Source organism: Nomascus leucogenys, chromosome 2, assembly GCF_006542625.1.
Source record: "Nomascus leucogenys isolate Asia chromosome 2, Asia_NLE_v1, whole genome shotgun sequence".
Taxonomy (NCBI): Eukaryota; Metazoa; Chordata; class Mammalia; order Primates; family Hylobatidae; genus Nomascus; species Nomascus leucogenys.
In genome coordinates, this window is record NC_044382.1 from 97,260,842 (window position 1) to 98,414,274 (window position 1,153,433).

Consider the following 1,153,433-nt stretch of genomic DNA (forward strand, 5'->3'; position numbering starts at 1 on the left):
AATAAAAAGAAGTACAAACTTGATGCTTCACAATCTCCATATTCTGCCACCAACCAGTAACTAAAACAAAATCTGGTTTAAAGGTCATGACTCTAATGACAAGAAACTTCAAATAATCAAGAGATTCTAAATTGTTTATGCTTTACATTTATCATTTTTTTCTATCTGTATTATGGTCTAAAAGTAGTTGAAAAGAAAAACAATAAAATGAATAAGTTGCCATGAAGTTACAAAACTCTCTTATACCTTCATTTTAGATGTGCCCTTTTTCACTTATTCTATTGTTTTGATTTTGGGTTCGGGCATCAGTTTGTTTGTTGGTTGGTTGTTTAGTTGGTTGGATAGTTTCCTCCAGCTCAAACTACTTGACTCAGCCCAAATACTCAGAGCTGTTTGTTGGAAAAACAAATTTATAGCCATTTATTTTCAATACTTAAGTATTATATTAACGTTTAATACAATATTCACTCAAATTCAAACCCCTGGGTGTATTTGAGTCCAATGTTTAATACATAGGAGCACTAAGAAAACCACTCATTTTCCCCTAAAATATTTTATCATGAGGTACTGGGTAAGCAGGTCTTTTAAATATTTTTACGACAAAATAAATATTATTGCCAACAAGTCTGTCTTGAGGATCCCATTTGAACACTATTTATACATTAGGCTGTGAATATCTGGGTAAAAATTTTACTTAAAATACTTTAGAAATCCAGATCACAATTCAAGAGACAGGTTGCATCAGTCAGCATCCAGTCATGAAACAGAATCTACGTGGGTTACTTGAAAAGAGAAAATTTAATATGAAGAACTGCTAACCATCAACAGATGGTGTGGAACTATTGGCTATCTATGTACAAAAGATAAACTGATTCATACCTAATGCCACAAACAAATACAAAAACAAAATGCAGGATAGACCAAAAAGGAAAACCTAAAACTATAAAAATTCTCAGTAAACTATCGCAAGGACAGAAAACCAAACACCGCATGTTCTCACTCATAGGTGGGAATTGAACAATGAGAACACATGGACACAGGAAGGGGAACAACACACTCCGGGGACTGTTGTGGGGTGGGGGGAGGGGGGAGGGACAGCATTAGGAGATATACCTAAGGCTGAATGACGAGTTAATGGGTGCAGCGCACCAACATGGCACATGGATACATATGTAACAAACCTGCACATTGCGCACATGTACCCTAAAACTTAAAGTATAATAATAATAATAATAATAAACTAAAACTAAAAAAAAAATTCTAGAAGAAAAAATAGAAGAAAATATTTGTAAAATTAAGTTAAGCAAAGATCTCTTAGATACAAAAGCCTGATGTATTAAAGGAAAAATTGGTACTTCATCAAAGTTAAAGACTTGCTCTTCAAAAGATATGGTCAAGAGAATGCAAAAAAAGCTACAGAGTAGGAGATAATATTGGCAAATAACATGTATTTGATAAAGAACTTGTACCCAGAATACATAAGTCAAAAACTAAAACTCCTTAGCAATAAAACCAACAATCTACTATTTTAAATGGGCAAAAGATTTGAACAATCACTTTACCAAAGAAGATATATGTCACTAAAGCATATACAAAGGAAATTTTCTAAAGTGATGGATATATTAACGATCTTGATTGTGATGATGGCTTCATCAATTATCAGGAAAATGCAAATGAAAACCACGACAAGATACCATTACATACCTATTAGAATGTCTAAACTTAAAAAGGGCCAGACCCAGTGGCTTACACCTATAATCCCAGCACTTTGAGAGGCTGAGGCGGGCAGATTATTTGAGGCCAGGAGTTCAAGACCAGCCTGGCCAACATCGCGAAGCCCCCGTCTCTACTAAAAACACAAAAATCAGCTGGGTGTTGTGGCGCACGCCTGTAATCCCAGCTACTCTGGTGGCTGAAGCAGGAGAATCACTTGAACCTGGAAGGCAGTGGTTACAGTGAGCCAAGATTGCACCACTGCACTCCAAGCTGGGCAACAGAGTGAGACCCTGTCTCACAAAAACAAAACAACATTAAATTAAATTAAAAGACTGGACACACTGTGTTGCTGAGGATGTGAACCTAGAGGTCTCATATACTGATGGAGGAAATAAATACTAGTAAAGTACAACTTTAAAAAATATTTGGTGGTTTCTTAAAAAGTTAAACATACAACTACCATATAATCCAGCCGTTCCACTCCTAGGTATTTACCCAGGAGAAATGAAAGCCTATGTTCATACAATGAGTTAAACACAAATGTTCATAAAGACTTTCATTGTCAAAAACTGGAAATAATCCAAATCTCCATCAGTAAGTGAATGGATGAACAAATTATGGTATATCTATCCACTGTAATGCTACTCAGAAATAAAAAGGACTGAACTACAGATGCACTCAACAATATGGATGAATTATAAAATGATTATTCTGAGTGAAAGAAGCTAGGCCAAATACAAACAAAGAGTACATACTGTGTGATCAAATTTATATAGAATTCTAGAAAACACAAACTAACCTATATTTAGGAAGATTAGAAGTTACTTGAGTAACTTGGGGAAGGCAGGGAGGGGCAGGAGGGCTGAATTATAAAGGGGCAAAAGGAAATTCTTCGGGGTTACAAATATGTTCATTATCTTAATTGTGATTGTGTTGAAACTATCCAACAGGGTAAGGAGCCCTTGTCTGGAACTCAGGGGATTCTTTGGGCACTTCTTAGGGTTAGCATGTCCAATAGTAAAAGTTAATAAAAAGCTACAATTGAAAAAAGGGCAGAATTCAGACACATCACAAATGAAAATTTGGGTAACTCTGTCATGTAAAGGACTTTGACCAGCTGAGGTCCTGGCTGAGAGAGGGCAAAGGAAACACGGAATAAGTAATGAGAGAAGGAAGTTATAAACATCAGCTACTGTCTCTGACCAGTTACAAAAATTAAAACAAATTGGCTCTGCACATTTTCTTCCTTCCTTTGATAATTTGGGAATTATAACTCTAGGCCATTGGTTCAGTGAATTGAGAAACACAAAACAGCCAGGTGAAATTCACATCTTTAATTCAATGAAACCATATGGATCCTGTGATGAAGACCTTCCTTCCTTAGGAAGCATGAACTCCAAACCCAAGGCTGTGGAAACAGAAAGCAAAAATTCTGGAAGTGGGTTTTAACTGTAATGGTAAGAGGGGCCACTCCTACTTCCAACCCTGAATTCCAAGACCCATATATTCTGGCTATGGATGCAAAGCATCATATTTTGATCTTTGATTCAAAGCACATACTGCATTCCCTAAGGTAAAGCCCCATCCTTCAGGGTGTTGTCTCTCATCTGAAGTATAATTTAGCCTTTAGGAGGCCATTCCACTTCTATTGGGCCAACTGTTTCTAGATGATGGGATATATGGTAAGATCAGTGAGTCTTTGGACATGAGACTATTGCTGCAATTATTTTGCTATGAGATGAATTCCTTTTGATAGGAAGAATGTTATACAGAATACCATGGCCATGAATACCATCAAGGCATTCTCTAAGACCAGGTTTGGTGGTGCTGGCAGGGAAACTAAATCTATACCCAGAATGCGTTTCTTATTCCAGTGAGGACAAAATCAGAAACAACACTGAGTCTTTGGGGAGAACCAGCCACCTTGATTCTGACTGGTGACTGTTGCTTCCATCTGATGTTAGCATATTAAACAATCGGCAGTAATGGTAACCAGATCAGCCTTAGAGAGGGAAAGATGTTGAGTCCATGCTGAGCTTCCATTCCTACCACCATGGCCACCTTGTATATCGACTGATTGAGCAAGAACCAGGACGGCTAGGAAAAGAGGCTGTCTGACATCCAGACAATAAATGAGTAAATCTATCCACGTGATTACTGAGTGTTCTCTGCAGTGGATAATTTTTTATGATCATTCATGTGGGACATAAATATCTTCATACCCTATAACTGTTTGAAACGTACCTCTTCCCCAGACTTCCTTGTCCTGTTCTTTCTGAGTCTCTGATCATCTGATCAAACCATTAGCAACTGCTCATAAATTCGTGTAGATATGTATCTTATGGGTGTAATTGTGTCTCCTCAAAATTCATATGTTGAAGTCCTAAGCCCTAGTACCTCAGAATGTAACTGCATTTGGAGATAGGGCCCTTAAAGAGATAATTAGGGTAAACTGAGGTCATATGGGTGGGCCCTAACCCAATATGACTGGTGTTGTTCTAAGAAGAGGATATTAGGAAAAAGACAAACAAAAAGGAAAGACCATATAAATGTACAAGGAGAAGATAGCCATCTATCAGTCATGGAGGGAGACTTTGGAAGAAACCAGTGCTGTTGACACCTCCATCCTGGACTTCTAGTCTCTAGAACTGTGAGGAAATAAATTTCTGTTGTTTAAGCCACCCGGTCTGTAGTACTTCAATATGACAGCCTTAATAAACTACACCAGTGTGGTTCTACTCATCTCTCAAGTCAGACAAAATGGGCAGCCTAATGGACAGCTTGAAATTCTGCCTACTAGAAAGATTGCCTTTCGTCAAATATTCCTGTAGATCAAAACATTCTAATTACCACTATGTCACTGCAGCCCTTAGCAACAAATGTGCCCAACCTGGTTTTGGAAATTAAGTGCCGCCATTTGACCGAAAGAAGACAATCACCAGAAAGCTGTTCAAGGATGCAGGTGCTCCTTTCACTAATGCACTTCTCTAAGCCTTTGTAAAGTGAGTGTCCTCTGGGCTGTCTGAGGTGATATAGTTAGGTAATAGCTATGCACAACATGCGTAAGTCCACTCCAATATTCCTGTCATCATAAACCTTTGGCTTCTACTATTCCAAAGAAATTCTGGCGTATTTTCCTCATTATATATAGGCCACCATTGAGTGTAACTTTTAGTCAACTGAACAAATAAATTGTTAGAGTCACTTCCAGCTGCACAAGCTAATGCATTAAATTCAGAATCTCTAGTAAGAGTATCCATATCAATAAATGTGGCCCAATCCAATGTTATAGTACTTCTTCCTTGGTCCAATACCCTTAAGAATTCATTCCTGGCTGTATTTCCCAGATTTCATCCAACACATATCAGCAAAATTTTGCAGTTCTCTTAGCACATAAGCTATTTCCTCCTTGCTGAAACTTCAGACTTGTATTCCTGGAGCGTACAGAGATATGACCCTAGTAATGACTCTAGTGGCAACAAAGAATGGTTGGGGTGGGTCTTGAGAAGAATGGCATTCCCTTGCAAAGCAACTGCCCTGGGTAGGATTATCAGAGGATTTTCAATAGGAAATGGTTAGTCTTAGACATGAAAAGGCAAGTTCCTTCCATTAACAATGCCTTCACCCCCCCATTTCAGAATCCCACATCTTCCAGTTGATGCCCTTACTTTCATGGGATAGACTTGGCAAAACCATGAATTCAACTGTGTTATAATTGTGTAATCTGCATAATTAAATTTGGTGTTAAATTTTCAGCAGTATAGGTGTGGTTGCTACAAGAAATAAGGTTATTTTAAGGCTAACAAAAAGCTCTCAGGTTCTCTCACCATGTTTTAAACCAAGAGTCAGAAACCTGTGCTTAATTTTCAGCAATATAGGTGTGGTTGCTACAATAATAAGGTTATTTTAAGGCCAACATAGAAGCTCTCAGGTTCTCTCACCATGTTTTAAACCAAAAGTTAGAAACCTGTGCTTCTCATTTGCTTTCGGGAAATTTCCAGGTCATTCAAAAGAATCCATCCCATACCAAGGTCCTTTTAGTCATTAACATAGCCATAGTGGCCAAGAGTGGCACCTGCTTAGTCTCCCAAAATGCTTGTCTCAGAAGGTACTTAATTACAGTCAACTATAGGTGATAATTTGATTAATTTTGATGTTACTACATGCTATGATTTACTAGCATCTCATATCCTATTGGTACAAATTTCAGCATTTTATTCAAGCCTAAGGACATTTCCAAATCAACCCCAAATCCCATTTTTATAAAATACCCTCAAAATAATTCTACTTTATTTAGACTTCTTTAGTATATATCCAACTCATTTCCCAGCCTGTAAAATACGATTGGTACCAGTAATTGTATAAGAAAGGATGACCAGTAATAAATTGCAAAAATGTTTTGAGATGTGATAAACTCTCGTGTGAATCACTGAAAAAGCATCTTTCTTACATTGTAGTAAGTCTGGTATAGTGATTGGGAACTAATATTTAAATGATAAATCCAATGCTTATTTCAAACCAACAATTGTACACTGCCTGTCAAGGAATTTGTATGTAGCTAAGCCACAGATTGACTCTGTTCTGATTTTAGATGTATTAAGGGCACTGTACAGATACTGAAACCAAATTCCTTAGGAAAAAGAGAACATTTTAATTTCCACTTTGATTTTGTATAAATTCTTTTTGACTGTCCTCAATGTATAGCTATTTGGGAGAAAATAACAAGGCCTGTAATCTTTTTCCTAGCTATGACATTACAGTAAACTGATTTTTTTTTAAATTTCCCTTCTCTCTAATTCCTCCTGGTAGGTAGGAAAAAGAAAGATAATTATCTAGAATTCAACTTTTACTAAATAGTAAGTTGGCAAGCATCAATACTACTTCTAGAACTAAAACAAAATACAAATTACAGAAACTAGTTCTAAAACTGTATCTCTTAAGCACAAAGTGAGGTTGCAAGACAGATCATGCTTTTCTAAATTTAAACAATGTTCATAAAAGGAAGCTTAACTCTTACAAATCTGTAGATTTTGTTCTGGAACTTAGATATTGAGTAGACCCAGTTCCCTAAGAGTCATGAATGTCACAGTGTCAACAAAATGTTTCATAGAATATGACTCAGCCATTTAAATGAGTAACGATAAATCAAGTTACACAAATTTTTTTGTTCTACTTACTTCAGCCATCACAATAGTAGAAAACAATGGATAATCCCTAATTTGTAAATTGACTCTTTATTATAACAAGTTATGTTGTAACAGATTTAGTATAATACATTTGATTAAACATTTCAAGAATGTTGAATCAAACTGATACTGACTACAGTAGCATAATTGAAGCATTGTGAAATATTAAAATTTTTACATTTAAGGGCAAATGATCCATTCAGAAAGCAGAATTATGTGATAGAAATAATTGTACAAAAATTGTGTAGTCCAGTGGTTAATTCCATAGCTACATATTAAATTCATGTTGGGAATTATTTTTTGTTTTTTATTTTTAAATGACGAGGCCCCATCTAAATGAGAAACTTTAAGAGTTGAGCTCCGATATTCGTAGTTTCTAAAAGTTTCTCAACTGGGTATGAGAATTACTGTCACAGGCATCTGTATTGACCTTAATCAAAAAATTATACTATTTTCTCAAAGACTTCTTTAAGAAATGACTAGTTGAGAAATGAAATGATAATTTGAATTACTATGTAACAATCAGCTTCAGAGTGGGCATATTTCCTATCAATTTATCATGTAAGATTTGAAAAATATTAAACAATTTTTGCTGCTAAAGTTAAAATTTTATACTTAATTAAAATAAATCTACTCGTTGTTACTTTTTTCTTTGTTGTTTTTACTGTTTACATATTTTTCTTAGTGATTCTTCCACGTATTCTAAAAACTCGGATAAAAATTTAACTAAATTAGACAATCCTTTGGTTCATTTATGTATTTATAGGAGGCTTTTAGAGAATCCTGATAGAGTATTACTCAGTAGTTTAAAAGACTATGTATTTCACATTTAAACATTGTCACACATTAAACAGAGTTAAATAAAATAAAAACAATGTATGATATCCTGAAAAAATAATCATAGCACTGCATAGCACTGTAACAAAGAATGAATGGAACTGAATCTTATTTTATGAAGAAAGGCTTCTCTCAGAAGTGTGTTTTTAAAAACTGAAAGCAACTATTATTTACGGATAACTCATTTTAAAGTTAAAATCACTGTGATATTCCAAAAGTTAAAAAATTAAATTTTAAAAGTAACATATTAAAACATTAGATATAAAATGTTTACGACATTACTTAAAACAGTACATTTCAACTATAATTACAGTAAAAATTCAAGAATTAGCATATCTCCATAAAACTTTTTTAAACTTAGATGTGAACCTTTCTACTTGTAGTATGAGTCAATAAAATCCCTGTCCTGAGGTTCTAATGGAATCTTACCATAAGTCCTATCATCATTGCCCCACATCACACTGACCACAAGATTATTTTATGCTTGATTGGCCTTGGCTCAGGATTCCTATCATGGGAGTAACAAATGGCCTGGCCATACAGATAGAATTTTGTTTTATTATAATTTCAAAGATAAAAGGATCAATTGCTTCCCAAGCTTTCCCCTACTTGATTACCTGAACTTCCACAATTAAAAACCTACCTCATAGGTTATCATGAGCGGTTAAATGAGTTAATGTTTATAAAACATACAGAACAGTGAGTGAATGTTAACATAATTTTCATTCCTTCAACCTACAATATATTTAAAAAAATAAGACATAGCTATGGTTTGAATGCATACGTCCCTGCAAAATTCGTATGCTGGAACTTAGACCCCCATGCAATAGTATTAAAAGCTGGAGCCTTTTGGGAAGAGATTAAATTATGAGGGCTCCTCCCTCATGAGTAGAATTAATGTGCTTATAAAAGAGGCTTCAGAGAGGTGCCTGCCTTTCCATCCCTTTTCCTCTTCTGCCTTTTCTGCTATGTGAGGACTCCCTCAAGAAGAGGCTATAGATAGGACAAGCCCTCACCAGGAACCAAATCAACTGGCACTGTGATCTTGAACTTCCCAGCCTCCAGAACTGTAAGAAACAAATTTCTATTGTTTATAAATTACTCAGACTAAAGGATTTTATTATAGCAGCAGGAATGGACTAAGACAGACATTAAACCATAATAGGAATTTTCACTTGAGGGATTAGTATATTTCAATCCTGTCCCTAGAGCAAGGATAAATAGGGCCAAATCAGAGAGGACAAGAAAAAATTGGATATCTTCTAAAAGGAAAAAGGATGTAAAAAGAGAAAAACAACTGTGAAGGTAAAAGGCTCAGAACAAAAATGTCTATTACTAAAATACAAGACACAAATGTCCCTCCCTTTACAACTTTGCCCAGTATCAATTTGCCATCCGTGTCATTAGGCAATGTGAAATGGCAGCAACACAGTCTGCTCAATTCTTCTGCAGAGCACGCAGAACCATTAATTCATTTTTGTTATCAAATTCAGAGGCTTAAAAAAGAGCATATATTTGATTCAAACAATGCTTCAGTGCTAAATGTGAGTTATGTTATTTTAATTTTCTTTTCATCAAAGACACCTCTTCTCATACATTTAGACTTAAGGTAAAGCAAAATTGTCACATATATAACATTAGGGTTAACATGTTTAGATAGTTACCAATATCACATATAGTGAACATAATTTCAATGCAAATTTTCTTTCTATAAAATTAAAGGTAAAATTTCACACATAAAACTTGGTATTTTTCTTAAGAAATTCAAATATTGAAAACATCATAAATGTAGATTCAATTTTTAAATATGTAAAATTTGAAGCGGCAAGTGTGCGTATTTATAAATTGTGCCTACATATACCATAGCAACTGAATGCAAAATGAAATATTCAATTTGTTTTCGATACAAACACACGAAAGTGTGCTTTTTTCCCCATTCAAATGTCTTCTATTTTTTCCCTTAAATGATCTGCTACTTTGATAATTTATGAATTCAAAGTGCTGGAGTTTTATTGGCTTGCTGCTTTTCTTAATTATTGAGATAGATAAATAAATCATAATGTTCTTTAACTGGAGCTTTTTGTTTGTTTAAATATAAGCTTATCCTGACCCTGATTCTGTGATATCTAAGCATTTCTCCTTTTTTCACTTATTTTCTTTACTTGTTTTAAGTAATTTCTCCAAGCCTAGCTTCTGCCTCTGAAAAACGAGGCCAAACAACAGAGTTTTCATGAGGATTAAAGAAGATAATGTCTGCAAAGCTTCCAGTACAGTGGTTTTATTTAGTTTCAATCATTAATTTATTTTCTTCTTACTTCTTGTTTTCTTGTCAGTTCTAGAACAGTCAGAGAAATTTTAATGGATGAAAAAAATATTTGCTCCATCACGCCACTGGTTCATTTCCCAGTTTGGGTACTGGTTAACAAAATATTTGATGTTAAGAGTTTTCTTCATTATAGGATATGGAGAAAACCTAAGACTTTTACCCACTTACCTAACTGCATAATGTTCCATCTCCACGTTACCAGGAGATACTTCATGGTTGAGCTGCTGTAAGATTTCCCTTTAGCAGCCACAGTTGCTCCAAGATGGATGATTAAACTGAAGGGATAGCTTTGGAACTAGGGAGAACTTGACAGCTTCACAGAATGTGTGATTTAACACAAATTCTGATGGAGGAGACAGCAAGAATGACAGGGATTTCAGCAGAATAGGCAGCAACTACTAATCTTTCTGTTAACAGAATAACTGACTGATCATTAGGCTACCGTTGCTGTTCTTGTTGTAGTCTTAGGAGTTCACTGGACAGTGGGTAGGGATTAGGCAGCATCTTCTAATTCCATGAGAACATTCTGGCCTGAAGTTTTTAACTGATTCACAAGTGTTTGGAAATTGATAAGAAGGTTATTGATGATGGTTCAAGCTACAGTTTAGAGACTGGCTAATTTATTGAGTGGGGAACCACATACTTGAAAGTTGGTCAAGTACATGAGGTTGTGAGAGAGTTTGTAAACTAAACCATAATTGTGGATTCTTTGTGTTCACAACAAAGTTCATTAAATCCTTTGAGGCAAAAATAAATACCTTTTGGAAGAAAATTGTCCATTACTTTCCTTTAAGTCTCCCAAGTACAAATTTCACAAAGAACAAACAATATTAATTTACTGAGCTTAGTTTTCACCAAAGATAACCTCAAAGATTTTAAAATATTTAATGATTTATGTTTAATCCAATCCTTGCATACGTTTGACATTGTCTTTTCAGAATGTTGTAAAACAGTAGAAAATGTTCCCAAGTCCAATATAACTATAATTTGGAAAACTTTCACAAAAGCAAAATAATTTCAATTTTAATTTGAAAGCAGTTTCCAAACCTCAAGAAACTGCTGGTTATCTCTAGAGAGAGTGACCGGGAAAGCAACAGTTTTACTTTTTATCATTCTGTCTCTGTGAAACTTTGTTGTTGTTTTTTGGTTTTTTTTGCTTTCTTTGAGACAGCCTCTCATTGTGTCAACCAGATTGGAGTGCTAATGGTGACTACAGCTCACTGTGGCCTGGAACTCCAGGCTCAAGCAATCCTCCCAGCTCAGTCTTCCAAGTAACAGACTACCGGTGCTTGCCAAATCGTCCAGGTAATGTTTCTGTGGTGTTTGTAGAGACGGGGTCTGGCTTTGTTGTCCAAGCTGACCTCTCAAAGTGCTGGGATTACAGGTGCAAGCTTTTAAAAAAACATGTCCTAAACAGGCACTGACTGTCACGAGCCTTTAATTCCATCTACATGGGAGGCTGAGGTGGGAAGATCATTTGAGCCCAGGAGTTACAGTCCAGTCTGGGCAACATAGTGAGACCCTGTCTCTAAAATACAAAATTTCAAAAAAACAAATGGCATACACCTTAATCCCAGCTACTCCCAGCAACTGAGGAGGATTCCTTGAGCCCAGGAGTTGGAGACCAACCTGGGCAACACAGTGAGACTCTATTTGAAAAAAACTTTTGTTGTTGTTGTTGTTGTTGTTAATAATTTCAAGACTTAATGTGAATTCCCAAAACTACGTTAAGGATATGTGACTTTCAAATACCAATATTTCTCAAAACCATATGATATAGGCAATTAAGAAAAAGAAAATTTTACTTGATAAGTTAAAAATTTGATAACACAATGAAATTAAAACATCATAATATGTGAAAAGGAACTATCCTGTCAATCTCTGTGAAGTTATAGTTAGTACATAATAAGAAATTAGTACAATTAATTGATATCTCAAGCACTCCCTTTCTTGTTTATTACCTTCTTAACAGTAAACCTAAAATTTCGTAGCCCCGGTTCCAATCACTACTGTTGAATAACTCTATTCATCAATCAATACTTTCGATAGCAATTCAAAAATATAAATTTCTACATACATGCCTAATGTTATTGGTAGTAAAATTGACATTTTTAAGGGGCTTTCAAAAATCAATATATTTTGGTGAGTATAAAATTTCCTTTGAAGTTTTATATTTTAGAGAGAGGGTCTCACTATATTACCCAGACTGGACTCTAGCTCCTGGGCTCAAGTGATCCTCCCATCTCAGCCTCCCATGTAGGTGGGATTACAGGCACGTGACAGTCAGTGCTTATTCAGGAAATGTTTTTTTAAAACTTTGCTCCTGTAATCCCAGCACTATTGGAGGCCAGCCTGGACAACAGAACCAGATCCCCATCTCTACAAAAACTAATAAAACATAGGCCAAATAAGCAAGTAAGAAATTATTTCCTGTATAATGGCATTTGCAGCAACCTGAATGGAATTGGAGACCATTATTCTAAGTGAAGTAATTCAGGAGTGGAAAACTAAACATTTTATGTTCTCACTCATAAGTGGGAGCTAAGTTATGAGAATGCAGAGGCATAAGAATGATACAATAGACTTGGGGGACTTGGGGAAAGGGTGGGGGGGGCGAGGGATAAAAAAAACTACACGGAGGGTACAGTGTATACTGTTCGGGTGATGGGCGCACCAAAATCTCAGAAATCATGACTAAAGAACTTACTCATGTAACCAAACACCATCGGTTCCCCAAAAACCTATTGTTTTTTTTTTTTTTTTTTTTTTGAGATGGAGTCTCGCTCTGTTGCCCACGTTAGGGTGCAGTGGTGCCATCTCGGCTTACTGCCATCTCTCCCTCCCGGATCCAACAGATTCTCATGCCTCAGCCTCCTGAGTAGCTGGGATTACAGGCACCTGCCACCACGCACGGCTATTTTTTTTTTTTTTTTTTTGAAACGGAGTCTTGCCCTGCCCAGGCTGGAGCGCATTTTTATGGTTTTAGTAGAGATGGGGTTTCACCATGTTGTCCCGGCTGGTCTCAAACTCCTGACCTCAAATGATCTGCCCGCCTCAGCCTCCCAAAGTGCTGAGATTACAGGCTTGAGCCACTGCACCTGACCAAAACCTATCGAAATTTTTTTAAAAAAGAAAAGAAATTATTTCCTGTAGCTTTTTCTTTGAACTTGGATGCATAATTATGGAAGCGAAGCATGCAAAGAATCACATTCATATCACAGTGTTTTGCTCTCTACCCTTTTGTCTTTTATAGTCTTGAATAGGGAACCAAGAGAAATCAAGTCAAGATTTTTTGCTTCTATTAAACCAAAATAGGTTCATTAATCTCATGTAAATTGATGGACAAGTATATGTATCTCTTTATAGGTTTTTTAAATGTAATCATTATGCTTTCATGTATTAAGGTGTCACTTTAAACATTACTTCCTCAAGTAAGTCTTGCCTGGCCACCCATTCTAAAGTAAGTCTCCTTTTATGTTTTATTTATCATAACACTGATAACTATCTGATATTTTCTTTTATTTACTTGTTTACTATCTTTCCTCTTTAAAATATAGATTCCACAATCAGAAATCAGTAGGACCAAAAGTAGTACCATGTTCTCAATAAATACTTACTAAATGAAATAAGCTTATATTTTTTAAAAGGAATTCCTATGAACTTGAGCATATAATGGATAACTTGATAATCATTTTTAATTTACGTGTTTATGAAGCATTACATTCCAATTATTTCTAGAATTATATGAACAGTCTTCAACTAGTCTCTCCTCCCTTTCTTTTGACATAACATATTCTTAAATGTGGCAAACTGCAGACATTTTGGGAGGACTTGTTTCAATAATTGAACACACACTAAATAGCTAAAATAAGTTGTCTTCAAAAGGAAATTGCAAACAGCTAAAATAAGTAGTCTTCAAAAGGAAATTGCAAAGAGTGACTGTTTCCAGATGTAAACTACTCCATGAGTGACATCTGCTTATTCCTTCCCCCAGTGTCAGTGTCCATACTTGGGCTTGCTATTCTCTGCTCTCTATACTTTCCTTGGCAAACTTCACATATTTTATCATTTTAACCTAATCACAAATGTCTATTGGTGCCTTCCAAATAGAATCATACTCCTATATCTGGACTTTCTGATTAACTGGATGATTCTGCAAACTCCCCACTTCTGAAAGGAGTTGATTGTTTTTCCTCCCACCCTCGTTCTTCTAGCCACCAAAGCCACTACAGTACTAAGACAAAACATTAGGTCAAAAAATCTACATGTTGTTCTTTTTAAAATGTCTCTATCACATGTCTTCTCTTCTTTGTTCCCAACTTCAGGTTCCGTCACCTTCTCAGATTATTTCAACAGTCTCCAACTATTTCCCTAATTCCCTACTAGGCCCACTGTGGCTCATCTGAATACTGATTATGGTGAACCTTCTTTAAATGCTACTTACCTCATTTTGTTTATGTGGTCATATTTTGCATCATAACACCTTTAAGATTCACTACAACCACACTAGTCCAATCCACAATCATCTTTTAACAATTACCTCTGCTATGTAACTACTTTTCCCTCAACCACACTTTTCTTACTCTACATCAGGGGTGTCCAATCTTTTGGCTTCCCTGGACCACATTGGAAGAAGAATCGTCTTGGGCCACACATAAAATACACTAACCCTAATACTAATACTAATGATAGCTGATGAGCTTTTAAAAAATCACCAAAAGAATCTCATGTGTTGAGTTGCATTCAAAGCCATCCTGGGCCACATGCAGCCCATGGGCCATGGGTTGGACTAGCTTGCTCTTCATACTTCAGACAGAATGCTCTGTTTAAAGTGTAAATAAATCCAAACATGCCACTCCCTTGTTTATAATCATTCAGTGGCTTTCCACCACACTAAGGTCAAAGATCAAAACCCCACAAAATCTGTCTCCCTCTCTAACCTCATTTTAGTACATCCTACCTTGATTTCCATACATTTCTGTACTCTAATCACACTGAGCTTAAAGTTCCTCAAAATGAAAGCCTTCTTCCTACCTGGGGGCCTTGACATGTGTTGTCTCCTTATCTATAAAGGTCTGCCTGACCCCTTCCCTTTGCTCAGTCATCTACTCCTCCTCTAGTTAACCCTGTCAAACGTTACATCCTAAGGGAAAATTTCCTAACTCCAGTCCCTGTCTCAGACTAGTTACACATTCTCATAATTTTCTGTACTTCTCCATTAGAGAATGCATCATGCCATAATTAATTAGCTAATTGTGTAACTGTTGTTTAAAGTCTGGCTTCCCGATTAGAATATTTCATGAGATAGGGCGTGAATTGGATTTGGTTTACCACTGTTCTCCCATGCTTGGTGCAGCACTTTGTACACAGTAGCTGTTCAATAAATATTTGTTGAATATATCAAAGAAGAAATCTGAAGTAACTATCCATAATTTCTATCATCAAGTCTCCCTGCTGGACAAGTTTCAAGAATATAAATAATTTGGCCTTATTCCACCTATCCACAAATATTAATCATCATTACTGAATATAAAACTCTTCTGTCTTCTCATTCTCAAAAACGTGCTGTGCTCCTTCATGCATTCAGGTCATCAGTGATCATTTTGTTTTTCTGACCCATAATGCTCTTTCTTCTATCTATCTTAATTCTACAAGTCTTTCAAAGCCCCGATTCGAAAATGCAAATATTACTTTCTCCAAATAATCCTTCATTGGTTATTCATACTAGTTTATCTTTACTGTGGATTTCTATTAATATACTCATTAATAGGTATCCCACAATTTGTTAATTTAGTCAGTTGAACTTGATCTTAGGTTTCTTAGAGTGAGCTGTTGTTGTTGTTGTTGTTTGTTTGTTTGTTTGTTTGAGACAGGGTCTCACTCTGTCACCCAGGCTGGAGTGCAGTGGTGCGATCTCAGCTCACTGCAACCTCTGCCTTCCGGGTTCAGGCGATTCTCCTGCCTCAGCCTCCCGAGTAGCTGGGACAACAGGCGCCTGCCACCATGCCCTGCTAATTTTTATATTTTTAGTAGAGATGGGATTTCACCATGTTGGCCAGGCTGGTCTCGAACTCCTGGGCTCAACTGATCCGCCTGCCTCGGCCTCCCAAACTGCTGGGATTACAGGCGTGAGCTGCCTCACTGGGTGTGAGCATCATTTCTTATACTTTCTCTAAGTCTTCTTCCAAGGCATTCTGTCTCTGAAGCCTACATTCTCAAACATGTAAATAGCCCCTAGCACAGTATATTAGTAGAAGGTAATCAATAAAAACTTGCTGGTTAGTAGGTTTAATATTGGTTCAGAAATTTGTAATTGATTTCCTTATATTTATCTTTACCTTTAATGTAGTAAAAAGCAGTATGGCCACTTGTACATTAGAGGTTTCTTTTGTAATTAAAAGACAAAAGCCTAAAAGTGACCCAGATATTTAATCCGAATTTTCTGCTTTACTTTATAATAAAGTCTGTTGACAATAGCAGTGTGGATCCAAATTTTACGAGAGTCCAGGGTCAGTTACAATGTTCATGACAGGTGACTTGCAAAGCCCATTATATCTCCCAGGGTATCATTTAGTACCTTTTTGCATCAAAAGAGAATTCACTGTAGCTTCAAAAAATGCATTCATAGACTAAAATAGTACCTTAATAATCTTGAAAAAGTTAATGAGGTCAATCAAATGCTTAGCCCAACTTCCAACTTCCAAATCAAGAACATTCTCTCTCAATGGTACAGAAATAGAAAAGATCTGCATGTTTTGATGACTCACTTTTCTACCACCTGGTCTTATGAATATATTTGTTTGTTGTTTATTAACTCAAAACTTCACTGTTTGGTTATCTTTAAGGACCTTAGGATCTCTTTGGTGGGAACATAATAAAATAACCCAAAAAAAATTTCATTGGTTTGAGTTGCCCTTCTTACATTTGTTATTTTGAACCCATGTTGTGTGAAAATGAGAAAAAGACAAATTTTCACTGTTTATACCATACCATGTTTCTAATTTCTGCTCGAAAATGCAACAAATGATATAAATTCTCCATGTAACTCTTAGATTTCAGGTTAGATATTTAGAGAGATTAACTTTTAAGTCACAGGAATACCCTTTAGTAACATGAGCCATATCTTTATTCATAATTCCCAAGGGATTTATGAACTAAGGAGCTTTAAAAATTGGAACTAATAGAGCTTTCAGAAATGGTCCTAACTTCAAGGAGAAGGTTAAGCCAGAAAGACTCTTATTTCTTGTATCATTAGTTAAAATTATAAGTATTTTAGGCCATTTATAAGCAGCATGCTTCTATGAGTTAGATATTTTAATCAAGGTGAAATAAAAATATTAAAATTACTTACAAAATATTTTTGTTTGGAATACATTAATAATTCCGTGGTCTAGCACTTAGTTCCCATGTGTCCAGTTAACTTGGCCCTATTTCATAACTATTGACTATTCCCCACATCCAGAACAGGATCTCAAATAAATATCCTACACATGGCCTTGAAAGCTAGCTTAGAGGTTGCTTGCAGTTACATACTCACTCGCAAATAAATCTATGATCTTAGTCTACCTAGGAAGGGTAATCTCTTCAACAAAGCAGGGCAGCATCAAAAGGCCTCCCATATTGAGAGAATCAGTTTATCTAACAAAATCAAGCCCTTAGATCCAGAGGGCAACGGCTGTCTCAGAAAGATAAATCTCTTATTTAAATGTATTCATTCTTTCATCCACAAAAACTTATTGAGCATCTACTATGAGTCTGACACTGTTCTAAGTATAGGATATTCAGCAGTGAACAAGACAGGTAAGTCCCCTACTCTACAAACCTTATGAGTGTCTAAGAATCAGGAAGGGGTGCTGGGGAAAATGATAAGCAAATGAAGAATCATACTCGTTGCAAGGTGGATAGAATAAGAAATTGATGTCAAAATAATTTCAAATTAAAGAACATGCTATACAAAAAGCCCACCAGGTGCACACTTTTCTTAGACGGTGAACTATATATATAAAATACATTATTTAGCTAGCTAACTGGATAAACTAGATAGATACACATTTGTATTCAAATATTTAATCCAAGAAATCTTTCCAAGATCACACATCCCATGGCATTCCCTGTCCCACAGTGAACAAAGGAATTAGTGTCACATTTTCAAAATGACAGATTACTCACCAAGATAAAATTGTATATGCTTAATAAGTAGGTAGCTTTTTTATTATAGATGTGTACATAAGCCAATTAATAAAGATAATTAAGAAACAGAATTAGTAATATGTTCTAAATGAATTTTTAAAGTATTTGTTCATCAATTTCACTTGAGAATGTATATATACACCAATCATTCACCTGCCCTGAATTTTAACTATGGAAATTCCAAACAAATTCCTTGTATAAATAAATGTAGATAAAGCAAAATAGTCCAATAAATACTTATAACAGAAGAGCAAATTTTACATAAATACTCTGTTCCTATTTTATAGATGGTTTATACACCTTCCAAAATTTATTTAGAATCACCTGGGGCTTTTGGCCAATTGTCTACGCACACAAATGTGCTAAATAATAGAAACTTCTAAAAAAAACTATTACTGTTATATTACATATCAATTCACATTCCAAAAAATGTTATATTTCAAAATGCACAAGTAAACCCCCATTTTATTGTTAATGCATCCATATACATTGTATACATGCCTTCATAAACATTCCACGGTATTAGAAAAATATACCCTCTTAAAGGTATTTAAATAGGCAGAAACACTTTTTACAAAGCAAACAATTAATTTATGATCATGACAGGTGTGTGTAGACTAGAGAATGAAAAGCAAAACATCTTAAACAGTTTTTTAATGTTATGAATTTGATTTTTCAAGAAATACATGTCATTTATTTTCAAAACGAAATGATAGCAATACTTTCTAGAGTCTGTCAATGGTATTTAAAATAAGATACTCATAACTTTCAAATACTGCTTTTACTAGTCATCACTCGTCATTAAATGTAACTGTGTATTCAAGAGCTTTCTAATAATAGCCTTTAATTAAACGAAGGACTGTTAGAGGGTTTCTGTTGCCCTTTGAAGTTCTTAATTATTACTTGTATCCAGCGTTTTATGGTACACTTAAGGTTAAATTAAATCATTTAAATATACCTTGAAGAGAAATATGAAGACTTATGCCCATTTTAATTAAATCTCTGAATTTCAGTATTTGAAAATAATAACATATGTTTTGATTTTTTTTCATGGCCGAATGGTAAAACGCTCACTATATTAAACAACAAAAAAAGAAATGGTAGCTTTTTGTGGGACTAATCGCTAAGCAGATGCATGTAAATGAGCTATTTTCTATGCATGGCTTCCAAAAGTGCTAATTAAATAGTTGGTATTCAAGGCTATGCTCGCTCATTGTTTAGTGACACACAAATCCAGCGATGTGTGCCAGCAGACATTTTAAGTTGAATGTTTTCTCCTCTACGGTCTTTGTCATGAAATGGTGGCACCATGATGAGAACACTAGTGTAAGCAAAACATTGAAATATGCTTTAATAATGTTTTAACCATGTAGTGACACTAGTCTAGTTTTCTAATGAATTTTTAATTTCTGTTTTCTTATAAGGGTGATATGAGTTATCGCTGATGCATATTAAATCATATACATGAGTCATTTTCTCTAAATTTGCATAAAATGGCTAAATGCTAATGCACCAAATGGAGCTTACTATATGTGGTACAGCAAATATTCCCTTGAAGATTTTCTGCAATCAATCTCCTGTATTTCATTAGCAACCAGATAAGGTGTGGTCTGCAGAATAAAAAAAAAAAAGTGTGTAGCTCATAAACTTATGAGGCTTCAGATGATTTCTACGTGGTGATTAGAGTGGATTCTGCAATTAGAATTTATGTAGGTAAAACACACATGTGCTTCCTTTAAAGGCACAGTGCAACAAAAGTTCTGAATACAGCCTTGCAATTGTTAAACAATGAAAAGGCACCATTCAATTATTGTGATTTTTTTACATCTATAATTAAATGAAGGAAAGCCATACTTTAAATTTAGTATTATTTGATAGGCATAACCCTTACTGAAATTTTACAATTTCCCTACTATGTTTATAAAAGAACTTTAAAAAATAACCATGTGTGAAATGTTTTGTTTACTAACTGTTCCCATTTTCCTTGTCAAATAATGGTGAAGCATTTTCTGGACTAATGTTTAACATTTAAAAATGATTTTTTCTATCATCAAATACTCTTACTGAACTGACATTAGGATCATATTCTTTAAAAAAAATGCATTAGTGTAACAGTATTATTGGGCAAAACAGAGATGTTTACTTGAAGGATAAACTTGCTGCTTACTCACTCCACTCATCAACCTTTTTCTCATCCCCTATAGTTCCACCATCTGGAATATTTTTTAACCCAGTAAAGAGAAAATTGGGGAAGGGGATGGCTATTTAAAAATAAGTGCTTTGCCCTACAGTTATTTTGAATTAGTCCTGATAAATAATTAAGGAATGCATAATATATTATTTAGATGCCATGGTCTTAAGAATTTGAGTGGTATTTCAAGTACAATTATAGTCATTTATTTATCAGTAGAAAATTTACATAATCACACTTCAAAATCCAGTGGACTGGAGAGATATCAGAAAGACACCCATGAATGTGGTAATGACTCCGAGCATTAGATTAAGCTAATAATGTAGTGATGCACATGATATTCTAGTATCTAGCACTACAGTATTTGATCACTTAAAATGATAAAGGCATAAATATTTTTCTCTTTTCAAACTATTTTATGCAGAAGGGCTCTTTATAGTATAAAATGCAATATGAAAAATCAAAATTGAATTAGACAATCTCTAATGAAATAAAGCTAGTTAACTTTTAATAAATAAAGCCAAAAAATTTTCAATGACCATGAAAATAATTTTATCATAATAATAACTATTGGCTAACACAAAATAGTGTTCACTTCATATATTTTGAACTGATAATATAGACCTTTAAGCTGAAGTCCAGAAAAATGACAGAAATTCAAGACCTCTCTCCTGTCATTGAGCACAGCATGCAAATGGAGGGATTACCTATTGGAAAGGTAACACACTCTCTGTTAGCTCAGTCATGCTACGGATTCTTCCTTAGCAGCTAGTCCATCTGAGACAAATTTGGCAGAAGTATATGCAGTATTTGTACTGTGCTGTTTGAATCACTGGAATCCCATGTCATATCTGCAAACTGAGATTTTAGACTATAATTGAGCATGAGTCTTCAGTGTGGAAATCTAAGCTACTCAGCAATTTTTAACTTTATTTGGGGAGAGCTAAACTTTTTATTTTTATATTAATCTACGTACCTAGAAATTGTCATAAGAGTTACTTTATGAAACAATTGCAAATGCAAATTTATCAATTAATTACTATATCCTTGCTGTCTAGGTATTTTCACTACTGGAACCACTCAAGAGGTATGTATTACAGACCCCAGAGATGAATTCCTATCAGATTATTTTTCTGCCATCCATTTCAAACCCCACTTGCCATGAATTTGTTATACATTCATTGCCATGAATTTGTCTAAACAGTTTTCAGGCTATTCCACAAACCACTCAATACCCTCAACTTCAGCTTCCCAATATCAGCCAATGCTAATTTAACTTTGTATGTACATCATATATTTCAAGGGTAACTCAATCCATTAAAGTAACATATATTGGGTAGTAACTGTGTACAAACTATGTACTTGCTAATAATAAGGCCTAAAATCTATTATTTGAGCTCCTCCCAAAGACTGTTATATTTATGCAAGTTTCAAGAATTTATAATTCTCATTGAATTAAAAATAAGGACTAAGTACACTTTTATTATTACTATACAAGAGATTTAACCCTGACAGGAAGTAAGTCCATAGATTCCGAATTTCAATGATATTACCTCTATTATTGTCTTCATGAAGGTATTATCTCCAAATATATTATATGAAGTATTTTTAATTAGGCCAGTGTTGATAAATACATTAATTATATTTGAGATACTTATTCGGTGAAAATATTTCTAAATCATACTTGTTAGAAATTTTTCCATCCCAGTAAATTTCATTCATATGTATATATTTGTGTGTGTAGGAAGATATTTTTCCCTAAAAGACAAAGATTTAAGAGACATTCTGGGTAATATTCTGTAGATCATTATTTGTGGCCTGATTCAGAGAAAGTATTTATTGTCTATCTTTTTTTTTTTTTTTAAGCACATCTCTTTTCTCAAGTGGTTCCTTTTACAGGTTTTCACCAATTATTAAAGTGATTAGCATCTGTAGTTTTTTCCAATCTCCCACTAGCTATTACTGATATAAAAAAAAATAAACATCTTAACCTTGTCAAGTTTAAATTTAAAACTTAAAAAAGCCAAGAGCCAGGTTGCAGTTAAAATTCTCCTGATAGCTTGTTTTCCGAGGGCCAGTGACTATTAAAAGAAACTTAGAGAAAACACGAAATCTGTCAGACAGCTACTTAGTGACAGAATTAAATGAATATTGTTAGGTAAGTGTTTTAATAACGCAGCATTTTCGAAGCATTTTCTGAAGATTATTTCTAATTGGCCGTGTCATAAAGTGGTAGCAAACTGCTTTAAAACAGTAATCAGACCGAAAGTAGTTGAGGAAGCCTATGATAGGAAGTTGTTAATAATATCCTTCGAAATTTACCTGTGAAATACAGAGCTTGACTACTTTTGTAAAAGTGGAATTGAAAGTAAACGGCCTCTGTAATGCAAATCGACCAGTAGCAAGAAAGCCACTACCTTTGGAGTCCCACGACTTCACCTGAGCTTGCAATAGACCTTGTGAGCCCTTTGGTTCATGGAATCAAAACTGTTTTGACATGTTGGCCGGTGCCCTTCGGTGTCACTGAAGCTCAGCCCGCGGACGGCGGTGCGTCAGTGTGCACCGGGAGCCCTGGGCCCCAGTCCCTGGGCTCGTGCCTACGCAACAGCAGGACCGCCCGCGGCCTCCCAGTAGCGGTGACCTGGTCCGCCAGTTTCGGCCCTCTTTCCAAGACCTCTTTCCAAGGCCCTCTTTCCTAGCCTCACCCGAGGGCCGGAGAGCCGGACCTGCGCCGGGCGAGTTGGATTTAGCCCAGTTAGAGTTAAGATGGTATCATTAGCTGCGCACAGCGTGACTTCGCGCTAATCCTCTCTGCAACTTACAACAAGTTTAAATGTCCATGCATGATGTTATTAACTGGCTTTAGTAAGTGCTTAAGACCCAGATCTCTTTTTAAAGTAATCTCTGAACAAGTTCTACTGTATCCACCCAACAAGGAGATTAATATTTCCAGCAAATCTGATGATGGGGTAAGATGCGCCCTGAGCTCCTATGGGCAATGGGGGTAGAAGTGGGAGTTGCCCCAGGGAAGGGCCCAGAGCGGCAAGCGCTCACCAACGCCGGCCACCGAGCAAAACTTCCCCGCCCCCGCCCCACCCCCAGAGCTTCCTCGCAGGGAGACCCTTTCCGTTAGCAGCTTTTCACTAAGTTAATAACGGTGTGTGTGTGGTGGTGGCGGGGAGGGGGGATTTGGGGGTTACACAATATCTATATCAATGATATTGATCAAGTCCAGGGAAGAAGCCTGGGCAAAACTAGAGATACCGAGTGTCAGCAAAAGAAAGCCTCTTAACCACAAGTTGCGCGCCGCCTGAGGAAGGTGCCCTGTGGCAGGGGGTGGCCGCTGGGAGATGCCTGCCTTTAACCGACGTCCAGGCGTGACTAAACCTCGACGCCACCCCCATTCACAAGCTCAACTCAGGGATTCCCAAGCAACCGCAGACCGGAGGTGGCGCAGAGGCAGCGACCAAGGTCGCTGATTAGGGGCCGAGAGGCAGGCAAATAATAATTAAAAAAAAAAAAAAAAAAAAAACCGGAATAGCCTTCGCGGACGCAGCTCAGCGTGCCAGGCAAAGGACAGTCTGACGACCCGCCCCTGCCGAGTCCCGCAGCGCGGCGCGGGTGTCCAGCAGCCTCCAAGGCGCCGAGCGCGGGCACGGGAACTTGAGCTAGCGCAAACTTGGGCGGCCTCCCAGCCTGCTACCCGGGCCGCAGCGCGCCCCCGGCCTCCCAGTCGCGCGCCAACACGGGAGCGCGCGCGCCGGCGCACTAGCTCCGTCGGCTAGAGCAGCCAGTCTCCCGGGAAACACCAATCAGACGCCCGCTTTCAGGCGAGGGCCGCGAGCCGCAGCAGCTGCAGGAGGACTCGGGCAGTTGGCGGTCACCGGGAGGCGTCGTCCTGCCCCGCGGCGGGCCAGCCGCCTTCGCTGCTGCCACTGCCTAGCCTAACCGCTTCTGCAGCCAGTCAGAGTCGGCTGTCTCCTCTGTGCACCGCCCACGCCAAGTACCTTGCAAGGCGGCTGCTAAGCCTGGCTATTTTTAGATCTCCAGAATGCGCTGTGCCCGCGCTCAGCTAAAACCGAGTCAAACCATCAAGCACAGTGATGTGCTGCTTTTTGAACAAATGTGGCTCAAAACTCCGTATTTCCCTGAATAAAGTCGATTATCTGCACTTTTTAAAAGCCCTACCCCCTGTGGTCTGGCAGTTGGCTGAAAAGCGGAAAGCCACACGCTCCCACCTCAAACATGGTCATCACCTTTCTAAGGAAGTGCACTAACTCTCGCAGCCCTGATTGAGGGCAGATAAATATTCCTTAATATCAATCACAACTATGTACTTTCCATTTCCATTCACCATCTTAGAATTAATTCCACAAATAAGTCGAACAAGTTCCTAGAAGGGGTGAAATGGGTTCTTTGAGCAAATAGGAATAGAGGGTTCTGCTGATTTCTGTACCAGGTTGTTTAAGTTGTGTTAAGAACCCGATGAGCAGAGAAACAGGGTTAACAAAGCCATCCATTAAAATCCAGAGACACTGAAGAACTGCCTTACATGCCCCAATTGCTGTAGGACCTGTTTAACTATCTCGAAGTAGTCATGTTAAAACAATCGACCCAGCATTATAGATATCTTTTTACTCAATAACTGATTCTAATTAGTTCTTAGTCTTAAAGAACACCTTGTCCTGTGTCGCCCATCTCACCACTGCCACCCCCAGCTCCCACTAAATGCAACATATTATGGTGTGTTTTACTTAACTGTAGCACATTAGGGAGGAAAGGATATCAATTTTCTTAAACCACAGTGACATTTCCAAATGTATAGATTCATAGGAAAAAAAATAGATACATAGACAGTTACATACTGTCATTCATTTTCTAGCCACATTGGAAAATAAAGCCTTTGGCTTCATCTCTCCATTTTTAAAAAGTCAAAATTCCTAAAATGCTAAAGTATCTTAAAATATTTATATGTACTCATCTATATGGCTTACTTATAATTTAAATGGTTTCTTTTCATTAGGCTACACAAAATCAAATTAGAATTTTATATTTTTCCAAATAAGAAAATTATTTTAATTTTAAAAATAAACACAAAGAACTCTCGTGGTGGAATATTTACTGTTCAAGGTGACCTAAAGAAAAGTCACTTTGGAAAATATTCCATTTTGAATGTAATATAATGCATTTGTCTCATTATTATGCATAATGGCAACTTCATTAAGGGATTGACACTAGTAAATATACCCATTCACATTCAGCAAGGACACTGAAGAAGTCTTCCTGAATCTTTTTTTTAACCTTTATCCAATTTTCATTTTTGTTGTTGTTTTGTATTTTTTTGTATGACTGTGTTTATCTTATATCCTTTATTATTTGATTAGTGAGTGACTTTTCAATGTCAATTTTCTGGTATAACAAAGTAGGGTAAAGAAAATAAATGGGTTCTATCTTTATATTTACTTTTACAGGTATCATTTTATCGCCCTATTTCTAAGTATTTCATGAAAAGATTCTAGATGTCAAAACCTGCAGTTAACGTTCCTGTTTAGAAATACGCAAAATAATACCTTTGACGTTGGCAACTCAGATGTATTATTCAGCAAAACAGCAATTACTCATTGTTTTGCACTTACATGTTAAGAACTATGAGACACTTGGTGACACAATAACAAAATTGCAAAGTCAATTACATTTAAAATAGACATCCTAGTAAAACATACACAACCAACTCCATTTACTTTTTTTGAACTGTTTTGTTTCCTTTTTCTGACTGTTTACAGTCAAATAGATTTCATGAATGTTAAACCGAAGGATAACTGATATTTACACACATCATGAGGGGGAAAAAAGTTAGAAAGTAGGGGGAGGGGCATAACATAAAAAGGAAGTGTATTCCTGGGAACACCAGAATCCACCTAGGGAGGTGTCAGAATATTCTTAAATATTTTTGGAAATGATGTTCTTTTGCAATGTCAATCACAGTGGCAAACTTTGAAAGAGCAGTGTGCCATAATTTAAAGCAAAATTTAAGCTAGATTCACACCAACAATTCTATGCAGGACTAAAGTAATAAAGCCCATGTAGAGTCCATTTATATTTAAGAATAGAGAACTTCAGGTGGGACTAGGTGTTTGTTTTATGGTATTTTAATTGCACAAGCAGAATTTTTGTAATTTCAACTTGCCAGTACTGAATTCCACCTCTCATACCAGCCTGAAGCCTGAATTGAAGTTCCCATCAGAAAATTAAAATATTTGTCTGGATAAAATAACTTCTAAATGAACTCTATTTCTTTTCGTTTCTTTTTGTATTTTCTGCAATGTAGCCCCTCGCAATGATATTAGTTCTAGTGTGGGAAAATATTATAATTGAGATTTGGTAAGTTATTTGCAGACTTTTCTTTACAGTTTTTCTTTACACTGTGCTGACATTTAGTACAGCCCTGGTGAGGAAAACAATACTACCATTCATAGCTCTAGACGTAGATTTCAATCGACTTAAGCGGGCACAATGAAACTTGGTCATTCACTGGTTACCCATATTGTGTTCTCAAATTTTCTCTCAGCAAAAGTATAATGACTCAGTATTGTATGGTTGCATAGACAAGGGCTCGGAACAAGAGACACTAGTTTTGTCTGACGGTGTGAGAAAGTCGTGAAGGGATCTTTTCTTCCAGATGGTGTTAAATTCAGCTGCCTTTTTAACATTGGCCTTGCACAGCAATCTGCTGCTCCCCTTTCACAAAGACTGCGCTTGGTTCCCACTAGTTAACATGCATACTCACGCAACCTGCAACTTCACTCCAACTGTTTTACAATGCAGTGGTATGCTAAATAAACTTGATCCGGTTTCTGCCAATGTTAAAACTAGGTTTCAAAGAACTACTTAACTGATATTTACACTTCTTTTGACTTAAATGTACATGCCTTTGGAATATTATGGGTTTCAAAGAAATATCACCTTATTATAAGGTCAATGTAGAGATTATTTCCAACACCCTTCAAACCCATGCTCAGATACAGTACCTCTCTTCAACACACACAAATAAAACAAAATGTCAGAAGTTTGATGTGTAATAGAAAAAAGAAAAATTGGGACATGTTGCACCAAGAGCAGTGGAACAGCAAAAAATAAAATGAAAATAATAACATTGAAATGTATTTTTATTGATCGATAAGTTATGTAACATTAGTATGATACAAAGCAAGTTTGATATGACAATGGCAAACACATAATTATAATATTGTTTATTTTCCTTAGATGTTATATTTAACATATTTACATAAAAGACCAAGATGTAGGCAAAAGCTTCAGTAATTTGACTCCATTGAGTGCTTTCAGTAAACAATAGGTTTCTCCAGCAAACATCTTATTGCCTTAATTGAACCTCCTTGAAAAAGAAAACCACACACTTTGTAATGTAAATGTTAATTGTAGTAGACAATGGTTCTAGGTAAATAGCACCCCTGGACATGAAGTAAATGAAAGGAATACAGGCACTTAACAATGAAAGGTTGTTTGCACAAACAGTGCTTCAAATGTAAATAAACAAGGGTCTTCTTAATGGTCACTACAGTAGTAAAACTCTGGCACGTGTACAGCAGCCAAATTGAGAATTTATGTATATAAAGTCTCTCAGACTTTCTAACTGAAAGTAACAGTGGTTTAACAGGCTTCTCCAGTCTGAAGTCATATAAGGAATTGAAGCTACAAAGGAAATTGTACTACTTTTAAAGAAAAATTGTATATTTCGGATTGTCAATAATCTAGGCCACATGGAAGATAACAGGCTATTTTGGATATTTTCTAATTGCAATGGTTATATTTCTGTGTAAATGCCTATACAAATGTTTGCTTGGTGACATATGGAAAACATAAGGACTTTTATGAAAAGGCGACAATGACCTCCAAAGCACCAAAGTTTCTGCTAGGAATAGTGTTATTTTTAGATTACATTAAAATGGCCATTTAGACCCATCTAGCTGAGACTATTCCAAAACAAGCTTTTTATCATATTGTTATCATAATCAACTTTCTACAGGTAAATGACTTTATAGTTTTACTTCTAGTGTATATCTACTAGCACAATTAGACCCAGTTCCTAGAGGTATCATGTTAAGAGGTAAAAAGCCTCATGAAATTATAATAATGACTGTTATATAGAGATATGTATTTTAAAATACAGTCCACCCAAAACAAAAGCAAAAATGTGGTCACAAGGCCATAATCTCATGGACTGAGATTTTGACATTAGGGGCAGGCAGTCATGGGACTTCCTTGGAATTGCTTTCTACTAGCTTGCCTTGAGTTCTGAAAATCTGAAACAACGAAAAAAGCCAAACTTAATTATGGCCAGATTAAATAGTGGTTTAAAAAATTAACAGAAGCAGACAGTATGTAGCAGCTACAGACCAGTTGGTGCTGCCATTTGGGAGGCTGCAGATGGCTGTGGGTGGGAAATGCCTTTACTTTCTTAAGCGATGGAGATGAGTATGGTGTGTGCACTTGATGTTTTTTTCATACCCCCACCCCCCAACAGGGCTGTCTGTCATAGGCTGCCCGGCCCCGCTTTATCACTTGCCCCCGAGCGTGGGAATCGGAGCGTCCTGCCGTTCACATCTCCTGCATTCCGTTTAGCGGAATCAATTAGGCAAGACAGACCCTCAGATTCCCCACCCCCTTTCCATTTTTGTCAGGTCTATATACGTCCTAATTATTTCAGTTTGGGATGCCAGAGCTGTTTCCTGGATAGACCTGATCATCCTTAAACAAAAAGAGAGGAGGCGCACACGTGGGTTGTGGCGTAAATGTCACTTTCATTTCCAATGCTAGGCGCAGAGTAAGACAGAACATTTTTTTTAACACTTTGACAAGAGGGGAGGCGATCTCGTCTCCATCATGTCTTTCTGCTTCAGTAGCTTCCTCAAGGAAACCCTCTTGGAACAGAGAAGCATCTGTCCTTGTATTTTGAATAGAAGAATAAAAATCAGCCCTTGCTTTTTTTTTTTTCATTTTGCCTGCTAGCTCTAAGTCCTCAGTAGATATAAATTATTAACCTTCCAGTATAAACTTTTCTGAAAGTCTAATTTCATACAAATTGACATACAGCCCAAATACATGTAAAGTAATTTCCAAGCACAATCTTCAAATTTTGAGAGGGAGGGGCCTCACAAAGGAACTGCCAAAGTCTACATATTATGGAATCATTTTTAAACTAGGTACCAGACATCTCTGCAACACCTTTCTAAGAAAAAAATCCCTGATATATAAACTTTTGCCTTAAAATAGAACAAACTGCACATGCATCTTTACTCATTATCACTATACACTTCTCCTTTGCAGCTGCAACAACCCCTCTCAAGATATATCTGGCACCTTGATATTTTAGCATATGTGTGTCATTTAATTTCCTCTCATCCCACCTTTAATCATAACGAAAAAAAACAAAACAAAAACAAAGTTAGATTCAATAAGTATTCCTGACCTTTCTGGTTTTTACTGTCTCTCGGTTGTAGTCTTTCATTCTCACACGCTCCCCGGCGATCTTGAAGGAGTTTTTACTTTCGGTTATCTAGCTTTATGAAGACCAATACACTCATACAGCTAGATAACCAAAGATAACAACTCGCTTCCCACACAGGCCTCTGTCTTCCTCTTGCCAGACTCCAGGTCCGGATCCTTTCTGGCAGTACTGAAGAGTGGTCGTCCAGGATACTTGCCGCGCTTAAGATTCCTCCTTTTATGTAAATATGACCTGGTTTCTGTTTGTGTGTGTGCGCGGCTAAAACATCCAAACGAGATCTGTTGCCTTCAGAGTTTATTCCGAACTTTTTTTTTTCCTTTCAGCAAGTAATCTCCGGCAGCGTTAGCCAACAATTCATCTATTAATATCAGAAAATAAAACCAGCTATTAAGGTGCAGCAAGCTGTTACGAGTGAGCAGCAGCATCCGTCCCTTCACAGGCCTCTATTTGCATTGTAAATTGCTTCTTTCTCACGCAAGACTCTTTAGCCTCTCTCTATAGAGATGTATAAAGCCAACGGCAATTTCCAGCGCAGGTTAAGGAGGAAGGAAAAAAAAAACATCCCATTCTATAGAAGTGACAGCTGATTCAAGGATCTGCTCCTGATCCTTTTTGGTTAGGCACCATGAGCTTTTTACCAAGCGGTGGCAGCTTGATTGCACATATCTTGTGTGTATGTGTTTTAGGGGGAAGATCCTCGATTTCACAGGGCTTCTAGGCTGGGAAGGAGAAGATGCCGTCTTGCTGGCCTGCTGCTGCCCCCGGTCTGAAAGAAGGAGAAAAGGGCCATCATTGGAGGGACTTTCACTGCCAAATTGTGGACCAGCCCGGCAAGGTCAAAGGTTCGAGACCGCGGGAGACCAAGGTAATGATGATGTCATGAGAAATCTCAAGTGCATGGTTATTGATATGCATCAGTGATCAGCCAACTGCCCCACGCCTGCTGCCCGAGCAGCGGCAGCAACAGCAGCAGTAGCGGCAGCATTGCGACAATCCTATTTTCTCAATCAACATCTCTTCCGCTAGCACTACCGACTGCTCCTGGGAAAGCAACCCGCGGCCTTTTACCTCCTCCATGCTAGTGTAGATCGTTCTAATATCCAAAGACTGGAAGAAATCTCTCTCTAAGGACAGATAAAAGCATTTCGGATCTGGGGAACGTCTTTGCCTGCATTTTTCTTCTGGCAGATTGCATAGGCAGACAGATGGAAGGCACTTTGCTATTGCTTAAAGCAGGGCCTCGTTTTCTGGGGCTGGGAATCAGATCTGTATTACGCAGTGAGTCGATGTGTGATTACATTGACAATTTGCTCTGGTGGCGTGTTTTTAATGGCTTCACAGCTCAGTCATGTTTTGTATCTATGTACCATGGCGATAGGGCAGCGTATTTTGTTCTGTAAGTTCAAACTGAATGCTCTAAGCAAGCGGACTTCATTGTGGTTTTTAAAAAATGACTGCATATGTAGGGTGTGTGCGTTAGAATGCAGCACAGGTAAACCTTGCAGCAATAGTTTCTAATGCTGTACACAACTCTGCTGTAATGAAAATCCTGAGCCTTTGTCTATTGTTTTAAACAGCAATTTTCATACAAAAGGATAATGTAATAGTCTTGCTTCTGAAACTACGAAAAAAGCGTTGTTACCTCGTGAAGAATACATATAAAACACCTGGATGTTAAGAGCATAACTCTGCCCTACCTTCCCCTTCTCCACCCCCACCTTTCTTCTATCTAGAGGGGAATGTTGTTTTATTTATTAATTAGCCTCATTCCTTTTCTTAGAACTTTTCAAAGTGTGAATATGATCACTTCAAAGAGTTCTTTTCTTCTTTTCTCTCGTTAGTAATGAGTAATCTATGTCCAACACATCTATAATACGTGTAGTTGTAATATTCAAATGTCCCTCAACAGAACATCTAAGATAGTCTACATTAAATTCATATTTACCAAGGGTGAACCTTATGAACTGCTTTTCAAAATTTCAAGTTATGTTTGGTCATATTGCTATTCTTTACAATATATGCTATTAGAGTAATCTTAATATTCATTGCACACATGACTAGTTTATCACGATACTCTCATTTCTATAGATTATTTTCCCCAACAACTAAAACACTTTTGGAATTAACATACACTCTTTCATTAATTCAGTGACTTATTCATTTAAGACATGAATGTGAACATGCTTACTGAATTATATACAGAGCACATACATGTAAACCCTATAAAAAAGACTAGCAAGAAAATCAGAATAGTTAGGAAAAGCTTATAATCAAGAGTTTAAACTACAATATTACACCAATTAAAGACATGATTTAGTAACATAGATGCCTACTTTTCCCTAGATTTTTTACTTATTTACTTTTTTGGTGAACATTCCAGTACTGATTATTTAGAAAAGACTAAGCTGTTGAAATTGTTCATCTATTTTTCTTATCAAATTATGGTACAAGAGGTACAATCAGAAATGGCTGCATTGGGTTATACATAAAATGCACAAGTAAACCAAAAACTAATTCAGAGAAACACACCTCCATGAAGTTACTATTCCTTCTTGAACTATCTGGTCACAACATAAACCACTAAATAAAAATGTAACATATCACTGAGGCACATTCCACCTTAGACATTATGTAAAACACTAATGAGCTTTGCCACCTTGGAAGAGTGAGAGTATTGTGGCCTTGCTTTCCAAGACACAGATGCAGAATCATTAGTGATTTGGCATGTATTACATAAAGCAAGCATGTGGTCAGATGACAGATATTTTTAGAATATCTTTTTGCTTTATATATACCTGGGTGGGGGCTGGTGGAAGCAGAGAGATGTCATGCATTTGTCTGTGTATGTTTATCACCCCCATATCTGTGTGAATTTGCAAAGTAACATTGCTATATTACCACACTTAGCAACTAAATGCATTTTTAGGACCAAAGTGTCCATCATGAAAGCCAAGACACTGAACATTTGAGATGCTTTTACAGTTAAAAGCTATAGAAGATACTGTCTTAAAATACCATCTTTTAGGGCAATGCCACATAGTCATATCAACTGGACTCCAGGCCTGGTCCCCATGTCTGGCACATATAACACAGACTCATCATGGGAGCCCCAATAAGTGAAATGAACCAACATTAGGATTATGAGCAGTCTGTTCATTAGCTAGATAGCCAATTAAATATTTTACTCTCCACCATCTCTCAGGATATGCAGAAATAAAAACTACACAGTAAGGCTTAACACAGAGCATCTGATTATTTTGAATATTGCCAAGGTTTATATGATGGTTTATACATATTTCAAAGACTGTATCATTATATAGGATGTGACACAAGTTGAAACAATTGTGTAGCCCTAAAGATTCCTAGCAATGTCTGTCACATAGTAAGAGAAACTATTAACACCTACATGTTATATCAGATATTTTTGCTTTCAAATAGCTACTAAGCTGAGCAGAATACCAGTTTTGAAATCTGCATACTAAAGGATATACTGAATTTAAATGGTTTGCCTGCTCATTCACTAATAAATTCCCATTAATGGCCAGTAGATTAGGACGTGATTTTCATGCTTGTTTTCTAATCTTTTTATAGATCTCCAGATGGCTGAAACATGAATTGAAACATTCTGGTTTACTTGAGAGTAAACAATCTCTGTTTAAGTTAAAAGTGAAAAGTTAGGTTTTCCACATTATTTGGATCAGAATTATGCTATTTCATAAATTCAAATACATTAGATTTGTCACCAATATTTAGAACACCTCTGAATCCTATTCAGATTACTGCAAAGCACATGAAAAATTGGCCTATCACTGAAATCCCCTTTTAATATTTGGTTTGTATGATTCAAATGCATGTAAACCACAGTGCACTAGTACAGTCAAGACTACCATTTTCTACATAAAAGCCATTTAATTTACAGTGATTTGTATAGTTCAGGCAAGGTACCTGACTGGCTTACTTTCTAACAAAAGTATTCTATTATTTACTCTGTATCTTGAATTTCTTTTTTATAGGCAGTTACAGGTTATATTTGTATTATGCTTTGTATATAATATACAAAGGCTCCCTGTAGAGGAGAAGGCTGCACATATGGAAACTTAGAGCATGAATTAGGAGATATGCAACCCTCTGCAGGCCTACTGCCCAGTAAATAATACTCTATTTTGTACATCACTTGGACTTTATCAAATGTAAATTTTAAAATTACCTTTGGTTGGTTGGATTGTCTATTCATTTTATGCTTCTTTGCAGTCTCATCTGAAAAACAGTCAAGAAAACAAATGATCACAGTCTATATATATGTATACACATAAAGTCATATAGCTATTGCTTCATTTAAAATATTCCTATTACCATGATTCCTTAAAATGCCAGAGATTCCATAAAACCCCAGTACAATGTATCCTAGGTCTCAGCACCCACAGGGTTAAATATGCTAATTTGCATTTAAATGGAGACATGCATGATAATGTGAATGCAAAATATGCAGAATCTGGAGGGGTTTGAGAAATTAATTTTTCTTTCTTCTTTTCTTTTATTTTTAGTTTGGAAGGAAGAGGGACTCTTAAAAAAACATTAGGGACTTGAACCTTGTAACCTGCCATACAAAAGAGGAGAGTCTTTCCATGTAAGGATTTTAAGTCTGGAACAAAGTCTTATTTTCTAAATGTTTAAGGAACTGAATTTCCAGGCCTTTCGAACAATGGGAATCCCTGGATAAATATCTACTCCATTAGAAAGATGCAAATAGTTTACTGTAAGGCCACAGCACGGTGAGATGTGCATTCATATCTATGGCTCCTGATTGGCTCTTTCCTCCAGTAAATCAATGAATAATGTAAAACCTGATTGCTGTAAAGTGGTGGATTTTTGAAAAATTCCCTTCCCCCATTCCCTCTCGATCCAAGATTCAAGAATTCAATACTCCTCAAAATAGGTTGTTTTTCTTTTATGATTTTTTTATGCTTATTGTTATTTTGGACTGGAGGGGTGAGGCTATTGGTTTTGCAAAATGAAAGTATTGCCCTGGTTTAATTATGCTGACTGTGGGAGCTCGCTTCCTGAGACAGCGCCCTAATTACCGGTGCCAAGGTGGGGAAAGGAGGGTGGTGGGCAGAGGTGGACACCAAGAAAGGGAGGAAACGGAATCCGACTCTGCGGTGCTGGGCCCAAGGCAGCCACAGCTCCAAAGGGGCCCCCGGCCGTGGCCGTGACTTGACAGAGCCTCCGGTCTAACTTCTGATCAATTCCACTGCTCTCCTGACCCCTCAAGACAGTCCCCCATTCAAGCACCGCGGGTACATTTGCAAGATAAAACGCCGCAGACACTAATGCAAATACATTGCCCGAGCTGCCATCACCCTGGGTTCCTGCAGATAATTCCAGGCCACAGAAAGGAGTTCTTGCCTTCCTCAGCCGGGTCTAGACTCTAAGCAAACCGCAAAGACCCAGCTCCCTTTGGATACCAGAAGCGTCTTAAGCTGAACCGCTCGAAGTACCAATAACTAACCACGATGGTTGCATCTTGATGAATCTGCACTTGGGATAACCCTGTAAAGCGGCTTCTCACCTCCCAAAATTCAAAAGGCAAAGAGAAAAGGGAAGTGGAAAGCCACCAGATCTACTTAGCTACTGTACTAAGTTTTCCACCAAAATCTAATCAGACCCTCCCTTCCTTGCCAGGTAATTGCAACTTTGGGGCGGCTAAAGGGAGGCGAATTATTCAAAATGTGAATTCGAATACAGAAGTGCAAAATACAAGTGCATTTTGCTCTAGGTTTAAAAGGGAAAAGCCCTCACCCCCCGACCACCACCATCACAAAATTACATACAAAAATTCCCTTTTCCAACACGAAGATTTCCTGGCATCTCTCTGCGATTGGGGGTCAAGCCGCTGGATAATTAACAGTACTGGCTAAGAAAACTCACGAGATCAACAGGTTTAACATCCGAGGCACACAATCAATTAGCTGAAGCAAAGCCCCGGACTGGCCCTCGGAGCGGCCCGCAGCGGGACTCTGCGGGCACCGGCTAGCGGGCGAGGTGAGGAGTGCGGGCGCGGGGCCGCGGCGGGCACTGCTGGCCTTGCGCCGCCGGCGAGCTGCAGCCTGAGGGCCGCCACGATACTCACTTGATCTCCCTGCGCCAGGCAATACTGCCCCCCAAATCCAGCTGGGCAGGAACCGAGGCGCCGGCTGAAAGACAAGATCCAGAGTCACAGCACGGCCGCAGCACACAAACAGGCTCCTTTCGGCGTCTCCAAAAAAAAAAAAAAAAAAAATGTTTTTCTCATCATTCCTCTCCTCTGCTCAACACATTTAAAACTGCCGCTCAATTCCACATGGTGATTCTTGGTTGATTGCGTCTAAAATAGTTTAAATGGGTCTTCCCTTCTGGGGAGAGGGAGAAAGGCGCAAAAGACCAAGGAGGAAAAAAAAAAGCCAACTTTTACCCCCCAAGCCAGGCACTTGCTCCCTGAGCCTCGGAGTGGAGAGTGAAGTGGTGTGTGCGAGGCTTGGCAAGTTTTTGGGGGGGCTGTCCAAGGTCTAGTCCAGCCCCCTCTGCCGAGGAGGACGTGCTCTGAAACTCAACCAATTTCCCCACTGCTTTTGTTACTGATGAACTGAAGCCCTATTGTTCATCCATTGCCACGGTCTTTTTCAGTCCCCACACTACGTTCTGCGTTGCCAGAGATAATGAATTTGCACCCAAACCTCTCATAGTCCCCTCCTGACAGACGGAACAAATTAGAAATGTCTCGTCTGAAGGAAGGCAATGGCTACATTTTCCTATTGTAGGATGCAAAGCACACATTTCTTTGGAAACTTCTTTTGCTTTTTGCTTTTTTAAAAAATCCTTTTCTTCTCTTTTTCTTTTTTCCTCCAGTTTTTTTTTCCTCTCTTGGTTTAAGATTTTTTTTTTATTATTATTATTACAGAATCGCCCTGTGGTTTTTCCAATGCACCGTTTTGTGTAACTTGTGAGTCTTCCTAACCTTCTTCCCCTTCTTTCCTCTCCTTTCTTAAGGACTCCCGTTGCAATTTTATTTACAAACTTGGAGAATGACCTTTTGACTCGCAGACTTTTTTTTTTTAAGGTCGTGTGGTTCAAGTCCCCCTTCTTCACTCCTCCCCGTTTGTGTCGTGATTGTTAAATGTGTTTGGCTAAAGACAAGCAATGCATTCTAAAGAATTTTATTCTCTAAACTCTAGAGCTATTCTAAAGGTACCAGGGACGCGCCATAGGGGTTATCTGAGGAGGAAGAAAAAGCTGGTGTGTGTGTGTGCGTGTGTGTGTGTGTGTGTGTGTGCGCGCGCGCGCGCGCGCGCGCGCGTCTGTCTTCCAGGGAAAGAGAGACGGAGAGATGTGGGAGGGTGGGGGTGGAAGTATGCAGACAGAGAAGGGTGGGGGCCTCGAGGGGAAGGTGGGCTTCCTGCAACACAAGTGGAGAGGCTGTCAGGGGTGTGGGCGCGGGGGTGCTGGGAGGCGGTGCAGGAATCCGTCCCGCCGAGTGCCGTCGGCCCCTGTGGGCCTGTTTGCGCGCCTGGGGCTGGCCGCATCCTAGGCGCGGGTGTCTGCGTGCCGGGGTGGTAGTTCCGAGCCTGCGCGCGTGCGACCGGGTACGGGAGGGGGAAGAGTGCCGTAAAAATTCAGACGAGTGGCCCGTATGTAAATGCGGCCCGGGGGGAGCAGGGAGGCGGTAATGAGAGCCGCTGGCGCTCAGCCCCGCCGGCGGCCCCTAGCTTTCCCGCCAAGTGCAGCCGGAGGACAGACAGCCATGCGTGTCCTTGGCGGGAGAGTCCCCACCCGCCGCGCGCGCCCGCCCCCCGCGCACACGCACACACTCCCCTCGCAGGCGTGGGGCCCAATGGCCACGAGCATGTCAGGAAAACAAAGCTGGGGCTGAGAGGTGGAACGATGAAACGGCAGACTTGGCGGCCGAGGGCAGAGCGGAGAAGTCGCCACCGCAGCCACCGGCGCCCCTTTCTTGCCTGCTCGTAGCTCTGCCCTCCAGCCCAGAAGAGGCCGAGGACCATTTCTTAGCTGCCTGAGAGAAGGTGGAGGAGCAGAGGAGGGGGCGGATGTGCACAGGGAGGTGCCAGCGGTCCGGTGCGCGGGCACGCACACGCCGGCGCGCAGGGCTGCCGCGGGCGGAAGGAGGGGAATGAGAAGGCCTCGGCCGCGTCTCGGAGAGGCACTACCTCCGCGCTGAGGCTGCTGAGTTTCAAGTGCAAAACACCAGGCCACATCCGGCAAGGCGGCGGCTACAGAATCGCTCACACTTCAAGCCTCCTTCCTCAAACAATCCGATGGGAAGGACCTGGCTGTTCAAGGGAAGCCTTTGCTGGCCTCTCTTTTTACAGGGGGTGAACTCGAACCCCAATCTAGGAGCTCTGGCCTAGATGGCTCCACAGATAAGTGCCAGACGTGGCCATGGAAAGACTGATCTCTCTCTGCTCAGAGCGCCTGCCTCGGTGCTCGCTAGCGCAAGCACTTCCCAACACACACACATACACACACACACACACACATACACAAAACGCGGCACTCCCATCACATTAAAACGCGCGTTCATGACCCTGCTGTTAATGAAGCCCACGCGCATAATGAGTGCACAGGTAAATAGGTACCGAAACCAGAAGACTTCACCAGTCGGCTGGGCGATTTACCACTCCCTACAGGGAGCACTTGTAGTTATCGTGTTTTAGGAGTGATTTGCTGTTGTCTGTGGTCTCCCGCTCCTCTTCTTGTGGAGAGAAGCCAAAAAATATATATGTTCCGTGGTCAGAGTCTTCTTTCTGATAAGCTACCCGAGCATTGGTCTAAAACATCTGTTTTATCTGTTGGTTTTGGTTTGTTGTTTTGGGGAGTTTTGCTTTTCTGAGGGAAGCAAAAGAACGTGTGTGTAGTGGGGCTGGAAACACAGGGCAAGAGTCTGCCTGTGCGGCCGGAAGGCTGGCAAGTCTGAGAGCCGCGCGGTGCAGAAAGAAGGCGGCGGCTTGTCCTCCCCCGGGGCCGGCACTGGCCCCTTGGCACCTCCGGCCTGGGCTCGGCTACTGCCGCCGCCGCCCGCGCTCTCGGGCTCCGCCGGCTGCCGCTCCGTGTTTTCCCCCATCCCGGCTTCACGTTCAAGGTTTAGCTGCGAGGTCACGTCCATTGACGTCAGCTCCCTGTCTCCCTCTACGTCCGGCTACATTTACATACATCAAGGAAATTAGGGCATTAAAAAAAATATGCAAATCCTGCGCGAAGAGGAGCGGGTGAATTCCTGGCGCGATCGCCTTTTATTGAAGCTTTTAATTAAAGGGGCCAGTTGGCGAGCCCCTGAAACAACCGCCAAAACCCCCCAAAAGAGAAAAATAAACGCTGTAGCCTTCGAGAACGGTTGTTTCGGCTCCTGTTCTGTGGGCGGCTGAGGACCGCCGGCTGCCAGGCTCGGAGAAGAACAGGTTAGAGGAGGCAGCTCCAGCCCATGCATAATCAGGGCTCCGCGGCGCCTCCATTCTTTCCTCCTCCTCCTCCTCCTCCTCCTCCTCCTCCTCCTCCTCCTCCTCCTCCTCCTCCTCGTCCTCCTCCTCCACCTCTCCTCCTCCTTCTCCTCCTTCTCCTCCACCTCCTCCTCCTCTTCTTGCTCTCGCTCCTGTTGGTTCCAGCGTGTATTATTTTTAATACTGATGCATATGTAAAGTATATTTGCATTTTTTAATTCGCGAAAATTTCAGGTTTTGTCGTTTTATTGGTTCCCTTTCTCTCTTTTTTTTTTTGGAGGTTTTTTTTATTGTTGTTATTTTATTATGTCTATCTGTCTCTCTTGTCCCTTTCTGTCTTTTTTGGCGAGTGTCTGCTGCTATCTCTTGCTAGATAATATACACAGTTACCTGCTTCTGTTTATTTAAGGTTACAAATATGCACATCTGTCATGTATGCAATGCCAGCTGTATAACCTCCTGGTTTGGTCATAAAGGAAAAGACACATTTTTTTTCTTTCTTGACATACCTTGATGGGCTGTAGTGCCCATCGCTCAAGGCTCAAAGTTTGATTGTCTGATTAACTTCATATTAGCAGAAACACAGTTCGGGGCCAGTGCTTTCGAGATAATGTATGTATAAGTGAAGTGATTCCAAAGATTTCTGAAGAATTTTTGTGCTGATTGCCTGAGAGGTGCGGCATTCCCCGCCCTATTGCTTTCTAGCATTTCTTATTGAAAAAAAAATATATTTTAAAATGGGTAGACACAGCAATGGACAGCCTTCTGCAAGGAAGACATTTTCAACCATGTTGTATGTTGTACCTTATTAGCTGCATTCGAAATTTACTGAGTTTCATTTTTATCTTAATATGGCTGGAAACAAGACACATTATCTTAACTGAAAAGCATCCTTGATTCCTGACTTTGAAATGAAAGCAAATACACAAATAAAACAATTGGCTATATTAAACCAGCGGATGTGCCTTAAAATATATAGGCCTTGAGTTAGATTTCAAGCAATGGTAATCTTGTTAATAGGATCGGATTCTCTTTCTTGGCAATATAGCTATGCAGCACGATGGCTTTTTTACACCTTTTATTTCCCCCAAGCTATCATTTAAAAGAGACTCAATCTATAATTGCAAACCCTCAAAGAACAGCAAGTATGCACACATGCAGCTTATTCAATTAAACAAGTCCAAGTACATGCACAGGTAATTAGTTTTCTTATGAATGACTTACCTGCACAGATACTCAGGCCAAGACTCAGCCCTCCCCAATGGCTTTCATGTATATTCACATGTATTTCCCCCTATTTCAAACCTAAAGCGGTATGCCATCTTTCATGCTGGACTATCCAGCATCCATTTTCAGCACCCTTAACTCTTATGGAATTTCCAGCCTTACTTCTGGCTGTAGTTTTTCCAAGCCTACACCAAAGTGCTCATATGATATGTCACCCAATAAAAAGTGGTCAGATGGCTACACGTATGACATTAAAAAGCAGAAACACACTCATCCTTCAGGTTCGCCTTTACCTTGCCATATATAGCAATATTACGTTTCCTAAAATACATTTTCAGCACATTTTATGCAGGATTCCACAACTGATTGCAGAATAGCCGGTTTCTGGGGGGCACCTGACTGAGTGAAACAATTCGGCAGGCTCAAGGTCTCTTTGAGTTTGGCTGCAGTTAAACTGCGCGTGGCTGTTTGTTCCTGCCGGGACTCTCGCACATACCTGCCTGCCTTTATGTAGGATCAGGACAAACACACCAGCCACGTTGCAGGGCATAGAGTGTCGGTGCATATATTTAGATGGCAGTAGCAAGGAACGCGTGCGTGTACGGCTGTCTGAGCATGCATGTGTGTACAGATGCGTGTGTATGTGCGCGCGCGCGCTGTGTGACAAGGAACACAGAGAGGTACACCTCTTATCTCTGATCTCGCTGTAATCTCCTTTTCTGTTTCTAATCTCCCTTATTGGCGCATGGTAGTAACCCAAAGCGTGTGAACCGTCACCGTCGCTGCCGTGTGCGCGCTGTGGCTTACCCCGAGGGCCCGTGGCTCGGTGACTCGCTGGCTAGGTGGGTGTTGGGGAAGAGGGTGGGTAGCGTCGCTGCCGCTGCCGCCGCGGGTCCGGGTGCTCTGTCCCAGCCCGGCAGCCGAGCGCGCAGTGCCGGAGCCCCCTCCCACCCCGCCCTCACCCCCATCCTCCCCTCCCCTCCCTTCTGCGCCTCCCCCAACCCCCCGCCCCGTATTACCATATGGAGGCCGAGTCCCTGCGAATCACAGCAGCAGCGGGAGGTATTTGAATAAGCCCCGCAACCCCGCGCAGACCCCAACTCCTCCGAGAGCGGCATGCCCTGCACCGAGAGCCACCACTCTGGCCGGTAACCTGGCAGCGACAGACAACTCCCCAAAGTGCCCTGCGCGCGGTGGAGAGAGGGTCTGCTGAGGGTACTGGGCCTCCCACTTGCTACTTTTATATTAACTTGACATAGAATCAGACAACACATGAGAGGAGAGAGAAGAAAAGAGGTAAAGAAGAGAGAGAAAAAGGGAGAGGCGCTATAAAGGGGAGAGAGAAGACAGAAGCGAGAAAGGGAGAGAAAAAGGAGAAAGGGAACCCAAAGGGTTGAGTTAAAGAGAGAGTAAAATGGGGACGGGGTGGGGAATCGGTGGGAGGGGGAGAAATACCCAAATATCTGAATTTGGACGTTTCAAGCTAAAAATACCACCTCACTGAACTTCACAACCTCCAATGAGACACGTGTTTCTCCCCTCACCACCACGTCACCGAATGATTAATTTGCCGTCTCAATCAGAAATAATTATTTAGAATTGTATAACAGATATAGGACTTAGCAGAGTCTTAGCAGGACTTAGCAGAAAGAAGCTCATTATGAAACATAGCGAAAAGTATATGACATTTAAAGATGATGCTGGCTACCTCAAGGTAAAAATTAAGGCTTGCCTTAACGACTCGGCAGTTGTCCAACCATGTCCTCTGAAATGGTGAGACGGTGGCCCAGGGCCAGGAACAAGAGGTGTTCCAAAATATTTTGGACTTTAAGTGAAAAATTTTTTTCTTCCTGTTCCAAATTTTATGTTACGCTTTTATTCTTCACAAGTTTATTTCTTTTACCTAAATTTTACAGATAATATGTGAATCTTTTTAAAAATTTTACTGCAAAATGTCACATTTTGACTGAAGATATGATTTTAGACGTTAATTTAAACACATAGCCAGTTCCATTTTGCAAACTAACTCTGAATAACACCTGATTCTGAATTTAGCCTATTCAACGCACTCTCCCTCTCCCTATCCTCAAATCAGAGCAGTGATTTCCCTGTACAAAACAATCAGAATCATACTAAAATCTCCAGTCACCTATAGGATGTACCCATTGTAAATGTTCCTTTAGGTATTCATAAGCCAAACGCCCTTCTTTTGAAACACATACAAAAAGAACGCCTCTGATTAATAATCTCTTTCGCGGCACACTGAGGCCGAAGGCAGGGAGCCGCAGGACGCCAGAGAAGGGCGCAGAATTCTCAATACCTAGCATTTCAATGCAGATTCCAAAGATTCGCTAACTGCTAGGTTTTCCAAGAGGAAATAATATTTGGCAAGCAACGCTTTTGGGGAAGACAACCACATTCCAAATACTGGGCTCCTTCCTGGGCCTGGGGAGGGGACGGCGATCGCGGTTACCGGGCACTTCTGCGTTCATATGTGTGTACAAGGTGGTATGTAGCCCGTGCGTGTAGCCAGGCCTAGGTTTCTTTCTCTTCTTCTTCTTCTTCTTCTTCTTCTTCTTCTTGTGCTTCTGCTTCTGTTTCTGCTTCTTCTCCTTCTCCTTCTTCTTCCTTTTTTTTTTTTTTTTTTGAGGCAAGAATATTGAAACCATTCCACTCTTTCTGTAGCTAGCTCCCACGAAGCTAGGATTTTCAACCCCTTGTTTATTCGTAAAGCCCATATGGAACCCAGTTTAATCTCCCCTCTTCAGATTTTACCAGGAGGCCCTTAGCGCCCCACCGCCGCCCATGGCACGTGAAGAGAAAGGAGGGAGTGTTGGGAGCCACGAGAGAAGCCGGCTTGGAGCCGCTTCCGTCGGGGCCCATGTTTCGCCCCAAGAGACCCGTCTCTCCTTTCTCTCCCCGAAGGTACTTCCTTAGGCCGGCAGTGTCGCTACGGTGGTGGCCAGGTGAGCACGGGCACGGTCCCGGGGCGGGGGCGGGTAGAGCAGCCCTCTCTCTGGAGCTCCGGTGGGTCTGCGAACCTGCCGGGAGCCGATGGCTGAGTGGCGCTGGGGGCCCTCGCGGGGCTCCTGGCTCCCGCCGGCAGGGGAACAGCGACACCTACTGGCCGCATGGGTACCGCGCCTGGGCCGTCAGGGCTGCCCTGGGACGGGGTGCCCGGCTCCGTGGACTTGGGAGGCAGCGGGAAACTTCACCGAAGGCTCTGCGGACTGCTCTAGGACTCGTCCGCCCTGGAGAAGACAAAGCCACGCTTTCTGGAGACCCCTGGGAGGACTGTAGGATGGAACTGAACACACAGGCACACACGCATGCCCATTTTTTCTGGGGAACCGGAGAAACCCGCAGACGGAGTTGCCCACCGTCCCTTGGTTTTATGAGAGAGACCCAAGAAGAGGTCGGAGCCTTGACCTCCTCAGGTTCATGACCCAGGCCTCTTCACCGCCTTCCCCAGTTCAGCACTGACTAAAGAAGATATCTTTACAAATTAGGAAAAGAAAAGAGTTCATTATCCTCCCTGAAGCGGGGAAAAGAGTGAGTCAAGGACACAGACTCACAGGCAGCGGTTGGCGCCGGGCACGCGAACCGGCCGAGCCCTCCTGCTAGCCAGCTTCGGGCACCTTTAGTGCGCCCTGAGACTGCCTCCAGGGCGTGAAATTTGGTAGGTCTTCTTTAAGAATTACAATCTTCTTAATTACTTCTGAAATAAAGGCAAATTTGGGCTACTGGTAATATTTTTGAGAAGTACAGGTATATATATATATATAATACATATATTTAAAGCATATATACCAAAGCAAATATATACATAAGGTATATGCATATGTGTGTGTACATATATACACACACACATACACATGTGTGCATACATTTACATATATATCTTCCGCGACATGGCTTCGGTTGTTGGCTTATGTTGGGGAAGGTAAGAGAGGTTGTGAAGGCATGGCAGGTCTGATGAAAGCTCAGCAAGGTTGGGGATGGCAAAAAAGCAATTCACATATTCCAGATTCACTTTCTCTTATCTAGTCTTTTCTGTAATAGCATATAGCCATTTCATATGGGAAGGAGATGTGATGTTGGTCCCAGCAGCGGGTAGAGGAGCAGGGAACCTCATCATCCATTACTCCCCAAGATGCCTTCTTTTTCCCCTTTTCAGGTTCTGAGGCTCATTTGGGCCTAAGAAACCTGGCTGAGTGTGATTCTGATACTAACCTGCTCAAAAGTAAAACATATTCACTTTCCTTGAAACACTGGGGTATCTGAGCTAATTTCATTCCTTAAGATTTCTATGTAAAATATTGCTTATTAACAAACCTCAGAATTAAAAACAGTTTTTTTCCATTCAAATTTCAAGAGTTCATTTTGGAAATTATTTTTCTTAGCTTTATATACTGGTTAGAACTAGGGTCTAAAAGATTTTGCCTGGAAGGTGGGAGACCTTATTAGGACTAAATTTTTGTCTTCGTTCTCCACAGTCACAAAAGTTTGCTAATTCTGTTTTATTTAAATACAATTGGAAGCTTTTAGTGTCTCTAAAGCCAACAGTTTTAGGTCAGGTTCCCCTCTCTCTCCCTCTTAAAAAGAAATCACTAAAAGGCCCAGGAAACCTGTACTTCAACTCTGTTCTGCAAGTATTTTTTTTCTTTTTAAATTTTCATACAAGTGGATTTGACTGTGTCCTGATAATACAGGAATTCACATTGAAGAAGGGACTCTTAGCAGTTTGTATGATATATGAATAAACCTATATTATTAATAATAAAATTGGGCTATATCCTACTGGCATTTTTTCTTGACAAATCCTGTTTCCCACTGCATTTCAAAGTCAGCTTTCTCCTTATGAAAATGGAAACATTCATAGAACAGGAAAATATTTATTAAAAAATTAACACTGGGCACACAACAAGTACCCATCAACAAAACCCAGTTCAGAGGTGTCTTTGGGTATTGAAAGCATCCTGATAAATGCAGGGGTTGATTTTTTTTTCCTTCCCTTTGGCTTTTCAGGATGTAGTTTATTTGTGACTCCAAAATCTTAGCTAGAAAGGACTCTTATTGTTTGATATTCTTTGGTTGATTTGACATTAAAGAAGATAGAAAAATAGAATTTATGTTTCAAAAATTGTGGAATTTCTCTGCATACTAGTAACCCCCAAAGCATTAGTGTATTAAACTCTAGTAGAAGGAATGTTTACTGTTTAGTACAGAAAATTAGGCCAGCAAAATAATTTTTTATTTCACATAAAATGTGAATAAGCATATTCATAAATGTAATTTGTGTATGGGTGTTATCGTGATGACTGTATGAAGTAAGGGAGGAGACAAGGCTTACAAGGCTTTCTGTTTAGGTCTCCCTCAATATATTTTTCTTTTCATTCCTCTTATTTAACAAGAAAATTAAGGAATAGAAGACAGGCTAAATTGTCATTAGACTGTGTCTGTGTTCTTTGTCACGCCTGCCTTTCCTCTGGACTGCCTGGGAGGATGTGTGTGCTCCTTTCTTGCTTCTTGAGTAGCAGTGAGGAAGGAATGGATGCACGGATGTGAAGATTGATCAGAAGGGCACATTATTGCATGTGAAAATGAGATGGATACATTTGACACCTGGCTAAATTCCAGCCAGGTTGTTGTCTTGCGAGAGGGGATTTATGTGTGGAAGCTAGCAGGCCGACTGAATAAAGTGGGGGGAGAGAAGAGGCTTCCTTCATCTGGAAATCCGCAGGATTTTACTGACGTTTCGCTTCAGGGAGTAGAGCTCCAAGGACACCTGTGTGCATCTGCCTAGAGATAGGTGTGTGTGTGTGTGTTGTGTGTGTGTGTGTGTGTGTGTGTGTAGGGAGGAGTAGGCATTTCATCAAAAATACATTTGAAAAATGTTGGTTCTAAAATGCAGTCGTTATCAATTCGGGCCAGGTGCCAAAGTCACTAACGTGTCCAGGTTCACTCCTGGAAGGCAGCAACATTCTTGCTTTTGATGGTACGAATATGGCTTCTTTCATTTCTTTAGCTCTTTATGGTACTTCTTTTGAGTGAGGCGAGGCTCTAGGTTTCCCCTCCTCCTTTCTTGATCTCGGCAAACAAAACCATTCTACCACTTGAGCCATCTGCCGCAGGTGTAATGGATGGCAGGGGGCCGACCTAACCACACTCCAGTCTCTTCTAGGTCGTCACCGCTCTGCACCAAACAAATGAGTCCTGTTTCACCACTAGGGTGCCGAGGTAGATGGTGGATGCTGGCCCCCGCCCCTGGCAGCGCTCAGCGCTTAGAAACCAGAGCCAGCTGACAACACGCGAAACACACAGGCACAGCGAAAACGCCGAGCCGACGCGCACTCCCTCTGCCCCCTCCCTCTGCTCTCTGTAACAAGGAGGACACGTACACAGCCTTCACACACTTAAAAGCCCTTGCGACTCCCTCTGAATTCTTAGTTACTTATAACGGCCTTCCTCACTGCACATAGCCCCTGGTGTGTGTGTGTGTGTGTGTGTGTGTGTGTGTGTACGCGCGCGCGCGCGCACGCGTGAATGTGCATGTGTGTTTAAAACGCTTATTGGTAGGTCATCAGCAGCTGATCAGACATGGTAATCCAATAATTTTTTTGAATACACACAATTTTTCGTTGAAGGTAATTTTTTTTAAGAAAAATGGAAAACTATTAATTTTCTGCGCAAGTCTAGGGTTCCCAGTTTAGGTTCCAGAGAACAGCAGATCTGCGCAGCCCCAGCCTTACCAAACTTTCCTTTTCTAGGGTTTGAAAGAGGCTCTCATTCTCACTTCATGACAGAGCAGCGGCTCATTTGCACTCGGGTGTGTAAAGGATGGAGCTGTCGAACGCGCCGCTTAGGAAGGGAAATCGGATAGCTGGAGCCCCCCGCAGTCGCTCGGAACCTTGGCTGGAGGCACAAGGTGCCCAGGGGTCCAAGCTTCCAGGCGCACATCATCCTCTGGGCCCCGGGCCCTCCGGCTGGAGCACTCCCTCACCCGCATCCCATCCCCGTTCCATTTTGATCATTATTTGAATAGCCCAGGTAAGGGTGCCCGTCTCTCGGCTATGGGCGGGGGCTGGACCCTGACAGGTACGGACTCCGCGGGCCCCCAGTGTACTTACCTCGAGCGAGGCCCTGGCAAATGGTGGCCCAGAAGCATCAAGTTTCCTCTCCCAGCCGTTGTGCCAGATTTCCCCTCCTGCCTTCTGCTCGTCTCCGCCAGCTCGTCTCTCTCTCTCTCTCTCTCTCTCTCCCTCTCTCTCTGTCACACACGAGGATTACTTGTGACTTTTAGAGGCAAAAGCTTGCTTATTCAGAGGAGAGAGGGAGGGGGAGAGGGAGAAAGGAGGCGGGAGGGAGGAGAGAGAGGGGGAGAGAGAAGTAAAAGGGGGATGGAGGATGAAGAGGAGGTGGAGAATCAGAAGGTAGTGCGGGCGTTGTTAGAGAAGGAGGAGGAAGAGGAGGAGGAGGAGGAGGGATGGGAGGGGTAGGGTGGAGTAACCAAAGATGGGCTGGGATGGGACGGCGAGGAATAAATTGCTCCCCACCCAGCTGCGGTGCGACGCCCCCAGCGTCCCGGGGGAGCCGGTGCGTCAGCTCACGGCTGGCCAAGGCGGGGCCGTACAAAAGCTAGCGCCGCGGGACCCCCTTCATGGGCTTCTACCCGAGCAGACCGAGCGCTGGAGGCCGCTCCACGCGCGAGCTCGAACCACGGAGGGCTCTTAGCTCGGACAAGCGTGGCTGTCTAAGAGCTCCAAGCTCCACGGAACTTTGATTTTATTCCCAGGAGCCCGGTCATCCACTTCTGCATCTCAGACAAGCCCCGGAGGCTCGTGCAGCTTCCGTGCGTCCTCGCCCTGGACGCGGGGCGCCCACCTTAGTAGTAGCCCCTGGTCCCGGCGCTGCTCACGCCGTCGGTTTCCTCACTGCCCAGGCTCCCTCTGGAACACCACCTCACCGCATCTCAGCTTGCTTTTACCGAGGGGTGTGTGTGTGTGTGTGTGTGTGTATGTGTACATAGCGCGCGCGCTCCAGGCTAGAAAGAAGGTAACGAAAAAGTAGCTTCGGTCTCCTGCCGCTTGGATCCCACGACCAAGTCCGACCATATTCAGTATTTGAGATTACAGTTTGCAGCAAGGACCAGGGCAGGGGTTCACCGGATCATTTCAACTGAGTTTCAATGCAGCAAGGATTGTTTATCATTATTGCTAAGACTGACGAAAATAGGCCAAAAATAAAGAATAGTTGCATAGACAGAAGTGAAAGCATTTTAGCAATGATCAGGAACTAAAAGTGCTTGGAATTGATTTCTCGAACAAGAGCATCCACGATGGATAAAGGTGAAAGCCGCAGACTCTCACAAAACCGCTTCAATACGTGATGGGATTAAAAAATAGGACGATGCTTTTCAACATAGACTAGCCATTAGTTCTCTGTTAAATGCACTAAACCAGCCCCATGGAATGATTACATGGCAGCCTTTTAACGTACAAACATGAGGATTCTAAAACGGATGCACACAACCCGTTTATAAAACTCCCTCTGTACACACACACATACACACACACACATTCATAAAGAGACAAAGTTTTAATACCGATACCCCACACTTATAAATATATATTTTCTCAAACAACTACCCCTAAATACAGTAATTTTCTTCTGCATTTCCTTGCTGACCTGTGCGACATTATATTTAGAGAGTAGGCTCCCAGGATCGACATAATTCTACTTACATTCATTGTGGATGGCACGTCATAAAATGCCAGGGGGGAGGGAACCTTGAGGGGCGTGGAGAAGAAGGCTTTTATTAACAATTATATTCTCCCCTAGCAGTTTAAATAATAACAATGATGTCACAGTAACCATCTCCCTTCTCCCACTCCAGTGAAACCACTAGATGGGTTGGTGAACTGTACATTTGTATACTTAATTAAGGGATTACTGTTGCTACACAGTTACAAAGGTGGCATAAGGAATCTCTGAACGAACGGTAGATTGCTGGACATTTGGCATGTTTTAGGACTCACTTACCTGCCAAATCTTATTTCAGAATAAGAATGATAAAATGTTGTTAGTTTGTGCCCAGCATAGATTTGAAGGAAAATGGAACGAAAAGAAGTTGCTCCTTGAAAATTATGTTAGTTGTAGGAAAAAAAAAAAATCCTCTCAGCGAAACGAGCCGGTTACGCACTATATTAAATGAGGATCATATTTTACCAACCCAGGTGGTGTTTTAAAAATCTTTCAGACAACAGTGATAAGAGAGGAAGTAAAGAGCACGCAGACCCCCGCCTAGCCCGCACCGGTGTTCGCAGTGTCTGGAGCACACACTCCAAACACATCGGGACCCCCACCCCCATGAATTCGCTCTGTTTGAGACTCAGTTTCTGAGGCCAAGCGTTCGTTCTCGGTGGATCGCCACACGTTGAAAAATGGGCATTTGTGTAAGGTCAACATTCAGGCTATAGTACAATGGCATGGTGGAGAGAAAACACTTTTCATTGTTTAACAGTTACTGATTAAACTGCCCTGCATATTGAATAACATTTTTGAGAATTTGCCTTTTTTTCTTTAAAATTATTAGCCAGTGTTTTAATGAGGCCTCAGGATTGGGTTGCATGGAGGAAAGTGAGGGGTTCAATAAGGTACAGCTTTGATATACAGAACAATTACATAAAAGAAGTAATTTATTTTTGAAAAGGACAAAAGAAATTTGGGGTCATGTTTAAGTACAACTTAGCAGTTGCAAAACTATGTTTTAAACAGACAATTTGATAATTTGCATTTCTTTTTTCCCCTCTTAAACCATTTACAACCTGGGAAATTTATTCTTGTTAACTAGTAAAACACCTGAAGGCTTGAATTAGACACCAAGTAGCCGCTGATGTCCCAACAACCGCCAAGCTGCCCCTCTGGAAGGTGTGGAATCTTTTATAAGTACTCAAGAAAAGCTCCCAAAGCTCAACTAGGTTCTATGGTGCCCTCACTGAGGAGTGTGCTTTAAGGTTATCAGTCTTTTAAGCACCACGTGATTAGACAGGAAAGGTAACTTGAAAACACAACCTGATTCTGAGCAAAACCATTTTGTCCTGTTGGCATGAAAATGTAGTTACACCTCCAAGTTCTGCTCAGGAACAGACGGCTGCGTGTGGGGGCTGGTCCCTACCCAGATCAGTACAGGATCTTCAGCTGGCAGAGGAGATCCAGCAAATGGAATTCACGAAGAAACTCATGTGCGTTTGGAAAACAAGGTGGGGGAGAGTGCTGCTTCCTGATTGCTTTCGCTGAGGTCTCCTATGATCATCAATGGCTTTGGCAACAGCAGGGAAGGCAAAAATAATTCACCACCAAACAGTTTTGACCACGACATATTTAATGGGGCTAGTTTGAACTTTGTTTTAAAAAATTTCCTGGCAGATATTAGTCTTCTCCCTGCTTATCTCTTACAATATTTTTTAAAAATGTCATTTATAGGTAGCCATTGCATGGGGTTGTGCTACAATTAACACACAGGTACTGGGGCACTTCAGGCCCATGTAAATATCCAGTGTAAAGGATTCACCAGATTTCCTGGCAGCAGCCTCTGCAAATGGAAGCTGCTCCAGAAAGAGACATTTTTATTTGTGTAGCTGTTACTCAAGTCTTTATAGGTGTGAGTTTTGGGCTGAATTCACCAGTCCAAATTAAGGAGTCTGGATACATGACACATCACCTGTAAATAACCATGTAGACACCAGCCTCTTTTGCCACAACTCTCCAAATGTTTGTTTTAAATCTTCTTATCACCTTTAATGAGTGCTCCTTTTAGAACTCAACTCAGAGACTCAAATTTAGTCTTTGAATTGGTACTTAAAAAACTATTCTCTTTTATCATTTAAAAGTAAGCCTACTCCCAAAATTGAGCGTTTCACTTTTAAGGCTCAAACACTTCCTTAGGTCTCTACAAAAGTCTCTTAGGTCTCTTCAAACCAGCCCTTAGCATCAAATTCCTTCATGGCAGTAATTTGGTACCCACAAGTAAACTGACGGTTTGGAGAGGGAGATGTTATCATTTCTGTTTTCTTTTGTATCTAATAAAATGGAGACTGACTATATGAAATCCCCTTCTCGAGCTTACCAAAATTGTTTTTTAAAATTCTCCTGGACGAGAGCCCCGTGGTCTTGCAGCTTAGAAGGGGTTCGGGGGGCTCCGTTTGGCTAATTTTTAGAGACCTGCTTGGCGGAGGCTGCTCGCAGGTAACGCTTCTGAGATGAAGGCGGGGCTCTCTGTCGCCTGCAAGGGTATTTTACCTAGAATGTCCTGATTTTGGGTCCAAACTCACACTCTCCCTCACTCGTGGGGTGATAGGTAGGCTAATAAAAGGCAAATAGTAATCAGAAGGGAGCCCCACAGTTTCTACCAGAGGGGTTTTGGCCAGAAAACAAAGGGAGCAGGGGCTGCTCCCTCCTCGTCCCCTGCGCCTGAAATTCAGGTCGCCTGCAGCTACGGCCTCAGGTGAGTGGCTCAGGGAAGGGTCTCTGAGGCTCTTCCCTGGGCCCCCAGGCCTGTTTTGGGCCGCTCCCTGGGAGTGCTTTGACTTCTGCCGCCATTCCGCTTCGTCTTTTCCTGCAATAACACCTGCTGCCACGGATCGAGTACACCTGACCAGATGTAGTCAAAAGAAAAGGTCAAGAAAAGAAAAGGAAAGCCCCACCTTTCTTAATTCCGTTTGGTAAGAGCCAGGGCTGCCAAATCCATTACATAATGCCAGTTCATGCTGACACCTGTGCCCGCCCTGGAGCTAGATCAGGTTCTGGCTACTGCTCCAACCTGGAACACCGGCTCAGTAGCGCCCAAGTCGAAGGCAAAGGGGAAGAGGAACGAAGTGTGGGATGGGGGGCGGCCCCTCGTTGGGGTTCAGGTAGGGATTGGATTCTGCAGGGAATGCTCCAAGGGTGGCTCCGTAATAATTTGGGACCGCTATAAAAAAAAAAATAGCCGCAGTTTCGAAGTCCCAGAGCTTTATCAGGAAGCACTGGACGCCCCTTGCTGCTCCAGACTGGGGCAGGCTTCCAGGGGTGTCCCCTCCGACCCCGTCACGAGCGGAGGACTCACCTGCCGCGGGGCTGCCGGAAACTCTCACTCCCGCCCGCCCCCTGGGTGCTATTGATGCGGACCTTGGAGGTGCCTGCGGCGTTGCCTGACACGTGGACGCGGCCCATAACCCGCCCCGGCTGCTGCTTTCCCCTGAAGGCGGACAATGGCTTCATTAATCGGCCATCATTAAACCAACCCAGGAGAAGCCCCATCCCGCAATGAGGGCGCGGCAGGCTAATTTTGCCTACGGCTGAACAGTTGGGGCAAACGGTGGTTAACACGCTGGATCCCTCTCTAGTAAAGGCCCGACCGTCCCGATCTTTGGGGTCCGCACCAATGATCCCATGGAAAAAAAGGTCAGCCCCCAAAGTCCTAGGAATCCACACTGTTCCTCCCCAAACTTCCTGCTCCCCGCTAAGGCAAAAGACCCCGAGCCTTGCAAACCCTTTTGTTAGAACGCGAATTAATGTTTCCAAGATTTTTTCTCAAAAGAATTAGGAGCTCTAGAGGCGACCCTTCCACTCACTAGGGCTCCAAGTCAAAGGGACTCGTCATGGCGATTTACAAATATCACTAACGTGGACAGCGCTATTGGAATGTAACTCGGGCTTGGTTTCATGCAGTCCTTAAGGATTTCGTTGAGGCCCTGGAGACGTGACTAATTCCTCCCAGTCCATAGTGGGAAATGCTTATTGGGCTTTTGTTGAGATAAAATAAAATAAAATAAAAGCTAGACCCAAAGCTTCGTGTGGACCTTACACACACACACACACACACACACACACACGCGCGCGCGCGCGCGCGCGCACAATGAGCAAGAGGCAGTGACCTTCTCTGGACATCGCAGGCGCCCCCCCTCGCTCCCGCGTTAAAATCACCAGAGTCAATTCCGGGCGTCCGTCTCCACCATCAACCCCCGCCCCTTCCCCATTTCTCATCAAAAGTCAGGAGAAACGTCATATTTTATATTTCTTTTCTCCACATCTGGGCATTTTCTTGTGCATCATATCCTAAACAAATATTCTCCTTCTACATTCTTGTGCGCCTAGGACGGTGTGGACCTGCGCCCCTCTTCCCCGTAGCGACTGTGTTGGAGAAACTCGCTCGGAGGACCAGTGTGCTGCGGGGGCCAAAACTCACGCTGCCCAGCCTTGGAGAGCTGGAGAACGGGGTCGGGCCCCGCCGAACCTGCGCTCGCAGAGAATGTTATCTTCACAGCGACTTAGCAAGCCCCACAGAACAAAAGTTAAAGCATGATGGCACTATACCTTGCCCCGGGTTACTCAGGCGCCTGTCTCCCATTTTGGACATGCAGGAAATGTTGGATTTGGGGAGGTTTGCTTTGGCTGGGTTTGGGTTGTCTATATAAGCCCTGCTAGAGTACTGTACTGAGAAACGCGCCTTGATGGACTCGGGTGTTAATTAACGCGCGGCTAATTTGAGCTTCAGGAGCGGGAGGCGGCCGGTAGCGCCGCGAGCCGCGAGGGGCCAGTGACCTCTAGTGGACATGAGGGGATATGCAGCGCGAGTGAGCGTGTAGCGGAGAAAACTCTTTCCTGAGCAGCTGCTCGCGTGTCTCCTCTGAATCCAATGCAAGGGAGGGACACGAGTCCCCAATTTAAGGGAGAAAGATAAGTCAGCAAGTGGTGTCGAGCAAAGACCTTAGCTCTTCTGATGTATCTGAAATCTAAATGCAATTTAAGCGCGCGTGCACACACACATTGTTACTTATCAATTTTTCCAGCGAGAGAAGGAGAACATACGGAAAGGGTTTGAGAAGTGGGCATAAATAACTTTGGTTTCTGAACCTAGAGAAAAGCAGGGCTTTCAAAGCTCCGGGGGCACCAGCCATTCAGGGGAAGGAGTCGGAATGTTATTCTGTAAACAAAGTTCATCGGTACTCCCAAGATTTTTTTTTTCCTGTAAAGAATTGAAAAAAAAAAAGTAAAAAGCTTAGTTGGGTCAACAACAAGAAAGTAATGGAACAAATGATGTGTGGAAAGGTCCAGATGCTCTTGAGTTCACACCCCTCAGGCAAATAAGAAGACAAAAATAAGAACAAAAGAATCCCTTCGCTTAACAAAAATAAAATAAAAGGCCAGGAGGAGAAAACGATCTGTTTTGGTTTTTTAACCTTCATTTATTTCATTAGTTAGATAAACTGGTGCAGAAATTTTTGGAAAGATCTTCCTGGTTCTTCTGCAAGGGCCAAAAGCAAACCACGGACCTGGTAGTTCACGCAGAATACCATTTTTTAAAATAAACCAAAGACTGTATTTTATCCTTCCCCATTCCGCAGACCGCAGCAGACTGTGGAAGCTGGCGAGGCCCAGTAAAATGCCGCGACCCCACAGCCTCAGCGCTCAGGGTTCCACGGTCCAGTAGAGGCTAAGCTGACCTCGCCGACGGCCGCGCTCACTTGGGCCCTTCCTCCCGGGTCTTGTTCTACGGGCGATTGAGGATTTCTTAGTCTCTTTCTTCCCTGGTACTCCTCCTTCGAGGGCAGAAGTCGGAATTACTAGCAGCTACCAGCCGCTTGGAGCGGGAACTTGGAGGTGATCCGCTCCCCGGGAGTAGCCTGTCCGTCCCAGCTCTCCTCCCTTCTGTGCCTGGCGGTTTTGCGGTACCCGAATCTGTCCTCAAGGGCTAGGGGAGGGGTGGATATGGGGGATCAGAGACATTGCCTCTTCCCAAACTGTGAGCACAGCCCGCTTGGGGTTGGTTTCACATCGCTCAGGACTGGGGTTCCACGCCTGGAGCGCAGTTACCCTGTTGCGCCCGCACGTGCCTCGGGAAGTGCATCTGGGACCCCAGGTCGGGGACCACCGCGTTAGTGAGGGACAGCCGAGTCGGGGGGCAGTCTCCCCTGGTGGACAGTATAAAGTTTGGACAGCAGGGGAAGGAAGAGCGGAACTGGAGGTTGGGGGAGGCTGGAGAGCAATGTTTGCTCTCTGAACTTTTCCTTCTCCCTTTTGCGCCTTCGGAAATGGCCTGGGAGTTAGCAGAGGTAGGGAAGCTGCTGTAAGAGCGAAACGTCGCCCCACTTGGCGGTGTCCGGGTCTCACAGTAGGCTCGGGTCACAGGATGGAGGGGATAGGGGTTCAGCTCCCCCGAGAGAGGGAGCTACCGTCCCCTCCTTTCTCGGCCGGAGACGTTAAGGGTCCCCGGTGAATGACACCGTCCAGGATCAGAAGTCAGTGGTGGCTATACTCGGAATAAGGCTGACAGTTCGCAGTGAGGGAAAACGTGTAACCTGGCAGGATGAGGAACACGCGATGAAAATGAACCCAGGGAAACCGAAGATTTCTAAGAGCTGTATTTTATTGTGGTCCAAAGAAAGGACTGAGAGCTGCTTAAGGGAAATAGCATTTATAAAGCCAAACATTAAATATATGTTACAACAGAAATACAATCTTAATGGATATAACTGAATTGCAATAGTTTAAGAAATGGTCTTTTCAGAAAACTAAACAGCGAGCAAAACAACGTTCAATTTTAAAAAGCCCAGACGTGACTCACACAGCAACCGCCTATGGGAAAGCAGTAGTTTTCCTTGACCTTCCCTATACTGCGCCCCGGGAGCTCCCTGTAACCCCAGAGCAGAAAAATCCACCAACTTTGGAATCGAGTCAGAAAAACAAAACAACCAAACCGTGTGGACCCCCAAGCAAGAATTCACTAACATTCCTGCCGGCCTTGCTTAACCTCCATGCCCCCGGAAAGTGGCGCGAATCACTCTTGGCACCATTTGGGGCTCACAAAAAGGACCCACCTCCTGTTGGCCAGGCAACCGCACACCTGAGGCAAGAGGACCAGAAGTGGAGAACAAACTGCTCAAGTTCCAGCGGTCTCCAAATCAGAGCCCATATTAGCTTGGGCCCTTGCAAACTTGGGCACTCGCCTTTGGCCACGTAGCTGCCCTTTTCACCCTGCCACCAGAAACGAAGTGAACGCTCTTCTTTTCTCTGTAAACTGGAACTTACCAAGGGCATACTTGAGCCTACCAGGCCCCGAGGACCCCATTTCAGGCCCAAATGTGCCAGTTTTACCCTTGCTGGGGGTGCGCACTGCAGTCTTCATCAACCAACTTCTAAGTGGGTGCCAATGAGGAGCAGCCTCACGCTTTTTCTGCAGAGAGAAGGTAGAGAGAGATGAGGGCTTTCGGTGTGGCCCTGTGACCCCAGGCTACTATCCCAGGCTATGGCACGTCTTCGCCAGAAAAGCAGCGACCGAGTTATTTCCCGGTTGACAATGCCCAGCAGCCGGGTCCTGTTATTATAGGGGTTATTAGAGGGGTCGCCTTCTTCTCTAATGGTTCCTGTTCAGAGTTTTCCCCCAGTAAGATTTAGAAAAGACTGGACTTGAACACTTTACCTCCCAGAGTCTCTTAGAACCTGGCCCCGGAGTCGTCTCCCCTACACTCCCCCTCCCACCCCCACCCTGTTGTCCCTCAGCTGCTGGTGCGGATGGAAAGACTCAAAGACAGACAAGAACCCCCCACCAGCCCCCACACGCTGGGAACAGGATCGACAATCTTTCCCAGTTTCTTGCGGAAAATTTTCACATGTACACACAAAATCTGCAGTCCGAGATAATAGGTGATGAGCCGTCCTGGGAACGGTGTCGCAGGCTGAGGACGTCCAAGACCTGGCGAGTCTCGGGTCAGAGGAGCGGGAGGGGGCGACCCGAGGCTCCGCGCCCCGGCTCTGTGCTGGCGGGTGGTGCTGGCTATTTCTCTCTGCTCCCAACTATTACATTTCTTTTTTCCTTCGTCTTGGCTAGAGTTATACATTTTATGTGTGGGGCGATTTAGAAAACAAAATTGGACTATATAAGCTATTCCATATATAAAAAAGAACCCAAAAAACCTCGCGGTTTTTTTCTCTTGTGTTTTCCTCACTTTTCTTTTTCTCAAACTGCAAAATTTTAGTGCTTGAATGGCGAATGGGGAAAAGGACCGGCCGGAGACTGAGGCACGGAACGGAGGTCTGAAAGTGAATTTTTCAATGCCTAGTTTACCCTTGATGTCGCATTCCATCTTAAATGGCCACGATGATGATAATCTGAGCAGTAATATTAGTCGATTTTCCTGCTGTACAGTGCAGCTTGGAGAAGTCTTGGGAATCAAACGGCATGAACTTAGATTCCTGTTACACAACTTTTCAATGAGAGAGTGAGGAATACCTCACTCAGTCTTCGGGAACGGAGCCTTCAAAAACCCTTGTAAGGCCGGGCGCGGTGGCTCACGCATGTAATCCCAGCACTTTGGAAGGCCGAGACGGGCGGATCACGAGGTCAGGAGTTCAAGCCTTGCCAACATGGTGAAATCCCGTTCCTACTAAAAATACAAAAATTAGTTGGGCATGGTGGCGCGCGCCTGTAATCTCAGCTACTCGGGAGGCTGAGGCTGGAGAATCGCTTGAACCGGGACCCGGGAAGCAGAGGTTGCAGTGAGCCGAGATCGCGCCACTGCACTCCAGCCTGGGCTACAGAGCGAGACTCCGTCTCAAAAAAAAAAAAAAAAAAAAAAAAAGAAAGATAGAAAGAAAGAAAAGAAAAGAAAAAAAGAAAAGAAAAGGAAAAACCCTTGTGAGCGGCCCAAAAACCGTCCTGTGAGCATCTCATCCCCATACTGGCGCTGCCACCCGCACGGACCGTCCAACTTCGCACTGTTCCATTTTCTCTATGTGCTTTTCAGCCCATCCTTGGAGTTGCTCTTTAAGGAGGACTTTCGGAATGAAACTCCACAGTGCGGTTCAAAGACGCGCTTAGGACGCCCCGGGATGGAGAGAGGACTGAGCTTTGACTGGAATTCCTGGAACAGACGAGGGCTTGTGAGCTTGGCCCAGGCACTGAGGACTGCATACTCTTCCCGACAAGGGCACTTGGGTCGAAAGAAGGTGGAGCGGGTCTTCCGCAAGGGCGAAACCCTGGAGAACGCTGCCCCGCCCCACCCCACCATGTGAGCGCGGACGAGTAATAATCTCCTGGCCTCAGTTTCCCTCCTGTGCTTTAGATCAATTTTAAGAAGCTCTATTTTTTCTAAGATGATTTTCCCTACATATTTCTTGTCTCCCTCACTGCCATTCCCGCCCCTCCCCCCAAAAAATACATTGTAAATCTTTTTCCTCCTACGGTTAATTTTAAAGAACCACAAAAGTTTGCATAAGACAGAATTTACCTGCCCATATATTTCTGTTGAAGGTGGAAAATTGTTTTTACGTGACAAGTTTTATTTCCATTGATTTTAAAAAATTTTATCTGGAAAGAATTTGGCTCATGAGCTAAATAATATAGTTACCATTTGCTTAACAATTTTTAAGCTCTAGGCATTGAAGTAAATGCTTTATATATTTTTTCTTACTCAGTCTGAGAACAACCATGTAAAATAGGGTTTTTCCTTCTGTTTTTCTTCCTCCTCTTCTTTCCAATTTGAAAACTGAGGCAGAGACATTATATGGCTTTCACAAAGGAATAGAGCTAGTAAGTGGCAAAGGCAGAGTCTGAACACAACTACCAACCACTAAGTGGAAGCTCTTAGCAGAGGTCAGCTGGGTTTTCAAGTAAGGCTATAACTGCTGAAGAGTAGCCCTTCAACCTATGGTACTTGGTTGCCCATTATAAAGGAAAGCTGTGTAGTAATTTGACTTTATATACCTTAAGAAATAATCACAGCAAAAAAAACCCCTAAAAATAATCTTTAGCTGTTAAGCAATCATCATATTGCTAGTTGCAGTAATTCATATTTTGCAACTGTTTATATATTATGAGATAAAGCAAGTAAGTCATTATATTGGTGTCTTACAGAACTGAAATTTTTCATTATAAGAAAAAAGGAAATACAGGTGGATGATTATGGAAATCAAATAAAAATCTTATAGCCCCGGAAAGAAAAAAAAAAAAAAAAGGAAAGCTATGGTTAAGAAGCAAGAGTAGAAGCTGTGAGTAGTTACTACCAGTACAGAAAGCTTGAAACAGACTTGTATTCCCACCCCAATCAATGCTTCTCACAGAAGCACATTGAATCCTCTGTTATGTTAATTCTGGCAATCTCTATCTCTTCTGGGTCATACCATCAAAACTCTGAAAGCAATTCAAACATTTTGCCACTCCCTTTGACCGTTTATTTTTTAAATCTGAGATTAGAATTGTGAAACACATAGTGGATTGATATAAAGAAGAAATCAAGCACCAGGAATAAAGATTACAAAAGAGTGAGCTCTTTGAAGGTTGTTGGTAATAGACCAATCATGCCAACACAAAAAAAATTAAATAATACTTTAATGAAATTTCATACTTTTAATAAGTTACTTTCATCTTGTTAGTTCTGATCTAGAATATTTTTGTATTTAACATAAATGAGATAAAATTATAAAAAGAGATTCATCCTCTATTTTACATTATAACATGCATAAAGTAAAATTTCAAAAATTTAAATAAATGTGTCAGAATATTCATGGAAAGTATTCATCTGTGAGATTATGTACTTATTTGAATAAAGTGTCTTTTTACAATATATTTTGATTCTTCTATTTCTCTGCTTCCTCCTTTTTTCCTCCTCTATCTCTCATCCTCATTTTTCTCCTCCTCATCCTTTTTCCCTTTCTCTTCCTCCCATTCATTTTGTCATTGGAATCTATTTCTGAGGCACATGAGAAAATGAACCTCATTAGTTTATTTTTTCCTTAAAATGGTATTTTTGGGAAAAAAAAAGCAGAAGATGTCACCTTCAACTGAGGATGATATGCCAATTTGAATATCATATCCTCTGACTGTTGCAGACATTCAGAACTACGTGTGACATCCCAAAGAAGGTCTTCAATGGCAGCTATTTTTTAAAATGTTGTTTTACAGTCACATTCGATTTACTATTAGGTTATCCTTGAATTAAAATAGCTGATACCATAATACTAAATACAAACATTTTAAAGCTATTGTTATGATGTGTTTACCATTGCCATTACTTTTAAAACCAAGGAAAGCACAAAGTCTGGTAAGACACAATCAGCAGTGAGATACAATCACAGCACCACATAAGAGAAATGTAATGTATCATAGCCCTAGAAAAATAACATTCATCTGCTTTGTAATCTCTCAGATTCGATTGCAGCAAGGAAATATTTATACTTTCATACAAAAACACATGAGAACCATGGTTTAGGATGGCTAAAATTTTGAGCAAAAAATAGTTTTGTCTTCATCACGTATTGTGTATTGAGCTTTATTTGTTTTTCTCCATCATTAACAAACTTAGCTTACCTTTCATCTAATCTTTTAGGGTCCTGCTCTTTGCTTCCCAAGGTAATGACTAGATCATTTGATAAAATGAGCCCAGGCTAATGTATTGATGGTTATAAATGTGTTAATGTCCAAATCTTTAGCCACAATTCCTTCAAGCTTTTCAGATCAGATACGAATCTTAATGAACACGTTTGGAGGGAATACTCTTTGTTGTCTAACTTCAGTAAGGGGAACATAATGGTACTACATAAACTCACTATTTAAGGCTGGCCTGTCATAAATGCTTAAATACTCATCAGTGCAATTATGAAGAAAGCCCATTAGGGAAAGAATTGAAACCTAGCATATCTGGAACATAAGATAGCTGAATTTAAAAAAAATAGCTAAGATAGATTTAAAATTTAGACAGTAGAAGACCCATTTATAATTCTTAGACATTAATTTTAAAAGATCATTCAATGACAATTTAAATTATTGGGCTTGTGCTAGAAAGAAGACTACTCTTCTCCTATGTTAAAGCCACATTCACCTTTCTGTCCCCAGAACACTTGCTTCTTCCCTTTATAATTGGTGTTCTCTATGCCTGGAACACTTCCCACAGAAATTAACATGATTGCATGCTCATTGCATTCTCAGGAAGCATTCCTAGGCCAAACTAGCTCAACCCATTACCCCATCACTCTCTACCACATTTGTATTTTAAAAATCGAATCTGTAATAATCTGAAAGAGCTTTGTTTCTATATTTGTTTACACTTTTTAATATACTTCTCTTTATTACAAGAAACACCAAGAGGTCAGGGACTTTGCCTGCCTTACTCATTACACAGCAGATACTTAGTAATTATTGAATAAATGATTAAATATGTCTATTTGTGATATAGGTCATCTTTTGGATATCTCGATCATTAGCCATTCTTCATTTGTATGTATTATGCATACAAAAAAACACCAGTTCCGTTTTGTTTTCTAGTGACAATACCTTTCTTAACCAGAAGCTAAAGTGGGTTGGGAGAAGGCAGAACCTGATTTAGAAATTAATGCAAAGAAATAGCTAGTTGGAAAGAATACTTGCTATGTACACAATTTCTTTTAGAAGACAACTTGCTAGTAGCAAGGGATTGTGTTATGTATAAATTTTATAAAATATCAAGAGTATAGTAATCACTGAATACTTGCGTTCATTTATTCATTAATTCAGCAAACATCCATAGTATGGCACTCTATGGTTGGTGGTGTACACACAAAAATAATTAACATGATTCTCTCACAAGTTAGAGGTACAGTTATAGTCACCATCCTTTTAGGTAAAACTGCAAGCGTGAAAAATAAACTGCAGTGCATCTAGTCATTTTTCCACTTGCTTTCATTTCCTTCCTTCTTTAGGCACCCTTTGTATCTGGCTCTCCTTGCTTCTTCAATCAACTGTAGAAAAGTATCTGATAAAATTTCATACTAAAGTGTAAGAGATTTATATTGGCTATGTCCTAGAGATATTTACCTTATATCAAATTAGAAAGCAAATGAGAAACTCTCTAATTATGGACTTTCCAAACCAGACAGGAGAAGGTAGGATTATTTTTAAGGCCGCTGTTCCTGAAATCACATCGCCTAGGAAACTGATTAATTTGCTTATTCATTAACTTTGAGAACTTTACATTGAGCAACAAAAGGAGTCTTCTGTAAGATATAATAGGTGAGACTCCATGGACACTTCTAAAACTAAGTAAGTTTCTTCAATGCATTTAACATTTGGAGGGAGGACACTTTTGGTGTGCTCCTTTCTCTTTTTTTTCCCCTTTCCTTCTTTTCTTCCTCCCTTCTTTTTCTTTCCTCCTTCTCCTTTCTCCTCATCCTCTTCCTGATCCTTCTCCCCCTCTTGCTCTTCCTCCTGTTTCTCTTCCTTCTGCTTCATTTTTGCTCTTACTTTCCCTCCTGGAAATCCTGAAGATATGAGGAAATGTTGTAAGGAAAAAAAAAAGAAGAAAGGGATTTTCAGGACTCAGCCAGCATGACCAGGCAGTCAGAGGCAATGAAGAAATTGCTTGGAAGGAATAGGTTGGTGTTGGGGTCTATTCAGTTGTTGTCCTCTCCTTTTGGCCTGACTAGGGAAATAGTTAGTGATAGAAGTGGGGTATTTCCTAAGCTTAGATGCTTGAATTATTCATTAGTCAAAAGTAAATTACCATTTAGAGGCAGGTGACACACATTTTCTCGAACAATTATTATCACTAATCATCATTTTCCACAGTAATTTGTATGCTCTCATTATTAGCCCTTGATTTCTATGTAAATCCTTTCCATAAAACTGCCACAAGATGGAAGTTTTTTTATTGGCTTTCTTTACCTCTTGATATATTTCTTGGCATTTTGGCATTCTTCATCTGGCACTTGATGGCTGGGTTTTCAGATTAGGCTGACTGTTGACATGCCCATGTAAAACATTCTTTCATTGAGCATATTGCATTTGTACAGGAGGCCACCTTCTCCCACCTTCTGCCATATTGTGCCCATATTTTTTTATGTCGATTGTCCAAACATTGACTCTCACATTTTCCCCCTTTTGATTTTTCATTGTGCACCACATTTGACACTTTAACTACTTTTACTAGTTGTCCATGCCTTGTCACCAAGACTGAAACTGACACAGGCTTTGCCTAAACAGTTGCCTTGAATAAGTACATTTGTCATATGGATATCCCCTTCAAATCCTTTAGAACACCTTGGATACTTTTCTGCTAATCTTTTCTTACAGTTATTTGGGCTCCAGGACTCAGCTAAGTGAAGGGAACCATCATTCTTTGTAACAGTTATTTCATACCAACAGTAAATTTTTAAATAAACCCCAGAAAGTGTTCTTGAGATTAGCTAGTTCATGGCAGCTTGTGGCTTGTGTCCCTGTCTGGCTCTTGAGGGAATGATCCAGTTTGATTGAAGAATTGCTGATAATTCTATTAAATTGAAAGAGCTCCACTTTGATCTAATATAATATCTAAAATTTTTACCTTTAGAATAAACCTCATTGTACTGGTGAGGAGAGGGATGGACACCCTAGAAAGAGTCAATGCATTAACTTCCAGCATTTACAGGTTAATTCATCCTCTGCCTCAATTTTTCTCACCTGTAAAAAAGCTTTACTGATTGTGCCTATCTCACAATGTTGTTATGTGGATTCAATGAGTTAATACCTGAAAACCTGAAATTAGTGCCTGGCATCTAGTGTCAGCAAAGACTGTGATGATGATGGTGAGGATGGTGGTACATGAATAGTTTTCCTGCAACAAAAAAGGATGAAGCCTTAGCAAAATGGACACAAATGTATAATTTTTTTAATCTCCAAAATGGGGTAAGAATGGTCTGAAGGACAGGTGATATTGTTTGGATATTTGTCCCCACCCAAATTTCATGCTGAAGTGTAATCCCCAAAGCTGGAGGTGGGGCCTGGTAGAAGGTGTTTGGATTGTGGGAGTGGATCCCTCATGGCTTAGTGCTGTCTTCATGACAGGGAGTTCTAGCAAGATACGGTCATTTGAAAGTGTAACACCCCCACTCCTGCACCAGCCCCACTCTCTCTCGCTTGCTCCTGCTGTTGCCATGTGACTTGATTGCTCCTCCTTTGGCTTCTCCCATGATTGTAAGTTTCCCAAGGCTTTTCTAGAAGCTAAGCAGATGCCAGCACCATGCTTCCTGTACAGCCTGCAGAACCTTGAGCCAATTAAACCTCTTTTCTTTATAAATTACCAGTCTCGGTTATTTCTTTTTTTAGACAGAGTCTCGTTCTGTCGCCCAGGCTGGGGTCTCCTGCCTCAGCCTCCCAAGTAGCTGGGACTACAGGTGCCCGCCACCACGCCCGGCTAAGTTTTTGTATTTTTAGTAGAGACGGGGTTTCACCGTGTTAGCCAGGATGGTCTTGATCTTCTGACCTCGTGATCTGCCCACCTCGGCCTCCCAAAGTGCTGGGATTACAGGCGTGAGCCACTGCGCCCAGCATTCAGTTATTTCTTTATAGCAATGCAAGAACAGCCTAACACAAGAGATATTTCCTGTGGAGAGCAGGCCTAGGTAAGTATCTCTAAGAGAAAGTCCTAGGTAGCCCCAACCTCCTGACATTGAAGAGGAATGTATTATGCCTGATCCTTCACAAGTGTTCAGGGCCAGCGTTGTGACTAAGCACTCCTGCAACAAGCATTCCTCGTTAAAGACTGAAGAGAAGGTGGTTTAGTGAAGGGATTGAGTGACTTTTCCCTAAAGAAGCTTTGTAGCCTTAGCAGAGCTATGCTTTTCATGACCCCTTTCTGGAACCAAATTCATGGTTACAAATTATGCACGAACATCTCTAGTTGGTTTCCTACATTAAAAATACTGCCTCAGTTTTAAATTTTATCTGAAGGCTGGTTACACCAAGCTCTTACTTGTCATATTTTTAATGCATTAAGTCTGTATTCTGGCTCATTGTTGAGTCTTGTCATTTTGGCCAGAAAATGTAACTGCAGTGCTACTGACATTGTCCTAATGGTGTCTTTACATAAAGTACAATTTTCTTAAACAAGGAAGAAAGGCAGCTTCAAGATCAGTGACACCAACACTGTAAAGTGAGGGTTTTAACTTCAAGACCTATTCAAACAGTTATCTGTGTCAGCATACGTGTGTGTGTACACACACACACAGACTTCAGAGACACAGGCAGAGAAAAACACAGGATAACATTCCACATCATTGTGAAGCTTCCAGAAGTATGAAGCTCAGGATTCTGTCAACACAGAGTACTGTTACAATATCCAACCTGCTCCTCCTGCTTTTGACATTTCTAAAGAAGCAAAGGAGCTCCTGCTGTTCAGGCACTGCAGGAGAGGAACGTACACTAGCTGTGCCCAAAGGGGGTTGCATTGTAAGCTGGATGAAAATAACTTCTCTATCTTTACTCGGAAAATTATTTTTTTCCCACATAAAATAAACACAACAGAAAAACATGTCATTTCAGGAACATAGTGTTTCACAGACCCCTAAGTCATTGCCATCACAATTTAAAAATCAATTCTGGCATGCTGAATTGAAAAAACTGGGAAGAACCAGTTAGAAGAGGTATATAAATATAAAATCTAAATGTAAGAAACAACAACACAGGAGGCTGAGGCAGGAAGATTGCTTGAACCAGGAGTTTGAGATTACAGTGAGCTATGACTGCACCACTGCACTTCAGCCTGGGTGACAGAGTGACACTCTGTCTCTAAAATAAATAAATAAAAAGGAAAGGAAAGAAACAACAAGAACGCAGTCATTAATACACAATAGGTAAGTTTTCCTTGATTCGATGTCTTTGTTTTTAGAAAAATGTTACACATTTAATTGAAGTAAATAAAGAAAATAACCCATAGTATTTTGCACACTAAAAGCCTTGATTTTTGAGTAACTTTTAAGTATATGTTTTATTTTAACCTAGAGTTCCACTTTGATATTACTTATGACAATTCATGTGTTACTGCTATTGCTATCATATAAGCTACTTGGTTCAGTTGGCAGAAGACGGAAAGTAAATTAGCCAAAGTGTATGGTTGGACTCCTGTCCAGTAACGACTAGTTGGCTTGGCTCTCTGCCAGAGCAACAGATTATATTTCGAACTCTTCTCAACAATAGAGACTATTCCTTTTTTTGTTTGTTTGTTTGAGATGGAGTCTCGCTGTCCTCCACGCTTGAGTCCAGTGGCGCGATCTTGGCTCACTGCAAGCTCTGCCTCCCGGGTTCAAGCGATTCTCCTGCCTCAGCCTCCTGAATAGCTGGGACTACAGGCGCCCGCCACCTTGCCCAGCTAATTTTCGTATTTTTAGAGAGATAGGGTTTTCCATGTTGGCCAGGCTGGTCTCTAACTCCTGACCTCAAGTGATCCGCCCGCCTCGGCTTCCCAAAGTGCTGGGATTACAAGTGTGAGCCACAGCGCCCAGCCAACAGGGTCTATACTTTAAAAAATTATTTTATTTTCCAAAGTACCAAAATTCATGCTGTTCTGCACCTAGGATTTAACAACTATTTGCTTAGGGAAGAAAAAAAGCAAAGAGAACATCACGATCATCTCTGGGTCATCTCTCGGTCGTGTCCTTTGGTTACAAATGGCTGACAAGATCATCTTCTGCTTCTCAGCCATTATCTTCTTTTCATGGTCAAAGTCTAACAGAATTTACACACTCAGTTACCTGAGAACTTAGTAAAAGTTACTTCAGACTTTTTTTGCTATGTTGTTCCTATTTCCCAGATACATGTATTTTATAATAGAAGAATAAGAAACTCATCAGTCAACTATTTCAAAATCCTTAATATTCAGCATTAGAGGACACTGATTTGTAGGGGAAAATGCAAATGAACTCATGAGAACATGTAACTCCTTCTTCCCCCATTCTTATTTAACCTCACATTTATGTGTAGTAATGGTGTACAAAATTACAAGTTATCTAGTTAGTACCTGATTCATTAACTTGAGATAGTTGAAGATTCTAACTTGCTTTAACATTTTGTTTTTTTAAAGCCAACTTGAAGCACTCTGGCTTCTTTCAGCTTATAGAGAGATGTTCTTGCTGGTATAACGAACTTATATATTAAATTAGCTGAAACGCTCTCAAACTAGTCCCCAAAGGGGCTGGGTAAAACAACAGGAAACATACAGGAGACTGGATTTGTAAGTAGAATACGACATCCGATAGCAAATAATTTGGGTATGTGTAAAGTGTGAAGTGAGGAGCATGTTTCTGCAGAATTACTCACTTACTATGGGTGGAGGGAACCTCTCTTACAAAACAATGTAACCTTTAAGTACGTATGTATAAGTTTATGTGGAAATACTGCATAGATTATCTAGGAATGGGACATTATTAGCTGCTCATAGAATTGATATGAGAAATAATATTAACCTATCCATATGCTTACAAGACTACAAATAAAATAGTAAAATGCTATTGTATTTCTTCTTTCAAAATTCAACTTTGGATGGAATTGGAGACCATTATTCTAAGTGAAGTAACTCAGGAAAGAAAACCAAACATCATGTGTTCTCACTCATAAATGGGAGCTAAGCTATGAGGACACAAAGGCATAAGAATGACACAATGGACTTTGGGGACTCAGGGGAAAGGGTGGGAGAGGGGCAAGGGATAAGGCTACTATAAAAAATTAATTAAAACTGAAAATAAATAAATACAATTCAGCTTAATTTTATTTTTATGCATATAAAAATAAAAATTATAGGCTGGCATGGTGGCTTACGGCTGTAATCCCAGCACTTTGCGAGGTTGAGGTGGAAGGATTGCTTGAGCCCAGGAGTTTGAGACCAGTCTGGGCAACATGAGGAGACCCCAGTCTCTACCAAAAACAAACAACAAAAAATTGACCAGGTATGGTGGCACATGTCTGTAGTCCCAGCTACTCGGGGGCTGAAGTGGGAAGATCACCTGACCCCAGGAGTTCGGAGTTATAGTGAGCTATGATCATGCCACTGCACTCCAGCCTGGGCAACAGACTGAGACCCCGTCTCAAAATAAAATATAAAATAAAATAAAATATAAAATGAAATAAAATACAAATTATGATAGAAATTATTGGCTTTGAGAATTAATGAAAATATTATGTTAGTTGCTAATCTTAGATTGAACTTAAGTCCTTATGTTTTCCATAGTAATCAAGGAGTTTATTTAAAACCAGAAAATATTATTGTAGTTTAAAAATTACTTTTTGGCCAGGTGCAGAGGCTCACACCCGTAATCCCAGCACTTTGGGAGGCCGAAGCAGGTGGCTCGCTTGAGGTCAGGAGTCCAAGACCAGCCTGGGCAACATGGCGAAACCCTGTTTCTGCTAAAACTACAAAAATTAGCCGGGTATGATGGCATGAGTGCCTATAATCTCAGCTACTCGAGAGACTAAGGTAAGAGAATCGCTTGAGCTTGGGAGGTAGAAGTTGTAGTGAGTAGAGATTGCACCACTGCACTCCAGTCTGGGTGGTAGAGCGAGATACCATCTCAAAAAAAAAAAATTATTTTTGAGTGTAAAATAATTCAAATGTGCAGAAAAATGCTAACAAAATAACAGAATATCAAAAATTTATTAACCACCATTCACATTTGAAAGATCTTAATTTTCATGTAGCCTTTTTAAAGAAAATAAATAAGTAAAAATTATCCTTCCACCTTCTAATTCTGTCTACTCTCCTTTTCTTTCTTTCCAGAGGTAGCCACTCTCTAAAAGTTAATATAAATTTCTCCTGTGCATTTTGGAAATCTTTTACTACATATTTACGTATCTAGACATTTGCTTTTTCTCCAAAACTTATGTTTTTAAGATTTTTCCATGTTGATGCATGCAAAATAACTGTCCATCAGTAGAGGAAATGAAAAATGATGGTTCATTCTTATATTAAATGTTATTAGGAATTACCGTAGATAAAATAGATCTAAATGTATTAACATGTTAAGCTATTTTTAAAATCAATTTAAAGGTCCCAACAGTCATGGAATACTTTATTCATATAATTCATTCACTAATTCATGAAATATTGTTGGGAGTTGCTTCTGTGCCAGGTACCATTCTAGCAGCTTAGGGTGCCACAGTGAACGAAAGAGATGAAGCCCCATTTTGGCTAGTTTGCCACCTGGAGCATGTACCAGTTATGCCAGCCTCTGGTTTGCCGCTAAAGGAAAGAAATAAGTATCATGCCCAGAAATGGTCAGGGTGGCATCCTAAAGTTTCCAAATCGGTATTGATAACCTCCCATCCTTTTCTGACCATTACCCAAGAGTCAAGCAAAGGAGATGAAACCTTTCTGTGGATGGCTACATTCAAGAACTAGACTGCCTTACTTAGGTGTGTGGCCCAGGAGAATGTGAAGGAGAAGGAGTCAGAAATCCTTTTGTGTTAATTTTGAAAATGCTGTTCCAAGGCTCTACAATATCAAATGTCTGTAAATGGCTAGGTGCATGGAATACCCATCAAATACCTTGACCTTTGGCTCGTTATTGGGTGGCCTTTGAGACAGCAGGCATACATTCTGGCTATAAATTATCTAGAAAGCTGAAAACATGAAAGGGTTTAATTCAAAGACCATAAAGGTATGACTAAAGTCAGATGATTAGTCTAGAACTGCAACACTATAACCTGAAAAAGTGTCAACAGTGGTGAGGCATCAGTGGTAGTCCAAGGGTGAATCAAAGGTCCAATATAATCAATTTTTCAGGTAAAGGCAGGGACAATGTCTATTGAAGTATAGTGAGTTCTTCATCGAAAGACCAATTTTTGGCAAAAGTCATAAGTCTGGCATGCAGTGGTGGCATCTGCACCAGAAACATTGTTTTTTAATATGTGCCCATTCCATGATGATGGTTGTGTTGCTATGTGTGACGCTATAATAGATCCAGGTGACAATGGTGGCTGTCTGGAAAGTTCAGGCTTAGCAGCTTGATTCCAGTCATTCTCATTCAAAAATGAATCTTTACAAAGGTATGTACTGAGTGACCCAGATTATTCGATCGGCAACCACAATTTGTTTTTGCAACCACAGTTTGTTGCCCTTAAACAGGGCTGTCTTTATTCTGCCAGATCAGATGTCTAAGCCATTGACTACAGACAAAGAATCAGTAAAAATACAACATGTGTGGCCCTCAGAAGTATTGTGTAAGGCAAGGATAATGGCTTTCAATTCAACTCATTGTGGTGACAAGTCCTTACCACAGTCTTCCAGTCTGCCATTGAAGTTTGATGATTAGTGCCTCCTAGCAGATACTATCAGCTTTTAATTTAGTTAAATCATCAGTGAGCTAGGCCCAAATATTTAGGAAAACCTCCGTGAATAGAATTCCATTGAACTATTGGTTTTGCTACACGTGGTGGAGTCAGGGATAAGGAGGTCCCCACAGGGGTAGCTGTCACTTTTTCATGTAAATCCAAAATGCTGCCAGGCCCAGGCTGCCTGTACTCTTGATATACCATTTCCATTTGACTCATAATGCCTGTTGGGCATTCCTAGCTTGTTAATCATCAAGCTGGAGTTGACCTGAACTAAAATGGGAATGGCAGGGCAGAGAGTCACAATGCTTGCACGGCTTTCAACAAGACCTTAGTAGCAGCTTAATAGCTTCCTTTTTCACCTATGTTAGGCAGTGATGGCGTCTTGTGAGGTCCTGAAAATGACCTCTCTGAGAATCTGGCAGCTTTTAAGTCTTTAACTGAAGCTGTGATTTCTTTTCTCCCTCTGGGTTTTTAATTGTTCTTGATGACTCTAAAGGGAGGGTGCATGTAGTGATTCCTGTATGGGCCCTGTCTATCACTGATGGAACAGGGAAGTATAGGCACATACCACCTTAATTTCATTACACGTTCAAATGTGGAAGTCACAGTAGTACATTGTGGTAGCATAAATGCCCCACCCATAAGGTCACTTTAGTTTATTTGTCTACTGTGAACTTTACCTAGATTCCATCAGTTGAATTCAGGTGCATTTTTCCCTACAGGGATACAGGTCAAGGAGTCTTAACACATGCTCATCAAGGGGTACAGTAGCAGTACCCAGATCATGCTATTCCCCAGCTGTGAGTTTGGGAGGTGCAGGGGTGCTGGTGAGGCTAGTCCATTGGTGGAGATAGTAGGAAGAAACATAATTTTTAGCCTTTTCATTTCCCTTGACCCTTGACTCTAAGATGGATATCTTAGCCCCGGTGCTGTTTCCTCCTCTGTGCACCTTTGGCATCTGGAGACTGCCTAGGTCCAGGGGTCCCTTTCTTTTTGTCCTTGTCTATGTCATTACATTTTGTCTTGTGAGCTTTCAGCCACTCAACATCCAGTGCCTCTTTCTTGTTGCTAGGCAAGTTTGACTATAGCAGAGACCAGGTAGACAGGCGTGGCTAGCCCTGTGCAATTTGGCAAAGCTTTGCATTCACTTTTGCTTTTGAGAGGCTGCCTGCTTATGGTGCAACCAAACTTCTAATGTTTGCAGTTTATCCGAAGGTCTATATTGATGAGCAAAACCCCTATTTCTGACATCACTTATTTCAGCTTTAGAAATTGCTTGACTCCGTAGCCACAGCCACACTATCTTTTAGCTGGAGTTTTCTGTTCCTTCGTAATGTTAATATCCCTTCCTCTGCCCATTTGTAGGAGAGTGAGCAACAGCTAAGACACCATTTCTGTAGCTTGCTTCAATTTTAGCTCTCATTGTTTATTCTTCATTAACACGTAAAACAGTGGGGAACTCTTACCCACTGCCACCCATACTCCATCTACCACTTGGGCAAGAACATTAGCTACTGGATTCCAGGGGGTCTTTTCATATCTTCGAATGAAAACTGTGGGAACCTTGTCCTTCCTTTTTTAAAAAGAAACATGTTTCTGCCACCAACCCATCCCCCTGCCAAAAGTTAGAAACTATTGAGTAAGCCTGTTACTGTTTGATAGAGGCTGGCAGAAGACATGAGACTCCTGAGTCAGGCAAAAGTATGTATTTCTCATGGCACAGCAAACAGCATGAGCATCAACATATTTGCACTGATTCCCTCTGTCCACAGTTCTGTGTGATACGGTGGTGTGATATAGCTCGGATGGTTGCTATGCGCACAGTGGGTTTGTATAGCTGAGGAGCACTAAGTTTGGGGAATTCACGACTTTTATAACAAGCAGTAAAAAAGCCCACTCTTTGTCTCAGAGGAAGATTTTACCTTATCTTTCAAGGCTGCTCACTGCAAATACAACCTTGAGAAATGACCTGGTTAAAGAGTAGTCCAGTCTTGAGGCTGGGCGCAGTGGCTCACGCCTGTAATCCCAGCACTTTTGGAGGCTAAGGTAGCAGATCACTTAGGGTCAGGAGTTCCAGACCAGCCTGGCCAACACGGTGGAAACCTGTCTTATGCCTGTAGTCCTAGCTACTCAGGAGGCTGATGCAGGATAATTGTTTGAACCCCAAAGGCGGAGGTTGCAGTGAGGCAAAATCGCACCACTGCACTCCAGCCTGGGCGACAAAACGAGAAGACTAGGCTGGTCCTGCATTTGCATTCCTGGCAAACCCAACAAGATGTGTATCAATGGGAGAGACCCATAGAGGACTGTCTCCCAACAATAATACTTCTTCATAATAGTTTCATTTTCTAATCTTTTTGAACATATTTTAAATTATTTTTAAAAATTGCATTTAGAAATTTTTTAATATTTAGTTCATTACTCCTAGTGGTTGGTTCCAGGTAAGGAGAGTAATCATTTACTATCCCCAGTTACTCCCTAGAACCTTTCAGCTCCGTTGGAGGTATATTTATTTTTCACTAAGATGCTGTGAATGTGTAGTGCTATATAGTGTGCTAAAATAGGTAAATACTGAGTGATACACACGTGTGTGTGTATGTATATGTATATGCACATACACATAACTATATAAAAATCTATGTATAATGTGTATAACAGTTATATATATATGTGTGTGCATACATAGTTTTAAAAACCTTTATAACATCCCTAAATATAGATATTATTTCCATTTACAGATGAAGAAACTGACCAAGGGTGGTTAAAATTTTTTTTTTCATAACTTGTAGCTGGCCAAGGGGGCATTAAACACAGGTATCAAAGTTTATAATCTTTTGACCATACCATGACATGATAAAGATTAAAATATTTCTTAATATATAATAAGTTATATATTACTAAGGACTTAGGACATTGCTTATTACAGAATTAAAATAGCACAAGACCACAATTGAAGATCATTTTAATCTATATGATGGTTTATAATAAAACAAATGCTGGTGTTTGGGTATCTCTATAGGACACTTGCTTGCTCACCTTTTCTACATAAGTGCACCTTTACGTCCTCCTCTTCAGCATGAAGAAATATTGGGAGTAATACAATGGTCGCTCTTTGATGTTATCCAGGAGAAACAGAGCAGTCATCCTTATAATGTGACCTTATAAATTTGACCCAAATATGTACTTTCTAATATTCTTTCTGCTGGTCCTCAAACACTGATGTTTGCTTGTGTTGGGTGTGCACAGCCTTGTGGTGGTGACAGACAAAGGAGAGCAAAAGCCAACATGGGTAATCTTTTGCTATGATAGGTTCATTTTCCGAGACAAATATCCATGTAGATAAAATCAAGGCTTCTTTTCTTCTGTTGATTGTATCAATCTAATTCATGTTCATGAAGTATATATACATTATGTGTGTGTGTTATATATATATTATGCGTGTGTGCATATAAATGCTGAATGTCAATTAGAATTATATACACATATTTGATCAAATGCATTAACAACAAAGAGTTTCTAATCCTTTATGAAGAATCTTTTGTTTTAATGTTTGACATCTTTTTCTTAATAATTAAGAGAATATTGCAATGTCTACTGCCCTCCTCCCATTTAAGCATTTTTTTCTATTGATCATATGTACTTTTCTCTGAAATTCATACACTCATGAAATTCCACTGCTAGCTTCAGAGGACTTAAGCAGATAGGCCTTGCACTTAATTTCACTAAGTGCACCTCAAAATGCACCCAGGCCTTTTATTTTTCTTTGTGTTGTCCTTTATCTAACCCTCAAAGATGAATGGCTGAATGATCAATTTTATAGGAAGGTGCTTTAATATTACCAGTTGCATTGACTGTCACTCTTGGTGCTATATATATTGAAGCTTCAAATAGTTTCCCTGGGGTGAAAATTAATGAAGCCTCATTTTGGACAGTCTAGAGACAAAATACTAGAATTTTAGCTTTCTTATTCTTTTTTATCTTCTGAGGTTTAACATTATGTTGAGCAAGAGTTAGTACAAATATGGTATAAGACGCCGGATTGCAAAATAATCAAGCCATTTAGTATTCTGCAATAAATGATATCTTCATCCTTGAGGTAATCAATTTATGTGATGTGTATTGTTACATTACATGATCGGTCTTGATGTAATTATATTAGATTACTGCTACTACTTTAGCATTTGTGTGAACTTGATCAGGATTGAACTGAAATTTACCTCCCTTTATCTATGGTAATATAACAGTACAACAAATATAGTGGAGTATGTTCAAAGTATTTAAGAGAACTAATATTCTTTGAGTAGTTTATCTTGATTTGAATCAGGGCTCAGTGGAAGCATAATGATTATCTGTATTGAAGTAGGCCCTCATATACTTCAACAGGAGATACCTTAGAGTGGTAGCCCCTACTACTATTTCTTTTCCTTTTTCTTTCTTTCTTTCTTTTCTTTTTTTTTTTTTTTTTTTTGAGACAGAGTCTTGCTCTATTGGCAGGCTGGAGTACAGTGGCATGATCTCGGCTCACTGCAACCTCCGCCTCCCGGATTCAAGCAATTCTCCTGCCTCAGGCTCCCAAGTAGCTGGGACTACAGGTGCACGTCACCATGCCCGGCTAATTTTTGTATTTTTAGTAGAGATAGGGTTTCACCATGTTGGCCAGGATGGTCTTGATCTCTTGACCTCATGATCTGCCCACCTCGGCCTCCGAAAGTGCTGGGATTACAGGCGTGAGCCACCGTGCTTGGTCTCCCTACTACTATTTCTTACATAATATTCTGAATTTGAGATTTGTCTTCATATAAGCATTTTAAAATTCAGGTGAAATTCACACAGAGTGAAATACACAGATCTTAAATGTACACTAAGTGAATTTTAACAAATGATCCCAGTCAAGGTATATAACTTTTCTGTCACTGAAGTAAGTCCCTTGGTGCCCCCTTCTAGTCAGTTCCCACCGCCACCAACAGGCAACTACTGTTCTCATTTCTATCAGCATAGATTAGTTTAGTCTGTTCTTGAACTGTATATAAATGCAATTATACAGTTTGTTCTCTTTTGTGTCCAGATTCTCTCATGCAGCATAATCTTCACATAAATTTTAATGAGTGATTTTTAATAATTGTTATCACAATTAGCACCGAAATTAGTTACATTCTGGTTTATCTAATAACTAGTCATACATAATTTTTTAAATACAGAAGTTTAATGTATCATGTCTCCTATTTCTTGATTTTATATTTCGTAGGAACTTTCTCTTCTATTCTCAGAGTCTACAGAATGCATTATTAAAAAGGCAGGAAGAAAACTGGGCTTTATCAAGGTAGGTGAGGAAGGGCTGTTGTGTATGTCTTTATATTGTCAGTACCTTTAAAGTGGACTCTGGAGAGGACACATTGGTTAGAAGCCAAAAATCACCCTAAAACTTAAAGTATAATAATAATAAAATAAAAAAAGTCATTTTTCTGAGTTCTTTTGTAGTCATTAAACTCAAAGGACAAATATCATTACTGGTTGGGGGATTCAGGAGAGAGATGGAAGAAACTATTATTCTCTCTCTCTCTCTCTTATAGATACAGGGTCTTGCTGTGTCCCCCAGGCTGGAGTGCAATAGTGCAATCATAGCTCACTATAACATTTAACTCCTAGGCTCCAGTGACCCTTTTGCCTCAGCCTCCAGAATAGCTATGACTATAGGTGTGCACCACCATGACAGGCTAATTTTTAATTTTTTTTTGTAGAGACAGGGGTCTCACTATGTTGTTCAGGCTGGTTTTAAACTCCTGGGCTCAAGTGATCTGCTCACCTCAGCCTCCCAAACCATTGGGATTACAGGGTGTAAGCTATCGCTCCTGGCCAGAAAGTATTATTCTTTATTTTTGAAAAAAAAATTTACTTCACTTGACAAATAACAATTGTACATATTCATGAGGGAAAGCATTATTCTTTTATTGCCAGTAGAACTCTGAAGTAAGGAAAATGTTTTTTGATTTGCTCAAATAATTTTTTTCACATGCAAAGCACATAAACCAGGATAGTAAATGGGAAGAATGAAAAGATGGAAACAGTGAAAAATATTATTTTCAGCCTCCCAAATCTTACTTGGAAATTTAGCTGATGAATTTGAAAGTACCAAAAAGTAACATAGTCTCCATGCAATTTCAGCTGATTGTTACGGACACAGGAGTTGGTAAGGATGACATGCTTTCTGTGTTCTAATACTATAGCTGGGTTGGTCATAGGGGAGCAGGTTACAATGGCAATGAGCAAGGAAGCAACAGACATTCAGCCAAGATCTCTAGATTTATAGTCTTAATATTAGATGGCTGATAGGATAAACTGCTTATTAACCAGGCAGAGTAAATTAAACCTTATAGGATGAATTCTAAATTCATATTTGTGATTTAATTATAGAAAACTGCTTGCTTGAGGAAGGCTCTTTGGCCAGTTAGTGTAGTCAATAGAGAAGCAAACTGCTAACCTTAAGGTTGTGGTCGTATCATCCACAACTGACAGCTGAGGCCGTCTGTGCCTGGAGAATCCTAGAGGCGAGCCTATCAGTCCTGAGGTTTGCTCTACACACTGGCGTTTTCTTTCCAAAGGCTGCTTCATTAGAGGAGAGTTCCCTGCAAATCTATTCAGTGTGTGGCATTTGCTTTTTTGGGGAAGGCTTTTTTTCAAACTAAAATCTTAAAAAAATAAGTAGCATATCATATAGTTCAAAAATAAAAAGAGTATTTAAAAGTATGTGCTAAATCTTTCCTTTCATTCACCTCTTTCCCCAACCCCTTGCCATGTTGGTAACTACTTTCTTCATTTCTGTTTTTTTTTTTAAGTTTTTTTTTTTGAATTTTTTTAGATGGAGTCTTGCTCTGTCACCCAGGCTGGAGTGCAGTGGCACAATCTTGGCTCACTGCAACCTCTGCCTCCTGGGTTCAAGCAATTCTCCTGCCTCAGCCTCCCGAGTAGCTCAGATTATAGGCGTGCCAGCACACCAGCTAATTTTTTTTTATTTTTTTATTTTTAGCAGAGACGGGGTTTCACCATGTTGGCCAGGCTGGTCTCAAACTCCCGACCTCAGGTGATCCACTTGCCTTGGCCTCCCAAAGTGCTGGGATTACAGGCGTGAGCCACAGAGCTCGGCTGTATTTTCGTTTCTTTGTGTGTTCTTCTAGGGTTTCTTTACGCAAATTTAAGAAAACTTATTGTTTTGGTCTCCTCCTTTTCTTACCTGAAAGGTAGCTTACTCTATACACTGCTCTATTATTGTTTTTTACCTAATGATACGTTCTGGAGTTTTCCATATCAGTACATAGAGGCTTTAGTTTGTTTTGTGTTTTTCAAAAAATGGTTAGATAGGATTCAATTGGGAGGATGTACCACAATTTACTTAAGCACTCCTGTAGGGCTAGGTACCTTCCCTATACTTTAAACATGAATATTACACATATAAGCTTTTGCATACACATAGGTTTGCATTTCCAAACAGGGCTCTCTCATTTGTAAAAATAAACGAGTATATCGTATAGAATATTTCTGGAATAAATGTTTGAAGAAAGTAATTGTTTCTGTAACTATCACTTCTAGAAAAGCCTGTGTTTTGATATATTTAGCACTAGTAGTGTGAAGCTTTGGGATGAATACCTGCACAGCTCGGCTTTCTCTGTAAGTGGAGTATGTGCTTTGAGCATTAGCAAAGTAGGATCCTACCAAATTATCTTTTGGGAACGTGATATTCCTGAAGAAATAAAACAGCATACTGTGGTCATCATAGGAAAAATCAGAACTTTGTTGACTTCTTTTACCATCATTTTACACAGTAGCATTGTGTTTACTTGGAGTAACTTGTGGGAGAGTAGGGCTCCCAATCTTTTTAGTGATTAGCACCTATCAAGTCTTAATGGAGCCTCAGCAACCCTCTGAGTTAGTGATAAACTCTGTGACTTGGAGAAAATCAGTGCTTAGAGGGAATAAGTAAGTTGACAAATGTTACTTAGCTTGTAAGGGGCATAGTTGGTTTAATTATTAACCAAGACCTCTCAAAAAAACTGCACCCTTGTCACAGTGTAATCAGGTAGGTTGAATATCAGGTAGGTCAAGTTCATTGTAGTGAAGGAACTGTTAGTGTCTTGCCCCCACTCACACGCCAACTTCAATGTCTGTTTCCTCAGGTTACCCCTACCATTGCAACCTCCCAGGCATTGGCTCTCCCTTGGTGGAGCATGTCAAGGAAACTAACAAGGCCCCTACATTTCTGGCCCTGGAGTGTTTGAGCAAAGTCCTCTCCTAACTACTTTCTATTCCATGCAGAATTGTCCCACTAGTAGTTCATGTTTCCTCCCATTTCAGTCTGGCCCTTGTACTGAGTTGCCAGATTCAAAGGGTGAGCATCCTTTCTAGAAGGTGGCTACTAAAAATGGGTATATGAGGGCTGGAAGTTCTTCCTCCAGTCTGAAGCGATCCAGACTGGGTAAGAGATGGAGCTGATGATTTGGCAGCCAAGGTTATCGGTAATATCAGAAACTACTTTAAGGCCAGAAACAATGACCGTTTTCCCATGTTTTCCTAATTCTAACTCTTAACAAAAGTTCCCAGGAAGGAGGTCGTGCTTGGGACAGGAGAGGTTAAAGGGCAGCCTCATTTTTGGTGATGGAGATATTCGCACTCAGGCAATTCGGACAGTTGGAATCCAAGGGATATGCACAGTAGGGAAGTGAACTTGGCTTTACTCCTTCATCACTGGATCTTGTTTAGAAGTCAGTCTGCAAGGATAACACATAGGAAAGATGCCATAGAAATATGCAAACAAAATGGAAAAAGGGTTTTCTCAAATCACAAGATGAAAATTCAGATGCTCTGTTCTGAATAGGGTTCCCTTGCCAAATTCAGTATCTCTATTTAATCCAGACTTTCAAACATAATTGAAAGAAAAAAAAAAAAAAACACCCACACATCCAAATCAGGCCAGCATTAACTGATATCCTGAGTTTAAGTCCTTATTTACAACATTCTCATATTCTAACTCAACATACTGAAAACTGAAGTGACTACCTTCTTCACAAAGCAGTGACCTCTCAATTTCCAATTTGGACGTTACTAGGATCCTAATCATTTAAGCCTAAAACTGTAAACTTTAACAATTCCTTATCTATCACCACTCCTACTATTAATCTAACCATTTACTGAATTCTGACAATTTTCTCTCTCCTAAATATTTCAATTACTTGCTTAAACCTAATTCTTTTAAATTTGCGATTATATAATCAGAGGCAAACTAACTCTTCCAGTCTTGTCTCTCACTGCTCCCCTACACATGGCTACACTTTACGTAAACAGAAAGGCCCACAATTCCTGCCAGTTTGTCTCTTGCTTTCCCATCTCTGTACCTTTGTATCTATTATTTCTTCCTTGTGAAATGCCCACATCCAGGGATGGTGTCATAATTCCAGGGCCCAGTGCAGAATGAAAATGTGGAAGTCCTTGTTGAAAAAGTGAAATAAAAGGTTCTCTCTGTGTTCACTTTTTCCTGTGTATCTCCTCTGTTCAGGCACATGCTCTATTGTCCTATAGGACTTTACGCACAACATTCAAACTCAAACATTGTGTTTCGTTTAGTGTTCTGCTATCATTATCCTGATAATAAAATTATCCTTAATAATTTTTATTTAATTTAATTTAATAAAATTTTATTTAATAAAAATTATTAAGGATAATTTTATTATCAGGATATTATCAGGATAATGATAGCAGAACACTAAATGAAACACAAGGTAGGGCCATGTGTGACTGCAGGGGTCACAGGCCCACAAACAGCCTTGAACTCATCCCCTTCTGGGCCCTTCCCAATCCTGCCCACCTTTAAAATCAAGTGAAAGGCTTCTGCTGGGTGGATGAAGAAGTGTCCATGCTCTGAGCCTCTGGTGTGCTCTGTCCCAGGATGGCCAAAGTGGCTCCCTCGTAGTACTTTGTAGACTTCCCTGAGAATGCCTTTTATCTCCTATTAGTTTGTAAGTTTCCTAAGAGAAAGGGCTACATCTTCATTCATCCTGGAATCACCACATGAGTTACATATAATAATTGCTTAATACATGTTTGCTGAAAATGAATACAAGAGAACAAAGCAGAAAGCACTGCTATTTTGAAGCCATATGCAACATTTCCTCGAACTGCATTCTTTTCAGAGCAGATATCACTACTAACGCAAAAGTTCAGGTTCTCCAGCTGGCTAACTGGTGGTGTCTTGTTTTCCTTTTCAGTTTTTAAATTAATCTTTGTATAGACCTTTTTAAGGACATTCCCCTTTGGACATTATTATTGAATGTTAATAATGGATATATTTGATAGTCTCTAAAATGTATGAATTCACTAATTTATTCAGATTTATAAGCCTATGTTTTCAACCTTTAGAAATTATTTTGATGAAGAAAAAAGGAACTGCTTTTAGAAACACTTTCTACAGATTTTAGTTAAAAAATAACTTATTTTATGGTACTGCTTTTCACAGTGACTTTTGAAAAGTTCTGTACATTTAAACAGGTTATCAAAGATCTTCATGGAACTTCTTTGATAAAGAAGTTGAACCATTCAATAAGAACCTTAAACTTCCAACACTGGCTGAATTCTGTAATACCCTAAGAACTGTTATCCAATTTTCACCCCTCCCACACAAACACACTTATCCATCTTTTCATATAATATTTTGAGTTGAAAACTGAGATAGCTCATTTGTGCTTGTGGCATAAGCTGCTTTTTAAAAAACACAATAAAATTGAATAAATTTAAACAGCAAAACATTAATTTAAAAAAATGCACCACGGACACTGCATCACTAAGAAAGCCAGTAACTTTACTGAATTGTCTGCAAAATACAAATTATACCTTATTTCCAGCAGGAGAAACTTTTGAAAATTTCCCACTTTTATTCACTACAGACAGCTGAATTAAGTCCCTTGAGATACACAGATGTGGTTTAACTTAGTTATAACATCTTGTCATCTAGTGGCGACAAAGTCCAGCTTATGCCGCTGTGAGCCTCTATTTGAATATTTGTTGCAAATGCTTGTATGCCCTCATTTACAAGCGATTTTAATTACTCTCATTTAATGGAAACAAGTCCCCAGGAAAAGAAAAAGAAGAAAAATGATACAGCAAACCATCTGAAGCAATCCAAGTCCTATGCCTACAGTGACCCAGGTCTACTTTGCTCGAAGAGAACACTGGTACTGCATTCAAACCACAACAGAATCCGTCACTTAACTGACCTCTCTGAATTAAACTGAGGTATGAATCAATTTGAGGTATGAACAGGGAAGGCAAAATGCAATACCAGATTATGAAAATAACCAAAATGGAAAAATTTGATGTAGAAGATATGTGGCTTGGATTGCTCCACATCTTTGGTTAAAACATATTAAGAAAAGCCTTTAATTACATCTGTAGTCTGAAGCATTCTAACAGACACCAGTATTCCAGCAATCTTCAAAAGATCTGTAGTGGCAGGAAATTAACGCCATAAAAGTGACGACATCACGGCAGATGGCACAAACGAGAACAGATGAAGTATGCCATGCTTAGGCAACAGCCTTTATTGAGGGTTCAAGTGGCTTCTTCTTTAAAAAAAATGTTTTTTAAAGAAAGAACTACAAAGCATTTACTCTCTGGAGAAACAAACAACAAAATAAAGAGGGCAAAAAATGCTATCTCTAAGTTAAAAGATGGGTATGTAAGAAAAACAAATACATAAAAGTGTGTGAGGGCAGGCATTCTTTTAAAAAGTGTCTTGGAATTTTGTTTTTTCATTCTCACTTTAGTTAACTTTTAAATGATCTGGGGATGACAGGTATTTTTATATTCATCATTACAAAATGCTAAATTCCACCTTTGGGAAAAAAAAAGCCATTTTACTAAAAAACACAATTTTTAAAAAGGTTGAAATAAACAGCCTCCACGCAGCAATGCATACAATATACAGGTTGTGCAGCTTGCGTATATTGCATCACTGTTACCAGTATTCAAGCTTCATATTACCCAAAATCTTTTAAAATAGGATTAGATATAACAATACTCGCAGTTGTGTAAAATGCCACTTATGGTTCTTTTACTTGCAATGAAGAATGTTGCCTAAAATGTTACTCTAGGACGGGTTATGTAAAATAATACTCCCTCAGGGCTCTGCCCTAAAGTCTGGAATACAAAGGATTTACTGTGATTAAAAACCATACTAGCTTTGCAAATACAATAAATGGTAAATTACAGATAAGGTATAAGGGTAAAGATAGACCAAGATTGTTTACAGAAAGTGACTCATCACAATCAAAATTGTGCTTCTTCTCATTAAATCATCTTTAAAAAATTCTCAGATTATCCCTTCGCTATCTTGCCACCACTTTATAAGAATTCAGTAGTGGGAACAAGAGATGACTGGCATCCATTTTCGAATGATTTTGTTCTCTTCGTGTTCTTATAAAACTATTGTCAGAACTGCTATAAATAGCCAAGGCTTCTGCTGGTACTTTAGCTTACTTTATCTTCAGCATTAAAAATTCACTTTTTCTTTGTTGCTGAGGCAAATTGCAGGTTAAAAAACTAATATGGCTATTTCTTCATATTTTTATATAATGACCCTTTCCCACCCACTGGTATCTACTGATATTGATATACTATAAAGTATTTTGAAATGACGAAGAACATTTGTGACATGTTTGCATATTTTATACACATCAAGTTAGAAGGATGGGTTGTAAGGATGGGATCAAGTCTATGGTGAGGAGAATGATTTTCTTATTTTTTTTCCCCTGTGCGTGTGTGTGTATGAGTGTGTATATTTTCAGGGATGTTTTTGTTTTTCCTCTGCATAAATGTTATTCTTTCATGTTCCATGGATACCTTGAGTAGTGGGATATATATGAAATGGTTGATAGATTTTTTTTTTTTTAGTATATAAAACATTAGTACAAGGCAGGCTAGCATCCTTTATGGATACAACCAAAGGTGCATTGTGGTCTAATTGTGGATTTCAGATCAAGTTAAGAAAAATATAGCCTAGTTAATAAGGTCTCTTGGCTTCTGCCACCCAGCGGCAGCCTTTTACAATGAGAAACACATAGCAACTATGCAAGTAAAAGAGAAAAAATGGATAAGAAATGTCCTACACATGATATAGCAGTGTTGATATTACTGCCTATATCTTCTTTGCTGTGTATGTCAATGCATATGATTGGAGATGAATCGACAGATCTTCACATTCCAAGAGAAGGAAAATCTTTCCTAGACTGAAATATCTTTTAAACAATATATATTGACTTTCTTATGGCACTCACTTATTAAAGGGTCTGAAAATTAATCCCTTATAGACGAATATTAGACAAGAGTCATTTTTTTTAATTAAAAAAAGGGACATAGAGAGGTTCTTTATGGGATTTCTTGAAATGGCTATTAAATCTCTTTATTGAAGAAAAAATAGATGACATACATGCTTTATGCAGAAGTGACATTTGGGGGTCCTGACACACCGGGATTGTTCAACAGTCCTATATTGCTGACAAGATTGTCAAGGGTCAGTTAAAATAATTAAAAACGGATGACAAAGCAACTATCCCTTTACCTGCTTCCTTCTTGTCTAGCACCCTGTCTTTCACATTTTTCTTCTGTGGGAATTTATAACTTATTCACCAAGTAAATTCCATATCACTTGTTTCTAGGGCCGTATTTGCAGGACATGTGCCCCAACATAGCTTCTCTATTCTGGGCATATTTCTAAAAAGCGTATCAAATTCTAGGCTGAAAACCAACCAGATGATTTAGAATATGGGCAAGTTAGGATATGCACTTACTGAATTCCAAGATGCATGGTGAAATGGTGAGATCAGAAAGGGGCCCTGCATTTGATAAAAATGCAAAAAAACAAAATAAAAACAGCATGAAAGAAACTAGTATATACAATGGATGTCAGTTGACCCAATAGATTGCTAATATATTAAAAACAATTTAGGGTGTTGCAATGTGATATGTTCTAACCCCACAGGTTATCCTTTTGACAGCTGACCTTAAACTTATAAAATGTATGCAGAGTAAAAGAAAACAGAAAGAAAATAGTTACTCAAATGTGCAACTGCACAAATATACCCCCCTCCCGCTATTAAGATAACAAAACTTCTGCTATTACCATAATATTATATATATTAGAAAGCTATACACAAGCATGTTAATTTCACAGATTTTTTTAAAAGATTCTTAATATTTTATATAATTAGAAATACACATTTCAAAAACAAAACTTCTACAAAGAGAAAACAGTTATCTTGGTTAGCAAAGCATGGAGTTCTTCATGGCTTAGGGTAGTGCTTTCTATACAAAAAGTCCTTTTTGGTTTTTTACAGGACTGTTTAAAATATTAGCGAAGCTATCAAGGGGAAAAAAACACATTTTGGCTTAAGTAAACTACAAAAAGCCACAAATGCTTTGCAAACTCTGTCTTACCTTTTATATGAAAATAAGCAAAATGTAATGTACATATTTTTATATTTTTATTTAATAAGAGATGCAGACCCAGATTTATTTATTTATTTAATTAAATACGTTAGCCCTCCAACTCCACATTTTTTTTTAATAGGTATGGTCCTCTTTTAATGGTCTTTGATCCTTTTTAATGAGTGCCATACGCCAATGATATGCCTGCAGGTTTGTGAGCATTCTTGGGATGTCAGGTGACCTGGTGTGTTCCTAACATTTACCAGTGGCCACCCATTACCGGGTCTGTCCAAGCATCTATACATTTTTCTATATGTTGCATAACTGCTGCTCTCTCTTTCAGTAAAGATCTGCCGCTTTTGGCAAATGTTTCCTTTTGTCTATTTACATGTAAATAACGTTGAACCTGCAACATGACACTATCTATTGTAACATACATTTTGCAAAGGAGCACAACAGTGAAAAGAAGTTAGCCTTAAAATCTATTTTGTACAAGTGTTCTGTTGTACAACTCAAGTGCTAAGCTTATCTCAGCATTTCTGTTTATCTTTATACTGTATCACTGAGGCAATTTAAAAGTACTTTTACAAAACAGAGTACCTGACTTTTTTTTTTCCACACACGGCACATATAATGCATATCGACCCCCCTTCCCCATTAAGGTATAGCACACACACACACTGCAAGAAAAAAAAAAAAAACTAGTAAGTAATAATCTGATCATGTTGCCCATCCTTCAGAAAGTCGCATGCGCTTGACTGAGGGACTTTCCCTTTCGTCCGGCGAAGGTCTGGTGAGTCCAATGGGGGAGTGGAATTCGTTCCGGTGATCCTCTCGGTCGCTCCCATCGTACGAACTGCTACAGCTGCTCAAGCTGTCAACAGGAGATCTCCCCGCCTCGTGGCGCGTGTGTTGTGGGTATCTCGAAGGGGTGGTGGTACGGTCTCTAGGAGGAGAAACAGGTTCTGACTTGATGTTGAGGCTTTGAGTAGAAGGCAGGGAGAGATTTGAACTCTGAGATAAATGAGTGCTAGTGCAAGCTCTGTAGGAGGAAAGGAAACCCAGTTACAGATGAAGGAGGCCTGGAGGCCCCAGGAACTCACAATTACATCAAACATCAGCTTAAAGACTCGCATAGACACCAGAGCATGCCCAGAGTGAAGAGAACGTGCTTGGAAGCACATAAGGGCATCGCCTTCTTAGGGCGATTTAGGATGCCTCTGTTGATTTGCCCGGTAGTAATTACAGTATTTAACTGGTCCAGGCCTCATGAATTATATCTCTAGTCTCTGACAGGCTCCCTAAACATATAGGTTACCATTTCAGAAAGGTTTAAGACACAATGGAAAAAGCATTTTCTGTGTTCATGGACTCTATCCCTAGACTAGTTCTAAAAATTAAATTTCTAAGCATTTAGATACAGTGTTTAGCTCTGGAATTAGACTTCCTTGACTTACTAATGCTTATGTTTGAATATTATTTTTAAAAGCTTATTATCAATATAAATATTTGCCTCCAATTAATAAGCACATACAGATGGAGTTACATAGTCTTCAGAGAAAGTGAAGGGAGTTAAATTTTAAATGACTAGAACTCAAATGCTGCACAATAACTATATCTGGCAAAAAGCTTGGGAGGTGGAAAAAAGGGAAAGGGGGAGGGAAATTGAAAATTAACTGCAGAAAGTTTAAATGTTGGTTTTCAAACACTTAAGACTTTCTACTCCATTAAAACTGACCATTTGACTTTCTTCATCCTTCTGCAGTTACATGAGATGCAAATACTCTGTGTTCCACAATGACCTCAATTTTATTAATGTTAGTCACTCCCTGATGCGGTTCTTAGGCTACCACTCCTCTTATGTATCATTGGCATTAGTTGATGAATCTGGTGTTGCCTAGGGAAAACTTGTTGCCAAGAAGGATGTAGTGTGATTTTACTGTGTTTATAATCCTTAATCCTCATATATTCCCAGAGAGAGTAATTTTTCCTTCTTCCAAAATATGGGAAAATTTAGAAACGTGGAATTCTAGAGGAAAAAAGCATTAAGCCCTTAAGTGTAGATTAGCAATTACAATGGCTTTGATCAGGATAAACCATAGTGGCATTGCTGGCATCAATTTTAAGATGTTTTTACTCTTCTCAGACTAATTACACTGACTTCCACAGCTAGAGTCAGGATTACCTGACTATATTGTCAAAAGAGCATGGTACTCTCTTTTATTGAGGAAGAATCCAAGTGAAGAATTATCCATACAGACACACCCATTTTAAACAAAGGAAAGCAAGCCTACTTACTAATGTATGTAATTACGCTGCTTTCCAGTGGAGAGAATTAGTTGGCACTAACAATGTCATTATGAGCACTGAGAGAAAAAGTATATATTTCAGAAAAAAAGTGAAGTAACTTGGGGCTGGCTTTTTGGGAGATGCAATACAAACTCAAGATGTATAGTGATAATAAAATTAGTCAGAAACGAGTTTATCTTTGAGTGATGTTTTGTACAAAAGCACCACCTACTGGCAAAGAATTACTTTCCTTCTATTAATAAATAGATGAGCTAATGTAGAGAATAATATAAAGGAGAATTATTTGTTTCCTTAATAAGCGTTTCTTTCTCTAGCTTTTATGATCTTATATAATCAAAGAAGTGTTAGCATTTATATCAAGAAACCACACTGACTGTATATAATTTTCAAACACCTGTTTATATGTGGAGATATTTATTTGTAGCTTATTATTTTATAGTCTTTATCAGTTTACTAACTTTCCAAAATAGTTAATTTTAATTAAATAAGCCTTGTTAAAATGGGGAGAGGGAACACCTGTATTTCAAAAGGATTCATAATGGTAGACTATTTTATCTTGGTTCAAAGTTACTTAGTGATTCATTTTGATGTTAGAGGAAATCATCTTTTGATTTCTGGAATGAAGAATTTTCCTGGCTCTAAGAAAGACCATTTCACTAAAATTTAATTAAATGCTTCTGCTATGAATCACACAACTATTTAATAATGAATATGAATTAGGAGCCTGAAAATAAAAAGTGATAAATCAATAAATACTTTTGCTTGCCCTTTGACATATAGATTATGTCTTCATAGGGAGGGTGACATAGAAAATTAGAAAAAAAATTGGTGAGTTGGACAGTCTAAGCAGTTAATCTAGACAAGGTAAGGGAAAAATAATATAACCAAAATTCTGTTTCTTTAATACAGTTTTTGGAAGCTGCATTATTCACCTCTTTGCGTCATCTCCCTATGTTAACTGGCCTGTATAGGTTTAGCTGCGTATCTTCCCCATGAAAGATGTAACAATTATTGGTTATCCCTTTCTACAAACAGACTAGCTTAAATTTATCTTTTGGTGGAATTTCATTTGACACTGAAAACATACATGAAGCATTTTGAGTAGTTGTGAGGACTAAATCCACAGTAATAAAATGCAAGTGATATCTTAGATTCAGCTTCATTATACTGTGACATAGGATACAAAATAGAATGGCTCGTCTCTGTTAACAAAGAAGTATTTTCTTGAAAAGAAAAAAGTAGCATTAAAATAACTTAACTGCATATATGCTAGGTTCAGATATAAGCATGTTGGTCTACTTGAGAACAAAATATAGACACGAATAATTATAGACCTGGATAATTGTGAAATACTGCATATGTGTGGGTGAGTGATAAAGTGGTGGGTGGGGAGATAGAAGCCAGATATGCAAGTTACCCATATCAAGTCCTCTATGCGAATTTTCATCTATTACAGATGCTTTTGAATTGGGAAAACTCCTACCCTTTCCCATAATTGTTCAGAAATCAAACATGACTGGATAGTTTTATTCAAAATTTTTACTGCCTCCACCTGGAAATTAGACTATCAAACTATATTTAACCTAACCTTTTATAAGTCATCTCTACTCAGAGTTATCTCTCTCAGTATGTACCGAACACCCACATCAACAAAGATGACGTATGGAAATTCTTCCAGAAAACAGGTTGCCCTTTTCACAGGTGGTGGTTTAGAAAAACACCAAAACTTAGTGTTACACTAAATCAAATATTAGTATTCAAAGGACTTTCATTAACTCTTGATGGCAAGTTCCTCTGTTAGCCATCTCTCTCCCTACAGCAAATCAATTTGTGTTGCTTACTTAGCTTGGTTAGATAAAATCAGATACTAGGTTTTAAAAGTATAGCTTTGAAGACTTAAAGCTCCAAAGGACAAAATGAACTTCTTTCCACGGACAAAATATGAAGAACTCTATTTATGGTTTTGCAATTTTGAGAAAGAATTGTGGTAACCATCTTGGGCTGCTGGGAATATCTACTTTGGTGGAGCTGAAATATATTCCACTCTGCTATGAACATTGTCTCCAGCCAAAAGAATGTGAGCCCGCAACACAAATCTCTGCGACAACTTTGGCCTGGAAAATGTATCAATTCTTTTTAAATTGATTTACACTGTAAAGAATTAAGGATGCTCACGTAAATCACATAAGTATTGCAGCTTGGGATTTTTTTAAAAAAACAGTTTAACATTTAATCGTGTGAATATGAGGTAGTCCCTGTGAAGGAACCTCCTTTCAAAAAGCTACTCTGTGTGTGATTGTGAGAGGGAGAGAAAGAGTGTGTGTGAAGCAGAGAGAGAGGAGGGCCAACAGTGGAAGGACTGGAAGGGTCATTCCATTGATTTGAGGGTTAAGGGAAGTGATTAAGTACAATTAAAACTCACAGAGAAAACTAAGAGTCAAATTAAGCACAACGAAATTAAGTGTTGAAAGGAACCGGGAGCTGAACAAAATGCTTCATCTTTGGCTGTTGTAATTCAGTTCCTTTCTGCCTAGGGCTGTCCCGCCTTTCTCATTTACTGAAACCTCTATTACAGGCAGCAGAGAATTAGATTCTTCCTTTGTAATAGAAAAGAGTTTTAAAATTGTAGTACAGTTAAAATATGTAAATAAACATGTGTTTATATGTAAAAATGTAAATTATCAGGTACTATTGTAAACAAAAAAAGTCACATTCAGAGAAAATAATATGGCTTTTGATGTTGATAACTTTTAGGGAAATCTAGCCCTATAATGGATGAATTTTGTAAAAAAAATGGGAAATAAGCAGTTATGTTTATTTCTGACAAGAATCATGTTCAGTGGATTCCCTGCTAAGCCATAGCAGTAGATATTTTGTACAAAATATGTATATATGTACATATTTTTTAGTTGCCTGGATGGTATTATGTGCTTGGTGGTAATTACCTGAAGAAGTTCCCACAGTTAATGTCTACTTGAATAGTTAACATTCCAGAGAAAATTTAAGTGTCTTAAAAAGATAAAACTCTGCGCTGATCAATACGTAATGTATCTTCAAAGTTAACTATCTTTCAAGAAAGCTGAGTGACAGTATCACGTGAATTTATCTTACTATTTAAATGAAAGGTTAGATTTTCAATGACAGTGATTAGTGGGTAGGATGAACATAAGCAAACAGTGTATGGGTGAGTATTTCATAATCAGATCACTAATATATGCTAAATCAGTATCATGTGAAAGCTAGTGGGTGGGGGGAGAGAGGGCACCAGCAGACATAAGAGACACAAAGTTGTGGTATAAATTAGTGACTTTTATACTAATCAATGTTTTATTCTATCTCCTTAGACATATGGATATATAACTGGTTAACTAATACAGCTAAGTGATTAACAATAACAAATGGCTAAGCAGAAAAGTAAAAGTGGGCTAGGCATACAGAATATTTTTAAAATATAAAAGCTTGTTTTCTTTAAATATTTTATATCCTCCTGGTATTTTCTTTTGAAGATTAATTGCAATTTTGGACTTATTAAATTTACAGTCAGGCTTTCAGTTTATGTTTTAAGCTTTTTTTAAAAATGATTTGTTTTATATGAAATAGTGTGAATTGTGAATTCAGAGCTTTTTAAAGGTTTGAACGTTTCCATAGATAAATGACAGGAGTCATTTCTATGATAAAGACATATCTGAAAACTACCACAAGGGGGCAGAAAGATACATCCTCTGACTACATAAAACAAAAATTATTTTTATATCCAAATTTAAGTAATTAGTATTATATGTACTAATTAATATTATATACATATATTTCATAAAATATCTATAAGTATACAACTATACTATGAGTACATTATAAATACATGAAGCCTGTGTATCAATTGACTAGTTGTTCCTATGTGTATTAGGTTAACATTAGCATCAACTATATGGTTTATGTGAAAAAAGAAAAATTCTCAAATATCTAAGCTTATACTATAAATTCCTTCTTATGTCCCAAATGAACTGTGTGAAAACTAAATAAAAATTATATCACTGATAGAAGTGGAAACAAATGTAGCCTAAAACAATAAGGAAAGAATTTACCTCATTATTACAGAGCTCGCTGTCCTCTTAAAAAACAGGTATATAAGATTTAAGCTACTTGAAAAGTATTGATCTGAAAATTACACTTGGATTTCAATAAAGTAGAATTTTATACCCGTTAATAGGTATTAAAGCACATATTTAGAGATTGTCATTTGTTTTTCAAAATGCATTCTAAAATTATATTATAAAAAATAATATTGCTTACCCCAATTGACTGAGGGCAGATGGTGGCATGTTATGTAGGTGTTGCTGTTGCCAGCCAGTTACTGAACCAAGGTGAAGAGCGCTGGCGGTGTTAAACCCAGACAGAGATGACAGGTCTGCACTACTCAGAGAGTACTCTAGATTAAAGAATACAACGACAAGGAAAAATATTAAATTTAGAAATTATCGAATGGTAAACAGAATAAACATTTTCAATTTCCAAAATATTCTATTAGGATTATTGTTATTATATATATTTTTAATTTTGAGGGGAGGGGAGATAAAGCATCAGCGATAATTCTAATTTAAAAGGAATATACTATAAACCAAAAATAAGTATTCCACGAATGCTTTGAAGTAGCATAGTCCGCAATTCTAGTTTATTAGAACTACAATCTAGTATAAAGGTATATACATACTTGATGATGTAGAAATGTTAAACAACCCTGAGAAAGTGAGCTTTTTATTACATCAAAGAAACAGCTCAATTTTCTTGAAAGTGTGTTTCTGTTTTGAACTCAGGTTGCATAAATAAAACTTTCAGTCAGTTAAGAAAGAAAAATGTGGATATTCACTTTGTCTTAGTAAAGAATGGGTAATGTTGCAGTGCTGTGGACAGTGCAGACCCTAAATAAAGCTTCCTAATAGAGTAAAAGATAACTTTTTCATCTTGCTTTTCAATAAAAAGTATGTAGTGTACTAATCGCACACGACAAAGCTACTCACCGGTACCATATGTTGTTGAAATGGCTGATGGATATCCTCCCATTCCTTGTCCTGGTAAAGTAGGAGTTGCTACGGAAACCACTGGGGTAGCCAATGACTGAGCCGACTGGGAGTTATTTATCCTTTGATTCTTTTAAAGTAAATAAAAAGACATTACTGATGGATTTTTTTAAAAGTTAAAAATATTAGATTTCAGTATTAGTTTTGCACATAAAGAGATAACTTGGTACAAATCTCATGAAATTAATCATTTAACATGTGTCTCTATGAACTCTGCCAACCCTATCATTTACAATCCTTCAAGAGACCAGCTGTTGCCATAGTAACCCATTACATCAGTATCTCCTAGGCAACTGAACTAGTAACAAGTACCATAGCTTTATTATGGGTAAAAACAGACTATGTTGAAAACTGATGAAATATGTATACTGTACTTCCATTGTTTCAGTTTTTATTCAAATGCAAATTAAAAAAAATTAAAATCAACCATGGTAGTTTTTATGTTCAGTTCTACATACAGCAGAGAGCAAATGAGTAGGGGCTCATGTTATATTTTGACCAGCAGGTGGTGCTGTGACCACTTTGTTCAGATTCTTCTAAACTTCCCTCGAACTAGATGGCAAAGCAGCTAATGCGAATATTTAACTCATTACAGTAAAGAGATAAAAGATCCACCACATAAACTTAAAATCATGAGACTTTAATTCCCAGAAGAAGAAATATTTTAGTTTTATGTAACGAAAGAATATTTTTGTTTGAATTTTACTATAAATTGTCCTAAAATATTGAAAACAGAAAAAATATTGAAACAAAAAAAAAAAGCTGACATTCTTTTCACCTGTGAGTGATGCCAGAAATTAATGGTATTTAAACATAATCAATGTTGACATACTGTGGTAACTTCCAATATCTTCCAATCTTGTCAAAGCTACCACCTCTACCTAAAAGTAGCTTTGCACATGCCATTTGAGGGAAGTGCTCTCACCACTTACCAAAAGCAGGTCGACATCCTCAGACTGAGAGCATGTGGAAGGAGTTTTATTAATTAGTGTCCGTAAATATTTATAATTGGGCAAAATCTTTTCAACAATAGGAAAAGCATCTTCCGATAGACACAACAGTTTAAACAGTTTTAAAACCCAGACTCCAAAGATAACTCCTTACAAAGACATTCTTTGTTTCCCTTAATGAGCTGTTTGTCTCACATGTGAAGACAATCTACCCGGTTTTCAGCCCAGGTCAGTGTCTCAATGTTCATTATTTCATCACTTCATTTTGAAGGCAAAAAAAAAAAAAAAAAAAGACTGTGCTTTGCAACCTCACTTGCTGGAGGAAGGGGAGCTACACACCTGGCTGCCAGAGAGGGACCTAACTGGCCCATCACAGATTCCCTGGGACAGCATCAGTTTTAAGGGACCTGGAATAAATCTGTTGATAGAGATGGCCTGCCATGCACGGCCCACACTGCTTGGCTGTAGCCCTGTAGGAGGTTATATTTATTAGACCCAGTTTTTTTCTGAAGGGAATGTTGCATATTATGTGATTTTTTTGGTTGATATTCAAAATTAATCTGCACTGTGCCATAATAAACTAATCAGTTCGCAGGACTGTTTTACCCTGAAGCTTGCCACAGAGCAGAGAAAGAAAAAAAATAAATAAATGTGTTTGCAGAATGATCTAAATTTGTCTACTGAATCTTGGTTTTAAACGTTCTTGCTCAAGCAAAGCTAATTTGTAGAACACTGATGTAAGTCTCTTTGTTGTTGAATTTGGTCCCATAACATTATCTTCATCTTAGGCATGCAGACCCAGAAGTACGAAAAATGACAGGGTCTGGGGATATAATCTCTGTTTAAAATTTCTTATTTATTTATCTTTCTTAGAGGTGCTACAATTCTTTTTTGATGTAAAATATAACCTTTGTTCTTAAAATGCCTAGGATTTTAATTTGCTTTTGAGAGATAGCTATTTTCATGAAGTACATATATGGAAAGATGAATTGAGGCAGTGTGCAGGCATGTGATGTATTAGATATAATCATTGCAATACATCTAAGAAAGGATTTGCTAATTAACAGGAGAAAGTTCATTTAGAAAGTATGGAAAGTATTTTCTCATTGTCAGCATGTTGAGGACATAAATATTGTAAAAATACTATGTTATGAAGTACTTCATTACCTATTATTACTCTGCTTATGGGACGTAGAGATTGACCGATGGTAGTGTCTGATTTTTTTCCAACTATAAATTGAAAGCCTTAAAAGAAAATGTTTTTCTTATCCTAGAACATCAGCCTAGTGAAGTTCACTAGACGTTTTTTTTTTCTTTTTTAACACGGAAAAGGGAAATGCAAACCAGTTACCAGAAATAATAGCTAAATACAAGCAAGGCTCTGTCAATGGCACTGATGTGTTAATTTTCTGGGAGAATGTAAGTAATTCATCAAGTTACACAAATATAAAAACAGCAAAACATATACAAAACATTATCAATATTTATTTAAAATGTAGTTTTGTATTACCACTGATGGCATCGTATTCTTGCTGCCTGGTGGAATAAGAACTCGGAGATCTGGTTTACGGTTATTCATTCCTAAATTCATTGGGGGAGGAGATTTTGCTTGCATATTCTTGTTCAAGTTACCAGGTGAGACCAGCAGACCTGGTGAGTTTCGGGGATTGCCATACCCGTTCCCTGTTAACAAAAAACAATAAAGCATTTAGGAAGAAATCTAGGTCAAATATGTTTCCGAAGAATACACAACATGAGAATAAAAACAAAAGCTTAATGGTAAGACATACATTGCAAAACCATAGGCTGACTGATTTGACCTCCATGGGACAAGTAACCCAATTAATTATTCAATAGTCCTCTGAAGGAAGATTAAAAACTTTTTATGAGAAGAGAGCCAATATACATCAACTTGCTCAGAAGTCAGCATATACTTTTTTCCTATCAAAAATATTCAGGAAGAAAGTCAGACAGTAGTTCAGGGTCTAAGAAAAGCACAGAACTGGTCTTGCACTTTAATTGACTAGCTTGGCGGAGGCCTGGCTGGCGTGACTCACTCTTTCAGTTCACTGGTTTGGGTTTTATTTTGTGTGTCTGTGTGTCCTTAAATGAAGAAAGGGCATACCAGCAAGACTGTAATTTCTAGGACATGCAGGAGGAGGGGAAGCTGCTTACACATTTTGCTGTTCAGTTCCGCTTTTCTCTGAGTGAATTCTCTCTATGGTTTTTCTTCCATCTGCTTTGCCCTCCTCACTAAGTTCAGTGTATAACCCTTGCTTTCCTCCTCACACAGAACTTCAGAAAGCAAGACTCCTTCCCTGGAGCTGAAATGAAGCGATGATGCCTCCGCGAAAGTGCTGATTCACCAAGGCACAGGAATAGCCATTGAACTGGAAGACTGAAAGAGTTTTCTTAGGTCTCTGATGTTCAGTATCCTACTAACAGAAAAGTGGATATCCCAAGGTCTCCGTTTTTCGTATTTCAAAATACGACCAAGAGAGCTAGGGAGGAGTTGATTACAAATGCCAGCAGAGCTGGCATGACAGCGGACTCAGAAAGACATCTGCTGATTTCCTTCACTGCCTCTGAAGGGAGAATAAGAGAATTCAGCTACCTGATTCGACAATCCTTGCTAGAAACTAGACAGTTGTTTTCTGAAGCGTTCTAAAGGAGACAGTTACACCTCATTGTTATTGTCATCATTACAAAACTTAAGTATCTATTACCCCTGCATGAGTGAGATTGTGTGCTACCCAGTGAGGATGCAAAGACAAGGCCCCAGGCTTGAAAAGCTCTGAAATCTCTTTGTGGTAATCCAGTACATACTCATGGAAAACATAAAGACCAATACAAGGCAGCGTAGGGTGAGGTGCCTGCAGAGTAATCCAGATTAAGTGTTACTGAGTTCCTGGGAGAGAAGAGGTGATCCAATAAAAGATTCACGGAAGAGGCAGGAATTGGTGAGGGCCTTGAAGAAAGAAAGGCCATAGGAAGATACTCTAGGCTTGTGATTGGGCAGCAGGAAAGGGCTGAGGTAGGAGTTTATAGAGCATGGTAAGGGGCACTGAGAGGAACCTGTTCAGAAGGGGATCCGTGAAAAGAGAGGGGTGTCAGAGGCTCTGGAGGGATGCAGGGGTTGGGCTGTGGAGATCTCAAATTCCAGGCTAAAAGGCCTTGGGTTTATATGGTGGAAATGAAAGTTTCAGAGTAGAGGTATGACACAGACCTCTAAGTGGTCAGAAAGATCTACTGACATTGGTATACTCAGGAATTAGTAAGACCTGCTAGTGTGGACCAGTCTGGAAACTACTTTGATGGCCTGAGATAGAGGCCATGAGGAACTGGGAAGGCAGAGCAAAGGTATATTTCAGGAGATATTTATGGGAACACCTTTAGAAGCAAAATATATTTGAGGCGCACTGCATAAAGCAGATTTGTTCTTCATATCCCATTCATTTACCTGTCTCATTTTATGCATGAATAAACAGGCTGAATATATAACAAATAACTACAAGATTAAGTCTGTCAATTGGATTATGAATAAAATTATCCCAGTTCCTGGGGTAAAAAAACAAAAATAAAACAAACTGGACATCCCCAAAATGTGTGTTGAGCACACAGGAGTCACTTAAGAAATGTTGGCTGAATCTGAATATAAATTCCCTTCTATAAGAAAACTTCTGGAAAATTAGCCAAGTTCTCTAAAGCTAGATAAATATGACAAACCCCAAAATTTTCTTTACATTAAATTCGAACAGTATTCCATGGCAAAAGCTGTTACATAAAACAATGCATTTACTTTCTCTCACTAGAAGAAAAAAACAAACAAAAGAGTGTATGTTCACTTAAAAAAAATGCTTGACAAAATGGAGTGCTTAGAGGAGTTTTATATTTAATATGTCATCCTGAATCGTTATTGTGAATATGTTATGAGCTTAGTTTGAATTAATAGATTCTATGGGATAAAAAGAGAATGAGAACATCAAGGTCAATTCTGCTCTATACTTTGCTGTCTGCTGAAGGTCAGATGGACACACTGAAGACATATGTCACTTATCTATTAAGCCTGTGTGAGATCTGGTTTATATAAACAATCAAATGGAAAATTAGCTGGGTAATTTCAAAAGAAGGGGGAGAAAAAGGTCAGTTAAGCAGTGCAATGAAGCTTGAATAGATCAGAAGAAACTAAAACCCCAGCTCGGTAGATGCCGATACTGGTTTGCATGGAGGAGTTATTTTGCTAAAAGGAAGTAAAACCACTTTGTGAAATGTGTTGTCCTGTGATATGACAAGTACTGGGCCAGTGTGCGAAAATGGAAATGCTTCACGGAGGCCTTGAGAAAATTTTTTTTTTTTTTTTTTTTTTTTTTTTTAGCATTTTCTGCAGTAAACTCTCTGAGAAATTCCAACAAAGCCTATGTCTTTTTGCCCACATTTTAAATGGTGATTCAGGGCAGCAGTAGGGAAAAAAAAGTAAACATACATTATAGTTTTTCATTCAATAAATACCTCAAAACTAAAAAAATTGATTTAAAAAGCCTTCTATTTTTCTCTTGGAATATTTCCTGTTATTTGGAAATTACGCCATTTTAGAAGATTAGTCACATATTTTAAGGTGTTTACATATTGAAATGTAAAATATTTTGAACCATGATGACACTTCTTAAATTCATATTTTTAGAGCATCGAGTTATTTTTAAGAACAAATAAATTCTGCTTTTTGCTAGTGAATTTCTGCTGTTTTTAGCATATTGTGCCAGCTAGCATTTTGGAGCCGTATAATAACCATTTCTGTTTCCAGCCACCAAATTGTTATTCTTTGGGCATAATATAGATTCAGGAATGCAAGACTGTGGATCCTAAACCAGTGATATAGAAACCTATGATTTGAAAATCAATGATGAATACATGCGTGTGGTTTACTGCTAAGAAGAGCCTGCATTTAAACCGGCTGGGAAACCGCAGCCTCCTCCTCACTCAGAACGCTGCGGCCTGTGTTGAGCCTGTTGTCCCACCTTAAGATAAATTCACCAAAGAGAATGGTCGCATTTAAATTCAGGGGTCCGGGAGGTGGGAAACACCACCTCTCAACAACCTTCTAATATACAGATTCAACATTTTCATGCTATGTTTTAAAATTACCCTCTGCCTGGACAATTATCAATTTAGACGTGACTCTATGCAGATGTCACATTCCTCTGACCACTTAAAGGCACAAAAATTATAAAGCAGGAGTGAATGGATTTCCTGATTATAGATTATAAGAAAATGAAGTACAGACCAACTTTAGAGTCAGCTTGTTTTATAGTTTCATTTGATTAAAAATATTGTTTTACATAAAAATTACAAATTTAAGCATATTTGAGTTAACTTACATACAGGATTACAGAATCTACCTCTTCTGGTTACAAGTTTGTATATACTCATATTAAAGTTAGTGTCAATACATAGAACTTGAATGTGGTGTTAGCAGAAAAAACATTTTTCTCCCCAGTTAACTTGCAAACACTTGCTGCATTTTTTTTTATTGACTCCTATTTTAAGAAGTTGTAAATTCAAAGAACATATTCCTGGCTTAAGATATGAGGAAGGCATTTTGCCTTGTCTCACAGAGCTCACTTGAACATGCAGCTCTCTTTGAGCCCAAAGTTCTGAAACTTTCTTTTATTTGGATGTTTAGGCAGTTTGAGTTTTCTTCACTTGTTCCTTTTTCTTTTCTAGGACTTTTAATTATGAATACAAGCATATAAGACTAATAAGCACAAACCGAACTAGTCACTATGGACCATGGCTAATTCTGTCATTGGCATAACCATTTTTTAATCTACCAAACTGTCATCTTCCATCATCCCCCCTCCTTCTTCCATCTCCATATCCAATGAGATACCAAATCTTGTTCATTTTTCTTCAGAAATGCCTGTCTCTACTTCCACTGCCACCATCTTAGCTTTGGCTTTCATCACCATTTGAATAAATATTTCAGCATCTCTCCATCTGGGCCTCTGGTCTCTAGTTGAGGGGTTCTTCACCAGGCCTTAAGAGGAGTTTCAGGCCTTCAGAGGAATTCCTTAAAGCTGTATGCAAACTTTTGTGCATTTGTGTGATGCTAACCAACCCACTCAAGGAAGTCTTTCTGAACTGCTACTTCCATCATGTTCCTTTTTCATACATGAATGCTTAACACAGTTGAGTCAGTGCCCTGCCTGGCTCTCAGAACTGTCTACAGTTGACACACTCTATCTATGAAACCTAATTTCCAATGGCCACAGCCTGCCTTATGGTCCTCGGAATATATGCAAATCTTTGCTCTAGCAGTTCAATAACTGGCAGTATTGGCTCTCCTGTTTAATTCAAATTTATCTTTTAAGGATCAACTAAAGTTCCAACTCTTTCATGATGCCTTTCAGACAACTTCAGCCCACACTGAATTCACTCCCCTCTGCTGCAATTAGAGGCAGTGATAATACACAGAGTACTAGTTCTTTATATGTTTCAGTGCTTCACAAATAGATACATAGAATATGCTAGAAAAATTAAGAATTATTCAGGAAAGGCACTAAAAGGTAAGTTATTGAGGGACAATGAGGTGAGAACTGAAAATGTAATGAGTAACTTGTTAAACTGAAATATCAAGGGTCTTTTTATGCTACTTGAGAAAATTTTGTATTTTAGATAGTGATTGCAAATTGATGACCAAGTACACTATTGAGACAAACTGCTTATCAACCATATAATATGAAAGCCAGGAAATCGTGTAAGTGCCCACCTACTAAATTTGTTTATAGTTAATTAAAGCTTCTTTTCTACCTGTTGCACCTGTTAATCATTTCACAGCGCATTACCTTAGCTAACTGCAAGTGGTAGAATTAAACAAGTCAGACATTTTCCCTAATGAAAATGAAAAGTTGAAGTCTCTGATATTTTCTTCCACACTGACGAGTATTTGTTGCCACAGGTTGTCGTTATATCAAGATAAATCTCAACACTAATTTACTCATATAGAACTTTTCACCAAAAGATAAGCTGCATGATATCCTAGGAAAAAGAATGGTGGCAGGGTGGCTATTAAGAGTGAATAGGAATTTATCAGATGGTTCAGAGAGAGGCTTTGCGGAGAGAAGGAATGCAGGATACAGTTTTCCGAAGTTGAAAAAGAAGGCGTGGCTAACATGAACCTCTAAGATTATGTTAACTTTACACTGTAGGCTTTATACTAAACTTTTACCAAACCGTATACTCTAGAAAATGAGTGCCTAAGATAGTTTCTTAGTTGTTAGCTTTATTAAATTTGTGTTAGGAAAGGAACAATGATGGCAGTGGAAAGGAGAGACAAAAGGGGGTTGGACTGCTGTTAGAGAAGCTAGTTAGAATGCCTTGCTCTAGAATACATGAGAAATGATGTCTGAATGAGGCAGCACAGAAAGAAAGATTTACAGGCAGCCAAGAGTTGGGGACAAGAAAAGATAAGGCAGAGGAATCTAGGTTCTACTCAAAATGTTTCTGTTAAGAGTTCTCTCAGCCCTACTGAGCCTTAGTTTTCTCAATAGAAGTATTCCCCTAGTGTGAGAGAAGCATAAAAGTAATCTGAATGAGAGGCTCTCAGGTACTTATCTGAGGTAGTCATTGACAATCTTACCATCCAACAATATTAGCAATTGCTAACACAGTGTATAGTATTATTTACCAACAACACAACATTAAGCATACACATTAACTGCTCAGAAGAGTACCAGGCACTTGTAACTGCTATATAAGTGCTAAATATTGTACATGGATGTAAAGCACTTTTAACCCTCACAAGAACAACCCTGTGGGATACTAATAGTATCCCTATGAAAAATGAGAAATGAGAAAACCGAAGAAAAGAGAGGTCCAGGAATTTGCTCAATGTCAAACAGCTATCAACTGGTGGAGCTATGATTTGAACCCAAGCAGTGTGTCCAGAGTCCACGCCCTGAAGTGCAACACTACACTGCTCCTTCAGAACCGGTCATGCTCTGAGATAGTAAAAGCCTTTCTATGTCGAGTCTCATTTTCAAATTATATACAAATGAGGAGAGGACACAAGTAGGGACAGGCCAGTCAATGTTGTCCTAAGCCAGAGGTGATGTGCAAGTTTGAGGGACATGTTGTAAGGTCAACTTGGGCATAATAAATAGTAGTTCTGGTTCAGAAGACACTGAATTCGCATAAAGAGACGCTGAATTTGCATAAAGAGGCACAGAATGGTGATGTTTCAAACCATATTTCTGGTCTCTTTCTGGATAAATAAATATTTACAAGTAGGAAATACTGGGTTTAGCTACACTGAACACCAGAGTAGCTGCTTTAACTTTCAGTGTGCTATTTTGAGTGGATGATTAAATATGCTTTTAAAAGTAGATTTTGTAATATTTTAGTCAATAATCTTCTCCCCTGTAATATACTCAAATGGTAACGAGCTTACTTACTGTCAATTTAAGAGACCAGCTTCTATCAGAGACACCCAATGTTAAAGTGAAATGTCTAGTAGTTTTTAGTATCCGCGATTAGTTGTTACCCGGGAAATAACTTCTAATATATAAATGTATAAGAATAATTTCGTTTAGTAATTTGTTAATAGTATCTGATTTTGAGGGATTTGAAGCAAATTGCCACAGGAAAACATTAAGCTGAACATATAGCTGGACCTCTGAAGTATCGATTTGCTGCTTTTACTTCAACAAAATGTTTTACTCACTTTAAAAAAAAAAAGCAATTTTGAAAACAGTTACAGCATACTGGGTTGTTAGACAGAAAATGTCACATACATAATAATGCTCACTATCATAAATTAATTTTATATTTTAGTTTTTAAAGTTCTAAGATTAAAAGTTAGTTTCCAATATCAGGATATTGTTTTGTGCCTCAAATGAACATACATCTTTTTATAGAAAATTACTTTAAATTGTGTATCATAAACTTGCTTATACAATCCCTTACTCTAATGGAAGTGACAGTTGAAAAAAAATTAGTGGAAAAATATGATCTTCTAGATTGCAGTCCTAGACTGAATGCCTGAAACCTTGTTACATATGCTAGGAACTGTAAGTTATTCAGCTGTTGTGTATCAAAATTGGTTTTTTTTGTTGTTGTTGAGAAAAAAAGATCTTTCACATTGAATAGCTCTAAGAGAAAAGGCAACCACAAAACATTCAGGGGTCAGAAATCTGGGAATGATGAAAATTTCAATATGCTTAATGTAGAATGGGGGCAAATCAGATTTCTGATTCTTATCTTGCTAAAGACACCTAATTAGGGATTCTTACACACAAAATAAAGGCTCCACTTTTTCTGGGGGTTTCTTAGGGAAATTATATAATAATGCATAATGTTAAACTATGAAGAAACTTCTGTGAAACCTCAGTGCATTCTGTGGTATATTCTTAGAGAAATACCCCAAGACTACACCAAAGCCAAGAACTATTCTTGGCCATACCAGTTCGGGGGCATCAGACGTTCTAAAAAGAGAGCTGTCTCTTCTCTTTGACCATGTCACCTGATGCTGGACCACAGCTTCAGGAATTTCATATCTAGCCTATTTGTCCTTGATGTTTCTTGGGTTGTCTTTTGTTCAGCGATTTGTGTGTGTGTGTGTGTGTGTGTGTGTGTGTGTGAAATTAACAGATTGTCAATGAGACAATGAGCTTTTAACATACAGCACATACTGTGTAAGCTCTGGATTGTGAGGGAGAGGTAAAGAATTTTTACTTATTACTAAGTTGTTTTTCCAAAGATTGAGAGTCCATAAAGCAGGTTTGTGTTAGCAAACGATTTTCTCATTTGTCCTAACTGTAATGCGGATTTAGGCATCACCATCCCAGCTTTTGACAGATGAGGAAACTGAGGCTTAAGAAGCTTCCGTTACTTGACTGAGATCACCCTGTCAGCAAGGAAGAGAGCTTTGATTTGAATCCAAAATGCAGGTTGCTACCACTACATTACAAAAGCCAGATGTCTGAGATTTAGCATGCATCCTTGTATTTGCAAATAAGGAAGAAATTGACAATCTGATGTTTCCAGTACAAAAAAAACCCCCAAAATCAGTCTCCTTTGGGTACCGATTTACTGAAGGGATAGTTTTTAATTGCACCATAAAAATGCTATTGAACCACACTATCTTTAAAAAATTCCATTTAACTATGAATGATAGATTTATGACTCATTTAATTGTTCACTTCTTGAGATTTTGGGGCTGTCTCTTTGCTAAAAATGAGGGGGTGTCTTCATTATTGACACAATCGCTCATTCTTTCAGTCATTTTTATAAACAAAAATATTGAGACAGTATAAATTAGAGAGAGCATGACAGAAGAGAAAGAATAATTACTTGTGGTTTTAACATTTACACAACTGCTGCGAACACATCAGAAGTTCATAACGTTCAAAGTGAAATGTGTTGCACTGTACTGTACTGCTCTCACATTCTGCTTCAGATTTATTAATACATCTGCTTTACTTCCACCCTTGAGGATAGGAGCCCCGTGCTGGACATCTCTGTGAAGCCTACTGGTGTGCTCCCTTCACCACACATTTCATAAATACTACTGGAACTGCATTAAGCTAAACATTATAACCAGAAAGGCTAGAAAATCAAGAATGTAGATGATTATAACCATAGCTCACATTTATTAACAAGCACTTACTCTGGGGCAGAAACTGTGCTAGACCCCTTGCATCAATTATCTCATTTAATTTTTACAACAATCCTGAAAAAGAGGAGTTTAACAGACTTTTCAAGGGCAATAGTGCCATCCCTAAAATAATTTGTATATCACATATTTTCCTTGCTTGTTTTATTATTTTGAATATCTGCCTCTGGAATCTTTTCCCAAACTACTCCTTGGGCAAAAATTTTGCTCCGTGGTTTTACGGTTTTCACTGGGTTGCTTAATATTAGAGCCAACTAAAGATTCAGTTTTCTTGATTGTTATGTAAATTAATGTTATAATGTTTGAATATGTAAACTGGCCATAGATTTAGTTTTCTCTTACTACTATATTATAATGTTCTATATTAGTATAGCAGGGCCTTTCCCTCCTTATACTTTAAATACAACATAATCGGTTCTTTATCATAACTGGAGGTGGTGGGTGGACTCTAAGGTCAAGAAATTGTAAAAAGAAGGCATAATGTCTAGTAAAATAGATAAACTTAAATATTGAGTTCAGTTAAAACAATTGAAATGGAGCAATAATAAATAAACACAGTGAATACTTAGCACCTTTTGGACGTATCAGTTGGTTATAAATTTAAACTGTCATCCAAGGTTCTTGGTACAATACTTAAGTTTAACATAGCTAATGATCTTTCAAATATGATACTGTATCATAACTAAATACTCTTTGGATTGAAATTCAACTGAAACGTACTATGTAAGTGTAACTGCAAAATTTAAGTGATTGGCAAAGGTTTGTCTAAAAACAGCAGATTATACTCTTGGCCGACAGCCTTGAAGCACCGAGTGAGAAAGTCCCTGGTAAGTAAAAAACTGATTTCCAAAAGAGGGGGTTTTTAACCAAATCCCCCCTTCAGCATCTGCTGTCTACTGATGCACAATGTCACATCACTGATGATTATGAAAAAAGCTTTCCTTTCTGTGTTATCTCCAAATAAAATCTTATCGTGATGCCAAAGATAGGGAAAAAGAACCTAATGGGTGTATAAAGAAAAAAGACTGCTTTGAGAAAAAAAGACAAATTCTGAATAAAACCCGTATTTCAGGGGGAAATATTAACTGCTTGAATTTAATATTAAAAACAACCAAGGTTTTATTATCCTTCACACTATTAGGTTAAATCAATGGGATATGAGTGAAGAAACCAATCTTCACAGTACTTTACTGTATATATAGAAGGATAGAGGATAAAAAGGATACGATTTGTGAAGTCAGAAATCAGGATAAACAAAGGGCTCTAAAATCTGCTAAAACACTCTCTAGTAAGTTGTAACCTAAAATTTTCTTTTTTTCCTCTGGAAATCAAACTCCTTAAGAATGAAGTCAAACCAAAGGGGTCAAAGGCATATTTTACAACATCCTGACTTAACCTGTAACATTTTTCATTTGTCTTGTCTTTGACCTGCCTTTCTCACTTCAACAGGAGCCCCTAGAGAATGGTATCAAGGTACTGGTTTATCTATAATTTGCCAGGTTTTGTATATGGAAAGTGAACACTGATTTTCTTGGCAGTAGCTGCATACCACATGCTGTAGCTATCTAATTTGAGGACTAGGTTCTTTTTCCCTTTCATCTTGATAAACTTGGTTTGGGTTAAAAATATCATTGTTACTTAATTTCATAGATAGTAATAATAAAGCAATGCTGTTAGTTATTTACTTATGTTTTGGGTGAACTCCCAAGGTAAAACTGCAGATGAATTCAGAATTTTTAATTCAGAACAATTCAAACTAATGGAACAATACTTTCAAAACAGAACCCAACTATTAACCTAGATTTTTTCATTTGCTGCTTAATAATATTTTAAAAATAATGTAAAAATTGCATCTTTATACTAACAATTAGTTTTCCTATTTGAGGGTAATTAAGTATCTTTCTCCCTTTCTTGAATATTGCAATCTTAAGTTATGTTTTCCTGGGCAAAAAAAAATGCAAACTTGTTAAAGCCAATCTTTTAAACTAAATTTTTAACCACTTCACGGATATTTTAAGTCACTAAGTAAGAATTGCAGAGGTGTCTTTTTGGCCAATAAGAAAGTCAGCCAATAAATTTTTGATAAGTATTCTTGAAAACAAATACTTGCAAAACAATGGTACTGGTACAGAAAAATTAAGCATTGTCTGACCTTTCCTCTTTCCACTTAGTTCTATTTTGTAATATGCTAAGTTTTTTTCTTTTTCAATGCTAGATGAATTACAAAAATATAAGCAAAATTTTATGATTATATTATCATAAAACATTGCGTGTAAACGGATTGTAAAAATATTTGTTTCTTATCTCCAATCTGAGTAAGTACTAAGTTCAAAGGTGCTAAGTCATGACCTAAGGTCTTGCTAAATGGAGTCTTTCCAGAGTCTGGAAACCAGATCTCCTATTCACTGCTCAATATTTATCCACGGCAGTACATTGCCACCATCAACTCTCCACGTATTTAGCTGATATAAATTAAGCATTCCAGAAGTGACAATGCTTGATAACCAAATGCATAAAATAGTAAACAGTTAACAATCAAAATAAGAAAACGGCTGTTGGTTTCTTTTTATATAAAATTATATCTAATTTACAATAAATGCCAATTGAAATTATTAACCAATATACATAAATCTCCTTTGCCTTATTGTCAAATAGCTATGTAGATTGTAAAATTATCTTAAATGTTCAAAGGAATTCCTAAAGGTTTTTCGTTTCTTTTTTCTCTTTCTTTTTTTGATCTCAACTATGAATCAATAACTCCTTGAGCATACTGGTCCTTTCTACTCAATAAAAGGCAATCATATTATCAAAGTGAAAACAAAGGATACTAACAGGATAGTGAATAATCCAACACAAGGCATTTCTGTGCTAATGGTTATTTCCATTAAATCTAATGACTACAAAACAACTTGATCTTACCATCATCAATAACCACTCAGATTAGCATGTTAAAAGCTTTAATGTGGTCGGGCATGGTGGCTCATGCCTGTAATCCCAGCACTTTGGGAGGCCGAGGTGGGCGGATTGCCTGAGCTCAGGAGTTTGTGACCTGCCTGGACAACGGGTGAAACCCCATCTCTACTAAAATACAAAATATTCGCTGGGCATGGCAGCGTGCGCCTGTAGTCCCAGCTACTCGGGAGGCTGAGGCAGGAGAATTGCTTGAACCTGGGAGGCGGAGGTTGCAGTGAGCTGAGATCACGCCACTGCACTCCAGCCTGGGTGACAGAACAAGACTCCGTCTCAAAAAAAAAAAAAAGTTTTAATGTACAGAGTTATGACAAAATGTTATTTTAAAAGCAGTGACTTTTCATTTAGGTTGTTGAGAGGAAAGAATTAAGTAGTGGATGAATAACCATCAACTGAAACCTTAGAAAAGTCACTGTTACTAACTAATGTATTATAATGACTTGCTGTATATTTCTCTTATACCAAGAGTACAACTCCATCCTGCTACTTCTTTATTACCTTTTGCCTCATCTTTGAAAGTATTTCAAGTTAAGTGATGATAAGAAGTTGTATTAAGAGGTGATTTGTGATGATCTTAGATACCAACCTACATTTCATTTACTACTATATGTCAGCTCTTTAGGTTTTCCATTAAGAATATTAGAGGAGTTAATGAAACTTTGCTTTATTGGCCCAGGGTACTCAGCCATTTAATCAAATAGTTAATTAAACATTCATTGTATACTGTTTCAGAAGAATACATTATTTTTGTGAGTTATAGATCAAGGGTATATCTTTTTTATTGAAAATTACATAATTTCTTTGAAATGTTCCTTCTGGTTTACATCAACACTATTAAAACTTCATGGCTAGAAGATCCATTTTTCCCTTACTCAGCTAACAAACATTTACCGAGTATCTGCTGTGTGCTAACGCTTATGTGTTAAACTGGGAATACAAACTGAATAAGAAACAGTTTGCCTCCACAGAGCTGAGCGTCCTAGAGAGATGTGCCCAGATATTGCAATCATAATGCAATGAGAAATGTAATGTTGGTACAGGCTACTATGTAAGCACGGGAAAGAGGTGCATAACTTCTCTGTTAGAGTCAGGAAAGGCTTTTCTCAAATGGCTGAACTGAATTCTCTGGGATGACAAAGAGTGCTCAGTAGCACGAAGCAGAAGAAGGAAAGTCGTGCTAGGATTGCATAGGTAAGAGCAAGCAGCCCTGACATTGCCAAGTAGCGGCACAGTGTAGCAATTAAGAGCACACACTCTGAGGCTGGGTGCAGAGGCTCATGCCTGTAATCTTAGCACTTTGGGAAGCCAAGGAGAGAGGATTGCTTGAATCCAGGAGTTCAAGACCAGCCTGAAAAACATGGCAAGACCCCATCTCTGTAAGGAAAAGAAATTAAAAAATTAGCCAGGCATGGTGGTGCACGCCTGTGGTCCCAGCTACTCAGTAGGCTGAGGGAGGTGGACTGCTTGAGACCAGGAGGTTGAGGCTGCAGTGAGCCTAGATCGTGCCACTGCACTCCAACCTGGGTGACAGAGCAAGACACTGTCTCAAAACACACACATATAAACACACAGTATGGAACCTGACTGCCTGGGCTCCTCCTTGGGCAATTACTTAATTTCCGTGTGCCTCAGTTTCCCAATCTATAGAAAGGGCATAATGTGAACACTTACTTTAAACGACTATTATGAGAATGATACTTTTGGTAGAGTACACAGTAAGAGCAGTTTAAATGTCTACTGTTAGTAGAGTTGGAGGGCCAGGTTCTTGACGGCAGTGGCAGAAGGGAAGAAGGTTAAGGCTGGGGAGTAGGAATGGGCCCAGGGATAAGATGTTCATGGTTAATTTTGAAAGAGAAGCCATGGCTGGATTTTTGGCATGTGGATGATGACCTACAGTTAGCCTAAGGTTTTAAGAAAGAACAAGCAGTCCTGGGGAGACTGGAGCAGGATGCAATATAAAGCAGGGAGATGAATTAGGATGTTCTAGAAACTTACTGGATGATGGTATGATGAGAAAAGGATGGCTCAGGCACTGGATGGGAAAGATGCTACACTTTATGATAAAACTGAGCTGAAAAAAAGCATGCTTACCTTTTTGGTCTTTTAGTATTTACGGGCACATAATAAATGTTCAATTTACTTCCTTGCCTCATGAGACTCTCCCTCCCCCTCACTTTTTTTTTTTTTTTTTTTTTTTTTTTTTACAAAGTGAGATGACTTGATTTTGAAAAAAACTGCAGCTGCTAAAAAGTAATGTAATTGCAGTCTCGCCACTTGGCCTCAAGAGTTTCAAACTTTATCTGAAACCTTGAATTTCAATGACAATATGCAAAATTTGGAAGTTATATTTTGGCCTTTTTGCTTTGGTTTTCTTCTCTGAAAATGTAGCAACATTCTGGCTGGCCTTGTCCTCTGGTGTTATGTGATTCTCTGACATCAGCACAGATATATTCAGCCTGACATATGATACTGGTTGGCATGAGAAGGAAGGGGAAGATGGCTGAGTTTATGAGCAGGACATGACAGCTAAGCTTGAGACTAAGTGTCTTCTGCAACAGGTGTTCCTTGGGACCAGAGTTAGAAAGGGCCTCTTCCTCTATTTTTAAAATATGGGTAACACTTTCATAGCTATTTAGAAACTGTGAAAACTACATGCTCATAGCTATAAGATGCAATCAAGATATAATATTTATTATCACCAGGGTGGAGTAATTCAGTGTCTTTCTTTTTGTTTTCTTCTATTTCTGAATTAGAAGATTCTCATGCCTATGGTAGAGGTCCTGAGGTAAGAGGATGAATTTGCTAAGTGCATAAGATTTTGTTAGTTCGATGATACTATATCCCATATGTGTCAAACTTTTATGCCTACAGGATTGAGAGTCTTCTCTATCCCTAGATGATCATTAAACTTAGCCAACTGTCTGGGAATTGACAATGACAGAATAATTGAACAACCAAACACTTTTTATTTTCAATATAGGATTCCAAAGCATTCTAGCTATTAAGCAGTAACAAGCCACTTCCATCAAAGCTGAGTAGGCCATGTTTTCCTCCACATATTTTTTTACTACTTTTAATGACTTTCAGAACCACTACTAGCTGTTTCCATAATAGCAAGCAAACCGGTGCAGTGAGATATTGGGTAAAATATCATAACATCTAAACCATTTTTCTTATATTATATCTTGGTCTTTGTGACCACCCAATTCTCAGTCCTCGCCATTCTTTCTAATCATAGTGTTTGGCAGAGACTTGGATCCAAGAAACATTGGTCTGGATTTGATCTGGTTCTCTCATTTTGAGGCTACAAACCACAAAGTATTTTTTGAGGGAAAAAATTTCATTTCCATGTCCAGCAAAATACTACGTGAGTTTACGCACTAATTTGACTCGACCTAATTTTCAAAAGATACATAAAATAGGAAGCTAATGTTATTCATCTGGTTTGCTAATCACTGTGTAGGTCTAATACTTTTTCTTCATTATTCAGTGAATTGGTGAAGAGCCAGCATCAGAACAGAGAAACTCTACCCTCAAATAGATATATTTATAAAAATGTATTTGTAAACCAATTTTCTTTATCTTCTTTCTTATAATTAGCAGGCTATTCTACTTGACCCTGGCAAAATATTTTAATTAGGCTATCCACGGCTATTTCAATAAACTTGATTTTTTTGACATTTCAAACATAACCTTGTGTCATTCATGCCTGTCTCCTACTATTTTAAATGTATAGCATGTTCCAGCTGCAGAAATTACCATGGTTACTTGTTATGCCAATAGTGAACTGCAGTTGGCATTTGAAAGTATTGTGCTATCTTGCCTCTGCATTGAAAATGACATCGATATCTCAATAATCTCAATATTATGAATTAACACGGAAACCTGGAGAAATGTGACTGAGACAATTATTGGTCACAGTATAAGAAGTTCTTAGCTGAAATATATTTTAGGGTCTTTTTGGGACGCATTATATTCATATTCTCTAAGAGCTCATTTTAATGCCAATGTGATTTTATTTTATTAACAGTATTGTTGAATGATTAAAATCTTAAGCCCTCCTTTTCTTTATGTACTCTCCTTTAGAAATGCACAGAAGTTCAATATTTCTTTGGGTGGAAAATGATTCACATTTAATGTGAAATGATTAACAGAGAACACAAAAAGTATGGTTTGCTAAAGGTACTCTTGTGTCCAAGGATGGTATCCAGGATTAAATTGATTGGATCAGAGCCCTTAATTCTCTGCTGACCAGTTGAAGTTTTATTAAGGAAGGTTCTAGTTAATAAATAGTTTTCTTCTAAGTTACTATTTAACCACTCCTGCTTCAGAAAAGTGCTTTAAAAATTCTTGGTGTCATTTTTCCATGCCTCTCACAGATCTCCTAACTTTATTTGTTCAAAAGACTTTGTCCTGCAAATCACCTAGTAGAAGAACTCAGAACAATGATACATACTGCAGTACGGAGTCTGTGCTTACCTGCACTGGTGCCTGCACCAGATGTGAGGTCTCCACCCATCAGACCACCTATGGATTAAAGAGGAAGATCAAAACGAGAAAGGCTAAAGGCCCACAGAACAAAACACTTTACCTTCAGCAACCTCAGTATTTTGTCCTCTTGCAATAGTCATAAACTTGTAAAGTACAACCCAAGTCAGATGGCTGACATTTGTTTTATTGTGCCATGCTGTGCTCAAACGTTAAAAATACATTCAATCACTGACATTTTGCAGAATCTTTTTTCTAAGAAAGTTACATTTAAAAAAATCCAGTCTTTGGTCTCTGCATTTTTATTATTTCTAAGTCTAGGTTTTCCCTAAGCAGATGTTTTATAGAAAGTGAAAGGAAGAGTAAGGTCTACTATATGCTCAGATGACCTCACATTTGATGTTTAGTTCTTTGTAAATATGCTTTATGCCATTAATTTTGTGCAATGTTAATTGTCCAGAAATTTGATCGTGTCATGAATCTACCCACATTTACTACTCAAATCTTATTGACAGACACAATAAAACAAATTTTTCACTGCCCACAAATTAAGAAACATATGCTTATTCACTGCTAACTTTAGAAAGTATGTTAAAATTTGGCAATGTTTATTTATGAGAGTCAAGATGTTTCAGTAAGATATTGAACATAAAAATTACTTTTAGTTTTGGGCCTGGCACGGTGGCTCATGCCTGTAATCCCAGCACTTTGGGAGGCCGAGGCGGGTGGATCACGAGGTCAGGAGATAGAGACCATCCTGGCTAACACAGTGAAACCCTGTCTCTACTAAAAATACAAAAAATTTGCCGGGCGTGGTGGCGGGTGCCTGTGGTCCCAGCTACTCGGGAGGCTGAGGCAGGAGAATGGCCTGAACCTGGGAGGTAGAGCTTGCAGTGAGCCGAGATGGTGCCACTGCACTCCAGCCTGGGCGACACAGAGAGACTCCGTCTCAAAAAAAAAAAAAAAAAAAAAAAAAATTACTTTTAGTTTGGAAAAAAACAAGATTCAGCCAAAAGAATAACAGTGAGAATATCATCTAGATTTTCTAATTGCCTCTAAGTGATACTCTATAATTATTAGTTGGTTCAGGTTTTGGAATTGAAAGAAAATGTTTGTCTGTATATATACATATATATATACACATTTTGTTTTTTTGAGACAGAGCTTGCTCTGTTGCCCAGGCTGGAGTATAGTGGCAGGAATATGGCTCACTGCAGCCTCAATCTCCCAGGCTCAAGTGGTCCTCCCACCCCAGCCTCTCGAGTAGCTGGGACCACATACACAAGCCACTGGACCTAGTTAATTTAAAAAAAAAATTGTATGTAGAGATGAGGTCTCTCTATGTTGCCCAGGCTGGTCTTGAATTCCTGGGCTCAAGCAATCCTCCCACCTCAGCATACTAAAGTGTTGAGATTACAGGCGTGACCCACCGCATCTGGCCTTCATTACAGTTTAAGCAAATGTTTATTATTTCCAATCAGATAATATTTTGGAAATACAGTATCAAATTCAAAAAAATGAGCATGAGTTTATCAAATAGGAAAGTGAACTGCATTCGACTATGATCTGAAAGGAATACATGTGGTTACTGAAAATTCATACGAAAATTTTCAAATATATTCAAAAGTCAAGAGAATGGCTCAATGAAGTCCTTTGTATACATTTCCCAGACTCAAGATTTATTAAAATTTTTTATTTGGATGAATTTAATTGTATTTTCTATATAAAGCTTCTGTAACAAAAATAGTAATACATGTTTGGTTCTAATTGTAAGGCAGATATATAAGCATTCTACAGGAAAATTCTTCCATGAATAAACTACTTTCATACAGCCATGTGTATGTGAGATATATTAAAAATTTCCTATGGAGTACTTTTAAAAATATGAAATGCAAATATATAATGGTTTGCTGTATGTGACTTAGAAATACAATTATTTTTGATGCTGCTTCTGGAAATATAAAGGAATAATTTTGTTATATTCAATACTCATTGACTTGGTTCCTACTGTTAGTTTAGCAAATCAAGAGAACATTCTTCCCTTAAATGTTCTCTAAATCCAGTATCAAAATAGACATATATTAAATACAATTCATCATAATGTATTTTGATTGTTCTAAGTACTAAGAATGGATGAACTTTTTCTGAGCAATAATTTATTTTTCTATTGGACACTGTGAATTGAACAACACCAAGTAAAAGTGCAGAGACAAATTCGTGGCAGGTGTACATGTGTTTAATTAACTTCATTTCTGACTCAGCTTTGTTTTTATTTCACATGTCTTACAAATGATGCTATCTTATCATATTTCCTTTCTGCCTAAGTCCTTTGTGGGATAAGTTACTGTATAAATAAACAAAAATTGACCCAAATAATAAATAACTAAATGGGATAAATACTATCACAGAACACAGGGGAAGGTTTCACAGAAGTGGTAGCTTGGCCAGGAGGAAGAGGGAAAATGGCATTTTAGGCAGGGAGGACGAGCAGAAGTACAAGTGTGGAGAAAGGATATCTGACATCCTGTTTGAGAGTATGTGGTTAAAATATAGCCACAGGAGGAGATAAGTGACAGAATGAAAAAGATAAATGGCAGATTATGAAAGATTTCGAAAAACATACTAAAGAGTTTAGGCTCTATCATGCAGGAGACCTAGCTCCGGGGTGGATGCTAAGCCATGAAGGGGAGTAAGTGGAAAACCAGAAAACATCTCGTAGATTAAGCAGTGTTGGCTTTGCCGAAAATGGTTCCTTCCAACTATTTGTTAGCATTACATCCTTATGAGGACATACCTGTGTTACCTGCACTTGGAGGTCGATGTGTTACACCAGGAGACATACTATTCCTCTGCAGAGAAGGGTGAGCCAGTGGCAAAAGGTTGGGGTTTCCCAGTGAGCTGACAGGGTTGCTGTACACCAAACTGTTGTGGCTGGACACTGGGATGGAGACTGGCATCTCGAAGTTGGGAGGTGGAACAGCCTGCAGGAACAGAAAACAAAACATAGGTAAAAGAAAAGAATTAATAACAGAAGCTCTTCAAGACAGACAGCCCTTATTTTTCCAAGAAAAATTCTACACTCCAAACTACTTTGTGTCTAGAAGACCATTAAGAAGAGCTCTCAAGACATTCAGATCATAAATCGATTTCTTAAATGTGCTTAGAACTCCTTCTTTCCAACCATTAAAAAACGTTTCACTTTTGTTTAAAACAAAGCCCCGTTTCATTAGACTCCATTGTCTTTGGATTCCATTCTATTAAGTAGTAATTGTTCATTTGTGATATCTGAATCTGGTGCCAGAAATGACTGCAGGATCAAAGGTGCCTGATTGTGATGACTTCACAGAGAAAAAGGATTAAAATGCAAACCGAAGCTTTTGATTTAATTGCTTATTGAAGCATATTTATGTAGAAGTTTAATGATAGAAAATCATCTCCAAGCATGTGCATAGCACATATACCTTAATTATCATTTTTTAAAGTCTGTGTTTTAAAAGTAACTCTAAAGATAATAGGCGTTTTAACATATAGGATTCAACAGAGCATGTATCATTCAATAATTCACATTTTAAAGTGATAATTCAGAAAACACTACGCTTCATATTTTGGTATGTACCGCCACTGACAAATGGCAAGACCTGTATCTCAATTGTGAAAGTTGGCAAATATTTAGTGGACTGAAGCTGTGTGGATGTCTAATTAGATTAATCCAGGTTTCAATGATTGATTTTTGAGAAATTATTTTGTCAATTTAAGCAAAATCATGTTTATGTTTCTGCTGTACTAACTAGATGAACATAGGAACATAATTGTAGCTACTTTTTGTAAGCATTACAAGTAAAAATACTCTTTGAATATAATGCCAGAGAACTCATATGGTATCAAAGTCTATGGCATTCTTAATATAAAATGGACATATATATGGAATAGGATTTATAGAAGGCATTAAGGCATTCCCTTGGGGGTTCTCAATAAGTTATTGTGCAAATTTAAATGCATATGTGCATGAGGCTCAGTTGGTTGGTTTTTTTGGTCCCATTTTGTTTTTACTATTGTTTTCCCTTAGTGCTAACATCCACTTTCTGTTACTGTTTGGTTGGCTGGCCTGCATCATACATCTTGCTGTGTAATATTTCTCTGTTTATCTTGGTGATGATCACAATACTTTTCTTAGTTTATGTTTATGCTCCCTTATTATTTATTTCCCATTTTTCTTTTCTTCCATGTTCTGGACATGTCAATCTTGACAACAGCAAATGCTTTACATTCAAAACTCTTTTCTTTCACACATCTTTGATTTTTCATTTGTATTTTATTTTATATTTACTTTTATTATTATTATTATTATTATTATTTTTAGACAGTCTCACTCTGTTGCTTAGGCTGGAGTGCAGTGGTGCCATCTCTGCCCACTGCAACCTCTGTCTATCTGGTTCAAGTGATTCTCCTGCCTCTGCCTCCACTCCCAAGTAGTGGTTGGCACGTGCCACCATGCCCAGCTATTTTTTTGCATGTTTAGTAGAGATGGGGTTTTGCCATGTTGCCCAGGCTGGTCTTGAACTCCTGAGCTCAGGTGATCCGCCCACCTCGGCCTCCCAAAGTACTGGGATTACAGGCGTGAGCTACCGCATCTGGCCCAATCTGTCATTGTTTTAGAGGGAAATAAAAATGTTCAAGTGATATAAGTAATATGGTCAGTCTTTATTAGGCTTTATCTACAGTAAACAGGGGAAATAATTTTTGGATAAACATCATGACATAATGGAATATAAATGTTTGATAAGACATCAAATAATGAATTTAGCCTTACATGTCCAGCCCCTTTTAACAACAAAAAATTAGCATATGCTGTAAAGTCAAAGTCTATAGCATGAATAAAATATTGTATTCCTTCATTAAAAGGCCAAATTAGGATTGCTCTAGCATACCCAAGAAAACAAAGTAAAGTGATTCTACTGGGTATATACTCCACTTGCTCCATCCAGACCCACTCTCTAGCCCCTTCACTCTGCTGTGTGCCCAGGAGCTGACCCTCCAGACTGCATCAACCGGGCTCTCCTGCCCTCTGGCTTCCCACTGGTCAGTGGAGGAGGCACCAGCAATAGCACAGAGAGCAGGAGGGGAGCGAAGTCAGCGTATTTTTTTATAGTGGCATCATCCTTGCTGGGCCACAGGCTGGCTGAGACTGCGTTTCTCTAGTGAATACCACGGTCTCTTTTTGAGTTGCTCTCTCCTATACACATAGATCTTGCTGTGATCTGGTACTTTTCCCCTCCACTTACTCTTTCAGGCCTAGAGATAGGAACAGCTTCTAGGTTGCAAGCCCTAATGTACTTCATTATTCTCTCAGGTTTCCCTTAACTCTACCCATCTGTAAACAGTCCTTTTAACAAACTCTCTTCAATTACCCTTTAGAGTTTGCCATCTGTTTCCTGCTGCAACCTTGGGCCATAATAGTAACTCTCTAGATCTAGAACACTGGTACTCTACAGGGGTGGGACTGTCTCCTTAGGGAGCATTTTGGAAATCTGTTGGACTATCTTTGGGTATCAAAATGACTGGAGGGTGTGACTATTATGCTGGCTCATGTAGTGCCATCTCTTGCCTAGATAACTGCAGTCACGTCCTAACAGATTTACCTGCTCTGGTCCTTGCCATCCTTTGTATTTTCAAATCAGAAATTAGATTGACCCTTTAAGAGCTTAAGTCATGCCAACACTGCTCTGCTCAAAACCCTGTGAGGGCTCTCATCTTAGAATAAAAACTCAAGATGAGAGTTTTTTTCTTCCAAGGGTCCACAGGCCCTATTAAGTTCTAGCTTTTGCCAACCTCCATTATCTCATCTCCTAACACCTTCTGCCTCCCTGCCTCATTTCCATGACAAACTGCATCACCTCCTTCAAGTCTCTGCTCAAAATCTGGCCTTCTCTTGGAGGCCCAGCCTGACCACCCTATTTAATCCTGCAATTTGTCCTGCCCCTTGCCCATATCCTGATCTCTTTCTCCTGCTCTTCTTTTCCCTTGGTTATAAAATCATTTATGATGTTGGTTGGTTAAATAGTGCCCTTTTGCTGTGAGGCAATGCAGAGCCTACTCTACTTCTTATTATAGGAACTTAAGATTTTTCTTCAAAGGAGAATTTTTAGGAAGACACTCTACTAACACAAAAGTAAAGCTTCTATTTACTGCATATTATTTATTGAGCAGGCACTGTGCTGTATAGTTGACATACATGATATGATTTAACCCTTTAAACATCCCTTGACCATAGGTATAATTCTTTCCTTTTCAAATTGGTAAGATTAAGTAAGTAACCCAAGGACATCTAACTAGTGACTGAGTCTGTTGCTTTTGCCACCAAAACACTAAGCAACACAGTATAAGTTTTTGGATAGAAATAAAATGCTGTAGTCAGAAATCGTTCTGTTAAGTGAATAAGGGCTAGATATTAGAAGCTTATTATCTTTGGACCACGTAAATAATAAGCTAAATGGGTTCTCATGAAATGTGGGTGAGTATCTACACTGGAGTGTCTGAGGTTTTAGGAAAAAATAAATCTTAAAGACTCCCCTTTTCCATATTTGCTTAGAGTTGGTATTTAAAGCCATCTCTGGGCTACAAATGTTTTAATTTGAATTCACTGTTACCACTTATAAATGTTTAACTGTTACTAGGTATCTAAGGATCTGCTCTAAAACTATATCTTCCCCGAATATGCTATAGAATGTTGGTTGTGTCTCATTAGATAGCAAAGCCCATATCCCCTCACCCTTGGGTGATTATATGCACATCCAAAATAAAGAGAATTATTAATAATTATGTAATGAGTTCAGGACCATCCAAACAACCAGGTCAGTGAAAGTCATTCTATTCCTTCCTTTCTCTATTACCCCCAAGAATTAATTCTTCAGTTTCTAGAATTCTGGATCGGAAACAATTGGATGATAATGATTATTATAAAAGTACTTTGTGATTGGATAAGCAGTCAAATATAATTATGGTATCAGAGTATAGTTGAAAATTTCAAAATTCATAGAATATACCAAGATAATTTGTATTATATTAATCTTTTGCTTTGTTTCCTTATCTGTATCAAGAACTACCTATAATAATTTTTTAAAATTTAATTTTATTTTAGATACATGTGCATGTTTGTTACATGGATATATTGCATACTGGTGGGGACTGGATTTCTAGTGTACCCATTACCCAAATAGTGAACATTGTACCTAAGAGCTAATTTTTCAAACTTCACCCCACCCTGCTACCTTCCCCTCTTTTGGAGTCCCCAGTGTCTATTATTTCCATCTTTATGTCCATGTGTACCCATCGGTTAGCTCCCACTTCTAAGTGAGAACATACAGTATTAGATTTTCTGTTTCTGAGTTAAAGGAACTATCTATAATAATTTTGAAAGCAAATTAGAAATGAGCACACTGAGAAGATATTTCAGAGAATCAGAATAAACACTAGCCTTTCTATCAGAAATCTCAGTTACAGTCCATGTTATGTAATAAATTGCCATTTAACCAGGCAGGTCATTTAATCTCCCTTGACCTTGATTTCCTTATCTAAGGCATGAAATAGTTGTATCCATGAAGAGACAAAGCTGCTCTAAACGTTTTAGGGAATGCAAATGCTATAATCACATATAAATATTTCCAAGAAATTGGCATTATTCCTTTTCTCCTTGACTTTTCAAAATTAGGAAACTTGAAAGCATTTACATTTAAACAATTTTTTTTTGTCTAAAAAATGAAAGCCAAAAAGTAGTTAAAAACACCAAACTTGCAAAGACTTCAGGGCCAGGCTCCAACTTTTACAAACACTCAAGATAGGAAGAAAGAGAGAATTTGGGGTGATTAAATAAAATGCTGTCAGCAGAACTGGCTATGTAATTTTCAGGGCCCAGTGCAAAATGAAAATGTGGGGGCCCTTTTTAAAAAAGTATTAAGAACTTTAAGACAATGACAGCAGAGTATTTAACCAAGTGCAGCCCTATGAGAACAGGGCCAAGTCGAGGGCCCATGAAGCCGGTCCCAGCTTTGAAGGACACAGACATGACAGCTAAAAATCTTTTAGTTTCTATCCCTGAGCAAAGTGATCATGGTTACTGTAGTGAGTCATAATCGGAAAAGTATCTGAATTCTTATCCAAAGCCCACTATTTTCCCAAACTTACCACAAGGAAAAGTCCAATAAAAAAATCAAATAAAATAGTTAAAGTAAAATATTTTTAGTTAATGGGCCCTTTTTCATTTAATGTGAATGATTGAGCTGAATCTCCCCCCCACCCTTTTTTTGCCACTAATGACACCTTTAAATTTTGATTAACCATTACCAGCTGCTGGGCCCTAGTAGAGGAAAAAAAAAAATCATACAACTCTGATGACTTGTGAGTACCAATGCTGGTTATCTAAATTCCCTCAAGGCTGCCTGACAAGTCTATCATGGACTTGTTCATTCCCTCTCCATCTCCTATTCCTCATGATGTCTAACTTCTCGGTTCTTTTTCAAGCATCTGCTTCCCCCTTCCCTAATTAACTACAGAAGCTAAACTAAATATATTAAAAAACAAAATAGCCAGGCATGGAGGCTCACACCTGTAATCTCAGCACTTTGGGAGGCCGAGGCGGGCAGATCACTTGAGGTCAGGAGTTCCAGAACAGCTTGGCCAACATGGTGAAACCCCATCTCTACTAAAAATAAAAAAACTAGCCAGACCTGGTGGCAGGCACCTGTAGCCCCAGCTACTTGGGAGGCTAAGGCAGGAGAATCACTTGAACCTGGGAGGCGGAAGATGAGAGGAGCCAGGATCAGGCCACTGCACTCCATCCTGAGGCACGGGGTGAGACCCCATCTCAAAAAATAAAAAAAAATAAATAAAAATAAAATGGAGGTCATTATATGGTCACCTACTCAGCGTAATTCCACCCAGCTATCACCTTAGCTACACTTGGCTCCATCTGTAACGCCATCTGGCTTAGGTCCCATCCTCCTTCCCTTCCTTGAGAAGCTTTGCCATTTTATCTCCATTGTACCTGTATGTTCAATCTTTTCCTTCCTCTAAGCACTTCTCCTCTGCATGTAAATGATCTCAAGGGCTTTCATTTTAACTCCTCCCTTGATGCTACATACAGCATTATTTCTCTCTCTTCACAGCCCATTATTTTGAAGAAAATATATACTGTTTCTTTCTACTTCCTCCCTTCCCTTTTACTGTCAACCAACTTGCACCCGCCTCTCATTCATTCAGCCCCTTTCCTAACTTACGCTGGTTCCTCAGACGGAGGTGTTTTCTCTTGCTGTGAAGCCCAGCATGAACAATGGCAAACCCAACATGAGGAAATGCTGGTCGACACAGTTCCAAATCACCCATGAATTATTTCATGTAATTGAGGAATATGGGCATAAATTATAGTATACCAACAGGTGACTGCAATATTAAATTTTCTGTTTTAAAAGGGAAACTCTTCAAACTGGGTCTTCGAAATAGAAAAACAGTCTTGTAATGTTTTTAAAGAGGTGGAGACACTCTCTACATACAAAGGGCAGAGTGTCCTTGCCCTGCTGTAAATGTTTTAGCAGCTGTGGAAACTTTCAACAAAATTGACTTCCAGTAACTCAGAGCGATGTGCAAAAACTGGGCTTTTCATCGTGAAGACTGAAGCACTTACTAAAGAGATGGAGACTCTGTGGCATAGCTCGGAGCTGGGTGGCTCCTACTCACAGCTCTGCCCGTAAACTCTAATGTGGTTTTTCAGCCCCTACTACACACCACTGCACCCCTTAAGAAATCACGTTTCTTGATTTTGAACTCTTTACATGACAGGCTGAAATCCTGTGAGGGAATCCAGGTGTGTATTGCATGTCTCTCTCCCTAAAGTATGAGAAAAATGATCCAATGTGCATTCCCCCAGAACTTTAGGGGTTAAAACTCCACCTATATGATCGCCTCCATTGAGTGATCAGCAGTACTGCATATATCCGTCTTTATTCCAACTGTGCAGGGGATTCTTACTATCTGACACACCTAAGGTACTCTGCCTTAACATCCTACACCCAAGAAACCTTAGTGCACAGCTGCTCCACACCAGCGTATTATATAGCAAGAGAAACTCAGACCATAAGAACTAAAAATTAGCACAAATGGCATGGCGCAGTGGCTCATGCCTGTAATCCCAGCACTTTGGGAGGCCCAGGCAGGTGGATCACCTAAGGTCAGGAGTTTGAGACCAGCCTGACCAACATGGAGAAATCCCATCTCTACTAAAAACACAAAATTAGCCAGGCGTGGTGGCGCATGCTTGTAATCCTAGCTACTCGGGAGGCTGAGGCAGGAGAATTGCTTGAACCCAGGAGGCAGAGGTTGTGGTGAGCAGAGATCGCGCCATTGCACTCCAGCCTGGGCAACACAAGTGAAACTCCGTCTCAAAATAAATAAATAAATAAATAAATAAATAAATAAATAAATATTGGCACAAATGAGCCGCTTCTTTTTTTCTTCTGGGCAAAATAAAACACCAATGGATATTTTATCATTTAATAATTCTGGACATAACAAGTATGCATGGCTGCATGTAATACTAAATACTCCATTTCATAAAGTGCCCACTATGAATGCGTGCATATAATACTCAGTTTTATGAAACCTTTAAGAATTTATAGCACTTAGCTTTCTTTCATGATACAGTGTATTAATAATTCTGACTCAGCAAAAGTTCTACTGGGGACATTTCATTCAACAAAAGAAGCAGATAGGCATTTATGAGGATAGAAATTTTAATAGGCACACATTTTGTAAATAAGTTTTAAAGTGTTCAATTTAATTCAATTCAGGTTTGAGTGTGCAGCTACTATGGTAAAGTATTAATTTATCTTGTGAGTGCAGTTGTGAATTTGGCTTCGAGTTTTGTCCCCATATATCTGCATTTGTAATCACCAAAACATATTTTCACTTCAGTCTCTCTCAATTCTCAGGTTTAGGCTGTTACGCTAACTTACAAAAAATGAACTTTTTTCAAAAGGAACTGATTGCCTACTGAGGACCTTGTATACAATTAAGGTTCAGACACTAACATTAGTTATTCAGAAGGCATGTGAGCCTTGGGTTTCACCCCTTTAAGCCACAAAATTAACATTATTTGATTGATGACAGAATCTAATAAAAAGTATGTACTTTCCTCCTATATATGTGGACAACAAAATAATACATGCAGTTATTTCTCTTAAATATCTGGCAAGGCATATGATTGACTGTTAGAATTTTTTTCATTTGGTTAAAACAAAAATTAGCCAAATGTTAAAGCATGGAAAATGTTGGTGGCAAAGCGGATAATATTCTGATAAAGCTTTAAAATCACCCCAGCACACAAACATATTGAAATCTTACCATTAGGTTTCATGCAGTCTGTTCCCTGCAGCGAGCATTAGCTTTAACCCTTCAGTGCTGTTGTTAAATTTCATGTATAGGGAGAGGGGCTGAAGTTTTATTCAGAAATCAGCTTTTATTTAGGTGATGATTGTCAGTTTACATGAAAGAATTGCTGACCCACTTGTGTATCTGCTCTCAGCAAACAATGCATAATCTATGTATTTTATAGCAATTCTCAAACTTGCTTGGAAGGAGGTTCCAGTGTTTTACTCGTGTATTGTGATTTGCACGGACTGTGTGTTTAAAAGATTGTGTAAATTCAGGGTGTGTCTCATAAATCTTTCTCTTCTGCTGTGAACTGTTCTACCTCAGAATGAACTTTTCGATGGCAACTCTGTTAGACTACATAATCTCAGCATCCTTTAGGGTTTGCTTTCTAAATGAGCTGCCTGTGGGATGAGATGGCTATTTATCTGTTTGACTTTCCGAAGAGTCTTAGAGAAAGCCATCACTGAGAGGGTTAAGGTATGTTACTGCAGCAGTTATCAGCAGACCAGCCATCTACCTTCGGTACTTACAGGAATTTTATGACTCTTGATCATATTATCAAATTCTTCATTAATTTTTTTGTATTTTTCTTCAGTGCGTGGGGTGAGTGCATAAGAGGAGTCGGGATCGGGGCTTTCACAGCCTTTGTTTTCTTTCTTGTTCAATGCCTGCCAGGTTCAGAGAAATATCAAGAGTAAAAAAAATGAAGGGTGTTCTGAGTACTTACACACAATCTTTGCCTGCTGATCATTAGATCAATATCTTCGTTAATTTTCCTGTACTTGTCCTCAGACTCAGGGCTGTGACCTACGGAATCGTCCGCATCGGGGTCTGGGCTGTCACAGCCATTAAGGCCCTTCTTTCTCAACGTCTGAAATACATAATTTGGAAAGTTCAAACCTAGACAAAGGCTGTAAGAGACATTCAGGGGCATTAAAGAAGTTCAAGCTGTCCAGTATTTCAGGTTATTACATATGCTTTATTCTATTAGGGAAAAGAAACCACAGATGAAAACTGAGTCATTTCAATCGAGTGCTCATCAGCAGTTTAAAAAAATAAAAGTGAAAGATTCCTCTTGCAACTAAATTCAGTCAATGAACAGAGGGTATAAGGACTCAGGTTTCATGATACAGAATTCATACGTGCTTCAAATATCTAGTGAGAGACAATTACAGCAGAATACAATTAAGGTGGCAAATTGCAACACTCTCTTCCCACAGAAAAATTAGAAATCAGGACGTTACACAATGATTTCCGAACCTGTGATGATAACAAAAGCAGAAATGTTGGAAACAGATCCAAGTGTGAATTTAAACTAATGGTTGGCATTAGTGGTGTCCTGTCCCCATAGCCTCCACTTCTGATGTACTTGACAGCTAAAGGGTGTAAGAGAACACAGCTAATATCCCCACCAAGCATCAGTGAAGAATGCTCAGACGCTGTGCTTACATGGAGAACTACTTTTGTTTGTTAGGGTTCTATATATGTGAAAATCTTATCAAAATTTATAATACTGAGAAGGTCCCTTCCTAAACACAGGTGGAAAGAAAAGTGAAAACAGATGAGCTGAGTAAGGACGACGAAGAACACTGAAAACAGGTAACCAAGTCAATAACTACCAAACTAGCAAGGGTTCCTCCTAGTTTTTCAGCTGAGTAGGAATCACCCTGAGACTGACACATGAAAGCAAAAAGTCAGTGCCTCATCTTGAACTCCTGTCTCCTGGATGTGGGTCTGGTCTAGTCTCAGCTGTCACAGAAGAATAAATACTAATGTAACATTGTAACACAAAAAGTATAAGTTAGGAGTCCTGAGTTTTACTTGGATTTTTAAATTTGAGACAGGATCTTGCTCTGTCCCCCAGGCTGGAGTGCAGTGGAGCGATCTCAGCTCACTATAACCTCTGCCTTCTGGGTTCAAGTGATTCTCCTGCCTCAGCCTCCTGAGTGGCTGGGTACATCACCATGGCTAGCTAATTTCTGTATATTTAGTAGGGAACGGGTTTCTCCATGTTGGCCAGGTTGGTCTCAAATTCCTTGCCTCATGTGATCTGCCTGCCTCAGCCTCCCAAAGTGCTGGGATTACAGGCTGAGCCACCACACCCTGGCCTGCTTTTTTTTTTTAACTAATGGTTGTCAACTTAATTGTATGCAATTCGATTTACAGAGATAATGTTATGTTTTTAGAGATCATAAAACTTCTGATTAATCATACAGTTTGTCATGTTAATTATTAATAGACTAGCAACATTTCTGAATTTTCCTGGTACCACCAAGATCCGTTATAAACAGATGCATACCTAAGTGTCTCTCATTAATGGAAAGTTCAGCAGAGCTCATCTTTATTAAAGACAGAATTCACATACAAATAAAGCAAAAGCTGCGACATCAAGCTAAGGAATTCAAAGCTGAGATAACACCCCATCTTTAATTCATGCAATTGGGGAAAATAAATAAAACAACATGAGTTAAAAAGGGGAGTGTCGGTCTTAAAAATCTGAACTCCTTGGCTCTTATCAATGTGCAACAAATGTAACATTATTTAAAATTAGTTTCTGAGGCACTGAATATTTTCACTTAAAATCAAAAATCAAGAAAGCTATCATTTCTAATATATCTGGGATACACAGTGGCTCTGTAAATATTTATTAATGTTATAGTGGTATAATATAACAAATAAACATATGGTTACAGTTTATTATGTGGTAAAATGTTTGAATATTAAAATGAATATTTTGACACAGTATGATAAAATATACATTTACAATCCTGGGGAATTTATAATTGGTGGGGCCACCTGTCCCCTTATCGTGGATCTACAGGCATCATTTTTCACTCATAACAAGTACTTTTAGAGACTTTCTACAATAATACTATAAAGCACATCACAATACATTAGAATAATAATTTTATTTACTAACTTAACTTCCTGTGCTTCATACTCTTTTCTTATTATCTCAACCACAAAAACATTCTTCTGGCTGATAACTGTTATATTATGATGTGTTTCTGCTTTGATCTCTGCATATCTTTGAGCTTTTAAGAATACTTTGAGTGTTTTGCATTATATTCCACATATTTTTCATTAGAATTCATTTGTGTAGAGAAAAATAGGTAAGATCAAGAAAATATTATTTGATATTTTTCAAAAGTTATCTATAAGACATGTTAAAAATATTCTTTCTTTCTTTTTTTTTTTTTTTTTTGAGTCTGAGTCTCGCTCTGTTGCCTGGAATGCAGTGTGGCGTGGTCATAGCTTACTGCAGCCTCCACGTTGTAGGCCCAGGCAACCCTTCCATCTCAGCCTCCTGGGCAGTTGGTACTACAGGTGTGCACCACCACACCTGGTTAAAAATTATTTTTGTAGAATCAGGGTCTCATTATGTTGTCCAGGCTGCTCTTGAACTCCTAGACTCAAGTGATGCTCCTGCCTCAGCTTCCCAAAATGCTGGGATTACAGGCATGAGCCATGGCACCCTGCCAATAATTTTCTTATATAAACCTTTAATTTAAAGCCTTCCATAATGTTAATTTATAGTCTTATCCAGGCAGTAGATTTTTCAGTGTGCACCCAAATCTTTTAACCAATAAATCTTATTGTAAAAATTATAGTTGTTTTGATATGCAGATTTCTGACAACAGAACGCAAGGGTGAGGAGAGGCCTATCAACTGTCATTACAATCCATCTGGCACATACATGTGTGCTAAATATTCTCACAAAGCTTTCAGGGGGTAGATATTGTGTTTGGTTTATAAAAATTCAAACATCAATTACACTTTGTTGAAAGATCTCCACAACTATTAACCCATTATCTCTCACAACTCTTCCATGAAGAGATTAGGTAAACCTATGCCAGGTCTCAAACCCATATGGCCAAGCATGATGGCCCAAGGTCAGTCAACCAGTATTTGCCTCCTGCCTGGAGACAGTGTGGGGCCTGCCTTTCCCCCCCGTTTTCCCACCCATGTGAAGTGATGAGTGCAGACTAGATCTCTCTCACTCATATGTAACTATAGTAGTACACTGGACACTGAAATAAATGAAGTAGAAATTGTCCAGGTGTGGTGGCTCTTGCCTGTAATCCCAGCACTTTGGGAGGCCGAGGCAGGCAGATCTCGAAGTCAGGAGTTCGAGTGAAGCCTGGCCAGCATGGTGAAACCTGTCTCTACCAAAAATACAAAAAATTAGCCGGGCATGGTGGCGCGTGCCTGTAATCGCAGCTACTTGGGAGGCTGACACAGGAAAATCACTTGAACCCAGGAGCCAGAGGTTGCACTGAGCTGAGATCACACCACTGCACTTCAGCCTGGGCAACAGAGTGAGACTCCATCTCAAAAAAAAAAAAAAAAAAGAAAAAGTAGAAATTAAAAAAAATTAGGCTGAGGGAAAATTTCAAGTATGAAAATATAGCTAAAATATTGATTTTCTTAGATGTCCAATTTTAGTCAAGAGTTGGAATGCACATTGGTCAATAAAACACATCAGTTTATGAATGAAAAAAACCAATTAGGTCAGTGGCTCACTTTGTACCTGAAGAATTATATAAACTATTAAACAAACAAGGCAGGTGGCATGGAGTCACAAAGGAAATGGCAGTGATGAGGAGAAGGAAAAACGTGGCCCATTTTCTCCCAATACACTCTTCTTGTATCTGACTGCATTATCTTGCTATGAATATCACCCGAATCTAAGTAATGATTCAAGTTAAATTGTGTTATTTAAAAAAGAGCATTTTGAGATATACAAACACAAAGCTGAAGAGCAAATTAATATTGAGTTCCAAATTCCCATAATCACATAACCAGAAAGAACATTGAAAAAAATGTTCAAAAATATTATCCTCAGCTGAGTGCTTGTATAACACATTTCTGCCAAGAACAAATGATTATGGTGGAATTATAAAGCTCTGAAAATGGAAGTGATGGCACAAACTTGAATATCATAGTGTGAATGTGGAACTATAAGAGCAGTTTTATCTTTATTATATTAAAAATCTACAGCTGTTTAATGATAACAAAAGAATTTCTGTTAGATTCAGCCAAGTCTGTCTTTATCACAGTAATGAATAGTCGATATGAACGAAAGGGCTGACTAAATGGATAAATAAGCATTATTCCTTCGGGCTCTTTTCTAGCAAAATCAAAATCTCCGCTGTTGGCCTTTGAAAGCTTCTCTGATCTTTTACAAGTGTCACTGGTCAGGTAATGTAGGTACTTCAATTGTTATTCTTTTACAGGGGCTGGGAGTCCTAGATGTATATACTGTCTCTCAGCTGACTGACTAGGTTTTGAAAAGATTTATTCATGTATGTCAAGATAAGGCAAGATCTCCTAAAACCACCAGCTTCTCTCCTTACGTATCTGAAGAAACTCTTTCCTCAGAGAACTCAAGTAAATCTTGAGCAAGCCTGTATACTGAAGTCAGCTTTCCACAACAGAGTGACACTGTTGAGGTAGATCCATCAACTACAGAGGCTTCTGGGATATTTTCACAAGACAGCGATTGTCATACTGTGAGCTGAGAACAGCCATTTCCTAGAGGAGTAATTAGATTGACAGAAGGTGACATATTCCAAGCAATAAATGGGATAAAGAGTCCAGACAGGTAATCCAAAAACCACGTGGAATCTTTCCTCCCAGACATGTGGACATATGGACCCTGCATTATTCCATTTGCTCATCGGAAAAACTTGAAATACGTACAAACTGATGATTATAGGTGACAGGTGCTTCAAAAATTCTAATGAAATAGAATTTCATTAGGGGAACAGATTCTATTTCGTTACTGAAAGGAATATAAAAAAAAAGAATGCTACATGGAGCTCTCATTTCTTGTTTTAGGCATTATGTTATCAACTAGAAAATCCTTTTCCTATGCAGTAATTAAAACTGATTTTTCCCTTCTTAAATACTATTTCGTTATTTAAAAAAGCTTTTTCCTTTAATTCTTTCAAAAATTATCTCTTGTTAGTAAAAAGAAATAAGTAAATTATTGATCTTTTTCAATTATATGAAGCTGTATTTTTATATTAATGCTATTTAAGTAAAATTCAGCTTTTTTTCAGAGAACCACCATCACAGACTAAAAGCTTTCAACCACTCAATTTCTTTACATGTCTGCAATCTCAGTCCTCAAGAATGTATATTTTCATCATCATCCTTTTCCTGTGCCTGTCCATTCTACAGGCAGAGAAACCTGGAGAAACCCCCAAATTACTCCTATTAACCTTTGTTAAAAATCCGAGTAATCACACTTTGTTGCATAGGTAGTGTGATCTTTACTTCAGAGGGTTGATGTGTCAAGAACACATGCAGGAATTATTACTATTAGTTGCATCAATGTCATGTTCACACAAAAAACAAGAAAAAAAGCATCAACTTAGAAAAGGTAGTTTCCTTTCCTCTGATCCTAAATCATTTTTGCTTGTCGTTCACAGCTTTATGAAGATAAGTATCTACTCTTAACAAGCTGAATAATCTTTAGAAAGTGGTAAATTCATGTAGGAATAGGAAGTGCAGTTGAAATGAATACTGCCTATAAATGGAGTTTCTAAGAATATTTCCTAAAAGTGTTTCCATATTGGTGTGCTGGTACTCATGCTGCTGCTGTTTCCTGACCCTTTAGTATCTACAGAGAGGTGCTTTGAGGATTGTGCCCAGTGCCTTACTTCATTTAAAATTTATTCGGCAAACGATTATTGAAAACCTACTATGTGCCAGATACTGTTTTGTGCGCTTATGTGTTAGGAAAGCAGCCAATACAAATTTAAAACTAAAAAGCTCTGACCTGACTTATAATATTGTATGGTTTTTGCCTTAGGCTGAGGGAAGATTAGATGCCAAGAAATTTCTCCACAGGTTTTAATAAGATTGTAAGCATTGTCTATACTATCTCTCCCTGTAGTACCATAGTCCCTTTTCTTTGTTCTTATTCTAGAAATGAAAAGACACATTAATATATTAAATTTAGTATAATCAGCAGGTAGACTTTAATTAGGCAAGCAAATCATATCCAATACAGAGTACAAAAAAATTAAATTTTACCAAAAATTATTCACTTGTGGTAAAAATTTTAATAAAAAGTTGAAAACATAAAACCGTACAATACTGTATTCCTCTAGGTTATTTATTAATGCTCATTCTAGCCAGATATCAACTTCTACTGGGGAAGGGGTGGATAGAGTTGGATATCGTCATTGTTTTTATTTTTATATGCTTCCTCAAAAGATAATCTTAATATTGGAGCTGAAATTTTTTTGACTGAATCATTTTCATCTTCAAATAATGGAAATAAAAGACACACTAATTAAAGATTTGAAAGTCTTTTCATGTATTGAACACAAGGAAACATCCACCAACTCTGTCTTAAGGGCCACAAATTATTTGACATAAACATTCAAATGGTGCTAATTACTGATACTCTAGTCTGGATGAGACCGCCAAGCATCATCTGGCCCTTCCTCATGCCCACAGCAGATGAGGAATAATGGTGCAAACACTGCATGCCTTCCCTTCTGCATCCCTTCTCAAGCTAGGCTGTCCTTCAGGAATGAGCCCACCAGTATCTGTTCCTCCTTCAAAGAGCAGCTGACACATTGCCTCCTCTCTTTAGACTTTCTGATCACTCAGGCTGAATCGGTTTCTCCTTCATTCACGCACTCATTTTATTCTACACATTTTCCCATTATAGTCTTAATCACACATTATTGATCCTTTATGTGCTTTTTTCCCTCTGCTAGATTGAGAGGTCCTTAACAAAGCACTTTGCTTTATTCACTTTGGAGTTTCACCAGTGAGCAGTCTGACCTACTGTAGGTGCTCAATAAATGCTAGCTGAATGAATGGAACACACATTTCCACTTCAATGTTAATGTATGTGGAGGTTTCTTGACTTGACCAAGGCTGTCTGCCTGGCTGGAGACAAAGGCCGTAGTAGGGTCCAGACCCCTTGATACATATTTACTAACTGCTACTATGTGTCAGGTGCTGCCTGTGGTCCTCTGGATGCTAAGATGATTTTTCTGGACATTTGATAAAGATGATTTGTTTATGTATGTGTTTTTCTTCCTGCTACTATGAGCTACTAGAGGTTAGGAATAGTTTATTTGTCATCTCGTATCACCAGAACTTAGCACAAGGCCTGGCAAGTGGTCGGAACTTACTAGATATTCGCAGCATTCATGACAAACTGAAATGAATAGATGAACAGAACAGAAAAGAATGTTCAAATGTTAGAGGGAGGAAGATTAGTCTCAGTGCAGTATTTTGCAACTGCAATTTCTTTTTTTTCCATTTATTACTACCATTTCACACTATGTAAAACTCGATGTTTTTATTCCCTCTTAATAACTCACAAATTTACTACTTTTTGAAATGTAGTTTTTAAGTTAGAAAGCAGTGCAATGTAGGTGTAATTTGTACTATGTACAAAACATTATAACTCACAAATTTTATATTATTGAACTCTTAAAATTTCGGGGTACTAGTCTAAATAGACACCTTCAGAAAAACTGAGCAGTCAATGAAATCTTTAATGCTGGAAAGTCATAAGCATATAATCTCAGTGATCAAAAGTGTAGCTGAAAGAGGGCACAGAATTTTCAGCATGGAAAGAGAAAAAAGGGAGTGATATTTTAGGCAGAAGGTAAAGGTTAGAAAAGGAAAAACAAAACCTTTGTAGGAAAGAGCACAGGGAAATTTGTGAATGTGAGTCAGATACTATAAATCTGAATTAAGCATGCTTTCAAATTCCTGGGCAAAGTTCACCATTTTCCCCCATTCTTGGATGCTAGTCTACTGCTCCACTATTCTCCTGGGCTTTTACATTGGTCTTATTCTGGGCCAACCTTTGCCTGAGGGAATTCATGGAAAATCAGGGTGATTCTGGGGCCAATCAGATGATTCAGGCTTCCTCAGGACAGATCAAGGATTTGGTGTTTGTAAGGATTCTTCCGCCAAACCTCTCTTGGAACCCGGACAGGGCATGCATCATGAGTTGGCCTAGAATGGGACTGAGATGGGGAAGTCTGGCACACGTTAGCTGTAAAACACTCCCTGAGATCCTCAATCCAGCAGAGATGTGAAGTGAAATACTAAAGAGAGAACATTTAATATATAATGATTGAAATGCATGATAGTATATGCAATTAATCCTATATATCTGTATCTATAGATATAGTTGTTGTTGTTAGACAGAGTCTTGCTCTGTCACCCAGGCTGGAGTGCAGTGGCATGATCTCAGCTCACTGCAACCTCTGCCTCTTGGGTTCAAGTGATCTTCCCACTTCAGTCTCCCAAGTAGCTGGAATTACAGGTGTGCGCCATCAAACCTGGCTAATTTTTGCATTTTTTGGTAGAGATGGGGGTCTCACAATGTTGTTCAGGCTGGTCTTGAACTCTTGACCTCATGTAATCCACCCACCTAAGCCTCCTAAAGTACTAGGATTACGGGCATGGGCCACTGTGTCCAGCCTATTCTAATAATCTTTATAACGCAAGTTAAGAAAAGAAAGGCTGGAATGCAAGGAATCAAGTTGTAGGTTGTTTTGAAGAATGGGTAATGTCAGTGATTTCTTAAATGAGGAAGGAAAAGACAAACAGAACTATAAATTAAACAAAGGTTGAGAGAGGAAAGGAGTAAATTAATAAAGATCAGAGAGCAGGTTTTTTGAAAGTATAAAATGTATAATAATTGTAACTTCACATACTAAACATTTTAGACTATGGCATTTTACTTGCAAATGGGTTACAGGGACAAAAAGGCTGTATCTTGAGGCACTGATGCTTTGCAAATAACATGTTGGAGTATCTTTCATAAACCATTAATGACTTATTTTAACAAAAGATGTAGATGTTATCCTGGGTCATCAAAATAAGTCAAATCATTATTTTTATTTCCTAATTGTAAATGCCTTTTTATTCAATTTGAGTCTATGTGTGATTAGTCATTTGAAATGAGAGTAGCTTATACCCTACATCTTTGAATTCACCAGTCACTTCTGAGCTATCTTTTGAATCACCACATTTCCTCATTTCTACAGGATTTCCCATGATCTCTTCTACTGTATCATTTCTTTTCCCATTTATTTTCTGGATTCCAGCCTACCCCTTCATCCATTTCTCTCCCATCTTTCCCTTCCTAGCAAATGTCACAACGTACTTGTTCAAGCTGAAAACCCAGAAATCACCCTTGATTCCATAATTTCTTGACTCACCTATCATTATTCTTTCTATTTGGTCTCCTGTGCTTTGTCTGTTTGTTTTTGGACTCCCACCTTCCAGTCAATCTTCCTTCATACTTCTGGCAGGGTCTAATTAAAATGCACATCTAATTGGATGGCTGTTCTCCTTACAAACCCTCCACCTGCCTCTAGGCTCATTTCCTCTTTTCTCCAGCATACTGTGTGTATTAGCTTGTTCTCACGTTGCTAATAAAGACATACCAAGACTGAGTAATTTATAAAGAAAAATCGGTTTAAAGGCCTCACAGTTTCACATGGCTGGGGAGGCCTCAGAATCATGGCAGAAGGCATAGGAGAAGCAAAGGCATGTCCTACGTGGCGGCAGTCAAGAGAGCTTGTGCAGGGGAACCCACATTTATAAAACCATCACATCTCATAAGACTTACTCACTGTCATGAGACCAGCATGGGAACGATCCATCCCCAAGATTTAATTACTTCCCACTGGGTCCCTCCCATGACACGTGGGGACTGTAACAATTCAAGGTGAGATTTGGATCAGGATACAGCCAAACTATATTGCTGGGTTTTGACTAAGGGGGAAATTTCATGTCATTTGGCAAGTCAGCTCAATCTTTTAGAAACACTCCTTTGATATACGCCATTCAATCCTTGCTAGAATATCCTTATTTACTCCTCCTCTCAGTTACACAAACCTTAATTGTCCTAGGACACCCTATTACCTAATGCCCTCACTTACTTGGTGAAGCTTTTTCCTAATGCTTGTAGAAGGCACTGAGGAACTCCCTTTTCTGTACCTGTACAGTCCTTGACCTCTTTTTTTTTTATATGTGGTATGCTATATTGTAATTTATTTTTTAACATGTCTGCTTCACCACCAGGTAGTGAGTTCTGTGAAAAATGGGCATCTCTGGTCCCTAATACAGGGCTTGGGTAATATTTGTGGGCTCAACCAAGATTCTCAGTTATGGTTCACTGGAGAAATGAATAAGCAAACAAACTTGACGGCCATACTTTCTAACAGTGACAGACACTAATTGAAATGAGTTGGGTGGTCTTGTAGAGTGACAGTACTACTTATTTGTTTTAATAAGATTATTACCTCAAAATGTAAGGAGTACAAGTTCTGGTAGGTTAAAGCAATATCTGGAATGACTTCAAGATTGCTGCACAGGACATCCTTGTGGGAGCTGAGGGAATGGAGGAGGTGACACAGACTATTGTAACTGGGTCACAAATGGTGGGATTTCTCTGTGTTTAGACCTGCTCAGAGTCTGGGGCATGATGGGCTTCCAAGCCATCTGTGGCTGCTGCTGCTCTGTTACTGCCAGGAAGACACAAACATGTTGAGAACAAAACTTACTGCAATAGCCACCTTTGTGCATTCTCCTCTCTATTTCTACGTCTCCCCTCTGAAACAAAGACATTACCCTTGATGTACTTTAAAGAATATCTGTCAGTTGGGATCTCCAGTTTATTACCAGCTTATCAGAAAAGCAGAGTATACACAGAACTTTCCATAAGGCATTGCAAAATAAAGTCTTGAGGTTGGCAACTGATTGACTTTTGTCATGACTATTTTGATCATACCTGAGAACTTAAGATATCAAAATCCTCATTTCTGAGACAGTCAGGAACTCCCAAGATAAAGATTGAACTGTTTCCTTTAATTCCTGTCTCCCAACCTGCACCTCTGCCAGGCTGAAGAGAGGTAAAGACATCTAACGGGCTTGACCCTGGCCCTTGTCCTGATGGGGAACATTCTCTGTGTTGTGGTTTTCATGTCTTAAGTCACAGGACCAACATCACCAATAACAGTTTTCAGTTTGGGACAGCACCAAAAATACTGCAAGTTATTTCTATTCTTCAATTTCTTAAATAACAGACAGAGAGATTTTTCAAGGACCAATTCTGGATTGTGAACACAGATTTCATTTATGGTATCCTCAACTTCTTCCCACATAATACCTGACATCCAAATCTTTTTAAAATTGATTTCTCCCTCTTCCTAACAAACCAGGCTGCTCTTCAAGGAGTGGCTATAAGCCATTCACTCTTGAAAATTTTCACTTTGGTTTTGGTTATTCTACAGTGATCTGACAGCAATGAGCAGGGAGGGTCTCTTATAGTCTATCTCCCCAGTTAATATGCCCTGTGAAGACACACTTAGATGCTAATTGAGGGTTTTGCCTGAGCTTGTGATATGCCATCCCAGAGACTGCCATTGACAACTGTTAACACATACTGCTCAATACCCATATTGTTCTGATATGTTAGAGAAAAATGAAGTATCAGGAGTGCACAGCATCACTGGGATTGTGGGAACACAATACGTAAGTCGCAGCCGCCTGTGGCTGCCTGGGGAGAGAAGAGTTTCAGTTTATTAGAACAAAGTTCTATGAGAGCAGAATCTTTGTCTTTTTCACCTCTGTATCCACAGCATTTTGAATGTTCCCAGCACACAGATGACACTCAATAAATATTGTTATTGTCGATAAAAGAATAATGGAATTTAAGGCTGTAGCAACAGAGGTTCTTATTTAAAATGGAATTACAATGAAATCTGAAAACACATAGAGGGCACTTATTAGGTTTGTATACATGCTGTACATACACGCTGATTCTACCCCTAGGAACACCTACCCCTTAATACCATCCCCCATCCTCGTACATAAACTGAAATTATAAAAGGAAAAAATCACGTGGAAGAGAGAGTTAATAGAATCAATGTCTCTTTTATTCTTCCTTAGAACTATGTAATTAACAGTTATTTCATATTGTTGCTATCTGTTTTCTTGCTTTTATATCATTTTCTAGATTATAAGATTCTTGCAGACAGGAAGTCTCCTGATGACTTTCCATCCTTGGCAACTAGTAGGATATCTGACTGTAGAATGTTGCTACAAATTGGTTAACTTTTCCGGATAGGTGTCCTACAGGGGAATAATGGTAAGAACAGCCTGATGATATATAGTGGAGACGCTCAGGCAGACCAAGTAAAAGCTAGTGGCTAGGAATCCAAACGTTCCCCCTTGTAAACCAAACCTCTCTCACCTTTTAGTCAGGTTTGCCAGGTCTGTAAAAGGTGAATAGTCTTGGCCGGGCGTGGTGGCTCACGCTTGTAATCCCAGCACTTTGGGAGGCCGAGGCGGGCAGATCACGAGGTCAGGAGATCGAGACCACGGTGAAACCCCGTCTCTACTAAAACTACAAAAAAATTAGCTGGGCGTGGTGGCGGGCGCCTGTAGTCCCAGCTACTCGGAGAGGCTGAGGCGGGAGAATGGAGTGAACCCAGGAGGCGGAGCTTGCAGTGAGCCGAGACTGCGCCACTGCACTCCAGCCTGGGCGACAGAGCGAGACTCCGTCTCAAAAAAAAAAAAAAAAAAAAAAAAAAAGGTGAGTAGTCTTGGTCTCTAGTCTTACTTGTATATTACTTGTCCCTTTCCATATAAAATCTCTCCTGGGACTTGGTTAACCCAATATTAGTGTTTTCATTGTATTGGTTCATATACTGGCAAACCTTCTGCTTAACAGAGGCGGTGAAAGGTATAATGGGTAGATGGTTGCTGGTCAGGGGACAGTTGCTGATCCAGGGCCAGTTAAGCCAGCAGACAGACATCCTGGGGTTTCGTCAGACTTGGCATAAGGACAGGAAACCAGGATGTACTCCCTAGTGAACAAGAGGCAGAAAGGCCGACTGGAAGTCAGAGATCTGGGGAAAAGGCTCCTTGCAGGTTCAACAGTTGACCTGGAGGTAGAAGTTGTTAGATTTATAGGATGTTGTCAATTGGTCAGAGAACAAACCTCTATCTACCCACAACTATGTCATGCATTAAGAAAGTCTCAAGACTAAATCTCCAAAACTCACAGCAGTAAACTTAAAATGCAAATAATTGTTTCTTTTCTGCAAATAAGTTTCTACCTCTTTTTTATTTTTTTTTTTCTTGCTCTGTCGCCCAGGCTGGAGGGCAGTGGGGCGATCTCGGCTCACTGCAAGCTCCGCCTCCCAGGTTCAGGCCATTCTCCTGCCTCAGCTTCCTGAGTAGCTGGGACTACAGGCGCCCACCACCACGCCCGGCTAATTTTTTGTGTTTTTAGTAGAGACGGGGTTTCACCGTGTTAGCCAGCATGGTCTCGATCTCCTGACCTCATGATCCGCCCACCTTGGCCTCCCAAAGTAAGTTTCTACCTCATATCTCTCCTGTCACATTATAGATTACTTGTAGAGATGGAGAGAATTGAATCCATTTATCCTCTGTAGCTGTTATCTCATTACTACTCACCTAATACGTGAATTTGTAATTAGTGGTGGATTTTATGTTCAGTTGACTTGGGTAGGTGTCTGATGAAAGAAAGTTTGATAGGACTGTTTGATAAGAGCTTCAGGTGCTTAAAAATAAATGTGCTTCAAAATTCTGAGGCAGTTTCTCAAGGCTTCTGCTGCATTTACCAAACACACTGACATCATTCCAGTGGCTTTCTTTATTTAAACTCGTCTTTCCTGCAGTCCTGCCGTAGTTCTGCATGCTGCAATGCCACTGTGTGCCTGCCTCTGTTCCACACAAGGCTGCGCTCCTTGAAGGCAGGTCTGTGCCTTGTATCGGGGTATCCTTAGTACCTGGTAGAGTACTGGGCCCTGGGAGTTTCATAATTTAATATAAATTTCAAGTTTGCTAATTAGAGGGCCTTTATTTGCTTAACTAACAATATAATTATTTCCAGCTAGTACCAGAAAAATAATCAGAGTATTTCTAGGACCGACATCAAAAGTGCCAGTAGCATTTCAAAGTTAGGGTCCTCTGCTCAACTTTCCACTGGGACTTGCCTGCTAGTTTCCTGGCTCATTTGTTATTGGGGGTTGCTGTGCCTGGACTCACATTGTAGTTCCTGCTGTTTTATGGTATTAATGTGAAGGATCCTTTTTCACTAGTGTAGGCGATTATGAATTGAGTGTAATTGCTCGAAGAGGACACAAGTCATGAATAAATACAATCTGAAAATTCCTAACATACATTGCATTATGGCAAACATCCTTCTTTCTAGATTAAATACTTACAAATAAAATATAATTCATAAGAAATATTTTGCAAAGTGTGCTATTATTGATACTGCATGCTAATCAAGGCCTATATAGACTAAGTTACTTTATTATTTTATCAGGTTAATTTTTTTTGAAATTTATGTTTCCAAATTAAATTAACTAATAATTAAAATCAAACTCATCTCAATTTATTTTCCTTATTCTCTGAATGCTATCCATATATGAATCCACAGTCCAGAATCATGGACCAATTATTAGATCACAAAATCTCATTTCCCGTGATTGTATATATTATGCAGATGATAATATTCTTAGGTGTGCCTTGTCACCTTGGATTTCACGTGATTCTATAAAAGCTAGAGTGACATTGAGAACTGAAAAATGGAAGGGTATAGAGAGAATTTTTGTGTGTGTGATTTACATACATTTTATTTTTTTATCTCATTTTGTTCCATTGACTAGGCCCTCAGTATGACTTAAAGCAGAGATGGGGGCATATTTATCTCATTTATAACTTTAAAAGGAATGAGCCAAATGTTTCACCATTATACACTTACTATGAACCGTTTTTGTTGATATATTTCATAAACTTAACGAAATTTCTTTCTATTCCTAGTCCATTAAGAATTTTTATTAATAGAAACTGAATTTCATCAAATGCCTCTTCTACTTTTATTTTGATGATCATTTGGTGTTCATAAAGATAAATTTCATTAATCAATTTGTTAACTGTTATGATGAACTTTTCCCCATAATTAAAAAAATTATTAGTAATATTATTTTAAATTGACAAACAATACTTGTATACATTTATATGGTATAATGTGCCATTTTGTTATGTGTATACAATGTGGCATGATTAAATCTAACTAATTAACATATCTATCACCTCTCTTATTTTTTATGGTGAGACATTTGAAATTTATTCTCTTAGTTATTTTGAAATATAAATACATTATTATTGACCATAGCCACCCTGCTGTGCAGTAGCTCTCAAAACCTATTCCCCCTGTCTATCTGAAACTTTGTACCCTTTGATCAACAACTCCTCTTTCCTGCCCTCATCAACCTCTTCCAGCCTCTGGTAACCTCAACCCCTTCTAGCCTCCAGTAACTGTCATTCTACTTAGAAAATGTTTAAAAATAAGAATACCAAGAATGAGAGACAGAGGTTATAAATAGAAAAATACTGGAAGTGGGAGAGGAAAGAAAGGGAGGGAGGGAGAGAGGGAAGGAACGAAAATGAGTGAAAAAGAGAGAATTTGAAGATTGTGTGAAAGAGAGGGAGGGGAAAATAATCAAGTGAACACTTCAAGTGATCCCTTGCTATGTGAACTCGTCTCTCATCATCTGAGCTCAGCACTTTATGATCTAACATAAAGCTTTATCACAGGCCATCAGCAATTTTGTTCATCCTGATATCCACACCTGGCAGTGGCTCGGCACCTGTTGTCTAACTCAACACGGCTAAGTGGAGGCTGCCAGCCCCACGGTGCACTCTGCCCTGTGGCCCCAGACAGCCTTCTCTGAACAGACTCTGTAGACCTGGCCTCCTGGCTGCCTGTTTTTGTAGTCATGATGGCTTCAATAACTTCAGGCATTATCCGTGGAAATGTACTGCAAACCTGACTTTTTAAATTAGGTATTTCAATTTCCATAACTTATGAAATCTCAGTGATTTTGTTAGTTCAGTGGTGAGCTTAAGGGTATCATTTGCAAAATCATTTCTTCCAGATTCTTCATTAGGTAATTATAAAAACAACATTTCCTCTTCTATGGCATGAAGAGGAAATTAAACTAGTCTTCCATCACTATCAAAATATTAATTTTCTTAATATTTTAATTGAATCCATTCCTCAGCAATAACACCTACCATTTACCGAGCATGTACATGGGCCAGGGACTGAGCCCGTGGCTTTGCATGGGTCTTTTTTTAATCTTCACAAGCTACTCTTCCACAATGACTGCCAATCTACAGATGAAAAAAAAGAGGCACACAGTGGTTCAAGAACTTGCTGAAGTTTACAAAGTTAGGGAGTGGTGGAACCAAGTCTATGAACCCATGAATGAGCTCCAGAATTTTCTCTCTTAGCTATCGAATTATTCTGCCTCTGCAAGGTTGTTTAACAATAAGGACTGCCTAAACCATGTCTGTGTATCTGTGTATCCTTTGAACACCTACTCTCAGCTGAAATTGGTGAAATGACTGAGAAATCTTATTTTTTCATAAAAGGATGTGTTTGTAACGGAATTCATTTTCTGATAAAAAATATTATCTAAAATGTTTTTCCTATTATTTTGCTATAATATCAACTGAATAGATGGGAAGGCCCTTCACCAATATGTAGGTACTATTTATCTAGTTAAAATAAAGTGTAGGTTGTTGAAGCCCCAAGGAAAAGAAAGGGTGTTAAATTTTTCTTTTCTTTTCTTTTCTTTTTTTTTAAATTTTTTTTTGAGATGGAGTCTCCCTCTGTCACCCAGGCTGGAGTGTTGTGGCACAATCTCAGCTCACTGCAAGCTCCGCCTCCCGGGTTCACGCCATTCTCCCGCCTCAGCCTCCTGAGTAGCTGGGACTACAGATGCCTGCCACAACGCCCGGCTAATTTTGTTTTTGTATTTTTAGTAGAGACGGGGTTTCACCGTGTTAGCCAGGATGGTCTTGATCTCCTGACCTTGTGATCCGCCCGCCTCAGCCTCTCAAAGTGCCGGGATTACAAGCGTGAGCCACCACGCCCGGCCACTAAATTTTTCAACTCCTAACATTCCTAAGCCTAGGAAGGAAGTCCTTGCCAATAATATACAGACTGTACCTATCTGCATAAAATGAAGCACAGGTTTATTACAATGATTAGAGTAATACTAGCAAGAACCTCAAGTCTCTGTGACTAACAAAAAGGTCCACTTTATTATTTTGGCACCTATATTCTTCAGATGCAGAAGCCAACCACTTGCCTCTTCTCTTCAATTTGCTTGAGCAGATGGGGGATGCAAAGGCTGGTAACTACAAGACTACATTTTCTCTTGGGTTGAGGGAATAGACTGGGGAAAAGAGAAAAATGTATGCTTTTATGGAGAAAGAATTATTTCTCCCTGGGCAAACCGAGGGATCATGGAGAAATCTTGCATGCTGTATAAAAATTATTTTCAAAATCATGGGTATATAATCTCTTCCCTTTCCTGTTTGTTGAAAAACACGCACATAACACCAAGTTACTTTATAGGCCAGATGAGAGGAAAAATAAAATAAATGACTTCAACTTCCCAATGTTTTCAGCAGTTACGAGGAAGACACAACAAGATGTGATCTTCTAAAGTGAAAATTTCCCAAAGTACCAAGGAAAAGGAGAAACTGCAAAAGAGCTTCAAGAACCACAAAGACTTGGGTTTTGCATCTTGCCAGAAAATCTGCACTGTTGGTAGAAGCCTGGGGTAGGGCTGGCAGGACCTGACTCAGCGGAGAAAATGCCACCCACAGTCACTGACTCTGCTTCCGCAATAGCGGAGCTTCCCTGTTTTCTCTGGAGGTTTCCCACAGCCGGGCCAATACCCATGTCTCTCAGATGGGAAACTGGAGTTTTGGAAAATTGAAACTAAATAAAGTTGTATAACTTTTAAAAGAAGTTTACAATTATGATGCTTGGCTTTTTACATGGGCTTAAAGTCCATTTTCTGTTCAATAAATAATATTAACCACATATCAACCACCTAATAGTTTTAAAATGTCTCAAACAGCCATCACCATCATTCTGAACAGAATCGCACTTCTTTTTAAAAGATCACTGTTAAAAGATGAGGGGAAACAGTACCATTAAAAGGAAGCAAAACATAGTCCAAAGTCTGCTTCCACGAGGTAATGTACACTATCGACTAATTGTCAAAGGAATCCAGTCTATACCGAGATGAATGAAGCATGAGGTTAATGCAGGTGGCTGGGAGAAGTTAGAAACTCTCCCTCCCCGATTGCATTACATTATTGTGGAAGCCAAGCAGATAGATAGAAATCAATGAAAGTTTTGTTGATCTGACACAGGAACTTGTGAAAAGTGAAATGGGAGCTATGTATTTTGTGCTGGAAACTGCCAGTCTCATATTAACTGCATGTATATGTGAATATATGTAGGTGAGTGTGTGTGTGTGTGTGTGTGCTGTGTGTGTGTGTGTATACAGCATGAAGCAGAACATTTGAAAGAATCTTCAGAATTATTTCTGGTTAGATGTACTTTTGGGTAGATTTTATCTTTTTCCCCCAGAAAGTAATATTTCAATATAGTAATTTAGGCCTCAGCAAAGTGAGGTTTTTTTTTTATGTTACAATGCTTGCAAACTTAGTGGTGGTTTCTAATGGAAAACAAATTTCTTCCCCTAATCATAATATAAGAATTTGCAGGCCAGGCACAGTGTCTCATGTCTCACGCCTATAATCCCAGCACTTTGGGAGGCCAAGGCGGGCGGGTCACTTAAGTTCAGGAGTTTGAGACCAGCCTGGACAAGATGGTGGAACCCCATCTCTAATAAAAATACAAAAAAATTAGCTGGGCATGGTGGCAGGAGCCTGTAATCCCAGTTACTTGGAAGGTTGAGGCGGGAGAATCATTTGAACTTAAGAGGCGGAGGTTGCAGTGAGCCGAGTCGCGTCATTCACTCTAGCCTGGGTGATAGAGTGAGAATCCATCTCGAAAAAAAAAAAAAGAAAGAAAAAACAAACGAAAAACTACAGTTTTCTTTAATGTAAATAAAATCTCTTGTATTTATACAAACGCAAATGTGGAAAACACTGAAATATTTTCCTATTTATTTTTATGCTGGTCAGCAAGTGGTTTGATTTCAGTAGCCAGACTCCAGGTGCAGAGTTCAGAACTATAAATTTGTTGTACCTTCTATCAGTTAAAGTTGGCTCAGATGGCCATCCCTCCCCAAATCACAGTTCGTCTTGAAAATCTTCACGTGTTAAAAAGGTATGGCTCAGAACAAACACCAGTGGTTAAAAATGGTATCCTTTCCCCAGTAGCGATATACATTGTGGGTATGTGATTAGAATATTTAAAATACCTGTTCACCTGGTATTAAGCCACATGTGTAATACATTAGAGTGTTCCTGGCTCATTTCCAAGAGTATGTATCCTCATTGCCATGAAAATACTGTGGGAGCCAGGGCAAAGATACTTAAAGTTTCACCCTAGAAGCAATGCACGACATATATATTTCACTGTTAACAATATCATCACACTAAGCATTGTTGACTGACTAATACTTGAATGAAATCAATTATTTGTTTTTGTGTCAGAAGAGAAACTGGCAGCATAGGGACACTTGGGTTACCCTTGCTAATTACTTCCATTGTCTTGAAATCTCAATCAACCTACCCCCTTCTCTTTCTCCCTACATCTCTCTCACTCTCTCACTTTCTCTCTCATTGTCTAACTCCTCTTCCTTGGATACAAAGTAGTTCAAAGGGGACACCAGGAAATAAATTATATCCTAATGCTATCTACCAGAGTTCACTAAGAGAACTTGGGCAAGCCCCTCTATTTGGCAGAGTTCCACTTATTATTTTTTTTTTCAACTCTGTTTTGACTGGACTTAATAGAATTACTTTTGACTCCTAGTTTTTTTCCTTTTTCTACCCTTTCCCTAGTTTGAAAATCTGTGTAGTGAGGACCTTATTTCTGAAGAATTTCATAACATTATTACACAAGAAATATACATACATTATATGATAATTTATAAAATGTGACATTTTATTTAAATGTAAGCACCAAATACACTGAAGATTTCGGTGTCCAAAGTATGTGTGTGTATATAGAAGTGAAAGTTTAAAATTTTTGCCTAAATTTACATATGCAAAAAGGAACAGCAGGAAAATAAATACCAGTTGTATGAGCATCATGTGCTAATGACTATATATGTACATAAGTTAATTCTTACAGGAAGACCAAAAGTGAGTTTTATTATCCCTATTTTACTGCTTCAGAAGCTGAAGCTTGGTGGAAATTCAGAATGTTGCCCAAGATCACAGAGTTGCAGAAGCCAGGTTTGTCTGACGCTAAAATGTGTGTCTGTCCCTCCTCCAGCACCACACTGTCTTTTTTATGAAAGGGCAGGGCTTTTATTATATGGATGTGAAAGTGTAAGGGTAGAGTTTTCATATTTGACGGTATTGTATTCAGAATCCTGACCTGTTTAGGTGGTCATTAAAAGTGCACATGTCCTGGCTGGGTATGGTGGCTCACACCTGTAATCTCAGCACTTTGGGAAGCCGACGCAGGCGGACCACTTGAGGTCAGGAGTTCAAGACCATCCTGGCCAACATGGTGAAACCCCATCTCTACTAAAAATACAAAAATTAGCCAGGTGTGGTGGCACACGCCTGTAGTCCCAGCTACTCGGGAGACTGAGGCAGGAGAATTGCTTGAGTCCAGGAGGTGGAGGTTGCAGTGAGCCAAGATCGTGCCACTGTACTCCAGCCTGGGCAACAGAGTGAGACTCTGTCTAAAAAAAAAAAAAAAAAAGGTGCACATGTCCTGAAGAAGGAGGATCTCTTGATCCCAGGAGTTTGAGAAGAGCCCGGGCAACCTAGCCAGACTCTGTCTAAAAATTAAAAAGTGCACTACTTCACTAGGAACTTCTAAATTTATAGATTTTTATTTATGTTTCAATTTACTGTAAAGAAGCTTATATAGTTTAAAATAAACCTCCTGGGCCAGGCACAGTGGCTCACTCCTATAATCCAAGCACTTGAGAGGCTGAGGCAGGAGGATCACTTGAGCCCAGGAATTCGGGACCAGCCTGGGCAACATGGCAAAATCCTGTCTCTACAAAAAACACAAAAATTCGCTGGGTGTGGTGATATATGCCTGTGGTCCCAGCCACTTGGGAGGCTGAGGCAGGAGAATCACTTGAGCCCAGGAGTTGGAGGTTGCAGTAAGCCAAGGCTGTGCCATTGCATTGAAGCCTGGGCGATGGGCATGAAATCATCTCAAAAAAAATAAAAATAAAAAAAGGAAAATAAAAACAACAACAAACACAACAAAAAACCTCCTGAGGCCTCTATAATTTGCTTTTTTAACACACTGTATGTGATAGTCCTCAGTCAGAGAAATGCACGTGCACCTTATTAGTGCAAACTAAAATTATATGCATATTTCTGAAGCAACTTGTCCTATGAAATAAAAATATAACTATGGTGAAAGCTTTCAGGCTTTTTAGCACACACACATATACATACTTACAAAAAGTAAAATATTTTGGCACTTCCACTTTTCACAACTGTTTCTGTCTTTTCCAGTGGAACCTCTCTCAAGAATTGGTTGTCATTGTGCTAATTTACTGCTCAAGACCATAGAGTGTCTTTCTGATGCCAATTGTATCACATCTAATTCCACATCAAATATTTACAGTGCTTGATTTCCCTGTCTCTTCTTCCCATTTTCATTGCCATCTTTCTTATATCTTTTTCTTTGAGTATTCTCTTCATATCAAGCTAATATTTGTCATGCCCTTGTTTCTTTTTTCTTGTGATTCTTTGCACAGTTGGTCTTTTGAAAGGTTTGCCCACATCTTTTTCATCAGTTGATATCCATCTTTCTGAATTTGACTTGTTTTGAGCCTAAAAAGGACTACCAATCATGGCTGCCTGTCCTGACCTTTTAAACTTCTTTCTACCACTTATTGCTTGATGACATGGTATCAGGAGCAGCACTGCCATCATTGTCGTCATTATCATTATCGTAAACCTTACCAAGTGTCAGACCCTGTTCTAAGCATTTTATAAATGTTCACTCATTCAATTCTCATAACAGCTAAGCAGAAGGTAGTATTATTAACCTCTATTTACAAATGATGGGATTAAGAAACAGACAGTTGGCCAGGTGCGGTGGTTCACACCTGTAATCCCAGCACTTTGGGAGGCCGAGGATGGCAGATCACCTGAAGTCGAGAGTTCAAGACCAGCCTGACCAACACGGAGAAACCCTGTCTCTACTAAAAATACAAAAAAAAAATTAGCTGGGCATGCTGGCACATGCCTGTAATCCTAGCTACTCGGGAGGCTGAGGAAGAATTGCTTGAACCCGGAAGGTGGAGATCGCGATGAGCCGAGATCCCGCCATTGCACTCCAGCCTGGGCAACAAGAGTGAAACTCCATCTCAAATAAAATATAATAAAATAAAAAATAAAACAGACAGTCTAAGTAATTTGCCCAAGGACATATAGAACTCAGGCAGTCTATCTCCAGAACTGATGCTCCTCAACACTGTGCTATGTTGCCTCCCCCTAAATACCCCATAGTTCTCATTATGTTGTTTTATCCAGTTGATTCCCACGTGTATTTCCTACCTTAATTGGACTGTAAGTTTTGTGAGGTCACAGACAATGTCTTCCAAACTTGTATTTCTCCTGGCATCAATATAAAGTTCTGTATATCCTAAGAATTTAATAATTATTGATTGAATAAAAAAACTACATATAAAAGTAGAAGCAAAGTTTTAAGATATACATACTGGAAGGCCACTTTCAGAAATGAAGGTAAAAATATAACGAAAATCTTGAATGCTTTAATGAATAATTTGCAATATAAGTCTAACTGCATTAAAAATCGATAATGACATTACTGCATTAATTTCTTTGCACTTCTATTTAATATTTCTTAACTGTCATTATAAGCATTTGATGCATAGAATAAGCATACTTTCTTTTGTTTAAGCCAAGCTGCTTGCATTATTTTGGCTTCTATTATAGATAATACTGTAGACATTTCAAATCCACAATGATTTGGAGGTAGTCAAATCAATATGAGCTACATAATACATAAAGGATGGATGCAAATTTTATAGCAAAGAAATTAATAATTAATTTATATCTGTTTACTGTAACAAAATTTTTTGTCAGCTTTTTCTGAAGTTTAACAGTGCTTGAGCCAATATTGATAAATTATGTATAAAATACAACTGTTTAAGGTAAAATGCTACTAAAATAACTGTACTATTTCATGTTTATAAATGTTACAGAATCTATTATATGTAGTAATTCATGAAGTACTCTTTCTGTATGATAGCCTAGCATAGTTACCATAGCTCATATCACTATTACATCTAACAATTTTTTTTATTTCAGCAGTTAAAAAGAGCCAATGTTTTCCATATTATAAAGACTTTGCTGAAGAGTCAGAAATGAATAATATAATATCAAAGGTAATAATTTCCCAAACTGAATTTATCCTGCATGATACAAATGACTCAACAATGAAAATTTTGTTTAAAACGTATTCATGTAAAAGGCTTTGTCCCTGGAATACAGCTCTAAGTGGCTCACTATCTAGGTTGAAAATGGTTTTGCAGGGTTGTATGTCCTATTTTTCCATGCCTGCAGTAAAGATACAATATGGGAATTCAGCTTGGTAATTACTAATACACCACACAGACACAATTACACCCTGTATGCTGCATAAAGGAATCACTTGTGGTCTGCATCCATTACAAAGAGCAGTAGGGGGCCAACATGCAAGACGACAAAATGCTTTACAAGACGGAAGGAGACCAGAAGAGTCGATGTACACAGATACAAGGACCTTGATTCTTCTAGCAATGATTTAAGCCTCTTTCCATCAATTATCGTCTTTTGTCTCAAGAGTCTTATCACCAGCAGCATTACAGGAACTGAACATAACAATGCTCAGACTCGTATAACCCTATGAACTGTGCTGACATTTCCACACCCTGTTGCTATGTTTGACCTGGTTTACAGATTACTTAAGAAAAAAAAATAGAAAAAAAAAAGCATTCCCATTGCAAAACTGGCATACACACACACACACATTTTTTTATGACTTACTCAGAATTCCATTTGTTGAAACAAAAAGCCATCCTACTCTAGAAATGCTATTTTTCAAAGTAGTTTCTACATCATTTTAAAGATTAAAAGTAAAAATCTGCTTGACTGAAAATAATAATTGTAAGAAAGAGACTAAATATTGGCATGTTAAGGGGATACAGACTGAACAAGAGAATTTCATGTCTCAGGTTGCTAAACTAAAATGAGTCAGCTGCTCTCTTAAGCTACAATGAGTCACAGGAATAATTTTCTTGCTGTGAAACTCCTTAAAGTTTTGAGTTTAATTGCAAGCAGTAAGTGGTTTTTATTATAACAGAGTTTCCTCTGTTAATTATTACACGACGTACATTATTTTACAATACTTTCATTTAAGATTCTCTTTTAAAATACATCTTACAAATATGAATTTTTAAGACCTTAGGAAAGTTAGTTATTTATGGCAGTTTGTCAGGTTCCCTGAAACAAAGCCTTGTCTTTCAGAAAATGTTTACAACCTCTGAGGAAAAAAAAAAAAAGTATCCTGGGGCTAAAATGTTTATTGGCACCTAGAAGTCTGAAGAGAGAGTCGGGCCTGTGGTTTTTTGAGGGCACTTTATCATCGCCCGCATTCTCAAAGGTTTCTCTGAATGAATAGAACTGGATTACTCAGCCTTCTATTCCACGCCTATTCCTCTCCATTTTCCTTGGCACGACTGAGAGCCAGGCTATTTTTAGTTAAGCAGTTTTCTATTTTTAGACAACTACCAGTTAGAAGACATTTGTTAGGGAAAAATTAAAACACACACACACACACACACACACACACAAAGGGAGGAGGGAAAGAAGCTTCCTCCACATATTGAGAAGCAGCCTTCAACCTGTAACTCCAGGCATTTCAGCTGCTTTCAATCTTGGAAAAATAAAGAAAAATTCAGAGTTCAGGGTTTTAAAAATAAACCTACCCTCTGGCAAACAGACCAAAATACAACAAGCTGTTACTATGTGAAACAGTGACTACAAAAACAAAGAACATTCTCCAATGATTAAACTGCGAGAAAAGTTGAAGAACTGATTAGGTTGTAAGAATGTTGCACAGGCATGTAACAATTTTCCAGCCTCTCAGCCAGATGTATCATGTTTTAGAATTTAGAGAGGGGAAAAAAAATCTCATCTATAAAGTTAAACTAAGGATGTGGGATGCAACTTTAAGGTTGAACCTTTTATTAAGCTTAAAGGCAATGAAATTCACTGCATTTTTCTAACATTTGTACTCTATGGAATTTCTCTAGAAATTATAACCATCTGTTTATAGAAAAACCATACATTAAAAAATCCAGTGCCAACAGAAAACAAAAAATAAAGGCTGCTACATATACATACTACATATCTGTGTGTATATATATACATATGTGCATTTAATGTCCATATATCATTACATTTATTAGTCTCACTTTTAGTTTAAATGGGAAAAATGGTTCTCAGATTGGCTTACCATATCAAATTATTCTACTTATTCAAGGCCATGCCTTCATCTGAAATCTACAGTAAGATTTTTCAGGTGCTCACAGTTATAACTGCTTTCCTTCTCCTCTGTTAGCCCAGTGTACTTTGTCTATCTCTTATTATGGTTCAGATAATTGGGTATCATAATCACAGATGCACCACCAGTAACTGGCAGAATGCGTAGCAAATGATCTTCATGTCCATCAATATCTACTGAATGAGAGAACAAATACTGTGTATATTCTGGATATTTTTTTTTTTTTTTTTTTTTTTTTTTTTTTTTTTTTTTTTTTTTTTTTTTTTTTTTTTTTTTTTTTTTTTTTTTTTTTTTTTTTTTTTTTTTTTTTTTTTTTTTTTTTTTTTTTTTTTTTTCTGAACCTAAAGCCCAGCAAGGTTACATAACTCACCCTCCGTTAGAGAATGAGAGTGTGTGATGTTGCTATAACTGGAACTGAATTTTTAATCTCCATCTTTCCTTCAAATTTGTGGAGCTTTTAAAGTCCTATATCCTAGAAGTAAAATTTAAAAGATGAACTCTCATAACAATGCTTCAACAATATTCTTTAGAAAAATCACTATGTAGCTTTCTTTTTCCCCCACATGAAATTAATTCGGAACAACTACAGTTAAGGAAAACCAATCATGAAGCCTGGATGAAGATAAAATTCCGCACATACTAATTAAGAAAAATCAGAAGAAACCGTGTGCATGCATGATCTTTTCTTTCCTGTTGGAAAAGTTCACAAGGGACCTAGCTTATTTCTACATCCTTACTACTCATTTTTCCTGTCTCTTTTCCATTTTCTCTTTTTCCTCAGGGCAATTCCAGCTTCGGTGATCCCTCCATTTTCTCGTCTTTCTCCACAAAATCACATAGACTTTAACAAATATTCTGTTCCTTGGAGTAAATGCTGACTGAGTGATTCAACTTTCCCGGTTGGATTTCGCTGCCCTGGCTCAGGTCCTGACTGACGCACAGTGGGCATGTCATAAATGCCTGCTGCAGGAATGGAAGGTGAAGTAGCCAGATGCAATCTCTCCAGTTTACGTATCCTTTATTGGGCTGTATCTATTAACCATCATGCCATTTATTTATTTATTTATTTATTTATTTATTTATTTAGAGACAGTGTCTCGCTCTGTCACCCAGGCTGGAGTGCTGGAGTGCAGTGGCACAATCTCAGCTTACTGCAACCTCCACCTCCTGGGCTCAAGCAATTCTCCTGCTTCATCCTCCTGAGTAGCTGGGATTACAAGCGTGTGCCATCACGCCTGGCTAATTTTTTTTTTGTATTTTTAGTAGAGATGAGGTTTCACCATGTAGGCCAGGCTGGTCTTGAACTCCTGACTTCAAATGATCTGCCTGCCTCGGCCTCCCAAAGTGCTGGGATTACAGGCATGAGCCACCTTGCCCAGCCCATGCCAGTTATTTGAATGAAAGAGAGCACTAGATTCACCAGTTTCTTCATTTGCTGTCCAACAGAGGGTTTCTTTCATAATGGACAATTGTATTTGGGAGCCACTAGTCACATCTTGCTTGAAATGTGGATAGTGAGACTGAAAAACGGAACTTTTAATTTTATGTAATTTAAATTATATTTATATTTCTATAGCCACATGTGCCTAGGCTACTTTACAGATTAGTGCAGATCTATGTCTTTTGATCTGAAGTCTGGTTATATTATCCAAAGAAAATTTACATGACAGAAATGAGTTTATAATTGTCATAGTATAGATGCTAAATATACCATTTATTTACAAATGTATACAGTAACTTTGAAAGGGGTTGGGTTTCTGGAGCTAACCACATAGTCAATCAATAAACTTATGTCCTATTGAAATAACTGAGAGTGAAGCTGGCTTTAGATTAGTAGTAGCTCATTCATAGGGTAACTTTGGTCTATTTTTCTATGAAATGGTTTCCTCCTTGACATCATAGTGATGGAACTTGTTTATGATTAAATAGTAATATGCACACTTTTATTACTGAAAAATAAAGTATCTAATTCATAAATTATAAAATAAGTTACCATTATTAAAATAAGTTACTATTATTAATTCATATATCTACTTTTTTGTAATACTTTTTTTTTGAGATAGAGTCTTGCTTTGTCACTCAGGCTGGGGTACAGTGGCATGATCACAGCTCACTGGAGCCTCAACCTCTCATGCTGAGGTGATTCTCCGACCTCAGTCTCCTGCGTAGCTGGGAGTACAGGTATGTACCACCACACCCAGCTAATTTATTTTTATTTTTGTAGAGTTGGAGTCTCTGTATGTTGCCCAGGCTGGTCTTGAACTCCTAGGCTCAAGTAATCCTCCTGTCTCAGCCTCCCAAAGTGGTGGGATTACAGGTGTGAGCCACCATGACTGCTATAATTTTTTTTTTTTAATATGAGGAAAAAACCCAAACACCCATTGTGTAGTTTTACTGTTTACAACGTTTCTTACCCTAGAACAGTAGCTCTAAATAGTTACTGAGTTTATTTACTAAAACATAAAGATAAGAGATTTAATTGATATGAAGAGGTTTTCAGAATCTAATTAACCTCCCAGCTAGTCATTAACTCTATGACCTTTAGAAATAATTGACAGAGAATTTTTTTTCTTATTCATAACTTCTTCCAGGTGGTTAAATTTCAGAGTAGTGCAGAATACACTAAATACCATTGAGACATGACTGGATAGTATGCCAAATAGCTATAAAATGGGATATATTTCCAATAATATAATTTATTTACTTAATCTGTTGTACACATATGCAGCATTTACCTAATTACAGTCCTTTTAATGACTGAGTTTGATTAAGTCTTTTCCCAGAATGTTCTATTGATTATTTTGACCAAGAGAATAATGAAAAAGTTATGGCTACTACTATCTCTCTGCACCCAAGGCACATGCCCCTAACCAATTGCATCACACTTCCTGAATGTCTGGACTTGGACTCAGCATCTTCCTTAACTGTGTGCTCCAGGCAGCCAGTACAAAGTGATGGGCACCCACTAAGGAGTGAAATGTGCCAGAGTCCCACCTCACTGGGTAGTGATGGGCCTTTTATGAATATATTACACTTCCAGAAAAACCTAAGACACTTCCTTTCAAGAATTAGTTTCACTGAATTTCAGTTGTAAGAACCTGTTTTATAGCATGATTCTAACCCTCCATAAAATTACAAAGAGGAAATAGTCTACAGACACACTTTCAAATTCCATGCGGAAGGAAATACATTTTTGGAAAAGGAAGCCTAGATCCTTTCTACTCCAGCAGCATCAGCATCACCTGGTCAGAAATACAGGTATCCTGGGCCCTGCCCCATACCCACTGAGTTAGAATTAGCATTTTAGCAAGATACTCTGGTGATTCAGACAGGGCCACAGGCATTTCATTTGGCCCAATACTGGCCAAGGCACTAACAGGTTTCTTCTCTCTTCTCCAGTAATCAAAATACTGTACCTTGGTCTGGAAGTCCTTTACTTTCCACCAGCACCACAAGCAATATTTCTTGGTTTCCTGTGCCTTGTAATTTAATTATTTATTTATTTTTGATGCAAAACAACATTTATTCACTCTAGCTGACTTGAAAGATTCCCACTTTTATTATTAGAACACATTGGATCTCACCAAAAGAAAAAATCGTATATTTAAAAATTTTATTTATGCTAATGATCATCAGTAAGTTGATATATATTGAATGTCCACAATATGCTAGGCATTGAGCTGGCAGCTGGAGGTACAGAGATGAACAAAGCTTCGTCATGCCCTTCAGGGAAAGGAGGCGGATTTGTAATTAGACAAAACAAAAACAAAACCCCCAAAACCAACAGTGGAGTGAAGAAATTAAAATAATAAACACTCCTTAATGAAAAGAGCCATCATCTTAGAATTCTGCTTCTAGGCAAGGCTCAGAATCATTCTTAAAACTTTACTTTTGAATATTTCATGACTATATATTCAGTAACTTTTCCTGAGGAAGTAAGAATATTCTACCCTTTGATTCTTATCTGGCACCTTTTAAAGCCAATGTTACTTTTACTTAGATGATATCCATGGCTAGAATGTAACATTTGGTTCAAATATGCTGCTTACCACCAAGTTCCACATGCCATGAAATTTGTAAGTATCATTAAAAATTGACAATTATCATGCAGGCTATATATTTTTCTCTTTTCATTTCCAGGTATGGTGGGAGTCAGGGGAAGAGAGATCACATGAGATGTTTGGTTTGCTCTAGTTCAGGAAGGTTCATGTAAAATAATAATGATGATCAAATGGTAATGATTAACATTGATAAAGAAATTATATTACTGATAGAAGTCTATATTTTGAACCCTGTCTTTTCTGCTTCTACTATTATTAAGTAATTATCTGCTCACTGTGTTCATACTAATGCCTGCAAACTATTAGAGCTGTGTAATAACAGAGACTAGAGGAAGTTCAGTTTTATTGCCTCACATTATTATTTGTTCAACAATGATTATTTTCTTAATAAATGAGATGTGAAGCAGCTCTTCATGTTTACAAAACATGTACATTAAGCAAAAGGATTATTTTTTAAAAAGAAATGGCTTTTCAAATTTGATCTATACAAACCATTGTGGTATAGTTATGAGAAATATGAATACATTAAAAAAATTTTAGACTCATTTCTTCTTTAAGACTTTAGGGAAACAAATAAAAATATTATTTACAGGTACTAATAAAAGTCTTTTAAAGATATATAAACAAAATTACATTAAAATTCAGGAAAATAAAGATCTTTTTTAATGACAAAATCTTTTTCCCCTTTTCCCTCAGAAGCCACAACATGGAAGGTTTAAATCTTTATGGAAAATACTAATACTTAGTTAATTTTTCAATACCATGTATTGAAAAGCAATTATATGCTTGGCTTAACAGAGGGCAGGGTAGGTTTACTTAGTCACTAGCAATAAGATCTATATCAATTATGTTTTATAGTAAATCTAAGAAGGATTTATAATGTATCTCAAGAATACTATTTCTCTAAATTTTTTCATAATGAAAAATACTTTTCTGGAAAAATTAATTTACTAATTATATAGGTAAATACTGGTCCAATGTTGCTTCAAGTAAATTAAAAATAGTAATAAGACAGAACTATCATCTTTCCATTCACAAGCTTCAAGTTAAAAAAAAAATACAGTATACATCACCCAGCTCACACAGTTAATGCTCCCTATCAGCCTGGACAACTTGCAAGGGCTTTCTGACCAGATCATAAGTTTACTGATTGACTCTGTGGTTATAGGTTAGGGGTAAAGTGTGCTTTTAGTTTTATGGTGTGTTTAGTTGCAGATCAGAGTCTCTTGAAGTGAACATTATGCTCTCAATTCCAAAATCACAAGGTACACAGTTATTCACTTCCGAAGTGACTTCTCAAATTTTATATTGAAGAATTAATTTTGGTATTAATTTGAAAACACAATTTGTTTAAATATCTCCCTCTTCATATTTCAGTCTAGATCAGTGCTGTCTCATAGAACTTTCTGTGATGATCAATGCATTCTGTTCTATATCTTCCCTGTTTAATTCAGTAGCCACTAGCCAGGCATGACTATTGAATGCTTGAAATGTCGCTAATGCAACTGAGGAACTGAATTGGACATTTTATTTAATTTTAATTCATTTAAATGTAAATAGTCACATGAGCCTATTAGCTACTATATTGGAGAGTATGGACCTAGATTACTTGAGTGTTTTTAAATCGTGCTTTGATAAACTATCAAAATTTAATGAATTGTTTCATTGGAACTGTAAAAACATTTTTTCATACTTTAAATGTGCAACGTTATGCCACATGTTAATCACTTGATTATATGTCTGTCTTTCCTGTTTGTTTATTCTATGACTATATTCTAAGGAGGTAACATTCTCTAGACCTCATGTTAAGCACTGGGAATATGATGGTGAGCAAAACATGTACAGTCCCTTGCCCTTTGGGAGTTTAGAATCTAGTGTGGGACAGGCAATTGGATAACAACTTCAACAGTGCTCTGATGGGAAAGATAGAACACATGATGACTGTAATATAGGGGAAGCACCTAACACAAGTTACGGGGGCTTCAAGGATGACTTTCCAAAGTATAATTGGGACCTGACTTGAGTGAAGCATAAGTAACAGCCAAACAGAGATCCAGTAAGGAATTTTAAGACAAAACAGAGCTTGGAGAGATTGAAGAATGTACGTATGTACGATGTGGCTTGAGTATAGGATGGGGGTTGGAAGGGCAGGTTGATGGCAGGGAAATTGCAAAAAGTGAGGCTGAAGAGTAAGAGAAATATACGGATCAGATCATGCATGGCCTTGTGAGCCAACTTAAGGACTGAGAGTCCTTGAGGGACCTTGGTTATATCTGTATCTCCAGGCATTTCATAGCATATAACACAGAGCAGGAATTCAACAAATTTTTGTTCAATCAATGACTGAAAGAAGGAAAATCTGCAAATGATTAGGTAAGTGAATCTGTTTTTTTCTCTTAAGTATCCTTGTATAATATGTATCTATACAGCACATAAAAATAATTTTGTACATATATATTTATTTACTTTAAGTTCTGGGATGCGTGTGCAGAACATGCAGATTTGTTACATAGGTATACACGTGCCATGGTGGTTTGCTGCACCCATAAAACTGTCATCTACATTAGGTATTTCTCCTAATGCTATCCCTCCCCTAGCCCCCCACCCCATGATAGGCCCTGCTGTGTGATGTTCCCCTCCCTGAGCCCATGTGTTCTCATTGTTCAACTCCCACTTATGAGTGAGCACATGTGGTGTTTGGTTTTCTGTTCCTGTGTTAGTTTGCTGAGAATGATGGTTTTCAACTTCACCCATGTCCCTGTAAAGGACATGAACTCATCCTTTTTTATGGCTGCATAGTATTCCATGGTGTATATATGCCACATTTTCTTTATCCAGTCTATCATTGATGGACATTTGGGTTGGTTCCAAGTCTTTGCTATTGTGAAAAGTGCTGCAATAAATATATGTGTGCATGTGTCTTTATAGTAGAATGATTTATAATCCTTTGGTTATATGCCCAGTAATGAGACTGCTGGTGTCAAATGGTATTTCTGGTTCTAGATCCTTGAGGAATCACCACACCATCTTCCACAATGGTTGAACTAATTTACACTCCTAGCAACAGTGTAAAAGCATTCCTATTTTTCCATACTCTCTCCAGCATCTGTTGTTTCCTGACTTTTTAATGATCACCATTCTAACTGGTGTGAGATGTTATCTCATTGTGGTTTTGATTTGCATTTCTCTAATGACCAGTGATGATTAGCTTTTTTCATATGCTTGTTGGCCCCATGAATGTCTTCTTTTGAGAGGTGTCTGTTCATATCCTTTGCCCACTTTTTGATGGGTTTGTTTTTTTCTTGTAAATCTGTTTAAGCTCCTTAGAGATTCTGGATATTAGCCCTTTGTCAGATGGATAGATTGCACAAATTTTCTTCCATTCTTTAGGTTGCCTATTCACTCTGATGATTGTTTCTTTTGCTGTGCAGAAGGTCTTTAGTTTAATTAGGTCCCATTTGTCAATTCTGGCTTTTGTTGCCATTGCTTTTGGTGTTTTAGTCATGAAGTCTTTGCCCGTGCCTATGTCCTGAATGGTATTACCCAGGTTTTCTTCTAGGGTTTTTATGGTTTTAGGCCTTATGTTTAAGTCTTTAATCCATCTACAGTTATTTTTTTGTATAAGGTGTAAGGAAGGGGTCCAGTTTCAGCTTTTTACATATGGCTAGCCAGTTTTCCCAACACCATTTATTAAATAGGGAATCCTTTCCCATTTTTTGTTTTTGTCAGGTTTGTCAAAGATAAGATAGTTGCAGATGTGTGGCGTTATTTCTGAGGCCTCTGTTCTGTTCCATTGGTCTGTATAACTGTTTTGGTACCAGTATCACGCTGTTTTGGTTGCTGCAGCTTTGTAGTATAGTTTGAAGTCAGGTAGTGTGATGCCTCCAGCTTTGGTCTTTTTGCTTAGGATTGTCTTGGCTATACGGGCTCTTTTTAGGTTCCATATGAAATTTAAAGTAGTTTTTTCTAATTCTATGAAGAAAGTCAATGGTAGCTTGATGGGGATAGCACTGAATCTATAAATTACTTTGGGCAGTATGGCCATTTTCATGATATAGATTCTTCCTATCCATGAGCATGGGATGTTTTTCCATTTGTTTGTGTCCTCTCTTATTTCTTTGGGCAGTGGTGTGCAGTTCTCCTTGAAGAGGTCCTTCACATCCCTTATAAGTTGTAATCCTAGCTATTTTATTATCTTTGTTGCAATTATGAATGGAAGTTCACTCATGATTTCTCTGTTTGTCTGTTATTGGTGTATAGGAATGCTTGTGATTTTTGCCCATTGATTTTGTATCCTGAGACTTTGCTGAAGTTGCTTATCAGTTTAAGGAGATTTTGGGCTGAGACAATGGGGTTTTCTAAATATACAATCATGTCACCTGCAAACAGAGACAAGTTGATTTCTTCTTTTCCTAATTGAATGCCCTTTATTTCTTTCTCTTGCCTGATTGCCCTGGCCAGAACTTCCAATACTATGTTGAACAGGAGTGGTGAGAGATGGCCTCCCTGTCTTGTGCTGGTTTTCAAAGGGAATGCTTCCAGCTTTTGCCCACTCAGTATGATATTGGCTGTGGGTTTGTCATAAATAGCTCTTATTATTTTGAGATACCTTCCATCAATATCTAGTTTATTAAGAGTTTTTAGCATGAAGGAGTGTTGAATTTTATCGAAGCCCTTTTCTGCATCGAGATAATCATGTGGTTTTTGTCATTGTTTCAGTTTATGTGATGGATTACGTTTTTTGATTTGTGTATGTTGATCCAGCCTTGCATCCTAGGGATGAAGCTGACTTGATCATGGTGGATAAGCTTTTGATGTGCTGCTGGATTTGGTTTGCCAGTATTTTATTGAGGATTTTTGCATTGATGTTCATCAGGGATATTGGTCTGAAATTTTCTTTTTTTGTTGTGTCTCTGCTTGGTTTTGGCATCAGGATGATGCTGGCCTCATAAAGTGAGTTAGGGTGGAGTCCCTCTTTTTTTATTATTTGGAATAGTTTCAGAAGGAATGGTACCAGCTCCTCTGTGTACCTCTGGTAGATTTCAGCTGTGAATCCATCTAGTCCTGGACTTCTTTTGGTTGGTAGCCTATTAATTACTGCCTCAATTTCAGCACTTGTTATTGGTCTATTCAGTATTTGACTTCTTCCTGGTTTTGTCTTGGGAGGGTGTATGTGTCCAGGAATTTATTCATTTCTTTTAGATTTTCTAGTTTATTTGCATAGAGGTGTTTATAGTATTCTCTAATGGTAGTTTGTATTTCTGTGTGATCAGTGGTAATATGTTATCATTTTTTACTGCATCTGATTCTTCTCTCTTTTCTTTTTTATTAGTCTGGCTAGCAGTCTATTTTGCTAATCTTTTAAAAAAATCAGCTCCTGAATTCATTGATTTTTTGAAGGGTTTTTCGTGTCTCTATCTCCTTCAGTTCGGCTCTTATCTTAGTTATTTCTTGTCTTCTGCTAGCTTTTGAATTTGTTTGTTCTTGCTTCTCTAGTTCTTTTCATTGTGATGTTAGGGTGTCAATTTTAGATCTTTCTCACTTTGTCCTGTAGGCATTTAGTGCTATAAATTCACCTCTAAACACTGCTTTAGTTGTGTCTCTGAGATTCTGGTACACTCTGTCTTTGTTCTCATTGGTTTCAAAGAACTTATTTATTTCTGCCTTAATTTCATTATTTACCCAGTAGTCATTCAGGAGCAGGTTGTTCAGGTTCCCTGTAGTTGTGTGGTTTTGAGTGAGATTTTTAATTCTGAGTTCTAATTTGATTGCATTGTGGTCTGAGAGACTGTTATGATTTCTGTTCTTTTGCATTTGCTGAAGAGTGTTTTACTTCCAATTATGCCAATTTTAGAATAAGTGTTATATGGTTCTGAGAAGAATGCTGAAGTCTGTTGATTTGGGGTAGAGAGTTCTGTAGGTGTCTATTAAGTCAGCTTGGTCCAGAGCTGAGTTCAAGTCCTGAATAGCCTTGTTAATTTTCTGTCTCATTGTTCTGTCTAATATTGACAGTGGGGTGTTAAAGTCTCTATTATTGTGTGGGAATCTAAGTCTCTTTGTAGGTCTTCAAGGACTTGCTTTATGAATCTGGGTGCTCCTATATTGGGTGCATATATATTTAGGATAGTTAGCTCTTCTTGTTGCATTGATCCCTTTACCATTATGTAGTGCCCTTCTTAAGTCTTTTTTGATCTTTGTTGGTTTAAAGTCTGTTTTATCACACACTAGGATTGCAACCCTTGCTTTTTTTTTTTTTGGCTTTCCATTTGCTTGGTAAATATTCCTCCATCTCTTTATTTTGAGCCTATGTGTGTCTTTGTACATTTCACGGGTCTCCTGAATACAGCACACAGATGGGTCTTGACTCTTTATCCAATTTGCCAGTCTGTGTCTTTTAATTGGGACATTTAGCCCATTTACATTTAAGGTTAATATTGTTATGTGTGAATTTGATCCTGTCATTATCATGCCAGCTGGTTATTTTGCCCATTAGTTGATGCAGTTTCTTCATAGTGTCAAATGTCTTTACAATTTGATATGTTTTTGCAGTGGCTGGTACCAGTTTTTCCTTTCCATATATAGTGCTTCCTTCAGGAGCCCTTGTAAAGCAGGCCTAGTGGTGACAAAATCTCTCAGTATTTGCTTGTCTGTAAAGGATTTTATTTCTCCTTCACTTGTGAAGCTTAATTTGGCTGGATATGAAATTCTGGGTTGAAAATTCTTTTCTTTAAGAATGTTGAATACTGGCCCCCATTCTCTTCTGGCTTGTAGGGTTTCTGTTGAGATATCTGCCGTTAGTCTGATGGGCTTCCCTTTGTGGTAGCTCGACCTTTCTCTCTGGCTGCCCTTAATATTTTTTCCTTCATTCCAACCTTGGTGAATCTGATTGTGTCTTGGGGTTGCTCTTTTCGAGGAGTATCTTGTGGTGTTCTCTGTATTTACTGAATTTGAATGTTGGCCTGTCTTGCTAGGTTGGGGAAGTTCTCCTGGATAATATCCTGAAGTGTTTTCCAACTTGGTTCCATTCTCTCCGTCACTTTTAAGTACACCAATCAAACGTAGGTTTGGTCTTTCCACATAGCCCCATATTTCTTGGAGGCTTTCTTCATTCCTTTTCATTCTTTTTTCTCTAATCTTGTCTTCATGTTTTATTTCATTAATTTGATTTTCAATCTCTTATATCCTTTCTTCCGCTTGATCAATCTGGGTATTGATACTTGTGTATGCTTAACAAAGTTCTTGTGCTGTGTTTTTCAGTTCTATCAGGTCATTTATGTTCTTCTTTAAACTGGTTATTCTAGTTAGCAATTCCCTTAACCTTTTTTCAAGTTTCTTAGCTTCCTTGCACTGAGTTAGAACATGCTCCTTTAGCTCAGAGGAGTTTGTTATTACCCACCTTCTGAAGTCTATTTCTGTCAGTTTGTCAAACTCATTCTCCATCCAGTTATGTTCCCTTGCTGGAGAGGAGTTGCGATCCTTTGGAGGAGAAGAGACATTCTGGTTTTTTGGAATTTTCAGCCTTTTTGTACTGGTTTTTCCTCATCTTCATGGATGTATCTACCTTTGGTCTTTGATGCTGGTGACCTTTGGATAGAGTTTTGGTGTGGACATCCTTTTTGTTGATGTTGATGCTATTCCTTTCTGTTTGTTAGTTTTCCTTTTAACAGTCAGGCACCTCTGCTGCAGGTCTGCTTGAGTTTGCTGGAGGTCCACTTCAGACCCTGTTTGCCTGGCTATCACCAGCAGAGGCTGCAGAACAGCAAAGATTGCTGCCTGTTCCTTCCTCTGGAAGCTTTGTCCCAGAGTGGCAGCCACCAGTTGCCAGCCGGAGCTCTCTTGTATGCGGTGTGTGTCGACCCCTGCTGGGAGGTGTCTCCTAGTCAGGAGGCACAGGGGTCAGGGACCCACTTGAGGAAGCAGTCTGTCCCTTAGCAGCGCTCGAGTACTGTGCTGGGAGATCCCCTGCTTTCTCTAGAGCCAGCAAGCCGGAACATTTAAGTCTGCTGAAGCTGCGCCCACAGCTGCCCCTTCCCCTAGGTGCTCTGTCCCAGGGAGATGGAAGTTTTATCTATAAGCCCCTGACTGGGGCTGCTTCCTTTCTTTCAGAGATGCTCTGCCCAGAGAGGAGGAATCTAGAGAGGCAGTCTGGCTACAATGGCTTTACATCTATATTTTTATAAGTATAAAATTAGAAGCTAATTAGATATAATGAATGCTCAAGTAAAGTAGACATATTTTCACATTTACATCCATTTCCAAATTTTGTGATACTGAGTTTGTAAAGAAGTCCAATTCCGCTATTTGCTGCATTTGCTTTTCAACAAAAATTGTACTCAGTATTTTCACTAAACTACGTAAGAGCACTTAGCTCGTTGATAACTTTCATCAGCATTGTGAAGCTATACAAGTTATAAACTATTTTAAGGCTTTTCCCATCCCAATTTAGGCCTTAATTATTACTGTGCAGAAAACATTTTGCTGCAGCAACTGTTCTTACATGTCTCTAAATCAAAACAGAAGTCAGGATTCAGGTGACAGCAAATAAAATTTCCAAAATAATAAAATACCAGGTAAATATAATCTCTCATCTCTCATCTTCTCTCTCTCCATCTCCCTATGTCCCTTTCCTTCACACACACACACACACACACACACACACACACACACACACACAGACACATCGAGTCTTCCTCTAAAAAGAAAAACCAATAATCCTCTATTGAGACAGGTGTGAATCAAAGGTTTCTTCTGCAGGAGTTACATCCATCTCTGAATTTCCTAGAGAGCAGCAAAGGGCCTTGTGTTTTATTCCCGTTCCACACTTCATTACTGGACTGCGGGCCCAGACTGAAGGAGTAACTCATTAGAATCACTGAGTTCACTGAGGGGATGAGAGATTCCTTCCTGGCTGGGTGCTAAGTGATACTCCCATAAGGATTTTGTGGTTACAAAACATGTGCTGGATATGGAGGTAACCTGTCTGGGAGTCCTGTCACTCCAAGGATCACCTGGAATGCTCTGGAAAAATCACATGACCTGGCTGAATGAGTTCTGTTGAATTGTTTAGCCTACGCCTTCATTTCAGCAGTTTATACTGCATTAATGAGGTTATTGTTCCTTTGCCGTCCAGTTGTTCCCAAGCGGACTTTTTGCATATATGTTTTACATCCTTAACAAGAATGCCTGTCTCCTGCTGTTTCAGAGTCTCTTGCACAGTGCTGAGCATGAGTGGAGCTTGCTAAATCATTGCTAAATGAAGCAATGGGCTGTAAGCATGTCCTGTGGGATCTGCATCTTCAGATCATCCTGAAGTACTCAACAACCACATCTTCTTCCAGGAACAGAGCCCAACATAAACTGGTAGGGTTTGCTGTCTTAGACAGCTAAGAGAACGAGGAGTGGAGCTAGTGAACAAGCAGTGAAGGGGGCAGTACCTTAATGCCATCCCAACTGAATTTCAACAGTCTGACAAGCTAGCATTTTGGGTAAATATCCCAGTATACTTGTCACAGAGTTAAATAAAATGGACTTTCTTCAAAGGAAGTGCTTTTAATACAATAACTGTTTTTGTTTTTTTAACCAATGGATTAAACATTTAACACATTTACTAAATCTGGCATATTTATATATTGTATCTGAACAGATATTCAAGCTGCATTATAATATAATAATAAAAAAACAGATCTCAGTCTGTCTGTTAAGGCTTTGTGAGTCTTTGTGCCATTGTTGGAGTAGTGCTAATTATCAAGCAAAGACATGATAATTACGCAGAGCTTTTTCCTAAAAGAAGGAATCTTTTTCAACACCCACACACTGCACAATTTCCTATGACCGTGTAGCACTACTCTGGTATGGCCCAGAAATTTGTATTTCTGTCTAAAGGCTGGAAATTATATTATTTCTATCTCTCCCTATACCTTTTCTTCTTGTGAGTAAACTGTTTTTAGAGGGTTAAGGAAGAGGGGTAATGGTCCAAATGGGAAATATAAAACTAATGACCCTTCATGAAACATATTATGCTCCTCATTAAACTTATTCAGTTAAACGTATTCCATTAAATTAAAATAAATAGGATTTAAAATTTTACCCAGGAGTAGTAAACAATCTTAACTTTCGACTTTATGGTAGATCCACTCTAAGAATGAATTCAAATCCCTGATGTATCATAGGTCTTTGCCTCCAACACAATTTATGTACTAGTGCTGCAGAGGTTTTCAAATTTAGTGTGTCTAAGAATTACTTGGGAACTTTTTTTTTTTTTTTTTTTGAGACGGAGTCTCGCTCTGTCGCCCGGGCCGGAGTGCAGTGGCATGGTCTCGGCTTGCTGCAAGCTCTGCCTCCTGGGTTCAGGCCATTCTCCTGCCTCAGCCTCTTGAGTAACTGGGACTACAGGGACCCGCCACCACGCTCGGCAAATTTTTTGGATTTTTAGTAGAGACGGGGTTTCACCATGTTAGCCCTGATGATTTCGATCTCCTGACCTCATGATGCACCCGCCTCGGCCTCCCAAAGTACTGGGATTACAGGTGTGAGCTACCGTGCCCGGCCTACTTGGGGAACTTTTTATAAATGCAACTTCCAATCCAGATCCCCTCTTCTCCACCACGTGTCTCAAGTATCCTAATTTCAGTGATCAGCACTTTGAAAAATACTCCACATGAAGATGATGTAAATTTTATCAAGCCTAGTGGTCCCATCTTACTTCTTTTTCCATGATCTCTGTTATTACTAAAATGTGGAAAAGCCAAATATGTGAAGAATGCATAATTCGGGGAGTTGAACAGGACGGACCCACAATGTATTAGACTTACATGTTATGTTCATCCAAATAATTGAGCCATCGCATCTCTAGATTTGGCCCAGGAGCCTCGAGGTGTCTTTTTGAGAGATTCAGAGATTTAATCTACTGATGTTAACAAGAAAATGGAGCCGGTTCTTTACTCGTGTTTTACAAGTATTGCTTTTTAAAAAATTATAATCTTGCAAAAGCACTTTCAAATCCAATGCCTTCATTTTTGAGATGAGAAAACTTCAGCCCAGAGAGGTACCCAACTCACAAAACTGCACAAAAGTGCAAGACAAAGATTCAAATGAAAAACAGTGACTCTTAACCCAGTGCTGTTTTTGTGGCATTTAAAGAAGTCTGACTTTCAAATATCCACCTATCAAAAAATATGAAGATTTCATACAATATATGAAGTGGGTTTTTTTGTTATTGTTGTTAAACAGACAGGGTCTTGCTCTGTCATTCAGGCTGGAGTGCAGAGGCACAGTCTAGGCTGACTGAAGCCTTGACCTCTCAGGCTCAAGCCATCTTCCCCCTTCAGCCCCCCAGGTAGCTGGGACCACACATGCGTGCCACCATGCCTGGCTAATTTTTGTATTTTTTTTGCAGAGACGGAGTTTTGCCATGTTACCCAGGCTGCTCTCAAACTCCTGAGCTCAGGCAATCCGCCCACCTAGGCCTCCCAAAGTGTTGGCATTATAGGCGTGAGCCACTGCACCTGGCCAATATATGAAGTTTTAAGTTGCCTTCAAGTCATATAATATATTCCTAAGAAAAACCCTCAGAAGATGAATGTTCTAGGTTTTAAACTCCTTTAAGAAAGCAAATTTTAGAAGTCAACATATTTTCCAATTGGCTCATTATGGTTCTACAGCATTTCACATGACATTAAGGACTAGCAGTTCCAGTGTAATGATAAATTCCAACTCAAATTCTTTTGTAACCCTGACTTTTGTTATAATGGTTTTAGTAATGAGATGGAGTTTTGAGTAAATAGTTGTTTTGTTTTTTGAATTTATTTTACATATGTATTAGTGCACACACACAAGCAGTGTTCACCTTCATATTTTTGTACTTTCATATTTATATGCAAATAAAAAACTATCTGAAATGCATAGATAAATTTCATCAGTGATCCTAAATTTCAAGATCAAGGCAAGCACACAATTCAAATTATCAATAAAAAACTAAAATAATGCATAGTATTTTAAGCACATATCACCCTAGGTCTATTTATCATTCACTTTTATTTCTCTGAAATTATTTCCTTGGCCTCGTTAGGCAAAAATAAAGTATAATAATCAGCTCAATACTTTTGAAAAACTTTCAAATAAAAACAAAGAAATGAGAATTAGTCTTAGACGATTGTAACAGGTAAAAGGGAGATGGATGTGGGAGGCATATTCATTTGATCAGGATTAGCACTACACTTTTTTACAATATGGAACCAGTCTAAGCAATGGCAAGAATGACGTGTACTCTGGCAAACTGACTCTTGAGTACATACTTTTGAAACACTTATTAATTTTCTTTTCATTCTGAGAAAGCAGGCACAACCTAGGGAAGCCAGAGTAGACAAATAGATGAAGAAAACAGGCAGATGGGAACCATCCTTATTATACCTCTTCCTTCTTTGTTTCGTAGTCTTAGTCATTGCTCATGAAGTGTACTACAAAGTATTTAAATAGGATCGATGCTGAAAACGTTTAAAAAGTTCCAGCCAAAACTGTATGGTATGTGACTTATGCTAACACATCTAAAACATTTTTGACTTTCAGCATCATGCTCATTTATTTTTGGCACAATAAAGCAATTTTTTTAATCTGACATTGATTAAACACTGAGCTAACATTTAGAAATTCATTTTCATCTGATTTCTGATCCCATGTATATTAACAGTTTTCATTGATATATATAATGATATAATTTTTAGGAAAAAACATTTCTAGGAAAATAATTGCCTTTACTCTTCCAGCAAGAAAGCATTCAGAATAATGAATTACAAAGAAGAGACATAAATCGAAAAACGGAAAGTGTAAGGGTGGGGTGAGTTCATTTTTAAATACGTTTTTTCTTTGATGATGCCGGGAAACTATTATATACCTAAAAAAAATGATCAGAAGTGTCTAAAATATGGATGAGCTATTCCCTGGCAAGAGTTCCCAATCATGGTGTCCTGATACACAGCTGTGGACAATGACCACTTGCAAAAGATGAAGCAAATAGTTTGACACTGGTACTTGATTTCTAGCAAAGACCAGATCTTACATGGTCTCTATCATCACATCACTCTAACTTTTGAGGGGGAGAGAAAAGGTGGAGTAAGAGTTGCGATAGATAATAATCCTGGGTCTATCTATGGTACTATGAACATCTTAGGAAAAAGAACATGATGTGTGTATATGTGTGTGGCAGGGAGAGGTCCAAACACCCCGGCTTGCGGAGGCTTAGGGCTCACCACGCATGCTCACTCACCTCCACGATGTCTGAGTTTGTCCGGCTCTCATGCGGCTCATTGTACTCCGTGTACTTGAGAAGCACTTTGTCCATGTCGGTGCTGGCATACTGGAACAGCTTGTTGGTGCTGTTGAAGATGATCAGCGCAATCTCACAGTCACACAGCACGCTCAGCTCGTAGGCCTTCTTCATCAACCCAAATTTCCTCTTTGTAAATGTCACCTAGAAAAAAGAAAGCAGCCAAAAGTTTTTTAAAAATATTCATGCATGTGTGGTTTTTTTCTTTTCTTTTTTCTTTTCCTTCACAAAACAAGGGTGTGCAGTTGTCAGAGCCCTTGGGCACTAACACATTTAGAAAGAAAGCAAATAAATCTAATATTAATTTCTGCTTATCATTTGAAAATGTGTGATTTCTAGCTTGCTGCTGAATGTGAGACTCTAAATGCAAGATTTAATGTAGGGTATTTTAACAAAGGTGACCAGGGAACTGGTCATGTTTCTTTGAGCAAGTTAAGATTTAAAAAAAAATTAATTTCAGCATGGTTAACATATTTCCCAATTAATAATTAGTTTGGAGCTTGTTTTTGATTATTTGAAGAGTGGACATGACATTATGAACTTAGCATTTTAGATCTGTGTTCAAACAAGTCTTAAAATTGTCTAGTCTCATGTCATTTAATTGAAAACACTTGAAGGGATATGACTGTGATCTCAGACGATGTTGTTTTCTGTTTTCTAGAAACCCAGCAGGGCACTGGGAAGTCCGTTAGCCATCATATGCTTAGGGTTTTGGTTTCATTCTTCTGTGTATCTTTCTTCTTCTCTCAGGCCAGAAACTGTATTGTTAATGCCACCATTTTCTTCTTTTAATCTAATCCATTACCAAGACCCATAATTCCTTTCCTCAAAATATTTCTCAGGTTCACACTATTTCCCAGGCAACTCTATCACTCATGTCCTTATCACTTCAATTTTGGACAGCCTAGAAGCTTCCTGTCCTAGATGATCTCCCTGCCTGGAATCATTCCTTCCTCAATTCAACTCAAACTGCAAAGCCTCACTCTTCCTACTGTCTTTTTCCTGATGAGCTGTCTACAACAGCTCCCTCTCCCTGGCTTTGAAAACTTCCTACCTGCCAATCCTACCAAATGCAAAAATATATTTCACTCTTCCCAATTTCAACTCTCTTTTAATTGAACTTCAGCATGTTGCTCTAGTCTGGCTACTGAAAAGGCATGAACATTCTTATTTTTTTTTTTTTTTGAGACGGAGTCTCTTATAAACCTTTATATGGTCCAGTGTTTCCCAGCAGGTATTCATTCTGCAGAGTACTGTTCCTATAAAATACTCCTTAAGAAAAAAGTTCCATGGCCTAATATGTTTGGAAAAAGAGGCACATTGGTATATTAAAGGCTATGAAACCTTTTAAACTTTGTTTAACTTGCTTTTTGAACCTATTGCTGACATATCGTTTGTTTCTTTGCATATTTATTTATTTTGAGGAGCACTTACTATCACTCTTCAGAACTGGGTTTTTGAGGCACATATTCTGGGAAAAGCTCATTTACTTAATTAAGCTATTGTTTTCAGAACGAACCATTTAAACTTTTTTCATACCTTCAAATCCAGCCCACCTTGCAGAGGCCAGCTCATTTTATCACAGATTTGTGTGTAATTCCTAATTGCATATTCCTACCCTTCATCTTTCTCCTTGTCTCCAGACACCCAATGCGTGTCCTCCAGTTCCACACCTGTCTAAACATCCTGGATTCTCAAACCCTCCAAAGTTCAACCTCATTATATTCAGTCTAGAATCTGCTGCCGCTTTTGGAATCCCCATCTCACCATAAACTCAGTCATCCAAACCAGAAACCTCAGAGAAAACTCTGAATCCCGGCCTGCCACCTTCTCCCACTCCCCACCCTCCCCCACAACTAAATAGATTTATGTTGACAAGGGCTGTGGGCTAGCAGACAGAAAGCCTGACCTCCCAGTCTCCTCATTTCTCCACATTTGTTAATTATTGTTTTACTTATCACCTTTTATTTTTCCTTCATATTACAATCACATTTTATATTTTCAAATATACAAAATATACACAAAAATATACAAAATATATACAAAAATATGCAAAATCTATTTTGTATACAAAATATACAAAATAAAAAAATACACAAAACTGTGTATATTTTGCTGTGTGATCTGTTTAACCTCTCTTCCACTACAGCGCATGCTCCACAAGGGCATATGCCGTATTTATTTTGCTCACTACTTTATCCCCAGTGCTTAGATCAGTAGACAAGTGTGGGCACATGGTAAAAATCCATGGCACAAAAATTGATAGGGGAAACTACTATGTGAAATCTTTAGAAAGATACAATTGATTTATGTTGTATATGTGATAAATTTTCCCACGAAATTTTTTTAACAACTCATATGCAAGATTTTTTAACAATAAATATATTCCTTACTTAATAATAATTATATTATTTTATCATATTGACATTGAAGGTAGTACGGTAGAAAGCAAATAACATAGGGTTTGTATTCAGAGAACTCTGAAGCTGCATGCCGAATTTGCTAGTCATGTGAAATTCACTTAACAACTTCTTTTTTGTTCGTTTGTTTTTTGAGACAGGGTTTCCCCTGTCACCCAGGCTGGAGTGTAGTGGTACTAGTATAGCTTACTGCAGCCTCCACTTCCTAGGGTCAAACGATCCTCCCGCCTCAACCTCCTGAGGAGCTGGGACTACAGGCGTGCACCAACATGTTCTGGCTTTATCTTCATTTTTATTTATTTTTAGTAGAAACGAGGTTTCCCTATGTTACCCAGGCTGGTCTCAAACTTCTGAGCTCAAGCGATCCTCCCGCTTAAGCCTTTCAAAGTGCTAGGATTACAGGCATAAGCCACCATGCCTCGCCTCACTTTAAATAAAGTTCTTTGAGTTTGATTTTTCACATTTGTAAAACAGAGATTTATACCTACTCTTAGGGCTGTTGTGAGGATTGTATCCAATAATGTGTGTATAGTATTGAGTATAATGCTTAGAGTAGGTGCTCAATAAATACTAGTTCCCACAAATTTTTTAGTTGACTTAACCAAAAAAGAAGAACCAGCAAAATATACTTGTCTTGGTGACTTGAAGAGTCTACCATTTATGGTTATTTGAGGATGCTATTATGACTGATAGAAAGATAAAGCTGTAGTGACCATCGTTTGCAAAATAAGGCATTTAGGTATTTACTAGCCCATATCAACTAGTCAATATTTACTCAGTTACGTTATTTACATTTCAACTTGGATAATTCTTCTTTCTTGTAATTGTCAGTGTTTCACCTTCTATTTCATCTTTATTGATTGTCTTTCTAAAGTACTTCTGATAAAATATATCTAGTGTTTTATTTTCATATCTGATTATCATACTACTTTAGAAACTTTTATTCTGTTTTATTCAGATGAGTCATAATTGATATTAAGGATGGGCTGAAAACCATCTTTTTGGAATGAATAAAGAAACATAATCATTAATTACACAGAGCTGCACTAAATGTCTTTTAATATTTCTTTTAGATCCAATTTTGATATGAAAATGTACCTGCATATTGACATTTTATTTAGTGAAATAGGCTACAGAATACGTTCAATACAGAAGGCACTGACCTAGACTACTTTCATATATCTAAAACCACTTTTAATCAGACTTCATGACCACAAGCTATATGTGGAATGTCTCAATACAGTATGGTTTCTGTTGTACTCAGACCTCAGAATTTTGCACGTTACAACGCTCATAATCAAAGTACATTTCAGTACAGAAACATCATTAATGCCACTATTTGTGTTTACTTTTAGTGCTCCTCAATTTTTGTGTAACCAAATAGGCTGCTGGATAATGCATACTTATTTAATAATAGCCGTCAAAGAAGTCAGTGCATATAGCTTCTTCTGCAATTTAAAACTGCAAACTGAAATAATGACTGTATTAAAGCATGTAAGAAAATATCTTCAGAATCTACTCTTAATTGCTCTAAATTTAATTCTGCATTATGTTCATATTCTTCATAGCATACTCAAAATGTATTTTATAATGCTTTTTCTCATTGTTCATAGTTAGATAAAATTATTTTTAAGCATTAGGCTTTCTAAAGAGATCTGGAATATTACTCTTCATTTAAAATATGCCACTCAATGACAAAGATTTCAATTCTCTGCTTTTATACTTAAATAATGCATTGTGATGATTACATTTTTCTTAACTTGATAATAGTTTGTAATGGGGACAAGTCCATATTTCTTTTTAAATAACATGTTTGGAACCTTAGGTGAGGCAGAAAGAGGTTTTTACAGTAGTTAGGCAGAGTCACTCTTTTCCAGTATTTACATAAGTCAACATGTTACTAAATTAAAGAGACTTAATGTGTGATATAGCATAGAAAGCAGAACTACTATGTAAGTTTTTTATTTTATGTTTTTTCTTTGTATTTTTGAATCTTTAAATAGCCCCAAATGTGATGATGGTATGTTAAGTTTTACAGTGGCCCTGACTTTTAAATCCTAGAATAAGGACAGATATCATACATCTTATGTTGATAATGGCTCTAGAACCTATTAGGTATGAAGGAAAAACAGAAATTAGAATTTGAAATTGAGAAAAGAAACATTCATCAAATACAACACCATACAAATCAGTTACTAAAAATTTAAGAAAGTCTATTCACAAAAAATATAAAAATTATTTGGCCAAGTTTTATGGAGCATTTTCTGCGTGTCAAACATTATGCTAAGCAATATTTATTGAATATTCTCTATGTCAGACATTTGTGCTAGGTACCGTGGCTTCCATTATATAAAATAATATCTCCCTTGTTCATATCAGTTCCTTGTGGCTGGAGAAAAAAAAAGTCATTTAATTCCATAACGTTTAAAAGGAATTTTCTTTATTTGGAACAAAATGCATGACTTGGCCAACAGAGTTATATTTTCAGTCATGTCTAATAATCTGAATTTGTATTTTTATCTAGAGTTGGGTGAATTCAGTTTTTGTTTTCAGTCTAAGCTTTTCTCTAGACTGAGCTAGAAAAATAATAGTAGATGTAAATTCAGTCAAGATGAGTATGAAATGAAATCCACCTTACTGGTTATTTCTAATCTTGACTTGGTGAAAGCTGATTGTGGTATTACTCCCATCTCTCCTTTTCCACCTGGCCACTGGATGCGCCCATCATGCTGTAAGGGTTAGTTTAAACGCCAACTTCTTTCTTTGATGTTTCCCTTGTCACATTCAGATAAAACTCATTCCTTTCTCATTGTAGTCCTCCAGCACTTTTTACAAATCTTTATTATCAGACTTACTCCAGTATTACAAAGTTGGTTGTATATGAGTTTTCCCTTCTGCCAGATTTTAATTCCCCAAAGACCCTCCCTCAGGCCTCTCACAGACTCTGACCAGTGGCCACTCAATGAACCTTTGCTGAATGAGTGGATTATGGAATGGAAATACTCCATTTTGAAGTCTGAATGTTTCGGTATAATTTTATGTTAGAGAAGATACTGTTTTACTTGCCTTTTAAATAATTTGATCTCTCAAAAATAAGAGATTTTGGACACATATACCTTTATTTTACTATAATGTTTAGCTTATTAGTGACACAAATCTTAAGATAAAGTAATTACACTATCTTGGAATTTATAATAAAGAAGATAAATGATATCTGGAGAAAACTATATATGTAAATATGCTGCAGACTTCAAGAAAAATATACTTCAAAAAGTTCAGAGAAAAGTTTTTTTCTTTTTTATCCCTTGCCTGGATGACTCATCATGAAAGATGAAAAAGTCTGAAGATAAAAATTTAATTTTACAATCACAGGATACAGAAAGAATGGGGAGGATCCATGGGTTCAGGATGACTGAGTTTGTTCAGCACAAACATACTGAACTTTCTGATGAGTTCAGATTTTCAAAGAATAAGCATTTGGAAAAGTGATGAAATCCTCATGCACAATTTGAGACTGCATGGTAGTAATTTAGCTGATTTAAATATGGCTGATGAACTATAATTAATGAGGCCAACTTAATTGATCAATGTTAAGTTTATCAAAAAGTCTCTAGTAAAGTGCCATGGAGTTCAGTACTTTTCCCATCCTAGGAGATGTTTTTGTCATTGGTTTAGATGGGTATATAGATAGGCAGGCTTATCAGATCTGCATGCAACATATATCTGGGTGCTTGAGCAAACCCAGTAGGTGATGGAGTCTATATCCATAGCACCTTCTACAGCCTTTAGAAAGCCGGTCACAAACAAGATGAATCAAATGAAGGTAATTTTAAAGTCCACATTCATATTTTTAAAAAACAATTATAAAAGCTCAGGTTGGAGAAAATTATGGAATTTTGGGAAAGGATCTAAAGTTTTAGTGTTCTATAGTGGTAATTAATTATCCTACTGATCTTTTTGTTTGTCAGAACCATCTTTGGTAGTGTATTCAGTTCTGAGGGTGACATTTTAAGAAAGCACTGACAAAATTAGAGCATCTACAGGATGGTAAACAGACTGAAGTAGGGTCTGAGAACAATTTTGCATGAGGAACCGTTGAAAGAATCTGGAATGTATAACTCAGAAAAAATAGAATTAAAAATGAAATGCTAAACATTTTCTAAGGTCTGAAGCATATGCCCATGCCAAGAGGCAAGATTAGTAAGCATTGTTGAAAATCACAAAGAGGTTCAAAACAAGGGAAAATCTAGTGATGAGAACTGCCTAAGAGTGGACCTAGTCTCACCAAGCAGGAAGCAGCTCATTTCTGAATATGTTCACATAGAGCTGGATATCAACGAAGATGTAGAAGGGGTTCCTGAATTAAGCAGGAAGTTAGACTAGAGACCTTTAAAATATTTATTATAATTTTTAGATGTTCTTAATCTATGCCTAAGTATCATAGAGCTTTGAGTTAAGAGTGAATGGCACTATGGTTCACCAAGCATGCACCCTACAGAATCTCCGATGTTTCAGTTACTCAATCCCACCCATACATTATCGCCTCTAATTTCCATATTTCAAGAAATAAAATAAATTTTTTTGTGGCTAGAAGAGACATAAAAGACTAAAGAATTTGAGTAGACAACATTAAATGATGTACTGAAAATGCACAGAAAAATAATTGTCCAGATTGATAAAATAGAAAATCACATTATTAAAGAAATTTTAAAGAAGCAGGATATATGCATCATGACTAGGGCAGTGCAATGTAGAAAGAAAAACATAAAAATTGAAAATCAAGTCCCAGCTCTGCCTTTTATGAGCTGTGTGCCCTTGCGTAAAATTGCTTAACTTACCGGAACCCCAGTTTCCTCACCTGGAAAGTGGATATAATAATAGGCATCATACAGAGTTTTATGAGAGGTTGAGTAACGGATATAATACAAGTGTAAGTAACTTGTTAACTGTGAAACACTTTACAAGGCAAGTAGTATCTTCTCTGATGCACCAGGCTTAGTTGCTCCTTGAAACTTACTGTAAAAGACTGGTCTCCTAGGACCTGTCAGCTTGTGTTACCATTATTTACTTAGGTCTAGATTACAGTGTCTCTTTCAGCTATATCCTAGCTTTTCTTGAGTACCTGGGCCATCTTTTGTTCATTCTTGTAACCTGACATCCAATAATAATACTTGGCTAAATAAATATATGTTGATAGAATGAATAGATACATGGACAGAGGAATTATAGTGTTTTTCGTAATCCAAAATGAATAGCTGAAAATAAATTTCTATGGATGCTCAGACTATGTTAACAAGAAGTTTGCTACTGAGAGAGGGCAATTTCATATACTTGTTTTATTTTTTTTGTCATTTTAACTTACAGTAAAAACTTACATCTGGTAAAATTAATCAGGAGAAAAATTGGACTGGGTCAAATTTTGTGTGTGGGTTTGTTGGTGCAAGTGAAGCATATCAGATTTCTTATATTATTTTTTAGATAACAGTGTTGCTTATTTTATAATTTTTTCTAAGAAGTTCAACGATTTTATAATAAATTATCTCCCTACATTCGACAGTATCTCTTTGAACTTATTCTTTAGCACAGTTTATCATCCCGATTTTTCAGATGGATACTGTAAACAAAGACATGAATTGCCTTATCCAAGGCCCCCAAACTTGTTCCTGGATGGACTAGAAAACCAACCCTCTTCACACAAAATGCATCTTTGTTTCTGTTAGTCAGTGTTCCTTCCCTCTTTTAGATAACTATGGATTTTAGGGGCTGAAGTTCAGCTCGATAAGGACCCAGTCAACTGTTTATTGAGCAGTGTGCAGGCACTGTCATTTGTAGTGTTACATTAAGAACCATCAGAAATTCTGGTAACTGCAAGCACAGTAATGCATAACATATTAATTAATGTAAGGACTGCTTTCTAGGTTAAAGTCAAAAAATAATACTAAGAACACTAAATTGAGAGCAAGTTGGTTTCTAGGTTCTGACAGTAAATCAAAGCTATTTTTGTATAGACTCTGCAGCCAACTCTGCCCTCAGACGCTCCGGCCATTCCCACTACAGCCACTGAGAACCACATGCATGCACTAGTGGGCACAAACTAGTTCTATATTTATGGAGGTTTATTTTAATTTCAGAAAATGGGAAGAATTTTCGTTGGTAGTAAATACAGGTCTGCTTACAGCTAGAATAAAAAAAGGTGGGCCTCTGATTTACACAGGCAATGTAAATAACAAGTTCTAAAAACGGAGAAGGAGTCCTGTATCATTTCCTACAGGGTAGGGAAATTAGTTTGACTACTGTGCAATGGAAAGGACGTTTCATAATCTTTCTGCACTCCACACGCCTGCCCCCTCCTTCACCCTCCCAGGCCCGGTCCCATTCATAAAGTCACCTCAAAGAACTTTCCTGCCATGTTAACTGTGGTAGTTCTTGCACCTTACAGGAAAGAGTTCTGAAAGAAAAGGACCGTTAGAAACAGCAGCTACTCACATCTATAATAATAATTGAGGCCCAACTCCAAATTGCCTCAGACATATCACTAAGGGAAGCAACAAAAATCTCATCTATGGGTCCCAAATACTTCTTTCCACCAAACACAATATTTTTAGCCTAATCTTAATTGAACCTTACGGTGCTCAATGAATGGATAATTTTTTGTTTTTTTTTTATTTTCACCATTCTTTAACTCATAAATAGTAGTTTTTTTGTTTTAGGATGTGTTTGGGATTCGTATACCCAGCTAATTCTATTTTCAAAGGTTTGAGGTTTTATCATTTTTTTTTCCCTCCAAATAAGAGTCATGATAAATATAACCCTCATTCTGTGAAAATATTTCAGGTCGGCTCCTCTGCCTCATCCCCCCACCTAGATAATCTCTCAGTTTCCTCCCAGTTGAGGAAACAGAATGACTAATGAGTGACAGATGGACAGTTCACAGATACAATACACTCTGTAATCCAGGAGCCACAGGTCTTCCTATGTGTTTAAAGGGTTAGGGCTGGAGTCAAGAGTCTGCAACGACAATCTTTAATTGGGAAAAAGGGAAATGCCCTCCTAAATGCTCTTTCTCCACCTCCCTTGTTCCTGACAGTAAGTAATGGCACAAGTGTTCTAAAGTATTCCTCTTCGGTTTTATTTTGTTTAATTCAGTCTGTCATTAGAAAGGCTTGTGAGCTTTAGGCCCGATGATTACTCTCGGTGGGAGGAAGCAGTGCCTCTGCAGACTTGTGTTCTAGACAAGCGTTCCTTTATACAATTGACGGGGCCTGCCATCGTAAATGAAAGGCTCTTTAAAGAGCAGCGAGGGACTCTTTTAAGCAGACTGCTACCACGTGCTTGTAACCCTCCAGCATAACTTGCGAGGATGAGACAGCAGTGTGTTCTGCTGCAAAGGGGACTATTGTCCTCGTTAGCCTCAAGCAAATTGAGCCTCGTTTCGCTGAAATACAGTAGCATTTCCAAAGGATTTTCAATTAGTAGTTCCTAAAATTCTGAACACGATAAAAGGATTAAAATAAGGGGTTTAGAGTGTGGAATTTAGAACTCTACCAACCCCTCACCCTAAATCAACATCCCAAATCCCAAAATAAAACTCTAAATCTTATGCATTGGAGGGAAAATAATAAATCACAATTAGATCTAAATTAAATAATCAAATGCACTTTAATGAAATGAGTGTTTATTAACAAACTCGTAAGAGTTTGAGTTTTAAAATGCATCAGCTGAATTCTGATGCATTTGTCTACATGAGGAAAAGGAACAAAGATGGCCGAAAATTATTAACTTGATCAGGATTTAAGAGATTTTACTGTGGCCCATTTTAAGGCCTAGGAATGTTTTGCCTTTTGAAAAGAGAAGACTAACACAGCAGGCTTCACATTTTTTATATGTGCTGCTCAGGTCCGCCTGGTTTGTTAAAGGGCTAATTTTCATTCTAAATCCAATCTGTAGATGCAGTCATAAAATAAATACCTTTGTTTCTCTGTGTCTCATCTACATAAGAGATATAATTTGAATCTGAGAAGAATCAAATAAACCAGATTAATATTTTGGGGGCAAAAACATGTTTACTAGTTCAACAAAGCCAAATGTACCTAAGGGAAAGGTCAAAGGATACTTCATTCCCTGCTGAGCAAATGCTCAGGAAGCACATTTGTCTACATTTTCCTGTCATAACAGGAAGAGTGTAACTTCTTCCTTTCCACAATAGCTTAGGTTTTACCTCATAACTCCAATATTTTCTCCCCCAGGGCCTTCCAAATCAATCCTTGCAAGACAGAAGGCTGTCTCCGTTATAGTTTCCAAACAGTTACATTTGTTGAAATGTTATTTAAATGTTAGTGATTTCTTTAGTTAAACTGTTCCAATTTAAAATTAAAAGTCAAATTTCCAAACATTTAGATTGGTTCTCTAATTCTTATTAATGGTCCAACATATTTCAAAAGAAACACAAATACACACTACATATTATGAATTTTTAATTTATTTCCTTAATGATGTCATTTACTTTATTTTTAAATTTTTTGCCAAAGCCATTATCCTCAGAAAAAATAAAAGTTTCCAAACTACCTTCAACAAGAATACATTGGGATGTAAACTTTAAAAATACCCTAATAATTTTTGAAGTACTTTCATTTTGAACTAAATGTTAAAGAAGTGCAGACTGCAGAGGACATGGCTTTTGAAACAATTAGCATCATGTCTTTTAATCTACAGTTTGGAAGAAACTTCTCGGTTTATGTGGTCTATTTATAATGTTAATATTTTTAGTGTTGGTTTCTCAGTAATACAATGTCATACAGTTTGTGCATTTGCAAAGCTAAAGGTGACTTGTAGGAGACAGAGTGGTGTGTGCATGCATTCCCAGAGGTGAAAGGGGCCATTCAGTGTCAACTTTCTACACAAAATGAGATACAATAAATAAAAGCATTAGATTCTTTTTAAATTACAGTTTTAAGTAGAAATTATATGAGATACACAAATTAGAACTGGAAACAATAAAAACCCCTGAGGCCCTCAAGTTCAAAGAAGAGTGGACAGAATTCTAGATTTTGGCCTCTCTCAGATTTCCTACCAAAGGAAAGTGAATGAATGAGATTGACGGGAGTTGGAGCAATATCTTTGTGGCAGTAAAGAAGTAGACCTAGCTGACATAAATATAAAATATCATGCACCGAACGGGATAAATAGTAAATGTGTGGCACACTATTGCTGTGATCCTACTACATGGTGGGGAGACTATTTGTGAATTGTTTTCAAATTGCTAAGGGATAAAATGGAAAGGAATGGCCTGAGGTCACAGCTGTTAAACATACATCTGAGCATCCTGCCTACTGCTTTTTTTTTTTTTTTTTAAATTTGGAAACTCTTGGAAGTATTATTTAGGTCATTTTCCCTTCTGGTTTTCTTTTTCAACTCAATCACCAGCAATTCCAAATCTTTGAATAAAAACTTTTCCCTTGGTAATTTTAAGATTAATAAAAGAATGATTTAACTTATATGCATGAGGAGCTTCTAAGAAGGCATCCCCAATATGCAGCAATAGACCCTATAATTCAATTCTGATGGGTATGATGTCCTAAAATATTACTATGACACACCCTAATTTTATTTATATGAAATAAGTTTGGTATAATTTTTAATACAAGTGTCGGGTAGACAGGCAGCTGTTAAGAAATGATACTAAGAAAAAACAATCATCATCATCATTATTATGAGGTATTCGCAGGCTTATTTTGGATTAAAAGATAGGAAAATCAATAATTTTTCACTGATTGAGCTCTTTTTCACTAGGTCTGAAAAGAGATTCTAGATACTTCTTGATTAACAAATGTAATTTTTCTATAGTATTTAAAGAAAAACTCACAAGTCTGGAAATGCTGTTTGTGGAGGTGGCCAAAAAAAGTGCATTTAGCAGTGGTGACTGCATCTTCCATCTATTCTCCAACTTATGGTTTGGAATTCACCAAAAAATTATTTTTTTGAAGCAATTAATTTGTATTTCTCAATTATCCAGTTACTCACATTTAAAGAGTGAATGTATCTCTCTTTCAACAAATTTTCTATTAGGTTATTAAGATGTAACTCCCAAATTTAGAACTGTAATTAACTTGGTGAAAACCAGGAAAAAGTAAGGAGTAAAATTTTTCCTTTTGAAAGAGTCACTTGAGGGAATCTATACATCTCTTTTTATTTTTCAGTTTAGTGTCGAATAGACCAGATTTAGTTCGAAAACACATCAGTATGTAGAAACTGTCAGAAGCTGCATCTACACTGAACACATTTTTTCCAGCTTTTTTCCTAGTTCATCTTATATAATTTATAATTCATATGAAGAGACTGAGATGGCGACATAAGAAGAGGGAAAGTTAGAAAATGTAACAGCTATGAACTCTGAATTCTTTTAGTCATAAGGGGATTCTCCTGTTCTATTAACAGGAGAATGTTGCTAATTGTCTTTAATTTGTGCTCCAGTTATTGCACTGATAATTACATGAAGTTTTGTTTGCTGGCAAAAACTATTAGTGTGCCAGATCTGATGAAAGAAAAGAAAACTTAAGGCATTTAAATATATTTCTTCCTTAACTTACTATTTTAAGCCCTAACTGTGTTATCTGACAAATATTTAAATGTCTTTTTATAACAAGTTGCACAAATAAATTTGGGCTTACCTCTCCTATCCTTTCAAAGTAGGAAAGCTGAAATTTTCAAATACAAACATACAAGTAAATAGGTTTATGCTAAGCATGCCTAATTTTTATATATCTTTCTTCCTAATATAACAGGATTTCTAAATATATTGTTTGTAGAAAGAGTCATATAAGGACAATATTCATTTAAAAACCATTAAAGGACCCAAAATTACAGCTAAATAAGACAAATGCATTCAAGTGTTCTATACCACCAAAGGATGACTACAGTTAATATATCTTACAGTTTGAAATAGCTAGAAGGAGGATATTGGATGTTTCCAAGACAAAGAAATGATAAATGTTTGAGATGATGGATATGCTAACTACCTGATTTGATCACTGTACATTATACATATTAAAACATCACTGTGCACCCTATGAATATGTACAATTATTTGTTAATTTAAAAAATTTTAAAGACAGAAGAAATGAAACAAGCCCCCACAAAACCATCTGTGCATAAAAACCAGTTTGTTGTTGAATTTTTTAAACCTTTGCATATATATGTTATTGTAAAATACAATAAAAGTGTCACAGAAAAAAAATCTGTTTCAGGAGCATGATTAAAAATTGGTAGCATGTGAAAGAGGGTAAGATTGCCTAACTGATGGAGGTATTTCAAGGGTAAAAAAAAATGCCGATGGAGAGACTGAAACTGTAGTGTTAGCATAAGCTGGAAGCTGGTAGTGATAAAAATGGTGAGGAGTAGTTAAAAATAATTTGGTCAGTAACATATATTTGAAAACAGGTCCCACAAGCATAAAATTTAGGAAACGACTTCTCCCCATCCTTGTCATAAATCCTCTGCAAACGTCCTGTGTGATCTTTCCTTCCTGTCCACAAACTATCCTCTCTGCATCAGCTCACTCCTGCTCTGGTATCATTCTCTAGCCCCTTGTTGGCTTCTGAAGGTTCCTTTGTGCTCCTGCTCTACCTGTTCCACTTTTCCATCCATCTTCTCAATACCCTTTTAAGATAAAACCCTCATGAAATGAAGGTTTAGGTAACATTCTTTATTGTGCTACACAGTACAAGAGTTGTTTTGATAGAAATCACATTAACTATAATAGCTAATGGTTCAAAGAGCCTGAGTCTTAATAGGAATAGCTAATAGGTAAATTTATTGAGCACTTATTATGTGGTGGGTGCTTTTATTGCTCCATTTAATTATCTTAAAGACCTAATGAGAAAGGTACTAACTTTTTTTCATCCTCACTCTAGTGATGAGGGTACTGCTGAAGCTCAGAGGGGCTAAGTAACTTGCTAGAGGGTCATATAGCTAGTAAGTGGCAGAACTAGGACAAGAACCAAGTTTGTGTGTCTCTAAAAACTATGCCTCTTAGCCACCATTTGATTATACTGGATGCAGTATAATGTAATTGGGAAAAGCAATGACACGAAACCATGCTCTTCGTTATTATATTACACTAGATGCATCATGACATAATTTTAAAGAGCATAATTTGTTTCCTGTTGAATATGAGAGACCTGGGCTCAGATCTTGGTCACTTCCCAGTGTACGACCTTGAGCCAGTTATTTAGAACTTATTAGGACCTTCAAAGCTTTGCAATATCTGGGTCCTGTCTAACATCCAATCTTTTCTCTCACTTCTCTACAGTCATACACCAGGCTTAAGTCCCACTGGTCTTCCTTCAGCTCCTCAGTCAAGCTTTTTCCTCTCTTAAGGAACTTTGCAAATACTGCTTCTGGAATGCTGTCACCTGCCTAACTCTGAATCATCTTTTAGCTCATCTTTTAGCACTTCCTCAGGCCTTTCTCCAACTCTGATGTAAATAAAGTACCTCCTATTATTCTTTCATAGCACATATAAGTGAAATTTTTGTTATATATTTTTTATATATTTCATGTCTGTTTAATTCAATCAGGGGTCCATAAACTGTAGCCTACAAGTGAAATCCAAACGCCCTGTTTTTGTCAGTAAAGCTTTATTGGAGCACAGCCACACAGGTTCATTTACATATTGCAAACGGCTTTCAGACTAGGTAGGGCAGAGCTGAGTAGTTGAGACAAAAACTATATGGCTCACAAGGCTAAAAATATTTGCTATGTGGTCCTTTACAGGAAAGCTCGCTGACCCCCTAAAGCAGAGGATAAGCTGGATGAGATTCTTGTTCACCACTGAATACTTAGTGTTAGGTACACTACAGTCTAGTAATATTTGTTGATTTCACAAATAAATGAATTACTCAGCCATAAAATGGGACCTATTAATAAAAATTAATTGGAATTAAATATATATATATATAGTTCTTGGCACATAATTGGTAACTACTTTTATTAGGTTGTCTGAAAATTTCTGTAAGATAAATTAACAATTCATAATGTTATTTTTACATACTTGCTTAAGAAATCCATGTTGTCTAAGCTTGAAACTAAGAAAGAAATAGTTTTTGTAAACTTGGAAATGCCAAAAAATTCTTTTAAATAAAAAAGGCTGTCAATTTTTATTCTCACCTAAACTATTTTATGTATTGATGTTTCTGAATTTGAGCTGTTCCCTACCTCCATTATGAAAGACAGCTAAAGTAAAGGTAAAATTCAATTTAAACAGCCATTCTATTTCACAACAGTTTTATTTCCTAATGATATATACAACTTATCACATCAGTGCTGTAATATTTCATTTCACACTTGAAGTCAGTATTTCTTTTTCTGGAAAAAACATATCTTGTTCTGTGTATAGCTAAATAAACAAGTGCAATGGCAGAGCAGTCTTTGACAACTTTTAAGAAAAGATGACAGTGAGCCATTGCGTGAGGTTCTACTGGACAGTCTACAGTGGGGCAGCTTCAAAGAGGGCAAAGCAGCTAACATTTTTCTTTGCAACACGTGAATACACAGTTGAAAGAAAGCCCAGGTTACGGGTGCCTCTACACAGTATGATATGCTGTTTCGGATTTGCTGGTTTTGTTTATTAGAAGTGACTTACATAATTTAGGCTCTTTCCCAAATGACTCTTACAACTGCTCTCATAGTAGGTGAGAGGTGCACAAGACAAGCATTTATGTGTAAGATGTTTGAAATTGTCAATAGCCTCTAAAATAATCACTGAAATATATATTAAAAAATGGTGGATTTCAATTTTATTAATTCTGTTTAAAAGTATTGAACTTACAGGCCTACTGTATCTAAAGACTGGAGAAAAGAGTAAATATACCCTAAATTCTAAAGAATAAAAACAAGAAATCTGTCTTCAGAATTTAAAAAAAATGATAAGTCAAACTAAGCTGAATTTAAATAAGTTTTCCTCTTTTAAAGTTATTATGACTTCTAACCTGGATGAGGGTAACAGCCACTGTAGCTGCAACTATATATAAATAAAGAAAAGATATTCAATTATTAGCTCAAAAGTACGATATTAAAATTCTTTTTTTTTTGTTTGTTTTTGTTTTTTTGAGACAGGGTCTCACTCTTTTGCCCAGGTTGAAGTGTAGTAACATGACCACGGCTCACTGCAGTTTTGACATCTCAGGTCTTAGTGATCCCCAAGTGGTTGGGTACACAGGTGCATGCCACTACCACACCCAGTTAATTTTTTTTAAACTTTTTAAAATAAGAGATTGCATCTCCCTATGTTTCCCAGGCTGGACTTGAACTCCTGGGCTCCAGTGATCTGCCTCTCAAAGTGTTGGGATTACAGGCATGAACTACCATTTCCGGCTTTAAAATTTTTGTATCCCTAGAAATCCTGTCATTTGTTACAACATGAGTGAAACTAACTGGAGGACATTATGTTAAGTGAAATAAGCCAGGCACAGAAGGACACATTTTGCATGTTCTCACTCGTGTGGGAGCTAAACTTTTTTTTTTTTAAATTGAACTCACTGTGACAGAGAGTAGACTGATGGTTACTATAGGCTGGGAGGGGTAGCTGGGCATGGAGTGGGGAGGGGATAAAGTGGGGATGTTTAATGGGTACAAAAATAGGTAAAATGAATAAGATCTAAAATTTGTAGTACATAGGGTGACTACAGTTAACAAGAATTTATCATATATTTGAAAGTAATTAAAAGAGTAGAATTGGAATGTTCCTAATACAAACAAATGATAAATGCTTGAGGTAGGTATACCTCAATTACCCTGATTTTGATCACTACACATTGTATACCTGCATCAAAACATCACATGTATCCCATATTATATACAACTATTATGTACCCATAATAATTAAAAATAGAAATTAAAAAATCTTGTATCCCTAATTTTTCTAATAAAGCATAATAAAAGCTCATGAATACAACCTGCAAAAATTTTCTTCTAACTTTGCGAGCAAAAGAAGATATAATGAATATCATAAGCCTAAAAATTATCTGTTATTGGTAATAAAGTGTAAATGCTAATTCATATGTTTTTGACTATACTCAAAATAGGTTCTGGTCCAAATAACAAGGTTCAAACAGTGTTACATGACACTCAATATTTCAGTCTTAATTTCAATTTCAAGCTATAGGCCAATTAAAAAATAATGGTTTTCTATTGACACAATTATTGCTTTTTGGCTTGATCCACAGCAAGAAACGATGTGCATGAAAACACTAAAGGAATCCACCATAAATCTTAGTATTATTCACCCTCTAGCTAAACATGCAGCCAAAAATAGTTCAAGTTATGTGTACCTGAAAATATATAATAATTTAGAGGAGTATAAACTTGAAAACCTAAAAGTTTCTCTACTTTTTAATGGCATACTGACTTTGATGCAAGAAATAATTAATTCCTATTCATTATAATTTACACAGGAAACAACATTACATTTAAAAAAATGAATCAATCAGTTCTAGTCCTATTTGTATGTCCAAGAAGACAAAACAGGACAATAGAGGACATGAGAGTCTACATTTGTGGGGAAATTAGAGTCTGGTGGTTGTCCCCAGGGCTACTGTGTAGCCTTCTTCAGTGTAACTGAAAAATAGGCAAAACACTCTTCTCTTCCACAGTCCGGAAACGTCTTCTCTGCAGGTTCCATGATCCATATGAGAAGGTTGGGACCCAGCAGTACTACAATTTCTCCCAGGACCATTATTTGATATTTAACAAATTACCCAGTATACTGATATTATACAAACTACCCAGCTGTCCTTACATAGCCTAACTAAATCCACTCTCCCCAAGTGTGAAGAAAAATAAGAGTCAAATTGCAGGCATTCATGATATACAAGTCTTTAATGCTGAATTGAGCATTTGAATGTGTAAAGTCTTCACAACAGATTAATTGTATCACACAGACATTATCATTGGCATTCTAGAAAAAAATTATAACACCATCTGCCTCTATGTTTATCAAATTCAGATTTAAAATGGTATGAATTAACCGATAGTTCTTGCCTATATGTTTTAAGTTATTAATATCTTGTGTGGGTGTTTTCTTTGTTGTTGTTGTCAGCACAATGTTAAAATGTTTGGATGTGGTTCAAAATCTCATTTACTATGAATAAAATGAAAGCCATTTTTATACAGGATATTTATCCTATATTGTAAACCTTTAAGTGAATGACCACAAAAGGTCTAGTTCCCATGAATGTAAGAATCTTTGTTTGATGATGTGCAATGTAGCAATGTTATGCTGATTAACTCTTAATTATCAAGCTATTCATGTCACACAACTACACTTCCCATTTCAAATTCACGTTGAAGTAAAAAGTGAATAATCACAAATGTGTAAACTATGTTTCTGACAGATAAAGTGATTTTTTTCTCCTTTATATATGAGACTATCAGCACTTTAACTGGCCACATTTAATTAACCCAAACTTCTCTTAATAGATGTTTACAGATTCAAGATATTTTCTGTACCCTTAACATATGTGGAGAAAATATAATTAATAAATAATGATACAAAAAACGTTTACTCCACTCACCTGTCTGTTACGTTCATCCATAATCCTCGTAATCTGAATCTTTTTTCTCCCCATAGTCCCCGTTTTTCTTCTCTCTCTCGTCCCTGAAATTATGTATTTTTTCCTTCCTTTTCTTTCTCTTTCCTGTTTCCTCCAAACAAATCTCCTTCTTCAGCACTTGCACAGCTCAGTTCCCAAATTCCTGCATTCGTTCCTGCTGAACAAAAAAGAAAAATTAAATACCACTCTAACAGCAAGTCAGTTTCATAAGAACTGTCATATTCTAATTTTACCAAGGAAATAAACTATATGAAGCTAAAGCAATAAAATGAATAAAAATAACTTTTGTTAAAAGTATATGGTATATCACAGACAGGAGCAGATCAAGTAGGATGTTTTATTTTTTAACAATTAAAATGATCTCATAAGTAATTTAACAAGTCATTTAAATGATGCAAACTATACTTTTTTAAAGACTAACACTTGAAATGTATTTTTTTTGTAAAAAGTTTCCTAATCTTTTTAATGAAATTAAGTGACAATTTCACCCTTCTGTTATGAAAAATTACCTAAATCAGAGAGTTAATGAACCTTTATGTACCTGTGTATGCTAAGTAGGGCAGCTAATTCATTTCTGAAGGGAAAACAATCTCCTGTTTTGACAGCAGAGGTGATAACGTCCCTCATTATGCAAATAGGATGGACGATTATGAAAGTGCTATTTGATATATGTAAATGTCAACTAATTTAAATCTAAATCTTTTAATCTTACTTTAAAAAAATTATTGCTGTGAGAACACCGTAAAAATAATACGGAATATTTAATCTTAGATTACAAGCATCTATCAGCAGTGAGATTTTTTCTTTTTGAAAGCCCTTAAACTACATCTTAGATAACAAGAATCAAAAAAGATAAGCACTGATGGAAAATAAGTGGTGCAAAATTAAGATTATTCTTCAATTTATAGCCATATTTTTTTATAACAAGCCATCCTTCCTTTAAATTTAAATATTTAGAAACAGACATGTCTTTGTGGAGTAAGATAAAAAATTGCAGAAGCTCCATATTACATACTGGAGATCTCTGGGTCATGAATTAAAATCAGAGAAATGATCATCAATAACATGAGACAAGCCCAAGAAACCCAGAATATTAAAAGTATATACTTTACTTGGTTTTAAATTACATCCGAAAATATTTGAACACAACGGACGTTAATTGCTCTGAAATGTGAAAGTTAACAAGAAAGCATTCCACAATGGTTTCTTCAAGCAACAGCTCCAATTATTCTACTTCGTTTTAGGTCAATGAATGCAACAACTTTACACACTGCTCAGAATTTCCCTGTTTATTTTAGCTGGTGTCTGACAACGGACCTGATAAATTCCCACATGTATTATGTAATGCTAAGCCAATGTCCTGGCTATTTAATAGATTGTTTGGCTCCAATTCAAAGTTCTTGGAACAGGAAGGCCGTTACACATTCGGTCTGACCACTAGCTGTCTTCTGATTTCTTTAATTTAACTTCTAAATTATTTATCACCTTGGGTATTTTTTTTTAGTTTTTGGTGATTATTTAATTGCAGAAGCTATTATGATATAATTAGTTCTGGTGGATTAAGTGCTGCTTAAATACTAAGACTATCCATTCTCTTTTGCCCCACACCTCTCTACTAAACTGCAGCTCAGTTCTGCCTCTCACAATATGTATGTTGAGTAACATTATGACCACGCAGTGCTCATCAAAAACTATTGCTCCAGCTGTAATTTTAAATGTTGGAGGTGGTTCAAAATTTTAAAGAGTTATAGAAGTAACACACATTTGAAAAATACACATAAAAATAGTTATAACATACTGAAATCACATTAAAATATGAAAAACCCACAAAGCATAATTGCATCATAAATTTGATGTTGCTAGACACTGTCCGACTATTTTTAGAAAAAGTCTTAAATGTCACTCAATGGGGCAACTTTCCTGTGTTTCCTATAGTCTTACCTTAGAAGCAAGCAGCATGTTAGAATGGTGTTTCCCATGCATGTTTAAGACCCCAAAGATATAAACAAGCTTTCTCTACCACAGAAAGCCAATCCATGAATCCACAGCAATGCATAAGGACAATTTCCTTTCCTTTCATTTAGCTGAGGCCGGTGGTACTATCGGCTTACAGGACTATGCCTGCCTAAGCGCTTATTCACTTCAAGGTGGAAGGTCAGGGTGAGCAGATTAGAGTGTGGTGATAAGGCAGAAGAGACAGGAACATCTACAGATCCTGATTTCAAAATACAAATAACCAAACAAGCAGCAAAACATCCTTGGAGAAAAGTCTCAGAAAGACAGAGAGAGTTCCTGACGAACCAAACTTAGGAGAGTTTCTCCATATCATCACCCCATATTTCACAACTTTGAATGAGACCATTTTTAAAAAGAGCAGAGCAAGGACTTTAAAAAAAATTTCTTAAAACATGCTGGAAAAAAATTTTGCCAAAGAGAATGTGTGTATGTATCTATGTATATATAAGTGGTCGATAAAAATGCCATTGAATATATTTTTTTTGAAATATGCAAAGCAATGTAGAGAGAAGCAAGTTTAAATTTCAATAGAACTAAACTTTTGTTTTCTGTATAAATAAATATTTCTTGAGGTATTGCCTTCAGAACATTTCTAAAATGCAAAATTTAGTATGAAGTACACGTGCAGAGTAATATGTGGTGATGATGACACTAAGTAACTGGTCATGAAGTAAAGTCTATCATGAAACGTGGTTTAGAACATTTGATTATGGGTCACCACATTTCAAGGCTGTCACTAAAAATTTAAAGAATTAGGAAGGTCAACAATAGCTCACGCATTGTTTTCTTAGCACAACATTTTCTCTAACCTAATTTTTATGCAAAAACTATATTATAAGGTCAGCTTCAAGTATCAATTTGTAGGAGGCGTAGAGAGGCAAAGAAAGAGATTATTTAACTTTAGTAATATGTAAAACTGTTTTGTGTGTATATGAAAAAGGAATATAATAGCTAGCCTACATGTAGTAAAATTTCAAGTTATGCTGAGAACTTTCATTATGTACAATGAACCATAAGCTTAAAATAATTCCAACAGCCTTGCCGCTACTTTTTTCCACAGGAAAGAAGCATTCTTTGAAAATGACAGAGCTACATAAAAATAATCACTAATTTAAAAAAAAGAAAAAGAAATGCTCTACTATAGTTACACTCTATAGAGTTACAGTCTTCTGCATTTTTTTTTTCTAAAGAAAAAATGCCAACCCAGATAAAAGAAAACTAAAACGAGGCTGCTTACTAAAAAGGGGAACTTCATTATGGCAGGCTTCTGTTCATTTTGAGTTTGGCATAAGCAGGCAGATGAAGGCAAAGTGGTTTGAGACCCAAGTCGAGAAGAATTTCTTCTGGACAGATGCGAAAGATCATTCTCCCACTGGGCTATCTCATTTACAAACAAGTTCCCTTGAGTGACACATACCTCCCCCCTCCATTTCCCTCCTCCCTCCCTCACTCTTTCTTGCCCTCTTCCTCCCTTCTTCCCTCCTACAAATCTCTCCCAGTAGCACAGAAGAATTTTGACAGAATGGCAGGAAACACGCACACAGACTGGTCAGGGAAGGATATGATGTCAGCAACCACGAACAATAAAAGGTGTAAAGGTGCTTCCTTCCCTAAACTGTTCCAGAAGTGTAAAATGGGAACCAAAACTCTCCACTTCCTTCTCTGAGCAGAACCGTCTGAGTGTGCTGTGCTGCACACCCCACACACAGAGGCCTTGGAGAGGTTCAGATAAGGGACAATGAGGACAATTCAGACCTGGGGCGTGATTTTTAATTTCCATCTTTAAAACACCTGAGAAAAATTCATGTCAGCTCTAGGTTAGTGTTTTATTATGATTGCTTTAAGAAATGAAAATAAGAAAACAAACACATTGACTTCATTGAAATAGCAGATATATCTCAATTATTGTTTACCAGGCTTTACAAAAGTCATCTTACACAGTTAATGCAGTCATATAATTGGAATTTACCCTTTGAGGCAAATGAAAAATTATATGCAAGCAAAGAACCAAAATAGATACATTAAAACTTTTGGTTAAAAAAAAAGAATTATGAAAACCCGCAAAAAAAAAAATTAATGCATGCTGGTAAAATATGCTAATCATTTGTTTGCTCCCACATTAAAAAAAAAAGATATACTGAGGGGGAAAAGATTCTTATGGTTATTGAGGCTCTCGAGGTTCTTTAAAAAAATTCAAACTAGGAACCAAAGTAAATAACACAAACTTTGCATCTATAGTGAAACTATTTAATCTCCTCACTATTAGGTTCTTTCTAACATGGAAATGGCATTCTACATAAGGTTTCTGTAGGAAGAAAACCACATATCAAGTATATCTGAGTCATCATCAGATTTCAATCATCTTCCCACAACACTTTGATTTAGAAGTTAAACATAACCTTCAGTTATGTGTTTTGATCTTAGAGTGAAACTGCCATGCCACATTAAAAGATGTGGGAAGAAATTAATTCTCTTCTGCTAAACTTATCTTTGCAAAGCATGTATTTTGCTGCAATAAGTACAATGCAGTCACTTAAATAAAAACAGCCTATGAATAATGGTAAAACATTGAAATATGTGATGTCAATTTTCAAAAAAAATTCTGATTTTCTTTGATTCATATTAGCAGATCTTTTTGATTGACTTACATTTTCACTAACACTAGCATCCTCAAATAATGTTTTGTAAAAACTCAAAGCTGAAAACTGAGCACACTCTATCACACAACACTAAATAATACTGTTAAATTAATACAAGCTGGATACATCGTAAGGGGCAAAAATGATCATAAGCACAGTTGCTGCAAGCCTGGTATTGCTAAATCAAATAATTAAATGATTCATTATCTTTTTAAGTGGAAAACTTTGCTCAATATGTTACATCTAGTTACATTTAGGTTTCTATTTTGTGATTTGTTTGAAAAAATATATGAAGTATGCAATTATATTTTGGTTAAAAGGAACAGGCAGAACTTTTACTTTTTTTCCATTAAGAGCTATTCTGAACTTCAAAAGGTATAACCAAATTACTACTCCTATTGATGCTTGACCGCATGATGTCTTGAGTTGGGGAGTATTTCTTTGGCCTTGAAAGTTGCTCCATTTCACTCTAAGCTTACCATGTATTTTATAAATGTACCATTACCTTAGCTATGAGTGCAATCTGAGTTTGTTTCCAAATCACATATCCAAGACTCATTCTTCTAAGGGTAATAAAAGAACAGCTATTCTTTTCCACTAGATAAATACCATCATGGCATAAGCCAATTTATTTTCCTAATTTATTCCAATTTAATATCAATATGATGAATTTCAAATCATCTTCAAGTCTCAGTAACATAGTACCACATATACAAATAATGTTGACCATCTTTTCCAGTTCCTCATGTCTGCCATGCTCCTTCCTGCCACTAGGCCTTTGTGTACTATGCAATTCTTTCTGCCTGGATGTTCCTCCTTTCCTTTTGTACCTCCTTAACTTCTCCTCCCTTCTGTCTCAGCTTCAGTTTCACCTCCTCAGGAAGTACTCCACGCCCTCCTAATGACATCGAATTTCCCTCTCATAAGATCTAAGCACTGAGTCCTTCTCCTTTGTAGCACTTGCAACAATTGAAACTGTATGTTTGCTTGTCTTCCTCAACATGTTATATTTGTTTGTTTCACCTTTTTATCCACAATATATACCCTAGTGTCGAACATATAGAAAGAGCTAATGACTATTAGTTGATTGACAATTGGTTAAGACGTGTATCTCTCAACTGATGTATTTTCTTTTCTTCAGCTTCTACTTTTAATGACTACTACTAAAAATATTATACTATTTTTGCTTATATAGAAGCAGGTTGATAACCTCACTTAATATTTCATCACATTTATATAGCATCTCCTATGTGGAATTAGAATAATTTATACTGAGAATTGGAAGTTAAATCGATTTTGGGGTCAGAAAGAACCCAAATCAATGGGTTGGAATTCTAGCTTGATACTTGGACACTGTGTGACTCCTGACTGATTATTTAATCCCTCGGAACTGTTGTTTCCTTGCCCTACCCATAACTGGGAAAAAAAAAATTTCATTTGTAGGATGGTTATGATCATAAGATGTGGTACTATATGTGAATCCTGGGTACACAGTAGTACTGGGAACACGGCCTACTGCTCGTATGATTGCTTCTGTTTGAAGGCATAAAGTGAAAGTCCTGTCATATAGTAATGCTATCAAGTGAATAGGGTAGTCCTTACATTTACCATGAAGATCTCACTTTCCAAAGCCAATGATTAGCAATTCTAACAGATAATGCCTCATTTATCCTGTAACAATAATCACCAAATGAAGAATAAATTTACAGTGTTAAAAAAATTAAGAAGTTTCTCTTATGTATCAGCTACGGAAGAGCTTCGGGCTGCAAAAGTGGAAATAACTAGGGAAATATATCAATTTTCCCAATGACCACGGCTGCTGAAAACTCTACATTAATGCTTCTAGTCCTACTTTAATATCTTTCCCCAAGGACAAAAAGAGATGAAATGTATGTCAGAAATATAATAAGGCTAAAAAGGAACTCGTTTTCAAAACCCCTGCAATTAATTTAATAAGTGGGCCTAACCTGCCATTATCCCTGACATAAATCATTTTATTTACACAGTTCCAGAATTTAGGAGACACATACCTTTATACAATTGTATTGCATTATAAACAATTTAATAACTGTGAGGGAAGCACAGTCTCCCTGTCATAGTTATCCATGGTCTATTTTGCCTTGGACACTTTTTTCACACTGCAGCTAAAACAGCGTTCTCTATTCCCATGCCAAAATAAACTCCAAATGGTCTAAATATGTGAAGAACCTTGTGCTATCCAACCCTACCACAGCTTTTAGTCTTTCCACATCATATTAGGTAATTAATTCAGGGTTCTATCATGTCTTTGTTTTTCTAATTTTTCACAACAGTGCAGCCACCATGTTTTCTTTCAAAGGCCTCTGAGTGATGTGGTAGGGCTCACCACAAAGGTAAAGCCTGCACTGTCTTATCACAAAGCAAGAGCTACAATTTAGCATCACAGATTGTGTTCTGTTCCCCAGCCATAACCTCTCAGTAAGCACATGCAGCTGGATTTTTGTTGCTGTTATTGAACAAAGCAAGTTAAGCACTGTACAACATCAACATCAGTGAAACAAAATAGTCTGTAAAGCAAGCTAGGCTAGAAGTGGGAGATGTTGCTATTATACATTTTCATGTTATTATGATAAAAACATCTAAATTCCCAGGCATCTCATGATCCTGTTAGAAAAAAAACTATGTTCGTTATATTCTTCACCTTTAATATATCATATTTCATGATTAAAATGGAAATACTCTAAAAATATTTCTCTCATATGCCTATAAGTGTTGAACACATTTTTCAGTCTTACTGATACATTTGTGCATGTGTGCACATGTGTGCACAGCACATGGAAAAACACATTTTAGTCTGTCGAAATGTGTAAATAAAACAGTTAAGAGTACATTTTAAGACACCTGAGTTGTCTTGAGTATTATCACCAGTAAATAATCACAATATTATTAAGATTGTGCTGTGAATGCCTAAAAGGACGTTCTCAGTAAAAGCTTTATTTTACTCTGCATTCAAATATTATGTTAAATGATTGAAAATTATGTCCTTGAAAATAATTTGCTTCTTTCATTATTTATTTTCCAATTTACTTAACATTTGAAGATGACCTTGAAATGGGAAGAAATACCATTGTCCCTCTGCCAATGTTTTTGTTGTGCATTAAAGAGAAAATGCTAGATAAATCATCTGTTATTTAAGTGGAATGTCATTTATTTTTATCTCTAAACCTTACACATTTAGAAAGTTTACATAGAAACTTTACATGCTAAAATATGTGATGTTCAAAATGCTATAATACTATCTCTCAAAATATATATGATATTGCTATTATATGTGGCTCAACATGGAACTCAGTGATTCATCAATTTTTCTATTTCTCTTCATCTCTTTTACAGCATCCTAATCAACCTAATTAAGGCTTTGTTCATCTGAAACCTCTGATGACAATTTGTTTAACTCTATCCCACTGTGGTCTTCTTATAAGGAGAATTAAATCTGATCTTCTGACAGCAATCATTAAATGATCCCAACTGGCCCCAATTAAACCACATGGCTCATGGGCTTCCATACAATCAAGTGCCAAGTTCTCTGTTTCATTCACACATTGTTCTTTACCTTGGTTTATTTTCTTAAAGCCAGTTAAGCATGTGTCTTATCAAGTGGAAATAAGTTTCCTTATGTACATTATTAGCTCAAGACAGTGTGTCAATTGACTGCACACCGAAATATCACATAGGACTTCTGCAGCCATTCTATATAGCTGCAGAGGTACTAGCGAAAAAGAATCTTTACATTTATTTACTCATCCTGAAATTGACCCACATGTACATTCTCGAAATAATACACGTGTTTAAATAGTTCTAGCTAACATAAATCAATAATAACTTTTATTTGGCTTGCTTATAATGATCTTTTAATAGAAATTCTCTGCATTCAGAAGTTGGGCTTAATATTCTATTTTTTTTTAACATTTGAAATTATCTCTTTACCTCCCTCTAAAAAAGCAGTACCAAAGTAAGACTTCTGAAGTTAACCTTTCTTACCCTTAATTTCTGCTCTAATTTTTTCACATGTGCTCAATTGTAAGTTCTGTAATGATGTTCCCAGGCCTTCCTACAAGCGCAGGTAGCCTCAGGATTTAGAGCTCATTGATTGTGTGCTACTCCAGGGAAATGACTGATTAAAAACAGCCTCATGAGGAGGAGTAGCTCCTATTCACATCTGGCTCATCTGATTCTAAAGTCTAATACCTGTATGAAAATTTGATCCATAGATTTAGATTTTGAACAACTGCAGCAGTTTACCTAGCATACTTTAGATGTCAAAGCGGAAACAGTTAAATTAATCCCACTATGGTTGGTGTCTGACACAGGTTCTGAAGGCTTTAATCAATTACCCTACTTTCTTGTGAATATAAACAAATACACTGTATTTTTATATCTATGCTAATTATGGCTATCACTGATCATCTGCTGGTATTTGATGCAGGCTATCTGTCACAGTTCTCAGAGCAGATGGATTAGAACATATCTGTTCATCCTAATCATACATTAAAAACTGTTAGAGAATTGAAATGCATGCTATGCATCTTATAGGACATTAGCCTTGATGGAACATGTAATTGTTCTTATGACTCGACCAACAGATGTAACTGCAAGGAAAAACGAAAATACAATGGAATTTTTAACACAGTGATATATTTGGTAATGCCAGGAAAAACATTATGTGCATTTTCTTTATGATAATTAAATATATACCTGATCATCTATTCACTTAATAACTGTATCCCTCTCAAAAGAGGAAAATTCAAAATATTTGTTACAAAATGCTGATGATCTAGAAAATACTTACCAGCCTTACAACTGACTGACTTTTAAAAATGTGTAATAAATGTACTAAAATTTTAGCAAAGCAGAACAGACACTGGATGTTGAATTATGAAATATTTCTCATGTATTATAGTAATCTCCAATAAGATTTGATGTTAATTTTAGAGCATGCTTCTGCTAAAAAGGGCAAACCCTGCAACAGATTTAGTACAAAGAAGCTGAAAATATCCTGTGGAAAAAAAAATCTGTAGAGAAATCAGCCAGCCCAAATCCTGCCATTACTCAGCACTGTAGTGACGTGCGGATGTTTGTAGTGGTTTGAGGAGCCAGCAGGGGTGGAAACTCTACGTACTCGACTCCAACATGATTGCAATTGAACCTCATCAAAGTAAGAGCTCATAATTTGTCACAGAAAACAGCCAATTAACATATGTTAGAAAAAGGCTTCATAAAGATAATATATGATTAAAGACCCAGTGCAGCTGCTGAAAATCAAAACTATGCATTTAAAAAAGAAATCTCAGCCTGAGCTTCCGTATGGTTAAACTGATAATGGCTACTATGATTTTTTTTAAGTAGAAAAATATAATTATAGTGCTTCTTATAAGTTTGGGGTTATGGCAAGGGAGAACTGGGTACTGTGGCACTATTTACTATGTCTTACTTAGTTCTATAAATAGTTGAAGCCCTTGCCAAAACTCTGTAGTTACTTTGTTATAGTACTATTTTAAAACACAGACCTTCATTGTGAGCTAAATGGCCTTCAGGATGCACTTTGTAGTTATAGCATTCCTCTCAAAACTATATCCTCCCTTTATCTGTGCAAAACTCCAGAACAAGAGGCCTCTCCATGACTGCCCTGGCTCACTGTAAAACATGCTGGGCCTGTGTAACACACTGTTCGAATACTTCAGAACTTTTCTCAGGGTGGTGGGCAGGAAGGGTGACAGTTAAATGTCAGAAATGAGATTAAGGCACACACATGGAGTTCAGGTCCTCTAACAGGATGCAGTCCATGCTACCTGCCACAGCTTTGGAGCAGACCAATTACATGTAACATACTTGGTGTATTCTGATTGTATATTTCAGGTTGGACTACATGGGAATCGAACCCTGCTAAATCACTGTAATGGGGTATACCATGAGCCAAAATCATGATGCTTAATATCACAGATATCAGTGACAAAATTCAATCATTAGTCACAGAGACATGAAGTTGTCAAGCATGATGCTACGTGTGAGGGACACCACTGAAAACAAAACAGAAGGTCTCGGTCTTCATGAAGCTTACGTTCTAAGGGGAAAAAGGGCAATGCACAAGTGCACCAGTATGATGATTTTAGATAAAGAAGTGCTATAGAGAAAGTATCTCAGTGGAATGGACCAAGGAGTGATGAAGTGGAGAAGGGCAGAGGTGGGTATCTATTGGGCTGATTTATAGGGAGGTGTTATTTGAGGAGATGACGTTCGAGGAAAGCCCTAATCCACGATGGAGTCAGACATTATTTGGAGGATGAATACTCCGTCACTGTGCCTGTCACTGGTGGTACAAGCCTGGCCAAGTCATAGTTTTCTAAACCCCAGACTTCCTCTATAGAGTGGGAATAGTAACAACATACACATTCTATTATGAGGTTGTGAGGCTCAAATAAAAGAAAAAAACACACTCATTTGTAAAAATTCAGATGGATACAACTCAATTTCATACACTAATTGTGTAAACTTGCTTCCTTCACTTTGATATTATATAATTTATAAAAATTATAAATACTTTGAAGCTCTAAAAATATAGCATAATGCAAAATGTTTCTAAATTGACATCAATTGAGTCCAAAAGCATCCCTCTTCCCTTGAAATGTGAGTATTTCATGATGGCAATCGCCACTGGTTGAAACAGCTCTTTTCATTTCACAATGCTAACTATGGATAACACCATGAAGAATCTGATAAATACAATGCAAAATTTCTGCAAGTGTAAAATATAGAATTATATAAAAATCACACTTTTTAAAATTTGAGAAATATACAATCTTACAACCTTACTAATGTAACTTGTCAGTGGGCTAGGTTGATTTATTTCATCTCTCAAAGGACCCAATTCCCAAGTAATCAGCAGAGCTTTGATTAAGATGTCAGCAATATTTGAAAATCCCAGTGTCTCACGGTATTGGAAATATTCATGTATCTTTGGACATCCCCACCTATAGAGTAAGCTGTGTAGCCTCAAGCCAAACAGATTAATTTCCAACTTGGAATGAATAGACAAATTGAATTATCTAGTATTTTAAATGAAAGCGTTTTTAAGAAAAAAATACAGGCCTGGCGCAGTGGCTCACGCCTGTAATCCCAGCACTTTGGGAGGCCGAGGCGTGTGGATCACCTGAGCTCAGGAGTTCGAGACCAGCCTAGCCTACATGGTGAAACCCCGTCTCTACTAAAAATACAAAAAGTTAGCCAGGTGTGGTGGTGGGTGCCTGTAATCCCAGCTGCTCGGGAGGCTGAGAGAGGAGAATCGCTTTAACCCGGGAAGCAGAGGTTGCAATGAGCTGAGGTTGCGCCATTGCACTCCAGCCTGGGCAACAAGAGAGAAACTCTCTCTTAAAAAAAAAAAAAAAAAAAAAAAAAAGGAAGGACTATAAATTCTAATGAATAGAAAATTAAAGGACAACAGGCTCCCACTTTAATTTTTAAGGTTGTGAAACACAAATGTCTAATGACAAATGATAGTATTTTAAGGAAAGAGGTCAAAATTTCCTAGGCCTTAAGGAATTAGGGGTATATATTTTCAATTCTCCCTCCTCTTTTTTGGAGGAAGTTGTAAATAAATTTGATTCTCTATTCCAAACCACTTCTTCTAATTTCCTGTTTGGTGAACATAATTTATCAGTTTTAAAATAGGGTAAGTTACATAATTTACCATGAAGCCTAAATGAACACTTATCGATTTTCATTTACAATCAATCGAATGCCCTACAAAAGAAACATAAATTTGAAAGTTTTTTAAAAATAAAAACTATATTTTTCTTTTCTAAATGTATCATGGTATAGATATTATAACAAAAAATTGCATTTGATTTTCTTCTCAGTGCTAACCAATATTTCACATTGCATTCTCACCTCCCTCTCTGTCTATCTAGTAGGATGACCTCTGGGGTACATTTGCTTCACCCTCCAAAACCCAGTCATGACTGCATACAAACCAGACATGGAAATATGAGTTTCTCCTCTCTACTTGTAGCATTCCTCACTCCATTTTTTCATTTCATCACCTTTCTTTATCTCTTTTTCCACATGTTTGGAACTGAGGGGATATGGAAAGTGAAACTGTCAAAGAGCTAGGAATAGAGGTGTTCTCAGACAAGCAAAATGTTTCCTCCATACAATCTACGCAGGGCAAGGACAGGCACACTGCAGAGGGATGTTGCCCTGGCCCAGAGTGAGCTGAGACAGTTTCTAGGCCGAAGGCCTAGCAGGAGGCTCCTTATCTCAGCATGTCTACACATTCTGTCCCAGGCTGTTTTCAAGGATAGCCCAAGTCATCCTCAGCAGATAACACTAAACGGAAAGTATTACAGTGCTTCCCCTGTAAAAAAGATCATGTACTATAGATCAGAAGTCACTGAAATGGATCCTATTTTAGCCTGATTCTCTCAAACCTAGACTCTAAAAGAAAGCACTCTTGGGTGGAGGCAAGCTCACGACTTTCCTTTCCTTAGAGATCCCAAAGTGCCTAAATTAGCATTCCCCAAAGTGGATTCCAGAGATTACTGGTTCCTAATATGTTAACAAGCTGTTTCTCAAAAAAAAAAAAAAAAAAAAAAAGTCAGGAAATCAAATCAAATATATTTGGAAAACTGATTTATTTGTTATAGGACTTTTCATATTCTTCTACAGGCTAAATGCCAGAATCTGGACTATTTCCCAATATATTTCAGTATCCCTTGGAAATGCTAGCTTTAAAGAAAATAACAAGCTTCTTCCCTCTGACCACTGAATACACTGCAGTGCTGAAATACTTGAGACCAATACTTGGCTCAGTGCTTGGCACAAGGAAAATACAACAGTATTGCTGAAGACATGATAAAACAATGGAAAACTTTTTTTTTTTTCAGTTTTACAAAAAAAGTGCAAACACAAGATCAGGTGCAGAAAACTGCTGTTCACTTGAAGTAAAAGTATTAATAAATTATTTTGCCATTAAAGAGTGCAATTTGTTTCCAAACCCCAAAGCACTAAGCGCAAAGCAATACTGCACAGTGGAAAGAATGCTCCATTTGGAGTCAGACTCTCAGTTGGGTTCACTAGCTGCATATCTTTGGGCCAGTCAACTTCTTTAAGTCTCATTATCCTCAGACATAAAAAGGGAGCCGGGTTCAGTTTCTAAGCCCCCTTTCAAGTTCCTAAATGGTATGCATTCAATAAAGGAGGAAAACAAAACAAAACAAAACAAAAATGAGGGTTGGAATTATTCTTACAAAAGTATCATCCTAGAGAAGCAATAAATTGAGAAGTTATTGTTTGGATAAATAGAATTGCTTTCTTCTACATTTTAAAATATTGAAAGATATGTTCACCTCAGCCTCAAGCAATATAAACAGTTAAGACCAAGGTTACATTATGCACTTTGGACCACTAATCACATTTAGAAGTTTAATAAATACATAATAGCTAGGAAAATACTAAAGTATTAAAAGCTTTACATATATTAACTCTAATCCTCAAAACAGCCTATGAGGAAGGCACTATTACAATTTCCATTTTACAGAAAAGAAGGCTGGAGGACAGAGTGGTTAAGTAACTTACCCAAGGTCACACAGCTACTGTTAGAGCTATAATCAATATCAATATATCAATATTGGATCAATATATCAATCCAGTCTCACACTCAGAGAGTCGAATCACATTCTCTGTTACTTCTCTATGCTGCTAAGTAATATTCAAGGGAGTACTTAAAACTTAAAATTCTTGGCCAGGCGCGGTGGCTCACGCTTGTAATCCCAGCACTTTGGGAGGCTGAGGCGGGCGGATCACGAGGTTAGGAGATAGAGACCATCCTGGCTAACACGGTGAAACCCCGCCTCTACTAAAAACACAAAAAATTAGCCGGGCATGTTGGCGGGCGCCTGTAGTCCCAGCTACTTGGAGAGGCTGAGGCAGGAGAATGGCGTGAACCCGGGAGGCGGAGCTTGCAGTGAGCCGAGATCGCGCCACTGCACTCCAGCCTGGGTGAGAGCGCGAGACTACGTCTCCAAAAAACAAAAAAAAACACTTAAAATTCTTTGTAGAAAATGTGATGTTCAGGAGTTGGTGGAATCTACAAATTATTTTTAAAACGAGTGTTCTGCAACTCATCTCACATTTTCTTATTCTTTTTTTTTTGAGACGGAGTCTCGCTCTGTCACCCAGGCTGGAGTGCAGTGGCGTGGTCTCGGCTCACTGCAAGCTCCGCTTCCCGGGTTCACGCCATTCTCCTGCCTCAGCCTCCCGAGTAGCTGGGACTACAGGCGCCCGCCAACATGCCCGGCTAATTTTTTGTATTTTTAGTAGAGATGGGGTTTCACCGTGTTAGCCAGGATGGTCTCTATCTCCTAACCTCGTGATCTGCCCGTCTCGGCCTCCCAAAGTGCTGGGATTACAGGCTTGAGCCACCGCGCCCGGCCACATTTTCTTATTCTTGATGGCAAAAATAAGTTTACTTTCCTGTGCCAGCAGGGGAATAGAATGTAAGTCAGATATTTGTCTTTACTATTATAATTTACTGGATGATCATCAGTAGCTGTTTTTGGTTTGTTTTTTTTTTTCTACTTTCTACAAATGAATGTGGTTGTTCACAAGGAAAACCAGGTAAATGTATACTGTATAAATCAGTATATATTCTTCACAATTCCTGGAAAGAGAAACCAAAAGAGTTGTCTTCCTGATAATGGGTCAGGAGAGTCAATTTCAGTTATGATGAAGATAAGAATTACACAGAATTCTCATCTGAGAGTTATAGATGAGAATTACACAGATATCTCATCCCCAAAGCTTGAAGCAGTCATTTTGCTTTCCTTCAAAGTACCTTGAGTAGGTTTCTAAAACACAGCTAACCAGCTCTGGTAGGACCCTGGCCATTATCCTCACCCTCCTCCCATTGCCACTCCTCTTCTTCCTTCTCGTTATGCTCTTTTTCTTCTTATCTCCTCAAATTATGGTCTACTACAAATCCTTCTATTTACAGGGAGGTTTCCACTTCAAAATTTTATACAGTTACCTACTTCTTCAGAATACTTTGTGTTTTAGAGCTCTGAGTTTAATTGTGCAATTCAAGCTCTTTAGGTACATTATTTTAGAAGGAATTTTATGGCTATCAACTTTATAAGACACACACCTAATAAAATATACTAATTGTATAAAAACAGCTGACATAATTGGCAATATATTTATAATTGTTGGAAAATACTGCACATTTTGGTGCATTATAGAAGTTAACATGACAATTTTTTCACAATGTAGTGTGTAGCCTTGCTCTATCAGAGCCTACAGAATGAGGAAGTAATCGTGTGTGTATATATATATTCAGCATTTGTCAGACTTTTTTCCTACTTTCATAGGCAGAACACCATGTACCTATATTTGTACATATATGGTACATCTATATTCACTTACATAATTATATATGTTATTGTAGTAGTTGATGAGAACAGGTCAGAACCATTCAAAAACTCCATAAAGCAACAATGCCACATTGTATCTCTATCTATGTATCTATCTATGTATCTATCTATGTATCTATCTATGTATCTATCTATCATCTATCTATCTATCTATCTATCTATCTATCATCTATCTATCTATCTCTACCTACCTACCTATGTAAGACTGAGTTCAGTTTCAGATGCTAGGCAGTTGATGGTGCAAAGTGAATGCTCAAAATGGCTGCTTCTATATCCCATGCACTCCAAGAGGACTTCTGGTAAACAGGAAATCTCTGAGATTCGTAATTCAGTAAGAAAGAATCTGTTGGCAAATACTGCCTTTCAAAGTGAAAGGACACCTAGAGGTGTCCTCTAGGATAATTTTTATGTCCGTGTCCCTCACGCCTGTTTGTGGGTCCGGTAATAAGTGTTCTGAAAAGGAAAGAGTGTGCATATTACTCTTATATGCTAAAAAAGCGGACATTTCCATCAAGTAACTAGTTCACATACCAAATTATTATTTGGTCACAATCCTGAGGATTCTAAATTTCAAAATTATATAACAGTATTTGTCTTTTATATCTTATGAAATAGAAAAACAATAAGCATAACAAAACCTCTACCAAGTCCCTTTGAAAAAAATTAGCTAATATGAATATTTAGTGTTTCACTAAATTTACTATGGAGAATTCCAGAATGGACTTGGAAATTTCAACTGCCTTAAAATGGATCTTTATGAGAATGATAAATTTTGCCGTGTCAAAAAAGAGAAAAAAAATCCTTTCTTTTGGTTAGAAGTACATATTTGTATTTTCCATTCATCTAAGGTAAGAGTAGAAACACCGGATATTAATATTGGCAAGAGTTATGCAAGGTCATATCATTTTTCCCTCCTTCAGATAATACCATACCCAAATTGTTTCACAAAGATTCCACCTCTCCTATTTTTAAGGCCTTCCGGAAAAGGAGCAACATAACCTTCCTCAGTATCCTATTTTGATGTTTCACAACTCTCACTCTCAGGAAATTCTTACTTATAGCTAATCCCTCATGGAATACTTTATGTCCACTCCTCTTGTTCTGTGCTTTGTACAGAGAACAACATTTGGTGATCACGTCCTCATGTCATACACTTCAAGATTGTCTATTGCTTTATGTCTATTCTTTTAATCTTTTCTTACGTTGGTTTTTATTTTTTCGCCATCTTTGCAGCTCATCATTTCACATCAGATTTGCCTAGATCTCTGGAGTCCAAAAATATACATAGTCCTTGAAAAGTGCTTTTGTTGTATATTCTTATCAAATAAATATTTTTATTCATCCACACTCTGCATGAATTTTAAAGTAAATGTTTACCTTTTCACTTATTTCAATTTTGTAATTTTTCCCTTGCCAGATTTGTTTCTAGCCAACTCTTCCACATTTTGTATTTAGAGAGTTTATTTTTTTTTCTCCTTGGCTTCAAGATTTCTGACCACTTCTGTAGTTTACCAAGGTTATGCTGAATTCCTATCTTTCAAGGGCCAGACCTCAAGCACGCTTTATACAGGATTTGTTGGCATTTAAAATGTAATGACTAAATTATTTAATTCACTATTCCTTTAGCTACCATTAAAATCTGTGTGTGGTTTAGATGATATTTTCCCAATTTATGGATGAGGATGTCATATGGAAGAAAATCAAAAGCCTTAGAAAGTTGAAATTATAACTGTCCTTTTTCCTTCACACTTTATTAACAAAGATGAAAATATTCTCATAGGACCAGTTCTTGTATGATGCTATGTTGCTTAATACTCACGCCCTGAACTTTTAAAGATAAATAACACATGGATTTCATGGCAATACTTCCTTGTACATTTTTAAGTCTGCAAAAAAGAGAGTTACTAATTGTGGTTCCCAGCGTCATCCTTCATTTAAGAAAGTTATCAGTGTGATAGTTAACTCCTAGTCTTTACTCAAAAATTCTTAAGACTAACAGCCTGTGGCCCCGTAATGCCATTATGTTAAAATAGTTCCTGCTATTGAAATGATCTTAGGGCCGGGCACTGTGGCTCACAACTGCACTCCCTGCACTTTGGGAAGCTGAGGCAGGTGGATCACTTGAGCCCAGTTCGAGACCAGCCTGGGCAACATGGTGAGATCCTGCCTCTACAAAAAATTTAAAAATTAAGTGGGTGTGGTGGCGCATGCCTGGAGTACCAGCTACTCAGGAAGCTGAGATCAGAGGTTCGTTTGAGCCCAGGAGTTTCAGGCTGCAGTGAGATGTGGTTGCACCACTGCACCTCAGCCTGGGTGATGGAATAAAACATTGTCTCAAAAAAAAAAAAAAAAAGAAAAAAAGAAAAAAAAATTGATCTTAGGCTTTAGTCAAACCTTTCCAGGAGGAGTTCCATGAAATTTGTTTTGTTTCTTAGTATCAATGGATTCCATAAGTCACACATACTTGTATTACGTTTCATTTATGTGGCTACAAGCATGTGTTCATTTCGCTGCTTAATAAAGGTGAAAAATAAAGCAAAGAAGTATTTCATTTATTCCTTCACTCAACAATTTTTTTCTGAATCACTACTATGTTCAAGGCACTATTCTATGTAATATGTCAGGGAATAAAACAGACAAAAATTCATGCACTGGTGGAACGTACACACTCCTGGTAGCACATTAAAAATGGGCTACATTTTATTTTATCTTTTGTTGTCGCTTTTGGTTAAACAAATTCATAAAAATTGCCTTTTAATTTTGATTCTCCTTATCCAACTTTAAGCCCTATTTCTTAGAACTTTTATTTTTATACTATTTTAAATTTCTCCTATTCTCATAATACATTCAAATTTCCATTCCTCATACAGATCTTTCTTTGGTCAACCAGATACTCATTTTTAAGGCTTATGATTTCTGATGAAGTGTTCTTTGACCATTTGTGCAATCCTCTATGCTACATAGTACATTTTATAAGAAATATTTTGTAATATTTACAAGTTCTTTGAAATCTGCTCCATTAAAATTCATCTTTCCTATTGTTGACTTCTTCGGATTTTTAATTCCTACCTGTGTTTGGGTGCTAAAATATTCAGAATCTGGCCAATCACCAGGTATGATGAAAATTAAACTCATTAATTAGTAATATTTTCCTAGCTTTACTGAAAGAAAAAAAATCTAGTAAAACAAGAAAGTAACTCACTTTCATGTTTTCTGATATTACATATGTGTGGAATCTGTGACTGTAATATTTAGATATTTCTATTATATGAGGATGAAAGCAAGTAATCAATGACTCTCTAACATATAATAAAAGATAGTGGATTAGAAACAGTGCCATTACAGACGTCAACAATATGGAAAAAAATAAAAGAGAAACTACACAGTGAAAAAAAATTTCCTGAGAATTCATTCATTTAACAGCCACAAAGTTACAGTAAATAAAGAAATGGGAAATACTGTGATAGTTTCTTTGTCATAATTTTAACATTCATTAAGTATGATGAAAAAATTCGCAAGAGGAAAAAGGTGAGATAAAGGAGAAAACACCTCTTATGTGTAGCTAGATGTCTGCCAGTATGTCAACTTCCTAGATACATTTTTCACGTGCTTATGAGAATCTAAATAATAATAATCTTCTTTAAAATATGATATCCTAGGTTAGGATCTCAATAATTTGTGAAGAAAAGCAACTTTTTCTTTTCCAGAATCCTTGAAATTAAGCGTGGGTTCCATTCTGGAACAGTGAAATGTCTGGACTGGAGAGGGCACGTGATGATGCTGACCACAATCACCTCCCCAGAGAAACATACTGCCCCTCCTTCAGTCCTGCTCTAGAAGGAGAAGGAGGGTGTGATTGACAGAGATCATCAGTGGCTACGGACTGGGAACTACAAAAGACGGAGTTATTTTAGAACATCCTGATATATAGGGGGTGATATCTTGTCAACCCTAATGTTTTTCCTATCTCATTTTTGGGAGGGATGAAGGGCTTTATAAAAATCTCTCTAGTTATCTGTGTATTTTGCTTGCTTTTTTTAATTTTTAAATCCTATGGTAAAAAAAGCATTTCTATTTGGGTATCTTATTCCATTATCCATGTGGGATGGATAGACATGTTACATCATGTAAAATATTGTTTGTGTGTTATTTAAATTCAGTTCCCCCCCCAAAAAAAACCCTCAAAGGTGAATCAACAAATTGTTGAAATTAAGCTAAAAAAATCAATCCATCTTTGGAATTCTATTGAGACACTGCAAAAATGAGGCAGACCAATTATTAGGCAGGCAATTTATGTTCCACAATTACATTTAAACTGCATTTTTCATGTGTCTGAAATTCAAGTTTTATACGTCATTCATTTTTTCTAAGACTCAATTTCTCCACAACAAAGTGAGAGGTGTTAACTATGTAATATATGTTTCTTCTATTTCTAATTAAAATTTTTATTAGTTATGATCTATTGAAACAAATATCTATGATTTTCTCTAATCCAGAAAATTATGTTAACAGATTCTATTTCAACTTGGAAACACAGAAGAAAAAAATCTGAAGAAATAAATTTGAAAATTGGCAACAAAGTCTTAATTTGTGTTTGATTGTTTGTTCCTGTGAAACTTTTTTTTCTTTTTTTTTTTGAGACGGAGTCTTGCTGCTCTGTCACCCTGGCTGGAGTGCAGTGGTGCAATCTCGGCTCACTGCAACCTCTGCCTCCTGGGTTCAAGCAATTCTCCTGACTCAGCCTCCTGAGTAGCTGGGACTACAGGCGCGCACCACCACGCCTGGATAATTTTTTTGTATTTTTAGTAGAGACGGGGTTTCACCATGTTGGCCATGATGGTCTTGATCTCTTGACCTTGTGATCCACCCGCCTCGGCCTCCCAAAGTGCTGGGATTACAGGCATGAGCCATCGCACCCCTGTGAAAAAATTTTAAATCATCCTAGTAAAAGTGGTAACATTTAATGAGCATGTCCCAGGCATGTTATTTCTATATTTCAATTGGACCTCAATCTCAGGTAAGTTCGTAATCTCATGATTATACTTCATATTATATTTCTGTTGAGAAAATCAAGGCTTTGAAAAAATGCACAACTTGTCCAACTTTATACTGCAAGTAAGCAACAAAACTGGGTTTTGAGATAAGGGAGGCTGACTCCAGAGTCCAAGTTCTTGAAAAGTCCTAAGGAAATATTTTTATCATGTTGTTTTTAAATTTTATATGTCAAAGTCCGAAATCAGTTGACAGGGACATACATATATCAAATTCAAGTACAACCAAGATCAGAGCTTTTATCTAAAAATACACCTCGAAGTTTATTTCTTATTAGATTAGAGAAGGGTGTTTTGTTTTGTTTCTGCTTGGTTTTTTGTTACCATTCTTTGAAAACTGGGAAAATGTACTGCTATTTGTAGTTTTAATACAGTACACCAAAAATACTAAGTAAATCTAACTTTTTTCTCTGATTCAAATTATATTTCTTAATGCACTTCTATTTAAAGTCATTCCAAAAACAACTCTTTTCCTCATGGTTAAGATTTTAAATAGTGTTACAGTATACCAGCAAGTATTTACTTACAACTTATAACTAGGGATACGATATCTCTAATTTTCCATTTGGTGTATGTCAGTAATGTAAACATAATTAGGAACTCTGACTATATAGATTAACTTGACAATGAATTGGAAAAAGGTGCTGCTAAAGGTTAAATTTATAGAGGAATTGGTGAGAAATGCCATACTCTGCAATTTATTGAACAGGCCTTATCTAATAAATTTCTATGCCCTTCTTATCAAATGATTCTTAAAAGTTCTGTGTATGAAAATAGTTCACCTTGTGCATTTAAAATTACCCATTGATTGTAAGCAACTTTTTAATACTTTACAATAGTTAGGATACTAAAAAACGTCAATGACCAATGAACCTGTTTTAATTCCATAAGTTAATTAATTTGAACTGCGTGTAAAAGTTGAAGCCAGAATGAACATTACAAATAACAAACGCTGAACTGCAACTGTCATATCCTCCCGTGTCAATGGTGCCTATAATTGCTGTTGTCAACAGCTGCTTCAAATTGCCAAAAGACCCCAGAAACAATTCAGGAAGGAAAGGTTTTTAAATGGATCCACATTATGGAAAAAACTCTTCCTTTATAGTCACTGTTCATTTCCTGCATTGAAATATGACGTAGAAGCAACTGTAAGTAAGAAATTATGCCCTACTTAAGGGCTTTTTAATAAGTCAAACTTTCATTATGTGAAACTTCATTTTTGTAGTCATTTCAGTACCGACATACCACTAAATCTGAGATTACAACAGCAGTAGAAGTTTTGAGGAAGAGTACTTTTACTATTTGTCATGATCTTTTCCATTCATTTACCTGAATCTTATGCCTCACAGTTCCCTTCCTGTGTGATAAGCTTATCCAAAGTAGGAAACAAGCAATAATGCATATGAGTCTTCTATGGTGAACATCTCAGAAGTTGGTGATAAAAATACACATTTTTATCTTACATAATCTAAATAAATTTTAAATGGTAATAACACTAACTTATGGTGCAGAAAACTTTTTTTTTTTTTTGAGATGGAGTCTTGCTCTGTCACCAGGCTGAAGTACAGTGGCGTAATCTCAGCTCACTGTAACTTCTGCCTCATGGGTTCAAGTGATTCTCCTGCCTCAGCCTCCCGAGTAGCTGGGACTACAGGTGCATGCCACCACGCCCAGCTAATTTTGGTGCTGATAATTTTTATAAAATAATAATAAAATAATTTTCTTAACATTGAATTTTCAGCCTATATCTTCTTGATATGTGCTTTCAGCTTATTAGAACTTTGTTAAAAGTGGTATAACATTCAACTACATATTTACTCCCATAATAAAAATAAAATATACTTCAAGTCTTTTTTTTTTTGGGGGATGCATTCTAGCTCTGTTGCCCAGGCTGGAGTGCGGTGGCGCAATCTCAGCTCACTGCAACCTCCACCTCCCGGGTTCATGTGATTCTCCTTGCCTCAGCCTCCTGCGTAGCTGGGACTATGGGCGCCTGCCACCATGCCAGGCTAATTTTTGTATTTTTAGTAGAGACAGGGTTTCACCATGTTGATCAGGCTGGTCTTGAACTCCTGATCTCAGATGATCCACCCACCTCTGCCTCCCAAAGTTATGGGATTACAGGCGTGAGCCACCATGCCTGGCCTACTTCAATCCTTTACGAAAGTGCTACAAATATATGGCATTTCCCCCATAATGACAGAAAAATGACAGCAGCAATACCATGGAGTAAACTGTCATTTCAGAGAGCAAAAGGAAAAAGAAAATCATTACAAAAATCACTTTGTAATATTTTTGTTAGGATAAAAGAAAATTAAGCAGTAAAGTTCCAAGGAGAAATCTCTTTGTGCTCAACATGGTAGAAATATCATTCAAACACAGTTTATCCCTGCAGGGAGATTACCTGTAATGCCGCCAAGGTCACTGCCAAGTTGTATTAATGGCCATATTCAGTATGTCAGTCACATGAGTTAGAGCTGCCTTCTTCTTTTTTCTACTGCATAATGACCAGCCTCTAAATGCACACTGACAAACTGAGGTGAGTGAGTATGTTTTTCCAAAATATAGATGGAAGAGTTTCATTCCACCAACTCATCTATTTTAATTGTACCAAACACGTGGAATGGATATAGTCTGGCAGGAAAGAGGTTTTAAATATTCTACTTTGAAAATTGAACCATTTTTGAAATGGCACTTTGAATCTTAAAGGGAATTATTTGTGGCTGCATTGTGAATTTTCTTTCAAATGCACATTTGCTTATATTGCTGCAAAAGCACAAAATATTTTTTAAATGCAGGAATGACGTCTTTTTATATCAAAAATGTCACTGGAACATGGAGTTAGCAACAGAATGATTTAGTATTCAATAGTTGAGCTCTATTGCGGATTTGTAATTTTCATTTATCAATAGTATTCATCATTTACAGAAGAAATATGAGAGTGTAGACATATTGGCTTTTGAATACATCTACTGACTAGAGAGTAGCAGTCATATTTATGTACTTAGAGTAAAAATAGATTAACACATCTTCTTTATAGGACTTATATTTAAATAGAATAAATCACACCCTGAAAGAATAAATGATATTCTAGTATGTTATAATAAGCCTTGCTCGTAGGAGACATCTCTATTAAAATTTTATCACTTTAGCCCTAGAATACCAATGTAGTCCTAGTTTTGAGATTTGCAATCTATTATAATATCTGGAAATTTAGCAATTTCAATTTTCAATTTGCTGTCAGAACTCAGCACTGATTTCTTTGTTTCACTTACATACTTTAATTCACCAAAACATTATTGAAATGACTGGGAAAGAAAGAAGACATGAAGAAGCACTTCCCTGCTTACATCAGCTGACCTGGACAATATTTTAAGACTATATTTAGAAAAAGATCAAAAGAGCTGAGTACAGCGACAATTCTGTGTGCCAACTTCCTCTATTACCACTTTTCTTTTCTTTTTTCACTTAGTAACTTGACTATAAAACATATGTTAAAAAAAAGGGAGAGAGAATAATCCCAGGACCTCTAGATAGAATTTTAACATGTGAATCTGGTACATAAAATTAGGATACAACATCAGACACCAATCTTTACCTTTCATATGAGACCACCATTTCTATTTTGTTTATCTCATTTATATTTACACAATTTTTGGTAATGATTTGGATCACAAATGCATTACAAAGGAGTTGAATTCGAACACAAACAATGATTATCTAAATTACAAAAGTTAGAGTCAAATAAATTCCACTTATAAAGTACATAACTAAAAAGTGGCAATACACAGAGTGCAAATAAACTTCATTCAGCACACTTACAACTATGCTTACAACTTGCAATTGGGCATAAAATCTAACTAAAAATCCATATATAATATTTTAGCTGAGATTTTAAATCTTTAATTGTTATAACTTTTAAAAAGATGATATAGAATAATTTGCCATTTAAAAAATTCCTCAAAGGTAAAGAGCAGAAAGACGTTGTGGAGAGAATCTGCTGGATTTAAAAACTTAATAATGATCTGTATTTGAAAGACCAAAGTTATAGTGGCCAAAACCATTTTAGTAGAGTATAATAAAGCTAGTTCCAGAAAATTGGTTGAATGGCTACAACTTTCTAGTTATGTAACATCTCTTATTTTGTAGAATATTGGGTAATCTTACACGGATGAAAAATTACGTCCTTAAGGTAAAAACTCCCATTTTCACACATTTCTATCTCTCTACATAGTAATGATAATAGGCAATATGCTAAGTGCTTTATGCATATTATTTAATTCTTATAATTATTCTAGTCATAATAAGGTAGATAAGCTGAGGCACATTTTGAAATCTTCAGTAGTATAACTTCTCACTCCACACTGTTAACTAGAGATTTGCAACTGGGGTAAGCACATTATAAAAATGGGCACGCTGATGAAAATTTAGTTTGGATTTTGGTAAAAAAATTGACACTCTTGGGGATACAAATTCCGTTTACCTATGTCATTCTTCTCTGTGAAACAGTTAGTTAAAAGATTTTCTATACTAATGAATAAGGTATTTAGAGTTCTTAATGGGCGATGTAGAAGTAGTATTTGTTCTTGTATGACACAAAAATTCCTCAATATTGGAAAATACTTCTTAAAATAATATTATTGTGAGCCAGGCGTGGTGGCTAACACATGTAAACCCAGCACTTTCGGATGCGGAGGCAGGTGGGTCACAAGGTCAGGAGTTCGAGACCAGCTTGACCAACATGATGAAACCCCGTCTCTACTAAAAATACAAAAATTAGCTGGGCATGGTGGCACCTGCCTGTAATCCCAGCTACTCAGGAGGCTGAGGCAGGAGAATCGCTTGAACCCGGGAGACACAGGTTGCAGTGAGCCGAGATCGCGCCCCTGCACTCCAGACTGGGCGACAGAGTGAGACTTTATCTCAAAAAAAAAAAAAAAATTATTGTGTCAAATACTTTAAAATACTTTATTTTCAATTTACTTGTTACTAAATAATTTAATTTGAAAATAAAAAGCATTCATAAATCCACATGCTCCAACTGCTTAACCCTTAAAATTCACATATGTAAGAGCCAGCACACATGATTTTGGCTAATCTGTTGAATTCTATGGGAAATATCTCTTCGTTGTCCTGCAAAGATTGCAAAACTTATTTGTTAAAAATAATAAGGTCATATGCACATAATATATATACAGAGAATGGGTGTGATATTTGACTAACACACAATGTTATCTAAGACTCAATTTAAAAATCTACAGTAAAAGTTTGAACATATTTATTCTATTTAATCTGTGTCTTAAGTGTTTAACTTTATATCAATCACATTCATGATTGGCCATTATTAAAGTTTTGTTTTCTCTGTTTCAGGCAAATGAATCTGCAAGTTGCCTTAAGAAATGATCTATCATTAATCAATATTTCAAAATGCAGAAACTTCCAGAAATTAGCAAATCCAGTATACTCTAGATCCATTTTTAATTCAATAATTTGAATTGAAACCATTAACATTTCACTCCAATAATTTTTTAAAAAAACACTGAAGAGATAAATGACAAAATTAAAGTCATATTTAATGACTTTAGGGTAGCTTGTAGGATAACGTAGGAATATGTGGTAATTATAAAATCTATTTCCTAGACCTTCCTCTCAAAAGGCAAAAACCAAAAATACTTCAAAGCAAAATTTCTTTTTTTGTTTATCATACTTTAAGTTTTAGGGTACATGTGCACAACGTGCAGGTGTTACATATGTATACATGTGCCATGTTGGTGTGCTGCACCCATTAACTCGTCACTTAACATTAGGTATATCTCCTAATGCTGTCCCTCCCCCCTCCCCCCACCCCACAACAGGCCCCGGTGTGTGATGATCCCCTTCCTGTGTCCATGTGTTCTCATTGTTCAATTCCCACCTATGAGTGAGAACATTCGGTGTTTGGTTTTTTGTCCTCAAAGCAAAATTTCTTGACTGTAAAAGTTTAAAAAGGATAATGATTGTTAATCCTTGTTTTGTGTCATGCACTATTTTATTCATTTTACATATATTAGTTCATCTAATCTCCAGAAATATGCTTTGTAGTATCATGCCCATTTTACAGATGAAATGGAGGCAAAGAGGACTTCTTTTGCCCATGGTAAGAGGTGGATCTAGGGTTTGAAGTCACACGATCTGACTCCAGCATCTGCTTTTTAACTATTACACTAAAAAGAGTCCAACATTTTAATGAAAAGTAATGGCTATTTTGATTGCCTTAAGAATGCAGCATCTGAGTGGGAACTGCCAAAGTAGATGAGGGTATGGAGCATTCAGAGTTGAAGAGGACCTTCAGGGCCACTATGATGCCCAGAATGCCCTTCACTTCAACATGGAGCAGTAATTGTAACCTCCAGGTCTGTGTACACACTCCGATTTTGGTGATCTCTATGACACACACACACACACACGCACACACATATACACATACATACACACACATATATATACACACACACATATGATTAAGAAAGAATATATATGTACAGTTGACCCTTGAACAACACCCACAGTTTAGAACTGAGAGTCCACTTATACATGAATTTTCTTCCATCTCTACCACCCGAGACAACAAGACCAACCCCTCTCTTTGTCTTCCTCATCAGCCTACTCAACGTAAAGATGAGGAGGAACACCTTAATGATGATCCACTTTAACTTAATATTTTCTCTTTTCTATGATTTTCTTAAGAACATTTATAACATTTTCTTTTCCCTAGCCTACTTTCTTGTAAGAATGCAGTATGTTCCTGTCCAACATGGTGAAACTGCATCTCTACTAAAAATTAAAAAATTAGCTGGGTGTGGTGGCGTGCACCTGTGGTCCCAGCTACTCAGGAGGCTGAGGCAGGAGAATCACTTGAACCCGGGAGGCAGAGGTTGCAGTGAGCCGAGATCGCGTGACTGCACTCCAGCAACTGCACTCCAGCCTGGCGACAGAGCGAGACTCCATCTCACAAAAAAAAAAAAAAAAGAATGCAGTATATAATACATATAACACACAAACTATGTGTTAATTGACTGTTTGTGTTATTGGTAGGGCTTCCAGTCAACAGTAGGCTACTAGCAGTTAAGCTTTTGGAGAGCCAAAAGTTATATACAAATCTTCAACTGCATGGGGGTTCGGCAACCCTAACCTCCACACTGTTCAAGGGTCAATTGTATTTTAGTAGAAAACTTGGCTACTTTGCTTCATTTTTGAATAATGCCATGACTTCACTTTGTCTTCCATTTTGATGTCAATCAACCTGTACAAGTATTGGATGCAGACTTACTAAACTCACTCAATATAAACAGCCTATCTGCTAGGATCTGGCTAATTCTTCTAGTAGCTTTTAGCTTCTGCTTGCTAACGTTCTCGATGATAAGTCGTTAACTTAATTAAGGTTTAAAAATTCAGTATTTGGTCATGTGCAACTCTTTATATTTTAAAATTAAAATAATTTCATGCATTTATATTTGTGTGAATAGGTTGTAATATTTATTGCAAGTACTGGAAATTATAAAATGTATTTTCAGCGTCTCAAACAGATTAAAGTATTCTAATTGTACTAAAATGTACCAAGATGAGTATTACTTAAAGCTTTATAATGCAATCAATACAATCAGACTCAATCAATAAGTACTTTATATATCTAGAATATAAGCAATTTATCAAACTATATTTGTATTTTTGTTTGCAACATTTCCATAATGACGGCCGGGCGCAGTGGCTCACGCCTGTAATCCCAGCTCTCAGGGAGGCAAGAGGTGGGAGGATAGCTTGAGCCCAGGAGTTCGAGACCTGCCTGGGCAATATAGCGAGACCCCGTTCTCCCGAAAAAGAAAAAAAAAAAAAAAAAAAACATTTCCTTAATGACAAGTGAAAATTCAAATGACCAAAAATAATTGTATTTGGCAGTCATATACATTCCTTAGCACTATAGTGACAAAAAATAACTCACTGCTATCATTATAGATATCATAACACGATTAAAATAATTTTAGAACTGTATGTTGAACTGTATGTTCAACATTGGTTAGTAACAGAAAATATTTATAATATTAAAAAGCACATCCTTTAACTAAATACTTTAAATCTTTTCTATATAATTAAAAAGTTAATTTTAAAGCTATTTCTTCTAAAAAATGTCAGAAAAGCACACACTTAAAAGTACCAGTGGTGGGGTGAAAGTTGAGATGAAAAAAATTCATAAAACATGATGAGAAAAGGTAGTCAGAATCGCACTCTAAACTTAGTGCTCATAAAAGACCATTCAGAGTAGTGGTCTCTATTTATTTGAACACTGGATTCTGATTGTATTAACCATCACTTGAAATAAGTATACTGTACAACAATAAAAGTTTCCTTAACAAAGATTTTTATTATAATTATTTTATTTTTCCAAGTGATAATTAAAGTGGTGCATGTGCTGCTCTTAAGAATGTAGTTCTAGCTGGACGTGGTGGCTCATGCCTGTAATCCCAACACTTTGGCAGGCCAAGGTGGGCGGATCACCTGAGGTCAGGAGTTTTGAGACCAGCCTGGCCAACATGGTGAAACCCCGTTTCACCGTTTTTGTATTTTTAGTAGAAACTAAAAATACAAATACTAAAATGCAAAATACAAAAATGAGCTGGGCATGATGGTGCACGCTTGTAATCCCAGCTACTTGGGGGGCTGAGGCAGGAGAATCACTGGAACCTGAGAGGTGGAGGTTGCAGTGAGCTGAAATAGCACCACTGCACTCCAGCCTGGGCGACAGGGCAAGACTCCGTCTCAAGAAAAAAAAAAAAAAAAAAAAAAGAATGTAGTTCTAGCCAGACACAGAGGCTCATGTTGGTAATCCCAGCTCTTTGGGAGACCAAGGTTAGAGGATTGCTTGAATCCACAAGTTCAAGACAAACCTGGGCAACATAGCAAGACACTGTCTCTGTAAAACTAAAAAAAAATTAATTGGGCATGGTGGCCTGTGCCTGTAGTCCCAGCTACTCAGGATGCTGAGGTGTGAGGATCACTTGAGCCTAGAAGTTCAAGGCTGCAGTGAGCTAAGATAGCACCATTGTGCTCCTGCCTGAGCAATGGTGAGACTCCATCTGTTTTGGTTTTGTTTGTTCGTTTGTTTTTAAAAAAAAAGTAAGGAAAAAGAATGTAGTTCTAGCTGAGTGTGCAATGAGTAGTGAGGTCTTCTAGGCTGGACTTGCATACGTTTAAACAAGAGTTGATTACCAAACAGCTGTGTACACAGGGTAGCCAGGTAGCTTCCATTAGGACAATTAAGAAGAAACATTCTGTTAGCTCCATAATGCCTAGACATTTAATAAGGTGAAACAGTATTAAGTCACTAAAATTAAATGGATACAGATAATTGAAAACTGCCTGCAAAAATGAAATCTATGCAAAATAAAAATGACGATCATTTTAGGCAACAATATGATTAAAACAAATATAAAGACTGCTCGTGAAAAGTAAAACTTAGTGATTTGAATATCATTTTGATTTTCTTATTCCCATCATCACCTGATGTTAAACAGCAATGGAAAAGATAAAGGCATGATTTAGCTTTTATTAGATGTCCATGTAATGAATTTATAAAAGATATAAACCCTTTCCAATGTACTTGAATCTTCAGATATTTACAGGAATAAGTGATCCACATGGTCAGATGCTCATCACAAATAAAACAATTTACATGAATGCTTTGGATAAAGCTTAAACTTCAAACAAGGATAATAAGATGCACTCTGTCTCCTAATAAATCATAAATGTTTCTTTCAACATTGTTTTATCAGTGACAACATTATTGTTACTTCATGACCTCACTGGTGACACAAACAAGAACCACAATCATTCCTAATTTTTATATAGGGGCAAAATATGAGGAAGAATTGTAAAATTGTAATTTAGGAAAGAGGTGGAAGCATTCGTTATCTATTACCTGCATGTAAAATGAATTAAAGATCACTGAGAGCAGCTTTTTGTAGCTATATAAGAACCATATTTTCAGTGAGACCAAAGCTTTAATCTATGAGACTTCTAAACCTCAGTTTTCTTCTCTGCGAAATATGTATTAGGATACAATAAACAGATACTATTGCCATGGGTTTATAGAGTAGTTATGATCAACATCCTTCAGCCAGTCAGGTAGTATAGCAGATGTGGTGCAAAAAATAATTTGTTAGTTGAGAGATTAGAAATCAATCAGGAAGTATATCCTGAATAGAAAGGTGAATAAAACTTAATCTCTGCACACCAAAAAGCCTACATTTTATCAAATTTGGAAAGATACTTTAAAAATTAACTTTAGTACAATGTAGAAATTAGTAAACACCATAAAAGAGACACTCAAAAAGTTCTCTGAAAGTCAGATGTGGGAAAGATAACACCATTGGGAAAAGCCTCACGGTGGAAATACTTCATCAACTACTTTTCCTAGGTCTCTCTCACCTGAATTAGGATAATTATTATCCTTCATTCACTTGCTTCAAATTAATTCAACAAAGATGGAACATCTATTATGTGTAACAGACTCATACAGACCATAGAGAAAACAAAGATGAGTAAGGTGCAGTCTCCAAGCTCAAGGAGTTTACAATCTAACTTGGATTGAGAATAATTTACATTTGTATATTATTTCCATTTTACAGTGCTATTGTGCATATATCATTTCATGCAGACCTTGAGAATCATGTTTACAAAAGTCACAGAAGTTGATATTTTTCTACTGTGATATGAAAAAAGGACTGCAATGAATCACAACTGCCTCAGTAGAGTCTTTAGGGTCTTGTTTTCCAAGAACTGAGATTCATTCTAATTTTAGTATTTATGTGAATGGCTTGACCCATTCTAGAATAGCTTATGTGTGGTTTACTACCCAAAGTGGTTCTATGCACAATAAGGGAGACACGCATGGCAGGAGGTACACAGAAAGGGTGCTGGACCCCGTGCTGTCATTGCTGAAGAATCCTGAAGAGACACAAATTTAAAAGAAGCTTTGGAACTTTTCCTCAGCTTTATAGTTCATTTTTAAACAGCTATTATTAAATGTTGGGATTTGAAAGAGTCTTGCTAAGTGCTATACAGAATATGTAGGAAGCATTTAAAAATATATCCATATTCAAGTTTATTTTCTTAAATAATTTGAAAATATTTTTATCTATAAAACAAATTACTTCCATTTTTAGAAAAGCATCAGTACATTTTTTTGAATAGCACAATATATAGTAATAAGATGATATACTTCTTTTAACGATTTTGGATATTTTTTCCTTAACTGTTCACAGATTTTTTTCTGATACAAAAGAATAAACTAGCTGGTTGGATAACTTAAAAGCCAGTGAATAAAATAATGCTCTTCATGTTGCATGATTTTTATTCCCTTCCTGATACAGTTTGGCTGTGTCCCCACCCAAATCTCATCTTGAATTGTTCCCATAATCTCCACGTGTCATGGGAGGGACCAGGTGGAGATAACTGAATCATGGGGGAGGTTTCTCCCATACTGTTCTCCTGATAGTAAGTGAGTTCTCATGAGATCTGATGGTTTTACAAGTGGCTTCCCCATTCACTTGGCACTCATTCCCTTTCCTGCTGCCCTATGAAGAGATGCCTTCTGCCATGATTGTAAGTTTCCTGAGACTTCTACAGCCTTGTGGAACTGTGAGTCAATTAAACTTCTTTTCTTTATAAATTACCCAGTCTCAGGTATTTCTTCATAGCAGTGTGAGAACAGACTAAGACAGTAAATTGGTACTGCAGAGAGTGGGGCACTGCTGTAAAGATGCATGAAAATGTGAAAGCAACTTTGGAACTGGGTAACAGGCAGAGGTTGCAACAGTTTGGAGGGCTCTGAAGAAGACAGTTACAGGAAAATTTGAAACTTCATAGAGACTTGTTGAATGGCTTTGACCAAAATACTGATAGTGATACGGACAATGAAGTCCAGGCTGAGGTGGTCTCGGATGGAGATGAGAAACTTGTTGGGAACTGGTGTAAAGGTTAACTCCTGCCATGTTTTAGCAAAGAGACTGGAGGCATTTTCCCCCGACCTAGAGATCTGTGGAACTTTGAACTTGAGAGAGATGATTTAGGTTATTTAGTGGAATAAGTTTCTAAGCAGCAAAGTGTTCAAGAGGTGACTTGGGTGCTCTTAAAATCATTGAGTTTTATACATTCACGAAGATGTGGTTTGAAATTGGAACTTATGTTTAAAAGGGAAACACAGCAAAAAAGTTCAGAAAATTTGCAGCCTGACAATGAGATGGAAAAGAAAACCCATTTTCTGAGGAGAAATTCAAGCAAGCTGCAGAAATTTGCATCAGTAACAAGAAGCCAAATGTTAATCACCAAGACAATGGGAAAAATGTCTCCAGGGCATGTCAGAGACCTTCACGGCAGCCCTTCCTATCACAGGCCCAGAGGCCTAGGAGGAAAAAAAATGTTTTGTGGGCCAGGCCCAAGACCTTGCTGCTTTTTGCAGTCTTGGGACTTGGTGCCCTGTGTCCCAGCTGTGGCTAAAACAGCCTGAGGGTACAGCTCAGGCTGTTGCTTCAGAGGGTTCAAGCTCCAAGCCTGGTGGCTTACACGTGGTGTTGGGCCTATGGGTACACAGAAGTCAGAAAGTGAGGTTTGGGAATCTCTACCCAGATTTCAGAGGATGTATAGAAATGCCTGGATGTCTAGGCAGAAGTTTGTTTCAGGGGTGGAACCCTCATGGAGCTGCTAGGGCAATGCAGAAGGGAAATATGTGGTTGGAGCCCTGACACAGAGTTTCCACTGGAGCACTGCCTAGTGGAGCTGTGAGAAGAGGGCCATCATCCTCCAGATCCCAGAATGGTAGATCCACTGACAGCTTGCACCATGTGCCTGGAAAAGCCACAGACACTCAATGCCAGCCTGAGAAAGCAGCCAGGATTGGGGGGCTGGGGGGGATATACCCTGCAAAGCCACAGGGGCAGAGCTGTCCAAGACCATGGGAGCCCACCTTTTGCATCAGCATGACCTTGATATGAGACATAGAGTCAAAGGTGATCATTTTGGAACTTTAAGGCTTAATGACTGTCCTACTGGATTTTGGACTTGCTTGGGGCCTGTAGCCCCTTTGTTTTGACCAATTTCTCCCAGTTTGAATGGGTGTGTTTTCCCAATGCCTATACTCTCATTGTATCTAGGAAGTAACTAACAAGCTTTTGATTTTGATATGTGGAACTAACTAACATGCTTTTGATAGGTGGAGGGGACTTGCCTTGTCTCAGATGAGACTTTGGACTTTGACTTTTGGGTTAATATTAGAATGAGCTAAGACTTTGGGGGAACTGTTGGAAAGGCATAATTGCATTTTGAAATGTGAGAATATGAGATTTGGGAGGGGCCAGGGGAGAAATGACATGGTTTGGCTGTGTCCCCACCCAAGTCTTATCTCGAATTACAGGTCCCATAATCCCCACATGTAACAGGAGAGACCAAGTGGAGATAATTAAATCATGGGACTAGTTCCCCCATACTGTTCTCCTGATAGTGAGTTCTTATGAGATCTGATGTTTTTATAAGGGGCTTACTCCTTCACTCAAAACTTATTCTCTCTCCTGCCACCCCGTGAAGGGTTGCCTTCTGCCACAACTGTAAGTTTCCTGAGGCCTCCCCAGCCATGTGAAACTGTGAGTTAATTAAATCTCTTTTCTTTATAAATTATCCAGTCTTGGGTATTTCTTCATAGCAGCATGAGAACAAACTAATACACTTCCTTTCTTCAGATTTCCTGTAAAGTAGCTGAATGTGTGCTTAAATTATGGTCCAAGTCTAGAGGATGCAGAGAAAAATCTCAAAGCATGATTTTAAAAACAATAAAATTAATAAAACAGCAACAACAAAAACTCTGTGAATTAAATACATGCAGTATTGTTTTTAGACTCATAAGAATATTCAGCAAAGTATTTTCTTCCTATTAATTTAATTTTGACAAATTGAGGCATTTCTTGATAATGAAATCCAACTTGTGAATATGTACTTCAAATCAACTCAGTGCACACATCTTTATTCCTTGCAAAAACAGGATCTTCCTCAATCTTCCCTCCACGCTCCTACATATGCCTATCACCTCAAGACCAACCTCTACATTCAAGCCTCACCAATCTTTTTTCCTGTCCCTCATATAGGAATTCATGTATATTCACCTACAATATATTCAAGGTACTTTTCCAGTCATTTCAGGGGACCCTTAAAGAAGCAAGACTCCATAGAGATTGGAGTAAAGGGAGCGACAGAATTCATTTGCTCATTAATTTAGCAAGTTAATCATGGGCCTTGGCTGCATTTATAGTTGGGGACCATAGGCAACAAAACTTAAAGCCCACCTTGGATGTCAGGAGGAGGCAGCCCAGTAAGAGTTAACTAGAAGACAAAGAAGGGAGCAAATTGCATTTGATAAGGGTATGGATTCTGGGACCCACCCACCTGTGTCCTTATCCTCGTTGGGTGCAGTCCTTCTCTGGCCCTCACTTACATGCACACATCCTTGTCAGTTTCCTAATCCTGGATCAGTTAGTTACTCCTTGGAGAAATCTCTTTCTCATGTGTTCCGCATGTCAGCTAAAGACAACTAATAAACATTTAGAGTGATGCTTATTACACATCTGCATTAAGGAATAAAAAAAGCTATTTTTTAAAAAAATATAAACTAAGAATACTTGAATCTTTAAGCAGTGATCCTCAAACTTCACATTCTAATTATTTAATTATCATGTTCAAAGTTCTCCCCAGGAAGGTAGTAGTGACACATGTACTTTGAAGGAGCACTGCAAACCATTCTGAGGCCTATGTATGGTGGATTACATTTTGCACATCTCGAAATTGTTTTCATTATTTCCACAAAAATTCTGCCTGTCTTGTCAGAGTGCTTTGATTAAGCATTACTGGTTATGGCAAACTTGAACTATATAATTGTTATTTGTATTACAACATCCATATGGCTTCTTACTATTTTTAAAATTTTTATTAAAAGTGTACACTAGGTATTTGTGGGTTCATGTGAGAAACTAACAACCATTTAAAAAACTCTTTCCATGAAAAAATAAAATCTGGATTTTCCAACATTAACTTTAAAACAGAATTTTGGGATGCAAATTATTCATAAGCTGCAGTGTGACGGTATTCCTGGGAACATAATGGTATGTTAGAGTCTGTACTCAAAAGCAAGACACGCAGTGACAAGGCACATTCAAGCTCTTCTGTTAAGATCCCGCTCAAGTGTTTTCTCCTCTGTGAAGTATTTCCAGAATCCTCATGTAGCACAGATTGGGCTTTTTATTTCCTGTGTTATCAAAAATGTAGAACCAGCACGCAAGGAAAATCAAGGAGAATGCCGTTTCACATATGAAAGTTCCTGTATTAATTAACTGAAGATGACAGTGTTCTATAATAAGAGGAAAGCATTAATGTTTTCAGTATCCTAGTTTAGTTCATACCTGACAGAATGTTATATAACTGCTACAACCTCATCCTAAAAGAAGCCAATAATTTGAAAATTAGATTGATCTAATTAATTGTACACACTGGGAAGTTGCGCTCAACGAGCAAAAACTCTTCGCAGACATGACAGACGTAAAGCTAATGGCTACAAGGCTGCAAAAATACTTGCTCGTTTATGAACAAGTCAACAAATTTGAGGTTTTATTTTCTTGTGAGAGTGAATTCAGAAGTGTTCAACAAAAATATATTTTAGTTTATTTTCTTTTTAAACAGAACAAACACATTGGATACTGTAGCAGATACTAATATTTTCTTTAAACAGCTTCATAAAGTTCTGTAGGGCAATTCATGATAAAGTTTCTTAAACCATACAGGTCTAATAATTTTATTAAATACTTTCTCTAAGTAGGAAAGAGTATAAATTTCCTTTAGGTAATGGAAATGTGTTACATTTTTATGGCCAATTCAGCATTCTAATAATGACTGGAAATACCTATGAAACCCTATGTTTCATAGGTAGGAAAGGACAACAGTTTCTTTTACATAATGGCAATATGTTCCATTTTTACAGTAGGTTCCACATTCTAATAATTATGGAAAGTGCCAAATAAATGAATGAAGTACCTTCTAACTTTCTTCCACTTCTCTAAGGCTGGTAAGGGGGCAATCCTGCTACTTCTAATGTGGACAGGTGAATAAATGAATGAAATTATTTGCATTTTTTTTTATGGTAAGGTAGGTTTTTGGCAACCTTGTCTCAATTGCCAGGAAGCTGTGCCTGCTGGTCATAATGGTGGATTTGTCCATTCTCTATTTCCCTTAACATTCCCCCCTCTAAAATCAAAAAACAAAATGAAATGTTTTGTTTTTAGAAATTGTAATTTTTTTCACTTTAAAAAATGCCATATTCCAGGGCTTACCTTTCAGACAGTCTTAGGTTATGTCTGTGTGCCAACTGCAGCCCAGTGGGGTGGTCAGACTCACTCAGCAGAGCTGCCCCGCTCAGCAGAGCCTAGCAGCTATGATCTGGACGTGTTGGCCCCACCACATGCATGACATTAAGATGATCCACAGCAATCCTGCAAGACTACAGTTTAAGTAGAGCTTCCAATTTGCTGTGGTTGGCATGACCTAATTTTGGCTCGAAAGGTACATTTTTCCCCCTCTGGGTTTCACTGACTACACATTGGAGAGAAAAAAAAAACGTTCTTCAAGGGATTCTTACTCTTTCCTTTCTTAAGGAAATTTAGAGAATTTAACAACTGTTGGCCTTTGGCTAATACCCAAACTAAAGTCTTTTTCCAGCTTCGCCTACATCTTGACCTCTCATGCCAAATATTTTAGGGAGTCTATTTATAAAGTTCATCACTTCCCCTGTTACTTCATCTTTAGAAATGCCGACAATTTAGAAACTGGAATGATGCAACTGGTTTCATAGATGAAAAAAACAGGATTCTATAGAAAATTTTCCTGTCATAACTTAAGAAATTAATTTATTTTCTTCTCAATTCTACAGCTAGAATGGAAGTAATACCAATGTTCTGTATTTGCTTCACCCTAGTGTTCAAAGATGTTTCAAAGTTGTAGAGATTTTGAATGTTCCACTAACAGTAGTTCTTAACGCTGACTATACATTTCAGTCACTTCAAACACTTTTTAAAAACACTGATACCCAGACCCATCCCAGACCAATGAAATCAGGATTGTTGGACCAGGTTCCCTTGCATTGTTGCTTGTTAAAAACTCTCCAGGAGATTCCAATGTGAAGCCAGATCTGAAATGAATCATATTAAAACTCTTAGAAACATAACCACTGCAACACAGGTATGTTGTTGCATTATCTCCCTTGGATGTGGTATGTTCTTGAAATTTACCAGTCTATCCAGTTATGAGCTAATTCACCTGAGAGAGTTTCTCAGCTACTGCACGAAGTGAGAGAAAAAAAAATTCATCTGGACAACTTGACTCTTAATAGATTTATAAGTTAAAATCATAGAAAGCTTTGCCTTTCTGAGACAACAGTCCTGATAAATATGCCCCTTTTCTGCAGAACCAGTATTAGGAACTTTCAAGGGCTTGAAAAGTAATCATTTTTATCTGGATCATATTGACTCTTTGGAGGGTTTCCAGTTGTCTTTAAAAATATAAATTTCACCTTGTGATATTTACTGACTTGCAAATCTCTAATATTATGCTAATTAAATTCAATGCTGTATACTTAATTTACTCAAGGTGATAATTTTCTAATTGCATGTATGATGTTAATGTATTATCTATCTGAGATCAAATTCACTACATTTTGTGACTTCCAAAAAAGTCAACCCATTAGACCAAAGTTCTCAGTCTTTTGTAACTAATTTATTTCTCTACTACAGTCACTGGGAAATGGTATTAGTAAGCAGTGCAACCCAGTTCTTCCACCTCCCTCCACATGAAACAGGGCTTTTTTCATTAAGTACCTGGTTTGTGAAGGTAACGTTATCTAGCAGCTGCTACCAAAAGGTTTACAGACTTGGAATTTTGTTCCATTATGTAACTGAGATCATTATCTAATCCCTGCTCTTTACATAAAACTTTATGTGGTTCATTTTATGGTAAGGCTTCCTATGAAATAATAAAACAATCTTTTTCTACAGAATTTGTGGAACTAGTATTTTTATTTTCCTGTCATGTCTTGCCTTTTCTGACTTCTGTCATACACACAAACACACATACACAAACACACACACACAAACACACACACACAGATACGTGTGTATGTTTGTTTGGCAACATAGGAGGGACAAGCTCAGTTTCTCGGATTCTACGTGTCTTATAAGATCATGGTTTGCTATGTTTACAGATTTATCCCCTTCTATTAGAGTACCCGAAGTTCTTTTAAAATATACAAGATGTTTTCCTAATGGTATGACATCCCTCAAGTACTTGTCTTTCTTTAGTTTTACTCTTTTAGAACACGAAGGAAAAAAAAAACCAAGAAATACCCTTTAAAGTTTTTTAAAAATTACTTTGTAAGAGATACAAGTTGAATCTCCACTATATAAAGTATTCTTGGGTAGCTCCCTGTTTGGTGCTTTTCTCTTATTCATAACTTGTCCCATATCCCTTGTCAAAACAGTGGGTTGCAGGGGAGGACCTGGATCAGGCCATCCTTCCTTTCAGCTGTGTCTAGGAAATAGGGCAGGAGTGGGCGCTGAGGAGGAGTATGTCCTCCCAGTTACCTTGAGATCTGCAACAGTGAGGTTTCTATGGCATACCAGATTAGGCTGGCACTTCCTACTTCTGGTACCATCTTCACGGCTTCATTAGGTGCCCCCAACTTCCACAGAATCTAAAGTTCTGTGCAAGGCCTGCACAGCTTTTCTAAATGGGAAAGCAAAGTTGAGAATATGGCAGGCCATATGAAAAACATATGAAAGTCTGCTATGCTTTCAGAGGGAAGACTAGCCCCCAAAACTTCTTTTTCTGGAGTCCTGCCAGGATTTGACTCATCACGTAAGACTCACCTTAGGCATCCTCGACTGAAGACTGACCTAACAAGTCATCTCCCAAAAGAGCTGAACATTCTATCAATTAAACATTTACCTCACTTTCAACATACCTGCAGTATAGTGTTTATCACATTACATTTATAATTGCACTTTGCATATTCATCTCCCTCATCAGACTGAATTCCTCAACAACAGAGTTTCCATCTCTCACTTTTGTATCCCTAATAAAATACTCCCATGAAACACTTAGTGATAAGTTGACTGATTAGTTAATAAATTTATACAGTTGATGTCCAAGGAGAAGCGTTGGGCAATAGCAGTAGACATTTTATTGGCAGAGCCAAAGGTAGTTTTCAATTTATAGGTTTATTTGTTTCTCAAACTGTAAGAATGCATGGATTTGTATGCCCAAATTCAAGATTCACTATTTTGAAATATACAATACATTATTATTAACTATAGTCAACACACTGTGCAACAGAATACCAGAACTTATCCCTCCTCCTGTCTCACGGAAACTTTGTACCTGTTGACTCATGTGTCGTCTCCCCTTTCCCCATCCACTCCCGCCTCCATTTCTGGAAACTGCCTTTCTACTCTCTACTTCTGTAAATTCAGCTTTTAACACTACACATACAAATGAGATCACACAGTATTTGTCTCTCTGTGCCTGGCTTATTTCACTTAACGTAATGTCTTCTAGGTTCATTCATGTTGCAAATGACAGAATTTCTTTTTTCTTTTTTTTTTTTTTTTTTGAGAGAGAGTCTCGCTCTGTCTCTCAAGTTGGAGTGCAACAGCACCATCTCGGCTCACTGCAACCTCTGCCTCCCGGATTCAAGCGATTCTCCTGCCTCAGCCTCCCGAGTAGCAGGGATTACAGAGATGCGCCACCACGCCTGGCTTTATTTTGTATTTTTAGTAGAGATGGGGGTTTCACCATGTTGGCCAGGCTGGTCTCAAACTCCTGACCTCAGGTGATCCACCTGCCTCCCAAACTGCTGGGGTTACAGGCGTGAGCCACCATGCCTGGCCATTTTTTAAAAATTTGGAGACTGGATCTCACTATGTTGCCCAGGCTGGTCTCAAACTCCTGATCTCAAGTGATTGGGTAGCCTCAGTGTCCCGAGTAGTTAGGATTACAGGCAAGAGCCACTGTACCCGCCTAACATCAGTATTTTAAAATAATTCTCCTTACAGCCAAGGATTCAGAACTACTTATCTAAGCTAACTGTTCAAAGGAAATGTTTTATACCTATGACCTTGTCACTTGGCATATACCAAAGATCGGTTATAGCCCATAGTTTTCTAACGAATTCTGCTTGTGAGAAACTTAGTTGATTTTAGTCTTTGGATGATTAAATTTTTTAAAAAGGCTTTTGAAGTGCAATATTAGCTACATCACAATCTTCTTCAAGGAATATTACTAATAAGTTTATGCAATTATCTTTTATAGAATTAGCCAACAGCTATAACTTCCTCCTCAGTCTTAGGGTAATCCAGGCCTTTACAGTGAATAATTATTTCCTGCATATTTACAACTCAAATGGATATTAATATAAATACGGTATTTTATGGAATCTTAGAGCATGCTTTACAGTTAGAAGATTCCAAAGAGACAGAATTCAAACAACTTTAGTCAAAATCACATTAGGAAGTAGATATAACTGGCCTCAGTGGTTTTGCTGGAAAGAGAAGAACGAACACTGGGTGTTACCAATGGGACTTAACATTGCATAAAGCACACAAAACTTCCCTGCCAATGGGCATCATAAGTGACAGGAAGGCTGTGTATCACTGTAATCAATTAATTCCAAATAACACACTGAATCCCCAAATCTTCAAGTCATATTTTTTTTTTCTTTTCCTTTTTTCTTTTGAGATGGAGTCTTGCTCTGTCGCCCAGGCTGGAGTGCAGTGGCTTTATCTCGGCTCACTGCAAGCTCCACCTCCTGGGTTCACACCATTCTCCTGCCTCAGCCTCCTGAGTAGCTGGGGCTACAGGCTCCCACCATCATGTGCGGCTAATTTTTTGTATTTTTTAGTAGAGACGGTTTCACCGTGTTAGCCAGGATGGTCTCAATCTCCTAACCTCGTGATCCGCCGGCCTCGGCCTCCCAAAGTGCTGGGATTACAGGAGTGAGCCACCGCACCAGGCCCAAGTCACATTTCTAATAAACGAATTTTTAAATACAGAGAGCATAGATTATTTGCATGCTTGCATGGTAATCCAAACAAGCATTTCATTCTTTTCAACAGTGAAACAAAGCGGAAGCAAATGTAGTTACTAATATGAACTGTGGAAATTTGGCAAGGAATCCATGACATTAAAGATATGGTAGCTATTAATTTTGAAGTCCAAAGCTTGTATATTTGGTAATTCAGAAATATCTGAGTCCCATTTGACCTCTGGTCAGCCTCTCTGTCCTCACTTCTAGTCAACAGTACGGCAATACTTTTATGAAAAAACAAGGAAACTGTTTATTAGAAAAAAGAAAGTTCATATTGTTTCTCATGGTAAAAATTCTAAAAATGATCCTTTTCCTTTTTCAAAAAGTCTTTTACTGAACCCAGAAAAATTCAGTTAAAAGCTAAAAGCTATGCACTTGATGAATAAACTTGATATAATATTTCTTAGTTTTCAAATATAACATGACCTTGTTCTAACTCGTCAGTAGTTATTTCACATCTAACTCTGGTTTTAAGGTCTTGTTGTTTTCCTTTTTTAACTACAAAGAAAAAGTTTAAAGGTGTTCTTGAAGTTGAATTCTCTAGAATATCCATCTGCACTAATTAAATTTACTGAATAACTCCTGAAATCCATTTAACATTCATTTATAGGCTCTGTTATACATCTCACATTTTTAAATTAAAACCATATAAATTACTATGATTCTTGCAAATGAAGGTTAAAAATTAAAACAGCTCAAGAAATGAATAGCGAAGTGGTCACTAGACAGTGATGACATAAAACGAGATTTTCCCATTTCAATTAAAGCTAATATTGTAGCTGGAAAAATATATTTTCGCAAATAGCAGTAAGACATTGCTTGTGAAAAGATGATTTATCAAGTAGTTGATAATGTATGTTTTTCTCACTTCACATTAACAATGTGGAAGTATGTATCACAGGCTAAGAATTAATTCACTTCTCTTTAAAAACAATACAAACATGTTTACACAAACTTAGTTATATTGTCATTCCAAGGTTACTAAATATTTTTCCCCAAGATGCCAGGCAAAATTAAGACTCAATAATTGACTCTTTCCTTCTTCTTATCTAACAGATAAGATCATGTATGTGAGATTTTGGCTTAACAGGAAAAGAGTGGACTTGAGACTGACTATCTGGGTTGAGATTCTAGGTCTGCCATTAAGTGGGTAACTTTGGACAAGTTACTTTGTAAATTTTTACCTCAGTTTCTTCATCTATATAATTGGGATAGTAACTGCACCTACCTCATTAAGTTTTGAGGAATAAATGAATTAATGCATATAAAACTTCAGGCCTATAGAATAGTGTTCAAGTATACGGTATGCTCTCAAAGAAATGTTAGCTGTAGTTTTTATTGTCTTATTATAATTAGTAATTCTTTCAAATTAATAATATAAGCTTTTAAACACATATCATAAAAGTTATTAAAATTATTAGAGATATTTTGAGTAGTGACGCTAGAGAAAGTAAAAGTGGAATTCCTAAGTCATAGTTGAAAGTATCAATTATATTTATAGAAGATCAGTCCTACTTTCAACCACCAAGCCAGCAAGAATTGAAAACCAACTGGTCAACATATGTCGATGCAGATGGAAAAAGGATACAACTGTCTTTAAATTCCCCAAAGCAAGCTGAGTGGAGAGCCTTCTGGTCACTGCAGTCCAACCTATCATTACGCGTGCAGCGAGACTCTTTGATGGGTTTCTTAGTCTATGAATAATATATATTTTGGGGACAGTGTCACAAAAATAATCTGTCTTTGCTCCAAAAAGACCTATGACTAAGCAAACGCAAAGAAAGAATTACCTCCCAACCACAAAGGAGGGTGGTACCCCCTGTGTTGGAAATCAAGACAACTGGCAAAACTTTAAAAAGTATTTTTGAGATAAAAATGGCCCCACGGTTCATATCCTGGAGAACCAGGAACATTTCACGTTTCAGAACTACTCTTCCTTTAACTTTAAGAAATAAAGCTGGGGGGAAATATCTGATTACTTCTTTATGAAGCATTACTAAATAAAAAAGCCTACCTTTTTAGAAGATCTGGTATTTACAAGCATTTCACAAGGCAAAACACAATTGCAAATATTCAGTTTCGGTGAATACTGCTAAGAGGCGTAAGCTTTTCCCCCAGTAAAATTTGGGATGATATTTACACTTTGAGTGATAGAAGATTTTAAGGATTAGTAATTCAGGATAAGTATAACTAAGTTTGCCTCTGGAGTTTTGTCTTGAAAGGATGTCATGTATATTCAAATTGCCGCAAAATAAATGATTCTGGTTGTTCTCCAAGTCCGTGTGACACCCCCCACCCAATACTGGCATAGTTAGTTAGTGAGGCTGTCTACTTTCTTGTAACACGCTACAATTCTCCCCCAACTCTACTGCTGGTACTTTAAGGAGAAGAAAGAGAGGCTATGACAACCCACATGATTTAACTAGAACATTCTTATCAGTTCACCACCTATGATTCTTGGCCTTTTATGCCAAGAGCAAATATTCCGAATTACACAAAACAAAGCAATGAAATTACTTACAGGTTAGATAAAAAGTCGAGTTATCTGATGTGTAAGATTACAGATAAATTAAAATGTTGGCAGAAAAAAGTGAACTCCAGAATTGTTCTTTATGATTCATCTTAAATCTATGTGCTATGTTCACATCGTCAAAAAAGATTATAAAATCAACTTACAATAGCCATGTATACATTACAATATTTGACATAAAACAAACAAGGATTCCTTTTTCTTTACAAATTAAGAAAACTTACTACAACAAGCACATGATAGAACTCCAGAAAGATAATTTAGCAATTAATCTATATGATGTGACAACAGTGCCAATGAGTTCCAACTGTAATTATCTTGCTATAATGGCAAAGTTGTTTCACAAAGGTTTTAATTTATATTGCTGGATTTGTCTATGTGACAATGTATCAGTTTCATAATCATGTTATGCCTTAAATGTATTTTGTAATTTTTCCCTAGGCAGAAATCTAAAACTAGTTTTCATACATATGTGTGTGTGTGTGTGTATATATATATATATGGCTTCATTTGTACAAATTGTCATTCCTTAATATATTTTCTTAATATGCATTTTAAGTGCATGTGAATTATAACCGATTAAAAAATGTTTAATTTTCCTGAACTTTGAGTTGTTCTCCAAGTCAAAAATTATTTTAAAATGCTAAAACTAGCACTTAAGTACCTTTTTAAAGCCTTCAATTCTGGGAGATATTTAAATACCATGAACTGTACACAACATGTAAATATGTCCATTATCTATCTGCATATGTAGTCCATACTTACTACACATACTTGAAGTTTCAAATTCTGTTAACTTACTACACTTATTAATTCAGAAACAAATGCAACTTCCATTGCTCAAATTTTTTTAATTCACATAGTATCAGAAAAATTATTTTTTATGAAAACAAAAACTGATTTTTTATTAAGAACAGCCAATAGAAAGAGAAATCTTAACGAACAAAAATTAATTTCATAACTAATTATCTAGTATGCTTTTAAAACATGCACGCTTACAAAAATAAAATGTCACATTATTTTGTGAAAGGATAGTGTATCACGGGTCTCTATACGGGCTAAGAATGTTTTGGTAGTTTAACTACTTTGGGTTTAACTTAATGGTGTCAAACACTTAGGGAAATCAGTACTATGTATCAGATCAAATAACTGGTACTTATGGCCATATCCTAAGTATTCTATTACAATACATTTTTTAAACAATGCTTTGACTTGAGTAGGAAGGTAGGTTTGCTTTTAGTATGATGGAAGATATGTATTGAAGGCTTATGCAGTAAATTTCATAATTGGAAATTTAATAATTTTATCTAAAAATCTTTGGTTTATTCTAAACAATCCTATAAAAATTTACTCAAATTTAAATATAATACATTTCATAAAGATGTTTGTGAACTTTTAAAATTTTATTTTTAATGGAAAGTAAATATTTGGTCAAAAATATGTTTGGAAGAAAGCTTTTGGTCTATGAATATTGTAAAAGTTTCTTAGAAATCTCTTAAGGGCTGAGCACAATAAAACTAGGGCAATGCATATATTCTCAGTTACTCTTTAAAAAAACCTGTAAAAGTGACTATAGTGGCATGTTCTGACACATTCTTTTCATAAACCGAACCCTGTTAGTGACAGCAGAACAGATTGTGTGCATCTGCTGGGAATGAGCCAGATGACAGTGGAAAAACGCACATGGATACCTTGGCACAGCAAATAAAAAATGGAGAAAAAAAGACCTGGAAGAGAAAGTGTTCAACTTTAATTGAAACATTCTTTCCAACATGATGAACATCATCCAACCACCTCTTTTAGCCTGTCAATTTTACATATAAAAATGTGTTTTAAAGGAGTTCTTTGTAAATTAGAGCTGTTTTGTCCTCTCTCAGCACTAAATATTGACTCAGGTTTTGGGTTATTTCTTCAAATTATGGCAATGTAATAAGCATTAGGGTAGAAAAAGAGGCCAAACCACTCTACCACAGCCTGGTACAAAAACACTAAACTTATAAAAACCCTTTCAGGTTCAAGTCAAATTTTAAATATCTGGGGTAAGTTTTTGAATTATGTGGGTATTGTATTGACAAGTGCCAAAGATGCCACAATTCAAATATTCTGCAAATGTGACTATTGTAAATGTTGCTTGCGCTCAAGAGTGCTACAATATTTTATTTTATGCTGATCAACCACAGTATTGTTTAAACAGTTGCCTCAATAGCGGTAGAGAGGTCCATACATAAAAACAAATGTGCTTCTATAAATCATATCAAGAAGTTTTCTCGCATGCTCTGATTACAATGAAAATTTATTCTATACAGTATACAATGCAAATTTTAAACTGAAGATGAAGTTGTTTAATAGATTAGTAGTCTGACTGAAGCAGCTGCAGTCAAAAAAAATTCTGGTGATTAACAGCCATTTTCCAGTAATCATAACCCTGGAAAGGGCTACTAAGTAGGGGGAGGGGGTTGCAGATGGGAATAATTCTCTAAGCCCATGTGCCTTAGAGGGCTCCATCATCTTCATGCAGACTTATTATTATTATTATTATTTTTAAATTAAAGCTTTTAGAGGCGTCCTTGATTGCAGTGTTGGGAGCTGTCCATGCTGTTTTACCATAGGGAAGTCCACTCTGCAAGTATTCCTTGTGCTGAGCACTCTTTATCCAGGCATTAAAACAGAGTTAGAAAAGAAAGCTGAAATGCAAGGTGCACACTAAAGGGGCATTATTCAAAAGCATGATAACAATTTCAAGTGGTTGCAACTAGCCAGGTTGTATAAACTGGGCATGTCTCATCGATATTACCTGACATCCAAAATATGAATTTTTTTGAGAAACCATGTGAACAGAAAAGCTGAACAAAAGGGGTTCCCTGACACCAGTAATACTCACATTTTTTAATCTACATTTTACCTAAATTTGTTTGCGTTATCAGAAGGTATAATCCTCAGGTACAATTCTGCATTTTCTATACTTTATGTTTTTTTCTCACATAAATAAAAATACCCAAATTAAGACAAGTTCACTTATTCGTCATCTCAAAGTTGATAAACTGTGGTCATAATGAATAAGCCCTCAAATCTAGAGAAAAATAGGATAATAAGGGTACCATTTGCTGGTTATATTTTCTTTTCAGATAAAAAATGCATTTCATCTTTATGGGAAAATACAATTCATTCATTTATTCAACAAACATCTATGGAGTACCTATTATATGCAAGAGTTCTTGCGAAGGAATATAAAGATGAAAAGAACACACATTCATCATAAATTAATTCCATCTCTACATATAATCAAAGTTGTCTAATAAGAAAAATAAACAAAGATTATTAATGTATACAAAAGTGGATAATACTAAGAAAAAAACCTAGAACTCCTGGCGATGCTGGTTTCACCATTAAAATCATCTAATTACTGTACATGAAACACTTCCTCCAAACTGAACTTTCATTAAGACTAAGGAATAATCTACCTGCAATTCAGAACTTTGAGTAAATGACTTTTAAAATTCATGGGTGGTATTATTTTGTTTCTTTGGTTCCATTTCTGGTTCTAAAAATAATATGATACTTATTTAATAACATCTAATCTGTGAAAGGTTTTGATTTTCTTGGAGAAAGAAGTATATTGAACTTAGCAATCATTAGAATTGACCCACGACTGTGTAAGAATTAGAGACTTGCTCTGAATGTGACCCAAATTTAATGGACTGAAAGTATTATTGAAAAATAATTTTTAATAACCATCCCACCAAAAATTTCTAAATGATCATCAGCAGAAACTTAAAATGACTAAAATATAGTACAATGCTATGATAATAATTTAATAATTACTGATCATTTACTATGTATCTGCATTATGGTTTTATATCCTAGTAAATCCTTTAAAAACTTTAAGAGGTGGATGATTTTATAACTCCCATTTTACAGATCCTGGAACTGGGGCTTTCTGGGCATTAAAACACCTGCCTAAAACCACTAACCAGTAAATGGGAGGCTGGCTTTTGAACCCAGTTTTGGTCGTTGTTCTTAATCATTATTCTTTATTGTTTATGGACATGTTTGTCTAATAGCATAACATGTAGAATCAAAGAAATGATATTAAGTGTGGAAATGGGGTCTCCAAACTCTTTATGCTTGTTTAAACGATCTTCTCTCGAGAGTGTATCTACATCTTTTCATGCTTTGTATCTCTCTCTCTCTGCCGTCCCACACCGATGCTTCCCACACCGTACACACACACACACATACACACACACATACACACACACTCACATCGTTGGAGTTCTGGTCTAACACTTACTTCATAGAGCAACCTAAAAGGCATAATGTGGTTGAAGTTGTCCAATAACTGTACCACTTCCTGGGAGTTCATGAAGCTGTTCATGTTTGCCACGAATATACCATCCAGTGACTCTAAAGCTGCTGTTGTTCTTTACAAAGACATGATCCTATAGCCCTGACTGTTTCAAGATCAGTGTCTGCAGTTCTTTCAAGACATGGCATTGGGCTGTGATGAACCACATCAGTTTCTCAAGTGTAAGGAGGTAAGTTAGCATCTAAAACAATTCTGTCGCCCATGTGTAGTCAAAACAAGTTAAAAGTGCACTTGCTTTCACAATACCAAATACTTTGAAGCAAGAAGGAAGCTCAGACAGGAGAGAATCCAAAACAATGAAAACGGAAGGAAAAAACACTGAAGTCAAGAATTCTCTGATTTTTTTGAAGCTATAAAATGAGAGAAGCACGGGGAAAAATCACATAGCGCTCACTCTAAATCAAGCAAGATCAGTCTTGGAAGGGATATTGCCGATTCATTTCAACCCAAGAGTCAACGGGAAACAAATAATGGGTATTGAGTATCTTACTCAGCCTTCTGCAAATCTATCAATGTCATCACGGATTTTTTTTTTTTTTTTTTGGTTTATGTAAGGGGGGAAATATTCAAACATGAAATGAAAGAAAAAAATAGTCAAAATTATTTACTTTAACTTCTAACCTATATAGAGTCTAAGTGGACTTCCAATAAATACTAGAAATAAAAAAATAGATTCACTTAAAAATAGACAAATTTGTTAGACTTCATTTAGTTAAGAAAAATCATCCAGAATAAATTAGGTCCGGATTTATATACTACCTTTTAAAGATATTAATGTTAACTGTAATAGAAGGGTGAAAAGATCTACTTTTTAAACCACATAAACCTTTACTAAAAGGCCACCCAACAACTTAAGAAGACTCCTCAAATATGGATAAAAATCCGGTACCTTAAAGCAGTAATTGTTTTAATGGTTAACAGAGTTTAAAATTTCCCAAATTCTTGACCAGAGAATTACCTACTAGGCGAACCTCTAATAGAGTCAATGTTTTAATCGGGTATAGTTTTATCATATTTAAATAGCAAGATAGCTTATTTTCTATTTTAAAATTTCCATTCCATACACGTGTTCAACAGTTGAAACTTTACAATGTATCTGACAATATTTACCAACGGGTATGATTCAAATGATCCTACTGTTCCAGAGAATTTCCAAGAAAATAAAGAAATCTCTTACAATAGCCTAAATAGAAACATAGTTTTAATCTGAATTTTTAAATATGTGTAATTTTCTAACAAATAAATGTCAAAAAGTATTGACTCATATATATATTAGCATTTACAAAACAAAGTTTAACACTTTTTTCCTTCCTTGCTAATGGGCCTTGAAAAAGTGCCAGGTGTAGGAATATGCCATTGTTATCATATTCTTATAAGCTGCCTAATACATTTTTTAAGATCTATGTTGTATTAATTTCTTAACAATTTGTCGGGAACATTTGCATTCACAGAAAAATAGATGCTTGATATTTAAACATAATTAAAATTATCATTCTTATCTATTTAAGTTTCAAGAGAAATAAAATTAAATTACACTTAACTGTTGGTGTAATTTGGTAAATTTCATATAGGCAATTAATAATTAGTGTAGTGGGTTAACGACTAAACTAACATTTATACACTATTCATATACTGTTAAATCAATAATTTAGTTTAAAAATAAAATTAGAACAAATATTTATTAAGTGGTAACACTTTCTCCTGAAGGCTCCCATTTAATACATTTCTAAAGAAGAAGGCTAGTTTTAGAAAGGTGTGCTGGCAATAATCTGATTGCACCTCATACAAATGAGAATTCTACTGATTGAAAGGAGCCATGGCAGCTAGAAATTATTTTTTAATAGGATTTTTAAAAAATCACATGGGTAACAGTTGAAAATGTAACTGGTAATTAAAGCCTGCTTCTTAACAAATTTTTACTTTATTTTTTAAGGAGAAGTACAAGCTTTTAGACTATAGTTTCAGATACAAGGAATATTAATGCAGATATTTAGAAGTCAATTTATTTTGCATGGTATTATACACATTACTTACACTGTACCTTTCAAATGAAGAGCATAAAACACGTCTGAAAACTAAAAGCTCACATTTTCTCCCTCTGTACTCTGTATTTTGACCTAATAATCATTTAAAGTGTGGCTGTTTATCAATAAAAATTTTTGCAGCACCACACATTGTGGTGGAACGTTGCTATTTCCCGAGATAAGTACAAAAAACCTCAATGCTAATTTGCATCACAAAATGATCTAACATATCTGGAATATAATGCACAAGCTTCATTGAAAAGAAACCATTATATTTTTCTTTGCGAAACAAAAAGTACAGATATCTGAATGGGTCTGGGTGTGCTGGAGGTAGGGGGTGGGGAAGAGGTCTCATTTTCTATCTCACACCTATTGTTTTATGTATTCTAAACTGCTATATGGGAATAAAAAGGAAACATACTGAATCCACTTTGCAGTTAATGTCTTAGTAATTTAAGAGGCAGAATTTTCAAGTTAAAGAAGGGAAACATTATGCTTTTCCTTTCCCAAAGCTATTTCCCCTATTTCCCAGGAAGAAGGCCCTCTGTTCCTCACCCTATGTAGGGGGAAATAAAGGACATTACTTAGGGCTGAAATCACTCCGAGACAGAAGAGGGGAAGTTTATGATGTGGCACTGTGCACAGTATCTGGTCTGCAGCCAGGAAGTTTTCATTTTATAGCTCTGCTGCCAGTACCTGCCCTGCATATTCAGGAATAAAAATATACCAGAGCTCTACCTGAAAAACTGTGGATGTTACAAAGAATTAAAAGAGTTTATTTTTCTTTCTTTATCCTGAGTGTAATTACTGTTTTTAAAAAAGAAAGAGCTGAAACTATAGTAACTGGAGTTTTTGTTTTTTTTTTTTCTTTTTAAACTCCTCAAACTACCTTCCCACAAAGCCATTTAAGTTAAATGGTACATTTACAGACTCACCTACATGAAGGACATAACTTAAAACATCTGCTTAGACACATACGTTCTGTTCAGATATAAAAAATGTGGCAAAAATTTTTAAAAATATAGGACCACTATATTCTTAAAATGTGTGTTCTTCTCCGTGTGTGTGTTCATTCATTCAAGAGATCTTTGACTGCAATTAGGTAGTCGGTCCTATAAAGGCTTCCTTGTGTGACCGTAATTTCTAAAAGTAAAATGCTCCAGTGAATATTTCTGCTAAATAATCACATCTTAAAATTACTTTAAAGAAATTCCAATCCCTCATGTTACATTAAGCAATAATGCCAGTTTTCCATAATATGCCTTGGTTGTACCACCTTATTCAGGGTCAACAATTAATTAGAAGACAAAAAGTATAAATCGCGTGTTTATTAAGTAGCAGACAAATTTCTTTGTCTGTCTCAACGTATTTACATTAATGAATTTATTTTCTAATTTTGAAAATAAATAAGCATATTTAAGCCAAAGCTGCCTGTCTTCGGGGTTTGGGGAAGGATGCACGTTCTCTTGCTATCCTTCTAACTTGCTGAAAGAATCACAGGTGTGAAAAAAAGACGGGGATAGTTCTTGGCTGTTTTTTAAAAAAACACTTCACATTCTATCAAAATACCATATCCACCTCTTTTTTAATCCAATATGCTAAGAATACACAGTATCTGAGAGCAATTTATATGAATTCTTCATGTGCATCTTATCTATGACAACAAGATAGAAGAGGAAAACCAGACCACCACGCTCATGATGCTATTTGGAAAAAGCAGGTTCTCAAAAGGGACTGATTCAAAGATCAGTTAGTTCCTCCAGCGTCTAAAAACAAGTTTTGGGTACTTAATTTAAATCACTGCTTGAGGACTTGCACTGTCATTCTACATGAATCCCAACCACTTGCAGGAGGAACAACATTGCTCCATTCATTTCAAATTTACAGCATTAAGAATTAATAAAGTCTTTATAATGTCTGCATTATTTAAGAGTAATGATTCCTGAAGAAATCTGCCTGTAACAGGTTTACTGTTTTTATTGCTTGCAATGTCATCAATTTCCTATTCAATGCCCTCAAAAGATTCTCTTCATGTACTTTGAACTTTGTTTACATTGGCTATATTTTAAAAATATATACCAAGATTTAACTTGTACAATAAAATGACAACGTACAGCAAATGAATTATGGTGATGACAAATAAATGTTACTCATATCACCTAAAACTAAACCATGAATTTATATAACATGTATCACATAATTTCCATATTTAATAGGAATATGATTTTTTGCAGTAAACATTAATATAGTATCAAAGAGATGTGAGATAATAGTATATTAAATAGCCTTTTCTATAATCTTATTTTTACAATGGTATTCTTTGTCATAGAACATTCTTTAATTATTTTTCTTACACAGACAAAAATAACAAAAGAACATCAATGCCATCTTCATATTCTTAAAAGAGAGGGGTAAGGAATGAATGCTTCCAGCACCCTTTATTTTGTTATGCCTCAATATTGTCTGTAAAGTAACATGGTTACTAAAAAATTCTTGATTTGAGCAAGACCAAAATTATTACAGTGTACTTTACAGTTATTTCACGCATGAATGTTAAAACATACTGAAATTATAAAACTTTCATAGACTTTTTTTCAGTATTCAGTGTAAGATAGGTTGTCAATAAGAGCTACTTTAAAAAAAACTGACAATTTTCTCTGCTCACTAACTATAGGAGATCATTGCAAATTATTTTCTTTCTCATGCTGCTATTCACTTACATACTGCATATTTGCTTCAATTCTCCAAGGGAAGAAATGTGGCTCTTGTGGGAAAGGTCCACCCCTTTCTACATGTTTGCTTCCTTGAACGAAAGGAACACACCCCCTTACATTCTTTGAAATGTGTCCAACAATTGTAATAGCACTGTATTATTGACTAAATTAGAAAATCTTAAGTGATAGTCAAATATTGTTAATACACTGTGTATTTTGAGTTAGGAGAACTAATGACACATACACAGATAACAGAAATGAAGTTCAATCTAGTGTCTACACTTGGATGCTTTAGAATGTTTGTGTTAGTAGAAGAAACTCATGAATGTTTTTGTGTACATGTATGTTGTATGACACCTCAGGAAGAGGCCCATGAATGTTACAAGTTTTTGACTGCCTCCTTTCAATTTAAGACCCATTAGAGGAATGACCCCTTTCTTTCATAAGTGTATTAGAGAAAAAATATTTAGAAATTTAGGAAGTAGAATCAGAGAGCTGTTTGAAATCACAAACGTGCAAAAATATCACAGGTCTACGATTATCATCCTAATGGCACAAAACTCACACCAAAGTTGATACCCACTAACTTCTACCTCATTAAGGCAAGCTGCTGGTCATTGGATTTTATGTTCTAACAAGACTTCCCTTTATGTAGAATAATATATTTCCTTCCAAGGCAAGTTTTTCTTTTGTTGTTATTTTCTAATAAAGTAATATACTCCATATTTATAGAAAATTTTGCATTTATCTTTGATTTTATCTTTCTAAATATTCTTTTTCTTTATTCCACTTTTACAAAGAAATTTTCAAGTGTAAAGACACAGCAGGCAAAAAAATTATATCTCTTTTAAGATATTTTAGTGTTTAAATGAAATGGATAGTCCTTGTGCAATTTATCAGGCATTTCAGAATGAACCCAACTATATAATTCCCAGGCCTACAAAATGGAAGCTTTGCTATTTGCCTGTTTCTCACTTGAAATAAGAGTGAATATAAAGAGTGAATATATAACTGGAACTGAAGGTAATAAACTTGTTAAAACTTAGTAAGATATTGTGATGGTCAAAGAAAACCTGCAAGTGCGTGCCACAAATCCACTCAGATGAAACATCTCATTCACTAAAATTTTCTATCTTATTATAATAGTGCGCAGAAAATTAAACACATAAATATTAATTTTATGTATCACAGATGATGTAGGCAATGAAAATGCAATGTTTACATTTATGGGTGACTCATTAGTGTTTTATTGTGTGAAACACTAGGAGGCATCAGTTGGGTAAAAAAGGACTTCAATTTTAGAAGAAGCAAGAAATTACTGTAAAGTTGGGTGTGTAAGAAGTTAAGATTTTCAAAATGTTATTATGTAAACCAAAACTTTATTCTCTGAAATAAACTCTCAAAACATCATATTCTATTGTAAAGAATGATCTTTCTATAACATTCATGAAATATATATATTTTATATATCTATATAAAATTTGACCAATGAACTTTTATGAAGATATGTTTCAGATATATGGATTCATAACTATATAATTACACATTTTTACATTTTTATGTAGAATATATTTGGTAACAGAATAACATAATGGATATTGACTATTATGCATTTTCTGCTGAATTACTCAATAACATGAGTGTATGTTTTATTTCTGGCAAATTCTGTTTTGTGCTCTTTATAACGCCTCTGAAAATGTCTAATGAATTTAAGCCTTACAATACCTGCTTCATGTAAGGAGACAATTTAATGTTTGTTCATAAAGAAATGATGGAACTTAAAATTTACACAATGAAGACATACATAAAAAAGGACATGTTTTCTCTTACTTCAATACTGAAAGCCTGTCATTTGAAAACTGAATTTTCCATTGTTTGAAGGGTTCATAATGATGAAGCAACAGGGTCAAAGTATACTTATCTAAGCAATCATTTGAAATTGAGTGTCTTGCCATTCCTCAACAATCAGCTTTTATCTTTGACCTATCAAAATAACATGTGAACTATGTAATCTGCCTTTTGTAAGGTGCATAGACTCTGTTGTTCCTGGTTTTGTGAATCACCTCTGTAATCTGGTTTGATTTCCTAAAGGTGACAGATCTCGGTGAACAGTCAAGCTTTACTGAGTGCAAGACAGTCCACGCGCCTATGAGATTAAGGTACAGTGCTAAGGACGGGGATCTTAATTACCTATCTTTCCACATGCAGCATACTGATGGAACAACAGTGATTAAATCATTTCATCATGTCTAGGCAATCACCACATTAGTATAGAATGAATACGTGTATTTTGATAAGTTTTAGATATTAATTTGTGTGGTATTTTCTCAGAGGATGTGCTTTTGAAAAAGAAGTGTAACTTTATTAATAATCTCTTAACAGTTCATCTTGTGACCATTAATTGCATATTAAATTCTTCTATGTTGCTTCGAATCATGTCCCCAAAGCCAGAATTCTCTGTTTAATAACTATGTCTTTGTTGTTACGTAGCACAAGTATTGCTGCACAGCTATTTCCCCATTTTTGTCACTTTCTGAGATTTCAGACTCAAATTATACCACACTTTAGAGTTGAGAAATAAAACCACAAAATATACTACAATAAACAGAAGAAAGTTTTAAAAGATAATGTTAAGATATGCTAAGGAGTTATTCAGTGCTGTTCTTTATAAAAGAAGTTTAAATACAATAAAGTATTTATTAGAAAGATACGTTTGCAGTGTTATGCAATTTATTGATTCCGTTAAGTTAGGGCCAAGGAAAAAATTTCAGGTATCATTTCCCCCAAATTTTTCAAAATGAACATGTTTACAAAGAAGAAAAGAGGCAAGGTGCCTCTTGTTATCTAAGTTTCATGGAGTTATCTAGTATTAATGTGCTTCTATCTTGAAAAGTTAATATCTGTGATTGCACACTTTTAAAATATGAATAGCTCAGAAAAGGTGGGAAACTGTTTTTATAATAAATTGCTCATTTGTTATTGAAATAAAAAAATTAACATTTAATAAAACTTACACTTTAATATTTTCTTTCAATATATTCCACATGCACAGCAATCAGGATGTAAATGGTGTAATTAATGAATGAAGTAAAATGCTGCCTTTCCTAAGAAGTCTGAAAAAAAGCCAAACATTCCAATGCTGTGTGAATTATATTAATAAAAATAGTAGGTTTTTATAAAATTTAGTAAAATTTGAAGTAAAGATAACAGCCACCTACCGTCTCCTTGACGGGAGAACCAAATTTTAAGCAAATATTATGTTTAAAGACTGTTTTGATGAAAACTTTTAGAATTGAGTTAGTAGCCGAATACATAGCTAAGTGTACTTTTCTACAAATAGAATGAGATATTTGATTTAAACTATTTCTTTCCTCTTGAAATAGGATGTTAGATAGGGGTATACCATTTTACCTATCAAGTTCTGAGTCTTGCTTTAGAACTACTTCTTTTAACTTAAATAATTTCATGCATACACTGGAAGACAATAATATGGCTTTTTAACTGCATTATCTTTAATTGAAACTGATGGAGAAACAAAAATACTGCTTATACCATATTGGTACATACTGAATGTTTTTAAAGACTAGCCAAAACTGACATTATTTTTTAAAATTAAATAAGATGTTTTAGTTTCAAATTAGAGATTGTTGATCTATTTAAAGCTAAAATTGGTATGCAATACGAGGTTAAACGGGGTTCACAGGTGGTCACATTTCCATGTCCTACCAAGTCTCTAGGGATTGGAGTTATTATACTCCACATAAACATCTTTACTCTGCAACCACAATTCCATTGCAAGGTGCCAGTGAAAGTAGGCTGGTCACTTTTTTTTTTTTTGGACTGGTATAATGAGGTGGCTGGAGTTTCCTTTATAGCACTTAGAAATTATATGCAGTCCCCAAGCATTTCATAAGACAGTTACTATTAGAGTTAGTTTCAGATTCACAATAGTAAAACGCACTTTGTGTCAAAGCAATTCTCCACTGAGGACCGGTTAAGGAACTGGCAGAGAGCCCAATTGTACTTATTATACTGTCAGCATTTGCATATAAAGTATTTTGTACAAAAGACACGCATTCCTAAAATGTGACAAAAAAAAAGGCTTTCCCCAACGAATGAGAACTACTGGACTTAGAATAGTCAGAATTGATTCAGATATAAAATTTCCTTTAAAAATCAATAGCCATGTTCAGGGAAGGAAGGTAATATTAGCATTAAATTTAAATACTTCCATAATATTTAATAATAAAATAAACAATGTGCCACATCTATATATACTTCCTTTGTGACAAACTTTATCATCGAGTTTGGTAACTTTCATTCCAAGTCCAAAGAGAAGGCAATTTAAGTGACTTAACCTTGCTTGCTTTTAAACAGCTATATATTTGACTTGACCTGAACAGCAATCCATATGCTGAAATCGAACGTGAATTGTGAAATGTGTAGACTACCATGGCAGGGATATTACTTTTTGTCCACACCAATTAAGAAGCCCTCTGTCAAGCCAGCACTTTGGTGAGGGAAGGAAATGCACAAAGGTATACTCTGACAGACAGCCATGCTTTAGCTCAAACTAATCCCAAGAATTAGTGGCTCAGAAGCATAACCCAGGGCAAATCAGTGTCTCTGGGGGGACTCATGGGAGCATCTTTCCACAGTGAACTAACTGCTAAATCTTAAGGCATCTACTTCAAGGTCACAGAACATGCTGTGAAATATTAAAATCCACCAGGCTCCACATGCTCCACCATATCAAACATGCTAATGACGTGAACTAACTTCATGAAACTTTAAATACACTGGTGTGACAGGAACGAGTCAGGAGTGATTTCAATAGCTGATGGCAAACGGATACGACTATCTGAAAAGTTACTTTTAGCAACAAACAAGGAAATCATGGAATCTAACGAAAAGAATGCACAACGAGCCTCAACTTCAGCCTTCAAAAAAGGCACAGGGATAGATAGACACAGTGCCGTGGAATATACTGATGCAGATTTTAGAGACAATACCCGGGTTTTCTATTTCCTCGAGAAATATCAGGGGTACTTACATGAAGGAAGACCCGATCAGATTAGTCCTTGGGATATTTTCCTTTCTTAAGAGAGAGAGAGAGAGAGAGAAAAAAATAACAACAATAATCTTTACTTCGTCCAGCGTTGAAGTGCTTCTCCACCTGATTCAAACATGCAGCCACGGCGACCCACACAGAACCTTCAAAGTCAATCCAATAGCAGCCCGAAGATGTCTGGGTGTACGCGTGTGCTCAAGTGTCTGTGACTGCGAGCAGAGCGAGCAGAGAGCTGGAGACGATGTGTGCGTGTGTGCGCGCGCGAGGGGAGCGCGCGCGGGGGGGGGGCGCGGGGCCGCGCATTCGCGCGCGCCGAGGCCGCTCCGAAGAGGAGGAGGAGGAGGAAGAAGGAGGAGGAAGAGAAGGAGGAGGAAGAGGAGGAGGAGGAGGTGAAAGTGGCTCTCAGCGGCCGGTCGGATTAAAAGTAACCAGACTCGTCCAGAAAACTGCGTCCAGGAAGGAAGTGACAGAAGACGAATGGGAAAAGGAGAACAGCTCACAGCGTTTGAAACATCGCGTAAAAAAACTGGGGGTGGTGGGGGCGGGGGGATGGAAGGATACTGGGAGGGGAGGCGGGGGTGGCAGGGAAGACGGAGCACGAAGGGTTGGGGTTCTAAGCAGCACGTCCGATGAAGTGTCTTTTGCCTCCTTTTTTTCCCCCTTTATTTAATTTTGTCCTTGCCTTTGCTTCGCGCTGCCTTTTTCTCTCCGTCTCTCTCTCCCCCACAATCCCAAACCGTTGACTTTCTCCTCGCGAGCTGAAGAAATCATCAGTTTCACTCTTGCAAAAGGGGGGCGGGACTAGACCTCGGAGCATTTTAATAAAACAAACATACAGCAGCTCCCTCCTCACCCCTCCAGTCTCAACTAGATTGATAAATTACTCCACTACACTACTTTAATTATGTATATGGTATGCAGAATAAATCACTGAACATCAGTACCTCAATCAAGCACTTTTAAATGATAATTGCATCTTGGTGAATCAATCTTTCCATTCCTGACATTTTGCTAATTTTAGTTTTACGGTGGGGTAATAGCACATGCCATACGCAAACCTAATGACAATTCTTTATTGCACGAAAAGAAGACAACACGGCGAGCTGCGGCTCCCTGCTCCTCTCCCGGCGCCTCTGCGGAGGACGCTCGGAGAGAACCTAGTCTCCCGCTGCGGCGCGCTCGCTTGCTCTCCGGGGACGCTGCGAGCCAGCCAGCAGGAAAGTCCTTCTAAAGTCGGGATCTTTCCTCTGACCAATAGGAGCGCGACCCTAATAGTTGCTCTTGTGACTTTTCCCCCTTTTGGACACGCGTTAGCCACTTCTCTCTTCCACCGGTCGGTGCGCTCCTCCGTTACTCACGCGTAAAAACCACGGTCCAGGATGTCTGCAGCACTCGATTCCAGCGTGCTTTTCCTGCACGCCCAGAAGTCGCGGTTTTCACCCTGAGAGGTTGGAGCGCTAGAAAGCGAGCCGAAAGGTTTCTCTAATGTTAGTAATGTACGAAATAATAAAATAATTACCAGTATTTGAGATCTCGACTTCATCGCGGGGCCATGAACTTTCTAATCAGTTTGGAAATATTTACCGAGGCAGCAGCTTCCTCGGAGTTCCCCCCTCCCCCCACTCTATCTTTTCCACACCTTACTGGACTTCATCCAGGTCATTAACATGTAAACCAAACCAACTTCCCAAATGCATTAGGCTACCCTAGCCGATAGCTGATGACTTCACTTATCCTGAAGAGTTTCAGCTGCACAGGAAGCAGAAATAGAGACTGATAAGGGAGGATACTTATGTTAAGGTTAAAGCATGATAAACACTTTTCCTTACAAAATAAAAAAAAAAAAGCTTTAATATTTAGGAAAGGCTACTAGAGATTGGGCACCTCCCGCCCTAACCAACCATTAATATATACCGTGCCCAGTAAAGTCAAAGATAAAATACATCAACTAGTATAGAATAATGAAAAGACAAGATTGCATGCCAGTAGAATTATAGATTACATAATAAACCAAATTATTTTTAAAAAAATATTGTGAAAGCAAGAAGGGAAAATTCATAGAACATGGAATGTATGAGAGTAGACAATAGGAGTATATTGAAATATCTAGCTAACTAAAGATATTTCCTCACTTTAGAAAATTCCTTTTAGCACTACGTTTAACCCAATGACTAGTTGTATTTCCTGTTAAGTTCAGCAATATGCCTCCAGACGACTATTTTAATATATGAGGACAGTATGGTTCAAAAAGCCTCCTGCTTCAATGTAGGAGGTATTTGATGTGAGTAGCTTCTCTCAGAAGAGTGGGCTCAACATTTAGGCAACGGTCCCAAGGCTTCACTTGAAAGGGGAAGGTTTATTTTATAGGCAAGTACAACTAGATCTGAACAATCTTCAAGTTCCAGCTCATCATTGTGACTATCAGCACAACTAAGACCATTCCCTCCCTTTTATTATAGGAATGCATCGCAAACTGTCACAAAGCAAAAACCATCTGAAATAGTAGTATTTCTTGCAGATTAGTATTTACAATGTATTTTGTTTGCCGGTTTTTCAAATGTTGAGTTTGCCATTACCATGAATTCATTTTAATAATATGGCAGAGAGCATCTGTATCAGGTTTCCATTCAAAGTACAACTTCTCTGAAAATCCAAAAATTTAAAGGGCAAAGATATTTCGAATACTAAGATATGTCTATATATGGTGGTAAAAATAAAATTAATTTTCTTCAAGATCCACAAAGGTCCTGAAAAAGCAAAGCATTTGAAGGACCATCTAAGTTTATTGCCATAATGCCTAAAATTAATGCAGCGAATTACAACAGTCTATTTGACATGAGCAAACACATAGCCAATACATGAATTTCAGCCCTGCTGTTTTTGATGAATTATAGAGGGTATTTCTGTTTACCACAGTACACTTCAGTTTTAGATTTTCTTTCAAAAGGAAATTATTTTATTTTACCTTTTCATATTTTAAATAATTATTTAATAATACCCATTATAACAAACCCCTAATTATCAATGATATTGCAAACATTCAAAAGTAAGTATAACCCCACACTAGATAATTTGAAAATAATTTGGATCTGGAATGTATCACAGTTGGCCTTTTAAAATATAGGATTTTCCCCTCAGCAGATTTAGCTTCTTAATTATGTGTGACCTAAGTTAATATTACCATTAGTTTTCTTCCCATGAGCCTTTATAGTTGAAGCAGAAGAGAAGAGATATGAAGAAATATACAACAGAAAATCACCTGAGATTTAAAACTATTCATGAGTAATCCACAAAGTAGTTAATCCAGAGTGTGCTTTTTATTCTTTAAATACTTTTGGACTTTTGGTTTCTGTTTTTGTTTTTGTTTTTTCTTTAAAATCATCCTGATCCTTGCCATCTAATGATACTTGGTTAGGATCAGACTATTTTCTCATATAGGGAGGAGCTTGTACTAGGTGTCAGGAGACCTAGATTCTCTATCTAGTTCAAAATTTGTGCCTTTCTAAGGGATTTGTCCTTTCTAGGCTTCAGTTTGCTTATGTGTTAAATGAGTTCTGTAACCTATTCCAGTTCTATCACTGGAAAACAGAAAATGTTTCTACCCTTTAAACCAATTGGAAGGTAGGGGTCTATCCAGTTAAATAATAGGTGACAATTCCTTTAAAAGAAAATTATGTCTGGGATTGATGTACTACTGTACCAGCTTTTTTTTTTTTTTCTAATCACCAAATATTTCCTACATTAAGTAGTACATGCTTTATTGTTAATGTAAATATAGAGTCACTTGTTTTTCCCTCAAAAGAATTATGTTTAGCAATATATTTAATTAAAGTGTCATAGAAGTTACAGAGATCATACTCCTCAGGATTTTAACTCCAGGGAAATCTAATGTTGCAATTTCTGTTTATGCATACCATCTTACTCCAACCTCCTCTCTTCACTACTTCCCTACATTAAAGCAGCGGTCCACTAAAGCCCTGTGCACTGGGTCTGCCTGCTTTTAAGCCTGGCCCACGCTGGGTGTAGCTCTTGAAGTGAGCTTTAAAAATTATTTTAAAGTGAACTGGGGCGGTTGCCACAGCAACCCACCCTGAGATGAAGAAAGGCTATAGATTAATGTACCCCTTAAGATTATTCAACTGTATAGTATTTGTTCCTCAGCCAGAATACTTTTAACACAAACATGATAAGTGAACATGGTAGTTTAGAAAAATCTAAAAAGCAGTGAAACACAAATTCCAATAGCATTACATATTTTAATCTTTGTCTAATTATAGTATTGATGATACACAGGACTTCCCATGAAATAGATTAATTGTATAAGATACAGTACTTGCAAAAGTAGGCCCTGAAAGATGACATGATCTTTAAGCAAAATGATATGTCATTGCTTATAATATAAAGTGTATGGTGGTCATTTAACTCTTTATTATTGTTATACACGTCTATTCTGTAAATACCTAAGGCCAAGGAGTTTGGCAGTTTTACCTTTATGGTAACTCTGTGGTAAATGATAAAAACAAATGTGAGCACTCACCACATACACTTCTTTACTGCCACAGTCATTTGCCTTCCGTTCTTTACTTCATCTCTTCATAGAAGTTACTTCACAGTTTGCAACTCTTCTTTGGCACCTTCAAATGTGGAAGTGCAAAACAGTATATAGTATTTTGTTAATGCTGATATGAAAATACTTTCAAATAGATTTATTTCTAAAACTTCTAATCTGAAGTAACAATATTCTGATTTTAAACCAAAGTGTTTTGAATACAAGACAACTGAAATTGTCATGTATTGTGATAATAATCTTTAATATAAATAGTGCCAAATATCTAAATTTCAAAAATTCACTACGTGCAGCATTAACCCAAGAAGAATATACAGGCTGTGGAATGTCTATGATTGAGAATTCGCAATATACAAAGGATTTGTTATTTTAAGACAAGGTTTACACATATCTAAGGATTCTATATTTATCTGTATTTCTGTACCTTCAGTTTTATATCTGATAGAGAATTATAGAAGAATGTTAAACCCATTATATCCGAAGCTAACACAATTTGTCAAATTGGGAAATGTTTGCAATGCAGTTGAGGTTACTGAAAGGGCTTATTTTATGCATTGCCTACAGGCCAATTTAAAATACTTTGGGATTAGTGATGTGTATTCAGTACGGTTTATAAATTCTATTACCAATAATACCTTATTCTTCCAAGCAGTGTTTAACTGTACTGAGCACAGACAAATGCTCCTGTGTTCTGATTTCTGTTTTAGCCTAGCTTTCCATGACTTTGTGCACACAAATGAACCTTTCCTTGGCTTCAGACTGAGGCTAGTCCCAGAAAGAGAACCAGCCTTGAGACACATCAGACCAGGATGGTCAATATCTCTTTTCCCATTTGTAATAGCAGGAGGACTTTGCATAGTGAAGGATCATTTATAAAGCCTCTATATTTGGGTTGACATCTCTGAGGTTTATTTTTAAGTTGCTTCAGAGTCAAAGAGAAATGAAAAATTTTGGCCAGTTTTACTTTATGGGTGTTAGTTGAGTTTAGGTTTTTAGGCTCAGGCCCACAGTGAGTGAGTCCAAACTTGGTCTTGTAGTCACTACCAAGTGATTTGGTGAGTTCTCTTTCTTCCAGTTGTGCTTCATTTTACAGTCTATTAAGTGAGAATCATAATACACATCTCCCAGGGCCTATTCACCTTATAGAAATGCAATCTTCATGAAATAACATCTGAAAGGTATGGTAAGGTTTTTTTTTAAAACGACACTACAAATTATGATACATTTCTCCCTTTTCCTGTAATCAATATGTCCAAATAAGGCTTGATCAGTAATTTGCTTGCAAGTGTGTGGCTGATTCAAAAATATCCACATGCATGACTAAATGTAATGCGACTTTACCTTTACTTACAAAATTGTTAAATGTTGTTCATCAGAACATTGATTCTATCTCATTTCTTGAAATATCACAGAAACCTTCAATTCAAGGAATGGATTTTCACACTTCCCCTTTTAACTGTTTCTTCTAGATACCTTACTATGTGTGTGCTTTTTCATTTTAAAAAATCTTTACCCGGGGTCGTGGTGGAAGTGGGGATTAAAAATCTCGTCCTGCGTTTTGGTGCTCGCTTCTTTGTTTGGAAAGCAGAGCGCTGGGACTCAATCCGGACGGCCCTCAAAGACCCAGACGAGGGACGCCTCTAGTTTGAGCAACTCACTCCGCTGAGTTATTGATTGCAGGCAGCAACAATCCCTCCGGTTGATTTGTGTGAAAAGTGAATCCGCGCTGGCTGGGCGTTCAGCAAAGGCGCAACAGCTGCAGCGGCATCCAATTATTGCCGATCCTCCCCTCCAACACTGCTCTCATCACCTATATACTCTTTTCTCTGCCCGTCTCTGCTTCCCCCCCCACCCACCCACTTTTCTCCAGGGCCGACGGAGCTGAAGGGGCGGGGGTTCCTTCCTTGGAGTGTTTCTAGAGCTCGGAGGCTGCTAGTAGGGGGTGAGTGCGCCACGTGCGTGCGCCACGGGCGAGCAGGAGGCAGGCTCTAGGCCCTCCTGGGGACCTGCTGGGCCTGGGTGCGACGAGTGGGCGGCCACGCTGGTTTGGCGCGGGGAAGAAAGGGGATGTGCCGACTTGTATTTAGTTGGGGGTTGTGGAAGTCACGGCTGGGGGAAAAGCGTCCGGTGGTTTGTTGGTAAAGAGGGTGCGTGATGGGCTCTGGGGAATGGAGGAGGGCGCAACGGCTGTGGGTGGACTGTGGAAACGGGCGGTGGCAGTGCCGGGGGTAGTTGTCCTGCTGGTCTGGTTTTGGGATCCTGGGCTGGAGAAATGCGATCCAAAAGAGCTCGGGACGGGCTCAGAGCGACCCACGAAAATGCCAGGGGCCAAGTAAATGAACCCACCCTTTAACAGTGCACAAAGCGCTGGCACACGGTCCACGTCTGGTGACGCAGGCTGCCCGAAGCGCTCCAACCATTTTGCAAACCTGGGAGAGCAAGAGGGGCTCTGCAGGTTTAGCCGCCGCCCCAGTCCCACTCTGGCCAGCCGGAGTTTTTCACCTGACAGACCAATAGGAAAGAACACGGGCCCCAAACTGGATTTTATAGTCTGAGCTCTCAGCATCTAAGGAATTATTTTTCAAAAAACAAAAGCCAACTCATAGCTCTATTAAGCTAACGCGTGTGCGAGTTTTGGCTAGGAAAAAGCCACAAAGTAAAGCAAGAAGTAAGGTATTCAGGATAAAACACACACTTTAAAGACAAAACAGAAAGCTTCCTTTCTCCTTGTACCCCCTTTATTTGTTAACACAGGTGAACGGTTCTGGGATGTCTTACAAAAATGCTGTCACTAAATGCAGATATCTGTGCTGTTCTTTGATCTGTCTGGCATTGTGGAATACTCAATTACATCAAAGGTGTAAAAACGTTTATGTTATCATGTTCTTGAAACATTTAGTGGCTACCAAGATGGTAGCTATTTAAATTAATTAAAATAAGATAAAATAAAAATAAATTCTGTCCCTCAGTTCCACTAGCCCTATTTCAAGTGCTCAATAGCCACATGTGGCTAGTGGCTCCCTTATTGGACAGCGACATGTCAAACATTTACATCACTGCATAAAGTTCTACTGGAGAATACTGCTATAGAGTTCAAAATGAATGCTGGTTAAAAAAAGAAAGAAAGAGAGAGAGAAAGAAAAGAAAGAAAGAAATTACATTATGACTGATACCAGCCACATTTTAGGACACTCTTGGAGTTTCTGTTACTTGGCACTAATGTGAGAAGCTTTAAAGTCAGACTTTCAGTATCTTCCTGCTGAAAGAGACCTTGGGGAACACTTCACCCAGACATCTGATTTTTTTATAGGCAAGAGAAATCAGGCCCAGAGAAGTTAAGTGATGCCCCCAAAGTTATGTCATAAATTTGGAAAGAAGATAAGGGGTCCCCTAACAGGGTCCAGTATACTTTGTGCCAGACAAGGACATCTCTCTAGGCAAATTCATCTTACAGAAAGTCAGCTTGACTGAAAACTTTAGGCAAGAGTACCCTTTTACAAGAAAAAATACTGCTAAGTATTCCTGCAGGAAGAAATTCCATTTAACAAAGAATGAGGAGAATGGGGAATAATACTATCTCCCAAACTAAAAGTGTATTATTGATAGTGTCATAGATTCATATAATGCCTTTTCTAAGAGGCTAATTGGGATAACACTGTGCTTAATTCTACTTTAAAAATTCTGAGGAAATGGGATTATCCTCTTAAAGAGCTAAAAAGCATTCTTAAGGTCAGGGAGGAAAGGTGTTACCTAAGGTGAAAATTGTTAGCAAAGCATAATCTTTCTCAAATTTGATAAAGATATCAGATACATTCATTATGATATAACTAGGATGGAATTGGCTCAGAAATGTTAATAACAAACAAACCTTTTTTTTTTTTTTTTTTTTTTGAGACGCAGTCTTGCTCTGTTGCCCAGGCTTGAGTGCAGTGGTGCGATCTCAGCTCGGCGGCTCGCTTAAAGCTCCACCTGGTGAGTTCACGCCATTCTCCTGCCTCAGCCTCCCGAGTAGCTGGAACTACAGGCATCCACCACCACACCCAGCTAATTTTTTCTTTTTTTGTATTTTTAGTAGAGACGGGGTTTCACTGTGTTAGCCAGGAGGGTCTCAATCTCCTGACCTTGTGATCTGCCTGTCTCGGCCACCCAAAGTACTGGGATTACAGACGTGAGCCACCACACCCGGCCCTAACAAAACATTATTACAAATTACACTATCTGAAACATATAAGGCAACAGAATACATCATAAAGATTTAGCCAAAGAATAAGCTTTCTTATTAGTTTTATTGTTTTGTTTTGTTCTGTCTTTTGGGTTTGTTTTGTTTTTAATGCCATGTTTGTATTCTATATATCTTACTGTTAATTAGGAGTGAACTGTTGGTATTAATTCTGCTCTTTTGCAGTAGTTGCCTTTTAACTTAACCCTTAGTGAAGGATCCCTGAAGTGTCCAAATAAGAGTACTTATGCATATTAAATAATTTTAAATTAATAATAACAATAAATTCTTTTAAAAGTGTAGATTTACATTTATATTTGAATTATTGTCTTTCTCTTCTTAATTTACCATTTGCATGTGGTTCAGCATTCTTCCCATTCTCCCTAAAATCCAGTATCCTTAGAGAAAATGTTTCACTTCTTCAAGTGCTTGTAGACATGGAAGAAGGCCTCACCTTCTCCATGGCTGACGACTGAGAAGGCTGGTCTGACTTGGAAGAGGCTGTGTGGCCAACAGCCAATTGGCTGTATCACATGATAACTGTTTGATTATGCATATGGTTTAAATCTCCCTTTGCCTCAGTTTCCTCATTTGTAAAATGTGGAACAAAATGTGCTACCCTCAAAATTTTGTTATAAGGATTAAATGAGCTATTCAGCATAAAGCACAGGGCTGGAAAAGTGATAAACTGCAGTAAAAATTAGCCATTCTTAATCTAATGCAAAGAATTTCCACTTCTATACCATTAAGTTCTTTATTCACCCATACTGGGGTTATCACAGCAGAAAGAAGTAGGTCATCCGAGAGGTGGGAATTGGTTCAGGATGAGATTTACCTTTGAAGAGGTAAAATGTTTTAAAATACCATGACTTAACCATACAGGTTGCCTTATTTCCCTTTCACTGACATCATGCCTCTAGGATTTTTTTTCTTTTTTGGGGGGATGCTTTATTATACTTGTTAGCCACTTGGCTGCTGAAAAGGCACTGAAAACTCAGAGTCTATCCTCTTTTCACCCTGGTTGACCTTTGGAATGCTGTTGTCAGCCAAGATGACATTGATATCTTCAGTCTCCCGCTAGCTTGAATTCTTTAGGGAAGAGTCTGCTCAGATTGTCTCCTGATGTCATTCCAAATGTCTGATGGCCATCTATGGCAACTGGGTTGGGCAAAAGCCTGCTGGGAAGGGGTAGCCCACAGAATGCCTAATGGAGAGTTCTGTTCAAGAGGATCTAGAAGTAGTTCTGTTAGACATATGATCAACACTACAGCTATGTTAGGGGACTGTACCATTTCTTGAAAAACAGAAGCATAGACATTTTGCATTTTTGGTTCTAATAAAGTCCCACCTGAGATGTTTATGATTTATACTGATTTTATGATTAAGTATGTATTACAGAAAAAAAGAGACTTAGAGAATGTCAATAAAAATTTTATATCTGATATTCATGCTAACACTAGTTATTAAGCGAAGACCCCAAGTTAAGAAAGAAGAGTTTAGAAAAGAAGGAAAAAAGCTACCACATGGCAAAATGTACATTATTCTATCTTTCTAGGTATTTTTTCTTTTTCTTTCTTTCTTTCTTTTTTTTTTTTTTTTTTTTTGATGGAGTCTTGCTCTGTTGCCCAAGCTGGAGTGCAGTGGTGTGATCTTGGCTTACTGCAACCTCTGCCTCCCATAGAGATGGGGTTTCAACATGTTGGCCAGGTTGGTCTTGAACTCCTGACCTGAGGTAATCCGCCCGCTTCTGCCTCCCAAAGTGCTGGGATTACAGGCTTGAGCTACTGTACCAGCCATTTCCAGGTAATTTTTTAAATGACTATGTTCTACTTATCTGGAGCTTACAAAATTATTTATAAAATATTTTATTTATAATCCTATATTTTAAACCAAGCAATATAATAGAAAATGTTACGTTTTCAAGAAGGTAAGATCATGCATAGATCTATATGCTTTCAATACGTAATTTTATAGAAATTCTGGAACAAGGAGGCACATAATTATATCAATATTCTAATTTCTTAGGAAGAAACAGAATTAATTTTCACTGGGAGGAAGTTTCTAAATTATTTTGTAATATGGTGAGAATTAAAAGTAAAACTCAATAAAACTTTTAAATTTAAGTCAGTGATTAAAACCAGTTTGTTTCACCAAAGTACTGATTGAGTCAAAGACTCAAACCAAAAGCCAGATTTCCTATGGACTATTACTTATTTATTTATTTATACTAAATGTGTAGTTAAATCTTGTAAATCAGTAATGTTCTTAGTCATAATACAATGATATCTGGAGTATATATGCAAAAATAATACTCTTATTAGAATATGGGTTGAAATGAATGTTTGAAGTACCTAACATTTAATGGCCACATACTATTTGTCAGGCTCTGTATTAATTGCTTTATAAGCTTTATTTCCTTTTATTCAAAGAACAACCTTTTAGACATGTACTATTATTGTCCCCATTTTACAGATTTTACACACTAAAGCTATGAATGCTGACATGACCTGCCCAGGGCCATATAGTTCCTAAGTGCCAAAAGACATAAAACTAATGTGTTTGTTTCCAATACTCTACCCTTAGCTATGATGCTATACTGCTTCCTTGTATTCGTAACATTTGTTCACTTATAGGGATAATATAATAGATATTTTTGTCCCACCAGAAAATATTTCAGAAATACATATCTAAATGCATGACATCATCTTTAAGGTAGACACTTTAGAAGACCATTTATTTCAATAATGTTGTCTTTGCTCAAGTCTATTTAGAAATCTCCTCAGGGATTTGCTACACAGTCTTAAAACTGGCCTGATTGTTGGCAAATCTTTATCATTAAGGATGAATTTTTTTCCAAAAGTAAATCCAAGCCAAATGTAGTAAACAGGATGAAAACTAAGATTTGAGTATGAAGCATTAGAGTATTTGATATTTGTCTCATAAATCGACACTAATTGAAGATATAAAAGAGGAATTTCAAAGGTATTTTTGATATGATTGTATAGCCTTTAAGGAGACAGTTTTGACAAGTAACACTTGTAAAAGGTCTGGTAATTTTAAAAAAAAGTCATTTTCATTAAATTAGTAGTTATAGATCATCTGTAAACAGCATGGGAAATGTTCTTTTCAAAGAGTATAAAATGGGCAGTGGAGAGTAACTAGGAAACTCTGGACCAGAATCCACATTTAGACACTAAATAACTGTTTTGACCTTAATTTTCTAAATGCCCTTTTTGTAAAATGGGGAAGGTGGCAGGAACTACCCATGATAATGATTTTGCTGAGAGAAGCACATGAAATTGTACTTCTGTGGCCGCTTAGTGCCTCGCATATAGAAAATTCTCAATAAATGTTAGCTATTATATACCATTTCACTTTCAAGAACTACCCCACATTCCTGGAAAACATCTCAACGTTGTAGTTATGTAATGATATTTTAAAAGATGTTTTCTTTTCTGTCAGTTTCATGCTTCCAAACAGTTATTTTATGTAAAGTATTTGATATATAAAGTAAATATAAACATATTTATGGTCATATGTTTATTCAATTAATATGTATTATACCAAGAAGTCTTACATGTTGGACTGCTAACTATATTATCCTTGTCAGTGTTCTATATAATATTGTCTTTAGATAAACTTTTTTGGGGGTATTCTTATTGGATTTCATCAGACTTATGAAAGTAATGACATACCCATTTGCCCAGAATAATGCTACAAGATTTTATTTTTTAGTTACCTCAGACATCTTCTAAATTGTTTATTCATTATATAATCTTAAATTTAAGGGAACTGAGCATAAATATGTTGACTTAGTGGCTTCCTATTAGATCCCAGCGAACTCCTCTTAAATCAGGGCTCTTATCTGTGTAGCATATGTGCGCAGTTGTGATGTTGTGAAAGTTTGTCTTTACATCACTCTCTTCCCTAAACTCACCTTCAGCAGGCCCTGCATTCACTTTGGCATGCTCCACTCACCCAGCAGCAATTTTTACAATCAGTAATAGCTCTTTCACGAGCGCTTCTTTCTCCTCTGGGCCTTCCACTGATGCGACCTACAAAGTCCTTTCATCCCTCAGCCGCCCCTTTATGTCCCCGGAATTCTTTCCAACTATGTTCTATCAGAGGAGCCGGCCACTTCAGCCGCCTAATCCATGACACGGTATCATTGTGCAACCACTTTAAATGAACCTCTCTTCAAAAGTTTTCTGAAAAGAATTCATAATCCAAAGGAGTATCCATGCTTCCACAGATACCCTGCTGTGTTGGTCAGGAGGTGTTTTAGGGAGCACTTTCAGTATGTCTCAGGTCCCTCCCGCCAGCAGCGACTTCATTTGTCCACACAGATCTAAGCCTTGGATGCAAGTAAATGGGAAACCTGGCTCTTACTTGAGGAAGCAATTTTGTTTTTGAAAATGTTGGGATTGGAAGATGAACTCTCTATCAGCAAAATATTAAGATACTCCTTGAAAATTTATATACTTAAAAAATTGTACATTGTATTACCTGTTCCTCTGGTCTCCTTTTCTATTCCCTCTTTGCAATATGAGGCATGCAGCCACTGCTTGTCCCTTGTACCATAGAGACTATGTTGTCATTCAGACTTACCCTGTGTGCTCTCTCTTCTGCCCCACCAAAGCCACCAGAGGTGTAATTAGTGATTATTTATCCAGAAATGTCTTGAACAGGGTTTAAGAACTCTTTGAAGAGAGTGTGTACCACTTGTTGGATAAAAGAGAGAATTTGAAAGGGTTGGGGAGAGGTTTAGGGTCAGAGGGCAAATTTCATTCTGGCTTCTATCTCCTCTATTAAATCACAGATAAAGCATCTTCCTATGTGCAAAGACAGGGTACATAAACAAAAATTTCCCAACTTAGTGTAGTCTTAAATCTGTAAATAAAGAGTATCCATATCAAATGGAATGCATTTTATATTAAAAATCATCACTCAAGATTCAGAAGGAAGAAATAAGATTCTAAGTTAAAGATTTTGAACACTACTAAAGTAAGAAACATTCTACAACTTTCTTATTCCTTTTGACCCCTTTAGCAAAGGCTAAATAGCTAGCCAACAGATTTCCTCCCAACTATTCCATTTAACTTCCTTTCTTCCTTCCATCTGTCATTCATTCATTTATTCTTTCCTTCCTTCCTTCCTTTGTCTTTTCTGCTTCCTCTCTTCATTTTCAGTTGTAAATTCTTTATTATCAGTTGTGAACTCAGTAAAGCTATGCGTGCGCACACACACACAACTGGTTATTAACAGGATTTTTCCTTTGCGTTGGAAAATTACGTTTTCTGTTTCAGAACCATAGGGTATTATTCTTTTTTGATTTATCAGAATCACTTCAAAATAAAATATCTTCACCAAAGGAGCTTATTTCTAAACAATTGATGATGCATGCTGTAGATAATATGGTCATAGAATAACTTCTATGATTATTTTTTGTTATTAATCACTGCAATTACTCTTTGATTGCAATGATGATTAACTTACAATGAATAAGGTCTGTGCTTGTGTTGGTTATATAGTATTTGTGAAGGATTTATGTTCATGCATCCACACAGTCTCATCTCATCCTTACGTAGCCGTGAGATTCTAGTTTGTGTAGCCTATGGCCACAAAATAAACTCACCCACAGGAGAATAAAGCCTATGGTTTCTCTCACATTATCAGTGGGCTATAACCTCTTAAACTCCGCAGGTCAGTGATGATTAATGGAGCATTCTAAAACTTGGTGAATGTGTATGCTCTACGCTCTCATACTTCCCATAATAAGCACTGTCTGTATTGTTTTAATGACTATCCTGAAGAGTTTGCTCAAGCCGTTTTATCACATTTCAGGCCGTATTATTTAGCATCTTAAACTTAAGAAAAACTTGAGAATGATTTTTTTTCTGGCTTTTCACTAGTATTTGATGACACTTATTTTCCAGTCTACATAAGATAATTAAAATAAATGAACTACTCAACACAGTAGTGTTTAATTATAGCAGACAATACATTTTAAAAGGTAAAGTCTATAGTTGTGTGCATATGCTGCCTTTCATCTTTTGGGACTTGGGATCACTAAATGTTAGTTTTCTTGTTACTGTAGAGCAGGAGAACTATTCTCCTCACAAAAGAGGGCTCCTTGTGAGGATGTTAACAGTCTAGCGCAAAGAACCAAAGTGCCTCAGAATCACCCAGGTGCATGTGAAAATGCAGATTCATGGGCCCCACCTCAGGCCCACTTAGCTGCAATCTCAGGAATCTGCATTATAACAGGCTCCTCAGTTGGTTCTTGCATAGCACTTATTTGCATGCCACTCTCTTAAGGTGAGGGGAAGCATAAGATCCACAGGTCCCTCTAATGCCATAACTTTTTTTTCTCTCCATTTGTTATTCACTCCTGTTCTCTCCACTAATGTTAACAAATTTTGTGGAACTTTTAAAGTCATGAGAACCTTTCAAGATAGTAAGATGAATCTTGATTCAAAATTGTAAGCAACAAAAAAAGACATGCCACAAATATTCTGCCTGTTGAAATTAGAAAACCAGTTAAGCAATATGGAAACCTAATTATCTCAAATTTCTGTACAATTCTTCGTCTGTACTTAATTGAGGGATAGCCATTATCTTTTCTTGGATGGAATCTGTTCATTGGGTCCTGATACCTCTGCAAAACCTGTAAAATGGGCTTCAGATCCAGGGACCTCTACCATTGGTGATAAGTGACTCCCAAACATTTTCATCCTTCAGTGACTGCCAGCTGCTGTGAGCTTAGACTCCATGAAAATAGGACTGGCACTGGTCATAGTCACCTGAGGAATGTGGCTTCTCTGTAAAGAGATTTTCAATCAATGCGGATGTTCCTTGTGACCTCAGTAATCACCTCCATCTGCCAAGCAGTCATAAAGGGCCTGCACAACTTTGCCATCCTTGTCAACAGAGTGATCCATATCTTAGGTCTTTAACCTCTTTTGTATTAAGATTTTTAAAAAAAATACATTAATCATGTTTTAATTCTGTCCTCATGAGCATAAAAATAGCAATAATAAATGATTATTACTATTGCAAAAGTATTGCTTTAGTTTACAAGTTTTCCTTAAAAATATTGAACTCCCCAGCTGTATTTATCCATTCTTTCAATCTATTTATTCATCATACATAACCTAAGTACCTATATGCAGCAGACATATTGTACTAGGATTCAGATATTTTTAACACTGTTTCTTGTTCCAACATTTTCCTGACATAAACAAATATATTATCATGCTGGCTTACAGCAGTGTGTGTGGATAATATCTTTCTAAGTTTAAAAATTGTCCTGTCATTTTATAAAATTAAAAATATTAAATGACCATTCAGTACTTTTTTGTCAATTTAGCCTTATAGTGCATACTGAAAGTTCAAAGCTTTGTGTCATAATACAATTTTGAGAATGAGACTTTTTGTATTATGTTACTAGGGTCCCCAAGTGGAAAAAATATGGCCTGATGCTCTGGAACATATTGCAAAGTGATTTTGTTTTCCCCACTGGCTTCGCAGGCTAGATACTGTGTCAGTTTTAATTACTTGGAATGCCTACATGGTGGGCTACTTATAGCAATAGGGACAGGGTGGGGCCCAGTCATTTCATACAGGAACCCACCAATAATGGTCCAGATTCCTTTTGAGACTTCCTCACACGAAAACAGAGGAAATATCTTTCATTGGATAACTAGAACTTCCTTTCCTATGATTTGTATAAAATGGCCAAAAAGGCCCATCCATTCATTAGCCTCACAGAGGTTAAGTGACTTGTTTCCAGTCACAAAATGACTTTGCAGTGAAACAGAAAGTCCAGCTCAAATCTTCCTACTTCTGCTCTGGTGCTCTTTGAAGAACACTCTTTAACTCTAATGAGGAAGCCTTTATGATCCTTCAAAAGCAGATAAGGGACAAGTCACTTATTTTCACTAAAACCCCTTTAGGATGTAGGGCAATGATTAAACTTACTTGAAAGTCTTGTGATTTTGCACATTTTGCTTTGACACTCCTATCTTTCAAATTGCTAGAAATGGATGCTATTTACTATTTTGCTTGCAATTGATTTGCATACTGTTATTACATATTGTTAAATGGTTTGTTGATTAATGACTAATGTTTATTTGGACTAAATGTAATGGAATAAGCAAGTATATTTTCAAATTTAGATAAACAATTTAGTTGCTAAATGGTGTTGTTAGTCATAAAATTGTTGATTATTTTAGATCAATCCCTTGCAGGGGAACCCTAGCCACAATTTCCTTCCATATTTTTTCTCAATATTTTAAGCTTTACCCCTTCTCTTTTTCTTAGTAATTTACATGTCTGGGTTTTAAAGCTAACACTTCCTATAAGCAAGTACTGCTCCAAAGGCCAGGACTAAGATAAATTCTTATAAATTCAGAATGTGGTAGATTTCAACTAAACAGTTTCTTTTCTGGAGATCAAGAAGACAAATATTTGGCTTGAATATTAATATTTTCATGACCTTGACCGGGTCAATATATTGCAAAAATATTATCAACAAATTATATAAATATACCATATTTACTAATATAATTAATAATTTTGGAATTAATAGAAGATAGTTATATATATACACACACAAGCTAGTAAGTTGTTAAGGCAGTTATATGAACTATATAATGTATTATGCACTTGAATATATACATATGCTTATGTGTTAGTATATTTTGTATTTTTAATTACTCCCAATCTTAAAAAAACCCTATATTCCAACCTATATTTTTGATTTCTACATTTATCTTCTAAATATATGTATTACCTTTGATTATTTTTTTATTTCTGCTATTTCATATACATTCATAAATATTTCCAGTTTGGAAATCCATGTAAATGGTAAAACAAATAATAAACTTTTGTACCATAGATGTTTTAGTACATTTATAGTCTTTGTATTTTTTAGAACCACATTTTAATATGCTGTGATAAAAATGTGTATTTCTCTAACAAGGTATTAAGTTTGGTGACTGAAAAGGGTTCTTCAAAGGAATATAATTCACATTAATTTTCCATGTGATCATTGTTACTTATAGTTTAATAGTCAACATGTTTAAAGTCTAATTAGAAAAAAAATCACTGGATATTAAGTAGGGAAACAGACCCAAGTCTGTACTACATAAAGGTCAACACCTTGGTGACCTTTGGTAAATTTCATTTTTTTCTTTGATTTCATTTTCTTTGAAAATTAGAAGCTGAAAGCTTTAAAGCTTTCTTTCCATAACTCCGAAATAGTTTATGAGCTCAAAAGAAAATATGACTAAAAGAAATGTGTGGGCATCATTACCTGGCTGCCCAGTATTTTCATGGACACAGACTTGTAACATACTCTGAAAGTTCCTTTAAGGAAGATAACTCTGTGTATATGGACAGCAAGGGAAAAGGGATCAATAGGAAAAAGAAGGGGAAATGAATTAATGACAAAGGAGGAATGGTAGGCAGTAGAAATGACTCCCCACTTACTTGTTTTTTATCTATAGTCTAGTTATTCCTATTTGAAAACCTACTGGCACCAGGTATTATCAACAGGGATGAGTAATATGTAATTTTTATCTTTACTGGGTTACATTTGGCACACGGACAGTTGACAGCTGTCAGTCAGGTGGCTGGTCAATGAGGAGATACATATAAAGCTGCCAAAATATTTTTGTTGCTTTAAATACTTACAAGTAAACCATTTTAGCTGGAAATTTTGTTGCACTGAAATTAAATAGGCTGATATTTAAAATATAATTAATTGAAGTTAACTACTGGGAGAATCAAGATTTTCCCTATTAATATATAAGGTTAAATAACATGTTTTTCCAAGTGTCTTTCTGAAACAGGAAAACAATTTTTCTCCACTGTAAATAAGCTATCTGTAAGATAGGAAGATGTCTTGCAAATAATGTTTAAAATGCATATGTTTTAATGTTAAATATTTAGAGCAGGTGTAAATCAATGCTACTTTAAACTCCAATATTTTATTAAAATAAACCATTCCCATACATTGAGGGAGTTGGCATAAGTTTTTTTGTGACACAATGTTGAAGATTTATTAGAAAGGACAAACATAGCTGCATGGTGGACAAGAATTTACAGCTTCTCATAATGAAAATTTTAAAAAATGGGATTTTAGATTAAGTCTACAATTCAGGCATAGCTAAAATGATAAATTTTAGTTATTTTGAAATATTTGAGCTATATCTAACATTATTTCCAATAGGTTCATTTATACTTCAATAATTGACAGAGTCATAAACAATAGTTTGGCAGAAGCTTTTGGTTTGCTTATACTTAATGACAATGTAATAATTATAGCCAATGGTAATGCATGTGAAAACTTAACAAATATAATTCTGAAGTTGACATAAGAACACATGTTGTTCAGTTTTGCAGTAACTATCATCTTTAAAAGTAAATATTGTGATTGTTTAGGAATACAGTATTTAACAGACTAGAAAAATAAAAGTAAAATTTTCAAGTGCATGAAATACATACTAATTCTTTAAGAGACTAATGAAGTTATTCTAAAAATTTAGCGACTACAGTTTCTCAGGTGTCTGAATCAATATAATGAAACATAATGAAGCATGACAAAATATATATGAAAGTAGCAGCTTCAAATCGCAATAAATACATATATATTTTTAAATGTTTTAATCATTTGAAATATATTATGTATGTAACGATTTATAATAAAAAGTATATTTGGGTTTTAATGTTTTAAAATATGGGTTCATTAAAATGTTTATGGGTAACATTATGTTTTTAAAATATTAGAATATTAAATATTTTGTTTGGGTGGAGTATTTCTGATAATTTTTTAAACCACAAATATTTCATAATTTTCAACACTAATTACGACAGTTTAAAAGAGTATGTTAGTTATACATTTGTGGCATATCCATGTCGTCACTGATTTAAAAATTATTTCAGGTACAGTGGTCATTAAAAAAGTCAGACCTTATTTTTTTTCCACTATACAATCATGTATTAAGGATGTAGATTGAAAGTTATTTATGGGATCATCAGAATAAAACAATTGCCTCATAGTATTAGTAATTTATATTGATAGGAGTCTTTTCTTTCTTAAGCACTAATTCTACCCCCCACAGCCCAGAAAATTGATTTTATGCATAATAATTTATATCATTCTTCATCAATGTATACTGTTGTTTCTTTTAAATTCATTAGCCCATGTTGCTTGTGAATATGGAATTTGGTTATTAAAATGGTTTCATATGTTTACTATGTATAGGCTCTAGCTTTGAGCTGCTTACTTGCTTAAATAAATGTTTTCAATTTACTATAATACAACAATTTGTAGAGAAATGCTGTGAAGCATAGTTAAAAGAATGAATCCCTGAAATAGAATCACTTTTTAAAAATATGTCCTAACATGTGGTCTCATTTTTTCATGTTTTGCATTAATTAAAATCCTATTCTGAAAAAATATTTTTGCCTAAACTTTTGAATTCACAAAATAAAAAGAAAAAATACATAAATATACTAATTTTGGAAATCAGTGATGTAAAAACATGCCTTAATACTGTCTTGGTTGTTAATTTCAAAGATTTTTCTCAAAAGACACTCTTTGTAAAGTAATGAGAAAATGTTGCCACTTTTAATTATTAAATAATATTTACTATAATACAATATACTTTTATTTAATTATTAAACGTGCAATATATTTTAAATTATTTAATCATACATGCAATATATGTTTTAAAAATGTATTAAAATAAAGTTAATTGCATGTTCTCTCTAATCATGCTAGAGAGATTGTTAGCATGTTAGCATGTACACATTTTAAAAAACCCAGTACATGTAATTTTCGAAAACAGTGTGTACCATTACACCTTTTTATTTGGGAGATTTATTAGAAAATAATTTTTATTCAGAAAAGATTATGACAGAATTAGATAAAAAGGAGACTAAAATGTGTGTGAAATCATGTAATATTATAAATGTAATTAACTCTTCATCTTCCAAATATTGAAAACAGTAATGAAAGAGACGAATTTTAAAAATAGAATCTTTTTTTAAACCTAAAAAAAAAAAACTAAAAAATTGTTATATGCTAACAGCTTTACTTTCACACCAGGCAAACCCACTGTTGAGTGAGTTGGCTCTGATTCCAATGGTCTCATCAACTTTGTGAACACAGGTACCTCAGTGGTGCCTCTTTCAAGACAATAAAATTAACTTTTAGAGATTAAAAAATATATTTTGGCAATTGAAACTCACCAGTGCCTTTCTGCTTCTCCAGGAAGTTGTACCCGTCAGCACCTGCTGAGGGCTTTGTTGTCCAAACCCTGACAGGTAAAAAAATTCCTGTAGAATAAAGCCAGACCAGCTGGCTTTGAAGAGAAACCCCCCAGTTTGGGCTGCGTTTGCCTCCTCTCCTTTTCTATGAAGACCGAGGCTTTGCCCCCTTGATCGTCAAGCCGTGAGATGCGTGATCTCTCTGCACAAGTGTCTGGCAGGCCGAGGTGCACCTGTTTCTGTCACTCTGGAATAAATTTAGCTGTAAAGGTATCACTGACAACCAGACCTTTGTCAGTGCTGGCAAAAGAACACAGAATTGCTTCCCTCCCCTCCCCCGTCCCGACCCCCTATGCTGCTAGTTCCAATGGAAAATATCCAATCGGAAGTCTATCCAAAAATCATTCCTAAAAAATGAAATTGCTTTCATATGGTATAAAAAAGTAAGTTTCCTCATTTCAAGCAGATTTTAAAATTACATTTCCAAGAATAATCTTGGAACAAGACAAGTTTTCGTTCAATTAATTGTGGCTGGAAACTTTTTAATGGAAACATAGCACATACTTACTTCATTTCAGGTTATTAAATTGTGTTAAGCATAAAAGTTATTTGCCATTCTTTGCTGCAGCTCATTTGTTCTTTTCGATTCTAAGAAATATTAGAAGGTTAAATAACTTATCACATAGGAGGGATTATTCATACTACCAAAATTAGAATGTGTGTAGTTCTGAGGGACTGAATGTCAAAATTGTATGCTCATAGCACTAAAACTATTGGGAATCTAGGATGCCACTGGAACGTGTAAAATGGCAGCTAAGGTCTATGGAAACCCTTCGTGTTTAGAAACTGGCTAAAGCTTGAGTTCTCTTATCTTTTGGTTAAGGTAAGGACATTTATCATTTATGTGAATGTTTTAGACTAATTATTAGTGGTTTGAGAAATATTCCTTTGGAGGAAAATAGAGAGGCAGGCAATATTCATTAATATGTCTGACATAAATAAAATAGTCAAGATATATAAAGCAGCCCAAGGAGTAACATCCTTAGCCAAAGCATTCTGAGCTTCTGCCTTAATAATTGTGATTTCTTAAGTGGAGTTAAAAAGAGTTGTACAGAGTACCTGTTCTACCATATTATTGCTGTTTACAGGAGTTGGGTGTGATGAGAAAAGGAAAGCTGGGTCAAAATAAAAAAATGCTTTGTAAAATAAACAAAGTTCCTATTTACTTACTATGTATAAACAGCCACTCACCAAGCCTCGTTTCTCCACAGGGCACCACTTTCAGATAAAAACATAGACCTGAATGGCATCATCCAGTATCCAAGGAAACCATGTAAGTACCTCTCTCACTGTGTACTTCTGTTATTCAGATCTTAAAAGCTAGCTGAGTACTGAATAAGTGAGTGTTTTTATTTAATAATTATAAGGGAGGTACTTTTTAGGAGCCTGCTAAAAAGAAACAGGTTCTTGATTGTTATGTGTGTCATAACAAAACTCTCATGTTTTCATCATATTTCATAAAATTATGTGCTTAGTCCCACTGTCTCCATCAATTCTCGTTCTTAGGTACAAAATAGCTACTCAAAGTCCTAATGAATTGGAAGTTTCAAACTTTTCCAAGACCCAAACAATGTTTCAGAGTCCTTGTGCTGGGAGTACTTTCTTAATTGTAGTTAAACTTGTTAAATTTTAAAAATTAAGAAAAAACTCCTTGGAAAATAATGGTTTATTGGTAAACATGCATGGTAATTTATTCAGCTGTAGCCTTTCTTGAAGAGTGAGCAAGTGGGCAAAGAGACAAGATTACATGTTTAAACCAAGAAAAGAATCTTGAAAGTAAGTGTAATGACCAAGATGCAAAAATCTGTCTGGGGAAATTGTTGGGAGGTTGGCACATTATTTTCTTTCTCCCCTCCCCACAAACTAATGTACATTTCTGCAGCTAATATCAAGGTTTTAATTCATGTTCAGGAGCTATGAAATCTACTGTGGAAATTTAGTTTCTAAACAACATGCTACTCTGGAGAAAGACATTCCTAAAATATTTGAAATTTCTACTATTTCCTTACTTGAACTTTTTTTTTTTGTATTTGTACTATATCCTTTTAAAATTGAATTATTTTCAATATGAAATGATTATTCATTATTGTTTATATACCTTTTCACAAAAATACTTAACATTTTCTATATACTCATGTAATTATAGACCTCTTTCTTTACCTTCTAAATTCACTATATGATTTACGTACTCTTTAAATACAGACGTATTACTTTTCATCGAGGGTGGTTTCAGAGTTTTTCATATACATATTTTTTTGCTTTTGTCACTCGTGTGTATTTCTGCTTTTCCTCTGCAGCGTGGCTCCTTGCTAAGCATAAATGGTAGAGATTATCTCACAGTTTCTCTGAAGAATTAGAGAGGTCCTTCATGTTCAATAACTAACTGCAGGAGCATTTCACTTTATCACATAATTATGTCAAATTCTATTGTTTATGCATTTGCATATTTCTGCCTTTTAATATATGTTACCAAACTCATCTTTTTGAATTGAGAAAAGTTGTGTCAGACTAAGGAATTCGCTGGAACTTTGGAAGGGCCTCCTCACCCAATAGGAAGACCTGGCTAGGATTTTAATTTTTTATGTAACTCATAAACTTCACAACTGTGGAGTTTGAGGCCAGAAGTGCTACCTTCTAAAGTGGGATTTCCTTGCTGCATAATAAAGGTGGGCTTTTGCTGAGTAAAGTTGGAAGAAGAGAGGGCTTAGAATAGATGTTTATAAAGAAAGAAAATGCTAATTGAAGGGTAAGACCAGGTAATGATATAATTCACTATCTTGAGAAAATGGAATCTTTTGAAATTCATTCCCCCTGTAATACAAGGGAAATGAAAATCTATAGTACAATGCTCATGGCACAATTTTAACTGTTTACATTAAAATATAAATTTTTCCAGAAAAAAATTTAAATTTGACATATTTAATGAAACCTCCTATAACCAAAGGAAAATTGCTATAGAAATAAATGTATATATATATATATATATATACACACACACATTTATGTATATGGTTGAGATTTTCCATTCATCAGTAGTAGACTCTCTAATGTAGACCAACTTTGTTTAGTAGAACTTTCTGTGATAATGGACATGTTCCATAGCTGCACCGTCCAATATGGTACTCACTAGCCATATGTGGCTACTGAGTACTTGAAACATGGCTAGTGCAACACAGAAACTTAATTTTGAATTTTATTTACATTTAATTAATTTAAATATAAATAGCCCACTTGTAACTAGTGGCTACCATATAAACAACCTAGTTCTGGTCTAGATCACTTAGAAATGTGGGGAGAGTCAAATATGTATAGATTTGATATCACTATCAGTTATTTCTTATCTGTATATCAACTACCATTGACCATAACTGAAATCATTAATGCCTGAAGAAGTGTGCTCCAACATCAATTTAGCAGGATTTTGAGAAATACTGCCATGTGATAGGCCAAATTGTAAAGAGTACTATTTTGTTTTCATCAGAAATTAAATACTCTCTTGCAGAGATTTTCTATTTCTTTTGGTATTCTGTCATACAATATAATTTTTTATGTTTAATATTTGAATTATTACAGTAGAATTTCTTTATGATACTTTCTCAGAGATGAATGCTTTTCATATGGTCGATAGGAAGACATTATAAAATTACTTTATAAGCCTGGGGCAGCAACTTTTAAAATGGCCTTTGTGAACAAGACTACATGAAAAAGATAAATACACTAATGAAAATTCTAACTATAGGGACAAATATTTTTAAAAGTTTAGTTATAATTGGCTGGGTGTAGTGGCTCATGACTGTAATCCCAGAACTTTGGGAGGCCGAGGTGAGTGGATCATCTGAGGTCAGGAGTTCAAGACCAGCCTGACCAACATGGTGAAACACCATCTCTACTAAAAATACAAAATTAGCCGGGCATGGTGGCAGGCGCCTGTAATCCTAGCTACTTGGGAGGCTGAGGCAAGAGAATCACTCGAACCCAGGAGGTGGAGGTTCCAGTGAGCTGAGACCACACCATTGCACTCCAGCCTGGGCAACAAGAGTGAAACTCCATCTCAAAAAATAAATAAATAAATAAATAAATAAAATAAAAATAAAAAAAGAAAAAGTTTTCTTACAAGTTCTGCAATGCAACTTGGCAATACAACTTGGCAACTAATTCCAAAAATGTGATCGGCCTCAAAAAGTGCTTCCTAGCCTTGTTTCTCCAAAAGCTGATTCTGCTTCCAAAGCACACATCAGAGTTTAAATCTCCCATGACCTTTCAGGCATTTAGTGGAAATTATCATTAGAATTTGTGATGATACTTTTATAATAATGCTAGACAGTAATATTATAGATAGGATAATTGCCTATAAAATAATATTGAAAATTTTAAATTTGTATAGATTTTAAAAGTTAGTAAATTCATATCTTGAATGCTGATTATTTGTAGGACATTGAACCTAGGGACTCTGGGAAATATTTTTTTAAATGGGAAACATCCATCCTTTTAGGAACTCCATTTATTGGACCTGGGCATGTTCTTTTGGAATGATAGGATTCAGATAAGCCAGAGAGAGGAGACTTCCTTTGGCAGAACCTTGGACAAGCTACTGAGTGTTCCTTCTGCAGCAAAACAATAGGATTCTGGATAAAACATACTTTCTAATGAATTATTTGACTTTAGAAAATTTTTTTGACATCTCTAAAGATCCCTCTTCCTTGCCTCAGAATGAAAAAATTAAAAAGCATGAGGTGAAACTGCTGTTGAAGAGCAATAAACAAACAGGAAAAGTGGGATGGACAATTGAATTGTATGGGTTGTATTTATTTGCAAAGATACTGTTGGAAGTATAGCAGTCACATGCTCTATTAGACTGCTCCTAAACCGAGCCTTATTTGAAAAAAAAACAAGGAGAACCAACAATCAATTTGTAGACCCAGTTTTTTGGTGTCCTTTTTTTTTTTCCTTTTGGTATCTTCAGTTAAGTAGCCAACCACTTTCATATTGTCAGATCTGTTTTCAGAAAGAGGGCCTACTCTTGCTCAGAAACCAGTGTTCTGTGTGGCAAAAACATGGTTCTCCATTGAAGGAATCCTACAAATCTCTGGTATCTGCATGTTTGAGAAACTACTTTCATTCAGACACACAGACTGTAACTTCTGAGTCCTTAACCACCACCTCAAATTAGTATGTATTTGTCTACTTTTAAGTGTATTTAACTTTTTGTTATGAAAATTCAGAATATATTAGAAAAGTAGAGGGAAAAGTGTAATGAAATTTTGTATAACCATGCCTACCTTCAACAGCTATCATCTCATGGGCCAGGTTGTTTCATAACTGTTGTTTCCACTTTCCACTTCCACCTCCAATTATTTTGAAGCGAATCCCAGACATGACATCATTTTATCTGGTAACATTTCAGTCTGTATCTTTAAAAGATTAAGATTTTTTTAACTTAAAAATGAACCACATCTAGAAAATTAACCACACTTAAAAAGTCAACATTTTCTTACTATTCTCAAATATACAAAATGAATATTCAAATTTTCTGGTTGTTTACTAAAGTTTTGTATTCTTTACTGTTTGAAGCAGGAAACAAATAAGGTCCATACATTGTAATTGGTTAATATGTCTCCTCTTTTAATCTGTAGGTTTATGTTTATTTTTCCTTGCTTCTTAAGAAACTGGATTGTTTGTGCTGTAGAACTTTCCACAGTCTGCATTTGCTGATGCATTCCTGCAGAGTCATTTAATGAGCTCCTCAGCCCTGTTTCTTACCTGTTAACGGGTAGTGAAGACTCTAGAAACTTGATCAAATTCATTTAGGGGATGGGGGCAAGACTACTGGCTCTTTCTCTTTTTGTGACGTTAGCAGGTGTTGTTGATCATTGCCTACATCTATTTATTCCTTAGAGCTTGAAAAATGGCAATATAACTGTCATTTCTGGTTTATGTATTGGGTGCAATGCTTCTATAAAGATAAACTACTTTGTTAGAGTTTCAATTTATATAAGAAAATCAGGATGGATGCTTGATTCTCTCCCTTTATCAGTTCTTTTTTTTTTTTTTTTATACTTTAGGTTTTAGGGTACATGTGCATAATGTGCAGGTTTGTTACATATGTATCCATGTGCCATGTTGGTTTGCTGCACCCATTAACTCGTCATTTAGCATTAGGTGTATCTCCTAATGCTGACCCTCCCCCCTCCCCCCACCCCACAACAGTCCCCGGAGTGTGATGTTCCCCTTCCTGTGTCCATGAGTTCTCATTGTTCAATTCCCACCTATGAGTGAGAACATCGGTGTTCGGTTTTTGTCCTTGCAATAGTTTACTAGAATGATGTTTTCCAGTTCATCCATGTCCTACAAAGGACACGAACTCATCATTTTTATGGCTGCATAGTATTCCATGTGTATATGTCCATTTTCTTAATCAGTCTATCATTGTTGACTTTGGTTGGTTCAACTCTTTGCTATTGTGATAGTGCCGCAATAACATACGTGTGCATGTGTCTTTATAGCAGCATGATTTATAGTCCTTTGAGTATATACCAAATCAGTTCTTAATATAATGTGTGGTTCCTTAACATCTTCTAAAGTTTACCAATGGTTTTAAAAATTTCATTATGAACATTAATGTGCTTCAAGCTATTGCAGTTATCATAATTATGAATGCCCAGTTTGCCACATCTCTGATTACTCAAAGTTTATCTCAGTTGGTTCCTCTGTGTTTTTGAAAGAACCTCAAGTTTTTGAGAGCTTCCAGGATAATTGGTGTGACAAAATATAACAGGCTCATCTTTAATGTTTCCTTTCCAAACCTGGAATCAGGCAATTATCCAAGAAATTCCAGTTATATATTTTTTTTGTCTTAGAACTAGTACTTGAAAACCATAATCTTGAAATTAATGAGCTCATTGCTACTGACAAATTTGTCCTTAATCTAGGCCCTTTTAAAGGAAAGAGCTAGAAAAAGTGTGTGTGTGTGTGCGTGAGTGTGCATGTGTGTGTTTAATTTTAAGATTAAATACATCCGGAGCTCACACTAATACTTCCTATTAATATACAGGCCAACAGGATTTTAATTTAGTCACATAAATCTTGTATCATATCAATGTCCTTTCTCCCCAACTGACCATCCTACAATCTTAATTCTTAATGATAGTAGCGTACTTATTTGCTTATGCTACAAATACACTTACAACAGGCTCAGAATAATAATACCAAGACTACCACCATCAGCAGTGATGTACACATCCTGTGTACCCCCTGTGTACAGTCCCCTTCTTCTCTTTAAAGATGTATGTATTACTGAGGTTTTAAGTCATGTAGAATTGTTTCTTTTGGTGTGATTATGCCACCAGCTAGATATAGATAGCTTCACTTGGCTCTTTTTGCTTTCAATTTTTCGGGATTAAAATGTTAGCTAGGAGAGACCAGAGCAGTGCATAGTCTACTTCATTTCTCACTACTGAGGTTCTACCTAATTGCATATGAATTAAGAGATTTTCCATTCTGACTGGTGAGAAAAGGCCTATTTCCAGCCCTAGGAAGGTGCCAGGTACTCTTTCCCGTACAATTATTTCAGATGCTTCTTTCCTCAGCCTTGGGTAGCTTCCTCACGCACATATCTAGATCTCCGTGACTCTCTGCAGATTTCAAGAGATTGTTGTCTGTGCATCTGCTCTCTCCTGAACTCTGTCCTGTAAGCTCTAGCTACTTTATTATCTCATACTTTTAGCTCTGTTTCCTCAATTCATGGAGTTTGCCTCCCTTGAGTTAGTTGCCCTTCCTGTGCCACTGCTAAGAAACCTTCACAGCCTTAAGCCAGAGCCATCATAGGATTCACCTCCCTCAGGGATCAACGTCCTTTGTGGTCTGATAGCTCATGTCTTGACAACCATTGTTTCATATATTTGGTCGGGGTTGATTTTTGGTTGTTTTAGGAAGCAGGGCACATCCAGTCCCTTTCAGTCCATCTTGGCTAGAAATAGACGTCTCCCCAGTTGTTTCTTAAAAAGGTCAGCTATAACTTGTTAATCCAAACAGCTTCTTAATATGAAGCTCAATATTTAAATAAATTTAAAAATATTCTGATTGATGTGTGTTTGTTTGTGTGTCAGAAATGTTTCTGAAACATTGCTGTAGTCTTAAAACTACCAGTGCCACTTCAGGACCTCTTCTTGGCCTATTTCCTCCCAACTAGGTTTCCCCCAACAGATGAGTCCTTTTTTATTTTCTGCCACTTAGAGGCAATTTTTGGTTCACTCATTCATTTCTTTAACAGACATTTTTGATTACCTATTGTGTGTCATATGAAGTGTTGTAAATACAGTGGTGAATAAAACACCACTCATTCCCTTAAAAATGTTGCAATTTAATTTTCACACAGAAACTTGAACATGAATGTTCACAGCAACTTTATTTGTAATAGCCCCAAACTGGAAATGCCCATATGCCCATCAATGGGTGAATGGTTGGACAGACTGTGATATAAGCATACTATAGACTACAGCAATAAAGACTAACAAACTGTTATTATGGGCAACAACCTGGATGAACCTCAAGGAAATTGTGCTGAGTGAAAAAAAAAAACCTGTCTTAAAAAGATACATTACTGAATGATTTCATTTATACAACCTTCATGAAATAAGATCATTATGGAGAAAGATTAGTGGTAGCCAGGGGTTAGGGAGGGGAAGGGGAGAGGGTGAGGTGTGCATAAAGTGGTAGCACTAGGGAGTCTTATGGTGATGGTATAGTTAAGTGTCTTGATTGTGCTAGTGGTTACTCGAAGATACACGTGATACAATGACATAGAGCTATACACACATACACAAACAAAAATAACTGTATGTATAACTGGTGACATATCTATGGATTCTATGAAAAGCTCCATGGATTGTACTATTGTCAGTTTCCTCGTTTTAATATTGTAGTTTTGCAAGATGTTAACATTGAGAATGAGGACTGGATGAAGGGTGCACATGACCTTCCCGTCCATTTCTTTGTATGTTTTTTGTGAATTTTTAATTACTTTAAAATAAAAAGTTAAAAAATATCTTGCAATTTTGTGGAGGGTACAAAGAACTAAACAGCCAATTATAATAGCCAATTGTATACTACCTTTCACTGAAAATTTTTATTAATTTTTATTTTCTGAAATAAGAACTGGCTGTTCACTAAATCCTTTAAAATTTCTTCTAAGAAGACATTCCAGTGTATGTCAGTAGTATAGTTGACAGAGTATTTCTCTCTCATCTTCCGGTAATTGGTGGTGACCGTGTAGTCCTGATTTTTATTATGGCCGTGGTCTTTTTTGTATCCTTTCCTATCTCTGTCTCTATAGCGGAGAAAACCATTAGTTATTTCTTGTGCTTATTTCAGCAAAGGGGAAGTAACACATACATATGGAGGAATACCTTGTTCCCACTCCCAAGTCATAAGACAATGTCTCTACTACTCTTGTCTCTTAAAGCTTCCCCATCAGGTCATGCTTCTATTTACAGGACATGTATTAGCAGTAATGCACTAGCAAAATAGTTGTGTTGATTCTCCTCTATCCCCACCAAAGTAATGTACCCTCCTTTTATAGCCTCAGTAAAATACCTTAACCATACAAGGCAAACATTTTATAAGAATGAGCGTGTATTACTACAAAGCAACAGGAGGCTCATGTTCTCACAACATGTTCAAATGTAAGCACAAAGACCCACTCCAGATTTAAATATCAATGAGTTTTGGAATACACACAGCTTTGGCTCATTTCTGGCCCTATTCTGCCATCAGCATGTATCAGCCAAAGCTTTACTCTGACCCATTTAGAAATAGCCTTTGTATGTGAAGATGAACGCATAGTTGTAGTGGGTTTTTTACATAGTCACTTATTACTACAGCTTATTTTAATTTAGTGACAGATTGTCATATATTTTGAGTTTTCTCAAGTTATAAAAGTTTTTTTTTTCTTTCTTGGAACTAAATAGAATATATATTATTTCTGATATGTTGGGGGAAATTTATATTGGTTTTGTTCATATTACTAGAAAAGTGACTCAATATGAATTTGTGCTCTTGTGACATTGTGACAACTCAGTTGTCCTAGAATTTTTATTAGGCTGTTTCTAAATTTCACAAATCCATGAATAGGTGAGTTTACAATATATAGGCTGGAAGTGCTTTATTTTTAAATTTTTTTCCCCCAAAACTCACCCCCTCTTCTCAGTGTCAGGAAAACCTCTTTGGAGTTCTATTGGACTAAGTGTCTGAGTCTGTGCCTATGTGGGTTGCTGGAATATTTACCAGGCAGAAAACATTCTTGAAGTTTTTAATTTGATCTGTCTCCTTGAAATAAATATCACAAAAGGTGTTTATAGGTACCTTTGGTTTGTGTCCTTTACTTTGAAGAGTATAGCAGCCAATTTGAAATTGCCTAGGTCTACTTTGTGAAATTCACCACTTAGTTCTACCTTTGGCCTCATGCTTCTTTTTAAAAAGTTGATGAATTCATTGGGTCTTGGGCCTTTTTTTTTTTTTTTTGGATTTTGCTTATATAGTCATAATGTACTTTACATTTAACAGGTTATTCATGGTTGGTTCAATCCCAAGACTTTTTGTAATTTTTTGTTGTAGTCAGTTGTGTACTACTTTTCATTTAAAATGTTTATTGATTTTGATTCTCTGAAATGAAACCCATTTTTGTGCTAAATCTTTTAAAATCATTCTAAGAAAATAGTCAAGTTTACGTATACTTGACTTAGAATATTTCTGATAATTTGTGGTGACTCTGTGGTCCTGATTTTTATATGGCCGTGAACTTTCCTGTGTCCTCGTCTTCTCATCTCTCTCTCTATAGCTGAAAAAATTATTAGTTATTCCTTGTTGGTAATTATTTCTTTAAAATGCAGTTATAAGGATTCTCAAAGTTACACAACGTTCCACAAATTCTATACTTTTTCTACAACCTTAATTAAGATTGCACCAGTGCTAAAATGGATATATACAACCATACTATTCAAAATATTACAAGCATTTTTGGAGAGGAGTAGGAATTAACAGGAAGCAGTACAGTTTCCATAGATTTGGTAAGCCACCGAAGAGGAATTTTTTTTTTTTTGGACAGAGTCTTGCACTGTTGCCCGGGCTGGACTGCAATGGTGTCATCTCGGCTCACTGCAACCTCCACCTGCCAGGTTCAAGCAATTGTCCTTGCCTCAGCCTCCCTAGTAGCTGGTATTACAGGTGCCCGCTACCATGCCCGGCTAAATTATTTTTGTATTTTTAGCAGAAATGGGGTTTCACTATGTTGGCCAGGCTGTGAAGAAGTATTTATTTTAAAGTTGCCTAAATATTCTTGAAGCATTGATTTTGGAACAGGAGTTGCATAGGCACCACTATAATCCCTCCAGTTTATAAAGAGAAGGCATTTGCCACATCTTCCTTGCCTCCTCTGCTTCTGCCTGAACAAAAGTGTGGTGAATCTACTCCCACCTGCAGCAAACCTATCAGTCCCTGGACCAAACTCAACAACAATAGGAAGCATATTTGGAGCCTTTGACTCTCTTTTCCTCATTGGGTGCATATAGTGGCCCTGCTACTACTGCTGGGCTTCCGTGTTATTGCTCATTCTGAGCTGGAATCTGTGCAGTTCACTAGATCTGGGAGGCCATGACTCCGAATTATATCCTAGGGGCCAGTGTGGCTCTATAGATGTGGAAATTGTCGCCTTCTGTCTACACGGGACTAGGCCTCTGCTAAGTTTCCTTGGATCTTTGGATGCTGTCACTATGCCCTAATTCCACTCTGTGGTGTTTCATGAAATAGGATCAGATCTGATGATGGCCACCATCTGCCTGATTTCTACGTATTTCTGATAGTCACTGCTACTTCTGCCTGATATGATACTCTATTACTTACAGCTGCTTGCATGACTTCAGCGCTCTTTCTGCCCTTTGAATATGGTGCCTTTCTGTCTTATGGATCTGTGGTTGTCAGTTGTGAATAGTTTCTGCTGTATATTTGTGATCCCAAATGTGTGTCCTGGCTGGTATTGCTAAACATCCCTTGTGCTTCACACCTGTATCAGAGAGAAGAGCCTCAGACATAATGAGTCTTTCCAAGCTCTGAAATGTGGCATCTCACTGATTGCACCATAGTATGAGTCTCATTCACTCTCTTGTTTCTCCATAGCTCTTCTTGGTTCCAAAATGCTATCTTGGTAACTTACGATAATAAAACCATTAAAATAAGGATTAAAACAAAGGCACGTAATAAAAAGGGGGTAGGATAAAACTAAACTGGAAAACCAGGACGTCCCTCAAAGATCCTGCTGTTGAATAACTTGAATTTTAGGCTTACCTTTCTGCCAGTTGGAGAAAAAGAGAGGCATAGAAATGATGCCACCTACTATCAGATCAGAGTGAGGCAGGAGACTCCAGTTTGTCAGGAGAAATGTTTATGTTTTTCCTAGCTTTGGGGAAGCATGTGTTGAGTAGCTCATTATTTTTATATCAAATAATCATATTAAAATGCCAGTGCATCCTTCCTTTCTAGCATGATATACTTCAAAAAATTCTTCTTCTTCACAATGCCTTTAGACATGCACTAATCCAAGAGAAATATGATGTGAGCCACATATATAATTTTAAATTTGCTAGTATCCACAGTAAAAAGTAAAAAGATATATGTGAAAATAATTTAATAATATATGCATTCTAGTCAATATATCCCCAAATCTTATTATATCAACAGGTGATCGATATAAAACTATTGACGTATTTTACATTATTTAAAAAATAAGTCTTTGAGCTGGGCACAGTGGCTCACGCCTGTAATCCCAGCACTTTGGGAGGCCAAGGCGGGAGGATCACGAGGTCAGGAGATCAAGACCATCCTGGCTAACACAGTGAAACCCCATCTCTACTAAAAATACAAAAAAACAAAAAATTAGCCAGGCATGGTGGCACGTGCCTGTAGTCCCAACTAGTCAGGAGCTGAGGCAGGGGAATCGCCTGAACCTGGGAGGCGGAGGTTGCAGTGAGCCGAGATTGTGCCACTGGACTCCAGCCTGGGCAACAGAGTGAGACTCTGTCTCAATAAAAATAAAAATAAAAATAAAATAAATCTTTGAAGTGCAATGTGTGTTTTACACCAATGGCACAACTCAGTTTGAGAAAGTTACATTTCAAGGACTCAATAGCCACATGTGGTCAGGGGCTACTGTATTGCACAGTGTGGCCTTCCACAGTGGGGCAAGTGGTGCAACGGTAGGAGGGCACCTCCTGATTGTTAAAATATTCTTGTGATACTTTCAGTCTTGAGATTCCTCAGCTACAATTACCATCAGGAACCTTGAAAGGAAGTTTCTTCAGTGTTCTTCATACTGAATGGCCATTAATTCAGAAGTTATAATTATTTTATGTCACCAAACTAACTTGATGAGATGAACAAACAGATTGCTGTTTTTAAGAAAGTGAGTAACTTACTCTGAAAACCTCTGGACCTTTACTTTCAATGCCTTCATCACTAGTGAATTCACTAATTTATGTAATCAGGGAAATTCTCTTGAACTATTTTTAATGGCACCTACTTCCTTAAGACTTCCATGATTTCACCTGCTTTCTTTCCCGAGGCTTCAAAGGGAATCAGTTTGTAATTTTTCGGTGATATTCATGACTTTGTGCTTGGCATGCAGTTACTTGTTAATTTCTTTTTTAGCTTCTTGTTGAGAACTGAGACTTGTTGGCTGTCCTTCTCCCTTTTAGTGCCTTGCATGGTGTAAAGTGTAGTCAGTAACGTTTGTTCAATGCACATGTATGTACCTTCTCTGATTTAAGGTCTGGAAGGCAGGACGTGGTTTTCTTTTTTAATATATCCTTTCATATATTTTTAGCTGCTAGCATAGTTTGGTTTATTCAGTTGGTGCTTAATAAATTCTTGCCAGCTGGACTCATAACTTATAATTAGCCTCCCAAGTCTTAGTCCGCAACTATATTCATCAAGTTGTTAAATTACATATTTGAAAAAAAATCACCATTTTCATTTAGAGGAACAAATACAAACAAATATATCTACCAACCTACCTTGCTGGTTCTAAGAAACCTAACTGACTCTATGAAAAAAATGAAAAAGTTAACTAAGTGTACTACTACTTTTAGTTAAATGCCAATGAAGTATAATATATAGTTGTCAGAAGAAAAAATATAAGTATTGTTGTAGTTCATAAACATTATGATAAAATAATCCAGGTCATGGATATTTGAATCATTCAATTCTTTCATTCAACAAACTGAACACCTATTATGATTAACACATTGTGTTGGGCACAGGGGATTAAAAAAAGATAAGTTTGACCCTCAAGTTGCTCACATTTTAGTTGGAAAGTCAGATCATGCCAAAGAATTCTCTAAAACATTTGTAAGTTTAGAGCAAGCTACTAGTGGGAGAAAGGCTCAGTGAAGTCTATTTTCTATTATGTTTTCCTTATATGGTGTTGGCTAATAAGTATTTGGGGAATAAATGTGTAGATAGTGGTCTGTTTAAAAGAAGTTATATTATTTGGCATTTATTACATTTTATTTATTTTCTTAATTGATTAATTGCAGTTAAATTACCTTAGCATGCAAGAACAGATTTTACAGATTTTGACATATGATTAAGCAGCATAAAGCATAACTAATGTGGTTTTAGTGGCATGCTATGTATTAAGGCATGAAATTTAAATACACACTTCATCAAGATTTTTTTGCAGTTACAGTGAATTAGAAAGATTCAGATATTGGAACTCCCTCCAACGCCTGTGTTAGGAAGGGGAAAGAATTTTATAATTGAGATTATTATAGAAGAGTGTCCTGACATAACTGATTGACTTTAGTGATGTGCCTTGAAAGTTCAAATTCAAGGTGTGCACTTATTTCAGTCAGCTTATCCTGAATGTTTAAATAAGAAATACTATTTCTGGGTATTCTGAATAACTCGTTGTACATTTATTCCTAATAGTGAGCATTTGGACTAATGATGGATTACTAATGAGCATGTAAATGTACCACCTGATTACATTAATATATGATCTTCCATGACGAGGTCTGAAATGAACATTTCTAATATGTATTTATTTTCCCCAAATGGCACTGTGGTGTATACTGAGCAGGACTGAGACAAGGGTGTTTTTCTTAAGAGCCACTGATTTAGCCAATTATCAAAAATCACATTATAATAAATGCTGTTCTAAGAATTTTGATTAACCTTTAAATAAATGTTACTTTGGAGAAAAAAAATCTGCCAAATGTGTTAATGATAAATTGTGAAGTGGTAGTAATTGCAAGTATGGCTTTATAGATAATATAGTTAATTGATACCACCCTCTCAAGCATATACAGCACATCAGCTGCTATGAGCGTGGGTGATAGTAATGGTGTCTATGGCATTTATGATGCATTGAGGATGACAGGAGTAAAATGAAAACTTAGAGCACTCACCGGGGTCATTCCTTCATGGACATCTGATGCCTATGGTCAAGTAAATTTTTAATGACACATAGTCACTACACACCTTTCAGCCTTCTGGAGAGGTAAGTGTACATTGATCTGTCCTAATCAGCCTTGCAGAGTACTTCAGACATCCCTGCAGGAACACTATTATTTAATAAAATAGGAGCTGTTTTTCCACAAGCTCAGCACTTGCTCCTTGGATAGCTGTATTGTTTTTTTGCTCTTCTCTCTTTTTTTTAAACTCATATCTCATGTCTCATGTTCGTCTTTGTCTTTGACAATGTAGTATTAATACAGCTGCATGAAAAAGTAAGCAAAATTAAGGAATGAGTCTGATTATGAAGGTTCATTGCTATTATAAGAACCCATAGAGCACACATCCATTCCTTCCCTAATGTATAGGGTGCTGACTGCATAAAATTGCTTGGAAAGACATTAAAGATATGCAGGCAATTCTGTTGAGGTATGCAGTGGGATGCTTTTATGTTTGGTGATAAAGGTGGCTCTGGAATATCTGATTTCATAAAAAAAAATGTTAGCCAGACAGTTTGTACTGGTTGTATACTGGAACATTTATCTAGGGACATCTGTTTTTTTTTCTTTTTTTTTTGAGATTTTAATTTTTATCTGGGTTTAGGGTCTATGACAAAGAATCCTGAGTTGCTCATCTTTGGAGCAAATCAAATCTTATTTATAATTTGCTCATAGCGCTTGGTGGTAGAGGAATTTCTAATGTAGATGTTTATTATAATTATGAAGTTAGTTCCAAATGTTATACAGAACAGATGGTGTTAAATCCTATCCTAGGGTTGAAGTCTACAGCCAGAACTTCTTATCACTTGGTGGACATGGTTCACTGATTACTGGATGTATAATATTTGCTCTTAATAGAATGCAACAAGAATGAATCTTTGTCAAATTCTTGGTCTGGCCATTAATGAGACTATCTGGATTTGCCCTTCTGTACGGGGAAACCAGCCATCTCTTTCTGCTGTTTCACGGCCACAGTTGGCTATCAGCTCCACAAATGTCCTTGTTACCTGCTTACTGATACCTATAGTTGCATAATTAGAGATTACAATGCTTGGATTTTTCAAACATCCCTAGAAATGACGATACTTTGATTAAGTCAGGTCATTAGAACTCAGTGTGAATAGGCGGACTAGCTCTTTCTGGAGAACAGATTTTGAGAGTGAAGGGGCAGAGAAATGTGAGGACACTGAGTCACTAGAGAGTGAGAGAGACTTCCTTGTTGGCATGAGGGAGGTAGTGGGGACATGATGAAAGACAGTGAATGAGGAGGTTTAGAACAGCACAGGACAAGTTTTACTTTCTTTTTTTAGTTTTATTTTTTAATGTACTTTAAGTTCTGGGATACATGTGCAGAGCGTGCAGGTTTGTTACATAGGTATATGTGTGCCATGGTGGTTTGCTTCACCCATCAACCCATCATCTAGGTTTTAAGCCCTGAATGCATTAGGTATTTATCCTAATGCTCTCCCTTCCCTTACCCCTCACCCCTTGACAAGCCTTGGTGTGTGATGTTTCCCTCCCTGTGTCCATGTGTTCTCATTGTTCAACTCCCACTTATGAGTGAGAACATGCAGTGTTTGGTTTTCTGTTCCTGTGTTAGTTTGCTGAGAATGATGGCTTCCAGGTTCATCCATGTCCCTGCAAGGGACATGAACTCATTCTTTTTTATGACTGCATAGTATTCCATGGTGTATATGTGCCACATTTTCTTTATCCAGTCTATCATTAATGGGCATTTGGGTTAGTTTCAAGTTTTGCTGCTGTAAATAGTCAAGCTTTATTTTCTTTACAACATGCAAAACCCTCTAAAAATGACAGGTTTTCTGAGTAGAGTTTTAATCCACCTTTAAAAATTGTGGTAGAAAACAATTTGGTTTCAATTATATTTGGAAATAAAATTTACAGTTTCATTGTTATCTGATATCTTAATTAAATTCCCTAGTTCATTTATTCGTGAAACATTTATTGAGTCATTATATGTGGTAAATAGTGTGTTAGATGCTGAGGAAAAAGGAGTGCTTCCCATCCATACTGTTTTATCAGTCACTATGCCATTGCCTGCAGGTAACAGAAAACACAAATCCAAATGGCCTCAATAATAAAGATATATGTTGGCTCACTTCACTGAAAGTTCAGAGATGTGGTGGAATCCAGGGTCATTTGAATCCAGTAGTTTGGGCTTATTCCATCTCACCAACTCCATTGTTATTCATTCAACTCTCTGTTCTCTACTAGACCCTGAAAGGGGTCATGTCTGTGTAATTGTCCTCTATACCTGGTGCCTGGCCCAGTGCCTGGAACATAGTAGATAGTAGTAAGTGTTCATGAAATGTATAAGTGAGTGAGTGGTTTATTATTATTTTAATAATTGATGGCATTTGGATCTGCTCATTCCTACACTGGTAAGAATAATAGCTTTCATGGCCCTGATTAGACGTCTCATAAAATAGTCATAAAGTGTGGGCATTAAAACTGAGTCTTGTGGATTCTGGATTCTGAGAAGTTTTTGACTCTGATATGACCAAATGTTTTGAATAGGATTTTCTTGAACATAATTATGCGTTTTCATATAATCTGCAATCCCAGAGCTGGAAGAGACCTTAACAGTCATCAAAACTCTTATTTGTTGGATGAATCTTTGTGTCTTAGAGGACTGAGTGTTTGCTCACCACATCCTCTGAAAGATTAAGCTCATATGCATAAAGTCCCAGGTTAGGTGACTTTCTGATGTTTCTCCTAGTTTTATGATTTTTGTAAATTTAAATTAAATGATTAATGGATTATTTTATTGACATTAGTCAGAAATTAACTTTATGTCTATCTTGTTATATGTGATGCACCAATCACAGACCCTGGGAGTTGGGACAAGATTTTGCTAGGTTCCACTACCATACGTTTTCCACTTGAAATTTTAAATTAAGCATCATATATTGAAATGAATTACTGAAAATATATTTTTGGATAGAGTTGTGTAATAGTACCTGCTGCTCATTATCATCAGTATTATAATTTGCAAATATAAAACATAACAAATATTGAAAGTCTAAAGTGTTTAACTTGAAGAAAAAGAATATAATAGTGAAAGAAAGTATAATGATGTCACATGATGAAATTCAGTCAGAATTCTATTTGTGATTTTAAGTACAGAATTCTATTTGTGATTTTAAGTACCCTTTGTACCTTTTGTGATTTTAAGTAAGTTTTGTCATTTTAAGTACCTTTTTTGATTTTAAGTACCGATTTTTGTTTAAGTACAGCATGGTTGCCTATTGGGCCTTTAAAAATCTCTAAGGCATATCTAAATATTTCCCCATAGTATATCACAAACCCATGTTACGCAGTCTTTCTAATCTTTTAAAATTGTTTTACCCTTACAAGTTTGAAGCCTCTTAATTGAATGTATTTCTTACAATGTTATCTAGACAGAAGAGTTATATTGATCAATACTTTATTTTTAGCTCACTTAACTTTCCTCAAGTTAAAAATTATTTTTAAAAATGGAAATCACTCTTTCATTTATTATAAATATATTATTTTCCATTTTTTACCTTACCAGTAATATACACCAGATACTTCCCATTGGAAAACATTTTTTGAGCAATTCATGGGGATTACACAGATTATAACCTAAGATTTCTGCTTTGTGGAAGAAATTATGGAGCAATAGAGTCATGATAGCTGTAATAAGAATTGCAAAAATACTCCCACTTCATTTTTTAATGTAGTATAATCATCAGGGATAACATTTTCCTTTATATAAAGAAATGTCATATTCCTATACTAAGTTCTTTATTGTCATTAAGAATTAAATGTTTAAAGATAAGTTGTGATTATTCATTATATGTTAGAAATGGGAAGATCTTTATAATTAACTGGCATCTCAAAGAATTTTATGTTTTCCATGCAATCATCTTACATGATAGGTAGGAGGTATATTTCTTTAATTTAAGGGGACAAAGTAGATGAGTGACCTCAGTCATTACAAAGTATGCGTGGTTGGGACATCCCTGGGAAGGAAGTGGAAATAATATTTATGGAGAAGGTTTTTTTGAGTGTCTGCTGTTTGAAATAGAATTACGGACTGGAAAAGATCTTTAGAAAATATCTGGTCCATGTTTCTCCTTATACAGAGAAGGGGACTTGAGCTTCATGAGGTTTAGGGACTTGCCCAGAGCTGTACCTGATTAATGAGCCTGCATAAGAGGTGGGGATACCGCTTGTGTCTTCTGCTTCTCAGAGTTATGAAAGTGCTTTACACAATGTCATACTGATCTCTCGGACTCTTCAATCCTGAAGAAACTTAACCGGATGTGAAAAGCAAATTCCTTTTGTGTGAATCCATTTAAAAAGATATTCCATTTGTTTTGCAGTTTTATAATGTGCAGATTTATTGACTTCAGAAAATGAAGGAATTAGTTAAGCTCCCAAAATATTTTTAATAAATTAAATATATTTATAATTTAAGCAAACGAATTAGTTTAGGAAACTTATATATCTAAGTTCACCAGAAACCCATGCTCCTCTCATTAAGAAAGCAGGTTGAGACTGTTCCGTCAGGCTGTGCATTGTATTTTTCTTCTCTGAGCGCTCGGGAGATTGGCATTACTCTGCAGTAGTGTCACAGCCCGCAGTCATTTAATGCCTCTTCTTGTGAGGCCAGGATTCCACGCCCAAGTGCATTTAGTAGGTCAGTACAGTAATTTTAAATGTCTTTCTTTCAATCTTTTGCCATCTTCAATTATACCTTTCCACCCTACTATTTGTGTAATTTTCTTCTGTCTGAAGTCTCTTTACTGTTGTTCTCTATTGCACAGCATGACAAATTACCCATCAAGCCATATCTTTTCAGCCCAGAAATGCGCAATAACACGGAGTCATGGCATTATCGCATGTTGTGCACTTTATTTCCTCATAGTTCATTCAAGTGTGTCACTTTATTTTCCTGGCTTCCTTTTGTCATCATGGAGATTAACCATTTTATCCTTCCTAAACTTTAGAAACAATTAGAATTTCATTACAGTGGAAGCTGAGAGTGAATGCTTGCTCAGTACTATATGGAGTACACTTTTCATATTATCGGTGGCAAAATTAAAGTCATGAATCCTGAGTCTTTTTCAAAGGAGAGACTTTAGAGGTTATTATACAGCTGAGTAACCCTGGCTCTGGGCAAGAGAATTATTTGAGGCTGTGGTCACCAAACACATTAACCATAAGAAACCATTTAGTCTGTCATTGAGTACCTGATTCTTATATTCTCCTGGGAATTATGAAACTCTCTGGGACCCATGTGTTCTGTACACAAAATCTTTTTTTTCCCTCTTAGCTTCAGCTAAATACCAATAGTATTCAATGAGATACAATAGACATTGCAAGTATGTGCTAGAAAATCAATTGGTATTGATGCTCTAATCAGCAGGGCTGCAGCTGGTATGTAGACACACCACTGGAAATGGTGATTAAGATCGTATTCAAAAGCATTAAAAAAAACTCACAACGTTTAGATCACTGTTCAGATAGATTGCTGTTTTGCTGGGATAGTAGATGATTTGGGAAGCCAGTGATACTACTAGATGCTGCTAGATTAATTTATAAGATTTTTAAATAACAATCTATTTTATGTGTTAAATGTATATTTTTAATTATATACTTATAGTTTATAGGACAGTTATTGTTAGTAAACAAACAAGCAAAAAGTTCAAAGCTCCTTTGATGCAGCCAATTTACCAGCCTGCCAGATACTGAATATAAGCAAATACACAAGAAAAGGTCAAAAAAGAAAAACAGTGTGATGACTGTTGAGAACCCAGTTGGTGAAGAGATTGAGAAGGCAGAGAGAAGAGAGAGAGAGTGACAGAGAGACTGTCGGAGGAGGGAAGAGAAAAGGAGGAAAGGAATGGCAGTGAGTTTAAAATGATCAGGAGGAGAAAAGCCTGTAAGAATTATTATATGTCAAGGATGTTTTCAGAATTTAAAGAAATAGTACAGTGAGTGTATAAGGCAGGGTTTCCTACTCATGAGCAAGTGATTAACTAAAAATACTAGCTAAAAAGTTCTTTCAGAAAAAACTAAGAATGAAAAGAGGCTTGAACAAGAAAAGGTAGTTGCGTTCATAAAACTATTTTCTAATCCAGATCCATTTTCCTGTCAATACCTTTAAGTTGTACTGAAAATATATTGATTGAAAGTTCAACCATTATATAGTCATTTGTCACTTAACAACAGGGTTACATTCTGAGAAATGCAGTATTGGGTATTTTGATGCTGTGCAAACATCATAAAGTGGACTTACACACACCTTGATGGTACAGCCTACTACACACCTAGGCTGTATGGTACAGCCTGTTGCTGCTAGGCTATAAGCCTGTACAGCAAGTGACTGTACTGAGTACTGTAGGTAATTGTAACATAATGGTAAATATTTGTGTATCTAAACATATCTAAACAAAGAAAAGACACAGTAAAAATACAGTATAAAAGATTAAAAAAAGGTACTTTATTTCCTTACAGTTCATACAAGTGTGCACTTTATTTTCCTGGCTTCCTTTTGTCACCATGGAGATTAACCATTTTATCTTTCCTAAACTTTAGAAACAATGAGAATTTAATTATAGTAGAAGCTGTGCTTCCACTATAATGTGCAGGGCACTTAACCATAAACAGAGCTTGCAGGACTGGAAGTTGCTCTGGGTGAGTCAGTGAGTGAGTGGTGAGTGAATGTGAAGATCTAGGTCATTACTATATGCTACTGTAGACTTTAGAAACACTGTAAACTTAGGCTACTCTACATTTATAAAAAATACTTTTCTTTTCTTATAAGTTAACCTTAGCTTACAATAATTTTTTTACTTTATAAACTTTTTATTTTTTAATTTTTGACTCTTGTGATAGACTTAGCTGAAAACAAGCTCTTTATATCCTTATTCTCTACTTTTTGCCTATTAAAATTTTTATTTTTACTTTTAAAATTCTTGTGTTAAAAACTAAGACACAAACACATTAGCCTAGGCTTACACAGGGTCAGGATCATCAATATCACTGTCTTTCACCTCCACATCTGTCCCACTGGAAGGTCTTCAGGGGCAGTGACACATACAGAGCTGTCATCTCCTACGATAACAGTGCCTTCTTTTGGAATACCTCCTGATGAACCTGTCAGAGGCTGTTTTATAGTTAACTTCTTTTTTATATATAAATAGAAAGGGTACACTCTAAAATAGCAATAAAAGTATAGTATAGTAAATATATAAACCAGTAACATATTCATTATCGTTATCAAGTATTATGTACTGCACATAATTGCATGTGCTAGACTTTTATGTGACTGGCAGCCCAGTAGGTGTATTTACACCAACATCACCACAAACATGTGAGTGATGTGTTGTGCTAACATTACGATGGCTATGATATCACTAGGTGATAAGAATTTTCAGCTCCATTATAATCTTACGAGGCCACTGTTATTATGTGACTCATGACTGTACATAGTTTTCCACTCTTAGTATTTTTATAAGTAGGAAATACGCTGGATGTTTAAAATAAATATAGGTACAGAGAGGTCATCATATCTTTGACACACAGCTAAGCTCTAGTCTAGAATTATCAAAACACAACTGGAAGATGAGAGAAGAACAAAACTATAGAATGTGAGTGTCTTTTAGAAATAGTGACCATCACAGAAAAGGCAGGCTATTGATATTATCCTAAGCTTAGGATTTTATGAAGGCAAGTTGCTATTGAGAGGAGCAAAAATTTGGCACTGGAAGCATTTGACAGTAGATTTTTAAACCATAAAACACAGCACACCTTACCATGTATGATTTTAAATAGCAGTCAGAGGTTTTTTTGTTTTTTTTTTTTTAAGGGAAAGTGAGGAAATTCTGGGAAAGAGGAATTAGCAACAAAAATTTAAAACTGCAGAAAACTCACTAATTTTTAAACTACTTTTAAATGTAGTTTTCTATGTGCTCTTCACAAATTACTCAAAGATAAACCAGGACAGGAATTATTAAAGTCTTTTTAATAGATGGGGAAAATAAGACTCAGTAAAAAAGAGACTTAGCTAAAGTCACATAATCTAGTGGACCAAGTAGTATTAGAACTGAGGTCTCTAGAACTCTGCTGTCCAATATGGTAGTCACTAGCCCCATTGTGCTATTGAGCGCTTGAAATGTGCCTAGTTCTGAGATGTGCTGTAAGTGTAATATATGCACTAGATTTCAAATATTTAGTACAAAGATAAAGGAATGTAAAATATCTAATAAATAGTTTTTATATTGATTACATTATATTATGGATATATTGGGTTAAGTATTACTGACATTAGTTTCTTCCTTTTATATTTAATTTCTTTTTTGAGATGGAGTTTCACTCTTGTTACTCAAGCTGGAGTACAATGGCGTGCTCTCGGCTCACTGCAACCTCTGCCTCCCGGGTTCAAGTGATTCTCCTGCCTCAGCCTCCCAAGTAGCCGGGATTACAGGCGCGGGCCACCATTCCCAGCTAATTTTTTGTATTTTTAGTAGAAACGGAGTTTCATCATGTTAGCCAGGCTGGTCTCAAACTCTTGACCTCAGCAGATCTGCCCACCTTGGCCTCCCAAAGTGCTGGGATTACAGGTGTGAGCCACCGTGCCCAGCCTCTGTTTACGTTTTAATATGGCTACTAGAAAAATTGAAATTACTTATGTAGCTTGCATCATACTTCTATTGCTACTATAGGCACCTCATTCAGTATTTTTCCAGAAAAATAAAGGGAAGAAAGAAAGGAGGGAGAACTGGTTATAGAGTTTGAAACAAAATATTAATCCTTCAATTAGAGTGTGTCTCAGTTTTATCTATCATTTTAAAAATTCCATTCCATAAAAAAATCTTTCAGTACCTAATATTTATAAGGGGGGGGTCCTAAACATTATGTTGAGCACAGCTTTGATGAGACGGGAAAAGGATCCTAACAGAAGGAGAGAATATCGTTTCTGGGGTTCTTGAATCATATTTACTTGGAAGGAAGCATAAAAAAGAAAGATTCTCTCATTAGACTTTGAAGGATCTCTTTTAAAGGAACCATAATTAGGCTAATCCCACCCACATGAAGGAGGACCTTGGCTGAGGACAGATGAATGAAACACATTAAGGAGTAGCTATGTGAAAAACACAGCGCGAAGTAAGGATAAGTAGGAATAATGTTGAAAAAGTAATGAACCATGAGATCTCTATAATGGTCTTTTAATAGATACATTGTTCAATAACACTGATGTGCACTAGGTTAGTTATAACTGACTACAACTGATTTCATGAGCTTTATGGCCATTGAGCATCTAGTTGTTAAAGAAAGGAATGAACCTACTGTTGTCACTTAGAACACCCTCTACTAATTACTGCTACAGATTCGAGTCTCTGAAAATATTAATATTTTTACAACAGTTTGCTAAACTTAGAGATCAACAAAGGAAAATTGAACGACTCTAGCAATTCTTCAAGGTTTGAGCCCAAGGAGTAAAACACATTTATGTGATATCTGAAATGAAATTCCACTTTGAAAATTCTAGATCTATTTGAAATCTGTCATTTTAAAATTAATCACTGTTTTCCTTTAATACAGTCTGTGTAAAGAATCCCAGTTCACTTCTGAACAGTTCTCCTGCCTTCCCAGATACATGGAAATTCACTACTGTTGCTGACAAACAAAATGCCACAAGATTTGTCATACAAATCACATTATAAGAGGTTCCAAAAACTTGACAACGTTGACAGTTGTTTTCAGCAAATGGCTGCTTTACTCTGTACTGTCAATGTTGATGTCCTTGTGCACATGTAAAAGAGCAATGTGATTAAGGCAAGCTTGTCCACGCTATATCTGAGCCAAGTTTTCCGTCTCCGCGTGGCACTGAAAGATTGCTCAGCTGTTGCAGATAAGGCAGGAATAGCTAGCAGATTTCTGCCATTTAAAAAAAAAAAAAACATTCTCTGGGCATGCATTTCTGTAGGAATTTACCAACATCTGCTGCTGACCTAAAGTTTTCTATAGAAGTGGCGTATTTAATTTATAGAAGTAATTCACAATGGTATTGGTCAAGACTTATTTCCTTAGGAAATAATGAATTGAATTCACCAAGAAAAGATGGGTTGAAATTTAATATCATTTATAGTCTCTAAATTGTTATTGGAGCTTCAGGCATCATACTTGTTTGGACTATCCTAAATTTATTTTCTGCATGTTCTCTAAATTATATTTCAGCAGAGAAACTTTTTAGAAAAAAGAATAAAGAGCTAAGAGATTTTGATGATTCCACAGAAGGCCTACACTTCACACTTATCTTTTTTTTTATAGGCTCTTTGAAAAATGTTTGATTTTTGGAAGCTAATTTATTCTGGAAGAATTTTGTAGTTAAATTTCAGTGTGATTTAAAATTGTCATATGTGCTATCCTCAAAAGAACATACAGGATTTAGGTATTTCCTATAGTCAAGGTAACTTTTGATAACCTCAGATTACTTTTTTTTTTTTTTGGACGTCAGTATATTTACCATCTTAATGACCATTTTTCATTTCAGAAATTTGTCCTCTGTCTATATCAGTTTTTAATTGTTTCTTTTGAAATATGATGCTCTTCAGGTAAAAATACAAAACTTAAGCTAGTTCTGGCAATTCAAACCAGCCTCGTGGTAATGCATTTGTTATTTGATTCATCTATTCTTATTCTTGGTCACCTTCTAGTACAGCTGCATGCATTAAGTGTCTGACTTGTCTTTGAAAATCTTAAGCCACATTCTTTGGAACAGTTGCTTCAAGTTGGTTGAAATTCTCTGTGGCACTTTTTTCCATTCACAGGAGCCAACAGCCACCATAGCAGACACATAGTTTCCAAGAACTTAGGCATGGTTCATGATTCCTGAATCTCAACAATTTCTTGTAGGAATTGGAATGCCACGTAAGGTGTCAGAAACCTTTGTGCTTTAAATTATAATTTTAAAAGTATACGTTTATACTGTAAAGTTAATTTGGCATATGTAATTTTAAAATATTTTCATTTTTGTAACTAGCAGAAGAACACAATTTGAAAACCTACTAATAAAAAAATTAATCCAATGGCCATGAGCGTGTAATTATCTTAAAATATTAGATAAAAAATTCTCTTAGGAAAAGTTCAGGACGAAAAGAGAGTTGAACTAGAAAAGGTGGTTGCTTTTATAAAACAACTCTTTATTGTCTAATCTAGATTCACATTTTCCTGTGAACACCTTTAGGTTGTACTAAAAATACTGCAATTGAAAGTTCAAATTTTAAGTCTCAAATTACTGCCTTTCAGATCCATTGAGGCATCTAAAAAATGGGTCAAGGTAACAATGCATAATTTGAAAAGTTAGCAAAAAGTTGCTAGTATAAAAAATGAAAATCTATATAATTGTGATAACCTTAAACTCCTGTCTTATTAACATTGCTCCATTTAACATTTTAGGAAACAAAAATTCTTGTGAAACATTTGCCACAGCTAGCTTCTTTATTTTTACAGAGCCAGGGGAGAAGAAAGGAGAATTTCCCATAGAGTGTTTAGACCCTCTGATTAAGCAACTGATTAAAAAAAAGAGTGGTTTATAAAAAAAGAGTCAGAGTAAATACAGAAAATCAAAATGTATATCAATAGATAAGAGCATGCAGACAGGAAAAACATGGATATGCTTTGTTTTTTAGCTACTAGTTTTCATTTTCACAAATTTTTATTTTGTAAACTTTCGTTAGAGTTATATTGATAATGACATTTTGCTCTTGATAACAGCTTATAGACTGGAAATAAGATAATAATATACCACTTAGGACATTTGTGAAGTTCTGGTCTTCGCCCTATTTTTAATTTTAATTTTGTTTTTAATTCCAAAAGTTTGTAATCTGTCTAGAGCTCAGATCTTCTCACTACCAATATCTTCCCAAGGTTTTGGTTTAATCAGTTGATAGACAAAGGCAAAGAGTGTGGGGGAAATAAAACCACTATTTGGGTATACAGTTTAAAAAGAAATTCCTTTTCTTGAGTATACCCAATAATCATGTTTTTTTAATAAACATTTTGAATTTACCTCCTGACACAGTATTTTCAAGAAGTGAGGATAAGTTGTTCTTCATGAACTCAGGAAATATCAGAAATATATTATGTAACTATTAGTTTGGTACAAACCTACTTGCTGTTTTTGCCATTACTTTCCATGGTAAAAACTGCAATTACGTCTGCACCAACCTAATAGCTCAAATAAATGTACTTCTCTTTATCCTATTATTCTGCAAAATCATAAAACTCCAGTTGGCAAGGTGACTGGATTTACTGGAGAGTGTGAAGCCTTCTCATTTGCTTTTGAACTTTCTCATGATACTGAGAATTTCCTGAGACAAAAGTGATGTTATCAATCATACAAAAAATACTTACATGAAAGTTTTATTGTATATTCCTGGGATGTGCAAGATGAAATCTCTTTTACTGAATATTTCTAGAGTTGGGAAATATTTTACTGGTTGATTGGTTTCTATATGATTTAGCTATGCTGCAAAGTACTAGTTGGGGTATGGCAATGAAATCAGGTTTAAAATAAATAATCTGTGGACAGGAGAGTCTTTCTCTCCAGTGACCGAATCTCCTAGAATAAGTTCAGGGCCATCTGCTCTGACTGCATTTCTGGGAAATGGTAATGTGTAAGGACTTGTACAAGAAGTGCAGGTAGAAAGTAACTAAGTACAACAGAAGATTAAAAAATTGAATATTTTACTCTTTTGACAAGGTTATCAGTTATGATTAAGAAGCTACAATGGCCTGGTGTCACCTACAGGATAAAGTCTAGATTTCTCAATGTGGCGCGTAAAGACTTCTTGCACTGCCTACTTTTCAGACTTTTCCACACTACTTCTTCATAGCTGTGCCAAGTTATGAATTACCACCTACTAATCGTGTTATGACCATAGCTGGAATGTCTTCTGTCAGAAAATCGTCTCAGTTTTATCTGCCTTAGAAACATGTATTAAATCTTTCAAGATAGGGTTCAAATGACATATCTTTGATGAAATACTCCCTGAGCATCCAAGGACATTAGTAGGTCTTTCACTTTATCCCTGTTTTTGGCATTTATGCATACTGTGTTACACTGTATAGTACTTAAAGATATGCTTATCTTCCAAGCTAGGCTGTGAGCCTTTTGAGTATAGAGATTATATCGAATCCATTTGTGTATTCCTTGGACTTTGCATAGTGCCTGGTTTATGATAGGGTGCTATGTAAATGTTTGTTAAAGGAGATGTAACTTTGTAGAATATCTGCGCCCCAGCTTCGATCATTATGGAGAGTCCACCTGTCATCAGAGTCTCTCATATCAGGCATGTTGAGAAATCTATTTACAAATGAAATGCTCTTCATGCATATCATTGACATTCAAGAGCCCTTACAAGGTTCATTTACCTTAAATGATGTATTTATCCTCTTGTGCAGTTTAGTTTGTGGGGCTAGAATCATTGCTTTTAGCATCACACTTCATATAGAAAAGCTAATTTGGGTACATTGCAACTTATAAAGAAGTAGCAGAACCATATGCCCACCATTTTTATTTAAAAGTATTCCGTGCCATTCAGAACTAAAGTTTGTAGAGAAAATTATCAACAAAGCCTAAAATACTAATACCTCATATAACAAGTGGTCAATTTCAAACCTGACACTATATCTAGGAATCCAGAAATAATGAGAAAAGCCTAAAAATGCAAAGGAAAAATAGTTCACAATACTGATAATGGTAAAACAGCCCTTTATTCTTCTACCCAGACAGAGCCTATTCTTATTCTACATGTAGTTCTAACAGGCTTTTGTTTGTTTGTTTCTATGTTTTTAGAAGATTAAAGGGGCAAATTACTCAAATTTGCAAACACAGATTACAGATTCAGGCAAATGAAAGAAACAAGACATGATAGCTGATAATATAATTTCAGAAAGTCCAAGAAAATACTATTAAAAAATAGATCAAAAGGCTTAGACTCTGGGATTATTTCAGTATAGTTCTACCTAGTCTGGCCTTACCTCCAAATTCTTTCAGACATTTCTTCCCTCTTTCTCTACCCCATCAGACCATTTGTCTGAAGAGAGACCCTTTTGTCTCTCTTCTCTCAAGATTCTTTTCCTGGAATCTGTTCTGTTAAATACATACCATCCTATTTCTCGAACTCTTAGTGTGACCTTTAGAGGTGAGCATACATGAAGATCCAAGCACAGGGTAAAAATATGAATTTAGCATTTGGGGACATCACTAATATCTCCCTGCACACATACACACACATACATTATACATATATATAAAAACTCCTGCTTCTGAATTCCTGGAGCTCTCACTAGTTCCCCGTGGAGTTCCCAGACAAGCCCAGTCTTCACCTGCAATGTGGGCACCTCCAATACTTGCCCTGCCAGGCCACTGGGTGTGCCAGGTCTCAGGGCATAGTCATTCCTATCTGGCATCTTCCACTGCTGACAAATTCTGACAACCTGACTATGGAAATTTGAGGTGATGACTTTTAGAAATTCTGGATTTTGTAGCTGGATTATTGGAAATCTTCAAAGAAATTCCCAGACTGACAATGGCTTTGGAAGCTCGAGGAACAGGAAAGATTACCACAAAAACTGTAGAATTTTCACAGAAGCATTGTCCTTTAGGCTATGAACTGCAATGGAGACAATTTCCCTTACCCAATGAATGATTCTCCCCTAAAATGCCATATAGTGACTTTCTCTACTTGTGTCACTGGTTGTCATTACCTTCCACAGACAAAATTCTTCAGGGTTGAGCGTGTGTCTCTGTACTGCTCTGCTATCCAAGATAAGAGTATGTCTGGGGCTCCTGGGGCTTTACTGTGTATAGCATTGCTTTCCTGACTATGCATTTTGAACTACTAGTGTTACCGCTTTCCACTTTGTGATAATTTATTACTCTATTCCATGCTTGTGTTTTAGATCAAGCTCTTATGGTACAATTCAGGCACTTTTATGTGCATTCCTACTTGCTTAGATAAAATTACAACACATGGCTTCATAAGTAAGATGTGTAGGTTCACGAGGGAAGGCCTGCTTCCCACCATCTCTCTCTTCCGTCTCAGTGAATTGGGTAACTAACAAAACTCTGCCATTCATCTTGGTGGCAAACATCATCTCCAAGATCCAGTAATTTCCACTGCCAGGGCTGTCGCAACTATGCTGACTATATGGCCATCATTGAGGACCAATTTAAGGCCCTTGGAGAATTAAACATTATTTTCATTATTTGTCAACTGTTTGAAATTATTCTATTTGCTCTTTGGAGTCTTCAGAGCTTGTAGTCTTCAATGAAAATACCTAAATAATACCTAAATGTTATGATTTCTCCAGCTCTTATTTTATTCCATGAAAATAGGTGATTTTATCACCAATGAGCTCTAAAGTTTCTTTCAGTTCCTCTGATTCTTTATTTTATATTGTTTTTTGTTTAAAACAAGTCTCAGGATGTTTGGTTCTGCTTCTCATTTGAGCAGTGGTGCCAAAGGGATGGCTTATCTCTCTGAGGTCATCAGTTTGGTTCCAATCTTTATGGGGGGAGCTGATCCCACCAAGATAACCATTTGGTAATTTTTTTTTGGCATGAGTCTAAGATTTAATTATTTTAGGCTGAGCATATGGCATTGTACATAGATTTTCTTGGCTTTCTTTTTATTGTATTTCTAGATTTTTACAGACAATGGGAAGCACTGACACCTTTAAGAGGGATGTGTAATACACTCGCTAATGTTTCCTATTGTGTTTCTGAAAACCTGTGTCAGAAAATATACTGTCTCGAACTGGGAAGATGTGAGATTTTTAATTTTAAAGAACTCCATTAATATTGGTAGGTATTTTTTTCATGTTAGAGTAACTCAGAATTTCTCTAATGCATGTGACATCTAATATACATTCAGAAAAATGAAAAATCAGTATTTAAGATGATTTTTTGGAAAAAAATTTTTGAAAATAATTCAGCAAAAATGGATTAACTTTATAAAAAATCATTCATTTCATTGGCATGAAGTAAAATGTGTCATAAATAATAGGTACTCTGTTATACCTTTTTATTGATTTAAATAAAAAGGATATAGTTTAAGGAATCAATCCACCAAATAGGTACCTCATACATAGAAATTATGGAACTTGCATCTCTTAAAAATGTAATAGAGTAGAATGGAAAAGAAAAAGAAACTGTTAAGAAATGAATATATTGTGTAAAATTACTGGTAAGACTGGTAAATTCTAATTAATAAAATCTTCACAATGATGTTTCAACAAATGAACATTTACTAAATACCTGTAAAATTGGGGTAGTCAGTATGACTTCTTAAATATTAAAGATCAACTATCAAAGATATGAGAAAATGTGGATGCTTTATTTTTTTATAATATATATGCTTTGAATAAGTGCACAGAATCAGGCTTGCTATTTTGCAGTTAATAGTTTTGTAGGAAAAAACAGTCACAAGAAATGCCCATTGAGGCAAATATTAAAACTCTTAACTGAAATTAAAAATGTTTTTAAGACAAACTCCTTTCCTTGCATCTGACACTTTAACTCTATGGTGAAAGTCAATTATGTGCAAGCATTAACTTTAAACAAAACTTCTTAAGAGCATCTGGTGCATAAAGTGAAGTAAAGCTGCATGTTTTCCAGTCCGATGGCAGTAATGCATGTTCCCTAGAAAGAAGACAAGGAACAAGTTTTCAAAGAAGTGAGCTTTTGCCTGCAGTGGCTGAGATGACTCACTAATGTCACAGGGGATAATTTCATTGCAACCATTGAGAATTTTGTTATTTTCTTTCTGGGAGAAGGAATAGATGGGTTTATTTTAAGTATGGGGCAAAGGGATTGTTAGTGGCAATTCTACACAAAACTACACAAGATGTGAGCTGGACAAGAATCATTCATATTCTTAAGATAAGTTACTTCAAAATATGAGTATAATTACTCCTAAAATGTCACTTTGAGTTGCTTTATTTGTTATTTTATTTTTTTTTTTTTTGCGTTGCTTTTTTTTTTTTCTTTGAAGGTAAAGGAAACACTTAAAATAATGACTGGGGTTACTGGTATTTATAGGCCAGAGTTGTCCAGCAATGCCTCTTTTCATCTTCAAATAAACAGAAAACCGTATGTGAAATAACCATTATACAGTCTGAGTACTTTAAATCTGGCTTTTATGTTTAGAATGCACCTAATATCACCTACAAAGATCAGCGCTGCTATCCTCAAGCTCCTGCTTTGCTTGAGAGTCCACAGAAGACACAGAAAACTAGGCTGCATCCTGTGCACCTAGTTCTATGCCTTTCTGTCAAGAAACTTACCTCAGGCTAATGCATGCAGAGAGACAGGTCAGATTGTGTCAAGGTTCTATGCAAACTGCCCAAGATCACTTGCGGCCCCACTGGCAGCACTGAAAGGCATTGCTGGGTTTACGGTCTCCTGAATAGCTCCAACCTGTTGTTGAGAGTCAAGCCACGATGTAGAAAGAATCGCTGCACTTTCCCAGGGCTGCTCCGCAGAGTGAGTGGCCACTAGCTCTCTTTTCCTATGACCCCAGTGCTGTTTGGGTTTGCTCTCCAGAAGAACACGTAGATGCATTTGCAGCTGGCAGAGGCACTGCTTTATTGCCTATTGTGGAATGCATGCCAAATAAAAACCATCGTGATTTGAAATCGGCAATCTTATATGCTTTTCAGGTTACTCGGATGTTCAAACACACGTAACCAACCATCAATATGAGAAATTCTCCTTTAAGCTGTTAGTGTATTACAGCCTGTGACTTTTCAACTCACAGAATGATACTCATTTCTCTATCTGTTCCATACAGAACAACTCCTTCTTTATTGCATTTAGAATGGTGTAACTGAAAGGCAATAAGGAAAGGCAATATCATCGCGTGGTTCACATTATGCTGAATTTTATTGTAGTCTGGCATTGTGAGTGAACCTTTGGAATCCTTGAAAGCAGCATAAAGGCAGAGCCTGCTTCTAATGGACTGAAGAAAAATATTCTGACATAGTGATAAGTGGGGTGACTTCTAGAAATCATGACTTGAAACGTTTTCTAGACAAGTGCTATTTCAGTTGTCCCAATGCACAGAATGATATTAAAACAGCCTGCTATAGGCCAGAAGCACTATTTTTTTTTCCCTAAGGGCAGAACTTCATTTTTAAAGATATAGAATGATCCACAACTCCAAATTCCAGGTAAATTTCTTTTCTTCTGTTCTCCTCCAATTATTCTCCCAAGCTATTACATCAAAGGTATTAGAATTTAGGTGCTATGATCATATTTACTTTAATATGTTTATTTTCCAATTGTAAAATGGACACTTAAGAGGTTTTTATAACTATCAAATGGCTAATTTTTAAACAATAAGTCATTTTATTGTCTTCATTCTTCTCTGCTTTTGAAATATATGCAGTTGCATATTCTTTTTTTTTTTTTTTTTTTTTTTTTTTTTTGAGATGTAGTCTTGCTCTGTTGCCCAGGCTGCAGTGGAGTGGCACGATCTCGGCTCACTGCAAGCTCCGCCTCCCAGGTTCACACCATTCTCCTGCCTCAGCCTCCCAAGTAGCTGGGACTACAGGCTCCCGCCACCACACCCGGCTATTTTTTTTTGTATTTTTAGTAGAGACTGGGTTTCACTGTGTTAGCCAGGAGGGTCTCAATCTCCTGACCTCGTGATCCACCTGCCTCGGCCTCCCAAAGTGCTGGGATTACAGGCGTGAGCCACTGCACCCGGCTGGGGTTGCATATTCTTAAGGTTAGAATTGTTTTAGAGAACCAGTATAGATGTATTTTTCACCTCCTATGAGAATTTCAGGAGCAGTAATAAAGGGCGAACCAACACAGGGACATCTCCCTGCATATTATGGTTCAAATCAGAAATGAACACTTTTTAAATATGACTGAGAGTCACAGATTTTTACAGGGTGTCAGGAAAACAATCTCCCCCTTTATTAATACAAACAGAAACTATTTTTTCCTCTTTCCTCTCCTCTCTACCACTGCCATGTTCCTGTTCTACACTTTTCCCCAACTAACCTCTTCTGTTGTTGTGCCTGGCACATAGTAGGTGCAGAGTAAATATTTGTGTGTGTGAATGAATGAAGGAAGGACGTTCAGGATACAAGAACTTCTTGGTTCACTTGAGTCAGCTGGCTGTTAGTAGTGTGTTCAGTGTATGAACTGGATACGTTGTTGACAACTTTTTTTGCTCTTTGTGTGCATAAGCTAAGAATAAACAGCAGTGAAGGGAAGGCAGTGCTTCATTCATCGGGGGATTACACCATCATAAACTTACCAAAGTGTACCACACAGAGCCAGTGATCACAGAAGACAGGCAACCCAGGCCCTGTCATTAAATATAGAAGCCTGTCTTCACTGTTTTTATCCAGACAGACTCTCTGTGTTTTGGAAATTTCCACCACACTTCCTTTTGAGTTGCTCCTTTTCTCAAGATCCCAAGACTATTGCTTTACAAAAGTAGACTTCGTCTGGGAATCTGGTAAAACGAAGGCTATACGTTTCCTCGTCCCCCGAAGAATGTTCAATGTTTCTTGCTGACTTTTATGTCCCTGTCTTTCATTTTGTTTTTGTTTTTTGGTTGAGATTTTTTGAGTCTTTCTTCTATGAAAAGTGGTTTCTTCTAAGTGAAAGTACTTAATAATAAGAGAGTGCTCAGTTTGCAGTCAAGAGTGCAAGGTGACTAGACACTGACATTCTGTTTTAAGAGTTGAGCTCCATGACTAAACAGCTCCTCTTTCTCTAGACCAAATAAAAGTCTTATCATCTCATGTATGTATCTTTAATCGGACACCAATCATACATGGAACATTAGGGAGAATAGGTAAAGTTATCTGTGGTTTGCCAGAAGTGTTTCACACTCAAAGGCTCAATGCTTTCACCTGTGAATCATTTTGTGTGTGTATGTGAGAGGTAGGAATAGTCAGGTAACATCTTTGTTTTGGGTTATTTAAAGGATACACCATTTAATCTTTCATACAGTACTGAAAATATTCGTAACAGTTTTCTAGTTTAAAGATACTTTAATATTTAATGCAGTATTTTAATTACATTTTAAAAAATATGTTTTAAAAACAAAATGTTTAAAAAATTTTTTAAAAATTTCATTCGATAGCTTTTAATATTACTAAGAATGTACTAAAATAAGAAAATGGGTGAGAATAATGGTGAAGCCATAGCAAAGGCAGAGACATGTCCTTTCTGCAGAAGTGACAACAGGGTAAGCAGGCTATGAGGACTCAGCCCTCTGAACAATCTTTGCATCCTTGAATGATCTCTAATGTTCATTAGGCTTGTGTTACAGATGCTTGTTTTCCTTACTTTCCTGTAAGGCCTTACTGTAATTTAAAGTAACCAGAATATGTTTCTATTCCTTGTTACCTGAAAAAGTCAAACATACTCATGTTATACAGGTAAAATGGAATAGTACATTATGTGAAAGTTATTGAAAGTTATTTGTAAACTGTCAAATTGTGTTCAAATATGAGGTAAGATCTGAGAAGCTTAGGATATAAGTTAGTCTCAAAACTTAAATGCTTTTCAAGGGAAAATTTATTTGGTGATTAACTAGAATTTTAGTTGCAATATGTATTCCTTGGCTTTTTGAAGTAGCCTAGAGGTGGTCAGGTCTTGTAGATTACAATAGTCCTTTACTTACTTGAATATTGATCTGGGGTAGTGCTGAATACTGAATACTGACAGTTAAAACTCTGGCAGAAAGTGCTCTTATAAAACTTCTAGAAAATTTATTATTTTTAAAATTTTTATTATGTATTTATCCTGCACAATATTATGGGTGTGTTTGTTTGTTTGTTTTGAGATGGAGTCTTGCTCTGTCGCCCAGGCTGAAGTGCAGTGGCGCGATCTCAGCTCACTGCAACCTCCACCTCCTGGGTTCAAGCAATTCTCTGCCTCAGCCTCCTGAGTAGCTGGGATTACAGGTGCCTGCCACCACGTCAGGCTAATTTTTGTATTTTTAGTAGAGACGGGGTTTCACGATCTTGCCCAGGCTGGTCTTGAACTCTTTACCTTGTCACCCACCCGCCTCAGCCTCCCAAAGTGCTGGAATTACAGGCACGAGCCACCGTGCCCGGCCCACAACATGATGTTTTGAAGTATACATACACTGTGGGATAGTTAAGTCTAGCTAGTTAACAAATGTGTTACCTCACGTAGTCATCATTTTTGTACTGAGAACACTTAACATTCACCATCTTTTCATTTTTAAATAATGTAATCTGTTGTCATTAACTATAGTCACCATGCTGTACAATAGATCTCTTGAACTTTTTTCTCCTATCTAATTGTAATTATATATCCTTTCATCCACAGGCATATTGATTATTATTTAGCATAAATTGTTAACAAAGGTCTTTTTCTATTTTAGAACAGATTGGAAGAACACGAAATGTTATTAGACACAGGCACAGTATAGCAGTAGAAACATCTTAACTGAGAACCTGGAACTGAAAGAGAAAGCAACCAACTTAAAGGGCAGACAAGACACATGGTTATATAACACAGCAGTGGGTATTCACAGTGATGACACAAGACAAAATAATTACATTTTCATTCTAAAAGCAATTTTTAAGGAGGCAAGGGCATTTATAAAACATTTTAGAAAGTATTTAATAAAAATGGTAAAATTAAAGTGTTTGTTTATGTACCCAACAAATATTTATTTGGCAAATGCATGTCTGGGGGCACATCTCGTTAATGAGGTGGCCCTGCGTTTAGACCTGAAGGCAGTCCTCATCCATTCTCTCAAAAGATGACCTTCTTTGTTCTTCTTATAGCCTCACCACATTTAATTTTCAGAGGTTTTGATATAAATTAAAAACATTCTTTGGTAGATTGTATTGTATGAAAACACTCTTCAAAAGCATAAGCATCGATATCTGGAATATCTGGGAAAATGTACAATAAAGACATTTCTTCTGGTCTTCCTCTGATGGTAATGTGTTCACTATTATACTGATGATGTAAGCTATGTACGTAAACCTACCCAGGCAAAATTCTGCTAAAGCCAATCCCACTACAAAACAACAACAACAACAACAACAAACCCCAAATGGCATTTGAAGAGCTTGAGAATTCCAGGAATGTGATAAAAATGTTTTTAATAATATATTGAAAAATAATTTAGTGTGTAAATAATATTTTATAGTAAATGCTTCATTTTATTCCTTCCGTATAACAACTGTCTTCTGTAATGAAAATACTTACTTGTTTGTTTAGTGTCTAAAGGTTGAGAAGGGAACTAGAATTGGCCTAAGGAGGCCCTCAGCCACCCATCACGTGACAGTATGGCCAGGAGGACTTACTGTCTGCTCTCCTCCTCTTGACATGCCTCAAACACACCAATCATTTGCACTTGGGAAATCAACCCTCAATACCAAATTGCTCCTGCCAACAAAATAACCCAATCAGCATGCAAAACTGGTAGCAAGCTGGGAGAGGGCGATGAGAGTGGTGTTCACATGGCTCCCTCTGTTTCCCTTTCCCCAGGTCTGGGCACACACTGTCAGTCAGTGGCCCCTGACTTAGAAAGAGGTTTGATTTAAACCATTTCATTTTCTGCTCTCAGACTGGGAATTTATTTAATATGAATGTCATTATACTATCATTATAACAAAACTCAACTGTATTCTAGCAAAAATTTGGCTGATCTGTGAAGAATATTGGAAGGAGAATCTACCTGTGAACCCAAAAATACTAGACCACTGCATATTCAGTTGTGCAATTTTGTCATTTTAATGGACTCTTCAGAGTGCCAAATCACTAGTCCTACTGACTATACAAAAATTGGCCATCAACATGTCTGCCTCCAACGAATTGATGCTGTTACTTCATGTTGTCCACTTTGGGCTTAGAGACTGAAGGCCAAAAAGCATGCAATTTTTATGGTAAAAAAGTGCATCAGGAGGGCAACTACATACAAAGTTACCCTCCCAGCTTGACCCTGTCCTTAAGTTTTTATTGCCTGAACTGGCACCAAAGAAACTCCTTGAAAATAACACATTCCTTGTCCATTCAGTGGTTAATGATGCTTAAAAAAATCACAGTTTGTGACTGTGACCTAAATTATGCCAGAAGCTGTAAAACCATGGTTTCTTTAAATTCAAATATGACCCACATGCTTTAAAACCACTACACTGACCCTATAGTACTGTTGCTGAGTGTGCATGTCCTCACATAAACACACACACACACACACACACACACACACACACACACACACTCCCCACTTGGCATTAAATGACTCGATAAAAGAAATGGTATTTTTCAGACTTCCATGTTAAAAAAAAAGGCTCATGAAAGAGATGTAAGTGAGCTTTAAGCCAAACATTTGTTTGGCTTTGCTGCAGCAGGCTGCAGGAATGTAAACTTTTTTTTTTTTTTCAATGACTTCAGCTCCTAATTTGAAAGCTAGGATTTTTAGGAGTGAGCAAGAGACTATATTTGGCCAAAAAATTCTGCTGGCTTTACTTAGCCAATCTGCACATTCAAAACAATACTTCTTTATCAAAAAAACAATAGTCTGTTTTATTCACAGCACATGTAGAAGTTGGAACATCGACTAAATTCCACTTTCTTCTCTTGCAGTGTGTCTGTAACCAGCTAATGAGCTGCAACAGAGCCTGGCCTTCATTTTCAGCAAATTAAGTTCATCCCTCATAGGAATTGTGGTCTGGCTGTGGCACGGCTCCTAGGTATGGGTGGGATTTGTTTCTTCTACCAGTTGTAGGTTAGCCACATGGGTACGTGCTGTCGCACCACGCAACAAAATTTTCTCTATAATAACCAGTCTAAGTAGCCTTTTACCCCACAAAAGTAGATCCCATTTAATTTACTTTGTGTTTATAGCACTCCCTCTCAAACCGCACCATTGGCACAGACTAATATTTATACAACTTTTTATTTTAAACTATTTATTTGGAGTTGAGACTTCAGTAGCACTCCCTGTCAGATTCATTGAGCATGCTTAAATTCAGGATACTGAAAATGTAATTTGGGAAGAGGGATGTATGTTTTTGGGATTCTTTTCTCCCGTGCATGGACACCCACACAACTCTCACCGTAGTAAAGGGAGGTTACACGTGTGTTGATAACATTTGTATTACTGCTGGTAGGAAATTGAACATTGATGGGTGATTTTAAAAGACTGCTTTTGCCTATTGTGTTTCCACATTTCTTTGCCAATATAGTTGGTCAAATTAGTTATGCAACATGCATCTAAAAACTTCTAATCCAAAAGTGTCAATGTTGTTAAAGATTTCTTTTCATACACAAAGAAATAATACATTACTCCATTATTTTAATGGAAGTCATTAGTCAAATACGCTTTTGCCACAGAAAGAAAGGGAAAAAAATTCTTAATTTTGTATCTGACCTCTGCTTTGGGGCCTTACTTTAGGTTACATTTTTCTTAAATAAAGCTTTTCTGTTTTTTAAAGTGGAAGACGGGATGTTAACTTTAAATGGACATTTAATCACATTAAATATAGTGGCAGATTGTTCATTTTTCTACTCAGGGTAGACACTTGATTCGGTTAATGATATTTAAACCTCATTTTCTATGAGATCTGCATGTTGTTCTTAAATCTGATACTATTTTGTGACTTAAAATGAGTGTTGGGTTAACTTTATTTACAAGTAAAGTATTTATCAGACCTTTGATTCTCTTTTACTTTCTTCTTTTGGTAAACACCTATCCGTTTCTAAGACCCACTTATATGTTATCTCATCAAAGAGAATTTTCCCATCTTCCCAAAGGAGAACAGAACTCCATTGTAGTGGAATAAGTTTTTTGAGATATGAACCAATGCTGCTGTCCTCCTAATATTCTTACAACCTCTACCCTGCGTCTGCATTCAGGAAACCAGAATACCTTAGGGAGGGGACAGGAAAGGAAAACAAAAGACAATAAAGGAATCGATGTCTTTGTTTTGTAACTCAGAGTTAAAGTCCAAATTTAGAAAATAGATTTGAAAGCATAACGGGTCAATTTCTGTTGTGCCTCTGAAGAAGAGAGTTGAGAAAGAAAGAAGAGGGCTTAGATGCTGGTGGGTGTCTGCAAAAAGGCCCAGACAATGCCTGGAATAGTAAAGAAGCAGAGAACGTTCAGGGAGGAAGGGAACAGTCTCTAAGATGGAGCAGGACCTGGGGAAGTCTTGCTTCTCCACTGAGGAAGATGGACCAAGACCAGTGCAGAAGGGGTGGCAGCTTCCCTGTAGAGCAGTGAGGACGGATGATGACATGAAGACTGGACTGCTCATTCTCACCTTCCCTTCACAATCCCTGGCACTTTTTAAGCTCCTTGAGAGGCAATCTAGGAGAAAGGGGGATAGAAGGAGACCTTATTTCTGTTACAATGTGAATGGGAGCTTCAAATTGAAGATAAAATGTTATGGAAAAACTGAAATTATATATGTATTTTGCACATTGTAGCTTGGTGGCTTCAGGTTTCTGTGCGTCAAAGGAAGGAATTGTGCCTTCCTCACTGTCATACTCTGGTATTGGAGACTGTGCAACATATATAGTAGGTATGCAATAAACAGCTGTTAACAGAATGAATCAATACTTTGTAGAGTATTGCCAGCTACTCCAGAGCTTTGATCTAGCTTCTCTGTTGTGTCAGGAAAAAAAAGAAAAAAGGAGTCCTGCTTTACTTGTGCCTGTTGCATGCCAGCTTGGCCTGTTTACTCCTGTGGTTTCCCGCATTCCAAAACAACGCAACGTTGCGTTGTATTACACTTGAGCATTTTCTAGAGCGTATCTTCTGTCCATCCTATTGCAGTGACTCCACTTCAGTTCCTTGTATGCCAGCTGCTGTGATAGCTTGCTGTCACTAAACATCTACATGTGTCCACCCCAGAGGAATTAAGTGGGACCACATCAATGCTAGGGAACTGGCTGTCTTCCAAAACTGCACTCTGGGTCGTTCTGTCTTGTGCTTTGGTAAAGTCTTTTCCCCCATCGCCTTCCAGTGGGGAGAGGGATAGGGTACAGCCTACAAAACAGAAACAGAATGCCCAGTGTGTGGGTGGAATACTTCCTCTTTCCTTCGTGAGTAGAGGGGACCGATTCAGAGGATGTTCCACTTATTCATTCCCTTCTAGTGTAATTTTTGCTCAATATTTTCTCTTTCTGTCACCTATAAACCAGAGGGGATATCCACTGGCATACTGCGTTGTGTGGAACGAGGCGGACTGTTCTGTTTCCTCCTTCAGCTCTTGTAAAGGCACTTGCTGTTTCCCTGATGCACCATTTAGACTTCAGTGTCCACATCTTGTAAGTCAAACTTATGTCATCCAAAAGGTTCCCATACACATTCAAATGTTAATAAATGCCAGTATCTTGTTCATGACCTTACACATAAATCTGAAATATGTAAGAAAGTGTAAACTACCCTCCTTTTTACCTCCACTCTTCTCTCATATATCAGTTCATATACTTCTTGTTGCAAGTAGCAGAAAACCCAATTCAAACTGACTTAACGGGCATGTAGGGGCCTCGTAACTGGAAGGTGGTGTTGTGTAGGTGGCTCTGTTGTGTCAAGAAAACATGGTTGTTTTCTGTCTCTCCACTCTGACTTCCAGAGCCTCCTTCACAGCTGCAAGATGACTTCCAGCAGCTGACACAAGGATTACCTGTTTCTTTTTGTTCGTATCCTATAGACACATGGTAACTACTAAGGGACCTTGTTTCTCAGAGCCCTCTGGAAATATATATATATAATATAAAATATAAATATATTATATATAATATAAAATATAAATATATTATATATAATATAAAATAATAATATATATAATATAAAATATAAATATATTATAAATAAATATTATCTATAATATATAATATATTATATTATCTACAATATAATATATAATATATTATATTATCTACAATATAATATATAATATATATTATATATAATAAAATAGATATAATATATATTTTAATATATTTTAATATATATTATATATATTTTAATATATTATATATAATATTTGTGTGTGTGTGTTTGTGTGTGTGTGTGTGTGTATATATATATATATATCTACACATATATATGTTTTTTTGAGACAAAGTCTTGCTGTGTTGCCCAGGCTGGACTGCAGTGGCACCATCTCTGCTCACTGCAACCTGCGTCTCCTGAGTTCAAAGGATTCTTTTGCCTCTGCCTCCCTAGTGGCTGTGACTACAGGCATGTGCCACCACACCTGGCATATTTTTGTATTTTTATTACAGACTCGTTTTCATCATGTTCCTCAGGATGGTCTCGAAGTCCTAGCCTCAAGCAATCCACCTGCCTCGGCCCCCCAGAAGTGCTAGGATTACAGGTGTGAGCCACCATGCCTTGCCTGGAAATATATGCTTAAATCTTACCTGCCCAATTTTGAAACACATGTTATACACATGCAATGAGTCACTCTTCTCCTTCTTTATCATTTATCACTTCTACTATCTCTTTAGGTAGTAGATAAAAGGGAATGAGGACACTATAACATATCGAAATGGGCCTGAATGAGACTGCAATGAAGAATATACCTCCAGTTTGCACTCCAGCCCAGGTGACAGCATGAGACTCCATCTCAAAAAAAAAAATATATATATATATATATATACTTCCGGTGACACAGACTTCAGCTGCTTGCAATTAATCACTCTCAATTAATCAATCGATTGATGCCGATTGGGCAGTGAAAATAGTTGAGTAAAGCTGTGTTCAAGCTCCGACCTTACTGTTTACCAGATGTGTAATCCTGGTCAATTCATCTACCCTTTCAGAAACCTAGTTTTCTTATTAAGATCAAATGAGATATTTGCAAAACCACACCTGTAACTTCTGCATTCTCCAAAAGCCAGGCATTATTATTATTGCTTTTTCAAATGAAATCAGGAGATTGATCTTCATTAGGAGTTACTTTCAGATCTGCATTTATAGATTTTACAGTGTATCAGAGTCATTAATTTTCTTAAATATCATGCTAAGAAAATTATTTGTGAAGTATTTTTTATAGATGTTATAGTATTACTAATACGTGAACTTTAAAAAAATAATTAGAATTCTCAGCACATCCTAAGAAAAACTTTGTATTCCATAATTAATTTCAAATTTTTGAAACACAGATGTTAAGCGTAAAGTTAATCGTTTTATAGTTTTGAGTTAATGACCATGAAAAACAATACCTCCCTTTCCATTTGAACTGCCTTAAAACTCAGAGTTGACTTCAGACCTTAGCTGGGGAAAGTTCTATTTTAGATTCTTCTAATAGCTATCTCTTTGCTTTGTTTTATTCATCTTTATTCTCATTTACTTTCAACTGATTCATGCTATCTATGTATTTCAACATTCTGAGTAGCTTCATATTCTTTATGGAAATTACAAAAATGAAAAAGAAAGATATGAAAGGAGGGAAAAAAGACAGGAGAAAGGAAAGAGTAGAGAGGGTGTTGGAGAAGGAATGACAAACTCTGAGCCGAGCAGTGGCTTGCAAACAAGAAGGAATCGATTGAAGACAGATGGTTGGTGAGAAGGCACTTACAGGTGCCAAAGAGAGAAGAAATAAGATCTGGACTGAAGGTCATGACAGTGAGAAAGGAGATCAGGGGATGAGCTTAAGAACTTTTTCAGGTGAACAACAAAGAAGACTTGGAAACTCAGTGATCAGGGATTGGAAATGATGGTGATGGAAAGTGGAATATCAGTGATGCTGAACATTCAAACCTCACTGATCTCAGAAAAGGTATGAAGATGGGGTGCAGGAGGGGACAGAGATAAAAGTGCCAGATATAGTGCTAGCCAATTTACAGAAAGCCCTTAACTTTACATGAATAGTCTTATTTAATTCCCCAAATAACCATTTGAGATATTGGTATTCCTCTTTGCAGATGAGTAAATTTTAAAAGAGCAGGGTTTTTGTTGTTGTTGTTTTTTGAACTGGTAACTCTGACTTATACAGACATGACAAACTCCAAAAGGAAACCCAAGCAGCTATTTGGCTCCCTTAATTAATGAAGTCACCCAGTATGGATAATTCAGGTAAAAAACAATTACTCCTCTTTCCTCATCAGATATCATGTTGTGATCTTGCATGTGTATAAGATTATGTGTTTGGAGAAGGAATTATTTTTACTGCAGAAAGTTTTTTCTTTGTGTTGGTTATGTAACATTAACTTCACTCATATAGCAACTTGGATGTGCCTGGAAAATAGCTCCATTATTTTGTCTATAACTATTCTGGTTCTCTTATAAATATAGAGTCCTATGCATTTTAAAATTCAGTCCAATCCAATAATTAAAACCATCCCTTTAGGTAATGCTGTCTCTTTTGGAAAACGTGCCTAGTCTCCCAGATTTCTCAGCCTTCTGTCCACTTTCAGGCACCCCTTCAAGTTGGTGTCTGGGTGCTTTCACAGTCTGGGAGTGATAGGGAAGAGCTGGTATTCTTCGGTGCAGAGACCTGTTGATCCTCTGGTTTTCGGGGTGCTGTCCTTGTCTATTGTCTTGCTGGCACTCATAGCTGATCTAGGCACCTTTTATGTTAAGTTGATCCACTCTCCCTCCCCTTGGCTTTGGTTGGTGCTACAGAACGTCTGTCTCTGCTTTATTCTCAAGTGGCTCCCTGGTGGAAAGCCCAAACTGAGCCTCTGCCATGGAAGCACCTTGCCTGCCAGTTCTCACCTCAGCTGCATCGTCAGTTCCCCTGGGGCTTAGATGTGGGGTTTTGTAGAAATTCCTAGTTTCTATCCAGGCCACACTGAAACTCAGAGGAGTCTAGAAAGCCATTCCTCAAGGTTGAGAGATGAGCTCTCAGCAGGGCAGCTCCAGAAGGTTGCATTCTAGAGTCAGGTATGGAATTTGGGATTGCTTTTCCCTTGAGCTTCCCAGCACACAACTACTAAGAAAAGAGAAAGCCAGAAAGGGAAATTGAAATGCAGTCTCAGATTGCTTTCCATCCTCTACCATTCTCAGCCCCCAGAAACAGAAGGGATGGGCTTAGCTCTCCTTTAAGTTTATACTAAGCCCTTGTATATACAGCAGCAAGCCTCATGACCTAGAGAGTTCATAAGTGGATGACATCCTCTCTTTATAATGAGAATTCTGATTGAATCCTCTAGGCTTAGTTTTGAAATGTTAAGTAGGTACTAAAAGAATTTAGCAAATCCATTTACTCTCCCCAAAGCCTTGCTTTCAAGCTAAATTCTTATTCTTTCCTGACCTAAAGGAGTAAGTTTTCTGGCTTGGCCTTGAAGATGAGACCAAAAAGAAACGTGATTTAGGGAATGTCATGAAATACACTGGTTATTATTTGTAAAATACTGTTCCTGGTACAGTTACATAAACACGGTTAAAAGTCCAGAAATCTATGTAGCTGAATGTGCAGTTTGCACTTTCTAGCTTCTGGTAAAATTAACATGACAATCACTTTCTAATCAATTTTGTCTAGCAAGTAGAAAAGGTGGAGAGCTAGTTTTATTGTAAGCAAAAGGTTGATAAGAACTTAGTAGATTGTATTTAGTATACAGCCTATAAAAAAGAGAAATAATTACAGCCATAGTGACAAAAACAGGCAAACACTTCTTTTATCAACAAATAACGAATTAACAAAAAAGGTGACTTTTACAGTGTAATGTTCCTGAGGAGTTTTTAAACTGCCAGTTTTAGAGATTGTTTTCTAAGTGTTTTTTCAGAAGAAAAAGCTTTAATAATTTTTATTTTTTGAATGCTACAGTGTAGAGTTTTGTTTTATGTGATAGCAAATTAAATTAATTTCTGTTTTACTTTATTTTTTCTCATTCTATTTCACCATCTGTAGTGGGCCTGGTCAGATAGAGGTGAAAATTAAGTTACAGTAACATGAAAAGTATACCTAGAAAATCATGTGAATTCTTTAACGAACATTCTGCATTTACTTTACTTGAAGAAATATTTCCTTCGTGGTGCAGACTGAAAATCAGAAGTATTGAATTAAATATTTGTAAAAGAATAGTGAATTATCCACTGTTGCATTGCATTATATATCTTAGTCTTGGTATTCTATTCTAATTACAAGGTAAAATTTCTCCCAAATTCCAAGTTTACATTACAAATAAAACACATATAATGGCCACAACTCCTAAAATATTCTCCGAAATTATGGGCACATTTATTCATGTTAACATGAGGTTTGCATTTTAATGTAGAGGATGGCGCTGTGGATTGCTTTTGCGAATAATTTCATCTAAGGACAGTTTGACTTTGTAAGAACAGATAAAACCAAAGCCAATTATAACATGAACTCTTCTCTCCTGCATGCATGGAACAGCATAAATAGAGAAGCTTGTTCTTTACTGCACTTGTCAAATATTAATGTTTAAAAGTCTTAAAATTCAAACATATATTTATATCAATAAAAATTATACGTAATGGATGGAATGCTTATAGCTGTACTCTTTATTGCCCCCCTTCAATCATTATATGAGTATTTATCACTCATACAAAAGTATATATCTGTAACTTCTTTAGTTTCGTTTCTTGAGAGATACCAGTTCCTCTCTTCTTTCTTATGAACCTAGAAGTGCAGATGTAATATAATATTCTCATCCATGTAACATTATTACAGGGTTTTTCTTTTCTGTGGTTTCTGGTGGCTTAATGGCAAAAGTGAAATTTTTAAGATGATTTAAAAATTTCTTCTTCAAGTAGTAATTTAGGCAACACTTCTGAAGTGCAATTTGACTTGAGGAATTTGGTACATATTTGAATAGTGGGCAGAGGCTTATTAAAATTATATTTACATATGATATGAAATGATATGATACTTACAAATATTTTAATTTCAGGACTATACTTTGTCATGATTTCTGGAAATTTTCATTTTTGGAAAAGGGAATTTTGCTGACTTATGCACACCATAATAATTATTGCTTTTAATGTAAAATATGGCTTAAACCTGATCTTTCTAGTAACTATACCAGGACACCAATGATGTTCTTTAACTCTCCTTTGCCCTCTGGAGATAATATACAATTTAGTATCTAAAACTGTAATGTATCGTTGTCAAAATTTTTTTCTTAAATATATGAAAAAGAATACATTTTTCAGATAGTTGTGCCTTCACTTTGTAAAGTTTCTTCTTAAAAGCAACACAAAAATGAAAATGTGAAAATGGAAAAGAACTCCTTTTTTAAAACTATTATTCTTTGGTGGGATGGGGGGCTAAGAGGGAATTAGTTAACATGATTTTTAATTTGTCTCAAGGCTTGTGGAAAGAAACTGGCTTTCTAGAATGTACATGGTTGAGTATCATACAGAAATAAATATCTCCCCTTTGGAATTTAAATTGTATCTAGTAGTACTATTTTTATACCTCTTACTAGGAAACGAAATACCTCTAAATTTAGTGCTTTGGAATTTTATTTCCACTAAAAATTTCTTCAGATATGTGAGCACCATAGTAACAGCTTTGCGAGCTGATTCTTCATTACAGTTCCCCGATAAGAGCTTCACTCAAGACAGTTCCTTTGGGATGACTGAGACTAAAAATCAATTCTGATAACATTAGAACAAATTTAAAGACCGAAAAAAAAGAGAAAAAAAAAAAAGAAAATCAGAGAAAGCATGCATGCTGTGGATAAATAGAGCTTCCCTTAAAAATTCTTTTTTCAGTCAAAAATCTAAAATGCATTTTCTCAAAACTTTTTTATTTCTTGTATTATTTTTATACCTAGGTAGGATTTTTCTCACCTTTGGAAAAAATAAATCTCTTACCAGGTCTATGAAAAATTCAGCTGAATTTATTTATGGTCCCAGTAAAGGTCTTTCCATGCTCTACAATGACAATATTTTTACAAAACCTACAGGTAAGTAATATGGGTGTGGAAAGATGAATGCAATGAATCTATTTTAATAAAAAGTTAATAATTCTTTATTTTCAAGAAAATAATTGCCTTTAAAAAAACTATGTAGTACACTAGACTGAGCTCTGATCATCTTAAAAAGAAGTCTGTCAAAATAAATCAGGTTGATAACTGATTAGCAGAACGTGTAGTCTGTCATTTTTAAATATGTGCCCAATTTCTTCACATAAATCTTACCTTTAAAATCTTCAAGGGGAAAATTTATTTTGGGCACATTGGCCATGAATATCAGTTGATATTTATACAGTGCACAGAATTTATACTGTGGGTTAGGATGTTGGCCATAATTCTAGGCTGATAGTTTGTAAAGGGAAGATTCCATTTTGTACTGTTTATAAAATGTTACTCTGCAGTTCCGTGCTCCAAGACTAACAAAGTCTATCCAAGTATAGTCAAGCATTGCAGTTTAACTTATTGCATTCATTAAACTAGGCTTAGATTGTCCTAATTATATGTTATCAACAATTAAGAAATGGATCACATGCCATAGACTGGCTAAAACATTCTGTATTCTTGGCTGGATGCCAGTGGAGGTGTCAAGTTCCATTCTACCTTGTCATCAGCTGCATCTCTGCTTTTGCAGTACAAGCAGCAGCTGTGCTAGACAAAATAATCTAAATTCTCACATATACTTTTCCTTTAGGAAACAGCTCACACTGAATTGCATTTCTAGTGTGAATGGTACTACACCTGAGTGAGTTTGTGCTGAAACGTATTTTATGCAAATAATTTTTAACTGATATACTCTTTCATGACTTTTAAATGTGTTTGTTCTATCAAAATAATGGTCTTACTCTTCATGCTGAAATTATTACCAAATGGATTCTGTGGGCAGCAAAGTACTCTGCTCATTCGGCAGTGATTTTCCTATACCTCAAATTACATAATTTTATAGGTGCTCTGTTTCAAAGGCAAACAATCTTTATTGATCCAAGTAGTCAAAATTAATCATGGATCTCTGATCTCAAAACTCCTGGCAAAATCCTTTTATTCAGAACACCCATATGCTAGACGCTCAACACTTCACAAATCCTTGTGGGACGATGGGTTTTTCAGTCTGACTGTTCAATCGAGTGCAGCTTCTGAAAGTGGAGATTCAGCAAGGCTTTCCCCTGAGCAGAGGCAGGCTCAACCAATTTTATGAGTAGCTAAATTTGACCTGGCTTTTGCTTTACATGTCATGTTTGTTCTTGGTAATGTAAAAATTGGTTTTAGAAGTTGTTCTCCTTTCCATGTGTCTGACAGAGGGAAGATCCTCCCGCAGCAGCAGGTGTGTGTTGCAGCAGGATCTGAGAGTCATGGTGCCAGAGCACCACGCTAAGTAAATGGATCCCAACAGCTGGGTGTCCTTTGCTCCTGGAATAGATCCTGTTCTACACGATCATGGAAAGCTAGTCCGCATGAGAGGCAGTGACTTTAAAGTTCACCTCAGAGCTTACATATGTGTTGACATGCATTTTCAGGTCACCAATTTACTTGGTTATTAAAAGCTTTACTGCATCATACATGAATCAAAGTGGAGGGGTCATGCCAAGTCCTTACTCAGAAGGAGAAGATAATAGAAGAGATGCAGAACACCCAGGCAAGGTCTCTACTTTATATACAGCTTGTCCTAGGCCATTTTGCAATGGCATCTGCTGAGACCACATCTTACTGGATCATTTAACTTTTCAAATTTTGCTTCACATTCAGAAATCCTTGTGGTCCTGTGCAACTCACAGAAATATGACAATAAATTCCTTCACCAAAACTAACTTCCTGGAAATAATAATTTTCTTTGATTTCACAAAATATATTTTTTTCTTTGTCCTTCAGTAGATGATCTATCTAGGGATGCCGGCAAGTGTTCTCAAGAGAAAATGTATTCTGTTTCATCCAGGTAATATATCAACCCCTCTGCTCACAAGCCAGCCAATCAAATACTATAGTCCCATCATTTATATACATCCTCTCTCTCTCTCTCTCTCTCTCTGTCTGTCTCTCCCTCCCTCCCTCCTTTGTGCTGTCTGCTGTCATCTGTCTGCACTTGGGTTAATACTGCGCACTGGGCTGTAAGAAATGCAATTCTAAATAATCAGTTCTTCTGGTCTTTGGACTACACAATCTTGGTCCAATAATACATTAGTAGTGGGTTTGCCCATTTGGGTAATCATTTATCTTGGCATACGGGCAGTATCTGTCCCTAGTAATTGTTTAGTGACTATTTGCTGGCTGAGGACTCTAATTTGACTTGCTTTCTTTTTACATAACCTATTTATCTAGGTACATCTTTCACTCTACTTGCGATTTTTGACTTTTGGGGGAGTTTCCCAAGAGATGTTCAGCATTTGGTTGGGGGGAGGTGATTAAAATTCCCTTTTTTCTTCAGATTATTTTTCTTCTTTTTTTGTTGTTGTTAGAAATAACTTTTTTCACCGTGTAGTTTTTAATTATCTATTGCCTATCTTCTTATGTCTTTTTTTACTCTTTTGAAACAGACTGTTTTGCTCTCTTTGGTCAGCTTTTTCTCTCCTCTTACTCTCCTTTGTGCTACCATTTAGGTTCATGCTAAATTGCTGGGACAGCTGCTTTCTTTGACCTCCTCTCGACTTTGCTGACCACATCACCAACTGGCAGGGTGTGGTGCCTTAAGAGCTTCCAAGAGACTTGCTTCCAAATGGAAATAATGGAGTAACATTTTGTATGATAAAACATGAGAGAATTCGAGTCATTTTAAGCATTTTAAGGTACAGCATATTGCTCAAATGATTATTAAAATTCTGAATCTGAAAAGCAGTTGATCCCACATTGAAACTGCTTGTAGAATACATGATTCAGATAGTGGCCATTGGTTAATAACAGCAACAGAAGGAAGCCCTGGGAGCCATCTAGTAGGGAACCCCTCTTCTTCCAGAAAGTAATACACCAAAGCTATTCTCTGTAGAAGACTGTTTTGTCTTTTCTTAAGAAATGGAAAGGACAGAATTTTTATTATATTCCTGTCTATTGTCTTACGACTTTTATAGCTATTGAATTATTTGAACTAAATCCTCTTCTTTTTATTAGCCTCTTCTTTCTCAAACACATATACTTACAACTAGACACACATGCTCACAATATAGTGGGCAAAACAGGCTTTTTTGTTGCTCTGTATCATTAGGAGGAAAATTATTTTTTCTGATCATAGGAGTAGAGGTTTGTTTTATTTCAAAATACTTAGAACTAGAACCAAAGTTGAGTTTGTTAGTGCTGAGAAACATTTCTCTTGCTTGAATCAAGAGTCCAGTGCAACATTTTTGTCACTTTCATTCTTATTTATATCATCAACAACCTTCTCTTCAGCTACCATGCGGTAAAAAATATTTGCAAGTAGTGTCTGGTGCTTCCATGAGGTATGCCTGGCTGCTCAGGGGGAATGCATGGGAGAGGGGGAGGCCCTTTTATACTCTGTAGCCGGCAGGACAAATCACTGAAATCCTCTTAGATATTAGAGGGGAATATCCTGAGCTATTCTGAAATCTCAAAAGGACTAACAAAGTTCATTCCATTTGTCATTGAAATATGACAGTGATGTAGAACAAAACCTTTCCGCAGTGGGGGCTGGCTGCACCGAATTCCTTTTGCAACAAGGAAATTAGGTCAGAAGAAATTTAGGTCAACACCTTACAGAGATGTCCCCATGCCTGAAAGGAGCCAGGAGAACTTGAAACATTCCACACAGAAAGGTTATTGTTTTTATATTTAATTTGAAAAATGGTACCTTCCAAGCTTAGTGTCATATAAATTCAGCTATGATTCAGCAAAGAAAATTACCTTTTGCATCACTAGCACTGCTTCTGATAAATCCAAGCACGATCCTGAGGTGCTTCTAACCAAGCCCAGCCGACCGACCCAGTTTAATCATGCAATTCAAGACATATTTGTCAAGTCTTGATTATGTACAATTAAACTATTAGATAATGTAAAGGTTGTAAATATTAATAAGTACCTCCTCCCACTAACCCCATCTTTACCATTAGGAAGTTATAAGCTAAGGAGGAGGAGAAGATTATGGGGTAAATTAAAATGCAATGTAGCCTATAAGTCATTGATTCACTTATCATAGAGCAAATGAATTCCTACTGTATGCCAAAGACTATGAAAGTGATATACAAGAGTTAAAGTTAGTGATTCTGGATGGAGAAGAGAAAGAGATCAGGTTAGTTTGGGGTGGACAAAAAGGAATACTTTCTTGAAAAAAGGGCAGTTTAACTGAACTTTAAATGGATATAATTTCAAAAGATGGAGGTAGGTAAGAGGTCCCTGAGTGGAAGTGTTGGGAAGAGGGACACAGTGGGTGGGGATGCCTGGACGAGGGGAGGCAAAGAGACCCCATGGCTGAGAATGTTAGGAGGAGAGAAAAGCATGTGCAATGGCAAAGGGGTAGAAAAGAATGTGCTGTATTTGGGGAACAAATGATGACCCATGTTGATTATATTGACCACAAAAGGCAGAAATTGAAGTACTTAGAAAGGGTAAGTCAGAATCCTATTTAGACATGCCTTGAATACCAGGCTGGGGAGTGGCATGAGTAGGGTGAGCCATCCTGTGGCTCCGTGGAAAGGATTCTGGTGACTTGGATGGCTCTTCTGACCAGTCACGATGGCTGAATACAGGTTAGCAAAGTTATTCCGTAAATCCTAAACCATTGTTCTGGAATGTCTTTAGATATAAAGTTACTTGATCAACATCTCTACTGTCAATATTGAATGTATATTTCTTAAGCGAAACAAGTGGAATTTTACTAAATCCACTTTTTAAAGTATCCCAACTGAAGTCTAATTTGGGGTTTGGCCAGTTTAAACAAAAAAAAGAATGAGAAATATAAAAAATGAGCACGGTTTTTATTTTTATTGGTTATGTGACCACCTTCTCACTACATACATCAGTTAGCAAAGTCTGCTTTCAACTGTGGAAATTTCATTATCACATCTAATTCTGGTTTGGTAGCATATTAAACTTTCAAACAGTTAATGACTCTGGTTTTCTTTCTGTTCAGCTTTACCTTTCATAAAGCACCGGCAAGAGGAAAGAAATGACAGTAAGACTGAATTATGAACTTTAAAAAGTTGAGAACAAGTAACTACTTGTACTGTGAAAGCTACTCTCTCTGCTGTTGATTAACTGTCTGCAATAGGTCAGTGGTGAGCACTGTGTACTGTGGCGATGATTGTTGCAGCAGACAGGCAGAGTAAATCACAGAGATGGGTGGGGGACCCAAAGGGAGGAATTTCTTTTAGCCTCCTATTTAACACATAGAGATTACTGAAACTCTGCTTTCATAAAATGGCTCATTTCACAGACTTATTTCCAATATCTTCCATAGATCACAATTTTAACAAAAAAACAAAGCAGCATTTGTAGTGAAGAATAGATTAGTTTTTGCTTGCTTTGAAGTTCTTTGGAAATTGGTGAGTGAGGACTTTTTGAATAAGATTTTGATCCCAGAACTTTGTGGGTGGAGAGCAGGGAGAGGTTGTGTGTATGTATGTATGTATGTACATAAAATCTATATATAATATATGTATATATATATGTGCACAGTTTCATATATAACACACATATTTACACACACATGCACATTCACAATTTATATATTGATGGGAATATCAGGAAGGAAGAAAGATTAGCTGATCTCTTACCATATTTTCTCCATTGAGATTGGTTCTAATATCCCTCCATTTTAGATGAATTTGAGGCTCAGAGGAGTTAAATAAATTAAATAAATAATTTAATTGCATAAATTAAATAAATGCATGCCCAAAGTAAAAAAGCCAGAAGATGGTGGGATCCTAATCTAGGCCTAACTGGTCTCCAAAGCTCAGAATATAGGCTCACACTCTTTTCCACCTCATCCCCTGCTTTCCTTTATTCTCCTGCTAGTGTTATATCAAAATGTGTCAAAATGGTTCTCAAAAGAAATACAATAAAGTAAGTAAAAATTACTTAAATTTGTTAAAAAGATGTTACTTAGCCAAAATGAAGACCAGAGAAGAAAGAACACACCATGAGGCTGGATGTGAATTTAATGACAAAGATGACTCTCAGTTTCTTAGCAGCCAAGCCAAAGAAACAAAAGTGAACAATATACAAACGAGTTACTCAGAATTACCCCCAAACAACAACATTACAGTTTTATATGGCTTGTTTCTTGTGATGCCCTTTGTCTGTGATGTTTGGTATAGCTCTCTGATGGTCTAGCTCAATTTCTCATTTCATCATTATAATCTCATACATTTTTATGCATGGTGCACACATGGACTCTTTGGCACAAAGAAACAAAATGTTGAGGAACGAGTCCACACCTCAGGCTATATTAATCCTCACTGGAGAGATAAGCTGTCATCATTAAGAAGTAACTGTCGAGTCGGGGCTGATCTAGCGGACTATAGAGAATCCTTACACCATAGTCATGCCATGGTCACGTATGTGCATCTTAGTGTGCCTACGCATGTGTCTTACAACACCCTGTCATATGTCTTTGTCTTACTTTGCCGTCTATTTATTATTCTCAGTGTTACTCATGAAAAAGCCTTTCTACGTACCTTCAAATGACAATTATTTCACAACCCTATACCGTTTTCATCTAGACCTTTACATGTTCTGAGAATGGAGTCTATGCCATCGAGAACATTTGTAATCGTGAATGAATGCCTTTTTTTGCATTGGTTAGGTGGGATGACTCGTAAAGATGAGGGTTGTAAAGAAGAGTTTGAAGACTGACGATCTGCTACACAAAGTAGAAAACTAAGAAACCTGATGCTGGCTCCACAAGTTCTCACACTTGCTTTTAGTTTGTTAAAAAAAAAAGAGTAGGCTTCAAGTTCATTTTATTTGATTGAGTGCAATAGTGTTCCAAGAAAATATAAGATTACTTTCTCTCTTGTTTGCCTTGATATATATACTCTGTAGGGAATCATAATTATAGAAAAAACTTCTTCTTCTTTATTAAATCTAATTTAATATAAACTTGCTGTTTAGAAAAATACTAAAAATGAGTTTTACTAGCTTGATTTGTTTTTACAGAAATACTATCAACCGAATAGAACTGAAAGAGAAATCAAAATATTCTTACATCCATTCTGAATCTAACATTCTCCAGTATATCAGAGAATCAGGCTCCATAAAAACTGCTAAGCAAACTAGGTCACAGATAACAAGGTAGCAATTAAAATGACTGTATCAATTATTTGGTTATTTCCTAATATTTCACTCTGTAGGATCTTTTATATAGGACCCTCATTTAGTGCTCTACTATGAAGAGAAAACTGTTTTTTAACATCACATTATTTATAGAATCATTTAAAATATGATGAATGGGAAAAGAGCATTCATTAAAAAGGCTGGGGGGGATTACCAGAGAGCTCTCATTTAGAAATATCTTCAACTAAAATGACTGAATTATAGTTGATGTGGTAAAGAAGAAATTTAATATGTTACCTAAAGAATATCATTTGGAATGTTTTAGTTTGTCTCCTCTCTGCTCTAGGAAATATGCTTCCTCCAATAGTGGATTTCCTACTGCACTTTACATCAGTGATTTTTCCACTGCTATTCCTTTCTTAAACCTAGATTAACCTATTAATTTAAAAACCTGGACCTTTCACAATATTCTAGGAAACCAAGCCTGAGTGACCAGAGACTTGCACAAATGATTTTATTGAGCCTGTTCTGTTTATTTAACTGCTCTTATTTGATCCTTATAATGGAATTCTTACACCCTCCCAAAAGACAAAACCTTGTACTTTGAATTGTACCATACATTAAAATGGGTTGTTTACAGCTTTCTAGTATTACTAAACCTCTTTATGGCTTTTTGGAGCCAGTTCTCCTGCGATTATGTTTGGCTGTCGGAGGGAAGTCAATAGGAGCAGGGGTTTCAAACTACACCAAAGAGCTGAGTAAGATTCCACTGATTCAGCATCTGTCCTCACTGCCCTAGGGTTCACTAGCATATATTTTCCAAAAAAATAAATATTAGGGAAAGTATATGTGGTCAGATCCCATGCTGCATTCTGGGGGATACAGGGTTGGTCCTTGCCCTTGGAGCGTTCACTTTTCTTTTGGGAAAGAGAACATATACCCAGATCACTAGGATCTGAAGGGAGTGTGAGATGGTGTACGCACAGTGTGCAGACAATGAAGAGGGAAAGCTCCTCACCTGGCTGGGGGATGGGTGTGTTGTGGGGTGGGCAGTCAGGGACAGCTTACAGTTTTCTGGTTGAGATCATGCCTGGGTCTTCTGTTTGTTTGTTTGTTTGTTTGTTTAGAGACAGCATCTCACTCTGCTGTCCAGCTTGGAGTGCAGTGGTGAGATCATAATTCACTGTAACCTCAAACCCCTGGGCTCATATGATCCTGTCTCCTTAGCCTCTTGGGTAGCTAGGACAGACACAAGTATGCCTGAATCTTAAAGGCTGAGTTGCCAGGTTAGGGAAAGGAGGAGTTAAAAGTAAGGGGAGGAAGGGCATGCTAGTTGATGGGGATGTCAAGATAAAAAGTCAATCAGGGAGAACTCTTAAATAAGTACAAGAAATACTTTCTTCTTCCACTACTAAGTTCCTTCATTTAAGAAAGAACTCAGTGAATAGTGAAACATTAAGAAATATAGCCCTAGTCTCTTTTAATTTTTTTTTTCTTTTTTTTGAGACGGAGTCTAGCTGTCACCCAGGCTGGAGTGCAGTGGCGCCATCTCGGCTCACTGCAGGCTCCGCCCCCGGGGTTCACGCCATTCTCCTGCCTCAGCCTCCTGAGTAGCTGGGACTCCAGGCGCCTGCCACCTCGCCCGGCTAATTTTTTTTTTGTATTTTCAGTAGAGACGGGGTTAGCCAGGATGGTCTCGATCTCCTGACCTCGTGATCCACCCGCCTCGGCCTTCCAAAGTGCTGGGATTACAGGCGTGAGCCACCGCGCCCGGCCTTTTTTTTTTTTTTTGGTCTTTTCCATAGAAAAATGAGAGGATGAGCTACATCATCATCAAGGTTTCTTCAGAGCTCTGATATTATGTGATTTATATTTGTACAAATTTATAAGGCATATGTGAAATTTTGTTACATGTATGTAATGCATAGTGATCAAGTTAAGGAATTTAGGGTGTCTGTCTCCTGAGTACAAGACATTTTTGTTTAACTATAATCACTCTACTATCAAACACTGAGTTTGTTTCTTCTATCTAATTGTATATTTTTACTCTTTAACCCATTTCTCTTTGTCTTCCCCACTATGTATTTAATTAATCTGAGATAACAGACCCTTACACTGTTTGTATTAATCTATGGATATTATCTTCAGGAAAACAATAACACTGTTTATTTCTAGACATAATTTGTGAATCAAAACATGAGAATAGTACAGTTCTATTCCCTTTATGTACTCTGATTAAAATCAGTTTTACTGCACAAAGATTTGTTTTCAGAGGAATTTCCCAGGAAAGCCTTTTTTCTACACATCAAACTATGATCCTACTGTCACATTCAGAATTTGAGATCCTTTTAAAAAGAGGAATAGAAGATTCAAACTTATGTTACTACTAGTGAATGATAAATTTCCTTTGAAATGACTTTACACATTTAGGCTATCGTTCCTATGCTGCTTTTAAACTATGGTAGTAATTGAAGAATTTTCACGATATGGCTTTGCCCCAAAGTGTACCAAGCAGGAATTTGATTAACAGCAACCAACCAAGGAAAGCCTAAAGTTCCAGCCCTGGTGTGTTATTCCTTGTCTTCAATGTGCCTTAGGATCCTTCGACATTTCTGCTCCACAGTTGTGACAAAGGAAGTTCTGTACAAAATGTGACCATTTTAGGCAGAAAGAAAAGGGAGGGAGAAAGGGCACATATATGTGCCAGCTGAATGAGTCTCACTCAACAGCTTCTGCTTACATTTATTGGTAGAACTTAGTCATAGGCTCTCTACCTTTAAGGGAGGCTGGGAAATACAGTCTTTAGCTAATTATACTGCAACCCTTAGCTACATCGGGTTCTGTTCATAAAGAAGAAAGAGTAAATGAATATCATGTTGGCAACTAATCATCTCTGTTTTAAGTCTCAAAGTAAAAAATAGCAATCTGGGTCAGACATGGTGGCTCACACCTGTAATCCCAATATTTAGAGAGTCCAGGTTGGAAGGATCACTCAAGCACAGGAGTTTGAGACCAGCCTGGGCAACACAGTGAGTGAGACCCTGTCTTTACAAAAAATTAAAAATTAGCTGGATACTGTGGTGTGCACCTGTAGTCCCAGGTACCTGGGGGGTTGAGGCAAGAGGTTACTTTGAGCTCCGGTGTTTGAGGCTATGATAAACTATGATTGTATTGCTGCACTCCAGCCTGTGCAAAAGAGTAAAACCTTGTCTCAAAAAAAAGAAAAAAAAAAAAAAAGAGAAAAAGTAAAAAACAAGCAAAGCAAACAAACAAAAAAACAGACAAAAAATAGAAATGTGGCTCAGAGTTTAAAATAAAAACAATTAAAAGTCTAAGTGGACAAAAGAATGTAGTGTCTAAGAGAAAAGTTAGGCTTATTTCCTAACTGTGCTAGATTGTGACAGTTTCTTCCATATTTGTTGGTTGAATTCATTTGAGCTACCATGAGGTAGAGAAATAAAACCTGGACCAGTAGTCAGGAGAAGGAGGTTCCACTCTCAAATCTGCTGCATTGTTACTTGCAGTGAATTTATCTTTCTGAATTCCAGACTGAATTAATGATTTTCAAATTTTTCTTAAAGCTATGAAACACTTTGTTCAAACAGAGGCCACCTGTAAAATACCCAGCACTACTTGGGTTGAAGTTGGATGTGGTGATAGTAGATCAGAAATCCTACTTGGTTGGCTGGGCGCAGTGGCTCATGCCTGTAATCCTAGCACTTTGGGAGGCCGAGGTGGGTAGATCACTTGAGGTCAGGAGTTCGAGACCAGCCTGGCCAACAGGTGAAACCCCCCTCTCTACAAAAATAGAAAAATTAGCCAGGTGTGGTGGCTCACACCGGTAATCCCAGCTACTCAGGAGGCTGAGGCAAGAGAATCACTTGAACCCGGGAGGCAGAGGTTATAGTGAGCCAAGATCACACCACTTCACTCCAGCCTGGATGACAGAGTGAGACTGTCTCAAACAACAACAACAGTAACAACAAAGAATTCCTACATGGTTTCTGAGCCTTTTCCTGACTTTAATATTCCACATGTCACCATTAAGGTGACACCAAACCCTAGTTGCCCTAAGAAGCCATGTGGTACCACTTGGAGTACATCTAGGCATTATTAAATGTACTTTTCAAAACACTGTCTTTTATTTTGTTCAACAAATGAATTACATTTCCCTTTTCTTTTCGTTACTTATTTTCAATAGTCTCCGTTTTGTAAAACTTCTTACTACATTCTTTTCAAACTGTGGAAATAGTGTGTGTCTCCTGGGAAATTCTCAGAGGTTTAAATTTTTGCATTTTCCCCAAAATTTGTTTGGCTTCCTACATGGATTTTTTTTTTTTAAACCCTCTGCCCAATACTTAAATCACATTTACAACATCACACATAGCTCATGGGGGGAATAGTAATGTTTTTGCTTCAAAGGTCATCATAACAGGAGGTCAGTGAAAAATCAAACATGACTTTAAAAACATAAGAGCAGAAAGACACCCACAAAACTGGGCATGTGGATTGAGCGCTAGATGGGTGGTCAACCCAACCCAGACACTCCAGCAGTAGTCAAACCACATAACAGACCGGAAAACTCCAAAGTTGCTAACTAAGAAGCTAGTTTTATTTATTTTTTTTCAAGAATTCTATTTCTAGTCACTGGTATCAAGAGGTAGAAAATGTGCTGATTTCTTGTGTTACTTCATATTGGTCTTTTATATAAGGTGTTTTTATGAAGATATAAAATGTATTTACACTTTGGGGTTTTATGAACATAGAATAATACTCAACTCAGCATTTTCTTAGTGTACCAATTGAAATCATCAAAAATAACCCTTAATTTTTGCATACTACATGTTTATAAGTTAAAATAAAAATTTTAATGAGCTAGTAGTTCACATAGTTTCATTAGTTTATTTTTTACTATTCTGAATAAAATCTTAGACTTATAAAATCTTATCACTTTAACGTTGCCTGTTAATTCAGGATTCCGTGAAGTATTTTCTTTTTGTTGGAAATCAAAGTTTTGGAGTTAATCATATTTTAAACATAATGAAATTTATAAAGTGTATGAATTGCTGAACAGTTTATATCTGTGCACATCAGAAAATGTGGCAGAGTGACAGTCTGGCTTTTGATCATTAAATTAAAAAAAAAATATTTGTTTAGTTATTAAAGCATATTATTTGGAATATTTGATACTCACATCCATATATTTATTTTGGTCGTTCACCTTTAAGATAGAGTTAGAGACAATTCTTCTTTCACATGCCAAAAGAGTATGGGATAAAAAATGTCCTTTACTGTATGAGTTCATGTCCTTTGTAGGGACATGGATGAAGCTGGAAACCATCATTCTCAGCAAACTATCTCAAGGACAGAAAACCAAACACCGCATGTTCTCACTCATAGGTGGGAATTGAACCATGAGAAAACTTGGACACAGGGTGGGGAACATCACACACCACACACCGGGGCCTGTCTTGGGGTGGGGGGAGGGAGGAGGGATAGCATTAGGAGAAATAACTATTGTAAATGACGAGTTAACGGGTGCAGCAAACCAACATGGCACATGTATACATATGTAACAAACCTGCACGTTGTGCACATGTACCCTAGAACTTAAAGTAAAAAATAAAATAAAATAAAATAAGAAAAAAATGTCCATTACTTTGTTGATTTTTTTAAATTGAGTTATAATTGAATATCTCTAGCTTAGATCTTTTCTCTTATTTCCAGACACACACATATATAGTAACTCCTTGACATATGAAATGGAATTATTATTAGAGAAACATGAATAATCCCAAAATTCACCTATCAAAATAATTTTCCTATAAGAAATTATGGCAAAGGACTTTGTAACATAGTTTTCAAAGCTGTGTGGCTTCCTGTTAATTTGCTATATGTTAACAGACTGAACCAAAACACCAAGGACCACAGTCCTCCACTCTTGGGCACCCCTAGAAGGGAAGATTGACACCCACTCCTCCTGTTCTTACCTTCTTGGTATGCCCTGTGGAGTGCTGGCCAATAAACATAGTCAAGGGGAAGGATTTCTCTGGCTTTTTTTCTTTCTCCCACCAGATTTCCCAGTAAGCAAGACAACTAGAACACAGTTGGTTTTTTGTTTGTTTGTTTGTTTGTTTTTGTTTTGTTTTGCTGTGATTCAAGGCTAAATCAAAGTGATTAAAATTCAAAAAGCAAATTTTGCAATGTGGAAAATTCAAGTATAGCCAACTATTTCAAAACTACAAAACTACAAGTCTAGAGTTAGCAGCAGCTTACAGTGCTGTTGGCTAGTTTACTACGTCTGCAGACCGTGCAGTGAGAGTGTGCGGCCCAGACAGAAATGCATGCTGTTTTGGGGGCTGCAAGGGTAAACCGTATACCATATAAACCAAGAAGTGTGCTCTAGTCAATTTTCTAGCAGCTATCCCAGGTTACCCCAAAATGACCTCATCATATTCTCTCCTCAACAGATTCACTTTTTAGTATTCCCTGTCTCACCTGAATTACTGTAGTAACCCTCTGGCTCCCCTGAATCGTTTACACTTACACTTTGGCCAGAATGATTTTTCTGAAACACCAATCTGATGAAGACACTCGCTAAAATGTCTAAAGTGGCTCTCGATCAATTTTAGGGTAAAAATCTAGACATGGCATAAGAGGCTGTTGACCATCAGGGCCTGTCTTTTAGTCCAACTTCATTTCTCTCTTTACCCCTGTGTACACGCAGGCTCCAACTGCATCTAAAGCATGGAGTTTTCTAAAAGCACCTTCAGGCCCATGCTTTCATGCTGTAGCATCTGTGGTTCCTGCTGCTTGGAATTCCCTTCTCCATTATTTGGCCTGTTACTCATCTTTGAAAACTTATTTAAGCATGACCTTTCCTGGGAAGTTTCCTTGGGAATCTTCCCTGGAGCCCTCTCATCCTCCAGCATCTTTTAACATAGCATTTACCTTGGGGATTTGCAATTGTGGATTCACCAGGGACATCTCTGAACGCAATGGGTGCTCTTTGTTCTTAAGTGTTTACAATGTGTAGTTCAGTGCTTGACCCTCAGTAGAAGCTCACTAAATAAATATTTGCTGAATGAGTGAATGGATGGTCAGAAACCATACGACTTGGCTTGGAATGGGCTGTTCAGTAGTTTGTCTCTTGGGGCATGTAGAATCAAGATCACAGAGTATATCCAGATGGACTAGATTTCTTGTTGTGTATGTAAGCCTTAAAAACTGAGGATTCTAGTGTACATAAACCAACTAAAATTGATCTCTGGGATAGATAAGCAGATACTAAGAGTGTCCAACTACTAGTGGTGGTAACAGTGGTGGAGGTGAAGAACCATTAATTACCAGGATGTAAGAATCAAGATGTGATTGTGGTGATGAGGAGAAATTAATTTAAATATTTTCCATTCAATTGTATTTAGGAATAATAAAAATTCTGAAAATAGTCTAAGTTTTTGCTTTTAAAAAAATGATAAAGTTTGAGGCTGGGTGCGGTGGCTCAGGCCTGTTATCCCAGCACTTTGGGAGGCCGAGGCAGATGGATTGCTTGAACTCGGGAGTTCGAGACCAGCCTGGGCAACAGATTGAAACCTCATCTCTACTAAAAATACAAAAATTAGCTGGGTGTGCTGGCATGTGCCTGTAGTCCCAGCTACTGTGGAAGCTGAGGCAGGAGGATCACTTGAGCCTGGGAGGCGAAGGTTGCAATGAGCAGAGATCGTGCCACTGCTCTCCAGCCTGGGTGATAAAGCAAGACCCTGTCTCAGGAAAAAAAAAAAAAAAATCAAGTAAGAAAGTAATTTCATTTCTGTGGGGAAAGTATTTGGTTAATATTCTTCCTGAGTGTTTATATATTTATATAAATTGTGTGAATTTTCAGTAAGTGAAAAGCAGTTCTTGTTATTGCTTATCTAATATTTTTATTACAGTTTCTGTAAACATGAGTATGCCTTTGGGGGAAGACAGAGGAGCATGGAAGCCATAAGAAAAAACAAACAGATTCTAAGGTATAAACAAAGCGCAGATGGTTGTTGGCCTTGCTGCAGGGATTTCTTATTTGTCTTCTCAGTAGTGTTAGCTAATTTTGTCTTCCAATCCCCAATTCCTTATAGGACCTGGACACTTTGAACTTCCCAGGACCCCTCAGATTCTAGCACATAAACTCAGAGCCAAATTCACAGCCAGCTCTCCTTCAAACTGCCTTATCTGTTTTTGACTTAATTAGAAGGGCCTTTTAACAACTTTCCATTTGAGTCCTAAGAAAAGCCTAGTTCATTAGGCAATAAAGCCACCGTGCTGGCCCCTAATCAAGGTCAGTACATATCATTATACGACTGATCCAAATCTGAGTTGGTTCAGTTATTTCATTTGTTCATTGTCCACAATGTTCCAGTCACAGTTCCAGGTGTTCAGAGTGTGGTGTTAGAGACAAGATTCAAAGTGAGTAATTTTAGACCAATGTCATATGTGCCATTATAGAAGTATTGCTGAAAATGGAATTTATATAAATAAGCATGTGAGTTGTTCACTAAACAGGGATGGGCAAGAAAGACCTTACAGAAGAGATGAATATCTTAGTGAGTATCTTAGCAGGATTTCAAAGAATGAACTAGAGTTTTGCAGGCAGATGAGACAGGAAGGGTGCCAGGGAGAAAGGAAAGCATGGGCAAGGGCTCAGAAGGTGGAGAACAATGTGATATAGTTTGAGGTACTGGACTATAAAGTTAACAAGAGGTGAATATTTAGAAGGGAGGATGGGGAAGTGGGCAGAGAGCAGATTATCAGGTTAAAGTATTAGAAATTAGTATTGAAGTTTACTAGAAGCCAGCAGCACATTCAATGCAAGCAGGTGCCATGGTCATATTAGTTTTAGTTTAGTAATCAGTGTAGAAGATGGATGAGAGGGGGTGAGTCTGGAGGCAGTAAGCATAGTTGGTAGTAGCAGTCTACATGTGACCTGACAGGGGCCTTTACTAGCCCAGTGGTGGGCATTTTTTATGCATTCGTCTTTCTTCTAGGCTGTGAATTTCTTATAACGAGGGTATGGTCTTCCTCACACTTGTTTCTTCACACTGTTGCCTACTATCATACCTGACATGCAGTAAATTATCATAGCAAGACAAAAAATCCTTTAAACGTGTACTCTTTATTACTCTGTTGGACTATGATGAGAGCATCTTATTGTATGGCTATTTAAAATTATTTATGAAGATAATATTTTTTGTGTTGGAAATGCTACAATAATTTAGTTGTGAGATTTATAAATAAGATTTATTGTTCACATTTGTTTTATGTTTTCATATATATATGATGAAATAGACAATTTACTCTGTAAGTCTTAAATATAAAAATGATTCATTATTTCTTTCTGAGCCAGGGATGTGCTTGAATTTTTTTTCTCCAGTAGTAGCAATAGATGTATACAAATTAACATATATTTCTCATTCCATTGTTATATAAAATAGCATACACAACTAGTTTGAACAGCTAGAGCATAATAAAATCAAACTCTTTATGGATTCACTCTTTCCCTACCACAGTTGAAATATTAGGTAAGTTCTATGTCTTTTTCATCCCCTTTTGGATAATAAAAGAAGTACTCTAGTCACTTACAGTCAGAAACCCATTTCAGTAATTAAAATGACTAGTCCATGCAATAATCAGTAATCTCAGTTTCCTGCAAATTTAAAAGCTCTCATTTCCCATGTTGGTTCCACTGCCATTCCCTTAACCACTGGCTCTGTGTTTTTCACTATTCCTTGGTGGAGAAAGAGGGAGGAGAGGCAAGGGCAGGGATGCTAGTGGTCTGCACTGGCTTGTTACATTAGGCTAGTGCAAAAGGAATTGCAGTTTTTGTCATTACTTTAAAGTCAAAAATCGCAATTACTTTTGCACCAACCTAATATGCTCTCAGCTGATGTGGGGCACTCTTGTGGGTTCTGCAGAAATTCCCTCACTAGAACCAGCTTGTCTCTTTCTCTCTGCTTGTTTGCTTCAATAGCTCCTCAGCTTCTACATCAGTTAGTACCCCGTAGCTTCTTTATGCCCAGGTTGCCTCATCCTCAGAAAAAAAATCCTTTTAAAAGAAACTCTTACCCAGATGTCATCTAAAGAGCCCACACTGGGTCATGGAAACACCAACCTCTGCTTTATTGTCCGTGGAAGTGCAGCTGGCTCCAAGGACAGCTGTGTCACTTTGCATTGCCTCTCAGTAGGCAACTCCAACTATAGAGTCTTTTGCCTGAAATTTCTCAAAGGTGGACTAAACACATGTCTCCTCTGTCCTCCAAGATTTAGGGAATCGACATTAAGCTCTCTGTGAGGTGTTCTTGATGCCTGTCTTACAGATGAGGGAGATGAAAAGTAGCAACAGCCTCCAACAACATTCTACAGAGAAATTCTTATGTCTCTCAGTTTCCCCAATATCAACTGTTTCAGACCCTTAAGTAGATGTTGAGTCACTAAGCAGTTTCAGTCCACTTCCTTTCAGGTCTTGTTTAGGAGGTCCATTACCTTATTTTAGAATGTGGGAGAACTTGCTACCTATTGTTCCTGTTTTGATTTTGGGGGCCTCCCCCAAAGCTTAGACAGAAAGAATCTTTCCTTAATACCTTGTTACAGAGACAAGTGTAAGATATCTGTAAATCATGGCCATAAACTGGAATACAATGAGTTGGTTTATTGGAGATGTAAATGCTTAACTTTGGCATACAATAAGCACAATATTGACGTACAACAATACTGAGCATCATTTTAAAATGTAAAATCAAACAGAAATCAGTAAAATCAACAAAAATTGCTTACCATCTCCTAAATGCCAGTTTATTCCAGGTGCTTGATGTGCAAAGATTAAGCATATGATTCCTTTCCTCATGGAGCTAGCTATCTAGCAAGAGAATAAAATGCTGAAATGTGTTCAAACGTAATCACAATACAACTTAACATCATGATGGAAAGTTCTACAAACACTTCAGGGCACATGGAAGATGGAGTATCTGAGTTTAAGAAAGTCTTTGCAAAGGATGTTTGAACAGGCTCTTGAATGAAGATAGGACTTCTCTAAGAAGAAAGGAGGAAAGAGCATCTCAGATGGCACAATGGGATGTGTAAAGGCTGGTTAGGGAAGGTTAGGATGGTGTGGTGTGGGAACTGTGAAGAAAGTGTAGCTGGTACATAAGGCTGGAGCAGTTACAAGATAATTGGGAGATTGCAATGACTGTTTTAAGCCAAAAACTTTAAACTTCCTACAGACAATAGGAAATTATAATTATTACTATTTTTTACTTTTCAAGTGTTTACATAAAAATATCACACACATTTTACATCAATGTATAAAGATGATCATACATACTGTTTTTCCTCTTCATTTTTTAATTGGCTCCTGCCTCCCACTTTTCTCTTTCCTTCCTGTCTTATCCCCCTTCTCTACCCACATCTTTCCTTCCCCAACTCATGTTCACAGTTATTTCGTATCCTTTCTTTGTTTTCTCCTTGGTTATATAATTATATTCAAGCATACAGTATATGTATATATTCAATATCCATATACATAGGGTTTTTTTGGCCATTGTTCGCTTTACAAAAGAATACTTTGCATATTTTTCTGCATCTTGCTTTTTTTACTTGACTATTCTTGGAGGAAATGTCTCCAAGTCAACAGGACTAGCTCATTGCAGGCTTTTAAATGACATAATCAGAATTTTATATCTGAGATATGATGTTACAGTGGACAATGAGTTTAAAAGGGGATAGAAACTAGAGGAAGGAGATAAACTGAGACATTAATCAAGTGAAAAATGATGGGGGCTTTAGCCAATGCAGTCACAGTTTTGGCAAGGACATGTCCTTAGCACATACAAGTCTCAAATAAAAAACGATTTACTATATAATGCATCTCAGTAAAATGCCAATGCCCACCATCATCTGTGTCTAAAAATTTATATTAGATGCTCTAAATGTGCTGCTTCAGAAGCATAGGTTCAAAATATTTACCATTAGATTAGCTGGAGTTTTGAAAAAAGGTGCTTTCTTCTCCCATATACATCCATATTTATTTCTCTACTTCCTCCTTTATTCTGCATATTTTCCTGCAAAATATCCCTAATCTCAAACTAGTTTTGAAACTCAATAACTAAATCCACTGATGGTTTAGTTTAGAATTCGTATCTACATTGTCTTTGAATAACAGCAACATTTTCCATCTTCCAGTAATACTATAATCCTTCTTTAGGTTGCTCAGTATTGGATGTGATTATACTACTTTTTATCCAGATTGCAGTTAATGCAATCATGTAACACATTACTAATGCCAACTAGTGGTCTTAGCATATTATAGTATAAATTTTCACAAGTTTTCTATATTTATAAATGCCTTTTCAACATCCAAACTGGGTAAATATTTCACTGGAACACCCAGTATATCATTATCAGTCCTGTTAAACAAGTCTGGTTATTCTGCAAATAAAACCCCACTTGTCATAATCACGACAAAGATAACATGACCTTCCCAACCTTCTGCCCCCAGATACCATTTTCAACCTCAGTCTAGCCAGTAATTTTGTTTTGTTTTGTTTTGTCTTTGAGTTGGAGTCTCTCTCTGTCACCCAGGCTGGAGTGCAGTGGCATCATCATAGCTCACTACAGCCTTGAACTCCTGGGCTCAAGCGATCCTCCTGCCTTCGCCTCCCAAGGAGCTAAAACCACAGGTGAGTGTCACCATGCCTGGCTTGTTTTTTAAAAGATTTTTGCAGAGACAAGGTCTTACTTTATTGCCCAGTCTGGTTTCCAACTCCTGGGCTCAGCTCGCTTTGATCTCCCAAAATGCTGGGATTACAGATGTGAGCTGTTGTGCCCAGCCCGGTAATTTGTTACTAATCATAAAGCACCTAGCATTTTAAGAATTTAATTGTTTTAAAAGTTAATTTTAAAAATGTAAATATTTCAGAAAAATACATAGAATAATAGAACATCTATGGCCAGAACTAATAATTGTTAACATTTTATCTTACTTATTTCCCATTAACCACCAATGTTAATCCTAATCTACTCTTCCTTACCTATATAATCTTTATGATGAATTTGGTGTGCATCTTTCTTGTTCATGTTTATTTTTTATACACATAAGTATCATAAATATTTTATAACTTTTGGTTTTAAAATGTTTATAGTAGTTACATTACTACATTTATCATTTTCACCTTCCTTTCCCCTCAATATCATTTTCTGAGAACTAAAACATATATAACTAAACCTATTTTAGTAGGACCAACAGTATTTCGAGGATTATGCATATTTGTATATTTGTGTTTCTATGGGCACACACTCAAAAGTTGTCCACCATCAATGTTAGGGGCTGAATGAATTTGTCCTCTTAAAATTCACATGTTGAGGCTGGGCATGGTGGCTCATGCCTGTAATCCCAGCACTTTGGGAGGCCGAGGCAGGCAGATCACCTGAGGTCGGGAGTTTGAGACCAGCCTGACCAACATGGAGAAACCCGTCTCTACTAAAAATACAAAATTAGCTGGGCGTGGTGATGCATACCTGTAATCCCAGCTACTTGGGAGGCTGAGGCAGGAGAATTACTTGAACCTGGGAGGTGGAGGTTGCAGTGAGCCGAGAGTGCGCCATTGCACTCCAGCCTGGGCAACAAGCAACAAGAGCAAAACTCCGCCTCAAAAAAAAAAAAAATTAACATGTTGAAGTCCTCACCCCCAACATGATGGTATTAGGAGGTAGGGTCTTTGGGAAGCAATCAGGTTTGGATGAGGTCATGAGAGTGGGCCCTCCATGATATTACTAGTGCCTTTATAAGAAGAGGAGACATGAAAAAGTTTTCTGCCTCTTTTTTTCTCTCTCTGCACAAAGAGGTTATATGAATAGACAGTGAGATGGCAGCTATCTCCAAACCAGGAAGAAGGCTTTCACTAAGAACCAAATCCATCAGCACCTTCATCTTGGACTTCCTAGCCTCCAGATCTATTAGAAATAAATGTCTATTGTTTAACCCATCCAGTCTATGGTGTTTTGTTACAGAAACCCAAGTCAAGACAGCCAGGAAGTGGAATCACCAGGTCATAGCATATGCCCATTTCCCATTTGAAATTTAACTATATATTGCCAAGTTACTCTTCAAAGTGGCTGTGCCAACTTACACTCTTTTTTTAGGATACCTATTATTTGACATTGTTATTCAATAATGAGATGGATAAGAAGGCTGTCTCATTATTGTTTAAATTGTGTTTAAAAATTACTTGCCAGATTGAGGTTGAAAATGTTACCTGGGGGCAGAAGGCTGGAAGAAGTCATGTTATCTTTATCATGATTGTGACAAACAGGGTTTTAAATTGTGTTTTTCTGATTGCAAATGAATATATATGTGGATTTATATATGCATATTTTTTCTATGTGTAAAATCCCAGTAGAAACTTTGATCTGAATTAATGCTATATGATAAAGTGAGAATTGGAATTTATCAGAGAATGAATCCACAAAATTGGTATTCCACCATTTATCTCCAAAACATTTAAGTTTCCCAGTTTGCTAGACAGTGTAAGTATTAGGAAGTCAAACTCTTACAGTTATAATTTATTATAACAGTGGTACTTCAGAGCTCAACTTGAGTGAGAAAAAATTATATTTAAGGCAGAAGACTATTTGACTATGAAATAACAAAATCATAATCAGTTTGAATGTCAATTGAGAGAAGGTAAAGACAAAAAACGAGATTAATTGCTTTTTTTCTTTTGAATGATTTGTTTGAATTTGTATATTAAGTTCTTTGATACCACCCAAATTTGAATAACTATATGGTTATAAAGGAGAAACAAGAATGCAAAACACTGGTCTCAAGTGATAACTGGGCACATCTACACAAAATCTTTGCTTTTTTTCTTACCACACAACTAACTGACACATAGACTGCAAAAAAATTGACCATTGTAAAAATAGTAAGTCTCCCATTGAATCAGTTCAAATTCATACGGAGTGCTGTGGACGAAAGGAAATAGGGTATGATTTGAAATGGCATTTGAACTGCCCTTTAAATAATAATTAATTATTCTCTTAAATGAAACTTTTGTTCTAAGAGAACAATTTTTTTTTTCTCCCAAGAATTAAAAAGAGCCTGGGGAGAATATAGGAAGTGCAGGGTGGTCCATATAAAATAATGGATCACTATAATTCTAAATGGAACCCATTTTTCATGAGCCCCACAAAATTGTTGCTGATTTCCAAATTCGAGTATTTCTTTCATAACGGAAAACTAAACCTTGGTGGGAGAATGCTGATTTTTGATTGATTTTGGCTCTTAGGGAAGCAACATGAAAAAGAAAGAAAGAATCGAGAATGAAAGAAAGAAAGGAGAGGGGAAAGGAAGGGGAGCGGAGGGGAGGGGAGTGGAAGGTAGGGGAGGGGAGGGGAGGGAAGGGAAGGGAAGGGAAGGGAAGGGAAGGGAAGGGAAGGGAAGGGAAGGGAAGGGAAGGGAAGGGAAGGGAGCGGTGACTCAAGCCTGTAATCCCAGAACTTTGGGAGGCCAAGGCGGGTGGATCATAAGGTCAGGAGATCGAGGCCATCCTGGCCAACATGGACATGGCAAAAACCCGTCTCTACTAACAACAACAACAAATTAGCTGGATGTGATGGTGCGTGCCTGTAATCCCAGCTACTCAGGAGGCTGAGGCAGGAGAATCGCTTGAACCCGGGAGGCAGAGGTTGCAGTGAGCCAAGATCGCACCGTTGTGCTCCAGCCTGGCAACAGAGCGAGACTCTGTCTCAGAAAAAGAAAAAAAAAAGAATTAATGAATGGAAGGAAGGAAAGAAGGAAGGAAGGAAGGAAGGAAGGGAGGAAGAAAGGAAGGAAAGAGAGAAAAGGAAGGATGGAGGGACAGAGGGAGGGAAGGAAAAAGAGAGACAGGAGGTGGGATGGGAGGGAGGGAGGGAGGGAGAAAGGAAGAAAGGGAGGAAGGAAGAAAGGAAGAAAGGATGGGTCCCTGTGATTTTGGCACTGGAATGGCTTGGGTTCAAACTCTGGCCCTACCATTAGTTTTTTTTACATTTGATCTTAGCCAAAAGTCTGAGAGGAAGAAGAAGTTCTACCTTAGTTTTTTGGGTAAGTCACTTAAATAGCTAGAGTGTTTGTTTCCTTCATATGAAAAGTAGAGAGAACAATACATATCTTATAGAGTTCTTGTGAAAATGAAATGAGGGACTCTATAAATTGAATAACTTATGGCTGCCACATGTAGTAGCTCATTCCTGTCCAAATTTCCCATCTTTAGGAGTTTAAAAATATTTTTTTCAAAAGTGTAGAATTAAAATGAAATATTTTTCATTGAATAAATTATTTTGCCTGAATTCTGGTACCATATCTCACTGGCCCCAAACATTAGTATTCAATCAAGTCATTAATCAAACTTCTTGCAAAATACCTTTATTCCATATAGTTTAGACTTAACAGCATTTCTCAAGTGTGCTTCCCAGAATGTTACTCTCATGAAATTCCCTTGTAAAGAAGGTTTTCCTAATCTCATAAATTTGGAAAATGCTGTACTTTTCTTCATTACCTCTCTGAAAAGTCTCCCAGTCAATATAGCTGTTTAAATTTGTTTAAGCATATGTTTTTCTATTTCATTTGGCCATGGAAATTTTTTTAGGTAATTTCTATTTATAGTGCATGGAATACGTTTTGTGAAATGTTCATATAAGTGATCTGATTGGTTCCAGCAATGCAGCATGCAAATATAGTCATACTTCTTTTGATGAAAAAAAATGTGAAGACTTGATTTGCCATTATTAGCAGGACCTTATTGTGTTTGGCCACCATGTTCATCATTTTCTACCCTATGCCATTCTCTTGAGTTGTCTAAGAATTCTGATATTTGTTACTCAATCCAAAATGTTTTTTTCTGCTTTCAAACACAAATCAGAGAATAAACTGAAAGCCTAATTTCCTTCTGCCAGAGGCTAGTGTTGCATAGTTCAACAGAAGCTGGTCCAGATGCCTCTTTGCTAGCCTTGACATTGAACATGGTGCCTCATACTGGGGCAGTGATGTTAGAGTGTCATCGTGTAGTCATTGTGCATTCACTGCTCCCAAAGAACAACACAGTCTGGAGGGACTGGCTTCAGACTCAGCCTTGCTTCCTAACCACATAGACTCTCATGTTGAGTCTGGGCTGACAGCTCAGACTCCCTTTGCCCTCCTGGTGAGTTCCCTCTTGCAGCCTTGCTGTTCTTTTGGACCAGGAGATGATGTACAGAGTCATCCTAGTCTATTTAATCAGTTTCTGTAACCTGAAATCTTGGGGAATAGGGTGGAGTCTTTGTAGCTTTCCTCACTGAAGGCCCCTCATCTCCTGATTCAAATTGGTTGAACCACTCCCTAGAACCCTGAATGCTACAGGAATTCAGTGAGAATCAGACTCATTAAGTCAGACCTATTAACAGAACCTAGTATAACATTTCCTGGGACCATCGTTTATTCCTACACTTAATTTTCATAATTAAGAGGGGTCAATTCACTGACTTACTAGATATTTACTGTGTCAACCATGTACCAGAAACTGTCTTAGGACTGGGATATAGCAATTAACACAACAAATAATGTTTCTGCTCTGTTGGAACTTATGTTGTAAGGTAGGGAAAAAGACAATGAACAAATCATATACATCAATTAGTGATGAATGTTCTGAAGGAAGAATAAGGGTATATAAAGTGATGGAGGTAGTGCCTTATTTCATATAGAATGATTATAGAAATATTATATATCATTCTATATAATATAAGACACTACCCCCATCACTCTGTATACCTATATACCTTCATCTTCAGTGAAGACTTCTCACCTGGAGTCTCATTTGAGAACAAAAGTGACAGAGCAAGCCATGTGGACATTTTGAGGGACTCCCTTCTAGGCAGAGGAAAATGTGATTGCCAAGAGGTAGGAGGGTACTTGGAATACTTGAGGAATATCCAGGAATCCATTGTTATTGCATCAGCATTTGTAGGAGAATAATAGGAGATGAAATCAGAGAATATGTGGGGTGGATCACAAGGAGGTAATTTAGGGTCCTGCATGCTGTGGTTAGGCTTTGGATTTCATTATGAGTGATGGGAAGCCAAGGAATATCTGTCAACAAAATTTTGACATGATTTTATTTCTGTTTTATAAGAATTACCAGATACTGTGTAAATACAGTTACCTGTAAAAGGGGCATGGTTAGAAACAGGGAGACTAGTTTAGCAGCCCATTGCAGTAGTATAGTGACAGATGATCAAGCTTTCAATTAGGGTGTTAGAAGTGTGAAGAAGTAGTTGGTTAGGAATATATGTTGAAGATAGAGCTTTATGGGATTTATCAATGAATTAAGTTGGAGGTATGAGAGTCTCTTAGACCATTTGTTGTGCTATGACAAAATACATGAGACTGAGTAATTTACAAATAACAGAAATTTATTTCTTACAATTCTGGAGGCTGGGAAGTATAAGATTAAGGTGCTGACATTCATGTCTGGTGAGGGTCTACTTGCTACATTCTCACATGGTAGAAGGGGTGAATGCTGTGTCTTCACAAGTGGAAGATAGAAGGGCAAAAGAGGGCCTAGCTAGTTCTCTCCAGCCCTTTTATAAGGTTGCTAATTCCATTCATGAGGGCAGAGCTCTAGTTGTCTAATTATCTCCTAAAGACCTTACCTCCTAATACTTTTGCACTGGGGATTAAGTTTCAACATGAACACAAACATTTAAACCACAGCAGAAAGAAAGAGAGAGCCTATGAAGATACTGAGTTTTCCAGCATAAACAACTGAAATTGTGGAGATACCATTTATTCAAACAAAGTAGATTGAAGGAAGTGTTGGTTTTGGGTGGTGAAGGAGTAATCATAAGTTTGGATTTGGGCATGTTAAGTTTGAAATGCCTTTCAGATATCCAAGTAAACATGTTAAGTATGCAACTGGATATATTAGCCTGGAGTAGAAGGGAGACATTAGTGATAATGATTAAATTTGAATCCTTAGCATTTAAATGGTATGTAAAGCCATAGCATTGGATGAAATTACCTAGATGGTGTCAGTAGAGAATGGAAGCAAAGAGCATTGACATCTGAGGAGTGGGACATTCCAGTGATTCAAGTTTACAAGATGAGTAGGTGACAGTTGAAAGGAGGAGAATGAGAGTAAATGATATTTCAAGAGTCAAGTAAAGAATGTATCTCAAAATCACATTGACTACTGGCTTTGACAACATGGACACTGATTACATTAACAAGAGCAATTATAGTTTTAGACATGTACATAAGGCAGGGAGTGCATTCAGGAAGTAGAGACAACTCTTTCAGAAGAGACTTATGTCAAGAAAGCAGACAAATCATGATATGTTTGGTGGGAGCTATGAGGTCAAAGTACTTTTTTTTTCAAGTTGATAGATACTAATGCATTATCATAGGGGAATGGGAAGGATTTAGTTGTTAGTGTAATAAGTTGATGATACAGAAAACACAAGGGAAAATTGTACTTTACATAGGTGAGAATCTCACTTAAATAGGTGAGAAAGGAACAGCCTGGGCAACACAGTGAGATCCGGTCTCTACAAAAAATTTTAAAATTAGCCAGGCATGGTGGTGCCTGCCCATGGTCCCAGCTATATGGAAGCCTGAGGCAGGAGGATCACATGAGCCTGGGAGGTAGAGGCTTCAGTAAGCTGTGTTCATTACACTGCACTCCAGCCTGGGTGACAGAGAGAGACCCTATCTCACTTAAAAAAAAAAGATATGATGCAAACTTGTTAGGCTGGTATTAGATGGGAGTTTATACTTCTGTCTGGGGTATGGACGGAAATCAGGGTACAAGAGTACCAGAAGGTAGAGGGATATATTTAGTTGAAGGAATTATTCATTCATTCATTTATCTAACTAGTACTTATTAAGCGTTAATATACTAGGCACTTTTTCTAGGTATTGAGGACACAGTAGGGATCACAACAGTTACAAATTCCTGTAGTTTATTTCTAATGAGGAGTGACCAAGAATACAGAAAATAAATGCATAATTTAAATAATATGGCATATTGTGCTAGGTAACATGGATAAATTCTAACTTAAAGTGAATAAATTAATTTGTAGACATTTTGCTATCACTATTATTGTAATATATTTTTTGAGATAATTATGTTAATTAAATAGAAGAAAAGTTTATGATAAGCATATGGTGACTAAACCAATGCCCAATCAACATTCAATCCATGAATGACTTAAATTTACAAATGGCCTCCCTCATTATTTATTTACTAACATCATAGAACACTGCTGGAATCCCAAAGAGAAGCAGAAGCCTGATCATTTGTTTTGAGTTCAGAAATAAGACAGAGGAAGAATCTGTGGAAAGTGGAAACACTTTAGGAGCACCAGGGACAGACTTTCAAAATAACAGATGTGAGGCGTGGTTGACCTAACTAGCTGTTTGACTTTTTTTTTTTTCTCTTTACTTTTTAACATACCTGGACCAAATAAAAATTTGTTTGAGTTAAAAATGAAAATAACTCATATGTACAATACTGAGGTCAGAACACACAGCAAAAACTAGGCAAATTGAGAATCCTGCATTTTGGAATAAAAATAGCTTTAAGCCAGGAGCCAGAAATCTTGGAATCCGTACTCAAGGCTGCTATTGTCTACATATGTAACTTGTATAAATCTCTTAAATTCATTGAACCTTAATTTCCCTATGTTCAGAATGTGGGTAAAAATAACTGTATTGTCTAGCTCAAAAGGCTGCTAACTTCTTTTAACTAGAAAGATCAGTATGTTATGCACATCTGAAGATATATGAGGAATACAGTTAGATAGAATGAATAAGAGCTAGCATTTGGTAGCGCAATAGGGTGACTACAGATAAGAATCATTGTTTGTATACTTTAAAATAACTAAAAGAGTAGGATTAGAATGTTCCTAACACAAGGAAATGATAAATGCTTAAGGTGATGGATACCCCAGTTACCCTGTTTGATCATTACACATTGTATGCCTGTATCAAAACATTATATGTACCCCATAAATAGATAACTATTGTATACCTACGATAATTAAAAATAAGTAATTTACAAAATTAAAATATGAGGAAATTGAGTCTTAGGTCAAACAACTTGTCTAAGATGACATAGTACATAATGTTAAGACCAACGTTGAATCCAGGCTTCTCTGATACTAAAACCTAAGCTATTAACATGTTTTGCAGCATCCAGCAAGCAAGGACAATCAACTGAGATGAAGAAGATATGAAAATACTTGGTAAATAGCTTTCATTCTCCTGTCAGCTTTAGTGTTCACCGTCATGTTCACTGTTGGTTGGTTTCAGAGGAAGGGTACAAAATAATCCCTTCAAACATTCTTCCCATGCAGCCAATGCTTCATTCTCCTCTGGATGCTGTCTTGCTTTGAATTGCTTCATTCACCCGCTTTGCAGGCCACATATAGCAGGGGATGAACATTTAGTGGTTGATTACCAATTTCCTGTGAGCTAAATGGAAACGCTGAGTAATAAGGGTTTTTTTTTTTTTTTTGTCTTTTTCTATTATGCCAAAATGTATGAGTTATGTAGGGTATAAGTCAGGACATAGCAGTGCACTTAAAGTTTGCAAATATGCATTTACAAATTAGCTTACTGCTAAAGTCACTTGTATTTGTACACATCTAATGTTTTTTTCTACTCAGCAGCAATGTTACAGATGAAATTGAAAGACAGAAGTAGTATTTTCATGCTAATGTGCCATAAAATATCTTTGCTAAATAAGCAATCCTTCCATAGCAAGGTTTATTTGCAGTGATATAATTTAGAGGTGTCCCTAATGACAACCTTTTGAGCCATATTAGTTAAATGATAGAACATCTCCAGTGTCAAATCTATAGCAATATATTATAATGGGGAAAAATGCCTGAGCAGCAGGGAGCCTTTAATACAGAACTCCATAGGCCACTTAAATAGTGTAATCTGGCTTTCAAGTAGAGCATTCTAAAGAACCTCTATGAACCTTGCTTTGGGGTTTCAGAGAATCGGAATGATATTGAGGACAAAGCTCTGTTCTGGATCTACCTGTCACTGAAATGCTCATGCTGCTCTTCCACAAAGCCAGGTTGGATCATTTTTCTAGGAAACATCAATTACTTCTGCTTTTGCTCAGAAATGGCACAGTTATTTTTAGATATATTTTCCACTGGTCTACAAAGTATTACAATTGCCATAACATACTGGGTAGTGTCATAATGGTGTAAGGATTCCTGAGCAAAATATGCCGCCCCACGATACTGCCATACGCATCTTTGAAAAACAGCAGGATTATATATCCTATAACTTCCTGTACCACTAGCAATGTGTCAATGTGAATGGCGAATGAATGAATTAGAATTCTATAGATTTCCAACATAATTAAATTCATGGATACTTTTTTTCTCTGAGAGTCAGCTGTGAAGTTTTGGGTTTGAAATAGCCTTATCTGAATAAAATGAACCTGGTTCTTCTAGTGGCTCATCAAATCCCAGGTAGTAAGTCAGCCACCTTTGGAAGTTGCATTAACACAGCAGTAGCTTAATAAATTATACTCTGCTGATTTGACTTCCACTGGTACTTAATTTACAACAGGAAATGATCCCAGTGTATGGAGAATCAAGCTTATCATGATCTAGTTACTTGTTCTTATGCAATGCATATATGCAGCCAAGGAGTTTAAAATAACAGTTTTGTAAAAACATATATATGTATATATATGTGGAGTCTTGTGAGGGTAAACTTCTTGACTAAAGAATTAATACCTAGAATCATGACAACTTTTTCTTTCTTGGAATCTCTTCAGTTTGTCTTCCATAGTAATAGCTATGATATGCAGAAAATGAATCGTTGTGTCATTATAGCCTCTTAAGGAAAAATTTTCCCAATTGCTCCCTCAGCTGTCTTCAACCTACTGGTACATTTTCAAACCAGCTATGATAAAGAAGAAAGTCAAACACTTTGATCTTTTGTTCAAAAACTATTTTGTAAATTGCAGTCTTGGAAAGATTCCTCTATCCATCCATCTATACATTCAGTTATCCATCTGTTTATTCATCAATTTGTTGTTTTATTCATTTAATAAATAGAGAACTCTCACTTTAATAGTTTTTTTGTAGTTTCCTGGACTTTACAAAATTTAAACCAAAAGTGGCCTACACCATAAAAATTACTAAATTTCAGCTTCAGCAGAAATATTTGCTAATAATAACTTGCTTCAAATAGCTCGACTGGGTCAGCCATCTCTGTTACTTGGTATCTAGCTAAGGTGGACATTGAATTATTGTTCTATAATAAATAATGTCATTGGCAAGCTCATTTAGGTACTCTACATTTGTACCATGACTGAATGCACTGTACCTAACCTTTGGATAAACAGAAGATTTTGGTTTTCAATCCTGTTGGTGTTTCAGCTGTAAAATACATACATATTATCTCTTTCATAAAACTGTAGAATTCATGTTCAGAATTAAACACCAACAAACAAGGATGGAGTTCTCAAGTCAACCTGAAAATAGCACACAATTTGTCAGGGAGATGGTGACATTTAAATTACTTATTAATCTTTTTGGTAGATTTTCTAACCTCAATCCCTAGCTCACTCTGTCCCTCTTGGTGTTTTCATTTTTAATAAGAAAAGCCATTGTAATAAATGCAAAACTAATTCAAATTCTTTAAATTAAATTGTGAAAGGTGTTTAATTAAATGTGTGGATTGCAATTTACTCAATCGATACACTTATTTATTTCAATTCACTGAGTGGGGGATTTTAAAATCAGTTTTATTGAAGTGCATCAGGATGTACGAGTCCAAGATTCCAAGATACTAAAGATTGTGCCAGGAGGAAGCAAATGTTGATATCAATTGCTCTTTAATTTCAGGAGACAGTTTTCCCTTCAGCTGATGTGAGGCAACTCATGTTCACCAATGAGTCTGGCTTAAACCCTTCCAGAGATGTTTATTATCATTGTCTGGACTTAGGAAACGATTTGAGATATTTGATTTCAGAACTCCATCAAGTTCTCATGGTACAGAGTAACATCTGATCATTTGATGTGGTTATCTCAGGCAAAGGACAATTAAGTGGAAAAGAAGATTCTATCCCATACACGCACATGATGTATTATCTTCAACTTGTAAAATATTTTATTCCTCATGATATCGTACTGAATTGTGTTCTTTAGAGAGTCTTGTATCTTTTACAATAGCTTTTTAATTTCAGTGACCTAGGGGGGACAATTTTCTTTATTTGCATATTGGTTGAACAGATACTGAATGAGAATCATGAAAGTGTTTTGGACATTCTATATGTTTTTAATTAAGGACAATTACACAGAGATGTAGACATTGTTATAAGGAAGCTGGTGTATTGTGGAATGGTGGCATTCTGTGTTCAGTGTGGAACTTTATGTGTCAGTTTGTGGTAAAACCCCAAGGCATCCATCAAAAAATGTTTAACAATCCACTGCTTCTGGAGACCAGATAGTTTTCCAGATGATTAATAACTCAAACATCTTAAACTGGTGACTTCCATTATTTAGAGATGCAGATCTTATTTTTTTAGTTGTTGACTTTCAAAGGCATATTCTTTCTCTCTTTGGATAAATTCTTCAATAACAAAAAAGATTTACATGTATGGAAGGCTTATGGAAGGCTTACACATAATCTTTAAAGAGTTGGGCATTTAGAGACATGATCATTTGCATTTTCCTTCTTTGAAAGCTTAACCCCTAAACTATTGCCCTTTAGAGAGAAAAACTTTGGGATTTATCACTTTTTTCTCTTTTCCTTGAAAACTGGAACACTCTTCTTTTTAGCATGTAGCATCTAAGGTAATGAGGAACACACCAGTACATTAAAGCAAATGTGTGTCAAATCCCCAGGGAAAACAGATGTCATGCATGCAATATTTCCTGCAGACATCTGAAATCCAGCATCATTGTTCCTTCAATCTGTTTTCTAAGCAAATGAAACAATGGGGAGTATACGTAAATCTTTCTATATTAGAATTTAAGAAATATTTCAACTGGAGAAGTTCAAAGCTTACCTTTGGTAAGTCAAGATATAAAGAGCTTAGAATTAGGAAAACTGGATTAGGAAATGTGCATATTCCCACTGATTATTCCACAACTCTACTGTTTTCCCATTTGTTTTCACAATCTGTGAAGTAGAAGCCTGAAACGCTCTAAATAAGAACATCATTTTCTGGACATTTTAAACAACATGTTGAATATGAAAGATCATAAACTTAATGTAGTTTTCCTAATTTTAACTATGATTTATGAGTTTTCCTATTGTGAGAAGACTTCGTGGTCAGCAGTAACTTTGGACTATTGAAAAGTCCAGACTTAAGATAAACATTCATATTTTATTTACAAAAAAGTGTTAGTGTGTGCTACTATGTATGTATGAAAGTGTGTGTTTATATGTTGAGAAGAACTTAGCATTTGTTGAATAGAAAAAAATGTAACTAACACAGAAAGGTACAGTTACATTTTGTCTAGCCTCATCTAATTTTAGATTGTGAAAGGCTTTGACTTGCAGGATCATTTCTGTCCAGTTTGATCCAAGAGAACTAAGACTGAAAGAGATATGTGAGTTTCACCTCCACCAGTGCAGGACGTTGGCACTAGTCTTATTGTCCTGAGCCTGTCCCATGCTTGGACTGTCGTGGGTCTGAGCAATCCAAGCTGCAGCCCCATCTCTTGATCTGGTTGTACCTTTCCTTGACTGTGCTTGCTTTACTGAGTGTCATCCAATTCGATTTGCTGGAACTAGGATCCTGCCACAAAATCCCAGGCCATAGGCTGTATGACTTCTTGAATAGCTCTTGCCATCCCTCAGCCAATCTTTCCTGCTAAGCATAAGCTATCTCACGCTTCCAAGATGCCTATTTCCCGTATACGAACATCAGTTGGGATTGCATCTGAGATTGTGATGCTCTCTCAGACAAAACATGTTGGTTCCTTGAGGGCTGAATCTACAGCTAGTTTAATTTTCTTAGCCTCAGCTTAACATCATTTCAGTTAACTTCACATTCCATGTCAGCCCAACCAAGGAGATCCTAGCATGCCTGTGACAAAGCTACACAGGTGTAACAAAAACCACGCTAAATAAGAAAGCTTACAAACATTTTGACTTCCAACGAAAAATTATTACTAGGGTAATTTGGATTATTATTCCTCTGTGAAACCATCATTCTGTGTGTAAAGTTTAGTTGAGATGTACCACTCAGAAGCCATTTGTTGTTGAACGTTTGCTGTTCCCTATTTGGGCACTGACAAGATGAGATAATGGGCGAGGAGCAGGTGTTTTTCCACCAGGAGGAAAAAAGCAGATAATAAGTATTTCATGATACTACATCCCTAATTAAAACAGCAGAGATTTTAACAAGTTTTTGCCATTTTATTTTCCCTGTCAAATAAGTCAGGTGTTACCTAATCTGAAATGCCTAAACCTGCATGTCTTCAACATGTCTCTTCTCTGACCAAAGACCAATTAAATAACTAATTATTTTTCATGATTAACCTGCTTACACTGTAGCAGAATCACTTATAATTTAAGGTGCTATATAATATTTAGTACTTACAAGTGGTCCATTTTAGTTTTGGATATATATGAAAGAATGAATGATCTCAATGCCATTAAATTATTTCTTCTTAAGTTGCTAGTAATCAGCACATTTATTTTAATACAGACACATCATTTTCGCTGTAAGTATTTATGATGTTTTATGTCACATGTAAAAGTAAAAACCCAGCAAAAAGTGAAAAAATATATCTTATAATGTTTTAAGTGAAAGATATTCTGTGACACCTGTTTATGTGGGACTTTTACAAAAAATAAACATGGCGAATATTAGTTTGAAGAATAAAACTTTTATTTCAATAAAAATTTGATCACTTTTTAATGAAAACAAATCTACAAGATAATCCTTCTAATTTAAGTCATGTATTTGAAGTCTCTGATGAAGTGTATTCAACAATGCTTGATTAGCTTGAGCTTGCAAATATACTACCCAGTAAGCATTGAAAATAAATAGTTTTGGGTGCAGTGGCTGATGCCTGTAATCCTAGCATTTTGAAACACTCAGGTGGGAGGATTGCTTGAACCCAGGAGTTCGAGACCAGCCTGGGCAACATGGTGAAACACTGTCTCCACAAAAAATATAAAAAAATTAACTGGGCACGGTGGCAGGTGCCTGTAGCCTCAGCTACTTGGGAGGATGAGGCAAGAGAATCGCTTGAACCCAGGAGGTGGAGGTTGCAGTGAGCTGAGATCATGCCACTGCACTCCAGCCTGGGCAACAGGAACAGGAGTGAAACCCCATCTCAAAAAAACAAAACAAAACAAATAAACAAAAAAACAGTCTTGTAATTTTTTTTTCTTCAGGGATTTTAGAAATGTATCATTAATCTTGGAGAGTAGTAGTGTACACTCTTTTAAAGCAATGTGCTCTTTTTAAGTGGACAAATTGGCTCAGGCAAAATAAGAGCCCGAAGAGCAATCCCCTGTAATTCAAATGTTGACCTTCACTTAAAAAGTCCCAGGACATTTACATTTCCTGCTCCTTCTTACAAGAGTTTAATGTTGAAATTTTGTCATAACTTTGTGTATGTTCTCCCTGTGACAGATCCTGATGTTAGAGATTTAACTTCTTGTGGAGATATGCAATTTATGGATTCTCCTGGTATTCTGATGGTTTCCAATAGTTACCAATAATTTTTGAGTTTCATCTTTCTTTGACTTATCTTTAAACTCTCTTATTTGGCTGTGCCTATGGATATGTTGCTAATGTAGGGTAGAAAATATAATGTGTGAGTTGGCATTATGCTTCTCTATACTGATGGTGTGAGTGTTCTTCATATCTTATGAAATAGGGATCAGAGAAGGTAAATTTATTTGATTAAAACAGTAAACTTCTTCCATTCTCTCAAGTGTCTACTCCCTCCCTACTTCCCATCCCCAGGCACCAAAAGTTGAATGGGTGTAAGCAAAGGGGAAAGGAGGGTAGCAAGAGTGCCCTCCCATTATCAAGTTATTTTTCTCCATTGTGTGAACTCTAGTTCTACTCAGATTTCCACAGTTCTTTATACAGAAATAATATTGTTTTGTTTTATTTGTTTTTATGGTCAACATTGCTTGTCTTAACTCTTCCCCAAAAAAACACCCTGGATACACAGGACAGTGGAACCTCCCTTAATTTTCTCTGAGGTTGCTGTGTTTGCACACCATGACCTTGGAGTATGGCCTAGTTTGACTGAGGAGAGCTTTTTAAGAGGCTTTCGTGTAGAGAGGGAACTGGCATAAAGAGTGCCAGTTTTGTGTTTATGTTTGGAATTGGGTGTAGGGAAGGATGAGAGCATATACAATGAGAGGAAGTGAGTACAAAGAAGGTTTTTTTTAAATATGTAAGTGATTAGAATGCTATCATGCTAGCCTTCTTTACTTGGCTTTGCTGAATTGTCCAATCAGTAAGTATATCCAGGAAAACCTTAACAATGTAATCTAGAAAAGTTTTTTTGTTTGTTTTTGTTTTTGTTTTCGTTTTTGACATTGCCTTTAGATTGAATAAACCACACTGTAGCCCAGAAGCAAGAACATACAGATATTTCTCCTGAGGACTGGAGATACCCTAATGATATCCTAGCTCAGGATGTGTCCACATGAAGCTAATGAATTAGCTATATTATATGGTTACCTTTCTTCACTATTTGTTATTTAAACATCCTGGAAAAGCAACCTGGGCAATTGTGTCTTAGCCATATACCTTTTTAGTATATATAAAGAGCATGTAGATATTTCAATCCATGTTCCAAACAGAATCATCCTCAAATGTAATGTTGTCCTTTAAAATGAGGCAAAAGGGTAGCCCAATATCAAACTGAAGTGCTGATACGGTTTGCCCATGTGTTCCCACCCAAATCTTACCTTGAATTGTAATAATCCCCACGTGTCATGGGAGGGTCTTGTGGGAAGTAATTGAATCATAAGGGCGGTTTTTCCCATGCTGTTCCAGTGATAATGAATAAGTCTCATGAGAGGTGATGATTTAATAAAGAGAAGTTCCCCTGTGCATGCCCTCTTGCCTTCTGCCATGTAAGACGTGCCTTTGCTTCCCTTCTCCTTTGCCTTCCACCATGAGTGTGAGGCCTCCCAGCCACGTGGAACTGTGAATACATTAAACTTCTTTCCTTTATAAATTACTCAGTCTCAAATATGTCTTTATTAGCAGCATGAGAACAGACTAATACCAGTTCATATATTCCTCTCACACTTTTTCAATTTGACTGTAGTTGGGAAACATTTAGGGCAACAGCAAAATTAAGCAAATGACAAAGAATTGCAGATATAACAAGTTTTTTGGAATTTTGTGGTGACTCCAAAAGCCAAATCTTGGAAATTTGATTCTTGATTTGTTGAACATATCATCACTTTGATATAATGTGCTAAAGCTTTATATTATTTTCATGGAGTATTTAGGATAATTTTGTGGTATAATTTAATAACTATATCTATTGCAAATACTCATTCCCAATACAGAATTCAGTCTTTTCATTAGCGTGGTTGTACACTTGTAGAAGGGTCTTGTGATTCATCCATTATTAGGAAAGGTTTTGTTTTCAGACTATTGGCTGCTTACCTAAGAACTATCCAGTCTTGTTGACATGCTAACAAAACACACTCTGTTGGGTCTTATTGCTTAAATATTCCCACTTCTAAAATTACCACTACACCATTGGGGGTGAATGAATACACGATTACAATTTCAATTTGACAGTTTTAAAGGAAATGGCATAGGGATTTAATTAGACCCTCTCCATGTGCTTCATTGGTTCTCAGATGGGTTTTCATTCTAGCATAAGCAGATGTGGATTCTAACGTAGAAGTTAGAACTTCTTGTACCTGACTGGGTTATTCAAATCAGTGGACTGAGAGTTGGAACATTGGTGTTCCAGTCTTGACCTTGCACTGACCAGCATGTGATATGCCATTTTACTTTCTTAGACATCATCTCTCCCACCACTAAACTTAGAGAATGAAATAAAATTAATGCATAGGACTCTTACAGTTCTTAAAATGATATATGATTCTAAGTTATTAAAACATCCTTGACTAGTTAAAGTATAATATTTTAATGTCAGTATTTCCAGATCTGTTACAAAGACCATATAGACATTTTATCTATGTATAGTGGTCAGAGGAGTTCAGAGAACAATTTGAAATATTGTGGTAGAATGAGCTCTCCTTTCTTAAAACTCCTCTGAGACCTTGGCTCGATTTGTAGGTTCTGGCAAAGTCAAGAACCACAGTATTCCATCATGTTTTGGGAGGGAGGTAGTCTTTTCTGCTATGGACCCGTTAGAAAGCCACAACTGATCTTTTATAACTAATCTGATATAATGATGACTTTATGTATTACCCCTGCCTGATAACTTCTGCCTTTAAATGATGGTTGTCAAGGCCTTTAAACTAAAGTCTTGAAGTCTTAGTTAGCAGGAAACAAGGCAAGGTCAGTTGAAGGTGCTCAGTGCTTCTCAAATTACACCATGAAGAACTGTTTTCGTCCAACAGGAGCAAAAGTGATAGATCAGGAGCTAAAGTTAACTTCACTTTAATTTAAAAAAATATAAAACAAAACAAGCAAGAGCATTTAAATATTAACTTTCTTTTCTATTACTAATTCTACCTTCTTTCTAGTTTTCTGAAATTATTATTTTTATCAAATGACCAGAATAAACTTATTACATGTTTTTTAGAAATCACCCTTGGAACAATGAAAAAGTGTCTAGAAATGATTGCTTAGCACATTAAACTTCCAAGTTAGGATTACATTTTTATACCTTTAATCAATCAACCTTTATCAATCCGCAAATGTTATCTACAGGGGCATTTTTCTGTAAGTATTTATCAAATGCTGTGTTGAAAATCAGATGGAATGAAATATTGGCATTTGGTTGAATTGATCCAGTAAATCCATGTACTATAATAAGTCAATCCATTTATAGACATTTAGTTGACACAAGAAATTTTTAAATTGTGAATGAGAGACTCATCAGTAAGAACTGGGGAAGTATGAAATACTTCTCTTTAAACAAACGTCATTTATCTGCTGATTGAAGATTTGTTTAAGGAGAATAGATTGGAGAATTTTCTTCCATGCATGAAGTGAGTTGATTGTTCGTTTCAACTGCTACTCTTTAAAGAAAATAGCTACATAGCTCTATAGTTCTTTTCTAAACCGTAAATTATTGTACTATGATTTATAAAATCTAAAATAATACAACTTCTCTTTAAAATCGCAATGCACTGTGCTTCAGTGTTCAAGCAACAGATGAGAAAATCAGAACTGATTTGTTTTCATTTTCAAAAAGTACCTTGAGAAATCATTGATTTTGTTTATAGGATAGTTTACCTGATTTTAAAATTAAATTCGAATTCTACAGATGAATTTCTTCTCTAAACATAAATATTTCTTATAGTTTGCCCTTTAAAGTGGCATAAAGTATTTGTATAGGCAAAGAAGCAAACAAATTGAAAGAAACCCCAGAAAACTCCTCGAAGCATTTTCCTTTCATTATGGAAACTGAATTTACCTTAAAATTGCTGGAGTAAATGCTCAAAGATTTTCCTAAATCAACATGCTTATGAGTTGTCTTACTGAGAATAATAGCACTTTTTACCTTTTTTTTTTGTCACTTTACATTTTGTGGGAAATTTTAACTTCTTGGTAAAAAGTATTTTCATTGGAATAAAAATGGGACTTTCAGATGCCTGTCATTTTCTAAAATGCTTTGAAGTTTAAATTTTCTATGTATATCAAGAGAGTTAAGTCCCTCTGAATAGAGTGCACTAATGATAAATTTAAGATTTCAGGAATAAACCTACAATACTGTTACAAAAACCATACCTGTTATTGACATCACACAGTCAGCTTTTGTGCAAATTTCATTTGTGACAACTATTTATTATATTTAAGTGGCAGGAAAAAGGCTCCAACACTGAAGTTTTAAAAATAGTGACAGGCACTGAATGTAGATGGCACTGGACCAATCAGGTAATGTGATAAGACAGTGCTAAGAGGTCAAAGCAGTTGTGGCAAATGAAAGGAGTTAAGAAAGTACTCACGGCTATTCAGCAACTCACTTTTTTTTTTTTTTTTTACAAGAGTGCAACACTTCTGTGGGAAGCCTGAGAAAAGATGATCTGGCAGACAGAATTCTAAGGTGGCCCCTAAGATTCCCTCCTACCAGTGCATAACCCCTTCTTGAGTATGAGCAGGACTAGTGAATATGACGAAATATCACTCTGGTGATTTTGTTATATTATATGGCAGAAGGGATTTTGCAGATGTAGTTAAGTTCCCTAAACATTTCACTTTGACTTAATCAGAGAGAGATAAATCTGGGTGAAACTGACTAGTCAGGTGAGCCCTTAATAGAGATCAGAAAGATTTGAGGCACTAGAGAAATTCTCCTGCTGTCCTGGAAGAAGTAAGTTTCTGTGTGGTGAGAGGGTCTATGCAAGAGGTTGCAGGACAAAGACCTGAAGGCGGGTTCTAGCAGCTGAGTGTAGTCCCTAGCGAACAGCTAGCAAGAGAATAGGGTTATTGATCATTTAACTGCAAGCAACTAGTGAGCTCGGAAGAGGACCTGGAGTTGAAGGCGTGACTGTAGCCCCGGCCAGTACCTTGAGGTCAGCCTAGAGACATCCTGAGTAGAGGACCCAGCTAATTCGTGTCCAGACTTTCAAACAAGAAAACTTTGAGATGATAAATCTTGTATTGTTTTAGGCTATGAAGTTTCTAGTAATCTTTTATGTAGCAATAGGAAAATGAACATAGGTGAGAATGAAGCTTTTATGTGGACAGTACAGTTGTAAGGTTAAAGACAGGAGTATGAATGGCACCAGACTCTAGAGGCTTCAGCTAGCAGTAATCTAGAATGCAAATCAATTTATTTCTTTTCATGTCTTTCTCCTTCTCATCAAGTTTATGTATATATAATAATATATTTTGTCTTTCTCAATATGTGCTATGTCTTTGTGTATTGCAAACTCTTATCTATAACTCTTTATTATTTATTTTTGAAAAGGGTCTCACTCTGTCACCCAGGCTGGAGTGCAGTGGAGCAATCATGGCTCACTGCAACCTTAACCCCCACAGGCTCAGGTGACCCTCCGACCTCAGCCTCTCAAGTAGCTGGGAATACAGGCACGTGCCCCACACCCAGCTAATTTCTGTAGAGACGGGGTTTTGCCATGTTGTCTAGACGGGTCTCAAACTCCACCCGCGTTGGCCTCCCAACATGTGGGGGGGTGATCCACCCACCTCGGCCTCCCAATATGTTGAGATTACAAGGCATGAACCACCACACCTGGCCTATAACTCTTAATCCACCTTCTTATCCATATCTGTGTCATAGATTAAGATTGGGTGACATGAATCTTCCATTAAATTAAATTACTGAGAAAAAAAAGTTTATTCAAGGTAAGAAACAATTGAGTGGGTATTATGATAATTGTTTACAGTTACCATTGGGGTAAAAGAGATTTGACTTTCTCCATGCCTATGATGGGAAATCCATTATTAAAATTTATTTAATTTTTAAGACTTTATAGGTTGATAAAGATGAAGGAACATCTATAGAGTGAAGTGCTACACTATAAATTGGTAACACGTTTATTGCAAGAAATAATTTGACATCTTAAGTTAATAGCCCTAGGAATGTGTGCAATTGTTAGCATATTACATTTTTTGAATATATACTAAAAATTTAATATGTGAAAATTGTTATGCAAGAAAGTGTTCTCTGCAATATTTTATGCAATATTTAGATTTCCCCCACCCTTGGAAATGAAAACCTAAATGAGGTTGATTTAACAAAGTTTTAGGATAAAAGCCCTCAATGACATATTATGCAACCATTAAAAATATGTTAAATGAGATAGTAAATCATATGTAGTAATTTTTAGTATAACAAGGGAAAAAGAACTATACAGAATGTATATGTAATATGATTACACTGATTTAAAAATTATCAAATACAAGTGTGGTTCAAATCCTGGATGGAAATGTGTAATTGTGTTTGGATTGATGGGACTATGGTATTTTTATTTTACTTTTTGTTCTACATTTTTATTATTTTAGAAATATCTTTGATGAATATAGATTTTTTTCTTTCTTTATTTTTATTATTTTTTTTTGAGACGGAGTTTTGCTCTCGTTATCCAGACTGGAGGGCAGTGGTGCAAACTTCGCTCACTGCAACCTCCTCCTCCTGGGTTCAAGCGATTCTCCTGCCTCAGCCTCCCAAGTAGCTGGGATTGCAGGTGCCTGCCACCATGCCCGGCTAATTTTTTTGTATTTTTAGTAGACATGGGGTTTCACCATGTTGGCCAGGCTGGTCTTGAACCCCTAGCCTCAAGTGATCCACCCGCCTCAGCCTCCTAAAGTGCTGGGATTACAGGCATGAGCGACCGCGCCTCGCTGATGATTTTTAAAATAATTAAAACACAAGCCTTGCCCAAGAATTTTGTTTTTTTCCTGAGAAAATAATATCCGAGACCTTTTGCCTTCTAGGGATAAATCCATGGTGATGACTGTAATAGGCCTAACAAAAGCTGAGGGATGGTTGACCTGCCACTTATTTCACATGTGCTGAGGAGCCCTGTGGCAGAGATCAAACTGATTGCCTGTGGGCCATAGTCCATCTGTAGATATGCTTTGCACTGTGTTTTAAGAAAATTTAAGACAACATTTAAAAACCAGAAAGTTTCATGCAAAAACCATATTTTTCATCTTTGCTTACAAATTTGGGTGATCTGTTGACATCAAGCTCATGTTCTCACGTGGCAACAAAGGGCTGGAGTTGAGAATCTCATGCCTTCCACATTACCACAGTCCACGGCTCCCAGTACCCTGTCTGATACCGAGATTCAGTATCAATTGCAATTTATCATTGCACTTGCTCTCTTGTTATCCTTAAAGTGGAAAAACATTTTTTTTTTTTCTGTGCTTGTTTCCCTATCAAAAGTGGAAAATGAAAGATGGAGCTCAGAGGGCTCCTTGTTCCTGAAGCCCACTATGCTTTCTTCATTTATGAGCTTGTTGGCATTTGTGATTGTGACCCCGGGAGATTAAATAAATAATTGATTGAAAGCACGTAGTATAACCTGGGCCAGATACTTAGCATATGTTAGTTTCCTTCTATATATCCTTTCTTGTAGTTGTTTTGAAACATTTGGACATGGAATAAAGTGGTTATTACATTCCCATGGACTCTTAAGTGGAGCAAGCATCACAACAAAATGTTGAAATCAAGCAGGAAAGACCTAGATTACATTTCTAATAAAGCTGAAAATATAAAGAGGGAAGATAGTATGATAACCATGTAGGTGACCCCAGTTTTCCCTTTCTGTCTCTACTGAAATCAATGAAATTTCTCCCCAGAGCCAGGAAGGGGAGAAAACCATCCCCTGCTGCAGTGTTCGGTTTCAATTGGCTGTGTATCCCTGGCCTTGGGGTGAGGTTAACTGTGCAGAGGAAAGTCACATTTCAGAACACTTAAATATTTTTTCTTGCTAAACCACACTGAAGACACTAATTCCATTTATTTCCTGGCTGTATAGAGGTGAATGAGCAAAAATCCACTCCTGCATTTTCAGTCTTCAAATAAAGCCTAATTAAAGAAATATATAGTTTTTATTGAGCTGCAAGAAAAAGGGACATGGTACACAATTAAGTTCACATTAATTATTAAAGCCATAAAATTATTAATGTAACAAATATTACACATTAATAAGAAATATATTTTGTCACCAACTGCTGCATGAAATTTCTCTCTCATAATCTATAATCCAAAGGAGAAATGGAAAAAGAATGTGTAAAAAACATTATGTTTTAGCCTTTAGTTTATTGCTGTTGGAAGTAAGATGTTTGACATATTTCAATACTATTATTTCTAAGATGCAATTGTTCTGAATCAGTTAAACAATAAATGGGAGAAAAAGGTATAATTGTGATAATAATTGCTTGTAATGAAGTTTCACTAGGGGGGCTAAAAATATTTGTCAATCTGCCCAATATTTTCCTCTGATAGAAGACTACAAGTTCAGTACACAGAGAGGAAAGGGACTACCTCCACCCTCATTTCCTATCTTCCCTGGCTGAGCTTGAATTATTCTGCTCTTATTCTTTTTGGAGTGAGAGAGATGACATTAAAGCCAGCTTTCTGACTTATGGATCACCTATTCGGAAAATTCTCATAGTCATTAAAAGTATTTTGGAGAATAAAAAATGATTATTTATCCACCCCCTCATCCCTGGTCCTATTCTGTACTTCTTATCAAAACCCAGTAACCTGCTACTGCAATTGGCTGTTTAGTTCCACGTATGCCATAGGCTTATACAGTACACAGCATATCATAAGTCTCTTCTGACTAAGGTCACAAGAGAGCTGTTTTGTTCAAATCAAGATTAAGATTGCATGACTTGTAAGTATCTTAATCAGATCTTATTGGTGAATCAATTTTTAAAATGTTAGTAATATCATCTCTGAGAGGTTTGAAAAAAGAAAAAAAAAGTTAATGTCTACTGTTGGGGATGACACAAGGTGAAGGAGGTGTTCTACTTTAGAAACCAGCGTGTCCAGAATTGGTGGGTTCTTGGTCTCACTGACTTCAAGAATGAAGCCGCGGACCCTGGCAGTGGGTGTTACAGTTCTTAAAGGTGGCGTGTCCGGAGTTTATTCCTTCTGACGTTTGGATGTGTTTGGAGTTTCTTCCTTCTGGTGGGTTCGTGGTCTCGCTGGCTCAGGAGTGAAGCTGCAGACCTTCGTGGTGAGTGTTACAGCTCATAAAGGCAGTGTGGACCCAAAGAGTGAGCAGCAGCAAGATTTATCGCAAAGAGCAAAACAAAGCTTCCACAGCGCAGAAGGGGACCCTAGCTGGTTGCCACTGCTGGCTTCAGCAGCCTGCTTTTATTCTCTTATCTGGCCCCACCCAAATCCTGCTGATTGGTCCATTTTACAGAGAGCCGAGTGGTCTGTTTTGACAGGGTGCTGATTGGTGCGTTTACAATCCCTAAGCTAGACACAAAGGTTCTCCATGTCCCCACTAGATTAGCTATAGAGTGTCCACACAAAGGTTCTCCAAGTCCCTACCAGAGTAGCTAGATACAGAGTGTCGACTGCTGCATTCACAAACCCTAAGCTAGACACAGGGTGCTGACTGGTGTGTTTACAAACCTTGAGCTAGATACAGAGTGCCGACTGGTGTATTTACAATCCCTTAGCTAGGCATAAAGATCCTCCAAGTCCCCACCAGACTCAGGAGCCCAGCTGGCTTCACCCAGTGGATCGCGCACCGAGGCGCAGGTGGAGCTGCCTGCTAGTCCCGCGCCGTGCGCCGGTACTCCTCAGCCCCTGGGTGGTCGATGGGACTGGGCGCCGTGGAGCAGGGGGCGGCGCTAGTCGGGGAGGCTCGGGCCGCACAGGAGCCTACGGAGGAGGGGGAGGCTCAGGCATGGCGGGCTGCAGGTCCCGAGCCCTGCCCCGCGGGGAGGCAGCTAAGGCCCGGCGAGAAATCGAGTGCAGCGCCGGTGGGCCGGCACTGCTGGGGGACCCAGCACACTCTCCGCAGCCGCTGGCCCGGGTGCTAAGCCCCTCATTGCCCGGGGCCGGCAGGGCCGGCCGGCCGGCCGCTCCGAGTGCCGGGCGCGCCAAGCCCACGCCCAGCCGGAACTCCAGCTGGCCCGCAAGCGCCGCGCGCAGCCCCGGTTCCCGCTCGCGCCTCTCCCTCCACACCTCCTTGCAAGCTGAAGGAGCTGGCTCTGGCCTTGGCCAGCCTAGAAAGGGGCTCCCACAGTGCAGCGGTGGGCTGAAGGGCTTCTCAAGCGCGGCCAGAGTGGGTGCCAAGGCCGAGGAAGCGCCGAGAGCCAGCGAGGGCGCACGCCGTCACCTCTCACAGGAGCAAAAAGAGAGTAAGTAGAATATGCAATCTTCCCCAGAAGGGAACTATCAAAATCAAGCAGGAGTTCAAAGGTGAAAAATTACCACTTAGTTCGAAGAGTTAGGATAAACTTCTTGGAAAAGGTGACATTTAAGATGTGTGGTAATGAATGGGAGGAGTTTTAAGCAGAGGAAAGATTCTGGGTGTCTGCGTGGTTAGAAGTGCAAGAAGGCACATGAGCAAATGGACAGAGGGAAAGTTTAGTTAATGCTTGGGAATAGCACGTACTCCAGCTTGGCTGAAACAATTTCCACGCAAGACCTGGGAAATTAGGCTCCCAGAAGTGGGTTAGAGTTCTCTCAAGGTGGCCTTGATAGGCCTTAAATTGACAGGCCTGGGAGGTTAATCAAGGTCTGGATAGGCCTTAAACTGACAGGCCTGGGAGGTTAATCAAGGTCTGGGTGTTATCACTCTACATGGAATGTGCTTTCAAGGTTGGTGCTACGTTAATTTAGTTTTATGTTTTATTTAAGTGTACTGTAGTCCCATTTAGCAACCAGCTCTCTTAGATTGAGTTCTCTGGCTCCAGCTTCTTTTTTTTTTTTTAAATAAATTTTATGTGTATATTTGAGGTTTACAACATGATATTATAAGATACATATGGCTGGGTGCAGCGGCTCACACCTGTAATCCGAACACTTTGGGAGGCTGAGGGGGGTGGATTACCTGAGGTCAGGAGTTCAAGACCAGCCTGGCCAACATAGTGAAACCCTGTCTCTACTAAAAATACAAAAATTAGCCGAGCATGATTGTGTGTGCCTGTAATCCCAGCTACCTGGGAGGCTGAGGCAGGAGAATCACTGGAACCTGGGAGGTGGAGGCTGCAGTGAGCCGAGATCTTGCCACTGGAACTCCAGCCTGGGTGACAGAGCAAGACTTCCATCTAAAAAAAAAAAAGATACATATCATATAGATAGTAAGATGATCACTACAGTGAAGAAGCAAGCAGATCAACATGTCTATCATTCCCACAGTTACTCTTCTTGTGAAAAGAGTAGCCAAAATCTACTTATTTAACAAAAATCCCTAATACATTTTTATTAATTTTAGTTGTCATGTCGTAAATTCGATCTCTGAACTTGTTCATCCTGCGTAGCTGCTACTTTATGTGCTTTGACCTGCACCTCCGCATTTCCTATCCCTGTCCACCTCCATGGTGATAACCACTGTTTCATTCTCAATCACTGTATTTGAGCTCTTCCTAAAATATATTCCACATGTAAGTGAGTCCATGCAAATTTTGTGTGTATGTGTGCCTTGCTTATTTTACTTAGCAAAATGTCTTCTGGTTTCATCCATGTTGTGGCAAATGTTAGGATCTCCTTCTTTTGTAAGACTAAGTAATATTCCATTGTGTGTCTGTGTGTGTATGTGATATCTATATCTATATCTATATATAACATCTTTATCCATTCATCCATTATCGGCATTTAGGCATTTAGGTTGTTTTCATGTCTTGGCTGCAATGAATATGGAAGTGCACATATTTTTATGAGGTGGTGATTTCATATCCTTTGGTTGTATACCCAGAAGAGGGATTGGTGGATCATCTGGAAGTTCTATTTTTTTTTAGACAGTGTCTCACTCTTTCACCCAGGCTAGAGTGCAGTGATGTGATCACAGCTCACTGCAGCCTTAATCCCCTGGCCTCAAGCGATTTTTCTGCCTCAGACTTCTTAGGTATTTGGGACCACAGGAGTGCACCACCACACGTGGCTTAAAAAAAAAAAAAAATGTTTCAGTAGAGGCAAGGTCTCGTTATGTTGCCCAGAATGGCCTTGAACTCCTGGGCTCCAGCAATCCTTCTGCCTTGGCCTCCCAAAGTGTTGGGATTACAATTCTGAGCCACCACACCCAGCCTGGAAGTTCTATTTTTAATTTCTTTAGGAACCTTCATATTATTTTCCATGACTGTACCAATGTACATCCACACCAACAGTGTACTAGGGTTTCTTTTTCTCCACATCTTTATCAACATGTCTTATCTCTTGTCTTTTTGTTGCTAGTCATCCTTACGGGTGGGATGTGTGGTGATATCTCATAGTGGTTTCAATTTTCACTTCTCATATGGTTAGTGATGCCAAGCACCTTTTCATAAATCTGTCGCCCATTTTTATGTCTTATTTGGAAAAATATCTGTTCAGGTCCTTTGCTCATTTTTAAATTGGGTTATTTGTTTTCTGGAATTGAGTTGTGGAGTTGCTCACAAATTGTGGATATTAAGTGCTTATGTGATATGTGGTTTGCCATTGTTTTTTTCCAGTCTGTGGGTTGCCTTTTAATTTTGCTGGCCTCTCCTTTGCTGTACAGAGCTTGCCAGTTTTATATAGTCACATTTATTTATTTTTAGTTTTGTAGCCTGTGTTTTTGGTGTAATATTCAAGAAACCATCGCCAACGCTAATGTCAAGGAGCTTTTCCCCTATGTTCTCTTCTAAAAGATTTATGGCTTCAGGTTTTACATTTAGGTATTTTATCCATTCGAGTTGATTTTTGTGCATGGTATAAGATAAAGCCCAATTTCATTCTTTTGCATGTGGAAATCCAGTTTTATCAGCACTACTTATTGAAGAAACTGTCTGTTCCCCATTGTATCCTCTTGGTGGCCTTGTTGAACATTAGTTGACCTTATATGTTTGGATTTATTTCTGGGTTCTCTGTTCTGTTCCATTGGTCTATGTTTCTGTTTTCATGCCAGTACTATGCTGTTTTGATTATTATAGCCATAACATATAATATAATATTATTTTATTTTATTTTTTGAGATGGAGTCTCGCACTGTTGCCCAGGCTGGAATGTATTGGCACCATCTCGGTTCACTGCAACCTCTACCTCCCGGGTTCAGGCGATTCTCGTGCCTCACCCTCTCAAGTAGCTGGAATCACAGGCACGTACCATCATGCCGGGCTAAATTTTTTGTATTTTTAGTAGAGACAAGGTTTCATTATGTTAGCTTGGCTGGTCTCGAACTCCTGACCTCAGGTGATCCTCCTGCCTCGGCTTCCCAAAGTGCTGGGATTATAGGCGTGAGCCACTGGGCCTAGCCAATAGCCTTATAATTTTAAATCAGAATTGTGATGACTTCAACTTTGTTTTTGTTTCTCAGTATTGCTTTGCTATTCAGAAGGTGTTGTAGTTCCATTTGAATTTTAGGATTATTTTTTCTATTTCTGTAAAGAATGCTATTGTAATTTTGATAGAGATTGAGTTAAATCTGTATATTGCTTTGGATGGTATGGACATTTTAACAATATTAGTTCTTCCTGTCCATGAACATAAGATATCTTTCCATTTATTTGTGTCTTCAGTTTTTTATCTGTATTTTATAGTTTTCAGAGTACAAATCTTTCACCTCTTTCAGTAAATTTATTTCTAGGTTTTAAAAATGTTATTGTAAATTTGGTTGTTTCCTTAATTTATTTTTCAGCTAGGTCATTATTTGTGTGTAGAAATCCTACTGATTTTTATATGCTGATTTTGTTGTAACTTTACTGAATTTATTAGTTCTAACAGTTGTTTTCTGAAATCTTTGGGATTTTCTACATGCCATTTGCAAGTAGAGATAATTTCAATTCTTCCTTTATGTTTTGGATGCCTTTTCATTTGTGATTGTTCTTGCTAGTACTTCTAGTACTATGTTGAATAGAAATGGTGAGAATGGGCAACCATGCCTTGTACCAGATCTTAGTGAAAAAGTTTTCAATTGTTCCTCAATAATTATGATGTTAGCTCTGAGTTTTTTAATAAATGGCTTTTATTATTTGTGTTTTTAAAAATTTTATTCTGTTGAGGAAGTTTCCTTCTATATCTAAATTGTGAAGAGTTTTTAGTAAGGAAGAATGCTGAACTTGGTCAAATGCTTTTACTGCATCAATTGAGATGATCATGTGCTATTTAATCTTTCATTCTGTTAATGTGGTGTATCACATTGATTGATTTGCATATGTTAAACCAGCCTTGTATGTCAGTGATAAATCTCACTTAGTCATGATGTGTAATATTTTTACTTTGCTGTTCAATTCAGTTTGCTAACATTTTAATGAGGGTTTTTGCATTGATATTCATCAGAGACATTGGCCTATAGTTTTCTTTGTTTTGCAGTGTCTTTGTCTTGCTTGAGGTATCAAGGGGGCTCTGGTTTCTTTTGCCTGTTTCATGGTTCTTTGCTTATAGTAAATAATAACTACCAATACTCAATGTATCCATTGACTTTTTATTTGATTGCTGAATTTCTTGGTTGTTCTCAACCACAAGGTATCAGCAAGTATTACATGCCATATTAGCTCTTAAGAGCATCATGGAGTAAGTATGCTCATTTTATAACCAATCAGAATTAAGGTTGCGGAGATTAAGATGTTTGCTCAATTTCTTCCAATGAGACCAGACCCACACATTTTGATTTCAAGTCCTGAACTGTTTTCCACTGTTGTGGTTTCTAGAACACGTAGGCTTTAATACTTTGTAATATCAAGCAAAGGGAAAGAAAAAAGATGCATTTTGGGGATAATAAGAGAGAAGCTCAAAAGAAGTTCTCCTCCTACACAGATCTAAATTTCACTTGGATCCAAGTGTTCAGCATGACTCAATCTTTCTCATAGATTTTCTTTTGCTCATATACATTTTAGTATCTCATCTCATCCTGGATTTCCAGACAAAGATATGTGAAAAATCCTCTTTTAATAACAATATTGGATCATTATAATAATAGTTATTATTTACTCTTTTATCATTTAGTGTTTGCCAGTCACTGTATAGATGCTTTACACATATTATGTCTATTTCTTTTGCAATTCCACAAACCCATTTTACAAAGAAGTAACTAAACTTTCTTCCCCCACCACCCCTGGCTTTACTGTGGTATAATTGACAAAAATTGTACATATTTACAATATACAATGTGATGTTTGGATGTGTGTATACATTGTGAAATGATTACCACAATCAAGCTAATTAACTTATTCACTACCTCATATTCACACCCCAATTTGTGTGTATGTAGTTAGAACATTTAAGATCTACTCTTCTAGTAAATTTTCAAGTATTTAATATTAGTATTATTAGCTATAATCCCCTTGCTGTACATTAGCTCTCCAGAATTCATTCATCCTCCATAACTGAAACTTGTACCCATTTACCTCTCCCTATTTCCCCCACCCTCCAACCCCTGGCAAACACCATTCTAGTGTCTGCCTCTATTAGTTTGACTTTTTTGGATCTTACATACACAGGACATCATGCAATATTTGTCTTTCTCTGCTTGGTTTTTCCAATCTACTTCTGCCTTTAGATTCTGAGACCTTTCCTCCTGTCCCCAAAGCTACCGGTATCTAGCCAGGAACGTGCTTACTGAATTTGTTCTACTACTTTTTTTTCTGAAAACATGATTTAGATCAAGCTCTAATCCTATAGCCTTAGGCAAGAAGACTCCTTCAAAATCATTTCTATTTATTGCCTTTTAAGTCTTCATTGTGTGCCTAATTTTAGTCTAATTTCAGAGAAGCTATTGAAAGATAGCAGTGTAAGATATGCTTTTTATCTTGCAGGAACGTAAACTTCAGTTAAATCAAACACAAAATCAACTGAAGGGAGAGTGGAGTCAATATGGGCCCAAAATTATACATTTTAGAAGGTTGGTAAAGGGAAACAGGAGATGAGGATAAAAGTGGACCTTGAAAGTTGGGTAGAATTAAGATGAATGGAGAGAAGTGGGCATTTGGTGAGAGTGATAGAAAGCACTGTGAAAAAAGGTGCTGGCCTGTGAATGTTTTTGTTTACTAAAATGCTTCTAACCCATCTGTGAATTTACTCTTGGTTCTTCCTAATGACCAATCAGAAAAGAAAAGCAACAGCAACAACAACAACAACAAAAACTGTTTTTGAGCCACTCTCTGTGGTCATGGTATGAAAGACTGAATAGCTTAAACGCACTTCAATGTCAGAAATCAAGCAACACACTAATAGGCCTAAAGGTAAAAGCTATTGTTATTGGCAGTTCAAGGACATACTTGTGCAAGACAGTCATTCTAACCTAAAATGCTAACCTCCATCTGGTTTGGGCTAATTTAGTGTGTGGGTGGAGGTGTGAGATTTACAATCCTTTGAAGAGTGTGGGGTAGTAAGTATTTAACTTCAAGAGGGTGTGATTTCTATTGCATCACTTAAAAAAAAATAAAAAAGCAGTGGTAACACCACAAACATGTACATCACCTATAACCCAATTCTGGCTTGATGATATATCACATTTTTTTAAGCCGATGACACAGGTATCTTGTGCTCAATCACCTGGGATAAATCTGTTATGAAAATGTTGAATTGCTTCAAATTGTTTTCACCTATATCAGGTAGTTTTACATAAAGTAGTGGAGAATTGAGAGACAATAGATTCACCATTCCTCAAAGAAATCCCCATTCCCCTCATTCTTTTTTTAGCTGCCTGCAGATTGCACCTAATTCTTTTCTAATACTTTTTCTCACATTATTTACTTCAGCTTGTAGAGGGGTGCCAACAGGGCTAGGATTCAAATAACCTGGGGTTCTGTTAGAAATGCCAGTGTCCAAGCTTTCTTCTCAGGGTCAGATTGCGTTGATATGAGTTGGGCAGAGCCATGGATATTTTTGTGAAAGGCCTCTAGGTGAATCTAACGTGCATATAGGGTTAAGAATCATTGATTTAGAATCTTCATATGTAGAAAGGTGGATGGGCTTTAGTCATGTTATAAATAACATAATAGAAAAGGTTATCAAGTTGAAGCATTATGAAGCTTTCTAGGGAGAATGAGAACTATCCCAATGGACTACCAATTCTACACTAAAAGGTAGAAGACTTGCAGGAACTTGCCTGAGGGCCATTAAAAAACCTGCATCTTGTCTCCAACTCCTGTGCCTTTCTACCAAGTTTTTCAATACCTTGTGGTTATGTATGATTTACTCAAATATCACAACCTTGGGAGAGGTTTTTCTTGGCTATCCAATCCAAAATAGTATTTCTCCATCCTTATTTTATCTTATTATTTTCATAACACAGTATCCGAAATCAACACGTTTATTATTTATTTATTAATCTGCTTTCTCACATTAGAAAGTGTGAGAGCAGGGATCTTTGTCATCTTGTTAACTCCTATATCCCTAGTATCTAGAACAGTGATGTGTGTATGATTGTTGAATACATGAATGACACAGTGAGAATTAAACGTTCCTACAAATATGTCAATCCCATCATGTGGTCTATGTCTAGATGGAGGAGGAACAGGGACACTTTTAATAGGATAGGAGGTTTCTCAGAGCAGCAGCTGCATTCGAGGCAGAAAATCAATTTCTACCCTGGATGACATTTTCAAAAGAAGTGTATCTGGTAGCATGGAATCTTCTATCTGACAGGGCTTATGTCAAAATACTAGGATGTCTAGATGAGTGGCCCACTTTCTGTAGAGAGGGTGTGCCATTCAAAGATGCTCTGAACTGTACATGCAATTTAGTCCTTGTTCTAACAGACTTTCTGCTTGCACAAAGAAGAGAGTGACTATGGCTTTGTGAGTATACTTATGTTCAGCAAGGAATTTGCATGTGAATGCATATATGCACATTTTATAAACTTGCTGGAGAAAGAAATGTGGGATGCAGATTCCCCAAGTTAGCTAGTATGTATAATATTTTTGGTAGTTGGGTGGAGGACGCCTGTCTGGTATGTTCTTAAATATTTGAAATACAACCATTGTTTAAGACCTAAAATTCACAATAAGATGGAGAGAATTTCAGAAAAAAATGTAGACTGTTAATCACAATTTATGCAAAACATGTTAAGTGAATGAACCCAACCATTTGTCATGTACACACCATTGTGCTAAGGAATGCCTTTCCTCATGCTATTAGTTACTGAGGAAAATCACTGCCAAAGCAGTTTAGCTAATTCGTTTCCATGTTTGGAATTAAGCATTTTTAACAGTTATCTACTTCCCATTGTCTGGCTGGGACAAGCCTTGTCTTGTCAGGGCTTAGCTGGCTGCTGCCAGAATTGAGATAGGGACATCAGAATCGTGTTGTAAACTCAGGAAGATATAGACAGGGAAGCCTGCCTCTCCTCAGGAGTAAGAGGGGAGAGACAAAGAGGCAAGGTTAGTTTTATGTGTATATGGAGCTAATAACTGCTTGCTTTGTGCCATTTCAGCACCCTAGAAAGTATGTGTATTTCCTCTACTTCTTCCTCTCCACTCCCCATCCAAACACACGTACAGAAACTTAGAATGTCTTTAATAGGGAGATAGCTTTTATTTTATAAATACAGAAGAGATAATACTGCAGGTAGAAGAAAATTATTGATATTCTCATGGATTGAAATAACTGATAATAGATCTTTTCCTGAGCTGAAAAAATAAGACAGCTAATAAATTTTCGACTTGTACTATGTGCTCAGTTCTGTCTTAGAAAAATTAAATATAATTTAAATATTTCATTTAACATAAAACTTAGATAAGAGTTCGGTAGGAAAATGATCTCAGGTGCTTGAAATCAGGTTGGCAATAGAAAACCCTCCTAAATGGGAGTCCAGGCTTTTGCAGGCAGAATTTGTTCACTTCAGAAATTTCCTTGGGGCTGGATTTTTTCAAAATGGGAACAGAGGATTAAAATGTGTGTAGGCTTCTATCCTTGAATCCCAAGGGAGTTTACGGTTTAAAAACATTAATAAAATTAAAACTAAAACTGTTAAAAATAAGTTAAAGTAGTAACAGTATGCCATCAACTAGTTAATGACTATTGCAATTATAAATTAATAGAGGTGGCTCCCTTTGACCTGCCCTAGATGTCATATCAATTGATTAAATGTTCCGAGACAATGAAATGGAGAAAGACATCTTTATTATAATGCTTCAGGCAGGGAATATTTTTATTTTGCTATTAGGAGCACATCCACATGTCAATGACCAATTCCATTTGGAAAAAAGACACTTTTTAGGATATGCACAATTAGGAAAAAAATCCAAGGTGAACCTTAGGTCTTAACTAACCACCTCTGTTATTTTTAGTTGACATTAAGAATCATAAAAGATAGCATTTTTAGGCTTTATTTTGATTCAGAGCAGGAGAGTTGTTGGTTCCATATGCTCAGAGGTGTCATGGGGTGGCACAGCCCTGCTGGGCTGACATTCTCAGTAGACATTGCTAGGAGCATGTTCTGTGCTGGGTCTCTGCACCTCAGTGACAAGAAATAAAATGGAAAAGGTGTCAGCAAACTAGCAGATTTTCTACCACGTTCTGCTAGCCATTCTGAGTGTGCTGGGGATGCTGTCTTCTTGAGAATGATTCAGCAGCCATGGACCTGCCTTCTGAGACAGCTGTTTTGAGGCTTAGCTTCTCTCTGGTGATGGTGTAAATCTGGAAGGGAAAGGTCTCATTTTCCCTTTTACTAGAAAAATATATTTCTATAAAAAAATAATAGAACCAATTTCCATAATCCCAGATAGGAAATGAGAAGTCCTGGATGAAAGACAAGTATATTTGATATTCAAAAACAGTTGCTGATAAAATAAAATTGACCACATACCTGTAATTTCATTGGCCATATAAAAACTGGTTGCCTGGCAGGCAGAACTAAATCTCTAATCACTTGAAAAGTGATCTGTTGAGTGGACCCGTAGACACATAATCTCATATCTTGTAGCCCGTTAGGTCAGAAAGCTGTTACTTCTGGGGCCTAAACAACTTTGCAACGGGCCATGGCTCTGTACTTTTGAGGAATGGGGAGAACTTTCTTTGTGTCCCAAGAAAGCATGATTAATGTAATATTTAGCACATCTGTTGCAGGTTAAACAGTCATATTTCTCTGACTTCTGGATTCTTATTCTAGTCATTCTTTTATTGCAACGTGTCCCTTTCAAATGTGGAAGATCAAAATATAACATAATGTTTAAAAGTATTTATAATGTTGGGCATAGGAAGGGAACAGAGTAATGACTTTTGAATGTTCTACTTTTTAAAATATACACTAATTCATTGTCAATTTCAGTAATCAGATTTATTGCTGGATCATACTTACAACTAAGATGATGTATTCCCACTTATATTAAAACAGCCTTTCAAAACCAGAACATCATTCATTCACCCATACGTTACATCCCAGGCAGTCTGCTAGACTCAAGACTGGAAGTAAGGAGGTCCTTATATGGTCAATGTGGGATGTGAACAGGAATCAAGCAAACAACCCAGTTGTATCTGTTTTTCTGCTAGAAGGAGGAACAGGGTGGTAAGAATGCCTCTAGGAGGTATACCAGTGGTCAGGGAAGCCTTCATGGAGGAAGTGTTGTCTAATTTGAGGCCTTTGAGAACTACTTGTGGAAAGCAATGGATAAATGAGATGTAATTAAGGTGATGGCAGTCACCCAATTCTGCCCACATGATGTGTGATGTATTTTGCTATAGCTTTAAAACAGAAACAATAAAAGGACACCAAGTGCTAACAGATGATGTGATTTTCCTCGGCCTCACCTATTTTACATCTTGCCCTTTAAAAAATTACTTTTGGACATTTGCGATTTTATCTTAGTTATGAATTGGGGAAGTATTGACGCTCCCCATTCACAACACGTTACAACAGCTGCATCACTCTTATAAGGATAAATCAGTGTCTTTTCAGCAAATACTTAGTATGCTTAATAAACAATTTGTTATTGTTTTTATTATTATTTATGCTAGGATGAAGAATCCTTAGGAGATCACTGAAACATTTTTATGTAGAGAGAACAATGTAGAGAAGTAAATTGGCAAAGAATTTGAAGCATATGGACAGAAATACAAGTATTTACAGTACTTATAAGTTTCATTATGACTATATAAAATACAGCATCATTTGTCAGTAAATCAAAGCTTATACAAGTGGCAATTGTGAATGCAGTTGGTTACAATATTAAAAGAACAGGGATTAGGAGTGTAACTGAGATTCCTTTTATGATAAATTATCTAGCTCCTGGCTACCATGTATGAGCTCTATTAACTGCCTATAAATTGTTCATCATAAAATCTAGTTCATTCTTGTTAATTAGGCCAAGCCTTTTATAAAGACTTTTTTCTCCTCTCTGTGAAAGACTGTGCTGGCAGGAGAGTAGCTACACCAGAACACTGAGGAAAAAAGGGACCCTTTGCTAAGCATGATGCTATGCTCCTTAAAAACTAGTAATTAAAAAAGAAATTCCTGAATTAAAATTACTTTAAACTAAAATTACTTTAGCTTCTCTTACAAGTGAAAATAGAATCATTCTATTGTAGTCACCGAAGAGGGTTAAATACAGCCTAAATAATTATATCGTCTTACTGCAAATTCTCTCAATCAATAATATGCAAGAAAGAAAGGATATATGCATAAAAGAACTAGATACACCCACTAGAATTGATTAATATCAAGTAAGTTCCAGAAAGACAAATAGACATATCATATTCTGCTGGCATGTCATTGCACGTCATTTTATTATGCATTTTACCCATGCAGTTGAACTTTTATGCAAAATTATCTTTGAGGAAATCTTGTATTTGTTGCTGATCACCAATTTTTTTTTCTGTTGTATTTTGCTCTTCATGGTGCTCATATAAGTGATCAACTGGCAGGCAGTGAATGTTATGTTTATATTATCTCATATTTTGCATTGCTAACTGGCTCCCTTGATACCTTTTAAGGTGCATCCCTAATCAGCTCTCACGTTTCACACTTCCCTTGCAATCTCTGGATTTTGTGAAGAGTAGACATGTGGTGCCCCATTACTGGATGCCAAAGTGGTTGTGACTTCAGGAAGTCCCAATAGTCAGAGCCACAGGCTGAGTCAAGCCGTGTGATTGCTCCCCTGAGATGCAGTTAGCAAGCCTCCCTGACAGAGGCCAGAGGCAAGGAACAGTCAAAGGCTGGAAAACTCTGTATGTTTGCCCACACTCCCATGCTTAACACCCATTAAGGCACAATTAAGAATGGTCAGAAACATGATTATATTTGGAAACCCCAACAACAGCAAAAGTTGGAGAAAAGGGAAAATCAGTTCAAACCAAGAAAAAGTGATTCTTGTATTTTTTTTAAAACAATGAGATTTTACCTTATGCAACATTTTATTTTCCCTTGCAAATGCTAATATTAGCTAACAGAGAAATTGTAGAACAATTAAGTAAAGCATGTTTCATTTCCAAGATCTTTTGGATACATCAGGGTTGTCTCACTACTTTCCAGTTCACAGAATCTTAACTATGTACTCTTCCCTGGTTCAGCTTCTGGGTGATGTTGCCAGTTCCACGAGACTGTGGTGCAGAGTTCATTTGAAATTAGCTGCTTAGGAAGACAATGCAATTCTTTGGACTGCATAGTAGTAAGGCCAACACAAGGAGCTTACTTGAATGGACTGTGGTTTGAATCAGTAACTTTAAAACCAGGCTAAGGTAATGCCCTGGAGGCCCTAACAATGAATGCCTTGGGGAGAATAAATTGCAATAGGCTTAAACAGTCTTTCCTTTCTGATGTTATAGAGATTGCTTAAATTCTGCTTAGCTCAGTTTTAATTGAAATGATTTTTTTTTCTTTTTGAAATACTTTTAAAAAGCCTTTATAACATGGTGTTTTGAATTTTTTTTTTTTTTGAAAGCTCAAGATGACTTTTTTATTATTATTATTATACTTTAGGTTTTAGGGTACATGTGCACAATGTGCAGGTTTGTTACATACGTATCCATGTGCTGTGTTGGTTTGCTGCACCCATTAACTCCTTATTTAGCATTTGGTATATCTCCTAATGCTGTCCCTCCCCCCTCCCCACAACAGTCCCCGGAGTGTGATGTTCCCCTTCCTGTGTCCATGAGTTCTCATTGTTCAATTCCCACCTATGAGTGAGAACATGCGGTGTTTGGTTTTTTGTCCTTGTGATAGTTTACTGAGAATGATGTTTTCCAGTTTCATCCATGTCCCTACAAAGGACATGAACTCATCATTTTTTTATGGCTGCATAGTATTCCATGGTGTATATGTGCCACATTTTCTTAATCCAGTCTATTGTTGTTGGACATTTGGGTTGGTTCCAAGTCTTTGCTATTGTGAATAGTGCCGCAACAAACATACATGTGCATGTGTCTTTATAGCAGCATGATTTATAGTCCTTTGGGTATATACCCAGTAATGGGATGGCTGGGTCAAATGGTATTTCTAGTTCTAGATCCCTGAGGAATCGCCACACTGACTTCCACAGTGGTTGAACTAGTTTACAGTCCCACCAACAGTGTAAAAGTGTTCCTATTTCTCCACATCCTCTCCAGCACCTGTTGTTTCCTGACTTTTTAATGATGGCCATTCTAACTGGTGTGAGATGGTATCTCACTGTGGTTTTGATTTGCATTTCTCTGATGGCCAGTGATGATGAGCATTTTTTCATGTATTTTTTGGCTGCATAAATGTCTTCTTTTGAGAAGTGTCTGTTCATGTCCTTTGCCCACTTTTTGATGGGGTTGTTTGTCTTTTTCTTGTAAATTTGTTTGAGTTCATTGTAGATTCTGGATATTAGCCCTTTGTCAGATGAGTAGGTTGCAAAAATTTTCTCCCATTGTGTAGGTTGCCTGTTCACTCTGAAGAATCTCTTTTGTAAAAACAAACAAACAAAAAAACCCTTTACTTTTCGTTACCATCATCCCCATCATCATTATTGTTATTGTAATCAAATGTTGAATTATGACACATAGCTAGTGGTCCCAGTTTTCACCAGATAATTGGGTTCTTTTATAGGCCTCTCTTTAAGCTTTGAATAGACTAATGGAAATGAATAAATACAAGGTTTGGGAAAAGAAATCTTACCTTATGACAAAGTCTCTTCAAACCCACTGACCAGAAAGTAGCAATAATGAAAGCATGCAAAGGAGAAGAGGCTGGGCAGACAGGAAAAGAGGGACTGCGGAGAAGGCACAAGTGGTTTTTAACCATTTCATTCCCCAAACAGCCTGTGCCACTTAGTCTCATTTTTCTTTGACAAGAACTAGACATATGGCATCACCTAATTGTGAATGGGACTGGAAATGGAGTCCCTGTCTGGGTAGTCACCTTCTAGCAACAATTTTCACTATGGAGGGTGTAGAGGGGAGTATACATCTTTGGTGAACTGTTGGTGGCCTGTGGCACAACATTTTGTATGTTACTTTAAGCTTAGAAAATCCTTTTTACAGCTATAAACTCTTCAACTTCTAAGGCCACTTTAAGTTATGAGCATAAATATTTATTTAGTCAGCTCAATCAACTGACCAATTAATTGAGTGGTCAATCCACCTGGTTGGCTGACTGAACTAAGATTTGCTTGGCTGAATGAAATGGTTACTTTTGCATAAAAAGTTTGTGCTGCAGTTCTATACAGATAGAATCATGGCCGAGCATGGTGCCTCACGCCTGTAATCCCAGCACTTTGGGAGGCCAAGGCTGGCAGATTGCTGGAGCCCAGGAGTTCAACACCAGCCTGGGCAACATAGTGAAACCCCATCTCTACAAAAAATATAAAAATTAGCTGGGTGTGGTGGCATGCACCTGTAGTACCAGCTGGTCCTGAGCCTGGGGAGGTGAAGGCTGCAGTGAGCCGTGATTGTGCCACTGCCTTCCAACCTGGGTAACAGAGTGAGATTGTCTTAGAAAAATAAATAAATGGAAAAAAATAGAATCAAATTTCACCTGGTGTAGAATTTATCTTTGTCACCACATTTATTTTTCTATCTACTGTCATCTTCCTAATTTATTTTCCCAAATTTCTTCTAGAATGATCTTTCTGTATTACTCAGGTTGCTTCTTTCAGAGCTTAGCTGAGAGTATACAGACCAGCTTTGTCTCAGTATCTTTCCATCACTACCTAATTTGCTTGTTTTATTTTAGTTGTCAATACCTGGTGAGATCAATCCTACAGATCAATGTCTAGCTCCCTTAAAAAAACAAAACAAAACAAAAAAAAACCTCTTGTAATGCTATGTTGATGGTCAGACGATTAGCTATATTAAAAAGATGTCTTAAAAATCAGAGTACATTTCTGCAGATTATTGAAGGACATTTTTATTTTATCTCCACTTTATTTTTTAGGCTTTCAATCTGTATTTTACTAAGTTAGATTTTACGGTGTTATCTCAGGCTTACATGAAGCCTGGTAACATGCCTTTTATAAAGCTAGCCTCAAGTTGGCAAAGGTCTGCATAGAGAAATTTGAAGTTGAACATCTAACATTGATTATGCACTTAAATTTAAAATGCAGGAATTCAATAAAATGATCCATTGACAAATATAATGAGTGCCTTTTCTAAGCTCTATTAAAAGTTGCATGTAGAAACAGTGATTGCCTCCAATTACCTTACAGTCTGAGACAACCACAGCACCTGGTATAGCTGAATGATAGGACACATGTAAAAAGTGTTAACTAGCAATCAGAGATAGCCTACAATAAGAGCTCAGTGGGTAGTACGGAAGATTAAATCTCTAGGTGATCAGAAGAGAGGGGGATCATCCTGGCCTGGAGTAGCTGGGAAGGAATCATAGATGGTGTGAATCTTTAGGAGCCTCCAAAGGGAGAATACTGTTTAGACAAGTTGAGAGGCAAGAAGGTGGATATCCCAACAAGAACATGCATGTAAATGGCATTGTAGAACCTAAATCCATATGATGTTTTAAAGTAACAGTGAATAAATTTTTCCAAAGGAAATGAAGGTTAATGAATGAAAACAGCAGTTGAAACATTGAAAAGATAGGTTGATATCTGATTGTGAAGAGCATTAAATGTCAGTTTGGTAAGTGTGGCCTTTTTCTGTATTCACTGGGGAACCACTGAAACTTTTGAGATAGTTTATTTATTGATAGCAACTTGAATCCTGAATTTGTCACTAGTTTCAGATTTATTCCCCAAGCCAGGATTTCAGAAGTTATTTCAATTCAAAGCACATGATGTTGGTCATTCCCTGGACTCCACCTTCTGTTTCACCTCCAACATAAGAGTAGAGAAGAAATGAGCTGCCACTGGGAGATTGCTTTCTTCTTCTTTATCAAGACAGAGTAATGTATATTCATTTCTTCTTTTGGAACATGTGGTCCAAGAAGAAACAAAGTCCCACTTCAAAACGAATCTGAGGAGTGGTGTGGGAAGTATACAGATAACTCTTCTTTATACTTTAAAGGAAATTGTTTGCTGTTAACATAAAAATAAGACTCCTCACAAATTATTAGCCATTAAGAAGAGTGACCTAGACATTATTAGGTGCTTTACCTCTTGTACGAATATAAAAAGAGTTGACTCTGGCATCGCACTTGACTAAAGAGAGCCAATGAACAGCTACCTGCGAAGTGTGTTGTACATCTGAGTTGTATGTATGGTTTACAATCAGCCATATGTGAAATGCAGTGGGTTAGCCATATTCATTCTGAGTTTATCTACACCATCTGCTGTCATATTGACATCTACTTTCTTTAACATAGCACCCTATTTATCTTAGACACATTCCATTATTTCTCCTTTTCCTTCTTCCTTTTACATCATTTCCATTGATATCTGCACCATTTCCTGATATCAGGATATCAAGGAGCTTTCAGTGAGAGAGTGGTGGATGGCAGGGATAAGTGGTCAAAGGACTAAGAAAAATGTCATAAGTTACGGATCCTGCAAACCATATAAAAAAGTGAGCCTGGAGGTTACAAAGTATATGAGTGAAACAGGAGAGAGAGTGAGAGTTTAGGATTAATGAAAGAATCAAAGAAAATAGCCAAAAGCAGAGGGGAGAATGAGTACCATATGTGTATAGGATAATGGCAGAGCATTTCACGGAGATTAAGATGCCATTAATGTGATCATTATAACGACACTACAAATTTTTGGCAACACATTCCAACAACAGTGGTTCCATGTAGGCTTCTGAAATCAGGGGCAGTAGGTGAGGGCGTCCTTTAACTTTGTTGTTGAATTACAGTCAGGATTAATTTGCATAAGCCTCACTTTTTGTGTGTTTTAGTTTGTTGCCAAAGAAATGTTCCAGTTCATTTTTTCACTTATCCTCAAAAGGTAACTGCAAGTTGTTTTCTTAGCATCATCAGGCAAGTGTCCTGGCTCCCAACTCTTAGCTAATTCCACTAGAAAATACTGACTTTAATTGTGAAGGAAACATGAAAATTTTTTTCTGTTAAATAGTCGCCAGATTTTTAAAACAATAGTAAAGTTTCAGGGAGGACTTGGACTTCTAAAGAATAGAAAGGTATATAAAAGAGTAAAAGCATATAATTAATCAGGGTCAACAGAATTAACCTGGGTATTATTTGAGTCTTTGGTTCCTAAAGCTGTGAGCCAATGATGCAGAAACAAACACTCAGCTCTTAAAAAGAAATAGCATGGACACTGGAATGGGAGGACATGATTCCTTTTCTTTCAATCCCAAATCAAATTTAAACCTGAGATTTTGGAGCTTACTCATCAGAGGAGAAATATCATGAGCTATTTGCTCTCTCCACTGTAACACAGCTCTGGCAAGCCTGAAAGTTATGTTGAGATCGTCAAATCCATAGTCAAGGACCATCTTTGTGAATCATGAAACCATATGCCACTGGATGTCTGAATTGGAAAAAAAAAAAAAAAAAGACAACAAAAAACCCTAACTCTACACCAAGGAAGCCGGTGATATGATCAGACTGTGCCAAGGGCCATTTGACCATCTTACACCTTCTCAATCTATGCATTTTTAAAAATCTTTGCTACTGCTTGAACCATGTAAAATACCAGAACTCCTATAGTGCTAACAAGGAATAAAGATCTTGCACCAGATGGTGCCTCTTGTCTCCATCTATCTCTAGCCCAAACAATCTGCCAGAGTTTTGAAGAAAAATGCGATGTGATCGTGTTGCAAAGTATATGAAGAAACAGTATGAAAAGTAATCTGGCTCAAGCAATGGAACCCAGAAGGAAGGGGATTATTATCACTCTTTGAGCCTATGGATGAGGGCAATACTTTCTGCATTTTAGTCTATAAAACAAATGGTATATCAAAGTACAGCTGTAAGGTGAGTATCTCACTGAAATGCCTCTTTGTATCTCTGCAACATATTAACTTCAGTCAATATGGCTGAAATTTCAGAAATTCATCTGGATATTTTGTTTATATCACACAAAATAAACAGTTTGATGATTTTTAAAAAACCTTACTAGTTGTAAAGGGATAGTACACTGACCTTTTTATTTCTTACTTTTTTTCTATATTGCCTTTTAGCACTGAATTTGGCCATCCTAGTGATGAGAACTTGGAAACATTTTGTATATCCCTTTTGCAGAATATACTTAAGAATTTCTTTAATACGCTTGGATGAAATTTGTGTGTATGCATGTGTGTGTGCGTGCATATGTATGTGATTTCTCTGCTTCTTTTTCAGAGTTTAGCGGCCATAATATTTTTAAGTATTTTCCTGCCCTCTCTTGCTTTGATCAAGGTGTTGGTACTTCTTTGTCACAAGCTGTTTGACAATTTTATCTAACATCTATAGGATTTAAAGTGCTTTAAGGTCAGAGGATATTTAATTGGAGAGAAAAGACCTCTGTGGGTTTTTTTCTAGACCCAACCCATCTGAACAAAAGTTTAGTTTTATGTTTATTTTTGGTGCTTGTACTGTAATGATATACGTGTAAAGGCTAAAAAAAGTAATGATCATTAGATAATCAGTAGCTTATTGGTGCTAATCAGAGTGTAGTCTTCAGACTTGTACTTATCAGGAAATGGGTAGAAGTCTAGGATGAGACAAATCTAAAGATTGGGAGTCAGAATTTAGAAACTTTTATAGCAATTTGACATAGCTGTGACATCAAATCATGTGTTCACTTTTCTAGGGGTTCATCTTATTTTTGTTTACAAAAGTATCAGTTCATGATGGATTGAAGGAAATAAAAACTCTTTACCACGGATAGTTTAAGAAGCAGTAGTTAGAGTCCACAATTTCATCATTTTATTTAAATGGATTGAAAGAGAGACAATGGATTCAACCAAGAAGTCAAAGCAATCATTTAGTTATGCTTTAACCATGACTCCAGAGCTTTAATGGTAGTTGTTGAAAGAAATGAATACATCTTGGAAATATATCAAAGGAGATGCAATAGGGTACAGTCCTGAATCGAATGGGCTGTGTGACAAGGAGACACATGCTGCCCCAAAAACTTAATATCAGCCTGGATGGTGGTATTAGCAATACACATAGAAAAGCTTCATTGGAAAGAAGGCCTCGAAAACACTGTCCCAGAAAAGAATTCTAGCTTTTTAGTTTTGAGTTAGTGATGTCAAAACATCTATTTAGAAATTCACAGTGAACCATGAAAGACTGTGGACCTCAGCTGAAGAGTTCAATAGTAGAAATTTAGAACAGATGGGAAATTCTTCCTGATACTTTTACTGAGAAAGAGAAATTCTCCTCTTCACATTTTTGGATCCTTACGATAACACTATTTGCAACTTTTCTTCTTTTTCTTTACTAGGTAGATGCAATACATGGGAGCAGATGAAGGACAAATGCCCAGACCACTCCTAGTTTTGCAGGTTATATTATCATATTCCAAACACTGAAAAAATGCCATAGCTAGGGTTTGCTGCTAATAAAAGTAGCAAATTCCTGCTTACTGATGATGTTTCTAAGTTAAATAAGTAAAACTTTTTTTGGTATCTCAGATTTGAAATTTCCCAGAGAAACAATATTAGAAATGAGCACTGTTTAACTCTCCAGGTTATTTCCGTAAAATCTTTTTTCTTCATTAACCTCTTTGTATAGTTTAAATAATGTTTTTAGTGCTAACAATAGACTAGTATCACTATGGTTTCTAATTGCACCATTAGTTGATTTTTTTCAAACTTTTTGTAGGTTATAGGATTTTTATGGATTGTGACATTGTTCCATATTAATAACTGCTTATATTTTTGTTTCTCTCTCCCTTTCTCTCATAGACAGAGACAGACAGACAGACAGACACACACACACACACACACACACACACACACACACACACTCATACACACATAACTACCAGAGAATCTCTTTTGATTCCTTGGTCACAGGTAGCAAAAGAAATATTGTTGACTCAGGTAAAGATTTCTGTCTCCAAATCTAGGAGATGCTGGGATTCACCCAAAATATAGTGTATAATGTTTGTTTTAAGATGTATGTCATAGATGTCCTGACCTCACAATTGGAAAGAAATCCCTGTTATTTTATCTTCTTTTTTCAAATACCTAAGCCATTACCATTTTAGCCTTGCTGCCCAAGGAAGATGCCCATTTCTACTTGCTACTGGACTGATTCTGAGGGGAGTGGGGAGTAGAATGGTAGCTCTCCCTGAGCTTCGAAAAGCATGTTGCTTGCTGAGTGTGACCCTGACATTGAACAAATGGCAGAGGCCAAGACAATGTCTGCTAAATAATTCTCTCTTATAGCTCATTAACACATAGAAAAATATAGGCAGAGTTATAATTTCTATTTTTTTTCCCCTCAACTTTCTTTCTTAACCATCCTTCTACTACTTCACATCGCCTCTCCTTTTCATGTCTTTGTGTTCACCTTTCTCTAGGGGCATCATTTGGTGGGCAGAGAGTGCCTGCTTACACACTGCACGTCATTTGGGCTGTCGTGTAGTGTGCTGAGTATTTCAATGCGATTGCATCTCTATTCATCTACTGTCAGAGGTGGCAATGTTGCAGACAGGGATGTTTGTTATTGAAACAAACAAAGCATGTGGTGTTATAGATTTGTATGCAAAACCTTCACAACAAAACTAAGTAGCTATTTACTTTAAATATGCCAATTAACTGTTACTAATGTACAGTGCACTTCTAGGTTAAGGATGATTGATAGTAACACGCAGTGAAATGTTCTTAAACTACAGTCAGGAAATGTAAATGTACAAATGGAAAGAACCAGCAGCTGACAGCACTAGTTACATGTTTCAAAACAACACTTTCAAATAATTCCTTTATTGCTCTTTCATCCTTTTTTCTGTTCTACACTTGTATAGCCTGGTAGCCAATGGTATACTAAAAAAGTTTTAGAAAAGAGCAAATGTTTTAGTATGAAGTAAACATTATGGGCCTAATCTCATTTGTTTCACTCAGGCAGAACACTTAGGAACCGCAGTGGGAGATTTGCTTGAGTGAAGAAAATAGGCTTGTCTCTTTTAAATGTCTGACATTGAATTTGTTGCAATTACAAAACTAATTAAAAGGAGAGATGACTTCTCCTTCAGCTGCTATGTCCTGTCTCAGCAGACAGTCACCTCTTCATTTGCTCTAGACCAGCACTCTCCAATAGAAAGACAAAGAGAGCCACAAATACTAACATATATTGTTTCATAAATGAAATAATATGTATTGGACATATATATAGAGTTTAATTTTCTAGGAGGCAAATTTAAAAAGTAAAAAGAAAGGAAATTAACAACGTTGTATTTAACTTAATGTGTCCACACTATTATCATTTTAACGTGTAATCAATATAAATATTAATATCTCACATTCTTTTCTGTATAACTAATTCTTTGAATTTTCATACGCATTTTATGCTCACAGCATATGCCAACACAGAGGAGCCTCACCTCAAGTGTTTAGTACCTCTCTATGGCTAGTAATGCATGGGACAACACAGCTCTATACTTCACCATTTGAGAATCAGTCTAGTATCTGTGATTAAAACATTTACTTTGGACAGTCAGGAAAAACTGGATATGAATCCTGATTTAACACAATGATCTGATTGCTGTTCAATTTTGCCAATTACTGTTAAAACCTACCATTTTGTTAGGGAGATTAGCTAAATTCATGAACTCAGCCAGCTGACTGATGATTTTATAAAGCTACCGGCTGTTAAATGTAAAAATGTTTGTGCCAGGCACACTATACAAACATTCTTTTAGTAAAATCTCAAAAGAGAAAATGGAATTACTTTAAAAATACAAATATAATATTGATATGCTTAAATGTCATTTGAACATTTTCACAATACATTTCATGTTTCTCACAATGAAAGCTGGGTTTGCATTGTTAGACAAATAATCAGTAAGTGGATATTGTCAAGTTAACCCTCTAAGAAGGAAAATTGGATCTACTTAACTCCAGTTAACTATCTGTTAACACCGTCTATAAACTAAAAAATGAAATGCAAACATGATTAAGCAGAAATTAAACAGCAAACAAGAGAGGAGATTAAACATGAGTAGCTAGTTTTGGAGAATAATTGATTTTTTTCCAAATCAGACAAATTGTGTTAATTTAGTGTCTCATGTGCTAGACTAGTAAATGCTGTGGAGGTTAAATGACAACACAAAGTTATGTCATGCTTGCTCAGATTTGGGAAAGACATTTATGTGAAGAGCAGCATATTAGTCTGTTCTCATGCTGCTAATAAAGACATTCCTGAGCCTGGGTAATTTATAAAGGAATGAGGTTTAATGGACTCACAGTTCCACATGGTGGGGGAGGCCTCACAATCATGGTGGAAGGTGAAGGGAGCACAAAGGCATGTCTTACATGGCAGCTGGCAAAGAGAGCACATGCAGAGAACTCCCCTTTATAAAACCATCAGATCTCATGAGACTTATTCACTATCATGAGAACAGCTTGGGAAAGACCTACCCCCATGATTCAGTTACCTCCCACCAGTTCCCTCCCACGAGACATGGGAACTATGAGAGCTACAATTCAAGATGAAATTTGGCTAGGGACACAGCCAAACCATATCATTCTGCCCCGGCCCCTCCCAAATCTCATGTCCTCACATTTCAAAACCAATCATGCCTTCCCAAGAGTCCCCCAAAGTCTTAACTCATTTCAGCATTAAGTCAGAATTTCACAGTCCAGTCTCATCTGAGACAAAGCAAGTCCCTTCTGCCTACTAGCCTGTAAAATCAAAAGTAAGTTAGTTACTTCCCAGATACAATAGGGGTACCAGCATTGGGTAAATATAACCATTCCAAATGGGAGAAATTGGCCAAAACAAAGGGGCTACAGTTGCCATGCAAGTCTGAAATCCAATAGGGCAGTCATTAAACCTTAAATTTCCAAAAATGATCGCCTTCGACTCTGTGTCTCATATCCAGGTCATGCTGATGCAAGAAGTGGGCTCCCATGGCTTTGGGCAGCTCTGCTTCTGTGGCTTTGCAGGAGCCAAGCCCCTCTCCTGGCTGCTTTCATGGGCTGGCGTTGAGTGTCTGAGGCTTTTTCAGATGCATGGCATAAACTGTCAGTGGGTCTACCATTCTGGATTCTGGAAGATGGTGGCCTTCTTCTCACAGTTCCTCTAGGCAGTGCCCCAGTGGGGATCCTGGGTGTGGGCTCCAACCCCACATTTCCCTTCCATACTGCCCTAGCAGAGGTTCTCCATGAGGACCCATCCCCTGCGGCAAACTTCTGCCTGGACATCCAGGCATTTCCATACATCCTCTGAAATCTAGGTGGAAGTCCCCAAACCTCAATTCTTGACTTTTGTCCGCTCACATGCCCAACACCATGTGTAAGTTGCAAAGGCTTGGGGCTTGCACCCTCTGAAGCCACAGCCTAAGTTGTACTTTGGCTCCTTTTAGCCACAGCTGAAGCTGAAACAGCTGGGATGCAGGGCACCATGTTTGGAGGCTGCATAGAGCAAGGGGGACCTGGGCCTGGCCAGGGAAACCATTTTTCCCTCCTAGGCCTCCAGGCCTGTGATGGGAGGGACTGCTGTGAAAGTCTCTGACATGCCCTGGAGACATTTTCCCCATTGTCTTGGTGATTAGTATTTGGCTCCTCATTACTTATGCAAATTTCTGCAGCAGCTTGAATTTCTCCCTAGAAAGTGGGTTTTTCTTTTCTACTGCATCATCAGGCTGCAAATTTTCCAAACTTTTATGCTCTGTCACTTCTTGAATGTGTTGAAATTTCTTCCACTTGTTACCCCAGATCATCTCTCTCAAGTTCAAAATTCCACAGATCTCTAGGGCAGGGGCAAAATGCATAGCAAGAATCACCTTTACTCCAGTTCCCAACAAGTTCCTCATCTCCATATGAGACCACCTCAGCTTGGACCTTATTGTCCATATCACTATCAGCATTTTGGTCAAAGCCATTCAACAAGATTCTAGGCAGTCCAAAAGTTTCCCACATCTTCTTGTCTTCTGAGCAGGGAAGTTCCAATCTTTCCCACATTTTCCTGTCTTCTTCTGAGCCCTCCAAACTGTTCCAATCTTTGCCTGTTACTCTGTTCCAAAGTCACTTCCACTATTTTTCAGTATGTTTACAGCAGCACCTTGCTGCCTGGTACCAATTTACTGTATTAGTCTGTTCTCACTCTGCTAATAAAGACATACCTAAGACTGGGTAATTTATAAAGGAATGAGGTTTAATGGACTCACAGTTCCACATGGCTGGGGAGGCCTCACAATTATAGTGGATGGTGAAGGAAGAACAAAGGCACATCTTACGTGGCAGCAGGCAAAGAGACTGAATGCAGGGACCTCCCCTTTATAAAACCATCAGATCTTGTGAGACTCATTCACTCTCATGAGAACAGCACAGGATAAACCTGCTCCCGAGATTCAATTACCTCCCACCAGGGGCCTCCAACAACATATGGGAATTATGAGAGCCACAATTCAAGATGAGATTTGGATGGGGACACAGCCAAACCATATCAAGCCACCTCTAAAACAAACCATAATAAAATAAGTGATATAATAAGCTATCCTCCAAAGTATTGAACTGTTCCATAGGCATGTAGCCTTTGATTATCATGGAGAATTGTGGAAAGGCCCCAATATCTGCCTCTCCCCTGATCTGCCATGGCCTCTTTGCTGGTGCTTTTCCAGGCTACTGTGTCCTCTGGCTTTCCAGTGGATTCAGCCAGTCAGAAAGCCCCTGGAGCACAAAGGGCTGTGGAAGAGAAAAGCCAGATTATTTGTCCTGTCCTTCTGTGTCTGAGGCAACATCTCTGAAAATGTCTCAAGTGGTGTCTCCTCTGTAGCTGTGACTCCTGCTCTACACTCCTGTCACAGTACAATCTTCACAAGGTGACCCTGACTCCTGACACCAGTTATCACTGGTTCCTCCCCTTTTCTCCTTCAGCCTAAGAAGTCCTAGTGGCTTCTGGTGATTTCTAATATCTAGATTGCCTCAGTACCTCCCTGGTACAGTGAGCCCTTCTGCTTCTGTGTAATCAGTTCCCTGTACTGTCTCCGCTCGTGTTTTAAATACTTAAAGTGGATTTCCCTTGCCTCGGGTTGAACCTTGAGTCATACAGAGAGAAAGATGGATTCACAAACAAAAATGAACATAGTTTCAAATGAATTATTAAACACATTGCTTATGTGCACCCAGAGGTAGGCAGTGATCACTAAGAGCCAACAGGAATTTCCTAGGAGCAATTATGACCAATTCGCTTTGCTTATTTAATTGGTAGTTAAAGAAGTGCTGGCATTAGTACATGAGCAAGGCCTTTGAAGTGATTGCTCATGATGTCCTTGTGGTTAATAGACATATGTGGGCTGGATGATACAGATTTAGTCAGGTTTATAGGCTGTACTGGAAAATACCTAGAGGGAACCATGGCTGCCTTTCAGTATTTGAAGAGGGATTAGATTAAATCTTTGAAACACTAGAGGCTAGAGCCAGGATCAATGTTTGAAGTTCAGGGAATCTGATTTTGGCTCAATAAATAGAAGTACATTCTAAGAATTAGACTTATTCCGAAATGGAATTGGCTTCCTGTGAGGAAGATGATTTCTGTCTCTGGTTGTATCCAGGCAGATTTAACCTGTGAGGAATGGGGGAAAAGGGATTCTTGCATTGGTAGAAACCTCAAATAGAAAATCCTGAAAGTTCCTTTCAATTCTGAAAGCTTAAGAATTTATGAATATGGTCATTTATGTCTGGTAATAGCATGGGACCAGATGTAATTTTGTCATTTGACAAGACCTCAGAAGAAGCACAAAAACTTGCCTCTGGGGGATCATTGTTCACATAAATGATTACTGTCTCAGTGAAGAACTAACTAATCAAGTTTCCTGCTTTATAGAAGCACAAATATACTAGCATTTAGTTTAAAGAGAAAATGTTTTTTCCTCATTTCAAGAAAATCAGCATATAATGATAGGGGCATAAAGCTTGAAGAAATACTACGTAATATAATCATTGATGGATACATATTTTAAAAATAAAGATATGCATGCAAGAAATGTGGAAGGTTTTAGTGAGGAATGACATCAGTCCTGTGTAGGTTAGTTATTTGTCAAGATGAAAATTGGCTTTATATGAAAGTTTGTATTGAAGATGATGAAATTTTTAGCAGATATTTTTATCACCTGCTTTGACAGAAAACAGCTGAACTTCAGCTATAATCAATCAGTCATTCAACAAGTTTCATTAAGCACATGCTATACATTTGGCATCAGAGATAGCCATAGGCAAAATGCTTAAGCAGGATAATTTTTTTTTTTTTTTTTTGCCTTTTCTTTGCTCTTTTCCACTGTGTGTTGTCATGTATTTGAAAGATTTCCAGTGGCCTCTATGTCTCCCACCTCTACTTTTTCTTTTTTTTTTTTTGAGATGGAGTCTTGCTCTGTCACCCAGGCTGGAGTGTCATGGCACAATCTCGGCTCACTGCAAGCTCCGCCTCCCAGGTTCATGCCATTCTCCTGCCTCAGCCTCCTGAGTAGCTGGGACTACAGGCACCCGCCACCACGCTCAGCTAATTTTTTGTATTTTTAGCGGAGACGAGGTTTCACCATGTTGGCCAGGATGGTATCGATCTCCTGACCTCGTGATCCGCCCGCTTCAGCCTCCCAAAGTGCTGGGATTACAGGCATGAGCCACCATGCCCAGCCCTCCACCCTCTACTTCTGAGGAATGGATCTGAGAAACTATTTTACACTAAGATGCAAGCTACCACTATGTGTCACTTAATGATGAGGATACATTCTGAGATGTGCATCATTAGACAATTTCATCATTGTGCAAACTTTATAGAGCACACTTTGACAAATATGTCTAAACCTAGAAAAGGTACAGTAAAAATTCGGTATTATAATCTTATGGGATTATTGTTGGTACCATAAGATATACACGGTCCATTGTTGACCAAAATGTCATTATGCAGCACTTATCGTATATATACTAGGTAACTACTTGTTGAGTTGAGGTATGAATGAGTTAATGAAGTATGAATGAGTGAATGAGGTATGAATGAGTGAATGCATGAGCATATTTCTAATAAGAGGATTGTATTCATTTATTTCTGATGAACATTTTGGACTACCTATTATAAATAAAATGTTGAATGAATTATACATTGTTCCCACTTTCAGAAGTCCCCAGGACTGTGGTGATAGACCCATGAACACAGAGCTAATTATAACAAAACAGAAGTGCCGTGCTACTTAACACAATGCTACGGTAACACGGTGTGTAACACAGGAGTGCATGATGAATTTGTTAATTCTACTGTAGTGGAGGTTGGGCAAAAGGAAGAAGCTGATGGGAGAAAACTGTCGTAAAAGGAATGACATTTAAACTGAGAGAAAAAGAAAAAAAAATACTTCTGTCTCTGAAAGGAGTAAGGGGAAGGACCTTGTAAGCAGAAGAAAGAGTTTGTATGAAAACTCAAAGGTATTTGCGTTTTAACAGCTACAGATTTCCACTGACATTAACTAGAGGTTAAAGCATCATTAGTGGGAATTTACGGAGACATTTAGACTTTGCCTAGGAAGTTACTTATTCTCTAGTATAGGGTTAGCCTGGTCCATTACTTTGCTATATGCTAATAAATTATATTGTTAGTGGCTAATAATTACTCTTAGTGGTCTGATAAATTCAAATTGTAATGTACATTTCAAAACAGAAATATTTAACTTAAGCTATATACATTAATTCTTTCTTTTAAAACCAACTTCTGCTGGGTCATTTTTCAGTAAAGTATTCACTTTGTAGGAGCAAACTCCTCTACAGCATGATATATAATAATATTAATGTATTACTCTCAGGATTTTTTCATTAAAAGCATGCATTTATAACTTCAGCCGTAGTCTCTTAACATTTAGATCTTTTAGCACCTGACAACTTTTATGACAACTCACAAAGCAAAGGCACCTCCCACATCTAGAAAAAGCACATCTAGATTTGCTTTTTCTCTCTTGGGCAGAAGTATTGAAAAGAACAACTTTCAAGTCAAAAGAATCAAGTTGAAGAGAATGGATACTCATGCCCATGTGAATTTGCTGCCCCAAGTCTACTGGAGGATCAAGCTGCAGGTTTCAATAGCTATAGCCTGAAGAATCTCTGTAATGAACTAAAACAATCAGTAAAAGATCAGTTTCAGTGGAAGACATTATACTCTAGATTTTTCTAGGATTATTAAATTTCAAAATGATTTATTTCAAATTTTAACTTAGCTTTTAATTTTACTGGTGTCAAAATGTTGTTCTACTTTGGACAACTGATTTTTCCAATAGAGAGTCAATAGCATCTTTGCAGGGTGGTTTAAAAGCCAATAATTTAATCCACATTCTACGAAAACTTTTAATATAAGCATTTTACCCAGATGCATTTTTTCCTTGTTTTAGAAAATCTGATTTTAATCGCTAAAACTCATTTTTAAATATTAATTCAATGAAAGAAATGCTATGGTTTTCTACTTTTTTATTTCTTAAACTCAAGGGAAAACATAGATGAAAAACAAAAAGTTGTTCTGCATAGAGTCTTCTTTAATGTCTCACTTTGGTGATGTATGAAATAAAAACCAAGTTGTTTGAAGCAGCTAAAAATCTTAGGTTTGAATTATCCAGAATGCTTGTGTTTTGCAGTTATTTCTTGTGATGATTTTATTTTGTTCCTCTGGTATGCACCATCGTATTAACACATGCTAAGTAAGGGGCCATTTTTAAACATACATGCTTTTGTTGCTAAATCTGCTTCTAGTTTTGTCTGGGCAAAAAAATATTCTGGAGTTTCTGGTAAGAATGGTTAAGGCAGGACGAGTGGAGAAAACAACTCAAAGGGAACTACAGGAGACAAACTGGGGTTTATTTGATATGTAAAGGCCATCTTTTGTGACTCTGCTCTTTTAGGGGGCATATGTATCATTTTCTCATTTGAATGTCTTTGTGGTGCAAATATACGCAATTTAATCAAACCCATCAAAGAATCTTAGTCATTTATCTGTGTATTAAGTGTACTTATTACAGTGTAGTCAAGTGGACTGCATTTGAGTTTTAGAACTAACTGAAATGATCTGTCATATAGTCACTACCAGTAAATGATCACCTGAAACTGAAGGGTTCACGGTTATTTATTGGAAAGCATTTTTAAGGAGACATTTCTTTCCAGTGTTGCAACTGTATTAACACTGTTTGGTTGTAACAGGGACTCATGTCAGATTAGCTTAATTAAAGCATGAGAATTTATTATAAGTATACCTCACAGAGCACCAGGGTAGGAGATGCAACAACTGGGCCTCATGAGGGACTGCATCTAGGAATCTGGATAGGATCTCTCCCTCTCTCTCTCTCTCTCTCTCTCTCTTTCTCTCCTGTCTCTCTCTCTCTCTCTGTCTCTCCTTCTATGTGCACCCCTGCTTCAGTATTCTCTCTGCTTCTTCATCCTTCATTCCATCTGCTTTCTCACAGCATCCAAACTTACATGTTCTCTCTTCTCTTTAGCCAAGTAGTCTTCAGCCTAGATTTCCAAGAAAGAAAATCAGATTGACCCTGACTTGGGATAGGTATTGACCATTGGTTGACAAGACCACTCCAAAGATGACCCAGTTAAAAATGGAATCAATTCAGTACGCATACATACACACACACACACACACACACACACACACACCCCACAGCCTCTAGATTTTCAACAAGTACAGTATGCTCACCAAAACTTTACTATGTAAGGCATTTAAAAACACTTTTGCAATATATTTTAGGAAATTTAATATAGAGAGGTAACTTGTATTGGAAAAAGAACAAGGGCTTAAGGAAATGACAGCTTTGCTTAGGTTTTTTGCACTGACATGTAGTAAGTTATGGGGCTATAGGAAGTTTTCTATTTTTACAGTCTCAGTTTCCACACCTGTAAACTGGGGATAACGATACCTGTCTTACAGGAGTTCTTCTGATAATGAACAATAGTATGCATGAAATGACTAGAACAGTGTGTAAATTCATGCTAATGGTCAATAAAAGGAGCTATGACTACTATCTTTATATTTTGTGTGATTTAGAGTCATATAATCAGCATTTTAAAATCAGATGAGGTCATATATGTTGTTGGCTCAAAGAGGCTACCTTGAGGCACTCCCTGAAGAACTTCAAAATAAAGAAATGCATATTCTTTTCTCAAAGTTAATTAAAAAGTCAACTCATAGTGGAATAGAGAAAGGTATACAGAATCAATTTAAAGCCATCTTTCCCAAGCTTCTGTTATTTTCTTTTCTCTCTCTCTCTTTTTTTTTTGTTTTTGTTTTGAGACAGAATCTCACTCTGGTCACCCGAGTGCAGTGGTGCAAGCTTGGCTCACTGCAACCTCTGCCTTCCGCGTTCAAGCAATTCTGCTGCCTCAGCCTCTGAGTAGCTGAGATTACAGGTATGTGCCACCATGCCTGGATAATTTTTGTATGTTTAGGAGAGATGGGGTTTCACAATGTTGGCCAGGCTGGTCTCAAATTCCTGACCTCAAGTGATCTGCCTGCCTTGGCCTCCCAAAGTGCCGTGATTCCAGGTGTGAGCAACCACGCCCAGCCCAAGCTTCTGTTATTGGTAAACTTTTTCCACAAATTGTTGAGATTTGTGTAATACCTAAACAATTATTTAATCTTTTTCACTAAATTATATAAATTCATCATTTTAAATTATTTAACCTCATGTTTGTAATACCATTTTTGAAATTAGGATTTGACATACTGGTTATATATGTTTTCCTAATAACCATGATCATAAATGTGTAACTATTCATGTAAAAAAGAGTTCATCCTTTTACCATATAAAATGAACTTGAGGTAACACTGACTTCACAAGACGTCTTCAGAGCCAATACAATGGGCCTAAATCAGAATTAAAACAACATATTTAAAGAAATAAATATGTTATTCAGAAAAAGAGAGTTGGTCAGCCCTGGAACAGAGCAGAAATGAGTCACCGTGGTGACCATCAGCTGATAGCCTCAGCACTCTCTGGGTACCCTGCAGGCCCATGCAGTCAGCTCCACCCTTTGGCAGGTCTTTCCATCTCCTGGAGACAGACATATCACAAGCCACTTAAATTCCCTATGATTCAGTTTATTTGTTTGTGAAATAGGGATATCATATAGTTCTCAAATATTTGACATGAGAAAGCATAAAAGAATGTCCTTGCTATGGACTGTTTGTGTCCCCTCCCCTTTCATGCCCCCAGTGTGATGGCATTTGGAGGTGAAGTCTTTGGGAGGTACTTAAAATTCTGTGAGGTTATGAGGGGGGCCCTATAATGGGATTAGTGCCCTTATAAAAAGAGGAAAGGACCAGAGTCCTCTCTCTCTGCTATGTGAGGATACAGCAAGGAAAATCACAAAGCAGGCCCTCACCAGGAGCTGAATCAGCTGGCATGCTGATCTCAAACTTCCCAGCCTACAGAACTGAGAAATAAATTTTTCTTGTTTAAGCCACCCAGTCTATACTTTTGTTATTGCAGCCCAAACTGATTAAGACTGTCCTCAATAAAACTTTTTAAAATTAAAAACAAAACTTTTTACTCTAATCTTCTGTTGGTTAGGTCAGCTTGACTTATCAGGCTTCATGAGTTATTTTTCTGTTGGCAGTTATATAAATTGGCAAAGAGGCCTTACATGTGCACCTTATGAGCTTTGTTAGACAACTCTGATAATTAATTAAACTGCAAGTCCCAGGGAAGACCCTGGTTAGTGTTAAAGGTGCCAAGGTAAATCCTATACTGGTCTGGACTCATGAGGGCTAATTGAATTTCTCAAGGTATCAGGGTGCAAATACTTCTAATGCTTGTAATATGCTATATAGTTTATTAATCAGCTATTTACAGAAATCTAGCTACAAATATGACATTGCCAATAGGAAAATACTCTAAAGAGATTCCTGGGTCTCATAGTTTATCATCTCACTAAGGAATTCACAGGTGCATACATGATTCTTTTTTATATATGAGTACTTCTCCATATATTACCTCACAATAACCCTATGTAACAGTTGAAAAAACTGAGGCACAGAACTTAAATGACTGACTGAAAGTCCACAGTGAATGTTTAATGGTGGAACTAAGATTAGAGTTCTAAGTCCAGCATTCTTTACAAAGTGGTTGCAAACCTCAGGATTGTCTTCTTACAGGGCAGATACCCAGGCCCTTTAAATAGATATTCTACATTGGGTGGATTTTTTTTTTTTTTTAATTGAGTTGAGTTCTCTCTCTGTTGCCCAAGCTGGAGTGCAGTGGCATGATTGTGGCTCATTACAACCTCAAACTCCTGGACTCAAGCGATCCTCCCACTTTAGCTTCCTCAGTAGCTGTAACTAAAGGGGTGCCTGCCACTGCTCCCAGCTGATTTTTAAAGAATTTTTGTGTGTGTGCGTGGAGACAAAGTCTTGTTATGTTGCCCAGGCTGGTCTTGAACTCCTGGGCTCAGGCAATCGTCCTGCCTTGGCCTACTAAAGTGCTGGGATCTCAGGCATGAGCCATTGCACCCGGCCAGAAATCTGCATTTTAATGAAACCTCAGGTGATTTTAGTGCGGATCATCTGCTATGATAAACATCGTATTAGGTTATGCAATGTTCTTATGAAGTAACTTGGCAGCAGTTGCAAAACAACACACAAATATGTTTAAAATTCTAGAGTATGGAGTTACGCCGAGACGCAAGTGGTGGAGACGAGAGTGCGAGAGAGGACAAGATCTTTTTTGCAGGCTGGTGCTGACTACGCACACAAAGGGGACATTTAGGTTGTCTGGAATTCCTTCAGTGATTTGGACAATGTTTGCTCATCACTTCTTTCAGCTCACACAAGAAATCCCAGGAGCATTTTGCCTTAAAATTCTTCTTATTCCTTTATTTGAAAAAATAAAAAATTAAAACTGGACTCAATGTCTTAAATTAGGAAAGAATTCAGCATCAAATGTTTCTTTTTGCCCTTATATGGATTTTTTTGAAAGCTCTGTCTAAAATACCATGTTCTTTCCATGTCATCTTCATTGTGAATGCAGGCAACAGGATTCTGCCCTTGGATGGCTTTCAGGGGAAGAGACAGAACAAAACAACAAAACACTTTATGTTTCTTTTCAACGGCACAGATTTTTATCATGTGAGGGTCAGGGTTGAGTTCAAAATGTTGCTCATTTGGGAGCAATGAATTTCTGTTTTTCAGATGATATGAAGAAATCATAGAGTAAACAAAGCATAGGAAAACACTGACAGCTACTTTGCAACGATGTGAATTGAAAAACTCTACAGATTGCATTATATTTGAGTGGACATTTTAGCATGAATACTCATCTGTAATTCATCTCTTACCCTCAAACTAGAAGCCTATGACTCTGGCAAGCAGGCATTTGTTCGGAACCCTGGCTTTCAACATAGCCATCACTGTGTACTGGGAGCCAGTATGGGATTCCCCCTCAGGGGATGGAAAGTGGCAGGAAGTGACCTCTCAATTGGACCATTGTCTAAGGAAATGTTCTAAAAGTCTTTCCCTCAGCCTGGTTGGAGATACATAATCAACATATTTGTGCCATGAGAAGGGAGCCCCAGTCAGGGCCAGTCCTTCTGCAAACAGCTTCTCCTTATTTGTTCTTCCGTTTTGTCTAGCTTTGGGGAATCTCTGTGATTCAGCACTTAGGTGAGTGGTTATTTCTGTCCCCCAGATCATACGTCCCTTCACCTAACTTGTGAATTTCCCTCTGATATCTTACTGATGACATTCCAGAAAGCAGCATATCCAAGACTATTACTGGCTAGATACAAGGCAGGGACATTTGCTATCTATGGCCTCTGCCATTTCTCACTGTATTCCTTCATTTTAATATATGCATGTCTTTTCTGCTGGGTCGAGCGTATGTGTCTGGAGGATATGTACGTCACTCATAATTTTAAAATGGCTACTATTATCATTATTTGTAGAGACAGGATCTCACTTTGTTGCCCAGGCTGGTCTCAAACTCCTGGGCTCAAGTGATCCTCCCACCTCAGCTTCCCAAAGTGTTTGGATTATAGGAATGAGCCACTGCACCTGGCTGAAATGGCTTTTAGTTCAGAGCTTCATGTATAATGGTCCCTCAATGAATGAATGAATGAATAAATAAATAAATAAACTTGTAGTGTCAATGATTATAGGGACAGTCCCTGTTCCCTTTGCCCTTGCTCCAAGAGGTCTTTTGAGTTACTTGTCCTTGAAACTAGATCTGGCTTCAGCCCTGTGTCTTTGCTTCTGACTTAACTGCCATGGTGCCATTTTGTACACATTGTAAACAAAATGGAAAGATAAGAGTGGGTGAAATAAGCCATGGCCAGAGCTACTGGTCAAAATCATGACAAAGGCAAGATTTATGTTTAGTGTCTTCCACCACTTCTGCCCATGGTCATTGACTGCCTCTAGGTGGGCCCCTGCTTTGCCATCAAACTTTTACCAGGTTTACCAAAATACTCACTGAGCTTAGAAGGCACCACATCCAAATCGTTCTTTATCTATTATCTGTCAGAGCTTATCTGTACTCCATCTCAAATGCCCTTACTTTCTGCTAAGTGACAATACTTGGTAATAGATGAATGAAATAAACCAATCTTTCCTGTTGTAAGAGCTAGCCAATATGGTACCCTTCTGAAGAATCAAAATATCTCAACTTGGTTTAAAGACCCTTTAGTATTTGTGCTAGGTATATTGATTTGCTTTTAATAAAATCTTTTTCTTTTTTTTCTTTCTTTTTTTTTTTTTTTTCGAGAGACGGGGTCTCATTCTGTTGCCCAGGCTGGAGTACAGAGGCATAATCATAGCTCACTGCAGCCTCAAACTCCTGCACTCAGGAAATTCACTTCTACCTCCAAAAAAGCTGGGACTACCAGCACACACAACCACACCTGGCCAAATTGCTCTTAACAATCTCTTAAATTCATTCCTTCTTCTATGTTTATTTACATGGTTGCTGTCCTGGTTCTGGCAAACCAGGTCTGGTTTTCTTGCTTTGTCTCTCTTAGCAGTCCATCCTATGATCTGTTGCCAAATTGATCTTTTTTAAAACATCTCTTTTATCATGTTACTTTTTGTCTAAAATTGCACTCATTGATTCACATTGTTTGTATTGCCTGCATGGTGGATTTAAAACATATAGGCCACCTCTTTCCCACTCCTCATGGTAGACATTAGTAATCAATCATTCTTTGTTTGCCTAAGAGCCCATGGCCTAAGAACACAGATTTCTAATGAACCACTGTCAACTGCTAGGAGAGATTTCCAGATGAAACTTCTTTCTCATACTCAGTGGACCACAATGGGAAATTCAAAGTCAATGTCCATACCCAGGGATTCAACATAAGCTAATCCCATTATGCCTTTCATTCAATGTAGGTACAAAATCTTCCTGCTCTGCTCCAGCAAAATTCTGAACATAACTATCTGCTGAATATACTCTATTCTGACCAGACTCTGGGCTACTCTTTCTGAAATTCCACTGCTGGTAATGTTCACTCTACTTTTCTAACCTGATCCAAACAGGCCTGTGTTTCAAGGCCAAGCTTTAATTCTTCTCACTCCCTGAATACTTCCTAGGACATGTCAGGCAGGGATTGTCTTTAACTCAAAGAACTGTCTATGCCACTCATTTAGCCAACAAGTATTACAGGTTTGTGAATGGGCTCTCTTGTGGCTATTATTTACTTGTTGATTGTGTGTCTTCTTGTCTTTTTTTTTTTTTTTTTTTTTGAGCCTCACATTTTCTTTTCTTTTTTTTTTTAATTGTTATTACACTTTAAGTTCTAGGGTACATGTGCACAGCATGCAGGTTTGTTACATATGTATACATGTGCCATGTTGGTGTGCTGCACCCATTAACTCCTCATTTACATTAGGTATATCTCCTAATGTTTTCCCTCCCCCCTCCCCCAACCCCAGGACAGGCCCTGGTGTGTGACATTCCCCTTCCTGTGTCCAAGTGTTCTTATTGTTCAATGGGACTGTAAACTAGTTCAACCTTTGTGGAAGACATTGTGGCAATTCCTCAAGGATCTAGAACTAGAAATACCATTTGACCCAGCCATCCCATTACTGGGTATATACCCAAGGGATTATAAATCATGCTGCTATAAAGGCACATGCACACGTATGTTTATTGCAGCACTATTCACAGTAGCAAAGACTTGGAACCAACCCAAATGTCCATCAATGATAGACTGGATTAAGAAAATGTGGCACATATACACCATGGAATACTATGCAGTGTGCCTTCTTTTCTAGATAGATTTCAGAAGGGAGGGACTACATTTCTACCTCTTTCTATTTTTCATAGTGCTAATTTACAACATCATATGAAATGCAGGCATTTATTACTTGATTTCAGACATGGAGGCAGGTGAGTATAGGAGAGATTAAAATTACATGCACAGACACACACCATATTTCTCATTCTCTAGAATAAAATATTTCTAAACATGGAATTGTACATCTGGGTGACAACCCTCAAACTGCAATTGGGAGCTAAGGATATAATCTTTAAAACAATTTGGTATAGTTTTGTTTTATAGCTAATGTTTATTAAGGACCTAATGTGTGCCAGGCACTGTGCTGAAGATTTACACACAGGATCTCTTTTAATTTTCACAACTACCTTGTGAGGCAGAGATTATTCTATCTTCAATTTGTATATGGAAAAAAAAAACGAGGCTCAGAGAGCTTATATAATGTACCCAAGGACACAGAAAATGGTATATAACAGAGAACCGGGATTCTACCTGGATGTCTGCTGTCTGACAATTGGGCCTTTTCTCATCATCACCACTAATATAGCAAAATACAATACAGTGAAAAGATTACCTCACAGATGGATTTGGTGACTGCTTTTAGAATTTCAGTGAGTAACATGAAAACTTGAAGAAGAGTGATAAATGTCAGGATGCTTCTGTGGAAGAAGTGTGATTGTTTGGTTTGTCACAAGTGAGCAAAGGATGCTCAGAGACCGGACTGGTATTTAACAGTATAAATCTGAAATCATGGGAACAGACTAAAGGAGTGCAATAGAGAAGGGAAGAGAGTGTCTGGGAGGCTGCAATATGGTAGGTTTGAGAAAAATAAGGGAAGGGGCTGAAAGCCTTCTGGAATAGGCTACCCCGGAGAAAAAGGAAGAGGGATAGACTAGCCTATTGTAAGTGAGGAGATGCTAAGAGAGAGCATAATGAGAAAATGGGCGATGTGTGATGGCTGTCTTAGCTATCGTAACTCAATGGAGTGTAGTTCATACATTCTCTTACACTAATAAAACTGCTGTGCCCTGTACTGTGTTTGCTAAATGGCAATGGCTAAGAAGCCAGAGAGAGCTGGGGAAAGATTGAAAGCCATGAACGCTCCCTTTGATGGGACAGTTCCTTCCAGTTTCCATCTTAGGCATTTACACTTGTAAGGGTAACTTGAGATGATCCAGCAATTGTCAAATGAGTGAGTTCTGTGGTGCGCCTCCAAGTTTTGTCTTATCCTGCAAGCCCACAATAATCTTCCTATGTAGGATTAGTCCTTAAAACAGTCCTCACTGGGGAGAAAAAGGTGAAGACGTGTCGCCTCTTCTCTGTGCCCATAGTTTTAATTGAGCCTCAAGCGAGTTTCCTTAGAAGTCAATTTCCCAAAGGGGACAGGGAAGCATGTGAAACAAAATGAGAGGTGGGGTCATAATTCCCAGAAGTCTTTTGACTTCTTTTTAGACCCCGGTCAAGGATAGAGCTGTTTGTTGTAATAAAAAACTCAGTAGCAGGAAGTTGAAGTGGAGGTCACACTTAAAAAAAAAAGAGCTAATTTTAGCTCCATTCAAAACCCAGGGAAAAAAAAATCAATGTTTACAAAATTAAGATTAATGGGCTGCCAAAATTCAACTCATTGGTTAGCAACACTACAATGTAGTGATGAAGTTTGTGCTGGTTGGACTTATAGGGAATTAAAACTATATCATTGGGAATGCTTTTCCCCTTGCATTTGACTTAATGATTATGGACCTTTCTACTGAAAAGAGTGGGTCTAAAAATCCCTGCCTAAGAGTTTACCCATCTCACTTGACATAGTTCACTCATCTCACTTGACATAGAGGGGGGTCTTGTCAAAATACATTGAGTGCTGAAGATCATGGTTATTATAGCTTAAAAGCTTTTGCAGATATTGATCAAGACATTAGAATGTCCCTCCTTGTGTAGATAAAATACTCCTGGAGACTTGAAGGAAATACACCAGGAAAAAAAAAAAAAACAGAAAAACACTGAGACTTCTTTTCTTTTTGACAAATATGGAGCTCTTTTCCTTCCACAGGGAGGCAATCAATTGAGATGATGGTTTGTGGAAGGCCTTAGGGTGGACAAGAGCTGATTGGGTGTGCCTATGCATAAAGGTCCTTTCTCATACAACATCTCTGTGCAGGAGGTGGGCAGATGGCAGGCCAGCTTGGGGGGATAATTGGAGAACAGAATGAGAGGACAGAGCGTGTGTATAATGCTGCGCTGAGATAACACATGCAGAAATCCCTAACTCCATGTCTGGCACAAAATAAGGACTAAAATGTTCATTTGGTGTTTCTATTGTTGTAGTCATATATATTCATTTTAGTTCAACTTTTAAAGTTGCTTTATTGCTTCACCAGGGAATCTCAAGTTAACCTCTGACTGGTGATCAGTGTATCAGAAAAATATTATGTTTCATGTAGATATTATAACCAACATTGGCCCTGTAAGAGCTCTCTTGATTTCAGAAAAGAGTGTCTTTGAAAATTCCCTTCAAGTCCCATGAAGTGTATATCTGTGTTTCTTTGAGTCTGATTATCCACCTTACATCTGTACAGAAGTTAGCAATTAGTCTTCAAAGGGGCTAATGGGAAAACTGTCCCTTCATAGAACCTTTAGAGGTGGAAGCGGCCTTAGAAATTCTGTGGCTTAATTTTATGAGAAGACACTGATTTCTTTAAAGCCACAAAACTAGTTAATGGCAGAGAAGGAGTGAGAGGGTAGCTCTTTTGATTCTAGGCCAATATTCTCTTTCCTCAGTAGAAGATTAGAGACTTATTTCTTGTCTAAGTTTTCTGAGTAGACTTCTTAGGCAATATAAAGTATAAGCTGGACAAAACACAGGCTGTCCTGAAAGGGAACCTTCCCTTATAGGGTGATGAGAGAGGAGTCAGTAGGACTGAGTGCATTTTTATTGCAATCTTTCCAGCCCACTTGCTGGCTGTTGCAGGATAGCCCAGAAGGCTGTACAGCTATGCATGATTAGGGCATGTAGGTCTCTCTCCGGGCCAACTATAACCTCAGGTGTGGTTTTCCTTATATTACAGATCAGCTAGGAAGAGACTACTCCCAGTGGGCACAGCATTTCCTTGAGGAGATGAGGAAGATGGGAAAGATTCTAGTTCTCTGAGACAGTGGAGTATGACAATACTTTCCCCCCTTTTGGCTCTTACTCAGTCTACCTTTGCTTCTGAGAATACAACATTCAGGATGCAAAAGAAACATTAGACCCTATGTTTGCCCTCTTCAGTGTATGTTTGCACATGTTTGGGGAGGAGGGAGAAGAAGGAAACTTTTCTCACATTATTTTAAGTGGTGATTGGAGGGTTTTGCTGGGAGAGAGTGAACACATAAATGGAAGAGGAAAATAATAAATAATAGCTAGAGACAAAAATAATTTCAGGTTGCTAATTATTACTAAGCTGATTAACTTAAAAGAAATTAAAAGAGCAGATATGATCCTGGGTAGCTACATCATCATCACATCTTTGAGACCACAGTTTCTAGTCACTATTACCAGAAGAATTAATTAGCCCAAACTATGGCTGCTGGTTGCTTTAGCTGTCTTCAACTTGAAGTTTTTTTTTTTTTTAAATATATATATAAGTTTTAAAGCTAATTAGGATACACCTGGGGCTCATAGTGAAAGCCAATACAGCTTTCCCCCAGGAGGTTATTTTCTTATATACGAAAATTTGAAAAAAGGAAAATTGTCAAAGGAAAAACATAATCTATAGATTTAGAGAAAAAGAAGAGTGTAACCATTTCAGCTCAGTAGACCACAAGGTCAGACAAATGTTGCCTGGAATTGAATGCTGTGTGCTTCTGTTCGAAGAAGGAGGATGCTTCCTAGATGTGTCTAGGGAACTACCTGCCTCCTTCCTTATCATCAGCGGTAACACAGGATGCGGTGTTGCTGGCTGGTAATCTGGAAATGGCTTGTTTGTTTTTACAGATCTGTAGAAAAGATTCAACAGTTGTAAAGGATGGAAAGACTCAAAACAGTATGGGACTCATAATAAAGAAAACTAGGGGGAATAAAATTAGATATAACAGCTTGTGACCATAGAATCTGCTGCAGGTATCCGTTGGACAGAGGTGCCAAATGCATCTTCTTGTTTCAAAGAAAAGCCAGTTGTTTCCTCACACCCTCCAGCACATGGTCTTAGAATATCCAGACCCCCCACCCCAGCACCCTTTTTTTTAAAAAAATTCAGAAAACCTTTGTATTCTTCTAGATACTAGAACTGGTTTATTTATGGGTATCATAAAGAAAAGGCACTTCCCCTAGAACTCCATAGGCTTGTGGCTCTCTGTTTCTACCAGGCCTTTCTGGATAACATCCCTCAGATTAAAGTCCCATTACATGCTGGAGAAAGAGGATTTTCTAATGCACAACTGGGATAATGTTACTGTTCAGTTCCTGATTCCACTGAAAAGTTATCCTGAGTTTAAAAATCCTCTTTTCTCTTTCCACAAAAGTGAATGTAGGGCACCCACTGAGAGCTCCTGTCTGCTCTCTAGAAGATGCTAAAGTTGATTCCTGTTGAATTTTCTTGAAGACTGAAATTTATTTGCCATAAATCAATGCTTTAAAACAGAGTCAAAGGCTGAGGAAATTTGAGAAAAATACCTTTTTTTCCCATCTTCAGGAAATAAGTGAACAAATAAATAAGCCTTGGTCCCCAATACCCGAAGAAATATGAAGTGAGGAATAATGCTTGCCATCGAGTGTTAGAAATTTAGACGTGGGTCTTTTTGCTTCCAGTTTCATGATCTTCCCACCGCCCGTGAAGTGCCACGTGGCCTCCCATATTGCTATACTGTAGTAAGGAAGGAAAAATCTTAGGCAGCACAGACAATGCTGTACTGTTGGAAAGCTTTGCCTTGTGTAAGCACAGTCAACTTGTATATTGTTGACTTTCCCCAAAGGGGAGTTCAGGGAAGCCAGGGTGTGTTTATCAGCTCTTTTTCTCCCCTGCCTACCCTACCCCAGATTGAGGGTATGTGGTTGCTCCCTGGCTCAGGGAATGCTTGGGTATGGGGGGACCACCCAGGCTGTTTGGCCTGTGACTACTGCAGAGTCACCACAGAAGAAGAAGCAGGGAGAATGGGGCTGACTTTGAAGTTTGGGGATGGGAGAACCAGGGCTATTTTAGGTTTGGCCTGAGGTAACTCACACTTTGTATAACCTCTCCCCCAATATTTGTATACAGGGAACATCAGACTATCTTGACTATATTAAAAAAGAAATAAAAGATCACAAATCAAAACTAATCTGCAGTGGGAGTATGCAGGAGTCCTAATTTTTTTCCGGTTGTGGAGGTGGTGGCAAAGGGTGAGAGTTAGCAATCAGCTGCATGTTTGCCAACATTAAGCCTCTTGTACCACCTGAAAGTGAGCAGTCTGTTTCCTCATCAGATTCTTTAGGAGATGCTGGCCAGTCTTCACATGTTGCAGTGAGGTGAAGCTTCCTACATTTTTAAAAGCAGGGATCCTAGCCTGTCAAAGCCTCAAAGCATGGCAGAACATTCTAAGAATCTGCAACAATCTAAACGTAGTTGATGGAATAAATGGCATACCATTTGCTAGTTCTGTGATCTTGGAAAAGTTCTAACTTTCTTAATCTGTAAAATGAGGTTAAGGATACCTCTCTCAGAGTGTTATTGTGAGAATTAAGTCACATACTACATATAAAGCCCTAAGCACAGTGACTGGTTGATAGAACCCATCCAGAAATGATGATTCTTGTTACTTGTTGGATAGGTGGCTTTATTATTATATTAAGCCTTTTGTGAGAGTGTATCTTAATATGTGGAAGTCACTGAAAGTCCAGCCAAGCTTGAGTCCAGCCGAAGGGATATGGTTTGGCTTTATTATCTAAGCTCTGAGCCAAGCTGTCAAAAAAGATTGAACACATATTAGGAGAAAAAAATATATTAAGTGATGAGGTGGGTGTGAGTGAGACTGTAAAGAATCAATGCCACTATATTATGATTGGTTTGGCTCTTCCTTATTTATAAACACTGAGCCTGGTTTGAGTGGTTCAATTTCAGCCCCATTGACAGGTTCTTCATTTTGTTTGTAAAATCTTGGGCACATTAGGGAAAAGATTTACATACTTCATGCCCTGTTTTTGTCATTCTGCAGGTATCATATGTACTCTATATCTTTGTACTGTATTGTGTGAAGCAATTTCAGGTTTGTTTTGTTTTGTTTTGTCTAATAAGCATGTTGTTTTCAAATCAAACAGAGTTTGAAATTGAAGTCGATAATAAATAATGAAATGGCTTGACTACATTGTACCAGGAACTCAGAGAATGGAAGCTTTGCCCCTCTTCTTCACTCTATCCCCAGGATCCATGCTCCCTGAGGTTAGCAGTGTCCATCAGAAAGCTGCCCTCTGCCCTCATTTGTGTTTTATGAGGAAACACAATATTACAATGAAAGAAATCCTAATACTTTCCTTAGGGCGCAAGCACTGAGGTTATGTTATCTTGAACTTGAACCTGTTCTAGGACTATGCATATCTTCTTTTGGTCAATAGATCAAAAGCAGTGAGCACAGTGGCTCACACCTATAATCCCAGCACTTTGGGAGGCTAAGGTGGGAGGACCGCTTGAGCCAGGAGTTTGAGATTAGCCTGGGCAACAAAGTGAGACCCAGCCTCTACAAACATAAAAAATAAATAAATTAGTGGAGTGTGGTGGTGTGCACCTGTGGTCCCAGCTATACAGCATGCTGAGGCAGGAGAATCACTTGAGCCCAGGAGGTCGACACTGCAGTGAGCTGTGTTCATGCCACTGCACTCAAGCCTGGGTGACAGAGTGAGACCCTGTCTCAAAATCAATCCCATCATCAATCAATCAGTCAAAAGCTAGTTACAAAAAAGAGAGGTAACAATGATCTTGACCTTATAGGAAAGTGAAGCAGTGTCTCTGAACAATGAAGCAATCTAACGGGACAGACAGGAAAGTGAAGACCCAGTTTCACACTGGGAAGTTTAAAAAAATACTGAACATTCTTATGGAATACTTAGTTTTTCTTTTTAATGCCTTTATTCATATTTCTGTTGTTTTTACCACTATCCTTTTACTATCCAAAGGATTGATACCCAACTCCCATGAATAGATTTTTATTTGGGTAGGGCCTACTTATGTTTGTACTTGTTTAGGGCCTAGCTCAATGCTTGATATTTGCTAAACTCTGTAATAACTAAATGTATAAAATAGCTTTTTCATTGATCACTAACACTCTGAATTATTGTAGGAGTTTGTCCATACTCATCAGTCCTTGAATTATGAACAAACATTTTAGTACTTGATTTTCTATTTTAGTTTACTGATGCTTCTTATCATATTTTAAAATCATTCTGGATAAGCAAAAACCTTATTGTCTAACTATACTTTTCATTTTATAAGATTCACAAATCTCTCTTCAAGTCTTTAGTTTTTATTTTTAGAGGTGATTTAACATATCAGATAACTTTTAAGTATCAGGACAAATCATTCATTTCATTTCAGTTTAGGAGAATGCTATCACCAAGTTCCCTTGCTGCCAAGGCATAGAGTTCATGCTCTTCCGTGGTCGTACCTACCAAGGGGAGAATATGTACTCAATTGCCAATGCTCCACTGGGACTCCTGACAAAGTCATTTTATTATGCCCATTTTTAAATTGCATGCAGTGAGACTCTTCCCAGGAGCACGGCAATGTCCATTGCTTATGCTCCAGAATTGCTGTGTGGTCAGGTCAGGACTTTCTTCTTAATGCTCACTGGGTCATACTTGCTTGTGGGTTTTTATGTGGGAAGCAAGGCAGACACTGTGTGTCAGGGCGAGGCCTTCTGCCTCTTGCCCAGGGAAATTACTGCCACATGAAGGTAGGGCAGGAAGCCAGAGGCTGTCCCAAAGCCTTTGGACAATTTGCCCTTTTTCTTGTTTACATGTGCACTTGTGCTAGAGTGAGAGAATTGTGTTCTGGCAACATGTATCCCCAACTGCCAACCGCTCACATTTCTGGCTGCTGCATGAAGTTGTGTATTGTAACTAGCTTTCCTAAAGGAATTCAACCAGTTGAAAAGGTTGCCTAACTTTGCTGAATATTTAAGGTTACCAATCTTAAGTTAGGGGTAAATGTTTTCATTAAATCTAATCATCCCCACTTGGGCATACAGAATCATTTTAGCAGGAGTTATAACCTATACCATGTGTTCAGTGTGAATTGCATGTTCTTGTTCCTACCGCAAAGAACCCAGAAGTTCTGGCAGTGTCCTTAAAGGGATGGTAAAAGTCCAAATTCATGCCAGAAATCCCCCATACATGTGATGAAGACTGACTAGATTAAAGATCATTGATACCAATTTTGATGGAGTAGCCATGTTAAATATAAATAGGCTAATACTGGAAGCAAGAATAAATACAGAGGATTATACATATTAATTTTAATGGGGGGGCTATGCTATACAGAATAACTGGTTAGTAAACTCAGCAGTTTTGTTGGATCAAACCCATCAGCCATTAATAGGTGAAAATAATCATCCTCCTGGTTGAAAGACCAAACATTTAGTTTGGAAATGTAGGAGTCATATGCCAAGAGTGAAAAGTATCTCTTTAGCAAAGAAATCAGGCAATTCTCTTGTACATGTGACCAATGCTTTCATCCTTTGGTGCTTGATTTTGAAACACATAAAGAAATAATAATCAGATAGACTCTGCATTACTGGAAGAATCTTGAAATTAAGATTGTGCTATGCTGAGAATTTCTACTGCTGGTAGGGAATAATTTCCCCTGCCTTTGCATTATTCATCTCATGTAAATTTTGATAAAGTTCATCACTGTGATTATTATTTCATTGACCACATTTTATATGTTTGTAGCACCATTTCCTAAGGTGCTATAAACCACCATAGGGTCTTTTTCCTATTCCAGAATAATAGAAATGTGTGTGTTCTTGATAGAAAGGGGAGCCTTTTTAGAAGCAGGTAATTGACATACATCATAACTCACTACATTGAACTTACTGCAATATGAGTGTCCTTTCCGACCATGTCTAGGAGTGGGCTTTTTAGGCCACAATATCTATGTATTATGTCCTTATGCACCTGCAGCAATAGGCACCTAATGCATATACCAGGCATATTCAGATGATTTGTATGCTCACAATTATCCTATGAGATGGGAATAATAATCCTCACTTTTATGACTAAGATTCTTTAGCTCAGTGAGTTCCTCAAATTTACACAGCGAATAAAATGGAAGAGCCAGGATTCTAAACCAGGGTTCTCTGATTGTAGAACCCGTGTTCTTTTTATGATCATATTCACTGCAGAGAATTCAGCTTCCTTGACAGAAATCCTAGGCTTAGAAAGGATCAAAAAAATATGACTCATTGGGGTGACTCTGATTTGACAGTACCCTGATAATTCTCCAGGAGCACAGGTGGAAACTCCCCGAATGGGGATGGTTTTTTAGATTCACACAAATTCAGCAATGAAAAATGGGTTAAAGGTCGTCTAGCCCAACCTCTAAAAGGCCATCTACCCTATTCTTGGATGCTGCCTGGGCTTTCTGGAGGCAATTATTTTCTTCATGGTGCAGCACAACTTCTAGAAAGTACTTCATATTCAGCCAAACTCTATCTTATGGTGCTTTCATACAAAATAAGCCTAATATACCCTGAAAGACTGCATAACAGTCTTTCATAATCTACTTAAAGTGGTGAAAGAAAAAAGATTGTGAACTGCATGACAGTCTTTTGTTGCGGGATGTCAGGGACCCCAAATGGAGGGACCAGCTGGAGCCATGGCAGAGGAACATAAATTGTGAAGATTTCATAGACGTTTATCAGTTCCCAAATAATACTTTTATAGTCCCTTATGCCTGTCCTACTTTAATCTCTTAATCCTATTATCTTCATAAACTGAGGATGTACGTCACCTCAGGACCGCTATGATAATTGTGTTAACTGTACAAATTTATTGTAAAACATATGTGTTTGAACAATATGAAATCAGTGCACCTTGAAAAAGAACAGAATAACAGCAATTTTTAGGGAACAAGGGAAGACAGCCATAAGGTCTGACTGCCTGCGCGGTTGGGCAAAAAGAGCCATAGTTTTTCTTCTTGCAGAGAGCCTATAAACGGACGTGCAAGTAGAGAAGATATCACTAAATTCTTTTCCTAGCAAGGAATATTGATATTAATAGTCTGTGAAAGGAATTCATTCCTGGGGGGAGGTCTATAAATGGCCGCTCTGGGAATGTCTGTTCTATGCAGTTGAGATAAGGACTGAGATGTGCCCCAGTCTCCTGCAGTACCCTCAGGCTTACTACGATTGGGAAACTCCATCCTGATAAATTTTTGGTCAGACTGGTTCTCTGCTCTTGAACCCTGTTTTCTGTTAAGATGTTTATCAAGACAATACGTGTACCGCTGAACATAGACCCTTATCAGGAGTTCAGTTTTTGCCCTTGTCCTGTTTCCTCAAAAGCATATGATCTTTGTTTTGCCTTTTGCCCTCTGATGCATGTGATTTTTGTGACCTACTCCCTGTTCGTACACCCCCTCCCCTTTTGAAATCCTTAATAAAAACTTGCTGGTTTTGCAGCTCAGGTGGGCATCATGTGCTTCTGATATGTGATGTCACCCCCAGCAGCCCAGCTGTAAAATTCCTCTCTTTGTACTCTTTCTCTTTATTTCTCAGCTGGCTGACACTTATGGAAAATAGAAAGAAACTATGTTGAAATATTGGGGGCAGATTCCCCCAGTAGCCTTTCAGATATTTGAAGGGGGTTCCAAATTTCCTCTATTTTCTTCTAATCGGTCCCAGTGCTTTCAACTGCACTCTGTAGGATGTAGTTGTGTTTCCCCCATAACCTTATGTTATTATTCCTGAATACTGTGTAGGCTTACAAGGTAGCATTAGGAGCTCAATGCAATGTATCCAGGATGGATTCAACCAGTTCAGATTAGAATGGCACTGCCACTTAGGAATTTTAGATAATGTACATTTGAGATTACACTCGGCAGCCACACTGAAGTGTCATTTCTTAATTCTAGCTGAGTCTCCTTCACAACATCCCGCACCTTAACAAATGCAGGTCTCAGGTTCCAGTCAAACTCTAAAGTTTTGCAATCTTGTCATAGCTTCAGGAAAGAATCCTCAGGGAAGAGAGTCAAATATACTTGTCTGTTTCCAAGAAAATAGGCAAGGAGGTGGACGAGCAATCTTTAGCACAGCAGGCATTTGTTACTTAAGCTGGCACTCTGAATTTGTGCCTGGGTCTCAGTGGGGATAAGATGTGGTGTGACTGGTCAGAAGTAAGTGGATAGAAATAATTGTGTTTCCCCAAATGTCTGAGAGATATTAAGAGACAGAAGACAGTGCTTCTTCTAACAGACTCTGACTCCAACATAAGGGTCAGTGATTTAGCTCCTATGTTAGTTCTTACAGTACCTGGTGACAAAATTCACCATGGCTGTTATGGATTTGTGTACTGCATTTAGGAGTGTTCTTTCTAGCCTGCCATATCTAAAAGTATGTGAGAATCTAGGATGGAGCAGAAAGAGTTATACCTTGCTCATTCATACTCAAAAGGTGGGGAATATATTATTTGTGTCCTTTGGAGCTACCTGTGTGGATATTACTGGAATGACAATGAATTCACTATTACTTTTGTGGAAATGTAAAATGAATAATTTGCAAAAGTGTAAATTGAATACAGAAAGAGTACACTATGTTCCATTTCAATTAGCAGAGTAGGTATAAAATTTGTATGAAAATATAATCAGATGTTTATTTGTTGCATTCATTTTAGATACTCATAATAGGCAGCTGTAGGGCATTCAGTGCTCTCTGTATCAGATTTGAATTAATGACCTACTTGCAAAACCCTCTGTTCCATGTCCATCAAGCATATCTTTTTATTTTAAATTTCTAGTATATTTAAATATAAATAAATTGTTTTCATATTTTAAAGGATTGTTTTAATCCTTTGTAACAGGATGCATCTTTCAACATTTTGAGAATAAGTGGAAGAAAAAGGTTTACAAGTAAAGTACTTTAAAACATATGAATTTAGGATATAAATATTTTCATACCTTTTATATATTTTATATATAAAATACACTCACACCAATACAGACGCTTACACTCTCTCCATCTCTTTCTCTCTTGATCTCTTCCAAGCTGTACGTAGATATGACATAAGAAAACATACAAACACCTGTTTACATTGGCAAATTTCAACATGCTTTTTATGTGGAGGAGATATAATTGGGGCCCTTAAAAAATACTTGATATGTTTATATCCTGAAAAAGCCTGCAGTGTTTCCTTACCTGGACTTGCTAAAAATGCCTATATTTCTTACTTGCTCAACATAAATCAGTCTCATACCCTCTGTGCACAAACACTCATGCACACAAAGATTCTGAAAGGGAAAATTATTGAAAGACACAACAAAGAAAGAGAGGAGGAATCCTTTAAATGTAAAGCCATAGTTTACTAAGTGTCTTTAGGATTCAGGTAAGGGGCCTCTCTCTCTTTGCTCTTCTCTTCTTAGTCTCTAAGTCCACTGATGACAGGAAAATCTTCTATGGTTCCAGAGAGAAACTGTTGGAAATCCTGCACATTTACCTTCTAGAAGAAAGTGAACTAATTACAAGAGTGATACCTTTAGAGAGACCTTCCCTCTTAAAATACTTTAGAGGACTCCAAATTAAATTATATCCATGTCCAGGACCCAGAAGTGGCTCAGGAAAGGGAAGGAGCATTTGATTAATGTCAGGTGATTTCTAAAGTCTCAGATTCTAAGGGGAGAGCAAAATTAGGGAAAGGAGGGGGATGGAGAATACATTTTGAGAATCTACCAAATATCAGGATAACTCTTCAACTCCAAGGATTTTCTATTTTATTTTGTATCTTTCAATTTATTAAGAAAGAACAAGCACATCTTTTTTAAAAAGATGTATTTTTCTCTTTAATATTCTGTACTTAAAATCTAAGTACGGACCTATCATTCATTAGTTCTAGGGTAGGTCACAGCCTAATTTACAAATTCAAAAGAATAAGTTAGATAAACTAAATTGCTTAAGATCACGTATTGGTAAGTTGGGGGTATGCACTAAAAACTTCCTGTCCTTGAACTGGCATACTGGGAAATGAATTCTGTTTTCTGTCAGAATTTATTCACATTGTGAGTTTTATAATTTTACTTATCAGTTGAGGTTGTTTTACCTACATCCACTCAGGTAATATAAAGTGTAAAATTAAGGCAATGATCTAGAAAATTCAGGGCAAAGTCATTTTAAAGTATCTGGATCTTCCTAGAGATTCTGATTTTAAAAATCTGAGAAAAAGAGTAATGACTCAATATCTTTAGCTCTAAAATATATCTGACAGGTTATTTTTATTTGTTGGGTCCTCAGAAATCATATTCATGTCTGAAGTCTTTCGTAAAATGAATCAAAGCCACTCTGTATCCAAAGCTAACACCAGTGTTGTCTTTTTTTGTAAAAAAGAAAAAACATTGGAGGGCTTTACCTCAAGTGCTATGCAGTAAATTTACAGGGAAAGAAAAATTTTATTAAATTATAACTGAGAGGTGCCGATTTTTTTACATAGCAAACAAAAAATTCCTTCATGAAAGGCTATAAAACCATATTATTTACCAGAGAGACCTTTCCTGTCTCCCAGGTAAACACTTACAGTGTGTAGACTTGTGTAAATACATATTTAGGAGTGGCTAAATATGGCGAGGTATTTTTAAAGGCATAATTACAAAGGTGAATACATATACTGGCATTTTGGTATGTGTAAGCTAGGTATACTGCTCTGCTGTTCAGAACCCTAGCAGGGCTATGGTAGATACACGTTGGATACAGGGACCAAGTTTCCAAACATTCATCTTTAATCGAAATTACTAAAGACAGGTTCTTAAATTGTTTCAAAAAAGTGAAAATTTCCATCTAATGGAGTTCAAGTCTTTCTTGCCAGTTTGATTTGAGGAAACTTGTTTCAGAAAATCAGGCGTCATTCATGGAAGTAAATCTGTTTTCTGGATATCTTTGTGTATAAAGTAACCATCATTTCACATTCAGCTCAGAATATTAACAAATACTCAAAGATACAGTCCATATGACAAATGAATCAACTAGGAAATTTTAGTGAAGGGGGAAAATGCCATTAAGATATTTTTAAAATACTTTAAAAAAATATGAAAATGTAAGTGAAAAAAATCTGTTGTTGATGAGATGGCAGGAAGCTGCATATGGTAATGTGCTGAAACTCCGTCTAGAGGATGCACGATGTCTATGTGCAGCCTTGCTTCTTGGGAAATGTGTTCTCTATGAGGAAAAGAATGAAATGGGAACCCCTAGAGAGGTTGTAGATGCATGAGAGAGCACTATCTGTCTCTCTCTTCCTGTGTGCTGTACCTCGGAATGAAGATTCAATTCATGTAAGAACCCTTTCTAAGTTGGAAAAGTCGATAGTCTAAATAACTGTGGAGCTTGAACTATCTCAGGAGTCTTTGGCAAAGAAGTCTAAACAATGCTTTTATTTCATTTCTAATGCAATACACAGCTATTTCTAAATGCTCTCAATATCCTGCTATGGGATAACTGAAAATCTTTTTATGGTAAACCATATGGGGACAAAGAGTATTTATTCAGTAAAATGATTTCTCCATTAAAATTTCCACTGGGCTGAGATTTTAACTTTACAAAAATACATACCATATGTACGTATTTTTTTCCAAGGTACAAACACCACAAATTGTGATTAAACATTCTAGGTTCTAAAACTTTAAATATCACCTTAACTTAAAATATTATGCTGCTGCTATCATACCTCTGGAATGTAAGAACTTCTAACACAAGTGCTGACAATTTAGCTTTAGGTGTACTTTATACGTACTATTTGTACATACTATTTGTACCAATGTTTGAGACCTGGGAAACAAGCTTTCTCAGCAAGAGACAATCCTCTTTAAAAAAAAAAAATTAAAAATATGAACAGGCACAAGTACCTTTGCATTACAGTTTTTATTAGTTTATCCCATCTTTAATTTTGTTCTGTGGCTAAGTATCTCATTTCCATGTAAACTTCCACTAGGAACACAAATTGCTGACACCACATCTACCGACAGAAATGCCACAACATAAATTATGCCAAGAAAATGCCACTTTGGGTGGGGGCAAGAGAGGGGGAACTAAGCTAGATAAAAAGCCACTGTGTTACTGCCCAGCCTGCAACCCTGTCCCGCTGACCACTGATAAAATTTATCACAAGGCCACATACGGGAAGGCAGCCTAAAGAAGAGTTGTCTGTGGTAAAACGTGTAACAGCAAAACAGCTAATGGAGCATTATTACTTTATTGGAAAGCAATATCTTTGGATGCTTAACTTTTCTAGCCTTAGCAAGAGTATGAATTGTTCTTCTATATGTGGAAGAGCTGATAAGAGAAGGTTGTCAGAACTCTGAATGACAGCAATAGGCATCTTTAGTGCTTACCAGTTCACCACTCTCTGCCCAGTTCTCTTAACTAGTAGAGGAGTGAACAAGGGCCAACAACATTAAAAGCCAATCTGAATCTTCATTCTTAGAAAAAATGGTTTGTTGATCTATAATGCAAATGGGATCTTTGCAAAGAAGCAGTCTTGGAAATTTCATGGTTAATTACTGTTGTCATAATTCAGTCCTGGCATTAGTAGAAAGGAAAAATATTCAGATTACACAAATAAAGGGAATCTCATTTGCTAAGAAATTTAAAAACTTTGTCATTGGATGGGGCTTATTTATTCTTTACGAGTTGAAAGGAAGGAAGTTCGGTCAACTTACATATGCTTTGGGCAGTCACAATTGCATGCTTAGAATTGTTCTAAATAAAACTAATCAGCATACCAGAGGATTTTGTTGCTCTTAGCATATTTGCTGTGCCCTGAAGTCATTACCTAAAACATAAATAGTTGGACATGCAAGCTGCAGCTGTATTCTGCCCCCATACTCAGCATGCATCGGAGCCTCTGAGCTCTGTCCATTGCTACATGTGCATTAAATAAGTCAGGTATTTTGGATAAACTGCCTCCCGTTAACGTAAGAGAAACTGCATTGCTATCTAATGGGTTCACTTTATGCTAAATCTGCTAATAACTGCAAAAAGTATTAGTAGGAGAGTAAAGTTTGCATTTCTTGCTCTCAACCTCGGAACTCAGGAACCTCTCAACAACCTTCTTTCTTTTTTGTCCAAGTCCATTGTCAATGCCATATTTATATAACCCCTTCATGAAGCTACTTATGTACCTAGCCTCTACAGTTCCTTAGGTTAATATTTCATGTTTACTACCTGCAATTTAAAGCAGTACTTTATTTTATTTTTCCTAGATACACCTCATTCAAGCTGTAAGGGAAATTATTTAAATGTTGAAATCACCAGAGTTTGGTGAATAATGATAACTACTATTTATTATTGAATGCCTACCATGCTAGGCACTGTTCAGGAGCTTTCTGTATATTAATTCATGTAGTCCTCAGAAAACTTTATAGAAATAGTTATAATTTTCTTCATTTAAAAAAATGGAGTTTGAGATTTAGAGAAGTTGGTACAATTTACTCCAGGCCTCATAGCTGGTAGACTTGTTAATTGTAATATAATATTTTGAATTTTGTGTGTAGTTGAATGTTTTTCACAATTGCAAACTTATGGATAGGATAAAATGGGCCTTTTTACTTTGTCTTTCATGAGCACAATGAATGCCATACAGCGCCGTGTATAAGAACGCATGGAGGTGTGCACTGTATGTTTCCTTATGAAAAAAGGGACATTCAGCAAGTTCTTAACTCCATGGGACCTCAGTTGCCTCACATGTTAAGTGTGAAAATAATGCTTTAACAGTGAAGACAGAGATGGATCAACTGGTTTCTATGGATTCTTTCTAGGTTTTAAGATGCATTTTAATAAAACGGCAAAGGCCAGGTGGCTCACTCCTGTAATCCCGGCACTTTGGGAGGCCGATCACCTGAGGTCAGGAGTTTGAGACCAGCCTGGTCAACATGGTGAAACCCCATCTCTACTAGAAATACAAAAAAATAGCAAGGCATGGTGGTGGACACCTGTAATCCCAGTTACTCAGGAGGCTGAGGCAGGAGAATCCCTTGAACCTGGAAGGCAGAGGTTGCAATGAGCTAAGATCATGCCACCGCACTCCAGCCTGGGCGACAGAGTGAGACTCCATCTCAAAAATAAATAAATAAATAAGTAAATAAATAAATAAAAAGACAAAGAAAAAAATCACATCTGTGTCAGGATACAGAGCCCAGCCACCAGAAGTCTACCTCAGTCTCTGACATTATATTGCTGCTATAGGCAACAGTATAATGCAACTGAGAAACAATAGCTTTATCTACATAGATAAAGAAACCTAGATTAAAAAAAAAGCAAATATCTAACAAACCTGCAAAGAAGGTCAGTTATGATAGAATCAACATCAGCTGACTCTGGAGTCTTCATCAATATGCTCACCTAGTATCTTTGAGAGTCTCTGTTTAGAAAATAGAGGAAGAATTTGATGATGGAACATTTAGCTTCTGTGAGCCGAAATTGATTATTAATTGTCTTTAATGAGTAGAGAATGTAGACCTTGGAATGTCTGCTTTCTAGTTGCCTATATCATTTCTGGAAAAATAAAGACTTCATGCTAACTTTCACTAGAATAACTAAAGCCAATTTAGGTTTCTGAAGAAAGATTCTGATGGATAAGATTGAAGGCTGTTACTGAGGAAATTAAAGGGTGGACTTTCCCTAATGTAAGAAGAGGCAGATAAAGACTAGGAGGCAAGAAAGCTAAGTAGCAACTCCTCACTTACTAAAAACTAACATCTAAACACATTTTTCCTTTTTTTCTCACATTCTCATGTTCCTTGTGTTCTTTACACATCTCTGTAGCTTGGCCTGATACCCAAGCTGACTTAAGTCTTTTATCAGCCAGAAGAGAAAGGGAATGGGAAGGTGTGTCTAATGAGGATGCTTGACTCTGGAATGAAAATGGTGGAGTTCATTTTTATCTAGGCTTTAGTGATAACCCTTTAGAAAAAGGCAAGTGCAGTGCAAGTGGATTCTTTCTGTGTTCTAGGTAGTTAGAGCTTAGAAAAGGCAGATGTCCACTTGGTCATTATCCTTGAATTTGCTGGTCTGAACCAAAAGATTGAAGTACAGATATCGCTTCACACATAACCACAGTGATAATTATGAGTATTTCCCATCTGAGAGGAGACAGGTTAAGACAAATAGGAAAGTGGGAAGAGGTGGTTAAAAGAAATTTAAAAAGTACAAAAAATTCCAACTTAGTATAGAAAAACAAAAATCAAGAAAGCACAGAAGTATTCCCTAGTTACTTTCTAGCACTTTTTAAACATTTCATGGCTTTATTTATTCCTTTAGATGAAAATCTTGTGAATATCCCAGCTATATCACATTCTAGAAATAGAAGGAAATCTTCCTCCTCTCCCAGCTTCTCTCTCACACTCAATATTCTGTAAATTTGACCCATGTGTCACTTGAGGTATGGTTTCTTACTGAGAAACTTAAAGGATCTTATGTAAGCACCTGGAGTCAGTACAAGGGAGCCCTCATTTTACCTGTCTCATTCTTCCTTTAATTTGGGAAAGAAAACCTTTAAAAATCAGGTATTCAATGCTAAAATAAGGTCTGTAGTATAGGGCTACAGCCCCTAATGTGTCTCTTGTCGGTGGAGGAGGGCACCATAGCCTCTCTCTGAGCTGACATGTGAGACTTCATATTTATGAGAATGGTGAGGTTTGGAGCAGTGCCTATTAGACTCTCAGTGTTGTCCTAGGGACAGTGTAACCTCATTTTGACATGACCAATGTAACATATCAAAATATTGAAAAAAGAACTTATTTTCTTCTAAAATTTTGGGTCAACTAAGTATTATTATGCTTTTTGTGGTTAAAACCAAATCATTGTTTTCTTCAATTTCATATTCATTGTGTTTAGCATCCCTCAAGTAATTCTTCATCTTGGGGGAGAATAGAGCATCTTTAGCCAGTCATTCTGACAATAAAGTTCATGAGACTGTATTGGGAAATTCAATTATGGAAAATGGGCAATTGTGGGTAAAAAAAGTACTGAGGCTACTGCAGACATTATTGGTTTTCATTTTTAGAAATGAAACTTTGTTTTCTTTTAAGGAAGAGATGGAAAGCAGAACCAAATTGAAAATTGGAATGATAATGACAATTGAATAGACAGTCTCCTAAACTTTCCAAAAATTACTGATCTACCATGATTTTAACAATTTTATTTAAGTATATTTCTTCACTTTTTTAACTTTTGGAGATCACTCTGTGTTTCCAAATATCATTTAAAAATAGGTTTTCTAATTATACTTATCCTCTCACTCATATTACATACACTAGAGTAGTAAGTCATGCAAACAGCAAATATTTCAGTGTGGTTTCTCATTCAACAATGGCTTATAATAAAGTACTGGTAAATGATGAATGTGGCTATACAGCATTCCTAAAATATTTGTAAATGAAAATTAAATTATGAAGAATTTCTTCTTTTATTCCACACAAAGCAGTGATGTTTCACTGATACAGGTACTATTAAAAACTCAACTTATTTGACAATTTATCATTTAATGAATTTCTCATGGTGGAGAAGATTGACCAATTGAACATATCCTGGCTTCATAAAGACGTTTCTGGAAGGACAATATCACCAGACAATGCACACACAAAATGGGTACTTCATACAGGCATACTAAGAGTTTAAAATACAGTGTATAGGACTCTAGTTACATTGGTAGATCCCTTGGGAGAACTTTGTTGGAATTATTCTTAAAATAGTGTCACTTAGGGTTACACTTGAATTTTAGGCTTAATGGGCAACAATAAATAGTGTATTGTCAAAGCTCAAGGCAATTGTACATTGAAAAGCAAGTGTTTTTTATGTTGTTACCCCTGCTACTTGAACACACAGTATTTAAGAAAAAATTATTTCATAAGCCATTTGTTTTCTCTTGAGTTTCATTCAGCAATTTGGATAGTAGTCCTCAGATAGCTTGCACCTGAGGAGCAGTCGTCCCAGGCAAAGCTCCCCGAGAAAATCACAGCTATACTGCTGGAGAGAGTTATCTACACTCCCATTCTCTACTTCTTTACTTCCCATTCAAGTCCTCAACCTATTTCAGTTTCTAACTTTACCACTTATTAACTGTGTGCCCTTTGTGTCTCCAGTTTCTCATCTGGAAAAGAGGATAATAATAGTATGCACATCATAATATGTTTGAATGAGAGCGTATGTATAGATATGTGTGTATATACTTTGTGAAGATACAAACAACAAATATATGTACATACACGTATATCTATTTATATATGCTAATGGAAACTTCTTAATTTGTTATGCTATTGTATATGGTATTTTAACTTCTGTCCTATATTACCTTGAGACCATGATCTCATATGTCACCAAATGGCCTGTACAAAGAGAAAGGACCCCCTTAGTCCTTGTATTGCTTGACTTCTCAGCCCCATTGGACACTATTGCACACTTGCTTTTTCAGGAACTCTTTCACTCTTCATATTTCCATCAAGTTTTCTCTGCTCTCTCTTCCTCAGTCCTTTCCCAGTGCCTCCCTCACTCTTATTCCTTAAATGTTAGGCTTCCTCAGGGTTCAGCCCTTGGCGCTTTGCTCTTTTGCTTTACCCATTTTTCTTGCCCAGTGTCATTTGGTTTTAGAATTTGCATTATTGTAAAATCTATAAGCTGATGATGTCCACATTTCTATTACCTGCTTAGATTTTATACTAAGCATCAGACCTCCATATCCACCTGCCCGCTTGGCATCCTATGTGTACTTCACATTGAACATGTTGAAACTGGGCTTGTCATCTTCCCTGTACTATCCTCCCTCCCCTCATTAAATGGTGCCAGTATTTACCTAGTTGTTCATTAAATGAACATAGGGTTACATTTGTTTCCTCTATTCCTCCTCCTGACTCACTTCTATGTAGTATCAAGTCCTACATATTCTTTATCTTAAGGAATCCCTTTATCTCATTTTATCTCAACTGCCTCTTCCCTAATTTGCCTCTGGCCTGACCTACTAAAACAACCTTCTAAATAGCTTCTCCACTCTAGTCTTGTCTTCATTATTCTATATAGAAGATTAAAAATAGTTCTAGAAATTAAATCTCATCATTTTCTTTCTGAGCTTCAGAAAGTACAGTCTCTTTAAAGTGTTGTATAATCTGGCCACTGTTTATCTCCCTAGTTTCCCCACCTGCATAGAATCCATGCTTTCTACCCCTGGCATTTTGCACATGCTGTTTCCTCTGCCTAAAACATTTCCCTAATTTCCCTACTATTTTCTGGCTTAGTTGATAATGATACAGTAGGCCTTAGTTTACACTTTACTTTCTCTAGGACGCCTTCATAGGTATTGGCTCCTCCAAGACATTTCTCTTGACATTTCTCATGATGCCTTTACTTTTACCATCATAGCATATATCATGTTGCCTTGCGATTGTCCATTTACCTCTTTTCCTGTTAGACTCCAAATTTCAACAAGGTAAAGATCATGTCTACATTTTTCAAGGTTATATCTAGATTAATGTTAGTAACTGAGAATGTATAGGATAAAGATTTGTGAGTGCAAATATATTAGTCAATAAGTCTTTTCAAGCAAGAATAACTGAGAAATGGGTCAAAGCTCATAATTTGCTTTTTTTAAAAAAGAAATTTAGAATATCATTAAAACATTATACAAATGAATTTATAAGGTTCTATAACTATAAGGTTCACATAATGAGGAGTAATATTTTAAGGCATGAAATATGTGATCTAGGGTGATGCCAAATTTAATGACATCACAACTTAATTTGAGCCTGGCATAATTACCATCCCAAATATCTAGGCCTTGGGCAGCAACTCAAGTCTTGTCTGGTCACAGTTATGGATGTTATATTTTATTCAGCCAATTTATTTTAGTAATTCAAAGGCTTCACATTTTTACAGTTTGAAAGGGAGAATTTTTCTCAATTCTTTGGGCCTTTGTTCATGTTAATTTTTTGCATCGTATAACCTATTTTTTTCTGCCTATGTTTTAAAACACCTGTTCGTCCTTTTTTTCCCCACTGCTCCACAAGGTGAAAACAAACTCCCCAATTCCATAATCTTTTATGTCCATTTAGTGCAAGAGTCCTCAGTAATACAGCTTTGAACTAGTGAGAGTATGATTCTGTTAGATTGGTTTACCATATCAGTTGGTTTTAGTTTCAATACCCCCATTTCTTACCACAAATATAGGGCTTATCTTCACTCTAGTATTTTAAGATATACCTAAATTAGAGATTTCTCTACCTAGCTACTTGCTTAATCTTCCTGTCCTATCAAATCAACTTTCTTTTTCTTTTCTTTTTTTTTTTTTTGAGATGGAGTCTCACTCTGTCACCCAAATTGGAGTGCAGTGGCATGATCTCAACTCACTGCTACCTCCGCCTCCTAGATTTAAGTGATCCTCCCACCTCACCCTCCCGAGTAGCTGGGATTACAGGCATGTGTCCCCATGCCTGGCTAATTTTTTTGCATTTTAGTAGAGATGGGTTTCAACTTTTTGGCCAGGCTGGTTTCTAACACCTGACCTCAGGTGATCCACCCGCTCGGCCTCTCAAATTGCTGGGATTACAGGCGTGAGCCACCACATCTTGCCCTATCAAATTAACTTTTCAAAGGAGACAGATTTTAAACATGTTAAATATTTTGAAGAGAATTACTTAAAAACAGTTATAAGGTAAATTTTTTCTTACGTGTATATATGATTTTACCCTTAAAGTTTTTCATTTGCTCTCAAAAATTTTTTTGGTCAATTGTTTTGTGCAACATTTTTAATCGGAAGTATAGGATTTGTTCATTTCCACTGGACATACTTCATATTTGAAAAAGAAGTTTGAAGGTTGTGGACATAAGGCATATAGGTATAATCCCTGATTGCTTAGTATATATACATATATATACATTATATATATATTTATATATATGTATGTATGTGTATGTGTATGTGCATATAAATGTACATACACAGAAATACAATTTGTATTTACTATATTTGTGTATGCTATATGATATATAATACATGTATAATGAATATGTATACTATATATACACACTATAAATACTATGTTTACATATACATATATGTATATATACATTATATATGTAATATTGTCCCAAATAATTTATAAATACCTGATGAATTAACATTCTGAATTAAAAAGCGTAGTTAGTTCTCTTAAGAAAATTGGCAATAAAATAACGTCTAAAAAAGAATGTCAATTATAATTTATATTATGCCTTAAAGAAAACCAAGCTACTCTGATCAGTACAGCAAAGAAACAGAATTTTCAGCATAATATCTATTAAGATTTCCTCTAGATAACAGAAAACACCTACAATGAAAATACATTAAATTGTAAGTCTCTATCCCTATCCTCTATCATGCTGCCCAAATGTGCTTCTTAAGACACAATTTCTTGACATTTCTTGGAGATAACACAGATTTTTATAGCTCAATAGCTTTGTAAATGAGAGTTAAATGTTAAACTCCTTTACTTATCCTAAGTTTTTTTTTAAATGTCCTTTGCTCTTTGTATTTTTTGGCTCTTATAATTATTTGCAGATATCTCCATTATTTATTTGCCACATTGTATCACTTTCATCCTTTACTTTTCTATCTTTCACACTGGGACCAATGTACTGTTAAACTTTATAGGCAGACAACCTGGGCAAAAATTTCTGAGATTGTGGAAAAATATATATATTCTGGCTATAAATTATGAAAAACTGCATCAAAATTAATAAATGTTAAAATGCCTATAAAAATAATCTCGAGCAAATATAACTTAACTCAGATGTGGTTATGTGAATTATATTTAATGTGAGATGTGAGTGCATTTTAATGTTTTACATGATGTCAGGCAGATCTGCAAAACTCTAGATACTGAGAATGTATCAAGTTGGCTCTGTGGTACCACCACACTTTGAGGGCAAGAATTGTGTTTGTCTCATTTTTATAATTCTGAAGACCAATAGTAGACACCGATATGTGGTAAGTACTTAAACACTGGCAAAGAAATGCCTGGAAATTATAAATATTCTGTAAGTATCACGTGGCTGTGTAATGGTCCATAGTAAATGAATGTAGCCAGAGAGGCAGTATATCATAGTTGTTGAGAGTGTAACATTGAAGTCCCAGAAACCAGAGTTGGAGTTTTGGTTTTGTCACTTATTACAAGGGCGATTTAGAGTGAGTCATATATCTCTCTAAGTCTCAATTCTCTCTTCCATTAAATGAATAATAGTAGTATTTACCTTTTAGGATTTTCATGAGGGTTAAATGAGATAATGTATGTTAAACACTTAGAATGGTTCATGGAATGAGGTAAGATTTTAATAAAAGTTGAGTTAATGTTATCATTATTACTATAAACTAGGTAAAAGGTAGCTTTAACAAAAATTGCTGCATCTATAGTATTTAAATTTTCAAAAGCTTTTATTCTTGTTAGCCAAATTTGAGGAGAGTAGAGATAAGAGGTCATAATGAATAACTTTCTCCAAATTCTCAATTCTCACCAGCAACAGATTGTAAAACAAAAAAATGCTGGAATAAGTCAGATTTTGAGGCTCTATGTAAAATTTAAAAAGTGATGGTGATAAAAGCTTTCTTATTCTCAAGATAACATGCATGAAAACAATTTGTGATTCAGGATAGCAATACGGGTATGTCTTTAAGCCAAGTAACTCTTTGTGACACATTGTCCTTGCTTTCTAAAGTAGGCCTCATCTCACTTTTAATGTGTGAAAGGGGAGATTATTCAACACAGTGGTAGACACATTTTTGTTCTCAAGAACACTGAGATATCATTAATCTTCTGGCATGCCTGCAAAGGCGGGTTATGTGAATGCTAGTCTTTTGCAAGGCTATAAATAAAGTTTAAAGAGAGAAAGAGACAGAAAGAAAAGATGTTTTCCTGAAGCTTCTATTGCCACAGTACGGACCACATTAAGGGTGCAATAACTTACCAGTAATAACACTTAAAAAATCCTCTTTATGGGTTTTTAACATCTGTCTAGAAAAAATCCAGCCTAAAAATAGAATCTGGTCTTGTAGCTTTCTCAAATTGGGTTATTCTAAACCCTCTCTGCATTGAATGGTCACATATGACAATTTAGGGCCAGATTTGTGGCATAGCAATGGCTTATCATATATATCACATGCTTAGCATCCTGTAAGATGCTGCCATACACATTCATGTATTAGGGTATGTGTGTATGTGTGCACGTGTGTGTATGTGTGTGAAGTAGTTCCTTGTGAATGGGAAAGCTTTAGTGAAAATAATTTTTGCTTTGTTGGCTTCTGAAATGCAAAGCAAAAAATGATACACATTTTTCTTATTTTTTATGTTAGGAATTTCATTCTGTTTGATAATCTAATAGACTAAATTTCATAATTATCCGTGTTTGAAAATACTCTTAGGAATAATGCTTGTATTGCTAAATGCTGTTAGAGCATGCTTATGTATTGTTATTACATATAATATAGACTTAATTTTCTCATCAAATTGGAATAACTGGTAGCATTTTTTGATTCTAGCAAAGGCCTCTCTCCTACAGTCATTCAGTGAGCAAAACTTCTCCTGACTTCATGAGAAGGTATAAAGCAATTAACACATCACAATTATTGTTTAGGGCTATTTTTATTCAAACCTATAGAGCTAAAAAACAAAAATAAATACCTTTCTTAAAACACCAATTTCATTGTACTTTAATTATATCTTGCCATACACACTTGGAAGTTTTTTTTTTTTTCATAATGTTTTGGAATTTGGGACTTCCAAACAGTTTGTATATGACAAACTAAGACATTGCAATTAGAATCTCTTTGTTATTCAGTTTTTAAGGAGTTTGTGTGGCTAATTAAGAGTCAACATTTCTGGCAGTTTTTCAGGTTGAGCAAACCTTTAGATTCAAGACAGTCTGCTGACGTGGCAGTCCTGATCCTCTCATCACACTCATAACTGAACTTCAAGGGAACTCCTGGGTCTGTGGCTCTTTGCTTTGCCCTCTGAATTTGAGAGGCCTCATCTGGGGGCTTGTGATGAGACAGCCATTTCTCTACTGGTCTTTGCATGTGGCTCCACTCTCACACAGCTCACATACGGGGGGCTCATTATATTCTGTAACCGCTTAGGATGGAATAGGCGGTTTAAATTCCTCATCCAAGAAACATAGGAGTAGAGTTTCCATGCCATGTATGTAAGAAGCTAAAACACAGGCCTGATCTTCTCAACACAGAAGGTAAAATCCTCAGAAGCCAGCATGGCTTTTAGAGATCTAGTCCTGACCATCAAGAAGGACAGTGATGGTAATCAGATATTTTTAACAGAGTTTGAAAACTCATTGAAAATGTGAATTTAGAGAGTACAATGTGGTCCTCATTTACAGAAGAAAACAAAAAGGGAAAATAAAGAAAATAGTAATGAATATTTATGAAGATTTTATTATACATGGTTAAATACACAATTACCTGGTCTGTTACTGAAAATATTTTCATGAAGTATATATTACTTTCCTGTGGGACACTGAAGGAAATACACTATTGTGGCAGGGTGGGTAACTTGTTTATGATCTCAACATTTCTAGGTGGTAGAGACAGGATTTGAATCCAGGTTGGTCTGATTCTAAAGTTCACATTCTTAACCAGGATCAACAAGATTCACCCAGGATCAGATGGTGGTTGAAGCAAGATTTCATTTGCTGGGTTCCTCCCTTCGCCTTCAAGGAAACTTCTCCTCCCTTTTGGTGGTCCCTATTCCCATCTACTGTCCCATTGTTCACAGGCCTTATTTTACCTCATCCTTGTCCACTCCCAATAAAAATGTGAACTTAAAATAATACTAGCTAATGGTACTTCTCTGACACATGACTGTATTTTGGTAAAAATTAATACACAAAGATGTCTCTAAGAGGAACAAAATGTACTTCAGACAACACGGCCACTGGAGAATGTTGGAAGACATGTAAGGATTAAGAAACTGTGTCTTCCTAGAGAGGGACTTGGGGTCTGGGGAAACTCAGTGTTTTCTACCCAAATGTTTTTACACAGGTAAAATCAGTCTAAAATGAACCCAAAGAGCGTATTTGTAGGCAAAAGAACTCATGAACTAAATAGCTTAAGGGGGCCAGGTGCAGTGGCTCACACCTGTAATCCCAGCACTTTGGGAGGCCAAGGCGGGTGGTTTGCTTCAGGTCAGGAGTTTGAGATCAGCCTCGCCAACATGGCGAAACCGCTTCTCTACTAAAACTATAAAAATGAGCCAGCCATGGTGGTGGGCACCTGTAATCCCAGTTACTTTGGAAGCTGAGGCAAAAGAATCACTTGAACCCAGGAGGTGGAGGTTGCAGTGAGCTGAGATCATGCCACTGCACTCCAGCCTGCATGACAGAACGAGACTTTGTCGTAACTAACTAACTAACTAACTAACTAACTAACTAAATAGCTTAAGGGGAGAAATGTGGTCAGGGTGGGGAAGAATAAACCCTTTGCTTGGTGACACTGGGGTATTTTCTGAGGTTCTGAACTAATTATATAAAATCTTAAATTCTCTTCCTTCATTTCCACACTATTCTATTCCAGTGGAAGAACTCAGAGTAGCTCACATGGCCTCAGAACACTTCCTTAAGGATGCATTTCTTGGCCGGGCGCGGTGGCTCACGCCTGTAATCCCAGCATTTTGGGAGGCCAAGGCGGGCGGATCACGAGGTCGGGAGATCGAGACCATCCTAGCTAACACGGTGAAACCCCGTCTCTACTAAAAATACAAAAAATTAGCCGGGCGAGGTGGCGGGCGCCTGTAGTCCTAGCTACTCGGGAGGCTGAGGCAGGAGAATGGCGTGAACCCCGGGGGTCGGAGCCTGCAGTGATCCGAAATTGCACCACTGCACCCCAGCCTGGGCGACAGCGAGACTCTGTTTCAAACAAAAAAAAAAAGGATGCATTTCTTCTCATTGCCCTTAAATAGAGCTGCTTCCTGCTCAAGAGGCACAAATCTGCTGGCCTATGGTAAGATAATCGCAAGTCTGCTTGAGATGATTTCTTCCCTATTGGTGATGATACAGAGCTCTTTATTTTAAAGCTAATATTTACTGACACTATCTTAGGGAACCCTAATATAAACTTGCTAAGTTTTGAAGTGTATAGAGAAAAAACTGTGAAGACATAGTAAAATAATTTTTGAAAAATATCATAAAATAGAGAAAAAAATTATTGCCTATAATCTCAGTACTCTGTTATACCAATTGATATACTTTGTAGGCTTCTAAGTTTTTTTCTGTGAATGTTTAACATATATGTATGTTATACAAATATGCATATTTTTAACATGTATATGTTTACATATATATATATTTTGTTTGTTTGTTTTTGAGACAGAGTCCCACTCCATCAACCAGGCTGGAGTGCAGTGGTGCGATCTTGGTTCACTGTAACCTCTGCCTCCTAGGCTCAAGCGATTCTCCTGCCTCACCCTCCCGAGTAGCTGGAATTACAGGCATGTGCCACCATGCGTGGCTAATTTTTGTATTTTTAGTAGAGACAGGTTTTCACAATGTTGGCCATGCTGGTCTCAAAATCCTGACCTCAAGTGATCCACCTGCCTCAGCTTCCCAAAGTGCTGGGATTACAAGCGTGAGCCCTCGTGCCTGGCTGTTTAAAATAATTTTAATCATAACTAATATTTTTTAAGTTTTTCTTTCTTTCCCTTAATATTATGCCATAGTCATTTTCTAGGATACTAAGCATTCTTCATTAATTAGGCTGAGAGTTTTTTTGGAGGGAAGGCTGGGTATAGCTCTTCTTTTAAAAATTATTAATTAATTCTTATTTATAATTAATACATAAGAGTTGTACATATTTATGGGATACAGTGTATGTTTCAATGCATGTGTACATTGCATAAGATCAAATCAGGGTAGTTACCATAGCTATCACTTTTTAATGCCAGTGTCATGCTTTTTCAGTTACTACAGCTTCAAAGTACATTTTGAGGTCAGGTAGTGTGATGCCTCCAGCTTCATTCTTTTCGCTCAGGATTGATTTGGTTATTCAGGGTATTTTGCATTTACATATGAATTTTAAGATATTTTTTATTTCTTTGAATAATACCATGGTATTTTGATGAAGATTGCCTTGAATCTGTAGATCAATGAGATAATATCAATATTTTAACAATATTAATTCTTTTAATTCATGAATACAGAATATCTTTCCATGCATGTCTTCTTCAATTTCTGTCATCAAAATCTTATAGTTTTCATTGTAGGGATCTCTTACCTTCTTGGCTAAGTTTATTCCTAAATATTTTATTTATTTTAGACCTATTGTAAATGGAATGCTTTCCTGATTGCTTTTTTAGATTGTTTGCTATTGGGGTATAGAAATGCTGCTAATTTTTGTATGGTGATTTTGTATGCTGGAACTTTACTAAATTGTGTTGTTTTTAAATGACATAGATTTCCTATCATACATCGAAATGCATGAATTACCTCCTTGTAGGCATTGCACGAATAACAACATAGTCCAGCTACAGATTTTAAATATTACTCAGACATTGTAACTGTCAGTGGATGGTTAACATCATCACATTTCTAATGTATCACAATTCTGTTATTTAATTATACTTAAAACTTGGATTCATCAAAACTGGTATTAGGAAAAGAACAAATATAATTGACATGAGACATCCAAGTAAATAATCATTGAATTTAGATATTTTTGAAGGTTGCTTAGATTTCTGTTCTACAATTTTGCTGAGAATTTATGTTACACTAAGGAATGTCTTTGGGTTATTTGCAGCTGTTGTGGCCTGGCCTTGCCCCATTAGTGGTGATCTGTGGGAAGAGAAGGAGACAAATTGTGACACTGTCCCTTATCAAAGGACCACACAGTTGTTCGCCACATTGACTCCATGATGGATAGTTATCTTAAGGCTTGATGGACATAAGGCTAAAAGTTCAGAGAAAAAGAGTGCAGGATTCCAGTAGCTCCTTGCTATTGACACTCACTTGATAATGTGGGTTTAATCAATCTTCTTTATTGTCTTTAGCTTCAATTTTGTTTTCTTTTCCGGCTTCATTTTTCCCACCTCATCAGATTGACATACAAAAAAAAAGTCTAAAGAGAAAAAAGACAAAAACTTCTGTTGTTGTGAATATACTGGAGACAGACGCAGTCCTATATACATATTCTTTGTACATAACATTTTCTGTGCATAGCATGTGAACATATATATTTGTTTTAAGTTTTAATCCGATGAATGGTTAGAGAAAGAAAAATAGATTTTTATTATCAACAGTTGAATAATAATATTTACCTTGAGGGAAGATATTGTTCTTAAAGTATTTTGTTTGCTTTTTTTAGTGACCGAAGAATTTTATTCATTTTAATGTTTATGGACATGATATTTTAAATTTTAAGTTTAGCGTACAGTACATGAAGCCCATCTGGCAAGGAGTTAATAACCAGAATATCTAAGGAGCTCAAACAACTCTATAATAGGAAAAAAATCTGATAATCTGATCAAAAAACGGGCAAAAGATTTCAATATATTTTGTTTGCTTTTGAGAAGCAGCACATTATCAATTATTGATCATTCAATTTTACATGTTTCCTAAACATTTGCTTTAGTTTAATATCTAGTTTATTAGATATTACATTGAAATAATTACTTCTATATCCAAATATGGTGAATTTTTATTTGGTTGTCAGAGATTGATAAATTAACTTAAAACCGACTGCTTCTGCCATGCCTGAATTCTTCAAACAGAAGAATAGAAGGGGAAAGTCCCTATGTTTTTTATGAACTTTTCATTTGTTTTAATTTTTATTTTTCCTTATAAGTTCTGGGGTACATGTGCAGGATGTGCAGGTTTGTTACATAGGTAAACGTGTGCCATGGTGGTTTGCTGCACCTGTCAACCCATCACCTGTCAACCCATCACCTATCAACCCATCACCTAGGTGTTAAGCTCAGCATGTATTGGCTACTTTTCCTAATGCTCTCTCCCTTCTCCCACTCCACCCCCTGACAGGCCCCAGTATGTGTTGTTCCCCTCCCGTGTCCATGTGTTCTCTTTGTTCAGCTCCCACTTATAATTGAGAACGTGCGGTGCTTTTCATGAAATTTTATTTCCCCACTTAGTACATGGAATGGATGGGAGAAATAATATATTTTTTACAACTTTTTTTAGTATTTGAGAACATTTTTTGTCAGCTTTATTGAGCTATAACTTACACAAAATAAAATTCACCAATTTTGAGAGTACAATTTGATGAGTTTTAACAAATGTATACAGTCATATTACCACTACTGGAATCATGATATGGAACATTTCCATTACCACTCCAAACTTTCATTGTGCCCCTTTGTAGTCTTTACCCTGACCCACATTCCCTGGCTACTGGTATCTACTGAAAAATGTGGATGACTGTACACATTTACATATTGTCCATGTACAAATGCCGTGCTAATCTTCTCTGTATTATTGCTATTGTGCTGCCCATGTGGGTACTTAAAAAGTTTTTAGCAGTAAGACCCATGGCTGTATATTAATTTGTTATTTTTTTGTAGCATTCATTTAGTAAATCTTCTAAGATACTATTTCTAATAGTAGGTTAGAAATATACTGTCAGCCCTCTCAGAAAAGAAAAGTCAGCAGTTTCATGCCATGCACAGCATAATATAAAGCTTGAGATACTGCCTGGTCTCATGTCCAACTCATATCTCTTTTTGAAGTATTGAGGTGTTAATTAATAACTAGATTTACTTAGTCATCTAGTATTTTTCCTCAGTCATCTAATAATAGTTGCATTGCTGAGTTTTTGAAACCAAAAGTTGATTGACTCAATGCCTAAGTTAACCACTTTGTTATATTTTTTTAAAAGTTAGAAGGCACAAAGAACTGATGAAATACAGCTTCTAAAATGTAGAAGAGAAAAGAAAGGCAATTTAATTTACCCTTCTTCTAGTTTGGTAAATGACTGAAAAGAAGGAAACAATAAGTGTGTGAAAATTGCTGTATATACCCTCGGCTGACAGTTTTGTTTTTTTTCATTATAGGTGAAGAGATTTTAAGTGTAAGAGCACTGTTCATTGTGTACAAATACAAAGCATTCTTATTGTTGGGCATTATCAGTACACATACACTACACTGTGTAGATAATTTTAGTCATAATGAATATAGCATTTCAGTTATTAGATTGAGAGGTTTTTTCAACTAAAAATAGGTGAGTATAAATGAAAGCAGAATACATGTTTGTGCCCATGACATTGGAAATGAATGAGAATCTGCTATAAATACTTGTTGTGCTCATATCTTAAAGTATGATTGTACCATTTAGTTACTTGCAGTCATTTGTGTCTGGTTGTTTTAAAGAAGTTTTCTACTAAGAAAATATGAAAATACTAATATATCAATATTGAAATATTAATAAGGTATTGATATTTTGCTGATGTGTTAAATGTATCATATTGCAGTAGAGACACAATTGTTTACAGTGTAGATTTCAAAACAAATTTTTAATACATCACTTGCAAAACAAATTATTTAATGAAAGATGGGGAGCAGCTATAGAGTGAAAACAATGATTTTTGAAAACATTTTTTTAACTTCTATGCATTTTTATTTTACTTCTATCTGTTTACCTCTTTCTGTTTATAAGGCACATCCTCCAAATAATCCCTAGAGATTTACATTCTTTCTTTGGCAAGCACAAATAGAAAATGTCAGCTACACAAGAGTGAGAACCTATATTACCTTTCTGGAGTTATTTAGAAAAGGAGTGAAATTTAATTTGCATTACTCTTTGTGTACATATTCTGAAAGAGCTTACTCCCTGAACCTCAAATCTCTAAACTCAGGATTTCCTAGTGATTTGAGACTTATAAGAAGCTCAAAGTGTTTGAGAACTCCAGAGAAAGCTTACTCCTATTATTTTCTCATTAAAATGCAGGAGCCCCAAGGGATGCAGTTTTATACAGATAAATTTTAGTTAAATATCTGAACTTCTGGGCATATTTGAACCCACATTATGAATCACGCACAGTTCTGTCAACTCTAGTTAGAACCCAAAGTATAATATTAACTTCTCATCCGTATGCTTCTTTTCCAGAGTCTCTTTGTCTTCGCTTTAAGCACATCCAAGCTCAGTAGCACACATTGTAATCAAGCTCAGTGTTGTAAAGAATGCAAAATATTGAAAGGTGAACGTAACTGCTAATACTTCATGCAACACTTGCCCTTTGTAATAGCACTTGGCCACCCAGATCAGCAGCATGGGTATGAGCTACATCTGTTCTTCCGTCGCAGTGTCTTTCCTAAACCGAGGGGTTGTTCCTGTGGTTTATTGCTGCCACATGGTTGGCATTGTTATTTCATAACCTAAAGCCCTTTCTTATTTCCTGCTTTGCCCCTGAAACCTTCACTCCTGCATGTTTTCTTTCCTCTTACCCTGACTCTCTAACAGCTGAACTACATAAATGCCAAACAGCGACATGAATTCCTAAACAGAAGCTGCCACAAAACAACGCTGCTCCAACCAAGAAACACACATGTAGAGGCACATGACTGACAGGGCTCAAAAGGCAGGTTTTAGTAAATGACAAGTGTGAAGTTCGCATTGTTACTGTAGTTGATGGTAGCTCGTATTTACACAAAAAAGTCATTCACATTTCAGAACAATTCAGCATAACTGGCAGCTTGGGAAAGAAAAGACTTAAAATCCCTTAAAGATGAGGAAGACAGGAGGAGTACAGAATCCAAAGCATTCTCTCACTTTGGAATATGTTGGCATCTTTTGATTGGGTTTTAAAATTGGGATATTGGAGAAGCAGCAGGAAAAGTTGAAATTATAAATTATTTTTGTTATGAACAAGAGAGAACAAGAGAATGAAAAGAAAGAGCTGTTCATCTTTTATTTCTTCATAGCATAATTTCATTCAGTGTTAATTAAAGTCTAAAAAATACATTATCTTTTTATATATGCTCACTGTCATTACTATAGGAATACCTATGGCATCTAGAAATACAGAAAGGAAATATCGCGGGATGTTGATCTATTGTATGTGATCAGTGTTATGATAATTGCTAATAAAATGTCATGAAATATATCATTTGAACATTGCTTTTCATCAGTTAAAACAATGTTATAAGGTGTTATCTTAAGAAAAAAAACATAACATTATTCCATAAATGTCCTATCATTCAAAGGTGTAGGTTTTTTAAAAAAGATTTCTTTATATTAGTAGAGTGGGCGGTCTACTGACTGGTAATGGAAGAAAATATAGTAGAAGCCAGAATATTAATGTGCTAAATAAGGACAAAGTCATCATCAAGGGTAAAAATTATGTACAGTCAGATAAAGTACAGTGACTGGAGGGAGACCTTTGAGGAGTGCCATCCTAAAACTAGTGGCATCAGTCATTTTGCAAGAGTAATACATCTTGGACTTGGTTCAGAGGGGTATAAAGAAAGGACAGGTCCATGTGGTGACCTTCACTCTGATCAGAACTCAGATGGTTATGAAGATGTGATCCATCAGCACTAACTAGGAGACTGTCTATGAGATGGCCAGTGAGATTTTTATTTCTTGTTATACAGCTGTAAATCAGCATCAAAAGAATCTTTGTTTCAATCCAAGTATCTAGAAAATAACAGCTTTGCCATGTAGTGGATACAATGCTTTTAATATATCATCTGGCTTTGAATTTTTTTAACCAAAGAAGGTCATAACATTTCATTAACACTGTCTGTTGCTTTTATGGCAGTGGTTCATGATTTGTCAAAGGCTAAGCTGAGTCTAGCTGTAATTGGAAGAGTATCTTCTTAACAAAAGTATTATAATATGAAACAACCAATAGAAAAAATTCATAAATAAAAAACATTCTATAGATTTTAAAATGGAGGAAAGACAACATGTCTAGTGTTTTCTTTATTGCCTTAAAATGCTTCTATTCAAATAGTAAAAAACTTAAATTGAATCTCAAAAAGTACCAAATCCAAACTTTTCATTTTATAGTTGAGAAAATGAGCTCAAAGAGGGAGGATAAATGCTTATACTAATATGACCAACTGGTTGGTTGTTTATAAAATTCTTTCTTCTTCCACCTTGATAGTTAAGTATGACCTTGTGATGAAGTTCTACTCAGTAAAAGGTGGGCAGATGTGATGTGCTCTACCTCCAGATGGTGCTCATCAGAAACTCTCTGCTTGATCCTCCAGGCTTTTTACCTGTCTGTTGAACTGAGTGAAGGACCCAGAGGCCCTATGATGTGGTGTAGCTTCTAGAGAAGGAAGCCTAGATCCCTGAATCATTGTGCAGAGCATACTTATCCTACAGCCATATAGGATTGTTATATGAATAAGCGCTGAAGTTATTTCTTAGGTTATTGAACTTTTCAAGCATATCTATTACATTAATTAGTGTTACCTCAATAAAAGCATGTACTTCACAGAACAAGCTTTCCTCTTTTCTTTTTTTTTTTTTTGGTCAAAGAAATGAAATGTAAGTCACTGTTGTAACACCAGGAGAAGGAATACTTCTGCCAACAGCCTAATCATTATCCTGGTCCTTGGAATGGTGAATTTCATTCCTCCTTCTTGTCTGTTCCCTCTACATCTCTCAGGTGTTCCTTCCTTTGTAGTCTCACTATTAAAACGCTATTCTGGACTTTATCGTTTGAACTTCCATTGTAGCAAGAACCTCTTAACTGGTCTCTGAGACCTTGTATGCTTCTCTTTTATTTCTTTCCATATGCTAACATAAGAATAATCTTGCTTAGGGGCAGATCTCCTGAGGTCGGGTTTCGAGACCAGCCTGACCAACATGGAGAAATCCCGTCTTTAATAAAAATACAAAATTAGCTGGGCGTGGTGGCGCATGCCTGTGATCCCAGCTAATCCGGAGGCTGAGGTAGGAGAATCTCTTGAACCTGGGAGGTGGAGGTTGCAGTGAGCCGAGATCACGCCACTGTACTTCAACCTGGGCAACAAGAGCAAAACTCCATGTCAAAAAATAAAAATAATAAAAAATAATAATCTTGCTCAGGAAAACTCGAATGGCTCCTATTTAAAGCAGAGGTAAATAATGAGAGATCCTGGGATATCTATGGTCTCTAAATGTGTTCTGCTTGGCTGATGAGATGTGCTTATGCTTTATTTAACTTTATTGCCAATATTTAAAAATTGAGATAGTAAAAATCTTAGATTTCTGTATTCTTTTGACACATTATCTGGCAGCATTGGGTCACCATTCTTGCAAGAAAGCCATCAGCTGGAGCAAAGCATGCACTCTACAGTTTGCCCTCATTCGCACCTGTATTATTTAGGATTTTCCAGAGAAACAGAGCCAATAGGATGCAAATATATATATCACATGCAGAAAGAGAGTGAGAGTGAGCGAGAGTGAAAACAAAAAGGTTAGGGGGTGGGAGGTTATCATAAGGAATTAACTTACGTGCTATGGAGGCTGACAAATTCCAAGACCTGCAGTTAGCGAACTGGAGACCCAGGAAAGCTGAAGGTGGAAGTTCCAGTCTAAAAGTTAGCAGGCAAGAATGACAATTATTAGTAATGAATGAAAGTGGGAAGTGCACTAATTAACCTATAGCAATCAAGATAATGAGTGAATTTAGGACAAATGTAATCTATTTACCTATTAATTTCATTGGAGTAATATTTGTTTCCCTCTTACCATATACCAAGTACTATGCCAAGTGCTTTGTGTACGTTATCTCATTTAATATTAAAGTAACTCTTTGAAGGAGTTACTGTGATTATCTCCATTCTGCTGAGAAAACAGGTTTAGAGAGGTTAGGTTTTGTCTATGGCCCCAAAGCTAGGACATGACTGAGTTGGAATCCAAACTCAGGCAGACTGGTTTCAGAGTCCAAGATCTTACTTAAACATTATGCTAGACTGTCTTCCCAGATTTACGTGTGTTTTATAAATATGGCAGAAGATGATAAGTAAGTCAAAATTTCAGTGATGGCAATAAATACAGCAAACCAAAGAGAGTAAACTGTTTGCAAAGTGAATAGTCAATGTTTTTGTTAAATGAGTGGAACTGAGTAAAATTCAGGAAATTACGCAATACCAAAGTAACATCATAACATGAGATGTTAAAAAATACAGCACACAATCATCAGCACAGAAGTTGAGACACAATAGGAGAAAAGATAGTTGAGACTGGGCAAAAACTCATAATTATAGCAAAGAAGCTGTTGCTGTCTTAGGTAATTATGTATTATGGGTACAGTTTCTGTTGCATTGGTTCCCAAAGATTCCCTAATCACTTCTACAGATAAGCCAAGCACATTGAGGCTTAATACCATGCTGTGAGATATTACAGGTCTATTTGGCACATTGTAGGTGCTCAAAAAAAATTTGAGAAGGAAAGAAGGTAGGCAGGCTGGCTGTGACCTCATAGGAAAATGAAGATAGTAACATCAGAGTTTGTTTTTTTTTTCCAGAATAACTTTTTCAAATATAACAGGAAACTATGATGAGAGGAGGCTTGATTTAAATTTGTAGTGGTCCTACAACTGACAGTCTAAACGTAGAAGAATCTAAATGTCGACTACTTGATATTTTATAATATCTGGCTGGCTAGATGTGACTGATATTTTCCTCTTTCACAAATGTTTTATTTTATTCATCTAGCTCGAAAATCGATATTTGACCTAATGTGGACTTGTGGGAAGGAATGTTATTATGTTGACTGGCAGATGAGAACTAAGAATTGCAGAGAGCTATGAAATATTTTAAAAGGGCACACTTTTTTCTCCACACGATATACCATGATTGATTGTTATCCTTCCTTAGTCCTGGGGAAGGAGTGGTGTCTCTAGCTAATTATTGTGTCTTTTAAAGCCTGTCTTGGCAAATTTCTCTCCCCTTTAGCATCTATCCCACAAAATTTTTCACTTAAGAAATCAAAGAGTTAAATATAATAGTCTCGTATTTCCTCAATAATATAGTGTAGCACAATTAGGTATGCTACAGTGGGACTCTCAGTGATATGGTCACAGTTTGGGCTGGATGGAATTTAGCCTCTGAGCAGTAAGATACAAGGTCTTGGCTGGTTGTAGTGGCTAAAGCTGCATCTCAACCTTGCTACATAGTGTGGAATCCAACTGAAGTGCTCAGTCCAAGGACATTTTATACTTTATATTATTGAAAACCATCATGGTAAAAACTCAAGCTGCCCATTTATTATATATGCATGTATAACATCTATGTCTATACCTATGTATACATACACATGTGCATATGTATGTGTGTATGTCATTATGAAAATTTGTTTTCTTTCCAACGATTTAGAAAATAGAAAAATGTAGACTTGGATTTCTATAAACAAACTAAGATGAGAGTTGGTGGGCATTTGTTTCTCTGCATTCTCTGCATAAGGGGCTGGATACATAGTAATAGCTTTACTTAATAATAGCCCTTTCAATATGCTGAATGATTTTAATTAATCAAATCTCTCTCTGTCTGTCTATCTACCAACCAATCATCTAATCATTAGTTCTGAAAGTTTGGTCTGTGGATCCTGAGGGGAGTCCTTTTGAATTTTTAGGGAGACTGCGATGTCATTGCTATTTTCACGATAGTAGTAGGATGTTATTGCCTTTTTCACAGTGTTGACATTTACACGGATGCTGCAAAAGTAATGATTGGGAAAACTGTTGAAATCTTAGAAAGACAGTGACACCAAACTGTAATAGTAGATACTGCCACACACAAGAAAAATAAATTAGTTTCTTCTAAATACTGCCCTTGGTAAAGCAGTATAAATTATTAATTTTATTATATCTTTATCCTTGAGTACATAACTTTTTAACACTCTGTGTGACAAAATGGAAAGTACATGTAAAGCACGCCTACTGCATCCTGAAATACCATGGCTGCCTTGAAGAAACATAGTTGTGCTATTGACTGAGTTGCAAGTGAATGGAACACCATGTTACCTGAAATATGACTGACAAGTACACTATGGTTAGTTAATACTTGAGTATTTGACAAATATTTTCTTATAAATAAATTTCATGTAAATATCAAGTTCCAGCACCACTTGTTAAAAAGATTTGCCTTTCCCCCATTGGATTGCTTTGGTGCCTTGATTGAAAAATCAATTATCCGTATAAAATTGCTTCCAGTTTGGATTCTATTCTGTTCTATCAATCTATTTGTACATTTTTATGCTAGTACTATTCTGTTTTTTTTACTGTAACTTTATAGTAGGTATTAGAATCAAGTGGTGTAAGATCTCCAATTTTTAACATCTTTTTCCAGTTGTTATGGCCATTTGTAGTCATTTGCATTTTCACGTAAGTATTAAAATCAGCTTGTAAACTTACATAAAAAACCTAATAGGGTTATGATGGAGATAGAGTTAAATTTATGTTAATTTTAAAAGAATCACAAATATTAAATCTTCTAATCCACAGGCATGTTAATGGCCTTCTTATTTATGTCTTCTTTAACTTCTCTAAGCAACATTTTTTAGTTTTCAGTATAGTCTTATATATCTTTGGTGAAATTAATTTCTAAATATTTTGTGCTAATATAAATAAAACCATTTTAATACTAAATTTCCAATCATTTGCTCCTAGTAGATTGAAATGAAACTGGGTTTTATTTATACATTGGCTTTTAATATGAGACTTGCTAAATTCACTTGTAAGTTAGTTCCAGTAGTTTTTCTTCTTTTCCTGTTGATTCTTTAAGACTGGCTGTGTAAATATGCATGTAATCTGCGAATAGAAATAGTTTTATTACTTCTTTTTCTGCCTTTGCTTTTCCTCACCTTTTTGTCATATTACACAGGCTAAGACCTCTGGTCCACTATTGAATAGTAGTTGTGAATGTGGACATCCTGGCCTTATTCTCCATCTTACGGGTGAAGCACCCAGTGTTTCACCATTAAGTATGTTGTCAGCTATAACTTTTCAATAGATACCACTTATCACATCAAGTCATTATTTTTTAGACATAACTCCATTTTGACTCAAAATGTTATTGCTTACTTATTACTCAAATTGGTCCTAAATATATTTGGATGTTTAAAAAAATCGAATTCATGCCCAAACAATGACTTGACATTAAAGATTTTTAAAGAATAGTTTATTTAAGATTGGTAGCAAGGCATGTCTTTGAAAAGGGGACATGAAGGATTAAGGGATAGAAATGAAAAGGGACGTAAGTTTCATTGTGTATCCTTTTATATGTTTTGAGAATGTCATTATATTCATTTACTGTTTATTCAAACGACATAGTCATATGCAATCTATTCAAATTTCCATTTAATGTTACTTACATACTAGCTGTAAGGGTAATTGAAAAATACAGATTAAAAGATAGGAAAACAATTTGGCCTTATTTTGTGAGGCTTAACATTTATTTTGTGACCCAGGTATTCAATTTCTATATGATCTTGAATTTTCATAGTGAAGTATCATAGAAGCAAAAAATGGGGAAGAAAACTTGAAAGACCATTAGTGGAATAATAAATAAAAATTTATTATATAGTCATGTAATAGGATATTACACAGCGGTAAACATTAACTTGATCTACAGCTACACACAATAGCACAGATAAATCTTAAGAATGTAATCTTGAGTGAAATAAACAAGTGTCCAAAAATGCAGACAGTGTGATGCCTGTTTATAACGTTCAAAACTAAGTGAAAGCAAACAATGTATGCACATGTGTGATACAGCAGGCAGATAGGTAACACACAATTCAGAATAAGAGTGACCTCTGAGGAAAGGGTGAGTAGGGGCTGGAAAGGAGGATGCGCATTGCCACAGATGTAGAGAGACGAGTTGGTGCATTGTCAGAAGTCTGAAAGAACTCATTGGTTTTGCAGAATCGTCAGTGTACTGAAGCTCAGACACCTTTATAGGGTTGCTCAAGATATTTAACACCTTTGTTTCTTCATTGTACTTGTCTTCAAAAACTCATTAAAAGATGTCTAAGAATCTTAACAATATAGTGGTTCTCAAGATGAATGTATATGTGTATACGTGTGTAAACACATGCACACAAGTCATCTGGTTTTCCCCCAACCCCTTCATAGACAAAATGTTGATGTAAAACTGATGAAATTTGCATATGAGAAAAAGCTAAGAGAGATAGCTTATATTTTAGGTGACAAGCAAACACAAACACCCGAAAGAATCCTATGCACAATGCTGATAACAAAGTGAATGTGATCAGGCATATAAAATGTGGAGAACTGTTGAATTTTATGACTACATGGGACTCCCACACTTAACTATAATTAAAAGTTAAAATTAATTATGTTGGTCCAATATGCTATCAAGTCTATATCTTTTTATTTCTGAGCCTTGATTCTTTAGTTCAACTGGTAACTGCTAAATATTTAAAACAAACATTTTTGTATTGCATTTTGTAGCACTGGAGGTGGATTGGATTAAAATAGAGATCTTTTTAAAAACACTAGTTTCTTTGCCTTAAAAATACCCAGCCTGCATGAGTAACTGCAGTAAACATCTAGTATTCCTGGAGCATATCTATGTTTTCTGAACAAAGAAAAGACAACTTGTAAGAAAGGTAAAGAGAAGAGTGTCTCAGTGGTGCATTCGATTGAAACGCAGAAAAGAGAAACAGGAAAAACTAGGGCACTGATAGAGACCACAGCACAAATTTGCCTTCTGTGCGGTGATGGGGGTAATCAGTTTGCTAGAATAGCCAGCCAGGTGAAAAAGAGCCATGCTGCCGCCTAACAGTTTCCTGCAGGCTTTTTTCATGTTGCAGGCCATGTAATCTATGACTGAGCTTATATAAAACCTTGAACTTGGTTTTCCTGAATGGATCAAAGCATTGAAATCCTGACAGAGATAACAAATAATATGGTTCCAAGTTTATCTTGTGTATTAGCCACTGTTCAAAGAAAGCTTGAGCAACAAGTAAGGCTTCTCTCCCGTGAGTGATTTGGTGGTCTCTTTAGAAATTGTGACTGTGACTGAAATATTGTAATGCCTCATGTACACAGAAAACATATCTAATTATATCCCAGAAACATGTAGAATAATTTAGAATGACTTAATGGAGACCTATAGAATAATTTGATGGATCTCCTTTACTGAAAAATTTAATCAAATTTCACAACTAATCCCATGGATAATTTATTAATTTTTAAATAATATTCATCAGATTAGTTGAATGGTTTGGATCTCCTGTTCATAATTTTAATTTTAAGCCAGCTGTTTCTCAGGAGAGAAGACCAACAAACTAAACAAGGCAAGCTCACATTTAATGGCATACCTACCAGAGTTCAGAGGGTATGCTTTACAGAAAGCATTTGCACTTTTTCCTTTAAGAATTTTATTTTTCAGCTATTCTATATACTAATAAAATCAGAAAAATAGTACAAGTAAAATAACACCAATAGAAATACATTTCCCCCACAAGAAACTTTGCATATCAAAACCATAATGGTTCTTTTAGTGAGAAGAACATTAAATAACATAAGATGTGGTACATATATTGTCCTTTTTCACTTTTTCAAATGGCAGAATTTTCATTGATTCACTCTTATAGCACTGTGAGTTTGAGGTAGCAAAACATTTATGGTGGCATTTAAGATTCATATTAACAATATCTATGAAGATTATTCTCCATATGCTTTATGTTCATTTAATATATTGCATACGTAATTATATGATGATTTATAATGGTGCAGTCCTGTAAAGTGATTTTTCAGTCCTATAGCTTTTCAGTTGAGTTAGCCTCTAATTTGTAGAGTCCCTCTCCTTCCTGTATCAGTGGCTCCTGCATAAAACACCATTTCTCATTAAAGGTTCCCATTCCCTTTGGCAGTCAGGATAAAATCTCTAATCAAGCTCGAGGAAAGAGCCAGAGTTCAAAGATGTCATTGGGTCCCAAGGCTGGTCTTGTGTAGCTTGCTAAAGGTTCTCAGGCTTAACATTCCATCTGTGAAGAGAACTGTCAGGGTCAAATACTCCAATCAGCAGTCAAATAAAGCACATTAAATGAGTGAAAAAGGAGAGTGAGAGTTTTATAAAAGAGAACATAAAGCTTCAATACTCGTTTCAGTCTGTAATTTTAGCAATTGCTCCCCATGAGTACGTCAGGTTATGCTAACCTTAGAATTCCATTGCTTTTGGAAGCATCCACTTTTTACACCCAGTGACCTCTTCTTTTCACAATATATCATTCTTCATCCTCCTCGCCTCTTCCTTATCTTCCCCCTTCCTGCTTTCTCTTCTTCTTAGTACAAAGTTTATGAATGTATATGTAGGGTAAAATGATGTTACTCAACATATTCCTATGGGATTAATGCTTTCAGAGACTTTCTTTCTGAAAATTAATATCATTTCTGAGACAGTAAAAAGACAAACTCTTTTCTAAGACCTCAAGAGGACAATAAAAAGCAAGCTTGTATTTTGAGTTGGGACAAAATTCTACAAAGATGTATATTGCAGATGTCAAATCCAATATTTTGCTCCTGATAAGTATGTAGGACTCCCAGGAGTCTGTCTTGTAGGAGGAAAGAATAACAGGCTTAAGTCCCATGATGCAAATGTGAGAAAAGAATTTTGCCCATAATTTTAGCTTAACATTTGGAGAAGGAAGTTTCAATTTAATCTTAGAAAGTGGATTCTGTCTGTTCTCCTTTCACAAAACAGCAGTACCATTATGAATTACATTTGACTTCATAATGTCCACAATGAAGTTTTTTTGCTTCTGATATGTGCAAATAAAAACAAAGGAGATACTTTGCATTTTAGCACATTTGAATCTTTCACTCCTGAGGGACAGTTAATGCCCTTTTACAGATAAAGTGTGGCCACAATTCATGGGTGTATAATATATTCTAATGCTCACCATCAACACATTCTTTGTTGGAATGGTCTTGACTTCATGAATTTGCCAGATTATAAAATATTAAGGCTATCTTTGTTCACATGTTTCTTAAATAAAGAATATCAAACTACTTCAAAAAATGGCCCAGAATTTATTCATACCAGAATGACATCAGAAGGCATTTGACTCTTGCCGTCATGGTTTCTGATGTCAGAATCTTCAATGAAAGTATTCCTTTGTAAATCAGCAGTCCATCTATTACCCATAGTATTTGGATGAGTCAAATGGCTTGTTTATGACATTTGATGTTTTGTGAATCCTGCCTCCTGATTCACTTCAAGTACTTTATAATTATATTCCTTGAAAACAGATGCTTTTAATATTCAGCCTGAGTGTTTTAGAAGCTATACCAATATTTTGTTTGTGGTATTTTCTGATGCTCATAGCCAAAATATGCTAGTCAGTGTCTCAGAAGATCATTTTATTGTGCAAGAACCTGGGGAAGTTCAGCTTCTGAAGATTTTCCTCCAAAGTGAGATATCTAAACTCTATTGCTCTGTGGCAGAGGACCAGCTCTCAGCATTTTATTTCTTTGAATAAAAATTATGATAAGATTTTTGTCAGATACTGACAAGCAATTTCAGAAAATGATAATGTGGCTCTTGTCCTGGTTTCCCCTTCCTTCTGTTGGGCTGAAGAGTTTTCCTCAAGCCTTCTCAGGAAGAAGGCCCAATTAACATCACTCATTCTTTTGCCACTGAAACCTGCACAATGATTTGAAAAAAAACACCCCTAATTTGAAGCTGTTAATACAACTGTAATTTTATTTCTTGAACATTGCCTCTTATAGGGTACTGCCAATCTATGAAAACAAACCAGTAATAGCACCATTTGAAAACCACCCAGGGTCAATTGTCCTCTTTTCTTTTTTCTAAATAACCTATTAAAAGACTCCTAGCAGCTATAACAATAACTAAAGTACTAGCAGTGCGTATTATGCCTGGGTAGTAGTAGTGGTAGCACAGCACCAGTCCCAGAAATACTCCAAACCAATAGTCTAGCAATTTTCCATGCCCAGGGTACTCAATCTGAGAAACAGGTTGGCTGTTTGTAGATGAAGAAGTGAAAGGTTTTTATATCTATGATTTTTCAGGATGCAAAATTTTAAAGACAATTTCTGTCTACTACCATGAGATGCATAATTTTAATATTTGATTTCTGGAGTATTTTTGGCCTTGACATGAGACATATTGTGTGGATGTGTGCTGAAACTGAACTTAAGAGTGAGTTGTGCAAAGCTTGAAAACATATTGGCAAGGCATGTATACATTTGTATACTCACTTGTGAATTACCACAATTTGTAGGTACTGTTGGTTTGAAAACAATAATGCTGCTAGTAAATAAAACAACTATTTTTTCCTCTCCTTTCTGGACCAGTGTCTCTATCTGCTGATTTGGCTGTTTATATTGCTTAGGTGTTATGTTTTATGCTCTGATTACATTCTATAGTGTGCTTTTCTTTGGTTATTAATGTGACTATCTGATGTATGTTAGAAATTTCTTGAGGAAAGGAACAATGCCATGTGTTTCTCGGGTACTCTTTAATATTTGATATATTACAAAGCACATAGTAGATACTAAATAAATACTTAATAAATAAGTTAATTAATTCCATATTTCTAAGGTTTTACATATTAATGTCTCTGCACGAGATTTTACAATTTAGCTATTTTTGGTACATAATCTAATATTACCATCTGTCCTTTTAGGGCATTATTACAGAAAAAATGTATTGTCTAGAGTAGTTGGGCTATGCATTATTCTTAATCAAGTATTCTAATAAAGATTTATTCTGAATATCATTAATGGATTAATAATTTTCAAAAAATTTTTCTGCTATAATATGTATTTTAATGCTAAACCTAAATTAAACAAAGTTAAACCTTAATGACTCAATAGATACCTCTTGGGTCTAGGTTAATCAAACCATTAAAAGAAAGAAATATCTGCTGATAGAGATTTTAATTGTCAAATGGTGGTTAGGTAAGCTGCTAATTGTGTGAAATGATTAAAAAAGCTATTAAGTTATATGGAAGAGAAAACATCCAGAGGAATATGGCTGTATATTTGTGTTTATGTATGAATATATTCTGTAAAGTATTCTTAAAACCCAGAATGTCAGAATGGCACTCATCTTTAATATTGTTCGAGAGTAATTAATTAGCTGAAATTAAGAAGTTGCCTTGTTCCATCATGGACAGTAAACCTTTCTGTTGGTTTGTTTCTCCTCGTATCTCCCTTTATTTTGCACACCATATAATTCACCCATAATCTCTGCTCCATGCTTCAAAAGAAAAGGTGAAGGGTGGAAAAATACTATCTACTAACTTAAGTTTCCAGGGTTAAACAGTAATCCCTCTCTTCTCATGCTTCAAAAGAGCTTCCACATAAACGTATGCATTCCCACTGAGCCGGCTGCCCTCTAAAGTAGCTCACCCTCTTCAGAAGGAGCTACCTGCATCCCCTAAACATCTCTCCCATCTACATTCAAACTGTCCTTAGTCTCCTGAGTGACAAGGGAGAATCAAACTGAGTTGAGAATTTGTCCAACAGGACTACAAATTATCTTCAATATCTTTTTCTGACCACCCATCTTACTCCTAAGGGAACCCTTTATGAATGAAATTATCCCAGGAATTACTATCTCTGAAAGTGGAAATAACAGGAGGAGTATTACAATGCAGACATACACAGTTATTATTTGTAACATTGGCAGGCTAAGTCAAGGTTTTTTTTCTTTAAAGCATAGAGGGAGATGGATGTGTAATCTCATTCTGTCAAGAATGCTGAAGATTTTCATACATCACTGTGTTTCAAAATAAATTACGTGCATAGTAGTGCTACATTAAACCAACATTCAGCACTGAATGTTTCTTCACCATTGCGATGCTTTTTTATCTCTTGAAATAAGAAACACATTTAACTTGGTTTCTATGATCATCTTGAAAATAATGCTGTCTTGTTTTGGCATAAAGTAGAAACATATATTTTTAATCAAGAAGTATGCTTTTCATTGAGAAAGGGGGAGAGCCAGCACCTCGTGCTAACTTTAAAGTGGTTTTATAGAGTTGTGGAGGGTGGACATGGCCCACTTCATCCGTTGGTTAACATGCTCACTGCTGACATCAGGGCTGGCTTCAGAGGAATATTACTGAGTGAGGTTTCAGTCACTTCTGTCAAGTCTTCTCTCCCACCTCAGGATGAAAAGAGGGAAATGTCATTTCTTTTAAGCTTGGATGCCATGTTCAGACTTTTCCCACAGGCTTTATTTTAGACTTTTACCTCCTGCACTGCTGATGGGAAATTGCCAGTAGTGTTGACTGTCTCTCCTACCCCATCAAATTTTCTTTTTTAGCTAAATATGTACAAAAAGTTTTATTGAAACATGCCAAGTCACAGCTCGGTATTCCCTGATACTACACAAAATGAGTTGCAATAAAAATAGCACTGAAAATCTGAAATTACTGAATGCACCCATTTCTGCAGTTAAATATCATGAAAGACAGAAGGGAATTTACAATATGCTTCAAAGTGGGGGAAAAACACCTCTTCTCAGTCTAATAAAACTTAGTAGCTTGGGGTCACTTCCTAATAGGTGCCATTTCCTCTATTTTAATAAAGGTATTTTAGCACCTGAATTCTATGCCAGATACCATTGTCATTTTTTCCAGTGACTGGCTCAACTAAATGCTAGTGGGGGCCAGACACTCTTCAAACACTGCTGCTTAATGCCAAGCACAACTAACATGCATATGGAAGAAGCCAGGAAAAGCAGTAACCTCCCTAATTATAGCCAAAGGCTCAGAAGTCCAGAGACCATACAGAAACCTCTAGCTTCTGGGGTGGACAGGGGTCAGGAAGCTCCTCCACCACGGATCCCTGAATTGGCAGCTATCCTTCCCCACCCCATCAACACACAGTCATTTTTTGCCTGCCAAATCCTTGTCCAACCCCAATTCAAATCTATTTATACTCGCCTTTCCTATTTCTGGGCTCAGATGTTAGCCCATACGGTGTGTTGACCGGCACTAAATGTTACTGTGCGAGACCAGCGTTTGCCAGCTTCCTTGGTTGCTGACAGCAGGGAGACAAAAGTTCTGAATATTCGGAGGGACCTTAATCTTCTTAGCATAATCCTGGCCTCAAAGTGGTGGTAAGGTTCAACTTAAAAGCACCAGTCTCCTGAAATGGAAGAATTTAAGAGGTTAAGAGGTGATGCCAGCTGGACTCCTTCGGCCACAGTGATGGATGCCCAGCAGTGGTTCTTAAACTGTGGTGGATGCAAAAATCACCTGGGGAATGTGTCAGTGGTGCAGGTACTGGGCCTGCCTACAGAGAATCTGATTCAGTCAGACTGGGACGGGCCTAGGAATTTGCTTTGAGTAAGCACTACAGGTGATGGTGATGCAGGTGGTCTGAGGCTCCCACTTTGAGAAGCAATCCTAGGTCTACACTGCTTTCCCCCAGAATGCCAGGCCCTGTTTCAAGAGTAAGGGGATAAGCAACCCAATTTAAACACCTTAGTGATGGAGTGCTGCTTTAATTCAGATTTATTTAAAGCTTTGGAACACTGAACTTTGTTGTAGAAGCTTTACTTAAAATTCTGAGGTAGAATAACCTTTTCTGAGTTCAATTTTAACAAGGAAGGCTATTTGAAGACTGCAGTCCTCGGTTTGTGAGGTCTGAGCATAAAAAGAAAATAAAACCCTACAAGTTGGACCTTCTTATGTAAAACTAGACCTCATTCTTTTTAAAAGGTGTGACCTTGGATCATTAAAATTTTTCTGAAGAGAAGAAATCTGGGATAGATAGCTTTCCTGATAAAATGTGCAGTCGAAATTGTAAGCAGCTTACGTGGTGCTCTATCCTTTACGCTGTTTAAGGGAGCGCTTAAATGAAAAGGAATGTTTTAAACTTAACTCAGCTGAATTCCATGTAGAACAGAATAAGCAATCCCCAGGGTGCACAGCTTTTGATGTGTTCTTTTGCTTCACTATTTATGGATAACTTAAGAAAACAGTGCCACCTTCCATTTTGAGGGGAGTGGAGTAGGTGGGCGATTCTGTGCTGTGCAACCATAGAACAAAAGACATAGCACATTTAAATAAAAATAAAATAAGCAAGTATTATTCATACAACAGTGCCAAAAAGAGTGAGCTCTTTGTTCTAGTCATCAGAGTTTGTGGGTTTGGGTTTTCAGGGTAGAAAAACACACAAGTAAACACTTTTTTTAAAAAAAAAAAGGTAAATGGGTAAATAGAGGGGAAGATATTTGAGGATATGAGCAGGGCAAATAGTAATAAGGCTTTTAAAAAATCTTGTATTTGGATTAACTGTGAAACCTAATGATTGCTTTAGGAACTTCTGTGAGTATGAAAGACTAAGTAGGATTAAGTAAAATTGTTTCTTTCAGAGAAAAATAAGCATTGATTATTAGTGAGGGTATAAACTTACACGATGTGAATTTTCTTTTGTGGATATATGTAAAATATTAGGTAGCTGTTAGGCAATTGGACATTACAGGAAAAAGTCTTTTTAAGATAAAAAACAGTCAAGTATCTGTGCCAATCCATAGCTCTTTGTAAAGTATAATTCCCTCTTCTTGTTCTTTAAATACTCATTGGATTCACAAAACAATGGACGGTACCAATCTATCAATACATATATTACTCTACGTGATGAAATTTGGTCAGAAACAAAGGTATATCTGAGAAAAGAGGGCTGTTAGATAACAAAATGTTAGATTAAACAATAGCACGTTAACTAGCAATAAAAATATAAATCTTTTTTTAGTATAGTAATAGTGACTAAAGATTTCTGAATATCCTTATTAACAGAAATGCCACCCCCTTCCCACCATAGGGTGTTGAAAAACATGAAAATAAATGACCCCTAAATTTTATAGTACTTTCTAAGAAATATTTTTGGATGATACACTGTTAAAAATGATAGGAGCTTTTTATACTTGATTATAATCAAAATCAAACTCATTTCCTTCATGCAGTGTTAGCCTATATTTCTAAAGGCAATATGAACATAATTGCCAGTAGAGTCTGTCCACCAATTTATAGCTGTCAATAAGTTTTCCATTTTGATAGGGAATTTATAAACTCAACAGTTCCTAGTCATTGCAGTGATGTTGTATGTAGCACCTGGCATGCAGTATGCTCAGAGTAATGAGCCCATTCTGCAACTTACTCTATCAGAACTCTGCTATGGGCTATCACAGATATATAAAATATTTAAAGACACCTATTTTCCCCTCCATTTAGTGTGTATTATAAAATAGTTGGATACTCTACTAAAAGCATATCTCTCTGCCTTCATAAAGAGTTCTGGAAAGAAAGCAAAAGACATTTAAAGCATCAAAGAGGCTGATGAATAGGGATGCCAGGATATTCAAATACATTTAGAGACAGTATTGTCAAGCTTGTTTTCTGAGCCATGATACTAAAGATAGTAGGAGCCAGCAAAGAAAAGAACTCTGTAGAAATGCAAATCTCTTCAATGTTGAATCTATTAATCCATCGCACACTTTCTTCTGAATCATACTTACTCAGATGTACAGGCAACAAAAAGTATTTAGAATATTTGCATAATTTCAAACACCCAGTTCATAAATTATTTATTGGTTGTGGTCAAATGAATGTTAGCTATTTCATAATTATCTTTTGTGCAAAAGGTTGCATGGTTTACAAAAATATTTCAATGGCAATTGAATATCTCTAGCTTGCCTAAACAGTGCAAAAAAATAAATGGTACTTAATTATGTAGCACTGATGTACATTTTTCTCATGTTCAAAAACTCTGAGAAAAATTACACTTAATTTGTACATGTATTTTAAATGAACATCAGGTATTTACAATAAAAAACCCATAAACTACATTTTAAGATTAGGCCAAAGCATTAACAAATAACATGACAATATGTGATATGTCAAATGATCAGGCAACTATATGTCCTACAACTTAGACTCATAAATTCATAAATCCGTAGAACAAGAAATAGCTTCAGGAATCACTGGTTTGACATCTCATTTTGAAAAAAGCTGAGAAAATCATGACCATGGAATTTTATTGCCTTACCTGTGATTCAAGTGCCAGGACTCTATGGTTCTTGATCTAAACAGTTTTTTTCCTGCACCACATGGGTTCTATGATTTTAAAAATCATATTCCTTTTAATTATAATGATTAAAATCTTAGGACATTCTTGAAGGCAAAATGGCCACATTTGAATTTGCTAGACAAATCACAAAGACCAATATGCTAAAGCGAAGGGGTAGGTGGTATACCTTAAAGAAAGGATCTGTAAACGCAGGTTGTATCCATACAAGTTTGGTTCAGAGAAAGACAACAATTCAAAATCAAAATCAAAGTGAGTCTTTTCAAGGATATAATTTATATTATGTGACTAGTGGGCAGGTATTTTCTCTTTGGATGCTGGATTTTGGAGCTTTGTAAATTTTGCTTAAAGACAAGATATACTTCATGCTGAGAGAAGGAGAGATGGCAGGCTCTTACTTATGCAACAAACTTTAAAAATGCATTCAGCACCATGCTAGGTATGTGCATTAGTGGGCTAGGGCTGCCATACAAAATACCACAGTCTGGGTGACTTAAGTGACAGAATTTATTATCACACAGTTCTGGAGTTAGGAAGTACAAGATCAAGGTATCAGAAAATTTGGTTTCTAATGAGGTCTCTCTTTTCGGCTTGCAGATAGCTGCCTTCTCGCTGTGTCCTTACATGACCTTTTCCTCTTTTCCATTAGAGACTAGAAATCTCTAGTGTGTTTTTCTCTTCTTATAAGGACACCAGTCCTACTGGATTAGGGCCCCATTATTATGACTTCGTTTAACCTCAATTATCTCCTTAAGTGCCCTCTCTCCAAATATAGGCACATAGAGGTGAGGGCTTCCACGTATGAATTCTGATGGAGGGGAGAACACAGTTTAATTCATAACAGTATGGAATATAAAGATGCAGACATCATGGATCTGGATGTTGTAGTTTGATTATTAAGGTTTATATTTTCACCTTGTTGAGGAAAAAACCACAAATATTTTGGTAACATACAACAATAAACATTTACCTCTGTCTAATGTGTCTACAGGTCAGTTGGGACAGGTGTGCTTTACACATTTGATTTTAAAGAAGGATCAGGGATAGAGTTAGGTAGGAGAGGTACCTAGGACACAAAATTTAAGAAGGAACTCATCTCAGAGGTGTGCAAGTACAGTGATGGCATTCACAAGACTCTGAGAGTAAGTGCCTCCTTAAATTTTGCTTCCCATGCATCTCATTTGTCCCACCCTAGTCTGGGCCCTGTTCTGGACCCCAAACTGTGGAGGCAGTAGCCACTTGGAACATTTTCTTCTCACACTACAAGTCAGAAGCTGCTACAGGGGTGAAATACACAATGCCCCTTCAAGTCTAAGCTAAAACTAGCCTTGTCACCTCCACCTACACTAAATTGGTCAAACCAAGATCACGCTAGGTATGGGAATACAAAGAAACAAGACAGAAGGCTAGGCCCAAGATTGATGAGGTGGAGAAGCACAGTTCTCCCATGGAGATGGTGCTTTCATTATCCAGTGGTATATAACAAACCACCCCAAAGCACAGGAGCTGTAAGTAATGGTGATTTATTACTGCTTAGGATCTTGTGCTGACTGAAATCAGCTGGGCAGTGTTTTTGCTCCATGTGGTGTAGCTGCAATCATGTATATGCCTGCATTCAGCTAGGAGCTCACTAGAACTACAGCATCTACGATGGCTTCTCATCTTCCAGGGCCTCTCACCACATGATCCTCATAATTCAGTAATTTAGCGTGAGCTTTTTCCAGTCAAGTAAGTGACTTCCAACTTATCTTCCAGGAAGACAAGTCCCAAAGTGTAAGGGCTTATCAAACTTCTGCTTGCATCACACTTGGTGATGTCCCTTTGGCAAAAGAAGTCACTTGCCCAATATAAAAGTCAATATGGTAGAGGAATACACAGGAGCATGGATAAATGGAGTTGTGGTTCATTGGGGAACACCAATATGATGGCAAACCACAGATCACCCTTTTGTCCCTAATGATTCACATTCATTTCAGTTGTAAAATACACTCCCTTTCAAGATTCCCAAAGTGTAATCACATTTTGTTACCAAACACAAGCTTGAACTTTGTTTTAGTCTGTTTTTGATGCTGTAGCAAAACACCTGAGACTAAGTAATTTATAAAGAAATGTATTTACTCACAGTTCTGGAGCTGGTAAGTTCAAAATCAAAGCTCCAGCCGGTTGGTATCTGGTGAAGACTTCAGACTCTGGTTCCAAGATGGTACCTTGAACACTGTGTCCTCACATGGCAGAAGAGACAGAAGGACAAAAAAGGCCTGAGTTAGTTCCCACTAGCCTTTTTAAAGGCACTAATTCATTCATGAGGGCAGAGCCCTTATGATTAATCACCTGTAAAGACTCTACCTCTTAATACCTTCAAAATGGGGATTAGGTTTCAACATGAATTTTGAAGTGGACACAAACATTGGAACCATCAAAAACTTCTGAATTTTGCCAGTTAAATCAGGTGTTGGTACAATGAGATGTCTCAGATGTGGTGCCTTATGTGTAGCTTCTTAGATATTGTTCCTCAGGCATGACTTCTTGGATAGCAAATGTTTGAAAACTAAAAAGATAGGTTATTTGCTCCATACATACTTGATGCACAGTGGGACAGGATAAGCACAGTAGAGATTCTCGTTTAAAAAGAGGCAGAATTGAAGGCACATAATAGTATTGTCCATGGCAATACATTTAACCAATCCTATTGGGTAAATGTCTTCAGTTTCCCTTGTTCTGGGACTTTTCTTTGATTAAAATTCAATTATGCATATTGGTCATGGTTCTCCCACCCATTACTCATGGCTGCACACTTTTGACTCTTAGCTTCACCCTCTCAGCTCTTGGCTTTGCTTTCTGACTTATCTTTCCTTATCCATGAGGAATGACATATATTTGCAGCTGAAAAAAATTTCCAGCCTGTTTCCTGTCTGCAGAAAGCTGGGGGCCCAGGTACATCTTTCAATTTTAAACTATTTCTAACAAAAACTGCTTCAACTCCTTTGAATACCTTACGGGTTTTCTATATATCAAACCATAATTTACTCAATTAGGTTGAAGCTACACTCATACATCTCTTCAAGACCAGCTCATCTCTACTGGAGGTGGCCTGCTGTGGAACAACACCCTGAGAATTCTCAGATGCCATATAGGTCTTTAAATCATTACCTTCAATCTTTTGAGGTTTCAACAAAGGATATTACATCTTCATCTTTAATTTGATCTTGATCCCAAAGTCATGTTTTTTGGTGGCACTCTGGATTTTTTTTTTTTGCCCTGAAATAGTTTCTTAATTTTTTTTTCCACCTAGAGAAGCTGAAAATAAGAAAGATTTCCATTTTTCCACTCATGGAGTTCTGGATTGGAAATATCCTCTCTAAATTATGCTTGGAAATCGACCAATTCTATCTTTAGTTCAACTATCTTTTACAGTACCTTATCAGAAGAGGCTAAAGGAATCAATTGACATATTCAGCATTCTACCTGGAAATATCCATAAGTTTCTTAAGCATATTTTCTATCTTCAAAGTTATCACAGGCAACAATCTCATTTATCTTTCCACTAACAAAAGGTTCTTCTTTCTACAAGCTTCATCCACACTTTCTTAATTGGTTTCCAAGCCTCTACCAAACAATCTCTTTGCTGCCTTCAGGCCTCTACTCATTTGCTGTTCCCAAGGTCAATGCCACGTGTTGTAGTTTTTGTTATATAGAATTCCATTTCTGGCACCAATTTCTGTATCAGTTATACATTGCTGCAGAAAAAAAAAACATCCAAACCTATAGCTTAAAAAACAGTGTTTATTATTTCTCATGATTTTTTGGGTAGTTCTTTTGCTTCATATGATATAGCTGGGTTCACTCAAACATCTGCTTTCAGATGAGAACTCAGTGCCAGGAAGTCTAAGATGGCTTTTCTTCCTTTTGGGTTTCTCACTGGGTATGTAGCCCCAGTTTCTTTATGGTATGATATCTGTATGGTGGCTGCCTTTCATGGGGGAGAGTTCTGAGAGGAGACATGCCAACATACAAATGTTTATCAAGCTTTTGTTTGTATTACAGGCAGTTTTGAACATCTGGAGGCCTGATTTATTGGAGATTACAAACATACAGTGTAACATAGGTGTGGAGAGGTAAGGAAGTGATTATCTGCCAATCAATAATTCCATTTAACACAACTTATGAATTATGTTGGTTTTCAAAAAGCTTTTTCTGCCATTTTCATTTTGATCATTTTACTCCTTGTTGTTGGGAATTGGTCTACCTTATCAAAGAAGATAAAATTTTTATAATAATAAACCACCAGTCTGTGCTTAGAGGCAGGAAGTCTTAGGAAATCCTTTCCTCTCCTTTCTTACATTAATACACTCCAGGCTGTCTTCTCTTAGTTGCTTTGTGAGGCAAAGGAAAATAAAGGTGATGAAATGCCAGTCACTAATTTGTACTCAAGCAAAATATTTGGTTGAGAGAGAACTTAAAAATTTAACCACAACAAAACTTGTAAGAGTTTTTGTCTTAAAAATAACTTAATTCTCACAATGGATATCTTTGGTGCCCTCATTACATCCCCTTGGCCGCATATGCTTGTGGCCACAATTGCATTTCATGGTTGGTTTCTTGTAAGCCCAGGCATAACTTCTCTCAGGATGGTGGTTTCCTATCATAAGCACTTGGTTGGTATCTTTCAGCTTATATCCTCTGGGCTTTCTCAGCTATGCTGGCATTTCACCTGTGGCCTGAAATGAACACTGCTAAGTAGTGTGGAGTATTTTAAAATGGAAAATATGGCCGGGCGCGGTGGCTCACACCTGTATTCCCGGCACTTTGGGAGGCTGAGGTGGGCGGATGACGAGATCAGGAGATTGAGTCCATCCTGGCTAACACAGTGAAACCCCGTCTCTAGTAAAAATATGAAAAATTAGCCGGGCATGGTGGCGGGCGCCTGTAGTCCCAGCTACTCGGGAGGCTGAGGCAGGAGAATGGCATGAACCTGGGGGGCGGAGCTTGCAGTGAGCTGAGATCCTGCCACTGCACTCCAGCCTGTGAGGCAGAGCGAGACTCCGTCTCAAAAAAAAAAAAAAAAAAAAAAATATATATATATATATATATATATATATATATATATATATCGCCCCTGGGGACAAACTGTAAACAGTGAGAAATAAGAGCTGCCAACTCCTCTTCTTCAGGTGGACAATGTTGTAAGGCGTTCTGTATGCTGCTTAGAGGTCTGAGCAGACTTGAGGCCTTACAGAAGCAAGGTCAATAATAAGCTCTTACATTTGCACTTTTCCTGCCCTGCCTCTCCCCACTCCTTCATTCCTGCTTACTGAGATGACCCCCAAACCAAGCCACATGCTCTTACACCCTTGTCTGAGGCTCTGCTTTCAGTGGAACAAAATTAAAATATTTTCCACAAATACATAAAAAGACCAATAATTGGGTGATTTTTAATCAATTTAAATTTAATTTTTAAATTTTTAAAACAAATCTGTCATCATTTCTGTTGCTATCATTTTCATTATCATCATAACCATTATCATCATCTTCATAACTCATGGAAAAGTAAATAAAATACACAAAAATATTTAAAGATCATATGTAAAGAGTTTTATGTCAGACTTGGAGGCTTAGCAAATGGCCTTTTATTTTGGGGAAATCAGAAAATAGAAGACCTGCAAGGGACATTAGATTAAAACTTGTGTCTGACTTCGACTGGAAGAGATTAAAAAAAGGGAAACATTGCTTACATAGAAAACATTTGCCCTATTATTTGCTGTATCTACTGATGATGTATATTTATCTCTGATGCATATTTATCTGCTTGATCTACTGATGATCCTAGTATTGTAGGGAAAAAAAAATAGGGCAATTCAAAAAGGATATTTAGATACAATCATTATCTAAAGCTCTTAATCACAATAAATGTATTAAAAATTTTGAACTCCTAGGAGTGTGATGATAAAATACATGTTATAGAACTCTCTCCAATTATGTTGTAGCTAATTTTTTGACCTAATTCTTACCCAGATATTCCCAGATACATGACAAAATTTGGGCCTCTTTATAGTCTTTCTCCTGATACGATATTAAGGCAACAGCCCTAACATTGACATTATCTCTATTGTGGCTTATTATTAATTCAGGAAATGTGATCATATAATTAATGTATTTCTAAAACTAACAAAGCTTCATTGTAATCTGCTTTCAGTGTCATCATAATTTCAAAACATGTTAATGAAAGGTACTGTGGTATAAATGGTAAATTTTGACCAAAAAAATTCAAAATCAACCTCTGTGCTCTAATGGGAGAAGGTAGGACTTCCTAAGAGTTTTTGTTAATACGTTAAATACTACATTTCTTTTGAACTTCCCCAGTGCCTTCTTATGGTAAATAGCTACTTGAACAGAGGTATAGTTTCTATTCCTGTTAAAGTATGAGTCATATCAAAATCTAATCAAGTAAGTGAAAGGTAAAAATGTCATCACACTTCTAAAATTGCTGTCAATATTTCACACCTGTATGGAAAGCAGATAGATGTCTAAGCAGCAGCTTGATAACATTCCAAACTCTAACCTCTAATTAGCTCACCTTTTGAATTATTAGCGAGACTCCACTGCGACCCATGCAGCCTTTGGCAGGGAGCCTGACAACAAAATGCATGTTTAAAATACCAAGGAGGGGGAGAAGTGCTATATTATTTGGCACAAATATTATCATCCACCTGTGAAGAGGGAATATGCTTTTCCACTTTGCTTATTATAGATGATTTACTAGTTATATGCTCTTGGCTTCATCTCCATAAATTATACTATAATCATTCAGCCTAAGGGATAATGGTAAAACTATGGTTGATATACTCAATACAGTAGGGAAAGTTAATTAAATTAGATAAAAATATTTCAATGATATTTACATGCTCTCAATATTCAGAGTCTGATACAATCCATGAAATTTGTACAGAAGAGTCTATAGAGCATACAGTTTGTATTATGAGACTAAAGCTGACTTGGACACATCTGGAACTTGGAACAGAGAAAATCCATGTCATGTAATAATTTGATAATGCAAGTATTTGAGGATTTAGTTTGTCTCTTGATAAATGAATAAGGAGGCTTCACTACAAATACAGTGCGAGAAAGTGGTGGTCACTAAAGTTTTATGAGGCTGATTATTTTAAACAGCTTAGAATGATAAAATCACTTACTTGAGGCAATGAACATCAGGTAAGTCTTTTTGTAATATTTTTTCTTCAAAAGTGACTGGAACGAATTTTTTTTTATTTTTCCACCAGTAGTAATTCTTTCGTTAATAAATCTATTAAAGGAAATCTAAGAGTATCTATTGTATTGAGAAAATCTTTATTATGAGTGCTAGAGATTCAGTCATATACCAAATATTAATACTCTAGTAACAAAATGTTTTACTAGTAATTATGAACATGATTAGAATGACAACCCCAGAGAAAACTAGCAAGGTGTTATTTTGATAGGTTTCTTTGAAAGGAGGAGATGATGTAACCTAATATATTTTATAAGAAATGATACAAACTAAAACTATATATTCCTTTTATTCTCCCTCCCCTTCCCTCCCCCCCTTCTTCCCTCCCCCCTCCCTCCCTCCTTCCCTCCCTCCCTCCCTCCTTCCTTTCCTTCCTTCCTTCCTTTCTTCCTTCCTCCCCTCTTCCTTCCCCTTCCCCCCTTCCTACCTTCCTCTCTCCCTCCCTTCATTCCTTCCTCTCTTCCTCCCTCCCTTCATTCCTTCCTCCCTTGCTCCTTTCCTCCTTTCTTCTCATCCTCCTTCCCTCCTTTCCTCCCTCCCTTCCTTTTATTGTATTACCTATGTAGCAATGATAACTATTATTATGATCATTTCTTTTTCTTAAGATTTTCCATTTTAATTTTATTTATTTATTTTTATTTCAATAGTTTTTGGGGTACAAGTGGTTTTTTATTGCATGACAAGTTACATGGTGTTGAATTCTGAGATTTTAGTGTACTGGTTACCCAAGTAGTGTACATGGTACCGCATATGTAGTTTGTATCCCTCACCTCCTCCCATCCTCCCCCTTCTGAGTATTCAGACTCCATTATACCACCCTGTATGCCTTTGCATACCCATAGCTTAACTCCCACTTATAAGTGAGAATATGAGATATTTGGTTTTCCATTCTTGAGTTACTTCACTTAGAATAATGGCTTCCAGATCTATCCAAGTTGCTGCAAAAGCATTTTTTTCCTTTTTATGGCTGAGTAGTAATCCATGGTGTATATATACTACATTTTCTCTATCTACTCATTGGTCAGTGGGCACTTAGGTTGGTTCTATATCTTTGCAATTGTGAATTGTGCTGCAGTAAACATATAATGTACATGAGTCTTTTTCATGTAATGACTTCTTTTCCTTTGGGTAGATACCCAGTAGTGGGATTGCCAAATTGAATGCCAAATTGAACAGATCTACTTTTTGTTCCTTAATTAATCTCCATACTATTTTCCATAGAGGTTGTACTAATTTACATGTCAACCAGCATCATACAAGTGTTCACTTTTCCCTATATCCATGCCAACATCTATTGTTTTTTCAGTTTTTCATAATGGCCATTGTTGCAGGAGTAAGGTGATATCTCATTGTGGTTTTAATTAGCATTTCCTTGAGGATTAGTAGGCTGTTGAGCATTTTTTCATATGTTTGTTGGCCATTTATATATCTTCCTTTGAGAAATGTCTACTCATGTCCTTTTCCCACTTTTTGATTGGATTATTTGTTCTTTTCTTAATGATTTGCTTGAGTTCCTTGTAAATTCTGGATATTGCCTTTGTTGGATATATAGTTTGCAAACATTTTTCTGCCATTCTGTGGGTTGTCTGTTTACTCTGCTGATTATTTCCTTTTCTGTGCAGAAGCTTTTTCATCTAATTAGGTCCCATTTATTTATTTTCGTTTTTGTTGCATTTGCTTTTGGGGTTTTAGTCATGAGTTCTTTGCCTAGGCCAATGTCTAGAAGAGTTTTTCTAAGTTATCTTCTAGAATTTTTATGTTTTCCTGTCTTAGATTTAAGCTTTTGCCCTATCTTGAGTTGATTTTTGTATAAGGTGAGAGATTGGGATCCAGTTTCATTCTTCTACATGTGGCTATTCATTTTTCCCAGCAGCATCTACAAAACAGGGTGTCCTTTCCCCAATTTCTGTTTTTTATGCTTTGTTACAGATCAGTTGCTTGTAAATATTTGGCTTTATTTCTGGGTTCTCTCTCCTGTTCCATTGGTCTATGTGCCTACGTTTATACCAGAAGCATGCTGTTTTGGTAACTATAGGCTGGTAGTATAATTTGAAGTCCAGTAGTGTGATGCCTCCAGATTTGTTCTTTTTACTTAGGATTGCTTTGGCTGTTCGGGCTCTTTTTTGGCTTCATACGAATTTGGGGATTGTTTTTTCTAATTCTGTGAAACATGCTGTTGGTATTTTGATAGGAATTGCATTAAACTTGTAGATTGCTTTGGATAGTATGGTCATTTTCACAATTTTGAGCCTTCTAATCCATGAGTATGGGATGTGTTTCCACTTATTTGTGTCATCTGTGATTTCTTTCTGCAGCGTTTTGTAGTTCTCTACTTGTAGGAATTTTTCACTTCTCGTTTAAGTATATTCCTAGGTATTTTATTTTTATTTTTTGCAGCTGTTGTAAAAGAGATTTGTATGTCCTGCCTCCTGAAAAAAATAGAAAATCCTTTTTTTGGTTATATGCTGAAGGACAAAAATTGCTGAATTTGAGGGAAAGGGACAGAAATCATTATAAAAATATAGTCTGTGAGATGAGTTAGAAATATTCCTTTACCCATATATGATTTCAGAATTACAATATGAGAGGTTTTGTTGTTGTTATTGTTTTTGTTTTTCTAGTTCAATCACAAGGTTATATAAACACTTCTGTCCTCTGTTCTGGGACTCTCTCTTAAGAGAACCCTGCTCCTCATGTATCAAATCTGCAGATACGTAGTTTAAATCCATTGTTTTAGAGTGAGATTGCCTGGCTTGCTTACTTCCTGAATCTTTTTTAAATTTGCTGCATTATATACTCTTCATGGTCCCAAAACATTTCATGTAGCCTATATTTCACTATTTCTTTCTCTAGAGCACTTGTATCTACCATTTCACATTGAAAAGATTGTCACAAATTAAAAAAAAAGTCTAGTATGAACACGACCAGTTAAAGAACATGATTTAGCTAATGATGTTTAAGAATATGACATCTACTTTAATGGGTAAAATAACATTATACTGCTATTAGGTCTTTCTATATTAATCTGGAATTTAAAAGCATTAGGCTTCATTGAGATTTCCTCCTTTTTAGAAGAGGATTGACTGACTTTTCCCAAAAAGCCATATTCAGTTCTAAGTCTTAGGCCTTTAAATGGCATTATACCCATGTTATGGTTTCTAAACCAAAGAATTTCTCTTTTCTGCTAACCTCTTGAGGTCACAGCGGTGGTTTGAAGTCTGAGCAGCAATTCTGTTCAAAGAGTAACTCACAGCAGGGTGTGTGCAATAAGGGTATTCGTGATTCCAGTATTCACATATATTCCATTTTGCTTTTTAGAAAGTTTGGTTCTGAGGCTACTACAAAGGCAACACTCTTGAAACACGTCATTTTCCATACCTCCCTCTACTGAAAGCCTTATATAATGACATTGGAGCTGTATTACTCAAATTTTCATTGCTACAATGTCATTTGAGAACACTCATTGGAGTCCTTGATCCCTCATGTGCCCTTTGCTCTAGAGTGCTGTCCATTCACCCTTGAGAAGGGGTTCAAGGGTCACTCATTGAAAGGAGCTGGAAGATGAGATACTCTTCAAGCCAAGGACCATCCCTTCAACATGGACATTTTTCTGAGTAGTGGGTAGAATATAATAGGAGTTGTATTTTGTAGAGTGGAATTAAGAGCATGAACTCTGATTCCTGACTGCCTGGATTTGAATCTTTTCTCTACCACTTATTCGTTGCTTGAATTTAGGCAAATTTCTTAAACTCTTTGTACATCAGTTTCTTCATCTATACTAGCATCATAAGAGTGATGTGAGATTTAAGTTAATGTATACAGTGGCCAATGTCTAACACATCACAGTGCTGTATAACTCTTATCATTATTAGCATTGTTCTCATCAGAATATGTATGTGCCTTTCTTAGTGTTTCCCAGATATTCAATGACAAATTTATTTCCATATCTGATGAAGTTCCCAAAAATCTAGGACTAGGCTTTATGCAATTGAAAAGGGAGAGGAAGAATTATTTTATTAAGATTGCTTCTACTGCTGATGTACCAGGTCAGCAAATAGTGACATAAAATATAGATTTTTTAAAACTTAAGAAGTATAATGGATTTTTTTTTAAGTTTAGCAAACATATATTGTGTTCACTGTGTATAGGACTACTGCTATTGCAGGGGAGGCAGAGCAAGATGACTCAGATAGGAATTGTTGTCAGTGAACTTACAGAAAAGTAGGAAGGTATAATGTATAAAAGCAACAATAATATGAAGGGAAAATTATGAATGCCTTCAGAAATAATTCATTTTATTCCTGTGGATTTAGAAAAGTGAGAGTGAGTAAAGGGCATGTTGGAAGTGTGGGATTTCTTGGAGGAAATGGCATTTAAGATAGTCCAGGCTGAATACAATTCCTACATATGGAGAAAAAGAACTCTGGTCATGAGGAAGACTGCTGGAACAGTGGCTGGAAATATAAACTATGTACTTAGACCATCAGCTTAGCTTACTTGAGCCAAGATCTCTGATGAGAAATAAGTTTGAAGTGGTAAGCCAGAATTAGATCATGAATTGATCTGAATGTTAGGGTAAAGATTTTTTGTTTTGTTTTGTTTTGATCAACATTAAGTTGTATACAACCAAGTATGAAGCAAGGTATAACAATGAAAATTAGCACCTTTGCTTTTAAGAATCCTACAGTCAAGAGGCAGGATTAAAAATATACACCAAATCAGCCGGGCACGGTGGCTCACACCTGTAATCCCAGCACTTTGGGAGGCTGAGGCGGGTAGATCACCAGGTCAGGAGATCGAGACCATCCTGGCTAACATGGTGAAGCCCTGTCTTTACTAAAAATACAAAAAATTAGCCGGGCATGGTGGTGGGCACCTGTAGTCCCAGGTACTCCGGAGGCTGAGGCAGGAGAATGGCGTGAACCCGGGAGACAGAGCTTGCAGTGAGCCGAGATCATTACACGACACTCCAGCCTGGGCGACAGAGCAAGACTCCATCTCAAAAAAAAATATATATATTACATATATATGTATATGTAATATATATATGTATGTATACACACACACACACACACACACATACACACATATATATATATATATATATATATATATATATACACCAAATCATTCTTGGTCACTGATTCTCCCAATATCAGTAGACAGGAGCAGCCCTGGTAATGCCAGATGCTTCCACGAGGCTGGAGAGAGAATTAGTTGTAATAGCCATGTCCCTAAGGTCAGCTGCTCATCCTTGGCTTTTTGATTGGCTATATCCTCTGAAGCCTTTGTGATTTCCCATCTTTCTCTTTCAAACCGAATGTGTCAAAGCCTTAGCATTATCCTGAATGTGGAATTTTTCTTGACTCTGCCTTGTACCTCTGAAGTTACACCCTAGTACCGTTTGTGTGTGTCTTATTGTTCTTGGATGCCATCAACAGCACAGCTACCTCACAACTTGGGTTACATTTATGATGGTCTCCAATAGAGACCACACTTGGGTTTACTTATTTGGATGAGGATATGTTTTCCATTCACTCATTTCTCTTTCTCAAGATTTTTGTATGGCTTCTTTAGGAAAATAATTTCAGCATCATAGGGAAAATGGACAGAAGGAAAGTCTAGAATAAGGTAAACCTGTTAGAAACTCTTGAAGAAAGTCAGGGGGAACTGACCTCGGATTGAACCAGGGTGTAAATGGCAGAGGAAGAGGGATGATGGAAAGGAGAGAATAGATGCTAGAGATGTTGCAAAGGAAAGGGTAACAACCAGTGCAACCGGTTGCCAGGATTCAGCAACAAGTTGTGTAGAAAAAGGGAGGGTGAAGGTGATTTTGAGCTAGAGTAAGCAAAATATGCAGGGTGGAAGGTTTTGCTCTTAAGAGAATAAGGAAAATAGGAAACAGTATAGTTCAGTTTTGAACATATTGAGAAATCTGATGAATAACCAGTTGAAGATCACTATTAAGCATTTGGAAATAAGGATCTGTAACTTCAGAGGGAGCTGGCCTGGAAATGTATATTTGAGAATTATTTGAGGTATTAGTTCATGTTGAGATGAAATGATTGCCTAGAAGGTAATTTTCCAAGGAATGAGTTATTTGGCGAATATGATGAAATTAGGAAATAGGAGGATAAAGGTGAGAGAGATAAAGAAGAGAGAGAGAGAAAGAGAGAGAGTGAGAGAGAGTAACACAAAAGTTAGAAGGAGAAATAACAAGGGCACATCCAACTTAGTGATAATGAAAAGTTCATTAATACATTTTATTAGTCAAAGTTCTCCAAAGGACAGGATCAATTGTGTGTGTGTGTGTGTGTGTGTGTGTGTGTATATATATATATATATATATATATATATGTATATATATTATATCTCTATCTATCTATCTATCTATCTATCTATCTATCTATCTATCTATCTATCTATCTATCATCTATCTATATATTCCTATAAAGAATTGGCTTACATAATTATGGACGCTGACAAGTCCAAAATCTGTAGGGTGAGCTGGCAGGATGGAGACCCAGGAGAGTCAATGTTCCAGTTTGAATCCAAAGGCCATTTGCTATAGAACCAGGAAGGGCCAGTGATGTAGACACAGTCTGAAGGCAGCTTGCTGGAGATTATCTCCTGTCTAGAGGGGATTCTGGTCTTTTTGTTCTATTCTGGTCTCCAACTGCTTGGGTGAGGCCTGCTCACATCATGGAGAGCAATCTGCTTTACTCAAAGTTCATTGATTTAAATGTTAATCACATCCAAAAACACCCTCACAAAAATACTTAGAATAATATCTGGGCAAATATCTGGCATTCCATGGGCCAGCCATGTTTATACATAAAATTAATCACCAGAAGCTCACTTCTGTCAATTGGTCCCACACACATCTCCTTATACCATAATTAATCTTCAAATGAAAACAGTAACAAGGTTATACCTCTGCCTGACATGATACGACTATCCAGCATACAACCAAAAATGCACTAACTTTTTCCCCAGAAGAGAATACAAAGTTCTTGACTATTGTTTGCTCTTCTCCTTGATATCCTGTAACTTAAATACCATGATACAAAGTCAATATATTTTATGTTACATGGTATTAATACACACACACACACACACACACACACACACACACACACATACATATTTATTACAAAATGAGGAGGGAATACTGTCAATTACATTTCTCCTTCCTGTAACAGGTCATGTGGTCATAGCTGGTATTTATAACTACCTTCTTCCATTCTGTATTCCCTTTGCCTTCAGCAAGCATCTCAGCTGGATGTGGCTTTTTAACCTGGTGGAGTTACCCAAACCTTCATTCCTGAAGGGTCTGGGCCATGCCTAGTACTGCCTGAATCGTGTTGTGGTTTTCCATTGACCTTAACCACAGGGAATAATAATACTAAGAAATGGCCTAAGGGATTTCCTGTATTCCAGACATACTTTTTCTTACTTCCATTATGGAATAACAGTTCAATTTCTCCTTGGTAGTCAGGATCAGTCACCACAGATAGCACAATAACTCCCTCCTTTGCTTAAGGTGTAAGGAGTCTAAAGTGGATAGGTGGCAATCCAGTTCAATTGAATCATCATTTCATCTCTTGGTGGAAGCATTCCTCCTTTTGGAACCAAACTCTCTAGGCCAGCAGAGCTTAAGGTTGCAGGGACAGGAGGAAAACTTTTTGCTAGTAAATCACTAGGATGTAGAACTAAGAACTCTTGGTCAGCAGAGTCTAAGATTGCAGGGATAGGAAGAAAAAAATTGCTTGTAGATAGCAAAAAAAAAAATTAATAGTGTATCAATAGTGGGTGGCCCTACTTTTATTTCCATCTCTCGATCCCTGGACCCATGAATTCTGGCTATGCGAGAAACAGCATCATATATTGGATGTTGATTCAGACCACATACAACCCCATGGAGCTGCAGCTGATACTTCAAAAGGTCATTCCACTGTTTTATCAAGCCAGCTTCTTCAGGACAGTGGGGAAGATGGTGAGTGACTGAATTCCATGAGCATGAGCTCATTGCTTCACTTCATTTCTGTGAAGTGCGTTCCTTGATTAGAGGTAATGCTGTATGGAATACCATTGTGGTACATAAGACATTCTAGTCCACAGGTGGCAGTGTTTGCAGAAACATTGCATTCAGGGAATTCAAATTCATATCCAGGGTCTATCCCATAAGACAAAAGGCTGCCTGTTCCATGATGAAAGTGGTCCAACGCCTTTAACCTGCAACCAGGTAGCTGGTTGATCATTCTGAGAAAAAGCACCATATTGAGAAGTGTTGGTTTCTGCTACTCTCGTGATGTACACCTTCAAACACTTTTAGACATTTTTGAAATTTTGAAATGCTGATGTGATACACTGTCTTAAATTTCATCTTGGAAACCCTGCTTGCAAACCCATATTGTTCCCAGAGTAATCATTTTTCTCTCCAATTTTTAGTTAGACAACGAGGAAAACTTATTAATACTTTCAGGTCATCAGATTGCTTAATATCTTTCACCATAATTAGTAGTTCTTAAAAAGTTATATATAATTGCAAAGGAAAGGAAAGTGCTATAGGGAAGTCCCAACGAGAGCAATCAGACAAGACAAAGAAGTAAAGGGCATCCAAATTGGAAAGGAAGAAGTGAAATTATTTGCAGATAATGTGACCTTATACTTGGAAAAACCAAAAGGTCCCACCGAAAGAACTATTAGGACTGATAAATAAATTCAGTAAAGTTGCAGTATACAAAAATCGACAGAGAAAAATCAGTAGCATCTCTATATTGCCAACAGTGAACAATCTAAAATAGAAATCAAGAAAGTAATTCCACTTACAATAGTTACAAATAAAATACCTAGGAATTACCTTAAACAAACAAGCAAAAAGCTTTGTAATAGAAATCATAAAACATCGATTCAAGAAATTGAAGAGGACACACAAAAAATGGAAAGATATTCCATGTTTGTGGATTGGAAGAATCAATATTGTTAAAATGTTCATATCATCCAAAGCAATCTACAGATTTAATGCAATCCCTATCAAAATATCAATGTCATTCTTCACAGAAATAGGAAATCTTAAAATTTATATGGGACCACAAAAGACCAGAATAGCCATAGCAATCGTAAGAAAAAGAACAAAATGGGAGGAATAATATTACCTGACTTTAAGTTATAAAACAGAGCTACAGTAACCAAAAGTGTGTGGTAATGATATAAAGACACATAGATAAGTGGAATGGAATAGAGAACCCAGAGATAAATCCATACATCTACAGCGAAATCATTTTTGACAAAGGTGCCAAGAATAAACATTGGGGAAATGATAATCTCTTCAAATGGATATCCATATGAAGAAGAATGAAACTAGACCCCTACTTCTCACAATATACAAAAATCAATTAAAGTGAATTAAAGACTTAAATCTAAGACCTTAAACTATGAAACTACTACCAGAAAACATTGGGGAAAATCTCCAGGACTTTGGACTGGGCAAGGATTTCTTGAGTAATTCCCCACAAACATAGGCAACCAAAGCAAAAATGGACAAGTGGGCTCACATCACATTTTTAACGTATTCAGGTTAAAAAGCTTCTGCACAGCAAAGGAAACAATTACCAAAGTGAAGAGAAAACCCACAGAACAAGAGAACATATCTGAAAACTACTCATTTGCAAGAGATTAATAACTAAAATATATAAGGAGATCAAGTATGAAAATATCTAATACTCCAATTAAAAATTGCTGAAAGAGACCAGGCACTGTGGCTCATGCCTGTAATCCCAGCACTTTGTGAGGCCAAGGTGGGCAGATCACTTGAAGTCACGAGACCAGCCTAGCCAACATGGTGAAACCCTGTCTTTACTAAAAATAAAAAAATTAGCCAGGTGTGGTGGTGCATGCCTGTAGTTCCAACTACTGAGGAGGCTGAGGCAGGAGAATTGCTTGAACCAGGGAGGCAGAGGTTGCAGTGAGCCATGATGGTGCCACTGCACTCCAGCTCGGTGACTGAGTGAGACTTTGTCTAAATAAGTAAAAGAAATATTGCTAAAAGATTTGAATAGGTATTTCTCAAAAGAAGACATACAATTGTCATACAGTTATATGAAAAGGTGCTCAACATCATAATCATCAGAGAAATGGAAATCAAAACTACAGTAAGATCTCATCTTCCCCTAGTTAAAATGGCTTATATCTCAAAGTCAGGCAATAACAAATACTGGCAAGGATGTGGAGGAAAGGGAACCCTTGTACACTGTTGATGGGAATGTAAACTAGTACAACCTCTATGGAAAACAGTTTGGAGGTTCCTCAAAAAACTAAAAACAGCGCTACCATATGATCCAGCAATCTCACTGCTGGGTATATACCCAAAATAAAGGAAATTAATATATTAAAGAGATATCAGTGTATTAAAGAGAATCACTCCCATGTTTGTTGCAGCTCTGCTCACTATCGTGAACTATTCCAAGATTTGGAAGCAACTTAAGTGTTCATCAGCAAGTGAATGTATAAAGAAAATGTGGTACATTTGTACAATGGAGCACTATTCAGTCACGAAAAAGAAAGATTTTGTCATTTGCAACAACACACATAGAACTGGAGCTCATTATGTCAAGTGAAATAAGCCAGGCCAGAGAGACAAACTTCACATGTTCTCACTTATTTGTGAGCTCTAAAAGAAAAATAATTGAACCCATGGAGATAGAGAATAGAAGGATGGTCGTCAGAGGCTGAGAAAGCTGGGGAGGGGATGGTTAGTGGGTATAAAAAAATAGAAAGAATGAATAAGACCTAGTATTTACTAGCACAACAGTATCACGTTAGTCAAAAATAATGTAATTATACATTTTAAAAGAACTTGAAGAGTATAAGTGGCTTGTTTGTAACACAAGGGATAAATGCTTGAGGGGATGGATATTCCATTTACCCTGATACGATGATTACACATTGCATGCCTGTATCAAAATATCTTATGTAGCCCGTAAATATATATGCCTACTATGTATCCATGAAAATAAAAAAATAAAAAGATAGCATTCTAGGCAAAAGAGTAGAAGTTTTAATGGTTTATTTTGTTGTGTCCTCCTTGACACTCTATAAACAATAAATAATTCAGTTACTTTTCTCAAGCCGAAATTTCATTTGGGACATTTTGAACACTGGGGCATGAAGGATATGTATATTCAAATTTGTGTAAAATGTCTGTACACTAATAATGGAAACCAGGATAGAGTGCTACTATGACAATAACAATTGGATCGTGCCAGTGTCCTCAGCCAGGTGATATTTCAAGTATAGTTTTTGAATAACTGTTTACACAGGGGTTTGCTTAAGCAGTACCATGAGTTTGTATAAGATATGCAACACAAGTAACTTTGCACATTTAAAATTTAAAGGGACCTGGTGATTTATTGATCACTGGTGGCTTTTAATTAGATGGCATGAATAGAAGGGAAAGATTAAAAATCTTAGAAAGCACTCAACATACTTGAAAAAAAAATCTAAAATAAAACCCACAAATACTTCCTCACCCTTTCAGGTAGCAATAAAACTATAAGTCATCTAGACCTTAGTGGAAAGTAGGTAAAATTTCCTAGCATTTTAAAAAATTATTTGTGAAGGAAAAAGAGCAAAAAAGGACAGGGCATGAAAATTCTTCTAAAGAGATAAACGTATACCTCATACCTCCTGTCACTCCCACCATTTCCCTTCTGAAGCAGAACAGTCTGGAAAATGTTTTCAAGTATGAATTCTTTTTACCAGTCCCTTTCCTACACCATGTTCTGTTTCAATTTTGAAACTCCTTTGAGTCAGAGCTGGAAATGACTGTAATTAATTCGTATATCATATAAAAGAGAGCACAAGAAAATTAAAAATGGCCCCACCCAAGAGAATATTTAAAGCATCTCTTCATGGAGACTTTCAGGGAATTTTGGAGAATGACTGGGAACAGCTCTTATTCAGTATCCCTCACGAGATATATGAGCTCTTCCGCCTTTACGCCAACAGCTCTTCTTCGTATGTTGTAGAGTAAGAGTCTTCCTAGAGTGATAACCTTAAACAAACTCCTAAAGGCTACTTAAGGATAAGTGACAGTTTCAGCAAACATCAAAGCTAGATTTCAAGGAAGTCTCGACTCTAAGCTGTCTTAAAGCAAGTTGTAAATTTTACTGACACTTGTGTTCACAATTAAAAAAAAAGAAAAAAAAATATACGTATATATATTTCTATGGCCTGGTGTGGTGGCTCACGCTTGTAATCCCAGCACTTTGGGAGGCCGAGGCGGGTGGATCATGAGGTCAGGAGTTCAAGACCAGCCTGACCAATATAGTGAAATCCCGTCTTTCTTTAAAAATACAAAAATTAGCTGGGCGTGGTGGCACATGCCTGTAGTCCCAGCTACTTGGGAGGCTGAGGCAGGAGAATCACTTGAACCCAGGAGGCAGAGGTTGCAGTGAGCCAAGATTGTGCCACTGCACTCCAGCCTGGGCGACAGAGCGAGACTCCATCTCAAAAAAAAAAAAAAAAAAAGATATTTCTATCAGGCCAATGTGTTTATTTAAATTATCTCTAATGACAAGCAGACACTGTTTACTTTTTCTTATTCCCAACCTCTCTGACTTTTAAAAGCTAGTGAAAGTGTTTTCCCAGAAATGTTATTTAATCACCAGGAAAAAATTGTACCAAGATAAGTAAAATGACTATACAACTGTGATTCAAAGCTTCAGAAAAGCATTTAATGTTGTTTAATACACTGTTTAAGTGCATTAAATTAATATTGCTTGGCATTTTAGATATTTGCTCATCTTTTGGATGCCCAAAAGTATTTGAAATAGAAAATTATTTAAAATAGAACTAATTTTGAAAATGTTGTATTGCTATTCACCAACTAGATTATGTAATAATTACATATTCACGTATGTTACTTAATTTGGTTTCTGAGAAAAATAATTTGAGGATGAGGTTAGTAACTATTTATATGGCAACTGCTATGTGCCAGGTGCCAGGCTTTCTTCTAAAAGCTCTGTATACACTGACTGATTTCCTCATCCCAGGACTAGTATTATGCCCAATTTACAGATGAGGAAAATGGAAAGTTATGTAGCTTTCCAGTGGTCACTGGTAGAGCTGAGAGTCTTTAATGACTTCTTAATTTGATCCTTGCGGGGCATCTCTGACCTCAATAACTGTGGTCTACTTATACTAATTTTTGAGGGTAGAAAAAGAAGAAATTTAACTAACATTAAAAAATTGGCCAAAGATCTAGGTGTTCTTCTTTGTCAAGAAAATGTTGAAAATTCTTACATGAGTTTTGGTGACTCATTCAAGCCACAGATGTTCAGATCCCAATACCTCCATTGACTCAAGCCATTTGTCACACTCAACGCCACTAAATGTTTGTTCACAGCTCTACTTTCTCATTTCTCCTGTCAAAAAGGGGTAAGGAACGAATTGAAGGAGGCTGTCAACATTTACCCTCTCACTTGTCATTTTTGGCTAGGCCACACTTTAACCAATTTTCATCTGCACTTTGAGCAAACCTCAAATTGCAGTCATGTCTTTTAAAAACTTTGGGACATTGTTTCTCTGACCAAATTAGCTATATCTTGAAGGAGTATGATGACTATAGACAAAGGAAGTTGGAAAGCGAGTTATAAATAGTAACTAATTCCTAATGTGTTGTAGGAGTTTGGTAGCAGAAAGTAAATAAAAACATTTTTGACTGTTCTGTGTCACCACTTTTATTTTGTTGAAGATGTGCTTAATATTCCTTCTTGAATGCCTGCCTAAAAATTACCATTCAGTTTGAGAAAACTAAGGAATCCGTGTCAATTAGAGAGTTTGCTAATTGAGAGCCTCTAATTAAAGAGCCTACCTACATTGAGAATATAGATAGAACTAAAACTCAAATGGTGACACTCCAGTGACTCTTTCTAGAGCTGAATCAAGTTCTGGTACATGGATTTTTAGAGAAATGGATTAACTCAAGGGTCAAACTTCCTTTAGGCATATATCTCAAAATTCTTCCAGGAAATGAAAAGTTCAAGTCCAATTCAAGTTTAAATTATTTATATATTAAGTAATTAAATATGCAGTCTATAATGTAGAATAGAAAGGTGTTCATTCACATTGCTCATTTTAAAATTCAGTTTCTGAATAGAAATATACTGTCCTTTTCTATGCCTAGAAAGAAGCATTACAACAAATGTGTGTGATGAACCACAAGTTTCTTAAATAAAACGTGCTCACAGATTTTTTTGCCTGCCATTATTTTATATTTTGATACAAGTTCATTTACTCTGATCTATGTAATTTTAAAGTATTGTCTCACAGGACTCTTACCATTCCTAAGAATTCAACTTCTTGCTATGTTCCTTTCACATAAACACAAGCACTTTGTTAAAAAATACGTACCAAATATTAAAAGATAGATGGTCTTGGAACAATTTCATATCACACCAGATTGCAAAACAAATGAGTACTTGTATCAAGGTACATTGGTAATTTCCGGATATGAATAAGATTAAAAAGAATGCATTTATTGAGAAGGCAGAACCATTGAATTCTCAAGGCTGGGTGTATACTCGCTTCAGTGTTAATAGCACTTGTGTTTTCACACTTTTGTAGAAGCAGACTTCTGTTCATTTGTTGCTTTTTGTATGGAATTCCTTATACCAATAAATTTTAAAATGTTTTTTATTATGTTTAGCGTGACATAATTTTTAAATGGATACTCCTTTGTTATCTAAAGCAGCCTTTAGATATTTTTTCTGACAACGAGGAGCACAATTTACATGTTAAAAACTATGTTGATAAATTTAACACTGAAAAAAGAATAACCAAAATAGAGCAGACTTTGCTTTTTGATTGCGATGATTTTGTGTTTGCCTTCCAAAAAGAAAAACAACAGGGACAAACAGTAATGTTTAATGTTTGGGAACTGCCAAAGCAGTCATATAATTTCATTGTTATACCTAGTCCAGAAAAACGCAAGTGTACAGAAAATGATTCTCCTATTAAAGAACATTTTAACTCTATCTTTACTTATATTCAGAATATCTAAGTAATATATCTCTAGACAGCTTCAGCCTCTACTAATGCTCAAAAGAAAGTGCCTAATAAATATACATGCAGCACGTAAGCTCATATGGTAGCTTACCATAGTCATGTTATGTTTCTTGGATGTGAAGCCGTTGAAATGGAAAGTATTAAAGCCTTTCCAAAGGGAACTATTTTTGATGGTTTATTACTTGCCTTGAGCTTACAGTTGTAAGGTTCTGACTTTATTAATTCATACATACTGTATTATTCCCAAAATGTTTTAATTTGCTTTTAGGGTCAGTTGCTCTGTTATCAGTATTCTCTTATGAAGAATGTCAGATTTCTATGAAATGAAAACCAATGCTTAATGTAACATTATAAAACAGTAACTTGAGAGCAATTAGTTATTGAGCATCATAAGAATATATACATGTTACCAATTTCTCATGAAGAGGAGTTTTCCTCCTTCCTCTTGATTACCTACATTTTAAGTATACTTTTTTGAAATAATATTTAGGAATTATATGATAAGGGATATTTCTAAATTTTATATTTTAAAATTTCAGAATATTTATAAAACTCATAAATACTAATGCAACATAGTAAAATTTGAATTATAAATATTTCCAATTTGTGTTAAAAAGTTGGTGGAGAAAGATCTTTTAGGTCCACCAATATTAAAATTTCTTTGTCTTAATAGACAACTTTTATAACTCTTCCATAATTGTACTACAATTAGATTTTAATTCAACATAGAAGTCTAGATGATATGAATTTTTTAAAATAGAGGATACAAGAGGATTAAATTGGTTCTTTTTACAAGTAATTGTTAACAGACATTGTTGGAGGTAAAGAGAGTTCTTTTTGCTATAACAAAAGATCTTTAAATTTAACTATATAAAATAGGAAACATTGGGCATCAGAAAAGATGGTTTTACAAAGGATTGATCAAGTTGATAGTCTACTAATGGATTTTACTGAGATAGTTATCCTTAAACACTGTTTTCTGAGAATGTGGGATTATATTTTCTATTGATAGTGATAGGCATTGATGGATAAATAAAATACATTATGAATCTGAAATCAATGTACAATGGAATGGCAATTAAAAAAATAGCTATCATATACCCTACATAATCGAGCCTTAGCTGAGGCCATGATTTCAAAATATTTTTTAACCTTTTCTGAAGACAATTATAAAAATATATTGTGGCATAATTAAATTTCAGTTTAACATGTTCATCAGTAATTTTGGTATTACGGTAAGAATTACAAATCTCATAGCTTGGTGCAAAAATTATCGATCAGTCCTATAAAGCAATTGGTATTAAAGAGTTGGTATTAAAGGTGACCTTTGAAACATTAATACCTATTCTGCTTGATTTTCACCCTTTGTAAATTCTTATAACCAATTTGTAGAAATATGTGGAAAACATTTGTAATATGAAATCAACTATTAATTATTTAGAGAATGGTATCTAATTTGTGAAATATCTAGTAACTATCTTCTGGTTGGCCACTGTGTTGCCATTTTATCATCTCTACAAATACCTATCAGAGAGAAAGCAAACCAAAATAAACCAAATAAACAAAAAATAAAGCAAACCCAAACCTGCTTAGTTTTGTTGGTATTTAATTGTTTTAAGAAAAATTTTATTTGGAAAGATGGAAATTGAGATTTTGACTTAATAACTGGATTTTAATTTTATCTGGCTTTTGTTGATATGGAGGTGGTGTAAGAAGTGATTTATGGCTGTGTATGGATGTGTGTGTGTGTGTGTGTGTGTATGTATGTAACTGAAAACACTGCCACACAAATAAAGCTGAAATAGGAAAAATAATAGAGCATGAGCAAATACTTTTCCCAAAATTAACACATTAAATCTGATCAGCAACCACAGTGATGGAAAGAGGCCATCGCTATTCTCGACTAGTAAGGAAAAGAAACCAAACCAAGGAGATAGGGTTTATTGCCAAATATAAAACTAATTTTAAGACAAAATGCTAGTAAAATTATGCCAAACACAGTTTTTTAAAATAAAATTAAATATTGACTAGAATTTTAAGTGGTGTTAATAAGTTTCTTTTTTAAACAAAAACAAAAACAAAAAACAAAACAAACAAAAGACAGCAAGATCTTTTGAGTTTGGTTTCCTACCAGGTTAGCCTTGAGAGACAGGGTTGGCCATAGGGGCTTAACTGTTCTAGCCTCCATCTTTGTGATGTAATAGTTTGGAGTCTCTAGGAGAATATGTGAGAAATACAGGAGAGCACATCTATAAAGTACACTTTGTTCTCTCCAGTGGATCCTTAAGGTTTCATGATTTCACCTCTTCATTATCACTTGTTTGACTTTATCATCAAGATTAATTTGTTCTTCCAAATGGATTATTGAAGTTTATTTAAAAAATATGTATTTTTTTCTTTTCTGTAGATTCTCCAAAATAGCTATAAGAGAAGAGCCACTAAAATGCTTCAATTTTGCTGAATTGTTGGCATCTGAGTTATGTGACTTATTTGCACAGGGAAATAGGTTTTCAGAAGAATTCATGGCTTGTCTTTTTTTTTTTTAACCGCCTAGTAAGACTTGCAATGTGACATTTGACTTTGGAAAAAGACACTGTACTAACAATTTTAAATTGATTAGTATGTACACAGCTACTTCTAATTTTTTGGACAAAAAAAAAAGAGTACAATCTTTGGCTTTGAAATCATGCTATATGAAGTGATATATTTAGACTTGATAGCAAACACACAAATGTTTTTAATTCCATACTTCTCTGAACTGCTTGGACCAAAATATATTGTTCTTTTTTTTTTTTAATTGATTATCTATAGAGTGAGTGGGGAGAATATTGCATTGTGGCTAATTATTCACTAGCTGTCTTATTTTTCCTGGAAAATTCTCCTATGTATGACAGGAACTAATAATTAAAAAATAAAATTTGAAGTAAATAAAAGAAGAAAATATTAATTTGTTTTGTGCCACATGTGGGCATAGTTGTGGGTTACTGTTGTAGGGACACAGCTCTTGAAAAATGTATTCATTATTCCCCAGTATTTTAATTGTATTATTTATATTTATTTACATAAATAAAAAATTACGCCTTTATAAAAAAACTATTCATAGCAAAATATGATAATACCATTGTTCAACTTTTGTAAAACAGAATTACGCTATATAACTGTTTCAGCTACAAGTCTAATTTATAAATCTCTCTGAAATATTTATGTTACTTAATGAATAGATCACAGAAAGGTTTACTAAAACATTTCCCATTGATTTTTAACCTAAGTTACTTCATATTTTATTTTGGATGGTCTCCAATTACAAATTCATTTGTAAGTTGTTGTTTTGTAAAACAATTTAATCCTGGCATGTAACTTAATTCAGAATTCAATCAGGCTGATTCTATAATATGTTAAAGAGAAAGTACACCGATATGACAAATATGACTTTTACAGAAAAAATTTGGGATCTGTCCTTGGAAGGAACTCTACTGCTTTATAGGTGTAGAAAGTGAGAGCTGACAAGAAATTCCTCTGGATCTTAGGAAAACAAACAAACCATAAAAAGTATTATACTTATAACTATTATGTATCATTCCGACAATTTAGTACAGCATTATAAGAGAGATGACATATCAGCCAATCTCATTTTTAATCCAATTATATTTAAGAAAGCAGAGCACACACATATAGCTGTACAGCAAGCAGTAAAAAGGAGAGAACTGTGTTTCTCTCATGCACACACATATTTGAATGGACATAAACATGGGAATAATAGACACCATGGGCTACTAGACTGGGGAGGGAGGGTGGGTATGGGTTGAAAAACTACCTATTGTTTACTGTATTCATTACTTGGGTGATGGGATCTGGACCCCAAACCTCAGCATCACCCAATATACCAAGCCTGTATATGTATCCTTTTATCTAAAATAAAAGTTGAATTGTTTTTTAAAAGAAAAAGAAGGAAAAAAGAAAGGAAGAAAAGCCTCCTGGTAATTTTAGTTTGCTGATCATAGTTTTAACTATGAGTGGTGGAAGGGTGTGGAGCCTGGGGGTGGATCACATCTTGCGGTTGTCTTTACCACAGTCAGCTCAGGGGGCAGGGACCGGGAGGGCAGGATAGTACAAAGACCCTGGAAGCTAGCCAGCCATGGCCATTAATTAACTTGAATGACTACATTTCAGAATTTGTGAGGTACAAAGTACTTTAAGTTTCTGAGAAGATGAAGACTTAAAACTAAAATCTTCTACAGTTTTCCAATCTACTCATTAAGTATTCACATTTATAGGCAGTTCAACCCTATCTGTGAAAGAGAAAAATTTTCTAAAAATTGAAAAGTTGCTTGGTGTTAGTGAAACTATAATACACAGTAAAGACCACAGTGTGAATAGTTTAAAATGACCAAAGAAAGAAATGAAAGAATTGAACCCCTGACCTTAACCACATTGAGTAGATATTATCTCATAAGAAAGGAAATGAATTTGCAGATGACTTCCCAATATAATGGATTACAGAGTGTCTCACAAATCCCTTACTCAGGTAAAAGAGTGATCATGGTGACTGACAGTAATGTTCTTCATTTGAAGAAGGTCTCCCTGAGTTGAAAACAAAATCATCTGGCAAAATAGGGTGATGGTCTTATTTTAAGACAACAGAATTCAGTGTGATGCTTCTGTTAAAAAAAATTATAGAATGCACTTAATACCTCAAATTGAATGAATTGCATGGTAATAATTATCTCTCTGTGTATTATAGCCAGTTAGTGAAAATGGTTCCTTTATAGACAGGCTAATTGGATTATACATAGAACAATTCAAGATATCTAAAACTATTAGGCTATTGATCAATTGATATGACTCCTGATACTTGAAATAAGTAAAATTGCCAAAGTCAAAGCCAAAGCCATTTTGGCTGCCTCTCCAACTGTGAAAGTCATTAAAATAAAATTATCTCAAGACCCAATTACTTCATGGGTGTATTTTAATGGTTATTGTTTTGTTTAATCATTTTATTGCAATTAAAAGCTTGCTAAATAGTTCTTTTTAAGTATCTCAACATTTTTCTTGAACTTAGGTGATTCTGCAACGGAGGTTTTTTGTAGATTAGTGCCTAATCTGTCCACTTTTTATCCTATACATCAATATCATTGTGGAAAAAAGATTCTATTTTTTCTTGGTTTAGATGGAAAATTTAAATACTAATGTCAGATGACAAAATACTTAATCAATAGGCAGTTTATGTCTTTACAGTGAAAGAAATCCCAGGGCAAAATAAAGGAAAATGGGGGACTATTTTGAAATCTTGAGGGTAATAGCCAGCTAGCAATGGTTGGAATTAAAGCTTGGTGTTGGTAAAACATGCTTCTAAGTGCCATGTTCCAGGAAAGGTGGAGAGATAATTGGTGTGAGATAGGCAAAGAGGGTGTGAATTTCAAAGACTAGCTTTCTTATGAGCAAAAACATCATAGTTCTCAAACATAGATTTCATCTTTTATTTATTCAACAAACTTTCATTGAACATTTACTACATACCAAGAAATTCGTATGCGATATAACCCAAAGGTGATTTAGACAGATTTGCGACTTTAAAGAACTCTTCCTCCTGAAAGGAAATAAACAGTCATGTGCAATGCAATAAATATGATAGTAGGAATATGAAAAAAGTAGTAATTTATCAAATAGAGCTGTTTTCAGGATGCATACGGCATCGAAAATCCTTAACAAGAAAAATTTATTTTCCCTGATTGAAAAAAGACAGTGTCACTATGTATTGGTAGTTATATTTCACAGGGAGTAAGAGTGTGGGAATTTCAGGGAAGTGGACGGAGTGGGAATTTTCAGGGAAGTGGATGTATTTTAGGCAAAATATAAAGCAGAAAAGTGCATTGTACATCTCCAGAGAAGGAAGGGAATGGGGGAAATGGGGAAGATGGGAGGGGAGTCCAGGAAGATGTGAGTCTGAAAGGCTGGGTCACTAAGGGCATTGTTCCTTATTTCTAAGGAGATTCAGATTGGTACTATAGGCAAGTGGAAATCATTGGAGAATTTTAACTTTGAGTGCATAATCAGAATTTTATTCTGGGAAAATCATTCCTACAGCAATTAGAAGATGAGTGGAGGCTGGTAACAGGGAATTAGGAGGTTATGACAGATGATGAGAGTCTTTACCTGGGAAGATGGAGAGGAATTGGAAATAAATGAAAAGTTAAGAGTAAAATGATGGTGATGAATAAAAAGATTTAACTAGCACTTATAGGGTAGCATTGAGAGTAGGGATATGAGAGGATCTTAAGGTTTTTAGCAAGGGAACTGGATGGGTAATAGTAACTAACTTCTCAGTGTTTATGTACAAACAGCAAATCTGTTCAGATGTGTATACCCCCTTGTTTTCTGTAAAGATATAGCCAAGGTTATATCTTCAGATAGTCTGTGGCAGTATGTATTCTTGGGGAAATTTACTCTGATATATATTTGGAGGACAGTTGTCAAAATAAAAATATCAGGCAACTTACACTGTAACACTATAATTTATCAACTTTCTTCAATCTGTAAATCAACTTTCTCTCTCTCCCTCTCAGTTTCTCTCACTCCCTGTGAAATGTAACTACCAATACATAGTGGCACTGTCTTTTTTTTATCAGGGGAAAATACACTTTTCTTGTTAAGGATTTTAGATGCCGTATGCATCCTTAAAATGCTTTTGGGAGAAAGGAGCTGTGTAAGTCTTGCATTATTCCATTAAAAATTATGAGTCAACAGGGCAGAATGTATTCTGCAATTTATGCCTGCCTGTGAACATTAGAACAAATCTGCCAGATCAGGATTTGGTGGTAGAGTGTGGGAATTTTCCATGCCTTGTAGCATTGATGCCTATGACTTTTAGTCCAAGTTATCTAATGGGAGCCATTTCCTATTCATTTTGTGAAGTGTGGACAGTGGTTTTGATAAATGAACAAGGCTTTGGATAATTTGAGTAGAATCCTTTTCTAGGTAACACCTTGTGCACTACAGAGACTAAAAAGAATGATGTTTTAGACAAAGGAAAAATGTACATGTGAAGCGTATTGATAGAAAATTATTTTGGTTATGTTCTGAATCTAAATATGTAATCATAATAAAGAAATACATCTGTAGGCCTAGGAAGAGGGAAGGGAAAGGAGGAAAAAGAAGCCAAAATAAATGTTATTGGCAGTACAATAATGTTTTCTGATCATAGATTTTAACAAGAAGCCAAGATGTCTCAACCTAAGTTAAAAATGTAACATCAACTTTGTAGAGGGGAATTAGGAAGAATACACACACACACATACATACACACACACACACACTCACACTCACACTCACACACTATATCATTACAATGACCTTGAAGTCACAATATTAAAGGAAAAAGATAAAAGAAACCTGGAAAAACTGGAAGAGCGCTTACTATTCTGTGCACAGAAAATATTTAATTTAAACACTCTAAGAAATTACGTCCAAAGAATCATTATCCCAGGAAACATCTATAGAATGAATGTATTTTGAGATCTTCATTACAGTTTAATTTGCATAGATATTTTGGGGAACTCTAGGACTCTAAGTGTGTCCCTAGGATTTTATTTGCAGAAATGAAGTAAACTATGGATAAGCTTTTCTCAAGTCTTAAATACTAGATTTGAGACTGCATCAAGGAAGCATAATAGACTCCACTCAGACACACTCAGGGAGAACATCAAGATAGAGTGTGACATTTTACCCACTGTTAAGGAAGAGACTGAGAGCTTGAATGCTGACTCAGGGAATAGGGAAAGAGTGCTTGCTTCCTCAGTGTGGCAGTCAGGGAAATGGCTAAGTTCAGCTTCCTGGCAGAACTATGTTACACTGCAAAGCATGAGACGGGTTCAATGGAGCGAGTGTGAGCAACCCTTTAGGCAGGGTATCCCAAACTTACCTGACTACTGAAATATGTTTAAGTTACAATGCATTAATGGAATACCAACAGAAATCACAGGACATATTGCATACTTTGATCAAAGAAGACCTCAAACATGACCAGTCTCATACCTGATGTAAAAGCTGCAAAAAATGAGCAAAACTTATTCATATGTGTGCTGTAGCTTTATAGCACCACCAACCAGATAATTTATTTTATTTCATTAATAACAAGAAACTTAATTATTTCAAGCTTAAGTATAATAAAATATCAAAACATTTTTATCAGGACAGTATATTAAAAATATTTGTATAGCATATTCACTTAATATTATATAATATGAAATCTTACTTTATATAGGAACTGTGTAGAAAAAAGAGAATAGGAATTGTATATTTTCCAACATTTGGGTAATCTTAGATGGACTGCTCTAAGCATTACTTCAAAGACAGGAAAAAATGAGATCCATCAACTTAATTTTGAAATATTGCAAATTTTACTTGACGTATTTTATTTAGACACAATTTGAAAACGATATGGCTCTTCTTTTGTTTAATTCCCTCCTTTTTCAATTATAGTTCTTGGTAAATGGAATCATGAGGTATACATTTTTCATATGTGACAAACATTAAAACCATACAGTATTTTACAGTTGTAAAATGCTACTAAAAACCAATCATCTTCAAATAGACAATACATGTCAACCTGAGGGTTAAGTGGTAAATACTGCATCAAGGTGTAGATTAAAAGTCATAAAGTCGCTGTTGTGACTTCTGGGTGTCCTGGTGTGGATTTCTTTCTTTCTTTCTTTTTTTTTTTTTGAGACGGAGTCTTACTCTGTCGCCCAGGCTGGAGTGCAGTGACGCCATCTCGGCTCACTGCAAGCTCCGCCTCCCGGGTTCACGCCATTCTCCTACCTCAGCCTTCCGAGTAGCTGGGACTACAGGGGCCCGCCACCATGCCCGGCAATTTTTTGTATTTTTAGTAGAGACGGGGTTTCACCGTGTTAGCCAGGATGATTTCGATCTCCTGACCTCGTGATCCGCCCGCTTCGGCCTCCCAAAGTGGTGTACATTTCTTAAAAGCAGAGAATTGTATGACAGTTGTAGTTGTTTGCACATTTACTCAAAATTTTCATAAATTAATATATAAAATAAATGTGGAGACAAAAATACTTCTAGCTATCTGCCTCTCTGTCTCTCTCTCTCCCTGTGTATATGTGTGTGTGTATGCGTGTGACCTTGAAGAACAGAGTTTGGGAATCGTTGCTTGTAATTGCATAGAGCAATATAACACTCTCCATTATCCAGTCAATTAAAGAAAGGTTCAAGGCTGCGATTTAACACAAAAATCATATAAATTCTTTGGGAAAAGGCACTAGAAGTTGCTACTGTTTCCTGAACGCCCACCTGTCATTGTTGCCTTTATCAAGAATTGCTGCTGAAAACCATCATGGAGACAGAAGCAGCAGCCATGAAAGGGGATTTTGCACTGAGCACAACCTTTAGGGCCATAAGGTAGGCTTGTAGAGGGTCTCTGCTCCTGTTTCTCAAACCACAGTGCCACACTAGGAGAGGTCCATGTAACATTGGGGTTGTGTGGTGCTAGCAGGAGAGGGAGTAGTGGAGATGATGATAATGATGATTTTATTGCTCCTTACTGAGGTGGAAGAATAACAGTTTCACAATAGGAAATCCAGTGTGGGTTAAATCCCAGCTTAAACTGGGTAAGAATTTAATTTCTCTACAGCAACAATAACTGCCCTTGGATTTCTGCTATAGTAGTATGACCTGGATGAAAGAATTTAATATTTATATAAACCAATAATAAATTTAGAAGCAGGATACAGGTTGACTCAATGGATATTCCAAGATTAGAATATGTAAATGGAATTAGTAATTTGAGTTCAAGCTGAGAACCATCATTGGTGGAGAAGTGGAATTAGCTCTTCTGTTTGAGTCATTCTGTACCTGGATCTTTAATCCTGGGAAGTCCACTGAGGCCACAGAGTCCTGCTGGTTCCTAAGAACAGTACTGATATAAACCACAGTCTAGGTGCATGCACTTTCCCCACCTGATATCTGATATCATTGCTTAAAAAGTGTTTTTAACTACTGTTCTAGTTTTTTTGTTTGTTTTGTTTTTACCTTTCCTTTCCATGCTTCTGGCTCTCCCTGATCTACTGATGTGGTTTGGAGTTTTCTGCCCTTGCCACATTCTCTCACAGGGAAGCTCTCCCTGATTTCTGGCTACCTGGTGAGCATCCAGATGGTTCCTCTTCAGCCCTAGTAGGCAAGGAGCTGGAGAATCATGCAATATTTTGTCATTGTCTGAGACATCTCAGTGTTGGAAACTAAACACATGAAAACTCAACCATTTGTGAAAATCCCTATAAAAGGGCTAAAAGATAAATGTGATCAGTTTGAAAATCTGAGAGATTATCATAGGGACTCTGTATCATATCATTGCTGTATATTGAAACAAGCCATACACAGACTGTGTTTAATTGTAGACCAATGATATTACACCGTATTGTTTTAATCTTAGAAGCCTGATATGTTTTTTAGGTATCATGGTTAAGAAAAAATATTAGAAAGGAATGAAATTAATAGCTTCAGCTACATGTCTTGGGAAGACAGTGTCCTTTAGAGACAAGAGAAAGTCTACACACATGGCTGTTTAAACTCAAAGGTTAGATGACAGATAACAGGGCATTGTCTGAAGGCTTTTGCAGTTCAGGTTCATGCTATCAAACTCTCTAAATTACACCAATATACAGCTGATAAGAAACCGTAATGGACCTTTCATTTCCTATCTGTATAGTAACTAGCCCGAACACCATGTATGGTCATAAGATTGTTACCTATAAGACTTCATTCTGATAACTTCCTGTCAAGTGATGTGTTGCAGAAACTGTTTCCGCCTTATCTTCTCTTTTGCTACAAGATTTTCCATGCATATCACTTCAAAAAAAGTTTACGTCTATTAACCATCTGGATTATTTTAATGGAGTTTACGTATCACAATATTTGTTATTTTATATATATTAAAAAATAATAAATATGAGATATATGTCAGATGCATTTATCTATCTACCAATAAACCAGAACTTATGAAGATGGAAATAGTCCAGGAAAATTGACTTTAAAAGCATTTTATTATGTAGTAACAGTTTACACAAATTTAAATATTAAATACTGACTTCCTTCTGAAACCTACATTTAACTTTGGAGAACATTCCCAGGTATAACGACATTCGTATTTCATTTTTTTACCCTTAGCCATCTGACTTCCTTCTAAAGGCTCCTAAACCTATATGCCAGCCTGATCTTTCTCTTAGTTTCTTGACCTGAATTTCCACCTCCTTTTGAGCATTTTCATCTAGATGACAGGTCTGGAGACTTGCATCTCAAGCTAAATATTTCTCAAAACTATTCTTCATGTTTTCTCTTTTCTCCAAACCCCCATGTGTTGACTTTTCTAAGCTTCTTTATGGTGGCCCTATTCTCTGGGTTACTCATCCTTCAAGTCGCTTTGCCTCTTTCTTCTCCCCAGCTCTGCTTGTTCACATCCATTCAATTAGTTTCATCATGTGCTTCTGTGACCTGTCAGTTCTTTCCCAGTGTCTTCAGCATCTGTCCCTTTTTTGCCATTCCTGCTCTCACAATCTCCCTGGATTTCGTCATGTCTGTTTTTGGTTTCGCGATTGGAATTCACCTGTTCAATTTCTCATTCCTTATTCATCCTATATAATGTCCATATTAATATATTGCTGAACTTGTTGGGAGAAACATTTAATTGTCCCTCTTACTTCCTGAATAAAGACAAATGACGATAGCCTGATACTCAAGACTCTTCAAGGTCTGGACTATGTGTACCTCTCCAGACTCAGTGACCATGATTACCTTTCCTATAGCCTGCAGCTCAGCCAAAGTGGACTACTTGCATTGCCTAAGCATGCTCTGTTCCTTTCTCATCACATTCTGTATGAGAAATTTGTTTCTTCCCCAGATATGCCCCTCAGAGTCTATCTGTCCTTTGTGGTCTAGCATAGCTGTCTTCTTTTCAATAAAGTTCTAAGTGGCAGTGTCCATATGTTCCATGATGGGCAGATCTATGCAAACATACTCCCAAAGTCTGAGGAAGCTGAGAGGCTGAAGAAAAAGGCTGACAAATCCAGTTGCTTGGAAAGAAACATTTAATAAGGACTTATGAACAGAAGCCATGTCTGTGTCTTGGGCACTGGCAAGACAAGATGGTGGATCCCTGTGCCATTACCCCCCAGACCCATGGCTTACATACCATAGGGAAGTAACATGTAGGACAATGAAGTTGACCTCCCAAGGAAAGGCAAGAATGCTATGTGAACGTAGCATTGATGGTCAAGGTTGTTTTGATGTAAGGGCAAGATTTATGGTAAGTACATGCTCTTACACAAAGAACAATAGATAAACTGGAAATCTTAAAGATTCCAGTTCCTTCTTGGAACTGGGGTTAATCAGAAGTTAGCATAGTGGATTGGCAACCAAGATGGAGTTGATTTGGTCTCCACACCATATTTTATCATTTCCGTGATAAAGCCTGTATGTCATAATGAATTTTGCTTCCCTCAGGAGATGATAAATGTTTGTCAAATAAACAGAAGAAAATTTTAAAAAAAACTAAGAAAATTGAATTTCATCACATTTGCATGTGGCAGCACATATTTAAGGGTAAAATCAAAATTGCCTAGTCCTTTTCAAGAAGTGAGGCAGATGATCCATGTTTATACACATATCTCTGACACTGCATCTCCTGTTCTTAAGTCTTTAGGATATCTTATAGAAGACAGTCATTGGATAGAAATTGGTGGATAATGTCATCTCTTATAGTAATTTTTTCCTTTGCTATTATAAACTCAGTAGAAAGTCAGTTTTGTGTAAAATCATGCCTTGGTTTTAATTATATCTAAATTTAATGGTTATAGTTTCCCCTTTCTGAGGGTGGCTCTAAGGATCATTACTGTGCTTTGATCATTACTGGCTTTGAATGGAAGAGACTGAAAAAAAAAACTTGTTGAGGCGCATTAAAACCTTTTCATTAGGATGGCTACATTAATTTTAGAATATTTGATTGAAAATTCCCTAAAACAATATGTAATTCTATATGCAGGAAAAGTTTTTTAAAAAACAAGTGTGTTAGATTTTGTCACATTGTGGTCATATCCTGAAATATCCTGAAACTTATCATAAGTCAGTGTAAGTCAATCATTAAAAATAAATTGACCAGTTTTCAGTTTAGTAATTATTTTCTCAACCCCCTTCTTGGGCAAGTCATATTACTTACTTGAGCCAGACTCTTCTATCTATTGAGATAGTAGCAATAACTATCTCCCAGGTTTGTTGTGAAAATAAAGTGATACTATGAGTATAACACAATTTTTAAATTATAAAGTGATATAAACATTATATGTACATATACATGTATAAAAATAATTTATTACTAACACACATGCTTGTAGGTATCCTGTGAACTCTTTTGTCTTATACTCCAGAGGGCTCAGTTCACTGGCCTTGGACCCTTAGAAGGATTGTAATGGCTCATATAGCCACATGTGTAACAAACATTTCCCTTTAGAACAAACAACTAGTATATTGTAAATGCAGTTGAAGTGCTGATTTTCAAGTGTTTGCATAAGCACTTGTGGTTACAAACCATACATTCTGCTAAACTTTTTACTGGATTAGAGGTTTCTTATCATCATGCTCTTTTCCAGTCAATGAATTATGTACTATGAAGGTATGTGCCTATTATCTTGTGGGCAGAGAGCCTTCAAAATTTTTGCCATTAAAATGGGGTTCTGGTACTTGAAGCACTTGGGAAAAACAGTTACACTGTTTGGAAATCCAAAAGAAACTACTGTTTAGTGTTGGAAAAAATTATGAGCTATTTACATACAGTAGATTGATAAATATGCTATTTTTTTTCTTATGAAACATCTATAAAGCAAGCATTTAATTTCATACTGGTCTATATGTGACTTCTAAAGTCAAGCTGAAATAATTCATTTCTCTAAAAATCTTACAGAGTACATATACAAATCAGGGGAAAAATGCAATTAAAATCTCAGCCTCTATCAAGTTACTTCAGAAATAAATGTTGGCTAAGGAACTGGTGTGGTATAAGAAGCTGCTGGTCTGCACATGCAAAGCAAACAATTATTATATTAAAAATTACAGTTTTTAAAACATTTGTTTCTCATCTGGCATCAAATAAAGTTTAATTGCAAGTTGTTTTATGTCATTTTCTCTTGGGGATATGTTTTCAAAAAGATACGCAGGAGGTTCATATGTACACACATCTCATTATTTCTCAGTAGGATTCATGTTTGTGCCACCTACTCATGATTGGAAATGCATATTCTAATGTCTTCAATTTAGACTTGTGCTGAGCTTTTATAACAATATAATTCTTCTTTTGCTGCATAGTTCTGTAGGCCGTTTCACAATGAGATTCCAAATTGCCAAAAAAGCAAATCAGCCAACCGAAAGCCCTTAATGACTCTCAACAATTTCTTTGACATATTTAAGCAAAATATTCTGTTCCCTTTAACAAAAAGGCACAAAAGTTTGGGTTTGGGTTTGGGTTCGAATTGTATTTGGCTGGCAACTGCTTATAAAATTGAGCAGCAGATACTGTAAGAAAACAGATTATATGTGGATTCTGTTTCTTTCCTGGACAGGCTGTGTTGTAAATATTTGCTTTTACCATCAGCGTAAGAGAAGAAAGCACTCTCCTCTCTCCACAGTTTAGAAATGGCTTTAGAGAAATTGTATAACAATCATACAGGAAGCCCCGCAAAATAATGCTTTTGATTTCCTTGGTTATTGTTATGAAAAATCTTGAAAAATTTGGTGTTAAAATGATCTTGTTTAGACGTTTTCTTAATGTATTGAGCAAAAGAAGAAATCAGCTCTGTTACAGATCCAAGAGGCTGCAGGTCTCTGAATTTATTTAATGGCGATCTTAAATAAGAGCAAAGAGTATTTGAAAATATGTGTAATGCCATGATTCCAAAAGAAGAAAATGGGGTTTTTTGAATTGCAGACAGGGGCAGCAACACTGAATCATATTTCCTGGGATTTTCTGATTACAGTGAAAACATGTCAGTGGCTTCCTGTTGCTCTTGGGGTTTGTCCTCAACGGAGCTTACAAGGCCCAGGAAGATCTGGCCTTTTCTCAGCTCCTCAGACTCATCTCTGAGGGCACTCTGCGTACTCCTTACCCCCACCCACACAGGCTTCCTTTCAGCTCCTCCTATCTGCCTGAACTGCCTTCCAAGTAGGACTGTTGCACAGGTTGTTTCCTCTACTTGGAAGGCTTTCTGTGCCTTCTTCTCTACTACTCAGCCTCCTCCTTCCTCTATTAAACCCTCACTTATCTTCCTACCTGAGTCAGTCCCCCATAATACCCTCTGCATATCAGCAGGCGTCTCTTTTGTAGCACTTGCCACAGTTATCATATTTAGTTGTTATAGGTCTTTTCTAAGGTACTGTGAGTTCATGAGGCTGAGAACTCATCTGTTTAGTTCACCATGGTAATATACCAACAGTGTGCCTAGCACAGAATAAGCACCCAAATATTTATTAAATCACTAAAAAAAGGACTCTTACTCTGTCATTCTCTATTCCAGACCCCAGTAAATTTAACAGAACAAACTTCATTTTCTGGCCAACATTTCCTTTCCTTGCAACACAGACTACATCATCTTATTGCTGAATATGTACTAGCCATTGTATTTGTCTACCCAGGTCATACGGGAATAATATATTGCTGATTTTTAATGTCCTATGACATGCTTTGTCTATGAAAGGTGGCATACAAAAATCAAATCTTTTTCTATTCTACTTCAACATTCCATTTTGTATAAAGTAATCATAAACAACCCCCTCTGAAGGCCACTTTCCCTCAAGGTAATCTGGCAAACAGTGATTCTATAGCAACAACAGGAAAGCACTGCATCATTTTATGAGCCTTGCCTTTATTTCTCCAGGCACCGATATTGTGCTAAATCCTTGCTGCCTCAAGGGGCTGTCTGCTAGCTAGAAACCAGTGACTATAACCTGATGCTGTGCAAGTGCTATCAGAAAAGTCCTGTCAGTCCACTTCTTCTAAGTACTTACCTTGGTTAGTTAGCAAAGGCCATCAATTTAAAATAAATAAATAAAGTGAGCCAAAGGCCTAATGCAATGATCTAATCAAGCAAAAAGTGATTACCTAAGTAATCATTTAGGAAAGGGCTTAGTTGCTTCTGACTTAGAATGAACTCACATTTCCACATGTCACTCTGTCAGCCTTCCTTATTATTGTCACTGCTGTTATCAGCATAGCCCATGCATTTCTATCTTACCTCTTTCTCCCTGTCCTTATCCATTTGGAACCACTACCTAGGAGCTCTTGACCCTAGAGTGGACTGAGTGACTGCTTTTCTGAAACCAGCTGTATACAATCAAGAGGACAACAGGAGCCCTTTGCTTTTCTCACTGTGGAGAAGCCTCTTGGAAACTTCTCAGCTCCCAATGCCCAGGTTATTGTAAATTCCTGTTTTCAAAGGAGCCAATCACAGACACAGAGACAAAATTGTCTGTCAAAATATTTGCAAAAACAAATGTGGGTTATAGATTTTATTACTAGCTAAACCTTAACATGTTTAATTAGATATTCCAAACAATGGAACCCTTCCCATACCATAAAGTGAAGTAAAATGGGCCATCATTGCATCACATTGAAGTTTAGAAGTAAGCAGTTCTTTTACTGTCTGATCTAGTTTTCATATTTCCTTGCTTCTGTGTTTACAGAAATGGAAAGAAAGCTGTTTGTATGTTTAGAAAACTTCAAGATGGCCACTGTCATCTAAATTAGAATTTTGGCTCATTTCCAGTTTGCATAGAGCCCTGGCCCTTTCTTTAATAACAATAATAACAAATGCAAACCTAAAACAGTTTTGGTCTTGAGTTTGCATTCCATCCATCTTCTTTGAAATGTTGAAACATCTGGTTTTAAGAAAAAAATTAACTTCAAAATGTTTGGAGAGAAAAAGGCAGCCCACAAAATAAATCAGGGTCAAGTGTTGTTATTTCACGGGTAATTATAAAGCAGTCCAATTTATTAGTAAATCTTGCATCATGCTTACTTATAGCCACAGCAATTGCAATTGTTCTTAGGCTCTCATTGGAAAGTGGGTAAGTAACATGGTTTAGGAAAATATGGGACCAACTATCATGGCAAAAAATACCATGTGGTCTTGTCATACCTTGCTTTCCTAAGTTTTCCATTTCGCAAGTAATTTTTTGTCTTTCTTTAGTTTATTTTCCCAGTTAATTCATGAATTTTTACCAACAGTTACTTGGAAACAAAAAGACGCCCACAATAAATTATTGAAAAGAAAATGCTTGCTAGTTTAATTGAAGAGCAGATGGTTGACTCAAAGGGTCTTCTTACTATGTTTCAATAGCACAGCAAGGAAGAGGGGGACAGGTTGCAGTGGCCCTATTAAGCTAACACAAACAACTTGGAGGAGGGAGAGGCTCAGCATTTTGAGAAAGCCAACTTCTTTGAGACTTTATTTATAGTTCAGGAAGACTCCTCAGCCTCTCTTTTCAAGCAAATGGGCTGAAAGGGATCGTTAAACTAGTCTGCAAGAGAACATAAACCCTTCATGAAAACTGGGGGTGCAAACCTTTCAGACAAGGCAATACCAAGATTTAAAGCAATCAGCTTCACTTTTCTCTAAGGTCATTATGAATTCATAGTAGTCTTACATTGTAAGGGAAATGTTCACTTATTTACCAACTGCTGAATGTTTGGTTGCCTCTCCAAAGAACCTGTAATCTTGTTTTTACAGTCAATGAAACAGATCCATCTTCTAGCCCTGTAAGTTCGTTTTTTCTTCTCCTGTTTTCACCAGTTTACACAGATTAAGTACTGAAGACTGATACTTAAATAGAAAAGCATTGGCCTAATTGTGAAATCCAGCAATTAGATTAGGAAACTATATTTAATGGTTTTCTCTTTGGGAAATTTGTGCATATAAATAAACTGTTTAATCTTTTCCTTTCTGTCAAATAAATTAGATACAGCATCAAATACAGTTTATTTCCGCTATAACTTAAAAAGTGAAATTTAGGCAGTATCTATGCAGTACCACATATCTGAGTGGGAATTAGTACATTTGGTAAAATACTGAAATAAAACCACACTTGGGTGCATTGTCCAACTGTAAATGTCTGTCTATATTAGAATCAATTATCTGGAAAATTACTAAAAAATTTAGAAGTGAATAAAATCTGGAAAGATAACCACAACATCTTTAAATTAAAGATGCTTATAGTTTTACTTATGAGTGTGGTTCCTGATTGTCAACCAGAGCCTACACGTTCTTATTTCACTTACAGTTCTAACAAACTTTGCTATCTCAGTTTCCACATTGCAATAATTTATACATTGTGATTAGAAGAGAAAATGTTTCTGAGACAGGAACATTGATAACAAAATCATGAAAAGAAGTGGTAGTTGGCAACAAGAAAAATGGCAGAAAAGTTCTGAAAAAACTCCAAAAGATTATAGCTTGGATCTGTTGAATGTGGGATCAAAGCCTAAACATCCTACAGCTGTTGTTTCTCAAGCTTCCCTGGTAATAAGAATCACCTGGAGCAGGTGGGGTGGTGGTGGTGGGGGGTGCTTGTTAAAGACTTTTCTAGTTCTTCTCTTGGAGGATTTGATTCAGTGTGTCTGCCTAGGACCCGGAAATCTGTACTATAACAAGTAATACAGGCCTTCCTTAGCAATGTTTGGGAAACACCGCTCCGTGAGTAGAAGGGCTTATAAAGACATCAATAATTGATGTACAGATGATATTTTAAGACATTCAGAAGAGGCTAAGTCATGTATGTCATTTTCTGTGGAAGATGAAAAGAGTGGCTTAACTGCATTATTTAAATATTTTTACCAACAATGGGGTGTTTAAGGGGGCAAATTTCAGTAGGTGTAAGATTTACTTCTCTGTTACTCATCATTCCTTGACAAATTGCGTGTCGGGACTTAGTAGTGTGTAGAGAGCCATATTTAATGAAGAGAAAAGGTTGGGATTGTGAATGACATAACTTGTCATTAAAGTTTTATAATTTGTGTTAAACTTGAACTTCTCAAAGATAGCATTTTTCATCATTAACATAACATCATCAAGCCTAGAGCAAGTGCCTCTAGACAGCATGTTGTTTTTATTATTTTAGGTTTTACTATTATATTAGATTCCTGAAGGTATTCAGACTAGCTATATATGACTCAGTGAATTCATAATCTAGAAGAATTTACAATTGCATTTTAATCCAGAGATTAAAAAGTTACTAATAACATCAACACATGTGAAATAGCAAATGTTATTGAGTTAAATTATTTTCTCAGGGTGAAATTGATTGAGCCATGTCTATCATAACATTCTGGAAGAGGTAGAATTTCAGGTTAAAATGATACTTTTTTTTGGTATGGCTGTGGAATGACTAAAGACAGCTTTCAGAATTTATTCCCTGCCTTCAGTGAAGATTTTATCATCTGATCTCTCATTCCCAAATCCTGCCATCCTTCTTGGGTGCTTCAATATCCACTTGGATGACCTGTCTAGCCAACAACTTAGGCTTTCAATTTCTTATTTTTGATGTCAATGATGTGACCTTTATATTTAAGTCACTTCAGCTATCCTATCCCATTGTTGCATGTTGGATCTTCTTATAAGCCCAAACTTCTTTTGAAGTATTGACTTCATCCATCTCACTCCATGTGTTTTATATACCTCCATTCTCCAATTTACTTTTTTCTGCCACACAGTTTCTGGAATATGTGGGGACTTCTGATCCTTTGTCTCTTCCACTTACCCCAGAAAATCTGCTTTCATCTTCACACCCTTCCCAACCCAAGTTAGATGCTCTCTCAATATCCTTAAACTGTGTTGCCTTCTTGCTTTTCTGTTGTACCTTTTCTGAAAAGCCTCAATGCTGTATAAATCAAACTGGATTAATCTTAGATCAGTACAGTTCCACAACTTTTGAAAATCAAACAAACTCAAAGACAGGCACTACTATAGATTCAGGGTTTCCCTAATCAACTTGTACCTCAACAGGGCCAAGCAACACTTCTAGGAATCATGAGTTGGTTCCCTTTACTGCTTTCCAGGGTGACACTTTCAACACATCTATATGTTCCTTGAAACTCTGATCTTCCCTTCTCCCCTGTTCTCAACAGATAATCTTGTCTCTGGCTTCAAAGTGAAAATGTAAGCCATCATAAAGAAACTCTGTCAACTTTATGCTACCTTTCAACTGTGATAGTACTTCCTTCTGCCTATTATTAATCCCTCTATCTGTGTCTGGAGCATTCTTTCTTTCTCGTTAAGGATTTCATCTCCCTCTTTTTACCTCATTCCCTCCTTATTGGTTAGTATTCGTAGTTCAAATATTTCTCGTGTTTTTAAAAAAAACTATATACAAACCTTCTCTCCCCCTCAGAGCCCCTCCACCTTAACGTATATCTCTTCTCTGATTCACAGTTAATGTTATTTAGTGAGTTGTACACACAATTGCCTTTATATTTCACCTCTACTTGTACTTGAACCTCAATAACCTGGCTCTGTTTCTAGGACTCTGCTGAATTTGTTCTCACCACATTCACATATCTATGGCTTTATTATTAAATATAATGAACAGTCTTAATCTACATTTTACTTGCTTTTTCTGGAACACTGGACATTATGGACCATAAATTCCTTTGAAACATTCTCTTTTCTGGCTTTTGAAACTTCACATTTTTCTTGCTTTTCTATGACTTCTCTTTACCTCTTTTGAAGACTCTTTTAAGTACCAGCTAAATTTGGGTTTCCTCCAGTTTTAGTCATTGGTCCTTTACTTTTCTCACTTAATACACTCATTTAATACTGCAGTTTCTATAGCATCTGTATTAAGTTGACACTCAACTCACATCTTCGATCTCTATCCCTCTGTTGAACTTCAGTCCTATATAGCCAGTTTCCTTCTGTGCATGACATACTTGGGAATAGCTACTTACTGTCACAATTCTCAATCAAACCACAGTCATCCCTCACTAGGATCACTGAAACAGTCTTTTAATGGCCTCTCAGCCTCTAGACCCAACCACAATTCAGTCAAGATAGTATTTTTAAGTGCAAAATTGATCTCTAATTTCTGTTGGAAAACTTCCAGAGGCTTCCCACTGCCCTCAAGGTAGTGGACTATGGCTTACAAAATCCTCCACTATCTCAACCCAATCCAGCCTTGTTGCTCAGCAGTTTTTTCATGAGTTCCATGCTTTAGATGTATTAGGCGTATTTACTTTTCTTGATTGAGCTAGGTCATAAAACACTTCTAGGTCATTATATACTGTATTTTCTTGGCCTGGATATTTTCCTGCCTTCACTTTTTATGTTAGTTTGTGCTTATATTGCTATAAAGGAATACCTGAGGCTTGGTAATTTATAAAGAAAAGAGGTTTAATTGGATGATGGTTCTGCAGGTTGTACAAGCATGGCTCTAGCATCTGCCTCTGGTGAGAGCCTCAGGAAATTTACACTCATGACAGAAGGCAAAGAGGGAGCCAGTGCATCACATAGCGAGAGAGGGAACAAGGGAGAGGGAGCAAGAGAGAGAGCAGGGGGGTGCCATGCACTCTTAAACAATCAGATCTCATGAGAACTCAGAGCAAGAACTCACTCATCACCAAGGGGATGGCACTAAGATCCTCTTGGGATCCACCCCCATGATTCAAACACCTCTGACCAGGACCCACCTCCAACACTGGGGATTACATTTCATCATGAGATTTGGACAGGACAAACATTTAAGCAATATTAACTTTGAGCTCCACCCTTGAGGTCTTAGCTTAGGTGTCTCTTCCTCTGGAAAGTCTTCCTGATCACTCATCTTGGGTGAGGTGATTATGTTACGTGCTCACATAGCAATTTAAAGTTCCCCTCTCTTAGTACTTATCATACTCATTTGTACTCCCCATGAAACCAAAGGCTTCTTGAGAAAAGGGACTGTGTACCTTTGCCACAATTGTTCTCCAACACAGCATAGTCTCTGGGACAAAATAGGTACTCAGTTAATAATAAATCCGTGAATGAATATATTTCCAGATGTGGGAATCTTTATACAATAATGAGAGAAAAACTGAGAAGACCTAAGAAGTGAAAGCTTTTTGCCATGAGATAGTTACAAATAGGGTCTTTGAGAAAAGAAAAAGCATTGCTTCTCTCCTGGGCTTTTTTCTCTGAGGCATTCTTCACAGGTCTTATCATTGGAAGGAAGGAACCACATGAATACAGTTTTAATCATAGTGTTTTATCATAGTGTTCACAGTCTTCTGTTTACCTGCGATCACCAACAGGATATAGGATTCTTCAACATATAAAAATAAGAAGAAAAGAGACTGCTGAATGTCATCCTCTTTCTTTCCATTGCGCACCTATTCACATCACTATGGTATGAGACCACTAAATCAAATCTTATGTTTTTTGTAGCAAGCATACATGCAGGTGAAGCAAATCTGCTAAGATAGCACAGCACCTCCTTTCAGGGTGACATTTTAATTATCTCAGGAATATTTTCTCTTTTTTCATATCATGTTTTCTTGATAAGAAAATATGTAAACATAATTGTATTTTATTAACATCAAGTGATAAAATAGTATTAAAAGATTCAAATAAGTTAAGCAGTTTTTTTTTTTTTTAAACTGGTCTCAGATGAGACTTTTCTCCAGTTCCGTTTCTCTAACTACACTAAATTACAACATTTCTCTAACTTCGAACACTTTGATCATACCTTTCTGCATACCTTTTAATTCTTCCTCCCAAGGGGGAGGGTAGAACATGTGTTTGAAAGAGTTTTATCCCTAACACAATCCATGTGACCTCCATGTCTTCTAAAATGATTTCTGGTGGGAATGCTAGTGATTTCAAGGATCACATGTAATTTCCTGCTGAGCTGTTTAGCATGTGCAAATTACCATTTGACCTCCATAGTGACATATTTGTCATAGCAATTTTCACTTCTAGTGAAACGAGTTAAACTGCCTCAGTAAAAGTGATTTTAAGCGGTAATTCTTCATACAAAACCTTTCACATGAATCTGCCACTATGTGTTTTAAAGATTGATACCTGGGCTTCAGATATTTCTTTTCATGTTGTTTTTAATAAGAAGCACAATATTTCCATAACTCATATTTGGAATGGTTCCTAGTTTTGGAAGCAGATTATTAAAACTGAGCATATGGAGGTCTTAAAGTAGAACCTTATGGGGGAAAAACAGTTGATCAAGTCTATTTTGCAGCACTGAAAAATTAAATGCTTGCAAAATCTTGGTAAAGCAAGGTTTATTTTTTATAACTTTTTAAAAACCCAAATTAGTGAACTATCTGTGGCGGGTAAGAATATGACCACACAGAAAACTCCTTTGTCATGATCATTTTTAAACAATCAGACTGTTCCTTTGCCTACATTTTTTTCACTTACTATTGTATTGCTTAGGAGCAGTCAATGGACTTTTTTGAAAGAGAATCTTAAAAAGGAAGTTGAATACTCAGTGATTGACCGTGCAGATGAAATAGAGAAAAAGGTGAGACTAATCCGAATTAAATGGAGCAATAAAATGAGAATCTGGTTGAAAGAACTTGTTTCTTGCATGCCAAAAATTCAGCACCATCAGAAGGTTTGCCCCTGATTCAAATTTAGTCACACGCAACATTCACCTCTCTCCCCCATGGACTTGCTGTTTTCTCTAAGGAATGTAATCAGAAAATGTTATACCATTCAAATGTGCACAGTGATTGCACTTATTTACTCATCCAAATTTCCTGAGTACCAAATGGCAGCACTCGACTATGCACTTGATACCCAAAGACAAATAAGATACTGTTCTTTAAACAATTTTAAAACATTTTAGAGATGATTGCAATAGTATATGATATATGTACTCTTGGAAGTGTATTTTGGGTGCAACAGGAATTCTGAACAAATTAGGCATTCATTAGACAGATATGGGCAGGAGGAAATATGGGCATCTCCAAATTAGGAGGCATTAAGTTTGTACTTGTTAAGAGAATTGTGCTTAGTTTGGTGTGGTTAGATTTCAGGATGAGTGTGGGGGAGTGGCAAATGATGACTCTGAAAAGACAAGCTGAACCTATTCTTATAGGCAGTAGGAAACTGTTCACAGCTTTAAGTAGAGAAGTAACACAATCAGATTTGCTCTTGGAAAGATGCCCCTGGCAGTAAGATGGAGCACGGACTGAAGGATGGTCAAATTATATTAAGAGACCAGTTAGGAGCCTATTGCATCCAAAAATGATGAAAGCTTTGAATTCTAGCCATATACTGAAGTTAGAAAGTTGGGAAAATTTTGACAGATTTTTGTTTTAAAGGAAGGCATAACTTACTGAATTTAGTGAACTTCAAATATAAGAAAAGAAGAATGAGAAATCTGAGATGGTTTTCGGGTTCTGAATGGGATGGCTGGGTTTATCTTGGTACTGTTAAACAAGAGAGGATTATAAGGAGGATGATCTGCTTGGGAAGAGAATAAAATGAGATCAGTTTTGGATTTGTTAATTTAAAGAAATCAGTAGGGATCTATGTATGTCGACATGTTCAGTAAACTATCAAAAATTTAAGCCTTAGATCAAAGGGAGAAGAAGTCTGGGTAATAGATTGCAAATTATCACCATGTGGAAAAGACAATTAGTAAGATTAGATTATCCAGTGTGTGGAGAAGACCTTTTGACTTAAATAATTTAATGTTTCCATTTTTATTCATGGGACATTTGAATGAAACCATTTCATTGAATTCATTTTGTGGGCAGGAGGATTATAGCTGGTAATTTTTATTTTTTCTTTGTTTTATTTCAATAGCTTTAGGGGTACAAGTGTTTTTCATTATGTGGATGAATTGCATAGTGCTGAAGTTTGAGATTTTAGTGTACCCATCACCCAAATAGTGTCTTTGTACCCAATATGTAGTTTTTAAATCTTTCACCCTCCTCCCATCCTTCCCCCTTCAGAGTCTCCAATGTCCATGATACCATTTTGTTTGCCTCTGTTTACCCATTGATTAGGTCCCACTTATAAGTTAGAAGATATGGTATTTGGTTTTCCATTCCTGAGTTACTTCATTTAGAATAATGGCCTCCAGCATCTGGCCTCCAGTTGCTGCTGGCTCCAGTTTTATTCTTTTTTATGGCTCAGTAGTAGACCCTGGTTCATATATATCACATTTCCTTTATCCACTTATCAGTTGATGTGCACATAGGTTGGTTCCATATCTTTGCAACTATGAATTGTGCTGTGATAAACATATGTGTGCAAGTGTGTTTTTGATGTAATGATTTCTTTTCCTTTGGGTAGATACCCAGTAGTGGGATTGCTGGGTTGAATGGTAGTTCTACTTTTAGTTCTTTGAGAAATCGCAATACTGTTTTCCATAGAGGTTGTACTAATTTAAATGCCCAGCAGCAGCGTATAAGTGTTCCGTTTTCACCACATCCATGCCAATATCTATTGTTTTTTTACTTTTTAGTAATCGCCATTCTGGCTGGGGCAAGGTGGTATCTTATTGTGATTTAAGTTTGCATTTCCCCGATTATTAGTGATGTGAACATTTTTTCACATGTTTGTTGGTTGTTTGTATATCTTCTTTGGAGAATTGTCTATTCATGTAATTTGTCACTTTTTGATGGAATTATTTGTTCCTTTCTTGCTTATATGTTAGAATACCTTGTATATTTGGTATATTAGTCCTTTGTCAGATGCATAGTTTGAAAATATTTTCTCCCATTCTGTGGTTTGTCTGTTTACTCTGATGATTTTTTTCTGTGCAGAAGCGTTTTAGTTTAATTAGGTCTCATTTATTTATTTTTACTTTTGCTGCATATGCTTTCAGGGTTGAGTCATAAATTATTTGCCTAGGCCAGTGTTCTGAAGGGTATTTCCAAGTTATCTTCCAGAATGTTTATGGTTTTAGGTTTTAGATTTTGGGTCTTTAATCCATTTTGAGTTGATTTTTCTATATGGTAAGAGAGAGGGATCTAGTTTCATTCTCTACATATGACTATCCAGTTTTCCCAGCACCATTTATTGAATATGGTGTTACTTCTCCAATTTATGTTTTTGTATGCCCTGTCAAAGATCAGTTCGTTGTAAGTATTTGGATTTATTTCTGGGTTCTCTATTCTGTTTTATTGGTCTATGTTTCTACCTTTATACCAGTACTGTGCTGTTTTGGTTACTATAGCCTTGTAATATAATTTAGAATCAGGAAATGTGATGCCTCCAGATTTGTTCTTTTTGCTTAGGATTACTTTAGCTATTCAGGCTCTTTTTTGGTTCCTTATGAATCTTGGGATTTTTTTAATTACGTAAAAAATGCTGTTGGCATTTTGATAGTAATTGCATTGAATTTGTAGATTGCTTTGGGCACTATGGTCATTTTGGTGATACTGATTCTTCCAGTCCATGACCATGAGATGTATTTCCACTTGTTTGTGTCATCTATTATTTCTCTCATCAGTGTTCTGTAGTTCTTCTTGTAGAGATGTTTCACCTCCTTGGTTAAGTATATTCCTAGGTATTTTATTTTTTTTGCAGCTATTGTAAAGGGAATTGAGTTCTTGATTTTATTCTCAGCTTAGTCATTGTTGTTATATAGCAGTGCTTCTGATATGTGTATATTGATTTCGTAACCCAAGACTTTACTGAATTCATTTATCAAATCTAGGAGTCTTTTGGAGGAGTCTTTAGGGTTTTCTGGGAATATGACCATATCATCGGCAAACAGAAATAGTTTGACTTCTTTTCCAATTTGGATGCCCTTTATTTCTTTCTCTTGCCTGATTACTCTGGCTAGGACTTCCTCACTGGCAGTTGTTTTTAAAAGTTAACGTTCAGTAATTGTTTTTGGAGCATTATTAAAAATACCCATGACATCAAAACCACACAGTCAAAGAAGCTATGTCAAAAGGACATCTTAAAACACCTATGTCAGAATATCTCGCTCCTCAGAGAGTGTGTATAGAGTGAGGAGAGGATCATATCCTGAGGAATTCCAATATTTAATAGGCAGGTAAATGAAGAGTGGGAAAACATGGAGAGAGAAGGAAAATAGTCAGAGGCTCAGAAAAAGAACCAGGAGAATGTAATATAATGAAAGTAAAGGGAGGAGGAGAATTTGCAAGGAAGAAGAGAGTCAGCTGATAAGGATTGCGCAATGAGGAGACTATTGCTCATCTTAGAGATGTCAAGAGGTGTCTATTTGGGAAGCAAAAGTCAAAGAACAATGGATCAAGGAAATAGAGGCAATAAAGATATCCAAAAAGCTGTGGCAGAAATTTGTCATTAAAATAAGAAGAGAAATTCTGTAGTAATTTGGAAATGATTTAGGATCAAAATGAAGGTTTTGGGGGTATTTTTGTGTGAGTTAGGGTTGGACGATGGGTTATCTGAGACTATTTGAGGTAGGAGGAAAGGAGCTAGTAATTAGAGAGAGTTTGAGCATACAAGAAAAAGATGAGGATTCCTTTAGGAGGAAACATGATTATTATTGCAGGAGAGGGATTAGCCTTGACAGAAAGAAACCACATTTTTCTTTCTGAGACAAAAACATTTAGTAAAATATAGGCGCCAAAATAAGTAAGTTCATATGTGAGTGAACATATGCAGGAATACATTGAGGAAACTCTGAACTTCATTTCAGATAGCTGCCATTTTCTTAATGTAGTCTGAGTTATTGAAGTTACTGATTGAGGCCAAGAAGATAATAGTGGGCATAGGGTAGACAGTTTAGGTAAATGTTTTGAAGAACTGCTCTGAGGGATATAAGTAAAAGCTGATTAGGAAAAATAAAAATATGTGGAGCAATGCTGAGGGACAATGTGATATTTTAATTTTTAAGGGGCCAATCTGAGATCTGAGGAAAGGAAGGAAGTAAAGAGAGTGGCAGTATAGATAAATTTACGGATGTGTGCTTGAAGGTAGGAGGAGGCTGTGAAGAGACCAAAGATTCTGCGTAGACAGGTTTGTCCTTAATAGCTTCTAATTCCTATGTATGGCTGGAAGTAGGCAATGTGAGGAGAGGGTGTGGAGCCATGGATATGGGCGAGATCGGTGGCAGTTTCAAATCGCTACTCTGGAGGCTGGAAAGGGATTCAATTAGCAATGTGTAAAATGATTGTAGAATTAGGATGCTAAAACACCTCAAATTGGAAAGCATAAATGTGTAATACCACCAATCTGCCTGGTTGTGTGTGTGTATTTATTTTTTAAAGATGACAAATAGATCTTTGTGGAAGTGGAGAGGGGGTTGAAGGTTTTTAAGAAGGTTGTGAAAGGACAAAGGGGTAAGATTTGAAGTCTCTGATGAGGACACAAATAAGTAAAGATGAGTTTAGAAGTTTAATGTAGTAAAAACATAAGGATGAAAGTGGTTAATTGTTCTTCATAAACCTTAACTTTTAATAGCTCATTAAATTTAATAGTTCATTAAATTTACTATAATTTAGAAGAACTTTAATTCTTCTATTCTTCCATTCTTCTGTTAGTGACTGATTTGTAGCTCAATTATCCTTGAGGGCAGTGGTCATATGTGTTCATTTCTACTAAAAGTGCCTAAAAAAGTCATATGCAAATAGCAGATGATTACTGTTTATTTTTGAACAAATGCTACCCAAAAATTCCTGCTGTGTAATTATATTCCAATAAAAAACAACAAAAATAGGATTATATGTTTTAATTACTTTACATTTTTTTTCTTTTTCTCATAAGCATAGTTATTGAGGATGGGTTAATAGATAGTTGGTAATATTGGTGGATGATTTTAGATAAAGAGTTTATGTGAGTCTCTAGGACTGTCTATAAAGGCAAAGAAGAGAAAAGAGGGGAAAAGAGAAACAAAGCTCAAGCTTAGTTGGAGTAAGGCTTTGTATAAGAGAAAATACCATACAAGGAGTCAGGTTGAATAAAGTTTCCTACAGAAAAAAAATAATAATAATTTTATTTTAAATAAAATTAATGGGCTAGAAATGTGAAGATTAAAAGAAAAGGAATGAGGGATATCAAGTCAGATATTAAAGAAAATAATCTATTTTGCATGCTTTTAAAATAATCAATGAGACTGAAATCTCCTGAATGAATTTGAACCAGAAATTCAATTCCTTTGAACAAGATAGGCTTTGCAAGTCCACATGGGACACTCAGCCTTAGACCTTTTCTAGAGTTCTGTAATTATATGATGATAAATCTCCTGAATATTACATTATCACTTTTACTATAAAAAAGAATTATTTTTTGCTTGCTTGTTCAAAATAATAAACAGAAAACTAAAGTCAATAAATATTTTATTCCTTATTTCCCTTCACTTGATATTTAATAAGGTCTCTTCTATTCCCAAAACTAGAGGAGCACTTATATCTTGTAAATATTTGATAGTATGAGCAAAAAAACCCCACAGGATTTTCTTTTATGTTGTTTCTTTAACAGAATAGTAAATATATGGCATGGATTCTAGTTAATGCCCTATGACAGCCACTCACATTTTCTGGACTCTCCAGAGCCTTCTCTCCACTAACTTGGTCTCCAGCCTCCACAAAGATGCAAGGGTAACTCTGCTACGCTGCTCAACAGAATAAAGGAAGTGTCAGTGAAGAAACCAAACAATGCATTGACACTAATTAAGGCTGTTTTTTTAACATGTGCTATACAAGAAAAGACATATGGTATGTTTTAAGAGATTATGTCTCTGATTCAAGGGTAAGCCTGTTTTTTTTTAAGGAAATGTAAATAAAAGTAGAATTTGAAGTGTAGAATTTGTTATGATTTAGCTATGTACCTATAACCATGCGTTTACTGTAATAGAATCTTTGTAGTGTGTTTCAGAATTACATGGTCAATTAAACTCTTAAGTATCTAAAGCTTGGCCAAATTTTAATTGTAAATTTATAACTTAGAGAATTAACCACATATATACTTCTTATTTTCCCTTTGCTAGGCTTCTGTGAAATTTAAACAATGTCGAATGTTTTCAGCATTAATTGATACCTTAGTAATCAAACACAGACAGTGTATTCAAGCATTATAATTGCTTTTTGGGTTTAAAAAGAAGTTCCTTACAATCTAATGCATTTGAAGAACATGTGAGAGCAGGTTTTTATATAAATATGACTTTATTTTCAATTGAACTTTGAGACTTACCATTTATAAATGTTTTGAGAGTAGTTAATTGGTTACATTTGAAGTTTTTATAACCCAGAAGAGTACAGCTAGCATTCTACATACAACTGCTGTTGAGAGGGCATCAAGATTCACCAATTTTCATTCATTGAACACAATTACAGAACACTTACTATGTGCTGGCTCTGACATGCAAGATTTATAGTTGTTATGAAGAAATGATACATCTAAAGGAATTTTGGTAAGCTTTGAAAAAATGGCCTTGTACTTGGAAAAGATGAAAAAAGCAGGACTAATAATAACAAAGGAAGGGCTTACACACTATGACAAAAAAGATAAACAAAATATTTGATTAGAGTACAGTATCAAGAACAAACTTTTAAATAATTAGGCCCTTAAAAAGTATACATTAAATGAGCAGTGAGTGAATGAATAACTCTTTCCTTCAATTTTCGTGTTCTAAAGACATGCCATTGTCAAACCTGATAGACAAAATCTCATTAACTGATTTATTGGCTTTTATTAATTGACTGACTAGGGAAACAATGAGCAAGATGGGATTTGAGTGAGAGAGGGTATAAAGGGGGGAAATCACATTCAGAAAACAAGAAAATATCCTCAGGAGGAAAGAAAAAGTCAAAAAATTGTTAGTTTTTTCTAGATGTTTTCTTCAAGCTAGTTTATTATTTCCATTAATGCTCTATTTTAAACATTAATCTCAGCACAGCGTTTAACTGATTATTTTTACTTACATGAAAGTATACTTTATTTTTTATCTCCATATTTAATTGTTGTTACATTTTTGTTATTTTGACGGGTATCAAGAAAAGTAATGTGTGATATCCTATTGTTTTTAAAATTAGTTAATAATGTGTTAGCCCTCATTAATCTCTATCGGCTTCTCCTAAATTGAATAACCTAAGAAAGTTTAATGTATGTTGCTAAATGTCTCACATGTTTAAATAATTTATCTTTACCTGGTTTTTGAATTTTTAACTTTCTAATAATGACTGGTTTTATAATCCAGTTTCTAATTTCCATTTGTTACATTCAGCGAACTGATCCCTGTCTCTGGAAACATTATTGATATCTCTGTATCTGTCTATTTATCTATCTATCTATCTGACAAGATGAAGAAAAAAATGAACCTGTTATGATAATTGGTTTTTAAAATTTTATTGTGGTAAAATATATATAAAACATAAAATTTACCATTTTAGCAATCTTTAAGTATTCAGTCCTTTGGCATTAAGCACATGCAAGTTGTTATTGCAACAATCACCATCACCTACCTCCAGAACTTTTTCATCTTCTCCAACAGAAACTCTGTACTCATTAAACATTACCTCCCCATTCTTCCCTTTCCTGTAACCCCTGGCAACTACCATTCTATTTTCTGTCGCTGTGAATTTGACTGTCCAGATACACCACATAAGTGGAATCATACAATATTTGTCCTTTTGTGGTAGCTCATTGTGCTTAGCACAGTGTGTTCAAGGTTCACCCGTGTTGTAGCATGTGTCAGAATGTCCTTCTTTTTAAAGGCTGGGTAATATTCCATTGTGTGTATTGTATAGACCATATTTTGTTTATCCATCCATTCATCCATCAGTAGACACTTGAGTTGCTTCCACCTTTTGTCCATTGTGTATTACATCACTGTAAGCATGAGTATACAAATATCTGTTTGAATCTTTAATTTCTTTGGAATATATACCCAAAAGGGAATTGCTAAATCATATGGTAATTCTGTGTTTAATATTTTTTTTAGCAATTGTCACGCTGTTTTCCATAGTGGCTACACCATTTAATATTCTCACTAGCAATGTACAAGAATTCCAGTTTCTACATATCCTTGCCAATACTTGTTATTTTCTTTATTTTTTTAAATATTGCGAATCCTAATGGGTGTACAGTGGTATCTTATGTATTTTTTATTTGCATTTCGCTAATAGCAATAATCATGTGTTTATTGGCCATTTGCATATTTTCTTTGGAAAAATGTCTATTCAAGTCCTTTGCCCATTTTTAGACTGGATTATTTGTTTTTGTTGCTACTAAGTTTAGGAGTTATTTTACATTTTGGATATCCATTCCTTATAAGATGTATGATTGGTAAATATTTTCTATCATTCCATGGGTTGCCTTTATTTCTCTTGGTGGCATCTTTTGATGCACAAATTTTAAAAAATTTTGGTTAAGTCCAATTTATCTATTTTTTTCTTGTTGCCTATGCTTTTTGAGTAATATTAAGAAACCATTGCCCAAACCAGTATTATGAAGCTTTATAGTTTTAACTCTTATGTTTGGGTATTTCAGTATTCGGGTTAATTTTTATTTATGGCATAAAGTCAGGGCCCAACTTCATTCATTTGCTTGCAGATATCCAGTTTTACCAACATCAGTATTGAACCAACTGCCCTTTTCCCATTGAATGAATGATCTTGGCACCTTTTGAAAAAAAAATCGTTTGACCATGTATGCAAGAGTTTCTTTCTGGGATCACTGTTTATGCCAATTACTTTTAAATTAATTTTAAATTTTAGAATAATTTTGGAATTATAGAAAAGTTGGAAAGATAATAGAGTTCCAGTATACCCTTCAACTAGTTTTCCCTGTTGTTAGTATCTTACATTACCACAGTACATTTCTCAAAATTAAGGAACCAACATTAGTATATTGCTATGAACTAAACTCCCTACTACTTACATGTCATCAAGTTTTTCATTAATATTTCAGGATCCAATGAGAATAATATATTGTGTCTAGTTGTCATGTGTCCCCAGTCTCCTCTGATCTATGTCAGTTTCTCAATCTTGTTTTTCATTACCTTGAGAATCTTGAGGGGTACTGGCCAGGTATCCTATAGAATGCCCCCAAATCTGGGTTTCTCCAATGTTTTTATCACTATTAGACTAAAGTTATGAATTTTCTAATGAACATTACAAAGGCAAAGTGGCCTTATTATTACGTCATATGAAAGATACATGACATCCTCATGGAATCACCAATGATGTTAATTTTCACAGTTTATTAAGGTAGTATTTGCTTGGTTTCTTACTGTAAAGTTACTATTCTTCTCATTCTATGCTCTATTCATTAGAAATAAGTCACTAATTCTAGTCCATACTCAATAGGAAGAGAATTAGGCTCTAGCTCCTGAAGGGGAAAATCTACATATACTATATGGAATTCCTAGCTAAGAATTTGTCTTTTCTTCTCACTTATTTGATTATTAAAGCATTTATTTACATCAGTATGGACACAGAGGTATATATTTTATACTTTGGGCTATAAACCAATATTCCACTATTTATTTGATGCTCAAATTATTTCAGCTTTGGCCTTTGGGGGCTCTGTCAGGATGGCTCCTGTGTTCTTCTGGCACACCCTACAATTCTTTGTTTTCTGTTCTATTATTACAAGATGATCCAGGCTTATCTTGTATTTTCCTTACCCCAGCTCTGGAATCAGCCTTACTGCAAGGGCATTTGGTTCCTCCCCTATTTTGGAATTTAAAAACCAAGATCTGACACAAATAAATTTTTTCAATGCTACTTAATGCTTTTTATTTAGAGATAATGTGTTGGCTTTCTATTTTGATAGGGTTAATGTTTTGTTAATTGTCACTTAGAAATGTATTCAATATGAAGAGAATTATTTGTATCACCTTTCATACACAAAGGTGATACTACCAATATGGAATTAATATGAAATATGCTTTGCATTACTTTCCCAGTAGTGGTGATGAGTTGTTAGTGATTCATCCATATCCCTTGGCTGGAGAAATAGAAGTGGAAACACTGAACTCATCAGGCCAGCTTTTTCTCAACAAAATCAAAGCCATTCAAGCAGTATAATCAACATACAAGTCCTGTGATTTTATTAAACAAAGAATTTACCTTTATGATTTATCCCTATTATAGACACTGTCTTAAAGTTATTTATAGTTCTTGGAAAATTCACCATCTGGAGAATTCCAAATTTTCCAGAAAAAACTTGCCTTGAGGACAGATCTTGGAAAATAATTGCCCACTGGAGGCTTTTGTTTTGTTTTGTTTTTTAACTCCTTTTGGTTAGACTTTGAATCAAGTATTTTTTACTTTGCAAAATACATAGCTTAGGGGTAATTTTTAAAAAAATTTATTTTTCCATTGTTATTTTTTAAAAGTCTTTGAAGTACAGAAAGCAGTGTATTCGTTTGTATCTTTGAACTTTAAGAAATTAATCAATACTACTTATCCAATTTAATTCCATGTTTTTAAAAGAAATAAAATTATTTTTCTTTTAATGAAAGTGGTAATAATGTACTATTTAGCATATTTATAAGTCTAATTAATCAAAAATTGAATGAAAGAAAAAATAAAAGAATTTTAAGATACATATAAATCTTTTCATCTAAAATATAGTATGCATTCTTATTAGTACATATAATTCATTATATGCCTTTGAAACTCAACTTTAAATGACCTTTAGACTTTTAGAAGAAACAAGAAATGTACTTACTTTTGCAATTACTGGAAATAATACTGAACATAATAGAGGAAAAATTATGGGTCTATTAGATACTATGCAAGATCTAATTCCCTGTTTCCCCTATGTGAAGAATGAATGAAGACTTAGATTGTTTATTTTCTTCTACTTTTCAGTGGTTGAAGTACATTATATATTCTTATAGCCTTGAATACTGAATAGGAATTTTTGGAGTTTGATTCTTTTTTTTTTTTTTTTTTTTTTTTTTTGAGACAGAGTCTTGCTCTGTTGCCCAGGCTGGAGTGCAGTGGTGCAATCTCGGCTCACTGCAGGCTCCGCCTCCCGGGTTCACGCCGTTCTCCTGCCTCAGCCTCTCCGAGTAGCTGGGACTGCAGGCTCCGCCTCCCGGGTTCACGCCATTCTCCTGCCTCAGCCTCTCCGAGTAGCTGGGACTACAGGTGCCCGCCACCACGCCCGGCTAATTTTTTTGTATTTCTAGTAGAGATGGGGTTTCACCGTGGTCTCGATCTCCTGACCTCGTGATCCACCTGCCTCGGCCTCCCAAAGTGCTGGGATTACAAGCATGAGCCACCGCGCCCGGCCTGGAGTTTGATTCTTCTATCTAAAAATATCCTAGCCGAATGATTTTGATTAATTGAGTTTGTATAAAAATAAAAATCTCTCATGGTTACCATGGGTTTCTCATTTCTCCTATGGTCCACATACAGCCTCATTCTGCACACAGAATTTTCATTATTGTCTTCCAATCTGCACTGCTTTTTGCATTGGACATTAAGCTTTCAGTTGAGAAATTAAACAAGATATATAGTAGCGATGATAAAGTAGCATGTATACATTCATTGTGATTGCTACCAGTTTATTTGTGTCTTTGTAAGGGGGCTTTCAGGATTGGATACCACATGTGCAAAAGCTAAACTAACAGGCTTTTATATACTCTCTATGTGCTTATTGATTCATTATATAAATAAATTCCTTTGACTACAGATAGTTCAAATTTGCATTAAGAATACCTTAGGAACATCTCTCATTCAGTTCTAAGCTCTAAGCATTATACTACCAAATTTTGTCTTGAATAAACAAGCCAAACCAAGACAAAAACTGTGCATTCACTTAAGGTAGTGAATAATATAAGTATGTCTTATGTAAGCAGGCCAGTCTTTGTATTTCTAGGTACTTTTTGATATCAGGATAAGTAGATGACCTCATCGACCCTATTATAAATTGGTTTTAGTAGAAACAAGAATGTTTGTAAGCAAATTTTTATTCCCAGACTGCCTGTTTACCCTGTAAGATAACCATCTGAAATACCTTACCTGATGCATGGTCAAGAATAAGTTGAACAAAGAAATCATTTGTGTTAAACTCCCTTGTGATGTCTTCATTTTATTGTTATATGTAGTTTTCAGCTATAGTATTCTTTTGAACTGTAGTAGTGGTAAAAAATGTCAGCCAGAAAAGCTATGAAAAGCTTGGACAAACCACTCAGGTAATTTTCCAATTAAGAAGAATAGGTTCCCCAAATCCCATTTTAATTGAGAAACTGCCTGGGTGAGTAAATTCTTCCCCTGTCCTATCAAAAACCCAGGATAAATGGGAAAATATTAATGAGGTGTTAATGAAGGGGACTGTAATGTGATAACAACAAAACTAGGTGAAACAGATAAATATAGAAACATAAAATCGGTGTTATGCTGTACTTAGTCTAAACCAGCAATATAATCATTCAGTTGAAATATTAAATCAACAAACACCATTGAGAGGGAGATCCACTATGGTTGGTTTACAGATAAGGCAGCTGTAGGTAACTTCCCAATTTTGGTTCTATTAATCTATGTAATCTATATTTCCACAAATGAGATTTTTCCTATTTTATTTGTACTAAAAAGTAACAACAACAGTTTTAGTGCTAGTCTTAACATGATTGTATTGTAATCAGCAGGGTTTTACAAATTGTCTCAAAGGTTAATCTTGGTGATCGTCACATTATACTCATTCTTATCAGTTATATTTAGTGGCAGATTTCAAGCTTTCCTTATTATCTTGTTAAATCAAGAGGTGAAAGCCTTTCAAGCCTTCTCTTTTTAAACATCTTTTATTAATGCTAATATGCCAGATGGGAGAAATTAAAATGGTTCTGTTCTTCATGCTGCTGCTACCCACAATTTTACCACATCATTTGCTGGTTAAGGAAGCATATGAAAATGATAGGTAGAGCACACATTTGTAAAAGTTCAGAAATGATGAAATTCCTTGTCTAAGGAAAACCTTTTTTTATTTGACTAGGTACAAAAATGCCATCACTTTCCAAACATACGTAAGAAACACTGACGAAGATGGAATTAATATTCTTGGAACTCATATGCTGGATCATTTTTTCCCAGCTACTCATGTTTACCTTAATCTTAAATGCCAACCAATAGCCAGCAAGATGATTATACAAGAATAATCCCCCTTGATCCATAGGGGTAATTGTCCAGAGCAACTACGCTTATTTAAATGTTGCTTCTTTCCCATTTTCTCATCCTTTGGGAGATCAGTGGCTCTTGCAAGTGCCTATTTACTCCTTTTACAGGTCTTGGGAAATATGTACAAATATTTTGGCAGGTTATGGAATCACTTTCCTGCCTATCGATAACTATCTAGGAGAGTGTTTTCAATCCTTTAACTTTGCCGTAGACACATCCACATAAAATTTGGATTCTAAGCAATTCACATAGTCTGAGTAATTACTCAATCTGATCTCTAAGTCGTAGGAAGCAACACTGGGAAGCACATAAAGAGTGGCTTTATGATAAAGATAAGCTTGAATTGACTAACTTTTGCCTAAGTTAAATCATTTGTAAACTTCAGTGTATAATAATATTTAATAATAATTAAATGCAATCTGAAACAAATTACTTTCTACTCACCCTCTTAACTGATTAGGTCTTTCTGGTTGAGAACTATGAGTTTGGAAAAGATAACGAAGCTTTTACGTTCTTTAAGCGAGAAGATCAGGATTGTCAATGCTGTCATTGCTTTTACTGGAATCCCCAGCAAGAATTGAAGGTGGGGATTTTTCTTTCACTCTGTTCTTAAATTAGAAAGCACTCCCTGTTTTTCACTCTCCTACTGTGATTTGACTATACAGTTCTCTATACATCTCTTTTCCTGTATGTCTTCCCAAGTCCAGGTTTGACCAGAGACAAAGAAGCAAATGCTATAAATTAATATTCACATGTGGTAGGTAAGCCTGTAAGTTGCTTTGGACTTTACTTGCCTCAGATATCTTAGATCCAAAGTAGGGAGAAAGTGGATAAAGGTCAATGTCAGTTGTTGAAAAGGGAATCATAGGGAGGTCAAAAGCACAGTAAAACTGGAGTCAAAATGCCTGTGTTCAAGGTCAGGAATTTAAAATTTTTTAGTGTGCCATCTCTGGTGAGTTACTTACTTAATAGTTTCTTTGAGCTTCATTTTCTTTCTTTCCCTTTTTTTTTTTTTGAGACGGAGTTTCACTCTTTTTGCTCAGGTTGGAGTGCAATAGCATGATCTCGGCTCACCATAAACTCCACCTCCCGAGTTCAAGCAATTCTCGTGCCTCAGTCTCCCGAGTAGTTGGGATTACAGGCAGGTGCCACCAAGCCCAGCTAACTTTTGTATTATTAGTAGAGACAAGGTTTCTCCATGTTCGTCAGGCTGGTCTCGAACTCCTGACCTAAGGTGATCTGCCCGCCTTGGCCTCCCAAAGTGCTGGGATTACTGGCATGAGCCACCATGCCTGGCCCATTTTCTTATTGATTGATTGTTACATAATATTTGTACATATTGATGGAGTTCATGTGATGTTTTGTTACAGACATAGAATGTGTAATGACCATCACAATCACCTCAAGAATTTGTCATTTCTATATGTTGGGAACATTTCAAGTTCTCTCTTCTAGCTATTTTGAAATATACAATACATTATTGTTAACTATAATTACCCTACTCTGCTATCAAACATGATAACTTATTCCTTCTATCAAGTTGTATGTTTGTACCCATTAACCGATTCTCTTCATTACTCCTCCAAAGTCTTCCCAGCCTATGGTATCTGTCATTTTACTCTCTACCTCCATGAGATCAACTTTTTATTTTGCTCCTACATGTGAGTGAGAACATGCAATATTTGTTTCTCTGTTTCTGGCTTGTTTGATTTAACATAAAGACCTCTAGTTCCATCCATGTTGCTGCAAATGACAGGATTTCATTCTTTCTTATGGCTGAATAGTATTCTATTGTCTATATATACCACATTTTCTTTATCAGTTGATCCCTTGATGGACATTTAGGTTGATTTCATATTTTTGCTATTATGAATAGTGCTGCAGTAAACATGATGGGTATCCTTTTGATATGCTGATGTCCTTTCCTTTGAATATATACCCAATAGTGGGATTGCTGCATCATATGGTAGTTTTATTTTTAGTGTTTTGAGAAATCCTCATACTATTTTCTATAATGGCTGCACTAATTTACATTCCCACCAACAGTGTATAGAAGTTTCCATGTCTCCACATCCTCACCAGCATCTTTTATTTTTTGCCTTTTTGATAATAGACATTCTACCTGAAGTAAGAGGATATCTCATCATGCTTTTGTCTTGCATTTATCTGATGGTTAGTGATGTTGAGCATTTTTTCATATACCCATTGGCCATTTGTATGTCTTGCTTTGAGAAATGTTTGTTCATGTCCTTTGCCCACTTTTTAAAGGGTTTTTGTTTTGTTTTGTTTTGTTTTTTGCTGTTGAGTAGTTTGAGTTCCTTATATATTTTGAATACTGGTCCCTTGTCAGAATAGTTTGCAAATAAGCTTTATTTATTTATTTATTTATTTATTTATTTATTTTGACGTGGAGTTTCGCTCTTGTTGCCTAGGATGGAGCGCAGCGGCGCAATCCTGGCTCATTGCAACCTCCACCTCCCGGGTTCAAGTGATTCTCCTGCCTCAGCCTCCTGAATAGCTGGGATTACAGGCACCCACCACCATGCCTGGCTAATTTTGGTATCTGTTTTTTTTTTTTTTTTTTAAGTAGAGACTGGGTTTCACTATGTTTACCAGGCTGATCTCGAACTTCTGACCTCAGGTGATCCGCCTGCCTTGGCCTCTCAAAGTGCTGGGATTACAGGCATGAGCCACTGTACCTGGCCTCATTTTTTAAATTACAGGCATTCATACACCCTTCAATCCATTCATTTAACAACAACTATTTTTTGAGGACAAATGATATGTCTGAAACTTTTCTTTATAGGATTGTTGATGTTGCTGTAAGAATCATATAAAATATAAATATGTGTAATATAAATGATGATTATGTTTTTCACATGGCTTATTCTGCAAAGAAATACATAAAGATTTTTAATAGCTCTTGTGCATATAGTTTGCCTTTTGTTTTGACCTTACTTCTTAATTTAATTTTCATATTATTTAAAATATCAGTGGTATGTAAGTACACATCTTGAAAAATAACCAAGAAGTTATTACAATCTGTAAAGAAGAGAGTATATTTGGAATTCACTTTTACATCTAATTTTGCTGCATACTTACTTCTGATGAAAAAACAAATCTCTCCCAAAAATTACCTCACCACTGCCACCAACATGGGCAATAATATAACAGGAACAAAGCACGATTTTTTGCCAACAGGTAGGAAGATTTATTTCCATTCTTCATATATACAGGTCTTTCAGACTACATATGTAATCTAATGAATATGGAAATCACCTACCATTAATATAATTGAATATTAAAGTTATAATGAACTATGCACAACTGCCAAAATTTAAAATTACAATGTTAGGACTTCTCTATTTAAGATATATCTGCCTTTTATAAATTGTTCTCAGCAATTTGTATTTTCATAAAAACAACATACAGTGTTGTTCAACTTCTGCCCTTGTAATTCTTGGGCTGTTTTTCCATTGCCACAGTCTGCTAAACCTCTATTCCTTTTTAACAAGTTTTGAGAAAGAAATACGCACAACCGCTAGAACCATAACAAGACGAAGCTGTGTAAGATAGACACTAACGGTGGGAGGGGCACCACTAAGGCAGTATAGCTGATTTCATTTCTAAGTAAGAAAAAGGCCACACTCATACAGCAGACCAAATAAGATGCACATGGTAAATGATAGCAGAGCAGCAGACCCAGGAAGTGGTATTAAGGTAGGAAAGTCCCAGATGTCAGATAGCTCTATTTTTCGGTCCTCTTTGCTAAATGTCTTTCATAAATTCATTAGAATTACAAAAATTGCCTAAAAAGGAATTAAATTTCAGTTTCTGTAATTCATTTTCAAAACAGCAAAAGAATATATTTGCTCCATAAAAATTGTATTAGTTGGCATTCGCTGGTGCCAACTCTGGTCTCTTAGCTATCCCAATCATCTTCCATGGCTTTTCATATTTTTATTTTAGGAGAATTCCAAAATCTGCTTGGAGAAAGTATGCTCAAAGATTTATCTCACAAACATAATTTTTTTTGCATGTGGGGATAAAGAAGGAGATTTAAGATAACATAAAAGACTATTACATGTTTGGACTAGTTAATGAAGTTATTAAGGCAGGTTGCTGGTAGCACTGATAGATATATATATAGTTGAATTTTAAGAGGAAAATATGGCCTGTAATAGCTGATTGTACTGCAAAGTCTGGCTTGATATGAGGCTGCGGAGACATTGATGCAAAGCCTCCCTCATTTATTAGGAAGTAGTCAGGGAAATTGGATTAAAAACTAATCTGGGGAAAAAAAGACCTGATAGATTGTCTTCCCATGAAAGCCTTGACCAAAAAGGCCTTCATTTTAGCCACAGAAAAGATTCATTCAACCATCATGTTTAGGGCCTGCTAGACACTATCCAAAGTGAAGTTGCTTTTATTCTGTTCTTATTTTGCCCATGTGCATTCATCTTCTGTACACTGTGGCAACCAGGAATTTGTCAATGTCAAGGAAAATACTCAGTACGTGGAGGCTGTGAAATATGACTTTGTTTAGCTCTATGTGCGGATAACCTAGCACCAGATTGGAAAACTTGTCAAAAACATTCACCTTACTTGAATCTGGAAGGTTCAAAACACTTTCCATAATAAAGAATGCATTTTAAAGATTATGGAAATATAATGATGAGAATTTATATAGCACTCTACACAGCTTTTTAGAGAGTATTTTCACTGCAAACTGTTGAGATATGTTATGTAAGTATGTGTATTATTATCCTTGCATGCTGACAGTAAACCTGAGGTTCAGAGAAAGGAAATGGGCTTTCCAAAATTGCACAGGTAGTAAATGTGGACTCAGGACTCAAAACCAGTAGTTCAGAATCAAAATTCTATGCTCACTATATTCTATACTGCTGGCTTTCTTCCCCAATGCAGTAAGTCAAATAAATTAAGTGTATAAACACTTTTGCTCAAGATTAATTTATTTTATCAAGAAGCAAGAAGTATAGTGTAGACTTTTCTTCTAAGGAAGGCTGGCTATATTTTCAGGATCCAAAAATTGAATGGCCTAGACATACCTCAGTGTATCTAGATATATTCTGAGACCTCTCTGGAAATGATATTTTGATTTTTGAGGGCAGGGAGCACCCTAATCTTGTTTTAAACATTCTTAAATGACTGTGATACATTTTGTGCAATGAGCACAATTAATTGGCAGACAAATGATCAATTGGTTCACATTACTCTAAATTGAAAGTGAATGTCACTTAAAAGTGGGTATACTAATATCATAAGCAAATTTTTTTATATACTTATTTCAATTATTTGTTGATCATTTTCATTTAAAAGATTCATTTTAACCCTAAAGAAACTGATACAAATGAAATAATTGATTTGTTGAATAGGAAACCTCTGGTAGATCTGGATTTAAAGCTCTGATTTCTCACTCCTGTGTTGTCAGAGGAGCCATTCTAGCTGTGCATTGCATCTTCTTCCAAAAAAAATGGTGAAACTGAAGTTGAGGATAGTCTCCTTGTTGGAGAAGGACAAGGCAGGCTATTTTGTATATAGACTCAGTTGAGTTTTTCTGAGTCACTTTGTTCCAATGTCAAATAAAAAACTGAAGTACACACTAAATTGAATTAATACTTCTCTTACGCCACTTCTTGCTTTTGATTCAAGGGTTAAATATATGAATAATTTCAAGTGAGGCACTATATGTATATATATTTTTAAATGTCTTCATAAAGAATAACTTTTACGGTAAGGTCACACCCTATCAAACAAAGAAGTTTAGAGTTCTATGACAACACGTGTGATTTAGCTTGCTGCAAATTAAAAAGACAAGTCTTAATTAAGATAAAAATAGTAAATTGCCTAAATATTGAACACATGTATGAGAATATATTAAATCAATGACTAACAAATGCTTTTGAAATCTGGATAAATATTTAAAGAGTTTATTCAATTAAGCCTACAAAAGATATAACCTATAAATACAACTATTGAAACTGGCTTTATTTTTTATAACTATGAATATGTTGCATTTAATGTTCTTCTAATAGTTTATTTTGCCAAATATGCTCACTTGAAGAGCCATATCAAGCTTTTCAAATGGTGAGCTGCAGAGTAGGTGCCACTCACCCCACTGCTTGGTGGGAGGGGTGGTGTTGAGGGAGGAGGCTGCCTTGCTCTTTCCCCACCATGTTGTATTCCCTTCCACCCTTCTCTTTTCTTGACTCCTCACCTTCCTTTCCTTCTGTCTTCTTTCTTTCTAAAACCATTTATTGAGCACTTTTTATGATATAAGTACCTTGCCAGATGCTGAGGATAAAATGATGACTAAGATATTCACAGTACTGCCTTCTTGGAGCTTAAAGATGATGGAGAAATCAAACTGGCAAACTGGCAATTACAACTCATCAGAGCAGATTCACTAAAGGAGAAATAAGAAGGGCTATGGGGTCCCCTAATCAATACCTTGAGGATAAGAAGAAGTTTTTGGAGGAAATTATATCTAAACAGATGGAAAATTTATAATTTATTCTTCTTTAAGAGTTTCCTATTTTTTGAAAAATTAAAATGCCACTCGAATCTTTTCTGCTTCAGCTTCATTTGCCATTGTATCCCTGCACATGCCTCAGACTGCAGCCCATATTCACAGTCGCCTTCCCTAATCTTAGTCTCCCTCTCCAGTTGCACTCACTTCACCTTATTTGGTACTATAGTTGTTTCCACGCGTTTCTTCAACTGGAAATCGAGGACTGATTCTTATTTTTCTTCTTAGTCTTCCATTTACAAACTCTGTTCCCCAAACCAAGTTTTTATCATTCTGTCTAGCACAGAAGTCTTTGATGGAATTAAAACAATTTATGAATTTTTTTCGTTTTCTCATTCAAAGAATTGATTATCTATCACATGCATGAAAAAGAGTACAAAGGTGAACATCACCAATACATAACCACATCTAGTGGAGGAGATCAGATATATTTCTCAATAGGTTTAATTTAAAATTAGATTATAACACTCATTCATCTGTTCAACAGTTGTTTATTAAGTGCCTACTGTGTGCCAGTCCCCATTGTCAGAAAGCTTACATTCTGATGGAAGAATATTGACAAGCAAATGAATAAAATGAATGTGATGAATTCACATAGTGATAAAAATGCTAATAAAAATAAAATGACATGGTGAATAATAGGATAGAAGGTGTTTGAAAAGGTTGTGACAGATCAAGGCATCAAGAAAGGTCTCTGTGAATAGGTGCCATTCGAACTAAGATATGAATGTTGAGAAGGAGTCAGCCATGGGATGATCTGAGAGAAGGGAATTCCAGGTGGAGGTGACAGCAAATGCAAAGAACGTGTTTGACTTTTTTGAGGAAAATAAAGAAATACAGTAAGACTGATGCCCAGTGTCTAGGAAAACAATGATTTGAAAGGAAGTTGTTGGAAAAGGAATGGATTTGATTGTTATAATGTCTTATAGGCTATAGTAAGGAGTCTGGAATTTCTTTTAAATTCAATTAAAAAAAAAAACACCAAAGAACTTCAAATAAGTGAGAAAGAAACATTATCTTATTTACATGTTAAAAAGAAAGTTCCAAATTCTGTGTGGAGAATGAATTTTAGGGAGAGGAAGATGGAGGCAGGGAGCATTGGTTGGAGGCTCCTACAGTGGTCCATGAAAAGGATAATGGTTCCATGAACAGAAAAGATAAGAGAGGATAGAGAGAAATGGCCAAAGTGGAGACATTCTTTGGGGGTAGATTCTGCAAGACTTGATAGGTCGAGTTCCAAAAAGGGAAGAGGTGAATTCATCAGTGACTCTTCATGTCATGAGTATTCAAAATAAGAGAGAATTATGGGGTGTGGAGCAAATACTAGCTTTCCTAATGTAATTGTTCACAATGCGAGTCCTTACAGATCCTAGAGTGAGTGGGTGGCAGTGGTTGAAGTTTTTATATTACTTCAGGAAGTCTAAGAAGAAGTATGTATAGATTTACCCTTGATTAGGCAATGGAGATAACTATGGTCTTTGCTTTGGATGGGAATTAGACTAATTCAATGCTTTAAATTTAATAAGTTTAAAAAAAAACTTATTACGTGTAGTTTGTGTCATTAAGTAGATCTTTCAAAATACAGGACCTATGGTGGAGAATATTTAAGGATAGAAATCCTTGATGCCAAAAGTTTGGAACACTCATATTTTGGGTATTTTAGTGAGCTGGGTCAACTCTTCTCTTTCTTGCTCATCTTATTTGCTTACCAGTTGTTCTTCTCCACTCTTTTGGCTTTTATTTCTAAAGTAACAAGGAATGCCAGTGACTACAAAGTAATTGTATGTGGGTTTGGGGAGCTTCAAAACAAATAGCTTTTATAAAATAGTATTATTTTATTATCCACATTCCAATTTCTCATATTTTCAACATTAATTCTAAAAGTTTCTTTTAAAAAATTGACTCTCTAATGGAGAAGCAATATGATTCCATGAAGTATAATTGAAATTGCATATTTTTCTCATCATAACTAATGTATCAGCTTTAAAGTCTTATATATATGTATTTCCAGTGGGATGAGAATTTTTAGGAGACTGAATAAAACATTACAGTGGTCTGAAGTGGTAATGAAGATTCTAACTCTGAATTACAGTGCATTGGCAACTCTGTCATAGATTTACTATTTGATCCTGTACAAGTCACTTGAATTCTTTCTTCAGTTTCTCACTTACAAAATGGTAAAGCAAAGAACTCCTGATGAAACAAGACGGATATTAGATCAGATAAAAAGGAAAATGAGGGGCTGGCAAGATGGCCAAATAGGAACAGCTCCGGTCTGCATCTCCCAGTGAAATCAACGCAGAAGGCAGGTGATTTCTGTATTTCCAACTGAGGTACCTGGCTCATCTCATTCGGACTGGTTAGACAGTGGGTGCAGCCCATGGAGGGCGGCAGAAGCAAGGTGGGGCATCACCTCATCTGGAAAGCGCAAGGGGTCAGGGAACTCCTTCCCCTAGCCAAGGGAAGCCATGAGGGACTATTGCCATGAGGAACGATGCACTCTGGCCCAGATAGTACACTTTTCCCATGGTCTTTGCAGACCCACAGACTAGGAGATTCCCTTGGGTGCCTACGACTCCAGGGCCCTGGGTTTCAAGCACAAAACTGGGCGGCCACTTGGGCAGACACAAAGCTAGCTGCAGGAGTTTTTTTTTTTTTTCGTACCCCAGTGGCACCTGGAATGCCAGCGAGACAGAACCAGTTACTCCCCTGGAAAGGGGGCTGAAGCCAGGGAACCAAGTGGTCTAGCTCAGCGGATCCCACCCCCCACAGAGCCCAGCAAGCTAAGATCCACTGGCTTGAAATTCTTGCTGCCAGCACAGCAGTCTGTAGTCAACCTGGGATGTTCAAGCTTGGTGGGGGTAGGGGTGTCCACCATTACTGAGGCTTGAATAGGTGGTTTTCCCCTCAGTGTAAACAAAGCCACCTGGAAGTTTGAACTGGGTGGAGCCCACCACAGCTCTGCAAAGCCACTGTAGCCAGACTGCATCTCTAGATTCCTCCTCTCTGGGCAGGGCATCTCTGAAAGAAAGGCAGCAGCCCCAGTCATGGGCTTATAGATCAAACTCCCATCTCCCTGGGACAGAGCACCTGGGGGAAGGGGCGACTGTGGGCACAGCTTCAGGAGACTTAAATGCTCCTGCCTGCCGGCTCAGAAAAAAGCAGCAGATCTCCCAGAACAGCACTCGAGCTCTGCTAAGGGACAGACTGCCTCCTCGAGTGGGTCCCTGAACCCCTGCCTCCTGACTGGGAGACAACTGCAGTAGGGGTTGATAGACACCTCATACAGGAGAGCTCTGGCTAGCATCTGACAGGTGCCCCTCTAGGACAAAGTTTCCAGAGGAAGGAACAGGTGGCAATCTTTGCTGTTCTACAGCCTCCGCTGGTGATACCTTGGCAAACAGGGTCTAGAGTGGACCTCCAGCAAACTCCAGCAGACCTGTAGCACAGAGGCCTATTAGAAGGAAAATTAAAAAACAGAAAGGAATAGCAGCAACATCAACAAAAAGGATGTCCCCACAGAAATCCCATCTGAAGGTTACCAACATCAAAGACCTAAGGTAGATAAATCCATGAAGATGAGGACAAACCAGCGCAAAAAGGCTGAAAATTCCAAAAACTTCTCCTCCAAAGGATCACAGCTCCTCACCAGCAAGGGAACAAAACTGGATGGAGAATGAATTTGACAAATTGATGGAAGTAGACTTCAGAAGCTGGGTAATAACAAACTCCTCTGAGCTAAAGGAGCATGTTCTAACCCAATGCAAGGAAGCTAAGAACTTTGAAAAAAAGTTATAGGAATTACTAACTAGAATAAGCAGTTTAGAGAAGAACATAAATGACCTGATGGAGCTGAAAAATATGAAAGCATGAGAATTTTCTGAAGCATACACAAGTATCAATAGCTGAATTGATCAAGCAGAAGAAAGGATATCAGAGATTGAAGATCAACTTAATGAAATAAAATGTGAAGACAAAATTAGAGAAAAAAGAATGAAAACGAATAAACAAAGCCTCCAAGAAATATGGGACTCTGTGAAAAGACCAAACCTACATTTGATTAGTGTACCTCAAAGTGATGGGGAGAATGTAATCAAATTGGAAAACACTCTTCAGGATATTATCCAGGAGAACTTCCCCCTAGCAAGATAGGCCAACATTCAAATTCAGAAAATACAGAAAACACCACAAAAATACTCCTCAAGAAGAGCAACCCCAAGACACATAATCGTCAGATTCACCAAGGTTGAAATGAAGGAAAAAATGCTAGGGCAGCCAGAGAGAAAGGTCGAGTTACCCACAAAGGGAAGCCCATCAGACTAACAGCAGATCTCCCTGCAGAAACCCTACAAGTGAGAAGACAGTGGGGGCCAGTATTCAACATTCTTAAAAAGAAGTTTCAACCCAGAATTTGCTATCCAGCCAAACTAAGCTTCATAAGCGAAGGAGAAATAAAATTCTTTACAGACAAGCAAAGGCTGAGAGATTTTGTCATCACCAGGCCTGCCTTATAAGTGCTCCTGAAGGAAGCACTAAATATGGAAAGAAAAAACTGGTACCAGCCACTGCAAAAACATACCAAATTGTAAAGACCATCGGCACTATGAAGAAACTGCATCAACTAACAGGCAAAATAAACAACTAGCATCATAATGACAGAATCAAATTCTTAGAGACCTACAAAACAGCAAGTTCTTAGAGACCTATAAAGAGACTTAGACTCCTACACAATAATAGTGTGAGACTTTAGCACCCCACTGTCAATAACAGATCAACAAGACAGAAAGTTAACAAGGATATCCAGGACTTGAACTCAACTCTGGACCAAGTGGACCTAATAGACATCTACAGAACTCTCCACCAAAAATCAACAGAATATACATTCTTCTCAGCACCACATCACACTTATTCTAAAATCAACCACAAAATTGGAAGTAAAACGCTCCTCAGCAAATGCAAAAAATTGGAAATTGTAACAAACAGTCTCTCAAACCACAGCGCAATGAAATTAGAACTTAGGATTAAGAAACTCACTCAAAACCACACAACTACATGGAAACTGAACAGCCTGCTCCTGAATGACTACTTGGTAAATAACAAAATTAAGGCAGAAATAAGTAAGTTATTTGAAACCAATGAGAACAAAGACAGAGCTCACCAGAGTCTCTGGGACACAGCTAAAGCAGTGTTTAGAGGGAAGTTTATAGCACTAAATGCCCAAAGGAGAAAGAAAGATATAAAATCGACACCCTAACATCACAATTAAAAGAACTAGAGAATCAAGAACAAACAAATTCAAAAGCTAGCAGAAGAGAAGAAATAACTAAGATCAGAGCAGAACTGTAGGAGATAGAGAGATGAAAAACCCTTCAAAAAATCAATTAATCCAGGATCTGTTTTTTTTAGATTAACAAGATAGATAGACCACTAGCCAGACTAATAGAGAAGAAAAGAAAGAAGAATCAAATGGACACAATAAAAAATGATAAAGGGGATATCACCACTGATCCAACAGAAATACAAACTATCATCAGGGAATACTATAAACACCTCTACGCAAATAAACTGGAAAATCTAAAAGAAATGAATAAATTTCTGAATACATACACCCTCACAAGACTAAACCAGGAAGAAGTCAAATCCCTGAATAGACCAATAATATGTTCTGAAATTGAGGCAGTAATTAATGGCCTACCAACCGAAAAAAGATTCATAGCCGAATTCTACCAGAGTTACAAAGAGGAGCTGGTACCATTCCTTCTGAAACTATTCCAAACAATAGAAACAAAGGGACTCCTCCCTAACTCATTTTCTAAGGTCAGCATCATCCTGATACCAAAACCTGGCAAAAACACAACGAAAAAAGAAAATTTCAGGCCAATATCCCTGATGAACTTCGATATCAAAATCCTCAGTAAAATACTGGCAAACCAAATCCAGCAGCAAATCAAAAAGCTTATCCACCACCATCAAGTCATCTTCATCCCTGGGATGCAAGGCTGGTTCAACATATGCAAATCAATAAAAGTAATCCATCACATAAACAGAACCACATGATTATCTCAGTAGATGCAGAAAAGGCCTTCAATAAAATTCAAACCCCCTTCATGATAAAAACTCTCAAAAAACTAGGCATTGATGGAACATATCTCAAAATAATAAGAGCTATTTATGACAGGCCCACAGCCAATATGATACTGAATGGGCAAAAGCTGGAAGCATTCCCTTAGAAAACCAGCACAAGGCAAGGATGTCATCTCTTACTACTCCTATTTAACATAGTATTGGAAGTTCTGGCCAAGGCAATCAAGCAAGAGAAAGAAATAAAGGGTATTCAAATAGGAGGAGAGGAAGTCAAATTGGCTCCGTTTGCAGACGGCAAGATTGTATATTTAGAAGACCCCATTGTCTCAGCCCAAAATCTCCTTATGCTGATAAGCAACTTCAGCAAAGTCTCAGGATACAAAATTGATGTGCAAAAGTCACAAGCATTCCTATACACCAATAATAGACAAACAGAGAGCCAAATCATGAGTGAACGCCCATTCACAATTGCTACAAAGAGAATAAAATACCTAGGAATACAACTTACAAGGGATTTGAAAGCCCTCTTCAAGGAGAACTACAAACCACTGCTCAAGGAAGTGAGAGAGGACACAAACAAATGGAAAAACATTCCATGCTCATTGGTAGGAAGAATCAATGTCGTGAAAATGGCCATACTGCCCAAAGCAATTATAAATTACTTTCAATGCTATCCCCATCAAGTTACCATTGACTTTCTTCACAGAATTAGAAAAAACTACTTTAAATTTCATATAGAACCAAAAAAGAGCCCTTATAGCCAAGACAATCCTAAGCAAAAAGACCAAAGCTGGAGGCATCACACTACCTGACTTCAAACTATACTACAAGGCCACAGTAACCAAAATAGCATGGTACTGGTACCAAAACAGATATATAGACCAATAGAACAGAACAGAGGCTTCAGAAATAGCAGCACACATCTACAACCATCTGATCTTTGACAAACCTGACAAAAGCAAGCAATGGGGAAAGGATTCCCTATTTAATCAATGGTGTTGGGAAAACGGCTAGCCATATGCAGAAAACTGAAACGACCCCTTCCTTACACCTTATAAAAAAATTAACTCAAGATGGAATAAAGACTTAAATGTAAGGCCTAAAACCATGAAAAGCCTAGAAGAAAACCTAGGCAATAACATTCAGGACGTAGACATGGGCAAAAACTTCATGACGAAAACACCAAAAGCAATGGCAACAAAAGCCAAAATTGACAAATGGGATCTAATTAAACTAAAGAGCCTCTGCACAGCAAAAGAAACTATCATCAGAGTGAACAGGTAACCTACAGAATGGGAGAAAATTTTTGCAATCATCCATCTGATGAAGGGCTAATATCCAGAATCTACAAAGAACTTAAACAAATTTACAAGAAAAAAACAAAGAATCCCATCAAAAAGTGGGCAAATGATATGAATGAACACTTCTCAAAAGAAGACATTTATGGAGCCAACAAACATATGAAAAAAAGCTCATCATCACTGGTCATTAGAGAAATCTAAATCAAAACCACAATGAGATACCATCTCATGCCAGTTAGAATGGCGATCATTAAAAAGTCAGGAAACAACAGATACTGGAGTGGGTGTGGAGAAACAGGAGCGCTTTTTCACTGTTGATGGGAGTGTGAATTAGTTCAATCATTGTGGAAGACAGTGTGGTGATCCCTCGAGGATCTAGAACCAGAAATACCATTTGACCCAGCAATCCCATTACTGGGTATATACCCAAAGGATTATAAATCTTTCTGTTATAAAGACACATGCACACTTGTGTTTATTGCAGCACTGTTCACAATAGCAAAGACTTGGAACCAACCCAAATGCCCATCAATGATAGGCTGGATAAAGAAAATGTGTCACATATATACCATGAAATACTATGCAGCCATAAAAAGGGATGAGTTCATGTTCTTTGCAGGTACATGTATGAAGCTGGAAACTATCATTCTCAGCAAACTGACACAGGAACAGAAAACCAAACACCGCGTATTCTCACTTATAAGTGGGAGCTGAACAATGAGAACACATGGACACAGGGAGGGGAATATCACACACCAGGGCCTGTCAGGCGGTGGAGCCTAGGGGAGGGATAGCATTAGGAGAAACACGTAATGTAGATAAACAGGTTAATGGGTGCAGCAAACCACCATGGCACATGCATACCTGTGTAACAAACCTGCACGTTCTGTACATGTATCCCAGAACCTAAAGTATAACAAAAAAGAAGGAAAATGAATAACTTAAACTACCCAATTAGGACTTTATATAATAGATCAACAAGTGGAACTGGGGACAAAGTCTATTTTCTACCATATTTCTCAATCACTGTATTGATGTTTAATCATTTGTTTTATATTTATTGACTACTCATTATATACCAAGCACTGAAGTTATGAAAAATGTCATTTTATTTAATTTATTTTTTAATCTAAAGAATGTTCAGTTTCACTGAAGGAATTTTATCTATTACCAAGATAGAATAATTTGATTTACATTCACAGACTTTCAAAAATTATCTTATTGGTCTTCTTCTACTATGATATTCTTTTATATACTACTTGGATAATTATAGAAATTGTTAGGTTCTGGTCAATGGCTTTGGAATTTCTACCCAGCTATAAAAGATCATTTTTATTTTTCTAAAAAGAAACAAACAAATCATTACTAATGTATATGTGATGCTAGAGTAGAGCCAGCCACGTTGTCTTTGAAGTAGATGAAAGAAAAAAGAGTATTTTTCTAATGTTTGTCACAGTTCTTGTTGGAAATGTGATTTTTTTCTTTTTTTTCCCTGACTGTTTGGAAATAAAGAGCCCATGGAAAATGTTTGTGCACACTGTCCTTTAATTTTTTTTAATTTTTTGAGACAAGGTCTCACTTTGTTGCCCAGACTGGAGTGTAGTGGCGCCATCACAGCTCATTGCAGCCTTGACCTCCTGGGCTCAAGCAATTCTCCCACCTCAGCCACCTGAGGAATAGCTAGGAATACAGGCATGTGCCACCATGCCCAGCTAATTGCCGTATTCTTTGTAGAGACAGGGTTTCGCCATGTTGCCCAGGCTGGCAAACTGTCCTTTAAATGTAATGATCTTGTGCGTGTATTTTTGAACCTTATTTAGCAAGTTTACAGCTTGATAATTATTTTGGGGGAAATTATTCATATTACTTTTAACACACAACTACACCATGGAATGTACTTCATTCAATGTGAGATGGGAAATGTAAAGTATAAAGATCACTGGTTTTGTAGGGAACCTATCAATGAGGAAGTCAGGGCTTAGTTGATGATCGCCATGGTTATAGTACTGACTTCAGAGAGAAATGCAGATCCCATGAATTCAGAACTCAGTGCACTTCAGAGTGAAATGACTGTCTTGTAAGGCGATTTTCATATTAAGACTAACTCTTGTTAATACTGATGCAAAATCATATCCAACACCTTGTATTTATGTGATGCTTCACTTTCTAAAAGGAATTTCAATTATTTGATATTACATTTCCAAACATGTATTGTGGTCCCACAGTAATTGGGATACAAAGAAAAAAAAGTCACAGTACCTGCGTTGGAAGAGTGGGGAAGATAGACATATAAATATGCTAAAATACGATAATGCATGCTAAGTTCTATTAATTCGATAGGAAAGATGAAGATGCTACTAATTTTGATATGTTGTTTGAGCCCTCTTGTACTGCTTAGAGATAAGGAGGGCAAGCATTGTTATCTGCTTTTGATGGTTGAGGGAAGATGTTTTCTATTGGGTGAAATGCTTTCCCTGAGGTCACACAGCTGCTTGTTAGAATAGCAGTCCCCCTGTGCTACTGCTCCCTGCACTCTGCAGCCCTGACCCAAATCAAACCTCGTATTCTAGCATAAAATTGCTCTGCTTCCTTAACCGTACATGGTTGGTGCAAAGAAAATGTTAGTTGACAAAAGCTGTCCTGTTATGAGCTTTCTCTGATGTGAATTCAAATCACATTTCAGAGGCACATTTCAGGCGGGCTCTAAATAAGGCATCCTTGGTTTTTGCATTTTCATTAAAAAGAAGCCATGGTTTTCTGTACAGATATTTAATGAGATTTTATTCATATTTAAATATTTGAATAATTATATTTGCTTATATGGTAAAAGCAGATTTGAGGCAAATGGTTTTCGGCCAAAAACAGAACAATAACAATCCTGGTTCAATCAAACCATAGTTGGATTCAGTAAAGAAATAAAACAACTGGCATGTCTAGTTTCTAATTTTCTAGAACGGGAGCTCAGAGATATTTTAATCATATTCTAATGTTTGTAACAGTTCTTGTTGCCTCAAGTTGGAGTTGTGAGTTTTCTCGTTTAGTATTCTTAAAGGAGCACCCAGAATGAACATGAATAAACTTAAATTACACAATAATAATGATTTTTGGACCATACTGGAAACATGGCAGCCCATACAATCCAAATTGTTGAGCATAAAGATTTCTAAGCTACTCTCTGACCAACTTTGAGAGTGTGAAAATGAAGCTAATTGTTTTAGTCTTTTCTGTATTGATTATGTTGGAGATCTAATTGAATCAGATAGACATAATATATACATAAGGTGCTGAACCACTGGGATAATGCAGTTGGACTTGTTGCAAACACTGGTATAATTAAGGATTTGTTAACACTTGTATAATAAACCTCTATTATCAAGGACTTTTAACTAAGTATTAAAAATTTATTCTCAGCTGCAACTTGCCATTCAAGGTCTCAGCTAGGAAGCAATTTTCTTTTACAAATTTTCTACAAAAATAAAAAGAAACAAGAAAAAAAAAGCCTTCCTCTGTATTGCTTTGTAACCGAGTTTTTCTTTAACGAAAAATCTTAGGCCTGGGCGTCCCTTCTGAAAGGGAAAATTCCTGAAGCATGAGAAATAAAAGAAGAAACAGTTTATTTCTACATCTAATGTCCTTTCTCATCAGGTAGAGGGCTCCTTTTGAAAGTATATTTGCATTTTTTTAAATTTAAAAATATACTATGCTTGTTTTAAGATGTTAAATAACACAATGCTGTTTAAAGAAATTATTAAAAACCTGCTCCTTTCTTATATAATCCCACCTACCTGATACCTACTTTAATTGTGCATTCTTCTATACATTTCCTTATATTTATACAAATATGTATATTTTTATTTTTTACTACATAAAAGAAGTCAAATTTGAACTTAATTCTTCTAAACTTTTTTTTTTTTTTTTTTCTACGCAAGGTCTCACTTTGCCACCTAGGCTGGGTGCAATGCAATGCAATGGTGTGTTGATCTTGGTTCATTGCAGCCTCAACCTCCTGAGCTCATGTGATCCTCCCACCTCATTCCCCCAAGTCGCTTGGATTACAGGCCTGTGCCACCACACCTGGCTAATTTTTTTTGTAATTTTTGTAGAGACAGGGTCTCACTATGTTTCCCATGCTAGTCTTTAATGCCTGAGCTCAAGCCATCCGCCTGCCTCGGCCTCCCAAAGTGCTGGGATTACAGGCATGAGCCACCATGCCCAGCCTAATTCTTCTAAATCTTACCCTAGTAATTAAGCCAGAATTTTTCTCTGCCAAGACCAATAGATGGACCAAGAACTACTCATCCTTGTAAACTTTCTTTGGATAAATTGCTTACATATAATAAATCCAGAGTTAAGTAATAAAAATAATGAACTACTGTCTTGAATTATTTGTTCTCAAATAATTTCCCTTAAACCCATTCACACTCGTATCAGTTTCTTCATGTCCTTTCATCCTGAGGGCAGCACATGGCCATGTGAGAGATGCACAGCAATCCTACCAGCCGTGAACTGAGTCTGGATGCTCCTTTCTCCTGCACAGAAAAACTGCTGAGACTCACTACCCCATCCAATCTAACTTCAGTGGTTTCTACTGAACTCCATGTCTTAAAAGTAACAATCAATGTTTTGACCACAACATGCAAATCTTTTCTAGATACTTCTCTCTTCTCTTCTTAGTAAGAAGAAAGTGTCACAGCACCCAAATGACCACAGACAGAGAAAGCGTTTTGTTGGGGCAGACACATACTTAATGAACCCATCATTTCAAAATTATCAGGATTTATTTTCGTGAGCCAGGATAAGTGGCAAGAGAAATAATAATAGTGATCTCAAAAAATGAATGGTAATTGCTTTGATTAATTCCTTTGATGGCTAATTTATTGTGTGAAATTCCTGTTGATGCATGATGAACTTAGGGGCTTAAGACAACACACATTTATTATCTGACTGCGGCTGAGTCAGAAGTCTGTGTGTGACTTAACTGGGTCCTTTGCTTATGGTCTCATAAGGCTTCAATCAACATGTTGGCCAGGTCTGTGACTCCATCTAAGGCTTGCAGTCCTCTTCCTAACTCACTGGTTGTTGGCAGAATTCAGTTCCTTGAGGTTGTAGTACTGATGCTCTCAGCTCCTGGGCTACCAGGAAGTTCCTAGTCACATGACCCTCTGTACAACATGGCTGTTTGCTTCTTTAAGGCCAGCAAGAGAGTGTCTCTCCCTGTAGTCGGCTAAGATAGAGACTTATATAATGTAACAAAGTAACGGAAATGAAATCTCATCACCTTTGCCATATTCTATTGGCTAGAAGCAAGTCATAGTTTCCACCCACACTCAAGGGAAGGGAATTTGATAAGAGCATAAATCACTTAGCATGTGTCTGTCACATTTATGTATACATATGTTTGTTTATTAGCACAATGTTTATTAAATTAATAAAATAAAATTCTCATTTAGCTAGCATTTTGGAAATCTTCATTTAAACGCAGTTTCCTGTTGAACAACTTACTCACTGCGAAGAGCAGAAAATTTACACTTTAATATTTCTAATTTTTTTCTAAAATGAATTATATAGCCTTTTGCCTTTAAAAAAAAGTTATCTGTGTGCAATTTTACTTTACTGACTTGAGCCCATCTCTAGACCTCAGTCGCTGCGATGTGCCATCTTCAGTGATATCCTCATGGATTCTTAAAGTGAGAAGAATCTTTTTTATTCATCTCTTCAGTGTTTACTGCTCTGTCTCAATTATTGTGTTAGATACATATACATATATATATATATATATATATGTATATGTTATCTACTGAAAAGTAAAGGTGTCCAAAAATAAGATCTCAGACCCTACTAGTAGAAATATAAATTGGGTCAACAAATTTTGGAAAAAAAAGGTATTATCCAGCAAAGTTGAAGATGCACACTTCTATGACTCAGACTCAGAATCTCTAACATAGATATATATCCCAGAGAAAAATTTTCACAAAAATGTTCATAATACCATTGTTCCATACAGCAAAAACTGGAGATGCATGACTAAAAAAATTTAAAAATGTATTATGAACTATTCATACAATGGAATGTTATACCGAAGTGAAAATTAATGACCTCTATCAGTATGGACAAACCTCACAAACATCATGTTAAGAAGAAAAAACATGAGTTACAGAAGAAAACATTGAATATGCAAAGAATATTTTTATAAAGTTCAAAACCATGCCAAACTCAACACCCTACTTAGATATATATAAATATTTAAATAAAAAAAAGTAAGCTGGGCATGGTGGCTCACACCTGTAATCCTAGCACTTTGGGGGGCTGAGACAGGCAGACCATGAGGTCAGGAGATCGAGATCATCCTGGCCAACATGGAAACCCCGTCTCTATTAAAAATACAAAAAATTAGCTGGATATGGTAGTGTGCGCCTGTAATCCCAGCTACTCAGGAGGCTGAGGCAGGAGAAACGCTTGAACCTGGGAGGTGGAGGTTGCAGTGAGCTGAGATCTCGCCACTGCACTCCAGCCTGGCAACAGAATGAGACTCCATCTCAAAATAACAACAACAAAAAAAAAAAAAAAAAAGAAGAAAGAAAGTAAAAAGAAGGAATTTTAACTCAAAATTTAGGTGAGAGAGAACTTTTGGGGAGTAGGAGAGGGGGGAATGTTTGTGTTTAAAAGCTCCTAGTATGTTCTATTTTCAAAAGGAGTGGTGTGTATACAAATGCATGCTTTACTATGTGCACCTTACATACACTGGTTTATGATATATAGTCTTTTATTTAAAAATATTTAATAATTTAAAATAAAAACACTTCAACAAATTACACAACTTTTAGGTGTTAGGTTTGAAGATCCTACATAGATTCAGAAGAAGGTGGTTAAAGTGGTAGACAAAAGGGAAGAGGGACTGTTCTTGTTTAGCACATCCTCAGAGTGTTAGAGTAGGTAGGGATTAGGAGACCTAATATCTGAATGGAAAAGGCCAAGATGAGAGAGAAGGGTCAAAGAAGTACTAGACTTAGGTGAGGGGTCATACACAGTACTTCGCAACTCAGTATTTCTGGGAGGCATGAAGAGGTGGCTATAGTGGCAAGAATGGGATTGTGTAGAAGGACACCTATCCCCGCATAGGTGTATCTCAGGTCCACTCTTGCTTCCGTTCTCCTGTAACTTTGCCACTGTATTAGCATCTAGGGAACTGGATGTATGGGAGCATTTACCTCCCACAATTTAGTAGCTGTTAGCATTCAGCAGCAACGTTCACCATTCAGGAATCGGACAGATCTTAAGTCTAAAATTTCAGCTTTACTATGTTTTAGTTTAGCAACCTTTGTAAAGTAACTTAGCTCCTCCCTAAGGCTTAGTTTCTTAATGACGATAATATACTCATTCTCCAAATATTTACTGAATGCCAAGTATTTGCTAGGCACTGTGCTAGAAACCAGCAAGCCAGTGACAGATCAGAAAACTTTCAGGTTTTAGTGACAGCAAATCTAATTCACATGGGCTTAAACTTGTGAGGCATATATTGGCTCATGTGGTGGAAAATGTATATTCGGTGGATAGTATGTTTCAGGTGTAGCTTGATTCAGGGCTCAAAATATCTCCTTAGTGTCCATTTCTTCACTCTTGTTCCTCTGGATTGTCTTCCTTCCAAGCTCTTTCTTCTATGGCATCTTCATGTTCACATCATAATAATACTCAAAAAGAAAATGCCTGTTAAGGTATTGTCCATACAAGCCCTGGTGTTCACTCTCTCTCATTAGCCCATATTGAATCCCATGCTCATTTCTGGTCAGGAAAATGGAATGACTAGATGAGCTTAAGCCCAGGTCATATGTCCCATCCCTGGAGTCTGGCATAACTCCACTGCATACACTGTGAAATGGGGAGAAGTTTCCTCAAAGCATAATGGGGATACAGTTTCCAAAAGGAGGAATGTTAATTCTAAGGAAGCACAATCAGGAAATGCCCATTTCAAATTGTAAGCAAAAGCTTCCCCAGTTGTTGCCGTCATTGAGCTTACAGTTAAATGTGGAGGATAATTAAAATAATCTCAAAAATAAGTGTATAATTGCAATTGAAAAAACTGTGAGGAAGGAGAGAAGCATAATGCCATGAGAGTTATAGTAAGGAAATTTGGTCTACTCTGGTAGGTTGGAGGAGGCTTTACCAAGGAAAGACAGCTTGGGCTGGATTAAAAAGATGGATAAAATTCAACCAATTGAATACTGGAAAGAAGAACATTTCTGGAAATGTATCAATGTGTTAAAATGCTTGGTGACAGAAGGGAGTACTGCAAATATTAGGATCTAATCACTTTCTTAGAGCAAAGAAAACCCACACTGTATTGTGGGTGATGGACTGAAATGACAGGGAAAGACCAGAATCTACAGCACCTTCTGGACCATTCTATGGAGTTAGGCCTTTGCCGCAAGGGCAGTCGGAAGCTTTTCAGGATTTTAAACAGAGAGACAATGTGATCAGTTTTGAATTTCAAAAAGATTCTTTCTTTCATTGTGAAGAAAAATTAGAGGAATAGATGTGGGCTACCAATGAGGATGCTATTGCAGTAGTAGTGGTTCTCACCCAGGGGGTTATTTTATCCCACAGGGGACATTTGGCAATGTCTGGACACATTTTTCATGGTCAGTAATGATGAGGAGTGCTACTGGCATCTGGTGAGTAGAGATCAGGGACACTACTTAGCATCCTGCGATGTAGAGAACAGCCCTGTGATGGTTAATACTGAGTGTCAACTTGATTGGATTGAGGGATATGAAGTATTAATCTTGGGTGTGTCTGTGTGGGTGTAGCCAAAGGAGATTAACATTTGAGTCAGTGGGCTTGGGAAGGCAGATCCACCCTTAATCTGGTGGGTGCAATCTAATCAGCTTCCAGGGAACATGAAGCAGGCAGAAAAACGTGAAAAGTAAGATGGGTCTAGCCTCCCAACCTACATCTTTTTGCTGGATGTTTCCTGCTGTTGAACATTGAACTCCGAGTTCTTTCGTTTTGGGACTCGGACTGGCTCTCCTTGCTCCTCAACTTGCAGACAGCCATTTGTGGGAACTTGTGATTGTGTAAGTTAATAATTAATAAACTCCCCTTTACATATAGTTATTGGTTCTGTCTCTCTAAGAGAATGCTAATACAAGCCCCTTTCAATAAAGGACTATCTGGTCCAAAATGTCATTAGTGTCAAGGCTAAGAAACACTGGTCCAGATGAAGAGATCATGGCTTGTTAGTGGTGAGGCAAATGGAGAGAAGAAATATATTAGGAAAATATGAAGATATGAAGAAGTACGATTGACAGGGCTTGTGGAGGGAATGAATACTAGTGTAAGATATGGCAGTACTCATTCACTGAGTTGGAGACCACTGAAAAAAGAGCATGTTTTATAAGAAAGGGTTTTCATTTTTGAGTTTGAAGCAACTTTGAGATCTCCAAAGTTATCAAGTAGGTATTTAAATATTTAGGTCTGGAGATCAGATGAAAAGTCTGTATTAGCGATTTATATATCTAATGCGTCTCTGATTAGGTGGTGGGTTTAGATGAGATTGCCTAAGGAAAGAGTATAGATTTGGAAGAAAAGAGATTGGAGGATTGAACCTGGAGGAGCTCCAACATTTAATAGCCTCATAAAAGATAATGATAGAGAAAACTATATAATTCCGTGTTCTAAGTGTTCTGAAGAAAATTACAGACATCTAAGGTGTAATACTATTTATGTGTAGGCATTAACAAGATTATACATGTGAAGTGTCTAATGTAGAGTAAGCCCTATATAAATAGCAATTATTATTATTAAACAATCTTACAATAAGATTATTCTTCTTAATACTTTGATCTGCTTTTAATAATTTTCAGTACTTCTCCTTCTACCTGCCTTTAGTCTAGCATCGATTAGAGAGCGGATAACCAGGAATGTGAAATTAGCCATCCTATTTTATACCCAGTTTTAAATACACGGATTCTGGCTAAAAGAGTAAGGATGGCTGCAGTCTTTATTGTAGTGTAATCACACCTGTGTAGAGATATTTGTGCTTATGGGAATAAAGTTATACTATTGACCGTTATTTAATATGCTTATGTTGTGTGGTGATGTTTCTTAGTATTTGCTCTGTACCATTCTGACCCTTATGACACCTATACTGGAATTCCTCTTCTGGCCTCCAACTGGTTTATTTCTCTTACTCAACAATTGGGTAAAACACTCTTTTGTCAGTGCATTTCTACAAGAGCACTTATAAGCATTTTCTCTACAAAATTGCAATTTGAAACTTGACACATTTCAAACTCACTGCATGTTTACAATTTCCCACCTTAAAGATTATTTCTCTGATTTGTTTACATGTTTGTTTTTCTACTTAAATTTTAAAATTTTAAATTCCTTTGAGATATGAAAGCATGTCTTTTTTTTTTTTTTTTTTTTTTTTTTTTTTTTTGAGACAGGGCCTCACTCTGTCACCCAGGCTGGAGTGCAATGGTGTGATATTGGCTCACTGCAACCACCGCCTCCTGGGTTCAAGCAAATTTCAGCCTCCCAAGTAGTTGGAATTACAGGTGTGCACCACCATGCCTGGCTAATTTTTGTATTTTTAGTAGAGACAGGGTTTTGCCATGTCAGCCAGGCCGGTCTCAAACTCCTGACCTCAAGAGATCTGCCCACCTTGGCCTTCCAAAGTACTGGGATTACAAGTGTGAGCCACTGCACCCAGCTAAAGCAAATCTTGATCATCTCAACATACTGGCTAGAACTTAGCAAATAATTGTCAAATTAAAAAGAATAGTAAGACTGGCAAAAATTATTCAAGAGGGGACTATAGCACCTCATAGTGCCAGAAAGTAAGGAAATGTTGAACACTAGTCCCCACCTCCAAACACACATATGTACATACACACACATAGATGACATACATCAAAGAGACACAGGAGCTAACTGAAAAGGATCCCAGTGGTCAAAGCTGGAAAACTTTGAGCAACAATAACAAAAATATAAATGTCCATGAATCCATACTGATATATGATTAAATAAAGGGGGAGAGGGACAAATGTCCCTTGCAGAAGAATCCCAAATACTTTTTGTAGATACTCTGCCTTCAAGAAAGTGGATCATAACTCTCTGCTCTTTGTGTGTGGGTTGTGGATATTAATTTCTTTCCCAGTATGGAAAAGGGGAAAATAATTTTATAGGGAAGGAACTTGACAAATATCAACTCAGCCTGGAGATGACAGTTAGTATCAACTGTGATAAGTCATGTTAAAAGCATGTACCCTTGATATGACATGGTGAGAATAGCATCACTTCTGTGATCTCTCAAAAGTCCATAACCTCGGCCGGGCGCGGTGGCTCATGCCTGTAATCCCAGCACTTTGGGAGGCCGAAGCGGGTGGATCATGAGGTCAGGAGATCGAGACCATCCTGGCTAACACGGTGAAACCCTGTCTCTACTAAAAAAAATAAAATAAAATAAAAAATAAAATAAAATAAATTAGCCGGGCATGGTGGTGGGCGCCTGTAGTCAGCTACTCGGGAGGCTGAGGCAGGAGAATGGCATGAACCCGGGAGGCAGAGCTTGCAGTGAGCCAAGATCACAAGCCACTGCACTCCAGCCTGGGCAACAGAGTGAGACTCCGTCTCAAAAAAAAAAAAAAAAGTCCATAATCTCAATCTAATTGAGGAAAAACACCAGAAAAATTTCATTATGGGGCACTCTATGAAGTATTTAGCAAATACTCTTCAAAACTTTCAAAGTCATAGAAAACGAGGAAAGTCTGTTATACCCAAGAGGAACCTGAGGAGACGTGATGACAATATGTCATGGGGTATCCAAGATGGAATCCTGGAGCGGAAAAAATGGCATTAGGCAAAAACTAGGTAAATAGGAATAAAATAGAGGCTTTAGTTAATGATGATGTATCAATATTAGTTTATTAATTGTAAGAAATGAACCATACCAATGTAAGATAATGATAGGAGAAACTGGGTACAGAGCATCCAGACATGAACAGTTAAGTAGACACATCCAGAGGTATATTTCAGCTTTTATTTGACATTTGCTAAAATGAACTTCACGTCTGTCTTATTTTACAGTTCTTCCCTAGCAGTTAGTGGGTAGAAAACCTCCTTTAGATATGTCTTTATCTATTGTCCTTTAGCTTGGGTTTTCGACAAAAGAAAGACCTGGGTTTGAATCTCACATGTACAATTTATGATCTGTGTGACAACCTGCAATTATATAGCCTCTGTGGCTGCATTTCTTCATCAATTGATGAAGGTAAGAATACCTACACCCCATGTTTATTTTACAGATACAGTAACGTGGGTAAAGCACTTCTCATAGAGTTTTAATTTTAAAAATGCTAGCCATTGCTATTATTATCATCATTATAGATCCTCATTTTCTTATTTAACCTCATATTTTCTTCTCATTCCTACACGTGAACATTGGAAATAGTCTTATATAATCATAATTTTTACAAAGAAAAGATGTACGAGAATACCCCAAAATTCTCAAGCTTAGGAAAAAGAAAATTAAAATTAAGATATTGGGCAGCATGGTAAAGCTCCAATGGATCGATTCCTTTCTCCCCTTCTTGATGGTTATCAATTCACTTCTGGTTAGCTTAGAATAGATAGCAAAACCTGGAAGAGGAAATTGTGTAGGGGCAATCTGGCTAAAACAGCCACTAAATGATCACATTTTATTGAACTAGTTTCTTTAGCTAAAAGACTCCAGCTGTCTTTCACACCACCTTTGCTCTTCATTTGCCTTTCCCTGACATTCAAGTATGTGTTGAGTGGGTGAAAATATCTATTTTCAAAGAATAGAGATAGAGATATTTTCTCTATTTTCTATTTTTTTCTAGAGAATAGAAATATTCTCTATTTGGATCTTCTGAGAAATGTCCAGGTTTACTAATGATTTGAGCCATGCCTTTTGGCCTAAATAATGTGGGTGTGTTTAGACATATTTGGAGTAAGCACTAATAATTTACATCAGTAGATGACTGGGAAATATCTCCTTTGATGACCTAAATAGAAAGACGTTGACCTGAAAGAATAGAGACTTTTCCCAAAACATCAATGTGCAACTGAAAGGGGACCTTTCCAAGATGCGGTGATTTGGAGAATTACTTGGGATAGGTCTTTCTTCAATCTTACAGTGTTGATGAACATGAATTTTCTAAGAGTGTCTTACCTACATACTGCGTTATCAACTAAAAATTCTGTACTCTTTCATTAGATGCTCTACCAAAAAGCTTAATCTAAATAGATTTTAATATTTAGTGCTGAACCACAGAAACTTAAGAGCCTGAGCATCTCATAGGTTTAAATAATATTTCTTGGTTGCCAAATGCTAATTTAACATATATACAAATGAACATGGTGTGGGATCAGAGGAAGAATTCTACCAGTTCACCACATTCTGTCTTCTTGACACATACGTTCTATAGAGACACCTCTTGTATCCTTCAGCATGTTCAAGTTTCAGTATGGATTAACATTATATTGACAAATTTTAACAGTAAATTAAAAGTAATCAAATTACATGCATCTTTTCTTTGAGGATAAGGACATATTGAAAACGTGTTATCAAGACATTGCTTTTCACATACATTCATTAGTAATTCAAAGATTTAGTAGCTGATAGTGATGTCAGTGTAATTAACAGGAAAAAATGGAAGAAATGCATGTTGCTATAGCAATGTGTTCATCATGAATGATCTACAGCATAAACACCCAGATTAATTTACAAGACGCCAGGTAGAGAGCTGCATGGCTGACTAGGCTACTCTCAGATGCCACAGTATTTGTTTTTATTAAGCATAAACATTACAGTGGAGCTTTCAAGGTATGTGTGCTTGTCACTGTCAATCACACAGAGGTTGCATTCCCAAGGAGTTTTCAATTCACTTTAAATTTTTAACAGATGAAGAGAAACAATTTTTTTCCCAGAGAATTAAAATATATATAAACCAGCACAGATGACATTTTGACACTGCCTCCTTGTTCATGGGCAGAGTGTGTTTCTGTGTTATCTTCACACTTACTTTTAATACTAGAAGTATGGGGGTTTTACTCTGCAAAATGATTTAAAAATAGTGAAATTGGAAGCCACGGTGTCAGAAAACCTCTTAAGAAAGCACTTGTGGGTATGACCATGAGCCAGATGACATTTTAGCCTACCATAGTTTAGGTTATTACTAGAAACTTAAGGCAAAAAAAAAGGCATCCTTACCTCATTGGGCAGAGAAATGTGATATGTGGGTATATATAGGTGTGTGTTTATGAGCATGTCTGAGAGATATAGTGGCCAACTGGATGCTTCTCGCTGATGGTATTTTGAGGCCTGGAGCCAGACACATGGGATGGCACTAGGGACTCACATTCCCCAGCTTGGTCAGTAGGGTGGTTTTGCAGCCATGGCACAAACATAGCACGTTTGTGACCTGACCTTCTCATTCCATTATCAGAATAGACCAACTTTAGAGTTAAGAAAAAGCTAGAAGGGGTGTATAACTTAAAAGAAAGGCTCAAGGATATCAGAGACAGTGAAGCTTAGATGATCTTGTTTTCACTTGTTTACTACTGATACTTAGGCTTCATGGAGTAATGTAGATGCTGTATGAGACTTGTGTGGATGGTGTGCAATGAGCAGAATTTTTACCAGCTTATTCAGCATGTAGAAATACCAGTAAAAGCTGTGATGTGAGCAGCCACTGAATTTTAATCAAATATTATCTCAGAAAAATCTAAAAGTGGAGATAACATATTCTAGTGGGACACTGATGTATAGTATTGACTTGGGACAAGAGTCAAGCCACCATATTCTTCTAGAGCACTTGTTGTATGACACAGTCATTACCTTTGGGCAGCGTGAAATTTGTAAAGATCCAAAGTACGTGATTCTTTTTTTATTTTAAAATTTAAATTGTTGTGGGTACATAGTAGACATATGTATTTATGAGATGCATGAACTATTTTGATACAAGTATACAATGTGTAATAATCACATCAGGGCAGATGGGATATCTATTACTAAGGATTTATGCTTTCTTTGTGTTACAATCTAATTATACTCTTTTAGTTATTTTTAAATTCACAATAAATTATTGTTGGCTCTAGTCATCCTGCTGTGGTATCAAATACTAGATTTTATTCATTCTATCTAACTATATTTTTGTACCCATTAACCATCCCTAATCCTGCCACAGCACTACCGTTCTTGATAGCATGCCAATGTGTTTGAAGGCAGGAACTTCAAGAACATAAGGAAGAATAAGAATGTTGTGGGTTTGTTTTTCCTCTAGTCTAGAGAAGGATTGAGTTTTTGGGAATAACTCCGAACATCTGGTCAAACCATGTATGTTATGAGTCTTGGCCAAGGGGATACTTAAATTTTAAGCCAGACCTGGCATTCACCAGTACTATCCTTATGGGATTTAGTTGGGAGGCTAAAGGTTGCCAAACCCAAGTTTGGACCCTGCATTACTTAGGCTGGATAGACAGACACTGTGTAGAGGAAATGAACAATAAACATTGTATCCTTTGAGATTCCACAAAGAAAAACAATAAACTTGCACCAATCATGGTTCCAATAAAGGTTGGGTTTCTTCAGGCTACTGCCCAAATAAAGGCTTTTGCAGGCAGTCTGTGTCTGAAGAGACAAGTAGCTTTCTTTTCATGCTCCACCCTGTTAGGGAGTCAATTCTGGCAACCAGTGAAGTTGGTGCTAATCTAATCAGGATGTTTTGTTTTAACTTCTGGTGTGGCACTGTGTCTTCATTGAGGAGGAAGAAATGATTTTTTTTTTTAAGATGCTACACTTCCAATGTTTATAAGGGTGTTTCTATTGTTTTCCCAATACAGATCTTGCATAAAACTAGTTTTGGTATTTAGTCTTTTTACAATGCTACCTGTAGTACAGTGGTTCTCAACCTAGAGTGACTTTGCCCTCAGGAGACATTTGGCAATGTCTGGAGACATTTTTAATTGTCATGACTAAGTTGAATTGTTATGAGTGTGTGTGTGTGCATGTAGTGGGAAAGACCAGGGATGCTGCTAAGTGGTCTACAATGCAAAAGATAGCCCTCCACAACAAAGATTTATCTGGTCTAATGTGTCAATAGTGACCTTGAGAAATCTGGATTGAGTGTAATTGTATGATAGAGTCTTGATATTGATCCTGTGTTTAATACAACACAACCAAAGGTGGTATATCTAAAGCCACAAGTAATGATTTTATTATCAGCATTATATATTAAATAGATGATAGATAGATGGATAGATAGATAGAGCTTGGTAATTCTCTCACGTGAAACCTTGAAAAAAATGTATGTAAGAGCAAAGGCAACTAATAATGTAATAATAATTTAGATTCTCTTCAAATATAAAGTGAAATGGAGGAAAAAAAGTTTCACTGAAAATATTATTTCTGAAGAGATATTTTCACCTTCAATTTCTGGTCTAAAATTTGGGAAAATAACCATCTTAGATGTTGCAAAAGCCCATATGTCTGTATATTATTTGGAAATAGGAATAAAATACAGTATTATAAACTCTTGTTGGGTAAAATGGCATCTAGAATTTAATAAATATTTATTTTGCAAGCAGTGGTGTGTGTGTGTGTGTGTGTGTGTGTGTGTGTAGACAGTATATAATGTTATTTGGGATTCATAACGAACCTGTCAAATTGGCATAATTACTCTGGATTATAAATAAGGAAGCCAACGAGGTGAGATCTGTACCTACGTCTCCCCAGGATTCAAACCTGAGTGTTCTATACCACACTACACTGCCCCTGAATCTGAAATATACTTGGTCATAGTACTAACACTACTGTATGGATTGTGGGTTTGATGAGCACAGAATCACGTAACACAGAAGGAAGAGAAAGAGCATTCCCTCCTCTAGCCTCTGATGTGGCGTCGTGTAAAATTTCAAGGTTGGCAGATTTCATCTTCACATTCTCTCAACTTCTGCTCTAATCCTGCCCTTTTACTCTAATTCCACAACACCAGAACCTACACATTATCCTGCCTATTCTAATGCAGTGCCCAATAATTGAAGGTTTTTCTTTCTCCTTTAGTACGAGTCAAAATTCTCCTTCCTTTAACTAACTTTAATAGGTCATAGTTAATATAATAACTAACTTTAATAGGTCATAGTAATTTTTACAGAAATGTATGTGTTTTGTAGAGGATGACAATAAGATTTGACCATCCAGAATTGTGGTGAGAAATCTATGGTGTGGGGAAAACTTGTGGGAGCTTGTTCTAGATACCTCAGGTCTAGACTTCATTCTTTTCTGGACAGCTCTGTGCCTCTGGGCAAATTCTCAGGGCTGAATTCTCAGGGCTTCTGTTTTGCCATCTATGATGAATGAAGAAGCTGATAGAGATATCAGCATAGGTGATGATGATAAAATTAAAGACAATGAAGAAATAAAGATATACAAATGCATTAAAAAGTCTTGAAGGATACACCACAAAACAAAATGCTAATTAGTAGTTACTTTTTAGAAGACCTTGGTGGTTTTGTGCTTTTTACTCCACATATTGTAAAAAATTTCAATAAGCACATGTAATTTCATAATTTTAAAAGCAATGAAATAATTTTAACATTAAAAGGAAGAAAAATGAAATGGGATAATCTGTAAAAATCTCTTGTAGTGTTCACAGTCCATCATTAAGCTGTTTGCTTGGCTCAGCACAATTTTCTTAGAAGAGTGAAACAATAAGAATGGAGAAGAGTGATACCAGGTGCTTCTGGAGTGTGTGGTTTATGATTCTATGGATACTTGGATTTGTTGGGATGTTGGTGCTGATGCCTGTTTTGTAAGCTCACTGTGGAATAACTGTGGCTCCCTGAAGTCAGAGCAATGCTTTCACAGCATGTCAGACAATGTCATACCTTACCCCTGCTCAAAAAGTAAGATTCCTCATTTCACTTATAGTAAAGGCCAAAGTGCAGACAAATGGATTACAATGCCCTGTGTGATCTCTGCACACACCCCACTGCCTTCTGACCTGCTGACCTCATTCCTGCCTGCATTCCCTTCCTTACTCTGTGCCATACCCTGTTCCCTCCTTGCCCTAGAATTTCTTCAGCATATTCTGCTTCAGGAACTTTGTATTGGCTCTTCCCCTGCTTGAAATACTCCATTTATAGGTCCAGGTATTGATATGGTGAACCCCCTTGCTTGCTTCAAATCTTTGCTGAAATGCCACATTTTTAATGATGCCTGGCCTATCTTCTTTAAATTGCTACCCTCCCCTGCTTTAAGAACCCACTTGTTCCCTTCTACTTGTTCTTTTATTTAATATGATTTATTTACTGTTATCATTTATAATCTGTGTTCTGTGAAGAACACAGATGTCCTCCTTAATTTTTCGAAGTGCCTAGAACTGTACCCAGCACATAGCTGGCTCTTAATAAATATTTCCTGAATTTGTTAATGGAGATTCTATGTAGATCTTTTGTTTGTTGGGACATTTTCTTGGGCTGAATTTTGAATTATTTTTATTTGGTCTCATTCAGCTAAAAAGTATGGAAAAGAAAATAATATTTTATATCTTTTTAATTCATTAGAGAAGCTTTACTTTGATAAGCCCTCTAGTTTGTTTTCATTTGTTTTGTTTTGTTTTGAGACTGGTTCTCACCCTGTTGCTCAGGCTGGAGTGCTGTGGTGCAATCATGGCTCACTGCAGCCTCAACCTCTCCAGCTCAGGTGATACCCCCACCTCAGCCACCTGAGTAGCTGGACTATAGGTGCATGCTGCCATGCCCGGCTAATTTTTGTATTTTTAGTAGAGACAAGGTTTTGCTATATTGCCCAGGCTGGTCTTGAACTCCTGAGCTCAGAAGATCCACCTGCCTTGGCCTCCCAAAGTGCTGGGATTATAGGCATAAGCCACTGCGCCTGGCTTAAACCTTATGTTTTGAATAAGAGCTCTGGTCTTGCCTCATTTTATCTGAAAATTAATAAAGAGCAAAAATAGAGTATGTGTAATTACCTTACGTTACTGTGTTTTTGAGATTCTGAAGGATTATAACATTCAGAGGCTTTCTTGTTTCTTTCTAGAGGACACTAACTGTAGGAATAACTGAATATTAATAAGAAAATTTGCATATTTGTGTTTACCAATGAAAATATAGTCATCTGTACTTATTAGATATTGTCAACTAAAAATAATTATTTAAAAGTCATTCATCCATGGTTTGTTTCCATTTAAGAATTATAAAACAAAAATATCACCAAAGAAAAATAATATCTAAATTTAAAGATAAAATAGTTTATAATTAGAAATCACAGGATTTTCATTTTCAAATTTAAAGACTTTTAAGAATTTTTTTTATTTGGTACACTGGGGTATGGGTTCTACATAAGTAGAATCAGAAAATCATCAATTAGAACATGGACATGCATTTTAAATTTTGAAATGTAGAATTTAATTATATTTCTTTATGCTCAGTGCGTGTGCTTATTGGTGTGTATGACAAATTGTGTTTGTAACAGATATATATGTTATATTATATATATTATATATATAGCCAAACTCATTCACTCACTTCATTAGTTAAAAATATGCTATTTATGATGTCTGAGGGTGTCTAAATCCAAAACCCCAAGCTCTTTTCCCTAGAATGTAATTTTAACCTACCTTAGGGGATTTTCACGATTGAGTAAAAAAAAATTCTCTAGATATCGTAGGGGGCATACATAACTGAATCTGTGGAATAATGAGGAAATGAATAATTTGGTTTCATTATATTTGTTCCTAAGAACAAAATTATACTACAAAGTTCTGTTCTCAGGTATGGTATATTTATATCACTCTGGTGGTTAAATTTAAACATTCTGATACAGTAAGAACCTAAGATGAGCTTGAGTATCTATTTGGCTGACCATATTACAAGCTTATCTATTTGGCTGATGATATTACAAGCTTATCTGGAGCAGAGTCTATGCTTAACCTTTCTTCTCATCCTCTCCATTGCCTTGCCTGAAACAGTTCTTAATATGTAATTGTTGGTAGATAGGTGTTAATGAAGAGCAAAGTGTGTTGTGCAGGAGCCCGTGGAACAGCAACACTTAAGTTCTGCAGTGAGGAAAGGGAGATAATTAAAGAGACAAAACAAAAGCATCATGGAAATTGGGAAGCAAATTATAAGAGTACACAAGAATGGTGTCATGGAAACCAAAGAGAAGGGAAACAATCCAGAAGGAAGGTGTGGTCAAGAAATATCAAATGTCGCAGAAGATTTTGGATCGAATACTCTTTAGGCTCCTGTCCCAGCAGCCATTTCATCTTTACATATTAATGTTTAGACCATGGTATCATTTGAGGGCATTCTGAAAATGCACCAGGGATTGAAACTCCTGTAGTTTTGTGTAAGTCAAGATATTTTGCAGGTGAGTTTAACTAGGTAGGTGCTAGACCTGTAAAGCTCAGGAACACTAGAAAACTTGAACATTTCTGTTTTCTCTAACCAATATCTGGTATTTTAATCTATATCTATGTAGATTTTGGTACAGTGGAGACAAACAAGATTTTAGAAAAAAGCAGGATTGAAATATGACTCAATTACACACATGCATTATGCATACACATTTATGTGTAATATGCATGTATATATTTCTCCTCAATTTATAGAATTCAGTATTTGAACATAAAACTCTTTCAAAAACAATTTGAAGGGATCCTTAGAGATAATTTTTAAAGTTTTATTATGTTAAGCTGATAATAAAATATCAGTCTGCACCCATCTTTAGATAGTGTTATAATTGATCAGGTTATTTCTTATATATTTATTAAACATTGATAACATTTTGATGAGTTTTATAATCAACACACTTTCAATGCAATACAATACACAATGCATGGTGAAACAGTCTTTTCATTTTAATGGTTACGTCCAGCTAAGCTCAAAGATTGTTCTCTGTAACAAATCGTATTGCTTGATTAAGAAGGTGTTTAAAAGGATCACAATAAAAACAAATCAGCTGCTGTTAAATTCCAAAGTAAATTAAATCACACTTTAAAAACTGCATTGTACCCTTTACACAATCCAAAAATGTGTTGTCCTCAGATAGCAAAGGAAATATTAAACTTTACAAAGTAAATCTTTTGCTACTTTACTGGGTTAAAAACTTAGTATTCTGAAAAGTTGACATATGCTTTCAACTGCCCAATCTACCTTAATTTTAAACCAATTCATAATTTCTTCATATTAACTAACAAACAGTAAGGTTAAACTGATTTTGAAAATCAAGCCAGAAATTTTTTAATACTTCATTGATAAAAATTGTAGCGAGGAGAGCTTAGCTGTTATTTCTATTGGTTAGACTGAAGGAAAACCTATATGGTAGACATTAACGTAGAGTTAGCAAGAAGCCTTCTGTCATTATTCAATCCGAAACCCTGCCTGCTAACTCCCCTCCTTGCCAGGTCACTTTCTAGGTTTTCACTCTATCTCATTCTTCTTCATTATACTTAACACTATTTGATGATACATAATTAATTATTTGTTTAGTTGTTTGTTGGTTGTACCAAGATTGTAAGCTTTATGAAGGCAGGGAGTTTGTCTTATTCATTATTGTATCCCAGGGCCTAGTGCAGTGCCTAACACATGTTAAGTACTCAAATATTTTGGATTAAAAAAAAATCAGTGAATGTGTTCTTTTTCTGCAATTAGCTCTCTTAAGTAGAGCAATAATTTATCTATCTTTTAAACATTTCCTGTACCTTTAAAAAAAACCATAGAAGATGTTTTTAAAAACCTTGCCATTCATGTGTTGTAAAACGTATAAGGATATTTACTGAACTTTTACTTTGTGTCCTATTTTTCAAATATACTTGAGTTTGTTGTATAGTAGTGAAGCACTAAATGCAGAACACAAGCACTTTGTGGGGCAGGCTCATTACACATTTTATTATGTATAATCTTTATTATTATCTCATAATTCATGAGACTCCATTTTACAGGTGATGAAACTGATACCCAGAGATATAAATAACATACTTGACATACTTAAGATCATATGGTTAATAAGTGACAGAACCAGGATTTGACCCCTCTGGCTGACCCTACATATATTTCCTTATTGAATCCTCTGAACACCAGTTTACAAAGTACCAAACAAACAAATTTTTGAGTCTTGTTAATCAGGCGAATTTTAGTTAATGATACCTTACTGATAAATTGGCATGCAACCAACTTAAAAAATAAATAACAGCTAATCTCTGCATTTTTACTTATACTGAATGATAGAAAATTCACACATATGTCAATTTTATGTTAGAATTTTAAACATATTAATGTATTTTTTGTAATAGGAGATTCATGGTACATATTGCGGATAAGTATAATTCCAATAGAAGCATGCAAGTTAGTTGAAAACTTACAAGAAATAATGTAAAATAGGTAGAAAAGTTTTCTTGGTCACTGTACTGGGAGCATATATTAGGGCATTGCTTAAAAATGAGAATTGTTAACTGATTTGTTCCTAAATAAAAATAATGAGAAATGCAGACTTTACCCAAATTTTAGAACTCCCTAGCTGATATTCCAAGATATTATCTTTCTACGAAAGATAATATTAGAAATCTAAATACCTGTCTATTCTTATATCAGGGAGAGGCCTATCAGTTACAGAATATTGTCATTTTGCAGGAACCAAAAGGTAATAAGGCAGTTCATTTTTCAACTTGGAAATATGCTTGTAGAAGTCAGTCTTGACCATTTGTTTACAAAGTAATATGTATAAACATTGATTCTGCTCAGCCTGTTGGTAGACATTGCAGTGTCTCCCACACATATATCCTGCCTTTGGTTCAGTTGTGTAGCAGACATGTTTTCAATGGAATGCATCTGGTTCTCAGCTGAGGAGGTGGGACATGGTAAGCCTAAATTAATTAGGATAAATCTATATCTTGCCATAGTGATTACATCTGGAAACTTTGGGCTAAGCCAATTAGCAGATGACATTCTCACTCCCACAAATATTGATTCAGGGTGAGCAAAAGACCTTTTCCAGTCCTATCATGACAAAGCTCAGGTTGTTTTCAGAGATGCTCATAACAAAGCTCACAGATGCTATCTCTCTCTCCTGTGCGTTAACCAGAAAGTATGTGGCCCAAGCTAAGTCTAGCAGTATGTTCTTGCTATGAGGAGGGCCGGCCTAGTAGAAAACCTACTGTTTGGAAGAAAGAAAGCAGTTCAAGGAAGTTGCAGAGAAGCAGAGCTGCCCTGATGAAACCCTTCCTGTGACTCTTCTAACCTTGTACAATTTATTTGTATGAGACTCTTACTATTTTGGCCATTTTGAGCTTGGAGTTCCATTGCTTGCAACTAAAAGCCTCCTGTGAGGTTATTTAAATGATCTCTGGTTCAGTTTTCTCCCTCAGCGCCCTCAACTAATCAGGTGCCAAAGGCTTTTGATTCTTTCTCAGGGATAGTTCCTGGTTTTGTGCCCTTTTCTCCATTCCTGCAGGTCTTTTTTTTCTTCCCATCTATACTGCTGCACTTGCTAATAGGTCGCACAATTATTACTTAATAGTTTAAAGTTTTTCAGTCTCATTTCTTCCAGAATAAGCTCAAATCCCTCAGCTGCCAACAAGAAACTTCGGTTCTTTCCTACTTTTAAAATTGATCCTAAAATTTAACACAAACCGCTTCTGGTTGTCTGAATGTAACATATGTTTTGTTCTCTTTAGTCCTATGCTTTTTTACTGTATTGGATACTTTGACTGACTTTGATAACTCAGATAAAATACTATCTCTTTGGTAAATAATTTATTTTCTTTTTTTCTTTTTCTTTTCTTTTTTCTTTTTTTTTGGAGACAGAGACTTGCTCTGTGGCCAGGCTGGAGTGCAGTGACATGATTTCAGCTCACTGCAACCTCCGCCTCCCGGGTTCAAGCGATTCCCCTGCCTCAGCCTCCCGAGTACCTGGGACTACAGGTGTGTGCTACCATGCCCAGCTAATTATTGTATTTTTAGTAGAGCTGGAGTTTCACCATGTTGACCAGGATGGTCTCGATCGCGTGACCTTGTGATCCACCTGCCTTGGCCTCCCAAAGTGCTGGGATTACAGGAGTGAGCCACTCCGCCCAGTCAGAATTTCTTAATTGCTTTCTCTTGACTCCCCTGCACAGTTACTTGCTCGTTCTTCAGTGTTCTCATGGCATTTTATACATACATTCATTAACACTTTCCACATTGTGTTCTTATGATTTGTTTATAATTTGACCTCCCTTCTAGACTGTGACTCATTGAGGGCCAGCTCTAGACTAAGACATTGTTTCTCTCCCAAGCCAACCTAAGCCTTTGTACATGGTACGCATTTAATATTTGCTGATTATGTTAATAAAGGACTGAATTAATCTCCATGGTTATTATTTCAAAACATCTGTCAGAATATGCATCCACATGTACTGTCCTAAAAATAAAAAAATTCAAAAGGATGTGGTACCTAATGTCTTGTATTTTATAGGTTGTTCCACATGGAATTTAAAACAACTCTATGCAGGAATATTACTTGTTAGGTCTCCTAAATTTAGACTCATTTTAAGAATTATAATTTTCTTTCCTTTTTTCCAGAAAAGCTTCTCTTACTTCAAACTGAAGCAGAGCCAAAAGGCAAGAGGAGGTCTAAGGTCTACTTGTCTGTATTTACTTGGTCTAAAATAGCATTGGACTTTTGTTATATGTGGTTTTCGTATGATTTAGGAGAGAAAAAAAGCTTTAACCTGCTGCTTTGTTTGAACAGTGATGGCAAAAACTAAAAATAACACAAGATTCCAAATGTGTGTATGGAAATTAAAACACAATTTTGAGCAATTGCTGTAAAAACTTCCACTCTCTATATACACCTTTAGACTTAGCCGGAGCCAGATCTGCCCACAAAGGAGACGTTTAACTGATAGGTCCTTTTTATGAAAGGCCTTTTCCAGGGGCCACATCTTGGGGGGGTTTGGGGAAGGGAAGTGTGTGGTTCTGTCTAAATTTCATCCAGGACTTCTCTCCCCATCTGACCCTGGAAATTGCTGCAATTTTAGCTTCCTGTGGTATGCAGTAAAAAAAAACTAAATCAGAAATGGTAGGAAACACCAAGTAAAGGGAGTTTCTAAGCTTCTTATGCTGGAGCTGACTATGTATACACAAGCAATACAACATAATTCTAACTTGTACCAGGCATCGACCTTTCAAATTTTTCTCTAAATGAGCTTTGAACATAGCTTACCATCAGGAGCTACTATTGGTGATATATATTTTTATAGTTCATTTTTTAAAAAATAAGAGAAGAAAACTACATTGATTAGAAATGTATTAGATATTAGAAAATATCTCTCCTAAGGCAATATTTGAGATAAGAGGGAGGAGAACAACAGTGTGAATGGGAGGTCCCTGGCAAGTGAAGCAGTTCGAATAGATTGCCATAAAAAGAAAGGTCATAGTGATTCAGCCAACTAAGTAGACCTGAACTAAGAATACCACAGAACTGCCTGTCGGACTAAGATGGCTTTGATGGAAAATGACAAATAAGATTGACAGGGGCATCTGAACCCTTGCAGCTGTTTCATTTCAGGCATTCTTCTCCAGGATGGCTACCACATGGATTTAAGAAGCTGCAGACAGCAGTCATTTAAGGAAATGGAAACCGTGTCAAAATCATGTTAGAATGTAATCTGGAGTAGACGGTCAGTTTGGTCAGAATACGCAGCTATCAGCCATCTCACCATCTTAGTTGGTTCCTGTTATCTCAGTTGGTTTTCCCTAATGTCCTTTACTGCTCTAGTTCACTCCTTACCTGCATCTAAAGGTAGTTCCTATATCCAGGCTGTTTAAATGTCTTATTTGTTTAAAATCCTGCATTTATGTAAAGCAGTGTAGTATAATTTTTAAACCATAAGTGGTGGAGTCAAAATGTTTTATTTTTAATTGACAAAAAATTATATATAATATGTTGTTTTGAAATATGTATACATCATGAAATGGCAAAATTGAGCTAATTAGCATATGTATTACCTCACATAATTATTATTTTTGTGGTGAGAACACTTGATATCTATTCTCCTGACAACTTATCTAGAATATCATACATTGTTATTGCCTATTGTCACCATGCTGTAGAGTGGATCTCTTGAACTTATTCCTCCTAGCTAACTGAAATTTTGTGTCTTTGACCAACATTTCCCCAATTTCCCTCCCTAACAGCCCTGGGTAACCACCATTCTACTCTCTACTTCTGTGAGTTCAACTTTTTATACTTCATATATAAGTGAGATCATGCAGTATGTCTTTCTGTGCCTGGATTATTTTACTTAACATAATGTCATCCAGGTTCATTCATGTTATCCCAAAGGACAGGATTTCCATCTTTATTAAGGCTGAAGAGTATTCCATTGTGTTTATGTAACAGATTTGATTTACCTATTTATCTACTGATATACATTTAGGTTGATTTCATATCTTGACTATTGTGAACAATGTTGAAATGAACATGAGAGTTTAGATATCTCTTGGATTTAATGATTTAATTTCCTTGATATACACAGTGGTGAGATTGCTGGATCATATGATATTCCTTTTAAGATTCTTTGAGGAAACTCCACACTGTTTCATACTGTTTTCCATAATGGTTTGTATTAATTTATATTCCTACCAACAGTATTTAAGGGATCCTTTTCCTCCGTAGCCTCTCCAACACTATTTTTTCTTTTTCTTTTTTGTAATATTCATTGTAACATATGTAAGTGGATAACTCAATTTGGTTTTAATTGGCATTTCTCTAATGATTAATGATGTTGAGCATTTTTAAATATACCTGTTGGCTATTTGTATGTCTTCTTTTGAGAAATGTCAATTTAGATATTTTGCCCATTTTTACATTGAGTTGCTTATTTTCTTACCATTGAGCTGTTTGCATTGGCACAATTATACCTCATTGGAGCTTCAAACTCCTGGGCTCAAGCAATCCTCCCATCTCGGCCTCTTGAATAGCTGAGGCTAGAGACACCAGGCTATTTATTTTTATTTTTATTTTTTATTTTTATAGAGACAGGGCTCTTCCTATGTTGCCCAGGCTGGTCTTGAACTCCTGGTTTCAAGTGCCCTACCACCTTGGCCTCCCAAAGTGCTGGGAGTAAAGGTGTGAGCCACCACATCTGGCCAGCTTATATATTTTGGATATTAAAGCCTTATCATATATATGGTATGGAGATACTTTCTTCTATTCTGTAGGTTGCCTCTTCACTCTGTTGATTATTTTGTTGACTGTGCAGAAGGTTTTTTAAGTTTGACGTAATCTCATTTTTTTTTTCTATTGTTGTCTACGCTTTTGAGTTCATATTAAAAAATTATTGCCTAGATCAATGTCGTGGAGTTTTTCTCCTATGTTTTATTCTACTAGTTTTATGGATTCAAGTCTTACATTTAGGTCTTTAATCTATTTTTAGTGGGCTTCTGTATATGATGTGAGATAAAGCTCTAGTTTCATTCTTTTGCATGCAGATATACCAACACCAGTCAATGAAGGGATTATCCTTTCGCCATGTGTTCTTGCTGCCTTTGTTGAAGATCAATGGGCCATAAATGTATTAATTAATTAATTTATTTCTCTCTATTTTGTTACATTAGTCTATGTGTCTGTTTTTATGCCAGTACTATGCTGTTTTGATTACTATAGCTTTGCAGCATATTTTGAAGTCAGGTATTGTGATGCCTCAAACTTTGTTCTTATTGTTTAAGATTGCTTTGGTTTTTGGACTCTTGTGTGGTTCCATACAAATTTTAGAATTTTGTTCTTACAGATTTTTTGTGTTTTTTATACAGGAAATTATTTTCTTGATTTCTCTTTGAGATACTTCGTTGTTAGTCAGTTGAAACACTACTGATTTCATATGTTGATTTTGAATCCTGCAACTTTACTGAAATTATTTAATAGTTCTAATAGTTTTTGGTAGAGTTTGTAGGGTTTCCATACATATGACATTCCATTTTTGTTTTATTTTATGTGCAGAATGTGCAGGTTTGTTACATAGGTATACTTGTGGTATGGTGGTTTGCTGCACCTATCGACCCATGCTCTAAGTTCCCTCTCCTCAACCGCCATCCCCCAATAGGCCCTGGTGTGTGTTTTTCCTCTCTCTGTGCCCATGTGTTGTCAATGTTCAACTCCCACTTATGAGTGAGAAAATGAGGTGTTTAGTTTTCTGCTACTGTGTTAGTTTGCTGAGGATGATGGCTTCCAGCGTCATCTGTGTCCCTGCAAAAAACATGATCTCATTTCTTTTTATGGCTGCATAATATTCCATGGTGTATATGTACCATATCTTCTTTTATTTTTTTTATTTTTTTTTATTTTTAGAGGGAGTCCTGCTCTGTCACCCAGGCTGGAGTGCAGTGGTGTGATCTCGGCTCACAGCAACCTCCACCTCCCCGGTTCAAGTGATTCTCCTGCCTCAGCTCCCTGAGTAGCTGGGATTACAGGCACACACCACCATGCCCAGCTAATTTTATTTTTTGTACTTTTAGTAGAGATGGGGTTTTGCCATGTTGGCCAGGCAGGTCTCAAACTGCTGACTTCAGATGATCCACCTCCCTCGGCCTCCTAAAGTGCTGTGATTACAGGCATGAGCCACTGTACTCAGCCACCACATTTTCTTTATCCAGTCTATAATTCATGGGCATTTGGGTTGGTTCCATGTCTTTACTATTGTAAATAGAGCTGCAGTAAACATACGTGTGCATGTGTCTTTGTAGCAGAATGATTTATATTCCTTTGGGTATATACCCAGTAATGGGATTGCTGGGTCAAATGGTATTTCTGGTTCTAGATCCTTGAGGAATTGCCACACTGTTTTCCACAGAGGTTGAGCTAATTTACATTCCTACCAACAGTGTAAAAGCATTCCTATTTCTCTTCAGGCTTGCTAACATCTATTGTTTCCTGACTTTTTAATAATCGCCATTCTTACTGGTGTGAGATGGCATCTCAATGTGTTTTTGATTTTCATTTTGATTTAATGATCAGTGATGTCGAGATTTCTTTCATATGTTTGTTGGCAGTGTAAATGTCTTCTTTTGAGAAGTGTCTGTTCATATCATTTGCCCACTTTTTGATGGGGTTGTTTTTTTCTTGTAAATATGCTTAAGTTACTTGTAAATTCTCGATATTAGCCCTTTGTCAGATGGATAGATTGCAAAAATTTTCTCCCATTCTGTTAGGTTGCCTGTTCACTCTGATGATAGTTTCTTTTGCTGTGCAGAAGCTCTTTAGTTTAATTAGATCCCATTTGTCAATTTTGGCTTCTGTTGCCATTGCTTTTGGTGTTTTAGCCATGAAGTGTTTGCCCGTGCTTATGTCCTGAATGGTATTGCCTAGGTTTTTTTCTAGGGTTTTTATGGTTTTGGGTCTTATGTTTAAGTCTTTATTCCATCTCGAGTTAATTTTTATGTAAGGTGTAAGGAAGGGGTCCAGTTTCAGTTTTCTGCATATGGCTAGCCAGTTTTCCCAACACCATTGATTAAATAGGGAATCATTTCTCCATTGCTTGTTTTTGTTAGGTTTTTCAAAGACCAGATGGTTGTAGATGTGTGATGTTATCTCTGAGGTCTCTGTTCTGTTCCATTGTTCTGTATGTGTATTTTGGTACCAGTACTACGCTGTTTTGGTTACTGTAGTCTTGTAGTACAGTTTGAAGTCAGGTAGTGTAATGCCTCCAGCTTTGTTCTTTTTGCTTAGGATTGTCTTGGCTATATCAGGTCTTCATTGATTCTACATGAAATTTAAAATAGTGTTTTTCTAATTATGTAAAGAATGTCAATTGTAGTTTGATGGTAATAGCATTTAATCTGTAAATTACTTTGGGGAGTATGGCCATTTTCATGATATTGTTTCTTCCTATCCATGAGCATGAAAGGTTTGTCCATTTGTTTGTTTCCTCTCTTTTTCCTTTGAGCAGTGGTTAGTAGTTCTCCTTGAAGAGGTCCCTCACATTCTTCATTAGCTGTATTCCTAGGTATTTTATTTTCCTTGTAGCAATTGTGAATAGGGGTTCATTTGTGATTTGGCTCTCTGCTTGCCTGTTGTTGGTGTAAAGGAATGCTTGTGATTTTTGCACATCAATTTTGTATGCTGAGACTTTGCTGAATTTGCTTATCAGTTCAAGAAGTTTTTGCGCTGAGATGATGGGGTTTTCTAAATATAAAATTGTGTCATCTGCAGAGACAACTTGACTTCCTCTCTTCCCATTTGAATGCCCTTTATTTCTGTCTCTTGCCTCATTGCCCTGGCCAGAACTTCCAATATTATGTTGAATAGGAGTGGTGAGAGAGGACATCCTTGTCTTGAACCAGTTTTCAAAGGGAATGCTTCCAGCTTTTGACCATCCAATATGATATTGGCTGTGAGTTTGTCATAAATAGCTCTTATTATTTTTAGACATGTTCCATCATGTTTATTGAGAGTTTTTAACATGAAGGATGCTGAATTTTATCAAAGGCCTTTTCTCCATCTATTGAGATAATTATGTGGTTTTTGTCTTTGGTTCCATTTATGTGATGGATTACATTTATTGATTTATGTGTGTTTAACCAGCCTTGCATCTCAGGGATGAAGTCAACTTGATTGTGAAGCTTTTAGATGTGCTGCTGGATTCGGTTTGCCAGTATTTTATTGAGGATTTTTGCATCGATGTTCATCAGGGATATTGGCTGAAGTTTTCTTTCTTTATTGTGTCTCTTCCCAGTTTTGGTATCAGGATGATTCTGGCTTCATAAAATGAATCAGAGAGGAGTTCCTCCTTTTCAATTGTTTGGAACAGTTTCAGATGGAATGGTACTAGCTCCTTTTTGTATTTCTGGTAGAATTTAGCTGTGACTCCATCTGGTCCTGGGCTTTTTTGTGTTGGTAGGCTATTAATTACTGCCTCAATTTCAGAGCTTGTTACTGGTCTATTCAGGGATTCGACATCTTCCTGGTTTAGTCTTGGTAGAGCGTATATTTCCAGGAATTTATCAATTTCTTGTGGATTTTTTAGCTTATTTGCGTGGAGGTGTTCATAGTATTCTCTGATGGTACTTTGTATTTTTGTGGGGTAGTGGTGATATCCTCTTTATCATTTTTATTGTGTCTATTTAATTATTCTCTCTCTCTTCTTTATTGGTCTATCTAGTGGTCTATCTGTGATTTTTTTCAAAAAGTCAGCTCCTGGATTAGTTGATTTTTTGAAGAATTTTTCATGTCTCTATCTCCTTCACTTCTTCTCTGATCTTAGTTACTTCTTGTCTTCTGCTAGCTTTTGGATTAGTTTGCTCTTGCCTCTCTGGCTCTTTTAATTGTGATATTAGGGTGTCAATCTGAGATCTTTCTAGCTTTCTGATGTGGGGATTTAGTGCTATAAATTTCCCTCTAAATAGTGCTGTAGCTGTGTCTCAGAGATTCTGGTACGTTATCTCTTTGTTCTCATTGGTTTCAAGGAACTTCTGATTTCTGCCTTAATTTCACTATTTACCTAGGAGTCATTAATGAGCAGGTTGTTCAATTTCCATGAAATGTTGTGGTTTTGAGTGAGTTTCTTAATCCTGAGTTCTAATTTGATTGCACTGTGGCCTGAGAGACTGTTATGATTTCCATTTTTTTGCATTTGCTGAGGAGTGTTTTACTTCCAATTATGTGGTCAATTTTGGAATAAGTGCCATGTGGCACTGAGAAGAATGTATATCCTGTTGATTTAGGGTAGAGAGTTCTGTAGATGTCTACTTGGTCCACTTGATTTAGAGCTGAGTTCAGGTCCTGAATATCCTTGTTAATTTTCTGTCTTGTTGATCTAATACTGACATTGGGTTGTTAAAGTCTCCCACTGTTATTGTGTGGAGTCTAAGTCTCTTTGTAGGTCTCTATAAACTTATTTTATGAATCTAGGTGCTCCTGTATTGTGTACATATATATTTATAATAGCTCTTCTTTTTGAATTGTTCCCTTTACTATTATGTAATGCCCTTCTTTGTCTTTTTGATCTTTGTTGGTTTAGTCTGTTTTGTCACAGACTAGGATTGCAACCCCTGCTTTTTTTTTTGCTTTCCATTTGCTTGGTAAATATTCCTTCATCCCTTTATTTTGAGCCTGTTTGTGTCTTTGCATGTAAGATGGGTCTCCTGAATATAACACACCAATGTGTCTTGACTCTTTATCCAATTTGCTAGTCTGTGTCTTTTAATTTATTTGGTGTCATATTTACATATTTTTATATTGTATATATTTTAGAAAATTATGTAGCTATTATTATTTTAAATAGTTTTGTCTTCTAACCTTCATACTAAAGATGTAAGTGGGTACACAGTACCCACTTCATACTAAAGATGTAAGTGGGTATACAATACCATTATGGCATTAGAATATTTTGAATGTGACTGTGTACTTACTATTGCCAGTTAGTTTTATAGTTTCTTATGTTTTTGGATTATCAGTTAGAGTCATTTGCTTTCAGCTTGAAGAGAACTCTTTAATATTTTTCTAATACAGGTCTGTATTAGAGAAGCTTCCTCAGCCTTTGTTTGTCTGAGAAAATCTTTATTTTTCCTTCATTTCTGAAGGACAGCTTTACCAGATACAGTATTCTTAGTTGCCAGTATTTTCCTTCAGCACTTAGAATATAACCACTCTCTCCTTGTCTGCAATGTTTCTGCTGAGAAATCTGCTGTTAGGTTTATCAGAGCCCCCTTATATGTTATGTAACTCTTTTCTTTTGCTTCTTTTAGGGTCCTCTCTTTGTCTTTGACTTTTGATGGTTTGATTATATCTTGGTTTAATCTCGTTTGGATTGAATGTGACTGGACATCTTTGGCCTTCCTTTACCAGAACATTTGTATCTTTCCTCAGATTTGGAAAGTTTTTAGCTATTATGTCTTTTTATTTTTTTTTGAGACGGAGTCTCACTCTGTTGCCCAGCCTGGAGTGCAGTGGCATGATCTCGGCTCACTGCAACCCCTGCCTCCCAGGTTCAAGCAATCACCTTCCTTAGCCTCCCAACTAGCTGGGAATACAAGCACACACCATCATCTGTTTCTAATTTTGGTATTTGTGGTAGAGACAAGGTTTCACCATGTTGGCAAGGCTGGTCTTGAACACCTGACCTCAAATGATTTACCTGCCTTGGCCTCTGAAAGTGCTGGGATTACAGGCATGAGCCACCATGCCCAGCCTGTTGTTATGTCTTTAAGCAAGCTTTCTATTCCTTTGTTTTTCTTTTCTCCTTTGTGAACTGCTATGACTTGAACATTTGCTCTTTTAATGCTGTTCCACACATCTGTCTTTACTTCTTTTTCGTTCTTTTCCCTTTCTGACTGTGTATTTTCAAAGTAACCTGTCTTTGAGTTCTCAGAATCTTTCTTCTCCTTAATCAATTCACTGTTAGTGCTCTCAATTGCATTTTTTATTTCACGCCCAGCTTCAGTTATTATGTGTTTAAGTAACCTTTCTATTCCTTTTTCTCCTCTTCTTTGTGAACCGCTATGACCTGAATGTTTGCTCTTTTAATGCTGTTCCACACATCTGTCTTTATTTCTTTTTCTTTCCTTTTCTTCTTTAACTGTATATTTCCAACTAACCTGTCTTTGAGTTCACAGAATCTTTCTTCTGCTTAGTCAATTCACTGTTAATGCTCTCGATTGCATTTTTCATTACATTCATTATATTTTTCAGTTCTAGAATTTTGATTTTTTTAAATAATTTCAATATCTCTGTTAGATTTCTCACCTTGGTCATTCATTGTCTTTCTAATTTTATTGAGTAGTTTATTTTTATTTTCTTTAAGTTTCCTGAGCTTCTTTAAAATAATTTTTCAAGTTGTCAGACCGTTTGTATATCTCTATTTCTTTGGGATCAGCTACTGTGAGATTGTTATGTTTTTTCAGTGGTATGCCTCCTAATGTTTTATGTCTCTTGTTGCCTTATAGTAACAAGTACACGTTTGAAGAAGTAGGGATTTATTTCAGTTTTTGAAGACTGGCTTTGCCTGAGAAAGGCTTTCACTAGTCAGCCTGTCCAGGGATTCTGGGCAAGTTATATGGCATGTTTCAAGATTGGGATTGCTCTTGAATTCGTTGAACAGATTAGTGAGAAGTCAGGGACAGCTGGAGAGCAAGCTGAATTCCAGTGTCACTGAGCTTAGCTTGCTTGGCACTGGGTTAAACCCAAAATCGGGCTACTGCAGTTGGCCTGGTGTTGGGATGAGCCTGGAGACCAAGATTTCAAGGCTTGCCTGGAGCCAGGGCCTATGGGATCTGGCCTGGGGCTGGGTGGGCTTGGAGACTAAGACTGTGGATACTGGCCTAAAGTTTGAGGCTGTGGAAGCCTGATCAGCACTGGGTTTTACTGGATTGGGCCTGGCATTGGAATGCAGGGCAAAGTCTGGTACTCCTTTCTTTCTGAGCTATGCTGCCTGTGGTTGGGAGGGGGTGATGTGGGTAATGTAAAACTATCTTTTCTGCCCTATTTAATGCATCTTTTCTTATTTCTGTGCTACACCTAGGTGCTGTGATCTCTAACCTGTTTTCCTTAGCTCTTGTGAAGATATTTTTTGTGGATGGATAGTTGTTCAGATTGATGTTTCTGTGCGGGAATGAATGCTAGAGAGTCCTGTTCTGCTATCTTCTCAAAATGTTCTAATCATGGCTCTGCCCATTTTCTAGCTTTGTGGCTGAGGGAAAGAATCTTGCTTTTTTGAGGCTCACTTACCTGATCTATAATTGGGAATACAAATAATAATCCATATTTTACAGAATTATTAGAAAACAAACTAGACGACATATGTAAGCTAGACATACTTTGATTTCTTAATTAAAATAAAAAAAATATTTTGTTGGCTTTCAAACTAAATTTTGCTCCTCGACCATTTTATTAAAAAATAATCATAATGCTAAATGACGAGTTAATGGGTGCAGCACACCAACATGGCACATGTATACATATGTAACAAACCTGCACATTGTGCACATGTACCCTAAAACTTAAAGTATAATAATAAAAAAACATACATACATATACATATATACCAATTGAAAGCAGTATATTGTTATAATAATTTTAAAATTAAAAAGAAAAGTTTTTTGAAGGTAAACAATGAACAAAATGTGCTTGCTATGATGAAAATAAAAATTGAAAAAAGTCTCAGTCATAACAAATTGTTATTGGGGACATTCTATGCACCAAGAATGAGTCATCTCTTTAGACTTCCTTATAGTCTTAGAGGCAGTTACTGTTAGCGTAATAATCCCCATTTTATAGGAAAGGCAGTTGAGCATAGATACTCAAATTTATTACCCTAAGTCCCACGTAAAATGGAGAGTTAAGTTTGAAACTAGGCACTGTGCCCACTATGCCACTACAGTCTGGTCTTCATGACTCCATGGCCTCAGCTGCCAGAGTCTTGGTAGCAATCTTGACACAAAAATAAGTATCAAACTGGAGGAAAAAAATAATTTTCATGAAATCTCTGAATACTATTTAACTATATTAATTCGAATAATTTAAAGGAGGTTACTAGAATATTTACTTCTCAATGTTAAACTACTAAAATGTCAAGGATTTTTCACTTCCCTAAGTGACAAAGGTTGAATGTACATTGATGTATTGATTTATTGCAATTTATCAATTAATTCATCCATCCAAAGATGTTTTTGAACATGTGTTAAGTGGTAAGTCAAATTAAATCTTTATTGCTTGATGAGAAATTGTTTTCAAATATAGCTTGAAATATAGGATATTTTGAGTGAAATTAATACTTTTTAGTAATTATGTCCAAAGTTAAACCTATAATTTTATTACTGAAATTCTATATGAATCCTAAGCATGGTAAAGGAGTGGTTCTTTATTACCCTAGTTGAGCTCATTAAGCTCATTTTTTTGAGAGATGTTTAGCTGTTGTGTTTTCAGACTAAGAAAATTTAGAGAAGTGATTTATTCTTTCATTTAATATGTTGAAACCATCACCTCACCGTGGGGCAGCCACCTCACATGGAACCCCTGTATTAAAAACTAAACTTCAGAATGCAGTGCCTGAATCATTACAAATAACACCAAAAGGTTTGGCTTAATAAAACTAGGTTTTTATGACAAGATCCCACAATGTCTTGCAAAATACTGACAATTGTATAATAAAAAGGAAAATAGGCTGGGAGTGGTGGCTCACGCCTGTAATCTCAGCACTTTGGGAGGCTGAGGCAGGTGACTCATTTGAGGTCAGGAGTTCAAGACCAGCCTAGCCAACACAGTGAAACCCTGTCTCTACTAAAAATACAAAAATTAGCTGGGCGTGGTGGCACACGCCTGTAATCCCACCTACTCAGGAGGCTGAGGTGGGAGAATCGCTTGAACCTGAGAAGCAGAGGTTGCAGTGAGCCGAGATGGTGCCACTGCACTCCAGCCTGGCCGACAGTGCGAGACTCCATCTAAAAAAAAAAAATCAATAAATAACAAGGAAAATAATGTGCACAGCTTATAAGCAAGTAATTTGGAAGAGGAAATGTATCCTACCCCAAAACTTGTTTTTTTTCCTTAGGTATCTGATGGCCTTGATCCATCAGGAATATCTGTCTTCTCTAGATCAGTCTATTTATTCATCCTAATCTTCTACCACTTATCTGAACTTGAGTTCTGCATGTTAGCCCTTATTTATGATCTCTTGATTACTTTGAATTGCTTTTATATGTTTTTTCTTGTTCTATGTATCCACAAAGTTAGCTTTTGTACCCTTCATTTCTTCCTTCTCTTTGGCCCCTGCATAACTGTTATAAGTGGTTCTCAAAATGGAGTATCCACAAGAATCATTTGGGCAACTTATAAAACATCTCTAGCTTTCTAGATTCCACCTAGTGAGGTTCTGACTCTACTGATTTGGGCTTTGTCCCAAGAATCTGTATTTTCAAAATGCGTCCCATTAATTCTGATGCTGTTAGTCCTCTGAGGACAATTCTGGGAAATTTTGCTGGAGGGAAGGTATGAAAAAGTAAGTTGGTATATTGCAGATATGGGTATGTGGAATTTATAGCAATGGAAATATATTGCAATGCTATGACTTCAAACACTTACAAAGATAAAGTGGAATGGTTTTTTTATAGGGGCAAATTTCTTCTAATTTGGGCACCTTGTAAAATGGAAGAGATGCATTAAAAACTGAGTATGAATGAACATGATGGTTTCTATGTTAGTTATAAATGCAGATGTTGTACCTTTTTATCCAAAGATACTTCAATCAAAAATATTCGATAGCCAGTATCCTAACTTTGTTTCTCAATCTGTCTGTGTGTAAATTTTCTCTTTTGTTTATTCCTGTCACCCCCTCCCCTGGAATGACTAGTGGAATAATTGGCTATGATCTGTGACATTATAAAATATGTATTTGGTCTTCATTCCTGTTTTCTGGTATTCCTAAAATCCTTGGAATCTCCAAAGCGATGGTGATGTCTTTTTGTATGTTAATGAGTTGACTGATATCTAGCAGCTTCAGGATGGCAACTGGTCACCAGAAGGACCAAGGCATGATTAGAGGATTGGCACTATCAGCCCCACTCCCCACCAACCTTCAGGGTGGGGAGAAGGGCTGAAGGTTAAGTTGATTACCAGTATTTAATGATGTAATCAACCTACATAAAAATGTTCTATTAAAATCCAAAAGTTCAAAACTTCAGAATAGCTGAGCACATGGAGGTTTCTGGAGGATGATGTGCCTGGGTGGGGGTGTGGGGTGGGGTGGGGAGCTGGAAGATCCTCACCCTATCCATCTCTTCATCTATACACTTTGTAATAAACCAGTAAACATAAGTGTTTCCCTGAGTTCTGTGAACCACTCTAGCAAATTAATTGAATCCAATGAGTGAGTCATGGGAACCCCAATTTACAGCCTGTCCATGAGAAACACAACAACCTGAGACTTGCATTTGGCATCAGAAGTTGGGGGCAATCTTGTGGGACTAAGTCCTCAACTTGTGGGATCTGAAACTTTCTCCAGGGAAGATAGTGTCGGAATTAAATTGGAGGATACCCAGCTGGTGTCCACCACATAATTGATTGCTTGCTTGGTGTGTGGGGAAAAATCTCCAAACATTTGTTCACAGAAGTCTTCTGTGTTGATTGTTGTGGGGTGAGAGCAGAGGAAAAGCAGACTGTTTTTTTTCCTCATAGAGACTCCATGAAGGAAAAAATATAATATTGATGAGGAATACCTTGTTATATTTCAATAAAGATACCTGGATTCTATATCATATAAGGTAAGATACTGATTCTATTAGGCTTTCAAAATTGGTACAAATTTGGAGATACCATACTCTTAGGGCCAGTTAAATATCATTTTTTAGAAAAAATTTCTACCCCGTTTTGCTTCCTTTTACATAGCTTCTTTCTACATATTTTTGGTAGTTATAAACATTTCAAATTTGACATGAAAGTCATGTGTGTGTATATATACATACAGACTTTATATACAAAGTTTATATCTGTGACTGTGTTTGTTTACATATATAGTATATTGGAATGCTCAGGTGAAGTCAAATGAATATGACTGAAGAAAATCTCTCAAATATCTATATTTCTAAGGACTATTAATATAAAGCTTAATTTAGAATTAAATGAAACCAAAGCCTCTGTAACTCTAAAAAGCAAAATGTTTTCTAAATAGCGAACAACCATATATTATATTTATTGTTTGAGTCAATTTTATCAGAAGTTGCTTTGATGTATGTCATTAAAACCTATGAGGAAAATTTTGGAATATGAATGAGAGTCTACCTAATAAATGTCCAAGAAGCATCTCTGTTCTAATAATTTTTAAAATTAAGCTAGACATTTTGTCCTCTCTAGTAATGAAGAAAATGTTTAATAATTTTAAAATCAAACTGAGTAGGTTGAGTTTATCTGCTCAGTGAGGAACATTTCTCGTTACAATTTAGTTGAAATCATTTTTATAGATATTGGAGTTCCTTCACAACCACAATGTCTTTTTTTTATGTTGCCTTTTGGCTTTTATTCTGAGGCAAACCTTTTTTAATTTAAACATGATGTGTTGTATTTACTCTGAATGCCAATATATTGTGTATTACCCACCAAGTGATCTCTTTTTTTCTGCTCTTCAGAATTAAATAAACCAAGACACAACACATGTCTTAAAACCACAATAGTTTATTTATAAGAAGAAAGACAGCCCATCAAACTTTCCACAGGAATTTAAAAAATCCATCAGGGACTCAAAGCCTTTACTTTCTTTCCATTCATATAATTTTGGTTTTGGCTTAACACTTAGGACAATATTCACTTCAAAAGAATATCCCTTGCATTTTAAGTAAACAATCATTGTTCTACACAGACTTTTAATTTTTCCTCTTCTGCCCTTTGCCACTTTTCTACTTTGGTTCCATAACTTTGCTAGCATTTCATCCAGAGCATGCCAGATATAAAATCCTTTTTCAGTTTATATTTTGATATGAAGACTAACTCATGAAAGATCGAATTGTTACATTTTGTTTCGTTTCCAATTATTCTTGACGTCTATAGTTTCTTAACATTTTAAAATGATACTTTGATTATAGGGGATGAGATAGGACAAAATAACTGCAATTAGAATGAAATCGATTCTGTCTTTAGAAAGGAAAATTCAGTTTAAACATGATGCAAGGCAATGAAGTTTCATTTGGTTCAAATTCTGTGGGACTGGATAAGCTAAAACATATGATCTAGGGTGGCCTTAGTCTCATCCCAAGTGGATCTCATCAAGCAACTTCAAACTTCACTGCAAGAGACATGGTTACTGATGATCAAGTGTGGGCCAACAACAAATATTTATAAATTGCAAAGTTCTATCTCTTGTTCTTCTGTGTCAATAACAAGTTTACAAATTGTAGATCTACCTGTTTAATTGTTAAGGGTATCTGGAATACATAAAGGTTCTCTCTTTCTCTGGATGATTGAGGTCATAAACAATTGAAAATTTACTTCAACTTCACAGTTATACTGGAATCCTGAAACTTGCCTTTCATACTGATAAGTTGGTCTTCTCGTTTTCTGGCCCACTGAGGTCATAAACAATTGAAAATTTACTTTAGTTTCACAGTTATAGTGGAAATCCTGAAACTTGCATTTCACACCGAGAAGTCATATTCAGCCATGTGTGATACTTATTATATGTGATATGTATGATAACATATTTTTACAACTTAAGGACTTTCAAAATGAAGAACAAGTACTTTTATGATGAAGATATAAAAAGCCATAAATTTGCTTCAAATAAACTTATTGTGGACAGTGCTATACTAAGTAGTGGCAAACACACAGTCTTGGCCCTTAACAGTTGACAGCTTTTCAGCTCTTCTTTTTCCCTATAAGTTATGACTTATAAAAGACCTGATATATAAGATATATACAGGTGTTCCCTATCTTACTTAAATATTCTCATCCCAAAGAACTTTGCAAAATAATCTTATGTGCATTAAAATGTGTAATTTATAACTCTATTATTATAGAATCTAAATATATGAATACGTACTTACCAGCTAAATATTATCAGTTTTAGTGTCATATATATTCACAGATGCTTTTGCTATATAGAAGTGCTGTCTGTGTGGTATTAATATTTTCCCAATGTGTTCTAAATTAACACATACTTATGGACTGGTCTTGCCCTCTTGCTCTCACTTGATCTCTCTCAACTCGTGATTATAATGCAATATAAGGGAGGTATGAAAACTCCAGATATGATTAAAATAACAGGTGCTTGTACAGATAGAATTCATAAGGCACAGGAAGAAAAGGACTTCTTTGTGGCAATATTAATTTTCTGCAACTTTGCTCCCTGCTGTTTGGGCCTGCAACCAACACCTTTGTATTTCCTGGAAAATCCAATATGTGACACCCAATTTTCTATCATATGCAGTGGAGTTCAGTGTTTAAGAACTCAGACTCACTATTATGCCACTTTCCAGCCTAGTGTCCTCAAGCAAGAAAATTTACCTATTTGCCTTCTGGTTTTCTCACATGAAAAACTGAATCTAAGAAGTATACATTTTCACAATTAACTTCTCTGAGGTTAGGTGGAGTATTACAATAGATGGAATATCATAATTTAATTGGTAACACCTTATTTCTTGGTGCTACATTCCATGATGGCATGTATAACAATCTATATTGTTTTAAATGTGAGGAAGTATGATGATTATTACTCCCTTTTAGGGTGTTGCTGAGAACTAAATGAATTAATGTAAATAAGGCATTTAGTACAATGACTGGCAATAAGTATTGGTTATCACTATATTTGCTCGATGGAACCCATTGCTTAAGCTTGAGTCTGTGAGAGGGGGTGTTGTGTGTCTCATTAGGAGGAAAAAATAGTTGTGCTTTGGTCTCTGTTATAAAACTCAGTGTGGAGGTGGGGAGGGGTTAATTGCCTTGGCTTCTTCAGTGTATTCTAAGCATCCTAAAACTAAGAAGTGAGTGTTCTTTTTTAAATCAGATATTAGACATTCATGAATGTGGTTCATATTCAATAAGTGTGTAGCATATGACCCCTTCCTTGCTTAATTAATCTTTTTTTATTGGCAAAATAAGTTTTAAAGTGTCTTACCACTAGTGGTTGGAAAATAATTACTGGCTTACATGTGTAATGCTCAATAAGTAAGCATTATTTCTACTTAGTCATGGTTTCCTAACCCTCTTACAAATACTCTTTCTTTAATAAACACATTTAAAATTTTCTTCTACTAGTTTGATACCTGTGAAACTGTTACTGAATAATTGAATATCAGGCTGGGCATGGTGGCTCAACCCTGTAATCCCAGCACTTTGGGAGGCCAAGGCAGGCAGATCACTTGAGGTCAGGAGATCGAGATCATCCTGGCTAACACGGTGAAACCCTGTCTCTACTAAAAGTACAAGAAATTAGCTGGGTGTGGTGGCAGGTGCCTGTAATCCCAGATACTCGGGAGGATGAGGCAGGAGAATTGCTTGAACCCAGGAGGCAGAGGTTGTAATGAGCCGAGATTGTGCCACTGCACTGAAGCCTGGGAGACAGAGTGAGACTCCATCTCAAAAAAAAAAGAAAAAAAAAAAGAATGTCAAATAGATTCACTTATAAATTATCTGAAACTTTTCATTAGACCTCAAGCAGAGAATCAGATCCACCTTAATGATTAATGGGTGCCTTACATTTGTTGTAAATCTTCAGTATATATGCACACTCATATTGCTTCTCTTTCTCTTACTGTCATCAAAGATCGGGGAATGTTGGGCAATCTTACTCCCTGTTTCACCATTTATATGGCATGCCATTGCATCTATTGCTTCCACATGATTCTTCCAAGAAATTGCTCTAGTACAAACTTCTCCTTAAAGAGAAGATAGCAATTCCTTCAGTGCATCCAAGATAACACACATACACACACACACACAAACACACACACACACACACACACACACACACACACACACACCAGTCATTCTGCAGACTCCTTCTGGATCTAAAGGTGTTACTTTTCAGCAAGCCAGGCCTCAGATGATGAAACTGGACTCCAAGCAACCCCAAGCTTGAAAAAAATGAATGAAAAATGAATGAAAATAATAGATTGGGATTGGAGAGGACACTCTAATATGTTTGGCCATGAGGATTCGAGAGTTTCTAATTCTACATCGGGATAAAACAAACATTTTCAATAAAAGTCCAGTTATTTTAGGCTTTGTGGGTCATATGATCTGTGTTGCCACAGCTCAACTCTGTTGTAGATCAAAGGCAGCCATAGACTACATACACAAATGAATGTAGCTGTGTTTCAATAAAACTTTATTTACAAAACCTGTGGGAGACAAAGGACCAGGCTTGTCCTTTAGGTCATCATAATTTGTTGACCCCTGTTCTATAGAAAGACATAGTCTCAAAATTTTAATATATTTATTATAAGATATTAAGCATCTATTATTTGCTTACTACTGTAATTTTTAAAACTTCCCAAACTACTTTTGTTTTCCCATAAGCAAGACTCCAGCTCTTGTTTATCTTCCTACTTGACTCACAGTTGAATGTCTTATTTTGTACCCATGGTTGTCTGTTTTCTCCATAACAAGCATTTTCAGATAAAAGCTTGTTCACTTTATATTGTGGATGCATTAGAGCCTCAGATAGATCTTGAGTGAGTAACATGCATATCTGATGTGCTCATTGGGAAAATTGGACTTAACAAAGTGAGGAGAGAGAAAACAGACGGTGCCATTGTGCTAAAGCACCCTCTTCATATGTGAATGGATTTCCTGACTCTCTCCCTGAACAGCTGTAGCTAGAACACCAAGGAATTGTGCCCTCTAAGTTGTGTCTTGTATTGGAGGTCATAATTACATTTTAAATTGGGATAGCTAGAATTTTGTCTCACTCATTCTGCTGTTTTGTTTTTCTTTTTCTTGCACAGAGGTCCTTATTATCCCCCCAATGAAATAAGATCAGTTTCCATTTCTTGCTAAGACCCTTTATTTCACCTCAGAAATCACAATATCCAACAGGTGGCCCAGAATAGGTGTTCAACAAATGTTTGTTGAAATAATTAAAACAGTTGTGTTATGCAAGGCCACTGAGTCTTTCCCTTGCCTCTTACTTATAGACATAATATCTTGGTGTTAGGCATAAATTTCATTTTTTACAGATATATTCAAAATGTTCGCTGCACTCTTTTGTTCTTCCAAATGGAAAGATAGAAGCAAATTTGCTGGAGCATGTTTTGTTACATCCTTAGAGAATGTATAATCACTTAAGACTTTAATTTTTCCAAAGAATTACAAATCACTATTTTCCTCTCTGAACAAGCTATTGGCACTCCTGAAAACATAGACAATACAATATCATGATTTTTTAAAAGTTAACAAAACTTATTTTTGTTCATGTAATATATAGTAAAGCATTATGTATATATCTTTTTCTTTTTCTGCCTACTACTGTTTATGCATTACATGCTAGTATTGTTTCTATGATTAGATGTTTTTCAGGCATTTGTCTTAAATTAAATTTCCATATGTTTAAGGCAGTGACTTGCTAATGCAAAACTTTGGTATTTGCATGTATTTTATTCCATTGCAAAATTCTATAGCATCTGTAATTATTTAATGATCGAAACAGTTACTTGATCTTGTCAATATTGCTATTTCTAACTAACATATGAAAATGAAGATGTCCTTTTTTCTCTTTCACATATTAATTATCACATGAAATTGAAATACAGTGTAAAAAAAATTTTCATTCTTAAGTAATTATTGCTTGTCATCCCAACCTGAGAAGCATTGAGCTAAATGGAGAAATGCTACTTTTCCAAAGACAAAAATTCAATTTACAATTAGCATTTGGAATTCGTCTGATAGGAAAATCACCTGGAAATTAATAATACATCTCTAGCAGGAGAGAAGAGTCAAAAGAACTCTGGGCCTTCCCGATCTGGTAACTATTTGTATTCTAGTAGAATCAACCTATGAGAGAGTCTGTTAAGGCCCTATAACACTTTCCGTAGGCTTAGTAATAAAAATAACACCATACTTCATCAATCTTGAATCACATCTTTACACATTTTATTTAACATCATTTTAATCATGATGTCCTTTATGGTCAATTGCACTTTATATTAGATGAAGTATAGTATTTAAAATATGACAATTACCATTTATTGAGTATATATTATGTCTAAGCCACTGTTTTAGGCTTTTTACAAAAAGTATGTATTTAACCTTGTGAGATCTTAAATACCAGAAAGCAGAGATTCAGAGAGGTGCATAATTTGCCTAGAGTCATAAGCCTGGTAAGTGGCAGAACTAAAATTCAAATCTGGATCTCTATGACTCTCGGCCACTTGACTACATTGCTGACATGGAAAAGGAGAAAAAGAAAGATCACTATGTGGATATAAGGGTGTACCTCAGAACCAAGAAAAGGAGCTGGAATTAGACCTCAGAAAATGATGGACCAGGAATTACAACTACGTCAGGCTTTTCTTAGCTCTCTCTTTGTTGTATCTCTTTTTCTTCCTGAACCTGTGCTTTCTTACTGCTTTTTGCATGCTGGCTTTCTCCATTTTGTTATATGGCAGAAATTTTCCCTTTGCACATCATCCAACCTATTTAAAATAGCCTAGCTTCCAATATCTATGGAAAATAGCTGCCCTGTACTAACATGAGAGTTGGGTTATACTGCTGTCAATTGCAAGGAGTTTCCAAAGAATGAGGAACTGTTAGATCATGGAATGGATTAATACTCCAAAAGTTGTAGAGTCACACATTAGTGTGATTGAGAGATGTTCTTTTCCTATGTTGGTTTGAAATGCACACAATTCACAGGAATGCGTATAGTTGGTTCTTACTTTGAAACAAACCAGTTTCCTTTGGGTGCTGCTATAATCTGAATGTTTGTGTCCTCCCAAAATTCATATGTTGAAATTGTAACCCTTAAGGTTATGGTATGAGAAGTGGAGCCTTTAGAGGTGATTAGATCATGAGAGCAGAGCATTCAGGAATGAGATTAGTGCCCTCATAAAAGAGGCATGAAAGAGACCTCTCATCCCATCCCTTCAACCATGTGAGGACACAGTGAGAAGGTGGTTACTATGAACCAAAAAATTGGCCTTCACCAGACCTGAATCTGCCAGCACCTTGATCTTGACCTTCCCAACCTCCAAAAGTAGAAGAAATAAATTTCTGTTGTTCATAAGCCATCCAGTTTATGGTATTTTGTTATAGTGCCCAGAATGGACTAAAACAGATGATGTGTGCAGCTAACTTTTGGTCCAACTAGCCTTGCAATTCACTCCCTGACTTGGATGTGTACACATGGTTTCCTCACTATGCCTTCTAGTATTTAAAGTAATATCTGCCAATAAGTAATTTTTAAAACTAGTGCTATCTATTTAGAAGAAGCTGATATAAAGTGAGATAAACTTCCTGGGTAATGTGAAACTTAAATCAAACTTTGAAAGTGATATAGAGTTTGGGTGTACAGAGAAGGGAGACACTAGTTAAGGGAAAGAACAGCCTCACTGGCTGAAATAGGGATATAAAAAGGCTTAGTATAGCAAGAAAGAAAATAAATAGACATGGAAGACTTCATTTTAAAGAGACTTGAAAATCATTAGGAAGTTAGTGTGTAACAAATCATGGAGAACTGTGACACAGACTACCTAACTATTCAACAAATTTGTTTCTTTTTGTTCCTGGAAAGATGATAAATTACATTGCCAAACTCCTTTGCAGATTACGTGGCCGAATGACTTATTCTCGCCAATGGAATGTGGGTGGGAGATCTGGTTCATAAAAACCTCTGGTGTAATCTTTCACTTTCTCCCTTTCCTATTTGCTGATTTGATTTTGGTGCCGAAGCTGAAAATGGCAGAACTTCTGTCTGTTATCACCATATGGAACAGAGGGCCTTCCCTCCTTTCAATTGGAATTTGCATGAGTGAGAAATAAACTTCTATCGGGATCAGCCATTGAAAAGGCCATTGTAGGAGCTACCTAACACAAACAACTAATGGCCCAAGCTAAAGAGCTCAATTTTCATCTCATAAATGTGACGGGGCTTTTGAGTAAAAGGTCAGCAGGATGAAATAAATGTCTTCTAAGACTAGTTTGGCAAAATGGAGCAGGACAGGCAGAAGAAGAGACTGAGGCCAAAGACTACACAGAGGACATTTATTGAAAAAGCCCAGACAGAGGAGAACCAAGGGGATAAAGTCATACAAGGACAAAGGAACAGAAAGTTCCGTATAATGAATGTGAAAGTTACCAAAACTTCATTGATGCCAAAGGGCTAAATCTTAAGAAAAGGTCCAAGAATTTGATGGTGTAGAGGCCAGTGATGATCTTTGAAATGTTCATGTATGTGGAATAATACAGTGGTTTAAGGTGGAAATGCATAGTGTCAGTAAAAAAACTAATTAGGCAAGAAGGTGGTTTTTTGTTTGTTTGTTTGGTTTTGTTTTGTTTTTTTGAGAAGGAGTCTCACTCTGTCGCCCAGGCTGGAGTGCAGTGGTGTGATCTTAGCTCACTGCAACCTCCGCCCTCCAAGTTCAAGAGATTCTTCTGCCTCAGCCTCCCGAGTAGCTGGGATTACAGGTGCCTGCCACCGTGCCCGGCTAATTTTTTGTATTTTTAGTAGAGATGGGGTTTCACTATCATGACCAGGCTGGTCTTGAACTCCTGACTCACGATTCATCTGCCTCGGCCTCCCAAGAAGGTCTGTGTTAATTTAAAAATAAAATTTTGTATGGTAAAAATCTAAATTGATTAATAAGTAAATAGCCAGTGTATGGTTTCAACAAGACTCTGAGGGTTGGACATTATAAAGCACTCTCCATTTGTCCCTGCCTTACTCCATGATACCTGGCACTAGTGGACTACGGTCCTCCTTTTCCTACTGAGATCATCTCAGAATTCTTCTCAAAACCATGCTGTAGACAGCAAGTTCCAATTCATTGGAGATGGCGATTGAACTAGTACCTTTTCTCTCTCTGTGTACTTTAGGTAATTACATGGATTTTGCCATTCTGACGATTAGGGAGGAGATTGAGAAGTAGTACAAATATAACTTACCTGTACATGTCTAAGTTGTGTTGGAAGTTTCTCAGACCCATGGCAGTGAAAATTTATTATAATTCTGCACTCATTTTTTGTCTATGGAGCCTCTTTCTCATATCAATTTTCTCCTCAGTTGGTATCATTATTATGTGATTGTCTTTCAATATTATGCTTTAGGGTCACTCGGTTCTTTTATGATTGTCATAAATATTATTTAATGATAACGTTTGCATAGAATCTTTTCTTTTTGTTAAATCCTTAAGCATGCTGTACTTCATGTAGTTCAATAGATTAAAGGAAAGCTACTTGAACTCTTGTGTCAATTTTTTTTTTCTTTTGCCTTTCAGGGATTCTCTGTCTGGGACTGAGTTTGAGCTGTAGGCTCTGTGCCAGCTGGAAGCTGGACTGATTTCTGTGAGTGGAGCCACAGCCCTCATAAGTTAGTGTAGCATTACAGTGGTTTTCTGTTTCCCATTAGCTGTTTAAGAAGAAGCACTCAAATGTGATCAGGATTTTGTAACTTAAGTTCTGAATAACATTGGTAGCCCCAAGACCAGTAATAGCAAGATGGAAAGCACAGCTAATGGTATTTTTTGCAGAAGTATGTATGTATATTACTGCTTACATTTTGATTGGGTCAAAAAATCAGAAAATTCTTGAATGGAGTGTGTGACATGAAGGTGTTTAAAGACTCTATGGGAGACAAAATATAACATCTATGTTGTTTATAGTTGAACATTCTTAGTTAAAATATAATGAAGAAATGAGATAATAATAGCTAACATGTATTGAGTATTTGTTACATGTCAGGCAGTGTTCTAAATATGTTTTATGTGTTGTCTTATAGATTCTCTAGCAAATATCAATTTATCCTAGAGAAATTACTAAACTATATTAAAAAGAAAACATTTAAAAATTAATATTTATGCTTAATAATATGCATAGAAATTTAAGACTATTGGCTCTCACTTATATAGCCCTGAAGGATCCTAAATTACTGGATCTAGCTCATTAAAATCACGGGGCTCTTATGACTCTATCTGTCATTTTTCTCTGTCAGTGAGTCTCATTTTCTTTGTGTGTGTGTTTTTTTCACACTAGCTGTGGGAATTGAGGAATAATAATTATCTAAAGAAAAATATCTTTATTAAAGAAATATGTTAATAATTATCATCAAGAGAAATCTTATCTAAGATTCAGAGCTATTTTTTGATCCTTGAGTCTATATAGATATTTATTATTTGAAAAATCAACATTAAATAATACATTTATTCTGATACTTCTTAGATACTTTTATATAAAGAATAAATACACAGGTTTTGTTAAATGAATTTTTGCAGCTAGTATTTTTGTCTCATATGAAGAAAAGCAAAAAAGCCTGGGTTTTCAATATATATTCTTTCTTTTTTAATATTCTCATTTTTAAGAATTGCAATTCTTCCTGTTGTCTGGTGCTGCATTTTATATACTTTTTCTCTTAGAATTAGTAGAAATGATATTTTTATGGCATTTTTATATGCATAGGTATCTTTTTTCTGGTTTATATAGCTATATATACTTGCTTAATTTTAACTAAGTTTTGTTTTTTGTTTTTTTTTAAAGATAGTGGTTCCTGGGAAAGTTAACCTTTAAAATAATGTTGAAATGGCGTACTAACCTTAAGAGAATAACACTTTGTCTTAAATACATGTAAAATTCTGAATGGGAGGTACAGATGAATGTAGGACTGTGTTTCAAGTTTCCAGGCACTGTTTGAGAGGGCAGGGAAGGTCAATTGCTGTCTCCACTATCCCTGTCCAAGCCAAAGAACAGCCTTTCTTTCTTGGAAATTGTAACTTTTCATTCTAACTTGGTTTATATTAGTGCAGATTCATATAGTGCTACTGGGAGTCAGATCTTCCAAGGAGATCTTACATTATTCTAAAACCATAGTTGGTTCCCTCTTTGTGTGGGTCAAATGTAGCAAAGATGGTTTGGATAGCAACTTCTTAATTATATTACAGTGCCTTAGGTAATTAGACATCATAGACCAGTACTTCTCAAACTTTAATGTCTATATGGATCACTGGGGGAACTTGTTAAAATGCAAATTCTGTTTCAGTAAGTCTGGAAGAACCTGATATTCTGCATTTCTAGTAAGCTCCCAGATGATGTCAATGTTGCTGGTCCATGTTTTGCACTTTGAGTAGCAAGGCCTTAGAGAATGATAAGCAAGAAGGAAAAATGGCCTTAATTTGACTCTTGCTCGACAGTGGGCATCTTCCCTGACTCTACACTTTTCGTTGATTCTGGACTTCTAGTTTCTGGTTCAACATCCTGGTGGTCCTGTTCAGGGCTTTCACACAAGCTCTCTGATAAAAAAACACATAAAGTCCCCACTCATCACCTGGCCCATGACCATGCTTGAATCTCATTCTATGCATGTTTTCCTGTAGGAAAACATTTATTCCCTTCAAGCTGGGGCTAGGGATTACCACAGCACATCAATGACACTATTAATAATCATTTCACTTGTATATACTTGGGCAATGGCTGCTTTTCCCATTACATGATAATGACATCCATGACACCAGAGCTTACATCTATCCTTAGAACTTCCTTTAGGTGTTGGCAATCAAGTCATCTGCCCTGACTATAACCTCAGAAGACTCTTCTTTTGGAGTGACTTCCTTGAAATTTATTAAGTCCTGCTCTTGTATCTGGTGCCTATCCAGATTCAAGCCCAGACGGGAATGTGCATGGGTCCAGTCCCTGTTTCACTTCTTTGGGCAGCACTCTCCAACTCTACACCAGCCCCTACATACATTAGCCAACCAGATGCTAGGGTACTAACTCTGGGACTTGGATTTATAGGGTCATCCTGGGGTCCTAGGCCAAGCTGCTTCCAAAAGGGAGGCCTGGCAAATAGATTGTTCTCACTGGCCAAGTGGAATTTCTTTTTCTGTATCTTGTGATTTGGGACTGCCAGAATGGTGCTGACAGTGCCGATTGTGGGTGATTCAAATTGTTTATATAAATAGGGCCCTGCAAGAAAAATTTTTTAGGGTCTAAACACTTAAGAGTGGTCCTGTCCATCTGATCATTGATGTATTCTTAGGTACCCCAAAATAAAATGAATAACTAATAAATTGTATAATATAACAGGATCTAAGCATAAAAAAAGTGGAATGGGGCTGAGAGTTGATTTTCATTTGGCAGCTGCTAGACATGATCTTGGGCTCTCAAAGTATCCCTGGCCACCAGGTAAGACAAGTGAAGTTATGACACAAGCCACAAATATGACAATCCCTCAGGATGCATTGTTCAGATGACACTTTCAATTTTGACTACAGTAGAGCCCAACCTCACATTTCTACGGAGGTTTCAGCATTTTCTTAACTCATTTTCTTTTGCATTGATACCACAATGTGTGCTCCATATGTGAAAGTAAAGTTAAATCAAAAGCTGCCTTTTCACTCCAGAAATCTGTACTTACTATATTGAGCTATAACTGTGATATCAGAAGGTAAAACTACATGAGTAATACAATCTGAGATGCTGAATCATAATTGGGTGCAAAATAAATACACTGCTCCCAAAAATGACTCCTAAAAGATCATTCTTAACCAACATCTTAAGCTATTGATATTATTTTGGAGCTTTTTTTACTTTTAACGTAACTTTAAACCACATGCTTTATTTTTCTCTTCCAGCCTAGCAGGAATGAAGACCAAAAGACAACTATCATGTTTGGGATCACTTTTCCAACAATGAGGTTTCTGAAAGACACGACATTTTCATTGGAAGTCTCACAGTTAAAGAAATATCACTGAAAACACATTAGACTAACAGTAGCTAGATTCTATAGCCTTGGACAATTTTGGATGGGCAAAGCAAGGCAATTCGTTTGGGCCTCAGTTTCCTCATTCATAAATTGAGGCTAAACTAAGTTATTGGAGGGGTCTTTTCTGTTCCAAAACTTGTGAGACAAAGTCCTTCAGATAATCATTTGCATTTTCTCAGCCACTGCAGGCTTGGTTTCAAGACTGTGATCCACCAAGGTCAGGAGATCGAGACCATCCTGGCTAACACGGTGAAACCCCATCTCTACTAAAAATACAAAAAATTCGCTTGGCATGGTGGCCGGCGCCTGTAGTCCCAGCTACTCAGGAGGCTGAGGCAGGAGAATGGTGTGAACCTGGGAGGCGGAGGTTGCAGTGAGCCAAGATCATGCCACTGTGCTGCAGCCTGGGTGAAAGAGCAAGACTCCCGTCTCAAAAAAAAAAAAAAAGAAAGACTGTGATCCCAGTAAAATATGAAGCCAGGGTTGGGTGGCCACTTCATAAAGCAGTTCTGTGGGGCCTCTTTGTCTCACAAGTTATCTTTACATTGGATGACACTGAATTAGGAGTTGAAGTGAACTTGGTTGGATTTGGATACTGCTCTAAAAGTTAGAAAATTAGGTCATTTGACATTTCTGCTCTATGTTTTGCCACGTTTTGTTCCTGCATACTTTTGCAAAGATCAAGGAAGACCTCTGAGGCTTCTCTTTATCTCTTATTTCTATTACTATCACCCCAATTCAAGTCATCATCATTACCCTGGACTTCTGGGATAGCTTCCCACTGTTCCCACTCATCTACTCTTGCTCACTGCCTTCCCCCCAAACCCCACAAAATTCATTCTCCAGACAGTGACTAGAGTGAATCGACTATATCTTCTCTTTTCCTGCTCTGGATATAATTTATATCTTTTCCTGCTCTGGATATAATTTATATCCTTCGTTCTCCATTTCTGTGCCCCTGTGTGCCAACTGCTATTGTCTGCATTAGATGGACTTCCTTATCTTCTGGCTTCTATTGAATTTGGTGAACTGGGGAGGGTCAAGTAGGAGATCAGTGTGTGAGAGAAAAAAGAAGTTTGAGTATTTATCACTTAGGAAGGGGGACTTCCAGGACACTGTTTGGCAGGGTTGCTAGGCCTCTGCTGGAGGCCTAGTTCTGACTGTGTTGCCCTCTCCTTCAGCTACAGTTACAATTATAGTGCTTTCTAGATTCTGGGAACTCCTCCCTTTCTTGCTCCTTCAGGCCTAGGAATGGTAATACTTTCTTATTGTTGCCAAGTCTAGTGTATTTTAAACCCCTCTATTTTTCTGTTTTAACCTTACTGTTATCTGAGTAGGTCATCTCCTTCCTGCCAAGTCATTAACTGGTACAGGAGGGAGAAGGAGAGAATTCACATACCATAAAATTCACCTTTTTGCAGTGTATGTGTCATCGGGTTTTGGTATATTCACAAGGTTGTAGAACCTTCACCATCTAAATTCAGAACAGTGTAATCAACCTGAAAAGAAATCCTGCATCCATTCCCAGGCACTCCGCATTTCCTTTTACCCCACTGTCTGGAATCCTCTGTTCTGGATATTTCATATAAATGGAATAATACCACATGTAGACTTTTTTTTCTTATTTTTTGGTTAAGCACAATGCTTCAAGGTTTACCCATGTTGTAGCATGTGTCAGTACTTAATTCCTTTTTATGACCTAATGATATTCCATTGTATGTATGTAAATATGTATATATATATGAACACACATATACACACACAATGGAATGTATATATACATGTCACATTTTGTTTATCCATTAGTTAGTTGATGGACACTTACGTTGTTTCCATGTTTTTGCTATTTAGAATAATGCTGCTATAAACATTCACGTACAATTTTTTTTATGAACTTTTGTTTTCAATCCTCTTAGGTATATACCTAAGAGTAGAATTCCTGGTTTGCATAACTCTATGTTAGACTTTTATTTATTTTTTTTTTTTAAGATGGAGTCTTGCTCTGTCGCCAGGTTGGAGTGCAGTGGCACAACCTTGGCTCACTGCAACCTCTGCCTCCTGGATTCAAGCAATTCTCCTGCCACAGCCTCCCAAGTAGTTGGGACTACAGGCATGTGCCACCATACCCGGCTAATTTTTTTGTATTTTAGTAAAGATGGGGTTTCACTGTGTTGGCCGGGATGGTCTCGATTTCCTGCCCTCATGATCCACCCGCCTTGGCCTCCCAAAGTGCTGGGATTACAGGCATGAGCCACCGCACCTGGCCACTCTATGTTAGACTTTTTGAGGAATTGATAAACTGTTTTCCACAGTGGCTGGACCATATTACATTTCACCAGTGTATGAGGGTTATAATTTCTCCACATCTTTGTCCCATTGATTATTTTCTGTGTTTTGTTTTATTGATTATAGCCATCCTACTCAATAGACATTGTGGTTTTGATTTGTGTTACTCTAATGACTAATAATGTTGAGCATGTTTTCATGTACTTATTAGCCATGTATAACTTATTGGGAGAAATGCCTGTTCAAATCTTTTGTTCACTGATTAATTATCTGTCTCTTTATTTTTGAATTATAAACATTTTATTTCATTCTGTGTTTTTTCACTTCCTTGATGGGATGCTTTGACACATGAAAATTTTCTATTTTGGACCACCCAAGATGGCCGAATAGGAACAGCTCCAGTCTACAGCTCCCAGCATGAGCAACACAGAAGATGGGTGATTTTTGCATTTCCAACTGAGGTACTTGGTTCATCTCATTAGGACTTGTTGGACAGTGGGTGCAGCCCACAGAGGGTGAGAGCTGAAGCAGGGCAGGGCATTGCCTCTCCTGGGAAGTGCAAGGGGTCAGGAAATTCCCTTTCCTAGCCAAGGGAATCCATGACAGATGGTACCTGGAAAATCGGGACACTCACACCCTAATACTGTGCTTTTCCAACGGTCTTAGCAAATGGCACACCAGGAGATTACATCCCACACCTGGCTTGGTGGGTCACACGCCCACAGAGCCTTGCTTACTGCTAGCACAGCAGTCCGAGATCAAACAGTGAGGTGACAGAGAGGCTGGGGAAGGGGTGTCCACCATTGCTGAGGCTTGACTAGGTAAACAAAGTGGCTGGGAAGCTCGAACTGGGTGGAGCCCACTGCAGCTCATGGAGGCCTGCCTGCCTTTATAGACTCCACTTCTGGAAGCAGGGCATAGCTGAACAAAAAGCAGCAGAGACTTCTGCAGACTTAAACGTCCCTGTCTGACAGCTTTGAAGAGAGCAGTGGTTCTCCCAGCATGGAGTTTGAGATCTGAAAATGGACAGACTGCCTCCTCAAGTGGGTCCCTGACCCCCGAGTAGCCTAACTGGGAGACATCTCCCGGTAGGGGCCAACTGACACCTCATTCAGCTGGGCGCCCTTTTGAGACGAAGCTTCCAGAGGAATGATCAGGCAGCAACATTTGCTATTCTGCAATATTTGCTGTTCTGCAGCCTCCGCTGGTGATACCCAGGCAAACAGGGTCTGGAGTGGACCTCCAGCAAACTCCAACAGACCTGCGACTGAGGGTCCTCACTGTTGGAAGGAAAACTAACAAACAGAAAGGAATAGCATCAACATCAACACAAAGGACATCCACACCAAAACCCCATCTGTAGGTTACCATCATCAAAGACCAAAGGTAGATAAAACCACAAAGATGGGGAAAAACCAGAGCAGAAAAGCTGAAAATTCTAAAAACCTGAGTGTCTCTTCTGTTCCAAAGGATCGCAGCTCCTTGCCAGCAGCAGAACAAAGCTGGATGGAGAATGACTTTGACAAGTTGAGAGAAGTAGGCTTCAGAAAATCAGTAATGACAAACTTCTCCAAGCTAAAGTAGGATGTTCAACCCCATTGCAAGGAAGCAAAAAACTCTGAAAAAAGATTAGACAAATGGCTAACTAGAATAAACAGCATAGAGAAGAACTTAAATGACCTGATGGAGCTGAAAACCATGGCACAAGAACTATGTGACTCATGCACAAGCTTCAGTAGCCAATTCAATCAAGTGGAAGAAAGGATATCAGTGATTAAAGATCAAATGAATGAAATGAAGCAAGAAGAGAAGTTTAGAGAAAACAGAGTAAAAAGAAACAAACAAAGCCTCCAAGAAATATGGGACTATGTGAAAAGACCAAATCTATGTTTGATTGGTGTACCTGAAAGTGACAGGGAGAATGGAACCAAGCTGGAAAACACTCTTCAGGATATTATCCAGGAGAACCTCCCCAACCTAGCAAGGCAGGCCAACATTCAAATTCAGGAAATACAGACAATGCCACAAAGATACTGCTTGAGAAGAGCAACCCCAAGACACATAATTATTAGATTCACCAAGGAAAAATGTTAAGGGCAGCCAGAGAGAAAGGTTGGATTGCCCACAAAGGGAAGCCCGTCAGACTAACAGCGGATCTCTCGCAGAAACTCTACAAGCGAGAAGAGAGTGGGGGCCAATATTCAACATTCTTAAAGAAAAGAATTTTCAACCCACAATTTCTTATCCAGCCAAACTAAGCTTCATAAGTGAAGGAGAAATAAAATCTTTTACAGACAAGCAAATGCTGAGAGATTTTATCACCACCAGGCCTGCCTTATAAGAGCTCCTGCAGGAAGCACTAAACATGGAATGGAACAACTGGTACCAGCCACTGCAAAAACGTGCCAAATTGTAAAGACCATCGATGCTAGGAAGAAACTGCACCAACTACTGAGCAAAATAACCAGCTAACATCATAATGACAGGATCAGATTCACACATAACAATATTAACCTTAAATGTAAATGGTCTAAATGCTCCAATTAAAAGACACAGACTGGCAAATTGGATAAAGAGTCAAGACCCATCAGTGTGCTGTATTCAGGAGACCCATCTCACGTGCAGAGACACACATAGGCTCAAAGTAAAGGGATGGAGGAAGATCTACCAAGCAAATGGAAAACAAAAAGAAGCAGGGGTTGCAATCCTAGTCTCTCATAAAAAAGACTTTAAACCAACAAAAGTCAAAAGAGACAAAGAAGGCCATTACATAATGGTAAAGGAATCAATTCAACAAGAAGAGGTAACTATCCTAAATATATATGCACGCAATACAGGAGCACCTAGATTCATAAAGCAAATCCTTAGAGACCTACAAAGAGACTTAGACTCTCACACAATAATAATGGGAGACTTTAACACCCCACTGTCAACATTAGACAGATCAATGAGACAGAATGTTAAAAAGGGTATCCAGGAATTGAACTCAGCTCTGCACCAAGCAGACCTAATAGACAACTACAGAAGTCTCCACCCCAAATCAACAGAATATACATTCTTCTCAGCACCACATCGCACTTATTCCAAAATTGACCACATAGTTGGAAGTAAAGCACTCCTCAGCAAATGTAGAACAACAGAAAACATAAACTGTCTCTCAAACCACAGTGCAATCAAATTAGAACTCAGGATAAGAAACTCACTCAAAACTGCACAGCTACATTGAAACTGAGCAACCCTAACATCACAATCAAAACAACTAGAGAAGCAAGAGCAAACACATTCAAAAGCTAGCAGAAGGCAAGAAATAACTAAGATCAGAGCAGAACTGAAGGAGATAGAGGCACAAAAAACCCTTCAAAATATCAATGAATCCAGGAGCTGGTTTTTTGAAAAGATCAACAAAATTGATAGACCACTAGCAAGACTAATAAAGAAGAAAAGAAGAATAGAATAGATGGAGTAAAAAAATGATAAAGGGGATATCACCACTGATCCCACAGAAGTACAAATTACCATCAGCGAATACTATAAACATCTCTATGCAAATAAACTAGAAAATCTAGAAGAAATGGATGAATTCCTGGACACATACACCCTCCCAAGACTAAACCAGGAAGAAGTTGAATCCCTGAATAGACCAATAACAGGCTCTGAAATTGAGGAAATAATTAAGAGCCTACCAACCAAAACAAGTCCAGGACCAGATGGATTCACAGCTGAATTCTACCAGAGGTACAAAGAGGTGCTGGTACTATTCCTTCTGAAACTATTCCAATCAATAGAAAAAGAGGGAATCCTCCCTAACTCATTTTATGAGGCCAGCATCATCCTGATACCAAAGCCTGGCAGAGACACAACAAAAAAAGAGAATTTTAGACCAATATCCCTGATGAACATTGATGCAAAAATCCTCAATAAAATACTGGCAAACCGAATCCAGCAGCCCATCAAAAAGCTTATCTACCAAGATCAAGTTGGCTTCATTCCTGGGATGCAAGGCTGGTTCAACATATGCAAATCAAGAAATGTAATCCACCGCATAAACAGAACCAAAGACAAAAATCACATGATTATCTCAATAGATGCAGAAAAGACCTTCAACAAAATTCAACAGCCCTTCATGCTAAAAACTCTCAATAAGCTAGGTATTGATGGAACGTATCTCAAAATAATAAGAGCTATTTATGACAAACCCACAGCCAGTATCATACTGAATGAGCAAAACCTGGAAGCATTCCCTTTGAAAACTGGCACAAGACAGGGATGCCCTCTCTCACCACTCCTATTCAACATAGTGTTGGAAGTTCTGGCTAGGGCAATCAGGCAGGAGAAAGAAAGGGTATTCAGTTAGGAAAAGAGGAAGTCAAATTGTCCCTGTTTTCAGATGAAATGATTGTATATTTAGAAAACCCCATCGTCTCAGCCCAAAATCTCCTTAAGCTGATAAGCAACTTCAGCAAAGTCTCAGGATACAAAATCAATGTGCTAAAATCACAAGCGTTCCTATACACCAATAACAGACAAACAGAGACAAATCATGAGTGAACTCCCATTTACAATTATGGTCCAGTTCAACATCAAGAATATTTTTTCCCTGCTTTCTCCGTTAATTTTAATTTCAGATCTTACATTTAAGTCTTTATTTCTATGTGTTTTTGTATATAGTGTGAGACAAGAGTCCAATTTCATTGTTCTGCATGTTGATATCCAGTTTTTCCCAACACCAGTTATTGAAGAGATTATCATTTCTCCATTAAGTATTCTTGAGGCCTTTGTTGAACATCAATTGGCTAAATATAGTGTGGATTTATATCTGGTATCTCTATTCTATTCCATTTGTTGCAAGTCTGTTTTTATGCCAGAACTATACCATTTTGATCATTAGAGCTTTTGTAGCATATTTTGAAATTAGGTATTGTGATGTCTCCATCTTCATTATCCTTGCTCAAGATTGGTATGGCTATTAGAGGTATTTCGTGGTTCCATATGAAGTTTAGAATTTTATTTTCTATTTCTGTAAAAATACCATTGGAATTGTTATAGGGATTGCACTTAATATGTGGATAGTGTTGAGTGATATGAACATTTAAAAATACTAATTTTTAAAATGTGAAAATGGGATATGCTTCCGTTTATCTGTGTCTTCTTCAACTTCTTTCATCAATATTTTACAGTTTGCACTTTATAGACCTTTCATCTCTTTGGATAAATTTATTCCTAAGTATTTTTGATGCTATTATAAATGGGACTATTTCTTTAATTTTTTTCCTTATGGTTTCTTGTTAGTGTACAGAAATGAAATGATTTGTGTATGTTGATTTTGTGTTCTGCAATTTTACTAAATTTATTTATTAATCTTAACAGGTTTTCTTGTGGGGTCTTTAGGGCTTTCTATATATAGGATTATGTCTTTTATAAACAGGGACAGTTTAACTTCTTCCTTTATGATTTGTGTGACTTTTATTTCTTTCTTTTCCCTAATTGATCTGGCTAGGTCTTCTAGTACTGTGTTGAATAGACTTGGCAAGAGAGAGCATCCTTGTCTTAGAGGACTCCTGATCTTAAAGGAAAAGCTTTCATTTTTCACCATTTAATATGTTAGCTGTGGGCTTTTAATATATGACCTTGATTATGTGGAGATACATTTTTTCTATACCAAATTTGTTGAGAGCTTTTTTTAACCAAGAAAAGATGTTGAATTTTGTCAAATATGTCTATTGAGATGATCACTTGGTTTCTGTTCTTTATTTTATTAATGTGATATATTTGTTTATGTCAAGACATCGTTGCATCTCTGGGGTAAATCCAACTTGATTATGATGACTGTTCCTTTTGAATTGGGTTTGCTATTATTAACAATTTGTTGAAGATTTCTGCGTCTATGTTCATCAGGAATATTGCCCTGTAACTTCCTTTTCTTATAATGTCCTTATCTGGCTTTGGCATCAGGGTGATCCTGATCTTGTAAAATAAGTTTGGAAGTATTCCCTCTTTTTGACTCTTTTGGAAGAGTTTGAGAAGAATTAGTATTAGTTCTTCTTTAAGAAGGAATCCTACAAGACAAAGATGCCCTATCTTGCCGAGTCTATTCAACATAGTATTGGAAGACCCAAATCATAAAGGAAGAAGTTAAATTGTCCCTTTTTGGTAGAATTCAGCAGTAAAGCCATCAGGTCCTGGGATTTCTTTGATGGGGGACTTTTACTGACTCAATCTCGTTTTTTGTTATTGGTCTGTTCAGATTGTCTATTTCTTTATGATTCAGTCTTGGGAAGTTATGTGTCTAGAAATTTATTCATTTCTTCTAAATTATCCTATTGGTGTATAATTGTTCATAGTAGTCTTATGATCCTTTGCATTTCTGTAGTAGCAGTCATAACGTCTCCTCTGTCATTTATAATCATATTTGAGTCTTCTCTTTTTTCTTAAGTTAGCTAAAAATTTGTCAATGTTGTTTATCTTTTCAAAAAACCAACTTTTAATTTTATTGATCTTTTCTATTTTTTCCTGTATCTATTTCACTTGTTTCCACTCTGATTATTACTACTTTCTTCCTTTTGCTAACTTTGGACTTACTTTTTCCTTCTTTTCCTAGTTTCTGGAGGTGTAAAGTTGTTTATTTGAGATCATTGTCTTTTCTTAATGTAGGCACTTATCACTATAAACTTCTTTCTCAGAACTGCTCTTGTTATATTTCCATTTTTGTTTTTCCAGGATATTATTTGACTACCTTTTGAATTCTTCTTTGACCCATTGGTTGTTCAGTAGCATGTTATTTGATTTGCACATATTTGTGAATTTTCTAATTTATTTCCTGTTATTGATTTTATTTTTATATCATTGTGGTAGGAAAATATAACTGATATAATTTCAATCTTCTTAAATCTGTTAAGACTTGTTTTGTGGCCTAATGTATGATCTAGCCTGGGAAGTGCTTCATGTGTGCTTGAGAAGAATATCTATTCTGTTGCTATTGGATGGAATGTTATGTATTCACTTGTTAGGTTCATTTGGTCTATGATGTTGTCGAGTCTCTGTTTCCTTATATATATACATATATATATATATATATATTTTTTTTTTGTCTGGATGGTCTATCTATTGTTGAAAACAGAATATTGAAGTCCCCTGCTATCATCGTATTGCTGTCTACATTTCCTTTTAGTTATGTTAATATTTACTTTATAAATTGAAGTGCTTTGTTTTTGGGTGCATATATAATTGTCATATACTCAATTATATATATATACTCATGTCATATATATGCAATTATACTCTTGATAAATTGACTCCCTTATAATTATTAATGACTTTTTTGTGTCTTTTGATGGATTTTGACTTAAATTCAATTTTGTCTGATATAAGTATTCCCACCCCTGCTCTTTTGATTATCATTTACACGGAATATCTTTTTCCATCCCTTCACTTTTAGCCTATGTGTGTTCTTAAAGTGAGTCTCTTAGGTAGCATGTAGTTGGTTTTTGGTTTTGTATTCATTCAGCCCCTCTATGTCTTTTGATTGGATAATCTACTCCATTTACATGTATAGTAGTTATTGATAGGTAAAGACTTATTATTCCCATTTTGTTCATTGTTTTTTCACTGTTTTGCAGTTTTAAAAAGTTTCTTTCTTCTTACTGATTTTCTTTGTGACTGATGATTTGTTTGTAGTGATATACTTTGATTCCTTTCTGTTTATCTTTTGTATATCTTATATACATTTTTCTTTGTGGTTACCATAAACCTTACATAAAACATTTTAATATTTTAGAATTATTACAGTCTATTTTTAGCTGATATTGACTTCAACCATATCCAAAATATCTACACTTTTATTTCTTCTCATCTCATTTTTTATTTTATTGATGTCACAATTTGCATCTTTTTCTATTGTAAACCCATTAACACATTATTATAGCTATATTTTTAATACTTTTTTCATTTAACTTTTATACTAGAGTTAAAAGTGATTTACATGCCATCATTACAGTATTAGGGTATAGACTCTGACTATAGTCTTTACAGCGAGTTTCAAACTTTCATATGTTTTCATGCTGCTAGTTAGCAATGGTTTCATTCTTAAAGAACACCCTTTAGCATTTCCTGTAAGGGAGGTCTAGTGGTAATAAAATTCCACAGCTTTTGTTTGACTGGGAAAGTCTATCTCGCATTTCTGAAGCACAGTTTTGCCATGTAGAGTATTCTTTTTTGGCCCTTTTTTTCTTTCAGTAGTTTGAATATATCATCCCACTCAAAACTAGCCTGTAAAGTTTCTGCTGAGACATCTGCTCATATTCTTATAAGGGTTCTTTTGAATGTGATTACTTTTCTGTTGCTATTTTCAAAATTCTCCCTTAGATCTGAGACTTTTGAGAATTTTATTATAATATGTCTCAGTGAGGATCTCTTTAGGTTTAATGTATTTGGGATTCTTTAGGTTTTATGGATCTGGATGACAATCTTTCCTTTCAGATTTGAGAAATATTCTGTCATTATTTTTATAAATAAGCTTTCTTCTCCTCTCTCTTTCTCTTCTCCTTCTGACGTGGCCATAATGCATAAAATGGTTTGTATTATGGTGTTCCATAAACCTTGTAAGTTGTTTTTTACTTCTTTTAAAATTAGTTATTATTATTCATTTGGTAATTTCAAATGACTTATCTTCAAGGTTGCTGATTCTTTTTTCTGCTTGATTGGGTCTACTGTTGAAGAAGTCTATGGAAAGTTTTGACTCGGTCATTGTGTTCTTTAGCTCCAGTATTTCTGTTTAGTTTCTTTTTGTGGTTTCTTTGTTGAACTCATGAGTTCATGTATTGATGTATTGGTTTTCTTCTGATTTTACTTAGTTGTCTTTCTGTATTCTCTTTTAGCTCTTTTTTTTTTTTTTTTTTTTTTTTTTTTTTTTTTTTTTAAGTTAAGGTCTTGCTTTGTCATCCAAGCTGGAGTGCAGTGGCTCAATCATGGTTCACTGTAGCCTCAAACTTCTGGGCTCAAGTGATCATTTCACCTCAGCTTCCTGAGTAGCTATAGGCACTATAGGGAATACAGGCAAGCATCACCATACCTGGCTAATTAAATTTTTTTTTTATTTTTTTATTTTATTTTAAGAAATGGGATCTTTCTATGCTGCCCAGGCTGGACTTGAACTCTTGGGCTCAAGTGATTCTCCTGCCTTGGCCTTTCAAAGTGCTGAGATTACAAGTGTGAACTATTATACCCAGCCTAACTGAACTTTTTAAAGATGATTGTTTTGAATTATTTATTCTACAGTTTGTAGGTCTCTTCTTTCTTTAGGGACTATACATGTGCTTTATTTTGTTCCTTTAATGGGTGTCATGTTTTTCTGAGTACTTGTGATCCTTCTGGCTTTGCATTGGTATCTGCACATTTGAAGAAGTAGGCACTTCTAGTGTTTACAGACCAGCTTTGGCATGGAAAGCCCTTCATCATTTCACCCTTCTAGAGATACTAGGTAGGACAGCCAATGGGGTACATACATGCTTGCTTCTGAAGTCCTTGGTGCAGGGGAGGGAGGCTTCCTGGTGCCTGGGTCAGTGGGCTGGAGGGTCTGGCTTCCATGTCCACAAAGACTATCCCAGGGCCTTGATCTTTGGGGGTAGGCCTAGCATTTGGGTCCAGTGGTGTGGGTCTAGAGCTTGGCTGAAATACAGCCTGAGTCTGCAGGTGCAGGCCTCCTGCTGGAGTCCACTAGGATGGGCATGGTGATGAGGGTGAGGCCAGGCCTGGAGCCTTGGTGCATATATGCAGGCATGGTATCTGGTTCTATATGGCTGAGCCTGGAGCCTGGGCCATGTGTGCCAGTTTGGTGTTGGCACCCACTGAGGCAGTCCTGGAGACTGAGCTCATAGGGGCAAGCCTGGGTCCTGGGTCTTTAGGGACTCCTTTAGAACCTGGAGCTATCAAAGCTATCCTTGCACTGCTGTAGGCCTGAAACCTGGGTCCCAGTGGGCCATCCTCACACTGGAGTGGGCCTAGAATCTGAGTCCACAGGGGCAGATCTGGTGCCTGGGACCATAGGGTAGGACTAAGAACTGGTTCTGCAGGTGCTAGCTTGATGCCGAACTGACCTGGATCCCGAGTCTGTAGGGGAGGGCCTGGGTCTTGGTTTCATGCGGGCTGGGCTGGAGCCTGGGGCTACACAGGTGCCATCCTGGCATTGGGGTGGGCCTGGAGCTTTGATCTGTGGCCCACAGATGTATGTGGCTTATTGCCTGGGAACACGGAATGGGCCTGAAGTCTGGGTCCGTGCTGGTGGACCTGTAGCTCAGAAATATGGGGGTGGGCCTGGAGCCTGGGTCTGCTCAGGCCTGATGCTGAGGTTGTTAGGAGTCTGAGTTTATGGGGGCAGGCATGGGTCCTGGGTCTACTAGGGCTGATGTAGAATGACTGCAGCAAGCCTGAAGCCTGGGGCCATGGTGGCTGGCCTGGAGCTTGGGTTCTCAGGAGCTAGCCTAGTGCTAGGGTAGGCCTGGAACCTGAGGCCATAGGGTTGTTCTGGTGCTGTCATGGGCCTAAAACCTCGGTGTACAAGGGCAGGTCTGGCACCATTGCATGCCTAGAGCCTGGGTCCATGGTGTGTGGCCTGGAGCCTGAGTCTGTGGGAGCAGGTATGGGTTCTGGCTTCATGAGGCCTATCCAGCCCTGGGCCAGCCTATAGCCTGTGCTGGGTCAGGCCTGGGGACTGGGTCTATAGGGAGTAGCCTATAGCCTGGAGTTTCAGGGACCAGTCTGGTGCTGGGGTTCACAGCAAAATCAGGTGATCAGTTTGTACTCCTTCCTCCAAGCACAGGGCATCTCTTTCTATACCATATTTACTGAGCTAGGGGAAGGGATAATGAGGGTAATGTGAAACTGTCCTTTCTGCCTTCTTCAAAGCATCTTTTTCTTATTTATGTGCGCCTGTCAGGTGCTGTAATCTCTCACCTGAATTTCTTAGCTCTTGTGAAGTTATTTCCATGTGTGGATGGAAGCTGTTCAAACTGATATTTCTGTGAGGAGATGCGTGCTGGTCTCTCATCTCATCCTCTTGCTGATGTCACTCTCAGGGTCATTAAAGACATTCTTTATTTGTTTTATCATTTTTAATTTCCACTATTCCTTTTTGTTTTTTTCTTTAAATTTTCTTTTTTCTACTTACATTACCCATCTATTTTTGCACGTTGTCTACTTTTTCTATTGAATCCCTAATCATATTTGTTATTTTAAATTCCTGTCTTATTCTAACATGGAATGTCATGTCTGAGACTGTTCTGATGATGCTTGCTTTGTCTTTTCAGACTATGTGTCTTCTTATCTTTTAGTATACCTTGTAACTTTTTTGCTGAAAACTTGATGTTGATATATTGGATAATAAGAACTTTCATAATTAGGCTTATAGAGTAAGGATTTATGTTAATTTCGCTAAGAGTTGGTCCGTGTTTATATTTGCTGTAGCTAATATGTGCCAGAAGCTTTAAATTCCTCTAGTGTCCTTGATGTTTCTCTCCTGTTGACTTTGGACGTCCTTAAATGTTCCTCCTCAAAGACAGTGGACATCTTGAAGCTCTTTCAGCTATGGTCCACCGTTGTTATACCAGAGTCCTGTTGCTGTGCAAAGGAATGCAAGAGGTGAAAAATTCTGTAATCTTACAATTAAACACTACTCTTTCAGTGGGCCTGTGTTTTAGGGCTATGACTTTGGTAAGTGTTTTGCCAGTGGTATAGGTTTCCCCTCGGCCTCTTCTCTGCTTCTCCAGCTGCAGCATTCCTAACCTATTTCCTTGAAGCTTTAACTCCTGCTTCTGGCTGAAGTATCTTTGTTGGCTCTTCGCTGTGAGAATCTGGTGGGATTCCTGGAGTTAAAGCCAACAAAATTGTGGGGCCTCCCTAAGTCTGTGACCCCAGGAATTTTACACTCTCATGCTAGTCCATTCAGCCTTTGCAATGTGGCAAAATTACCATTGAAGTGCTCCTACCATTTTGTGAGCTCCAGAGACTTCTACTCCAGGTAAGCAAATCTTTCCTGGAACACTGTGAATCTCTGGATTTGGCTGTCTTTCCAGATATCTAGGTAGAAATTTACCCTGTAATCTCAGTTCTCTCAAGAAAAGTCATTGCATTTCTGTTTGTTCAGCAGTTCCTTATTGTAAGAACAGGAGTGATGATTTCCATGCTCTTTACATGTCTGAGCTTATAGTAGAGTTACTCATGTATAGTTGAATCCTGAAGTGCACAGTATTGGTGAACCTTGAAAAAAAGTAACTGAAGAGTAGAACATGAAAAGAAATGAGGAAGTATTTTCTAGCTTAAATAAGTTTATGGAACAGTTTTGATCTGTGGCTGTGTCAATCAAAGTAGTAAACTAGATGACAATTTACTTTTTCTCCAAAAATTTATATGAGCTATACTTTCAGTTTGGGTAATCAGTAAAATTCCCCATTTTGCTTCCCATGCATATAAGACACTGCTTTGATGACCAGTTGACATGAGAAAAATTTTTCATAGGAAGTGGCATAAAATTTAATGATTCATAAAGTGTGCCATGGGACTGTATAGATATTATTATTTTGTATGTAAAACTGTCTTCAAAAGACCACAATGATCTCGGTTTCACTGAGAAGTCACATGTTGACGCAAACCTTATGTTCACACAGTGGTTGCCTTTTAGTACATCAAACTTTAGTGAACATCATTAGATCAAATGACTGTAAAAGGTCTTAAGTGGAATGATTTTGATCTGCTCTACACATTTCCCACTGGATTTTTGTCCACATTACATAATCGCTGTACATTTGGCACAGTATGTTGCCTTTGAAAAAGCTTCAAGATTAAGAAAGCATGAAGACAGAATTGCTCATAAAATCAGAAAGAAGCACTAGAAATATATATGCTGCAAAAACTAAAACCTTTCTTCCTCATTCAGTGTAAACTAAAAGCTCATGCTAAGCTAAAGCTTTATGATTAAGGACTCAACTTAGATAAACATTAAAAGCTATTTCACACTATTTGTCTTCTGATTTGGCAAGACATCAGTATTAAAAAATCTATTTAGTAACGATTTCTAAAATTCTTACCCCTGTACAGAAGGTACTATTTACTCTACCGTGGTCAAAAAGCCTGGAAAAATTAAAATTAAAAAAAAAGTCAATTTGCATAGGACAAGTTAGTCTGAGAGCATTTCTTCTTTAAGAGAGCATAAAAGTGAAAGAAGATCCCCTGGATGTGGGTAGTTTTAGAGGGAATATTGACAACTGAGCAAATATTAAGCATACTTTTCCAAATTGAGATAATTTACATTTAGCTTTTAATATACAGCCTTCCCTTTTCCTATCTCATAGCAGTTTCTTCAGTGTAATTAGATTTAATTAGAAGCAGTGACATCAACTTCAAAAGTTGTGGATTGTGCTCAGAAGTCACCTTTGGAATCACTATAAAATGTTTGCCCATTTTAGTAAGCAAGACATTTAAACTTGAAGTCTGTTTAACTAGAAAAGAATAAAAGTGAAAGAGATGTTTGTGGTGATTCAAAGGCGACTTCTGAGCACATTCCACAGCCTTCGAAGTTGTCACTGAGCCTAATTAAACTCTCCTTCGTGTTTATTCTTTTGCAATTAAATGGACTTCAAGTTTAAATGTTCTTTTACAAAGAATTTTAATTATTACAAATGCAAAGTTTTATTTAGGGCCTGTTTCTACCTAGCCATAATCAATAATATTATTTCCATGAGTAAGAGAGTTTAGGAGGCCCAAGCAACAAAATCAGAGTGAACATTTTGGAAAACAAGATATTTGTTGGGAATAGCCCAGGGGAATATCAAAAGATGTGCTGGAGCAAACTTTCACCAACTCATCAGAGCTAATTGTTAAATTTTCACTAATTTTGCAAGCCAGTTGTTCAAGGCCACCATCATCATCATCATCATCAATCATCATTTGAGGCACATCTTGCTGTGTCACCCAGGCTGGAGTGCAGTGACACAATTATGGCTCACTGCAACCTTGACCTCCTGGGCTCAATTGATCCTCCTCCCTCAGCCTCCCAAGTAGTTGGGACTGCAGGCATGCATCACCATGTCTGGCTAATTTTTGCATTTTTTATAGAGACAGGATCTCCCTATGTTTCCCAGGCTGGTCTCTAATTTCTGGGCTTAAGTGATCTGCCCTCAAGGCCATTATTAAAAATATTTGTAATGCAAGCTTACAATTAAATAAATTATATTGAAATAAAAAGATGTATTTAAATACATTATTTCCTAATTCATTTACTGCTTTTTACTGTTACCTTTGCCTTTGCGATTATTTACATTGACTATATCATAGTGGACATACTGAACAATGATGTATTATTGTGTATCTCTTCATAATTCCCTATCCATTGATGCCACATCAGTAGTTTGAATCAGCCATGGTGGTAGCGTTTACACCATGAAAATTACTAAATGTTAATAATTGGGGATTGAATTATTGTTTTGTTGATTGTACAAACTTAAGAAAATGGTGGAGAAAATGTTAACCTGGCAGGTTAAATTTCAGTGCCTCGTTTGTGTTCATTACATTATGAATAGCATAAAAATTGAGGAGCTATTCTTCCAATATTTGAAAATTGTCATTTGATTCAATGAAGTTACTCATACATCACTGACAAATAGGTGCATTCTGCTACATCTTTATTGTATCACTTTCATCTTTCTCATTATATTGTGTGCTACATGCCCTTTATATTGGTACCATTTATAATAAACTTGTGTACATAGATGCACATACACTTTTTTTTCCCTCAGAGAAGTGGTTGTTATACCAGCAAGCCACTAGAAGTATATAAGAAACCATGAGGGTAGGGCTATATTTGAGATTCTATAGTAGTATTGGTAACAATTATCTTGATAGGTAATAGGGAAAAGAACTTTTCATGACATAGAATTAATTGCCTATGTGAAATCAACAATTTTATTGAGCTGCCAAATTGCTACCTGGTTTTCTTAAAGTAGCATTAACTTCTTTTTGTGAGTGTAGTGTCTCCATGCTTCTAAAAGTTGATGTAGTAACAGGATGTTAGCTTCAGCTTATAGGCTCCCTTTATGAGTGCTGTTTTGGTGAGGAGTGCATCAGAATAACTTACTGAACCCTTTTTGTTCTCAGAATTCTGCCAACCTTCTGAGTCAACATTTAAGACCCTTGTCTTTGACAGATATCATTTATAGGTTTGAAGATACACATACTAATTTTGGTAAAATTTAATTTTCAATTATAGCAAATAATATTCATTGGTTTTGTTTTTAATACATTTTGTATTTCTTTCTATTATAAAAGAGATTTTTTCCTAGGTGCTTTTCTTAAGTCTGTGTTCAGCTTTCTTCCACTCTTGCTTGATTTAATATGTGACTACATGGTTCAAAACGAAGAAAAGAAAAAAAAGCAGCAGATTTAGAGGTTGTTAGGTTATGACTGCAGAGTTATATAATGGTTTTCTCATGCATGTCCACTAATTTATTGTTTCCATGTCTGAGATGGACAGAGGTTAATGGGCAGATGGAGAGAAGATTCATCTTAGGGCATAAACAATTTCTTTCTTTCCATCTCTCTTCCCCTTATTTTTTAACTTAGGTCAAAAAATATTAATAGAGAGTGATCACTGCATAGAGGACATTCTTCCTAGAAAGATTTCTGTCTTCATTGTGGGAAATATTTGATGCTCTGCTTAGAGTGTCCTAAATTATAAAATAGAGAGCTGTTTTTGAATATATTCTGTCCTTGGAGGGGAAGACCAGTTCTCACATTATATTGTTCACAAGTGATATGCATGGAAAAAGTTTGCTCTGAGTAGTTATCTCTTTTTAGGATTTCATTGTAATATTGAGGAATCTGTGGTTATTTAGTAGGCTGTTTGTGGACTACACAGAGACTAGTGTTCCAAATCCTTCTCTGCTTCTATCTAGACATCCTACCTAAATTGGGGATGCCTTTCCCATGTCTTAAATGCCATGAAACCTAATGAATTAGGGCACAGGACCTGCTCATATGTACCAGTTTGAGTTTTCTAACAGTCTGTAGACCTCTCTGCTAGGATCCTGAGTTGGATTTTTAGGTGATATTGACAGGTAAGGATTTAAAATTTACTTTTTGAATAGAGGAATACAAAGAATCACAATACAAATACAAATTAAAAACTTATAAATTATATAAAATGTGAAAAATTTAAATGCTGTACTATGTCCCATCCATCTAGTCCATGCTCTCTTACCACACAAGTTAATCACTTGAATGAACATACTTTCTTTTGTATATTCCCAGGTGTGTGTATGTGTATGTGTGTGGGTGTGTTTTAACACAAATTCAAGAAGGTGGGAATAACTGTTACATATATAATTATAATTTTACTGAACAATCACATTTCTGAAATGTGTCCAGAGATATACTGGTACACATTAACGTGAAGGTCTACAAAGTATTTATTGCAGTATTGATTGCTGTAGCAAAAGAAAAGAAACAAAACCAATTTCTATCAGTAAGGCACTGGCTAAAGAAATTATGGTACATCCATAAATACAATACCTTGCATTTGTGAGGGAAAAAAGAGGGGAAACTTTCTATGCACTGAAATACTGAAATGGAAATATTCCAACAGGTATATATTGTTAAGGGAAAAAATGTTGCAAAACAATGTGTTTAGATGCTGACTTTTGCATTTAAAAAGAGGAAATAAGAAAGGCTTTTGACATGAAAATCAACTTTTCAAAAATATATTTTCTCAACAAAATGCTGAAAGCAGAAACAATTCTATCACTGAATGAAACTTCAAGGGGAATAGAAAAAAAATGCCAACTATTAAATGTATGAATCCCAAGTGGATAATTTGGTTGCATTCTAGTTTTGAATAATGCAATAGTGAAAAATTGGGAACAAAACTAGAAAAGTGTTAAATAAATTATGGTATGTCTACATAATGCAATACAATTCATTAAAATGAAATTTACAGCAGTGGAATATGCTTTTAAAAAATATATAAATCATGTAAAGAAGGAAAAAAGTAGGCCAAGAATTGTCTAATGAATTAGTATTATTAATACATTTGTTAAAAGATAGCAGAAAATATACAAAAAGACTCACAGCAATTATCTTTGGATATGGAATTATGGGAGATTTTGCCTTCTTAATTAAACTACTCTTTATTTGCTGAAATTTCAATGCTGATTTCACATTGCTGGAAGAGATGGAAAAATAAGCCTTATTTTAAAAGGTGATTGAAATCTTTCTGGGAGGTGGTAATTGAAGAAAATAACTCAAACTTGGTTCCTTTGTTAGTTAGGAGGAGAGGAATATAATTCATTCTTGGCATGAAAGGTGACTCATTCTCCCCCTCCTTTTCCTCTTCTTCTTTCCTAGGTCAAACAGTTTGAGTCTAAATATTTAGCTCAGTAGCTCAGTAGCTGGCCTTTCAGTAATATGGTAGATATTTAGAGTTATTATCCAACAAAAATCCTCTTATTTTAGTAATATTTTATAATGTACTTTAAAAAATATACTAAAAATATTGGCTTTGATTCTATTAATATTCATTATTCAGTGATATGTTAAATCTTCCAGGGTATAAAATATTTTGCATTCCTGCAAGGCTGAAATTGGTTGACTTAGGCAAGAAGATTAATGAATTTGAGGGTCAGTTGTCCAACATTTTCAAGAAAAGTATGTTATTAAGTAAAATAATTTTGTAGCAGAAAGAAGAAATTGTTGTTTAGCTCTATCATGAATCTTTCTTTAATCACTGTTTAACTGTTCATTTTTATTTATTTAAATAGATTTATTTAAATAGATTACTTTCAAGTTCATCTTAATGCCTATGAAATTCATCTCTTTCTTTGTATTTGTTTAATTTGTGTTTAAACTTCTGTAATAGTCCTCAATCTCTCATCTCAAACTGAAGTTACCTTTGATTTCCTGTTCTTCACTTCACACAACTAATAAATAACCATATGTGGTCATGTTACATCCTACACTTTTCATTTCTATCCAGTTACTTATGTATTTGTTAACATAACTCAATCTGTTTCACCTTCATCTTTTGCCTAGATTATTAGATATAACCATATTCTCACTGGTTGCCCTAATTATTTCTTCTCCTACTTTCCTATGTTACACCTTAATTTTTTTTTTTTTTTTTTTTTTTTTTTTTTTTTTTTTTTGAGACAGAGTCTCAACTCTGGCACCCAGGCTGGAGTGCAGTGGTGTAATCTTGGCTCACTGCAAACTTTGCCTCCTGGATTCAATTGATTCTCCTGCCTCCAATTGATTCTCCTGCCTCCTCTTCCTGTGTTGCTGGGATTACAGGCTCCCGCCACCACACCAGGCTAATTTTTCTATTTTTAGTAGAGATGGGGTTTCACCATGTTAGCCAGGCTGGTCTCAAACTTGTGACCTCCACCCCCTCAGCCTCCCAAAGTGCTGGGATTACAGGCATGAGTAACTGCACCCGGCCATTACACCTTAATTCTTTTAGAAAAGTGTACAAATTTAAAAAAATATTTTATAAAAAGGTCCACAATCCAAAGCTATAATTATATGCATAGTGACGGATACAGAGTAATGAATCACATCCAAGTCAAATACACATATTTTATGAGATTCTAATCTTTCTTTGTAAAAATATTGTAAATAAGTCATTAATATTTATCTTTCCTGTTAGACTTCAAGCTCTGTGAAAATAGAGGCAATATCCTTTCAGTCATGTATCCTTGGTTCTTGGTTCACGGTAAACACTCAAGGTATGGTTTTTGAATGAGTAAATCAACATAGCTAGCAGAGTTGTTTCCTGTAACCCCTGTTTCGGATTCAACATGCTTTCTAAATTGTTATTTAATAAGTTTGGGGAAATTCCTGGGCACTTTTGTGGTCCATAATCTTCTCCTTATCCTTGTGACTCCAGTGACATATACGTTAGAGTATTTGATTATGTCCTGTTGTTTTTGTTGTTGTTCTTGTTATTCTTGTTTGCTCTCTGTGTGTTTTAGATTTGGATATTTTCTGTGGACTTTGTTTTGACTTCTCTATTTCTGCCTTATGCTGTGTCCAACCTGCTATTATAGTAATCAAATGAGTTATTAATTTCAAACAATGCATTTTTCAGTTCTAGAATGTCAATTGCACTATTTATTTGCTTTTATAAATTTAGGGCACACAAGAGAATTTTTGTTATACAGATATATTGCCTAATGGTGAAATCTGGGCTTTTAGCGTAACCATCACCCAGATAGTGTACATTGCACCCATTATGTAATTTCTCATGCCTCACCATCCTTCTGCCCTCCCACCCTTTGGAGCTTCTAGTGTCTATTATTTTACATTTTATGTCCATGTATACACATGATTTAGCTCCTGCTGATAAGTGAGAATTTGCAGTATCTAACTTTCTGTTTCAGAGTTACTTCACTTAAAATAATAGTTTCCAGGTCCATCCATGTTGCTGCAAATGACATAATTTCATTCTTTTTTGAAATAAATCTCATTTTTTTTATAGATCTCAATTCTCTATTGAAATTCTCCACCTTTTCTTCCATTATAATCATTTTTCCCATGTGTTCTTTAGCAAATTTATGAGTGGTATATTAAAGTAGTTTTTACAGAGAAGTTTGGGAACCATCTGTCTGTTTTTCTCTTTGTTGTTTCAGTGATTTCCAATCACTTAGTTATAGTTTTAAAGCATGTGTCATATTTTTTTACTGGATGTTAGACATTGTGAAAGATAAACTTCAGAGGCCCTAGAAACAGTGTTCTTACATAGAAATGTGATTTTTGGGAGATAGAGAGACAGATAAAGTAGCAGTGAATTACCTTAATCTGTAGAAGGTTGATTTTGGACTTTGTATGTGTATATATAATTTAACATAGCCTCCAGTATTAGAGGATGGCTTTTCTGGGGTGCCAATGAAAATCTAAGTTGTTTACCAAGATCCTCTAAGTTGATTGGACTTGAATTACAAACTTTATCTTCCAGAATTAGGCAGCTATTGAAATCTTTGCTAAGCTCTTTCACTTTCTGGATGTTCCTTTCTTCTGGAGTGCATGTGCAGTTATGAAGTCAGTTAATGCTCAATGGGAATGTATGTGCATATTTTGGGCTCCTTCTTGTGCAGTTACCTTTGCTTTGGATTTCTCCTCAATTTATAGCTACTCCTTCAATCCTAAATTCCAGCTCTTGTTTGTTTCATCAATTTACTAAGAATTCTCCCTTCCGTTTGAGCTCTAATACCTATATGGTGGCATCAAACTGAAAAGTGCTGTCAGAGGAAAAGTCAGATATATGTGTAATTTACCTCCTGTGCCTCTCCCTGTCTCTCTTTTTTCTTTTTTTTTTACAAATAGTAAATCCTAAATTTGCACCTGCTGTGGATGCTTTCCAATGCCTTCAAATTAGTTTTGCTATATATTATATCAGTTTCCTAGTGGGGCATAACAAAGTGCCAAAAATTAGGTGACTCAAAACAACAGAAATTTATTGCCTTGCATTTTTGCAGGCTATCAGTACAAAATCAGGGTGTCATCAGGCCATGCTGTCTCTGATGGTCAGACAGAGGAGTCAGTCCCTCCTTGCCTCCTGCAGCTTCTGGTGTGTGTTGGCAATTGCTGAATTTTCTTGGCTTGAGGATGCATCCCATCAATCAGGTGGCCATCTTCTCCCTGGGGCTCCTCACATCATCTTCCCTTTGTGTGTGTCTGTCTCTATATCCAAATTTCATCTTTCTATGAGGAAACCAGTCATATTGGACTAGGAACTGGCTTAAGGATTTCATTTTAATTTGACTCCCTTGCAAAGTCTCCATTTGTATGAAGTTTAAGAACAAGCAAAACCAATTGATTATGATAAAAGACACAACAGCGGTTACATGGAGAAAAAGGGGTAGGAGAGAAAATTTATGGGGTGAGAAAATATTGTGTCTTAATCTGAGCAGTGGTTACATAGGCATATACATATATAAAAATCATTGAATTTAGGATGAATGCACTTCATACATCTTTCTGAGGGAATAAAAGTATCCCTCAATCTCTCAGTGACCCTCTCCAGGAATAGCAGCTATATTTAGAGGTAAATCATCCCTGAAATATGAGCACAGAATTTTTTTAAAAAAAGGTTCGGCTTTTTAAGTTGTCATCGGCAGGATAATATGTTACGTACTTTGCCATTATGGGAACTAGACCACTATTCACTGGAAATCCTTATGCCCATTGAGCCCCTTGGTATATAATCACATTGGATCTATTACATCTAATCTTGGAATATTCTCACTGATTTTGAAAATTGAGTGAAAATTAGCATGAGTTTTAACTTTTTTCTGTATCAAGGCCTTGCTAAGTTTCTTATTTCCCCATTTAATTAGCCCAATTCCATAATTATTAAATTGGATGATCAGATTATTTGTTTCCATGTAATATTACAATTCTCTTCTGGAAAAATCACACCTTTCCTTGCTGCTTCCATTTTCTTTACTGTTTGTGTTTATTTAACAATTTGAAAAATCAGACTTTTCATTTGTATGATTAAACTGGCCCTTCTTTTAAAATTATTTGTTCGTTTTATCCCTCCCTTCTCTTAACATACATTGCTAGTTCTTCATGAATGTGTTCTAATTTATATGTGGTTTGGAAATGTTCCTAAGAATTACTCATGTGCATGTTGTGTGGCAGCAACTGAGTTATAAACTATACTTGTAAAGGACTTTATTTTATCTCTCCTATATTCCAAATATAACACAGAATGTCCAGCACAAGTTCTTATCATACAATAGGTATTCTAGAAAGTCTATTGACTGTGTGACATCCAAGACTATTCAAGTTTCTTTTCTTTTGCTGAACTCAGTGATATTACGTTTAACCCTTAGCAGCAATTCTAAATAGTATTCTGTAAGATTGAATAGCTGGGTTAATTCTGTGCTTTGCAAGGACTATGTTAAAGTGAAAATGTCTATCTAGATGCTTATATTTGTGTGCTAACTACCTTTGATCTTCCATATTAATTTATAACTTTTACATTTCTAAAGCACACATCATTGGAATTATACAGAACATTTTTCAACTATGTTCACATCTGGCATATAAAATTTAAAAAATTCAGATAAAACAAGCCAAAAGGGGGAATAAAACCTAGATTCTGAAATATCCATATAAAATGTATTATTTTAAAAAATGAAGTCATTCACTTACACATGAATTTAGCAAACAATCTATTGAAAGACTACCAAGTATTAAAATTGTTTTAGGCAATGAGTTCTTGCTTTGACAGAGCTGATGTGCCAGTGACAGAGACAGAAAAAATCAACAGATTAACAGGTTATTTAATGTAATTTGTAATGGCTACACATTAATAAAAATAAATTAGTATAAAGGAATTACACATGAAAGGATGAATATCAAAGATGGGTTGGCCATGGAAAGCCTTTCTTAGTTCACGATCTTTGAACACAGACATGAATAAAATATAGGAGCAAGTTATGATAAGATCAATGACTTGTTCCAGACAAAAAGAATAGCAAGCATGAAGATATTCAGGTAGGAATAAGCCTTGATGTATTCCAGGAAGTGGAAGAAGGACATGGTAGACAAACTGTAGTGTGCAAGAAGGAACATATGAAGAAATGAGATTGGTAGTATTGATAAAAGCTAGATTATGAAAACAAGGATTGGGAGTTTTAATTTCATTCTAAATAGGTTGGAAAGCCAGATTTTAGTTAGGGAAGATTTTAGATAGGTTAGTAATAATATGTGGTATGATAGAGACTTAAAACTTTCCCTCTGGCTACTGTGTGGAAAAAAGAGTGGGAACAATGAGGTAAGTTATAAGCCATTATAGTAATTTAGAAGGCAGATAAAGGTAACTGGGAGTAGAGTGGTAGCAGTGGAAATGGTTAAGATGTGATAAGATTCAGGTTATATTTGAAAGGTAGAGCTGGATAAAGAAAGGGAGAAAAACAAAATTCAAGGACAATGTAGATTTCTATTTTATGCAACTGGAAAAATAATGATGCTATTTACTGAGCTGAGAAACAATGGTAAGAAAGAGTAAGAAGATGGTGCAAGAGTTATACTATAGTTATGTTACATTTAAGAACCTAAGAAGTATTCAATGACAATATTGAGGAGGCAGTTGCTGAAAAAATCTGGACTTCAGAAAAGAGATTTAGACTGGAGATATAAATTTGTGAGTCCTTGAATTGGATGTGAAAAACTAAGGAGTTATTAGAATCTAGAAAAAGAAAGGTTGAGCCCTTGAAATATCTCAACATTTGGAGACTGAAAAAGTATAAGCCAGAAAGAGATTAGACTGTCTCTAGTACAATAATGTCAAGAAAATCAAGGGGAAAAGTGGTCCAAAAAGTGAGATGTGATCACCTGCATTGAGTTCTACAAAGAAGTAATCATTCATTGATTATAGCTTGGTGGTGTGTAGGTTATTGGTAACCTTTACAAAAGAGGTTCAGTTGGTCTTTAATAAAAATGTAAATTTATTAATAAATATTACAGAAAGAGAGAGATTACAGCATGATTGTATGCTGATGAAAATGGTTCAGCAGAGAGGTTTACATAGATAATGTAGGAAGGAGAAAAGTAAGTGGGGATGTGAACTGGGCACAATATGGAGAGGTTGGACTTAACTGGAAGTAGTAACATTTCATTCATTTTATCAGGAGGTTAGTCATATAGACATGCTGCTAGATTTTCCATCATAAAATCAAAACAAAACAATGCAGTAACAAAGAAAATCCTTTGATTTTTACAGTCTTTTCTAAGTACCTCTTCGTTTCTCTACTCTCCTTACACCAAAATGCCTCCAAACAGTTGTGTGTATTCACTCTTTCCAATGAATCTCTTCCATTTCTCTTTTGAACTTAATACCAATCATGCTTTTACATAAGTGAATCAATGAAATAGGAGGATAGTACAAATCTTTGGTAGACAACTACAAGGAGATGTTATAGTCTGATGGCCTGAGCTGAAAAGCCCTGGGGTTTTTGAGGGAGAGTAGAAATTTTCTGGAAGCAGTAATGAGAGCAAAGGGAAGACTTCCTTCACTTTCAGGTTCTGTGTTTTGTGACATGTGGGATGGAGAACAGTCATTACTTGAGAGAGGTGCAGGGAAAAAAGAGCCCTCATGGAAAAGCAGCTTTTTGTTAGAATGAGATGATAAATGGAACGTTCAGAAATTTGTGGTCAGAATACTGTATAGGAGGCTCTGCTGATGGCAGGCCATGACTTTCAGAGGAAATATTAAATGAGTTTGCAGTTATGATGGGGCAGGGTATTAGGTTAGAATCAGATACATGGAAAAGAAAGCTTGGGTGTTGATGAATAATGACTCAGGAGGATTGTGTTTTTATTGATGACTGAGGCAAATAGTGAGAAAGCCATGAAGACACTGGCCTAGGCTGTCTCTCAGGGGAAGGTGAGTATCAATTATAACTACAGGTTTCTTTTTTGGGATTCATCTTTTAGAATTTCTGTAGTGGTGAGAATGGCAATAATATGGTGGTAACTGTGGAGGTAGGAACAGGGGACCAATAGTTCTGGTGTGTATTAAGAACGTGAGCTTAATAATACACCAGTATAGGGGCTTCTCCTAAATTCAGTTGAGGGTCAGGTAAGGGCCAGTAGAATGCTTGATCTAACTAAGAGCCATGGAACACTGAAAGCCTAACTTAATCCAAGATAGCCATGAAATTCATAGATGGTAGTGGGTAGCATTATGGCTGTAGAAGCACATGGAGTTTGGTGGCCATTCTTTAAATGCTGCTGAGGGGGCACCGTGGTTGGAAACACCTCCCTGTTTATATCTATAAACTCGTGGATGAGTTTAGCCTATGTTTACTCATGCATACAACGGGGATCATAATAGAACTTAGCTGGCAGGGTTATTATGAGAATTACACAAATATATGTGAAACAGTTAACAGAATGCCAAGCACCTGGGAAATATTAAAAAATATTAGATAGCTCATAAACAGTGGGTGACCATTATCACTGCCCTCTAATAGTGGGCTTAGTGAGGTCATTACATTTCAGAATCAGAAAGAACTTATAGGCAACATAGCTCAAGAAAATGTACTTAGTTTCAAAACAATGTAGATTGATTTTATTTGTTTTATATCTAAGTCATATTGGGAACACAATCTCTAATGTTTATTTAAACCATAATTTAGAATATTCTTTGCTGATTTAACAGTGCATCCAAAATGTAAGCTCCACAAGAGTAAGGGTATTGTCAGTTTTGCTCATTGCCATATCCCAAAGGCCTTGAACGGTGTTTGGCACATATAGTAAATACTTAATAGTTTAAATCCATTGCCCAATAAATGAGAGGATATAAATATCATTTTTATTTGATTATTGTGCTAATGGAGATGACTATGGGCTAATTCTCTACTTGGGCAAGCATAATTTGAACAATGGCATGATAATAGAGTCTATCCTTAGGTGCGGGGAGTCAAGTATAAATCTGTGGCTGGTCATAAGAAACACGGAGCCCAGCAGTATCTGTTCAAATTATTTACTGCCCTGCTCATCAAAGGAAAAACATTTTTAAAACTCTACAATAAAAAAATTAAAAGGATACTAATGACAATAGCTAACATACTTATACCTTCCTTAATATGTGCTAACCCTGTTAATAGTAGTTTATGTTTATGAACTCAATTTTCACAACAATCCTGAGGAGCATCCTGTCATCACAGTCATATCCATTATCACCTTCATTACTATCATCACCATCCTCTTCATCGTCTGCATTTTACAGATGAATAAATGGAGGCACAAGGCTAAGTTAGTTTTCTTAAGATCCCCCAAGTAATTCATAGATTTGAAACTTAGCCATGATTTGAATCCTGAAAGTTTGGCTTCCAATTCCTTGTATTTGACCACAGTATTGCACCTCCTCTCTAGATCACTGTCTAGTATGCAGGAGGGACAGCATCATGGTTTTTTTCTTCTTCATCATTTGTAAGGAAAGTGAAAATAACAGCTACCATTTATCGAGTGCTTTCTATGTGACAAACACCACACTTAGAAACTTATGTTATTCCTGGTCTTTATCAAAAAAAATTTGAAGTGGAAATTATTATCTTCTCCTCTACAGATAAGAAGCTGAAGCTGTGGTCATAATTTCCTCAACGTCACAGATTTCATTTACATAGCTCCAAAGTCAGAAATCTATCTGAGACACGCCATATCATAAAATGTTTACTAATAGGAAAAGATTTCTTTCTTCAGAACTGGATATAAATTAAACACGATTGCTTCATTGCAGTTATTTCATTGTCTATAAATTTATATTGAAAATTTAAAAGCCAAAAAGACTCTATCTAATATGGAAATTTAGTGAACATTTGTTGTATTTCTTATCTCCTTATCTATCAAGCTACTACCTATTTCTTTCTTTTCTTTCACCATTTAACATCTTTAAAGGAGAGGTTACATTTTACTTCCATAGTTATCATCTCAATGCATGTGTTTGTATTTATGATGTATATAGATACACATACAACATGTATGTATTCATAAAATATGCCTATATTATTTGTATGTTTAATAAGTAGAATCACATTGTATGTATAATTTTGCCATTTTCTTTTTTTATTCAATGTATTTTTGAAATACACGTTTTCTTATGTAATAATTTAGTCCATTTATTTTAATTGCTAAGTAATTTTCCATCATATAAAGAAACCACAACGTCAATTTTTTTGCATGACTCACTTCCCAATCTTTTGAATGTTGGCTTCCTCCTGCAGTTATCACTTGAAACTGCTCCATTAAAAGTCACCACATCTACTAGATTTTAAAAAATACTCATCACTTTTAATCCATCCTTACATTTGGTGCTGTTAATTACCCTCATTTTCTTGAAATTTCCTCCTTTCTTGATTTTTGATTTTGTGAAAGTACACCTTTCTTGATATCTTTGTTCTTCTCCTTTTTGTTGTGTAAATGCAGGTTTTTCTCAAAGGTATATTCTTAATTTTCTTCTTTCTCCCTTGACAGTCTGATTCATATCATGGCTTCATATTGCAAATAACTCTCCAATCCATATTTGATTTGTTTCCAGTTGTCTGCCGGACATTGCTAGTTGGATGTCACACTTGACCTAAATATGCACTTTTCCTCTTAAAATTGTTCCTCTTTCTCTGCTTCCTATTTAAGTAAGTGGCAGTGGCACCATCTTAGCAATCATCCAGGGTCAAAAGCTTGGAATGATTTATAAGTCCCTTGGGTCTCATCAGTTGCCAGGACCTGCAAATTACTGTTCTATTCATTCTGTCAAATTGGTTCCCACTGCCACTACCCTAGTTTAAACTCCATGACTTCTAGGCTTTTCACAATAGTGTTAAGTTGTTTTCATATTTCTAAGTGTCTTTCCGCTTCCTAGGCATCCTCTATCCTGCTTGATTAATTTTCCTAAAGGACAATTCTGTTCATCATATTTCCCTCTTTGAAAGCTTTTAACAGCTCTCCATTGCTTATAAAATAAAGTCCAAACCCTTTAAGCTGAAATTCTGCTTCTCCACAAATTGATTTGTTTACCCCTCCAAATTTATTATTTCTCTATTTAATATTCCTCATACGCCTGTCAAATTGGACATCTTGCTCTTTCTGTTATTTGCTTGCATAGTCTAGATTAAATTGTGGTAACAAGCTGCTAAGTTGTGTCTCAAAATAACACAAGTTTATTTCTTACACAATTGATGTAGTCATTTCAGGTCAGCAAGAATGTTCTCTGTTCACTGCAGTCACTCAAAGACCCAGGCTAAGGGAACAGCCACCATCTTGAATGTTGCTGCTCTCTATCACGTAGGAAATAAGTTTAGAGGGTTTTGCACTAGCAAATAAACATTATGGAACAGAAGTGATAAACATCACTTCAATTCACAACTCCCTGGCCAGAATTAATCACATAGCCCTAACTCATTGTTAGTGAAACTAGAAAGTGCAACTGAACATGTGGAACAGGAGAAGAAAAACAGATATTGATGAACAGCGTTGAAGACTGACACAGTTCCCAATATTTACTTTTGTCATTTTTCTTCTGTAGACCAATGCTCATGAAACTAAAAATATTCTTCATTCTCTTCTATTCTTGTTCAGATCCTGCTTACTCTTAATTCCCAGCACAGCTATCACATCTTCAGTGAATTATTTCCTAATCATCCCAGACAGACATATTCTCCCTCTCCTCTAATTTCTCATAGTCCTTTATTTTTGAGATAAGCATTGTTATCTGTGGTTATGCATTATTTCCTAGAGGTCTGGATACATGATTTTATACAAAAAGCTCATGTAGTCAAGGGCTTTATTGACCCTTGACGACATAATTTTTTCAGTGAATACATAAATCCCATAAATTGAATCAGAGTGTGTTCTTATTACTTGGAGATTCATTTCTTTTGAAAGACTGACTTCTATTACCTATTTATAGGGGAGATGTTCATTCCTAATTATATATAAGGTTGGATACTATGTATAAGTGTATATATGTGCGTACACACATATACACACACATATAATCATTGTGTATCTACATGTATGATATATGTATATTTATATATCTTATGTATATATACATATAGTTAGCAGCTCCTAGCTACTATGGTATAAATATAGAGTAAATTAATTATGAATCTGCCTTATTCTCACTCTTCTCACTCTGAAATTGCTGGCAGTGCTATTATAACTCTTTTCAGTCTTCTTTTTCGATAAATGGCTTATTTGACCATTGCCCTTTGGTAGCAATAAGATAGATAGTCTAAGGGCTATTTCCCGTGTGAAATACTTTAAGGAATGTCCATAAGGGTAAAACACAAGTGACAAGATAAAATTAAAGTAGTGAAATCCTGTCCTTCTGTCTTTCTTCCTTCCTTTCTCCTTTCTTTATCAAAGATTTATTGGACATTTGTTCTGTATATGATACTATGATAAGATACAATATTGGAATAGACACAGACCCTGTCTTGGGGGAATCTTACAGTACAGAAGGAGTAATAACATACAACCTCCCTGCAATAACTTGACTTGAAATTACTACTTCCCAACTATACACCTGGCCAATGCCTGCTCAAGCTTTAAATCTCAGATTAGGTGTTCTATCCTCTGGAAAGCCTTCCTTGATTTCCCAAGTTTGCTCTAGCACTTTAATAGTGTTTTAGATGGATTAATTAATTATTTTCTGAGGAAAGAGCTCAGGGAAGTTTTAACAGAGTAAATGATTGAAAAAAAAAAGTCTGAATAATGAATAGGAGTTTGCCAAGAAAAGCAAGAAGGGAGAAAATTGTCCTTATCCAAAGGTGACAATGATATGTTGAGCACAGGAATCTATGAGCAGATTTCTATTACTGGAGCTTAAATTGTAAAAACTGTGGGAAAAGAAGTTGGGAGATATACAGGAACCCGATTCTGAATGGCTTGTTTGCCATGCTGTGGGGAACCTCTAACAAAATTCAAGAAGTGAAGTGGCAGGGCCAGATTTACTTTTTAGAAATTATACTATTGATGAAGTATGCAAAGTAAACTTGAAGGCAGGGGAGCTATTATAAGACATTTCCGAGGATGAGATAATTAGATTTCAAAGTAACATGATGGAAGGGGGTTCAGAAGAAGAAAATAGACATTTGGGAGAATAAATAGAAAATATGCGGTAACAGCCTGCTTGTAGTAGGCAAAGGAGAATAAGAAATTGAGAATGTTATTTTGTTTTCTGACTTGCACAATTGAATGGCTAAAGATCACAGACGAAGAAAGTACAGAAGAAAAAGTTGGTTTTGAGGTTGAATTAGTTAAATTGGGAACCTCAATTTTCTCTCTTGAGAAGGAGGAGTTGACATTCACTGCAAAGAATAAAAGCATAGGAGTTGGCTAGGGGTTTTGAGTGGCATGACATATGTTTTGAATTATAAGGGAAATGAGAGTGGGAACTGACAGAGGACAAGTAAAACCTTTATGAGCAATTGAAAGAGGCAAGCTGAAGTTGGAGGGTATAAAAATTTAGTAGTCCCAGTCTATAAGTTTGTATTACTATCGTCAGCCAAACTCAGAGGTGAGTACAGGGATGGACAATTTGTATGATTAATCCAGGGCTAAAAATATGTGACAAATGATGTAGTTGTGAAGGAATTGAGGGTGTTTGTGAGCTTCCATAGGGAAGAAAATAAAGCAATTAAGGAATAGGGTGGACTCAGGAGGGGTTCTAAAGATTTTATAAGAGGGGTGTCCAATCTTTTGGCTTTGCTAGGCCACATTGGAAGAATTGTCTTGGGTCACACATAAAATACACTATCACAAATGATAGTTGGTGAACTAAAAAAAAAGCAATCACAAAAACATCTCATTATGTTTTAAGAAAGTTTATGAATTTATGTTGGGCCACATTCAAAGCCATCCTGGGCCACATGTGGCCCACGGGTTGGACAAGCTTGCTCTACAACATGGAGTGGCATGTATAAAGAAAGTGGTTCCAGAAGGGAAGCAGAAAGGTAAGGTGTGGTCAGAGAGCAGGAGAGCAGAATTTCTGATTTCCAAAGTAGGGAGGAGTTTTGGTTCCTGAGAAGGTCTAGGAGGAGACATGAACAAGGGTTAAGGCGGAAAAGTGGAGGTGAGCCCTCTAGAATTGAAGGGATGGTTGACAGCTGTGAAAGGATGGTGAGGAGTTCTTTCATATGGACATTGAAATTGTTCAAGATAATAAAGAGGTATTCAGGCAGAAGAAGCCTGTAGTTTGGGTGACCTCCGTGATGAATATGGAGGCTATAACCTGGAAGCCACATGAAGATGACATAAACAAGGAAGGTATGTTTTGTGAACAAGTAAATTGACTTTGGTGTAGAAGAAGGATTTTTTTATTTTTATTTTTGGATTATAGTGTAAGCATAAAATGGTCTCTTAGGAGAAACCTGAAATCCCTTGAACAGAAGGTCAAAATGAGGAGGGGGTGAATTGGGGACAGTTCATCATGCTCCCATTTGCACGGTACTGAAGTGTAAAAGAATGAAAGACCTTTACTAAAAAAATGCTGCAAAGAAAGTTCTGCCTTTGGGGAAAAGCCAAATTTGAATTGGAGCAGGCAATCGGAGGGGCATTGTTCTGTAAAGAGGACTAAGGATGTAATGTTTATGTACTGAGATTATTTCAAAACGGAGAGGATCAAGAAGGAGACAAGAGAACAGGGTAGATGTTACGTAAGTGGCCAAAGATGGCTTCTGCGCATCTCATACTGTTCCCTTATTTACAGCTGGTGAGGACCACTAGCCCAAAGGCTGCTAGCACGAAATTCAAATTCCTACGCACCTAAGTGATTTAAATATAGCCCAAAGAAGACTATGTTTAGCCATTTAGAACTTGCCTACTTTACATATTCCATAAATTTTTACCTGAGTGATGGTAGTCAATTATAGGCTTGGGTGGCATGAATGTAATTGACCTTAAACGTCCAAACTTTAGGGCCCAGTTATCTTGATGCTAGAACCAGCTGAGACCATTAGTTGCAAAACATGAGTAGAAATCTACAGGGGCTTCTTTTTTACTAGATGAGTACCAAATTAATATAACTAAGGAAATATAATGATGAAAAACAAGGATATGTTAACTCTTCTTAGAGAAATGAAAGATAATCATGGGGGAAACGATTGCAATTAACACTATATCCTTTAACTAAATTGATATGTTTCTAATTTTTTTCAAGTAAATTTATGTGTTTCAATGTATTACATTTTATGAACAGTCTGTTTAGACTTGTGTATGCCCTAGAGAAAACTGTATAATTTGGGGAATCCTAAAGGGTATCCTTTTGTAAAACAGAACTTGTGTATTGTATTTGTTCAAATCAAGTCACATATGAAAGTTTTAAAATAATACATGGAAATCAAGTGCTAATGCAGTGATAGGAAAAGTGCATTCATATGTGGATTTAGATCAAATAACCAGTTTGACCCTTTGTACAAATGTTTGTTTAACTATTGTGGTTCTCTTTGAAAGGATTTCCTTCTCCTCCAAACTTTCAACATGTGTAGTTGAGTATGTCTGGGACTCAGAATTGTATTTAGAAATAGAATCTATAAAATTATGTTTTTCTAAGGAATTTAGGTTGAAGTTTGTGTATATGTTTGCATGTATGTGTACCTATATGTGTGTCTGTATTGTGTTTATGCAAATGTGTGAGTGAGTGCGCATTTGTGGTGGGTAAATATGTGTGTCAAGGGGGCATTATAAAGATATTTTCAGACGCATTTAAGATAGGAAGGAAGAGCTAGAATTCTCAGGGCTGGAATTCACTCTCATGAGACTCACAGCCTGATTAATGTCCTCTTATACTGCAAGGGTTCCAGTTATTTTACAATCTGTGCTGGCTGTGTTTCTTTCGAGTTTGAAACTTCTATTGCATTAGAGGAGAGCAAGACAATCTGACCCAATAGGTGGGGCAAATAGGCTTTAAATCATATATATTCTCAAGATAGTCAGCAAGTCATTTTGAGATGACAGATGAGGGCAGACAAAGCTTTTGTGTTTACCAGGTGGAGATGAATTAAGCTATGGCAAGAAGGAACAAGATGGAGAGCAGCAGTGCAGGGTCAGGAAGTATTTCCCAGCTTCATTTTTTTAAGTTTTTAAAGGGCCACCCGAATTTAAATTAAATCTCATAAATCTTGGCATAAAATTATATAATGTAACACTAGTCGTTTTAACTAAAATTGGAGTTATTAAGTTATTGCACGATCCTAATCAATACCCTCTGGTTCACTTTGGTAAAACAGCAGCAAAATCATAAATCAAGCTCTTTGCTTTGTATTTTAAATTAAATTGAGAAAATATGGTTGTGAACTTTCCTAAACTGATGTATTTTGAGAATTTAATTTAAAATTTAAAACTGTGTTAGATCAAAATTTTAATAGGAGAAAAAGCATTTTTTAAAGAAAATGTATGCATGGGTCAATGTAAAGTATTCTGTCACACTTTTTAAAAGTTTAATTCTTTGTCAGTCATGCACCATTCTTCCTAAGAATAGAATACTAATAATTTCTGCCTGCAGAGAATCATGAAGACTTGGTAGTTAATGAAAACTAACCATGGGAAAGAACAAATCCAACACTTTCTGCTATCTAATTATCTCAGCATAATTAACTGTTTTCTAGATTTAGTGCCTAAATCCTTTTTTTCCAAACTTGAATTTCATAGTCTTTTTGATTACACAAATATGGTAGTCTATCATATATGTGAACTGGAGGGAGTGCATAAGGAATAATTAAATTCACCTGGATTTCTTTGTTTCTTTTTAACTTCATCTCCACCCCCTAAGTTTTGAATGCAAATTTAAAATACTCCTTCACTGCAGACAATCACACCATCACCATTTCTTCCTTCTCACTAAAATGCAACTTCTAAGATGTGTCTAAATAAAAACAAAGAAATCACACATTTAAAGATAATTAGTGCTTTTGCTTGAGAAAGATTTATCCATTCTCGAGACATGTTTCTATGTCCATATAAATCAGTGTTAATCATTTGGGTATCTCCAAACGCTTGATTGAAGGTTCAGATTTTGCCTTTCAAAAGTATTAGTTCATAATTCATTAAAAATTTTTTTAAGTCTCAGGGAGCAAGAGAGCAAATAGCCTTAGATACTTTCTTCTTGACCATTATTGTAAGTATGGTTAAAGCCAAAGAAAAGGCCAGTAAATGAGAAAAATGCAAATGTTCATCATATTCCATTGCTGTTTTGACACAGCAATTAGATTTGTGCAGAACAGCAAGATTGTTCCAATTCTATTCTCCCAAACATAAGTCTTAAAAAAAGAGGTTACATTTGTGACTGTAGCTCGTGGAGCATCCAATCTGGCATCCTGAAAATCCATATGTAAGCCACACTTATATCTTAAACCTGTCAAACAAATAAATGTACAGAAGCAGTAATTTATGTACTTTATAGACTGTTTTGCCCTTTTAGAGCAAAAGCCTAATTTTCAAGTGTTGCTATTTTAACTTCTGGCAGTGCCTGGGAGATAACTGAGGTTCAAAATGTGAATTTTACAAGTAAAATGTGATTCAAAAATTGATTTACCCTGTTCTCACTACATGTGAGACAGAGAAGAGAAATGCTGGGTGTTTGTGAGCTTTAGGCAAGGGGAAACATATTGCTAAGTACAGAAGCCACGCAAAACTTTGCGGGTTTTCAGTTTAGAAGTGAACTTGAGCCTTTCCCAGTTCAAGTTCTGTTTAGGGCCGGCAAAACATGACTTTCTGATTCAAAGAAATAAGGCTTAAAAAGGCTTATAAAACAGGCTCACAGGCTTCTTGTACATCAAATAGCTCTTACACAATGGCATTTAGATGATTTAAGTGTAAATGAATCAAAGACATATGGATTGCATTTCCCTTGAAATACGCATGGGTTTTAAAATGAAGGGAAAACACACTTGCCAAAATCCTTTTTGGGTTGTGCTGCATCAAAAACATTTGGAAAATGACTTTAAATGTTTGGAAGAACCCCAGACATCGGGTTCAGCCACCCCTGGAGATTAAATCAGTGTCCTTCATCCAATGATAACTAGTCCCCTGTTTTGCAAAGACATTTCTTAAAAATGTCAAGTCCCAAACCTGACACTCCTGAAAACTGACTTTCTTAATGCTTGAATTGCTAATTCAATGATAGGGTCTTATTATGGAGTCTTCCCCCAGAGATCAGGAATCCATTTTGTGTTAGTTAAGCCACCAGAAGTACATTTCAATTTTACCCAATTTTTCAAGTGTGGTTAAAAATGTAAGTTCTCTCTGTCCTGGAGGTAAAAATTATGTTTCTAGGGAGCTGAAAGGAAATCGAGTTTTCAAGCTGAATGAAAGAACTAAATGATCAGAAGATAAAAATGGAAAACTTGTTTGTTGTAAATGTATTCAGGCAGGAGTTCTGACATCACTTAGCTGTTAGCATATTTATTTAAGAAAAAGAAAAGGAAGAAAGGAAGGAAGGAAAGGAAGAAAGGAAAGAAGGAAGAGGGAGGAAAGAAAGAGGGAAAGGAGGAAGAAAGGAAAAAAAACTGGGTGGTAAAGTGTCTTTGGAATCAAGAAAAGATTGAGTGAAATGCAAAAATAAATTGGGTTTAACAGAAATAGGCAGTTTCATGAAATAGCTCAGCAGCAATAAGAACAAAACACCAATTACAACAAATTCAAACAGATTAATACACAGGAAGGTGACATGGTGACATGAGTGAAAAATGGGTTGGCGCAAGTGATGAACAAGGTATCAAAAGGAACTAGAGAAGGCGTGCTATACTGTTGAAAGAAAATGCATTAAATGTTGAAATGGAGAACAAAGAAAAAACAGAGGACAATAACTAAACTGAGAGAAAGGCTACAAAGGCACTCAGTAACTGAACTGAGAGGAGTATAAGAAGAGATCATATAAAACAGGTGAAGGGCTGTTATTTAAGTCTGTGCAGCCAAATAGCTTATATTAAAAAGACTAGATCAAATTTTGCATGCAGTTATGATGTGAGAGGAAACAGCTTTCAAAATTGTTTAATGACCTCCTGATAGGAAGGTTAACAGGATTATCACACAGTTCACTGGAGGATGGACAGCAACTCTCAGCATGTCCCTCACTCAACGTGTAATTCCAGTATTCTCCTTTATAGGGAGGTGCAGTATCATTGTGCTACTCAAAAGCATTAGTTGAAAAGTCAGGATTCTTTTAATGAGGGAAGTTCAACATAAAAGGGAAATACGGAAGGGAAGAAAATGGGTACTAAAACCTGACCTCTTTTAGCGTAATTCTGCCCAACTAACTATGGGGGTGTCTGGGAAGGCTGAACCCTCTAGAGATTTTAGTTTGCTCTGGTCTCCTCACATCTGACTGGGCTGCCTGCATCCTAGGTAACTAGTGTGACACTCTTTGCTTCTGACATGTTACTGCTCCTCTGTTCTGCTCTCCAACCATTTCTTGTTAAAGTGGGGAAATATTCTCCACCTTCTCTTCTGTTATGCAGACCACAAAACAGTACTGCTTTGCATTGTCAGCGTGCTTTGGAGACTCTAATGAGAAGGGTCTTTACGATAGGTTGGCCTCTGCTAGTTGTGGCATTAGTGCCAGCTGGGTGTGGGAAAGCGGTGATGGGGAAGGGAAGACAGCAGTCCAGAAAATACTCTGAGCAATGCTCATTAGTTGTGTAAGAACAAATCATAGTTTTCCTCTTTGGACCACCCATTATTTTTACCCTAGACTTAGATTCTCTGACTCCTGAGAAATTGTATTAGTCAGGGTAATTAGTGCCAGGTGCTATAACAAAACAACCTTAAAATCGTAGTGACTTCACCCACTAAAGGTTTTTCTTCTGGCAGCTTTCCATTCCATGATTCTGGAATCCCAATTCTTCTATCTTGTGGTGGAATTATTTTCTAGGGCCTCTGCAGAGTTTTCTGCTGTATCATCTGTATTTAGCTGGCTGGCTAACAAAGAATGAGGAAGATCACATGACACATTTTGTGGCCATGACTGGATGTGGTGAACATTACTCCCATGCCAGGGCCTAGCCTTAACTGCAAAGGATGCTGGGAAATGTAGTTTTCCTAAGTGCTCAGGAAGAAAAAGTGTGATTGGTGAATATTTAGCCAGTCTCTGCCATATTCACGAAGGGGCTTTTCCATCCCCAGTGTAAATTAACCCTCAGTGGATCTGTCTTCCCAGCCTTTTCTATATATTCAGATATGTCTGAATTCATGAACATTATTTAATGTGGAAACTGAGACAGATTAAAGTATACCTAGTTAATAAGTGACAGACCTGAAATGTAATTCAAATTTGCCCAAATATCAAGTTATTGTTCTGCCTTCAAATTTTATACTTCAGGGAGTGGCATCAGGAACAACATTAGATTGGGAGGAAGTTGACTCCTTTGCACCCCTGGAGCCCTCTGAGATATCAGACCTTCAGAGGCATCAAAGGTTTGGTTCAGTTGGTACTATAATTAAGGGGAGCTAAGGGTACCTCTCCTGAGGTTACAGAGGAAACTGAGATTGATATTGTCTTGCAGTGGCAAGGAAGTGAAAATCATTAGGAAATAGAGAACACCTCCTCCTCCAAGTCCGATGCAGGAAGATGGTCATGTTAAATGGCCTCAGAAAATATCTACACATCTTTTTCACCTTTCTTCAGAAGGCTGAGGAAAAAGTTAAGAGAAGGCCATTGAGAAGGAAAGACAAGATATGGCTTGGATTTTAGCATCATGCTTACATTGTAGCTTTTCTTTTTTTGGCAACTGCATGGGTATGGATGTATTTTTAACCTCACAGAGCCTCAGTTTTCTTGTCAGTAAAATGGGGAACGTGAAATGCAAAGTAGTAAGAACTAAATAATTTATACTAGTACTATGCCAAAAAATCAGAGGCATTGCAACTAAAGGTTTCTCCATTTTTCTTTTTATTAACACTTTTCTTTCATAAATGCGCCATCAAGGGGAGGCATGATGGTGGAAAGGCAGTTATCCCAGATGCTGTGGAAGATATATGAGACAAAATGGTAAATAAATAAATAAATAAATAATCAGTGTCTTCATTTATCCATCCATTCATTCAACAGTTCCTTCATTCTTTCACACATCTACCAATATATACTCACTACTGACAAAACATCACAGTGGACATTAGAGAAATCTAAAATGGATAACATGACCCTTGCTCTCAAGATCTGTGTCCTCTAGTGGAGGAGCAGGCGTATGCAAAAGTCAAGGAGATTATAAGGTGAAATATGATAAATGACATATTTAAATTAATTACTGTGGTAGTGCGGAAGAGGGAGACTAGAGCAGGGAATGTGAAAAGTTTAAGAGAAGCAGCAGCATTTATGTTGGAACTTGAAGAGTGGTAGTTCTGGAATTTTCTGTTATTAGGAGAAATTTCAGAGCAATAATCTTATTGGCAGGAGGCAAGAGTAAGTCTTTTGAAGCTAGGGTTGCATAACATGAACACCAGTTTTCTTAGAATGTTTATTACAGATCAATAAAAATGAGTTAATTTTTAAAGATGCTTTTATTCAGAGTCATAAAATTATAAAAATTAAAAAATTCTTATAAAACATTTCTTACTTCTTTATACATATTTACCAAAATGTTAATAATAGATACTATTTTAGTTAGTTTGCTTGAGGGCCTGTATTCTTTGGCTGCCATAACAAATTACTGTAGGCTGGGTGGTTTAAATGATGGAAATTTATTTTCTCACAGTTCTGGAGAATAGAAATCTGAGGTCGGGGTGCCAGCCTGGTCAGGTTCTGGTGAGGGATCTTTTCCTGGCTTGCAAATGGCCACCTTCTCACTGTGTTCTCACATGGCAGACAGAAGGCTCTGGTGTCTCTTTGTCTTCTCATAAGGGCACCAGTCTTATGGGATCAGGGACCTACTTGTATGGCCTCATTCAACCTTAATCATCTCCTTAAAGGCCCTATCTCCAAATACAGTCACATGGCGAATTAGGGCTTCAACATGTGAATGTGGGGTGAGGTGGGAACAATTCAGTCCATAGCAGGGGCTGATAGGATTCACCCGAGGTGCTTTCTCTGCCTTGGAAACGTAGGTACAATCCTATTTGAGGGCAGATCAGAGAGGTAATAGGAGCAGAATGATTTGCTCTACCCAGTAATGCCTCAGAGTTGTCACAATTAAGCAACTCAAATAGACAATGTCGGTATGATTTGTATACTGGTAAGGCAATATCTATTTGAAATAGTAAACTAATTGACCTATTCTTCACTTTTAGAGAAAGCTTTGAAGATTCTCATAAGACTAGATATAAATTTCAGAATTTTCATTGCTAGTTTGCTGGAAAATCCACACAAATTTTTACAGGTTGGCAAATATTTTTACAGCTGTGTTGCATTTTGTTTTTTCTTGCAGGTAATAGGTATTTTTCAGCCTACATAATTTAATCATGATTAATGTCATGTTCTCCAAAACAAACATATATGGCTTGTAGCAATAAAAATAATCACTCTTAGTTGACTAAGGAGTGTGGGGACATCTAAATGTTTGCTAGAAGTTGAGAGTTAATTTCAAGGAGATGCCATCTTTCAAGAGTAACTACCTATTTGGCAAAACTGTTGCCAATAAAATATAATAAGAAGTTCTGATTCTTTTCATGTTTAGCTCATGTATCATGACTATAATTCTGTTTCATAATTCACATTCAATTCTCACTTTACTTGTTATGTATTTAATACAGCTACATTGTGCTATAAAAAGAGAATTTGGACAGGATATCTGTTGGTGTTAAACTGCTTGTTTTTGTGTCCCCTCAGTCAGAACCATCCCTGGGGAAATGTTGGCCCTGGGGAAATCACATGGTGCGCTCTTTTTCCTCTACTTTGGCATTTTCATGCAACAGAAAGGATGTTCAACAGAACAGCAATGACTCTGGAAAGGGAAAAGAAATCACAGATGGGCCAAGTGCAGTTTAGGAGGTGTGTGTGGAAGGAGGAGCAGGGCCAAGACAGCCTTTAGCCCATAAGGGACTTTGTTAGAATTAGAAAAAAAATATTACTTCCCCTGGGTGGACACAGCCAACCTCATGCCAGGGTATATGGCTTGGCAAACAGAGTGAACGCTGGACTTCAGCTCCCATTTCCCCCTTCAGGTGGGCAACTGTCTGCAGTGGTTTGGGTCTGGGCCAAGTTGAAGACTAAATGGAGAGATCAGCTCTTAACAGTACCCACTATTATACCTTGCACATATTAAGTAGTTGGAAGGTGATGAGTGAATAATTTAATCACAATTATATTTGAACAGTACTCATTTCTTTGTACAAGACAATATTCCAGAATGAGCTTACAAGCTTAGATTCCAAAGCTTTTCTATTAATATGAAGAAAAGCATTTATGAGCAGTGTGGTCAATTTGTAAAATTTTCCTCTTGAATAAGGTGAATGATAGTCTCAGAGAAAAACAAACAAGAATTTGTGTTAGTACATTTTCTGATCCATCCAGGTAAATTTGAATATGGGATTATCTAAGTTTTTGTGTAAAATAAAATGATGTTTCTCTTTGTCAAGTCGGTTCAACACACTTTTATGCAACGTCTCCTGAGAGGAGAGTGCTGTGCAAAACCAGAGGCTGAGATGATGAATGATGGACCCTTTGCCTTTAGAGAGTTCCTCTACAACTAAGAGAGGGATTGAAATGTATGCTCAAGGGGCAAACAATGGTTTCTTCTTTAGGTCCAAGACCAGCTACATAATTTTTAGGGCTCCAATGCAAAATAAGGTGGGTCCTGGCACTGCACAGAAGTCAATCTCCCCTTCCCACTGGCTGCTGTCCCTATTCTTGGTGCAAAGGTAACCCTCAAGGGATCACAACCTCTGAGCTGGGCCATGCTCAGTTCCTGGATCTAGGGTAGGCAAGAAACACTTTCCCAATCTCTAAACAAAGCCCAGGACTCTGTCAGCCCAAGGGAGAGACAGACATCCACCTACTTACCCTGAGATGCCACAGGCACCAGCATCTCACTCACAGGTCCCATTCCAGGGGAGTCATAACAGATACAATTTTTGAAGTTGGCCTTAAAGACTCATTTCAACAGTTCTAGAAGGAAAAAAAAAGGGCAATATAGGCAGAGATTGCTCCCTGAGGGAAAAGTATAAATGTGAAAATCCAGTCTTGTGTAGGGATTTCTGGTCAACAGAGGGCTCTGCTGATTCAGGGGTGGCTGGAGATAAGTATAGGATGACATATTTTCATTCAGTAATCATTTAAGTGCTGACTAGGTCTCAGGCCATGTGCTAAGTGATGCTGTTATAATGTCAAGAAAAATCAGATGTGTTCTTTACCTTCACGAGTCTTATAAGCTCATGGAAAAATTAGGGTCACGTTGGGAGGTTCTTGAATGTCCTTTACATTCAGGGTTTCTCTGCTTACCTGAGAATCTCTCACGCTAGAAACATTTGTCTTTTGTCAAATGTAGAAGTTGTCAAATGTGGGCAACTTCCACCACTGCCATCCCTAAATTTAAATTATTTTTTTCTACATTGCATTTATTACTATGTATTCCTATCATTCTAATGCTAAAGACTAATACATTTTAAACTTATTTTTTACTCCTTTTCACTGTTTATTGTTAGTAATAGTGAAGACAGGAATATGTTACTGAGGATGACTTTGCCAGAAGGTCACTTGTAGTTTGGTTGGTTGGAATTCAAAGCATATTATCCACTAAACAGTGCTCAAAGCATATTATCCACTAAACATCGCTCACCAGCCCCTAGGAACATATTTAGTCCATATGTACCTGCAATAAGTTCTATCGAATATGACTACCACATGAGAGAATGATTCTAAGGGAAAACCCACTAAAATTCTGAGAAAATAAAATTTGTGACTTACCAGAAACAGATATTTCCTGGTGTAACATGTAAGAGCTTTTCTGTGGTCATTTCCCACAACATGTCAGGGCTGCTTTCTAAGGAGGAGAATGGGAGCAAAGATTAATCCTGAGGCTTGGATGTGGAAGGAATGAAGGACAAAAGTAGAGATACATGAGACAGTAGAGTTGAGGGCAGGTCTGGGTTGGCATGGGTGAGGAAGAGGGATATAGTGGTGGGTGACTATGGACAACCGAAGACAGGGGGTACCTGAATGATAATAGACATGAAGACTGAGAAATTGAAAAGAGAGGCAGAAATTAGGAGGGAGGGGCCAAGTTGTTATTTCTTAACTTCAGCAGAATTGTGGTAGTGCCAACATTTTGCCCAGCTACTGAAAGCCATCCTGGAAACTGTCAGGTAATAGGAGCAGAAAAGAACATAAGATTAGTGAGAAAAAAAATGAGGCTATGTTATGTGGAATATATGATAGAATGTATGCTTCACATGGATAGAGAATATGTCTTGTTCATTGCTTACTTCCCAGTGCTTAACCCAGTTCCTTGCACTCTGTAGGGGATAAATATATGTATTTGTGTACTATATAATTAATAAATAAATGGGAAGAGCTTTATAAGTGGAAGTGGAGTTTTAAAAAGTCAAATCCATGGGCTGTTTGCAGCTGATTAAGCTACTCTGACGGTTATAAGTTAAGATTCTAGAAGAGTGTGGTTGTTTTGAATTCAGGTGCCAATTGTCACCATCTCTGTAACAATGGGCAAGTTTTGGTGTCAGTTTCTTCTTTCATGAAATGTGGGCAAGTATAGTATTTGCTTCATGGGATAATTGTGAAGATAGGATGAGATAATGCAAAGCGTTTTGTGCCTAGCACATAGTGAGTGCTCAGTACCTTGTAGGTGTGGTGATGAGGATGGTGACAACTTTGCTATTGAGAGCAGTTCCCAGCTCTACAGACAGGTTTCAAGTTTTCCAAAGATAAGACCACACTCTGCCCTTGCCAAATCTGAGGCAAGAAGAGAGTGATCTCTCTGAGAATCTTCTTTAGCCATCTTGGAAGGGTGTGTGTGGCCCCGAGTCTGGCAGGGACAGAGCTGAGCAGAGCTGTTCACAGCAAATCTGCGATGATGATCTTCTCATCTGTCTTCTAAGCTGTAGGCGGCTCCTTCTTTGGGAAACAAGTTATAATCAGAACTTGGAACAAGCTACCCTCCAAACAATGCTCTCATTGCCTTTTCTGCCATTTAATTAATGCCAGTCTAATTTTATAGAAAGTATATAAATATGATTTATGCATATTTGTACCTATATTTTTCTGTGAGGTTTCCATGAGGTACATAGCCATGTAAATCATATTCTTCTGATAAATACCTCTGGCCTGAATACTTAATGTTATTTTTTATAGCCACATTTGGGTAATTTAGCAAATAGAGGGATGGATATGCTTAACCTTCAAGTTCTCAGTGACTAGAACTAAGAGGTGAACCTCTTATTTTTTTCAGATTATATTTTGCTGGGGGATTTAGGTAGATTTCAGCTGATAGCATTCAAGATCCCTTTTGCTAATGCTTTCTTTCCAGTTCTTGTCAATCTAACTCAAGAAACAGACAGCAGTCCATGGGTTGCCACTTGAAGGTTATGAGGACATGATCCATACATTCTGTTTTTAGCTTCACTTTTAGTGAATATAAAATTAAGTCCGGCCATGATTTAAATGGCCTCAAATCGTGAGTAAGTTTCCTTACAGTTTCTGCAAGTTTAAGCCAGGACCAATTGGGTGTAGTGGAGTGACTTTGCTGAACTTCCCTTGCACTGTATCTGTAAGCATGGATATCAATGAGCAGATTTCATTAGAAGTAACTTTGGAGAATTGGGAGAAATGTCTTTTCTTTTTACCAAACATGGATTTTAAAAATTACACAGAGATAAGCATTGTCAAGTCTCACGAAGTGCAGTCATAAGCAGAAGGCTTGAAACCTGTTTTTGCTTAAAACCTTTACTGGATTTAGTAAAAACAACAGTAATAAATCGTATTCAAAAGCACTTTGATCCCTTTGCAATAGTATTATTACAAAAGCAGGGTCTACAAAACATTTCCCCTTTTTTATTTGGGTCAGTTTTCCATAGGCTTCCCAAATCATCTAAGTCTGTGTTTATAATTCCAGAGACAATGCTGTAGTGCCTGACACTTGAAACTCGGTATTGTTAGACAATGATTGTAGCACTAATCTTGCATTTGTTTTCTTCAAATTTTCTGTGGGAATAACAGAATCCAAAAGATGAAAATGCAAAAATGTGTCATTAAAACATTTAATACAAACATACCTATTCTATTTTCCTCCTAAAATTTTCAGATTTATTTAATATTTTCCCTTTATTCTTTGTTTCCACAAAATAATATTTTAATGTTTGAAATGCTAGTAGTCAGTATCTACAATTGATACTCCATAGGGATGTAAACAGTAATAACAGGGCAGTAAGTTGAGGGATACATCTTTGGCTAAAACTTTACCATAAGAATAATTCTTGAATGGCTGTAACTGCATTTGATTTTTTTTCTGATGTTACCCTGTCACATAAAATCTAGTACCTCATTGATTCTTCCTCATCCTTTTGCCAAATTATTGCCCCAGAATAGAAGATTTTAAATATTCTCCAAATTATTTAACAAATTCTTTATTTAATATATAATCATATTTGTGATCTACATGACAGAGGATGCATACAAGTTATAAAGCTGTAATTTTGCTTTTATTTTTCAACAACCCCTCAAGAAGTCAAGGCAAATAGAAGAATCTATTTTAAATGTGACGACATTGAGATGTAGAAGGTTAGATGGCTGACTTGCTTAGATGGTCTGTGACATGGCAGCTAGAGGGAGTCAGGTCTCCTGATCCCTATGTACAAGATTGTCTTTACTACCCTGTACAAAATGTTAATTGTCAGACCTCTAAGAGGTAGAGAGTTGGCCAATTCTGTGATGAAACAGCTATAGGGAGCAAAGGATACTCATTCTTTGAAGTTTATTATGGCATTCCTGGACATCTAGCTCCCTGGATGCTTCCCTGAATTAGTCTTAAGGTGTAATGGTGATTTCAGGCATTCTAGAATATAGCATCGGAGACCTGGGGAGGTCCAGGTAGTGGACTGGAATAGCTGCAGCTATTAAATATCTAGGTCATCCTTTATATAGGGTTGCAATGTATACTCTAGCTTCTGACTTCATTGCTGATAGAAAGGGGAAAAAATCCCATCCTGGTAAAATGTAGTCAGACAGCAGTTTGTCTTTCCAAAACATTATTAGGTATTATTACAAAATGTGAACACCTTTCATTCCTGACAAACAGGAAATGTATGCTGCACTACTGGTATGTCAATCAGAGTGATAGCATCAATTTTATGGTTTTTAATTCATCCCCACCTCCTGCCGAGCCTTTTGCTCATCCCAAATTATGAATCTTAAAAGGTGCGTGATTAAGAAGAAAAAAAATATGTCTCTGCCTGTGTGAACTCCTATGAGAGGAGCATGGAGCCAGATGTTTAAGAGATTTGTAAAGCAGGTGCTGACCACTCAGTGACTGGACAAGCAACTTACTTTTCCTGAAGCTGGGAGTGCCCCTGCATGCTTTCACTGTGGTACTTCACTAGTAGTTCAAGCCGATCTTTTTTAATATGCATTGCCACCTTTGAATTTGTAAGGAACGGAAAGAAGATAATGTATTTTAAATGCTATATTTATCATTCCATGATGCTTCAGAATTACATTTTCAATTTAAGTTTTGAGTGTCTATTTCTTTAGCTGTGATGTTTTGTTGCTTTTTGATATATTAAATAAATACAAAGCCAATCCTGGAGCCTAGCTTTGAATGAATCAAAGCAATGTCTCTCACAATTCTTTTCTTTCTACCCCTTAATTCTTTTCTTCAACACATAATGAAAATAAAGAGCATTGTCAGTTTGGTATAAAGTGAGACTGTTTAAAAATAAATAACGTGTGCTTATGTGGTGTGTGCACACACATACACACACAATCTACTTCACAACAGGGGGTTTGGGAGCCTGGGGTGTCTGAATCTGTCCTCCCATGCTCCTTTCTTGTTTCTGGTGAGGAGCCATTTTTCTTGTTTTTCCTATGCAGCTCCACCTGGACTCCATTTGCTGCCACAAACTCTGCAAATATCACACACTTATTTAAGATTTAGGAATGTGATCTGATAGTTACTGATTGGAAGGTGAAGCAATAATTAACAGTTGGTCAAGGTCAATTTTCTCTCCTGATGCTGACTCCTAAGAGAATATTTCATTGTTGACAGACAATTCTCTATTTGCTGATAGCACATGATGACATATTTCATGAATCTTTAATAAGAACGCTCACTGTGTGGTGGCCTCCATGTTTAAATCACTCTTGGCCATGTCAGCCTTAACCTTAACATTTTTAATGCTTGAGTGTTCCGGCAAGAGTACATGGAGCCTTCAAGTAACTCACATGGCATTTTCTTGTACAGAATTTCTCATTCTACTTTTACCACAACTTCTTTATGATTCATAATTAAAGTATGCTGGTTCTCTTCCATGCAAGACAGCAAATATAAAAAAGAAGCAAGAACACTTCTTTTTCTGGTAGGGCACCAGCATAAAATATTGAGTTTTGACGGTGATGATAACTAAGTATGTACAAATGTGATTAATGCAGTAAGGCCTGCCTTATTGGGAGGCAATGCCCCAAAGAAAAACTGCCTTTTCCATTTGAGAAGACAGAAGAGATCAAGGATCCTGTCAGAGGAGTCTCCTATGAGGGCTTGGTCACACTCTTCATATATGCAGTGTTAGCACTTCCAAAGTGAATTTATATATTCTATCTCATTTGATTCCTCAGTTAGGTATTCTGCAACTGTGTTATGGGCAAGAGAGCTGAAGCTTACAGATGTTAAACAAATTGCTTAAGGTAATGTAGATGGTAAATGTTGCAGCTGGATTTTGAACCCATGTTTCCTGACTTCAAATTTAATACTTTTTGTTCTATCCTATAGTTGCTAACTGTTAGTACAACTTATTTGGCATTTATTTGTGTTTAAATTCCAATGAAATTATTTTATTATGGATTCCTCAATAACACTGACATGTTCTATAACAGGGATTTGCACATGGTGCACACAAAATGAGTACTTTTGATTAACTAATGGATTAGCAGGTTTTCTTCATTCTCCCTTCATGTGGTATAGCATTTAATAATGTCACAAATGTTTACAGTCATTACAAGGACTCGTTAGATTTTGAGAACATAAGGTGGTTGTTATGAACTAAAGGTTTTGTCCCCTCAAAATTCATGTGTTGAAGCCCTAACCCCCAGTGTGGCTGTATTTAAAAATGAGACCTCTAAGGATGTAAATTAAGGCTAAATGTGGTTATAAAGGTGGGCTCTGATTTGACAGGATTAGTGTCTTTATAAGAGGAATGATCAGAGAGTGGTATCTCCCCCCACTCCCCACCACACACGCATAGTAAAAAAAAAAAAAAAAAAAAAGCCATATGATGACAAATGAAGCCATGGAGACAAGAAAGACTTCTACAAGCCAGGAAGTGAATCATCTAGAACCTTGAACATGGCTGCCTAACCTCCAGAACTGTGAGAAAATAAATTTCTGTTGTTGAAGCCATCCAGGCTGTTGTATTTTGTTATGGCTCCCTTAGCAGACTAATAAAGTGATTAAAGCCACACCTCATTCAAGCAGCTTGTTTTCCTGTGGAGTGACTGGAGAATAGCCCTGGAGTTATAGGTGAGTTGCATATATACTCTTGTGCTTTGTCCTTTTGGAATTAAATATCAAGGTTATCATTCCATTGGGGTCAAAATACCCTCAAAGTCAAAACGGCAAAGTTAATGTTGTTCAAAACACTCTATACTTTATAGAATTGCATATAGTAGTACCTGAGTCTGCATGGTCCTGGGGTAAAAGTGAGAATGATGGCAGAAAGCACTTCAAAGAGATGAATCTGTGTCTTGAATGAATAGTAGTTTTCCAGAAAAGTGGAAGGAAGTGCATATTCCTCAGAGAGAACAGTTATGTAAAAGCAGTTGTGTAAGTGAACATGCTAGAACCCTAGATCCTGGAGACTTCAACTTGTTATGGCCAGAGCTCAGGATGTACATAGAGGAGCTGACAAGAGCCAGTTTTCTAAAAATCACTGTGATGTTTAAAAGTCAGACTTTGTAACATGATGGAGGACTAGGGGAGGGATAGCATTAGGAGAAATACTTAAGGTAGATGACGGGTTGACGGGTGCAGCAAATCACCTTGGCACGTGTATACTTGTGTAACAAGCCTGCACATTCTGCACATGTATTCCAGATCTTAAAGTATAATTTTAAAAAATAAAAGAATTGTAATCTGAATAGTTATACAATCAAGTTTGCAGTTCAGAAGGTTACTCCCAGTGCACCGTGGAGATTGTACTGAAACCTGGTCTTGGGGCTAGGGCTTGGGATGGAATTTCAGGGAATAATGCTGGATCATAAATTCTCTGTGGATGGTAACAGAACCTTTGTCTTTGACATTACCTTCTTAGCTAAAAACTCAGTTCAAATATGCAGCCACTTCAGAATTCAAGTAACACTTCCTTCTTTTAGCTATGACATTTAAATAGCTCTTATTTCTGGGATAAAAGTGACTTTTGTTCTTGTGGATGCCACACATCATGGATGATACCCATGCTGTGGATCTCATCAAAACCTGAGTAGCCCCAAATGAGTGAGCTGGTGGCCTGGTGAGAAATCCAGAATTCTCGACTTCTTCTTTTTAACACTCTTAAGTTTCATTTTTATGAGGTGCCACATTTCGCTATGCTTTTAGCTGGACCTGCCTGAAATTTCTTAATCTGATGTTTCAGGGAGCAGTAAAAATAATAAGTAAACATGTTCCCTGAGCAATTACTAATGCAAGCCCTGAGCCCAACAGGATTCATCAAATACATAAACTTATCCTCTCCTGGTCAAGATGCTTTAGACTGGAAGTAGTTGAAATATGGGAGGAAGCTCATGATTTTGTGGTGTGAATTAGATTCTCTGTGTATCTGTGTGCGCTTAGTGCATTTTTAAACTATTGTAAAATTACTATTCTTATACTCGCCTGAGAGTAACTCACTTGTGGAAAAGGTGGGCAATTCTGTTTTGTGATTACTATGCCTTCCCCCTAGGTCATCTGCTTATCTTTCTTCTTCAAACAAATTAAAATATTAGTCCACTAGAGAGGGACTGTTCTACTTTTATATGTCACACAGAATGCTTAGAGCTGACTTTACCTGTTAGTGCCAACAGCAGTGATGATGTGGTTATCATGACACCTGCAAATGCCTCTCTTCCTGTGTACTTATTTATCAATCTGGGAATGTCGTCATGCCAGTCACCCCAGAATGCTTCCTTATGACTGCATTCTTACTGGCTGTAAGTAACTCTTTTACTCAACAAGGAACAAGGGCCAGATGGCATGCAGATATATGCTTGAGACTGGGTGAGTCTCATTTGTTCTCTATTTCTTGTTACTTACTGTCACTCCTTGGCTAACCACACATAAGGAACTCACCCTGTGGGCTGCTTTTTGCTGTGCATATCTAACACATGATTATAGTAATGTGCTTTTTATTAATGTTTTTGTTATTATGGGTTTCTTTTTGTCGAAGTTGTTTCAATCTGCCTCATACTTTGTAAGGTGAAATACAGATAAATTTGATGGTGCAAACAGTTCAGCCAGTATACTAACATATAAATACAATGAGTGTTGTCCCCTTCTAATTAATAACCTTGAACTTATTCCAACAATGATGTTACAACTGGAAAATAATTTTATTTAGGAAATTCTCTTTGAAAAATGATTTTAGAGCCTTTTCCTACCAATCAAAGCAAATTATCATTCTCTGAGGGTTGGTTTCATCTTCTATTAAAAATTCATTGAACAAATAATTATTAGGTGTATAATCAGTGGCAGGCAGTATACCAGGAGCAAGGAGTAAGACAGACATGGTTTCTGCCTTCAAAGACATTTAAGATAAAATCTGAGATGAATGTCTGAGCCCTGGATAATACCTTTACTGATAAAAACGAGATGTGACTATACAGTGACAATCTGAACTGCCTCAAATGACAATTTTAAAGAAGAGATTTAAAACATTTTGAGTAATGGCAGCATCTCTGGAGTAACTCTCAAACATACTACTCAGAAGACAAATAGTCATTTTTTAAATGCATACAGTATGGTGTATAGTTTATAAAACATTTTTATATACATTATATTACTCTCTTGCCACAAGAATCATGGATTATCAACCAGGTTTGAGTACTAATTTTCTTCACGGTAAAGTGAATGATCTCTAGGAGAATTCAAGGCCTGAAATTGTGTGATATTTATGTTGCTAATTCTATGCTTTTACACGATATTGTGAGTTCATTATTTTATAATAGTTCCCTGTGTTCTATCTGACTGAGGACCATCCTAGCAGAGATGAGTGCCCAATAACTTCTCCTGGGGGTGGTGGGTGCTGGCAGGAGGCCTCGGGCATGGAAGCTCGACAAGGGATATACTAGACTCACTCTCAGTAACGGGGTCAGGAGCAAAGGGAAAATGAAGGTAAAGTTTGAGGTAAGCGAGCTCCCCGGGGAGTGAGGGAGGTTCTAAAATATCAAGTTCAAAGGATCAGGCAGAGCAAGAATTAGACTCAAAGAAAAATGCTGGCTAGACAGTATAAAGAGGTTGAGGAGGCAGAACCTAGAAAGGCTACCCTGAAGAAACAATGTTTCTTTGTATGGGGTGATAGAGGTAAAGCCCAAGAACCATTAGAGTGAAAAACCGAAAGAAGAAAATCATTTTGAAAAAGGTGGCTTTCCCTGCCTTAATCCCATCAGTGGTTAAACAATGAAAATAAAGATAAAATGCAGCCCTACTCTAAAACTTCACCTCCTCCGCTTTCCCAACCAACAGCCCACTCTTTGAGAAAACAGAGTGTTCATCAAATAGAAAAACATCTTGATGATTGCCAGATAGAAAAACAAATATTTAGGGATTGAATTTGAGATTTTTCTTTGTATTTCACTCAACATCTTGGGACCTTCTTTGTCCATATCAAAAGTAAGTTTCTAAGTCCAATTATTAAGTAGATCTAAAAATCTCTCTTCTTTTGAGATGTATACAATTAGTAAAGATTCCCAGGAAGTTTGTACTGAGACTTTGGCGTGCATGCAAGCACGTGCGCATGCACACACACACACACACACGAGGGTATAAGGGTGCAGGAGTAAATGGTGAGCCATTCTAGGAGATTAGTGTGTGGCTGGGACCCTTTTTAACGTCTTTTACTTTGGGCCCAGTCTTTCAACTCATTTTTACCACCATGTATCAAGTTTGTGCCTGAGTCCCTCCAAGGTTGCCCATCTGTGGGGGCAGCAGATCGTTCCAGGTGAGTTGAAGATACAAGGAATAAGTGTATGCATAAATAATGTGCAAAGGAAGCTGCTAAAACCCTGTTTCTAGAGTTTTCTACTTCTATTTTTGTGTCTTTTTTGCCCCTACACACAATTAGTAGTGGTGTTTTGAACTCATCCAAAATTTGATTTTGCATGTTTTCTTGTTTACTTTTTAGTCCTTTACTGAAAGGTTTCTAAGTAGCTAGGTGTTTTTTCTAGTCTGCCATATTCCAGAGTTTTCACACCAGTAAGTCTGCTTACAGACCCTTTTGCTGTGCTGTTGTTGTTGTTTTCTTTTCCCGAACAAATTTATGACATTAGGTCACACTTTATCCGAGAAGCTTTATTTTCCATCTGCTCTCCATTTTTGCTCTATTATTAGGCTATGCTTCTGGTATTCTGATCCCCCTTCATTTTCAGAACTCTTGTTGACGTCAGTGGGGAACCTAGGCAGAGGAGAGCATAATGCTCAGCTTGGCTTCACAGTCCATTTTGGGAAAATTGTCTGACCTCCTTGAGATGGAACTTCCGTTGGGTGGCCCCCTGCTCATTTTCTACAGACAGTGGATCCTATGCACAGTATTTAATGTAACCACCAGTACAGGATGATGTACTTGCTCTACCACCCAAATTTATTGACTTTCTGTTAAAAGGCTTTTAACATAAATTTTAAGAGATTAACAAAATACATCATAGGCTATTGCTGAGAATGCAGGGTTTTTAACTACGTTTCTCCTACATTGATTTTAGTTCATATATTTTAACCACCACCTTATTTTACTGTGCCTTTTAATTTGTTATTCATTTGTTTGAAACCAGAACTCTGCCAAGGCACTCTGGACCCACAGGAACTGAAATAGTTTGCCTTCATTATCTGGTAGACCTGCTCGAGTCTGTAGCCCCTGACAGAAACCACAAGACTGTACAAACTGGCAACTGTGGGTTTGTCTGTTCTCTATTGATTCTATTTCTGGAAAAAAAAAAAACATGAACCAATGGGTGAGCCATGTGACTGTACAAGTGACCCAAAGCTACCATCAGAAGTGGGATGGAGACCTTTATAGACAGGTCATGATGGGATCTCAACACTTTCCTGTCTGCTTCTTAAGAATGGCTTTCAGTAGCTTTGACTTGAAACTTAACTCGTTGTGTTCTGAAGTATGAAACTGGAGGAGAATCTTCATATTCTATAGCTTGTTATTTAATTTGGGAGACCATAAGTCAAAATGTTCCAAACATCTAATAAAATGTATAATAAAGACCAGATATAAGTTAACTTACAAAATAGCTTACTTCTTTCCTCCATGTGAATTGCAAAGCAACTCCGTCAGAAGACTTGAACACACAGACACACACACACACACACTCACACACACACACACACACACACGTACTTTTCAGACTATGAAACTGCAACTGCTGTAGTGTTTCCTTTTCTTGGGCTTTGGTATTTGCGCTCAGTACTGATCCTTAAGTAAATAGAATGTAGGACTTCTATGTAATCAGGCCAAATGTAAGAGTTCTGGTCTTGACTCCAATATGCTATGTGTCTTTGGTCTTCTCTCTTCTTCTCCATTAAATTTCAAATGACTAAATGATCCCCAATGTCTGTTCTAATTCTAAGAATCAAAATGATTAAGAGTCTTTGATAGCACCAGAGAGATCTAGGTAGTAGAGAACACAGGTATGAGAGAACACATCCTATTAAACACACACGTGCATGGATGCACGCACACACACACACACACACACACTCAACAGAACAACCAAAATAGCTCCCCTCTCTTCCTCCTCCAATAATGACAATGCAGCCATCTGTTGGACGTTCCATTTTACTTAGCAGCTGTTCTCAGATACAGAAATCTGCATTCCTCTGGCTTGTGCTGGTATGCAGGCAGCATGTGTGGGTACTAGCATTTGACTCTCCCACCCAAAGGAATGGCTTTCATTGAATAAAAATGATTGCAGAGGTTTCTTATTCCCCCATAACACAAATGCCTTTTTTTTTTCCTGATAATAGGCATTTGAAGCCATCTCTGCTACTCTGTGTATTAAAATATACTGTTAGAGATATTCATAACAAGCAGTCATCTAAAATTGAAGAGGACAACCAGGAAAGGCTTTAGTGAAACTCTTGCCTTGCCAGAAACTTCTACTTTGAAGGAAAGTGGGAGAGGTTGGAATATAAAGTTCCATTCTACTTTTATTTTGTCCACACCCCCAGCATTGCACTTAAGCAATGAGGAATAAGTATTGTTCAAAATGAAACTAGGAGGCTTTCAAATGTAGCATTAATCTTAACACCAAACTGAATGAAAATATATGAGAGAAATATCCAAAGGGGATATGGAAGTAAAATCCTTTAAATATTCCATGTTCCCGCTGCTCCCAGCCCGAGCCTCTTTTACAGGCTGAAATTTTGTCTTCTGTGTGGTATATTATATAAAGTGGTATATCATTAAAAAAAGAAGCAATTGAGTTGGGGGTTGGGAGGAGCTGCAGTTATAAACAACAACAAGAAAGTGTCCTACAGGCTCTGTAGACGAGAACCTTGGGTAAAATTGGATCTGCTTTTGAGTACATAATTTAGGACATTTGTTACAAGATTACTGTGGTTTTCTATAAATGTTAGTTTGCCGTATTATTTTCCATGAACTAGTTTTCCAAAATGCAGAATATTTTGCCCCCAAAACATGGAAGCACTAAAGCTCGATGAGGCACTGATTCATGGGGTGTCACCCAGAAACAGCTGGTCAGCCATCTGCAGCCCCAGAGTCCTCTTATTTTTACTTTATTCAGCTAATTCTTTATGTAGAGGGGGAAGAAGATGCATAAATCCTGGGAGAAGAGCACGGCTCGTTTAAGAAAATGATGACTAACGCCTGCCCGAGACTGATATCTGGTGGCCTGATGTGCTGATTTGGAGGGGTCCGTTTCCTATGTGCATTAGGCTTTCAACTCTCTACTACATATGCATTATTTTCTGTGTATCCTGTTCTTTTGGAAAAGGAAACAAATGATGATATGCCATTGATTGTTGCATGGGAATGGTTCCAGATTAGAGCACCCTTGAGAGCCATAACCAGTCTTTTCAAAGCAAGCAGAAGAGCCTGCAGGATCAAGGATGAGCCTGGAAGTTAGACCTGTATGTTTGTCCATGGGTCCCTCATGTGCTCCTAAATTAGACCTTGTAACTGCCATGGATTCTGCGGTCAGAAAATGTTGGAGGTAAAGGCAGTATTTGACATAACTAAAAGATATATCATGATTCATAGCCAAAGTCATGTTAAATAAAAAATGCTCAGTAAATATTTAGGCAATGCTGTTTTATTTTAAATTTGACATTAACTGTAGTAAAGTTGTGGACAATTCTATTAGAATAGTCTTTTGCTTCCCTGAATGAGAAGGGGCCTTGTTGACAGGAGATGGATTGTTATGTTATCCCTTCCTTGTGCTACCTAAGGCGGTTCATTCAAATGACAGAGCCAGATGACTACGTAGGAAGGAAAACCTTCTTCCAATAACAGGAAGGAGGCTTTTAGGTGCACAGGTGTATGCTGCTTACACGTAGGCATAATTATAGTTTAATCAAATCCTTGTGTGTCTCTGGAGACCACTTTTGGCATACCTTTTAATATTTTTCTTGAATCATCAAAATCTTTTACCCATTGCCCCCGTATGTATTGGTATGTGTACACACACACACACACACACACACTTCTTTCTTATTTTATTTCTTTATCTTGGCTTGTGATCACTAAGGTTTTCAGTTTCTTTCATGACTTACATAGCCACACTAGAAGGTGAATCATTTTATTTTTACAGTTAAAAGGTAGGGAAGATAAACTTTCATTGCTACATTTAACCTGTGTGGCATTATTAAACTTGGGACATAATTTACTGATCTACTCTAATTTTTCTGGTTGTATAATCCTGAAAAGCACCCATGACAATTGACTAGAACAAAAGGTAAATGCACCTTTAATTGATAAGACAGACAATTTTTGTAAAAGAATTGGAAAACCATCTGTACTGTAAACTTTTGTGTCTCTTTTTCATTCCTGTTTACTCTGCTATTCAATCCAAATAAAGATTGTTTTCACCTCAGCAACACAAAAATCACATAGACGATCCTTCAGGCTGTCAGTCAGAGGAAAGATATACATATGCCCAAAGTATACACTTGTGCTTGTTCACAGTGTTATTTGGGGAAAATATGTTGCATGTTCTCCTGGCTCTCCTAGTTTTACATTTTGAATTAATGCAATTTATTCTAATTTATGACAACTGTTTGAAAGACTTGCTCTCCATTTTTCCGTTTATAAAGAGGTTGTTTACTTAGAGGGGAAAAAGCAGTAGGAAAAGTGGATTGCCTTGCACATTCAGGTGGAAAAAGCGAGTGGGCTTCCTGTCTTGGAGTCAGTGACGTGCACGAGAGTTGGGATTGTAAGGACATCTTTTGTAACAACTTTTTCTGTCTCTTTGGAAATAGGAATGAAAGTATGGAGAACCTTTATTCTGCTTCTTAAAGAAAGCCTTATACAATTGAGATAATTACCTCCCCCTCTTCTCTTGTTCTCTCTTCTTGTATTTATATAGCAGCCATCACCATAGTACCCTACACACGTTGATAAGAATGCTATTTTAGAAAAAAAAAAAAAGGAAGAAGAAGAAAAAAAAATAAGCACATGGTAGAAAAGAATGGTTATTTCTTCTGATAATACAGGATTCCTCTAGGGCTCAAAACCAGTAAAATAGGTTGGCCCCTTTGTACCTAGAACAGTGATTTAAGGAATATTTTTCAGTTGGCATTACTAGAATCCATTCTTCTGTCCTTGTTTAAAAACAAAGTCTCATCCCAGTGTGCTGTATCCTGCCTTCATTCTTCTTAGAAGGGCTCTCTTGTGAAAGGACTGCTTGCTGGAGAAGAAGCTGAGCAGAAAGAGAATGACAGGGAGCACGTGTAGATTTCAGGGCCAGCCCTAGGATCCAGGTATCCCTTGGGGCTTTCATGAAATTCTGTTTCCTGTTGATATATGGTACTTATCTTGTTAACTGTGTACGTGTACATAGTGTTATGTGGATATGTATAACTATAGCCACTAATGTCCTCAAAAGGAATCACAAGTCATAGAGGTAAAAACATTATTATGTACCAGACACTTATAATCCCCTTGTGTGTATTAACTCAGTTAATTTTCATAAAATCTCTAGGAGGTATATCTATGGGTTTCAGCACCATTTTAAAAATTAAGAGGCTAGACGATGGCGAGGCTAAATAATTAGCCCAGAATCATGGTTATTAATGATCAGAAAAAGGGGTTTGAACCAAAGTAGTTTCACTCCAGCTTCCATGTTCTTAACTACTATGCCATGCTGACTCTTTCTCAAACTACAAATCAATTCCATACTGAGTCAGTAATCAGGGCTTGGAATAAACTTTTAGGGTAATATTATTTTAAGACCCGGATCTTACCAGTACAGTAATGATCTGCTGAACCTCAAATCTAATCTAGCCTTGGAGTAGGCAACTGACTACAAGACTTTCGAGAAAAGACTGCTGTAACTTATTCTTTGTTTACATGGGTTTACAATTTTTAATGCAATGCACACTTAACCTGTAAAACCCTTGCCCTTTCACTAAGAGCATGCATCCATGCATTCATGTAAAGTTATTGATGATTCAATGAGAAATCATTTTGCTTTTGTATATGTATTAGTCAATTAGGTGGGAGATAATTCAAACACATAAACAGTTAAAATATTGCTTCAGTATGACTGGTGACATTTACAAAATATTATGGCAGCAAGGAAGAAGGGTTTTGGGGTTTAAATGTTGGGGTTAGTGCAGAATGTGTATGGGGCTAAGGATATGTACATGGAGAACTAGGTTCTTGAATTAAAGTCTTGAAGGCTTGATGAAGAGTTATGCAGCCAGGGAGTCAGATGAGGACAATCTAGGAAGAGGAAGCAGTTTGTTCCAAGATTTGAAGGTATGACAAAGCATGATGTCCATGAATATGATGTAACCAGAATGAGATGTCAAAGTGATGAGAGGTGGGGCTAGAAGAATGAGTAGGGATCAGACCATGAAGAACCACTGGGTCTCCTATTGTGTGGGTAAAGGCAAACCATGAGAGATGAATAACAGTTATGGGCTCTTCTGACTTCTGTTTTTAGAAATGCACTCAGAAGTCAATGGCCTGGATGAGGGTAAAACCATGGGGAAAAGAAGCAGTGAAGGGATCTTAAGGCATAGTTATAGACAGTACACTATAATCTTAATACTCAGAACAATCCTATATACAAGACACTATCTCCATTAAGCAGATTAAACAAAACCAAACAAAATTGAGAATTGTTGAGTAACTTGCCCAAGATCTAAGGCAAGTAAATGACAGCTGTTTTACTTTCCCATTGTCAGACTCCAATCCTGCCCACTTCCTACTGTGTCATGCTGTCTCCTATTTCAGTGTCTTAAAAAGTCAACACTCCTAGTCTCCACTTAGAATTACTCAAAACTTTCCTGCAATGTCCAGATTCTCTCTCCAACCCTCTGACCATGCCTGTTCAGCCTCTTCTGTTGCATACCTTCTTCAGCCTTCCTCTCAACTGTTCCTGTTTCTCAAAGTTCTCTCCCAAGTCCTCTAACCTCTCCTCTTTCCTATCATGCCCATCTCTCCCTTGACAAGATCTCTCTTTCTGCAGTAATCCTATCCATTTTGTGCATCCCATGCAGGAACCCTGCCCCCTTAACTTCTCTCTCAACCCTGAAAGTGTCCCCATGTCCTGTTGTTGCCATTTTATAGTATAAACAAGTCTCTTTATTGCAAGTATGGTAAAATGATCATTGTGTTTTGCCTATACTATTGAAAGAGCAATTCGACTGGTTTTTACATCTGGCTGTCAGATTGATGTTTCTGGGCAGAAGTCCGGCTATACTACTCCCTTGCTTAAAATTTCATTGGCTCCCTATTAAAGATAAAACAAAATGTAATTTTCCAAGATGGTCAATAAGTACCCCTAAATTGGGCCACCAGTTTTTACATCAAAGCTTATTTCCCATTGCTTGGCGCATTGCTGGCTGCTAGTAAGTTCTCAACACATCTGTTGAGCAAATGAATGAGTGACTCCAACTCACGTAAACTGATATATTTTTTTCAAAAAATTAGAGGTATATATAGTCTAAAATAAGAACTTCAATTTTTATTTCAGTTAAGCTATCCCAAGGTAGCTGGTCATACTAAAAATATTTATAAACAGACAAAGCATTGGCACTGAACAGTCAGAATGGGCATGGGCTATGAGTCACTGTACATGTACACTGAAAGGCCTCTAAGTTGAATGTGCTTTCATTTACACCAGAACTGCTTCTGCATAGAATTCTCTGACTTTGGATGCCTTTCTAGTGGCTTCTTCTGGTTCCTATAGGTTTCGTCTCTGAAGCAGCTGAACGACTCAGAGAATGGAAGTAGGATTTATAGATGGGGTCCGGGGCTTTAAGAAGAGAACAGCCCTTGCACTCCTGGTGGGTGTGACTCAGAGAAGAGTACCACCCTCCACATTTGCCCTTCTCTCCTCTCAAAAGCCCTGTAGGAAGATATTTGAGAGTATGTGCATGCAGAATGCCCCTCCTTTTGAGCCATTAGCTTTCCGAGAATTTTTCAGTCCCATGACCACTTTCTGCTTCTCTCTCTCTTTCACCTTTTTCTGTTAGTTATGCATGTTTTTACTCTCCCAATACCTATTACTCTTCTTCCTCCCTCTTTTCTGCCATGAGCCACCTCCATTTTCTTAATCGAATAAAATTGGAATCTGTCATATATTTAGCATACTCAAAAATAAATGTTGCTACCTAAGAATCAAATGAATATTGCTTTTATGATTATTTTTTCTTACAAAACAAAGTTAAGCCAATGCAAAAAATGTTGTTTCTTACTTGGATAAAACCTTGAATACATTTTTGTTGTTCTAATGGGGCAGTGATCTATTACAACTAAAAAAAAAAAATCTACTCAGGTCTGAGTGCTTAAGTAAACAACAAAAGCAAATGAGAAACTGGTATTAATAAGAAGAAAGACGAGAAGAAGGGAAGAGAATGCAAAAGAGAAAGAGGAGAAGATTTCACAGACCAAAAGTTTAAAAGGAAGAAAAAAAATAACCTAGACAAGCAAATGAGAAGCCTGTGATGACTACACCCTTTTTCTGGTTCAGTCTTTCCCTTCTAGACATTGGTGAAATGCCTATCTAGCCAAAGGAAGACTAGCCAGAATAGGGGAAATCACATCTGGTTTTACTCATTAAATCACATTAAACAACTGTTTGAGGATCCACTATGTACTAAATCTTGTTCTAGGCAGTTTAGAATCCTAGAAGAATAATGTTCATCGGTGATCATTTGTGTTTCTCTCTTTCTCTTTCTTTCTTTCTTTCTGTTTTTTTTTTTTTTTTTGTTTTTTTTTTTGACGGAGTCTTGCTCTGTCACCCAGGCTGGAGTGTGGTGGCGTGATCTCGACTCACTGCAACCTCCGCCCCTCCAGGTTTAAGCAATTATCTGCCTCAGCCTCCAGAGTAGCTGGGATTACAGGCTCGTGCCACCATGCCCAGCTAATTTTTTGTATTTTTAGTAGAGACGGGGTTTCACCATCTTGGCAAGGCTGGTCTTGAACTCCTGACCTCGTGATCCACCTGCCTTGGCCTCCCAAAGTGCTGAGATTACAGGCGTGAGCCACTGCGCCAATCCGATCATCTGTGTTTCTTGTCAGGTTTAAAGCAGTTTCTTTGGAGGGGAATATGCTTTTACTTCGTCAGCCACCCTGGTAAGTTGTTTTGTGTGCCACCAAAATGGAAAGCAAAAGTAGGCAAAAGAGAAAATAACAAAATCATGCACATAAATCTCTTATAAAGATTTGTCTTCAATTTACTGTGGAGAGAAGTTTCAGCCCTCTTATTGTATGTGCATCTGTTTCCCTATCCCCAAAAGGCATTAGCGGAACAAACCCTGCTGTACCTGGTGGAAGTAATGCACAGCAGCAACTTCCCTTGTGCGGCTGGATATTAATGCTAATGTACAGGAGTTAAATATAGCACAAAGCTAGTGTATTGGAAAGAAAAGACAAAGCAACTAACATCACACTGCAAGGGGTGGGGTGAGGGAGGTGAGGAGATGATTATATCCTTAAGCACCAGGATAAACTGCAAAAGTGGTAAACTGATAAGAGGAGAATGCAACTAGTGAACAGAACTCAGTCATGCTGACCTAATATCCTCAGTGGCAAAGAAAACCCAAGAATGTTGCCTAGATGAGTGTGAATGAGAGAGTCTGGAAAAGTGACAGAAAACTTTGGTGATGTTTATTAATAAGTGGGTTCAATAAGAAAAATGGGAGTAAGTTTTTTAGTTTCCCCCCACTTCTAACAGGAGACTGTATTAGATCATACACCATTAGAGTAAGTAGAAACATGTGCAAGTCCCACATAGTTCCCATTGCCTAAATGTTAGAAACCACCTTGAAAAACTCTAGAAGAAATGCTTCATGGATAATGGCTTAAATGAAGGAGTTTTGTTCTGAGAAAGTGATCCAAGGTCATGAGAATTTTGCCTACAGCCATGGAAAATTTTGGTTTCAACATGTGCTATATCTTTCTCAAGATGACAGTGTGATGTATTGGTGAAAGTACTGGGTGGGGATTTGGGGCAACTGTATTTAAGAAGTGAGTCTTTCTCTACAAATCTATGTAATCTTGAAAAAGTTGAATTCTTAGCATGTTATGATTATTTTTATTTTTTCATTTCTAAACCGAGATGATTAAATCAGATGACCACAACTGTTCTATCTGGTTCTGACATGCTAGATTCTCCGTGGGCTGTGCCCAGCTGTGCTGTGAGGCCTGAGGTAGAGGAGCCTTACCTCCCTCAGGGCATTAGACACTTACTTTGGGGGAAGATTCTTCTTATACCAGAACAACTGACTCTATAACAGTGTTCTGAATGGCTCCTGTCTCTTTAATTAAGGGATATGTCTCCAGGGCTTAGGACAGCCATTGGCACTAGGTACTTAGAAATCTTTGGTGAATGAGTGAAGTACTATCTCCAAGGAAACTGATACTTAAATGGGACTTAAGGAACACTCCTTTCAGGGCATACAATACCGATTGTAACTGGGGTTACAGCAAGGACTCTGTTCAGATCTCCACTTTATCACTTACTTTTGGCTAACCACAGGAAAATTACTTAATCTCTCTAAGCTAATCCTCTTACAGTGAAAGCATGGTTAGAATTGTGTTTCCGTAATGTGGATATTGTGAGATTTAAGCCAGCACAGTGACTAGTAAATAGTGAGTAGTCAATAAACATTAACTATACTTAGGTCAGGTTTAAGTTTTGAGCACACAAAACAAATGGTGGGGAGACTTCTTCCAAAATCATGGTGGATACAGGTGTATTTTCTTAAGAGTTAGCTAACTAGTTATTGAACAAAAATGAAACAGAGATTTTAAAAATCAAGTTCTCCATTAAGCTGGATTGTGTTGTGCAGTAAGGGGATCTAGGGAGGTGTATTTAAAAGGGCGATTTAGAGTAAAGAAGAAATAAGCTGGTTGCCAGGTACTATCTAGAGAAAAGTAAATTTGGCAGACAGAATACACAGGATCCAGATTAGATACTGTGATTTGACCTGGGCTTTGGCTGGACATATTAAAACAACATCATCTGGTGCTGGGAAAACTGGCTAGCCATATGTAGAAAGCTGAAACTGGATCCCTTCCTTACACCTTATACAAAAATTAATTCAAGATGGATTAAAGACTTAAATGTTAGACCTAAAACCATTAAAATCCTACAAGAAAACCTAGGCAATACCATTCAGGACATAGGCATGGGCAAGGACTTCATGTCTAAAACACCAAAAGCAATGGCAACAAAAGCCAAAATTGACAAATGGGATCTAATTAAACTGAAGAGCTTCTGCACAGCAAAAGAAACTACCATCAGAGTGAACAGGCAACCTACAGAATGGGAGAAAATTTTTGCAACCTACTCATCTGACAAAGGGCTAATATCCAGAATCTACAATGAACTCAAACAAATTTACAAGAAAAAAACAAACAACCCCATCAAAAAGTGGGCAAAGGACATGAACAGACACTTCTCAAAAGAAGACATTTATGCAGCCAAAAAACACATGAAGAAATGCCCATCATCACTGGCCATCAGAGAAATGCAAATCAAAACCACAATGAGATACCATCTCACACCAGTTAGAATGGCCATCATTAAAAAATCAGGAAACAACAGGTGCTGGAGAGGATGTGGAGAAATAGGAACACTTTTATACTGTTGGTGGGACTGTAAACTAGTTCAACCATTGTGGAAGTCAGTGTGTCGATTCCTCAGGGATCTAGAACTAGAAATACCATTTGACCCAGCCATCCCATTACTGGGTATATACCCAAAGGACTATAAATCATGCTGCTATAAAGACACATGCACATGTATGTTTATTGCGGCACTATTCACAATAGCAAAGATGTGGAACCAACCCAAATATCCAACAACAATAGACTGGATTAAGAAAATGTGGCACATATACACCATGGAATACTATGCAGCCATAAAAAAGGATGAGTTCATGTCCTTTGTAGGGACATGGATGAAACTGGAAAACATCATTCTCAGTAAACTATCGCAAGGACAAAAAACCAAACACCGCATGTTCTCACTCATAGGTGGGAATTGAACAATGAGAACTCATGGACACAGGAAGGGGAACATCACACTCCGGGGACTGTTGTGGGGTTGGGGGAGAGGGGAGGGACAGCATTAGGAGATATACCTAATGCTAAATGACAAGTTAATGGGTGCAGGAAATCAACATGGCACATGGATACATATGTAACAAACCTGCACATGGTGCACATGTACCCTAAAACCTAAAGTATAATAAAAAAAATAAAATAAAATAAAACAACATCATCTAAAGACAGTGGGGTGGTGAGCTTGAATCACAGTCTTATTCACTATGGCCAGGTTGCTCAAGTGTCTGGCTAAGGTGAAGGCAAAGTGCGCAGAGGAAATTGTCTAAGCTCACATTGGATCCCAGCAAATATGAGAGCCAGCAGCGATGGTGATGAAGTTCAGGAGTGTGCAGAGTTTTCTAGAGCATTTTCTGGCACAGCCGCATTTGGGTTTGAAGATACCTCCCCATGTAGGGCAGGACGAAAACAGATAATAACTAAGGGGTTGGAAGCAGGGCATTAGCAAAACCTGGGCAGGACCATAAAAAAGTGAGGTTGGAATGCAAACATGGACCCAAGCCCTAGAATAAAATTAGGTGAGAGCCTCAGAAAAGTCAGAAGGATATGCTCTGCTTCAAGGCAGATGCTGAGACTTTCTGTTCGAGTTAAATAGCAGGAAAGGGAATGGAGAATTAGGGAGGGAGCTCTTTAGAGACTTCAGGGCCACCCAAGTTTTACTCTGCTCATGGGTTAAATATCTGGTAGGCATCAGAAATTAATTCCAAGTTGCACCATGTGAGATTGACAGTACCCATATGTATTCTGATTTGATATCATTGGCTCAGAAAAGTTAAGCTGGCTATAGAGACAGATGATAAAGAAACTTGGCAGGGGCTGACACTAGTGCTGTAAGAGAAGAAATAAAAGCAAAGAGAGAAATAAAGAGAAGAAAATGACGCTAAACAACACTGACCACAAAAAAGAAAACTAATCTTTTTAAAAATGAGTAAAAGACTTATTTCTCAGATCCAAAGTTTATCTGAGGCAAAACTGTCTGATGCAATGACTGTGAAGAATTTCCATATTTTCAAAGGCGCTGGGTCTGAGGCCTGCAAAGAAAAATAAATAAGCCACACTTCCTTTCCACATCTCCTTCTTTTGATGACCTCAAAGGTTAGAAAGAGTGCTCATATTAAAACAGGATGGAAAGGGGCTACTGTTATCTCAAGAATCCCTGGGTCAGTGCTCTAAGAGAGATCTGAAAAAAGTACTATCAAGAATTACCTGAGGCAAACTGCTGGAGGCTAAAAAGCAATAGCAAGCATTAAGATAAGAGAAGATAGAGTTTATGTCTATGTAAATAGCCCATAGGCATATTACAACCTCCTACAAGCTAAAGGTCTGCAGAGCAATTGCCATAGGAGAGATTCTGAACATGAAGTAGTGGGGCAGTACAGTCTGGGTAGGTCCCCACCAAGGCATGTAAAGAAGGCAAAGACCTTGTAGTCTGGGGTGTAAGCCTTGTGGTAGGAGCCTCTCAAAATGTCATGGGAAGGTAAACAGGCTGTGAAAATCCAGATAGGGTATTCCCTAGGGTTGCTCTGTTTCACACCAAGTTTAGCCATTTCACTAAGTGTTAATTCTTTAATCTGATCTTTACTCTTCCCCATTTTGGAACTTTACAAACATTGAGATTGTCGGTTAGAATTTGATATAGGCCCATGTATTCTTCACTTCTTATGTTTATTGCCTTTCCACATGACCTCAGGTACTCTTAGATGCCTACAACTGGTATGATTCATGAGGTATCAGTGACACATAAGTCACTCCATGTTTCTATTACAGTTTAGCTGTTTTCCTCTCGGTGCTACTCACTGGGAATTATCCCTCATGAACAGAGTTTTGCCAACATTTTGCATGATAGGCTTTGGGGGCTGAGACCCAGAAACAGAGGAGTCATAAAGCCTGCATTTGAGTGATTGGTGGAAAAAGATTAAAAATTATCTACTTAGTGATAATGTTGGAGCACCATTATTAATTAAAATCGGAGGTTAAATATTATAAGGTAAACACTTACATAACCATCCTCAAATTTATTAAATCTGACTCCAATAAAGTACAAACCAGCAGTAGTATTAGTAGTTACCTGCTCATCATGTCTGATGAAATTCCCAATGGCACCCTACGTTCCTTTCAAGTTGGTCCCTTTTCTCTTGCATGAGTTACAGTGGTGAATTAGACATTCTTTGACCAAATATTGGACACAGCTTAGTGCAGGTAAATTGTCTTCAAGATATAGAGCAATCTAAAAATTGATTAAGGCCTGGAAACCATTTTTGTTTTCAATTATACTCCTTTATTTTGTATGGATTTACAAACTTTTATTTATTTACTCACTAATCAGTTTAAAGACTTTTATAGGAATAACATAGTTAAAATAAATTTGAAAATTGAATCACTTAAAGCATACTAAGTATGTTGTTTAATTACTGTCTGTTATAATAGCCTTTTCTAAGCACCATGGGAAATTTTCAGAGTGCAGTCAGGGGATATGACTTGACCATGCAAAGGATTGATGTGATTTGAATAAAGAATAGAGAATAAAACATTTGTTTGGCTTAAATTGGGCAACTTGATTTAAGAAGCACCAGAACAATACACAAAACTACATATGCCATCCAGCCCTGTCAAGAAATACCATTCCAATGCTGTAGGGCTGTGCCAATTCATTCAGAATGCCATCTTCAGCCTGCCTCATATGGCAAGTCAGTAAAGAGTCACAACCATTTCCAGTTTCCTTTAATCCCTGGGAGATGGATTCAAGAGGCCGGTCTGCCTTTTTCACATTGCTGGGGAAATAAAGCAGAAACCACAAGTTTCCCTGATTGCTTCTAACTTTATAGTGCTCAGCAGTTATACAGAGCAAGTAATCCTCCAATATATGCTGATTTTTATTGAGGACTGCAAATATTCAGACTCCAATTCTTTTTGAAATAAAGTAAGACAATGAGTAATAAATAGAAACTTCAGAATAGGCAAAACTAATTCTATTTTGAGGCTCCAGTAGTTTTTTTTTTTTTTTTTTTTTTCTATTGTTTAGGTCAGGCAACCATCATTGAATGGTTGTAGTCGGTTCTTGCCAGCTACTTGCCTACTTCACCACTAGGGATCCTGGAAACTATTTTGACAATATGATGGAGTCTTATATTCCACCTTGAAGGGTCTTATTCACATGACCTTTGGGAGATTAGTAGCAGGAAGTGTACTTATTTCTCTCAATTTGTTCACTAGTGACCAGAATCTTATTAGGTAGCACAACTAAATTCAGTGGCAAAGTAGAAATGAATAAACTTTGATTTCTACTGGCGCTGACACAGTTCAGCCAGAAAGCTGGGGCATGCTTAATTTCTTCTTTCTAATCTCCTGAATGTAGTTAATCACCAACCCTCCTCTACTTTGCTTTCTAAGTTGTTCTTTATCCTCTTCCCTCCTCTCCGTCATCACCACCATTGCCTTATCATCTTTTCTGGAATGCCATTTTTGCCTTTTAGTTGGTGATCCTGCTTCTCTGTTCACAGCAATCCAAATCAGTTTACACATTATTGATAGTACTGTTTTTCTAACATTCTTATCAGATAACATGAATCACCTTGATTAAAAACAAACAATAATGACAACAACAACAAATCCAGGACCAAACTCCAGTGGCTTTCTGTCGCTTCAATGTCAAAGTCCAGTTTTGAACAGGATTTTCAATACATTTACATTTTGGGCCCTACCTATCTTGCTGGTTTCATCTTCTGCCATACTTCTCCATGCTTCTAGTACACTAGCCAGACTGAACTATTTGCAGTTCTCTACCCCTGCTATGGATTCGATATACTTTGTCCACCTTCTTCCTCATCCATTTTCTCCCTTATCCATGTTGCAAACTCATCCTTCAATTTTTTGCTCAAAAGTTACATTTTCACAAAACTTTTCTAGAAAGCTCTTACCTCCAAAATGAGCTTAAATGGTCCCTTGCTGTATGTGTTCTAAGCACATTGCACATTTCTCTATAATATCATTTTCTCTCATTGCATTGCATGCATACCTATACTCCCTTCTACATCATAATGGGTTGAAAGATCATAGTCCCTGATTTTTTCCTATTTGTGTCATTAGCAGCTGACATAGTGCCTGGTACTACTGTCAACAAGTACTTGTAGAATTGATTAATACATGGACCTACTGGTTTCTTTTCCAGTTATAACTGGTAAATGGGCATTTTTCTAATATAGTCGTTTTCAAATGAGTTCTTAAAGGACCTGTGAAAGTTGTTTGGGGTCTTCTTGGTTGTAGGAAATGAGATAGGGAAGCTCAAAAACAGAGGTTCTGGGTTTCCAACCCTGCGTTGGTCAGAGTGGCTCTTCTGTTACTTGTCTCCTATCTTAGGGGTTAACACAAGACTTTATGTCAAGAAGTTTCTACTTCCCAAAGAAGTTTGAAAAGCACTGTAAATGATGTGGCCCTTGTCAGCTCTGAGGTCATCTCTCCCCTCACTGCAAAACAAGAAAAAATAGCCATTTCTAGCCAAATATTAAAATGCTATTTATTTGTCAGAAATTTGGTACTGGGAGGATTTATGTAGCTTTCAAGTCAAGTCATTAGAAAGGACTTTGAGAGTTCTCCATTAAATTATCTTCTTTCTGAGAGGCTTCACTGAGAACAGTTAAAAGTTGAAAGTTGAGGTTAGAAGCTTTGGACTTGTGACTCTTCTCCTTCACCACCTAGCTCTGCTATTTTCAGTGTACCATTTACAATCTCTGAATCTCAGCTTCACCATCTGTTAAAAATTGAAAAGGAGGAATATCTCTATTTACCTAGTAGAAATAACATCTATAAAGATAGCTTCTAAACTATATGGCACTATGATCATACATGTTCACAGAAATCCATGTTGTTTCTTCATCATATAGCTGGACTACATTTCTTGCCTCTGTTTCTATGATGTAGAACCATCTGAAAAATATTAACTAGTAAATTAGGAGTAGAACTGCTGTGTGTTATTTCCGAGCCAAGGATTTTAGAAAGGAAATATGCTCCTTCCATTCTTTTCCCCTAATTTTTGCATCTAGATGCAGGCAAATTATCAGATGTCAATGAGTGGTGAAGCAACAAGATTAAAGAATGCTAGGCCCTTGAATTACTGTGTGGAGGAGAGCTGCCTGTCACCAAGAGTATTCTCTTTGAAATATTATGTAAGCGAAGGATAAACTTCATTTATGTTTGAGCAGTTATATAGTCTTGAATCTATTTGCTACTGTAGCCTGTCCTGTCCAAATGAATTTGGGTGCTTTACAACCATAAGATGCTGTTGTTTGTATGATCATGTCACATTATCGTCAATCATCACTATCCCATGTGATGTACTTGGTGAAGGAGGCTGTCAATAGAAGAGGAGCCAGGTTTGAGTTCTCTACTACAGACTCATTAGCATGTTTCTGTCACAAGTCTGTGACAATGTTGATTTATTTAATTAAATTTAAAAACCTATTGTGAGTGTCCAGGGTCACTGCTAACTGAAACTTCGTTTTTGGTAAGAGTTAGAAAAAGGTGCTTCTCCTAGAGGAGGCAGGGCTTTCTTGTTGAAGGGAGTGAAAGAATGAGGCAATCCTCCTTGGCAGATTCAGGGTAGATTGATTAGAAAAAATCTTCCCCTGTGTGGTGATACAACCAACCTTACATGGCTTGACAGACAGAGGATGGGCTATGAATGCTTTCATATTCAGAAAAGAAGGAGCATAGGAACACATATTCAGAAAAAAAGAGCATAAGAACATTCCATTTAGATGGCAGAACATGGGCAAAACAATATTAAGGTGCCAAAATGCACAGCTAATTATCTGGTTGACCTAGGGCATGAGGATGGAGAGAGAGGAGAAAAAAAGATAGGTTGAAACCTTATCATGAAATTATTGAATGTCATCATGGGTAGTTTAGATATTATTTTGGGCAAGGAGTATCCATGGTAGGATTCTAACAGGGATGTTCTATAAACTGTATGAAAGGTGTTTTGATGGGAGTAGCCTGGACGCACAAAGGGTTATTGGAATTATTTGGGCAAGGATTAAAGAGAATCTAAGTTAAGACAATTGCAGTACGAAGCGAAAGAAGATGGATATTGGAACAAGACTTGAATACTTTCAGATGTGAGAGAGAAGAGAATGTGGAAATAAAAATTAAGACTAAGATGTAGGGTCTGGGTACATAGAAGAAAGTGATATTCTCAATAAAGATTGGGATGCCATGAAAAGGCACACATTTTTATAGAAGATGAGTTCAGTTTTTAACTACTTGAGTTTGATTGGACCTGTATAGACACAAGTTATATATCCTGTGTCAATTTTTAGGTTGTAAATTTCAAACACTTAAAAGGTCTCGTTCTATTCCAGGCATTACTCTAAATAACTTAAATATATTAGCCTAATAAGTATTCAAGCAACCATAAGACAATAAGATTATCCTCATTTATGGGTAGTTGATATGTTTGAAGTTACACAGTTAGAAAGTGGCAGAATGAAGATTTTAACTCAGGAATTAGACTCAAAAATTCATGTTTTGAACTTGCATGGTATGAGGCTTCTTGTAAACTCACTTAGGGAAAGAAAACTTCCACAACCAACAAAGAAATTAGAGTGTAGATTGTGGATATTTAGGATATTTTAAGTAATTTTTACAAATCCAAATTCTTCTAGTGGTTTTGTTTCTCCTTAGTTGAGCATTCTGCATCTTTGGAAGCTTCTATATCAATAGGTACTATCTAATAGATAGTAATGCTTTTTCAGACAGAAATATGTTTCAGGAAAAATTACACAAAATTATATGGGAATGAGAAAAAAAGTGGGATCTGGTATTAGGTTCTGTCATAGACAGAGGAGGTTTTCAATCATAATAATATGTTAGTGCCCTGTGAAGAAAGCTAAGATAGTTTGGCAGCCTGAGCCCTCACACCCAGCCTTGTTCTGTATGGTTGGTCTTTAGCCAGAGCAAATCCTCCCAAATGACAGCTGTCAACTGTCACAGGTTACAGACTAAAGTGACAAACTACTCAGAATAGTGGATAAAAATACTACAAACTCAGAGACACTAAGCAGAACCCTTTATAACTAGATTCTGAGCACTAAGTAGATTTCCACTATTCATACCCATTTCTTGGGACAATTTTGACTTCACAGTAGCATGAACAACTGGAAATAGTTTCTTTTACATATATATATTATTATACTTTAAGTTCTAGGGTACATATGCACAGCATGCAGGTTTGTTACATATGTATACATGTGCCATGTAGGTGTGCTGCACCCATTAACTCATCATTTACATTAGGTATATCTCCTAATGCTATCCCTCCCCACTCCCCCCACCCCACAACAGGCTCTGGTGTGTGATGTTCACCTTCCTATATCCAAGTGTTCTCATTGTTCAACTCCCACCTATGAGTGAGAACATACATGGAAATAGTTTCTTAATGCTACTTTTCAGTTCATCTGGTCCTTTTAATTGAAGTCTCTGCCCTTCTGTACCCAATTCAGAGATAAGATGTTGCTATGGTCTGAATGTCTGTGTTCCTCTAAGATTCATTTGTTGAAATCTAACCCTGAATGTGTTGGTATTAAGAGGTGGGGCCTTTGGGAGGTGATTAGGTCATGAAGGCAGAACCCTTGTGAATGCGACTAGTGCCCTTATAAAACAGGCCTGACAAAGTTTGTTTGCCCCTTTGCTCTTTTGCCATATAAATATGCATAGCAGGTGCCATATATGAGAAATAGGCACTCACCAGACACTGAATCTGACCATGATTTGATCTTGGACATTCCAGCCTCCAGAACTGTAAGCAATAAACTTTTGTTGTTTATAAATTACTCATGTGAATGTATTTTGTTATAACAGCCTAAATAGACTTAGAGAGTTGTGTATGATAATAATCCAATTCTGTTATGTTTTCTTCATGTCATAAAACATTTTCAATGAGAAGTGATTGGTAAATTAACAAAAGTAAACTGATGTCTCTATAAGGTTTGGTATGTGACAGGCTTCAGTATGCAGGATGAGTTGGGTGGTCATATGCCCCAATTTTCCCTGGACAATCCTGATTTACCTCTGATATTCCAGTGTTATTATCAATAAGTTCCCCTTTCACACTCTCAAAAGTGTGAGAGATCACTAGTGAGGAAAGCATCAAGAGTCTTGGGCTATAGATCTAGAGCCTTGATTTTATATTTGTTTAGGTAGATAAGTGTGGCTGGTTGTTTGAAGGCAGTCTCAGAGCTTCCTGTATACATAAACAGAGTGTAACAGGAGCTAAGGTACTAATTACAATACTCTACAGAACTCTTCTCTACCCATTTTAATCATCACTTTATCTATAATTTGATTATTGAATGATGAACACCTGGATTATTTACCGAAAACAAGTAGAAATATAAACATGAACAAATGTTATGTAACAATGAGCTGTGATATGACCTAGTGAAATGAAACAGAAGCTGGAAATTGTCTATCCCAACATCTAATCTCCTCTTTCTTCTTCGTATAAGAACTCTGAATTTATTTTGGGGTGGCAATGAGTCAAGCTAACGACTACATTTCCCAGAGTAGCAAGATTTGCAGCAAGACATGCAATGTGACTAAGTTCTGGTCAAAGTAATGTATTCAGGAATGTGTGTTACTTGCTGGAAGTCTTTTTAAGAAAGGAGGGAGCAGAACTTTCTTTTTCTTACTATTTGGAATGCAGTGCAATGCCTAGAACTGAAGAAGCCATCTTCAACCATAAGTCAACACACCAAGTCAACATGTGTGTTGCAAGAAAAAAAGTATGCTGGTTTTCTAGTGATCCTGGAGCCATGAAATTAGTTCTAGACTGCCTGCTTCTGGATATCTTCCCTGTGAGAGGAAATAAAACTCTTTTCTTGTTTATAACACTGCTACTCTGCTTTTTGGTCACTTGCAAACAAACAATTCTAATTGACTCAGGAAGAAAACGTGAAATTTCATATATAAACTTCAGAGTGGTTAGCAGGGAGCATTGAGGAAAGTGGGAATGTGCTAGATAGGAAGGGCAGGGTACAGAAAGGGGAGAACTTCTTTAAAGTGTTCATTGAACTTTTAAAAATGCAAATTGCCATTTGGCAGAAATTTAACTACTGAGAAAATCAGATGTATCTTATTAGCATTGGTGTGTTGCAATTGTGATACTGCAAGTGTGAGCAGTAAAATGCACTGAGTATGTCAGAAGTAGCCTTAGCTTTCTTAGCTGGATTAAAACAATAAAGTATCCAAATGCCTGTACTTCAACTTGGAGTCCTGGAATGTCTGGACAACTTTCTTTAAAGGAAGGCTTATTATAAAGTAGTGTAGTATCAATTGACTACAAAACGCTTTCACAACTTCCCAGAAGAGTTTCAGCTCAATTCAGCACAATATGACCGGGTATGACTACCCATTACAATATGCTAGCACGTGAATTCATTATGTGCAGTATCTAAGCCCATCAATGTTGATCTAAGCATTTTGATAGCCAGAGCTGATAGATCCATCTTAATACAAACTCTAAAGTTTGGGCTTTCAGGAATACATCAAGAACACGTTGCTTTACCTCTCTGTGGAATCAGAGGGCTTACACTTGGGTATCTAAGGGCTTGCTAGGAGTGGGAGCAGATGGTAGTTTTTATATGTTCTTTTTATAAATTCATTTTGAGCAGGTTTTTTTTTTGCATGAATATTTCATTTATGACAGGGTGCTGCTTAGTTATATAAAAAGTAAATACATAACGAGCGAGGTGTAAGTATAGCAGCAATGTAGTGTTGAGGCTAATGGGTGGAGAGGATTTTAAAAATACAAAGAATTCTCATTTTCAAAAAGTACTTTGCAAACTTTAAGAGATAAGTAAGTGTTTCTTTCCTGTTTCTTTATCCCCATCCCCCACCCCCCTCCTCCCCCACATTCTGTTGTGTGCTTGCCCAGGAAAAGAGGAAGGTTTTTTTCAAGAAGTCAAGCATTGGATCTTCGATCTTTATTAGGAACAATATTTTAACGAGTTTGAGAAAGGACAGAGCAGCTCACTTAAAGTGAAAATAGCAAGGGCAAGCAGCACAAACAGAAGCAGCGTAAGGTTAGGAGACCCAGGGCGGCTGTATGTACAATCATCAGCAGGAGGAAGGGAGGATGGAAAACAACAGCTGCCATAAGCAGAAATGATGGGTCTTGATCTTCACACGGCACAGGTGGCCAAGATATGCCATATACTTCCCATTGTGCAACATCATGTATATTGTCACAATGTTCTGGGATTCAAAAACTGTTTCCAAGCTTATTCTGCCTAGAAAAAGTATTTAAGCCAACTTGAGAATACATCAAATCCCACTTCCCTATGAAGTTGTTTTAACCTAGGCGTGTATTATATATTGACGCAATTAATTGGAAGGTTTTTTTTTCTTATTCATAGCTTCATTTTAACCTAAGTTGTATTAGTTGTGACCTAAAACTAAAAAGAAATAACTAAGTAAATAAAACTTCTGTATTTTGTCATTATTTCAAATCTTGTATTGTGAAAGAGTAGATACTGTGGTGATTTTCTGCATGATATTCAGCAAAATACAAATAACAAGAATGTCTTGATCTTAAAATGTAATTAAAATGACATTTATTTCTGCAATGATCTAAAGCTAAGGTGGGTTGTAAGAAGGTAACTTTGACAAAGCAATTTTGTGTTATTCTAAATGTTCCCTAAAGTTAAGGACTTTATTTTATATGGCAGATCCTCAGTATTCCTGAGGGATACCACAGTCCCAAATTCATGAATGTCAGTTTAACATGTAATTGTCTCCATAAAGCTTTTATTTCCTGGATTAGAACCATCACTTTCTTGGATAGTTTTTCTTCCACTTTACTTTTATCACCAGAACTAGTAGCTGACTTCATTTGCTGGAAAAGTATGCACAAAGAAAATATTTATTTAAAAAATCATGTCATGAGAATTATTACATAGTAACTTGACCACAAGCAGAGAATATCTAAACCACTGTGAGAAGATATGTGGGTCAATCACATAGGCACATTCTAGCTAAAGGATTCCTGCTAGAAACCAGCCTCTTGACACATGTAATTCAATTTTGTGCCTCAGCAAAATTACAAATTGCTGCATGTCATGAACCCGTGATTATTGCTTGAGGGTAGTCAAAATAACAATGTTAAATCCTCTATCAGTAACACATTTCTTTGTATTATCAAAAAATCACTAACTACAGTGACTTCCATGTAATAGATTATTAATGAACTTTTAGTTTGGTTGATCATCTGATTGATTAAGTATGTGATTTAGTAAGAGCAGAATGGATAACTTGTTGGGTAGGACAATGGAACTCCACCTGAGTTACCCTTTGGCCCTCTCTAGTGCTTCTCTGAGACGTAATTTAGTAGTTTTAGTTAAGAGTAGCATTAGACCGGCTGGGCGTGGTGGCTCACGCTTGTAATCCCAGCACTTTGGGAGGCCGAGGTGGGCGGATCACGAGGTCAGGAGATCGAGACCACGGTGAAACCCCAGCTCTACTAAAAAATACAAAAAAAAATTAGCCGGGCGTGGTGGCGGGCGCCTGTAGTCCCAGCTACTCGGAGAGGCTGAGGCAGGAGAATGGCATGAACCCAGGAGGCAGAGCTTGCAGTGAGCCGAGACTGTGCCACTGCACTCCAGCCTGGGCGACAGAGCGAGACTCCGTCTCAAAAAAAAAGAGTAGCATTAGACCAATGGGCGCTAAGTAGTGCTACAGCTGTTGTTAGGAGGGGAAAAGGATTACACGGAAAACAAATGTGGTCTGCATAGAAGGAGTGGATAAAAACGTTAGGATGCCTTCTGAACATTGCTAACTTTATGTTGAAAATATTTTTAGATATTTCCTGAAAGTTGGCTGTAATAAGTCATCAAATCAACGTCAACTTCTCCCTCAAGCCAAAAGTTTATTTATTACAAACCTCAAGAACATGTATCATGGAGATTCTTTTGGTTCAGCCAGAAATCTTAGGTCACACATGGAACGATTTGTCATTTATGAAGAGTGATGAAAGATGTATATACTGTACTTAATGTAAAAATGATCAGCTGTACCTGGACTTCCCATCTGCCCTACAAAGAATTTTACATGTTTGGAAATATTAATTGAATGCATAATATAACCACATAATTATTTCATATTTTCTTGTTTCCAAATGTGTATTTTGCTCAAAAATTCAGTGTGAGTACAAAATTGGCCCTTCCCACATGGAATTTTCTTCTTGGTAATCTGCAAGTTTGGTCAATTTCTGTATCAGAGAAGACACAGTTTTTCACAAAGTAATATTTAGAGTTTTGTAAAAACTCAGATTTCCATAAAAATCAAACAAATGTTTTTAATGAAGAGAAGTATGTTTAATTTTTTGTTTCAGTTCCACTTTTTGATTCTCACTAGATCTTATTTTATTTCTTTCAGGCTTAGGGCTTGAGGGGCTATTATGTTTTTAAGGTTGATTTAAATGTATGAGATTTCTCTTTCCCTCGCTCTGTCTTACTCTATTTCTCTCTCTCTCTCTGTCTCTCTTTCTCTCTCTGGTACTATAAAGAGCAAAGGGGAAAATTTCCTGAAGAATATAGAGTGGATTAGTGGAAATGATCATTGCATTTAAATATTAATAACAGTAAATTGTTATATCTTGAGAGCTCTGTGAATTAGGGGAAAGAAATAATTTTGTATACTGGTGAGAAATTTTAAGTGTAAGTTAGAATGGCAGCCAGGAGCCTGTAATCCCAGCACTTTGGGAGGCCTAGGCGGGCGGATCACGAGGTCAGGAGATCGAGACCATCCTGGCTAACACAGTGAAACCCCGTCTCTACTAAAAATACAAAAAAAAAAAAAATTAGCCGGGCGAGGTGGCGGGCGCCTGTAGTCCCAGCTATGCGGGAGGCTCAGGCAGGAGAATGGCGTGAACCCCGGGGGGCGGAGCCTGCAGTGAGCCAAGATCGCGCCACTGCACTCCAGCCTGGGTCAAAGAGCAAGACTCTGTCTCAAAAAAAAAAAAAAAGAATGGCAGCCAGGAATAAGATTTGATTGCAAGGTAGGTAGACTTTATTGATTAAAGGACAAATATGGGAATGGAGGAGAAAAAAGAGAAGTCAAATCAGGGCAAGTCAGTGAAGAAACTTGAAACCGAGGGTTAAAAAATCTTAGTTTTAGTGTTCAGGACAAACCAAGTATTTAACAAAATACTATACTCCCTGTATGTTTAAAGTGCATCATAATACAATGGGGGGTTTAAAAACGTTTATGAAACAATTTCCTGGGCTCAGTTTACCTTCTGTTACGTGGACAGTGATTTCCAGTGCTAGAATGAAACTACTGAAATCTCCTCACAAGTTGTCACTCTTTCAACATCAGCATGAATAATGTGTATGAGAGATAGTATAGGAAGAAGAATTCAGATTTGTAAAAGAGGAACAGCAGATGCTGGAAACCCTAATTGTGGTTATTGGGCAATGTTGTCTAGTCCATAGCTCAAGGCTTTGATATTTACTGACTTTAACAGGATTGTGCAATTCATGGACATGGGAATTTAACTTGGCTGAAAATGAATGTATTTTACCTGATAGTTTTCTCAAGGAGGTGATGGTTCCCAAATGTCTAAATTAATATTTTGACTGAATTCCACCACATATGCCTCATCTCTATAGAGCACAGTGGAAGGCTTGTGTTTTGGGGTTGATTAATGGAGGACACAGGATTAGCACATAGTAGACTAAATTGTAAATGACTGAAAAGAAGCTCATTTGTGTCTATTTATTCATCCTTATTAATAGTTTTGGGCACTTAGAAATGCCTCAAGGAAAGGCAGAACTGCAAGTAAATAAATTTGTGAATACTACCATTAAACTCTGGGTATTTGAAATACACAAAAGTGGCAAAAATTAATGGATACCCAAATCTCAAGAAATCAGATTTTCTGAAATACGTTTATAATTCCAAGTTAAATTATTGCCTCTTGAATACCAAATATTTACATGTTAGCATGTAGGTCATATAATAGCTCAATAATTATTTGTTCAAATGTTGATTTCAAAAGTTATTAAAAGAGTTTTGTTTAAGTAATCTTCAGTGAAATCCTAATGCACTCAAGCCACTGAATTTTAAAGATCATTACTGAGCAACACTTTTTATTTTCTTTTAAAATATATATTGAAATAGCTGGATAAGGACCATAAAAAATGGTAAATCAAATACTAATTAAAAACAATTTAGAACTTCAACTTTTTAACCATGAAACCTGTAATACTTTCATACTTCTTGGAAGTTTTTAGAAAAAAGTTATTTTCATGAAAGAAGAGGGCAGAAGAGACTGTTGAGTAGGGAAAATTGTGCTGAATGAGGAATCAGAATACCCACGTTCTAGAGTCCCAATTCGGTTGTATGTGGTTATAGAACCTGGAAATTCGCCCAATTATCTGAGCCTCATTTTTCATATTCCTAAAATTAAAGGATTTGTATAAATAATGTATAAGCTCTGATTCATCCCATATAGTCTGTGGTTTTATTACTTTGTGATATAGTATAAAAGTCTGCAAGCTCTCTTCTAAAAATTTTCCTTAAGGTTCCATTTGTTTCAGTGATAAAGTTAATGTTTTCCCAATTTATTTGAAAAAAATAGATACTAAGTTTTTCCAATTCAATGTTTTCTTTGAAAATCTTTCTTAAAATATTGGTAACTACCACTACCTATTTATATGAGAATAAAATACAAGTGTTACCTGATTTAGCATAGATCTTAGGTTTAGATATTTTTAGTTTAATACACTATGATGGCTAAGAGGTGTTCTACACCAAATCTGTCAGGTGACACTGTTTTGGTTTACTCTCTTATTCCCTGTCTGTACCGAGCAAATATCTGAACTTCTCAGGGACTCATGTCTTCATCATCAACTGTTTCATTCTAATAACAACATAGCATGTCATATAACAGCACATACTCAGTGGGTTTACTAGGGAATTCGAACTCAGGACATCAAGGAAATAGGAGAGTCCCCAAGGCACTTATAAGGTGAAGAGTTGGGGAAAGGGGACAGGTGTTTATAGTACCTTTCAAAACATATAAACAAGGTTGTAGCTGATAACTGCTAGACTTGGTAGAAAAAGTAATTTTGGATAATATTTTGTGTTCCAAGGAAATTATACAAACCAATAACTAAGTATCTTGTGAAAAAAAAAAGTGACCAAATCTTGCAAGGCAAGTCTGTATGCTGAGGAAGAAGGTTTCTTATCAATAGTAATTTATTTGCTGTAGGAAGTAAACTTTCTTCAGCTAATCATAATTGTCCACTAACTTTGCATTGTTACTTAACTGTTTCTTAGGTAAAACATTTGTAACTTTTAGAAAATAAATATTATTTTTATCATAATTAGCAAGTCCCCATACTAGTACATAACATACTTTTACAATAAATATGTGCATCACAGAAATATTCTGAGTTGAAAAGCTCTGATTGATATGTTTAAGGATTTGCCTATGACTGTTTTTATGTACACACACACACACACACACACACACACACTCGACATTGACACAAATAAGACTGTGCCAAAGTAAGAATGTTATAAGCAAAGTTTCATTTTTCCTGATCTTAAAAAACCTGAGAAACGGGCGGGGAGCAGTGGCTCATGCCTGTAATCCTAGCACTTTGGGAGGCCAAGGTGGGCAGATCGCCTGAGCTCAGGAGTTCAAGACCACCCTGGGCAACATGGTGAAACCCTGTCACTACTAAAATACAAAAAATTAGCTAGGTGCGGTGGCATGCACCTATAGTTCCAGCTACTTGGGAGGCTGAGGCACTAGAATCGCTTGAGCCCCACAAGTGGAGGTTGCAGTGAACTGAGATTGCACCACTGCACTCCAGCTTGGGCTACAGAGTGAGACTTTGAAAAAAAAAAAAAGCAAAGATGAGAAAAGAAAGAAAAAACCTGTGAACCATCTCAAAGATAATTTGAGGAATTGGCAGATGATGGAGTTCTAAGGATGTAGAACAGTTTCCCCTCATGTCTTGAGGCCCAAAACCTACAATTGATACTCTGATGAAAGTGTCTGTTCTGTAGACATCCTGACATCTGGAGGATGAGCAAAGGAAAGGTGTCAGGGAAAGCATGGTTGGAGAGACAGGAAGAAAATCCCTGGGCATACCATGTCATCAATTCCAAAGGAAGAAAAATTATAAGTGGAAGTGGTAGTAAATCATGTTGCATATTGCAAAGAGAATTTGCAGGTTTCCTGATAATTCTCAATTGATTGGTCATAGTGAGATCCAGATTGTAAGTACCAAGGGATCATGTCACAATTAGGAAGTAGCATAAAGTGATGACTTTAACAAATTTATCATATATATGGAGAAAAATATTACTGCAGAATTAGAAGAACATAGCCTTATCAAATTGCAAAATGGCATCATGGTTTCAGTAGCTCATGAGGTTTGTTTATGTTTATAATTCTGTTTGAATGCATATCTTTTTCTCATGTATGAACTATTTTTCTCCAATCAGTCAGGCTTCTGAGAGCTCTAGATTTCAAATGTGACTCATGATGTCATTTCATCAGCCACTGATGCTTTCCTGAATTTGGTGATATCTGTGGCAATCTTTCATCTCCTGTATTCACAGTGTCAGGTGGTCTTGGCCATTCTGCCATACAACTGTGGGGGGAGGCAAGTTCACCTCTGACCTCAACTCTTTTTCCTTGGTGTGGGTAAACTATGGGCAGGATACTGCTATTTCTCATACATTTCTTATAGTCATAGCTGTGTTTCACATGCATCACTGGAGAAACTACAGAAATGTTTTATTATTTCAGTATTGTGATTCTATTTGACAGAGACAAAAATTGCCGTAAATCATTCCTCTTTGTTTTGTTTTGTATTCTTTGATGCCCATTCTGTAAATTCAAGGCAGACAGAAGACACTACTCTAGCAATCTAGTTTACTTCAGCTCTTTGACCTGAGAATATGTCCTGCTTATTCACTAATGATGGATCTAGATGAGATTTCCCTCTGATTTTCAGAGATGATGGTGCTATAATTATTTAACTCACAGTATATATTCAATGATTGCTTTTGTTTTTAATATCAATTAATTTTGTGGATATTCCTTTAAAAGGCCTAAAATAATAGAGTGAATTGCTGAACATTTCTCTCAAAACAAGATTTTCTTTAAAACTCATTGCAAGACACTTTTCTTTATTCCTTTGTAAAATATCGTGCTTTTTTTTTTTTTTCAGCTACATAAAAATAACCAGTCAGTGTTTTCCAAAAAGCTCTATGGAAACTTTCTATGATCTCTTTTCAAGAATATGTTCAAAACATACAATTCTTTATTTATTTTGTCTTATTAAAGTTTCTTCATGTTCATGTCATACATTTTTTTCAGGGTTTCTTGAGGCAACATTTTTTAGAGTAAATGCTAGTTCTGATTATTAAGGCACTTGCCAGCTATACTTTTTTGCGGAAATAGACAGTAGTGGACACTTAAGCAAAAATATTTTGCTACTAGTCATTGACTAGTCTCTTGGGCCTCTGAAAATAACATATTCTGCTTTTTTTGTAGTAAGTGAACATGTGCACATATATAAATTTACTCTTTGAACTTTTTTGAGGATATTTCCTTAGTCTTCTCTGGCTTCGTGAGGTGAGTTATATGGTCTTGTCACCTTCTAGCTTGCATGCAAGTGCAGAATGGAGAGTTCTGAATATTTATTTATGATGAAGTAGTAATTTTTCTGGACATTCATTTACATAACATTATATACACTCTTTCTTTAGTTTTAATTTGCTCATAGTCTATAAGAATATAGAGTAGTTATTGTTTTTGGCAAAAAGAATGTACAGTATGATATATAGGAGACATGGTAAACAAGGTTGAATCAACGGTCAAAATTTTAATGACCAGTATTTTAATTTTCTGTATTTTAGTTTTAGATGTTTTAATAGTTTTTAACTTTGTATCAGCCAAGAAAATGGTAGGAAACATAACTCACCAGATGGCTCAAATAAAGAGACAAGAAATTAATTACAGAGGTGTGAGAGGAGCGAAGGAGCAAACAAAGAAATAGTGAAGACCCAGAGAATAGCAACAGTGGAAAGTTGTTAGCTGCTAGGACCTGAACAGAAGGAAAAAGTGTTACTAGAGTCCAGTGACTACTAGAACTATGGAAAAGGAAACCAAGAAGCAGATGCAGCTACTGCTAGACATACAGTGTGAAAGCAAGTAGGAACTGGAAAATAAACTATGGCTTTCTTCTCTTCCCATGGTCTCATCTCCCTCCAATGCGTCCCATTGGTTGACCTTGACCAGACGCCAACTAACAAGGGAGACCAGTTGATAAGTAGAAAAGGGGAGGAGACCGATTTGGGAAGACAAAAAAGAATAATCACCAACAACTTTTAGGGGTAAAAGCATCTTTAATTACAGTAGTAGTTTTATTTCTTTTTACTGTAGTTTCAGCAGCAATACCATAGATTGAGGAGTAGGTATGCCAATATATAAACAAACCAATAAGACAAAAACGACTAAAATTCATTTTAGATTTCACACAGTTATTAATTAGCTCTATCGTATTTCTACAGGATTTAAACACCTTTATATTATTGGTTTTAAAAAACATTGTGTTAATTGTCTGAGCTCTTTTTTTTCCAAACAGTATCCTATAAAAAGTATCTATATTAAAGGAGAAAATTGGAGATGGCTAGTTGAAATAGCAGTCTGTAGTCACTCTCCTCAAACACATTTTTCTAGCCCTTATCCTAGAAAAGCCACTAAAGATCATATTGGGAACCCTTGGACTCCAGGAAACTAATTTTGAGATACTTTGTTTTATACGAAGAAATTATAAATGGAATTTTATATTCCTTTTTAAATACATCTGTGGAAAGAAATGCTATGTCTTTAGTTTGTAGAAATGGGAACTGTATTAAGAAAGTTTCCTTAAGTATTCTAAACACACACACACACACACACACACACACACACACACACACACACACAGATACACCAAAAATAACAAATAAAAGGACATAGGAAACTTTTGGAGGTGATGGTTATATCTATTACTTTGATTTCTGGTGATGGTTTCACAGGTGTATGGATATATCCATCATCAAACTGTATACCTTGAATGTGTGTAATGTATTGTGTATTAATAATATGTTAATAAAGCTGTTAAAGAAAATAGAACATTTTTGTGTTATACTCAAGATGGGACAGTCTTGTTTCTCCCATCTTTTCTTTAATATGGAGTCTGTCATTGATAGTTTCAAGACTGAGGGTTAATGTTTATAATACATGATATATAGATAGTCTCTAGTGGGAAATATGAAGAATGTTTGATGGCTCCAGATTAGTGTATTCTCACCTCAGAACAAATTTGATCAGTCAACTGTTCAACTTATTTCTTCATCAAACAAATATTTAATAAGCACCTACTCTGTGCCAGATTCTGCACTAAGCACTTGCAATATAGAAAGAACAAGAAAATGTTTCCTTCTCTTATAAGGATGACAATTCAGCAGGGAATACAGATGACATGTAGTAAGCAAATATGTACAAAAATAAATAAATACATTTATCATATGTGGTTAAAAATTATGGTAGATGTGTCACACTTAGTCGACACTTAAAAATGTCTACTTGTAATATGTGTTCATGTATGTACATCTGTGTGTATATACATAAAGGATAGACATAGATGGACAATATAATGTGTATACTTTATAAAATTCTGATATATAACTATACACTTATGGTGGTGAGTACTCAAGAAATTTAGCAATAGAAGAGCACTCTAGGAGACATGGAAAACACTGGTCTTCAGAATAAGGTGTGAGGTTCTTAGTGTAACAACCGAGGCCTTTGTAATCTGGCTCCAATCCATTTTCTCCCATTACTGCTCTACCTACTCAAATAGAATTGATCTCCTGGATCTCCCTTATTCCTGTCCTGTACTTATACCCTACCCTTATATGGTCTTGTTCTTTTTGTTCTCTCTGCCTGAGACTTCCTCTTTTATTTCTGCCAACCAAACAATGCCCTATTTTGAACTATTGCCTAACTAAAATCTTTATCAGCTCATACAACTCCATGAGTTCTTCACCGATCATTCAGCTAACAGTGATGCCCCTTGCTCTAAAATCCCATAGGAATTAATCACATTTGTGGCTTATATCCTAATGTTACATTGAAATTACTTGATTTTATGGTTTATACACTCGTTCAGTATATTTGTAATAGGTGCCTCATGTGGGCCAGCAAGTAGCAAATATATCTTTGCTGCAAATAAGCTTACACTTCTTCTCTTTGGTGAAATTTTGTTTCTGAAGAATAAGATTATATTTATGTACCTTTGCATTTATATTCAGAACAGACAAGATGTCATGAATTTAATAGTTGCTGAATAAAAATTGGTGAATGTGTAAAGTGATTTCATTTAGCTGTTGGTGAATACGTGTAGTGATTTAGAATGTAAGAAGAGATTATACTAAAAGCTGCCATATTTTTCATCCTTATAAGCAACTATACCTCTTCCTACTATTTTCTGTATGTAACATAAGCCTAGATTAAAACTACTGAAGATTTTACCTTTTGAAATATATTCTGAGTTAATCTTCACATATCTGCAAATTTCATATAGAGAATTATGAGAATAAAACACATTGACATGTATTTTTTGAAAGGAAGACATTATTATTTTACTTTGCATTATACAAATAAATATGGCAAAAGATTATTGGGAAAGCTTCAGTATTTCAATAGCCCAGTTCACCACTTTATGATCTGTCTGTATACACGGAGGCTCAGTTATTCCTCCATCAAAGCTGACTCCAATGAATGCCCTATAGAAAGAAGAAAGAAGAAAGAATAGAAAGGAGAAGTAGATATTTCAAATTTTGCTTAACTCTGCTGGCAGTTTTCCATGATGTCAGCCGAATTTTCTTTTTGCTCCAATGCAGGAGTTCATGGGGCTTATTTCTAGGTTTCTTTAAACCTGTTCTCAAGTCATGATGCTGAGGATCCCCCCAAATACATGGAGGACCTCATTCCAGTTGTAAAGCAAATTTTTGAAAACAGGATTTTATATCTTTATTTTTCTTTGCAGTTGATGTGGCACTGAGTTGCATTCTGACTGAGCTCCTGAAAAACAGTACTGAGAAGCTGTCTATAAATAAGTAGTTTTGTTTACAGGAACTTACTGGGGAACTGGACTTGTACCACCTGCCATTTGGCCAATGTTGAGATGTGAGAGGAAGGGGTTTCAGATAATTCAAAGCAGCCAATCTACCTCAATGGAGGCTACCTTCTTTTTCTTGTTGTCCTAAACTAGGTGTACATACCTTTTCCTAACTAATACATCTTGGATTAGAGCTGTCGGGCAATGTTCTTTTACTTTCTCCTATTATACCTGGCCCTCTCTTCTTACAAGCTTTCTAAGAATGTATTTTCTTTGCCTATTGTGTCAACTAAAAGAGAATTGGGTAGGATGAGAACTACATGAAAATAAACTGCCTAGAATTATGAAAATAAATATATGCAAAGTTTTACACTTACCCAAAATTCTTAATTTAAGCCAGCTAAGAAACTTCAATTCTGTGGGCTAGTGGCAAACTGGAGTCCATATGGAGTTTCTCAATTGGTCTTTCGAGTAGGTGGAATATAAATATCATGACAGCATTTCTGTCATGTCCCTTCCGTGGTCAGAGATGCTGTCTTTTCTATCTTGTTGGCCCGATGAATGGTGTGTCATGACAGAAATCATTAGTGAATTTTGTTTAATGAGGTGGCCACTCAGTTGATAAATAACTAAAGCCAGACACTTGTTTCCTGAGATGGGTTTTGTATAAACCTAAAATGCCATTAGAAGAGGGAGGCAATTCTATTACTAATTTAAGGCTCACTGAAAGCTTGCTATTAAGGCAAATAAGAAATGAGTAGGCAAAGTTTTCTGTACATTCTGTAAAACATAAAGTAATATGAGGTAATTGGAAGATAGTCTGAAAAAAAAGCCTATCATTCTTTCCAAAATTTTACCCATTTCACCCACACTTACCAGTGTCATAGCCCACGCTGACTCTGATGGCTGAGAACATCTGTAAGATGAAGAACTAGTACTGTATTCTGAGTCACATATTCTATTTTTATTTTAAAGCCTATTTAGAGCTTGGCTACTATTAGGCTTGTCCTAATTTTCCTCAGTTACTGTGATTTTGATTACTTGCAAAATACACACTAATAGAGACTGTTTTTAATGGATGCCTAGGATTAGAGAAATAAAGATAAGTTAGCCTATAAGTCAAAAATTTAAATAGCCTTAAATATATAGGAAAAGACAATTGTATTTTGTTTCTTAAATGCCAAATATAATTATTAAGAAATTTTCAGAAGATGTCATCTATTAATACAAACAACAGAAGAATTGAAGATCTAGCCACTGCTCTGCTCATCACCCTGTTTTCATTAGCAATTATAAGGAAGTAGATCCGGAACTAGAGATGCATGATAACAAGACATCAGTGCAGTAACCAGTACTTTCAGACATCACCACAAAAACAAAAACTCAGTATTTCACAACCCTGTTGCATTGGCAATGTCACAATGCTACCTCGGGCAAGGATGTTGTCTCTTTTTTGGGTAAAATAGGGTTCCTTTTTCCCTCCCACAACCTTCTCTTGTAAATCACTTTTCTTAAAGGACAAAGCTAAAGTTTCTTGGTTTCAAAATCATACTCATCATGGTGAGGGAAATCCGGCTCATGCCATTAGAAAGTCAGCTTAATGGGTTTGCTTAGCTACAGAGAGTGATTAAGGGCACCGTTCCTTGGCAAACTGCTTGTGGGTTCAAATATAAAAAGCCTTAAAAACACAATCCCAAGTGGTTTACTAATAACACAATTTACATCACTCTTGTATGTTTTCAAAAAAAGAACATTACACCATAGTTTAAAATTTTTTAAAATGTATTAAGCCCATGGTGCTGTCATTGTATTCACTGAGGATGGCAAATTTCATCACACAGAGAGCCTCTCCTTGCCAATATATGCTTCTTGCCCTGATCATTATAAAACTCTCTTGGGGCCCCCTTTCTCACCTAACAAATGCTAAGTGAAATGGAGAATTAATACATTTAGAAATTTAATTGAGGTTAAAAAACATCCTAAAACATACTCCAGACTTTCACTTTGAATATTTAGTGTGTTTTGTTTTTACACTTGGATTAAATAGGTTAATAGTTTGAGTGCAGCTCCACTGAAGTGAAAGGCCAAAAAAAGTGGTCATTTTTCATTTCTGGCTACGAGTATAGTTCTGTAGGAAACTTTTACTAGCCATGATGCTTATAAAATTAAAATACAATGGAATATACACAAATGGCCAGAATCTGGGATCGTAATCCTCACCTTCGTGGGGTGGTGAAGGCTGCTGCAAAGATCATGAGAGGAGGAGAAGAATTTAGGGCTTCCTAGCATCAATTCAGGCAGTGAGTCCTGAGCAGTAACTCTGGAAAGTCACTGCCATAGAATCACCGTGGTAATAATGTGTCTTGTTTTGGGCAAACTTGTCAACTCATGAAGAGAAAAGAGAAGTCTATAAAGGGTTGGCAACTTAGCTCTAATATTCAACAAATGGCAAGCTACAAATCTGAAGAGACTCTTCCTTGTTTTCTTGTTTTTCCAATTGTGTTTATATATTGATGATAATATCAACGTAACATTCATTTTATAATGTAAAGCATTAATGTCATAAATATTACATATATGGTACTAGCGATATATTTTCAAAAATTTCCCTTTAAAAAGAACTATGATTCTCATAATATGTTAAAAAATAAAGAACAGGCTACAGATATATCCAGGACACACTGTAGTATCAAAGATTTCAATCTGATGAAAATTTTTTGTTTCTCTTGCTTCATTACATTCTCTAAGAATTTAATTTCCAAAGAAAGGAACAACTGTTAAGATTTTTAGACTTTCAATGAAATTATTGTTGATTTACCTGTGTTGGGATAAACCATACGACAGAAGAATAGGAGAAACAGATAATTATGGGGAGCTTCCTTTATATTTGAAAAGGATTCATTCCTTAACAGATAGCAGAATGAAAGCAGCCATGGCTGCTGCATGGAGTCATAAACCTCAGAGGGAGCTGAGAATGAGATGAAATGTATATGTAACCCTTGTATATGGCAAGTTTGGCAAGAAATAAAAAGTGACTTGGCAGATTATCATAAGGTTTCTCTCTGTTTACTGATATAGTCTCAGGTTTGCGTTGTGTGATGAATAATAGGTTAGGGGAAGATATCCTTTGTTTGTTCATTCATTTCGTCAACAAATATTTAATGAGTACCTACTATATGCCATGCCACAAAGAGTATAAACCTAGAGACAGAATGGTGAGTCACAAAGACAGTGCTCCTGATAAAATTATTTGAACTGAGTTAACAATACTTCAAGGGTCCATGTCTAATTTACTGGCTAGGTTCTCAACAAAATTTCTGGATAAATTATTTGGCAATAGATGAACTTCAAATGAATCTCTTATCTTCATTATCACAGAGAATGAGTTGTCTGGAATATTGGAAATTCACTGTGCTGTCCAAATTTTCTAAAGCTATACTTTGTGAAATCCCCAAACAATATGGATACATACTTGTCTCCTTCTGCTCTTTGCACCTATAGTTGATACATTAAGTGTGCTATTTGCTACTTGTTTAAAGATTTGTGCATGTGTGGACCTTTGTGTGTGTTAACCACAAGTAATGTTTTAAATTGCTATTGAGAAATAATGTGAGAAAAATATCTCACATAGAACCTCATGCAGAGAGAATGTTCAATAAATGATTTTTTCCAGTGATTAAACTATACTATTTATACATTTTTCTAAATGTACAAATAGTACATTTGTAGTGTGAACTACAAATAAATATAGTGTGAACATCAAGGACCAGGAACCAGGGGAGGAGTGACTTGTGATTAGTCATCTGAGGTCATCTAGGGAGACAACTGCCCCATATCAAGAAATTCTACTTCAAGAGAAAGTCAGCATTTAGGTGTTTGTCTTGGAGAGGGTATCTACAGTCAAGAGTTAACTACCAACAGTTGCTGTTAAGTGAAGAAACAATTGCTTCTTTCTTCTAAGCCCACTTCTGCTTTAATTCTCAAGGAGTGAGGGGTAGAAATGATTGAGGGAGGAGGAGGAGTCAGAGAGTAGATTAGTTCCTGCACACCTTCCCACATGTCCTTCTGTCCACTGATTGGGCCTAAATTTCCGGGAGAGATGAATCCAGTTTTTGTGGGGCCTTATGAAATTTGGAGAATGCTCTTTCAAAGGCAGAACACAAAACATACAAATGCAACATTAGGTACAGGGTTTGTAAGAGGCCCTCCAAGTTCAGAGTTCTGAAGCTTAAAATTCATTATCTTTGCAGGACAACTAGTTCTTATGGGAGTGAGAAAAAGAGCCATGAATTAGATATGATATTGACACCTGTGTTTAATTAATTTTTAAATATCCAGCCCCCTCTCCCTCTTGCTCTCTTCCTGTCTCTCTCTCTCTCAACATCATTAACTTTTCGTGTGTTCTAACAACTGAAAGTGATTGGAAATCTAAGATATGCCCAAATTATTGTCAAATAGCACAGAAAGCAGATCTGTCATAGAATATTAAAAGGCAATGGCTAGGGAACAATAAAGTCACTTCCTGCCTGTACCCTGAAACCATTTAATATCCTCAGCTCTAATTCTTTGTAAATTAGGAAAAAGAAGAGTATTTTATAGTTACTTTAAATTAAACTCATTAATTAGAAGATAATCAATTACAGATAAATAATTAAAGATAAAAATACTCCCTTTGGGTGCAATAACTTCAGTCTCTGGGTGTGGACAAAAGTGCCAGAGGAATAAGTACCAGAAATTATATTGTTAGAGCATAGGTCTAGCTTCATTTTATTTTTCATCTCATGGAGGAAGTAACTTTTTTGAATGAGCTGGCTTGAGTCTTGTCAGAACAATTTCAGTTCTGAATAGGAATTTTTGTTCCCTAAAAAGGAGTCCCAGTTTTGCATTCTTATAAAATAAAAAGGGATTGTGACCAGACACATGATATCTTGTAATATTTGACTCTTCATTCTAGTACCATTTTTCCTCTTTATATTTCAATGAGAACATAAAAACTCCAGAAACAACTGTCTAGAAACTGATGCCTTAAATTTGTGGGAATTTCTGGGAGTAAATAAATGAAGCATTAAAAGTTTGGCTAATGGCTGTCAAAAATGTTTGGATGAATAATATTTAGAAAATTGATTTGTGAGTTTCTGTTACCAGGAAATATATATATATATATAATACTTTAAGTTCTGGGATACGTTGCAGAACATGTAGATTTGTTATATATGTATACACATGCCGTTGTGTTTTGCTGCACCCATCAACCTGTCATCTACATTAGGTATTTCTCCTAATACTATCCCTCCTCTAGCCACCCACCCCCCAACAGGCCCTGGTGTGTGATGTTCCCCTCCCTATGTCCATGTGTTCTCATTATTCAACTCCCACTTAATAAGTGAGAACACGTGGTGTTTGGTTTTCTGTTCCTGTGTTAGTTTGCTGAGAATGAGGTTTCCAGCTTCCTCCATGTCCCTGCAAAGGACATGAACTCATCCTTTTTTATGGCTGCATAGTATGCCATGGTGTATATGTGCCACATTTTCTTTATCCAATGTATCATTGATGGGCATTTCGGTTGGTTTCAAGTCATTGCTGTTGTGAATAGTGCTGCGATAAACCTATGTGTGCGTGTGTCTTTTTAGTAGAATGATTTATAATCTTTTGGGTATATATGCAGTAATGGGATTGCTGGGTCAAATGGTATTTCTGGTTCTAGATCCTTGAGGAATTGCCACACTGTCTTCCACAATGATTGAACTAATTTGCACTCCCACCAACAGTGTAAAAGCATTCCTATTTCTCCACATCCTCTGCTTTATAGCATCCTCTGCTTTATAGGTGTTAACCTATATTGTTTTAAGGGTTCATTGACTGCCTAATAAGTATCTTCTCAAAGTCTGGACAAAAACATTCTCAAAAAAAGTATATGTTCCTTTCTCTGTCCCTAGACAATAAACCACTTGAGGATAAATCTGTGTCTATATTACTTGTGAGTCCTCAGAGCCTACCACATTGCTTGGAACATAATAGGCACCCATTTATATTTTTAAATAAATGAATGGAATCATCAAATCTACTACCAAAGTGGTATGTTGGAAAAATGTTATTAATAATTAAGATGGATAAGAGGGAAGGAAGATTAGTACATGGTTCTGCTTCTGACTTCATATAACTGCCTGAATGTCCATTTTAGTAGTTGTCAAAAATTCAGTTAAACTGTTTTGTGTTCCATGTGTAAATGGGATCATGTAGTATTTGTCTTTTTGTGCCTGACTTACTTCATTTAACATAATGTCCTCCAGTTCATCCATGTTGTTGCAAATGATAAGATTTCACAGAAACAGGGAGTAAAACGGTGGTTACCAGAGGCTGGGGAGTAGGGGATAGGAGATTGGGAAGATATTGGCCAAAGGAAACAAAATTTCAGTTACAAAGGATAAATAAGTTTAAGAGATTTATTTTACGTATCATATTGCATATTAAAAAATTGCTAAGAGAGTAGGTTTTAAGGGTTCTCACCACACACAAAAAAACAAGTATGTAAGGTAAATAGATAGATTTGAGATATATATATATATATCTCAAAAGCATCATATTTTACATCACAAACATATACAATTTTTATTTGTCAATTAACAGAATAAAAACAATGAATAACAATTCAAGTTTGCACAATTAAATCACTATCTGTGGTAGAATTGATGAAGCCTAGATTTCTAAATTAAAAATTATTATATTAAATGAGTTTGTAACCAAAATGGCTAAAACAGACTTAGAGTCCAAGTCTGTAGGACACAAAATCACCTGCATTTTTCACTACAACAAAATGGAATGAGAGTACAGAATTGAGCAATGTAACTGTCAATCACTGAGTAGTGACAGCAGTAAGTGGTCACAGTGGTCGGCTCCATTGAACCTTCTGGAGAGAGTGGCATGACAAAATGCTGTACTCTCTCTGACCTTCATTTAGAAAGCCATGAGCCTTGTCAGCCTTGGCTAGAAGACCGTTCCCTCCAATTTGTGCGAGGGGCCCTCAGAATGTACTAGTGTTATCAGAAAACACTCAAGCCACAGGAAATATCACTCTCAAGTAAGAAGAACACATCTAAGTAACAACAGCAGCACCTTAAATTTGAAAGCTCGCATTTACCTAAGCAGCACTTTCATCTAAAACAAAAGAAATTTGGAGGGTATTTTTGGTAATGGTCCTGGTCAAAGAAAAGCATCTGCTTTCATGATTTCAAGCAGCAAATCTACTTTTGTGAATATGCCGTGGGGGCTTGAAAGGATCTCTCAACAGCCTCATACATGTTAAACTGCCTGATGCTTAATGTTAGGCTTATCTTTTTTTTTTTTTTTTTTTTTGATAAATCCTCCTTGGGATGCTCCTCCTACTCACCAAAGTTTGAATGCTCTTGTCAAATAGGTCTCCTCACTGTTTTTCCTATGGATGTCATGCTTGATTATTGGCTTGACATTGTTTCTTTCTCTAACTCATTCCTTTATATGGCTGAGTAGCATTCCATCAATTCCATATATATGATGGAATATATATTCCATGTGATATATATATTTATGATGGAATATATATATATTCCATGTGATATACATATAGATATATGATGGAATATATATATTCCGTGATATATATATATAAGATGGAATATATATATTCTGTGATATATATACATATGATGGAATATCTATATATATTCCATGTGGTATACATATGATGGAATATATAGATATTCCATGTGATATATATACATATGATGGAATATATATATATTCCATGTGATATATATACATATGATGGAATATATATATATATATATATACATATGATGGAATATATATATATATTCCATGTGATATATATACATATGATGGAATATATATATATATTCCATGTGATATATATACATATGATGGAATATATATATATTCCATGTGATATATATATATGATGGAATATATATATATTCCATCGTGATATATATATATCACGGAATATATATATATATTCCATCATATGTATATATATATATATATATATATATTCCATCATATGTATATATATCACATGGAATATATATATATTCCATCATATGTATATTCTATGTGATATATATATGATGGAAAATATATATGTTCCATGTGATATGTGATATATATATGATGGAATATATATATAGTCCATGTGATATATATATATATATATATATATACGATGGAATATATATATATATTCCATGTGATATATATATATATTCCATGTGATTTATATATATATGATGGAATATTCCGTGATATATATATATGATGGAATATATATATATATATATATTCCATGTGATTTATATATATATGATGGAATATTCCGTGATATATATATATGATGGATATATATATATATATTCCATGTGATATATATATATATATATATATGATGGAATATATATATTCCATGTGATATATATATATGATGGAATATACATATATATTCTATGTGATATATATATGATGGAAAATATATATGTTCCATGTGATATGTGATATATATATGATGGAATATATATATAGTCCATGTGATATATATATATATATATATATATATATATATACGATGGAATATATATATATATTCCATGTGATATATATATATATTCCATGTGATTTATATATATATGATGGAATATATATATATATTCCATGTGATGTGTGTGTGTGTGTATATATATATATATATATATATATGTATCACAATTTCTTTATCCACTCATTGATTGTATGTGCCTTGGTCTATTTTTCTTTATTTTCTTTATTTTTTATTTTTATTTTTCCATAGATTATTGGGGTACAGGTGGTGTTTGCTTACATGAGTAAGTTCTTTAGTGGTGATTTGTGAGATTTTGATGCACCCATCACCTGAGCAGTATACATAGCACCCTATTTTTAGTCTTTTATCCCTCACTCCCCTCCCACTCTTCTCTCCAAGTCCCCAGAGTCCATTGTATCATTTTTATGCCTATGCGTCCTTATAACTTAGCTCCCACATATCAATGAGAGCATATGATGTTTGGTTTTCCATTCCTGAATTACTTCACTTAGAATAATATTCTCCAATTTCATCCAGGTTGCTGCAAATGCTGTGATGGAATTCCATATATATGATGGAATATATATATATGTTCCATGTGATATATATATATATATATGATGGAGTATATATATTCCATGTGATATATATAATGTGATGGAATATATATATATTCCATGTGATATATATATATATATATATATGATGGAATATATATATATTCCATGTGATATAAATATATGTATATTGGTTCCACAATTTTGCAGTTGCAAATTGTGCTGCTATAAACATGCGTGTGCAAGTATCTTTTTTGAATAATGATGTATGTATTCTTCTTTCTTGAACCTCCTTTTCAAGTGTGCTGCTATCCATTTATTACCCAGAGCCCTTCTCAGATGCATTCTTTCCATGAAGTATTTCAGTGTCTCAGAATAGATGTGATTGCTCCTTTTTTGAACACTTCAAATATATATTTGACATTATAAACTGTTAATTATTACATACTTCTTCTATAAGAGTATACAAGTTACTCTTTTACTTCTTACTATATTTTTCTAACTAGGCAGTAAATTTCTTAAGATGTGGAAGTATGCCTTATTCACCTTTGCAGTGCTTGAAATAGAACCATGGATATCGTAGTTGATCTGTATAGCTACAGATTACATTACTGCATATCTAGATAAATATGAATATATATATACATATTGAATTAAGTAGATAAAAGAATTGCAGTCATATCAAAAAGAAAATGGACCACGTTTTCCTTTATGGCAGAGATGGTGACAATTCTTCACTTGACTTTCTTTTTCTTTTTTTTTTTTTTTTAATTATACTTTAGGTTTTAGGGTACGTGTACACAATGTGCAGGTTTGTTACATATGTATCCATGTGCCATGTTGATTTCCTGCACCCATTAACTCGTCATTTAGCATTAGGTATATCTCCTAATGCTGTCCCTCCCCTCTCCCCCAACCCCACAACAGTCCCTGGAGTGTGATGTTCCCCTTCCTGCATCCATGAGTTCTCATTGTTCAATTCCCACCTATGAGTGAGAACATGTGGTGTTTGGTTTTTTGTCCTTGCAATAGTTTACTGAGAATGATGTTTTCCAGTTTCATCCATGTCCCTACAAAGGACACGAACTCATCCTTTTTTATGGCTGCATAGTATTCCATGGTGTATATGTGCCACATTTTCTTAATCCAGTCTATCGTTGTTGGACATTTGGGTTGGTTCCAACTCTTTGCTATTGTGAATAGTGCCGCAGTAAACATACGTGTGCATGTGTCTTTATAGCAGCATGATTTATAGTCCTTTGGGTATATACCCAGTAATGGGATGGCTGGGTCAAATGGTATTTCTAGTTCTAGATCCCTGAGGAATCGCCACACTGACTTCCACAATGGTTGAACTAGTTTACAGTCCCACCAACAGTGTAAAAGTGTTCCTATTTCTCCACATCCTCTCCAGCACCTGTTGTTTCCTGATTTTTTAATGATGGCCATTCTAACTGGTGTGAGATGGTATCTCACTGTGGTTTTGATTTGCATTTCTCTGATGGCCAGTGATGACTTTCTTTTTCTATTAAAAACAGCCCACAACCAGTAAACGGCAGGTTCTTGTAACCAAAAAGTTGTAAAGCTTTAACACACAATTCAACAGCCAAAGTGGATAATTAGCTCACTCCTGCAGTGACATGTTTTAAGTGGTGTGCTTTTCTATCTGTTATATCTACCCAAAGATAATATTCAGGATTTTTCCACCTATGACGTTGTCTCATAATAAATTGTATTGGAAACTTTTGTATGCTCCTCTCTAAAATAGCATACCAACTTCAAAATTTCCTTAGATGGCATGCTGATTACTTAAGAACATCATTTACAAATTATTTGCCAAGTTATTTTTATAAACTGGAGTTTCTGCTGGGGGAAATTACTTTAAATGTTTGGCTGACTTGGGCCTCCAACAAATAGTGCTTGTCTATAAATATTAAACAATCATATGAATATGGAGCTGAAAATCTCAATTATACCTATGCCATGGGATTTATGATCCTCCTCTAAAGATGTATGGGGTATGGAGGCTAAAAGATCTATTGCAAAGCCTGTATTATTCATTGAGAAAAACCCACTGAGGACCGTGACTTGAAAGTTTTGCAACTTTTGAGTACTTTTAAAGGAAAGCAGATTTCTTATCAAAAAAGAAGAAAATGCTGAAATATTAGTGCTGCCTTTAAAGATATCTTTTATTAGGATGGATTTTGAATATAATATATAAAATCTGAGATATCAATTTCGGGGATTTGTAATGTTAGTCTTTGTTTTGTTTTTGTTGAACGGTTTAAGAACAAAAGATTAACCTGAAAAAAGCCACATTCAAGGGAATGGATTTTGTTCAGCACAGCTTGGGCTGTAGAAAGGCTTGTGGGCATTTCTCACTCTCACTTGGCATTGTCTCAGAGGCCTGATCACAAGTGGTCAGGGATTCAGAAGTGGATGGATTGTCTCTTCGTTTTGTCATCAATGGCCTGTGACCTTGGCAACCATTCATCCGGTAGTGTTTCTTTTGGTGTTTAATGATCATGGAATGTGAGAGCACAATGGTTAAGAGCATGGTCTAGGAGCTGGGCTGCCTGGTTTGAATCACTGCTCTGCCACCTAAGAGCTCTGTAATTTGGAGCAAGTTATTTAACCTCTCTGAATCAGTTTCCTCACCTGTAAAACTGGTATAAGAGTAAGTAATACCTTCCTCTTTAGGTTGTGAGGAATGAACCATTCAGTATTTTAAAGAACTTAGAATATTGCCTGGCATAGATTTAACAGCATCAAGTGTGCTAGTTATTACTTGCTCTGTAACCTCAGCACTCAACACAATAAACAAAATAATTGGCATATGGTGAACACTCAATAGATTCTGAATGAGCAGCTAATGACATTTTGATTCATCTAGAAACAAGCAAAAGAAATCAACTGTAGTGGGTTAAATAATTTTCAGCTTACTACACACCTGAATCTAGTTCATTTTGTCTGATTCTATGGTCTTAGTGAACTTAGAATTGCTCTAACCTTAGTCTCTTCTTATAAATCTTCTCTGATTGTGCTAAACCGAACTCTCTTGAACTCTAGAATTCAGTTTGCTCTTCGGAGAGACTGAATATAATGCACTTCAGAATGCCGGTGTAACTGAACACATAGTGACCACCTGGGCTCCTATACTTTTCTCAAGAATGGGGGTAGAGGCTGCTCAGGCTTCATTCTGAGGCTCTGTTGTTACTGCCACTATAATTAGAACCAGGGGGACTTCCAGGTATGACTCATCCTAACCCTAACTCACTGGATATGGTCAGAACCCATTAGGCTGAAGAACGTAGCAAGTCAAATCCTTACTTGACTCACCCCTTTTGGCTCCTACTAAAGGTAGTGCATTATCTTCTCTGGTGTCTAATCTCACCATTGGTCTTTTCTTCCTCTTTCCACCCCCGAAGTGCAATGTGAGCTGTATGGCAGTGTGACTAGCTACTGTTTTTCTTCAAGGGCTGATGTTCTTAGCTGAGGTTGGTTGTCTAAGTAACAGAGCCCCATCCCCTATGCAATTACTGAGTAATAGTTTCTGGGAGACTGTGGAAAGTATGCAGTATTGGCATAATAGATCAAGACTTTCATCAACATAAAAGGAAAGGAATTACAAGGTACTTGCTGACAGGGAATTGTAGCTTGATAGGGCACTCAGGGGGCAGATACACTAAAAGCATTTTGGCACAGTGAAGTGTATTTCCTGGACAGATGTGTTCCATTCGTGAGGGAAGGGCCTCGCACTTCTCACCAGTTCTAACATGCCAGCTACAAGTAAGCTGAAGCCTTGTGTGTCAGCTACTGTTATCACAGGAAGTTCAATGTTGTCACCCCCTTAAGGTGACATTACTTCAAGAAAACCAGACCAGAATTGTCTTCAGAGAAAAAGGCAGTGATTCCATTTTTGTTTAATGTTTTCTTCTCTCAGATTGGCAGTCAGGTCACGTTAAAAGTGGCAATGTTTTGTTTGGTGTGTAAGCTTATAAAATCCTGGCCATTTCAGCACACAGCTTCTTTTTGCCTTTTACAATTTTCCCTTATAAACTCCAAGTATATTAGTATTATTGACATTCAGAAGGGCTAGCTTACAAAAGTGTTGCTCAGAAAAAATGGGGACATTTTCTCAAAGAGAAGAAGAAAGAACCCTTAATAAAATAAATCTTAACATTTCAATGGAATCATAATATGTGTATATATATATATCTATTCTATTGTTGTGCATGAGAAAATCTGGAAGGTAGAAGTTATTTTCCTCTAATTTTCACACTGCCTATAATTTTTCAGTTTTTCCTGATACCCAATATTTTATTTAGAGCTGAATAAGTAGATTCAGAGATTCCCTTAACCCAGAGAGCCCCTTTTCATCATCAAGTCTAATAAGGAGGCCCCAGACATAACTATAGTGTCCCAGACTGCCCTTTTATACTAGACGAAAGGTAAAACGAGCCGATCAAGTAACAAATTACAAATTGATGCAGGCAGTGAGAACAGAAGCCTGGTTTTCTGCCCTGTAACGTCTGCATAAAAGTGGAGAATATGGTTAAAAACATTGGCGACAGCCAGTTACCGGAATAGCTAGCACTTCCAGGAACAAATGCATTCCTAATGAATTTGTGGACACTGCATTTACCGCAACAACAGCAGGTTTCCTCACACATGCACTCCACAGCACCCGCCTGCGCAGGGTTTATTGACCTTCAGCAAACATTGATGGGAGAGCGGGCTGCCAGAGAGTGAGAGGCAGAGAGCCATCCAAAACATCTTGGAAAGGCCTCTGAGAGAAATTTTTAGTGTTTAGAAGACATACTCTTCTTCCTTCTGCCAAAAGTCATTTTTCTGTTAAAAGATTCAAAGAGTGAAAAAATATTATATGGTTTTCTAATGACATAGTCACGCAATCCCTTCCAAGCCCACAATACCTGCCGAGATTTTGTCTCATTCTAAGGCTGCTCTTGTTTCTTGATTGTAGTATAAACATATCTTCTGACTGACTGAGAAGGGCTTTTCTTTTTTCACTGCTCATTTACGTGGTTTTGTAATCTTCATGTGTATTAAACAGTAAGTGTAGCATGAAGAAGTATGTTTCCATAGGACATAACCTTACATAAACACTAAATAGTTTGGACCTTGGAACTAATTGGCCAGAGAACAGTTTTTTTTTTCCCCCCACATCTGGCTAAAACTAGATGAACCAAAGTCATCAAAGTATGTTTTACTTATTTCAAAGTCACTGGCTGACTCACCTTTGGATACTGATGATAAGAAGTCAGTATGGGCCGGGCACAGTGGCTCACACCTGGTGGGATTGCTTGAATCCAGGAGTTCAAGACCAGCCTGCGCAACATAATGATACCTCATCTGTACAACAACAACAACAAAAAGCTGGGAATGGTGGTGCATGATTGTAGTCCCAGCTTTAGCTACTTGGGAAGCTGAGAGGGGAGGATCCTTTCAGCTCGGGAGGTGATCACGAATGGTGATCAATGCAAGTGAAAGAATATGAAACAGTCAAATGTGAGACTTCTTGATAACTGATCAAATAATAAGAGACAGATACCTCACAGGAAAATTGTATAAATGATGTTTTTAGATCCTTTGTATTTCAGAGTATGAGAGATACCTAAGAAGCATATGATTCTTTGAAAGATCTCTCCTTTTTTGATAGTCTTTAAAAAAATTATTATTAAACTTTAAGTTCTGGGATACATGTGCAGAATGTGCGGGTTTGTTACATAGGTATACACGTGCCATGGTGGTTTGCTGCACCCATCAACCTGTCATCTACATTAGGTATTTCTCCTAATGCTATCCCTCTTCCAGCTCCCCACTCCCCAACAAGACCCAGTGTGTGATGTTCCCCTCCCTGTGTCAATGTGTTCTCCTTGTTCAGCTTCCACTTATGAGTGAGAACATGCAGTGTTTGGTTTTCTGTTCTTGTGTTAGTTTGCTGAGAATGATGGTTTCCTGCTTCATCCATGTCCCTGTAAAGGACATGAACTCATCCTTTTTATGGCTGTATAGTATTCCATGGTGTCTATGTACCACCCCAAAGGGAGCAATAACCTAAAATGAGAAGGATTATTAAGACAAAATCTTCTGGAAAGAGGTGATTTAGTGTTAATGAAATATATTAAAAAGGAGAGATCTTTGCTATTGTGAAAAGCATAGACCTCTCCTTTTTAGTATATTTCATTAACACTAAAGCACCTCTTTCCAGAAGACTTTGTCTCAATAATCCTTCTCATTTTAGGTTATTACTCCCATTGGGGAGCCTTTGTTTTGTAGCATATAAGTAGTGCTTTGTCATTTGTTTATACTTTGTCATTAAAATACTTTGTTATTTATTTATACTTGTTTAAGTTTCTTTCTCACGTTTCTTTACATTACCTTATTAGCAAAATTATTAAGTAGCCAAATTTTGTTGTGAGAGGTTTCTTTTTTTAATCATATTTGCTTGACTGATAAGATTATTTGGTTTCAGATTACATATGGCCTTGAATGATAATACAAAGTGTTTGGACTTTATCTATAATTTACCAGGAGGAATTTTGATGAAATACTTCTACTTGGGCTCCACATCCAAAGTTTCAATTCAACTAACCTGGAGGTCTGAGCATTGGTATTTCAAAAATATCTGTTTAGATATATTAGTCAGAGTCCCAACAAGTGATTGAAATGAAGAGACTTTCATTAAGGGATTAAATGCAAAAGTGTGAGCAAGGTTAATACAACAAATGTAGTCTTAAAGAGAAAGTAGACAGAAGATTAGTAACATCTGAAATCCATTAGGCTTCCTGACCTAGAGTCAGAGTGGGACAAAACTGCTGCCAGAGATGTGATTCCCAAACAGGAAAAAAATTCGGGAGAAAATACCCCGACCTCCCTTCTCCCACCCGCCTGTCTTTTGTACATGCCTTCCATGGGACAAATCTGAGGAGAAGCCAGTGAGCAAGGGAGCACAATGGCATACTGTGTAGAAGTTATCCTCCAGGGGCACAGAACAGCACAGAGAAGGAGTAAACATTTATGGGATAGGGTAAATGGAAAATTACATATAGCAGGTGACTTTCTTTTTCTTTCTTTCTTTCTCTCTCTCTCGTTTTTTTTTGTTTTTTGTTTTGTTTTGTTTTGTTTTTTTTTTTTTTAGAGATGGAATCTTGCTCTGTCGCCCAGGCTGGCGTGCAGTGGCGCGATCTTGGCTCACTGCAAGCTCTGCCTTCCAGGTTCACGCCATTCTCCTGCCTCAGCATCCTGAGTGGCTGGGACTACAGGTGTGCCCGCCACCATGCCCGGCTAATTTTTTGTATTTTTAGTAGAGACAGAGTTTCACCGTGTTAGCTAAGATGGTCTCGATGTACTGACCTCGTGATCCGCCTGCCTCGGCCTCCCAAAGTGCTGGATTTACAGGTCATGAGCCACCGTGCCCGGCCAGGTGACTCTTAATGTACAGCTAAGTTGCAGAGCTACTGCTATAAATAGTGGCAAGACCAGGAAGCTCTTAAGATCTTTTTATCTGAAACCAGTATGTTAGAGTGGACTTTGTAATTGTCTAGTCCAACACTTGCATTTTTGTACTTGAAACTGAGGCCAAAGAGTGATGCTACATAGCCAATGTCACAAAGTTAGGAAAACTCAGATTCAAGGCTAGAATGTCTCCAAGTTATCAAATGCACAAAATGGTATGATGAAAATTATAGTTAAGGAAAATTAATTTGGTAACAATGTCTTTAAAATGAAAGATATTGGAGGCAAAGACAGAAGTTAGAAAAGTATTGGTAACTTTAGTATTGATGGCTTTAGGATCCTAACCTAAAGCAATAAAAATTGGAATGGAAAGGAGGAAACATTCTTCAGAGCATGCAAATTAAAATTTATGGGCTTTTGTAAGTTACTGTGTAATAAGGTGAATGAAAATGACTCTGGAGTCAAAGATGACTTGGGTAATTCTAGCTCAGAAAAAGTAGAAAATAGGTGGTAATAGCAATAGAATAAGAACAGGAGTAGTAGCTTTTTTGTAGGGAAGAAGAGTTCGATTTTAGGTGGGCCAATTTAACATAATATATAGGTAGAATAGACCATCGTCAGGTGTTGATATGGGAACTGAAATATGTATTTTAACCAGTAAGAGACTGTTAAAATATATGGCAGTAAATACATCTCTAGTCTCAAGGTAATTGTATTATTGAAATACCTGCAGGTGACTCTTAATATACAGCAAAGTTTTAGAACCACTGCTATAAATAGAGGTAGGACCAGGAATCTTGTAGTATCACTTATCCATATTATATTGTAAAACTCATTTACCAAGCAGGGAAGGTTTTAGAGCCATGTCAAAATATTTACTCATTAAGATAAAAATGTGGGATGTTCCTAATATTTTTAATCCCTGGTTTATGGGACTGAATGATTTGCATGATACATTCCATATTCTAAGAATATTTTATTCTTGAAATTGATATCTATAAGTTGGTAGGCTTCCAAAAGATCCAAATAAGACTAAATTTGCCTATTTCAGATTATACAATAAAAACACATATTTTTCTTTTCTGTCTTTTGTTGTCTACCAACAAAGGATAATTCAGTATTAAAATATTAATAATTTGAAACAAGAGATATAAATAATCTTATAGTTAATTTGGGCTAAGTTCCTGCCATCTAGATAAAAAGATTTCTAAGTAAATATAGTCATTGTAAACATTCTTAGATTCTTGGGAAAGAAGTGCTAGTATGGATGAAATATTAACAGTTTTCATCATGCAGTCTTTGGGTAAATTAATTTATTCTGCTGTCTTCTTAGCAAAATAGATTTACTTGTTTCTCATCCCTGATACTTTATTCAAATCAAGTGAAATTAAGTCATTTCTCAGTAAGACGCAGTCATTTCAGGCCAATAAAACTACACCTACTACTAACCTAACTTCTTTTTATAATGGCCCTATCTAACTATAACTCCTCCCCTACAATTTCATGTGGTGAACATTTCATAAAATATTTGTTCTCAAAAAGAAGTAATACTTTTAGAAGTTGTTTACTAAATATAGTAGTCCCCTACGTTTCTATCCTTATTCTACCACTTCACTTACACTGCAAAAAAAATGTGAAAAATGAAATTCTAAAATTCTAACTTCAGTAAAATTCTGAATTTTAAGAAATTCACCCAATAGAAAATTAATTTTGAAAAAGCCATTTCAGTATGGAATGATGAAAATACCGGTAGGGAAATTAAAGGCATTAATTTCAAACAGATCTGATTAAGTGGTGCAAGAATATTTTCTTTGGGCCTTTTAGCATATTTATTTGCACATTGATAGGTATGTCTTTAAGTAAGTTTATTTTAAAAAATCCATTGCTTCTTTCTTTAAGAAAATAGTCATATTCTTTATGAGATTAAAAAATCTGAGTAAAACTTGTTATAAATGATCTAGATGTCTTAACTCATTTTACTTTGTAAATAGTACACTTTCCGTGTGTTACTCAATTGTATTCAACTACAGTTTTTTGTTGTCGTTACAGTTGAAGTCAACATTAATCTCTCAAGGCATATACTTCTATTCACATTTGGCAGAAATGCTGAACATATCAAGGTTTAAATTGTTAGGAGTTTAGTTCAACCTTTGCTGGGTCCCTAGGCTCTTATTGTAAAACTACTGTTGGCATTTGCAACCCATATAGCATCTTGGAATCATGGGAATCAACTCTGAAATGCCAAGAATTGAAGATCAACTTTATTTTTGGAGGGAATTCTATTACGAGTTTTTTGGTAGCTCTGCAAGCTGTGTGAACAGAGGGAAAAATAACCTAAATTACACTAATTCACATTCCACTGTTAACCACATTACTTTGAGACTTTACTCTCAGTTTCACACCTTGTCCTGTTCCCAGATGAAGTTGACTTCTCAAGAAATGCACAAATTTTTCTGGTCTGCCCACTCCTTAAGGGGTAGATCATAAATTAAATCAGGCAGTGTGATATTTCTATTGCCCACTTCTAAAGGTTTCCACAGACTCTTGGAATAAAACACTTTAAGGCACAGTGTTTATTCTTGCTTCATGATATTTATATGTGCATGATGCTATAAATATGAGTTCAAATGCATTTTTAAATGAGCTGATGAGTAATGCCACCCAAACATTTACATTTTAGTTTTTAGAAGTAAGATGTCATAGTCTAAGGTGTAAAATCCAAATCTAGTTGGTTGGAGGCAAGAAGTGAAAATGAGTGAGAATTTCTTTTTTCCAGAATGGAAATTCCAAATGACCAAGCCACTTACCAGCAGTGTCCCTGTATGCAGGTTTCCTTACAATGTGAGAAAGGCATATTGATTCAGTGTTTTGTTTTTTTTTTTGATAAATACATACGTAGTGGTTCATCAATCATATGAGGTTGGGTGGTTACCTTATGGTAACTCAATAAGTCATTATCAGTGTAGTAAGGAGTCATAAGCTCCAGTTAGAATATTGTTTTCATAGTCTATCTTCCACATACTCATTCCTCCTTGTTAAACTTGGAAGTTAGTAAGAATTTGAGGGAAGGGGAAGGGGAAAGGGAACAACAACCATTCGTGTGGATCATCATTATTTTTTTTAGTCCAGGACTAATTTTGCTATGGTTTGTCTGTCTGTTCCCTTGTTCCTCTGCTCCTTTACTCTGACCAGTTCTTTTGTAAAACATTTTCCTTTTACGTGTATTTCAGACATGTATTATTGTCTTTTGTTGACCGATGGGAAAAGGAAGAGGAAAAGAGGTGACCGAGTCTAATAATTCTTAAGGACAAGACCTGAAAGTTATCTTTATTTCCATTTATATCCCATTTGAAATGACTTAGTCATAAGATTCAGATAGCTGAAAGCAATGCTAGGTAACAGGGAATATAGCTGGATGACCACGCAGGGAGTTTATGTACAAAAGGAAATAGCAGGGAATAGATAATGTGGGAAATTAGCAACCTCTATTACAATAACCATATCCTAACAAACTAAGCTAATATTCTACATATAAAATATAATTGCACAGTATAACATACACAGTAGGAAACTGTTGGAGATAATAATTTAATACAAAAATTAGGTGAAGTTCTATTGAGAAGATATTGCCTATTTGTATTTGCACCAAGCAGAATAATTTTTCTTGGTACATAGCCTTAGAGAACTAATATGTGTGTAAAATAGTGAATATTTATAAAGTATGTCAGAGATACACATCTAATTCATATGAAACGTGTCCTAGATTTTAGGTTTTCTGAATAAAGAAGAAAAAGTTTAGTCAGTTAACTCTATATTTATTTGGAATTTCCCCAAAAAGACATAACATCTTTTCATATTTTAATGTTCTATTATATCAATTATTATGCCTTAATAAATCTTACTAGTGTGATGGGTCCATAAAACCTAATTGGTCACTGATGTAGTTTTCTCAGAGTAAAAACTCTTTATTGTATTTAAGAATGACAGGTAAATTAAAGGTCCTTAATGGAAGAACTAGTGAAGTCTTGGTTATAAGTATATATTTAGCTGGAAGGGACTACAGTAGTTCATGGCACGTCATCTTTCCAGTTGTTCATTAATGAGGGCAAGAGGAATGTGATATTAAAGGAACAAATGGATGAAGGAGTAGCTTTAAAGGCAAAAATAGTATGATTTCAAGAATGCAAAGCAATAGCACTCACTTCCAGTCTCCCAATAGAGAAATCTGGTTACAATCTTTCTTTTTACTCAGTTTTCCCTCAATCTCTAGTTCATTATTGAGTCTTATTGCACAGCCTCCATCAATATCTTGATCTATCCCCTGCTCTTCTCCCAATGTTGCTAGTCTATTTTAAATCTAGTTTATTGCGACAAGCCCCCTACTTTTCTTGCTGTTCATCACACACTTTTGTACCACACTGCCTACGCCTGTCATAGTGCATTACCCAAAGTACAAGTCTGTGAATGTTATCCCCCTAGAATCCTTTGATAGCTCTCCATGATTTTAAGGATAGAATAGTGTCCTTAGCTCAGCATACATGGCCCTTCATAATCTGGCTTTTGCTATCAATGTAGTTTCACCTGTTGTAGTTTCTACATATATTTGCTCTAAAAATAAAATTATTTGTAATTCCCTGGATATATCCTATAGTTTCATACTTCTAGGCCTTAAAGAACATCATCTCCACTTTGTCTACTTGGCTTTCTTCAATTTCATCTTCAGGATTCAGCTCAGATTTCATTGAAAGAAAAACAAGCAATACAGCCTTCTCTAGATGATTTTCTACTTCTGGCCTGGCGTGGTGGCTCATGCCTGTAATCCCAGCACTCGGGAGGCTGAGGCTGATGGATCAGATGAGGTCAAGTGTTCAAGACCAACCTGGCCAACATGGGGCAACCCTGTCTCTACTAAAAATACAAAAAATAGCTCAGCATGGTGGCGGGTGCCTGTAATCCCAGATACTTGGGAGGTTGAGGCAGGGGAATCGCTTGAACCTGGGAGGCGGAGGTTGCAGTGAGCCAAGTTGTGCCACTGCACTCCAGCCTGGGTGACAGAGTGAGACTCTGTCTCAGAAAACTAAAATATAAAATAAAATAAAAAGAGAATTTTCTACTTCTAGCATCAGGGTTAAGGGCTCTTGTCCTGGGCACTGATTATATCTCAGTCATGTCTCTATCAGACTACCTATTGCACTATGTTGCATCTCACTATGTTGTATTATATGCTACAGATCAGTCTGGTCTGTGTGTTCCTTGAGAGCGTAGACTATGTCTTTTATCTCCACCTTCCTTACACCTAGCCTTTTTATAAAAGCTAATAGCTACTCTTTGAGAGCTTGCTCAAGAGAATTAGTTGATAAAGTAATGATAGAAATGTATAGTGATATTTATAAGCCTTGTGAGCATTTTTCTTAGATGTAGACAAATCTGTGAAACATTTTCTTCATTAATTAGTGGTATTGAAAAGGTATACTAGAGAGTTTCAAGTCCCAGGCACTGTGTATTCACTTTACAAGCCAGTCATCATATTTGCCAACTTGAATAATTCCCTATTTTATCTGAAGCAAACAAACAAAAAGGACAGAAAGAAAAAGATTCTGTTATTACTCGGTATTTAAATGAAAGATGTTGAATGAGATTGAAACAAAAATGATTCCCTCAATACAAATTCTTAGAAGGCATGGCAATTGCATTTTGGATTATGTAGCAGACCATCAGTGAATCAATGAAATATCAATGATCAAAAATGAAAAATCAATTTTTAAAAAGTAATTTATGTTTAATGGACAGATAATAATTGTATATATTTGTGGGGTACAATATAATGTCATAATCTATGTATACATTATAGAAAGATTCCATCAAGCTAATTAACATATCCATTATTTTAGCAACTTACCATTTTTTTGTGATGAGAATGTTAAAAATCTATTCTTTTAGCAATTTTGGAATATATAATACATTATTATTAACTGTGATACCCTGAGGTGCAATAGACCACTAAAATTTATATCTTCAGTCTAACTGAGACTTTGTGCTCTTTGATCAACATCTCTTTTTTTCCATCCTTCCCTCTCCCAACCATCCTCTGGTAACCACCTTTCAACTATCTGTTTCTATGAGATTGACTTTTTTAGATTTCATATCAGTGAGATCATATATTGTTTGTTTTTCAATGCAAGTGGCTGTAAGATATCCCTCACTCTGTTTTCATATTTGAAAATAAAGTCACATGAGCAATACATTATAGAATCATAGAGAGCTAGATCAAGTTCTTTTACAGGGAAATTATCAGAAATTTTCTATTTAGAGAAACTATTTCTAAGCACCAAAGGGCTATTAGGAATAATATTTAATACACTGTTTCACTACTATTCTGCAAAATAAATTATACACCCTCCAGAAAACTACTATAAGACTCAGCCAGTTTGAACCACACCTGCCTCTGAGGATTTATTTTTACTGTTCACTCTCTAATTCTGTCTAGAGTAAAACATGTTCTTATTATGGTGAACCAAGATTACCAGGTCATCTAAATAAAACTATTGTGTCAACTGGTTGAGTAAAATTTCTATTAATTTTATTTTCTTTCTTCAATTCTGATTATTGGTTAGAACAAATACTTCATTTAGTTATAGAATATACTTAAATCATCAACTGTTTTGGTGAAAAAGATCATTTTGCTGAAAGCATTCTACTAAAATTGACAATCATTTTTCCTTTTTTTGTTGTTATTACTGCTGTTTTCCTTAAGTAACAAATATTTAATGGATATTGGTTACAGAACATTCTTTCCCCTAAAGAGAATATCTATGGACTAAGAAGTCAGTAGTTTCGAAATTGTATTGCTTTCATTCCTGTTTTTAAAAAAGGAAATAGAATTCCTAAAATAACATTGTATGCAAAAAAAAGAAGAAAAAAATATTCTATTTGGTAGACAAAGGAAACTCATGGGCTGAATCACTTCTTTCCCCTGAATTCTTTAAAAACTTCCTCTCTATGTCACTTTCAATTTGAAATAAACATTTGCAATAGGCATTGAAATGGTTCTTTGATATTCTTGAAAACAACCTCCCACCTATTTTCCTCTTCCTCTTTCCTTCCACTTCCTCCTTTATCAGATCTTCTGTTTTCAGATATCTGACTCAAACATGAAAAATTAATTCAAAAACACTATTGGATCTTCATTTACCATTTTCTCAGCATAAAGGTCATAGTCTATAAGGTAGAGTTAACCCCATTAATCCAGAAAAATTCTTGGCTCATATTTGGAATGACACTTGCTTTTATTCTTTTTTATTTAAAAAAATTATTATTATTATTATTATTATTTGAGACAGTCAAGCTCTGTCGCCCAGACTGGAATGCAGTGGTGTGATCTTGGCTCACTGTAACCTCCGCCTCCTAGGTTCAAGTGATTCTCCTGCCACAGCCTCCTGAGTAGCTGGGACTACAGGTGCTCACCACCATGCCCAGCTATTTTTTTGTATTTTTAGTAGAGACGAGGTTTCAACATGTTGGCCAGGCTGGTCTCAAACTCCTGACCGCAGGTGACCCGCCCATCTCGACCTCCCAAAGTGCTGGGATTACAGGCATGAGCCATCATGCCTGGCCTAATTTAATTTTTAGATCGAGGGAGTACATGTGCATATTTGTTACATGAGTATATTGCATTCTCTGGGGACTGGGTTATTAGTGTACCCACTACCCAAATAGTGAACATTGTACCTGATAGTTAATTTTTCAACCCTCACTCGCCTCCATCCCTCCCCACTTTTGGAGTCCCCAGTATCTATTATTTCCATTTTTACATCCATGTGTACTTACTTTTTAGCTTCTACTTACAGACGCTTGTTTTCAATCTTGAAAAGATAGTATTGATTCAGACCTATGGACATTTGTAAGATAAAAATGTGCTTTTTCTCAGAGGGCTTTTGTGTCACCAGGTTTTGCATTTTTCAGAGTCATATTTGTCAGAAACCTCCCACTGCTTCATTTAGTTATTTTTGAAATCTTAACATGTGATGAAAGCATTCCTTTCTGATCTTAACCCATAATGCAGTAGACTGTTTTGGTTAACTTGTTTTAATATACTACAAAGACAAAATTATTAAATATATATTTATCTCTTCCTTTGTGTATATTTTTCATTCATAATTGATGCACCAACATGGTATAACACTAGCAAAGTGGATGTATTATTTAATGTCAAGACATTTGACTGTGAGCAAGATGCTATTATGTGAACATATTTTGAAAATCATCATGCTTGATGCAAATGCCAGTTATCAGGATGAGTCTTAGCATTTGAGTGTCCTGTGGGTAAATGTATCCCTTCAAATTTCACTTTTGTATAGGGCTGTTCATATACTTCTTTCATCTGTCTCTGGTATCAAAAAACCAAATGAAAAATTTTAAAAATGAAATTGTAATTCATACTTCCTTGGGTTTATACAATGTATATAGTTACATTGGGGCAACCCCCAATCATGGATATTTCCCCCCTCCTTTGCTAATGTAGAATTTCTAACTTCTGTCAAAGTCTTATCTAGTTCTGTTCAGGAGTTTACAGGAGTGTCTCCCAGGAGCTACAAATAATTCTATTGCATTCCTGTAAACTTCAGTTCCCAGGAAGTCATTGGAGAGTGGCCCCTCAATGATGCTAATTGTTTGGAAAATAACACTTCAGGTGATTTCAGATGATATTTATAAAATATAAACATTATATAGTAATAAATACATAGATATATAGGTATGTATATGAGTAAATGCATATTTTATTTGCTTATTTATTAAACATAGTTGTAACATGGTTAGCAATATGGAATATATTATGGACTTTTCCCATGTGCTTGTGTATATATTTACTTTAATGTTTTTTGTTTGTTTTTAGAATTAAATACTATTCAAGAACATGGCTATACCATAGCTTGTTTTTCCAGTCTTGATATTAATAGATACCCAGTTGTTCCAATTTATTTTTTGTTATTATAAACAATACTCTAATGAACATCATTGTTCTACACTTGATTAAGTACTACAAAGTAAATTTCTGCAAGTGAGATAATTGGGTTATAAAACATCTGTAATTTAAATTTTGATATATCTTGTTAAATCTCCTTAAAAAAGTATGAGTTTGCTTTTCTACATTTCCTCCATCTATCTATCTATCTTCTATTTAGTCACTATGTATCACTATCTATATCACAATCTATATCTATCTAATCATTTTCTCTGTTTATATCAATATCACAATGTCACTACCATTGAAGTGATTCTTTTAACCACTGTTAAGGATAAACAAAGACAATGATATTTGTTGTCCCCCACAACTTATCTTTAAGTTTTCTGCATATAGAAGAATATTAATTCATCTTTGTAAATCATTACAATATTTGGCTCATCAATCTGCAACAGTTTAACCGTAACCATACTCTGGTTTACTTAAAAGCAAAACATTCACCTCCTTGCTCTTCCAAACTGCAGAGACTGAAGGTATGTGTTCTGTTTTGACACTACTTCTTAAGCAATTAGGCCTCTGAGGCGGAGGTGAATACAGGGTCAGTGGAATTTTCCTTCATGTGTGTCTGTTTATCATTGGAGCAAGCTGAGTTCCTGTTATGTAGAGAGCTTGAATAATTCTGAATTTTGCTATGGTTCTGAACTAGGGCTGTTATGAATTGCTTGGTCCAAAGGTTACAGTAACAACCAACTTAACAGGCTTGTGGTTGTTTCATCATTCATAATGCTTTTCAAAACTTACACAAATCCTTCTCCATTCCTAAAGATGAGCATCCTAATTACGGCAAGTCGTTTGACCTTACTCTTGAGTTTCAGATTCCAAAAACATATGGGCCCTTTAAATGGAACCAGCAAGCAATGAAAGCTTACACTCTGTATCAAAGTCCTTTCTAGGATAGGAAAAGAGGGGATTCTTCCTTCCATTGCAAATTGTTCCTTCATGCACTTTATCCACACTCACTCTGACTCTGCTCATGGGTTTTGCATATGTGCTCTGAAGGTGTTTATGCTCATCTCCCCGGTAAAATATACTAGCTTACACTTTCTACTGCTTAGTTACTATAAGGCAGAGGACACCGTGGGTCACAAAGAAACTGGAGAAATGAGGCAACTGCCCAGTACTAGGAGCTAATGCATACACACACACACACACACACACACACACACACTACTGCACAAAAATACGTAGAATAGTGAGTGTTCAAGGTATCGTTGGAAGAATGTCACAACTCTTCACTTCAGTTTTGTGTTAGTTCATTCTCACATTGCTATAAAGGAATACTTGAGACTGGGTAATTTATAAACAAAAGAGGTTTAATTGATTGATGGTTCTGCAGGCTGTATAGGAAACTTGGCAGCATCAGCTTCAGGGAGGACTCAGGAAATTACAATCATGGCAGAAGGTGTAGGAGAAGCAGGCACGTCTTACGTGGCGGAAGCAGGAGGAAGAGAGGGAGCCGGGAGGCGCTACACACTTTTTTTTTTTTTTTTTTTTGAGACGGAGTCTCGCTCTGTTGCCCAGGCTGGAGTGTAGTGGCGCCATCTCGGCTCACTGCAAGCTCTGCCTCCCGAGTTCACGCCATTCTCCTGCCTCAGCCTCCCCAGTAGCTGGGACCACAGGTGCCCGCCACCACGCCCAGCTAATTTTTTTTTGTATTTTTAGTAGAGACGGGGTTTCACCTTGTTAGCCAGGATGGTCTCGATCTCCTGACCTCATGATCTGCCCGCCTCAGCCTCCCAAAGTGCTGGGATTACAGGCGTGAGCTACCGTGCCCAGCCGGTGCTACACACTTTTAAACAACCGGATCTCATGAGAACTTTATCAGGAGAACAGTACTATAGCGATGGTGCTAAACCATTCGTGAGAAACCACCTCCATGATCCAATCACCTCCCACCAGGCCATACTTCCAACATGGGGGATTACAATTTGACATGAGATTTGGGCAGAGGCACAGATCCAAGCCATATCAAGTTTGCTGATATACAAGGGATTTATTCTCTATTATCATTACTTCAATTAATGTTTCAATCACTTTCTTAACACCATCCACAATTTGCACCAGATTTCAGACATTCTTCTGTCAAACTTGTGACTTTCATTTTACCAAAAAAACTTGTGCGATTGTCCAATATTGTCTTTGAATTGCTTTTTTTACTTTGAATACATTTGTTTGTAAGAAAATACATGCTACTACTCTAAGAGAAAAACTAGAATCACTAAAATAAATGGAAGTAAATACTGTCAAAGCAGAATAATATTATTTGATTCTACCTAGGTACTAATACCTGCCACAGGTTCTGGCTCTCAGGTCTCCTCTTTTTTTGTAAAAAAAAAAAAAAAAAAAAAAAAACGGGAGATGTTAATAATGTGGCGTTATTCCTAGGATCAACAATGATAACTATGCACATTTTGAGAAATACTTGTGCTTGTCTGCATTAAACTCTTCAACCCCAAATAAGATACATATTGTTTCATTTGCTGATATATGAAATAGTACAATTTAGGTGTTTCCCTATGAAGCAGAATGGTAGAACTGATTCCATGAGTACTATGCATTTAGACCACATTTTCACTTTAAAACCTTCTCCCCCCCAAAAAAGTCTGTAAATAGTCAGTGGGCTACAAATGAAAAACATTCAAATGTGAGTTTTTGTCACCTCCCAGAAAGATTATGGCTCCCAAATTGGTAATAACGGTAAGAGAAAGTCTAGCATTTATCTTTTCCAATTTCCTTCTAGGAGTTTCTCTACTTACTCTTTTGTCTATATGTCATGCCATCCATATTTGAAAGCCCATATTAAGGAAAGTGAAATCCTTGATATGCTGAAGATTTGGGAGATAGTTGGGATGAGAGCTATTTTTTTTTAAATCCATTCCCAAGTGATCCTGTTGTTACATTGTTCCAAAAGAGAGGCATGTACTGTATTTAAAAATCAAATACTAATATCAAATATTCCACTGAGCAAAGAAAGCCACTATATAATTTGAGTTTGTCACTGATCATCTAATCTTAAAAATAGTAAAAAAAAAAAAAAATCTGTTTTCTCCCCTGACTCAGCAAACAGTCAGATCCTACAAGTATAAAGACTCACACCAGTCAAGTAAGTTATATATAATATTCTAGGTTAAGTCATTGACTCACATTTCAATGAAATTGTTATTTCCATAATGGGAAACCACTAGAAATTTATATTTGGATCCTCATAATCTTACAGAAGTGATCAACCTACTCTATTCCCTTCTTACTCATCCACCTTGCTCATTTTTATAAGACTAAAACCATTTAGAGAAGCTCAAATATTCTCAGCAGATGAAACTGCAGAATAACTATCAAGATATCTTCTTACCAGAATTATATAAACGACATTCATCAAACTGATTATAGATGGCAAATATCTTGGCTGGTCCTTGGTATAGTTTTTCAAGGAGTGCAAGTATGATATATTCCTTGACTCTTTACACACTTATAGATCAACCTTTCTTTATTTTAAATTTCATTCTATTTATTTGATTAAGGAAATGTACCCAGAAAACCTCAGCACCTCAAAACTGCAATAAGGTTTGTAAATGTAGTTGGTTTTGGTGTCCTGATTGGCATTCTTCCCCTTACCTTACCTCCCTACATCCCAGCATCTCCCTGTCTGCCCCTTCATCTTTTTCCTCCCTTCTGCTCCCTTATTTTATTACTTTAAAATATGTCCTTCTACAATGTATGAGGTACTATTGTAGAAGGATTTGGGAAATAGTGGTAGGAGACAGTAGTAAAAGACACATACTCTTCTGGAGTTAGAACACCTGGATTTGAAGCTGAGCTCCATCACTTAGGTTAATCAAAGAGTATGTAGTAACATTCGTACTGTACAGCTGACCTCTGAGCATTTATGTGCTCACATGGAAAGTGGGGCTTCTTCTGAATGTTGCTGAGTATGTTCAATAAGAACATTTGGGCAAATCGTTTAGCTCAGGGCATGACTGATAATAGACAATAAATAAATGATAGCTGTTTTGCTACCTATCATTATTATGGAGTCCATTCTATCGAGAATTACAAAGTATAGAGAAGTTACAAAATAATGCAATTTCATCATGCACTATTGACATACTGTGCTACGGCTCAAAGTACAAGGAAGAGGAGACACATAAGAAGTGCAACTAAAACAGCCTTGAAAGAGGGCAATGATGCTTTTCTGGGGAGGTGATATTTGAATGAGGTTCTGAAAGGTTAGTAATGTCTGCCAGTCTGGAAGGGACCAGAGGGAGGACAGAAGTACGACTCTAGGGTGAGGTGAAGCAGCTATATATTTCTTTTTCTTTTTTTTTAAGTAGGTGGCGGATTCAGTGTGTGTATTATTATTATTATTATTATTATTATTATTATTATTATACTTTAAGATCTGGGGTACATGTGCAGAACGTGCAGTTTTGTTACATAGGTATATACGTGCCATGGTGGTTTGCTGCACCCGTTAGCCTGTCAACTACATTACGTATTTCTCCTAATACTATCCCTCCCCCAGGCCCCAACCCCCTGACAGGCCCCAGTGTGTGATGTTCCCCTCCGTATGTCCATGTATTCTCATTGTTCAATTCCCACTTATGAGTGAAAAGATGCGGTGTTTGGTTTTCTGTTCTTGTAATAGTTTGCTGAGGATGATGGTTTCCAGCTTCATCCATGTCCCTGCAAATGACATGAACTCATCCTTTTTTATGGCTGCATCATGTGCCATGGTGTATATGTGCCACATTTTCTTTATCCAGTCTATTATTGATGGATCAAAGACTTAAGCATAAGACCTAGAACCATAAAAATACTAGAAGAAAACCTGGGCAATACCATTCAGGACATAGGCATGGGCAAAGACTTCATGCCTAAGACACCAAAAGTGATGGCAACAAAAGCCAAAATGGACAAATGGGATCTAGTTAAACTAAAGAGCTTCTGCACAGCAAAAGAAACTATTATCAGAGTGAACAGGCAACCTACAGAATGGGAGAAAAGTTTTGCAATCTATCCATATGACAAAGGGCTAATATCCAGAATCTACAAATAACTTAAACAAATTTACAAGAAAAAAACCAAACAATCCCATCAAAAAGTGGGCAAAGGATATGAACAGACAATTCTCAAAATAAGACATTTATGCAGCCAACAGACATGAAAAAATGCTCATCATCACTGGTCATCAGAGAAATGCAAATCAAAACCACAATGAGATACCATCTCATGCCAGTTCGAATGGTGATCATTAAAAAGTCAGGAAACAACAGATGCCAGAGAGGATATGGAGAAATAGGAACACTTTTACACTGTTGGTGGGAATGTAAATTAGTTCAACCATTGTGGAAGACAGGGTGGTGATTCCTCAAGGATCTATAACTAGAAACACCGTTTGACCCAGCAATCCCATTACTGTGGATATACCCAAAGGATTATAAATCATTCTACTATAAAGACACATGCACACGTATGTTTATTGCGGCACTATTCACAATAGCAAAGACTTGCAGCTATACCTTTCTAAGAGCATACAAGTTGTCTGGATTGGCTGAAGTCTGGAGTGCAAAGGGAGGAGGGGTATTCTTAATAGTTTCTCCAGGATAGATTACTGAAGACCTTGCATGCTTTGCTAAAGAACTTGAGAAGCATCAAAAAAGTTTAAGTTGGGGACATACATGTCAGATAGTTTTCCCTTTAAAAAGGTCATCCCTGCCCCAATTTGGAAAATAGTTTTGTTGTCAGAGGGAGGAGCAAGACTATAGGCAGAGAAAAACCAAATCAAATAAAATAAAGAGGGCTAGAATGGGATGGAGAAAGAATAGTTTGGGATGGAGAAAGAATAGTTTTTCATTTTCGTGAAATGGGCAAGAAAATCAGAGGATCAGGTCTAGGGATGAAGATAATTGTCATTGTTGTGGTTAAAAGCTCAAAATATGGAAGAATATAGAAAAATTGTTAATAAACCTCTGTGGTCTCAGCATATAAAATTTAACACCACCGTCCTGTGAGGATTTCATTAAAATTTCAAACTAAAAATCATAGAACATTACAGATAAACCTGAATCTCCTTTGTTCCAAACTTAGGGTTTTCCCTCTCCTTCTATCTTCAGTGGCTATCACTGTCATGGATTTGATGAATATCTTTTCAGTCAGTGTTTTTATATGTCTTCTACACACACACAAACACACACAAAGGTATATATATATATATGATATATACATATGATATATTTATTTAAAATTAATATAGATTGTATGTATACTATCTATATATTAAATTACATATGATATATTTATTTTAAAATTAATATAGATTGTATGTATACTATCTATATATTAAATTTCTAATATTATAGATTGTATAATTTAGTATTAGAAAATGAAAATTTAAACTGCAGTATAATGCTAATAACATAAGTATAAATTTTTTATATTAACACCTAACCCTAACCCTAATCCTGACCCTAACCCTAACCCTAAATGTCATTTCTAAAAATTTGTATATTTTATCAGTATTACACTGTAGTTTCTTTTTTATTTATCATACTTTTGAGATTTGTGTATAGTTGTAGTGTAGATCTAGATCATTCTAGATGTTTTATTTTTTTCTGTTAACAATTTCTATATTTTTACTCAACCTACTTGAATATGGTATGCTTTTTGCTATTCTTGTCTAGTTTACCATTCAAAGGTTTAATACATTTAACAATGCCCAAGGTATTGCTAACCTTTCCCTCAAACAATAGAAAGTTCATAGACTTTATCACTAACATGATCTGTTCCCTCTGTTCCATATGTTTGTTCACTGGTGTTTTCGCTCAATTTTGTTTTTAAGCCATGTAGATATTATTATTAGCTATCGTCAGGTTATTGTTTCTTACATCTTATTCCTACCTTCTGGATTCATTCCTTCTTGATGAAGTATTTTCTCCACTTCATCAAGAAGGAGGAGATTTAATTCTCCATGGATTTAACAATACCCATTCTAAGATACAGGTTTTTATATTTTACCATCTCTGTAGTTTAGATGAAACCTACACAATTCACAGCCTATCATAATTTAATTAGGAGCATTTTTTATTGGTGTAACATATAATTTATGACATCTTATATCCAGTGAAATATGATAGTTCACTTAGTAAGGTCTATGAGCAGAACAACTCTCAGACACTGTATGTATAAAAGGTATCATTATTTCCCCTTCACTCATTAATTCTGAGAATGGAAGTTTAATTGACAATCATTTTCCCCTAGCACTTTGAAAACACTATTCCATTTGTTTCTAGTGTCTATTGATGCTGTCAGTGTAATTGTCATTTCTTTGTAAGTAATTTATCTATTCTTTCACATAGCTTTTAAGATTGTTAAGACATATATTCTGATTTTTTCATAAGCTTTAAAATTTTTTTTAAATCCTGGAGAGTTCCTGAGAAAGTAACAGAAAAAATTGGAGACTTCAAAAGTAGAGCAGTTCAGAAGATGATCATGTCAAAAGATGTGGTTATGGTAATGGTGGCTGTGTGATTAAGGGATTTGATCTTCAGGAGGTTAACAAAAAAGAGAAACTGGTATAATGGCTGCAATGTCCAGGTGAACTCAGAAATTACCTGGAGGATGACAGGAGGTGTCATAAAGACAAATGCTGAAATAGTTTAAAATATTCAATACATGAAGAGAAAACTTTGAGGACTTGGTAAAATTAGGACCAAAGATAGAGGAAGGAAAAGGTTATGTAACTTTTTGATATGAGGCTCTAAGGAGCAGGTTTTCTCTTGTGGATGAAGTAGTAATGACGTCAGGCAACATGGAAAGAATTACAACAGTTTGACCATTCACTGACCTAGAAAGAATTTCTTAGCCGAGACACTTCTTAGTAAGATTTCTAATCTAAAATCTAACTTTTTTTGACTCTACATGGTTAAAACTTCCACTTGGACAAACTCAGTCACCTAATTATTCCTGGTATCTTCTATGTCTTTAACTTAGCTTTAAAACTGATATGATTATATAAGTTATTTTTAATTAGAAAGATTGTATTAAAAAAGAGTTCAGGATATTTCATATTTCATAAAATTTAAATTTTTGTATTTTTATAAAATTCATATTTTTAATGTTTGTGTTTGGTTTGGGTTGGCTCATTTTAAGGAGCTATCACTTTAATAATCTACTTTGAGATGGCTATCCATGTAGAATACTTCAATTTCATTGCTGCTTTTATTTATTGCTTTGGGTACGCTTACATTGATAATGGGGATGTGTGTTATAACAAGAGACAAGACAAATGCAACTTATTAAATACTGTTTTATTTCTAAAATTTCTTTTGCTTTTGTCTCTCAAGGAGTTTCCCAAATTCAACTTTGGAAAAATGATTACCTAATATAGAGATAACTTTATCTACTAAAGAAAAGATTCTACCCATGACTCCATTTGTTCCCGAGTCATTGGTGACTGGCAGAGGTAGAGGCTTGTGGTCTATGGAAACACTTTCTTTTTTCTTTTTTTTTTTTTTTTTTTTTGAGACGGAGTCTCGTTCTGTCGCCCAGGCTGGAGTGCAGTGGTCTACCAAGTATATTTCTTTTCTTATTGGTGACAGAAATTCTCTTGCACACAGCTTTCGAGAACAAATTACTTTCACCTACTTTCATAATCTGGTGAAGCATGTACTCCCACTTCTTGATCTTAGCATAACATTGAATGGGCCCCCTACTCTGGGCCTGGCTGCTGAATCTGAACTGATGCTCAGATTCCAAAGCACCAACAAATTCTATTATAGTTGCATCTGAAGTATCATCAGTGGCACATTCTCCAGGTCTAGCCTTTACCTCTTGAGCCAACTCCTAGGTAATTCCATGAATTAATATTAAGAGTATCCAAAACACGTGTTGAACATCCAATCTCTCAAATATATATTTTTTATAGATCACACTTAATTCTCTCTTGCAAATTGTATTCAATCACAAAGGCACAGCCCTTTAGCTTTTGTCCTTTATTAGGTATATCTTCCCTGGAAAAATGTATCCTATACAAATTTGTGATCTTCTACCCGCTATAACTTAAAAAGATTTCTGCATTTTCTCCATGGTAATCATTTTCTGTATGTCCTTTTATTAGCATTTTCAACCTACTTCTTTGCACATATTAAACATACAGGTAAGTCAAAAGTCAGAAATAAGCACCAAGACAGGAAATGCAATGTAGATGAAAGAAAAAAATGATGTAAGGCACTACATGTCCCTATATGAAAGCCAATGCCATTTGTTTGAATTAAATAGAGTTAGGTACTTTTGCTCAGGATCATAGTTTGGAAGTTTGAGGATCTTTACAGTTTTAGACGCAAGCTTCACTGAAATAAAACTGGATACACAGATATATATTTCAGCCTTTTAGTTTGGGCAATGAAAAGTAGATGGTGCACAATGAGTCTCTATGCCAAATGTCTTTCTTCTCTTGACTTTATGCTGATGTGTTGCAAGCATTTGTGATTCTTTATGTGTATGTATGTGCATTCGTGTACATAAACTTGTCTGCTAGTTATTACCCTGAAATCTAAAAATTTATATTGTATTGTTGCTCAGAATTACGAGAATAATATGTCTTGACACAAACAAATGGAAAAACATTCCATGCTCATGAATTGGAAAAAATCAATATTGCTAAAATGATTATACTGCCCAAAGGAATCTACAGTTTCAATGCTATTCCTGTCAAACTACCAATGTCATTTTTCACAGAATTAGAAAAAACTTTTCTAAAATTTATATGGAACCTAAAATGAGCCTGAATAGCTAAAGCAATCTTAAACAAAAAGAACAAAGTCTGAGGTGTTACATTACCTGACTTCAAACTATACTATAAGGCTTTAGTAAACAAGACAGCATGGTACTGGTACTAAAACAGACACATAGCTCAATGGAACCCAGAATACAGAACTCAGAAATAAAGCCACACACCTACAACCATCTCATCTTTAACAAAATTCACAAAAATAAACAATGGGGAAAGAACATCTTGCTCAATAAATGGTGCTGGAATAACTGGCTAGCTGTATGCAGAAGAATGAAACTGGACCCTTATCATTCACCATATACAAAAATTAACCCAAGATAGATTAAGGATATAAATGTAACTCCTCAAACTATAAAAAATTCTAGTAAAAAACCTAGAAAATACCCTTCTTGACATCAGCCTTTGCAAAGAATTTATGTCTAAATCCTCAAAAGCAATTGCAACAAAAACAAAAATTGATGAGTAGGACCACTACCTGGGTGACTAGACCATTCCCACCCCAAACTTTGGCGTAATGCAATATACCCATGTCATAAACCTGAACATGTACCACCTGAATCTAAAATAAAAGTTGAAATTTTAAAAAGACATCTTTATTGTAGATCATTTGCAAATATAAAACGCAAAGAAAGAGAAATAGAATTCTAATACTCAGGGATAAGATTGTTAAAATATTTGTGCATAAATTTGGCAATAAGAAGGATCTTTTAGGACTGTTTTTCACTATTTTATTATCTTTAGTAATACAATTAAGTATTTGCTCCTGTCATTAACTTTTTTTCCTAAACTGTTTTATGTACTTTGTATACTATATATGATGGATTATATGTTTTCCTTTTCTTTTTCCTTCTCTATTAAGATATTCTGGTACCAGAAGGTACAATTGAAGACTCCAAGTAGGATAGGTTATACAAAACTCCATGTCTAGTTTCCTTTATATAATTCCCATACTACCTAACACAAGTTATTCAATATCATCCAAAATTGTTTTAATGATTATGATACTCCTACTTATATTCTTTCTAACACAATGAAAATGAGATCCTCAATTCTGCTGAAACAAAATGTGTCTAATTATCTTTGCAAACTTTATGTTAGTGTTGAAAAAACTAAATGTCTCCAAGACATTTTAAGGTCAAAGTTATCAATTTTAAAGTTACAACTTTTATTGAGACTTTGACGTTCATTTCTTTCAATGAACTGAATTTTGTCAAAATTACTGAAAATATGGCAATAATTAATAACGTTGTAATGAAATGTGTAATTTTTGAAATCTCCCCAGTTGCTTTTTTCTGGCAAGTGTGACTTCCATGGTAATAAGCAAAATATTGTGAAAGACCAGTGTGGCAACCATGGCTGTGCAGTGCTCAGGATTGCCCGTAATAAAGAACCTGCTGTGAGGACTTAGTGGACAGCATCCAGCTGCCACATCTTTAGGATCCACTGCAGCATTCATAAAGGCCCTACTATAACTGAATCCCTATTAGTTGATGACACAGCACTGTAGTGAAGCTAGTGTCCAGGTTTCGTTGGCCAATGCAGCACCCAACTAATGCTCAACTTTTGCTCTGGGGCTCCCCATTGGCTTGGCCAAGAATCTCCTAGAGTTGTACAGCAGTCTGGGGCTCCTGTTATTTAAGCTGCTTCTGTCTTCCCAATCTTCCATCATAGGTGTTAGACCTGCATCCTGGTCTGAAAGCCTTCCCTGCTTTCCTGTTCACTCTCAGCTTTATCTTTCACAGACAATTCCCCCAAGGAATTACTTGTGCTTCTTATTCTGTCTTGGTGCCTGCTTCTAGAGGACCCAAACTGATACAGTTTTTATGAACCTAAATGGTTGTTCATGATTACAGTACTCTATTTGTTGAGGTGTATGGCCAATACTATTTAATACATTGTATTTATTATTTTGTATTCATTCAAAAACAATTGTTTCTGACTATATAAAGCAAACATTAAGAAGAAATTATCATGATTCAAAGAATGAAAAAAATTAACTTTATCTCATTAATAGACCTCATCATAACAGTCAGTGAGAAATTCCTTCCAACTGCTAAAAACTGTTTTAAGCAGATGTTTCTTGCATTGTAACTTAGAAACTACCAATTTCAGGCTCCTGGATAATGAACAGGAAACATGTTACAGGCCTGAGGGCAAACATCAAGAATTCTGGTCACCACTGCAGTTGCCAAACTCTGAGAAGAGACATTAGGAAATCCCATTCACTGTACTCTCAAAATACTATTAATTCCAATGGTTTTGTGGTCAAGGAACTCCCATTTCCTGTTGACAATTTGAGGAGGCTGTAAAGATCTGACGACATAAAATGAGTTCTGTATGTAGCCAAATTACTACCATTACAGTTCTTTGTAGGGTAAGAATACACTTCAAATGCATCCCCATTAAGACATGTTTTAAAATACATAAAGTCCATCAGGAATACTTTTTTTTCATAAATGTGAAATATATTTCATTCATTACATTTAAATAGAAGAGAGAATCTACATGTAGTAAACAGAGACAAGGAATTAGAATCAGGAGAAACATATTAACTCTTTATAATAACTCTTAGTTCAAAGAGAAGGATAAACCAAGAGACGCTGAACAGACATGGTGCTTCAAAAATCTGTTTTCAAACTATTGGTAGGGGAGCAGCAAAAACACTCTCTGGAAAACAAAAGGCAATCTTGTTTACACTTGACATTTTCCTTTCCATTTTATCCAAGTCCAAAGATGCTCAGTCAATTACTTGCCATGCTCAAGTCAATCCTGCTTAGATATTGATCCCTGTTGCTCACTAAATGAAAGCTTATAATTGAAACAAATTTTGTCCCTCAGTTATGAAGCTGTTGCTTTGTTCCTTTATTGTTTATATGTCCCTCCTGACCATGTCATCTCCTCTGTACCTTGTTGCATAAGATATTGCAGGAGAGATTGGGATAGATAATCTCCACTGTGTCTCCACGGAGCATACACATTTTCCATAATAACACAGTACATTACAAATGTTTGCTATGAATCTGTCATCAGAGGCAGTGATATCCTTAAGAACAGGCAACTGTATTCAATTCAATGTGTGTCCCCAATGCCGTGCCTGGTTCCTGATCAGCAGTTGATAAATGGTTGCTGCAATTAAGAATCACCAAATACCACTTTTGAACCAGATGGCCTAGATAGTAAGCTCTCCTTTCTAGAGAATGTATTTCCAGCAAGTAATATAGTCTAATTAAGTAAGTTGTATTATAATCATGCTTTGAGATGTGCTTTCCAGCTCTAGGTCTGCATTTGACCTACTGTAATAACTTACTTATTGACTGTAACAGTGAGAGTCTTGCTGGTGCAATAGTGAGGGTGCCCTTGTGAGTACCTGACAGTAAGTCAAACAGCAGAGTTCTGAATGTTTATGAGCTGACAGTAGTTTGGTGGCATATGCCTACACTGAGTAAATGCAGAGTAATTTATTTAAAAATAAGCTTTGAGAAAGAGTTGTTCAATATTACTTTTCACCTTTCTTATAATCTCAAAGTAGATTCTTATTTTTTTTCATTCTGAGATTTCTTAGGAAATATATTTCAAATTAAGTGTTATATTACTTTGTAGAAGAAATTACCTTTGTTTCATGTGGTCAATATCTATGAAGCCCAAAATGTGAACAAGGAGCCTCAGATATCTGGAAAAATGACTTCCTTTCAAAGTTTTGAACTATAGTACTTTAATGTTTCAAGTTGATAAATTATGAGACAACTCTTTCTTTCAATATTTATATTAAAATCTTATAGCTGTCACCATGGAACAAAAAGGCCCTTTAAGTAATATTTTTTCAAGAAGTCAGTGCCTAAGTTTGATGTTCATTTTCTTGCAAAGATAATAACTTTTGCTAATTTACAAACCATTTTCAGTAGACTATATCCTGTCTAAAAAATTTCAATTTATTCAATATTTTCATTCAATTTCTGTGTCAAATTATTGCATGGAAATAAAAATATTTAAAAAAAACAAAATTATCATGATCTACTTATTTTCTCCATATATCTAATTTATAAATTATGTTTAGAAATTTGCATTTTGTAGTTCTCATGATAAACCTATAAGATAAATATTATTATTCCTATTTTAATGTTGGAAAACTGATACTTAGATATTTAAGTGACTTGAACATCTTACAGGTAATAAATAACAAAATTGAGATTGATTTTATTATTTTATTTTTTTCAAAAGTGAATGACCTCAACCCCTCTTGCTTAATAATTTGTGGTATAGTGTAAAACATATGGACTATGGACAGAAAAATTTGAATTTGCATCAGTAAGAATTGAACATTGAGTAAAAGTTTTAAAATACCTTTAATTGTTCAAAGACCAAAGACGAATTTTTGAAAAACAAAATCAACTTAATACAATGTACATTTACTGTTACATATAGAAGGACATGCAGATTATCACTGATAAACTAATATTGTGCTAATTTCTTTTTTGTTCAATTTTTTTTTACAACTGTCTGTCCCTGATAGCTTTTGTTAAAACTATGTGGCAATCCTAGTTGATCTGAACTGAAATAAGAAAAGCTTCATGAGAAAATAAAAAGCTAGACCAAATAAAACACAGACTGAAATGAAAACAAGATCTTTTAGGAGAATGGTCAAAAAACAATGAATTGGTCCAAAATGTAGATAAAGGAAAGTTCATTTAAAAAAACTGATCAATGATACAAAAGTTAGATGAAAACAATTAAAATGTATTACTCTCATGGTAGTAAATATGAATTAAATATAAAAATTTTGGGACCTTTATAGTGAAAGTTTGTTTCTTAAATTGTTAAACACAATGATTTATATATTTAAACATTTTAAATTAATCCAGTATTATTATTAATTTTAGCAATATAGGATTTGTTTTCTGCTCCAACCCAATCTGGAAGTATCTTTTTCTGCAAAAATAGAGGTGTTACAAACACTCCTCATCAATACAATTTAGACAGAACCCAGAGATGGTTTAGCAAGTTTCAGGGAGTCCGTCTACGGCTACAGAGGGAAAACATAATTTCCCACCATAAAAAGTAGCAGCGAGCATAGTGCAGGGTGTTTTAGATAGAAGGAAAAAACCTCCTGGCAATATAATTGATAAAAATTATGTACTTAAAGTAACTTTTGAACAGTTGCAAGAGCAAATACTGATTATCTTTTGTAAAGAGCATATGTGATCTGAAACCAAGAAGACAAATCCCAGTTACTGCTGCCCTGGGAGAAGAGCTGTATGAGGCACACAGAAGAGAATGAACATCACCCACATGCTTTTCATATATTTATAACTTCCCATTTCATGGTCAAAACCAAAAACATCTTGACAGTAGCTACTGGAGTGGGTAACTTGACTTGGTGGGTTTCCCCGACTCTGAAAATTTATGTCAATAGTTTGATGGCAGAGATACATGGTAGTGTCTCCTTTATAACCAAAAGGACTTGTTAAATACATGCAATAAAAGCTTACAGGAATACACAAGGCATTATTAAGTCATGCATTTCTTATACGTAAAAACTTCTGATCTTTCTTATTGTTTATTTTAGAAGCTTCATGCAAATGGGAAGAAATTGGGCTGAATGCATTCACATAGTATAAGATACTATTTAAAGAGAGAGGATAGGCAAACATGAAACTGAAATTTTCATAACAAAGAAAAAGATAAAAGAAAATAGTTACCCTTTGTTTAGTCTCTGTTAGAGAACAAATACTCATAATTAAACTGTAACTGGAATCAAAATGTAGTTTGGGATAAACAACCTAACTGGCCTCCAAGATAAATTACAGTACTCATTTCTCTATTGTTGGTTTGTTCTCTCCAGTTTCACCAGGAAGCAGGACTGTTGGGATTCTGTACTTGTATGTCACCACTAACCAGCTTCTTTCATGCCAACAAGCTTAGTAACTTGTTTGAGTCTGGCCACTTGCACACCATCTGGAACTACTTCACATTCTTATTACAAAAAAAAAAGAAAAAGAAAAAGAAAAAGAATGCATGATGCTGCTGTGTTGCCTTTCATTTGTAGAGTTTGCTGGGCATCTTCCTGACTCAGGTGTTCATTCCTCCTGGAGTCACCCAACCAGCCATAATATAGCTGACATTAGGTTCAACCACAGAATTAGTCCCTAGAAATATGTGAGTTCTGAATCTTGTGACATTCCTCTAGATTTTCAAGAAAAAAATGTAGTTTTATTTTTAAACATTTAATTTTCAGTCTTTTGTGGGTTTTAATCTATATTCCTCAATTTGCTGTAATTCTTATGAAGATAGATCCAATTTGTGAGGAAATCTGACCAAGGAAGTTTGTTCTAAAGGAGAAACAGCTTACATGCTATGTGTTTTGGCTTATAGTTTGCCATGGGTTGGGATGGAGTGTAGGTAGGGTGGGGGTGGGATAGGGAGAGGGTGAACAATGTGTCCATAGAGAGATGAAGCTCTATTTTAATCAGGGATACCCCTTTCACCAAAATGTTTGTTGGTGCTCCAGTAGAAATACTAGTTATTCGTTTCTTAGGATAAACTAAAATGAAGAAACTAATAAAAAAATGTTCTTAGGTTAAAGCTTCATCTGTTTAAAATTTGTGGAAAACATATCTATTCATGACTTTATAAAATGCAAAAGTTTTAGTACACACTTAACATTTTGATCTATAACATTGAATAGTTTAATACAGAAAAAGAAAACTTTTGATTATATAGTGCTTATAGTGTAAAGAAACCTCCAAGTATTCTCTTTGAAAATTATTGGCCTTAACTCTCCTGCCAGATTTTATGATTGTTTCATTTTCATACCGTTTCAAAGAAAAGAAAAGACCTCCTTTCTTGTTCACCTCCCTAGAGTAGGGGGTCAGTAATTAAGGCGCACGTGCCAAACAGGACCCAAGGACTTATTTTCATTGGCATTCATGCTAGTAGACGTCTCTTGAGAGAATAACCACCAGCTGCATTTTGCAACATGTGAGAATGTGTGGGTGGAATAACCACTTCCCCACTTATCTTTTGCTAGTCTCAATATCACTATGCCCCACCTGGCTCACGAGAAGAACAGGTGCTACAAGCTAGGCTCACCGCTTGTTTAAAGGATGTTAACCCCCAGCTGGGCCCACGGCCCAGTACTTGGTCCATTATCAGAATATGGGAGGTGTTATAAAGTGAGAAAAATAAAACCAGTATTTATTGAGCAGTTTATACCTGTGAGACAGTCTTTATAATCTTCAGAGAAATTAAAGAACTTTTCCAGAATGACAGAGTCATAACAAGTTTGGGTGATTTGAACCTATAGCTTCTAATTCCAAAGTCTATTATAATTTCACTGTATATATTTCCATGTCTTCCTAGAAGAAAACAACTGTTATTTTTCAGAAGAAATCTCTTAAACTGTTATCCTCAGAAAGCAGTGCTCCAAAGGTTGATAATTCGTCATAAAAGAAGTGTGTTATGATAACCTGTTTGGAGATCTGTGAGTTAAAATTCAACATCTCCCCAGATAGACTTCTTGGAGCCTTTAGTATGTCAAGATGCATTGAGAATCTTTGAGAGAGATCAGGATAGCTAACTTATTTTTGTGTGATGCATCTGTTAATACCTCCTTGAATCTGTGTGCTACTGAATGGCATGGGAACTGCTTTGAAATGTCTAGGAAATCCATTCCACTTATCATGGGTGAAAAATGACTGTACATTTGGATAATAATTATAAATGATATTAAAATAATCATTTGTGATACGAAAAAAATAGAATAGAGAAAGATTATTTGTCTATGCACTATAAAGCTTATTAATTGAGTTTGAGGTGACCTATTTATTTGATATTTGAATGTGACATCTTTATTTTCTCAACAAAATTTTAATTGGCAATGTGTTCTCATGGCAACAAAACTTATCACAATTCCAAACAAATAATGAATGTGTAGGGACTAAAGAAAGCTTTTTGTGAATACTGTTCTACTTGCAGGAAACTGTTAATTTATTAATAAAAGACAAATTTTAGTGCCTACAATAAGCCATCCATGGTAGTAGATGTAGAGAAGAACTTAACATGGCCTTTGAGGGCCTCATTGCCTAAATGGAGAAACAAGCTTACTACAACAAATAAAACAAGCTCCTTTTGAGAGAAAGTATCAGCTTATGTTCCCAAACTAGCCCATATCAGCTGCCTATATTACATCGCCAATTCAATGGTAACACTATTCTTGTGGCCTGCTGAGGATTCAGTAGAAGTTAAAATTTGTCATGAGTTTTCTGTGTTTGAGGCAAAAAAATATTCCTCATTCCCAGTGTTCTTGGTCATTAATCATCTTTATAAAAATTTCGGTCAGCCAGCTATTGGTTTGTAGGCTTTTTGTACCCCACCCTGAAAGGTATAGGTGCTCCTTCATCTATCCCTGGGACCTGGGTGTGGATGAGGAGCCCAGCCTGTTATACCTGATAGCTGGCTGCAGACTGTCCTCAGAGATCTTTGCTTAGGAACACTGGATCCCACTTCTGTTTTCTTGTATTCTACTCTTCCCTCTGCTCCCTTATGAATTTGATTTTTTTTAGTTACCCAGTGCCTTATTTGGTAGTAATAGCAAATACCCCTAATTTTTCTACTATATTCTTTCTTACGTGTCCATTCCGTGCTTTGTTTATGGCAGGGTAACCTGTACCAACACCCAGCTTACAGACACAAACCTATACACAGAGAACTAGGGAGGACTGAAAAGAACCCTTAAGAAGAAAACCTTAACTCTGTCTGGAAGGTCAAGAAAATATCAATGAGACCTTTCAAGCAGTCTTGGAAAATGAATGAGAATTGTGACAGGTAACATTGAGGGTGTTAGTTGGAGAGAAGACATTCTAGACTGAATGAACACCTTATGTAAAAACACAGAGTGAGAGTGGTGAACAGCAAAAATGTTATGACTAGAACATAGAATGTTAAGGTAGGATGTGGTTGAACATGCCAAAAAGTGCGCATAAACACATGGACATTAAATATCAAAAAGATTTTATATAGAAGGAACAAATCATATATAAATCTTAGTAATTTTACTCTGGCATTGACTTAGAGGGTACAAATTGAAGGTAGGTATGCCCTTATTTGAGAAATTATGTGAGTCTGAACTTAACAGTTGAACCAAGACTGTACTACAAACATTATGATGTAAACATTAGAAAACAGGATTTTTTTGTTTTTGCTTTGTTCAAAATTTATATTCAGCATCTGGAAGACTACTTGGCACATAAATTGAATGACTAGACAACCAGGAGAGTACTCATTATTTAGCTGGCCATCCATCCATCCATCCATCCACCCACCCATCCATTTATATGTCCATTTGTTCGTCAATCTCTCAAACACTAAACACCTGCATTGTGCATATCCTAGGCCTTGAAAGAATACATAAAGTAGGGATAAAATATGGAAAAGGACATAAATTTAGAAATATGAATGTTTAACAGTGGGATGAAGAAAAGGATCACTGAAAGAGGCTGTAAAAAAGCAGAAAGGGAGGAGATGAAAATAACAGTTTGTTAAAATGAGAGCTAAAATTACACAAGATTTCATGACAAGGTAATTGCCAGTATTTTGGTGCTTAGATCAGGTAATGATACTAACTGATGGTCATCGTCCCTCGAATTTCTTCTATTTTTTATTGAGATATAATTTACAATCAATAGAAAGAACAGACTGTAAGAGTATATAGTTCAATGAAATTTGGCAAATATATACAATTGTGTTTCATACTTATCAAAATATGAAATACTTCTGTCTTTCCCCAAAGTTCTCTCATGTTCCTTTCCAGTCAATTCCTCCCACACAAAGCTGAGCAGTGCTCAGATTTTTTTCACCATGATTGCTTTTGTCATTTCCTGTCTCCTATCCTATCACATGCGTATTGGACCATTTGACACTGTGCCCTAACTCACTGTTTCAGTGGTTTCCTCTGTGTGCTTTAGACAGTTTTTATTAGCTGATTTTATACAATATCCACTCTGCTGTTAAGCCCATGCATTTGAGATGTTTACTACAATTATATTATTTTTCAGTTTTAAAATTTCTACTTGTTGTTTTCTTTTCCTAGTTTGTATTTCTCTGTTGAGATTTCCCATCATTTCACATATTATCTTTTTTTAAAAAATCCTCGAATATATTTATATTAACTTTTTTTTTTTTTTTGAGACAGAGTCTCACTCTGTCACCCAGGCTGGAGTGCAGTGGTGCAATCTCGGCTCACTGCAAGCTCCACCTCCCGGGTTCACGCCATTCTCCTGCCTCAGCCTCCTGAGTAGCTGGGACTACAGGCACCTGCCACCACGCCCGGCTAATTTTTTGTATTTTTAGTAGAGATGGGGTTTCACTGTGTTAGCTAGGTTGGTCTCGATCCCTGACCCTGTGATCTGCCCGCCTTGGCCTCTCAAAGTGTTGGGATTACAGGCGTGAGCCACTGCACCTGGCCTATAATAACTATTTTAAAGTCTCTGTGTGCTTATTCCAATATCTGGGTTATGCACGGGTTTGTTTTTATTCACTCAAATTCTCCTGGCTATGAGTTACATTTTAAAATTATTCTTTGTATATCTAGTAAATTTTTATTGAATTTTGTATATTGTGGGTACTATATTGTTTACAGTATAAATTATACTGTCTTCTTTTAAAATGTTGAGATTTGCTCTAGCAGGCAGTCAATTTGCTGGCAGCTCAACTTGATCCTGTGGAGGCTTACTTTCAGGCTTTGTTACAATTGGTCTAGATCCTCTACTTTAGGGGTAGACTTGATCTACCATTAAGGCCTTTCTAGGATCTCAGTAGAATAATTGGGTTTTTCGGTGAGTAGTCTCACTCCAACTTGTTTAGCTCTGAGTACCCTCTGCAATTCATCTCACAGTCCCTCAGTAACTGGTTTCTCAAGCCTTGTGTGTATGTAGCCATTATTTGGCCAATGACTGAAGGGGACCCTTTTGCCGATGTCTGAGGTGCCTTTTCTATGTTGCTCTCTGCTTTCTAGTACTCTACAAATTCTGGCCACTTCGGTATTCCTGAACTCCCATCGCCTTTTTTCTTTTTTTTTTTTTTTTTTTGTCTGCCTGGAAAGACCAGTACTTTCTGTTTGGACTCTAGTTCCATGTGCTGGAATGTGAAAAATATCCCCAGGCTGAATTCTGGGGTGAATGTAAAGCAAATTAGAGGCGTTTCCCTTTTATTATGGTTATCATTAAAAAGTCAAAAAATAACAGATGCTGGTGGGGTTGTGGAGAAAAAGAACACTTATCCACTGCTTGTGGGAGTGTAAACTAGTTCAACCATTGTGGAAGACAGTGCAGCAATTCCTCAAAGACCTAAAGACAGAAATACCATTCAACCCATTAATCCCATGCACATGTATGTTCATTGCAGCACTCTTCACAATAGCAAAGACATGGAATCAACCCAAATGCCCATCAATGATAGACTGGATAAAGAAAATGTGATACATATACACCATGGAATACTATGCAGCCACAAAAAATAATGCAATCATGTCTTTTGCAGAGACATGGATAGAGCTGGAGGTAATTATCCTTAGCAAATTAACACAGGAACAGAAAACCAAATACTGCATGTTTTCACTTATAAGTGGGAACTAAATAATGAGAACACATGGACACATGGGAAACAACATACTCTGGTACCTATCAGAGGGTGGAGGGTGGGAGGAGGGAGGGGATCGGGAAAAATAACTAATGGATACTAGCCTTAATACCTGGGTGATGAAATAATCTGTACAACCAACCCCCATGACACAAGTTTACCTATGTTACAAGCCTGCACATCCTGCTCATGTACTCCTGAACTTAAAAATTAAAAAAAATCAATTCCCTGGTATTGTCTGTTGTACAATGTCTCAAATCAGCTGATTTTTACATTTTGTCTAGATACAAATGTCTATAGTGGGAAGATTATTCCCATATCCAATAATCTGTCCTAGCCAAGACCAGAAGTCCTGTCCATTGGTTTTTGTACTTGGAATGTTTTTGGTGACCCAAATAGTTTCAGCATCATGGAATGGCAAATGTCTGCTCTTCACCTTATTTCCTGACTTTATTTTTTCCTTACCCCAGGTCTCTATAGTCTCTGAGAACCTTATGTAGATTTATTGTACTTAAATCTTATAAAGCACAGTACTTATTTATTAGCTCTGTTTTTACATAGCTGTTGATGTTATTTGCATTAATTAATATATGATAATCCATATTAACATATATTTCTCTAAGTCACAACTTTTTGGTTAACCAGATAGCATTTTTGGGTTACCTAGAGCAAAGGCAGATAAGAAACAAATAAATATGTTGGTGATGGATAGAGTCAGCCAATGCTAAATCTGAAATTTGGGTCATTTTCATGGTCATCAAATCATTGCTTACATTTTTTTCACTTGCTGATCATTTGGGGGTTTTCATGTGAACAATCTGTATTCACCAGTTGTTTTAGAGTCACACACACATAGCTTTAAGTTATGCATAACAGTGCACCCTGCCAAATGACTACACAGCTGGAGGGTTCACTGGGGGTAGCAGCTGGGTGAGGATCCTCAAAAGATGGGTATGTAGTGAAGGAGTTCCCTCTTGCTTTTGTACCCGGAAGGCTCACTATTAACATCCTGAAAACACAAAGAAGTGATCAGAATTTATTGTTCATTTCCCCCCCATGGGGAAGCCATGTATGTTTATGCCCTAAAGATTGCACATTTGAAAGAATAAGCCACTTTCACTGTGGAATTAACCAAATTGACTCTCTTCCCAGTTTGAATTCACTGGATAACTGTTAATCCCCACTTCACATTGTGCTTTAAAGTCTCAGCCAAAGGATTCTAAAGGCCTGAATTTCCAGGTTTTCTCATCTGTAATACAAATACCAGTTAAAGACATAATATCATTTTATGCTTCTCTCAAAGGGCATGTAGCAAAGCTGGCTAGCACTACTGCAACATTTTAATTACTGGTGCTTACCACAATTTGCAATAATTACAGTTCATTTAGTAAGCTGGTTCTTAATTGCAGACACTGCTAAAGTAACAATTGAATAAAAAATGAAGTGTACTTTTGTGTGTGTGTGTGTGTGTGCGCGTCTGTGTGTCTGTGTGTGTGTATGTATACATAAAATATGACTGAGCAAGATGTGAGCTTATAAAGAAATAAAAGAGGTTAGTGTCTTCTACTAGACCAATTATGAAAACAGAGATATTAAAAACAATTTTCTAAACCAAAGACTTAGAACTAAATTTAATCATCAGGACAAGTTATTCTATCTTTATGGTATTTTTTCTTTAGCATGATTCCTAAATTCTATGCTTGTTTATATTAAAGAAAGCTCAGTGAGTGAAATCTAGTACGGATATATGTAAACTCTCAACAAACTTCTATTCATTATCAGGTGGCAGGTCTCAAAGATAGAGATAACTCCTATATAAAAAGAATTTTGCTCTAAAAAGAAAAAAAATTCTGGAAAACTCTGTTCTTGTTCATGTTTCACCTTAGTAAACACCATTTTACCCTATGCCATTTAGATAATGTGAGGGATAAGAACGTTTGGAGGGTGAAGAAGTGAAGGAGATCCTAAGCAAAGCTAAACTGAAGTGAAGGAAATGTTCAACAAGAGGGTACACACTCTTGATAAGAAAGCACCTTAGGTTCTAATTTGTTGAAATGAACATGAAGATGGTAGCTCTCTTTCAAAAAATTGACTCTTCCCCTCACAAGTATTATAATTGTATTAACATGATGGATCTTTAGCAAATTAATAATGTTTAATCTCCAGTATTCTTGAAGAGAACATTTTAAGTCAAAGCAATAAAACAAAACAAACAAAATAGCACCCTATTCCCCCTGAAAAGAGATCTTCTAAGTAGGTGGTTTTGATTAGAGCTAGCAGTAATTTGAAAAGTGCTGCATCTCTTAAAATGAAAGAGAAATTTTCCCAGATTAAAGCAACACTGTGATCCTTTTAAAAAAGAAGGACGTGTTGGCCCTTAGAAAGAAAAGAATGCTCTATTCACAGTTTGAATGTCTTGGCCCTTCATAGAGTATTAATAGTATGAATGAGGGAGGGTGACCCAGTGATAAGGAGTAAGGCTGTGAAATCTTAACCACACTTTGCAGCTGTTTGATCATGGGTAAGTTAACTTATTTGTGCTTAAGATTTATATTTGTTAAAATGAAATATTGTAATAGTTACCTCATAGTTGCTTTTTCTTTTTCTTTTTGGTAAGAATTAAATACGTTTATATGTATGAAGAACTTAACAGTGTTGTTCATAGTAAATGTGTAATAAGTCAAAAAGCAATGAAAGTGATCTAAAACAAGAAGGGGGAGCAAATAGCTTAGAACAGTAATACAGTCTGTCACTGTTTTCAAAGACCCTTTCTGTTCCTTGGAGTTGTAAAGTGCCAATTTTTTCCTAAAGTTAATTCAAACATTTATTCCTCCATGAAGCCCTTCTTGATTTCTACAATCAGGGGTTCATTGCTCACGTCATTCGTATTCCTACAGCATGCCATTACTTTCTGATGACACATATAGCAGTGTGCTATAATTAGTTTCAATATTATGCTGGTAACATCTAACATATGTAATTTGAGGGGAAAAAAGCCCTAGATTGCCATGTTTGTCAAATTCCATGGTGTAAGTAATCTAACATGGCTGATTTCAAGCAACCACAATGATATAACAAAATGTGGAACTGGAAAGAGATGTGCAGTAGGAAAACATTACACAGGATTTTCAGCGTATAGAAATAATAGATGTAAATAAACTCAAAAGCATAGATAGTAGTAAAATAATAATGAATACTGTAGTAAAATAATGTTCAAGTGATGAATTTGAATATTTATTACCTGTATTTTTAATATAAATTATTTAATTTTAAGTTTACACAATTTAATTTTTTAGTTATGTCAGTGTTTAACAACCAGCTTGCAAAATTCCTGGATTGTTAGTAGTTGGTTCTCATGAGCAGATACAAAATGGCTGCTGTAATTTTTTTGTCAGTGCATATTTTTCTGCCAAAGATTGGGTATCCTTCAAAGATAAGGGCTGTGTATTCATCATTTATTTATTTAAGGTGCCTAATATGATACCTGGCATTTGGGGGGGTAAATTAATGCCAACTGAATAAATGAGTGAAGAAAAAGTTAATAAACAGGCATTGCATGGAATAGTATGAATGGACAGAAACACAACTTCACTGGACTGCTGTCCCTTCTAATTAAGGAATTCTGGAAACCTCAGAATGCATACATACCTTGCTCCACAAAGATGATAAAAAGATTTTTAAAATAAACAAATAAATCACATTGCCACATACGTAACTCACAGAGATATTTCCCCAGATATATCCATGACTCTGAAAGATTTAATCTGTCTTTGTGGAAAACATACTGAGCTCTAACATTATTTGTGATAATAATGACCATTTATTGAGTATTATGTGCCAGGCATTAAGTTTTTTTCTTATTTTATCCTCATAGCAACACTATGAAGTAAATTTTATTATTATCCCCATTTTATAGATGAATACACCAAGACTTAGAGAAACCAAGAAACTTGGCCAATATTTCAAAACCAGAATTAATTACAGACAGATTTTTATTCTGATCTATTTGATTTTAGAGTCTTTTCATTCCTAAGGGACAGAGTTTGGGGAAAGTTTAACCTTCTCAATCTATAGTAAAAGACATTTATTGCCTTAACAAACTCCTTAGTTACATATGCCCATATTTTATTTCTAAAGCATTCAGAGACTTTTGTTTGACATACTGTTATACTTCCTCTGGGCAGAACTTTGCTTTAATAATGCCAGACTTGGCAATAACACCAGCATATTGAATATTACTGTCATTCTCCAATTCATCAGTTATTTTCCACTTATTGATTCCTGATAATAGCCTTTTTCATCCTTAAGCCAGAAACTAGTTCTAAATATGCTGATAAGAAGAAAAATCTATGTTGCTTTCATCAAGAAATCTTCCTAAGGATTTTGTTTATTTTGTCTGGTTTTTGAAGGCTTGGTTAATAAAGACTGCTCACATGTTGAATTTGCTAATATTTTTCACAAAAATAGTAAATAAACCAATTAATAATATTCACAATAGTTCAGGAAAATAATCTTTAATGATATGGCAAAGGATGACTCAGCTTCCCACTCCTTAAGAAGGAAGCAGCTGTATTGTATAATTGAATACCAAAATAGAGTCATGGATCCTGGAGGTAAAATATGAATACTTTTCAACAATTTGATGAAAAATAGGCCTAACACAGAGTTTTGAAGAAATTGCTTATCAATCTGTCAAAATAATATTTTTCTTAGTATTATAAACATGACTGCCTGCTGAGTTAAGGACACAAGGCTAAAATTAGCAAGTTAACAAATATGGTTGGATCTTCCCAATTGAAAGAATTGCCATACTAACAATGGGGAATCTATTGTATATTGGCTTCTATACTGCCACACAACTGGTTTTGCCCCTGACACCATGTGAAATAGCATTATACCTTGTAGTGGCTAGTAAATTGCCTTGCTTAAAGTAGCTGTTCTATAAATATTTCTTGAATTACATAACTAAATTGGGTCTGGATTTTTAGAAATAGCTTATATTTATAGTAAAGAATCTTATATTAAGGATCTTATATTAAAATGAAGAGCAAACTTACCACAGCTTAAATAAAATTCCAGTTGGGCACATTTTAGCATTGCATAGTTCCATATATAACAGGTCATAAAGTTGGTTTCAAAACTTAACCATGGTTTTTGATTCTGAGCAACACATAGTAAGCACACTTCATCCTTATCTATCATTGAATACAGCTATTAATTTTCGAGAGAATGCACTGAGTAGCTATCTAAGGACTATGAAAAGTAAATAGCAGACAAATTGGAGAATACCAGAATTTGGAATCAACCACCAATGGTGAGTTTACCATGCATGTTTTTCCCCTCCAGTAACTCCCTGACCTGGACCCAACACATTCTGAAACCTGGAAGTGGGCATTAGCATGGATAGAGAAAGCTCCAAGAGAAACTCTCTGGTTCAGACTTGTGGGATAGGAGTATCCTGTTAGCAACAGTGTCACAAGGGACATGCTTTACTGCTCTGAGGGAGGATAACCTTCCTCTCCAGCCATAGGAGCTGTAGTTTCAAGGGGGATGGGCAAATCTCTGTTTCTTTTTTATCTCTCTGCCCTCCTGCTGCTTGGCCCTCGATGAAGCTGCAGTAATAGAAAGTGCACAATGGAGAAGGATCATGAAATCTTCAGCTTTCTGGATAGAAATTACTGGGGACATCAATAGAGAGAGAGAAATTTGGGAAGACAACACATGAAGTTGCTTACAAACTCTTGGCCTCACCCCTGAGCTTTGTATACATGAATCTGACCCTATATATTATACTAAGAACTCTGGAAACAGAAATAAGACATAGAGCAACACCAAAATCTCAGACTGGCCACTGGGTGTAGCAAATATAGGAAGATATAAACAGCATTTCAAACACTTTGAAAATGGAACTGACACTAAAACCACAACCCTCAAAAGGTTAGGCAGAACTTGGGGCCTGAATTCACTAAGTTGACTGCCTGCTAAACTAAGTGTCAACATTCTTCTTAGGACTTAACCAAGACCCAGACAATCATAACATAGGAAGAACCAGGAAAATATTTGATGTCATGGGAGAAGATAATTAGCATGTACCAACACCCAGATGACACAGAAATCAGAATTATCTGACAAGGACTTTAAAATAGCTATTAGAAAAATAATACAAGAAGTAAAGGCAAACACTTTTTGAAATGAATAGGATGATAGAAATTCTCAACAAAGTCATAGATCAAAACAATAACAAAATATATTTTACAACTAAAAATTAAAATATGGGAATAAGAAAAACATTATTATTATTGAAAGGGTTCAATAGCAGAATGGAGATGACAAAGTAGAAGATAACTGAACTTGAAGATAGATAATTAGAAATTATCCATTTCAAACAGTAAAGAGACAATTAATTGGAAAATAAATGAACCTAATCCCACAGACCTATGGGACAATACCAAAAGTTTTAACATTCATGTCATCGGAGTTCTAGAAGGAGAAGCAGAAGAATGTGGTGAGAAGAAATATTTGAAAAATATAATGGCCAAAAGCATCTCAAGTTTGGTAAGACATAAAAATCAACAGCTTTAGGCCAGGCACGGTGGTTCATGCCTGTAATCCCAGCACTTTGGGAGGCCGAGGCCGGCAGATCATGAGGTCAGGAAATCAAGACCATCCTGACCAACACAGTGAAACCCTGTCTCTACTAAAAATACACAAAATTAGCCAGGTGTGGTGGCACACGCCTGTAGTCCCAGCTACTTGGGAAGCTGAGGCAGAAGAATGGCGTGAACCCGGGAGGCGGAGCTTGCAGTGAGCTGAGATGGCGCCACTGCACTCCAGCCTGGGCAACAGAGCAAGACTCTGTCTCAAGTAATAATTTAAAAAAATCAATAGCTTTAATACACTCAGTAACTCCAAAACAGGATAAATGTAAATAAATCCAGGACCAGACAGATCATAATCAAATAGTTGAAAACCAAACACAAAGAAAAGTTTTTCAAATCAGTCAGAGAAAAATGATGTACTACTTGGAGCAGAATGATGATTTGAATGTTTGTGAAAATCTCATCTGAATCCATGGTGGCTAGAGGAAGTGTAAATGCTAAAAAGAAAGGAACTATCACCCTAAAATTCTGTATCCCATGAAAGTATTCTTCAAGAATTAAAATGAAATAAAGACATCTAAAGTGGAGGGAAACTAAGATAATTCATTATCTGAAGGCCTGCTCTAAAATAATTGTGAAAAGAAATTCTTCACAAAGAGGGAAAATTTGATCAGAAGCTCAAAACAACTTGAAAAAAGGTAAAGAAACAGAAATGATAAATATATGAATAAATATAATAGACTATATATACCTCTTCTCTTCAGTTTTAAAATACTTTTCACAGTTGAAAGAAAAATTAAAACATTTTTGAAAAGGTTCTCCATGTTTGTAGGTGTAATATATAAGTCAATATAACATAGGCTGGACGTGGTGGCTCATGCCTATGATCCCAGCACTTTGGGAGGCTGAGGCAGGCAGATCAGTTGAAGTCAGGAGTTTGAAACCAGCTTGGCCAACATAGCAAAACCGCATGTCTACAAAAAATACAAATATATATATTGAGTAAAAAAAATATATACTCAAACTGAAACACTGGCTCTTCCTGGCTCTAGAGCTTGTCAGCTTTCTAAATGGAACTACACCATTGTTTCTTCTAGTCCTCAGGCATCAAGACTTGAACTGGAACTACACCATTAGTATATTAGTCAGCTCAAGCTACTATAACAAAATACCATAGACTGTGTGGCTTAAACAATAGTAACTTATTTCTCACAATTCTAGAGGCAGAAATGTCCAAGATCAAGGTGCCAACTGATTTTGTTCCCCGATGAGAGCTCCCTTCCTGGCTTGTAGATGGTGGCTGTCTTCTTGTGTTCTTATATGGTAGAGAGAGAAAAAGAGAAAAGAAGCAAGCTCTATGATCTTTCTTCTTATAACAGTACTAATGCCATCATAAGGGCCCATCTTCGTGACCTTATCTAACCCTAATTACTTTCCAAAGGCCCCATTTCCAAATATCATCACATTGAGGGTTAGGGATTGAACACATGAATCTGGGGAGATGCAACTCAGTCCATTCCATAGAAATCAGTTTTCCTGTTTATTAGACCTTTGAATTTGGACTGGGACTACACCAATAGCTCTTGAGGGTCTCCAGCTTGCTGACTGCAGATCTTGGACTTGTCCCCCTCCACAGAAGATAAATACATCCTGTTTGTTCTGGATGTGTTTTTCACAAGAAACTTACTTCAAATATAAGGATATATTTAGATTTTAAAGTAAAAGAATGGAAGAGAGCAGGGCACGGTGGCTCACACCTATAATCCCAGCACTTTGGGAGGCCGAGGTGGGAGGATCATGAGGTCAGCAGTTCGAGACCAGCCTGGCCAACATGGTGAAACCCTGTCTCTCCTAAAAATACAAAAATTAGCCAGGCACGGTGGCGGATGCCTGTAATCCAAGCTACTTGGGAGGCTAACACAGGAGAATTGCTTGAACCTGGGAGGTGGAAGTTTCAGTGAGCCAAGACTGTCCCATTGCACTCCAACCTGGGTGACAGAGCAAGACTTCATCTCAAAAAGAATGGAAAAAATATACCATATAGATGTCAATCAAAAGAAAACTAGATAGAGTGATTATATTAACATCACAGATAATAAAGTTCAGGACACATATAATTACCAAGGATAAACATAAGCATTGCATAATGAAAAAAAGAGCTAATTCTCCAAGAAGATGTACTAATTCAAAATGTATAGGCACATACAAGATTTCTGAAATTCAGGAAGCAAAAACTGACAAAACTGAACTGAGAAATAGGTAAGTTCACTGTTATAGTTGGACACTTCAATATTCCTTCTTTTTGGTAATCAATAGAACTATCAGACAGAATATCAGTGAGAATGTAGGGTAACTGAATAGCACCATAAACCAATTAAATCTGATAAATATTTATACAATACTCTAACAACAAAAGAATACGCTTTTTTTTTTTTTTGGAAAGAATCTTGCTTTATCACTCAGGCTGAAGTTCAGTGGCCTGATCATAGCTCACTGGAGCCTTGAAATCCTGGGCTCAAAAAATTCTCTTTCCTCAGCCTTCCAAGTAGATACGGTACCCGCCATCATGATCGGCTAATTTAAAATTTATTATTATTATTATTATTTGTAGCGTGGGGTCTTGTTTTATTGCCCAGCCTGCTCTCAAACTTCCTGGGCTCAAGAAATCCTCCTGGAACCTTGGCATCCCAAAACACTGTGATTACAGCTGTATTTCACTGCACCTTGACAGAACACATAATCCTTTTACATGTATATAGAATATTCACCAAAATAAATCATATAATGTGTTATAAAATAAACTTTAATACATTAAAAGAACTGAAATCATGCAGAGTATGTTCTCTGACTTTAATAGAGTTAAATTAGAAATTAATGGAAGAAAGAGAAAAGGAACATCTTCAGACACTTGGAGATGAGTCAAAGATAAGCTCTCAAAGCATATATGGAAATATTTTAGCCCTAATAAAAATTAAAATACTAGATATCAAAATTTGAACTCTGTAGCAAAATCAGTGCTTAGAGGCATACTTATATCATTAAGTGCTTATATCAGAATAAAATACGTGTCTCAGATCAACAATCAAGATTTCCATCTAAAGAAATTAGAAAAAAAGTTAACCCAAAACAAGAATAAGGAAGGGTTAATAATAAAGATAAGAGCAGGAACAAATTTGAGAACATAAAAAAATTGAGAAAATTAATGACACTTTAAGCTTATTTTTTAAAAAGAGTAATAAAAGTAACAAACCATTCACCAAACTGATCAAATAAAACTCAATATGACAAAAGTTGTGATTATTAGAAATGAAAAGTTGGCTATCACTACAGAGCGTGTATTACTGTATCAATAATAACAATTCTATTGTTCTAAGGAAATATACAAACAGCTCTCTGTATATAAGTTAACTAATCTAGATTAAGTGAAACAATTGCTTGCAAAGCATTTCTCTTATGATAGGAACGGATTTGTATATTCAAAATTCACTCAAACTGATATAAGTACTCATATAGCTACTTTTAAGAAATCGAATTCATGGTTAAACTTTTCTGAAAAAGAACTTTCTAGGCCCAGACGGTTTTAGTGGCAAAATCTAGCAAACATTTAAAAGAGAAATAATGCCAATTTTATGAAATTCTTTTCTAAAATAAAAGGAAGGAAACACTTCCCAACTGATTTTATGATGGGAAAATTACCCCAATAACAAAACCAGATTGAGGAAGAACAAAGGGACAAAAAGTACAGCTACATACTTTTTGTGAACAAGGAAGCAAACATCCTCTACATATGTCAATAAATTATATACATCATGGCCAAATTGGGGTTTATTGTGAGAATGCAAGGTTAATTCATCACTCAGAAATCACTGTAACCCACCATTTAACAGTCTAAAGAAGAAAAACCACGATTTTATCAATTAATGAAAAAAATGAATTTGACAACATTCGACTTCATTCATGATAAAAAACCAACCAACCAAACAACCAACCAACCAACCAACCAATCAACCAACCAACCAACCCACCCGTCTGAGCAAGCTAGAAATAGAAGGAAACTTTCCAACCTAATAAGTAACATTAACAAGAATCCTAAAGGTGACATCATACTTAATAGTGAAAGATTTAACACTGTCTCCCTAAGTTTGGGAACAAGAAAGGATGTCCATGTTTACTACTACTACTTAACATTATATTAAGAACTCAACTCAAGGCAATAAAGCCAGAAGCAGAAATGAAATATACACAGAATGCAGAGGAAGAAATAACTGTTCCTGTTCACGGATGATATGATTGTTGACATGGAAAATTTTAAGAAATCTGTAAAAAACTTATAGAAAAAGTAAATGAGTTTCAAGGATACAAATACAAGGTCAACACATGAAAATTTATTGCATTTCTATATACTATTGAACAACTGGGAAATCATTTTTACCATTTATAATAATTCCTTTCCAACTTTATATACATACTTAGGTATAAATCTAACAAATCATGTACAAGATTTGTATGCTAAAAACTACACATGCTGATGAAAGTGACCAAAGAAGACCTAAAGAAATGCAGAGATTCCATGTCCATGGATTAGAAGTCTCGAAAGAAGAAAGTCTCCATGTTTTCCTCCCAACAATTTATATATTTATTGTAATTATGCCCCAGCAGAAGTTTTGTGGATACTGACAAAATGATTTTAAAATTTATAAGAAATGCATGGGAACCAGAAGAGTTAAGGCAATTAAAGAAAAAGAATAACATTGGAGTAATCACTACTTAATTTTAATACACCCAAAAAATACAACAATGAAGACTAGTCATTGTGAGGGGATGTACACATTAAGCAAAGAACAAAATAGTTTAGAAATAGAAATATGTATATATGGATAATTGATTATTTTTAGTTTTAACGACTTTATTGAGATATAATTTATATATCTTAATGTTCACTTGTGTAAAGTATACAGTTTAATGGTTTTGGTGTATTCACAAAGTTATGTAACCATCACTTAAATCTAATTTTAGAATATATTCACCACCTCAGAAAGAACCCCTGTTGCCTTTTGTGATTGCTCCCCATTTCTCTCTTCCCCCAGCCCTCATAACCACTACTCTACTTTCTGTAGCTATAGAGGTGAATATTCTGGACACTTCATATAAGTGAAATCATATAATTAATGGTCTTGGATTTGGAAGGAAGTAGGTGTGGCTATAAAAGAGCAATATGAAGGATTCTTGTTGTGATAATAATGTTTTATATGCTAACTGTGCCAATGTCAATAGCCTGGTTGTGGTTTTATACTATAGTTTTGCAAAATGTTATCATTATGGGTCATTGTGTAAAGGGTACACTGTACCTCACTGTATTATTTCTTGTATGTGAACGTACAATTATCTCAAAATTAAAAGTTTAATATAAAAAAGAAAAGTACATGACCAAAAATGCTGACTGGATTTCCCAACCTTGATGCTGACCTTTTAGGTTGAATAATTCTTTGTTGTGGGGGATTGTCCTGTGCTTCACCAGATGTCCAGTGTCATCCCTGGCCTGCAGTCACTAGATGCTGGTGGTAGTCTCCTCTCGTATGACAACCAAAAACACTTCTAGACATGTACTGTGAGGGGTAAAATCATCCTGGTAGAAAACCACTGTGTTAGTATTGCTATTGATTATTTACCTTAGTATTAATATTATGGAGTACTTTCCCTAATATATTTTTTTCATAACACAGTTTAAAGAGACATTAAACTCATATACAGAAAAGAATGATAAGTACATTTGTCCTTTTGAGCATATCTTTGCATTACTCTTCATATCTTAGCATATTGGTTAATTTATTTTTATGTTCTTTCAGACATTTTCTTCTGTAATGAAGCCTGAATACCATAAATTGTTCACAGTACTTTAGATTTACAATATTTATTAGCCATATAAAATATAATTGCTAATTCTTCAAGAATAATGATGATATAGTAGCAAATTTTTCTTTAAAAAAGACTATGCCAAGAAAGATTCATGGCCAGTATATTATTCATTAAATGTCATCAAGATTGTTCACAATTGAATAATCTAGCAGGGGAACTTTTTACTAATTATATGTAGCAAGTAATTAGTATTATAAAATATCAAGAAAGAAAGAGAATTATACTATAAAGATATTTTATCTAAAGTAAATATTGCAAAGGTGATCAATTGAGCAATAGAACATGAATTGATAGAAAGGAGGTGAGATTTCTTGGCTCTTATATCCCTTTGTTTACAACACTCTTATAATACTACATGTATTGTTTAAATATTTATTTAAACTAGAGGTTAGCAAACATGTCCCACTGGTCAATTTAGCCTCACACTTGTTTTTGTAAATGTTTTATTGAGATACAGTCATGCCTATTTGTTTGCTTCCTATTCATGCTTTTGTGCTACAGTGGTAGAGTTGAGTAGTTGCAACAGAGATTGTCTGGCCTAGAAAGCCTAAAATATTCGTCATTTGGCTCTTTACAGAAAAGGGTTGGTAGTGCTAATTTAAACTATGAATAAATTCCAATTAGAATATTATTAGACACAAATTCCTTGGGAAAGGAAAAACCTATCGTTTATTTCTCTGTTCTTCATATGTAACTCATTAAATTGCAGTACAAAACTGCAACTGATGCTCGTTAAATGAGGGAAGGAAAAAAACCAAAAGAAAGAAGACAGGAAGAGAAAGAAAAGTTGGAAAGTATAAAGGATTCAGGAAAAAATTTTAAAAACTCTTGAAAAGAAAGCACGTTAGCTGGCTGGCTAGAGCAAGGAACAACACTTAGAATTTAGTAGGGGATGAGAAAAATTAAAGTGGGGAGAATTATCATGGTTAATTAGTATTAACCCTTTTGGTAGAAATTTTGGTAATCTTAAGAAGCAATTTAGTTTCCCTGCCAGGACTTGACTCAAAAGCTGGCTTGCTGAGGGGAAGGTGACTGTGACTCAGAAGGGAAATCATGATACCTGAGAGGATTGATTTGGGAGCAAAGGAGACCTCATTTCTTACCTCCACTCACCCACGTGCTAAGAGTAAAGGAGAATTTCTCTGGGCCTCTGTCACCTTGCTTATAGGATGGATAAGGAAACTATCAATCTGAAGGCAGGATACTAAATCAAATAATATTAAAGATCCCTTGCATCCTTAATCTTTATAGCTCTTCTGTCTCTGAAGTGCTGGGGTTCACTTAAATGTGCTAGTGGTTTTCCTAGTCTACTTTTGAATCCTTGTATACTTCACCATTTAGCTTCCTTTCTCCTTGTTATCCTATCTGAAGCTGGTTAACTTGATTCCATTCCAAGGATTTCCAGTTCCATTTGGATTCCTGTGTTCTTTGCCCTAGTGACTAACGTGGGCCTGAAACTTATTGCCGTCTATCTCAATTAACCCAACTTCAGCCCTCTCCCTGAGACCAGCATTTAACAGTACACGTTTTAATGCACTCAGCAAGCTGGATTTTGTTCCTGGGATTCTTTCTGAACCTGGCTCTTCACCATTTAGTCAGAGACACTGATTTTTACCAAGAGATAGTTGCTACCTGAACAAAATGAACAAGAACAAACAAAAAAACCGACAAAAATAAAGTTAAACTTTAATTTTTGGGGTTTCAGAAAAACAAAGTTTAAATTATAAGATATTGGACTTAATTGAATTTCAAAAGCCTAACCCTTGTATATACAAGACACAAAGTTTATACCAAAAATGAAAGACTTAAGAGAATGGCTAGGTGTGGGAAAAATGTATCCCTAATTGACCTCACCTGTATTAATGGCAATTTGAAGACCATATGCTGGGGCTGGGGGAAAACAGAGTTGAAGGGAAAGCTGAGCAGAATTGAAGAGGGTTCTTCTGGAGTAGGTCCTTAAAATGGAGCTTTATGGCTAGGTAGGAATCTTTTGCAATATCTTAGGAACAAGGCAGTTAAGGTTATAAATAGAGCATCATATAAGGATGGGTACATACTCATAGGACTGACTGACTCTCAGGGCGTAGTAATGGTGCTGTTGTGGAGTAAAGAGATTATAAGTGAAAAATTACAATTGTAAAACAGCATGGGATAAGTTATGAAACTGTTGTAGAATTGTTCAAAAACTTTCTACTAATAAAATAAGTGTAATTAGACTTTTACTTGTAACAGTTAAAATATCACAAAGTGTCAGTACAAACATATATAAAATAAATCTTATTTTACATTAAATGTAGATTCTGTAGATAATGACAGTACAGAGATGGATTCAAGTTGTTAATATTAGAGGTAAAACTGTATAGTTAATAGAAGAATTATTGAGGAGCAACTTTGTAGAAACATGGAGACTTCTTAAATAAAATTTTAAAACCACACACCTTAAGGCAAAAATTGGTAATAATAATTACATCTCTCAAAATAAAGTTTTCTTCAACAAAAAAACACTTTGAACAAAATTAATAATGTATTACAAAAGGCCCAAATAATTGCACTATTTAAAAGAGTAAAAGAACTACTATCTAGAAATTTATACAAGGACCTCTAAAAATCACGAAAAAGGCATCTCAAAAAAATGAGCACAGGAAATAAAAAGACAATTTACAGAAGAAAAAACCCAAAAGGGTGAAATTCTGTAAATCATACTCATCTTATCGTCAGAGAAATGGAAGGTAAATATGTCTCTCTGGCAAAAATTAGAAAGCTGGATAATGCCAAATGTTGATGAGCACACAGGCATCCAGGATCCCTTGGTCTGTAGACCAGCACAGCCATTTTTGAGTGCAAACTGACAGTACTTAGTCAAATTAAATACAAAAATATAATGTGAACCTGCAAGCATGCTTCAGGGATTATACCCTAAGTAAATTCTTATGTGAATATTTATGAGGATGTTGATGACAGCATTGTTTTTGTTTTAGAGTTGGAGACATCTGGGAGTACATCACAGGGAAGTGGATATAGACAAAATGTGATAGATGCACACATACTTCAGAGTACTATGCAGCTGTTACGATAGCCTACTAAATGAACAATTTGTGAAGTGCATGAATCTTAAAGGTATATTTTTAGATTAAGCACAAACACAGAGAGAAAAAGTGAAATGTAACAATTTCATTTTTGTAAATTAACAGTTTGGGAATATAAAAAATAATAGGCATTTTAAGTGGTCACACAAAACAAACAAATCTATATAAGGGAATGGAGACAAAGGAAAAAACTAATGACATAATTAACAAAAGGAGTAAATAGCACAAGAGGTAAGGAAACAAAATCACACCAGTATAATTTTAGCTATAACATAAATAGTTTTTCTAGTTTGTTTGAGTTTATATGATTCACTGCAAGGTATTTCCAATAAGATAGAAGTCCAAACTTAAGTAGAATCAAGATATCTTAAAGGTAAGCTAATATACTAGCTGTTATCATTTTAATATGAAGAAATTAGAGCAAAATTATTAAGGCTGAGTGAGTTGCCCACACAGATCCAGATCACATATTGACTTTTGGTGCAAAGAACTTCCCACCAAATTACATTGACCTATTAATAAAAACCAAACTGTAAACTTCAAACTGAGAGTTTCCTTAACCTAGAGTTGTTTAGTATTCACTTGATGACATAGTAAAAAAATGTGAATCTTATAATGATAAATGGTTGGAAAATTGAGCAAGAAGGAATTATTCAACACTATTTAATTAACAAGTTAGGATTCCAACATTTTGCTCTGATTTACTTCATTTGTTTAAAAAAAAAAAAGAGAAAAAATAAAGAGAAATAATAAAGAGAAAAAATAATTTTCTCTTTATCATTTTTTTGCACATCCATGCAATTTACTGGAGGGTATAACATCAAAAATTGGTAAACACTAAATGAACTACAGAGGGGTACGTTTCAGGACTTCCCTAATGTTTCTGGAAAATGAGATGATACCAGTACTCTCATGTTCCTTTTTGACTCCTCCCGAGAAGTACCCATTAAAGGTTTTACTATGTATGGCACCCTGACAGTAAGCTCTGTGCTAATGTGCACATCAATTGACACTAGAAGATGGTATTTTTAGATGTTTACTAAATAGAGTTTTCCTTTTGCTTATCCAGGTTGAATTCTTAGTCCCCTTTCTCTACTCTTTTGTGCTTAGTCTGCCTCAAAGGGATGAAGTTTTGGTAGAATAGTTCTTAGAAATTTGGTTGGATATGGAGCTCCTTCATTCAGCAAATATAAAATGATAATCTACTCTGGCCAAGGCAGCAATTGATTATATAAAATATTATTGCTCGGGTAATGAATTTATTCCGTGGAACTGAGCTTGTTGTAATGAGTGAACTTAAAAGCTCTAGACCAGCCATCATAGCTTCCTTGTGTTTAAGAATTCCAATTTGGTGGTGGGTCCTGGCAAAATGGCACCAGATACCTGGAACTTTTTTAAAAGGGATCATGTGATTAGATGAGTTTCACTAGAATAATTAACGTAAATTAAAGTCAACTAATTTAGTAACCTTAATTTCATCTGCATAATCCATTTTGCCATGTAAAAGATTTTTATTTTTTGTTTTTATTTTTAATACAAGAGACATTAGGGCACCAAGGTGAATTTCTTAAAACTCTCACTATACATAGCTCTTGAGCACTGCCTCATCCTTGGACAGACTGTATCTCAACAGACTCTGCTGAGCAACCCTGGCACATTTTTTTAAACCTCCTCCTCCCTTATTTTATGCGAGTTCTCATCCTGAATCCTGATTCTGCTTGTAGCACCATTCATGTGCAGATATGCAGTTAAGAGGCTTAGTGGATCCATCCGTGGATCATTATTTTGTATTCTGTATTCACACTCACAAATCAACTACAGACTTGAAATAACTAATACAATGTTTAAAATGCCCTTTTCAAACTCATTCGTCATTGAATTTATGTACTCACCATTGTAGTTTCCACAGGTACTTAAAATTAATCAGTTACTACATGTATACACATAAGAGAGATAGCTAATCAGAGCCAGTAAAAACTATATGCACACTTTTAGGCAATGGGTTTCACATAGTGGCCAAGGACAGGTTTATCTCCAGAAGTGCTGGAAAAGTCTTTGGGTCGTACTATTCTAAGGAAGAATTCCAAAAGCACAAAGAAAGACCAAGTAGCCTGTTTGGCCAACACACACTTTCACTCTTAGGAGAGGTATCTGTTTGACAGCAGAGAACTTGGCTGCCAGATAGTGACCTGGCTATATTCACTATCTACACAAAACAGCCTGGAAAATATCTTGCCAACTAGAGATTTTTAGAGTGGTTAGCCCTTAATGCGCCTGGCTCTAGAAAAGTGCCCAAAGTGTATTTCATGTCTGAGGTCAGGTCATCCCAGAAGGAAACCCTCAGCCAAGGATTCAAGTCTAAGTGATTTATGAAGGCCAGGTTCCCAGGAGAAATTGATTATGCAATACAGAATGGAGAAGAAGAACCAAAAAAAAAAAAAAAGTGTGTGTGTGGGGGGTGCAATTTCAGCTGAAATCCCAACCTCAGCCCGTTTCCAGAGAAAGCAGTGGAGCGTAAACTACACGTCAGTTTGCCATGTTTCAAGGCAAATAAACTGGCTTTGTGTTTCTTTACCAGCCACCCCAGGGAGACTCTGTGGGTCATCCCAGAGAAACATAAGCTCCTAGGCAATTCCAGGTAGATTGCCACAAGAGCAGAGTGGCTCCAGTAAACCCCAGGGCAATCTTTCTGGGAGTAATCAGAAGCAAGGCAAACTAAAGGTAGAGAACATCTTATGGGTAAAGGCGATTGAGGGATCTGGCCAGAATATAAACTGGGAGCCATTATGTATCTTACTTCTGTAAGTCTCTGGGAAAATGTTCGAATGTCTGCTACAACCCTATCTCCCACCTCTATGACTCTCCTTGTTGTTCCTCTGAGAGTCATTGTGTTGCTTTTATGGATGTTTAGGTAGGAAAGTACAAAATAATTGATTGATTTTAAGACATGAAATGGTGCTACAATGCCACAAGTTATCTCTGCTAGTTTAAATAGAAACAGGTATAAAGACATTTTGCTACCAAGACAAGAACTGCACAGAAACATGATAATTAATGAGCTGTTGTGGGTGTTCTTTAAGGCAGCAGTCCCCTACCTTTTTGGCACCAGGGACTGGTTTACTGGAAGACAATTTTTTCATGGACAGGGCAGTAAGGGATGGTTTGAGGGTGAAACTGTTCCACTTCAGGTCATCGGGCATTAGATTCTCATAAGAAGTGCACAACCGAGATCCCTCACATGTGCAGTTCACAATAGGTTTCACATTCCTAGGAGAATCTAATGCCACCACTGATCTGATAGGAGGTAGAGCTCAGTTGGTAATGCTGCATGGCCCATTTCCTAACAGGCCACAAACTGGTACCTGTCCATGGCCCAGGAGTTGGGAACCCCTGTTTTAAGGAACTCTGGAGAAAGTGCTTTGGAAGACGTTGTGGTATGACAGATAACATAGCATGGACTTTGGAGTCATGAGACCAAATACAGTAGGCAGAATCTAAGATGGCACTCCTAATCTATTAATACATTTTGGTGTTACTCCTTGGCAATTATGTCATGTGAAAAAAGGAATTTCTCAGATTTAAGTAAGTTTACTAATGAGTTGAGTTTCAGATAGGGAGATTACTGAGGTAGGCCAAACCTACCCAGGTGGATTTCTCCCAGAGCCTCCAGATAAGGTCTCATCCTTGCAAACACATCGAATGCAGCCTTGTGCAGCCCTAATCAAAAAATATTCCAGTCAATTTCACCTAAATGTCTGATCTACAGAACTATGAGATGATAAATGGGTATTTTTTAAACTGTCAAATGTGTGGTAATTTTTTACACAGCAGTAGAATCCTAATATACTATGTTCAAATTGTAACATTATTACTACCAAAGTGCTGTGACTCTGCATTAGTTTCCCAAGGATTCTGTAACAAATTGCCATAAACTTAGTGGCTTAAAACAACAGCAGTTTATTTTTTCATAGTTTTAGAGGCACACATTTTGAAATCTGTATTGCTTGTCCAAAATCAAGTACACTCCCTCCATATTCCCTCCAGAGGCTCCAGAGAAGAGTTCATTTATTACCTTTTACATCTTCTGTTGGCTGTTGGAATTCCTTGGCTTGTGACCATATCACTTTCATATTCCTCTGTCTTCACAATGCTTTTTTCTTTTCTCTCTCCTTCGCCCTCCTGCCATTTCTCTCTTTCTCCCTCTCTATGTGTAAAATTTCCTTCTGCCTCCATCTTATAAGGATACTTATTGCATTTGGGCCCATTTGGATAATTCAGGCTAATCTCCCCATCTCGAGATCCTTAATTTAATCATATCTGCAAAGATCCTTTTTTAATTTTCATATAAAGTAACATGCATGGATTCCTGGGATTTGATCATTGGGTATCTTTTGGAGGGGCATTTTTCATCCCACCACACATTGTGAGCAGTCATCCAACAACAGAGAACCCAGATATGTAAAGCAAATTTTATTAGACTAAGAGGAGAGACAGACTACAATACAATAATGTTAGGGAATGTCAACACTCCATTTTCAACAGTGAACAGATCTTACAGATGAAAAATCAACAAAAAAACAACAGACATAAACTGAGCCATACACAAACTGAACCCAACAAAGTTTTATGGAATATTCCATCCAACAGCTGGAGAATACACATTCTTCTAACATGCACATAGAACATTCTCCAGGATAGATCACATGTTAGGTCACAAAACAAGTCTTAACAAATATAAGAAGACAAAAATCTTATCAAGTGTCTGACCACAGTAATATAAAACTAGAAATCAACAACAAGAAAAACTTTAGAAATTTTACCAGTACATGGATATTAAACAACATGCTATTAAACAATCAATGTGTCAATAAAGACATTTAAAGGAAAATTTAAAATTTCCTTGAGAAAAATGAGAATGAAAAATACATCATACCAAAATCTATAAGATACAGCAAAAGCAGTTTCAAGAGACAATTTTATAATGATAAACTCCTACCTCAATAAAGGAGAAATATTTCTAATAACCTAGTAATGTACCTCAAACTCTAGAAAAAGAAGAAGAAACTAAAGGCAAAATTGGTAGAAGTAAGTAAATAATTAAACCTAGAGCAGAAATAGACTAAAAAGAATGAAAAACATCACTAAAACAACAAATTAATTTTTTGAAATGATAAATAAATCTTTAGGTCAGGAAAAAATGAGAAGACTCAAATAAAATGAGGCATGAAAAAGGAATCATTACAAGTGATACCACAAAAATACAAAGGATCATAAGAGACTATTGCATAAACTATATGCCAACAAACTTGATAACATAGAAGAAATTAATTAATTCTTGGACATATATAACCTACCAAGGTTAAACTATGAAGAAATAGAAAATTTGAACAGGCTAATAATAAGTGAGGAAATGGAATCAATAACAAAAAAGTCTTTCATCAAAGAAAAGCCCAGAACCTGATGACTTCACTCTTGATTTCCATCAACTATTTAAAGAAGTAATACCAATTCTCCTCAAACTATCCCAGAAAATTGAAGAGGAGATGGGAAGAATCAATATTGTTAAAAATGGCTAGACTACCCAAAGCAATCTACAGATTTAATGCAATCCCTATCAAAATACCAATGGCATTCTTCACAGAAATAGAAAAAACAATTCTAAAATTCATATGGAACCACAAAGGACCTGAATAGCCTAAATAATTCTGAGCAGAAAGAACAGAGCTGGAGGCATTACACTACCTCACTTCAAAATATACTACAAACCTGTAGCAACCAAACAGCATGATAGTTGCATAAAAACAGACACATAGATCAATAGAAAAGAATTGAGAGCCCAGAAAAAAAAAATTACACACCAACTGTAATTTTGATATGTAATTTTGGTGTGTAATTTTGGTGTGTAATGGCCGACTGATTTTCAACAAAGATGTCAGTAACATTCATTGGAAAAAGACAGTCTGTTTAATATATGGTGCTGGGAAAATTGGCTATTCACATGCAGAAAAATGAGACTAGACACTAGCCTCTCATCATATATAAAAAATCAACTCGAGATGAATTAAAGACTTAAATGTAAAGTCCTAAAGAAACTATAAAACTACTAGAAGAAAATATAGGGGAAATGCTTCACAACATTAGCTGGGCAAATATTTTTGAAATAAGACCTCAAAAGTACAGGCAACAAAATAAAAATAGACAATTGAGATTACATCAAACTGAAAATCTTTTACATAGCAAAAAGAACTATTCATAGTAAGGAGATAACCCAGAGAATGGAAGCAAATGTTTGCAAACTTTACATTTAACAAGCAGTTGATATCCAGAATATATAAGGAACTTAAACAACTCAACAGCAAAAAAATAAAATAACCTGATTACAAAATGGGCAAAATACCTTAATAGACATTTCTTTAAAAAAGATATATAAATGGCCAACATATATATAAAATAAATGCTCAACACCACTAATCATCAGGGAAATGCAAATTCAAACCACAGTGAGATAGCAGCTCACTCCCATTAGAATGGCTGTTATCAAAAACAAAAAATAAGGGATGGTGGCAAAGATGTGGAAAAAAGGAAGGTCTTATGCACTGTTGGTGGGAATGTAAATTACTACAGCCGTTATGAAAAACAGTATAGAGCTTCCTCAAAAATTTAAAAATAGAACAACCATATGATCTAGCAATCCCATTACTGGCTATATACCCAGAAGAAATTAAATCAGTATGTTGAAGACATATCTGTACTTCCATGTTTATGGCAGCACTATTCACAATAGCTACATTATGGAATCAACCTAAATGCTCCTCTCCAGATAAATGGGCAAAGAAAATGTGGTATATGTACACAATAGAATACTATTTAGCCAAAAGAAAAAAAAAGAATGAAATCTTGTCATTTAGGACAACATGGATGGACATGAAAGGTATCATGTCAAGTGAAATAAGCCAGATACAAACAAGAAGACAAATACTGCATGATCTCACTTATATGTGGAATTAAAAACAAGTATCTATCATGAAAACAGAGAGTAGAACAACATGAGGGGAGAAGAGGGAGAGATTGGACAATGGAAACCAAGCTATAATTAGATAAGAGGTATAAAGTCTGTTATTCTATTGCACATTAAGGTGAGTATAGTGAACAATAAAATATTGCATAATACAAAATAGATAGAAGAGAGGTTTCTGAATATTCTTACCACAAACAAGTAATAAACGCATGAGCTGATGGATGCACTACCCTTGTTGGATCATTATACAACATAGATATGTATTGAACTATAAACTTGTACCCCATAAATATGTGTGCTATTAAAAATGTATCAATTATAATAAATAAATAAAATGTAAAAAGAAGTGTAAAACATCTAATATAGTGCCCTGACAGGGTTGACAGCCAATGAATGATCATTATTTTTGTTTCCAGAAAAGCTATGATGAATTAAGTCAATTATGTTGAAACTATACAGGTATTTAAAAATTTAAGCTAACAAAATTATAATCTTCTAACATAAATATATAAATTCATACTTCTTTAATCGCATCAAGATCTTAATTCATAAATGGTAACATTTGATGCTAGAAATTGTCCATTTATCAGCTGTCTGTTTTAGAGAATTGTCAAGTAAATGCTGTGTTACTGCCATTTTAATTCAATTGGATTTCACTTTAACTCTGCAAATGTTCAATCATTCTGCTATGTGCAAGGAACTCTGCTGTTCACCAGGACATGCATATCTTAGCAGGACACAATCTGTGACTTAGTCAGTCTCACAATTCAGCAGGGGAATGAGAGTTTTCCTTAAATACTTGCTTCATAGAGCACATACTAAGTTGGGTATTAATTCAGTTATTCTTTATTTTATGAAGTCTGCATCCAAACTTGAAAGCAAACATCATCAACAACAAAAGGCACAAGTATTAAACACAATTGTTTGATTCAGGGTCAAAGAAATGAAAACACAACATAACGCTCATAAATTCTTTTTGTGTGTGAATTTTCCACAGCTTTACAAATACACATTGTTCTAAAAAAAACCCATGAAAAAGATATTCAAATAATCACAATCATTTATTTCATTTACCGCTATATAAGCCAAGCCTGAATCTCCCTGCATTTCACAGTAGAGCTGCACTGGGCTGACTAGAACTCATGGAGAACCCCTGAACCCTAACTGAGTCCTTGGAAATGTTTTATGAAAATTCAGGAGACTTCAATAGCAGGAATGGCTCTGAAATATTGTTTTTCTTTGTTTTAAGTACTTTTGTCATACAACTATACTTGTGGTATTTCTGCCTATGTTGGCAGTAGTGTTTTAGGTCAACAGAACTTCTTTATAAAAACAAAACAAAAAGAAAGTGACTCGCTAATCTGTTTAAAACAGACAAAACATTTGATAAAGTAACAGAAATTGTTCCAAGGGTTTTGTTGTTGTTTTCTTTCTTTTCCTTTCTTTCTTTCTTTCTTTCTTTCTTTCTTTCTTTCTTTCTTTCTTTCTTTCTTTCTTTCTTTCTTTCTTCTTTCTTTCTTTCTTCTTTCTTTCTTTCTTTCTTTCTTTCTTTCTTTCTTTCTTTCTTTCTTTCTTTCTTCTTTTCTTTCCTCCTCCTTCTCCTTCTTCTTCTTCTTCCTTTTGTTTTTTTTTTTTAATGTCCTTCCAGATTTCCTTCTGCAATTGAATTTGTCTCAATAGTTTTGTGATCCATTAAGGTTAACTATTTCTGTTAACCCTCAAAATATTAGAAAATATCCCAATGTAAACTTTTCTCTCTCATAATCATCTTGTGTTCCATAGACATGTGTATTAGCATACAGGACAGGGAAGCAAATGCAGTAAGATTAAACTTTATGCAGATAATTTTTGCTATTGTAAAAAGCTTTATCTTTCACAAGAAAAGACAACTGACAGCAAAAGCAACTGGCAACATAGCACTCAAGCTGAGAAGGTGTTGGATATTTATATTTGAACAATGAGTCTTTGAACCTGATGGGATGGAAATACCTTATCTTCCCCATGCTGTATTAACACTTCATGAAACAGACCCGAGTAACAGTATACTTAGTGCTCAAAAATATTCTTTATATGTTTCTGGGGTAACGCAACTCTCAAGTACAATATTCTTGAAACCATATTGTTAAGCAAACTATTAGATTGATACGGTAGACTCAATGCCACCTATATTTTTCTGCTTGATTTTGACTACTACCCACAAGCAATCTATGAGTTAAGAGAAGTTCTATAAAGAACAGTTTATTTCAAACTTCAATGTGGACAGAGCAAATTATACCTTACCTTCTGAAAAATGAAAGAAAATGCTAGAAGCACTTTTTTAGTTGCTATTTTTTTGTTACTCTTCTGTCTAGACACAAATTCAAGATACCAGAGGAGCATCTAAGGTTTGACAAAGAAATAGTAATTTGGTAGCCTTAAAGCAAGTCTGTGTGTACTGTCATTTTAAAAGTATCTCACACATTTTGCTCACTGCTATAACCATTTTTGACTTAATGATGATAAGAGAATGGCTTATTCTGAGATATGAACATAGACCCATAAGATAACTGGTTCATATTCAAGAGTGACTTTACCAATTTTGAGCCTCATTCCTTTCACCTTTTGGACATAGCCTTACTTGTAAGGAGGCCAGGTAAGGGCAGAATTAGAAGAGTGTAATCAGAGATGTTAACATTCATCTTTCAAAACCCATTTCTTTTGTAACATGATGTTTTTCTTTCTCAGAGAGGTAAAAACCTCTTGCAAGTCATTCAATTTGTTTCTTGTTTATTTGAACAAAAAGAGTTGCTTGATGTAATGATTAAACATTGTAGATTTGTTAGCAATATCACATAAACTTTGATTCTATTTTAAATCACAATTTTTCCACCTACCCAAAGTGAACAATAATAAAAGTGTGTATAATATATATATATATATATATATATATATATATATATATATAATATGTGAAAACTCAGCTTTCATGCCATTCAGAAATTAAAATTTGTTTCTCTAGGCTAGAGCCCATGAGGTTCACTAGTCTACATCTAGCAGGAGCAAACTTCTAAAGCTTTTAGGATTGGTGAAAATTACCCACATACATTTCATAAAATGTTATAACTTCCATTCTGATCTGAGAAGTAAAGAGAATTCTGGGTTTTGGCAAATTCACCTCTGCAACATGTAACAAAAGAGAAACAGAAAGAGGTATCGGACTAATCTCCATCTCACTGTGCAATTCTGTGAAAAAGAAAACAAAGTTGGTGCCACAAGTATGTGGCACATTCCTTCTTTTTGTCTTTTCTAAAACAATGGTATCTAAAAACATGTCTTGTAGTCACAAAATTTTCCAGGTCAGTTTACAAAGAAAAAAAGGGAAATATTCCAAACATAGCTTTGGGTTTAGGTACTTACTGCAGCAGTGAATTTTAGAAGGTGACAGGTTACATAATGAGTTTGCAGTTATGATTGCACCTGGCCCTGGAAGGTTGCCATGCCATGAAAAGAGAATATCAGCTCACTTGCACTGGTGAACAACAGGCTAGTGCTGCTTTTGCACACTTGATAAGCTGTTCTTGTTATAGGAACATTGATTCAGCTATTCCAGCTGTATATGCTATTGTTTGTTCCCTCTTATTTGCTCACCATATATAATGATTTTCTCAGATACGCAAGAGTACTTGGGCTTTGCTTTTATTTAGAAACTCTTTTCTCTGTACATGAAGTGATTGTTGAGTATTCAATTATGGCTGAATTTTAAATGGTTGGGATCCAGTTCTAATTGATTTCAATGTAAATCGATAGAGTTTCTAATCAGGGTGAAGCTCAATGCTGAATGACTAGTTAAGACTCTACCATTTTAACTTATGCCTAAGTCAATAGGCAGTATTATATTTCATATTTGATTGGAACTATATTGCATCCAGAATTGAGGCTATAAAGCAGTTTGTTGACAGAGTGGTATGTATTATTTTGTAAACCTGTACATTCCAGGCCACATAGAAGCACTTGAAATGCAAGAATAATAAACAGGAACACTCATGAATATTTTTAAATCTAAGGGAAATTTTTTAGGGGAGCAGTGAATAAAAGCAGTAGCTATTTAACATTAGGTGTTCAAGTTGCTACTCTATGGTGGGCAATAGAAGTTTTTGAAAAAAATGCATAATGTCATGATTATAAAGCATTACTGCAGGGAGGGTTAGGCTTCAGGAGAAGATAACCAGACAAACCAGTTCTTAAGAGGGTGGCTGATTGGCTGTTTTGCTAAAGATAAATCTTTCCTCTTCCAAATATTCTGAAAAAAAAAAAAAGTAGACTAATAGCAAGAAGTGTAGTGATTTGCACATTATCCAAGCCATTGAGTTATTCCTGCCTGTCCTCATTCTGGTTCTTGATTTGCAGGCCAGCTATGCTCTGCAGCTGGAGCAAATTATATCAGCAGAAGTGCTGATGTGACCACAAGTTGACAAAAGGACATGATTTCTAGTAGCAAAAAAGCAACTAGATTTTATGAAATTGTATCTAATAATGTTGTTTAACTCATGGATCCTGCATCTGACGCCTGCTTTTTATCCAGTCCTTTCAGCGGCCCTTTGTTAACAGTCACTCAGAAGAGGAAATAAAATGTAGCCATTGAAATAAAAATTGCTCTACTCTTTTTAATAGCTCAGCTGCAGGCTCTATTGTTTTATTTAATGGATTGTATAACTGAAGTCTCTCCTCCTGATGATTCCCATTTGGCTTCTGAGTCCCCAAACTCTGTCAGAATCTTGGGGGTTCCAGAAGGAGGGGAGTCTGGTGTTTTGCTTGTTCAAAATACAAGTGGATAGTAAAAGCAATAACGTTCTTTAAAATGTAGTTTCTGCTGTGGAATCTATAGTACTATGAGCAAGAAGCAAAGCTTTTTCATCAAAGAAAGCATGTTTAGACAGTCCCTAGATTCAACAATTCTAGTTCAGGATACAGTAAAAAAATTTATTTGCCTAAATGTACAGAGGCAAGTAGGCTTGGGGGCAGTAGTAAGAGGAAAAAAGAAAATAGAGGTACTAGAATACATAATTGTCTTCCTTCTTGTCAAAATCAATGTGTCATCTTCGAATTGGTAGATGGGGTCTTTGCTAGAGAATCCCGGCAATGGATCTCTCTCTCTCCTCCTGCCTGACTATCCATTAAAGATATGAAAAGTGTACCTATAAATCATTTGAGTTTGACTTACTATCATTCTAAACAATATACATGGTTATTATATTTTAATTATTTCATACTTTCTGGTTCTACAGAGCAGCTAAGATGTATCTGGTTTCTGTTGGAAGAATTACAGTGACTTAAAAATATATATTTTGCTCCTGCTTTTCTAAGAAGAATTTCATTATGTGTATATTCAAAAGATCAAAGTTAAAAAATAAAGTGCCTCCTACATAAGGAAGGTGGTGTAAAATACCAAGAGAAAGGATCAACCCTGTGCTTCATACTTATTAATATTTCAAATATGAATGAATTGGCGAGTATTTACCTGACTAAAATAAACTGTTTGCTGTGGTTCTTGGAAGATTCTGCAGAAAGCTTTTGCAGCTCATTTTTGTCCTACTTTTATGTGTTCCATCAGAGCAGGTTCATTGTTTTAGGAAGAGGAGGAGAAAGAGTTGTTAAATCACGAAGTGCTAAGAAGCCTTTCAGCTGAGAAAGATACACAATGTACAAAGCAGTTAAAACAAATCATACAGTATAACCTGTTAAGGATGTAATTGAGATACGTGTAATCATTAACCTTGGAACAGACTGGGAATCTGCTAATGAATCAAATCAATACCCTCTCCACTGATCCATAATAATTTGAAATAAATGAAAAATTTAACAGTTACTGTATGTGAGGTTATCGTGGGCTGCAATTAGCTAGCCTCCAGGAGATTATGTTACCTAGTTACCCGAAGGTAAGTATAATTTCTGTAAATCTTCTGGAGAGATTGTCATAAAGACAGGTGCTAGACATGGAAAAGGGTCAGGAAGGGATATTTGGTACAGCCCAAACCTGGGTCATCTTTCAATAATTTCGTTCCATCTATCCTCCTTATGACATTTCATATTCCTAGTTCAAGTGAATGTATTGCTTTGAAAAGCCATTACTATTTAATTTTGACGATTAAAAAGTGATTATCCCCTTTATATCTTACTACACATTTAGATCTCACATGAGACGGCAAAGAGGTCAAGGCAAAAATTCTGCATTTGGGCAAAGAATAACACATGGGCTTCCTCCTACAGGTAAGACACTTGTATATAAAAGTATTTCATGTTTATACAACCCCCCTCCCACCCCCCGCCAACCTCCATCTCAACAGTTCCAGCATGGTCATTATTGCCAATAGAATTATACAGAAGAATAGTGAAAAGGAATGAATGCTTTTGCATCTATTGTATCCTCACATTTTTCACACCCCCATTTTGCAAGTAGTATGTAGCACCCTACAAAATAGTATATAGAGAGGAAAAAGATCCCAGGGCCCATTGCTTTTATATATATTGCTTTGATGTAAACCTTAGAAGAAACAATCATGGTATATGCAATTCCATAGGAAAATCTCAATTTGGGGAAGATATAAAAAGAGATATTGCCATTCTCTAGGGAATCAGTAAATAAAACGGAGAACAGAATTTTTTTAAAATGCATGTAAAATATATGCGTATGGAAATGTTAAGAGCCTTATTTTATAATGCCAAGGAGGGCACAAGATAAAAACTGTTGTCATTTGTTTCCAGGGAAAGCAGTCGGTGAGACCAGGCACAGTAGGATAGTTAGTTAGCTACCACATGTAAAGCTGAGAGCAGATGGTGCCGTTGATATAGAGCGCAGGAATGTGCGTGTTTATGCGGGTGCGTTTCTGTGCGTGTGCGTGTGGAAACCAGCAAGGAGTTTGACACTGATGTACTCCATCAAGTCCAGTTATAAAGAACAAGTAGATAGAACAACATTCTGTGCATCTGGCAGCCTAACTAGCTCTGTCAATCTGTGGATACTGCTGACATTGTACTATAAGCTTCGATTCCATCTGTGTTGTTTATTTTGAGCTGGATTTACTGCACACTATGTGAATTGATGATGGCTAGAAGGTCCAAAAGATTCTGAGTCTGTTTAAAGTTCCAAGGTGTCAAATTACACAGGATTGTGTCACGAACATTATGAAAGGGTAAGTGGAGAGGCAAACTGATTTCAGTATTTGTTAGACGTCCAAGAAAAATTGCCGAAAATATAGATGAAGAAGGTTTATGAAAACATATAAAGAGTACATATGAACTCCTGCAATCAAATGTTTCCTTTTCAAGTTGTATTGTGTCATTTTAAAAAATTCAAAATATGTACAAACAAATAGACAAGTCAAATCAGCTCTCCACTCTGGGGTTGTGACATGCATATTATTCAAAACTTTCTGATCAGTACCATATTAAATTACCAGAATTAAGGAATGGACTTGATGGGTGAGGGTTGTGCCTGCCTTCTTTCTGAATGGCTAGATCTGAGGAATAGGTATATTTCTATGCACCCACTATTAATTTATTCTGTGAAGATCCTTTCTTGCTTCAATTTCTTTCTGTGTAACAAAATGTTTATAAATCTTTCTACCATACAGTTTAGGAAATAGACTTTGCTATCATCATCAAGAAATCACGAAATAAATTGAGAATGTACTTTTTAATGAAAATTGTATACATTTATGTGAGAAAGCAACACTAATTGGGATAGGTCATCAGTTTCAAGGCTTTTGTCCATTTTAATTTTTAACACACTGTGCAGCTGAATGCTATGCCTGCATGGTGCTGGAACATTCTTATGAACAGAGAGAAAAGAGATTTAATGATTCAAGCATTTTATCTGCATCTGCATATCAGATATCGTTTAATTTATGTGGCTGCTTTTGTCTGCTTATGTAGTAAGTAGCCCAGGTCAGAATTTTCCTGTACCAATCAAACTCTGTGCAGTTTAACTTGCAGTCATTGAATGAAAAAAGCATTTTGTTTATGATATAGAAATTTCAATTCATGCTTTCAACCCCCATTCAGTTAGTGGTTGGTTATGTTTGAATTGTGTCACTGAATACTAATATATTTATATGTAACTCTGCTCCTCTTTAAAGAAAAAAATTTAATTATCCTGCCTTATTCGTTTCAGAGCTAGGGTGTCAAACAGAATCTATGAATGTAGTTTATTTGATTGGCAATGTTTAATATTCATCTGTTGAGTGGGTACTTATCCATATTCATAATATATGCTAGGTAATGTGAGATATATAAGCCAATACAATATACAATCCCTAGTCTCAAGAAACTTTAATATCTAGTTGAGTAGGTAAGCCATTCTTATAAAAATGTCAAATAGCAATACATATATTCAATATCAATTAAAAAATACAAGGATGGCACAAATTGGACTTAAAGTTGGAAAAGATTCATTACAGTCTTCTACCTGCCAGACACTATATTGGGTACTTCCTCTCATTAGGTGTCTCACCTAACTCCTCAAAAACTCTGTGAGATGTTTTCCCCCATGTTTGAGATGAAGACAGAGGGGAGAGTAGATATAACTTGTCTGGGCCACACAGCCGCTAAATGACTAAACAAGATTTTACTTCAATTTACCTCCATAAGCACATATTGAACATCTGTTCTATACCAGGCATAGTGTTTGACACTGAGATAAATAAAATGAAAAATATGTTTCAAGAAGTGCAGAGGCTTGTAAGGAATAAAATATAAAAAGTTTAATGTGAATATAATGCAGTAAGTGCTGAAATAGATGTATACATAGGGAATGATAAGAACAGAGGAGAGAGAACCTAGCTCAGAAAGATAATTGACTTAGACAGAGGAGGAAAATGTGACAGGCTTCCAAAACAGGCACAAGCACAAACAAGGGTACAGTGGCACAAACAACAGGGATAGTGGGAAATGCAGCTTTTGCAGCACACCATGGTAACTCATGTGACCAGTGAGGGAAGAACACATTTAACACTATGCCTCATGGTAGGAAGTAACCCCAGTGGACTGAGGTATTGAGACAAGGCTTGAATTAAATAGGTTTTCTGTTGACTCATGAACTTTGGGTATATTTATTTTGATTACACAGATAAAGAATGACCAGATATTGTAAGTGAAGATAAATGGGATCAATGAATACCTAGAGACAAAGGTGTTAAAACCAATATGGTAGGTTGAGAAATGTACAGGCCAGTATGGTAGATCTGCTAACTTTCCAATCTGATGATCAGTTGTCATGTACAAACTTGAAGCCTGTTATCACCTAGACATGATCCACCTCTAAAATCATAAATTACACTCCCTGACAACAACTTCTTAACTGTTCAGGTTTTATTGTCATCCTCATTCTCCGAACTGACCAAGACCTTTAATCCCTTAATCCTCCAATTTATATGTCTCTATCAACCATAAACTATTTTATTCCTGACTGATCTAGACTCCCTGGCCCACCACTTCAGCCATTCCTCTTGCCTCAAATTCCTTGCCTAATTTTACTTTTATATCACACATTCCTGCAAAAACTTCAAGATTGGATCAATTCATTCTTATTTCTCTAGCTCTCTTTTCCATTATTCAAAGAAATGATTTTCATGACTAGTTCTCTCTAAGCCAGTTACCTTCTGACTCTCAGCTCATTATCTCTTTACAAAGAGAATGGAAATTGTCATCCAAGCACTACAAACAAATGGAGATAGTGTCCACTGCATCCAATCACAAGTGTAGAGGTATTATTATTCCTTCAACATGAAGCCAATCCTTTTATCTGTGCTTTGGATTCTCCTTCCTCCTTTGTTACCCGTCTTTCTTCCCTTTTTTGTTTTCAGATTCTTACACATTTACTAGCTCTTTCTCAACAATATTGTCTAAATATACTTAGGTCTTTCCAATCACAAAAGCAAAACAACACTCTTTTCCCCAAGTCACTCTTTTGCTACTGTCCTATCTACCTCTAGCATTGGCAAACATCTTGAAAAAGTGGCCTAGAGTCATTGTTCTGTGCTTCCTTCACTTTCAATGCATTCTTCAACCCATTGCAAACTGGAAAACACTGCCAAGAGTTCTCTGAAACTGTTTTTGTTAAGGTCATCAATGAATGTCTTGTTTCCAAATCCCTCATAGGTATTCTTACTTTATTTTACTTGTAGGACTTGATATTGCTAACTAACCCTTCCTCTTTAAACATGGTTTCCTCGGTGTAATTACATCACTCTCTCTCATTTTCTTGGTAGACTTCTTGTCCACTGCCATTTCCCTAAATATTAGCGTCTTCAGGGATATCTCTTAGGTCTTTGATGCTTATCTTTCAATACATTCTTCCTGATGAATATCATTTATAACTTTAATCATTTATATCTTTAATCATAATTTACGTACCTATACCATCATTTATCATTTACATGTGGGAAAATGTGATCCAAGGAATAAATCCTCAACTAGTGTCTTTTTGATGAGTTTTAGTCAGTCCTACATGTTTAAATAAGTACTCATTTTCTACCCTTGGAGCTGATGATGCATCCAGCTTTGAAACCGTGCCCTTTCACACAGCCCTTTTTCAACAGGTCCAGAACTGGATGTATCATCTCCTTCTCTCCTTCTTCCAGCCAACTTTCATAAATATTCTCAAATCCATGAATTTCTTTTCTAATAACATTATTCTAGTAAATGACTAGAATTTGACTAGAATAATGTTGCATTTACTAATGTAAAAAAAGAAACCTAATCACTTAAGACATCTATAATTGAGTATGAAATGTATAATCCAGGTGAGTAGCAAAAAGTTAAAATTAAATGAACTAAAAATTATACCCCTTTTAATTAAGTTGAAACATTGAGTGAACTACACCTAAAATGCTAAGTTTCAAAAGCCTAACTCATAAGAAACAAATATTTTAATCAAGTTAAGGACACATCATTTTAATATTAATATTCCTGGTTCCCAGCATCATGAACTATAACAGAGTTGCTGGTCAATTGATATTTATTAATAAATTAGTCTGTTTGTTCTTCAATACTACAAAAAAGTGAAAAGCCTTACAAGATTTTCAACCAAGTAATTCACACATGAATATGATAAAGTTGTAATTTATTCTATATACTGAATGGCTAATAAAATAAGAATGTTACAACTGTCCTGATTTATGTCTGATAGAATTATATATTTAAGTAGAATATGGTAATAATACAAGAATATCAGGTATTAAAATAACTAGTCAGGTTATCTTTGTATTAAACAAAGCTCTATTTTACAGCCTTAGTTTCAGTGCAAAAGTGACCACTATTCATGGGGAAAAAACTTTTTTGACCGGGTTGACCCCACCATAAATGGAAAACTAGTATTTTATACCTCCTGCTAAGGAAGAAGGTTGACTCTTCTTCAGCCAAAACAAACTTTATATTTTTTTTCCTCAATAAAGTCATTTCCTCCCTAAGCAGTGAGTATGGACTAATATGCTGATAAGAAATTAGTAAGTCTAGTTCATATTGCAGTAACACTCTGGACTTAAAGCAAATAGGAATGAATTTTACTATTGATATCGTTTGGTTTTGTATCCCTGCCCAAATCTCATGTCCAATTGTAATCCCCAATTTTGGAGAAGGGGTCTGGTGGGAGGTGATTGGATCATGTGGGCAGATTTCCCCCTTGCTGTCCTGGTGATAGTGAGTGAGTTCTTACGAGATCTGGTTGTTTAAAAGTATATAGCAGCTTCCCCTTCTTTCTCTTTCTCCTGCTCCTGCCATGTAAAATGAGCCTGCTTTCCCTTTGCCTTCTTCCTGAGGCCTCTCCATCCATGCTTCCTGTACAGTCTGCACACCTGTCAGCCAATTAAACCTCTTTTCTTTATAAATTACCCAGTCTCAGGTATTTCTTTATAGCAGTGTGAGAATGGACTAATATGACTATGGTCCCATCCTCCTTTTATTGTAAAACACATAAATACAAATAAAGACATAAAAAACATAAATGCACAACTAAATGAATTATAATAAAGCAAACATCCATATAATTCACCACCAAGTTACAAAAGAGAACTTTGTCAACAGCTCTACCCAATTATATCACCTTTTCTCCCACTCTAAGAAACTATTGTTTGGATATTCACAGTAATATTTTCCTTGCTTTTAATTATAGTATTACTATGTGAAAATGTATCATAAAATTACATAATTTAGTTTTGCTTGTTTTGAACTTAATATGAATGTAATAATATAGCATATATTTCTTTTGTGTGACTTCTTCCTTTCAATGTTAGGTTTTTAAGGTTTATCCATGTTGCTAGTGATAACTGTAGTTCCTTCATTTTAATTGCTGGTGAGTAATCCCCTGCATAAATGCACCTTAATTTACTTTTCCATTCTATTGCTGATAAATATTGGATTGCTTACAGCTCTTGCTGTTATGAATAAGGATGCTATCACATTTGGGCATAAGTATCCTAGTGTACCTAAGCATGACTTTTTGTAGAGTACACAATTAAAAGTGAATTTCTTGTGTGAGAGTATATATATGTGTGTGTGTATGCATATATGTGATATATACATATATCAAATAACTTTACTAGAATGAAAAACAAAAATAGAAGAGAATTTTGAAAATTGGTTGTATCAGTTTAATTGGTTTTATTTAAGAAGAGTATCTTAAATTCTACAGGTAAATTCCATCTAGTATTTCATATTTTACAAGAAAACAAGTGAATAGTCTGATTGAATTTTCAAAATAAAATAGAAATAAAGTATGAATGCCTGAAAGAGATTAGCAAATACCAGTTTTTTTTCTAATTAAAAATGCATGTTTTCTCACAAAATTGGCAGGAATGCATCAATCACATTCATCTAAATTCTTAAGCAATAGTACAAGAAGAAACAGGTAGAGCCTGTGAAGATTCAAAAGTAGAATATAATGATTAGATTTTCATTTTATGGAATTCACATTTCTCTTATAATTTCACAAAGTTTGGAAGCCTTGCCCAACATGCAATTAAACAAATAACATTTGGGCTTATTAAAGAACTCGTTCTTAAAATACAACTTCCACTTTTTTTTTTTTCTATTTATAAAGTTCAAGCATGGGAAGCTCTGCACTGAAACCAGTAAATCAAATCAGTGCTCTAGGACCTGGGAACTAGTGACTAGTTCTCTTGAAATGGAAAAAATAAAAAAGTCCCCATGCTTTGATTTACCATGAAACAAAATCCCTTTTCTTAAATTACTTCAGAATTTTTGGAACCAGTGTAGGGGAGATTAAAAAAATGATTGTGAGTGTATAAGTATGAGATATTTATAAGCATGAACTTTTCCTATGGGTAAAAAAAAAAAAAAGGAGGAGGCAAGTAAAAAAAAAAAAAAAAAAAAATTCATCCTGGAAGTTTCCTCAGGGCCTGGGACTTTAGAAAGTATGCGCTCTGGGACAAAAGATGTCGCCGAGGAAAGGCTGATTGGTCTTTGCTCTCACACAGCTTACAGTCTACAGGGAGACGCAAAAGAAGGAAAAAACAGAGGTACTATATCAGAGTTAAAGGCCCATAAAAAAGGGCACTTGATTAAGTAAGACTCGAATGATGAGAAAGTTATGATAGAGAAAGAAGGGCGTGATTTGTTCTAGGAAGAGAACAAAAGCCTAGAAATGAGAAAGGAGGAACAGTAGGATCAGACATTAATAGAAGGATCTTTGAAGTTGGGCAGCCATGGGATAAAATCCCAAGTATTCCAAGTAGTAACTGTGTGACTTTGGTTAAAGTCATTTACCCTCGCCCTATAAAATGGAGATAATAATACTTAACAAATAAGATTTTTGCAAGGATCAACTAATAGAATGTTTATAAAGCATGCATAAAAGTTCTTCCATAAAGGTAGGCAACTACATTTATAGCAGAATCAGACATTTTAGGCATGAGTAGGGGTTCATGTGAGTCAACAACATGCAGAGAGAAGCAGTTTATGTCACCCAGAGCATTTGGGCTATATGAAATAATTCAGTCCTTATGCTAAAAATAAGGGACAGAGCCGCCAACAGATCTGTGTTTCAGAAAGGGGGCTTGGGCTGTAGTAGGAATGGTTGGAAGAAGAATAGAGGCAAGAAAACTAGTGAGGATCTGAATGCGCGTAATGTCAGGGAAGAGGATTGGAATTTGGTGTATTTAAAAGATGTTTAAATGCAAGACACCCATTTCTGGCAGTTTGGCAGGCAAGAGGAATGAAACTCTTCCCCAGCATACCTAAGTAATTGTGTATGTGAGTATGTATGCATATACATATATATTTATATCAATATTTGAAAACAAGTTAATTTTTAAATAAGGAAGGGAAATGTAAATAGGGCCAGAAATAAATCACTGGATGAATTGAGGGGAGTTAGTAAGCTCTGAGGCTAATTGTTGTCATGAGTATATCTACTGCTCTTGGGTAGCCTGGAGCTTAGGTTTCAATGACAGGCAAATGTGGAGTACAAGAAACAAAGCCTTGTCCCCACAACCCCAGCGCTCCACACGGATCCTGCACTTACAGAGAGTTAATCACAAAGAAAGGGTGACCTAGGAAACAATTCTGTGCAGTATTAATATCAGACAAATAGTTCTAAAGGCAAAAATCTTATCACTGGAAATGAAGAAGGTAACAATATAATGATAAATCTTTTTATCAGGAAAATGTAGTAATTCTAAACTTGCAAGCACCAAATAATATAGCTTCAAAATATACAAAGTGATAGTTGACATCAGAATGAGATATTTCAACATGGTGCTCTATTACAATAGGAAGATAAAATAATAGGTAAAAGTATGAAAGATTTGAACAACACAATTAACCAATTAGTTGTTGTTTAATAAATGTTTAAAGCACATATAAAAAACTATACACCCAACTTTTGTGGTATATGTATTCTTTTGAATCACATATTGAATATATTGTTCCATAAAGAAAGTCTCAAAAAGTTCCAAAGAATCAATAGCACACATACCAAAATTGCTTAGTATTAAATTACTTAACACATGAATTGCTAAAATTTAGAAGCATTTAGAAATCAACCAAACCAAAAATATGTTAAAATTGTTTACATCATATGTGTAAACCACTCATGGGACAAAGCAGATTTCAAAATGGAACTTAGAAAATATTCAGACCACTAATAATAAACAATATTTCAAATTATATTAGATGCAACAACAAAAAAAAATTACTCAAAAGGAAATCTATAGCTTTTATTATCTATCTCAGAATAAAATAAAGGTTAAAAATTATTTATCCAACTTAAGAAGTCAGCAAAAAGCATAAAACACCTTAAAAGTGCATAAAGGAAGTAAAACTAAGAAAATAATACAGTTAAGATTAGAAATTGATGGAACAGCAAATAATGTTACTGTATTAACAACGCCAAAAATTCAGTTACTGGGGGCAACTGAGAGATGACAGAATTCTAGTAAGTTTTCACTACTTCGATTTATCATATGCTAGATGTCCTGGACCTCCCTGTTAAACAAAAATAAATAAGCTTTGGAAAGAAAGAAACCAAACTGTCATTATTAGCACATGACGTAATTATCTACATGAAAAACTCAAAAGACCAATATTAAAATTAATAAGAAAGTTTAGGAAGTCGATCGTGATCAAAGATAGGTAGATTTAATACTGTAAAGTTGTTAACTTTGTGCAAATTGATTTATAACTTTAATGCAAGTTTAATCACAACCTCAACAGGACTTTTTGTAGATTATGGGTAAATGTTTTTAAAATTTATTTGGTAAAGAAAAATGAAAAACACAGTCAGGGAATACTTAAAGCAAAGCAAAGTAGGAGGAACTGCTCTACTGCATGTCGAAACTTATGATAAATCTATAGTATTTATTGGGAAAAGAATATAAAATATACCAACAAAAGAAAGCTAAGAGGTAGACCCACACAGATACAGAAACATGGTATAAAACGAGAAAGTGACACATTGTACAATCAATGGCAACAGAATGGTTTGCAGTTTTAACAAATAATTTCTTCCTTACATCACATCATACACAAAAATCAATTCCAGGTGGGTTAAAATCTTAAATGCTGAAGATAAATTTTTATAGGAAATTTTAGGATATTTTTATGATTTCTGGGGAGTGAAAAGTTTTCTTAAATCAAAACACCAAGTAAAAATATTGTTTATGTAATTTACATTAAAATTTAGAAGTCCTATTGATCAAAAGAAAGAAACAACTTTTTTGATTGCAAAAAAACACAAAATAGCCATCGACTGGGAGTAAGAAATTTGCACATGCAAAACTGAAAAATGATATCAATCTACATATATAAAGAACTTCTAGGCCAGGCGCGGTGGCTCACGCTTGTAATCCCAGCACTTTGGGAGGCCGAGGCAGGCGGATCACGAGGTCAGGAGATCAAGACCATGGTGAAACCCCGTCTCTACTAAAAATACAAAAAATTAGCCGGGCGTGGTGGCGGGCGCCTGTAGTCCCAGCTACTCGGAGAGGCTGAGGCAGGAGAATGGCGTGAACCCGGGAGGCAGAGCTTGCAGTGAGCCGAGATTGCGCCTCTGCACTCCAGCCTGGGCGACAGAGAGAGACTCCGTCTCAAAAAAAAAAAAAAAAAAAACTTCTAAAATTCACTAAGAAAAGGCAAACTTTACCTAATAAAAAATTGACAAAAATACAAACTCATATATTTCACAGAAGAGAAAACAGATGGCCAGCAACAAATAAAAATATATCTACCTACATTAAATTTCAAAGAAATTAAAACTAAACCACAACAAGATACTATTTATACCCACCATATTGACAAAAATAAATGTATTTAAAAATCAAGTGTTGGCCAGCATACAGAGTAATGGGATCTCTTAAACACTGCAAGAAAAAGTTTAAATTTTTGTGTATATACTTGGAAATAATTTGGCATTAATAGTAAAGTAGGAAATATGCATGTATAAAAACCCAGAAATTCTACTTTTGGTTATAAACTTTAATACAACTTCTGGTCATGTGGATTGAGTACATGTACAATAATTTCATAGAAAATATTGTAATAGTAAAAATATTCTTTTTAAACAAGTGACCATTGTTAGGAAAATTTACAAATAAATTGCTATATATTCATAAAATATTTTTCAATATAAATTTCAAGTAAACTCCACCTACAAACAACAGTATAAATATTAAACCATAGTGTTGAGTGAAGAAAAGTTGTTGAAAGCATAGATATATTAGAATATCATTTTTATAGATTTTAAAACCAGGTAAATCTAACCATTATATTGTTTGGGAACACATATAAAGATCAACAAGACAATGATTAACAAAAAATTTAGAATAGTAATTAAGTCTGGAAGAGTGAGGAGGCACTGGAATGCTTTTAAATAAGCACAAAGTGAAATTAACAGAAAGTAATAGTGAGTTTTATTTCTTAATTAGAATACTGGGTTCATGAATATTAATTTTATAATTTTGCTACAAATATACACTGTTCATAATTCAAATTTTAAATGTTGTGAAGTTGAATGCTAGTATTTGATTATTGTAAATGGTAGGGAAGAAGAAAGAATGAAAAATCAGCTCTACGTAGGTGTTTCTATTTAATGAGAGAAAGAAGAGGACCTGGTAAAAATGAGTATGGGCAAATGAGAGGGCAGATGATGATGAATACAGTTTCCAACCGTTCAGATTCAGATAACTGAGGTACATCTTAGTAAAATGATGGGGAATCAATTTAATGTAGGACTGTATATGGCACAAGGGCTCTGGGCCTTAAGTTCTGGGAATAATTGACATAAATTGTCTGAAGCCTTAGGAATGAATGAAATTGCCCGGTGGTGGGACAGAGATTGAATAGTAACGATAAGAGAAACAGTTAGTATACACTTTTATTAATGTTACAAGTTGGATGTTCCAGTGAGCTCTCATCTCAGGAGGCTAAAGATCAGTAAATGTAGGTTCTTGAACTGAAATTTATGTTCAGTAATTATGCAGGTCCTTCTTTGAGATCCAGAATACAAGTGATGAAGACAGATTTACTACAAGGACAGGAATCAGCAATTTCTGGTTTCAGACTGGCTGCAAGAAAACCTTTGAAGGAAAATGATTATCTTTCAGTAAGTTTCTTAAAACCATAGCCCAGAGACTTCTGAAATGTTCCACTTTCACTCCCTTGCTGGCCTTAATGAAAAAGTCATGTTGTAAACCACCTATGAAGAGGCCCATGTGTCAAAACACTGCAGGTAGCCTGTAGGAACTCTGGGCCTAAGCCAAATAGCTACAGGGAAATGAATTCTGCCAAGATGTGAATGAGTTTGGAAGCCAGTTTATCTCATCTTCCAGATGAGACCCCAGACCTGTTGACATCTTGATTGAAACTTTATGAGATCTCAAGAAGAGCAAGCTAAGCCTGGCCCCAACTCCTGTTCCATAGAAACTCTATGATGATAAATGTGTGTTGTTTTAGGTTCTAAACTTGTGTTTTAAGTTCTAAATATGAAGCAATAGACAACATATATAATATTGTGTACGTGGTATATGTATGTTGGATATGTTCATCAGGATGTATCTGCTCAATGAGGAGAACAGAGGAAAATATGGCAGTTGGAGGCCCTCATCCAGGTAAATGATTGAGTCAGAAACATCAGTTTCCTGATGGACAAAGGACGAGTGCATAACTTTGATTGCAGATTGATTATTCTCTGAGCTTTTAATTTGATCATTTTTAGTTTCTGCCCTTAACTTACATGTATCTCTCTTCTAAGATATGCATTCATAGATTATATTAGCTATCGCTAAAGGCAGCACACTTCTGGTTGAAGAATTATTTACAATGAGTAACATTTTCCTCCAGTTAAATGCTAGAAAATCCAAAGATGGAAAGTTAGATAAACATAATTAGCTCACTTTTTCTGTGCATGTGGCATTATTCATTGGTTGCTTTTACAAAGTGGTTCAAATTTGCAATTTAATAAAACTCTGGAAAGCTTCGGGAAGTACATACAGAAACAAAATTATTTGCTAGTATTGTGAATTCTTTAACATTAAATTGTATTTAATAATTATTACAAAAACTATTTATATCAGGTGCAAAAGAATATAAACCTACACCTCACAAATTCTTAGTAAGAGAAATTCTCTGAATGAAATATTGGGTCTCTTAAATTCCTCTCTTTTTCATGTGTTTCATTGATACTACAAAGATCTCACTGAAGGTCATTCATTCTTTTTGAGGTCTCTATAGTATCAGTGATCCTAGCCACATCTTTGATTTAGAACATCAAAATGTCATAATTGATATCAAACTCATGAACACCAGATCAGAGCGTTGGAGCAATATTTGATGCCACATCAAATGTACTTGTTTTTTCTTTGTGTGTTCTTCTTGTTCTTGGCTCTCTTTGTCTCTTTAACCACTTTCCTCATAAGGGATCAAACTTGGAAATCTTCACATATTGACAATGGAGAATGTCTCTATAGGCTGAAATATATCAGACAGAGAGAAGGAGCTGATGTTACTAAAAAGGAAACCTCTACTGCTGATCTTTACAAGGTAGTAGCAGCTCATTTGTTGATCCATTAGGTGAGAATAATATAAAAATTAGGAAAGCATAATGCAATGCTGAAAAGAAAGCTTAAGTGGAGAGGTTAAGTCAGAGGAGTAATAGAAAGACAAGAGAATGAGAATATTTTCTGAGAAAACAAGAAAGAACAATTCAGAGAAATAAATGTAGAGGGGTTATATTAGCAAATGAAGCTGGGAACTGCCCATAGCAAAGGCTGGTAAGGTCAGGAGGCAGCCTCAGCTTCAACACAGCTGCTCTCTGGCATTATTAATGGCATAAGAGTGGATCTGGGAATTGGTAAAACAGTAACAGCTAAAACAACAGTTTAAAAAATAGGAGTAAATCTCCAAGTCATTAAGCCTATCTGTGAATTATACACAAAAAGTACCTTCTTGCTGGAAATAAAGAGTGGGCAAAAACCTTTAGCTCACCTCAATCTAAAAAACTCAGTCTTTAGTTAACGTTTTAAAGATTTAAAATAATATTTCCAGCTTTGTTGAGTTACAATTGACAAATAAAAATTGTGTGTATTTATGGTGTATTTTGTGATTTTTTGATGTATATATACATTATGAAATTATTACCACAATCAAGCTAATTAGCATATCCATCACCTCACATAGTTATTTTGTTTCTTTTTTTGTTGCAAGAACATTCAAAATCTACTCTCGGTAAATTTCAAGTACACAATACAGTGTTATTAACTACAGTTCCCATACTGTATGTTAGAGCTCCAGAACATTTACTTTAAACCCAGAGTAGTCTGAATATTGAGCTTATTGATTAGAACCACTTGGGGATTCAGCTCAATTTCCCCTAAGCCTTGCTTTCCACCTGCATAAGGGGACTCTGGAAAGATGAGAAAAGTTGTACTACGAGGCGTTCAGTTGCCCAAGTACTAAAAGATCCTCTCTCTTCCCAGTTTTCTGTTACTTACAGTTATACCATATGAATACTGTGCCCTAAGGAAAAAAGAAGTGAGAAGAGTATGCTGCCTATTGAATGCTAAAGCTCAATCCACCATCAAACTCCCTGCATCTTTCAAAAAAGACAGGAACGGGCTACCGCAGTGCTAGGAAAATTATTCCAGAGACTAGTGCATTTAAAACCCTACTGTGCTTAACAATCATCTTTCTTAGAACAAAGACCTGGCCCCTGTGCCCAGAGAATCTAACAAGTTCTTAGGTTGTGCTCACGCCAGTTCATGGACCACTTATTGAGAAGCAGTATGACAGACAATTGCTCCCCTTCAGTGGAATTCTTTCCTAGGGGAGCTGTCTGCACTTAACTCTGTATTGTCTTCTTCCAGCCTTCAGTGTGTACGATGATGACTTTTACCAATGCAGTGGGTTGAGGAGCCGCCAGTGCCATCTCCACAGGGTTTCTCTCCTATACCACTATCTCTCAAGGCTGTTACTACCTTTTTATTCAGGAAAACAACAACATCCACCAGAACTTTGAATATTCCTCTCTCCAAAAAGGACAGCAGGCACTGAGACATTCCACTCACTTAAGGTGATCTGATAGTGCCCAGCAACATTCATGTTATTTTGCTACCACTTCAATACCTCCTCACTTGGCAGACATCTCCAATGTTGGCTTTTTTCGTAACTGTCCCACACTAGTGAAAGCCTCACTATGAGGCTTGGCTAGAGATAACTCCACTGGGCTGGTAGGTGATTTTGTGTCTCTCACTCTTTCTAAACACAACCCAGTAGATGCATGGTTTTATGTTACTTCAAGGGCTTTCCTAGCTGGAGATTCTAAGCTGGTTTCTTTCAAAATTTCTCCACATTTCTGACAGAATAAAAAGGGGTGCTGATACTGACAGATGCCAGACATTGTACTACTCCCTTATTTAAGTTATCTTATTTAATTCGCACAATAGCCCTTATGAAATAGGTATTGTCATTCTCATTTTATAAATGCTGTAACTAAGATACAGAGATTAAATCACTTTATGAAATTGAATGGCTCAAAACCAAATAAACTGAGATTTGAATCTCATTTCTCACTGTTTTGCTACATAATTTGTCCCATTTCCTGAATTGCTTTAACTTGCAAATTACCCCAGGGTCATTATGGTTATATTTACAACATCTTTTCAATCTTAAAAGGTAAGACATCTCCCAATTTATGTTAAATAATCATTTTATCCTATCTTAAACCCAGAGCCTGAAGAAGCAAGTATTGCCTTTCTTGTTCATTATCTCTTATTTGCTCAGTGGCAATCTAGAGAAATTACAGATGAAAAATGTCTCTGTTTCCCACAAGAAAGTTCATTTCTTCCATGCTAGAAAGAGTTATCGCCATACTCCTTAATTTATTTAAAATATTTCCTAAAAATACATAGTAAGAACTTTCTAAGACACCTTTTCAAATGTTAAAGCCAAATTTATTCTGTTTAGAAAAAAAAATCTTTTAAAATGCTTTGTAAAAATCTGGCATGTTTAGACCATCATATAATTATAAGAGAACTATATGTTTCCCTCCTTTTTCTGTGTAAAGATTAGGATTTTTCAACCCCATTACAAATTAAAGCATCCTTGCAAGAAGACTGAGGCTGGCACTTTTCATGTTCTTGGGAGTCTCCCGTTTCTTAATCTATTCATAAAGTCAGCAGAACTTTATTGAACTCCTACTGTGTGTTCAGCATGAAGGACACATCGGTGAACAAAACTGACCAGATGTTATCTCCACTTTTATGAAATCTGAAGGCATGTGACTATCACTGAGCCTTCTTAAGTTTTTTGTATTAACTTTAGTAATAAAAAAGCTAAAGCAATCTTATGAAAGATTTTAATTTAAACAGAAATGTTAATAAGGCCAATGCACTGATCCATAACAATATTGCCTTTTTAGCATCATAAATTCATATGTTAATTATGCAATTCAATCACAAAACTAAGTTTTTCATGGCATTTTCCTTTTCTCTGGGGTAGAGTTTCAAGTGCCACATAATAGTAATAATATTAAATCCAGTAACATTAGTAGGAAGCATGAACTGTTAGACATTTTATATAGTACAATGTCTACTTTTGACTTACTAATTAGAACAAATCTTCAGAAATCAAGGTAAATATTATCATATTGCTTATCTTTACGTATCTTTAAGTATACGGATTGTTTATAAGGAAAAATTTTGATCATTACTTCAAAGTTAACTGTCTTCCTACCCAAGCTGTTTTGGTAGACTTGTTTCTGGGTTTCAAGTAGCATCGTACTTGCCTTCTTAACACACCTCCATCTTTCACCCTTGTGCAGACAGAAAAAAAAATCAGTGTGTCAACTTTGTTTCATGAAGACCTTATAAAGAGGCATTTAAGGTTGTAGTGACTTTTTAGACAGAATAATCAGGGAAGGGAAGGTATAAACAGAACTTTCTACAAGTGCAACAAATATCATAGGCGTATGAAAAATAAAAATTGGTAAACTAAATATGTTCATTAAAATACTTAATGGGATTATAAAGTATAATAAGAACTATAAAGAAACACATAAATATACTTTTGGTTCTCTTAGACTAGATAAGAATCACTCATTTCTTTAAGTCAGAAATTTATTTCTCTAGAGCAATGAAAAGAAAGAAACAAATTGAACATCTTTATAGCTACAAAATTAACCTGATTCTCCTTAAAATTTCACTGATTTCTATCATCGGGCATAATACAGGGATTTTGTATATGCTGGAAGTGATGGATATGTACTATTACTTATTACCTATGAAGTAGGGATGCAGGACGACATTGCCCATGTTTTAGTGGAGGAAAGCCAGTATCGGCTTCACTTCCCCAGGAAGGAAAAGAGTAAGAGGCCTGTCTTCTTCCATTTCTCTACTTGCTCTCTTCTCCCCTCTCAGTTGGAAGTGGAGTGACTTACCTGAGTGGTAAATTTGAAAGAAAAAGCTTGGTGTGCTTGACATAGGCCCTGGTGGCCTTTTTCAGAGTCAGTCTGCCTGCGAGATGCATGTGTTCTTTCTTGCTCTCCACATTATGGTTAAGCCCATGAGAGCAGCCTGTATTCCAATGGAGGTATTAGTTGTTATCCATTCAAATCTGATTAATTTTTGAATTGTTTGGTCACACATAAAAAGCCATTATCTCCAGTAGAGTTTGTCAGGAACAAAGTTAAAATTTTGAGCTCCACTTCTCAGTCCTCAATCCCTTACAAACTCGGAATTAAGGGGACAAAAATGGGTGCCATTTACAGGACCCCTAAATCACTTACATTATTTAAATACTCAAATCGTTGGCACTAGAAAAGTCAATTTTTTAAAGAATTATAAATAGTTTTTAGGCAACCTTAAGCATAAAATTCAATAAATGATCTGGGCTTAGGAAAAGGATGTAAAAATATACTTATTTAGAAATTTAAGTTTAGTGTAAATATAATTAATATGTAAGTACTACAGATACAAATATAGGGAACAGGAAACGACAGTTTTCTCAATGTCCTTTTTAATGCTATTATCAAAATTTTTAAGAATGGACGCATTAATCATATCATGCAAAGTTAATCAAATTTTTGAAAACTCATTGCTGGAGAAACACACCAAATTTTAAGTTGTTTTACCATAATTCATTTTAGTTTTTGATTATTGTTGTTTAAGTGTTTCACTATAATCATTAGGCTCTTATATATTATTTTCATTCCACCAGCTAAAAAATTGTGTGTGTGTGCGTGTAAAATGTGTGTGTATACACACATACACATGAAAGCACACATATAAATATGAATATGAACTATAATTTGCAATTAAATTATGTAAGGGTTATTTGCTGGTGAGATCTTTCTGTGGACAAGCATGCTCTCTAACCTCTATATTAGTTAAATAGGGATTCCTTGGGTGGCTTTTAAGTTTAACTTCACGCCGACTGGAAGCAGAACTATAAGCAAAGTAATCATCCCCACATAACAAACATTTCCTTCCTCATCCCCCCAAAACTAGTGTTCCTCTTAGCCCTTAAGAACAAATTTTTAGTGTTTCCTCATATGCATTTATTCAAAAAAATTTTGTCTGTACAAACACCCATATTTATACAGTATGTTTTGTCGTTGTTGCACTCTCTGGCTTGCATATGCACATATACACCCAGGGTTATATTGCTCCTCTTTCTTTGGTAAGTGCATTTAAAAGTACAAACAACTATAAGGGATCTAATCCATTAAGTGCCAATCATTTTCATATAATGCTTTTTTTTGACAAATAAGGTTTTATGTATAAAAGTAAGAAATAATCCTTAGTCTATGGCTCCTTGTTTAACTAAAATTTTGAATTTCAAATAGGTTAAAATTAAAGTATGTTTTCTGGGTCTCTTCTCTATCTTTTCCCTGGGTGATCTACCACCTCACCAACTATGTACACACTGAGCTCTTACATATATGTATCTTCAAATCTGTATATCTTTCTGCCTGCTGGAAATCTTCAAAATGTCTAAAGTTGAATATCCAAAATCAACATTCCCCAAAGTGAATACCAGAGTTTTTCTGTCATACACACTCACTTTCTTATGTTCGCTATCTCAGAAAGGACACCTTCACCCAAACCGGAAATCTTGCTTTCATCCCAGTTACCTTCCTCTCTCTACTTCATTCCTTCTCCCATATCCTATTAGTCATCACACTTTAATCCCCCTAAACATATTCTTTCTCCTTATAGACCATCAGTTCTCACTAGATTTTGACAGTGGTTTCCTGATTTATCTCATCTGCTCTTCCCACAGACCCTACCAATCCACCCTCCACATAGTGTGAAAATCATCTTTTAACATGCAAATCTGATCATGTTAACTCTCAAAGGGCTATGGGGACCATCCCATTACTGATGTCACTGCAACGTGTAGTGATTAGATAATTTAGTGACTTAGGGATGTGAAGCCTCTCACCTTCCTATCTAGTACTGTAGATCATACCATATGTGAAGTTCTAACACAAAGCAGGAGTGAAATTATCCGTATAGAAGGCATTCCTACAATGTGCTTTTTGGTTTAAGGATGAAAACTAGATGCTGCCTTTTCTATTTAGTGGAAGGAAACAGTTGAGGCCTTCCTGAGTCAGCAGTTGTGCAATATTATCCTGATAATTTTAGGCCCTGGTTTCTACAACTTGATATAAAGCTGTAGTTTGCAAATCATCACTTCACCAACAGACTGCCAATTTATTTAGTTTCACATTGCATAGTCACTTCAACATAATTCCTGGAGGAAGGAGGCCTAGGACCTCTTTTACCTAACATGCTCTGTTTTCATTGAAGAGCTGAGCATGTAGAAGTTCAGTGTGCTGAGGGACAGTCCTCCAAAACCCACTTTTCTAACGTGAAGCTGTTATCAGCAACAGAACCAAGCAGAGGAAGCATGTTTACAAGATCACAGCAACATCCCAGTCCCCAGTCAGGCCTTTGTGGTTTCAAAAAGCTGCAAATTCTGTCAACAGCAAAGTCTGCATATCCTGTTCCTGTTTTACCATGGCCTTCTAGTTTATTTCCCAACTCCAGCATCCATCAATGTTTTATTCCAGTGACTATCAAAAGTGAAAGTCAAATGTTCTCTACTTTACTCTCTGATATGTGAATTTCGATCCAACTACTTCTAATTGCTTAGGCACACTTCAGTCTTGACTGCTCCTTTGCCCTCACACTTTCCCCTGATCTTGTGAATTCATTTTTCTATGCCATCAAACACTTTTCCATTAATGTGCCTTTATAGGAACTTCGCTCTATGTCTTGATTTAATCATTTTCTTCACAGCTCTTCACTAAACTTATAGGAAAAGAGGACTAGACAGTACACCTTTTTTCTTCTTATTGACAATTCCATACTCTTGCCTCCATTTCTGAGTCTCTTATGTTCCTCATTTGCCTTATGGTTTCACTTGCCACCTATGCCCCAGAGACCAAATAGCCAGACATATATAATGTTATGAATCACCCTCTACATTCCCATGAATGACATACTTCCTGATTTGAATCTGTAAATACATCGATGCCTATTTATGCTCTATATTTCTAAAATAAATTAAGTTTAGAATATAAACATGATTGTTTTTACAAAAATTCATGTGTGTAACCTTTATCTCCTTTGTTATTATTTTACCTCATCTCCAGGTATGATCTGGTTGCTGACATTCACTTCCAACCTCTAATACCACAGTTTGCTCTGTACCTAACATTTACCTTCTCCTTGGAGTGAGACTGAAATTTTAGCTAGTGGTCATTTGGGAGTGGGATAAGGCAAATGGGATGAATGGGACAGAGCCTAAGAATTGAATCTCAGAGATGGGGTGGAGATCAAAGACATAATGAGTGTCAGAATTAGTTCGAGGCTTAAGAAATTGTTGAAAGTTAATGATGCAGTTAACTTCAAGGAAGAACTGAGGCTCAGTGATGAGGTAAATATCTGAAATGTTGAACATATTATTCAATACAAGAACCATGAAAGTTTATTTATTTTTGCTTTTTTTCTAACTATGAAACGCTTATAACCTGAACATGTTCTCTTTGGTCCTTTCTACTTTACGTACCTCATCGTTACATTTCTGTAATGCCACTATTTCAATCTCCCTGGTCTTTTTTTTTTTAAAGTCTAATTTTTATACAAAGGAATTGCATATGCTTAATGCATGTTTGATGAGTTGGGACATATTTATGTACCTGTGATACTATCACTGCGATCAAGGTAATAAACATATTCAACACTTCTAAGTTTCCTTATGCATCCCACTCCTTTTGTTGTAAGAACACTTAATATGAGATCCACCCTTTTAACAAATTTTTAAGTGTACCATATCCTGTTGTTAACTATAGGCACTATATTGTACAGCAGACCTATAGAATATACTTGCCTTTCATAACTGAAATTTTATAACCATTGACCAACAGCTCCCCATTTCTGCTCCTCCAAGTCCCTTAGAAACCACCATTCTATTCTCCATGTGTTGGACTATTTTAGATACCTCATATAAGTAGAATAGTACGGTATTTGTGTTTATGACACTGACTTATTTTAATTAGCTTAGTATCTTCCAGGTTTATCCATGTTGTTGCAAATGGTAAGATTTCCTTTTGTTTTTGTAAGGCCAAACAATATTCCATTGAATATATATTCCACATTTACTTTATGCATTCATTTGTTGATAGACATTAGGGTTGTTTCCATATCTTGGTTTTATGAAAAATGCTGCACTAAACATGGAATTACAGTATCTCTTTGAGATCCTGATTTCATTTTTTTGGATATGTATGCAGAAGTGGGTTGTTGGATTATAAGGTCTCTCTATTTTTACTTTTTTGAGGAATTTTCATGCTATTTTCCATACTGGTTTTACCACTTTACATTTTCACCAAGAATGCAACATTATATTGCGGTCACGAACGTGTGTGTATATACAAATGCTTGAATAAATGAATATCTTTTCTGCCCCTTGATTACCATTTCTTTGTGGACCAGAGATATTTTACAAATGCCACAAAAAGTTGTCCTATTCCCAGTTAGTTGATGCCCTTGTATTGGAACTTCCAGTTCCAGTATTACAATTGCAGAGTATGGGAGTCAGTCAGCACTATGGTGGTGGTTTTTTGGTTCTAGCCCCACCACTTACTTCTTGGTCATGTTTCTGAGCTAGACACTGGGGTCAAACTTCAACTGTAGACAGTGAGGGCTGACTTGGGAGGGATGTTGTCTCTACTTCAGAAGTTTGAGGGTTATGGATTTATCTGAAGCCTACACAGTGGCCAGGATAAGAAAAGTGCAGTTTCTAGGCTGAAGTTTTATCACAAGCTTTTTTGTAATTTTCAAGGCTGTTGGGACTGGAGTTGGTAAATTTCTTTTATTTTCCTTTTAATCAATCTATTATTTAAATACATGTGGCTATATTAACTATATTAATTGAAATTTTTCTCAAAAGTTTGGTGAAAAAATTATAATTCTTAATATTTTTTGCTTCAGTAGGAATGCATACATAGATTGTAAGTAAAAAGGATATAGAAAAATCAAGAAAACCAAAACTTGACATATTTTATATGTATATAACATCTATTCTATACTTTAAATCTTTTCAAGAATAGGCATTGTGTTTTATATGTATTTAATTTAAACACTCATAAAATTCTGAAATTAGCTATGATACTGATTTATATTCTAACACTGGAAATAAAACAAGATTATTTTTCTTTCTTTCACAAAGAGCAAAGGGTTTCAGAATCAAGTTTGTCTTCAAGTAGCAGCAAAGGCTTGCTGACAAGATATTTTGGAACAACTTGCTATTAGGAAGGAAGTATGAGTGGGAGGATGAGAAATAGCTCATGCCCATATGACACATACAAGTTGTGAATGTGTTAGAAGTCCATGATGTAGAACATAAAAGGGTGTAACAATTTATCTCAGTGACAGAAAGGACCTTATTCTAATCTTTTGTTTTTACAGCTCTATCCTGAATTAGATTTTTTTATCTCTCTACTTTGCTCTCATTTATTTCAATCAGGTCATAAGATGATGCTTGTAAACATTACAAATTATAACATCATGAGAAAACATAGAATCTGTCAAAATATCTTGAACAAACTGCATGGACTTTCATGTTGAAGCTATTTGCCCTTGTTACTCCAGGCAAACATGGCAAAATCATTGCTGCATGAGAAATATTAGTGAATATTATCCTCTTTTTTTCATCTAATAGTAATTTATGCTTTTCGAGTTACTTTATCTAAAACTGTCACAATGGCTTTATGTGTAAGCTTGTCTGCATCCCACACAAATTGGTAGTAAAAAGGACACTGTCAAATTATTATCCTAGAACAAAAGATAATCAAGTGATTCTTTTCCAACAATACAATACACAGAAATTGGAAATCCATCCAATAATTTGTTCAACAAACAATTATTGAGCTGCTATCATTTCCAAAACTCTTTGATGGGTGCTTGAGGAATTCAGACATGAAGATCATGGTATTCTGTTCTTGAGGATTTTGAAGTCTACTTTAGACCCAAAACCAATATAATCCTAGTTTCATCTCAGCTATATCTCCTACATACACTATTTGTTATAACTTGCAGCAAATAAACTCTCTCCTTTGAACTCTTGTAATACTCTGAATTTTCCTTATGGAATAGAATTTTGTCAATCTTATATAACAATAGTATGTTTATTTATACAAGTCATCAGAGTAGTTTGTAAGACTTTGAGTTCTTTGAGGACATAAATAATACCTTATATATTTTTGAATCTTCTGCAGCACATTGCATTGATCATTACAATGTAATATGAAATCACTAATACCTATTAACCAAGCAGTTTATGGGGAATACCAGATGAATGGTACAATAAATTAAGAGTTATGGGAAGAAAGAGGAAGGGAAGACAACTTCCAGTTTGAAGCCACACAGAAATGCTTATTGGGTGATGGCATTTGAATTTTAGATGAATTACCACCTTTTGATTCAGAACATTAAGGTGTTTACCCCTCTAAGTTTTAAATTTTAAATTGCCAAACTAGCAAATGGAAAAAAGGGACATTCTCAATCTATTTTTTAAATTTCTTTATAAAATGAGTACATATGTTTTAAAATTACAGACTGCATATTGTTTCAGCTAGGTGTTGATTCCATCCCGAAAGTTGGTGGAATAAAGCAACAACCATTTTATTGTATTCCTGATTTGGTGAGTCATAAATTCAGACAGGGCACTGCAACGATAGGTCATCTCTTCCACATGATGGCGGCACCTCAGCTGGGGTGATGCAAACAGCTGGAGCTGACTGGGATGAGAGTTTGCAGAAGTCCTTGGTTGTCCCTGTCAGTTGAATTCCTTGATTGTTCTCCATATTGGTGCAGCAGACACTGGCACGTGGGCTGGGAGCCCGGCCCAGCTGGGTTTCTGTCGTCACCTCTATCTTTCCACTCAGGCTGTCCATGTAGACATTGGGCTTCCTTGCAGCAAGATGGTCTTGGGGTAGGTGTGGTATCAGGATAACTACAGTGAACATTTCCATTTAAAAAGGAGGAATGAGAAATGAGTAGTACTTACTAGTTCATAGCAGTTCTGATCCAGCCAGTGCAACAATTCCAGTTCCTTGATTAGGGCCCTGCTGTGCTCCCTGGGAGTGGTTCCCTGTGGTTCTTAACGCCACTCTCCAGCCAGGTGGCTCTGCACTCTGAGACTTTCTTCCTTTTCTACAGGGAATGGCTCATGTTTGTAGGTGATTAACTTTCTCAGCCTGCTTTCTTCCCATAGAAATTTGAAAGCCTGTGATATTTTTGCTTTGAAATGATCCTCTCTTATTTAATGTAATTTGTTAGTGCTTCTACCAATGCAAATGTCTTAAAAACATTGTGGGTTTCTCAGAATATTATTGATGGTTACATGATTAGGCAAAAGCATACACACAAATGTCTTTACAACAGTTCATTCTCTATCTCGACCTGAGGCTTAAGAGTGCTGTGGTATAACACCCTTAAAATCCAGAGACACCCTCTAGCAGAGAAGGTCTAAAGGGCAAGTTAACAAGCTTTGTTTTTCTGTCTACAAGGCATGTCATTAAGTCTTTCTGTAGTCCCAATACAGAGTTAAAACTGCATTTGACTCCATTTTTAAACTGAGATGATGTTTTACTAGAAGGTTCCTGAATTTGATCATTACTCTGAGGCCATTTCTTAATTTGAGAGCCTAAATCTCAGTGGAACAACTGTCCTTGACCCTTTAATACCTAAGTTCTGCCAAACAGCTAAACACTTCCTTCATAAGTTTATCTCTCTTTTCTCATATTTTATCACATATGTTTAGAATAAGCCAGTTAGTACTTTCAACATACTATTTAGCCAGCCACATCAATGAGTTTTCTTGGGTACACTTTCTATTTTCCACATTACCACAGATAAAGCTGATATTTCTGCCAATACTTAACTTGAACCTTCTTTCCTGCAGCTTTTTATTGCAGAAGCAACCGAGTTCTGGTTCCAATAACTGTATCAGTTGGGATTCAATCAGAAATACAGAAACACTGTGCATGGCAGGAAAATGAAATTTATTATAAGAATTTGAACTTACACAATTGTGAGAGAAGCTAGGGATGTAAAAGTCCAAAAAAGGGAGTAGCGTTACTAGAGAAAAGTTAACTAGCCAGTCCTGACAGAGATGGATGAGTCAGTTCTTACATGGAAAGTTAGAAGCTATGCACATACAGCTGCAGAACAGGGGCAATAAAGGGAGACAGGTATAGAAATATATGGAAGGTTATTGGCTTTTCATGGCTAGCGTCTCTGTGACTTTGCAGCATAGCGAACTACAACCTAACTGTTTGAAATCACCTGCAGAGCTGCATCTGTCTCCCATAGCCTGACTGATGATGACCATTAGAGGGTAATGGTTGTGCTTTGCTTCCATCTTCCAGAATATTTGCAATATAACTTTTGGTCAGCTAGAACCTATACACACACGGAAGTTGCTTTTAGGAAACAGTTCCCAGCTTAATCAAGTTGATGATAGAACAATTTTTAACCACATTCATTAAAGAAAACATGGCAATTACAAACAAACATATAATGTAGCAGAATAAAAACTACTCATGAGCTTATTACCAAGATGTAAATGGCATTAACATCTTAGCAGATTCTCACCTTTTATTCTCTGAAAACTTTTCTATTTTGTTATAGAAGATTTAGCATTAGCGATTTGCTTATGAAGTACTGCAACACAGTGATTAAAAGCCCACATTTTGGATTGCTCAGCTAGATTTTTTTTTTTTTTTTTTTTTTTTTTTTGAGATGGAGTCTCGCTCTGTCACCCAGGCTGGAATGCAGTGGCGCAATCTCGGCTCACTGCAAGCTCCGCCTCCCAGGTTGACGCCATTCTCCTGCCCCAGCCTCCCGAGTAGCTGGGACTACAGGCGCCCGCCACTACGCCCGGCTAATTTTTGGTATTTTTAGTAGAGATGGGGTTTCACCGTGTTAGCCAGTATGGTCTCGATCTTCTGACCTCATGATCCACCCGCCTCGGCCTCCCAAAGTGCTGGGATTACAGGCGTGAGCCACCGCGCCCGGCCTCAGCTAGATTTAAATACCAGATTTGTCACTAAGTGTATGTATGACCTTCGGACAAAATAACAAACACCCCTTCTCTCTGTTTATTTTATGTAAAATGAGGATAAAACTAGTACCTACCTGTAATAGCTAGAATATGGTCTTCCAAAGATGTCCATATCTTAATCCCCATAATATGTTAGACTTTATGGTAAAGGAGAATTCAGATTGAAGGTATAATTAAGGTTGCTGATCAATTTACCTTGAGAAAGGGAGTTTATCCTGGATTATTCTGGTGGTCCCAATGTAATTAAAAGGGTTCTTAAAAGTGGAAGAGGCAGGAGAGAGAGAACAAGAGATATGGCAGTGTGAGAACTCAACATAACCTTAATAGCTTTGAAGATGGAGTAACAGGGCTGCAGGCTGAAGCATGCCAGTTAGAAAGAAGCTGAAAAGGGGAAGAAAATGGATTATTTCCTAGAACCTCCAGATGGAACACAGCCCTGCCAACAACTTGAGTTTAGCCTAGTGGGACCCATTTTGGATTTTTGACCTCCAAAACTGGTAAGAGAAGAAACTTTTGTTTTATTAAACCACTAAGGGTATAACAATTTGTTACAACAGAAATAGGAAGTTAATACACTACCTCATGGGATTGTTGTGTGAATTAAATGGGATGATACATGTAATCATGATTAAAATAGGTCCTGGCACATAGTAGTTCCTCAATAAAGGTGATAGTTTGCTATTTCACTCTGTATATATGTATCAAAATACCATATTGTACACCTAATTTATACAATGAAGTTATAATCATTTAATTATATGAGATATGCTGTATATGTATATATAAATATACATATTCCCTGTTGCTGGATAATCTGTGTTCAATTTCTTCTTACAAAAAAATGCTTAAGTGGGCAAAATCTATGGGGAATTTATCTGTCTCCATGCCTGTTGTAGACTTAGTGGCTAATAAAATATCAGCCACATAGTAAGGGCTGTATAAATAAATATTCATTAAGGAGATGAATAAATGGTCAGACTATTTGTGCCTATATATTTTTAATTCACATTTGTCTTTTGTCTGTAGGCTAGATTCCCAGAAAAGGAATTACTAGATCAAAATGAGCTGAACATTTTCATGCTCTTTATACCTACTGCCAAATGGATTTTCATAAAGGTTATGCCAATTTACACTCCCACAGCATTGTATGAATGTGACTTCGTCATCCTACCCATGCTAACATTGAGTATCCTGCATTTAAAAGATCTCTGATAGCTTTTTGCCAATTTTTATCATTCTTTTTATTACATTTTTGATTATTTTAGTGTGATAAACTCCTTAATGATTATTTTGTTTATTATTGGTCTTTTTTTAATATTTCTTTTGTAAATTCTTTGAGGATTATTTTCAAATTACAAATTATTTTAGACATGTGGAACATAAGCACAGAAAATTCCTTCTGAACTTATCAGAAAAATTTGACAAACACTAGCAATTTCACAACATTAACTTCATTTATTGACTGATTTGCTTTTGTAATAGAATGTTATAGCTATCTTTAAAATGCCTTGTATTCTCCTTTCTCTTTCTCCCCAGAGAGTACTTCTGTTCTGCATATTCTTCTTGTTTATGCTTTTTTATTCACACACAGCCCACATGTACACACAATTAGTATGTGCGATACTCTTTTTCAAGTTACCTCTTTGTTTGCTTTACCAAGGTGTTAGTATTTTTGATATTAATCTATGAGTTCTTCATGTTACAAGGATTTTAACTCTTTGCTTGTCATATTTGGTGTATTTCCCCAGTTAGTCATTTTAATTATATTTGTTAAACTGATTTTCAACTGACTGCATTTACTTGAAAATCAGCTAGTTCCACTGATTTTTTTTTTGTTTTGTACAGACTTAAGACTAAAGTTACAAGATTTTTATTCACATATTTGATTTAATAGTAAAGCACAATAGTAGTAATCATTAAAACTTTCTGATTTATAATGTCTAATCCTTTTTTACAATGAACTGCGATAAATACAGACTGATAGCAGCTATTAAAAATCTGTTATCTGATTATCTTAAGCTGGAATTTGTAAAACTTAGGATCTCTTAAGGTCTTGTATCTTAATTAATTCTCTCTTTTACAATATTAGCTTATAGTGGAGGCTGAAATGATAGTGGTTTCATTAATTAAAACTTATCAAAAGAAAAAAATTCATAGGTAATCTAATATTCATCAAATTTCAAGGAATACTTAGAGAATACATTTTTCTGAGCTGTTAAAATCAAGAGAGTCTAACATGTGCCTTTCAGTGGTAGGTTTTCCTGATCTTCGTGGAAAAATGTCAGAATTCACTCTACGTGGTTTAAGGGTGTGATATTTTCATGAAAAATTTAAAAAATGATTTAATCAAATAGGTGTAATTTATAATAAAATGGCATCCTTGTATACACAGACAAGAGATTATGAGAAGAAAATGTATTCAGAATTTCTCCTTTAACCTACAAATCAGATGAAATTATTAAATAATATGTAAGTACTCTCACAAAACCTATAACATTCAGTCAATGGATAAAAATCTAGGAACTGCTTTCTTTTGAGTTTTCTTTACATGCAAGCTACCACAAAAGAGAACCAGAAATGAGCCAGTATTTGTTGTGGATGTGTGTGGAGAAAGAGATGATTTTTCCTCTCACAATATCTTAAAATTATGGCCATTTGTTGGCCTAAGAGAATAAGTTATAATTAAAAAATCTGTCATAAAAATGTGGCCAATGTGCAGTAGCTATGTTTATGTATGTTTAGAAATCAACAGATAGAACTACAAGGGATATATTTCCATATTTGAAAGTGGCAATTGCTTAATATAAAAGTATATAAAATTTCTTGAACACATGCACACACAAGAAAAGAAAAAAACTGATGTATCTATTGTTATCTCTTTGACTGTAGATATAATAAAAGCAAAATAAAAATTAAAGGATTTATAGCTAAAAAGTAGCTTTAGTGGATATTACCAAGTGGAAGTGTTTTTATTTAAATAGATATAAACTTATATTTCAGCAAAGCAAACAACCAGTACAATTAAGTCTACAGTGCTAAGTAGATAATAAATATAAAAAATTAAAATGTGTTTTTGTTAAACTCTCCATTAAGAAAGTACAATCTCTTATCCTATCCACCCTGATTTTAAATTAGTCCCCTTCAGTTTTCTCTCAGCTAGCTCTGCTGGAAACGAGCAAAAAGCACAAATGAAAAGTAGAATTAAATTATATTGCTTTTCTTTAAAGACAACTCATCAATTTAAAGTACTTGGGCAAATAAAACTGACAGGTGGCTTTCTTCATTGAAGATGCCTAAGAGATGTGAAATGATAATTTGGCTTTTACTCCTCTAGTCATGTAAATAAGAAAGGCCACAGTTTTAAAAGACATAGCGCACTATTTTGGGAAATAGTTTCAGGAATGAAAACATTAGAAGATAGATTATTTATAAGCTATGGCTTTCCATACTCCAATGTACATATGTATTGCCATTGGGATAGCCAGACTTGAATTTGAAAACCTTATACTGTTACTCAGAAAGCATTCTGCTATTTCATTACAATGTTTTTGGTCTTTTTTCCCCTGTCAGGATTAAAGTATATGGCAAGCTATCTTTAGTAAGCTGACCTAATGGTTTCTTTCATCCACTTCTTCCCAAAAACGCACCCTAATGGAAGGAACCTTCTTAAGTGCCCTGGGAAGAAATCTCCTTGGGAAATTCTTCAGAAGGCTATTTAGAGAACACATGGTGACTGAAATAGTTTCTGAGGAGATGCATTGGCTTTTCTGAGGGAGGGACTGTCTGGGCCTCCCTTGCCAGATTCTTCCGTGGATAGTTCTTTGCTCTCTCTGGTTTTCAGCCTGTTGGAACTTATCTAATTTGTTTACAGAAAGAAGTTTCATATTAAATGTTTATTTATGATATGACATTCAGAAGAAGATGTAAAAGGAAAAAACTGAAAAGAAAGGCCGGGGTCTCTGATTGGAATTCAAAAACTACAGAAAATATAGGAAGTGTAGATTTCAGGTGCTGCCAAACAGACACAAGACAGACACCAGACGAGGTTTCTAAGCCACCTCAAGTTAGCAGCTCTTGAATTCTAGAAAAGTAAAGAAATATTTTAATTTTAACAAATAAATATTTGGGGGTGTATGCAGCATGTCTGACTGAGATTTGCACAAGGAAATCTGAATTTTTAATTTCCTCAGGCTTACGTCATTTTATTTCTAAATATATACATTTTTTGGTCTCTAGCTCATTAGCAAATAAATGCCCCTAAAAACAGAACAGTTCTAAAGATATGGGCTTATGTTCCAAAAATGAGATATTTTCATTTTATTCTTTTTTGCATGGCCACAGGTGGCATCCCTAACTATGGCTAGTCATTTGTGCTGCTACAGCCATGATATTTTAAAAATACACTTATTACGTTTTAAAAAGAAACTTCAAAATTGAATCTCTCCTAAAGCTTTCCACAGGCCTGTCTAGGTCTTGCAACTAATCATGAAAATAACATTTAAAAAAATGAATAAAGCACATAGGCTAATCTGGAAACTTCTATTACCTGTCCCATGTTAGCCTCAATTCCAGAACTGATGATGGAAAGTATCTCGTTGATTGAGACTGATAATATCTAATTCAGGTATTTCCATCAGAGAGACAAAGACCCTTCAAGTCAAATATTATCTACATAAAGGAAAGGAGGAGAGGCTCAAACGACAAGCTCAGCTCCTGACTAATTGCCACAATAATACAATGTACAGCTTTGCTGCTGGAGAGCTAAATTGGCACACTGTACCTTCTTGTTGGAATTAAAAGATGGCTGGGGGAAATACAAGAATACTCTTATAAAAAAAAGTTATGAGGTAATCTCGTTATAAGTTTTCCAAACTTCCCTACTGAATGTTTGTTCCAAACTTTATTTAAATAGCATGTTACTGCGATACCTCATTTACATGGTGTGTCAAAGTGTTATAATTTCCACATTTCTAGACTCCCAGGTCCAAGACAGCATTGCATAATGAAGGGAAAGGATACAAGATTTCTAGGAATGAATTTTAGTGTAAATAATAATCAGTTATTCTATCAACATTCCAAGGACAATGAGGAATCTATGATGTATTGTTTATTAGATATTCAATGTTTTTACCCTCTATGGATTGAGGCACTTTCTGTAAATATGGAAAGGGGATTCATTATACTGTGGAGTATTTTCTGAAAATTCTGTTACTTTTTTTTTTCATTTGCGTTCTATCACAAAATTCATCTAAGCATAGAAATGGTTGTTTCTCATTGGGGAGTTTATCTGCCAAAATGTTATTGCTATAGGAAATGTATGTCACATTGGATTATCACTTGGCACTGTTCAAGCCAGAACAGTGTGAGCTTTAAACTTGGTTTAAAAAAATCTAATTAGTATCAACTGAAAAAGAAGATCCCTCAAAAAAATTATTTCTTACTTTTCCTATTATGAAAGGTGATTTGTAATAAAAATTTTTAAATCTGTAATCATTTTTGCTATGCAAAATCAAATTTGACACTTTTAGAATATATTATTCTTAGTAATATGCAAATTTCCTTAAAACATGCTTTAAAATGGGGAAAATTAAATGAATAGAAAATATTATTCCTAGTGAAAAGCAGCTGTGTGGGCAATAATGAATGAAAATATAAGAATGTAAGGAGTTTATTACTCTATTCAGACAGTTCTCTAGGTAAATTGAGAGATGTTTTTGATATTCAATCAATAATAATTTATAGAGTGACTATTATCTGGCAGTTACTGCATTAAATAATAAAAATGAGAAGACTCTATGAAGACTGGATAAAGACTAGGAATAAGATGCTATCATTTCACTTAACTGCTTTATGATCCACTCTGCAGGCACATATAAAAAGACTGGCTGTAATCTTCAAAAAAAAATCACTAGGAATACACACACAAACACATCCATGTATACATATTTGCACATGTATACATATTCATACATATGTATGTATATGTATTTGCACACACAAATTCATGCATATATATTTGCATACAGTCATGTGGAAAAGGATGAGATTAAAACACACACACACACGAAGAGCAAGCTGCTTTTTGGAATGTGACAGACCTGGATGTCACTTGAACCGTGTTGACCCTTGATTCCTTATCAAATGGGTTGAGAGTATTTCCTTAGAGGGTTTCTGAGAATATTGAAGGAGATAATAGATGCAAAACATTTAGCTCAGTGCCAGCCATGTAAAAACAATAAGAAAGGTATAATTATTATTATATTTCATTTTATTTTGGAAGACTTCTTGGAGGAGGGAGCATATAAGAAGACATTGAGATATGAGGATATAAAGAAGTATTATTAGGAAAAGGAAGTAACAGGAGAATAGTATACTGTAAGTAGAGAAGGAGAAAGCGATTCCAGAACAGGTATGCACTTCTATCGCCATTAAATAGTATATGGCCATTTACTATTCCATTTGATAAAAAAGAAAATTCTAAGAGCAAAAAGAGTGTTTAAAAAAATATATATATATATGTAAGTTTTTACATTGAAATAAAGATCTCAGCCTGGATCTACTTGAAACACATTAGAGAAATAAAAAATATAATTAGTGAAAAAATATTCAGGCAAATTTACTGAAGATGATGAAACAATAGGAATTTAAGGCATTGGCCATAATTTTAAATATTAAAAATATATTTTGTGATTAAAAATATTGAAAATATTTTGATTTGAATACATCACAAAAGCAATTAAGCTAATTACACACATTTTCTTTTTCTCTCTGTTTTATTAATATGTCACATTTCTGCTCATTTATCTTTTTTTGTATTTTTTTTTCATAACACAAATCTTATCCTAACGAGAATTTAAAATCAGGAGTCTATGTGACATAGAATTTCACCTATACATTATCCTAAAGACATGGGTTTGGGAGGGATCATTCTGAAAAATTTCTACGAAAGTATCTCACATGCTGAGGTTTGAAGGTTTATAAATTCTGTGGTCATGTCATCAGGGTGATATTTTGAGAACAGCAAACACAGTGTGTGTGTGTGTGTGTGGGTGTGTGTGTGTGTATCTACTTTGTCATTGATAAAATTAGGTAGTGGCTGTTTTACAGATATATCATAATTGAAAAATAGGACTAGATAAATAAATAATAGGTGATAGAGTAGAACTAGAGATAGGATTGAAAATCCATCTTGCACAAGCTGCTTGTAGAAAAGCCCTGGCTACTTGGGGTCTCTGAGTACTTGGATAACTGAGTATCACCACTGTCTCTTATAGATCTTTTACCTTCTTAAGTCAAAGTAAGCTAATGGCTTTATACAGTTGTATTACAGGTAATTTTATGAGAGTAGACTTGCACTGGCTTTCATCCTTGAATGAAGTCCCCCTTCATAGCTCTTCACGTTGAATTCTTGCCCTAACATTACCATCTCAGATGCCAGCCCTGCCATGAAGTCTTTGCTGATGCTTCAGACATTTAAGACACCTGTATATTTCTACAGCATTTTGTTTGTATTTTTGAGTGATTTGTCATGTCCTTTTTACAACAAAATTTTGGATGTGTTTCTTTTCTATTCCCTCCCTCCCTAGAAACATTTTGAGGGAAAAATTGCACATTAACAGATTCTTGATAAAACATTTGTTGAGTTGCATTGCATTGACTTGAATTTGCAGACAATTTTTAAGTGGAATGGCTTAACAGAACCTTTATAAAAGTCCATCCATCTGTTCTATTGATAGTTGTTATGTATTATTAGAAAGATTTCTAATTCTAGGTAAATGTATGCAAGCATAAATGAACTAATTTTTCATGTATTAGAATTACTAATTTTTCATTAGTTTTTTTAATGTCATTTATCAAACACATTATGGTAAAATTTTCATAATAGCAAGTGGTTAGCAGTATTCAGTTGCGCTCTTTGCAACTACCATATTTTAAATAGTTTAATGACAGGAAGGGACAAATCTTTTCAAGTATTTTTATCAGCTTATCAGTATTCTTATTTGCTTTGAGGTGGAAACACTAAATAATAGGAAAATCAATGTATAGGCAATATAAATGTTACCATCATCATTGTGACTGACCAAAGTGAATAATACTTTAAACATAATAGCAATATGCTGAAAATTAAAACAATTTTATTGATTTTTATTTCTAGCTTTTAGCGTATCACTGATCTTCTTCCTTTTGTGAGTCAATTTCCTTTACTGCTCTTGCTCATTCAGAAGAAATGTTTACTATCCAAGTTCTGTTACCACCACTAATAATTACAATATATGTGAGTATCCTGATGCTTAGCCATAATGATACCACTACAGTCAATGCTCATCGAACTACCATTTGTGGGAAACTGCCTTATACTTTGCTTTCCAAAAGCCATTTTTGGTACTGTCCTCTGATTGAGAGTCCATGCTTCACTCAAACAGAAGTCTATCTTGAAATTCTGGTCCATTACATAATTTTCAGAAGCTGGGAGAAAGGCATTTGCATCATTTCTGTTCCCAGATCTGTTCAATATATACTTCCAGTCTGTCATGCCTGAAATTAATTTTTTTTACAATCTGGATCTTTACTATATGCTAAAAATTCAGTACAAAAAAGGACCTCCTTCTGCAGAGAATATGTAAGCCAGAACATCGTGTTCCATCTTTATAATGAAACACATAGTTCCAATCAAAAGGCAAATTTGTTTCAAAATGTTTGAAGAGAATAATGCTTTAAAAGATTTCAAATGGTTAGTTTGTAAAAGTGAATAGATTTCTATTTTGCTATATATTTTGACCTGGATCACATAATTTGTGTGTAAACTACACAACTTTTTATTTATTTTAAGCTATTTACCCCTTTGTGTTTCATGCTTCTGAGATTGGAAAACAAATGTGAATAATATTAGAAATAGTTTCTCTCAAAACACAGTCAATTGTATGACCATTAAAAATGTAAATTGTGAGTATTTATCAACAAGTTCTAAGCAAATGATAATATACAATTTAGACTCTTCAGTCAAGAAGCTTATCATTACCACAATTTAAAATTTTGTTTCTCCAAAACTAGAAAATTACTCCTCTTTATTTTGCAAACTTCTCAAAGTAGAATAACCCTAAAAACTAAATTTCGAATATTAGAAAAAGAAAATATGATAGCATCAAAAACAAAACAAAGAAAAACCATTTGTTGGATCTTGGGAATATTACTCACCTCTGAAATTATATTCATTCCTCTGTAAAATGGGAATAGGCACATGTGAAGACTAAATGAAGTAATGCATATAATGGCAATTATACAGAACCTGAATTAGATTTCTCTTCTCCTCTTATGTCTCCTCTTCCTCCCCTGCAGCTTCACCTTCCCTCCACCTCCTCTTCTCCTCTGTCTTTTTTTCTCATTTTCTTAGGTTGGGGCAAAAGTATTTCCTTTCTCCTATTTCTTCTTTCTCTTTAATTCCAAAATGAGGCTTTTTTAAAAATAGCATTTTACTTAGATCCAAGGTTCAAACTGAGTCCTCTATCACATCAAAATCATACTTTTCTTTAACTTTTTAATTTCCCCTGGAAGTTCTATTGATTTTTGCATAATGAACCTGTCAAAGACTCATAATGAGATTAAACAAATTTTCAACTTCTGACAAATACTGTTTCTAAAAATGTTTGTCTTATGCTTTTGCATACTATATTGTTTGGTACATGGATATTTGTTAATGTTTGGCTTTTATTAACATTTTTAAAAACTAGTAAATAATGGACTAGTTTATGTGGTGATTAATTTCTAATTTGTTTGATATTAATAACACTCACATGATGACTTTATACAAACTTTATGAATAAGTCTTTGTCATTCTCTTTTTAACTTTCTGCATTTTGTTTGCCCTAGGTTCATGTCTTATATCTAGCTAGCATTTTTTTCACTTCAATCTGAGATTTTAACTGATTGTTTACGTAGTATTTCCATCTATTTTTATATAAGGACTTCTCGTTCTCAGCTAATGAACACTTTTATTAGTTAGACTTAACCGATAGTTCCATTTTTACCATAGCTTTGATGTTTACATTGTGTTGAATAATTTAAAAGGCATTGCACACATATTCTTATTCCACGCTTATATATATTAGTCTAAACTGTCATAGAATGCAAAAAGTATTCGGCTTTTGCCCAAACCTTCTCCATTCTCTTCTAATGTTTTACTAACTTTGTCTGCATCTATAACGTTAACTTTTTTTTTCTTTTTGTATTTTGATTACTGTTGTTGTTCCCATTCCTTTTTGGAGGTAAGTCTGCTTGAATTGCTTAATAAATCAAAATCCACTTATCTGATATCAATAGGCATCACAAACTAATCACAAAGGGGCAGTACTTAAATCACTTGGCTGCCTATGGCTGAAAATAAAATTCATGGTGATTTAGCTAAACAGAAAGTTTATTTTTGTCACATCACAAAATTCTGCAGGTGAGAAGTCCAGGGCTTTTACAGTAGCTTTTAAAATAGTATTTAAGACTTACTCTCCTCAACCTCTTCACTCAGCTGATTTTAACAGGAACACTTGCCATTGCGCTTGCCATTCCATGTTTGTAAGATGGTTAGCCACCACCAGCTTTGTATCTGAGTTCTGGGGAAGAAGAATACGAAAGCCGAAGACAAAGGGCATGAGCCTCTGATGTCTTCCCTTTAAAAAGCTTTCTCCAAAGCCACATCTGGAAAATCCCAGTTATATTTCATTGTGCCAGAACCTTGTCAAATGACTATTTTTATCCACAAGAAAGGATGAGGAATATTATATTTCAACTGGAAGCATTGTTGCCCCATACTAAATTAGGTTTCTATTATAACCATAAAGTTGTAGAGAATAGACATTGCATAGGCAAGTAGCAAAGTCTTCCAAGAGAGCTAATCCTTATGTTAGTGTTATATGATTCTAACCCCCAACCTACCCAACCTTTGGCTACTAATGATTGGTTGCGTGGTGGACTCTTAACTTTGGGTCAGACAGATTTCTGTGGGTCAATCAGGAATTATGACTCAAAGATGAAATCCATATTGCGTGTTGAAATTCAGAACCAACATTGGGCACTGTCTACCATGTGCATACTAAAATAGGGATAGCCTGGGAGAGAAAAGAAAAAAGAAAATAAAATTGCACTACAGAAGTATTAGTATTAAAATACCATGTAGCCTAAGAAAGATAAAGAACAAATTCCCTTCTTGTTTCTTCAACACATTACCCTTTTTGGCCCAGCTAGTTTGATAGCGATTCTCTTTCTCAATTTAGGCATATAGGATAACATAGCATCTTTCTCTCTTGGTGGTTTTTGTTTAGTTTTGTTTTGTTACTTCTGTTTAGACACAATTCAAACTCTGTGGAAGCAGGCACACATATTTCTGTTCAACATTGTATTTACTCTGCCTAGCAGAGCATCTAATAGATAAGTATTTGTTTAATAAATGAGGCTTTTCGTAAACTAAGGATCTCTAATTCTTTTTTTTTTTTCTTATCTTTGATTTTGTCATTGGTTTCATTGGGAATTCCAGTTTTCTTTCTACAGAAGCATTCCCTTTTAAGAGTTACTTTTGTTTAATGATTTCTGGACAGTGCCATTAATGATCCTGTAGGAACAGTTTATTTTGGCGTGCAGATTTTCAGAAAATAAACTCAAATGATAAAATCTTTCTTTTGTGTTCATATAGGAGATCAATAATTAGTATCTCTCTTCACCAATTGAGAAATATGTAGAAAAAGACAGAGAAGGCAACCAAAATACCAATTCTTCCTTTATGGAGGAATTGGCTTATATCTGTGTTATAGTGTGCCTCCTAAATGTTGAATTTCAGAATTAGGCATACTCACCCACCACGCGGCTCTGGAACAAGAATAAAAGAGTGAATTATATTATATTGTCCTTATGAGTTAAAGTTCAAAGAAATTAAAGTAAGCACACTCAGTCAGAAGGACTCTCCCAATAAAAGGTTAATTTTGGCCCTATGCATTCAGCATGTGGCAGGGACTAAAATCCATTTATGCAAAATGTCTCATCTCGCAAAAAATTCAATTTGAGCCATCATTAGATTCTTCCATACATTTCTAAATTTGCCTTTATGGCATCTCCATTGTGAAGTCTTTTATAAAGTTCTTCCTTTTCTGCATAGTCTATTCCAAACACCGGAATTCCCATTTTCTCCTTGGTTTTGTGTTTCTGCATTGTAGAATTGAATTGAATGACTTTTGAGTCACAAAGCCGACACTCTCTTTATGATCAAGCATTTCCAGGTTTCTGGCACTATGACTGTCTGCCTCTTGTTACAGAATTGTTTGGGTCTAAGAAATATACCTATGAAGGAAGTTTTCCTCTTCATACATAGTTAACCAATCTGGAACCAATGTGTAATTTTATAGTAGAAGACAATTCTTAAGTCTTATTCAAAAACTATATTAATTTGAGATTACTCCCCTAATCTTCTCATTCCTGGTACTGAATGCAATATGGGTTTTGAGTGAGCTAATCTAGCACTGTCTGTACAAGGACAAAGCTTATAATTTAAATTAGAATCTCACTAGGGTACATGAAACTCATTTGTTTTTTTTCAGTTTAAAAGAACTTGTATTGTTCTTAGCCATTGCCATAAAGCCTCTTCCAGCTCACGCTCCATGATCCTCTTTCTGTCCCCAGTAAATATTTGCTTCAGCTGCTTCTGCTTGGATGTGAGCTGGGGAATGGAGTGTTAGGCAAATAGAACTCAGCCCTGTAGAACAGAAAGGAAGCTCTTCCCTACCCTCCCTCCATATATATGAATGACAATTTGATTTTGCATGACATTTAATGTATTACTGTTTTGCTTTAAGCATTCTGAGACCAGCTCCTCATCATATTCTGGCATTGATTTTATCATAACTTTACGTTTGGTTCAGATGTAAATTTAGTTGCTATGTCTCTCAAGTCTTTTAAAATCTACTCTGTACTCTTCTTTTTTCCCCCTCCAATTGACCTGTTGAAGAAACTGAATAATTTCTCTTGCAGAATTTCTCACAATCAGGTTTTTCTTACTGCATTCTTATGGCATATGTTCCTCTGTACCCAGCACACTAAAAATTAGATAACACAAGCCTGATATGGTTTGGCTGTGTCCCCACCCAAATCTCATCTTGAACTGTAGCTCCCATAATACCCATGTGTCATGGGAGGGACCCAGTGGGAAGGACCCAGTGGGAGGCAATTGAATCATGGGGGCAGGTTTTCCCCAAGTGTTCTCATGACAGTGAATAAGTGTCACAAGATCTCATGGTTTTATAAATGGCAAAGTTCTCCTGCACTTCTTTCTGCCATCAAGTGAAGAAGGATGTGTTTGCTTCCCCTTCTACCATGACTGTAAGTTTCCAAAGGCCTCCCCAGCCATGCTGACCTGTGAATCAAACCTCTTTCCTTTATAAATTACTCAGCCTCCTTTATCAGCAATGTGAGAAGACTAATATAGTGCATGTGTATGGTGTAGTGGAGTGCTGCTGTAAAGATAGCCAATAATGTAGAAGTTATTTAGGAAGTGGGTAACAGGCAGAGGTTGGAACAGTTTGGAGGACTCAGAAGAAGATAGGAAAATGTATGAAGGTTTGGAGCTTCCTAGAGACTTGTTGAATGGCTTCGACCAAAATACTGATAGTGATATGGATAGTAAAGTCCAGGCTGAGGTGGTCTCAGACAGAGATGAGGAACTTGTTGAGAACTAGAGTAAAGACCACTCTTGCTATGCAAAGAGACTGGCAGCATTTTGCCCCTGCCCTAGAGATCTGTGGAACTTTGAACTTGAGAGAGATGATTTAGGGTATCTGGGGGAAGAAATTTCTAAGTGGCAAAGCATTCAAGAGGAACCACGGCATAAAAGTTTGAAAAATTTGCAACTTGACAATGCAGTGGAAAACAAAAAATGATTTTCTGGGGGGATATTTAGGCCAGCAGCAGAAATTTGCATAAGCAATGAGGAGTCAAATGCAAATTGCCAAGCCACAGGGGAAAATGTCTCCAGGGCATGCCAGAGACCTTCACAGCAGCCCATCCCATCACAGGCCCAGAGCCCTAGGAGGAAAAAATGGTCGCCTGGGCTAGGTCCAGGGCTCCCCTGCTGTGTGCAGCCTTGGGACTTGGTGACCTGCATCCCATCCACCCCTGCCATGGCTAAAAGGGGCCAATGTACAGCTCAGGCCTTTGCTTCAGAGGATGAAAGCCTCAAGCCTTCGCAGCTTCCATGTGATGTTGGTCCTGCAGGTGCATAGAAGACAAGAATTAAGGTTTGGGAATGTTTGCCTAGATTTCAGAGGATGTATGGAAACACCTGGTTGTCCAGGCAGAGGTGTGCTGGAGGGTCAGAGCCCTAAAGGAGAACCTCTGATAGGGTAGAACAGCAGGGAAATATGAGGTTGGAGCCCCCACACAGAGTCCCCACTGGGGCCCTGCCTAGAAGAGCTGTGAGAAGAGGGCCACTGTCTTCCAGACCCCAGAATGGTAGATCCACTGACAACTTGTACCATGTACCTGGAAAAGCCACAGACACTCAACACCAGCCTGTGAATGCAGCCTGAACAGGGGGCTGTACCCTGTAAAGCCACAGGGTGGAGCTGTCCAAGGCCCTGGGAACTCATTTCCTGCATCAGCTTGACTTGGATGTGAGACATGGAGTCAAAATATTTCATTTTGGAACTTTAAAGTTTGATGACTGCCCTGTTGGATTTTGGACTTGCATGGGGCCTGTAGTCCCTTTGTTTTGACCAATTTTTCCCATTTGGAACTGGTGTATTTACCTAATGCCCAGCCCCCATTGTATCTAGGAAGTAACCAACTTTTTAAAAATTTTTTATCTTACAGGTTCATATGTGGAAGGGACTTGCCTTGTACCAGATAAGACTTTGGACTGTGGGCTTTTGAGTAAATGCTGAAATGAGTTAAGACTTTGAGAGATTGCTGAGAAGGCATGATTGGTTTTGAAATGTGAGGACATGAGATATGGGAGGAGCCAGGGAATGAATAATATGGTTTGGCTGTGTTCCCACCCAAATCTCATCTTGAAATGTAGCTCCCATAAGCCCCACGTGTTATAGAAGGGACCCAGTGGGAGGTAAGGGATTCATGGCGGTGGTTTTTTCCCATGGTCTTCTTGTGATAGCAAATACATTTCACAAGATCTGATGGTTTTCTAAAGGACAGTTCCCCTTCACTTCTCCTTCCTGTTGTCATGTGAAGGACATGTTTGCTTCCCCTTCCACCGTGATTGTAAGTTTCCTAAGGCCTCCCCAGCCATGCTGAACTGTGAGTCAATAAACCCTCTTTTGTTTATAAATTACCCAGTCTCAGGTATGCCTTTGTTAGCAGCATAAGAACAGACTAATAGGTTCAATCAGAGTGAAGTTTGTTTTCAAGAATTCTCCATAGCTGGTATTGTGTACTTCCTTCATGAGGCATACAATTTCTGGGTATCTCAATGTGTGATGTTGATTAGCACTGGTAATCATTGCCGAGTTATGTAGTTTCATTAGGCATTTAAAAAACGGTGATATTCTTCCATGTCTCCCATTTTTCCCTCTTTTTTTAAACTCAGAAAATTAATGATCTCTTCCCCATTTTGCATGTTTCTTAATTTTATTTCCTGTTTCATTGAGTGGTTGTTCGAGTCATTGATTTTCACTACTTAGTTATTTTCATTGATGACTTAGATTTTTCTTTAACAAGGTTTAATTGGTTCAGTTTTTGTTTTGCAGCTACTATGCTTTCTTTTCTTCTGTATAAAAGAATACCAGCTGTTTTCAAAATCTACTTTTGTGTGATTGTTCTGTATCAGGAATAGCACAGGCATTTTTTTTCTCCCAGTTTTTTTTTTCTCTCCCAGTTTTTTTTTCTGGTTCTTTAAAATTTTACTAAGTCAAGTTATCATTATTGTTCTTCCTCTCGTGATTCTTTGGCTAATCTCTAGAGATCTAGTCTAATGGTAGACAGATTTGAGATTTTGTGACAAGTGCTAGGTTTATGGCTCTGTTTGGTGTTGGGGAAAATTCTACTGGTGCCATTCATCGTGAAAGAAAAATTTTCAAGATTCAGCTACAAACTCAAGGAATGGCTTAGTGATATGACAAAGGAAACTGTCTGTTGTATTTCTGTGATGCTGAAACTTTAATTCTTATGTGAGAGCATTATACCAATACCAAGATTTTCAACATGAAGTATCACATGGAGTTAGAATTAGGGAGCACGCTGTCTTGGGGAGATACTTTCGTTCCTCTTCTCATAATCTGCATAGTAAAGAATGCTCTATTTAATAGCAGGGTAGATCTTCCGTATTGAAAACAAGGAGTGTGTCAGCTGGAGATGAGCATTTCACTCCTGCTTTCCTCTTAAATTCTCCAAATTGGGTTTAGGGTTCAGGCGGATTTTTGCATCTGTTTTCCTTTTATAGCCCTGAAATTATTAGACATATTAGGGGCTGGAATGTTCAGGCTATCCGCAACATAATATTTCCTATACTGCACATATTAAATTGATTTTACTGAGCCAATTTCTCTGAATTCAAGTTGTAGCTGCCGTAGTACCTTTCATTCCTCCCCGTTAGAACAACAACTTCTGGCAGCATGCCTCTCCAGAAAGACTGCCTAGGGCCGCTTGACAGAAGACACCATTCCTGAGTTTTAACTCCTTAGGTGACAGACTGTAGAAATTATTATAAGAATTGAGAATTTATTTGGTTCTGTCATTCTTTTAAGCAACAGTTGAGAATTGTTTTTCTTTTTAGGATATCTTTTCATGGATATATTACAGAGAAATAAGAAAAGATAAATTTAGTTATATTTGTATCTTCTAAAAAGACCATTATATTTATTTATAAAAATGTATTCATTTATTCATACACATCCATTATAATTACTTTACTTTAATATAAGTGTGCAGAATGCCTAGTAGTACAATATTACTTTTTGTTCTCCACCTTAGTTTGGTAACATGACCCCTTTTTAGTCAATCATACAAGAAAATGACTTTGTCCTGAACCAAGGCAGGCTGCTGCTTTGAGAGGTCCCAAAGAACAGCAGGGGTTTTATAACATCAAGGTAGTTCTTTCTGTGATAAATTTTACCTCTTTTTGTTCGGGGCATGCATCAGAATTATCAACAAATAGTTAATTGGAAACAGTGCCTAGAATACAATTTTGAATATCATCCTTATTTTGTACAAAATATGGTTCTGTCATTTCCCACCCAGTTGAACTTGAGATTTTCATTTTGATGTTGAGAAAAAGAAAATTACAAGTAATAAAGTGATCAAAAGGCCATCTTCAGTGTAAGATTAATGCTGATACTGGTATGTTTACCATACAATTGTATAAGTGAAGGTTTTTTATCTTTTTCTTTCTTCCTTTTTTGTAAGAAAGGAGTTTTAACTCTACATTTTGTGTTCACTCGTCACTTAAAGTAAAATTGGGTTAGAAAAGAGAAATGTGTGAAAGCTGTATTCGGAGTTGCTTTGTATAATTAATGAGTCATCATCTCCCTCAAGCAGAGAATCAGGAAGTTAACCTTTACTGGCTGTGATTATTAGTCTGAGAACCTCTACATTCTGACTTGCTATTTTCTCATCCTTAAAATTGCAATCTTTACTAGTGTTCATATCATAAATGCTGAACCCAAAGGATTTGGCCCTAACCTAAAGGATTTCAACACCAATCTCTTCCAGAACTGAAGGTCTCTAAAGATAAATTAGAGCATTCTTTCCCAAATGCTACTAACCTCTGCTGGCTGAGTTACTGGACTAACTTATTAATGTTTAACCTCTCAGTCATAAAATGTTGGTAATAATAATTTTATTTAGTCAAAGTGTCACATTGAATTTTATGGGAATGAACTTATTTTTCAGTGCCAATAACAAAGAAGTCAAATTAGGTAAATTTCTTTATGAGTGAAGAAAACATAATATGTGATTCCCTCTTTTTTTCGCCCTAGGCTGGAGTGCAGTGGTGGGATCTCACCTCACTGCAACCTCCACCTGCCAAGTTCAAGTGATTCTCATGCCTCAACCTCCCGAGTAACTGGGATTACAAGTATGTGCTAGTATGTCTGGATAGTTTTTGCATTTTTAGTAGAGATAGAGTTTCGCCATGTTGGCCAGGCTGGTCTTGAACTCTTGGCCTCAAGTGATCTATATCTACCTGCCTCAGCCTCTCAAAGTGGTGATTCCTAATTTTTTTTTTTTTTGAGATGGAGTCTTGCTCTTTCATCCAGGCTGGAGTGCAGTGGCACAATCTCAGCTTCCTGTAACCTCCACCTCCTGGGTTCAATTCTCCTGCCTCAGCCTCCCAAGCAGCTGGGACTACAGGTGCACGCCACCACGCCCAGCTGATTTTTGTATTTTTAGTAGAGATGGGGTTTCACCATGTTAGCCAGGATGGTCTTGATCTCTTGACCTTGTGATCTGCCCACCTCAGCCTCCCAAAGTGCTGGGACTACAGGTAATGAGCCACCATGTCTGGCTAATTCCTAATTTTTAAAACAATAGTATCTCCTTGAGTATCACATCATGTGTGTTGTTTACTAGTTCGAGAAACTTTTCAGCTGCCTTCTCTTTTGTGTTTTGTACTTTTTCTCAATGATCAGAGTTCTCTCACTGTCTTTTCTTCACACACACTATTAAATGATTGATGAACATAATAATCTAATCTACAGAATATCTCTCCAATTACTTTGTCATTTGTTACATTGTCAAATGTGCAACATATTTAATTAGCAAAAATACTCCTTCTTTACTGATATGGATGCCCTTATTTCTTTCTCTCATCTGATTGCTCTGGCTAGGAATTCCAGTAGTATGCTGAATAGAAGTGGTGAAAGAAGATATCCTTGTCTTGTTCCAGATCTTAGTGGGAACGCATCAACATTTCCCCATTCAGTATAATGTTGGCTGTGTGTCTGTCATAGATAGCTTTTATTACCATGAGGTATATCCCTTCTATGCCGATCTTGCTGAGGTTTTAATCATAAAGCAATGCTGAATTTTGTCAAATGCTTTTTCTGCATCTATTGAGATAAGCATATGACGTGTTTTTAATCCTGTTTATGTGATGTTTCACCCTTAATGACTTGTATCTGTTAAACCATCCCTGCATCCCTGGTATGAAACCCCCTTGATCATGGTGTATTATCATTTTGATATGCTGTTGGATTCAGTTAGCTAGTATTTTGTTGAGGATTTTTGCATCTATATTCATCAGGAATTGCCAATGATATGATTGCTTACCTAGAAAACCATAGAGACTCATCTAAAAAGCTCCTGGATTTGATAAATTAATTGAGTAAAGTTTCAAGATACAAAATCAATGTACACAAATCAGTAGCACTGCTATACACCAACAATAACCAAGCTGAGAATCAGCAACAGCCGCAAAACTAAAATGAAATGGTTAGCAGTATACCTAACTAAGGAGATGAATGATCTCTACAAGGAAAACTATAAAACACTGCTGAAAGAAATCATAGATGACACAAACAAATGAAAACACCATCCCATGTTCAGGAAGAGGTAGAATCAATATTGTGAAAGTGACCATACTGCCAAAAGCAATCTACAAATTCGATGCAATTCCAATAAAAATACCATCATCATTCTTCACAGAACTAGGAAAAACAATCCTAAAATTCACATGGACCCAAAAAAGAGCCCACATAGCAAAAGCAAAACTCAGCATAAAGGAGAAATCTGGAGGCATCACATTACAAAATTCAAACTATACTACAAGGTCATAGTTACCAAAACAGTATGGTGCTAATATAAAAATAAACAATAGGCCAATGGAACAGAATGGAGAACCCAGAAATATAGCCAAATATTTAAACAAACAAAAATATAAAATGGAAAAAAAATACCCTATGCAACAAATGATACTGGGATAATTGGCAAGCCACAGGTAGAAGAATGAAGCTGGATCCTCACCTTTATATTTCACCTTATATAAAAATCAACTCAAGATGGATCAAAGACTTAAGTCTAAGACCTGAAACCATAAAAATTTTAGGTAATAACATTAGAAAAACTCTTCTAGACATTGGCTTAGACAAAGACTTCATGAGCAACAACCCAAAAGCAAATGCAAGAAAAACAAAGATAAATAAATGGGACCTAATTAAACTAAAAGCTTCTGCACAGCAAAAGAAATAATCAGCAGAGTAATCAGACAATCCACAGAGTGGGAGAAAATATTTGCAAACTATGGATCTGACAAAACTGACATCCAGAATCTACAAGGATCTCAAATCAGAAAGAAAACCCCAAAGAAGCCTATCAAAAAATGGGCAAAGGACATGAATAGACAATTCTCAAAAGAAGATACACAAATGACAAAAAACCCATATGAAGAAATGCTCAACATCACTAATTATCAGGGAAATGCATAGCAAAACCACAATGAGATACCATCTTACTCCTGAAAGAATGGCCATAATTAAAAAATCAAAAAATAACAGATGTTGGCATGGATGTGGTGAAAAGAGAACACTTTTACACTGCTGGTGGGAATGCAAACTAGTACACCCACTATGGAAAACAGTATGAAGATTCCTTAAAGAACTAAAAGTAGAACTGCCATTTGATCCAACAGTCCCACTACTGGGTATCTACTCAGAGGAAAAGAAGTCATTATATGAAAAAGACACTTGCACATGCATGTGTATAGCAGCAGAATTCATAATTGTAAAAATATGGAACCAGCTTGAATGCCCATTGACCAACAAGTGGATAAAGAAAATGTGGTATATATGGACCATGGAATACTACTCGGCTAGAAAAAGGAATGAAATAATGGCATTTGTTGCAACCTGGATGGAGTTGGAAACGTTATTTTAAGTGAAGTAACTCAGGAACAGAAAACCAAACATTGTATGTTCTCACTTATTAGTGGGAGCTAAGCTATGAGGACACAAAGGCATAAGAATGATATAATGAACTTTGGGGACTTACAGGGAAGGATAGAGGTGGAAGAGGGATAAAAGGCTACACATTGGGTACAGTATACACTGCTCTGGTGATGAGTGCACCAAAATCTCAGAAATCACCAATAAGTAACTTTCCTATGCAACCACACCCCATCTTTTTCACCCAAAATCATTAAAAAATACTACTAACACTAAATTGAACTTGTTTCATTTTTTGAGATGACATTAAAAACTCCCTAACTCTTGACTCCTATGGTCTTACTCTGTTGACTTCAGAGTAACCTCCCGCTTGCCTGTACTTTAGCAGTTACAAAAGCTTCCTATCTATTTTTTCTGCCACTATTTTCTTCTACCCTACTTGTACCAGTTTTTATTACAGTTATCCATTTCAACAACAAAAGTGATTATGTCACTCCCTTCCTTAAAAGCTTTGACTTCCTTTTGCATATTAGTTTTCCTTAGTGTGATGTAGAATCAATCTGCTTCAAACTTTGATTTGGTAGATAGGCAAATAGTCTCATCTGCAGTCTGAGTGATCCTCCTGTACTTTCAATAAGAGAGAAACACAGAACCAGGTAAAATTATGGTTTTGCATCTCTGGCAGGAGCAGAGGTTAACACATTTAAATGTTGGCTGCAGTGTTATCCTTCCAGAAAAGTTGATAAAGACAGATTAAAATTGGAAGCCCAAAAACCAGATAGTTTAGGCTAAAAGCCTCAGATGTCACCACATCTGAGAAAAGATCGTTCAAAGCAGTGTCAAGTCTTAAATGGTTCAGTGGCCAAGGTAACCCATGGCAATGAGTCCAACAGGTAAATCTGTGGGAGCAAATCTGGCGGTATTATCATCTTAAGTCTGCTAGTAACATTTTTATACAATTCAAATGTACTCAGAGGGATAGTAAGCTGACAGAGTATATAAAATGTTTAAAAGACCAATAGTGAGTGTAAAATTATCTCTTGCATTTGTATTAAATCAAATTGTATTGCTATAACAAGCAACCCCAAGATCCTAGTGACTTATAACAGTAAACATGTATTTCTTGCTTATAAGCCTGCAAGTTAGCACTGCTTTACTCTGCATGTCTTCTCATCCCAGGATCCAGGTTGAAAAAGCAGCACCAATCTGGGATATGCTTTTCCCCTGGCAGAACAAAGAAGCACCTATCCAAACCATGCAAACACATTTAAAGCTTTTGTCCAGTGTATGTCACATCCAAGAGCAAAAGCAAGTCACATGGCTCAGCATGGCAATAGAACAGAAAATAATCTACCTATTGAGAGGCACAGTAAGAGTGGGTGTGAATTATACTCTTAGAGGGGAGATAGTGAATAATTAGGAACAATAAGATCTACCATAAAATCAAATATACTATACCTTGTGCTTATTTTCTACCTATCATTTGGAATTAATCACTTTAGTATAGTCAGCCTTACCTTCAGGTAATTTGAATATTTGGTATCACAGGAACTCAGGCTGTGTATGATATCAGGTAATCAGCTATAGGAGAATGAATTAAGACTTCTAAGCAATGCGTATTTATTTTTATAATCATTTGTGTGCATTGATTACATCTTAACTTGGATTACTGGAGCATAATCTAAACTTTTCAGACATTAATATAGCATTATAAGACTTTTTTTGTATCTGTTTTGACTATTGCTCTGATTCATGCTTCTTCATTTTTCTGATACTAAATTGTATTTAAATACCATGCGTCACTCCTCTTTCTCTATATGCAAGGTTGCCAGTGGGTAGACTTGGTGGATACAACACACAATGATCAATATTTTGTTTCTATATAATATTTTAGGAAACTAATTTAGAAAAATAATGTTTAAAAAATTTCCTTGTATTTCTTTGTTAAATGAATGTCATACTTTAAATATATTTTATGCAAAGATCTACATAAACATTATGAGAGTAATTTATCATTAATAATATTATGAGCACAGATTTGAGGCAATGCTATTATACCATATCCGAAGTCTCAAAATAAACACATTACATTTAGATTCAGGGTAGACTGCCAATTTAGACTTGGAGGAAACTCTAAAGATTCTGAAGAATTTAATAAAGTTTCATGGGTGTCTATTAGATACTTGACTTTACTTTCAAGTCTAGGCATTCATACAGAATAAATTAAATAGAAATTGGACAATCTGAGCTTCAGATAGTACAATTTCACATGAGACATACCTCTGAGTGGGTTAGAATAAGGCTCTATAATGAGCACATTTGAGCAAAAATATTAGGGATAATTGTTTAATAAAGGACTTGCATAAAATCATGAGAAATGAAGTCTTTCTTTTACCCTAATTTGCAATTTGTTTCCTGTAAAATTTGTCTCTCTTTTTTAGTCCTGTTATCATTGCTATGCTGATTTTAGAAATCATAAAATAATGGTAACATGTACATGAGTAAAACTGCTATAGCAACATTTAGTTCATAGGAAGGTGAAATTTGGAGAAGTGTTTACTTTTCCATTTATAAAGAAGAATCTCAGGATAGAGGTTTTTTTTAGTTAATTTATGTAATCATCTAGTTTGTGGATTATTCGCTTAATTTGCTAATTTCCTACAGACTGAATTAAATCTATTCATTGTGTTGTTAATTGGGCAGAAATATAAAAAGAAATATTTCATCTATTCATTTTGCTACAGGATAATTGTGCTATAAAATCTCATAATAAATTGATCATTGGAATTCTTGGATGAGATAATATTCCTGTAGAAAGGGAAGATTTCATTTCACTTGATTTCCTTTTGCTGACTCTATATGTGTCCTCCATGGTAATTTTACTACATTTTTTTTATTGTTTGTTTTCAGGATACATAATAATCTTAACATATGTAAGCCTCCAAATTTTGCACTAGTTATTACTATTTACTTATGGTATTTTTGGAATGGTGAGAAGACAAGATTTGTGATTAAGTATTAAAAAACATAGTAAATAAATATTTATGAAGTATTTAATAATCAGCAAGATAACGAGTTAAATACAGGACCTATTGATTATGTGACAAATGTAGAAAAAGACACTGGCAGACAGACCACTTATAGGCTCTTTAAACTGCCACACCCATCCCTCCCACCCTCACTCCCTTAAAAGGCATGTTTACTTGCTTGATCAGTAAAGTACTCTCTGTACTAATGGTAGGGAGGAGAAAACTTAAGTATTTACCCATCTAAAAAAGATGAAAATAATATCTAGAGAAATACACACATATATGTGTGTGTGTGTATATATATATATATATACATATATATATATATACACACACACACACACACACACACACATATATATATAGACAGAGAGAGAGAGAGAGAGAGAGAGAGAGTATATACATACAAGGAGTGAAGAAGTTAGAGGAGCTTGGCAGAAGAGAGAAAAAAAAGATTGAGTATAAAACTCCAGAGCTTGATGGTAGCATATCAAAGGAATACAAGAGCCAACCTGAAAGATCTACAGGCCAAACCTGGAAGTTTGAGCAACAAATAATTGTAGTACCTTTCACTGCTGTAACAAATTGCCACAACCCAGAAGACTTAACAAAAATTTATTCACTACCAGTTCTGAAGCTTAGCAGTCTGAAATCAAGGGGTTGGTTGGGTAATGTTCTCTTTCAAGGATCTTGGGGAGAAGCCTTTGTGGCTTCTTCCTAGCTTCTGATTGTTGCCAGCCTTCCTTGGCTTGTAGACTAATCATTCCAATCTCAGCCTCTGTCTTTACATGGCATTGCATTCTCCCCTATGGGTGTGTCAATGTCTATTTCTAAATTTTCTTCTTCTTAAAAGAAAGGACATCAGAAATATTGGATTTAGGGCGCATTCTAATCCAGTATAACCTCACCTTAACTTGATTAAATCTGCAAAGACCCTATTTCCAAATAATGTCTCATTCATAGGTTCTGTGTGGACATAAATATTTGGGGGTACTACTTAATTCAGTACAATATTAGGTTACAACCTAAAGCATAAAACAGATAGATGTGAATACATACTGATGAAGGCAAATATTTAAATAAAATAAATATATGAGGGTGAAGGGACACATCTTTCTTACAAAAGAATTCCAAATATACACATGGAGACTACCACTCTTAAAGGTGGAGCTTACTTCCCCAGCATCTCCCACCACCACAACACCTTGAGTGTTTGCTGAATTTAGTGATTTATACCCAAAGACTAGAGTATAGGAAATGAAAACACAGTGACTTTACAGTGGTAAAGCCTAGCCAACATTGCTTTATTCAAATGATTGAGGTTAACATCACCCAGTGACAAGTCAAGTCACATGCACACCTGATATGATGTGATCAGGAAGGAAATTCACCTGTGGGTTATTCTTCTTTATAATCCTTATAATCCTTAATCCCAGTCTATGACGAAAGTATCGGACAAGCCCACACTGAGGGATATTCTACAAAATACCTGACCCGCATTGCTCAAAGCTGGTAAAACATTAAAAACAAAGACTGAAAAACGACTAATGAAGACTGAAGAGGAAGACATGATGACTAAAAGCAAAGTAGTACCCTGGAATCAATCATGAAATAGGAAAAGAAAATTCATGTAAAAACTGGTGAAATTCAAATGAAGCCTTGAGTTTAGTTAATAGTAAATGTACCAGTGGTGGCTTCTTAGTTTCCACAAGTTTACCATGGAAATGTAAGACGTTAACGTCCAAGAGACTGGATGAGGGGGTCAGGGAAACTCTCTGTATTATCTTTGCACATTTCCAAAATCTAAAATTGTTCCAAAATAAAAAGTTTATTTTAAAAAGCACCTGGCATTGTTCTAGAATAAGAAAAATATAGATAATGATTTGACATGTGAGACTTTGGGGAAAGACCGGGGCAAAGAAGTGTGAAGAAATTTGATAGTGTTGATATAGCATACTGTGGCTTGTTGCCTTCTTAAGAGATTGTGGACATTAATTTATCTTTTAAATATTTTTCTTGGATTTATGTTCTTTTCAATGTAATTATTATTATTTTTTGAGACGGAGTCTCACTCTGTCACCCAGGCTGGAGTGCAGTGATGTGATCTCAGCACACTGCAACCTCTGCCTCCTGGGTTCAAATGATTCTCCTGCCTCAGCCTCTTGAGTGTCTGAGATTATAGGTGCATGCCACCACGTGTGGCTAATTTTTGTATTTTTTATAGAGATGGGGTTTCACCATATTGGCCAGGCTGGTCTCAAACTCCTGATCTCAAGAGATCAAACTCCTGATCTCCACCCACCTCGGCCTCCCAAAGTGCTGGGATTACAGGTGTGAGCCACTGCACCCAGCCACAGTGTAATTCTATACTGAGATTGACCTTAAGGTGGAAGACAAAAGGCTCAGTTTTACTTAGGTTGTGTATATAAAATTTAAAAGCAATCCATGTCTTTCATTGTATAGTTATAAGTATTGAAGACATGGAAGCTCTCTTGGAGAAGAGTTTAAACTAAACTAGAAATACAATAAAAATTCAGAACACTATAAAATTTCCATCTGCCTTTTCTTTGATTAATAATATGACATTCTATCTTCTATTTAATATTCTAACCTCTCCAGATGAAGATTCTTCCTGATTCCTCTGCATCTTTCTCCAGAACCTTGCTTTGCTTAAAAGAAGTATACAAATATTGACTATCAGATTTGTGACAATCCAATATGACTATGGCTATGACTCTCAAACTTAAAAAGTGTAATCCTAATGAGTTCTGTATTTTGATGTTAATTAAATTCCTCTTTTTCAGTCACCTGATATTCAGTTATCTGTAATTCTTTTGATTCTCAGGCATCCAAAATTGTCAGGTGGCGTGAACTCTCTGAAACCAAATTATAGGCAAATCCAGTCAGTATTAGTAGCTAACTACCTATGAAAAGTTTTGAAGTGGAGTTTGCTTTTTTAAAAATAAAATGTACCTTTAGTTCTTGAATTAAATCCTGTTTTGAGAAACTTCACAATGAATGAAAAGTAAAGCCTTCCTTTTCAACCAGTTTTCCCTAGCCTTGTGGAAATCCAACTACTGCCTAATTTTAAACCTTGTTTGTACACACATTTGTATGAATGTTAGAGATGACTGTTTTACCTAAAGTGCTTACTTAAATATTGAAAGAGTTTTCAAAAATACACTATAAAAGTAAATTGGGAAACAAATTTGGCTTTTAGGAGGAGAAGAGAAGAATATACGAGGATTCTTTTAATTAATAGTAATATGTTCATGGCTGAATTTTCAATATATACTTTAATTAAAACTCAATGCAAATATATTTTAAGATATATATAGAGAGTATATAATTTAGAGCCATATTTGTACAGATAGATTGGATAGAAAATGTTTAAATGTTGTTATAATTTACAAAATGTTTAGATGCATAGATAAATAATAGAAATAATAATTATCTTCAGGAAATTTTAGTCTTGGGTGTTTAAATTATCATCACACTTTTGCCATATCATTTAGCATTTTAGTCTAGAAACAATTAAAGATCTATGAATGAAACATGTAACCAAGTGTATAATTGCGTTTGTGGTGGAATATAAATTATCAGTGGAAATTTAGTGTTCTGATGAATCCCTGGGTGGGGCAAACAAAGGAGATAAATAAATGGTGATAGAGGAAAAGGTAATCAAGAGAAGGAGGAGTAAACTAATAAGTTGGTTTTCTGTACATATAAATCTCTGTGAAGGATGAGGTAGGGCCATGATTTTGGAGAGAGTCGGGGAGGCAGAAATAGATAGAGATAAAAATGTGAGCGTAAGAGAAATAAAAGGGTACTGGGAATTTAAAAAGCAGAAAGAAGTGAAGAGCAAACTGAAGTAAGAGCCATTCCAAAAGAATCACTGTCTTGAGTAATCAGTTTAAAATAACATCAGTACGATTTTATTTAACCTTTAGTTAAAAGTCATTTCCTACCACAGAACCATTTTTTGCTGGTCCCATGGGTTATCTCCTCAGATTTAATGGAATTTCTGTGTGAAATGTATGTACAAACTGTAGACTAATTTCTATGGTTATGTTTCAGTGAAGATTAAATGTTTAGTTTCATCAATAATATTTGTAACCATTTTGAGAAGAAAGACCCCATTTATTTTATTATTTTTGTTTCTCCTTTAAACAATTCATAGATCCTTCATAGTTATTCATGTTTCTATGGGGAGATTATGATGGTTTTCAGATCTTCACTGAATCATTTACTGGTACTCTGCTAGTTGTCAGGAGAGTTTTAAAAGGTATATAATTAATTTAATCCCCATTAATTACTATAACTTCAACAGGCTTTTAAAAAATGTTATGATTTAAAATGATGCTGTGATGGAAAGAATCATCAAGATTGGCTGAGGATTGGCAAAATAAGTAAGATTTTATTTAAACAACTGAAAATTGTTATCATCTGTTACTATTTAGCAACAAAATGGGATATTTACTAATCATCAGTTTGACTAATTTCAGTATCATTGAACATTGATATTTCATAATTAACTAATTGAAATTCCTTAAAATAATGTCTATCTGAATTAGAAAATAAAATATATATAAATATATTTAATCTTATTAATTTTGATATGATCAAATAATTAAGTTTTCTAAATTGATTCTTAAAGAATCATCTTTAATAAGAATGAAGTTATTTGTAAATTAATATAAATAATTTGAAATTAATAGTCCTAAAAATAGTAAGGTTTCCTACATGTTACAACTGTCTTTTATAATTTAATGATCAAATTATTAATTTACTCAAACTATTTTTCCAACAAAATTAAAGGTAAACTTAAGCTTCTGGTTCAAATTGATCTAGTAAGTTCAAATCTGTCTGTATTTTCTTTGCCTCAAATTCTCCTTGAATTGACAGAAATGGTGAATTAAAATGAAAGAGAACATGACACTATGGAAAGCAAGAATAAAGTGTACCATTAGTGAATCAAAATTTTATAAACATTTGGGACTACTAGATGGGGGAGGGTGGCAAGCGGGCAGGGGTACTGTTAGGTACCAAGCTTACTGCCTGGGTGAGAGGATCATTGGGACTCCAAGCCTCAGCATCACACAATATACCCAGGTGACAAATCTGAACATGTACCCTTTAATCTATAATAAAAGTTGAAATTTCTGAAATAAATAAGTTAATAAATAATAAAAACTTATGAGAATAGCACAAATAAAATATGATTGGTAGGGAAATAAAAGAAGATGAAATTTAGCAAAAGTCACAAGAGACCTCGAAGGTGAATCAACAAATAAAGAAGGCAGGGATAGGTGAGGGGGCAATCCTGGGTCATTTTTTAGAAAGCTATTTTCCAAAGAGCTGGGACAGTAGAACTCTTCCTTTCCATACAGGTGTAAATAGAGCTATGGTTTGGTAGCAAAGGCTTTTGTTCCAGGGCTTAAGCCCAAGGACTATTCTCAAAATGAAGTGCAAGTGGGTGATCTTTATAACAAAGTTATCTTTGTGAAGATGCCAGGGTCTGACAGACAAGTGGAGCACATCTTAACATGATTTTAGCCACACAAACACACACACACACACACACACACCCACACACAAAATAAGTTTAAAATAAAAGGCAGAAGAGCACTTCTTTTGGTAGTGAGATGCACTGGACTACAGCCTGTAGGAGGCTCCTACTCTGAAACCTGCAATTTTTCCCAGGGGCACTTCAAAGAGACTGGCTGTGAAAACATTCCCCTGACTTCCCCCACTTACACAGAACCTTCAGTCAGCCTTCTCTTTCAGGTGAGAGGCCTCATGGGGAAACGGTAGTGAACAAAAGCGAACAGAATATGTGTCAGCTACCTGTGCTATTCAATATAGTTCATCATTTATAAATGTGACTACACATCCAAGAATCTTGAGAAAGTTGAGGTAAACCAACCATGTGAAAGACAAAGTCTAACATGGACAACAATACAAACCTATCCATTTGTTATTAGGGCTAAGGGAAGTGGTGTAAAAGACTTCAGCAGTGGGGAGAGAGATTTGATATTATTTGAACCTTTTTGGAAGATTATTTGACAGCAATTGTGAAAATTAATTTCAGGGGAGCTAGGCTATTAGAAACCATTGAGAAAGTGTTTCAATGATTCAAACGGTTTAATGATGATTGGAGAGGTGTGCTTAAAGGACATTCATGAATATAAGGGAAGCTTAAGAGTAAACTTGGTGTGGATTAGAAGCGGGAGTGACAGAAAATCAGGAATCAAAGTGACCTACATTTTTGGCTTATCCTTTCACCATCATTCTTCTCATTTTGGAGGTCAGTGGCTTATTTTCTGACTTTCTGAGCCAAGTTATTTAGCAGGTGACCTTGTCCATTATTCTTTCTGCTGAAGCTGTGAGCAATGTACTAATGTAAAGATGGCCTTAGGTGTGTTAAATTCGCAATATCTGGTTTTGGCACCATGTAATGTCCAGTAGACCAATTTGCATTAAATGTCTGGATATAGTGTTCCCAGATCCCTTCATAAAGGAAGAATAACTTTAAAGTACAATAATAACATGAATCAAAGAAAAACTTGACTTTATAATAGAATGATCTTGACAAGGTTTGAGACTGTTAATTTTATATACATGTGCTTATAAGTATTTATATATGTATAGATCAATATATATGTAATATATAATGAATATGTATTATAAAGAAATATTTAACATCTGTTTATAATTGCTGTAAAGATCTAATGTTTTGCATTTTAAAAAGCATAAGATCCATTGTGAAATACTTTGGAATATTAGTATGGATAGTTGTAATTAAGATTTTTATCAAATAGAGTTATTGTTTAGGCATATAATAAGACACACTATATCAACCCAATTCTGTGAAATTCCAATCTATGGAAATGAGTTGTACAGTGTTTGGTTTTGCACTACACCATCTTTTTGGGTGTAATGCAAAACCAAATACTGTATATATGTATGTCTTGCTGAATAGATTGCTTTGTGCCTCTCTGTCTTTTCTAAAGCTTCATAGACTGTTGGTGTAAAAGGACCCCAATGCCATTAATATAGAAAGCCTTACTCTTTCTTGCCTCCATTTCAATCTAATACAGGACCCAATCCCCTGAAATAGTTCCTCAATTGCATTTTGACATTCCCAAAGGCTGTTTCTTGGGTTACAAAATAAAACAATATACTCTCATAAATGCTTTGTGTGATATAAAATTAAAACTGTAGTTTTAATTTTAGTCCAGTTTAATTTTAGTTTATCACATATGTTCAAATATCTTTGAATCCTTACCTGGAATAACACTGATTATTTTTTCAGGGAGAAAAAAAAAAAAACTACTTTGTCATTGATTGTGTTTAAGTACCCTGAGAAGTATGTTGAGTTCCATGGCATTCTTAAAGGCAAGAGGGCAAGCAGTTTTATAAAGATATTCCAATAAATACTTTATAAAATCTGAAACTTCATGTTAATTTCAGTTTCAACAAAGTAGTTCACATTATGACTTCCCTAAATCTTAAACTAGATCTCGACAAGAAATTAGTTATAATAAAGAGTTAAAGAAAATATTTTAAAGCTGCATTTTGTCCCGTCACTTAATATTTGATAATTAAAATATGTCAAATTTGCATAATATCACTAACTTTGTCTCAGCATGTTCACATCTATTCTTCCATCATTTCTCCAACAGCACTTTTGAAAGACACCGCTAGAATCATGATCCCATTTGATTAAGGAGATAATTGAGTCAAAAAGAGATAAAGTGATTTTCCAAAAAACATGGGGCTAGTGAATACTAGCACCACAGCTAGGAAGCTAGGGTTATGGTGTATAAACCTCATTTATTTCATTTAGAAATGAACAAAATGAATTTTAAGTCACATATAAAGGATAGAAAAGGCTACACCAATGGTGTGATTTCAGGAACTTAAATATTTTCTCAACAACCTTCCACAGAGCCTGAACTCCTCACAGTTTCAAGTCAGGCAGTATCCCCAGAAAGTCCCTAGTTGAATGCAAATACACAGTTTCTGATTTACCCAAAATCAATGTACACAATACCTTCTTTCCTGCCACACTTTCCCCACACACCAGTGCCTTGCAGCTGCTGAAATGGGAACCACAATGAAGACGAATGGGACTTTTTAGATTCTGTGGTGCAAAAAGTTAAGAATAAGAAAGCTGTGTAAATCACGAGCGTTATAGATAAAAAGACGCAGAGGCAAACATCTAAATTGGTATGATCTTCTCATGTGCTAACTGAAAGTAAATCTTTATATATTATCTGAATTTTTTTTACATCAATGTATTATGTTATGTTAAAGTTCTACAAGTTCATGATTTATTTAGGTAGCAACTATTCCAATCACTCTCAACCTTTGGGAGTTTAAGGGATTAAGAGTCATTCACACTTTCATGAATTAGTGGAAATTAGTACTCTCAGATTGTTTCCTATTAACAACGTTCTAGAAGTCTGACATTTCTGACTTTGGAGAGTAGGGAAAGGGGCAGCTTGGAGGGGAGAAGGGGCACTAAACACTAAGTATAATTTGGTTTGTTTTTACTTATTTTCTGTGAACTTAGAAATATGGCAGTTTATAAGATGATTTCTACTAAAAATTCTCTAAAGAAACTATCTTGATAGGATCGTTATTTGCTCACATGCTATATAGGATGCATAAAGTATTGACATCCTTATTACGTTGTAGCCCACAAGACTGAGAACTCCAGCAAACTTGTAATAATAGATGAGAATGAAAAATATAGAAATTAGACACTTTCTAAAAATCTTAAATGTTCAGGGTCACCAAACTGTGGACTCCTGGGGACTTTAGGAGTAGAACCTAGAAAAACGTACTAGAATATGTACTAGAATAATACAAAGAGGTGTGGAAGGCAATAGAGCAAAAATACATTCTTCCTCTCTATTTATATAGGGCCAGTTTTGACAAAGAATAATTTTCATGACAAAATAGACATAAAAGATATTAAGCATTATTTCTAGCCTCTATTTTCAATTTTGATTTCATGAGGAAATTCAGGACACGTGCTCAGTGAAGGTGCCATCTTTATTTCAAGGAAACATGTAAACAATGTGAGAAACCTCACAAACATTACACCATAAAAGAGTGAAACACAGCTCTGTCAGTTTCATTTCGAGATTCTCCTTGAGGGAAGGAGGGAGAGAGAGAGAGAATAAGAAAGACAGAGAAAATGAGAGCTAGATGAGACAAGAACAAACCTCAATTTGTCTAAACATCACATGAAAAGAAAACATTAAAAAGCTTGCCTGTATTTTTACAATGAAAACATGCATCCCACATTCAGTTGTCTTGATTAGCTCCAGTAAAATCTTGGTCTGACATTGCCTGTTACCCAGCATACACTTAAGCTACCTTACCTTGTTGTTTATGTATTTAATCCTAACTACCTTTAATTATGACTCAAATATTTAGAATAAAAACAAGAGGGTTGATCTTCTAAAAAAAAAAGTACTTCTTCCAGAAGCAAATATATGAGCTATATCTTTACTGCTATAACTATTATATATAAAATAGTAGATGGTTGTCCATATTTAAGTGAGCTTGATAGGAAATATCTTTAACTTTTGGGGGTCATGGCTACAATATATCTAATTATTTTGTAAAGAGTAGACAAAAGGATTAGATTATTAATGTAAGAAATATATTTTCAATCCTAAATACAATTTCAACTGGATGTATATCATTCGGCCACTTCCAAAGGTAACTATCTAATACAACTTCTTGGCAGATATGCGGATCTACAAAATCTAGAAATGCTGAGGACAAGATTTCCCATAATATTCAATGTGCTACAAGTGCATTTTCTTACTAGAACTTTTCTTAACTTAACTGCTTGGGTTGACAGCTTAGATGTCCAAAATTACAATTGATACTAGAAACACAATATCAGAGATTCTTTCTCCACTCTGCCTTACTGTTTCCATTTTAAAAATAGTTGTATTACATTTCTGCTAATAAAAGCCTTTCTAAGGATTCTATATCATTCTTTTGCAAGGCACATTCACATCCTTCAATGAAAGTTGCTATTATCAGAGCAATGTAGTCTTACTATTTACTTATTACAACAGCCCTCATGACTGCTTACCCAGGCAAACACTAGAAATATCTAACTCATTACCACCACATAAAATAGCATGGGGTATTTTCAGAATGAAGGAGATCAGAGCATGACAAATTCTAAAGCTGTTTGTGTCTCTGTTTCTAAAGAAAAGGATGGCTATTAAACAAGCACTGGTAACTTTAACTGTCAAACAAAGAGGATAGATTAGACTCTCAGTGAAAACATTGCCCAGCCAAAATATTGTTGGAAATACCTGTTAGTTTATTATTATTATTATTATTTTTTCATTTAAGGTCTGAATGTCGGTGGATGTTTTTGGGCCATCTGATGAATGAAAACTGACCCAGATGGAGTCAGAAATCAAAAATGTCTATTGACTTATTCAGCTGGAAGTTGATCCTGGTTGCTATTTAAATCTACTGCTTAAGTGTCAGCATACAGGCTACATTCCTTATCATGGTTCAGGGGGCAGATATTTGGGTCAAAATATTTCTACTCACTCTGTAGCTAATGTGGGCTTTACAATGTTTACAAACAGCTGTTACAATAACCCAAAGATCCGAAGAAAAATGTGACACATTCAAGAATCTGACAGTTAAAAGCCAAGCATTTGTTCAGATAGCACCTTGTGGTTTGAGGTAATAAGACCCACGATCTTAATAGTATTTGTCACATTCAAGCAGCTGTATCCATGAGAGTAGAATTGACTACCCTCTTACACACCCAGTTACTACTTTGAACCCAGGTCTATATTTTGGCTGCCTTGGCAACAGCACAGCAATAACAACTGGTGCCATAATGGCGATGTCAATCCAAGGACGTTTTTGGAGAAAGCAGAGGCCCTGACTTTCAACATAGAGAGGCAGAAAGAGCACATAAAATAAACTGAGAAGTTGGTGTCCATAGCACTGCTCATACACTGAGACTCTAGGATATTTATTGTAATAGCGATTTTTTACAAGCCCAATAATTTTCTAGTGGCTGGCTGTTCTTTTGTCAAAAAAACAAAAAGCCAGAAAACATTTCAGGGAAATGGGTCTCTGCAAGCAGGAGTCTACTTTTTTTCTATTTTTGTCTGAAATGAAACTATGAAGGATAAGCTATGCATTACCTTTGACCATATTAATCAATGTAGGTTTTCACACAATCATTAAGATGAAAGGGTTTGCAAACAACAATGAAAAGAGACAAAATTCATTGCTCAGCCTTCCCATGGAGGGTCTCTTATAATTGGTCACTATTACCTCTCCTTCTGGTCACGTGGTCAGAATATATCTCCCTACCCTCAGGACATGAAACACACTTTGTGTCCTCATTACTTGCTTTGGTTAATGAAATGTGAGGAGAAATGACAGGTGTCTCAAGATGGAATATTTAAAAGGAAATTCGGTTTGCTATTGTTCCCTGCCACTGTCAAGGCAACCAGCAGCATTCCAGATGATAGAGGCTTCATTAACCTGGAGTGAGAAGATGTAGAGCTGAGTTCCCAGCTGTCCTGGGATGAACATGTAATATGACCAAGAAATATACATTTGTTGCACTTATCAACTGCAGTTTTGGAGGTGTTATCTCAGTATAACCTAGTTACACTGATTACACTGAGTGCATAATTTTAGAAATCCAAAGAATGCCTTTCCTTAACTTTTCACAGAATCAGATGCTACAAAGAAGATAAGGCTTCAAATCTCTTCGCCAGAAAGAGATAGACTTTTTCTGGACTGGCTAGAGAGAAAGTGTAGAATCATGAATTTATGGTTAAACTATGTTCTTCAGACAGAAACTCACATTCCCACTTTGACTAATTCAGATGAACTGTTTCACTGCCTGAGGTACTCAGAAAAATTGCTTTATCGTCTTGTAAAACAAACCAAAGTTTTATAAAATAATATTCAGACCCTTTTCGTTTTCTTTTGTTAGTTTGTGTGTGTGTGGGTGGGTGTGTGTGTCTGTGTGCGTACCTTCACATCCCCTCTCTTTTCCCTACAGTCACTTTCTCTCCACTTTACTTATGTGGTATTCTCCTGTCTGACAACAAGAGAAAGTGATTATTACTACTTTATATAACAGATTCTGGCAAAGTAATTGTGCTTCTGTTTCCACGGTAATTTAGGCTGTTTCTGCTGTAAATGGAAAGCAAAGTTACATTTCAGCCTTATGGAATCTTTGCTAGTGATATCAGTTCCTTTAGGTATTTCTAGACTCTAAAGACCAACTGGACCATTTGTAATATAGGTGAAATAGAGAACATGTAACTTTAAAGCAGTCCTACTGTGTTTCTCTGCTTTTTTTCTGAGATCAACCCAGAACAATTCAAGTGGTGTTTCTGTGAGCATAGTTAAATGCATAGAAAACATGGTATATGTGTATATGTGTATGCATGCATGCATGATCATATGTTTAAGGTAGAAAAATACACTTTAATCAGCTAGATATGATCATTTATCCATTTTTAAATTATGACAAATAATGTAATTATATTTGTTCATACATTCTCCAGAATTAACCACAATAAAAGTCATACACAGACGTATTTGGTAGAAGACCATGAGGACTTCCAGAAAAATCCAAGAGGCAAAGTGTATTCTTTATGTTACTAATTAGAAGTAAATTCTTTGTCTCAAGCCACAGAGTTTTTTTTTTTTTTTTAGCTTTATGAAGCATTAAGGTATGGTGTAATTTTTTCAAAAATTTTTCTCTATTTGCAGAATATCATATTTTTGTGTAAAATAATGGTTTTATACAAGATTTAATATTTTCATTTGCTTCTATATCATATATATCAATATAGAGTGTTTCCAAAGATATTCATAAGGAAACAAACATGTATTATTCCACAGGATTAAAATGAATGGCTAGAAATAAGCTAATATCTCCTAAGATTAAACATGTGTATTAATTTGAAAAGTATTTTACTTGGATAATTTATTACCTATTTATTACAACAATTAACATAAATTTCTCAATTTAAAATAATTTAAATTCATTTTTCACTATCAAATACTGACAGAAAAATTCAGTAATGAATTTTTTTTTAATTCCCCTATTGCCCAAACCTGTATATTTTTAAAATTTATTTGACCATAACAATATCATAAATTTAAGTATTATTTGAATGGACCACATTCCATATTCACATTTTATTCTCTGTGAATCCGTGGCTTATAATGGTACGTATATATGAATTAAGGAGAATTTGTTAATAAAACAATAATTCTGATACCATTTTAGACCTCATGATAGTTATAGTTCTCAACAGGGGATTTTTAAAAGAAAACTCCCCTACTAGAGTTACCCACATGCCCACTTGCATCTTTTACACATGAAAATCCACTTCATTGTTCAGAGTCTTTATTAAGAAGACCATTGACTTCAATGCTAAAAATATCCTAAAGGATTTCTGATTGTTCCAGGAAATTCCTGAGCAATCATTTTTCTGGTGATTAAACTGGTCATGTGCCTCTAATAGTCCAGGTCGAGGTAGGCATAGGTTGGGAATGTTACATTTTCTGAGCACCCATTATAGGTTTATAGGTTCAAACCCCTTTAGGCCCTTTACATATCATATTTAGTATTCATAATCAGTCCATGATGAAGCAATTATCCCCTGATTCCAGAGGAGGGGCTGAAGCTCAGGGAGGTGGGTAATGTGGCAGTGTCCACATACCTGGTAAGAAATAGAGAAAGAATTTATAATTTAAGTTTGTTTAGCTTTGATATCGATATTATTCCATTATCTCATGTTGTTTCCCAGAGGGTACAATTGCTGCTTCACTAATTTAATATTTATTTCAAAATAATTGTCTACAGGTAGTTGACCAATTATTTTCCTCCTGCAAAATTAAAATATACAGGAGATGTATGGTTCAAATTATCTATCCATTTAAATTCATCAAGAATTTGACACAATAAACTAAAAAGTGCCGAGGAGAACTTTATTAAGGGAGCGAAAATGTATAAGAAATGGCTCTACATTTTGGACAGCTGCACTTGACTTATATACTATTTAAGGAGGTTTGAACTGATTCTCAGAACTAAATGTGTCTATTCCCTGGTCTTTTTTTCCACACCATTTTCTTTTCTTACTTTTTAAAGTGGCTTGATGTATTAGAGATGAAGCAGGTCCTTGACTCCTACCCATTTATCCAATATTTGGAAAAATCTGAGTTAGAACTATAATTTATTCTCTCCCTGTCAGCCAAAATGAAACCATAAATATAAGGGCATTTTATCTACTGTCTATAGAATCTGCTGCTTTGATCCTGCCTCCCTCTCAAATCAAATTCCGGAAATATTTCTAATTCTAGCCTTATGATTCTCAGAGGGTGCTATGCTTTTTATTTTCAAACTTATATAAAATCTTTTGGTATTTTTCCTCTCATGTTTATAATTTTGACTTTGATTTTTGCATTCACATTTTCTGAATTTTACAGTAAGACCTTTTTATCATACCTTGTTCCTCTTTTAAGGTTTGTTGCAAAATTCTAATTAACAGATTGAACAACAAAAGAACCCACTGAACACCCACTAGATTTTTTTTTTGAAGGAGGGGAAACATTCTATAAAAAACACTGAACACTTTAAGACACACACTGATGAACACCTACTTCTTAATGAAATTCATCACCACCTAAATTCAGTTCCTTCTTTCCCACATCATTGCTTCAAACCCCTTCACACAAACACCCTTGTAAGACCAGTTTTAATAAGCATATACACCATAATATACATTTTCAAAAAAGCATTTGTAAAACTGGAACTCTTGATTTGTATTTCACATAGATGAGATAATAATTTCTCCGATGTTTGACTTCCATTCTGTTGTGTCAACGAGATGATTTACTCTGTTTGTGCCCTCATAATTCAAAGACCATTTTTAAAATTATTATTTTTTCTTAAAATTGAAAAGATATAATTTACCAAATTTTTTTGTTGTACAAGTTTTTAAGAAACATATTTTTAAAAGCAAATTAGTAATGAAGAGAGAGAAGCTGAAAGCATACTAAAGAAAGATTTATGATGGTCAATAGAGAAGAGCAATGTTGAGTGGAGTTTTTTTGTTTCACGTAAAATATATGACAGGTAGTGTGCAGCCATTTTGTAGCTTAAGTCCTAGAAGACATCATTTCGGGTTATACTTAGTATAGGTGTAAGCATATATAGTATAGGTGAAAGAATGAAGAAACACTTGCTTATACATAATTTCTTAAGTTTCAAGGGAAAAAAAAGCCTAACAATTTTTACATATGCAAGGTTTAGTCCATAAAGAGAATAGGAATATCTTATCTTTTATTCAGCTAACAGGTTTTAGCAGTTTTCTGAATACTTATGAGAAGCTCAGAAATTCATATAAGTTCATGTAATTCACACAGCATCTGTTGTGAAAAAAATAAAGTGATAATTTACATCCAATTAAAATATTTTTCATTAGATAAAATGCTTTAATAAACCAACAAATTTATGTAAGAAAACATTATTCATTGAGAATAAAACAAATCTTTCTATAGAGTATGCAAAAAATCCAAGATTGGTCAACTATAAAAGGTGTGAGTCAGTCATTTATGTAAAATTTTAATACGTTGAGTACTTTTTTTAAAAAACGATGTGTCCTTATTGTCTTCCAATTTGTATAAGTTATTTAAAAGCATATTTGCTCATTGGATGCATTCTTATTAAACTGCTAAAACATTATATCTATCAAACCCCTTATATCTACTATAGAAGTAGAAATTTCAGGAATGCTTCTTACACACAATCACCTTTCTTTCTTTTAAAAGCTTGCCAATTGTACTACATAGGAATACATGCAAGCATGGTTTAAAAACAAGTTAAAAGTTTTTTTTTCATTTCTTTTTCTGATATAAGGATTCTTTACCTTTAAAAATAGGCTTATATTCAATTTGGCAGGAAATTATGCAAATACATTCTGTAAGGGCAGATTCCAATGGTACAACATGAAATAAACTTAAGAAAAAGGGGGAGTCAAGTAAAGAGAAAGTTGGTGGGTCTTGCTATTTTTTTGTACTTTAAATATTTTTAGGCCTCTTCACCACTGCTGTTGGGTCATTTCTCTTAGCTATACTAAAGAGCCTTTGTCAGTCTGGAGGAGGCAGCCATGTGTCCATGAATGCTTATTTAGTACGGTGAGGACAGATGGCCTGGAATTGCTGAAGAAGACCTTAAGATATATTTAAAAGAGGAAAGGGAAAGAAACAATAAGGGAGGAAATAAATTAGAGAAGAGGCAAATGTGTGGTAAAGAAAAGTACACACACACATAAACACACACACATGCAAGCCACATGCACACAAATGCAGACAGACTATAAAGTGGTAAGTAGGACCTGTTTTTTTATAGATTTGTCTTTTCTGTAGAAATTTGGGTTTATATTATTGTTGATTTGTTGTCTTTTTAGCAGAAATCTGACAATAACCATCACCACCGTTCTGAGCTTAATCTGTTCATTGATGTGTAGTATACCTTTTACTGTTTATAGTATCCAAACTTGAAATGTGGATTTTGAATTGTAAAAGCTTGGGGGTTTTACTTAAATAAATATGAGTTAAATTGAAATCCCTGACAGCCTAAGAGTCAATGCTTTAACATAATTTATGTTAGAGTCTATCATAATTAATCTTGCTTAGCATTTCCACCCCCACTCCCCCGCCGTTTCCTGTTATTTTAAGAAAATATACACACTATTGCCCAATCAAAACCTCATAAAGGAATATGTTATGTACATTGAGAAGGGAAGAGGAAGTGAGGGTGGGGAATGGATGGGCATGAGGACATGTGTTTTCAAATATAAAGATGTGAGATGTTGTGAGATGACAAAAGTGACATTAGTGGATTTTTATTATGTATTTTTTCTTTTCAAGTTATCATATTAACATGTTCCTGTTTTCTTCAGATTTATTCCATTTCGACCATGGTCTGACTCTGGCAGGTAACAGAGGACTATTGCTTCAATTGGCAGGTTTTCTACTGCTCATAAAACAAATATTAGATTCCAAATTTCTTCTTATTGCCTTCTGAGTTGTCATGGTTATCGAATGACACTTTCTCTAAATTCTCTCTTTTGTGACTGTTTTCTATGCTTTGTAAAAACAGACTGCCTGAAAAAAAAAAAATCAAGTTTCAGTGCTGGAAGAAGCAAAAGCAGCAAGAAACACAAGAGTAAGAAGGAAAGAAACATTTTGTTAACCACAACTTGAAATTAAAAAGATTCTACCCAGAAGCATTAAATGTCACTAAGTACAAGAAGGCTAAAAAATACCTGCTTTATATAATGGTTCTCTATACAAACCCTTGGTAACTTGCTGCCTGCTTAGTAAGTTACTCTTGCATTGTGGTTAGAGCTCTTCTGCAACAACCCTCACCCCCCATATCCCCACCAAACTCCACCACCGCCAATGAAAAGGCAGCCAGAATGCTGGATCATTCTGAAGTAAATATAAGAGAGATATTTTTTTTGATAAAGCACCTTTAAAAATAGAATAGGAAGATTCATAAACAGAGCATTTGAAAATGTAGAATACTTTTGTCTTACAAAAACATCTGTTGCTCAGATGAGTATTTTGAGCATTGAGTGCTTTAGATTACCCGTCGGAAGGTGTGTTGGGTGGTGGCTCTTTGTGGACTTGGCTTCAGGGAGGTCAGCCTGACTCCTCGGCCTGTTGGCTCAGCAATTTCCCAGTGGTCAGCCAGTCTTACCATAATCACATGCTGGCGCCCCAAGCCTGTTTCTTAACTGTACTCTCTGCCTTCTAATGAAAGCATCCCAAAATATCCCCAACCGCTCAAATTCTGGGGCAGCCGTGACCTCAGACTGGACTGCTGGACATACATTTGCTCAGACAGAATGGTTGATAAAAATCTCCCTGCGGTGATGACTGAAATGCTTGCTCTCTCTTCGCTAGTTTTTGTCACTTCATAGCTTATGATTCCATACATGATTTTGAGACTTTGACATGCAGCTGAGTAGGAAGCTCTAACCCAACACACAGCACCACAGTTTCATGAAAGTTTGGGCCATTAGTGATAAAGAAACAAAGAAAAACTAACTGTAAAGTAACTTTTTGTGTGTAAAGCAACAAATGCAACAATAACAGCAATAAAAATTAACCTATGAAACTTAAAACAGATAAGTCACTTGAAAGTTTTTTGAAAAATGTTGTTTACTCTTCCCTGCAGATAGAAAATATTACGACTATTTTTAAGTAGCATTCCCAATTTAATTTATAGAGGACCTACACCAAAGTGGCTGTGGATAAACAAGTGATACTGGACTTTATTACAGTCTTTTCGGTGAGCCTTCAGAAGCTTTGAGGATAATGAAACCAAATGAGGAGGGGTCACTTCTCATGAAAATTTCAACTCCATTAGCAGGCAAGCGAAAAGGAGCTTTATCTGAACTCAACAGGTGTTCCTCGGGGTACTTCTTAAGCTTTTGTGTGATCAAATAAGGTAACAGTGTCTTTCCAATGTGGCTTGAACAGAAAAAATATTTTCATAGCTTGTTAAGGAAATGAGCAAAAAACAAAACAAAGAAAAAACAGAGACATTTATATTGTTATCTCACCATGTTTTATGTGTATTTTGAAAGTTTTGAAGCCTCTTTTCAGAATAATGCTTATAGATATATAGCACAATTCACACAACTTGATTCTTACATTAGCTAGAGCATGTGTTTGAGCTAGCCTCTTGGTATTAAATCTTTTATTTTCTTCAATGAAAAAGAATTAGCTGTTAAAAAAGGGTGACACAAAATATACTGACATGGCTTTGTTCAACCACAATACATTATCATTTTTATGATAGTAACTTTCTCCCTAAAAATACGCTTCGTAATGTGATTGAATGAGAAGGGGAAAAAAATCTTTTATTATCTCATCCCTGGAAAGCTTCATTGCCTAAGCTACACTTACTTGCTCCTAAGTATTACAGTATTGAAACAGGTTAGTATGTTGTATAGCAAGTAACTAACGAGACACTAATAGGGATTCCCCCCATGCACTTAAATACAGCTTGGCAAAAATAATTCCTCTATTATTTATATAAAAGAATATTAAAGGCCCCAAATCTGACTTACTCTTTCAATAACTAACTCATTTCCTTATAATAAGATTCAGCGTTCAAATTTATGTACGTCACTTTCCTGAGTCTGTTTTCTAAATGTAAGAAAATATATTTATATGTAGTATGCAAATATATATGATAAATACTATATATAATGATATATATTATATATTTACCATTATCTGTATAATGATAGGCCACTTCTTATAACAAGGAAAAAACGCACAAATTCAGTTTAGACTAGGAATTCTCTGGGTCTTTGGCTACTATCTTCTTGTTTTTCTTTCTCCACTGGGGGAGAGTAGTAAGACAGGCCTGATAAGACTCACAAGTAGTGCTGAAAACAAGTAAAAGTCAGTTTACTTCACTAATTTTTGACATGCTGCTTTCTTTTACTGCAGAACTCTAACTCTTTTTCTTTTCAGAATCAGTTAATTTTTTTTTTTTTGCAATCTATTTTTTCCCTTATAAAGTAACCCCTTGTGTCCTACCTTAGGCTCCTCACTGAATGATCTCTTTTTCTTCTAATTATATTTCTTCACCTTGGGAGGGACTCACACTGCTTCAGGATAAGCAACCCAGCAGAGCCTAAGGTCAGGTGTGCCCTAGAATCTAACTCTAGAAATTACAACCATGGAATAAGAGTAGGAGAGGGAAAGAAGAGGCAGAGTGGGGAATTTGTAACGATATTGAGGCTCATTCTAAGGAATAATTAACCGAACAACATCCTATGTTACATCATTTGCTTGAAATCTCAGAATAAGGAATTTAGGAAGCTGATCTGAATTTGCTTTCTAAAAGCCACAGGGTCAGCAAATTAGTTGTACCAATAGCGAACCCTTCGAGTTTTATTTCCTGAGTATTTTTTTGCTCTGGATTCCAAAAAACAGAGTTCTATTCATGAACTGGCAAAACACAGTGTGCCAATGGCATATTAGGTATTTAAGATACTCAACAACATCTAAAGAAGAAGAAGCAGACTTAATTTGATAGGTGGCTTTCATTCCTCTTTAAAAAAATGGGGCTCAATGAAGCAACCGTGGGGGCCAGCAAAAGGGATTTCCAAGATAATTCTTCAAGTGAAAGGGAATTCTATTTGGGGAGAAGTATTGGGATCTTGTGAAACATAAAATCTTCAGGTAGAGGAATTGTAGGTAGAAAATGGAGAAACATTAGCAGAGCTTTTAAACCAAATCTTCAGCTGGGCTTTTGTTTAACACATATGCAAATTTGTGCACTGCTTCACTTGAATATTTATTTACTGCATTTGTGAAGGAAATTGGGGGATTATAGCCTCTTCCCAGCTGTGTTTTAGTTAATGACTGGTCAGCCTATTAGCCTGCTCTACTAAACGGATTCTCTGCACAAGCAACACCTTTTTTTACCCTGACTAGAAATTATTCACATAAACAACAGTGGGGGAAAACAGCAAACCAGATCCAGGGAGAGTTGTGCACCAAAGATGAAAATATTCCCCCAAAATCATCAGGAATAAGCAAGAAAGTTATTTGATGATGGTGACTTCTTCATTTTTATAATAAACAAAGCAAACATTTGCTATCAAATGTTGTGGGGGAAAGAAGGAGTTTCCCAGTCAAAATGTGTCTTTACTGAAAAGGGATTCAGGATGCTGTCTTAAGGGGCCTTTTTCTTCTTTTTCTTGTACTTGCTCATTTGTTGCCCCCTATAAGCACAGACATGTTCATCAATGAAAGTTTCATAAATTACTTGGGCGATTATTAAGATTTGACATATTCACTGGATGCCTGAATTCACTATTTTCCCCTATCTTCTTATTGCCAAAGAGACAGAAGGAGAAAGAGTAAATAACATTTCTCTAGCAACCAAACACAGTGTACTGTCATTGTTCAAACCAACTCATTTACAGGCATCAGTCCTGGTTTTGAGATAAAAGACTTGTATCATGACAAGCTCATTTCTAAAGATTACTAGTGAGCAAATCTTTAGATCAAAAAGCTCTAATATAATAACCTTTGTCTAGCATTCTATCATTTATTAATAAGAAAAAGTAGCATGTATTTTCTAGTAAGTTTCTATGTCTCAATCAATAGGGAAGAATGTATCTTGTTCCTAAAGTGTCTGTCTTCTTTAAATCCTTTCAAATTGTGTTTAATGTAGATCCATCCTTCTGGGTGGGAACATGCGCTAATTCTAATACAGTCAGAGTTAATCGATGGAAATGAATGAGCCAAATTCTTACCACCAAAGTTCTGAATTTTTTCTGGCTGAGTCTAAGAAAAACCTGCACTTTGATTTGCTTTTATGAGTAAGGTGATCTTTGTAGAATACATTTAAATGAAGTATTTATTGAAAGTATTAATATTTAAGATCATTTATATAAACAACTCATTTGTGCCTGTTTAAATAGGAAGTATTTCTGCAAATAAAGAGACAGCAGCAGAGAAATTGAGAGCTACTTGGACATGAGAAAATGTTATTGATGCAAAATGATAATTTCTCACAGTTGGAAAATTGGATATCGTGTGTTAGACTGACAACTTAAATATTTACAGAACAACAACAAATAATAAAGGAAAAGATGCTATCAGACTTCAAGATAAATAGAAAAGTAACAATTACGTTCATAAAAGAATATTACAAGGATAAATATTTTACCTAAGAAACCTGATTTACCTATTTAATTGCTAAGATCGTATCACTTTTACCCATAATACTTATAACCTCCTTTCAAGATAGCAGAAAAGTTTCAGCTATGCAGTTTATGCCATACTCCTACATTGGAAGTGAACGGAATGTATATATCAATGGCATCATTTTTCCCCTTCAAACATGAATTTATAAACCATCTCATAAGCTCATCAGGCATATTTCTTGTTCATTCCTTCTGTGGGCAGAGGCAGACAGATTGCTGGATCAGATAGTGCAATACGCTGTATACTGCATTTGAAATGTGCCTTTTTTTAAAGCAGCAGATTTATTGATTTTCTTAAGTAGAAAATATGCACCCGGACATTAGACAAACACAGACTAAACACAGACTGAGGAAAAGCTGATAATTTGATTAAACTGACTGAGCTTTTGTTGTCTGTGTTTGGGGAATTTCCAATAATGTACAAGTGCCAAGCGCCCCTCTTCTGAATTTAACAAATCGAATCCCTAAGCACAATGAAGTTTACAATTACCCTGTATTTGGAGAATTGTTTATCTTTAGAAAAATATTTTGTTGAACTAATATATTCCTTAGGTTGAAAGGAAAGTGGGGTGAATATCTTGCCTTGCTCAAGATACAGGGCTTTACTCAGAAATAGGTAATTATTAGCAAGACAAATAGGGTTGGATGTTGATGCTATAGCTGCTGATATATGCTTATACCAGTAATACCATGAATTTTATTTTGTTGATATCTATGTGTTATTTTGTTTAGTTGCATATTGACTAAAATATTTAATGTCTAAGAAATATTTTATGTCTATATATTATTTGCATAAATGGAAATAGGACATCATTATTTAAAATTTTAAAACATCATTAAGTATTTGAATAATCAAGAATATTGAGAAATAATTGATAAAACGTAATTTGCTCAATTTGGGGGCCAGACTGAGTATTTCAGTTTCATAATGCTTCACTGTGTAGTATCATTTCACATGTCTTAGAGAGCTGTTTGACTCTCTTCAGATGTCAAAAAGCTCTGGTTATTTAATTTACCTTTGCAGATGCCTGCAATGAAATTAGTGGCAGCAGGTGTGTGTGTGGGTGGGGAGCTACAGAGATGAGGGAGTAATAGCTAAAAGTATGTGAGGATTGCTGAGTTTTATGAATTAGTTGAAGGAGACCTTATGAACTTTTATTGTGAACACCTCTGAACTGTCTTTGTATCTCTTTTTTTCTCATTTATACCATGATATTTAGAACAGAATCTAATTCCCTAATATTCTGCAAGCACCATGCTGTAAAATAACTATTCCCAGCTGCTTCACCATAGAGACTCTTATCTTTACTGTTTCCAAAGCCTCCACTTGCTAGGTTTTTAATTATTCTTTTTGCACATTGTTCTGAACCTCCTATTAACCATTATTTCACAATGATATGTACCACTAGCTGGATCCTGAGTTTTTCATGTCTTATCATAATGATATTTCCCTTCTTTCCAATTTCTGCCAACTCGATTCATATTGGATAGCTCTTCCAGAACTCTCCACCCTAGCTCATTTGGCTAGTAAGATATTTGATTACAACTTTTCAAAAATTTCTGTGCATATATTTGAAGGTCTAGATTCTTTTCCTTAGCCTATATATATATACATATATGCATACATAAATATATATTTATGCATATATTTATATGCATAATTTATAAATGTATACATGGATGTTTATACATATACATTTATGCATATATATACACACACACATATATATTTAAGCAGAGATAGACCCTAAAAGGTAATTATTACAGTGACCGAGTAGAGTCACAATGCAGAAGTCACTAGTTTCATAAAAACTGCTGATCACTGGTGGGACACCTAAAGAATTAGCAAGATAATTTCAATCTTGCTTCTAATTACTTATTGAAATTAAAATTCAATCACAGAGTCTACTGTGCTTTTTTAACATCTTTCAAATCTAGAATATTTATGGCAAATTAAGGTAACACTGAAGTTTAAAATCATTTTGCTTTTCTTATATTAAGATAGGAATTATTGAATGATTGATCTCAGTTGTTTTGAGGATGTTTAAACCAAGCCACATAAGAGACAGATTTAAAGATAATTGAAACCTATTCTCTTTCTGATTTGCCTCTCTGCCTCTTAAGTGTATGACAAAGACATTTTCCACCAACTCTTTTTCACCCAGCATGAACTCATTAAGGAAAATAACATATAAGGAAAAGCAAGCTGCCAGTTTCTCAGAGGATATTTTATTAGATGTGTGAGTCTTATTGCAATAACTTCCAATGGCAATTCAAATATGTCTCATCTTATTCTGTAATTAATATTTTTATATTTAGAATTAATATATGTATACACACACAGATTCTTTTTAGTGTTCTAAGAACTCAATCAAATGTAACCAAATTGTAGTCTTTTTAACTCATTTTCTTACTCCTTTAATCCACCCTTATGAAAAGAATCTGGGGGAGAAAGTCATTCTCACTAACCGCATCAAATATGACATTCTGGTACTTAATATTGAAATGATAGTTTTCCTTAGAGAAGTCAGTCTATTTGGTTGAATGACTAGAACTCAGGAAACCCTGTGATTTCACCTTGGGCAGTTTATGTATTTTTTTCTCCATCTCTGTTTCCTCATCTGCCAAAGAAGAAAGTTAGAATAAATGTTCCTTCCAACTTAAGGCTCTAAAGTAATATTTGTGTTCTATAGAGTTTTATTTTCCCTCTGTTAAGACTTTCTTTTATTTACAATGATGAGACTCTTTGAACTTGATAATCAGGGCTGTCATTAGAGTCTCGAGTCTCTAGGTATTGAGTCAAACTCCTATGACCCATACTCCATGAAACCTAATTCAAATCACAAAACAATGCTGTGGGTGGTAGAGGTGTGTGCTCTAGCAGCATGTGGGAGGCTTTACTGGAAGGTATCAACTGAAAGGAAACACGCATGGAAATATCCCGTCACCCATACTGAACCCTTCTGCAGTAGACTGAGGCCTTTCATGGGATCTCCCAAGCTTGACCGCCCACTGCTGCCATCCTGTCATCAAACTTCTCTTCTCTCTTTCAAAAAATTATTAAGCACAGATTCTTATAATATATTCTTTGCTGGTGATGCATCTTCCAAATACCTTGAAATAACTAGCTTTTCATACAAGATTTTAGTGCATTTATTTTTTTACCCAAACATTATACATAGTTTTTTCTTCATAGCACTTGAAATTTCCTGGACTTTGGTAGGATGGAGAAAAAAACAGACTTTGTAATCTCTATTGAGGAAATTGTTTTTAGATAGTAGCAACATTATTTCCTATATCTAAATAGAAAAAAATAACTTTGCCTTAAATGTAGGTTATTCCATTATTTTTAAAGTAGCAGAAGCTTTTATTAATTGGCAGTCTTCTTAAACTCTTAATTTTATCTCTTGCCAACAATATTTAGTTTAGATTTTAATTTGTATTGTTTTCATGGATATATGTTTTTTTTCAAAGATGTAACATGCCTTAACTGGACTATAAGTCTACACAGGTTAAGTGTGACCAAATGTTAGCCATATTCTCTTATAAAAAAAAAGCCATTACTCTTTTCAAAGAGTTATTTCTTCTAATGCAGATATTCACAGTAATGCACACAAAATTATAGTAACCTATTAGGTTTTTAGAGTAGAGAAGAATGATACAGCTGCCCATGTCATGTTATTCATATATTCAGAAAACTAAAGGCTGCTTCTTGGCTGGATGTGGTGGCTCACACCTATAATCCCAGCACTTTGGGAGGCTGAGGCGGGTGGATCACTTGAGGCCAGGAGTTTGAGACCAGCCTGGCAAACATGGCAAAATCCCGTCTCTACTAAAAATATATTTAAAAAAAATAGCTGGGTGTGGTGGCGCACACCTGTAATCCCAGCTGCTGGGGAGTCTGAGGCAAGAAAATCACTTGAACCTGGGAGACAGAGGTTGTGGTGAGCAGGTATCATGCCACTGCACTCCAGCCTAGGTCACAGAGCAAGACTTTCTCTCAAAAACAAAGAAAAAGAAAAAGAAAAGAAAAGAAAAGAAAAGAAAACCAAAGGCAGCTTCCTCTAATCATTAACAGTATTATAATTATTTTAAGTACTCTCTTAAGAAATCACACATAATATTAAAAGTATAGATTTTTTCATAGAGTAAGTTAATGATTTTTATTCCAAAGATAGATATTTATCAAAATTTAACCTACATTACTTGAACAAGTATGTATTGATCTAGACAATAGTGGTAGAGAAGGAGGAAGATATAAATAAGATACGTTTCTAGACCCAAAGTTATTCCTAATCTATTGGAAGAAATAAGGAAGGGGTAACAGTAACTATAGTAGAAGGTGGTAAGACATTTAAATTTAAAAATGTGTGTGTGTGTGTGTGTGTGTGTGTCTGTGTGTGTGTGTGTCTGAACTGAAAGTTTTGGCAGGAAGAAACAGTGAAGACTTCAGGTGAGGTTGACATCTGTGTTGCTCTTTAAAGGGAAGACTATTTCAACATATGGAAAAAGTGGGGAAACCTCTTGACCATGTGAAGGCAGTGGCATCACCACTGTGTTATTAACCAAGTTCATTCCAGAATGATAAGCAGACCGGGCACAGTGGCTCATGTCTGTAATCCAAGTGCTTTGGAGGCTGAAGCACAAGGATGGCTTGAGGCCAGGAGTTTGAGACCAACCTGGGCAACATAGTGAGACCACATCTCTAAAAAAGGAAAATGATAGGTAGGATTTGGCAGGAAAAGTGCAGGGTATTTGGAGAGGACTTGCAGGTTGTGTATCACAAAAGTTAGTCACTTCCTGATTTGTAGAAGGCCTTGAAAGCCTTAGGTTTTGTTTTATAGGCAGTAAGAACTCATTAAGGTGAATGAAGATAGAAGAAAATGAGTGGCTTGCAATAATGAACTGGGAGACAGAAATGAGCAGTCAAGAGAGAGCATGTAGAGAGAGAATACAATAATGTGGATAAACCAAAATGAAAGTCTGAACAAAAGAATGCCAATAGAAAGGAAATGGAGCTATTAGGTGCATGAAAAATTCCAGAAAAAAATTCAGAGATGATGAAGACTATTAAATATACGTCCGTGGGGGGAATGTAGGGACACAAAAGGGATTTGAGACTGGACTACTAGAAGAGTGATAAAACTACTAACATAAAACACACATGGGGATGGTAAGAAAAGAAGACAAATATGGTGAAAACAACTTTATGCACATTATTTAGAGCCATCCAAATGACATTGGAAAAGTAACTCAGCTACAGCAGTGTGATTGTGATATGGTAGAGTAGGAGAAGCCTGAGCTTTTTTTATACCGGGAGAAGTAGTATAAAACGAAAGTGTTAAATGAAATGAAAGGCCAGGTAATAAATCAACTAGAGAATGATATCAAAGATAATTATATTTATCATTGAAATATTCTTTCTGTCACCAACTAAAAACTTCTTCATGCCTTCCTCTCCCAGCCCTGACCTTCTCCCAGGCTTGAGATCTTGATTATGATCTGAACTGTGCAGTTAGAGTGAAGAATTAGTTGGTTGTTATCTTCATAGAGGTGAAAGTAAGACTTTCGGAAGTGGATGGTATCAGAAAATGCAGTGAGAATAGGGAAGATAAAGGAAAGAGCCTTAGAGGAATGCCTAGATTTAGGTTTGTAATAGACGCAAGAGAAATAGAGAAAGCAAAGGGAGAGACAATGGAGGAGAATCTAGAGAGAAAGTTCAGGAAAATTGACTTTTCTGGAAGGAAGAAAAGAGAAGTGGTCAAGAAATCCCATATGCTTTGGTGAGATTCATGCAGATAGTTCTGAGAGCAAGCAACCAGAGAAGAAATATTATAAAATGTTTGACTCAAAGGCAAGATTTTCAGATGTTGCAGGGAGATGTAGGGACTGTCCTGATTAAGGCTGAGTAGGACAAGGTAAATACTAGGTAGGGAGTGAGGCAATGGGTGGATAGGACAAAAGTGGCGAAAAAGAGAGAGAGAGAGAGAGACAGAAAAGAAAGAATGAGAGAGAGAGAGAGAGAAGAAAGAAAAAGAAAGAAAAGAAAGAAAGAAAGAAAGAAAGAAAGAAACCAAACCAAACAGTGGGGAGACAGGATCAAAATTTGTGTGAAACTTGCAATCATGCAGAACAGTTGATTGAAGAGGTTATGTGGAAAAACTTTTTAGGAATAAAGAAGAATCTGGTTAAAATAATGTATAGAGGGCCTGGTGCGGTGGCTCATGCCTGTAATCCCAGCACTTTGGGAGGCTGATGCAGGTGGATCACCTGAGGTCAGGAGTTCAAGACTAGTCTCACCAACATGGTAAAACCCCTGTCTCTACTAAAAATACAAAAATTAGCTATACATAATGGTGGGTGCCTGTAATCCCAGCTACTTGGGAGGCTGAGGCAGGAGAATCACTTGAACCCAGGAGGCGGAGGTTGCAGTGAGCTGAGATCATGCCATTGCACTGCAGCCTGGGTGACAAGAGTGAAACTGCATCTCAAGATAGTAATAATAATAATAATAGAGAGAGCTAATCAACCCCAAAGTTGCAGTTGTAATGTCAAAACGTCTGACAACTTGAAATCTTGGTCATCAAGGTTTATTGGTTCTACTGAAAACCTTGCCATTAAGCTGATGATATTAGGTCACAGACTTTGAGACAACAGTCTGATATAGACTGAACTGGGTCCTGCCAAAATGTATATGTTGAAGTTCTTACCCTCAATATGATTATATTTCCAGATGGGGCCATTGTAAGGTAATTAGGTACAGATGAGGTCATAAGGGTTGAGTCCTCTTAGTGGATTAGTGCCCTTATAAGAAATGACATCAGACAACTTACTCTCCTTCTGCTATGAGGGGACGCAGCAAAAAGCTGCCAACTGCAAGCCAAGAAGTGGGTGTTCACCAGAACCTGACTATGTTGTCACCCTGATCCTGAACTTTCAGCATTCAGAACTGTGAGAAATTAAGTTTCTGTTGTTCAAGCCAGTCAGTCTACGATATTTTGTTATGGCAGACCAAACTGACTAAGACTCAGTCATTGATACTTTTTTTTCCCTAATTTGCGGTATTTATAGTTGTACTATCTTACTATCATCGAATTCAAGATTGTGAAACTTGTGAAAGAATTAAAACAGAATCCTACTCTTCATAAGATGTGAATAGAAATAAGTAATAAGTGATTAAAATAGAATTTAGACTTGTGAACTAATAAAAAATATATAGTAATAAAAAATCATAAAACAGAGAAAGAAAGGAATGAAGGAGAAAAGAAATAGAGTCCTTTGGAATCATAAAATGTCTTGCAAACGTCATCAAGTAGAACAGATTAGCAACAATACCAATTGAAAGGGATTGACATCTTACTACATTCTAGGCACCTTCACCTTCCAAAGCTTTCTCATTTATCCTCAAATAACCTTCTGAGGAAGGTGAAATACCATTTCTACCCTCATTCTATAAGGTAAAAATAAAGCCCAGGGAGGTAAAATGAAACTTTCCCAATATTAGCCTATGAAAGAGCTAGGACCATACTTTAAAGCATTCATATGCTCCATAAGATTTACCTCAGTAAAAACTATTTTCTCTTTATATTTTTTTACTTATATGTAAAGCTACACCCACATAAAATACTTTTTATTAGCATTTACTTACTACTTCTCAATCTTAAAATCGAAGCAAACATATATGAAATGTCTAGGACAAGGTTTAAATTTTAAACTTTTAAGAATATGTTCCTGAAATGTTCACCATTTAGCTAAACTCTAGTTACTTTCCTATCTTCACACAAACCCGCAATGAAGATCTAGTATCTTGATCAATCCAACTGAAAAGGAAAAACTTTTATTCCTCAATGTGTCTCTCTTATTTCCTCATTGCAATTAAAAAATTGTCTATCTAAGTTTAGTTGTGACTTTTAAACTTGAATTTTAAAATAGAAAAAAAGGAACTATAACACTCTTCCTAGTGTTAAGTCTGACAGTTTAGGTGTGTTGTCATTAGTGGAGTAAGTAAACAAACTCTGACTTTATCTAGCCCAGGTTGTTTTACACCTAACTGATTTTATTAATGAGATCTCGTTCAGCCCCTCCAGTGTGTTGGCGAGAACACTGAGCTGGATGGCCTGTGTTTTATTTAGATCAGCACATTGTGTGGCTATACGATGGTTAACACACTTCCTTGAGGTTCTGGGTGGTGGAAGCAAGTAAAATTTCACTAGGTGGCCTTAGAGGGAACCCGTGGTTTTATACTACTTCCAGGAGATGAAGAGCAACAGGGAGCAACTTGATCCTGCTAGAGACATTGTCCAAGGGTCCATTAACAGGAAAGGATGTCCAGGACAGAGCTGGCCAATTCTGCTAGAGGCCAGCTGACATTCATGTGGTTTATCTAGATCATCCCTATGAGTGTCACTGAGGAAACAGTGTTTAACTTCTTAAAATATCTTCTACAAAACTAAAAGGAAATTGCACCAAGTATGGCATCTGGGAGTGAGGTACACAGCTGCCAAAGACAGGAAATCTAAAGTAAAGCTGCCTCCCCCAACCATTAGATTCCTTTAAAAATAATTCAGATTCTATGATAATCTAAATGAATACAGACAGTCAGAGAGATTCTGAATTTCATTGTTTTCTAAGCGGTCTAAGCTAATGTGTCTCAGATTTTCCATTGGTGGTTGGTGTGATGATGCAAATAGAAGGAACAGGTTGGTGATTTGTATTAAAAAAAGACGTAGAACAACTTCCAATTGCTTACAATTTACAGTTGGCCAAGCAGTAAACACAACTTCTAGACTTGCCAGCCTTCTCAAATTGGCCATTTTTATCTCCCTTCCTGCACTAGTTGCTCAAAGCCATACCCAAAAGTACCCTGACACAAAACCACTGAAGGGTGTGGTCTCTGCTTGTCCTGGGCAATGAACAGGGAAGCTATTTATGTCTAGGGCATCTCTGTTCAGTGACTCATGTTTCAACTGGAAAATTGGCCACAGCTTTCTAGCAGCTCTTTCCTGCCAGCTCTCCTGGCATGCTACTCAATGCTTCCACTGCCCCACCCCCTCTCTCCTTGCCCAATCTGCTTTTATATTCCTGAAGCCCCCACTTAATAATAGTCATTGTTCCACGTTAACCTTGAGGATCTGGGAGAAAGGACAATGAAGGGCATAGCTGTATGCTATAATGAGCATTTGGTGCTATAGCAGGTGGAAAAGGCTTTGGGGATCTGGGCAGATTAGGAGGAGAGGGGGCTCTAGCAGATGTTGAAGCAAGATGATGTATTGCTGCTCACTCTGGGATTCAGACAATACCAGTGCAAAAGTATAACAGGGAAAAGGGGAAAAAATTGATCCCTTCTGAAACAAACTGCGCTAGAAACCAGACACACTTGAAAGTGAGCATTTAAGAGACAAATTTTTTTCCAGGCCCTGGGTTTTCTCCTGCCTTTTCTTTCTCTCTCACTCTCTCTTTTCTGATAGCAGATCAATTGCCAAATTGTCCCTTTAATTAGATTGTTAACTACATTCAGGGCTTGAGATATTTCCTATCAGTTTAAGGTTCTTATTAATATGACTTTTTTGCACCAAAAAAAATTAGCAGTGGACGGATCAAGAATTTCATTTTCATTTTAGCCTTATCTGAGAACCAGGAAGCCATGTTAAGCAAAGGCAAATGCCATTTAAATGATGTTTAGTTCACCATTTGAAGAAATATGTATTTAAAGCTGTCCTTTTGCACTGAGCTAGGCAATTAGATAACAAAAATGTTGACATTAACAAATGCTTCATTCACTTTATAAAGAATAATACAACTAAACCTTAATCTTAATAGGTTTATGATATTTTCAGTTCTGATTTTTAATATTTATTGCAATATGTTTTGTAAAATTCTAAAAATAAAGATAGATGAATTACCTACTGTAAGATATGGTTTGCACAATTATTCACATATATGCATTCACACACATGTATATAATACATTCTGGGTGTGGAATGAAAGACAAAATCCAAGTATTCATCAAATGTAGACAAAAAAAATCACAATCCTTAAATGTTGATAACACCGAAAACAATTATGGACAAACATATTTCAGAGAATGGTATATATGAAGGTTTGGATTGTCAAAAATTAGTCCTAGGATTTTTAGCTTCCCTTTTCCTCAGCATTCAATACATTTATTCTACCACATCAATTTGAATAAAAACAGGAACAAAATCTATTGATATTTCACCCATAAGAAAGACATTAGAAGCTGGAGATTGTAACCTATAACTTTTATCTACTTGGCTACATTGTCTATGACTAGATTTACTTAGAGGCCATCTTTATGATAGGAAAAAATGATAGAGCAAATAGAGAAATAATGATGAGAATAATTTTCCTCTTTCTAGTAACAGTTAATTGACTAGAAAGCCTGTTTGTGCTCATCATATATTATTTAGATTTTATTTAAACAGTAGCAGTTAAGTTGAGTACTACTATTTACATTGTCATAAATCTGATTTGAATAAAGTTTCATAGATTTTGTGTCTGCATGGCCATATCTACAAAGCAGTAAAAGGCACTAGCTGGGTAGGTAGTTATCAAGACTGATAAATATCCTAAAGTTGTTAAATCTCCCATTCTGAGGAGTCGAAGTGGGAAATGGAGAGATTATTCAACTCTATCAACATCTGATACAGTAATTTGACTGACTTAATCATTGTGTCTCATCTTCCATTATTAATTTAAATAATTTTGGAATTTATGTATTCAAGGATCAGACTTGTGTGATAGTAAATACGCATTAAAATAGTATTTTGTGGAATATTTCAGAACTTGTACTTTTTACCAGTTGTTCTCAGGCAGGTAGAATCAAGTAGTTCACTAAGGCTTGAATAATAGAAGGTAAACCTCCTAGTTCTAAGATGTCTGATGTCTGTTCTGTAAAAAAATAAAACAAAATCACCCAAATTTCACTACAATAAAACAAGAGCCATTTTATTATGCTCAAACAATCCATGGGTCAGAACAAGGCAGAGTGGATATGGCTTATTCTATTATCATTCTCTGTGTCTGGAGCATTAATTGAGGAAACTCAAATGATGGAGATTACCAGTGTTGCTGGGGTGTGGAATGAGCTGGAAGCTCATTCATTCACATAAATGTTGCCTGGTTGGAATACCTCCAAATCTGAGCTCAGCTTTGACTATCAATAGAGTGCAGCTTGTGACCTCTCCATGTAGTTTGAGCCTTTCAAAAAATGAAGTGTGGCTACCTACAACCAACTGATTTTCAAAAAGTCAACAAAAATATGCAGTGGGAAAAGGACACTCTATTCAGTAAATGGTACTGAAACAATTAAATAGCCATATGAAGAAAAATGAAACTGGATCCTTATCCTTTACCGTATACAAAATTAACTCAAGATTAATAAAGACTTATATGCAAGACCTGAAACTATAAAAATCTTATAGGAAAAACTCTTCCAGACTCTGGCATAAGCAAATATTTTATGACCAAGACCTCAAAAGCAAATGCAACAAAAAGAAAAATAGACAAATGGAACTTAATTAAAGAGCTTCTGTACAGCAAGAAATAATAATAATAATCAACAGAGTAAACAAACAACTTACAAAATGGGAAAAAAATATTTGCAAACTATGCGTCTGACACAGGACTAACATCTGGAATCCACAAGCAACTCAAAACAACTCAAGAAGAAAAAACAACCCCATTTAAAAGTGGACAAAGGAAATGGACAGACACTTCTCAAAAGAAGACATACAGGTGGCCAACAAACATGAAAAAATGCCCTATATCACTAGTCATCAGAGAAATGAAAATCAAAACCACAATGAGATACCATCACACACCAGTCAGAATGGCTATTATTAAAAAGTTAAAAAGCCACAGATGTTGGTGAGGATGTGTAGAAAAGGGAATGCTTATACACTGTTGGTGGGGATGCAGAAGAATGAAACTGGACCCCTATCCTTTACCATATACAAAATTAACTCAAGATTAATAAAGAATTATATAAAAGACCTGAAACTATAAAAATCTTATAGGAAAAACTCTTCCAGACTCTGGCATAAGCAAATATTTTATGACCATGACCTCAAAAGCAAATGCAACAAAAAGAAAAATAGACAAATGGAACTAAATTAAAGAGCCTTTAATTAGTACAACCCTTATAGAAAAAAAATGGAGACTTCTCAAATAACTAAAAATCGAACTACCATTCCACCCAGCAATTCTACTACCGTGTATCTACCCAAAGGAAATCATTATATCAAAAAGACACCTGCACTTGTATGTTTATGACAGCAGTATCTGCAATAGCAAAGTCATGGAATCATATAAGTGTTCATCAACAAATGATTGGATGAAGAAAATGTAGTATATAAACCCCATGGAATACTCTGCAGCCATAAAAGGAGTAAAATCATGTCTTTTGCAACAACACGATTGAAACTGAAGGCCATTGCCTTAAGTGAAATAACTCAGAAATAGAAAGTCAAATATCACATGTTCTCACCTGTAAGTGAGAGCTAAACAATGGATACACATGGATATAGAGGGTGGAATAATAGACACTGAGTATTTCAAAAGCGGGGAGTGTGGGAAAGAGGTGAGGGTTGAAAAATTACCTGCTGGGTATAATGTTTACTATTTAGGTGATGGGCACACTAGAAGCCCAAGCTTCACTATCATGCAATATATCCATGTGACAAACCTGCACATGTACCTCCTGAATCTATAAAATTAAAATTAAAAATAATATATGAGGTCTAGAAGAGAGTAGCTGGAAAGGAAATATCCAGAGGGTGATGTGTCCATGAGACCAAGGAAGAAGCTGCAAGGCTCCTTCTGAGCTGGCCTCAAAATTCATATGGCATCCTTCCAGCCTCATTTTATTGATTTCAGTAGAGCCACTAAGGCCAGCAGAGGTTCAAGAGAGAGACTCCACAACTTGATCAGGGAGTGGCAAGGTCATATTGCAGAGGAGCCTGTAAGATATGGTACAGGAGTTTCAGCTGTCTTTGGAAAATGCAATGTGCAAGTTGTCTTTCTCACAACATACATTTATCAGGTTTTTAATTAAATTTTTAAGCCATAATTTATGTAAAAATCTGAGGATAAAAATGTGCATATAAGTATAATAAACAAGTCTAAATATCTGTATATTTCTAAAGTACTGGTAGTTGGCTACGGTATTAAAATTTATTTTCTGAAATCTGATAAATCAGTTTGAATCCCAGTTTTGCCACTCATTAGACGTAGGCATGGATAACTTTCTAAAATCATTGAAGCGTGATTTTTCATTTACAAAATTGAGATGAAAATAATACACACTTCACACAGTTATTAAGACTGAGTGATATATTGCATTTAAACCATACAACTATCAGGCTATCCAAAAATGTCTGTTGTCTGTATGGGTGTAGGCTTTGTCTGTGATGATGAAATAGGAATGCAGACATTTCTACAGATAAATCAATGAAAGTATTTAATTGGTATAATTCATGACAAATGTTCTAACGTAGTAAAATGCTTTATTTTAATACTTAATATTAAAATTGCGATGTCAATTTTTCTGAGATTTATTGAAGCCTTTAGTAGTATGATGAATCTTCAAATCATGTAGTTCTGTGTATACAGGTTACATTTATTGTCCCATCCAAGGCTATTAAGTCAATATTCATCCATTTAATGACTATTGTTTAAGCCAGGCCCTAGTGATACACTGACAATCAAGGCAGTCTTTAAAAACAAAACAAAACAAAAACAAAAACAAAAAGCAAAAAACAGAGTTTATAAATTGTGAGAAGGATAATTAACTCTTCTATATGGGAATGGGTATTAATTCTGTGATATAGGAATGATTAGGAGGGATTAAGATGAAGGGGCTAACAGATGTAAGAAAACTCATTCACTCATCACAAGATACTTAAGTGAGTGACCATTATAATGCAGACTCTGTGGTAGACAATAGAATATAAAGATGATCAAGGCATAATCCCTACTTTAAAGGAGTTCTCCTATGAGGAAAACTGATGCATTAAAAGACAATTCTAAAGCAAAATTTTAGTCAATAATGACTTAATTGTATATTTTAAAATAATTTAAAGAGTGTAATTGGATTGTTTGTAAATCGAAAGATAAATGCCTGAGGGGATAGATACCTCATACCTCCATGATGTGTTAATTTCACATTGCATTCCTGTGTGAAGACATCTCGTGTACTCCATAAATATATATATATCTACTATGTATCCACAAAAATTATAAAGAAATAAATAAGTAAAAATAGTAGTGTGCCTAAGTCAGGTTATGTGGTGAAGGCTTCCTGTAAGAGGTGATGCGGAAGTTTGGTATCCAGGAAAATTATGAAGTAATTTGATGAAATCAAGTAGGAGAGAGGAGTGGGGGGAAAAGGTCATAAAACTTTCTTTCTTTGAAGGTTTCCTCTGAAATTGTGCTACTTGTCTGCATAAACGTGATAGAGTATGTGGTGGACATTTTGCCCAGATCATGAAGTTTTACCCAAGTCATCTTCCAGAGAAGTACTCTTGTCCAGATACTGGGTATGCTATTGACAGGTAACCTTTAGCTGTCAGCCCCTTCTAGAAATTGCCTCAGCTAGGCAGATTCACCTCATCCAAGGTCAGTCATGGAAAGCCAACATCCAGGACTGATGAGGGCTTGTGTATAAAGACTTGGCCATTTTTGCCCACATGAGGGAAGACTGAAGGGCTATTTCAGCTCCAGAGCTCCCATTGAGAAGGCTGACCTTGGGTCTGTGATGCAGTTCAACTTCTCTCTGCTTCTTTCTTTCCCTTTCACAGCTATTGATCTCAAGAGTTCTCCTTAATAAATATCCTCCACCTCTGCCTTTGATTCTGCTTCCTGGGAAACCCAACCTATAACAGTATGTTAAATAGAATAAATTTCAAGAAATTTAATTGTAAATTTTTCTTTGTCTACTGGATCCCTATAATATGAGCATTTCCCTCACTTTGTGTTTTTAATAGACTACTCAAATATTAGTCACATCAGTCTGCATTGTAAAAATAATTACTCAAATTTGGTTGAAAAAATATTACTTAGAAAGCACAGCAGTGAGCTGAGTTTTAGTCATGAATCTCTCATCTATTTATCGTTTGATCATATTTTTGGATAACTGCTTGCCAAAGCTAAAAATTTTAATCAGAGCCATTTTTGAGTAGGAAAAGCAGAAAGGATGCCTTTGAAAGCAATAATTCTTTTTTTGTTCTTTTTACTCTTATACAATTTAAAAATAGTCAATTGGATTTTTAAATTTTAAATTGATAAATAAAATTGCATTTGATCCTTGCCAAGTTGACTCATATATTTTATGGATGAAATTAGATTAATTAAGATACTACAAATTCCACGAAGTTATTTATTTTACTCTTCAGTTGAATAGCAAATATTAACTTCAGTTACACAATGAACATGAGAGAGAATTATCTTGAGAGGTTTTACAATATTTATTATGATAATTTGTTATGTTGCATTTACATAATATTTTAAAATACTGTGTAGTCTTACAGCCCAATCCTTCCATGCATATCACAATTAGGGCTTGTTTCTTGATGCCGGTGTGTAATCATTTTTCCCTTATACTCCGATAAAAATATGGTGGAAGAAGCACAGCTCTTTGGCTTTGCTATGTTTCTTTTGGTTGCTATTGATGTGGCCCTCATTTTTCCTTCCTTCTTTGCATTAGTCTTTTCTAAAATAATCTCAGAGTCCATGTGAAGGACAATAACAACCATAATAATAGCTAATATTTGCTGAATTCACACTGTATGCTTATCATGGCTCTAATTCCTTCACATGTACCAATTTATTTAAGTCTCATAAAAAAACCTTGGAGTTATTATCTTCCCCGTTTTAAAGATAATAGATAACCCTTATCTAGAATGAGGGAGAACTGCTATAAAACGTTGTACATCATGATTACTTCTATTTTGGGGATTACGTATAACTTCTAGCTGTTAATCAAATGAGAAGCATAGCTTGTGCGTCTGTTAGGGGAGGTAGAAAAAAACCAGAAAATTAATATAAATGTTTCAACCCCTTCTGAGTATGACATAAGGAATTTATAAAGGAAGAAACTGAATCACAAAGTGGCAGATGTTTTCCTGAGATCTCTTTAATATGAAGAATGGTATAGTTAAGCATGGTTATGTGTGTTTATGTTTCTGTGCTGGGAGAATGCTTAAAAATGGAGAGGGAATTCATCAAATTGTCCAAGTAGCTGCCCATAGGTACTGGAGAATAGAGCAGGTTCTCATTTATCTAATTTTCCCACTTTCCAATTTTCTATAAAGAACACATATTATGTATTTGAAATACTGAATTTGAAAGAATGTTAAATGCCAAAACCCTACTTCCATAAATATTTATCTGATATTTGATGTTATTTCCCTGCTATATGTAAATTTTTACATAGTTAAGTTTATGCAATATATTTGCTTTCAAAACTCATTTTTCAGCTAAACATTATTTATTTATCTATTATCTATTATTGTGACAAACAACTATTGCCCTGATTCCTCACATCCAAAGAGTAACTCCCTTCTCTCACCCTATAGGCTTATAGGACTGTGTATGTCCTACACACACATTGTATGTCCTACACACACAGTGATGAGGAGTGACAAAATGAAGACTCCAGAATCCTCTTTATCAGATCCTGAATGTGGTAGGAAATGTTAGGCCTCTAGTGCATTTATATACTTTAATAGTTATTAATATTTTAATTGGGAAGTTAATATTACTAGTATTATTAATGTATGCTTTAAAGTCTCATTATAATGCAATTTTCTCATGCCTTGTTTTTAGCACTTTCTGAAGTGAAGTCCACTATGTGCTAGGCACACAGAGAATAGAGCATGAGACAAAAGCAACATGACCCTGCCCTCAACAAGACTGCAGGGAGTGAGGGAGCATACAACTTTGTTTAAGAATACAATTCACATCTTTCCTTTCACTTGGCTTCTTAAAACTTCTTTTGAGGATGATAAAATTTCGCGTTATATTAAATTTCATGCTGTAACTGATACTCTGGGATGATGTTGGCCAATAACTAGCAAGACTTGAAATAATCAACTAGTTTAGGCATTGCTTAGCACACTCCAGCTGACTTCACAAGTAAAACCGTGTGAAGAAAGAAGGTGTTCAGATAACACAGATGGAGGTGGTGATCTTTCTCATTTTGTGGAAAATATTAATTGCTCATTTTTTTATTCACTGACAATTAGTAAAATTCCTTACTCTACCTTATATGTAGACTTCTGAACTATGTAACTAAAACTTTATAGTAACTGAAAAGTTTGGGTATTGTATTTTCTTGGAGAAAATGTTAGCTTCCCTCTGTTACTTCTAAATGTTAAACTTTTAATGAATTTTATCAATGTACAATAATGGGCATAATGATCCACTCTGAAATATTTACTGTCATTTTGAATTTATTCTTGAGTCATCACAAACATGTACATCTCTTATACCTTCATGGATGTTATTGGTGAGATGATCTCTTGTTGTCAACACCTCGAGGATCGGGACTTATTCAGGCTTGCCTCTAGCAAGTGCTAAGTGCCTGGGAACACATAATAAATATTTCATGATAGGAAGATGTTAGAATAAGAGGAAAAAACAGATTCTTACCCAAATAAATAACATTTATTATATTCCTATTTGTATATCATTGTATCCGTAAAAAAAAATTGCCTAGGGATTTGTTTTATTTGTACAAATACTTGTGTTTTGTATGTAAGAGTACCAAATATATAACTGCATAACATTTAGAAATTACAGAAATGTGTATATATTTATATAGAGACAAGAAAAATAAAATTTTCGTTCTACCATATAGAAATAACTACATTTGATGTTATTTCCCTCCTATATGTAAACTTTTACATAGTTAAGTTTATACAATGTATTCGCTTTCAAAACTCATTTTTCAATCAAACATTATATCCATTAGAATGTTCATGACATCCTTTATTTATGCCTTAAAATTTTTTTAAATACGGTAATGTATGTGTCTACAACCATTTCCGTTATCTAAAATGTGGGGCTATTATTAATAATGGTAATTGCAATCATTTCCAGAGAGAGTTTGTTTTGTGCTAGACATTGTGTACTTTTTACAACTAATTTGTTAGGCTAGTTACTACATTTAATTTCAAGTGAAAGAGTTTAACAGAAGTTAAACAGGCCAGGCGCGGTGGCTCACACCTGCAATCCCAGCACTTTGCGAGGCCGAGGTGGGCGGATCACTTGAGGTCAGGAGTTTGAGACCAGCCTGGCCAACGTGGTGAAAACCCATCTCTACTGTTAACACAAAAATTAGCAGGGCATGGTTTCATGCGCCTGTAATCCCAGCTACTCGGGAGGCTGAGGCCAGAGAATCGCTTAAGCCCAGAGGTGGAGGTTGCAGTGAGCCAAGATTGCACCAGTGCATTCCAACCTGGGCAACAGGGCGAAGACTGTCTGCCCCTGCAAAAAAGAAAAAAAAAAAAGGAAAAAAAAAAAGTTAAACGTGTTTCATAGTGGAGTCAGAATTTGAACACAGGCTTTACCTCATTCTCAATATCAGTCTGTTAACCACTTTGCTGTTTTTGCTCCGTATTACATATATCATGATATGTAAAATATTTGCTCCATATTACATATATCATGATATGTCGATAAAAATCTTTGTGGTATAGGCTTTGCACACATTTTCGATTATATCCTGAGATGTATTGTCAGAAATAGAATTACACATTCAAAGGGTGAACCCTTATTTGAGGCTCTTAATACATTTGTTCAAATTATTTTCAAAGTGTGTTCATCAAATTCACATTGCTATCCCAGTGTAGTGGATCTTAGTATTGGTTATTTTCACTGTATTTGATATTTGTTAATTAGATAGGACAAAATGTATTTTATGGATTTAACGTTCAGATTTTTAAAAAAAATTTAGACATATCAAATGTCTTTAATTTATAAATTAGCTATTTGTATTGTTTCTTGTTTGACTATTTTGTTATACCACTTAGTTTGTTTTTTGCTCAGGTACTAATGTTAATCCTACTGACCTTTAAACTCTTGATATATTTAGGAAGTTACCTTTTGCTGATATGTTTATTAACAAACTTTTATATACCCATTCCTAGATGTCAAGTACAGTTCAGGCCACCTTATATTTATTCCTCATAATTACCCTTGCAGGTAGGTACTATCATTATCCCCATTTTTGCAGATGAGGAAACTGAAGCACAGACAGAGTACATAAGTTTCCTCAGGTCACATAGCTAGTAAGCATGGAAGTCAAACACTGCCAGGCTGGCTTGGTCAATCGTGACTAAGTATGTCTTGCAAGTATTTCCCAAACTTTACACTTTCTGTTCTATTTGGTTTATTATTACATGTATTACAAACTAGGTTTCAGATAATCAAATCCATTGATTTTAAAATACTTTCTTTTAGATATACAAATTATTTCTCAAGGCCAGGTGTGGTGGCTCATGCCTGTAATCCCAGCGCTTTGGGAGGCCAAGGCGGGTGGATCACAAGGTCAGGAGATAGAGACCATCCTGGCCAACATGGTGAAACCCCGTCTCTGCTAAAAATACAAAAATTAACTGGGCATGGTGGCGTGTGCCTGTAGTCCCAGCTACTCAGGAGGCTGAGGCAGGAGAATCGCTTGAACCCGGGAGGCGGAGGTTGTGGTGAGCCGAGATCATGCCATTGCACCTCAGCCTGGGCGACAAAGTGAGACTCTGTCTCAAAAAAAAAAAAAAAAAAAAAAAAAAAAAAACTACTTCTTCATGTGGGAAGGTAAGCAAACAACTACACAAAGACATTTTGTCAGGTATGGTTTATGTCATTATTGTTTAGAATAGCAAAACAATCAGAAGCAACTTAAATGTCCATCCACTGAGGTGTGATTAAATATATCATGATACATTCATACACAGATCTTATGCAGTCACAAGGATGAGAAAGCTGAATATATATTTCTGTTGACACAATTTAGTCACCACATATTGATAAAAAGGAATGCTTTTGAAATAGAAGCTCACATATGTTTTAAAAACATATGTGTTGTAAATACATGTTTACCTCAATCTATTAATATATGAGTAGAAGTTTGTGCTTGGCTGCTTATCTCTTTTTGAAAACATTTTCAACTGAGAATGGATTACTGGTGAAAAAATACTTTTTCCAAAAAATTTAAGGGCCGAATTCTAGCCCTAACTTTTACTAATGCACATGGCTCTTTGATTAAAATCAAGAAACACTCTTATTTTTTTAAGAAAAGGCTTTCTTTACTAAGAGATCAAATAAATATTCACTTTCTTGCTGATAGTTTTTCTGAAATACATATGATTGATATTTTAAAAATATCTTTTTGTATCTCTTGAAATATCTCTTTAATGCACTCTAGGTGTCAAATATGAGCAATCTGTTTGTAGGAGAGAATGGCTCCTTGCTCCTATAGGTAGACCTCTCTAAGAATCCTCCTGACACACTACTGTTAACTTATAAATATGCTCAGGCACATAATAGGTACTTAGTAAATATATGTTGACTCTCGAATGAAGAGCTGATTGGAGTAATGCAAACAGCCTGTGTTAGTACCCTGACCAAAATTTAGACTTAATCCCCATATAGATAATTTCAGAAATATATTCTTAGGGCCAGGCTTGGTGACTCACACCTGTAATCCCAGCACTTTGGGAGGCCGAGGTGGGCGGATCACGAGGTCAGGAGTTCAAGACCATGTTGGCTAACACAGTGAAATACCGTCTGTACTAAAAATACAAAAAATTAGCCAGGCTTGGTGGCGGGTGCCTGTAGTCCCAGATACTCGGGAGGCTGAGGCAGGAGAATCACTTGAACTTGGGAAGCGGAGGTTGCAGTGAGCGGAGATCGTGCCATTGCACTCCAGCCCAGCTGATAGTGCGAGACTGTGTCTCAAAATAAAAAGTTTTTTTAAAAAAAGAAAAAATATGTATTATTGGAATAATTATGAAACATGCACATACGTGCACCAAATGTAAGCTTGATGGTAAAGTTATTTATTGATTAGTCACTGCTGTATCATTAGGACCGAGGTCAGTGTCTGACAATAGATACTCAATAAATATTGTTCAAAAAAGTAAATTAATAGTTTACATGCTATGTAAAATAACCCACTTATGTAAAATAAACCATTTTTTCTAACTACTAGAAAGTGAGGTTAGTTTTATTATGATTATCTCACAGGTTACAAAACTAAAACTGATAGAATTTAAGTAACTCGCCCAAGCTTTTACAGTTGGGAAATGCTAGATCTGGGATCTAAAGCTCCTGGGATCTAAGTGTGGTCTTAGAATTCATGTAAGCAAGCTGTACATCCTTTCTTTACATACCACTCTGGGGCTCTGAGGAAAAAGAGACTATAATAAATATTTTGCACTCTTTTATTGCTACTCAAATGTCCTTTCATTCATTCATTTAGCAAATCTTCATGGAATGCTTACCATGTGTCTTTTTTAGAAACTGGGATTGGATTACAATGGTTTAAAAAAAAAAGGTGAAGTTCCCCATTCTAATGAGGAAGGAAAGAAACAACAAATGTGCCAACTAGGGACTAAAAAAGGTATTTAAAAATCTGATGATTGCTCTGAGGAACCTTTAAATGGGTTGATCAGGGATGGATCCTCTAAGAAGGGAAAATTCTCCACTGGAAGATCTGGGACGGACTGTTAGAGGCAGGACCAAATAGCAAGGGCAATAAACTCAGTGTGTTTGAGTATTTTGAAATGGCTAGTGTGCCTGGAACATAGTGAACTGGGGGAAGTGGGAGCCAGATGGCAAGTCCTTCAAAGTCATTTTTGTTTATTTGGAATACTTAAAGCTTCCAGAGAATAGGTGTTTGATTTGGGCATTTTAAGCTGATTTAAGCCTACTGAGCAAAAATTAAAAATCACTTAACCTCTCTACCCAAACATTTGAGTTATTTCAATTTTCAATGATGCTTTAAAATATGAAGAGGAAAAATAGAGATAGTATAAGTTAACATTATGAACCCTGTGAAAGACGAATTCAAAATAAATCATTAGGGATGTTAGACTGGCTACAGAAAAGGTTGCTTAATACCGGCATTGGCTTTCAAGAGAAATCATGGAATCTCCCCTCTGGAGATAGTTTAAAATAGGATTAGATATATTCACTCAGTACAGCCTTGCCTGAAAGCTCCACTGACCTCCCAAGGTCTTGCCAGTCTTGAGATTCTGTGATAAAATTAGACCCTTTCATTGGACAAAAACAACCCAGGGTTCACCATGCCAGCTGCAACCTGGAATAATTGGAAGGAACTGATTTTGGAGTAGTATACCTCCTAGAGCTGAGACAAGATGCAATTAACAGATCCCCAAACCTCTCCTATTTTATGCTGTACTGAGTACTCTGCTGGTTCTCAGCCAATAAGGGCTGGCATCAATGATACAAGCAAAGTCAAGTGGTCTGATCCATGATTAAATAGTGGATGTCTTTATTAGCTGCTGACCTTGCTTTGAACAGTATGGCTTCAAAAATTTTGTGCCTATTAGCTGATTCTTTAATCCCTGAAAATAGAAACCAGATGAATCCAATAATGCATTTTTATTTGGCCGCTTTTCCACCATTCTCAAGATGAAATAACTCAAGTTCCTATGCCATGAGCCTTAACCTCATTAAGCAACTCAGCTCAACTGTTCAGATACCTAATCTGCAACATTTACCCATTGCGTTTTCTCATTTAACAATCACTGCTTTGAAGAAAAATTCAAGTAAATATATATATATATATATATATATTTTTTTTTTTCCTGACATTCTCATTTAGAGACAAATAGGCATAGTGACTAGAGCACAACTCTGGAGTGAGGCAGACCTGGGGTTAAAGCTGGCTCCTTGTGACCTAGAATGTAATTATTAACTTGAAGAAGTTTCCAATCTCTGAGGCTTGCTTTATTTATCTATGTATTTGGGATAATCTTATTAGCCATCTCGTGGACTTGATATTAGGATTAAATTAGCTAATATATAATAACATACTTCTCTTTCTTCATCTTCTACATTCTTCTTTATCCCATCTCTGATGATTATGTTTTCTTGCTTACTGTTTTTCTTTCACTTCCACCTTCACCCTCTGCTAACACACACACACACAAATACACACAAATCCAGATGTGAGTCCATGACGACAAGGACCCTCTGACAGCGCCTACAAAGAGTTACACATAAATATCCCTTGACATACATTTGTGGGGTAAAGGAAAGCATCAAATATTTTGCACACTGGTACCTGGTATATAATGAGCATTCTATGAAAGGTTAACTGATTTTTTTTCTTAGAAATAATAGATTCAGCTATATCTATCAGTTTATGTTGTCATCTGAAGCAGCCTGCTGTCAAGAGGAAAGTGAGAGGAACATGCGCAGTGGACAGAACTTGGTTCTGGCTTTGTAACAATAATGTTACTGTATTTTATTTATTTATTTTTTGAGACAGAGTCAGTCGGTCGCTCAGGCTGGAGTGACATCATGGCTTACTGCAGCCTCAACCTCCTGGGCTCAAGTGATCCTCCCATCTCAACCCTCTGAGTATTTGAGACTACAAGCATGCACCACGATGCCTGGCTAGTTAAAAAAAATTATTTGTAGACAGGGGGTTTCATTTTATTGCCCAGGCTGTTCTTGAACTCCTTGAACTCCTCTTGCCCCAGACTGCCAGAGTACTGGCGTTACAAGCATGAGCCACCATGCTCAGCCACAATAATGTAATTTTGGACAAGCCATTGCATCTCTTTGGTTTCCTTCCATATATGAGATTTCATATTCTTATTACTATTGCAACTGATTTTTATGCAACTGCATATTATAATCCTTAGTAAAAGGGGTATAAGAGACCAAAGAAAACATGTAGTTATGCTATTAAATGCTCTCAGAACCATCCCCTCACATTCTGAGTATCCTCAGCTAACTTCATTGTAGAATGAGGAAATCAGGAAATAGAGAGATTGAAGAATGCGTAAGTACATGAAACATTCCCAATGAGTATTTTCACTACTTCCCTATTTACCTAGTCACAATCCACAAAACACAAAAGAGGAGAACCCTCAAGCTTGGATCAGTAGGGAGAACTGAGCAGCTTTGTGTTCGTTCTTGGATATATTTGTCTTTCTTGCAAGCCAAAATACCTCCATGTTTGTGTTCTAGAGCAAACGTTTCTTTAGTCTCTTTCATAGAGTTCCCTTTTCTTCTTTATTTACTTTACTTATTCATCATGTCCATAATGTACATTCAGACCTCAAGTATTGGCTAGGACAAGGTTGGGGAGGAAAGCAATTCGTGGCATGAAGTTCACATTTTGAAAGGAGGATCATAGGACCCTGGAGTTTTAGACGTTAACGCAGCTCCTTTCCATTATAAATTGTAAATATTTATGCAAATTCAAGACGAAAGAATACATGCTAATTTGTCTTTAAACAAGTAGATTTCTGAAAAGCTTAAGAAGGTGGGATGGACGCTCATGAAAGGGAAAGGAAAAAGGCAAAAGGGCGGAAGAAAGACGAGAAAATGAAAGACAGAAAGAATGTGTAAAACAGGAAGAATGTGAAAGACAGAATGAAAAGACTTCTCAAACTCAAAATGGCAAGCAATACGATCAACAGGTAGAACTAATAACTAGAAAAACTGGTTTAAGGGCAAAGTTTTAATACTATTTATGTATGTATGTATGTATTTATTTATTTATTTATTTATTTATTTATTTATTTATTTTTGAGATGGAGTCTCTCACCAGGCTAGAGTGCAGTGGCATGATCTCAGCTCACTGCAACCTCTGACTCACTGGTTCAAGCGATTCTTCTGCCTCAGCCTCCCAAGTAGCTGGGATTACAGGCACGTGTCACCATGTCCAGCTAATTTTTGTATTTTTAATAGAGAAGGGGTTTCACCATGTTGGCCAGGGTAGTCTTGATCTCCTGACCTCGAGATCCGCCTACCTCAGCCTTCCAAAGAGCTGGGATTACAGGCGTGAGCCACCACGACTGGCCCAAGTTTTTAATAATTTTTTGAAACTTTTTTTTTTTTTTTTCAGAATTTAGAACTTAGATGGTGATTTGATTGGGGAGATGTTTTGAAAAGGGAAAAAAATGAATAGTAGAAATGTCTAAAGATGCTGATTAAGAGGAACAACAAAGCCAGATGGCATAAATGGCATCTTTAGGAATTTTGTGGCATAAGAAGCTATGCTAAAAAGTTCCCCTCTGTCCTGAATGTGGTGCAGTCACACACTGAGCATGCTCTGTGTCCTTAGTTAGCCACATGAACTCACTTAATGTGCTCGACCCTAAAACCTCTACCTTTGTCTTAGCGATTTAGACTCTTTGTTTTTTAGCTGTTTTCAGTACTTCATCAAGCTGATTTTGTTGCCCTTTTAGAAATCTTAATCAGTAAAAGTTGTCTTCTTTGTAAAACAGTCATGGCATATCTATGCTCTAGAATTTTAAGCAGCCATTAAAAAGAATGAGGATATCTACATGTATTGAACTCAGATTAGGTTAAAATATCAACTTGCGGAATAATTGGTACAAAGCTATTTTGGTTACTAACGGTAATATGTATATATTTGTATAATTATAGTGAGAGGTAGAAAAAAATACACATAAACTACCAGCTTTAGTTTTCTGCAAGACAGAGAGGGGGTAGAAAGCGAAGAGATTATTAATTTTTTTCTTCATATTTCTACATTGTTTATTTGTTATAATAATCATGCATTGCTTTTGTTGTTAAGATAATAAATGTAGAAAACTATTTAAAGACTTCCTTACAGTTATTATGTAGGACTATCCCTTTATAAGAACTAATATTTTATGTGAATTATTTGGAATATCATTCATAGTTATTCCCTAAATAATTATCATGCTAGATATTTACTCCATGCATGCTTTAAACACTGAGTCAGATGCTGCAAACTGTCTATTCAATAACCATTCTGCCGTTTTCCTTACTGTATGAAAGCTTATAATAGTCTCAGCGGCAACATGGCCAGCATAAAAGTAGAACAACAGAACAGAATGAAACATAAGAAAACAGAAACAAACAAGTAGAAGCTCGAATATCCACACAACTAAAAGTGGTGATGATAATAAAAGCTGGCTATGGTGACATAAGCGGAAGTTGTTGTGTGGAACGTGCAGGAGGACTCCTTCAAAAGGAATACGGACAGTTAGTGCACACTTTTCGGGCCTTCTTGTCTTATTCCTTCCAGCTGCCAGGAACAATGACATGAGAACTGGAGCACTAACAGCCATTCAGATCATGAGGCAACATTAAGGATGAAAACCACACACTGAGGATGATGGAGCAGAAAAAACAGAGAGAAGGAGATTTTCTGACGATCCCATGGTGCCAATTGACACACCCGGACTGCCTACTTCTGACTCTCTTGTAGTTGAAATAATAAATTTTGTTGTGTTTAATCACTACTATTTTTGGATTTTCTGTTGTATGCAGCTGAATTTAGTTCTAATTGATGTGGACAAGTCTGTCTGTAACTAGATGCATGTGGAAAATAAAACTTTTATGGGAAAAATACAGAATTATGGAATCAAATTCTATATTTTTTCCTTTTGCCGCACAGGCATATTCTTTCCACGCTCCGATCTAGAGTAGCTCACTTGTTAAATCATGATAATTCTGGTTGTGTCTATTTTGCTTCCACTTCTGATGAATAATTGAATATTCAGAACTGTTGTGAAAGTTTTTGGTTTCTGTCTTTCTCCTGCTAACAATAGAAAGTCTTGATGAATTAATTAAGTAAAAATAAAAAATGCACTGAGGCAAAAGTGCTACAATCACTTAAACCGGTTTCTAAGGGGTGAAAGTGCTAATTTTTGAAATTCCAGACAATAAAATATTATCTACTGTAAATAAGAAATCTGAGCTGAAATGGAACACAAGCCTTATTCAATGACATGAGAAAAGACCTGGAAGTAAAGCACCAAATGGGTTCTAATTCCGGCTCTGCCATCTAATCATCATTTGTGCCTGAATGATATTATTTAGCCTATCTATGCCTCATTAGTGAAATGGGATAACTGACCTATAGGGAAAGAAAATATTCGATAGTGAAGTGAAGCATGGTTGAGGGAACTTTGTGAAAGCCTTCCCTCTATGAAAGAAGGTATATTTCTGGAGCAGTTGTGCCCAGTCATCCAGATACTGCATTTATGCTGAAAGCATGATTTGATGCCTGGCAAACAACAAAGAATGTTTTGAACAAACAATCATTGGCAAAGAACAGAGAAGGTGGCAGATCTTTTATCATGTTTTACTGGTTGTGAGCAGGCAGCACTTTTTCTTCCTCTTCTACCAGTTGTCAGTGTCCACAATAATGAGAAGAAACTGTAGTATTAGCTTCTTTTATTAAATAGAAAGTTGTTCCTGCTACATAACTAAAATTGTTGCCCTGAATCTCCTATGCCATCCAATATCCTGTTTTTAAACTTTGATTAAGCATACAATGGAAATTATTTTCTTCGTTTTACAGATACGCTCATTCAAGTTCAGGGACAAGGAATAAATTGATTAAGGTCACTAAAGTATTGAATGGCAGAGCTAGAATCCAAAGTAGTTTTTTTCTATTTTAATAATATTTATTTATTTATTTATTGTTTATTATACTTTAAGTTCTGGAATACATGTTCAGACGTGCAGGTTTGTTACATAGGTATAGGTATGCCATGGACGTTTGCTGCACCCATCAAGCCATCATCTACATTAGGCATTTCTTCTAATGCTATCCCTCCCCTAGCCCCCCACCCCCCGACAGCCCCTGGTGTGTGATGTTCCCCTCCCTGTGCCCATATGTTCTCATTGTTCAACTTCCACTTATGAGTGAGAACATGCAGTGTATGGTTTTCTGTTGCTGTGTTAGTTTACTGAGAATGATGGTTTCCAGCTTCATCCATGTCCCTACAAAGAACATGAACTCATCCTTTTTTATGGCTGCATAGTATTCCATGGTGTATATGTGCCACATTTTCTTTCTTTTTTTTTTTTATTATACTTTAGGTTTTAGGGTACATGTGCACAATGTGCAGGTTTGTTACATATGTATCCATGTGCCATGTTGATTTCCTGCACCCATTAACTCGTCATTTAGCATTAGGTATATCTCCTAATGCTGTCCCTCCCCCCTCCCCCCACCCCCACAACAGTCCCTGGAATGTGATGTTCCCCTTCCTGTGTCCATGAGTTCTCATTGTTCAATTCCCACCTATGAGTGAGAACATGCGGTGTTTGGTTTTTTGTCCTTGCGATAGTTTACTGAGAATGATGTATTCCAGTTTCATCCATGTCCCTACAAAGGACACGAACTCATCATTTTTTATGGCTGCATAGTATTCCATGGTGTATATGTGCCACATTTTCTTAATCCAGTCTATCATTGTTGGACATTTGGGTTGGTTCCAACTCTTTGCTATTGTGAATAGTGCCGCAATAAACATACGTGTGCATGTGTCTTTATAGCAGCATGATTTATAGTCCTTTGGGTATATACCCAGTAATGGGATGGCTGGGTCAAATGGTATTTCTGGTTCTAGATCCCTGAGGAATTGCCACAGTGACTTCCACAATGGTTGAACTAGTTTACAGTCCCACCAACAGTGTAAAAGTGTTCCTATTTCTCCACATCCTCTCCAGCACCTGTTGTTTCCTGTTTTTTTAATGATGGCCATTCTAACTGGTGTGAGATGGTATCTCACTGTGGTTTTGATTTGCATTTCTCTGACGGCCAGTGATGATGAGCATTTCTTCATGTGTTTTTTGGCTGCATAAATGTCTTCTTTTGAAAAGTGTCTGTTCATGTCCTTTGCCCACTTTTTGATGGGGTTGTTTGTTTTTTTCTTGTAAATTTGTTTGAGTTCATTGTAGATTCTGGATATTAGCCCTTTGTCAGATGAGTAGGTTGCAAAAATTTTCTCCCATTCTGTAGGTTGCCTGTTCACTCTGATGGTAGTTTCTTTTGCTGTGCAGAAGCTCTTTAGTTTAATTAGATCCCATTTGTCAATTTTGGCTTTTGTTGCCATTGCTTTTGGTGTTTTAGACATGAAGTCCTTGCCCACGCCTATGTCCTGAATGGTATTGCCTAGGTTTTCTTGTAGGATTTTAATGGTTTTAGGTCTAACATTTAAGTCTTTAATCCATCTTGAATTAATTTTTGTATAAGGTGTAAGGAAGGGATCCAGTTTCAGCTTTCTACATATGGCTAGCCAGTTTTCCCAGCACCATTTATTAAATAGGGAATCCTTTCCCCATTTCTTGTTTTTGTCAGGTTTGTCAAAGATCAGATAGTTGTAGATATGCGGCATCATTTCTGAGGGCTCTGTTCTGTTCCATTGATCTATATCTCTGTTGTGGTACCAGTACCATGCTGTTTTGGTTACTGTAGCCTTGTAGTATAGTTTGAAGTCAGGTAGCGTGATGCCTCCAGCTTTGTTCTTTTGGCTTAGGATTGACTTGGTGATGCGAGCTCTTTTTTGGTTCCATATGAACTTTAAAGTAGTTTTTTCCAATTCTGTGAAGAAAGTCATTGGTAGCTTGATGGGGATGGCATTGAATCTATAAATTACTTTGGGCAGTATGGCCATTTTCACGATATTGATTCTTCCAACCCATGAGCATGGAATGTTCTTCCATTTGTTTGTATCCTCTTTTATTTCATTGAGCAGTGGTTTGTAGTTCTCCTTGAAGAGGTCCTTCACATCCCTTGTAAGTTGGATTCCTAGGTATTTTATTCTCTTTGAAGCAATTGTGAATGGGTGTTCACTCATGATTTGGCTCTCCATTTGTCTGTGATTGGTGTACAAGAATGCTTGTGATTTTTGTACATTGATTTTATATCCTGAGACTTTGCTGAAGTTGCTAATCAGCTTAGGGAGATTTTGGGCTGAGACAATGGGATTTTCTAAATATACAATCATGTCATCTGCAAACAGGGACAGTTTGAGTTCCTCTTTTCCTAATTGAATACCTTAATTTCCTTCTCCTGCCTGATTGCTATGGCCAGAACTTCCAGCACTATGTTGAATAGGAGCGGTGAGAGAGGGTATCCCTGTCTTGTGCCAGTTTTCAGAGGGAATGCTTCCAGTTTTTGCCCATTCAGTATGATATTGGCTGTGGGTTTGTCATATATAGCTCTTATTATTTTGAGATACGTCCCATCAATACCTAATTTATTGAGAGTTTTTAGCATGAAGGGTTGTTGAATTTTATCAAAGGCCTTTTCTGCATCTATTGAGATAATCATGTGGTTTTTGTCTTTGGTTCTGTTTATATGCTGGATTACATTTATTGATTTGCGTATGTTGAACCAGCCTTGCATCCCAGGGATGAAGCCCACTTGATCATGGTGTATAAGCTTTTTGATGTGCTGCTGGATTCGGTTTGCCAGTATTTTATTGAGGATTTTTGCATCAATGTTCATCAAGGATATTGGTCTAAAATTCTCTTTTTTGGTTGTGTCTCTGCCTGGCTTTGGTATCAGGACGATGCTGGCTTCATAAAATGTGTTAGGGAGGATTCCCTCTTTTTCTATTGATTGGAATAGTTTCAGAAGGAATGGTACCAGTTCCTCCTTGTACCTCTGGTAGAATTCAGCTGTGAATCCATCAGGTCCTGGACTCTTTTTGGTTGGTAAGCTATTGATTATTGCCACAATTTCAGAACCTGTTAATGGTCTATTCAGAGATTCGACTTCTTCCTGATTTAGTCTTGGGAGAGTGTATTTGTCGAGGAATTTATCCATCTCTTCTAGATTTTCTAGTTTATTTGCATAGAGGTGTTTGTAGTATTCTCTGATGGTAGATTGTATTTCTGTGGGATGGGTGGTGATATCCCCTTTTTCATTTTTTATTGCATCTATTTGATTCTTCTCTCTTTTCTTCTTTATTAGTCTTGCTAGTGGTCTATCAATTTTGTTGATCTTCTCAAAAAACCAGCTCCTGGATTCATTAATTTTTTGAAGGGTTTTTTGTGTCTCTATTTCCTTCAGTTCTGCTCTGATTTTAGTTATTTCTAGCCTTCTGCTAGCTTTTGAATGTGTTTGCTCTTGCTTTTCTAGTTCTTTTAATGGTGATGTTAGGGTGTCAATTTTGGATCTTTCCTGCTTTCTCTTGTGGGCATTTAGTGCTATAAATTTCCCTCTACACACTGCTTTGAATGTGTCCCAGAGATTCTGGTATGTTGTGTCTTTGTTCTCGTTGGTTTCAAAGAACATCTTTATTTCTGCCTTCATTTCATTATGTACCCAGTAGTCATTCAGGAGCAGGTTGTTCAGTTTCCATGTAGTTGAGCGGTTTTGAGTGAGTTTCTTAATCCTGAGTTCTAGTTTGATTGCACTGTGGTCTGAGAGACAGTTTGTTATAATTTCTGTTCTTTTACATTTGCTGAGGAGAGCTTTACTTCCAACTATGTGGTCAATTTTGGAATAGGTGTGGTGTGGTGCTGAAAAAAATGTATATTCTGTTGATTTGGGGTGGAGAGTTCTGTAGATGTCTATTAGGTCCACTTTGTGTAGAGCCGAGTTCAATTCCTGGATATCCTTGTTAACTTTCTGTCTCGTTGATCTGTCTAATGTTGACAGTGGGGTGTTAAAGTCTCCCATTATTATCGTGTGGGAGTTTAAGTCCCTTTGTAGGTCACTCAGGACTTGCTTTATGAATCCGGGTGCTCCTGTGTTGGGTGCATATATATTTAGGATAGTTAGCTCTTCTTGTTGAATTGATCCCTTTACCATTATGTAATGGGCTTCTTTGTCTCTTTTGATCTTTGTTGGTTTAAAGTCTATTTTATCAGAGACTAGGATTGCAACCCCTGCCTTTTTTTGTTTTCCATTTGCTTGATAGATCTTCCTCCATCCCTTTATTTTGAGTCTATGTGTGTCTCTGCACGTGAGATGGGTTTCCTGAATACAGCACACTGATGGGTCCTGACTCCTTATCCAGTTTGCCAGTCTGTGTCTTTTAATTGGAGCATTTAGCCCATTTACATTTAACGTTAATATTGTTATGTGTGAATCTGATCCTGTCATTATGATGTTAGTTGGTTATTTTGCTCATTAGTTGATGCAGTTTCCTCCTAGCTTCGATGGTCTTTACAATTTGGCATGTTTTTGCAGTGGCTGGTACCGGTTGTTCCTTTCCATGTTTAGTGCTTCCTTCAGGAGCTCTTTTAGGGCAGGCCTGGTGGTGACAAAATCACTCAGTGTTTGCTTGTCTGTAAAGGATTTTATTTCTCCTTCACTTATGAAGCTTAGTTTGGCTGGATAGGAAATTCTGGGTTGAAAATTCTTTTCTTTAAGAATGTTGAATATCGGCCCCCACTCTCTTCTGGCTTGTAGAGTTTCTGCCGAGAGATCAGCTGTTAGTCTGATGGGCTTCCCTTTGTGGGTAACCCGACCTTTCTCTCTGGCTGCCCTTAACATTTTTTCCTTCATTTCAACTTTGGTGAATCTGACAATTATGTGTCTTGGAGTTGCTCTTCTCGAGGAGTATCTTTGTGGCGCTCTCTGTATTTCCTGAATCTGAATGTTGGCCTGCCTTGCTAGATTGGGGAAGTTCTCCTGGATAATATCTTGCAGAGTGTTTTCCAACTTGGTTCCATTCTCCCCGTCATTTTCAGGTACACCAATCAGACGAAGGTTTGGTCGTTTCACGTAGTCCCAAATTTCTTGGAGGCTTTGTTCATTTCTTTTTATTCATTTTTCTCTAGACTTCCCTTCTCGCTTCATTTCATTCATTTCATCTTCCATCAGCGATACCCTTTCTTCCAGTTGATCGCATCTGCTACTGAGGCTTCTGCAATCTTCACGTAGTTCTCGAAACTTGGCTTTCAGCTCCATCATCTCCTTTAAGCCCTTCTCTCCATTGGTTATTATAGTTATCCATTCTTCTAATTTTTTTTCAAAGTTTTTAACTTCTTTGCTATTGTTTTGAATTTCTTCCCGTAGCTCAGAGTAGTTTGATCGTCTGACGCCTTCTTCTCTCAACTCATCAAAGTCATCCTCCATCCAGCTTTGTTCCGTTGCTGGTGAGGAACTGCGTTCCTTTGGAGGAGGAGAGGTGCTCTGCTTTTTAGAGTTTCCAGTTTTTCTGCTCTGTTTTTTCCCCATCTTTGTGGTTTTATCTACTTTTGGTCTTTGATGATGGTGATGTACAGATGGGTTTTTGTTGTGGATGTCCTTTCTGTTTGTTAGTTTTCCTTCTACCAGACAGGACCCTCAGCTGCAGGTCTGTTGGAGTTTACTAGAGGTCCACTCCAGACCCTGTTTGGCTGGGTGTCAGCAGCGGTGGCTGCAGAACAGCGGATTTTCGTGAGACCACAAATTCAGCTGTCCGATAGTTCCTCTGGAAGTTTTGTCTCAGAGGAGTACCCGGCCGAGTGAGGTGTCAGTCTGTCCCTACTGGGGGGGTGCCTTCCAGTTAGGCTGCTCAGGGGTGAGGGACCCACTTTAGGAGGCAGTCTGTCCGTTCTCAGATCTCCAGCTGCGTGCTGGGAGAACCACTACTCTCTTCAAAGCTGTCAGTCCGACAGGGACATTTAAGTCTCCGGAATTTCCTGCTGACTTTTTGTTTGTCTGTGCCCTGCCCCCAGAGGTGGAGCCTACAGAGGCAGACAGGCCTCCTTGAGCTGTGGTGGGCTCCACCCAGTTCGAGCTTCCTGGCTGCTTTGTTTACCTAAGCAAGCCTGGGCAATGGCGGGCGCCCCTCCCCCAGCCTCGCTGCGGCCTTGCAGCTTGATCTCAGACTGCTGTGCTAGCAATCAGCGAGACTCCGTGGGCATAGGACCCTCCGAGCCAGATGCGGGACACAATCTCCTAGTGTGCCGTTTTCCAGGCCCGTTGGGAAAGCGCAGTATGAGGGTGGGACTGACCCGATTATCCAGGTGCAGTCTGTTACCCCTTTCTTTGACTAGGAAAGGGAACTCCCTGACCCCTTGCGCTTCCCGAGTGAGGCAGTGCCTCGCCCTTCTTCGGCTCGCGCACGATGCGCCTCACCGACTGTCCTGCACCCACTGTTTGGCACTCCCTAGTGAGATGAAACCGCTACCTCAAACAGAAATGCAGAAATCACCCGTCTTCTGTGTTGCTTGGGCTGGGAGCTGGAGACTGGAGCTGTTCCTATTCGGCCATCTTGGCTCCACCCCCCCCACATTTTCTTTATCTCGTCTAACATTGATGCGCATTTGGGTTGGTTCCAAGTCTTTGCTATTGTGAATAGTGCTGCAATAAACATACGTGTGCATGTGTCTTTATAGTAGAATAATTTATAGTCCTTTTGGTATATACCCAAAGTAGTTTTTTAACTTTAACATTAGTAGTCTAAACCATACTGTATACTGGTATGCATGAGACACAGGGGAGCAAGTTATACCTAATATGCAAGTCTATTAGGGCATATTTAAAGATGTGAGAAATATTCTCTCATTCCATTTCCCTCCAAACTGTATATATGCTTGACAAACCAAATAATCTCAAGTACACAACACACACACACACACACACACACACTCCCTATTTATAGTTTTAAGGGAAAGAAAGAACTAGGTCCTAAGCTTCCAGGGAGGGGGATACATAAGAGTATGAGCATTTAAATGAAGATTGAAACTGTGCTAATAATTTAGTAGTGACCCAGGCTCTTAGCCATTAAGGGAATTTTCCAAGCAGAATTTAAAATAACAATGGATCAGAAACTCCAGAGGACAACAGGCACATCTGTTTCCTTCACTCCTGGCTCCTCATTGCATATAACAATTTCAGATAAATCAAATGAAGCAAAAATATTTGTAGAAGAAAAAAGGATGCCTGAAACTAATTCTTCTGTCTGTAAATCAGAGGTCCTTTGGAAACTCTAATAATTTGTGAAACTTAGATGACTCCATTAAGCCATCTAATTCATGTTCTTGGATGTTTAAGATTTGAAATTTAAGGTTTCTTTTCCACAGTGATACCTGCAAGACTCTAAGCCCCACCAGGATAAAGAAAAGATGACTTTTCTGTGTTCTTACTATTGTATTCTCAGGAATACAATAGTATCTTACCAAGGGGTTTAATGTTGCTAAATTCATAAATCAATGATACTTTGATAAATAATGATCTTAGCAAAAGTAAAAAATGTGACAGACTATTAATCACATGTCATTACCAAGTAAGACTATTATCTGATTAAGAAGCTGATAAGCCTTTAAATGCTAATGGCAGGTCATGTAAGTCAAGAAGGCCAATCTTTCTGTGAATCAAGGTCTAGTTGCCACAGTCTCTCTCTGAAATGCAGCAAATTACTTCAATGTAAGCAATGGCTTCACTACACTAACCAGAAATCTAATGGCTCTGAAGAGTTAATGCAGCTTTTACAAGGGGCTAACTTTATACTTGGCAGCAATTTTGACACTAAAATGTGTAGTCTCCAATAGAATCATATTCATGTAGAATTAAATAAATGTAAATAAATCTTAGCAGCAAAAATATGAATGGCTTAGGCCATCAGTCGCCCTTTATTTGGGTTTGGATAAAAGGGGGAAAACGATGTTCTTCTTTGTAGCTCTAGTTCAAACACAAATAAGAGTGAAAATTCTTACAGTAGTTTGATTAAAATTCCTCTAACTACATGTAGAAAGAAATTATTTTTGCTACTCTAACTACATGATGTGCACACTTCTGAGCTATGGAATTTCCCTGAAGCAGATGGGAAGCCATTTATTTTGGTAAGGGCATAGCCCTTTTTAAGATTTAGATCTGACAGGAGAGCTGTGTCAGCACAAATGAGAGAAAGCTGGTAGCCCTGGAGCAAAGTCCCTCTGCCAAGAGGACCAAGAAGGAGTTTCTTGGGGATTCTGATAAGAAACAATCCTGCAAAAATGAATAGTAACTCAGATCAGTAGACCCTTCCAACTTCTACTAAGAAATAGGATTAAAAATCTAGGCAAATCCAAAGAAATTATAAATCTAGATTTAAAATGACCTAGAATAGTTGTTTATTTTGTCTACATGAGTCTTGCTCCCCAGTGACTAGAGACAGGGACCCTTTTTGACCATAATTTCAGACTAAGATGGATAACTAAATATGTATTAAGTCATATATGTTAGAAATATAATCAACCTGACAACGAAACCCTTAATTTACAGGTGAGGCGTGCAAGAGCCAGACAAGAAAAATGAATTGCCTGAGATCACACTACTAGTTGTAAGCACAGATAGAATTAAACCTAGTTCTTAAGTCCTACCAATTTAACATTGGAAAACTGTAGTCCCGTTTTGTAAATAATTGTACCATGTTTCCTAAGGAAGCTAGTAAACTATAGAAATAAACAATTTCAATTATAGATTTTGGAATTCAATATTGTAAATCATGGAAATGCACACAAAATGTACATAAGAAGAATATACAACAATGATGAAAATTTAAAAAATTCATGATACTTAGCATTGGGAAGAATTTGCAGCAACTGGAATTCTACACTGCTGGGAATCTAAATTATTTCAATTACATTATAAAACTATTTGTCAGTATCTGCTAAAGCTAAACATATAATGCTGTATCACCTAGGAATTCTATTCCAAGCCATAGACTTAAGAGAAATGAAAGTGTGTATTTACATGAAGATTTGAGCATGAATGCTTATAGCAGTCCAAATTTCCATTGACAGTACACTGGAGCAATACTTTTTCTTATCTTCATGCCATAGAATCTTACATGGCCATGAAAAAATCAAATTAGTGCTTTTTACAAAAATTTGGATAACTGTCACAGATACAATGATGGATAACTGTCTATGTGTGATATGTGTATACTGTGTATGTGTGTGTGTATCCATTTAACCACTACCCACCCACCCACGCATCCTCTCTTCCCCTTCACACACACACACACACACACCATGGGTGTCAATTGAGCTGTACACTTCAGACTTACTTTCTATCCATCACTATATATGTTTATTCCTCAGTTAAAAGTACACATATGGGAATTTATTCTGAACAAAACAGAATAATATGAATTGTTGGTATTCTTATTTAACAGTAAGGATACAGTAATCTTTTCAATCAAAGCGTAGTGTTTGAACAATTAGGATGAAGTAATGACATATTAAATGGTAAGTTATTTATTTATGCTGCAGCAGCAAAACTGCCCATTCTACTAAAACTGGAGTTGCGATAACCCATTGAAGGGCTATAAAAATCATTCCTTAAAATATCCCATAATTTTTCTGTTCAGAAAGCATAAATCTTGAAATGAGTAATAATAGCTGAGATGACTACGAAGAGCTGATTAAGGAAAAGATCAGATGACTAAAGGAATTTAGAGACAAGGCAGTTGTGGGAGGTGATGTATTGTTAGTCAATATATTCTTTGTTATCCTTTATTATGAGTAAAAACTGAGATAGCTCAAAAAAAACTTTTTAAAGAAAAAACTTTAAGACACATAGCAACTCTATGGACTTAGGGGTTGGGACTGGAAACTTTCTGTCACCAATGCTGTCACACCCTCCCACCATGTCTCATAATTTTCTTAGGCACCTCTACATAGAGAAGAACATGTCCACAGATCTAGGAACATGATCTTAGACCATGATCCTATCTTTTAGACCTAAGTATAAGGTTTCAATTTGGTTAAAAAGCCAAACACAGTTTTTCTCACCCCACTTTTTCCAAAGTCTTGATCTGCCTGTTGGAATAATGCAGTTATACCAAAATAAGAAAATATAAACCATGTAAGTAAGAAAGTTTGGCAGTTGTCAAGGTCAAGAACTGTGGCTATTCCTTAGTGTATCTCATGTTCCCCCTATTTTATGAATAAGATTAACCCTAGTTTTCCATTTCTATTGAACTCTACTTACTTAATATTTATCTCAATATCTGATCTGACCAAACTTAACTTTTACTTTTCTATAGCACTTTGATACAGCTCTTTGGCCAACAATCCCAGTATATCGTGTTGACTGACCAAAAACTATTTCCTTTTCATATCAAAATATCTCCATCCTAGCACTTTGGAAGACTGAGGCGGAAGAATTGCTTAGAGCCCAGGAGTTTGAGACCAGTCTGCGCAACACAGGGAGATCCCCATCTCTACTAACATTTTTTTAAAAAAAATTAATATGGTGTGGTGGTAGGCACCTGTGGTCCCAACTACTCGGGAGGCTGAAGTGGGAGGATCTCTTGAGCCTGGGAGGTGAAGGACATAGTGAGTCGAGATCACAACACAGCACTTAAGCCAAGGCAACAAAATGAGACCTGGTCTCAAAAATAAATAAATAATAAATAAATCAGAAGTCTTCCTCTTAAAGGGTTCTGATATCCCAAAGCTCATGATATAACTTGCTTTACTAACCATAAAAAAAAATTTTATTTGAAGAGGATTCTGCTGATAATGTTGCTATTCCAGAGTCTTACAGAGGTTACTGACAAACCTGTTCCATGATTAGCCAGTGTTTGCCAGTAATTCTTGCCATTTAGCCACCAACTTTTTTTCTTTTGAAGGTGCATGATGATCTTTACTCTCTGAGTCCTTATCTTTGACTGCTATCCAACAAGTCACTCCTATTGCCTTTCTAGCAAAAGGTCTAAACCACTAAAAGTTGTATTTTCAAACTTTTTTTAATATTGAGTTTCTCTTATGAAAATTTTCAGATAATGTTGCCATCAGAATTCCTCCAGTGTATATTTATATGTTCAAATATTCAAACAGCTTGAATTAAGAATGGTCTGGAAATCCTCTAATTTGATTTGCTCCTTTTGTAGATAGGGCACTTATGATACAGGGAAATAAAGTGATTTGTCCAATGCCATGTGGTTTATTAACAAATAGCAACAAGAACACAACAATAAAAACTATAAGAGACAGTATCTATGCGATGCTTACCAAGTTTCAAGCAGCATGCTAAATTCTATAAATGAATTATCTCTTTTAATTCTTACAACAAATCTATGAGGTAGGTTCTATTACTTCCCTTGTCTGATCCCCACTCTGAGAGTCTGAGAGTTCTTTACACCAATCTATAATTCTCTTGTTGAGTCAAGGAATGATGATATCCTGTGTTGATGTTAATTTTTTTACAAAAGTAAATGATAGAATGTTAAGGATCATAAATGTTTGTTTTTGCCATTTTATTTATTTATTTTTTTTAAATGAAAAGATTTTTTTTGTTTTGTTTTGTTTTTTTGTTTCTTTTTTGTTGTTGTTGTTGTTGTTGTTTATTATACTTTAGGTTTTAGGGTACATGTGCACAATGTGCAGGTTTGTTACATATGTATCCATGTGCCATGTTGATTTCCTGCACCCATTAACTCGTCATTTAGCATTAGGTATATCTCCTAATGCTGTCCCTCCCCCCTCCCCCCACCCCACAACAGTCCCCAGAATGTGATGTTCCCCTTCCTGTGTCCATGAGTTCTCATTGTTCAATTCCCACCTATGAGTGAGAACATGCGGTGTTTGGTTTTTTGTCCTTGCGATAGTTTACTGAGAATGATGTTTTCCAGTTTCATCCATGTCCCTACAAAGGACACGAATGGCCATCATTAAAAAAGCAGGAAACAACAGGTGCTGGAGAGGATGTGGAGAAATAGGAACACTTTTACACTGTTGGTGGGACTGTAAACTAGTTCAACCATTGTGTAAGTCAGTGTGGCGATTCCTCAGGGATCTAGAACTAGAAATACCATTTGACCCAGCCATCCCATTACTGGGTATATACCCAAAGGACTATAAATCATGCTGCTATAAAGACACATGCACATGTATGTTTATTGCGGCACTATTCACAATAGCAAAGAGTTGGAACCAACCCAAATGTCCAACAACGATAGACTGGATTAAGAAAATGTGGCACATATACACCATGGAATACTATGCAGCCATAAAAAATGTTTTTGCCATTTTAAATATCAATTATGTGGTAGCCATATTATAATTTGGACTCAGTTATTTTCTTAACTTTATCCTGGTGTTATTTTGTTACTGACCTCTGACCAATGTGATTTGTTTTCTATTTTAGTCATAAATTTGTAACCTAAGCTTGACAGTAAAAGCCAGTGGCTTTCATTAAATAATTCTGAGAAAATCATTGATCACATTTTTCATTTTCTGAAATCTGGCTGGTATATGTTAATCCAGAGGTCTTTGCAGAATATGTAAAATGACCTGTTTCATGAGCTTGTAATGTAAATGAGGTCATTTCTATTTTTATTACCAAAATTAATCTCTGGAGCCTTCCCATGCCCATCAGCAGGAGCTCAAGTATCTCTCTTGGGACTCTTCGAACTCCCTGAATATTTCCAGAACTCTGGAGACTTTATCATCCTAAGGGGCCAGTTCTGTTTCACACTTTGGGGAAATAAATAGAAAATCTGATCAATTTAATAGGAGGAAGTTCCCCAATTTCTGTTGCAATCACTGTTCTCAGCCACATTTGTCATTGTAGAATTCTAGTGGACACACACATTGGGATATGAAATTCATCTGCTGTTCTGATGATGCCACTACCATCCTGGCAATACTTTCTCAGGATCTAAAGGGCAGGAAGTTTATTTCCAAAATTTTCCCTTATACCACTATAATATTAAGGGCCAGTTCTCAAATCACTCCTACCTTACTGAATCTCTGCACTGGGAGTAAAATACCACTGTGTCAGTATGGTAGGAAAAAGGGGCCTCAAGGTTGGGCTCCCACAATGTTGTAGTGCAAACATAGATAGACAGCAGAGTCAAACTGCATCAGGTAATTCATGCCTCAACTACTTAATGGCTGTGTGACCTTGGTCAAGTCATTTATCCTCTCAGTTTTCCTATGGTAAAATGTATATCTTAAAATGCCTACTTCATAGTTGTTTCGAGATGATCTGTGTAAGGTACACAGAAAAATCCTTGACGCAATACTATTATTATTTTATTACTATTAAATAATGCTCATTGTCTGAAAGCACACCCAGTATTGGGAGTGGCTAGTAGCTTGAGAAAAACTCCCGACTGCCTTTGCTCTCCAACCCAAGGCCATATAAGTTTTGGGACAGAAATCAGTCACCACTTCAGGCACTCTATGTTGTTTGTTCCTACTGAGATGCCTCTGGGAAATCTCTCCTACCTGTGGACCTCTGCTGTCTAACCATCAAAATCTGTTAAAAATGATGAGCTTCTATTAAACCTCGAAAGGAACATGGTGAAGTTCTTGCTGTCTTCTCAAAAGGTTCCTTGACCGTTGTACAAATGTTTCCACCTTCTTCCCAGTGATAAACACCACCTATTAAGCAGGCATTCAGAAGGACAGTTTTTACCCAAAAAGGAAATCGTGTATACCCTTCCAGGTCAATTGATCCATACTTGCTTCATATTTATAATAGATGAGGAGACCTTAGAGAGACATTCTAGAATCAAAAAAGAAACTCCTCCAAGGCAATTTTCCCTTTACACCAAGATAAAGAGGTGACTAGTAACTCATACAATACAGACTCTTGCTTTTTTTCTTAAATAGTTTTATCTAAATTATGTGTCATATCCCCATACCTAATTGCATAGGTTTGCTTTCTTATATGACAACTCACGGGTGTATCTAAAGGAAATCAGATGGAATGGACAATAGAGTATTTAAAGCAACATAAATAAATTTTTAATAATATAAGCAGAACAAGTTGTGTTTCCCTAAAATCATACATATCTTCACTAAGCTGTTGCTAATTCAGAGAAGGATTGATTAAAATTTTCTCAGCTAGTAAATAATTCCCAAAAGCTGTTTGCAAAGTTACATTACTGGTAACCTAATCACATCCTATGAAAAAATAAAATTCCCTCAACATCACACCCTTCATCCTGCCTACATCTCCTACTAATACACCTAACATGAGGCCTGTTCATCCGGTAAATATTTAATCCACTCTATTTATTATATGCTTTTAATCTGTCTTTATAGTATATCCATTCATTCCCAGTGAGTTCTCTGTATTGTCTCTTAAATAAAAGGGACAAAGGTTATAAAAACTCTATATAAATATCATACACTTCACATGCTTATATTAAGAACTGGAAAGTATTGATTTGTACTTTATACCAATCTCAGAAAACATCATAAATTGTAGAATGAAAAAGTATTTATAAAAACAATGTTTCTGTTTTTTGAAGGAACTGGAGAAAAAAATGTATCACACTTTTTTTAGGGGAGAAAAAACAGTCAGATTAATAAAACCATTAGAATTTATTTACAGCGTGCATGAGTTGAGATTTTCTGCACTCAGAATCTAGGGCTGTCTCATCTAGTTATTTGAGAAGTGATTGTTGTTGGTTTATAAAGTATGCTGTGGTCAGTACATTACTTTTAAAGGAGAAACCACATGATCCTTAAGTGTGAAAAGTAGATGTGCATTACTTATAGTCTTTGCTTATGACACAACAAAGCATCAACATTACTTTAACTGTCTTTGTAACATGCTGCTATGATGCCATCAAGAGAACCAAACTTTGGTAGCTCAAGTTCATGGATACCCTATTATAATGCCATTATGGTAGGAAAATGATTTTAGTGCAAGTTAATGGAAACCACATTACACTGGTAAGCAATTTTATTGTAAGTCTATGAAGACCACATTATGATGGTCAAACAATTTCCCTGTAAGTCTGTGGAGACTGCATTAATAATGCCATTATAAGAGCAAAACAATTTCAAAGAAACTCTATGGGGACTCATTTCACTGTCATGATGGTGGCAAAATGATTTCAGTATATGTTTATGGAGAACCCTTTACAATGCCATTATGACAGCATTACAATAGTAAAAAGAAATTATCGGGAGCCAATTATAATGCCATTATAATTCCATTACATTGGTAAAAAGAATTCAGAGTAGTTCTACAGCAACACCACTACAATGGTAACAATTAGGTCATAGAAAATATTAGGGCGCATGACATTTAAAAAGGAAAAAACAGATCTAGGTTCGGAAAGATCAGATTAATGTCCAGAAAGACATCACATCTATTCACAAAGTTACCTTACTGGGCTCATGTAATTTTATAAAAACTCCTTTGCCCCTAGATTATCCAGTTTGTCACCATACCTGGAAGAATTTGTGATTTAAATTAAACATTAAATTCTTCCTCTAAAAGGTCAGTTATTTTTATTGCTTCTAATATGTTGCCACCTCAAATATGGTGCCCCTGGAGACTCTATCCTACCTGTGGACCTCTGTTGTCTAGGTCTTTGTACATCAGAGAAAAATGAATATTCATCCTCAATAGGGAAGTGGTGAAGATCTTGATCTCTTTATTTCCAAAATGTTCTTTGACCTCTATACAAATTTTCTCTACCTCTCCTAGGTAATCAATACTACCTTTTACATGGATATTCATTAACAAATTCATAGTTGACTAGTGTTAAAGAAGGTTTTGCTACTGTCATCAGTCATTTCATTTCATGAAGATGAATCTATTATATCATTACTATAGATTATATCCCTATATTCATCCAGCTGATTGATAAGCATGGGCTATTGATAAGAATGTAATGTCTATAAGAATAAGCCTGTGAATAATTGCCTTACATAGTAAAAGAAACTTTGTAGATGTGACTAAATTAAGGATGCTGAGATTGGGGGGATTACCCTTGACTATCTGGGTGCTCCCAATATTATCACAAGAATTCTTATAAGTGGGAGGCAGGAGAATTAAGGACAAAGAAGGCTGTGTAAAGACAAGCAGAGACTGGTATGATGAAACAATAAACCAAACAATGCTGGTGGTCTCTGGAAGTTATGAGAGTTGGGAAATTGATTTTTCTTCTGGAATCCTCCAGAAAGGACCAGTTCTGCTGATTTTAGCCCCATAAGACTGATTCTAAATGTCTTACCTCTACTGAGATAGGAGAATAAATCTTTGCTATTTTAGGCCACTAACTTTTTAGTAATTTGTTAAAGCAGCAATAGGGAGCTAACACATTCAGTAAAATAGATTTTTGAATCTGCTGTGAAATAAGCAAATTCAAAAAGTTTGTTCTATTAAAAAGACCGGAGTTATCATCTATGTTCAACTTTTACAACATAGAGAATGTAATATGTTTTTATATCATCCATTTATTTGCATATCTATCAGCATTGTAGAATATATTTTAAGGAGAACCATTTAATTTTTTTCCACCCTTATTGTGCCTTTCCTTTTGATTCAAGTATGTAATTCTTCAAATAAGACATTTGGAAAAAGAAGAAACACCAAAAACTTTGAAAACATACAGACTGATACTGACATCAGGAAACTTACAAAACTTAGATGAATATTTTAAACTAACGGTATCTCTAGAAATATCTCATTCTTTCTACAAATGTTTGTTCTTTCTTTCCTGGCAAGGCAGAGAATACATGCATATGGAGATATTTCAGGGGCTACGAAAAGAAGAAAAAAAATACAGAGGGTCAATCACCCAGTGTGGGATGAGGAAAGTGCAAAATTGGCATGGTGTGCAAAAACAAATCACACTCAGCCTGGGTCACCATGCTCATTTACATTCCCTCACCTTCTTTGCAGTTAGGCTGGGGACATAGAGGTGAGTTCTGGCAGATGAAAATGTGAGTGGAAATTTTGTGTCACTTCTTATTCAGGACATTTAGGAGCTAGTGTCCCTCCTACTCTCTTTCTCTGCTACAACCAATTTGAAAATTATATGATGATAAGGGACATAAAAAAAAGCCTCAATCCTTGAATTGTCAATTGGAAAACAGCCTTCTGCTAAACTATGTTGCATAACTTTTATTGTATTAAGCTACAAAGATTTTGGGGCTTGTATGATTTGGTAGTTAGTATTAATTAACTGAACTGATAACATAAGGGGCGTAAAAATATTTGAAAATTCCCACCCAACATTATTTTTATATTTGGAATTAACCCCAATTTTTCCAAATGTCACAGTATCCCTTCTGCTACCCCTCACCCAAAATGCATGTAGCTTTTAGTTTTCATGCCAACATAGAAGAAAAGGCCACAGGAGACATGACTTAGAGAGATGACTCCTCAAAAGGATGTTTGAAACTCGGCAGAAAAACTGGAATCCTGAAATAGCATCATTTTAGGGAGGGTGTTACACATCAAAACATATTTTGTCACTGCTGTTTAATTTGTTTTCTTAACAGAGAGTTGGAGTCAGATTTGAGAGGTAGACAAAGTTTCAGGGCAAGGTAAGTTTGGAAGGTCTAACATCAATGTTATTTACACAGGGAAGAGAAGTGAATCTAGTTTAATGCAATTATGGGAGCTGAATTAAGCCAAAGCAACAAGTATTCCAAAGAAAGATTCATTTTAAGACACTTCAGTGAACTTCGGGCTCCAACATAAAGACTCATGCTTTCTCAATATTCAAGGGTGTGCTGGCATGAATGTAAGCCACTAAGCTCTCCCTTCAAGAGAATCTTCTGTGGGGTGACTTATCCATCTGTAGTACTTTGAGATCCACTGTGTCCTTCCTATTGAGGCCATCTTTCTCCTAACACAATCGTGGCAGAAAGAATGAGCATAGTGGGAGTTCTTGAGCCAGGACATTCTTGCCACTGCTAGACTCTAATAAGCAGCTTTTGCTGGGGAACTTCTTATCACTCTGGCCAAGACTTTCTCAGAACTGCCTTCAGACTACAAGTTCTCCTTTCTCCCCGTTCTCCTTTCACAAACTTTATACGTGCATTGTGCTAGAATGCAAGTCTTGCCTTCCTCTGCTCCCTACTACTTAAGCTTCAGAGATTTTCTCTTATCGTCAAAAGCTTCTTGAGAGTCCTGAACTGACACCGGTGCTACTGGAAGTTGTGGCTGGGACTGGCTCCCTTACCACCCGGAGAGCAATGAGGACACTCACCCTGAGTAGAATGTGGAGCATGGCTAATGCTTGGCGCAAACTGCTTGCCAAACTGCTAAAAATTTCACCAATACTGATCTTGGAAAATGTGCTAAGAGAGAGAAGGCCCCTTTCTGAAGTGATTATTCAGGTATTTGAGAGATATAGGGGAGAACAATTCTTAATAGGGGAGCAGAACTCGCCAGTTATTACCAAGTATTATTGATTCTTTTCATAAGAATAATGGGACATGGCTAAACAGTTAAAGTATTAAAACCAGAGGTACTTTTTTCATAGCTTAATAGAGTGACAGAACTCCGGATGTGTTTAAATGCTCAGCCAAGGCCACAGGACTCTTGTGCTAAATTCTTATTAGGAAAACCTGGGATCTTAAAACAACATTTAAGGACTTCTGCATATATGTCCTCCAAGGATTCTGACTGTGCAACTCCCTACTCCCTGAAATCTCAGAACTTACAGAGACATACCACTCCTCCCTAGTATAAGCTAAATTTTCTCCCATAAGGAAAGATCTTGCTCAGTGTATTAGTCTGTTCTCATGCTGCTTATAAAGACATATTGGAGACTTGGTAATTTATAAGGAAAAAGAGATTTACTGAACTCATGGTTTCACATGGGTGGGGAGGCCTCACAATCATGGCAGAAAGCAGAGGAGGAGCAAAGGCACGGCTTACATGGCAGCAGGCAAGAGTGTGTGCAGGGAAACTGCCCTTTATAAAACCGTCAGATCTAATGAGATTTACTCACTATCATGAGAATAGCACGAGAAAAAACCCATTGCCATGATTCAAGTACCTCCCACTGGTCTCTCCCACAACACATGGGGATTATGGGAGCTACAATCCAAGATGAGATATGGGTGGGGACACAGGCAAACCATATCACTTAGGATTCTTCCTCATATAGTAACAGTTGGCCCTCTTGGGAGCAGCCCTCATATCGTCTCATCACTGCCAATCTGATTAGCTGGGTGAAATCCTAGCATAGCCTGGCTGAGGATATGCCAAGCCTTTTAAAAAGATAAGATACCAAACCCCAAGGAGCCTAAGAATTAGCTAGGATGTATTAGCAGGAGCCAAAGAAGTACTCCTTAAGGTTGGATTTTAAGGGTTCTTGATAGAAAAGGTTCAAAATGAAAGACTAGATAAGCAACAATTCAATAGTTTAGAGCCCCTTGGGATTTGGGATTCAACTCCCTAGGGAAAGACCCTAGGGTATGGGTGGCTTGTAAAATCCTGAAGAAGAGGTGGCTATTGCTGAACAAACTCCTGCCTGAGTTTCTCCTGATAGATAGCAGGGGAAGGATTAACAGGCTAAGGAAAGTGATTGGGCTGGAATGGGTACATTTTGTGAGGTCAGAATACCTAACAGAGGATTATTCTGTGGAGAGGCTTAGAGAACACACCATTCACCACGGTCAACATGAATGTATTTTTGAGAGTGTATTCTGTGATCATAATACAGCTGCATTCAGTGGTGGCTCTCCCTGCAGGTCAGGGGTGATGGTGGGAGAGTATGATAAGCTGAAGTGTGTCTCACCCCACAAAAACATGCTAAATTCCTAACCCCCAGTACCTCAAAATGTGAGCTTATTTGGAAATTGGGTGTTTATAGAGGTGATCAAGTGAAAATGAGGTCATGAGGGAGGACCCTAATACAATGTGACTGCAAACTACCAGAAGCTAGAAAGAGCCAAGGAAGGAATCCCCTGTAGGTTTCAGAGGGAGCCTGACCCTGCTCCCCAATTTGGGGTACTTTGTTATACAAGCCCCGGGAAACTAATTCAGAGAGGCATTCATAGAGCTGGGCTTAATAGCCATGGTGGTGATGGTTCCCTTAAGTAATAGAGACCATGTGGCAGGACTTAAATGCCAGAAGCTAGGGGACTGGAATTTCCATCAGTAATCACCAGTATCAAAGGGACAGTCAAGGGAGTTCAACCTTTAGGGACTTGTAGAGTTGGTTAATAAAGCATGGCATCCTTTGAGGCAAATGAGACGTGCAGCCAATGAAGGTACTGCTTAACATCTGAAATCAGAATAAGATGAGAGGAGTGGGAGACCTCACAAAAAAAAGTTGCAATTACATGCCCAGTTCCTAACCTAAGCCAAATTTCAGATCTGGAATTTATTGGCTAAAAAGGTATCAGGACTCCAGGGTAATGCACATGCAACCCAACTGCAAGTACATGTCTGCAGTCTTTCTCCAAAGGGATCTATGGCCATTAACTTAGGTGAGTATAGACTGGAGAAAGATGACTAACCAGACATTTTGGAGACTGTTGGATATTGACACCCATAGGCCCAACGCATCTTCATAGCCCACTGAGGTAATCAATGGAGTCCAGAACATGTACTGGCTTCAAATGGATCCACTGAGGTTACAAATGCAGCTGGTAGGCATTTCCTTGGTTTCCAAGTGCCTTATTGCAAATTGGCATATTTGACAGTTGGAGTAATCCCCATATGAAGTCCTGGTCTATGGGGTGAGAGCTATTATAGTGGGGAAGGCTTAGTACAAACCTCTGAAACTTACCCCCACACACTCCATCCAAGCTAGTTTGTAAAAAATACCTATCCTGGGCTAGGTGCTGTACTTATCGCTACTATTAAAGGCCTAAAAGGTATAGGGATAGTGGTTCCTAATTTACACCTTTTAATGTGCCAGTCTGGCCTCTATAGAAACTCGATAGGAACTCCAAAATTACAATGGACTTGCACAAGATCTACCAATTTGTAGGCCTGATTGTAGCTGTTGTGCTGGATAGGGTATCATTGTAGAATAGATTAAAAATGTATTGGATATTATGCTATAATAGATTTGACAAATGCATTTTTTTTCTCACTAGAAATGAAAGTCAGAAACAGTTCACATTCACACAGAAGGGATGGCAATATTCATTTACAGTTTTGCTCCGGTGTTAACTCTCTCATTTTCTGTCCTAATATAGTCTGAGGAGGTCTGTACCATCTGGACACTGGCCAACACCATACTGATCTGTTACATCAAGGAAACAGACTGACTGGGCAAAATGGGCAAAAGGTGGCTAACATGAGGGAGAGACGTCAGTAACACAGGAAAGTTCCAGAGGGTGGAAGATAGGCCCTTCAATAATTAGGAGACCTGCAACTTCAGTGACATCCTTGGGGATCTCGGGGGCATGTCAAGTATCCCTTAAAAATAAAAGACAAATTGCTCCACATTGCATCTCTACCACCAAAGGGAAGCATGGCTCCTGGTAGGCCTTTGTGGGTTTTGGAGGCCACACATTCCACACCTAGTTACACAGTTTGGCCCACGTACTGAATGACATAGGGGTTGCCAGCAGGAAAGGGCTCTTCAGCAACTCCAGACTGTAGTGTGAGCTGCTTTGTCACTTGGGATTACAATCTTGTAGACCTATGGTGTCGCAAGTATCTGCAATGGAGAAAGATACAATTTGAGGATTATGGCAAGCTGCAGTGCAAGAATCCCAAATCAAGCCCTTGGGATTCAGGAGCAAGGCTATACCATCAGCAGTAAAGAAATACGCACTTTTTGGAAAATATTTTCTGATATATTATTTGTCCTTGGTATAGATCAGTTAGTTAAATATGAGGCACCAAGTAACCACGCATATCACACTGCTGGGTTCTTTTGGACCTACCAAGCTTACAGTCAAACAGGTCCAGCAGAAATTCCCTATGAATTGGAAATGGTACATCTGAGATCAAGCCCAAGCAGGAGCAGAAGGTACAAGTAAGTTGCTTGAACAATTTGTCTCAATTCACATGACACCCATTACTGTTGCACCAATACCTTTCTTCAGCTCATATGTAAGGCCATACGGGGGACACGTTTGATCAATAGAAGAAAGACAAAAAAGTCTAAGCTTAGTCTATGCATGGGATAGCTTGGTATGAGGGTGCAAGCCAAGTGATTGGCAGTTGCTTTCCTGCCATAATCATGGGTGGCCTAGACAGACAGTGGAAAGGAAGCATATTCTCAACAGGTGTCTTGTGATTACCCCACCAAAGTGAAATGCACACCTCATTCAGAATTAGGTTTGAATGTAGAAACTGGTGATGTAATACACATGGAAAGTGTGTGAAATTTTTATTATTCAAATGATGAAGCTTTCTAGGGAGAGCAGGAAAGACTTCCAAGCGGGTCTAAAAATGGATTGAGAAAGCAGGGACTGCAACAAGGATTCTTGCTTGTAGACAAGGTCTTACATGGTTTGAACTTCCTGCCAGCACAAGGGAAGCACCATTTGGATTTGTTCATCAGCCTGCCCAGGTGTGAGGTGAAAGGGGAAGAGGGAGTGGTGATACTTAAAAGTTGTCAGCAGTAGAACATCAAAAATGGTATCAGCCTCTTTATTACAGAGTGGGAGATAAGTGGTATATTTGATTATCTACTTTGTGTGAAAAAATAAATGCCGTATGATGGTGAGGCAATGGCCAGTGGCCTTGCCAGATGTTCAAGGATGACACAGAAGGAAAAGGATTCGAAAATTGGACAAGGAAGAAGAGGTATAAATATGTGAATAGATACATGGAAATAGACATGACTGGGAATTTTTTAGTACAAACATGAACACCTCCCCACCAAAACAAAAACAGAAAAAATTACAAAACAATACAAAAAGATAATCACAGAAAAGACACAGAACAACCAGGTAAACAAAACAAACCATCTAATTGACATAGCCTTGGTCACTGGTCACACTGAAACTGCCTCAGTGGATAAATGAACTGAGTCGCTATGGTAGTAGAGATGAAAGTACACGAGCCCAACAATATGAAATCCTACTTACCAAGGTTGATCTAGCTGCTGACCCTGAATGTCCAACAGAGACCAATATTGAGTCTCGAAAATGTCAATATTTTTTGAGGTGACTAACCAGCCACTTGGTAGCAAGTCAACTACATTGAGCCCATTTTATCCTACAGGAAGAGTCATCAGTTCATTCTTACAATGATAGAAGGCTATTTTCAGCATGGGGTTGCCTTTCCTGCCTGTAGAGCCTTACCATGTACCACTATTCTAATGCAGAGGGACAAAAATCTCACACAGTATAGCATTTAACTGAACGTCAACATAGCAAAAGAGGTACAGGAGTGGGCCCAGGGCAAAAAGATCCATTGGCCATGTCACATACTATGTAATTCAGAAGCAGTAGGTCTTATACAGTCTTGGTGCAGACTATTGAAGACACAGCCAGAGGCAATGTTCTTTAAGGATGTGGTGTAGTTTTTCATGACGCAGCACATGTATTAGATCGGATTACCCGTTATGAGCATGTTTAGATGGTGCTGTGTCATCGCTAGGAAGAACAATGGGTCTAGGATTTAAGAGATAGAAGCAGGAGTGGCCCCTATAACAACTGCTTCCAATGACCTACTTGGGGACTTTGTGTTTTCCATTCCTGCAATTCTGGACTCTTTAGAATTAGAGTTCCTGGTCCTCAAACAGGGCATATTCTTGCCAGAGGACACAACAAGGATCTCATTAGATCTACAAGCTATAGCAGCTTCCAGAACACTTTGGACTTTTTGTATCCAGAGATCAGAAGATGAGGAGTCACCATCTTGCCAGGCATAACTAACCCTGATCAGCAAGATAAGGAGGGCTGCTTTTACACAATGAGGGGAGACACAAACACAGGCATATACCATAGAGTGACACTTCAGTGAATAATGGACCACATATATTAGAGTAGTCTCACAAGCCTATAATGGAGCTGAAAAATTCCTATTACTTAGTGACATCATAGATGTTGTAAGGCATTATGTTTCATGAGTGATGCTAGTATTAACAAATATGCTGCATTCCCAGTTGTAAAAAGCCTAGTAGATGCTATACGTATAAAGTACATAATATTTGACGATGATATTAAATGACTATTTTACTGATTTGCGCATTATACTATACTTTAAGCATTATTTTATGGTGTACTTTTTCTACTTATATTTAAAAACTTAACTGTAAAATAGCCTCAGCAAGGTCCTTCAGAAGATATTCAACAAGAAGATATTGTTGTCATAGGAAATGACAGTTCTGTGTGTTATTGTACCTTGAAGATGGAACAAGATGTGGAAGTGGAAGATAGTAATATTATTGATCCTGAAAATGTGTATACCTAGGCTAATGTGTGTGTTTGTGTGTTATTTTTAACAAAAATTTCAAAAGTAAAATAATTCAAAAATAGAAAAAATACTTAGAGAATAAGGATATAAAGAAATAAAATAGTTTTGTACAGCTTTATAATACATTTGTGTTTTACACTAAGGATAATTAAAAACAGTCAAAAAATAAAAACAAATTTAAATGTTTATAAAGTCAAAACATTATAGTAAGTTAAGGTTAATTGATTATTGAAGAAAACTTTTAAAATAAATTTAGTGTAGCCTAAGTCTATAGTGTTCGTAAAGCCTACTGTAGTGTATAGTAATGTCCTAGGCCTTCACCTTCACTCACCACTCCCTCACTGAGTCATCCAGAGCAATTCCCATTCCTGCAAGCTGGGTACATACCATATAAATGTAAATGCCCTATACAGGTATACTTAAAAAAAATCTTTTATATCATATTGTTACTGTACTTTTTTTTATGTTCACATACTTTATATATACAAAACCACTGTATTACAATTGCCTACTGCATTCAGCAGAGTAGCCTGCTATATAGGTTTAGCCTAGGACCAATAGGCTATACCATATAGCCCAGGTGTGTAGTAGCTTATACCTCTAGGTTTGTGTGAATACATTCTATGATACTCATATAACAAAGAAATTTCCTAATAACACATTTCTCAGAATGTGTCCCCATCATTAAGCATTGCATGACTATATATGTAGAATCCATATGCTACAAGAGGGCACTTTTTGGTACTCACTTGCCCTGTTGTAATATAAATAAACAGATTAAGGGCTCAGACCTCCAAGGATTGAAGGTTTATATAAGTGTACCAGATTGACTGCTAAAACCTGCTAAGTTGATGGCTGAAGGTGAAGGAATTTTAGAATTGATAGTAAAGGAGAGGAAGAATGAATACTAGTTGTGGCCCTTAGACCAACTACAGCAGAGGGTTGTAGTTTGTCTCACTGCCCTTCCTCATCCAAGTTTCTGTTCAGGAGCTGAGAACCATATACTGGAGAAAGTCCTTGCCCAATATAAATAGAAAATTAGATCTTCCCAGGGCAAAGGGTAAACTCTATGACCATGGAGTTGTGTCTTTTAGATTTCCCTTTAAGATAAGTTGCTGTGGAACCATAGCTGATTGATAGTCTGTAGCAGCCATGTCTTCAAATCCACCCTGGCACCTACCCCAACCTGTGCTTTTTCTGGGCTTCTCTAAGATGATGATTGGGCATAGCAGTGGTGTTATATCTAGACTTTTCTTGTATTACCCTCTAATGGGCAACTTTTGCTTGGGAATTCTCCACTGATCTGGAAGTCTCAGCAATGCATTGCAATTTGAACCTTTTCACATTTAACCTTCTTTCCTTTCCCTTCTTCACTCATAGACTTCAAACCCACAGTGTGGTATGATCAGAAGATATCAGTAAAGAAAACTACTAAGAAAACTGGCTGATAACTCAAACCCATATTATTTGTGAAGGTGAGCTAGAGTTGAGTGATGCTAACTCATATCTCCATCAATGTTTTAGTTGGTTTGTAGTTGATGTCCTGGGATTTTCTGGAGCTGTAATCGAACACCAGAAACAGTACTTGGATTTTGAATGGAAGTGTTGGGGGTAGAAAGTACCTCAGGAGACATTCTTAGAGGGAATTAATTTGAAGAAAACTCTGATTCCAAAATGGAGGTCATGAAAAAGTACTAACAATCTTTTGTTGAGGTTACATTGCACTGGAAAATGTCCCATGTGAAAATTTTAAAATATTTTGCATAGCTATGAAATGATGAGAACTTCAATACTGAATTTACTACTGTGCCCAATTTTTCCTATTGCCTACACCCAAATATTGAATTCAAAATATACAAATCCTAGACCACAAAATATGTGTAAAGAGTTCCCTTTACAGTGCTGATTTCTCCAAGATTATTGCTACTTTTTAAAATATCAACACTTTTGTTTAAAATTAATTAATTTTCTTGTTGCTCTATTCATGGGCTTAGCCTGGCTGTTGGACAACCCAGAATTGCTGTGTGCTGGTGAAGACTGAAACCACATCAGTAAGGTACAGTGAGAGTTTAGTATTGATACTTTCATATATAACCTACTTTGTTTTATATTCATTTCTACTCAAAACAAAAGCAAAAACAGAACAAAACAAAAAAAAAAACAGAGAAATCAGGCTTTCTCACACCGCATCCCAAAGTTGTCTAGTAAATCACTGCATGCAAGTAAAGCATTGTATGCAGGTAATATGCAGTATATGCAGATCTTTCTTTAACCTTCAAGTTTTGTATCTTTCTGATATTGATCCTGGGAGACAGTTAAAAGAATTGGTCTCATGATCCTCTCATGCACAAGGGGAGCAGAGCAGACTGGTGTTTAGATCAATAAAGATGTCCTGGGTGTCCTTACCTGTAACAAGTTTTGAACTTATAAGCAGGTGAAGTATAGCAATGTTTCTCATAGAGAGACACAGAATTGTTAAGGAAGGCATCTCTCCCTGGCCTCCCATGTTGTATTTGACTGCAATGTGTAATTAATCAAAATATTTGTAGGAAGTTTTATGGAATATGACAAGTGGTGAGTTAGGGGTTAGGGAAATGGGAGAGGGTAAAAAAAGGTACAGTAAATTTTCTTTTGAATAGAATTTATTATTGAATTTAAAATTCTATATGAAAAGCCCCTATATGCAACTGCTCAACAAATATAAAGCTCTTGCAAATTTGGTGTTCAGAAGGCACTCAATAAATATTGATTATTTCTTAACAAAAATAATAAAAACAACATTATAACTAATGCTGCATGTTCTAAAACTGTTTCTTAAAAATAGCCCATAAACAAACTTCTAGGAGAAAAGTGAAATGCCAGAATAAATGCCTGATTGCCTATATTTAATTATAAAGGTAGAAAAAATTGCTGAAAGATAGATTGGAAGATCATACCAGGCTTTTCATGTAAATGAATCATCCTGAAATCAAAGCATGGAAGTGTTCAATATCACTGGCATGGGACTATTAAAAGTAACTAGTAATGTTTCAGGATTGTTTAGACTTTTAACCAGTCTTAATCCAACAAAAGTTGTAGGCAATCTAAGTTAAAAACCACACTCATCCCTGGAATTACGTTAGGACCAAAGCCGTGTTTCCTATCAGCATTTAATGGTTCTCCTGACAATGTATTTCGTTAGAAGAATAAAAATATATTAGCATAAAGCAGAACAGGAAAGAAAAAAAAATCCCTCTGGAAATAGAATAAATCAGATTTGAGGTTGTCACCACAAATATTCAAGACAAATTTCTCCTTAATTCTGTTTTATATATAAAAAATAAGACATCATACAGCATTTATGTTCCTCTCTCCCCTGCCAAATTTTTCAAAAGCGTACTTTGGATATTTATGGTTTGATGAAGTCTAAAAGAAATTGTTTTAATCTTTTTCCTTTTAGTATTAGCAACTATGTGCAATTTCAGAGATACTTAATTCGTATGTTTCTAATCCATTTGCAATTAAAATTATTTTAAAAAATAACTTTTGAAGTTCTTAGAATTTTTTCCCATGAAGAAAATGAGGTCATGCTTTGCCAAGAAGGTATGAACTTGAATATTCAAAAGTTTAAGTTAGGTTTAAAGTTTCAACAACAAGAACATTCACTGGGCTCTCAACTCAGTATATAAATAAGTTCTCAGGTTTTCTGTTTCTCACCTGCTAAACTTCCCAGGGTTATGATGTGAGTCTTAATCAATTGATTCAAGCCTCTCTAAAGGTACAAAATATTGGATTTTGTGAAAGGGGGAAGCTATGTTTTAAATAAGTCTGTCTGAAATCTTTGAGATATAGGGGAGGGCACGGTTGCACTTCTGAAGAACAGAGCTGGGCACAAAAATGTAGCTTCTTGAAACCCATTGGCACCACTTATACTCTCTCCTCAGTTCTGACAGATATTAAGATCTAAGTTCAGATGCATTCCCAAGCCATGTGCACTTCCACCAGTGTGTCCTAGGAAGCCAACTCTCTCCCAGACAGTGCAGATTCCACAGAAAGTTATCAAAAGTTAGATTCAGGTACACTTTGCACAACAAAGTGTTTGTGCTTGATTCTATTGAAGCCAGTATTAAATTGGTCTTAGACTATTTGAATAAAAATGAAGCTCAAGTTTATCTCCAGAAAGATTCTGACTCTATTTTTTTTTTTTTTTAATCAGAGAAACTATTAGTACATTTCTGGAGAATGATCACATAGGCTTGTGACATTAAGGTGGACCTGCACCTGGGTCCAGAGCTGAGCTACACTAGGAGAGTCCTCAGGCATCTGCACCTCGCCCTTCTGCATGGCCCATATTTCCCTGATTTGTCCAGGGTAGCAGAAGGTACAACAATAGTCTGTTGCCCTGGAAACACTGCACCGTGGCCAGCCACAGGACTTCCTTGGCTTGCGCTAGGGAGTTGGACAAGCCCTACTTGATTGCTATCATTATTAAATACAGGAGGAGAAAATACTAACCATTAAGTGCTTCACAAAATGCCCTACTGTTTATACCCATATCTGTCCTCCTAGTCGCCTTTAAGGCCCAGGGTTGGGACAAAGTCTGTCTTTATTTTATGCATTACTGACAGACTAAAGAGAGGGCAAGGAGTGTGCTGGAAAGGACACTGGATTAAAAGTCATAAGATTTGGTTTTAGCCACAAACCAGTTGTGTAACCTTTAGCAAGTTACATAAATTAAGCAGTTCTCAGTGTTTTCATGTGAAAAAAAAAAAAAATGACCTGGTGATCCTTTGGCTTCCTTATGTCTGTATAAAAGTACAGTTCTGTGTTTCTAAGTGGTGGAAGTGGGGTCAGATGGAGTGACAGAACGTCCCTTACTAACACATATATCATTTTCAGGGAAAGATTAGGCTGTGTTCATGTCATGCTAAAATTAAAATTTCATCCAATTTCCTGGTGTTTTAATTTCATGAAGGGCAGAATTGGTGCTCCCATGTATATAGATAGATGAGTTGTGGTAGGTCAGTCTGGAAAAATACTCTGCTTCCGTCTGACAGTGGCCATAAGAGATGGGGAAACAGAGGCCAGTCAGTTCATCTCGTGTCAGACTTGAAAGACCGCTTGTGCATTTATGCTTAAAAGAGCTGACTCAGGAGTGCTGTGACAGCCTTTAACTTAGAATTCTCTTATTTTTCTGGATTTCTGTCTCCTTCTTAATGGTGTTTTAATGCAGTTTTTGTGTTCAATTATAATAGTGTTGCTAAATACAGTAGGTCTGATTCCACAGAAGAAGAATAGTTTTTTCAAAATCAGCATTTTCCTGCTGATTTGCCAGCTGTTTCAATAAATACTCATCTCCCAACTTCAAACGAGTATATTGCACTCTTACTAAATATAAATGCCATCCACAGCTACTGTATTCTGGCTTCTGAGTTCTCCACAAAATCTGCACTATGAGGGACCCCTTTCTCAACTATGTGCAGGTGATTTTGCTGACTTAGGTGTCCTGAAGAGTAGTCAGTGTTTGTTTTTCTAGTCATTGCTTCCCAATGTAAATGTCTAAGTATGGGCAGGTGAATTAGAAACTTCTCCTATGGTTTTGTCATCTCTACTAGTTCTGTCTCTGAACCACAAAAAATGATTAGTCAGGGCAGCCTAAAATTATAATAATAATATCGTATCTATTTTATAACTGTTTTTTAAAATGACTTTGACCTGCCTGATGAGCTAGGATAAAATATGAAATAGGCTGCAAGCATAATTTTTTTTCTTTTGACATAATAGAAAAGTAAGATACATGATTTCAGTATAAGGAGCAGGCATTGTTAAAGTAAACTAAACTGATAGCATGTATTATATGCAATATAAACTTTGTACTGTTATACACTAATATAGTACTAACCCTGGCTAAGGACCGGCAGGAACATAAGACTGTATTTTCAGCCACACATTGTTTTTCTCACAGTCCTCATTGAATTGTATGTGTGCATTTTTCTTATTTTTAATCAGCATTACAAGAAATACAAGCAATTAAGCCTTTCAGTATCTCCTAACAATAGTAAAAAGGCGGCTATAGTAATTGCAGCAAGCATATTTGTTGGTGTTTGTATTTAGAAAAATACTAGTTGGCCTTTTATTTGACAGAAACTGAAGCTGGAGAATTGTTACAGAAACAAATGCAATTCAGAAACAAAGTTGCTTCACTTAAGTTTTTTTGTTGCAATTCTACACTTTTGAGTAAACATTTCTATCCAACAGACCAGTCAGGTTAATTAAAGGAAAGTAGGAATTGCTGGGTTCTTAGGTACTAGGCCCCACTGTTTGAGCCTTGGATTGATAACAACTCTGTGGTAACTATGTGTTACCACCACCAGGCTGACGATTTTCCAATCAAACTGTTTTTACCATATCCTCAGACAATAAGGAAAATGTGAGGCCCTAAGGTACTGAGCCAATGGTACTGCACTAGCAGACACGTGGGTGGCCAAGAGCAAATGGCCAGAAAACACTCTTACTTGGTAACATGTTGTTTTCACAAAATGGCATTAGTAGCCCACCCTGAATTCTTGATCCACAGACTATCTACACATAAAAACCGGTTTGAGAGGGCAAGTAGCCTGAATGCAAACAACCAGGTATTGACTAGATTTGGCCACTTTTGGTCATTGGTTTTTGTCAAAATAACTGACCATTTAAATGAATTCAATCATTTTCAAAATCAGTTTGTGGATGCAGACACAGCCACAGTCTAACATAGTTGACATTCTTTTCCTTGCAGCTGGAATTAGAAATTAGACACTTTTTTAGACTCTCATCCATTCATAGCCCATTTTCTTTGCATACTTTATGGTTTGAGATTTCTGAAATAAATTTTATATGCAAAGTTTGATTTAAAATGTTTTAAATCAATGTAAATGGAATTGTTTACAGTATTTTCTACAACTTTTATCAGATGATCATCATACTTACATTAAAGCATACACATTTAGAAACATTCTTCGATTTAATATGAGGTTTATAGATAAAACTAGTTTAGTATAATTGTTACACCTTATCTGGAAATTTTGGTGTTATGATTTGCAATTTAAAGAAGAGTTATCTTTCTGATTGTTTAAAAAAATCCTCATTAGAAATTTTGAAATGACTCTACTTTTTAACACTTTAGGATTTATTTATTTCTTATTTTTATTTACTCCTGCCACTGGAATGTAAGCTCTTTGAGGTGGGGGCTTTGTCCATGTTTTTCATAGTTATACACTGACTGCTTAGAGTAGTGCTTGTCCTGCAGCATGCTTCCCTCAAATACATATTATATTTAGACATTTCTAACATTTTATTATGTGCATAACGGGTGCCAAATGCCACGGCAGATTCTAGGCTCGACCACCAAGAAAAATACAGGCTTTCTGTACAAAAGATTCTGACATTCAATAAAAAGAGAGATAAGTGAAAAGATTACTACAATATATTATACTTTGTTAAGTGTAAATATGGAAAGGTGTACATGGAAACACAAAGAGGTCCTCCAAAAACAAAAATAGGAGAATTAGGGAAAATGACCCATAGTAAGTGATGTCTTGGGTAAGATTTTAAGACGAAGAAGAATTGAACAAATGAAGGGGCAACAGAACAATGGCTGGAGGAGTATCCAGGCAACTAACTCTTGAAAGGACATGTAAACTCAGTTTTTACAAATGGACTTTAATTTAAAGGTAACAAATTCAGCAAAAGTTGGTTTATAGGAATATGTCATAGAAGAGGTGTGTTTTAGAAAGATTTTTGATTGTCGTGTGGACAACGGGTGGGAAAAACACTGAAAGAATCCAGTAGGAAATAAAGCAAATTTAAAATAAGCCAATGACTTTGCAGCTGAAGAAACTTAAATGGATTTGAGAAATATTTAAGAAGCAAGATGAAAAGCATTAAGACTCTTATGGGTTTAGAGGATGGGGAAGAAAGAGCAAGTAGAGCTAAGGGTAATTCCCAGTATATGGCTTAGAAATTTGGATGGATCATGGTGTCATGAAATAAAATAAAAAATACAGGACAAGTTGTTTACGGGGGTTGGTGTTTGGGAAGACTCATAAAATTAATTAGGAACATATTTAACTTGAGATTCCAGGGTCACTCTAAAGTGGAAGTACCCATTAGAAAATGAAATACATGTATATGGTGCTAAGGAGAGTGATGCAGGATGAGAGAAAGCGCTTGGAAGTCATTAACACAGAGATGGAAGGAAGGTCATGAGGGAGAATGAGAACATGAGAAGAGGGCTGAGGATGGAATCCTGAAGAGCACTAAAACATAAAGAACAACTGTGAAAAGGAAGAAAACCAAATAAGTATGATAAAATATGTAACACTAGAGCCCAGTTAGAGAAACAGCGAGAGAAGTACATTTTAAGGGGAATAAAGACATTGTCCAAAAGGGCATTAAAATTAGGTAAGATGAAGACAGGAAAAATATTGAAAATAAAGATTATTTCAGAGTTTGCAATTTGGTGGTGATTGGCCAACCACACTGAAATAGAATAGTGCAGTCAGTGGATTGGAAAATAAAGATAGGTTAGTAAAAGACAGATTCCTTTTTTATGGATAGAGCTAGCACGTGAAAGAAACTGAGAAGTTTAAAAGGCATAAAAGATTTACAGAATAGCATTTTAGTTTTCTCCGTGATTATTTGTTTCAATATTGAATAGACTTAAAAGAGTATAATTAAAAGAATAGTGTCTGTGATTTGGTGGAAGGTGATGGAATCCAGGCCACAAGAGATATTATCAGCACTGAATGGAAGAGAGACAACATTTCTGTGAGATGTTAGGGAAAGAGTGAAGTGTATGTGGTTGAAGGTTAAGTTGTTGTTGGTGGTGTGGCTCGTGGTTTTCATTTTATCTTTGATGTCAGGCTGATGACAGGGGAAAAAGCTTTAGTAAGCTAGTAATTTTTTGAAATAAATTTTATATAGAACACGAGAGTGTCATTCTGGGATGCATTTTTCAATATAACAGCATAGGTTTAATCCTACACAAATTTAGATATCCTCAAATTTTATGTGTAGAGATTGCTTGTTAATGTCTATAGTCAAGCTCAATCTTCTCCAGACATATTATCTTGATTACAGTTTATTCCCACTGGCCACCTACCTGTACAGTACCCCTGGGCAGGAGATGAATGTTAAGATAGTAAGAGTAGGGGAAAATACAGTGGAATAGGTAGTCAGCTGACTCTGGCTTTGAAACTTGCTTTTCTATTGCTTACTGGGTGAATATGCCACCACTAGTCTGAGCCTGAAATTCCTCATTCCGTGAAACTGGAACCTGCTACATTCACAGAATAATTAGGATGATGAAGAGGGGCCGTGCATTTAAGATTCCTATACAACATAAGATATTCTTTTAAAGACTAGTGTATTTCATGGTAGAACCATCTAGATCAACCATGGCTGATGATTCAACTATGGCTCATTCAATTGATCTTTTAGAATCTATTAGAGACAAATCAATATTTATTCTTGCTGGATAATCCTATATTGTGAAAACAACTTTTAACTAACGTTTATTTTTATTAAAATAAACATTTTTACCAAGGTGCTTTAAAATTTGTAGCAGAACAAATTCAGAAATGATTGCCAATTGTCTAAAAACCTTTCATTTTATCATCTTTAATTTACCATTAGTTGCAGTGCAGTCCTTACACCTGGTATAGTAATGATTAAAGTTATGGTCAGAGTTAATTAATTGATGACTCAGCTGTGACCAAGCACTGTACTAAACACAATGATACTTATAATAATCTATGAGACTGGACATTCACATTTTTAAAAAATGAGAAATCTGATCTTTAGAGAGATTAGGTAACTTTTATTCCAAAGTCATAGCTAAGTGGATTTGAGCTCAGATGTTTTTGAACCTGATATTCATTCTCCCAATCATGGCACTCTCTCACCGAAAAGCATACTGTACTGAGATCAATCTATATTTATAGGTGTGTGTGTGTATGTGTGTATGTGTGTGTGTCGTGTGTGTGTGTGTGTATATATATACATATATGACATAAGTAGCATGAGGGAAGCAAGGCTGGGGAGTAAAAAAGGCTAAATGCAGAATGGCCATTATTAAAAAGTCAAAAAAACAATAGATGTTGGCATGGATGTGGTGAAAAGGGAATGCTTATACACTGCTGGTGGGAATGTAAATTAGTAAAACCTCTATGGAAAATAGTATGGAGATTTCTCAAGGAACTAAAAGCAGATGTACCATTTTATCTAGCATTCCCACTACTGTGTATCTACCCAGAGGAAAATAAGTCTATATCAAAAAGACATCTGCATGCATATGCTCATCACAGCACAATTCACAAATGTAAAGATATGGAATAAACTTAAGTGCATATCAATCGATGAGTGGATTAAAAAATGTGGTATATACACACCATGAAATATTACTTAGCCATTCAAAAAATGGAATAATGTCTGTTGCAGTAAGTTGGGTGGAGCTGGAGACCATTAGTCTGAGTGAAATAACTCAGGAATGGAAAACCAAATACCGTATGTTCTCACTTTTAAGTGGAACCTGAGCTGTGGCTACACAAAGGGCTATAGAGTGGTATAATGGACACTGGAGTCTCCAAAGCATGGAGGGAGGAAGGGAGCTGAGAGATGAAAAACTATCTATTGTATGCAATGTACGCTACTCAGGTAATGGGTGCACTAAAATCTCACCACTATACAATTCATGCATGGAAAAAAATCTAGTTATACCCCAAAAGGTATTGAAATAAAAAAACACATGAAATAAATCTATAAAAGAAAATACTATGGGAACTAGGAAAAAAACACACAGTTATAGGATATCCAGCAACTACTACTATCTGGTTGGAGATACTAAATATTCACTCATGAGTTGGATTTAAACATGTTTACAAGTTAATTATAACCATAATGATATGTGGGATATTGTCAAATCTATTAATGTCAGTTCAGGCCCATATCCCTGACCTTTAGGACCATATAGCTAAGTACTTCCTGAACACCTGTATATTCTCAGATGTATGACCTTCAAGAACAATGTGCCAAAAATCTGAACTCCTATATGTACAACCACCTTCCTCTTCACACCAAATTATTCTCCTATATAGTCTGTTTGCACGAAATGTAGTATTTAGGTTAGACACCAGGTATTTGCTGACAATATCTGGTTCCTTCATTATCATCTAATCAGTCATAAATTCCTATAGTCTAACTTCTTAAAATCTATTTTTTCCAGCTTTAATAATACTGCTTTCATTTAGACTTTCATTTTCTTTTACCTAAGCCACTGAAATTTCACTTTATTCGCTAAATACTTATTGAAATCTACCAGGTGCCAGGAACTGCTCTTGATGCTGAGGATACAGATGAAAGTCTTGTCTTCTTCAAGCTTACATTCTAGTAGGAAGAAATGGAAAGTAAAAATAAATACAGAAGTGAATTACATACATATTAAAATACGATAAATGCTGCTTGATCTCATCATGCTGATCTATCACCTGCCACATCACTGGATTTAACTTCCCAAAATATATCTCACTATATTAGGTCCCTACTGTTTCCAAGCTCAGATTTCTTAGCATAGCACCTAATGTGCCAAAAGATAAAGCTTGTTATTTGAGCAGAGTCAACTCATGTCACTTTAGGTTTCATTTTTATAACACTGTTTTCATTTTGAAAGTTCATCATGATGTTTTATACCTCTTGCATGTGCTGCTTCTTCTCCAGTTTAGATTGCAAGCTTTCTTCTATCCCGTTTTCTGGGTGGACACTTCACGAGATTTAGACTTAGTTCATGTTAATTGCTGTCTGAAGACTTCTTGGAACTCACATACAAGGGAGATATGAGATTACAGTATCTCCAGTGTACTCCAATGGCATCCCACGCCTACTTCTGCCATCCCACCTACAATATTATATTGAATCTTTTGATACAAGATGCCTGTATCAGTCCTTCAGCTCCCGGACTTCATGGACCATATTCTCATTGCCAGTATCTAACAAAGTACTTGCCGTAAACTGAGTACAAGATTAATATTTGCTAAATGAATAAATGAACTATACCATATTGAGGAATTAAAAATTGTCACAACCAGGACCCTGTGTTTTAGTCACTGAAAAAAAAATCTTAATAAATGCAGAAAAAGCTTTTTTATAAAATTCAACATGACTTCATGTTAAAAACTCTTAATCAACTAGATATTGAAGGAACATACCTCAAAATAATCAGAGCCATCTGTGAAAAACCCATATCCAACATCATACTGAATGGGCAAAAGCTGGAAATAATCCCCTCGAAAACTGGTGCAAGACAAGGATGCCCTCTCTCACCACTTCTATTCAACATATTATTGGAAGTCCTAGCCAGAGGAATCAGGCAAGAGAAAGAAATAAAGGCATCCAAACAGGAAGAGAGGAAGCCAAACTATCCCTGTTTGCCGGTGACATGATTTTCTATCTAGAAAGCACCATAGTCTCAGCTCAAAAGCTCCTTCAGCTGATAAACAACTTCAGCAAAGTTTCAGAATACAAAATCAATATACAAAAATCACTAGATTCCTATACACCAACAACAACCAAATGGAGAGCCAAATCGGAGAGCCAGATCGGAGAGCCAATCCCATTCACAATTGCCACACACAAAAATAAAATACCTAGGAACACAACTGACCAGGGAGGTGAAAGATCTATCCAATGAAAATTACAAAACACTGCTCAAAGAAATCAAAGATACAAACAAATGGGAAAATATCCCATGCTCATGGATAGGAAGAATCAATATCATTAAAATGGCTATACTGCTCAAAGCAATTTACGGATTCAATGCTATTCCTATCAAACTACCAATGATATTCTTCACAGAACTAGAAAAAATTATTTTAAAATTTATGTGGAACCAAAAAAGAGCCTAAATATCCAAGGCAATTCTAAGCAAAAAGAACAAAGCTGAAGAAATCACATTACCTGACTTCAAACTATACTACAAGGCTACAGTGACCAAAATAGTGGTACTGGTACAAATACAGTCACTTAAATCAATGGAACAGAATAGAGAGCCCAGGAATAAGGCTGCACATCTATGACCATCTGATCTTTGACAAAGCTGACAAAAACAAGCAATGGGGAAAAGACTCCCTATTCAATAAATGCAGAAGATTGAAGCTGGACCCCTTTATTACCCCATATACAAAAATCAACTCCAGATGGATTAAAGACTTCAATGTAAAACCCAAAATTAAAAAACTCAGGAAGACAGCCTAGGCAATACAATCCTGGACATAAGAACAAGCAAAGACTTCATGACAAAGACACCAAAAGCAATTGCAACAAAAGCAAAAATTGACAAACGGGCGCTAATTAAACTTGAAGAGTTTCTGCATAGCAAAAGAAACTATCAATAGAGTAAACAACCTACATAATGGGAAAAATATTTGCAAACTATGCATCTGACAAAGGTCTAATATCCAGCATCTATAAGGAACTTTAAAATTTTTAGAAGAAAAAAACAACCACATTAAAAAGTAGGCAAAGGACATGACAGACACGTCTCAAAAGATGACATACATGCAGCCAACAAACATGAAAAAAAGCTCAACATCACTGATCATCAAAGAAATGCAAATCAAAACCACAATGAGATGCCATCTCATACCAGTCAGAATGGCTACTATTAAAAAGTCAAAAAACAACAGATGCTGGTAAGGTTGCAAAGAAAAGAGTACTCTTATACACTGTTAGGTGTGGTGTAAAATAGTTCAACCACTGTGGAAAGCAGTATGGTGATTCCTCAAAGAGCCAAAAGCAGAACTACCATTCAACCCAGTAATCCCATTGCTGGGTATATATGCAGAGGAATATAAAACATTCTACCATAAAGACACATGCACATGAATGTTCACTGCAGCACTGTTCACAATAGCAAAAACATGGAATCAACCTAAATTTCCATCAGTTACAGATGGGATTAAGTAAATGTGGCACATATGCACCATGGAATACTATGCAGCCACAAAAAGAACGAGATTGTGTCTTTTGCAGAACATGGATGGATCTGGAGGCTATCATCATCAGCAAACTAATGCACTTACTTGTAAGTGGGGGCTAAATAATAAGAACTTATGATACAAAGAAGGGAACAACAGACACTAGGGTCTACTTGAGGCGGGAGGGTAGAAAGAGGGAGAAGACAAGAAAAGATAACTATTGGGTACTGAGCTTAATACCTGGGTGACGTAATAATATGTACAACAAACTCCCATGACACGTGTTTATCTAACAAACTTTCACATGTCCCCCCAAAACTACAATAAAAATTTTTTAATAGGAAGAAAATAATCTTTCTAAAAATTGCTTAGTCTGCCTCACAGAATATAATCATCATAGCTTACATTCACAGCCACATTTTATATGTCAGGCACTGTCCTGAGCACTTCATATGTATTATTCTATTTAATTCTCACAAGAACCTTTGGAAGTAGGTGCTACCATTATTGTTTTTCATAGATGAGGAAACAGACACAGAAGTTAAGCAGTCTCTTGAAGTCTGACTTCCAGACCCAGCCTCTCGAGCCCTACATGCACTATCTTCCCCTACATGATTATCCATTATATTTATTCATGGATGGTCCCCCAAATTAAAGATGAACTGAGAACTTCTAAAATAACTGATTTATCTGACTGATGGAGATTATCATATTGGATGATATGATATGACTGCTCCCAATCCTCATCTGAGCCTCACTTCAAATTTACTTTGAAGGTTAAAACTGTCATATTTTCAATTCCTTTTACAAAAACTCTCATTTACGTATAATTTACACATAGTTTGACTACAACTATTTATTCTTTTAAAATCAGGGTAGGCAATAATTTTTACATAAAATAATTTTATGTAAGCCCACATTTTAAGAAAAGTATATATTTCTTGTCACACAGAGAAATTGCCTGGCAGATATAAAATTATTACTAAGTCTATATACATGTGTTTGAGTATGAAAGTACTTAGCTGCATGGTTTCAAATATATAGAACACTCCTCTTTAAATATAATCAAATGATTGTACATAAATGCAAACCTGTTATATTCTATTTATACTTCTAATTACAGAATCTAGAAACAGGCCTAATAACTTTTTACAATGAAAACACCATATTGGTGAAAAAATTAATTCAGCTTTTACTTCCCTTGACCCATGCATGGGCCTTAGGTAGGTATAGTCCTAGATATAAAAAGGAGAGAAAACAATCCTCCTTTTTATTCTACTTTTTCTTAGCCATGTGAAGCCCTGAGCAAAACTGTGGAAAAAATGTGAAAATTGTTTGTGTCATCACCAGACCAGTCATTCATTTCAGGGATTGCAGGTAGGATGCCACAACAGGGGAATTTCAGGCACCAGCAAACTGTTGGTAGTCATGCTATGAAAATCAGAGGGGAATTCAGGAGGACAATTAAATCTATTGTGAAAACGAAGGCCTTTCATTCCAAAAAATAAAAATGGCATGAGTGAAATAGAGTGAAGCAGGAAACACACAGCATGTGAACGCATGAACACAGACACAGATGACAAGAGGCAGGCCCTGCTATGCTTGTTTTAATTATGGATCCTGTGCAATCCCTGGTTGCACTGAACTTAGAATAAGATGAATACACAAAATTTACCTTCTATTCTCCTTAAATTCACTGCTCAGTATCTTTAGTTGTTCTTCTTATTGAAGACTTTTATGGTTAATTATTTTTAATTAATGCCTGTTTCATCCCTTTTGTTAAAACCAGACACTTAAAATTTAAGGTTATATTTTAGCCATCTTTGTATCCTAATTATATAGCATAGTGTTTATTTTATAATGCAAGTTCTATGTATAAATAAATATTCACTGGATAAACAAATGAGTATCTTTAGCAGTGGGGTCACTGACTTTGTTATACTCGTCTGTTTAGTAATTTATGCTCTGAGCATGGTAATTTTGAATATTGGCCTTAAATGTATGAATATTGTGATAGCACATTTTAAAATGATGGACCTGCCACCATACTTAGCCTTCCTCTGGGAATTGTCTCCAATGCAGACAGGAGAGATTCCTTTCAGTGGTTTTATTCATCCTTTCTGAATTTGTGAATTGGTCACAGATAATTGATGCAGGATTATGCACCAGATTTGAACTGATCCAATCAGCCTCTCTCTTTCTGGATGTTTGGTAAATGAAAACCCAAAGCTGAATGTCACTACCTTAAAAGCATTGCGTTGTAGTTTAGCTCCCTCTTTCTTAAGTCCTGATTACTTAGTTATTTTCTTAAATTTCATAAACAATGTTTCTGTTCCTTGGCCAACTTTTCTCTTAAACTAGCCAGAGGGTTTTTATGCCTTATGAACAGCAAGAACATAACTGTTAGCTATATTAGTGAGGAATGAGTCTCCACCCTTTCTTTTGCTCTTCTCATTTTCTATAGAAAACTGACTGTTGTGGTTTAAATGTCATATTCTGTCTTCAGGAGACCTCAAATTTTCAGCTCTGTTTAAATTTTCAGGCCCAATTTCTAGTCCATGAATGGCACAGGTGTATTCTTTCAAGAGATTCTAAAATATTGGGAAGGGTGATAAGGTCAAAGATTTAAAAAGAGTATCGAGGCTGTCATTCACCAAGAGAAATTCTTTGACAAGGAAGCCTAAGTTTTATTATGATTTCTATGGTTACCATTTTCATCCCAGAGATTAAAAAAAGAGACCAGTTCTTTTGCAAATTTTTTTTTTGCTTTTCCCTCAGGGAGAACAATCTGTTTCCTTCTGAATTTCTGTTATCCTGTTCTTTACCCTTCTTTTATACTGTTCTTTGAAGTTATAAAGTCCTAGTTCGCTTACACAAGACCATTTTGTTAGAGGTAATGTGGGATAGACCTTCAACTTGAAACACTAGTACAAGTGGAACAAAAAGATACAGGTATCAGGCAAAAAATAATTTCAGATATACTGCTTGAATTAAAAAATAAAATTCTCTGTTATAGAATTTAAAATAAAGAAAAGCTGTTGTTTAACAAAATGGCCAAGAAGTAACAAGAAGTATTGAATACTACTATTGGGGTGATAGTAAAGTTAAGCAAATAGTATACAGTATAAAGATATTACAGGAATTTTTCATTTTATAATGTTTATTGAAGAAATAATACACCTAGAAAATCAGAGACTCTAAATGTATTGAAATACATTAACTAGACTTTAATTTTCCTGTGAATTGATCATTTAATTTTGACAGGGTGATAATTTAGGGAAAAAAAAAAAGAAAACTTGAGTGTTGATACAAAACTAGGACTGTATTTTTCCCAATTTGTCCTACTCTGCTTCTCAAAGTACTATCAATTCCTTTACGTTAGAACCAGTAACACATGCTTTGAAATTAAAATTAAGTACCCACCTAATTTATGATTACTGCTATGAAGACCAGATTACCTAATTCAAAATCTCCAGTTCCAAATGTTATCTTTCTTTCTCTTTTTCTTTTTTTTTTTTTCTTTTTTGAGACGGAGTCTTGCTCTGTCACCTAGGCTGGAGTGCAGTGGTGCGATCTCCGCTCACTGCAAGCTCCGCCTCTCGGGTTCACGCCATTCTCCTGCCTCAGCCTCCCGAGTAGCTGGGATTACAGGTGCCTGCCACCACGCCCAGCTATTTTTTTATTTTTTAATTTTTTAGTATTTTTAGTAGAGACGGGGTTTCACCGTGTTAGGCAGGATGGTCTCTATCTCCTGACCTTGTGATCCACCTGCCTCAGCCTCCCCAAGTGCTGGGATTACAGGCGTGAGCCACCGCGCCCAGCCCCAAATGTTATCTTTCTTTATAACCCAGGAAAGTACAAAGATTGCAGCTAAATCCTTTCTATTTGGGAAAATATTGTCTTGAAAACTGTGTATTCAAATTCCTTTTAAAATTTATTGTCATTGTGAAATGTTTGAAACAAAAAAACATGTCAGGCCCTATTTATTAAAATATAGGTTACATTGGAATCAGATGCATATAATTCCACAAATTACCTGTCAAGTATAAATGTAAGAATGATGATTTCCGAAGTATATACTGCTTTTTGAATTTTATGAAGTACTTTACTCACAAGTTTAAGCAGTTAAATTGGTAAAAACAACAGAAAAAACCTTCGGTTTGTTTTTATTAATGCTATAGCCATTAATAAGTATGGTGCTTGTCTCTTCAGTCTGGATCAGGACATTTTTGAAATGTTAACAGTGACTATAAAGGTAAATATTTCATGGACCTTGGACCCTACCCTCACAAAGCTTACCACCCAGTGGGAAGAGATTGTAATATAATATATGCCAGTATTTAGGAAATGCCACAATACTAGTTACAGACACCATGCTCTCAGAGTTCAATGAAAAGAAAAAAATGGTTTAAAATGATGTTTAAGTCTAAACATTTTCAGCAGCTATAATTCCTCAAATTCGCTTTGCTATTTAAATCCCTCATTTTTCATTACTCTTGGTTACTTTGAAGCCAGGAGGGATTTTTCAATTAGCTTCTGATCAAATGTGAAATCTTGCTCTTTAGTAACTTCACTACCCTCTGTGGAAACTGCAAGAATGCTAGTTAATGTTCTTGCAGTTATTATCTTAGCTACCATATCTCATTAACACTTGCTTCACTAAACACGAAGTTCAAAGTTAAATGTCATTCTGTGGCTTCAGGTTCTTAAGGATTGATAACCTGGAGGCATATTAAGAGGAATGTCAGCTCCAGGAAAGTATTGCATTGATTCAGGGTATGCTCCCAGAGACAATGACACTCTGGCCATATTCACAGTTCTTCACCCTCCCACCCACCTACCTACCCAAAGCAAGGCTTTTAAGACCTATTGGTGTAACTCTCCCACACTCAGGATGTTCCCAGGTTGTAATGTTGCCAGCCTTCGGAAGTTGCCTCTCTCAGGCCACTTGGAAACTCTTGAATTTAGGTCACTCACAAGCAAGACTTATGAAACAGTACATAATACCATAATTCAGCTTCCTAATATGCCTCATGTACTTTTAAGGCGTAGATCAGACACCAAGAAATTCTAATTTTATGTACCTTTGAATTTACCAATATACTGTGCAGCCTTTCTTTAACTTTATTTGTATTTTTAAAAATACTTGTCCTTACTTTTAGTCAGGTAATTATAACAGTATGTAATAATCTTATGTAACAGCTAACTACTATCTACAAGAGGTTAAATACAGATTAGATATGTAATATTTCAGGAATGACTAACCACCTATAAGTGGTTGTGTGTGTGTGTGTGTGTGTGTGGTGTGTGTGTATTTGATTCTCCAATTGCTAATGACAGTAGTCCTCTAAGCTGATACTTGCTCTTTGTTGCAGATTTTTTAGCATGCTCCGGTAGAAAGACTGGGCAAATGACATTACATTCATTCACTAAAGGAGCTTTACAAATATACAATAAACTTATGAAAAATGTCCAATCATATTAGTAACAAAATCTTTTAGAGTGGAGCAACAGTATTTTTGTCTGCCAAATATATTTTAATATTCATTGCCAACAAGGGTACACTGAAATAGGCCCTGTTGCATGTTCTTAATGGAATTGGATCAGTTTTTCCAGAAGAGTACCATTTTGTATCAAGAGCCTTGATAGTAACATGAAAAATGGGAGAAGCTGCAAAAAAATTATTTCTCTTTTCTTCTCTTTGTTCTTTGGCTTTCATAGTTTTTAATTGACTTTTGTAGTTTCTTCCTTTACCATTTAATTAAAGAGTTTCCAGCAGAATATTGCAAGAAAACTGCATTGATGAGGGAGTCAGAAAGTTGGCTTTATAACATGTGGATATAGAAGTAGACTATGATTTAGTGTTATCTATTTCTAAGGAGAGAGTTAAGGTGTGGAATGACTGATTATATCACTTGTACGTTGGAGCAGAAGGGACATATATATTCAAATCAGATACTTGAATGTAATTGATATTTTGATTATAGTTGTTGAATATAACTGATTTTTTTTTATCTGACCAGCATCATTTATTTGGGAGAAATGCCACTCACTCTATAGTCTAAGATATTGATAAATGTTCCACCATATGCAGAGAGCATGATCCAACTTAGGCCAAATACACTTTCTTTTCTAAGAACATGGATCTTAAATGGAGGCACATAGGGATAGGAAGCAGTTAGGACCAAATCTTTCAATGGCCAACTCATAAGAAACACTTCATTTATTTCTGCCGCTGAGGTCACAGGGATTTTTTCTTATTATCAAGTCCTGGAGGTAACACTCTTATTCTGTGAACTACACAATATTCTTTCAACAAATCTCTTTCTTACTTAAAAAAAGAAATGAAGAAAGAAAGAAAAGGAAGAAAGTAAAAGAAAGAAAAGGAAAGAGAAAGAAAGGAAAGAAAGAAAGAGAAAGAGAAAGAAAGGAAAAAGGAGGAGGAGAAGGAAGGAAGGAGAAAAGGAAGGAAAGAAGGAAGGAAGGAAGGAGAGAAAGAAGAGAGAGAGAAAGAAACAAAGAAAGAAAGAAACAAAGAAAGAGATGAGGGAGTGTGGGTGGAACGGAAGAAATAATTTGGTCATAATTTTGACCTAGTAATTCTATTTCTAGGAATTTTTCAAATAAAGTTATAAACCAAAGACAAAAACCACATGATTATCTCAATAGATGCAGAAAAGGCCTTTGACAAAATTCAACAATCCTTCATGCTAAAAACTCTCAATAAATTAGGTATTGATGGGACGTATCTCAAAATAATAAGAGCTATCTATGACAAACCCACAGCCAATATCATACTGAATGGGCAAAAATTGGAAGCATTCCCTTTGAAAACTGGCACAAGACAGGGATGCCCTCTCTCACCACTCCTATTCAACATAGTGCTGGAAGTTCTGGCCAGGGCAATCAGGCAGGAGAAGGAAATAAAGGGTATTCAATTAGGAAAAGAGGAAGTCAAATTGTCCCTGTTTGCAGATGACATGATTGTATATCTAGAAAACCCCATTGTCTCAGCCCAAAATCTCCTTAAGCTGATTAGCAACTTCAGCAAAGTCTCAGGATACAAAATCAATGTACAAAAATCACAAGCATTCTTGTACACCAATCACAGACAAACGGAGAGCCAAATCATGAGTGAACACCCATTCACAATTGCTTCAAAGAGAATAAAATACCTAGGAATCCAACTTACAAGGGATGTGAAGGACCTCTTCAAGGAGGACTACAAACCACTGCTCAATGAAATAAAAGAGGATACAAACAAATGGAAGAACATTCCATTCTCATGGGTTGGAAGAATCAATATTGTGAAAATGGCCATACTGCCCAAGGTAATTTATAGATTCAATGCCATCCCCATCAAGCTACCAATGACTTTCTTCACGGAATTGGAAAAAACTACTTAAAAGTTCATGTGGAACCAAAAAAGAGCCCGCATCGCCAAGTCAATCCTAAGCCAAAAGAACAAAGCTGGAGGCATCATGCTACCTGACTTCAAACTATACTACAAGGCTACAGTAACCAAAACAGCCTGGTACTGGTACCACAACAGAGACATAGATCAATGGAACAGAACAGAGCCCTCAGAAATGATGCCGCATATCTACAACTATCTGATATTTGACAAACCTGACAAAAACAAGCAATGGGGAAAGGATTCCCTATTTAATAAATGGTGCTGGGAAAACTGGCTAGCCATATGTAGAAAGCTGAAACTGGATCCCTTCCTTACACCTTATACAAAAATTAATTCAAGATGGATTAAAGACTTACATGTTAGACCTAAAACCATAAAAACCCTAGAAGAAAACCTAGGCAATACCATTCAGGACATAGGCGTGGGCAAGGACTTCATGTCTAAAACACCAAAAGCAATGGCAACAAAAGCCAAAATTGACAAACGGGATCTAATTAAACTAAAGAGCTTCTGCACAGCAAAAGAAACTGCCATCAGAGTGAACAGGCAACCTACAGAATGGGAGAAAATTTTTGCAACCTACTCATCTGACAAAGGGCTAATATCCAGAATCTACAATGAACTCAAACAAATTTACAAGAAAAAAACAAACAACCCCATCAAAAAGTGGGAGAAGGATATGAACAGACACTTCTCAGATAAAGACATTTATGCAGCCAGAAAACACATGAAAAAATGCTCATCATCACTGGCCATCAGAGAAATGCAAATCAAAACCACAGTGAGATACCATCTCACACCAGTTAGAATGGCCATCATTAAAAAGTCAGGAAACAACAGGTGCTGGAGAGGATGTGGAGAAATAGGGACACTTCTACACTGTTGGTGGGACTGTAAACTAGTTCAACCATTGTGGATGTCAGTGTGGTGATTCCTCAGGGATCTAGAACTAGAAATACCATTTGACCCAGCCATCCCATTACTGGGTATATACCCAAAGGACTATAAATCATGCTGCTATAAAGACACATGCACATGTATGTTTATTGCGGCACTATTCACAATAGCAAAGAGTTGGAACCAACCCAAATGTCCAACAACGATAGACTGGATTAAGAAAATGTGGCACATATACACCATGGAATATTATGCAGCCATAAAAAATGATGAGTTCATGTCCTTTGTAGGGACATGGATGAAACTGGAAACCATAATTCTCAGTAAACTATCACAAGGACAAAAAACCAAACACCACATGTTCTCACTCATAGGTGTGAATTGAACAATGAGAACTCATGGACACAGGAAGGGGAACATCACACTCCAGGGACTGTTGTGGGGTGGGGGGAGGGGGGAGGGACAGCATTAGGAGATATACCTAATGCTAAATGACGAATTAATGGGTGCAGCACACCAACATGGCACATGGATACATATGTAACAAACCTGCACATTGTGCACATGTACCCTAAAACCTAAATAATAAAAAAATAAAAATAAAATAAAATAAAATAAAGTTATAAGACATTAATGGGAATATTTATATACAAGGTAATTACTACCAGCATTATCTATAAAGGTGAAAAATAAAAATACATGAAGAGGACATTATGGAACACTATGCTACCTTTAAAACAATAGTTTTAAATAACATCTTAACATTGGAAATGATTGTGTTACCCAGCCATAAAAAAACAAAGCAAAAACTAAAATACAAACTATATATTATAATCTCAATGAAACAAACACGTACATATACACAGAATGTCATCTGATGTACTGAAAAGAAAATCTACCAAATGTCTACAGTGATAAACTATGGGGTACAAAAATGTTTGATTTACTAATTTTAATAAAATGCCATTATCAGTTGAATTATGCCAAAGCACTTTTAATTTTTCTTTGTTTCCATATTATATCTCAATAAAAATGGCAATTTTTACTCAGTAATGAAAAATAGAACAGTGATTTAGATTTCACAGCTTTCATAGTGAGACTATGAACTTTTCCCACTTTATAATTAATTTTATCTAATTAAAAACTAAAAAATAATTTTGTCTTCTAAGTATCTGAGCCAGAGATAGACAAGTTGGTGGGGCATGACTATACATCAGAGTTAAGTCTCTCTCTCTGATCTATCTTTCTAGCTGACTGTATCTGTGCCTCTCCAATCTCTTACTGCAAATTTATTCCTATCCTACCTTTCCTCCTCTATATCCTATTCCCTTATCACCTCTGTCCATCAACTCCCAAACGGGGCCTGTCCATACATACACTATTATTCTTTCTAGATATCTTAATGTCCTTTACCTCACACATTCAAAATAGTAATATTAATAAAAAATTGTTGCTTCTTATCTGATTTTAAACAGTTTTAATGTCACTGTCATAATATTTTCTTTTTTTTCATTTCCATGACATGTTAAAGAAATCTTTCCTGAAAAACTACTATTTAGAATACCAATTCTAAAAATAAGAAGAGTTTTTGCATTAAAAACAATTAGATGAAAAAAATAATCTTTGGGGAAAATAAAGGTGAAGCCTTTTTGTACTTCACTCAGCTTATATAACAAAATTTTTACATGCATTCTAAGTGGTCTTATGTTGTTTGGGCACATTATCTCATCAACTGAAGGATTCTATTCTTTGTTCTTTTAAAGCAAGGACTATTATTCTATCCCCAGTGTTTCCTCTGCACAGTGCTTTTCAGGATAGCTTATCTAAAGTAGTAGCTTAAAATATGCTTTCTAATCTTCTTTATTATCATTGTATACCATGATTCAGAATTTTATAATAACTTATGTTCAAAGCCATTAACAGCAGTTATCTGTGGAAACAGTGAATACTGAAGCAAACCAGAGTAAATTTTACCTGTTCCCAGTATGAAAACCTACGGATCTCATATGTGGGTCATTTTTGCCTAGTCTGTCAAATAATGAGTTTATCTGGACCTCAAAGTTTTTCTCTTGACAAAATAGAATATTTTACCACTTAAAATTAAAAATGGGATCTAAATTATATAAGGAGAAGTGGGCTTCAAAAACCCTCTTTATTTATCTCTTATTTAAAATAGGAGTTGTCACTTTATATGCACCAGCCTAAGATGTAATTGTGTGAAACCATTCATTTCAGTAAAAGGAAAACAAAAGTTATTTTTTAAAGAATCTCTAAGTTTGTACTTATAAGACTTCTACTGCTATTCTCCTATTTAAGATTGAGATGGGAATACATCCTCTCTCTCTTCTTTCTCTTTCTAAATATCTACCTATCTATATCTATACACACACATACACACAAATATACATATGATTTCCTTATCTCAAAAAATTAAAGAGTAAACTTTAAAAAAAAAGAGTCGTTACCTTACAGAGGAGAACAACAACTAATTGAAGAAGGCAAAACTAAAGATAGACTTATCAAAAATATGCCTACTGGACTTTGGATTCATTAAAATGTTCAAACATAATTTATAAAACAAGTTAAGTTGAAGTAAACAGAATCAATACCTAAAATCAAAAGCAAAATGAAACAAAAGTAACCAAATGGTATGCTGTATTGGCAAAACCACACAGGGAGAAATTATTTTATGTGGCTTTAAACTCATAACTAAGGTTTTGGCAAAATTTCCCTGGTAGTGTATATCTTAAAGACAAGAAAAAGGTACTGGGGAAAAAACATAAGCAGCTTTCATTAATTGTATTGTTTATAAGAATGCCAGTAGTGTTACTCAGAGACTGTTATGTGCAATGATGAGATAAAGTGAATCAATCATTATGTGGTGTCATTTACATCTTAGGTTTTCTGTGAGGAGAAAGGAGATACAAATAAAAATGGAAGTTAATTAAAACACAAGTAATTTTGAATTTGAGTTGAAAGTATCAAGAAGATCATGACTTTTTCTACATTTAAAAAAAGACTACAAACATGATCAAGTGAGTAGCAGTGAGCATCACTTACTCCCTTATTATGGTCTGTAAATACCGTTTCCCTACATGGAAAACTAGCTGGTTACAGGATACAGGGCCCAGAAGTATCAAGAGATGCCTTTAGGAAGACACTGAGTTTGAAACTATTCTTATCTACCTTTAGTGTGTAATAGCAACCCCAAGTGCATCAAGGTCAGTTACTTGTTCCAATATAGAATATAGTTTATCTGCCTTTCAGAATTCAAACAAACCAGGTGGTAGTCAGAGCTTCAGGTTCAGTGGAGCCTGAAGTGTGTACCCTGGCAGAAGAATCCGCTGCTGGACACATGGAAAACAGAATCTCAAATCTAGCAGAACATGAGTATGCAAATGTGAATAAACAGTTTCACAGTTGGGTTATAAGGTATGATGATGAGAGGGGCTGATCACACTTAACTCCTTTTTTGGAGTCCATATGTTCACTACTGAGGACACAGCATCTGATGATGGTCCTTTATTCAGCACATAAACTAACTTACGGAGGACAGAGCCCAAATCCCAGGCTGGAACCTTAGATGACCCTCCAATATTCTATTAAGCCAGCTGCTTCTAAATGAGGAACATATGTTAAGACCAGTGAATATATTCTGGGGCTATTGTAACAGCTTCTTTATCACAAAAATAAAGTTTACTGGTTTGAAGCAACATCGTGTGGATTCCACGTTGATAAGTAAGACATTCTGTTGAGCCCTGAAGTAATGAGGATGGTAGCAGCATTTCAGAATTGAAAGGAAAATAAATATTCAGAACAGAATAAAGATACACCTGGTAAGAATTTATCATTGTTCATGTAGGGTGAAAGGGATCGACATAGCAAAACTGCCAGAGTAGCTGACAGTCGCCTTGAGGAATGCTGCCATATTGAATGATGAGAATCTGTTTCTGCTGATGGCAAGTAACTTAAAGGCCTTTAGCAATGGCAATAGCATGGTCAGGCTTATTGAGAAGGAGCACATAGATATTCTTCATGAGCTCATTGTACTAGCATGAGAATATCCCTGTAACTTTTAAGAACATCTCTGCCATATGCATTCACATGAAACACAAGCATCTGCCTCCTTTATGCCCAATTCTATAGGTTGATACATCACCTCTCCCTCAGTCTTCCGTGGACGTGCTCCTCTAATTTTGTTTCTTTAAGGCTCCTAACTGAACTATTTACAACTAGGCAGGAGTTTGAGAATATCTGTATTTCAGTTCCCTTTTCCCTATATTCAGAGTAAAAAACTAAGTTTCTGATCACAGCTCTAGGCAGTGGATGGTTTCTTTTTGCTACTATTATTTGGGAACAGGCTCAGTGGGCCCAAGATGTGACAATTGTCCACTTTGGGCTAGTATTATCCACTTAAGTTTAGTACCAACATCCTGAAGAATTTACAAATGAAATTATATGATATCTTCAATTTGCTTTAAAATAACCAGAGAAGTGGTGGAAAGGTAGCTAGGACCTGGGCAAGACATAGATGCAACAAAGTTGGCCATAAGTTGATAATTCATACAGCTGAGTGATGCCTGTAAAAGCATGCCATATATGATTCTCTCTACTTTCATAGGTACTTGTACTATTTCATAATAAAACATTACAAAATAACCAACTACCACTACTAAGTTCTGGCAAGTGTGCTGTGAAGCTGCTACATTCATATGCAATGTCATGGGGGAAAAATCATCGTTTTGGCAGTTGGTACAAGAATTCCATTGTAGGGAAAGACTCTGTAATGAAAATAGGAATCATTTATATAAAATGTTGTGTGCTTAGTGATATAGTCACTTATATATGTCACCACATACCTTCAGTAGAGCTATTCTAAAAAGCTACAAAAAATTATTGGTATGTCAGATTTTCTGGGATTTCTGATGAATGGGTTCAATTGTGAGTTAAGGTTAGGGAGGGAGCAAAATTCAGTCAACCAAAGCAGACAAAGATGATCACTGGCAAATGGATTGTATGAATGTAGCAGGTAATCTTCAAAGATGGACATCATCAGCTCGTTCCTTCTGTGTATATACTTGCTAGTTCATCATGGAGAAGGGGAATCTGTTTTACCTGTCCTTGAATCTGGGATGGCCTTGTCCAATACAGTGCAGCAGAAGCAGCACTGTACCAGTTCTAGTCTTACTCTTTAGCATGTGTGAGAGCTTCTTCTGGGAGAAAACCAGCCACATTGTAAGAAATCTGAAGCTTCTGAAACCACCATGATGAAAGGAAGCCCCAGCTAGAAGCAGAATCCACATAGAGGAGAACCAAGGAATTAGACATATGACGCCAGTCACAAGTCAAACATATGAACCAGTCCCCCAGCCATTTGAGTAATACCAACAGAGGCCCAACCCATTTTAGGAGCAGAGGTAAGATGTCCCTGCAGTATCTTATCTGAATTTCTGTCCCATAGAATTGTGATACAAACAATTGTGTTTTAAGCTACTATTTGGGGGGATAGTTTTCTATTTAAAAAATAGATAACCACATGTCAACATGTCAAAAATGAGAAAAGTAAATTATGATCCATTAATTAGACAGAACTTTATGTATTCTTTATGAGTGATGCAGTGAAACACAACATTGCAAATACTTACAAAGTAATGTTACATGAAAAATTGGCACGCAAAATTATGTTTGCCCTCTGATTAAAACTGCATAAAGACATATATAAACATAACGAAAAGAGATATAGAAAAAATGCATCAATGACCTAATATTTGTGTTTACAGTTGATATTGATTAAATATAATAAATATATAATAAAACTTAAAAAAATTCATGAATGCTAACTCAGTCATTTCTGGAATTTTAGAAACACTTAGGGATTGTATGGTATCAGGATAAGATATTAGAAAAAAGCTAACTTAAAAAGTCAACAGAAAAATGATTTATATGTTGTTTCTAAATCATGCCTGGGGTGTCTGAAATCTTCTATAATACAATTACTGACCTAAAGTGGAATTTAAATAAATACTGATTGAAAGAAGGGGGGAAGGGAGGAGATGAAGAGTGAGTGAAAAATGACAAATTTTAGTCCTAGATTTCAAGGAAAAGGCACCCTAATAAAAAGTATGCACCTTGAGTGGGACACCATAAGACTCAGTATAATAGTAGCTAATGCAAAATTACATGGTTTAAATTAATATGAAGTATTCTCTTTTTATTCATGGTTTCATTACCAACATTTGTTTTAAAATTAGTTGGTTGGACAGCAGAACACATTTTCCCATAGAAATGACCAAACAATGGTACTGTGCCAAAATGAGGTTTGGCTTTATTCATGACCATGACTGGTAACAAAACTTCCCAAGGAGCAAATAGTCAGCAAATCAAACTAACCACAGAGACTTTAGTATATTTTCTGGCTTCTCAATGAGATAAAGTTGGAGATCTGTTGGAGTTATAACAGTAAGTAACTTCAGAAACATTTTGACACTGCGAGGATCTCACAGATTTACAATTACACTAGTTGACAAGTCATAATTGAAAAAGGTATTTTCTTCATTGATAAAGATATGAGGAGGCCTTCCTCTAGAGAGTAACACAGTATATAGCATTTAATTTTCATTTAATCAAACACTTACTTACAATATTTTAGTAATATGGCTATTTAATCATGAATAATATACATATTCGATATGAATGGTCATTAGTGTGTTTACTATAGCTCTGAAAACAAATAGATATAAGTAAAAGAGTGACCTTTACTCCAGTTCCCAACAATTTCCTCATCTCCATCTGAGACCACCTCAGCCAGGACTTCATTGTCCATATCATTATCAGCATTTTCGTCATTCAACGAGTCTCTAGGAAGTTCCAAACCTTCCGATATCTTCCTGTCTTCTGAGCCCTTCAAGTCTCTACAAAGTTCCAAACTTTCCCATATTTTCCTCTTTTTTTCTGAGCCCTACGAACTGTTCCAACCTCTGCCTGTTACCCTGTTCCAAAGCGGCTTTCATATTTTTGGTATCTTTGTAACAGCACCCCACTGTCTCCAGTCCCAATTTACTGTATTAGCCCATTCTTGTGCCACTAATAAAGACATACCCGAGACTGGGTAATTTATAAAGGTAAGAGGTTTAATTGACTCACGGTTCCATAGGGCTGGGGAACCCTCAGAAAACGTATGGCCATGGTAGAAGCACAAGCAAATGCATCCTTCTTCACATGGCAGCAGCAAGAATTGCCAAGTAAAAGGCCCCTTATAAAACCATCAGATCTCATGAGAACTCACTCACTATTATGAGAACAGCATGGAAGTAATGACCCCCACGGTGCAATTACTTATGACCAGGTCCCTCCCATGACGTGGGGATTATGGGAACTACAATTCAAGACGAGATTTGGGTGGGTACATAGCCAAACCATATCACCCACTAGTGAAGAAAGTATACTACGAGGTGAGATATAGACCTCAAATACAATTTCCTCTCCTTCTCTCTTTCCTGCCAGCCTTCTCTTATACTCCAAAACTTGTGGACAAACACCTTGCAATTCAGACTCTGGATAACAACTTCTAATTGTTTAAGGTACTTAAAGGAAGAAAAATGAAGCTTTTAGGAATCTTCTTAAGTTGGCACAAACTGAAAAACTATACAAAGTGTTGTTAACTTAGAACATTATTTTTAAATACACAATATTTAAAAATAGTAAGGTGCTGGGCATGGTAACTCTTGCCTGTATCCTCAGCACTTTGGGAGGCCGTGGCAGGTGCATCACCTGAGGTCAGGAGTTCAAGACCAGTCTGGCCAACATGGTGGAATCCCATCTCTACTAAAAATACAAAATTAGCCAAGAATGATGTTGTACACCTGTAATCCCAGCTACTTGGGAGGCTGAGGCAAGAGAATCGCTTGAACTCGGGAGGTGGAGGTTGCAGTGAGGCAAGATAATCGCTTGAACTCGGGAGGTGGAGGTTGCAGTGAGCCAAGACCATGTCGTTGCACTCCAGCCTGGGTGACAAGAGTGAAATTCCATCTCAAAAAAATAAATAAATATAAAAATAGCAAGGGATTGTGTAAGAATATTTTATTAGGTATGTTTTTATTATATGTTACTCAACCTGGAAAAGGAGCACTAGACAATATGTGTAGTGATTTTTCTAAGGTAAAACAGAACCTGGATTATAATTCCTCATTCTTTAAATCCCTGAATATCTGCTTAGTTATGTGCCTGGAGATGTTAAATTGTCCCACATCAAAAGGCTTAAATAAAAATTGCTTTATATGATGGGTCTGCTCTGGTTTAGCAAATGTCTCAAAAGCTTAGATGTTCTTGTATAATAATTTACTAAGTATTATCATATTACTTTATTAGAAGATCAAGCAGTGTAATTTGTTTTCTGACACTTGTATCTTCAAATTCTCAATTTCATAGGAGTGAAAGACTATTCTTAAAATAAAAACTGGAGAATTGTCGAATTTCATGAAGCCGTTTTGGGAAGCCGAATGGCTGTATTCATACTGTGTTACAGCTCTACTAAACCTTGCTTTTAGAATACCTACAGGGCTTTTTTTTTTTTCTAACAACAGCAACAACAACAAAAACCATGAAAATAAATTCATTTGTTTTGAACATTGAATAACCTGGAAAGATAACAACTGAAAAAAATTCTAAAAATTCAGTAGGCTCTCCCCTAGGATGGACAAAGAGATAATTGAGATTATGATTTTCTAAATAATTACTATTTATTCTGAGGGCTGCTTAAAAGCATTGCATATTCACTGAGAGTTCATTAATAATCACAATGATCTCAAATGTTTGTATAATGTTTCATGGACGTTCATATAAATTTGCACAAGAACTGTCAACACATGCCTACTCTTAAAAAATACATTTCTGCATCAGATTCACCCACACATAGTTAATCACTTTAGGCTATTGTGCATTGAAGAGTTCATATTTGGCTTGTGTGGGCAAAATGACATTCTCAGTTCTTTAATAAAATGATCTTATTGAACCCATTTCTGATCAGGTAAAGAAACCACCCTGGAATGCTTTCCAAAAGCTCAACTATGATTCATTACTTGTTTTCTCTTTCTATTCCTTTGCAACTCCTCTCTTTATGAAATTATATTGCCCCTCTTTAGTTTATTCTAAAATGTAGTCCTCCAAATATTGTAAATAAACATGGGGGATTAGTTCAGTTAAATAACTAGCAGACAGTTTTTGGTACCACAATAATATTTTCTGTAAATGTCTCAGTCCCCTTTGTATTAGTCCATTTTCACGCTGCTGATAAAGACATACCAGAGACTGGGCAATTTGCAAAAGAAAGAAGTTTAATGGACTTGCAGTTCAACATGGCTGGAGAGGCCTCACAATCATGGTGGGAGGCAGGAAGGAGCAAGTCACATCTTACATGGATGGCAGCAGGCTTGCACCCTCTGAAACCATGGCCTGAGCTCTGCATTAGCCCCTTTCAGCCATGAATGGAACAGCTGGGATGTAGAGCACCAAGTCCTGAGGCTGCACACAGCACAAAGACCCTATGCCTGGCCCATGAAACCATTTTTTCCTCCTAGGCCTCAGGGCCTATGATGGAAGGGGCTGCCATGAAGACCCCTGACATGCCCTGGAGACATTTTCCCCATTTCTTAGGGATTAACATTCAGCTCCTCATTACTTGTGCAAATTTCTGCAGCCAGCTTGAATTTCTCCTCAGAAAATGGGATTTTCTTTTCTATCACATTGTCAGGCTGCAAATTTTCTGAACTTTTATGCTCTGCTTCCCTTATAAAAGTGAATGCCTTTAACAGCACCTAAGTCACATATTGAATGCTTTGCTGCTTGGAAATTTCTTCTGCCAGATACCCTAAATCATCCCTTTCAAGTTCAAAGTTCCACAAATATTTAAGGCAGGGGCAAAATACCACCAGTCTCTTTACTAAGACTTAACAAGAATAACCTTTGCTCCAGTTCCCAAGTTCCTCATTTCCATCTGAGACCACCTTAGCCTGGACTTTATTGTCCATATCGCTATCAATATTTTGGGCAAAGCATTTGAATAAGTCTCTAGGAAGTTCCAAACTTTCCCACACTTTCCTCTCTTTTTCTGAGCCCTCCAAACTCTTCCAACCTCTGCCTCTTACCCAGTTCCAAAGTCGCTTCCACATTTTCAGCAGCCCCCACTTTACTAGTACCAATTTGCTATATTATTCCATTTTCACACTGCTGATAAAGACATACCTGAAACTGGGCAATTTACAAAAGAAAGAAGTTTAATGGACTTGCAATTCAAAATGGCTGGAGAGGCCTCACAATCATGGCAGAAGGCAGGGAGGAGCAAGTCACTTCTTACATGGATGGCAGCAGGCAAAGAGAGAGCTTATGCAGGGAAACTCCTGTTTTTAGAACCGTCAGATATTGTGAGACTCATTCACTATCATGAGAACAGCACAGGAAAGACCTACCTCTATAATTCAATCACCCCCCACCAGTTCCTCCCATGACATGTAGGAATAGTGGGAGTTACAATTCAAGATGAGATTTGGCTGGGCACCCAGCCAAACCATATTACTTTTCCTATTTAATATGTCACCATTGTGAAAAATAAAGCTCAGAGGACATTTGCAACAAATTTTATGAAAAAAATTGCTATCAGGAAATATGTCCTACTATGAAAACATTGGTATCTTGCCTGCAACTTTACCTAGAAAAATACTATCAGGAAATTTTATATTTAAATTCCCTAGAGTAATTTACCCATTTACCTGTTCAATAACTTATTAACTACTTCATTCAGAAAACATTTATGTAGAAGTATGCTAAATGCTAGTGATAAAAGAATGAAGAACAATCCCTATCACAGAGGAGATGGCTACTTTGATAATTCATCTTTAAAATCTATGTTTTATTCCAATGAATAGTCTCTGTGAAGGTGTATGTGCATGATGAATATTTTCTATGTGAGATTCTAAACTGTAAAGTACAAGGACATAAACTTTGGTGTCAGATCTGGTTCTAAGTCTAGCTCTGTCATTACTAGCTATATGGCCTTAAGAGTGTTGGACAACTCCCTAAGGTCAATTTCTTCATTTGTAAAGTGCGGACAACAGTGGTATCCTTAACACCTACAACTGGTCTGGGTGTGGTGGCTCACGCCTGTAATCCCAGCACTTTGGGAGGCTGAGGCGGGCAGATCACGAGGTCAGGAGACCGAGACCATCCTGGCTAACACAGTGAAACGCTGTCTCTACTAAAAATACAAAAAATTAGCTGGGCGTGGTGGTGGGCGCCTGTAGTCCCAGCCACTCAGGAGGCTGAGGCAGGAGAATGGCGTGAACCCAGGAGGCAGAGCTTGCAGTGAGCCAAGATTGTGCCACTGCACTCCAGCCTGGGCGACAGAGCGAGACTCTGTCTCAAAAAAAAAAACAAAAAAATAAAAACAAAAAAAAAACCTACAACTAATAAATACAGGCTGCTTCTTACAGATTTCTCTTTTACAGATCTCAATTAATGATACTGTAACAGTCAACATGTATAAGATATTTAGAAGTGTACTGTTAGTGCCTGGCTTCTTAGAATGCAGAAAGTAGAAAAGAACGTTGGCTCCTTTCTAACAATAAAGCGAAGATATATAATTTACAAAATGATAGCTCTCCTTGAACCCATCAGGGTGGTGGGATTGGAGGACAACCAAGTAGCCTGAAATCCAAAGAAAAACAGGAGCTTCCAAGGAAATATGGATGTCAAATATTGACCCACCAGGAGCAGAGCAAGGGAGGAAGATGGAGCTGCTAAGCAAAGCAGTTAAGAAACATCCAGCTAAATTTTTAACACATTGCTAACCTGTGAATTAACATGAGAGCAGAGAACCTTTGGAAGGCCAAAACACAAGGGAGTCTACATCCACTCAAAAGTTTCCTCTCCATAAATTTCCACTAGGTCAGGTGGATAAGGCTGTCACTGTAGGAAAACCCAGAGATCCTGTGCAGATCCTTTCCCCCAACGAAGCAAAAGTCTAAAGCTGTGAGAAAGACAACAACCCCTGACATTCCAGGATACAGGTGTAAACCCATTGTACCTGGAGGAAGGAGAGAAATCAATCCCTCCGCAATTGGCGGAGAGTCAGGAAATGGAAGTCCCTGGTTATGCCAATGACAAAGGGGATGATGGCTGTATAAAGACACCAGAGAATCCCCCAGTTTCACACCACTAGGCTAATAAGCACAGAGTAGCAAGAAACAGTAGTGCACCTCTGGGGGAAGGGCAAGAGCATGAAGAGAGACTCTGAGATAAAAGCACAGGGATACAGCCTAATGCAGACAGTGAGGAGAAATAATGAGAAAACCCTCTGACAAATCAGTCCCATGCCAAGAACATGTTAATGCCAGATATATTTGAAGTCAGTGTACACTGAAGGTAATCAAAGCAATGATGAGAAGTAAACCCATTTAACCCTCTGACCAGATTGACTCACACTCTTACACTAACAGCAAAGGAAAGGAAAGCACATGCCTATTTACATGCATGAATGCCATTTATAAATCACATAAAATCTATTCTCTGATCATAACAAAATTAAACCAGGAATCAATAACAGAAGTAAACCTGGAAAATATTCAAGTATTTGGAAATGAAACAATACACTTCTACATAATTCATGACTTAAAAAATAAGTCTTAAAAGAATTTAGAAAATAGTTTCAATTTAATGGAAATAAAAACACAACATCAACATTTGTGGGATGCAGCTAATTCAGTAGTTAGAGGGAAATCTATAGCATTACTGCTTACTTAAGAAAAGAGCAAAAGTCTGAAATCAAAGCTTCCACGTTAATAAACTAGAAAAAGAAAGGCAAAGCAAAAGTAAACAAAAGGAAGGAAATAGTAAAGATGAGGGCAGAAACAAAAAACAGTAGAGAAAATCACGAAAGCCAAAAGCTATTTATTTTCTTAAAATTAACAAAATAGATAAATTTCTAGTCATACTTAGCAAGAAAAAAGACAGCATATAAAATTAACAATATCAACTATGAAAGAAATGAATCACTAAAAACCTGCAGATATTAAAATAATAACATAAGAATATTATGAATAATGTAATGCCCATAAGTGTTGGCAGCAGAAAAAAGTGGACGGATGCCTTGAAAGAAAAACCACCAAAGCTCACTCAAGAAAAACAGACAAACTAAATAATCTTGTATTTACTGGATTAATTGAATTTTTAATTAAAAACCCTCCAATGGAAACAAACAAACAAAAAACCCAGATAGGTTCACTAATGGCTTTACTGGTGAATTCTACCAAACATTTAGGAAAAAAGTTATACCAATTCAATGTAAAAATTTTCAGAAAATATTAGAAAAGAGAATGTTTTCTAATTTATTTTATGAAGCTAGCGTTACCCTGAAAGTCAAATCAGACAAAGCCATTACATGGAAACAAACTTACAAACCAATATGCCTCATAAATATAGGTGTACAAATGCTTAGCAAAACTGAATACAGCAATATATACAAATGGTGATTTTACATTATCAATCAAAGTAATTCCATTGTACCAATAGACTAAAGAAGAGAAAAGAAAAACACATGATCATTTCAATAAATTCAGAAGAATCATTTGACAAAATATAATACTTGTTCATGATAAAAGCTCAGGAAACTAGGGATCAAAGGGAACTTTCTCACTCCACTAAAAGACACTTCGAAAATAAAATTTACAGCCAACATCATACTTAATATTAAAATGTGATTAAGTAAGTAAAAGAAGCATAAAGCTGTGCAGCTTATACTAGCAGACTCTGAGTTACTTTTTAAACCACAGTAATAAAGATAGTATTATATTGGAGAAAGAATAGAAACATAAATCAATTGTGAAGAATAGAGGGTCCAGAAATCGAACCACACATATACGGTGAATTGATTTTTGGAAAAGTTGCAAAAGACAATGGAAAATGGATGGTCTTTTCAACAAGTGATGTTGGAACTATTGAACATTGAAGACCAAAATAATTAACCTTAAGTTATACCTTTCGACTTAAGCAAAATTAAGTAAAAAGAAATCATACCCTAAATGTAAAACTAAAACTAGAAAGCTTCTTTATAAAAGCATTGGAGAAAATCTTTGTGAATGAATGTGAGTTAGGTAAATATTTTTTAAGTATAATATGACAAGCATATACTATAAAAGAAAAAATATATAAAATGGACTTCATTAAAATTAAAAATTTTACCCTTCAAAAGATAATGTTAAGACAATAAAAAAGAAAGACCAGATGGGAGAATATATTTGTAAAATACATATCTGATGAAGGATTTTTCTCCGGAATGTATAAAGGATTTTTCTCCAGAATAAAGAATTTTTAAAGCTCTATTCTAAGAAAACAAACAAACAAACCAATAAAAAATGGTCAAGATATTTCAACAGCCATTTCAATGAAGAAGAAATACAGTTGTCAGGCAAGTTCATTAACAGATATTGTAAACAGTATACTCAATATCACTAGTGATTAGGGAAATGCACATTAAAACCAAAATGAGCTATATGGAAGGAAGTATTCTAAGATAGCCCCACAGTGATCCATGCCCTTGTATATTCCCCTTTCCTTGAGTATAAATAGAGCTTGTAACTATGATGAAATATCACTTCCATGATTAGGCTATGTTATAAGGCAAAGGTGAAGGGATTTTGCAGATATAATTAAGATCCCTCCTCAGTTCATTTTTAGCTAATTCAAAGGGAGATAATCTGGGTAGATCTAATTTAATTTGGTGAGCTCTTAAAAGAGGGTTTAGTGGTTAGAAACAGGAAATCAGAGCAATGCTCCTATTGGCTCCAAAGAAGTAAACTGCCATTTTGTGAGAAGACCTGAGAATGAGAGACCTCCAGCAACTGAGAGTGGCCTCAGGCCAAAGGAGAGCAAGAAAACAGAGGCCTCAGTCTTAAAATATAAAAAAACAAACTCTGCCAACAAGCTGAATTAGTTTGGAAGAGGACTCTAAGCCTCAGATGAGATAGCAGCTCCACTGACACCTTGATTTCCATCTTGGGAGACCCTGAACAGAGTATCCAGCTAATCTGTGACTAGTGTTCTGTCTCACAGGACATTTGAGATAATAAATTTGTGTTGCTTTAAGGTGCTTTGTTTGTGGTACTTTGCTGTACAGCAATATAAACTAATAAAATACCACTGCACACTTATGAGAATGGTCAAACAAAAACTGACAATAGTAAGTGCTATTTGCAATGACACAGAATGATTGGAACTCATACTTTACTGATGAAATGCAAAATTCTACAAATGCTTCACAAAATAACTTGTCAGTTTCTTATACAGATATACATACACTCAGCACATGACCCAGTAATCCTTTGCTTAGGTATTTATTTCAGAGATGTGATCATCTATGTTCACACAAAAACTTGTAGGCGAATGTTTATGGTGGCTTTATATATAAATGTCAAAAACTGAAAGAACCCAAATGTCCTCCATGAAAGGTTAATCTGTGGAACATCTGTGCAGTGGAATACTATTCAACAATAAAAAAGAAATGAATGTTTGATACATGCAATTACATTGATGGATGTCAAATATATAAGCTAAGTGAAAAAGTCTATGTACTTTATGAATTTATTAATTTTTACATCTCAGAATAAGGAAAAATTATAAAGAAATAAAATAAGTCAGTAGTTGCCAGGGATTAGGGTGATCAAACATATTAACTTCAAAGGGACATGAAGAATTCTTTGAGGAGATACAATAGTTCAATATTTTTATTTTGTGGTGGTGACTACATACAATTTGCCAAAACTCATAAACTATACACAGAAAGTATACATTTCTTTGTATATAGCTTACACCTCAATTAAAATATTGATTTGTAAAACAAAATATAGCTGTTGTATTAAAATATCAGTGGCTTAATACAGCACAAGTTTATCTCTTGCTCAGAAAATTTCAAAATAGACATTTGCAATCAATCCATGAGCAGTTCTCCTGCACGTGGTGATTCAGGAACCAAATTCCCTCCATCTTGTTCATATATTCAATATATGAACCCCAGGCTGGTCTGCTTCAAGTTAAATAAGAGAAAGAGCATGGGTTTTCACACATTAGAGGGCAAGGCCTGAAAGTGACTTGTGTCACATTTGCTGACAGCTACTGCCCAGCACTGAGTCCAGAGCTACAGCTAACTGAAGGGAGGCAGTAGAATTTACACAAGTGGTTTGTATAAACAAAACATGTTTTGTGAATAGATAACCAGTCTATTACTTTTATAGTAAATATAAAAGCATAGACTATTTCCCACATGTAATAAAGTTTAGGCCTTAAAATTAAACAAATAAAAAACAAAAAACATAAGATATAACAAATGATAATAAAAATGGATGTTTATTTTTGTAGAACACTACATTGTTATGGAATATTTCTGCTAGAATAATGTATCATTTTAAAGTGAATTGAGAAAAATATTCTTGAACGAAATATTTACCTATGATGTTATCTTTTAGAATTCTTCTGACTTGTGGCTTGTCTTCTGAGTTGCAGTTCAGATATTTTTCCACTATGGCACTTTGCCTCCCCAAATTCAAATTAGAGAGGCATACCTGGAACAAGGATGACTTCCTGAAGAAAATCTTTACAAAATACTTTTATTTTCTATGGATAACTTTTAAATAGATCTTAGTCCATTTGTCTAACATTAGTATTCTTATTAGATTTCACTCTATTTTTTTTTCTTTCCTGATACAAGATACTCAGGGATAAAATAAAGAAAAAAATTCATGTTTGGGTTCACTTCAAGAAAAAGCCTTAATATTGATGGACTCTTCAAAATAGTATTTAGTGACTTAGATTGGAAAATCCTTTCGAGAATTTGAGACAAATAAACATAATTTGGCTTATAATAACATTTTGGTTGCTAGAACATACATCATACAGTAGCATCTACATGAAATGCTGATTATTATCTATTTTTCCATATGTACATTCTTTTAGGGTTGGTTAGTAAGTAGTATTAGCAGATTTAATAACCTGCAATGTGATTTTGTTTTAAATTCTTAGAATATTTAACATTATTTTCTAAATATTGGGTTTTGTAGTTGGTTCGAGTAATCCCGTAAGTCACCGGTGATGAATGAGAGATCTATTGCAGTGTAATAATCTATCCTTAGAAATGTTAATTCAAGCAATTCTCACCAAAAGTGCCTAATAAAATTATTTTCTCATCCCATAAATATCATCAAATTATTGTTTTAATAAAATTCTAGAAGGAAAAGTGCAAAAAATGGATATTCTGGTCTTCTCTTAAGGACGAGGAAGTAAAATGGCATGGTTTTCTAATTATCTTGTATGCATAATAAATCAGATATGACATTATAGACTCTGATCATCTGTGTATAAATGCAGATGTGGGTTTTTTGTATATCTAAATTTCATTACTCAAATATTTTATGATCTATAAACTAATTTCACTTTAAAATTACAATCTTATGAACTTCTTCTATCAGTCCTCATCTATGGTTATTAATGCAAGGGATGTGGCATGTTTATGTTAAATTGGCACAGCATGAAGTGTGAATTTTGTGATATATTTAAAACTCTATGTTCATGAATTGTTTTCTTCTGAGTGGGTGGATCACAGCTATATAAAGACACATTATGTTTCAAGGTCTGTCTCAATTTGAAATATATATATTTATTTACAGAGTATAAATAAGAAACAAAACGAGAAAAATTAAATTTGAAGAACTCAGCATTTCAAAAGCTTGGAGCATTATTTTTAAAGTTAATTTTGAGGAGAGACTAATCAGAGGAACAAAGATTAAGGAAAAGTATCAGCCTGATTCTAATGAAAACTAATAGCGTCAAAGAAAAATGTGATCAAGCAAAGTAGGAAAAAAAACAAACAAGCACCGTAAGGTAGATTGTTTTGAGTGTGCCTTTTTGTTGTTGATGTTTCTAAAGATATCAGAGCTTCTTAAATTTTATTCTGCATGGTAAATCTGGTCTTGAAAGTGGATTAAATACCAATCAGTCATTAATCAAATTACTAATTTGTTTTTAGAATTTATTTATCTGGAACTTCATAGAGCTTGGTCAAAATAGCCCAGAAATTTAACATGCTACATATTAACACTAAATTCTTATGTTTTTCATGTATAAATATCATACAGCATAAAATTGGGACTAACATATAAGACATAGGTGCAGAAAAATGTAATTCATATATATATATGGCAAGCTTTCAAAATATACTTTCTTCCTTTTGTTTTTATCTCCTTGTCTGTGTTGTGGTCATATTACATGAAAAACAAGACTAATATTCTATTAAGGTTTCAGCTTAATAATAATATAATTTACTACAAAGAACAGTTTGAGTGCTGTCTAGTTCATTTATTTACAAATGTTTACCATGCACCAACTATTGCCAGGCATTATAACACAAAGCGTAAAAAAATTATATGCTACCTGCAGGGAGCTAATAGTCTAGTTCTATAAATGTTAATTTGAATACTTTAACTAAAAGTGCCTAATATTGTGATTGGGATTACATGCTGTGGAGGAGAGTTATATGGTAATATGTGAACATAGAAGAAGAGATCATGGAAAACTTGAGTGACGAAGTAAAATCTTAGTAATGAGCTCTGATCTGGAAAATGAGCATGCCTCAGTTAGCAAGAGTACTCCTGGCAGAGGAAACAAGGTGTAGAAATCCACTACTGCAGAGGGAGCACAGATGAGGAGTAGCAGTGACCGGGACAGAAAGAATGAGAAGGATATGAAACACCAAGCTGGAGATGTGTGTGCTTGCTGGACCTTGTAGGGCCTGGTAGGTCATGAATAGATCTTCTGTCCTTTATCTAAGATTAATGAGAAGTTCTCAAAGTGTTTTAAGTTTGTGTGTGTGTGGAGGAAGGATGTATAGCGTTGCAATGAGAAGATGTGAATTTCAGAAAGCTCTTCCTGACTTGTGGTGGAGATGACAGGGTCCTTGGTGTCAGGAAGACCAATATGGAAGTTACTGCAATCATCTAGGTAACAGAGATTTGTGACTAGCCTTGTCTCCAGGGGCTGTTTTCCAGGACTTTGAGCCTCTATTCTACAAAAAGGAAGCTTATAGGGTCTTACAAGCTTAATTTTCTTACAGCGGTGGTCAAAATCTAGCCTCCTATATGGAATTAGTATACTTAGTATACTTCAGTATAGTGTTAGCTATTTATAAAGTTGGAAATGAAGAGAGACGAAGAGAGATAAAGCTAAAGTGTAGAACATATTAAGGAGAAGTTAGGAAGACTTCTGGGGAAATAAAAAATGAGGGCAGAAGAGAAGGCCTCAAGTCTGTGTATCAAGATGACAAAGTCTGTCTGTTCTAAGCTGTATTAGTTATCTATGGCTGTTTAACAAATTAACCCCAAATGTAATGGCTTAAAACAACATTTTACTAGCTTACAGTTTCTGTGGGTCAAGAACCAGGGTGCAAAGTACCAGGGTCCTCCTTCTCAGGGTCTTTCACAATACTTTAGTCAGGTGTCATTGTAGGTGTCAGATGCAACATCATCTGGAAAGTCTACTGGGGAATGGTTCTTTTCCTAGCCCACTCATGTGATTGTTGGCAGGTCAGTTGCTTCTATGCTTTTGGAAAGAATTCCTCAGTTTCATGCTGACTTTGGTTGAAAAGTTTTTTGCCACATAGGCTACTTCATGGAGCCGCTCTCAATATGACAAAGCAGATAAGACAAATCAGAGAGAGAATGCATAAGATGGCATTTATAGTCTTAAAACCTAACCTCAGAAGCGACATTCCATTACTTTTTTCCATTCTATTTGTTATAAGCAAGTTACCAGCTCTAATTCACAAGCAAGGGGAAAAGATTACACAGGAGAATAAATACCAAGAGGCAGAGATCATCAGAGGCCATTTTAGAAGCAGCCTACCATAGAGGGTAAGCTTTAAAATGCACAGCAAACATGAACTGGGAGACACAATAAAGTAATGATTTGGAAGTTGCCCATTCAAAATAAGTATAAATAAAAAGCATTCTGGTATATTCCAGGAAATAAATCTGAAAATTAGAATGGGGGCGGAAAAGATTCAAACTCCTAGGAAATAACGCTGTAAAGGAGACAACAGGTTCCAGGCAAACTAGGGATACATACCACACTGTGAGTTAATTGAATGTTTCCTTTTTTGGCATTTCCTACTAGGTTATAAGCTCCAAGACGACAGGTGCTATGTTGTCATTTACCTTTATAACCTCAATATCTTGCATAGTGCAAGAACATTTTAGGTGCTCAATAAATATTACATGAAGGACAAAGAACTTTGACTTCTTAATCTTGTTTTAAAAGGCTTTATCTAAGCAGAACTGGGCCGTTATTTCCCATAGGAGATCAGCCATTAGATGCCACTGACTTTTAGTTTCATAATATTTATTTGTAACAATGATGACAGTTTGGGAGAAATGAATTATGTTTGAAATCCTGTTTGCATATCATTATGAGAGACATCAGATTCCCAGTCTTTTAAGTGACATATAGTTAGAATTTGGACAGAGGGAAAAGAAAGTAGGAGTAATTTGGCTATAATTCATAGGATACATCTTCTCTATTTGTAAGAAGTTTACAAAGTGTAAAATCTTGACACATAATGGAAACTAAAAATGGAAATTACAGAAAATTTGTAACAAGTATCAAATAAATTATTACAACTTAAAAGATACTAGCATTTGAAGGAGACAAAAGTTACTAGTACAGGGACAATCAGGAGAATCTCATAGATGACGTGGGAATTCCCAGGATGAGACTGTGAAAAGAGAGGAAGGACTAGGTTTTCTGGGTACACAAGAATATGGGTGAATGTTCAGGGAAGAGCTGAGGAGAAGCACAAGGCCAAAGAAATGACTGCTGCTTTTCTTCTGACCAGTGTCATGACTCACATGTGGCTTGTTGGCAATTTTTAGAACTTAAAATAAGAAGCAAGTATAGTTTAAGAATGACTTTGCCTCCTTGCTTTTAGCTTTTATTAATCTGCCTGGATCACACTCTCTTCATTTATAAAACTGGGAATCATGATAATCTAACCTCATGGGATTCACGTGAGGATGAACTAATACCTGTGTCAATGGTAGACTGTCAGTTGGCTTATTCACTCAACAGCCATTCCTAATGCTCTTTTCCCTTTGACTTCTTCTACCACTCAGGCTGGAGGTACACATTTTCTATTGTCCTAGCCTTCCAGCCAGAGGACCGCCTTTCTGAACCTGAGATTTCAGAAAGTCATCTTGGAAGGGCTTCACATTTCATAATTAAAAGACAAAACTTTCTGAAACCTCCAGGATCTCTCCAAAACTTTAGCAAAGGCTTCTAAGCACAAAGATGTTAGGTGGTAGTTCGTAGGTATAGAAATAACAGAAAACAGATGATATCAGCACTGGAGGATAGTGAGATGGTCCATAAACTGAACTGATAGAGCAGAAGCTTGGAACCAGACAATGTAAATCTCCTAGGAATTCACAACTTCCCTGGAAGTGCATGGGATTTTTCCACAGACATCTGGTGGGGAAGGCTAATTTTAGATGGTACATAGTGACTTGCACTGTCATTGGAGTTACAGGCCTAATAAAAGGCAATTCTGTAATGCCCAAATTGTATGGAGACAGCTATAATGTGAAACTCCATAATGTTTGTATGAATTATACAAAGTTTCTCGTATCTTTAATATTATTCGGTAATAAAGCATACATGCAAATTATTTAGTAATATCTTTCCATTTCTAATCCAAAAAGTTAGAGGATTATCTTAATTAGGATCATATAAATTATAAGAACACAGAGGAAATATAGGAAGGTTTGTGCAGACAACATTCTGGAAGAGACAATTTGGGGGAAAACCTACAATACCAGATGGATATTTCAGAAAGTGGCCCAGAAATAATATATTGTGGCCATATTTCTTATTTCCATTGTAATCATGCTCATCAGATGCACACCCATTGGTAGATTCCTTTTAAGGAATTCTTTGCTTGGCCATTAGCATTTGACAGCGTCAGCCACTCTCTACTACTTTAGTTTTCACGATACAAGTTTTTTTCTGGTCCTCTCAGTTTCTTATTCCAGTTTCCTATATGCATCTTCTTCCTCTCTATACTTTTTGGCAATTAGTGATTGTCAAAGCCTGTCCTTGGTTTGCTCTTTTCTTTCTACTCACCCTACCTTTCTCTGTCCACTAATAACAGACATTTCTGTAACTTTATCCCATACCACCCTCCTGAGCTTTTCCTGGATGGCTCACAGACATCTCCAACTCAACAATTCCCATACATATTCCTCATTATCTTTCCTTCAAGATGTACTTCCCCTCCTATTCTCAACTGTGGTGAATGATACTACCAATCACAGACTTCCACCCAATCACCAAATTCTCTAGCCACACCACTGCTTCTCTTTAAGCCCTTAGTATAGCTTACCTGAGGCCATTTCCTTACCTGTTTCTCTGCTGCTAGTCTTACGACGCTCCACCTGCCCTCCATATTGTCACTAAAGTTATTTTTCTAAAATACAAAGCTGTTGATCCTGCCTCATAATAAAATCCTCTTTAACATATGTATAATAAAATAAATCTTACACAGCATTTGGGGCATTTAATGATTGTTTCTTCCCTTGGCCCTATACCTTGGGCTACAGCCATACCAGAGGACTTGACCTCCCACAAATGTGCCTTTTATCAGGCTTCTAGCCCACTGAAATGCCTTTCTGCCTAGTGACAATCTTTCTGTGAAGCCATTTTGATTCCTCACAAGTAGAAGTGGAATATATATATATATATATTTCCATACTAGGAGACGGCATACTCTGAAATCAGGGGCACTTGTTTATATTTCTTTATTCTGAGCACTGGTATATTATTTTAAGTATTCAATCACAGTGTGTTAAATTAATTGATTAATTAATGCACAAATGGTGAAATGAGTAAGTATTCAAACACGTGGATATTCTTTGTTATTTTGCTGATTTCCAGTTAGAAAGCTATTATCTGTTTTCTTTGCTTGCTCACAACTTGTGGCTGTCTCCTGCATGCTAATTGTTACACAAGTCATACCAGCCTTTTAAATCCATGAAATGGTCTCTATTGGCACTGACATTTTCATCCTTTGATCCCTTACCACATTGTAGTTTCACAGAGTCCAATAGTTTCAAAGCTTGGACTGAATGGTTTTTGAACCTATATATACACAGAGCTGGTGTGTGTCCTAAATGTACAAATTTAACTCCATATTGCAGGGCACATTCCGTGATTAGTTAATAAGATTCCATAACACTGAGTGCAGTCAGTACCACTTGTTTGTTTTTTCCCTTACCCTTATTAGTCATTAGTCAAAGTTTTATGGATTGACTATGTCATATGTCTAAAAAGATTGAGACCCATTTTAATAATTTAGTATCTAATATATATAAGCTATTCTGTTTACAAATGCATTCTGATAGCTATGCCAACTTTTAAATGATTGTTGTGTTCCAGTCCGTGCTTTAAATCTTTACTTGTATCAACCCATTTACTTCTTATAAAAAATCCATTAAGTAGATAATATTAATATCTCCAAAGAAAAGATGTGGACTGTTAGGGACAGAGAGGTTCAGCAATGTGACCAAGATCACAAGGCTGGTTCTTGGCAGAACCTCCATTTGAACTCAGAAAACTGGACTCCAAAGCCTGTACACTTTATCACCTCTCTATTCTAAACAAACATACAAAAACTAGTTTTATTTCTCAGGGTAGTCCCCTAGGGAGGTTATACTTATTCAAATAATGCTGTGTTTTCCCATAATATTAAATGGATTCTTCTTTTGGAATTACCTGCAGAAGTGGTTTGCTGGTCTCATGAGCATTGTAATCTGTAGACTGTGCTATACTCTAACCCTCTGCTCCTTTCCCAGTCTTTCCTTCTGCTCTTCTCAGCTTCACTCTTCTCCTTTCTTTAACTCTGGTTTTTGGTCAACAGTCCATAAATGCTCCAAGAGCATGGCTGGACTGACACTCACTGGGGCAGCCTACCTCTCTGCTGCCCTATCTCAGCCCCAGAGGAAGTGATGAAGGGCCACCCTCCAAGTAAAGCCTAAGGATGTCCTATGTGTTAAATGTACATGTTCCTCTTAAATTCATGTATTGGAACTTTAAACCCAAGGTGATAGCATTAAGAGGTGGGGCTTTGGGGAAAGTTATTAAGTCACAAGAGTTTCACTCTCCTGAATAGATTAGTGCTCTTCAAGAGGCTAAAGGAAACACCCTAGTCCCGTTTGCCCTTTTCTCCCTTTCTGCCATGTGAGGATGCAGCTGACACCAAATGCTGACACTTCTTGCACTTCTCTGCCTCCAGAACCATAAGAAACAAATTTATGTTGTTTATAAATTACTCAGTCTAAGGTATTTTGTGATAGCAGCAACAACAGGTAGACAGGATGCTTGAGGAAAGTCCTTCAGGAAACAGGCTAGAAAGCAATATTGTATACTGCTCGTTCCCTTTCTGTGTGACCAATCGATCATATGGCAGCAATTGACTGCAAATCATTAAATCAAGTCACTTAGAATCAAGAATCTCTGTTTTGTAGAGTCTGTTATAGTTTTGTGCTTTTACAGCAAAAGTGCACTAGTTTTCTTTTCAGGAACCTATTTCGCCTTCTTTTTTAATTTCTGTATTGTGATAGCCTGACTTGCATGGGTCAGAGGTGAACATGTGACCCAGGACTGGGCTGTGAGAGTAAGGCCTGGAATTTTTGCTGTAACTGTGGGGAAGATGTCTGCCTGAGATCAAAGCTAGCATAGCCTCCAGAGATGGAAAGAGAAAGATAACTGATGTTACTATTTGAGCTCCTAGGTCCGTATGTACATAGGTCAATTAATTCCCCTGGATTTTCAGTGAAGTGTATTGATTTTTCAGTAAGGCAGAGTAAAATATGTTTTGTAAACCGCAATATTTTTGACTACTAAATAATTGGTATCACACAAATGTTAATCAGGTAATATTCACTCAAATTGATTATCAGCTTGGTTGAACAACCCTTAGTTAACAAATTTTTTTCTAAGTAGCTACCAAATACATATCAAGCCTCATGTAGTAATGCAACATAGAGCCATTGGTCTTCTAGTTTTCACAGGAACATTATAAAGCAAGAACATCCTCATTTATTCATTCATTATAAGGAAGCTATTATGAGCTTTCCCAATGTATTTGGCAGGAGTATACAATAGTGGAAATAAACCTATTTTCTGGCTTAATTAAGGTCACAGACCTGTAGCAAGATGGGCATCAATTACATAAAATAAAAATGTAATCACAAAGAGAAGTGTAAAATCACAACTGTTGCAAGGATTGCCACATAATCATTGGAAGGCCTATACTAATAAGAGGCATTTGACTTTATCAAGGAGGTTGGGAAATTTACCTTTCTTGGTAAATGACTTCAAGCTACCCCTTTTAAGGACTACGCATGAGTTCAGTGAAGGCTACTGGGAAACCACCCACCATTTCTTTTTCTACCTGTAGAACACCAACTTAGTGCTCAGCTAACACATTTCCACCTCCTTCTGCCCCTGGGGAAAAACACAATGATGCCCTCTGGAAGAGCCCTAAGGAGGATCACCTAGCATAGGCCCTGGGAGTGATTTCAGGCATATTGAGGCAGCAAATTCTCATGTCCAGAGTAGCTGGGACATTATCTAATGGAGAGGTTTCATGCCCCAACAGCCTGCCACCTGAGCTGGCCCAATGGAAGGGGCTCAACAGAGGGCATGGTCAGAGTCAGGGTCTCCACAGCATAGGGCCCAGAGCAAGAACCACACTTGACCAAATCTAAGGACAAATGCAAGGACACTTAGATGAGTTTTGAAGATAAAGCCTGTAAGTGGAATAGAAGCACAGAGGAGGTGAGTGAGAGCATGAGAAAAAGGAACAGCATGGCTCAGCTTTTTAGTGAGAAAACACATTCTTCATCATTAGAAAGCTAGCTTATCCTTCCAGTTACTCCTTCATTTTTTAAAATATCTTACCTATGAATATAAACAATCCAAAAAATATGACAACAAATGTCATGAAATGTAAGTGGACTAAAATTTCTGCATGGTATAATTTTCGTACTAAGCTATTATCTCAAAATAACTAAATCACACAATCACGTACACAGAGAGATGTACAACAAATAAAATAGCCTCCATCCCCAAAAGCCATTTTTTTAAAGAAATGATATATTCCATATGGCCTGCAGCTGTCTAATCACTCTGGGACTAGTTCAGCTGAGTGACAGTCATTGAATGTGTCCACAGCCTTTTTAGTGACAAGAGCAATATACCTACACTTTTCTTGTTAGATTAAGTAGTAATCAGTGGGTGGTAATTTAGGGCCCCACATATATGGGTGCATAAGGAAGTATGGCAATAATGTTAGTCATTATTGAACTCTGAATGTTAATCATATTCAATGCACTAGCTAAATTTCAAGCTTTCAAGGGGCTTAGTTTAGTGCTGTCACTGAACTTGAAAGAAGTTATAGCTCTAAAACATGCATAGATTTATTAAGGTGACATGTTAGACTCACAGACATACAGGTGACTTAATATGTAAAGAATACTTTAAAAAATAAATTCCAGGACATAATTTCTTCATATTATTTTCTACTTTGGCTCTGAATACTACAATAGTGGCAATTTGGCTGTAAAATGATTTGCCCTTCTAAACCAATGTTATCAGTTATTATCATTAAGAATAAGCATCTTTCTTTAAAAAAAAAATGTGGAGACTTCGCAGTCTGTAGAACACTTCTAAAATAATACCCTCAAAAAAGTCTTTTTTCATTATACACTAGAGTTTTAACCAAATTAGGTTTTATCTAATTTTCTTTAGAAAATGTATATGTTCATCAGACATTATCATAACATCCAGTTTAACAAATTTTGTCATTTAAATAATTTTAGTTACAAATTCTAGATTCCCCCTCTATGTAAATAGCCTCAAATTGCCTTAGAGCAGAAACTCTCCAAATACAGTCTCAGCCTAGAGGTGATTTACTTTTTTTTAGGAAGAGATTTTTTTAGTTATATTGACTCTCTAATGTAAAACCCAGTGAAAAGAGAATCTAAGAAATTATTTTACTTTGATAAATCAAAAATGTTGAAACTTTCAAGTTTAAAATTTTCCCCAGGGCACTATAAGAAAACTGTCAGGAGATAAGTTTGAAAAGAATGTTATAACATTTAGAAGTTATAAATAAATTAAACAACATAGGTCATTGCATAAATGAGCATTAACTATTTCTATCAGGCTTGAAATTTTCATGACCTACATTTCTTCATTTCGTATTATATTATGAAGTCTATATTCACTCCCAGGGCTTTTTTTTTTTTTTTTTTTTTTTTTTTTTTTTTTTTTTTTTTGAGTAAGTAGAGCTGTGTGGGAAAGAGGTAAAGCAAAGGAAGGTTAATGAGGGTGAGAACAAAGGGCCTTGGACCTGACATCTTTCCTTCACTGCCCACTTCAGGAAAGGGGGCTTCTCCTTCCAGGACTGACAATCAGGCACTTACATCACTCAAAAATCAAGCTACACTTGATTAAAGCAAGAATGAGACATTTCATATATGGCAAAGGAGGCCAAACCCTTTGAGGTATAAAATGTATTTCTCTATCTGAAGATGAATAACATAGATGGGGCAGTTTTGAACTATTAACTCACCAAAAACTGTACTAGTTTCCATCTGTTTTTATATAGCCCATTTAAGGGGTGCTTTTGATCTGCAAAATTGTTCCATAGTATTCTCCTTCAGATTAAATTCTGAATTGACTTTTGCAAAAATTTCATATTAAGAGCCAGGTAGCACCCAAATAATTCAAATTGCCGTGCGTCCTATCCTCAACTAAAACATCCCAGGACAAGTGTGTCTTTAGGCCAGGAAAGCTATAAAAATAATGATTATTTTAATCTCTATGTACTTTCTTGGGGTGAAAAAGGGCTGGAACATTTTGGGTACATATTTGTTGAATGGACTATAAAATAATTATTGGATATTTTCAAGGACAGCAACTAATAAATCCTATGGAAAAGAACAAAGCAGAAGCCAAAAATATGCAAAGTATAAATGATCAAAGTTCCAGAATGTCAACTCACTCCAACTTCTTAAGTAAGTCATCTACTAACACTCAGTCTGTCTTCCCCTCTGTTCCTGACAACTCCCAATTTCATATCATTTGCAAATTCAATTAGCCTGCTCTTTACTCCTGTCACATAACCCATCTGACCTTCTCTGTCTTTCTGCTCCATTTCACCCTTCTATCCCCACAGACACTCCTAGTAACAGAGGAATATATTTTGTAAGTCCTATCCATCTCTACTTTCTATTTTCTTTGCCGTGCTCGAAAGAGGCATGCTAAGAGGACAAATAGATATATATGTGCATTTTGGTACCTGAATAGAAACTCTCTGGAATAGTTTTGTCCCACTTCTTATTATTACTTAATCTATGCAAAAATTGGATAAGTTTATACACAGATTAATAATTTTACATGCAACATTTATATGTGTATTTATTATTTATTATCTACAAAGGCCACATGAGGAATTTGATGTTATATGGCTGTGACATCAAATTCGTATTGTGTGTCTCAGTGTGCACAGCACAAATAAATTTGTCTTGGACTCTAAGCTACCTGCGTGGTTATAGGCACAAATATCATTAAGTAAAAAGTATTTACATGTTGGTGTTGACCTTTTAATTAAATGGAAATGGCCAGTGTCAATCATCTATTGACAGGTATTTACATAGCAAATAATTATAGGGTAAAGAGATTATTTCAGTTATAAAATCAGAGGGCAAGTCATGCAAACTTTAGAAATAGAGTCGCCAAGCAATCTGTAAGAACATGTAATTGCTATGTTTTTAACTGGCATTTACCAAGAAAAACTAAAATCTTACGGAAAGTAATATTGTGAAGCAACTTGTAATTGAAGGCATTAGTATAATTTTTATTTTCTTAGTGATTAGGAGTTTGAAATCTCTAACAATATTTTCATTCTTACTCAACATGCGAAAGAATTTTAGAGCATCTCACTATAGAACTCTTTGTACAAGTACTTTGCTCTGTTTTTACAGAGCTCGGACATTTCAAAGCTGTCTCGGGGATCATCTCAGCTCCTCCTGATTTAAGCCCCAAGGGCAGCAATTCATAGCTTTCAATGCCCTAGAAATAGTATTTCTTGAAAATTCTATGTCCAGCAATAATAAAGACAGTGGTGAAACTATGAAGAATCATCTCAACACAATTTCTGACAATTTGATAATTTAATGCATATATTTTTAAAAATATTATACCTTCATATAAAGGTGTTTGGATTTTGGCTCCAGAGATTGGACCAACTATCAGAACTCTACCCTCTTCCCTCCCTCCTTGTCTCTGGACGCACCTATAGTTACAAATTACTATTCAGTCTTCCAATTCCCTAAATTTCAACCTTTTATAATGAAGATGGCATCAGTTAGGACTGATTGCTAAAAATTCAAATAACACTTTTGCTGAAGTCATTTTCTCAAAAGTTACCTTTCATGTATTTACGTAATAATGTTCTTGATGTCCCACCATTTAAGTTTAAGTGGACATGAATTCAGGCTACTGTAGGTCTACAATACTGATGGTGTATGTATCACAACTGCTCCAGATTAACTCACTGCTCTGGCATTGTATCTTATGTATCTTTTTGACTTACATGTTGCTGAAATTTAAGACGGAATGTCAATGGATCTGGGCATCAAATGAGATCCTTCCCAACTCCGTCAGTAAAATAAACCAGGAGATGGAGAAGATGTGAACAGTACAAATGGAAATTAAAAGGAACTCTCAAACCCAAAACATACCTTTTGAAGCTAAGTAAGTGATTATTCAAGTGGGTGTATATATACTTGTTTTAATAATGTCATCTTTCACCTGTCATTTGGAGAGGTACAAATTCAAGTAGTTTTAGCTTTAGAAGAAAGCATGGACAGTGAGAATTCTATGGAGAAAACCTACTACCGCCGGATTCCATAATATTGGCACTTCCACAGACTAAATAATAACAACCACAAGAGATAGAACAATGTTGAGCACGCTCTATGTGCCAGGCAAATGCAAAGTGCTTCATGTCTTTTCACTCATTAACCCCTTTATTCAAATGGAAAAACTAAGGCATAGAGATAGAATTCTCACTTCTAGAGACATTTATATTTATGCCAAACTTCAGCATGTTTCTGTTTCAAGCAATGCTAGCTTCAGAGGGACCAATGGTTTTATTTCTTATTGTGTCTTTTTCTTCTTTCATTATCTTTATGAATCCAATTTTCAGAAAATAAAGTTTGATATTAATCTGGCTTCGTACACTGAATAAAAGCTTAGAGAAAATATGCATTTGGCTATATAAATATACACACACAATGCATTGTTAAAAGTAAGTGCCCTTTCTTTTTTTCCATTTTCTTTGCTTAAACACTCCTCATAAAAATGATATTTCTTGGCAAGAAAAGCCATTTTTCCTTTATGTCAGAGTCACTGTTAAGTTCACATTTGTATTTGCAAGTTCTGTTTCCAACTTTCCACTCTAGTTCTATCCCCCACAGCAAGAAGGAAATCACGGCATTTGCATATTGTGTTTATGAAGTAGAGTAGCTGTCTTAGAGAGAAGCACTAAGGGGTTAGAAATCATGAACATACACACTTGTTGTCGCAGAATCCTGATCCAACATATTTGTACTCTACTTTTATATATTTCTCTGCTTTCAATTAAGATGCCCTATTAAATAGCATTCAAACATGTGAAAGCAAAGACAGAGCCTGACAGAATTTCAACAGGTTCTGTGCATTCATACTGTATGTCACCTCTTAATTAGCAACCGAAACGCAATGAACAGATTGTACAGTTTACCATCCTAGCCCAGCTCCTACACTTGCTATTTGTGCGTATACAGCATGTTTAAAGAGACCCCATCCAGTGGGATTTTCATACTTGCTGCATCCCTGGAACAGAACCACCATCAACTAAATGCCACTTCATGGATGCCTTAGCCTGCGGCAGCAGCTGGCATTACCAAGCAGTTGAAAGGACATTTTAATCTCCTGTTTAATGCATTTTTCTCCACCTGGGAGAAGAAGCCAAAATTGCTGTTAGCAAAAAATGCCTTAGTCATTAACTGAAAGTGCCTTTTTAAAAAGTGTTCCATTACTCCCCTACTGGGAAATTTCAGACTTTATTAGCATTTTTTGAATTTGTATTAGTAGTACCTGAATGGTAAAATGCTAACTGATGAACACTTAGCTATTTTCCACAGATTTTGCTTTTGGGCTCTCCTTGTACAGGAGCAAGACAAGAGAAAAGGGTCAATATACTGCACTCCTCATCTAGCTTTCAGTATTGAAGTTCATAGTCAAAAGAATCCTCTTAATTTTCTATTATTCTATTCCTGCAGAACCACAGAAGAATGGATTTAAGGACTCTCTTTTACCTAAGGGCAACTAAGAGGATATTAAATGTTCTTTAAATGCAAGTCTTGTGTATTTAAATCACATGCATGCTGGGCTGACATTACCTTGCTTTGGTGATCAGACTGCATTGAATTCAGGCTGGAAGAAAATAGAAATTCTTCCATTGAAACACATGCTGTTAGTGAGTGGGTTGGTCTGTCATTTCGGCAGGAGAAATCTAACATTAAAAAAATGAGAACCATCCAAACAATGACTTTAATAAAACACAATTTAAGTTGCGACTTGTTCACATTTTTGTTTGTTTTGCTTGTGTCTACTAATTTTTAGAAGCCTTCTGAAATATCAGGCAAGCCTGATAGAGTTGTGGTTTGTTTTGGTTCAGTTTCTGTAAGATCTGCATTCATTAGTCATGGGCTAAAATAAATAAATATGTAAGTGTAGTATAGCCCCTTGGGTACCAAGTTGAAAATATATTGGAATTTTCTACCAAAATACGAGACAATCTGGTAGAAACTGGTGGGAAAAAAATACAAGTTCAAAACATATTTTGAAAGCAAAGTATCCAGTATACATTCCTTGCTTTGTTATCCTATTCAACCAATTAAGCAATATATTGTCATCTTATATAACTGCCCCAGAGACCCTCTTTCTGCCTGCAGTTTTACTTCTGCTATTTCCTCATTTGGTAACAAAGCAAGCAAGTCTCTTTTGATATGCAGAAACTGTGGTTACCTTAAAGTATCAGTGAAAATACAATCTTTTTCTAATAAATGGTAGAGGCAACAGGGAGAAAGAAAGAATATTGGGTCTGATAGGGATTAAGGCTAACAGCAAGGCACAAGTTCCCAGGGATGTGTGTTTTCTGGAGAGGTATAAAACAGTGGTGGCGCTGAGCCTGAGTTACAGAATATATAATGGGATATCAATAATTAGGCATTTTTAAAATTTCTCTTTATTATTTGAATGCTAAGAAATCATAATTAAAATAACATTGCAAGTCACTAAATAGTAGCCTTCAGTGGCGTGGCATAACTATTCCAACCCAGTTAGCTATATCTCTGTTACATCCCTGCCTGTTAGCCTGACCAAAAATATAAGCAGCTTAGCTGTGGTGGGCAACAACAAAAGGCCATTTTTCATAGCTTATAAGAATGTATAGGCAGATAGATAGATAAATAGATAGATAGATAGATAGATAGATAGATAGATAGATGGATGCATGGATGGATGGATAGATAGATAGATAGATAGATAGATAGATAGATAGATAGATAGATAGTAGCTCGATAATCAGATTCCATTGAGGTGTTAATCTTCCCAAAGTGGTCCTCTGAGTGAATCATCAACAAATTTAACTGCATCTGTTATGCAATATGGCTTCATTGTGCATTATTCAAAATTGTAATAGAGATTTCTAGAGCATCCAATTATGACTTCTCTTTTATAATTTAATTGAAAAGTTTCCATAGTTAGAAGACCACAAACACATTGTGGCCTTTGAAGTGGAAGTGAATGGAATACTTTTTCACAGCATCCAAATGTACTTTCAAATTCTATACTCAACTATATGGGTGCTTTCCAAGATTTTAACTCATGAATGAACACCTTTCACAGAAGCGTGCACTTTTGCAAAGCACTTTTATTATTTTCTAAAATTTCCTTATCATTCAATGTCTATATATGAAATGTAATAAAAATATTATTTTAAATAATATTTTTTAAAGTTTTATTGGCATGTTAGAAAAGATTGAATTATAAAATTGATTTTCATATTCTCATAAGTTTAACAGCATGTAAAGATAGATTTCAACCTTTCCTACATAGCAAGTGATTCGTAACATTTTCCGTAACTTAGCTGCGTTATGAAAAATCTTAATCTTTGACAATTTTAAAATGATATATCTGAGTTGGAGACTGAAAGTCTATCAGCATGTAGATTGAAATATAACTATTTCTAATAGAAAGTAAACAAAACTTCTTAACTGAACTACTAATTTGAGTTTTCACATTTTTCATTAAAAACTTTCTAAAATAGACCAGGTGCAGTAGCTCACACCCATAATCCCAGCACTGTGGGAGGCAGTGAGATGAGCGAGGTGGGAGAATCACTTGAGGCCAGAAGTCTGAAACCAGCCTGGGCAATGATAGTGAGACTGTCTCTACAAAAAAAAAAAAAAAAAAAAAAAAAAAATTGGCTAGAGTAAGCTATGATTGTGCCATTGCATTCCAGCCTGGGCAACTGAGCAAGGCTCTGTTTTGTTTTTTTGTTTTTTTAAAAGAAAAGATAAGAAACAACTAACTTTTTAAATATAATATTTATGCTGTTTTCTTCCAAATAACTATTTTAAAATATTAGGTTATTTGCAAACACTTGTCCACAAATGACACAGGATGGGTATAAGGAGGCTTCATCTCAATAGATAAAATACAAATCAGATGCATTTATTGTGTATTTTTATTTTAACATTGGCTTTTTTCAGTACTTGGGACAAATCTTGATGTGCTACTTAGGATTCTGATCAGATAAAGTAACTGAAAATCATCTTTAGACAATTTGATAGGGTTATATTCTCCTTACTCCTCTTTGTTTCACTGTGTTTGTTATGTTTACCATCTTTTATCAATATTACATTATCTGTTAAAAAAGAAATATTATATGACTAAGAATAAACATCTGAAATTATGTAATGGTCAACGATCACAATTCCTAGGAGTTTTTGGTTGATTAGCAAATGGAATGACTGAGTCATAACAACACTCACAACTTAGTTGATACCTTTTAGAAACTGTTCACACTACTCTATTTCAAAGGGGGAAATTATTTGCCTAACAGTTTTATCAATTTAAAACTTTAAATGGAAATAGATATTATTAACACCATTAAAAATGTGACCTCATTTTTATTATGTTAATGTTTTTGAAAATTTCTGGGATCCCATGTTTAAGGAACTTAAAATCCTCTAAGAGCTAATAGAAACTACCATGCTTCATATTCCCCACATACCAGGCAGATCTCGAGACTGAACCATGGAATTGCCTCATGGGAGCATTCCTTAATTTATTTATTCAACACAGTACCTTGTGAGATCCACTATGAAGCTAGGCAGTGAGCTTGAATTTGAGAATAAGGAGATGAAGACAGAATTCTCACTTTCAAGCAATTAATTGGCTAATTGAGGCATCAGAAACAAATAAGAGTAACACAGTTTTGCTAAATGGTAAACCGTGTAGGGGACAGTTAAGGAAATCCTCACAAAGAATGTCACACTAGAGTTATGTCTTCAAGTGTGAGCAGAAGTTCTTTAAGCAACACCAGATGGGAAAGGGCATTTCAACACAGGAGTGACATATACAAAGCAAAGCATGGCCATTTAGGAGTTATTTGAGCAAATCTGCTTTTCAAGTTCACTCGTAAAATTGAGAGTAGGCTGGGTGCGATGGTTCATGCCTGTAATCCCAGCATTTTGGGAAGCTGAGGCGGGTGGATCACCTGAGGTCAGGAGCTTGATACCGGCCTGACCAACATGGTGAAAGCCCGTCTCTACTAAATACAAAAAATTAGCCAGGCGTGGTGGTGCATGTCTGTAATCCCAGGTACTCGGGAGGCTGAGGCAAGAGAATTACTTGAACCCAGGAGGCGGATGTTGCAGTGAGTGGAGACTGTGCCATTGCACTCCAGCCTGGGCAACAAGAGTAAAACTCTGTCTCAAAAAAAAAAAATAAAAAAAGAAAAGAAAAGAGTGAGAGTACATATGGTGGAAGAGATCATGAAAAACCTGGTCTACTAGGCAAAGAATCTGGGTTTTTTATATAGGTAATGAAGATACTGATGGAATTTGAGCACCGAAATAAAGTGACCAGATGTGTTTTAGAAAGATGATTCCTGACTACCAGGGCTCTTCTTTCCCTTTATACCCTCTTTGCCTCTGATGCTCCCATCACCAACACTTGAGAGAAAAGTGGAACTATAAAATATTGATAACATTCAATCTAGCTGTTTGGTTATTTGGAGAGAAAAAGAAGTTTGAATGAGTTTGAACACACTGGATTTTTAAACTTAGGTTTATATTAGATGTTCAGTGACCAGCATGAGGATTATTGCTGGTTTTCTTTTGAAATGCTCAGCCAATATTCTTTGATATAATTTTATTTGCCTATCATCTAAATCTGGCACAAACATATCCCCCAAATATCAAAAACAGGAGTTGCATTCAATATGTAAAATGTTAAGTAATATTCGCCATTTTGTAGTTTCCTAAAAATGTGTTTACTTGAAATTGCAGCCTAAAAAGTAAATTTCACTTTCTTGTGAATCCACAACACTGTTAATCTAACTTTAAAAATAAAAATATATAAGGCATGTATTCATTTTATGAATATCCCATTTTTTAAAGTTTTAAACTTTATTCTTGTAGAAACCATTAACACTCATGGGGACACTCATGGGGAACACATGAATGTCCACGTCAGTCTGTGTTGAGCAGAACACTTTGGTGTTTGAGGAATCTATTTTATAGAAAATCTTAAGCTGTGGAGTCAAGGTCACAACCAAATATTCAAAACCCTCAGGTGTTCTTTCCTTATTGTGGACATTCTGTAGGTTGCAGCCACGTACCAGGAACTGTGTTAGACATACCCCGTGCAGCTTGTCTAATCCTCACAACTAATGGAAAAGAGTTAAAGTAGCTCCCCCTTATCTGAAGTTGCACTTTCTGTGGTTTCATTTACCTGTGGTGAATTGTGACCCTGAAATACTAAATGGAAAATTCCAGAAATAAATAATTCACAAATCTTAAATTGTCAGCTGTTTTGAGTAACATAATGAAATCTCTCATCATCACAAGACTTCCTACTCCATCCCAGCTGGAAAGTGAATCATCTCTCTGTATTCACACTGTATATGGTACCTGCAGTTAGTCACTTAATAGCTGTCTGGGTTATCACATTTAAAAAAAAGTATAAAATAAACAAGAAAAATAATAAAAATATAAAACCAAAAAGAAAACCCCCATAACATAGTATATATAGAGTTCAGTACTATCTGCAGATTCAGGCATCCACTAGGGGTCTTGGAACGTACCCATTGTGTATAAGAGGGGACTGCTGTGAATCTATAATTGAATATGAGAAAACTAAGGGTCAGAAAAGTTACATAGCTTTTTCAAGCATTCTCTCTCCCTGCTATACCTTCAGGTGAGAACCTGATATCTATAAATATTTTCCTTCATCTTCTTGATTGTAATCACTGATTTTCCTGATCTAAGAAGCAGCCTCGCCCTATCCTATCAGGTCCCTTATTTTAATATGACATCTTGATTAATATTTTACATCTCATTTTTGACCTTACAACCTGATTCTGATCTTCTAGATCCTAATCTCAACGTTTGATTTGCTATCAATGCAGGTTCTTAATCTCTCTTCACCATAAATAGAATAATTTGATCCAAATTTGAATTTGCTCAGTCACAGAAATTACATTCTCCTGAAAGTCACTAATATAGACAAGACGTGACTGGAAGATTTAATTAATAATATTGACATTTTTAAGAACGTGCAATTCAAAGATTATTCAAAATATTTTCAACTAAAATAAATATAGATAAGAAATAGAAATATTTTTCAACCCATGTCATGAAGAGCACAAGCATGGAGGGAGGCAAGACTCAGTCTAATTTTTGGTTCTTCCCTAATCACCGTATGGACCTTGGGAAAGTTACTTAACCTCCCAAGAAGACATTCCCCTTAAAACAGGATTAATAACCAACACTCACATGGCTATTGTGAGGATTAACTTAGTAAATGTGTGAAAAGTCCTAGCCAAAGCAAGAGCTCAATTAAAGGATAGAGAGAAAGGCAGAATAGGTTCTGAAGAATAAAGGAAACTACTCTTGATATTAAGATTTTTAATTTTAGAATAACACTGGTTCCTTTCAATAGAAATTTTAATAAATCTTGCTCACTGCCCTCAGCTCTTCCTCCTCCCTTTACACTTAAAATGGTTTAACAAGCATAGATGTAAGAGGCCACTGGAAAAAAATCTCTATAATTCAAAGACAATGCCTACATCAATATCACTGTCCAAATGGGAGGAGCTGATTTGGTCTGGGAAACAATATCCTACCAAGCACTGCATGGTAAGCTATAAGTCATTGTTGAAGACAAAATAAGATACTTATCTGAAATGTCTAAAAGGACATTAGAGAAATACATCCATAACAGCAATGTAGAACTCAGGAACTAGAATCTGAACTGATAAGAGAGCAAACCATTCTAGTGGCCCAGGTGGAAAAATATAGAATTGCTGTCCCACAGAATTTAGAAGTGAGATCAACACGCTTCATTCTTGAATGTAGTGTGCATATCATACATACTCACTAGGTGCCAGTTGCTGTACCAAAACTTCGATAAAATTAATTCACTTAACTTCGTAAAACCTTTTGGATTACGATAACCAAGAGATTATCATTCTCATTTTAAGAGATAAAGAAATCTGACATTCAAGCAACTTGTCGAAGTTCATGCAGCTAGTAAGAAGTAGTGCTGTTGACCCATATGATTCTAAACCCAAACACATGCTGTCCCAAGATCTTAACTGTGACATTATACTTCAATGGATTTGGTCAAATAAATGCCTAAAGTAGACATCACAGACAGAAGTCTCTTAAAAATGTCATCAGAAATACTTGATTTGGATGTTAAGATAATTTCTGTATTTCTCTTAAAAAATAATTGTTTTCCATCGTATCAGCCTTTCAGCACAAAGGTTTTCATCTATTGAAAAATCAGGAATTATTTCCTCTTGTAAGTTCCCCATATAAAAGTTTTACTTGGTCTGCAATATGCAGTCTTTTAAAGAAAATAGCTATTGTTGGATAAACTTTCATATAATCCAAAAAGGTGAAAAGGAAATTAAAATTCAAGATCAAAATCTAATAAACAGGGCCAAGAAAAACTATTTAGTTGATAGCTACATTTTAGCACCAGAAATAATGGCTGCCATAAATACAACAGACTTCAACAGCTTTGGGAAGCATACACTCTTCTTGTTTCTTCTCACTCCTACTACAGAGAATGTTGTAAAGTATATATGATGCCTTGCTTTCTCATTTTTTCTATACTTTTTAACCATAGCAAAAGTGTTTTTATTCATCATTCTAAATATTGCTTTCAAGGCATTAGTACTAAATGGTGGTCCTACTATAGATTGCTTTGATTTTAAAGAAATCCCCATTAATGCTCCAGTCAGAGAATTCAAAGGGATGGGAAATAGCCCAGCTAAATGAAGGGTTCAAAACAGCGGCCCTGTTCAGCACTTGCAGAACCCATTACCACTTCCCAAGATGACAGAGTATTCTTGCAGGTAGAGTAGGGAAGGACAAGTCCTGGCTGTCCTGCCTCTCAACAGAGGAAATAAATCACCCTACACACTGGAGGATACCTTTCCAGACTGCACGCTGGGAACTTCATTACACAAGCTGTGCGACACATTACTATGCATATTGTTGCTGATTGGACATAGATGCATATCCACAGACTATTTCTGTCATTGTCTTATGAGGGAGATATCTATTTTTTTCTCTATAGACAGATACAGGCTTGAAAAGGACACAAAGAAAATAATACTGTGTGCCCAAAAGATCTCGATCTTTAGCAAAGTATTCTCTTGACTAATGATTTGTCTAACTTGCCCTAACCTCATCTCCTGGTGCATAAAACATGATCCTTTGATTATAAGATTGTTTGATAGTCACACAATCTTATTTGATGTGAATATGGTTGTTATCAAACATAAGTCTTATTGCTCCTGGTCTTCACCTCATTAAAAAGAGGGCAAAGTATTTCCCAGTAGAAGAATTTTCAGTTCTTATTCTTCATTGGTAATCTTTTCGGTTCATTCATAAAAGACAAACTTTATTTACTTAATTTTGTGTATACGCCATGAATGTAGCTTAATCTGATTTAGACCTGTTGTGATAATGAAAAAAAAATTGCAAAGGAAGACATAATCTTCAGGCTGGAAGTACAGTGTCAGTTTTGAAGTCAACAACATAAAATTAATGAACCAAAGGAATGCAATTAATGAACATAACTATTAGCAAGCTTCCTGTAGTTTGAAAACACTAATGTAAATTTAGATAGAGTGTCTTCAAATTTAGCCACTCCTTAGGGAATATTCTGTAGCAAAACGTTTTTGCCATTCCTGGTTTGGTGGAATAATATTGTCCATTGAAAAATACATGGGATGCTCTTGTTGATATGTGTGACCCTAAGCATTGTAAAAGTAAAGGTATACAGGTATTTCCTTGAATCTTGAGCCAAATTAATTTTGTGAATAAAATGAAGCTTCTATAGTCCCATTAATTAGAATCTGTCAATATAAAAAAGAAAAACTAACAAGGGCTTAATATACCAGTTATCAGTTCTTAAATGTTGCTTGTGGACAAAAGATATTAATAATTTAGATTCTACATTCCTTTCCTGCCAGACTGGCATAGTATGCCATTTAAACCTGTCTTTATAATCTTAGGAGAGATGATTGCCTTTAAACAGTGTTTCTGCTTTGGTTAACATTACTTCATTGCTCATCAAATAAATGCTTCCAAAATTCTGTGAGACTCCAAAGATTGTCTTCTTTGGTGTAGCAACTGTCACATGATGCATTTATACAAACAAGTGACTCCTATAAGACTTAACTTTTTTGCATCAGACATAAATTCGCAGGCTGGGTGCAATGGCTCATGCCTGTAATCCCAGCAATTTGGCAGGCCAAGGTAGGCGGATCACTTGAGGTCAGGAGTTCAAGACCAGTCTGAGCAATATGGTGAAACCTGATCTCTACCAAAAATACAAAAAATTAGCCGGGCGTGGTGGTATGCACTTGTAGTCCCAGCTACTCAGGAGGCTCAGATGCTCAGGAGGCTGAGGTGGGAGGATCCCTTGAACCTGGGAGGCAGAGGCTGCAGTGAACCAGGGTCACACCATTGCACTTCAGCCTGGGTGACAGAGCAAGACTCCATCTCAAAATTAAACAAATAAATAAATTTGCATTTTTTGAACATCACACCTTATTTTCTGTCAATTGGCATTTGGAGTCTGAGTTTATGGGTCTTGGTAATAACTTAGTCTGTTTTCTTGTGTGTACCCATTCTCCTTAATTCTCATAAATAAGAAAAAAATAAAAAGAAGCATAGTTCAATCTGACTATTTTTTTATTTTGAATTCTTATTTATTTATTTATTTATTTATTTACTTTTGAGGCAGAGTCTTGCTCTCTCACCTGGGCTGGACTGCAGTGGCGTGATCTCACTGCAACCGCTGCCTCTCAGGTTAAAGTGATTCTCCTACCTCAGCCTCAAGTCGCTGGGATTACAGGTGTGCACCACCACGTCCTACGAATTTTTCTATTTTTAGTAGAGAGGGGTTTTGCCATGTTGGCCAGACTGATCTCGAACTCTTGACCTCAGGTGATCTGCCAGCCTCAGCCTTCCAAAGTGCTGGGATTACAGATGTGAGGCACCGTGCCCAGCTTCAATCTGACTTTCTTATTTCAGTTTCTTGTATCACCTTCTATGCTCTCAAAGTGTTACAGGAAAAGTTTCCAACAAATTTCGTAGTGGGGAAAAATGTCTAGAACTAACATGCAAATTTGGACTTTATATCTCCCAAGTGCACTATCCAGAATTATATTTTAGCTGAAAATCTAATCATATGTTAGTTAAATACATATATATACATATATATGTATACATTAAAAATCTGTTGCTTTCAATGGTAATATTCATGCAGAAAAAGTGTGATTTCTTATCATAAATAGTCTGTTTTCTCTCTTTATCCAAATAATTTATTAAAATTAGGATTTTTGAAGATTTGACATCGGTGAAGATGTATAATTATTTGACTAAATATTTTTAATTCCTGGACTGATAGCAATGTTGAAACTACATATTTTTAAATTTCTGTTGTTTATTTCTTTGTGTTTTCTAAATAAAACAAGTGGTGGCAGAATACGATTAACAAAGAAACAAAGGTGATGGGATGGTGGAGGGCTCAATGACACCACAGAAGACACTGGAACTGCCAGGAAGAAAACATAATCAGCAAAGGACCCAGTCTTTGCTTTAATATCATCAGTCGCTAGAGATCATGATCGACTGTGATGCAGGTGTGACTCATGGTGTTTTCATGGCGAACCATGGCTGACTCAGGCAAAGCACTGATGAAGACAAACACAGGGACAATTCTCAGATATTATGCAACCATTCCTCATCTTATAAAAGAAATTTTTTAAATAAATAATATTTAGAAAAATCATCAAAAGTTAAGTTCAAATCACCTTTTAATAGACTACCTTATCCACTTCAATGTATCAACTTATGTCTTAAAATAGAAGATGAATTCATACTGCTCTCTTTGTACTCAGGTCTTCCATAACATTGTGGATATTTAGGTGTAGAAATGTTCACCTCATTCAAGTGCTATCATACTTTTAGGTGCTTGCACAGAAAGATTTTTTTCAGAGGCTACATTATCTTCTTTTGGGAACAGGAAAATATTTTTCTTAGCCTGCTGTCCTCAGGCCATTGACTAACTTCCTCTATCCAGGTTTTCAGGGATGGCCAGCACCATTTCTAATAGGTACACCGCTGCCAAAAGTGGCAGTAGAAGAGCCATAACAGCAATGCATTCTCTGAGATGTTCCCTGCTCCTAGACACTTCTATGAATGTCATCCAGTCCCATTTTGATACAGTTGTGCCAAGTTATATAACTGTATTAGTCTGCTTGGGCTTTCTTAACAACATATCACAGGCTAGGTGTTGTAAACATCAAAAAATAATTTTCTTACTGTCTAGGCTCTCGAAAACCAAGATCAGCGTACCAGCATTGTTGGGTTCTGGCAAGGGCTATCTTCCTGGCTGGCAAATGGCCATCTTTCTGGATGTATCTTCACGTGGCGGAGGGAGAGCAAGCTCTCTGGTATCTCTTCTTATAAGGGCTCTAATTTCATCATGAGGGTTTCCCCCCTTGAACTTCATGTAACCCTAATTACTTTCCAAAAGCCCCCACCTCCAAATACTACGACATGAGAAGTTAGAGCTTCAACACACAGATTTTAGGGTGGACACAATTCAGTTGGTAGCAATTCTAATTTTCTGCTTAACAATAAGGTTGTTAAATAACCTCATTACAATTAATTCCTTGCAAAGGAAAAGAAGATTTCTCAGTTTTTCTCAGGGTTTGTGCAAATTGCCTAAAGAAAATCCTGAGCATTTTAAAATAAACGTATGTGTGTCTCCTAGAAGACAGCAAGAACAGAGTTTTTGTGTAGAAGAGGATAAATGAAACAATTGGCTTGTAAATGGTAACTTGAAGACCATTCTGGAAAATTTTATCTGGTAAAATAGATGACGGTGGGGACTACTGGGTCATTTTGACTGGGAAGGAAAGATAAGAATTAGTGGCACGCTTTTGCAACAATTCTCTTTTGAGGCATATGTAATTAAGAAATCACCTAAAACCTGCTCAGTGCCCATTATTAGCAGAAACTCCGATAGAGACACATAACAACCTCTGGCCATTTCCAACCTATCTACTGTTACTTTTGCCAAATCTCCATACCACCTCTACTTTTATTTAGTAAGTATAGTTTCTTAACTAGAAACATGTGAAATGAATACAAGACAAGGCACTGGTTAGAAAACACTGATTTCTGCAGGTTCTGAAGACTATATGTTTAATGGAGGTTTTAAAGACAGCACCCAGTTGTGAGCTCTTTCTTGAGGTACCATAGGATTTTTAAAAGATAATATATTTTTTACTTTATGATTTGATGTTATTTAAAGTTCCAATTGCACCACCTGAAAACATCTTTTACCCTCTGCATTTATACTTGTACCCTCTACATTCTAGTAAACGCTGATCTACATGATCAAAATATGTTTAGGACATAGGACCCACTCCTTTGAAGTTTACAGTGCACTCATGGAGAAAAGACAAGCACAACCATAATTATAGTATATAATACATCATGCAAAGAGATAAGTAACCCAAGGAAAGTATACAATACTATAGAAGAGCAATTTAATGAAAGCAACAATGGATTCCTTCTGACTTGGAACTCAAAGAAGATTTAATGAAAGATGTGTTTTTTGATATAGTATTTAAATTCTTTAAAGAATTAACAAATTATTATTATCAATTGCCAATGGTTAAAAGGCAGCATTTTTTTTTTGAGATGGAGTCTCGCTCTGTTGCCCAGGCTGGAGTGCAGTGGCACAATGTTGGCTCACCACAACCTCCACCTACCGGGTTCAAGCGATTCTCCTGCCTCAGCCTCCCAAGTAGCTGGGTCTACAGGCACATGTCACTATGCCTAGCTAATTTTTGTATTTTTAGTAGAGATAGGGTTTCAGTAGGTTGGCCAGTCTGGTCTTGAACTCCTGACCTCGTAATCTGCCCGCTTTGGCCTCCCAAAGTGCTGGCATTACTGGCGTGAGCCACCATGCCTGGCCACAGAAAGCATTTTTAAAAGCAGGACGGTATCTAGCATGTTCAGAAAATGGTATACACTTCAATTAAGACATTAGGTAGTATATAGGAGTAGAATAAGGAAATGTTAGAGAGGTTGAGGCAGAGTGTAGGATGCATTGTTCCAAGACAAGTAATTTGGCCATTTGCGGGCAGAGAGTAATCTGATAAGAAGTATGGAGTCAGATTAATTTCACAATACAGTACAGAATAATTGGTGATGACAGACTTAAGATGGAAAGACTATTGTTGTGATCCAGAAAAGAAACAGTAGAGATCTGATTAGACTAGTGGCAGTGGAAACACCAGTGGTAACAACAAGAATAATAATAGCCATAATTATTAAGGCCTTCCACAGTGGGCACTGTATCAAAGCCCCTTTCATGGACTACCACATTAATATTGATAAGAACTCTTTGAGGTATGTAATATTTTCATCTTCATTTTATAAATGAGAAACAGACCAAAGATCCCATGTAGAATTGAAGTTTAGATACAGGTCACTTAATTCTAAAGGCTCAGCTTTTAACTATAATGCTATACTATATGGAAATGTACAAAAGTAGCTCATTTAGAGCTATTATAGTGTCAAAGTAAAATGACTTGTGACTTATTCAATGTAAGAATTAAGGAAGAGGTCAAGGTTAATACTAAAGATGTGAGCATAGGCAAATGAACTGATATTGAAAAGAGGAAAAGTAGACAAAGGGGCAGTACTAATAGAATACCCAGAAGGTAACATAAAAATATAATAACAATGCTTTGTAATTTGGAGAAAAATTAAGGTATCAGCTTTAGTGTATGACTGTTACTGTGCCTGACTTCTGAAAATATGATCCAACTTTGCCCTAAAGTTACTTTTGTTCTAAGAATCAAATATCTGGAAATGGAGAATAGAGTTTTGCTAATTTTTTTCTAATACAACTTTAAGTACCTTTATTTCAAAAGAGATACTTTTCTATTTTATCTTTTAGGAAGAGGAATTGTATTTTTTTATTTCCTTATTAGTAAGCTCACTGCTATTTGTAACATTCTTTTGCTTTACAGTAGCGATTATACTTTCTAGTCCCCTGCCTAGCTTAATTAATGTCTAGTTTGTTAAAGAAAGAAGTATCTTCAGCTTTACTCTAGGGTAAGGAACAAAGTAGCTACAGACTACTGATGATGGATCAGCCTGGGGACTAGTCATTAGGTGTATCTCGGCAGTGTGTAATATTAATTTGTGCTTATATTATTTAAATGAAAATCATGTTTGATCCTCCATCTCTCTTTTAGAGTGAAGACCTAAAATTCCCTCAGATGCATCCAAGAAATCATCTAGTCAAGAGTAGGGATGATAGGTCTAAGTACCAGAGAAGAGTTCAGCTTCAGGCTACTTGGGTACTAATAAAAGCTAATATTTTCAGTGTGCCAGGCAACATTCTAATTGCGTTGCATATATTTGTGCCTTTATTCCTTCCATTTTTTGAGGCAGATGTTGTTATTGTTTGCTATTATACACCTGTGGAAAATCTGAAACACTGAAATATTGTTGAACTAGAAGGTTGTAGAGCTGAGTTTCAAATCAGTCACTATGATTACAAAACTCATGTTCTTACACTGCCTCTTAGATTTAGTCCTATTAAATACCAGCACCTAAGCTTAATATATATATGAGACTTGTTTACATAAAATAGTAAAAATAGGTTTAGTTAAATATCTATAAAATTCAGCTTTAAAGAGTAAGAAACTGCTACAGGAGAAAAGTAAAAACTTGAATTGTTCATCTGTTCAACACAATTTACTGGATACCTGCTACATTTAATCATCCAAATATATGACCACCCTTTATAGGATTTACCAGATACTTGGTTAAAACCACAATATTTTGCCATTTCTGCACAGAAAAATTAGCCATTTAATTACCATGAAATATTTGCCCTGAACAAAATTTTTAAATAAAAGTATTTGTTCTCATTCTTTTGATGAGGAGAGTTTGGGTGGCAATTACGATAATTACTAAGTCACTAAATTTCGTGGTATGACCAGCATATGCTCTTGATTTACAGCTCTGAAAACAAACTGCTGATAAGCCAGTTGTTTTCCTCCTAGGCCTTTATGTGTTAGCTTGCCCAAAAGGAAGAGGCAAGAGGAATCACACCTCAGTGATCACTGAATATCTCCAGGAATCCATTATGCATTCAAGCGCCTTTCTCCTGAGTGGTAAAGTTCTGCTTGTTGAAACACTGAGATGACCTCTATATTAGTCAGGGTTCTCTAAAGGGATAGAACTAATATGATGGATGAATATATGAAGGAGTTTATTCGGAGAATTGACTCACAGGATCACAAGTTGAAGACTCACAATAGGCTGTCTGCAAGTTGAGGAGCCAGGAAGCCAGTCCGAATCCCAAAACCTCAAAAGTAGGAAAGCCAATAATACAGCCTTCAGTCTGTGGCTGAAGGCCCAAGAGCCCCTAGCAAAATCACTGGTGTAAGTCCAAGAGTCCAAAAGCTGTAGAACTTGGAGTCTGATGTTCGAGGGCAGGAAGCATCCAGCACGGGAGAAAGATGGAGGACAGAAGACTCAGCCAGTCAGCTCTTTCCATGCCTGCTTTTATGCTGGCAGCTGATTAGATGATGCCCACCCAGATTGAGGGTAGGTTTACCTCTCCCAGTCCACTGATTCAAATGTTAATTAATCTCCTTTGGCAACACCCTCACAGACACACTCAGGAGCAGTACTTTGCATCTTTCAATCCAATCAAACTGACACTCAGTATTAACCATCACAACCTCCTTTACCAATGGAAACATGTAGAAATAGCAGCTAGTAGAGGCAAGAGATGGACCCTTACCTTCTCTCATTCCAGAGGAAGTGTTCCTTGTATACTTTTAGTTCCAAGAGACTGTATTTCTTTTTTCTCCTGTTATTTTCTCAGATAACTTTCATCTCTCTCATGTTTTCTTAACTTTGAATGTCTAAACATCAAAGAATTTCTCCTGGGATAAAAGAAAACAAAGCTAATGCAAACAAATACACATTTTCAATGGGTCTGAAAAAATCCTACCTTGATTAAAGTTAGACTGTTATCCTAAAGCCATTATCTGCTACTCTGCACCACCCATCCCAGATGTAGTAATCATACCAAATATGTGTTTTAGTGGATTGAAAAATAGACAATGCTCCTAAAAAGGGCAGCAGTCAATTATTTAACTTAAGAATGACATTTTGCCCTCTGAATTAGGAGTACAAAATGTCACTGTTTGTGGAATAGCAGCAGTTGAAACAAAATTCTTCTGCTCGATCTAGGATACAAAAAAACTTAAGAAGTCTTTTTCAAAAGGTAGAAAATAATTCTTGCAGTGTTCAAACTCTGTACTTTACCGAACTCCTTTGACTCAATCTATAGCTTGTCCTCTGTTTCAATAGCATGCAGTCTGAAATGAACAATATTTCCATTTCAGCTGTAAGCTACTATTTGTACTAGATGAAATTTCACATGGCATAATATGTATGTTTGTATTTATATCACTTTCACTTCCTGACTGGGATAGGCATGCTAAATTGCTATGTGTTATTAAATAGATGCCAGATTTCACCCTTGACTTGATGTGTTTCAGTAATGGATGAAAGCTTGGGAAGTTGGAGAAGGCTTTGGCAATTGTTAAAGATGAGCAGAATTGTATTAGTGAACATATTACAATTTCACAAAAGTTAGCTACTAGCTCGTTTTTAGAAGACTCATAAATAGCATAGATGGTATATCTATGCTCTGGAATTTTCCAGATATATCATTCTACAAGTGATACTTCCAATATGCATTTTTTGTTTTCAAGAATGAAGGAAAATTTCAATCTCATTCAAACTGTAATTCAATGCTATCAAATAGTCATTTCTAATCCTTTTTTAAAGAATCTCCAGAGGCCCTTTCATCTTCCCAAGAGTACTGTTAGGAAATGTAGAAGAGAATCTGAAAAGGAAAGAAAATTAACTTAAGTCAATTTAATTTTACAGTAAATATTTTTTACAAGAAATCAGATAAACAGATGATTGTGGGAATTCCAAAAATTTTGGTAAAAATGTCAAAGTCTAACTTACCCAGTTGTAGAATAAATGTTCTTTTCGTCTTCCTACTAACTGATTTTCATTTGTCATTGACTACAATGCTAATATTAATGAATTTGTATGAAAATGAAGTCTATATTATCAACAACGAAACATGAAGTCAAGAGTTATGCTTGTGTCTTAGCTCAGGCTGCTATAAAAAATTACCATAGACTGGCTGGCTTGAACAACACCATACATTTATTTATCATTGTTCTGGAGGCTGGAGGTCTGAGATTAGGGTACCAGCATGGTCTAATTCTTAGTAAAGGGCCTTTCTTTGCCTGGTTTCTAGGTGTCTTCTTATTGTAACCTCACATGTCAGAAAACAGAGACAGAGAGAGAGAGAGAGAAAGCTCTCTTCTTTCTCTTCTTATAAAGGTACAAATCCTACTCATGAGGACTTCACTCTCATGACTTAATTATCTCCCAAAGGCTGCACTTCCTAATACCATCACATTGGGGGTTAGGATTTCAACGTATGAATTTTGAGGATGTACAAACATTCAGTCCATAAGAGTTAGCAAAAGGAATTAATCATAAGAGACTGGACTGTGTCCTCACAAAATTCTCATATTGAAGTCCTAATTCCCACCACCTCAGAATGTGACTGTATTTGGAGACAGGGCCTTTAAAGAGGTAATTAAGTTAAAATGATGTCATTAAGATTAGCCTTAATGCCGTCTGACTGGTATCTGTATAGGAAGGGGAGATTAGGACACAAGCACTCATACAGACAGAGGAGAGACCATGTGAGGACACATCTAGAAGGCAGCCATGTGTATGCCAAACACAGAGCCCTCAGAAGAAACCAAACTGTTAACATCCTAATCTTGGATCTCTATCCTCCAGAACTGGAAGACTATACATTTCTGTTGTTTAAGCTACCCAGCATGTGACATTTTGTTATAGCAGCCCTAGAAAATGGATATAGCCATCAATTAGCCTCATATTCTCCCGATCTGGGAACAATTTCAAAATAACTATATTTTAATTTCATAGTGAACCTGTTATTTCATTACACTACAACCAATTAATCGACTAGCTGGTTAGTAGTCTGACTAACTGCTTGATGATAAAGACATTTTATGTAGTCCCTCATCAAAGTTCAACAAAAAATGTCGTTGCACTGGAACGATTATGACCATGCATCCTTGTCAGTAAAACGTCATTTAACCCAAAACACATAATGAGAATTTAAATTGACTTTTCATAAATACAAATGATTCATTATTATACATAGACAATTATCCTGTGAAGTAAAGCAACAATTGCAAACATCCTAGTACTATCATTGTGAGCATACAACTAAAGATAAACAACATTCAGTGAACATACTTGCTCTTTTTTTCCTTTTGTTAATAAGTATGTTCTTTGTTCCAAACCTTGTTTGCTCAGATTATTCATATGAGAAGAGAAGTTATTTATTGGAGGAAAAAAAAAACTGTTTTGCTACTGTTTGGAAGGCAGATGGAAATGTTGGGAGTATCAATGCCAGCAAATCTCACATGTGTTACATCAACGAACTTGAAAAGTAGCGGTTAGGTGCTTTACAATAGTCTAAATCATCCTGTTTGCGTCATCAACATATCACGACCTCTTTTACATTGAAATTGTTCTTGCCTAAGCATCCTACACTAGTGAAAGTGTTGAAAAATAACAAAGATAAATGCAATCTTATCATCAATGTTAGCCCTTCCTGTGACTATTAATGATTTTGTGTGTGTGTGTGCATGGAAGCTTGTTAAAATAATTGTGTATTCGATTTCAATGCCTCTTCATTTGAGGGAGGTAGAATGTGTGTTTATTATATTATTATTATTATTCCCAAACATAATTTATTTTGCGGACATTTGCTCCCACTGCTTATGTTACTTTAGACAGTTTCTGACGTTGCTGTGACTCATAGCAAAATACAGCAGAAGGTGGTTCTTGTGAGATAATTAGACGATGTTACTACAAACAACTTAAGCACACAAATAGACAAACTAAATTTTTAACTTTTACAAGGCAGAAAACTTCCTTCATTATTCCAGAGAAAAAATTATAAGGCTACTATTATATGAGTTGTTATATTTAATTTTGACTTGTGTAGCAGTCTCTGCACCATGAAATTTCTGTTTAGCTTATGAGAGATAAATCACTATTTACAACCTCCATCATTCGAAACATTTATTCTTTTGTATTCATTTTCTTCTTGCCATGTTAAAATCCACTATTTATACTTGTTAAAATAGAAACATCACTATCTATTTGCCATAAAAAAGAAATAATGGCATACATTAGTGATCAAACTATAACTATTTGAATTGTAAACTATATATGAAAATGGACTAGAAGATTAATCTTTCAGTGAATGATGCCTAGTCAATATTAAGTGTACCATGGCAACTAGTCCAAACTGATCATCCAATTGCATAAAGTAACTTTTACCTTTAAACAAATATTTGAGGTATAATTTGCCTTTGTATACCACAATACTATCTTTACAAAAAAGCTCTGAACAGAACTATAGATACTATTATTTGTTCCAAATGTGAAAAATAAAATGTATCATGCCATCTATCACATATTGATTTAAAGACACCTACAGTATGTTTCTGGAAAATATTCTACACACTGACAAGAATAAGCAATGAACACCTATGTTTAAGGAAATAAAGAAATCAAAGAGATAACTAGAATCCATTTGAATGTAACAAAACTTCAATTTTCAGGGCATACCAAATGAATCAGCTTGATTACCTACAACACACCAGGCAGTCACATTCTCCTGGCCTAAAAAAGAGCATCTGCTTTGGACCCCATTCCTATTTTGCTTCTTTATCTGCTTCAATGTTAACATGAATTTGGGGGGATTTGTGGCTACTCTAATGAAAAGCAAAGGATCAAAAATACATCTTGGAGCAAACTGTGATGAAGTGTTCTCTAGTCTTGTTTGGCCATGTCTACACTTTTGTCTTCTGCATTCCTAAGTCCAGATTATCTCGGCAGTGTGTGCGTGTGTGTGTGTGTGTGTGTGTGTGCATGCACACGCATCCGTGTGTACACAAGCTCATGTAGACTAGCATACACTAAAAGAATAAGGAGAAGTGGGACAAGAAAACTTTATCCTGGAGTGTACAGCCTCAAGCTCATGGATTTGTGAATCCAGTGTTACCCAGGTCCTTGAAATGGGAATTTTCCACACGTAAGTACCCTTTCACAGTGCATCAAATGTTGGTGCATCAGAGTAAGCTTGCAGGTTTGGCTTTTGATATAAGAAAAATTCAAAAGTTAAATATTCTGGCAAAGGTAAGGCAAAGCCTCCCCTTTATTTCTTCTCAAAGATATTCTTTAAAGCCTCCTTTTATGGCTGAAGTTTCGTTCAATATTTTACAATTAATTATTTGGCAGTGCTAGTTTGGATGTAGAAGGAGCATTTGTTAGCCAAAATTAAAGCTGAAGCATAGACTTCAGAGACCTGCAGATTTCAGAAAACTAGATCATTCACCTAGGTTCTTTTGCCCTTCCATTCTCCAAGCCATTTTGTTTTTCTTTGGATGGCTTAGATAGGTGAATGAAGCCAAAATCATACAAAGGGTAGTTAAATGAAAGGCTTTTGACATTTAATCTGAGTTCTCTGATCTGGGAAAGAGTCTAAATTGTTTCCAGAAGAGAAAGATTCAAGGCCAAGTTCCTTTGTTAAAGCAGATTCTGACCAAAAGTCTGCAAAAATACCCACTGTGACCCTATGCAGATAATAAAGTATGGCTAATCCATCTCCACTTGCTATAATAGTGTAGAGATGCATAATAGTGTTAGTGATAAATTGCTGATCAGTCAATACTAGAGAGCTATTATAATTAGGATGGACACTGGCCTTGGTAGGAATCAATGAGTTAGCATGGCCACTGTTACTTAGATAGCTTTGGCTAAGTATTGAGTGGCTCCAAACTTGCTTAGATGAAGCATGGAGTCAGGGGTACAGGATACTGATCTTTTGGTTCCTGTGCATGCTCTTTGACCAATATGGCCTCTTCTTTACCTGTTTTTGGATAACGTAGCATTTCTGGGTTTTCCCTTCATGTGTGTCAGTTGCAAATGCTCAGAGACACTGAGGGTAGGGAAATTCATGTCTTTTCACCATTAAGCTGTGTCAGATAAATAGCCATAGGAATGTGTTTCCCTAGTGAGCACCATTTTTCCTTCTGTAGCTCAGGAGAGAAGTTAAGAGGCTATTCCAAATATAGTTAAGAGGATGTCCACACTTGCCTTCATTCAAAAATATACCAAAAAGGATGAACAGTCAGTGGATTCGCTTGTTCTTATTACCATGAAACCAGAAGGAAAAGATGTGGCTTTCATTCAGGAAATGTTTTCAGTGCCAGTCCTAGGAAATTGGCTTGGTCAGAGGGAATATTTATTAGTGTTACCACTGAGACAGGGAGTATCCACTTTTGACTCTCTTTCCTGGTTTCTCTCATTCTGTCAGATTTTCCACCATTTTAATATCCAGAAGATTTGTGTTGTGAGTCTCTGTGAGTTGCTTCCACTGTAGCGATATAAAATGTATCTTCTTTTTTTCAATTTTATTGGAATATTGAGGAACACTGCACCAAACTAAGGGGTTATTTCTTCCCTTCTAATAATTCCCCTGGTAAAAGCCAGCCATGATCCCTGTAGGGATGAAGAGGCCATTTGCCAAATGTTGGGACCTGAAATAGCATTCCAAGTTGGACCCAGGGGGTCCAAGACCGAATCTAGCATTCGAGCTTTAGGAACATTATGATTCTCTCCTGTACAACTCTACTATCAACTAGAGTAGAGCCATCATCCAGGAAATTTCAAAGCCAATGAATTCACCACTGATTATTAGAATAATATTTTGTGTATATTTATATCATTGCCTTTACAACACTGGATTGTAATTGTCCTCTATCTTTATTTCCCTTAGAATTAGTTGAAAACAGGTATTAAGCTTGGTTTGTTTATGCCTTTGTATCTATATGCAAACAGTAAATATTCATAAATGTAAAAATTAGGGGTGGGGAGTAGACATTGGCTGTAGTGCATTATGCTGTCTGTAATTCAAAATTCCTCCCAACTAATGAACCATCTTAATAAAGCTTTTATTGACCATTTATTTCTATCCTGTTTTTAAAGATTATTCACAAATGATACATTTAATTGAGTTGGATCTCTAAATCTTAATGTCCTTTATCTTCCCCCCTCACATAATTATTAGAAATAATAATAACAACAAATGACTAACTTTTAGTCAGCATTTCTTATATTCCAGGTAGTGTTCTAAGTGTCCTATGCATATAAGTTTTTTTAAAATCATAGAACAATTTTATGGAGTAGTTCTATACATTTCCATTTTATGTAAGAAAAATTAGATCTGAAAATCCCCCCATATTCAAAATTTTGGTGTTTTTGGTGTTCTGTTTTTAATTTTTTGCTTTGTTTTGTTTACTTTTTTGAGACAGAGTCTCACTCTGTCACTAGGCTGGAGTGCAGTGGTGCAATCACGGCTCATTACAGCCTCGACCTCCTGGGCTCAAGTGATCCTCCCAGATCAGCCTCCCAAGTAGCTGGGACTACAAGCATGCACCTACATTACCAGCAATTTTTTTTTTTTTTTTTTTAGTTTTTGTAGAGATGAGGACTTGCTATGTTGCCCAAGGTGGCCTCAGGCTCCAGGGCTCAGTCGATTCTCCCATCTCGGCTTCCCAAAATGCCAGGATTAGAATCTTGAGCCATTGCACTGGCAATTTTGGTATTTTTTGACCAAGACAGTAGCTTTAAAGGTCCCTCAGCTTGACTAGACCTTATGCACTTGACTGTAGGCCCCTGACCTCTTTTTCCTTAGAAAATTTGCAATTGTAAATTATTTATTTGCCCCTTTTTAGGTATAAATCTTCTCCCTGCCTCTTGCCAGTTTTATAACCCACGAATGTCTTTCTCAAGGACATTCACTGGGAGCCATCTCTGAAATATAATCATCAAGATAGTGCCCCTATCTCTCAGTCTCTGTAGGAGGGTAGGAGGCTAACTTCATAAGCAACACACAGATGACCTAATCACAATGACCACCCTCCCTCAACATCCTCCAGTACTTCTCAGTTTCTTAAATAGTCTTGACATCTATTGCAATAGTTTTCAAAAAAGTCATCCTTCCTATTAAACTCTGTCCAGTGCAATTTTTCTTTGACATTTTCCAAACTTTAATCTTCAGCTTCCCACAGTATTTTATACAATCTCTCTTTTCCTATTTGATAATCAAGTATTTGCCTTACTAAAAGTTATATCTTTCTAGAAATTATATGTGTTTCTCTCCATTTCCCTTTCTGTTAATTTCTAGAGGGCCATTCTACTATCCCTTCATTTACTCCTATGATTCCAGAGCTCTTTCCCTCATTTTGTTTTCAAAATCACTTTGACCAGCTTCCTAGTGTATTAGAATGTAATTTTTCCCAACATACTGGTCTACAGTCTTTTTTTCTCCTTTTTTCTCTTTTTTTAGTTATCCTAGAATTTTCCTTCCACCTTGGCCACTTAAATTTTCCCTACCCTCCATAAATTTATTTTTTTCATATTCTCAGCCACTCAACCTTAGTTTTTGTTTGATATTGATGAAGTAAAATAGACAAAAGAAACAAAAAAGAAACTATTAAAAATCAAAAGTTTCCTATAGCTTTAGATTGCATAAAAACCCAAGCTATAGATTGCCATTGTGTTACTATTTCAGAATGTTTGAGGATAAAATTTTCAGAAATATTTATGAAGAAAGATGATAAAGGGAGTTTATCTGGTGTTTAGCCTATGGGAGGGGGATGGGCAAAAACTAATGTGGCTGTGCATTGCTAGGACAGAGGCCTTTCCTACAACCACAAGAGGTAGACCTGCTGCTTACCCTTTACTCACATGATGGATGCATTCTGTGAACGTCTTGTATTCCTAAGAGAATTCTTGGTATTCACAACATTGTTAATAATAATAATAGATTTAAGAAACCGATGAGTCCCCTGCTTCTCCCACATGAGAACAAAGCAGTCCTAATTATCTAGCACTAGGAAGTCTGTGCCAGTGTGGATTTATGCTCCCTTCCAAACTAGAATATAGCATCACAACTGATTTTCTTTTTCCAATTCTAATTTTCCAGACCTATTAAAATGACTCTAAACCAAACTGCTTTGAATGAAATAATATTGGCTTTTTCCCATTATTCCTTTCTTTTCTCCCTTATCCCCTTTCTACTAAATCAAATTAATCTGCTTTAAAAATAGAAAAGATAAGTGATTATATAATCTTCTAAGGGAGGCAGGAAGCTGTGGGACATAAGGCACAGATGAAATGCTCACGCATCGGGCATATTTCTACAATATGCATGTCAATCCAAGCCTTTTATGGCCCAGTACTGTGGGGATGCAGCAAATGGAAATGGAAAGGTTTTCCCTTGTCTGAGGCCTCCAGTGATGTAAAGCACCTTCTGAGGGAAAAGAAATGCTTCCACAAGCCCAGAGACAATGTTCAGGTGCCACTCTGAGCTCATGACACTCAGAATTACAGCCTGGAGGTGACTTAATCCTGACACAGGAGACAAAGAGGGAACATGGAGCAGCCCCCCTGTCGCTGTCACTGTTAACTTTAAAACCTTATTGAGTCGAGCTTTTTATTCATGTATATATGAAAGAAAAATAAACAATAAGAAAGCAATTTAATTATTTCAGGTAAGCAGTGGAGCTTCACTAGAACAGAAGCAGGGTCTCAGCCCCTAAGCTCCATTTCCTAAAACCCAAGCTTCAGTCCTACCCATCCCCAAGAAGACCAGACTTTGTCCAAAGAGAAGTCAACTGAGGGGAAGGATGGTATTCTGCGTGAACAGTTATTTTAAGAAGCTACCAGCATTTGCATTTCTAAACTATTAGCAGACAAAATGAAGGGAAAATTTCAAAGTGCATATACATATATACATGTTTTAAAATCTAATTCGAGGTCACAGCTGTAATTGCAAAAGCTTTGGATTGTGTGTCATGCTGGAATAATGTCGTGTTAGTGAATGTAAAGCATTCAGCATTACTTTATGCCTCATTGCACCCTAAGTGTGATGCTATTTCAATACAACACCTACTACTTTTAGGTCTTTATGCTTAAGTATGTCTTGCTGGATGAAATCAAGCTACAAATTGGATGAAATTGGGTCCTCCCAGTTGATTCTACTGCTAGAAGCTCCAAAACTCTATTGTTTTTTAAGTCCAATTCCATGAATTCAGAATTTAAATTATCATGATTTCTTGCCCTGAAAAATAAATACAAAAGCTCAACTTGCTGCACAGATGAAAAGCAGTTTTTTGGCTACAAAAGTAAAGTAAACTTTTTTTCATACAGGCATTAGAAATGGCTCAATAATGCAGCAAGCAGTACTTGAGAAAATATAAGTTGCAGGAATTTGAGACATTGTTTTGGAAAAATAAAAAATAAAAAGGCCCATTGTTCAAATGATTTCATCCAAAATATTTCACAGAATAACTGCTCCATGTTCAGGTTGCTTTTATCCTTGTAAAGTAGCTCAAATCATTCTACTGACACCTAAATTTGTGGTTGCAACAAATTGGTAAATTTTTAAAGACAATATTTAGATTACAATGTCCTTTCGTTTTGCAGTTAAAGATGCACGTGAAAAGATGATTCTGCTCATACAGTCTGACCATCCCATCCTCAGAGGATTTATGTTTCATTAAGTCATGCAAAAGGTGGTAGATGGGATGCAGATTTTCAGTGCTGCAGAAAGAGTTAAAATTAAACCAAATTGGAATTGAATCCAAGTTTCAAGTAGTGCAATTGCTACTGCTGTTTTTGAAGATTCTTAAATTAATTCTACAAAGTTCTTGTCATTGTAGAGACAAAAAGCTCCTCAAAACAGTAGTAGTTTGTCTGGCACTATATATTTTGGGGGACAACTCTAATAAAATTGCTAAAAACAGTCAGAAGTTCTTGTTCCATGCGCACATTTGAATTATGCTAAGTGAAGGCTGTATTTTTAAGAGAAGAACACATCTAACTAAAGAAAAATATTGTACTATTGATAAGTTGGTATCGTAATAACTTATACAAATTTTTACTTGATCCAAGTAATAAAAAATAGTTACATTTGCCGGCAGCTATCTTGAGGGAAAAATAGGCTAAAAAAATGGCATTACCAGCAGATGCATTTGTGTTTGTTTTCAGTGAAAGATATTATATTGCTCATGTAGTGGGTAAAAACATTCTGGTAAACAAGAGCAGCATTATATAGAAATTAACCGGTCCAGGTTAGGCACCAGGATTCTCTGACATGGGTCTCTGTCCTCTTAGAATAACCTAACGGCTCAAACCACATAATCTTGGAAGAATTAGGCTGAGTTAGATTCGACTAGAGGAAGAAGCAGTGTCATCAATACCAGAAAAAAAAAAATGATTCACCAATAACAACATCAGCATTTTGAGTAACTGAAGAAGTAAAATGGTAAGGAAAGCTATAGGCACAGATATTTCAGAGGATTGGAAGTAAGCTCTGACAAAATGTAGTTCTCCCCAACCCACAACCCCAAGAGCGATCCCAGTTGATGCTTGTATCATGAAGGAGTTTATGATGCCGCCTTCTACATGGTTCTGATTCTGCTCTCAGACCATACCTAGCTGTCCAGCTTATTTCTTCTTCCCTCCTTGTCATTACTGGCTCCTCAACTGGTTACTAAAGTGATGATCATTTTTCAGTAATAGTGGCTAGCTCCAGGTCTCCCTTTAATCACTGCTGCCAAGCCCTTAGCACACACCTAGAAACCTCCACAGTTAAATGCAACAATCTACCTTAAGGACTTTACTTATTTATTTACTTAATTTATGAACATTAATGTATATGAACATATTCTGTGCACTCCCCCTGTCCAGCCCCAAACCTCTCCAAAAAACAGCCTGGAGAAATTATAGATGTAAGAGGGAATCATAATTCCTGGGGCCAGGAGAGAGAGGGGGAAAGAGAAACAGATTGATTCCTGAAGAGGCTTAACTTGTGTGTAGGGTGAGGTAGATGCTGCAACTTCAAGTGGATCCAAGTCAGAGGAAGTCTATCATGTGAGAGTAGGTTAGAGGAAAATGTTTTATGTTCTGCTCTGACATCTCCCCCACATTGCCATGAGACAATCGTTTTTTGCCTCATTGCAGTGGAAATCAGCATCAAGCAGCTTAAGTCAGGAACGATGACAGCACACTGCCAAGTTCAGCTGGAATGAGGAGATTCATCAGCCACCCTGGAGCAGTAACTCCTGTTAGCAACTCCACCAAGCCTCCAGAGTTGATAAATTCCAACCAAGAAAGACTGAAAAATATAATTAATGAACACAAACTATTATATATAGCCATACACATATTAATATATATTTTCTATAAAAGCATATATATAATATGTACACACACATACATGTCACACACATATATATATATACACAAAGAGAGAGAGAGAAAGGTATATATTTTTGTGGATAAAATTTCTATATACAGTTAATCCTCATTATTTGTGGGTTCTCTATTTGTGAATTTGCCTACTTCTTAAAATTTATTTGTAATCTCCCAAGTCAGCAGCATGTTCATGGTCATTTGCAGACATGTGCAGCATGGTAAAAAAAAAAAATTGAGTGTCCTGATGCACATGTTCCTAGCTGAGGTCAAACAAGGCCACATTCTGCCTTCTTGTATCAGCTCTCATAGTGTAAACAAGTGTCCCTTTCACAGTCTATTTAATGCCGTATTTTGCTACTTCTGTGCTTTTTCTTGGTGATTTTGCTGTTTAAAATGGTCTCCAAGTGTGCTGCTGAAGTGCTTTGTAGTGTTCGCACAGTGTAAGCTCAGTGCTTTTTACTGTGCTTTATGGAAATAAGCGTCATTGAGGCATGAGTTACAGTGCTGTTAGCCTGAGTTCAGTGTCAATGAATCAACAACATATACTAAATAAGGTGTCTTTAAACAGAAACACACATAAAATAAACTTATATATTGATCAGTTGATGAAAATATCATGATCAGAGGCTTGCAGAAAGATAACCCTGTAATTTTCCTGGGAGAAATTGTTCCCTATTCACTAATTCAGTGTTCATAGTGACTTCATAGAACATAATAGGAACTGACTGTGTGTCTTCTCACACATACTCCCCACACCATATTACACATACAGGAGTCAGACACCAGACACCACGAAGATGATTAACAAAAATAGATCATGTATTTGACTATAAAGTCAATCTCAATAAATTGCAAAAAGTTATTATCAACTATGGTTTCCAACTCTAATGCAATAATTGTAAAAATTAAAAATAAAACAGGAGTTTTAAAGTAGTCTATATTTGGAAATAATATGATTACATATTTGATACTGTGTTTATATTACTATTTGGATATATAGTATATCATGAAGCAAATAAAGAAATATTTATAATTAAATGATAAAAAGAGTATGTGCCAAAATTTATGAAATGCAACCAAAAAAAGAAGGTAGATTTAAAATTATAGCCTTAAATACATTTATTTTAAAATTAGATTTAAAATAGTGTTTAATCACTATATATAAAAATTTTAAACTAAGGACAAAAGTATGGTCTGAATAAAAGGAGAGAGATCTCGTTTCCTTAAAGAGGACAACTTAATAGTATACTAATGTCAATTCTCCTTAATTAATGTATAAATTCAATGCAATCCCACTCATTTCCAGCTGGATGTTTTGATAAATATACTTACAATTTATATAGAAAATAAAAGACCACAGATGCCTCTAAGACAAATACATTAAAAAAATAATAATGAGGGGAGAATTTTTCAACCAGGTATGAAGATAAACTATTAGGTCATAGTAATAAAAGTCATACATTAGCACAAGAACAGACAAATGGATCAATGGATCAAAAAAGTACTCAGAGATAAAGTATACTTGGAAATTTAACATATTATTTAATTCAAAATGGAAAAGATGATTTGTTGTTAAATAGTGTAAGGGAAGTGGCTCGTTTTGTGGAGCAAAATAAAACTGGCTTGTAAGATTGCATACAAATTTGGACCCCCTGGATTTAAAATCTATCAAGTTAATAGAAAACATAAAGAAAAATGTTGTCACTGAGATTGGTAAAGAAGAAAATTTTAAACAAAATTTTAAAAACACAAATCATCATCCAAAATAATTATGAATGGCAAAAAAAGACATATGATACACTGATGGAATATAGTTGCAATGCATAAAAACTATAGTATTCAAAAGATTTCAAGAATTCCTACAAGCCAACAAAAAAAGGAACTCCAATGTATACATATATCAGAACATCAAATTGTACACCTTAAATAAATACAATTTTTATTTATCAAGTATACCTCAATGATACTGAGGAAAAAATAAAAATGACATGAATAAGCATTATACAGAAGAGGAAACTTAAAAAGTACACTAACAACATAGAAATATACTCACATTCGTTAGTCATTAGAACATGAAAATTAAAACAATGGTGTAATATCAACATGCTATCTCTTTAACCTGGCAAAAATTACAAACCTGAAAAACACCAAATGTTGGTGAGGATATACAGGTACAGAGGCTTTCATGCATGAGAATCTTGTCTGTTGCCATACTAAGGAGTAGTCTGGCATTATTTAGTCAAGTTTAGTATATTTACACCTCATGGTCCAGCAATCCCAAAATTCTAACACAGGGTTAAGGAAGTTTATTCCAGTATTATTTGCTGTTTCAGAACATTGCAGGCACTTAGCATATCCATCACAGGGAGAGCAGAGAGGTAAATTTGCATAAATACACATTTCCACAGTTCTATGCAGTGGTTAGAAGCAATGGGCTGAATATCCACCTAGACACAGAGATCTTAAAAAAAAAATTGTACTGAGTAAGAAAAAGAAAAGGGAAAAAGAAAGGAGATACACAGACAATACCATTCAGAAAAATTAAAAACACATGCAAACAAAACATGGATGCACTGACATGGACCAATGATAATAAAGTGCTATGAACTAGAGGATATAATTCATTCATTCTTATACAACAAACTTACATACAATTAAGTAACTTTAAACATTATATTAGAAACTATAATATCATCATAGGCCTCTCTCTCCTAAAGATATGGCATTTTAGTGATACAGAGTGCTCTTTATAAAAGGAATATCTGGGCAGAGAAAACCACTCAGTATGTTTTCCACGTATCCATTCAGACTCTAATAGAAGTATTTAGTCTAGATTTGGGGCCACAACTTCACACAGGACATTGATGAATGAAGAGCATACCTTGTGTAGATCTTGGTAGGTGAGAGAACTGCAAACTACCTAATTTAAAGACCAAGGGAGTAACTGGAACCATTTTACCTGAAAGCATAGGCAGTATATGTATATCTCTTCAATTAATTTACAAGCTATCATGTAGAAGAGAAATAGGAATTGCATGTGGCCATCCAGGGGTAAAAACAACAGGGGGACCCTATGGATGAGTAAATTTGGGGTAAGAACAAAAGAAATTTTTAACAATGAGAAAAGTCCAAAATGGGCATTGTTACAGAAGGAGTTCCCTGCCTAGCATTTTGCAAGCAGAAGGTAGACATCATATGTGAGGAATGCACAAAGATTCCTGCCTTAGAATAGAGTGTAAAGGGAGTGGCCTGTAATGCCTCTCTACCATTTAAAATTTTATCAATTTAAAGATTTTAAAAGGTAAAGAAAAATTAAATATTAAGTACTTTTCTTTCTTTTCCACAAGTTTTGATCAAGCAATGACTTGTGTCTAAATAAGCTACTGAGTCAAAAAAGGAAAACAAAAAACAATCCAAGAATAATTCAAGGTTTCTCTTTCTTTCTGGACTATCTGTAATGCCAGTGTGTCTCCCTTACTCAGTAGTATCTACTGAAGTTAGTAAGGATACCCTAGGAAGGCTCCAGGTATTTACTCATACATCAATCTATTTTAATACCTATGATTAGAGCTCTCCACAGTTATGATCATGTACCACAGGCATCTGTTTTTCTACATCAGGTTGGAACAAACAACTCCAGGGTGTGAAATATTCAGAGGTGGAAACTCTTCATATTAATATTATGATTTAAATTTCTATAATAATAGTGACCAATGGGCTTGTAAGACGAGCTCCCTCAGAAACTATATTATTGCTAGCATTCATAGCATTTGAACTGTTCTGATGGTATATTAGAGCACAATGCCTGAAAGATTAATTTATTCTTTTCCCTTCTTGTTAAGTCCTACTGTTTTGTTTTCCCTGCCCCGATCAAATTCAACCTATACCCTAAGGTATTAAGGCATTCTGAACAAGGCTTGAATGCCAAAATATATGTATGTTGATTTTCTAAATAAAATGAGTTATGATGAACTTTACATCACAATCCCCTGCATTCTTTAAAATGTATGCTAACCATTCTTATTTAGTACAAATGTAATGATTTAGTTGAAAATATAACTCAAGACTAGAGACACTATTTTCTTCATTTACTGGCCAAAAACACTAATGCTTGGTTCTTTTTTACTCCTGGTTGAACATCTTACATGATAGCACTTTTCATTTTACTAAACTTAATGAAAGGATCAGAAAGCAATTCTGTTAAGGATTATGAGAAGAAAATAATGGCATCACTAAAACAAGATTCATGATATTAGATGCCTAAGCTGAATATGCACTGCTGAATTCAGAATTGTTCTAGGGGAAAAGCAACAGAACAATTGGTTGATGGTCAGGGGTCAGCAAACGATAGACCTCAGGCCAAATCCAACCTTATAATAAATAAATATTCTTGGAACACAGCTGTGCTCATTCATTTACATATTGTCTATGGCTGTTTTGGTGCTACAACTTCGTTGAATAGTTGAGCCTGAGACCACATGGCTTGCAAAGCCTAAAATATTGAATATCTTGCCCTTGCAGAAAAACTTTGTCAATCCCTGCCCTAGGTCCTCTGCAGACCTGTGAAGAAGACTGTCAGACTCTTAGTAAATCCCAAGTAATAACCACAAATAAATTTAGGTGAATCAAACGTACCACAAAACTAGGTAAAAAGGAAAGATACCACAGCAGGACAGGGAAATGACCTATAAGAAAAGTATTAGTGAGAGTTGTATTCATTCATTCATCTGATGTGTATGCTTAAGGGCCTACTGTTTGTTGGTCACTCTGCCAGGCCCTGGAGACACAAATGAGAACAAAGAAAATATAATTTCTATCCTTGTAGAGCTGGATATGGAATTCACATATTAAACAAACTCTGAAATAAATATAAAACCACAAATTCTTGTGAGTGCTATCACTTACCACAGGGTGCTGTGGGAAATAAAAGCTAACAAGTTTAAGGTGGACATCTGCTAGTATTTTTTTTCCCCTGAATTCATTTCTCCGTTTGGGTAACAGTAACAGTAACCCTCTTCCTTTGGAAAACATCTATTCCACTCTAAACTTAGATTTCTGGAAAGGCTTGCAAATCCACACTTTCCAACTCGCGGAGTTGGAAAGATTATGCCAGCTAGGTGAGTTGGGGTAGCCCAAGCTCCCAGTTACAGCAATTGGTGCAGGAAGAGTCCATGACCCAAGTCTACCCAATCACAAGCCTTTTTCAGCATGCATTTATAGTGAAGAAGAGAAGTTATCTTTTTTGTTTCCTCTTTGGTCATGATTCAATGAATATTTCAGCCCCCAGCTGCCAGACACCTTATTCTCTTTCATGTGATCATGGAGAGAGACATGGACAGACAGAGAGAGAGACACAGTGAGTGGCCTACGGCATTTGAGGTCCTGGATACAACTGACCGTGGAGCCTAAGACAAACCACAGGTGATCAGTAGAAAGGTGGATTTTTCATGTAAGATCTGAGGATAAATTGCCCCAGGCATTCATAAAAAGAGAATAGTTGTCATTTTGGCATTGAGCTTACCCTAAAATGAGAAAATGGACAAAGTTACTGAGGGAGTTTGCCAAGTGTGGTTGGGAACAAGGACTCTTCATGTGTGTAAGGGGGATAGGTACATAGGAAAATGAAAATAAAAGTGAGGTGTGATAAAAATCCAAGCACCAATTGAGTGGAACCTGCTCTTTGCTGTGACGCTGTCAGCTATCACTTAGATATTGAAGATCATATGTATACACATGAAAACATGGGCACATGTATTACTGTGCATTTAAAAATGTATACAGAGGGCACTTGCATGAGAGATGTTACCTCTTGCCTTCAAAAATTACTTCCACTGAAACTCGAAAAATATGCAGAGAACTAATAAAAGAGATTACCTTCAGGAGTTGGAAGGAGTGAGTCAAAAACTGAGTGAATAAAGAAAGATTAAAACTTCTCAATGAATATATTTTTAGGTCACTTTGCCTTTTGAATCATGTGCATGAATGTTTTGTCTATTTAAAAATAAGAGAAAAGTTCTTAAAATATGTTTTTCTTCTGTAAAGGAGAATTTAGAGGGGAATGATTGTTTATTCCTGTTCTCTCAAGTTATACCTCCACAAACTTTCATTTGTTCCTTAGTCCACTCCATCTAACTTCCACTTCAATCACTACAACACAAGAGCCTTGGCTACGGTCCCTAATGATTGCCTGAGCACTCAATTCAATTAGACATATTTCAGATAATACCTCTGTTGACATCTCGGCACTATAGTTCTGCTCTACTTTTTGAATAACCTTGGATTCTGGGATCCAGACTCTGTTCTTTCTTCCTTATACTTTCTCAATACTCTTTTCTAGTTCCTTCTGAAAATTAATTCTCCTCCATACATCCACTTAATCTTGGAGTTCCCAGGCTGAGCCCTGGGTCCCCTTCTCCCTTTATATTCTCTCATGTTCAGCAAACTTGTCTCCATTCACAATGTTAATTACTATCAGTATATTAAAAACCATGAAGTAAATATCTTTATTTCAGAGTACTCTTATGAATTACAGGTGCGTACCTACATCAACGTTTTCAGCATTTAGTTCTTGCTGGTCTTAAGTGAATCCTCAAATTCAACATGTAAACCAGAGACTAATTAATTCCTCCTCTAACATTTCAGTGCCCTATTCCAGTAAATGACACAAACATGATTCAAAATAGAAACCTAGAAGTTATTCTTTTTACTACTTTCTCTATATTCCCAGCATTCCATCCATCACAAATCCCACAGCTGAAAATAATGGTTCTCAAAGTATTGTCTCCTGACCAGTAGCATCAGCATCACCTGGAAACTTGTTAGAAATGTAGATTTTCAGGGATCACCCTAGGTTTTCTAAAGCAGAAACTGACTTTAGGGCCCAACAATCTGTAAAGCCTACTAAAGTTTGAGAACTACTGAATTAACCTTTTAAGAAACTCTGGAATTTGTTAACTTTTCTCAATCTCTATTGCCATCTGTGTAGTCAAAATGCTACCAACCCTAACCAGGACTCTATAGTAGACTTCTAACTGATCTCCTGAAATATAAACATTCCATCCAGCCCAGTTCATTTTTAATTTATCTTAAATTAATTAATTACCTTTTTTAGAGACAGAGTCTGGCTCTGGCACCCAGGCTGTAGTGCAACAGCACAGTCATAACTCACTGTAACATCAAACTCCTTGAGTCAAGTGATCCTCTCACTTCAGACTCCTGAGTAGCTAGGACTACAGGCATGCACCACTACACCAAGCTAATGCTTTCTATTTTTGCAGAGGTGGAGGTGGGGGTTCTCTCTTTGTTGTTCAGGCTGGTCTCAAACTCCTGACCTCAAGTGATCAGCCTCCCAAAGTGCTGAGACTATAGGCATGAGCCACTGCACCCAGCCCTACTTAATTTTGAACAGATAACATTGTTTCAGCTGTTTCCATTTTAACTAAATTAAGCCCTGTTACCGCTGAACTCCTGATCTATCTTCTGTCAGCCAGCATAAATGGAGACCCATTCAGAAATGTCTTCTACGCTTGAAGAAAGTCTAAAGCTCTCCAATGTTTGGAATCCCCTCAAAACACTGGCACAAGTTCCTAGGGAAGGCACGTGGCCAAGGGAATGCAGTGTCCCCCTTTAGCTGCTATTGGTTTGGTTAGCAGGGAACACACAAAAATTCATTCATTCATTCATCCAAAAAATATCTACTTAGTACCCACTACTTGGCACAGATTATATTAGGACTTAGGAGTTCAGAGGTAATAGGGTCCTGGGGTTGGCCTACACAAAGTTCCCAGTCTAACTGAAAAAGATGATGAATTAGTGTTAGGTGCTAAGTAGATAAGAGATAAATGGATAAGACTTCTGAGGGTAACAAATCATCTAGCGTGTAAAAATAATGGAGGGATTACAGTTTTACAGAGAGCATTAAGGACTGGCCTCAGGATGATAGGAAACAGAGAGAAAAACAAGTGCAAATGGCCTGAGGCAGGGAAGAACCTGATGCTAATGATGACCCACTTAAGGGTCAGTAAGGTTGATAAGAAGTGAAACAGGAGAGAGGATGAGGTGAAGCTGCAGAGTGAGGAGTGGCCAGATCGTAGGATCCTCCTAAATTAAGGTAAGCATTTTGGATTTTATTCTAAAATCCACAGCTACATTAATGCCGCTGCTCTTCAAGAGAATGGACATGAAGAGGACAAGAGCAGATACAGACGGGCCCACTGCGAACTAAGGTCAGAACACAGAAAACAGTTTTGTTTTCTTGGGTCAGTATATCAGTTCAAGAACATTAAGAATCTAGGAGGCTTTTGAGGGCTAGCCTGGAGAAGTCACCATAATTTCTCATTGTGTTTTTATAATAACATACATTCCAAAAACCTAAACAACTAAGGAAAAAAGACTCTAGAACACATTCTCTAAAGTTGGGGACTGCTACAAAAATTCTAAGCATATTTATAGTTAAGTTACTTGGTATCAATACTTTTCAATATTTTTACTGGTGAAGTTAATAGTTACTTTAGGTGTTTCCAGTTTTTAGAACCTATGGTCTTCTATTATCCAAAGAATCAATTACTGATGGTTTTAAATCCCACTTTTAGCTTGGACATCTGGATCACATATTGTTTTTATTTATAATTTATTTGAAACTTTCTTTAGCTCTTCTGTTACTCCTTTCGTTTATTTAAATGTGAATATGCTCGGCAGGGAGGTGACTATATTTGTCAAGCTACCCCTGGTCCTCCTAAAAAGAAATAAATAGCTCTTGTGTGATGGAAAAATATATTGTATTAATTAATTAAATCCAATATTTTCCTCCTACAAAATGTCTTTTACTGGATTTTCTGCCTACTTTTTGGCTACATTCTTTGCTGCCTGGAAGGGGAACAGAAAGGTGTAAATACTGTTCACTCCTCCTAATTGGTGTAATTAACAAATCTCTGGGTTACTTTGCAACATGAAGTCCCCTGTTTCACTGTAAGGGCTGGAGGAACCAGTTTAGATACTTAATGACCTGTCCACATACAGGAATAGCTCCGGCTTCAATCCGCTAGAACTTACTTACAAAGCAATCATAGAGTATAATCTTCTACAAAGAAGCATGCCTAATAGCCATTTTCTAACTTGCTTGCAGCTATTTCAGCTGCAGCATTATTTCCAATTCAGGAAATGTTTTCCAATGCAAGGGAAAAAAATAGATATATTTTTAACAACTCTGAAAAAAGAAACCTTGCTTTGAAACTTTGTTCTGTTCCTGATGTCAAAGCCGATTTCCCAACTAATTAGGTCCCTAAGTTCTTGGTCAGAGCCCTGAGCTTTCCTGAAGCCTTTACTTTGACCTTATTTACAATCAGCCCAATCTATGAACATATTCCAAATATCAGCTAGGTTGATTGCTATCTTAATATCTTCTCTCCTAGACAAATGGTCTTTCTTTAAAATCATATGTAATCAGTAAAACAGAAGAATAAGATTTAGGGCTTTGTGGGCTGTGAGCAAGTTTGAAGCCTGTCTCTTGTGTAACTTTAAGCTAGTTACGTAATCTCTCTGGGCTACAACCATGAGAATAAAATATAGGATGCTAAGTTAAATTTGAATTTTAAATAAACAATGAATATTTTTTAGTAAAGGTATATCCCATGTCATATTTGACCACTCTCAATCTGAACCCTACTTTGGGCCTCAGTTCTCCTAAGTGTATGATGAATGTAATAATAGGGGAGTTGTGAAGATTAATCTGGTTGAAGCATTATGGTTATGGTGCGTGGCAAAAGGTGAGTCATTATTAATTCTTAGCTGCTGTGCTGCTGTTATTTTGTTCTCTAAGAAATAAAAGTGGTAACACAAGAATATCTAGATAGAGCTTGCCACGTGCTTGGCAAAAAGAGACCTAGACGTTGCTGAACACATACGCTTTCTACCCACACATTCTTGTTAGATGCAACCATGTGCCAGGGCCTAAATGGTCTCATCAAGTCCTATGATCCCATGTGCTATAGTAGTTTTAAGATCTGTTTTATAGAGAAAGAAACTGAAACTCTGAAAAGTTTAGTGACTTGCTATCAGACAGCAAGGTAGTGTCTGGTAAAGTTGGGTTTTATTTTTGTGAGACTCCAAGACGCAGGCTCTTTCCTCTATTCTGACTAGTGTCCCAAAATGAAGTAAAATTTGGTATCACTGAAAAAGTATTTGAATTTAAGGAAAAAGTAATACACATTTTCATCTTAGGAACTATCAATATGATAAAGATAACAGAATAATTATATAACACTTTTAAAAGCCACAAAGGACTAGCACCATAATTTGTGACTTTATCTGACAATGGACCTATGAATGTGCCATTTCTAGTTACCCTCTTCTCATAAATGAGGCTGAAATTCAGGACCTAGACGTCTCCCTTATCAGCATGGAGCTGTAATTGTTAAAGTCAGGACTAGTTTCCTGGGGCTGCTGTAATAAAATATGACAGACTGGGTGGTTTAAACAACAGATACGTATTTTCTCACAGTTCTGTAGGCTGAAAGTCCAAGATCAAGGTGACAGCAGGGCTAGTTTCTCCCATGGCCTCTCTCATTGGCTTGAAGATGGACACCTTCCTGCTGTGTCCTCACATGGTCTTTTCTTTGTGCACATGTATCCCTCCTGTCCCTTCCTTTTCTCTTAAGGACACCAGTCAGACTGGATTAGGACCCTACCATTATGACCTTATTTAACCTCAGTTATCTTTTTAGAAGCCCTGTCTCCAAATAAGGTCACATTGCAGTTTAGGGCTTCAATATTTGGATCTGGGAGAAACACACTTTCAGTTAATAATACCAAGCTTTCTCATTTCTGGTCTCATCGATGTTGTTAGTCATGATGCTTTTCTGGGAGTACTGTAAAAACAAGTTCTGTTGTTGGCATTTTTGATGGGAAAATAAATATATAAAATGTGATGATGGATACATTTATAAAGATTAATAACCAATCTTTGAAGTATAAGGATTTTAAATATTCAATAATTTATACATTTGATAACTACATACTTGGGGTCTGGTCCACTATAATATCTTGGACTAAGAGAAAAATAATGAATCTGAAAATAAAATTGATTCTAGCTGATGCAGTAACTAATTTCACATGTTAAGAAGTATCAGGAAGTTAGAATCTATTCCATACAGGTTTGAGGAAGAAACAATCTATCTTACACTAATACCTTCAAATTTTAACATTCTAAAGTGTAGAAAGTTTAGGCAGCACTCCATAGGTCAAACCAGCCTCAAAATGTACCTTTAAATGCCAGGTTAGATTAATAGCTGGGTATGCTGAATGATTCAATGGATGATTCATAGGACGACTGCTTACTCCTGGAATCAGACGGATTCTGTGACACAGTTTAATTTGTTTGCACTTAGCAGCAGTGTGGACAACGTAAGGGAGTCTATAATGGAAGCAGCTGAAGGAGAAATCTGTAGGAAAAATGTAAACAAATCTTTCAACACTTAGTGAATGTAGGTAGAGAGCATTTAATATGGACACCACTACAAATGATTTGAACTGCAATATTGGTTTTTAAAAACACAGTCTGTCCAGTGGTATTTTTATAGTCAGTGTCAACCACAGTTGTTTTTAGTTACAGCTTGCATAACAGTTCAAGATAAATCAAAGTGAACTGTTCTGAATTTTAAAAAGTAGCACAGATTTACTAATACTGTAACCATTGCTTTGACCAAAGGCTACTTTGCACTATGTCTACATAACACTTATTCCACAAATATTTATTAAGTGTTGATTACTCTCTAGATACCATCCAAGGCACTGGGAATATATCAATGAATAAAACACACTCCCAGTATGCAATATACTTATAGTGTCTCCTGGGGAGAGAAGCACCTGAAACACAGGGTAAATGCTAAATGACATAAGTGTTTGTTCTGGATTCTGGAGAAGGGGGCAACATCTATGTTTGTCTTGACTAAGGGAAACTAAGATAAATTTCCTAAAGAAGACAGTGTCCAAGCTCAGATCAAGGGCCAAGAATTAGGCAAGGAGTTGGCAGGAAGAAGCCTCCTGAGAAAAGGGCTAAGTATATTTAATGTAGTGAAGATCAAACTAAGCTCAGTACTGGAAGCCATGTACCATGATTGAACCACAGAATGGGAATCAAGGGGTGTTGAAAAATGAGGCCGGAAAAGTTCTCAAGGGAGTGTGTGCACAATGAAGAGGAGCTTTTTTTCTGGAGCAAATACAGCTTTTAAAGAGCTTTAAGAATGGGAGTGATATCCAGCATTGTCTTTTGTTTTTAGAAAAATTACTCTAGTTGACTGTAAGCATATTGTCAGCTAGACATAGTAAGAAGACATAGTAGGAAGATCAGGTAGGAGTTAATATAGTAATGTAGGTTTATAGAATCCTGAACAAAAGCATAATGTGGACCATTCTGACATGTTTTAAAGAGGTAATATTGATTGGATTGAATGCGGAAAGTGGAGGAGAGAAAAAACTGAATATGTTCCTGAGGATTCTGAATTAGGCAACTTGTAAATCAAGATGTCATTAACTAAGAACCAGGAGCAGGCTGGAGGAAAGACAGTGGCATATGTTGAATACTATTTTGTTTAATTTATTTAAACAATCCTTACTGAAGCCCTACTTGTGCTTGATATCGTAATGCATCAGGCTACTATAACAAAATACCAAAATCTGAGTAGTTTAAATAACATAAATGTATTTATCTCACAGTTCTGGAGGCTGGAAAATCCAAGATCAAGGCACTGGCAAACTTAGTGTTTAGTGAGGGCCCACTTCCTCGTTCACAGATGACCATCTTTTTGCTGTGTCCTCACAATGGCAGAATGGGTAGAAGAGCTTTCTATGGCTTCTTTCACAGAAGCACTAATCCCATTCATGAGGGATCCAATCTTATAACCTAATCAATCCCTGGTAGCCCAACCAAATATCATTACCTTGGGTGTTAGGTTTCAACGTATAAATTGGGGTAAGATACAAACATTTACTCCATAAGATTTCAACCTTGGGCCCCCAACATTTATGTCTTCTCAAATGTAAAATGTATTCATTTCATCCCAATAACCCCATAAGTCTTAATTAATTCCAGCATCAACTTAAAGGTCTAAAGTTCAAAGTCTTATGTAATTATCATCTAAATCAAATGGGTGAAACTCAAGGTATGAGTCATCTTGAGGCAAATTTTTCTCCAGCTATGAACCTGTGAAATCAAACAAGTTATATGTTTCCAAATATAATGGTATGACAGGCATATGATAGATATTCCCATACCAAAAGAGAAATATAAAAAGAAGAAAGGGATAACAGGTTCCAAGTAACTCCAAACTCCAACAGAGCAATCAATGTTAAATCTAAAGGCTTGTGAATAATCTTAAACTCCATGTTCTAGCCTCCAGGCACACCGGGACAGAGGTCCTGTCTTCCAGGCACATTGGGGCAGGGATCCCACCTCCTGAACCCACTGGGGTGGCAGTCCAATCCCCTCAGCTTTGCTGGGCAAGAGTTAGGCTCACAAAGCTGTGGGTGGGTCTGTCCCCATGGCTTTTGGAGGCACCACCCCAATGACTCCACTGGGAATTTCCATAGTGAGGGCTTTGAGGTGGCAGAAGCCTCACTAGGGCTCTCTGCAGTGATCCTGCACCCATGGCCATTAGCTTCCTGATTCCCAACTCCATAGGCATCCTATGCCTGTGGCTTTCCTGGTATCCTTTAAAATCTAAGTGGAGGTAGCCATTCATCATGGCTCTGATGGCTGTCATGCACTCCAGACCAGGACCCTCTGGAGCCACACTTGGGGTACCTTAGGACCATGGCACTGGAGTGTGGGAAGTGGAGCCTGCACTGTGAGGCAACACCAGCACCAGCAGTGAGCCCTGAGGTCCCACAGGCTCTAGTGCCCTCTCTTGAAACTGCCTTGTCCCTGGGACCCCGGGACCCTTGCTCTCTGAGCCTGTGATGGAAGTGGAAACCCTGATGGTACCTGAATCACCTTGGGAGAGGGGAGAGGGGGTCATTTTTCCATTGCAGTGAACATTAATAACTCCTGGCTTCTATACAAATAGCTGACCAGTGTCTCTATTTTCTTAATGAATTGCACCTGGTTTCCGTTGAGATGGCCCATCCTTACTAATCTCCTTGTCACACAGTCACTTGACCACGCCCTTAGCATTGTCTCCTGAGCAGTTTCTCATTCTTTTCAGTATTGACAGGCTGATAATTTTCCAATTCTTTAAGTCCTTCTTCCTTTTTGATTTACAATTCCATCTTTAAATCATTTCTCTCTTCCCAAATATTACTATAATCAGTGAAGAGAAATCAGACTTTTCTTTCTGCACTTTGCTTAGATATTTCCTCAGCCAAATATCCAATTTTAGCACTCTTAAAGTTTTGTTATAAAATTCTTTCCCACTTTATAACAAGGAAGGCCTTTCCTGCATGTTCAAGAACATGTTCCTCATTTCTGTCTATGATTTCATCATGATACCATACCAACCGTCTGTTCAGGATTACTTAGGTATCCACTTAGAGAACTCAGGCTTTCTCTATATCTCTTCTGTTTTCTTCCTGAGACCTCACCAGAATTAACTTCAACAGTCTGCTCATGGCCACATAAGCTTTTTCTAGCATGCACCTCAAAATCTTTTAGCCTCAACCCATTACCAAGTCCTAACATGGCTTCCACATGTTTAGGTACTTTTTATACCAGTACCTCACTCTTGGTACCCATTTTCTGTCTTTTTCAGTTTGGGCTGTTATAATATCATAGACTGGGAGGCTTATAAACAACAACAATTTATTTAACAGTTCTGGAGGCTGGGCAGTGCAAATTCAAAGCGTAGGCAGATTTAATGTCTGGTGAGGACTGTCTTCCTAATTCTCATACGGCTGTCTTTTTGCATGTCTTCACATGGCAGAAGAGGAAAATGAGCTCTCCGGGGCCTCCTTTATAAAAGCAGTAGTCTTATTTAGGAGAACTCCACCCTCATGACCTTATCACCTCCCAAAGGCTTAACTCCCAAATATCTGCACACTGGCAGTTAAATTTCAACATATAAATTCTGTGGGAACAAAAACATTCAGTCTATAGCACTTGGCATTGTGATAAACATTGGGCATAGTGGTAAACAATATAGATAAACCCCTATAGCTCACGTTCTATTGATTTCCATAACTAGGTGGAATGATCTAGAGGCAAGTGGCTCACTACAGAAGTTTGGTAATTAACAGTTCATGGGTGATATTTGACACCACAGGAGAGGGTGAGATCATCCACAGAAAATGTTGAATAAAAGAACAAAGATGTTTAAAAATTTTGAGAAATATCACGTATCGATGATAAGAACCATTCAGTGAAAATTGTGAAGTGGTAAGTAATGTAAGAGGAAGACCAGAAGAGAACATTTGCTGAATGGCAGACTAATCATTATCTGGTTGTTTGGATCACTGTAGAAAGTCAATCAAGGTTACTATGATGCAAAGCCATATTGTTTCTAGGTGAACTGGTACCTATCCCCTTTGATATGAACCACCCAAATAACTCTCCCTTCAATACTGGGTAGCAGGGGCAGAGGTATAGAGAAAGAGTGACTTGAATGAATCCTTCCTCTCATAATAGTAGAAAGATGAATGTCTCCATTTTTTCTAAAAGGAAACTGAATTCTAGTTCACCTGTGTGATTATATAACTACATAGATAACTGAATAATTGCAAAAAGAAGTCCACCAAACTGATATTTACTGAATACTTTATATTTTAGATTTTTCTTTTATTTCTCCCTCAAAAGTTTCCGAATAGAAATTCTTTTACCCTGTATCATAATGAGTGTAATGATGAAAATTGTATTAAATGGTATATGCCAGAAAAAATATGCCCTACATGCATTTACATAATTTAAATATCATGAAAATATTTTGAGAGTATAATTTAGGAAAACTGAGATTTGGGGAAGTTGAGTAACTTGTCCAAGGTCACACGGCAATTATAATAATGGAAGTGAGATTTGAAACAAGACATAGCAGACTCTAAACTTGTGTTCTAAGTAGGTCTGTTCTATGACAACACCTTCATGAAGCCAAAAGGGCTTTTGATTTGCCTTTCAGAGGAAGCTCCATATTATGTTCAGAATCAATTTTAATCTTGTTATGAAACCAAAGAATATATTGTTACATTTCATTCATTAAAATTACATAATACCCTCATCTTGATATACAGATAACCTCCATAAAAGTGAAAACAAATTCATACAGTATTTTTCTCCTATGAATTTTTTAAGGAGCTAATTTATTCATGAACAAAAATGAATAAAACCACCTCCTCACCAGGAAGGTCATGTTGTTTACATGAATCGCTTTTTGCTTGATGGAGCTAGATAGTGTCCCTTGGGGTTATGTTTTGTTTCATATGCAAGTGTCAATCATGAAGGAAACATTATTTGTTAAAAAAGAAATGGTTACCAGCATCTGAGTTCTATTTATGGGTAATACCAACTGATATGGTTTGGCTCTGTGTCCCCACCCAAATTTCATCTTGAATTGTACTCCCATAATTCCCACATGTTGTGGAAGGGACCCAGTGGGAGATAATTTGAATCTTGGGGGCAGTTTCCCCCATACTGTTCTCATGGTAGTGAATAAGTCTCATGAGATCTGATGGTTTTATCTGGGGTTTTCACTTTTGCATCTTCCTCAATTTTCTCTTGCCACCATCATGTAAGAAGTGCCTTTTGCCTCCTGCCATGATTCCGAGGCCTCCCCAGCCATATGGAACTGTAAGGCCAATTAAATCTCTTTTTCTTCTCAGTCTCAGATATGTCTTTATCAGCAGTGTGAAAACAGACTAATACATAAATTGGTACCAGTAGAGTGGGATGTTGCTGAAAAGTTACCCGAAAATGTGCAAGCAACTTTGGAACTGAGTAACAGGCAGAGGTTGGAACAGATTGGAGGGCTCAGAAGAAGACAGGAAAATGTGGGAAAGTTTGAAACCTCCTAGAGATTTGTTGAATGACTTTGACAAAAATGCTGATAGTGATATGAACAATAAGGTCCAGGCTGAGAAGGTCTCAGATAGAGATGAGGAACTTGTTTGGAACTGGAGAAAAGGTGACTCTTGTTATTTTGTTTGTTTGTTTGTTTTTTGAGACGGAGTTTCGCTCTGTCACCCAGGCTGGAGTGCAGTGGCGCTATCTCTGTTCATTGCAAGCTCCACCTCCCAGGTTCACGCCATTCTCCTGCCTCAGCCTCTCAAGTAGCTGGGACTACAGACGCCCGCCGCTGTGCCCGGCTAATTTTTTGTTTGTTGCATAGGCCCTGTGACCCCTTTGTTTTGGCCAGTTTCTCCCATTTGGAATGGCTATATTTACCCAATACCTGTACTCTCATTGTATCCAGGAAGTAACTAGCTTGTTTTTGATTTTACAGGCTCATAAGTGGAAGGGACTTGCCTTGTCTCAGATGAGACTTTGGATTGTGGACTTTGGTAATGCTGAAATGAATTAAGACTTAGAGACTGTGGAAGCATGATGATTTTGAAATTTGAAGACGTGAGATTTGGAGGAGCAGGGTGGAATGATACTGTTTGGTTCTATGTCTCACCCAAATCTCATCTTGAATTGTACTCTCATAATTCCCACGTGTTGTGGGAGGGACCCAGTGGAAGATAATTTGAATCATGGGGGCGGTTTCCCCCATACTGTTCTCATGGTAGTGAATAAGTCTCATGAGATCTGAAGGTTTCATCACGTTTCTGCTTTTGCATCTTCCTCATTTTTCTCTTGTCACCACCATGTAAGAAATGCCTTTCACCTCCCACCATGATTCTGAGGCCTCCCTAGCCATGTGGAACTGCAAGTCCAGTTAAACCTTTTTTTCTTCCCAGTCTCAGATATGTCTTTGTCAGTAGCATGAAAATGGACTAATACACCAAAACTTTCTTTTTCTTTTTTAACTTTTATTTTAAGTTTAGAGGTACAAGTACAGGTTTGTTACATAGGTAAACTTGTGTCATGGGAGTTAGTTGCAAAGATTATTTCAGCACCCATCACTATTAAGCCTAATATCGATTAGTTATTTTTCCTGATCCTCTCCCTCCTTCCATCGTCCACCCTCAGAAAGGCCTACTTTCTTTGCTTCCCTTAAATCATTTAGATTATAATTCTAATCACCTACCTGCCTTACTGGAAAGCTACTAGCATAATTATCCTATTTCTCTCTGCAGAGCAAGGAGCCCCAGTAAAGTTAAGGTGAAGCCATACTGGAGTAACGTAGGCTCCTAATCCAATATGATTGGTGTCTTTATAAGAAGATGATTATGTGAAGATACAGGGGAAATCCCATGTGAAAAAGTAATGACTGGAGTTATCCAGCTGCAAACCAAGGAATGACAAAGATCGCCAGAAAACTACCATAAGTGTCTTGGCTATCTTAGTCCTTTCATGTTCCCATAACAAAATATCTTAGACTGGGTAACTTTTAAACAATATAACTTTATATATCACACTTCTGGAGACTGGGAAGTCTAAACCTAATGCCTTAGCAGATTTGATTTCTGATGAGGGATTGCTTTCTGGTTGATAGATGCTGCCTTCGTACTGTGTCCTCACATGGTGGAAGGAGCTAGCTAGCTTTCTGGAGTCCCTTTTATAAGGCCACTAATTCTTTTCATGAGGATTGTGCCCTCATGACCTAATCTCCTCCCAAAGTGCCCACTTTCTAATACTATCAGATTGGGGATTAGGTTTCAACGTATGAATTTTGGGGGAACACAAATGTTCAGATCATAACAAGAAACTAAGAAAAAGGAATGAAACAAATTCTTTCCTAGATTGTTCAGGGGAAGCATGGTTCTGATGACACCTTGATTTTGGACTGTTAGCTGCCAGAGCTGTGAGATAATATATTTTTGTTGTTTTAATCAACCCAGTTTGTGGCACTTTGCTATGACAGCTCCAGTAAATGAATATATATGTATTTTTTACTGTGGTTGCCATCACAGTCAGCTTTGCATCATGAAATACTCTTAATAGAGTATTTATAAATTTATAAGTTTATAATTTATATATACTCTATTTATAAATTTATAAACTTAATAGAGTAATGAAAAGTTCCAAGAGATGGAAGGGGCACTTTGGATCATGTAGTCCAATCTCCCATCCCCAAACTCTTTCTTTCAGAATCATTCTTCATACATGATTATGTGACCTCTGCTTAAATTACTGATAACCCAATATACTAGACTAGGCACAATAAAAGATACAGAATATATAAACCATTCTCTATCTTCATAGAACTTATAATTTACCTAGAGAAAATATTTGCAACTAAATACTTATTTGAAGATCTAAATAGATAGAAATGGGATTATTTAGTATGCATGTGTCAGAAAACTCAACTCTCACTAGCTTAAGCTAAAGTAAAAGTAATCAACTTACATAGTAGAGAAGTCCATGGATGGGTCTAAATTTAAAAGCAGCTTGACAGAGAACTCAAAATATATCACTACAATGAATATCTGGTCTCTCCTTTCTCAAGGTTGGCTCTAACCATAGGCTTAGTCTCCTCATAATGTAAAAAAATGTAGATAAAGCAATGTTAGGTATTTTAGCTCCAACCAAATGAGAAAGAGACTATAAGTTTCTCAGCAAAATATCTGAGGTTAACAAATGATGGGTTTACATGTGTTACATGCTCACTTTTAAAATAATCAGTGGTCTAGAGTAGCAGAAAAATTTACCTCTGGAGCATAAGGAGGAATAATGCGCCTAAACTGAGATGAAGAAAGGGATGAACCTTGGAAGGGAAAGTTGAAGGCTCTTAATGTAATAAATGGGACATTGCTGGGGAGGCAGCCAGCCAATATCTACTAGATAAGAACAAATTCTACCATATTATGTTGGTACATATATAGAAGACAAACTTCATTCCTCCTGAGCTATTTGAGAAAGTTTCATGAAACGAAACAAAACATCTTTTCTAGGTCTGAAATAATAGAAAACATAGAAAGAAAATACATAGCTGTGTACAATGAAGTATCATAAATCAACACAAAGACTCCTAAAAGAGATCATAGTCCAGGGTGTGGTGAGTAGGAATTGATATAAAATAAGAAGGGAAAGAAACGTATGAGTTGAATTGTAAAGGGCCAGAAATGCCATCAGAAGCATCAGAAGCTACCTTTACACTAAGGAGCCAACCTGACAGATGAGAAGTTGCTAAGTAATCTGTCTTAAAAGAGTTACTTCAAGTGATAGATTAAGGAGGAGACAGGAAATTACGGTAATTATCTAAAGTAAAATATGAAGGCCTAAATTAGGACTGAGGAGGTGAAAATAGAAAATATACCACCAATTTGGTAATCTACAGGATTTGGTGGTAGGTGAGAGAGAATGGGGAAAAAGTACCTCTGAAATTTCTTCAGTAATCACTGGGAGAAGGTAATGCCTTTAACCAAGGCAGGAGCTAATTTAAAGAGTGAGACAATGAGAAGAGATAATGATTTTAATTTTGAATTTATTGATTTTATGTTATTTAAATATACTAATATAAAGATATTTTTAAACTACATTCAGAAAAAATATATACATTTATATATGTGGAATATATAGAGATATATAAAAATTTATATATATATGAAATTATCAAGGGGTCAAGAGATTAAAATGTTGATCTTTTGCCGGTACTCAACTTGCATTAAAATAAATCTGAAAGGCAAACTTTGTATGAAACCTTAATTCTTCCTTTGCCACAAACCATAAAAATTCCTCACTAAAATTATTTCACTGAAAAGTTCCCCCAGCTCAGTGTGTGTTCTACATAATTGTCTTTTGTGTCATTCTTTGTTTTTAGACCCCCCCAGGCTCCTTGGGGTAAGGACTTTGTCATTAATTTAGCACAGCTGAATATATTACATGGTGCCATGTGTATTTATAGAACTTTGCTAAGTAATGATGATTCAGTTTTGGTAATCAGCACTTGCGATGATCATATGGTTATGCAGATCAACACTTACTATGCAAAAATCATTTCCTATGGGGCAGATGTGCTGGTCTCCCTCCTAGTAAATTTTTAGATCAGTAAATTTTTTGCAATATAAAAGTCAATTTAGGATTATGCCTTTGATTGTCTTGTTACCCAAGGGAACCAAGAATACAGAACCTTTCTATGGTGCTACTGAAAGTCAATAACGCTGGTGGCATAAGCAGCAACTAATTCTAATAATCAAATGACACAAAATGCCCTTCTTGATCTAAGGGCATGGTGATAGTGATTCACTTTATTAAGTCAAAAATCTATGGTTCGAACACATTAAAATGTTTGGAATACAGTCATTCAAATGTAATTCCTACAGTGAGGCATACTGAGATTTGATTGGAAATTGGAAATAATAATTTTTTACTATGTATTTTGGGAGACAACAAATGCTTCCAGATTTCAGACTTAACTTTTCTTCATAATCCCTTTAATTTATTTTAAAATTTCAAAAACAGCTGTATTGCTGTTTAAAAACTGCTAGCAAGGGCTTCATGTGTTAATTCAGTAATACTCAATTAAATAGTGGATTCTATCACTCTAAGATAAATACCGATCCAAGTTAGCAAGAAAGAAGTAGAGGAAGAGAGTAGCCAAGGAAGGAAGAAAGCAAAGAAGAGAGCAAGGAATTTGGAGAATTGAAATTTTAATTTCTAAAATATCAGATTTCAACCATGAAAAAAGAAATTATTTTGGAAGCAAGCCATGATCTTCAGCAGTTTTCATGCTTAAATCTTCAAAATGCTCTCACGTGAAATTTAGCTTTAATATTATACGTGGCTTCTTGGAAATTCTTAACCATTTCCCTTTATTTATCATAATCATCACCACTAGCTGATTAAAATCTTTGTGATATCTACTGATTTGAAGTTGATAGACAACTGTAACCCTATTTTTAAAATCTAGTAATTAAGTGACATTATATCACTCATCACACATAAAACCCTCAATAACAACATGAATATATTCAAGTATCCTATTATATTCTGGGGTGCACATACAAATAAACAGTACCACAATAGAAAGTATTAACAGAAATGATGACAGTTCCACAATAATAGCTGCTGCAAACACCCAACATTATTAAATCTGTTGTTTTATTCTCTTCTTCCTCCCTCCCCACTGTGGGAAATGGTGGGTGGGGAGGAAGGCTGTAAACAAATTTTTGCTTGTGTATGTGTGTATTTAAAACTTCCTTCTTATTGTTCATCTTTGGCACTAACTAGCATAAACCTGTAAAACAATGTCTTTAATACTAGAGGGGTTTTCGTCTTTCCTTTGTTGTTATTGATGCTGTTTTATAAAGATACATGTGAAGAAACAGTTCACTATTTTTGTGTTTTTGGAGAGCAGGATTAGAAAATATGGGTCTGTTCAATCTTGATGGGGATAAGTGACTAAAAAGCAATGTGAAAATATGGAATACCTGGGTCCACGTGTCAATGTTATATAGGTTCTAAATTAGATATACTTTGAAAATGAGGCTTGCTGGCTTCCAATGTCTTTTTCAACTTCCCCAAAATTGATCAGATCGGAGATTATGAAAGAAAGGAGACATTGGAGATATAAAGACAAAACTAGACAACTTGTGGGTGGTCCCATAGAGTACAGTAAAATAGCAGAGCTAGACCACAAAACACCAGAAAAGCTAGACTGTGATAGTGAAGCAACAAGAAAGAAATCTGGCAACTTTCTGATTTCCCCACCTCCTGAGTATTTCATTCTGTTTGTGAGATTATTTCTGCAGTATGGGTGAAGGGGGAGTAGAATATTTCTCATGTGTGTGCACTTTCGTAAAGAAACCTATGTAGGCAACATCCATTGTGCCTGAGAAGATCTAAATGTGCAAATACATCAAATATTTTTTTTATTTTTTGGATTTCATAAGGATTATAAAAATAAAAGCAGAAAAGTCCCAATTCATTCTTTCTAGTAGTTAGAATGCTGACACGCAACTGAATGGGAAAGAAGACCTTGTAAGGACTTCAGAAATGAAGAATATGAAATAGAGGTGAAAAGTAGTAATGTTTCATTCGGGCTCACAGATGAAGTTTGAGGGAATTGTTCAAATATCTTATAAATATAGTTTTAAATTTATAAATATTAGAGACATCTATTACTTGCAATGTTTAAAAAATATCATTCATAACCTTATAACAGGCTTATTTTGGAAGAATAACTCAAAAGCAATATTATTAAAAATGTACTTATTTTGTAAGATTCTCAGAAGTGTGAACCTGCAACAGTCATTTATACCAGCTAGCCTGCTGGGAATTAGAGGTCTTGTAATTTTTATCCTTTGCTCATTATTATACAAAGGAGATGGGAAGAAGTAAAACTGCTCTAACTTAAAAATATCTTTCTATTTATTAACCCCCCGACACACACACTCCCATTTATGCCTCACAATTCTTGGATAAATTTCCTAAGCGTAGTAAAGCCAGATCTGTTTGTGCAATGGCCACCTTCACTTTACCTTCTGTGTTATAGATTTCAGTGAATAAACCTGTGTTACTCATCCGTTTCAACTTTGTGAAGGTAAACATTTAATAAACAAATAAGCAGAGAATATATATATATAGTGTGTGTGTGTGTGTGTGTGTATGTTTGTGTGTTCACAGAAGTGGTAAGGACTGAGCCAAACTGTGAAACAGATTTTCTCTTCTCTCTCTAAAGGGGCCAGCTGACCTGAAACTTTCAGTGATTGTTCCTATTTCTGGATGCAGGCTTAGGATTGTCAGATGTCTTGATTTTTAAAGGAGTCATATTTTTTGTTTGTTTTGTTTAACTCTCAGGACATATAACCAAAATACATACCTGGAGACAAACCTCATTTTCTTATACTTTGTACACCAGTGAATCAGCAAACAGCAGCTTATCAAGTTTATAAACTTGGACTAAATTATCACATCAGAATTCCACCTCGAGGGAAAGAGAATTCCTTTTATTAAAAAATTTGTTCTCTTTTGCCCTCAACCCATCCATTCTTACTGCATACCTTCTTTCCTCCCTGTTTTTTCCGTCCCTTCTTCCCATTTCAAATTTCCAACTTACCATCCAACCTTTCTCCTTTTGCTTTCTTACATTCAACAAATACTTACATAGCTCTGCTCCAAAGCCTGTACCCTATCAGACACTTTCCTCGCACATTTTTTTCAAGTTGTCTCCCTTTTCCCTGCATCCTCCGTCTTTCTCTGATAACTTCTTTTCTTTAAAAAATCGTGTTCCTTTATACTATAAGACTACTCTTTCAAAAACTTGTTACCCTACACTGTAATAATTGTCCTTCCATCTTTTTTCTTTTAAATGATTCTTTCTCATCACCAAAAATGTTTAAAGCATAGTCTATGCTCAGTGCTTTTATCTCCACATTTAAACTCTTACTTCTTGAATGAGACAAATCCATCTTTTGAAAACACTCTCCCCAAAGTTTGTCTTTTTTTCTCTTTTTAAATTCCTTGACTTCTATTTTGTAGATGACAGCTGAGCCTTCCCAATTTTCCTTAAATCAGTTTCCTGCCTTTAATTTCTGTGACATTCCATTATCCTCCTACATACATTTAAATTTAATTTTGAAGAATGTTTTGTATCATTTTTATGACATTTAGTGTTTTCAATCACAAAACTAATACAAGTTAATTAAGAATTGAAAAATACATGAGATCTTTTAAACAAACGTTGCTGGGACAACTGGATATCCACATGCAAAAGTAAAAAGTTGAATCCCTACATATTACTATATACAAAAGTTAACTCAAGATTAATAATAGGCCTAAATGTAAGGGCTAAAACTATAAGATAAAACCCTTACGAGAAAGCAGGCGTAAATCTTCCTGACCTTGGATTAGGCAATGGTTTCTTGGATATGACACCAAAAGCACAAGTGACAAAAGAAAAAATAGATAAACTGCATCAAAGTTTAAAACTTCTGTGATTCTAAGAATTTCATCAAGAAAATGAAAAGACAGTTCAGAATGGGACAAAACATTTTCAAATAATATATTTCCTATGGGATTTGTATCCAGAATATATAAAGAACACTTACAATGCAACAATAGAAAAGACAAATAACCTAATTTCAAAATGGACAAGAATTTGAATAGACACTTCTCTGATGAAGATATACAAATGGCCATTAAGTAAATGGAACATGTTCAACATCATTTGTCACAGGGAAATGCAAATCAAAACTACAATGAGATACCACTATACATCCATTATAGTGTGTAGATACCACTATACACCCACAGAAATGACTAAAATTAAAAAGGCAAAAGCAAGCGTTGGCAAGGATGTGGAGAAATTGGAATCCATTGCCTAATCCAGGGTCATGCAGTGCCGATCAGATCATAAAATGGTGCAGCCACTTCAGAAAACAGTTCATCAGTTGTTTAAATGTTTGTAATATTAAACATAGTGTTGCCATAGACAGAGCAATTCTACTCCTAGGTATATACTCAAGAGAATTAAAAATGTGTATTTACACAAAAGCTTGTGTTGTTCATAGCAGCATTATTCTTAATAACCAAAAAGTAAAAACAGCCCACTGATTAATGTTTAAACAAAATGTGATATATCCAAAAATGAAATATTATTTATCAAAAGAAAGGAATGAAGTACTGATATAGGCTGAACTATAAATGAACTTTGAAAATGTTATGCTAAGAAAAAGCAGCCAATCACAGAAGGCCATATACTGTCTGATTCCATTTATACGAAATGTTCAGAATAGGTAAATTTGTAGAGATAGAAAGTGGATTAGTGGTTCCCAGGTGATGGGGACAGTGGGGAATGTGGAGTCATTGCTAATGGGATTTGGCTTGGGAATGATTAACGTATACTAAAATTAAATAATGGTGATGGTTTGTACAACTCTGTGAGCATACTAAAAACCATTAAACTATACACTCTAAAAGGATGAATTACTTGGCATATGAATTGTAGCTCAATAAAACTATTAGAAAAAAATACATAAGAACACAAATTAAAAAAAAAAATCACCTATGAACTCAACATCCAAATATGATTACTCTGAATCCAGGAAAGAAATAGGACAGATTTTAGACCTAGACCTGCACTGGAATAGTGTTCTTTTTCACTTACTAATGTGATCATGGCTAAGTTATTTAACTTCTTTGGCTTTAAAAAAAATTTGTAAATGGATGCATTAGTAAGCACAGGGTAAACTGCTATTAGAAATAAGCCCTGAAATGCAATGTATCAAATATAACCAGTCTACTCCTGGGCTCATATAATAGTCCAATAAGGTTGGGTTTAGGTTGGTGGCAGCTCTCAGTGATTTGAGAATCCAGGTTCCCTTTAGATTTTGACTTTGCTATCATCTAGGGCAGGGGTTAATAACTTTTTCTGTAAAAAGCCAGATAATAAATATTTTAGGCTTTGAAAGCCATAAAATATCTGTTACAACTACTTAACTCTGCTGGTGTAGCATAAAGCAGGCAGGGACAATATGTAAACAAATGTGTATGGCTGTGTTTCAGTAAAACTCTTTACAAACAGGCAGTAGGGCAGATTTGGTCCATAGGCCATAGTTTGCCATCCCAGCTGTGGGGTCTTCCAGGCCATCTGCATCCAGCTAGCAAAACAAAAAAGAAGGTATGGAAGAAGTATATCGGCTTCATAAATGCTAAGTCTGTAAATTGAACTCATCATTTTGTTCACATTACTTAGTGAGAACAAGTCAATATTATAAAAAATAACACTTACCTGTGAGAGGGGCTGGAAAACGTCTCTGCAAACATCCACTTCCTAGCTTCACCTCTTGGGAAGGTGGGATGAATTTGGTGGATGGTTACTCACTTTTGATACCTTTATGGTACTGATGTGAAGATGACTAATAGTATCTATAAAGTTCCTTGAACATAAAAGCATTCAGTGTACTATCCTTCTTATCATATATAGTCTTAGCAAATATTTCAATCTTCTTTGATTATAACTTCTGTAATTTTATTTATTATTAATTTTTTACAAACATATGAAGTTTATTTTATTATCCTTTTCCTAAGGTTTATTCTGCTATGATTATCCACAGCCCCTTTCTCTACCTTATTTCCACTTTTCACCCAATTCTATTATTAAATTAGTTAACAATTTTCAGCTACCAGTTTTTAATAATATTAAAGGTTGAGCATCCCTAATTCGAAAATCCAAAATCCAAAATGCTCCAAAATCTGAAACGTTTTAGTACCACCATGATGCCACATGGGTGGCTGAGATAGTGACACCTTTGCTTTCTGAGGGTTCAATGTATGCACACATTGTTTTATATACAAAATGTTAAAATATTGTAGAAAATTACCATTAGGGTATATGTATCAGGTGTATATGAAACATAAATGAATTTCATGTTTAGACTTAGCTCCCATCCCAAAGATATCTCTTTATGATTATGCAAATATTTAAACATCCAAAAACATCTGAATTTTCCTTTTTTTTTTTTTTTTTTGAAATAGGGTCTCATTCTGTGACCCAGGTTGGAGTGTAGTGGTATGATCTTGGCTCACTGCAACCACTGCCTCCTGAGTTCCAGCGATTCCCCTGCCTCAGCCTCTGGAGTAGCTGGGACTACAGGCAAGCGCCACCACGCCTGGGAATTTTTCTATTTTTGGTAGAGGTGGGGTTTCATCATGTTGATCAGGCTGGTTTGAACTCCTGACCTCAAGTGATCCACCTGCCTAGGCCTCCCAACGTTCTGGGATTACAGGCGTGATCCACCACGCCCAGCCAAAACCCTGAAATTCTAAACACTTCTGGTCCAAAGCATTTTAGATAAGGGAGACTCAACCTGTTTTATATTCTGTGGTCTCCCAAGTTCAAAATTTCTGAATTTTTTTTTTTTACTTACCTTTACACATATATTGACTCCCTGTATACATTTCCCTTTTTTTTTTCTTTTTTGTCTTTTCTAGTATAGTTTATATGTCTTTCTCTCAATTTTTCTGCCCATTCTTTACTGTCAAGTGTATTGGATTCCTAGGGCTGCCTAAACAAAGTGCCACAAACTGGCAACTAAACAGAAATGTATTATCTCCCAATCCTGGAGGCTAGAAGTCTGAAATCATGGTATTGGCAAGGTGACACTCCTCTCTGAGACCAGGAAGGAAATCTTTCCTTATCCCATTCCGCCTTCTGGTAGTTTGCTGAACAATCTTTGCAGTTTCTTTCCTTGCAGCTGCACAACTCCAATTTTTACCTTTGTTGTCACTTGTCATTCTCCCTGCAGGTGTCTATGTTCTCATGACAATCTTATAAGAATATTATTTATATTGGATTAGGGGGTCCAATCTACTTTAGTGTGACTTCATCTTAACTAATTACATGTATAGTGACCCTATTTCCAAATAAGATCCCATTCTGAGGTACTGGGGGTTTAGACATATATATATATATATATATTTGGCAGGGGAGATACAATTCAACATGTACAATTAGATACATACAAGCCCTCATAACCTATTTGCTAGACCACTATGGTAGCTTTTTTGCCTGTCTTGCAAGCAGAGTGGTCCAACACAGATAACATTAATATTGCTTGCAAAGTAAATAAGACATCTGTGTATACACTAAAACTGACATTAAAGCCTTAGAGAGAGTTAATTCTAGATAAACTTTGGAAAAAGGAGGACTAGAAATCTTTCTTTCCTTTATATCCTCTATTCAGTTTTCTCAAAATTCAGTGAGCATGTACATCACCTGGGGATTTTGCAAAGGAAGATTGTGATTCACTAAATCCCAAGGAAGGGGCTGGGATTTTCTTCTTTTTGAAAAAATATTCCAGTATATATTCTGCTAAACAGAAATCATAATATTTACTTTATAGCATTGTCATGAGGATTATATGAGGTCATGTATGGGAACATGTCTACCATACATAACGTCTGACATGGGGTCAATAAATATTGTGTCTAAATTTATAATCATAATTACACAACTCTGTTATTTAAAATGTTAACATCATAAGCTAGTAGTATTTCTCTGAATGTCCCATGGAGATTAGCATTGCCTTGCTCCTGAAATATTCAATAATTATTTTCTTTATGAGTTTTTGAAAGTAAGGCATTTGATAAGATGCCTTCTGTATTTCAAAATAGCACAACTCTAAATAAGAAAAGAAAATTTTAAGAAATTAGGTCAAAGGGAGAAAAAAGAAAATAAGTATATCATGGCCAAGTTGAGTTCATTAGTATTCTCCTTTATTTATGAGTCATCCCGACAATGTTTTGCTCATATAGGAAATATGTATAGTGTTTCAAAGTTGGTTATTGAAGGTAAAAAAAAACCTGTTTTATGTTTTGAAGTTAAAGTTTCCTTTAACTAAAAACATGGTGTTGAATCTTAGCATTTACTTGTTTTAATCCCAACAACAATCTGCTTTCATACATATTCTACTATCATTTCTTCAGCATTCTTTGCTCTGAAAGATTGCACAGAAGTCTAAGTGGTGTTACTCTCAATCCTTTTATCTTCTAATGTATGAAAATCTAAAATTGAATTAACTCACAGAGCTTAAAGGACATTTAGTGATCATTTGATCTCCTTTTATAAATAAGAAAACATTACCTAAAATAATTATGTCACTGTGATCATGCTGCTAATTAGCGCCTAAACTAAGATTATAAACTGGACTCTGTCAAGTGCTTCTCACAATCGAATTGGAAATAATGAAGAAGAAATCCATGAATGATCCCTGAGAGTGAGAACTCTGTGTGGAAGCCCCTTACACTGGCACAGCAGTGGTTGAGTGCCCGTCTTGCAGAGTGATCCAGCTCACAGAAGATTAATATTGCTTGCAAAGTGAATAAGACATCTGTGCATACATTAAAACGGGCATTAAAGCCTTAGATATCGTTAATTCGGGAAAAACAATTTGGAAAAAGGAAGACTGGAAATCTTTCTTTGCTTCATACCCTATATGCAGTTTTCTCAAACTCGGTAAGCATGTAAATCACCTGGGGATTTTGTAAACGGAGATTGTGATTCAGTAAATCCCAGGGAAAGGGCTGACAGTCTGTATTTCCAATAAGCTCCTAGGTGATGTTAATGCCTATGATTCCAGAACACGCATTAAATAGCAAACTCAAGAATTCGTGTAGTTTACAATCTGTGGTGTCTGAGCAGTGCTTAGCCCTGTCCCAGGCACTTTCCTCTCAATGACCATACTACTTGCTATCTCCAGCACTGACCTGGTCCTTAGCTCTATCCTACTTTAATGTTATATCCAGGGTTTTTTCCTACACAACTAGAAAAATCTTTTTGAGGTATAAGATTATGACTCATACCTCATTGAGTCTCTAGTGGTTCGCAAATGTTGAAGACTTGGAAATATTTATGGTTTATTATACTGTTGAGAAAAAAATATTTAAAACTCATATTCAGTGAAGGAAGTCCTTTTTAAACATTAGTTTTTGGACAAAATTTGAATAATTTTTTAAGCTAGTCATGTTATATCTGCTATGATATGCGAATCATGTCATATTGTAAAATGTATGATTGGGTTTATCATATGCATTAACCTATGGCATAATAGTGCTTTATTTGTTTTGAAAAAGAAATATTTAGTAATTCCATTTACAATTTCATTTCTATCTGAAACTGGAAATTATAAATCCATTATATACAAAAAGTCTTTTGTATGTGATAATAATGTTACAGAGAAAAATAAACTAAAAGTAAATCCAGTTTAAATAATAAAAATATTTTGGAAAAATTATGCCGAAAGATGAAAACAAATATTTTAAAAATAGGTTCATCTATTCAAACATTAATAAAATTAATAGTATGCATTAATTGCAAAATAAGTAAAGGATTCTTATTTGGAAGGAGATGAATTTTTCCAATGAAATTATTTGAGGACAGGATAGGACACCTTTACATTTCTATGGCACAGCCTGATCATAAAGAGTGATATACTTGAAACAAATATTCTAGTGATTCATCAATTTCCTCAAGGTCTTTTTTGGTTTTATGATATCCAAATATTCTTTTTTGGAGCATATAAAATATCCTCATTCTTGGCAATTTTCTCTTTTGCAATTGGTAACTGGTCTATTTCTTCCATATGCTGATCTGTCAGTGTTTTTGCTTATAATTTAGGCAATTCTTCTCCATCATTTTCATTGTAGGAAATTATGGTGATTTTGCCTGAAATACCTATTCCCAATTCAAAAATGTATTAACAGCAAGGATCAAGGATATTTATTAGCATACATAGCTGGATATAGAGTGTGCTCCAGATATCATATGGCAGGTGCTTATGACGCCATCAACGACTCACATTCTCTTTGTCTCTAAACCTGACTTTCATATCCTAGGCCTCATCTAAAACTAGTTCCCTTGTAGTTTCACAATGGCTTCCAGAGATATTTGAGGATGCCTTTTTGATTTTCATAAGAAGAGACAGCAAGAACATGTGAAAGAGAAAATTCTTCCCCATTCTTCCCAAAACCTAGAACAGAAGTCTTTCTCTTTTGTCAAATGGACAATTAAAGTCATAGGCTCAATCTGGGTCAATGATGGCTAAGAGGGAGTTGTCAGGAACTTGGATTGTCTAATTAGAAATCCATCTGGAGATGAGGATTTGTGTAGATGCGTGGAAAAAATCGGAGATCACTTTAGAAGGAAGGAGAAGGTGTAGGATTATTCCAAGCATACCGGTTTTATAAAATCCAGCATCTTTTACAACATTCAGGTTCATGTAACAATAAATTTGTGCCACTTTTATTTTGCACTGTCTTCTGACATCAAGTGAAAGTGACAATGAAGACATAATGAATAGGGAATAGATGCCAAGTTAAGAGTGGAGAGAAAGGACTAATTTTACAAGTGATTGTTTTATTAATACATATTTTTGTGTGGTAAGAATTTGGGTGTCTTATCAATCTTTCAATTGAAGAAACTCAGGAAATGAATAATTATATAACAAGGATCCCCTATATTTCCCCTAATATATATTCCACTTATATTACATGCCTGTAATTTATTAGTTCCAAGGGAAAGTATTCAAATATTTTTTACTGTGCATCAACAAAAAAGAATGTAGAAATTGACAATCCAAGGGGCCCATCTACCTTTAAGTTATAGAGAAGGTGACACAAAGGACCTCAGTTTTTCCATGCACAGAAACAATGATTTCGAGGCATGTTCTAGGATGGTGAAGCACTTGAGCATCAACACAGGATGCAAGATCACTGGAAAAAGCTCTGTCCCTGGTATTTTTCTCTGGCTCAGGAAACGATATGTGTAATAAAATTGGTTAACAAAATTATATTCAGTTTATAGGGGAATCTTATTATACTTGTCTCTTACTTGGGTGATTTTCCCACTTTTTTTTAGTTCTAAATTAATATGCAGCATTTGTAAACCCACGTAAGAATGAATTGTGTTCTAGCAGATTTCTTTTGTATTTTGTGGCATGACAGCTATGCTGAATTGATAGGTGAAGATGGGGGAAAGATTGGCCTTTTTTCATATACATTGAGGATTGAATCTGTGAAACAAGATGACCATCAAAAATGATATATTGTTACTCAAGGGTGACAGTTAGAAAGGTGCATGTCAGTAATGACAAGCACAGGGAGGGACATCAGCCAGAGGCATCAATTCCTTTGTCCTTGATCACAATGTAAGGAGCACTGGATAAAGACTGAGGAGGCTAGTCCCTGACAACTAACTTTACATATAACTACAGAGAGAGTAAGAGAAAGGTCAAAATGTTTTATCAAGAGAAAAGAATCTCTACAGACTGGTGGCTAAGGCAACAAGTTAAGTATTGAGGTTCAGAATAAAACATCTTTAGAAATATTCCTCTAGCATGCCTAGCAACATTTCTGCCTTTGTTTTAACTGTTTCTTTGTTTGCTTTCTCCTTTGTCCTTCCACAAGCAGAAGGATCACATAGGGCATGTGGCCTTCAGGAAAGAAGGGACTGAGCAGGGTGAGGGTAGGGGGTAGCAACTAGTTAACTAGTTAGTGAAAATGCTGGCCTGGTCCCTTGGTACCAAGAATCAAGATGAACTGTGAGTAACAGCTAAAAGGAACTCTACCTTAGCGTTTGTGATGATATGTGGGCAGGATAAAAATATTTCTCTTCCCCAGAAGATTGTCTTTTCTCTTTCCAGTATTATCGAGGGAGGCTGAACACAAGATAGAAACACCAGCCAGGTGAATACCCTTATTTTACTTCTTATCAGAATACCTTTTCTCAGTAGCCTCAATCTGAGTCGTCATCTTTTCAGCATACTTAACTTTAGAAAAAACAAAAACGTATATCCAGATAGAGAATGAAACTAATGTTTAAAAGGTAGAGAAAACCGAGATAGAAGAGTAAACTAAAGACAATTAACTCCATCTGATTTGAGGATACTTCCATAGGACAGAGAAAGTAGAAAATAGTTTTTGGAGCACTTTTCAAGCTACCAGCTTTGGTACCTGTTTTTCTTCTAGCTCTTTGGCACCAATTAGCTTTCCTCACAATTACCTGTACTTTTTTGCTGGGCTCAGCCATTGCCATGCTGTCTTCCTGAGAAAAAGTTCACTCTATAATGCATTAAATTTAATATATAATAATAGTAAGAACAATTAAATTTGGTATAAACTTGCTGGCTGTCAGAGACTATTTAAAGTGTTTTATATTAATAATCCATTTAATCCTCACAACACTTTAGTATGGGCCTTAGCTCCATTTTCCAGATGACAAAACCATGACACAGAGACTTTAAATTTGATCACACAACAGTAAGTGGCAGAGCTGACATTCCAAGCCTAGTTTCCAGAGTGTATCCTAGCAGCTGCCTTGATATATAACCCCAAATCATTGTGCATAATATTTGGCAGTGAAATATTCTCTACTCTGAAGTGATTTTTTGGTCACATTTACCCCTTCTAAAACTAGCATGTCATTTATCCTATTCTTTATTTTGATTTTTGCATAATTAACAAAAATAAGGCAATCCCTTGCACGTTTCTTCAAGGTCTCAGAATACTGATAGCTAGAATTGTTGCACAATTATCAATTTTAATTTAGGAAGTTTTTGTAGTGGCCACAAACAATTCACAAGTATTATTATTATTATTATTACTACAGTTTAGTGCATTAGAAAAATGCAAAACAAAATCTAAGTTGAAAAAGAAGAGTTACCTGGTGGCCTAATTCCAGATGTATTGAGTAAGTGCTAATGGTTCTTGAGTAAGTGCTAAGAGATTCAGTCCCACCATTTATAAATGATAAGAGTAGCTAACTTTTAATGAAGCTTCCAGAGCTAAAATTTGGTGAGTATATAAAGTATTATAAATTATTTTTTAAGTAGAAATATTTTTCTTATTCAGGATATTTAAAACAAGATTAGACAATATTTCAGAGAACTATTTGTCAGGAGAAAAGAACCTCTATTAAGTTGTTTTAAAATATTTCTCCATTTCTAAGGATACTATATAATATTCTCATATCCTTGGAAAGTTATCCATTTCTCTAAGAAAATATGATTTCTTGATACTCTGTTAAGTATTTTTAAAAGAAAACTATTATTTCATGGAAAATAAGTAACAACTTTTTTCAGCAGGCCAAAGAAGCCTTGATCATGCGAGGGTTTATGATGACATAAACTTTTCCTAGACACTAAAGGAAGACATTGCTCCTAGCACTCTACCATCTGCTGCAGATATTTTAAAATTCTAAAGCACTAACAATGATGCAATTTGCTACATTTTGAGCTGCATTTTACAACTCTCTCTTTGCTGAATTACTATTGATGACATTAAAACCCTTTACAAATCAAGACAACACATTTGCTTGCTACTGCCACCAAAGAGCTGTCAGCTACTCTTTTTCTGTGCTGGAGTATACCTGCTACCTTCTTCATGGTCAGCAATGTTTAAACCCTTTTAAAGAACGGGAAGTAGAACACAACATCATTGTCTACATTACTTATTACTTGTTTAAAAAAATAGCCAGGAAGAAGGCAACCTTTGGCTTGAAAAAGAAATAAACTGTGAAGTGTAGTGGGCAATTTATTACATTTTTTCCGTCTCATGGATAAAAAGGAGTATTCTCCAGATTTCTGGAAACAAAAGACTGGGAGTCACTGGAACGAGTTATATAACATAGGATATTCAAGGAACTAAAATATTTCTTCATGAGTACAGATGTTAAACTTGGAGAATTACTCAGAGAATATAAGTTTCCTAAAAAAAGAAAAACATGGCAAAAGTTAAGATCTAAATATTTGATAAAGATTTAAGAGTTTTCTTTTTTCTTGGCAGTTGAGCAAGTAATAACTTCACAGATAGATAGATTTGAATAACTCCAATTTCAAAATTATTTTCAGCCAGTGATATTGTGATATGGGGCTTTCTGCAATACTGCTTGCTTAGAGGAACAGAGAGAATAAAAATCAACAATTATCAAATAAGTTTCAGTGCAGCCTAACATCTGATAGTCACCAGTTTGAAACTTTAGAAATTATTATCAACTGTTACTTTCTAAAAGTCACTATAATATTCAAACATTTCTCCTGGAAAAATGGCACCTGCCAGAAAAAGTAACAGTATAAGCTATGCATCCATTTTGCAGGACACATTTTATAAGAGATTTTCATATAAATGAAAATAATCATTTGGGGAATTCTTGATTAGTTTCCCAACTGTTTTTTCCAAAAAAATCTCTTCCTTCTTTTCTTTTCCTTAAGTTTCCTTAAACTAGAATCTTCTTATATCCGATTTCTCATATTAATTTGTATTACATTTCATTACTGAAATAATTTTAACCATATTTATTTATTGATTTATTTTTATTATACTTTAAGTTCTAGGGTACATGTGCACAATGTGCAGGTTTGTTACATATGTATACATGTGCCATGTTGGTGTGCTGCACCCATTAACTCGTCATTTACATTAGGTATATCTCCTAAGGCTATCCCTCCCCGCTCCCCCCAGCCCATGACAGGCCCTGGTGTGTGACGTTCCCCTTCCTGTGTCCAAGTGTTCTCACTGTTTAATTTCCACCTGTGAGTGAGAACATGTGGTGTTTGATTTTTTGTCCTTGTGATAGTTTGCAGAGAATGATGGTTTCCAGTTTCATCCATGTCCCTACAAAACACATGAACTCATCCTTTTTTATGGCTGCATAGTATTCCATGGTGTATATGTGCCACATTTTCTTAATCCAGTCTATCATTGTTGGACATTTGGGTTGGTTCCAAGTCTTTGCTATTGTGCATAGTGCAGCAGTGAACATACATGTGCATGTGTCTTTATAGTAACATGATTTATAATCCTTTGGGTATATACCCAGTAATGGGATGGCTGGGTCAAATGGTATTTCTAGTTCTAGATCCTTGAGGACTCTCCACACTGTCTTGCACAATGGTTGAACTAGTTTACAGTCCCACCAACGGTGTAAAAGTGATCCTATTTCTCCATGTCCTCTTCAGCACCTGTTGTTTCCTGACTTTTTAATGATCACCATTCTTACTGGTGTGAGATGGTATCTCATTGCAGTTTTGATTTGCATTTCTCTGATGGCCAGTGACGATGAGCATTTTTTCATGTGTCTTTTGGCTGCATAAATGTCTTCTTTTAAGAAGTGTCTGTTCATATCCTTCACCCACTTTTTGATGGGGTTGTTTGATTTTTTCCTGTAAATTTGTTTAAGTTCTTTGTAGATTCTGGATATTAGCCCTTTGTCAGATGGGTAGATTGCAAAAATTTTCTCCCATTCTGTAGGTTGCCTGTTCACTCTGACGGTAGTTTCTTTTGCTGTGCAGAAGCTCTTTAGTTTAATTAGATCCCATTTGTCAATTTTGGCTTTTGTTGCCATTGCTTTTGGTGTTTTAGACATGAAGTCCTTGCCCATGCCTATGTCCTGAATGGTATTGCCTAGTTTTTCTTCTAGGGTTTGTATGGTTTTAGGTCTAACATGTAAGTCTTTAATCCATCTTGAATTAATTTTTGTATAAGGCGTAAGGAAGGGATCGTTTCAGCTTTCTACATATGGCTAGCCAGTTTTCCCAGCATCATTTATTAAACAGGGAATCCTTTCCCCATTTCTTGTTTTTGTCAGGTTTGTCAAAGATCAGATAGTTGTAGATGTGTGGTTTATTTCTGAGGGCTCTGTTCTGTTCCATTGGTCTATATATCTGTTGTACCAGTACCATGCTGTTTTGGTTACTGTAGACTTTCAGTAGAGTTTGAAGTCAGGTAGCGTGATGCCTCCAGCTTTGTTCTTTTGGCTTACGATTGTCTTGGCAATGCGGGCTCTTTTTTGAACTTTAAAGTAGATTTTTCCAATTCTGTGAAGAAAGTCATTGGTAGCTTGATGGGGATGGCATTGAATTTATGAATTACCTTGGGCAGTTATCAATTATGAATTGAATTTATGAATTACCTTGGGCAGTATGGCCATTTTCACAGTATTGATTCTTCCTATCCATGAGCATGGAATGTTCTTCCATTTGTTTGTGTCCTGTTTTATTTCATTGAGCAGTGGTTTGTAATTCTCCTTGAAGATGTCCTTCACATCCCTTATAAGTTGGATTCTTAGGTATTTTATTCTCTTTGAAGCAATTGTGAATGGGAGTTCACTCACGATTTGGCTCTCTGTCTGTTATTGGTGTACAAGAATGCTTATTATTTTTGCACATTGATTTTGTATCCTGAGACTTCACTGAAGTTGTTTATCAGCTTAAGGAGATTTTGGGTTGAGATGATGAGGTTTTCTAAATATATAATCATGTCATCTGCAAACAGGGACAATTTGACTTCGTCTTTTCCTAATTGAATACCCTTTATTTCTTTCTCCTGCCTGATTGCCCTGGCCAGAACTTCCAACACTATGTTGAATAGGAGTGGTGAGAGAGGGCATCCCTGTCTTGTGCCAGTTTTCAAAGGGAATGCTTCCAGGTTTTGCCCATTCAGTATGATATTGGCTGTGGGTTTGTCATAAATAGCTCTTATTATTTTGAGATACGTCCCATCAATACTTAATTTATTGAGAGTTTTTAGCCTGAAGGGTTGTTGAATTTTGTCAAAGGCCTTTTCTGCATCTATTGAGATAATCATGTGGTTTTTGTCTTTGGTTCTGTTTATATGCTGGATTACATTTATTGATTTACGTATATTGAACCAGCCTTGCATCCCAGGAATGAAGCCCATTTGATCATGGTGGATAAGCTTTTTGATGTGCTGCTGGATTCTGTTTGCCAGTATTTTATTGAGGATTTTTGCATTGATGTTCATCAGGGATATTGATCTAAAGTTCTCTTTTTTTGTTGTGTCTTTTCCAGGCTTTGGTATCAGGATGATGCTGGCCTCATAAAATGAGTTAGGGAGGATTCCCTCTTTTTCTATTGATTGGAATAGTTTTAGAAGGAATGGTACCAGCTCCTTCTTGTACCTCTGGTAGAATTCAGCTGTGAATCCGTCTGGTCCTGGAATTTTTTTGGTTGGTAGGCTCTTAATTATTGCCTCAATTTCAGAGCCTGTTATTGGTCTATTCAGGGATTCAACTTCTTCCTGGTTTAGTCTTGGGAGGGTATATGTGTCCAGGAATTTATCCATTTCTTCTAGATTTTCTAGATTATTTGCATAGAGGTGTTTATAATATTCTTTGATGGTAGTTTGTATTTCTGTGGGATTGGTGGTGATATCCCCTTTATCATTTTTTATTGCGTCTGTTTGATTTATTATACCTGTTAAGAAACCAACATCTGCAATTGTCTTGGATTTATGGACACTTCTTATTTATTAGACAGAAAATTTATTTGAAATTTGATATTAAAAATAATTTACATATACCTAGAAAGGTTATTTCTTTTTTTCAAGTTTTAAGGTAAGAATAAAAGCAGTTTTATCACATAACATTCTAATTCCCAAATGTTCTACTGCATAAAATGAGGGAAAGGTGGCTTCACAAACAACACTGAGGGTTGAGTCACCACACTTGGAAGTGGCAAACTGTTTGTCATCCTATTTTTATTATTGAGCACTTAGTGAAAGTGAAAGAGTGGTGAGATTATAAGCAGGTGGCCAGACAAGATGTGAATGAATCACTTGGAGTAAAGGCACAGACATAGCTTGTCACAAGAGCAAGATATTTGAAAAAGAGCCATCCATTAAATGATCCCACATACAGCTCTGTCCTCACCCAGAAAAGTTTCCTGTCCCCAAAGACCTTCTGCTTCATATAATCACAATGGAACTAATAATGGCAATGTTATCCACTGTATATTACATTCTAGTTACCAAGATAGACACTGTGCATATATTATTTCTAACCACTAACTCAGTCCTACAAAGTGTATATCATTAGTTTTATGTAAAAATGAGGAAAGGGAAGCTCAGATAGGCACATGGCTATGTAAGGTCCTAATACTAAGAAGTGGCTGAGCTGTGGGGCTTACCTGTGTCTGACCTCAGGGCTGACTAGTATCACAGCCCAGGTCTATTCAACATAATTTGCAGCTACTTGTTGCTTTGGTTGCATATAAAGTTGTTTCTGAGGACAGTGGACTAAAAAAGGCCACCCAAATATTTAAAATTTGATTTCTAAAATTCTGTTATCTGTTCATCTACCCTGAAAATAATTGAAAGTGGGGAACAAGTGCAATGGGCATACGAAATTTCAATTTGAGACACAAGTGGACTCACTAAATTAGAAAAGTCTATGTCAGATTGCATCCTGTGGTACTGTAATAAATATATCACCTAAGATATTGAATGGTCTTCATGAATAAATGACTCCTTTTCGCCACTCCATTGCCACCTCTGCGCCCTTTACTTCCTCACTTTCTAGTGGCTGAATTAGGCAGACCATAGACTTATTCTAGGTTTTTGATCAGTGTCTAGGTTAGAATCAAAACACACAGTCCTGAGGGTAAGAACAAAATTTGAATGGAGGGAGTAACATAAGGCAGTCCTTTCCATCCTCTCTAGAACCTGTTATTTTAGTTTACTAGCCTTGACCAGTCCCCATGACCAAACAGGAAAAGCCAGTCTCTGACACTTGGGACCCTGCCTCCCCTAGTTTTGATGCCCAGAAGGAGATGCTTCCAGCTTCTTCATAACTAGTCATATGTGATGCATTAGCAATAATACCTATGCAATCACTGTTAATTTAAAATGTGGTTCTGGACATTTTCATCAATAAACAATTATAATTGTAAATGCTTTTAAAAGTTTTATTGAACTATAATTTCCAGCTTATAATCAAACAAGGCCAAATTTGAACTTCAAGAAATATTCCGATGACATGGAAAATTTCTGAACTCGCTAAGAACATTACCATAGACTGACAATCTGAGGAAGAATCCTACAACTTAATAGAATTAATAGAATGAAGGGCCCATAATTATAAACAGAAAGACCTCCCTTTAAGCAGTACCTGCTGAAATGATGGCAGCTTTCTCTGTAAAGAATGCTCGATAATCAGGAAATGAACATTTAAGTTAGACAATGCTTTACTTTTTATTCTGTTTGTTTTAACTTTATTTTTCTTTGTAATTATACTATAAACAGTTCATCAATGAACACTTGATATAATGCAGATAGTGAAGGGATTGGACAGTGTTGTATTCTTCAACATCTTGGTCACTTTACTCTCCTTAAGATAGGTCTCAGCATTACAATTAAGAAGAGGTATTTGTTTTCTATCTGCTTTATTGTTCATGAAAGAAAAAGGATGATTTCCTAGTAAAAGCCCCAGGAATCTAACCCCTGGGTTGGCTCTTTATTCTCCCTGAAATTGTACTTGACTGCATAAAAATTATTTACCCTCTTAGTACTTAAGAATGTTAAAAATAAGACACTTGTACCTCTCTTAGAAAATCACATAAAGCTTAATCAATTAATATTTACAAAATAATTTGAACCTCTTGAAGTTCCATAGAGCTTCTAAATATTAAAATAGTATATGACTTCAAAATCCACTTTTTAATCCTTTGGTTTTGTTTAAAATTAGTGTCCTCCACCCAATATTAGTAAAAACTGAGAGTAAGCTGAGTAAGAGATTTCAGCACGGTCAATAAGGCAGCTTTCCTTTGCTTTGCCTATATCTCTGTAGGTCTCCTTGTTAATCATTTTACTTTATTATTTATTCCATATATATTTCCATGAAGAGTTCTTAACTTGATGAAAATCTGATTTCTTGATCCACAATCAAATCTTACTATGGCCAGCTGCTATGTCTTCATAACTGTGAAAATATTACATCTCTTTGCAAGTTGGCTCTAATACAAGGAAGGTTACTAAACTAACCCAATTAAGTTGAGCATATCTGCAAGTTTAGATGATTATTACTGTTGTCTGTGAGGGCTGGGATCCAAAGTGATGGATTGCTGGCTACCTTAGTGAATTCTAAAGGGGAAAAATATCTTATCCTGGATTAGCTTGAATTGGCTTACATAAAGGTTTTATGATGCAAATTGGAGATATTGGACTTAGTAACAACCTACACTATCTGTTATATTCTCCTGTCTCATAGTCACAGGAAGCTTTCTTGAGTATGACGCTCCATCCTCATTAATAAGCTCTGTGTTATACATCTTTGTCTGATATGAAGCTGCCATACCTTGTCACCAATTATAGACTCTGAAAAGACCCATCTCATTATAGTACTTAAATTGCTTGTTCCTGAAGGTGATGCTTGGTGTGTCTCTTCTGCCTCTTGCCAACAGGAAAATCACCCTTGAAGTGAATAGATGTCAGTCAAAAGGTACAAAAGAAAAGCAAAAAGAATTAATAAAAAACCTGGCTGGAATATTTATCAGCTTATTGCACAGAAAAGAATGTAGATCAGACAAATAAATTGCAAGGCTAAAAGTGACACTTTTGAACATTTTAATCACATGAAACCTATCTGTCCATGAATTTGGGACCAAGCAAATATTTTGAATGTGAATCACATGTGTGGACCAAAGTAGATTGTTTATGTGACACATATCTCTAGTTTCAAATTTGGTATTACTGCCACCATTACTTCATAGCAATTTGCAGAATCTTTCATTGTAGCACCGAGGAAAGAATGCCATGTTTGAAAACACGTTTTCTCTATTTCTCATTGCATCTCTAGGTGATAGGACATTGAGCACAATGCAAGAGGATTCTTTTCTTGGATGCCATAACCCTGTTTTACAAACCTAACCCATTGGGTTTTTTAAAAATAAATTGTACTTGATCAGTAAATTGAAATATCAATTAATAAATTACTGGATTAAGTGGGTAAAAAAAGGGGTATAGCAGAATGCTCTTCTGCCAAAAGAAAGCTGGAAAGCTAACATAATAGGATTGAAAGTATGCAAAACACATTTGAAATGCATTCAAAGAACATTCATTTCCAGGTGCAAAAATGTTCTATTTATTCTATTCCATTTTAAAAAGGAAAAAAAATGCATTATAAATTCTCTTTACTAACAATAAGTCCTATTATAAGTAAGTGTAGAAAGAAATGTTTATGTTTTCCTTTATCTTTATTTACTTCTGGAATATATGAGTTTATTCACAGGTTAAGCCAATAGAGACTATTTTAATGGTGAAGACTCTCCAAAGGCATTCTAGTTTCAGATATCTGTCCCACACCAGCCCAGCTACAGAATTGAGTCAGCCAAGGGCAAGGTGAAAAGGTTCACAGAACTCCTCGGAAATAGAATGCAGTTTCTAGCTCAGCCCTTGGAACACAACTATATCCTAGTTCTTTACAATACACTTCAAAAGTGTAGATCTTGTGGTGTCATCCAACACTCTATGCCTCATTTGAAGAGAAAATGTTCAATGTTAATACCACCAGACTTCCTCTTGACAAGAGACTCAATAAATTAAGCCCATTGTTTTAGTCAGTCTACCTAGTCTAGTTAGCTAAATCCTCAAATGCAGTCAGAATACACCATTTTCATATATTATCCATTTGCATACATGGATAAGCTTATATATGTATGTACCCAAATGAACAATACTCAAGAAAGCTTTATATATATGTAAAAACATATATATATATAAGATTTACATTTGTATGTGTGTGTGTGTGTATATATATATATATATATATATATCAGCTTTCAGAAGAAATAATAGAGAAAAAAGATAATCAGATCAAATGGAAAGCATACATGTTGAAAAAATACTTTGTCCATGACACTTGTACAAGATACAACCCATATCTCTTGTTTCAGATTTGATGTTCACCTCCACCATTACTTCATAGCGATTTGCAGAATCTAACAATGCATGATCTGAATCTGGAAGTTGGAGAAAACTCTCCACTATTAATTCCTGGCCAAAACAATAATGGAATTCTGACATTCTCATTGAATTCAAAAGATCCTTCCATAATTGGTGTTTAGAAGCATTTTGGCTTTATTTCAGCAGCATCAAAAACTGAGAACATTAATTCACTAATTAACACTATCACTATCTTTTTACTATTACTCTACAAAGCTCATTGGAAACTATACAGAATCAAATACTTATAAAGTCTTATTGCAAACCCAGCTTCTCAAAGAGAAGTTATGATACATGTGAACACATTTTGGCATTTAATTAAATATATGAATATCATTTTTCTACATTATTGTTTAGATATTTCAAAAGAAAAATTTAATTAAATATAAATTCAAACATATAAATTAAAGTTATATTTACCCAGGTATCAAATAAACATGAAAGTGTAAGTGCTAAACATGATACAGGAAAAGACTAAACACATTTCACTTTTATTTTGTACACATAAGCTGTTTGAAAAAGGTTACTTTCTCTATCAGATTCTAATGTTTGGGCTATTTTTTAATATTCATTTATTTTAATGGATAATAATACTTGTATATATTTATAGGGTACAATGTGATGTTAGCATACATAGACACATTATAGAATAATTAAATAAGACTAATTAATATGCCCAGCACCTCATATACGTATTCTTTTTTTTTTTAGAAACTTTAAAATACTATTTAATTTTATTATTATTATACTTTAAGTTTTAGGGTACATGTGCACAACGTGTAGGTTTCTTACATATGTATACTCTTTAGTAATTTAAAAATATGCAATAGAGTACACTGTTATAATATTAACTGTAGTCACTATGCTGTACAAAAGATCTATGTTAGTCAGTCTTGCATTGCCATAAAGGAATACCTGAGGCAGGGTAATTTACAAAGAAAGAGGTTTGTTTGGCTCACGGTTCTGCATGCTGTAGATGAAGCACAGTGCTGGCATCTACTTCCGGTGAGGGCCTTAAGAAGCTTGCAATCATTGTAGAAGGTGAAGGACAACCAGTGTGTCACATGTCAAGAGAGGGAACAATAGAGAGAAAGAAGGTGTCAGGCTCTTTTAGGATGACAGTGCCTTACTCATTATGCAACTGGGGCCACTCCCTCAGACAGGCTTCTCTTTTTTTTTTTTTTTTTTCCACTTCAAGTTCTGGGATACATGTGCAGAACATGCAGGTTTGTTACATACGTATGTGCCATGATGGTTTGGTGCATTCATCAACCCGTCATCTACATTAGGTATTTCTCCTAATGCTATCCCTCCCCTAGCCCCCCACCACCCAACAGGCCCTAGTGTGTAATGTTTCCCTCCCTGTGTCCATGTGTTCTCATTATTCAACTCCCACTTATAAGTGAGAACCTCCTGACAGGACCCGGTGTGTGATGTTCCCCTCTCTGTGCCTATATGTTCTCATTGTTCCACTCCCAGTTATGAGTGAGAACATGCAGTGTTTGGTTTTCTGTTCCTGTGTTAGTTTGCTGAGAATGATGGTTTCCAGCTTCATCCATGTGCCTGCAAAGGGCATGAACTTATCCTTTTCTATGGCTGCATAGTATTCCATGGTGTATATGTGCCATATTTTCTTGATCTAGTCTATCGTTGATGGGCATTTGGGTTGACTCCAGGTCTTTACTATTGCGAATAGTGCTGGAATAAACTTACGTGTGCAGGTGTCTTTATAGTAGAATAATTTATAATACTTGGGTATATACCCAGTAATGGGATTGCTGGGTCAAATGGTATTTCTGATTCTAGATCCTTGAGGAACTGCCATACTGTCTTCCACAATGGTGAACTAATTTACACTCCCACCAACAGTGTAAAAGTGTTCCTATTTCTCCACATCCTCTCCAGCATCTATTGCTTCCTGACTTTTTTTTTTTTTTGAGACAGAGTCTTGCCAGGCTGGAGTGCAGTGGTGCAATCTCGACTCACTGCAACCTCTTCCTTCCGGCTTCAACAGATTCTTCTACCTCAGCCTCTCAAGTAGCTGAGACTACAGGTGCACACCACCATGCCCAGCTAATTTTTGTATCTTTAATAGAGACAGAGTGTCACCATGTTGGCCAGGATGGTCTCAATCTCATGACCTTGTGATCCCACCTCAGCCTCCCAAAGTGCTGGGATTACAGGCATGAGCCACTGCACCTGGCCTTTTTCCTGACGTTTTAATGATTGCCATTCTAACTGGCGTGAGATTTTATCTCATTGTGGTTTTGATTTGCATTTTTCTAATGACCAGTGATGATGAGCTTTTTTCATATGTTTGTTGGTCACATAAATGTCTTCTTTTGAGAAGTGTCTGTTCATATCCTTTGCCCACTTTTTGATGTTTTTTTTTTTCTTGTAAATTTGTTTAAGTTCCTTGTAGATTTTGGATATTAGCCCTTTGTGAGATGGATAGATTGCAAAAGTTTTCTCCCATTCTGTAGGTTGCCTGTTCACTCTGTTGATAGTTTCTTTTGCTTTGCAGAAGCTCTTTAGTTTAGATCCCATTTGTCAATTTTGGCTTCTGTTGCAATTGCTTTTGGTGTTTTAGTCATGAAGTCTTTGCCCATGCCTATGTCCTGAATGGTATTGCCTAGGTTTTCTTCTAGGGTTTTTATGGTTTTAAGTCTTACGTTTAAGTCTTTAATCCATCTTGAGTTAATTTTTGTATAAAGTGTAAGGAAGGGGTCCAGTTTCCATTTTTTGCTTATGGCTAGCCCGTTTTTCCAATATTATTTATTAAATAAAGAATCCTTTCCCCATTGCTTGTTTGTGTCAGGTTTGTCAAAGATCAGATGGTTGTAAATGTGTGGCCTTATTTCTGAGGCCTCTGTTCTGTTCCATTGGTCTATATCTTTATTTTGGTACCAGTACCTTGCTGTTTTGGTTACTGTGGCCTTGCAGTATAGTTTGAAGTCCGGTAACATGATGCCTCCAGCTTTGTTATTTTTGCTTAGGATTGTCTTGGCTATACAGGCTCTTTTTTGGTTCCATATGAAATTTAAAGTAGTTTCTTTCTAATTCTGTGAAGAAAGTCAGTGGTAGCTTGATGGGGATAGCATTGAATCTATAAATTACTTTGGGCAGTTTGGCCATTTTCATGATATTGATTCTTCCTATCCATGAGCATGGAGTGCTCTTTTAAACAACCAGATTTTATATGAACTCATAGAGTACTCATTACTCAGAGGACAGCACTAAACCATTCATAACACCTCCCACTAGGCCTGCCTCCAATACTGGTTCTCACATCTCAACATAAGATTTGGAGGGGACAGAACATCCAAACCATATAAAGAGTACCAGAATTTATTTCTCCTGTCTACCTGAAACTTGGCCATTTTTAATGCAGAGTTACAGGAAAAGGATTTCTTCTTGTGCGTGACTTATTATCTGTGCCATGGGTAGCAATATATTGCCATGTAAAGAACATTTGAGTCACTACTGTTTATTCTCCATGCAAATCATATTTGAAGCTATAAGACAAAAGAAAATAAAATTGTGGCCTTTTGCTTGAAAAAAAGTCAGCTCAAAAATAAAAATAAGAAAAGATGGTAGATAGATCAATGAAACATAATTGAGAGTTCAGAAAAAGATCCACATAAATATAGGCAACTGATCTTTGACAAAGGAGCAAAGACAATACAACAAAACAAATATAATTCTTTCAACAAATGGTGTTGAAACAGTTAGACGTCCACATGCCAAAGGGAGATAAAAATGAACGTACATACAGACCTTATACTCGACAAAAGTTAACGCAAAATGGATCATAAACTGAAAATATAAAACACAAAACTAGACAACCTTGGTATGGTGATGACTTTTTAGACACAACACCAAAGGCAAGACCTGTAAAAGAAATAATTGATAAGCTTGATTTCATTAAAAGTAAAAACTTCTTCTGTATGAGAGACAATGTCAAGAAAATGAAAAGAGAAGCCACAGACTGAGAGAAAATATTTGGTAAAGATGCATCTGATAGAGGTCTGTTGATATGGTTTGACTGTGTCCCCACCCAAATGAACTATAGCTCCCAAAATTCTCACTTATTGTGGGAGGGACCTGGTGAAAGGTAATTGAATCATGGGTGTGGTCTTTCCCATGCTGTTCTCATGACAGTGAATAAGTCTCACAAAAGCTGATGGTTTTATAAAGGGGAGTTTTCCTGCACAAGTGCTCTTCTCTTGTCTGCTGCCATGTGAGACACACATTTAACCTTCCGCCATGATTGTGAGACCTCCCCAACTATGTGGAACTGTGAGTCCATAAAACCTTTGTTTCCTCATAAATTACCCAGCCTTGGGTATCTCCTTATCAGAAGCATAAGAGCAGACTAATACAACTGTTATTCAAAATATACAGAGAACTCTTAAAACTCAACAATAAGAGAAACCTGATTAAAAAATGGACCAAAGACATTAACAGTCACCTGACCAAAGAAGATATACAGATGACAAATATGCATATGAAAAGATGCTTTACATCATGTATCATCAGGGACATACAAATAAAAACAACATTGAGGTACTACCACATACAAATTAAAATGGCTGAAATCCAAAATATTGACAACACCAATGGCTGGTGAGGATGTGGAGCAACAGGGATTCTCATTCATTGCTGGCAGGAATGCAAAATGATACAGTTACTTTGTTATTTATTGTTGTTGTTGCTGCTGCTGCTGCTGCTGTTTCAATGTAATAAAAATTAAATTTGTAATTTTATTTTTTTAATTGGCTTTTAAAACAATTTCAACTTTTATTTTAGATTCAGGAGGTACATGCATGTAAAGGTTTGTTTTGTGAGTATATTCTGTGATGCTGATGTTAGAAATATGAATGACCCCATCATCCAGAAAGTGAACATAGCACTTAGCAGTTTTTCAACCCTTGACTGGCTCCTTCCCCTCCCCATTCTAGTAGTCCCTAGTGTCTATTTTTGCTATCTGCATGTCCATAATTACCCAATATCTACCCTCCAGTTATAAATAAAAACATGCATTATTGGTTTTTATGTTCCTGCATTAATTTGCTCAGGATAATGGTCTCCAGCTGCATCCATGTTGCTGCAAAGAAACATGATTTCATCATTTTTTATGGCTGCATAGTATTCCAAGGTATATATGTACCACATTTTCTTTATCCAACCCACAATTGAGGGGCACCATCAGGTTGATTCCATGTCTTCGCTATCATAAATAGCACTGTGATGAACATAAAAGTTCAGGTATACTTTCAGTAGAATAATTTATTTTCTTTCAGCCATCTACGCAGTAATGGGATTGCTGGGTCAAATAGTAGTTCTGTTTTCAGTTCTTTGAGAAATATCCAAACTGCTTTCTACAGTGGCTAAACTAATTTAAATTCTCTCCAACAGTGTAAGCATTCTCTTTTCTCCATGGCCTTGCCAGCATCTGTTGGTTTTTGACATTTTAATAACAGCTATCCTGATTGGTATGAGATGGTATCTCATTGTGGTTTTGGTTTGCATTTCTCTGATGATTAATGATGTTGAGAATTTTTTTCATATATTTATTGGCCACTTGTATGTTTTAAGAAGTGTCTGTTCATGTCTTTTTCCCCCTTTTTAATGGGATTGTTTTTATTGTTGTTGTTTGTTTGTTATTTACTGTTGAATTGTTTTAAGTTCCTTATAGATTCTGATAGTAGATCATTTTCAGATGCATAGTTTCTGTTGGTAGTTTTTTTGTTTTTTGTTTTTTGTTTTTTTTTCTGTGTAGAAGCCTTTAAATTTAATTAGGTCCTACTTAGTTTCTGTTTTTGTTTTAATTACTTTTGAGGACTTAGTCATAAATTCTTTCCCATGGCCTATGTCCAGAATGCTGTTTCCTAGGTTTTCTTCCAGGATTCTTATAGTTTGAGGTCTTACATTTAAATCTTTAGTCCATTTTGAGTTGATTTTTTTTCTGATTAGGAGTAGGGGTCTACTTTCATTCTCTTGCATACGGGTAACAAGCTATACCAGCATCATTAATTGCATAGGGAGTTCTTTCCCCATTGCTTATATTTGTTGACTTTGTTGAAGATCATATGGGTGTAGGTGTGCAGTTTTATTTCTGGGTTTTCTATTTTTTTAAATTATACTTTAAGTTCTAGGGTACATGTGCACAACGTGTATGTTTGTTACATATGTATACATGTGCCATGTTGGTGTGCTGCACCCGTTAACTCATCATTTAGAATAGGTATATCTCCTAATGCTATCCCTCCCCACACCCCCCAACCCACAACAGACCCCAGTGTGTGGTGTTCCCCACCCTGTGTCTAAGTGTTCTCATTGTTCAATTCCCACCTATGAATGAGAATATGCAGTGTTTGGTTTTCTGTCCTTGCAATAGTTTGCTCAGAATGATGGTTTCCAGCTTCATCCATGTCCCTAAAAAGGACATGAACTCATCCTTTTTTTATGGATGCATAGTATTCCATGTTGTATATGTGCCACATTTTCTTAATCCAGTCTATCATTGATGGACATTTGGGTTGGTTCCAACTCTTTGCTATTGTGAATAGTGCCGCAATGAACATACGTGTGCATGTGTCTTTATAGCAGCATGATTTATAATCCTTTGGGTGTATACCCAGTAATGGGATGCCTGGGTCAAATGGTATTTCTAGTTCTAGATCCTTGAGGAATTGCCACACTGTCTTCCACTATGGTTGAGCTAGTTTAGAGTCCCACCAACAGTGTAAAAGTGTTCCTATTTCTCCACATCCTCTCCAGCACCTATTGTTTCCTGACTTTTTAATGATCGCCATTCTAACTGGTGTGAGATGGTATCTCATTGTAGTTTTGATTTGCATTTCTCTGATGGCCAGTGATGATGAGCATTTTTTCTTGTGTCTGTTGGCTGCATAAATGTCTTCTTTTGAGAAATGTCTGTTCATATCCTTTGCCTACTTTTTGATGGGCTTGATTTTTTCTTGTAAATTTGTTTAAGTTCTTTGTAGATTCTGGATGTTAGCCCTTTGTCAGATGGGTAGATTGCAAAAATTTTCTCCCATTCTGTAGGTTGCCTGTTCATTGTGATGGTAGTTTCTTTTGCTGTGCAGAAGCTCTTTAGTTTAATTAGATCCCATTTGTCAATACTGGCTTTTGTTGCTGTTGCTTTTGGTGTTTTAGACATGAAGTCCTTGCCCATGCCTATGTCCTGAATGGTATTGCCTAGGTTTTCTTCTAGGGTTTTTATGGTTTTAGGTCTAACATTTAAGTCTTTAATCCATCTTGAATTAATTTTTGTGTAAGGTGTAAGGAAGGGATCCAGTTTCAGCTTTCTACATATGGCTAGCTAGTTTTCCCAGCACCATTTATTAAATAGGGAATCCTTTCCCCATTTCTTGTTATTGTCAGGTTTGTCAAAGATCAGATGGTTGTAGATGTGTGGTATTATTTCTGAGGGCTCTGTTCTGTTCCATTGGTCTGTATCTCTGTTTTGGTACCAGTACCATGCTGTTTTGGTTACTGTAGCCTTGTAGTATAGTTTGAAGTCAGGTAGTGTGATGCCTCCAACTTTGTTCTTTTGGCTTAGGATTGTTTTGGCAATGTGGGCTTTTTTTGGTTCCATATGAACTTTAAAGTAGTTGTTTCCAATTCTGTGAAGAAAGTCATTGGTAGCTTGATTGGGATGGCATTGAATCTATAAATTACCTTGGGCAGTATGGCCATATTCACAATATTGATTTGTTCTATCCATGAGCATGGAATGTTCTTCCATTTGTTTGTGTCATTTTTATTTCATTGAGCAGTGGTTTGTAGTACTCCTTGAAGAGGTCCTTCACATCCCTTGTAAGTTGGATTCCTAGATATTTTATTGTCTTTGAAGCAATTGTGAATAGGAGTTCACTCATGATTTGGCTCTCTGTTTGTCTGTTATTGGTGTATAGGAATGCTTATGATTTTTGCACATTGATTTTGTAACCTGAGACTTTGCTGAAGTTTCTTATCAGCTTAAGGAGATTTGGGGCTGAGAAGATGGCATTTTCTAAATATACAGTCATTTCATCTGCAAACAGGGACAATGTGACTTCCTCTTTTCCTAATTGAATACCCTTTATTTCCTTCTCCTGCCTGATTGCCCTGGCCAGAACTTCAAACACAATGTTAAATAGGAGTGGTGAGAGAGGGCATCCCTGTCTTGTGCCAGTTTTCAAAGGGAATGCTTCCAGGTTTTGCCCATTCAGTATGATATTGGCTGTGGGTTTGTCATAAATAGCTCTTATTATTTTGAGATATGTCCCATCAATACCTAATTTATTGAGAGTTTTTAGCATGAAGCATTGTTGAATTTTGTCAAAGGCCTTTTCTGCATCTATTGAGATAATCATGTGGTTTTTGTCTTTGGTTCTGTTTATATGCTGGATTACATTTATTGATTTGCGTATGTTGAACCAGCCTTGCATCCCAGGGATGAAGCCCACTTGATCATGGCCGATAAGCTTTTTGATGTGCTGCTGGATTCTGTTTGCCATTATTTTATTGAGGATTTTTGCATTGATGTTCATCAGGGGTATTGATCTAAAATTCTCTTTTTTGTTCTGTCTCTTCCAGGCTTTGGTATCAGGATGATGCTGGCCTCATAAAATGAGTTAGGGAGGATTCCCTCTTTTTCTGTTGATTGGAATAGTTTCAGAAGGAATGGTACCAGCTCCTCTTTGTACCTCTGGTAGAATTCGGCTGTGAATCCATCTGGTCCTGGAATTTTTTTGGTTGGTAGGCTCTTAATTATTGCCTCAATTTTGGAGCCTGTTATTGGTCTATTCAAGGATTCAACTTCTTCCTGGTTTAGTCTTGGGAGGGTATATGTGTCCAGGAATTTATCCATTTCTTCTAGATTTTCTAGTTTATTTGCATAGAAGTGTTTTTAGTATTCTCTGATGGTAGATTGTATTTCTGTGGGATCGGTGGTGATATCCCCTTAACATTTTTTATTGTGTCTATTTGATTCTTCTCTCTTTTCTTCTATATTAGTCTTCCTAGTGGTCTTTCAATTTTATTGATCTTTTCAAAAACCAGCTCCTGGATTCATTGATTTTTTCAAGGGTTTTTTGTGTCTCTATCTCTTTCAGTTCTGCTCTGATCTTAGTTATTTCTTGCCTTCTGCTAGCTTTTGAATATGTTTGCTCTTGCTTCTCTAGTTCTTTTAGTTGTGATGTTAGGGTGTCCATTTTAGATCTTTCCTGCTTTCTCCTGTGGGCATTTAGTGCTGTAAATTTCCCACTACACACTGCTTTAAATGTGTCCCAGAGATTCTGGTATGTTGTGTCTTTGTTCTCATTGGTTTTAAAGAACCTCTATATTTCTGCCTTCATTTCATTATGTACCCAGTAGTCATTCAGGAGCATGTTGTTCAGTTTCCATGTAGTTGAGCGGTTTTGAGTGAGTTTCTTAATCCTCAGTTCTAATTTGATTGCAGTGTGGTCTGAGAGACAGTTTGTTATGTTTTCTGTTGTTTTACGTTTGCTGAGGAGTGCTTTATTTCCAACTATGTGGTCAATTGTGGAATAAGTGCAATGTGTTGCTCAGGAGAATGTATATTCTGTTGATTTGGGGTGGAGAGTTCTGTAGGTGTCTATTAGGTCTGCTTGGTGCAGAGCTGAGTTCAATTCCTGGATATCCTTTTTAACTTTCTGTCTGGTTGATCTGTCTAATGTTGACAGTGGGGTATTAAAGTCTCCCATTATTATTGTGTGGGAGTCTAAGTCTCTTTGTAGGTCTCTAAGGACTTGCTTTATGAATCTGGGTGCTCCTGTATTGGGTGCATATATATTTAGGATAGTTAGCTCTTCTTGTTGAATTGATCCCTTTATCATTATGTAATGGCCTTCTTCGTCTCTTTTGATCTTTGTTTAAAGTCTGTTTTATCAGAGACTAGGATTGCAACCCCTGCTTTTTTTTGTTTTCCATTAGCTTGGTAATCTTCCTCCATCCCTTTATTTTGAGCCTATGTGTGTCTCTGCATGTGAGATGGGTTTCCTTAATACAGCACACTGATGGGTCTTGACATTTTATCCAATTTGCCTGTCTGTGTCTTTTAATTGGAGCATTTAGCCCACTTACATTTAAGGTTAATATTGTTGTGTGTGAATTTGATCCTGTCCTTATGATCTTAGCTGGTTATTTTGTCCATTATTGATGCAGTTTCTTCCTTTCCATGTTTAGTGCTTCCTTCAGGAGCTCTTGTAAGGCAGGCCTGGTGGTGATAAAATCTCTCAGCATTTGCTCGTCTGTAAAGGAGTTTTTTTCTCCTTCACTTATGAAGGGACATTTAAGTCTGCAGAAGTTTCTGCTGCCTTTTGTTTAGCTATGCCCTGCCCCCAGAGGTGGAGTCTACAGAGGCAGGCAGGCCTCCTTGAGCTGCGGTGGGGCTCGAGCTCCACCCAGTTTGAGCTTCCCAGCTGCTTTGTTTACCTACTCAAGTCTCAGCAATGGCAGGCCCCCTCACCCCCCGCCTTGCAGCCGCCTTGCAGTTCAATCTCAGACTGCTGTGCTAGCAGTGACCAAGGCTCTGTGGGCATGGGACCCTCCAAGCCAGGTGTGGAATATAATCTCCTGGTATGACATTTGCTAAGACCATTGAAAAAGCACAGTATTAGGGTGGGAGTGACCTGATTTTCCAGGTGCCGTCTGTCATGGCTTACCTTGGCTAGGAAAGGGAATTCCCCGACCCCTTGCACTTCCCGGGTGAGGCAATGCCTCACCCTGCTTTGGCTCATGGTCCGTGGGCTGCACCCACTGTCCTGCACCCACTGTCCGACAAGCTCCAGTGAGATGAACCCAGTACCTCAGCTGAAATTGCAGAAATCACTTGTCTTCTGCATCGCTCACACTGGGAGCTGTAGACTGGAGCTGTTCCTGTTTGGCCATCTTGGAATCCCTCAGTATATGCATTCTTTTGCACAACTGTTGAAAACTTAGGCAGTGAAGAAGGTTGAGGACTTCAGACTTCTCTGGGGCCAGCAGCCGCCCAACCAGGGACCCGGGGCTGTGGGCTCAGCTGACTACCTGGGGCTCCATGTTCAACCAGCAGTTAGCAGATGGCTGCACCATGGTGGCAGAGCTGGGTTTTGGCTATTTTGTTCCATTGGTCTATGTGTCTGTTTTGGCACCAGTACCATGGTGTTTTGGTTACTATAGCCTTATAGTATAGTTTGAAATCAAATAATGTGATGATTCTGGCTTTGTTCTTTTTGCTGAGGATTACTTTGGCTATTCAGGCTCTTTTTTTGTTCCATATAAATTTTAGAGTAGTTTTTTCTAATTCTTATACAACTACTTTGGAAGACAGTTTGATAGCTTCTTACAAAACTCTTATCATATGATCCAAGATATTTATAGCAGCTTTATTCATAATTGTCAAAATTTGGAAGCAACCAAGATGTCCCTCAGTGGGTGAATGGTTAAACAAATTGTGGCACCTACTGACAAGGGAATATTATACAGCAATAAAAAGAAATAAGATATCAAGCTAAAATATTAGAGAAGTATATAAGAAGAAACGTATATATTACTAGGTGAAAGAAGCCAATCTGACAAAGCTACATATTATATGATTCCAACTATATGATATCATAGAAAAGGCAAAACTATGGGACAGTAAAAAGATCAGAGGTTTCCAGAGGCTGGGGTAAGAGATGGGGGCATGAATAGGCAGAACACAGAGGATTTTTAGGGCAGTGAAAATAGTTGATATGATACTAAAATAATGGATACATATTATTATATATTTTTTTCAAATTCATAGAATTTACAGCACCAAGAGAGAATATTAATCTATCATGTGGACTTTGGGTGATTATTATGTGTAAATGTAGGTTCATTAATTGTAACAAATGTACCATACTTGCGGTCAATGTTGATACTGGTAGAGGGTATACATGTGTTGGGGCAGTGAGTATTTACAAAATCTCTGTACCTTCTTTACAGTTTTTCTGTAAACCTAAAACTGCTCTAAAAAATAAAGTCTTATAAATAGGTATTAAACACAATCACTGAGGGTTTTATTAAGGAAGATAAAATAATATGAAGCAATTATCTCACTGTTCATGATTCAAGTGTCAAAGCACACTCCTAAGAGAATAAAACTGATACTCGAGTTGTAAGTAACAACAAGTGGTGATATTTTTCTTACCTTGTGTGGCCACTAATATTAAACTGTGGTTTTGAGGATGAATGTGGAAACTAATATTTGCCTTGCTTCTCTTAAAACTCAGTTATCTATACCTTTCCCTTTGCACTACCAGTTTGTCTCTGGTTCTCCCTTAAGAGAACATAAGCTATTTTATTAACTATTTTACTAGTCCTTTTGGGGTCGTTTCATTTTATGCTCAAGTATTGGAACTGAAATTATTTTAAAAACGTAGGAATGCATCTTTTAAATAGTGTGGTAGGGTTCAGTAATTTGATAAGAAGTCATCTTAACATTAGCACTCTTTAGGATGGCCATGTGCGGTTTCACATTTTACCACATTAGAGGATATCATTAAGGTATGCAATAATATGAAAGACATAAAGTTCCTAAAGTCTACAGTCTGCAGTACTGTGGACTGTGGCTCTGGTTGACAGCATGGGCAAGAAACAAGAGAGCTTGTGTTTCAATGTTTCAGAATGTAGGATCCTAAATATCTTTATGATCATACACATATGATCTGTGAGAGTAACTATTGATATTTTAGAGTACGGATGATAGTGTTTTAATATCAAAGAGAAATACAAACCTGAACAGATGGGTATCTCCCTGAAATAGTTAGCATTCATAAAGAAAGAATCCTGTAGAGCTCTTATTTGTCTAAACTAGGTATCTCAATTTGTTTCTGACACTGAGTCATATTAGAGAAATGAAAACAGAAATATATTTATTCTCCTCACACAGGACAAAACTAGTCACTACAGAAAATGTTCATAACTATTTTCATTCTCAGGAGCTCCATGATAGGATGTTCCTCTCACTGAATGTGTGGAGCACCATCTGATTGGTCAGGTATATTGGCTCAAATACCAGTTTGGGTCTTTGACTCCTTGGATTGTCTTGCTGATCATAAGGATTCAAGTATTACTGAATCTCTCATTATCAGTAAGGCAATCAAAGGAGTCAAAGATCCAAACTGGTATTTATTAAAATAAAAATATAACATTGTATTTTTAAATTGTTTAATATTACTAAAGAAAATTTAAACTATTTTTCCATCACTTTAAATTCTCTGTTATTATATCCTCCTAATGGCCAATTCATAAATTAAATAAACCAGTAGCTTTTAAGCCCCAATTCAGAACACTTTTTAATTGAAATTGTAAGCCCTTGTTGATAATTCAAAACCATCTTCCTTTTCTTGAAGAAAAAAATATGATTTTCTCTCAAAAATGTACCTCCTTCTGCATGCTTCCATCATTCTTTGTAAATATCTTTTTAGCTATGGTTCACTCAAGTTTACTTATAAACCAGTCCTTGAGGATTTCAGTTCAAGATGGCTGACTAGAGATATCATATGCCAGCCCTCTCAAGACAGAAAAGCCAAAATTATGAACAGACAATTATACCTTAAATAGAACATCTAGGATAAAACACTAGAGTCTAATAGAGAACTCATAAAAAACACCCAAGGCACAGAAGAAGAAAGCCAATGTCCAGCTTTGCTGAGATTAACAGGATCCCAGAGGAGCTCAGAATTGCAGGGAAAGGATGAGTAAAAGAGATGCAGTGATCTATATCCCTACTGTGAGCTGCTGTGATCTAGACTGCAGAAGAGCTCTTCCACCTATATGAATGCTGACACTAACATGAGTAGTGATATGGAGACACTGAAGGCATTGTATCAGACAGAGAACTCACACTGGGTCACTCACCTCCTCCAAGACCTGAATGGCTACAGAAGCATTCCATTTTGGGAGTGCAAAAATCATGGGACTGCATCCTGCCCTGGGAACAACAGGCCCCATATCTCTACATCCCAGAAGTTCCTGCTGACGTTCCCTTGCATAGATTCAGAGGGCTGCAGTAGCACAGCACTAGCTGGACCCAAAGATGCTGCAAAGTCCCCAGCTCTATCCCATAGGTAGTACAACTCCTCAGGAAAAGGGCAGTGCAGCATTCAAAAGGCCAGCTCCTAGGACAAAGGAATCATAAGCACACACTTTTAAAAGCCCAAGAACTTCCTATCTGGGGCTATGAGAAGTGACTCTGGCCCTGTCATTGGAACAAACCCTGTGCTTAGCTTTGTAAGCGAAGAGTGAAATGCCCTCCCACTAGGAGAGCAGCATCTGTGCTTGAGCTGTGACATAGAGAACAGGAATCCTCCTCCCCCTCTGCACACCTTCTCTTGATGCCACTGGAGGCCAGGTTGGGTGAACCAAAGGGCTGACTGACTGGAGCAGTAAGTGCTGACTACAATCCCATTGATGGTGTGGCCTCTGTGCCTGAACTTGTGTATAAAGGTGGGGCACCTCACCCCTCTGTGTGGTACTTTGGTGCTGCTGCCTCAGAGAGCAGGAAAGACTGAAAACGGCGTGGTTGAAGCTTTTGGAGCTGAGTCTGTAAGGCAGTCATCAACAACACCAGCCCACACCAATTGGACTAGCAAGGTAGTCACACCACAGCTACCACCATTGCCTATACCACACCAGCTGACCAGGGACCCAAGAGCCTGCTCACTTGCCCTATCCACTGCTTCTACTACTTGCATATGAGCAATCCATTTGGAAGCCCAAGAATCAGCCTGCCACTAATCACTGACATAGGTGTTAGTGTACACTACCCTAGGGCATAAAAACATAGTATGCTCAGCCCACTGCTGCCATCATTGAAGCCTGAAGACTGGCCCACCTTCCAAGTCCCCAGTAAAACATCTACAGCTCCTTTACTGATACCTACACCTTAATGCTCCAAGGAAATCACAGAAAGCAGTGATGTTGCTTACAACCAAAGAAACCATATAGAGATGAAACTACTGGATGCACCCAGAATCAAAGCCAACATGCTCTACCCAACTAACACCACACATATATCTTTTAAAAGTTTTTTCCCTTACAAAAGTAAAATGAAAGGCCAGGGCCGGGCATGCTGGATCCCAGCACTTTGGGAGGCTGAGACAGACAGATCATTTAAGGTCAGGAGTTCGAAATCAGCCTGGCCAACATAGTGAGACCCCATCTCTACTAAAAAATATAAAAATTTGCTTGACATAGCAGTGCATGTCTATAATCCCAGATACTTGGGAAGCCGAGGCAGGAGAATTGCTTGAACCCGGGAGATGGAGTCTGCAGTGAGCCGAGATTGTGCCACTGCACTCCAGCCTTGGTGACAGAGTGAGGCTCTATCTCAAAAAATTAAAAATAAGTTAAAAAACTGCCACACATACATCTTTTTAAAAAGTCCTTCCTTTATAAAAGTGAAATCAAAAACAGGAAGTGATTACACCAGATATACAGATACCAACATATGGATACAGAAAACATAAAGAAAAGCAAGAAAATATGAAACCTCCAAAAGAACACAGTAATTCATCAGCAATAGATATTAATCAAAAAGAAATTTTTAAAACTCCAGATAAAGAATTCAAAATGTTGATTTTAAAAAAACTCAGTGAGACACAAGAGAATTCTGAAAAACAATACAAAACATCAGAAAAACAATTCAGGATATGAATGAGGAATTTACCAAAGTCATAGATATTTTTAGAAATATAAATTCTGGAACTGAAGAATTAATTAAGGGAAATACAAAATATATTTGCAAGCCTCAACAATAGACTAAATCAGTCAAAAGAAAAAATCTCATAACTTAATGACAGGTCTTTTGAAATAATGCAGTAAGACAAAAATAAAGGAAAAAGATTAAAAAATAATGAACAAAACCTTCATGACATTTGGGATAACATAAAGTGACCAATTATATGAACTATTGTTACTCCCAAAGGTGAAGAGATAATAAAAAGAATAGAAAATCTATTTAATAAAATAATAAATGAAAACTTCTCAATGCAAAATCATCTCTTATATCATGTTAAAATCAGGCTATCTAAAGTCAATCATAAAGAGCAAATTCTAAAAACAGCAAGCAAAAGGCAACTAGTCAACTATGAAGGAAAACTCATCAGAACAACAGTGCATTTCTCAGGAGAAACCTTACAGTCTGGAAGAGAATTAGATAATATAGCCAAAGAAGTGTTTGAAAGAACACTATTAATATTCCCCCCAAAAAAATATTTTATCAATGAAGGAAAATAATCTTTTCCAGATGAGCAAATGCTGAGAGAATTTGTTACCACTAGACTAGCCCTACAAGAAATGCTCGAGGGAGTTCTAAATTTGGAAGCAAAAGGATGACATTTGCCATCATGAAAACATGTGAAAGTATAAAACTCACTGGTAAAGCAATCAGACAAAGGAGAAAAAGAAAGGACTCAAATGGCACCACTATAGAATTTCACCAGACTACAACAACTAACAATAAGAGAAAATGTAAAAAAAACACAGAATATATAAAACAGAAAACAATTAACAATATGACAGGAACAAAGCCTCACATGTCAATAATAACCTTGAAAAAATGGACTAAATTCTCACTTAAAAGATACAGATAGGCTGAATTAATTTTTAAAATAACCTTACTATATGCTACTTAAAAGAAACTCACCTTACCATTAAAGACATATATTGATTGAAAGTCAAAGGATGGAAAAAGATATTCCATGCAAATGGAAACCAAAAGCAAGCAGGAGTAGCTACACTTCTATCAGATAAAACAGATTTTAAGTCAAGAACAGTAAAAAAAAAAAAAAAAAAAAAAAAAAGACAAAGAAGGTCATTATATGATGATAAATGGATCAGTCTAGCAGGAAGATATAGCAATTCTAAATATATTTGCACTTTAAAGCACTCAGATTAATAAAGCAAGCATCACTAGATCTAAAGGGAAAGATAGACTGCAATATATGACAATGAGAGCCTTTAACATGTCATTCTCAGCATTAAACAGATTAGAGATTCAAAGAAAAGACATTGGATTTAAACTGGACTTTACACCAAATAGATCTAGTCAATACTTACAGAACCTTCTATCTAACAACTGCAGAATATGCATTCTTTTCTTCAACACATGGAACATTCTACAGGAGAGAAACCATATGGTAGGTCACAAAATAAGTCTCAACAAATTTTACAAACTCAAAATCATATTGAGTATCCTCTCAGACCACCGTGGAATAAAACTAGAAGTCAATATCAAGAGGAACTTTGGAAAATATACAAATACATGGAAATTAAACAATATGCTCCTGAATGACCATTGGGCCAAGGAAGAAATAAGTATGAAAATAAAAAAAAAATTGAAGCAACTGAAAATAGAAATGACATACAAAAGCCTGTCAAATATAGCAAAAGGGGTGGTAAGAGAGATGTTTATACCAATAAATGACCCAAATGAACAGCAAGATTACAAATTAATAATATAACAATGCAGATCAAGAAACTAGTAAAGCAAGGACAAACCAAACTCAAAATTAGAAGAAAAGAAATAATAAAGATCAGAGCAAAGCTACGTAAAATAGAGATTAAAACAATACAGAGTATCAAATGAAAAGTTAGTTATTCAAAAAGATAAACACAATTGATAAATCTCTAGATAGACTAACCGAGAAAAGAAGAGAGAAGATCCAAATCAGCAAAATCATGAATGAAGGAGCCATTACAACTGATACCACAGAAATAAAAAAGATCACCAGAGACTATTATGAACAACTCTATGCAGACAAATTGGAAAATCTACAGAAAATGGATAAATTCCTAGAAATATACAACCTATCAAGACTGAATCAGGAAAAAAATAGAAAACTTGAACAGATCAATAACAAGTAGTAAGATTGAGTCAGTCACAAAAGTCTCCCGAACAAAGAAAAGGACACAACTGGATGGATAAACAGCCAAATTCTACCAATAGTACAGAGAAAAACAAATACCAATCCTCCTGAAACTATTCCAAAAAGTTGAATTGAAAGGAATTATCTCTAACTTATTATGCAAGGCCAGGATCACCCTGACACCCAAACCTGACAAGAACACAATAACAAAAAAAGCCACAAGCCAATATTCTTAATGAACATAGATGCAAAAAATCCTCAGCAAAACATTAGCAAACCAAACGAAACAGCATATCAAAAAGGTAACATACCATGATCAGGTGGGATTTATAAAAGGGATGCAAGGATGGTTCAACATATGCAAATCAATAAACATAATACATCACTTTAAAGAAAACGAAATTATTATCTCAATAGATAGAAAAGCATTTGATAAAATGCAACATCTCTTTATGATAAGAACTTGCAACCAACTAGGCATAGAATAAACATACCTCAAAATAATAAAAGCCATATAAAACAAACCCACAGGCAGAGTGTGGTGGCTCATTCCTGTAATCCCAGCACTTTGGCAGGCTGAGGCAGGTGGATCACCCAAGGCCAGGAGTTTGAGACCAGCCTGGCCAACATGGCAAAACCCTGTCTCTACTAAAAATACAAAAATTAGCCGGACATTGTGGCAGGTACCTGTAATCCCAGCTACTTGGGAGGCTGAAGCAGGAGAATCACTTGAATTCGGGAGGCAAAGGTTGCAGTGAGCTGAGATTGTGCCACTGCACTCCAGCCTGGGTGACAGAGTGAGAGTCCATCTCAAAAACAAAACAAAACAAAACAAACAAACAAACAAAAAAACCCACAGCTAACATCATGCTGAATGGGGAAAAATTTTAAAGCCTTTCCTCTAAAAACTGGAACAAGACAAAAATGCTGTATTTTACCACTCCTATTCAACATAGCACTGGAAGTCCTAGACAGAGCAGTCAGACAAGAGAAACAAATAAAAGACATCCAAATTGCAAAAGAGGAAGTCAAATTCTACCTATTTGATCTTATGCTTAGAAAAACCTAAAGACTCCACAAAAACTTTATAGTTAATAAATGAATTCAGTAAAGTTGCAAGATACAAAATCAATGTACAAAAATCTGTAGCATTTCTGCATACCAATAATTATGTACCCAAGAAATAAGTCAAGAAGGCGATTCCATTTATAATAGCTACAATAAAATGAAATAAAATACCTAGGAATAAGTATAACCAAGGAGGTGAAAGCCATGCGAGACTACAGAATACTGCTGAAGGAGATTAAAGATGATACAAACAAATGGAAAGTCATCTCATGCTCATGGATTGGAAGAATTAGTGTTATTAAAATGACCGTATCTCTCAAAGTAATCTGCAAATGCAATTCAACCGCTACCAATATAACAACATTATTCTTCACAGAATTAGAAACAAAAATCCTAAAATTCATATGGAACTGAAAAAGAGCCTGAATACCCAAAGCAATCTGGAGCAAAGAGAACAAAGCTGAAGGCATCATATTACCTGATTTCAAAATATATTCCAAGGCTACAGTAACCAAAACAACATAGTATTGGTTCAAAAGTAGACACATAAACCAATGGAGCGGAATAGAGAAACCAGAAATTAAGTCACATATTTACAGCCAATTTTACCATTGACAAAGCTGTCAAGAACTTACATTGAGAACAGGGCACTTTCTTTATTAAATGGTGCTAGGAAAATTGGATAGCCATATGCAAAATAGTGAAACTGGGCCCGTATTTCTCACCTTATACAAAAACCAACTCAAAAATAATTAAAGAGTTAAGTGTGGGACCTAAAAGCACAAAAATTTTAGAAGAAAACCTAGGGGACTCTCTCCTGGACATTGGTCTAACCAAAACTTTTATGACTAAGACCTCGAAAGGATAAGCAACAACAAAATATAGATGAATGGGACTTAACCTAACAAACTTCTGCGCAGAAAAAAAAATTAATCAGGATGAAGGGACAGCCTTTTGAATGAGCGAAAATATTGCAAACTATGCATTCAATAGGGGAATGATATCCAGAATATATGTGGAACTCAAGCAACACAACATGAAAAAAAACAAAACAAAACAAACCACTACAATGTAGGCAAAGAATATGAATAGACATTTCTCAAAAGAAGATATAAAAACAGCCAACAGGTTTATGAAAAGATGTTTAACATCACTACTCATGAGAGAAATGCAAATCAGAATTACAGTGAGATATCATCTTAGTCAGAACGGCTATCATTAAAAAGACAGAAAAATAACAGATATTAGGAAGGACACAGAGAAAAGGCACGCTTATACACTGTTGGTGGGAACATAATCTAGTACAGCCACTATGGAAAACAGCATGCAAATTTCTCAAAAAGAAAAAAACTAAAAATAGAATTACCATTCAATCCAGCAATCCCACTGTAGGGTATCTACTCAAAGGAGAAAAAAATCAATATATAAAAGGGGTACCTGCACTCATAGGTTTACTGCAGTACTACTTATATTAGCCAAAATATGGAATCAACCTAAATGTACATCAAATGAAACAATTGTGATATATATACACAATGGAATACTATTCAGCTATAAAAAAGAATGAAATCATGTTATTTGTAGCAATATGGATAAAATTGGAGGTAATTCTCTTAAGCGAAATAAGCCAGGTACAAAAAGACAAATATTGCAGGTTCTCACTTATGTGTGGGGCTATAAAATCTTGTCACATGGGAGTAAATAACAAAGATGGAGAGGGTGAGTTGGGGAAAAGGAAGAGGATGAAGAAAGTGGATTAAGGGAGGGTGCAAATGTAAAATAGTCAAGATGGAATAAATGTAGTGTCTGATAGCAGAGTAGGGTGAATATTCTTAACTAAAATGTATTGTACTTGGGTGATGGACACATTCAATACACTGAGTTGCTTATTTTTATAACCTTCAATTATATACAAAGCAATTTGATTTCAAAATATAATTTAATATTTATCAATGAGGAAAATCTTTTGAATCCTATGAAGAAGCCCAGAGCTTAAAGTTACTCCCCTTCTTCACTTTATTTTGCATAGCATTACATAGCTGGTTTCACACATTCAACTAAATATTTTTGAAACAAAGTAATAATTGTTTAACTGATGAATTAAATATTGTGTATAATACTCTTAACAAGAGGAAAATAATAAATTAAATACTTCACTCTTGTTTTTGCATTTAAGAAAATATCAGCCTTGGTTTCTGTCAAGAATAGCCTTAAACTGGCTCTTAGGTTTAATTATAAAACTAGTTCTCCTTGTAATTTTATTTCTAAAGCTTTCTGGTTTTAAATCAACAAAACTAAAAACAATTTCATAATTTTCTTAAAAACATAAGAAGAACCCATTTTCACCACCTCAGTTATATATAGATTCAGATTTCAGCCACACAGGAGAAAGTAAGAGCACCTTTTGGAAGAATGAAGAAAATGGTTGTCATAAAGCTCATGAGCTTTGCATGGGAGATACGTTCCAATTCTCAAACAAGTCAATGACTTGGTAATTCATGTGGAGTTAAATGTATTCACTTAACAAACTTGTCTATTTGGTTTCCTTGGAAACCTTCATTTTTATCAAATGATGTTGGGCATATGATTAGAAACACAGGAAGAAGGGCTAATAGTTGACATGACAATTTCAATGAAAAGAAAGCACAAAGAGCAGCAGAATCACGATTTACCTGCAGTCATTTACTTTAGTAGAAACGAACTTCACCACAATAGCTCTCAAGGCACCAAAGGCTTAGAGTTAGCAAAACTGATGAGCTTAATTTTGAGTCCAGCTGGTCAAGAAAGTACTGTGTTACCATGATATTCTACGTAACAAAGCAAAGAATGGTTAACATTTTTAGATAAGTATCTATCAAAATGTAAAAAGTTTTCAAATATTAGTCTTTAAAAAGACTGTTTTAGGTATCAGAAATGTTTGTACTTATTGAATATATTACTTCCCCCAAATAATAAATATGGAGCATTTTCATTCTTTAAACAGCTTAAGGTAATGAAAATAATTGTATAGAAGTAAATACTGCAAAAGTGAAGTCATTATCTGGGAAGAAATTCTTTTCTTTTGATATTAAAAGCAGCTCTGCAGGGCATGGTGGCTAATGCCTGTAATCCCAGCATTTTGGAAGGACGAGGTGGGTGGGTCGCCTAAGGTCAGGAGTTCAAGACCAGCCTGGCCAACATAGTGAAACCCCGTCTCTACTAAAAATGCAAATATTAGCTGGGCGTGGTGGCAGGCACCTGTAATCCCAGCTACTCAGGAGGCTGAGGCAGGAGAATCGCTTGAACCTGAAAGGCAGAGTTTGCAGTGAGCAGAGATCGGACCATTGCACTCCAGTCTAGGCGACGAGAGTGAAACTCTGTCTCAGAAAAAAAAAAAAAAAAAAAAAAAAAGGTATTAAAAGCAGCTGCATACAGTATCTTGACAAGTTTAGGTAATAAAATTGTGAATAATTTTACATATATAGTAATGTATTTTATATACATATGTGTGTGTACACACACATACACATACACACACAATGGGTTGAATAAGCAAAAAGCAGTCTTGGTTCCTTTTTGTATTAAATAAAACCAGTAAGTGGATGGAAAAGGTGTAGCCTTACTAGGAAATAATGGTGTTTTATATCACAGTAAGTTGCTTTTATTTCTCTGAGAAAATAAGTACCTGCCCAAGCCATTTTTAGTTCTCATAAAAACACAAGCTTTTCTTCCCAAAGTAATATAGTTTGCTCTTTGTTTACTCCAAACTCATTTTTTCACACTTTCACTCAACCATCATTTTTTACATTTAAATTCTAGTAATACTACATCATTTGTGTTTCTGTTATCTCTGGTCTCTGTGAATTTTCTAACCTAAGGCAATAGAAAATTTTTTAGTTAAAAATGGAAAATATCACCTGACTCTTAGAGGGCTGATAGTATGTGACTCTTGAGGGAGAAACTCTATTTTGACCACAACTAAGGTAGATTGATGCCGAGGCAGAGCAAATAAATGCCTGGCCATGAATATTGGTAATATTCTATTATCAATGTGATCCAGTGTAACTTTCTGCTATAATTGAAATGCTGTGTATCTGTGAAGCTTAATACAGTAGCTACTAGCTATATATGGCTATTAAGCTTTGAAATGTGGTAGGTGGGATGAAGAAACTGAATTTTAAATTTTATTTGATGTTAATTAATGTAAACTTAAATAGCTTCTTGTGGCTGCTGGCTACTATATTGGACAATGCAGTTCTATAGCATTAACCAAGATATAATTAATTAGGTTTGAGTACGGTATGTAGAATATTCATTATAAGAAGTCCAATAGAATGAAGATGCTTTCAGATAAATGTAAAATATATACATTCTTTCTATACTCCACCAACATTCCCCCAATAGATTATTGAGAGTCACTCAAAATGTTTCTTAGCTAGGCTCTTATAAAATTAAAAAAATTCTAAATACTTGGCACAAGATTTCCTCAGCGTGCCCCACATTTATTATCTGCCTCAATGAGGTTAAAAAATAAATATATTTAAGTCTGGCAGGGCATGTTGGCTCACACCTGTAATTCCAGCACTTTGCAAGGCTGAGGGGGGTGGATCACTTGAGTTCAGGAGTTCAAGACCAGCCTGGCCAACACAGTGATACCCTGTCTCTACTAAAAAAAATTCAAACAATTAGCCAGGTGTGGTGGTGCATGCCTGTACTCCCAGCTACTCAGGAGACTGAGGAATGAGAATTGCTGTTACCTGGGAGGCAGAGGTTGCAGTGAGCTGAGATCACACCGCTGCACTCAAGCCTGGGGGCAGAGGAAGACTCTGTCTAAATAGATATATACATATATACACGTATATACGTGTATATATGTATACACGTATAAATATATACATGTATATATTTATACGTGTATATATGTATATATGTTTATATATGTATATACGTGTATATATGTATATATACATATATATCTCTTTAGACAGAGTCTTCACATATATATACACATATACATATATGTATATATACACATATATACATATATGTATATATACACATATATACATATATACACATATATATACATACATATATACATGTATATATACACGTATATATACATACGTGTATATATGTGTATATACACGTATGTATATATGTATATATGTGTGTATATATACATATATGTGTATATGTATATGTGTGTATATATACATATATGTGTATATATACATATATGTGTATATATACATATATGTGTATATGTACATATGTGTATATGTATATATGTGTATATGTACATATGTGTATATATACGTGTATATGTACATATGTGTATATATACGTGTATATATTTATATGTATTTATATACGTGTATATATTTATATATATACACACACACATACACACACATATAAACACATATGTACATTTATATGCATATATTAATACATATATATTTAAGTTAATGGAGAGTATAATAGAGTTAGGCTGCTTATTTTCCACTTTTTGTTATAGAAAATGTCAAAATTATTTTGATAAAGGGGAAACACAGCATTAGAAACCACCATATAATCTTTGTATTCTGATACTTCCACCTGTTTATCTCCAATTCTAGATAATTTTGAAACCCATCTTAGATAACTGACTTCAGAAGTCATGCTGTTATCTGCTACTTGGTGCTGTAGTAAGAAACTGAATTATTTCTGAGGAGGGAAAATACAAAATTTATTTTAAAAAAATATTGATCTGTCAAGAATAATGAAAATTTAAAGAAAAAATAAGGCAGAGAACAACAAAAAGATGAATAATTATCTCAGAATAAACCAATATTTAGCATCTGAAACACGGGTAGGCATAAAATAGTCATGGTTTTGTGCTAAATAATTAGTGAAGTGAATTCACTTATAGAAAAGAAACATTATCCTCTTGACAAGCAATCTAACAAAACTTCATAAAGGTGGGAGAAATTTAGAAAATAAAAAAATGTGAAAACAATAAAATCTGAATGTCTTTTTCTAGATTCTCATTCCATTCCTCTACTGTTTTAGGCCAAACATGTAGCCTCTCCAGAATCAGGGCATTTACTGTGAATAGAACACCTGCTTCCCTTTGATGTGTATCTAGTGACTTTCTGACACAAAATGTCTGATGGAGGTAGATATGCCTCCTTTTAGATCAGTGTGTAGCAGAGAGTGTCAAAGTCTTTGACACCTTGTAGTATTCAGCATCATTCCTCGGTGTCCTCAACAACTTTTATTTTCCAAAGTTCACCTCACAGAATATTTTTTTACCATTGATTCTTGACCGACTGTTTATTTATGACTTTTTAACTTTATAAATTATCCAATTATCCCCAGTTTTTAATTTTTGAACATTTTTTTCTTTCTACTTTTGTAACTTCAGAAGCATATGTGACCATTAAGTTTAATCACTATGACTCTGTCTCAACCTACAGAATGAAAATAAATAATGTCCACAGAAGTGAAGCATTACTTTATAAATTGTGATTACAAAAGACAAGTTTCTGGGCACTGTGCTGAGCAATAGTGTTCAGATATTATAAAGTCCTATATTTTGAGAGGATTATTTATCTGACAACATTTAACGGCAAACTTTCCTATGGTTGTTAAGAATGAGAGTGCAGCCAATATGTCCAGGAATATCTAATCTTTTAAATACATTTAACTGGAGGGCAGGATACAGGGGGAAGAAAATATAATAATTAAACAATGGTTTATTCATGCAGTAGAATCTAGTCAGCATTTGTCATGAATGAACTAGAGAAGGAACTAGACTTGATTGTCAGTTAGAAAATATATCAATATACAGAATATTGAGTGAAGCCAAGGAAAGTACCAAATGATATAGTGTATTAATACTATGTATATAAAAACTAAGATACACACAAAATGATTCATATATTATATCATATAATATATCATATTATAAATATATAGTTTATGTACATTAGATATACATAAGTATTACATATTCACATATTACACATGTGTGTATATATACACACACATATATATAAGTTTAAAAGTGCATGGTGATAAGAATGGCAGAAATTTTTTACAAGATATGTGTCTGATAAGTGACTCATAGCCAAAATACATAAAGAACACTTGTAACTCAACAATAAAAAGACAAGCCAATTTTAAAATGAACAGTGGATTTGAATAGACCTTTCTCCAAAGAAGATAAACAATGGCCAATAAATATATGAAAGAATGTTCAGCATCATCACTCATTAGGGAAATGCAAATCAAAACCACAGTGAAACTTCACACCCATCATGATTTGGAGAAATTAGAACCCTTATGTATTGCTAGGGGGAATAATATGTGGTGCAACTACTTTATAAAACAGATAACTCCATAAAATATTAAATTTAGAGTTTGATGTCACAATTCCATTTCTAGGTATGTACACAAGAGAAATAAAAATATGTCTACACAAAAATGTATAAATTAATGCTCATAGCAACATTTTTCAAAACAGTCAAAAAGTGGAAATAACCGAAATGTTCATTAAATGATGACCTAATGAAATCAATATAGTGCAACATTATCAGAAATGGATTGCTGATCGATACTACAAGATGAATGAACATTGTAAATATACTAAATAAATGTAGTTAGTCTCAAAAGACCACATATTGTATAATTTCATTTACATCAAATGTCCAGGATAGGCAAGTACATAGAGACAGAAAATAGATTATTGGTTGCCAAGGGCTGATGGTGTTTGAGAGGAATAGGAAGTAACTACTAATGACACAGATTTCTTTTGTGGGGAGGGGGTGCTGCTGCTATAGTTTTGTTTGTTTGACTCTTCTAAATATCCTCTTGTAGGTGGGGCTTAAAGAGAGGTGTTTGCATCCTGGAGGCAGATCCCTCATGAATAGATTAATACCCTCCCTTGGGGGTAAGTGGGTTTTCACTATTATTTCCCACCAGGGAAGGCTGTTAAATACAACAAAAAATCCAGACTGGCACCTCCTCCCTTTTGCTTGCTTTCTCTCTCGCCATATACACGCTTGCACACGTCAGGTCCCCTTTGCCTTCTATCATGAGCAGAATCATGAGCCAAATGAACCTCTTTCCTTTATAAATTACCCAGTCTTGGGTATTTCTTCATAGCAACACAAACAGGCTAAGACAGGAAATTAGTACTGAGAGTTTGGTGTTGCTATAAAAATACCCCAAACATGTGAGAATGGCTTTGGAACTGGGTAATGGGCAAAGGTTGGAAGAGTTTCCAGGGCTCAGGAGACAAAAAGACAAGGGAAGTTTGGAACTTCTTAGACACTGAAGAATAGATGGTTGTAACCAAAATGCTGACACAAATGTAGACGGTAAAGGCCATGCTGACAAGGTCTCAGATGGAAATGAGGAACTTATTTGGAAGTGGAGCATAGGTCATCCTTGTTACACTGTGGCAAAGTACTTGTCTGTATTGTGCCCATACCTGAGGGCTTTGTGGAAGACCAGTCTTAAAAGTGATGACCTAGGGCATCTGGTGGAAAAATTTTCTAAGCAGCGAAGTCTTCAAGAAGCAAAGTGGCTGGGAGATGGAGCAAGATGGCAGAATAGAAAGCTCCACTGATCATCCCCTCCAACAAGGGCACAAAGTTAACAACTATCCACAGATTAAAAAACACCTTAATAAGAGCCAAAATTCAGATGAGCCCTCATAGTACCTGTTTTTAACTTTATATAGCTGAAAGAAGCACTGAAGAAATAGATAAAACATTCCTGAATTGCTGACACCACCTTCACCTCCCACGCAGCAGCAGTGTGCTGCAAAGAGCATCTCTGGGCACTGGGGGAAGAACATGGGAACTGTGAGGCACTGAACTGAGTACTGCCCTGTTAAAGCAGAAATGAAAACCAGACCAAACTCAGCTGATGCTGGTCCATGGAGGGAACATTTAAACCAGCCCTAGCAAAAGGAAAATTACCACTCCCAGTAGGTGGAAACTGAGTTCCTGCAAACACATTGTCTTACAACCGAGGGCTACAGCACTCTCTGTCTCCGAGTAAACTTAAAGGCAGTCTAGGACATTGGGACTGCAACTCTTTGGAGAGTCCTAGTGCTGAACTAGAACCAGAAACGGTAAAATGCCCAGGGCATGGGACATGATGACACACCAGTTTGGAGGCCAAGAGAGAGTGCTGGAATTACCACTATCCTAACTCCAGGCTGCACAGCTCACAACTCCAAAAGACGCCCCTTTCTTCTGACTGAGGAGGGGAAAGGGAAAAGTGGGGAGGACTTTGTCTTACATGTAGAATACCAGCTCACCCACAGTAGGATAGGGTACCATTCAGAGTTGTGAGGCACCTATTTCAGGCCCTAGCTCCAAGATGACATTTCTACACAAAACCTGGGCTAGAAGAGAATGGATTACCTTGATAAAAAGGATCCATTCCTGGCAGCATTCATAGCCCACTAACTGAAGAGGCCTTGGGCTCTTAATAATCAGCAGTGATACCCAGTGTAGCCGTCCGTTTTCACACTGCTAATAAAGACATACCCAAGACTGGGCAATTTACAAAAGAAAGAGGTTTAATTGGACTCACAGTTCCATGTGGCTGGGGAAACCTCACAATCATGGTGAAAGGCAAAGAGGAGCAAGTCACGTCTTACATGGATGGCACAAGGCAAAAAGAGCTTGTGTAGGGAGACTCCCGTTTTTCAAAACCACCAGATCTTGTGCATGAGACTTATTCACTAGCATGAGAACAGCACAGGAAAGACCTGCCCCCATGATTAAATTACCTCCCACTGGGTCTGTCCCACAACATATGGAAATTCAAGATGAGATTTGGATGGGAACGCAGCCAAACCATATCACCCGGCTACTACATCAAGGGCATTGGGTGAGTCAATGAGACTTGATGGCTTCAGGTGAGACTCAGCACATTCCCACCTATGGTGGCTATGGGGCAAAACTCCTTCTACTTGAGAAAAGCAGAGGGAAATGTAAAAGGGACTTTGTCTTACACCTTAGATACCAGCACAGCCACAGTGAGTAGTGCACCAAGTGGGCTCTTGGGGTCCCTGATTCCAGGACTTGATTCTTGGATGGCATTTCTGGACCTGCTCTGGCCAGAGGGGAGCCCACTGCCCTGAGTGGTGAATTCTAGGCCAGGCAGCATTCACTACAAGCTGACTGAAGAGACCTTGGGCCTTAAGGGAACATTGATAATAGTCTGGCAGTATTCCTGGTGGCCTGGGGTGATGGTGGCTATGGGGTGAGGCTCCTCTGCCTTTGGAAAGGGGAGAGAAAAATGGGAAGGTCTACATCTTGTGATTTGAGTGGCAGCTCTTGTGGTTTAAATGGCAGCTCAATTGCAATACAATAGAATGCCAGGTGGACTTCTAAGGTTTTTGACTGTAGACCCTGACTTCCGATGGAACTTCTGGACCAGCTCATGGCCTAGAAGAGCTCACTGTCCTGAAGGCAGGGACACAGGCCTGGCTGGCTTTGCCACCTGCTGATTGTAGAGTCCCAGGGCCTTGAACAAACATAGGCAGTAGCCAGGGAGTGGAGACAACACGCCTTGGGTGAGACCCAGTGCTGTACTGGTTTCAGGTGACACAGCACAGTCATAGTGGTGGTGGCCACAGCAGTGCTTGTGTCACTCCACACCATAGCTTGAGATGGCTCAGAGCAGAAGGAGAGAGAGACTTGGTATGTTTAGGAGAGAGTAAGAGAAGACAATAAGAGTCTGTGCCTGGTAATCCAGAGAATTCTAATGGATTTTGTCCAAAACCAACACAGTGAACCTCTACAAGTCTGCAAGAACCACAGCCTTGCTGGGATGGGGGTTCTCTCTAAAGAAGATAGAGCTTAGATCACAATACCTAAGTCCTCTCAAGTATCTGGAAACCTTCCCCAAGCAGGACTCTACCAATAAGCTCAGGTAGTGAAGAGTACAATAAATACCTCACTCTTCAATGCCCAGACACCAAATAATATCTACTAGCATGAATACCATCCAGGAAATCATGACCTTGCAAAATGAACTTAGTAAGGCACCAGCGACCAGTCCTGGAGAAACAGAGACATGTGACCTTTCAGACAGAGAATTCTAAATAGCAGTTTTGAGGAAACTCAAAGAAATTTAAGATAGCAAATAGAAAAAAATCAGGATTTTATCAGATACATTGAACAAAGAGATTGAAATAATTAAAAAGAATCAAGACGAAATTCTAGAGCTGAAAAATGGAATGTATACTGAAGAATGCATGAGAGTCCTTGAATAGCATAATGGATCAAGCAGAAGAAAGAATTAGTAAGCCTGAAGACATAGTCAGAGGAGACAAAAGAAAAAAAAAATACACAGAGGAGACAAAAGAAAAAAGAATAAAAAACAATGAAGCATGCCTCCAGGATCTATAAAATAGCCTTGAAAGGGCAAATCTATGCATTATTGGCCTTAAAGAGGAGATAGAGAAAGTGATGGAAGTAGAAAGTTTATTCAAAGGGATAATAACAGAGATCTTCCCAAACCTAGAGGAAGATATCAATATCCAAGTACAAGAAGATTATAGAACACCAAGCAGATTTAAGCCAAAAAGACTACATCAAGGCATTTGATAATCAAACCCCTAAAGGTCAAGCATAAAGAAAGGATTCTAAAAGCAGCAAGAGAAGAGAAACAAATAACACATAATGGATCTCCAACATGTTTGGGTGAGACTTTTCAGTGGAAACATTAGAGGCCAGGAGAGAGTGACATGACATATTTAAAATGCTCAAGGAAAAAATCTTTTATATTAGAATGGTATATCCAATGAAAATACTTTTGAAACACAAAGAAATAAACAGTGTTCCAGACAAACAAAACCTGAGGGAATTCACTGATATCAGGGCTCTCCTATAAGAAATGATCAAGGAAGTACTTCAGTCAGAGAGAAAAGGACATTAATAAGCAATAAATAATCACCCTAAGGTGCAAAATTTACTGTAAGTACACAGGAAAACACAGAATATTATAACACCATAACTGTCTATGTGTCAACTACTCTAATCTTATGTAGAAAGATGAAATGATGAACCAATTAAAACTAATAAATACAACTTTTCAATATGTAGCTAATACAATGAGATATGAATAGAGAAAAATGAAAAGTTAAAAAGCTGGGAGATAACATTAAGGCATTGACTTTTATTAGTTAATGTTTTGCTGGTTTGTTTGTTAGTTAATGTTAATGCAAACAGTGTTCAATTGTTAAAATAATGGCTTATAAAATGGCATTTGCAAGCCTTATGGTAACCTCAAACCAAAAAATGTACAATCGGTACACAAAAAATAAAAAGCAAGATACTAAATCGTATCACTAGAGAAAATAACCTTAACTACAGGAAGACTGGAAGGAATCGAAAAAAAGAAGAGGATACCAGAAAACAAATAAAAAAAATAGCAGGAGTACATTCTTTTTTATCAATAATAATATTGAATGTAAATGGAATAAACTTTCCAATCAAAAGATGTAGACTGGCTAAATGGATGAAAAAATAAGACCCATTGACCTGTTGCCTCCAAGAAACACACTTCACCTATAAAGACACACAGACTGAAAATAAACAGATGGAAAAAGATATTTTATGCCAATTGAAACAAACAAAAAGCAGGAGTTGCTATAATTATAGCAGACAAAATAGATTTCAAGACAAATACTATATGAAGAGATAAAAAAGTCACTATATAATGATAAAGGGGTCAATTTAGAAGAAGATTTAACAATTTGAAACATGTATGCACTAAACACTGCAGCACCCAGACACATAATGAAAATACTATTATAGCTAACGAGAGAGATAGGCTCCAATACAATAATAGCTGGAGACTTCAACACCCCATTTTCAGCATTGCACTGATCTTCCAAACAGAAAATCAACAAGGAAACATCGGACTTAATCTGCTCTACAGGCCAAATGAATCTAATAGATATTTACAGAGCGTGTTATCCAAGAGCTGCAGAATACACATTCATTTCCTCAGCACGTGGATCGTTCTTAAGGATAGACCATATGTTAGGACACAAAACAAGTCTTAAAACATTCAAAAGAAATTGAAATAATATCAAGCATCTTCTTTAACCACAATGGAATAAAACTAGCAATTAATAACAGGAGGAATTTTGGAAGCCATAAATATACATGAAAATTAAGCAATATGCTTCTGAATGATCAGTGGGTCAATGAAGAAATTAAGAAGGAAATTGAAAATTTTCTTAAAACAAATGGTAATGGAAACAACATGCCAAAACCTATGGGATACAGCAAAAACAGTACTAAGAGGGAATTTTATACCTGTAAGTGCCTACATCAAAAATAAGGGAAAACTTCAAATGAAAAATTTTTTTTTACATTTATGAAAGATTTTTTTTTATTTGTGTGTGTGTGTGTGTGTGTGTGTTTAGTGTGTATTTTATTTTCTAGTGACCAGATTAAGATAAGCAACCTAAATAAAGAATGTGGGGACTGTACCTCCCTTCAGAGCCAACATCACTTAGAAGGTAAAAAGCTTATTTGAATGTAATAGTTGCTGTAAAAAATAAATTGTAGTAATTTATTGTTTGCTATTATGATGTACCTAAGAGAAAACCCTATATGACTATAAAAATTATTTTTAAATAACCCTAAAATATCAATAAACAAATTTTATTAAGTTAATATATGTTTTAATGAAGTACATGTGGAAAGAAGGAAATCAGCATTCTTTTGTGTATGTATATTGTCATACAAAAGAAAGCATGCTATACTTTCCACATTGGCTTCACAAAGTGTTAATAATGGTTTTGTATCTTACCTTTTATTTGATTGGATAACTATTGCTTTTGAAGTTTGCAGCCTTTCTTAATGTGCTGTTTGGATATGTCTCTGATATTAAAGATAGCATTAGCTTGCTTCCTTTTTTGATTTAGATGATGAAGTCTTTCTGTTTTTTTTTTTTTAGTAGCAGTTTGCATTTTATTCTTTTTTTTTTAAATTATACTTTAAGTTTTAGGGTACATGTGCACAACGTGCAGGTTTGCAATTTAACTATACATCTTAAAGAAAAGCAAGAGCAAACCAAACCCCAAATTAGAAGAAGAAAAAAATAAAGATCAGAGCAGAAATAAATGCAATTGAAATGAAAAAAATACGTAAGATCAATGAAACAAACAGTTGGTTTTTTGAAAAGTTAAACGAAATTGACAAAACTTTAGCCAGACTGAGAAAAAAAGGAGAAGATCCAAACAAACAAAAAATGAACAAGAAGACATCACAACTGATACAGCAGAAATTCAAAGGGTCCTTAGTGGCTACTAAAGGCAACTATATGCCAATAAATTTGAAAATCTAGAAAAAATAGGTACATTTCTAGATGCATGTAACCTACCAAGATTGAACCAGGAAAAATCCAAAAGCTGAACAGACCAGTAACAACTAATGAGATAGAAGCCATTATAAAAAGTCTTCCATTAAAGAAAAGCCTGGGACTTGATGGTTTCACTGCTGAATTCTACCAAACATTTGAAGAACTAATATCAATCCTACTCAAACTATTCTGAAAAACAGAGGATGAGGGAATACTGCCAAGCTCATTCTACAAGGCCTGTATTACCCTGATGCAAAACCAGAAAAGGAAATATCAAAAAAAGAGAAAAATACTAGTCAATATGTCTGATCAATATTGATATAAAAATATTCAACAAAATACTAGCAAACCAAATTCAACAATACATTAGAAAGATTATTCATCATGACCAAGTGGGATTTATCCCTGTGATGCAAGGGTGGTTCAACGTGTGCAAATCAATCAATGTAATACTTCATATCAACAGAATGAAGAATAAATACCATGTGATCATTTTCATTGATGCTGAAAAAGCATTTGATAAAATTCAACATCCCTTCATGATAAAAACCCTTAAAAAACTGGGGATACAAGAAAGTTACCTCAATATAATAAAAGACAGATAGGATAGACTCATAGCTAGTATCATACTGAATGGGGAAAAACTGAAAGCCTTTCTTCTAAGATTTGGAACATGAGAAGGATGCCCACAGTCATTACTGTTATTCAACATAGTACTCGAAGTCCTAGCTACAGCAATCAAACAATAGAAGTAAATAAAGCGTATCCAATGTGGAAAAGAAGAAGTTAAATTATTTCTTCTTCCTAGAAGAAAACCTAGAAAGAAATTCACACACCTACAGTAGCCTTATTTTTGGCAAAGGTCTCCAGAACATACACTGGAAAAAAGACAGTCTCTTCAATAAATGGTGCTAGGAAAGCTGGATATCCATATGTAAAAGATCGAAACTAGACCCGTATCTCTCCCCATTTACACAAATCAAATAAAAATGGATTAAATTTTAAATCTAAGACTTGAATCTATGTAACTACTACAAGAAAACATTGGGGGAAAATCTCTAGAACATTGCAAAAATTTATTAAGCAATACCCCACAAATGCAGACAACCATAGCAAAAATGGACAAATGGGATCATATCAAGTTAAAAAGCTTCTGCACAGAAAAGCATGTGATCAGCATAGTGAAGGGACAATCCACGGAATGGGAGAAAATATTTGCAAACTACCCATCTGACAAGGGATTTATAACCAGAATATACAAGTACTCAAACAACTGTATAAGAAAAAAATATAATAATTCTATCAAAAAATGGGCAAAGATTTGAATAGACATTTCTCAGAAAAAGACATACAAAGGGCAAACAGGCACATGAAAAGGTGCTCAACATCACTGACCATCAGAGAAATGCAAATCAAAGCTACAGTGAGAGATCATCTTACCCAGTTAAAATGGCTTATATTCAAAACACAGGCAATAATAAATGCTGATGTGGGCGTGGAGAAAAGGAAACCCTCGTACACTGTTAGTGGAAATGTAGTAGTACACCACTATGGAGAACAGTTTGGAGGTTCCTCAAAAAGCTAAACATTGAGCTACCAAAAGAGCCAGCAATCCCACTGCTGGCTATATGCTCAAAAGAAAGGAAATCACTATATTGAAGAGATAACTGCACTCCCATATTTGTTGCAGCACTCTTTTCAACAGCTAAGATTTGGAAGCAACCTAAGTTTCCATCAACAGATGAACGGATAAAGAAAATGTGGTACATATACACAATGGAGTACTATTCAGCCATAAAAAAATTAGATGCAGTTTTTTGCAGCAACATGGATGGGACTGGAGATCATTATGTTAACTGAAATAAGTCAGACACAGTAAGACAGATGTTGCCATGTTCTCACTTATGTGTGGGATTTAAAAATCAAAACAATTGAACTAATGGGCATAGAGAGTAGAATGATGGTTACTGGAGGCTTGGAAGGGTAGTGAGAGCCTAGCAGTGGGGGCAAGATAGGGTTGGTTAATGGGTACAAAAAAAATCAGGAGGAATGAATAAAATCTACTATTTGGTAGCATAATAGGATGACTACAGTCAATAATAACTTAATTGTACACTTTAAAATAACTTAAAGAGGGCAATTGAGTTGTTTGCAATACAAAGGGTAAATGCTTGAGGGGATGAATACCCCATTCTCCACGTTGCGCTTATTTCCCATTGCATGCCTGTATCAAAACATCTCACATATCCCATAAATATATACACCTACTATGTATGCACAAAAATTTTAAAAAAAACAGTGAAATGGCTGTGTTTAACAGCTTATGGTCATATATGGCAGCAATGGAATGGCCCAGAAATGGAATTTATAATTGAAAAAAGGTGGAGCATAAAAATTGGAAAAATCTGCAGCCTGGCCCTGTGTTAAAGGAAGAAAGACAATTTTCAAGAGATGAATCCAAGGATACTGTGGAGTAGGAGTTACCACTTGCTAAAGAGATTAGCATGACTTAAAGGGAGCTGAGTGCTAATTGTCAAAACAATGTTGAAAAGTCCCCAATGACACTTCAGAAATCTTCAAGACTGCCCCCTCCTCCTCTCCTATCTAGACTCTGAGGCCTTGGAGGATGGAATGGTTTCAGGGGATGGGCCTGAGTTGCCGTTGCCCTGTGCTGTCTTAGGATATTGCTCCCCACATCCTGGATGGTCTGGCTCCAGATGTGGTTCAAGGAGCCCCAAGTACTACTGCTCAGGCTGTTTCTCAGGGCAGAGCAAGCAGTAATCTCTAGTGGTGTCCATATGGTGCTAAGTCTGCAGGCAACCAGGATGCAAAAGCCTTGGAGGCTTAGCAGCTTAGAGGATGTATTAGAAAGCCTGAGTGTCCAAGCAAGAATGTGCCATAGGGGTGGGGCCAACACAAAGAGTAACCACCTGGAAAGTGTCTAGTGCGGGTGTTGGAGCAGGATCTCTGCTGTTCAGACCCCAAAATTATACTGCCAGTGGAAGCATGCAACCTCTGCCTAGAAAACTATAGGCATTTAACTCCAACCCGTGAGAGAAGCCACAAGGGCTGTACCCAGCAAAGCTATGAAGGTAGGGGTCCCTGAGGCTTTGGGAGCTCATTCCTCACACCATTGTGCCCAGGATGCTGGACATGGAGTAAAGAGAGATTTGCAAGCTTTGAGATTTTAGGTCTGTCCTGTTGTGTTTTGGACTTGCACAGGGCCTGTTACCACTTTCTTTTGGTTGATTTCTCCATTTCAGGATGGGAATGTTGATCCAATGCCTGTACCACCATGGTACCTTAGAAGTATATAATTTGTTTTTGATTTTACAGGCTCATAGCTGAAAGAGACTTACCTTGAGTCTCAGGTGAGACTTTGGATATTTGAGTTGGTGCTGGAAAAAGTTAAGAGTTTTGGGGATTGTTGGCATGAGATAATTGTATTTTACATGTGAGAAAGGCATAAAATTTGGGGGACTAGGGTGGAATGCTCTAGTTTGGTTTGTTTGAACCCTCCAAATCTTATGTTGAAATTTGATCCTCAATGTTGGAAGTAGGGCTTAATGGGAGGTATTTGTGTCATGGAGGCAGATCCCTCATGAATAGATTAACGCCCTCCCTTGGGAATGAGTGAGTTCTTACTACTAGTTACCATCAGAGCTGGTTGTTAAAAAGAGACTAGTATCTCCCCCTTTCCCCACTTATTTTTTCCTCTCTCACCCTGTGAGCTCTGCATATGCCAGCTCCCCTTTGCCTTCCTCCATGAGTGAAAGTAGTCCAAGGTTTTCACCGGATGCCTAGTGTTTCAGCCTGCAGAATTATAAGCCAAATAAACGTCCTTTCTTTACAAATTACCTAGCCTCAGGTATTCTTTTTTTTTTTTTTTTTTTTTTTTTTTTGAGTTGGAGTCTTGCTCTTTCGCCCAGGCTGGAGTGCAGTGGCACGATCTGGGCTCACTGCAAACTCCTCCTCCCGGGTTCACGCCATTCTCCTGCCTCAGCCTCCCAAGTAGCTGGGACCATAGGCGCCCGCCACCGCGCCCGGCTAATTTTTTGTATTTTTAGTAGAGACGGGGTTTCACCATGTTAATCAGGATGGTCTCGATCTCCTGACCTCGTGATCCACCTGCCTCGGCCTCCCAAAGTGCTGGGATTACAGGTGTGAGCCACCACGCCCGAACCAGGTATTCTTTTATAGCAATACGAATGGACTAAGACAGGAGTCAATCACATTCTAACATTAGATTGTAGTGATGGTTACACACCCTGTGAATAGTGGATTATATGGCATGTGGATTATACCTTATAAAATTGTTTTTAAAAATACATCAGGATAATATATACTACCTTTGGAGTCACACCTAGATTAAATAGAGAGTAGAAAAAGATGCAAATACTTTTTATTTACATGTACAACTTTATTTCTTTTTAATGTACAATGTTAAAAGTTATTAAATATTGAGTTTTTGATCCATGGAATCAGGTTATAATATTTTTGTCCTTTGATAAGTTTTAAATAGTTCACATTAAAATATTAAAACACATATTTGAAAAACACAGTTGCTTTCACCTGAATATTATTTATTATTCGTAATTCTCTTAGGTCTGAGTTATTATGTCATTTTTATATACAACGGAATTGAGGTTGGAGGGAGCTTGAGTTCAGTGAAGTTACATAAGTGGTGATAACAGGATTTGAACCTAGATCCCTTTAAATTATCCTCCTCCCATCATGCCATACTACTTAGTCATCTGCCTAACAAAGCAATTTTAGAAAGAAATATTAAAGTAAAATTTCCATTAATATTTAACTTTAAAAATATTTTATTTTGACATCACTTATACTCAACTCCTTTCAGTTTATCTTCATCCTTCCAAATGGCTTGGCATCAAAACACCTCTGGCTGTTTGCCTGGCAGGATCTTAATGATCTCTTTAGCCTTCTCAGGGGTAGTTGTTAAACCTCCCACTTCTCATGGTAAATGGTGATGGCTTGTCAACATCTGCTTTCACTTTAATGCTGAAATACTCGAGCACATATCTCATCTTTTTGCTTCTATGTCTTCAGGTTTTTAATGACAATATACTTTTATAGCATGGTGAGGTCAACTAGCCTTGCTTCAACTTGTTTACAAGTCTCTAAGCCTATAATTGCCAACTTAAACTCAGATTAGAATTATCTACAGAATTTTAAAAATGCTAATTCCCTAGAAATGCTGATTTTAAACATTCTTGCCTATTTTTAAATGTTTACTATCTATAATTTTAAAGTTTCTCTTAATCTACAATTTTCTCCTCAAACCCATTATTTCCTTATACAGATGTTTCTCAACTTATAGTGGGGTTACATCCCTTTACAAACCTCTCATAAATGGAAAATATCATAAATTGAAAATGCATTTAATACCCTCCCAATAAACCCATATTAACATTGAAAACCCATAAGTCAAACCATAGTAAGTCAGAAATCATCTGTAATTAATCTATTAAAGATCCAGGCCATTTGATCTGTTGAGTTTTTCATAGTTTAGATTTTGCTGATTGCATTCCCATGGTACAGTTCAGCATGTTCTTCTGTTCTCTGCATTCCCTATAAGTTGGAAGCTGGTTGCAGAGGCTTGATTGCACTCAAGTTTGTTCTTTAACAGTCTTCTAGGGGGTATTGCATTCTTACATCAGGATATACTTGTTTGTTTCCCTTTCTGTAATGGTAGCATCGATTGATGCTCACTATATAGATGTATTAATTCATTAAAGCTTGCAAAGTGGTGATATTTTAATTCCATAATTTCTTTTTTACTTATGAATTGGAACAAATTATATAAAGAAATAATTGTCCTTATCTACTATTTGAAAGCGTAAATGTTTGATTCTTTTTCTACATTTACCTGTTTTCTAGGTAACTATTTCTTATCATCTTTGGAAATGACCAGATTTTAGTTTTAAAATGTTATCATTGAATTCATGTACTTAAACATACTTGATGTGTTTTGATCCATTGCATTTAGTATTCTTATAAAGCTAAATTGTACCATATTTGGTCAGTGGAAGCCTCTTCATTTTAGCTTCTATGGTCCTTTGATATGAGTAGTAGTGTTTGATAGCTTTCATGTTATCTAGTATGAAAGATGATGCAAACTCATCTTGCACATTTCCTACCAAAAACATGGACTCATTAATTTATTCAAGACATCTTTGTCTATTTTAGTGGAAAATAATATTACCAGGTCACAATCTGGGGATGATAAATGCTACTAGATTTATTATTATTTCTAGGCCTTTTTAGTAGTGGCAAGAACTGTAATATGTAAACAAATACATATAATATATTATTTAAAAATATAACACTTCATAAGTTTATATTTACCCTTTTAATTACAATACACACCAATAGGAATTTAATGTAACTTTTTCTGTATTATAATTATATTTCTATAGACAAGGTATGATAGAATGAAAATATTCCATAGTTACTAATTTGCTTTAATCATACAAGACCAAATACTACAGGAAAATACTGTTTTTACTCAAATATGATCATGAAAGATGGTTATTTTTTAGCATATGATATCTAATTTTCCCATATTTTAAATAAATATACTATATTATTATTAATGAAGAATATAGTCATTAAATACCACATATATTCATTTTAACATTTATTTAACCTTCATTCCACAACTGTTTCCTTTTGCTGATAATAAGTCCTTATGTCAATGTCTACATAGTCATTTTGGTGATCAAGTTCATTCTCTACTAGATTCTTTAGGGAATGCTCATGGGAACATAGTTCTCTGATTCCTCCATGTTGACTACAGATTCCCTTTATCCTCTCTACCTAAAAGTTCATTTTTCTAGATATAAAATACTTGGTCACATTTTCTTTTGCATTACTTACATAAGTTGTTCTAATTTTTTTCCCGATAAAAAGTATTCTTTTTTTTCTTTCTTTCTTTTTTTTTTTTTTTTTTTATACGGAGTCTTGCTCTGTCGCCCTGGCTGGAGTGCAGTGGCATGATCTTGGCTCACCACAGTTTCTGCCTCCTTGGTTCAAGTGATTCTCCTGCCTCAGCCTCTAGAGTAGCTGAGACTACAGGTGCATGCCACCACACCTGGCTGATTTTTCTGTATTTTTAGTAGAGACAGGGTTTCACTGTGTTAGCCAGGATGGTTGTGATCTCCTGACCTCGTGATCCACCTGCCTTGGTCTCCCAAAGTGCTGGGATTATAGATATGAGCCACTGTGCCTGGCCGATAAAAGATATTCTTTAAAAAAAAGTATCCTAATTTTTATTGCAGGAAAGTATCCTTGAATAAGAGGGGTTTTTTTGGCTTTTAAAAACTCCTTTGCTTATATTTTCCTTTTCAGGAACTCCTGTGGCCCATATGTTGGATCTTCTTTGTCTATCTTCAATCTGAATTTCTTTCCAATCTTTTTTCTCTTTTTCATCAATTCATTTTAAATTTTACACATTCCTCCTTCTTAATTTCCATTTATCTTAAGATATAATGTTTTAGGTTTATTTGTTTTTGTGTTCCTTCTAATTTAGTTTTCTTTTCTGAAACTATTTTTTCCTCTTGTTTCTGATTCTTTGCTATACTCTGGAATCAGATTTCTCTTTTTCTCTAAATTTGGTTCATATTGCTCTTTCATGTTTTATATTATTTTCTTCATGTATCTCTACATCACATTAAAATAATATGCTACAGTTTTAATCTGTTTATGGTCATTTTTCTGGCATACTTTTATTATCTCTATAGATGCAATTTGCTATTTATTATTTTTTGTTAAAATAACTTTAAGTAAATTTGACTTCCATAGCTTTTTGTTGGTCATTTTTATGTGAAATTGGTATTCCTGAATTCTTAAAAGGAAGTGGTATATCTTTTTCAAGTTCAATATTCCTTCTCTCTCTCTCTTTCTCTGCATGTGTATGTGTGTGTGTATGTATGTGTATATGTATCTATCGATTATCTATCTATCTATCTATCTATCTATCTATCTATCTATCTATCTATCTATCTCTGTGTCCCTGCAGCATTAAAATATCTGTCTGCTTGCTTTCTGAGATTTCCTGTTTTTACCCCTTCCACATTTTTGGTAGGCCTTTTCCTTTTTAAAATTTTATTGTTTCTCTCATGCTTAACATTGATTTATTCCCACCAGTTTCTTCTCAGCATAAAACGCTTTTAGAAGAAAGCTCTGTTTGGCCAGTTTTGAACCTTTACAGGGACTTGATTGCTCCAATCATTTTAGGTTTTGTTTTGCTGTCTTTACACTTACTCATCACTAAAGTGAGAAAACCTCACTCTGTTTCAGCTGTTATCCTTAAATTAACTCTTTCTCCTGGTACGTACCCAAGAGTATATTTTAGGATTCTCCTAAAATGTAGGGTTGGCATTTTCAAGTCCATCCAATGCTTGATTGCTTCCCTCTCCTTTCTCCCCACTGCTCCCTCATGCACCAACACTGAGACTCTGCAGTTCTGATGGCTGTTGGAGATCCCCCACCACTTGTATTTTGTGGCTCAGAGTTATCTTGTGATTTAGTTTTATAGTAAATGCTGTTCGTGTGTGTGTGTGTGTGTGTGTGTGTGTGTGTGTGTGTGTGTGTTTTGGTGTGACTATCTACAAACTCTGTTTTACACTGGGATTTGGGAAAATTTAAAATGATAACATCATTGATGCTATGATTACATTACTGCTCATATTCCCATATTTCTTCCAAATTTAATTGATCTTAGCCTGAGCATTGTTATTATTTTTAAAATTCCCCAGGTGACATAATTGTGCAGATTGAGAACCAGTAGTCTCATTCAAATAAGGAAACACATTTTTTAATGGGCAAGTAAAAATTATATATATTTTTGGTGAAGGACATAATGTTTTGGTATATCTGTACACTGTGGAATGGCTAAATCCAGCTGTTTAACATATGCATTATTTCATATATTTATAATTTTTTTGTGGTAAGAACACTCAATATTTACCCTCTTTACATTTGTAAGCGTACAATTTATTGTTACAAATTGTAGTTACCATGATATATAGCAGATTTCTTGAACTTATTCTTCCTATCCATTTGCAATTTTGTGTCCATTGATTAACATCTCTATTTTATTTTATTTTATTTTATTTTATTTTATTTTATTTTGAGACAGAATCTCGCTCTGTTGCCAGGCTGGAGTGCAGTAGTGCAATCTCGGCTCACTGCAACCTCCGCCTCCTGGGTTCAAGCAATTCTCCTGCCTCAGCTTCCCAAGTAGCTGGGTCTACAGGTGCATGCCACCACAGCCAGCTAATTTTTGTATTTTTAGTAGAGACAGGGTTTCACCATGTTGGCCAGGATGATCTCGACCTCTTGACCTCATGATCCACCACCCTCAGCCTCCCAAAGTGCTGGGATTACAGGTGTGAGCCACCACGCTGGGCCCCAGCATCTCTTAATACCTCCCCACAACAGCCTCTGATAACCACCATTTTACTTTTTATTTCTATAAGTTTAATATTTTTTCGATTTTACATATGTGAAACCATAGGATATTTGTCTTACTGTATTTTACTTCCTGTATTTTACTTAATATAATGCCCTCAAGGTTCATCAATATTGCCTCAAATGATAGGATTTTTTTATTTTATTTAATATTCATGATAAGCTAAATAGTATTCCATTGTGTATATATACCATATATTTTTTATCCATTCATTTGCTATTCATTTGATATAAAATCAACATACATTGATTTTATATCTTGGTTATTGTGAATAATGCTGCAATGAACATGGAAGGAGATATATATTACGTATTAGAAATGCTGACCCCCGTCTATTTATATATGTGTTATTCTTTTGGTTAGTAGTTCCTTTTTTGAAAATTTTTGTGCGAAAGGTAAGACATATTCCTGAAACTGACTTACACTCCAGTATTTGTTCTATTGCTCTTACAGCGTGCATTTTATCTATATGTCTAATCTATAACATTAATTTCATGTAGCATCATATTTTAAATTACTTTCTTTTTCTAAGGAACTAAACATTAGAATCACAACTGCTCTTCTTCCATAATCTAGCTTCCTATAAATGCAACAGAAAATAGAGAAAAAAAAAAGACACAAAACTACTTTCTCTAGGGCCTTTCCCCTTATCAATAAATAAATAAATAAGAAGAGGTAACATTTCACTTTTGTTAATTTAGAAAAGTTAGTATCTTTTCCCCATCAATTATTTAACATCTTACAGCAGGCTGGGTATTTATTGCTTTGATTATGCACTACTGCATATTTCTCTGTCTTTCTGTCTTTGCCACTCACATGTGTGTTAGGTAGCCAACTGTGATGGTCAGCATTTTCCCACACACTGAACATACTGAATGAACCATAAACAAAAATTTTAAGCAGGGATTTTTAACCCTTTTATCCACAAATATATGTTAGATCTACCTTTTTTTTAACAGTGCACAATAAAGGTAAATTTCCTGCTTCATTACAAAAGAGCAGAATTTCCATTGCCCAAAATCAAAAGTAATTTTAGCTTTACATAGCAGAGCTGTGACAAGGAAGAGGGTTAGAGAATGAATGAAGGTGAAGGCAAGTGTGATTTCTAGGCAAGTTGCTGTATATGGTTACCTCTATTATGCTACAACAATCATTTGCCCCTCCTACTTCATCCTGCAACTTTTTAGTAACAAGCCTCTATTTCCACCATATCCCCAAACACATATACCAAAGCCTGCTTATCCCTCATTATTGTAGTATTTTAATTCAGGAAAAAGAAATATTTATAAAAATAATGAGTATTTAACTTATAATTTAAGTCTATGAACTTCACATTTGATATTCCTCAGATTTTTATGAAGATTTAATGTTATAAATGTAGGTGTCATCTTAATAAATGAAGGAATAGAGGTTGCTCTTAAGACTGTTGTACCACTATCTAAACCTAAGGTGAGTTTTCTATAATTTTATAACATGTCTACTGAAAATCCTGGGCTTTTGCCTTTTACTTTTAGAAATCTCCTTAAGAAAAACCCCCAACACTTTAACATTCACTTCCCTAGGTCAGTCATCGTGGGTATGCCCCTCATCCAGGTTCTTTGGCACAGCATCTATTCCCTCTCGTTCCATAACTGAACTAAGTACCATATGGTCTATTTGGGTGACATACATTCCAATGGTTTCATCCTGTCTCATTCATAGTCTCTGGGCCTCACATTTTTTGCAGTGTGCCTAGTTTTTGACACACCCTACTCTGATCCTGCCAGAGCCTTCCCAAATAAAGACTGTGCTCTATTAGTATATACGGGCCCTACTGTTGGCTCTGAGTCCTAGCCGACTTGAATTTTAATGAAGACTCATAGGCAGTTGTTATGAAACAAACACTATAATGACACCCAGACAAGCTGTAGAGTTATTTTTAAGCAGATGATGTGTGTGGCCCATGCCTCATGCCCACCAAATGATAATAATAGTAACACTATGCAGTAAGTAAAGAGAACATTTTTTTCATAAAACTGCATAAATCATAAAATGGTTCCTGCCATTCTTCCACCTCCTATCCACCTTCCTTCCTCTTCACACCATCAGTAGTTGCACGACTCAGTACTGAGCACCTCACTGAATCCAAGTAACAACCAAAATAAAAAGAATCATTAATTTTAGGCACTCATTAGAGAAAAACGAGGGGTGGCATTACACATGTATACTAAAGAAAAGTGTATTTTTAAAAGCAAAACCCAGATTGTCTTTTCAAGAGTCAGAAACAAATTCTTCCATATTTGACATCTTTATATATTCATATGTATTTGTTCACATATACATTATATGTTCATATATGCTTATATATATCAATATCAATATGTAGTCATGGCATAGGACCTGGATTAGTGGACTTCAGAAAAGAGATATCTGCCAAGGGCGCTTAGAAGGAAAGAAGCATTTTTGGAAATTTAAGAAATATTATAATGAGAAAAATGAAGCCCTTTTTGAAGAGTGTCATGTTCGGGTATTGATAGATCTAGACTGCCAGGATTACATCCAAATCTTAGTCAATGATCCCAAATTTTGGTTTCATCTGGAAGTTAAACACACTGATTTTTTTCCTTATGCTTGCTATTTGTTCTTCCGTTTACTGTTAAGAACTGCAAGGTTGGCTAAACATGGAAACTATTTAAAGAAATCTTATTAAAAAGCCAACTTCCTAAAATTGAACCTTAAGTGAACTCTAACATCAGAGAAAATCAGCAAAGTGAGATGAATATTTGGGCAAAACAGATTAAAGAGGAGATTAGAGCTACAAATACTTGTGACAGAAAATATTTTAAAGCTATATGTATAAATAATTTGCTGTATTTTCTCCATATTTGTAAAAAGATACAATTAAAATTCAGAAAGTACAGGTGGTGTGATGGATTCAGGTACATCTAAATCAAAGTCACAGCTCAGCTTCTTATATACGTTTCACCTTGGGCGATTTTCATTTTTCTCTTCCCGCTTCCCTAGCCATGAAAAATAGCAAGAAAATAAGGATAAAAATATGTGAGTTTTTAAAAACGATCTAGAATCCGAAGGAGGGAAACAAGAAAGGGAGCTATAATAAGAATATTTAGGCTAAAATTTTTATGTTTGTTTAAAAACTTATATTAATGTCAGTTTTTCTCTGTTTCATGTGTTGTTTTGTTTTCTTCCATATTTTCTTGAATTTTTATTCCTAAGTATTTCTATTTCTTATCCATGCTGGAATTCTTTGTATTTTTTCTTTAATTCCTCATTATTCTTATTTTATGTTCCCCTCTAAGTACTTCATTTTCTATTCATGCCGGCTACTCTCACTTAATTATTAACAACTCAGATTTCTCATCTGTCTGTATCAGCTAAGGGCTCATACTACATCAAATTCTTCTAACTTCTCTCTCAAAAAGCATAGAATAGTGATTCTGAGAAACTTACACATTTTAAGTTCTTTTATCCACATCAGAATAACGGACAAAGTTCCTATGTACGCTGTATCATTCTTCTAATTCCAGCTGCTGATCCAGACACCCAGTAACTTTTAGGGTTATTGTATTTTATTGTGGTCTGGACCATATTCTTTTAGAGTTCTCTGCTAACTGCTTCATTCCATCTTACAGACTCTTCTTTATATATTAAACTATTATATGTGCTAAAACTTTGAAATTGGGGGAAATTGTCTCAGTATTATAGGAATGACAGGAAAATACTGATGATCTCTAAACATCTAAAGTTCATTTTGACAAATCCGATTGATTTTCACATCAATTGAGAAGTCCACACCAAAGTGTGTCTTCCAACAGACATTACTGTATTCTTAGAGATCCTTTGTTGGTATAAGCTTTCCTTATAATTCCACGACTAGTCAACATTTCTGAGTTAAATGGTACCCTCTACTTTTCTGATATTCAAGTTCATAGTACAATAGACCTTAACTAGAAATAAAAACTACTAAACAATAAAATATATACTCAGTAAATTAAAAATAAGTAATAGAATAAAAGCCCCTTGGTAACCATTGTCAATTAAGTCAGTAAAGATACAAATGTTTTTGTCAACCATTGCCTCACAGATTCTTGCCCTACTCCACTTTACTTGAAGGTACACCTAAGCGTTTAATATTTTTAATAGCAGTCGTCACCCTGTATTTTAGTTGTTGCTGCTTTTTCCAGTCTTTCTTAGTAGACTTTGAGGTTCTTAAGAAAAGATGTTATGTTTTCTTTGATTGTGTATCTCTGAGCACTTTTTCCAATGACTAGAAAGTATAGAAGTAGCAGAATAAATATTAATAACTGCTACTTGTTGGACTCCTACTATGTTCCAGGAATTATGCTGAATGTTTTATATAATATATCAGTATGCTCCTTATTGCAACACTACATGACAGGTATTAGTATCCTCATTTTACTTATAAAAATTATATCTCATGGAAATTAATTGGTCTAAGTTCACATAGCTTACAAGATAATGTCTTAAACAGATTTGTTTCCAAACCTCAAATTTTGTCACTATGCAATAATGATAAATTATTTTCTAATTAAATATATGAATAAATGTATGAATATATAAACACAGAAGTGCATGCATATAAATACACTCACATATATTAATATAACTTTATTTTATCCTTCAAGTATGATTTTTAGACACATATAAAGAAGTTTAAGTTGGAGGGGAAAATAGATTGGACTCTACTTTCTCTGACTTTTTTAATTATTATGATTGTAGTGAGAATCAAAGTTTACCAAGGAGTATAGGTAATTATGAGTGGTTGCAAAAGAGAAGAGAAAATATTTTTGGCCCATATTCTACCTATAAAGGCTGAAGGTAAGGAGAAGGGTCAATTAGGTTACACTGATTTTAGACATTATTTGGGAGGGGGAATGATTTCTAGATTCAAACTTGAAGACAGTTTGTTAGAACTGGTGTTCCCACTCCCATTGGAGAGGAGAGGACATTGACTGCCACAGGAAATGAATTGGTACATAGATCTTTTCCTATTACATTAAAATCTATCACAAGCCTGAGTCTCACTGATGCAACGATCCCTTTTAGGAGATTAAATAAGTTGTCTTAACATAAAATACTGCAACTTCTCTGGTGAATAGATGTGACAGTATTGCCCCAGACACTTGAAAAACTTTTCCTACCATACTGGACACCTTCATCCAGGAAAATGGTTGTCAGATGATTGCTCTTTTTTGTTCCATAGAAAAAGCACATGTAGCACTTTTAGAAAGACAAAACAAACATGTTTTCTGGTTAGGCATCTGAGAAACAAAGAACTTAGATTAGAAAGAAATAAAATAGAAATTCAAAGAATAGCAGGGGAGTCACTCACTGAACCACCACTTTCATTATTTATTTACTTATCTTGAGAAGGAGTTTCCCTCTGTCGCCCAGGTTGGAGTGCAGTGGTGTGATCTCTGCTCACTGCAAACTCCACCTCCCAGGTTCAAGTGATTCTCCTGCCTCAGCCTCCTGAGTAGCTGGGATTACATGCGTGCACCACCATGCCCGGCTAATTTTGTATTTTTAGTAGAGACGTAGTTTCTCCATGTTGGTCAGGCTGGTCTTGAACTCCTGACCTCAAGTGATCCACTTGCCTCAGCCTCCCAAAGTACTGGGATTATGAGCGTGAGCCAACGCGCCTGGCCTGAACCTCCAATTTTAGAACACAAGATGTCAAAACTAAATCTTCTGTTTCTTCTTTCTTAGGATCAGCACTCTCAGCAGTTTTTATAGTTGGGTGCTATATACATTCCTTGTAAAGCGTAAAATGAATCCAAAAGGGTTTCAAGCATAAACAACTTTGCAAGAACAAAATAAGAAGTTATTTGGGGAGTTTACCCCAAGTTGCTGTGAGAGGACTTCAACTTTACAAATCAATAGAGCAAATGCATTTAACCCACGCAATTCAGCTAACATATTCTACATATGCAAAGGATGGAAAGAGGTGCCTTAAAGACTGTGCTCTGGCTTAATCCCTCAGTGTACAGCCCACCGTTGACCCTATTACTTTCTTTTGTTTTTTTTTGTTTTTTACAGAGAATGTGCTATCAAGTGTTTTCTCATTTGAGAAAAATAAAGCGCTTCTATATCTCTGCTTCCTTGCTTAAAGTAACTACCTAACAAAGCTAAGCAGCACAACGCTCTATGGGATAAATTCTATGAAAAGCAAAGCAAAGTTAAGGAAATGAAAATTCACAGCCCAAATTGTGATTCAAAAGAAAAAAAGAAGAATGTCATATACAAGAGAAACAATGAATTGAAGTCAATGTCTTAATTTTTAAATACAATACTTTCAAAAAAGTACCCAGGAACATAGTAGGTTTGTAATACCTGTCATTGCTTTCTGAGATCTTTCTACAGGTGCATAATTTAATCATTCCACCTGAAGTGTCAGGCACATAAAGGTATTATTAGTTAAGAATGAATAGTAGTTTAATTTGAAATAGGAGACTTGAATTTTGTTTTTAGATATTAAAATAGAGATAAAAATTAAAGTGAATAATTTCATAGTTTTAAATATCCACTTTTCTTGCTATTTTAACTCTAGCTAAGGTGATCTCCCAAAATGTATGACAACATTCATTTTGAGACTATTAAGTTTTAACTTTTTGAACAAGATAGCCCATACACCATTACAAAGATTTCTAATCTTTTACATTTTTATTGAGAGTAAATTTTAGGAACAAATAGGATTGAAATTAGTTTAGTAAACATATATTCAGTGACTATAATATTTCAAGCATCATTAGGCATTGTGTATAAATAAATTGATAAGCTCTAGTTCTTATTCTTCAGGATCTTACAGACTAGTGGGTGAGATATACATACATAAAGATGTTACATACAATTGGTTAAATGCTGATGTGATATATGTACAGGGTATTATTCATTGTAAGTGATAAAAGTTTCTGAGGGAGGTGATAGCTGAGCTGAATTATAAAGGAAAGATAAATGTAAAGAAGGAGCCAGGCATGATGGTGGGCACCTATAATCCCAGCTACTCTGGGGCTGAGGCAGAAGAATTGCTTGAACCCGGGAGGCGGAGGTTGCAGTGAGTGGAGATCGTGCCATTGCACTCCAGCCTGGGTGACAAGAGTGAAACTCTGTCTTGAAAAAAAAAATGTAAACAAGGAATAAAAGTAAATCCTGGTAGGCTAGAGAGTATGTGAAAAGAGATTGAGGTGTAAGAGAGAATAATATAACTGGAGGACTATGTAAAACATTTTTCTAAATCCATTGTTTTTTTTGTTGACTTTCTGTCCTGATGAACTGTCTAGTGCCGTCAGTGGGGTATTGAAGTACCCCACTATTAGTGAGTTGCTGTCTATCTATCAATGACTGGATAAAGACATTGTGATATATATACATATATGTACCATTGGATACTACTCAGCCATAAAAAAGAATGAAATAATGGCATTTGCAGCAACCTGGATGGGATTGGAGACCATTATTCTAAGTGAAGTAACTCAGGAATGGAAAACCAAACATCATATGTTCTCACTCATAAGTGGGAGCTAAGCTATGAAGATGCAAAGGCATAAGAATAATACGATGGTCTTCGGGGACTTGAGGGAATGGATGGGAGCGGGGTGAGGGATAAAAGACCACATGTTGGGTACATTGTATACCGCTCGGGTGATGAGTGCACCAAAATCTCAGAAATCACCACTAAATAAGTTATTCATGTAACCAAACACCACCTGTTTCCTAAAAACCTATTGAAATAAAAAAATAGAAAAAAAGAGTATGAACAGAGAGAGGAGTGAGGAACAATTCTGAAAATAATCAGGTTAAATGTTTACTCAATACAATAATATGTATAGTGATTAAGAGTTCGGGCTCTGAAAAAGACTGCTTGGGTTTAAATCTTGACTCCAAGGTGTATGTCCTTGAGAGGTCACCTAAACTCTCCATGCATCATGTGTATCAAAGGTTAATAATAGTCCTTAACTCATAGGGATGCTGTGGGGATTAAATTAGGTAATACATGTAAAGCACTTAGAAAATTAGCTGCCTCAAGGTAAGAACTCCATAAACAATAGCTGTTGTCATGATGCAGACATTCTACTATTGAGAGATTACCATCACCTACCTGTATAACACAATCTTTTAACACAAATAAAATCAACAACAGTATATCAATTACTTCTTAAGACTTCTTAAGACTTTAAATGAGCATGAGTGAAGTGCTGGTATTCTGGGGAGTTCCACATCCATGCAGGAAGTACAAGTAATCATAATTATCAACCAGAACAGAGTAAAATTACAAACACACATGCACACACATACACACACACGACTTCAGAAAATGTAGAAAAATAAATTTTAAATAACGAGTTTTCAGAGAAGAAAGACCACATTTTTCAGCAAATAGCAACACCACTTCCCTTTCTGTGAACATTAGCCATGTTGAGAATAAGTAGGCAACAAATGGCAGAACTCTGTTGCAGCATGGTTTTAATAGTTTAATGCGCTGGTATATTGGATTGGAATCTATAAGATTCAAAAACTCAGAGCTGATTTTTTGGCCAGGCACTTCCAAGGGACTTTTGTGGAGAGTGGCAGCACAGAATGCTATGGGCTGATTTGGAACTCAGAGGGTGATCTCCGTAGTCTCGTAGTGCTTCAATCCCAAATGTTTTCTAGAGAGTGTCTGTCTGAAATTATTCAGAATGATCTCACTCTTAAGACATTTAAAATCAGTAATAAACTGAAACTCAGGCTGCAAACCAGACCCAACTCATCTGAATTCCTATTTGGATCAAAATAGTCAACTCTTTATCCTAGCAGATTGACAGAGCAAGGAATGTGCCCTTTCTGGAGAAAATGATTCCAAATTACTTGATGCTATTAAATATGAAGTCTTTTCTACTGTCAAAAATGATGAGACATGAAAAGAAGAGAACAATAAATATATAGAAGCAGACCCACAAATGAATTAGAATTTGGAGTTAGTAGATTATAGACTTTAAAAGTATAATTATCAATATGTTAAAAAATTGGAAGAACAGATAGACATTCTCAGTAGAGAAATGGAATCTAAAGAACATATTGACATTCTATAACTGAAATTTTTAAAAATCTGAAATTAAGAAATATTTGAATATGGAGCTTAGTAGCAAACTGCATATGGTAGCATAAAGGATCAGGGAATTTGAAAATAGGTCAATAGAAATTATCAAAATTGAAGCACATAGATTAAGGGAAAAGAAACTAAAAAAAAAAAAAAAAAGACCAAAAAACTAAGAACAGCTTGTAAGAGACACATAGTATAATATAGCATTTGTATAACAAGAGTCCCTAAAGACAAGGAGAAATAATTTAAAAATTTGAACAGCCCAGCTATTTAAAATGATCAGGGAGAGGAGGCAGAGCCAGATGGTGAAAAAGAAAGCTCCACCATCAGTCCCCATGAAAGGACATCAAGATAACTATCTACACAGGAAAAAACACTTTCATACAAACCAAAACTCAGGTGAGCACTCACAGTACCTAGTTTTAACTCCATATTGCTGAAAGAGGCACTGAAGAGATAGAAAAAAATAGTTCTGAATCTTGGGACACCACCCCTCCCCGACCCTCCAGCAGTGACAGCATGGTGCAGAGCACATCTTTGGGCACTGACAAAGGGGGAGCACAGCAATTGCTGACATTGAACTCAGTGCTGTCTTGTCAGAGCAGAAAAGAAAACCAGACCAAACTTAGCTGACACCTGCCCAAGAAGGAGGTGGAATCAGACGGAAATCACTGATCCCAGTGACCTTGAGTGACTGCAACCCATGCCACCAAGGGCTACAGCATTCTGTGTTTCCAAGTAAACTTAAAAGGCAGTCTAGGCCATAAGGACTGATACTCTAAGGAAGTCCTAGTGCTGAACTGAGCCCAGAGACAGTGGACTGGGAGGCCACATGAACTACTGAGACACCACCTGGAGCAGCCAAGGGAGTGTTGGCATCACCCCTCCCCTAATCTCAGGTTGCATACCTCATGACTCCAAAAGAGACCCCTTCTTCCACTTGAGGAGAGAAAAAGAAAGAGTGGGGAGGACTTTGTTTTGTATCTAGGACACCAGATCAGCCACAGTAGGATAGGCACCAGTCTGACTCCTTGAAATCCCTGTTCCAGGCCCCAGCTCACAGATGACATTTGTAGACACATGCTGGACTAAAAGGGAACCTGTTGCATTAAAGGAAAGAAGCCAGTCCTAGCAGCATTCATCACCTGCTAACTGAAGAGCTATTGGACCCTTGATTAACCAGCAGTGACAACCAGACACTACATCGAGGGAATTGAGTGAACCTCTGAGACTTCCTGGCTTCTAGTGAGACTCCACATTCCCAGATGTGGTGGCTAAGGGGAAAAACTCCTTTTGCTTGAGAACAGCAGAGGGAAAAGTAAAGAGGACCTTGTCTTGCATCTTAGGTATCACCATAACCACAGAAGGGTAGAGAACCAGGGGGCTCTTGGGATCTCCAATTTTAGGACTTGACTCTTGGACAGCATTTCAGGACCTCTCCTGGGCCAGAAGGGAACCCACTGCTCTGAAGTGTGAGTCCCAGGCCAGGCAGCACTCACCACAAGATGACTTATATAAGACGTTGTTAAGGGAATATCTTTAGTAGTCTGGAAGTACTCCTCATGGCCTGGGGAGCCAGTGGATATGGGGTGAGGATCCTCTGACTTTGGAAAGGGCAGGGAAGAGTAGGAAGGACTGCATCTTGTGATTTGAGTGACAGCTCAACTGCAATACAGTAGAACACCAGGTAGGTTTCTAAGGTTTTTGACTCTAGTCCCTGACTTCCAAATGGCACTTCTGGATGCACCTGGGGTCTGGGGGACCTCACTATCCTGAAGGGAAGGACATAGGCCTGGCTGGCTTTGCTACTTGCTGATTGTAGAGCCCCAGGACCTTCAGCAAACATAAGCAGTAGCCAGGGAGTGCTGACAGCAGGCCTTAGGCAAAACCTGGTGCTGTGTTGGCGTCAGAACTGACTCAGTGCAGTCAGAATGGTGGTGGCCACAGGGATGTTTGTGTCACTCCATGCAACATCTTTAGATAGCTCAGAACAGAAAGAGACAGAGACTCTGTATGCATGGGGAAAAGTAAGGGAAGCGAGCAAGAGTCTCTGCCTAGGAACCCACTGGATCTTGTCAAGACCATCAAGGTGGTACCTCTATGAGTTTGAACTACAAGATTACTGGGCTTGGGGTGTCCCGTAAAGCAGATAGAACTTAGGTCACAACATCCAAATATTTTCAAATATCTAGAAATCCTCCCCAAGAAAGGCAGCTACAAATAAGCCCACACAGTGATGACTACAATAAATACATAACTCTTCAATGCCCAGACACCGAAGAACATCTGCTAGCATCTACACAATCGAGAAAAATATGACCTCACAAAATGAACTAAATAAGGGACCAGGGACCCATCCTGGAGAAATAGAGTTATGTGACCTTTCAAAAAGATAATTCAAAATAATTGTGTTGAAGAAATTCAAAGAAAATAACACAGAGAAGAAATTCCAAATTCTATCAGATAAATTGAACAAAGAGATTGGAATAATTAAAAAGCATCAAGCAGAAATTCTGGAGCTGAAAAATGCAAACGGCATAGTGAAGAATGCATGAGGGTTGTTTAATAGCAGAATTGATCAAGAAGAAGAAAGAATCCATGAGCCTGAAGACAGGATATTAGAAAATACACAGTCAGAGGAGACAAAAGGAAAAAGAATAAAAAACAATGAAGCAAGCCTACTCGATCTAGAAAATAACCTCAAAAGGGCAAATCTAAGAGTTATTGACCTTAAAGATGAGATAGAGAAAGAGATAGGGATAGAAAGCTTATTCAAAGAGATAATAACAGATATTCCCAAACCTAGAGAAATATATCAATATCCAAGTACAAGAAGGTTATAGAACACCAAGCAGATCTAAGCCAAAGAAGACTACCTCAAGGCATTTAATAATCAAACTCTCAAACATCAAAGATAAAGAAAGGATCCTAAATGCAGCAAGAGAAAAGACATAACAAACAATGGAGCCCCAATATGTCTGGCAGCAGACTTTTCAGTGGAAAATTTACAGGCCAGGAGAGAGTAGCATGACATATTAAAAGTGCAGAAGAAAAAAAATTACCCTAGAATAGTATATCTGGCAAAAATATCCTTCAAACATAAAGGATAAATAAAGAGTTTCCCAGACAAAAGCAGAGGTATTTCATCAGTACCAGGCCTGTCCTACTAGAAATGCTAAAGGGAGTACTTCAAACAGAAAGAAAAAGACATTGAGCAGCAATAAATAATTATCTGAAGGTACAGAATTCACTGATAATAGTAATTGCACAGGAAAACACAGAATATTATAACACTGTAACTGCGATGTGTAAACTAGTCTTATCCTAAGTAGAAAGACTAAACAATGAACCAATAAAAAATAACTACAACAACTTTTCAAGACATATTCAATATGGTAAGATAAAAATAGAAACATAAAAACATTAAAAAGTGAGGAAATGAAGTTAAGGCATAGAGTTTTTATTGGTCTTTTTCCTTGTCTGTTTGTTTATGCAAATAGTGTTATGTTGTTATCAGGTTAAAATAATAAGTTAAAAGATTATGTTTGCAAGCCTCATGGTAACCTCAAACCAAAAAACATGATGGGTATACAAAAAATCAAAAGCAAGAAATTAAATTATATCACCAGAGAAAATCGCCTTCACTATAGGAAAATAGGAAGGAAAGAAGGAAGGAAGAGAAGATCACAAAGCAACCAGAAAACAACAAAATGGCAAAAGACTTTTCTCATCAATAATAACATTGAATGAAAATGGAATAAACTCTCCAATCAAGACATAGACTTGCTGAGTGGATGAAAAAAACAAGACCCATTGTTCTGTTGTCTACAAGAAACACACTTCACCTATAAAGACAGACATAGACTGAAAACAAACAGATGGAAAAAGATATTTCATGCCAATTGAAACAAACAAACAAGGAGTGCTATACTTAAACGAAATAAATTTTAAGACAAAAACTATAAGAAGAGACAATGTTAGTCACTATATATTGATAAAATGGTCAATTCAAAAGAGGATAAAACAATTTGAAATATATATGCACTAAACACTGGAGCACCCAGACACATAAAGGAAATATTATTATAGCCAATGAGAGGAATAGCCTCTAATACAATAAGAGCTGGAGATTTCAACACCCTATTTTCAGCATTAAACCAATCTTCCAGACAGAAAATCAACAAAGAAACATCAGACTTAATCTTCACTACAGACCAAATGAATCTAATAGGTATTTACAGAACATGTCATCCAAGAGCTGCAGAATACACATTCTTTTCCTCAGCACATGAATCATTCTCAAGGATACACCATATTATTAGGACACCAAACAAGTCCTGAAACATTCAAAAGAAATTGAAATAATATCAAGCATCTTGTCTGACCACAATGGAATAAAACTAGAAATGAAATCAATAACAAGAGGAATTTTGGAAACTATACAAATAATGGAAATTAAATAATATGCTACTGAATGACTAGTGGGTCAATGAAGAAATTAAGAAGGAAATTGAAAATTCTCTTAAAACAAATGATAATGGAAACAACATGCCAAAACCTATGGGATACAGCAAAAGCAGTACTAAGAGGGAAGTTTATACCTGTAAGTGCCTACATTAAAAAAAACGAAAATATTCAAATAAACAATATAATGGTGTAACTTAAAGAACTAGAAAAACAAAAGCAAACCAAACCCCAAATTAATAGAAGAAAATAAATAATAAAGATCAGTGCAGAAATAAATGAAATTGAAATTTAAAAAAATACAAAAGACCAATGAAACAGTGGATTTTTTGAAAAGTTAAACAAAATTGAGAAACCTTTAGCCAGACTAAGAAACAAAGATAGAATATCCAAAAAAATAAGATCAGAAATAAGAAAGCAGATATTACAACTGATACTACAGAAAATCAAAGAATCATTAGTGGCTACTATGAGCAATTATATGCCAATAAATTGGAAAATTTAGAAGAAATATACAAATTCTTAGATACATGTAACCTGCCAAGATTGATCCAGGAAGAAATCCAAAACCTGAACAGCTAATAACAAGTAATGAGATGGAAGCCATAATAAAATGCCTGGGCAGGATGGCTCATGCCTGAAATCCTAGCATTTTGGGAGGCCAAGGTGGGTGGATCAGTTGAGGTCAGAAGTTTGAGACCAGACTGGGCAAAATGGTGAAAACCTGTCTCTACTGAAACTGCAATAATTAGCCGGGCGAGGTGGCATGCACCTGTATTACCATCTACTCTGGAGGGCACAAAAATTGCTTGAACCTGGGAGGCAGAGGTTGCAGTGTGCTGAGATTGTGCCACTGCACTCCAGCCTGAGTGATAGAGCGAGACTCTGTCTAAAAAAAAAAAAAAAAAAAAGCCATAATAGTCTCTCAGTAAAGAAAGCCCAGAACCTGATGGCTTCACTGCTGAATTCTACCAAATACTTGAAGAAGAACTAATACTAAACCTATTCAAACTATTCCAAAAAATAGATGAGAGAATACTTTCAAACTCATTCTATGAGACCAGTATTACCCTGTTACGAAAACAAAGATATATCAAATAAAGAAAAATACAGGCCAATATATCTGATGAGTATTGATTCAAAAATCTTCTACAAAAATACTAGCAAACCGAATTCAACAATGTATTAGAGGCCAAGCGTGGTGGCTCACACCTGTAATCCCAGAACTTTGGGAGGCTGAGGCAGGTGGATCACCTGAGGTCTGGAGTTTGAGACCAGCCTGACCAACATGGCGAAACCCTGTCTCTACTAAAAATTCAAAATTAGCCAGGTGTGGTGGTGCATGCCTGTAATCCCAGCTACTTGGGAAGCTGAGGCAGGAGAATCACTTGAATCTGGGAGGTGGAGGTTGCAGTGAGCCAAGACTGCTGCACCATTGCACTCCAGCCTGGACAACAAGAGTGAAACTCTGTCTCAAAAGAAAAAAAAATATATTAGAAAGGCCATTTATCATGACCAAGTAGAAAATATTCCTGGGATGCAAGGATGGCTCAACATGTGCAAATCAATGTGGTATACCAACAGAATGAAGGATAAATACCATATGATTATTTTAATTGGTGTTGAAAAAGCATTCATCCTTTCATGAGAAAAATATTCAAAACACTGGAGATAGAAGGAAGATACCATAACATGATAAAAGCCATATATGACAGACCCACAGCTAGTATCATACGGAATGGGGAAAATTAGAAAGCCTTTCTCCTCTAAGATCTGAAATATAACAAGGATGCCCACTGTCACCACTGTTATTCAACATGGTACTGGAAGTCCTAGCTACAACTATCATACAACAGAAAAAAATAAAGAGCATCCAAATTGGAAAAGAAGAAGTGAAATTATTGTGTTTGCAGATGATATGATCTTATATTTGGAAAAACTGTAAGACTCAACAAGAAACTTATTAGAACTGATAAACAAATTCAGTCAAATTGCAGAATACAAAATCTACATACATACATCAGTAGCATTTTTAAAATACCAACAGTAAACAATGTGAAAAGGAAATAAAAAAGAATCCCATTTACAATAGCCACACATAAAATTAAATACTAGGAATTCACTCAACAAAAGAAGTGAAAGATTTCTTTAATGAAAACTATACAATACTGATGAAAGAAATTGAAGAGGACATCAAAAAATGAGAAACTATTCCATTTTCATGGATTGGAAGAATCAACATTGTTAAAATGTCCATACTACCCAAAGCAATCTACAGATTCAATGAAATCTGCATCAAATTACCAATAACATTCTTCACAGAAATACAACAAACAGTCCTGAAATTTATATGGAACCACAAAAGACCCAGAATAGCCAAAGCTATTCTAAGCAAAAAGAACAAAACTGGAGGAATCACATTACCTGACTTCCAATTATACTACAGGACTACAGTGATCAAAACTAGCATAAAAACACATGCACATAGACCAGTGGAACAGAATAGAGAACCCAGAAACAAATTCATCTATAGTGAACTAATTTTTGACAAGGTTGCCAGGAACACACACTGGGGAAAATACAGCCTCTTTAATTAATGGTGTTAGAAAACTGGATTTCCATATTCAAAGAATGAAACTAGAGCCCTATCTCTCCCCATATAAAATATCAAATCAAAATATATTAAAGCCTTAAATCTAAGACCTGAATCTATGAAACTACTACAAGAAAACATTGAAGGAAAATCTCCAGGACATTGGTCTGGGCAAAAATTTATTAATAACCCACAAGCACAGGCAACCGAAGCAAAAATGGAGAAATGGGATCACATCAAGCTGAAATGCTTCTACCCAGCAAAAAATACAGTCAGCATAGTGAAGAGACAACCCACAGAATGGGAGATAATTGCAAACTACTCATCTGACAAGGAATTAATAACCAGAATATATCAGGAGCTCAAACAACTATACAAAAAAAAAACACTAATAATGTGATCAAAAATTGGCAAAAGATTTGAATGGACATTTCTCAAAAGAAGACATACAAAGGGCAAACAGGCTCAACATCATTGGTCATCAGAAAAATGCAAATCAGTGCGATGTCATCTCACCCCAGTTAAAATGGCTCATATCCAAAATACAGGCAATAACAAACGCTGGCAAAGATGTGGAGAAAAGGGAACCCTGTGCATTGTTGATGAGAATGTAAATTACTGCAGTCACTTTGGAGAACAGTTTGGAGGTTCCTCAAAAGACTAAACATTGAGCTGCCATTATGATCCAGCAACCCACAGCTGGGTATATACCCAAAAGAAAGGAAATGTATACATTGAGGAGATATCTGCACTCCTATATTTGTCGCAGCTGTATTTACAATAGCTAAGATTTGGAAGCAACATAGGTGTCCATCAACAGATTAGTGGATAAAGAAAATGTGGCAAGTATACACAATGGAGCAATGGAGTACTATTCAGCCATAAAAAAGAATGACATATAGTTATTTGCAACAACATGGATGGATCTGGAGATCATTATGTTAATTGAAATAAACCAGGCATAGAAAGAAAAACAGCACATGTTCTTAATTATTTGTGGAATCTAAAAATCAAAACAATTGAACTCATGGACAGAGAGAGTAGAATGATGGTTACTGAAGGCTTGGAAGGATAGTGCGGGGTGGGTACTGTGGGTGAGGTGGGGATGGTTAATGGGCACAAAAAAATAAAAAGAATATAGAAGACCTACTATTTGATAGCACAATAGGATGACTATAGGCAATAATAAATTATTTGTACATTTTAAAATAACTTAAAGAGTATAATTGGATTGTTTGTTACTCCAAGGAAAAATACTTGAGGGGATGGATACTTCATTCTCCATGACGTGATTATTTCATATTGCCTGCTGTATCAAAACATCTCATGTACCCCACAAAGATACAAACCTACTATGTATCCATAGAAGTTAAACATAAAAATTTAAAAAAAAGAAATAAAATGCTCAAAGAATACATGTAAGATAAGTACAAATAAAACTGTATTAGATATATTATTGTCAAATTAGTGAACAACAAGTTTAAAGGAAAAATATCCTTAAAAAATAAATAGTTGGCCAGGCACAGTGGCTCACACCTGTAATCCCAGAACTTTGGGAGGCCAAGGCTGGCAAACCACTTGAGGTCAGGAGTTTGGGACCAGCCTGGCAAACATGGTGAAACCCTGTCTCTACTAAAAATACAAAAATTAGCTGGGCGTGGTGGCAGGCCCTGTAATCCCAGCTACTTGTGAGGCTGAAGCAGGGGAATCACTTGAACCCGGGAGGCAGAGGTTGTAGTGAGCCGAGATCGTGCCATTGCACTCCAACCTGAGTCACAGAGCAAGACTCCATCTCAAAAATAAATAAATTAATTAAATAAACTGAGTTAAAAGATGCTTTACATTTACGTTTACAAGAGAACAACAACAGCAAAAAGGATGGTTGACATCTCATCAGAAACAATGCAAGCCAAAAAATAATAGAACGCCAACTTTAAAGTGATGAGGGAAAAAGAAAAATAAAAATGGCTGTCAACTAGATTTCTACACCTAGTGAAAGTATCCTCAAAAATAAAGACAAAAGGAAGACATTTTCAAACAAAAGCTTAAAGAATTTGTTGTCAGCAAACTCAAAGTATAAGAAATTCTAAAGGCAAATACTGAGTAGTTTAAAGTTCAGTACTGATTATTCCTTGAATATACAACTGAATTCAATAATGCTAGATATTGTCATTGTTGTTTATGTAATGCTAAACACGAAAGCCACTAAATTATTACTCTTGACACAGAAACTTATTATCTATTAATTTATATTATCTCATAAATTTGTTCTATGCTTAAGCCCAGATGAAAGCTATCCAGGTAAAGGCCCAGGGGATCAAAAACTTTAAATTAGGTGAAGACAGTCCTGACCTAAAGTCATTTGGTGTGAAATACAATAAAATCTGATCCATCAGCAGAACAGAAGAATGCCAGCATATGTGCATCTTCTCCATTCATTAGCCAAGTTCTATTTTTAATTCTACAGATATTGTTTTCTTGCTATTATACACATAGGTGTTAGTTTCCAGCCACACTGTCATGTAAGTTCATGGCTGCAGTCTCTTTCCCTGGTTTTCAGTTTATATTTTTAGTTCCATGGTGACAAGCTAGCAGTATCTTGTGAGAAACTAAGGTAAGTCAAGATTCTCACTATTCATTACCATTTGAAATTCAATTTTCCACCCTTCTAGCTTAGGGAAATTTTTTAAATGAATAAAATGACCTCTAGGAAAGATAGACAAGGTCAGACAAGGTCATTCAAATCAATCCTAGTACTGACGACAACTAGAAACACTAACTGGCTTTCTTCTCTCTCTCTCTCTCTCTCTCTCTCTCAATTTGTGTGTGTGTGGGGGGGGTGTGTGCATGTGTGTGTGGTGTGTGCTGTGTGTGTGTGTGTGTGTGTGTCCGTGTATAATCCTCTTTGTAGGCATCAGAGAATTACCAGGGCTGGAAAAAATTGTGGGTCAAGAGCTAAGAGAAAAAGGAAGTCCTTCTGGGGCCACTTATTATTTAGGAATACTGCTAATTTTGAAAGCAGGCGCTGAGAAACCAAGACGCTGAGGAGTACTTGTAACAGACTTTCAGGACTAGATATGGGGCCGGGGATGAGGAAATTGACATTAGAGCCCCTAGGATACCCCTGATAAAAGCCTCAGTGTTTTGTCAGTATGCCAAATGGCTACATTCAGGAAGAAGGATAAACAGGAAATAAGTTAGATTTCGTAATGATTAGAGTTTTAACTCATCTCAATTTATGATTGGATTAAAGTAATCTGTGTTTGCAAATGCTCCTAGACACCAAACAGAATTGTTTTTTTTTTTACTAGAGAAAGATAATACTGTTCAAAATTGCAGTTTATTGCTAACATTTATACATCATAATATCTGGTAATAAAGTTAAAAAAAAAACAGAAATGCGGGCATATGAAGAGGCAAAGTAATCGAACCCAAACCATGATATGAAGAAACAGATCATAGAAATAATATCTTTAAGATTCTGAAAGATACTAGCTGCTAACCTAAAATTCTATTATTTAACAATAAAGGTAAAATGAAAATATTCAAAAACAAACCTTGAGGAAATGATACTACTGGTCCTGCACAAAAGGGGAAAAATATTTTCTTGAAGCATAAGTTAAATTACTCCAGATGCAAACCCAGAAAAAGGAAGAATAAAGAGTAATTGAATGATTTAAGATGTGGATAAATCTAAATTAATACTGACTATTTGAAATAATAGTCAGTTTGGTCTCTGGGGCTTAATATATATTTATAAATTGATTGGACAAAAAAAGCATTCAATCAGAAAAAGTGTAAATGAAATGAAAGTATACTAAAATCCTGATGCTGTCTAGGAAATTATAAAAATAATTTATGTTAGATTGTATCAATCTTTAAATATTGGAAGAATAATAAAATATTGTGTATATGATAACCGACTGATATGAAGGGGAAATGGCACCAAAAATATGCAATCTATCTAGAAAAAAGAGAGTGAAGAGAAGAAAGTCAATATAGAAGAGATAAAAACAGAGAAAGTAAAATGATAGACTTAAAGGTAAATATATTATACCCATATTAAATATGAATAGACTATTCCAATACAAGGAAAAGGGTTGTCAGACTATAAAAATTTGGGGAAAAGCCCTGCTATTTATGAGACATATCTTACGTAGAAAAATCCAGAAAAGTTGAAAGTAAATGGATGCAAAAAGACATACCTTTTATGATATCAAACCCTGATAAGAACATAAGATTTCAGGTTAATGTCGCTGATGAAAACAGAAAAAACTGTAAAATACTATTATTTTAACTTTCATGAGTTTCCTCTCTCCGATATGGACCAATTAAAACATTTTCAAATGCCAGCACTTGGAATTTATCCTTGTGTAGTTTCTTAGGATGTATCCAGAAATATTTCTCTATGCACTCCCATTCCTAACATAGTCTTCATTCCTGGGATCCTGAACCCTGTCTTCATACATGTGTACTATTCCAAGGATTTATTTTTGATCTAATGGTATATACCACATGATGGACATCTAATTTGGTTACCTTCCTTGACATTATGCTGGCCTCTGATAATGACCAGGTGTTCCTGGTTCACTCATACACACGTAATTAATACACCTACGTTCCTCATTTTGATATTTTGAGGTACTTTGTCTTTCTGTGTATCAAATGTTGCTTTTATTTCTGGCACTTCTGTTTTTCTTTTTTTTGTTGTTGTTTAATAAGAAAATTGTACGTCATACTTTTCAGCACAACGTATTTAGGGCAAAAAGATGATAAAAACTACAAGTGATAATAATAATTTAGTTACCATAAATGTTGTCTCTAGATAGTGTTAACTTGACTATATTTTAACAACCAAATTATTTCTTCCCAAAAAAGATGTAAACATTTCAAAATTCAATTAATTTTTGTGTAATTCATTCAAGGATTTTATAGCAGTTTTTGTAGTCTTTCATAATAACATTCCAGGGTTTCTTTAATAAATGTTCTTCTTGAACCAATGGTTCATAATTTCCTAAGGATTACAGAAAAAAAACACCTAAATGAATAACGAGATACCATGTATCTAGATAAAAAGATGAAATATTATAAAGATATTGGTGCTTCTCAAATTAATCTATGACCTTATTGCAATCATAAAGAATATATCAGAAAGTTTGTTTTTTTATATCTGACAAAATTGTTCAGATAATTTTCTGGAGAATATATTTGAAGGATGTGAAGCATTTGAAAAATTAACATTATGCCATATGTAAAAATTACTAAATAAAATAAAGTAGACGTATCAACAGCAAAGCAGAGAAAAACCAGAAACAGATAAAATTGTATTTAATAATTGAGGATATAATAAATATCACATGCCAAATCCATGGAGAAAGAATTAAAGAGCACTTTGAAAACTTTTAATCATTGGGAAATAAAATTTGATTCCTATATCATATCATACATCAAAATTCTAGATGAATAAAAGATCTAAATGAAAACACTAGAATAAATATTGATGTTAATTCTGTTATTTGAAATAAAAAATTATGTATGATCTCACCAAAATAGAAAGTATGAGGGAAAAGTTTGTCACATTTCACTATTAAAAATACCAAATAAAATACCGTATCTTATTTGTAACATATATGAGGACAAAGAATCAGTATAATTAATATGTAAATATTTCTCACAAATCAAGAAAAAGTCACCAATAACAAGTTGGACAGAGTGGGGAAAAGCAAAAATTAACCAAAAGAAGAAACACAGGAAAAAATTTCACATCACCAATAATTAATAAATACAAATTTAAACAATGAAATATAAATATTGTCTTTCAAGCTAGAAATGACATCTAATGAGGCTCAGAATCTGGAGAAAATTACTTTTCACAATGCCAGAGTAAAGTAAATCAATACGTTTTCTATGAAAGGATTGACCATACATATCAAAAGTGTTAAAATATTTACCACTCTTTATAGAATATTTGGCTATGAGAATAGACACTGTTTATGATAGTGAAAAATTGGAAATACCTTAAAAAGACTACTTAAGCAATGTATGATAGACAGATTTAATGAACAGTATGCAGCCATTAAAAATAAAACCCTGGATCATATTAGTGGCATAAAACGTGATAAAATTTGTGCTAAGTCATATACAGTGTAACTACCCGAAAATATGGGCATGTGTCCAATTAGCAGTAGAAAAATTATGCATGTAATTTTTTTTGCTTATTTTGCCTAGCTGTTTTTCCTAATATGTTAACACTTAACATATAAAATGGGGGGAAGTTATTGCTAAATTAACTATTAATATATGCCTTCTTCATAGAAAGCCTCAAATTTCCAAGTGGATAGTGTTTCTGTGTATCTGTGCTCTGTCGGAGTTTGGATAACAGTAACTCTAATCTCAACTAAATCTTGCAGGGATTTTATTTTTATCTTCCTGCCCACCAGAAACATATTTCTTTAAACAACCCCAGTATATTTCCAAGTAACTTTTGTTGAATTTAACCTCCTTCAGTTTGCTTTTACCCTTAATACACTCAGTTTAATTCTCCTTTTAGTAATAATAAATTCCCCAGTGGTAGATGATTGAGACAGCTTCCTTGCACCACTTTTTATTCTCCTTTTAGTTTAACTGGAGACCTAGGCAATGATTACAACCTTGAAAATTCCACAGCTTTTCTGTCACTCAAGAGTGATGTTGTGTTCTTTAATGAGAGTATAAGCTACTTGAGCACTGGAAATCTGCAATGTTTTTAGATCTTCTTGGCTAAAGACAACTGTGTTTTATAGGGAATGGACAAAGAAAGCAAGCAAAGAAAAGTCATAAAATCCATAAGAAAATAGCATTTATTCCCAAAATTAACAAAGAATATAACCCTCATTCTTTCATCCGTGCTACCCAGCTACATAATACGTGCTTACTGCATTTTTTTCCTCTTTATCATGATTTCTTAGGTAATATATCTCCCACCTCTGCTAAAAGTAAATGCTTTGCAATCAGAGCATTTGCTTTATTCATTGCTACAGTTTCAATCCCCACTTCCTCAGAGCATAGAGTGATCACTCAACCAATGAATGCATAAATGAATGTGTCAATTGATCATTCTAACACTGGCTCTACTACTTTCAACTCTATAACTTTAAGATGGTCAACTAGGTCTTTGAGTTAATGTTCTCATTTCTGTAATAAAATATATTACCATATACTTCGTAAGATTATAAAGATCGAATGAAGCAAATAGAACATCCTGTTATTTATTTGCAAAAAAAAAATCCTTTGTATTAGATGCTCAATAAATACACATAAGTGATTCCAATTCTAACATTAGTACTGAACCCAAACAAGCTTTTTTATGTATAAGAGACCCATTTGCAAAAAGTCTTACACAGGTTTAGGCACTGTGCTTTCTCTTTATTCTTATTTTAACTTTCTTCACAACCATGCTATCACTGATGGTGCTATACTTTAAAATTTTCATAGAGATCATACATTCATTCCTAACATTCACATATAGAGCAATTTGGAAGTTTATCTCTTGTTTATAAGATTGTGATGTCATCCAGAACACCTTGTCTTGTTTATATTTGTGTTCTCAAGGTTAAATATAATCTGAGAAAATATTCCAAGGTTAGTGTTTAACACGTGTTAAGTGCTTAATACAATTTTTTGAATGAAAAAAATGAAAAGGAATTAAGGATAAGAACTTTCAAATGCTTCTCATCCCCTCCCCCAAAATATGGAATAAGTCTTGGTAAAGTTTGTAGCATTAGAAATGTTATGAAAATAATTGATATGAGTTGTATTATTAATGCTGACCCAACCAGTTTTCTAGGTTCTAGTTTCCTGGTCCTTGTCCTGGAACTAAACTTTGGTAGGTAGGAAGTATGTTCTGGTTATTCAATTTTACCCTGTGGAAGGAAGACCATGGGATTTCAAATTAATTTTGACAGATATGACAAATGGGAGTTGCCATTTCACACCTAGAGCATGAATATTTCAATGGCAAAAAGTCAGCGACTGTTAATTAAAAATGGGTATTGTTAATTGGGACCAGTGTTGTGGTTTTGTCAGCAGCTTCAGACCCTTTCAGGCCTATTTCAGTTGATCCTATGATCAGATAAGATAAATGTCTTTTCTTTCTGGTGTGGATGATAGCAATTATGACTCAGATTTTTTTCTTTTATCATATTCATTTTATAGGTATATATAATTTAGCATAATGGAGAAACACACAGGAATTAAATTCAGCTGAATCCAAAATATCAAAACACAGCAATATTGTAGATACTAACTTCCCAATTTTCTGCAGTGTAAAGACAAGAAATAGCCCAGCAAACTGATAAAGCTATAATTTGGAAGATTATTTCCTTCCTTCCTTCCTTCCTTCCTTCCTTCCTTCCTTCCTTCCTTCCTTCTTTCATTCTTTCCTTCTTTCTTTTTCTGACAGAGTCCAACTCTGTTGCCCAGGCTGGAGTGCAGTGGCATGATCTTGGCTCACTGCAACCTCCACCTCCTGGGTTCAAGCAATTCTCCTGTCTCAACCTCCCAAGTAACTGGGATTACAGGTGTCCACCACCACACCTGGCTAATTATTGTATTTTTGGTAGAGACAGGGCTTCAACATGTTGGCCAGGCTGGCCTTGAACTCCTGACCTGAGGTGATCCACCCACCTTGGCCTCCCAAAGTGCTGGGATTACAGGCGTGAGCCACCACGCCTGGCCTGGAAGATTCTTTTAACACCACAAAAGAAAAAAAAAGAAAGAAATTTTAGTTAAAATGAGTTAAAATAAAAAATCATTTTCCTTTAGGCTCTTCCAATCCATAAATGCTGAATTCTCCAATTTATTTTTTGCCTTCAAAATGTATAATTGACACAATGCAATATTCTAATGTACAAGTAGTAGTTTCCTTTGTACACAAAGAAGAAATAATTTTTAGAATAATTGTGTACTGGAACAGAATATCAACTAGTCTAATATTAACTCATTTCTCTCATTAACATCAATTTAGCAAAACAAAAAGAAGCTTGGAAGTATATATTTGGATCTTAAATTTCATTTTAAAATTACTCTGTGGCTCAAGTAGGTTAACTGGAAGATTATCTCACAATATTTCTATGTCTCTAATGAGCGTGAGGAAGCTAATCAGAGTGTGTTTATATAGGGGATGTTTAATGGCTGGAGTAAGGGGCGGGAGGAGCAACATGAAAAACTAGTTGCTCTAGACAACTAGTCTCCTTCATTTGTTTCACTCAGAGGATTCTCTGATTCAATTATTTTAGGAGCCAATGACCAATATATTGCAGAAAGAAACACTCCAAAGCTACTCAGAGTGTGCACATTTGAAGACAAAACATTATTCCCTCTTATTGGCTAGACATTCATTTAAGCCAAGCAAATGTTATTAACATAGTGAAGCAATCATGCTCAATGGTGCAAATGCTCAAAGAGGCCTTGCCTGGTCTACTCTAAATCAGGTAAATCCCTCTTAATTCTCTTTCATAGACCCTTTTAAATATCTTTCACAAAATTGTTCACAATTTTTAATTACAGACACACATCATATATATGTAAAGGAAAAAAATATACATATAATGCTGGAAGCTCTGTAAGATAAAGTAACACATCCCTTTTATTTATGCATATGCCTGTGTATAACCAGTACTTGCATGGTATCTGGTGCAGAGTTGTTGTTCAGAACATTATACGTTTATTCAGCAAGTATAAATGAAAGAATGAAACAATGAGAATTCTGAGATTTTATGTTAGCCTGAGAAAACTGAAAGGTATAAATTAGTATTATCACTGTCATTATTTTCTCATAATTATTACCTAAATCATCATAAAAATTATACAAATATGGAAACTATGGAAGAAACTCCTATTTAGAGGGATCTGACTTATATTTCAATCAATGTAGAAATGGGTACTCTTGAAATTCTTCAAATTTTTATTTACATATCTACACCAAAACAAAATGAAACAAAGTGCTAATATAATGAGCAAATGAAGAACATTCTTATAATAAATATTAGAATCAATTTACCTGATTATTTGTGGTAATGTACTTATATTTAAATTACGGGCTCTGTATATATCTCTTATAAACACACACTCACAAAAAGCACTGTTATTTTCATTTTACTCTTTTTCAGCTAATAAGCATGAAATACAAAGGTCCTTCCAGATAGACCTTAGGCACATTACAACCTCCTGAAGTCATCAGAATGATGTTGCTAATGTCTGACCTAAAATTTCCAGTCCTAGGGTTGTGTATGTTGTTAAATTCCCACTCAATCTCTGGCATTCTGGAGTTGCTAGCACTGCTGCCCGGATGCAAAAGTGACTTTTTTCAATCTTAAGATTTTTTTTGCTAGAAAACCATTAGTTCATTTTATATCCACTACTGACAGCTATCAAATAATAATAACAATAGGTCTACATCAGGCTGGTTTGTATTCATTCTTTTCATCTATGAGGGAAAGATTCCATCTCTATTACCAATGCCCTGAGCCAAAAGAAATCCCAAAATAGATTTACTCATAACTGAACCTTGGTGACCAGAAATATGCTAATAAACTTTAACCTGGAAAGGTAGGATTTCATAAAGCTTTTGTCTCTAATCCTCTAAGTAGGGAAGCTGGTTCTGCTGCAGAGTTAATTAGCATACATGTGGAAGCAGTTTATGGATGCGGTTTAATCCCAAACTATTGTGAAAATAAGCTCACATTGTTTTGTAGAATGATTTACATTCATTATCATCTACTTAAAAAAAACCCACATGCTTTAAAAAAATCATTATTCCTTCCAGAAAATCAGTGAATAAAGCAATTCCATATTTGTACTTTTGAAAATTATGTATTTCCAGACAAGGTCATGTTTCCTTAAATTGAAATAAAATATAAACTTTGGTCTCAAGCTATGGTTTCCAAACTTTATCAGGTACAGAGACATTACTGAGTGACATAGGACTCATGAAGTGAGTTAACAGATTTAATTGACTAGACATCATAGAAAACCAAACTTTTTTTTACTAGTTCCTATGAAAGATATTTTGGAACTTCACTATATGAGATCTCTGTAAAAGGCTCATGATGGAAATAGTGCTAATACTCATATTACTCTGATCATGAAATAACAAGTCTGATATTTCAATATGGGTTGTAAACTGTCTCATGGTTTGTGATCATGGTTTCAGGGGACACAGTTTCACCAGAGGTATAGTTGTAACTTACAGTTGTAATGATGAATAATATTGTAAAGAAGTTTGACAAACTGGGAATCTAACATCAAAATCAATATACTATAAACAGTTAGCTGCCTCAGGATTTGCCTGAAGTAATCCAATTGGGATTATCGGAAGGAAAATGGAACCTCTTCACTCGTGGTCTTCTTGAACTATTGTACTAAAAACAATGCCAAAACTCAAGTGACCTACAGACATGGTATTGAGGCAATAGTTAACTCAGAGATTCCATTTGTAAAACATTAAATCAACTTACATATGGTTCAAATATAAGCCTTTATTCAATCCACAAATATTTAGGGTACCTACTGTGTGCCAGGCACATGACTAAAGCCTTTCATGCAGGGGTGAATGAGAAAGTTAGTGTTCCTGTTATTCAGAGGGTTATGGCCTCATGGGGAAAATAGTTATGTAATATGGGAACTGTTAACTGTGAAATAAACTTTATGATAAAATTATAGGGTAGTCATAATCTACTGGAGAGCCACGTAACTTTGGGAGATGGTGGCAAGTGCATCAGGAATGATTTGTCAAGGTAACTAATTTGAGAATGAATGGAATGCACAGAAGATAACTAGGGGAAGAAGAGGGGGTGTCTTCTGAACAGACTCTTTCTGGGAATGGAAAGTATTCACTATGGTTGGAATTTCAAGTTTGAATGAGAGAGGTTGGTAATGCAGGATGCTGGAGAGATAAGTAGTGGTCAGTCCTGGAGGCATATTAAAGACTTTCAATTCTATCTTTTGTCTTAACCTCTTGCCTACACTGATGCTAAGGTACTGTAATATTTGTTGAATGTTTCACTATATGTCAAACAGTGCATTTAGCACATTGCTGAATGTTAAAATTACTCATCTTCTCAAGTAGAATTTTTGAAATAATAGATCTGTCTTAGACCCAATGTAAAGGTTGGTTATAGCAGATTCAGAACAAGGCACCTATCATTTCTTAGTTTCAATACTATTTGTTCCAACAATATAGACCCATAGGAGTCTATTGGAGAGTATTGCTAGTGTTCAAAGGCACAGTGCCAGCCCAAATTTTGTCATGTTTCAATATAAAAATACACCAAACCAATACTCCAGTAATTCCATTTAAATTTTATTTTCCTTGGCAAACAGCTAGGTCATGGTTGCCTTTTTTTAGGACATATCAGGGTGGACTTAGAATGGGCACATGAATGTAAATAAGCATGATATGTGTGGGGAAGGGAGAAATTATGCAGCAACTACACTATTTATTTGACTTTTGAAAACTTCATTTACTGAACCCAGCATAAGTTTTTGCAGTCAGACTTGGAATTTAAGTGTTTCATTTCAATGCCATGCTTCTCCTCAGATTGCGCTTTCTTTGCCCTATCATGAGAACACTGGGGATGCCGTGCATCCTCATGCTTACATAAGTGGAATAGTGCAAGAAAATAAAGTTATATGCTAAGGATTGTTTTGTAGAGAATTATGGTTCAAACTGTGTTATTATAAGGGTCAATGTGAGATTTTTAACAATACTCTAATCCCTTGAATCTCTTCTAAGTGAGGTCAGTATAAAAGAAGAAAGTCTGCTTTTATTCAAACCTTATGAGTGTTCTTACAGTTATATGAAAACAGCTAAGTTTTCTGAAGACAGATTCCTACCAAAGGATTCATGTGTAATATTTTTCTTTCATTGCTCTCCCTCTCAAGCGGTGGAATGAGAGCTTCTGAGAAAGCTCCCCTCACTTGTCCTGGACTTTCAATCTCTGTATTTCTTTTCGGGGTGGAACTGAGCATTTCCAAAATTGCACAGACAATAGAGACATCATTATTTGGGTGGCACCATCTAATACATCAAGATTTTTTCTTTTTGGAGCCAGTAGCATCTCAGTTCCTTGACTATTTCCCCAACCATTTTGCAGACTCTAATGTCATAAATGACACATCTATTTCTTTGTTGTTTCTTTCCTTCTGATGTTCTGTACATTCTCTTTATTAAAGAGAACATCCCCAGGTAAAAATTTAGAAGGATATCTCTGAGAATTAACTTTTTCCTGACTTTAAGAACACTTTAAATCAATAACAAATCTGTGGCAATTTTCTCATTTCTTACCTTCCTAAGTAGGAGGGAAACACCTGTTTCAAATTCAACAATAATTTGTATGATGAATTTTCATTTAATTTAGACTAGAGCATTAAGTTGATTTCCCTTTTACTCCTTGAATGTGAAAATCCCTTGAAACTTCTAAAGCAAGGTATTTTTATTGGTAAAAATCGATGAGGGAGGTGTTTTTGCCACAAGGCTATATAAAGTAACTTTTATTTCTTTTCCTTTTACTCATTTTTTACCACTATGACTCAAAGGAAAATACACCACTCCTGATATACATAAACCAAGAGAAACAAAATACAACATTTATGTGTATATCTTTCTCATCGAACTTCACATTGCTAGAAATACTTTTTCTAAAGACAATGTAATCATGTCATTTCACTACTAAAATTTTTTTAGTAGATAATATCAATTGCTTTAAGAATAAAACAATTTTTAAAATAATTATATGAAAAAAGTTCTCAATCCAGTCTAATAATAAAGAGAAATATTAATAATAATTAACATTTATGTGAAGCCACCCCTCTAAGTACTTAAAATGAGTACAGTATAAAATGCTTCTATATTCAAGAAAGCAGGCTAATTGTACTTTAGTCATAATAACAAGTATCCACTAGAGTCAGTTTTAAGCTCATCCTAACCTATCAATTTTACATCAGTAACCACGCTAATGCTAATGAAAAGCAATCAATATAGCCACGTCATTTCAGTGACCATGCTTCCAAGAATCAACCAAGCATCAAAAGCCACACTGCAGTATTCACCCTTCCATGGCTAACACTCATCCCAAACACTCTAGCTTCTGTACATTTGCCAATCTCTGAGATCCATACTTCCTGAAAGTCCTCATTGTTTGCTCAGGGAGACTATATTTTATAAAACTCATTCTCCTTTGATTACCAAGCAATAGCTTCAGTTTTTTTAAGATGTGGCCTGATGGCCTCTTCTTTCAATAGGACTAATTTGTTTAATTGTCATACTAGTGCTGTGAAGTAGGAACATTACTGTACCCATTTTACAAATAAAGAAATGAAGTTAAATAAATATTCAGTAACTTGCCCAACATCACTAAACAAATAAAGAGTGAAGGAGAATTTGAATCTAGAAAATGTGGTTCCTGAGCACATTCTTATAGCCACTATTTCATATGGCCTCTCCTAATGTCTTCCTTAAGTGCTAACTCTTCATCTTCACTTCTCAACCCTCTCTAACATGCTCTACTCGTTCCTGCAGTACTTGCAGTTCCCTGAATGCTCCATATCTGCCCTTTCCTCTGATCTCTTTTACAGGTCATTCCCTCAACAACAACAATACCCCTTCCCACCTCAATTATGCCTAGGGCAATACTCATCCTTCATTAACTTTTACACTTAATCTAAGAGACCTCTAAGAGTGTCCTCCTTTCCACAGATGTAAAATTGAAATTTAAAGGGATAAATAATGTGCCTACAGTCACACAGTCAACAAGTAATAACAGCAGCACTTGACTACATTAATGCTGACTCACAGTCCTATTGCTTCTCATAGGAAATATTTCCTGCCATCTTCATCACTTGATTCCTCTTCTGAAAGCCCTCTCCAATTTCACAATCCTCTACTTCTATTTTGCCCGCAAAATAAAACATACTAAAGGCCCTACTAAAGCAACACCAAGTGGAAGACTTCCTACTTATCCATTTCCCCCTGAAAACAGCCCTATTTTTTTTATTCATGGTAATATTGCAGATGTGATGATGATATTCAAGTCTAATTTAACAGTCTGGAGATGATATCCGCAGCCCAGCTACCACAATGGCAGAGCTGGTGCTCAATAAATCATTGGTATTAATTGTTATCTGCATCTTGCATTTAAATTATTGTGCCTATATTAATTATTTCATTAGTGGTTCCTATTTAGTATATACCCATGGATTTCTACTACTATGCTACTTTGAGTTGTAATCTGGTCTCTCTTACCTTCCCTCTCCAAACCTTGGAATTTCAAATCCACAAAATGGAAATAATAACATGTTTGTCTCAGAGGTGGTTTTGAAGAGTAAATATGGTAATTCACACAATGTGCTTAGCACAATCACTGATACTTGCACACCCCCAAGAAATGGGGGCTTCAGTGTCTTATTTTAATCATGTCTATTATCTCTCACTAAATATTATATGTTTTAAATAGTATTAACAAGTTTTTTTTAAAGGGCTCACTTTCGAATCAGTTGTTTTCATGCTGGTTGAAGGCAACCCATACCAAAAGGGGAGTGCTTTATAAAAGTAACAAATTGGTTGAATGAACATTAGTTCTTGATTATTGATACGGTTTGGATCTGTGTCCCTGCCCCAATCTCCTGTTGAATTGTATCACCAGTGTTGGAGTGTTGGAGTGGAGCCTGGTGGGAGGTGATTGAATCATCGGGGCAGATGTCCCCCTTGGTACTGTCCATGTGATAGTGAGCTCTCATGAGATTTTGTTGTTTAAAAATGTGTGGCACCCCCCCACACATCTCTCTTCCTCTTGCTCTGGCCATGTAAGATGTGCCTGTTTTCCTTTCACCTTCTGCTATGATTATAAGTTTCCTGAGGCCTCTGCAGAAGCAGAAGCCACTATGCTTCCTGTGCAGCCTGCAGAACCACAAGGCAATTAAGCCTCTTTCCTTTCTAAATTATCCAGTCTCAGGTGTTTCTGCATAGCAGTATGAGAATAGACTAATGCAGCTATATAAGTAATCACATGAAAATAAATTACACAGAAGTGGAATAGGATCTTTGCCACCAGTTGTGCAACAACAAAAAAAAATCCTTCATAAATAAACCACCTCACATCCACTTCCTACACACAACTTCCAAATTAATCTTTCTAAGGTATGACTTGGACAATGATTCCTCTCCTTATAAACTTGCAGGAGCTCTATTTCCTACCAAATATGGCTGAAATTTATCACCTGAACACTCGTCCCTTGACACATTATCCTTATGTTGTTGCCCATTACTTCCCATCAAGGGTTCAACATCCTCACGCACATGAAGGACCTACTTTTCCCTATAGATTCACCATGATTTGTACCTGCTTGCCTTTCTCTACATTGTTCTAGATACCGCTAAAGCCTTTTATCACCTCTCTCCATAGCCAAAGTGTATCTTTTAGGGCCTAGCACAACTGTAGGAAGTCTTCACAGGAACTGGAAGTACTCTTTCTTGCCTGATGTACTACTCTCTTAATTCTCTTACCTCCGGCCTTATAGTACAATCCACTTAATTGTGTGATTTCTTCTACGGGACTATAAATTATTTAACTTAGAAAGCCATGCCTTTTTAAACATTCTATCATACTCAATACTAAATACTACTTCAAACACTGTAGGTGCTCAATATATTTTTGTGATCTATCAATTTATATTTGCGTATCATAAATTAGAAGTCCAGGGATCTCTCAAAAATTTTTTCATATCATGATTATTTTAAGATATACTGAGCTATATTTTTAAGTGCACAATTTCAGCCTTCAATACAGATGCAGAAAAGCATTGAAGAGCATAAATCCAAAATCAAAATTTAGTTTAGCACTTGACTTACATCTACCGATACATTTAAAAAATATACATGGGAGAGTATTCCCAAACTTTAACACATCCAGACTTCATCATAGGTACTTTGAAAAGATATAGTAAAAACATGATTTTGATTCAAAAATTCAAATTTTTGGTAATAAAGATCTACAACCATAGGTACCTACTATGTATCTACAATACTGTTTGGTTCACAATAAGTTTTAGTAATAATTTATTAAGTAAATTTATTAAAATTCTTTAAAAATACTGGAAGTATACTATTAGAAATTTTTCTGATGATACATTCAAAGATTACTTTCAATTACAAATTTTAGTTTCCCCATTTGCCATTTCTAGCTTATTTTTAAAAGATATTATATAATGATAATATTTTAAATCTGCTTATTTCAACAATTGAGCCAAATCCAAACTGTTCTGTAGAGAGCAATCACTTAACCTGAGGGCTAACATTATAATTTGTTCTCAAAATCAATGTTAAAAATCAATTAATATTATCAGAATTTCATGGCCATGAATTTCCCCACCACATAGGGTCTCTCATGTGCACTGAAGTTTAATGGAATCCTGAAAAAGATCTAAAAAAGTATAATGGAACAATATAAAAGACTTTCAGAAGAAAGTAATTACTTTTCTCCAAAAGAAGTGTAAAGTAAGCACGCCGAAAACAAATTTCTTCTTGTTGAATGGGTTCCTAATTAAAAGTAATTAAGTATATCTATATGGTGCCTTTGTGGTTACAAATAATTGTCTCATTGTAAAAACTCAAATGCTGAGAATCTGGCCTCAAGTTTGAATGAGTCAAGTTTAATTTTCAACTGGACATGAGCACATTATGGTCCTGGGTATATAGTCAGAGAAGAAACTCCATTAGAATTCATCCACTACCAATCACAGAACATCACCACCTACCTGCATTATTCTTCAAGGCCATTTTCTCACTATGATCCTGGCATAGGAAGAAAATAGACCATGTAAATCTGGTCTCCTCAAGAAAATCTGACCTATGAGGGATTTGTGTTTATTGTGGATGAAAAAAAAATTTTTTTTTTTTGAGAGACAGGGTCTCACTCTGTCACCCAGGATGGAGTGCAGTGGTGTGATCATAGTTCACTGCCACCTGAATCTCCTGGGCTCAAATGATCCTCCCACCTCAGCCTCCCCAGTAGCTGGGATTAGAGGCATGCACCAGCAAACCTAGCTAATTTTTCAAAAAAATTTTTGGTAGAAATGATGTCTTGCCATGTTGTCCAGGCTCTTCTCCACTCCTGAACTCAAGAGATCCTCCTGCCTCAGCCTCTCAAAGTGCTGGGATTACAGACATAAGCCAATATGTAGGCATAGAACAGAGAGTATTGATGATGTCTATCACCTAGGCATTGGCTCAATCCCTTCCTATCCCTGGATATTTCTCTACCTTCCTAGCTGCTTCTCACTTCAGTTATTGCTTGCTTAATACTCTATGCTATTATCCTTCACCTCCATGGATATTTCCTTCTCTTTGTTTCATGTCAATTTGTTGAAGGATCACTTCCATTTTTCCCTTTCTTTATTTTCCATAAAATACTACCTATGCAAGGTGTTTTGTGTGAATGTGGCAGATTTTACTGAATGTTGTAGAGAAGCAGTCTTTATATTGTAACCATCCAAAGAAAATTAAATAGTAAACAGCTTTGTTAGTAAAAAAAAGAGAAGCTTTGTGGTATGTTGTATTTTTGAACCATCCTCTTTCTCCTTTCCTTCCTCTATGATCCTTTTTTTCAGCCCCTCATATTCCTGTTCACTTATTAGTACGGTAGATAGGCCATTTTTTTGTTTTCTTAGCTCTATTCATCACATTCCCTTAAAGTTTGACTTAAAACCTCAGGCTACATTACCATTTGAAAACATTTATCAAAGTATTACCATAAACTAAGAAAAAACAAATAAGATAAACCAAAGTTTTATCTCTCCCCAAGAGGAATCTTGGTGCCAACTGTCAAGGTTGTTTTAGATCTTATAGTCTCTGAACACTCCTCAGTCACACTCCTGAACATGTGTTATCTGGAGATGGTATCCCGGAATCTTTAGATTGAGCTATAACTAAGCATAACCTCTGGGTATCAAATAGGGTGATATTGTCAGCCAGTGATGGTTTACTCTTGTCTGCTTCTTCCCTCCAAAAGAGGAGAAATTTCTTCCTTTCATTGAGTTCTCATCTTGGCAACTTGTGTTCCACATACTGTTACTTTTTTTTTCTTTTTTTCAGACAGAGTCTCGTTGTGTTGCCCGGGCTGGAGTGCAGTGCCATGATCTCGGCTCACTGCAATCTCCCCTTCCTGGGTTCAAGCAATTCTCCTGTCTCAGCCTCCCAAGTAGCTGTAATTACAGGCATCTGCCACCACACCCAGCTAATTTTTTGTATTTTTAGTAGAGACGGGGTTTCACCATGTTTGTCAGGCTGGTCTCGAACTCCTGACCTCGTGATCCAGCTGCCTCGGCCTCCCAAAGTACTGAGATTACAGTCATGAGCCACCCCGCCTGGCCAGACTGTTATTTTTAGGTAGATATCTATTTTCTCTCTATTAATGGCTATATCACCTTACTCTTACCTTTGGAACAAATCCCCATTTGACTCTATTCCAGAATAGAAGAACATCACTTCATTGGGATGAGACAAACAACTTACTTTAAGAAAAGAAAAAGCTAACTGCTTCTTTTACTTGCTTTCTCTATCAGGAGTAGAAAAATTATGATTTTAAAAAAATCAGCAAGAACTTGTTCTTATTGCATTTCATGCTATTTCTGAGTTTGTGAGCTCTCAGCAGCCTTCCATGGTGTCAACCCATTATATACCTTTTAAAAAAAAACTGCCTCCATTAAACTTTAAGCTGTCAAGGATTACAACGAAAAGATGCAATTTTTTTCACTGCAGGAAAGGTCTGATTTAGTAACAAGCTATAAGCTAACAGAGCAGCAGAATCCACATATAATTTTCCATTAAAAGGAAAAAAAAAGTGCTGCTTTTTTGTGTGCTTCATCCTTGTTTTTTCTTTTTATATTAAAAAATGTATAGTCCATTTAGCTTTCGAATACAATAGAGACTACAAATTGTGTTCCTCTTACATTTGTGGTTACGAATCTTGGTGTTCAAACACATATAGACAAGCAATTCGTTTACATGCCTTCTATGTTGGAAGGGACACCACCGAGAAAAAAAAAATTGTTAGTCCACATTGCCGTCTAGCTTACATGTTTAATGTTGATTTCATTAGTCATTTAATTCCAAACACCTTTATTATCTACTTGTTTGAAAAGGCTATTTATTTTCACCACAATGCATTCATTAAAACAAGTGACTGAATAGAAAGCCAGGCTTGTGGCCTGCTGCTTTCTTGGTGCAGAAATGATATACTCCTCCCCCACTTTAGCTCCAGCATCACAATGTCAAACATTCCACACATTCCCTAAGGAATCTGCAAGGCTAATTAGGGTGAGCTTCACCATAAAGAATACAGTTGTTAAAACAGCTTCTGTACACACTAGAGTAATGAGCATTCTTTACACACGCTGTGATTTGTTACTGCAATTTGCAGTCATATATCTCTTAGGAAATAAGTCATATGTTGTTATTTATTGCATGTATGATTATTAATGATATATTAACAACTGTTGAAAGCAACTTATTTCACCTCAATAACTCATGTACTTAGCTCTATGTTTAAAGAGCCAAGGAAGCATCACTTTTTTCCAGAAAGCTATGCTTTTTCTTTTCTTTGTGTTTTTCTCTAAGATGATAAAGAAAATGTCCAAAGTCTTATGAATAAGAAAAATGTTATTTAACTTTTCTTAAGAGTGATTTTATTATCTGTTACAGAAGAGTATTTTTTTAGAGTTGGGTCATTTACAATTTTTGAATCTCTCATAAATGCAATTCCTATAATAAACTGTCTAATAATATAAAATCAAATACTGTGAAATATTGTGTGTTAATTATTATTAGTGACTTCAGTGGAAACAGCCTCATGTACAAAGCTAATTTTTAAATTAATGTTACTAGAAGAAATATGTTGCTGCTAGTCAAACTCAGTCCAAATATAGAGTTACCTAAATACTTGAAAATGCTGTGTTGGTAATTTATCTTGCATTAAATATACAAGGGAGGTTAAGCTTTTGACTTAAATATTATGTGTGAGACATTGCACCATTCAGAATTGATGAAAACTGAGCTCCTTACTGCTTCACCTTCAGCACTGACAGATTTTTACCAATTAACTACTACCCAAATGTCTTCTGATAATTGGAATATAGAAACAAGAGAGGTTTTGTTCCAGAAATTAGAAATACAGCATTAGATCTACACTTTCATGGATCTTTGAGGCACTATGGGAAAATTTCAGGATCGAAACACCTGTTTTGGCTTACCTGAAATCATGGGTGCTGAGTGCTTGCATCCCTGCAGGGATCTTTTCCAGAGATATAAATTGCTTTACAAGTGTGGTATATTTCCAGAGAAACAAAAGATTCTGCCTTTTGAAATATTCAGAAATCTGAAGAAAGCCCTGTACTGAGGGTTCATTACCAAATAGTCAGATAATGTTATAGATCTACACAATATTAGAGGCAAATAAAAGATTAATTTGGCTTTGATGATCAGAAAGAATGACTGTTGACACAAAGTGATGCCATCTGATGAGACAGCACCTTAGGTTGCTAATTACTTAGGTTTATAAAATCATTTCTGACAAGTGTTCATTTCACGAGACCTTTTGAGCTCTCTTGTGAAATAGAGTTTTGCAATGAATATTGTCAGAACAGTTAGGAAAGCTGATGTCAAATATTATCATCTTTGAAATACTATCCATTGCACAGTTTTGTTGTGGTGGTGGCTTTTTTTAAGCAGATTGTATTAAAAAGTGAACTGAAGGCATAAGATTCTCAAAGGCAGAGTATGATACCATTTGTCAAATACTAGAGGTCTGAGGCAGAAAATAGTATAACAATAAACTAGCAGAGAAACAAACAAGCAAGCAATGTGAGTAGGTCTCTGGAACAGTCTTTCCAGAAAGACTGAAGGGACAAGACTTGAAGGAAAGCAACACATCTGCATATCTAAGGAGAATGATAACAACATCAGATGAAACAAGTGAATATCAGGATTGAAAAGGCTGCAGAAGTTTGCAAGCAGATGTCAAAAAGCATACAAGAAAATGTCAAGAAAAATATAACAAGCAGCTAAAACTGGTTGCAGAGATTAGGGTGCTAAATATATGCATGATGAGCACACTACTCTATGGCTTGCAGACCCAAGAGCTGCTACACAAGCAAGAAGGGGAAAAAAGAGCTTCATAAATAATTTCTGCAGATAAAACTGGGGTCAAATGTAAACAGAGGGAGAAAGCAAATAAAGCTCTGCCAGAACTTGCTTTCAGAGTTCCTATGCCTGGCTACTTTACCAGATAATGAGAGAATGACTTTTTCTTAAATCGAAATTATAAAACATGCTAAGTCTAGAAGGGCAATTAAAGGGAGGTCCAGAGGCAATTATGATTGCCTCTTTCAGAAGCCTACTTTAATAAATATTACAAGTAGGAATCAAAACTGCAGATTGCAGAATTGCAGATGTTTTCATTGCAAAAACCTTATAATTAAGTTTCCTGAATGCAACCAAAGGGATCCTTGCTTAAAGTAATTTTTGACTTAATTCTAATTCAAAAAAAATCACAGGTTTATTTTCATCAGATATGAGTTTTTACAGATGACAAGTTAGTTGATTTACCAGAGAAAGTCAATGAAGTTTATAGGCAAGCTACCATAGGGACATTTACTGATAGCTTAATTTTTAGTTTAAATTCTTATCCTCATTGGAACCAAATGACAGTACAAAATCCTTCTCTCAAGACTGTATTTAAAGGAGTTAATTATTCCACAATGCTAAGCATCACTTTATCAAGATGTATGCCTAAATTTGGTGAGATTAGTGAAATACTATTTATGGAGAAATAAAAAAACCCTACAAGGTGATGGCACCATCACCTCTTGCATCTTGGTTTTTCTTTCAAAGACAAACTGCATCTAAAGATGCCAGAAGCCTCTTAGCAAAACAGGCTTCAAGACTTTGCTTCTAAGCTTCTATTGTGCAAGTTTCTCCTAAAGACATATTGTTCTTGGTCACCCGGACTAGAACAGAATAAATTCTTAATAAATATTTGTTGACTTGACTTTGCTGTATATTAAAATCTCTGGGCCTTCCCTTTTCTAGTGTTGTACTTGCTGCTGTACTTCTCGGCTCCATAGCTAGTTAGCATATGTGATCCTCAATAGACATTTATTTCTTGATTGTCTTTATCAGTTTTTTAAAAAACATATGTCACTGTCCTATCACAGAAACATCACTTGTGTAGTGAGTAGGACAGTGGTAGTCATCTGGTCTTCTCTTTCCTCTGAATCTGTCTTATCTAATAACATTGCCTTTTTCATTTTCCACATGCAGACCGGAATCACGTAACAAATTTAATTTTTATAAGACTAGAAACAGATCTTCCTCTGTTTAGTAATTATTAACTCCTGCCACTTAAAGGATTCAAATGAATTGGAAAAATAACATTTTATTGGTGAAAATATGATAGATAAAAAATAGCTAGACACATAAACAGATACATGCATACATAACATTAATACATGGAATTTTATCCATTGAAAAACTGAGCTTATCTAACCATTTCGCTATATTGCAGCTTATAGGTTGTAAGAGAAAACTAATCCAAAGTGAAATTACTCTTTGTTTCAACCAGAGTCAGAACAGCCTCAGGAATCCCTTCTTTCCTAATATCCACCTCACCAAGGATGTATGTGGGAAAATCTGGGAAAGAAGGACGTTCCAGAAGCAGAGAGAGGAAAGAGGGTTAAGAGAAACAGATTCAATAGAGCCACTCTCCCTCACTCAGATCATCCTCAGAAGTCTGCTTGCTGCAAGGTAATATCTCAAAAACCCACTGCTTTGGGTATCTAAAAACTTCATATGGCAGTAGTCAGGGCTACATAATCAACATTGCCTTTTCTATGGTTTTACATTTAGTTCATTTAAGAAAAGTAATACACATACACAATATAAAAAGCAACTTGGACCCACATATTGAAAATAAAAATAAAAGCCTCATCTCATTCCCACCCCTGAACTAGAGTCTGGGGTCAAATGTAAACAGAGGCAGGCCTAGAGTCTGTCTTGGCTTAATAGCACCTGCTTCCTCTGACTATAGGAGAGGAGAGGAAGAGGAAAAGTCTGCACATTAAGCTTTGCTTCAAGATACATTTCTTCCTATGGCAGAATGTTTTATGGTTGCAAACATCATTGATCATTATCATCTGAAATCCCATCTTTAGTAGCTATTGTTTTGCCTTTTGTTTATATCACTGTACATTATCTTTCCTGTAGAGCTGCTCCTACTTCACAACTTTAATAAATAATAATAATTTTTAAATCTGTATTTCCAGCTGTGAATTTATTTCTCATCTCCAGATCTGTCCCTCTAACTTGGATATTTCACCAGCATTGTAATCCAACAAACCAATTCACAACTGACTTTTATTTCAATAAGTAGACTTCTGAGGATGATCTGTGTGAAGAAGCGTGGCTGTATTGAATGTTTCTCCTAACTCTCTCTTTCTTCTCTCTGCTTCCAACTCTTCCTGAGTACATCCTTTGTGAGGTAGGTATTAGGAAAGATGGGATTCCTGAGGCTGTTCTCACTCTGGTTGAAGCATTACAGCAATTTCACTTTGGGTCAGTTTCCTCTTACATCCTACAAGCTGCAATATAGCAAAATGGCTAGATAGGCTTAGTTTTTCAACTAATAAAATTCTCATATGTATGTATGTATCTAATCTATCTTATTGCCCCCAAAACAGAGTATTTTAAGAATTAAGTATGTTTTACAGTACATGAGAAGGTGATAATATATATGGAGAAAAGTAAAACAGAGAAAGAGAAAAAGTAACATCAGGGGACAAGGGTAGCAATTGCTATCAAATAATTTCTGGAACCATTCCCTGTTTTTGCTTCCCTTCTATTTAAATTTCTTACTTATTCAAACTGAACTTCTGAAATATTCTTCATGGCCCTTTCTAGCACCTTTATCATGAAATTGGTTCTCTGAAAACATCATTTTTATTGTATTATTCATCTTGAAATTTTTCAATGCTTCCAGTCATGCATGGGAAAAAAAAGTCCAACTTGTTCTATGTGTTCAAAAAATTTCTTTAAACATGTTCTCTAGCCCATCCACAACATCACTTCTGGAGTAATTCACTGAGCACTTACTGAGTATCAGGTGCTAAGTAATCTAGTGGAGAAATAAAATAATTAGGCTACAGTCTCTATTCTTAAGGAGTCCAGCATATGGTAGAGAAAAGACCAACAGCAAACAATAAATACCCCTAACCTACCATCTTTGATCTATAATTTTAAGCTTTATGGTGTTCCTGCTCCTAAAACCAATTCTGTGCTCAAGCCTACTCAAATCTTTTTGCTATCCTTCAGAATTCATTTACAGGCATGTCTCCTTTCTGCAAGGACACTTTAACCATTTGGTTATTTTCAGGACTCCTATAGAATTGATCATTGGTACAATTGATTTTGACACTCATGTCAATACTAAAATTTACCTACTAAAAACCTACTTTCTTCCTTCTGTACTAACAGATGCTAATTTTATTCCAAGAGGAAATATGCCCAGCTAAATAATTGTATTTTCTAACTTGCCTGGCAGATAGTGGCAACCAATAAGAAGCAGGCATAAGGACTAAGGAGCTTTCAGAGAGTTCCTTAAAATGACCTGACTCAGACAGATAAGCATTGCTATATTTTGCTCTCTCCCTAGTTCCTCTTTCTTCTAGTCTGTAATACAGACAGGAAGGTAGGAAATCCAGTAGCTATGCTGGATCACAAAATGACCTTGAGTGTGAAAACCATGTACTAATCATGGAGGAGAAAGACTAAAGATACTGGACCTGATAATTGTGGGGCTGCCACACCAATGCATAATAAATATCCATGAACTTCTTTTATGTGAAAGAGAAATAAAATACATATTAGTCTAATCCACTGAGATTTTGCTGGGGTGGGAAAGAGGAAATTTCATTTTCCTTATCCAAGTGCAATTCCTAACAGACTTAGCACTATTTAGCCATGAATTCAGTCATTAACAAAACATTTGTTCACTAGACATTGCTGTGTACTGGATTTTATCCCATATTAATGACACGAAGACAAATGAGAAATAGTCTTTGTTTTCTAGATGCTCCCAAATTCAGTGGGAAAGATAAAAAAGAAAAAAAAAACAATATAATGCACTGGACTCAAGTACTGTGGTAGAGGCCACTCTCAAGTGCTGTATGAGGGCATATTGGAAGAACCTCAAAGAGAATTGCCTGGGAAAAGTAGCACATGAGCCAAAATCTGAAGACATCCAGAGTTATACTGTAAAAGGGGCAAAAGGAAGTGCGGAGTTATGGGGCTGCATAGGTGGGCAGAGGACAGGCTACAAAATGGTTTATTATGCCACACTAAAAAATTTAGGGCTTTATCTCAAGATGATTAGAAGAAATTGAAGCATTTTCAAAAGAAGGATCAAAATCAGACATATTTAACACACATGCATCTAGAAATTATTTGGAGAATTTTGAAAAGAGGAAGATTACTTATAAGGCTGTTGGCAAAAGCAAACTATAAAATAAGAAGTCCTGATGAAGAAAAAATGTTTGATGGAAAAGTAATTTGGGAATTATAATTGACAGAATTTCCTGGGGATTCATTGCAGGGGATGACAAGGTAGTAGATAGAGTCGGGTATGATTCAAGAGAATGGAGGTGTCACCAACTGAGAGAGGGAAGAAGAGGAGCATGTTTATTGAAGGCTCTGAAAAATGAGAAATTCAGTTTTGAACATGATGCTCTTGAAGTGGCATAAGATAGCCAAGGGGGTATTTTGTAGGTGGCTATATATAAACACCAAGTTCTAGGCTGAATTTCAATCATCAACATCTATGTGATGGTGAAACCATGGATACAGGTGAAATCACCCAGATGATGAAGAGTTACAGGAATAGACTTCTGGGGGAACACCACCTTTTAACAGACCAGCAAAGGATGAAAAGGTCATGAAGGAGACTGAATGTGTCCAGAGAGATAAAGGAAATCAAGAGAGAATGTGAATTGAATGCTAAGAAAAGAAAAGTTTCAAAATGTGGAGAGGGGTCAAGGTTAAATGTTGCAGATCAGTTGAATGTTGCAATGCTAAAGGTTTTAAAGAAAACTTTAAAAAGTATATTATTTTTGGCTGCAAATTCAGGGAGAGCTGTTTCAATGGCATGTAGGGAAGGACTGAAGTTGAAGTGGTTTGAATAACAAATGGGAAATACATGTATGATAGTGCAATTATTCGCTGTGTATCATATCTTATATGCTCAATTAAACTACAAGTTTCTCAAAGGCTGTTTTTACTTGTCTTTTCTATCCTATTTATTTTCCATTTTATATATGTATATATATTTACTTGTGTGTATAGGTATATGTCTATTGTGTGCATGCATATGTACATATTGTATACATATATTATTTATGTGTGTATGTATGTATCAACAAATGTGTATATTGTATTTATTATATAGACAACAATGGTTGCTAAACCACCAATGACTGAGATTGATCTGGCAAATATACAAATGAAGTCCCCTGGGCCTCCAAGCCTACTTTGGCAGCAGTGACATTTTTAATCACTGTTCTTCCTTTTTCCGCCTTATCTCCCAAGAAATATCCCGCCTGTTTTTCCCATAGTCTTTTGTGTACACCAAGTGTGTAGCCTGCTGTTTCTCTTTGCTCCTAAACATTTATTTTCCTCTTTTGTATCTACATTTTCTTTCCTCAGCTCAGATTATGAGCAGCCTGCCTTCAACAGCTGGCATTTATAGAGCTATAAGTTTCCATAACTTCTACAGGAGCTCTGCAGGCATGCGCATGCCAAATGAAGCCCTCAAGCTATTCTGCAAATAATTTCTACAGTAAATTTTACTTGTAATGACCTAAAGTTGAGTTTGTGTCCTTTAGGAAAAGCTATATCTTCTCACAGAGCCCACAAGCTCTCTCTTTGCAATGTTAAACCCAAATTTTACTGGTATAATTAGTATACATATGGAATTTATGGCACAAAAAATATAACTGATTAAAACAAACTGAATCACTTTAAGCAGCACTAAAGCACAAACATACTTTTGTTTAGAAAACCTCTTATTTTTCTCATGGTGTCTTTGGGCTTAGGGTTCCCTATAACTGCAATATGGTGTGTTTGGAGCTTCTATTATCTGTTTTGGCATTTCACACATGGAACACCTGCATGAGATAGGTTACTTGACTCCACAAACAGCTTGCAGGATAAGAATTTATTTTTGAATGAGTCTTATTCATGCTGTTTAAATGAGAGGAGAAGTGCCACTAATAGTTTCTTTCAGTTTTGTAACTGGAATACTTTATAGTTTCATCTAACTTTTATTTCCCCCCATCTGCTTAAGTGACTTCATTTCTCTCAAGTTGAAAATTTCAAGGCTATTTACTAATACTATGTTAAAAAGTCTTGGTGCATTTTTTCCCCCACCACCTTTTTTTCCCCTGCCAACACTCTGCTTTTATTCTCACAGGCCTTTTATAAACCTTTCCTTTCCCGCTGATATTCTCCAGTCTAAAACAGCTCCAAAAAAAAAAACTAAACTAAAAAAAGTAACAAAGGAGGGGCTGGGCACGGTGGCTTATGCCTGTAATCCCAGCACTTTGGGAGGCCAAGGCGGGCGGATCACCTGAGGTCCGGAGTTTGAGACCAGCTTGACCAACATGGAGAAACCCCATCTTTACTAAAAATACAAAATTAGCCGGGGGTGGTGGCACATGCCTGTAATCCCAGCTATTCTGGAGGCTGAGACAGGGGAATGGCTTGAACCTGGGAGGCAGAGGTTGCTATGAGACGAGATTGCGCCATTGCTCTCCAGCCTGGGCAACAAGAGCGAAACCCCATCTCAAAAAAAAAAAAAAAAAAAAAAAAGTAACGAAGAATAAGAGTTGGAAGAATAACGGGTTAAGTGAAGAGTGGAGAAGCAACTATTTTGCAAGGAGATATAATTTAAATTGCCTCAGTCACTGTTGTTGTATAAACCATTGAATCAATAACACTCCTCAAAGTCTGAACTTTCAAAATCCCTCCCCACTGGTCTCCTACAGTACTACCAGTCACCTTTGCTCGTTTCTGTATATTGTACATTCTTCTTTTTATAAATCACAGGCTCCATGGTACCTTTTGTTCTTAAAAAAAGCAAGAAACTAAAAATATTAAGTCAAGTTATTTGTGTTTCCTTATATGATTCCAAGGAATGATAAGGAAGGAATATATGCTTTCTTCATCTTCATAGAGCAGCTCTAATTTCTCTTTCCACAATGAAGGAAGATTGTCATTTGAAGCACATGGTGTGCTGGTTGAACCTCATGTCTTGGAAAGTTCCTTCCTGGGCTTCGACTCTACTATGAAGGAGGTATATGTGGGGGTAGTGGTGGAGGGGTAAGGGAATGGGAGAAGGTTGACTTGTTAAATGTGCCAATTTCCATGGTGTAAATACTTTCACCATAGTAAACTTCAATAAAACAAGAGTTTATGAACTGGCTCTCACATTTTTTGAAAATTTAACTATTGGCCCTCATAAATTGTTAGCTGTTCCTGCATACCACTGCAAAATGATGAAAGAAAGAAAGAAAGTAAGAAAGAAAGAAAGAAAGAAAGAAAGAAAGAAGGAAGGAAGGGAACGAAGGAAGGAAGGAAGAAAGGAAGGAACAGAGAAAGAAGAAAGGAAAAAAACTGAATAGGGAAAATACACCTTTTTCATTTTCTGCCCTACTAATTATTTAATTACTTGCATTACTGAAAGATCTGCCCTTATAGCTTTGTCTGGGTCTGTTCTAGGCAAATTAGCAACTTTGGTATGATTTACCTTCAGGGCCTTTTGCTCCCAGTGCCTCTCTAGTGTTCCGTGATTTAGGAATCCTGCAAAATGCTCTCACTTCCATTAAAATCACTTGTCCTGCTTTGCATTCTGTCGCTAATCTGATAACTTAAGTGATTCAATGAACTCACAAATGAGTTAATGGGCACTAAGTGTTAATAGAGATAACGGCTTGATTCTGTATTCTTTCTTGTATTATCTACATTATAAAGAGTGATGGTCTGAAAAGAATGTTCTAACTGAACAGTGATTCTGTAGCACTATCAGACACTAAGAAAACAACAGAGCTTTTAGGTGTGTCATGTTAATTCTCAAATGTTAAAGGGACATTCAATTCAATTTTCTCCAAAATAAGCTGGGAAAACTCCAGAGGGTGGAGGAGGTTATCTTACTCAGTTTGTCTTACTCAGCATTTCTTTCTGACTTCTCAAAGGCATTTCATTCATGATTTCTATAAAATCTTGTCCAGGACCAAGTCTTCTGTTGCTTTATTCCTGAAACTTTCCATTTCTCTTGACGCCTGTGCTTCTTCACTGTACATTAACTCCTGACCTTTCTCCTATTTGAAAGTTCTTTCTTATTCATTTGAGATTTTGCTGAAATTTTAGCTCTTTCTAAATAGGTTTTCCTAGTGCTTATCCCACTATATCTCACCTTCACTCTGATTTCATTAGTCTGTATATACCAACTAGATGATGTGGAGCAAGATAGTTTAGGATTCTGTGCCTTGGTTTCATCATCTGTAAAATAATAATGACTATAATATGTACCCCATAGATTTATTGTGAAAATTATGTTTGTTAACATGTGAAATGCATGTACAAAAGTAATGCACACATAGTAACTTTGCAATGAAAATCAGATTTTAGGGGTAGCAATATGATATTTCATTCCTAATCAAACTTTTTGCTTTTTAAGATCAGAGACCATTTCTTAACCATCTTTGTATTCTGAGCCTCTCTCTTCATACCTAGCATTTCGTAGAAGCTCAATACATATTTCCTGACTAACACATAATACCTGGTAAGTTCTCCCTAGTCATATTTATGCAGATGTTTGGTCTTCTAAATTAAATTGTAAATATTTCTAGGAAAGAAATCAGCCCTTTACATTTTTAAATTTCTCAAACAACTTAATGTAGTACAAGAAACTTAGTAATAACACTAATGAATGAATCAAGAATGAAATAGTAGGCTGGGCTCGGTGGCTCACGCCTGTAATCCCAGCACTTTGGGAGGCCAGGGAGGTTGAATCACCTGAGGTTGGGAGTTCGAGACCAGCCTGACCAACATGGAGAAACCTCATCTCTATTAAAAATACAAAATTAGCCGAGCGTGCTGGTGCATGCCTGTAATCCCAGCTACTCAAGAGGCTGAGGCAGGAGAATTGTTTGAACCTGGGAGGCGGAGATTGTGGTGAGCCAAGAGCATGCCATTGCACTCCAGCCTGGGCAACAAGAGTGAAACTCTGTCAAAAAAAAAAAAAAAAGAATGAAACAGTATTAACCCTAGATGACCTACATCGATTGTGTTCTCACATGATTTTTTAATTTTCTTTTTCTGCAGTATCAGAAAAAGCATCAAGTATAACAGCTGCCAGTGCAGGAAATACAGTTGATTTATGTACTTTACAGTATTGAATCGGTTTTTAGCACTCAGTGAATAGTAATAAAAACAATAATAAAAATAATAACTAATGTAAACTGATTAAACAAAAATTACACAGTGAGACTGGTCATTCTATTGCAGCTGGAGAAATGAAGCAGGCCTACTACTTATAGATGAAAATTAACTTTCATGGTTTTCAGTGACTGCAAACAAATGAAAATGAGTCAGATAAAATAGAAAACTAAAACGAAAAGTTCTCCATATTGAGCTAATATTTTAAATAAACATTGTGAGCCATATGAGCCATCTAGGCCAGCTAGATTGCTATAATTAAAGTAATCCTCAACAGTATTAAAGCTGAATTAGAGCCTTGGTCTCAGGGAAGATAGGATAATCTTTCTATTGGATTTCAAAGGACTTCAAATTTCTATCAATTCATGCTATATTCTTGTAGATAACTTGTACTGATGAAATAAAAAGAAAAAGATGACTAAAGCCAAGGAATGCAAAGAAAGGGTAAAGGAGTGAAGATCAACAAATAGAAGAGCTTGTTAAATTGAGCTCAATATTTTCTTCCACAATGAAAAACAAAGAGAAAGGCCTCGGTACCAATGTCTCATTACTTCTTCTATTCATCTATTTATTCATTTTAGAAGCATCCACTAAGCTATTACTATGTTGAATATGGGGCTAAATAAATGCTCACAAGTCATAAACACCTTGAGGCATATACGTTCAGGCATTATTTTATGCTCTTGAGTAGATAAAGATTAAAATATACTTTGGCTGTATGTCAAAGTAAGCTTTCCTATGGGGCAAAGTGTTACAATTAACAATAAAGTGAATGAACTCCTATATATGCCAGATCCTGTTCTCAAGCCTTCTCAAAACTCCGTGAAGTAGGTATTAATATTATACTCTTCATGCACATGAAAAAATCACAGCTCAGAGAGATTAAGTAAATCACACAGTGTCATTCAGCTAGTAAGTGGCAGAACTAGGCTCTGAACCCAAGCAGTCTGCCTTCAGGGAACCTATAATCTTCACTTCAGGGCACTGTCTCACAATAGTAGTCTTAGGTAACTCTGATTGAGTGCTTACTATGTACTGAGTACTCTAATCACACTATGTTATTGACATTCAACAAAAAGAAATCTGTAAGGTAGATACAGATGAGAAGCTCAGAGAGGAAAAGCCACTCGTTCAATAGCATGTAGCTTAGTAGTGATGAAGTTAAGATTTAACCCAGGAAATCTACCTGGTCCTAAAGTCTGTGTCTGTAACCACCACACCATGCTTCTTCCATCTGAGATTATTTCTTTTGTATGAACAAGCTCATTACCACACAGACATTTTGTATTGAGCATTACCAGGAACCATGCGGATATTTTGTTCAACAAAAAAACCGAAAAATCCTGGATCCCTCTGTAGAGTTATTCAAATGGGTCAGAAGTCACAGCAGAACTTATGAGAAAATGTTCAAATTAAAGCACCCTAGTTCACCAAGTCTCTTTCCCCTTTATACATAATTCATGACTAAATAGCTGTACTGAAGAGGGCTGCCCCCATTTAGCAAGGAATAATAATCAGGAGACCAACGTGGGCTTAGGTATCAGATTATACTAACAACAGAGGAGAGCAGAGAGTCTTGAAGAGCCCCTTCTCCATCGTGGCCTGAAGAAAATTGTCTTTGCTATATTTTTTAAAGAATTCAGGGAAGACATATACACCATCTACGAAAAAAGCAAAAAAAAAAAAATTCGAAAAAAATTAAAAGCAAGTTAATAATGCTAAAAATAGAAATGGAAGTTGAAGATAAAACCATTTTGTAATAAAAGATATATGAAAAGAAACACAATGGGGACAACATAGAAAACACAACTAGGGCTATGAAAGTCCAACTTAAAGAAATAAGAGAATAATTACATGGGGAAAAATAAATGTTTAGATATAAAATAAGATATAGAGAAACTAAATTCTATAGATACATATATGAGTGTATACATGTGCATATTCATATCTATCTCATATTTCTGAGGAAAAGAACATAAAGTCGGTGAATAAGGTATTTGAAACACTGAAATAATAAAGACCTGAATTTGTATATTAGAACTATATATTCTGTCTTCGGAAAAAAAATGATATGGATCAAACAACAGCATATACATCCTAGAGTAGTTACTAGACTTTGAGTATAAAGAAACAATCCTATGGCTGGCTCCCAGGCATAACTCCCTCACAGTTCCACCTCATGTTCCCCATGCATGGATCTTGGGAGGATAGTTGCAGGTGCTTGCAATGAAAACCTGAGACATGTGCTGGAACAGTGAGTGGGAAAAGATGTAGCTGGGTCACTAACAGTATATGCTACAGTTGACTTTTTATAATTTGGAATTTGTTGTTATAAATTATCCTGAATTAATATTTGATTTCATGGAAAAAAGAAACCTAATCACAATAACCCATTAGAGATTAAAAAATAATAGACAGTGGATTGTTGAGGGAAATAAAAGGTGGTCAAAATATTTTATTCCCTTGTAAATTATCTTTCAGTAATTAAGGTCACAGACAGATATTTCATAGAGCCCAGGCTATGCAATCCTTATGAACACTTTTGAGAACGATATCCAACCACTTTAATCACAATATCTGACTTGATAGAGATGAATCAAAATAAAGATCAGGAATAGAGCACTTGAAATAGAATGTAATGATGGTGAGCAGTGATTCAATTTACACAAAAGAACTAATGATGAAGAAATATGGGTACTATTATTATCACTTGTCAGTTCATATGATACAACAAGACTGGGAGAGAGAGTAAGAGAAAGGGAAACACATGAAGTGAATGCACAATCATTTCCCAGGTGAGACCTCAATATGATACTATCTCCTTCTGTCAAATCAATTTTAAAGATGAAAGTTATAAATAATCATAAAATCAGCCAAAATACTAATATAATATATTGGAAGGTGAAACTAACAAAAATTGTCACTAAGTACACTTAGTAACTAATTGAGCTAATTGCTTCTCTTTTGATGTGGAGATTCAGTAAGTTTTCCTAAAGTTAATAAATTAAGAAACAGTTCTAATATATTAAAACTTACAAGAATAACTTTAAAATCAAAAAGCGTTTCAAATCTCAAGAAAAAAATAAAGAAGAAAGCACAATAAAATACGAACTATTCAACAAAACATTGAAAACAACACAAGAAATATAAAAAGATTGTAGTTCTAACATCAATCATATTTCTTACATTAGTATAAGTACATACAATAAAATATTAAGAATAAAAGATACTTTGATTAGTAACAAACCCCAATTCTATAGTGAATCTAAGTAAACTTTTAAAATAACGTGGCTTTAAAGTAATAAAAGAAATGGATAGGCAGAGACATATTGGGAAGATGCTAACAAAAAATAAAGTAAAATTTATAACATCAATATTAGAGTTGAAATTGTGAAAAAAAGAATATTAAAGGAGTTAAAGTTGACACTTTAATATTTTATAATGTGTAAAGACACATTGTATGTGTGTATGTATATAATACATATATAACACTCTAAAGATAAAACAAATTCAAGATTTATATATTAGTAATAACAGTATAGTAGTAATAATAACAATAATGATAACAGTAGTGAAAATAATCAAATGAATATCCCAAAAGCAAAGTCTGCATGCTATAATAGAAAGATAAACAATAGTAGACTGTTTTTAACTTCTATTTTTCAACTCATATGGTTAAATAGACCAAATAAGTGTGTATAATAATAAAATACATCAAACTCCGTACCCAAAACATTATAAAGATTAGTTTATTTTTTTAAAAAGAGACTAATTTAGAGAAATTCTCTGCTTAAAATGCACTACAAAATGAGTAACACAAAAGGGAAAAAAACAAAATACCAACTGTTTAAAGACAGAAGTTCTATGTTCAGCAGCTCCTAAGTTAAAAAGAAAAAGCCAAACAAAAGTGTAAAATATCTAAAAAAAAAAAAAGACCTACACAAATTGACTAAGATTATGATCAAAATAAAATTTTAGATTTTAATAATTACCTGTATAAACAATGAAGGATGAAGTAAATATTCTACTAAGGCAATTTAAAAAGTAATGAGAACACAAAAATTAAGAAATGCCAAAGAAAGAAATTGCTAGTGATAAAAGCAAAAATTTAGTAAATGGGATAAAAAAGGAGGAAAAGAGTTAAAATAAAAAAAAGTCCCCAGCCAAATCTTAGCATCATGCAATGTACCTTTGTAACAAAACTGCACATGTACCCACTGATTCTAAAATAAAAGTCGACACAAAAAGTAAAAAAATAAATTCACAAAATGGTTGATGCATGTGCACGTAAATATGTATCATATATAACTAAATATAAAAAATATATTCATATGTTACTATATATGTAACTAATATTAAAAACAATATAGGGAGAAAGCACATATATTATATATAACTACATATAAAGCTAAACACATATATGTGTTTACCAGTGTGTTTGTGTATGTGTGTACATATAAACTGATCTTGGAAAAATAAGATAAGAAGGAAGCACATATGAGTAAAACTGAAAAAATAGAATATGTTAGTAAGTACAGATGAAGCGGAAATGGGAAAATATACTCTTAAGGTAAATTTGAAAGTCTGCATGGAATAAATTATTTCTTATGATAACAGAAATTACAAAGTTGGTCCTAGAGAAACATAAAAGTTAAATCAGATAAGGAAAAATTTTCAAATTTTCATGGGGGAAATATTAAGAAAAATGTTTATCCCTATTCCTAAATAAGTAAACCCTTCCTAAACAAAAGGGGTTCAGTGCTGAATTCTAATCAACTTTTAAGGAAGAGATAATCCAAAACTATTATAAATATTCCAGAAAATATAGAAATATGTAGCTTCCAAACTCATCCATTGAAGAAGCAATATAAAATTAAGATCTAAAATCTAGAAAATTACCTTTTGAGAAAAGTGAGAAAAAAAATCACAGCTCCAAACTACTTTTGTGTGAAAAACAACAGAAATAACGAAAACCCCCAGCATATTAAAAGGATAACACAAAATTAAGATTTGTTCATGAAATGTGAGGAAAAATAATCTTCATATAAAACCTATTATTGTATTTTAAAAGATTAGAAAGTGAAAAGATAAAAGCATATGATAATCTATGTAAATAATACAATGTTTGGTAAAAATTAACTTCTAATCTTGATTTTTATAATTCTTAATTAAATGTATTATTATACCTTTATAATGTGTTTGATATATATCTGAAAGCAAAATCCATGACAATGTGAAATATTAGAAGCATGCCCATTAAATTCAGCAACAATAAATAAGGATGCTTATTGCTATCACTATTATTCAATTGTTCAACATTGTTCTAGAAGTACTAGATAATATATTTTAAGATTTTAAAAATAATGTAATTTTTAGAAAGAGATGTAAATACTGGAAAAAATAAAATAACTTTTTTTAGATGATTATACATCTGGGAAACCCAAAATAATTAAAAGCAACACAAATATTCACTAAAAGAGCAAAATACAAATAAATAAATAAATGAAAATTAATTCCTTTCCTAGACACAATCAAACCCAATCATAAAAATACAGAAATAAAATCTCCTCTTAAAAATAAAAAGAATACACATCTAGGTATGAAGTTAATCACAAATTTGAAATATCTCTGTAAAAAAACTGAAATTCTACCAAGGAATATACATATATACTTTAAGGGACTTCAAAAGAAAGAGACAAAACTTATTCTTGCACAGAAAGATTCAGTATTGTAAAAATGTAAGTTCAGACTAAATTAATCTACAGATTTCACATGATCCAAATAAAATACCAACAGCCTTATTTTTGGAACTTGAACAAGCTGATTCTAAATTTCTTATGTAAAAATAAACATGAAAAAATTGGCAGTAAGTTTCTGAAAAAAAAGTAGTAAAAGAGAATACCTCGATAAGATAGTAAGATATATTTTAATACTACTGTTATTGTTTGTTGCTGGGGTCTGATATGCAGACTGATCAATTGGATGGCAGAAAAACTCAAGAAATAAATAGAAATACATATAAAAATTTATTGTATCATAAAGTTGGCATCTTGAATCAGTGAAGAAAAATAACTTTCTCAATAAATGACACTGGGAAAACTAGCTAGTTATTTTAAAAAGGAGCTGGTAACTGCCTTAAGAATAGACCCCAGTAAATTCCAGGTGCATCAAAGGTTAAAATGTAAAAATAAAACCTGAAACATTAAAAAAATTGGCATTAAAAATTAGTTTTGGTATGTGAACACTCTAAATAAGAGGAACCATACACAGCAGCATTAGAAAAGGCTGGTAAATATGACTACATAAAAAATATTTTCTACCCAGCTCCTCAAAAACTAAAAAAAATTGTAATGCTCATTAAATGGGATTTTCTGTACATGTCATAAGCACATATATAATTTTTAAAATAATAACTGAAATGTAAAATAGGCAAATTTAGCCCTATAGGCTAAATATCCAATTGTAAACTCACATAGCCTTTGATTCAATAATGTCATTTTGAGGCATTTGTCTTGCATTTTACACATGCATCTCTAAACAAAGAAATAAGAACAAGGATGTTCATTGCAGCATACTTTGAAGAATAAAAGTCTGCAAAATCTCTAAATGTGAGGGGTAATAAATGAGTTAAATCAATTTCGGGCCACCCATACATGAAATACTACTCTGCAGCTGTGAAAAGCAAGGGGAGCTATGGAGCTGGTAATGAAAATATTACCAAAATATGATGTTAAAAAGAGAAATATTGTGTGTGTGTGTGTGTGTGTGTGTGTGTGTGTGTGTGCATGTTTTGGAAATATACACAAAAGACATTACCCCGAAAATTGAGACTGGAGAGCAAGAATGGAGGGGAGAATCACTTTTCACATTATAAAACTACTTTAATGTTTGGAATATTTTGCATATATATAAATTGCTTTTTAAATTTTGTTAAAAAAGGAAAATAAAATCCAAACCTGGAAGTTAAGGTCAGCATTAATTAGCTTCCTTATAAACTTCATATTTTCATAACCTGACAATCAGTACTTTTTATAAAATTACTAAAACAGATTAATAACATAATTTCACATCACAATTTCTCGCCTTAATATTTGTCCCCTCAAGGCAAAAATAATCTTGGAGACCAGTGAAAGATAAAGAGACATTCTATAATAAATGTAACCTTTTTAAATCCTAATGATGCAACTTTGAAAGATTCATGCATATTAAATGAAACTATATGAACTTAGTATCATGTGTGTGATTTAGAAAACAGAGTGCTAGAATTACATGCAGATAATCTGGACTTGAAGTTAGCTGTACCACTTATTTGGACAAGGTATTCAATCTTTAAAAGCCTCAATTTATTGAATGACAAAATAGAGATACGGGTAACAACTATATAGTATACTCATGAGGATTAAACTCTGACATATTAAAGTGTAACAAAGATTCCAAGACATTTAGAATAATGGGATGACTATCCAAAAGAGATTATCTTTGTGGTGTTGTCTACAACAGAATCTTCAGGCCAAAAAATGGTTAGCGGTCCCAGCAGATCCAAAGTAAATTCTAAAAAGCTATAAAAACAAGAGAATGGAAACCACATGCAACTTAATAGAGTCTCAATTCACTAAGCAACTCCTGACCAACATGGAAAGCTCAGAGAGCTGTGTGGGTTATATTCAGCCGGATGAATTTTGAATGCTTTTTAAATACCCTTTAATTTGTTGTTGTTTTTAATGATCCGATTGAGAATTTTTAGGGTCTACTAAAGGAGCATTTTATTTATTACTTAGCACTAGCTCTTTTCTTCCAATTTTCTTCTCTCTCTGTTTTCTGCCTCTTCTTTCATTACATAAATAGATAGAGCCATGCCATATGTGGAATTTGCTTCAATTTCACTCTTTATCCCCTTATAGAAAGATGTTTTAAATGGACTATACCAACAGAACTAGAGGTGCTAACTAGATCAAACAGTTAATTCTGAAAATTTTGAAGTTTTCCCTGACATTTGTTTATGTTGGCTTTTTCATTTAGTTTCTAGGAAAATTGTATCACTATGACAGTTAATTCAAATCCCAGCAAGACCTGGTAAGCAAATAACTTGCCAAGTTTTAACTAGAAGTACTCCTTAGCCTTTACCAAAAGAAGGACCAATTTGAGGTGTATTTCTATAATGGATGAGCCTTCTGTCTGAGTATTCCATTACCTCATTCATTTTAAAGTCAATTTAGAAATTGTGGACAGTGCCAAATTTACAGCCCTGAGTCCAGACTCTCTTTTTTAGTCTACAAAAGAGTCATTGCATAAGTTGTCATGCTGCAAGCCTTTTGAGCCGGCTCCACTCCATCACATACTTTTTTTCTCCTGAGGGGCTCAAAGGTTTCAGACTCTTAGGCTATCCAATAATGTAAGCACCATTAAAGATCAGTAAATCTAGCAAAACATTGAATCTCTATCTTATGGGGTATTATCATATACAAACAGAGTGGGTTGGCAAAGGCAACCAAGCTCTAAAATACCCAAGACTTAAGCCACTGAATACTTTTGTGTTCGCTCTATGATTACAAATTAGTAATCAGGATGCTCATAAAATATTTAATTTTCCCGATGTTTTTAAGAGCTATCCACTGAGAGATTTGTACCCTTAAATGTGAAGAGAGCAGGTTCAAGAGATGACAGATTAGACCATCTTCTCTAAGAAGAAATGATGTCATGGTTGTTTGGGGAGTTAAGCCTATTTTTGTGCATACCCCACCTATAATTAGCATTCTCTGAGGGATGGGCATAAGCATTGCTGGGGTAGGATTACCCCTGCTGTTCCACAGTATCACTGCTATTGTGAGGCTGGTTACATAATTCCGTCAAATGTCCTGAGGCACAAGGGCACAAAGAGCATTGGCCCTACCAGAAGCCTCATTTTTCGTCACACATGTCCTGCTTTTTGCTGTCTAAGTCTTTTCCCTGCAGTTTTTTCTCCTGAAAATATTCAAGTTTCCTCTAGATGACCAATGTGAACTTTGCACCGATATTGGCTCAGTGATTTCTTGGTCCTAGAGCTTTGGTCAGTAGAGTAAAAGCTAACTGTGTCCACATGGAACTTCAAAATTAGGAAAGATGCATCTGTTTTCAAGTGCCAGGGGCAAGCAACAGGAAACAAGATCTAGGAACTGGGATTTGAGAGAGGAGTAAACTCCAAGCTTCTAAAAAGAAAATTAAAAAAAAAAAAAAAAAAAACTGGAAAGCATGTTCAAGGCTCATTTTTAATAAGAGAGAATGGCATAGTTCAAGGAAGCATCAATCTGCTTGGAAGTCTAGAGCCAGGATAGCTGTGCGCCTTGTATTTTTTTTCCACCTAGTGCTGCTGTTTTCATCCTCCACCACGTAACTCAGATATCTCTCTGAAGACTTCTGAAACTCTCTTTCCTGACTCTCAGTGGAATGAATCATTCCCTCCTTTGAGCTCTCTCAAGACTTGTTCAAATTACCTAGTTTGGAACTTATCACTTTAATATAGTTAGCTACAGATTTATCTTCTTGAGTTGAGGCCAGGTATGGTACTTTATTCCTCTTTATACCCCTAAAACCTAACCAACTCATAAGGTAAATGCATAATTTAGATTAGATGAATTGAATTCAGATATTACTTGCATCCTCCATGAGATCAGATTATGCATATAACAGGTCACAGAAGCTATAATGAACAAGAGCTTATTACCTATTTGATTAATTTTATAGCCATCATGAAAATGTCTTAGGATATCTTTGGATTAAAGAGAAAATCTGTTAACAAATTGGGCACAGGAAAATAAAACAAAAAAAATTACTGGAATTATCATGAGTATATGGATCAAGTGAGGTGAAATTCAGAGAGAAGATAAATTTATTTTCAACAGCTGACTTGAGAAAGAGCGAGTTAGATGATGGGGAGAAATAATTCCATAGAGCCACCTACTGTGGGAGAATATTAAATATCTATGATAATTGTGATACCGATAACTTTCAAAAGCAAGGAATGGTATTTATATTACTATAGTGGCTTCTGTGAAACATTTGGATAATTTTAGTTCAAGGTTTTAATCTTTCTAATTTTCATAGCTTTCATAGTTGCAGTGCCCTGTCATGTTCGAGAAAGAGTGCTTATTCATAAGAAGCTGAATCTTCATTCTTTAGTCATTAGTAAAAATGGGTCATAGATCATGTCATGTTGTCTATAACCTAGTTATAATTCTGGCAGGAGGGAATTTTCAAAATCATGATTTCATATAGAAACCTTTAAAAACTCATTAGCTTCTGATAATTATACTAATATCTAAAGCATTAAAATCATGGAGCTAATTTCGGCAAAAGATCAGCAGCGAACGTGTTCTGGGGGAAGTTTTCTCTTTCAACTTCCTGGGAACAAAATAGAAGGCAGTTCAGGGCTCTAACATAACACCCTATTTCAGATGCAGAAGAGACAGAATTTCACGGAAGCATCGCATCGTGAGTTAGCGGATTCTAAAATGAAAAGCAAGAATATTAGAGCAACATCTCTAAATGTGACTCTGGGCACTGGAGAAGCCTCTCCACTTGTGATTGATTTGCATTTCTGCCTATGTCTGAATTCATATTCCATAAGCACAGATGGAGGTGTGATAGATTTTTTTTTGAGCACATCTATTTATTCAGATACCGGATTCAGTCTCTGAGTAGGGAGATGGTAAAGGCTGCTGTGAGCAGATGGCACATAGGCACTATGACTTTAGAAACAACATTCTTTAAAGAGAAGTGGCACCGTAATAATAATAATACTTAGCACATATATTGCACCTTTGGTCTGCCAGCATTAACTAATTAATCTTCAGTAGACCCCTGTGAGATAAGTAAGTGCTTATAATTATCTCTATTATGCAGTCAAGTCAACTAAGAATGTGTCTGCACATACTGTGGAAGAATTGGCCCAAGTTAAAGACCGGGTGGATCCAATTTGCATGGCTCTTTAAGATTTCTGCTCTAGTAGCAGAGACTAGTATTTCTAGACACCCTGCTGTTTGAGGCACCAAGTAGATTTGAAGCAGGCTATCAACCCAAGACATACTCCATTCAGAAGGTTTGTGCTGCAAGGGTCTAAAATAGGCCTAAGAAAAAGTTGAGTCATTTTTTTAAAGCCCAAAAGGCCATGCCTGGCCAGAAGCAGGTGTGAAATTATAGAACCTCTGCCTGCTTTTCCTATTTGAAGAAGGCAATTTGCACATATCTTTAAAGGATATTTTTAAAAGTATTGAACAACATTAAGAGTTCAGAGAAGTCTGGAGTTTTCCCTTGGTATTTGCTGCACCGGGGGCTTTTCCACTGAATTTGGTTAAGTATGACCTATGGCTTTGACCAGAAATATTAATAACCCACATCAGAATGAAGGGCTGGTGAACTGCTTTACTATGGCATCTAATGGCTTAGATTCTGATGTTTTGATCCTTCTAACATAAAGGAGCAAAAGTGTCAGTCTTGAGGATCCGAAATTTGGCATCTGCCATGATACCCAGAGATCCCTGTCTCAATTGAGAAATATGTAGCACAAAAACCTTTGTAAAAGTGGGAGTATTAATACCCCCCACACAAACTTATTATGAAGACTGAAGTAGAAAATATATGGTAGTGTCTTTCCATATGTGACACATGATAGATAAGTAGTAATACTTCAGTCCCAAGCTACCTTTTGTTAGCAGCATAATCCTGGACAACTCACAACTTTTGAGACTCAGTTTACTCATCTATTAAATTGGGCTTAATTCTACCAACCACAAATAACTTAAAAAATCTAAAGCAATGTCTATTCCTCTCAAAAGGGTAAGGGATTTTTAATGACAAGTTTAAAATCTTTTTGTTTTCTATTATAATATCTATTAGAACATGCTTTGCATCTGAAGTCACCAAACTCTACTTTTTAACCTTGGGAGGTGATCATCTTTGATCTTCTACTTTCCTCTTTTCCATTTTAAATCTGCTCTTGTTTTTGCAAGGGATCTAAAACTCAAATGTCTTGAAGGACAAGGGAGATAGCACTAAAATATAGAACTGCTAAATATATAACAATAGTCAGTGATGATGCTTAGAGGCAAACTATTGACTGCATGCCCTGATTGTAGCCATACAAATTGAAAGTCATTTTTAATACAAATCACATTTGGGGTACAAGTATTTTTCTTGGGTTATGAAAGAGATTTTCCTCCTGACATACCTAGCTCTTCTGTTCCCTTTGATCAGAGTGCTGTCTTCATTCACCTCGAATGTCAAAATCCTTCCATTTAAAAAGTCCAGGTTACATCCAAGCTCTCCCATGAAGTCATTCCTGACCTCCACAGTTCATGATGATCTCTTCTTACCCTGAATTCATAAGTTTTATCTCCTGAACACCTAATTTGGCATTGATAAATGCCATATGGTACCTATATTTTTAACCCACCATAAATAAGTATAATAACTAATAAATATTAGTTATTATAATTGTCATAATATCTTCATCCTCAAGTAGATTTTTTTCCTACTCTGCCTGGCCCAGAGAAATGATCATAGAGATATCTTACATATTTATAACAATTTATGGTTTGCCAAATGGTGGGGCAACACTTAGTCTTCATCAAATACTTACATGGTAGTATTAGCCATCTATAATGGAGGAAGAAATTAAGGTTCAGAAAAGCATAGCAAATTAAACAAGGACACACAGCTAGAATGTAAACCATCAGGAAACAGAGAGCTTCTAATTCCAAGACCAGTCTAGAAGAAGAATTCATCAATGATGGCAAATGTGCTGATCAGCAGCCTTCTCTAACGTAATCCCTAAACTGGGCTTTTTCCTTCTCTGAATCATACAAGCTTTAATATATATTTATCAGTCTGTAAATTATTAATAAGTCATGTCTTCTAGTTAGATTATAATTTCATTGAAGGAAGATCTTATACCAGGTATTTTAAAATTTGCCTCTAACCCCTTGCTATAACAATTGGCATCCTTTGAATACCTCATAGAAATTTTAAAAATACGTAACACTTGGGATTCTAATCTCAGTTTGGCTACACATTTTTTATGTGACCACTGAGAGAATCAGCAGGTATTTATGGCATCACTTTATCTGGATATAGAGAGAAAATGCAGCTGCCGATAAAATGATAAACAAAAATACATAATCTCTTGGGCTTTTACTAAATCTATTCCATTTAATCAAGTTCTTTTTCTTAGGTTGAAAAAATATTAAAATATAAGTGAAGTACCTTGGATGATAGGTCTCAGAGTTCCTCTGACAGCCCAACTCTCAGAAATCATGGTATCCTTTGTGAAGGTTCACAAAATATTAATCAGTTCCATCTCATTCACAATAATTCGCTATAAATGTTGGTCTTTTGTGTTTGGAATTTTATTTTGTTTATTAATGTTAAACCTAGAGGAAAGGAATAGAATACAAAGCAATAATCGAGATCACTGGGGTTTATTCCTCAAAAGCTGCTATTTATGGCAAACATTGGTGTATTTGTACTTTAACACTCTTCTCTTGTTGATTCATTGTTCTCACTAGACTATGGGGAATACTAGACACCAAACCTTGAAAAATAATCATGACATCAACACTAAAAATTGGGATATTCCACGTAACAATTATTTTTCTAGAAATTTGAACAAAATAATGACTACTTGATTTTGGTAATAAAATACAATGCACAGCTTATAGAATACGTACTTTGGTGCATAACATCTGAAAACTCCTACCTGATAAATTAAGATATATCTAAAGTGTTCCTATAGATAGTCCATTATTAAAAATAGTGTGTAAACATGTTTATTTCTTCATTTACCTGTCATATTTGTCCATTTTTTTAAAAGAGTGTAAACCATGCACACTTATAGAAACATAATTCTTTAAGAATACCTCCTTTCCTAACAAGGCAAATCCATGTCTGGGGGTTACAAGGAAATTGAAAGTCACGGCAGCCATGGGACAGACACTGTCCATCTATTTTGATGTTACAATAGCTACAGTTGAGTTTAAGCTTTTCATGTTTGCCCAGAGTTAAAAACAGAAATCAAGACAAGTTCAAGAAGGGAAGAAAATTATATACTGTATCACCATATGATATTTTGCTCCCTGACTCCAACCCCCTCAACCCTAGATTGAGTCTGGCGAAGGTAATCATTGTGAAGTTAAAGATTTAGAAAGAGAGAGAGAGAGGTGGAGAAATAGAGGGATTGAAGATAAGTCAACAAGAATATTTTTCTTGTCAGCAGTAAAATGTATTTATGAATGCTTCATTGCCATTCTGATGGTGATGGAAGGAGGATTGCAGAAGTAACAATAATGATGTAACTAAAGGAGCAAATTCAGTTTCCCCTCATTTCAGTAAATACCCCTCATTCATTTTATCCATCAGTTCTAGGAAAGCTCTCTTTTCAGAGCATTTGTTCTCGGCTCGGTGAAGCTGTACAGGTGGTACTGCCTCAGCAGGAAACTGTCTTCTTGCTGAGGGACCGCCAATTATTTGTAGTGAAACTAAAACAGAGGAATAAATATTACATGTTGATGGATGCTTGTCAGGAAAGGGAGTGAGGTACTTTCAATGGGGCTTGTCAGACACAAAAACCTTCAGCAAATCTGCATTTTCAATGGCAAAGTGGCTAGAATTTTCCAGCTGCTTCACTGGTGAACCTCAAGATTTATCTCATAATTTTAAATTATAGATGACATAGCACTGGAATGGAAATAGATGACACCTTTAAAAATAAATCTAGTGCAACATTTGGGAAAAGGAATCACACATTTAAAAGGGAAAAAAGAAAGTTCCAGTGTGCCAAAACAGAGCTTTTATTTGTTGTCCTATTTACTATTCTCTGTCTAAAATTAGCATCTCTCTTACTTTTCCTCTTTAGTCCCCTGTACACGACATGCTGTGGAGGAGCTATGAAAGTTTTGTGCAATTCAAGGAGTAAGCTGGGTTGCAACTATAACAAAAAGCTTGCCAAGGTTGGGAGCCAAACTGGCAAGGTTTTCTGTTGTGTCAGCGTTTAAGTATTATTGCAATGTTATCGTATCACTGAAGAAAGGGGAACATAGAAACAGCAGAGCCAAATGCTAAGGAACATTTGAAGGAAAGCGTGTACCTAGCTTCAATAGAGAGTTTGGCTGTATTAGACGGGGATTAACTTTAATAGGAACCAGTCAATTCAACTTTAATTTGATCATATGAAATAGTGTTTTTAAAAATTTATTCCAGCAGATCTTGATTCCAGCAGTCTTTCCAAATCAGATGATGGTGAAGAATAATAAAGAATATAGGTCTGAAAACCGGCAACATCAGATCAAGACTTGCTTGCATTATAAGCAAATTTCCACTGGCCAGAGCAGGGAGAATAATTTTCTCTTGGAGGGAAATTTGAGAGCAATACATTTGAGGATTTTTCCCCTTTCATGATTTTATTCACATGTCCAGGTAAAAGTCAATTAAAATTTGGAACATTTGTCATAAGAAACCACAATAGAACTCATTATTTGAGCAACAATTGAACCAAAATCATAAGAGTCAATTTAGAAAAACACACAAATGAGAGCAACAGCTAGAAGCAAAATGAGTTAAATCAAAGCCATAACCTGTTATTAACATAAAAATGTTTACTGAGGGGGGAACAAGTGTAGCAACATTTTGATCATCCCTTGCAAGATATTATGAGTGTCAGGCTGCACTAGACTAGAAGCTTTTATTTCTATTTTTATTTTTTAGCACTAAGTAAAAACCAGAAGAAACACACAGAGAAAAAGAGCTCTTCCTGAGATAATTTTTCTCACCACCATTGATCATTTCTGTTCTTCTTTTCAGGTCAGGCATGGAAGTACTCATGTTTGGCTCAGAGGATGTTAAAATTGAAGTGGTTAATTTAAGAGCTATGCTCAGGTTCACTATTTGCCTCACTTGATTTCTAATTGCTTGTAGTTAGAAGGAGTCAAATACATTCTCACCTAGTGATCAGTTTTGGTTTTCAAGTGACACTCTGCATGTGGAGCTCAGAAAAACCAAACACCTACAGGAATGTGTTGAAGAAACCAGATAGCAAGGCCGCCAAGTGACTCAGACTCTGCTTCCATTCCCTGGGGTTTATCAACTTTGTTAATGGGGCATATGTGCTGAGAATTATATAACATTAAACATGGGGAACATTTCCTGGAAAAAATTTCCATTCTTCCTCAAAGCCAATGCATTGAGAGGTCTAGTGTCCAGGTAAAACACCACCCTCTAGTGTACATCTCTAAATAATATTGCTGTGACTCCTCTGATGATAATGGTTATGACAGTTGAGAATATTAAAACAAGTATTACAATGAGGATCATCTTCTATTAATATGCAGAATGGAGCACATACAAAGACTAGATGCATAATGAGTGATCAAAATAATTGTTGATTTTCACTCAAAATGAAGCAAATTGTTGACTAAATGAAATAATTCAACACTGACTTAAAAAAAGACAAAGCTCATTAGTTTTAGCAGTATTTATTGAGTATATAGTGTGGAATATATGTTGTTCTACGACTGAGCAAAGACAATAGTCATTTACGCTACAAAATGGAAGAAAACTATTCTAAGAGGCGAATGCAGGATACATGAGGGATCCCCATGATGCCTGTTTTTTGGAAAATAATATAAATTGCTGGGATCAAGGTGATATTTGATTACCTAAAGAACACTAAAATGTGATAACAGAAACATAAAAATGTTTCTTGGAAATCCTCAATGTAATTGCCAAATAAAGTGTAAATTCTCCTATTCCATAAGGAGAAAAACTAATGGACACATGTCTAGATTAAAAGCTTTTTTTGATGTCATATAGCCAGATTCCAAGTGAATCAAAGGAGTAATGGGACAGCTGAAAGTATTCTACACCTGGCATGAAGAGTGTTGAAAAATCCTATGAAGACATTTTTGTCATGGCTCCTTCTCTCTTTGTACAGAGCTCAAAGAAATTTAACTCTTTTGTCAAAAATATCTGCAGCTCCTTTCTACACTCATGAATCTCTCAGAAAAATTTTTTTTCTTAATCATTTCTGATCTAAACTGTTGGATGTAGAATTGGCCTCTGCATAAAAGTGTGAAGTATTTAAGTGGTAAAATTCTGCCCATAGAACATACAGTGTAACAAATTCATACATATTTTCTCAAATAATATTTTCAAAATGCATTACTGAAATTCCTTCTTTGGTATTTTCCAATGGAATCAGAAAAAGTTTAGGATTTCCATCTGCCAAAAAATTCATTGCTCATCAATGTAATCTTTTAGCTATCAGCAAGTTATTTATACTTTTGCTGCGAGCAAATCTTTTCTCATATACCCACAATGGTGATCTAACTGCTTCAAAACATTTTTGGAAGTAGTTGGAATTTAATTAAATACTTATGTATGTATGCATGTGTGCACTCTAAGTTTTCATGTGTACATGTAGTGAACATCAGCTAAATACAATGTACTTAGGTTTAAAAAAAAATCCCCTAAAGGAAAAAGATAGTAAAATTGCCCTAGAATTTGTCTTATTTTACAGCTAAGAAAGAAATCCAATTCATTAACACCCTGACTCTGATTTTAACTAGGTATAGGAGTTGAGAAAAATAACTTCTTCACAGATCACAGATTCCCAGTTCATATAATGTGTAGTAGGATGAAATAATGGCACAAGTCCCTCTACATGGTAATAGTCTATGACTAATAAGGCTTAGTAGTTTGGCTCTCTAGTTAATATTAAAATATTATATTATTTGGAGAAATTTTAGATTAACATTGACTATAATCAATGCCAAAAAAATCAGAAAGAAAGACTTTTAAATAAATAATTCAGTCCAGTGCTGGTGCCTTCCTATGTTGGTCTAATGCTGTGTGGCACAGCAGTTATCAGGGCAAGATGAGAAATGAGGCTGCCTGGATTGGAATCCCAACTCTAATATTACTAGCTACTTGGCCTTAGTTACTTAACTTCTCTGTGCCTTATATTTCTTACCAGTAACGAGGGCATAAAAATAGCATGTCTTCTGCTTTGTAAAGTTGTTTTGAGGATCAAGTGAAATTAACATATAAAGCTTTTAGTACAGTTTATATAAATCGATAATTCAACAATTTTTTTTACTATTAGTAATATTCTAACAAAGAATAAAGAAAACAATGACGAGGAAAAACACTGCAATTCTTATTTTAACAGAGTGTTTGAGGTAAAGCTGATTTTTAAAATCCACATCAAATTGTTAATGATCTCTAGTTATGTCTCTACAATTGGCATCATCAGTGATTAGGAATACAGGTAGCATCTGCCAAAGCACTAGTTTGTGCTATGAGAAAGAGCATGTTTAAACCATGGGTAGTTTCAGTGAGCTATAGCTAAGCTGTTAGAAATGGGTAATGTGTATTAAATATAGGTAGGAGGGCATCCGTTGTGAAGGCATTCTTTCTCACTGGATTTTCAAAAGCACATCAGTAAGAATGAACAAAAAGCCATGCAAGCATCTGCTACCATACATATGAAATGAAGGTAGACAGAAAGCCACATTATAACTGTGGTGAACGTAGCAACCTACCACAGGAAAACTATATTATTTAGTTAATCCAACAATATACTTTGACAGGTTCTTTAAAAAATAAACTAAACTCCACATTCTGAAATTTATCAAATGATTTTCTTCAAATAAATATCCATGCTGTGTTTCAATATTCTTTAAGCCTTGACATTTATGTTGAGTTATAAACTTGCTATGAAAATGGGAACTTGGATTCCTCTGAATGAAAGTCTTTTGGCGAATTGATAAACAATTCTCACTGCAGTTTAATAGATTCTCTCTAAATTTCAAGTCCAAATGTCAGAGCTGGAGATGGTAAAGACTGAAATAGTAGAGGTTTTGTTGATGTTTTCTATCCTATTACTGTTTTTATAAAGGTTTTTGTTCCAAATGAATACAACACATCATATAGTCTCTAGTTAGCACTGGCAGGAAAAAAAAAATGAATTTAAAGGGTTCAAAGAGACTAAATGGAGAATATGATCTGAGGATATCAGTTTCTATATATGTATTTAATGTATTTAGTAGTGTGTATACAATGAAGTGGGCTTTGAGTAGAGTGCATTGTCTATAAAGGGTGCAAAAACACTCTGAAATTAAATTCATGTTTTGCGAACTCTGACAGAAATTAAGAACTGAGGCCAAACTGACACTACTTAGCAATCAACAAGAGTTGTCCATGTATTCATCGGCTGTACTGGGCACATTTAGCACGATTGATCAGGCTAACTTTGAGAAAGATCATAAGGATATAAAGACTCCTTCGAAGCAGTAGGAAAATGAATAGCTGAATGGAGAAAATTGTACCACACATCTTCTTGTCCTATTACTGTTAACGCCAGCAGTCACAATCAGTAGTTTATTGTATAGGGCAATCTTGTTGATTAGAAACTGGATTCAAGTTTATCAAAATGAAATGGCATGTAACTCATTCCTTCTATTCCTACAGAAATAACTTATGCGTCTTGATAGTCACTTTTATTTGTAGAACTATATTATGTAATAAGAATTGGCTTTGGAAATGTATATAGTGCCTTGTCAATCACTCCTGCCATTCATTTCTTGAAGGAAGTAGAAAACAAATCAGCAAAAGAAGTCTCACTTTCTGTAGCAAAAAAAAAAAGTGATTTTTATGCTACTTTTATTAGAAAGGTTTGAAATATTTGTCTTGAGATCCAATTGCTTTGTCATATTATTTGGACTATCTTGATGTGGGCACTTTGTTAAAGGCCCCTATATATAGTTGTTAATTTAATGATCTAAAATAAACAGACTTAAGAAGAGGAATAACATTTCCAGAATTAGCCAGGAAGTCACTAGGTGGAAAAACAATGCAAAACCAAGAAGTTTTAAGTTCATCTCCAGCCACTAACTCCTTTCTCTGGCATGTAACATCAGCTCATTACCCCTAGTCCTGAGCCAAATAGGCGAGGATAAACAAAGTTAGTTGCTTAGCAACAGGACTGCTGAGCAAAGAGGTAGAATTTGCTTTAATGTTGCTTCTTGGGCTGATCATTCAAGGTCCTTGCAGATCATGCAACTTCTAAAACCAGCAACTCTTCGGAAAGACTGACTTAGATCAAGAATAATGTTTATAATCAAATACTGAATAGAAAGGCATGTAAATAGCAACAATTTTAATAATTATTATTAAATTAACATTTATTGAGGTCTCTGTTCAATAGTTTTAAGTGTTTTATACATGTTAACTCGTAGAAGATGGAGAAAATATGAAAATTATACATTGAATATAAATTCAAGAGAACATTTAATATATGTATATGTCGAAAATATACTATATATATTCAAAAAATTAAAAAATATAGTTGCTAGGTGGGCACATGAGGCAAGGAATAATGAAGACATTAACAAATGTGTATGTACTTCTTTGTTTAAAAATATATCTATGAATACTTTATTGATGTGAGCTTTTCTTTCGAAGATCTTAAAACACTTTATTTCGTCTTTCAACTTCCCTGAGAACTGAATACAGTACCTGTAAGTTTGCCCTTGCACAAAAAGTAAAAAGAGAAAGTGTAAAGATCATAAAGTCATTGCCTCTGCTTAAAGCAGAAAGATTAGTCATGTAACTAGCTCATGAGCTTTAGTTAAATGTTGCACTTTTGCACTGGATGGTGTGTGTGTGTATGTGAAATTTCAGCATCACAACTCAACTAGTACACAAGGAAACATTTCCTAGACAAATAAAATTGTGTTGAAATAATTTGCTAGTTACCTTTACCAATTCAGTTATTTACCTTTACCAATTCAGTTATTTTAAAACGATCAGTTGCTTGGGCCTCAATCCAAGGGTATTTATTGATCACTGAATTTCACAAGGAAAGGACTAGGAACACAGCATCCTTATTTTCCCTACTTATACAGGCACAATATAGCAATGGAGCACTGAAGACATTCCAAGAAAAATAAATGATTCCAGACATATCAAAATTCAGCATTTTCTATGCATAATTTAAATGCCAATTTACTTGTTTTGAAAGAGGAAATTATTCCGTGGCTGATAGAAAGACTTCAAACTTTACTTAAAACTTCTTTAAATCTAGGTGGTCATCCCACTAAAGAAGGTGTATTCTGTGGTCTTTTAGATCCTGTAGATTTACTTTCGGGGAAAAAAAGTTCACAATGAGAACAATAGCTCCAGACACCACAGATGGAAATTTAAATGTGGTGTGATACTGCACATCAGGAGCCAGCTAAGGTAACTGTGTTGCAATCTGTGAGTTACTCTTGTGAAACGATTCCTTGGCATTTTCTTAACAAGAGCAGGGTGTTAGTGCCAGTGTTTTGGCTTGCTTCCATTTTCCAGTGTATGAGCTCCAACCACCAATACTTTTTCTACATTTCACATCTTAAATGATTTTAGGGTTATGCAATTCATGTTAATATTTTTTATTAAACATATACTTCACTAACAGCAGCACAGATCCTATTAAGTGTTTAGAGATTCCTCAGGAAAAATGTGTGCTGTTCTTGAGCTACAGTAACCGCAATCTTATGTCTTTTTTAAACCCCGCCCTTCCCCCTCGCCCACCCAAAGAAAAGACCTGTTTGGACCAAATATTATTTACCAAAAAACAATTGTCTTTTTTTTTTAAAACCAAGGCCCCGATTGCATTTTCTCACATGATTCAGTTCTTAATCAAGTTAAGTACTTTTATGAATGTAAACCAACTTTAGGACAGGGATAAATAAACATAAAAATAGAGGAGACTAGGACACACACACACACATACACACATATTGCACAGCACTTAATATCTGATAGCACATTGGAATTTTTATCTTTAAAATGTTTTTCACTTATGGAAATAAAATATATAAAATATGGATGTATAGTTTAAATATAATTTTTTCATTTTATCTATGTTTTCAATGTTTTTAATCTAATGAAAGCTAAACAAATAAGTGACAAATGATTTGTTTAAATAGCACATTAATTTCAAAGACAGAATGTTTTGAGGATTAAATCTCTTGTTATGTTTTTAAATATTTTAAGTATCGCTAATAAGATACCATAAGTAATCAAAAGTTGATATAGATTCAAACTTACTTTTTAATCTTTCATTTTTATTCAATCATTCTCATAATTATATTATTAAATCTCTTTTCAAATCAGTCCAACCATTTAATTCTCCTTGCATTCTACTGCTACTATTGATTTATTGAGCGCTCACTTGGTGTTTAGAATGTAATATATATACTCCCATTTAACTTTCACACCCACACTTTAAAGTAGAAAGTATCATTGTCATTATATAGGGGAGAAATCTTACACTTAAAAATGTTGAACTTGTTCAAGTCACATAGCTAAGAAGCAAGAAAGTCAAGGTTGAAACATAAAGTTGGCTAAGTTATAGTCTTTAACTATATATAGTTATTAGCAATGATAAACTATATCAGGTTAAATCTCATCTTTTTTTACTGAACTAATTCAAGGTTGTCTGGTTATGCCTCTGTAAAGCTATCTTACCCAGAACTTCTGAGTAAAATTAATAGTAACTTCTTTTTCTAGATGTGAGTAATGGTGGATTCTCATAAAAATATGAGTAAAAGTTTCTAAATGTATCTATTTTTTATTTGATTTGTTATGATTCAATATTTTCTGCCAAAATGTTGGGATGATCAGGATAAATCTTTAAAGGGAATAAGAATATCTAAACAATTGGAAATAGAGTTAAATGCTCTAGAAGAAACAAACGATCCAATTAAATTATAATTAGGGACAGAGATTTACCCAAACAGCACATCGTCATGGTCAAAAGACAGAGTGAAATTTTATAAAGCAGATCAAACCAAAGCCAGGTGACAGACAGGTGGTTTAGGACATGAAAATACATGAAATGTATGCAGCAAAGAATCATGAACATATTCATGGCATACGTTTGGAAATATAGAAGCATTGTTTCACATCCAGTTCCAAAATAAGTGAAGCTAGATAAAGTCAAGAAGAAGCAAAACAATCACATTTTAAAGCCACAAGCATCCTGAGTTTATTTATTAATGAACTGAAACTTCCTCTAGAATAAAAAGGCGGGGGGAGTAAAAGGTCTAAAATGGGCATTTTCAGAATATTACTATAAAGAGAAAGAACGCTATAATTTAACCACTGAACTGAAATCTGAAATCCTTAAAGTGCATTTTTAGGCTGCTGATCCTAACCTCCTACGGACCAATTACAGCTAAATAATTGTTGTTGGTATGACAACGTCAGGGAGAAACAAAAGACCACTTTCTTTAAGTGAAGCCGCAAAGTTGTTCTTTAGAACAGAAAATAAGAAGGGGTGGCTATATATTATGGCAGCATATGAGATCACATTGGTTAATGACATTATTCTTCCAATAATGTTATTAAGACCACAGATGGTTGTGGAGGGCTAACACATGTACATCATTGATTGTACATTTCAGCTGTCTTAAATCTAAGAGTTGATTATCAAAGACACATGGTTACTTTATTCACATGACTAGTCAGCAAGGCACTTAAGCACTGTTTCAAATTCATGTCTTAGGTACAACTCTAGTTTCACATCTCAGTAGTAAATATGTTTAGAGGTCTGATGGTCAAAGTCCATGTACATATTATTTTCACAAATCTTGCAAATGGTCACTTTTCTTTTATGTAAAAAGTGCTATTAAATCATATGCAAATGAAGTTATCCACAGTCTTTATTGATTTAATGCATATGTACTCTTGATTTCAAAAGAAATAATTGTCCAAAACTACATGTATTGATGTAGGATTTGATTATTTTTGACCTGTATACACCCATGAGACCATCATCACAATAGAGATAATGGAGATATACATTACCCCGCAAGATGGTTCTTGTGCTCCGATGTTATGTGACCCTTCATTCTTTCTCCCTCACCTGCCATCCCCAGGGAGTCACTCGTTTTCTGTCAACATAGATTAGTGTGTATTTTCTAGAGTTTTATATAAACGGAATCATAGAATAAGTACTCTTTTCCTTTTGGCTTACTACAGTTAGCATAACTGTTTTGAGATTTATCCATTTTGTCATGATCCTTGTTATTACTGAGTAGTAGCCTATATAGTTTATTTTTCTGGTCAATTTTTGATCATCATTTGGATGGTTTTCTTTTTTTTGCCTATTACAAATAAATCTGCTGTGAATATTTCTGTGCAAGTAATTATGTGGACATGTGCTATCATTTCTCTTGGGTAAATACCTAGAAATGGAATGGCTGTATCATATGATAGGTACACATTTAACATTTAACACACATATACATTAAAAATGTTTTTCAAAGTGGTTATATTTCATTTCAAATCAGTGTATCGCGTTCTAGTCATTCCATATCCTCACCATCAGTGGATGATGTGTTAAGTCAACCTAATTTCAACCATCTGAGCTGTGTGTTGGGATATCTAATTGCAGCTTAATTTGCATTTTCTAATGACTAATAATATTGAGTATGATTTCATATACTTATTTAGTATCTATATATCTTTTTTGGCAAATTGTCCTTTTGGCAAATTTGCTCATTTAAAATATTAGATTGTTTGTTTACATATGATTGAGTTTTGTGGGTCCATTATGTATTCTGAAAACAAGTCCTCTATGAAATATGGGTTTGGCGTATCTTTCGCTTAAGTCTATACCTTATCTTTTCATTTTCTTAATAGTGTCTTTTGAAAATCTGAAATGAAATATATACAAATTTATCTATTTTTTACTTTTATGGGTTGTGTTTTTGTCATATGTTAGAAATATTTTTTAACCAAAAGGGGATTTTTGGTTTTGTTTATTTGTTTTTACTTTAAGTTCTGGGATACATGTGCAGAAGCTGCAGTCTTGTTACCTAGGTAAACGAGTGCCATGGTGGTTTGCTGCACCTATTGACACATTCTCTAAGGTCCTTCCCCTCGCCCACCACCCCCCAACAGACCCTGGTGTGTGTTGTTGCCCTCCCTGTGTCCATGCGTTCTCACTGTTCAACTCCCAGTTATGAGTGAGAACATATGGTGTTTGGTTTTCTGTTCTTGTGTTATTTTCCTGGGAATGATGATTTCCAGCTTCATCCATGTCACTGCAAAGGACATGATCTCATTTATTTTTATGGCTGCATAGTATTTCATAGTGTATATGCCCCGCTTTTTCTTTATCCAGTCTATCATTGATGGGTATCTGTGTGGGTTCCATGACTTTGTTATTGTAAATAGTACACAATAAACATACATATGCATGTGTCTTATAGTAGAATAATTCATATTCCATTGGGTGTATACCCAGGAATGGGATCGCTGGGCCAAATGGTATATGAGGTTCTAGATCCTTGAGGAATTGCCATACTGTCTTCCACAAAGGTTGAACTAATTTACATTGCCATTATCAGTGTAAAAGTGTTCTTGTTCTTTGCAGCCTTGCCAGCATCTATTGTTTCTTGCCTTTTTAATAATCAATATTCTGAACTGCTGTGGGATGGTGTCTCACTGTGGTTTTGATGTGCATTTCTCTAATGATTAGTGATGTTGAGCTTTTTTGTCATATGTTTGTTGGCTACATAAATGTCTTCTTTTGAAAAGTGTCTGTTCATATCCTTTGCCCACTTTTTGATGGGGTTGTTTGTTTGTTTTTCTTGTAAACATGTTTAAGTTCCTTGTAAATGCTGGATATTAGACCTTTGTCTGATGGGTAGATTGCAAAACTGTTTTCCCATTCTGTAGGTTGCCTGTTCACTCTGATGGTAGTTTCTTTTGCTGTGCAGAATCTCTTTAGTTTAATTAGATCCCATTAGTCAATTTTGGCTTTTGTTGCAATTGCTTTTGGCATTTTTGTCATGAAGTCCTTGCCCATGCCTATGTCCTGAATGTTATTGCCTGGATTTTCTTCTAGGGTCTTCATGGTTTTGGGTTTTACATTTAAATTGTTAATCCATCTTAAGTTGATTTTTGTACAAGGTGTAAGGAAGGGGTCCAGTTTCAGTTTTCTGCCTATGACTACCCAGTTTTCCCAGCATCATTTATTCAATAAGAGATCCTTTCCCCATTGCTTGTTTTTCTCAGGTTTGTCAAAGTCAGAAGAACACCACACATCTCAGTTTTGTAGATGTGTGGTGTTATTTCTGAGGTCTCTATTCTGTTCCCTTGATCTATATGTCTGTTTTGGTACCAGTACCATGCTGTTTCAGTTACTGTAGCTTTGTAGTATAGTTTGAAGTCAGGTAGCATGATGCCTCCAGCTTTGTTCTTTTTGCTTAGGATTGTCTTGGCTATATGCAGACTTCTTTGATACCATATGAAATTTAAAGTAGTTTTTTTCTAATTCTGTGAAAAATGTCAATGGTAGTTTGATGGGAATAGCATTGAATCTATAAGTTACTTTGGGTAGTACGTCCATTTTCATGATACTGATTCTTCCTATCCATGAGTATGGAAGGTTGTTCCATTTGTTTGTGTCCTTTCTTATTTCCCTGAGCAGTGGTTTGTAGTTCTCCACATCCCTTGTTAGCTATATTCCTAGGTGTTTTATTCTCTTCGTAGCAGTTGTGGATGAGAGTTCATTCATGATTTGGCTCTCTGCTCTTCTACTGTTGGTGTATAGGAATGCTTGTGATTTTTGCACAATGATTTTGTATCCTGAGACTTTGCTGAAGTTGCTTATTAGCCTAAGGAGAATAGGGCTGAGATGATGGGGTTTTCTAAATATAGAATCATGGGATCTGCAAACAGAGACAATTTGACTTCCTCTCTTCCTATTGGAATATGCTTTATTTTTTTCTCTTGCCTGATTACTCTGGCCAGACCTTCCAATACTATGTTGAATAGGAGTGGTAAGAGAGGACATTCTTGTCTTGTACTGGTTTCAAAGGAAATGCTTCCATTTTTTCTCATTCTGTATGATAGTGGCCGTGGGCTTGTCATAAATAACTCTTATTATTTTGAGTTACATTCCAACAATACCTAGTTTATTGAAAGTTTTTAGCATGAAGGGATGTTGAATTTTACTGAAGGCCTTTTCTGCATCTATTGAGATAATCATGTGGTTTTTGACATTGTTTTTCTATTTATGTGATGGATTAAGTTTATTGATTTGCATATGTTGAACCAGCACTACATTCCAGGGATGAAGCTGACTTGATCATGATGGGTAAGTTTTATGATATGCTGCTGAATTCGGTTTGTCAGTATTTTATTGAGGATTTTTTTTTTTTTTTTTTTGAGACGGAGTCTCGCTCTGTCGCCCAGGCTGGAGTGCAGTGGCGCAGTCTCGGCTCACTGCAAGCTCCGCCTCCCAGGTTCACACCATTCTCCTGCCTCAGCCTCTCCGAGTAGCTGGGACTACAGGTGCCTGCCACCATGTGCATTGATGTTAATCAGAGATATTGGCCTGAAGTTTTCTTTTTTTGTTGTGTCTCTGCCAGGTTTTGGTATCAGGATGATGCTGGCTTCATAAAATGGGTTAGGGAGGAGTCCCTCCTTTTTAATTTTTTGGAATAGTTTCAGAAGAAATGGTATCAACCCCTCTTTGTACCTCTGGTAGAATTTGGCTATAAATTTGCCTGGCCCTGGGATTTTTTTGTTTGGTAGGCTATTAATTACTGCCTCAATTTCAGAACTTGTTATTGGTCAATTCAGGGATTCTCCTTCTTCCTGGTTTAATCTTGGGAGAGTGTACGTGTCAAGGAATGTATCATTTTTTTCTAGGTTTTCTAGTTTATTTTCATAGAAGTGTTTATAGTATTCTCTAATGGTAGTTTGTATTGCTGTGGGGTCAGTGATGATATTCCCTTCACCATTTTTTATTGTGTCTATTTTATTCTTCTCTCTTTTCTTTTTTATTAGTTTAGCTAGAGTTCTGTCTCTTCTGGTAATTTTTTCAAAAAACCAGCTCCTGGATTCATTGATTTTTTGGATTGTGTGTGTGTGTGTGTGTGTGTGTGTGTCTATCTCCTTCAGTTCTGCTCTGATTTTAGTTATTTCTTGTCTTCTGCTAGCTTTTGGATTAGTTTGCTCTTGCTTCTTAGCTCTTTTATGTAATGTTAGGGTGTCAATTTGAGATCTTTCTAGCTTTCTGATGTGGGCATTTACTGTTATAAATTTCCCTCTTAACACTGCTTTATTTAGCTGTGTCCCAGAAATTCTGGTACATTGTGTCTTTGTTTTCATTGGTTTCAAAGAGCTTCTTGATTTCTGCCTTAATTTCATTACTTACCTAGGATTCATTCAGGAGCAGGTTGTTCAATTTCCATGTAATTGTGTGGTTTTGAGTGAGTTCCTTAATCCCAAGTTCTAATTTGATTGCACTTTGGTGTGAGAGATTGTTATGATTTCAATTCTTTTGCATTTGCTGAAGAGGGTTTTACTTCAAATTATGTGGTTCCATGTGGCACTGAGAAGAATGTATATTCTGTTGATTTAGGGTGGAGAGTTTTGTAGACGTCCATTAGGTCCACTTGATCCAGAGCTGAGTTCAAATCCTGAATATCCTTGTTAATTTGCTGTCTTGTTGATCTGTGTAATAATGACATTGGGGTGTTAAAGTCTCCCACTATTATTGTGTGGGAGTCTAAGTCTCTTCGTACGTCTCTAAGAACTTGTTTTATGAAACTGGGTGCTCCTGTATTGGATGCATATATATTTAGGATAGTTAGCTCTTCTTGTTGTAGTAATCCCTTTACCATTATGTAATGTCCTTCTTTGTCTTTTTTCTTCTTTGTTGGCTTAAAGTCTGTTTTGTCAGAGACTAGGATTGCAACCCCTGCTTTTTTTTACTTTCCATTTGCTTGGTAAATTTTACTCCATCCCTTTATTTTGAGCCTATATGTGTCTTTGCCCGTGAGATGGGTCTGCTGAATACAGCACACCAATGGGTTTTGACTCTTTATCCAATTTGCCAGTCTGTGTCTTTTAATTGGGGCATTTACCCCATTTACATTTAAGGTTAAATTGTTATGTGTGAATTTGATCATCACAATGCTATCTGGTTATTTTGCACACTAGTTGATGTAGTTTCTTCATAGTGTCATTGCTCTTTATATTTCAGTTTGTTTTTGCAGTGGCTGGTTTCTTGTTTTATATCTCCATATTTAGTGTTTCTTTCAGGGGCTCTTGCAAAATAGGCCTGGTGGTGATGAAATCCCTCACATTTGGCTATCTGGAAAGGATTTTATTTCTCCTTTGCTTATGAATCTTAGTTTGGCTGGATATGAAATTCTGGGTTGAAAATTATTTTCTTTAAGAATGTTGAATATTGACCCCCAATCTCTTCTGGCTTGCAGGGTTTCTGCAGAGAACTCTGCTATTGGTCTGATGGCCTTTCCTTTGTAGGTGACCTGGCTTTTCTCTCTGGCTGCCCTTAACATTTTTTCCTTCATTTTCACCTTGGAGAATCTGATGATTATGTGTCTTAGGGTTGATCCTCTCATGGAGTATCTTAGTGATGTTCTCTGTATTTCCTGAATTTGCATGTTGGCCTGTCTTGCTAGGTTGGGGAAGTTCTCCTGCATAATATCCTAAAACTTGTTTTCCAGCTTGTTTCTGTTCTTCCCATCTCTTTCAGGTACTTCAATTAATCGTACGTTTGGTCTTTTTCACAGTACCATACTTCTTGGAGGCGTTGTTCATTCCTTTCTATTCTTTTTTCTCTAATCTTGTCTGCCTGCCTTATTTAGCAAGGTCTTCTTCAAACTATGATACCCTTTCTTCCATTTGGTCGATTCAGCTATTGATACTTGTGTATGTTCCACAAAGTTCTCATGCTGTGTTTTTCGGCTCCATCGGGTCATTTATATTCCTCTCTAAACTGGTTATTTTAGTTGGCAGCTCCTCTAACCTTTTATCAAGTTTCTTAGCTTTTTGGCATTGGGTTATAACATGCTCCTTTAGCTCAGCACAGTTTTTTATTAACCATCTTCTGAAGTCTACTTCTGTCAAATCGTCCATCTCATTCTCCATCTAGTCTGTGCCCTTGCTGGAGAGACGTTGTGATGATTTGGAGATAAGAGGCACTCAGGCCTTTTGGGTCTTCAGTGTTTTTTCATTGATTCTTTCTCATCTTCATGAGTATGTCTAGTATCAATCTTTGAGGCTGCTAACCCTTGAATGGGATTTTTAAGGGGACTGTTTTTATTGTTGATGCTGTTGTTATTGTTTTCTGTTTGTTTGCTTTTCTTGCAATGGTCAGGTCCCTCTTCTGCAGGGCTTTTGTGATTTGCTGGGGGTTCACTTCAGGCCCTATTCATCTGGTTCACTCTCGCACATGGAGCTATCACTCAAGGAGGCTGGAAAACAGCAAAGATGGGTGCCCGCACCTGTTTCTGGGATCTCTGACTTTGAGGGTCACCAACCTGATGCCAGTAGGATCATTCCTATATAGGGTGTCTGACAACCCCTTTTGGAGGATCTCACTCAGTTGTGGCATGGAGAACAGGATCTGTTTAACAAAGTACTTTGTCCCTTGGTGGAGGGGGTGTGCTTTGCTGGGGGGAAACCCATTCATCTGGGCTGCCCAGATTCCTGAGAACTACAAGGAGGAAAGGCTAAGTCTGCTGGTCTGCAGAGACTATGGCCACCCCTCCCCCTAGGATCTCAGGACCAGAGAGATCAGGGTTCTGTCCCTGAGCCTCTGGATGGTGTTGTTGGAGTTCCTACAGGAAGGCCCTGCCCAGTGAGGAAGGATGGGTCAAGATCAGGCCTGAAGGGATGCTCTGGTCACGGTCTGCCACAGCGCGTGTGTTGGGCTGTGGGGGACACTTCTTGGAACCAAGCTGTCCAGTGGGCTTCAGAAGGGGAAAAGTGTGGCCTGGAGCTATAGAGATGGATGCTGCCCTTCCCCTGTCCAGGGAACTTAGAGTGTTAAGCAGTTATGAGTCCCATTGTTGGCTGCTGCCCCTCCCACAAGGAGCTCAAAGGGCTTAGACTTCAGGCAGCCTTAGCGGTAGTGCTGGTCGCCCCTCCCTCCAGTAACTTGGTAGGCTTAAGCAGATTCTAGTTGCCAGGCTGTTGAGAATCTGTGCAGCTCTGGGTTTGGGACCCTAGGCCCTGGTGGTGTGGGTTCCTGAGTTGGATCTTCTTATCTGTGGGTTGCACAGTTCTGTGGAAAAGTATGGTTTCCCCAGTTGTGTAGCACACTCACTCACCACCTCTTTTGGCTGGGATGTGGGAGCTCACCTACCCCATGTGGCTCTCAGATGGTCCGGTGGATCACACTGATCTTCCTTCCTCTCCATGGATCATGCCAGCTGCCTTGTCAGTTCTGATGAGAGAACCTGGATACCTTGGTTGCTGGTGCAAGATTCACATGTGTTATGGTGCTTTTCAATGGGAGCCTCCAATTGCTGCTGGTTTTAGTTGGCCATCTTGGTCCCACCCCTTAACCCAAATTAAAAAAAAAATTTTTCCTCTTGTTTTCTTCTAGCACCTTTATAGTTTAGCTTTTTCATTATGTCTATGATCTATTTTGATTTAAGTTTTTGTACATAATATGAAGTGTTGAGGGTTCCTCCCTTCTCTCTTTTTTTAATTTTTTTTTTTAAATTTTAGAGCTCACTCTGTTGTCCAGGCTGGAATGCAATGGTGTGATCATTGGTGATCATAGCTGAACTCCTGGCCTCAAGCAATCCTCCTGCCTTGGGCTCCCAAAGCACTGGGATTATAGGCATAAACTACTATAACTGCGTCCCTCCCTCCCCTTTGTTCCTTCCTTTTTTTCTTCCTTTCCTTTCCTTTCCTCTCCTCTCCCCTCCCCTCCCCTCCCCTGCCCTCCCCTCCCCTCCCTCCCTCCCTCCCTCCCTTCCTTCCTCCCTTCCTAGAATATGGCTATCCAATTCTTCCAACACCATTTATTAAAAAGATTATTATTTCCTCATTTAATTGTATTGGTGTCTTTATAAAAAAAAATTAACTACATGTTTGTAGGTCTGTTTTTGGATTCTCTATTGTCTTCCATTAACAATTTTGCCAATACCATGTTGTCTTTATTGCTGGAGATTTATATGAGATATCTAAGTCAGGTAGAGTAAATAGTCTAATTTTTTTCAAAGTTGAAAAACCCAAAGTCATTTTGACTTTCTAGGTCCTTTATGATCTAGGTATATCATAAATTTTTTATTGGTTTGCCAATATCTTCAAACAGGCATTCTAGGATGGATCTTTATTAGAATTGCATTAAATTTGTAGATCAATTTTGGAAAAATGTGTGTCTTGATAATATCAAGTCTTCTGGTTCAAGGACATGGTATAGCTCTTCATTTATTTACCCCAATTTAATTTCTCTCAACAATATTGATTTGTGTCCTCAGTGCACAGATATTGCTAATATTTTGTCAAATGTATCCCTAAGTATTCCACTATTTTATATGATAATTTTAAAACATTGTTAATTGACAACTTATAGAAATACAGTTGATATTTGTGTACTGACTCTGTACTGAGAAATCTTCATAAACATTTAAGATCCTAATATTTTGTGTATTTTCTCTATATATTATATCATCTGCAAATAAAGATAGTTTTAATTCTTCTTTTCCAATGTATATGATTTTTTTCTTTTCTTCATATACTGGTTAGAACCCATAGTACATTTGAATGGAAGTAATGAGAGTGGATATCCTCATTTTGCTCCCAATCCTAGGGGGGGACATTAAATCTTTCACCATTACATATGACATTAAATGTGAGTTTTAAATTGATGGCCTTTATAAAATAGAGGAAATTCTATTCTATTCCTAATTTGTTGAGAGTTTTTGTGGGGAGTTGATTCTGGATTTTTGATAAATGCCTTCACTGTATCTCTTGAGATAAACTTATGCTTTTCTGCTTTTTTAGTCATTAATTGTAGATTACATTGATTGAGTTTTGAATCTTGAACTAATCTTGCATTCTTGTGACAAACCTCACTTTTTCATGATGTCTTATCCTTTTCATATATTGTTGAATTTGATTTGCTAAAGCATTGTTAAGAATTTTTGCATCTATGTTCACAAGTGAAGTTGACATATTGCTTTATTTTCTTATAATGTCTTCCTATTTGCAGATAATGCTAGATTCGTGGATTACTCATAGAATGAGCTTGCAAGTGTTCTCTCCTTTTCAATTTTCTGGAAGAAATTTGATATTATTTCTACATTAAATCTTTGATAGAATTCACAAATGAGGATACCTACTTAATATGCTCATATTTTTCTCTACCTTTTAAAATATATGGATAAAGTACTGATATTAGGTTGGTGCAAAAATAGTCATGGTTTTGTCATTAAAAAATTACAAAAACCACAATTACTTTTGCACCAACTTAATAACTGTTTAATATTCTTTTCTACTAATTCATCTGTTTCATTTCCATTGACTGGCTTTTATCCTCATCAAGGTTTATATTCTTTGCATATAATGTAATTTTCTATTTGATGCCAGATATTATTTTTGTTTTACTTTTGGGGTGCTGATATGTATATAGATGTACATACACATATTATATATTAGAAAAGGAATTAAATATATTATAAAAGGAGTATATAAACATTATAAGAGAAATATACACATAAATCATATATATACATATATTTCTTTTATAATATTTATGTATATTCTTATCTTTTTATGATAACAGATATTATTGTTGTGATAACAGATATTACTGTAACTATTCATTTTCTGAGATTCTTTGCCTGGCCTTGAGTAGATTTCTCATGTACATATGCTTATATATACATTTTTTTTAAAAATAATAATTAATATAATTCTATGTATATAATATACATATAAAATTTCTTCAAATGTTCTTGAACTTTGGCTTAGGATGCAAGTGACTTTAAAATCATTTGATCCTTTCAAAGTTTGCATTAAAGTTTTGTTAGGTAGTTCCAGAAACATTATTTCTTTCTTTTTTTTTTTGAGACAGAATCTCACTCTGTCTCTCAGGCTGTAGTGCAATGATGCGATCTTGGCTTACAGCAGCCTCGACCTTCCCAGGCTCAGGTGATCCTCCCACCTCAACCTCCTGAGTAGCTAAGACCATGAGTGCATGCCATCATGCCTGGCTAACTTTTGTATTTTTTGTAGAGACGAATTTTTGCCTTGTTGCCCAGGCTGCTCTGAAACTCCTGAGCTCAAGGCTCCCAAAGTACTAGGATTACAGGAGTGAGCTACTGCCCCTGGCAGGAACATTCTTAATTTATGGCTAATTTTGCTCCACTAAGGCAAGGAAATACCCATCCCATTCTGAGCATTCTACCTAATATTCCTACTATGGATTGTAGAAATACAAACTGTCATTATCTTTTTGTGATCACCAGATATTGTTCTGACTCTTTATTTTCTGAGATTCCCTGGCTTTGAGTAGATTTCTCATATACATGTAATTATATATACTCAGATGAAGACTTAAAGAGGACCCCACACAGATTGCCAAAGTTCTTTCTGTCTTTGCAGCTCCTTCTTTTTAATACAGCTTTCCTTTCTGGCACTCTTTTCTGCAAATTCTAGTTATTGTGGCTTCCCCTGCCTCCTCATATCAGAGAGGCTATGGATTCTGTTTGGGTCACAGCTCCTTGCATGGGGTATGAAAACGCTCTCTAGGCTATAAACTGGGGCAATCATATAGCTCAGTTCATTAATTTCTCTTCTCTAAGAGTTCACTGTCCTTTACTGAATGATGTCCAGTGGCCATTGTTTCATATATTTTCTCTATATTTTTTTGTTGACTTGACTCAACTTTCCTAATATGAATCATCTCATTACACCTGCTGTGATGCTCCATTCATGAAATGTAATCAGTGATGTGCTGCCTCAATTTAAGGCACTGTATTGAAGATGAGTGTGAATTTCTTTTGCTTAAGTATAAGTATCAAAGCCGCAGCAGACTATGTAGGTCTATTTAAAAAAAGAGAACCACTTAATCTTTTTAGATTAGGAGGGAGGTTAATTTTATTCCATCTCTTCATCTAGCCAACAGATATATTACTTTTAATGAGAGAATTAAGTATATTTAGAGATATTTATTAAATAAATTTATCTAAGGGGAAAAATCTTGGATAGACCCTATTATTCTATCCTTGCTATGACCCTATGAATAGAGAGGAAGTCAAAACCTTTCCGTAGGAAATTAAGAGTCTATTAATGTTCCACTAGGTTAAGTTTCTACTTCCGGTCTGATGAGCCTATGTAAAGACTGCTAACATTCATGTCTTCTGATTATAGATTCAGTATCTGCTTTATCTTACCATTTGTTAATATATACTTTCAAATGGATAATTTAAATGAGATGCTTCTGATTGGTAATTATGTTTACTCAGTGTGTTATAACTTACAATATATTTATTGTGTATTATTTGATTTGAGTTTCATAAAACCCCTATGAGTTAAAACATTCAAATGTTTTGAGTCCCTTTACTTAAAGAACTTAAGATGCAGAAGACATCAGTGGATGATCCAGCAATGATCTATAATGAGGCAGAACAAAGACTTGAATGGGTCCTTGAACTCCTGCTCCAGTGCTCTACCCACTTGCCTATATTTGTCATGCTATTATATTTCAGTAAGCTACTTAGATCAAATGTTGAAGCCTGTCAGTGTTAAACTTTCTGGTCACTATATGTTCAATAGAAGAAGCCTGAGTCTTGGCATCATTTGTCAACTGACTTCATGAAATAAAAAGGTTGATAATATAAATTAATGACATAATATAATTCATCTTAACCTGACTCAACCGTCTGAATAATTTTGCTTATCGTGATGCCCTATTCATGAAATTTAATCAAAGTGATGTGCTGCCTCAATTTAAGGAAATGTTTAGAAGATAAATGTAATTTTCTTTTCTTAAGCAAAAGAATAAAAGCATCAAACTATCTAGGTCTATTAAAAAAGAGAACAAATGGGATGCAACAGCAACACCACCATTCTTAATTGGTATCACAAGGTGCTGACTTCTCAAGCATAATTATATATTGTCTTAACTCCCCAAACATAGAAACAGTCAACAAATTGCACCCATATGCTATAAGGTTTTTTAAAAAAGTTTTTCCTTTAGTCACAAAGGTATGCATATTGCATATGATATTCGCTAATAAAAAAAAATGTCATCAGCTGCCTCACCGTCAGATAGTATTTACTACAGGAGAAACCATCTATAGTTAACATTTAAAATTTTGGGCTTTTGTGTGACCACACAAATTATAATTCTCACTCTGGAGCCTCTTCTGGGATCTTTTAACGTCTCAGTAGATCAGAGATCAACGGTTAATAAAAACATGATCCATGTTTGTGCCAGTGATATAGAAAGATTAAGTTCTATGTATTTTCTGAAATAGCTAGACAGTTTTCTTAGATAAAGGTTAAAGGCTATATTTAGTATTAGCATTTAAACAACTACTTAGACACTTATTGATAGAATATATCTGGACTTAATTGCACATGAAAGACCAAAAAGTGGTCAGAATAATTGCAATTTAAGTGTTTTTCATAAGGCACAGTATTCGGTTCTGCTAGCTAGAATTAAGACACCTCCACTATTTTAGAGAATTCTTTTGATTGTGAGGAAAGGAAACCTACTATTCAGACCACTTCAAGAAAAAGGTAAGCAGAATCAGGAAGCCACCAAAGACCAAAATATCTCTAGAGGCCGGCTCGTGTTGGCTATCTCTTTCTCTTTCTCATTTCCACATATTCTTACTTTCATAGTTTCTTAGATTCTGTCTCTAGAAATTATCTAATGTCTTTCCTCCTCTGCTTACTTAGAGCCTCTGGTCCTTTACTATTTATTTTATTTGAACATGTTCTCATGAATTTTACAAAGAACCAGCTCTTCTTGTACACCAGGAGTGACAGTTGAGGGGAAAAAATTATTAGAATATAGTATGCAAAAATAGGTAACAGTAACAGCTCATGTAAGTCTTCATTGCCCTCAAGGAGAATTTCTAGGTCATTTCTTGGGTATCTGACGTGTATATCGATTGTGTAAAAAATGTAAAATGTAAGATTTGGGATAATCATCATGGCACTCTTGCCAGAGAAGTGGTAGACCATAACTGAGACACCAAAATATGTAGGATGCAAGAAGATTTACTTTAAGTCTTTAATGAGATGTTTTAATTGATTGAAATTGTATATTTATCTGTAAAATGTATTGATTCCTTTCAGTTAAATTATTGATAAGACTTAACAGTGTTTCCAGCATTATGCTTATAATTAAGGAGTCAAATTCTCCACAAAGCTACATAAATCACATGAATGTACATATTACCCATTTCAATGTGATCTCAAAACACTAAAATAATATGCTTTATACCAAGAGCTTGCTGCATATATTTGGATAATTTTATATGATATCATGTTATTATATGCTGAATCTTCTTTTATCCATTTCACTTGCACTTGTATAGAGGACATAATTTGTCTGTAGCCAGGTTTATTTTTATTCAGCTACTGCTCATTCACTACTACAGTTCACAAATAGAAACAGATGCTTCCATGTGAACTTTCTGAGCAAAAGAGTGGAAATATTGAAATATCCCCTAAAGCAAGTGATTGTCATGGCATAATTATGGCAGGCACAATAAAGTAAGACTTAGATAGAAGCAAAGCCTAATGGCACCCAAATGTCTTAATGGCACCCCAATGTATTATACTAATGCTATGAAGGAAAACAAAGCTCTTTATGAAATGCCTTCTGCTTCTGGTGGCTTTAGGAAAAATGACTTCCTCTAATAGTTGTAAGCATTTTATCTTGTATTAGTCAAGTCATGAGGTCTGTTCAGTAATTTCCCATTTCTCTTCTTTCAAGGCACAAGGTAAAAGCATTCATCTACCATACTTTGGGTTAGACAATATCATGTGTAATGTGGGTTAGTTAATATCATGTGGCTTGCTTTGGCTAAAGAAATGTGGGAAGTGATGAATTTTACCTCCAGAAAAAAGCTTTAGAAGCCATAAAATAATTCACCTTGTGTATTTTTTTCTGCTTTCTTAGTTATCAACATGTGTATTGACCTAAATACTCCATTAGTCAGATCTTGGAGTAATTATGATTAACAGAGCCCCCATTGAACCTGAAGACTCTTGGATCACCTTGTTGAACACGTATAAATTAGAAATAAACTTTTATGTAATCCACTGAGATTTTAAGCTTTGGTTAGTGTTGTTATGACAGCATTATATGGACTACCTGAAACACACAGCATGACCTCATACATACCACCTCAAGGACACTCACCCAACAAAATGGAAAGAAATTGTGTTAAAAACAAAGAATCCTTAGAGTATTAAATTTAAAAGTTAAAGGAATATCCTGGGATGATTGGTATTGCAAAGGTATTTCAGAAATGGAAAAACTTTCTACTTTTGAAAATATTCTTAATCTTTCCAAATAAAAAGTAAAAAATTTGTTCATTATTTGAGAGTTCCTAGTACGTAAAATTCTAATTTCTTACTAGTGACCTTGAATGCTGAAACCCACCTACTTCATGACTCTGACTCTTGGATGCACTTACATTTGACTTGAACCAATAATCAGGCTTAAATACAAATAAATAATTTATAAATGTGTACATAGCAAAAGATTATAAACTACTATTCAGATATATCTTTTCAGTATGACTGCTAACATATTAGATATTTGTCTAAGAATCTATCTTTTTCCTTTTACAATGCCAACATAACAATGCTCTGGTAGAGTCCCCTCCACCAGTTGTGGAAAGGTCATATTCAGCAACTCAAAGAATACTGGATTCTAGCAATGCTAGGCACTAATGACCAATCAGTCCCTTACTCCCTCAAAATCTTGGCCATTTCTTAGACTTTCAAAGAAGAAGTCATGCACATTCTAACAATTAAATATGAGTTTCAAAGTATCATAGCATATTTTATAGCCAAATTAGCTGTTCTATGCTGGATAAGAACATTTTAAAACACTGTTTATTAGAGTAATAAACCAAGAGTAAGATATCTGTAAAGCAAAGACATCAAATGCCTCTGACCAGATAGTCTTTGGAATGTACATGAGTCTTGCCACCTACTTTGAGTCATGTAGAGCAAAGGTAGTTACCATTTTTACATGCGCTGATGAGATTATTACTCATTTTTTCTGCTACAAGAATGTAATAAACCCAGTGTTTATGTCACCCAAATTTAATGTGTTGGAACCTAACTCCAAGATGATGGTAATAGAAAGTGGAGCCTTTGGGAGGTGATTAGGTCATGAAGACAGGGCCCTCATGATTGGAATTATTGCCCTTATTAGAGAGCCCCCAGCATGCTATCTCATCCCTTCCACCATGTGAAGAGGCAGCAAGAAGGTAGGTTCTCACCAGACACCAAGTCTACTGGTGTCTTGATCTTGAACTTCCCAACCTCCAGGATTGTGAGAAGTAAATATTTGTTGCTAATAAGCCACCCAGTTTTTGTTGTTTTGTCATAGCAACCTAAATATTTCAAGATGTAGAGTGCTGCAGGTAAATTCTAAAACTAGCATATAGATAATTTTCAAATAGAATGTTCATCCATTTTCCTTGATTATCTGTACATCTTCAGAAGGCCATCAGGTGGTTATGCAGCCCATTTTAACTCTTAATTATGACAATCTTTAAAGCTTTCTCTGCTTGTTTTAACGTGGACATACTGTTTTTTGATTTTTTGAATGATCCTAAGTAATGCTTCAAATTAACAATACATTTTTATTGCAATCTCCCAGTGTAGATTGTTGCAAATCTTTCTTCCCTACCCTCAGAACTTAAACTAGAACAAGTAAATTTTTATTACATTCTTTTCATTTGTCATGTAGTCAGTGAATTTAATTTGTAGCACATTAAATCATTGAATGAAAACAGATTAGTGAGAGTATGTTAAAAAAATTCCAGGTTGTGGATTACTATCTCCCATCTCCAAAAAACCAATTAAGCTCTTTTTCTATAGGTAAATTATCTATGTACTATGCTGAACTCTGAAGAAAATGTTACTTTTAATGAAATGCAAAGAAATCACGATATAAAATATAGTTCTAAAACTCTGAGAGCTCAAAGTCTTATTTGTAAATCAAGGATTGAACTTGATTATCATATCTTTGCCAAATATCCTAGATTTGGTAAAAAGCCCTATCTTATTATAATTTCTTTTAATGTGATTTCTAATAATTTAAACAGTGTAACATCATACATAATACATGTCAATATACTGTGCCAATATAGGATGTGATATAGCTATACTCCTCTTTTATATTTAAGATGTATGAACTCAATACATCCTGTTATCCAATGCAGCCAGGAAGACATTTGTGAGAAAAGTTAACTCAGTAACTCAGTACTCCTTCTTTCAAAAAAAAAAAATGTTTTTGGGGGGTTTTAAAATATCACCAAACTCTGATTACATTATTTTAAATATATCTACCTAGGCAGGAAAAAAAATAGCAATTAAAAGCGAAAAGGGGTTTATTATAATAAATGCATTAAAGGTCAAAATAGTGAATAAATAAAATAGTAAATGGCAACAATTGAGAAGACCTATATAGAAATAATTAGTACACATATTGTTGACTTTTAAATAAAATAATAATAAATATAATAATACTGATAATAATGGAAAGAAGTGTCCACTCTTACTAGGAACTTATAGTGCTTCTGTGGAAAAAACCTAAACACATCATAATCAAAATTTTAATAAGACTTCAAACCTTCAAAATGCTTTCAAGGAAGCTGCTCCATTTCCCCCTTTTAAAAAAGAAATTGAAAAATGTGAAAGCTTAGAAAAAAACAAAATATAGGCTGGCAGGAAGATATTCCATCTTGTTGGGTCTCTGAAACAGCGGAGGACTGAACACTTGTAAACACGGTACCTTGAGCAATAGTTGCCTTATGGCTTGTAGTTTGAGGCCAAGAATAGCATGATAAACTTAGAATGTGTTTATCTCCTGGCAGCTTCATTTTACTTGCAAGCTGGGAGGGACAAAGACCAACAATTTTCCACCTACAAAGTGCATCTAAACTGGCAGGCAGCTCAGTGAGTAAGTCAACTCGAGCCTCCGGATCACAGCCACTCTCAAAGACAGATGGACAATTTTGGAAAGGGGGATGATTCAGCCAATATCTCAAGGCGTTTGTGGTTACAATGTTCTGGAGTTGGGGTGTGGGGGGTAAGCTTTAATTTGGAGACTTCACATATGTTTAGTGCTATTTTAAGAGACAAGCGTTATGTGTGCAAATTTTTATAATTCCATGTTCATTGCTAGCTGAAAACAGGTAGGAAGGTGGCAGCATTTTGAGAACCTGTATTTTATTTCCAAGATAGAGATAGCTAAACAATATTTCCAAATACTGTTTTATTCTGTTATTTTTCTTTTACTTCTGTCATAATAGTAAAGCACTGTATTTGCTTTATTTAATGGCTTAATGTCAATTGTTTAATGACTGATTATAAACCCAATAGACTTTTATGTTTTATTTTCAAATTGCTTAATTTAGGATTAGCATTAATTATATAAAGTGTGGTTAGTAAAAGATTAGCTCAGATGCTGCAATTTTGAAGACCCAGCAAGGGACCTTCTTGCTAAAAGGTTCGAGATATCTGCTGAACTTGCGTTATTTGTGTATTGGGGGTGTTATGTTTCAAATTATGGAGATATTTTGAGATCATAAAATAGAATTCTTATTTTAAACTACTAGATTCATTTTTTTTTTTTACTTTCAAGACAATCCTCTTCTGCTTCAATGCATAGATATTTACCTAACAGTATTCTGAAATAATAATGCTTAGAAAGTACACATAAAATCTTTCAGTATTGGGAGAGCTCATTTTATGAATAGAGTATGGTTCTGATTTAGTAATAAATTGGGAAGAAATTATTTATATTATCACCAAGAATAAAGAATGATCCTGCTCCTTTTCATAAAAACTGTGATCAAACAGAAAATACAAAATAATGTCAGAACGAAATGAAATCTTACCAGCTGTTTGTTCAACTCAAGAATTTCTGCTTGAAATTTGTTTCATGTGGACTAAGATAAAATAATTTTTCCTGCTTTTTTTTACATGTTATTAAAAAGTAGATTTGTGAAGAGAAAAGGCAATGCCCAAAGCAATAGATACTTAGACATGTCAGAAATAGATTCTAAGTAGTTCTGTGAATGACTCACCATGATTTCTTCCAGACAGTGGCAAATTAACATATTTTACACCCAGAGCAAATTTAATGCAATTAAGCCTGCCAAATTCCAATTCCTTTGCCTCACCACATGTCCAGGATAATTGTTTGTTTCCCCCCAAAAAATGGTTTCCTGTGGACCTCCACCACACCTCATGCTGGAGTTAAAGTTCTGCAAAAAATGGGTAGTTGTTTTTTCAGCTTGCACCCTGCAACCCTTACTTTGTTGAAGAGATCCAGCCCAATTTAGGCTAGTGCTACTATTTCATTCCCCTTTTATTGTGCACCTCGAGTGTGTCAACTTGTTCTGTTCAAATTATACCACTACAGGAAAAACTAACTCAATTAAAAAATTTTCTTAAAGTGGATTTTTACTTTTGACAAAACATGTCATTGGCAAAATGGTATTTTTCCTTTGAGAACAATTTAATATATATATTCATTAAATTTTACAAGCTTCAATTTGTGTTAGTAAATGATCACATGATGGGACACAGGTGATTCTTCTGAGTCCATTGCAATTGTGAATCCAAATGGACATAAAGCCTCCTTGCTATTAAAGGTGGATCACCCCCATCCAGAAGGCAACTATGTTTAACTGAAATTTGTCACTTATTGTCAAATCATCACTCTTTAAACATTAGTATTTTAAGTACTCTTACATATAGTTGGTGGAGTCAGAATTGCATGCTTTTAAAAAGAATTTGGAAGGAAAGATGCTTCTGTGTGATTTAATTGCCATAACACTAATAACCTTCCCTTCCTTCCCACCTCCTCATCCAAATATTAGAGAAGCTACAGCCTCAATATAAACAGCACTACATCCCCACCCTCCTTCCCTACTGCAAAAAGAAACTGTTCAAAATGAGCCAGAAACCAAGCAAAACAGTAAGGCAAGGTAATTCTAAAAATAATTCCCCAAATATTTGTCAACAATAACAATGACAAGAATGCCAGAATTGGGAGAAGAGAATCAGTCATTTGGCTGTTATAAAGATGTTATGAATGCTAGAAGAAAGGAGGCATGTTGGTGAAGATTCTTATGACCACATAGTTGTTGGAAACACACATTCTAATGCGGAGAGAGAAAGATTCAGGAACCAGTTTCTCAAAAAAGTAAAATTAATCAAAATAGGAAATGAGTGCTTTTCTTCTTTGAAGAGGGCACACTGGTTGCTGTCATGACCACTGTTCATTGAGAAAAAGATATGTTGCCCATGTTTTGAGAACATGCAGTTCTGTCCAGGGAGAAACAGCACAAGAAAGTAAAAAACAAGAACATGCATTATCATGGCAAAAAGGCCAAAGAGATCCTGAACTCTCAGCAAAAGTGGACTTTTCCTATCCCCCAAAAAACTAGACATCTGTCGTTTCTTGCTTTTATCATCATAATCTGACATAAGCATAGAAGCTTTGAAAAGTCTGAAAAGATGAAAACAAAAAGTTTCTTCTCTCTTCTATGCCAGGAAAGACATTCTGCCAACTACCTCTTCACCTAAAAAGGAAGAACCTGGTCCAATGAGACTAAGTGAGATGACTGGAATGTAAAATTCACTGTCCAGTACAAATAGCCAGTGAACACTTTCCATTTAAAAGCTTCTTGCTGCTGAACAAACATAGCCAACTCCCTTGAAGATTATTTTAGCCCTCATTGCCTTCGCATAAAGATTCCTCATGTTACTCTGAGACTTTGAGGCCGTCCTTTTATTACATTGCAAACAGCCCATCTCTATTTGAGTATGATGAGAAACCCAAGTCACCGATGTAGATTGAAAGCTTGGCTCTGGACTAGGCCATTGGAAGAAGGTTCAAATGTTTACCAACTCTTTTCCTTGGCTGTATAGTACATGCACCTGTGTTTTATGCTAAGAAAATATTTCCATCCCTAAGGATATTTAAACTACTTAAATTCAGTGCACAGAAGACAATTCTCCAACTCTCTGTTAAGCACCTGATTACTCTGCCTTTGTAGAGAATTCCAATCCAATTTTTGCTTCCTGCCCACTTTTATCCACATTTCTACCATATCACCCCAACCTTTGTTTTAGTTAATTCCCTGCCCAGCAGGATTTCCACTAGAGTAGGTAATGGAGAAAGAGATACAGCAATCCCAGTATTTCATGTGGAAATGACCCAAAATTAAAAGCAATCCCATTTTTAATTCTTACGAGTTTTGATTTCTAATATGAATTATGTTTAATACTTTTACCTAGACACAAAACTTAGGCCAATCCCTGAAAGTCTATTCAATTCAAGCAAATTCATTGAAAGCTAACTCACTGAAGGCCAATATCTTTTTTTTTTTTTTTTTGAGACGGAGTCTTGCTCTGTTGCCCAGGCTGGAGTACAGTGGCACAATCTCAGCTCGCTGCAAGCTCCGTCTCCCAGGTTCGTGCCATTCTCCTGCCTCAGCCTCTCAAGTAGCTGGGACTACAGGTGCCTGCCACCATGCCCAGCTAATTTTTGTATTTTTAGTAGAGACGGGGTTTCACCATGTTAACCAGGATGGTCTCGATCTCCTGACCTTGTGATCCACCCACCTCGGCCTGCCAAAGTGCTGGGATTACAGGCATCAGCCACCGCGTCTGAAGGCCAATATTCTTTTATGTACTAAACTTAAAAAAGTAAATTACAGCCATCTATATTTGATAGGATGGTTTCACTATCTTTTTAAATATTTCTGTAAAGTTTTTCTCACTTTTCGATTTTTCTTCAATACAATATCTTAAGGAATGCTTGATTTCTCTCTGCTCCAACAGAAATATATATCCATAAATATATATATATATACAGGAGGAGAATATTTTCATGAAGATCATTTTTGTGAAGAATGTATTTATATATTCATAAAGAATACACTGTTGAATAGGTCTTTGAGTATATCTTTATGTATATATTTTGAATACAGTTCTGTGAATGTATTCTTGTGACCCTCAGATTTTTCTTCCCTCTGCTCTGCCTCCTTCTGTACATCTTATTGTCTCAGTTTCCTCTTTCAATTCCTCTGTATCCCCTTCTCCAACCCTCACCCATAAATCCCCCTTCCAATCTGTCCCTGGTTAATGCGACCAGACATTCTGGACCAGAACAGTTCTGGTTTTTCATTTGTGGTAAATAAAATAATGTTTGTTAATTATTTTAGTGATTCCTTTTCCTCTCAAGCAAATTCTGGTTTGAGCAATATCTTACTGGGTCCTTCTCCCCCTTGAATTCTCTGTCACTGTAATCTCCAGTCCAGGATTCATTCTCTGATTGTAGTCCTAGCATCCAAAGTGTGGTCTCTACTTTCCATCTCAGTTCCATGCAGTTGTAGCAACAAGTAGTCAAGGGGAGACAAATTAAGTACTAAAAATACTGTGAGGAAAAATAATGAGAACTGATCAAATAAAACTTTGCAGGAAAGTTCAATGTTACTAAAACTATCCTATGCAGTAAAATTTACTATAAATTTGTTCAAAATAGTTAAGAAAACAAGTAAATGTAGATGATCGGATAGTTATCAAATGCAACATTGGAAAATTGTCTTTCAGAAAATTAATCCAGAGATGGATAAGAGGAGGCAGGACAAGTATCAGGAGCGTTTTACATAACCTCTAGGATTACTCACCTGCCTCTATGAGAGAGTAACATCACTATCTACCTGTCCAACTTAATAATCATTCCTTTAAAGCCTTCAAAATTAAGTAGGTACAGGGAGTATAACATAAACTCACACAATCTAATAAATCTACACCACCATTTATTGAAAGCTTACTCTGTGCCTGGAATTATGCTATCCAGTTATCTCATTAATCTTCAAAGTAACCCCCCATTAGTTATTATTTCATAAAGAAACTGATACTTAACATTTTGTAACTTGTGCAAGGTGACACATCTAGTAATGTGTTAAAGTTAAGAAGGAACCCAGGGCCACTAAACTCCACAGCTGGTGCCCCTAAACTTTATGCAAATAGAATCTATGGGAATATGATGCACTATAAGATAGCTATAATAAATAATGTATACATATGAAGTATAAATAATAAGTATAAGTTTTGAGCTTTAGTTTACATTTAATGATTAGAGAAATATAAGACTTGTAAGGAAGTATTCATGGAAAACATCAGGTTGCTATCTGGAAGAGTGACTTTTTTCAGTACTTAGAAAATGAAGGAGAGACAAAGAGAGCATTTCTTCATTGCTCTGAAGTTCATTCATTGCTGTGAGGCTCATTAAAGCCCTTAGCACAATGTCTGGCATACTTACAGCACTAATGTATATTTTAAATAATGTTTAATAATATTCATGTTTAATAGTATTAAGTACTATTAATACTATTAAACACTAAAATACATTATTATTTGACTTGTATTTTAGTGTTGTGACATGATATGAACTGATAGAAAACATAATTAAGATGGTTGGCACTTCCAAAATAACCTTTGCAGTTTTACAAAGATATACCAGCAGAGTTTTGACAAAGTCACACTCTTCATTTATACAGAAATAGAATCAGGCTATAGAGGCTTTAGCTCTTTCAGATGTGAATAGGTATATATTGATTGAAAGTGTTGTGACAAATATTTCCCCATGTGATCACATGTTTTCAAACACATAAAGTACATGAATGTGTTTATAGACACATGCTTATGAAAGTTAGAGCAACTTTATCTCATATTCAGAATCAAGTTATCTGGGGGCAGGGAGAATTATTATTGTAGCTTTATCTCCATAGTAACTTAAAAAGGAGAAAGAGGGATGAGAGGAATTTAAACCACCAGGAGCATTAAAACAAACAAAGAAACAATGCAAAACCTGAATTTAGATAATCATAGTTGAAGATTTAATTTGAAAATTTATTAATGAATTAAATAAGTGTAAAATGTTCTGAATCTCTTTTTATAAGTATAAAGTATTCTGAAAAGAGATTTTTAAAATGAAAACTTATACAAATGTGGACACAGTGTTCAAATGTAGAAATATGGCTGGGTACAGTGGCTTACGCCTGTAATCCCAGAGACATGGTAGGCTGAGGTAGGAGGATAGCTTGAACCCAGGAGTTCAGCTATGAGCATGCCAGTACACTACAGACTTTGTAATAAAGTGAGACCTTGTCTCTAAAATTTTTTTTAAAAAGGAAATATAACATTTCTATTCATGTTTTCTTATAATTATCATTAGACATTACTCAACCAGAAAAACACATTTATCTCTTTTTAAGTAATAGTAAATATTTTGGTAAAAACCTAAAAATTTATTGTTGAAAGTTATAAAATAATCCTAAATCTTCTGTACAATTTTTATTTTAAAAACTTGCTTTCATTATTTATGTATTTATTCATTCATTCATTTATTTTTTGAGACAGAATTTCACTCTTGCTGCCCAGGCTGGAGTGCAGTGGCGTGATCTCGGCTCACTGTAACCTCTGCCTCCCAGGTTCAAGCAATTCTCCTGCCTCGGCTTCCCAAGTAGCTGAGATTACAGGTTCCCGCCACCATGCCCAGCTAATTTTTCTTTTTTACTTTTTATTTTTTAGTAGAGACAGGGTTTTCACTACATTGGCCAGGCTGGTCTTGAACTCCTGACCTCTGGCAATCCACCCGCCTCGGCCTCCCAAAGTTCTGGGATTACAGGCGTGAGCCACCGTGCCCAGCCAAAACTTGCTTTTAAAACTCCAACATTTCTTTTTAGACATCAAATGGCTTTTAAGTCAATATTTTGATGATTTAATTATAAATGAATCATAAACATATGGATTAGCTTTCATTGAATGACACATGATATTAATAATGCAAAATGTTCTTGGCATAATGCAGTTTGGTTAGAGTTTATAAAAAATGTTTGAAAAGCTGATTCCATATTGTTCAATATTATACAATCTAGCTGGCTGTATCAAAAATGTAAACAAATGAAATTTTCTTTTCTAATGTTTTTTCTCAAATATAGCATTAAATTTTAAAATTTATAAACACTATTTTTTTTTTTTTTGAGACAGAGTCTTGCTCTGTCACCCAGGCTGGAGTGCAGTGCAGTGGCAATATTTCCCTTGAATCTTTGAATTGAGGCATTTTTAGTTAACTAAATATATTTTATTTATTTTAACTTGTTTAATTTGGTTACTATAGGTACATTATTCACTTAACAAATAGCATTTATTAATTTTCCCCCCAAAAGGCTTACAGGAGTAACTACATATTTGATCGAAAAATCTTAAAAAAAAAAAACAAAACACAGAAGTTTTCAAAGAAAGAAACAAAAAGCAAGAGAAATACTACCTAGGTAGAAATAAACATGACTATCAAGTAAACATTTCGGTGTTGATATATGTTGTCTTCTAGACATATATGTGTTTTCTAGACAAACACAAATAATGTAGAGGCATATCAGAATCCCTTAACTTAGAGAAATATTACTATAAATGATTGACAAAAAAAGGAATCAGGTTAATTAAGAGGAAAGGCAATAAAGAAAGACGGGAGGGAAGATGGAAGGAAGAGGATTTGGGGGGAAAGTAATGGTTTGGCAATTTGAGGTAATTCACCTGCCGTTCCCTCCAAGAGAGTTAAATCTGGAATAAGCGTGATATGGGAGAAGCAAATCCAGAGTTACCCAGTATCTTGAAACTTCACATTTCACCGAACTCAGTGTTTCAGTGTTTAAAAATTTCTTTTTCAAATGCAAGTCAACGACTTCATACAGTTTCTCATTGCAACACTAGGAATCATTTCAGTTTGAGATGGGGGTGCAGGGAATAAATGTTTACAAGTGATTGAGGTGAAATATGTTGAATTCTAATGTAGGACTTTCAAAAATTATTTTGAGATTGTTTTCCAGCAGATTTATTATGGTATAATTTATATACTTTAAATTTACTTATTTTAAAAGCATAATTAAATCATTTTTAGTAAATTCATAGAGCTCTTCAATTATCACCACAATTGAAATTTAGAATATTTTGACGGTTTTGCCACTTTCCAAAATTTCTTGTGTCCATTTTCTTTGCAGTTAATTTATGTTCTCACCCCACCTACAGCCCCAGACAACCACTAATATGCCTTCTGTCCCTATAAATATATCTTTCTGGACATTTCCTATACATGGAATCATACAATATGCAATCCTTTGCATCTGGCTTCCTTCTCTTAGCATAATATATTCAAGGGTCATAACCATGTGGTAACTTGTATCAGTATTCATTCATTTTACAGCTGAATAATATTCCAGTATATGTATATATATATATTTATATACATACCACATTTGCTATCCATTTATCGGTTGATACATATTTGAGTTGTTTCCACTATTTGCTACTGTTCATAGCCAATTAGCAGTTGAATAACAGCCAAGAGTGGAAACAACTCAAATATGTATGAATAATGCTGCTATAAACATTTGCGTAATAGTATTTGTGTAAATGTATATTTTTTTAAAAAAATTTTCATGAGCATGTACTTAGAAGTGGGATTACTGGGTTACATGATAACTTTTTCTTTAATATTTTGAGAAAATTTCAAACTGTTTTCCAAAGTAGCTGCATTAGTTTTTAAATTCACCAGCAATGCATGAGGGTTCAATTTCTCCTTATCCTCACCAATACTTATTATTGTCTATCTTTTTTATTGTAGCCACTAGTGTGCATAAACTGCGACCTCACTGTGGGTTTAATATGCATTTTTTCAATGAATAATGATGTTGAGGATCTTTTCATTTGTCTAATAACCATTTACATATCTTCTTTAGAAAAATTTCTATTCAAATTTATTGCCCATTTAAAAAAATTGGTTTGTGTTTTCATTGTTAAATTGTAGTAATTCTTTGTATCTTCTAGATATTTGTCTTTGTTGGATATGTGATTTGCAAATATTTTCTCCCCATAGTGTGAGCTTTTTTCACTTTGTTCATAGCTATTATTAAAGCACAATTATGATCAGTCTAATTTATCTATTTTTTCCTAACATTGTAGTGTTATATCTGGAAATTCTTTTTCTAACACAATGTTATGAAGGTTTTATGTTTTCTTCTAAACATTTAAGCTATAGTATTTAGGTCTATGATCCATTTTGCATTAGTATTTGTGTATGGCATTTGTCTAATGCCATCTTTTTGTTTCTAGATAACTAATTTTCCCAACAATATTTGTTGAAAGATACTTCTTCAATTGTATCACCTTAGCACTTTTGTCAAAAATTAATTGATCATAAGGTTAAAGATTTATTTCTACATTTTCTTTTTTCCCATTACATTACATTCTGTTTTCATGCCAGTTTTATGGTAATACGTCCTGATATCAGGGTGTGTAAATCCTCTAAGTTTTTTCTTGGTTTAGAAAAAGTATTTAATTATTGCTCCTTTGTTTTTCTAGGTAAGTTTTAGGATCATCTTGTGGATATCCACACAAAAACTGTCTTACTGACACGTTGATAGAAGTTGCATTGAATCTACAGATCAATGTGGGGAGAATTGTCATCTTGAAAATATGGGCATTCCAGTCCATGAACTTGGAATGTGTTCTCATTTTTTAAATCTAATTTTCCCTGCACAAAAATTTGCAAAATTTTAGTTTATAAATTTTACAAGTTTTTAAAAAAATTATTCCTAAATACTTCATTCCTTTTAATGCTTCTGTGAATATTACATTATAAAGTTAATTTAATAGGCTATTATTAGTGTATAAAAATAAAAATTGATTTTTATATATTGATGTAATTATATATTATTGAGATATACTGATATACTTTTATATATTGATACATGTTGCTGGAATTATTTATTAGTTTTGATGGGTTTTAGGAGGAATTCCTCACATTTTCTTCACATAGGGTCATGTCATCTGAAAATAAAATCAGTTATAGAACTTCTTATTTCTACCTTAATTAACTTATTTTCTTTTTCCTTTGTCTTTCTTTTCTTTTTCCCTATTGTACAGCCTAGATCCTCCAATATAATATTTGATAGATGTGGTGAGAGGGCACATCTTTGCCTACTTCCTGATCTTAGGGGAAAATTATTGTTTTCATTATTAAGTACATTGTTACTGCTAGGTTTTTTTTAGATGTGCTTTTTTATATGGTTTGGCTGTTTCCCCACCCAAATCTCATTTTGTATTGTAGTTCCCATAATCCCCACGTGTTGTAGGAGGGTCCCAGTGGGAGGTAATTGAATCATGGGGTCAGTCCCCCATGCTGTTCTGGTAACAGTGAGTGAGTTCTCATCAGATCTGGTGGTTTTATAAGGGGCTTTTTCCTTCTTTACTCAGCACTTCTCCTTCCTGCCACCATGTGAAGAAGGACGTGTTTGCTGCTCCTTCTGCTGTGATCATAAGTTTTCTGAGACCTGACAGCCCTGCGTAACTGTGAGTCAATTAAACCTCTTTCCTTTATAAATTACTCAGTCTCAGGTAAGTCTTTATTAGCAGTGTGAGAATGGATTAATACACTTTCTCAAGACAAGGAAGCTCCATTTGGCTCTTTTATATAATTTTAATCTTTTTATTGATACTCTCTTTGATGAGTCATTGTAGTCACACCGTCCTTTAGTTTTTTAACATGATTTTCTCTGAACATACTTATAATAGCGGTTTTAGAGTCTTCAACAACAAAGCCTAACATCTGGATCCCCCATAAGTAATTTTTATTGACTTTTTTTGTTTGTTTGTTTCTTGTGTATGAGTCTCACCTTACAGTTTTTTCACTTGTCTTAAGATTTTTGAAACTGGACAATTTAGATAATATTTTGTACCAATCCTGGATTCTTATTCCCACTTCAAGAAGGTTTTATTGTTTATGTTTTTTGTTTTGCTTTGTTTAGTGACTTGCCTGGAGCAATTCTCTAGAGTCTATCTCCCACATGCTGTATTGTTACCGATGATTCTTCAGGGCTTATTTTGTGTGTGTGTAATTATTGTTTTTATTGTTAAGCCTGGCAGTTTAGGGGTTACCTCTGTGTCAGAATATCTTAGTGGTTGGTCAATTATTGCTGGAACTTTTTGCTCAACTCTTTGGTTCTGGAAGTCTTCTATACTTTGCCATTAATCTATATTTTCTAATTTCTTATTTTCTGAAGCCAATATATTGTGGTCAGTCACGTAAAAATTCTAAACAAAACATTACCAAATGGAATATAATAATATATCTCTATCTAAATCTCTCTCTGTCAATCAAGTTAGGTTTAGTCCATAAATTCCATAAATTGGCTTGACATTCAAACAGTGTAATTTAACCATTTAACAAAATGTAAGAAAAAAACAATTACATTATTGTTTGCATGGATGTATAAAAATCATTTGATAAAATTCAATCCTCATAAACATAATATGAAGTAAAATGGGTCAGACATTGAAGATCACATACTATATAATTTCTTTTATGTATATTTAAAAACAGGTAAAATTAAACCACAGAGTTTACAAATGCAAAATTATTTACTAAAATTATTTTAAAAAATAAACAATTACTAAAAAATTAGGTTAGGGTTTACCTGTGTAAGATAGAAGGTAGTGATTGGTAGGGTACAGGGGGATCTTCGGGATTGGCATTATTTTATTTCTTGACCTAAATGGTGGCTGATAGTTCATTTTGTGATAAATAATTGAGTTGTATAACTTTATCTTGCGTACTTTCTCTGTGTTTATTTATTTTATAGTAAAAAGTTATACTGTATTATCTTAATTGCTGTGATGGTTTCATGGGTATATACATGTTAAAACTTGTCAAATTATATGCTTAAGATAATGTGCTTTATGTCAATTATAAATAATATAAGGTTAATTATAAAGATGTAAAAGTATTTTAAATGTATTGTTTGTTTAAAAAGAACGAGCACTATATGTTTCGTAATAAGCATAAGACTCTTAAGAAATGAACTTAACCTTAAGAAATGAACTTCCAGGCCTCAAAATAGACTTTTATCTATCTAGTATTTGTTTTATTTTGTATGTGGAAAGAAAACTTTAACTGCACCTGGAAAGGCTGGAGTATGCAATATTTTTTTAAATACCTGATTAACACCTGCTTAAATATTTTCTTCCAATCTTTAATTAAACAGTTAAGGTAAGACTTCATTTTCTAGATATATAATCAGACTGAGTCTGAATAATGCTCTACAGCTGCTAATTTCCCTTTCCAAAGACAGAGTTAAACAGAAAAAGGTTCTTTACTTTCTAAAAGAGGGTATTGAAAAACAGCGTTCTTCATTTTTAAAAGAAACAAAAGTCTCAGAATAGAAAATATGTACATGTAACTACAGAAAACAATTGCAAGCATTTTTTAATTCTGAAAATTACAAATACATATTTTTCCACATCCTAACAGAATTGTCTGAAGAGTCCAAAGTAAAATTTAGTTAGATCATAAAATGATAAGGCGAACAGATTCTTCTCACATATTAACTACTAGTGATAATTTAGGTTGTATTTCAAAGTCTGGAGAAGGCATTTTTACATTGAGTATATAATGCTTAAGTTAATATTTACAAAATAGTATTTTCAAAAGCATGTTATCAAATGTCTTATTTTCTGATTTGCAGAATTTTAGGGCTTTTTTCAATCCCTTGACTAGTAAATTGTCTTCTTAAATATTGCAATGTGTTTGATACAGAAAAAGAAGAAAGATAAAGGTGGGAAGGGAAAAACAGAGGAGAGAGTGAGGGAGGGTATATATAGAGAGGGAAGAATAAAAGTAAGTAATACAATCATCATAACCTCATAGCTAGTTTTAAGGCTAATGGTCAGGGTTTCATTAAGGGACAATACTTTGTTCATCATATGCAATGTACACTAGTGTGACTGAGAGCAATAGTATCTACTTTCTATGTATATGTCAACTTTCATGTGGCAAGGGAGAGGAAGATGACTCATGGGAATACCTCTGTTCATGTGGTGGCCAAGCACTGATTTCTAGAGCCAGCCTGTGTGTGTTTCCATTGTGTCTCTATGGCTTACTTGCTGTGTAACCCCAGGCAAGTCACTTAATCATGGTACCTCAGTTTTCTCAGCTGTGAAACGGGGATAATAGTCGTACAACCGCATGTGGTTGTTGTGAGAATTTAAATGTTCATATATTCAAAGGGCTCAGAACACTGCTTGGCACATAATATGTTCTATGTAAGTGGTTGGTATTATTATTTTCTACTATTACCATATGCATGTGATAATTGTTAGTGCTTACTAAAATGAATTTGGTGCAAAACGCCATATTTTTATTTCTTTTAAATGTTCGTTTTCTTAACATTAAAACAATCCATGCTACCTGATAAGGTTTGGCTGTGTCCCCACTCAAATCTCATCTTGAACTGATGATCTTGAATTGATTGATCTTGAATCCCACCTTTATGAGGTTCCCATAATTCCCACATGTTGCAGGAGAGACCCACTGGGAGGTAATTGAATCATGGTGACAGTTACCTCCATGCTGTTCTCATAATAGTGAGTGAGTTCTCTCGAGATCTGATGGTTTTATAAGGGGATTTTCCCCCACTTTGCCCTGCACTTCTCCTTGCTGCTGCCATATGAAGAATGACATGTTTGCTTCCCCTTCCACCATGAATGTAAGTTTCCTGAGGTCTCCCCAGCCCTAAGGAACTGTGACTCAAACCTCTTTCCTTTATAAATTACCCACTCTAGAGTCTTCATAGTAGTGTGAGAACGGACCAATACACTACCCATGACAATTAAATTATTCCTGTATGGTACCATGAAGCTGTGCCACAGCAAATAGTTTGTAAAAAAGTTATTCTAAGAAATATTGATTTACTCCATGCTAGTATCAGAGGTACATGCATCAATCCAGATTCAAAAACCATTGAAATTATACATCATATTTGATCTCATCCGGTGAAAAAGATCTCATAACCTTTAGAATTAAGGCAACTTAAGTGAATGAATCATAGAATAGTTTGTAAATTTATCGACTGCTTCATCAAAAGGCCTTTTGGAGATTTTCTGAAATAAATTAATTCCATCCTAAAACCTATTGATATAAATATTTTCCACAAAATATTAATTTTTAATTAATTTGACATAATGATAAATGAATTCCAGGTGACATAATGGTAACGTTATCAGATGTTATCTGTATAGTATCCATCAGGCAAAATTATGAGTTACCAATATAATGCCTCAGTGAAGAATGGAGAATAATGCTAGAAGCTTCGAGCAGTCATAAAATAGGAGGAACTGTCAGTGAAAACTATCCCCTTAGACTAGTTTCATTGATATCCTCTTGTAATATATTAATAAAATATTAATAAGTAATCAGAATATTAAGAAAATTAATAATTAATGAGGCAAGGAAAATATTAATTACACCAAAAAGTATCTGATTACTTCAGTGGAGAGTGTATACAATTGTAGTGGATACTGTTTGTGCTCTACTGACATTCATTTAGTAGCAGGTGCATCCATCCCCAGCTGCCATTAGTGTTAGTTACAAATGGTTCATGGCTGCCTCCTTCTCTGGACAACTGGCATTACCATGAGAGCTACCTCACCAAGGAAGTTCCCTCTCACACCTCATCCCTGACACATCTGTAAACCAGGTAGAGCCTGAATCCTTTTCTTAAGCTCTGCTTCTGGGTAGCACAACCTAAGAGACCAGTCTCCTCAAAGACAATCAAGAGGAAAAGTATCTAGAATTTAAAGAAGCTGTATGAAGCCTTGTTTAAATATGATTGTTAGTCCCTACTAAAGTAGTGAATCAAATTTTTCTGTTATTATTCCAAAAGAAATAGGTCTTTTTGTATTGTTAGAACACATGGACTACATTGTCTTCTATATATGGAAGCCTAGCAGTGTGTGTGTCTCTGTGTGTATTTGTATGTGTGTGTGCCTGTTTGTGCACAGTATACTTTTCTGAATCACAATTGGGTATAACACACATGCATACACACACACACACAGCATTTTGCTGTGTCGTTCGCTGATTGTAATCAGTAAAAGCAAATGTGGAAATTCAGGAGAAAATGGACTGAAAAAAGAGTTTCAGCATTATTTTAAACTGTTTCTTTCAAATAATTAATTTTCTATGATTGCTATTTATGGATCCAAAATTTCTATAAGTTGTATAAAAGAAATTAAGATATATCTTTGTCATCAAATAAATATACCTGAGTGAATGTGAGACCACCTCTCAGGACTTGTAACATAGATAATTTATAGGTGTCAAGTCAATTCTCTACAGAACTAAACTTAAAATTGCATTTTATTTCAAAATTGAAAGTAACTTTTAAGAATAAATTAAACAAGCCTCTTCTCTTTTATCACATTATCTGCTGCACTGTTAGAAATAGATATTCTTAGTCTGCATGATTTTAATTCTCAAGAAGTTTGGTATTATTTATATTTTCTACAATACGATCATCTAGTAAGTAAATTCTGTATTGATCTCTGTATGGATTAACCCTCCCCCAGGCACTAAGAGAAGGATAATATAAAATAGATATTAAGAAATGCAAAGAAACATGCTGATTATGTTTATTTGATTTATCTGTCAATTGACTCATCAAGTAATAAGAAATTGCTCTGCTTGCATGAATTTAACCCCTCCTACTTATACTTATCTCACCTCTGCCCCCCCATAGGATATTATTGAATGTGGCATATGGTCCTGGTTGTATATAACTTGTCAGTTGGACAAGTGGTGACTGATAGAATTCCTTAAGGCAGTTAGGGCCTGAAGGTCATGAGAGCAGAAAATAAGCAGAACAATTGAGATCATTCCCATTTGACTGAACCAGCACTCATGTCAGGTCTCTTTTCTCTCAACTCATTATAAGTAGAATGCTATTGTGCATGTGTGTGAAGGGAAGAAGGGATTACTGGATATTCCAAGTGTTCTAATTTTGCTTATCTTTTGTCCAGCCTGAGGTTGAAAGGTGTCTGGCATTTTCCAGTGGAGAATGCAGTGGCTAGGAAAGGTTCTTTTAACTGAAATAGGAAAATAGTCTTAATTCTAACATGAGATGGTTGGAAACACCAAATAACTTGAGTTTGCACATAGACAGATAAAGAGTAATGAGGGAGAACAGGGGAGGAAAGGGGAGAAGATTCAAAGTAAGGAAAATGGACAAGAAAGAAATCTAAACTTTACCTAAAATTGTTGAGGCACATATGATTTTTGCTGTTACTGAGCTTAGTGGCTATTATCAGTATTCTTATTAAAAATTAACAAGAAAAGTCTGACTATATTTCTGGAAGGCCTGTCAGATAAGATAAAAGAGACTAGGGAGGATATAGGAGAATAAATACAGAAATATCAAACATCAAATATTTAAGAAGAAAAGAAAAATAAATATATGTTGAACATGCCATTATATTGGCAAAAGAAAAAAAATTATGGCAATTGAATTGTTTTAAAGAAAATATCCCTCCCTCCAATTTTCTTATTTTGGTGACATTTTAAGACTTAAGAAATTATTTAAATTTATGACATTCTATGTCTCTTTTAAAGGCTCTTAATACTCTACTCCATGGTGCAAGTTCTCCTAAATATCAAAAGAATTAATAATAGATATGAAAATATATTTTAAAACTTAACATAAAAAATACAATCACAACATGAAGCCCTGTAGTCAATCCATTAACAGAATATTTTTTAAAAATTTCAATAGCTTTAGGGGTACAAGTGGTTTAAATTATGTGAATTAATTGTATACTTATGAAGTTTGGGCTTTTAGTGTTCCTGTCACTGAATAATGTGCGTTGTACCGAACAGGGAGTTTTTGCTCTATAACACCCCTCCCAATCACCCCGACTCTGAGTCCAATGTCCATTACACCATTCTGTATGCTTTTTCATATACATAGCTTAGCTCCCACTTATTAGTAGAACATGTGGTATTTAGTTTTCCATTCCTGAATTTCTTCACTTAGGATAATGGCCTCCAGTCCAATCCAAGTTTCCACAAAAGACATTATTTTATTCCTTTTTATGATTGAGTGTTATACCATGGAATACTATGGTGTATATATGTATATATACACACACACATATGTGATATATATGTGTGATATATAGATACATATATGTGATATACACATATATTTGTGGTCTATCTAATTATATTTTCTTTTTTCATTCACTGGTCAGTGGATACTTAGGTTGATTCCATATCTTTGCAATTGTGAATTGTGCTGTAATAAACCTATGAGTGCAAGTGCTTTTTTTTTTTGATACAATGACTTATTTTCCTTTGAGTGAATATCTAGTAGTAAAATTGCTGGCTCAATTGGTAGGTCTACTTAGAATCTTGAAAGAATTTCCAGAAAAACAAGACGGATGGGAGATGGCTTATGAACAAGATTAGTGAACTATATATATTTAGCTGCTGATATTTTTGAAACAAGGTGGAAAAACGTTTCCTTCCACACATTCTAGTTTATAACATCAAAGTTCAAGTGAATTGTAATCTAAAAATTAGGCATCCATTTCTCTATTAAAAGATGTTTCTCTTGAGAAAGTTACAATATCTCTAAGTATCCTTCATATATTTTCAGTTAGAGGTTTGATATGGTTTGGCTGTGTGTCCTCACCCAAATATCACCTTGAATGGTAATAATCCCCACATGTCATGGGAGAGACCCAGTGGGAGGTAATTGAATCATGGGGGTAGCTTTTTTTCATGCTGTTCTCGCGATAGTTAATAAGTCTCACGAGATCTGATGGTGAAGATCAGGGAAGTTCCCCTGAACATGTTCTCTTGCTTGCTGCCATTAAAGACATGCCTTTGCTTCTCCTTCCCCTTCACCAAGATTGTGAGGCCTCCCCAGCCATGTGAAACTGTGAATCCATTAAATCTCTTATCTTTACAAATTATCCAGCTTTTCCAAATTATCCAGTCTGGGGTATGTCTTTATTAGCAGCATGAGAACAGATTAATACGTTAGACTTCCATAACACAATTTGGCAAGAACAGAGCATTGAAAGTAGATCTTTGCACTCTGAGAGGTATGGACCTGTTGAGAGCCCAGAAATACAATTCTGTGGAAATTTTTATCTAGTTCATATTTAGTTTATCAGGAATGTACAAGAACCAAGCTGTGGAGGTTTAATGAGATTCTCAATTTAGTCCAACACACCAGAAAAGAGCCTGCTGGACACCTGGGTTGTACCTGTCAAATTTTACAACTATAGAGCTGAAGAGGGCATTCCAGTTAGTACTCAAGCAGATGGTGGATTTTAAAAAAAAGGCAAGAAAATGTCTGCAACTACTAGATCTGAACATATTTTATACTAAACTAATAATAATTAAGTACTAATAACAAACAAGTAGGATATATAAAATAAAAACAAAACATCATCCTAGAAACTTGAGAGAACCATATCTAAAAAGTTGTATATTGCAAAACTAGGATTTTTTTTAAAAAACAACTTGGTATCCACAGTGCTATGTAAGAAGATATTGCTATGAGGAAACCACAAGGTGAATTTTGAAAAATCTATAGGAAAAAAAAGCAGTAAACTGCAATTAGTTTTTATTTTCATTAATTTCAGTTTTATATTTTACATTACATAGAGCACCAAAAGATTGAAAAAAACAGATAAGCATAAAATAACATTTCTTTAAAATCCTTTTATAAGTTATTAGTAAAAGATGGAAATTGCTGAAATCAAATCAGTAATGCAGAGGACAAACTTGTGAAGCTCACCCAAAAGCAGACGAAAAGGACTTTTTTAAAAAAGATAAAATTGAAAAGAGAGAGAGGGAGAGATCCTTCCTAAAAATCACAGGATTCTTGAAGAAGAAATCAGAGCTGGGAGAAGCAACAGACAGAGATGTAATAAAGTAGAAAAACAAAAGCTTTCCTGAGGTTAAAAAAAAAAAGCCAAGACAACAGCTGGCAATTTTTGGTAACAATTATATTTCTGCTAACAGAGGAATACATATTTAGTGAAAAATCTTTGGAGTATGAGAGAGAGAGAAAGAGAGAAAGGAAGACAGGGAGAGTTAGTTAAAGTCAAGAAGGGAAACAAAAACAAGATGGGACACTAGACGTATATGAAGCCTCTGGCACTTACAGCTACTGAAAACCTGAAACACAGCCCAAGTCCTACTCAGACTAACATAAATCCTCATGTTAAAGGCCTATTTATCTCAGTGCCTATTCCTTATAAAATATGCCTGGCTTTCAACAACAAATTTCAAGACATATCAAAAGAAGGTAAGAAAACACAATGTGAAGAAGACAAAACAAACATCAGAACCAGGTACATATATGAAAGAGATGTTACAATTATTGTACAGAGAATTTAAAATAACTATCATTAATATTTAATGGAAGTCATGGAAAAAGTAGACATGATTCAAGAACAGATGGATAATAAATGTAGATAGAAAATTTTAAGAAACAATCAAAATCATATGCTAGAAAAAGAAAACCTATAATAGAACTGAAGAATGCCTTTGAAGAACTCATTAGTAGACTGAGCATGGCTAATGAAAGAATAAATGAGCTTGAAGACAGATCATAGTGAAAGGTAAAGAAGAAAAAAGGATTGAATAAATAAAACAGAATATCCATGAACTGTGGGAACATTTCAAAAAGTATAACATATGTGTAATTAGAATACCAGTAAGATAAGAGAGAGGCACTGAAGCAAAAAACTATCTGTATATTTAAATAGTGGTTGAGAATTTTCCAAAATAAATGATAAACACTAAGCCACAGATCTGGGAATCTCAGAGATCACCAAGAAGGACAAATATCAAAACAAACAAACAAAATCAATACATTCAAATTGCAGAAAACCAAAGAGAAAAAAACATCTTTAAAAAAGCAGTGGTGGTAATGGTAGGGGCACTTCAGGTATAGAGAAGCAAGTATAAGAATTACAGTAGATTTCTTGTCAGAGCCATGTAAGCATAAGAGTGGAGTGAAATATTTAAAATATTGAAATATAAAATATACCAACCTAGAATTCTAAATCCAGCAAAATTATTCTTTGAAAGTGAAAAAGAAAGTCTTTGCAGAGAAACAAAAACTGGAAGGATTAATCTCAAGCAGACATTCCCTGTTAGAATTGTTAAAAGAAGTTCTTCCCAGAAAAAAAAAAATGATATAAGTCAGAAACTTGGATCTACATAAGGAATGGAAGAGTATTAAAGAAAGAATAAATAAAGTTAAATAAAATATTTTGGGAGCAGGGCCAAGATGGCTGACTAGAAGCAACAGTGATCAGAGGCTCCCATCAAAGAGAACCCTAACAACTTGCAAATCCTGCACCTGCAACCAAGGTATCCATGTTCTATCATCAGAATGGACTAGGCAGCTTGCATGACCAGCTCCATGGGGAGAGGAAGGAAGAATAGTGTGGTGCAGCAGAACACCTGAGAGACGCATAGGGCAGGGGACCCCCTAACCCCCAGTCAAGGAAGGCAGTGAGTGAGCATGATACTCAGCCTGGGAAAACGTGCTTTTTCCACCTGTAACACATGGATCGGAAAACCCTACTCGTGAGCCCATGCCACCAGTGCCTAGGGTCCCAACCACAGAGCTGCGCAGATTCTTAACAGCCACTAAGCTAGAATCTGCTAAAGCCTGCCGAACTTTCAGGACGAGGGGCGACCAGCCCCACAGGTGCGGCTGCCTGCGGTCTAAGCCATTTGGGCTCCTTGGGAGAGGGGCGACAGCCAACGCTCGGACTGATAGCGGCCTAACACAATAAGCTCCCAGGGCGGGGAAAAGGTGGCAGCCATCTTTATAGCTCAGGGCCACGCTTTTCCACTGCTGGAGTTGGGGAGGCTGGGCAGCTTGGTCCCGAGAGGTATCCCGCACAGCCTAATACACTGGCTGTGGCAGACTGAGGACAGAGTGCCTCCAGTCCTGACCTTGACCCATCCCTCCTCACTGGGCAGGGCCTCCCTGCAGGAGCTCCAACAACTCCAGCCAGGGGCTCAGGGACAGAACTCTGATCTCCCTGGTCCTGAGCCCCTAGTGGGAGGGGTGACCACTGTCTCCGCAGAGCAGCAGACTTAGTCTTTCCTCTTGCTAGTTCTGAGAAATCTGGGCAGCCCAGAAGAGTGGGTTTCCCTGGGGTGAAGCATAACTTCTCCACCAAATGACAGTCAAAGTGTTTCGTCAAATGGGTCCTGCTCCCTGTGCCACTCAACTGGGTGAGACCCTCCAACAGGAGCTGACAGACACTCTATACAGGAGGGTTCCTAATGGCATCAGGTCGGTGCTCCTCGAGGTCAGAGATGCCAGAGGGAAAATCAGATACCATTCTCCAGCCTCCTTGAGAGATATCTCCAGGCACAAGAGCGAACCAGATGAATAAGGCCTGAAGTGAACTCCCAGCAAACTGCAGCAGCCCTGCAGAAGAAAGACCTGACCAGTGCACCAACAAACAAACAAACAAACAAAACCAAAAAAAACCATAAAGCAAGAAAAACAGCATCAACAAAAAAAGTCCCCACAAAAATCCCATCCAAGGGTCAGCAACCTCAAAGATCAATACTAGACAAACTCACAAAGATGAGAAAGAATCAATGAAAAAAAAAAAAAAGGCTGAAAACCCAAAAGGCAGAGTGCCTCTTCCCCTCCAAATAATCACAGCACCTCTCCAGCAAGGGCATAGAACTGGATGGAGGATGACATGGATGAATTGACAGAAGTAGGCTTCAGAAGGTGGGTGATAACAAACTACACTGAGTTAAAGGTGTGTGTTCTAATAGAATGCAAAGAAGCTAAAAATCTTGATAAAAGGTTAGAGGAGCTGCTAACTAAAATAACCAGCTTAGAGAGAAACATAAATGACCAAACGGAGCTGAAAAACACAGCATGAGAACTTTATGAATCATACACAAGTGTCAGTTGCCAAACCGACCAAGCGGAAGAAAAAATATTGGCATTTGAAGACCCTTTTGCTGAATTGAGGCATGCAGACAGGATTAGAGAAAAAGGAATAAAATGAATGAACAAAACATCCAAAAAATATGAGATTATGTAAAAAGACCGAAGCATACAATTGATTGCAGTACCTGAAAGAGATGGGGAGAATGGAACCAAGCTGGAAAACAACCTTCAGGATATTATTCCAGGAGAACTTACCCAACCTAGCAAGATAGGCCAACATGCAAATTCAGGAAGTACAGAGAACTTCACTAAGATATTCCACAAGAAGATAAACTCCAAGACACATAATCATCAGATTCTCCAAGGTAAAAAAGAAGGAAAAAATGTTAAGGGCAGGCAGAGAGAAAGCTCAAGTCACCTACAAAGGGAAGGCCATCAGACTAACAGCAGATCTCTCCATAGAAACCATACAAGCCAGAAGAGATTGGACGCCAATATTCAACATTCTTAAAGAAAATAATTTTCAACTCAGAATTTCATACCCAGCTAAACTAAGTTTCATAAGCGAAGGAAAAATAAAATCCTTTCCAGACAAACGAATGTTGAAGAATTTCATCACCACCAGGTCTGCCTTGCAAGAGCTCCTAAAGGAAGGACTAAATATGGAAAGGAAAATCCAGCACTAGCCACTGCAAAAACAAACCAAAATATAAAGAGCAATGACACTATAAAGAAGCTGCCTCAACTAGTGTGCAAAATAACCAGATAGAATCATGATAACAGGATCAAATTCACACATGACAATATTAACATTAAATGTAAATGGGCTAAATGCCCCAATTAAAAGGCACAGACTGGCAAATTGGATTAAGTCAAGAACAATTGGTGTGCTGTATTCAGGACACCAATCTCATGTGCAAAGACACACATAGGCTCAAAATAAAGGGATGGAGAAATATTTACCAAGCAAATGGAAAGCAAAAAAAAAAAAAAAAAAGAGAAAAAAAGGCAGTTGTTGCCATCCTAGTCTCTGACAAAACAGACTTCAAACCAACAAAGATCAAAAAAGACACAGAAAAGCATTACATTAATGGTAAAGGGATCAATTCAACAAGAAGAGCTAAGCATCCTAAATATATATGCACCCAACACAGGAGCACCCAAATTCATAAAACAAGTTCTTTGATACCTACAAAGAGACTTCGACTCTCACACAATAATAGTGGGAGACTTTAACACCCCACTATCAATATTAGACAGATCAACAAGACAGAAAATTAACAAGGATATTCGGGACTTGAAGCTCTGGATCAAGTGGACCTGATAGACATCTACAGAACTATCCACCCTAAATCCACAGAATAGACATTCTTCTCAGTGCCACATGACACTTATACTAGATTTGACCACATAATTTGAAGTAAAATACTCCTCAGCAAATGCAAAATAATTGAAATCATAAGTCTCTCAGACCACAGTGCAATCAAGTTAGAACTCAAGATTAAGAAACTCACTCAAAACCACACAATTACATGGAAATTGAACAATCTGCATGATTCCTCGGTAAATAATAAAATTAAGGCAGAACTCAATATGTTCTTTGAAACCAATGACAATGAAGAGACAATACCCCAGAATCTCTGGGACACAGCTAAAGCAGTGTTTAGAGGGAATTTATAGCACTAAATGCCCACATCAAAAGGCTAGAAAGACCTCAAATCGACACCCTAACATGACAATTAAAAGAGCTAGAGAAGCAAGAGCAAACAAATCCAAATGCAGCAGAAGACATGAAATCACTAAGATCAGAGCTGAATCAAAAGAGGTAGAGAAACAAAATCCCTTCAAAAAAAATCAATGAATCCAGGAGCTGCTTTTCTGAAGAAAAAAAAAACAAACAAAAAACTATTAGCTAGACTAATAAAGAAGAAAAGGGAGAAGAATCGAGTAGACACAATACAAAATAATGAAGAGGATATAAACACTGATCCACAACGATACAAACTACCATCAGAGAATACTATGAACACCTCTATGCAAATAAACTAGAATATCTAGGAGAAATGGATGAATTCCTGGACACATACACCCTCCCAAGACTAAACCAGGAAGAAGTAGAATCCCTAAATAGACCAATAAAAACTTCTGAAATTGAGGCAGTAATTAATACACTACCAACCAAAAAAAGCCCAGGACCAGACAGAGTCACAGCCAAAGTCTACCAGAAATACAAAGAGGAGCTGATACCATTCCTTCTGAAACTATTCCAAACAATTGAAAAGGAAGGACTCCTCCATAACTCATTTTATGAGGCCAGCATCATCCTGACACCAAAACCTGGCAGAGAGACAACAAAAAAGGAAAACTTTAGGCCAATATCCCTGATAAATATCAATGCGAAAATTCTCAATAAAATACTGGCAAACCAAATCCAGCAGCACATCAAAAAATTTAGCTACTATGATCACGTCGGCTTCATCCCTAGGATGCAAGGCTGGTTCAACATACACAAATCAATAAATTTAATCCATCATATAAACAAATCAATGACAAAAACCACATGATCATCTCAGTAGATGCAGAAAAAGGCCTTTGATAAAATTCAACATCCCTTCATGTTAAAAACTCTCAATAAACTAGGTATTGATGGAACATATCTCAAAATAAAAAGAGCTATCTATGACAAACCCACAGCCAACATCATACTGAATGGGCAAAAGCTGGAAGCATTCCCTTTGAAAACTGGTACAAGACATGGATTTCCCTCTCTCACCACTCCTATTCAACATAGTATTGGAAGTTCTGGACAGGGCAATCAAGCAAGAGAAAGAAATAAAGCATACTCTAACAGGAAAAGAGGAAGTCAGATTGTCTCTGTTTGCTAACAACATGATTATATACTTAGAAAACCTCATTGTCTCAGCCCAAAAACTACTTAAGCTGATAAGCAACTTTAGCAAAGTCTCAGGAGACAAAATCAATGTGCAAAAATTACAAGCATTCCTATACACCAACAATAGACAAGCAGAGGGCCAAACCATGAATCAACTCCTATTCATAATTACTACAAAGAGAATAAAATACCTAGGAGTTCAGCTAACAAGGGATGTGAAGGACCTTTTCAAGAACTACAAACTGCTTCTCAAGGAAATAATAGAGGATACAAACAAATGGAAAAGCATTCCAGCCTCATGGATAGGAAGAATCAATATCGTGAAAATGGACATATTGACCAAAGTAATGTATCGATTCAATACTATTTCAATCAAACTACCATAGGCATTGTTTCTAGAATTAAAAAAAAAAACTACTTTAAATTTCATATAGAACCAAAAAAAGAGCCTGTATAACCAAGACAATCCTAAGCAAAAAGAACAAAGCTGGAGGCATCATGCTACCTGACTTCAAACTGTGCTACAAGGCTACAGTAACCAAAACAGCATGGTACTGGTACCAAAACAGACTTATAGACCAATGGAACAGAATAGAGACCTCAGAAATAACAACCACACATCTACAACCATCTGATCTTGGACAAACTGGAGAAAAACAAGCAATGAAGAAAGGATTCCCTATTTAATAAATGGTGCTAGGAAAACGGGCTAGTCATATGCAGAAAACTGAAACTGGATTCCTTCCTTACACCTTATACCAAAATTAACTCAAGATGGATTAAATACTTAAATGTAAAGCCTCAAACCATAAATACTCTAGAAGAAAACCTAGGTAATATCATTTAGGACATAGGCATGGGCAAAGACTTCATGATGAAAACCCAAAAGCAATTGCAATCAAAGCCAAAAGTGACAAATGGGATCTAATTAAGCTAAAGAGCTTCTGCACAGCAAAAGAAACTATCATCAGAGTGAACAGGCAATCTACCGAATGGGAAAAAACTTTTGCAATCTCTCCATCTGACAAAGGGCCAATATCCAGAATCTACAAGGAACTTAAATTTACAAGAAAAAAACAAACAACCCCATCAAAAAGTGGGTAAAGGATAGGAACAGACACTTCTCAAAAGAAGACATTTGTGTGGCAAACGAACATATGAAAAAAACCTCATCACTGATCATTAGAGAAATGCAAATCAAAACCACAATGAGATACCATCTCACGCCAGTCAGAATGGTGATTATTAAAGTGGGCAAACAATAGATGCTGGTGAGGCTGTTAAGAAATAAGGACACTTTTACACTGTTAGCGGGAATGCACATTAGTTCAACCATTGTGGAAGACCGTGTGGCAATTCTTGTAGGATCTAGAACCAGAAATACCATTTGACCCAGGAATTTTATTACTGGGTATGCACCCAGAAGAATATAAATCATTCTAATATAAAGAATCATGCATATATATGTTTACTGCATCACTGTTTACAAGAGCAAAGACATGGTACGAACCCAAATGTCCATCAATGATACACTTGAAAAAGAAAATGTGGTACATATATACCATAGAATACTATGCAGCCATATGAAGGAATGAGATCATGTCCTTTGCAGTGACCTGGATGAAGCTGGAAGCCACCATCCTCAGCAAACTAACACAGAAACAGAAAACCAAACACCTCATGTTCTTACTCATAAGTGGGAATTGAAGAATGAGAACACAGGGACACAGTGAGGGGGACAACACAAACTGGGGCCAGTCGGGGGATAGAGGGTGAGGGGAGGGAGAACATTAGGACAAATAGGTAATGCATTCAGGGCTTAAAACCGAGATGATGGGTTGATAGGTGCAGCAAACCACTGAGGCACTCGTATACATATGTAACGAACCTACACATTCCACACTTGTATTCCAGAACTTAAACTAAAATTTTTTAAAAAAGAAAAAATCACACACTATTCAAAGTATATTATAAAAGTAGTTAAAATTCAATATACTTCTAGACATGGAAACGCATTCATGATATATTGTTCAACCAGAAAAATCAGATTAAAACATGGAGTTTATGAAAAAAAAAAAGAAACATGCACTCATATATTCATTACCACGCCATTCACAATAGCAAAGACAGGCAATCAACCCAGGTGCCCATCAATGGTGGATTGAATAAAGAAAATGTACTGCATATGCACCATGAAATACTACACAGCCATAAAAAGAATGAAATCATGTCCTTTGTGGGAACATGGATGCAGCTGGAGGCCATTATCCTAAGTGAATTAATGTAGGAACAGAAAACCAAACACTTCATGTTCTCACTTATAAGTGAGAGCTAAGCAATGAGTACACATGGACATAAAGATGGCAACAATACACACTGGGGACTGCTAGAGGGTGGAGCCAGGGGCAAGGGCTGAAAAACTACTTATTGGCTACTATGCTCATTACCTATATGATGGGATCATTCATTCCCCAAACCTCAGCATCACACAACAAACTTGCACACTTATCCCCTGAATCTAAAATAAAAGCTGAAATTATATTTTAAAAAGAAATAAAGATAAAAAATACAGTAAAATTTTTTTGTATTATTAACTGATATAAAATATAACTGGTTAGGTAATAATAGTAGCAAAGTATTGAGTGATTATAGCACACACAGAGACAAGTGAAATGAACAACAGCAATATAATAGTGATCAGAGGGATGGAATGGGAGTACTCTTTTAAGAAGTACCTGCACTGCACATGAAGTGATATAATATTATTTGAAGGTGGAGTTAGATTAGTTTAAAATGTATATTGAAAATTTTAGGCAAAACCAAATTTTTTAAGAAAGAAATATAATGGATACCCTAAGAGAAGAGATACAATGGAATCATATAAAATGCCCAAGTAAAATCAATGAAGACAGAAAAGGAGGGGCAAAAAATATACAAAGAACAAATATGGTTAATGGAAAACAGTTATAAGAATGGTGGATAATAGGCTGGGCGCAGTGGCTCACGCTTGTAATCCCAGCACTTTGGGAGGCCAAGGGGGTCGGATCACGAGTTCAGGAGATCAAGACCATCCTGGCTAACACGGTGAAGCCATGTCTCTACTAAAAATACAAAAAATTAGCCGGGCGTGGTGGCGGGCGCCTGTAGTCCCAGCTACCCGGGAGGCTGAGGCAGGAGAATGGCGTGAACCTGGCAGGCAGAGCTTGCAGTGAGCTGAGATCGTGCCACTGCACTCCAGCCTGGGAGACAGCAATACTCCGTCTCAAAAATAACAAAACAAAACAAAACAAAGGTGGACAATAATACAAATATAGAAAAATTACTTTAAATCTGAATGCTATAAATATACCAGTTAAAATATAGATTTTCTAAGTAGGTAAAAAGCAAAGAAACTAGGCCCAACTACATATTGTCTACAAGATATCCACTTGACGAAGATTGAGGTAGGTTAAAGTAAAAGCATAGAGAAATAATACTAACCAAAAGAAAGCAGTAGTAGCATCACTAATTTTGGACAAAGCTGGTTTCAAAACAAAGAAAATTATGAAGAATACATAGAAGCATTACATAGTAATAAAGGGGCCAATTATCCAGAAAGACATAGTCATTCTAAACATGTATACACTTGTCAACCAAGTATCAGGACACCTAAAATCGGAGGCTAAAACTGAGACAATTGAAAAAGAAATAGACAAATCCGCTATTATAGTAAAAGATTTCAACACTTCTTCTTCAGTAATTGACAGACCAAACAGACAGAAAAGCAGTAAAAATGTAGTTGACTGGAATAACACTATTAACAACTTGAAGCAATTGACATTTGTAGATTGCTTCATACAACAGCAGCAGAATACACATCTTTTTCAAGCACAAATGGAGTATTCAACAAGATAGATGACATTGGGAACATTGAAACACACCCTTCAAAATTTAAAGGAATAAAATTCATACATAGTATGTTCTCAGAAAGTAATAGAAGCTAGAAACCAATAATTGATTGCTAAAAATCCTCAAATACTGGAAAATTAAACAATGCCCTTCTAAAGTAATACATGAGTTAAGGAGGGAGTTGCAAGAGAAATTAACAGTATTTTGACTTAAATAAAAATGAAAATTCAACTTACCAAAATTTATGACGTAGTGAATGTTGTAATTGGGGAAAATTTACAGCATTAATGCATATATTAGAAAAGAAGAAAGATCCAAATCGGTAACGTAATATTCCATCTTAAGTACACAATTTAAGAAAGAGAAGAACAATTTAAGCCTGAAGCAAGCAGAAGAAAATAAGAAATAAAAAGTAAAGCAGAAACCAATTAAAAATTGAAAATATAAAGAAAAGCAATAATATCAAAAGCTAGGTTTAAAAAAAATTAATAGGCCGGGCGCGGTGGCTCACTCCTGTAATCCTAGAACTCTGGGGGGCAAGGCGGGCAGATCACCTGAGGTCAGGAGTTCAAGACCAGCCTAACCAAACTGGTGAAACCTCGTTTCTACTAAAAATACAAAAATGAGCTGGACATGGTTGCTCATGCCTGTAATCCCAGCTACTTAGGAGGCTGAGGCAGGAGAATCTCTTGAACCCGGGAGGTGGAGGTTGCAGTGAGCCAAGATCATGCCACTGGACTCCAGCCTGGGCAACAAGAGCAAAACTTCATCTCAAAAAAAAAAATGAATGAATAAAATAAATTAATAAAAGTGGTAAACCTGTAGCCCAGGTAATTAAAAAAGACACAAGTTACCAATATTAGAATTGGTAATCAAATGTATTCTTATATTCTAACTTTTTTACATTGTGGTAAAAGGCTGCAGTATAAATAATGTTGACTTTTAGTAATTTCTTGAGGATGTCTTTCTCAACTAAATGTTATATCACTTCTTAAAGTGTTCCATAGATGTTTAAAATCAAGATTTATTCTGTGTTGACATGGTAGATAATTCTATATGCATATTTATACACATATATAATTTATTATATCTTTTTTATACTTGAAATGTTAACATAAATTACTACTTTTTTACTTCATATGTAATGCATTACTAATTTTACAAGTTTTTTTTGCTTCTGACAGTATTATATATCTTGACATATTCATTTTATGTTTAGACATTCATAATTCCTGTTTTTATAAACTATTTCCATTAACATAAAATTTTCTTGATTTTCCTTTGAATTGTATATTGCTATATAGTAATAGTGCAAATTTTGCTTAAAACATGTGAATGGTATATGAATGATACATGAAGAAAACTTATCACTGTTTCATTTGTATTACATTCTGAAAATTTATATTATCAGAAATTATTTTGCCATAAAATAAAATTCTGTGTGATTTTTTTGTTTTGCTAATAATTTCTCTTGTTCTGTTATTCCAATCTAGCAGATAACTTTATGATATTTGGGCTTGTAATAGGCGATTTTGTACTTGTTTGTTATTTTGTTTACTGACATTAAGAGCATATATCTAGTGCTTAATACAAACACATTACCCCATTCTTAAACAATATATAAATATATAAAATAAAACAAATATTACTCTTTCTAACTTTCACATACAATTTTGAGTGAATCTTTTGTACACATATACGCTCATATGTATTTACATAGACACATAAATATATATACAACACACATCTGCAGATATAGGTATAATTGTGTAATTTTTTTTTTTATTATACTTTAGGTTTTAGGGTACATGTGCACAATGTGCAGGTTTGTTACATATGTATCCATGTGCCATGTTGATTTCCTGCACCCATTAACTCGTCATTTAGCATTAGGTATATCTCCTAATGCTGTCCCTCCCCCCTCCCTCCACCCCACAACAGTCCCTGGAATGTGATGTTCCCCTTCCTGTGTCCATGAGTTCTCATTGTTTAATTCCCACCTATGAGTGAGAACATGTGGTGTTTGGTTTTTTGTCCTTGCGATAGTTTACTGAGAATGATGGTTTCCATTTTCATCCATGTCCCTACAAAGGACACGAACTCATCATTTTTTATGGCTGCATAGTATTCCATGGTGTATATGTGCCACATTTTCTTAATCCAGTCTATCGTTGTTGGACATTTGGGTTGGTTCCAACTCTTTGCTATTGTGAATAGTGCCACAATAAACATACGTGTGCATGTGTCTTTATAGCAGCATGATTTATAGTCCTTTGGGTATATACCCAGTAATGGGATGGCTGGGTCAAATGGTATTTCTAGTTCTAGATCCCTGAGGAATCGCCACACTGACTTCCACAATGGTTGAACTAGTTTACAGTCCCACCAACAGTGTAAAAGTGTTCCTATTTCTCCACATCCTCTCTAGCACCTGTTGTTTCCTGATTTTTTAATGATGGCCATTCTAACTGGTGTGAAATGGTATCTCACTGTGGTTTTGATTTGCATTTCTCTGATGGCCAGTGATGATGAGCATTTCTTCATGTGTTTTTTGGCTGCATAAATGTCTTCTTTTGAGGAGTGTGTGTTCGTGTCCTTTGCCCACTTTTTGATGGGGTTGTTTGTTTTTTTCTTGTAAATTTGTTTGAGTTCATTGTAGATTCTGGATATTAGCCCTTTGTCAGATGAGTAGGTTGCAAAAATTTTCTCCCATTCTGTAGGTTGCCTGTTCACTCTGATGGTAGTTTCTTTTGCTGTGCAGAAGCTCTTTAGTTTAATTAGATCCCATTTGTCAATTTTGGCTTTTGTTGCCATTGCTTTTGGTGTTTTAGACATGAAGTCCTTGCCCACGCCTATGTCCTGAATTTTAGACCAATATCCTTGATGAACATTGATGCAAAAATCCTCAATAAAATCCTGGCAAACTGAATCCAGCAGCACATCAAAAAGCTTATCCACCATGATCAAGTGGGCTTCATCCCTGGGATGCAAGGCTGGTTCAACATGCGCAAATCAATAAATGTAATCCAGCATATAAACAGAACCAAAGACAAAAACCACATGATTATCTCAATAGATGCAGAAAAGGCCTTTGACAAAATTCAACAACCCTTCATGCTAAAAACTCTCAATAAATTAGGTATTGATGGGACGTATCTCAAAATAATAAGAGCTATATATGACAAACCCACAGCCAATATCATACTGAATGGGCAAAAACTGGAAGCATTCCCTCTGAAAACTGGCACAAGACAGGGATGTCCTCTCTCACTGCTCCTATTCAGCATAGTGCTGGAAGTTCTGGCCAGGGCAATCAGGCAGGAGAAGGAAATAAAGGGTATTCAATTAGGAAAAGAGGAAGTCAAACTGTCCCTGTTTGCAGATGACATGATTGTATATCTAGAAAATCCCATTGTCTCAGCCCAAAATCTCCTTAAGCTGATTAGCAACTTCAGCAAAGTCTCAGGATACAAAATCAATGTACAAAAATCACAAGCATTCTTGTACACCAATCACAGACAAACAGAGAGCCAAATCATGAATGAACTCCCATTCACAATTGCTTCAAAGAGGATAAAATACCTAGGAATCCAACTTACAAGGGATGTGAAGGACCTCTTCAAGGAGAACTACAAACCACTGCTCAATGAAATAAAAGAGGATACAAACAAATGGAAGAACATTCCATGCTCATGGGTTGGAAGAATCAATATCGTGAAAATGGCCATACTGCCCAAGGTAATTTATAGATTCAATGCCATCCCCATCAAGCTACCAATGACTTTCTTCACAGAATTGGAAAAAACTACTTTAAAGTTCATATGGAACCAAAAAAGAGCCCGCATCGCCAAGTCAATCCTAAGCCAAAAGAACAAAGCTAGAGGCATCACGCTACCTGACTTCAAACTATACTACAAGGCTACAGTAACCAAAACAGCATGGTACTGGTACCACAACAGAGATATAGATCAATGGAACAGAACAGAGCCCTCAGAAATGATGCCGCATATCTACAACTATCTGATCTTTGACAAACCTGACAAAAACAAGAAATGGGGAAAGGATTCCCTATTTAATAAATGGTGCTGGGAAAACTGGCTAGCCATATGTAGAAAGCTGAAACTGGATCCCTTCCTTACACCTTATACAAAAATTAATTCAAGATGGATTAAAGACTTAAATGTTAGACCTAAAACCATTAAAATCCTAATTCTGTAATTTTTAATGTAACATGCAAAATGTATCTTTCTGACCCACATGGTAAATCAAGAACCCACATTATTTTTTGATTCTTTATCTCCTTTCAACATCTACATGGTTGTTGCTGTTGCTGCCATTCCTGATCCTGCCAACAATAGGCCGTAGAAGGTGGAGATAGCATGGAGGTGGCAGGACAATCTTAAAGCCTCCATTCTAGAAGTAGCATTCATCACTTCTGCTCACTTTTAATTAGTAAGAAAGAGTCATATTAAGGAGGTTGAGAAAGGGAAAACAGTTGGAAAGTCATGTGTCTGTCTACAGTTTGATTACTGTAGAAGAAAAGTAGAACACTTTTAAGTGAAAGGCCATGAGTATCTTCACATTCGTTTATATATTTATATGTGCATGCATATGAATATATATTTGGGACATAATTTAGAGATGTAATTAACAGGTCAAAATATGCATTTGGAAGTGGCAGAGACACTGCTGAGTTGGCCTCAAACTATTTTTTATCTAATTACAATGGCATTAATATTGATTGATTCACCATTCAACACATGTGATGGTTAATTTTATATGTTAACTTGACTAGGCTAAGGAATACCCAGATACCTTCTAAAACATTATTTCTGGGTGGGTCTGTGAGACTGTTTCTGGAAGAGCTTATAATTTGAATAGTAGACTGAGTATGGAAGATCCACTCTTTCTATGTAGTCTAGCATCATCCAATTCATCGAGGGCCCAAATAGAACAAAAATGTGGAGGAAGGGTGAATTCTCTCTCTCTCCTGGAGCTGAGACATTCATCTTCACGTATCCTTGGACATGGGAGCTCTGGTTCTTAGGCCTTCATACTCAAGCTGAATTATTGTATCAACTTATCTGGTTCTCCAGCTTGCAGATAGCATATTGTATGACTTCTAAGAGTCCATATTGCATAAGCTAATTCGCTTAATAAATCGCATCTTATATATCTAAATATATCCCATTGTTTCTGTTTCTCTGCAGAACCCACATCTTAATCAGCACTGGATACTGTCAATACTTTGACAGTTATTTTACAATCTGCCTATTGTATTTTAAATTTTGTATTTGCCCTTCTCTTATTATTACTAAGTTTGCCTCTTTCCTAATAGGTTTTGGCCCCTAAATTTACTTTTTCTATCAATTTCTTATTTATATTTTTTAAGTTTTAAAATACCAGATTGGATGCTAAGAATGTATGCAAACTTGTTAAAACTATCTTTTATTAAAAATGAGGAAATTTTCAAAATTACCCACCTTTTTTCTCCTCTACTCACCTCCAAATTTCTGCTAGCACTATTGGAATTTTTGATCTAAGGACTCATAATTAAGTAATCATTTTTTATTTTATGTCATTTTTCTTCTAAAATTTATTTTTCTATTAAGCATATATACAAGTATTATTTCTAATTACTTTTATACTTAATTGGTCTCAATCTCATTAACAATCATTGTATACTATGACTTATCAATACATAAAATGTTTATTTTGTAACTTTCATCCAGCTTTAGTGTTTTATGAAATATTGCTGGGAGGAAAACAGTGATAGGTCTTCCGAGTTATGTTACATCTAAAAAGGCTTTTATGGGGGTCATAACTAAAAAAATTCAATTGGTTTTGTCAAGAATGATAAAGAATCTAAGATTTTACCCTTTCTGAAACCTGACAAGTTAGGCTAGTCAGACTGGTGAAGTTTCCCAAATGCTGGTAAAACACAAAATACCCCTGGGTCAAAAAAAAAAAAAAAAAAGACCTTTATTACTCACAGAAATTAGAGTATCATAATTTTCTTGTGCTGTTCCAGAGACCAAATTCTCATAACACACAGCAGAGAGGGCCAGGTAACTCTTGCATCTGCAATAGATTGTATTATAGGAGAAGAGCAATGAATTTAGGAAGCCAAAATCTTTTAATGTGGAAAATGTGCAAACTGCCTTTTGCTCCAAAGGGAGACAATATTTCTATCTCTCAAAGCTGTTCACTACACAACCATCCTTGAAAAAATAGTCTGCAACAAAAGTAGTCAGTGAAGAAAATTATGCAGTGCTACATGTTTAATGTGAGTCCTAAGCAAGCCATAATTTTCTTCCTTTTATAAATAACATTATTTCTTGTCATGATGCTTTTGGGATAATTTTAAGCATTCTACATTTCACCAACCTATATCTAGGTATTAGTAACTTCTAATTAATTTTATCTAAATTTATAAATACTTGGAATTAAATAATTTATATCATTGTTTTCTCCTTTTGTGTTAGTCCATTCTCATGCTGCTATGAAGAAATCCCTGAGATTGGGTAATTCATAAAGAAAAGAGGTTTAATTGGCTCAGAGTTCCACATGGCTGAGAGGCCTCAGGAAACAATCACGGTGGAAGAATCTCTTTACAGGGCAGCAGGAGAGAGAATGAGTGCCAGCAGTGAAAATGCCAGAGGCTTATAAAACCATCAGATCTCATGAGAACTCACTCACCATCACAAGAACAGCATGAGGGAAACTGCTCCTGTGATTCAATTACCTCCACCTGGTTCCCCCCTTGACACGTGGGGATTATTACAATTCAAGGTGAGATTTAGGTGGGGACACAGAGCCAAACCATATTATTCAACCCCTGGCCCCTCCCAAATCTCATATCCTCACATTTCAAAACACAATCATGCCCTTCCAACAGTCCCCCAAAGTCTTAACTCTTTCCAGCATTAACCCGAAAGTCAAAGTCCAAAGTCTCATCTGAGACAAGTCAAGTTCCTCTCATCTATGAGCCTGTAAAATCCAAAGCAAGTTAGTTACTCCCTAGATACAGTGGAGGTACAGGCATTGAATAAATATACCCATTCCAAATGGGAGAAATTGGTCAAAACAAAAGGGCTACAAGCTTGATAAAAGTCTGAAATCCAACAGGGCAGTCATTAAACCTTACAGTTCCAAAATGATCTCATTTGACTCCATGCCTCATACCCAGGTTATGCTGATACAAGAGGTGGGCTCCCATGGCATTGGGCAGCTCCAGCCTTGTGGCTTGGCAGGGTACAGACTGCCTCCTGGCTGCTTTCACAAGCTGGTGTTGAGTGCCTGAAGCTTTTCCAGGCACATAGTGCAACTGTCCATGGATATACCATTCTGGGGTCTGAAGGATGGTGACCATCTTCTCACAGCACCACTAGGCAGTGACCTACAGGTGACTCCATGTAGAGGCTTCAACCCTACTTTTCCCTTCTGCACTGCCCTAGCAGAGATTCTCCATGAGGGATCCACCCCTGCAGCAAACTTCTGCATGGACATCTGGGTGTTTCCATACATCCTCTGAAACCTAGGTGGAGATTCCCAAACTTCAATTCTTGACTTCTGTGCACCCAGAGTCAACACCATGTGGAAGCCACCAAGGCTTGGGGCTTATACCCTCTGAAGTAATAGCCTGAGTTGTACCTTGGCCCCTTTTAGCCATGGCTGGAGCTGAAGCACTCACTATCATGAGAACAACATAGGAGAAACTGCCCCCATGATTAAATTACCTCCACTTAGTCTTTGACACACGGGGATTATTGCAATTCAAGTGAGATTTGGGTGGGGCACAGAGCCAAACCATATCCCCTTTTATTCTGGTATGATTTTTGAAATGCTTCCTTTTTTGAAACCTACATCAGACATTATATTCTCTGTCTTCCGAGTCTTCCTTAGTCCCTTTTATTGTTTCTTTAATGTTATTATTTTTCTTTTCGTATTATTAGAGAGTTTCAAAAATTTCCCCACACATTACTGATTCAGTTCTCTGAAAAATCCTGACGCTTTATGTTGTTCAATACCATGCTAGGAGTAGTGTTTCTTTTTCTTCTCTTTTTTTTTTTTTTTTTTTTTTTTTTTTTTTTTTTTTTTTTTTTGAGATGGAGTTTCACTCTTGTCACCTGGGCTGGAGTGTAATGGTGCTATCTCAGCTCACTGCAACCTCCAGTTCCTGGGTTCAAGTGATTCTCTTGCCTCAGCCTCCCAAGTAGCTGGGATTACAGGTGCCTGCCACCATGCCCAGCTAATTTTTGCGTTTTTAGTAGAGACGGGGTTTCATCATGTTGGCCAGGCTGGTCTCGAACTCCTGATCTCAGGTGATCTTGCCACCTTGGCCTCCCAAAGTGCTGGGATTACAGGCGTGTGCCACCGCACCCAGCCGAATGTTTCTGATGCCCTAAATTTCTCTGCTTAAGAAACTTGTCACATAAATCTAGCATTTCTGAACTTTCAAATATTGCTACTTGTTAGTGATATTGGAATATAACATCTGATTATTGTCTATTTCTCAAGAGTGAATTTTGAGTGGACTCTAAATGATACATTTAGTTTGATCCTCTCTCCCATATATCTACTTTTTAAAAACCTATCAAATTCCAGTTTATTGCCCTAAATTTCTTGTAACATTAGGCATTCTTTCCTACCTTCACAATTTTAAAACATTAGTCATTATTTTAATGGACACCTGTTTGGGGAAAATGGTGAGGAGGCAGGCAGAATTGAGACATAATACAAAAGTTAATTAAAATATTTGAATTATAAAAACAAATGAAAAAACAAGCCAATTTCAAACTTCTCAGTAATAGTAATTCTCAGAAAGAAATGAACCTTTGTAGCAGCACTACAGTGGGGTGTAAGAACATGGGCTCTGCTATAAAAACTCAAATCCAAATCCTACAAGTTATTAGCTTTATGAACTCAGATGAGTTATGTATTCTTTCTATGTGGCATCACCAATAAATTAAGACAATTATTAATACCTGCCTCACTGGATGAAAGAGTAGCTTAAATGATACTAAATACATAGACCACATAGCACAACACATCATAAATACCATGTCTTATTAAATATAAGATTTCAAGGGTGGTAAGACACACCATTATTTTATCTACTACTAGTAAGACACAAAAGACTGCCAATTAAGCAGTGACATATGCCTTAATGATAATCCTGAGTGACAATCCATCACACCAGCTTCTCATTTGCTTTGAAATTAATTTCACCTACACCAAGGTTTTGGCAGTTTCTTATGTTTTCAATTGCATTCCTTTGAATGTTATAGGCAATATTTGTTCACATTATCTATAAAATAAATAATTAATAGCATTGAGTCCTCTAGGGTTTTGTCTTTTCTTTGATAACATAAATCATGTTGTTTAAACTTTCCAAAAATACAAAAGAAGTATAATCATTCTTCCAACAATGAATGTGCCTGGATTTACATCAAATTATGCCTCTTTTTTCTGATCTATGACATTTTTATTTTCAACATCTATATATTTAGCTGTTCAAATGTGTAATTATTTAGAAGGCATTTTATATGGCACTTAAACTCAATATATACAATAACATCAATGCATATACTTAATTAAAATTATGACAAAAATTGTGACCAAATTTGTGCATGTGTAACAAAACTGTCTTAAGTGTGCCACCCCAAATTGTGTGACGCTATTATCAGTTTCATCAAAATTTCAGAGACATTCGAATATGAAAAAATGTACATTTTAAAATTGGTGGAATATCCTCAGTAAATATCAATTTGTATTATTGCAGATCTTTGAGAGTGAAAGTTTGTGTTCATAAATATCCTGTACTCATTAAAATTTGTATCTTTTTGAAAAGCATCAGAAATATGTTCTGATGAGCAAACACTCAAAACGTGTACCTAGCACATACCAGTTTTTATGAAACAGATTACCTGAAAATTATAATCTAGGATAAAACAACTGTGGTACAGCCATACAATGGAATATTATTTAATAATAAAAAAGAGATATCAATCCGCATGAAAAGACATGGTTGAACCATAAATGCACATTGCTAACTGAAAGAAGCCAGTATGAAACAGTGGCATACTGTGTGATTCCAATTAAGTGCCCTGGAAAAGGTAAACAAATAGTGAAAGTGGAAAGATCAGTGGTTACCAGGGGAGCAAGGTAAGGAAATTTGATTAGATAAAGCATAGGCTATTTCTTCAGGGCAGTGAAACAGTTCTTTATACTACTGTAGTAGTGGATACATGGTATTAAGTATTTATGAAAATTGATAGAATGCTACAGCACAAATGATGAAAATAAAATATTTAAGGGGTCAAGGATCTCAGGAAGGAATGCATACTGTGAATAGAAAATCCTCCTGTATTGCAAATTTGTGAAACAATCTCACTACAGAGGATAAGTTGAAAGGTCTTAACGTAAGTAACTTTGAAAATGAGTGGAGTCTACACAACTAAA

The 1,153,433-nt window shown here is 36.3% G+C and overlaps 1 protein-coding gene and 3 long non-coding RNA genes across 23 annotated transcripts; 2 read left to right on the forward strand and 2 right to left on the reverse strand.

The window, feature by feature from the left end:
• Nucleotides 1-27,594: 27,594 nt before the first annotated feature.
• Nucleotides 27,595-55,357, reverse strand: LOC115836316. Of its 2 annotated transcripts, XR_004031267.1 has the most exons (4): nt 47,818-55,357; nt 36,103-36,166; nt 34,180-34,229; nt 27,595-30,738 (listed from the first exon to the last, which is right to left on the reverse strand). It is a non-coding gene; the product is annotated as an uncharacterized LOC115836316 (long non-coding RNA). The 2 variants fall into 2 exon arrangements; XR_004031266.1 differs by lacking the exon at nt 47,818-55,357 and having other exon boundaries at nt 36,103-43,277.
• A 13,380-nt stretch (nt 55,358-68,737) lies between these two features.
• On the forward strand, nt 68,738-86,192 carry LOC115836317. Its single transcript, XR_004031272.1, has 3 exons — nt 68,738-68,875; nt 76,024-76,098; nt 85,985-86,192. It is a non-coding gene; the product is annotated as an uncharacterized LOC115836317 (long non-coding RNA).
• MEF2C (myocyte enhancer factor 2C) lies at nt 81,601-251,604 on the reverse strand. Of its 16 annotated transcripts, none has more exons than XM_030816675.1 (12): nt 251,285-251,604; nt 249,742-249,838; nt 186,091-186,283; nt 167,043-167,246; nt 123,855-123,998; nt 114,501-114,687; nt 111,698-111,745; nt 95,090-95,262; nt 93,562-93,585; nt 92,570-92,699; nt 91,845-91,980; nt 81,601-86,190 (listed from the first exon to the last, which is right to left on the reverse strand). In XM_030816675.1, the coding sequence occupies exons 3-12, from the start codon at nt 186,142-186,144 to the stop codon at nt 85,965-85,967; spliced, it is 1,326 nt and encodes a 441-aa protein (XP_030672535.1). In that variant the 5' UTR covers nt 186,145-186,283; nt 249,742-249,838; nt 251,285-251,604; the 3' UTR covers nt 81,601-85,964. The 16 variants fall into 16 exon arrangements, with proteins under 16 accessions (XP_030672535.1, XP_030672498.1, XP_030672491.1 ...); XM_030816638.1 differs by having other exon boundaries at nt 81,601-86,286; XM_030816631.1 differs by having other exon boundaries at nt 81,601-86,286; nt 186,091-186,286.
• LOC105739457 lies at nt 251,542-825,084 on the forward strand. 4 transcript variants are annotated; one of them, XR_004031269.1, is made up of 8 exons: nt 251,542-251,713; nt 267,538-267,599; nt 329,887-329,964; nt 451,672-451,742; nt 507,598-507,660; nt 734,388-734,467; nt 823,168-823,277; nt 823,418-825,084. It is a non-coding gene; the product is annotated as an uncharacterized LOC105739457 (long non-coding RNA). The 4 variants fall into 4 exon arrangements; XR_004031271.1 differs by lacking the exons at nt 251,542-251,713; nt 507,598-507,660 and adding exons at nt 251,837-251,918; nt 305,489-305,595; XR_004031268.1 differs by lacking the exon at nt 507,598-507,660.
• Nucleotides 825,085-1,153,433: the final 328,349 nt, after the last annotated feature.

Excerpts from the sequence above, each read along its gene's own strand:
- MEF2C (XM_030816699.1), bottom strand. The coding sequence starts at position 186,144 with ATGGGGAGAAAAAAGATTCAGATTACGAGGATTATGGATGAACGTAAC. Across the intron at positions 95,263-111,697 it reads TGGTGCAGGCACCAGTGCAG|GGAACGGGTATGGCAATCCC; the intron begins GTAAGCACAGAC and ends TTTTGTTAACAG. Across the intron at positions 86,287-91,844 it reads TCTGCCCTCAGTCAATTGGG|AGCTTGCACTAGCACTCATT; the intron begins GTAAGCAATATT and ends TTCCTCCTACAG.